The sequence below is a fragment of the Rhodnius prolixus genome, unplaced genomic scaffold (genome assembly GCF_049639745.1).
Source record: "Rhodnius prolixus isolate KJV_2025 unplaced genomic scaffold, Rpr scaffold_4, whole genome shotgun sequence".
In the NCBI taxonomy this organism is placed as follows: domain Eukaryota; kingdom Metazoa; phylum Arthropoda; class Insecta; order Hemiptera; family Reduviidae; genus Rhodnius; species Rhodnius prolixus.
The window spans coordinates 21,795,946-22,739,445 of NW_027411614.1; the positions used below are offsets into that span (position 1 = coordinate 21,795,946).

Consider the following 943,500-nt stretch of genomic DNA (forward strand, 5'->3'; position numbering starts at 1 on the left):
TAGCGCAGATAATAATCGCGACTAGCTCCGCCTGAAAGACCGTAGCTAGCCTTCCCAGGCTCACCGAGATATTACATCTCGGATGAGCCCCGTACACGCCGGCTCCCACTCCGTCATCCATCTTAGACCCGTCCGTGTACCACATAGATTCGCCTGTAATTGGCGGCCCATTCTTCCATGCCCCTCTGTCTAAAATCAGGACTTTGAAGGGTTTTTGGAAGTCATGCCTAGGAGTCATTATGTCCGTAGGCAGGCCCAAAATCGGGTCCGCCTCCAGCTCCTCCCATAGGTCTTGGTATTTCCCCGTATGCCTGGGATAAATGGGCGCTTGTCCCTGTTGTAGTCGTGCCACAACTGCTCTTGCCACGCCTTGGACGTGAATGTGGAGTGGTGGAAGGTTTAACAGGACCTCCAAGGCCGCAGTGGGGGTAGTCATCATGGCCCCCGTCGTACTCAAGCAGGCCAGCCTTTGAATACTTCCGAGCGCTCCCGGCCCCCTTATCTGCAAGGTCTTCGTCCACCACGCCACCGCCCCGTGGGTTACCATTGGTCTCACGACACAGGTATAAATCCACAGAGTCATCTTCGGGCTTAATCCCCAACTTTTACCGCATAGCCTCCTGCACCTACCCATGGCGATTCTGGCTTTGTGTGCGGTAGCATTAATATGAGAATTCCATGTCAGCCTTCGGTCAAAGATAACTCCCAAATATTTGGCTTCCATGGCAAAGGGGATCACAACCCCTCCGAGCATTGGCTGTTGTAAGCCTTGTAAATTTCTCTTCCTTGTAAAAGGAACCACTTGAGTTTTGTGGGGATTGATGGAGAGACCCTCCGTTCTACACCATTTGTTCACAATATTGAGCGCCCCCTGAGTGCGCTCCGAGATGGTTACCGCGAACCGCCCCCTCACCACGATCGCCAGATCGTCCGCGAACCCAAGGCAATGAAAACCTTCCGCGGTTAATTTGGTCAGGATTTCATCGGCTAATAACGTCCACAGCAATGGCGACAAAACGCCTCCCTGCGGACAGCCTCTGCTTACCCTGGCCACAAGAGATGAATTGTCGATGGTGGCTATATTAGTCCTTCCCAAAAGACTAGTCCTTATCCACTGACTAATCGTAGGGGGCGTGCCCCTTCTTGTCAGTGCACCAACAAGAGACTCTGAGGACACATTGTTAAAGGCGCCCTCTATATCCAAAAAGGTGACTACCGCGATTTCCTTGTCGTCAAGCGACTTCTGGAGTAGCCTATTTAGGTCGTCCAGAGCCAAGTCTACGGACTTCCCTGCCTGATAGGCACATTGGCGATTATTAAGAGGATTAATACTCAAAATCTCGTCCCTTATAAACCTGTCAATCATCCTCTCCATCGACTTCAACAGAAAGGAGGACAGGCTTATTGGCCTAAACGTCTTTGGCGTTTGGTCTACCGTTCTCCCTACTTTCGGGTGGAATACGACCTTCACCTGTTGCCATTCTCTTGGTATGAATCTCCAGGCCAAACAGCCTCTAAAGATCCTACATAGGTGTGGTGTCAGCACCTCCACCGCCTTCTGCAGGAAGACGGGGTAAATTCCATCCACGCCTGGTGCTTTATAGGGTTTGAATCTTCCAATCGCCCATCTTAGCCTATTCGGCTGTATGACGTGATTCGCGATTTTCCAATCCGCCCGACCAGGCCTTCTCAGCCCCTCAACCTCTAAAGGGGCCTCTCCATAAGAGGACCCTGGAAAATGTATGCTCATGAGCAACTCCAGCGACTCCTCTATCGAGTTAGTGTAGGTTCCGTCATCTTTCTTCAGGAACCCTACCCTGTCCGCAGTACCTTCTCTTGCTAGGATTCTGTGGATTCTCGCGCACTCCGAAGTGTCTGCTACGTCCTCACAGAATCTCCGCCAGGCTTTGCGCTTGGCCTTCCTTATTTCGACATTATACTGCGTCAGTACCCTTCTATACGATGCCCAGTCTTGGTTGATTTTGGCTTTATTAAACAGCCTCCTCACCTCTCGCCTTCTTCTCTCGAGGTGATCATTCCACCAGACCGTCTTCGACCTATTAGGTCTTTCCCTCTCCGGACAGTTTTCCCGGTAGGCGTCCAAAATCGCCTCAGTTACCTGTGCCACTGCCCGTCCCAGACTTCCTATTGTCCGTACATCCGCTTTAAAGTCACCGAGAGACTCATTGAGACTCCCAACAAATCCCTCCCAGTGGGTCTCCCTCGGGCTTCGAAGCCTGCTAATGACCAATGGTGGAGTGCATATATCGAACCTTATGTGCCTATGATCCGAGCACGATGGCTCACTTGATACATGCCAATGAGCAATTTTGCTCAACATACAGCGCGAGGCTAGCGTCACATCCAACACCTCCCTCCTAGCTGCAGTCACGAAAGTTGGTTCCAAGCCTACATTGGCTACATGCAACCCTTCACCAGTAATGAATTCATAAAGGTACTTACCTCTTTGGTTGATATCGGTGCTCCCCCAGGCAACGTTGTGCGCATTGGCGTCGCATCCCAGCACCAGCTGCAAGTTCCCACCTCTGCAGTAGTCCATTACTCTTTCCAGTAGGCAGAGGGGGAGATCCTCATCACCGGGGAAGTACGCAGAGCTAATGACCAGCCTTTCTTCTCCCTCTTCGGTGTTAATAGTTAGGAGAGCTGTAACGAAATCGGCGGAGCACAGCTCCGGTATTAATCTACAGCTCACCTTGTTACTATGTACTATACATGCTCGAGGTCTACTTACAGACTTGTTGTACAGCACCTTCCCGAATTTCGGGTTCAATCCTCGGACGATCCTCCCATGGCACCACGGCTCCTGCAGTAGGGCTACATGTAGCCCCTCCCTGTCGAACCTCCTACTAAGCACGGCCGAAGCGGCCTTTGCGTGGTGGAGGTTCGCCTGCACCATCCTGATCGCCATGTTAGTTCTCCGAGGGGGGCGGAACGTCAGCCCCGGGTCCCAAGGGTCGCCCCCCAGCTTCCGCAGCCGCCGACAGCCGCTCCTGGCCTTGAGGCCTGTGGAGCGAGCCGGCATCGCTTCCGCCAGGAGACGCACCCATCGGGACCCCCGCCTTACCGTCCGCCCCCTCCTCTATCCGCCCCTCCCCTACGGGTAATACGGCCAGGGCAGCCTGCAACGCCGCCATCTCTCCTTCCAGGCCCCCCTGACCCCCCTTTGGCGAGTCCGCCTTCGTTGAGCTCCCGGCCTGTGGCTGATCTCCTTCCACTTCCATCGCCTTGGCCTCCTCCGAGCCTTTACTTTTCGGGAGCTTATGACGGAAAGTAACCCGCCCCCAACCAAAATAGGGGGACATGTTCAGCCTTTGAAGCTCCGCCAATGACCCCCTATCTATTGAGAAAGTCCAGAGACGCCCACCCTCAACGGGTAAGCATCCCCAGACCCTCCACATTTTGGTGTTCAGCCCCTGGTTGCTCACTTCTAAACGAGCGAGCACCCTTTCAGCCTCAACCTGCTTGCCCCCCTCGTTAGGGATGAAGACCTTACAGGTCTCTGGACCCGGAATGTCCCCCCCTTCGAGTGTCTGGAGGCTAGCACCTTCCCAGGGTTTGAGCTTTGGGATGATCTCCCGCAGCCACCTCAGACTATCGTCCCCTACACAGGTAATAACAAGAAACCCTGGTTTATGGGCACATTTGGCCAACCTGACCTGCGGCCCGCCTCTTGGGATCTTGTCATATTCCCCCAAAATGGCATTTTGGATGACTTGAAGTTCATCCGTGCCTAACTGGTAATCGGGGAAGCCCCTCTGCACCACGGCAATTTTCGCCGATGAGGAAGCCTCACTGTAGGATCTCTCCTCAGTCTTGGCTCTAACCCTCTTGGGCGGCCGCTGCTGCAGTGGGGATTCCCCCTCCGACCTTGGCCTCTTAGTCGCCTGTGTCGTACGTTCTACCCACTGAAGGTAATTTTCCCTTATTAACTGGCGTTTGGCCTGGAGATACACGTGGCCCGCCTCAATGCGAACTTTGAGCTCCTTCCTGGAGAGCCCTGACAGCCTGGCGTTTTGAACGTCCTTATCTGACATATTCTCGATCGCTTCTAGCGATCCCGCTCTAAAGCTTCGACCGGCCTTTGCCTTGGCCTTTTGGACAGAGGAGCCCTCAGGCCCGCAGACCCGGCCTTTGGCAGTCCCTGGCATGACGCCAGTTTCCACCGTGGCCATAGTGGCTGCGGGACCGGGAGCCCCTCCATCTGTGCCTTGGGCAGTTACCGTAGTCCTGCTACCTGTTGCTTTGGCTGTGCTGGTTGTGGGGTCACTCCCCTCCCCATGGCCTGTCGCACCAGTTCCCGATGGCATCCCTGCCTGAAGTTTCGATTTTTTATTTTTCCTACCCATACAATTCCCACGAGTAGCTGGGGATAGGGTCGTCCACCCGACTAGAGCCCCGCGTTAGCCGGGCAAGGCTAAATACTCCGGGGTTGCGCCCGGTGCCCCGGAGGCTCCGTTATTGACACAGTACCCCTGTGTCATCCATCCCTCGGCACGGAACGCGTAACACCTTGGATTGGGCCCTACTAATAGGTCTGTATTATGTGCGTGTACGTGTTGTTGTGTGTGTGTTCGTAATCGTGTATGTTCCCCGTGTACGATGTTGGGCTGGGATGTTCGCAGGGTCGCCCTTACCTGAGGGGGCGGCTAATCCACCCCCCATCCCACGATAGAGGAAGTGAGGGATCAGGTTGGACAGGAAAGCAGGATGGGACACGCTAAAGAGGTGGCCCGCGGTGGGTTACCGCCAGGCCCGCCATTGCCCTGTTAGCCGCACTCAAAGAGCGCGTTGCCCGGTCCTCACGACGTGGACGTAGGGTTGGCTAGCCCCTCAATTCAAGATCGAGGAGACCATTGAGGACCTGATATACCTAGATTTGGAAATGCTTTTAGATAAGCAGAAATAAGAAAAGAAAGAAAAAAGTTATGAATAATCACCTTGTTTTTCAGGTATCTTCAAAGGAAATAGTCCGTAGGTGTCAAATCCGATGAACGAGGTGGCCACTGAATCGTCCTCCGTGTCCGATATAACACCATCAGACATGTAAAGAGATATCTCGATAGGCAATTAGATGGGCGTGTTTATTCATAACTTTTTTCTTTCTTTTTAGCAAGATTTACACAATGGTTAGGATTCCCACGCAAAGATCGTGGGTTCGAATCCAACTGCTGGCACTTAGATTTTTTCTCTTTTTTGGGGGGGAGAGCTTCTTATAGCTTACTCGTTCGATGTTGAACGAGAGAACAATTTTCAAAGGCCGGCGGTGCACTGAATAAAGTACATGGCGCCAATGATCTCAGTTGTTGATGCGCCTTAAATTAATAAAAATTTTATAAACATTACCCAGAGTAGTTACTCAATTCATTCGGCGTAATAAACTTTAAGCAGATGGCCAGAACTTAAATTTAACACAGATATTAGCATATATTCCAGAAATCCTAAACCATTAAAGTTAGGCCAAAGTGAATCTATTAAGAGTAACCTTCTTTGACATTTGCATAATTTCGCCTCCTGTTTCTCACTCTTCAAAATTTTAAGAACAAAGTCACAAAAATCTATTTTAATAGTAGCTTATTATATGCATTATGTGCATTCTTGAGGTTACTGGCGCCCAGTCAGTCTGGGGTCAACTCACTTACACTAAATTCACCTTAAACAAGCACAGCAATGCACATACACTACACACCCATGGGTAACCTTCCCTTGGAGATGGCTTCGACAAAGAGAGAGAACCCCTTTTAAATCCAAGATCCTCCACTGTACTGGGGAGTGAAGGTAAAGGCCGGCAAAGGCAGTTTAGCACACTGACGGCATCCGGACAGAATCTCTCGATTCAGTAACACTGTCCTTTACCGGTCAGTAAGTAGCAAGAAGCTCCCAGAAAAATAAAATAAAAAGCATTATTAATTCTGTTTTTGTTTGTAAAATTACTGTTTTCCACATTTTCCATAAATAATGCTTTGCTTCAAGTTATTATTATTATTATTTTTAAAGTATACTAATGAATAACTAATAATAATAACAAATAAATAACTGTTTTACATCGAGATATTTAATTTATTCTCGTTACTGTGGGTGGACAAAAAAGTTATACTTTGATGGTTATTATGCTGTTGCAGTCAAAGGGATTCTGTTATTAAATTTCCACACACCACATTTTCTTTCACCATGGAAATGTTATATTTATTAACAATAAATGTTTCTTTTTATTAGAATGAAAATTCTCCAATATTATTTTACATATATTGAAAATGTATTATATAAATTCATGATTTAGAATTGCTACGTCTTTGAAATCAGAATCCTGACAAATGCGTTGTTTTCCAAGCGCTTCTCAAATAACCCATTAACAGTTAAGAGTACAAATCTGTCACAGCTGTATGCAGCTTCTTTAACACGGAAATCGTGTCATTTCCCTTAATAATAATTGTAATAATTTAATGTGGTTGCTACTTTATTTTTGGCTTCTTGCTCTACACTCGTCATTATACGAGGTGTGGCTATTAAATAACAAGACTGATGCTGCTACAGAAGAACTGTGCAAGCGCCAAATCCTAATGACCGACAGCTTCTCTTTCGATTGCAGCGTCTCATGTGTTTGTAGAGAAATCTGTCTCACTGGAACCGTCGTTTGGGTAAGAGGTGTTAGTTTCGTTTTGCCGAAATCATGATACTACACATGTAGTAGAGCAACGAAATGTCGTGAAATTTCACAACAAAACTTGATAAAACCGCTACTGAAACTTATCTTTTATTAAAAGAAGTTAATGGCGATGAATGTTTATCAGGTGCGCGAGGTTTGAGTTGTTTCTAAAATGGCCGAGAAGACGTCGGAGATGATGACCACCCGGGTCACCCTTCAGCGTCCAAAACGGATGAAAATATCGATTATAATTAATCAACATTACTACCGTGAGGTGTTTGCTCAACTCCGTAAAAGAGTAAGGAAAAAACGACCCTATTTGTGAAAGAACAAATCATGGGTTCTCCACCAAGACAACGCGTCGGTTCACACTGCTTTGTCTGTCAAAACATTTCTAGCCAAGTACAACATCCCAGTTTTAGGCCATCCGCCTTATTCGCCTGACCTGGCCCCATTTGACTTTTATCTGTTCCTCAAAGTCAAATCTGCATTAAAAGGAACACGATTTCAGTCCGTTGAAGCGGCATGCATCATGCAACAGCTCACAGAAAAAGACTTCCAGCACTGTTTCGAACAATGGTAAATTCGCATGGAGCGTTGTAGTGATAGGAGAGGGGTGTATATTGAAGGTGATAATAACTAAAAATGTATAAATTTAAAATAAAATGTTTTACAGCAATAGTCTCGTTATTTAATGGCCACAGCTCGTAAAATACTTCGGCTCTTTAACTTAACGACTAATACTAGTAAAACTTTAATATATTTCTTATTGTAAATTAACGCTTAGCTTGCTCACAATTATTTATTTAATTTATCAATCCAATGAAGGCGTTCATCGACACAAATAATATCTATAATTGAGACGGAGTTAATGAATAGTTACCACCACAAACAGATAACTAATCTTCAAGAAGAATATTGAATGTATACAGATTTGCATAATTTTGTTATTATATCATACTGTTATTAATGCATAATAATTAATTAAAGTTCTTACAGATTAGCTAATATAAAATAATAAAATTCTTATAATAGTTAAACTAATAATTTAAACAAATCGTATAACCATATTGTTTGCATTATCTATCTGTTGGAGGTTTGCAATATTGACTAGGGAATCTGAGTCATAACTGTATTCAGACAAAACAGAACCAAATAACAAACTATGATTAGGGCAAAGTGAAGAGATTCAAGCTTGAATGTCTGCAAACGGTGCAGTTTTAGGCACAATTAACTCTACTTCTAAAACTAAAAACTGCCAGATTAAAAAATTGACTATAAAGGTAGCTTAAACAACAAAATTTGACCGAATTGCAATTCTTCCTTTTTATTTAGAAGTAAATACAGGATTGCACTTTGAACTTAGCCATTTTGAAACCATAGTGTCTTCATCCTAACAAATTGCAAAGCCATCGCACAAAGGATAGCAACATCAAGAAACTTCAGGTAACCCAGAACAAATTTCTCAGACTCTCTACGACGCACTAGAATTGACTCACTCCACGAGACTGCGTCCATTATCCCACGGTATACTCCTTTATCCAAAATCGTCTGCTCAAACTCCTTTCCACCCTAGACTGCCATCCCAATCCACTCTGCCGCGACATAGCCTCCTGCGATCCTTCTACAACATACAGACACAGAAGACTAAAACAGGTACTCCTCTAACTCTCTTCACTAGCTGCAGGTTTCTCCTCTCCTTTTTTCCCTGCATTCCAATCCTCCTCACCTAACTTTTCTCTTACTTCACATTGTTAAGAAGGTTGAAATGTTTTTATACATTTATACTTCTTTTATTTTATGTATTGTATATATTTATTATAATAAATATTTATTCTTCTTCTAACTTTGTATTTGGTTCCTGCAGTCTTCTCCAGTGATACTAAAGAATAACGTCTTCCATATACACCATTAGTTGAGTCACCTTGTAGTTATTTGAAATTCGCCTGTGAACAAGAACATAGAGGTGAATTAAAGCATTATTACCAAATTATTTGAAGTATAAGATAATAATATTAGTTAAATGCACAACTACACACATATTTTACAGACCAATTTGTGAAAACCTATTTTTTGGACTGAAGGGATCAGGAAACGGACATCGATGTAAACCCAAAATAGGAAATCTACAAGGTTAAAATATCTAAGTGTAAGATATTCACACACTGAGGGCTTAAAACGTAGGATCGATTCCACTCGACTGCAGCGTAAAGTCGCAAATAGAGAAGAGGCAGGCGTGAAGAAAAGGCTTTCGCTAAATTATATTAGTTTTTAAAACAGTTTTTCAAAACAACTTCTAAAAGTTACAATCTCTACTAGTTGCAAAGATTGCCAAAAACAGTGAAAGCAAAAATAACAGAAAAATGCTTGAATGAATTTTATTCCATTCGGGAAGTGCTACTAAAGTAGTTTACTGCCCGAAATTTTACGAGGCATACATACGTGACGTTTCTGCTTTTGTAATCCCAGGTGTTTGGTCCTGCAAGGAAGAAAACTTGATTAGTATTGATTTTATATTATTATATTTACAACTTTTATTCCAAATTTCGTCTGACATATACATCACTTATTTAACAGCTTGTTGTTTTATTTTTTTACTGATTAGTAAGTTCTATTATTATATTTCCTTCAACTACGAATATATTTTGATGTTGTTCCGTTAATAATAACAGTAATGATGAAAAAACCTGAAGCAAACCACTGTTTTTCTTATTATATTTCTCAAGTTTCTAATATTCAAAGTTTTAATAAAGGTTTTCCATTCTTTTTTTATAGTATCAATGCAATTCTAATTCTAATTAATTCTAATGCTTCTAACACACATAAGAAATGTAATAAGGTACATTCTAGGAGAACTAACAGAATTTTATGATGAGTGAAGCGCTACACCCTATCCTCAATACCATAAATACAGTTCTTAAGAGGAGTATTGTCAGAAAAGTCACGCAAAAAGAAATGAGAGTTACATATTTCTGTTCATAAGATTATTTTTCGAATCGCCATTTGAGTAAAGGTGAAAACTGAATATCGAACGTTTGACCCGATCGCAATACTTCTTATTTTAGTGATAAGAGAAAGTGAACTTTTCTTCAAATGCAAATCGCATAATGAGCGCCACTATGTTCAAATTGGTATTCTACAGTCTTTTCACAAATTTTGGTATCCTTTATCTTTAAATTTTTAAATTAAAATGTACAACTGCAAGAGTAGATCTCCAGCAACTTACGTTGTACGTGAGTGGTGTAAGAAGAGTCATCTCGTGGTGTTGCTACAATCGCGGCATTCATTCGCTGACTCCTAACGCCAAGGATGTCATGGGGCAAGCGCCGCTTCAATTGCTGAATAGAGAAGTTGGGAAGGGTTAAAGAAGAAAGACGATTACTTAGAAGATTGGGATAGTCAGAGTGGAAAGAATGAAGTGTTTTCCAACTTGTAGAGATGGTCTTAAGCTAAGTTTTAACTAAAGGAACTAAGGCCGAAAACAAGAACAATATAAAATTCGGATTTGCAATTTTTTTTGGGGGGGGGGTTAGGGTGTTGCAAACCCAGATCATGTTCTAAAAACAAGGGACCTCAAATCCCCGATGATAATTCAATTTTGAAAATTTGACCCTGTCTCAATACATTCCATACATACAGAAAGCGAAAGTAAATATAATTAATTCGTAAAAATAAGTGCTCTTTTTCGATACAGACACTCTCCACCACCAGACAGTGAGCTGTAAGAAGCTCCTAGAAAGAGAAAATCTAAGGGCCAGCAACTGGATTTGAACCCAGTATCTCCGTGTTGGAATCCAGTATTCGCTAACCAGTCAGCTAGTCCTTTGCATAGAAAATAATAATAATATACAGAGTGACCAAAGTTATATGCTCCACCCACTTTTTTTTTAACGGCGGGAAATTTCGAAAAAATAAAAAACACGTATTTAATCATTTTTAGTCTAGTTTATTTTCAGTGATTGACCCATTTTTTTAAACCCCTGTATCTCGAGATACAGCATCCAACTTTTGTTTTTCTAATGGAACGTTATATTTTCTGTTGCATATTTTTACAGTATTTGAGCTCCTAAAAAAACAAAAAAATTTTTTTTTGAAATCGGTAAGGTTTTTCAAAAGTTAAGATAATTTAAAATATGAAAAACAAATTTCAGTTTACTGTCAAAATTACGTTATTTTTTTTTAAAGAATCTGTTCAAACTGGGCACAATCAATGGATAGGCAAGCCAAAACTCTGGACTCCCACGCTTTGCTTGTAGCAGCACTTATAGTGGCGAAGTCAAGATCTAGGCAGGCTAGAGTTATTCGACGTTTCAGATCATCGACTGAAGCCACGAGATTAAGTATACTTTACACTTTATTTTTTTAGATATCCCCACAAAAAATAGTCCATTTGGGTAAAGTCCGGAGATCGAGGTGGCCATTGGATGAGACAATGAGTCCCTAAGCACTTTTCATGGAGATTTTTGTCCAGGTAACCTCGAACCACTCTCGCATTATGAACCGGGCGATCATCTTGTTGAAAATACATTATCTAGCCGACGTTGTAGAGGAACATCTTCAAGCAAGTCTCTTAAAAAAAGTTAGGTACCTTACACCAGTTAGGTTCTCTCTGTAAAAGTTTGGGCCGATTAGTTGATATCCTAAAACTCCACACCGAACGTTTGTAGTAAAAACAACCTGAACGTCGAATAACTCTAGCCTGCCTAGATCTTGACTTCGCCACCATAAGTGCTGCTACAAGCAAATCGTGGGAGTCCAGAGTTTTGGCTTGCCTATCCGTTGGTTGTGCACACTTTGAACAGATAAAAAAAAATAACGTAATTTTGACAGTAAACTGAAATTTGTTTTTCATATTTTAAATTACCATAACTTTTGAAAAACCTCACCGATTTCAAAAAATTTTTTTTTGTTTTTTTAGGAGCTCAAATACTATAAAAATATGCAACAAAAAATATAACGTTCCTTTTGAAAAACAAAAGTTGAATGCTGTATCTCGAGATACAGAGTAAAAAAGTGGGTCAATCACTGAAAATAAACTAGACTAAAAATGATTAAATACGTGTTTTTTATTTTTTCGAAATTTCCCGCCGTTAAAAAAAAAGTGGGTGGAGCATATAACTTTGGCCACCCTGTATAAAAGAATAAATAAATATAAAAAAGACTATAAAAAGAAAAAAGACTTATTTCCCAGACTAGGAAATAAATGTAAAGCAAAACATTGGGGCTGAGGTTGTAAAACATTTCAAAACAATTGAATTAACAACTGACTAGAAGATTCTTGCCAATTCTTGGCCAGTTTAGAACTCTTAGTGAACACATGTTTTTTGTGACATCTGTTTACACCAAACTAGAGTATAATGGGGGAAGAATGGGAGTCTTTGGCTTGCTGAGGGTTTATTGTTCGCTCGGTGTAAACGCACTTACTGAAGAATGTTAGTTGATGACTGCAGAATTAATCCGTCAAGGCCGTGGTGCTATAAGGATAATATTGTAGGCCTATTAACTGGCCACTGCAGATGGGCCTGGCCGATGATAGCCTTTGTAGGTTCTGTCAGGAAGAGGAGGAAGAGTTCTGTCAGTGTGAGGAGCTCGTGTGGCTAAGGATGCTACTTCTCGGGGAAGAAAAACCAAGGCTGTGAACTTTACCCAAGAGTCGCTCTCCAGAATTAATGGTCTGATTAAACGAACGGGTCTGGAGGGCGAGCTCTAGAGTAGGGGAGCCACAATAGATCCAAAGGGATCGCATTGGCGTAGACCTTAAGGGCCGCCCTATTAGAATCTTAAGAGAATGTTAGTTTAGGTCATTATGGATGATCTGCTGCTCATGTAGGATGCAACATTAGATCTTGAACAAAGAATTTTGGACTGCAAAGATTGCTGGGTAGGCTAGAAATGTTAGCCTGAACCTTGCAGTTCCAAACTACATTTTCGTAAATAAATTTACCTAATAAATTTTCAATATATTGTAACGAAGTTGACCTGGGCAGAGAAGAAAAGCCTAGATTGTTCTAGGGGTTGAGCGACCAAAGTCGGTAACAGGCCACCACTGTGTAAACAAAAGGCCGGTCCCTACCTGCGCCGGAGAAGAAAGGGGCTAGATTGTTCGAGGAGTTTAGTGACCGTAGCTTTTACACCCCTGTGTAAAAGCCAGCTAAGGAAGAGGCCGCAGTTGGGGTAGTGGCAGTATGTGTTTTCCCCAGCCAGTGATTGACAGGTAGGAGTGAGACAGACGGAGTTGGAGTGAGACAGTGAGTAGGAGGAGGGCGGCCCCAGCTGAGGTGGTGGCAGTACGTGTTTTCCAGCCAATGAGCGGCAGGTTGGAGTGAGACAGAGAGTTGGAGGTGGGCGGCCCCAGTTGGGGTGGGGGAAGTATGTGTTTTCCTCAGCCAGTGACCGGCCGGTGGGCGTGAGACAGACGGAGTGGGGCAGTCGCAGTTAAACGGAGGCAGACACAGCTGGAGAAGTTAGTTTAGAGAAGTTAGTCTTTGAGTTAGTTTTGGAGAGACACTTTGGAAGTGATAGTTTTTGAGAGAGTCAGTGTTGCGGAGTGCTTCGGAGTTAGCCAGTTAGGCGGTTAGTCAGTTAGTGAGTAGAGCTGTGTTAGTGCAGCTGAGACTAGTGCAATTCGGTGCAGTGCGGACCAGTGGTCAGTCGTGGAACAGTTTTGTGGCGTTACGTAGTGAGTAAGCAACAGTAAACTGTTGTGACTGTTGTAAATGGTAAATGTAATGAATAGCGTTAGTTGCTAGTAAATGTTAATGTGAGTAATGTTAATGTGTTAATAAATCAGGTTATTACTTACAACTTTAGCGAGTTTTATTATTTATTAAACCCACATATTATTAAATTAACTAGTGGCAGGCACTAGTTGTGGTTAAAGTTTTTTTTAGTTAAAGGTAGAAAAACTTTACAATATAAAGCAAAATAATCGAAGTATTTAGACCTACTAAAAAAAAAAGTCCAAGTTAATAAAAATAACAATTTCGTGGTATGTGGTGTATTGAGATTTAAGGCAGAATTCCCTTACCCTGCAGCAGAATAACTATCATTAGTCCACCCAAAGTAAGAAAAAAATATTTAATATCTAGATGTGAAATTGTTATTTCACTTATTAAACTAATAAATAATTTTTTTTCCATACTGCCGATTTGAGAGTATTACAAGCGAACCCCAAACAGAAAAATACCTCAGTAAATTTAATCTCCTAAAGAAATGGCTGAGTACATAATTAAAACTTAAATGAAATTGTAATTACTGGCCACCACTCAAGGATGGTGCAGGTAATAAGGTTGTTGCTAAAAATAAATAAATTTAATAAAAAATTAAATAAGTGACATTCTTTCAGAATTCTATGTTCCAAGACATTGTTCCGCATATTTGTTGATTTTATAAAATTCCTAATAAACATTATGAAAATATTTGCGAAATTAACAATCCAATATTATTGGAATTGAGGAGGTGGTTGAGTATAAATTTAAGGTATTACTGGATATAATTTATTATACAGAATATTGATACCTCGTTTAGACGTATTCCTCATAACAATAACATTGCCGTATTCATAAAAAATTCTATGTAGTTGGATTTTTTTTTTAATTCTTTTATTGTAATTTACCACTGCAACAGTTGTTGCAACAAGCATATCTGGTAAAAGAAAAAAGAAATAAAAGAAAATCATGAGTGGAGAAGGCACCCAGTGGTAACGTGCTTTGCTCTCACGATAAGAGAAGATCACGAGGCCATCTTCTCTTCAATCTCCTTAGAGGAGTAGCTTTTCGAGGATTTCGGAAAGAAGTGGTAGTAAGCTAGTAAGCAGATTGGTCGGTAGGAAGTAATACGAGCGATGGGTTTCGTCGGTTTGGGTATCATCTTGATGATTGAGAAGTTTCACAGTGTGGGAAAGTGTGTCGTTCTGAGGACAGAGTTGTAAAGCAATGAATAGTGTGGCTTTTCTTGGAAGTTCGTTTAAGATGGTTGAGGTTATGAGATCGTAGCCAGGTGATTTTTTAGGTAGTCGGCAAATTTCGTTCATTACGTCTGCAGGTGTAAAGGATTTTGGTGGTAGGCTGAGTTGAAGAGGGACGTCCAGTCTGTTGTTAACGTCTCTGGCATGTCGCTGGTCTAGTATGTCGATATGTGGTGAGAATATATTTGTAAGGAAGGTTGTCCGGAAAACTTCCGCGGCTCAAGGTACTAATATGTTAATCTTACCTGGCTTTTCCAGTTCACAAAAAAAAAAAAATAATAATAAATTTTCTCCTCGGCCAGACCTGGTGAGGAAGGGAGGGATCCTTCACCAAAAATCACTCTAATTTCCCAATAAGATACATATATTGAAGACAATAGGTACAATATTAATAATAAATTTGTCATACTAAAATAGGAGATACATAAGAAACATACACAGGGAGCACTGGTAGCGGAGTGCTTCACCTCGCTCTCCGCGGGAAGCGTTATTTTGATGGACTTTACCCTGTCGGGTTAAATCTACCAATCTACCCGGTGGCAATGCTACATTTTTATATAGATACATATATTTTTAAGCTACCCTGATTACAGTAGATTGCAAATAAGTTGGCTTTCTCTTCATCGGACTTGTCAAGAGCCATTATCCCGACGAAGTGGAGATGATATTTGCTTATACTTCAATATTCTTCTAGTAACGGTCCATAGAGATTTATTTTCAGTTGTTAGTTGTTCAGTGAAGTCGGCGCAATACCTGTCATTGTAATATTTCTGAAACTCTAGTTTCAGTTGTCTGGTTAGTCTGTTCAAAGTTCGTTTGTTTGATGGGTACCTTTGATTTTACCATTGGTTTCTAGCTCGTCTTTTGGCTGTGATTAGCGTGCGGATGTGAAGTGGTAGATTGTGAATTGGTAGAGTAGTTGTAGAAGGTTGTATGTAGATTGTGGAATTCCAAATGCTCTGCTGTATAGCAAATGAGAAGTCGTTTACTTTGTCGTCCAGTTGTTGTGGTGTCCTCAGTGAAGTATGCCAGTCAAGTTTTTCTTCTAAGTTGGAACGGAAGAGGGCCCAGTCAATTGGTCCGTTAATCACAGAGTGTCTACGTGGAATAGGTATAGGTCGCACGTATAGAATAAGTAAGACAGGACTATGGCCAGATGGGAGATCGTTAATTGCTTGTATTTCTGTGTTGATATTTGTGAGGGAAGAAAAGGCAAAAAAGTCAAGCAGGTCAGGAAGTTTTCTGAGAGATGTTGGCCAGTAAGTCGGTTGGTTGGGAGATAGAGTACTGAGTCTATTGGAAGATATAGTAAATCAAACTTTATTTGTATAAAGATACAATGTATCTGTTACAAAGGAGTTCAAGTACATGTTTGGAAGATATAGTATTAGAAAGCGTCATACCTCGATAATTTGTCACTCTCCTTGGAAATTTAAAACATAAAAACTACTGTTATATGTTTTCTAAATATACATACATACATTCTTGCGCTACATCACGAACCATGCTCTGGCCTACACCAAGAACTTCCTCCATCCATCCCAGTCCTGTGCCTTCGTTCACAGATATTCCAGCTCTTCCAGCATCACGGTCCATCTGCTTCTCGGCCATCCTTAACGACGGATTCCAACAGGCTTTTACTGCATGACCATCTTAGCCATCGGACCATCGGGGCGCAATAGTTTTGTAACACCATAGGGCGCAACTAATCTGTGAGATTAATGACCAAATATCTGTTAATTCCATCAAAAATGTTTAGGAAACGAATGAAAAATGTTCAATTTTTCTTAAAAAAAAAAAAAAAAAAAAAAACTCGTTAAGTAGAGAAAGGAACATAAACGTGAATAGAAAAATCACAGAAATCCGTAATTTGGAGGTGCACATTTTTTGTAAATATGCGATAGTTTATTAGCATTATTATCCAAGAAAATTTTGTACATATTGGTGTCCGCTTTGTTCAGAAGAGCAAAAAAAATGACCATGAGCCATCTCCGAAAGTTTCTGTACACTCTGTATTCCTATTGTCACCAACTACACATGGTAAACTCAATAAAATATTATGGTTTCCTTGTCTAACTCTAGAAGTAGGTTTACTTAACCGACAATTTGGTTACTTTATCCTGTACATACCCACTCTGATTCATCCGTATCATGTTCGCCTAAAAGAAAAAAAGCTTCTTGCTCAGAGTCTGAATCTCCTTCTCTTTCTTCTATTCAATGTTATTCTACAAAAACACTCATTGCAGAAATAAAATCAATGAATGGGAAACGGTCTCATAAATGATAAAACTTACTTTGTCAGCTTTTTTGATAAGAAAACTTGAAAAATTTCAATATCCAAGAAATAACACCATCGGGTGCAACTAATCTGGCAGATTACGCGGAAGTTAAGTAAGACTACATAACACCAAGAGGCTGTTTGGTTAGAAGAAGGTAAAAGAGGAAGCTACTGAAGGCCATGGCTCATTCTTAGGAATCCCCGAGTTTCTATCAATAGAAAAATGTCCTCTTCATCTCGCAGATTAAATGCGCCCGATGGAGGGTTAAATGGCCAGCCTATCTTAATCTATTTATTTTGATCCATTCTTTCACTGGCAATTCTTTAAATAACTCTGAAAGTTCCTTATTATGTCGGATTCTCCAAGTATCACCTTCCTTAGTCTGCCCGAAAATCCTTCTCAGTATTCTCCTTTTAAATATACTCAATTTCTCCTCATCTTTTTTATCGATCACCCAGCACTCAGACCAGTTTGTTAAGACTGGTTTAATCAGCGCTTTATACAGCTGCAGCTTTTTACAGTTATCGATTATTTTCGATTTGAAAAACCTTATTTTATTTTTTACTACAAATTCTTAACTGTGTCTGCAGTTCAAAGTGGACCTTGTCCACCCTGACAATTCTTCTCCAAGTATCCATCTTGTGCTTTGAATTTCCAGTCAGTCACTCCGACTTTAGACACATCACATCTTCTGAGTCTTTACTCCAGTATTTCCTTTTTGTCTCTCTTTCGGGAATCCTTCTGTAGTATAACTTATACTCTTTATAATCCTCTCAACTGGAAGCCTTTCTTCATGTCCAAGCCAGCTTATTCTCCTTGATTTAATGTACCTACTTATCAGGTACTTCTTGATTTTCATGACCTATCAGCTCGTCTTATCAGGACTTATCTTGTGAAAATAAATTATAATGCAAGAAATTTATATTTAACAAGTGAAAGTTCTTAAATTACGCTAAAATACTTTTAAAGGAATGCCCACCTTGCCCAAAATCTACAAATAGAATTTTTCTGAAAAAAAAAAAATTAAATATAAACCCTTGCTCAAAATAAGAGAACCAGGTTTAAAGATAATCGCAGGATCCGTTTTCGAGTAAGTCACAATAAAAATGAATCAACGGTTCAGGGAAATTGTACTTCTGATTGAATGATTGATTTTCCCTGGTGGCACTTAAGCGAAATATTGAACATTTTACAAGTTTTTGAATTATACGGTGGTTACCTCGCTCGCACAAAAAATACCAACCTGTAAACATCACTTTTCTTACTTAGAAAAGTGGACATTTTCCTGTGATATCTCGAAATAAATAAAAGCTGCCTGATTACAATGCTTTTAAGTGAAGTAAGAGCAAGTAATTGCAGTAATTGCGCTAATTAATTGCAGCACACGTGTAACTTAGCCACACCTAAAGAAGTGTGAGTTATGATCCACTTTTCTTTCCACTTTGAAACTTGTTTTCATTATAATTCAGAAATTAGAAACATTATCAAAACAAACTGTAGCTGACACGTTGATATTTACTGAAAATGACAACTTAGAAAGCTGTTTATATCGTAGACACATTTTATTTTATATAAACATGATGGATTTTAGTTATTTTTGTTTTTTGTGGGTTGTTCCTAATTTCAAAGTTCTAAAGTTACTATTGAAATAAATAAATAAATTGAAATAAAATAATAAATTGAAATAAAGGTCTATAAAACCGTTATGAAGACAGGGAAAGTTCTTTTATATCCACCCTTGAGGCCTAACCCTAGCATAATTATGCTTTCGCGTCGCCCATTTAATTTTGTCAGAACCCTGATCAAGGATTGCCGAAAAGGACATCGTCTAGACCAGCGCAGCAGTCCATAGGATGCTTCCATTTCTGCACCTGCACTTTGCTTTAGGTATTTTCAGTAGTATGCTGCCGTCCCTCTCATTGAGGATGACCAGTGCTTGAATTGGCTCAGCTCGACATGTGTGTGACGGCCCAAAAGTGCACTTCTTATGCAAGGTCGTCAAAGGGGTTTATATAACTATAAATTCGTTGCAAAATAAAATTTATTTTTAATTATTTTTATTTTATTTGTTTATTTATTTTGCAACTGTAATTAATTAATTACAATAAGCAAAAAAGATTTGAGTAAGTAAATGGTACAAAAACATATGCACGCATCTGTGCCTGTGCATGTGCTCCCAGAGACATGAGTGGAATGAACGATGACCATCCAGTGATGGAAGCCGTTAGAATGCCATTTTGGCAAGCTTACACAGTAACCATTTTAGGATATCGGAGTTATGTGTTGAAATGGTCGCGTGGCCACCGCCGCTTTAGTCTGCGATGTGGATTTGAAGGAAGTGTTGTAGTAGACATGTTGTGGATCAGAGGATTGTAATGACTGTGTAGATTTGTGTGGAGTTTTTTGTATCGATATTGGGCTATTTCAGAGATGAGAGGAATATTTAGATCAGAGTGTATTGTGTGATTGGAGACGTAGAAGGGAGTGTCAACTATTGTTCTTAGAATTTTAGACTGTAAGGTTTGAAGTCGGTTGATGTTCGATTTTTTGGCACTTCCGTAGAGTTGTATTCCGCACGTCCATCTTGGGGCAAGTAGGGCGATATATAGTTTTTTTTGTTGGTCAGTGTCAGTTTTAAACGTTTGTCAAGTAGTCTTTTTAATATTTTGTACCTCAGATTGAGGTATAGTCTCATGTTAGTCGTTTGTCAGGATGTAGTCCGAGATATCGTACTTGGTTAGTAAAAAATGTATTATTGATTAAATAAATACAATTAATCAGTAAAAGTTATAATTTACTTTTCTTCTGGTGTTATTGTCTCGGAATACGAGTATTATTACGTTGCTAACTAGATCTCGTTCAGTTAAAAAGCGCTTTATATGCATCACGAGACGTTCTACAAATTATTTAAATTTTTCTAGACATGTCAGCCAAATAAAGTATTACAAAATTTAATTTTTTTATCATGCTTTGGTGTAGATTAGCGATGCTTTAATGGGGGATTTAACCAATGCATTTGTTTCTGTTGGTTTTCGTATACTATAAGAGCATTATAACATCTTCATCCGATGACCTAGTCGGTCACACTGAAGTGCAAAGTCTCCCATAATATTTTCTTGAGACATTTATTCAAATTTGAATACAGCAAAAGATTTGAATACAGGTCATATAAGGGTACGACCTCCGCTACACAAATTACTCGTTAGTTTAGGCTCAGCAGGGTTCGCTGAAATCCTTCAGCGAAGCCTTACTGTAGTAAATTAATATAAGACTTTCCGAGTGCAATGTTTAATCCAACACTTTGGACTCCTTAGCTATAGGCAGCGAAAGAAAAACTAATGTTTTCCGTCTGATTTACATTGCAAGCTAAGAAACATCAAATAGTTCAAGAGAGACGATGAGAGATAAATATTTAGAATACAAGAAAACAACAACAACAACAACAACAATAAAAACACACAACAGCACATAAATATTAAGGAGCGAACGACAAAAGTGGCAAACCTCTTTGGAGTGAAGTGTCCAGTTCGGGATGACACATGCGCCAGTAGTCACCGCTCCGCGCCGCCTCCATAGCCGCCGCATGCCAGTCAGTCGCGACTTAACCGCCCCCCTGTAATCTTCCACTACGTATGCTCTCCTTTTCTAACGGGTGTTCTGTCCGTCTCCGTACGAACTTGCCTCTAAAACAGTGAACAATTAATTGTTTTAAACTAAAAGAAACGAACAGTATTTTCTCATCATGAAGGCACTTGCTCTGATCATAATTATTTACCTAGGATTTCGTTATGTGCAAGGTAATAAAAATAAAATTTTGACTTTATATGTTATTACAAATTTATAATTATTAATATGTGAACTCATTATTTATACAGTTAATTTGTCGAATTAAGCAGGAAGAAACATTAAAAAAATAATATATTTGAATTAACATGCAAACCCCAATTTATAATATTCAAAATCCTTTGAAGAACATGATTTCTTACTGTAAAGAAATTTGCGAATTAATAAAATTAAGGAAATCAGTAAAATATTATGTCTTCAAAAAAAAATTGTTGCTGAAAAATGAGGGAGGAAAGATTACGGAACATTCAGAAGTTTAGAAAGAATGCTGATTGCTGTCAATATTTGTATTATCATACAGATTCTATTAGAAGGGTGGCCACATTGCTTTCATCAAATTCTTAATGTTCAATAATTATATTTAACAAATGGTTAGGTTATTACTAAACATAGAACCCGTTTACACAGTTTTTAATCTCTTTGTTGTATATAATTTGATGTGCGCTTTACTATATATGTACATATACATGTATATATAAAGTTTTTTGTTCTGAAGGGTTTGCCACGAAAAAATATGTATTATTTTTTACTTTGTCGACGTTTCGATTGATTATTTAATCATCTTCAGAGCTACGAACTTAAATGTACTTTAACAATAATTTGTTAAGATACAAACTTAAAATATTAATTTATATTCTTATATATCTTAAGTAATTTTTATTAAAATACATTAAATTTCATACCTCTGAAGATGATTGAATAAACCATAGAAACATCGCGAAGTAATAAGTAACAAAATTATTATTTCCTGTACAATACTTCAGAAAAAAGTGTATCTCTATATTAATATAGTCAGAAATATGGAATATTTATTTATATTATTAGGTGTATACATTTAATTTTTTCGATCATTCATTATGTTCGATCAAGAAAAACCAAAAAACGGATCTTGAAATAATCACAAAATATATCATCAGCTAGATAAATAAATTGAAATTAATATTTTCTTAATTTCAACTTCTCTTCGACGACCTCTGCCTTTTATTTCGTAATCAGATAACTCTTTAACAAAAACTTACAGTTTAAAATGTTAAGTATAAGGGTTGATTAAACGCCAAAAGGTACACAAATCAGCTAGTACCCAACATTTCATTCATGCTTAGCTGATATAATTTAAGTAATTTTGCTGCATTAACTTTTTCTTCACATTTTTTTAGAAATTATTAGATGTCACAGACCCTTATGCTGGCCATTTTCATCTACAAAATATTTGTTCAAGTAGCACTGTAGATTGACTGTAATATCTAGTTATTTATAATAATCAAACTATTAATTACAGGTGAAAAAGAAAAACGTTATAAAAAATAAAAAAAAATTATGAGGCTAAAAAATTCAAAACCTTTTTTTAAAAAATGCTTATATCAACATACATCAATGATTTTGTTTATTTTATTTTATTTATTTTTTTAAATCGTCGGTTTAAGTTCATTCTTCGATAAAAGTAATTGTTATTTTATGTAGTAGTCAAACGTTTATAATAATAGATAATAATTACCTGGCTTTATCGCAAATAATATAGTTTTCTTCAATTACATTCTCAATGTAGCTGTTCTTCTCACAATGTTGAATATATGTAATATAAAATAAATAAGATATGCATATTTTTAGGGCAGCTAATTATTCCAGTATTTTACTATAAGTAAAATTAGGGAGACTAAATTAAATTACAATTTATTGAGAAATGAATAATTGTTGAATAATCTACTTGTTATTAACTGTGAGTTATTTGTGCTCACGAATATTTCGGTAAGACGAATTCAAGACTGAAATATTCTGTTAAATCCGTGATTCAAATTTAAACAGTAGCCGACTCTAACTTTGTTTTTCTCTACTTTAACATGAATGTATATGTGACTACTAAAAATAAAGGGCATATTAAAGATAAATCCAAAGAATAATTTGAAATGGAGTTAAAATAAAGTACCTATTTAAAAACGAAGATATAATATACATTTTATCATAATTATAACAAAATAATATTATGAATGTTCTAGCCAGCATAAGGGTCTGTGACATCTAATAATTTCTAAAATGTGAAGAAAAAGTTAATGCAGCAAAATTACTTAAATTATATCAGCTAAGCATGAATGAAATGTTGGGTACTAGCTGATTTGTGTACCTTTTGGCGTTTAATCAACCCTTATACTTAACATTTTAAACTGTAAGTTTTTGTTAAAGAGATTTTTGTACCTTTTGGATAGATTTTCATTTTTGTCTATTTTACAAAGTTACTTATCTGTTTCACAGATTTTTTTTAAAATTTAGAATAAGAAATTCTATCATTATAACCTGATAAGGTGTTAAGTCGGAACTGTAACTACCATTGGAGAGATCTTTTTAAAGAATGATTATAGTTGCCATCCTCAATAACAATTTTTTTGAGAAAGCGTTTTGAATAAAATAGGAAGGAGTAAGAAAAATAAACTGCGATTACAGTACTTCTCCCTAAAAGGCAAAGATTTACAATTCATTAATGTAAATAGGTTCACCCATTGATAATTTTAACCATTGCAGTACTTCCTCTTAGTAGGTGCAAGAGCTTGATGGCCCTTCACAGCCAAGTAGAGGAGCTTTAACAACTTATTCGAGCTGAATTTTATCAAAATCGGACTAAGCGTTATAGAAATATTGGTAATAATAGTTTTAGAAAGGGCCTTACTTGGGTGGGGCAAACTCCCCTCCTTATGAGGCACAGCGTTCAGACTTTTAAAGTGCAAATCTGTACAAAATTTCGATTCGAATGACACTTCATTCATGACAATCGGTTCACGTGTCGATAATTTGAAACGATTGCTATACTTTCCCTTAACAAGTGTAAGAGCTGATCGCCGCTTTAATGTTACGTAGAGGAGCCCTAACTCTATCATCCTACCAAATTATTTCAAAATCGGGCTAAGATTTACAGAGTAATTAGTAATAATAATTTTGGAGGGGGCCTTACATAAAGGGGGCTAACTCCTCTCCTATTCGATGTACAGCGTCGAGACCCCCAAAAGGCACATCTACATAAAATTCTGAATCGAATGACACCTCAATCATGAAAATCGGTTCACGCGTTTAGGCGCTACGCAGTTTACAAAAAAGGTAACAACAACAACAACAACAACAACAACAACAACAAGAAGAAGAAGAAGAAGAAGAAGAACAACAACAACAATTTCTGAAATTGCAGTTTTTGCTCATTTTCGGCAACTTTTTTCTCAAAACCTATTAGATCTGGGTTGTTGCAAAAAAATTACAGCTATAAGGAGGGTTTGCCCTATATTTTAAAGAAAATTTGGGAATTTTATCTTTTATAGAAAAAGAGAAAAAAATTGTCAAAGTTGGGTGTTTTTCAACGTTACGCTTTTTCGTGCAGTTTTGGACGATCAACCCTTATACAACTGTCCTACCGGACAGTTTTAATACTCGATTCACATTAAAGTCTTCTTTAATCGTCATTAGACTGAGAAATGATCCAGAAGAAATATTTCTATCGAAGTAGTTAAAAAGTTCTTGGCCTCAGTATCCCAGGGAATCATTTTATGAATTGATTCTGAATTATTCGAAAATATTGATCCTCTATGTACGTACCACAGCGAAAAAGTCCATGATTTACTCGAAACATTTTTTTTTTTTTTTTCAAAACCTTATCGTAGTATGACAACTAAAAAATGTCAAATTTGAAGTTTCGGCGTTTTTTTGTTTTTGGTTTTTGAGTTACACAGGAGAAAGAGACCAATTTGTAAAAATCCACTTTTTTTTTGGATAAAATGGATATTTCTAGCGAGAAGTTAATATTGAAAATCCGCATGATTACTTTATCTTCTCTTTCTAGATTAGTAAGGGAATTAGGGAAACTAACTCAGTAACTTGACATGCTGTAAATTGAATTCACATTTGCGTCTCATTTTGAGAGTTGAATTGTGTTGATATAGTATGAAATCTCATGGTTCACTGAATAAGTAACTGACATATATTTTAATAAATACCTAATGCAATTTAATTTTAAAATAACCATTAAGATTAATTTATATATTAATTTTTATTACTACTTTTTATCGTGTTGTTTCCTTCATTACTGTGTCTAGCATTGAAAAAGGCAAGTACCATCTCCATTATCTATGAAACGTTCAATTCATGAGGTCTAGAAACTAAGAGATATGTTCTGACACTACTGCTCGAAGTACGTCATAAATGTTAATAAAGGGTCTTAGGTTGCAGATTTGCTACTTGTTTACGATTCCCTGGAATTTATTACTGATAAAATAAATGCAAAAAACAATTGTTGACTTTTGCTCTTAATGGTTTTCTGTCTAATAAGGCTCACTTCCTCAGTAACACACAAAGAAATTGAGTAGCTCTTTTGCTATATTTTCTAATTTATTATTAGCGAACACTCTGATCGAACGTTCATATAATAGGACATGTTTACTCGTAACATGTTTACAAAGTATCCTATAAGAACCTGACGCAATCAGTGCTAATTGAATTTTCAACTTCTTCCAAGTTGCCCAGAGCGGTGTTTCCTTCTTGTCAACTAATTATTATGCAATACGAACAAATATAGTTAATTATACTTTTGTAAAATCAAATTAGCGTCGATATATCCGTTGATGTACCATTTTAATGCTAAGAAAAGCGGCAAATGATAGTAATGTAATGGTTTAAAGTAAGATTTGTATTTTTTTTTTTTTTTTTATACAGGGTGTTCATTTTAAGACGGCTCAAATGCATTTCATGCTTAAACGGCTAATCTGAGCAAAAAAAAAATAGAGGAAAAATTTTTAGTTTCATGTGTCTTGATTTTAGATTCCTGCCCGCATACGCGGCTGACGCGCGACCAAAATAGAGAGTTCGCAATTGACCCTCATTTTCATATACACAGTTTTAAAGAGTATAAAAAGTTATGAAAGAAACCGAAAACCGCAATTCGCTATCTTCAAAATTAAAGGTGCTAGGCCATTTCAAAATCTGGTATTTATTAATCATATTTCAATTTTTTAACTTGTTATCAAAGAGAAAGAAGTGCACGCGATAGGTCATTTTTATGTATTTTTTCATCCCCTTTCTACTGAAAATATTGCCAAGGCAGTAAAGCTAGTATTTTTCTTAATTTCGGGAAATAAGTCGTTTTCCGAGTGATTTTTTTTCTAAGAAAAATCAAATATTAAGTGCTTTAGATGTTCTCAAGCATACACAAAATGGCTAAAAATTAATTGTTAAGTCATAAATTGTATGCATCAGGCTCTATTGAATTATGTATTTTGAATTTGTGTATATTTTGATTTGTATATTTTGTTACATAATAAAGTGATGGTCGACACATCGACACCAGCGCTACCAACAGGACGGTAGTGGCTGAAGCACAGTGTGTCATGGTTTATTGCAGAGTAAAGAACTCATTTCATTTTTCTAGTGAACCAGTGATTTATTCATACATATTTTGGTCATCCAAACCGGATCATTATCAGATTTATTGCATTGGGTGAGTCATTCACATTTCAATCCTTCTTTTCATAATTTCATAATTGTTTTCCTTATCATTTTCAATAATAACCTGTATCATTTTTCCTTCATTTATCAAGTTAATTGAGGCGAGAATATTCATAATATTAAACTCATTTAATTATGGATGATATTAAGATATTAATTAGGCAAAGAGGTACCGTCAAAGGTAAAGTTACAAGACTTTTATCTTTTATCAACGAGTTTGACGCAGATGATGTGGGGCAACTAGAAGCCAGACAATCTGCTATGCCAGATATTTTAAATCAATTTGAAGAAATTCAGTTCAAAATAGAGAATATTATCAGTGATGAGGAGGTTGCGGAACATGAGAAGTACAGAGTAGATTTTGAAAAACAATATTATGATACTTTATCCAAATTTAAAAACAAAATTAGTATGTTACAAGTTGCAAATAGTGAGAAAAATAAACAAATTTATCATAAATTAGCACTTGCAAAACTTCCGAAGATTAATCTTCCCATATTCAATGGAAGCTATGAAAATTGGCAACCATTTTTTGATTCATTTAAAACCTTAGTTCATAATCTAGAAGACATTGCAGAGGTCACTAAATTCCATTATTTAAGAGGATCATTAACAGGTGAGGCGGCAGATTTAATTGAATCCCTTACTGTCACAAATGATAATTATGAAGTAGCTTGGGAGCTATTGCAAGAAAGATATAACAATAAACGCATTATTGTTCAGTCACACATATCCGCCATATTTAATATTCCAAAATTAGAATATTCAAATTCAGGTGCCATTAGAAACCTTCAAAATAGCATCAAAAAGCAATTAAGATCCTTAAAAAATCTTAATCAACCCACAGATCAATGGGATAGTCTCTTAATACATATCGTCAGCAGTAAATTAGATAAAATAACTTTAAAACAATGGGAAAGTTCTTTAAAAGGCACAGAGGTTCCGACATTCGAAGAAATGTTTACGTTTTTGAATAATACATGTAATTCTCTGGAAAGTTACGAGGCTAAAAGTAAATCAAGCTCATTGCATATAAATTCAGAAAAATCCCGTAATAATAAACCAAAGGTTAAGGAACAAAATTGTTTTATCAGCCAAAATAACAAAGACTGTAAAGTTTGTCCTCTATGTACTAAAACACATAATATTTTTAATTGTGATGCATTTTTTAAAACAAACGTCGTTGGAGCGTAATGAAACTATTCAAAAATTAAAATTATGTTTCAATTGTTTATCTAAAGGGCATACAGTGAAAGATTGTAAAGGCGGCCATTGCAAAATATGCCAGGGTAAACACAACACATTACTTCATAAGAAATCAACAAATGCTAGTATTGGAGGGATTACCAATAAGCCCGACTTAACCGCGCCGACAAAGGAAGTTTCTTCTATTAATACTTCTTTATATAGCTTTTCTAATAATATTCCTAGAATTCTTTTATCAACAGCTATTATCCATATTAAAGATAAATTTGGTAATGTGTTCAATTGTCGAGCCATTTTGGACAGCGGTTCACAGTTAAGTTTTATAACAAAAAACTTGTGTAATAAATTGAAATTAGTAAAACATAAAACTTGCATCTCAATTAAAGGGCTTAACGGAAATAATTCGCATACAGCGTATTATATAAACACTAACATATATTCCGCAAAATCTAAATTTTCCACAACATTGAATTTACACGTATTACCTAACATTACTAATTTTATTCCAACACAAAATATAGATATTAAACAGTCTAGCATTCCGTATCACATACAAGATGATTTGGCAGATCCTACATTTTCTGAAAGCGCTAACGTAGACATATTGCTGGGAGCGGAAATATTCTTTCAATTATTGAAACCAGAGCAAATCGTTTGCAAGGATACTTCTTACTCATTAATATTTCAAAACACTGTTTTGGGTTGGATTGCTTCTGGAACAGTTGCTTCAAGGAGTTCCGCACCTGTTAATAGTTTCTTTACTACTGTTTCAAATTCAATGGAAATAGATACAAACGAATTCAAAGTTCATAAATTAACACCAGAAGAAAAATTGTGCAATAGTTTATACGAACAAACTTTTGAAAGAGGTAGTGATGGTAGATTCATAGTAGAATTACCATTCAAAAAGGATCCTGAATGTTTAAGTGACAACTTAAATAATGCAGTTAAAAGATTTCACAATTTAGAGCAAAGGTTCCACTCTCAACCTCAAATACATAAACAATATGTCGACTTCATGAGGGAATATGAGCAATTAGAGCACATGGAAGAAATCAAACCTAACGAATCTGTTAATAACTGCAAATATTATGTGCCTCATCATCCTGTTTTTAAGGAAAGTACAACTACACACATAAGAGTAGTGTTTGATGCCACTACTAGCCCTCCTGATGGTATTTCATTGAATTCCATTCTTTTAAAGGGACCAGTCATTCAAAGTGATCTGTTCTCAATTATGCTAAGATTCAGGATGCACAAATATGTCTTGACGGCTGATATAGCCAAAATGTATCGTCAAATTTTAATTAAAAGACATCATGTTGAGTTTCAAAGAATTGTATGGAGAGAATCGCCTAATCAAGAGCTCAAACATTATCGTTTATTGACCTTAACTTATGGCACTACACCAGCCAGTTTCATTGCCACGAGATGTCTGGTACAATTAGCAGAAGAAAATAAAGCTGAATTTCCTACAGCATCAATGGTGATTGAAAGAGATTTTTACATGGATGATTTGATGACAGGTGCAGATGATTTCGAATCTTTAAAAAATATACAATTGCAAGTAACTAGTATTCTTAGTTCTGGTTGCTTTACCTTAAGGAAGTGGTGCTCGAATTCAAAGGATATCTTAAAGAAAATTTCATCCAAAGTAGAAGATCCTTATCACATTGTAGATATTGGAGCAAATGAGAGCATCAAAACTTTGGGATTAGCATGGAAACCCTTTTCAGACACTTTTGAATATAAAATACAACCTTTTCAACACTCCTTTGTAATTTCAAGACGAACCATATTATCAGAGTTGTTCAAGATATTCGATCCATTAGGCTTTTTAACACCTGTTGTCATAAAAGGAAAAATATTTATTCAGCAGCTATGGATGAATAATTTAAAATGGGACGATCAGCTTCCGTATCAATTAGCAGTCAAATGGTGTAAGTTTTTTAATCAGCTCAGTGCAATTGAAGAATTTCAAATTCCACGTCGTGCAAAATATTCTGATAAAATGGAATTACACGGATTTTGCGATGCAAGTGAAAATGCTTATGCGGCAAGTGTTTATTTGCGTTCATTTGCAGAGACAAGTATTACTGTTCATCTGTTATGTGCCAAGGCCAGAGTCTCTCCATTAAAGAAAAGAACTTTGCCTGAACTAGAACTAAATGGTGCTCAACTGTTAACACGGCTAATGTTGAAGGTCGCAAACGCACTTAATGTCAACTGCAGAGAATGTAGATTTTGGACTGATTCATCCATAGTCTTAGCTTGGTTAAAAGGAAATCCATGTCAGTGGAAAACATATGTAAGCAACAGGGTAGCATTCATTCAAGAAAATACTTTAATTCGGAATTGGAAACATGTGCGAAGCGAAGACAATCCTAGTGATGTTGCTTCTAGAGGAGTAGATGTTAGACACTTTATGAACCTTTCTATGTGGTTTAATGGGCCCTATTGGTTAGCATTAAATGAAAAGGATTGGCCACCAAGTAAAATCAATGAGAATATAGAGGAAATTCCAGAAGCAAAACCAATTAAATATTCGTTGATGAACACTTGCAGTGAGAAGCAGACCTTTGAACTACTTTCTCGTTATTCTTCATGGGTTAAATTAGTCAGAATCGTAGCTTATATTTTGAGGTTCATAAATTCTCTTCAAGTGGAAAAGGAAAATCGAAGTTGCGATTTTTTAACTACAAGTGAACATAACAATGCAAAATTTAAAATATATCAATTAGTACAAGCAGAAGTGTTTTACATTGAAATCAAGACATTAGAAAAGGGAAATCAATTAAATAAAAAAAGTAAAATTCATAATTTAAATCCCTTTCTGGATAAAAACGGCATCTTAAGAGTAGGAGGGCGTTTAAGAAATGCACCACTCCCTGCAGATCAAGTTAATGCTATTATACTTCCATACGCACATCATGTTACAAAATTAATATTTAGATATTTTCATATTATTTATTTACATGCAGGACCTCAAAGTTTATTAACAGCCATTAGACAAATGTATTGGCCAATTAAAGGCAAAATAATGGCAAAACAAATCTGTAGAGAATGTGTCATCTGTTTTAAGGCTGAACCGAAAAATAAACCGGCTATCATGGGTCATTTACCTAAAGATAGAGTTAGTGTATCCAGACCATTCTCAATTACCGGACTAGATTTTGCTGGACCTATTATTATCAAATCAGGTGTTCGAAAATCCACTAAAACAACTAAGGCTTATATTTGTGTTTTCGTATGTTTTGCGACTCGTGCGATACATTTAGAGGTCGTTAGTGATCTCACAACGAATGCTTTCCTTGCTGCCTTAAGGAGATTTATGTCTAGGAGAGGCGTATGTACTAGAATATATTCAGACAATGCCACCAACTTCGTGGGTGCTGCTAAAGAACTAAACAAGTTATTTAAAAATAAAGAAATAAATCAATCAGTTCCTGAATTATTGGCTTCAGAAGGTATAGAATGGAAATTTATACCCGCCCGTTCGCCACATTTTGGAGGAATTTGGGAAGCAGGAGTTAAAAGTGTTAAGTATCATCTTAAAAGAGTTATAGGCAATTCAATATTAAATTTCGAAGAGTTGTACACAGTATTAACTCAAATAGAAGCTATTTTAAATTCTCGCCCATTAACTTATCTTTCTTCCTGCCCTGAAGACCTTTCCCCACTAACCCCTTCACACTTCCTAGTTGGTGACTCGCTTGCAATGCCGTCAGAAACGGATCACACAAGTACACCAGTCAACAGGCTCAAACGTTGGCAAATGGTTCAATCTGTCGTCCAGCATTTCTGGAGAAGATGGAAAACGGAATTTCTAATGCAGCTGCAGCAAAGATACAAATGGAAAGACCGACACAAGAACGTGCAAGTAGGAGACGTTGTTCTCTTAGACAATCCTGCTTTACAACCACAACAATGGATTTTAGCAAGAGTAGTTCAGATACACACTGGCTCGGATGGCGTCGTACGTGTAGCTACAGTTAAGACAAGCTCCAGTAAACAGTTTACAAGGACTGTGAATAAACTGTACCCGCTTCCACTTCCTGATCAAGAAGAGGAATGATGTCATTGAATGAAGAGCAATGAAAATTTGAAAATTGTTTGTTTTTTTTTTGTTTGTTTTTTGTTTGTTTGTTTTTTTTTTTTTTTTGAAAGACTTTCGCCTTTCAAGGGGGGGTGGATGTTAAGTCATAAATTGTATGCATCAGGCTCTATTGAATTATGTATTTTGAATTTGTGTATATTTTGATTTGTATATTTTGTTACATAATAAAGTGATGGTCGACACATCGACACCAGCGCTACCAACAGGACGGTAGTGGCTGAAGCACAGTGTGTCATGGTTTATTGCAGAGTAAAGAACTCATTTCATTTTTCTAGTGAACCAGTGATTTATTCATACATTAATTTTTACATCTGTTACAAACAAGAAGGTTTAATAATTATTTGATAATTTTGGGAGAGTTGCGTTTAATTACCAATAAAATTGGAAACCTCCTGCCACATATTTAAGTGATCTTTCATGTAAAGGATCAAACTTATTCCTTAATTTATCAACTAATGCACTTTACTCAACTTGTGAAGCATGTGCTGTGCCTTCAAAGGTGCCTCCTCAGATACAGAGATCAGCTGATAACCTCCTCGCTAATCTGGCTTGCGAGCCATAATTTTAGACCAAAATTGTAATAAAAGTCATATACTCGTAAATAATATTCGGGTGCCCTCACTTACACGAATTTCCCTTACCAACTTCACGGAGTTTTTATACATTATGTATTTATATAATCAATTGTATTCATTTATTTAGAGCTTATTTAATTTTTAAGTACATTATCCAGATTATAAAAAGCACATCATACAGCATGAAGCTTTGAAGGAAATAAATTCTACTCCATCATCCTTTTAACGGTTAAATTATTTTTGTTATCCAATGTAGTTTCAGGCATCTAGTTTTAGTTGAATTATTAGAATCTGGTCAATTGTGGGTCAATATCAAGTACTCTGCCCCAAATATATCTTATGAGCTACTCAGAGTGTGAATATTTATATACGAATGTCCAGATAAAACCCGATTGAACTTTTCCCTTAATAGGGAAAGGAAAAAAATTATTAATAAATTGTCTAAAAAATATTTAAGGTTATCTAAACTTCATAGATACGAGTATACGAGTAATTTACAGACTGGAAACTACACCTACATTAGTTTGTTTGCATTAGAGATAAAAAAAACTTCAAGATAAATGAATATATTGCTTTCATTTGAATAGATACAATATAAATGGCGTAATAATATTCATTATTATTTCTGTTTTTAATTTTTATTTAGTATTTTAGTGTATTTAGAGGCGCCACGGTAGCCGAGCGGTTAGAGGCGAGACCTGCAAAGCTAATATGCATTGTGGTACTGGGTTCGATTCCCGGTCTTTAGGCCTTGGATTTTATTTAATGGTTAATAAAAGAGATTTTCAGTAAAGTACGTTTGCTATTCGCCTCCGTCCACGACACCTAATTGGTAGTTGGACGTTAAGCCCCGCCTGAAAAAATAGGCGATTACTTTACTTTACTTTAGTGTATTTAGTTTTTCATGAGTAAGTTTTCATTTTACAATAACAAACTAATACTTTTATATCTTTACTATACTTTTTGAAAAGTCGTTTGAAAAGTCCGTGCAAAGTCAGAGAAATAGCACTACTGGCGCGTATCGAGGTTATGTTTAGTTAGTAGCATCTCTTGGAAGAACACACACCAAGTTTCAGCCAGATCGGTCTATTTCTTTGTGTTTGGCATTCGTTTGAATCGAGGAAGTCGAGTGATTTTCAAAAAATGGACGAAAAAGAATTTCGTGTGTTGATTAAACACTACTTTATGAAAGGCAAAACGCCTCAGGAGACTAAATAGAATCTTGATAAACATTATGGTGACTCTGCACCTTCGATTAGAACAGTTTATAAGTGGTTTCAAAATTTTCGGAGTGGCCATATGGGCACAAGTGACGCTGAACGTTCTGGGCGCCCTGTTGAGGTTCCTACTCCAGAAATCATTGATAAAATCCATGATATGGTGATGGATGATAGAAGAGCGAAGGTGCGTGAGATTGCTAGTGCTGTGGGCATCTCGAATGAACGAATACATAATATTTTGCATCAACATATGGACATGACAAAGCTATCCGCAAGATGGGTGCCGCGATTGCTCACGCTTGACCAAAAACGAAATCGTGTAAGGACGGTTTGCAGCTGTTCTAGAAGAATCCGCAGGACTTTAAGCGTCGTTTCGTCACTGTGCATGAAACATGGATACATCACTACACTCCTGAGACCAAAGAACAATCTAAAAAATGGGTTACCAAGGGGGGAATCTGCGCCAAAAAAGGCGAAGACCGTTCCTTCGGCCGGAAAGATTATGGCGACTGTCTTTTGGGATTCGCAAGGAATAATCCTCATCGACTATCTGGAAAAGGATAAAACTATTACAGGTGCATATTATTCATCGTTATTGGACCGTTTGAAAACCGAGCTGCAAGAAAAACGCCCTCGATTGGCCCACAAAAAAGTCCTTTTCCATCACGACAACGCACCAGCTCACACCTCAGCAGTTGTGGTCGCAAAATTAATGGAAATAGGGTTCCAACTCGTTTCACATCCCCCCTATTCTCCAGACATGGCTCCCTCGGACTACTATTTGTTCCCCAATATGAAGAAATGGCTGGCGGGAAAAAGATTTTATTCAAACGAGGAGGTGATTGCAGAAACGAATGGCTATTTTTCAGACTTGGACAAATCCTATTATTCGGAAGGGATCAACAAACTAGAGCAGCGTTGGACGAAGTGTATAAGCCTAAAAGGAGACTATGTTGAAAAATAAAAAAGGTTTACCCCAAAAAATTAAGTAGTTTTTATTTTTGCACGGACTTTTCAAACGACCCTCGTATTTGCATTGCACTCAGCTTTGATACATACTTTCTGTTAGTATGATAGTATATTAATATAATAATTTCATTTGCATTATTGGGATTTTTAATATAAAAGTTTTGAAGGGAATTTTATGTTTTACTTTTTGTTTGAATTTTATTACTTTCCATACCGATTTTATTATTCTTTTTATGATTTTATTTACTTTTTGTTCTGCTCTTCATCTTTTTCTTTTTAGTAAAAGGCTTTCTGGCTGTCAATATAAATAAATGAATAACTGGAATAAAATATATTTATGTCCAGAAAAGATAAGAAGTTTATTTGTGAAACAACCAATTTGTTTCATGAATTGCCAACTTTTTTTATTTTATTTGATTTCAATATTTTTCCGGAAATTGAATCTCCGCTTAAAATTTTGACGCGATTACCGGAAGAATTTATTTGGGTCTCTTGGCCTACATTAAGGTGTGTAGTTCCAACGAAGAGGGCTTGGATGCCGTTGATCGACTGAAACTTACATTCAGTTTCCGCATTCTTCTGGAACTAAACTAAGTAAGGCGATGTGGAGACCAGTTTTTGTAAAGGTGGGACCTTAATTCCTCGCCTTTTCAACCACTTTTATTAACTTTGAAGTTTTCAAACAAATTGCGCAATTGAAGAGCTTGGTGCAAAAAGGAGTTATCTACATTTTTTTTTTTCAGAAAATGTGTTTAGTGGCGCCCCCCTATTGTATGTTCAATTCTACATCTTATGCAGACTCGTTTATTATTAATTATTCTCTAATCTAGGATAGATTTGGAGCAAAAATGAGTTTTCTACTGCAGATAACTTTTTTTCTGCTCCAAACAGAAAAGATGACGCAATCAATCAAACAAAAATTTTTGAATTAGGTTTATTTAATGTTTATATTAGGTAGATATTATTTATTTTTTTTAATGATTTAAGGCGCGTCAACATCTAAGGTTATTGGCGCCCGGAGCTTTTTGCAGTGCACTGCCGGCCTCCGGACAGTGTTCTCTCGTTACAGACAACACTGTCCATCACCGGATAGTGAGCTGTAAGAAGCTCCTAGGAAGAGAAAATCTAAGGGTCAGCAGCTGGATTCGAATCCGGGATCTCCGCGTGGGAGTCCAGTATGCTAACCTCATAGCTAATCCCTTCCCTCTAGTATTGAATAATAATAGATATTATTATTTTTCTTTTTGACAGGCAAAATAATATATCTAACATTCGTTTCGACAAGACACAAAATGCCACTTAAAAGCTCAATAACAAGAAATCTGTGGACTAAAGTACTTAATATGTACTCAAGTTTTACTGAAAATTATGATTTTGGTGCAAAAAAGAGTTAGATGCAAAATAACTTTTGCTTATAGCAAGCTTAAAAAATGCCCTAGAAAGTTCAAATTGAGCCCCAAATGACCCCATCGCAATATATTAACTAATTCTTACAGCAGACACAACATAGGGAATACATCTTAAAGCATATTTAGTTTTTTGTCCCTACTAAAAATTTAAAAAACTGAAGATAACTTCTTTTTGCACCAAGCTCTTCAGTTGCTATTGTTTATTTCGTACTAACTAGGAATCCAGCTTTTCAAGCGAGTTGTCATTTTGACAGAGTAAGTAGTATACTGAAATTTGCACTTATTGACTTCTGTGCTTCATTACAAGAAGGCCGTGAGCAACATTTTCATCTTGTAAGGTAGATCATTCTCATTCTTTTATGATATGTAGTTCAGTTGATATGGTCATCATTTATATACGAAAATGTAGAGTGAAGCGATAGGCTTTAAGCGAAACTAACACAATCTAAAAGATCTGTTGTGGTTCCCCACTAGCGTTTACCAGTGGCTACCCTAACCCGAACAATTGCATACATTAGCCATCATTGTGTGCTCTATTTCTCAAATTATTCCATTAAATATAATCCTAGACTAAGACAAGGACTCAAGCTCAGTTCCTCAACGCGGTCCTGCCTTGAACCTCTTGGCTATTGTGGCGCTCGTAATACACATTAAAACCTTTAAAAGGATCCTTTAAATTTGGTAATGACCAATTATAAAGTAGTAACTTACGACAAAAATAATAAATTGTTGAACGCATGTTTTTCCCCCAATTCATCACCAGTTTCGGATTTTCGTGTACCATCAGAGATTGATTAGTCAGTTTGCGGTAGATTGATTTGGTCTTTAACTAAGTTTTATGTAATATACTCAGTTGCTGAACCGTTCTTATTTCGTTATTAATCCATAACCTCTGCCCCTGTACTTTGTTTTGTAAATAATTGTTAAGTTTTTTATGTTAATGGTTCAACCCTCTACACAACTCTGTACTTGTGCAGACAACACAGCCACAGAATCCTGGGCAAAGAAGTGGCGGATTAAAATGAACCCACAGAAATGCCAGCATGCTCTTTGGCGGTGCTCCTGTCCGCCTGTCCTTTTCAACAGCAATCCTCATTCTTGCACAGATCCGGTGCGCTACCTTGGGCTCTACATAGACAAACGGCTCACGTGGTACCCACACACTAGACTTAAAAGACAAGCAATGACGAAACGTGCGAAACTGCTTTACAGACTTCTTGAACGACGCTCCAAAGTGTCCATAGAACTCAAACGGTTGATGTAATACTATCCTCAAACCTATGTGGACTTACGGACTAGAGCTGTGGAGTTCAGCCAAACCTACTAACATACGGACAGTACAAACATTTCAGTCAAAACTCCTCCGACAGATAGCTGACGCTCCTTTCTAGGTTTTTTTACCTCACTCTTCACAACGACCTCAACATTCCATTCATACACCAGCTCGCCAAGACAAAATATCGCGAGTTCCATGCTGCTCTCTCTGCTTGCTCCAATCCTCTTTTACTGACTCTCGCCTCCTCTGACATCCCTAACAATATTCGCCGACTGAATCGCCAGTGGCCCCGTGACTTCCTTGCAGTTTGAAGACCTAAAGATCATTATACCCTGTAGAAAGTGCTACCGCTGGGTAGTTCCTCTCCTCCTGCCTTTACGCATTCATTTATCCTATATATTCCTATTTACTTACTGTATATATGTAGGTACATAAAGATTGTAAATAACGAAATAAATTTAAAAAAATAAAAAATATGTTAATGGTTGCGATTTTAGAGTAATGTTTTCCTATAAACATTATTTGTTAAAGAAGATCTTATTTTCTGTTTTTTACAGTTTTATGGAAAAATCGTAAAATAAATTTAGCAACTTAGCGTTACATACGGGATATATAATTTATTTTTCTTCAATACATATGGCAGTTAATCAGCATTTTTATTTGTTCGGAAAAGGTGGTTTTAAGATTACTTTTATGTTAGGCCATCTTGTTCATTCTCTTTTTTATGTCTCTTTATTTCTCCAAGAATAAGTAATGCCGGGGGAAAATAATTCTAGAGGATTGTTCACGGAGCACTTAAGACGATATTGGGAACTGGTGAAAGTGTACGACATAAATATTTTACTGCTCTACAGTACAAATGAAAAATGGAAAAAGTTTAAGTCCATCCCAATACCTTCGGGCTGTCAAAGGGAAAGATAAAAGTTTTGTTCATCTTTTGGAAGTTGATCCTCTTCTAGATGTTTATATATTTCTTACATATAAAACTTATTTTGAAAACATCCAATGAAAAAAAAGAAGAAGTATAAATCTCTAGAAGAAATTTTAATACAAGAAATACTTCCGCAGATAACAAGATTTCATTCTGAAGTGTAGGAGGTCGGAGAAACGGTTCGGAAGGAAGTCCAATCTCTTCTAATTTTGACATTTTTAGTTAAGAAAGAATAATAATAATATTGCCGGTCTCAAGTTTTTAAAAGTTCAAATTTATCAAACTTCATCCTCCAAATTTTCATTGTCCGAATCTTCAGGGCTGTAGGAATATATTTCTCTAGAATTGAATTTGGTATTGCTAAAAATTCTGGAAAATTAAAGATTGGTATTTTCTTTAAAACATTACAAAATGCTTTTTTTTTATATTTTTATACTAATAAATTTACCATAAAATTTAACAATTATATATGTAAGGTAAGTGGGGGAAGATGCCACACTTAACACTTATTTCCGTTTTGTTGGAAACTGGGTTATCGAAAAAAAACACCAAATGTATCAACGTTGTTTTTTATTCTTTAATTACATATATTTATTAATATATTTAATTAAATGCAAAACCATTAAAAATGCATTTGAATGAAATTTGTCAAAACTGGCATCTTCCCCCATCATATGGGGAAGATGCCAGTTGATGCGGGGGAAGATGCAACAATATCTTAAGATATAAATTGCGAAAGAAAAAATTACAAATTTAATGTTAGAAACAGCAAAATATTCTCATTAAACACTGAGAGGAAGGAACACCGAACAAAAGACATTTTTTGTTTAATTTTTAACATATTTTGCAATGCAAATTGTCTTTGCTGCAAATTTCATGTAGCCATTTCTTGCATGTTATGCATTGAAGCCAATCGCATTTTGGGCCCTTCCTATCACAAAAATATCCTTTACACTCAATACAAAAATCATCGTCCTCCTCTTCAATGTCACTCTCACCACTGGTGAATTATCGGGAGCGGAGGATGATGAAGATGAACTGTCCTTCCTTTTCTTTTTCTGCAGTACTTTTCCCCTTTTTTTTGTCGGCAGAGTAGCCTTTCTTCTCAATGCCTCCCGTTTCTCCACCGTCGTAAGGACTTCAGCAGTTTGTTTCTTTCTTCGAGTTTGCTTGGGTTTCTGAAATCTGGGGATAGGACTAATTTCTTCAAAAGAAGTGATAGCACCGCTGCTGCTTGTTGAAGCTATTGCCAGAGGTGCGTTAACTTCTTGTGTGGCATTCAAATTTTCTTTCATATTGTCAGAATGGTATAAGCATGTTCTGGAATTTTTTGCGGATCGTATGGATAAATTCCGCATGCAGAAAATCCCACGCTGCCTAAAATAATAATAATAATAAAATGTTTATTAATTTAAAAAATAATGCAGTAATATAAAACATAAAAAACAAAACACAAATAATGCATGAATTTTACTCCGTCTGCATGAATTGCAATAAAATTAAAATTTTTTAACCAAAACATTATAATGTTTAAATTAAAAGCTTAAAATTCTTTTTGAACTATTGTAAAAGTAAATTTTATAACTAATATAAATAAAATTTAGTATAAATGAAGAAGAAACAAAAAATTAAAATTTTGCCAAATTAAATTTTTCAAAAAGATTTTACCAAAAAATTAAATAATTCTCCTTTTAAATTAATACAAAAAAGAGGTTAATAATCCCACTGTTCTAACAGCCAAGTTCTATATCTGGATGCATCTCTTAGAAATGAACACAGATTATTCCAGTTTTTTCCATTTAAGTACTCACCAAGTTCTACCTCTGTGAGCCCCTTTCTATTAAAATTAGGTCTATAGGATGACAAAATTGGGCAGACTGCGTTAAAGTGCATAATATTCTCAATTTCACGCAAATTGCACATGGAGCAAAGCCGACAATCGTCATTATTAAAATGTTTATATTATTTAAGTTTAGCGCTTCACATCTGGCCTTCAAAATGAGTTTCGCATCACTAAATGAAAGTGTGCTGATATAATTACAGTCATAGTAGCTCAACTTCGAATAAAACCTATGATGTACAGCTTGTCTGGCTTTACATTCAGCACTTAATTTATCATTTCGTTCTATTTGAGAAATTAAACTATTTAAACTGGACCGCCAAACCTCCAAACAGATAGAATCAAGATTTACCGCAGGAAATTGAAACTGTGCACACAACAGCTTCCAATCATAAAACCAATAAAAAATTTTTAGAGATTACTTTCGCAGCTACTATTCTAGGCAATTTACATTCTGGCAATTGGTATGTCTAGTATGTTTATCTACACTTCAGAGTGTAGATAAACATACTAGACATACCAATCTCTAAATTTAGCACATAATTAGTCGTACTGGGAGGTAAAGAGAATAACTTTTTGAGGAAAAACGTCTGAAGTTTCTCAACAGTTTCATATCGGTTAAACCCCCAGACCTGCTGGGCTGTAACAGCACATAACGGATCTAGAATTGGCATAAAAAATCTCGAACTTAGAGTCTAGAGGTATTTTTGAATTTGACAGCATCCCGCTCCATGTGCAATTTCAAACCAAATTTAGCAGTTCCCAATTTATCTTTTAAATGCTTATTGAAAGACAATGAAGGCGACAGATTTATCCCCAAGTATTTATAACTTTTCACAATCTCTATATTCTGACCATCAAAATACCATTTTTCAGATACTACATAACTTCCCCCTCTTTTTTTACAGATAATTATTTTTTGATTTTTCTAAGTTGACCGCCAGCCCTCACATCTTACAGTAGCAACCTAACGAGTTAATCATCTCTTGCAATACCGCCAGTTTATCAGCAATCAACACAATATCATCTGCATATAACAATGCACGAACAGTTAAACCTCCGATATTTACACCACCTCCGTTTGCATCCGTAATATCACTTATGTAAATGGAGAAGAGGGTAGGAGAAAGTAGGCAGCCTTGCTTGACTCCAGAGGCCTTATAAAACCACTCAGAAATACCTTCTCCGCACCAAACAGCAGCCCACGTATCGCAATACAAACGTTTGATTATATTAATAAATTTAGTTGACTAGCCGATTTGAGAAAGCTTGAAAAACAATAAATGTCGCGAAATAGAGTCGAAAGCAGGTTTTGAGCGCCTTAAATAATAATAACAATAATAAAAGCAGTGAAACAAAGAAAGTGACTACATCTTTATTGGAGTTCCTAAAACCATTTCCACCTTCTTCTCAGGAATCCCTTCCTAAATAACAACCGAGTGAAGCTGTGAGAGAAGTGGATTGAAATAGTCGATTTTTTCTGGTTACAATTGGAATGTCGACACTACTTTTGTATGCATTTATTGACGACCTTTCGGCGTTTGAAGGAGCAGTTTGTGAACGTAATATTAAGGTGTGTATTTGGTATTGTGCTGTTACTTGTTGATAATTCATTACTTTACAAAGCAACATCAACATCTTGAAAAACTTTGCGATCGCCGGTTGTTGGAAGTTAATCTAGACCAATGAAGGTATTTGAATTTAGAAAATGTAGTAGCCTGTTTATTCAGAAATTAATTTTTAGGATTAAATCTATTTAAACCGTCAATAACTATAATTACAGCTGTCTATATCCTTCACAGCGCGCAAGTTCGATAAATGGAAACCCTGGAATCTTCACACTTCTCTTAACTTGTGCAGCATACAACTGCAAAATTTAAATAGCGTTTGAATAAATTTATTTATTATACAGAATTTAATAGAATTATTATGAATTTATAACAGTCGATTATTTTGTTTTCCCTAAAAAACAAATCACTAATCCCACATAACAATACTGCACAAAACAGTAATTAAAATTTGAATTACCTTCACTAAATTTTAGTGCAATGTAATAATAAGTTAATTACTTTGCGATTTTGCGGGGTGGGGGCAATTAAAAGTTTTATTAATTTCAATCCAATTTAAACTCTAAATGAATATGTTTTCCATTTACTCTTGGAGCTGTAAGAGTACACCAGTATTCGTGATATATGTATATTTTGTATTTATTTTTATGTAATCTAAATATATTTTTAGGTTTTAATGGTTAGTTGTAATACATTACAGTACAATTAGGTAGCTAGTGGACTCCTAATTTACGAGGGTCGTTTGAAAAGTCCGTGCAAAAATAAAAACTACTTAATTTTTTGGGGTAAACCTTTTTTATTTTTCAACATAGTCTCCTTTTAGGCTTATACACTTCGTCCGACGCTGCTCTAGTTTGTTGATCCCTTCCGAATAATAGGATTTGTCCAAGTCTGAAAAATAGCCATTCGTTTCTGCAATCACTTCCTCGTTTGAATAAAATCTTTTTCCCGCCAGCCATTTCTTCATATTGGGGAACAAATAGTAGTCCGAGGGAGCCATGTCTGGAGAATAGGGGGGATGTGAAACGAGTTGGAACCCTATTTCCATTAATTTTGCGACCACAACTGCTGAGGTGTGAGCTGGTGCGTTGTCGTGATGGAAAAGGACTTTTTTGTGGGCCAATCGAGGGCGTTTTTCTTGCAGCTCGGTTTTCAAACGGTCCAATAACGATGAATAATATGCACCTGTAATAGTTTTATCCTTTTCCAGATAGTCGATGAGGATTATTCCTTGCGAATCCCAAAAGACAGTCGCCATAATCTTTCCGGCCGAAGGAACGGTCTTCGCCTTTTTTGGCGCAGATTCCCCCCTTGGTAACCCATTTTTTAGATTGTTCTTTGGTCTCAGGAGTGTAGTGATGTATCCATGTTTCATGCACAGTGACGAAACGACGCTTAAAGTCCTGCGGATTCTTCTAGAACAGCTGCAAACCGTCCTTACACGATTTCGTTTTTGGTCAAGCGTGAGCAATCGCGGCACCCATCTTGCGGATAGCTTTGTCATGTCCAAATGTTGATGCAAAATATTATGTACCCGTTCATTCGAGATGCCCACAGCACTAGCAATCTCACGCACCTTCACTCTTCTGTCATCCATCACCATATCATGGATTTTTATCAATGATTTCTGGAGTAGTAACCTCAACAGGGCGTCCAGAACGTTCAGCGTCACTTGTGCCCATATGGCCACTCCGAAAATTTTGAAACCACTTATAAACTGTTCCCTCTCTGACTTTGCACGGACTTTTCAAACGACCCTCGTAGTGGTAAAGCCGACCTAAAAAAATAGGCATATCTTCCATTCAGATGTCCAATAGTAAAGTGTTCAAGAGTGTTTTTGCAGCCTTGTTTCAGTCATTGTAAATTTCAAATAAATAAATAATAATTCGCAAAAAAAGTAAATAATATCAGAAAGTATTTTCATTAATTATGCATGAATTCATTAATAATTCATTGTTATTACAATCATCATATTTTTTGTAAAAAAAAAAAATATTGTCGAGACAGTAATGAATGTTTTTTTAATTATTCATATATAAAAGTGGGTAAATGAATCCTTTATAAAAACAATGTATGTCATTGTTTTAAATTTAAAATTATGATGCATTTTAATATTATGGTAGCCGTGGAGAGTAAGAATAATAATGCTGGGCATATTATAAAATATTTAGGATAAGGAATATTATAAAAATAAAAAAGTATTTCACAGTAATGATAAATCGTGTGGGAGTTGCTGAAATATTGCGTATTACAATAAATAGAATTTTGTGGTTAGGCTGGGTAATATTTTTGCATTTTATCCGTCAATGCATGCATGTGGATTGTTTATAGTCAGTAAATTTTTAAAGCAGACTGTCTTTAAATAAGGAAGTCAAAGGTCACAAATCGCACTTTAAAAAAAAAAAAAATCTGACCTCTCTGAAATATTTGAGAAAATGTTAGGAAATATTTTAAATACGTACTGTTTGTGTCTTCAAAAGTAAAATGTTATACCGTTAGAAAGCCCATTAAACAAGGAAACTTTTATAAAAAGTGCCAGCACGTAGGTCTGATAATGTTCATATAAGGGCCTAATGAGTTTTCTTAAAAATTTCGATTACTTTTATTTTTCCAGTATTCGGAGGAAGATTGAGGCTGTTCGGAGAAAAACTTATGCTTTAAAATGGTATCAATTTTTAGAAAATTTATCTGTCTTTCTAACCGTGTCATCAGAATCGAATTCGGACTAAAACTTTCTGAGTAATAACATTTTTATTGCAAAAAAGTAATGATTTAGAAAAAAAAAAATTAAAGTGACGTCACTCAAGAATAGTGGATAATATGAAGTTGGCCAATACGTCATTGAACTCTACTTTAGATGTGCTACACACAGTAGGCCTATGGACATTACTTACTGGTTCACCCTGTATATGCTGGTATTACTATTATTATATCCTTAAGTATAATAGTACTCCAACATTATTACATACAGTACTCAAGGATGGAGATGAACTGCAGAAAATAAGAAACCTAGGACAGGCCGGTGCAGTTAAGTTAGAAGAAGTTGCAAGCCATTACCTTCAGCATATTTATTAATCCATTTAAACTTCCAATTAATGCAAGACAATACACAAAAATTAATTCTCCCAATTACACTCATAGAATGGAATAATTAATTAAAATTACTTAAATTAATTTTATTTAAACAAATGGATTAAATGTTAATGAATGTAATAGGAAAAGTTCTATTAAGTGCAAAGTAAGAAATTTTCAATGCAAATTGATGACAACCCCTGACTCCATTATTTACTTTGTCTTCAGCTAACAAGGGATGTGAACGAGGAGAATTCTCCCCTCTCCACTCTTTTTTTTTAGTTAACTTTAAATAGAGGCTTGCGGCCACAAGTATTTTTACTATAAAATACTCCTTTCATTTAAGAAGAAGAATACCTTTATTTTTTCCAGGCATTTTTGGTTCTATCTTGCAAAATACAATATAGTGTATTAACAAAGTGTACATTTAAAATTATCTCTGGGTGTTTTGTTAAGTTTGGAAGTACGTCCTGTGGTAGTTTAGGTTTTAACCATAGTCGGTCAGTTTTCTCTCCGAGTTTTTTTTTTTTTTTATTTACAAAATACAAAAGTACAAAAAATATACAAAAATAAAGAAAATTATAACAGTATTACTAGACATGGCTAACGCCGTCTGCCAGAGTTTGCTAGACATTGAAATAACAAAATTATCTCAACAAAATAAACAAGATTAACTCAATTAATGTCAAAGTAAAAGGAAAAATTAATTGTTTCCCCCCAAAAAAATTATTACTCTGCTCAATAAAATTAAATACTGGATTTTAAATAAAGAATAGTGTAAATAATTATCAGATACATATGTGATCTTTACTGGGAGGTAAATAATTTAAATAGGAGATTAAATACAAGAAAAATAGAAATTACATGAAGTTATATGAAGTGCTTAAAATATAAATAAGGAAGTGAAAATATTAGTAAATAAATGAACTTTATAACTTAAGTTATAAACATGAGAAGTATTAGGAGGTCAAGTTTTTCCTCAAAACCATAGCCCTACGAGTATATTCAAGCAAAGGTTTACACGACTTGGAGGATAACATCTGCACTATGTCACTCCCTTGAAGAGTGGCACTACCAAGGAAACGTTTTCTCAAATCCCTTAGAGCGAGACATTCTACTAAAAAGTGATGAAGATTTTCTTTACTGGAAAAACACATATTACATAATTCTTCCTGAGAATCCCTCTCTATACAACACTCCGAGTTGGTAATGGTATTCAACCACTGTAAAACTAGATATAAGTGTATTGTCCTGTACGCGAAATTATTTATAGTCGTTTTTAAGAAGAATAATTACCATAAGTCCTGTAATTCGTAACAGAATTAATATTATCTTAATGGTTAATGGGAATTTTTGAGTTAAGGAGACTAAATGAGAAGCTGAAATAATAGTGCGCGTTGCTAGAAGCTCGCCAGTGGCCTCGAAACTGGGGGACTGAAGAGGGAGCTATCGCTGGGTAGTTTCTACTGTTCACCTCATCATGTACCATATGCACATAAACTTGACGATGGAGTTTGAGAAATCGAAGTTTTAAACAAGCAAACTCTATCATCTGGAACCTTTGTTCTACCACTGACTTTCCAATCTGAAGTCATGCAGTTTTTACTCAGAAGATAGATTACTTGTCAACAGAAAGAAGTAAAGGACAGTTAATGTTCTGTATCCAACTTAAAAAGGAAAAAGACATATCTATTAAGTGACCCTGTTTCATAGGAATACGAAGGACTTAAAAGACCACCTGACAGATGTTTACAAAGACGACATTAGGCAGAGCAAAGAAGATTTATTCTATTTATGTACCCTACCTGAATTGCTAGAATTGCTAAAAAATCTATGCAACAGGCTTTTAAGCTGTACAGGGAGACTAATTTTGATTCAGATGCCATTTCTGAATTTCATAATAAGAAAAAAATTTATAAACAAACATTAAAATTAGCCAAGTCCTCTTACTTTAATGATCTGAGAAACTCACTACTTAATGTTAAAGATGCCAGTTCTTTCTGGAAAACTTTAAATTTATTTAGAAAACCTAAGAATAAGACACATAATATTGTTAATTTGAATTCTTGGAATGCCTATTTGAAGGAATTATACCCCCCCACTCTCTTTTCGACTTTCCCATCCTTGGTTGTTGATGTCACTCACCCATTCTTTGATGCTCCGTTCTCCCTCGATGAAATTTCGCTTGTAATAAAAAGTTGTAAGGACAACAAAGCTCCGGGTCCGGATAAGATTCCTAATGAATTTTATAAGAATTTATCAACTCACGGGATTAATATTATTTTGAATCTTTTTAATCAGATCCTTGAACGAGAATCTATTCCTAGGCAGTGGGGGAAATCTGAGATGTTCGCATTGTTCAAGAAAGGCGACCCTTCCCGTCCTGAAAATTATAGGTGTATTTCGCTTATGAATACGGTAGCAAAGTTATTCACGCAAGCTCTCACTAATAGGCTTTCACAATGGATAGAATATGGTAACCCGCTAAGTGAGAATCAGAACGGTTTTCGAAGGTCTAGAGGCTGTGCGGATTGTATCTTTACTCTGTCTACCTTAGTTCAATGCCAGATTGTTAGGGATAAAAGAAAAGTATATGGGTGTTTTATTGATTTTATGAAAGCTTTCGATACCGTTGACCACAACCTGTTGTGGTTCAAATTGTACAATTATGGTATTAGCGGCAAGTGGTTGAGAATCTTAGCAAGCCTCTACAGTGTTACTAGGACAAGAATAAGGGTCGGTCAGAGGTATACTGACGAAGTCCGGGTCTCTAAAGGGGTGTTACAGGGTGATACCATTTCACCCCTTCTCTTTGCAATTTTTATTAATGATTTGGATAATTTCTTGCAGGTTAATAATTGTAACACTGTACAAATTGACACTACTAATGGGTTATCCTCCTTGCTGTATGCTGATGATGTGGTTTTGCTGTCCAATTCAGCAGTGGATCTCAGGAGGAAATTGTATGCATTGGAAAGATACTGTGATATCAATAAACTAAAAGTAAATATAGAAAAGTCGAAAATTGTAATATTCAAAAAAGGCCGCGATAGAGCTTCAAAAGATTCGTTTTTTTACGCAGGCGAACGAATTGAAGTGGTGGAAACCTTTAAATATCTTGGTATTCTGTTCTCAAAATCTGGTGTTTTCAATTTAACTTCCAAAGATATGATTTCCAGAGCGACTGTAGCAATTTCGGCTACGAAAAACGTTCTGGTTGGCTCAAACCTTTCGCCCTGGGTCTGTAAAATAAAGATCCTTGAAAGTTGCATTTGCTCCGTACTTTTATACGGAAGTGAATTTTGGGCTCTCAGGTATACAGAACAGATAGAGGTAGTCCAATCAAAACTGCTTAAATCGTTGTTTTTTTGGCAACGTAACACTGCTGGCTACATGGTCAGAATCGAATCGGATAGACTTAAGCTAGAATATTTTGTTTTTAAACGTGCTCTGAATTGGTTAGTAAAGCTATTGGATATGCGTAGTGACAGACTACCGAAAATCTGTTACAACAAGTTATTACTGATGGATAATTCCACCAATAATATTCAAAAATATAATTGGGTTTCTCAAATAAAAAAATACTTTTTTGAACTTGGTTACGGGTGGTTGTGGCATCAACAAGATATGTGCACCATAAATAAGTTTAAAAATAATATACTTAATGACCTAAAACAAAGGTTAATCAATAGAGACCTGGAAAGAACCATTAACTCTACCTACAGTTCCCTTTATAAACTCTTAATTAGAAATAAAAATTTTAATTCATATGTAAAGTTGAATGTATCTTTTGAGCTTATAAGAATAATTAGTCAAGTGAGGATGGCCTCTGATAATGTTTGTGTATTGTATGTTAAAGGTGTCCGCTATCAAATAAATAGTCAGGAAATATGCTCAGTTTGTAATTATGAAAATGAGAACCTTGCACATATCTTTATTGACTGTCCAGGCTATGCCTCAATCAGAAATAAGTACTTATCAAAATGCCGACCCCTCACAGCCGAAAATATTCTAAATATTAAACACAAAAGCCATTTACTCGGTGTATACAATTTTATCACTGCTTGCCTTAAATTAAGAAAATCTATACTGCAGACGTAGCTCTATTTTCTTTTTGATCCTTATTTATTTCTACTTTATTTTTTATTTTTTGGAATATTTTCCGGCTATTTTTCAATAAATTAGTTTATTTTTATTGATTTAGTAATCGAAGAAGCATTTGACAAACCATAGCCGCTTCAAAATAGTTAGCCAGAGAAGTAAAATAATAATTGTTAGATTTCAACTGTAAACTCCAAAGTCAATATATCACTGTTCTTATGAAGTTCAATTTATGTCAATATGTTTATTTCTGTCTGGTCACTCTGTATTGTTTACTTGTATAGGAGTTCTATATTTTATTTCATTCTAAATTTCTTTTGGAAAAAAGTTATTCATTTCTGTTTTATTTTTCTAATTAATATAACTTTTCATTTAATTAGTAAGTTTTATGTTTGGTAGGCACAACACAACTCTCCATCTATAATGTACTCATTGTATGAACATGGATGTAAAACAATAAATAAATAAATAAATAAATGTACCCTACCTGTAATCAGACAGTTGTTTTTTTTTTATTAGAAAACTATAGCTATGTCTGCTGATACTTGTTTTCAGGGAGCCTTTTTGTTAATTCAACAAATATAGATGAAATGCGACCAGAAAATGTACTATAACCATCAAATAAAATCCAAGAACAGATACAGTGAATCGTACCCAGTACTACATTACATCTTAGCTTTGCTGTCATTGCCTCTAACCTCTCGGCTACCCTGGTACCACTGCAATACGATTTTTTGCTTCACTGAGCAAACTACAGTTGAAGCTAATCATGCTTTTTGTAAATTTTACTCTTTATTTTCTTACCGCTAGGATTCAGTTTAATAATTTAATATTGTTAATCCAAGCTTAGAAAGATAGGGCGGCCATTAAATAACTTACTCATATAAATGTGCCCATATAGAAGGGAGTTAACATTAATATTTCGCATGTTCACTGCAATAAAATGAAATGGATATTTGCAGTGAGGATTCAATATCGAAAATCTGCTCATTCGCAATACAATACGAGGTATGGCTATTAAATAACGAGACTGATGCTGCTACAAAAGAACTATGCATGCGCCAAATCCTAACGACCTACAGCTGTGCAGCGTAAAGCCTTCTCTTTCGATTGCAGCGCCTCACGTATTTGAAGAGAAATCAGTTTGACCGGAACCGTCGTTTGTGTAAGATGTGTAGTTTCGTTTTGCCGAAAACATGATACTACACATTTAGTAGAGCAACGAATTGTCGTGAAATTTCACACGAAACTTGGTAAAACTGCTACTGAAACTTATCTTTTATTAAAAGAAGTTTATGGCGATGAATGTTAATCACGTGCGCGAGTTTTTGAGTGGTTCAATCGTTTCCAAGATGGCCGAGAAAACGTCGGAGAAGATAGAAGATGACCGCCCGGGTCGCCCTTCTACGGATGAAAATATCGTGAACTCCCGTGAAAGAGTAAGGAAAAAACGACCCGATTTATGAAAGAACAAGTCATGGGTTCTCCATCAAGACAACGCGCCGGCTCACACTGCATTGTCTGTCAAGACGTTTCTTACAACATCCCAGTTTTAGGCCATCCGCCTTATTCGCCTGACCTGGCCCCCAATGTGACTTTTATCTGTTTCCCAAAGTCAAATCTGCATTAATATGAACACGATTTCAGTCCGTTGAAGTTGTGAAAGAAAGCGGCACTCATCATGCAGGAGCTCACAGAAAAAGACTTCTAGCACTGTTTCGAACAATGGTAAATTCACGTGGAGCGTTGTAGGGATATGGGAGGGGTGTATATTGAAGGTGATAATAACTAAATATGTATAAATTTAAAATAAAATGTTTTATAGCAATAGTCTCGTTATTTAATAGCCACACCTCGTACGTTAAATAGGTGGAGTTAAGAATTTAAACTGGACTTTTTCTTTTTTGTAGACGTTTGAAAGAACAGTTTCTGCAACTTACTTGATAAATAGTGAGGTTTGAACCTATTCTGAAGATAGTTTTTAAATACTATCAGTTATTTATCTTCAACATAAGAGAAAAAAAATCACAATACTAACATTGTGGTCAAAAAAATACTAGAAGACAGACATAGTTACTGAAAAATACAACATAATTCCTCTCTAAAAAGTTTCTCTAAGTCGCGGCAACGTTCAAAAAAAGAAGTAAAACGTCACATAGCGTATTAAGAGCGAAATAATGAGAAAATTTGTGATATTTACGTTAAATTCAAATTCAATATTATATAAACAAACTTTTAAAGTGCAAATCTGTACGAAATTTCGATTCGAATGACACTTCATTCATGAAAATCGGTCATGAAAGTTGATAATTTAAAACGATTGCTGTACTTCCCCTTAAAAAGTGTAAGAGCTGAACGTCGCTCTGATGTTACTTAGGGGAGCCCTAACCCTATCATCCTACCAAATTTTATCATAATCGGGCCAAGATTTACAGAGTAATTAGTAATAATAATTTTGGAGGAAGCCTTACATAAAGGGGGCTAACTCCTCTCCCATTCGATGTACAGCGTCGAGACCCTCAAAAGACACATCTACATAAAATTCCGAATCGAATGACACCTCATTCATGAAAATCGGTTCGCGCGTTTAGGCGCTACGTTGTTTACAAAAAAGGTAACAACAACAACAACAACAACAATTTTTGAAAATGCCGTTTTTGCTCATTTTCAGCAACTTTTTTCTCGTAATATATCTAGGGTCGGCAGACTAAAGCACATAAGTCAAAAAATTCATTTTTTTTTTTATTGTTGCAATATGTTTTTTTTTCTTCAACTCACAGTCGTACCAAACCAAATAAGTCAATTTCGATTGAAGGTCACCTAAATCACGTATGTTCTTTTTCACTTTCCAAAATGTTGCACTCATGAAGATGTACTAAAGTACATAAGTTGACTTATGTGAAAAAGAACATACCAAACTTGGTCCTACAAACTCACGGGTAGCTGACTTATGTTATTAGGAACATTCATGTTCTGACTTATCAAAACATATCCAGACCTGTCGATGTTATAACAATATTTACTATTACTTTATTTACTTTTTTTTTTTTAACTCAGTTCATGTTATGTTGAAGTCAAAGTAACATGAATTTTTTAAAATTAGATTTATAAAAAAATTATCGAAGTGTGTTTTTTTAAAAAAACGTTTACGTTTGTAGTGTTAAAACATTTAAAGTGTTATTTTTATTACTTTTCGGCATTCATTTTTTACTAAAAATATAATAGTTGTTCAGAATGATTTTCGCTAGGGGCAAAAAAATTGTGGATCTTGCACTGTCAATAAAAGAAAACCAGGAGTTCCGAAATGGTCAGTATCTTTTATAAGGTGGTTAAATTATACCAAACATTTCTTACGAAAAGTCTCTTGTTGTTGTTTTATTGCTGTTGTTTTTTGTTTATAGAAAATAATATATTTAATATTGAAATAATAAACAATTATGAAAGAACCGAAAAGAAGGAAGTTAATAGAAATGGTAAGGATTATAACATTATGTTAGTCTGATTTCAACAAATCGATTATTTATATCATAAACACTTTCTTGTTTGTTTCTCAGAGCGATGCGAAAATGAAGTTGTTTTTACTAGTAGCATCGATACAGAGCCGGGACCATCCACTTCTGTTGATATTTTCACTACCACTTTAACAGACGAAAATGTGGAAACAGAGATCATGGATTTTTCTAGTGATGATTCAGTAAAGGATCCAAATTATTGCCCCCTTCAAAGTGACAACTGTTCTTCAGCTGAAATGGAGGAGAGGGAGACTGTTACAGAGCCGATAAAGAGTTTGCGAACTTTAAAAGAAATTAAAAAGGTTAAACGCAATATTGGACAATCTTACAGAACCCTAAAAGGTAAAGAAATCGCAGCTAGAAAAATGAAAGATCTTTTGCCATGCAGAATGAAATGTAGAGACCGGATACCTGTTGCCGATCGCCGAACTGTATTTGAAGAATATTGGCGTTTAGGCTCATATTCCAAAAGAGCTAATTATATGGCTTCGTTAATCGAAATTAAAGAAAAGGCTGTAGTTAGAATACGTGTTGCTGACCCTGAAAAACAAAAATTTAGGACAAAAACCTGCAAGTATTCTTTAATTATTCATGGAATACGTAAACCAATTTGCCGAGGTTGTATGTTAAATATTTTAGATGAAAGTGATAATTTTGTAACAACAGTGGCTTTAAAAAAAAGATCTACAATAGCGGGTACCGAAACTGATGACAATCGTGGAAAAATGTGCGTACCAAAACACAAAATACCAGAGGCAGCAAAAGAAGCTATTAGAAAACACATTTTATTATTTCCGGCATACGAGAGCCACTACACAAGGAAGAGTACATCTAAAAAATATTTACCCAGCCATTTGACTATTCAAAAAATGTACCAAATGTATAAAGAGGGTGATGAAAATTCTCCGTCAATTAAAATTTACAGCCAGGAATTTCATAGTTTAAATCTTTCATTTAAAAAACCTCACGTTGACACGTGTTTCACATGCGATAAATTTTTAATGAATATAAAACTTTCCCAAAATGAGGAGACAAAAAATGAAATAATTCAACAACATAACCTCCATAAAACTTTAGCTGATCAAGCTTATGCAGAAAAAAAAAAAGATACTCAAATAGCCAGAAACGATGAAACAGTACAGACCTATACATTTGACCTACAGCAATGCCTGCCCACACCGTCTCTAAAAACATCAATAGCTTTTTATAAGCGACAACTTTGGACGTACAATTTAACCGTCCATGACAACAAAACGGGAAAAGCTGTATGCTATGTTTGGTATGAAAGCTTAGCTGCCCGAGGTGCGAACCAAATAGCCTCTTGCCTATTTAAACATTTAAAAACTTTTGTTCCAAGTTCTTCAAAGCATATAATATTTTACTCAGATACTTGTTCCGGCCAAAACAGAAATTCCCACGTAAGTTCTATGTTTACTTGGATTATGCAAAACTCTGGCATTGATAAAATAGATCATAAGTTTATGGTACCTGGACACAGCCATTTGGAGGTAGATACGGACCACGGCCTTATTGAAAAAAAGAAAAAGAAAACAGATTTGCAGATTTATCACCCACATGACTGGATGCAATTAATTAAAAGCAGTAGTCGGAACTTCGAGGTGTACGCCATGAAACAAGAAGACTTTTTAGACTTCTCATCAATGTTGAAAAATTCTTTAGTTCTAAGGTGTAGAGACTCTGAAGGGCAACAATTTAAGTGGTTGTCGAAAAGGTGGCTGCGCTATAGCAAAGATTATGGCGTAATATTGTTTAAAGACACCTTAGACAGAGACATGCCCTTTCGAGAGCTCGATTTAAAAAGGCGAGGCTCGACCATTCCAATAATCATACCCATAATATCATCTCAGCCGATACCCATTTCTGCACAGAAAAAGGCAGATTTGATATCAATGTTGCCATTAATACCAGATATTTTTCACTGTTTTTATTTAAATTTACCTACCGAACATAATTTAAGAAATACTGATCCAGACATAGTTGAAGAGGATGATGAAATAGAATTTTAATTTTTGTTTATATAAATATTTTTTGCACATCGACTACTATAGTCATTAACGCCAATTTTAATTTGTTCTTATTTTTTTCATTTCTACTTTATTTACTTTATTTTATGTTTCTTTTGTTTTATTATCTTACTCAAAGTTGATTTTTTGAATTAGTTCCTATAAACATAAGTCACTTACAAGTTAGTGTACGAATAACATAAGTCACTAAATCATGTGATAAAATATATTTTTTTGGTTTTTTAAAAGATAAAATTATAATAAATGTTTATTTATTTAAAAAAAACGCAATAAATTTAAATTATTCTAATTTATCCTTAGTGTAATAAGTTTTTTGTATTTCCTGTAAAATTGCAATTTTTGACTTAAGTGCTTTAGTCTGCCGACCCTAGATATTAAATCTGGGTTTTGCCAAAAAAAATACAGCTATAAAGGAGGAATTGCCCTAAATTTTAAAAGAAATTTGAGAATTTTATCTTTAATAGAAAAAGAGAAAAAAATTGTCAAAGTTGGGTGTTTTTCAACGTTACGCTTTTTTCGTGCAGTTTTTGATGATCAACCCTTATACAACTGTCCTACCGGACAGTTTTAATTATTGTACCCTACCTGTAAGAGAGCTCGCAGCTAAGGGCAGCTGTGAGATCGCAGCTAAGGGGAGGATGTTCTAGTTCCAAAATTATAAATTTCTTGGAATATTCCCATTGACAGAGAAATGCTCAAAGTTGCATAACAAAATAACAGCAATAAAAGCATTTTAAAAAAAGTAGGCCAGGCAAAAGTTGAAGATAACAATAGAATTGTAAGAAATGTAAAAACAATGTTATTATTTTTTTTGAACTGACTGTAGAAAAAACTTTGGGATCTTTAACAAAGAAATACCGCATTGCAGAAATTGGAAGGGTTATTTAAAAAGTAACTTAGATGTTATTAAACAAAATACTACTCGGGCCCAAAATACAAAACACTTTTTGTATAAAAAGAGATATTAAATTAATTAAACATTGTTTTGTTACGAAAGTATTTTTATAAAAAATAACGAGTATCCCTTTTGCCTCACACGAACATATAAAGAAATGAATTTTTTGAGATACATTTTTTTTTGTTTTGACACAAAAATAACACATTATACACACAATTCCTTTTCAAGAGAATGTGAACAATTCACGAGGGAGTTATGGAGCTTGGATGTCAGTACCTTCCCTCACATGTAAAAAGCACAAATATATTTACATTAATGGTATATTTCTAGTCTGTAATAAAATTAAAAAATTTGATATGTTTTAAATTAAATGATTTAGCATTGGTTATCTCTCAAAAGTCTCAACAATACAGACCATACGAACAATAGGCCACTTATTACTTGCTACAGAGGGAGCACATTTGAACAGTTTTAATTTCTCGTCAGATACGAGGGTCGTTTGAAAAGTCCGTGCAAAGTCAGAGAGATAGCACCACTGGCGCGTATCGAGGTTATGTTTAGTTAGTAGCATCTCTTGGAAGAACACACACCAAGTTTCAGCCAGATCGGTCTATTTCTTTGTGTTTGGCATTCGTTTGAATCGAGGAAGTCGAGTGATTTTCAAAAAATGGACGAAAAAGAATTTCGTGTGTTCATTAAACACTACTTTATGAAAGGCAAAACGCCTCAGGAGACTAAAGAGAAGCTTGATAAACATTATGGTGACTGTGCACCTTCGATTAAAACAGTTTATAAGTGGTTTCAAAATTTTAGGAGTGGCCATATGGGCACAAGTGCGATTGCTCACGCTTGACCAAAAACGAAATCGTGTGAAGTGTTGCAAGGACGGTTTGCAGCTGTTCCAGAAGAATCCGCAGGACTTTAAGCGTCGTTTCGTCACTATGGATGAAACATGGATACATCACTACACTCCAGAGACCAAAGAACAATCTAAACAATGGGTTACCAACGGGGAATCTGCGCCAAAAAAGGCGAAGACCGTTCCTTCGGCCGGAAAGATTATAGCGACTGTCTTTTGGGATTCGCAAGGAATAATCCTCATCGACTATCTGGAAAGGGGTAAAACTATTACAGGTGCATATTATTCATCGTTATTGGACCGTTAGAAAACCGAGCTGCAAGAAAAACGCCCACGATTGGCCCACAAAAAAGTCCTTTTCCATCACGACAACGCACCAGCTCACACCTCAGCAGTTGTGGTCGCAAAATTAATGGAAATAGGGTTCCAACTCGTTTCACATCCCCCCTATTCTCCAGACTTGGCTCCCTCGGACTACTATTTGTTCCCCAATATGAAGAAATGGCTGGCGGGAAAAAGATTTTATTCAAACGAGGAGGTGATTGCAGAAACGAATGGCTATTTTTCAGACTTGGACAAATCCTATTATTCGGAAGGGATCAACAAACTAGAGCAGCGTTGGACGAAGTGTATAAGCCTAAAAGGAGACTATGTTGAAAAATAAAAAAGGTTTACCCCAAAAGATTAAGTAGTTTTTATTTTTGCACGGACTTTTCAAACGACCCTCGTATTTAAAAACATTTATGATTGGTAATTTTCTCCATATTTTGTGGTAGACCTGTTGTATAATTGACAGAGTTTCCTTGCGTTTTCATTGTTTGGTAAAGTCAGTAGAGTGTTAATTTTTGTAAGGTGGAAGTAAAATTTTTGTTGCAGCTTTGGAAGGGTATTGTGAAGATTGTAGTGGACAAGGTGTAAGTATTGTTAGTCCATATTATCATTTGGAATTCGCATTTTTAAATCTAGAATTTTTCAAAAGTCTATTTGCTTGCAAAAAGTGTTGGATATTATATTTTCTTTTATGGAAGGAGAGGTGGCACATTTCAACATCACAGTTAAAATATGCCCTACCGACCTGCAAGTTTGTGACTTTTTTTTGTTTAATCGCAGAGAAGGGGAAAGTGGTCCGAACCTACATTAAGAAGCGCCACAAACCGAATATTTTGTTCAAACTTCCTAAACCCATCACACTTCGGATACAACATCCCGAACTGAGTCATTCTTGATTTTTGAACTAGATTTCAGTTGTTTAAAAGAGAAAGTAATGTAGTAGTGAGAAAAATAACTGATAGAAGGTAGATTCTGAGTAAAGTAATATCATTTCTTTCTATTCTATATTGTGTTCAAAGCTACCCCACCAGAGGGGCAGATATTAACATTTGACACAACATTTTTAAATTAAAAAAATATACATAAATATGTATTTAAAGTACCAGCTGTTTATTGATATAGATCTGTTCAGAATACTTGAAAGTTGTAGAAAACCAAATAAAAAGGTTCAATAATACGATTCTGCGTGCTCTGTAACAGAAAATGTAAATTCTGTTCAAATGTGCAGGGGGTCTCCACTACTTCCAATTAATTGCTTATAATTAACTTATTTTATTCAGCAAATAAAAGGTTAATATGCTCACTTTTTTCGTACTGAATTTTTTTATTTTCTCTTATTGCTGGAAGATTCATCGAATAAGATCTAAGAAATTATTCGCCGGAAACAAATCTATTGGAAATTTCAATCGACAATTTCAAAATTGAAATAGACATTGTATTTATTGTGAATATGGATTTTGGTCAAATTTATGCTAAAATTTATGAATATCAAAAAGTTGGTAAGCACCCCTGTGGCTTCACTTAGCATAGTTGGTGTCGTAATTTAAACTTAGATCTAATTGACACATTTTTCGGACACAATTTGAATCCGTGTCTATTTTCTTTGCTGTATAGCTTACGTGATAAAATAAAAATAATTATACAAAAATAAAATATTAACAAACGTCTAGAATAATAGAGGAGGCAGCTGTGAACAGCCAAGTATTAGTTGTATTCGATTATGAGTAGACATATTTGTGGGTAAGAATAGAGAATTGAGTAAGGAAAGTAATATGTCTGATCAAGACCAGTATTAATAAATGAATAATAAGTCAGTTATAACTAAGGAACGGATTTTTATGTATTTGAAAATGCCAAATATTTAATTAAAATATGCATTTATTTTCGTCAATTATGTGGAAAATATGTGATTTTCTTAAAATATTTTCTGGAATATTTAAGTAAAATGGACATTTTTTTTTATGAAAATGGAATTTTTTTGGGGGGGGAGTTATAATTATTTATACAAGAAAAGAACATTTTTACAATTTATAATAATTTATTAGGAACAAAATAATTTGTTTTTACAAGTTATAATGATTTTTACAACAAAGAACATTTTTACTATTTATAAAAAGATGTGTTAAATTTTCAATTTTGAAAACTTCACTCTTCGAAATTGTTTGCAACCACATGAAATTTCAAATGTTAGAACGTAAAGTGACGACGATTTGGGCGTAAGATGGACTTGTAACGACTAAAATCCTTTGAAATGAGGATTTTTAAGTTTGTGCAAAGGGATATCTGCTCTAACCAAAGCCCGACACAGATCTGTACTCAGAGTAGACTTACTTGATGATGGAGATGTAAGGAAGGCTTGATAGGACGTCCTCTCTTTCTTTCTGTTTTTATTCTCTATGTGCGATCCGGTGGCAATATGTTGGGTGACTCGGGAACGTTGAGAGCAAGAAACGCGCTTGTCACAAGCTGTGAAGTACAAAATGTCTCCATCACTTCGAAAAAGTTCTGCTGGAAACTGATAAATGAAAAGTCGGCTAGTGGCAGATGCTCAGTGTGAACAAATGAACATGGAACATGACAGAAACGATTTATTAAACAGACTTTAAATATACAATAAAAGAGAGTAATATAAACATAAAAGGAACACAACACATCAGCACATCACTAACTTGAACACATAGGATGGTAACCTGCCGCTCGGTTATATTTCCTTAAAGGGTGATGGCCACTAATCAAGTTGAATACTCATCCCATCTAGCGGCGGGGTGACTAGGCTCGAGTCGTACTTTGCTATGAATGCAATACTTGACACGCCCCCACGAGGCGAGCCGGGCAGATTCCGGACATCTTAAGCCCTTGGATGCACGAGAGGTGTTTAGCTCTAGGGAGTCCTTTCGTCATAACATCGGCCAGCATGTCTTCGGAGCTCACATGATGGATTGTCAGCTTCTTTTCCTTCAGTGCGTCTCTGACGAAATGGAACCTAATGTCGATATGCTTGCTTCGATTATGAAAAGTCGGGTTCTGAGCTAGCTTCAACGCACTCGCATTGTCCATATGCAGGTTGACATTTGCTACATCCTCATAGCCTGATTCCGTTAGAAAACGTCGTAGGTAAATGGCCTCTTTGACCGCCTCTGACAGTGCCATATACTCGGCCTCTGTTGTCGATAAGGCTACAGTTTTTTGTTTCTTGGAGTCCCATGTTACCGGTCTTCCTCCAAGCAGGAAAACATATCCAGTGTACGATCGGCGATCCACGCCACAGTTTCCCCAATCGGCGTCCACGTACCCTTTAAGAGGTTCTTGATTACTATAGTAGGCGATGCCACAATCAAGGGTTCCCTTCAAATAACGAAGAACTCGTTTGGCTGCAGTCCAGTGTGTTCTGTTGTAGCAATTGTTAAACTGCCCCAAGTAGCTGACCGCAAAACTCAGGTCTGGCCTGGTAGTTACTGACAGGTATGTTAAGGCACCAACAAGCTCCCTGTAAGGTAAATGTGTGAATTCTACCTGATTGTGATCTTCGGTCGGCTTTGTCAGCTTTGTGTGCTGATCCACCGGTGTGGACACAGGTTTACAATCGGTCATTTCGAACTGATTCAAGATTTCGGAGATATACCCCCTTTGATGCAGATTGATCTTGCTTCCATCTTTCGAGAATTCCATCTCTAGGCAACTTTTCACATCACCCAACTCCTTGACTTCAAAGTTTTTCGCCAGCTCTTTTTTAATGTACTTAATAGTTTCGCGGCTTTTAGAAATCAATAAGACGTCGTCCACATACACGATTACTAGAGTCAAGTCTTTTGCGTCTTTCATCCGATAAAGGCAGGGGTCAGACGTCAAAGGTACAGCCCCTATCGAGGTTAAAGCCTTGTTTAACACCTTGTTCCAAGCTCTTCCGGCCTGCTTCAGGCCATATAACGCCTTTTTTAATAGGCATACTTGATTCTCTTTACTTAGGTTGCGAAGCATTGCGGCGGATTTCTCTCTAATGGATGCGTCACTATCCTCCAGTAACATTTCCAATAATCGTCTTAGCTGTTGAGGAGGTTCCATGTATATGGTTTCCTCTAGGTTTCCCTGTAGGTAAGCGGAGGTGACGTCAAGTTGCTCCATGAACATGTTATCTCGAGCGGCTAAAGCGACTGCCAACCGGATGGTGCTGAGGCGGGCGACCGGAGCGAATGTCTCGTTAAAATGTATTCCTGGTTCTTGGGTAAACCCCTGAGCAACCAGTCTAGCTTTCATTTTATCAAAACTGCCGTCTGCTTTGAATTTGTTCCGTAGGATCATTCGGCTCCCAATGACTACAGCGTTACTAGGTCGATCGACAATAGTCCAGGTGTCATTTTTTACTATGGACCTTACCTCTCTCTTCATGGCTTGGTACCATTGATCAGCATCGGGACTCGATAGAGCACGATTCATAGGTATTTCGCAGGTCATGCTGAATTCATCGGGCTCGGTGTTATCCGCCTCTTCTCCCTTCATGTGATATATCTTTTTGGGTCTTCCGCGTCTTCCGGTTTTGAGAAGTGTGGGCCTTCCAGGGCCTCTGAATGAAGCTCCTGTTTCTTCTATTTCCTTGTTGCCTTTCGATGTTTTTTCTTTATCTTCTTTCGCAGGTTGTATTCCCGCTTGAGAGTCACCTTCTTCATTTTTCTCCGCAGGATTATTTAAAATTATGACTGTTTCCCTGGGTGCTTTCCCAACCTCTCTGTCCTCGACTTCAAGGATCTTGTCATTTTCGACTTCTCTACAAGAGTTAGTCAACTGTTCCACAAATTTAACGTCCCGACTAATCTCAACCTTTTTTTCATCGGATAACCATATTCGGTATCCTTTACACTTATCTGAGTACCCGATAAATCTACCTTCCCTGCTGCGAGGCTCTAGTTTTCCTTGACCAGGATTTCTGTTCAAGCAATAGACTTTGGACCCAAAAATGCGCAGGTGATTGATATTGGGTTTATTCCCTTTCCATAATTCGTAAGGTGTCTTTCCGTGTAAACTATTTGAAGGACATAGGTTTCGTAAGTAATTCGCAGTGTTAACTGCTTCGGCCCAGAAACTCGGAGGAAGTCCAGACTCTATCAGCAGACATCTTGCCATGTCCATAAGTGTCCTGTTTTTCCTTTCGGCCACTCCGTTCTGTTGTGGGTTGTGAGGTACGGTTAGTCGCCTGGCAATGCCGCGCTCACTAAGCATCTTGTCGTATTCCTTGTTGACGTACTCGGACCCGTTGTCAGATTGAATACATTTGACCCTTTTTCCCTTTTGATTTTCCATCAGGGCTATAACTTCACGAGTCTTCTCGGTGACTTCATCTTTTGATCTGATAAATCTGACTTCGCACCATTTGGACTTGTCGTCGATGAACACTACGAAATACTTGGCCTTTCCATTGGATTCTGTTCGGATGGGTCCACATACGTCGGTATGTATAATTTCCAGAAAATCACTTTTTCGGTTTGAAAACTTCGGAAATGGAGCACGAGTCATTTTTCCCTTGCAGCAGACATCGCATGTGGGGTTTTCTGTAGTTTTTACGATGTTTGGGCCTTGGATAACCCCGTTCTTCACACTCTCAACTAGGTCCTTGAAGTTAAGATGACCTAGGCGACGATGCCATGTTTCAAGTGATGTGTCATGTCTCGAATTATAGGCGGATGCACCTGGTAAAGGCTTCAATTCACGGACGAAAAACAAATTTCCAACGCGGTCAGCCAATAATTTCACATGTCCATTCGGGTCAATTATCTTGGCCTTCTCCCGCTGAAATAGCACTTGATAGCCTTTGTCTGTCATCTTACTTACGGATAGTAAGTTTGTGCGGAGTTCAGGCACATGTAGAGTGTCGTTCAACGTGATCTTTTTGACTTCACCGAAAACATCAGATGTAAAGGTTGCTGTGCCTGCGGACACAATTTTTGACGAGCCGTAATTAGCTAACTTCAATTCGGATTCATGGGCGGTTCCTAAACTTATGAAGTCTTTTGGTTCGTTGCTCAAATGTGAGGTTGCCCCTCTGTCTTGTGGTCAAACCTTCGGCATTTATGGCATTGAAATTTAAATGGCTCCTTGGTATTATTTTTGCAAGGTGAAGCTTGATGTGGATTCGCACTTTTATCTCTGTTTCTGTACTTGAACTTCTGGTGTTTATTGTACGAGTACATGGCGTTTTGTGGAGTTTCCGCTCTACTATTATTTCTTGCATCGCTCTCTTCAATTATTTTAATTCTTAACGATTCCGAGTCTGGCAGTTGATCCCTCGATTCGATGGCACATCTGAAGTTCTCAAAACTTATGGGGAGACTATAAATTAATAAGATCGCAAGTAAGTCAGGGTTGATGGTTACTTCCATATCATTTAATTTGTCAACAGCATCAAAAAACTTTCTTAGATGCTCACGAATATCTTCACCTTCCTGCCACTAATCAAGTTGAATACTCATCCCATCTAGCGGCGGGGTGACGAGGTTCGAGTCGTACTTTGCTATGAATGCAATACTTGACAGAAACTCGCGAAGATATTTAGCAACCAGTTGTTTGTTTGAGGCCGATGTTCGTGGCATTTCACCCAAAAAAGAATACACTAAGTGACCGAACGAAATGAATTGGACACTTCAACGAACGAGCTGAAAGAACAGACAACGTCAAATTTGCAGTATTAATTGTTTTAACAAGGTGGCCTTTCTAGCTGGCCCCTTAGACTGATATATGTCTTGCAACTTAAGCCAGACATCTCTAGAAGTAGAACAATTTTTAATTTGTTTAAGTTCAGGTGGGCTAATATTTAAGATTATATCTGATATAGCTTTACTGTCATTTCTTACCCAGTTCTCAATAGCTTCCTTGTTCGAGTCGGCTGGTTCCGGTTTCTTATTTTCTCCATTGACATAGCACCAATAATCATTTTTAATAAGAAGGGCTTTCATCTGCAACTTCCACGTATCATAATTGTCCCTTGATAAGGTTTCAAAACGTGAGAAATTAGCGATACTCATATTGGTACAATAAGACAAAACCGTAGTAAATTATGACAACCGAGGATATTTTCGGAACAAGTAAAAACACAAAAAAATATACGAAATAAAAATGCAAACCAAGTAGAACTGTTTTTATCACTTATAATAGCCTGGGTCCATAACCTGATAAATGAAAAGTCGGCTAGTGGCAGATGCTCAGTGTGAACAAATGAACATGGAACATGACAGAAACGATTTATTAAACAGACTTTAAATATACAATAAAAGAGAGTAATATAAACATAAAAGGAACACAACACATCAGCACATCACTAACTTGAACACATAGGATGGTAACCTGCCGCTCGGTTATATTTCCTTAAGGGGTGATGGCCACTAATCAAGTTGAATACTCATCCCATCTAGCGGCGGGGTGACGAGGTTCGAGTCGTACTTTGCTATGAATGCAATACTTGACAGAAACTCGCGAAGATATTTAGCAACCAGTTGTTTGTTTGAGGCCGATGTTCGTGGCATTTCACCCAAAAAAGAATACACTAAGTGACCGAACGAAATGAATTGGACACTTCAACGAACGAGCTGAAAGAACAGAAAACGTCAAAAAACTAACAAGTGCCCGTCACTGTTTAGCAGCATTCTGTGTAAATTACAATAACCATTGTACCCACTGTGATTCACAGCCCTACAGTCTGTGGTTCACAGTTCCTGTCAACCACCTCCCAATTATGAAAATATGCCCAAAATGAAAAATATGAAAAAATATGTACATATTTTGATTAAATATGTAGAAATATTTATTTATTTTAATCAAATATGTATAAATATGCGATAACATTCAAATATGTGCAAAAATGTGAAATAAAAGTAGACTCAAACGGCTTAAAAAGTGTCAGTATGAATACGTCTGTAAATTGCCTAGAAAAAAATATGTAAATACATACGAATCCGTTCCCTAGTTATAACTCTTGTTTCGTTGTCCACGACACGAAGCTGAGAACAATCAAACTACAACTCCCTCCTCCGCATAGTTTAGTAGGCTTTCGTAGGACCAAATATGAAAATATGCAATGTTATTCTCTCTCTCTTATTTGGCGCAATGTTATTGGAATGGAATAATAATTATGACGAATAATTTAAAAAAAGAATTAATTCAATTTCAACCACGCAAAGATGTTTGGGGACAAATATGGGCTGGCACGTGGAAAACGTAAAAGGAAGTTTAATTTTGGCAGTTTGATGGACATAACTGCTCGCTTATTCGAAGAATGTTCGTTAAAGGGAATTCAATGTGCTTCCCCAATAACCTCAAAGTTGGGTTGCCTTGTGTATCGATAGCCAAATATCCAGACATTATTGATTTTCTATTCTAATCTGACCGGTTATTATTTAATTAACTTTTAATACATACAGTAAGGTCACATTATTGTAATATTAATTAATTTAAGGCGCTCAAACATCAAAAGGGACAGTTTCAGACAATACTATCCCATAGGAAGCGATCATTTTTAAGGCCAATTCAAACCCAGGATGGCGTGAGGATCCAGAGTGCCAACCGCTTTCCCTGTCTTATTAAAAAATCCAATAAATATTGATTGGAATAAATGGGATTCCAATTTAATGTTAATAATGTTTAAACACTTCTTCAGAAATGTTGGCCAGCCTGCATGTTTCCTCAGTTTTGTATCAGTTTTTGGGTCGTATAGCTTCAATATTTATTGATACAACTATCGTATTTGCATAAATAATTTTTAGACTATCCGTAGCAGATATTCGTAGCGTAGTACCGTATTTTGCTTTTTATTTTTAGATTTTATGGTACCAGTATTAAGAATGGAGCATTATTTTTTTGTTTTTTTTTTATTTGTTTATTTATTTTGCAACTGTAATAGATACAGCTAGCAAAAGAGATTAGAGTAAGGAAATGGTGCAAAAACATATGCACGCATATTTAACATATGCATATACATGCACACTCGCGCACATGCATGTGCACCCAGAAACATGAGTGGAATGAACGACGACCATTCAGTGATGGAAGCCGTTAGTGGCCACCAGGTTGACAAGCTTATACAGCAACCATCCTAGGAGATCGGCGTTATGTGTTGAGATGATCGCGTGGCCACCGCCGCTTTAGTCTGCAATGTGAATTTGAAGGAAGTGTTGTAGTAGACATGTTGTGGATCAGAGGGTTGTAATGACTGTGTAGATTTGAGTGGAGTTTTGTGTATCGATATTGGGCTGTTTCAGAAACGAGAGGAATATTGAGATCAGAGTGTATTGTGTGATTGGTGACTTAGAAAGGAGCGTTAACTATTGTTCTTAGAATTTTTGATTGTAAGATCTGAAGTTGCTTGATGTTCGATTTTTTAGCCCTTCCGTAGAGCTGTCCATATTGGGGCAAGTAGGGCGGTAGTGTTCGTTTGTTCGTCAGTGTCAGTTTTGATCGTTTGTCGAGTAGTCTTGTCAATATTTTATACCTCAAATTGAGTTTTTTTTTTTAAATTAGATAAATCGTTTTTTTCTGCTCTGTACTCTCTATAAACTGTTGTATAAATTTAATGTATAGGACGATATGACAGATAGCCTGCAAGTGGTGGTGATCTGTCAGTTCTTAAGAGAAGAAACAAACTATAAATTCGGACTAAAACAATGTATGGCGAGTGACAGGTAAATCTTCAATGCAAGAGTGAAAGCCTATAGACTGAAAAGTCCACTGCCCGCAGTTAAACTATTAAGTGGATGCATTTTCCGTATAGATGTTTCAAATAAAAGTTATGCAATTAGCACATGAAGCTTAAAGAAACTTGTTAGAGAAGTTTGCGATAAAAAACTGAAAAAGTGACTGTAAAACGTAAACTAAATACCTAATTTGAAGTTTCACACCTTTTCTGTATTTGAGTCATGCTGAATACGCGCTCTTCAGACTAACAAGATACAAATACACATAACAATTTGAAATAAAGTCTTATTTTTTTTAGATCCAGTGGGGGTTGCCACCAAAAACTCAGAATCAAAAATAAAACAAGATCGCAATACTACCACTTGCCTTGCACAACAAGACTATGCAACAAAAAAAAAAAAAAAAATGCACTTTTTGAGAATACGAAACAATCACTTTGGCGTTACACATAACTCTCGAGACCATTTTGGATGGATGCTGCATCTTATTTAAGGCGCAAGTAAGCACAAATACCACTAGTCTTGCTAACTTGAATATAAAGTTGGACAGGTCAAGGGGGATGTTTGTATAAATCGCTGCCCGTCCATATTTACCTGCACAAAACCACTGCCCTAACTCTCTCTTATGAACAACGGCCAAAATTTATTACATAAAACGTTTGCTATCCATATGCATAAATTATAGTTTCAACCATAGAATTTTCTAGTTATAATAATTCAGATTTCCCAACGGATTTATACTGACAGAAAATGGAATACTAGAACATGAAACCTGGATAGTTTATGATATAATATGTTCAACCCATCGGAGATACACCTGAATTTAAGGGATGTAGATTTGATTGTTCAATGTTTTTTTAACTTTATCTATGTTATTTGTACCACTATTTCAAGTTTTAGCAGACATTAAATTCTACTAAAGGAGTCAGCCACAGATTAGTTAACAAGTAACCATGAACATCAGTCAGTGATCCCATTTAAGAGTTTGATTTAAAAGAATAATCTCTGGGAATGTTTCCATCACATGTAGCAGAATGGGTACGATCTATACCGACTTAGTCATAGTCTAGTTAATTCATTTTTATTGAAACTTACGGGATTTGTACTTAAAAAATTGCTTAAAAACTACAAAAGTGAATTTTCTTTAATTTAGGCATTTGGATTTCATATTTATTGTTAATATTGAATAGGTGATATTCGTACATTTACTGAAAAAGAACTTCAGAGGTGCCGACTACCCATCATCTTTACACAAAAATGCTCTTCATCGAATTTTTGCGGGAAAATGTTCCAAATAAACATTTTAGAGCTACCAAAGTGCGAAATGCAATGAGTATATCAAGTTTAGAACAAAGCTTTCAGCTAGTTTTTTTGCTAAAATAAATAATAATGGTAAAAAATGGAAAATCAATTAAATAGGATGAAAACAAAATAAGTGCCAGTTTCAGTCATGATATATTTTTTATTATGCCGAGCTTTCGACCTAGGGACTAGGTCATCTTCAGTACTTCTTCTAGTCCCTATGTCTAAAGCTCGGCATAATAAAAAATATATCCTGACTGAAACTGCCATTTATTTTGTTTTCATCCTATTGAAACTATGAATCAGTCACCAAAAATAATTAACAGAAAATCAATTCATTAAAGTAGTACTTTAGTTAGTTGATTCTGTCCAAAAGGTTATTTTTGTGACCCATGCAGCTCCTGTAAGTTCATTTTTGAAACATGCTGACTATAAATTCCATAAATAGTCACTGTCAGCCAAACAGATGTAATCAATTAGTTCCTTTTGATTTTTATTTAAGGATCCTAAAAAGGTCATTTCCTCAAAGAAACTTCTTCCAAGAGAAACCTTCTGCTTCCTCAGAACCGAGAACATGTTCTCTGTTGGTGTTCGCTGTGGGCATCTCGAATGAACGGGTACATAATATTTTGCATCAACATTTGGACATGACAATCTATCCCAATTGTTCGCGAGGCCAATGGCGCTTAAGGCATCTTCTAGGATTGCATGAAAGTTAGCTGTGAAAAGAATTACGGTAAAACGAGTAAAATATGGTGTAAGTAAAAGTTTTGGTGGTAGAATGTAGTAATGCGAAATTTACGATACTTCAGAAACAAAAGAAATGCTGAGGTTTTTGTGTATAATTAGGTTACTTACACAGAAGGAGCATTTACGATGTGGCGGAGATCATTAAGTTTATAATTAATTATTTACTAAACGGTTATAATAATGTATTTAGCTGTCTGTAACTGAATATGCATCCAATTTTTCATGTACCTCTAAAATATCATGTTTGAAATACTCATTAAAATTGAAGCCAATGGCCTAATAAATAGATGGCGTGCAAAAAAAGTTTGTCTAAAAGTTATTTAATTCTTATTAAAATTAAACATTAAAGAATCTACCTCGCCGATATTTGGATGCATTTAGATAATAAACTCATTTCCTGCCATTCATTATTTATGCTCGAATACTTCAATCTACTCGCGCATATTAATGCTTTCAAAACCATTCTGGCGTAAATATAGTTTGTGAAAATCCGCCATTATAGTAATTTTCTCTTTCCTTTATAAACACCCAAAGGTTATATTCAAAGTTGAAATTTTTAATATTAATAAATTAACAATTAGACTAATTGATCGACCTAACATACCCACTAGTTCAGTAATAACTAGAGGTTTTCAGGACCAAACTAAAAATATACTCTTTTATGTGAGACGGTTCTCGGTACTTATATTTATTTATTTACAATACGGGCAATCACCCAGTTTCAATTAAATATAATTAATATAATGTAATATATAATATATATAATTTAAAGTAATAATAAAGTGCGATAATTACAGAATATACATAGTTATAGAAATAAAATGTATTAATAACAGTAAATATTTAACAATAATTATTTTTTTGCTTATTAAGGAATAGACAAAATTAAATGGAACAGTTTAAAACTAAAGTATTTTAGTAATTGGCAAATTGTAATTATTGAAAATACGAGGTATGGCTATTAAATAACGAGACTGATGCTGCTACAAAAGAACTATGCATGCGCCAAATCCTAACGACCGACAGCTGTGCAGCGTAAAGCCTTCTCTTTCGATTACAGCGTCTCACGTGTTTGTAGAGAAATCTGTCTGACCGGAACCGTCGTATGTGTAAGATGTGTAGTTTCGTTTTGCCGAAAACATGATACTACACATGTAGTAGAGCAACGAATTGTCGTGAAATTTCACATGAAACTAGGTAAAACTGCTACTGAAACTTATCTTTTATTAAAAGAAGTTTATGGCGATGAATGTTAATCACGTGCGCGAGTTTTTGAGTGGTTCAAGTGTTTCCAAGATGGCCGAGAAGACGTCGGAGTTGATGACCGCCCGGTACGCTCTTCCACTTCCAAAACGGATAAAAATATCGATTATAATTAATCAACATTACTACCGTGAGGTGCTTGCTCAAGTCTGTGAAAGAGTAAGGAAAAAGCGACCCGATTTTCGGAAGAACAAGTCATGGGTTCTCCATAAAGACAACGCGCCGGCTCACACTACATTGTCTGTCAAGACGTTTCTAGCCAAGTACAACATCCCAGTTTTAGGGCATCCGCCTTATTCGCCTGTCCTGGCCCCATATGACTTTTATCTGTTCCATGTTATCTGATTACTCTGATTACAGGCCTATTCACGGGGCACGGTCGGTTCAAGAAGCATCTGCGCAAGGTGGGGCTTATCAGCTCGGAGCCGTTGTGCAGATTATGTCAGGAAGAGGAGGAAACGGCCTCTCACCTGTTGTTCGATTGCGTTGCAATCGAACGTTTGCGCTATGAAACCTTTGGAACGTTGAGGCCGAAGGAGATAGTAGCGCAAAAAGAACTAGTAGGGAAAGTCCTTGACCTCTTTAGGAGGGGAGGGTTCGCCTACTAGAACTAAGAAGGGACTGGCACAATAAGTCTTCTGTGGCTGCGGTGCCTTGGGGCATAGGTCCCGTCCCATCTACTATCTTATCTTATCTTTATCTGTTCCCTAAAGTCAAATCTGCATTAAAAGGAACACGATTTCAGTCCGTTGAAGTTGTGATGGAAAAAGCGGCACGCGTCATGCAGGAGCTCACAGAAAAACACTTCCAGCACTGTAAGCATTGAAAGTGATAGTAACTAAATATGTATAAATTTAAAATAAAATGTTTTACAGCATCAGTCTCGTTATTTTATAGCCACACCAGAACATTCTTAGGTATCTTCTTTGTAAGTAGTAACTCAGGCTTGTTGACGTAAGTTCGCTGATAAAGAAACCATAAAGCAAAACGGTGCTCAAAAACAGTTCGAACCATCACTTTATCATAGTACAATCGTAGTTCTGATATCTTTAAAATTTCGAGTAGATCTTGATAAAAAGCCAAGCATTTGATTAGCCTTTGTGATTATGGAGTTCATGTGGAGGCTGAAGGTTAGCTAGCAAGATCTTTCATTGCATTAGATCTAATTAATGTTGTATCATGAAGAGGATAATTAAAGCTGGTACTTGTCCGATTAAGGTGATAGGATACTGCCTTACATTTTGAGATGTTTAGGCTCATATCACTTTCAGAAAAACCAAACATTCAGGCTAACAAGAGGATTTTGGAGCAGAATGAAGTCACCTTCTAAATTAATAGCAGTGTAAATTTTTAAGGCGTTAATTTGTACTATTTGATATCATCTTTCCAAGGTAAAAGGAAACAAGTTTTTTTTTTTACTTAAAACAATAATAATTTTTTACCAAAAATCAAGCGTGGAATATCATTAATACTTTAATAAAATAATGGATACGTATCAACTTAATGAGAAAGAATAAATTTCCTTGCAAAATACTTACTTGCTCAACACTTTATAGAAATTAAAACTTTTTCAGAATTACAAGGCCTCTAAACGGGTACATTCGGTGCGAACTCGGAATCTATAATTTCACATGTTCACCATACCAATACCATTACCTAGTAAGAGAAGGTATAATTCCAGATTCAACAAAGACGGGCACTAGATGAAGCACAAAATGTTTAGTTTTCCTGGTTGTTCATTTGTTTATTTAGGTCGTTCACAGATGAATAATTCAGAGAAGTAGGTAAAACGTGTGAATCTCATCCATGTTAAAATGAGTACATGTTTGGAAATTCCGGCCTAGAGAGGGATACTTCCTGTAAAACTTTAATTAGAGGTTGGTAGAGGTTTTTCGTCTTCCCAAGTCTTCTAATGGACTTGTTTAGTACAGCGAGAAAGGCTAATTGCATGTGAAGTCCTGGCGTTTTGAAAGCTTTTTTAATTAGATGGTGAATCTAAACGATTCTCAACGTATACGTACAACTATCCTCCCAGTACATATTGAATTATAAATCTCTACCATTATTAAACCAATTAATTACTCTTATCAATAATGCGTTATTAGTTTTGATCAATTGTTTGCCGGCATGTTTCCACAGTCTTGACGAATCATTTATTTAAGGAACTTACTTCAAAACATTTTTATAAACATTATTTTCAGGGGCAGGTGTTGATCTAGTGGTCATGAGCGTGGCTTTGAAAATGGGAGATTCCCAGTTCTAACTTATTGATTTTTATTTGTTAAAAAAAAATGTTCAATAAAAGTATGTGCTTCCGCCCCCATCTACGATACCTAATTGGTAGTTGGACGTTGAGCTCTGACTGAAAAAATAGGCGAATACTTTACTCATAATCATTATTTTCAGTTTAGGAGATTGAAATAGAAAAACAATGTTGACAATTAATCAATTCGCAAATTCATTTAATAAAAACACTTAAATTAAAATTAAATTTTAAATAATATTTACTCATTGGAGAGCCATCTGGTAGTCCACATAGCGATAACTCCGTTTCAAGCCAACGGCTCACTTGAGCACTTTATACTGCCATCTTTAATTTTTTCTTAAGATACTTTATTTATGCTAAATTCGATTAAATCCCTTATTGATGGCAGAATTATTTCCGCTGTTTGGACGTTGAGTTTACTGTTATTTCCGCTGTTTGGACCTTGAGTTTACTGTTATTTCCGCTGTTTGGACCTTAAGTTTACTGTTATATGCGATGAAAACACAGACATCATGCAAAACTTCCACATGAGCTGAATTTGGAAATGGAAAACTTAAATTAACTTTTGTAAACATCGAATGAACAACAAAACAATTGGAAGAACGAAATATAGTAAAATGTTAAAACCCAACTTTGTTTGTATAAGAAATACGATAAAAGTCAAAAATTGATGAAGACTAATTTTGTTAAAATAAATATAAATGCGCAGTGTCTTTATTCACAGATAACGTGCCTTAGTTTACACAAATTTTATCAATTATTTTAATATTTTTTAAGAATACGCCAACTGTGAAAGTGCTACAGAAGTTTTTTTTTTTAATGAAAAAAGTTATTTCCCGTTTGAAAGTGAACAAAAAGAACTATAGGCCAATATATATATAGCTCTTTAATAGACAATATAGTTTTGTGGCTTCTACAGAAAGTTATAAACCACGCATCGCGCTAGCATCCAGTGGATACTTGCTTACAGTGGATATACCGCAAAACAATCTACTGTGTTCCTTTATGGTCTGCTTGAATTGATATATGAAAGATGAAAATATTTATGCCTAGGTTGCAAAAACATTATTCTCCCAACCGGCTTCTTTAGATATTGGACATTTTATAGATCTTACTTCAGTCTTATAATAAAATTACCCAGTTAGCTTGAATAAAAGCGAATTTTTCTAGCTCTTGTAGGTTTTTATTTAGTTCTATTTTAAGCATAAACATTCTTTATTGAAGAGGTTAGAAAACTACAGGTTAGTGTTGAATGACTTCTAGGGCAATTCAAATTTTATTACAAATTTATATAACAAAACATTATTCCATGACAAAAATTCTCCGGCGTTTAACCGTAAATGGTACAACAATAAACTTACAAAATAATAACCACCAAGTACTTATTTTTTTTTTTTTGTGATTTAAGGCGCGTCAACATCTAAGGTTATTGGCGCCCGGAGCTTTTTTCAGTGCACTGCCGGCCTCCGGGCAGTGTTCCCTCGTTACAAACAACACTGTCCATCACCGGACAGTGAGCTGTAAGAAGCTCCTAGGAAGAAAAAATCTAAGGGTCAGCAGCTGGATTCGAACCTCCGCGTGGGAGTCCAGTATGCTAACCTCATAGCTAATCCCTTCCCTACCACCAAGTACTGTTTTAAAACTCGTAATGATAAATTAAATCACGATTATGCAGCAAACTTATCACGTAGTATTAACGTTATAAATGTTAAAATCATAGATATTGTAACGAAGTTGACCTGGGCAGAGAAGAAAGGCCTAGATTGTTCTAGGGGTTGAGCGACCAAAGTCAGTAACAGGCCACCACTGTGTAGACAAAAAGGGCCGGTCGCTACCTGAACTAGAAAGGAAAGGGCTAGATTGTTCAAGGAGTTAGTGACCTGTGTAAAAGTCAGCTAAGAGAAAGGCCTCAGTTGGGGTGGTGGCATATGTGTTTTCCCAGCCAGTGGTTGACAGGTAGGAGCGAGACAGAGAGTAGGAGGAGGGCGGCCCCAGCTGAGGTGGTGGCAGTGGCCCCAGCCAATGAACGTCAGGAGGGCGTGGAAACTTATGCTCAGAGAGTTGGAGGAGGGCAGTCCCAGTTGGAGGGAGGCACGCAGTTAAAAGGAGGCAGACACAGCTGGAGAAGTCAGTTTTAAAGAGTTTTAAGGAGTTCGTAACGAGTTGTTAATCAGTTTTTAATCGAGTTCTAAGAGTTTTACAGTCTTGTAGTTTCTAGTCAGTCAGTGAGTTTTGGAGTTAGTCTTGGAGAGTCAGTGTTGAGACATAGTTAGAGAGAGTCAGTGTTGTGGAGTGCTTCAGTGGTAGCTAGTTGGGCAATTAGTCAGTTGATGAGTAGAGCTGTGTTAGTGCAGCTGAGACTAGTGCAATTCGGTGCAGTGCGGACCAGGGGTCAGTCGTGGAACAGTTTTGTGGCGTTACGTAGTGAGTAAGTAACAGTAAACTGTTGTGACTGTTGTAAATGGTGACTGTAATGAATAGCGTTAGTTGCTAGTAAATGTTAATGTGAGTAAAGGTAATGTGTTAATAAATCAGGTTATTACTTACAAATTTAGCGAGTTTTATTATTTAAACAAACCCACATATTATTAAAATAACTAGTGGCAGGCACTAGTTGTGTAAGTAAAGTTCTTTCTTAGTAAAAGGACAAGAAAAGCTTTACAATATGTTTAAATCTTACAAAAAATTTAGCCAGAACGTGGATAATTACCCTAATTTCGGACTTGTATCTGTAATGGAGGAAGATGTGTAATCAAATACTTAGTTTGGAAGCTAATAAAGTGCAAAATATTATAAAAATAATCTTTCTTTATCTATTTATATCGAAATTTAAGGCAGTGTTATCAGTAATCAGTAAATATGATTCTGCATCACTCTCAGATACAACATAAAAGAGGAGCAATCCAAAAATGTCTCTCCCAAATAATTTAGCAATTGTCAATTGAGGAGTTCCTGAGGCTTCAGCCGAAGTCTAGCGTTTCTTAGGAAACGCGAGGTGTTTATCTGGACGACAAGAGGATTGGTGAGGGGCGATAGTTATTTATGGAAATGTTTGTAGTTGGAAAGGACAAGGTCTATTGAAGTGGGTAATATCCAGGTTAGGGTGGAGTCATCAGTTAATTCATAGTAGAATGCTTGGGCAATTTTTTGGACGGAGATACTTGAGTTCTTTTGGGTTTAGAGCGCTTGGATGAGTCCCAGCTCAATTCCGTAAGTCTAGACAGGTTATACGATTTTTTATTTCCGTATTTTGATATGTATTTATAGTTTAATTTTATTGAGTCCTGACTTACCCCAATTTTCAGTTGCGGTTGGCTTCAAATTTCGAATTAAATGAAGAGCGAACCAAGCAAAACAAAAATGAGCTCAAAGGTTCCCCAACCAAAACTCCTTTAGTTACGTTAATTTCATTTCAAAATTAGAGCTGTCGCCTCTCATTATAAGTGCAGCATTATTATACAGATATTTCAAAGTTCGGCAACAATTTACCGAATTAAATGCTCGTTTAAAGTCGACAAATAGACAGCGAAAACTGGGCTACTTTTAGTAGACAAACAAATATTAATAGCGAAGCTCAGAATGAAAATGCAATCAGTGCAATTTCAACCATTTTGTTTGGGAATTTTCTCATAGCTTCAAGTAAATCCTCAAGTGAGATGACACTACAGGTTTAAAAATTCATTACCAATTGTACTCTGGTCAAAGTAATGTTAAGTTGTACGTTTTGCCATTTCAGTATGATTTTTAATACTGTCTGTAAAAGAATTAAAAAAAAAAAAGGGTAAAATGTATAATTATAACTTTACAAAATTTACATTCTTTACAAAGATTCTATGATCAAAGATTTATCTTGTCTACTCTAGTAAATGTTTTTCTATGAATAAGAACATTTAGAGAAGGGATTAGCTGAGTGGTTAGCGAATGCTGGATTCCAACGCGGAGATCGTGGGTTCGAATCCAGCTGCTGGCTTTTAGATTTCCTCTACCTAGGTGCATCTTATAGCTCACTGTCCGGTGCAGGACATTGTTGTCTGAAACATTAGAATACCGTCTGTAAACTGGAAAAAAGCTCCAGGCGCTCCTGACTTCAGATGTCTACTCGCCTTTTAATTGAAAATTAAAGAATAAGAACATATTTATTTCTGACAATCTTATTAGAAGTTACTAATTCAAGTTATAAAATATTCTTACTTCCATACATGTACATCCATAATACCATTATGGTATTACAAATACATTTAGTTTGTGTTTTAATCATTTATGCTATCAGTCAATCCAATACATTCTCTTCCAATAATTTTGTTAAAATTTCTTCAAATTTTGGTAATCGTAAGTTATACAGAGATTTCCACACACACACACAATCATGTCCAATTAGTAAAAACCACTTTCGGATTCAGCGAGCTAAAAACGGGTATTTACAATGAAAATTAAAATCCCTTTGATTACACTACCTCTTCTTATGTGAAGAGAAAAAGTTGAGACGTATTCTGGATAACCAGAGCTTATTAATTGACTTGGGAAAGAAAGTTTTTGGTTGACGATAAAGAGAGATACGAGCTTGATAACCGTGAATCATGATTCTTATCTAAAAGAAGGTTTAGAGAAAAAGATTACATTCTATGTATACATTATGGAGAGTTCATCAACGTTCCTTCCTTCTTTTTTTCGCCGACTAATAAAAATACTGTCTTAAAAGAGCCTAAGAGTAATACACCGGCAAGATTAATATTTCAAAGGAGATAGGAGTAAGAGGTGGAGTAGATCAACATGGTGGACAGGAAAAAAAGTCTCGAACTTTTAGTACAGCCATTGTTTGAACAAAATTAAGAAAGAAAAAAAAAACATTTAATTAATAATCCGCAATTTTGGAATACTAATTACTGATTCGCTGCGGGCATTCCATGGACAAGAAGGTTTACATTGTTCTGATGTAAAGAAACCCTCCTTTCGTTGCCAAAAATTATACTTTGTCCTGCACAGCTTTAAGACGTATCTAAACAAAATACCTTGAATTAGTTTCTTTTACAATATTATCGTCTCATTCTCCATTTTTTCATTTTTAATTAATATCCGTTGCACTGGTTTGGGTCCTTCGAGTTATTTAATCTACTTTTTTTCTTGTCTCCCTTATTTTGTACCTCGGCGATCTAGCGGAACATAAGAAATATTAAACCAAAGGACATATAACAATAGGTTTAAAATACTGACTAAACTAACTTTTAAGCTATTTTAAAGATGATAAAATACCCAATTTTCTTGTTTCATTCTAAACTTTCGAATATTCTTGCGTGACCAATGACATAGCGTAAAAGGAGGTGTGCATACCTGTTGCCTTAACTACAACAACACGTTTGCAAGTTTTAGCTGTTTTATTCAGTATCTATGGAATCAATGTGAGTGAAAGTTCAAAAATAAAGGAATAATATTTTTGGCGGTCCCAAATTTAGCTTTCATTCAGATAGTTATAGCCACCCACGGAGTTGAGGACGCTATAGAGGCTCAGTTAGGTATCTCCATTTAATTAAGTATAAAATAAGTTGATATAATAAAATAATCTAATATTGGAAAGAAGTAAGTAGTTGCCTATTTTTTCAGGCAGGCTTTACGTCCAACTACCAATTAGGTGCCGTGGACGGAGGCGACTAGCAAACATACTTTACTGTAAATTTCTTTTATTAACCTTTAAATAAAATTCAAGGCCTAAGACCGGGAATCGAACCCAGTACCAAAATATTGAAAAGAAAATGAACACATTTTGGTGGAATTACTGAATGGGACCCTATGGGAAAGCGTATCCTGGTGTACGTTTTTGTAAGTTTCTTTCGTTGCTAGGGTGTTGAGGCGCATATTGTATTTTCAGTATTAAATTTGAAAATTTGTTTTAAAACTGACAATAAATTAAAAATTGTCGCATTTTAAGACCTTCAGAGTTGCTAAGTATATAGTTTTTTGAAGGGCTTCGCCCCCATGTACCTCTACCGATCGCCTCCACCTCCTTACCATTTTGGGGATCCGCCCTCCCAGCTGCTTATTCTAACGAAGAACCAATTTTCTATCGAACTCGTAAACGCTCGGAATACAATTTCTGTACTGTTTATCTTTTCCCTGTAACCATTTTAAAATTACAATTCTAAAAAAAAAAAAAAGTACTTACTTAATTTTCATAATGGCAGTTCCATAAGGGTTGTACACCCCCTCATAGCTACTAGAAATTGATTGAATTCGTAAGGAGAGTAACGGCACCACTTACATTCGGCCAGGAAGCCATCTCAAATTGGCTCTAGGCAATGGTTTGTGTTTTAGGCCCCTTTTCAAGGCTGACAACATACTTTCTATAGTGTTATTTGGACTTCCCGTATCAGGATCCATAAATTGTTGGCAGTAATTCATAGTCAAATGATAATATCCCTTGTCTTTACGGCAATCAGAAGACTTCGAACCTTTCGATTCAGATAACTGTGGTCTCTAGCTGAAATCCTTGATAATATCCAAGATAAATCAAAATACCTCATCTAAAATTGCTGGTAGGTATATAAATATTATATAATCTTCATCAAATACAAAATTTGTATTATTCACAAAATATCATCCAATATATCCAGAGTGAGAAATATTTATTTTTATGCGTTCATTTTTGTTTTGTTTTGTAAAAAAAAAAAAAGATTTAAAACTGAACATAAAATATAACAGGCCTTCTTATCCAACTGCTTATCAATGAAACAAAAAGTACACCTGGATGCGCTTGGTGTAAGGCTGCTATTCTGCAGTTTTTAAACCGCAATTTGAATAGAGTGAATTCGCGGCTGTGAAACGATGTATAGATAATTTTTCCAGTTAGGAGACAATAACGTTAGCGAGAGAGCTGGATTAAATGTTTATTATTCAGTTTCAGCTATGCTCTATATTAAGTTGCGCGAAATTTTTCAAGGACTGTTGCTGGTTCCAAGTTTCACCTCAAACCACTCACAGTTGGTTTTCATTTTAAATTTCATTTTAATTAATAAATGCGGTTCTGCGCTAATGCTTTATTAATTTCACTCAGCTCATTATTATTATTTTTTATTTTATTTTTTTTTTTTCGGCGCATCGACTTCTTGGTCATTAGCGCCCACTTTCTTAGCTCTTCTTATTTCCTTATACTACTGGAGCTGGGTCAGCTCATTATTGTTTTAAATTATTGTAACTACAATATTAATAATTTACAAAATTAATTAAATTAATTAACCTATCTATTAGATAACTATTGTAAGCCATTATATTTGATATTTTATCTCCTGCACCGTATTTCGGCAGGAGACACTCCTAAGACTTCTTACACTATGGATTTACAGACTGACGAAAAGACTACAGACTTTCCAAAACCTAGTTTTTTCCACAAATTGTTTCCATGGTTACCAGGCACACACAAATACACAAAGATCCCAGTCATTCACTGTCGCATGACCTCACCAAACAGATAGACAATTCCTACCGCACCAGTCTTCGCAAACAACCCCATTAATTCACACCTTCGAAAATATTGAAACTGGTTTCTTTTCAATATTTTAGAAAATCTGAACTTCTTCTAAGTTGTAAAATCACTATGTACACAGCTTTTAGACGTTTGGCTCATATTTGATTATTCAATTATTAAATAATAGTAATACCTAAAACTACTTGCTCTACTTGCCCCAATATGGACGTACGGAATATAGCTCTACGGAAGCGCCAAAAAATCGAACATCAACCGACTTTAAACTTTACAATCAAAAATTCTAAGGACAATAGTTAATTGGAGACAATACTACGTCTCCAATCATACTATACAATCTGAGATAAAAAACTCCACTTAAATCTACACTGTCATTACAACCCTCTGATCCACAATATGTCTACTACAACACTTCCTCCAAATCCACATCGCAGACTAAAGCGGCGGTGGCCATCTCAACACATAACGCCGATCTCCTAGAATGGTTGCTGTGTAAGCTTTGTAACGTGGCGAAATAACGGCTTCCATCACTGGATAGTCGTCGTTCACTCCATTCATATCTCTTGGCGCACGTGTATGTATGTATATGCATATACAGGGTGTCCTAAGCTATATGGATAACGACTTTTTCTCGGAAACTAAGATAGCAAGGAAAAAAAACTAAAAAATACGTGTCCCCTTAGTTTTTTTGTTAGAAATCCAAATTTAATTTGTAAATTTTTTTCGGTGCTTCCAGAAGCGAGATACAGGCACCAACTTCATTTTTTCAAATGGGAAGGTGTGGTTTTTATTTCAGAAATAGATTCCTCTATTTTTTTTAAGAAAAATTTACTCGAACGGTTTTTTTCTGTGAGCGATATTTTACAAGTTATGAATGAAAACATGTTTCTTATAAGAAATTTCAAAATGATAATATTATAACGGTTTTTTGATTGAATAAAAAGAAAAGTACAATTTTATTATAAATTTTACTCCTCATTAATATTACAGATCATGCTCGAAATTGCCTCCACCATTAGAGATGCATAGACATGCTCTTTCCAGCCAATTGTCCCTTTCTGCCAAAGAAATAGATTCGAATTTAACCAAGTTACAGGCATTCTCTGCTTTAGTTCATCTACAGATGCAATCCCGGCTTGATTCTGATACACCTAGATTTAGAAATGCTTTTAGATAAGCAGGAATAAGAAAAGAAATAAAAAAAATTATGAATAATCACCTTGTTTTTCAGGTATCCCCAAAGAAAATAGTCCATAGGTGTCAAATCCGGTGAACGAGGTGGCCACTTAATTCCCCCCCGTGACGATATAACACCATCAGGCATGTAAAAATAAAAAAAGTAATCGCCTATTTTTTCATGCGGGCTTCACGTCCAACTACCATTTACTAGGTGTCGTGGACGGAGGCGACTAGCAAACTTACTTTACTATTTCTCATTTTTTTACCATTAAATAAAATCCAAGGCCAAGACCGGGAATCGAACCCAGTACCACAATGCATATTAGCTTTGCAGGACTCGCCTCTTAACCCGCTCGGCTATCGTGGGGCCTTCCATCAAGCATGTAAAGAGATATCTCGATGGGCAATTTAATGGGCAAGATCCTGCCAAGATCTTGACTTCGCCACCATAAGTGCCGCTACAAGCAAAGCGTGGGAGTCCAGAGTTTTGGCTTGCCTATCCGTTGATTGTGCTCAGTTTGAACAGATTATTTGAAAAAAATAACGCAATTTTGACAATAAACTGAAATTTGTTTTTCATATTTTGAATTACCATAACTTCTGAAAAACCCAACCGAAAACAAAATTTTTTTTTTTAGGAGCTCAAATACTATAAAATTATGCAAAAAAATAACATTCCATTTGAAAAACAAAAGAGGGATACTGTATCTCGAGATACGGGGGTTTAAAAAAATGGGTCAATCACTGAAAATAAACTAGACTAAAAATGATTAAATACGTGTTTTTTATTTTTTCGAAATTTTCCGCCGTTAAAAAAAAAGCGGGTGGAGCATATAACTCTGGTCACCCTGTATACACTCAATCTCAGTCCAAAAGTTGGTTAATAGACCGCCTACTAAAAAACGAGGAGGATCAACAGATATAAAAGAAGCTGTCAAATGCAAAAGGCTCACAATCTATATAGGTTATCTAATAAACAATTCTAAAACTTGTATTTACATTCTCGATGGCAGTTGACTTCACCACCACTAGAGCAGTAGCAATATTATCTAATTTAAAATAATATGATGTAGAAAAGAGACAGGACGACTTTGCCAAATAACAGCAGTCTCTGGTTTATAGAGAAAAAGATTTATTGATTACTTTAAATGCTAATGATCATTGAAAGGACGCCCACGATGCTGGGAGCAATTAATCATTGAGAGTAGTGACAAAAAAGGATTCACATCATCACTGTCTCTTACTAAGACCATCTTTTAAAAACTGTTATAACGAACGGTTCTAGATTTAATAAAAATATATTCCCTTAGATGCAAAATTTAAGAACTTGAATGTTTTTAAAATAGAGTCCACGTACTTTGAAAATTAAGTATAATATTTAACTAGGCACCAAATCGCAGAAAAAACAAAAATATAAGCCTAATTTTTGCATAATTATGTTCACTTAGATTACATTGCATTAATGGATGGCTGCATAATGGAACGCAGGCAAATAATGCCCATTGCTTCCCGTCACTCTTATCTCCAATAGGGGATATCAGAGCGTCAAGGAGAGTCGTCCACCCGAAATAGTGCTGGATGATCCTGGATTACCGGATACTGATAATACTATTGATAGACGTCTAGCGGACATGGCGGTCTGGTCCTCACCAACTCAGAGTTGGCGGCATGATGTTTAGAAAGATGCGAAAGTGGAGAGAAATGGCGAGAGAGCCGATGAAGATCCTTGAGCCGTGATGGCCTGCATCATCCTGTGGGTAGGTAATTAAAAAAAAGGAGTACGCTAAACGTGGCAGGAGAAAACGATGAAAGAGATATACGAGTACAAAATTTATTAAGTGACAATGAACTTATTAAAATCGGTGATTCAGAGGTGCAGTTGCTTAAAGCAGGGTTCAGACAGTTTGCTTGTGGACATTAATCACGGTCGTTCACTGGTGAATGGTGAATTAAAAAGTGAATTCACTTTTTCTTTTTATTAATTAAAAGTTTCATCAAAAATTTAACAGCCGAATGTTGCAATTTTGCATTGAAATGTTTAATGATACGAGCATTTGCAAGAGAAGGGATTAGCTATGCGGTTTGCGTATTGGATTCGATCGCGGAGATCACAGGTTCGAATACAGATTTTCTCTTCCTAGGAGCTTCTTACAGCTCACTGTCACGGTGATGGACAGTGTTGTCTGGAACGAGATAAATGTCCGGAGGTCGGCAGTGCACTGGAAAAAGCTCCGGGCGCCAATAACCACAGATGATGACGCGCCTGGATACATAAATTAAGTAATGAGACTGATTTTTTTAAAATTTTTTATTCAAAAAGAATTACAATTCTATATTGTCACCTTCAAAATAACTACCTTCTGAAGCCACACAGCGCTGGGACGTTTCTTCCACTCCTCAAAGCAGTGCTCGAACTCCGATGCTGGAATAGCCTTCAGTTGGTTGGTTACAGCCGTTTGAATGTTTTCGACTGTCCCAAAATGAGTTCCCTTGAGGTGATTTTTCAACTTCGGGAAGAGAAAAAAGTCACAAGGACTCAATTCAGGCGAATAAGGAGGCTGAGGAGCAACAGGAATGTTTTTACTGGCCAAAAACTCGTTTATTAAAATTGCTGTGTGACAAGGAGCATTATCGTGATACAATACCCACTTATTCTTGCTCCTTGTCTATTAATAAGAATTCGTTTTTAGTATCTACGGCTCACCCAGGATGAATAAATGAAATGTGTAAATCCGTCTTTAAGTTGCTTACAGAGAACCGTTGACACTAACAATATTGCGGGCAAAATGAATCACAATTAGATTTATTGCTTTTAATCTGCGATAAGAGAACATACGTAATCTTTTCTTGGTTTCTATAATCTATTATGGTTCATAAAATTTGTTGCCATACTTAAATATTTACAGGGTGACCAGAGTTATATGCTCCACCCACTTTTTTTTTAACGGCGGGAAATTTCGAAAAAATAAAAAACACGTATTTAATAATTTTTAGTCTAGTTTATTTTCAGTGATTGACCCATTTTTTTAAACCCCTGTATCTCGAGATACAGCATCCAACTTTGTTTTTTCAAATGGAACGTTATATTTTTTTTTGTGCATATTTTTATAGTATTTGAGCTCCTAAAAAAAACTAAAAAAGAATTTTTTGAAATCGGTTAGGTTTTTCAAAAGTTATAGTAATTTAAAATATGAAAAACTTTCAGTTTATCGTCAAAATTACGTTATATATTTTTTTAAAGAATCTGTTCAAACTGGGCACCATCAACGGATAGGCAAGCCAAAACTCTGGACTCCCACGCTTTGATTGTAGCAGCACTAATGGTGGCGAATTCAAGATCTAGGCAGGCTAGAGTTATTCGATGTTCAGGTTGTTTTTTCTACAAACGTTTGATGTGGAGTTTTAGGATATCAACTAGTCGGCCCATACTTCTACAGAGAGAACTTAACTGGTGCAAGGTATCTAACTTTTTTTAAGAGAAATTTTGCCAGTTCTGCTTGAAGATGTTCCTCTACAACTTCGGCTAGATATGTATTTTCAACAAGATGGTTGGCCGGTACATAATGCGGGAGTTGTTCGAGGTTACCTGGACAGAAATTTCCATGAAAATTGCTTAGGGACTCTTGTCCGATCCAATGGCCACCTCGATCTCCGGATTAACCCCAATGGACCATTTTGTGAGGGGATATCTAAAAAATAAAGTGTACAGTAACCTTAATCCTGTGGCTTCAGTCAATGATCTGAAACGTCGATTAACTCTAGCCTGCCTAGATCTTGTCTTCGCCACCATAAGTGCTGCTACAAGCAAAGCGTGGGAGTCCAGAGTTTTGGCTTGCCTATCCGTTGGTTGTGCCCAGTTTGAATAGATTCTTTAAAAAAAATAACGTAATTTTGACAATAAACTGAAATTTGTTTTTCATGTTTTAAATTACCCTAACTTTTGAAAAACCTAACCGAATTCAAAAATTTTTTTTTTGTTTTTTCAGGAGCTCAAATACTATAAAAATATGCAAAAAAAATATAACGTTCCATTTGAAAAAACAAAGTTGGATGCTGTATCTCGGGACATTGGGGTTTAAAAAAATGGGTCAATCACTGAAAATAAACTAGACTAAAAATGATTAAATACGTGTTTTTTATTTTTTCGAAATTTCCCGCCGTATAAAAAAAAAAGTGGGTGGAGCATATAACTTTGGTCACCCATTATAAGTATAGCAGAAAAATTTAAAGTTATTGTAAAACAATCGTTACATGTGGATTGCAATATTGAATGAAATGTTGGTAAATCTCTTTGATAATTAGGAAGTTTGAAACGAGACTTTAAACTCTAAAACAAAAGGCCTAAAATGTGGAAATATCAAAAGAAAACGTTACATCATTAGGGTATTTTACAAAAATAATACGGCAGAAAGCTACCTTTTCTAAATGGACTACACCTCAGGTGGTGTACAGGCAGAAAAGAGGCAAGAGAGAAATAAAGAAAAATAATGATAAAACAAAAAAAGAAGAAGTAAAGACCAAACTTGTAAATAGTGGAAGAATTCTGGTGCTAGTGTTTTGCTGAAGTTCTTCTAACGAGTCTTTACTTTCGTCTTGTAAAGGAGATTAATATTTCAAAGAGACTGACAATGAAAGACCTAACAACAAAACTACAATGTCACCAGTAAAAGAAGCTTTTTCTTATAGGCAAGTATTTTTGCTACGACAATAGATAAATTAAAGTAAAATAAATAAATAAAATAAACGTTTTTCACAAGTTTTTTTTACAATTAATGAAGTGTAAATTAGAATTATTTTTCAAAATTAGCTCTTGTTGGCAATCCGTTAATACTTTTACATTGTTTCACACAGTAATGCCTGCGTAACAACAAATGTATTTTCCATTTAATCGTTAATATTAAACCTAATTATTAAAGATCTTTTAATTAAAAAGAAGGACAGCTGCAAGAATGAAAACTGACCAATTGGAATATTAAATTCAATGAAGAGTCCCAACGTTTGTTTAATTTTTGGCTGGTTCACCCTCTTGGACATTATTTTAGATTGCAATCATCGACATAGGATGTGTAAGCGCGTAAAGCTTACACCCAGATGCGGACAGGGGAAGGTGACGCAAACGCAACTTGCCTTAGGCGTTATGTGCCCGAGAAGGACACCGCAATTGATTTAGTATGCAATGCAAAGAAAATATATAGCAATAAAAACGGTCAAGAAAACACTTACCTTTGATGTACCGGAAGCGAGAGCTCACAGCATCGGTGAAGGATCTCTAAATAAGCGGTAGAAAGGAATAGGAACTATTAAAGAGCTTAGGTATACAATTGTGTTGAGATGTTGTGTGTTTAGTGTGTAGTAGAAATGTAGGAAATATTTGGGTTTAGGCCCAAAGCAGCGTATTAGAATTGGAAGTGGGGTAAGCGGAGGAGTGAAGATTAATAGTGCTCCAAGTGCACTAGATGCGGATGAGGAAGGGGTAATAGTACAATCAATGCACTAGATGCGGACAAAGCGAAGCGCTAGATATCAGCGGAAGTGAATCGTAGTAGGCTGAGATGCGGTAAGAAGTACACCAACAGGCAGACTCGAGTGACGAAAGTAGACAACGATAAAGCGATGCGGAAGTACGAGAAGCTGTACTTGAAGCGGTGGTCCAGCGGACGCGTACTATAGCTGATGCAGAGCAAGGCCAGAGACGTCGACTCACTATGAAGCGATATGTAATTCTGGAGCAGTAACTTACTCGCATTAGCACAGAGTCAAAGGCATAATCACAGTCAGCAGAAGGAAAAGACCCCACGGTTTAGAGAGAGTAGAGAAGGGGAAGAGTTTGATACCGTGGGAACCCTAAAGAAATAAACATAACTATAAAAGAGTAGGAAAATAAAATATTTCGCGGCGACAAGAAAGGAATAACGCGGAATAACGCGTAGTGCGAGAAAGGGAAAAATGCGAAAGAGACAGAAACAGAAAAAGGGTGAGAGGGAAAACCGTCTAACGGTACCGCCAAGAAAGGACGGTACGCGCCTCGTATTTGTTCTTTTGCTTAATTCTGATTGGTTCAGCAGGACTTTCCTCAATCACCAGAACCATTCTGGCGGCAGATTCTTTAATTTTTTAATATTAATAGAGAAATAGATTAATAGAGAAAGCATTAGCCCATAGTTTAGTGTACTGGTTTCTAGTGACTCTCTCGTTCGAATTCAATTGCCTGCGCTTAGATTTTCTCTTTCTGGGAGTAATTTCCGGCTCACTAATATGATGCACTACACGGTAATGCACAGAAAAAGACTCAGATCTTCAGATAATTGAACCTCCCAAAACCAAGTTTGAAATTATTTAAAGCTGCACTGAATAGTAACTAAGTTATCATGTTCAAAGAAGTGCTCTTGATTTACTGAATATTGTAATTTCCCACTTTTTACAGTAGAACGTATGAATAATTAAGAGAACTGGTTACAATGTGTGAAAACAGATCTGTGTTCAAATTAGGCCATGTTGGAAGATTCCGCCCAGGAGAGGTACTTACTGTAAAACTTTAATTAGAGGTTGGCGGCGGCGGTGGTTAAATGAAGGAATTCACATGGCCAGCGGCGATTCAGCCTTCTCAGATCGTTGTTAATTGCTAGTGATGTCCTGCTGTTTTCAACGCTTTTTATAATCTGATTGAGAAATTCAATTATCTATTTTAGGGCATCTTCACGAAATATGCTCGTTAACATTTACACATTTGTTTTGTAAATAATGACGCGCTTAGTGTTAAATAGAAAATAATAATAATAATAATTAATCCCTTTGTAATAAGGCACTGTGATTAAGGGTTATCGAAAAGTAAAATAAGTTACAGCAAAACTGAAGCCATTTCAATTTCCCAAACGCAGAGCCGTGCTTTTAGAAGAAGTATAATTCCAACGGCAGTGCCATGGTCAAGTTCTGCCTTATATCTTGGTGTCACTCTTGACCTGTAACTTACCCGATATTCCGGGATCGTAATTAACAAAGGCAAGGCATTAATCTGAGCACTATATTCTCTACTCTGCAGTTCCCAATTGAACATTGGGAGGTTCAATTACCTGAAGATCTGAGTCTTTTTCTGTGCATTACCGTGTAGTGCATCATATTAGTGAGCCGGAAATTACTCCCAGAAAGAGAACATAACTCTGTAGTAGTCAAACCCTTGTTTTCAATTCATGTTTGTTTTTTCACAAAATATTACTGTTAAAGAAAAGTATGGAGAGAGTTTTGAATTTAAAGGGAAACTACGCCGAGGAAATAAGGAACTGGAATTCTCACTTTGCAAAGCCAACCAGATCTTGCCCTCTTAAAACCTTTAGTTTACAAGGCGTCGAATTTACAGATAGTATCATCCGCAAAAAAAAAAAATATATATATTGTCTTAGGAATCATTTACTTTTATATATATATAATATATATATATATATATATATATATATATATATATATATTTATAATAAAAAGTAAATACATTCAGGAATCTTTATTTTGATGAAATCTTTTGTTCAGTTTGTTACTTTATAAAGGAACCTCATTAAATTTGTTCTGTTTTTATAATAGTGAAAGCCTTTATCTCTTTGTTCTGAAAAAAAAGAAGAAAATACTGTGCCAGCAATATGGATGTCCGGATTGAATTTAAATTTCCAAACGAATGAACACCAAGAGAAGTGATTTAAACTAAAATATTTGAAGGTAAAAGAGTCAGTATCTATATCATTTATGTAGGATACAATACGACAATATCCACCATCCGCAGCAATCATCTCATCTCTCTCTCTCTATGTATATATAATATATATATATTATATATCTATATATCTATATATATATATAAACCATAAAAAAATAATAAACAAAGTTTAAATGTAATTTGATATTCTAGCGATCATTTAGAAGAATATACAAATATGTTTTCTCAAATTAATTTATAAAGAACCTCAAAAATTCTTTTGAAACTGTGTTAAACTTCCAACTTTTTGCTCTCAAGTAACGAAATTATTTTTTTCTGGAAATGCTGTAGCCCGAATGTAGCGCAAATTTTTTATATTTATTAAAACAGCTTCCAAGAACTCAGAATATGACTTATCTATATCTGGTTCTTTGTGATTAGGCACCACAGTAGGTGAGCGGTTTGAGGCAAGCCCGGAAAGTTAAACTCTATTTATGGGAAGTAGGTTCGATTTCCGGTCTTGGAGTTGGATTTTTTTTTTAACTGGTTATAAAAAATATTTATAGTAATTAATAAAATATACGATATCTGATCGGTTGTTGAACGTGAAGGCCAGCTTAAAGGCAATTCTAAACTTTACTTACTTCTCTGGTCACAATAAAATGCTGAGAACATAGCGAGAATATGCTACACAGCTGGAGAACTCTTTTTAAATTTCTTTATAAAAATCAATATAATATTTTCCAGTTTCTTGCCAGAAATACTTACAAAACGTTTATCTGAAAATGAAGGTAACTTTCCCATCAATTCCTTAAAGAGTGATTACGTGTTGGTCATTTAGTTTTAATGTTTTCATTTTCCACCTCATTGTAACTTACGAAAAAATATGCTTCACTGAAATTAACGAAAGAAGTTTCTGTTTAGACAGGATATTTAATAGTTTTCAATTTCCAAATGAGACTAAGTTTATGAGCGCCTCATAAACTCCAACAGCCAGGATGGATCCGTTCCAGAGTGTAAATTTTTCAAAGTTTTCTAAAACACCAGGCAGAGATGTCAGAATTATCCTTACCACATCTACCAGATACATATCTAATAGTCTGACAACTATTTCTTGATCTTAGTCTAACAGATGTCTTCTTAGATAATCCCAACGTTTATTATTCCACCGTTCTTTTGTGGGTATTTAAACTAAGGATCTCCGAATAGTTGTACGTGACAGTTCTGTTTGCAAACATGCGCTGTATCCAATATATCCTGTTGCTTTTTTGACCCAAATACGGCCTTGGGGGGATATTACTGAATGAAGTTTTCCTATTATTATTATTTTTCAGCAAGAATCAGCCGAATACAATTACTAGGGATTGCAACAGCTTAGCTGCAACCTTTCAGCCTTTTTAATAAGCTAGTGGGTGATTTCCAAAACTTTTTCTTGCAAGTCTAGCTTTGTTCTGAGGACTGATTTCGGTTTATCGACCAGAACCGGCTTAAAGCATCCCAAGATGTTTATGCAATCTATTGTAGCTTTTAGCAGTAAACCTTTTAGCAGATAACAACTATATAAACCTCAGTTTGTTGCAATTCGAAGCACAGCAGTTAGTACTTTTCTGATCTTTTACCAGCGTGAGCCTGAAAATTCTCATCCAAGGTAATCGCGATTTCCATGACTTTATTGTCCACATCTAGTCGCAATATTATGTGGCTTCTTATTATGTACAGTTCTATCCATGATTTCTTGGAGCTCTAGTGATGTCTTTACACAGTTTATTTGAATCAATTGAGGAGGAACTGTAGTAAAGAATATCATCGATATGGCCGCACGTTGCACTCAACGCCAAGTGGACAATCGTGCCTTAGGAGCCAGCACCGAACCTCCTCCTGTAAAGAGCTGTTACTTTTTGGCGAAACTGTTGCTCGGTTCCGCAGTTTTCATGATTTTCTAGACCTGAATGTACCTACGGTACGCCCAAATAGGAATCATCTGATTCTAAATAGCATGGCCTAATTCCTCTGTCTCCGAAAATAGTTTTCTGGACTATAACTATTTTGTTGAAAAATCTACGATGACATGAGCTTCGCTTCTTCGGGTACATTCACTTATTAGTTCCTCTACACTTTGGAAACCATCTTTAGCATAGTTCCTTACATTCAAGGGGTGTAGTTACTGCAAGGCGGCATTCTTTGGTCGTTTGCACCAAGAGCATTTTTCAGTGTTTCAGGACAGTGTTCTTGGCCAACCAACAGTAACGATATTACTGTCAGTAGACGTCCGCAATCTGTATGCTTCAAGATTCAGTAAGGACCAAATGAATCTTATGATCACCAGTAGAATTCATAGTAATCACGTTATAAGTGACATTTATTTATGGATTTATAGTTTTTTAGTCTCAAAACTTTCCTTAATAATTTAATTAAGATGTAAGATATTAAAATGTAAAAAAACTAGTCTGATTAGTGCCATCTGTTAATGTCCAGTTGAATAATACAATGGCTTTACTTCTTCAGAAGAATGGTGGATTAATAGGGGTTGGTTTGGGACAAAGTTTAGAATTAATGTGCTCCAAGTTATATCTGAGGCAAATGCTAACTCAACAAACGGTTGGTTGGTATGATAGGCGAGGCTGTGGCGCCGACTCTGCATGACTCCTCTAATGTAACATACAGTTTCGTGTTAAGGACAAACCACCCTATAGTTGGCAGAGATTGAATGGTCTCCTTTACTCCGTATTAGGCCTTGGGGCAAAGGTATCGCACATGTTGTTTATTATATCAGCCATTGTTCATTCCACCTACACCCACCAACCTCCATTATATTTAGAAGCCTCCACGTAGAATACTCTCTACACAAATTAGGATACACTTGCATCTCGCGTACCTTTATTTTATTTTTTTCTGGTAATATATTTAATAAATAGTTTTTCTCTTCTACATTTTCCAAGATTTATTTTCAAACAAAAACATCTATCATCTTAGGAATTTATACTTTTCTTCTGGAAATATCTCTTTTACTTTGAGATCATTCGCCTGTTTTGAGTATTTGCTTGATTTTTAATTTGAAAGATTTGACAGGTAATCAAAGTCTTAGGAACGGTCACTGCATCATTCTAAACGAAGGGCGCCCTGCTTATGGTCCGAACCAGGTCCATAACAGTTCTGGGGCACACCAATAAGTGCATCTACTTAGGTTCTACATTTTTTTCTCGGGGTGCGATTGTGCATTGTTTAAGATCTACTGTATCCCCTTACTTGCATTAGGCAAGATCCTGTAGCACTTCCTCTAATCCCAGGGATCCCAGAATCTGAGAGGGTTCCTGGTATGTCCCACTCCATAACCCAGACATTCTTTGAATAATGTCATCAAAATCAGTTAGACGATGTGATGTAGTTTTCTCCATTCACTCACAAAATCTGCAATGCAGACATCATATTCTAGACCCAATTTCTTTAAGGCGCCTTCTGAGTCTACTACATTCTGTGCGAAAGCCTGTCAGTTTATCGAATTATCTGACATGCAGGGGGTCCAGTGACAATATCTCCGTAGAATCTCTTCTTCCTTTTTCAACTCCTTACGGAGAAAAAAACCAACGCTTCCCCACAAGTGAGTTCATGTCTTACGAAAATGGTTTACTCGCCTTGGCTTGGTAGAATGTCGGCCATTTCTTCCTCTCTCTAGCACTATGATAGGCTATAGTTATCCCTGCCCTATTCATTGAGTTTGCTGTAGTATTCCCACACCAATTTTGAACTGACAACTCAGGAGTTCAGCGTTTGGGTTCTTTTAAAATTATTTAGAAAATTCTCATCTAAAATTACATTTACTTAATTAAACTTCAGTGTTGGAGGGAATATTCGGAATACTAGAAATTTTCCGGGGAGCCAGACTGAAAAATTTCAAATTCATATGGCCGTCGGTTTACCTGGTTTTTTCTCATTTCTTTTTCTAAGATAAGAAAAACTGAGATTAAGATAAATCTCAGTTTGGAAGAAGTATTTTTAGTTTCCTATGTCGAGTTCTCTTCATAAATACACATTTTGAAGTCTGTTGAGTAAAAATAAATACAAATATTTTCTAGAAAATTCTGTCAGTGTATTTGTGATCGTTTAAATTTTAAAACGAAAAACTAAGAGAAGCTTAAGCTTTATATAGTGTTTGCAAACTCTCATGAAGCCTGAGCAGTCATTTAATAATGAAAATTGCGCAACCGTAATTTCCACTTTATGTAATAAATATTTCTTGAGCTTTTCCTGGAAATGGTTCACTAAAATTACTTTTGTAGGTTCTAAAACTGTTATTTGTAAAAATTTTCTAGAAAAATTCATTTAAGGGAGGTAATGGTTAATTCATTTAAGTTTATTTCTCAGGTGCAATTTTGGTGGTATGTGTGGTTCTGTTGCTTTTATGGTTTAAATAAGTTGCTAAAATTCTGAGTTTTTTGGACTATTAACTAACTATTCAGCTATTTTTCTTGGGAATACCAAGTTCCAAGGAAATTTTAATATGAAAATTGGATAAGTATTGGCATAAGTTTGTTTTATCTTACTAGCTTTTGTGATTAATAAAAAGATAAAAATTGAATTAAGTTCATATCTTTGATCTTAAATAAATAATCTTAAAAAAAAACAAGTTCCTTTGAGGTGATTTTAGCGCCCTTTGAAATTTAGCGCCTGGAGCTGCCACCCTTTTAGCCCTGCCTTTTGAACTGCCATGGATGGTTCTACGACAAAGCATTCGATGACTACAAAATTAGCAAGCTAGCCTTGCTAGCAACTCTGATCACAGCAATGGAATGCAATGTGCTCTTTGTACCTACTAAACAGGTAACACACTAAGAATTAATTGACGGAGAATTAATAGCACAAAGTACAAGAAATTCAAACCATCTACGATTTACTAAGTCTTAATTAATATACTCTGAAGTTAAACTTAATTTAATTTTAAGAGCAAACAGTGCAACTGATATAGTTGATAAAAATTACTAGTATGAACAAAAAGAAACATTTCAATGAAGGCGTAGAACTTTTGGAAGGCCAAGAATAAGAGATCGTTGGATGGTGAAAGGAGAAATTGATATCTTCCTCGTGGCTCTGAGTTTTGGTCACAATTGATGCCTCTAATGAGAATTTCTTCATAAATGGCTTCATCCTTTACAAATACGAGTATATGAATCCACGATTTAATTATTTTTTCTGAAGAAGAAAAATGCTGAAGGTAGCATAAATATCCAAGCCTAGAGCATCAATTCATTCAACAGTCATTCAAAAAACTTTCTCTGGCAAGTCAAAATAGAACTAACATATCATAATGTTGGCATGACGATTTAGATATTTTAAAGCAAATTTACTTTAGAAGATCTAAAAACGCAAATTCTGAGCATTCACAAGAGCTTGGCACAAGAAAAAGGCCTAGGAGACACAGAAAGCGGTCTGTCGCGGCGGGCAACGAACTGCGACCGAAGCGGTCAGGCGGTCTAATTGTATTACACAATGTTGCATCATCTCTGTCAAACAGAACGCGGTCTGCCGCTGCGGGCTAGTCTTTGTCGCGACGATAAGCTATCTATTAGTACAAAATTAAATGCTACAAAGAATACAATCTTCAAAAGTTAACTAACAAATAAATGTAAATCTCAAATACCTACCTAAAGTTTTCTTCATTGTGCGTATTTACTGCTGGAGACTGAAAATTTCATTCTAATTATAACACTTATATCACTAATGTAAATGCAAAATCAAAAAAGTTAACAAAATGATAAATAATTTTCCTGAAGTAAAATAAAGTAAAATCTAGATCATTGAATGAAAACGAAAGAACGCCATTTTATGTACTGGATGAGTGTGATTTTATTGGTGAGGGAGTGGCTTACAGCGTCATACGTCATCAGCTAAAGTCCGCCTACTTCTCAAATCCCGTTCGCCAATGAGATTAGCCAATCGTTTTTGGTAATTATTTCTAGGAAAAATACTATTTAAATTTTTTTTACTAATTTTTCCCCCATAGGTATTTGATAAATTATCGAATAATGCAATAAAAATTGATATCGTAAAAATGTCCAAAATAAAGATGTTTTCAACATTATATTTCCGTTTTCATACTTCTAATGTAATATGTGAGCTTGGCATTTGTAATATTCATTGATGTTTTACGATAGCTGATTATAAATGATATTTATATCGAAGGTTCCTAGTAATTCTGAGTGCAGGAACTGTTCTAACAGAAACAAGGCGTGAGTTAATGATCTACTGAAAATAATATATTTTGTATAATTATATTCTACAGATTATATACATATTCTTTTATCTCGTTCTATGTAAATACAATTTTTATGTTTGGGTTTGGTTAATGAATCGCCAAGCCGCTAATCAATAAAACATTGGCCTTAGGAGTAAAATGGTAATATATCTTATTATTAGTTGATTAATGGTAATATAGGAGTATGATGTATTGGTGGGTATAGTATTCTATGCTGGTGTATTGTCGCTTCAATACGAAACTGATTGGTTGGAATAATTGAAATGGTGCAATTTGACTGCAGGTTTAATTTGTAAGTGGATTTATCACATATTTATCCAAGTCTTCCTGAATAAATGAAAATGCTACTACCAATAACGAAATTTCATTCGATAATCTGGCACAACGCCTGCGCTGTGTACAACTAGAGGCTTAAACTATTTTATTAAACTTTATTTGTATAAAGATACGATTTACCTGCTACAAAGGAGTTCCAAGTTCATGTTTACCTTATATACCTTGTAGACTATATGATCTTAATTTTAAAACTTTTTTTAAATAATTAAAAATTGCATAAATAATTTTTTCTTCAGATTTATTAATTAATTTACAAAGTTCTTCTTCAGGATTGTTACATTAATTTATATGGAGTGGGATTCTAAAACTTTCTGAGCAGCTGATAAACAGGTGAATTAATGTTTCCGGCTCATTCTGATCAATGATCTTTGGGTTTGATTGTATAAATTACATTATTGATTTTAAATCTAGTAACATAATGGCCATCCAATCTTATTTCGGAAAGAATTCTTACAACTTGAAAAGAAATGAATTTATTTAAATATTGTTGACCAAAATTTTGTAATAAATTTTGTGAATTCCAAAATATATTAAAAATAATATTATTTACTATATTTAAATCAGTTAAATGCAAATATTCCCTGTACCTGTCTAAAATTCTAGATATATTAGGTTTGTAATGTAAGCATTCTAATGAGCCCAAACCTTCTAAATTAATTTCTTTTAAACATTCAACTAATTGTAAATACCAATTAAATTTAATATTGCTTGAATAGAGCTTACTCATTAGTCATTACAATCAGTCTCTTTAAGCAGATTTTTACATAATTATTGTCATTTACACAAAGAATTTTATGCAGCCATCTTAATGCCTGCTTCAATACTTCTTAATTCAATTGAGGTTGTTCTGTTTCAAGGCGTATTAAATGATTGGGAGTACATTTAGGCTAACATAGCAAACGTTTAAAGAAGCCTACTTGGACTTTTTCTAATTGATCTAGATGCCTTAAACTCCAAACTGGCGCACAATAAAATAAACAATTCTTTACCAAGCTCCGGTATAGACAGATTTTAGATTGCCAACTTTTGGATTTACCGGAAGAAAGAATTCTAATTACGGTTTCAACAGTTGCATTTGACTTAACTATAGCCCTACTTGTCATTTCGTTAAATAAACCGGATCTAGTAAAAGATGTGCCCCAAATACTCAAATTCCTTTACAATTTCTAAGTGCTCGTTACCATAATAGAATTTCCTTTGCTTTTTAGATTGACGACCTTGTCCGAATTTTTAGAATCTTTGTTTTATTAACATTTAGTGTAAGACTATTCTTTTCACAATAAACTTTTAATAAATCTAATTTGGTTTAAACTATTTTCTGAAAGTTGTTTTTTGAATGCATTTTTGGTTCAATTTTTCAACTTCAATTTTTTTTTTTTTTTATAATAAGCTAATGAAATTATCGGGATTGTCAGGTTTGAAAACAGATGCCTTTTGGTATCTGAGTGGTTATAGTTTTTATCATGAATTATCGTAATCAGTTCACGTTTTTTGTGCAAATTACCGTTTCTTGTTTTCGAATTATTATATTACATAGACACTCACAAGAAGTGAATCTGCAGTCGGTAAAGTGAAATATGCAAGTCTTAAAAACGTAGTGGAGGTGGCTCCATCAAAACTTCAGATTATTATTCCAATTTTTCTAAAGACAATGGTCACGAGACCATCAACGTTTTAGTCACTTTGGAGCATTGTTTGTGATTGTGTGTGAACAGAGTTCGTGAAAGAGCGGATTTGGCTGTGGATGGACATGGAGTTACGGATTTTTTTCTAGAGATTTTTAATAAATTGTTTTACAAAAGAAGGAAATGAAGTTTTGGGTACGCTGGTAATTTTTGCTGGTGATTTCAGGAGATGTTGAGGTAAATAAAAAATTGCAATGAAGGTAAAGATCGAGTTTAAAAGGAACCTTTGGAGCCGTTTTTGAGAAAATCGAAAAAAAAAAAACTGAAAAATTATATCAGTAAAAAAGCATTTCCAGTCGACGATTTTCGATTCACTTCCATAGAGTTGGTATCGATTCAAAAGATCAAATGTGCATTTGGCGAGATATCTTACGCTGCTCAAATACTCTTACACACACACAGATCTATTGCAACCATTTTGCTAGGGAAATTCGAATCTAGGTCAGTCCTCGGCTCAAGGTTGGGTTTAGGCTTTCCTTTAAGTCAGCGAGACATTGTAGTGAAAAGTGAATGGTTATTGTAGGAATTGAATGTGATTCAACTATTCAAGGTTTTTCAAAGAAAAATTATAGCTAAGACCTGATGAATAGTGCCAAGTGAAAGTGGTGCACTGTTCGCATCAGATTATGCGTTATTCAAATACGACTATTAATATTGATTAAAAATAAATAGATAAACATCGAAACGTAACAGATTTAAACATTATTGCGTTATTTCATTGTTTAAGGTTAATTATTGCCTTTGTAATTATTAATGAAATACCGATCAAGTCAGTATATAACATAATGCTGACAGTTCTGACAGAATTTATGCGCGAGATTTGTATAAACTTACATAACTAGTCGATATGTTTTAATCGTGCGGTTACAGGCAATGGACAGATAAGCTTAACTGGGCTACTCCATAGAGAATAGAAAGGGACTTGCAGTATTACGAGAGTCGATATGTTTGTCATCTATGCTTCAAATCATCTTATAACTCTTAATCACACCTATCGTCAATGCCCTCATGTTATTATTGCATCCCCGTTATGGCAGACAGCTTTAGTACTATATATTACATTAAATATTTATTCTTTATACTATATATTTGAAAACAAAATTTAATCAAACTTAATTCTAACAAAAGAAGAATTGATAAAACACAAGACGGAATGTTAAAGTATTTTAAATTAACGTTATGTTTTCTGTATTTTAAATTTTGCCCCAAATAACAAGTCTAGTTTTTCTTCACAAATACATATGTAGGTATCTCTTAATAATAAAATTAATAAAATATATATGAGAATAAACTCCTTATGATTTTATTAATTGTAACATTTCATGAGGCATTTCTCTAATATTCTTTCGTTTGTTATATTGAAAGTAGTGTGTATTGTTTTATCGAGAGAACTTCAATCTACTGTTATTATTTTTTTTCCCAGGCGCATCGACTTCTACGGTCATTAGCGCCCACTATCAAGGTTCTTCTTATTTCCTTATACTACACGAGCTGGGATGACACGTGTGCAGACCCATTGCTTTCAATCACTACACCTTGCTTAACAAGGTAGGTTGGAGCCCTGGTCTGCAAGAATATCTCCACACATCCTCTCTTATTTCATCGACCTTGTCGACGAGGGGGAGTGTGGCTTATGATTGTGTCATCCCTTAAATCAATTAAATTTTATAATAAATATCTAAATCTTGATTACCAATTTTAATTGTGTTCTATAATATTCATTTTAGGCAAAACCAAAAGTATTATTGGGTCTTTATAATTTCTACGTTTGCTTGGGAATGCGCGGTACATTGAACTAATATTCCTGCACATCCTAAAATAAACTAGAACTAAATAAAATTAACCTAATAGGGTTGAAATACTCGTATAAAATTTCTTTCAACCCCAGGATAAAAAACCTAACCTAAACATACATACGACTTTCTCGCCAATAAATACATTCGCGCCAATATATACATTCACGCCAATAAATACATCCACGCCAATAAATACATTCATGCTAATAAATATATTCATACTAATAGATAAATTCTCACCTAAATATAATACGATACATTCATCCTAAGCATTCACACTAGGGGAAAGTACTCGATATTTCTTTCCCCTTTAAAAGAACTAACCTAAAAGAATAACGCGCTTGTCATGTGGCAGGCCTGCTGTTTCTCTCTGGTTTCGCAGTGCCTGACACCCTTCCAACACGTGTGACACTGTCAGCCTTTCTTGGCATCGCGGGCACCTCGGCCTTCTTTCGGCAATGAGGAGGTACTCATGTGTCAGACGTGTATGACCAATCCTTAGCCTTGTCAGAATCACTGATTCATGCCGCGGGTAATTCTCGACTCTAGCATTTAGCACACATGGCCTTATATCTTTTAGTTTTTCATTTGTGTTGTCCCACTGAATCTACTGTTATTCAGGGTAGACTAGTTTTATTACTAATTGCCTTAATCTAGTATTTTTTATTAGTGAACTGCATAAATAAATAAATAAAAAAGCTTTTAAAGCGGAAAAGATTGCTGAAAAAGTAAGTAATCTTGCTCGAAGGAGCTTCATTAAAACTTATTTGCTAGGATTAAATGTCAAGACAAAATAGCTTGCACTAATTAATAGCTGAAAACTGCCAAGTGACTTGTTTGGAGGAGCTTCTTGGTTTTGCTACTAGGTGTCACATTGTTGCAAAATCTTTTTAAATTAACATTATGTTTTCTGTGCTTTAAATTTTGCCCGTCATTCACGTCTGCCACGCTATTCATATACACTTATCTCATTTACCTATTGTACCCTGTAGGTACAGGTGGAAATTTCATTAAAAGGATAAATAAATAAAAAAAATTTTTTTTGTCCCAAATAACAAGTCTAGTTTTTCTTCACAAATATGTATGTATCTCTTAATAATAAAATATATATGAGAATAAACTCCTCATGATTTTATTAATTGTAACATTTCATGAGGCATTTCTCTAATATTCTTTCGTTTGTTATATTGAAAGTAGTGTATATTGTTTTATCGAGAGAACTTCATTCTACTGTTATTATTTTTTTTCCGGCGCATCGACTTCTACGGTCATTAGCGCCCACTATCAAGGTTCTTCCTTTTTCCTTTTTCTCATAAAAGGTGGTAGTTTAACGAAGTTAAACAATTTGTGCATGCTCCGTGTCCATTGCAGCTTATATTGCTAACTACAGTTCGATATCTTCAGGTGATGGAAAAAAGTTTCTCTTAATTAGCTAAAAAAATTAGGTCAGAATTCTTAAACGAGTGATTGGATTTACTTTAAAAGGCCGTTTAAATAGTATATTTGATAATTTTATCATCTGTAACAAGTTGATAACAGTAGCAAAATCCAAATTTAAAGATTATCGGTAACAGAAAATGCATTCTTAACAATTAACAATGATTTTGTTGTCTAATTAATGAAATACATCATCTAACTGAATTTTACTGCGAGGAATATACTCGTATATTTCTAAAAACGTTTCTTCGAGGAAAAGTTTCTTTATTTTTTGTTTTAATAATGTTTGAAAACAAAAATTGATATCATTTACATAATATTTCTTTTTTCTTTTTTTTTTAGGGTTGCGTTTTCTGAATTATTACAATCAAACATTTAACTGGATATTTTTGAGCTTGCTCTAAACTTACTTTAATTGAATAATTTATATAAAACATTAAGACGTTCTATATATACATCTTTACAAGAAGTATAGAAACTCAAGTTGGCAGGGATTGGTAATTGAAAAAAAAAAAAAAAAAAAGGTAAAGTAAATGCCTATTTTTTCAGGCGAGCTTTACGTCCAACTACCAATTAGGTGACGTGAACAGAGGCGACAAGCAAACATTCTTTACTATTAATTTCTCATATTAATTATTAAATAATTCCAAGGCCTAGACAGGGAATCGAACCCAGTACTACCATACATCTTAGCTTTGCAGGTTTCATCTCTAACCGCTCGGCTACCGTGGCGCCTCAAAATAGAATAATAGAAGTAAATTACTGTCTCAATTTAAAACACTACAGTTTAAATAAAACCAACGCTATTAATACTCTACAATTTCTACAGAATTCGCTTATAAAATAGAGAAACTTAAATTATCCTCTTTGAGTTATTTAAATTAAAATTTAAATCTATGGCATAGAAACGTTTCTGCTATAAACTAGCTCAAGTTGAGATCACCAAACACTTATTATTTATATTATACAGCTTTTGTGTACAACAAAACTTCTACTAAAGTTGGACAACTTTTAAACCGAGTTGGGTAGTATTGTTACCAACTTCTGACTTAAGATGTATGTCCTTTTTGTTTAAGATAAAACCCCCAGGTAAATACGCTAGGCTACTTTCTTAATTTCATCTACTTAAACTACATTTAAGTTTAGCTTTTAAAAGCAAACCAGATTGAAATTGTCGTAATACATAATGTACTCCCGAGAGAATTCTAGGGTTTTTAAGCGAAATAAATAAATTATTTCAAAGAGAAGAAAAGAATGTCTTAAAGATGCGATGAGTTGCTGGATGAATCAACGCTGCCAGTTGGATTGGAGGTGACTTGTGAAAAAATTTATTTAGCTTCCTCCCCTATACGAAGCTTACAATTAATAAGGAAGGAGTAACACATCTTTGTAAAACTAGAGAAACTTTAATTTAACTCAATCCTAGATTTAATGAATAGCTTACTCAAGTTTTGAGTTTCACGAAAAAGTGATGTTAGACATATTCTAAATCAAAAAAATTTAATTAGGTAAATCGCATGAGAGAAGTCATGAGAGTGACCACTTAAGATCTTTCTGTATTTTATCCGTGAATTTTTCAGTTGTTTTTTATACATATATACATATATATTACATTATATATTTAGCATCGTAAGGAAGACGAATGAGCAATTCATTTACTGCGTAGCTAACTACCTCATTTATTTTACAATAAATCTTTGCAACATCGAATGAATCAAGATAGAAATCTGGTCCATGCAGCTGTAGATGAAATCTCTAAAGCCGCTTGAATGTCAAATGCAGATGATTGTAATCAGCTGACGGATTTCTGCACAGTAACAGCTACCTATTAAATCCCGTGATCGGTAATGCCCTATGTTTCCAGTTCATCCAGATTGCTTTGTGTGTACAACACATTAGCTAGCACTCAAATAAACTACCTTCAGTTTTATAATCTCTTGAATAACAATGGAGTTAAGGTTATTACTGTTTCCAATATTAGAGTTATTAAAGGTAGAATTTATCTCCTCTTTACTCTGGTAATTGCCCCCCCCCAAAAAAAATGTATCTTCTCAAAATTTTTAAATCTGATCAATTTTTTGACTTCTTTTTTTTAAAAAAGCAGACAACCAACGTTACAAGTTGGAGGATTCTGTTTTTTCACCTTCTCCATTAAGTCTTTCAGCAGTCTCCATTGTCTGACAGCATTCTGTCTTCTTCTCCTGTTAGGACTTCTATGAGAAATGTCTTTTCTTAGACATTACCGCTAAATATCAATTACTTTCAGATTTAGTTTTAAATTGAGTAAAAGAAAATAAAAAATACATTACTCTCTCGTGAAGCAGTTCGCGGAATGGAATTTCAGAAAAGTAAAAAACCGTTAAAAAAGAATTTATTCAGCAAAATGGCTGTCTATTTTTTTCAAATTCAGAATTATTCTTAAATATTAAATTCCCATTATGATTTTAAGATATTTAAGGTATTGAGGCTGTATTTAAATGATCCTTTAGAAGGAAACTAACCAAGTTTTTTGGTCCTTGGCCTATAATTATTCCAAACAAATGCGAGAGACCTGAAAACAAATACCTCAAAGTTTCCTGATCAGTTTGATGGCCTCCATCAAATATCTGAGAATATCAGTGACGTTCAACGGGCCGAAATCTTAATATCTGTACCAAATACACTAGACCAAAAGCTAAGGAAGCGCCAGTGTCTCCAGCAGTGTCTGGATTAATTGCTCCTATAAAACTCTACATGACAGCATCCACTCACCTTTAACCAGAGCCTCTTCAACTCCCTCAGCTACCATTTCCTGATAATCCAGTCACAGTAACGTTTCTTGATGGCCAAGAAAGGTTCTTGGGGTGCACAAAGTTATTCGCCTGACCTTTAACTTGTAATATCATCAGCACTTTCGATACCTTCAATCCCTGTACTTCCAAGGATCAAAAAGAATGTAGCCATCCTTTTCTGTGTAAACCTGTTCTTTGACGTCTCCTGCATTCATCTCCTCACACTTACAGTCTCAGCTTTTAAAACCACCTGACTTATATCTCTTCAATTTTCCTTGGATCCCCTATAGCGCCTCGCAACATTCTATTATTCCACACAGCTGAGCCTGAAATGTTGTGACATATCACCTTAATGCAATAGCATATTAAAACCTTCTTGGATATAGTCACTCGCTCCGAAAAGACCTGTGGCCTTCCTTGGAGCCATCCATTAAACAATTCGGTCACATTCTTCGTCTCTGTTAATTACGATTGTCTTTTTTCTTCAATTTGTCCATGAAAATGTGAAATGTGTTCGTGAACTCTCAACTCTTGCTGGTCATATTCAATTTCAGGGCTATGATTTTGTCCACCTTTTTCCAAGCCTGAATAGCCTCCAAGAAGATTTTTGACTCGCTTCCTTTTACAAGTAAATTTCAGTAAACACTAAGCATAGATGCGGTTCCGGCATCAACAGACCCTCCACAACTTAATTAGGGGTAAATCCACATGGCTACCAAAATGGCCACCCAGACCATGAGCAGCGCCGCCTTCAAAATGTTATTATTTCTAAGGCACCTGGCCTTAGAGCAATCTTGACGTAATTATTATATTGGAAATCAAGTGAAGATGACGTGGCTTAATGCGCCATGGTCTCCCCCGCTTCTGTGCTATAGATCTTCTTGGTTTTAGTATAATCCTCTTCTAAGTGGGATCTCAAATTTAATTGACTATTAAGGATAATCTCCCACTGTTTCTGCTCCCTGCATCGCTTGAACTCCTTGCCAAATAATTTGGGAATTTCAAGTCCTTCTAATTTCTTAGGTTTGTAGAACGTATAATTTACTAAAATTAGATTTTACGAAACTTTAATTAGTCTAACAATTATGTAGCATCTCATTTGAAAACTTGGGTTCAACTCACCTATTAGGGGTAATTAGGAGGGTTAGGATAGCAAACATTCTTTCAATTCCTTTTATTTTTCACCATTAAATAAAATCTAAGGCCTAACACTGGGAATCGAACCCATTTCCACAATTCATATCAGTTTTGCGAGCCTCTTCTTTAACCGCTCTGCTACCGTGACGCCTTCATTATATATTCTATGTTTGATACATATTATATACTCGTATTTTTATAGATTATATATCCATCACTGGACATAGATTTGTACAGGTTGCTCGGAAGAGGAAAATTATAGCTTAGACTTCAAGACGCCACGTCCTTGCACTGATCTGAGGACTGAACTAATCCTTTCTTTAAATTATTACTATTTATTGATAAATAAATAGAGCCCAAAGCTTTCTTCTGTGCACTGTCAGCCTCCGGACAGAATTCTCTCCTTACATTGTCCATCACCGGTTAGTGAGCTGTAAGAAGCTGCTATGAATAGAAAATCTGAGAGCTTGATTCGAATTTTATTGTAATTATTATTACTATTGATAAAATAGCTCTCATCTCCCAAACATAAGTCCACTCGATGTTGAAAAATGAAATTTGCCATGTTCAAGAACGTTGACACACAGGCGGGGAGTTAGAATTCTAACTATTATTTTAACCGCAACAAAACATATTATGAAAAACTGTTGGAATCCTCGGCACGTTAGATAACTGACTGCAGGAGAGAGAGGAAGAGTTGAATTGGAACGGTGGATTTGACTAAGTGGAGGCCAAGGTTGGTTGCTCGCTTGGTGTGGATTATTTACTCAGCCTCACCTCCCGGAGGCGGCGCCTAATCCTGTAAAAGGTCCTAATGACGACGCTGCTCTCCTTTTCTACTGTTGCTACAATTCCACCCCCTTTTGAACTCTATCCTTCCAGCGCTCCAGCTTATCCGCCCTCGTTCTTCCCCTGTTTAATCCAAAGAAGACATGTCACTAATTAAAGCATACCCTAGCCGACTCTCTTTGTTTGTTCCATATAAACTAAAAGATTTAACCACCTCCTCCCATATCATTTAACCAACTCATTCTTAAAATGGAAAATATGCAAAAATAATGTCATCTAAGATAGAATATTTTGGATTAATACGAATTAAGAAATCTTTTATTTTAATAATATAATTTTTAATTTATTCCAACACTTTTTTTAAAAATGTTTTTAATGAATTTCTTTAAGGTTTCTTGATTTGAGAGGAAAACTTATTAAGGAAAAGAAATATTAAAAGAAAACGAAGAAGTTTTCTCTCTTTTAATTTACTTTAGAAAATATTAGATAATTTATCAAACGGACCAATTAAATTTCATTTACCAACTTATTAATAATTCTGTGAACAAATTACTTTAGTGTGACACTCCAGTCTGAAGTTTCGCTAAAGAAACCGAAATCTGGAGAGAACTGTAAAGGCTACTTGCTTAAACGTCGCACTGCTACTGGGCTACATTATCCCTTAAAAAAAAAAAAACAATAATTCTTGTTACATTACACGTAACTTTATGCTGCACTTCCTACTGAACTTAGACCAGGATGGATGTTAGGGTGTTTCAAAAAATGTTGACTTTTAAATTTTAAAGAGCACCGAGCGGAAAATCAAAGTTCATTTAAAAAACAAAAAAGTTTCGTCCATAATAGAGCAAAATCGATTAATATTTAGAGGTCACTACCATCGATCAAATAATTTTTGTTTTGCTTTTTTTTTCTTTTTTTTTAATAAAAAATCTTAATTAAATGTTTCGTATCTTTTCAAATTATTAGCAAAACATGTAATTGTACAAAGTTTATTTAAATATAATTTGCTATAAAGACAATGCAGTTGGAAACATTTTAATGGCCATTTTACTTTCAAAGTTATGAATAATTAAAGAAGCTGTAATTTTAATTAATTATGAAATTAATTTACTATCAATCAATCAATTTCAAATTATAACAATAAATGCAAAATATTCCCTAATTTAGACGTTTCAGTAACCAAAATTATTTGTTTTTTAAATTCTGTACGAAACACATAAAAAATGAAGTGATTTTAACGTTAATTAATCGAAATTTTTAAAAAATGTATATTTTTCTTAATATTTCTTTTTTTTTTTGTTTAAATACAGCTTCTTTAATTATTCATAACTTTGAAAGTAAAAAGGCCATCAAAATGATTCCAACTGCATTGTCTTTATAGCAAATTATATTTAAATAAACTTTGTACAATTTACATGTATTCCTAATAATTTTAAAAGATACAAAACATTTAATTAAGATTTTTTATATATAAAAAAAAGCAAAACAAAAATTATTTGATCAATGGTAGCGACCTCTAAATATTAATCGATTTTGCTCTATTTCGAACGAAACGTTTTTGTTTTTAAATGAACTTTGATTTTCCGCCTGGCGCTCTTTAAAATTTAAAAGTCAACATTTTTTTGAAACACCCTAATGCTTGGCATTAATTGGTTTTAAGAAATAAAATTAATTAATTTACTCTTCATAATCTTTCCCTCGAAAGTTAAGAATTAATTATCGAAATTAAAGGTTTTACAGTGAAATATTTCTTGATCAATGGTTGGAATCATCACGCCTGACTTAGTTCTTGCAAATAATTCAGGTGGCAATTACTGCGCTATAAAGGCTATGGACAGGTAAAGTTTATATTTGTTGGCGAATAGGCAATAAGCCTTTTTTGAAAACTTTAATTATAAAGAGAAAGAAACAAATTTTCTTAGCCCATTTTCTTACCCCTCAGTGTTAGTAAATATGAGAAAAGATCAGGGCCCACTGGCGACTCTCCATTACACATAACACACGCTTATTTTTCAGTAACTCCAAAGGAGTATTGGGACTAGCGTCGTTTGAGTCGACTGGATTGGTCACGAAGAATGGCAGAAGAATCATGTTGGCAAAATATTTGGTTGTAATGATAGCAGAATGCTTCAAGTCTTAACTGATAATGAACGGAAAGAAATGTTGAGGTTAAGAGCACGGCTAGGTTTGACAAATAGAAAGTATTTACAATAAATAGTTCTTAGAGGTTTTATTAAAAAGACCTGATTTTTCAGGAAGTAGAACCCTAATTAAAACCCCATTTATCAATTTAGGTTTAGTGACGTCAAATAAATGAGTCGTTTGTAATGTAACAAAAATTTAGATCGTCTTTCAATTAGCAGCGATTGTTCGAATCTTTTGCAGATTTCTCGTTTTTATTAGTCGGGTAAGAAGGTTCCTATTTAGCGTACATGGTGAAATACCTTTAGGTACTGAAGACGTAATTAGAAAGAAACAGAATTATAAAAAGCTAATTCATCACTCATTAAAACTCTGTATTCACTGTGAACGGCAAATTAGAATTAAAGTATTTCAGTCCCTTCAGAAAATATTTTAAGAACTAAGTAATGCTCCACAATCAAATATCTACAACTCATCCTATCATCACAATCCTCTTGTACAACAGCTTCCAACCTTACCCAATATTCTCCGATTGCAGCGCCTCGTGATCATCTTCATAATTCCAACAGCATGAAGTGAAACGCTTGATATCTTTTTCAAATATGTTATTTATGTCATTTTATTCAAGTATCAATTTAACAAAAAAGAGCTTTCCCTTAAGCACTTCCAGGCTCCAGGCATTGGTTAATATAACACTCATAATCACCAGAGTTATTAAGAGCTCCTGGATTAAGATTAAATATTAATAAAAACCTGAAAAGCATGTTAATTTCATGTCTAAATTTGTATTAGATTCTTGGCTTTCAAATTTACTGGTGTTCTGTACTAGTAGTCAACGTCCATTATCTTGGGACTTTTACATCGATACAAGACTGACAAAGAACAGAAATCAGCAGACACTTCAGACAACTTAAAAGCATACCATAAAATAAATCAAAACTCTCTCTGGACAACAGAAAAACTTATGTAAGTATATTAAAGCCCACTTTAGTTCAGGGTTATAGTATCGATCTGTAAAGTTCAAATCAAACGCTCAAAGAATCCAGAGTCCTTGTACGCAAAAATTCTTCATCCCCCAGAGATAGCATTCCTTTTTATATCTACAAACGAACCATTCACATAGACCCTAAGCATTCCTTTCGTCACACAAGTGTTGCTCAAACCTGTTACAGATAATTCCATCTTAACTCTTCCCAATCCACTGGTACAACACTTTTCTTTCTGGACACTTCCAGATAACACTACTAGACTTCTTAAAAGACAGTCGCTGGATAGTGAAGTGTTGTGGCATTCATTGCCATCTTTGTTGTTTAACCAGTTAAGCGCGTTTGACGTGTATACACGTCAAATCAAATCTCTGTTATGGTGCGTTCGACGTGTATACTCGTTGTGAAAAATATAAAATTGCCATTAACTATACAAAATCGAAATTTTAATAAAATATAATAAGAATATTATTTGGAGGGATGTTTCCTTTATCTTACCAATAGAACTGCCAAGTATTTTATACGGAGGTGAGTGGAGGGAGTCAGCCAAATGATAAGTGGTTGGTACATGTTTGGTCTCCGTATTAGAGATTGGGAATTACGTACACAAATACGAGGGTCGTTTGAAAAGTCCGTGCAAAAATAAAAACTACTTAATTTTTGGGGGTAAACCTTTTTCATTTTTCTACATAGACTCCTTTTAGGCTTATACACTTCGTCCAACGCTGCTCTAGTTTGTTGATTCCTTCCGAATAATAGGATTTGTCCAAGTCTGAAAAATAGCCATTCGTTTCTGCAATCACCTCCTCGTTTGAATAAAATCTTTTTACCCCGCCAGCCATTTCTTCATATTGGGGAACAAATAGTAGTCCGAGGGAGCCAAGTCTGGAGAATAGGAGGGATGTGAAACGAGTTGGAACCCTATTTCTATTAATTTTGCGACCACAACTGCTAAGGTATGAGCTGGTGCGTTGTCGTGATGGAAAAGGACTTTTTTGTGGGCCAATCGTGGGCGTTTTTCTTGCAGCTCGGTTTTCAAACGGTCCAATAACGATGAATAATATGCACCTGTAATAGTTTTACCCTTTTCCAGATAGTCGATGAGGATTATTCCTTGCGAATCCCAAAAGACAGTCGCCATAATCTTTCCGGCCGAAGGAACGGTCTTCGCCTATTTTAGCGCAGATTCCCCCTTGGTAACCCATTGTTTAGATTGTTCTTTGGTCTCAGGAATGTAGTGATGTATCCATGTTTCATGCACAGTGACGAAACGACGCTTAAAGTCCTGCGGATTCTTCTGGAACAGCTGCAAACCGTCCTTGCAACACTTCACACGATTTCGTTTTTGGTCAAGCGTGAGCAATCGCGGCACCCATCTTGCGGATAGCTTTGTCATGTCCAAATGTTGATGCAAAATATTATGTACCCGTTCATTCGAGATGCCCACAGCACTAGCAATCTCACGCACCTTCACTCTTCTGTCATCCATCACCATATCATGGATTTTATCAATGATTTCTGGAGTAGTAACCTCAACAGGGCGTCCAGAACGTTCAGCGTCACTTGTGCCCATATGGCCACTCCGAAAATTTTGAAACCACTTATAAACTGTTCTAATCGAAGGTGCAGAGTCACCATAATGTTTATCAAGCTTCTCTTTAGTCTCCTGAGGCGTTTTGCCTTTCATAAAGTAGTGTTTAATCAACACACGAAATTCTTTTTCGTCCATTTTTTGAAAATCACTCGACTTTCTCGATTCAAACGAATGTCAAACACAAAGAAATAGACCGATCTGGCTGAAACTTGGTGTGTGTTCTTCCAAGAGATGCTACTAACTAAACATAACCTCGATACGCGCCAGTGGTGCTATCTCTCTGACTTTGCACGGACTTTTCAAACGACCCTCGTAGAAACTCTCAACCCTTATGCAATGCCGTTTTTACCTTAGATAGAGATTCAGACCTCAGTATGAGCATGATTTCATTTTGCACATAATTCAAAGCTCTTTTCTTCCTTGTAAAAGCTCTGTATGCATAAGTGAAGCGGTGCAAGATTTTGAATGAGCACAGAATGCTCTGTAATCTCAAGCCCCCCAGAGTTTGTAGAAAAAGTGCTTGCAGTGACTATTAGACGTTGTAAACTTTTGGTTGTTTTGGCCTGCGTTCGACGTGTATACACGTCATTGTCTGTGGGGTTTTTTTAAATTAAATTCCACGCTTAACTGGTTAAAGTGCAATGATACGATCACTGAACTGAATAATTAAAAACATAAAATAAAAAGTAGCTCTAGAATTTTTTTTTAATTGTCTAATGTTACATTTTATTTTCTTCCAAAAATTTTGGAGCTTATTTATAACTTCCGACAGAGGGTTCTGACCAAAAACTTAACAGAAAGTGCAACTTGCCTGATTAGTTTTTGAAATTTTCAGCGATTTATTAGATTTTATTTAAATACCTAATACTTTTATTAGAAACACTTTACTGGGAATACTGATTGTTCTAAGGGAAGGTAAATAAAATTCAAGACCTACACTGATTATTGAAATTCACACCTCAATAAATCTTAGCTACGCTACTCGCTCGGCTATAAAGGCACTTGGAATGTTCATGTTCCGCCTAAAGAAATGAAAAACAATCTATGTTTCTACCAGGTATTTTAAACTGTTAATCTACATTTAAAACATGAATAACTTAAACCAAATCACAAAAGTGTTTTTCAGTTAGATAAAAACCTTCTTCAAAATCTATAAACTAAACTTTAGAATATAACCAAAGGAAAGGAAGAAGTAAAAAAAGATGAAAATAAAGTCAAAGTGGGAGAAAATGTATGTTAAAAAATGTGTTCGTTTGTATTTTTTTTAAATTCATTTTGTTATTTACAATCTGTATAATACACTATACAATAAGTAAATAGGTAGAATGAAGTATAAATGGATGCGTGAAAGGCAGGAGGAAAGAAACTGCCCAGCGGCAGCACTTTCTAAAGGATATTAACTTTAGGCCTTCAGACTGCGAGGAAGTCGCGGGGCCACTGGCGATTCAGTCGGCGAATATTGTTAGGGATGTCAGAGGAGGTGAGAGACAGTAAAAGAGGATTGGAGCAAGCGGAGAGAGCAGCATGGAACTCGCAATATTTTGTCTTGGCGAGCTGGTGTACGAATGGAATGTTGAGGTCGTTGTGAAGAGTGAGGTTAGTCACGTTGAAAGGAACGTCAGCTATCTGTCGGAGGAGTTTTGACTGAAATGTTTGTACTGTCCGTATGTTTGTAGGCCTGGCTGAACCCCACAGCTCTAGTCCGTAAGTTCACATAGGTTTGAGGATAGTATTACATCAACCGTTTGAGTTCGCGGGGCCACTGGCGATTTAGTCGGCGAGGAGGATTGTCAGGAATGTCAGAGGAGGCGAGATTATTTGAATTTAATAAATTAATTAAGTTGCCACAGCGGCTTCTCTCTTTCAACTAATTCAGCAAAACAGATGTCCGTTTATTGCAACATCCTCTAGAAGGTGAATCGTAAATATATTTAAAAAATATATTATTAATAAAAATTAGGCTTAATTTTTAGTTTGTATGTAAGCGGGTGTTATTTCTAAGGTAAACCATGGTTCGGTCATTTCTTTGGTTTGTCGAATCTTCGCAGATTTTCAAGAGAATGTTCTAAGGTCCTCTTCTGTAAATGGTATGAAGAGCTGAGATCCTCTCTTTTCACACTAATTCCTATCTTTGCTGACGACAATGCCGTCCTTTCTCGTTTAGTGATTCCAAACTCCCTTTGAAATCTGGTACCGAAAATGAGGATCAAAATTAGTGAGGCAAACAGCAAATAAACAACTTTTACGCTGGGTCATAAAAAAATATATACATACAATATTAAAAATAAAAGATAAAAGATCCGCAAACATGGATCTTCTTTTCTTCCAAATAACTGGCCCAGATGCCTGAAAGGTGATGGCCTCGTTACTCCTGTGTAGGAAGCTACAATACAACAGGAACTTTGTATTGCTTACGGTCGAATTTAGCTTACAAGTAGTTTAAGAGATTTTTAGCTGTTTCTAATATTTACTGTTTTAATTATTTACAATGAAAAATGGCAGGGGATTTATTCAGAATCACCAAAGGGGAAATTCTATAAATCTTTAGTTCCTAAAGTGGGTCATAAACCCTGGTTCCGCGATGGAGCATGCTCCAAGCAGTATGTCTCTCCATTGTTAATAGACTGCGCAGTGACCATTACATATGTAAAAAATATCTCCATAGGATAGGTAAAGAGGCATCCCCTCTTTGTAGAATCTGTGACAGCCTAGAAGACATGATGCACATTTTTATGACGTGCTCCAAATATACAAACCAAAGAGATCTGTTTTTTAAAACTTTAAAAAATCTATTGCCGGGTGATATAACTTACCCTAAAATTCTAAAAACCAGGAAAGCCTATGAGGAATTGGTGCACTACATAAACGATATTAAAGCTTCCCTAGATAAAGATTAAGAACTAATTAAGAAAAGATTATGGCTAATAGTGCAAACTGATGCCAAAGGGGAAAGAAAAAAATTATTTACAGAAGTGAATGGCTAATAAATAAATAAAATAATTACAATAATAAAAATTCAATTTGTTTTAAACAATTAAAGAGAGAGAAAGATAATCGTCAGTAACTTTACAGCATCAACTGAGATGTTATCTCGTAGAGTGCTAAATTTACTTATCCAGGACGGTACTCTAGGGAGTACCTGGGTAGCCTGCCTACATTAGCTGGCCATAATTCTTCTCTGCTATGTTATATGGCTCCCAAGACACCTGATCACTCAGCTATCCGGTTCATTTAGAAATAATCGCTTTATGATCGTTTAATATCAACAAATTTAATTTCAACTTTTGCTGTGGAAAATAATTTTTCTGGCCGTCCACAAGTTATCTCTCATAGCACTGGAAACTTTTGTACCAAATTGAGGGATTTCTTTTTATTTATAATGACGTAGGCGGGGTTAATGAAATAAGTTCTCGGGAGAACGTTTTCGGCAGAATTGCGATGGTTAGTTCAGAAGTAACTACCTCTAGAATAGAATGTGTTACAAACGAAATTGCATAACCAAATCTATTGTAAAGTTAACTCAGAGTTTGCTGGTATAAGCTTTTTTTGAATTTTTACCCTAAAGTACGCTCACTGGGTCATTGTCATTTCTACTATCTATTATCTTTTATAGAAAAAGAGAAAAAAATTGTCAAAGTTGGGTGTTTTTCGTGCCGTTTTTGACGATCAAACCTTATCAAAAATGACAATTTAGTGTAAGTTCTAATTTGATTTTTCGGTTTTGGGGCTACCAGAGAAGAGAATAATCCTCAAAATAGGTCAACAGGTAGAATCACTTTACCGAAACCATAATATTGGCTCCTAAAGCCTACATTATTGTCTCTTTTTAATTTGCCAAGTTGTCTCAGCATGATGAACAAAATTTGGGAGGATTCGCAGTCTATAATTACTGTTACTATTGTAATTTTTATATATGTAATTTAGGAGAGAGAGGGAGGCACCTTTGAACTGTATGAATTTCCCTCGAAATATTTAAAACATTTATGATTGGTAATTTTCTCCATATAGTTGTGGTAGACCTGTTGTATAATTGACAGAGTTTCCTTTTGTTTTCATTGTTCTGTAAAGTCAGAATTGAGGAATGTTATATTTTGTAAGGTGGAAGTAAAATTTTTGTTGCAGCTTTGGAAGTGTATTGTGAAGATTGTAGTGGACAAGGTGTAAGTATTGTTAGTCCATATTAACATTTGGAATTCGTATTCTTAAATCTAGTTTTTACAAAAGTCTATTTGCTTGCAAAAAGTGTTGGATATTATATTTTCTTTTATGGAAGGAGAGGGGGCACATTTCAACATCTCAGTTAATATGTGCCCTACCGACCTGCAAGTTTGTGACTTTTTTTTTTTGTTTAATCGCAGAGAAGGGGAAAGTGGTCCGAACCTACATTAAGAAGCAACTAACCGAATATTTTGTTCAAACTTCCTAAACCCATCACACTTCGGGTACAACATTCCGAACTGAGTCATTCTTGATTTTTGAACTAGATTTCAGTGGTTTAAAAGAGAAAGTAATGTAGTTGTGAGAGAAATAACTGATAGAAGGTAGATTCAGAGTAGAGTAATATCATTTCTTTCTATTTTATATTGTGTTCAAAGCTACCCCACCAGTGGGGCAGATATTAACTTTTGACCCATTTTTAAATTAAAAAAATATAGATATGTTTGTAAAGTACCAACTGTTTATTGATATAGATCTGTTCAGAAGACTTGAAAGTTGTAGAAAACAAAATAAAAAGGTCCAATAATACGATTCAGTGCACTCTAACAGAAAATGTAAATTCTGTTCAAATAAGCCCCCTTCTCTCCTATTCTATTGTAATTTATATACAACTTATTGTTTTTAAATTTGATCATTTTTGATGGAAAATTTATTGATCACAAATATCTAGATCATTATGTAGATCTGTAAGTTTAGTTGAAACACCCTTCCGGGAAAATTTGACTAAGAGAAAGGACTTCTGATATATAGTATGAATTAGAACCAAATTTGGGATTGGATATCTAAATTTTAAAAAACCATGTCATATTACTACATTGAATTTTTCCGAATTTTAATACTTATTTTCGCTAACTGCTCCTATATAAACTTCGTAGAGGTTACAAAACACATAAATCTACAACTATTAATGAAAACATCGTATTATTTCGATTAACGGTATTTCTGCGAGGAGAGATGGGTAAATTTTTGTTAAAGTGTTCAAAATTTTAAATACGTGTGCGAATAAAATGAGTACAATGCATGTTGCGAAAGCACGGACACAGGAAAAGAGAAATCAGCCAGTGCTGACACTCTCGGGAATTTTAGTAACTGGAAAGGTCTAGGTTAGGATAGTTTTAGACGTCCTGGAGGATTATCAGGATGGGTTGATGAGGAAAGAGTTTGAGCTGTTGAATTGGGATGGCAGGATAAGCTTTTGTGCAAATTGAGGAATCTTGAATGGATAATTTAACAAAATTTCGCCAGGAAGTTGTAAGAAAGGGATTTGAGTAGGCTGTGCTCTAAAGTGTTGTTCCACTTGAATAAACGATGGTAACCCTTGTTCATTATCAAGGTGGATTAAATTAATTGCTCAGCTTTCAAGCTCGAAGAAAATCCATCAACCGAAGGAACCACTTAACCTGATTACCTTTTCTTAAAGATAATTCTCAAAAATTGCTTTAACTAATATTTTCTCTAAATTTTTGTTTTGATGCACAAATCTATAACTTTGATTTGAATAATTTCTTTCTGTGAAGGGATAATAGTGGATTTTCCACGTTTTCAAAATGTTTTGAAATTTCGAGTAAAAACTTAGGGAAAACGCCGCAAGAAAAAGCCCATGTGGGTGTTCATACGAGTAATAGATTTTATTTTCAATTATGTTTAGATAAAACTGAAGGTCTCTATGTTTTAGGTTTCCATTATTATTTTGTTTTGATAAAAAGACATCTAAATAAAGGAAGCCTTGAAGTTAATAGTCAAACATTTTTATCGTAAGAATTTATTTACTGAAAATAATAAAGTAGTTAGCAAAAGAAGCTGGATGGTGGTGAAGTGGGGAAAGTGAAAATGGCGAATGAAAAATCTACTTTAACAAAGTGGGGATATACTTGTTTAGTAAATAATTTGTAGAGTAACTTTCTTATCAAAGTTTATTTCTTGTCTATTTTGTCGTTTCTGTAGCCGTTCAGCCCAGCCCAAGCGGAGAGAGAACATTCTGTGCTGGCTTTGTTAAGAGTTTTAGATGCCCTAGAACTTCTAGCCAAAACATAACTGCCTAAACACAACTTTTACGTAATGGTTTTTATATTAGTTATTCTCTTAGTTTCTCTAACGGGTCTTACGCCCGCTTTCCCATACTTCTTTCGAGTAATTTTTTTTTTGTGTGTGTTTTGTTTTAATTTATTAAAGGCAACTGGGGTCAATGGCTCTCGTAGACAGCTGGTCTTCAATCTGGAATCCACGCGTTTTGAATCTAGATGCACTACCACTGCATTTTTACTTCTCCAGATATGTAGAAAAACCTCATACATGAAAATCAGTTTTAGCCTTTGGGCGCTATGTTGTTTACAAAAAAGTTTTCCCTTTACAACAACAATTTTTGAATATTGTATTGGATAAATACTTATTTCGATAAATATGTACATAAAATAAATATAGAAGTATAAATATATAATACATTTCAACCTTCTTAGACTACGTGAAGTAAGAGAAAAGTTAATTGAGTAGGATTGGAATGCAGGGTAAAAAGGAGAGGAAAAACCTGCAGCTAGTGAAGAGAGTTAGAGGAGTATCTGTTTTAGTCTTTTGTGTCTGTATGTTATAGAAGGATCTGTAGGAGGCTATGTCGCGGCATAATGGATGACAGTCTAGGATGGAAAAGAGTTTGAGCAGACGATTTTGGATAAAGGAGTGTACGGGGATAATGGATGCAATCTCAATGGAGTGATTCAATTCTAGTGCGTCGTGGAGAGTCTGTTACGAATCTTAGAAATGCGTTTTGCGTTGTCCTGGAGTTTCTTGATGTTGCTACTACAAGTCCAGGCTCTAGGCGGAGCAGGAGTAGAACAACATCGGCCTAATGACTACTTTATAGAGGTGGAGTTTGTTGGTCACAGTCATTTTGGAGTCACGTGCAGGAGAACAATTTTTGAAAATGATGTTATTGCTCAATTTTTTTGCATCGTTTTTCTAAAAAAATTAATTTGCATTGTTGCGAAAAAAAAATACAGTTATAAACAACGATATGCCCTTTGATTAAAAAAAAAGAAAAATTGGGAATTTTCAACTTTTATAGAAAAAGAGGAAACAAAATTGTCAAAGTTGGGGTGTTTTTCAACTTTAGCCTTTTTTGTGCAGTTTTTTGACGATCAACCCTTATCATCTGCCCTGACGGACAGTTTTAGTGACCTGCAGAAAGTATTAACTTGTTAATTAGAATTAAGGAAAACTTTTGAATTTTATTTAAAGGGTCTAATGTCTAGGGTAAATCTACGAGTATATGTGTTCTGTTTGCAATTCCAAAACAAAAAAATTATTACTCTGGTAAATGGGTTACTCTTCGAAAGAAATATGGTCAGAGAAGTTAATATTCGCACTTTAATTAAAATAAAAAAGTTATAACTTAAGTTATGTTAGACTTAAACTAACTTAAGTTTTGGTGCAGGAAATAATAGCGAAAAAAGATTTTTCGCCGTGACGTACTTAAAATTTTGTGAGCAAAATATAATCTTTAGATTATTGGGTTTGGACTTGGTTTTGTTGAGCCATTACCAGAGGCCATTAGAAATAAAGATAAAGAAATATTATTATACGAGGGTCGTTTGAAAAGTCCGTGCAAAAATAAAAACTACTTAATTTTTTGGGGTAAACCTTTTTTATTTTTCAACATAGTCTCCTTTTAGGCTTATACACTTCGTCCAACGCTGCTCTAGTTTGTTGATCCCTTCCGAATAATAGGATTTGTCCAAGTCTGAAAAATAGCCGTTCGTTTCTGCAATCACCTCCTCGTTTGAATAAAATCTTTTTCCCGCCAGCCATTTCTTCATATTGGGGAACAAATAGTAGTCCGAGGGAGCCAAGTCTGGAGAATAGGGGGGATGTGAAACGAGTTGGAACCCTATTTCCATTAATTTTGCGACCACAACTGCTGAGGTGTGAGCTGGTGCGTTGTCGTGATGGAAAAGGACTTTTTTGTGGGCCAATTGTGGGCGTTTTTCTTGCAGCTCGGTTTTCAAACGGTCCAATAACGATGAATAATATGCACCTGTAATAGTTTTACCCTTTTCCAGATAGTCGATGAGGATTATTCCTTGCGAATCCCAAAAGACAGTCGCCATAATCTTTCCGGCCGAAGGAACGGTCTTCGCCTTTTTTGGCGCAGATTCCCCTTTGGTAACCCATTGTTTAGATTGTTCTTTGGTCTCAGGAGTGTAGTGATGTATCCATGTTTCATCCACAGTGACGAAACGACGCTTAAAGTGCTGCGGATCTTCTGGAACAGCTGCAAACCGTCCTTGCAACACTTCACACGATTTCGTTTTTGGTCAAGCGTGAGCAATCGCGGCACCTATCTTGCGGATAGCTTAGTCATGTCCAAATGTTGATGCAAAATATTATGTACCCGTTCATTCGAGATGCCCACAGCACTAGCAATCTCACGCACCTTCAATCTTCTGTCATCTATCACCATATCATGGATTTTATCAATGATTTCTGGAGTAGTAACCTCAACAGGGCGTCCAGAACGTTCAGCGTCACTTGGCCACTCCGAAAATTTTGAAACCACTTATAAACTGTTCTAATCGAAGGTGCAGAGTCACCATAATGTTTATCAAGCTTCTCTTTAGTCTCCTGAGGCGTTTTGCCTTTCATAAAGTAGTTTTTAATCAACACACGAAATTCTTTTTCGTCCATTTTTGAAAATCACTCGACTTCCTCGATTCAAACGAATGCCAAACACAAAGAAATAGACCGATCTTGCTGAAACTTGGTGTGTGTTCTTCCAAGAGATGCTACTAACTAAACATAACCTCGATACGCGCCAGTGGTGCTATCTCTCTGACTTTGCACGGACTTTTCAAACGACCCTCGTATATGAAATTGAATAAGTCGGTCTAACCACAGCATATACAATGAATATTTTGACCTTGGAAGAAATCCTAAAATTCCGATAGTATTAGTTTATAAGGAATATTTTTAAATTTAGGGGACAAATATGGAACTTTAATTTCAGACAAAGGCGATCCGAGATACAGCATTTATGTTCAATGTTCAACTGGGCTGAAATAGAAGACGCTTTTCATGTAAGATGTTACAAGATGTGATTTTATACGCGAAAAATTGGCGAAAGCTGAACCCGTATAGATGTATCTCTTCTCTTATTGGTGTTATCTCCGCGAAAATCGGCACAATCAGAGTACTCGTTTACCACTATCATAAATGCAGCTTTCTATCTGTGTTTGAGAACGAGGTTTAAGGTGATAAAGTTTGTGAGTTTTGCATTTCCTTCATATTTCCCAATAGTTGAATCACTTTTCTTCTTGGTGTTATCACCGCGGAAATGGGCACAATCATTGCTGTCGTAAAGCTGTCTTTTAATTGAACAATGCAGTACCTAGAAAATAAAGTATGTTTGCTATAATTAAAAAATGTATTGAATAATTTAGTATGAGTCGCTTAGAAACAGAAGATGCATACATAACTCTAATTAGTACGGCACAACTCTAATCATATGCTGGCAGCTATTAAAGGCCTATTATAATTGGTTACTCAAGAACGTATAATTTGCGCATTACTAATTTAGTTACAGTTTAATCAAATGTCATTGTATACAGTTACCATGGGAACGTATCTTGCTCTGCTGATGAATGGTACAGGTTTTTTTAAATATTAATTTACTCCCTTTACTTGGTGACTTTCTGATCGAATAGTATGGGCGATTGCTGCTTGCTAAGTTCGAGGAATTAATTGTTCAAGCTAATAACAAAAATGCTTGAATTATTTCGTAAGAAATTGAAATTGTATAGATTTGTACCTCTGGTCTTATGTTAAAAGTCAGGAAGAAAAACCAGTGATTTGATTATTTATGTTGTTTTAAAATATTCTTAAATGCAGTGTGTACTTAAGGAAAGATAGTGTAACGAAGTTGACCTGGGCAGAAACGAAAGGCCTAGATTGTTCTAGGGGTTGAGCGACCAAAGTCGGTAACAGGCCACCACTGTGTAAACAAAAGGGCCGGTCTCTACCTGTGGAGAAAAGAAAGGCCTAGATTGTTCTAGGGGTTAAGCGACCAAAGTCGGTAACAGGCCACCACTGTGTAGACAAAAGAAAGTCCGGTCTCTACCTGAGCCAGAAAAGAAAAGGGCTAGATTGCTGTATGAGTTTAGTGTCCGTAGCCTGTAACGGTCCGCCGCTGTGTAAAAGCCAGCTAAGAGAAAGGCTTCAGTTGGGGTGGTGGCATATGTGTTTTCCCAGCCAGTGATTGACAGGTAGGAATGAGACAAACAATTGGAGGAGGCGGCCCCAGTTGGGGTGGTGGCAGTATGTGTTTTCCTCAGCCAGTGACCGGCCGGTGGGCGTGACACAGACGGAGTGGGGCAGTCGCAGTTAAAAGGAGGCAGACACAGCTGGAGAAGTCAGTTATTAGAGTTTTTAGACAGAGTGTTCGAGTGAGTTTTGAGTGAGTCTTGGAGAAGTTAGTTTGGAGAGACACTTTGGAAGTGACAGTTTGAGAGAGTCAGTGTTACGGAGTGCTTCGGAGTTAGCCAGTTAGGCGGTTAGTCAGTTAGTGAGTAGAGCTTCGTTAGTGTGGTTGAGTCTAGCGCAATTCGGTGCAGTGCGGACCAGTGGTCAGTCGTGGAACAGTTTTGTGGCGTTACGTAGTGAGTAAGTAACAGTAAACTGTTGTGACTGTTGTAAATGGTGACTGTAATGAATAGCGTTAGTTGCTAGTAAATGTTAATGTTAGTAATGTTAGGTGTTAATAAATCAGGTTATTACTTACAAATTTAGCGAGTTTTATTATTTAATTAAACCCACATATTAAATTAATTAGTGGCAGGCATTAGTTATAGTTGTGAAGTTTTTAGTAAAAGATAGGAAAAACTTTACAATAGAAAGACAAAGATGTGTACTAGAACCCGCTTTGCAATAATAAACGGTTTTTTCATCTCCTAAACGACCATGGTTTCCCATAATCTTAAACAAAATAATAATAATAATAATAATAAAAAATATATGTATTTATATATTTTAAAATTAAAAGTTTTGCCAGTTTAGTAGGACTTTGAAAATACTAACAAAAATTTTGAAAAAATTAAGATCAGGCTTGCAAGCTAAAAGTCAAAAGTTCTCGGCTATATGTTCGTGTTTAGCTGAAGAATGAGTAGAATGGATAAGAAGAAGTTATCTTTAGGTTAGTATTGTATGTGAAGACATCTTGAATTCTAGTTCTCTGTGAACACGTAAGTTTCCGGCGAATCGAGAGGGCAGCTGTAGTAATGTAGTTGATGAAATGTCTGAAGACAGTGTTGTAGCTAGCTGTTATCCACAGTGAACAGGCGTACGATTGGAGTAGTCTAAGGTGTGACTGAAAGTGCACTAATGTGCAGAAGTAATATAGTGGAGTGTTTCTGTTAATAAGTGGGTATAACTGTCTCAGTCGAGTGTTCACAATTTACGAAAGTCTCCTGGTAAGACTTGGGTTCAGAGTTGAGCCGACATAGCGCACTCCTTGTTCTTTCTGTTTCTAAACAAACTTCTTTGGATGTTAATAATATCCTTAGATTATCATTCTGCAAGCTCCTAGTGTGCGAAGATTTGTACTTAAGTTTTTGATGGGTTTAAAATCAGTTTCCATTTTTGGAACTAGTTTGATTAAAGGTCAATTGATGCTGAAAATCAATGTCAAAGTCTTGGTCGGAATAGGATAATATTGTCCTCTAAAGTAGCTAGAATCGCTGTAGTAGATTAAGGCGTGTCCGAACAGTAAAGATTGAAGGGAATACGACTCATGATATCTCCTTGAGGCAGTCTCGCTAGTTTGCGACTTGTAGTGCTTTGAATCTCGTTGAATCCTACCTAGAAAATTCTTTCCAGTTAAAAGGATTACAAAATTTGATTGATGTGATTGCGTAACTCCTTTTTAAGTATGTAAAATAGTCCAGCAGTCAAATCTAAACGATGCCCACTGTAGCATCTGCAACAATTCTAATCAATTAAAAAAGTACATTGATGAAGAGTGTAAGAATGGCTAAAACTATGGGATTTATTTCCAGAGACTTCAAAGGATTTAAAGGTTTCCAAAATCCTGAAATCCTTATATTACAGCTTTGCCCTGCCTAAATTTAAATACGTTTAGAAAAGATGCAAAATAAATTTGTTCGCTTCCACATAAGTTTAAGGCAATGCGTTAAGGACAACGTGAATTTGGATTCCCATGAAGGTAGCCGACAGTAGTATGATCCGTATTTTGTTTTCAAAATTCTAAATGGCGAAGTTCACTGTGCCGAAATCTTCTATAGCGTCAGATTCCTAATTTCCAAGCCTGTCAATCCCGAATACGTCTCAAAAGTTTAACATTCCTCATTTCTCTAGCGCACATTCAGCGACTAGGAAAGTGGTAGGCAGTGTTTGTAGTTGCTGGAACAATTCAGTGCCCGAAGAGTTGGACATGTTTGCATCAGATGAGTAGATTGGCTTTTTTACAAAAGAGAGAAAATTCATGCTTGCGACTGTCTCGCTCTTCTTTGTGTACCTGTTATTGATTTGATTTATCTTTTATAAGAATGCTACTTTTGCCGTTTATAAAAGCAAAAAATAAATAAATATAGGTGCCTCAACAAGATGTAAATGAATGTACGATTTGTTCTAAGTTCATTTATTGATGCATTGTATTACATTGATGAGTGGTGGAGAAGTGGTATGATTGTGTCAAGCAATGTGTAATTTCCGAAAGAAGTATTTAATTAGTTTAAGTTCTCTAATAGGCATTAGCCTTTTTACAGAGGATATCAGAGAATTTTTTTTTTTTTAAATACAATTTCAATAAAAGAAGATTAAGTACAATTTTGGAATCAGCTAGAAACAAGTACATTAATCCGCCATTCTCAAACGAACTTACCTCAACGTAAAATACTAAATTACTAAGTATTCAGATTATCTTCAAAATGATTCTAAGCGACGAGAGAAAGTTCTATTCTGTCCTATTAGAACTAATACAGTTAGATGGAACAATAACAATAATAATAGTAATATGTGTATTTGTTACAGGTAATTTACACATTACACAACTTAGTTACTACATAATTTATACCTGGAATATCTTCCATCTACGTCTGAGTATTGGAATCAACGCGAACGAATAATTGCATCAGATTCATGAGATGAGATTCCATACGTTAGTAGTAAAAAAAGTAAAGTAATCGCCTATTTTTTCAGGCGGGGTTTAACGTCCAACTACTAATTAGGTGTCGTGGACGGAGGCGACTAGCAAACATACTTTACTGTAAATTTCTTTTATTAACCATTAAATAAAATCCAAGACGGGGAATCGAACCCAGTACCACAATACATATTAGCTTCGCAGGTCTCACCTCTAACCGCTCGGCTACCGTGGCTCCTCCGTATGTTAGTAGTATTAATGCACTAAGTCTACTTCAGCTAGCAAAAGTGTTAGCCACTGTTTCGCGAGTGAAAGTAGAGAATTATGTTAAATCATGAAATAAAATCTAGCATAAATACAAAAATTTAATCTGATTCAAAGAAAAACCAAAATATGTTTAAAATTAATATAATAAAATTCGGATTTTTTTGTACATCATTGAATGCTTCAAATACTTCACTAATTAGGACTAATTTGATTCATTTAATGTGTCTCTAATCTCAGCTCCTAATGAAGTTGGCTCCCCCCGCCCAAAAAAGACATCTAATAACTATAGAGAGGAAAAAACTTTACAATATATTCTCCAGAACAATGAAACCCTATCTCTAACGGAGGCCAAAGAATTTGACCACTTCCTGACTGTACCATTATTCGGCGTCACCTTAAGAAATTTCAGTCTACAACCAAAAATTTATAAGATAATAAGTACTTGGTTTCGATTCCTGGTCTAGGCCTTGGATTTTATTTAATGTTTAATGAGAGAACTTTTTCGTAAAGTATGTTTTTGCAAATCGCCCCCATCTGCAACAGGTAGTAAAGCTCGCCTGAAGAAATAGGCATTACTTTTTGTTTTAATAACAATTTTATAGGGTAAACTTCTTAAATAAAGTAAGGTATCTGGTAAAAAAGAAACTTTTACGCGAGTGGCAAACTTTTGCTTTTTCTAAGAAAAAAGAAGTTTCTAGGAAAACTAGACATACATTATACATTCTCTTCTTTAGCCACCAGGATCCTCTGGACAGAGTGACTCTGAACGTTTGCTATTTGTGAATATATATAGTATATATAAGTTCTGCGAAGCGTGTCGTAGGACCTGCATTTCCAGTGATGGTCTTTGGGCTGGTGCGTCAGAAAGTATAGTAATGGTTGGAGAAGCCCTCCAGTGCTGGAGAGATGTGTGCACGCAGCCAATGGAAAAGGAAAATAAAAAAGAGAGAAAAAAAAAACAACAACACGGAAAAGAAAATGCGAGAGAGCAGCGTCAGCCAGAAGATATGGAAGAAGTTAGTATTCAGAATATTTCTGTGCGCACTGCCGGGGTATGTTTGTGGAGACCATGAGTGTGTATGAACTACGGTCCGACGCGCTCTTCTCCATACACTCCTCTTAATATATTAACAGGAGAAAAAAAAAAAAAAAACTGAAGTCCCTGAAGCCTTCTCTTTCCTGCTCCAGAACTTCTTCAGATCTTCCTGTTTGATTTATTATGGCCGATATACATATATCACATTTTACCAACATAAATAAAAATTTTCAAACGTTCCTTGAACTTCTCATTCTTCGATAAGACCAAAGAGTTTCCCTCTAATATTGATAATACTTTAAAATTGAGAGAGATAATATATAAAAGTTTTTCCTTGCCAATAAGATGTGCGCATTTACTCCCAACATGCGGTTTTAATTCACAAAAAATCTGGCGAAAAACTTGCTACTATTTCAATCGTTAAAACTTCTAAATTGTCTTTCAAAAACGCCGAAAGTTTAGGTCCTATTCCATTCTTATCATTTTAGTAGGAATCTACAAACCCTATCCTATATTTAATCGTATATTTGTAAAAAAAGGATTCCAACAAATCTTGTAGATTTGGGAATTAGTATTTACTCTACTAAGTTTAAATAAAATTATAGCAGCCGTTTGCAATCTTAAAATACAGAAAATTCTATTTGATAAAGCTGAATTTCGGGTCAGCTGATATGCATCAAATTTGGAAATTCAGTCTCACATCTATTAAAACTGTCCACTAAATAACCAGTTGTATATAAAAGTTGATCGTCAAAAACCGCACGAAAAAGCGTAAAATTGAAAAATGCCCAACTTTGACAATTTTTTAATTTTTTTTTTCTATAAAAGATAAATATTCCAACATGTTCTTTAAATTACTCGTATAGGGCAAATACTCGTTTTTTTTTTTTTTTCTCGACATCGTTGATCTAATAGATTTCGATTAATATATTTGGATTTCGTGTTGTATTAAATAAAAACACCGTCTTAGAACGTGTTTAAGTGTAAAAGTAAAGTAATCGCCTATTTTTTCAGGCGGGGCTTAACGTCCGACTACCAATTAGGTGTCGCGGACGGAGGCGACTAGCAAACATACTTTACTGTAAATTTCTTTTATTAACCATTAAATAAAATCCAAGGCCTCTAGACCGGGAATCGAACCCAGTACCACAATACATATTAGCTTCGCAAGTCTCGCCTCTAACCGCTCGGCTACCGTGGCGGCTCCGCACTGTTAGAAATACAAAGATTTTCTTATTGTTCAACTGACTGGTTCGAATTTCCAAGGTATTTTGTTAAACCTCACAGATTTGTCTCAACAGATCTCATTACATCCAACAAATTTTCATTTTAAACATAAAAATTAATGCGGAACACCATGAAGTTTTCAGCGTCCTTTTTTTAAAAAACTTGAAATACTTAAAAAAAATACTTAAAATCGAACCCAGTACCACAATTCATTTTAGCTTTACAGGTCTCGTCTCTAACCGCTCGGGCAACCGTGGCGCCTAATATACGTGTATTTTTACAACCATTAATCTTGAAAGAAACTGATTATAATTTGGTAACAGGGTTAGCAGTAATTGACTTGATTATTACATGTTACTTGTCACTTCTTCTTGTAAAGCTTAAGGTTTCCGCAAGTTGTTTTTGGGGAATTTATTTCTAAAAACTTGTTTGTAAATAACGCTTTTTTCACAAAGGTTGTGAGTTTAGATTTGCGTCCTGATTGTTGAACCTAAGCGTGGTTACAAGGCCTAGTTTCTTGGAAAGGTTACATGGTGTGCATGTCTCGTTTCTGATGTAAGTAAAAGTGGCTTTATGTGTTGGGTAGGTTATTGTTTTGGCGTTGGTTTGGGCAATGTTAGTGTATACTTAGTAATTTATTAATATTGATGGAGGTATAACTGTTATTTGTGGCTATTATGGGAATAACGTTGAATTTTCACTCACAGTTGGACAATACTAAAGGTTCATTTTTCCATCTGTCAGGTGTCTGAGAGCGACTAGTTTATGTTAAATAGGATGGTAGGAAATGTTGTGTATAATAGTGTCAGTGGACGTGGGCTTTCTGAATATTCCGAATTAGTAGTTGTCTCTTATAGTAAGAGTGGTATCCAGGAAGTTAAGAGATTCCTCGTTATAATAATTATGTTTGAAATTTAAGTTAGGGCGATGTCTGTTTGGTTTAGAATATTTCTAGTTTGAGTGTGATTAGTAAGTGGCCTGCAATAAATGGACATTCTTTCTTCCTTCTAGACCAATTGTTTATATTGCTAATGAGCCTAACTTGTAGTAGCAACATCAAGAAACTCCAGGACAACGCAAAACAATTTCTGAGACTCGCAACAGACTCTCCACGACGCACTAGAATTGACTCACATCACGAGACTGCATCCATTATCCCCCGGCACACTCCTATATCCAAAATCGTCTGCTCAAACTCCTTTCCATCCTAGACTGCCATCCTAATCCACTAAGCCGAGACATAGCCTCCTGCGATCCTTCTGTAACATACAGACACAGAAGACTAAAACAGATACTCCTCTAACTCTCTTCACTAGCTGCAGGTTTTTCCTCTCCTTTTTTCCCTGCATTCCAATCCTCCACACCTAACTATTCTCTTTCTTCACTAGAAAGTTAAAATGTATAATACATTTACACTTCTGTAATTAGTTTATGTATATATTTATTGTAATAAATATTTATTCAATTCAATTCACATTGCTTATGAGTTGTTTTAAAAGTGTCCGATCGGTTTGATGTTATCATAACGTAAATACGTCATACATTATGCGATACTTGCGAGAGGGAGATCAATCAGGTGTCAATCAACACATTTAATGAGTTGGATGCTGTTTCGATTTCTATCAGATCTAGTCTCTCATTACAACAGGAACTCACTGTTCTGGTTGCTAATCAAGTATCCTCATGCAGTCCCTACAATTCTAAATCCTACTTAAAACTGCAAATGCTCCTTAATATGGATCCAAACAAACCATCCACACGCTTAAATATTCCCTTCAATCAAAATGAGATACCACAGATTCCATAACACCCTAGCCACACATTCCCATCCTTTTCCTGAACTCTCCTTGAAAGCCCTCCTGGACGGCAATAAATGCCATTAGCCTCTCTAGTGTAAGTGAGTGAATCACTTATTATATTACCATTGGATACTTTTCTCACATAATTTTAATAAAAATAATAAATCAAACAAACAAGAAAGGCTAGAAACAAAAAGAAAGTTTATAGATGGTTTGCGCTTATTGTGGCAACTGTAACGGGACTTCATCATTTATAACCGTACTGAAGTTATGTTCGATTTTCGTTTTTTAAACCTAACTCAAAAAAGCGTGTTATTATCGATAAATCATCGATCATTGTATTCAAAAAAATCAATAAAATTGTCAATCTATTTCTATGAGGTATAAAAATAGTCGCTAATTTCCATAGTCCATATTTTCCGATCCAACAAAGTTATTCCATTTAAGCCACAGCTTCTTTAATATAACCACACTATCATAGAAAGTATAATAAGTGCAAAATGTGTTCAAACACTCATACTAGACAGACAGAATGTCAGAAGACACATGTCAGAAGCTCCTGTTGTTGCAAACTTGCTGGAAAAAGTTCTAAACAATTCTTGAACTATAATTTTAATCTCAAATTCCATTAAAACTCTCACACAATGTTCACTTTACTCTCGATTCAGAACTAGAACTGGCTTTTTCCTCACTCTCCAAAACAAAACCAAACTCATGATCATCTTTAGTTGGTTAAAACTTTCTTAATGTCACAATTGATGTTGGATAAATAGTTAATATAGCGCTTTTTACGCTTAAATACAATATTGAGACACGATTCTAGCTAAAAACTAATTTATATCTTATGAAACAGTTAACGAATGGTAGTTTAGCTATTACCACTGTAAGAAATGGTATCGGCTGTACACACAAGACAAGTACATAATCAAAGTAGGAAGAAATAGAAGGGACACCATTGCCGTTATCCAAACCTTTCAAGAAGGTAAACTTAGAAGCAATCAATAATCATTACGAGTTACCAATTCAGCAAGAAAACAGATCGTTAACACAGCCATCACTGATCGAATAATCATGCCTCGTCTACCCGTTGCTTTACAATCATTAATACACATTTAATCAAACATTCATAATTGAGATACTACTTAAGTTAGCTTGGTAGTTCTATTTATTAGAATATAGTTGAGTGTTGCTAACTAATTTATGTTTATTATTATTCTTTATAAAGTACATGAACATCTAAAGTCATTGGCACCGGAGCTTTTTTCAGCCGGCCTCCGGACAGTGTTGTCTCAATAACAGACAACCCTACCCATCACCAGACAGTGAGCTACAAGAAGCTCCAAGGAAGAGAAAATCTACGGGTCAGCAGCTGGATTTGAGCCATTATGTTTTATCATTTTATATAAGCACATCAAATTTCCTAGTTATCATATCATCTCTTCCATTTCCGCTCACGATAAGGTCCTATCATAAATAAGTTGTCGAGACGGAGGAGACATGATGTAATTGCTGATATTCTGACCAATTGCAGATGGAATTAAGAAAACTTATATAAAGAAAAATCTCATTGAATAAATATTCAACAAATCATAGTTTCTCAAAGTAAAAAACTGTTTGTTTTTATTTTTTAGAAATATAAAAGATTACCTCTTTTCAATTATTGCTGCGATCTCTATCAAAGTGGTAATATCAAGTATTTAAAAAGGGAGGAAAGTTTTCTTTGATTAGTATAATTTCAAAGACATTCGACATTTCTACATTTATTTCTTGTTTTATTTTTATAACTAAAGTTTAGAAATCAAAGTTCAGGTTTACTACTACGCATAAAACTAGGACAAACTGCTCTGTACAATTTCTCAATAGATAAATTTCTCTGCGAAGTAACATAAATAAATAAATTTAGTTTATTTAACAAACTTTCTTTCATTGCTACTTTAAGTTTTGTAAAAGAGAAGGGATGGGATACTGGTTAACTACGCCATCTCGACCGATGATGGGGTATCGTTGCTGAAGTGGCAACAGAATCAGACAAAAAGGCGATAGATAGAGAAGGAGATGAAGGTATTTACTAGTAGAGTTGATGTGGGTAATTAGTGGAATAATGGCGATTGCAGTTTAACTGAATGAAAAGAGGGAAAAATTTATTTTAATGTTAACATAAGACATAATATATGTCACCTTTATCACATCTACAGATCTTTTGGCCACCGAGATTTAAGAAAATAAAAATATAACAAATCAGAAAGTAAACACTAGGTGTCAAAAGACCTATTATTTCTAGAAATCCAAATCGATGACTTTAAGGTGCAGAATGAACTAAAAGCAGAAATAGAAGAAAATACGAGGGTTGGCAGAAAAGTAATGCTCACATGCTAGGAGAGGGGGAAAGAAAAGTGTTATCAAGTTCGGACAGAAAGTATATTAAAGTGCAATTCTTAAGCTTCACAATTATGTATTACTTTTCAATGTAGTCACCATTAACGCTAATACATTTCTCCCAACGTGAAACAAGTTTTTTTCATTCCGTCACTGAAGAATTCTTTTGACTTTTCTTGAATCCAGGAATTGACAGCTGCCTTCACCTCATCGTCTGAGGAGTAGTAATTACCCTTGAGATCTCTCTTGAGTAGAGGAAACAAATAAAAATGGCGGGGGGCAAGATCCGGGGAATAAGGAGGGTGTGGTATTGGTTCAAACTTCAGTTTTTCCAGAGCCTCTGCAGTTTCGCGCGAGGTGTGAGGACGAGCTTTGTCATGTTGCAAGATTATTAGTGCCAAGCTACCTCTAACACGACAAACCCTACGTCGGAGGTTTCTTAGAGTTTGTACGTACCGAGAAGAATTTACCGTTGCCCCTGGATCCAGGAAAATCGGTCACATAAACTTGTTGAGCATCCCAAAACACAGTCAGAAGAATATTTTTTTTTTTTTTTTTTGCGGACGGTTGTGTTTTGAACTTTTTTGGCCGAGGTGAAGACGCATTTCGATATTCAGTGCTCTGCCTTTTCTGTTCTGAGTGTCGTAATGATGGACCCATGATTCGTCCCCTGTCACAATATTCAAAAGAAAGTCGATAACAGCACGCTGTTTATCTCGTACATGTGTCCATACTTCGGCGTCTATATAATACACTGGCTGAACGCAGCGAGTTCAAACTGCGCATATAATAAGGGGAAATGCGACTTCCAAATGCCACCTCGCGCGCTTTTTGAAGCTCTTCGTTCGCGCTCAGCAAGCATGTGTGCATTACTTTTCAGCCAACCCTCGTAAATAAAATTATCAATAAAAAATATAAGAGAAATAAGATGAAGAAAAAGAACGATTTAATGCTAAGGAATTTAGAGCAACACTCATCCAAGAGCTAGGAAAGAAAGAGTTAAGTGAAAATGACATTTTCGAATACAACTATCAACTCGTGATAAAAGGTGATAGCTAAAAACTTTAATGTAATTGTAATATCAAGTCAGGAGAAGGGTAGTCCTTCTTGTGGCAAAAAAAAAAAAAAAATGCTGAAAAATATATATGCTTTGAAGTAAGAGAAGATTTAATACATTTTTGACTAGTCAAGTCAATGAAACCGCTAGAGAATGTGAAGCTTGCTGACTAAGTAAGATCAAGTCAATCTGTAAGCAGAGAGGTAAATATATTAAGACAAGGTAATTGCGGTCACTTTCTACGATCCAAGAAATTGGTAAGAGAAAACGATGTGTTTTAACAAAATGAAGGATCGATTGTGGATAATATTAATTGGATTGTTCAGGACGGAACAACATAATTAGGATTTTCAATACTAGGATTATAACTGTATTATCTCTAGTGTATTAGAAAATTTGATGATGTAGATTTTATTATGCATAAGAGGAAAACAAATGTTTCAAAGAGATTTAGCCATGTCCGAGACCTGTACTCATAGCCCCAAGTCGATGATCGTGATTTGCACAGAAAACTCCGTCCACCTTCGTAGTCCTCAGAATGAAGAAGGGTATGTAGATGATGAGAAGATAATTTAATTTGATAGTGTAGAGTAAGGGGACAGTCGAGAGTTCAGTTGATATTCAGTCGCCAGTCCGACACAATCCACCTCATGGACTTCAAGACCTATCTGCATAATGGGTAGCTCGCTAATTGGCATTCTCATATGGACTGCAGTGCCTAGCTCTTATGAGTATGGGCGAGGGTATATGAGGGATCCGCCCTACAGCTGTACTGTCCCTAATCCACTAGCATTGTTCAACTTCTAAAACTTCTACTTTAATATTATTACTGGTATCATCTTTGTGCGCCCGGAATAGTTATTTTTACTGCTACAGAAAAATCTTTTTTACTATTATTCCAAACAAATACTCGTAGGGAAGGGATTAGCTTACTAGATTCGCAAGCAGTGGTCTCGGGTTCGATTCCAGCTGCTGGCCCTTCAAGAAATCGACGAAATGTACCGGATATTACGACCACAACAACTGGTAACCGAAATGCATCAGAGAAGATCCAAATAAATTGCATGTAAACGATTACTAAAATGTTTCACAAATTACTGCCTAAATATTGATTAGGCTGAAGATGGAAGTTAACCCCACTCAGCTAACCAAGGAATTACCTTCCTCTTTTTCACTTACTAGACCTTTCAACAAAGAGGAATAGAAAAAAGAAAATCAAAACGTTTTTAAAGTGAAGGGATAAACCACCTTTTTCTGTAACCATGTAGGAATGTTCTCATTACTCAATTAAAATCAGCTGTGTAATGCCCAACTTTACCTCACTAGTGGGGAAAAATTCCCATTAGCGTCACTTTCCTCACTAGTGAGTGAAAAAACTTTATTTTGCTTCCTTGATATAAGAAGTTTTGTTTTTAAATATTTTATGTAAAACTTTAATAAGCTTATTTAACGTAACTAAATAATTAAAAAACGAATATTAAAAAAATAAAATAAAAATTGAAAGGAATATAGAAATAAAAATAATACTTTAATAAATAATTAGATATTTTTAATTATAACAGTTAAAAAGGTTATAGTGTTACCTTATAGAAATTTAAAATGGATTCTAGTGATTCCTGTTTAGTTTTTTTTTAGTTAATAACCCTAATGGTTGCAGAAAAAAAAATATAATATTTAACTCGAGTGTAAAGTATTTTCCTCACACTTCCTCGCTTCTCTCGCTCGTGCATGCAAACCCTGCCTCGTGTGAGGAAAAGTACTACTTTCCACACTCGTTAAATAAATAACTATTCCTCTTGTTTACAAAGTTCTGCTAGTGCTAATTAGTATTTGAGTTAATAAACAGTTTGAAATCATATCCTCTGAAACCCTTCAAAACATTTCTTAACGCAGTAAAATATCGTCGCAAATAGGATATTATATTCTGTTCATCTTTTACCCTGAGTTACTTAAAAAAAAAACTTTAAGGATAAATTAACTAGATGTGGACTAAATAATATTTGTACGTGTATTTTCTCAATTTAAATTAACACGTAACGGACGAGAAATTAAATTATATGATGACAAAAACAAAACCTAGAGCGAGTAATGCTGTAGTGAAGGTTATAAAGCGTTTGTTTGTTGGTAGGAGATTCGCAGTTCGAATCCCGCGTATAGCTATTTGTTTTGAGGAAAAAAGTTGTTAATAGTGGGTTGCTTTCGCCTCTGACCCTAACTAATTGGTAGATGGAGGTTACGTTGCTCCTGAAAAAAAATAGGCGATTACCTTACTTACTTTTAAAAATCCTCTTTAAATATGTTAAATGAAAATTCTAAAAAATAAATAACGAACTAAAAAGTAGAGCGCAAACAGCGAACAATATTTCATTTTTTTCAGACTAGTTAAGCTCCAACTAATGACTTGTTCTCCTCAGTTAAAATTTAATGAAACAAAAAATAAATAAATAAATAAAACAATACTGGTATTAGTTCTTAGCATTAAATTGTAGTGTTCCTTCTCAACTCCGGTATTAGTATTCGCCGAAAAGTTGCAAAACTTCCCTGACCAGCGAGAGCTTAATTAAGTTAGCACTGGCAAGTGTAACTTCGTTACAGTTTTTCACTTCCTTTACTAATTTGCTTATGCAGGTAGAATTATTAATTTTTGCATGATTCTAAACAGTAATGTAGTTAGCCCAGCTAGTTTAAAATAACAGAAATATTTCAATTTTGGCAAATTTTTACTTGTTTAACTTTGTTTCAAAATTTTACACAATAAACCTTTGGAGCATTTTAAATATAGTCTATGGAGTTGTTTTATCTTTTCGCAAGTTATTTTTCTAACGATTCTATAACAATAGCTCCTAATGGCTGGCAGCTGGATGAACTAAATACCTGCGCGTGGTAAAAGGTTTATCATTGGTCTATTCTATTCTCTATAACTACCTTAAACCAATCTCAGTTGTTCTAACCAACTTCCCACATCGTCTTCTCGACGTAAACAAACTGATTTTATTTTCCATCCGCCCAATTGGCTAACTCTACTGACTAACTCCACTCACTGGCTAACTGCCCAACTGGCCATCTCTGAAGCACTTCGCAACACTGACTCTCTCCAAACTGTAACTATCTAACCGGCTAACAGCCCAACTGGCTAACTCTCCAAAACTCCGTCTCACTGACTCTCTACAACCGATACTGACCACAACTCTGTCTGACTGCAACTCCCCCACTCCAACTGGGACCGCCCCACTCCAACTCCGTCTGTCTCACTCCCACCTGCCACTCACTGGCTGGGAAAACAAATACTGCCCCCACCCCAACTCGGGCCGCTCCCTTAGCTTACTTTTACACAGTGGTGGTCCGTTATAGGCTACCGTCACTAAACTCCTAGCACAATCTAGCCCTTTCTTCTCCGGCTCAGGTAAAGCCTGGCCTTTTGTTTACACAGTGGTGGACCGTTGTACACTTCAATCGCTCAACTCCCAGAACAATCTAGGCCTTTCTTCTCTCCTCAGGTCAACTTCGTTACAGTACTCTTTCTCTTAGCAGTCTAAAAGGCAGTGGGTAATCAAATGTAAAAACAGCCTAATAAACTTAAAGTGATTTTGTAACTAAACACTTATCAAATTTGTGGTTAACTTTCAATATATTACTCTATTCAATAAATTTCCGATAGTTACTCTGTGAAATACAAATTCTTTGACTTCAATTATTGATAAAATAAAGTACTATTTGGTAGCAGAATAATTTAATTAGGAGTTTTATTTAAAATTTGTATGATTGCGATTGCAGATTACTTAACCCTCAAACCACAAGATGAATTTTCCCGACACGAACACCAAGGTAGGGTCGGGTCCGACCAGATACTATATTTTCTTGCTTACAGTGAAAAACTCAAATATAACTCAAAATAACACATTTATTTCTATATAAAATGTATAAATTTTTTAATAAATTGTATAATTTTATGGCATTAGTCTATTTAGAATGGACTAATAAGTGAAGAAATGAACTCGAAAAAGGAACTTTGTTTCAATAAAAACAAAACAGTTTACAAAAAGGTTGAATGAAAATTCAACATTAAGGAAAAAAATCATTTGATTGTTCGCCATTATCAGTGGGAACAAGTAGGACATATTTTCCAATCGTAAGGAGTAATTAATTTGGAAAACGCTCGTTTTTCAGTCTTTTTTCTTCTAGAGGAAGCGTCAAGGCAAACGCAAGATTCTTGAGAAACGTCGAACGTGCATCTCCAGAGTAACTTTCTTCATTTTTGTTCCACTTGTGCAGGACTAAACGTATAACGTTAATACCAAGGTCGGGTCGGATCCGGCCCAGAATCTGACTTACTGAAAGAAATACAAACCTAGAGAGCGGAGAGATCCTTACCAAATCGGCGGAAACAGTGTGGCCTCTTCCTAAGTACTCACAGAAAGGGTATACCGAGTCTAATCGCTAAGAGTTAATTGTGGGGGGAACAATGGAAATATGTTTTCGCCTCGGGTCGGTTCCGACCCGCATCTTGTGGTTTGAGGGTTAATATGTTAATCACAATTCTGGCATGGAAAACCCCGACTGCTGCGGGGTTTGTTCGCATTATGAATAATTTTTAAATTAATTTCAAAAATTGATAGTTTTCTTCAGTAAAAATTAAATGCACACAAAATATTTTCCGTGCACTCTAACTATTAAATAATCAACAAATGAAACAAAACAAACAATTACAGAAAAAAAATATTTTGATATTCTCAGAAACAAAAACCTTGCTTCCTTCATTCTGTAATTAAAATTAAATACCGATATTAGAAATTTCCTCTGTTTTAGTGCAATAATATTTCATGTAACTGAACCATTCTAATACCTAATACTTGAATTTGTTTCCTTATTTCATATGAAGTATGAGTTTTGAGGAATATTGTTCTCAATCATGCTCAAACATCTAAATATCTCTTACTGGGATTCACAGACCTTCAACGCGTATATTTAGAGAGATAACTCAATTACGTATATGAGGCACAATCATAATTGTGCACCTTCCTAGAAGTTAAAAGGAAGTAATAAGGAAAAAAAATTAATAAATAATGCATGATCTTTCAGGTTATTAAATTTCACCAAAATACAGGAAAACAACACAGAAATACTAACCTTTCAAAATTTCAATTTAAAGTCGAGAACTTGCTGCGGTTTTGTTTTCACATTGTGTTTGTATGTGTTATAATTAGAATCGCTGTTAGCTTTGTCTGCATTCGATGTAATGAGGTTCTCGTCTATGTAAAGTACAATAATGCTCTACTGCGCGCCATAGGGTTGGTTATTTACCATTCGGTTTATGTTTGGTTATTCGCAAATTCCACTCATCCCTTGCAAATGAATTGCACAAGTGTGTTTTCACTCATTCCAACCTAAGCCTAGTGGCCATAGCAACAAAATTCTATTTCTAGAATTATAATCTCTTTAACAAAAACTTACAGTTTAAATTGTTAAGTATAAGGGTTGATTAAACGCCAAAAGGTACACAAATCAGCTAGTACCCAACATTTCATTCATGCTTAGCTGATATAATTTAAGTAATTTTGCTGCATTAACTTTTTCTTCACATTTTTTTAGAAATTATTAGATGTCACAGACCCTTATGCTGGCCCTTTTCATCTACAAAATATTTGTTCAAGTAGCACTGTAGATTGACTGTTATATCTAGTTATTTATAATAATCAAACTATTAATTACAGGTGAAAAAGAAAAACGTTATAAAAAATAAAAAAAAATTATGAGGCTAAAAAATTCAAAACCTTTTTTTAAAAAATGCTTATATCAACATACATCAATGATTTTGTTTATTTTATTTATTTATTTTATTTTATTTATTTTTTTAAATCGTCGGTTTAAGTTCATTCTTCGATTAAAGTAATTGTTATTTTATGTAGTAGTCAAACGTTTATAATAATAGGTAATAATTATCTGGCTTTATCGCAAATAATATAGTTTTCTTCAATTACACTCTCAATGTAGCTGTTCTTCTCACAATGTTGAATATATGTAATATATAATAAATAAGATATGCATATTTTTAGGACAGCTAATTATTCCAGTATTTTACTATAAGTAAAATTAGGGGGCCTAAATTAAATTACAATTGAGAAATGAATAATTATTGTTGAATAATCTACTTGTTATTAACTGTGTGTTATTTGTGCTCACGAATATTTCGGTAAGACGAATTCAAGACTGAAATATTCTGTTAAATCCGTGATTCAAATTTAAACAGTAGCTGACTCTAACTTTGTTTTTCTCTACTTTAACATGAATGTATATGTGACTACTAAGAATAAAGGGCATATTAAAGAGAAAGTTGAAGAATAATTTGAAATGGAGTTAAAATAAAGTACCTATTTAAAAACGAAGATATAATATACATTTTATCATAATTATAACAAAATAATATTATGATCTGGCCAGCATAAGGGTCTGTGACATCTAATAATTTCTAAAAAAATGTGAAGAAAAAGTTAATGCAGCAAAATTACTTAAATTATATCAGCTAAGCATGAATGAAATGTTGGGTACTAGCTGATTTGTGTACCTTTTGGCGTTTAATCAACCCTTATACTTAACAATTTAAACTGTAAGTTTTTGTTAAAGAGATTTTTGTACCTTTTGGATAGATTTTCATTTTTGTCTATTTTACAAAGTTACTTATCTGCTTCACAGATTTTTTTAAAATTTAGAATAAGCAATTCTATCATTATAACCTGATAAGGTGTTAAGTCGGAACCGTAACTACCATTGGAGAGATCTTTTTAAAGAATGATTATAGTTGCCATCCTCAATAACAATTTTTTTGAGAAAGCGTTTTGAATAAAATAGGAAGGTATTTGTACGTAAAAAGCAAAATTAAACTGCGATTTCAGTACTTCCTCTTAAGAGGAGTAAGAAAAATAAACTGCGATTACAGTACTTCTCCCTAAAAGGCAAAGATTTTGAATCGAACGACTATTCATTAATGTAAATAGGTTCACCCATTGATAATTTTAACGATTGCAGTACTTCCTCTTAGTAGGTGCAAGAGCATCAGCAACGTAGAGGAGCTTTAACCACTTATTCGTGCTAAATTTTATCAAAATCGGACAAAGCGTTACAGAAATATTGGTAATAATAGTTTTAGAAAGGGCCTTACTTGGGTGGGGCAAACTCCCCTCTTTATGAGGCACAGCGTTCAGACTTTTAAAGTGCAAATCTGTAAAAAATTTCAATTCGAATGACACTTCATTCATGACAATCGGTTCTCGTGTCGATAATTTGAAACGATTGCTATACTTTCCCTTAACAAGTGTAAGAGCTGATCGCCGCTTTAATGTTACGTAGGGGAGCCCTAACTCTATCATCCTACCAAATTATTTCAAAATCGGGCCAAGATTTACAGAATAATTAGTAATAATAATTTTGGAGGGGGCCTTACATAAAGGGGGCTAACTCCTCTCCTATGCGATGTACAGCGTCGAGACCCCCAAAAGGCACATCTACATAAAATTCCGAATCGAATGACACCTCATTCATGAAAATCGGTTCCCGCGTTTAGGCGCTACGTAGTTTACAAAAAAGGTAACAACAACAAGAAGAAGAAGAAGAAGAAGAAGAAGAAGAACAAGAACAACAACAATTTTTGAAAAAGCCGTTTTTGCTCATTTTCGGCAACTTTTTTCTCGAAACCTATTAGATCTGGGTTGTTGCAAAAAAATTGCAGCTATAAAGGAGGGTTTGCCCTATAATTTAAAGAAAATTTGGGAATTTTATCTTTTATAGAAAAAGAGAAAAAAATTGTCAAAGTTGGGTGTTTTTCAACATTACGCTTTTTCGTGCAGTTTTTGACGATCAACCCTTATACAACTGTCCTACCGGACAGTTTTAATTTACATTTCTAACCTTAATGTAAACCATAATAATTATTTATAAACAATAAACGGGAAAACCCAATTACGAAGTTGATTTGATCCTTAAAGTAAGGATAAAAAATACTTAAAATAAGTAATTGTTGTTCATTCTTTTTGGTGACTGATTCATAGTTCCAATAGGATGAAAAAATGATTGCCATTTCAGTCGAGTAAAATTTATATTGCCGAGCTTTCGACCTATATTTCAGGGTTGGTGTGTCTTCTGTCTTGAAGTTCATGAATAGACAAGACAGAAGACACACCAACCCTGAAATGTAATAGTATTACTTTCTAAACTAGCCCTGAAGATGACCTAGTCCCTAGGTCGAAAGCTCGGCAAAATAAATTTTACTCGACTGAAATGGCAATTATTTTTTCATCCTATTAAAATAAGTATTTTTTTCTGCAACCATGTAGGGAAGTTCTCATTACTCAATTAAAATCAGCTGTGTAATGCCCAACTTCCCACACTAGTGGGGAAAAATTCCCATTAGTGTCACTTTCCGCACTAGTGTGTGGAAAAACTTTATTGTGCTTCCTTGATATAAGAAGTTTTGTTATTAACATAAATATTTTCTGTAAAACTTTAATAAGCTTATTTAACGTAACTAAATAATTAAAAAGCGAATATTAAAAAATAAAATAAAAATTGAAAGGAATATAGAAATAAAAATAATACTTTAATAAATAATTAGATATTTTTAATTATAACAGTTAAAAAGGTTATAGTGTTACCTTATAGAAATTTAAAATGGATTCTGGTGATTCCTGTTTAGAAAACACTCCTCCATCAATAAAAGAAAAAGCAGAAAATGTAATAAGTAATGTGAATACGTAAGTAATGTAAATAATTGTAATATAACAATAAATGTTTATAATAAATAAATTACTTTTTGTAGACTGTAAAAATGAAATTTTTAATTTTTTTAGTTAATAAATCTAATGGTTGCAGAAAAAAATATAATATTTAACTCGAGTGTTAAGTATTTTCCTCACACTCGGCAATTTGCACTTGCACTCGCCTCGCTTCGCTCGCTCGTGCGTGCAAACCCTGCCTCGCGTGAGGAAAAGTACTACTTTCCACACTTGTTAAATAAATAACTACTAATTGTATTTTAACTAAAAGGGTATAAATAGATACTCTCCTACCGGAATATTGGCTACTCAAAAAACTGTTGTATGTTATAAACTGTTTTAGAAATGTTTAATGAAATTGTTGGCTATTCAGTTTGAAAACCGGTCAGATGCGATAAAATGCATTTTACAAAGGTTAAAATCAACGGAATTTGTCTATTATTATTATTACTTTAGTAATGGTATTATTATACCATGCAGGTGGATAATTGCTTTCAGATACTGGTAACGAACTAATTAGTTCAACAACTTGATCCTTTAACATTGACTCGAGGTAAAATGTTTTTCCACACTGAAAACCAATCTGTTCCCATTTATTAGCGAGCTGAATGTAGGGATATTCATCACAATTTCCACTACATGTGGGCAGTGATATTGCAGATGCCCACATCTGTTTTTGCCTGTTTTTTCAACTTTTAGAATCATCAAATTTCTCCTAACATGAATCTAACTTTGCTATTCGTACTTTAATTTCGCTTACCCTTAAGCAAGATATATCGGTATTTAAGAAATAATTGTCAATTTTTATGGAAGTGTTGATCCTACCTGATATGCGTGCAAATCGTTTCAATTTATTCTTCACGACTTTATCCTAGCTAAGGAGAGGATAGAATAAGCCAACGATTTAGGAGGAAGGAAGGAAATAAGTAAATGAAGGTAATGCAAAAATGAATGAGGACAAAGAACAAGAAAATGACTCTTAAATACCTCAATTTAACAACTACAAATGTAAAATGTTTTCTTTTAACTTTTCTTGACTGAATCCTTCTTTGTAAAATCCAGCCCGACGTATCAAAGAATGTAATACTAAAAGCTTCTTATCCGTCGCCTGCACGCCCTGACCGATTTTGGACTCTTATATATCAACAGAGATTGATTCATCTATGAACAGAGCTTTAACACTGCATTTCCAATCCCAAACTTGACTAAAAAATATAAAAATAGGAATGGTCTCTGTTTCCCCACATCTCATAGCTAACCCAAAATGCACTTAGATACGCTATCCCCACTATCTCACCATTCGGTAGTCACGAGCTGAAGACCATGGAATTCTTAGTTTCTTTTTGCAGATTAGTTTACTTGAATCATAAGAGTCATTTCGACTCCTGATTGGCAATATAAGTAGATTTTCTGTTATTAACTGGACTCCAGATGATTGTCTAAATGCTTATTTGATAAATTTACATAATTTTCATAGAAAGTATTAAGGCACAAGAAAAAAGCCTCTTTCTAGAATTGATTTTATGTCCGAATTGCAGCAAAAACTTGCACCGAGTTAAGTAATTTCCGATCCGTGTCAACAGCACAGTAATTGAAAAAATAGTGAATGTAATTAAAAAAAATGAAAAAGTCCCAGATCAGAAGGCAGCCAATCAGGGTTCTAGAAAATACCGCGATTTAAGTTGAAGTTAATTCCTTCTGCGTGAAATGTTAAAGTCGATTTGTGGACAAAAATTGTTTTTTCGTTCTTAATTCCTATTCTTTCTCATCCTTTAATGCAAATTTTATTATTAAAATTGATAATATTACAACGAATATATTTGTTTACGCCAAAGACTGAGGTTATCATTGTATTAGGTTTAGTTTACTAAATTGCCCAAAATTTTATAAATATAATTAACACGTTTTGGTGCTCAGTTTTTCCAAATTAAATATCAGTTAATTAATTTAAAGAATAGCCTTGCAAAATCAGTCTACTGTGTCTACTGAGGACGATAGTTTATTGCATTTTGTAGATGTGCTAAATCTTGGGTGCTTTATATTCAACTATTTTTTTTTTTTTTTATTCTTTTATGATTTAAGGCGCGACAACATCTAAGGATATTGGCGCCCGGTGCTTTTTTCAGTGCAGTGCCGGCCTCCGGGCAGCACTGTCCATCACCGGACAATGAGCTAAAAGAAGCTCCTAGTGAGAGAAAATTTAAGGGCCAGCAGCTGGATTCGAACCCGGGATCTCCAACTATTATTGTCAAAAGTGAAAATATTCAGAATACTTCACCCTTAACTGGTATCCTCAAAATCTCAACTTCAACTGGTATCGTCTGGTCAGCTTTGACCCGAAAATTTAAATGCACATTACTTTTAAAAGGTCATTGATATACTTAATTAAAGTCAAATTAGTTTTTTTTAGAAAATTGATTTAGCAAACGAAAATGATGAATATTTTGTTAAATTTGTTTCATAAGATTAAAAAAAAGTTAAAAAATGCAAAAGTTGCAATTTTTCTTTGTTACAAAAAAGAAAAACAAAAAATAATATTTACTGAAAAACGTTATTTTCTTGAAGTTAGATGTTCATTCAAAGAAAAGAAAAGTCCTAAAGAAAAACAAAATTGTTTTTCCATAATTCTGCAAGTACTGAATTATTATGATGCGAGTATAACATACTTGTTTTGTTTTGGTACAAAAAACCAACGTTTTGTTGCCAGTAAAAACAAAGAATGAAGTTCCGACGGTAGTTCCTTTTATTTGGAATTATATAAGAGGGGTTTTCTTTTTTATTTTCTTCGTAATGTCCCCTAGTAAGACAAATTTAGCTTTCCTAGTTCATGGACCAGCTTAACTGAACAGAACCAGTTATCAGCAATAATATTAATTATTATGTGATATTTAATATTATAGAGTAATATTAAAAAATAGAACAGAAAACAAACTCCAAAACATAAAAAAAAAAATTGAGAAAAAAGTTATAACGTAAATGGTATTGTCGGGTCAAATTCGACCCAAAACCTAAATTTCATTAACTGGCTCAAGAACGACTGATTTTTGTGATCGATTTTTGGTGAGGATGAAATATGAGAATTCAGAGAAGGGGAGATGTTTATAGTTAATTCCTACAAAATGCCACACAAAAGAAAAAACGCGCGGGTCAAATTTGACCCGACGATACCAGTTGAGGGTTTTAAATAACAGAAATGAACTATTTAATGGAAAGTTACGCAAGAAATAATGTGGAACTCCAATTATAATTCCAGCCTTTATCTTCTTCAAATTTCTTTAAAAAGATCAAGGCATTATTGTGTTTTAAGTTGGTTCAAAGATTCAGTCCTTTCTAGTGGTTTATATTCTACGTTGTACATTCTATTTGCTGTCGTTACATCTTTTTTTTCATTTGGTTGCAAGTTTAATTTCATTTTGAGATAAAGAAATTTTTACAGTCTGGACTCAGGGTGAATTATTTAATGGAAAAATGGAAGTGTGTGATACCTGTGAATATGAAACAGAAGTTCATCGTTTAAATTTTTAATTTCGCTAAAAAAACATTTCAATCAACTTCTTCATTCTATAAATCAACAAATGTCACATTCACTATACAACAATGTAATCAACGCTGCCTAAATAGAATGTGCGGTAGGTTAGGGAAATGTCTGTCTGAAACAATTATTCTAAATTAGAAGAAAATTCTTACATCGGATATTCAAATTTCCTGCAGCTAGTTTCTGTTTGTCCTGTTTATAATAGAGGTTTAATATTTCAGTCATCACTAGCAGCAAGTTTTCGGATTTAGTTCACGCTGGAGGTATTTTTGTTTTAGATAAATTTGTTACTTATAATTTATAACAATAATTTCTGTAAGGAACAGTTGTAAGTACTTTTTATCCCAGTTTGTCTACGTTTATTTGGAGCAACAACAGTTTTTAAATAATTTATAAGTTTATAGATGTTTTGGCCAAGACATTGCCGGAAATGGACTTCGAACGTGTTACGTTCTTGTACTTTTATTAGCACTTTTATTGAAGGCAATTTCCTCCTTCTTGCCTTACAACTATCTCCCCCAGATACTCGCATTCCCTTCCCTTGAGAACCATCTTGTAGCTCAATTTCAATTCTGTTCCATTGACTGAATTTCAGACTTTCAGTAGGTTTATGATTCGGCTCCTCTCATTAAGTTTCTTGCAAATGCGTTATATTTACATACTTTTCGGTGTTTAATCACTAGGGAACGGATTCGTATGTATTTACATATTTTTTTCTAGGCAATTTACAGACGTTTTTCAACTAGAAGTATTCATACTGACACTTTTTAAGCGGTTTGAGTCTACTTTTATTTCACATATTTCCACATATTTGGATGTTATCGCATATTTATACATATTTGATTAAAATAAATAAATATTTCTACATATTTAATCAAAATATGTACATATTTTTCATTTTGGGCATATTTTCATAATTGGGAGGTGGTTTACAGGAACTGTGAACCACAGACTGTAGGGCTGTGAATCACAGTGGTTAAAAAAGTGTTCTTAAAATCACCAAGTCGCATTAAAATGCTAAAAGATCTCAATCCAGACTTGTGCCTTCCACCAGAACCAATATTGACAAGATGGGGTACTTGGCTGGAAGCAGCTCAGTATTACTATGAAAACTACAATAAAATCAAGAATGTCCTTTCACATCTCGAAGACGAAGCAGTAGCGATAAATACAGCCAAGTCTTTATTCGAGAAACCTAATTTAAGGAACGACCTTGTATTCATTTCTGACAATTGCGTATTTCTTGCACAAGCCATTACCCAACTTGAGTCCCAAAATGTTCGACTGACAGAAAACGTGTCCAACGTTAAAAAAGTCATCGAAAAGGTGGAAGGAATACCTGGGAGTAAGGGAGATCTGATCAGATCAAAACTGGTAGAAGTACTGAGCAAGAACAAAGGGTGGGAGACCATCTGCCAGATTACTGATATTATCAGTGGAACAGAAGTCACCTCAGAACATCGTGTACCCTTTACAACCAACGAGATAACTTCTTTCAGCAAGGCACCTATAACATCTGTAGATGTTAAACGATCTTTTAGTCGTTACAAGTCCATCTTACGCCCAGATCGTCGTCACTTTACGTTCCAACATTTGAAATTTCATGTGGTTGCTAACAATTTCGAAGAGTGAAGTTTTCAAAATTGAAAATTTAACACATCTTTTTATAAATAGTAAAAATGTTCTTTGTTGTGTAAATCATTATAACATGTAAAAACAAATTATTTTGTTCCTAATAAATTATTATAAATTGTAAAAATGTTCTTTTCTTGTATAAATAATTATAACTTGCCCCCCCCCAAAAAAAAATTCCATTTTAATAAAAAAAAATGTCCATTTTACTTAAATATTCCAGAAAATGTTTTAAGAAAATCACATATTTTCCACATAATTGACGAAAATAAATGCATATTTTAGTTAAATATTTGGCATTTTTAAATACATAAAAATCCGTTCCTTATTAATAACCAATCTGTAATTGAAATTTTTCAATACCTTAACCGAGCAGCCCAAATTTATTGACAAAACAATTTGGTAGATGCAGCAACTGCCTCAATCTTTCTTTTGCTCAACTCCTTCTAACTATAAACTTGACTAAAGAAAACGTTCTTATATTTAACATTAAGATATAATGGCGCCACGTTAGCCGAGCGGTTAGAGGCGAGACCTGCGAAGCTAATATGTATTGTGGTACTGGGTTCGATTCTTAGTCTTAGGCCTTGTATTTTATTTAATGGTTAATAAAAGAAATTTACAGTAAAATATGTTCGCTAGTCGCCTCCGTCCACGACACCTAATTGGTAGTTGGACGTAAAGCTCACCTGAAAAAATAGTCAATTACTTTACTTTACTTTAGGATTCAAGATTGGCGAGGAATCGGTCAAATAAAAAACAAACTCGTCTTCTTGCCAACAATTTACGATCACGAAACCTATATATTCACTTTACATTACGATATAATGAAATTATTGACTCTTGATTAAAATATACTCATGTTCAAGTCTTCTAGAACTTCTCACCTGGTTATATTGTTCAGAGCGATCGGGATGCTGATAAATAATAATAATTATTATTATTAGCTTTTGCATTAACATCTCACTGCACATGCTAATCACTAATTTGTCTGAGGTTCTGAGAAACTTATTTTACAATGAATAGCTTACAATGAACCATTCTGCAATGTTCTATTCTCAACATTGTATTACGGGTTTTTTGGGGTCTTAGAGTACTCAACTTCAAATTGTAATTACTCACAATTTTTGTATATTTTCTTCTAAGCAATGTCTATTCCGGGTGTATCCATTTTGTTTGATGCACCTAAGATGTTTTTTTAAAAAGTAATTCTTCATGAAGAATTGGCTTAGTGGTGGTGACACTTTCTACTGTTTTCCAATCCTGTGTAAGAACTGCCAAAAATCAAGATTTAACCTACCGCCCTAACATAAACACTTTTATGAAATAATTAAAGATGTATTTTATTATTTATTATTAAATTTAAGGCGCGTTAAAAATCTGAGGTCTTTGGAGCCCGGTGCTTTTTTTAGTGTAATGCCGACCTCCGGACAGTGTTCTCTTGTTACAGTCAAGACAGTCCATCACCGGACAAAGAGCTGTAAGAAGCTCCTCGAAATAGAAAAATCTGAGGTCCAGTAGCTGGATTCTCCGCATTGGAATCCAGTTTACGCTAACCACTCATCTAATCCCATCCCAGTTAAATTTTATTGTTTTATAAGAAAAAAAAATGTTCAGAGATTAGTTATTTATTATTATAATTATCATTATTACCACAAAACATGCGCCAATAATAATTATAAATGCTTGTGAAAATACAGTTCACGCGCAATTTTTTGAATATAGAACCATAAATAAAATACAGACAAAATCAACAAAGAAAAACAAAATTAAATATATTATAATTCAGAGATGTCATTAAAAAAACAAACTGCATTTGCATATATTAAATCAAAAATCAACAGTTTAGTATTAAAATAATAACTCATGACTATGGGTTGCCTCATAATGCATTTAGTAACATGATTAAATGAGGTGAAAGCTGTTTATTTCATATCTACATATCATTCCTAACTCATGTAGAGAAATCTATGATAAAATTTAGATTTTCAGAGTGCGGAAAAATAAAGATTGAATTTTTCGATTTAATTTTATTTTTTAGTTTTATTTTTTGCATTAAAGGCAGATCAAAATCTCGAGGTTATTGGCGCCTGTAGCTTTTTTTCTGTCGACTGCTTCCGAACAGTGTTCTCTCGTTACAGACAACACTGCCCATCACCAGACAGTGAGCTGTAAGTAGCTCCTAGGAAGAGAAAATCTAAGGGCCAGCAGCTGGATTTGAACCCGTGATCTTCGCGTTGGAATCCAGTATTCGCTAACCACTGAACTAATCCCTTCTCTATTCATTTTTCTTACAGCCAGAAATGTTGCTAGTATATATTATCATCTCGGGAGATTGAAATAGAAAGGAACAATTCGGTGAAATAATGTTCAAGAAATATAATGTGAGAGATATATAATATAAATTTAAAAATACGCTGAGCAGAGTAAGGTTAAACTAAAGTAGACGAATGAAACAGTAAATAATATTACAGAACAGTTCACAAGCTTTAGGAAAATCTTATTAAATGTTTCTTGGAGAAACTCATAAAATGAAAAGTACAATCAGTGGGGGTTTCAAGATGAAGAATTTTCTTGAGATTGGAAATTTATCTACACATTTAATTTTCTTTAATAGCACATAACTGGAACGGTCATGCCTTACACCTAATAGATACTTTAAAGTATAGCCTACTCATCTTATCTTCTAGAAGGCTTTTCATAGAATTTTCTTGGAAAAATGTCTCAAATAAAAGTAGATCTCAGAGTGTAGGTAGTTTAAAGAAAATCTTTAGGGTCATTTTCCAAAAAATCTTAAAAAAGAAATATTAAACTTTTCTTTAAATTAAAGTGGTCTTTCTCTTGTGAGATTAGGTTGAATCCGACTGTATTACCCAATTGAATCGGTTATTGCAGAAACAACTCATGTTACAAAACCACGATTTTTCAGGTGACTGCAGAAACAAAACTTGTGCAGCACATGAGTTCTTTCTGTACTAAATGAAATATTTACGCGGCCGTTAAGACTGTTTAAACTACTGCAGATGTGTTATTTCTGCACTAAAATGTGCGTTAAGGCTCAAATTATGAAATAATGTAAAAAACCCAAAATGACCGAAATGTCACATGTGTTGTTTCTGCAATAACCGATTCAATTGAAGAATTCGGTTTAAGCATTTCAGATTTTTAATATTTGATCCAGAGTTTCGCATACATAAACCAAGTTCTGACGCACCACTTTCTGGACTCAGAAGAAGCAGATTTTTCCGAATAAAAACTTCTTCTTTTTTGGCGTTTATTTTTGCTACAATCAGCGCGTTGGCGTTATAAGTAACAGTGATAACAGTAACAATAAATAACAGAAGTATACGAGTGGAGAAGGTACCCAGTGGTAACACTGCTAATCATTAGACTGTTAGTCACTTTCTTCACTTGAGAGGAGATCACGAGGCCATTGTCTTTTAAGGCGTCTTGTCCGGATTATCAGGAAGAGTTCATGAAGAAAGATTTTTAGCTAGAGGATTGGTATGAGATTACAGGCTGAAGTGGAGTATTCTGTATCTTGTTTCAGCAACTTGTGCGACAAAAGGAATGTTAAGGTCAGTGTGTATAGTCAGGTTAGAGACATAAAATGGAGCGTTTACAATAGTTCGAAGTATTTCAGATTGAAGTAATTGAATCCTTTGGAGATTTGTGCGTTTGGCTGAACCCCTCAGCTCTATTCCATACGCCCAGATGGGGTTCAAAATAGAAGTGTAAATTAGTCTTTTGTTGCCCAGAGAGAGTTTTGATCTATCGTCTAAGAGTCGATAGCGTCTGTTTGGTTCTGTTCTTTTTAGTTTAGTGTAGAGGTTCAAAGAAAGTCTTCGGTCTAATAGCCCATAACTTGAACCACTGCTCTAATGAGGAGAGATGTGACTGCAGATTTCTGTGAGCAAGAACAGGATCATGATTAGTGGAAAGTAAGGCGGTTTCGTCTGCGTATGTGAGGAGTGTAGTGTTAGGATGAGTTGGAATGTCTGAAGTGTAAATGGAATGAAGAATAGGACCCAGAATGCTGCCCTGTAGAACTCCAGCGTCGATAGGTTTAAGTGGGGAGAAAGAAGATCCTATTTGCACTCGGAAGTATCTGTCGGACAAGTAAGATTGAATAAAAACTAGTCATCAAAATTCAACTGGGTGCGTATTTTTGCTTAATTAGTGAAAAATAATAATATATTTGTCGAAATTTTGGTTTATCCTTGTATTATTTCCACAAACTTCAGTTTTCAACTTCTACAAACACCTTTTATCAATCGTAGAGAATGTTTTCGAATTTTCCTTTTTTTCCTACATTATGAGGCCTGTAAATTAAGTAATAAGACTGATTTTTTAAAAAAATTTTTGTATTCAAAAAGAATTACAATTCTATATTGTCACCTTCAAAATAACTTCCTCCTGAAGCCACACAGCGCAGGAGACGATTCTTCCACTCCTCATAGCAGTGCTCGAACTCCGATACTGGAATAGCCTTCAGCTGGTCGGTTACAGCCGTTTGAATGTTTTCGACTGTCCCAAAATGAGTTCCCTTGAGGTGATTTTTCAACTTCGGGAAGAGAAAAAAAGTCACAAGGACTCAATTCAGGCGAATAAGGAGGCTGAGGAGCCACAGGAATGTTTTTACTGGCCAAAAACTCGTTTATTGAAATTGCTGTGTGACAAGGAGCATTATGTCCATCCCAGGTTTATAGTCTGTCCCCCGCCATTATGGTTGTTGTCTTCTCCACCAATCAGGCTATTTCTGCCTAAATCGGATAAAAGAATCCAGTTTGTAGATCGATTTCATGAAAGTTAGGTCCATCCTAAATGAAACACATAACCTCGGCCTAAATAGTCATTCACATTTCCATAAATAACCTTTTTTCAAGTCAATTCAGGTCAAAAATGTTTTACATTTTTTTCATTCGTTTTCTTTTAAGGTTTTCCAAATTATTACCTCAATTTTAGAAAAAATTAAATTGTTTTTCTTAGAATGTTTACTTTTTTTTTTGGTAACAATCTAAAAGCTAACAATAAAATAAATAAAAATAATAAAAAAGCTTAAGAAATAACAAAAATAATAATACCAAAGCCTACCTTCCTTCTAGTATAATGTAGAATTAATCTTGGAAGGCAAAAGAAAAGCAACAGAAAAAAGAGAAGAAGTAAACGTTCCTACATTGAATATTATACGAAGAGATGAGTGGAAAAAATATAGTAAATGTATACGCGAAAACAAAATGGGAAAAGATTCCCTCTTGGATATAAATATAACTGAATTTCATTAGGATTAGGATGCCAGGGTTTTTCCCGATTTGAATCTTTCCATTAAATTGGGATAAACCTTTCCGCAGGAACGTTCTATTGGGGGATCTAGACGAGGGGGACAATGGGTAAGAAAAATGAAAATTAGGCGGCTATATATTCGCAGAAGATTGTAGTAAAGGACTTAGGAGGACATGGGTAGGTTGTTTTGGTAGTGGTGAGGGGGTTAGTTGGTCGGCCCATAAAAAAGCTGCTTCTCAGGGGCACTGCCGTCGACATAAGAAATGAAATGTGAACTCTATTAAATAACCCAACTCCTACTTCAGCTCCATAGTTACTCGACACCTCGCGCCTGCTCCTGGTTCCTATAATAATGTCGCTCACATTTTTAACTCTTTATGTTACTTAGAATGTTCAAGTAGGTGCTACCCATTAATCGGACTAGTTGGATTTTTTTACTTCTTTTTATTTTTTAATTTTTGTAAAATTTATACCTTTACTTTGGGCCAGGCAAATTTAAAATACAATAAAACTATAATTTTATGATTTTCCATAATAATTTCATGAGGTAGGGGTGAGAGGGCGGCAAAGCTAACCGTCTATAAGAGCATATTGAGACCAGTGGTTACGTATGCCAGTGAAACCTGGGTGTTGACCAAGGAGGATGGAAAATTGATTAATTCCTGAGAGAGGAAGATTCTGAGGAAAATTTTTGGCCCCGTGAAAGAAGGGGAAAGGTACAGAATCAGGAAAACGAAGAGATAAGAGAACTGTACTAGGAGCAGGATTTGGTAGGTTTCATTAAGAGGGGAAGATTGAGATGGCTAGGCCATTTGCTAAGAATGGAAGATTCCCGAATTCCCAGGAAGATAATGAATGGACACCCAGGGGGGGGGCGAGAAAAAGAGGAAGGCCGAGGATTAGGTGGCTGGATGATGTAGAGGAAGATGTTCGGAGTCTGGGAGTGAGGACATGGAGGAGAGTTGCCTTAGTGAGAGAGGAGTGGGGAAAGGTGTTAGAGGAGGCCAAGGTCCTTCAAGAAGAAGAAGAGGGGTGAGAGGGCACATTTGAACAGTTTTAATATCCGGCCAAATATTTAAAACATTTATGATTGGCAATTTTCTCCATATTTTGTGGTAGACCTGTTGTATAATTGACAGAGTTTCCCTTCGTTTTCATGGTTTGTAAAGTCGGAATTGAGAAATGTTATATTTTGTAAGGTGGAAGTAAAATTTTTGGTGCAGCTTTGGAAGTGTATTGTGAAGATTATAGTGGACAAAGTGTATCTATTGTTAGTCCATATTAACAATTGGAATTCGTATTTTTAAAGCTAGTATTTACAAAAGTCTATTTGCTTGCAAAAAGTGTTGGATATTATATTTTCTTTTATGGAAGGAGAGGGGCACATTTCAACATCACAGTTAAAATGTGCCCTACCGACCTGCAAGTTTGTGACTTTTTTTTTGTTTAATCGCAGAGAAGGGGAAAGTGGTCCGAACCTACATTAAGAAGCGCAACAAACCGAATATTTTGTTCAAACTTTCTAAACCCCTTCACTTCGGGTACAACATCCCGAACTGAGTCATTCTTGATTTTAGAACTAGATTTCAGTGGTTTAAAAGAGAAAGTAATGTAGTAGTGAGAGAAATAACTGTTAGAAGGTAGATTCAGAGTAAAGTAATATCATTTCTTTCTATTTTATATTGTGTTCAAAGCTACCCCACCAGTGGGGCAGATATTAACATTTGACACAAAATTTTTAAATTAAAAAAATACAGATATCTATGTAAAGTACCAACTGTTTATTGATATAGATCTGTTCAGAATACTTGAAAGTTGTAGAAAACAAAATAAAAAGGTTCAATAATACGATTCTGTGCACTCTGTAACAGAAAATGTAAATTCTGTTCAAATGTGCCCCCTCTCCATTAGTTGGTGCAGATTTTACAACAGCTAGTACAAGTAAAAAAAAAAGGAATGTTCACACGTATGTGCGTTGACTTAGCACCAGTGCAAATACACTGGCTTGATTTCTTGAACGGCGGCTAACCAGAGATGATAGCAGTAATAGGGCCTTAAGGCGTTAGGGAGTACTGACAGGAGTCTCTGGATAGCCGACGACAGGCCTTCAGATGGTCGCCGGACCAGCGGTGCCTTAAACTTCTAGGAGGGTTCGTGGGAAGAGTTGAGGTAGAGAGAGCTTGGATAATTGGATTTGAATGAGGGGATAGCTTAGAATGAACTTTTAGGTAATGGAGTTTGGCTTTGGCGGATACGAAAGGACTTTTTGAGTCAATATGGGTAGTGAAGTTTTAAATGTAAAAGGCAGCATTGACCATGGTACGTAGAATTTTGGATTGTAAGGATTGAATGCGATTTGAGGTTTGTGCGTTTTGCAGTATCGTATATTGTTTTGTACAGTAAGTTTAGAATGTTTGACTAATAGTTTCTTTAAAATTTTGTATCGGTGACTGAATGCAGTTCGTTTGAGACGAGTGTAAGGGTTCCATATCAATCGTTTGTCCAGTCGGAGACCTAGATAACGTACTTGAGTTAAAAGTAAAGTGCAATTGAAATATATGGCGGGAAGCAAAGGTTTATGGTGAAAACAATGTGCTCGGAATTTTGTTGATTGCCTTTTATCCTTCACTTCCGGAGCCAAGGTTCCAGTATGTTAAGATGAGCTTGGAGATGGCGAGTAGTTATGATGGTATCACTGTTAAAGGAAAGGATAACCGTATCTTCAGCGTAGGGAAAGGTGATGGTGTTGGGAAGAAATGGGAGAGCTGCCATATACACTGAGTATAAAACCGAAGCAAGTTCGCTCCCCTAAGAGAAACTAGGTGCAAAATGGCTCTCTATTTGACGGTAATTAACTCGAACTCAGATCATTATTTCGTGTTCCGAGTATAAACGGAAAAACTGTTTTAAATGGCGCTGCGATTACTTGTTTCCGAAACTGGTTCGGATATTGGGATGAGTTGCTGCAATCTAGTTGCAAAACTAAGGATCTTTAATTGCTTTCCTGATGAATTTTAGTTCATTATCCACTCTAAAGTAAAACAAAAAGGCTACTCTCTCTGTTCTCCTTGAAGTACAAGTTTTCTTAACGGGCAGTGTAGGTAATCTTGCTGACGATTATTTGCTATTATTATTAAGTTGCTTAGAAAGTTTAGGTTGTTATCTATTAGTTTTCAGAAATTGATTTAATTTTAGGAGTTATTCAAAAAAATATTCATTGCTATCGTGTGAGATTAGTTACTATAACGCAATATTGGGATGGCATTTATTTAAATTTTTGCCATTATTTATTTTAACCTCTTGCGCTATTAATTAATCTGCGAAAATATGTTCCCATCCCACTGGAAAAAAAAATATGCTTTCAATATAACATTGACTACTTGTAACGGTGTAACATTTTGTCCCATAACTTCAAGCGTTAATTTCTCTATACTGGAAATCTTCGAGAAATGCCACACTTTATTATTATTTGGTCCATTTTTCCACACCTAAACTGTTCCATCTTCTGCGTCTGAAATTCTAGATTTTTTCTGAAATGAACAAACAATATCGCTAGATTCACTACCCAGTCTCCTCATCCTCGCTTTCTTTGTGAGAGTGGTTGAATAATATCACTACCTTCACAATCATTATCCATTTTAGGGATCTGAATAAAGATAATGCTTACTAAAATTAACAATTACTATTATTATACTGACCAGGTTTTAATTTATTATACCGTTATAAATCTAATATGTACGACTAAATAAAAAAGGCATTTCTGTGTAATTGCACTAATTTCACATTTGAATAATGGTGTTTAGTTAAGAGTTAATTACAGTATCAGAAAAATAATAAAATGTAGCAAGTAATACAGTATCTCAGAAAATTTAGTAGACGTGCGATGCACGTTATTTTCAGTATAGGATAAATTTATCAAAGACGTACATTGCACGCCAAAATAGCGCAAGAGGTTAAGTAACTAATGAAATGTTTAAATTATTAGTAAATGCGACTGGTCAATACACTTGTCTATTAACAATATGAAATATGAAATTAAAAAGAACTACTATGGTTGGTCAACTGCAATCGCCGTGAATTACTGATTCATAATACTATAGCTGAGTTTGTTTACTTCCAAGTCAATTTCTTTGATAAAGGTGGAGATATGGCAAATGGGGCCCCTCTACCTTTTTCCCAATCTGACTGAGTGCTGGTCTCTTACACCCATAACTTCCATACAGAGGTAAAAGTTACTGTTCTACTACTGTATCCCGATGTATGTTTTAAAGGAGTTTTAAGTACGTTTGGTCAGTGTCTTTTGATGTACGAGTATTATAATAGATACTAGTTCTGTTTGAATCCATTTTATCGATTAGGATTTTGGATTGTAGGGATTGAATGCGATTTGAGGTTTGTGCGTTTGGCAGTACCGAATTAGATTAGATTGCATTAGACGGGCGGTTCCACCCGTTGGATGGAACGCAGGCTATCCAAATGCCCATTGTTCCCCGCCCACCCCATCTCATAGAGATACCGGGGTTTTAAAACAACAAATCCGGCTAAAGGTTGCCAGATGCTAATATAATAAACTAATAAAGTAGCAAAAGAACACTAGGGAGCATGGCGACCCAATCGCCCAGTGCGATGAATAAACCTAGAAAGTTCGCTAAGATTACCAGATGCCACAATCTCCGGTAGGGAAACATTTACCCTACCGAAGACGAGGAATCTAGTTTTAGAATAAACTGGACACTCCTCAAACAAAGTGCCGCACAGACTCATTGGACTCACCACAGCCAGCACAATTTGGCGACTGGATAAGGCCGCATTTGAAATGGCAGTACCGTATAGTTCCAAGTCCATTGTTTTGCACAGTGAGATTAGAACGTTTGACTGATAGTTTCTTTAAAATTTTGTATCGGTGACTGATACGTTTCTAATTTTTTTTAAAATAAAAAATAATAATTCTGCTTCGAAGAAAGTATGGCATTCGGAAAAGGTGAAATCCAATTAAGAAGAATTAGATGGAATTTACTCACTGATTTATTAATTAAAGTTATTAAATATTAACATCCAATTACCTCTGTGAGGTTAAACTATCAATTGTTGCTTTTGATTTAAAGTCTGTGCGAGTAGAGCGGAAAAAATGGCAATAAAATAGAGACAAGATAGCTGAACAGGATAAAAAGCGTTAGCACACATGGCGGAATTGGTTGAACATGTAGCATTTGCTATCTTCAACCATCTCCATTAATAGTAGCCTCCCTTGGGATACGTTAAAGCAGGCGGATTTGTGGGTGCTCGCTTTTATCACGAAGGGAGACATATTCTCTTCCTTTTCTAGACCAACTTGTTTCTGGGGAAAAGATAACTGAAAAAAAAAAGAAGGTTATAGTATTCACTGTTTTATACCAATTTCAACAAACAATTTATGTGAAGTTAGTAACAAAAGTGTGAGGAGTTCGAATCCAACTTGTAGAGCTGTTAGGAGCTTCTCACAGTTCACTATCCCGTGATGGACAGTGTTGTCTGTAACTAGAAAACACCGTCCAGAAGACGGCAAGCCACTGAAAAAAGCTCCGAGCGCTAATAACCTCTGTTGTTGGCCCGCCTTAAATCTCTAACCAGATACCAACCAACATATAAGAATATGTTTCTATTTTTATACTCCGCATTATCATATCATATGCATATCAGGGCGTTATCTATAGCAAAGGTTCTCAAATTTATTTCGTCTACCGCCCACTTAATTTCAATTATTTTCTAGCGCCCCGTAAAATTTTTTACTTCACATCTTAAAAATTACAATCGCAATCATTACTTTAATTTAATTGTAGCGTGCCATATCCTGTTTCTGAGTTCGAACTTAACTTGAAATGAGACGGTGTGATGAGTGCAATAAAACGAAAATTTATAAATAATATTTAGAAAAATTTTTATTTAATTTTTTTTTTTTTAAATCTTTTATTGCAATTTACCACTGCAACAGTTGTTGCAACAAGCAAATACGGTGAAAGGGAAAAGAAATAACGGGAAATCATGATTGGAGAAGGCACCCAGTGGTGCCACTCCAGTAACGTGCTTAAGATAAGAGAAGATCACGAGGCCATCTTCTCTTCAATCTCCTTAGAGGATTACCTGGTAATGTGGAGGAAGATAGGTGATCTATGAGAGGGTTAGGATGAGCTGCTGTAGAGGAATGAAATTTGAAGAAACGAGTGTTAGCAAGATCTGTAATGAAAGGAATTTTGAGGTCATTATGGATAGTGAGGTTAGATACATAGAACGGAGCGTTAAGAAGTTTTCGAAGTATTTTTGACTGTAATGTCTGGAGGCGTAGTGAGTTGGAACGCTTAGTCGATCCCCATACTTCGATGCCGTATGACCAAATGGGTCGCAGTAACATTAGATATAAGAGTCTTTTGTTATGTAGGTTAAGTTTCGAACGTTTGTCAAGTAGTCTGGCGAGAAGTTTGTAGCGTTGGTTAGTTTCTTGTCTTTTCAGTCTAGTATGGAGATTCCATGTCAACCGTTTGTCTAGGTGCAGTCCAAGGTAGCGTACTTTGTCCACAGCTGGTATAGGAGTTTGGTTCAAGATGACAGGAGGTAGGATTTTCCGTCTGAGAGTAAATACTATAAACTTAGACTTCGTAACGTTGGTTTTGATTCTCCATTTGAAAAGCCAGTCCTGTAAGTGGTTGATGTGTGTTTGTAGAGTTCGTGTAGCGATAAGAGGATCGGAATGTGGAGATAAGATAGCAGTATCGTCAGCAAAGGTGGAGAGGATAGTATTTGGATTTATTTAATTTAAATTTTAAAACTAATCTAATGTGGAGGATGAATCTATGATGTTTAACTAGTTTATTAATATCAGGCTCGAATTTACTCAAAAACAGTCGTAAGTCACCGAATGCGGTAACATACAAACGATTTCTCTTTCTAGTTAGGCAACGTTGCCACAGCACTAAATCAAAGTTCACAAAATCGTTGAATGCTATCAAAAAATCGTTGAACTATCGACCACAATCCAGGGTATAATTGCGGTATTGGCTTTTGTTGCCAAAATTAACTAAACAACGATGTGTAATAGATAGGTTTTCATTTTAGTTTAAAGTATTAGAAAAACACAAATCAGCCATATCCACCCTATACCGCTTCAATTCCCCCTCAATTTTTTCTGGCCCCTTTACCGCCCTCCTGAAGGCCTCCAACGCCTACAAGGGGGCGTTATCGCCCTCTTTAAGAAAGAATGATCTACAGCAGCGTTTCCCAACCGGTGGCACGCGAGTTGCTGGTTGGTGGTACGCGAAAAATAATCAATAATGGCGGACATAAAAACATTTAAAAGAATTAAATCATAAAAATATCATAGAAAACGTTTTTATAGAAACTTTTTTTCTTACAATTCTTAAAAATTATTTTAATTTACAATATTATACAGTAAAGTTGTTAATATGTACAGTAAAAAGTTAGAACTCCTTTGTTACAGGTCCATTGTATCTCTATACAAATAAAGAAGATAATAATAATAAAATAACACATTCGGAATAACCAATTTCACGAAATACCATTATTTTTACGAAGTGGTACAGTTAAGCATGATGTACTACTAAAAATGGTACGCGAGCGAAAAAAGGTTGTGAAACGCTGATCTACTATCACCATTTAGCTAGTGTACGATTATGTTAAATTCTGCGAAATTTCAAGAAAAGACTCCGAAGATTAGCACAAAATGTAAGCCAATTTCGTATAAAGTGTAACTAAATAATCCTTTGAAGAGAAGATGTTTATATATATATGAAGAAATAATAGAGAGATTCTGTAACATAGAGTATCACTAAAAATTTTAAATTATAATATGGTACAATGGTTGCATTGTTCGTAGATATATATATTTATATGGAATGTAAACCAATCGTTTATATTTATGACAGTTATAAATCTGATGAATGTGTGTTGGCTTTATTTGCGCGTCGCATAATATTTTTTTATTCTTTGCTCAAGGGACTTGTAGTTCACTCTTTTAACCATAGAGGACTCTAGTTGGAAATGGGTGGAACAGAGTGGAGATTTAAAGCGGCTGGGACCTACAATGATGGTAACAATAGAGAGGATATTTTATATAAATCTAGCGAAGATCAATACAGTCCAAAATAAACTAACATATACAGGAATGTAGCCGGTATATTGTGTGTTATTAAGCAGTTCTAGCGAAAAGGAAGTAAATCGTATTGAGTGAGAAAGAAGAGAGAGAGAGAATGGTGTTTTGTCTGTTGTATGGCAGTCGCCACCCCCGGCCAGTAAGTGAAGGAGGCGGCTACCTCGCGCCAATAAACTAAGGCTAAATCTCTGACCAGATACCAGCCTCCACTACATTCTGCTTCTAGTCTTCCACGTTCTCGTCATCTCTTTCACATTCTCTTTCAGATTGGTCTTTCCAACACAGGCTATGTTTGCTGTTTGCCTTCTCTTCCATATTCCCCCTTACTCCGACTTTTTTATCGTCCTTATGCTCCTAAGATATTTTTCTCTCTTTGGTGAATCCATTTTTTTTTTTATTTGAAAACAGTTATTAAGAAAGTCGAATAAAAGCGTCTCAAGAATTTGGTTTCCATCAAACAATGTACCTTTTATCTTGATATGAATGGTGAGATTTTCATAAACAAAATCCATTGCTGAATGTAATTATCAAGAAACTTTATCTCTGCATCCGTGCTACAAGAATCATTCGATTAAAGTTTATTTCTTTATGTTTTAAATAATTTTATTGCTGCCTGTTAAATAAACAGGAATGGAATTCTGAATAAAAATTTATAAGCTGCAAAAAGTGGCGCTGAAAGCTACTTTAAGGAAACAAGAAGAGATAGATCGCAAGCGCTGTCTCTCTCGGGAATCCCAATGTTAGAATATTCTGGAAAGCAGTTCACGAGGACCAAGATATTGAAGCGTTTAGTTGAGCCTCAAAGATGGTTGTTAACACTGGTAACCAATTTTAATGTCAATTGAACCACTCTGGTGAATTGCCAGTGTAAGCAGAGTGACACTTTAGCAAGAAAATGATTGTGGAAATGCTTCGCCAAGAAAATGGAGGAGAGTGAAAGGCTAGAAACGGAAGGAAAACTGATACGGCTAGTAATTTCCACTAATTTATACAGAAGATGGAATTAAATGGATTAAACACCATCCTGAAAAAAATCCTTAGAGAGTTGTACCGAGGAGACTTTCTGGCAGTTTTGTAAGAGAAGAATAGAATAGATTAAATTAGGGCGGTCTCAAGGCCTACGCCACCGCGACCCCTCAATGCATCTATTGTGACTCCCCGACTTTAGAGTTCACCCACCAGACCCGTCCGCTTAATCAGACTCTTAATTCTGGAGAGTGGCTCTTGGGTAAAGCTCTCAGGCCTTGGTTTTTCCTTCCCGAATAGTAACATCCTTAATCAGACCAGCCCCTCACACTGAAACAACACCGTGCAGTGCCGTTTCCTCCTTTTCCTGACAGAACCTACAGAGGCTATCATCTGCCAGGTCCATGCAATGCATGTGTTTTCTGAGCCTGCAGTGGCCAGTTAATAGGCCTACAATTATCCTTATAGCCCCACGGCCTTGACGGATTAATTCTGCGGTCAGCCTCGGCGAATAATAGCCTGTGATGAACTCCTTCGCCTGTCTCTGCCCAGTGGTGGCAAGCCACCACTTCTGAGCCCTACTCTGCACCCATAAGTTAATGGCCGCAGACTTAACACATTTCGAAACCCCAAAGCAGGGCTCTGGGCCAACGAAGTGTCCCGCAGAGCCTTCCCGGGCCAATAAATCTGCCACTTCGTGTCCTGAATGACCAAGTACCCAAACTAGAAAGACCTTATTCTGGTCATTAATTTCCTTCAGGGCACCCAGACAGTCCCAAACCAGCCTAAAATTGACCTGGTAGGAACTAATAGCTCGTAGAGCAGCCTGACTGTCCGAGCAGATTACGATCCTAGACAACTATTCTTCGTCTAACAATCTCGGCAGCACAGAACTTGCTCCGCCTGAAAAACTGTAGCTAGTTTTCCTAGGCTAACCGAAAAGCTATATTTCGGCTTCGCTCCGTACACTCCCGCTCCCACACCCTCCTCCGTATTGGAGACATGCGTGTACCACATCGAATCTCCCACAACTGGGACTCCACGTCTCCAATGCAGGCTCTGAAAAGCTTGTCGAAGTTATATTTGGGAGTCATAAAGTCCGAAGGCTGGCCCAGAATTGGGTCGGCTTGTAAGAGAAGAGACTAAAAGACTTTTCCAACAGCTAGAAAGCAGGGAGATGGAAAGAAACCTACCAACCCACACATGGCAAAGAAAAACAAAGCCTCATCCACAGTCAAACAAAATGACTGTAGGCCTATTTGCAGGTCATTTTGATTTAATATAATAATATATATTCGTGTAGGGTAATTGTACGTAGAATATTAGATGTATTTGCGTTAGTGACTCAGGATTTCACCAGTGCTGTGTTTAAGAGAAGGATGGTTACATCGCCGTGTAATGAATTTCCAGCCGACTTCCTGCAAATCCAATAAAGCCGTTAATTGCCCTCATACTCGCAGTGTAGCTTGTTGCTGGGCGCCTCTCTTACAGACTCCCTAGTCTCTCTACAACTTGCCATCTCTCTCTCCATACCCCTTCCATACTTGTCTTTCTACTAGATAACAGGCTGTCAGATTTACAAGGACTCTGCTATACTAGTTAACAATTATAACATCTAAAATATCTTTGTAATATTACTGTTTTGTACTACTGTAAATGAGAGAAAAGTTTGAATACTGTTTTGTATAAAATGATGCTGTTAGTGGCACTACGAATTGCTGTTATTGGAAAATATTTAGCTTCCACTGCTCGTTGCGAATACGACGCCATTTCTTTTCTTGTGCTTTCTCCATCATTCCCCTACCATGCCAGGGCCACAGTCTCTCTCTATTCTGCCAGTTACGTCCATGGAAGAAAGAGAGAGATAATATGACTTCTTCCACCCCTTCAAACCCCATGGGAAATAACAGAACGGCAGACCACACACAACCTAACTCTTAATGGTGATCTCGGGTTATCGGTTTTTACACCTAACTGCCTTCCTCTACCATTGGTTTTGCCGAAATTACCTTCTCTAATATAAGTTTAGAAATTAAATTGTCCTCTTTTTTTGATTATTTTTTTGCTCGCTATAGTATTGAACAATTATAATGATAATACACTATATATTCTACGTAGAGCTAGATAAGTTCCATTAATTAAGAACAAGTACAGATTAGTATTATTACTTACAAGTGGTAACGAAAGATAAATTAATAGGAACTCCTAAAAACTGATGTTGAAATGGTAATAAAATTATGAAAAGTTGTGTTACTTGCGTTTTAGCATCCTCCAAGTCCTAGAAAGAGCGGGTATTGCGAACGTTCTATTCACATACTCGTAAAACTTACGGATCAATATATTTTTTACAAATTTTTTCTTTTTTTTTTGATGACTGGTACTGTCCGTTTTTTTGGTTACCTAAGATGGGAAAAGTGGTTTTTACAATGCTATGAGTGTTCGAGTGTGACTAGCAGTAATCTGGTCCCAACATCTACTTACTGCAGGGGTGTCAAACTGTCGGCCCTCAGGCTGCGTGCGGCCCCCAAGGTAATTCCTTGTGGCCCACCATGTACTGAAATAAAATGAAAATAGAAAAAGTTTCCGTTAACTACTGAAGACGAGTATACACGTGGACCAGGGCCTTTCCTGGGGAGCCATTGGGCTTGTATAAACGCGCTGACTTAGTTCCAGTGACGTTTGGAAGTCATATGTCGGCCACTCTCAGAATGATTTGGTTTTAAAAGACGAAGTAGGAATTCCCAAAATACGAGTATAGTCATCCCTCGCTAATTCGAGGTTCATTTATCGCGGCCTCAGTCCATCATTAATATCATTTATACATTATTATTGTATGGTATTTTATACTGTTAATATTTTATTTACATGTTTGAAACTATTCTTTAATGATCTAATGATAACATACGAGGTGTGTTCAAAAAGTAACGGGAATTTTCGTTTTTTGAAAAAAATATTTATTTATTCATCTACATTAATATTGTCGCCTTCAAAGTAGTCCCCTTCGCATACAATACACTTGTGCCAGCGCTTTTTCCAATCCTCGAAACACTTCTGAAACTCGATCTTTGTGATAGCTTTCAGCTCTTTCAGCGATTCGCTTTTAATGTCATCTATGCTTGTAAAACGACGGCCTTTTAATGTTCTCTTTATGTTTGGAAACAGAAAAAAGTCACATGGAGCCATGTCTGGCGAATATGGAGGCTGGGGCATCGTTAAAGTTTTGTTTTTGGCCAAAAATTCACGAACAAGCAATGAAGTGTGAGCAGGTGCATTATCGTGGTGCAAAATCCATGAATTGTTTTGCCACAAATCCGGGCGTTTTTTTCGGATTGCTTCACGCAAACGGCGTTGAACTTGTAGGTAGTACTCCTTATTGATTGTTTGACCTTGTGGCAAGAATTCATGATGCACTATGCCATTAAAATCGAAGAACACAGTGAGCATAACCTTCACATTCGACCGCACTTGTCGAGCCTTTTTCGGTCTTGGCGATCCAGAATGCCTCCACTGGGACGATTGAGCCTTAGTTTCGACATCATATCCGTAAACCCATGTTTCGTCACCTGTTATAACACGTTTCAGTAGATCCGCATCGTTGTCGACTTCATTGAGTGACTCTTGAGCAACTTCCATTCTCCGCTGTTTTTGTTCGAAATTCAACAATTTTGGAACAAATTTTGCTGCCACACGTTTCATACCCAAAACATCAGAAAAAATTTCATGGCATGAGCCAATTGATATGGCAACATCATCAGCGACTTCTCTGATTGTGATTCGGCGATCGTTCATAACCATTTCTTTCACTTTTTTCACGTTTTCATCGGTTGTTGATGTGCTTGGACGTCCAGGTCTTTCGTCATCTTCAACGTTTTCGCGGCCATCTTGGAAACGCTTATACCACTCGTAAATCCTTGTTTTACTCATAGCAGACTCACCATATGCCTTTATTAACATTTCACACACTTTATTACACTTTATTTCATTTTTTACGCCAAATTTAATACAAATTCTTTGATCCATTTTGTTTAACAAACAAAACTCGCCAAGCTCGAAAAACACGTCTAACCTTAACGGCTGCCACTTAAGAAGTGAACAATGAATATTACTGAAAATTTTATCGTACTTCAGGGGCATGTGTACCAACATAATAAACAAAAAAAATTTACAATCAGACTCTCCAAACCCGCGAAATTTAAAAATTCCCGTTACTTTTTGAAGACACCTCGTATGCACTTATGTGGTTTCATATACACTTATTGTTATAATACATACACTAAAAATGTACGTATGTTAATAATGTGAGGGTGACACTACTTCGCGGTTTTTCACTTATCGCGGCCGGTTCTGGACCGCCATAATCGATGGATCACTGTATTCTTATTTGGTGAGAAATATCCAAAAATGTTTGTTGTACAAATTTTACGTCATTTTTGGATTATGTCCATGTGTGAGCAACTATTTTCGTCTATGAAATTAAATAAAACGGGATACAGATCAAGATTGACCGATAAACATCCATCTGCCATAATTCAGATTGTCTGTTCTCAGTTTCTGAATCCAGATATAGGAAAACTAGGACAAATTTGCAAATATGTTGTGGCTCGCGTGAATCTTGCCTGTTGCACCAAGTGGCCTGTGGTTTAATTAAGTTTGACACCCCTGCCTTACTGTTTTTCTCTACTAGCAAACACCGAATGTTTGGGCCTTATTTTACTATATTTTTCAAACATTACTGTTGGTTAAGCCGTATAGTACACTGAACGAATTCTTACAGATAAGCCTACCCTCACCCATCCTAATGAAATAAAACTCTACACGACACACAGACCAATGTGTAAAAACCACATTTTCGGATTCAATGGCTTATCAAACAGATATTTCCGTGAAACCCCAAATTTGGATCTTATTTTATCTTATAGCAGAATATGAGAAAGTAAAACTTAAAAGTTCTTTGATAACCAGAGGAAGGAACGCCAGACTGTCCGATGTTTCTAGTCTAGTCCTCATCTTCAAAGGAGATGATTTAATCGCGGCGTTAAACAACATCATCCAATAATAAAATTACTGGATGATCTCACATCAAAATACTAGTGATATCGAAAGAGTATCTGCAAGATAGGCAATGAACTTCACTCCAAGTACTTTGTAAGAAAGTTCGCACTTTGCCACTTCTCTTCGAGCACAAGAAGTGGCATGTCTGGCAAAAGTGCTACCGTCCTCTACAACATGGCGCAAATCTTCGTTATACTCAACGGACAAGGGTAAGTAATATCGCTCAAGTGGCGTGTTCATAAAACACTTGGACCAAATAGTGGATCCAAGAGCTCGTAAATTTAAGTAGAGTCCAATCAGACAAAGAGCCTGTCCACCCCCTTGAGGTCTGGAAGTATGGAATCAGTATTTGTTCTGATGCTATTCAAATCCACTATTGGCCACCATCGGTAAGATATTGTCAGAAGAGATTGGGGAGTTAATGTAACTAATAAAGCTCCCCTCCAGCGTTGCTTCATCAGAGTTTTCATTTAATAGAATTCCACAAAGCCTACGAGACAAGGAAACAGAGTCAGTATATTTACTGCTCCCACAAAATTTAGAGCAGAATGATGTTACAGAAATTTCGAATTTGAGATTTTAACTCTGTGATACCATAGAAGCAGTTAGGTTTTATATAGGAGCTTTTGTACAAACTCAGTATACTGATTTCTTCTTCAATTTTTTTGCACTTTGACACGGCTCCAACCAATTTCTTTGAAAAAAAAAATGCTTCTTAAGACATTCTGGTTAAGAGGTAAAGTTTAGGATTTCGCTCTGTAGTGTCATTGCAGTTGAATCGTCTGCAAAATAGAAGCATTTTTGATCAAAGAAAAATATTTTTTTTAGAGAGATAAGTGAATAGGCTACTTCACTTAAATTAATACTTCGAGGTGATTGCATGTCGATTTTGATGGCCTATGGTGATAGCCAAAGCTAAGAAAAAAGAAAAAGAAGGTGTCAGTAGATATGACGGGTTCATTGTAAGGAGATAGGATATCTATAGATGTCGGAATGAAGCTGAGGGTTTTTGGATGCAGTGAGAGATCAACCTTGTAAAGGAGAGAGCCAAGGTTGTTCCCTGGCTAGATGGTGGCTATGAAAGTATAACTGTAAGAGAAAAAAAAGAGGTTCCTTGCACAACCATAATGCATTATCTTAGTGCAGTTCTTACCTCAGAAGTAAGAAAGTCTGCATGCATTGTCCAAGAAAAAACGAAAAATGCTCAACAAACTGGTACTGTGTAATGTTTTCGTGGTTCTAAAATAAGCGACAAACGACAAGATGGTGGAAACAAAAAGAGCCGGAAGGAAGTGCCGGAGCTGTTGAACGATGTTAAGGGGGCGGCTGAGTGGAGCTGGCCAGTTACAGCGGCACCAAGCGCCGGACACTTCATACATATTCAAACAGCCATCCTTTGATGTAGGTATAAATCTGCATAGCTATACTCCACTAACAACAGGCTTTATAATCCCATAGGTTCCTCCAGCGCATACTCCTGGACTAGCTGAGGTTTGTTGTTTTATTCCATAATTAAAAGACCAACACAAAATAATATTTCTTTTGGTATTTAATGAGAAAAACTGGCTGACTTGCGCACAAGCTAGCAAAGGCTGTCTAACCACTTATAAAAACATTCTCCATGTGTGCAATTTACCGCCTCTCAACACAGCTATTTCTAAGTGTATAAACAATTACAATTGTTAGCTTTTGTTCTTGTAAGTAATCCAAATTTATCTTTCTTCTTTACAGCCATTTATTTAATAAAAGTTTCTTGAACTAAGGATTCAAGATTGGCGAGGAATTGGTCAAATAAAAAACAACTCGTCTTTCTGCAACGTTTCGACAAATATATTGTCCTCTTCAGGGCGTGGCTATGCGGGTTGGTTGAGTTACAGAAACTGCATAGCCACGCCAATAAGGACAATATATTTCTCGAAACGTTGGCAAAAAGACGAGTTATTTTTTATTTGACCGATTCCTCGCTAATCTTGAATCCTTAGTTAAATAATTTACGGCTACGAAGCCTATATATTCGTTTCTTGAACTACTTTGAAAGAAAAAAATCAGCTAAAAGAGAAAACATTATTCAGTAAATTCGCACCTTCCTCATCTTCCGCAATTCGGGACTAATTGGAGAGAATTGGCCAATAAAAAATAAAACTTCTTCATCCGCAATATGTTAAAATATAACTTGACTGCATGACTTCTTAAGCAATTTTTGATTTTGTAACGTAGTTGTAGTTATTTCACACTAATTACTGGAAATTTTCCAAGTGGCTATTTCAAATTTTATAGATTAATTGTTATAAGTATAATTTTCTTTTTTAGAATTGTTGCTCTAACCAGTATATCGAGGATAAAAAGCAACACGGAGTTTAAGAAGTAGTTACGGATTTCCGGATTTGTTTATCGTGGTTATAGCTAAGGATAGATTGGCTGGGACTTCTCGAGAGAATCGAGGAGTCAAAAAGCTGTATAAGGACCGACCGGAGGGTAGGCGGAAGTAGAAAGACCTAGAAGGAGGTGGACTAAGGAAGTGGAGGAGAACTTCAGATAGCTGCGAATCAGATAGTGGAGAAAATAAGCTCAGGACGGAAACGTTTGGAGAGCCATTTACTGAGGAGGTCAAGGTTTGATACTACATGGACTGTAGTATCAAAAAAAAAAAAAAAAAAAAATTGGAGGGATATAGGAGAGAAGTTAGGATTTTTCCATTTGTGGAGTTACATGTTACAATATTGTCGAACACAATGAAGTATTTAGCAAATATTGAAAGTCGAATAAAGTGTGTGACAGTAAGAGCATTGTAGAAAGAGCAAGAGTTGTCAGAGTAGGCAAACGACTCCTTTTTCCTCCAGAATGAAAGCTGCTTTGGTTGCTCTTAAATAAATAATGTTCAAAAAAGGGTATTCCACTCAAGAATTCCACCCAAGAGGGAGGTATGGCAGAACACAATCTTAGAAGGAATAACTTTTTTCCACATATATGTATTAAATCCTTTGGGTTGTACTGTAAATACGTTCACTTTACTTCGTTCATAATTGAATATTATTTTATTTATCAGAAAAACGACTTATTTATTTATTTTATATGTTTTTCTTTAATTTAAAGCAATTACGGGCTCAAAATACAATATAAATTGAGCATGAATGTGTTTGATCAGCATATGAGAGGTGTGGCTATTAAATAACGAGACTGATGCTGCTACAGAAGAACTATGCATGCGCTAAATACTAACGATCGACAGCTGTGGCAGCGTAAAGCCTTCTCTTACGATTGCAACGTCTCACGTGTTTGTAGAGAAATCTGTCTGACCGGAACCATCGTTTGTGTAAGAGGTGTTAGTTTCGTTTTGCCGAAAACATGATACTCGTACTATACATGTAGTAGGGTAACGAATTGTCGTGGAATTTCACATCAAACTTAATAAAACCGCTACTGAAACTTATCTTTTATTAAAGGACGTTTATGGTGATGAATGTTTATCACGTGCGCGAGTTTTTGAGTGGTTCAAGCGTTTACAAGATGGCCGAGAGGACGTCAGAGATGATGACCAGCCGGGTCGCCCTTCCACGACCAAAACGGATGAAAATATCGATTATAATTAATCAACATTACTACCGTGAGGTGCTTGCTCTACTCCATGAAAGTGTAAGGGAAAAACGACCCGATTTGTGAAATAACAAGTCATGGGTTCTCCATAAAGACAGCGCGCCGGCTCACACTGCATTGTCTGTCAAGACGTTTCTAGCCAAGTACAAGATCCCAGTTTTAGGCCATCCGCCTTATTCGCCTGAACTGGCCCCATGTGACTTTTATCTGTTCCCCACAGTCAAATCTGCATTAAAAGGAATACGATTTCAGTTCGTTGAAGCTGCGAAAGAAAAAGCGGCACGCGTCTTGAAAGAGCTCACAGAAAAAAACTTCCAGCACTGTTTCGAACAATGGTAAATTCGCATGGAGCGTTGTAGGGATAGGGGAGGGGTGTATATTGAAGGTGATAATAACTAAATATGTTTAAATTTATAATAAAATGTTTAACAGCAATAGTCTCGTTATTTAATAGCCACACCTCGTATTCCTGGAGATTCAGTATGTAGTTTATTTAGGCTCTAATTAAGATATTAAATTAAGATAACAAAGCAAGACCAAAAGTGTTATTATTAATATAACTAATTACTAAACCTACTCTACCATAAGGAGGCTATTTTCCTTAGAACTATGGTAATGTGCAGTACTTTTAACAAATTTTCCTGCACATTCTAAAATAAACTTAGTCTAAAAATTAACCTAGAGGGGTTGAAATACTTTTATAAAATTTCTTTCAACCCCGGACTGTGATCTATCCTAAACATTCATACAACTTTCTTGCTAATAAATACATTCAAGCTAATAAATACATTCATGCCAATAAATACATTCACGCCAATAAATACATTCACGCTAATAAATACATTCACGCTAATAAATACATTCAAGCTAATAAATACATTCATGCCAATAAATACATTCACGACAATAAATACATTCACGCTAATAAATACATTCACGCTAATAAATACATTCACGCTAATAAATACATTCACGCTAATAAATACACTCAACCCACATTTCACACAAGGGGAAAGTACTCGATATTCCTTTCCCCTTTAAAAGAACTAAACTATAAACTAACCTAATTCTTAACCTAGATTTTACAATATAAATTAATATGTTTTAAATATGTAAATAGCCTCCTTATGTAAGGAGAACCCTCTTCAAGAATCGCGCGCTTGTCATGTGGCAGGCCTGCTCTTTCTCTTTGGCTACGCAGTGCCTGACACCCTTCCAGTACGTGCGACACTGTCAGCCTTTCTCGGCATCGGGGGCACCTCGGCCTTCTTTCGGCGATTAGGAGGTACCCATGTGTCACACGTGTATGTCCAATCCTTAGCCTTGTCAAAATCACAGATTCGTGCCGCGGGTAGTTCTCGACTGTAGCATTCAGAACACGTGGTTTGATTTCTTTCAGTTTTTCGTTTGTGCGGTCCCACTGCCCTTGCCATTTACTTCTCATTATAAGTTTCATATATACTTTTAGGTCAGTGGGACGCACAGGGATGACTTCATCAGTAGTTGTAGAGGCGGCGCGTTTGGCCGCCTCGTCCGCTCGTTCATTACCGGACACACCAATGTGGCCCGGGACCCAAGCGAACGTCACCCTTTGACCACGTGAACATAATTCAGATAAATAATAAAATATTTTGGAGACCAACGGGTCCGTCGAGAACTTATCCCGGAGAGCCATGACTGCACTTAGTGAGTCAGTTAATACCGACGCTTGTGATTTTTGTCCATTATTAGCTTTAGGGCCTGGCATATAGCATACAACTCGGCCGTGTACACCGATGCATAATGAGGGAGTGTCCAACTAAGGGTAACTCCCTCTGTGTACACAGCGCTACCCACACCGTTGCCCATCTTTGACCCGTCCGTAAAGACAGGTCGGGAGTCAAAGTAAAAATTCATAATTTCTAATAACTTTTGTCTATAGACAACGGGGGGAGTTTCTTCTTTTTTGTGGATTGCCAGGTCCATGCGGACATTTGCAGAGGGCGATAGCCAGGGAGGGTCAGGAGCAAAACCCCAATTCATAACCTCTCCTAACTCGATGCCCTCCGCTGCTAAAATTTCCTTTGTCCGGACCCCGAGGGGCCTCGTCCGCGTGCGTTGGTGTCGAAATTCTATTTCATGTGGGTTCTCAAATATGGCGGGGTACAAGGTATGAGTCCGTTTCCCCCATATTCCGGCTGCGTAGGCCAGGGTGAGTTGTTCTCTCCTGAGCTGGGGTGGCAACATCCCTGACTCTACGTAGAGGCTTTGTAGTGGACTGGTTCGGAAGGCGCCTGTAAATAATCTAATTCCTTCATTATAAATTCTATCTAGTAGTTTCAGGCGTGACTTGCGCGCAGAGCTATAAACCGGGGCTCCATATTCTAATTTTGAACGGGTGAGCGTAATGAAAATACGTTTTAAAATTTCCCGCTCCATCCCCCACTTATAGCTTCCTAAAAATTTTATTATGTCGAGGGTTCTCCTTGATTTTTTGCTAGCGTAGTCAATGTGATCCTGCCAGGATAACTTAGTATCGAAAATGAGGCCCAGGAAACGAACGTTGGGTTTGTACTGAATGGGTGTGCCTTCCAAGTATAACGTTGGAGCATTATGTTCATGTCTTAAGCGACAAAAGTGTTGGCACACCGTTTTGGTTCTAGAGAACTTAAACCCGTTCCTTTTGGCCTCATCAGCCACTCTGTCTATCGCCTGTTGTAGGAGTACATTAACCTCGTGTAAGTCCTGGCCTGCTAAATAAATGGCAAGGTCATCAACATACAATGATACTTTTAGGGGATCTCCTACAACTTCGGCTAAACAGTTGACCGCTATCGTGAAGAGTGTGACACTTAGAACCGATCCCTGTGGTATTCCATTTTCCAGATGGTACTGGTCTGAGAGTACTGACCCCAGACGCACTCGAAACCTTCGTGACTCCAAAAATCCGCGAAGGAATTTTGGTAATTTCCCTCTTAGACCCCATTCGTGACACTTCCGCAGAATCGCATACCTCCAGGTTGTATCATAAGCCTTCTCGAGGTCAAAAAACACGGCCAGCACGTGCTCTCTACGCATAAATGCGTTTTGCACATAGACCTCTAGGTGGCTCACTTGATCCAACGTGGAACGATGTCTGCGAAATCCCGCTTGATGCTGGCTATAAAGTCCTCTAGTTTCTAATACATAGGCTAATCTATAATTGATTATAGATTAGAGAACTTTACTCAAGCAAGTGGTCAACGAAATGGGTCTGTAACTGGAGGGATCGCTAGGGTCTTTTCCTTCTTTAGGGATCGGTATGACAATTGCTTCCCGCCAACCATCAGGATATTGGCCGGTCTCCCATATGGTATTATATAACTGGAGAAGGCCTTCTTTCGCAATTGCATTCAAATTTCGAATCATAGCATATGGGATTCCGTCCACACCTGGGGCAGAATCTCTACATTTCTGTAAGGTATTTTCTAATTCATGTATGGTTAGCGGTTCATTATAAGTTTCATTGATAGCGGTTTCAAAGTCGAGTGGCTGCTGCTCCTCGTTACCTTTTCGCCGGAGGAATTCTGCCGAGTAATTTTGTGAACTGGAAACTTGTGCAAAGTAACCAGCCAAGGACTCAGCTACCTCTCGCGGCTCGGTAACGACGACATCATTGATTTTTAATATTGGTATCGACGGGGTTTTGCGTCCGCCAGAGAGAGTCTTTATTTTGCTCCACACCTCCTTCAAGGTCGTTGAAGTGGAAATCTTCGACACGTAGGAGGTGAGACTTGCCCTTTTTGATTCATTAATTATACGCCTCTCTCTGGCTCTCAGTCTTTTAAAGTTTATTAGATTTTCATCCGTCGGATACCTCTTGAATCTATTCAAGGCCTGCTTTGTAGCTGCTATGGCGCTTTTACATTCTGGGGTCCACCATGGGACGGGGGTTCGTGGGACTCTCCCGCCAACTCTCGGAATAGAACCACCAGATGCCTCCTCCAGGGCCTTGACAAACAGCTCGCTATCCAGAGTGGTATTTCCTGTAGGAGGTGGTATAGCCACTCTGGCGGCATAAGCAGGCCAATTCGCCTTGTTGATGTCGTATCTCCGTGGAATTAGAAAGTCGGATCTGGAGATGGAGCTCGATACTAGGATTGGGAAGTGGTCACTATTATATAAATGGTCTAGTGTGGTCCATTCTAGACGTACTGCTATGGTGGGAGTTGCAACACTCAGGTCAATCGCACTAAAGCCTCCCGAGTGTGCATTGAAATGTGTTGCTTCACCACTATTGAGGAGCATCAGGTTGCTATTATCTATAATCTCCTCAAGAGCTCTGCCTCGAGCATCAGTCCCAGCTGAACCCCACCAGGTGTTGTGACAGTTGAAATCTCCCATCAACAACACCGGGGCAGGGAGCTGCGAGAGCAGATTCTCCAAATCACTTCTACGCCAATAGATGTCTGGCAGATATACGCTAGCTAACGTGATCTGTAGTGGTGTAGTTAGACGCACGGCAACAGCTTGTATATTAGTTTGTAGGTTGAGCCGCCTGCTAGGGATATTATCCCGTACACAGACGACTACACCACCGTGCGCCCTCCCACCTGGGGCAGGTTGTACCTCGTGACTGTATATTTTGTACCCAGGTATGTGAATGATATGACCTGGGCGTATCTTCGTTTCCTGGAGGCACAACCCAAAAGGACGATATTCCGCCACCATTCGGCGTAGTCCTTCTTTATTACTAGTATAGCCCCGCATGTTCCATTGTATAATGGACTCAAACATCTTGATTTTTCCCAATCATAAAACCTGGCAGGATCTTTTTAATATCTATTGCATTTAAAATATCTAATAAATGTAACCTACTATTCATTATGTTATAAAATAAATTCAAAGTATGGAAATAGCAGCTAAAATACATGGATGCTGTGATATAGTTTAACATTACAATGCATTTACTCAGTGGCACACTTATCCTTGGGTTTGCCTTTAGGCCAACCCTTTTTCCTACGTCTAGGAGGGTTGTCGGATGTATTTCCACCCTCCGATTCTGAGGCTTCAATGTCCGTCCCCAAAAGAAGCCACTGCTTCCTGGGGGAACGAACACTGGATTTTGAGGACGTTTGTCCTTCCGTTAGAGATTTTTTCCCCCTAGTCCTAGTAGGGTAGGGGGGAGACAGAACCGGCTTTACTTTCCGCCTCAGGGAGCGTTTAGGTGGACTGACCACCTTCCACTCCCCTTTAGAGGCGGTTGCATTTTCAGGCGGGTTTAACCCCACCTTTATGTCGCTCCCACTAGCAGTGGGAGCAGTTGATTGTAGCCTTGAGGCTACTGGCTCCCTGTGAGGGGAGCTTAGTTTTGATGGGGGGGTCGAGCCCACCTTCGGAACTACTCCCCTTAAAATAGGGGAGGTGGTTAATGGGGGGATTTCACCCACTTTTACAATTGTCCCCTTTAAGGCAGGGGAGGGGCCTTTTATTAAGTGCCCTTGAATTTGGGCGGAGCTTGTTAAGTGTGCCACTGGTATGGGTGCCCTCAATTTTTCTGCAAAAGTTATTGCACTCGAAGCGTACGCAGCACTTTCTACTATTGCCCTAGCCTCATGGTAGGGCAACTGCTGCAGTGTCTTTACTTTTTGGATTTCTTTTTCCTTTATTAATGTGGGACACCCAGAGGATCTGGCAGAGTGTTCCCCACCACAGTTTACACAGGTTATTGGAGGTGTGCATTCACCATCATGCGTTGGCTTTCCACGTGTGCACACCGCTTCTAGAGCCTTGCAACGCGTTGAGGTGTGCCCGAATCTTTGACACTTATAACATCTCATTGGAGATGGTATGTACGGGCGCATCTTCAGTTTATAAAACGCTGCATCTATTGCCTGTGGCGGTTTCGGTCGATTGAAGATCAGAGAAGCGGTGTCCACTAAGGACCCATCTTGCCTTCTCTTAATCCTCCTCACCTCTACTACTCCTTGATCTGCCAAACCCTCTTTTATATCTTCAACCGTGCTATTTAAGAAATCCCTACAAGTAATTACCCCCTGCGAACTATTTAGTCGCTTATGGGGACCAGCCTCAAGTTCAGCATCCATGTATTTTTGCAAATTTAAGATTGCTGCTGATTGCATACGGTTCTCCGCTTCTATACAAATAGAACCATCGTTGAGTTTTTTAACACTTTTGGTCTTGCCAACTATGCTCTTAATAAATTTATGCAATTTAAAGGAACACTCGTTTAAGAATGTACCCTCCTTCTTTTTAACTACAAAGAATCTTCCCCAGTTGTCCTCTTCAAAATCTATTAATTTATTACTTACCTGACTCTTGTTGCCGCCCTTGGCTTTCTTCCTTGGCGGGGAAGAAGGGCCGAATGGTTGCAAGGTAAACTGCAAACCCGATTCCGTTTTTCCTGTCGAAATGTCCATGTCCTCGCCTTGTCGTTGCCTTGTTGTACCGGTCGTTATTGGGAGATTATGAGGATGGGAGATGGGGAAGGTATGATTAGGAAGTGGCTGGTTTGGAGCTGAGAGAGGTATAGGGAGAAGATTATTTGGAAGAGGTAAGGGATTGGGGATTTGGGTAGGGAGAATAGGTGGGCTAGGCCCTAATGGGTTGATTTGATTATCCATGCTAATCAAATGGGATTCATCGGGGCACGTGGTCCCGCCTCCACGGACGCTCAGATGGATCCGGTTACTTTCCGGATAGACCATCACACCCCGACATAGACCGGTGCCACGGAAGACAACGTTCCGGTACCAGGTACCGACCCGTGCCCCCGTGACCCCCTTCCTACCCCTAGGAACCTGTCTGAGACAGGGTTCCCTAGCCGATTTCCTGAAGTAGGGGTATCCTCCAGGTGGAGCTCTCGGGTGAAGCCGAGGCCAAAGACATGTGTTGGGATAAGAAGCCCGCAGGTCAACGTCTTCCTCAATGCCCAGGATCCTCTTTTCCACCCTAGCCCCAAAGCCTCGCCACGGCACGCGAGGGAGAGATATTTATACTCTGACTCTCGACGAGTGCGTGTCCTTGTTCGTGCAGTGTGTGTAGTCGTCTGTATAGTGTGAATGTTAAAGTGTGAGTGAGTGTGTGTGGTGGGGAGCTCGAGTTTACCTGTAGGTTCGCTAAACCCAAGTAGCTGCACACAGCAACTACCTCTGCAGGTCCTAAGTGTAGTGTGTGAGTGTTAAGGGGTGTCAGTGTGAGTGTTGAAGTATTGTTAGACTGGGATACCCGCAGGGACGCCAAGCTCCCTGAAGAAGTGGCTAGTCCACTTCCCCCTACGGGGTGTATGGTATTTGTTTTTATTTTCTTCTTATAACAACTTTACTGAAATGTACTGGCGCAACTGCCCCTGCAACAAGTAAATCAGATGAATGGTAATAGTAAAAATTGTTTACATTATACATATTAATAATAAAAAAAAAATTCAAAATTTGATTACTTTAATAAAATGCAAAAGATAATTTTTTAAAGATTAGGAAGAGATAATTAAGAATATTTTGAACTAAGCATTCTAAGCGCAATTTGAAACATCAGAACTTCCGTTGTGAAAAACATATTAAAAGGCTAAGTAATTAATGAGTACAAATCGAAAGCTATCAGCAGTGTAAGGGTACGTTCACAACGGAGCTGTGAGCATAGATGATAGCGGAGATGATAGCAGTGATGCATCAGCGCTTATAGAATAACCTAGTACAGGGGTCGGCAACCCGCGGCTCGCGAGCCGCATGCGGCTCTTTTATCCAAATTGTGTGGCTCTTCAGCCTGCCCTAAATACTCGTACATTGTATATTTTAATTTTATTGAAAAGAATGAAAATTCCATTTATTAAAGGTATTTTTTCAAAAATAATTTTAAATGTGATAGGTTTGAAATTGAATGGAATTATACAATATCAAAATACAGTACTTGATTATATATTGTAATACTGCCGCCCTTTCATTCGTTTAGTTATTATTTACTTGTTTATTTACTTTGCAACTTGTAAAAATAACATATAAAACATTTAAATGTTATTGAATATCATAAAATAATAATTTGTGAATACAAATGATCTACAGAGTTTGTTTACACTATCATCCTTGCAGCTCTTGGTAAGATTTATTAAAATTATTTAAGGAGAAATGGCTCTCTACTTAAAATAGGTTGCCGACCCCTGACCTAGTACATTCTTATGTGAGCGTGCACAACGAAGCTTCGACTAGTGACACATACGCGCTGCTATAAACGAGCATAGATGATAGAATTGAATTTTTCATTTTTCTGCTAGCTGAACTCCAGTATCGGAGCTTCAAAATGGAGGTAGAAAAATTAATTAGTGCTGTCTTTACTCATTATTTTTGGTTATTATTTTATTATTTACTTTTAAACAATATTTTCTTTTTTAAATCGTGCTTACATTTATTTTTATGTGTATTTATTTGTTTTTCCTCAATATAACCTTACCTCAGAGTTATCACTAGTTTTTCTTCTATAGTTATAGGATTTCCATGACAATTTTTCCTACGTTTTCTTAATTTTTACCTTATTTTTTCTAAAATTTAGTCAAATGTGGTTGGACCCATCCTCACATATTCAAAAAAACGATCCGGATAATTTCTAAGTTCCTTATATAAATAGTGAAATTCGCCCAAAGTACTTCGTTTTTTTATTTATGGTATGTACATGATATTTTCTAAAGCGTTTTTTCTTTAAAATATACCATTTCGTTGCTGCTTTACTACTCGACATGTTGCATGTATCACAGCTCCGTTGTGCACACTAATCAGCGATTATATTGTACTCTATCAGTTATCATCTCTGCTATCATCTATACTCACAGCTCCGTTGTAAACGTACCCTAAGACATACTCTGAGTGAAGAATCAGAGCCAATTAACAGCTTTGTTTGCAGCAGTTAGCTAGATCTTCTGGCTGCCTAATTAAAATAAGGAGCTAACTACTGCACTTAGCATCATCTTCATTGTGCTAATCGAACTGTGCTCATTGTGCAACTGGGACGAGATGGAGTATGTACGAGCTATTTGCTCAATTTTAAAAAGAGTTCCGTTTGGGGTGTTTAAAGAACGGCTTTGACTAACTACGAATATAGCGTCTATTTGCACGGAAAAGACTGTTCTAGGTTGATAAACTACTGTAAAGTTGCAAGGAATTGTAGATATTTTTATATACAACATTTCAACTGCTGAGTCCTATGAGTTGGTTTAATTATTCCCGAAGTTTTCTAGTTTCTATTTCATTATTTGTACCCTTAAATTTTTTGTCTGCAGTTTCTAGTAAATTTTTTCTTAAATATTCGTAATCTGTTCGAAGTAACGTCACAGAAGGTCAAATTAGACCATGAGCATTTGTCTAAAAAAGATACACAAGAATTAACATTGAATGTTTTGTATGTCGAGATATTCTTTATAAGGAAAATTTATTATTGTTTTATATTGCTAAAAAAATAAAGTAAAATCACTGCCAGAAAAGATCTAAACTACTGTAAGCGAATAAATGCCCCTATTGAATAGTTAACTTCCTTCCATTACCTTGGCGAGCACAGGTAAATTACACTAAGCCTCTAGACATTTCGTATGCATGGGAATATTAGTTATCAATGGACTGAACCGAACTCTAGTCAATACTTCTACGAGCCACCGTTCATAGCGAACTGCTGGACTCCATAATAATGCTAGAGCTATGATGTACTAGAATTATTTAGATTAATTGGAAAGAGTCCCAGCTAATAGTACATCCAACTCATTTGTCACACTGGAATACAGAGTAACCCCCTGGTTATAGCAATGTATTTCAGAGCAATTCTTTCACTAATTATAAAAATAAATGAAATGCGAATGCTCTATAGCTTTTATAGAATATTTAATGTTTAGCTTAGATGTCAACACGGGGGGTGGGTTTAGCCAAAATAGTCCACCGGAAGTGCCTCATTACAATGAATTGTTCAGTTTCCGGTCTTTCTCAAAAACGTCTTCTACAATTTGTTAAAAAGTTATTGTTTCATTTCTCAAAAGTAGATCTATAATTTTAGTTTAAATATTTTCCAACAGAAATTCTTTTTTTTCTTTATTTTTAGGAGAATATTCTTAATTTGCGTTTTGCGTTTATTTGTGCTACAATCAGCGCGTTGGCGCTATAAGTGACGGTGATATCCTAGTAACAAATGAAGCAAACGAGTGGAGAAATTACCCTGTGGTAACGCTCTTAAACATTGAACTATTAGTTACTCTCTTTACTAGAGAGGAGATCACAAGATCACTGTCTTTTAAGACGTCTTGTCAGGTTATCAAGAGGAGTTCTTGAAGAAAGATTTTAAGCTAGAGGATTTATATGAAATTGCAGGTTAAAATGGAGTTTTCTTTATCGTGTTTTAGCGACTTGTATGATAAAAGGAATATTCCTAATATAGACGTGTTTAATTTCATTGTAATTATTTACTTGGACAGCGAGATTGCTAAAGTAAATTATTTTGTTTAATTTACTTTAGCAATCTCGCTGCCCAAGGTATTCCACTTGTGAGCAGAAAGTAAGTGATAATAACAGATGATTACAGCGACAGTGAATGTTTACATTTCTCCAGTTAGCAAACTGACAAATGCAGCGCTGGAAAGAGAAAGTTAGGCTAATTATTTCTGCTGTTGCAGAGGGTAGATAGGGTTATGCGTACGGATAGCGCAATAGAGATAACACGTTGAGGACTAAACCAGGCCCGGAAGGCGATGTTGAAAGAGTTGAGGAACCACTGGGGCGGACAGAATGATGGGGGCGGTAAAGAAACAAAGCTGCGTACATCTCCGCTGGCTAGGTAATGACAAATGGTTGTTACGTGTTTTAGTCTCTTCACGTGGTCAAAACCATACTGATGGATTACTGTAACCACTACCACGTGATAAGACCTCCACCACTTTCACTTACTCTCAAAACACGTGCGGCCCCACCCCCCCATAACCACCAACAAAACCAGAAACTGCCCCCCCGCAATCTCCATCCACAACTCCATCTTTATCCATTTGTCCCTAGCGACCCGAACATTTTTTTCATTCGTCCCTTTCATGAGATAACCCTCTCACATCTACTTCGGTCAAATTTAAAAAATAAACATTCTCTCTTTATATTTACCATGTTACCTTGTTTGCATACGTTACCCTTTCACTTAGATATACAGTTCGAACTGAAATGTTGCTACCATTTTAAAAATCAACTAAAACTTCAAACACATTTCCATTTCGAAACAGCTAAAAACCTTCTACCTTTTCCTTCTATCCTAGAACTGGAGTTATTTCCATCAAATTTCCTGTTCTAAAACTTCATCTGAAATATCCATTTTTAAATTAATATTTATTTTTTGTTAACATTAATATTTTGTTACAACATTTCTACTGTGCCAAGATATATTTTTAATATCCTTTCCCTAGGAGCTTGATACAACTCACTATCCGAAACAGCTTTGTCTGTAACTAAAGGAACACTATTCGCAGACCAGCAATGCACTAATAAAATCTTCGGGCGTAATGATTCCAAATATGGATGCGCCTTAAATTATAAATTAAATATGGACTGGTTTAGCTGAGTGGTTAGCGAATGTTGGATTCTAACGCGGAAATCACTGGTTCGAATCCAGCTGCTGACCCTTAAACTTTCCCCTCCTAGTAGCTTCTTACAGTTCACTGTCCGGTGATGGATAGTGTATTCTGTAACGAGAGAACACTTTTAGGAGGCCGAAAGTGAACTGGAAAAAGCTCCAGGTGCCAAAAACCTCAGATGTTGACTCGCCTCAAATACCAATTTTTTTTTTCGTTAATTGTGCTCCAATCAGCGCGTTGGCGCTATAAGTAACAATGATAACAGTGAACAGTAGAAGTAAATGAGTGGAGAAGTTACCCAGTGGTAACACTCCAAAACATTATATGGTTAGTCACTCTCTTCACTTGGGAGGAGATCACGAGGCCACTGTCTTTTAAGGCGTCTTGTCGGATTATCAGTAAGAGTTCTAGAAGAAAGATTTTGAGCTAGAGGCTGAAGTGGAGTTTTCTGTATCGTGTTTTAGCAACTTGGCTGACAAAAGGAATGTTAAGGTCAGTGTGTATATTCAGGTTGGAGACATAAAATGGAGCGTTTACGATAGTTCGAAGTATTTTAGATTTTAGCGATTGAATCCTTTGGAGATTGGAGCGTTTGGTTGAACCCCATAGCTCTATTCCATACGCCCAGATGGGATTTAAAATAGAAGTATAAATCAGTCTTTTGTTGTCCAGATAAATCCAAAAAATTAAAACAAAACATTATTATTTACTTTTACTTGCTTATAATATTACAATTGTAGCAAGGGGTTGACCCGAGCATTTACAGATATAATACAAACAAAGAGAACAAAGACAACATAAATAAATTCACTTTAAAAATGTAAAAGCTATTAAATTAATGAAAATTAATTTTTAATTATTATAGAAATTATTATAAAAAAAAAAATACATCCATTTCACTTCATATACCGTTTCGAAACATAACAGGTTCTCCAACAAAATTTCAGGTTGCAATAGATGAAGAAAAGTTTATATTGTACATAAAAAATTAAAATGAAGATTAAATAACGTCTGTCGACCATCGCAAACAAACATTAACATATGATCTGGTGATTTTTCTGTCTCAAATAGCAGTGTGGCTGGGTAATTGAATGTATAGTACAAAAATTGGTAAGACAAAAGGGCCCCAGTCCTCAGAAAGAGAACCTCAGGCAGCTAAGGGCGAAGACAGCTGACCCCAGGTATCTATGACTATTTCTCTCTCCCAGGTCACCACATAAGGGACACCCACATCCGCTCTGGCAGATCATCATGACAGAGCGCATTCATCATGCACACCATTATGTCACTTCCTCTAACCGTTTATCCCTTTCTAGTGTTCACTGAGTAATTAGTTTCCGCTAGTTTAATTAGTGTGAATTCTCTCGTTATAGTTTTCTTAATGATAGCCATTAAACTTCTTAATAGTAATTCTATCCTTTATTCTAGTTAGCACTATACCTTACTAATACAAAATATCCAGTGCTATTTATTCAACCTGTAGCTGTCAACAACATGGTCACGGCATCCTGCAATCAACCTGCCCATTAAAAAAGCAATTTGTTGATTAGTACGAACATTGCTAATAATTCCTAAAAATCTGTATGCGTATTTTATTTCAATATATGTACACATTCATGGCAGCCTATTTGAAAAATATTACTGTTTATTTTCATTTATATTATATTTTATTTATTCATTTTAATTTGCTATACAATTAGTTTTTGACAATGTGCAATACAATATGCATTCCAATTTTGCCAGAATACAAATGAATAAATAAATAATTTACATACGTACACTGGAAAACATTCCGAGATAAAATCATACAATTTTTTTTCCACTGCATTATTTATAAATAAGTGAAACCTATTTCAAAGTTGTGGTTTTTGCATTTTAAAATAAATACGTATTTAAAATTAACAGCAATCTTCTGTTTCATTAAACAATTAACAACTATTTAAGTGAATTTAAGCGAAGTTAACAGGGTCAAAGACATACTTTTTTTTAAAATATATATTTTTTTTATCGAAGTGCACAGCATTTCTGGTGCATGGTCACTTACAGATGTTCCAATCGTATCCAACCCATCCCCAATATTCGCTCCAATTCTTCCAGAACACTTTCATTCCAATCCTCCTCGAAGAATTAGCCGCCGATGGACAGGCAATCTTCTGATTGTCTAAGCTGCTGGGTTAGGCTATTATATTGCTCTGATGGCTTACTTAACTACTAATGAATGATGCATGCAGATGCATATTTTGTAAACGTACATATTTAAGTATAATTCATGTTATTCGTGGCATCATTTTCGCTTGTATATCCAATCTGGTGCATTAGAAAAGCGATGGAAGGAATAACCTTGGTGCGAGCTAGGGAAACACATCATAGGTTTTATCATTCCTACATCAAATACGAGTATAGTACTCATATCATTGAATAGCTTTACATTTCTATATCTTAAAGTTAGGACGCCATCCTGCCAAATCGCGTGCGGTGGCTCGAAGAGTACAGCAGATCTTAAACCGCCTCTCCTTCTTGTGAGATTAAATATGACAAGAATCGCAAAATCTATTCTTTTACAACCATACTATCTCTGTTTAACTTAGCAAAATAATTAAAGTTACAAAAAGGAAAAAATTAATAATAATAATTCACTTTTGGCCTTCACCAACGTACACAGCATTTCTGGTGCATGGCCACTTACAAATATTCCAATCGTATCCAACCCATCCCCAATATTCGCTCCAATTCTTCCAGAACACTCCCATTCAAGTGCATATGTATACGGACGGGTCAGCTGTAAACGCTAGTGGTAGTGCAGGTGCAAAGGTTTATAGCTCTGCTTTCAGTGTGGCGGAACCAGTAGGAAGATTGGCCTCTAATTTCGATGGGAAGGTCAGAGCGGTCCTTTTTAACCCTAAAATGCATTGTAAATATAGCGATTAAGAATGTAGTCCTTTTTATCGATTCGCAGGCCGCGATAATGGCACTGACTACTTGGGCTGCGACCTCATTACGATTTAATTCAATGTCGTAAAATAATTAACGACCTCATCGAGAAAAATGTAAGGGTGGTTTTACAATGGATTCCCAGCCATTGCGGCCTCAACTGGAATGAGGAAGCTGCCAGCAAATATGACACATCCTGAAGGATCCATTCCTTTTGAGACCACAAGGCGAATTTGCCGGACAAAAGCCAAAAAGAGAACAGCTACACAATCAGTATCAGAATCAGGTGCAGAGTCACCATAATGTTTATCAAGCTTCTCTTTAGTCTCCTGAGGCGTTTTGCCTTTCATAATGTAGTGTTTAATCAACACACGAAATTCTTTTTCGTCCATTTTTTGAAAATCACTCGACTTCCTCGATTCAAACGAATGCCAAACACAAAGAAATAGACCGATCTGGCTGAAACTTGGTGTGTGTTCTTCCAAGAGATGCTACTGACTAAACATAACCTCGATACGCGCCAATGGTGCTATCTCTCTGACTTTGCATGGACTTTTCAAACGACCCTCGTAATAAATTGATTCGTAGCAATGGGGACGAATTGACCGTATACAGATGTAGAGCGAAAATGTAGAATGCCGAAGAATGGATGGAGTAGAAGAGGAAGAGTGAAGCAATGAGCAAATAAAACATTTTAGAAGTATTCTAACTTCACAAAGCTCACAGAAATCTAAAGAGAACTAGTTGAACTTGAATAGGGAGAAGAAAAATATTGTGGAACAATCTATAGAAAACAGATTTAAGTAGCTGAAATGAAATAATTTATTCAAAGAAGTTTTTAAGAGCGCTGAAGTAGGGCATGAATACTTGTTGTTGGCAAAAAGTATAGTTCAAAGTGAGTGATCGTTATTTAAGTATTGAGAAGTTTTATATAAACGTCTCTTTGGGAACACTTTGCTGTTCACTGAAACTTTATAATTTGAGCATTATTCTTGCTCTGTCTTTAGAGAGTACTAATTCATGCTGGAATGGTTTTATTGATTCTTTCTTTTATATTCATTAATCACTATAAAGAACAATAAAAAAAAAACTGAAAAAAAAAGTTGAGATTTATTGCATAAGATTACAATATCATTTAACATCCAGGTGAGTTCAGTAGAGTCAACAAGTAACAGTGTAACCAAACTGGTTAACCAACCACTGATAATGCATAAAAGTCTGAAACCGCTGAGGAAGCGTTTGATTGAATCGCAAGGACAGAAATCTGAATTTTCAATGAAACTTTAACGCTTTTTAAGGTTTTTTTTTTAATGGGAAATTTATCAGCAATTTCCGTAATAAAAATAAATACAGTTTCTGCATGTATCCTGAATTGGAAAACGTTATTTAGATCTCTGCTGAATTAAAATTAACTGGGAGTTCTACCTGATGCTTAACAATAATAATATTTTTTAAACATAAATAAATAACTGTTAAAAAAAAAGGAGAAAGCTGACCCACCGGTGTTAAGCCTCTCCTTTTTAATCAATCAACTCAGGTTATATTGATGATTGGTTTGTTTGTTGAACACCCCCTTTCTCCTGGTTCAATCAATCATTCAAATTTGTTGCAAACAACTATCCAATCCTGATTTGCTTTGCCATATATTTTTTTTTTTTTTGTTTAATTTATTCTATTTTATTTATTTATATTAATCCTACTTTAATAAACAATCAATGATAACTGCTCCTTTTTATCCTGAAAATAAAGATATCAGAACTAAAACTCTTTTATTGTCAGAATTATAGTAATTTACTAGAAACGTGACCAACCCTACATACTCCTAAACTAAATCTTCTTATTTCTTCTCTTTATTTTGTGATCTAGATTCTATAACCGTCACAAAATTTCATCTCAACTGCCTCAATTATCCTAATCCACTTGAAACTAATAATTATTTTCCTTTTTTTTGAATGAATGAACGAATGAATAAATGCTTTTATTTACAAAACACATAAATACACATACAGATTTATACCCTGAAAAAGCGTACAAGACAATGGCTTTTGCCGTCTGTCGAGTTGCCTAATTTAAGTTTTTTTTTCGTATTTAATTAAATTCATTCTTATTTTAAGCAATTTACTTAGCTTTACAATCACAGTATTTATTATTCATACAGCAATTAATTTAATTGTTATGTTGGAAATGCTCAACCAGGAACCTCCGATATTTAATAACTGTGTTTAAGTATTTGGCGAGTGTTGTCCAATTGGTACCATTTAATACATTGACCACCTCCTCTTGATTTAATTTTATTTGACCAAAATATGCCTTTCTAAATTCCCCTAGAATTGGGCATATTCCTAGGAAGTGAACCGTATCTTTAGGGGCAATTAGATTGCACAAGGAACACGTAAACACCCTATTCTTACTCCATTGTTGGTAGTACAAGTATAACAGTTCGCCTCTAGCTTTTATAGCTTTTATAGGTATAGATTTATTGCATTATTGTGGATAGTGAATTCTGCTTGGTGTGGATCTAGTTTTGAATATAATTTATGAAACTCACTTTTATCAACTCTGGTTAGCATCTCCATTTTATTATTTATTTACTAAGTTTTCAGGATGGGATGTTTTGAGAACTTCTTTGTTAATTTCTATTTGAAACTGATTACCTAAATCTTTAATGTGCATGTACCAGGATATTTTCTTTTCTATTATAACATTGGCTAAAAAATTAGTCAATCAGTTTGGGGTTAATTTAATACTTTACGGATATAGTCTATGTGCATATACAAAACGCTAGATTGCCAAACCGTGAGCTGGATAATTAAATGTAGGGGAGAATTATTATATTTAAATAAATACTCTTTTGGTGACAGAATTAAATTATGCTCATTGTGTAACCTAGAAGAAAGAATTGTGGATGTTTTTCATTTCATAGCTAATTGCCCAGTCCTACGAGAATTTAGAGTTCAATACTTTAATAAAAAACTGTTTACGTATGATGAATTTATAACAATTTTAAATGGAAATAATTGGACGAATTTGGTTAAATATTGTAAACGGGCCTGGGCATACAGATACATGTTAGTGAGTGAATTCAACTATTAGAGGCCAAAGATTAGTTCTGTTTAAATCTCTCAAATATTATGTTTGCGTGTTTTTTCGTTAAATATTCCTTTTACTTAAATTTTGAAAACTTCTGTTTCATGCCTACAATTGTTTTTTTTTTTTTTAATTTTTCTTTTTTCTTCTCTCCTAGTCATTTTGTTTTTTAATTCTTCTGCATTTCTTATTTATTTAGGTATTTATTTGTTTCTTTTGGTTTTTATTTAAATACTATTTATTATTTATCTAATTATTTATTTTGTTAGAAAATGAATAAAAAAAAATTGATCATATTAAAGAAGTGTATTTGCAAGTGTAGGCGCGCGAGTACGCCTACACCCAAATGCCCAAGTGGGCGCTGCACGAAATAATAGTAAACAAATAAGAATAGAAAAAATAAAAATAAAAGGAAGTAGAAGAAAAAGGGGAAGGTACTTACCCTTTGCAAGGAGCGATGTGCGTGTGGTCTGTTGATAAGCGGCCGGAGAAGCGTTGAGAGGAAAGGAAGCTGTGGAGCGGAAGCGTGTATATATGTTTATGTAAATGTGTGTGTGTGTGTGTTGAGCTTTGAGAAAGGGAGGCAATATTTGGGCTCAGGCTCAGAGAAGCGTAGCGGAAGTGGAAATGAGGTAAGCGGAAGAGTAAAGGGGGAATAGTGCAATAAGTGCACTATAAGCGGTGGAATATGCGTGAAGCGATATTCTGGAGAGGCGTTCAGATGCGGATGATGCGTACTGTTAGGTGTCAGCGGAAGTGAAGCGGGCTGAGATGCGTTAAGAGTTGCTAAAGCGTGAGCAGAGAAGCGTCTTAAACAAGGACTAGCGGGGAACTGCGTAGGATCGAAAAGTGACCACATGGTCCTAAAGGAAGTAGTGGGGCAAAGGGTTTAGAATATAGAAAAACAAATAAAGGAAATAGAAGCGGAAACAACAAGTTTATATAGAAAGTTTGGGAGGATAAAAAAGGTGTAAAATAATAACATAATAATGAGCGATAAGTGATATGTAGAAAGAAGGAAATTAAGGCGGATGTGTACATTAGTACGCGCGCGGGCGCGAGGCTGACTCGCGAGAGACGGACGCTAGCCAAACTAGCCGAATGGTCTCGGTCACGACCGAACAGCAAGACAACTCTCAGACGGTCGTCACGACCATGAGTACGTCTGTCGCCAGAAAATTTGTATTTTGTTTAATCTGTGTAATAATTTAATAAAGACTTTATTATTATTATTATTATTATTAGACTATGTGCATTTTAAGAGTGTAGCCATACAACGGTGGGATGGAATCTTCCAGGTATAGGACGTAATCGGGTGTGTGCGTGGAGGCAGATAAAATAACCTCTTTAGGAAGTATTTCTGCAGCTTCTCTACTTCTTGTAAATTTAAGTAGCCCCAAACCTGTGCGCCATAGCATAATACCGCTTAATACACTATTAAAGACTTTAAAATACATAGTTTTTTCGGTAATTTTTTTTTTTTTTTTAAAGTAGATATTCGATATAAACGTTTTCTCCAAAAACCAAGAGAATTTGAGCAACACAAAATATGTCTATCTACTTTATGTTACAACGCCATATATTACATAGTTATAATGTAATAATAATAATTTATTTGTTTAAACGTAAGTTTTTACAAATAGAGTAAGATCAGTACAAAATCTTATACAAAATGATAATATAAAATATAGATCCACTTTGATTACAGTATAAGAACAAAATACAAGGCTTTAATTACAAAATTATAATAAACAAACAAAAGGCATTATGTTGGAAACAAAAATAGAACAGAAAATTCTGGTTTAATATATGTTATGGGTTTCGTGACCGTAAATTATTCAAGTAAGGATTCAAAATTGGCGAGGAATCTGTCAACAACTCGTCTTTTTTGCCAACGTTTCGACAAATATATTGTCTTCTTCAGGTCGTGGTTATGCGGGTTGGTTGAGTTACAAAAAACAGATAACGTTCTGACTCGCCAAACAAACTCACAGTCCTGTATATGTATATTGTATTGTTCTGAGAATTAATGGCACGAATTATATCCAGTGACATACAATGATTTCTCCTTCTCAACACCAAGTCAGAAAGATTAGGCTGAACGGTGCGCGAATCTTGCTGTAACCATAAATTATCAGCACCAACCATTATTAACAGTGATCTCAATTGTGAGGTCCAGTTATAATCCATTGATCCCTCTTCCATTCTAACCGCATTCAAAAGTTAGGCAATCTAGAATCAGGCATTTTGAATATCTTTACCCACCCACTTAAGCATTGCCCTAAACATCATTACTCTTAACCATTCACATCCAGTTTCCAATTGAACCAAATAATGAAGCGTGTTAACGGGCAAAGACAACATGCTCTTCAAGAAACGCGTTTGAACTGCTTCAACCCGTTCATTATAAAGGCAACCCCAAAGATCGGCCACTATACACGAATGTTGCTCTTACAATTGCTCTGTACATGGTCATCATAGTGTCCCAACTATCTGCACGAGATCGCAACAAAACAGAACGGACTCTGTTGGTTGCAATACTTTTCTTTCAGAATGGGATAATGCTTGCAAAAACTTCCAACATGAACTAAATTTGATGCCCAAATAAAAATAATTGTTAGTAATCTCTACTGGACCTATTTCCATAAAACAACTGACGCTGTTTTGGAATTCTGCCTCTCCCATGAAAAATAACAGCTTCTGTCTTTTCTGAATTAACAGCAAGGCCAGAAAATTCACAAAAAGAGTTGATAATTCTCATTTTACGTTGGGCATCCAACCAAGATTCCGCCAATACCACTACGTCATCGGCGAACAACAGCATTAGAAGGTTGCAAGTACTTGTATTATATAGTTAAATGTAGAGGTATGCACATTAAAGGTGATGGCAGAAGTGAATTTTAACAAATATACAAAGTAACGACAATTTTATATACAAAGAGCGTCATCTGTTTAAAGTACAATGATAACTGCAGTAATTAAATAATGAAAATATACAAATGTAAAAGTAAACAAAGAGTCTAGAACAAATCCAGTATCAAAGTTATTATATACTTTAGCACAATGATTATAAAATAATGTCGGCTTATTATTCACCAATAATCCACTTTCTGAAATCTACTTTGTAAATGTAGCTAATAATTCTGGCTTTAGTTTTCAAGCTTCCTTTTAACTAAAATCTGGTGCGAACATTCTGGTGACTCTCTACGAGCATCACAGCAGTTTCCGTAATTTAATTTTCTCTGAAATCACCAATTTTCATTAAAAAGTTTCAAAATCGTTAAAAACTACCAAAATATTTGCAATTGTGATGTTCGCTGTAGATGAGGTTGATGTCTTTATCTCTAATCTTCCATATTATTTGGTATTCTTCATCGTTTCATCGTACCTGTTCAGTGCGGATTCTGCAATTTTGTTCAGCTACTTCTTTTCTCCTATTTCTAGAATTTGTTCATTTTGTTTTGACATAAACCAAGTTTTTGTACATTAGACAATTTTAAAGCGGTTCGAGATTACGTTTATATTGAATAATATCTTATTTAAAAAAATAAAGAAAAAACTTTGTATTATAAAACAAAAAGTAAGATAATTATTAGTTTCAAGTGAATGTTCACGAGTGGAAAATTGCTAGAGTTATCCTGACCAGAAGCGTTACATGACGGTAAGAAGAGAACAAAGAAAATGAGATCAAACGTCATAAATAATTGATGTGAGAGAAGAAGCCTGTTATAGAAGGATAGCTTGTAAAGGAATCATCTTTATTACGTCAGAGCGCCCCGTGGGTATACTTTGGCTGATACCAAGTACCAACTGGGTTTTCTCTGCGCACCATTCTAACCAACTGAGGAGCTCCCCTTCGCAGAGCTCTCCGTCAGTTAGACTTACACGCTTTTTGATTGCCACGATTATCTTCATCCTCTGTCTTCCACTTCTTTTTACTTAACAAAGTCATTATTCTTCACTTTCTTTTATTCACATACATTATACAAAATGAAGATTTATTATAGAAAACATAAAATTCATTGTAAATTTTCCTTCGGTCTTTCTTTTTTGCAAAATGGTTTTTTATTCACCACGGATTTAAAGGGTTTTATAAAATAGTTAAATGTTTCATAAACCTAAAATGGTCTCCAAATGGAGCGTAGTTTTTGGTGTGGAGTTTATGAACGTGGCCTTTTAAATAGATTGTGTCCCACCAGTAGCTTGTTGCTATTTTAACCATGATATGATTGAGGGATAATATCCGGATATAGAGGATATTATTACTTATATCTAGTTATATCTAGCGATTTCCTCGAAGGTTGGAACCTGTACAATTTATAACGACTTCCTTCTTTGCAATGAACTTCTTTTTATTGCAGTTAAATCATAGTTATAATTCAAAGAAGCTTTAGTAAGTTTTACAAGTAAGCTTCTTAGAAAGGAACCGACTAAGCTTAACATCTTTTCAAAAGATCTTGTAGAACTGATTTTTGTTACATTCAGTTAGTTTATAATAAAATTTATTGAAAATATGTTTTTCTGCAACCATGTAGGTAAGTTCTCATTACTCAATTAAAATCAGCTGTGTAATGCCCAACTTCCCACACTAGTGGGGGGAAATTCCCATTAGTGTCACTTTCCGCACAAGTGAGTGGAAAAACTTTATTGTGCTTCCTTGATATAAGAAGTTTTGTTATTAACATAAATATTTTCTGTAAAACTCTAATAAGCTTATTTAAATTTATTTTATTTAAATAATTAAAAAACGAATATTAAAAAATAAAATAAAAATTGAAAGGAATATAGAAATAAAAATAATACTTTAATAAATAATTAGATATTTTTAATCATAACAGTTAAAAAGGTTATAGTGTTACCTTATAGAAATTTAAAATGGATTCTAGTGATTCCTGTTTAGAAAACACTCCTCCATCAATAAAAGAAACAACAGAAAATGTAATAAGTAATGTAAATACGTAAGTAATGTAAATAATTGTAATATAACAATAAATGTTTATAATAAATAAATTACTTTTTGTAGACTGTAAAAATGAAATTTTTAATTTTATTAGTTAATAAATGGTTGCAGAAAAAATATAATATTTAACTCTAGTGTAAAGTATTTTCCTCACACTCGGCAATTTGCACTTGCACTCGCATCGCTTCGCTCGCTCGTACGTGCAAACCCTGCCTCGCGTGAGGAAAAGTACTACTTTCCACACTTGTTAAATAAATAACTATTCATGCTATGCAGTAATTCAGTTTTAATTGCTTTTTTTTTCCACCCCTCCTCAAAAATATATATATATTTCTGATTGTTTAAAATTAAGGAAATTCTTAGTAGAAATTGTGCTAAGATTGTTGGTACTCGATTGTCTTCATAACTAAAATGCTTCTCTATTATTTATGTGCATAAATATGTTCATCGTAAGAACAACAACATGATTTGCAACATAAGTTTATATTAATTTTTGACAGAGAAGTTCTAATTTTTGTTTTTGGATTGTTTATTTTTCTTTTCTTTTTTGTACAGACTTTGTATAGACTACGTACTATGTTTGGACAAACTCTTGCTACAAAGAACAGGTCTTTATGATGTTATATAAAATAGATATGCATATTTTTAGTTGGTTATAAAACTTCTTTACAACATGTACTCAATTAAAGGGATACAGTAAATTAAAGTTTGAAAGTGATTGGTTTATAATTACAAGTATTATTTATTTGTTATTAATTATGTAATTTTTGCTCACGTAAGACGAATTCAAGACTGAAATTTTGTTTTAACTCCGTAATTCAAATTACAACAGTAAAAGACCAACTCTAATTTTCTTTTTAATGTGAGAGTGAATGTGATGATTTTCAGAATAAAGATTACATATTCACAATAAAGAATAATTTGGAATAGGGTTAAAATGAAGTGCCTTTTTAATACTAACTATGATTATGAGATACATCTTTTATTATTCTAACAGAAAAATATTTATGGGTGATAAAAGGCCAGCACAAGGGTCTGTAACATCTAATACATTCTAAAAAAATTAAAATTTGGTGGAGGCGAATAGCAAAGTATTTTGACGAAAATAGCTCCGATGATTTTATTTAAATATCTTTGATTTTATCCGTTTTTGCGTGCATATTTATTGCAATCTCTGACCGGTTTCAGACTTCCATCCGTTATTATGAGGCCGAATATTAGTTTGGGGGGAGATTTCGACTTCACATACGACACCGTCTCGCACTAGAATACTCTTGAAGGTGACTGACGGTGACGTAAGCGAAGTCGAAATATTCTTACCAAACTGATGGTGGATGAAAATCAAAGATATTATCAAGCACTGCTGCCTAACCAAATTTTCAGCTTCTTTTTTTTCAATATTTTACGCAGATTATGTTTACGGTAGTCTAAAACTTTATTTTCAACATTTTTTAAGGACAATCTGAAAAAGGCAAGTTCTGGGAGAGGGAGTTAGAATAGAATAGATTCAGCTAGGGCGGCCTCAAGGCCTACGCCCTCCAGACCCGTCCGTTTAATCAGTCTCTTAATTCTGGAGAGCGACTCTTGGGTAAAGCTCTCTGGCCTTGTTTCTTCCTCCCCGAGAAGTAACATCCATAGCCAGACAAGCCCCTCACACTGACACAACACGTGCAATGTCGTTTCCTCCTCTTCCTGACAAAACCTACAAAGGCTATCTACTGCCAGGCCCATGCGATGCATGTGTTTTCTGAACCTGCAGTGGCCAGTTAATAGGTCTACAATTATCCTTATAGCCCCACGCTCTTGACGGATTCATTCTGCAGTCAGCCTCGGCGAATAGGCTCTAATAACTCGTTTGCCTGTTTCTGCCCAGTGGTGTTCAGCCACCACTCCTGAGCCCTACTCTGCACCCATAGGTTAATGGCCACAGACTTAACACACTTTGAAACCCCAAAACAGGGCTCCGGGCCAGCAGAGGCTTAATGATTATATATGTTCTTAAAAATAAGATAAAAATGATAAAGATAAGATAATAATTATAACCTGTATAATAAGATAATAACCTACAAAAGCTATCATCTGCCAGGCCCATGCGATGCATGTGTTTTCTGATCCTGCAGTGGCCGGGAGAGGGAGTTGAATAATCTTGCTTCTAAGTACCATTTCTGTAAATGTACCTAACTGCATCTTATGTGTCATGAAAAAAAATGTGTGCTGAAATCCGAGATTTTTAAGGAAATTGCTCAACCGAAATAATCTAATTTTCTAAATGAATTTTTCACTTTTTTGTAGATCTTTTTTTGAAATTTTTTCTACGATTGTCTCCAAGCTTCGTACAATACATGTACATGTAGATCAATAACTCACATTTGAATAATTTTTATAGCGAATTCTTTTTAGAGCATTCAGAGATAAGGGTAGGTTCTCCCTGAAGTGTTATTACAATATTATATGCAGTTTTATTATCTAGACCAGTGATTCCCATGTGAGATGTTCACCTGACGAGGGTACATTTTGATTTCTAAGGAGGGCTATTCGGGAACGAATTTATTTGCAGTGAGATTTTTTTCATAGCAAGTGTGTGTGTGTATATTTGAATGTGTGTGTGGGTGTGGCAATAAAAATGTTGTATTTACGAGCAGACCATACAGTATGCATGTTTAAAATACTAGTGTTTATGTACATTATGGTAACAGGTCTACATCTGTGCTGTTCATGCGATGAATACTCTTGAAATACTGCTGTATGTATTGTGTAATTTATGTAAACTGTTTATATTATCACTTTTTTACAACCATTTAATATAAGTCTTGCAAAACTAATCTAAATTGTTTAGAGAGAAAAGAATAATGCCAAGTCCGGTCATAAGCTTTTTATTTTGCAATGCTTTCATAAGCAGACAGGACAGAAGATACACCAGCCTTACGATAATGTAAAAGTACTATATTGTGAATGAGTCCTGAGGATGACCTGTCCCTGGATCTTAAAGCTCGGCAAAATAATGAAAAAATCCTGCCTGAAATTGGCATTATCCTTTCTCCCTACTGGGTTAATAAATTAGTCACCAAAACAATGAACAATACAATATCTTTTACTCAAATTATCGAGTTAATTTAAACAAATTCTAGTATATTTGCTAATAAATGCCCTGAAAACTGTTTTGTGCATTTTGACTGCGGTCATCAGCGCTCTTATGTTCGCTGCCTTTCTCTATCCCTAAGACCACTTGAACTGGGATAGCATATTTTAGCATTTATGAATTCAGCATACTTTTATTTTTACATTAATTAATTTTTCCTTCTTATTTTATTAATTAATATTGTTCTTAGAACTTTAACAGCCAATTGCTTGATTTTTTTTTTTTTTAATATTACGGATCCTAAGTTCTTTGTAAACTTCTTTTAACTGATTGAACGAGACTTTTTTAAGATTCTACATTTGAATGGAGTTAGTATCTGATCTATATGTATAATGTTAGTAATTATTAAATATGTATTAATGTTTGGATTTTGGAAAAAAATAGACGTTAGACCTAGAGATTTTTGGCTTGGGAGGCTTCCTAACCTTAGAAATGCAGGACCATTCTTCTCTGATTCTAGTTCCTCATTGTAATGAGGCAAAATTGCATCATTCTGTTAGGATTATTTATTTATTTGTATTTTTTGACGTGAATACGTCTTTAAATTTGAATCATATGGTGGCAATCCTAAAAACCTAATGATAACAAAATCGGGGGATACAGTTTGGCATTATAGTTTCGAATCTATCGTCTACATCCAAAATTAAATTAGACCACTGGTTGGTTAAAGGATCAAAGAATTCATTACGATAAGCGAGGACTGTGACACATCGCGCGTGGTGGAGGGGGAAGCGCCGCCATTTTGAGATCATTTTGCTGCGATACGAGATTTGCAATGAGTATAACTTTTGACTCAGAGAAGCTACGATGTTCGTTTAAGTTTTAATCGTCAGCTGTCGTCACAATCTATCGATTAAATATAAAACATTAGTGTAAAATAGTGACAGTGAATATAATAAGGTGTTAGAATAAAAAAATATTATCAAAAATATATAATGTCGGCCTATACGCGTCGAAAAGCCAAAACGAAATACAGAGATCATATACGGTTGGAAAGGGCTTCTCAAGAACAATCGAATGGTAATAATAAAACACCATATGACTAAGTCAAGCTGTGCCGGGAACGTAAAAGAATGAATGTGTCCTAGCGGATCAACGACGGTGTCAGTACATCTGCAGCTGGGGCGATTGAAATTATGCAATTAACAACAACGGACTGTATAGGCATAGATTGTGTTCGATCGACGATTTGTTTCCTTGATTTCATCCTAAATAAATAAATAAAAATATTTTATATAAAAAATATAACCCGTTACGTAAACGTACAACACACGGCCGTGTCCATGACACAGCCGCACGTTAATTTTTTTTTTTTTTTAATTACAGACTACCATTTTTAAGTTATATGTTTTTGGAGAAAATATTTTCTAAAATAGAATTTATTACATTAATTCTGTTTAACCAATTGGTCTTTTTTAGAAACCACAAGTTGAACAAGCTACCAATTCAACAAAACTCTTCATAATACCTCAAGAACACAAAAAAGCCCTGTTCACAATAAATTTAATTTTCTTACAATAAGAACACAATAAATAATTATTTTTTATTTTTTAAAGCATTTTTTAACCCTTTAAACCTTCATTGCCATTGTTTAATTTGAAACGGTTGTTGCCAATATGAAATCAATTTGTCTCCGTAACGCTGTTTGGCTTTCTCTTTCACCATCATCACAAGTGGAATAAAAATGAAAAAGGAAATCATGAAGAAAATAACAATCTCTCATCAAATTAAAGTGAAAAACTTTGTAACTAATATATAAACGTTGCAATTGGTTTTTACCACAGAATTGTGTTCTAGTCACTAAGGGCAGAATTTTTGGAGTTTTTACTTTTTATTCTTGTCTCTTTAGTATGAATAACGACAACAATCAGGTGAAAGCATGTCACCAGGATGTCAAATTTATAATTTCTAGAATTATTTGTCCTGAGTGTTGCATGAACTCCATTGATGCTCTTAGTCTGAGTTTAGATAAGTTATCTGTATGCAAACAGATCCCGTCCTTTCTTGTTTTGACAGATACAGTATATTAAAGTTTTTTCCATCTTTTCTGAAGACGTGTTCGGGCATGATGCTGAATTTGTGACGTAATTACGTTTTTGATTTCTGGCTACTTTCAACTACAATATTTTTATTCGCTCTTCTTTTTAGTGTTGATATCATTGACTTCTCTTATTGTAGCAAATAATCCCTTTCATTGTCAACCTGAAAATCTACAGGAAGAAAATTAGAGTTTATATCAGAATTGTCTTCTAATTATCTTCTACTTCAGATCTTTTGGTGCCTTGTTTGCTAGGAATTCTAACAATTACATCGTTTTAAGTATACTTATTTTGTCATAATTTTGTTCCAACTTTGCCTAAATTAACATTATCATTTTATTATAGCTTTTAATACCAGTACCACCTCATCTTGACAACAAATAGGTATTTTACCAATCTGCAGTATTCTATTTCAAAATATATTAATAGTATGCAGGGCCGGATTTTCCTATAGGCTAACTAGGCTTTAGCCTAGAACCTCAAGATCAAGAGGAGCATACATTCAAATTGTTGGCAAAATTAAAATTACACTATTCTAAAAACAGTACCAATAACAACATGTTTCATTTAACATATTGATATATATCACAGTAGTGATGTATTTTATTATCTCTCATGTATTTTACAAACTTAAAAATAGGAGGTGAAAGGGCCTCATAAGTGGAATAGCCTAGGGCCTCTTTTCATCCAAATCCGGCCCTGGTAGTATGTTTATCTACGCATTTTAGCAGATAAGCAATCATCAAGGAGTCTATTTTAGATTCAAACTAATCCGTATAAAATCAAACTTATTTTTACAACTCTAGCAATCGAAGCGTCCTTCTCAATCTCACGTAAAAAGACTTTATTTTGCGTTACTCCCTTTCTAGACCAAGTTGTAATTTTATGGAAATCCGCTCATCAGAATAAGTAATTATTTACTCAGCATTCTGAAAAAATAAAATCCTGCGTTCTAAATCGATGTTCTTTATTACAGCCTCCAACATTATATCTCAAGGCTGCCTTCGATGTGGATGAACGTGTAAATCTAAATCTCGATGGACGTTCATTCCGCTCCCGCCTACCGCGTTACCGCAAATTCCAGTTGAGTTACTGGTGGTTTATATATGACATAAAATAAAAATTTCTAAACTTGGTTAGTAAATTAAACACCGAGCACAACTTATTTTTAAATGAAACCTCCCATACCCCAAAAAGGAGTTACTAGCATTTATAAAGTTAGCTGAGTAGCACGGTGAACATCCCAGAGTGTGAATGTGGTCACAACTGTGTCACCACGTTCAGCCCCCGGACTGTCTGCACTTCTAGCCGCATACAAATTAAAGCAGAAACCTCCGTTGGCCGGGCGAAAAACCGCAATACATTCTCTGCTAAATTTCCACACAAAACCCATGGGTTATATTGCGAAATATTTCTTATTTTAATTTTTAATAATTAATGAGGTGTAAAAAAGAAAATGAACTAAGTTGGCTCATTGCAACTATGAGTTATTAATAGATAATACGTAACCTCAGAAAATAAAGTTGGGTTTTTTGGTTAAAATAACGGTATTCAATATTTTAACCGTCTCGCTCATTTTCATAAAACATCTTTATTTGTGTGCTCTTTTCTTTTTGGCCTTTTGTGGTTAACAAATTAGCCATTTTAATATTGTATTAATATTGGTGGGGTAACATTAAATTTTTATATTGTTGTCTCTGGTAAATTTGACTATATCTACATACAGATCGTTAGTTTGGCGGTTCAGAATTGTGGAGAGATGTGGCGGAAGTGGAAATTTAGCTTTGATGATTCGTTGCCAGAGGATATCTCTACCATGGGTATATTGTGGGCATGCTAGGATTAGGTGATTAGCATCCGCTATGGATTCCCTATCGCAGGGACATATTGGTTCGGTGTTAATGCCAATTCTGCCAAGATGATGTGGAGAATAATTGTTAATACCTTAACCTGGAGATGACTCCATAAAAGGGAGGTGATACCACGGTCTAGAAGGGATTCTAGGCTCTACAGGCGCGTAGAATTTTCCCTTCTACTGCTGAGAGCTTATGTATTCTGAGTTCCAGATGTAACAAAATTTTTTTGTAAGGTTTTTAGGTCTGAATGGACTATTGAATTTATGGAAAGGTGTGGTAGGTTTATCGCGTCCTTCGCTTTGGCATCAGCCATCTCGTTCCCTTTTAAGCCGGAGTGCCGTTTAATCCAGATAAGGGTTACCTTCTTGGCTGAAGTAACTTCTTCTAATAGTTCCCTTGTGTCTAAGATTAAATGGGATGCATTAGTTCCGGGATGCTTGATTTTTTGGAGGGCGCTTTTACTGTCTGATAGAATCACCACCTGATCTGCGCTCAGAGACTTCGCGTAAGCTAAACTCTTGTTTAGGGCAACCATTTCGGCAGTGAATACAGACGATGTTTCATGAAGCTTGAACACTTGTCCATCGTTTTTTTTTGGGGGAGTCGTACACCGAGCAACCAACCCCATTTGAGTTTTCGGAACCATCCGTAAATATTAGGTAGGCATTAGGGTAATATTGATCTAGTTTTGAGAGGAGTTTGGTGTTGTTTATATTGTTGGGTAGGGCATTATCATAGGAAAAGAAATCATTGAGCACATTATTCGAATAATCTATTGCGTGGAGCCAGTCAAATTGGAAGTAAGGAAGAGTGTCGCTGTGTGAAGAGGAAGGAGTGGGTTTAGGCTTGGAGTGTATTTGGATAGTTCACAAAATTCCTCGATGAGGATAGGTGTTTTTTTGTGTAACCTGAATTGTTCAGTCCATACCCTAGGGGCGATTGCACTCAAATTACTGATTCCAAGGTTTTTGTTATATTTTAATCGGTCAATGAGAAATCGGTTGGCTAGAAGGGGGAACTCCTTCGCTTCCACGAGTAATGCGTTGGTGGGCGCAGACCTAAGGGCTCCCAGGCACGACTGAATAGCCTTAAACTGGACAACGTTCAGCCTCTGCAAGTGGGTGTGAGCTGCATTTCCATACAAAAAAACATCCATAATCGATTCTGGATCGTATCAATTGCCTATAAATCATCAATGCTGTTTTAATATCCGCTCCATACTGCGAGTGGCATATGTATCTTAAGATATTAAGAAATTGTTCGCATTTTTTGATTATATGATCTATGTGTGCTTTCCATAACAATTTGTTGTCAATAAACACCCCTAGTGTCTTCATTACTAGTTCAAAATGTGCTCTTTAGTCTATACTAAGCTGGTCGCCACAAAAAAAATAAATAAATAAGAAAAAAAAATTCCACTAAAAGTACCATAAATCGCTAAATTATTATCCCTTTCCAGCTCGATGATGCCATATGGCATCACTAGTTTAAAATGTATTATTTCTTGCTTAATTTTGACCAAATAATACAATTGGCATCATTTTAGTTTTCTTTCATGCCTGTTGGGGCAGCACAAGTCGTAATTCTTGCCCGCGAAAATATAATATGTTTTTATTTCATTGTTGTCAACCACCAGAAAATCGTCTTCATTACAGTTGTATTTGTGAATTATTTTTTGCATTTTTTAAAGCTTTTTTGTTTCTTAATTATTTGTTTTTGTAGAAACTAAGTGTTATTTATCTTGAATTAGGTATGTTTCAATTTATTTAACTTATATTATTTGTATAATCGAAATTTTAAAAATGAGTCCATATGGACTCTTTGAGCAAAACTTGACTATTAACCATTCTATTTTTTTTATTACATAGGGTATATTCTGACCTGTTTTTTTTAACATGGAGCGCATGTATACACCCGAAGAAGCTATAAAGATTATATTAGACGGTAATTGGTCAGATGTTGACTTAGAATCTTCAGATTCTGAAGATGAACAAATTGGGGAAGTTGATGCCAACGCGAATTTACCCCCAAAAACAGACTCTAATTATACCACTTTACCAAATGAAGATGAGTTTTTTACTGAGGATGAAAGATCAGCTAGTTCGGAAAATATTTCAGGAAACCCTTCCAATAATTTGCAGGATCCTGTTTTACCAACCCCTGAAGCAAAAAGGAAACCTCCAAAATTATTACGCGGGAACAACATTAGTTGGGTACCAGTTAGGGATGATTTTCACTTGAATTGTACTAATTTTTCTTTCAATAAAAAACACAATATCACTTATGGATGTGACAAGCCCATAAATTATTTTCAACTCTTTTGTTCGAATGAAATTTTAAAAAAATTTGTGGAGCAATCTAATTTATATTCTGCTCAAAAGACTGCCCAATCTATTGGCACCACAATTAATGAAATAAAAAAAATTTTGGGTATAAGCATCATGAGCGGAATTGTAAAAATGCCAAGCTATAGAATGTATTAGGCCAGAGATACCAGGTATCCTTGCGGATGCAATGAGCAGAAATCGTTTTGACAAACTTCGCACATTTTTCCATGTGAATGACAATACAAACTTTATCTCTGATCCAAATCACCCTAATTACAATAAATTGTACAAAATTCAACCATTCTTAGATGGAATAAATAAAGTTTTAATTATTTTCATTCTTGCTAACTGGTGCCCAATGATGCCATATGAAATCATTTTCCAAAAAATGTTCAAAACATTCAAAATGGAAAAAAATATTTGATTTGTTCATTTTAAGCATTATTTATTGCAGTAAAAAAAAGTTTTTTTTTTTCTCTCACTGTATAATAATTCGGTCCGGAAAGGGTTAAAGTAACTTTACTAATATTATTAATATATAAATTAATAAATAACGTCAAAATCAACCATTCCGCAAACAATAAGATTTATTTCTTTTCTTGACTAATAAAAATCATTCTCAAGTTAATATTTGGGTTAAACCAAAGATTTATAAAAGTACCTGACGTGGCTAATTTTGGCTGGAATGTCCTCATCTGCAAAATCCGTCGTATCCAACCTTCGTGTCAGCTTTCCCCCTAACTCTGTAATAATGTTAGTTTGATTATGAATGAGTCACATGATTATTATTAGCAAGATGACAAGAACATACACAGTTTCTTAGTTAAGTAGCTGCTTGGTTATTGACTAGATTTGATTTATTAACAGCAAATCTGTCCTTGTAACTTGTCACCTAAACTTGTTCAAGATTATGATGGCCCAATTATTCCGTTTATCTCAAGACAGTTGATGTAACTTATTAGTCAACATATTGTTTTCTATTTAATTGGAATTTATAAATAAATTAAATTTGTAGAAGAATAACATTTCTAAAACCATACACATGTACAAAACATGCAGAATGCTTAAACAATTACTAGATTTTATTAATTTTATTTCAATGTTTTACGATTCATTAAAATTTTGAATAAATCAAACTTAAGATTAAGATTCTAATAGGGCGACCTTTAAGGACCCTTAATTCTGAAGAGCGACTCCTGGGTAAAGCTCACAGGCCTTGGTTTTTCCTCCCCAAGAAGTAACATCCTTAGCCATACAAGCTCCTCACGTTGACCCAACAAGTGCAGTACCGTTTCCTCCTCTTCCTGACAGAACCTACAAAGGCTATCTTCTGCCAGGCCCATGCGATGCATGTGTTTTCTGAACCTGCAGTGGCCAGTTAATAGGCCTACAATTATCCTTATAGCCTCACGGCCTTGGCGGATTAATTCTGCAGTCAACCATGTCAGCACTTAGTCAGCAAGTGTAGTATGAGATCGAAATGTATAAGATGGTTAGAAGTGCAATTTGAAATACTTAAAGTTGAGATCCAGAATCACAAAACAACAATTAAAAGAAAGATGCTTGCAACTACGGCATCTGATCGTCATAGATTCAAGACTATCTTTCAGCCCGATTCGACTAGAGCTCTGAGATAGAAAATATATATTTATTAAGTCTTCAATAAGGTTCGTTAATTTGGCGTAAGAATATGAACCGCAAGTTCGTCAGTCTCTAATTGGAATAAATACTCATTTCCATAAATTTTCAGCCATCTTTAAAGTTTAATAAACCTTTATTTAAACTTTATTTTGCAAAGAAATGATTAATAAGGGGAAGTTCTACACAAATATTAATAACCAATGCAACACAATTTAGTGTTAAACCCGTCCTAGCAACGAATCGTTATTACAAAGTTTCATTCAATTAATATAAGATTAAGTTTACATCTTATATTTTACTTTATATTTAATTTTAGATAATTATTTAGAATTATTGTGATAATAATTTAATATAATAAATTTATTATTAATTCTTTAATAAAGTAAAGTAATCTCCTATTTTTCAGGCGGGACTTAACGTCCATCTACCAATAAGTAAGAAATTCCAATGTATTCGTACTATTTTTATTAAATATTTTTAAATTTTGATTATAATTTCTTCAAAAATAAGTTGATTTCATCCCAGTTTAATCAGGTCGAATCCAATCTTCTCTAAATGGGAGGTTATGCCACTGCTTCTAACAGAAAATGATTGTAAATTGTGAGTTTCACTTTTAAAGATTTTTAGGCTAAAATAAGATATTTTCTTAGGTATTGTTCTGTACAAAGTACTTATCTAAGTTCTTTCATATCTTTGGGACATTGATACACAAAATCTTATTAGATTAGCGACGAAATTTTTGTTGTCAAGAAACATTCCTTTAGGGGAATTTGGGGGAATATCACGCACTTAAGGGGAAATCACAGTATTTCTTGTTCTATTGGCTTGATTACCTTATTGCAAGTGCACCTGAAACTTCAAAAAGTTTGTTTATTTTATCAGCTATAATTACAGTGGGGAAGCAATTTAACTAACCGATTTTAAAATTTTTACTGTTAATACAAAATACTTAATAATAAACAATATGAATGTTAATCATTACATGTGTTTGAAAACAAGTTGAAACGAAGGTAATGATTGAAAAATATCAAAACTTAACTTGCAATTCGAGTGCTCATCAGCGTATAAATCAGCGTATAAATAAAGGAAAACTCAAAAAATTCATGAATTCCGAGAAAAGTCTTTAAGAAGTAAAAAAACTGAAGTGCTGACAATTTTCACGATTAATGCGCGATATTACCCCGGATAGCGCTATTCCTAAAAGGAAGCCATATTAACTACAAAATTTGTTTAAAATAGAAATACTTGGCTGGAATTGAGAGCTAGGATATCTACTAATAAAACTAGCCAGCTAATGAAAACGAAAAATATTTACGTCAGACCTCACCGTGAAAAGAAGTCGCGCAAAAATTTATAATAAAACTTGACGAAACGGTTTCATACACACAGCGTCAACACATGTGCCGATATGCTGACGGGAGTTGAGCTGTTCTACTTCATTTTTTGACTCCTAGGTATAAGCACTGTTTACTATCTTCACACAAACCGTTTCCTCAAACCTCATCTGCGCGATATTACCCGATGCGCTATATTCCCCCACCTTCCCCTACAGCAGTTACAGAAGAAAAATATACAATTATTTGATACTGTTAAGCTAGAAAATATCAATTTTTAAAAAATATTTTTTGGCAATCTTGTTAATGATATGAAAATAATTGCAAATTAGTTAGTCGGTCGAACAAAGCAGAAAGCGAATTCAGGAACTGCCCATTGTGTTTGATCTGCTCTGTGAAATGGTGAGACAATGTTACGGCATATTTTAAAACCTTTTCTTCTCGGCCACAACTTAGAAACATAAATTTTCATAATTATCTTTCTTTTCTTTACATTTCGTTTAAATTAAATATGCAAATTATCTTTTATTTTTGTTTTAATCATTTTTTGTTTGTTGACGGAGCAAATTATTACCGCATAACATATTAATTAAGATTAAAACGTAAAGTTAAATACAAAGAACAATATTAATGTTTTTAATTTTGGAAGATGCAGTTTTTCAAATGAATCGAAGGTTCAAAGGATTATAAAATTAAAAATGAATATAAAAGCAGGGACTAAAATTAATTATTAATTTTTTAAAGAATTAATTATTTAGTAGCTTGTTAATTAATTAAAGAATTAATTATTAGGTTGTACTAATAATTAATATTACTCCAATTTTAATTTTTTTGGTCCAAATCACGTTCGTTGGTAAAAAATTCATTTTCTTCAATTTTATTAATTCAAAAAGCTTTGAAGTTTTAATACATATTTTGTTGTTATTGAACAACTCATTGTATTTACGATAAAAAGGAAACAAAAGCACTATCATAGGTTTGTTTGCATGAAAAGCTTTTGTTAACATGAAACAAGCAGAGGGAGTGACAGGATTATCTAGTATAATCCCTAGCCGCAACGGTTTCCTCCAGTTCTACGCGTCTCGGATGCCACCAGACACAGATAACGAACTAGAGTCCTCTATAACTATTTCCGTTTGGCAATCTCTTTTTTTTTTTTGGAAGGAAGAGAAATGCTTCATCCCCATCAATTACTGGGGTCTTTTGCTTCTAGTTCGTTATTTTTTTTAAAAAATGATTTAAGGCGCGTCTCAACATCTAAGATTATTGGCGCCCGGAGCTTTTTTCAGTGCACTGCAGGTCTCTCGTTACAGATAACACTGTCCATCACCGGACAGTGAGCTGTAAAAAGCTCCTAGGAAGAGAAAATCTAAGGGCCAGCAGCTGGATTCGAACCCGGGACGCTAGCCGCATAGCTAATTCCTTCCTTCTTTAGTTCATTAAAGTGTATACAATTCAATTTTGCTAGCTCATTAAAGTTATAATTATTCACAAACAAATGGAAGAGGGCTCGACATTCTAATGAAATGATTCTTAAAACTCGATTGAAAAACTTTTTCTAAAGTTGTTTAATGTATATTTTAGAAACAATGAAAAATATTTTCGTTTGCTCTAAAGATCAAAGATTGTTATTGAAACTTTTTTAAAGAAGTCTTTGTTATGAGGGCACAAAGAGATTAGAGGAAAACCGGAGTTAAATTTTCCAAAATCAAATTGTTTAGGAAATATTACTTGTGACAGTTCTTTGTCTAACAACCGGTGACACTTTGAAATAGATAGAATATGGCAACGTTTTGCGAATTGTTGGACGCAGTTCTATAGAGGCGCTAGAAGGCGCGCAACTTTTAATCATATAAAATAAATAATATGTTACCGTGAACGACTGAAATTGGAGAATATCAAGATTTACTTGGTGAACGTCGAAATTCACATAGTCGCTTGGTGAAAGACCGAATATTTGGTTTAAGTTGTTGCAACAAGATAACGTCAATCACACAATTAAGATTGTTATTGGTTTTCTTTTCTTTTCTCATTTAGAATGAACAGTTCGTTTCAAGTTCAACAGTTTATTTACATGTTTTAATATAAAGTATGATTCAAAAACATAACAAAAATGTTTTTCTTCTACATTCACTATCAGTTGCTTGGCGGAAGTAGACATTTGCCGGTGTATGTCAGAAATAAGGAGATTTAGCAAATATTTCGGATATAAACAATGCGTACACCAATTTCGGTCTTGCTCGGTAACAAAAATACATACAAGTTATAAAGGATGGTTTGCCCAATAATTTAAAGAAAATTTGGGAATTTTATCTTTTATAGAAAACGAGAAAAAAATTGTCAAAGTTGGGTGTTTTTCAACGTTACGCTTTTTCGTGCAGTTTTTGACGATCAACCCTTATACAACTGTCCTACCGGACAGTTTTAATACTCAAAATTTCCTTTACCGAAGAGTGTTTCAAAAAGTGGGGCTTGAACACTTTCTAGATTTTTTGGAGTTATAAGGAAATACTGCACTTCTTTGCGAAAATGATTTAAGCCTGATTTTAATGAATTTTTTTTTTTCTAACCGAGCTAAGTTAGTAGATGTGATTCAAACAGCAATGTCTTCACTTCTAATCAAACCACTTAGCGAGGGTAACAAAAAAACAGTATATTCATATTTCTGATCTGAAAAAGCTAGCGAGAATGATTGAAACAACATTTCATTTCTAACCAAGCAGTGTCAGCAACAGTGAGTAACTTGCAAACAGTAGCAACTTGCGAGATTAACAAATTAGTTGAGTAATATCGCCGTCCTAATTAAACAAAGTTAATGTTCGTTGATTGGTGAATAGAAATTGATAAAGGAGCCAAATTAATCAATGATCTATTAATTAACAATTAGTGGCCTTTGTTTAAATTTCGTACGAATTTTTTTTTTTGTATTTGTTCGTTTATGTTATTTGTTTAAGATAAATCTCTAAAACAAATTAATACGATATATTGGTTATTTAAGTTAAGTTGGTGAATGATGGAAGTTAATACTATTGAAATATTAAAAATTTGTTCTAAAGCAGTGATTCTCAACCTTTTTTTTTGTCGCGGCACACTTTTAACAATTTCATAATTTGGCAGTACACTAACAATAAGATAAGTTTAAAAGTATCTTACTTATCCATAATATAATGTGTAAAATAGTTTGTATATTTTCAATATAAAATAAAATAGTATGTACTAAAAAAACAACAGTATATGTTTATTAAGGGATTAATTGCAAGTTAATAAAGTAAAGTAAGTAAAAAGTAAAGTAAGTCAGGCGGGGCTCTACTTCCAACTACCAATTAGGTGTCGTGGACGGAGGCGACTAGCAAACATACTTTACTGTAAATTTCTTTTATTAACCATTAAATAAAATCCAAGGCCTAAGACCGGGAATCGAACCCACTACCACAATACATATTAGTTTCGCAGGTCTTGCCTCCTAACTACTCGGCAACCGTGGCGCCTAATTACAAGTTAAAATAATAAGAATACTTTTAATGATAAATTTGAGCTTAACGTTTTTTTAATAATTTCGTTTATATTTGGTCGTATATAATGATAACGCTACTCTCATATCATCTTCAACATTTAATATACAATATTTATTGTAGGCATTTCAAAAATTTGGCAGCACACTTCAAAACTTTTGCGGCACGCAAAAGTGCCGCGGCAAAGTGGTTGTTGAGAATCTAGAGCTGTGATGGCGAACCTATGACACGCATCTTCAAAGATAAAAAATTTCATAATTCAAATATTAGTCTCTCATAACGGCCAGAGTTGGTTATTAATAATAATATTAATGTAAGTCCCTAAAGTTTTTTGTCTTTACTTTTGTGATGTGTGTCACGCCACGGAAATTATGTTTCGATTTTTCAAAATTTTGACCCACCGAGCTCAAAATCGGTTCGCCATCACTGATCTAGAGGAACGTTTAGAAGTTAAATTTTTCAATGAAGACGTTTACTACCGGTTATTTAAAGTTAAGAAGGCTGAGGTAAGACGTGCTTTAAGTTGAATTTTAGATTGTTGCGAACATTGAAGCTCTTGTCTTGGTACGCCTCAGAAGCCATAGAATAACAAAACAATATTTCGCGCCAGAATATATAAGCGGGCAACTTATCAAATTCATTTACATACATAACACATACAGTGGGAGTGTGGGGGTACATATATGATAGAATTATGTATGGAGACAAAATTGAAAGGATGAAGAAAGTGGTTAGAGTTGCAGTGCTCCTCGTGGAATAGAGAGCGTGCGATAGTAAATAAGCAGTCGGGTGCAGCGGAAGGCAAGCTCGTAGTAACAACTCTAAGTTTAGTTGCTAAGTATCCTGGGGCCCTCTTAAGTGGGACGTTTATAAATTTCTAATGGAGCACTTAACCTCAACAAGATTAAAGAAGCTTTGTTCCTCATATCTCCCACCTCGCACTAGTTTACCTGCCTCCGGGCTGATATCGTTATTATTATCGTGTAAGAAATATTGGATATTGTAATCATCATTACTTTTTTGGGTAAGGCTAGAAATATTTATCGCTTTAGGAATATTTAAAGGTGTATGCGAGAAGTTTGGCCGACGAGGTAGAAGATCCAAGACGTCCTTCCTAAACCCCCTAACTTTAGCTACCTTGCCAATATTTCTTCTTTTGATTTATTACTGTAGGCTGGCTTCACATTACCGAAAGTGGTTTTGCTCTTGGGCAAAAATGGAAATGCCTTGCATTTTCTATCTTCTAATAAATTCTGTTTTTCCAAGTTACTCAAAATTTCTTGCTGGCGGTTCTTTGAAGAGCGGCATTTTATTGATTTTATTCAGGATGTGCAGCAAATAAGTCTGTACAACTAGTTTACGAGTTTGGAAAGGTACATCTTTGTCTTATGAACTCGCTTTCCTGTAATATTAAATGTAAATGTTACTTTAAGCAGAAGAAATACTTAAATTTAAAAGCATCACAGTTACACACTATTGTTAAATAATAATCATTTTTATTAGTTTTTTTTAATTTATTTCGTTATTTACGATCTGTATAATATAATATACCATGAGTAAATAGGGAGAATGATGAATAAATGGATGCGTGAAAGGCAGAAGGAAAGAAACTACCCAGCGGTAGAACTTTCTACAGGATATGATTTTTAGGCCTTCAGACTGCGAGGAAGTCTGAAGGCGATTCAGTCGGCGCGTATTGTTAGGAATGTCAGTGGAGGCGAGGGACTGTTCTAGAGGATTCGAGCAAGTGGAGAGAGCAGTATGTAATTTTTGGTATTTCGTCTTGGCGAGTTGGTCTATGAAGGGGATGCTGAGGTCGTGGTGAAGAGTGTGGTTAGTCACGTAGAAAGGAGCGTCAGCTATCTGTCGGAGGAGTTTTGATTGAAATGTGTATGTTTGTAGGTTTGACTGAACCCCACAGCTCTAGTCCGTAAGTCCACATAGGTTTGAAGATAGTGTTGTATATTAAGCGTTTGAGTTCAATGGGTAATTTGGAGCGTCGTCCAAGTAGTCTGTAAAGCAGTTTAGCACGTTTCGTCATTGTTTGTCTTTTAAGTCTAGTGTGTGGGTTTCACGTGAGTCGTTTGTCTATGTAGAACCCAAGGTAGCGCACCAGATCTGTGTACAAGGAAGAGGATTGCTGTTGAAGAGGACAGGTGGACAGGAGCCCCGCTGGAGAGTAAACGTGGCATGCTGCCACTTCTGTCGGTTCATTTTAATCCGCCACTTCTTGGCCCAGGATTCCATTTTATGTAAGTGTACTAGTAGCTAATATGGCTGTGTCGTCTGCATATGTACAGAGTAGTGTAGAGGGTTCTATAGGTATTTTTATTACATGTAAATATTTTTTACAGAATTGAATTTTCGTCTTCATTGTCCTATAGTGGGGCCAATTATAGTGGATTTATGAGAGTGTAAAGGTGAATGTATGAAATTTAGAAATTTTAATTATACAAAAACTGAAATGCTATCCTTTTGAAGCCATTGTATAATACAATCAATGCTTTATTATGAAATTTAATGTTTGTTTTCTGTAATCAATAGCTAAATTACAGGATTAAATATTATTGAACCATTTAGGTCTTCAAATACTTAGAGGCCATTGTTCCAACAATAAATTAAATCATGAATGATTGCGAACATAGTTTAATGTGAAAAAATGTTAATTAACATCCATTAAATAATTAATATGACATTCTTTGTTAAATATATTAAAGATTAAATTACTGCTGCCTCAAGGTTCTAATCTCATTCATGGACTTTTTGTGTGTACAGTTACATAAATAATGAGTATTTTAGGTTTTTGAGGGAAATCTGTGTTAATTAAAAACGAAGTTTTACCGAAGAGACGTCTGAACTTTTCACAGGACTTTACCTTTAAAACTAAGCCACTATATCTTGTACTATCTTTAAAAAGCCAAGTAGATCAAACCAACTTGCTTTAAGTGATCCAGGGTTGAACCTATTTGTCGTTTTTGCGACGTGATCTCCTTCAACACATACGAGATTTCATAGCACAGAATAGCTATTGCTTCGCCGGCCAGCTGAGAGGCCATTTCAATCCCATTCTGACACATTCTGCTCAGCGAATCTATGAGTAAATCAGCCATAACTTGATCAGAACAGAAATTTTCCCGAATTGTTTGCTGTTGCTTTCAAGTTTTAGATGGCGGAATGGCCCGCTAAGCTATTGCGGATCGGATCTGACAGGGTTTTAGCGAAGTTTTCTGTTCTTCTGTCCTGGACTCTACTGGATGGAAAACCAACTACAGTGGAACAATCTGTGAAGATGTTTTCTGACCTAATATGGCTTTATAAGAAAGTCTAAAGCTTGTTGAAGTTTAGCGAGGGCCCTCAACGAAATCTTCACCTGCGATCAGTAAACAGTGGAAGCATTAGTAGGTGTACCTACCGTTTGTCTTGACCAGATGTGGCTTCTGAGTGAATACGGATGCAACTACTTCTCTGGCCTAATACCTCCGCAGCCCTCAAAATCGCCAGATACTTACCTGCGGGCTGAGTACTTAATAATGTCGTACACCCAATGAACTTCCATGTATGCCCGAAATTAGGTAGCAAGCATTAACCAAACCCATTAGATTTCCCACAAACACGGTAAGTAAATTCAGTCATCAACTTCATATGTAATGAAATGAAAGTTGTGGGCGTGACCTACCTACTGCGAGTGGGCGTGTTATACTTGTTCTGCCATTTGATTGGCGCATAAATCTGTACTCTTGAAACTTATTTTTTTCATTGGTGAAATTAGATCATAAATTTCAAGGTAAAAGCAATAAATTAGAATTTATTACATGACAATAACATACGCTAGCTATTTTATCCAGTTAGTATCCTACAATATGGTCCACATGTGTGCTGCAGTTCCAACATATATTATACATTCTATCGACGCCTGTTATCAAGTTTTGTGCCAGAAACTGGTATTCCAGTTAGTAAATAGTTCACATACAAGATTAACACGCAAAGTCCACTTTTAGGGCAATAATTCATGCAGTACTACCTCCGTAATGGCGACACAAGCTTCCATAAAGTAATCTCACAGGTTTAAACAGAATTTATTTACTTCCAATTTTGCAAAATGCAGTAAAATTCAAAATTACCAGAATTTACAAAACATGTTTTTGCGAGGAAAGGGATTAGGTCAGTGGTTAGAGCACTGGATTTAAAGGATTTTATCGCGTTCTAATTCTTCTGTTCTTTTTTTTTTATTTAATTTTTTATTAGGAGCTCCTTTCCACCTTAATGTCCAACTAGCAATTAGGCGTCATCGTGGACGGGGGCGGAAGCTCATACTTTACTATAAACATTTTTTTCCTAACAAATATACATAAATTAGCTACACGCGGGATTTGAACTGGGAACCTCCCACTTACGCTTCATAACCACTAAACCAACTCTCACCCCTTGTATTGATAATTACAATTTTAATATTTTCGAGACTTTGATATCTAGACTTAATGTATAGCATCCAGAATGTCCACATTATATTAATTCATAATATATTAAAGTATCTATTCTTATTACCTTAATTTCTGGACTACATCCATAAAAGTCACCAGGATATTAAACTGATATTTTGAATATTTATTTTTGCGTTGTAGTTAACGTAAATGTGTTTAATGGGAAAATCTAGTATGTCAGCTAACCAACTCTATCCCTAACACCTGAACGGTAGTTCAACGTAAAGCCTAACTGAAAAATAGACGTTACTTCAATCTAATGTTTTTCAATTTTGAATACATTTGGATGCAACTTAAGATATTTCTAATATTGACCCATTCCTTCGTTCTAATCACTTTGACATAGACTGGACATGCATTTCAAAGGATCCACTCATTTTATAGAATTTTTGTGATTATTCTGCTGGCTAATTATTATTGAATTTATGATTCTAATAAATTAATATTTTATTATTAAATTTTTCTGGTTCCGGCTTTCTCTTCTGCTGCAATTCTTTGTGGACAGTGCATCCTTTCCAACTCGCCACATGTGTTCCAAGGCACAGAAACGCATTTAGGTGGGTCTTCTGCTTTTTTGGTACATTCAGCTGTGAGATGGGCTCATGCACATTTTACACAGCGGGGGGCATGTTGGCAGTAACCTCTGGTATGGCCGTACGTTTGACAGCGTTTGCATTGCACAATCAATATTGTTTTGTTTGTAAGGTTCTTCGACACGGATAATAGTATTCAATACTGCTCGAAGATTGAATATTTCTTTGTTGTTGCTTTGTGGTTCTAAGTCCACAAAGAACAAGGCAGCGGGTACTTTGCTATTGGGTGGTAAACTAATGAGACATTTCTCACCTTATGTCCTTGCGCTTCAATTTCTTGTTTAACATCTTCAGCTGGGACACTGTGTTGAAGGTTACGAATCACCACTCTGAAGGGTTTGTCCAGTTTTAATTGGTAAGTGTGGTATGTATATTTCTTATCTTTCAGATAATGGACAATGCTTCTGTAGGATTCCACGGTTAGCGCTGTCAAAATGGTTCCTGAGAGGTTGGTTTGCATGTGTAGTTGCTGGCTCCAACTAAAAGGGTGATTTCTCTCAGGATTCCATATAATTCTGTAGGTTTTTGATGTGAATTGGAGGAGGTTTGTATTCTTTTTGTGGCTTTTCCGTGGTATTTGTTTCCATAGTGTCGTCGTCTTTTAAGTTTTCGAATTTATTTTAGGAGATAATGCCCGGAGGGGCAGATATTGCGGTGGCCGGTAAAGAGGTGACACTTACCTCGGTTAGCATTGCAGTGCTCATTGAAGTCGGTTCACTTTTTGTTGTCGATTTGGTTACTTTTGCAGTAGCCGTAAGCTTCTTCTTTTTCGTCTTCTTTTTGGGCGGTGAGCACCCAGTCGCGTTAATTCTTTTGGCCTTTTTGGTGATCGCCTTGGAGGTGGTCATTGATATTTTGGTAGTAAAACTATCGTGAATCATCATAATATCAATTTTCTATTTTCAAAAGAATTGATGAGACAATCGAGTCAATTAGTTCAAATTGACGATGAATCGAGTATCATTCATCTTCATAATTTCCATCAAGAATATTGTTGACAGTTTAAACAAGAGCTTGTTTATAGTTTCAACTAGCCCTAGGTCCGAGATTGGTAATAGAGGCACTTCGCTCGAAGTGAGATGCGAATGAAAACAAACAACCAAGACGAGAAGGGAGGTTACCTTATGTTCAATCATTTCCATAGTTAACCTGATGAATGTTTTTTAAAGAACTCGGAAGATTTTTTAATTTTATTTAATACGTGTCCAATAATGAAAAACGTCATTTTATCATTGACAATTACTGAAGGACAAACGATCTTTGATCTCAACTTGGTTGACTTCGTCTTCCGATCTTTAAGAGCGACATCCAAATAGATAATATGCAAACAACACGACGATTTCTCATTTTAAAGCCCTATTCAAAAGTGAAAGTAGAATGAGGCTTTAAATTTTAAAATAAAGATTAATTGTTGCGTAAATAAAACAGCAAAGATTAAAAAGACAAAATAATCTTTGCCAGTCTAACTTGAAGCCCCAAGGGCAACAAACTGGCAGTTTACTGCTAGCAAAGCGAAACCCTAAATTCTATTCTATTTATTTGTTCAGGAAAATAAACCCATTAAATATAGAAAATATTATTGAAATTGTTTTAATTAAATCCAATCTTTAGATCTGTGATTATGAAAAAGATCTCCATTCGCTCCATATTACAGCAAATATCCAGACAGAAGTAGATGAACAGCTTCTAAGTGACTTGTGTATTCGTCCAACCTAACCTCCACATACACAGATAGTTGCCAAACTAACTTTATATAGAAGTTACTCTACCTTGGTATGAAAGTTTTCATATAAATCATGGTATACATACAAACAGTATTTATTTTGCAGACTAAAACATATACTAAATTTAATATAAATGCATATTTTTGACCAGACATCTGCCACTCCTAAATTTGTATTGCACAAAACTTCTTCTGAAATATTATGTTTATTATTTATAAACTAAAAGATCTATTGTGGCTCCCCTGTTTGGGCATAAATGTAGGCGACTGTAAACTGTTGAATGTGTAAGTGTGAGTGAGATGAACTCGAATTATCCTGTGAGTTTGATGAAACCAAATAATGGCACGTAATATACTATCCACGCATGCTCCATGTGCATTGTGAGAGATGGTATGCTAGTGTTCATATTCTTCTTATAGGATTGAATTTTTGATTTACTATAAATCTTTTTCAGTTGACGTCAAATCCTTCTCAAAATTTGAAATTTCCTATGTTAATTTAGTATATTTCACGTGATCACAATTATCGCTTAGAAAGAAGAAGTAATAGTTTTATAATAAATCTTGTTTGTTTTATGATTTACTATTACGTTTGACAATATTAGGCTCTGAAAATGATCTACATCTGATCTAGATGTGCGTAGTGTGTAGGCGGAAGTTTTGAGAAAAGAAGTGGTACCATTTATTGGGTGAAAAACATTTAAAATATACCATTTACGTGGCTTTTTGGCTAAGCCGCCAAGAAATCCCCAGCTACTGATTGGCTAATCCAACAGCCTATAATTTTCACCTTTACCACTAAATTATGATTGGTTTAACGTTTAATATTAATTATTTCCCAGAAAAATATAGTTTAGATTATTCGAACTATTTTTTTTCCCTATAGGTGTTTGAAATGCATTAAATATGCAACAAGAAAATACCTATTCAAATTTATCATATTTATTGCTATATATTCTTGCCCATGTAATTCATGCTTAAGAGAAATAGAAATTAGGTAGATTTGTAGGAAAATGAAAAATCCATATCTGATTAGATGTGGGTCAGGATAATTAAGTGAACCAATTGATTATGTTAATAGGGTGGTTATTAATTCAGGAAAACTGGCTTCCCAAATATTTTTGAATGGAATTTAGTTTTAAGGGGTGATTGGTAGTCACTGCTAGATAATTATAACTTATACTATACAATAATGGACTAAATGGAAAGTAACCTAGTGAAGAATCACCCTAAATTCTACGACTCAGTTATCTGACCTTTTTTTTGTATCCCTAGCAGTCAGAGGTGTAAGCTCCCATTGAAAAGTGTAAAAACTAATTTGGACCTCATCATAGCTAGGTCTTGTGACCCAGTTTCTGCCCAGCAGGATCCAGTCAGGATTCTGAAAGAAACTGCTACATTAATATTATACCATAGGGTAAAGTCGGGTGAGATGGTCAATCGGGAGAGATGGCCAACAGCCAAAATTTAATCGAAATGTCGTCCGACGGCGCTGCATGACCTCTCCAGTGATGAACCTTCATGTCGTGACTACAGTGAGTTCATTTTGGTCTGCGTCAAAGCGTTATTAATTAACTCAGAGAATAAAAACATTATCGTCTCAACAAAAAATTTTATGCTAGTTGCATATTGCGTGCTACAGCGAATGTATCTGTCGAAATTTTAGTGTTGTTTTCTACATATTAGGTAAATACAATATACATTAATGAATCCTAACTTCTGAAACTGTCAAAAAGTACGCGTTGAGTTATGTTTATCATGATGGCCATCTCTCTCTAGCATTCGGGACAGATGGCCATCAAACAGTAGGGATAGATGGCCAATTATTTTAACTGTTTATCTGTTATAGTTTGGCTCAGTTCCTCATGTCTGAAATCAACTTACTCTTAAGTTTGACAATCCGGAGCCAGGAAATGTAGCGAGAGACTGCGTTGGATTTAACAGGATTATGGGAAAATCTATGTCCGTCATGCTTTCTACAAATGAAAAATTTCATTATCTAGAAATAAATACATACAATTAACTTGTAGTCACTTACCTTTTTAATGCAAATTCGTATTTACATGACAGTTTAAATTACTTAAATTGCGGTTAGAAATTCAATCCAAATTTTTGTATCAACAAAAAACATGGAATGAGAACCAATACATTATTACAGTGATGTTAAAAGTAATTCCCTCCTATAATACATAATATATATAAAATAAATGATATATAACTGCAGGACCTTTTAGTATTTGTTGGCAATTTGAGATTGTTCCCCTACACTTTGTATCAGAGAGCCCCCTCTTGTACCTTTCTAAATTACCAAAACTTATTAACCCGACTAACTTTCTAGCTCCACTATAATTAATGCTGCCTTTTCTTGCCATTAACGTGATATGCATAATTTATATCGCTCTTTACATTCAAGAAAGTCTTTTTACTTGCTAATCACAAATTTATAATTTATATTATTGAATTTGACGAAATAGCACTTTGAGTATTGCGCAATAATAATAAAATTACTTTTAAATTTTCTATCATTATGTTCAATATAATTGACAAAATAAATTTCAAGTTCTCTGTGGATGGTTGCTTTGGATTCGTAGAATGGAGCAAAAACGATGGTACAGAAGATTCTGGAATGAAGGGATTGTCAACTCTGGTGATTGGAAATTTTGGTTGAACTCCATAGTTCGATTCTGTGCGTCCAGCAAGATTTTAAAATGATATTGTATATAAATGCTTGTTGTTCGATGAGATACTGGATCTGTGGTCAAGTAGTCTTTTCCATAGCCGGTAACGTCTGTTGAGTTCAATTATTTTTAATGAGGGATTATTACTTATATGAGGGTTCCCATTTAGTTTTTTGTCAATGAACAGCCCAAGGTAGCGGGCGAAATAGGAGGGAGAAGTAGAGTTTAAATTGCAGTAAATAGGAATTCAGAGCGATGCAAACAAAATTTTGGTTTCTGTCGGAATTTGAGATATGAGGTTTCAGGATGGATTGGGATGTCTGCTGTGAATACTGTGTATAGGATAGATCCAAGGATATTGCCTTGCGGGGTACCGACTTTAGCCGTTTGTATGGGAGGAGAAAGAGAGAACCCTGACTTGCACCAGTCGGTGAAAAAGAATTTTAAGGTAAGATGGTAATAAGTGAATGGACGGATGTCCTTAAATTTTCAAAGCCGCCACAGGCCACACACTCGAACGAAAATTTGCTTATCACCAAGGAAATCTTTCGACCTCTCAAGGAAGGATGTTTTGGCATTTATAAGTGTTTGCACTAAAAAAAGTAAAGTAATCGCCTATTTTTTCTGGCGGGGCTTAACGTCCAACTACCAATTAGGTGTCGTGGACGGAGGCGACTAGCAAACATACTTTACTGTAAATTTTTTTTATTAACCATTAAATAAAATTCAAGGCCTAAAACCGGGAATCGAACCTAGTACCACAATACATATTAGCTTCGCAGGTCTCGCCTCTAACCGCTCGGCTATCGTGGCGCCTAGTGTTCGCACTAATGTATCAATTATGTATTATTACTAAATTATGACGTCTGTACCAAACTGGTGCTCCGGGATGAATTTAGAGAATTCGAATAGCAGAAGGAATTGTTTAAGGAAGAGTTTTTTTTAAAAAAGGATTTTGCCAAAAACCAGCAAAAATCGTATTGACAGCAAGAGGTATACATTCATATTGAAAATGGAAAAATTTCTGACATAATATCCAGTAACCTGGTATAACTAAAATATTTTAAAATTGTTTCCTTTTTTTTTTTTTGATGACCAGCTGACAGTCAAAACGTCACCAAAAATGTAAAATTGTGGCCAATAAAAATGGGTTTGAATCTTTATTGAGGTTGTATTTGAAAATGAATTAAGAATGAGTACGAGGGTCGTTTGAAAAGTCCGTGCAAAAATAAAAACTACTTAATTTTTTGGGGTAAACCTTTTTTATTTTTCAACATAGTCTCCTTTTAGGCTTATACACTTCGTCCAACGCTGCTCTAGTTTGTTGATTCCTTCCGAATAATAGGATTTGTCCAAGTCTGAAAAATAGCCATTCGTTTCTGCAATCACCTCCTCGTTTCCCGCCAGCCATTTCTTCATATTGGGGAACAAATAGTAGTCCGAGGGAGCCAAGTCTGGAGAATAGGGGGGATGTGAAACGAGTTGGAACCCTATTTCCATTAATTTTGCGACCACAACTGCTGAGGTGTGAGCTGGTGCGTTGTCGTGATGGAAAAGGACCTTTTTGTGGGCCAATCGTGGGCGTTTTTCTTGCAGCTCGGTTTTCAAACGGTCCAATAACGATGAATAATATGCACCTGTAATAGTTTTACCCTTTTCCAGATAGTCGATGAGGATTATTCCTTGCGAATCCCAAAAGACAGTCGCCATAATCTTTCCGGCCGAAGGAACGGTCTTCGCCTTTTTTGGCGCAGATTCCCCCTTGGTAACCCATTGTTTAGATTGTTCTTTGGTCTCAGGAGTGTAGTGATGTATCCATGTTTCATCCACAGTGAAGAAACGACGCTTAAAGTCCTGCGGATTCTTCTGGAACAGCTGCAAACCGTCCTTGCAACACTTCACACGATTTCGTTTTTGGTCAAGCGTGAGCAATCGCGGCACCCATCTTGCGGATAGCTTTGTCATGTCCAAATGTTGATGCAAAATATTATGTACCCGTTCATGCGAGATGCCCACAGCACTAGCAATCTCACGCACCTTCACTCTTCTGTCATCCATCACCATATCATGGATTTTATCAATGATTTCTGGAGTAGTAACCTCAACAGGGCGTCCAGAATGTTCAGCGTCACTTGTGCCCATATGGCCACTCCGAAAATTTTGAAACCACTTATAAACTGTTCTAATCGAAGGTGCAGAGTCACCATAATGTTTATCAAGCTTCTCTTTAGTCTCCTGAGGCGTTTAGCCTTTCATAGAGTAGTGTTTAATCAACACACGAAATTCTTTTTCGTCCATTTTTTGAAAATCACTCGACTTCCTCGATTCAAACGAATGCCAAACACAAAGAAATAGACCGATCTGGCTGAAACTTGGTGTGTGTTCTTCCAAGAGATGCTACTAACTAAACATAACCTCGATACGCGCCAGTGGTGCTATCTCTCTGACTTTGCACGGACTTTTCAAACGACCCTCGTAATATGAATCAAGTAAGTAAACAATTATTTAATAAATCTTCAGATTCTTCTAACGTCAGAATTCATCAGATATAAGAGTCTTTGTTCTCACGCCTTTAGCCGTATTTTGAAAAATTAATTTCTCGTTTTGGGAGTTTGAAACTACAGAATTCATAGAACGAACTAAGTAGCGTATATAACTTAAAAATAATTGATGGATTTTCTGTTTTATTTAAAGGTTTAATCCTAACGCAAAATTCCCACAATTCCTTACATTTATTGAACGAAATACATAATAATAAATTAAAAGTCATTCTTTGCGGACAGTTTTTAGATTTCCTTAAAGCATTTTATTTTCCTCTTTGTCCTGAATTGTAAAAAACAAATTTCAAGACATACTTTATCAAATAAAATAAATGGCAAGCAAGATAACAATGCTGTCAAAGTAGACGAAGAATGAAGACATATCCTAAAAGATAGGATGTTATCTTGTTTTTCTACATTGGAACGGATCCCTCTCAGCAATAGAATATATATCGCACTAACATAAACCTATCTCTAGAATAAAAAAAATAAAAAAAGAACTTCTAAACGGCAGATATTTCCGGGTTATTGTTTCCTTTATACTTATCTTCCTTTTAATGTATCCTCGTGAAATTGTCAGCAGTAGAAGTTAACTCTGCAATACTTGTTTTCTAACTACATTTTAATGAAATTAGTATTTCCTTTGTTTTAAAAAAAATTGTAGTAACGCTTTATTTAGCCCTGATTTTTTTGGTAAATTTACAAGATATTTTATTGGCTTACTTAATCGTTTAGTGCTACACCAGAGGGTGACCAGTGTCCGTGGGGGCGGTTAACTGGATTTGCATGGAGTGTAGCACCTCCTACTGCAACGTGTGGATTTTGTGAGTACATGGCAGCGAATCTTAACCTTTTTGGTAAAATTTGCGAATGAAATTTCACGGATCCATGGTTCATTTACTGGTATTACAGTACCACTCATAAGTTAATTGTACATTTACTTACCGTGATACGTATTTAAATGTGGAGAAAAATATAGTTTAGATTATTTGCAGCCTTATATACAGCAGACATACCTCAACATCCAAATACCATTCTTTCTACCTTTGCTGACGATACTGCAATCTTATCTCCTCATTCCGATCCTCTTATCGCTACACTAACTCTACAAACACACATCATCCACTTACAGGACTGACTTTTCAAATGGAGAATCAAAATCAACGTTACGAAGTCAAAGTTTATAGTATTTACTCTCAGACGGAAAATCCTACCTCCTGTCACCTTGAACCAAACTCCTGTACCAACTGTGGACAAAGTACGCTACCTTGGACTGCACCTAGACAAACGGTTGACATGGAATCCCCGTACTAGACTGAAAAGACAAGAAACTAACCAACGCTACAAACTTCTCGCCAGACTACTTGACAAACGTTCGAAACTTAACCTACATAACAAAAGACTCTTATATCTAATGTTACTGCGACCTTTTTGGTCATACGGCATTGAAGTATGGGGATCGACTAAGCGTTCCAACTCACTACGCCTCCAGACATTACAGTCAAAAATACTTCGAAAACTTCTTAACGCTCCGTTCTATGTATCTAACCACACTATCCATAATGACCTCAAAATTCCTTTCATTACAGATCTTGCTAACACTCGTTTCTTCAAATTTCATTTCTCTACAGCAGCTCATCCTAACCCTCTCATAGAACACCTATCTTCCTCCACATTACCAGGTAATCCTCTAAGGAGATTGAAGAGAAGATGGATGTTTGGTCTTCGATTTCTATTCCCTGTATCATGATATTAGTTAGTTTTCCCTTTTTATTTAATAGTATTTAATGCTGGGTCAATATGACCCGAGGTGACGGCTCAAGGGTTAATTGAACATTTACTTACAGTGATACTTATTTAAATTTGGAGACAACACGTAATTATTGTAATGGACTCCCAAATGAGCTTAGACCATCCCTTTAATTATAATAATTATTATTAATTAAATAATTATTATTACCTGCGAAGAAATCCTTCCAACTCTTATCCTAAAACCTTATATCAGACTATCTTGAATTAAAAGTGCATTAACACCTGTTGTCACTGGCGTTAGGAATCTTTCTCAGTGCTCTGCCGACCCACGGAATTGTTCTCTCTTTGACAAACCTATCAGCCTGTCCTGTTGTTCCTTAACAATCGTTTTTATCACAGAACAGTGACAGTCTGTCCTGAGAAGAGAAAATCTTAGGGCCAAATAGCTGGTTTTGAATCCGGAATTTTCGCGCGAAAATCTGGTGTTCTAACCACTGGGCTAATCCGATACCTCTAATGTATTGTTATTAACACATTTTGTTTGTTTATGAATTTTTTTTTTTTTTTTTTTTAAAGCAGTTTTACTTACATACTTACATTTAGCTACCGAGAGTGCGGCTGTCAAGTAGGAAGTTGTGAAATAGGGTTGGTCAGTGGTTATAGCCAAACTCTAATTTTAAAACTATATCATTGCAGACATTGTGGTTTATTGAGTACGTGTTGGTGGAACTGTTATTACTAATGTTGAATCTTCTTAGGCAAGAAGTCTCACGTGATGATGACAATATCTTTCGAGAAGTGGCTCTAATCTTCTCCACAATCTTTTCAAAGGGTTTGCTTTGGGTAAATTATCAAATCTTCTATTGTTATCTTCACACTCCTGGCCAAACAACCCAAGAATCAAAGAATTCATTTTCGAAAAATAAGCCTTAAACAAAGTTTTCTTCAATTCTTTACTTACGAATTTCAACACAATAGGTGGAGAGTTTTTAGAAGATCCGTTTTTCACTCTGTAACAGTAATCTATATTTTCTTCCTTCAATTCATAACCAATAAAATCAGTGAGAATTTTAATAGTGGTAAACAAATTTTCACCCGTTAAAAGGGGCAAATTAAAAGTTGTAACTTTATTCAAATTAATTGCCGCTTCGTTATTAATTATTTTGGAATTCAGATAAGAGATACGCTGCGATAACAAAGTGTTTTCTTTTTTTATTATTTTTAATTTTTTCTGAAAGTTTTGAACGTCTTTATTGATTATCGATAAATCTGCTTTAATTTCCGATTTTAGGGAATGAATGCATTTATTAGTATTTTTATTATGTTTATTCAAAGTAATTAAATCATTACTTATCTGATCCAAACGAGCCAGAGTAGCATCAATACCCCCACTAGTATTGGCCATTCTTGTCTCAGACATGACTATTGGTGAAACATCCAACCAGACAATCTAAATTATCAAATCATTAAAACGCAATTAGAAAGCCCATATTTTTTATCCCACTTTTTTATCATTACAATTTCCAACTTATTATTCGTAAAATTCAAATTTGACGTCAGATATTCCAAGTTGAATGTTTTAGAAAGGTAGTAAACTAATGGGTAAAAAAGAAGAGTTTAAAAACATGATTTACGGGATGAAGTCGTAGAATGTCTGTTTTTGAAAATACAGAGTTTGAGCTTGAACACTCATAAATCAAATAATTTATCCTAGTTTCGTAATGTCTCTCGCTTTTAATATAAATACTGACATTAACTCTTCATTGTGTAGAGGAACAAACGTCTCACTTTAGATACCTTGTCAGAACATTTAATTAATTATTATTATTTTTTAATTTGAATGTTTCTAAAGGTTTATTTTAAGCAGCAAAACATTTGACCAATGAAAGCGGACTACTAGAAAAAGTTTTGGGGTAAAATAATTACTTTTTTGTATTGAAAATGAATTCAGTTTTTTACTTCAATTAAATTTCACATCATAACAAAAAAAAAAAATATGTGTTTTATAGAACAATTGTTCCTAATTTAATCTGTCGCCTAATCCACGCAAACGTTCTTCTTTATTCACACTCAAATGTTTGCGAACATTTAGCCCATTTACTTTCGGGGAAAAAAAACATTTGCCCGCATACAAAACTAAATGTGACGAAAGTCTTTTGTTTTTGTATTAAATAAAATGTTTTGGGACAAATATGTGGGTCCACAACCGTAAAAACGTTCTGAAAGTGAAGCTGATCTGGGAATTTTTGAATTTTAAGGTAAAAAAAAAAATAATCCATCGCGAAAATGATATAAAAAATATTTTTATAAAGTAAAAACAACCCTCCAAATTATAATAATTACGTAAAGACTCATTAAACTCTTAATTCGAATTTTTTTTTTTAAATTTATTTATTGAAAAATTTACAACTACAAAATTAGCATCTAGTTAATGTGATGAAGAGTAGAGATGTTTACAAGAGAGGAGCAGTTGTTCACTGAGAACCCTCCGAGATATTTACAAGCAGTGAGAAAGGAGAAATATGTCGGCGATAGATAGTGAATGAGATAAAGGATAGTGAACAACTTGAGATGAGCGAGATGCGAGTAATTAGCAAGGTGATAGCGCTGAGTGAAAATAGAGACTGAATGAGAAGGGAGAGGGATATTTACATATTTACAAAGAAAAAATTATAAATCAATTTTACTCCATCAGCAGATCTCTTGGCCGGCGAAGTCTCAGTCTTCTGTTGGGATTCCCAGGAATGGAGTGGGAAAAAGTTCTTGGATTAACGGATTGTAGTGGAGAGAGGGAGAGAGTTATGTTGTACCGAGATGTGATGAGGTCGCGTACAAAAGGATCATTGAGATCTTTGTGAATGGTTTGGTTAGAAACGTAAAATGGAGCATTAGTGATTCTGCGAAGAATTTTGGATTGGAGTGTTTGTAGTCGGTTATAATTAGAGCGCTTGGTAGAGCCCCACACTTCTACTTAGGTATTCGATTAGAATATTTTTATTTTAAAAAAAACATTACAAAATATGAAAACACATGTTTTGTGATCCATTAAATCGTAAAAAGAAATAGTACAGTAGACTCTCAGATATCCGGACTTCTGAGGCGGACGGCTGGTCAGGATTTCGAAAAATCCGGATTTCCCGGAGGTTGGCATGGCTGACGATTTCCGTCTTTATGGTGAACAATTATGACAATACTGTATGTGTTAACGTTTATGTGCAAATACAACACATACAAGAGTGAGTTTCCGAAATATTTTACAGTATAAACACTCCGAAATAATTAACAGTAAGCTGCTGTTCTGTATTATATCGTACAGTAGTACTGTAATGTAATTAATGAAACACCGGAATGAATAATAATGGTAAAACACAGGAGTGAAAATAATTATTATTTACAACCTATCTTTTGAAGAAGTCCTTAATGCTCGTCTGCTTCACAAATATCAAATCAACGTTTGGTCGTATTTATTTGCAAGAAATTTTATTTTTTTTAAATTCAAGATTATCGATCCGGACTACTGAGAGTCTGGACTAGGCCGATCCGGATTTCTCAGAGTCTGCTGTATTTATGAAATTAAGCTACTGACAAATTGTAGGTGGGATGCAGCGTAGCAAGAATTTAAAAATTACAAAAAGGTTTCTCTTAACGCGTTGTAAGGAAATCTGAATGGATGTGTTGAAATAAAAATAAAATATCCTGTTTCTGGAATAACGAGTCGAATAATCTAATAATTAGGCGCATTAATTAAGTTTGTTCGCAATTTTACTAGAAGGAAATGGAGAACATCTTTGAAATTCAATTAATTACTTAAGTGAGACAATTAGATAAATGAACTAATTTTATATAATTTGGTTAATGGAATTAAACAGCAATTTAACGACATTAATTATCTTTTTCTAAGGCGAAGTAAAAGAAAGCAGATATATAAAAACTGTTCAATTGAATTGTGAGCAACTTTGTAAAGATGAAAACAGGAAATGAAAGGAAAGCTGGCCAAGTTATATAAGAAATGGGGCTAATGCTAGGAAGAAAGAGCTAATGTTATAAAAATGGGGTTAGGCAAGGTAGCTTGGCGAATTAGGCACAGCATTAACTGAGGCAAACTTCTTTCTTCGGCTGTATATGGTATGACAAATGTTTATGGTTTGTTTGGTACAGTGTCTGCGGCAGTGGAAAGGGAAAACTGGATTTAACCGGTCGGGGCCGGAAGTGGAGAATATTTGGTGCTAAGAGATTTAGATTATAGAATGTTAGAGGGGGCGACATTAGTGGAAAAGCTTAATTTCATTGCTGAGTGGGACTGGGAGGGAGACGATATCTTCAGGGAGCCTGGCCAGCATCTAATTGCCCACAGTATTCTCTTGGTGCCGTCCATTAACACTAGATCAGATTGGATTAAAATATCATTCGTATTACGTAAGTAAGTAGAGCGCCGTTTCCTCACCAACCCAGTACCATTTCCACCTCAATCTTATCACAGCAGGGGAGGCCATTTCTCTATCCCCCGGCTCTGGTACAATCCTTACACCTGTCGCTTCCTTCCAGAACAATCTACTAGGTAATACCACTCCACCCTCTCCTGCTCGCCAACTCAATCTCTTTCTCTACTTGGCCGAACTAATGACAAAAACTCTGTGCTGAACAACTCAACACGGAAATGGTGTTAAACTCCTAACGCGGGTGCTTTAATTAAAATTAAATACAAGGGCCCTTTACTAAACGTGCTGTTATGAGTTATTTATACTCAACTCACACAGCCAAGCAAGAATTTCTTGTTAACAACCTTATGTAATGAATCTTGCTCTACCAAAGCTTTTAATCTCGACAATTAATACTAATTTAATTACGTAAATAAAGAAAGAGAACTGCATTTGGGAATATTTGTAAAGTGTGCATCCAAAAAAGTTTATTGCTTGAACGTGACTGTTGTTATAAGGAAAGTTTTTCAAAATCAACCACCAATAGATATCTGTAACCAGGTTGTGGTGAGAGCCGTAACCACAAGAGTGTTGAAAGAACAAACTCCGGTTCCCAGACATAGAGGTCTAGATTAGATTAAAGATGGCGGCACGGGACCTAAGCCCCACAGCACCGCAGCCAAAAGAGGCTTATTGTGCCTTCCCCTTTTTGGATCTTGTAGACGAAAGCTCCCCTAATAAAGAGGTTGAGGACTTTCCCTACTAGTTCTTTTTGCGCTACTACCTCCTTTGGTCTCAAAAAGCCAAAGGTTTTCTTGCGCAATCGAGAAAATCGTTTCTGGGAGACCCTAGCAAGAGGCTCTGTTTCTGCTCTCTCCAGGAAAGCTCACCGCATCCATCTTAAGATCGGGCACAATAACACTCTTAGAACCAGCCGACGAAACCTGAGGAACACCACTAGCTGATGATTGTGTATGTTTATTTTCTATTTTTTTTATTCATTTTAGTCCGACATGAGGTAAAGTCACCTCTGGGCAGACCCTCATACCACAGGAAGCTACATTACGATAGGGTTTCGCCCGGTGCCCTAAGGTGATCCTTACCGCATATATATTTTACTACCCAAAAGAGGTTTATTGTGCCCTCGCTTAGGATCTAGTATACGAAAACTTCCCTACTAAAAAAGTAGAGGACTTTCCCTACTAGTTATTTTTACATTCAGCCTCGTCACGAGTCCCCATCTCAGCTTGGGTAGGGATCCAGGGAGTCAGGAAAGAGATAGACAGGATCAAAGGAGGGATAGAAGCAAGGATTAGCAGTGGGGGTATACCACCACTATGCCCTATGTGCACTGTGTAAATTTAATGGGGTGTTACAGTGTATGTTGCTCATGTTCATGCTGTTAAACTGGCGTACTCGCAGGGACGCTAAGTACCCTGAAGAATTGACTAATCCACTTCCGCCTACGGAGCACAGAGCTATGCAAAGAGCTGGAGACAGATCCAGTTTTAGGTCTTCCTTCAGACAGGAAAGCTGCTAATTACAGCTTCAGCAAATCTTTTTATGTTCCTATTGTGGAGAGGCGTGCTTTGCAGGGTAAACCATCAAAGTCAGTTGACTCTGAGTGACATGCTACGCCTGTCTGTGTGGTTGAAAGCGGATAGCCTAGACTTTCAGGTAGAGCTAATCGCAGTATATCTTTGCATTGCTGAGATCATAAGATGTGGAATAATTAATTTCAGAGTAAGATAAGAATTTTAGAGAAATAAGATAATTTTATCTAAACTACTACTTCATGTTAGGGTCCATTGAAAACTACTAACAACACTATTCGCTACCAGAAGCATCTTTTCTCCCCGGGGCAGCTCTCCCTTCTTCTTCGGTGAGGCAGAGATTTGTGGTACTCGCAGTTGGAGTCAGAAAGAGCCTTTTGCTCCTTTATTTCTACCCTTACCTTTGATCTCCTCGAAAACAGTTGATTTGCTGAAGTAGACCATGCATAGCACTCCCTCATGAAAGCGTGGGTTCTTGAACTGTAGTCTGTATTCTTTAGTGGCTTCTTCTAGGAGCTATAGCTCTTTAGAAGTAAATACCTTTCCCAAAATACCGCTTTATTATTTCTAATAAACATTATCATAAATTTGAAATTCTTAGCACTCTCTACAGGAGAGAGGAGAATGTGAAGAGGAGAATATGAGTAGGAGAGAGGAGAGATAGGAGAATAATTACGTTTAGTTCTTAGACAGGAAGGAAGTCGCGGGGCCACTGGCGATTCAGTTGTCGAGGAGTATTGTTAGGGATGTCAGAGGAGGCAAGAGACTGTACAAGAGGATTTGTGCAAGTAGAGAGAGCAATATGGAATTTTCGATATTTAGTCTTGGCGAGTTGGTCTATGAAGTGAATGTTGTTGAAATTCTTGAAATTTCTTCTATTAGAAATATTGTCGCAGGCAACTTTGTCATCCCAGAAGACCAATTGTTACACTTTATTTAGTTCAATTTTAAGAGAGTTTGATAAATTTCTTAGTTCCTCAGAGTTATTGAGTCTTTCAGTCTGGCGATCCCGTTCGCACGGCCACCTGGTAACACGCTTATCCCAAGACTTAAGATGCTTCTGGTGAAAAACACATTACATTTTACTTAAATGTTGCATTAGTTGTTTTCACAATTCATCCAACCACAATTTAGGTCCATCCCTCGTAATACTTGCGTGATATGATTAGGACATTACATGATTTGGCTTTACTTCTAAAAAATTGGTTGTTTTGTGCCAATGTTGCTTTGATTTTTTAAAAACTTATTTTGTTTTTCTTGGGTGATTTACAAACGGTCTGTTAAGGTCAGTGTTAGCTAGGCGGCTCTGCGAGCTATCTGTTCATACCAGGTCAATTCAAGGCTAGTACATGACTGTCTGGGTGCCCTGAAGGAAATTAGTGACCAAAATAAGATCTTTCTGGTTTGGGTGCTTGGTCATTCAGGACGTAAGGGAAACGAAGAGGCAGATTTATTGGCCAGGGAAGGCTCTACGGGACAATTCGTTGGCCCGGAGCCCTATTTTGGGTTCTCCAAGTGTCTTAAGTCTGGGGCCATTAAACTATCAGGAGTGATGGCTTGCCACCACAGGGCAGAGACAGGCGAAGGAGTTCATAACGGGCTATTCGCCAAGGCTAACTGCAGAATTAATCCGTCAAGGCCGTGGGGCTATAAAGATAATTGTAGGCCTATTAACCGGCCACTGCAGGCTTAGAAAACATGGCAGATGATAGCTTTTGTAGGTTCTGTCAGGAAGAGGAGGAAACGGCACTTCACGTGTTGTGTCAGTGTGAGGGGCTTGTATGGCTAAGGATGTTACTTCTCGGGGAGGAAAAACCAAGGCCTGTCAGCTTTACCCAGAAGTCACTCTTCCGGATTAAGAGTCTGATTAAACGGAAGGGTCTGGAGGGCGAGCTCTAGAGTGTTGGAGCCACAATAGATCCAAAGGGGTCGCAGTGGCGTAGGCCTTAAAGGACGCCCTATTAGAATCTTAATCTTAAGGTCAGTGTGTAGCTTCGGTAAGTAGTAAGGTGGAACGCAACAACTTATACCGGATAGTTTAGCTCATCCTCTATCTTCAAAACCTGATTATTAATATAAACTTGAAAAACTGAATAAAAATAATATTTTATTTATTTAAAAAAATAAGAAATTCATTAAAATCCGTATTTAAAGTTATGTTCGCAAGTAGAGTTGTAAAAGATTAATTAATGTACACTAAGGCTATCCTATTTAAACAAGTAATTTATTAAATATCGTGGAATTTAAATTTGGCCTTAGCAGCGTGCTAAGAATAAGGGGCTGATTGATAGAATGTACAATAATTTCTAGTGTGAAGCTGTTTTGGCGGATGTATACTGGAACTTATTGAGGAAATGGAGCTGTGGAATGGGACAATGAGCAGAAGAAACGAATCCATGTCGGAGTGGGTGTAATGGAATAGGAAGTAGAAATGGGTGTAATAGTGGCAGACGACAGCCCCCGGATAGAGGGAGTGCCAGGACAAGTTCATCCCTAGCTCTCTACCTCTTCAGGCCCTCCGCCACGCTAACAATCCCTAAGCGACAACCCTAAAACACAAACACACACACACACACACACACACATGTCTCTCCTCTCAGGGTATTAACTCGTTCTATAAAGTAACAGCATGTTTCTCCGTCCACTCTACTTATACTAAAGTAAGGGAACTCGGAGAAGAGACTTCCTATCTAAAAATACCACTCGATACAAACCTTCTTTGCTTGAATCACATAACATACACTAGTTTACTTCTCTCCTTAGTACTTCTTACAAATGTTTTAGCCAAACAAAAAAGAAATAAAACTTGAGAAATATAGTCGGTCGCCACTGGAGGCGCGCACAAGCAATGTTTGCTTCCTAGAAGCTTCTTTTTTTGGCCATATTCCCAGTTTCTTCAATTTTCTTTTTCATTTTGTTTTTTTATAAACTTCATCTTGTTTGTATAATCATTTTATCATTTTAAGAAGAGCAATTTTACGCTAGAATTGATTAAATATTGAATTATTGGAAGGGACATTAATGTGATCTCCGGTTTAGATCGCCAATAGCATTGATCGCTTTCGTACTCTTTATTGCTAGTACTGGAGCATAACCTACATTTACGCATAAATAATGAGGAATCCAAACTTAATTTGTAATTTTTTTTTCCTTCCAGAAGCGAGATACAGGTACCAACTTCATTTTTTCAAATGGGAAGGTGCGGTTTTTATTTAAGAAATAGGTTCCTCTATTTTTTTTAAAGAAAAATTTGCTTGAACGGTTTTTTTCTGTGAGCGATATTTTACAAGTTATGAATGAAAACATGATTCTTATAAGAAATTTCAAAATGATATTATAACGGTTTTTTGATTGAATAAGAAGAAAAGTACTGTTTTATTATAAATTTTACTCCTCATTATAATATTACAGATCACGCTCGAAATGGCCTCCACCATTAGAGATGCATAGACATGCTCTTTCCTGCCAATTGTCCCTTACTGCCAAAGAAATAGATTCGGCTTTAACCGACTTACAGGCATCTATTATTCTCTGCTTTAGTTCATCTACAGATGCAATTCCGGCTTGATTCTGGTACACCTAGATTTAGAAATGCTTTTAGATAGGCAGAAATAACGAAAGAAAGAAAAAAAGTTATGAATAATCACCTTGTTTTTCAGGTATCCCCAAAGGAAATAGTCCATAGGTGTCAAATCCGGTGAACGAGGTGGTCACTGAATCGCCCCCCGTGTCGGTATAACACGCCCATCAAATTGCCTATAGAGATTTCTCTTTACATGCCTGATGGTGTTCTAGCTTTCTAACTTTAGTTTCCGAGAAAAAGTCGTTATCCATATAGCTTGGGACACCCTGTATATTATGAGTAAAAAATTTATAGCAATCGAATGAATAATTTGTATATTCCTTCGACCGAATAAAATGTGAACGACTTCTATGGAAGCTGACAACTGTTCAGCTCCTACTATCTCATCCTGAAATCTTACCTAACTGACAGACTTCTCCAAATCAATCAAGGAACAATCTTCTTACCTACTCTGTTTTCTTTCTTGCTGACCACATATTCGCTATTTTTACTCTTTTTACCTTTATTTTTACCTTTGCTTCAACAATAGCTATAAAGATTTAAACTGCGACCAATCTAAATTCATTCTTTTATCTCAAACAACAGCCTTGTCCTGTATAATGAGATATATTCCATCAGCTTATTGCGGAATCTTGCTGTACCTAGACAAGTCTTTCATGGAACTCGCATATTTTTAAATTTACCCAATAGAAAATCTTAGTTTATACCCAGCCCTTCTTGAACCGATCTGTACTTAAAGAATTGTGAAATACGGCTAGAAAACAAACGCTGCAATAAAAAAGACCTAAATTAAATTAAAAATTTAAATATTGTGAACGATCTTTTTTATGTCAGTAAGCTAGACATACGTTATTCTATTTTTATCTGAACTCACCAATTTTCGCTTATTCAAATTCCACCTAAACAGGCAGTGTTTAGAATTGGTGGAACAGCACGACTGGTTCACACCTAAACAAAAATTCCTAATTATTAGGAAAGCAAAAGGATTGCAAGACGTTGCAGGACCCTTTCGAGCTGACATCTCTATCCTCTGGTTCTATTCAGTTTTCATCTGACTGACGATGAGAATATTTAGTCATTGATCGTCCGTTCCTTGCTAATCTATGGTGGAAATTTATTTTTGAACTTTACTAAAAGTTATGAGTTGCCTGAGAATCTTGAAAAGTTAGTTATAATCGAGCTTTCAATTTATTTAATTACTTCATAAACTTTTCGCGAGACAATTTGAAATCTGCATTATTATTTTCTAGATTAACTTTTTTGAATTATTATTTTGCACGAAAATTGTTTTTCTGCGCGATTTTTCTTTATTTAGATATTCATTTTTAAAATCTATTTGTTTGTAAATATGTATTAACTTTATTGAGTATCTTGTATTTTTATATACTTGTTTCTTATAAATTTGTATTGAGCCCTACTTTATAAGCAAGTAATTCTGTAGAGTGGTGGTTGTTTTGCTTTCATAAATAAATAAAATAACCTAAAAAAAAACTGTTACGGTTGTAAATGGGTTTTATGTCAAACGCCCCTTTTATCGCCTCACTAAATATTCTTAGTTGTTGGGTACAAATGCCAGAAAAAAATCTTTCTCACTGATTGTAGTATAAATGTAGAACGAACCCGTTTTTTTTTTTTTTTTTTTGCAGTTATAATTTATTGGCAGTAAATACAGCATTTATAGGAGAGGTAACACGATTAATATCTTAGTGTTAAGCTTGGAAATAAAAGAAAATATTCTATTAATTTAGTGGCCTTAATTATCCGGTTAATAATTCCAATGATATACAGGGTGACCAGAGTTATATGCTCCACCCACTTTTTTTTTTAACGGCGGGAAATTTCAGAATTTTGCCAGTTCTGCTTGAAAATGTTCCTCTACAACGTCGGCTAGATATGCATTTTCAACAAGATTGTTGCTCGGCACTTAATGCGAAGTTACCTGGACAGAAATTTCCATAAAAAGTGCTTAGGGACTCATTATCCCATCCAATGGCCACCTCGATTAACCCCAATGGACTATTTTTTGTGGGGATATCTAAAAAATGAAGTGTACAGTAACCTTAATCCCATGGCTTCAGTCGCTGATCTGAAACATCGAATAACTCTAGCCTACCTAGATCTTGACTTCGCCACCATAAGTGCTGCTACAAACAAAGCGTGGGAGTCCAGAGTTTTGGCTTGCCTATCCGTTGATTGTGCCAAGTTTGAACAAATTCTTTAGAAAAAATAACGTAATTTTGACAATAAACTGAAATTTGTTTTTCATATTTTAAATTACTATAACTTTTAAAAAACCTAACCGATTTCAAAAATTTTTTTTTTTGTTTTTTTTAGGTGCTCAAATACTATAAAAATATGCAAAAAAAAATATAACGTTCCATTTGAAAAAACAAAGTTTGATACTGTATCTCGAGATACAGAGGTTTAAAAAAATGGGTCAATCACTAAAAATAAACTAGACTAAAAATGATTAAATACGTGTTTTTTATTTTTTCGAAATTTCCCGCCGTTAAAAAAAAAGTGAGTGGAGCATATAACTCTGGTCACCCTGTATAATAATTAATTTTTAAGGAAAATTTATAATGATTATTATTATAAAAATATGAGTAACTAACCAGCTTACAAAATTTAGTTTATACACTATTAGAGTGTTACTGAAATCTGGAATGGCTGGACAAAGGAAATATTTAATTATAATACATTTAAATCTCGAGGTAACCATCCAGTAAAGTTGTTCTAAAGTTATTCAGCAAGGGTTATATTTTATAAAATACGACATTTTGATAAAACTCTTTAAAAGTTTTTTGTTTGTTTTAAAAGAGACCAAAATGTGATTATGAAAAAGTCTCCACTGCTTACCTAACGAGTTACTACATCCGTAAATCACTTCTAACTATATACATAAATATTTCATTCGATTTATCTGCACTATTCTTTTGTTACAGTTAGTAGGAACTTTTGCAACTACTAAGTTTTCAAAATTTAAGTTTTTATCGTCTGGATTTACAGGCTTAGGTCATCTTGAATTGGAGAAAATATTTTTAGCGAATATCCATCGTAAATATTTATTTACTAATAAAAGCTATTGATATTTTGGGAGTTTTTTCCTTTTTAGCTTAGAAAAAAAGTAGATTCACAAAAATAAAAACTAAAAATTTAGGCCATAGATTTTGTCCATTTCAGTAAATTTCTGACCAGATTCGAATTTTTTATCTACCATCAGAGATAGAGCATCCGTTTTTCAGACAGCATTTAGTTTTATGAACATTTATGAACCTGGACATAGAAAGATAGATAGATTGCTTAATGAACGGCATCCTTAAGGGAAAGGACACTACCAGTGGCGTAGCTACAGGGAAGCATCTGGAAGCAACGCTTTCGGGCCCCCTAAAGCCGGGGGCCCCTTTAAAAATATATTTATTTATTATTTATATTATAAATAATCATATATTTAATTAACTTCTTTTTGTTTATAAATATCGTTTAGAAGTATTGAAATATCAAATACATTCTATTATTTAAGATTAATTATAACTACAAAACAACATTATTAAATAATCATCCACGTAACCTCATCTATTGGTTTCTCGTCTGAAATGTTTAGCATTGATTGCTATTGAGAATAAAGAAGCAAGTCAATTAATCACGAAGACTCTAATTGACAAATTTGCGGCTGCAAAATCTAGACGAAAAATAATTTAAATAACTTTTTATACTTTGTTTATATTCAAATATGTTTTGTTCTTTATATGTAATTAGTTTTCTTTTAAACGTTCAATCCTCGTATTTAAATGTAATTTAAAATCCTTAAATGTATGTATAAATGTTTCATTTAATGCACCTATTTCATTATCTGCTCTTAAGTCAAAAAATAATTTTCCCTTTGTATATACGTACAGTTGAAATAAAAGAAATGTTAGTAGGGGCCCCTTAGTTAGTATTTGCTTATAGGCCTAAAAAAATCTAGATACGCCACAGGACACTACCCACTGTTTCCTGTCCATCCATTACCTCCGAAGGTTCAACCAAGAGATCCAGGACATAGGATTTTAGTTCGCTTAAAGAAATTATCTAAATAAAAGGAATAAATATTTTAATAAATGGAATTCTTTTTTTAAAAAAAATAGAAATACATTCAAATGGTGATCACATATAAAACCTGACTGCATTTCTTTTAACTTTAAAAAAAACTGTAGTGAATAAAAGCTTAAAATTCCACATGAATACTTTGAAGAGATTAATCCAGCATCCAAACAGAAAGAACATGAAAAAAGAAGGTCCCTTCGTATTTATTTATTTATTTGGAAACGCCGCTTGAATAGATAGAAAGAGAAACAGTGGATTACACTTCCGTATGGAAGAAGAAACGTAATCATGTGATTACAAGGAAGTAAGGATTACTTCCAGAAATTCAACTTGCCTTGAATAAATTTTATATAATAAAATTAAACCAGTAATTTTATTTTTTGAAAATTTAGTGGTGAGTGAATAAAGTCATTAGTTTACGAATTCTAAATGTTCTTTTATAAATACAGGGTATCCTGAATTTTGAGTTACCATTGTAAAATTAATAAAGAAATAAGGAAATCTCATCTAGTTTGACAGGAATTATTAGAATTTCGGTATCACTGTATCAATAATTAAGTGGTGGAATGTATACAAAGGGTAGCCCAACGTCAAATTAGGTCTGAAAATTGAATGGAAAAATAAGAAATTCTCTTCTAGCTTTAAACAAATGAAGGAGAAAGATTATAAAAGAATTAAGAATGAAATCTCATGCTTTCCAGTAAAACTAGACGAGAATTCTTTATATTTCGCTTAATTCTGCTATCGTAACTTCAAATTCAAAGTACCCTGTTTTTGTACAAATCCATCTCTGGCTTAGTTAATTAAATGTATAAAGCAGAAATTTCCAGTCAAACGACGAGAATTTCATATTTTTCCTTTTATTTTGCGATTTTAATTTCAATTTCAGGCTACCCTGTGTGTACTAATCACATCTGGCTTATTTATTAAAACTCCGAAGCAGTTACCTTAATCTTTGTAGTCAAAGTAGACGAGAATACATTATTTTTCCTTTTATTTTGCATTCGTAACTTCCAATTCAGTGTACCTCGTTTGCACAATCCATCTGTGGGTTTGTTATCAATAGCATAAAGCAGAAAAGTTTAGTCAAACTAAACCAGAATTACTTATTTTTTTTTGGTAATTCCGAATTCGTGCTACCCTGTCCGTAATATCCTCTTTTGACTTAGTACTTAGTACAATGAAACCGAAATCTCAGAATTTCCTGTCAAATTAGGCGGAAATTCCTTATTTTTCCATTATTTTTGCAATGGTATTTCCAAATGTAGGCTATTCAGTGTGTACACTTCACCTCTGCCTTAGTAATTAAAAGTATGTAGGAGAATTTACGATTATTCCAATCAAAATAGACGAGAATTACTCATTTTTTCATTAATACTGCAATCGTATCTTCAAATTCGGGCTTTCCTGGGTGTACAATCCATATCTGGCTTATTTATTAATATACTGAAGCAGAAATCCCAATCTTAAATGTCTTCGAGAGGTGTAAAGATCGCTATGGTCGCACATAATCTACATTCAAATCCATCCGTTTAAGACAGATTACCCTTTTTTTCCTAGATCGATCAAAAGTTGTGCAGTTGATACTAGTCTTATTTATATTAAGTTAGTATTAGGCCGGCTCAAAGTTCGCTTTTTGCCCTGTGCCGCTACCGTTCGCTAACTGTAGAGATAAATGGAGACCATGATAAATGGAAGTTCGTAGGCATCCTGACCACAGAGTGTGGTCCATTACCCAGTTCGAATGGACCAATAAATTTGCCGCTGCTTGTCACAAAACATTATTTGGCAGCTTTCACAATCTTTTTTTTGGGGCGTTTTATTACGGGTTACGTCAACGGGGACTTGATCAATGCTTATTTAGCCAATTTCTTTTAAAAAAATCATCCAAGTTCATTCCCCCTAGGGAATATTAATGCCAAAATAAATGATAGTTTATGACAAAATTTGTTGTAATTGTTCCACATTTTCTTCGTCTTGCAGTGCCGAGGATTAAAAAAAGAGGTCTTTTTCTCTCGTCATTGTTATAGTTTATAGTACGAGCTACGTTCAAACATTTTACAGGATGGTCCAAGCATGGACTGGCCTTGTTCTCTTGACTATTTCATTCTTGTCCAAACCATCGTTCTTACTTTTGCATTATTCATTCCGCTATTAGCACGCATCCCAAATTGCTTCTTAACACTACACCTTCTGATTTTTTTACCTTCTACTCTTCGAAAATATCTCATTTCCAACAATTGAATACTGTTTTAAAAGCTTTACTTGAGTGCGCAGAAGTTCCATGTGTACTTTATCAAATACTTTTAGTTTGTTTGGTGATATCACTTTCTTGCTGAAAAAATTTAGTTTATTAATGCTTGGAATGATCTTCCTGATGAAACAGCTCTGGTATTTTGATCATATTTAACCCTGAATCACAAACTGATTTAGTGACTCCTAAATAATTTAAGCCTTATACCTGTCCCAGTAGCTATTCTTTATTATAAATCGCATTCCTCTTCTCTGATCTGCTTAGTACCATGGTTTTCTATTCTTTCTAAACTTACTCGTATATATATATTCGACCCCTCTAGTCTAAACATTCAAGGTTGCGTAGGAGTCTGCTATTCAAGAAGAGATATGCATTTGTTAGTGAAATGCAATTCAGCTGCATCTCCCAGTGACATAGTTGAAAATTTTGATTGTGGGTTTCCATTATCCTTTCCACAAATTTTGTGAAAAGTAAGGGACTTTACTGCACAACTTTTTATTTTCAAAAAGATAATTTCAAGTAAGTTTAAACTCATTATCTAAAATTCAACTTAGAAGTTCCAACTTAGTTCAATGAGAAGAAATCGTATTGCTCTGCTGTAGTAGAAGGTCGAGTTATCTGCAACGAAGTGTGACCCACGGTTTCACTAACTCGTCCTCTTGTCTGCCGTTCGGGCTCTTCACTGTTATACGCTTTGTAGTGTGCAGACCGTAGCACAGATCCGGCCTTTAATTGGGCTGTTAAAGGCTTCCAATGTCCCAACTATAGACATTCCTAGGGGCCTCCTTTTCTCTCTGTTACACAGATCCTTTCACTGCTGCTGGCCCTTTTCTATCCTCTGGTATTAAAACAAGCCTAGGCCCGAGCTAGTGAGTGACTAGGGCTTGCTTGCTCTTTATACCGTACACATACTAAGCAATATATCAAAACGGTAATTGGAAGAATATCATCTCAGTGTATCCCCAACTCTCAATTCTATTCACATCTATTACACATGCTGCCTCTTTCAACCTTCTTTCATATGCGCGCTGACAAGCCCAGTTCTAGGCCTCCTCTCTTCATTTGCTAATACTGAGGTAGCCAAAGAGTGGAACACAATGGAAATCTCGCACAATTGACTCCACTATGACTGGCTCCTCTTCTTTTTATACTTTTTTTTTTGGTTTGATTTTTGTTCTTTGATTCATATCAACTATTTGATGGAAATTTCTTTGACTAGTCTTCCAGTTATAGGTAAAAGAATTACGAGTTAGACTTCACCACTCACTGCATTTCTTATGTTCCAATTAAAATTTTATCTAAAATACATTCTAACATATTTATGAACTTTCTCATCACGTATGACTATGAGTTACATTTGAATATGTGATAAATAATCATTTAAACGATTATCGAAGATTAATTCGGAATAAAAATTTAAGTTTTGCCAGCGATATGGAGTGCGGCTTATGACGCCAATGTGGGAACTATGTGTACTAAGTGTATATTATCATTTTTCGCAGAGTCCCAGCTTCTAGAATGCCTGATATAAACTATTTTGGCACCTATAAGACATTAAGGGAGGATCTAGATCAGTTAAAGAACAGTGATATTCTTAAAGATATTTTAAAGGTGGCACTCCTGTTCTTTGAGGATCAGGGTAGTAGTATCTCGAGGTTAAGGTCCATTTTCCTGCTCTTGTGATAATAATAACTGAAATAATGCTTTGGAAGTCAGGCAAACTATTTTTTTTTTTTTTTAATGATTTAAGGCGAGTTAACATCTAAGGTTATTGGCGCCCGGAGCTTTTTTCAGTGCACTGCCGGCCTCCGGACAGTGTTCTTTCGTTACAGACAACACTGTCCATCACCGGACAGTGAGCTGTAAGAAGCTCCTAAGAAAAGAAAATCTAAGGGTCCAGCAGCTGGATTCGAAACCGGGACCTCTGCGTAGGAGTCCAGTACGCTAACCGCATAGCTAATCCCTTCCCTCAGGCAAACTATTGCTTTCTAATTTCTCCAACGCTTTCGTTAATATAAAGGTGCCACCTTACAGGCGAGGGTTTCTAAGCAAATGTGAGTTGGTATCGAAATTGCCTTAGTTTTGTATTTAATTAATGCACAAATTAAGTTGAGTGATCAACTTTATAGAAGATTTAAAATCGTCTATGATGCACGTTTCGCTTATATGTAAATTAGAGCGCTGTTCCCCCTCTTCTAATTCTGAATGAAGTTGAAATTAGGAGAGAAGAGATAATAGCGAGTAACTAAGGCAGAAATACCTTGTAAATTATGGAGAAGAATATGTTGCAGTTTGTCACTTCTCTGAGAATCTGACTGAGAATGTTACCTTAAAGATTATACTCTAGCTTCAATTGAACAAGCATAGCATGCAATGCAACTATATCAGCACTATAGTTAAGTAACTATAGAACACTATCAATTTGTAAAAACAAGTTTGTTTTATTTGGCGGAAATACAAAATTAAAAATTTGTACTTCTGCGTTACTTTTCCTTTATAGCGATAGATGAAAATAAATAATAAAAATAAAGTAAAATCTTATTTATACTTCACTAGTAATGTTAACTTAAAATCAATACAGTTCAAAGTTCAGTGTTTTGTTACCAGTTTGCTAGCCCTAGTTTAGAAGTTTTAGACTATTATGGTATTTTGTGGTATCCAACTTCATCTAAAAGGGTACACCACACTGACCATAATCAGAAATTCATTCTTGTCTTAACGGATAACCTGAGCCGCTTGGCCTAATTTCCATATAATGAAATGTTCTGATACTTTCTGAATCCTTCTTTACCAGTTACTTATATTGATTTAAATATTTTGGGTTCCTTCTTCAGTTGCCGTTTTGAAGAACCTAGCTGGGTATTAATTGCTTCGCTGAAGCGTATAGCCTCGGATTTCCGCGCAATGTCTTTAACCAGGATTTTTCATGCATTTCACTCAAATTTTAAGTGGCTATTTAACAAAAGGAAACTTTTATGCAGGAAAAACTTATGATGAAAAATTATCATCAAAATTTGCAAAACTAACAAGCACACTGATCAAACAATCGATTTATTTACTTTTCCCTTAGAAATGTTTACGTGATTAATATTGAATATGATGAAAAAATAATGCCAATTTTAGTCATAATTTTTTCATCCTATTGGATTAATGAATCAATCACCAAAAACAATAAGCAGTGAATAATATTGTGAGATATGATTATGGTTAGTATAACAGGCATCTCCTTCATTTAATCATTCCAAGAATTTCATTATTCGCTTTGCTTTCCTAATATCTGCTGACACTATTTATAGGAAGTATATGTGCGTGTATTCAGCGTGCAAGAGATAGCAGGATTGAGGCGGTGTGGTATAAAGAAGCCAAAGAAAGGGGCCCCAGAAGTACTGAGGTGGACAAATTGAGATAGATAGAGTCACAAGTCCAGCAAGCAAGGTTATTGATAACGCCCTATCACAACAAACCAAGATCAATGTATTGTATGTTGACTTGCAGTCTGCCTTTTACGGTCCGGATGCTGTATCATCTCGGGGACATTCTGTCCCAGGTTGACATATCACTTCATGGTCAATGAATACACATTTTACCTAACCATATTCGTCTACTTTATCTATTGTATACTGTGACAAGTTTACAAATATGAATAATTATTTAGGAACCATACGTTTAATACACATAGACATTTAATAGTAATCAAATATTTTATATATAAATATAGGCATACAGTTTTAGTTACATTTTGATAAAGACAATCAAAATAATGAAAATCAGAACACGCATATTCTTAGCAGTACTCTGGAAATTGGGGATGAATTTATTAAATTGAGGATCTGCTCGCCGATTAATTTTCATATTTATCACAGGATATAAGTAACACAATATAGCTTTGTTTACTTACATCTTCCAATAGATTGTTTTAGATGTTACCTCAAACTAAATAAATATGATTAGAATCTAAATATTTGTCTTAGATCTAGTGTAGTAGCCCCTTACCATAATTTACGCTGGAGGCTTCTCCTCAAAATGGCTAAAAATTCCTTTACATGAAAGATATTGATCACTTAAATATGTTGCAGGAGGTTTCCAATTTTTTTGGTAATTAAACGCAACTCTCCCAAAATTATCAAATAATTATTAAACCTTCTTGTTTGTAACAGATGTAAAAACTAATTTTTAGCCATTTTGTGTATGCTTGAGCACATCTAAAGCACTTAATATTTGATTTTTCTTAGAAAAATCACTCGGAAAACGACTTATTTCCCAATATTAAGAAAAATACTAGCTTTACTGCCTTGGCAATATTTTTAGTAGAAAGAGGATGAAAAAAACAACATAAAAATGACCTATCGCGAGCTCTTCTTTCTCTTTGATAACAAGTTAAAAAATTGAAATATGATTAATAAAGACCAGATTTTGAAATGGCCTAGCACCTTTAATTTTGAAGATATCGAATTGCGGTTTTCGGTTTCTTTCATAACTTTTTATGACCTTTAAAACTGTGAAAATGAAAATGGGGTCAACTGAGAATCCTTACTTTTGGTCGCGCGTCAGCCGCGTATGTGGGCAGGAATCTAAAATCAAGTCACATATTCTGAAACCAGAGGTGACGGGCAACAAATTTTTCCTCTACCATTTTTTGCTTAGTATAACCGTTTAAGCATGAAATGCATTTGAGCCGTCTTAAAATGAACACCCTGTATAGCTGGAATAAAGTGAAATAATTAAAAGTACCATATTTAATGGCAAATAATATGTCCATCAATTTTTAAGAATAGCACTTTCTTTGTTATTATCCAACAAAGAATATGTACTATACCAACTGGGCAAACAATTATTGGTGAACAATATTTAAAAAGTTTTGAAGTGTTTAAATCATTTATTGTTTGTAGAGTTTTGACTAAAAATGAAGGCCGCTTGTTGAAACATTCGATGTATTCGCCTGCTTTAGCATTCTGCGACTTAAAATAAAATTTAAAGGCTTTTATTTTGATATTTTTTCGACCATATCTAGATTCTTTTGGAGGTTATTCCGCAAAATGACCTATTACAGGCATTCTAATCATTATCACGTAGCTGTAACAAATGTACCGTTGCCGGAGGGGCACATTTTCAAAACCATTTTCTAAAACATCTATCCACAAAATAATTTCTTTAAGTTGACCATTTCTTTTTACACGTCCAGTCTTAATTATATATATATTTTTTGAACACCATTGGAATGTGCAATTAAAACTCAGTTTATTTTCATTTATGTCTAATCAATCTAATCAAAGAACAGGAGAATTTATTTACGTCCAAAGAAACATTAGTTACTTAACATTACTTGGGTTCTAGGTCAATCCAAGGAGTAACATTTCACATAGAATCTGGTTAGTAGTATTTCACTCAACCAACAGCATTACTTCTCTTCAATAATTAAATTTAATCACCATTCATGGCACATAGTTCCTTCTACAGCAACTAACTTTGGTCTCTTCACCTTGAAAGGTAGGCGCTTATTAATTTTTTAACAATCGGAACTCTTTTTCTATCTTACTGGAGATCAGGGAATTTGACGACTGTGAACTATCTAACTGTTCCATTATTCTGTCTCAACTTAAATACTTATAACAAAAAATATATATTCATTTTATATCTATTAAATGTTTTAATTTTCACAGCATTTAGTGCGACTTCAAGCAATGAAGTATGAAATATTAATATTATATCAAAATATGGCCAATAAAAACATACCTCACTACATTATAGTTCCATCTAGATTAAGGCACTTTGTTTTTAGAACGGATTACAAAATGTTTAATATTCTAATATAAAATATTAAATACGAATATAATACACTCGAAAGCGTAGGAATAAATAAGATAGAATGGAACGAGATTATTAAGTTTAAGCACTTTTATTATGTTATTTTAATGTAAAGCAACCCTAATCTGTGCTAAGTGAAATTTTAAGAAGCTAAAACAACAAAGACGTGAGTTTAGCATTACTATTTCTCTTAAATGTAATGTTTATTGTTTTCACTTGTTTCTTTACCTATAAATTATTACTGTAATCTCTTGTTACAACTAATAGTTACACTATTTCAGCATTCATTAGATATCTGATTGGAAATAGTTTCCAAACTGTTTACCATTTTTGGTCGCAAAACATCATACCTTAAACAACTAATTGGTTATTTCTTTATTCTAATATAATCAATTTTTACTTTTTTCTTCTGTAAACTAGATTTTGCGCTGGTAAATTGCTGATTAAATGCTATTTTAATGCCACAAGCAGAATATTATTTCTATCTAAGAACGAGAATATCTGGCCTTGAGACATCAGCACAATGTAGGCGGCTACTTCTTCATATTCATTTACCTAATATGTTTTTCCCAAAATCAGGTAAATTTTATAATCTGGTAACCTTGAAGTCCTGCCGCGTAAGAGTACTCTGTATTGTTTGCAAAAGTACTAATTATTAATTACTGTGAAATTATTAAGTGGTTATAATGATTAATTACGAGGGTCGTTTGAAAAGTCCGTGCAAAAATAAAAACTACTTAATTTTTTGGGGTAAACCTTTTTTTTTTTCAACATAGTCTCCGTTTAGGCTTATACACTTCGTCCAACGCTGCTCTAGTTTGTTGATTCCTTCCGAATAATAGGATTTGTCCAAGTCTGAAAAATAGCCATTCGTTTCTGCAATCACCTCCTCGTTTGAATAAAATCTTTTAACCGCCAACTATTTCTTCATATTGGGGAACAAATAGTAGTCCGAGGGAGCCAAGTCTGGAGAATAGGGGGGATGTGAAACGAGTTGGAACCCTATTTCCATTAATTTTGCGACCACAACTGCTGAGGTGTGAGCTGGTGCGTTGTCGTGATGGAAAAGGACTTTTTTGTAGGCCAATCGTGGGCGTTTTTCTTGCAGCTCGGTTTTCAAACGGTCCAATAACGATGAATAATATGCACCTGTAATAGTTGTAACCTTTTCCAGATAGTCGATGAGGATTATTCCTTGCGAATCCCAAAAGACAGTCGCCATAATCTTTCCGGCCGAAGGAACGGTCTTCGCCTTTTTTGGCGCAGATTCCCCCTTGGTAACCCATTGTTTAGATTGTTCTTTGGTCTCAGGAGTGTAGTGATGTATCCATGTTTCATCCACAGTGACGAAACGACGCTTAAAGTCCTGCGGATTCTTCTGGAACAGCTGCAAACCGTCCTTGCAACACTTCACACGATTTCGTTTTTGGTCAATCGCGGCACCCATCTTGCGGATAGCTTTGTCATGTCCAAATGTTGATGCAAAATATTATGTACCCGTTCATTCGAGATGCCCACAGCACTAGCAATCTCACGCACCTTCACTCTTCTGTCATCCATCACCATATCATGGATTTTATCAATGATTTCTGGAGTAGTAACCTCAACAGGGCGTCCAGAACGTTCAGCGTCACTTGTGCCCATATGGCCACTCCGAAAATTTTGAAACCACTTATAAACTGTTCTAATCGAAGGTGCAGAGTCACCATAATGTTTATCAAGCTTCTCTTTAGTCTCCTGAGGCGTTTTGCCTTTCATAAAGTAGTGTTTAATCAACACACGAAATTCTTTTTCGTCCATTTTTTGAAAATCACTCGACTTCCTCGATTCAAACGAATGCCAAACACAAAGAAATAGACCGATCTGGCTGAAACTTGGTGTGTGTTCTTCCAAGAGATGCTACTAACTAAACATAACCTCGATACGCGCCAGTGGTGCTATCTCTCTGACTTTGCACGGACTTTTCAAACGACCCTCGTATATGGGCCGTTCACTGCACAAATCGAGAAACTCCACTTTATGAAATATCTTAAATTTAAGTGTCAAAGCACTTGGTTTAGCCTTAGCTTTTTATATTTATAATAAATTTCCCAAATAATAAAGATTAACACCATTAAACGGCAAAACTTTTGTGGCCATTGAATAATAAATAATTTATTGCAGAAGCCATTTTGATTAACTTCGTGCTGTAATGTAAATCTTTGCAATAATACAACTAAAATTCAGTAGCAGCCGTTGAATGAAAAAGGTAAATTTATTTGAATTTATATTATAAAAGGAATTTTAAAAAAGTATTTAAATTATTTCATCGCATTTCTCCGTTTTTTTGTTTTTTGGAGTAAATCGAGTTGTGCAGTGAACGGCTCGCACTTCACTTGTAAAAATGCTCATTAATAGAAACTAATCATTTTTATTACGGTGCATTATTGAAAATGCTTTAACCAATAGCACTTTATAGTGGCGATTTTCTCGCTTCACAATACAAAAAAAAAAATTAGGTATCGATTGGAGATAAAAAAAAATTGTCAAGATGTTGAAAGTAACGAACAAAAAGATTGGGAATTCTATGGTTAAAGTGTATTTGCACAGCACTTCTATCATTTCTACTTCTTCGTAGTTGGAGAAAGTGCTATTAAAAAGGACAAAGAACATGGTTTCCTGTTTTTGGATGTCTTACAAAATGTGTTCAAAAGTAAAAATGATGTTTGTAACAAAATGGCGGAAAATAGTTATTTATTTAACAAGTGTGGAAAGTAGTACTTTTCCTCACGCGAGGCAGGGTTTGCACGCACGAGCGAGCTTTTGCGAGTGCAAGTGCAAATTGCCGAGTGTGAGGAAAATACTTTACACTAGAGTTAAATATTATATTTTTTCTGCAACCATTTATTAACTAATAAAATTAAAAATTTCATTTTTACAGCCTACAAAAAGTAATTTATTTATTATAAACATTTATTGTAATATTACAATTATTTACATTACTTACGTATTTACATTACTTATTACATTTTCTGCTGTTTCTTTTATTGATGGAGGAGTGTTTTCTAAACAGGCATCACTAGAATCCATTTTAAATTTCTATAAGGTATATACACTATAACCTTTTTAACTGTTATAATTAAAAATATCTAATTATTTATTAAAGTATTATTTTTATTTCTATATTCCTTTCAATTTTTATTTTATTTTTTAATATTCGTTTTTTAATTATTTAAATAAAATAAATTTAAATAAGCTTATTAGAGTTTTACAGAAAATATTTATGTTAATAACAAAACTTCTTATATCAAGGAAGCACAATAAAGTTTTTCCACTCACTTGTGCGGAAAGTGACACTAATGGGAATTTCCCCCCACTAGTGTGGGAAGTTGGGCATTACACAGCTGATTAAAACTGTCCGGTAGGACAGTTGTATAAGGGTTGACCATCAAAAACTGCACGAAAAAGTGTAACGTTGAAAAACACCCAACTTTGACAATTTTTTTCTATTTTTCTATAAAAGATAAAATTCCCAAATTTTCTTTAAATCTTACTCCAAATTCTCCTTTATAACTATAATTTTTTAGCAACCACCCAGATCTAATAGGTTTCGAGAAAAAAGTTGCCGAAAATGAGCAAAAACGGCTTTTTCAAAAAATGTTCTTGTTCTTGTTCTTCTTCTTCTTGTTGTTCTTGTTGTTGTTCTTGTTACCTTTTTTGTAAACAACGTAGCGCCTAAACGCGTGAACCGATTTTCATGAATGAGGTGTCATTCGATTCGGAACTTTATGTAGATGTGCCTTTTGGGGGTCTCGGCCCTGTACATCGAATGGGAGAGGAGTTAGCCCCCTTTATGTAAGGCCCCCTCCAAAATTATTATTACTAATTACTCTGTAAATCTTGGCCCTATTTTGATAAAATTTGGTAGGATGATAGGGTTAGGGCTCCCCTACCTAACAATAAAGCGACGATCTGCTCTTACACTTATTAAGGGGAAGTATAGCAATCGTTTCAAATTATCGACACGTGAACCGATTTTCATGAATGAATCGAAATTTTGTACAGATTTGTACTTTAAAAGTCTCGACGCTATGCCTCATAAGGAGGGGAGTTTGCCCCACCCAAATAAGGCCCTTTCTAAAACTATTATTACCAATATTTCTACAAAGTTTAACCCGATTTTGATAAAATTTAGCACGAAGAAGTGATTAAAGCTCCTCTACGTGGCTGTGAAGTGCCATCATGCTCTTACACCTACTAAGAGGAAGTACTGCAATCGTTAAAATTATCAATGAGTGAACCGATTTACATCAATGAATTGTCGTTCGATTCAAAATCTTTGCCTTTTAGAAAGAAGTACTGTAATCGCAGTTTATTTTTCTTGCTCCTCTTAAAAGGAAGTACTGAAATCGCAGTTTAATTTTGCTATTTACGTACAAATACCTTCCTATTTTATATAAAAAGGCTTTCTCAAAAAAATTGTTATTGAGGATGGTTTGGGGACCGCAACTATAACCATTCTTTAAAAAGATCTCTCCAGTGGTAGTTACGGTTCCGATTTAACACCTTATCAGGTTATAATGATAGAATAGCTTATTCCAAATTTTAAAAAAATCCAATCTGTAAAGCAGATATGTAACTTTGCTAATAGACAAAAAGGAAAATCTGTCCAAAAGGTACAAAAATCTCCTTAACAAAAACTTACAGTTTAAAAAGTTAAGTATAAGGGTTGATTAAACGCCAAAAGGTACACAAATCAGCAAGTACCCAACATTTCATTAATACTTCATTGATATTATTTAAGTAATTTTACCGCATTAATTTTCATTAATATTTTTTAAGAATTTATTAGATGTCACATACCCTTATGCTGGCCAGTTCATTCATAATAGTTATAATTGTGATAAAATGTATATTATATCTTCGTATAAATAGGTACTTTATTTTAACTCTATTCCAAATTATTCTTCTGATTCTGAAGTTGTCACATATACATGCATGTTAAATTAGAAAAAGACAAATTTAGAGCCGGCTACTGTTTAAATTTGAATCACGGAGGATTTAAAGCAATATTTCAGTCTTGAATTCGTCTTACCGAAATATTCGTGAGGACAAATAACACACAGTTAATAACAAGTAGATTATTCAACAACAATTATTCATTTCTCAATTGTAATTTAATTTAGTTCCCCTAATTTTACTTATGGTAAAATACTGGAATAATTAGCTGTCCTAAAAATATGCATATCTTATTTATTTTATATTACATATACACAACATTGTGGGAAGAACACCTAGATGGAGAATGTAATTGAAGAAAACTATATTATTTACGATAAAGCCAGATTGACTACTTCATAAAATAACAATTACTTTATCGAAGAATGAACTTAAACCGACGATTTTTATTTAAAAATAAAAATAAATAAAATCATTGATGTAAGTTGGTGTAAGCAATTTTTAAAAAAGTTTATGAATTTTTTAGCCTCATTTTTTTTTTATTTTTTATAACGTTTTCTTTTTCACCAGTGATTAATAGTTTGATTATTATAGATAAATAGATATTACAGTCAATCTAAGTTAAATGGTGTGCTACTTGAACAAATATTTTGTAGATGAAAATGGCCAGCATAAGGGTATGTGACATCTAATAAATTCTTAAAAAATATTAATGAAAATTAATGCGCAAAAACATTTTGACAACAATTTCACTTTTTAGCTCCACAAAGTTTGTAGTTTTTTGTTGGACGAAAAGAATTTTAACTTTAAAATTATTTAGAATAAGGAACTTTGTGGGGTTAAGGAGCTGTTTTAAAAAAAAATTCTCGTTTTTCCGCTCAAAAAAAGAGTTTTTTTACACTTGAAATTTTTACAATAACAAAGGACTAAACCCAACAGCAAAACTAAAATGGAGGAGAGTAGCGATGGGCTGCCACATGACAGAGGACCACCACCGATACCCTACATCCAAGCGGATAAGTATACTACTAATAATAGTAATACTGACAGTAGCAATAACTCCAATAGTTCGCCTACAGAAAACATTAGCGTAATTCCTAATGCAGGCAAATCAAATAAAAGGTCGCTGGTTCGGGAGGGAACCCCCTTGGACCTAATTCGGGCTCCCAAATTGGGTAAAAATGACGACATGACGAAAAATAGTGGTCATGTTGCCATAGAAACATTACAATTACCGGCTGGAAATAAATTCAAGCCAAATGATAAAGGTCCCTACTTCATCTTTGTTGAGGGAAATGAGGGTAACCTGGGAAGTATCCATCGGGTTACTTTTGGCAAATGGATTTACACCGAGGATAATAAACATTCCCATGATATCCTGGATATAAGGTCAGTTGGGAAGAATAGAATGAAAATTGAAACAAGTACCCCCGAGGCAGCAAATTATTTGACAAATAATAATTGTTTTTTAAAAAAAAAATTGAAAGCCTACATTCCGGACCACCTTATTTTTTCAAAAGGTGTCATAAAAGGGATGGAGTCTTCAATATCTGAACAAGAGATTTTGGAGAATATTCAAAGTCAAATACGAGTAGTTAATGTAAAAAGAATATTCAGAAGGGTAGAAAACAGGCCACTCGAGACCTGCTTTCTGACGTTTGATAGTCAGAGCTTACCGAGATACGTTTCAATGTATGGTGCCAGGTTTAAAGTGGAACCATATGTACCAAATAGAAGACCGTGCGTCAACTGTCTTCGATACGGGCACTCCAGCTCACAATGCAAAGGGCAACCGAGGTGCAGTAAATGTTCTGGTGCTCATAGCATCGAACAATGTGAAATAAACAAAACGGAATGCATTCACTGCCGAGGTAATCATTTGGCTACGGATGCGGCGTGTCCAAAATATAAAGAAGAAAACAAATTGATTAAAGAAAAAGTTACATATGGTACTACATATCTAGGAGGTACCACCTTCGTAGAGGTAGCCAAAAGGAACAGATTCGAGTGCTTGTCGGAGGAAGAATTTCCCCCCCTTCCAGATCCCTTACTCCACCCCATAAAACAACAACGGCCACGAAAACAAAAGAGGCGGTCAGAGAAGAAAACGCCGATTTTGGGCGAACATCGGGATGTTCCTGATGGGCCTATTGTGGAAATCGAAGAAGTCAGCCAAAAAAAAGACAAGGATAAAATCAGTATCAAGGATATCCGAAAAACTTTTGCCGCAGTAGATCACCCAGTGGTGGATGTAATCATTGGAGTGATCGATTCACTGAGTAAGGGAGATATTGGTGAAACTACCAAATCCCTAGCACTACTTGTATCCCAATTCTATAAAGGGGAAAAAACTGAGAGTGCTACTCCTTCAAAAGGAGCGCATTCTGCGGGTAACGCGAGAATGCTCACCAAAGAACGAAGGAGTAGTCTGCGGTCTAGTTCGGAGAGAAATGAGAATAGTAAAACAAAAGCATATAACCTTGAACATATGAAGGATATTCCAAAAGTGCCTTTAGGCTGTAAATCTAAGATAATCACACAAAAACATTCTCAATCCTAATGAAAATTTTACAAATAAATATAAGATCGTACTTAGCCAATAGGGACAGTCTTGATGTCCTGCTGCGCGAGAGGTGCGTCGATGTGGCCATCTTAAGTGAAACATGGTTTAAGTATAACCTAAAATTAGAGTTGCGAAGATATCACGTTGTCAGAGACGATCGTGAGGATGGATATGGTGGAAGTGCCATATTTATCAGTAAAAAATTGCCTTTCGACCCAATAGTGCTGAATAATCCATTAAGGGGCAGAGTTCAGATATGTGGGGCTAAAATCCTATTTAGGAGCGTCAGTATTACGGTCCTTGGCACTTACTGCCGTCCTGGGCATAAAGCCTCAGTAGAGGAATGGAGTAATGTACTAAATCAGGTTTCGGGTCCTCTTATTCTTGGTGGAGACTTTAATGCGCTTCATCCAATGTGGGGGGGACATCGGGAAAACCTAGAAGGACGAGCTCTAGCAGAGTTAATAGATTCGTACAATCTGTGTACATTAAATGATGGGTCACCCACTATGATTCCCCGACCGGGGGCTCGAGCTCAACCTGTGGACATAACTTTATGTTCTCCAGATCTGATGTCTGAGCTCAGTTGGGAAGTAATACAAGAGCCCTTGGGTTCGGATCACCTGGGAATTCTGGTGAAGTCATTTAATGGGCGGCAGGCAACCTCTGGTGCACGCATTAGGCACCCTAAGGCAGGAGGTTGGAATCTCAGTAAGGCGGATTGGGAAAAGTATCGGATGGTACTGGATTTAAAATTCAGTACATCGGAATCCACCAGCTGCACTTATGATTATTTGACTCAAGAAATAAGATCAGCGGCCTTAGGATCCATTCCTAGATTCCCACAATGGCTTTATTTAAACCCAAATCGAGCAATCAAGCCATGGTGGGATGATGATTGCAATAGAGTCAAGCAAGAGTCAATAATAGCCTACGAAAGCTATAAGAGAGCACCCACCTTGGAAAATTACGTCAATTTAAACAGAAAACTAGCAATCAGTCGTCGGACGTACAAAGAAAAAAAACGAATAATGTGGTACGAATTTTGCAATAGTTTAGATAGACAAACTCCCTCTAACGTCATTTGGAAGCGAATTCGAAGTCTAAAAAAAGGTTACTCTCCCCAAGTAGAAGTCACTGATGATGGCCATTGGGTTGAAGAATTCCATAAATCTCTGACTCCGGACTATGCTAGCCAGTTTATCGACCTATCAAATATCCCAATTGGTGATGAGGACTTGAATCTGCCATTCCAATTGTGGGAATTGAAGTATGCTCTAAAAAAAGGAGGTAGTACATCGCCCGGCCAAGACGGTATTCACTATCAAATGCTACAAAACCTTCCATTTCCGGCCCTTTTATCGCTTCTTAGAATTATGAACGAAATGTGGGTTGGGGGAACTATGATTGAAAGTTGGAGAACCCATTTAATATTTCCTCTCTTAAAGCCTGGTAAAGATCCCAACTCGTACCAGTCGTATCGGCCAATTGCTTTATCGTCCTGTGTGTGCAAAACGTATGAACGGATGATAAAGCATAGGTTGGATTGGTGGGTGGAGGAATATAATAAGCTGGCCCCACATCAGCTGGGTTTTAGAAGGCACCGTGGCACATTAGATTGTTTGGCAGCGTTTGTTAATGAAGTGCACTTAAATAGAACGGAAAACAAACCCTTATTAGCGGCTTTCGTAGATATTCATAAAGCATATGATAACGTAAATATCGCAATACTAAAGGATAAAATGTTGGTAATGCAAGTACCTGGCAGGGTAATAGTAAATATAATTAATATGTTACAACAAAGACAATTAATTATTAGAAGGGGAGTTTTGGTAACGGGTCCCAGAACAACAGGCATTGGTCTCCCCCAAGGTGCCGTGCTTAGCCCTTTGCTATTTAATATATATACATCTGATTTGAGAGACTGGCTCGTTCCGGAAATCAGGATAGTCCAGTTTGCTGATGATTTCACTGTATACACTGGAGGAAAATCCGAAGAAAATTTGGTAGAAATAATGGGACAGGCCTTGCATGATCTCAATGCATGGTGCAACCACTTGGGTTTTCGCATTTCTGGAAATAAGAGCTCAGTCACCATGTTTAGTAGAAAGCGTCAGAATATTCTTGCTGGCACTATACAGCTAGGGCCGTTTAAAGTTTCGCAATCGCCAATAGTTAAGGTCTTAGGACTTTATGTAGACCACAAATTAACTTGGAGACCTCACATTAAGAGAATAATCCAAAGTTGTGAAAAAGCATTGAATGTGCTTAGATATGTTGCACATGTCACATATGGTACCGACCCAAAAATAGCCCTTCTGCTTTACCGAAATTTAATTTTATCTAAAATAGATTATGGTTGCGGTATTTACGGAGATGCCTGCCAAACTTCACTATCTGGGCTGGACAAGGTCCAGTACAAAGCAATACGCATTTGTCTGGGAGCTATGAGATCAACTCCCACAAATGTTCTCCTGGTGGAGGCTAAAATTATGCCTCTACAGATACGTCGAGAATTATTGTTGGGAAAGTTCTTAAGCAAAAGGCTAATTAAGTTTAAGGAAGTTTCCTTGATGAGAGTCTCAGAGCTCTCAGAAGTGGTTCGCTCACACAGGTTTTGGTTAAAAAAGAAAACGCCATTAATGTGTGAAATGTTTAGAGTAACGGAGAAATTATACTCTGGCCTAGAGGTGTTGCACGCGTCTCCTCGCAGATCTCTTCACTATGAAGTATCTTGTAAAGAATCTCCGTACGTCCATTTAGATTTATATGATAAGGTGAAAGAAGAATGGGGGGATTTAACATACCTAGCTTTTATAGCGCGCATGAGGGAAATCATAATCAACCCTTATTTACTATTTACGGACGGATCAAAAGCGGAGCAGGGAGTAGGTTGTGCTGTGCTTGACCCGCAAACGGGAAGTTTTCGCCTATACAAGCTCCCTAATAATGCCTCAATATTTACCGCAGAAATCGTAGCGATTTGGAATGCGGTAATCCTGGCGGAACAAATACAAAGTAATGACATAATAGTCATTCTTAGTGATTCTAAAAGTGCACTCCAAAAAATAAAACGTCCGGGCGATGTTTTTGATCCCATAATTATAGAAATTATAAGTCATTTGATTAATGCAATGGGTAGGTTGCATCTGGTTTGGCTGAAAGGGCATGCTGGGATAGTTGATAACGAGAAAGTCGACGTGCTAGCAAAAAGAGCGATCTTATTAGGGGAACATACTCCAGTGCTCAATTTAGCGGATTTCGAAGGTGCTTTAAGAAAGCGTTGTTATGACGCATGGCAAAAGCTCTACGATCTGGAAAAAGAAATTAAGGGTAAATATTACGCTGATTTACAGCCTAGGATTCCCAACAAGCCATGGTTTGTAGAAGTACTGGAGGGGGAAAGGCAATTTTACACAACAATAATGCGACTGAGGTTCAACCATAATCTCACAAATCCGCATCTGCATAAAATTAAGTTATTAGATAGTCCCAAATGTGATTGCGATAGCGGGGAGGATGGGGACATCGATCACCTCCTCTTCAGATGCAGCAGATATAATAAAAATAGAGACAAGTTCCTAAAGGAATTGGCAACACATGTACGATTTCCCTGTAGCGCTAAAAGTATTTTAGCTATAATGAATCCTGATGCGCTACGAATTATTTACAAATTCATTAGAGAGAATAAAATAAAAATATAGGATGCAGCTAAACTCCATAGTTGCGATTTTAGTTCTTAATTACTCAAACAAGTACTATCATAACTACACTACTAATTACACCACTCTAAGCTCACATCAAATAACGAAGTCACATTCAGAGACCATTGTGTTGTTCTAGGAAGGAATGTCAGTACGCAGCGCTCAAGATATCCTTATCTCATGGAAGCCACGACGCAGAATGTAGTAGAAGAGTGGCTGGCATGACGAAGAAAGAAGGGAAAGAGGCTGCGCTATTCCTCAAATTGAATATTGGAAAAGATAGGGCTGGTTTTTTTCCACCAACATATTGGTAAATTGAGGCGCTGGAAGCCAACTGTAATTGTTCATGCCAATATGTTGGTTTTTTTCCAGCCCTCATATAAAGTAATGGTTAATGTGCAAACAAGACCACTATAACAATAAATAAATAAATAAATAAATAAATAAAATTAATGCGGTAAAATTACTTAAATAATATCAATGAAGTATTAATGAAATGTTGGGTACTTGCTGATTTGTGTACCTTTTGGCGTTTAATCAACCCTTATACTTAACTTTTTAAACTGTAAGTTTTTGTTAAGGAGATTTTAATTGAGTAATGAGAACTTCCCTACATGGTTGCAGAGAAAAACCTTTTTATGTTTGTCTAATTTGTGAAATATACACGTAGATGTATTAATAGACAGAATAGTTGTGGGGACGTTTGGATATTTTACGAACAATCTCAGGAGAGCTTTCATTAAAGGCAGATATTTATCAAGAAAAATGAAAACTAGGCACCTCATATTATTACTATTTTTTTATTCTTTGCAAAGAAGTATTCTATTCCAGTGAGGCTTATTTATGCCTCTTCCAACGCGGAGACAATTTGTCTCCAATCTTGCAAAACAAATTCAATAAAGAGATTTAAATTTTAAATATTTCAATTCTGAATTTTTCTGTACCAAATATACTTCACAAAGTTAATAAATTCCCTTAGGAAATTATTCATTTAATCAGAGTTCTAAAACCTATTTGGCTAATAGAATTCTTTGCTAATAGAAAAAACTTTATCGTAGCAACTTTTTACTAACAAAAAGGCCTACTTTGTATTGGTGGAGACCAAGATAGACTACGGAGTAGAAAGAGAAGTTAATCTACTTCTTTTTTTTAATGGATTTTAAATTTGATATTAGGTATATTGGCGTTTTTATCTAGTCATAGACAAATATAAAATTATTTATTTTAATAATAATAAAAATTCTGTTTTATAAAGCAAATTTTTTTTTTTAATTTATCTTTTTAATGAAATTTACACCTGTACCTGCAGGGTACAATAAGTAAATGTGAGAAGTGTATAAATAAATAGCGTGGCAGACGTGAATGACGGTCATCCAGTGATGGCCGCCATTAGTCACCCAGTTGGTCACGGGGCCAACGGCGCCTCAGCCGTCTTCGAGGATTGGAGGGTAGCGTAGTTGAAGACAAGTTTGCAGCTAAAGGGTTGGAATGAAATGAGAGTTTTTGACGAAATTTTTCATATCGAATTTTGGCAAATTCGGAGATGAGTGGTATTTGGAGATCTGTATGAATTGTGTGGTTGCTAACATAGAATGGAGCGTCTACTATGCGGCGGAGTATTTTAGATTGGAGAGTTTGCAGTCTATTGATGTTGGATTTTTTAGCTGTTCCGTAAAGTTCGAGTCCGTAAGTCCATATTAGTGTGAGAAGAGCTGTATAGAGTCGTCGTTTGTTCTGTAGTGAGAGTTTTGAGCGTTTGTCAAATAGTCTGGCTAGAAGTTTGTATCGTTCGTTTAGTTCGGTACGTTTAAGTCTCGTATGGGGGTTCCAGGTAAGTCTCTTGTCTAGGTACATTCCAAGGTACCGCACATGGTCGGCTGGTGGGATAGAGTATGATGTACGAAGACAGGTACTGTCGTAAGAAGACAGGTGGTGGAGTTTGACGTTTGAGTGTGAAGACTATGTATTTAGACTTAGTTGGGTTAATTTTTATACGCCAGTTTTCTAACCAAGGTTCTATTGAGTGAAGGTGGGACTGTAGTGAGCGTACTGCGAGGATAGGGTCAGAAAATGTGGAGAGAAGCAATATTTTAAGGATTTTTTAGGGTAAATTAAACATATACAAATAGTCTATTTTACAGATTAAAAATAATTGTTTAATAAAGTAATTAAATTATTCATCAGTTTATTGATGTGGTTACCATAATGGATTCCCACGCGGGGATACCGGGTTCGAATCCTCCTGCTGGTCCTTAGATTTTCTCTTCCTAGTAGCTTCTTTCGGTGATTGAAACTGTGTTGTTTGTAACGAGTAAACACTGCTTGCTGGCCGACTCTGTGCGCCAATAAATTCAAATTTTGCAGAAGTTAATTGTGACATAAATTAAGCCCTCTTTACATTAAAATGTAAGGTCTTAAAAGTGCACGGTTAAAGTATAAGTGTTAAGTGATTAACACTTCAAGTTAGACATTAAAAATATTAAATTCATTCTTTCTTATCTTTATAGTTCCAACTTTCATTTTATTTAGTCAATTTTTTGTACTAAATTATCGCCATACTGTGGTAATCAGCGGATTAATGGGTGAATACTTTAATTTTAAAGTTGATTTTGTAGAAAATTTAGGCAAAATACAGTCATTAAGTAAGAATATCTTTCTAATAATATGGTCAATTTGTAAGAGACAGCGAAGGTCTAGAATCAACTAATTATTAAATTTGACTTCTTTGCGATTGTTTGTTTTAAATTGTACAAATGATAAGTAAAAAAGCAGGAATACCAGGATTTCGAAAGTCAACTTCCGGCCAATATAATTGACCGTTTATTTTGAAAGTGGTATAAGTCAATTTTCTGTTATTTCGAGAAAATTAAAGGTTAAAATATCTGTTAATTATAAAATTTAGACAAATTATATATATATACAGGGTGACCAAAGTTATATGCTCCACCCACTTTTTTTTTTAACGGCGGGAAATTTCGAAAAAATAGAAAACACGTATTTAATCATTTTTAGTCTAGTTTATTTTCAGTGATTGACCCATTTTTGTAAACCCCTGCATCTCGAGATACAGCATCAAACTTTTGTTTTTCAAATAGAACGTTATATTTTTTTTTTGCATATTTTTATAGTATTTGAGCTTCTAAAAAAAACAAAACAAAAATTTTTGAAATCGGTAAGGTTTTTCAAAAGTTATGGTAATTTAAAATATGAAAAACAAATTTCAGTTTACTGACAAAATTACGTTATTTATTTAAAAGAATCTATTCAAACTGGGCACAACCAACGGATAGGCAAGCCAAAACTCTGGACTCCCACGCTTTGCTTGTAGCAGCACTTATGGTGGCGAAGTCAAGATCTAGGCAGGCTAGAAGTATTCGACGTTCAGGTTGTTTTTTCTACAAACGTTTGGTGTGGAATTTTACTTTAATCAACTAATCGGCCCATACTTCTACAGAGAGAACTTAACTGGTGCAAGGTATCTAACTTTTTTTTAAGAGACATTTTGCCAGTTCTGCTTGAAGATGTTCCTCTACAACGTCGGCTAGATATGTATTTTCAACAAGATGGTTGCCCGGCACATAATGCGAGAGTGCTTCGAGGTTACCTGGACAGAAATTTTCATGAAAAGTGCTTAGGGACTCATTGTCCCATCCAATGGCCACCTCGATCTCCGGACTTAGCCCAAATGGACTATTTTTTGCGGGGATATCTAAAAAATAAAGTGTAAAGTATCCTTAATCCCGTTGCTTCTGTCGATGATCTGAAACGTCGAATAACTCTAGCCTGCCTAGATCTTGACTTCGCCACGATAAGTGCTGCTACAAGCAAAGCGTGGGATTCCAGAGTTTTGGCTTGCCTATCCGTTGATTATGCCCAGTTTGAATAGATTCTTTAAAAAAAAATAACGTAATTTTGACAGTAAACTGAAATTTGTTTTTCATATTTTAAATACCCATAACTTTTGAAAAACCTAACCGATTTCAACAAAAATTTTTTCGTTGTTTTTAGGAGATCAAATACTACAAAAATATGCAACAAAAAATATAACATTCCATTTGAAAAACAAAAGTTGGATGCTGTATCTCGAGATACAAGGGTTTAAAAAAATGGGTCAATCACTGAAAATAAACTAGACTAAAAATGATTAAATACGTGTTTTTTATTTTTTCGAAACTTCCCGCTGTTAAAAAAAAAAGTGGGTGGAGCCTGTAACCATGGTCACCCTGTATATATAATAATAATAATAATAATAAATTTATTTGCTTTTTTTAAAAATACAATTTTTATAAAAGCTGAAGTCTAGCCTAGGTTTAATAGTCAATAATCATACAAGATACAAAGGAGCCACAAATAAACAAATTAATTCTAATATACAAAACAAAAAACAAAAGTACCTATCCTTTTAATTAATTATTAATTATCTATATATTACACTACGAGTATATACAGTAATGTCGAGCAGAATTATAGCCAACGTTGGAGTTCTTCTTTTATTATTTTACATTTTTTTGTGAACACAGCAACAGATTTTAATTGTTTTTCACTTACACAATTTAAGAGGCGATCTAACTGGTCTAAAAGACAATAATTATAAAGAAAAATATACTGTCCAATGTACTTTGTTCTGAAACTACTGAAGAATTTACATTCAATCAGAAAATGGGCGACTGTGTCTCGCAAATTTTCTGAGCAAAGCTTGCAGTTAATTTAGACAAATTATATGAAGTCTGGCAATGTTTCTACTGTTTTATCAATATGTAATTTGGTTATATAAATTTGTTTTAGGCGTATTTTACTAAACTGATGTATACTTACGGACTGCAAATGGACTTACACCACTTTCAAAATTAGCCAATTGTAAAAATCGCTTAATTTCGATTTTGAAAAATCAAATAATATATATTTTCAAATAATAATATACTAATTTATAATAATATTTCATGTTAATAAATAATAATATACTTCATATTAATCCAATTTTGTTTACAAATAATAATGACACGACATAAAATAGAAGTAATATTTTTAATTTTAGACGCTAATTACATTGTTAAAATTACAAGATATTGATAGTATTTAATATAAAACAAATGTAAAATAACAGGCTACTGATCGGCAACCATCTGCTAAGCCGCCTACCTCTGTCAATTGGACTTACACCACTTTCATAATCAATGATTATGCAAATTCATTTACCGACCAATTTTAAATTCTACAAAAGATGGGAATTTTTTAAGAAATTAAACACGGACTAGTTATACATAAAAAATAAAACATAAAATTAAGCATGAATTACGTGATATCTCATTTTTTTCAAAAATGGACTTACACCACTTTCAAATTAAATGGTCCATATTATTGTATCAAATATTTTGAGAACGCAGCTCAGAATCGAAAATAAAATAAATTAAAAAGGAGAATTGTAAAAAAAAAAAAAAAAAAATAACGGTACATTATAGTCTTGGAATTGAATGTACCCTATCTATTAGATAAGATAAGGAGTTAAGGAAAAAGGAAGGAAATCATGTACAAGAATTGGAAAGGGAAATTTCAAGGGTCCGGGAAGTTAAGAAAAGGGGCAGAGAATCGTGTAAAAGCCGAGGGTAAAGATAAAAAAAACCTATATAGATATATATGAAGGAAGAGAGAAATGTAATGGTAGTAGTAACAGTAATACAGTTGAATGAGTAAAGATCTGGATGAGAAAACAGAGAGGAAGCGAAGCTTGAGTCTCTGAGGAGAAGGAGATGGCCTCTTCCGGTAGTAATTCGGAAGGCACCAGGTACGTGACATTGGTGCCTCAGTCTCACAGACTCATAAAAGTTCGCCCACACCAGCTTAGCTGCCAACGCGATTCTCCACTATAACTGGCAGGTCTATTGACACTCCATTCACCTTTGAAATTTAAGCCTCTACTTTATCGTAAAATAAGAAAATATATTTGTGATCTGAAAACGTTTTCAAAACATTTTTTTTTGTTAAAAATTTCATTAATATTACACAAAAGTAAAACAATCTGTGTTCAATGTTAAATTGTACGTGTAATTGCGAAGATAACAAATTTTATAATAGTAAGGGGGTTAGTTCAAACAATCAGTCGATTCCCAAGGTTCAAATCCAGCCGCTGAGACTTAGATTTTCTCTTCCTATGTATGAGCTTCTCACAGCTTTCTGTTGTTCGTAATGAGAGAACACTGTTCAGACTCCAGCAGTGCACTGAATAAAACTAAATTAAAAAAAAGTTATATATATTACCAATACCACATCACGATGCTGATCTCACGCGATATTCATGAATATTTTTTATAAAAATATTCCTCCTAAAATAATACCAATTGTAGAAAACTAGTAGTTAACTTACTTAAAAGTTCACTACTGCAATAGTAGCAGTTTACCTACAAACCCCCAATAGGCACATCTAAATGAAATTCCGAATCGAATGACACCTCATTCATGAAAATCGCTTCGCGCGTTTAGGCGCTACGTTGTGTTAGAAAAAAAGGTATCAACAACAACAACAACAAGAACAACAACAATTTCTGAAAAAGCCGTTTTTGCTCATTTTCAGCAAGTTTTTTTTTTTCAAAATCTATAAGATCTGGATTGTTGCAAAAAATTACAGTTATAAAGGAGGATTTGCCCTATAATTTAAAGAAAATTTAAGAATTTAATCTTCTATAGAAAAAGAGGAAAAAATTGGTCAAAGTTGAGTGTTTTTCAACGTTACGCTTTTTCGTACAGTTTTTGACGATCAACCCTTATACAACTGCCCTACCGGGCAGTTTTAATGTTAAAAACTTGTGCCAGTTGCAGAAGCTATTGTAAGTAGAATACACATCAAAACCCCATAAGAGGAAGTAGACTAGCCACTTCTTCAGGGAGCTTGTTGTCCCTGCGGGTATCCCAGTCTAACAACACGAACAATACTTACTCTGAAATCTCTTAACACTCACCCACTTCACTTAGGACCTGCAGAGGTAGTTGATGTGTGCAGCTACTTGGGTTTAGCGAACCCACAGGTAAACTCGAGCTCCCCTCCACACACACTCACTTACACCTTAACTGAGGTGGTCCGAAGAGGCGAGACTACGTGAATCACCCAAAACCTTAACCCTACACTAAACTACCTTTTCCCTCAGCCAAACTCCAATACTATCCAAAACCCATTTACCAATCCTCTGCCCAATCCCCCATCTCAACAAACTATCTTTTCAGGATTACTCAATGGAATCTTCAGCATCTGGGGGATGCAGGTTATATTGCAACACTTTTGCCCTGCTTTCCCGCCAAATAACAAAGCCAAAGGCGGCTACAAGAAAGGTGTGGAAGTTTTTAAATTTGTCGATTTTGAGACAGATTTTTCTGTCTGGGGAAGATTTTTCGTTCTCAAGAAGAAAGAAGGCTCATTTTCAAACTAATATTCAAGTTACACAAGTTTCTTAAAAGTGCACTGGGCAAAACCAAAAGTATAAGAAATGTTGGCGATGGCTCCATTTCTGTTGAAGCGGACAACTGCGCCCAAATAAAGGCCATTCCTAATTTACAAAAATACATGGATATAATGATATAATTTGATATAATGTAGAAGTTATAAGGAGCCAGTAATAATTTTGGATTAGCCTAAAATCAGTGAAATAGAATACAATTATAATTTATTAACCTTCCAGCGGGCGCGCCCAAAAAGTTACAAAACGGGCGCGCGTATTTTACAGATAAACTTTGATATTTTTAATTTTTTCTATCAATAGAAGAAATGAAATTAATTAAATAACATCTGTAATTATTAATAATGAAATAACAAATAAAAAAAAGCTCAGAAAACGACAGTACTTTTATTTTTTTCAAACCAATAAGTGTAATAATGACAATCACCATGTTCAGCCACTAGACTGTCTGAAAACTTTCGCAGGTATTTCCACCTCGTATCTGAGATATACTATGTCTTTTTCTGTCAGTAGAAAACAATATTCTTATAAACAATGTTGAAAATAGTTCAATTTGATGGACATGTAGAAGAAAAAATATAAATAATTGGTAAATCTGGAAACTTACTAGATTGGTCGCGAGTATATGTCAGGCACGGATCGACAATAGCAAAGAAATGTACAACCCCAAACAATATAAGATTTTTACTGAAGGAAACTAGTCATGAGGGTGTAGCATTGCTTAAAAGGACAGCACCCTTCGCTGCTCCGTCACTAAACTGCGATTATTCTAGTCTTAGTCTGTATCTGTGAGTTACTCGCGCCCGCTGGAAGGTTAATTCAGATACAGATATTTATTATAAATGTTTGTTTATTCAAGGGATGACACAATGATATTCCAAACTCTCCCTCGTCGATTAGATCGACGAAATAAGAGAGGATGTGTGAAGACACCGTTGCTCTTCCCGACCTTGTTCAGCAAGATTTTGCGATTGTAAGCTGTAGGGCTGCACGTGTCATCCCAGCCCAAGTGCCATTAGGAAAAAGAAAAGAAAATTGATAATGGGCGCTAATGATGAAGGCAGTCGATGCGCCAAAAAAAAAAAAAAAAATAATAATAATAATAAAAGTAATTTGTTTTTTAATACAAAAATTGGGTTCGGAAATGTTAATTTCTTTCTTAATTTTTTCACTTTTCAAGTTAATTTAATATTCTAATTCTAATTACGTGCCTAACCTCCAGCTGATAGGCTTTTCGTCACAAGTTTGATTATTATAAATGATTGTTCTTATATTGAACCATTCGTTCTTGTTAGGATATAATAATACGCGAGAAAATTAAAAGCTTTTTGAAAATTATTTTTTAGTTACCAACACGTACAAAATTTACCAGATTGCTGCTTGGTAGTCCATTATTACAAACCAGTTTAATTTCACGAACACACAATCACTTGCCATCTGTGAACCCTTTGTTATATCAAATAAAAGTGTAGAATACTTTTTTTTAAAGCTTCATTAGCAGATGAGTCCATGCCCGCATCGTTCCTTTGAAGGATCGTATAATTAATGATCCTGTCTCGTATATTTAAATAAGTTACCTTCTTTCATTTAGAGATGCAACTTATTTTCTTTTTCCACTTTCTTTCATTACAGTTATAATTTTATTAAGGTTTATGTTCTTAATAGATTTTCATTTTTAAAGAAAGTTTTTTAGAAGAAAATCGGTATAAATCTACTGAAATTTATTAAAAAATAAACATCTTTTTATGCTGTTTATTTGTTCAACAGAATGTATACATTTTTAAATTAGTTATTAGCAACATAAGACTTTATAAAGTGACGTAGCGGAAACAGTTGGCTTCAACTAATATTACGTTGCAAGTAGATTACAAAACAGAAGTAAATACTTTGCAAACGATTGTAAAATGGCTACAAGACGAGAGCCCAACATTGTCGGAGATAGACAGATCAAAAGGACATATTCCGGGACATTTTTGGGATAAAAACTATATTTAGGCTTTTCATGTTCATGACCATAAATCGCTCAGGGAATAATTCTCAGTTGGCAATCCGTACCAATAAACCGCAGAGAAATTCTCGGAGGTAAATAGTGTTCATCAAAACCAAATGTACTTTCAAAATAAAACCGTTTAGTAGAATTAGTGATTTTTGTAGTAACTCTAATAGACTTTAAAGACTTTAGACTCTTTAAAGATTCTAAAGTAATATTTCTTTGATAATGAGATCCGAATTGGGCTTTGCAATCTCCTGAGGGGCACCTAACTACAGAGAAGATAAAAAGAAAATTTCTTTAAACAGCAAGATAAGGACACAAGAATCCCCAACTGACGTTCTTGGACTGATTCGGAATCTGGTTAATTCTTATTTGGTAATAATAATTAGTTATTCATCTATACATTTAGCCCTGGACTAAAGTGGCATTTTCGTGAAAGGCGGAGAAGAAATCTTTAGGCGTATCACTTTTTTGATTTAAAGGTCTTCAAAACATATGAAAATTTGATACAGAAAATCCAAAAATTTACGGCCTCTTACCTAGTTTAAGTATGAGAATTAAAAATAAATTAATACAAAAAATCGTGCCACATCATTTTATAAATGTTTTTGGCGTACATTTATCAAGTATTATTCTTTGTTTATTTTCTTCGCATAAATGAATAAAATTATGTGGTAAGCATGAAAATATATCCTAAATAATCACTCAACTGGTTGTACAAAGAGTAATAAAAATACAACTCATTAATTTCAAAAACTAAAGCCATTAATCAGAAGCTTTTTCAATTCGAGCCTTTTATTCCTAATGAGGCAAAAAACATCGCAAGATAGATAAGGAAAAGGAATTAAACTACACGTCTTTTAATGATGTTATTAAGCTTTTTTTCAACCCGTTTGTGGCTAAAAATCTCAGCATAGTAGCGATTGGGAATCCAGGTTTTTGGAGCTCGAGTGGCATTGCCCATAAAAGACAACAATGTTAACAATAAAAACTTCTCCTACTTAACCAGTTAACCAGTTTAAACCAGTTTATGACGAAGATATTCGTCATGAAAAATGTGTAAAATTTTGTATTATGACGAGTATATTCGTCATGCGCTTTCAGTAGTAACCATCGGCAGTTAATTTTGCAATTTTAAGCTAAAACTAAAATATATTCGTAAACTGCAAGAAGTTTGGAATATTTTGAGGCCATGTCGAAATAAAAAGAACTAATAGAAGACTCCTTAACAAAAACTTACAGTTTAAAATGTTAAGTATAAGGGTTGATTAAACGCCAAAAGGTACACAATTTGTGTACCTTTTGGCGTTTAATCAACCCTTATACTTAACTTTTAAAACTGTAAGTTTTTGTTAAGGAGATTTTTGTACCTTTTGGATAGATTTTCCTTTTTGTCTATTTGCAAAGTTACGTCTGCTTTACAGATTTTTTAAAATTTGGAATAAGCTATTTTATCATTATAACCTGATAAGGTGTTAAATCGGAACCGTAACTACCACTGGAGAGATCTTTTTAAAGAATGATTATAGTTGCGGTCCCCAAACCATCCTCAATAACCATTTTTTTGTGAAAGCGTTTTGAATAAAATAGGAAGGTATTTGTACGTAAATAGCAAAATTAAACTGCGATTTCAGTACTTCCTTTTAAGAGGAGCAAGAAAAATAAACTGCGATTACAGTACTTCTCCCTAAAAGGCAAAGATTTTGAATCGAACGACAATTCATTGATGTAAATCGGTTCACTCATTGATAATTTTAACGATTGCAGTACTTCCTCTTAGTAGGTGTAAGAGCATGATGGCACTTCACAGCCACGTAGAGGAGCTTTAACCACTTATTTGAGCTAAATTTTATCAAAATCGGACTAAGCTTTGTAGAAATATTGGTAATAATAGTTTTAGAAAGGGCCTTATTTGGGTGGGGCGAACTCCCCTCCTTATGAGGCATAGCGTCGAGACTTTTAAAGTACAAATCTGTACAAAATTTCGATTCGAATGACACTTCATTCATGAAAATCGGTTCACGTTTCGATAATTTGAAACGATTGCTATACTTCCCCTTAACAAGTGTAAGAGCAGATCGTCGCTTTATTGTTAGGTAGGGGAGCCCTAACCCTAACATCCTACCAAATTTTATCAAAATCGGGCCAAGATTTACAGAGTAATTAGTAATAATAATTTTGGAGGGGGCCTTACATAAAGGGGGCTAACTCCTCTCCCATTCGATGTACAGGGCCGAGACCCCCAAAAGGCACATCTACATAAAATTCCGAATCGAATGACACCTCATTCATGAAAATCGGTTCACGCGTTTAGGCGCTACGTTGTTTACAAAAAAGGTAACAAGAACAACAACAACAAGAAGAAGAAGAAGAAGAACAAGAACATTTTTTGAAAAAGCCGTTTTTGCTCATTTTCGGCAACTTTTTTCTCGAAACCTATTAGATCTGGGTGGTTGCAAAAAAATTACAGTTATAAAGGAGGATTTGCCCTATATTATAAAGAAAACTCCTTAACAAAAACTTACAGTTTAAAATGTTAAGTATAAGGGTTGATTAAACGCCAAAAGGTACACAAATCAGCGAGTACCCAACATTTCATTAATACTTCATTAATAGTTAAGTAATTCTACTGCATTAATTTTCATTAATAAGTTATTTTTTAGAATTTATTAGATGTCACAGACCCTTATGCTGGCCATTTTCGTCTACAAAATATATGTTCAAGTAGCACTGTAGATTGACTGTAATATCTAGTTATCTATAATAATAAAACTATTAATTACAGGTTAAAAAGAAAACGTTATAAAAAATAAAAAAAATTATGAGGCTAAAAAATTCAAAAACTTTTTTTTATAAAAAACTTACATCAATGATTTTGTTTATTTTATTTATTTATTTTTATTTTTAAATAAAAATCGTCGGTTTAAGTTCATTCTTTGATTAAAGTAATTGTTATTTTATGTAGTAGTCAAACGTTTATAATAATAGGTAATAATTATCTGGCTTTATCGCAAATAATATAGTTTTCTTCAATTACATTCTCAATCTAGGTATTCATCCCACAATATTGTATATATGTAATATAAAGTAAATAAGATATGCATATTTTTAGGGCAGCTAATTATTCCAGTATTTTACTATAAGTAAAATTAGGGGGACTAAATTAAATTACAATTGAGAAACGAATAATTGTTGTTGAATAATCTACTTGTTATTAACTGTGTGTTAATTGTGCTCACGAATATTTCGGTAAGACGAATTCAAGACAGTAGCCTACTCTAACTTTGTCTTTTTCTACTTTAACATGCATGTACATATTTATGTGATTTATCATAATTATAACAAAAAAATATTATAAATGAAGTGGCCAGCATAAGGGTCTGTGACATCTAATAAATTCTAAAAAATAACTTATTAATGAAAATTAATGCAGTAGAATTACTTAACTATTAATGAAGTATTAATGAAATGTTGGGTACTCGCTGATTTGTGTACCTTTTGGCGTTTAATCAACCCTTATACTTAACATTTTAAACTGTAAGTTTTTGTTAAGGAGATTTTTGTACCTTTTGGATAGATTTTCCTTTTTGTTTATTTTACAAAGTTACATATCTTCTTTACAGATTTTTTTAAAATTTGGAATAAACAATTCTATCATTATAACCTGATAAGGTGTTAAGTCGGAACCGTAACTACCAATGGAGAGATCTTTTTAAAGAATGATTATAGTTGCGTTCCCCCAAACCATCCTCAATAACAATTTTTTTGAAAAAGCGTTTTGAATAACATAGGAAGGTATTTGAACGTAAATAGCAAAATTAAACTGCGATTTCAGTACTTCCTTTTAAGAGGAGTAAGGAAAATAAACTACTATTGCAGTACTTCTTCCTAAAAGGCAAAGAGGCAAAGATCTTTTAATCGAACGACAATTCATTGATTTAAATCGGTTCACTCATTGATAATTTAAATGATTGCAGTACTTCCTCTTAGTAGGTGCAAGAGCATCAGCAACGTAGAGGAGCTTTAACCACTTATTCGAGCTGAATTTTATCAAAATCGGACTAAGCGTTATAGAAATATTGGTAATAATAGTTTTAGAAAGGGCCTTATTTGGGTGGGGCAAACTCCCCTCCTTATGAGGCACGGCGTCGAGACTTTTAAAGTGCAAATCTGTACAAAATTTCGATTCGAATGACCCTTCATTCATGCAAATCGGTTCACGTGTCGATAATTTGCAACGATTGCTATACTTCCCCTTAACAAGTGTAAGAGCAGATTGTCGCTTTAATGTTACGTAGGGGAGCCCTAACCCTATCATCCTACCAAATTTTATCAAAATCGGGCCAAGATTTACAGAGTAATTAGTAATAATAATTTTGGAGGGGGCCTTACATAAAGGGGGCTAACTCCTCTCCCATTCGATGTACAGCGTCGAGACCCCCAAAAGGCACATCTACATAAAATTCCGAATCGAATGACACCTCATTCATGAAAATCGGTTCACGCGTTTAGGCGCTACGTTGTTTACAAAAAAGGTAACAAGAAGAAGAAGAAGAAGAAGAACAACAACAACAACAAGAACAAGAACATTTTTTGAAAAAGCCGTTTTTGCTCATTTTTGGCAACTTTTTTCTCGAAACCTATTAGATCTGGGTTGTTGCAAAAAAATTACAGTTATAAAGGAGGGTTTGCCCTATAATTTAAAGAAAATTTGGGAATTTTATCTTTTATAGAAAAAGAGAAAAAAATTGTCAAAGTTTGGTGTTTTTCAACGTTACGCTTTTTCGTGCAGTTTTTGATGATCAACCCTTATACAACTGTCCTACCGGACAGTTTTAATTTGGGAATTTTATCTTTTATAGAAAAATAGAAAAAAATTGTCAAAGTTGGGTGTTTTTCAACGTTACACTTTTTCGTGCAGTTTTTGATGGTCAACCCTTATACAACTGTCCTACCGGACAGTTTTAATAACAAAACTTCTTATATCAAGGAAGCACAATAAAGTTTTTCCACAAACTAGTGAGGAAAGTGACACTAATGAGAATTTTTCCCCACTAGTGTGGGAAGTTGGGCATTACACAGCTGATTTTAATTGAGTAATGAGAACTTCCCTACATGGTTGCAGAAAAACAACATTCCTTGATGCAGGCTTCTTTTTTTTAATGCAACACTAGTTTACCACGTGATTATGGTCCAAAAAAAGTATCTTATATTGATGAACTTACTTTCCGCTGGGTAAAAATTTGAATTACAAAGTTATATGTGACCGAAATCTATTAGTTTAATTCAGCTTTTGTATTTTTCTAGAACACAAATAGAGTTGTAATTTACCTATTTTGACAGTAAATACAAGGATACTAAAGTTTACTTAACATTTAGTGCAAATAAATAACATTATTAAAATTTGAATAATTTAGTTTTAACCTAGCATTGGTTGTATTCGTTCTGTTGGTGGTTGCGGGTGACCATTACCATAGAATATGCATACGAAAATTAGCCGCATTAAGATCTAATACAATAAAAGAGGTAAGTTCATGCCGCTTTCCGTTTGTATTTTGATTTTTTTTTTTTTTTTTTTTATAACTTATTTTGAGCATCTTCCGCCTTGAAGCCGAAAGAAAATCTGTGCCACTGAATTCACATTTCATCGCTGGAATATCCCAGTTTCTTTTCTCTTCAAAAACTTTTATTATTCTTTGAGTTCATTTCTACTTTTCGAAACTTTTGATTTGTAATGAAATAAATCAAATATTTAAAAATGCACAAAACTGTATAGAAATTTAAAGATATGCAAGTTATAAGAAAACATAACTAATGCGAAATCTGGAACTTGATGCGATTTAAACACAGTTTTAGTAATGATGTTAGCAGTAGTAATAGTAATGGCGTTGACAGAGTTAGAAAGAGTAAACTGGGCTGGCAAAACAAGAGTTCCTTAGTCCTAAATAAACAATTACCCTGTGTACTGTTGCTAGCCCTACAAGGGATGGACTAAATTATGATTAGAACTTACATTAGGGGAATTAGCAAAGCGTATGTTTTACCTTCAACGGTAATTTATCAACTGCAAGGTAATTAAGTAAAGGTCTCAACCTCTCGTGCCACTTATAAGGGTTACATTTTCCTCTAGATTTTCTCTTATCTGTTTAGTAATTCATAGATTCAAACATTTTGCCACCAGTAGTAATTTTTACCTGAATTAGTTAAATTTGTTATCTCACAGAAAATATTAGCATTTTCATTGGTGCACAATCAAAATACTGCTTCCAATAGAGATAAGTGCTAAAAAAAATATCAACTCTTCTTGCAAAAGGAGGCGTTCTAAGTCAAAACATTTTGTATGAAAAATGTTAATACGTTGAAAATTTGAACAGCCTGTTTAACACTGCATTGCCAATCCGAAATCAATTTGACTCCCAAAAAAAATAGGAATGGTCTCTGTTTCCCCACATCTCATAGCTATCCCGAAATGCCCTTAGATACGCTATCCCCACTCTCTCACCATTTGATAGCCACGAGCTGAAGACCGTGGAATTCTTAGTTTCTTTTTGCAGATTAGTTTACTTGAATCATAGGAGTCATTTTGACTTCAGATTGGCATTACAAGTAAATATATCGGAATAATTTCGACTCCTGTTGGTAATATAAGTAGATTTTCTTTATTATCTTGACTCCAGATTATTGCCTAATCGCTTATTTGATAAATTTACATAATTTTCATAGAAAGTATCAAGGCACAAAAAAAAAACCTCTTTCTAGAATTGATTTTCTGCCCGAATTGCAGCAAAAACTTGTGGCGAATTGGGTAATTTCCGATCCTTGTCAACAGCGCACAGTAATTGAAAAAATAGTGAATGTAATTAAAAGAAAGAAAAAGTCCCTGAACAGAAGGCAGCCAATCAGGGTTCTAGAAAATACTGAAATTACTGCGATCCTAAGTTGAAGTTAATTCCTTCTTTGTGAAATGTTAAAGCCGATTTGTGGACAAAATTTGTTTTTTCGTACTTAATTCCTATTCTTTCTCATCCTTTAATGCAAATTTTAACATTAAAATTGAAATCAATATAAAAAAAAGATAAGAATAAATTATGGAGTCAATATGACTCCACATTGGCAATAACTGACTTAAGTTCGAGCATTGGCAATGCAGTATTAATTATTAATGTTAATCTCCTCTGCTGGCGTCATTTACTTATTTGAAAGATAAGTCATCAACGCTGAGAGGTGTCGTAATTTTAAAAAATACTGGATTTGAAATTTAGTAGGATATTTTTTTGAAGTTACTAGAAGTAAGAGAGCTAAATTTCTGCTACTAAGAGAAAACATAGTTTAAATAATAGCTGACGATATCCTTAAGATGTTACTTCTCATTAGTCGGTGATACTCCCAATCGTCAACTTTTTTTTTTTAATGTAAATAGTAATTTTCAAAAAAAATCACTAACGTAATTAGCGGCAAGTCATGTGAGAAGGTTCACACTAAATTTTTATGCTCAAATTCGCCAATTATGAAAGGTAAAAATTATTTCTGATATTTTGTAAGAATTAAGTGAAGAACTCGTATATGAAAGAGGGTCAATTTGTAAGTGAACTCTCTACTTGTTCGTATAATGGCAGTTTGGGGGTTATTAGCACAGTCGAGAGTGAGTCTAGTGCCAACCACGCTTGTAATTCCCGTTTAAACGGGGCGAATCATCTCCCTTTATGCGGCTAACATCAGCCTGCCCTGGGACTCAACTAACAACCATACCAGCTAGTACTCACTGCAGGCATAACAGCTATCACAATAGGCAACCAGTTAATAATTTACCAAAACTAGTAGGACTGGGAGAATTCGGTATAGCATTGCCTGCTGGGCCAGTAGCTAATAGTGCTAAACCACGCCTCCACATATACAGAATACTATGCACACACAATATGTGTACTAAACACAATTATTGTGCTCCGAGACTAGCCCAAGAAACATTCGTCGATATCCTAATCTGTTAGGCTTCTCTCCAGATTCGCTAATAGGGCCTACCTTAAAGAAAATCCTGTTAATTGAATACCAATGCAAAGTAGGGAAAATAACGTTTAAAAAAATCTCAAATTGTGCAGTAGTAAAAGATTACGCATCTTAAATTTATATGAATTTGTAATTCTGAAGGTTAGATAGTTGGACCGTTCAGTGGTTGTCAAATATTCGCTACTCCTGTTGAGGCGAAACAAATGATCCATTTTTTCTTAGAAAAAGGTTAAGTTTTCCAAAGAGAGTTATCATAATCAAGTAAGTTACGGTAAAGGGAGTGATGCAGACCAAAAAGAGATCAAATCTTAATTAATGCCTCTAATGGAGCATTTAGTGAAGTGTAAAATGTGTTACTCTTCAAATTGATCTAGACCCAACCTTCAGATACGAAATTTTGTAGCGTTTAATTTGAAACAAGTGTGCCGTTTATTTTGAAAGTGGGGCAAGTCCATTTTTTTGTTATTTCGAGATATTTAAGGTTTTGCGATTCAATAAATTTAAAAATATTGGTAAATATTAATTGACATATGTTTTGTATTTTTTGGTGTTAGATAATGTAAGTTTATAATCCAATAGTGTTTATAGTGCTGGCTAAGAAAAATAAAGATTTATTATAACTAAATGGACTTGCCTCACTTTCAAAATTAATGAATTATTGTAATCGTTGATTTAAGTGGATAATATTTCAGTCGAATCAGTCTTTTTTTAACAAAAAAATCAAAATACTAATCAGTAGTTCAACTACTCTTCTTTTTCTCTTTTTGAATCATTTTGGTCCGAATTGCCTTCGTATTCAGATTCTGATTCCAAGATTCTTCTTTTATTACCGATTGTCATGGGTCTTATTTCTACAAACATAATAAAATTACTTGCCAATGAGGATTTTATTGAAATGGCGTTATTACCCAGAAAAGTATTTTTATTTTATTTTTGTTACCTACCAAATTCACTTTCAGATGCATCAGAGTTATAATTACCGTTGTAATCGGTTTCAGCCATTTTTTCTTTTTATAAAATAAACCACAATCCGTTATTAATTTTCAAATAACGAAACTTTTTTCGTACACCGAGCACAAAACAACACAACTTACTTGATAGCCGAAAATATAAGTCGAATGTTATACAATTTACAATTTTTCAGAGCCAATAGTAAAATTTCCCAATGTTGGTGTTATTATGGAAACACAAAATTAAGATGTACTTATTATTATTAAATAATAATGAATTTTATGAAATATTGTACAATCACCGATTACCAATACCAAAGATAGATAGATAAGACATGATGTTAAACCATCACATTTGCTTCACCATACAGCAACCGGAGTTAAATTTTGCTGTACGGGTAAATAATTTCAACCTAAGATGGACTTGCACCATTTTCAAATTAAACATATTTACAATATTGTTAAGAGCTAAAACTTCCATCTCCCAAATATTAGGATTCTGAATTTTTTTGACTCTAAATTGTTTACAGATAAAAAGATCATACTAAGTTTTATCTATAATTACCATTATCTTAATTTTTTTCAAAAATGGACTTGCCCCACTTTCAAAATAAACGGCTCAAGTGCTCCTGTAATGGATTTCCGAAATTTATTCATTTCCAAAAATTCATTTATTTTATAATAATTATTTTATTAATTCATTGGTACGTTTATTCATAAATCTGCTCTCTTAAATTGTATCATTTTTCTTCCCCTTTTGGAAAAATCTCCAGTAATGCTACAATCAATAATAGGAAAACAATCATTTTAACATTGTAAGGTTACGGACTACCTTACGAGGCAGTGATTGTACTCGTACACTGAATGCACGGCGGCACAAAGTAGATTATTAGAGAAATGGTAAAGTGAAGATCTGTAATGTGATTGTACACTAATTGATGTACTCGTATTTTAGTTCAGACAACAGTCAAATACGAGAGGAATTTATTTAAACAAACAGAAGTATTAACCGAGGGCACTGATATAACACTGTGACATCATAACTAATTTAATGACTAAAATATGATGAAAAGATTTACATACATAAAATATAGAAATATGTGGACAAATTATAATAATTAGACAAGCTGGACCTAGATTCAAGCATTACCGATTAAATTTAGCAAAATTTTCCTTGTTTACACAAAATGGTTCAATGTATCCTTTCCGTGTTATAAAAACCCTAAAATAGAGGGAATAATCTCCTTAGTCCTTCGACCTCAATCCTTTGTAACCACATCAAAGCTCTGGCTAACTTGAGTTTTCATAAATTTTAAATTATTTCCAGTTTCTCGATAATTCTGAATTCCCATTTTGAATTTAAAGCTTTTCGTGTGATGTGCTGCCATTATAGGAGGAATTCCTGGCTAACTCTAACAAATGATTGTTTTACATTAATCTTATCATGATGTTTAAATAACTAAATTAAGAAGATAAACAAATTTTATCAGTTTAATATCCTTAAGATTTTCATCATTCAATGAAGTAGAAGTCGATTAAATTATTGTGCTTCACCCATTCTATGCCCACTCGCAGATTAGATCATGATTTGATCGCAAACGAAACTGTTCGTTTTGGTCCTTGACTCCTTTATTTCCGCTCCTTAGAAATTAGAAAAATAGCAACAAAGAAAAACTGGAAAATCTACAATGAAATTGTGGATAATATTAGACTAATGTGAGGCGCCACGGTAGCCGAGCGGGTTAAGAGGCGAGACCTGCAAAGCTAATATGTATTGTGGTACTGGGTTCGATTCTCGGTCTTGGCCTTGGATTTTATTCAATGGTTAAATGAGAAATAGTAAAGTACGTTTGCTAGTCGCCTCCGTCCACGACATCTAGTAAATGGTAGCTGGACGTTAAGCCCCGTCTGAAAAAATAGGCGATTACTTTACTTTTACTTACTTATTAGATTAATGTGCTGTTATTAGAAAAACTAATTTTTAGCAAGCAGGAAATAGTAGGAAATAGTTATTTATTTAACAAGTGTGGAAAGTAGCACTTTTCCTCACATGAGGCAGGGTTTGCACGCACGCACGTGCCGAGTGTGAGGAAAATACTTTACACTCGAGTTAAATATTATATTTTTTCTGCAACCATTAGGATTATTAACTAAATAAAAACTAAACAGGAATCACTAGAATCCATTTTAAATTTCTATAAGGTAACACTATAACCTTTTTAACTGTTATAATTAAAAATATCTAATTATTTATTAAAGTATTATTTTTATTTCTATATTCCTTTCAATTTTTATTTTATTTTTTTAATATTCGTTTTTTAATTATTTAGTACGTTAAATAAGCTTATTAATGTTTTACAGAAAATATTTAATAACAAAACTTCTTATATCAAGGAAGCACAATAAAGTTTTTTCACTCACTAGTGAGGAAAGTGACACTAATGGGATTTTTTCCCCACTAGTGAGGTAAAGTTAGGCATTACACAGCTGATTTTAATTGAGTAATGAGAACATTCCTACATGGTTGCAGAAAAAAGAATTTTTATACCCTCCTTCATCTGCCCTACCTGAAACGGGCGAAGAAACACTGCATTGGTCACTCATGATGATAAATGTGTGCTTTGGAATCTAAATTTAGAACAGGAAAACTGATGTGGCAGAATTTAATTGTAACTTTTTTTTGGAGATAGCTCATTTTGCCAATGAATCGAATAAGAAATATAAAGGCTGTTTGGAAATGTAGTTGAATAAATTTATGACCGTATAAATGTCGCGTGTGTGGCTGATTCTATCCGAAAAATATAGAGAGAATAGTATTGGCAAAAGTAAGTTGGTTCAGTAATACATCCAGAAATGGAACCCCCAAGAAAGAAGAATATCATGATGTGGAAGAGATATAATATAATTCAAGATATGACTTCAGCCACTAAAGAAGAGCTTTAAATGTTTAGACGTTTACGCTCCAGTTACTATTATAGAGTTTCCTTTTTCCAAGCAAAAACCATGAAGTATCAGCAAGAAATGTTGATAAAGAAATTACGATAAACAGAAATTTCTTATAAAATCTTCAGGTTCCTGTGTAAAGATTTTTGTACCAGAAAAAAAATTGCCAGTTGAATATTACTTGGTTTGAAGAGCTTGCTGGAGCGATAGGTGAGGGATAGGGACAATGGTATGGAAGCAAAAAGCGATGATGTGGATTTAAAAAGCCCCTGGAGAGATGTTCGGGTAAGACCGTGGAACTAGCAAGCTGTATCCGCTCTCCTTCAACTGTAGCTACCTCTCTCAATCTGGCTAGAGGCGGGCTTCGCTTTATGAAGAGAATAAAGAGTGGCAAAAGTATTTTATTGAATAAAAGAAAGATCTAAAAAAAGGTCGAAAACTAGTCACAAGCGATCATTTCAAACAAGATATTATCTGACTGTAGTTATTCTTCAGTGCAGAAACATTGAGTGCAATGATAGCATTTACATCCTTTAAAGAGTGGATTCTGGATTTATAAGAGAGAAGAGGGTTTTTCTGAAGTTTCTTGTGTGAAGAAGATACTTTAATGCCAAAAAAACAGGGCTTTTTAGCGTCCTTATGTTTACTAAGACCTTAAAGTGGCAAGGTCTCATACTGTAAACCATGGTTCGCAACGTGACCGTACAGAATATTTTAGACCGTTTCTTCTTTGCCCTATTAAAATCTGTACGAGGGCAGGTACAGATTCGTCTTAAGAAAAAAAATAACGTTTTTGTAAAGACCAGTTTGAGAGCAGCTTGGTTTAAGGGGTCAAAGTTCAAGTCTCTTACTGATGGCAGGATTTGTAGGCGTTTCTTTGATTTTATCCGTGGTAACACCCATACTTCTTATAATAAAAGAAAAAGTAATGAAACCTAGTAATTGTTTAAGTATGTTTATTGTTTTAGAATTGTAAAGTTAGAGTTATGCTTTATTCCGGGAAGGACCTGTTGTACTTTTTACGATTCAATAACATTTTGAACAACTCACATACACACCAAGTAACCTCCCTTACTCTGTCAGCAAGTGTAGTGCGAGGTGGAAACGTAAGTGAAGTCGAAATCTCTGCTCCAAACTGTTTAATGTACCTCTGATGAAAGTCTAAAACCAATCAGAGACACAAATTAACTTCCGTGCTACGATGGAAAAAAATGAAAGATACTATACAGCACTGCGGCACTAACCACATATTAGAAGGACATACTTCAATGACTCATGCTGGCCCGAATAACTTTTATTTTTAGCTAAATTTTGATAAGGACTAATACAGAATTTGAATTTAAGTTGGTGGCTCATTTGGTCCATCCAAGATACCATACCCAGTTCATTATTGTGCTAAATTCTAACCAGGAGATTACGTTTGTTTATTAAATTACAGGAAGATAGAAAATATTAAAATTTAATTTAATAATATAACCAGAACATTGGAGAGAGCAGCAGAGAATTTCGATTAAATTTTAGAGAAGGCTTAGAAAGAGGTCTTTAGCCCAGGCTCCATCGCATTCTGGAATGTTATGCGCGGAATGTAACGAACCTGGCTTCTCACTTCCTTGAAGAGACCACCAGGAGCGTGGTGGCATACTTTCCTTATACATGTTTATAATATAAAATAATGTTTTCCTTTTACAAAACATTTTCAAATCAAACTAAAAGTAAAAATTTGTTATTTCAGTAGAGGTTAAATATTCTCTTAAGTTTAACATCCTGAATTGGTTAGCTTTATCCAATTGGTTAGCAAAGTCATTTCTTTTTAATATTTGGTAGACTTCAAATCTTTATTTTTAATCTTCGTTTAAGTGATTATATAGGATAAGTGATTTAATTGGGATAAAGAAATATCTGGCTATACATTGTACTTGGTCAACACATCTGACCATAATATATCCATGCACACTCTGTACTTATGCAGTCGAGCTACAAGAACACCCTTCATCAGCTTCATACAAGTTACAGACACATAAAATAGTATCCTGGGTAAAGAAGTGGCGGATTAAAATGAACCTACAGAAATGCCAGCATGCCACGTTTACTCTCCGACGGGGCTCCTGTCCATCTGTCCTCTTCAACAGCAATCCTCTTCCTTGTACAGATCTGGTGCGCTACCTTGGGCTTTACATAGACAAACGCCTCACCTGGAACCATCACAAGACTCGATTAAACACAAGCAATGATTAAATGTGCTAGCATTTTTTATTTTTTTTTAAACCAATTTCTTGGGAGGTGTCCTAAAAGTACTAGCGGAACCGAAGAGGCAGTTAAACGACCACACCTATATGAACATACAGACTAGAACTGTCAGGTTTACCTAAATCGACAAATATACGATCCCGTTATGATTGCCTGCAATCCCACTCTAATTTCTTGGTACGCCACCTCTCATCTCGCACTGTTCTAGATAAATTTCTTAGGAGGTGTTTAAAACGCCAATGGCCTTATGATTTCCTCATCGAGTGACGAGAGCAATCAGCCCGCTCAGTGATTTGGAGTGTTACCAATGGGAAGCTTCACTCCACGGAGAGAGCATGTGCATTTTGGTAGTATCAATGTTACTTGCAGCATTTCAAACGCTGTCTTAACAATGCAAAATAAATAGATAAATAAAAAGTCTACACACAACTCACGCACATTAGAAATTTCGATTTGATATATACCTATTAAGAGGAAGTAAAATTATTAATAGTAAGTTGTAAGCTTCCGTTTCCGTCTGCGTCACCGTATTTGGTAGTAGGAAGTTAACTTCCGTTTGAAAAAATAGGGGTTTCTTATAAAAATGAGTGTTTCACAAAGAACATGCTGATATTTATGTAAATAAATATGCAATGATCTATAATAACTACGGTGACCATATTTTTGGAGGAAAAATAAAGGATATATCGAAGAAAATAAATAAATACCTTATAAAATGGTTAAGTACTAACGTTGAATGCTCACCAACGCTCCAAATGTATCATCCACCAACTAGGGAGTAAAAAAAAATATCCCGAAAATCCCCATAAGAGTGTCCACCCTCTGGTATTGTCAAAGGGCAGTTCGGTTGGTGACACGAAACTAACTCGTTCAATATATTATTTTTTAAACTTTGCGTTGACTTTACAAAATAAAGAACAAAAGGCCTACTCTAGAAAATAAATAAAGCTAGAGGATAGAACAGTGAAATAAAGGATGTATGGTAACCGTAATTATAACCTCCATTTAAAAACTTACAAGTTTTACAAGTGCAGGACTAACAAGTCTAGTATGAAAAATTGTTCCTTAATCAGCGCAGTACAGCGCCGTTTTAGAGATCCGTTGGTTACTAATTACTGTCAGCCCTTTGGGTAACCCGTAGAAACTAATTCATGACATTAAACATAGTTAGCTGGATGTTGGTAAAATGTTTTTATTACTAGAACCAATCAGTAATTTAATACAAGTATATTTTCTTTCCTTATCCTTCTGTCCAGCCTTTTTCATCCTGTTTTTTTGTTTCCTCGCTATCAGACAGAAGATAAGGAAAAGGGAAAAGTAAAGAAAAAAAAAAAAAGAATTGATTATGTAAGGATCAGGATGAAAGTATCAAGGAGAAAACAGGAATGAGTTATCAGTTTGGCAAGAACCCTTCACGTCCAGCGAGGGTTGCCACCTCCTCTTTCTATCACAGCGCTAGCATTTCTTTACTCTTTCCCTTCTTTTTTTATTCTTCCAAAGAATCAGAATAAGGTACGATGACCTCGTTCTCTGTAATACTTTTCTTTGAAATATCTTCTTAGATTTATCTTCAATTTCATTTTCTTTCCTATTTTGAGGGTGTGCGTTTGAGGAGTTAAGGTTAAAGTGACCACGTGGAGGTGATTCTACTTCAAATTTAATCACAGCCCGATAGCCAAAGCTTTCGCTATAACAGTCGTTTCGTTATTTTCTAATTTATGTTACTTTTTAGTATTGGAAGTATTGATAACCACTATATTAAAGAGCCTCGTCTTGTTTACTCTATTTATTGTAATCTCTAATTATACTAGAAAGGGGAAGTATTGCGTTGATGTCAAATTTTCTCAGGAATTATCCGGTTTTGAGCCCAGAAAAATGCTTTTTTCAAATCCGTTTAAAAGTGAGTCTATCTTTCTGTGAAATATGTAGCAATCAGCGTAAATAAAAATTTAAAAACTCGCCGAAACTTCCAATTTTATTTATGGCTTAAGTTACCTGACTGTAACTTAAGTTACCTGGCTTAAGCTTCTTTTCAACTGTAAAGTGGCTAAAAAAGCTAAATTCCCGACTTTGAAGAAGATGGTGCAACCAAAAAGTATGCATTTCTGGAATTTTCTATCTCTCTTACTCCGCTATTGTTCCTCTAGTTGTAAGAGAAGATATTCCTTCATTTTTTCTATTTGGGTCTCATCGAAAGTATCCGAAAATATAACTGACCTGGAATGTATTTCAAATTAGGTTTGATATATTTTTTTTTTAAATAATAAAGATATTTTTTTCTGCAACCATGTAGGGAAGTTCTCATTACTCAATTAAAATCAGCTGTGTAATGCCCAACTTCCCACACTAGTGGGGAAAAATTCCCATTAGTGTCACTTTCCGCACTAGTTTGTGGAAAAACTTTATTGTGCTTCCTTGATATAAGAAGTTTTGTTATTAACATAAATATTTTCTGTAAAACTTTAATAAGCTTATTTAACGTAACTAAATAATTAAAAAGCGAATATTAAAAAATAAAATAAAAATTGAAAGGAATATAGAAATAAAAATAATACTTTAATAAATAATTAGATATTTTTAATTATAACAGTTAAAAATTTTATTGATAATTTGGTAATTATATTATGCCAACACAGGCTTTTTAGAACCCTCAAAACAATCAAAGAAACTATTTTCTTATAAACAAATCACTCCACTACATGCATAAATATTATATTTGTGAACAAATAATTTCAGTGCAATTCCTTCTAGACAACTATTGTAGGAAAGTGATGCATCTTAGAATTAATAGCGGGCAATACAATTCTTTATAGAGGGAAATTTCGCTGATCTTCCCTTGTCTAAATTTATAAAAGTATTTTATAGAGGATGCAAGCGCAGACCAGTTGGTACCATTAATTAATTCTAAACATTGTTCGCTTGTGATGATCGCATTCCCAAAGTATTGCTCCGCCAAACCAGCGAATTCTATTAAAAAATGGTGTAGGTCCTCAGTGGTACACATATAGCACAATGGGCAGTAAACAGACGATTCAGGAACCCAAGGTTTATAACTTAAAAGTAAAACATGTCCGACCAAATTTTGATTATCCATCTGCAATTTTGGAAACTTTGTGTATTCATAATTATTTTGCTTACTGAAATTTAGATAATTATAGAGCAAGGGTTTGGAAAGGCATTTTATAGACAGACTTCATATTGAAGTAGAAAGATGTACGGGTTTACTCTTTAAGGTGCATTGTAAAATTTCAGCTGAGTTTTAAAGCGTCGCCTTAATATTGGAAATATTAGCGCAAAACTTAATGCTGCTTCAAAGGCTGCAACTCCCATATTTTTTAAGCACCAACTACCACTGAAAACTTAAGTTCTATTTACGTGAAGTTAGTAGAACATTTAGCGTTACTTACATACAGCATTTGCTTATAAATAACTACAACCATGATAATACATTCTCAATAAATATCTAGATATTTAAACGTAGATATTTAGTGGTTGTAAAATATAATTCAAATTGTTTTTGTCTGAGCCCTAACTGTTCATAAACTAAAATTTGTTGTTTTATAAACTCTTTGTTCTTTATTCACTCCCACTTTTCGCGTTTTGCTGAATAAATTTACAATTCTAAAAATTATAAAACACTGATTGTTGTGTTACTTTTTCATTATTATTTACTTTTTTTGCGCATACAAATGAAATGTGTTTCAGCATTAGTAGTAAAATTTCTCCAAGTTATAATTTTTACATAATCAATGATTATTGGAGAAGTGAGTTACTGCATACCTAATAAATACCATTCCAAATCAAACGTCAGAATTAATATTTCATAATTAAACCTCTAATTATAAATTCATAAGGTCACTGTGTAGCAGGATTGTGTACGTGTTAGCGGACATCAGTCATTAGGGTACGGTAGACAATAAATATAAGAGATATTTGGGGATAATTTCCATTATAATTGGTAAAATACCTCTAGAAAATCGATTGAGAAATATGGAAAATGAATAAATAATGCACTTCTGTCGATTTAGAGTAAATACTATCATTTTACTTTGGGGAAAACCTTCCGTTTAGTCTCCAAAACAATATTTAGTATTTTGTATGCTGTCAATTGTATTATTTTCTAACTTCTTTTTACTTAATTAATTTGTTCTAACAATTTTTATTTGATGTGCGTTAACATCTTATGTGTTTGGCTTTTTTCAGTACACTGTCGACGTCTGGTTATTGTTCTCTCCGGTAATGGTCAGTGAGCTGTAAGAAGTTCCTAAGTAGGGAAAATCTAAGGGCCAGGAGTTGGATTTGGATTTTGGGATATCCGCATTGGAATCTAGTAAACGCGAACTATTAAATTAATCCATTCCCTACTTGATTTCTTTTATAATCGTTGCTAAAAAAAAATTACAATTTATTCAATTAAAGCCGAAATCTAATTGTATCTAGTTGTGAGTGAAGCCTAAAAATATTATACATTCGCTATTCCCTAAAATGCACAATATCAATTTTTGTTTTTCTTAATTCAGTTAAAAACGTGGTGTCGTTTAAACGTTATCCAACTATCTGACCCATGATGTTGCCAGTTGTCATTCTTCTCATTTCATTTCAACCTATCTTTGGCCGAAGAATATGTTAGCAGCCATAGCAGTCGATGCGCAGAAAAAAGTTAGCAGGAGTTTTTAATAGAAGTAGATAAGTAATTCCATTCATTCTAAAAGTTATAAAAGGATCTCGTCACATGTGTGCCAATATAACCAAATGGACTATGAGATAACTCCAATTAAATAGAGTAATGAATTAAAATATAAGGGTAAATTCTACATCTTTCTCTCTCAACATTTTCCATTTAGATGCAGTTAAAAAGTGCATCTGGGATAATCATTTATTTTTAAATGAAATAAAAGAAAAAACTTTAAATGTTTTAGTGACTCGAGAAATTATTATACAATTTTTCAAGCAATTTCCATCAATAAATTTTAAGGAATCAAAAGATTAAGAATTTTATCTCAAAGTAAATTTCTAAGACTATCGTTTGATTCCTGAGAAGAAATTCTTATTTAAGTAAACCAATAGGGAATTTAGTAGATTTAAGTTAACCAGACGGGAATTCCACTGAAGCTAAATCTATAGGCAAGGTGTTAGTTTGATTGGAAAAGCGATTTTTCTCTCTCTAGCTTACTAGAGTTAAAAGTGTAACAGAATTAGAGCTATCAAAATAATGTGAACACATTGAAATGTTCCTAGAACAAGAGAATCTTCGTTTGGGAAGGCGACTGAAATTGGGTGGCGCAACCCAAAAGCAGGATGGAGGGAAATAGAAAGGAAATGAACAAAAGCTATCTGATGGTAGTAGTACTTTCCAAATTGACTGTTTTCTTCTATTTTGGGTTCAGGAAAGATATTGGGTGATTTTCCGTTTAAAATAACGCAGCTGGCGAAATTTCTAACAATTTCTATATAGATTTCCTAAAGTGGTTTAGAAATCTTTGAAATTCTTAAACAGTAATATTTATTTCTTGAAGATATATGTCAAACCTTGGCTGGCTCAGGCTTTAAAAAAAACTAGTGTTTACGTTTAGGAAGTTTGAACAAAATATTCGGCGTATTACGCTTCTAAATGTTTGCGATTAAACAAAAACCCAACACTTTTTGCAAGCAAATAGACTTTTGTAAATACTAGATTTAAAAATACGAATTCCAAATGTTAATATGGACTAACAATAGATACACATGGTCCACTACAATTTGCACAATACACTTCCAAAGCTGCAACAAATATTTTACTTCCACCTTACAAAATAAATCATTCCTCAATTCTGACTTTACAAACAATGAAAACGAAGGGAAACTCTGCCCAATTATACAACAGGTCTACCACAACTATATGGAGAAAATTACCAATCATAAATGTTTTAAATATTTAGCGAGAAATTAAATCTGTTCAAAGGTGCCCCCTCTAAATAATGATAATGTACATACATTTTAACCTTCATAACAAGTGATGAACGAGAAAGGTTAAGTGAGCAGGATAGGAATGCAGGGAAAAAAGGAGAGGAAAAACCTGCAGCTAGTGTAGAGAGTTAGAGGAGTATCTGTTTTTGTCTTCTGTGTCTGTATGTTGTAAAGGATCGTAGGAGGCTATGTCGCGGCAGAGTGGATTAGGATGGCAGTCTAGGATGGAAAGGAGTTTGAGCAGACGATTTTGGATATAGGAGTGTACCGGGGGATAATTGACGCAGTCTCCGTGGAGTGAGTCAATTCTAGTGCGTCGTCAAGAGTATGTTGCGAGTCTCAGAAATTTGTTCTGTGTTGTCCTGGAGTTTCTTGATGTTGCTACTACAAGTCAGGGCTCCAGGCGAAGCAGGCGTAGAGCAACATCGACCTAATGAACACTTTGTGAAGGAGGAGGAAGTCATTTTGGAGTCACGTGAGAGTAGAGGAAATAATAGTCTTATAGTCCAGTTTGCCTGCGTTTACTTTTGTCCTGAACGTGCGTAGTGAAAGTCAGTTTGTTGTCCAAAGTTAGGTCTAGGTACTTAACGTGGGTAGACCAGGGGATGAGAGTATTATTTTGTCTGATTTGTCGTTTAAGGGAGGGTGGAATTATATTAGGTTATGTCTCTAACTGCTGGCTACCATGTAAAAGTAAAGTAAGTTTGCTAGTAGTCTTTGGAAGTAGTTGGACGTAAACCCGATTGAAAACATTCATCGCTTATCTTTTTTTCAAATTATGTCCAAGTGATGAAGGATAGAACAATTGAACACGAATGACCTTAAAAAAATTATCAGATTTTTTTTTTTTTTTTTTTTAAAGAGAAGTTGATTTATTTTTAAGAATAAAATGCAGTAAAATATTTTTTTTTCATGTTTTTAAAGAAAAGAAATCTCTGTTCACGCCACGTCACTGTACAAAGCGATACTTAGTTTTTGTTATCTTAAATCGATGTAATGAATAAAAATGAGCCAAAAAAATAATGAAACTGAATAAAGGGAGAAAAACAAGCCAAGGAAAATAGATATAGGGTGAAATAGAATTATTATTTCGAGTGTGTTTTGAGAAAGAAGGGAAATTTATTTCCGGCTATGTATCACACTCTGGTTTGTGTTTAGTTTCTGGAGGAACAGTTTCCTTTTCCTAGAAAAAAAATACAGCAAGTAAATTCAATGAAGAGGCCGTTTGTTTATATTTCTTTGTGAGCACGTGTGTGTATTTATAGTTGGTGTGCGTGTGTAGATAAGGAATACAAGCTGCAATGTCCTAGTTAGATAAAGAGAATGAGAGGAAGTGGTAGTTCCAGATTGGAAGTGGGAAAAGGACATGCGTGAACTCTATACCAGGCAGATAGAAGGCAACAGTAGAGGTCCACGCTATTAGGACTCCATTGAAGATTGCCGAGGAATTCCTCCCTTTACTAAATAAGACTCACCTCACCGGTAATGTAATCACATAACCGTGCCAAGGTAATAGAGAAAACCAACTTCTAGCGAGTGCGTGCTCGGGTACAGGCGAATTGATTAAGGGTCGCCAAATCTGCAGAGAGAGTGATGAGGATCTGTGTGTAGAGGAATGGAGAAAATGTAAAGAGAACAGAGCTGGATGACAAAGCAGAAAGACAGTGGCATGCTATGACATTAAAGTGGACTAGGAGAGGCAGTAGCGGGACGAAATACAATCTGAGCCAACCTACAGACTGACTGTCAGTCACGGTTTGGCGAAAGGCGTATGGGTGAGAGAGCCAAATCTCGCCGGTAAATAGAACGACAGTCACGTAGTCCGGCTAAACTGAAACACCCTCAGGCTTATCGCTTCCTTCTATACCAACTCGTGCACGTTCTCACATACGACAATATTAGGTCACTTATAAACGCTGTCTCGTCCATCTACTACTCGCAGATATCTGGCGTTGGTTGGTATTCCACCATCATTTCAAAACTACATCATAATAATTGATTTGTTATTGTTGCGTACCAAAAACGAAAATCATCCTTGTTTTATAATAATTTTACTTTTTTGGCGCAAGTTAAAAAAAGAAACGTTTTTGAAAACTTTTTGGTTTAACCCATCTAGCGTGCTTGTTTGAATGGATCCCTCACACCATACGAGCTGCTACGATTTACATTTTCTATTGATCTTTTATTTATTTTGCTTGAATAATATGAATATAAATAACTTCGTAAATTTTTTTGGGGAACTACTATAACGATACTATTCCCATCATACCATGGATTTAGGATTCCTCTGGACACAGTATCTTGGGATTTATCCTCTTCCCTTTAAAACATCAGACCTGCCATTTTATCCTAACACCACAGCTTAAATTTTCGTCGACTATGCAGCCATTCTATCTCCTTATTCTGATCCTCCATAATCCTCTTTTAAAATGGAAAATCAATATGAATATGGCTCTGTCTTACAACTTGTCCTCCCGCATATTTAAACCAGACTGCATTTCCTTGAGCGTACATTATTAAGATATTTAATACTTTAGCAAACTTTTGTCATGTAACCCGCACACAAGAGTCAAACGACAAGAATAAAGAATATTTATGCTAATCATCTAAATATAGATGTCTGACGCACTTCTGAAACGAATTCGAATTTCTGGGCTTCTTGAAATATAGTCTCTCGTTTCTAAACATTGGAGTCATATTTTCTTCATCGAATAACCTATACTCTATAATTTGTATTTAAAAAATTATAATGATATTTATATTCACTGAAGACTAAGTCAAATCTTGTAACGAAACAAAAAATCTTTATCTGGTTACCATAACCCACTAATTTATCAGCTTACAGGAATAACATTGGTGATGATAGGAGCAATTTACCGTGGAGTGGTATCTCTGTATGCTAGCGCCCTTATCTGGAAGCTTCTTATTGAGGGAAAGAACACTCACCTTCGAAGTCACATCTTCGACAGGAATTTTTTCTCGCAAATGAAACTAAAAGGGAATGGAAAAATAAATCCACTGTTTCTGGTGTAATGGAACTTACGATCGTGAAGGAAGTACTAAATGAGGGTTGAAGCCACCTGAGAGAACTGGAATTGGTGTTAGGGTCAAGGAAGATGTACACCGAACTGCTCAGTACCTATGGAAAAATTTCTTAGCACTTTTCAGGTTGGAAATTTAAGTAATTGGTTGCAATTTATGCAATCAATTTAACCTCAATAGTGATTATTGAAAAAAAGGTGATTTGACCTTTCTGATAGCCAGGATGCCATTGAAGCGCTGAAATTCAATATCATCAGCTCTATAGTGGCTTGGGAATGCCTCGGCAAAGAAAATAAAGCAACTCGACTATGGCGGCCGTGGCAACGGTAGGAAATGAAATAGCTCACGCCTTAGCAAGGAAAAGCGCTTAATCTCCTGGACTATGAGGTCAGGACTCAAGAATAGGCTGGAAATGAGAATAAGGAGCCGGTTTCTGGATCAACCTCTCAGGACTAAGATAGACAAAGGTCTGGCTGGGCAATTATAACCGGATTAGATTTGAGGCTAAAAGGATTCCTCATGGGGCATTGCAACTCAGGAGACAGCTGAGAAGCTGGGCTTGGAATGCCACCTGCGGATTCTGTGGGAGAGGGAAGAAACGGTAATCCACCGTCTAACTGCATGCGATGTTGTCGTTCAAGATAGATTTAGACGCATGAAGAAAATTATGTGCTGCTGGAGGAGGTCACGTTTGTAGCCTTATTGTCTTAAAAGCAAATTTTATTGTAAAGACTATATTTATATAAATTTTTAGTTAAGTCAACGTTCTACCACAAGCGCCATTTTAAACGATATATGGGCTTATCAGGTTGGGGAGAGTTGAATAATAATTCTACAAGTGAGTGCGGGTAAATCGAGTCTACAAAGAGCAGAGATGTGGATCATTTAAATGACATTGGTTCCTGTTAAATAATGGCGCGTTTCCAATTCAGTGAAGAACCTAGAACTAGTAGTATTCGCCAACTGGACTCTATTTTCGACACTAGTCTTCAATGAGTTTCAAGGCTGAAAGAGTTGAAATGAACAGAGATCTGTAAAGAGGAATGAGATGATTTTCATTAAGAATAGGTTTGGCTTAGATAAATGTTGCAGTCTAGAACAGGCTTGAGCAACCTGAGGTTTTTTGGTGCACTAAGCAATACGAATTTGAATTAAAATCTGTTGAAATGAATTTATAAACTTATTCGTTATAATTAATTATCCTCTTTTAATAAAAATAAAAACATATATAAAGAGATTAATAAAAATGAATCCACTTTCTAATTTTACGCGATTCATTAGTGCTAAAAGGACTGTAATAAAGATACAGGTTAATTGGGCCGGTAATTATTTTTGCATTAATAACTGAGAGTCAGTCAACCGAAGATTTGATTTAATAAGCACTGTATGAACAAAAACAAGAAACATTCTGAAACTTTTTCAAAAATAAATTTTGTATTCAATAATTACAAAGATTCAATAACAAAAGTATGTTGAAAGAACTTTATCGATTACAAATACCTGATATTGAAGGAGAAATATCAATGCTATTATTTTATCTCCTTAACAAAAACTTACAGTTTAAAAAGTTAAGTATAAGGGTTGATTAAACGCCAAAAGGTACACAAATCAGCAAGTACCCAACATTTCATTCAAGCTTAGTTGATATAATTTAAGTAATTTTGCTGCATTAACTTTTCCTTCACATTTTTTAGAATTTATTAGATGTCACAGACCCTTATGCTGGCCAGTTCGTTCATAATATTATTTGGTTATAATTATGATAATATGTATATTATATCTTCGTTTTTAAATAGGTACTTTATTTTAACTCTATTCCAAATTATTCTTCTGATTTATCTTTAATATGCCCTTTATTCTGAAGTTGTCACATCTTATACATGCATGTTAAAGTAGAAAAAGACAAAGTTAGAGTCGGCTGCTGTTTAAATTTGAATCACGGAGGATTTAAAACAATATTTCAGACTTGAATTCGTCTTACCGAAATATTCGAGAGCACAAATAACACACAGTTAATAACAAGTAGATTATTCAACAACAATTATTCATTTCTCAATTGTAATTTAATTTTACTTACAGTAAAATACTGGAATAATTAGCTGTCCTAAAAGTATGCAATACTTATTTATTTTATATTACATAACATATATATAACATTGTGAGAAGAACAGCTACATTGAGAGTGTGATTGAAGAAAACTATATTATTTGCGATAAAGCCAGATAATTATTACCTATTATTATAAACGTTTGACTACTACATAATATAACTTACTTTAATCGAAAAATAAACTTAAACAGACGATTTTTATTAAAAATAAAATAATCGAAATCATTGATGTATGTTGGTGTAAGCATTTTTTTTAAAAAGTTTTTAAATTTTGTAGCCTCGTAATTTTTTTTATTTTTTATAACGTTTTCTTATTAACCTGTAATTAATAGTTTGATTATTATAGATTAATAGATATTACAGTCAATCTACAGTGCTACTTGAACAAATTTTTTGTAGATGAAAATGGCCAGCATAAGGGTCTGTGACATCTAATAAATTCTAAAAAATGTGAAGGAAAAGTTAATGCAGCAAAATTACTTAAATTATATCAACTAAGCTTGAATGAAATGTTGGGTACTTGCTGATTTGTGTACCTTTTGGCGTTTAATCAACCCTTATACTTAACTTTTTAAACTGTAAGTTTTTGTTAAGGAGATTTTTGTACCTTTTGGATAGATTTTCATTTTTGTCTATTTGCAAAGTTACGTCTGCTTTACAGATTTTTTAAAATTTGGAATAAGCAATTCTATCATTATAACCTGATAAGGTTTTAAGTAGGAACCGTAACTACCACTGGAGAGATCTTTTTAAAGAATGATTATAGTTGCGGTCCCCATACCATCCTCAATAACAATTTTTTTGAGAAAGCCTTTTTATACAAAATAGGAAGGTATTTGTACGTAAAAAGCAAATTTAAACTGCGATTTCAGACCTTCCTTTTAAGAGGAGTAAGAAAAATAAATGGACGATTACAGTACTTCTCCCTAAAAGGCAAAGAGGCAAAGATTTTGAATCGAACGACAATTCATTAATGTAAATAGGTTCACCCATTGATAATTTTAACGATTGCAGTACTTCCTCTTAGTAGGTGTAAGAGCATGATGGCACTTCACAGCCATGTAGAGGAGCTTTAATCACTTCTTCGTGCTAAATTTTATCAAAATCGGACAAAGCGTTATAGAAATATTGGTAATAATAGTTTTAGAAACGGCCATACTTGGGTGGGGCAAACTCCCCTCCATATGAGGCGTAGCGACGAGACTTTTAAAGTGCAAATCTGTACAAAATTTCGATTCGAATGACACTTCATTCATGAAAATCAGTTCACTTGTCGATAATTTGAAACGATTGCTATACTTCCCCTTAACTAGTGTAAGAGCAGATCGCCGCTTTAATGTTACGTAGGGGAGCCCTAACTCTATCATCCTACCAAATTTTATCAAAATCGGGCTAAGATTTACAGAGTAATTAGTAATAATAATTTTGAAGGGGGCCTTACATAAAGGGGGCTAACTCCTCTCCCATTCGGTGTACAGCGTCGAGACCCCCAAAAGGCACATCTACATAAAATTCCGAATCGAATGTCACCTCATTGATGAAAATCGGTTCACGCGTTTAGGCGCTACGTTGTTTACAAAAAAGGTAACAACAACAACAACAACAAGAAGAAGAAGAACAACAATTTCTGAAAATGCCGTTTTTGCTCATTTTCAGCAACTTTTTTCTCAAAATCTATTAGGTCTGGGGGGTTGCAAAAAAATTACAGTTATAAAGGAGGGTTTGCCCTATATTTTAAAGAAAATTTGGGAATTTTATCTTTTATAGAAAAAGAGAAAAAAATTGTCAAAGTTGGGTGTTTTTTAACGTTACGCTTTTTCGTGCAGTTTTTGACGATCAACCCTTATACAACTGTCCTACCGGACAGTTTTAATATATTCTTTAGACTTCATCCCAATTTGGAAACACCATGTTCCTTTTCTTAAAATCGATAGCAAGCAGTGTGATAGATCTGTTGTATCCAAATTTCCCAGAATGAAGCAAGAAGATTGGGCGGCTCGCAAATGAATTCTCGAAAATCAAATTTATCTGGAAAACAGTCCTAGCAAAATTAATTTTCAATTTAGTTTCATTAAAGTCCCTGTAGGTCGCAGTCGCGTAGTCTTTCTGGCCAAACCCAGCTGAAACTAGTCAAACTTGTTCTTTGAACTTGTAGTTTCCCTCAAGAATATTCCAAAGGAACTAAACTATTATTTTTCGTAAAAAAGAGTTGCAATGGACTTTTTTAGAATTCATAGCTAGTATGGCCCACCAAGTGGGCCCTTTGGATAAAAGAAATAACAAAGGCCTGCCTTAGAATGTGGCAACAATTAGATGTAAATTTAATTAACTTTTTTATTTCACTATGAATACGGTAGAGTAATCAAAATGATTGATTAAGTTAAAATATCGAAATAGAGTCTACAATTGTAATACGAACTTAACAAATTGCTTTATTTTGTTAACACTGAATTACCAATCCGGAGTCAATTTGACTCCAAAAAAATAGGAATGGTCTCTGTTTCCCACATCTCATAGCTATCCTAAAATGCTCTTAGATATGCTATCCCCACTCTCTCACATTTGATAGTCACGAGCTGAAGACCATGGAATTCTTTAGTTTCTTTTTGCAGATTAGTTTACTTGAATCATAAGAGTCATTTTGACTCCAGGTTGGCATTTCACGTAAATATATCAGGGTCATTTCGACTCCTGATTGGTAATATAAGTAGATTTTCTGTTATTATCTTGATTCCAGATTATTGCCTAAATGCTTATTTGATAAATTTACATAATTTTCATAGAAAGTATCAAGGCACAAAAAAAAGCCTCTTTCTAGAATTGATTTTCTGCCCGAATTGCAGCAAAAACTTGTGGCGAATTGGGTGATTTCCCATCCGTGTCAACAGCGCACAGTAATTGAAAAAATAGTGAATGTAATTAAAAAAAATGAAAATGCCCCTGATCAGAAGGCAACCAATCAGAATTCTAGAAGTTGAAGTGAATTCCTTCTGCAAGAAATGTTAAAGCCGATTTGTGGACAAAACTTGTTTGTTCTTTCTTAATTCCTATTCTTTCTCATCCTTTAATACAAATTTTATTATTAAAATTGAAATCATTATAAAAAAAAAGATAAATATAAATTATGGAGTCAATATGACTCCACATTGGCAATAACTGACTGAGTTCGAGCATTGGCAATGCAGTGTTAATATTCATACTTGTACATTATTACAATTTATAATTTTTTTTTTTTTTTATTTATTTGTAAAGTTACACCAGTGCTAGACACGCTATAAGTAACAATGACAATAACTGACACCGAACTAACTAATTGAGGGGAGAAGTTACCCAGCGATAACACTCCTTAAGTCATCTCTAGGATTAGCTACTCTCCTCAGAAGAGAGAAAATTGCGAGGCCACTGGCACAATTTATAAATATGAAAATTAATTAACAACTGTTAATAAACTAAACCAGCATCAGTAAAAAAAATTAAAAATTTGGTTGAGTGATAGCAATTTTACGCATTGATAATTGTTTAAATTAATAACTAGATTCCTGAGAAAGAAAAAGAATCCTAATATTTCTCTTTCTCCTTTCTCCTCAGGTATTGTTATCTGTCTGGAAGACTCCTCATAATATCCTACTTAAATTAAATGGAACGTTATTAAAAGGAATTGTAATTTTAGGAAGATTAGTTTGATATTATCATTCAATTAATTTCTGAATGTCCATTTAATTAGTAAAAATGCATTCGTTCAATTAAAAATATAAGAAACCCTAATTTGTTAAAATAAATGATTATTACATTTTAATTAAATTTTTATTACAATTAGTTTGGACAGAAGGAGCAGCGCCCCGACTAGAGAGCTTTCATCAATTGATTCTTCTCCCTTTGAAACGAGGAAAGAGCAAAATGTTCACTTTCTTATAATGTTCTCAAAGGGTGAAATATTGTACTTATTTTACTGGATTGCTTGGTCATTAGATTCTATGAAAACATTTTGGAAATTTGAATAGATTTCTGGTTCTTCAATGATTTCGATTCGCAAGTATTCTAAAACAAGTTTGTGGAAATAAAAATATCAAGTTATGAAAAAGTGTATTGGAGAGGAGCAGCTACGAGCTTCCTTACGCCAGAATTGATTCTGGCCTAAAATGAAATATTGAAATATTTATTACTTACTTAGTCCCTCCACCTCATCTACCTTGCGGTGTAGAGGTGTCCGGTTTTTTTCTTTTCCTGTTTCTCCTACTCTGATTTCGGAGATGTGGGGGATTGGCCCCACAGTCCCCAAGTGTAATTGAGGGATTGCCTCCTTTGAGCCTCTACACTTGCCCTAAATACCTTCAGAGTTTTGAAGGAGATTAAACTTCTACTTCCTGAGACGGTCTGATGGTCTGGACCTATTCAGGTTGGTACACTGTTGACCGTTTAGATTATGTAGGAGGCACCACGAGCAAACGATCAACTTCACCCCCTCAATATTTATTTAGCCTCTTTATATCCATTCCCAGTATTCACAATTTCAGTCAAAATGATACTAAACTCACGCAGCCACTATCACTTGAACAATACCCTGCGACATCATCTTTGAAGATCCTCTAGTGTAAGTAATTGGGTTTCCAAAAATGTTTGAGACCCCGACCCTCTCTTCAAAACAACAGAAACAAATAAGAAACTTACTATCTCAAGTTTCTTATTTAGTACATAGTAAGATCCTCTCTTGTTTCTCTCTTGTCAAGGAACATCTTCTGATGGGCACGTACAGCTCAACAATTGTCTAAAATTTATGTCTGTAATTGGCAATCTTTCTTTTTTTAAGATCCTTATCTTTTTTTATCTTAGTTCGAAAATACAAATATTTACCAGGCATTCTTAAAGCGCTTACATATATCAAGATTTATGTAAGCTGTTATAAGTCAAAGAAGGATTTATTTTTGTATTTATGATCAAGTCTGTTCAAAGTATTCTCAATGTTATCGAACGAATGGTATGGAAAAGACTTTTTTTACCATTTCTTTGCCGATAAGGATGAACGTGCATGTATTTAGCAAAGTAATTCCTCAGGAGCGTATAGAAATATTTTACTGACATATTAGAAACAAGTTTGCACACAGTGTTACATAAAGCAAGGCTTTATTATGTTCTTGGTAGGGTCTAATCCAATCTTTGATATTATCCTTGCTTGACAGACTACAATGGATTAATATTCCCAAACATACTTCTCCATTGTAGATATCTGAGTATTTATTTATTTACATCTTTAATAGAAAGTTATTTATTTTGCAACTTTAATTAATTTATAATAAGCAAAAGAGATTAGAATAAGGAAATGGTGCTAATACATATGCACGCATGTATCTGCATTTACATACACGTGCATGTGCACCCAGAGACATGAGTGGAATGAACGACGACCATCCAGTGATGGAAGCCGTTAGTTCGCCATTTTGGCAAGCTTACGCAGCAACCATCATCCTAGGAGATCGGCGTTATGTGTTGAGATAGAAGCGTGGACATCGCCGCCTTAGGGTACGTTCACAACGGAGCTGTAGATGATAGCAGAGATGATAGGAGTGCTATGAACGAGCACAGATGATAGATTTAAATATTTCATTTTTCTGCTAGCTAAACTCCAGTATCGGAGCTTCAAAATGGACGTAGAAAAATTAATTAGTGCTGTCTTTACTCATTATTTTTTGTTATTATTATATTATTTACTTTTAAACAATATTTTGTTTTTTAAATCGTGCTTACATTTATTTTCATGTGTATTTATTTGTTTTTTTCAATCAAATCATTACTTACCTAAGAGTAATCACTAGTTTTTCTTCTGTGGTTGTAGGATTTCCATGACAATTTTTCCAATGTTTTCTTAATTTTGACCTTATTTTTTCTAAAATATAGTCGAATGTGGGTGGACCCATCCTCACATATTAAAAGAAAAACGATCCGGATAATTTCTAAGTTCCTTATATAAATGGTGAAATTCACCCAAAGTACTTCGTTTTTTATTTATGGGATGTACATGATATTTTCTAAAGCGTTTTTTCTTTAAAATATACCATTTGGTTGCTGCTGAACATAAAAACTCTTCTTCACTACTCGGACATGTTGCATGTATCACAGCTCCGTTGTGCACACTAATCAGCGATTATATTTTACTCTATCAGTTATCATCTTTGCTATCACAGCTCTGTTGTGAACGTACATTGGTCTGCACTGTGGAAGAAAGTGTTCTGGTAGACATGTTATGGAGCAGAGGGTTGTAATAACTGTGTAGATTTGAGTGGAATTTTGTGCATCTAGATTGGACTAGAAAGTTATTTACATATCAATTTTATCACAATAAAATGGATTCAGGTTTTTGAAGGCCATGATTCTAAAAAATCGTCTGCAATAACAAGGTCTACTTTTATGATCGTGGAACGGTTCAATTTTCACCGGGCTAGTCAACAATAAGAAATTAAAGATTTCATCTGAAGATGGGTGAGCATTCGACATCGATTGGAAACCATAAAATGATTAAAGGAATCATCAGTTACTATAGTTTTACTTCACCCACTTTATAAATGGCATAATAGTTACCAATTAATTTTATACTTCGCTCCGTAAAACTAAATTCCTAAATTTGTAAAACAAATTGAGTATGAATGAGCATTAGTAAAGTAGGTCTTTGTGCAATTTTATTCAAATATAAATTCATTTAAATTTACTGAACCAAGGAGCAAGTCAAGTTTTCCAATACCTGGTTTTCTCACCATTAAAGTTCATATTGTTTCGACCAAAAATATTCCTAAAGGTAATAAAAATTTGCGAGTAACTTTATATTCTTCTTCGGTAATCGGTACCTAAATGTGCAGTTGCGCGAAAGGTAAATAGATGCAACCATTGTCGTAAATGGGACATGGTTTAGACCAAATCTAAAAGAAGATTTGCATATATGAAGGGAAAGCCATCCTTTTTTTGGGTGAGTTAAACCAGCATTTGTAACGTTATAAGTAAGACTGATAGCAACGATTACAGCTACAGCTTACATGCTGACTCCGTGAGAAGAAGCTAGTGAGGATACCTTTAATGAGAGACTAGTTCTTTGGCCAAGAAGTGTTGTCAATACCTTCTGTTAAGTTCAATTATTTAAGCCATGTTTCAGGGATTCCAATTTAGTCTTCTGATGAGTGGATGTAATGCAGGCGACGTTGGTGCAAGAATAGCAAACATCAGGCAACTCACCTTCTTTTCAACAGATGATAATATGGCATCTACAACAAGATCGCACTAAAATATTGTGAAATGGCGATGGAGTTTTACAAGGATTTTGGCGAAAACCGGCTAGAAGCTTATGGTAGGTATTTTTGGTTTTTGGATGGGACGAATTATGGAAAAATTTCCAAAGGAACGAGAAGTGAGCGAAGTGCCATACTTTTGAGTAAAAAAAATTACTTTTTGATCGATTTGAACTTAATAATCCACTAAGGAGACGAGAACAGAAATTTGCTAAAACTTCATTCAGAGGCATCAGTATTTTAAATCTTAGCTCTTACCTGAGCTCTGAGTACCAGAGTATAGGACATCAGCAAAAGAATGGAATTACTTTTTAAACTAGATTTCGAGTCTTCTTATATTTGGAAACAATTTCAAAGCGCTCCGCTAAATGTGAAGATAGAAAGCCTTAATACTTTTCTTACATTATTAATATTTTCGCTTTTATACGTTAAAAAAACATGCAACATCATCATATAATTGCTCTCAAAGGATGGTATTATCGAAAAGACTGATTCGCCTTCACGCGCCCACTCAATAAACTCTATTAAGAAAAGCTCTTTTAAGTTTTTCAATATTCTCTAGCATAAATTTTCTAAGAAAAGGCAGCGAATAAAGATGGTGTGGGATACCTACTTCCACTCTATAAGTAGTCGGATTATGAAGAGATAATGAAGTATTTATTTTTCTTCTTATTGTTAATAATTGAGAAGTATTCCAAATAAAAATACGAGCATAAAGTATAGTGTCCAAGGAGGTATTTGTTTTTATCCAAAACTTTCAATTTTTATTGTGATAATAAATTATTTATATTTTATTTAAAAAAATAATTTTGTCCAATTGTTTACAAATACTTTGCCTTCTATGCAAACATTAATTCATTCGCTGTTATACAGAGTGAACCAGTAAGTATTGTCCGTATACCTACTGTGTGTAGTACATCTAAAGTGGAGTTCAATGACGTATTCGCCAACTTCATATTTTCCACTGTTCTTGAGTGACGTCACTTTAAAGTTTTTTTCTAAAATCATTACTTTTTTCCAATAAAAATGTTATTACTCAGAAAGTTCAAGTCCGAATTCGATTCTGATGACCCGGTTAGAAAGACAGATAAATTTTCTAAAAATTGATACCACTTTGAAGCATAAATTATTCTCCAAACAGCCTAAATCTTCCTCCTGGATACTGGAAAAATAAAAGTAATCGAAATTTTTAAGAAAACTTATTAGGCCCTTATGTGATCATTATCAGACCTAGGTGCTGGCACTTTTTATAAAAGTTTCCTTGCCTAATGGGCTTTCTAACGGTATATCATTTTCCAGGATTCCTTTTATCTTCTTATGAGAAATTACGTTTGTTTTGCAAGAAAACGTGTTCACGAGCACTCAACAGTGTTAGTTTATCAAGTTGTTTAATTCATTGAAAACTCTTTTAGATGGACCGGTAGATTAAAGTAGATTGTCTTAAAATGAGGAAGTCAAAGGTTACAAATTGCCTTTTAAACATTTACTTCTGATCTCACTGAAATATTTGAGAAAATGTTAGGAAATATTTCCTGTTAAAAAAGTAATGTTTTTAGACAAAAAAAAAATTAAAGTGACGTCACTCAAGAACAGTGGAAAATATGAAGTTGACCGTCATTGAACTCCACTTTAGATGTACTGCATACAGTAGGCCTATGGACAATACTTACTGGTTCATTATGCTTTCACTGGCTAAAATTTTCAAAATTTATGAAATAATTGAATATTTTTTTTACATTTCAATCGATCCGTTTTACTACTTACTGAACTCGCGTCTCTCTTCAGTTGGCCTTCCTCCAGGTTAAATTGTTCTCCCAAAATAACTTATTTTACCAGCTGATCTATCTCCAACATCCATATTCCGGCTGGCCCTTCTCATTTGCTTTCTTTAAACTAGTATTTTTTCTACTTAGAGATACCCTAAAGAAATTAAATATAGGATAAGTTACCTTGATTTTTTCGGGCACAGATTTGAGTACATAACTTATACTTTGTTCCAGTTTTTTAGAAAAAAATGTTCTTAAGATAAATTATTTCACCGCGTGCATTATTTTTTCGGACATACGAGTACCAAATTACATTACCAAATCTTAGTTCACTCAAATGGCTCCAAGTAACAGTTCAGATCTAAAAGCTTAAATATTTCTAATTAAAAAGTAATTTTAATAGCTACGAAGTCTTCAGTTGCGTTACATGCACTAATGTTGCTTAAATGCGAGTAAAATTAAATGTGTCTGTAACCATAATAACCTAGAGAATGTATGTGGTGTCGGCATCGTTTACGAAACCTTGCGAGCAATGTTATCGTTGGCTAATCATTCAACAAATGCTCTACAAATGAATATAAAATCTTATCAACTGACTAATAGAAGTTGAGAAACTACAAATACGTTTTAAGCATCACAATAAATTAGAAGTAGTCGGCTAAAATAGCAATATGTAGTCGAATGTTTAGAATTAACGATGTTCATCTCATTCAGGTGTGCCCAGGATCCTATCGATTCTGTGTTAAAAAGCACTGGAGACCTCAAAATTTGCGGAGATCGTTTTTAGCAGGTTTTTTTTTTTTCCTCAAATTAATTGTTGCAACAATTACCACAATCTCTGGTACATTTAGGTTCAGGTAAAAATTAACTTTATTTCCAAACTTTAGGGTAATCGATAAAATATGTAACCACATTACAGAATTATTGTCAAGTTCGCTGGCAACAGAAGGTATAGGACAAAAGGGCAACAGCTGGTCCTAAATTGCAAAAATTAGTGGTTAAGCGAAGCTGTATATTAGGTAATGGCTTAATATCACAGTAGAAATATGGCGATTTCAGTCGAATTATGAAATTAATTTTGATAATTAATGAAGGAAAACAAATGTTTAAATGAATTAATTACAGCAGTACGGGGAGCAGAATAGTAGTTAGTCAAGAAGCTGGATTTGTTTGCGTTACATTAGATATTTCAAAATTAAGTTCATAATAATTAATTCGAGGAAATAATTTTTAATTGTAAAACAAGGGAAGGGATTAGCTATGAGGTTAGCGTACTGGACTCCCACGCGGAGGTCCCGGGTTCGAATCCAGCAGCTGACCCTTAGATTTTCTCTTCCTAGGAGCTTCTTACAACTCACTGTCCGGTGATGGACAGTGTTGTCTGTAACGAGAGAACACTGTCCGGAGGCCGGCAGTGCACTGGAAAAAGCTCCGGGCGCTAATGACCTCAGCTGTTGATGCGCCAAAAAAAAGAAAAAAAAAAAAAATTCTAAAACAAGCTAGATGTGTTTCTTCCCTCTTGTTTTTTGACCTCTTGTACTTAACAAATCAGCTGTTTAAATATTGGATGTTCGCAGAAATATCTTTGCTTGTTAATATATCCAAAATCTCCATACAGCATAAAATCAATGATTCTATTCTTATAAATGTTTACTTTGTTCTCTTCTTTACCTCCATTGTTGTAAGTTATTTTGAGTTTTGGTTTTTGATTTCTTAGTTGTCTATAAACCCTATACATGGCGAGCGTCTTTAGTATTTTGATAACAGAGTTATCCTGTTGTTTTTTTTTTTTTTTGGAATTCAAAGAGTTCTGTGTAAATGTTGCCATCATCAGATGCAAGATAGGGTTTAGATTGACAGGAAAAGGATATCCAGTCGCTATCACAGCCCTCCACAATCGTTCTCTTCCTTTAGTGTTGTTAGGACATTCCAGGATTAGGTGGTTGGCGTCTGCTAGAAGTACAGGAACACTGGTGAGATGTTTCCACACCAATCCTGGCTACATGGTGTGGCGAATAATTGTGATTAAACACACATTCTAATTACTGTGCTAACAAACTTTCTATTGTTGTTCTTATATCTGTAAAACCATGGTCTTTTGGGGGACACTAGATTGGATGGCTGTGTAAAATTGGCCTTTTTTTTGCCTTTGACAATTTGTATTCGGTGTAGCACTCCCCTTTTGATAATTTTTAATACCGGAGACTAACATTGCTTATGGAGATGTAACATATGTTGTAGGGAGAACGCATCCTGGGCTTTACGATCCACAATCTCATTGCCTCTCAGACCATGTGGCCCTTAATCCAGATTAAATGTACCGATCTGCCTTTTCTTAGTATACTATTTAATAACAGGGAAGTTTCTAAGATTAAAGCGGATGCATTATTTCCGAAATTTTTTAGTTTTTGGAGAACACTTTTGCTGTCGGTGATAAATAAATCAAAGAATTGGTCAAACGAATCTAGATACTTTAAACATTGATATACTGTAAATAATTCGACTGTGAATATGGAAGCGAATTTATTTAATTTGAATGGTAAGGTGACGTCAGCGGAAAGATCAAAAAGGCAGAAATGTTATTTTTTATTTTATTATTTTAGTAACCATGGTGATGAGAGAAAAGGTCTAAATAATATTAATGAAATGGAAGAAATACGTATAAGTATTAAGTATATTATAAGTAGGAATAAAGAAGTATATGAGCATTTATATTAATTTTAAGCTTTTGGCCGATGGAACTTTTTATGCCACAATTCTGCATATTATTCTGTATATTTACAAAATACGTGATAAAACCTTTTATCTATTTATTTAGTATTAATAGTTGATCTAACATCTAAAGTTAGATTCCGACAGAGGAATTCTAAGTTTATATGAAAATTCTTTAATTTTCAAATTTGTTTAAAAGGGAAACATAGAGTGTGGTGTGGACAAATTAAAATTTTCCCATGTTCACATTTGGGATAGGTGGTATAAGTTCCCCTCCAGAGATAGGATTAAAAAGAAGGGTTTAGTTGAGTCAGCAGGGGCCCGTAACCATAACCCTGGTTTGATAAAGAACTTTTAGTTCTCCTTCAAGACTTTAGTATAGCCTCCAGCCGCTCCAGCCTACTGGTCGGCAGAGGAATACTCTGGTCTGAATATTTAAAACTTTCTTAATTACACCGTCCATTAACTTCCCGATCAATTCCAACCAAGCCATTCCCCATCGACTTGGAGCGCTAGCCCGCATTCAGCTTCACTGCCGCTGGCCTGGTATTAGTAGTAAAGACCAGTGGATGAAGTGGACAAATTGTGGTTAAACTGGTCCCTTACAACGCTGTTGTTGGGATTTTACGATCTCCTGTTCCATATAACCAAACTAGTACAGGCTCAAGGCATGATGATTCACGAATTAAAAAAAAAAAAAATCTTCATTTAGACATCTTTAAACCGCTTCAACTTTCCTGACAGCTCTCTCTATAATCTCTGAGGCCTGTCTCTTTTATATTTACGCCCACTCATTTTTCGTACAGCAGAGAGCTTTCTGTTATAACCTAAAAGAATAACTATAAAACCTAAAAGAGGTTACTTTTTTTCTTTTGACGTAACATAGAAAAGTAACCAGCGTCAACTACTTGCCGGCAGCCCATAAAATAAAGTCCAACGATGGTGGTTGAGCATTGTAATCAACTTTTAGAAGTAAACAAGAAACTTTGTTCTGCTTATCTCTAACAAAGTCCACTTGTCTTGGAAACAAGAGTTATTTAAAAAAATAAATAAATATAAACTACAAAAAAAAAAAACCAGCAGTCTCTGAGATCTTATTTCTGTTTGTCTCCCTCGATTCGCCTCTTTGAGTTACTTTTAATAACAGAAAAAAAGGAAAACAGCACGTACTTTAAATATTTTTTTAGAAATTTTAAAAGAAGTTGACAAATTTAACGCCAAAGCACTTTTAATGTTGTATTTGTTAAAAAAAATGTAAACAAAAATTCTTGTCAAATATTTCTGCCTTCCTTATTTGAATTTTAATAAAATATAAATGTATATAATAATAATTTTACACTTCTTTCGTATAAAAATATCGCTTCACATTGGAAAAAATTAATATGAATGATAAATAGCTTTAGAAATTGGCAACATTCTTTTTCCCTATTGGATTAATGAATTAGTCACCAAAAAAATGCAGGATTTTGAGCAAACCTTCATTTAAAGGATCAATTTTATGAAAAAAATTTCTTTTATATTTATTTGTTGTAGAAAACATTATATCGTTACAACAGAGTTGTGCGAACAAATATACAAATTACAAGAAAAAAAAGATGAAAAATATATGTATGTGTATAGAATAAAATCAACCATAATAAAACCATATTTTGGAAAAAGTTAATTACACTTTACGAGGGTCGTTTGAAAAGTCCGTGCAAAAATAAAAACTACTTAATTTTTTGGGGTAAACCTTTTTTATTTTTCAACATAGTCTCCTTTTAGGCTTATACACTTCGTCCAACGCTGCTCTAGTTTGTTGATCCCTTCCGAATAATAGGATTTGTCCAAGTCTGAAAAATAGCCATTCGTTTCTGCAATCACCTCCTCGTTAGAATAAAATCTTTTTCCCGCCAGCCATTTCTTCATATTGGGGAACAAATAGTAGTCCGAGGGAGCCAAGTCTGGAGAATAGGGGGGATGTGAAACGAGTTGGAACCATATTTCCATTGATTTTGCGACCACAACTGCTGAGGTGTGAGCTGGTGCGTTGTCGTGATGGAAAAGGACTTTTTTGTGGGCCAATCGTGGGCGTTTTTCTTGCAGCTCGGTTTTCAAACGGTCCAATAACGATGAATAATATGCACCTGTAATAGTTTTACCCTTTTCCAGATAGTCGATGAGGATTATTCCTAGCGAATCCCAAAAGACAGTCGCCAAAATCTTTCCGGCCGAAGGAACGGTCTTCGCCTTTTTTGGCGCAGATTCCCCCTTGGTAACCCATTGTTTAGATTGTTCTTTGGTCTCAGGAGTGTAGTGATGTATCCATGTTTCATCCACAGTGATGAAACGACGCTTAAAGTCCTGCGGATTCTTCTGGAACAGCTGCAAACCGTCCTTGCAACACTTCACACGATTTCTTTTTTGGTCAAGCATGAGCAATCGCGGCACCCATCTTGCGGATAGCTTTGTCATGTCCAAGTGTTGATGCAAAATATTATGTACCCGTTCATTCGAGATGCCCACAGCACTAGCAATCTCACGCACCTTCACTTTTCTGTCATCCATCACCATATCATGGATTTTATCAATGATTTCTGGAGTAGTAACCTCAACAGGGCGTCCAGAACGTTCAGCGTCACTTGTGCCCATATGGCCACTCCGAAAATTTTGAAACCACTTATAAACTGTTCTAATCGAAGGTGCAGAGTCACCATAATGTTTATCAAGCTTCTCTTTAGTCTCCTGAGGCTTTTTGCCTTTCATAAAGTAGTGTTTAATCAACACACGAAATTCTTTTTCGTCCATTTTTTGAAAATCACTCGACTTCCTCGATTCAAACGAATGCCAAACACAAAGAAATAGACCGATCTGGCTGAAACTTGGTGTGTGTTCTTCCAAGTGATGCTACTAACTAAACATAACCTCGATACGCGCCAGTAGTGCTATCTCTCTGACTTTGCACGGACTTTTCAAACGACCCTCGTATTTACTGCTACTGAGAATATAGTTAACAAAAATAAAATAAGAAAAGTACAACAGAAATCCTCTAAGTTTTAGAACAAAAATTCACATACTTATATCCCATAAAAAGGCTTTCCTTCCTCTGATTTATAACGACTATTTCCATGCTAAGCTGGCCATCAAATACTTCTCCGCAAAAGTGTCCTCTTGCCTCTGAAAATACAGGACAAATGGCCACCACATGAGTACCCCCATCTTCCTCCTCTTTGTTATAATAGCTTACCAACATTTTTGGCCGCTAATTTTGAAGCATACGTGGTCCATATGGTGATTTTTTTGAAAAATATTTGTCAATTCCGCGGTAGTTGTTCCACGGACTCTCTCTATACAAGAGATGGCAATCATCTCAAGCTACTTTTCTCTGTTTGGGCGACTACATCTCTACTCGTTAACCTCATGTGAGGCCTCCCCTTTCTATTTCTACGGGCTACAGGCGGATTCTCGTTAAGACTTTTCTAACTTATATTACTTTCAGAGGCCTCCTCTATATTCTAGTTCTTTTTATTATATCTTCAATTAACGCTTTATTTTGAAAATTCAGATACAAATCACTTAATTAAAATGTATTTAAGTGGTGAAGGCTCTATTCCGGTTTATTGTGAAAAATTTATTTTCCTTTCACAGTTTTCTCAAATATTCTGCCAAAAAAACAAACACTTAAAAACTCTAAAAAATTTTTTTACATAATAATAAACCCAGAGAAATACTCTTTTTTATTTACTTAATCAAGATGACATCGGGCAGTTGCCGCTACAATTTTAAATAATTTGAGTTGTGGGCCAAAAAAGGCGGATGATTAAGTGACACGTGTTAGCCTAATATATTAGGTCTGTTTGCTAATGAAGGAGGCTTTTTTTTCTTGTTTTATTTTAAAAAGTAAAGGAGACATGAAAGTGGAATACAGATTAACTTTTTACCAACTAGTAAAGCACGGTTGGACAAAGCTTTACGTATTCACTGGGCAATTCTTTCACCATTTGGTTTTCCCATTGTTCGTCCATTCCACAGTCCATTAGTTCTGTCTCTTCCAGGACACTGAAATAATTGCATTATTTTTAAGAATTTTCTTTTACGTAAGAAGGAGCATAATAAATTGCAAATTTGTAGAAATATGTATTAAGCAAATTTTCTTTTCTATCAGCAGAACATTTATTTTTATACTTTTGACTTATTTATATGGTTCTAAATTACTTTTAGCCCAATAATTATTTCAAAGTTTTTACTTTTTCTTACTGAACATGAGGAAACAATTGCAATCAAGTCCACTTTTCGATATTGATTTTTTTTCGTAGTCATTCTGTGTGATGTGTGAGTTGTAATGTATTTCTACGCTGTATTATGTGGCCATAATTGACAATTTAGCTCAAATCCTCAAATATCTCTTAAAATCTCTCAATCGAAAAACCCATTCCATTGCATGATTATTACGTAAGAACTTTTTTCAATGATTCTCCTACCGTTTTTTGTTTTCGTTTTTTTAAAAACTGTGAAAACATGTTACGTACCTAAAATCTGCAACTTTTATTTTGAAACATTTCTCCAGTAACACTTATTTTTGGATAATTATTGTGGAGTAGTGTTTTGGAGATATCTCTCCCTAAAGGGACTTTTCCACCTATGGTAATTATCTCTTTAACAATAAAGGGTTCTAAGTGTGACTCTATAATTACAATTCGGAAGAAAATGGCAAGAAAGGAATATGGTGGCTGAATTCAAACATTTTCAACCAGTTAACTGTTTCGACCTCGATGGAAAATCTGTCCCCTAGGTGCGTCGTACAAATTAAGCGATGACGAATATATCTGTCAAACTCTGAGTATGTTTGATATGAAATTGGGTTGCAATGAAATGACTTTTATATTTTTTTTCGTCATTTATTTCATGTACATTTATTCATTTATGTATATTAACATAAATAGGAACCAAAAACATCAAAAATAAATTTCGTTGCACTGGAATTGTTGTTGATCTGGTAACAGCTTGCTGCACACTGATTTACTTTCTTCGATCGGACAAAAATATTTTCTAAATTACCTTATTATCTCAAACGCGCATTCAAATGATAAAGTGTTATGAGGAAATTCGACAAAGAATCATTAAACTTGGAAAAACCTGGCGCCACTAAATAAACTAAACAGCTCACTCAATACTCTCCTTGCATAAATACCAAATCGCAAAGGATGCACACTGCTGCAAATATCCCGAGTAGGTCGCAACATTACAGACTGGTATTTATGCAAATGAATCCCTGAACAGATGATAAAATACAAACTATTATGCAGGGAAAGATCTTGGCAGGTTAGTAGCCCACGACGCAATTTGGATGATCGCTAAATCTTGAACCCCGCACATGAGCCAGAAGCTCCGCCTCTTGAATACAGGCAAATAGGGAACAAAAGGATCCTCATCCCGTTTTTTTAATACTGGCGCGCCACTTACTGCATAGTCAAGCCTAACACAATACATGAATTCGTTATTGATTCAGTGATGACTAATAAAAGACAATGGTACATTTACGAAGACTAATTCATTCTTTAGTTCTTTTTATTTCGAGATGGTCTCAAAATATTCCAAACTTCTTGCAGTTTACGAATATATTTTAGTTTTAACTAGAATTGCAAAATTAACTGCCGATGGTCACTACTGAAAACGCTTGACGAATATACTCGTCATAACACAAAATTTTACGAATATCTTCGTCAAAAACCAGTTAACTGGTTAACTGCTATTCCCATCGCGTTAGGAACTATCGTGTCATGATTGAGAAAGATGAATGAAAACCGATGTTTATACACAGTTGAGTCAAAATTCTAGTTTTGCACTTTAGTAGAGTGTGGAGAGTACCAAAGATTTCATGTAGATATAAAGACATATGTCCGTCCATACTTCATGAATTCAATAATGGTTAACAGGAATCTCAAGCATTTTGAGATTTGGTAATGTTTAGAATATGAAACTACAGAAAATTAGCACTGTTATAGTCCTTCAGCCCCAGCCTGTAGTTTTTTCTTCTTTCTCAACAAAGCGGGCCAATGCGGAACCACAGAGTCAGTAGCGTTCCAAAATTTCTGGGGCAGAACTTAATGAACTTAGGCCAGCCTGTATCCCGGAACAACATGCTAGTAAAATATACTAGACTCATCCGTAGCTTAAAACTAACAAAGCATCCACTCTTTTCACTAGACCTACAACTAGATGAACTCGAAAAAGCTTTATACGAGGGTCGTTTGAAAAGTCCGTGCATAGTCAGAGAGATAGCACTACTGACGCGTATCGAGGTTATGTTTAGTTAGTAGCATCTCTTGGAAGAACACACACCAAGTTTCAGCCAGATCGGTCTATTTCTTTGTGTTTGGCATTCGTTTGAATCGAGGAAGTCGAGTGATTTTCAAAAAATGGACGAAAAAGAATTTCGTGTGTTGATTAAACACTACTTTATGAAAGGCAAAACGCCTCAGGAGATTAAAGAGAAGCTTGATAAATATTATGGTGACTCTGCACCTTCGATTAGAACAGTTTATAAGTGGTTTCAAAATTTTCGGAGTGGCCATATGGGCACAAGTGACGCTGAACGTTCTGGACGCCCTGTTGAGGTTACTACTCCAGAAATCATTGATAAAATCCATGATATGGTGATGGATGACAGAAGAGTAAAGGTGCGTGAGATTGCTAGTGCTATGGGCATCTCGAATGAACGGGTACATAATATTTTGCATCAACATTTGGACATGACAAAGCTATCCGCAAGATGGGTGCCGCGATTGCTCACGCTTGACCAAAAACGAAATCGTGTGAAGTGTAGCAAGGACGGTTTGCAGAAGAATCCGCAGGACTTTAAGCGTCGTTTCGTCACTGTGGATGAAACATGGATACATCACTACACTCCTGAGACCAAAGAGCAATCTAAACAATGGCTTACCAAGGGGGAATCTGCGCCAAAAAAGGCGAAAACCTTCCTTCGGCCGGAAAGATTATGCGACTGTCTTTTGGGATTCGCAAGGAATAATCCTCATCGACTATCTGGAAAAGGGTAAAACTATTACAGGTGCATATTATTCATCGTTATTGGACCGTTTGAAAACCGAGCTGCAAGAAAAACGCCCACGACTGGCCCACAAAAAAGTCCTTTTCCATCACGACAACGCACCATCTCACACCTCAGCAGTTGTGGTCGCAAAATCAATGGAAATAGGGTTCCAACTCGTTTCACATCCCCCCTATTCTCCAGACTTGTTCCCCAATATGAAGAAATGGCTGGAGGGAAAAAGATTTTATTCAAACGAGGAGGTGATTGCAGAAACGATTGGCCATTTTTCAGACTTGGACAAATCCTATTATTCGGAAGGGATCAACAAACTAGAGCAGCGTTGGACGAAGTGTATAAGCCTAAAAGGAGACTATGTTGAAAAATAAAAAAGGTTTACCCAAAAAAATTAAGTTGTTTTTATTTTTGCACGGACTTTTCAAACGACCCTCGTAAGTTGGATTGAACTTTGAAAAATAACGAAACGTCGTAACTCTGTTATAAAGCGAAGTTACTATGAAGTTGTGTTTCGAAGCCAGGGTAGCACCTCTTTTGATTAAATTACAAGGGAATTGCAAACATTTTTATTTTTTTCCTGCAAATCAAAAGGAGCTCTTTAACCTTCAGTTATTCATATTACATTTTCAGTAAAAAGCAATCCATGAGTTAAATTGATTTGATTTCTATTCAAAATTATATTTTTTGTATGAATATAAAAGATACAGCGAGTGAATCCTTATAATTTATTAAATATTTTGTTACGTGCCATCACATTTATTATCTCTGTTTTCTTTTCAATTTTCTCCACCTTGCTTGCTATACACCCATTTCCCTTGTTTATGATTTATCACATAAATATACTCGTACATCTCTTACACTTTTTTAAGTAAGTTTTCTTGTTACAGTACTTTTTTATTTTTATGACTATTTTGATGTAATAAAAATTCAATTACTAGTAAGTTTTCAAAGTCTATTACCAAGGCATTATCGATATATAGGGTGATATTATATTCTATCAGAGAGTAAACCACTATACCACAACGCTTCAAAGGCATTTTGGAGACATTAAAAGCATTGATTATAGTATAGGTTTCTAAGATTTTCTCGGGGCTGGGGATTTACTTAAAAACGGTATGGAAGCGTTTTTTCCAAATTTATTTAAAGAGACTATAGAGTTTTGAAGCAATCACTTTCCTTTGTTCTTCTTTATCATAGTCCCTCATTCGCCTAGGCCAGGCGTCGGCAACCCCCGGCTCTTTTATCCAAATTTTGTGGCTCTTCAGCCTGTCCAAAATATGTCGTATATTTTAATTTTATTAAAACAAATGAATATTTCATTTATTAAAGTAAAGATATTTTTTTAAAAAGAATTTTAAATGTGATAGGTTTGAAATTGAATAGAATTATATTAAAATACAGTACGTAATTATATAAGACTGCCGCCTTTTCATTCAAACACAGGTTTAGATTAGATGATTACTAGATTAGACTAGAGCGGCCTCAAGGCCTACACCACTGCGACCCCTTTGGAACTATTGTGGCTCCCCTAAAAAACACAGGTTTAGTTATTATGTAAATGTTTATTTACTTTGCAATATGTAAAAATAAATGTATAAAACATTTATATGTTATTGAATATCATAAAATCATAATATGTGAAAATAAATATATAAAACATTTAAATGTTATTTATTGAATATTATAAAATAATAATTTATGAATACAAATTATCTACAGAGATTGTTTACACTATCATCCTTGCAGCTCTTGGTAAGATTTATTAAAATTATTTTAGGAGAAATGGCTCTCTCCTTAAAATAGGTTGCCGACCCCTGGCCTAGGCAATGTGAGGTTTTCCTGTAGATATACAAATTCATCCACTCCGAGGCCAGTTGTAGGTTCATTTTTCGGAAGCCATCCTCCTACTTAAACCTGGCTGTACCCTTGCGCTTAACCAGTTCATTTTAATATTAATCTCAACTTTGAAGTCCTTTATGTGTTCTTAACACCCTTCACCTCTTCATCATCCTCAAATACCGCAACTCATTAACCTGGATTTTACTTTTCGCTTCTTAGTAATTGCTCAGGACTCTGATGAGAATAAGAAGGAATGTAGACTTACAGATAAAAGTGAATGGTCTGAATAATATTTCACAACTGCCTAAGGCAAGAAATTCTCCTATAATGGCATTGAATATTCAATCAGGAGCGCCACACCCTTTCGCTTATTTCTCTATTAATGAAGCTATCCTCAAGGTGGGCTCCATGATATTTGAAATGTACCATCTGTTTGAGTACGTAACAGATTAAAAAAAAGCCTCTAGATAATGAAGGCAGTGAAGTATAGAGTGGTAACATAGTTTCAAATTGCAGGGTTACTTTTGTTCAAGTTCAAATTTCGGTAAGACTAAGCGCGCTGCACAATTAAAAATCTTAGCCAGAAAACGCTTACTACAATCCCCACCACTACATCCATCTGATATATAATGAGTAATTGCCGAATAAAAAGGAGAATGTACCTTCCACATCATTGAGCTTTAATAATAGAATAAGACCCGGTAATAGACTTTGAAAGGCATTGTGTGCAGTAACTAACTGTTGAGTAAAGCACAACTTATTGGCCTTTCATTCTCTTCATTCCTCTCTTGACTTTATTTCCTTTTTAAGCTCTTCATCCGCCATTCATCAACCTACACACGTTTGCACAAATCATTTCATCTTCCTTTTGTTCCTTTACCATTTCGCCAAAAATAAAATGAAAAGTCAATATAATAAAGTTAATTAAAAATGAAATAATCAATTGGAACAGCTCCTGAATGGTCCAGGGGCTGATTCCAACAACCTTGATATCAGGATGTTAAGATGGGGGGAAAATCCCCCATTCGGTGATTCAGCTGCGGCTGCAAAATAAGTCAAAGTTTGGCTAAATGCAACATTTAAGTTTGCTGTAGATTACATTTAGAGAGTGTAGAAGTCTTTGGAATGCCCTAAATTGGTTTTTCTTGGTTGAATATGAAAAGTAAGGTCTAAAAGTGACTTTTGTGCTGGCAACACGTAAATGCCTGAAGGAAACTTCTGCGTGTTTTAATTCGTCAAAGAGACCAGCCTCTTTAATAACAATGGAATTCTACTTTATCTCATATTTAATAACTGGTACTGGCATGTTTATGCCGTGGCTTTGAATAATTACGTTTATAGTAAGTATATTTTATTGTTCCTAATTAATAAAATGCTTATTAATAGCTAGTTTTATTATAAAATTAGTGAATCACATACTAGATACCCAAGCATTAGTCATAAAATATTGCGATTATGTAAACCAGTTCCCATAGCAATAATTAATCTAAGGTAATTACACGCACTAACGAGACCTAATGTTGATGATAAATTAACATCGCTTGTCAAACATGAATTTAATCTTAGCAATTATGAGTACGCATAAATTTTACAATTTCATTGTACGAGTTATTTTGTACCTAATTTACCATCAGAATTTAGTTGGGAATTTAGAAAAGTTTTTAGATCTAAAGTTGGCAACACCAAGCAGAAGTTTGTTACTTTTCTTAAAAAAAAAAAAAGTCAAGTTATCTTTGTTATCCATTGCTTCGTAATTAAAAATTTATTGATTAATTGAATCTTATACAAATTATTATAATTTTTTATATTTATATTAATGAAAACACTTGGACATTCTTGTAAGTTTATTTCTGGTTTTCAGATTCCTGGCACTTTCCGCCGTCATGTTTGCATTCTTAATCTTTGTAAGTTTTTTCGTTGTGAAAGTGTTTTTATCAAAAGTATTTCATTATTTTTGGCATTTCACAAAAATCTTTAACAATTTTTTTTTTTTAACATAGTCTTCACACTCAAACGTCAAACTCCATCACCTATCTTCTTACGTCACACACACCTATCCCACCAGCCGACCATGTGCGGTACCTTGGAATGTACCTAGACAAGAGACTTACCTGGAACCCCCATACGAGACTTAAACGTACCGAACTAAATAAACGATACAAACTTCTAGCCATACTACTCGACAAACGCTCAAAACTCTCACTACAGAACAAACGATGACTCTATACAGCTCTTCTCACACCAATATGGGACTTACGGACAGCTAAAAAATCCAACCTCAATAGACTGCAAACACTAATCCAAAATACTCCGCCGCATGGTAGACGCTCCATTCTATGTTAGCAACCACACAATACCCGTACATACAAGATCTCCAAATTCCACTCATCTCCGAACTTGCCAAAATCCGATATAAAAATTTTCACCAAAAACTCTCATTTCATCCCAACCCTTCAGCTGCAAACTCCTCGAAGACGGCTGAGGCGCCGTTGGCCCCGTGACCAACTGGGTGACTAATGGCGGCCATCACTGGATGACCGTCTTTCGCGTCTGCCACGCTATTTATTTATACACTTATCGCATTTACTTATTGTACTCTGCAGGTACAGGTGTAAATTTCAATGAAAGGATATTAAAAAAATAAATAGTATTAAATTCATAAATTGCATTTGGAAAAATATTTCTAAAATCTAATAACTAGAAATTATTACTCCTAAAAATATATGTTATTTTGATATGAATCCCTCAAAGGAATTCCATTTTACTAAAAGCAGTTTTTTGTTTTTATCTCAAAAATGGCTCCAAATACCCTTTTGTCTCAAAAATCATAAAGTATGCGGATTTTTGTTTTAGTTTTTTTTTTTGAGCTTTAAAAATTTTAAATTTTTAAATTTAAAGAATTTTAGTAAGAGGAAGATAAAAATACGAGGGTCGTTTGAAAAGTCCGTGCAAAAATAAAAACTACTTAATTTTTTGGGGTAAACCTTTTTTATTTTTCAACATAGTCTCCTTTTAGGCTTATACACTTCGTCCAACGCTGCTCTAGTTTGTTGATCCCCCCTTGGTAACCCATTGTTTAGATTGTTCTTTGGCCTCAGGAGTGTAGTGATGTATCCATGTTTCATCCACAGTGACGAAACGACGCTTAAAGTCCTGCGGATTCTTCTGGAACAGCAGCAAACCGTCCTTGCAACACTTCACACGATTTCGTTTTTGATCAAGCGTGAGCAATCGCGGCACCCATCTTGCGGATAGCTTTGTCATGTCCAAATGTTGATGCAAAATATTATGTACCCGTTCATTCGAGATGCCCACAGCACTAGCAATCTCACGCACCTTCACTCTTCTGTCATCCATCACCATATCATGGATTTTATCAATGATTTCTGGAGTAGTAACCTCAACAGGGCGTCCAGAACGTTCAGCGTCACTTGTGCCCATATGGCCACTCCGAAAATTTTGAAACCACTTATAAACTGTTCTAATCGAAGGTGTAGAGTCACCATAATGTTTATCAAGCTTCTCTTTAGTCTCCTCAGGCGTTTTGCCTTTCATAAAGTAGTGTTTAATCAACACACGAAATTCTTTGTCGTCCATTTTTTGAAAATCACTCGACTTTCTCGATTCAAACGAATGCCAAACACAAAGAAATAGACCGATCTGGCTGAAACTTGGTGTGTGTTCTTCCAAGAGATGCTACTAACTAAACGTAACCTCGATACGCGCCAGTAGTGCTATCTCTCTGACTTTGCACGGACTTTTCAAAAGACCCTCGTATTTTTTTTTTTTAATGATTTTACAAAATTTAGAATGATCTATTAAATTAATTGTAAAAAAAGATGCGTGACAATTTATTGTGTACTGGAAGAGCGCAACGTTAGAGAAAAGTTAGAGGAACGACTGACTGGCTTACATCAAGTTTTTCGTTTAAATGAAGTTATTCTCCACCACTCTTCTACAATTAAATTCAACGAAGAGAAGTCTTTAAACTTTGTATAGCCAAAAGTTATTTCCTTGAATATAAATTATAACGAGTTAAGCGTCTGTATATAAAATAATATTTAACTCCAGGAAACCCTGGTTGGTTGGTGCTAGAAAAATTTTCACTTTATTGACTGTAGCCGGTGTACCGTGGAGCAGGTGTATTACACGAGCGGTCTGCCGCCTCCTGGCTAAACCATAAAGGGGCTAACGAGGTCACGGTCTAACAGCAATCCCTTCAACTACATTACACCAGGCGAAACATCAAAAATAAAATAAAGTATATTCTATATCGGTCCGTGCACAGCTCACATAACTGCCCGCACTTTGCTTTGCTCGGTGCTTTTTTTTTTTTAATTTATATTTTTTTCAAGGGAGATTTACGCTATATTTTTGCAAAAGATATTTAATTTTGCAGGATATTATTGCATAACTCTAAAAATTACAGTGTAAGGATTAAACATTCATTTCTATGGAGGATTATGGACAAGGTAGATATTTCCTTTACAAAATTTGTTTGCAGTTAGAGTTGATGTTTTCATTGTTTGAGTTGCAATTAATCAATTTCTAGGTGCCCGAAGTCTTATCAATGCCCTGCCGGACTCCATTACCTGACTCGCCAAGCCACCTGAAGTGCACTGCCGAAACTCGGGAACACCTCTAAAAACACAAAGACTATGGCGAACAAGCCTAGATGGAAAAACCCAGATCGTCCGACTTCCTTGTCCATTGCGCTACCAACTAAACTAATTCCTAACATTGAGATGGCAGCTACCTTACTCCACTGGAAGGGATTTGCCGAAACTGATATTAGGCCAGGCTGCAATTAAAGCTCTGGCCTCTCCTAGTAAGAACCAAATTTCGGTCAATTTTTGTCATGTTGCTCTCAATTTGTTGGGAGCTTTGAATACTGTTTCGGTTGCTTGGTCCCCTGGTCACTCCGGGATTCCGGGTAACGAACTGGCTGATGAAACAGCAAAGGAAGGAGCTGCGATGATAACAAGGACTCCTCAGCCCATTATCCCTGTATCCTATTGACGTTGTAGAACAGAGGTGGAGCAGTGGATTTTGAAGGAACATCGGAAACGGTGGAGATCCCGAACTGACTGCCGTCGGGCTAAAGGAATTCTTGGCCTGTCGGAAACGGCTATAGTCGGTTTTAGCTGGCCCCGGATCCACCAGTTAGTTCAGGTGTTGAGTGGACATGCGAATTTAGTGTACCATCTTTTTAAATGCGGCCTTACCCAGTCGCCAATTTGCGCTGGCTGTGGTGAGTCCAATGAGACTGTGTGGCATTTTGTAGAGGTGTGCCCTGTTTATTCTAAAACTAGATTTCTTCCGCTTTTCGGTGGAATCGCCCTTTTATACAATCTACAAACTACAATCTAAACTAATTCCTTCTCTAATTTTGACATTACTAACATAAATAATACGAAATATTTGTGGTATTTGAGATTGTGCGATACCGAATAGTGACTTTTTATGTATTGCAGCGAACTGAGGATTTGAAGATTAATTTTGCCACAGTTCTAAGCATACAACAGAAGAATCTTTTTTGTTTAACAATTTACAAACAGCTACACGCGGGATTCGAACTGGGAATCACCACTTACATATCCTTGCTTCATAACCATTACTCCAACACCGGCCTCTGTTTTTTAGATCATCAAAAAATATATTACCTTTAATTTTATTTAATTAGTTAATGTGAAAAAAAGAGATTAAATATAGGAAATGATTTAAATTTCAATAAAATTGAGGTTACACTAACCGTTATCAAAAATTAATTTCTCTGTAAATTGCAATTAATAAAATGAAGTTATATTCGCCACATTTAAAACGTTTTGAATCAATTTAGTATCTGGACAGTATCAAATATAAATTGAGGACGAGATAATAACAGCCATATTTTGTCTATAACTAAATTGTAGGCAATTTTAGGAAAATGAAGCACGACCTGTTTAATAAATACGCCGTAATTATTACTGCGCATTCGGAAATATAATGTTAACTATGTTTAATAAATTTATTTATTTGCATCTAAACAAACTATAACCAACGGCAAGTAGTGTACAAAATATTTTTAAACAGTCGGAGTCACTGAGCTAGCACTGGGATACGTAATGGGAGATACCAGCCAGCTAGCTGGAACTATTTGGGATGGGATAGGGCGATGGAGAGTAGTAAACAGGTCTCATGACCAGCACCGAAAATATCGCAGTGGTGTGCCATGAGATTGTCCAAAAGGGTTAGGATGATCCTTTAGATTAGTATGAATACGTACTTATGAAACCGGATTGGTTAACCTATAGGACTTTGAGGTCTTATCGAAGAGTACGCTTGGAAATGTAAAAGAGTATTTAGGTAAGGATATTGGATTGGAATGATTTCATTGGAAGGTTTTTTTTTTTTTTTGAAGCCCCAAAATTCTGCTGCGCAGTCCATATCAATCAAGTGTTCTGTCGCTCACATGGTAGTATTGTAAGTCCAAGGAAACTCTTGGATAGTCTGTAACGCCACTTAAATTCTTTCCTATTAATTCCTTTCGAACTAACAAATCGTTTTCCAACACCGAACATTTGATCATATATTTAATTTTTATACTTTAGAAGGAATCCGCACATCCTCTTTTAGAAGTCTTGATATCGAATTTCTGGTAAAAGTTTTCTTAATAAAGTAAAGTAATGCCTACTTATTCAGGGAGGCATTACGTCCATCTAGCAAATTAGATGTCGAAGACGGAGGAGACTAGCAAACATGTACATTTCTATAAATTTCCCTTATATTAACGATTAAATAAAATCCAAGTACCAGACCGGTAATCGAACCCATTAACACAATAAATCTTAGCTTTGCGCGCCTCAATAATGACGTTCCAATTAAAAGTAGTGGATTTATGTTTTTAATCACAAAAAAATGTTTAAATAAAATCGAACAGCCGTTTGTAGGAAAATTTAAAAAACCTCGAAAATTCTATTCAAGTAAAGAGGCACTTTTGATCAGCAGATTATCATTAAATTTGAAAATTCTGTCTCACATTTTGATTCTCATTAAGTATTATAAAGGTAGTAAACCTAGTACAATAAACAGTCATAGTAATTAGTGCGAAACATAATTATGTTTCTCTTAATAGAATTAACCTGGAAAATGTTAGTGAGCTACACGTAAGCAATTAGTAAACCTAAAGTTGAAAGAAAATTGCTGAAACCTTTTTTCTGAAAAAATCCTTTAAAAAACTGTAAAATTGATTCAGTAAAATCGTATTTTCGGCAGACCAATTTGGACCAAACATTTTCTGTGGCATCCTCTATTTCACTTAAACTAAATATAATTTTTTCTTTTTCTATTTACGATAAAACACGCAGATCAATTCGTAACAACCACTTTTTGGGGTTAAGGGAATCTGAAAAAGGAAAATTTTGGCGAATACTCAAAACCAAAAATCAGCAAAATTACACTGTCTTATCTTGTTCATTAGAACAATAGAAAGTAAAAATTACGAGGGTCGTTTGAAAAGTCCGTGCAAAGTCAGAGAGATAGCACCACTGGCGCGTATCGAGTTTATGTTTAGTTAGTAGCATCTCTTGGAAGAACACACACTAAGTTTCAGCCAGATCGGTCTATTTCTTTGTATTTGGCATTCGTTTGAATCGAGGAAGTCGAGTGATTTTCAAAAAATGGACGAAAAAGAATTTCGTGTATTGATTAAACACTACTTTATGAAAGGCAAAACGCCTCAGGAGACTAAAGAGAAGCTTGATAAACATTATGGTGACTCTGCACCTTCGATTAGAACAGTTTATAAGTGGTTTCTAAATTTTCGGAGTGGCCATATGGGCACAAGTGACGCTGAACGTTCTGGACGCCTGTTGAGGTTACTACTCCAGAAATCATTGATAAAATCCATGATATGGTGATGGATGACAGAAGAGTGAAGGTGCGTGAGATCGCTAGTGCTGTGGGCATCTCGAATGAACGGGTACATAATATTTTGCATCAACATTTGGACATGAAAAAACTATCCGCAAGATGGGTGCCGCGATTGCTCACGCTTGACAAAAAACGAAATCGTGTGAAGTGTAGCAAGGACGGTTTGCAGCTGTTCCAGAAGAATCCGCAGGACTTTAAGCGTCATTTCGTCACTGTGGATGAAACATGGATACATCACTACACTCCTGAGACCAAAGAACAATCTAAACAATGGGTTACCAAGGGGGAATCTGCGCCAAAAAAGGCGAAGACCGTTCCTTCGGCCGGAAAGATTATGGCGACTGTCTTTTGGGATTCGCAAGGAATAATCCTGATCGACTATCTGGAAAAGGGTAAAACTATTACAGGTGCATATTATTCATCGTTATTGGACCGTTTGAAAACCGAGCTGCAAGAAAAACGCCCACGACTGGCCCACAAAAAAGTCCTTTTCCATCACGACAACGCACCAGCTCACACCTCAGCAGTTGTGGTCGCAAAATCAATGGAAATATGGTTCCAACTCGTTTCACATCCCCCCTATTCTCCAGACTTGGCTCCCTCGGACTACTATTTGTTCCCCAATATGAAGAAATGGCTGGCGGGAAAAAGATTTTATTCTAACGAGGAGGTGATTGCAGAAACGAATGGCTATTTTTCAGACTTGGACAAATCCTATTATTCGGAAGGGATCAACAAACTAGAGCAGCGTTGGACGAAGTGTATAAGCCTAAAAGGAGACTATGTTGAAAAATAAAAAAGGTTTACCCCAAAAAATTAAGTAGTTTTTATTTTTGCACGGACTTTTCAAACGACCCTCGTATATCATATTTTTTTAAATATTTGGCAAAAATGTTAGCTTTAACAATCTTAACAATTCGAAAGATTGTTCATTAAGTTTTAATTCAAGAGATATTAGCTTGTTAGGTAATAAAACAATAATAGAATATGGGACCGCCATGATGTTACTATCTTTTATTGATCTAGAGTATTGTATTTTTAGTGCTGTCGCAGATTAAATTTACCAATTTGATGAACTCAAAATTAATATTGCAGCATATCATGAAGTCAATTAGTCGAGAGAAAAAACTGGCAAATATTTGATTTAATATTATTATTTCATCTAACTGGCGAACTGCCGACCTGAGTTTTCCATTGCCACTAGTTGTCAATCAGAGGTGAAAGGAAAAGTTCAATTTTAATTTCTTTTTTCTGATTGAAATGTTTTGTTTCTGTTTCAGGTATGCGAGCACTTTCTGTCCATCAGGTTGGGTTTGTAACATTTTTTTAAATAAAAACGTGGTTATTATTAAACTTAAATAATCAATAAACCAAACAACATTCAGTTTTTGGTGACAACTGCACACACTCTGTGAGCTTAGAAATTGACGTATCTTAAATTAAAATAATAATAGTGATTTGTGATTAGTTTACTGGATTCCGACGCGTTTATCCCGGGTTCGAACAAAGCTGCTAGATCATAAGAGCTTCTTATAGTTCCTGTTGACCAGTGTAACGAGAGAGCACAGTTTGGAAATCGGCAGTGCACTAAATAAAATATATATATCTCCGTTGGTAAAAATGTTTTAAAAAATAGAACAGTTTCTGCCAAGTTTTCAACCGAAATTAACATGATACTCACATCTCCTAAGAGTTATTCTAGTATTTACGTTATTTTACTCATGGCAATCGATAAAATTAAAGAAAATGGCGGCTTCGTTCTACAATTTTTATAGATTGTGATCGCTTTGAGTTGGAACTTTGTTTGAATGAATTTTATAGATTTTAGTAACAAAGAACCTTCTCCTAAGTCCTACAGGAGACTGAACCTTTCTTTCCGGTAACGAAATAGGCTCCTCGAGCCTTAAATCTACAATACTAAAGTAGAGGGGTCTTACAAAAGTATGCCAACAATCACGATCTAGGATATTATATTAGCATTATGGTATCGCCGGTTTAAATGGACTAGATTCTTTGATTAACATAGTAAAAAGTTCATTACGTTTATTTAAACAGTGATGCAAAATCTGCCGTGAACTTTAGAATCCTCTATCCTCAATTTTTGAATTATAAATTATTTCCTTCCCCATGAACTTATACGGTTTTCTTCCCTGTAGTCTCTATAACATTTTAAGCTTTTCTCCGCAAGCTTAGAAAATAGGCGTCACTCTTGGTAAAAATACTTCTTTCGGAAAAAAGCTCTCATATTTATTTTCTTAATTTATGTTAATCAAAATTCTTATTCTGTGTAAACAAACTTCTTTCAAAGCTCAGTTAAAAAAAAAAAACGTATTACACTTTTTCCGAGACCGAGCAATCAGACAAACGCTTTGAAAACTTAATACTACAGCTAGAAGGACACAGTTGCTCCAAATACCTGTTAATGTCCTAAAAAACAGAACAATGAACAGTAAAGGAAAAAATAAACAATTAATAAGTCCAATTAAAAATTATCTGATAACATTTTTAATCTGAAAATAAATTTTGTAACATAATAAAGCCCTGCAACATCTTTCTACTTACCTGTCAAAAAAGAATTGACAGTATTGTTTAACCTTCGTGCGGACGCTCTAGTGAATTTTGTTTACATCCTGTCAATTTCTTTGTTTTCTTTGACGGAAGGTTATACTTATAAAATGTTTCCGCTGCCTTTCCACCTACCAATCTTGTACGAGAAAATTGATTTTAAATGACAGTGCAGTTATTATAAATAGTGAGTGATATTGCCAAATTTAATTCAGAAAATTTATGTTTGTGAATATTAGCGATATATTTTCTTCTTAAGTGGAATAAGATGAAGTAAGTAAAATAAGATTAACGGATGTAAATCAATAACTGAAATCTTTAATTATTACTGAAGTTAATTAATAATTTTAGAGGCTCAATGACATCAAAACAGAGATGATTCTATTCACACGTAGGAGACCAGTGTTCAACCACACTGTTAATGTAAATACTGTCTATCTACCATGGTAAAAAGAAATTAAATAAGGTTAAAAATGGCTTAACATTAGACTCGAAACTAACTTAAACAAAGCATGTGAACGATATGCATATGTAACACGGCGCTAGGCGTAATTTTCCGTCTGTACTCTTTGCTGATTTTTTAAATTAATTAATGTACTATCTTTACATTCGACCGGTACTCCTGTACGCAGCCCCTGTCTGGACTCACACTCGTGCTACCTAAAATACAGAGAGTACAAAATAGATGTCTCAGATTAATAGGTTCATTTCCCAGATGGACGCCTATAGTGGGGGTGAAGTAGATCGTGACCTCGTCGTGCCCCCTGGAAACGCAAATTTTGCGGCTAAACGATCTACGTTGAAGCCCAGTAGCCTATTAAAAAAATATATAAATAAAAAAATAAAGGAAAAATGGCTGAACGCCTTTTTCGTGGGATAGACGATAGGAACCTAGCGTCTCTAACACTATTTATTATCTTTTAGACAAATTTGTTATAAAAGTCCGAACCCGCATATAGCGAACATTGTAAACTACAATATAAGTTCTCTTGGCTGTAACTAGCATAAACAAACGAGGTTCAAACATATTTTGTTGTAACTACCTGTATCAAGCTAAGGTGTTTTATTTAATTTTTCCTTAAAACGTAAATATGTTCTCATTTATTCTGTACTAAATAGTAGTTAAGCACGCCAAGGTTGAAACCACAATTTGACTTTATTTATTTTTACTTTTGTGTACACATGTAAACAAACTATTGTAAATAAAATTTAATATTTATTCAAAAATAATAATTTTAGACAAGGAAATTTTGAATCAGTAAGCGTGAGACGATGACGTAGTTGAAATCAAATTCTTTACACAAAACTGTTTAAGAGCGGCGACTAATACAAAGCAAGTGCGGTGAGAGTCTGGAATAGACAGCTGACGTGTTGGGAAATCGTCTAAATAACATTCTGCAATAATTCGGCGTCATTAGTGAGTATACTGTAATAGAACTTTTACACAGGTAGGAGATACGAATGTAGCGAAGTTGTTTATCACTTTGATACCAAGCAAATAAGATACGCTGATATATTGGCTTTCATAAAGGAATGCAGAAAAGCTCTCATATTCGAGCCAATCGCGTGGCATGAAAACAAAAAAGAAAAGAAGTGCAGAGAGCGGGTTCCAGAAGCGGGTTCATTCCAAGAGGGACCTCTGTCCTGTGATGTGGTAGAACCCCTAATTTTGGGATCATTGGGGATAATCAGCTCTCAAGTATGTAACCAACGAGATACCCCTAATTTTATCAACTTTATCAGCTGTACTAATAACTGTAATTTGACAACATGGTTTATACACTATTACATTGAAGCATTTTATACTCTTTGACCACATATGTATTTATATTAATTGTTATACTAATTTTGTTGCGTGTTTACATTAAATACATTACAAGTATCGTGCTCTATCGATTCATTTCAATTGATTAACCGTTGTGTGTCACAGCATCTCAACTTAATTAAGCAACCTCACTATGGTTGATTTCTAGCTACAACCTATCCTTAACAAAAACTTACAGTCTTAAAAGTTAAGTAAAACGGTTGATTAAACGTCAAAAGGTACACAAAAAATCAGCAAGTACCTAGTATTTCATATATGTATACTTTAGTTCGTAATTTTAGTTATACAGAAACGTTCCAAAAAGCATATGTTTAATTGACATTAATTAACATTTGAAATGATATTATAAGAAAATTTGAATAAAACACAAAAGAGTTTTCGTTAAGTTTCTAGATGACTGAAATTACGAGCTGATGTATTAATGAAATGTTGGGTACTTGCTGATTTGTGCACCTTTTTGTCGTTTAATCAACCCTTTTTCTTAACTTTTTAAACTGTTTGTTAAGGTTATAATGTACATTTTGGACAGATATTTCCTTTTGTTCCAAGATTTGAACAACTTTAAATGTATCTAATAATAAATAAATATTAGGACATTAGAAGAATAAGGCTAATTTGCGGTTACAAATAATTGCAAAAAAAAAAAAAAAAAAATTATAAAAGAGGACATGCCCAATATTTTACAGAAAATTATATTTTTTGTGGAAAAAGAGAAAAAAGTTTCAAAGTTGGGTGTTTTTCAACGTTAAGCTTTCAAGTGCAGTTTTTGACGACCAACCCTGATAAAATCAACGATATTTAACCAGAACTGCGGAACCTAACCACATTTACATTTTTAGTCAAGTCTGTTATTCCAAATTTGTTATAGTTACCAGAACCTATGAAATGAAAAAATAAACCAGCTTTATTTTTACAGACTCTAACACATACTTGCTGAAAGTATTTCATTCAATGCTTATTCTCAGAGACTTTTCTTAGTGTCAGACTTTTTAAAAGTTGCTGACATTTGGACGTTGCTAAGTGGATATTAATTTCCATCTGATGATAAAATTCTATTTAATTCCAAACTGTCAGATTGAAGTAATTGATGCTGGAATTAATAAATCTAATCTTAATTTTCAAATTATTAACTTCTTTTGCTAAACTTCGCGTCATCTTGACAGTATTTGCTTTTCCGATAGCCAGAACTTTCCTTGATAAATGAGTCTATCGTCCGTCGTACATCTAATTACTGGGAGATCAGACAAGTTTAATACGATTCGTTGATTTAAAATTTAAAAAATTATTTGTAGCGACTAGTTCTTCATTCTTGATTAAAGTATTTCTATATTAAGTGCCTATATTTTAATTAAAATAGTAACTCAAAATGCTCTTTATTTTCTTTTGGTGAAATTGGCGAATCCGTAAAAGTAATTAATATCTAACTGGACTGAATAGGTCAGTCAAAACAAAAATATGTGTTTATGTAGTTATGTGTTTTATTGTAATTACAATCCTGTGTGAATATTCACACTACCTTCTCTTGTACGCTCAAGGATATAACTCACAAGGATGCTCTTAGAAGGAGTCTTACAAGAATGCTCAAGGATATAACTCACAAGGATGCTCTTAGAAGGAGTCTTACAAGAATGCTCAAGGATATAACTCACAAGGATGCTCTTAGAAGGAGTCTTAAAAGGATGCTGATGGATGTAACTCACAAGGGTGCTCTTAGAAGGAATCTTACAACGATGCTCAAGGATCTAATTCACAAATTTCCTTCAACTCAAAACAACTGAATCATGGTTTAATTGTTACCAACATTATACAGTTTGTGAGTGCGTACATTGCACCTCACAGAGGAGACTACCCAAATGCTCCCTTAGGATTTCCCCAAAAACGTATTTATCAAAGAAAATGATAAAAGAAAAAGTGGTAAATCTAAGTGCATGAATCTACAGGAAGTATTTTAAAAAAGCTCCGGAATCATTTTCGAAACATTTTCTCCAAATTCCATTTTAACTTAATTTAAGCCTCCCAGTGCATACCAGAGGGTTCTATCTGTTTACCCACTATCCCAGAAAATATAATTTTACTGGAAAAATGTTACAAGTCGTAGATTAAGGCTAAAAAAAATCTTTGAAGCTATTTTTTTTGAAGAATTATCAAAAAACTGAATAACCGGTTCGGCAAATTGGTTCTTCTGGAACGATTTTTATTAAAACCTAATTGCGGTCTCCTTTGGCGGTACCCAAGTGAAATATTGAATTCCAACATTCTGCGTTTTTTTCCCCCCAGTTACATACCTCACACACTTAGCAGATGAATTTGTAAAAAAAAAAAAACACTTTTTCAAAATCAGGGGAACTAAAAACGGACATTTCTGGTGAAGTCTCAAAATCTAAAAATCTGGCCGATTGCAATAACTTCCCTTACAAATAGAGTAAGAGAAAGTAACTATGTAAACCTGGGATGAAGAGTGTAAAAAATTTAATAATAAAGTTAAGGCGTAATTCTATAGTTGATGTTTTGATTGAAAAAGTGTATAATTAACAGAATTACCAAAGAATTTACAAATAATATGAACTAAAGAAGTATATACCTATATTTTTTATAATAAGTCAACAAGCTGTTAGATAAATGAAAGTAAAAGCAGTAAAAGCGAAAAAACCGTTTAAGAAAACTTAATTTACTTTATGTTTGTCTTTCTCTACGAAATATAAACTACTTTTTTTTGTCCCAAACTTAGTGTTCACAATCCCACTTTCAACTACAGTTCAGCCAAACGATGACCATGTACGAGGGTCGTTTGAAAAGTCCGTGCAAAAATAAAAACTACTTAATTTTTTGGGGTAAACCTTTTTTATTTTTCAACATAGTCTCCTTTTAGGCTTATACACTTCGTCCAACGCTGCTCTAGTTTGTTGATCCCTTCCGAATAATAGGATTTGTCCAAGTCTGAAAAATAGCCATTCGTTTCTGCAATCACCTCCTCGTTTGAATAAAATCATTTTCCCGCCAGCACAAAGTGAAAATGCCGAAAATTCGAGCGAAAGATAAGTTTAAATGATATTTAATGAAAACATATACGGTAGAAGTTCCTGTCATAGAAGTTTTAAATTGCCAAATGATCACATAATTATTTGTAATTCATGCTTCAAAAAATAATAAACACAAAAATTCAGTAAATTATTTGAACTCATTAAATTTAATTAGATCCTAGTTAAATACCATAATGTTTTTAATTAATCTATGTTTAATTAACACAATTTTATGTTCGAGTATGAAGATTAGAGGGTTGGATTAAAACGGCCGTAAAAATTTTAAAAGCCAGTCAAATGAAGTTGTTCCGTTTTAATGGTTAAACACACGAATCCATAAAATTTTCATTGCATACTGAAATAATGGCCTTAAAGACTTGATTCTAGTTCATCAATTATACGTTGTATTCATGGCCGTGTGATACATTTTTTTAAAAAAAATTTCTTATTCGATTTAATTGAAAGTGAATTTTTAAACTGATTAGTATGATTGTCGATTTACAGTAAAATATTTAGACGTAAAAGAAGTTAGGATCTATTGTACAGTTTGGACGAATCTAGGGTTATGTTGGGAAATTTCACAGTTATTCTTGCGATACTTTTACTAGCCTATTAGTTGAATTGTTGGCTTTTTTGTATTCAGCTTTTTGAGATACTACCCAAGAATACAATGTAGTTCATCAATCGGTGTACTGGTGCACCATTTTTTGATGAAAGGTGTTCCGCGTTTATTTTTGATATTTTTTTCGAAAAGACTGTCATTCTTTTACTCTTTTCGAGCTTACTTTCTGACCGACTTTCAAACTGTTGATGGAGGGTGTATACTAGTTGTCTTTCTATTGTGAGGAAGGGTTACCCTCAACTATCAGAGTTCCGTTCTTCCTAGGGTTTCCAAGGAGAGGAAGTTGAATTTATTTGAATAACCATACATCCAATTTCTTTTAATTTTGGGAAGTAAGTAATTTTGCCTAATTTTTCAGGCGGGCTTTACGTCCAACTACCAATTAGGTGTCATGGACGGAGGCGACTAGCAAACATACTGAACTATAAAGTTCTCATATTAACCATTAAATAAAATCCAAGGCCTAAGACCGGGGAATCGAACCCAGTATCACAATACATATTAGCTTTACAGGTCTCGCCTCTAACCGCTCGGCTACCGTGGCGCCTAATTTAGGGAAGTCCTCTTCAGAATATCTGGGAAGGTATTGGAGGGGCATGCTTTGGAGATAATTAAAAAATCTCAATTAATATTAATAAGTTAAACAATATATTATTTTTTTATTACTGTAGTTGAAATTTTTCATAAAGAAATAATAAAATGTCATCAATGTTGAAATAAATACAACCACAAGTAGATAATTATAAATTTGAAAGACTTAAGTCCGTAGCCTTCAACTGACAAAGCTAGAAAATTAAATTTCTCGATTTAATAAAAAGTGATTTTTTACCAACAATCATACAAGCTTCCCAACCTTGCTCACAGCAATGGAAGACCCGTGACGTGTGTTGCCGCACGTTAGTATAATAAATCTTTATAATAACTCTCCTAAGGCGATAAAGTGTGGTGGAGGGAGCAAGTAGAGAGATTCCGAAGGAGTTTCAACTATTGCACGTGGGTGGGTGGAGTTTAATTTAAAAAGAACACTAAACTTTACATTGGTTACCATGCATTTTGTATTAAGCAGGAATTTAGGGAAAATCTTTTTGCCTCAACCACAGGCTAAAGAAGGACAGTAGCTAGTTATTCATCCCGCTTTCTTTCCAATTAAGCACAAAATTTGTAATGACTTCGTTCCTACGTTGTTGTAGATACGAGGTGTGGTGGCTATTAAATAACGAGACTATTGCTGTAAAACATTTTATTTTAAATTTATACATATTTAGTTATTGTCACCTTCAATATACACCCCTCCCCTATCCCTACAACGCTCCAAGCGAATTTACCATTGTTCGAAACACTGCTGGAAGTCTTTTTCTGTCAGTTCCTGCATGACGCGTGCTGCTTTTTCTTTCACAGCTTCAACGGACTGAAATGTGTTCCTTTTAAGGCAGATTTGACTTTGGGGAACATATAAAAGTCATATGGGGCCAGGTCAGGCGAATAAGGCGGATGGTCTAAAACTGGGATGTTGTACTTGGCTAGAAACGTCTTGACAGACAATGCAGTGTGAGCCGGCGCGTAGTCTTGATGGAGAACCTGTGACTTGTTCTTCCACAAATCGGGTCGTTTTTTCCTTACTCTTTCACGGAGTTAAGCAAGCACCTCACGGTAGTAATGTTGATTAATTATAATCGATTTGTTCATCCGTTTTGGACGTGGAAGGGCGACCCAGGCGGTCATCAACTCCGACGTCTTCTCGGCCATCTTAGAAACGCTTGAACCACTCGAAAACTCGCGCACGTGATTAACATTCATCACCATAAACTTCTTTTAATAAATGATAAGTTTCAGTAGCGGTTTTATCAAGTTTTGATGTGAAATTTCACGACAATTCGTTGCTCTAGTACATGTGTAGTATCATGTTTACGGCAAAACGAGACACTTCTTACACAAACGACGGTTCCGGTAAGACAAATTTCTATACAAACACGTGAGGCGCGGCAATCGAAAGAGAAGGCTTTACGCTGCACAGCTGTCGGTCGTTAGGATTTGGCGCATGCATAGTTCTTCTGTAGCAGCATCAGTCTCGTTATTTAATAGCCACACCACGTAATTGCTCCAACTTGGATTAAGGTTGATATTGAAATTTGTCCATCATGAAATTGATGATAATGATTCTAAAAATCACTCAAACCGTATGTGTTGTGTGAGGTGCAATAAATAACAACATTTAAGGTAGAAAAATCATTGTCAATATCAGTCATTATTATTTTTTGCCAAGCTTTTGAGCTAATGACCAGGTCATCTTCAGGGCTTATGCTATTAACATTTTTTACATTGTTACATTGGTGTCCCTTTCGTTTTGTCGGTTTATGTACCGAATTAGAGCGGGAATCTGAAACATTTCTTCATACTTATCAATAAAATGGTGTTTATTTCAAGTTAAAATAAATTGTTCCTTCGAAATTAGTAATGTAATAATTAATAATATACTTAATTAATTATAAACACTGTAATAGTCACTTCAAATTTCATATTTTAATGTATTTTTTTCTGTTCAAGGTAGAATAAGAAAATAATAATAATAATAATAGAGGATTTAACCAGCTTTACAAACTTTGAAAGTTTACCTCTACAATTTTCAGGTTAAGCAGAGCGCACGTTCAAAACATGGAATAAAGCATTGCTGTTCCAACCATAGGCGTTCCATTCCTTTAAAGCTATGCATAAATTAAAAGACATGGCCAAGTGCTTTAGTATGCGCATTCAAATTGCCACCTCTGAGAAAGCAGCGCAAAGAGAGAGATATAAGGCTGGCTAGAGCCCTTTGAAAACCGGTCACAAGCCGCTCCAGCATCTATCTTGTCTTCCTTCCTCTACCTCGTGTGACCTCTGACGGTTCCTCTTTCTTTGCTATACATTTCCCGCTCTCATACAATATAGATGAGTCATTTTATTATTTTGTTTCTCACTTAAAGCAGAAGATGAAAAAGGGAAAACTTTTAAACCTTAAAATTAATGAAGATCTCAGGTTTAATTTAATTTTTCCCTCCATGGAAACCGCTAATACTTTTTAATGACGTAAACAGTCATTTAAAGAAAAAAAAAAAAACTATGGCTATGTCACGGACACGGCCGTGTGTTGTACGTGAATACGTTTACGTAACGGGTTATATTTTTTATATAAAATATTTTTATTTATGTATTTAGGATGAAATCAAGGAAACAAATCGACGATCGAACACAATCTATGCCTATGCAGTCCGTTGTCGATGTAGAAGCGATTTCATCATCCACTCGCATAATTTCAACCGCCCCAGCGGCAGATGTACTGACACCGTCGTTGATCCGCTCGGCCGCGTTCATTCTTTTATGTTCCCGGCACAGCTTGACTCTGTCATATAGTGTTTTATTATTACCATTCGATTCTTCTTGAGAAGCTCTTTCCGTATTCGATCTCTGTATTTGGTTTTGGCTTTTCGACGCGTATAGGCCGACATTATACATTTTTGATAATATTTTTTTATTCTAACACCTTATTATATTCACTGTCACTATTTTACATTAATGTTTTATATACAATCGATAGATTGTGACGACAGCTGACGATTAAAACTTAAACGAACATCGTAGCTTCTCCGAGTCAATAGTTATACTAATTGCAAATCTCGATACGCAGCAAAATGATCTCAAAATGGCGGCACTTCCCCCTCCATCACGCGCAATGCGTCACAGTCCTCGCTTATCGTAATGAATTCTTTGAACCTTAAGCTATCCAGTAGTCTAATTTAATTTTGGATGTAGACGATAGATTCGAAACTATATTGCCAAACTGTATCCCCCGATTTTGTTATCATTAGGTTTTTTGGATTGCCTCCATATGATAGCAAATTTAAAGACGCATTCACGTCAAAAAAAAAGAAAAGAAAAACAAGACAAGAATTCTGTTGTGAACACTACCATGAGTTTTACTAAAACCCCAATGAAATTCTTTTGAAACCATTTTGTGTATCCGCTTGTTGAACTGAACAGCTTCCGTTACTTCTGATGATTTTTTTTATTCATTGCAAACTTCAAGAAAAATTGCCAACTCTCGGATTCAACAGCTACAAGAATGACTGTTCAATAATATTCATTCACAAAATACTTTAATTTAAAAATTAATACAAATTTCAGAAAACTTTTTTAATATTAAAAAATATAGATCACAGATGACTAAAATGGTGTTTCAAAGAGATGGTGACACCCCAGTCCTTTTATAGAATGGATTATGCATATTTTTTTTTATTGTTTTTCAAAGATAGATACAACAATTTATTTGATCTTTGTACCCCTCATTGCACTAATGTAAGTCTAGAAATTTTTATTAAAGACGTTTCTTCTGGAAAATTTGAGTATTGAGGCTCCTGAAATTGATGGCTACTCTTTCCTTAATGCCATTTCAGTATAATATACGGTTCTGCGAGTTTAATTTAAGGTTAAATAAGTTTTAATATTTCAAGTTCGGCCAAAAATCTGTATTCAGAAGTACAACTTTACCGTATCTTTTTTACACTTTTCAGATGCCTTTTCTAACATAGTTTCTGTATTTTTTTTTTAAACTTCATATGTACTAAATAAGTTTGTCTATTGTTCATTTTGAGTAATTTTTTTAGAAACAAACGTTTTAGGAAAACTTGAGGAGAGACAATTAAAAGTATTTTAACCACTTTATTGGATAATTTTTTTTGTAATTACTGTTCATTATTTTTGGTGACTGAATTATAGCTTCAATAGGATGAAAAATTAATGAAAATTAGGATGAAAAAATTCGGATACACAGACCGATCACATTCAATCCATGAACAGACAAGACAGAAAACGCAACAACCAGTAATGTAAACTTTGTAAATTGGTCCTGAAGATGACCTAGTCCCTAGGTCGAAAGCTCGGCGTAATAAAGTTTGTCATGAATGAAAATGGCATTAATTTTTCATCTTATTGTATTTTTTTTTGGTTTTCAGAACACTTTTTTCCACACATTTTCAAGAAAATTTCATTTGTAATTTTGCGATAAGTATTATGAGTGTTCACGTATGCTATTTCATTGAAATTCCAGAATATTAGTTTTAAAATTAATAAACAATTATTGGATTTGTTATTTTCAGGAAAAGCATTTAAAAACAACTAAAAACAAAGTTACGAAGTAACAAAGAGCACAGAGCTACATCTGGTTTTTTTATTTCATTCACGAGCGTTTCCCCTTACCACATACACACACTCAACATTTCAGTTTGTGCACAATTTTTATCTCTGACAGCTGAGTAATTCAGTGAATCCCACAATATAGAGCTCAACATCCCTCAGGAAGTTAGTAATCTAGTTAACTCTTCAATAAGTGAACTACGAATTCACCATCCACCATGTTCATCACTCGCTTTTAATATTAACATTTATCTACACTTCTTTTCCCATTATTCTACTCACAAATAAAAAATAAAAAACTTTTTTTAAAAATCAAGCAATTATTCATATTTACGAGCAACATTCAGCGTAATAAAAAAATTACTCTAATCTAACAAGTATAAAAAAGGTTGGAGGGCTTGAATTTCGGGTTGGTATTGGTTGACAGTGGAAGAATTTAGGCTAATCTCCATTATGATTCGATAGGTTCGGACAGCGTGATTCCTTAATACACTCAGTTCTGGGGCTAAACCAAACTAGATCTGTTGGTATATGAATTTCTTTGTTTCCAACTTATTGATTATATGTTAACTATAGGGTAAAGTAGGGTGAGATGGCCACCATTTTATCTGGAGGGTGTCTGCAAATTTTTGGTAAGGGCTAGGCTTACTTTATTATTATTTTTGGAAACCTCATACGCTCACAAACATAAGATAAGGAAAAAATTTCAGAAAAAATGCTAAGGGAAACATTTTTTTATTCTTACAAACAAAAAATTAGCAATTGGCCATCTATCCCCATTGGGTTGGGTGAGTTGGCCAATGTAACTTGGGAGAGATGGCCACATATTGTAAATGAAATTGCACTAGTAAAACGTAAAAATAACAGAAAAAAATGAATGGTTACTTAATATTTACTTATTATTCTTCTTTTTAAATGCACTTTTACTACAATTTTGGCAAGCATATGCAAAAGAAGAGCAATTTTCGTGGAACCACTTCCTGCATATTATGCATTCCAACCAATCTTTTTTTTCTGGTCTTGTTGTAGCTTTCCCCATATCCTGTACATTTAGTTTCATCGGAAATAGGCACCACGGTAGCCGAGCGGTTAGAGGCGAGACCTGCGAAGCTAATATGTATTGTGGTACTGGGTTCGATTCCCGGTCTTTAGGCCTTGGATTTTATTTAATGGTTAATAAAAGAAATTTACAGTAAAGTATGTTTGCTAGTCGCCTCCGTCCACGACACCTAATTGGTAGTTGGACGTTAAGCCCCGTCTGAAAAAATAGGCGATTACTTTACTTTAGTTTCATCGATTTCTAAAATAGCATCACTTTCCTCTTCAAATTCGATTCCTGTTTCGTCCTCTTCATCGGAACTTGGGGAAGGTGAGCGTTTTCTTTTTCGGACAATCCTTTCTTACAGAATTGTCTCTTTGGGGATGGTATTTCTTGTTGGTTTGGATTTCTTTACAACTCTGTTTTTCACTACAGCAATGTTAATAATGTGACAACAGACTTGGCTCGTTTTCTTGCAGAGACGACAGTTTGGGTGTGGGGTTAATACGATCTCAAATTTTCTTCAGTATGATTTCCGCGGTTAGTGTTCTGTCTTTCATGCTGAGTTAACATTTTTCAGCAGTGAACTGGAAACTGAGCCAAACTATAGCAGAAAAAAAGTAAAAATAATTGGCCATCTATCCCTACTGTTTGATGGCCATCTGTCCCGAATGCTAGGAAGAGATGGCCATCATGATAAACATAACTCAACGCATACTTTTTGACAGTTTTAAAAGTTAGGATTCATTAGTGTATACTGTACTTACCTAATATACAAAAAACAACACTAAATTTCGACACATACATTCACTGCAGCACGCAATATGCAACTATCATAAAATTTTTTGTTGAGGCGATAATGTTTTTATTCTCTGAGTTAATTAATAACGCTTTGACGCAGACCAAAATGAACTCACTCTAGTCAGACATGAAGGTTCATCACTTGAGAGGTCACGCAGCGCCGTCGGATGACATTTCGGTTAAATTTCGGCTGTTTGCCATCTCTACCGATTGGTCATCTCACCCGATTTTACCCTATGTGGGGAAGGGTCAACATATTTACACTGGATTGCAACGAGGTTATCTCGGGTTCGGATCCAGCTGCTGGCTCTTAAATTTAACTTTAATCTAACTTTCTGAGTAAGATTCGTTAATATTTACTGTACTCGACGACAATGCTGGCGAACCTGTCTCAGAGAGCAATAAGTTCTATACTCTTCAATTTCTACTCTATAGACAGATCTAAACCTAGTACAACGATCTTAGCTACTTACGACACAATGTCATTAACCCAAGGAAAGTACAGGCCGATAAGCTTGCTTCCATTTGGCGGAAAGGTATTAGAAATACTTCTAATCGACAGAATTAGGCACCACCTTAGAGTTAACTTGCCTTAGTGAGCGGCAAATGGGTTTTACACCTCAGAAGGGAACGACTGATGCTGTGGTTGATGTGACTAAGTACATTGAAGAAAACTTGCAGAAAAGAAGGAAAGTAATCCTAATTTCAATGGACGTTGAAGGCGCTTTTGATGCAGCATGGTGGCCATCAATTCTATACCAATTGAAATCTTTTAATTGCCCAAAAAATCTATATCAGTTAGCACGATCATACTTCTCAGACCGAAAGGCAACTATATCAATAAACCAGTATCAATGCACGAAGTCAGTGACAAAAGGATGTCCTCAGGGATCAGCTTGTGGGCCGGGCTTCTGGAACATTATGTTCGATTCTCTCATGAAGAGAACTTTTCCACCAGAAATACGGATACTCGCATTTGCGGATGATCTACTACTGATGGCGTCTTCCAAAACAAAGTTGGAGCTGGAAGCTGTTTGCAATGAAACACTGCAAATTGTTAATAGATGGGCTAGAGAAAACAAGATCCTATTGAACCATAACAAAACGAAAGCTCTTTTTTTCAAGAGGAAGGGTGAACAGGAGGGACTGAATTTAAATTTGGATGGGGACAAAATAGAACTTGTCAAAGAGTTGAAGTATCTAGGAGTGACATTTGACTGGAGATACAATTTTGACAAACATGTGGATCTAGCATGCCAAAAGAGTCTTCAAATTATCAACGTCCTATCTAGATCAGCCAAAGTTTATTGGGGACTCGGCAGTGAAGCTCTCAGAATCATTTACTTGGCAGCCATTGAACCTATTCTCACATACGCAGCACCTGCATGGGGGAAAGCATTGAGAAAGAAGTTCAATCAAACTAAATTGAAGAGAGTTCAACGACTGATGGCACTTCGAATAATAAAGGAATTTAGAACGATCTCCTATGAGGCGGCAATAGTAGTGGCCAACATTCTTCCCATCCTGACCAAAGTTGACGAGATAATAAAGATGTACAAGACATCAAAAACTGGACACGACAGTGAGGAAGACTATGTACAACCAACTGACTACTCGGAATGGTTACACCCGGTACACGAACTAGGCATTGACAGCATCGATGGGAGGGACTATAATTACGAAATTTACACTGACGGAAGTAAGACATCGGACGGAGTAGGCTGTGCAGTTGTGGTGTTCAGCAAATTGGATCTCCTTGAAACTTTTAAAAACCGCCTGGGTGCTAACTGTAGTAACAACCAAGCCGAACAGTTAGCGGCGCTCAAAGCGGTGGAATGGTTTCTGGAGCACAGAATGCAAGAGCCAGACTGCACTGCTATAATCAAGACTGACAGCAAAATGACAATAGACAGTATTAAAAACAGAGACATACACTGGCCACTTATAGAACAGATCAGACAGAAAATTCTCGCCTCAAATAACGCACTCAAAATACAATGGACAAAAGCACATGTCGGGACTTTAGGCAATGAGTTAGCTGACACTCTGGCTAAAGAAGCGACAACGCAACATGAACTACAGTCTTACTACCACAAAGCACCTAAAGCTTATCTGAAAAACAAACTGAAAGCGTTAGATGTGGAGAAATGGGAAGAAGACTGGCAGAACACGACTAAGGGCAGGGAGACACACAAGTTCATACCGACGATACAAGACCGGAAACAAATGGGACATTTTAAAATTAATTACAAACTAACGCAAGTACTGACAGGACATGGACGAACTGGACACTACTTGCGCAGATTTCATATAATTGACGACAGCAGCTGCCCTTGCGACAATACTACAGAACAAACTTGGACCCACTTAATATATGACTGCCCGTTTCTGGACCGGTACAGACATCAACTAATACAAGACGTTACGACAACAGGACACAACTGGCCCATCGAGAGATCTTTACTCCTATCAAGAGACAAGTTACCAACATTTGACAAATTTATACATTCAATATCGATAGACATTTTTTGACTAGACTGACTGGAATTTTTGATGGAAATGGTACGCATTATGTTATGTATATAAAAAATATAGTAATATGTATAAATGTTGTAAATAGCGTTATGTATTATAAATGTATATATATTGTATACTAGTGTGTATTATAAATATATTGTACATTAGTCTGTATTAAATATATTGTTTCTTAGGGTGTATTTATATATTGTAAAGAGTTTTATGTATTGCATGTATGTATATTAGAAATTATAGATATAATTCTGCATTATTATGTATATATAGTTTATTATTATGTATATATATTTTATTGTTTATTAGTATTATTATGTATAAATAGTTTGTTTATTATTATTTTTTATGATTTAAGGCGCGTCAACATCTAAGGTTATTGGCGCCCGGAGCTTTTTTCAGTGCACTGCCGGCCTCCGGACAGTGTTCTCTCGTTACAGACAACACTGTCCATCACCGGACAGTGAGCTGTAAGAAGCTCCTAGGAAGAGAAAATCTAAGGGTCAGCTGCTGGATTCGAACCCGGGACCTCCGCGTGGGAGTCCAGTATGCTAACCTCATAGCTAATCCCTTCCCTAATAGTTTGTTTATTAATATTATTATTATTATTAGGTATATGTAGTTTATTATTACTATTATGTATATTAAAAAAAAACAAGACGACAACACAGACATTAACAAAACCATCACTGGCGTACAAACATCAACTAAACTTATAACAAACTGGTTCAAAAAAATATAATAAATAAATAATCATAAAAAAAGGACACTGAATTTAAACATATCGAAAACGTAAACAAAAATCTTCCCTCTAAGTAGGTTACGAAATGAATATCTAAGATCGTCATAAACAACCTTTAAAAAGGAGTGTGCTAGCTCGACGTGACTCTGGACGTCGACAAATCCATATAAAACTGCAACAATCATAACTCAGACGGAGACAGAGTTCTAGCTTATTATTAACATAAAAACACTAATAATTACATACAAGATATGACTAAAATCTATTCTGACATATCCCAGTCAAATCTAGTAAACGACTGACTAAACCACTAAAAAAATTAAAACAAACACCTCTCTTCACCAGAAACACACAAATTGATTCAATGCGTTCTGTATTGTATTAAATAGAAAACCCAGTCTTCTAACAATGAACTTATTGTATTGTTCAACAATTACTTGAAAGAAACTGATATAACATAATTTGGTAACTTGGCAGTGATTGACTGATTGACTTGTTAGTAGTTACTTCATCCTGTAAAGTTTAAGGTAATGCCCAAGATTTCTCGACTTGTTGCTTATGACTTTTATACATCAAACAAATTTAGACATCAATTCCAAAAAAAAAAAAACAATTCGGGGTAACAAAAGCGCTAATTTAGAACTTATAGTCAATTTAAAACAAAAGATTGATGAATACATTAAATTATTACATTTTATTATTGCTTACATTATACATTACATTTTATACGTCAATTATTTATTATTTAATTTTATTTATATTGTTAGATTATGAATAAAAATAAAAAAATAAAAGTTGGTCATCCTGGCCAGTTTCCGGCGGCCATCTTTGACTTGTCAGTGATGTCTCTTTATTAAAGTGATTTTTATCGCTTAATAATTTACATTATCTTCGCCATTTAGAAGCGTACGAAAAGGCTTCTGTGTTTTATTCAAATTTTATAACAATAATATCATTTTAGGAATTTAACTGTATTAAATTTACACATCATATCAAAATATCAATTGTAAAATGTCGATTAAACACATGCTTTTTGGAACGTTTCTGTATAACTGAAATTACGAACTGAAATGTAAATGAAATACTAGGTACTAGCTGATTTTTTGTGTACCTTTTGACGTTTAATCAACCGTTTTACTTAAATTTTAAGACTGTAAGTTTTTGTTAAGGATAGATTGTTGCTAGAAGATAAGAAATCAACGGAGATCGGAGAACTATTATTAATTCCATAGTGAGATTGCTTAATTAAGTTGAGAAGCTGTGACACACAACGGTTAATCAATTGAAATGAATCGATAGAGCACGATACTTGTAATGTATTAAATGTAAACACGCAACAAAATTAGTATAACAATTAATATAAATACGAGGGTCGTTTGAAAAGTCCGTGCAAAAATAAAAACTACTTAATTTTTTGGGGTAAACCTTTTTTATTTTTCAACATAGTCTCCTTTTAGGCTTATACACTTCGTCCAACGCTGCTCTAGTTTGTTGATCCCTTCCGAATAATAGGATTTGTCCAAGTCTGAAAAATAGCCATTCGTTTCTGCAATCACCTCCTCGTTTGAATAAAATCTTTTTCCCGCCAGCCATTTCTTCATATTGGGGAACAAATAGTAGTCCGAGGGAGCCAAGTCTGGAGAATAGGGGGATGTGAAACGAGTTGGAACCCTATTTCCATTAATTTTGCGACCACAACTGCTGAGGTGTGAGCTGGTGCGTTGTCGTGATGGAAAAGGACTTTTTTGTGGGCCAATCGTGGGCGTTTTTCTTGCAGCTCGGTTTTCAAATGGTCCAATAACGATGAATAATATGCACCTGTAATAGTTTTACCCTTTTCCAGATAGTCGATGAGGATTATTCCTTGCGAATCCCAAAAGACAGTCGCCATAATCTTTCCGGCCGAAGGAACGGTCTTCGCCTTTTTTGGCGCAGATTCCTCCTTGGTAACCCATTGTTTAGATTGTTCTTTGGTCTCAGGAGTGTAGTGATGTATCCATGTTTCATCCACAGTGACGAAACGACGCTTAAAGTCCTGCGGATTCTTCTGGAACAGCTGCAAACCGTCCTTGCAACACTTCACACGATTTCGTTTTTGGTCAAGCGTGAGAAAATCACTTGACTTCCTCGATTCAAACGAATGCCAAACACAAAGAAATAGACCGATCTGGCTAAAACTTGGTGTGTGTTCTTCCAAGAGATGCTACTAACTAAACATAACCTCGATACGCGCCAGTGGTGCTAACTCTCTGACTTTGCACGGACTTTTCAAACGACCCTCGTACATATGAGGTCAAAGAGTATAAAATGCTTCAATGTAATAGTGTACAAACCATGTTGTCAAATTACAGTTATTAGTACAGCTGATAAAGTGGATAAAATTAGGGGTATCTAGTTGGTTTCATACCTGAGGGCTGATTATCCCCAATGATCCCAAAATTAGGGGTTCTACCACATCACAGGACAGAAGTCCCTCTTGGAATGAACCCGTTTCTGGAATTCGCTCTCAGCACTTCTTTTCTTTTTTGTTTTCACGCCACGCGATTGGGTCGACCAACAGCATTCTTCTGCATTCCTTTATGAAAGCCAATATATCAGCGTATCTTATTTACTTGGTATCAAAGCGATAAACGACTTCGCTACATTCGTATCTCCTACCTGTGTAAAAGTTCTATTACATTATACTCACTAATGACGCCGAATTATTGCAGAATGTTATTTAGACGATTTCCCAGCACGTCAGCTGTCTATTCCAGACTCTCACCGCACTTGCTTTGTATTAGTCGCCGCTTTTAAACAAGATTAATGCTAAAAAGCTTGCCCAAAATCATTTGAGCTTAATAATGTTACAATAATATAATATTATTAATTTTTGTTTTATGCTTCTTTGTGTTTTAAAGTATCAGACATAAATAAAAAACCAAATATTTTTAATATATCATTGAACTTTTGATTGAAATACCTTCACGAAATGGATTCATTCTATTGCAATTTTCAATAAAAGCGATTCCAACTTTTTTTTTTTTATTATTAAACTTAGCAAAGTGCAGTGTATCTATTTTGACCTTTTACAGTGCTAGCTCCAAAGATCGATTGCGTTCTCCAGTTACCAGTGAGGGTATTTCCAATATTCCTCTGCATATTTTTCTTCGATTTTTGAGTGCTTTAAATGTAATTGAAAAATCTAATTAATCTGATTTGAAGAGATGTTCATTTATTTGATGCGTATTACTTCTGCCTCTTAGAGCTTCTTATAACTTCTAATTATAATTTTTATAGCAATTAGTAATATATAAAGTTCAGGCTGTAGAAGTGTAAGTAACGTGGAACAAAGTAAATTAAAAAGTAATTACTTGGAGAATGATGACAACTCAATTTTGTTGAAGAAATAATTGTTCTTCAACTTTGAAGTGCAATTAAAAGTATTAAGCTGGCAAAGCATGGTAGTTTAGTTTACAAATAAGTGATGTCTTATTAGTTTCGAAAATTTTCAAATAATTTTTAGGATGTCAGTAAACACCTATTTACAAATTCTCGTAATACAGGGTGACCAGAGTTATATGCTCTACCCACTTTTTTTTTAAGGGCGGTAAATATCGAAAAAATAAAAAACACGTATTTAATTATTTTTAGTCTAGTTCAATTTCAGTGATAGACCCATTTTTTTAAACCCCTGTATCTCGAGATACAGCATTCAACTTTTGTTTTTCAAATGGAACGTTATATTTTTTTGCATATTTTTATAGAATTTGATCCTTTAAAAAAAACAAAAAAATTTTTTTTGAAATCGGTTAGGTTTTTAAAAGTTATGGTAATTTAAAATATGAAAAAAAAAAAAATTACTTTATTGTCAAAATTACGTTATTTTTTTTAAAAGAATCTGTTCAAACTGGGCACAACCAACGGATAGGCAAGCCAAAACTCTGGACTCCCACGCTTTGCTTGTAGCAGCACTTATGGTGGCGAAGTCAAGATCTACGCAGGCTAGAGTTATAGCGTTATAACTATAGAGTTAATAACGTTATTAAATATAACGTTCCATTTGAAAAACAGAAGTTGGATGCTGCATCTCGAGATACAGGGGTTTAAAAAATGGGTCAATCACTGAAAATGAACTAGACTAAAAATTATTAAATACGTGTTTTTATTTTTTCGAAATTTCCCGCCGTTTGTAAAAAAAAAGTGGGTGGAGCATATAACTCTGGTCACTCTGTATATTGGGTTAGGTATAGGCTAATTTGGGTACTTAGAAACGAGTGACTTAAGTTTGTCAGATGTTGGTAATTAAGTAACATAAAAACTTCATTTTACTTTTGCCAGTTTTTTAAAATGCAGGGTGTATACGGAGGAGTGGTCGAAACTTCGGGAGGTGATTCAGCAGCTCAAATGCAACAAAAAATATTCTCTTCACTTTAGCCCGATTCTCAATAGTGTCCAAGATATTTGCATTTTTAACTTTTCCATCGATATTCGTTTTTCACCATAAAAACAGCTGTAATTTTTCTATCCTTTATCCTACAACTAATCTGATTATTGCAAATGAAAGAGCATTAAATTTCCTATAAATTTGCTTAATACCGAGCCTCAAAACGATTCTTGTAACAATGAAATTTTTACTTTAATGGGTAAAAAATTCGTTCTCGATGATTTTTGTTATAATTTTCAAGTGCATTTTTTGAATGATTAATGAATCAAGGAGTCACATAATTTCAGAAAAAGTTGCGCATTTATTGAGCTTCAAGACCATATGGATTTTTTTGGTTTTTAATAAAACCCTACCCCGAACAGAGGGGTGTAAATGCAGGAAACTGGAATTTTGCGTAACCGACTTTTCACTACTAATTTACCAAATATCAATTTTTGGAGGAGGAACAAAAAGAAAAGTACCCATTTTAGTTTTTAACAATCATAATTTAATAAAACGGAAGTAAAAAATACAGTAGCAATAAAACACATTAGTAATTTAATGCTCTTTCGTTTGGAATAAGCAGATTTGTTGTAGGATAAAGGATAGAAAAGTTACGGCCGATTTTATGGTGAAAAACGCGAATATCGACAGAAAAATTAAAAATGGAAATAAATCAGGCCAAAGTGAAGAGAATATGTTTTGTTGCATTTGAGCTGCTGAATCACCTCTCGAAGTTTCGACCACTCCTCCGTATACACCCTGTATACGAGGGTCGTTTGAAAAGTCCGTGCAAAGTCAGAGAGATAGCACTACTGGCGCGTATCGAGGTTATGTTTAGTTAGTAGCATCTCTTGGAAGAACACACACCAAGTTTCAGCCAGATCGGTCTATTTCTTTGTGTTTGGCATTCGTTTGAATCGAGAAAGTCGAGTGATTTTCAAAAAATGGACGACAAAGAATTTCGTGTGTTGATTAAACACTACTTTATGAAAGGCAAAACGCCTGAGGAGACTAAAGAGAAGCTTGATAAACATTATGGTGACTCTGCACCTTCGATTAGAACAGTTTATAAGTGGTTTCAAAATTTTCGGAGTGGCCATATGGGCACAAGTGACGCTGAACGTTCTGGACGCCCTGTTGAGGTTACTACTCCAGAAATCATTGATAAAATCCATGATATGGTGATGGATGACAGAAGAGTGAAGGTGCGTGAGATTGCTAGTACATGACAAAGCTATCCGCAAGATGGGTGCCGCGATTGCTCACGCTTGACCAAAAACGAAATCGTGTGAAATGTTGCAAGGGCGTTTTGCAGCTGTTCCAGAAGAATCCGCAGGACTTTAAGCGTCGTTTCGTCACTGTGGATGAAACATGGATACATCACTACACTCCTGAGACCAAAGAACAATCTAAACAATGGGTTACCAAGGGGGAATCTGCGCCAAAAAAGGCGAAGACCGTTCCTTCGGCCGGAAAGATTATGGCGACTGTCTTTTGGGATTCGCAAGGAATAATCCTCATCGACTATCTGGAAAAGGGTAAAACTATTACAGGTGCATAATATTCATCGTTATTGGACCGTTTGAAAACCGAGCTGCAAGAAAAACGCCCACGATTGGCCCACAAAAAAGTCCTTTTCCATCACGACAACGCACCAGCTCACACCTCAGCAGTTGTGGTCGCAAAATTAATGGAAATAGGGTTCCAACTCGTTTCACATCCCCCCTATTCTCCAGACTTGGCTCCCTCGGACTACTATTTGTTCCCCAATATGAAGAAATGGCTGGCGGGAAAAAGATTTTATTCAAACGAGGAGGTGATTGCAGAAACGAATGGCTATTTTTCAGACTTGGACAAATCCTATTATTCGGAAGGGATCAACAAACTAGAGCAGCGTTGGACGAAGTGTATAAGCCTAAAAGGAGACTATGTTGAAAAATAAAAAAGGTTTACCCCAAAAAATTAAGTAGTTTTTATTTTTGCACGGACTTTTCAAACGACCCTCGTAGAACATAAGCATTTTTAAATTAAATCTAAAAAAATAAAAAAAACAGGCTATTTTTTCCAAATTTTAGACTGCGCTCCCTCCATTAAGGGGCAAATAAATGAAAAAAAAATGTGAAAAAATCCAAAAAAGCGCAAAAAAAATAAAAATTAATAAAAACAGCATCCGTCCAACCAAATGTACCACTATAGCTTACCATTCATTTTTTTATTCATCCCTTTATAAAATGATCCCTAAATCTATATAACCGAACTTCTTCAAAATGGGTTTAAAACGTCAATTAGTTGCATTTCCTGTGTAATTCATATCATATGTAAGAACGCCGCCCTTCCTCTTGTGAGGCAAAGAAGTGTGTATATAAAACACATTTATACCTCCTCACTTCTGTTCTGAAGTTTCAGTTGAGGCTATCTCGGGAAATTTCATTACAAACGCTCCAGAAATTAAACTAATAAATAGCATAATATGCCCTGACAAAATTAATTCAAATAGGTTTGCCCTGAAACCATAATTGTAATCATAGCAATATTTGCATTTGTGCAATATATTGCATATCATGTACCCTTCAGTGTGCAACATCCGCAATAAATCTGCTCATTATAAACATCAAAAGCTTTAGGACAGTGATAAATGCTAATAACAAATTTGTTGGACAAAGTAAATATTAAAATCTGTGATCTCTTGAAAACTTAAGTTCTATCTTTAACAAAAACTTACAGTTTAAAATGTTAAGTATAAGGGTTGATTAAACGCCAAAAGGTACACAAATCAGCAAGCACCCAACATTTCATTAATTCTTCATTAATATTTAAGTAATTTTACTGCATTAATTTTCATTAATATTTTTTAGAATTTATTAGATGTCACAGACCCTTATGCTGGCCATTTTCGTCTACAAAATATTTGTTCAAGTAGCACTGTAGATTGACTGTAATATCTAGTTATTTATAATAATCAAACTATTAAATACAGGTTAAAAAGAAAAACGTTATAAAAAATAAAAAAAAATTATGAGGCTAAAAAATTCAAAACTTTTTTTTATAAAAAAAAATGTAATATGTAATATAAAGTAAATAAGATATGTATATTTTTAGGACAGCTAATTATTCCAGTATTTTACTATAAGTAAAATTAGGGGGACTAAATTAAATTACAATTGAGAAATCAATAATTGTTGTTGAATAATCTACTTGTTATTAACTGTGTGTTATTTGTGCTCACGAATATTTCGGTAAGACGAATTCAAGACAGTAGCCTACTCTAACTTTGTCTTTTTCTACTTTAACATGCATGTACATATGTGTGATTTATCATAATTATAACAAAAAAATATAAATGAAGTGGCCAGCATAAGGGTCTGTGACATCTAATAAATTCTAAAAAATATTAATGAAAATTAATGCAGTAAAATTACTTAAATATTAATGAAGAATTAATGAAATGTTGGGTGCTTGCTGATTTGTGTACCTTTTGGCGTTTAATCAACCCTTATACTTAACATTTTAAACTGTAAGTTTTTGTTAAAGAGATTTTTGTACCTTTTGGATAGATTTTCCTTTTTGTCTATTTTACAAAGTTACATATCTGCTTTACAGAATTTTTTAAATTTGGAATAAGCAATTCTATCATTATAACCTGATAAGATGGTAAGTCGGAACCGTAACTACCACTAGAGAGATCTTTTTAAAGAATGATTATCGTTAAGGTCCCCCAAACCATCCTCAGTAACAACTTTTTTTGAAAAAGCGTTTTGAATAAAATAGGAAGGTATTTGTGCGTAAATAGCAAAATTAAACTGCGATTTCATTACTTCCTTTTAAGAGGAGTAAGAAAAATAAACTGCGATTGCAGTACTTCTAGGCAAAGAGGCAAAGATTTTTTAATCGAACGACAATTCATTGATTTAAATCGGTTCACTCATTGATAATTTAAACGATTGCAGTACTTCCTCTTAGTAGGTGCAAGAGCATCAGCAATGTAGAGGAGCTTTAACCACTTATTCGAGCTGAATTTTATCAAAATCGGACTAAGCGTTATAGAAATATTGGTAATAATAGTTTTAGAAAGGGCCTTATTTGGGTGGGGCAAACTCCCCTCCTTATGAGGCACGGCGTCGAGACCTTTATAGTGCAAATCTGTACAAAATTTCGATTCGAATGACATTTCATTCATGAAAATCGGTTCACGTGTCGATAATTTGAAACGATTCCTATACTTCCCCTTAACAAGTGTAAGAGCTGATTGCCGCTTTAATGTTACGTAGGGGAGCCCTAACCCTATCATCCTACCAAATTTTATCAAAATCGGGCTAAGATTTACAGAGTAATTAGTAATAATAATTTTGGAGGGGGCCTTACATAAAGGGGGCTAACTCCTCTCCCATTCGATGTACAGGATCGAGACCCTCAAAAGGCACATCTACATAAAATTCCGAATCGAATGACACCTCATTCATGAAAATCGGTTCACGCGTTTAGGCGCTACGTTGTTTACAAAAAAGGTAACAAGAAGAAGAAGAACAACAACAACAACAACAACAAGAACAAGAACAAGAACATTTTTTGAAAAAGCCGTTTTTGCTCATTTTCAGCAACTTTTTTCTCGAAACCTATTAGATCTGGGTGGTTGCAAAAAAATTACAGCTATAAAGGAGGGTTTGCCCTATATTTTAAAGAAAATTTGGGAATTTTATCTTTTATAGAAAAAGAGAAAAAAATTGTCAAAGTTGGGTGTTTTTCAACGTTACGCTTTTTCGTGCAGTTTTTGACGATCAACCCTTATACAACTGTCCTACCGGACAGTTTTAATTTATTATTAATAAACTTCTCGTTTCCGGTACTTCGAAACCTCTCTTGAAAACTTAAGTTCTATTTATTATTAATAAACTTCTCGTTTCCGGTACTTCGAAACCAATTATCCGCATGTTTATATTTAGAACGCAATATAATTTTGATTTAAGCATTTTAATGATGGAACATATTTAGTAGAGATTTTTATGACAGGATGAAAGATATTGAGATAATCCTCAAATATAACAACCTTGGAAATCCTATATTAAATGTTAAATCATTTATTTATCTAAACTTCAGTTTAATTAATGTTTTCCTTGAGGAGCGGTCAAAAATTTTGTAGACGAATTTCCTTTTTTTAACAAAGTTTCGACAAATTTATTGTCCTCCTTCAGGGTAATATAAATTTTGTAGAGCTATATGTTTAACTACATCATCATAACCACGGAGGATAACCAAACCATCAGTTTAATTGATGTTTTTTAATATTTCGTACTATCTACATCCCTCAGATCTTAACCACATTAAGCATAGTATCCAGCCATCACGCTAACAATTCGTTTGGGACTGATGAAGACCCCCGAGTTGGGTAACATGACATTTCTGTTCTTTTGTACCTCCAAATTCTCGAATATCTAGAACAACATCTTTGATAGAACAACTTTACCAGAATCTCAGATCATTCCAATACCAGTCTGGAGGTGAGAACGCAAGAGTTCAGTGCTTCCAACGTAGCCTGAGCCTATCCGAATTGATGCTAAGCCTTTTTTTACCTTGAAGTGGCAAAATTTGCCTACCTGCAGGGAAAGAAAGATGGTGGATAAAAGGCCGTCTCCCTCTCTCTCTGGACTCCTATCAATTCATTTTCAATATTGTTTTTCTTTTTTTAAACTTTATTCAAATTTGTATCTGCAAATATGTGGTACATAAATACTAATTTTGTTGGATAGCTGGGTACTTGCAATTAAATTTGATAAATAATTAAAACTCCATTAATTCTACAAACCAAAACGTGCAGAAATGCGATGAAATATTGTACAATAATTGTTGAAATACAATTGAAATAATGTTCAATGCGCCTGCTACTGAATTTGAGTTGTATTATTGCAAAGATTTACATTAGAGCCCGTAGTTAATTAAAATGGCTTCTGAAATAAATTATTTATTATTCAATGGCCAAAAAATTCTTGTCTTTTAATGATTGTTACTCTTTATTAGTAGGAAAATTTGTTATACAGTAAAAGCTCCTTATTCGCGCTTCCTTCATTCGCGTTTTCACTATTCGCGGATTAAAAAAATGCGACCCAATTCCTATATTCGCGGAAGTACACTATGATAATAAAAGGATTCCAATAGGTATCCAGCCCAATATCCTTTGTAAATGCCGTCAAATGGACTAATAAAAAAAGTAAAATAGATCTTATTACAACTTTGTCTAAAGTATGTTGTTAAATGATATCGCCGAGGACTTTGACATAAGCCGCCTTCGCCGCGATCGGTGTTTTTGAGAATGTAAACGCACAGAATGAAAGCAACCTTATTACTCAATGAACAAAGTATATTTTTAAATGTTGCTCTTCCGTTCTATGGTAAAAGCCGCTTTGCGTGTTCTATTGTTTCGTCTTTCACATCCGTTACAAAAATTGTGATCGAGTAACACGTCTCTACCGCTCTTTTTCTAATTTATAATGTCAACTAAAAAAAATGAGAAACGAGTTTCGGCACGAAAAAAATCTGTGTTACCACTTAAAGTGAAAATAGAAATGCTTGATCGTTTACGCCTTGGAGAGTCATTTGCGTCCATATCACGCTCATTCAATGTCAACGAAATCAACTGTACGATCGATAAAAAAAATCCGAAGATAAAATAAGATCGTCTGTAGCTTCAACTTCACTGTCAGCGAAAATTGTTTGTGATCCAGCAATAGAAAAATTGGAAGTGGCGTTGTCCCATTGAAGAAGAGGCTTCAACAAGCACTAGAAACGTGACATTTAATTTGAAAAATCTTAGTGAAGGTTTAAGAATGGCAAGTGAGCTTTGCGATTTCTTTATGAACATTGATCCGACTATGGAACGAAGTCTTATTTTTAAAAGGCAAATTGCTAATGCGACTGCTGCGTATCAGTCTGAATTGAAGGAGCTTTTAAAAACTGCCAAGCAAGAGAAAATTACAAAATTCTTCAAACCATTGCCTAAGCCTTAAGATAATTAATCAAAATGTTCAAAAACTTCAATTAAATTGATATTTTTTTTATATATTTGTTTTTTTTTTTATTTTGTCAGCTAGGAACGTATCCCCTATAATCCCATATAAATTACCATTCCGTATTCACGGTTTCTGTAGTCGCGGCATATTTATGGAACATATACCCCGCGAATAAAGAGCTTTTACTGTATTTATAAAAAGGTGGTACTGAACCAATTGCTTTGACACTTAAATTTAAGATATATCAAAAAGTGGAGTTAATCGATTTGTAAAGTGAACGGCTCATATATAAGTCTATTTCAAATTAAAAAGTAAAAATTCTCAATTGTTTATAGTCAGTTTTAGGCCATTCTAAATGTAGAATACTTTTGGGAATACGGTATTACTTAAATGTCTAGATTCCCCAAAGGCTCAACTACACTCGTTTCAAGCTTTTACCTTACTTTTTGTTTACTTCTGCAAGTGACTCCCATGTGGGTACAACAAAAGACAACTAGTGTTTTGATAATGTGGAAACAGCACGGCATTCTTACATTAACCATCTCATTCGAATCTTCTTCTCTCCTTCTGTTCTTTCTTTAACAGCTTTTCTTTTCCTTTTATGGTTTTGTTCTTTGTGTATACATTATCCACCATAGCTCAACTGAAAATCGCTGAACGTTGGAATTTATTTATTTAGACGCTATCAAGGCCACATTAATTAGGTTTTGCGCAAAAACTATTAATTTGAAGCGCCTTTTTAATAAGCGATTATATAATAATAATAATAACAATAATAATATATAAGTAGAGTTTTTATTATTAGGTATTATTATTTTTTTTTAATCACACTTTGACCACGTTCCAATGTTTTTATAAAGCTTTTATGAAATGTATGTTTTAGACTAATTTTGTATTTACAATTTCAAAATGCAAGGCACTAAAACTCTAAAAGTAAATATAATGCCGATAGAAGAGGCCGTGGTAACTTCTTGAAAATATTATTTATTGACTTCCGACGCAAAAAAAAAGTCGTGCGGCTGACGCCTTCTCAAAAATCGAATGGAATTGTTGGGAGTATTAAAGATAAGATATGATTGATAACGAGGTTAGGATGATCAGCTAATTAAAAAAAAAAAAAATTATCCTAGTGAGTTATAATTAAGTCTCTGGCGAAGGGAAGATTTAGATTCATTTTGGAATATTCAGTTAGAGAGTAATATGGAGTCATTGGTTTATTGGCGAAGAAATTTTTTAAATGCTTTGTTTGAGAATGGATTGGCTGTCCCCCCATACTTCATGTCCATTAGTCCAAACTGGTTTCACAAGAGTTGGTCAATGTTAATTTGAATTTTAGTAAGTGTTAATATTTCTTTAGTTCTTATCAATTGAATCTCCTAAGCGCATTCCACGTCGGTCGTTTGACAGTGTTAATACGAGGGTCGTTTGAAAAGTCCATGCAAAAATAAAAACTACTTAATTTTTTGGGGTAAACCTTTTTTATTTTTCAACCTAGTCTCCTTTTAAGCTTATACACTTCGTCCAACGCTGCTCTAGTTTGTTGATCTCTTCCGAATAATAGGATTTGTCCAAGTCTGAAAAATAGCCATTCGTTTCTGCAATCACCTCCTCGTTTGAATAAAAATTTTTTTCCCGCCAGCCATTTCTTCATATTGGGGAACAAATAGTAGTCCGAGGGAGCCAAGTCTGGAGAATAGGGGGGATGTGAAACGAGTTGGAACCCTATTTCCATTAATTTTGCGACCACAACTGCTGAGGTGTGAGCTAGTGCGTTGTCGTGATGGAAAAGGACTTTTTTGTGGGCCAATCGTGGGCGTTTTTCTTGCAGCTCGGTTTTCAAACGGTCCAATAACGATGAATATTATGCACCTGTAATAGTTTTACCCTTTTCCAGATAGTCGATGAGGATTATTCCTTGCGAATCCCAAAAGACAGTCGCCATAATCTTTCCGGCCGAAGGAACGGTCTTCGCCTTTTTTGGCGCAGATTCCCCCTTGGTAACCCATTGTTTAGATTGTTCTTTGGCCTCAGGAGTGTAGTGATGTATCCATGTTTCATCCACAGTGACGAAACGACGCTTAAAGTCCTGCGGATTCTTCTGGAACAGCTGCAAACCGTCCTTGCAACACTTCACACGAGTTCGTTTTTGGTCAAGTGTGAGAAAATCACTCGACTTCCTCGATTCAAACGAATGCCAAACACAAAGAAATAGACCGATCTGGTTGAAACTTGGTGTGTGTTCTTCCAAGAGATGCTACTAACTAAACATAACCTCGATACGCGCCAGTAGTGCTATCTCTCTGACTTTGCACGGACTTTTCAAACGACCCTCGTACAAAGTTATCCAGAAACTTCAACCTGGGGATGTGTAACCTGGTTTAGATAATCGGATGGAAAAGTCAGATCCTGAAAATTATAGTCTGGTCCTTTTGTGTTCCATTTTCTAAGCCATTTTACTACAAAACGAAAAGTGTTGCCGCATTAGATGAGAGAGAATTGTCCTCGTTCAAATGAGGAAAGAGAAGTGTAGGTCTGAATAGGATGAGGTGAAAGGTCTGATATAGTATAAGTCCAATTATAATACTACCTTGAGGAACCCTTTACTCTTCGGAGTGATTTTAAGAGTAGGATAAACACAGAAATATCTGTTAGAAAAGAGCGTCGCGATATATGTGTAGGTTTTTCTATTAGGATAAGATGGTGGCTCCGATGTTATAAATGGAATAAGTCGTAAGACTACTGTCCTGAGGTACCTTTAAGGACTAATTGGAAGTGTAAAACCATAATAACATAGAAGTATCTTTTAAGAAGTTGTGTTGTTATAATAATATAATTGTTGCGTAGTATCCTGTAAGTGTATTTGACGTGTATACACGTCAAACCAAATCTCTGTTACGGTGCGTTAGACGGGTATACTCGGTGTGAAAAATATAAAATTGCCATTAACTATAAAAACTCGAAATTTTAATAAAATACAATAAGTATGTTATTTGGTGAGATGTTTCCTTTATCTTACCAATAGAACTGCCAAGTATTTTAGGCGGAGGAGGTGGTGGGAGCCAGCCAAATGATAAGTGGTTGGTACATGTTTGGTCTCCGCATTAGAGATTGGGAATTACGCACTCAAATAGAAGCTCTCAACCCTTGTGCAATGCCGTTTTTACCTTAGACAGAGATTCAGGACCTCAGTACGAGCATGATTTCATTTTGCACAGAATTCAAAGCTCTCTTCTCCCTGGTAAAAGCTCTTGCATCTCTAGTTACCTAGCCAATGCATAAGTGACGCGATGTAAGATTTTGAAATGCACTGAATGCTCTATAATCTCAAGCCCTAGAAATTGCAGAAAAAGTGCTTGCAGTGACTATTACGACGTAGTAAACTTTTGGTTGTTTTGCCCTGCGTTCGACGTGTATACACATCATTGTTTGATTTTAATTCCGCACACTGTGGGGGGTTTTTTAAACTAAATTCCACACTTAACTGGGTTTAATAGAAGTGTAGGTTGTTGTATTAGGATTAAAAAGAAAGTCTGATTTGTGAAGAGGATCGGTCAAAGATTACTGCCCTGAGGAACCCTAAACTCCATGGAGTGTAAGGAAGGAAAGATCGAGCCCTCATTGTCTCAGTTAGAAAGGTACAATCTAATAATGAAACAAAGCTCCATATAAGAATTATTTGGAGCTTCCTTAGTGAACATGGATGCCAGACCCAATCAATTGTTTGATCAACGGCAAGAATGGCACTTGAGCACTATTGCTTCCGTTAAAGAGAGAAGGCAACTAGATTTACCAGTTGATTTGCAGTGGACTGAAGATTGAGAAATCTAGATTGAAGTGGCAAGGAATAAATAAACTAGACATATTTCGAAATATTTCTCCTTTAGGGAAAGAAGGTTTGCAGGAGATTGAAGAAGTTGGAAGTTGATGGTCGGTAAGAAGTTCTGAGATGGACTTTTGTATCATCTCAATTTCTAATGGAAGGAAAAGTAAATTTCAGGAAGAACAGTTAAAAATTAAAGCAAAAATGCAGGTGAAGTTTTTAAAATTATCGATATGAAAGGAATTGGGGTAGCAAAGAAACTATGCGCTTTGTGGGCTTTCTTAGAAAAAGGAACAACTAAGTCCAGGAGATAAAGTTGGAAGCTTCGTTGCTTATTTGCTACTAGCAGTCTTGTTTTTATTTAAAATGAATGTAAGTATTTGTGAGTGTTAGTGCAGCTGGATGGAGGATAGCCAGTTTGATTTAAACGCCTGAATAAGATTCGACTCCTGAGTGTGAGTGCCTAGTGCGAAAGCCAGCTAAAGCTGCTAAAAGCTGCTCTGTACGCTGGCCTCTCAACTGGGTGGTACTGCATTTAACGCTTCTCTATTTCTATCATTGCCTCACTTAAAATACTCTACACTGTTCTACTCTTTGTTAACTGCTTTTCTACAATCTTCAGCCTGGCAACATTCCTTCTGCATTATACGCTTCAAATATCTTCTGACATTTTAAAATTACAAGCATTTGGCCAGCCATTCTCTTTAAGTGCGTTTGTACTTCGTTTTCCTTTTTGCCATCGAACCTATTCAGTTACTTGTTCTGGTTCTCATCTTATTGCTTTTACAAAACTGTTAATTCTACTCATTTATGTTTAAATGCTCCAATTTATTTCAAAATGTATCCTTCATTATTATTATTGTAATATTTGTTTATTGTAGTCATGGTTTTGACTTTTTTAATCTTGTTTTGCATAAAAAGAATCAGAAAAGAGTTTTGAACTGAGCAGAATGGAAGAGCTTGGTGCTCTTGGATAATTCCTTTTATCAACACAGAAAATGTGTTTAGTGGCGCCCCTATTGTATGTTCAATTCTACGTCTTCAGGTGCATAAACGAGTCTTTATGCAGACTCGTTTATTATTACTTATTCTCTAACCTAGGTTAGATTTGGAGCAAAAATGAGTTTTCTACTGCAGATAACTTTCTTTCGCTCCAAACAGAAAAGATGACGCCATCAATCAAACAAAAAAATTTTTATTAGGTTTATTTAATGTTTATATTAGGTAGATATTATTATTTTTCCTTTTTGACTGGCATAATAATATATCTAACATTCGCTTCGACAAGACACAAAATGCCACTTAAAAACTCAAAAACAAGAAATCTGTGGACTAAAGTACTTAATACGTACTTAAGTTTTACTGAAAATTATAATTTTGGTGCAAAAAAGAGTTAGCTGCAAAATAACTTTTGCTAAGAGCAAGCTTAAAAAATGCCCTTGAAAGATCAAATTGGGCCCCAAATGACCCCATCACAATATATTAACTAATCCTTACAGCAGACACAACATAAGGAATACATCTTAAAGCATATTTAGTTTTTTGTCCCTACTAAAAATTTTAAAAAACTGTAGATAACTCCTTTTTGCACCAAGCTCTTCAATTGCTTATTACTTTATTATATTCAGACACCATTTCAAAGCTAAGCTTCATTCAGGTCATTCCTGAAATCTTCAACAATTTTCTTAACCAGCCTTTGGAATGGCAGTTAACGAGTCAACAATGCAACAAAAAATGCAGCATTTTGATCACCTTAAGATGCAATTGATGATCACCTGCATTCAAAGTATAAATCTAATGCTTTACTACAGACTTTAAACATATGCCTGCTCAGTCTGAAGTACAACTAGCTACACACTGACGAAAAGACTACAGGCTTTTCAAAATAAAATACATTGTATTGCACTGAACGTCTTATGGTCTACCAGGTACACACAAATACCAAGAGAACTGGACATTCAAGCCATTCACACTCACAAGACGACCAAACTTCTTCCACATCCTTAACATTCTGCCATCTACATCTCCATTGCCTCCTTGGCGAACCTGCAGCTTCAAGTAGACTGAAACCAAAAAATCAATAATATGCATCACTACATTTAGTATGTATGCGAGTAAAATTCTTAGTTAGCTGGCCCTACTTAATTTGTCAATATAAAATCAAAATTAAGTATAAAACATTTTCTTTTGACTTATATGGAATTTTTTACTAGAGAGGAGTAACCAAAATTATTGAAATATTCGTTTAAACAGAGCAATGGTAGTGTAAAGACAGACGTCACCTCTGTTTTATAAATTTATGAAGGTAATAAACAGATTTTTTTTATATTAGAAAGCCAGCACCAAAATGACCAGTTGACCTAGTAAACAAACATGAATAATGTGACGTCAGTTTTGAACTGCTGAATCTGAAAATAGCATTTTCTGCCGCTCAATAATAAATGCCACAAGTTTATATTAGCTCATACATAACCAGATAAGGACTTATCAAAGCGATATTTTCCATTTATATGCTGTTAATCATCAAGGTGGAACTTTATTTTACTTTATTTAACATTTATTACTTCCTCTGACTAGATGTGGAAACTGTTACGATTGCCTGAAATTTTAAATTTCGAGTTTTCAGCAGAAACTTCTGTTCTGAGCTCCTCAGAGCCCGAAAAAACAAATTTTAAAAACAGATAGTTTGTGTTTGTGTTTGCGTTGTTAGACTACACAACTCAAATACAAACTATTGTGGTAGCTTAAACATGATACATCCCTCCACGGTACCAACTGTAACTTACCTGTTAAAATCTCACTGCCGGAAGCAATATTTTAAATAGTAGATTGCGCGCTTATTTGTGGCTTTCCCAAAAAAATGGCTTAAACTGTACACCCTAAGCCAGGGATGGCGAACCCTTTTGAGACGTGGGTCAAATTTTGTTCATTTTTTTTTTTTTGTAGTACTAGCTCTTGGGTCACTAATGCCCATTTGCACAAGAGTTAAGTTTAAAAATTTTAGACTGAATATTTTCAAAACTAAACATCTTTAAAATTCAGTTGGCTTAACGGGTAAAACGGAACGAAACAACGTCTCTTTTTACAAACGTAACTGAACAAAACCTTACAAAAGTGTGTTTTATCTGAAGAAAAATCTAAATATGGTTATTTGCTTTGGGTTGTCGATTTTTTTTATCAAACAAAATATGAGTAATTTTACTCATTTTATACATTTTATTTGATATTTTGTATACACTTTTGCTTTATTTCAAATACTACAAAAACATTTGTCATTATTTGCGTTTCAGATGCAATGATCAAACTAAAGGTTATAGATAGCATTTAAATTTCTTTTGTGTCAATGCGTGATTGAAAAAAAATACAGATAGAATATAAAATATCCACACAATTATAAAATCTAAATCAACCCGCGTAAACAAACAAATGGTTGCCTAGCAATTGTGGGTCAGTGAAAAAGCTTGCGCGGGTCATAGGTTCGCCATCACTGCCCTAAGCTTTATGGACATATTGTACTCCTAGTGGTTTACTTTTTTCCAACTTTTCCTTGGAAGATTCGATTAACAGTACTTCTCGCAGAAGATAAAAGGTAGCCGTTACCCAGTGATGGCATCCTACCGGTTCGCGCGAACAGTTTTTTTAAAATTATGAAACCTTAGGGAACCGGTTAATAAAAACAAATGAATTATTCTTGACCTCAGTTTTGTGACTTGTGCGCCATGTCCTGCAGTGTTGTAACTGTTGACTACCTAAGTCAGGGAGCCGTACAAATGTGCCGTAATCTGTGTCGCTGTAGTGTACACTGCAGAGGTAGCAGTTAGGGGCGAAAGATCAATGGATCGAAAAAAAAAGAAATATCCCTTAGTTTTGTTTTCGACATATTATTTATCTTTCGTTCTTGCTCATGAGATTTCGTTTCGGTTTGAAATCATGTTTTCCCACTATAATTTTATTAAAATTTTTGACTGAAGTTGGAAATTAGAGACCCCTGTCAATCATCTCTTGACAAAGAACTTTGAACTACAAATTTCAGTGGTTCTAAAACATTATTTTTGTAATAAGATTTTATATTTTTTGTTACCACTCTTCAAAAATAAAGAATAGGTCCCTAGATATCACTTTGACTTTATGTATTCCATCACAGCCATTACCCTAAAGTAACATTTCAGTATAATTTATAGTATTGAGACTTATATTAAAATTGCCCGGTAGATCAGTTACATAAAAATTGATTGCCATATATCTTAAAGGAGGAATAATTGGGCAGCTATAATCCCAAATCCCACTTTGGAGAACAGAATTTTGTTTTACTTTTTACAAAACTAGGAAATGGTTTGCAGTAATCTTCTTTATGAGATTACCTTCACCTAGGTACATTACTTTTATTTATATTATATTTCTAGAAAATTATAGCTACGGCTTTTCTCTGAAACCTCTTGCATTCTTCTAGAGTGCTATTATAAAGTAATTTGGGGTTTTCACAAATTATAATTTTGGTAAAAAGCTAGCATGTTTTTGTTGGATTAAAAAATGTAATATAAGTTAAGCCTCGACTGTTATCATAGGGAGTGTATAAAACTATTGTATTGTTATCAGAATGAACTAGACCCTGGATTTTGTTTTTTTGTCAACTGAAATGATTCTTTTAATTTATAACTATAATAAACTGAATAATAAATCACAAATATCTTGGGATTCTGTAAGTTGCGAGCATTATAAAGAAGCTTTTTCAAAGAAGATTGAAATTAGAGCTCAGCGGCTAGTGATAAAGTAAATGCAATTCCGATTCTGGCATATCTTGACTCATTATCTTGGCTATGCTATGAGTAGCTCCTTATTTTCAAAGTTAGTCTTCTAAGTACGCAAAACAAGCCTTTTCTGTGCTTGTCTGAGATCTGAAAGTGGTTGATTGATCTCTAACGGAAATTGAAGATATTTAATGGAATTAAATAAAAATGAAAGAATCAAATAAAGCATTCTAAAGGATTACTTCAGGATCTAAGGTTTTATGAGAGAAAATGTTGCCAATTTCTTTTTGAGAAAATCAATATTGATCCCTTTTTCTGGTACCTATGTTAAGGATATACAAGATCAGATGTTTGGAGACTTTTTAGAAAATGGTTTTTACTTTCTGGTATGTTGTAAATGTTTATACCCAAGTGTTCTTGATAGAAGCGGATATGAGTGGAATATGCCAGGTGGCATGTCACGGTAAAACCGATATGACATGTGCAAGAAGAATCCGTCCAACAAATATCCTACCGCCCGTGTAAAGGAAAGTCCGTCCCAATCATTCATGTACCCAATCTGTCTTCCCCATCATTGGTAACTTCCTTCTCCCCAATCTACTTGGTAAACTTGCATCTTTCATGATCTTCTAGCAGCTATCCGCGCACTCGCTTGAATTGTTCATGAAGGACTTATGTTAATTGAAACCCCTGTAAACACTTTGTCGTCCTGCCCAACTTGAAACACCTGAGTCCATTCGAATGGTTCCATCACTGAATATTGATTAACATTCCTCATTCTGTAAATTATGGAAAAATTTATCAATATTAGTTTAGATTTCATCAGAAGAATTGTCAGTTAATTTCTATTCAAACAAATGATTTAAAAAAAAAAATTGGTGTGATCACACTCACACGACTTTTTCTTACTAATTTTCTCAAAGTTGTAACTTGCGCTTTCTCTTTCCGAACTGTAAACATTTACTTAACTATTAATAATATTATGAAACGGCACATTACACCGAAATGTAAAGGGTCTAACCTTTAACTGTCCCGGGAATTCCCAAAAAAGAATTCTTTTATATAAATTATTTAAATAAAAGTTACTGGTTTACAGTATTTAATGTATATCCAATTTAATGTCAGTGTTTTTTAAAAACGATCCTAAAAAGTCTCAGAAATATTCATTCAAAAAAGTGGAACTAACAGTTTTGAAATTAAAAACACTTTTATTTCTCTTTTTATAATCATCAAGACAACACTGTACTGTAATGGTACAATACTCTGGTCTCTCTTCAGATCGCTTAAATCTTTCACCTTTTACCAACGATTTCAGTGGAGAGGGACTGCTTGATGAGTCTAAATCTAATTTTTTGACTGTAATGGTACATTTAGCTGGAAGGTTCTCCACTGCGTGTGTCTCTTTTGGTCTTTGTTTAAATTGCCTTGAAACAAATAGAGGAGAAGGTGGTAATTTGGGACGGGGTTGGAATTTGGGACACCTTTGTTTTTGTGAAACCACTGGTGCTATCTGTTGGCTTTTGGTTCCTTACTACTCTTTTGGGTAGACTTTGTCTGCTGCAGAAGGCAGCGCGTCAATCGAGTGGCAGCTTTGTCCAAGAGAGGACCTTGTTGATTTTGTCAATGCTAAAAAGTTTTCTTAAGGTTGATTTTCCTCTGCTTTTGGATAATACCGAGGAAAGTTAGAATAATTTCCCTTACACATTAAAAATGTAGAAAGTAAAGAGTTTTAATTGCCAGTATTATGGATTTAAAATATGAATGTATATTGGAAAAAAAAAGAGGTTATATTATACACGGTGTATGGTGGTATTATGGGACAGCGTTGTCCCATATTATAACTTCGTTGACATTTCTCTAAGAAAACTGATTTTTGTCCTTAATGTACGATAATTGTGTAAAATATAGTTTTGTGGCATATTTAAGGCTTATTTTTACAATTCATGGAGAATCGAGAATATTAACTATAATTATTATGTGTGCCCATATTACCACCACACTTTCTGAAAACCCAATATGGGCACGATGACAAACTTTTTCAGTGTAACTCCAGACTCCTTGCTGTAATCCATTCAGGACTCCAAATTTACAAAGACAAATAATGTATGTCTATGATTTTACTTCAGAGTAGATTTTAAATTCTGTAGTGTTCAAAATATGCAAGGTAAAAAAATACTGTCCCATATTACCACTTTCTCCTCTATTTCCAATAAAAAATTGATTCGAGATCATCAGGTGCTGGACCTTAGATTTTTTCTCTTCCTTGGAGCTGTTTAAACAATATTATCTGTAACGGAAGAACATTGTCTGGAGGCTGGTAGGGCCATGAAAAAAGGTTCCGGGTGCCATTGACCTCAGATGTTAAAGCACATTAAAAAAATAAAATAAATTGAAAGAAATAATAAAAATTAAAAAAGAAATAATTTTTGAGCACTAAGTTTAAAAATCTTGAATTATTTTTGAGAAAATTTCCAAAAAAGTGGAAATTCATTTAGTAAAGCGGCACTTTGAAGATCTTAGATGGCTATAAAACAGTCTCTATTTGGAAGAGATGTAACGTCTTCCTGTGATGATTCGTTTACTGACATTACCCTACATGAAAGTAAAAATCATCAAATTAAATTATTAAACAAAATCAAATTATCGATTATCTTGTTAAAATGATTGATTTCTTTATAATAGTGAAAAAAATACCAATTTCTAACAACGTGATAATCGCAAAATCTGAAAAAAAAGCGCTTATTTAAGCAAGATTCTTTGCTAGAAATACGTTCGAACAAAATTTGACCTGGTTGCCATAGCAACAATGGACTGGGAGATATTTCGCTACTGCCGGGTTGCTTGCACTGACGTTCCTACTATGGACAAATACCTGATTCCAGTTGTCTGCTTTTAAAGGTTATATGTCGTCCTCAGCTGTTTACTTTGGTGCATTCAGCGTTTCTATTCACTATAGATATTAATCTATACTAAATTCAGTAGTTTATAGTTATAATAACTTCTTTTTAGACAATAATACATATTATTTGTTGAATTAAAGAGTTTATTTTTTTACAACACTTTTGGCTAGAAGGAAGTGTTGCGTTTTGTCCAATTTTCAAGATTTTTTACAGGAAATATTCTTTTTCAGATCCTCAGAATTCAAAAATTGATTTCTGCGTATTATATTAGTCTGTAGGTGCCGTACAGCAAGCATCGTCTAGGTGCTTTTCACTGGAATATCACTCACTCTCCATTCTTACCTATAAATACATTCGCTTCACACATTCATCCCTCTACTATATACAACTATTTACATAAACTACAACTAATGATAGATCAGTACTCTGTGCTCCTGCCATCCTTATAGCTTAACCGAAATTAAAATCACGTAATCCTTCTCTAATCATTTTCTTGCATTCATTCTATAACTTTTAAATACATTCATATTTTATTACTAGCCCAGCTATAGATTTAAGCACATAGATGTTGGTGGAGAATATTATGTCTTCGTAGCGAAATGGTGCATCTAAATACCCTGTATATGTCGTCAAACATTCGTTTCCTTTCTACCACATAACGTGGACATATCATTATTATACGTTTGAAATCCTCCTCCTCATTGCAATCTACACAAAGAGGAGAGGACCTTTATTATAGTTATTATTATAGTATTATTAGTTATTATTTATTTATATTATAGTTATAAGTTGAATAATATAATTACTGCAGCCGTCACAAAGAAAGTTGATAAATCAGAATTTTCTAAGCAAATAAATTAGAATGGTTAATCCAATTATTAAAAAACAAAAAAACACGGAATCCAAGTGATTCTCGAGAATATGTTGTTATGTAACATCTAGTCTCGAGTAAGCTCGCCACTTAATGTCAAATCATATCTATGTTGCAATCTCTAGTCTACCTTTATCTTTTGGCTATCCCTAATATCTAGCGCCTTAGTTGAGTCCCTGCAGTATACAGGGTGATCCATTTAAAACGCACCAATCGCAAATAACCTTTTAGGAAAGCGGAATTTCGAAAAAAGCCACGAAGTAAACTATATGTTTTTTTAAATCTAGTTTTCAAATTTATCATCCCCGATGCTGTATCTTCATTTTTGGCGGAGTTACGGCTAAAAACCCGATTGGGGTTACATAAGGACCACTAATTTTGACAATGATTATGAAAACTGCATAAAAAACTGTGAAAAATGACTTTAACCCCGTTTTGATATGCCTAATATTTGTTGAGATATTTAAGATCAAAGTTACAATTTTATCTACTCGTGATCGGTTTTCAATATTAATTTTCCACCAGAAATACCCCTTTTTGAGAGGTCCTCTGACTGCAAAAAATGTTATTTGTGACGCAAAGAACAAAAAAAAAAAATAATAATAGAAGATTTAAAAAAATGTAGTGTAATGTAATGGTTGTGGGCGTGTCAGGATAAATTTGTTTTATCATCAAATAAAAGCAACCATCATTTTAATGCACCCAGTATGCAAGACTTCTTGATCTATCATTACGGTAAGAATATCTTGTCAAGGATGGGCGGGTGTTGGTCTAGTGATGAAGAGCGTGGTTTTGTAAGTGGGAGATCCCCAGTTCGAATCCCATGTTTGACTACATTTTATTTAAAAAAGTGTTATGATGCATTAAGTATTGTGAATGACTGCACCCGTGGGATTCGAACAAATCAACAAATATTAAGCAAATCGAAACGGGGTTAACCCCATTTTTCACAGTTTTTTATGCAGTTTTCATAATCATTGTCAAAATTAGTGGTCCTTATGTAACCCCAATCGGGTTTTTAGCCGTAACTCCGCCAAAAATAAAGATATAGCGTTGGGAGTGGAAAATTTGAAAACTAGATCCAAAAAACATATAGTTTACTTCGTGGGTTTTTTCAAATTCCGCTTTTCTAAAAAGTTAGCGATTGGTGCGTTTTAAATGGATCACCCTGTATACGGCGCAAAATCACTACACAGAAACTGAACTCGAGTCTTCAGCTCTCGGTGTGCTTCATTGGCATTGATAATAACGTCTGAGAAAGGTTTCTCTCTTCTTCCTATTGCTAATAGAAGATCCGCTGTTCTGTATCCTGTCTCTATTCTGAGGGATCATACATCCCAAACCAAGTGTTAAAGCTGCGCTCTTAAGATGCCCTTCTATTTTTCAACTTTAGTTTTCCTTTTTGTGTGTTAATTTTGATGCCAGTCATTGAACTATATAAAGCGAAACCTAATATTTCTACTGGCCCTGACTAGTCTATTCCTTGTATTTATTGCTCGGTTGCAAGATGAGACGCTATAGAATCGGCCAAAGAAAACATCAGGTCTACCCATCACGCTATATTCACTTGTTGATCTAAACTTATATTTTAACTTTTTCCCAGTTCTTAAGGCAATACGAGAGGATAATTGGGTTAAGCTGTCCTCAAAATTGAGCTGATTCTATTCTGGGAATAAAATATGAAAAGAAAATTCTATATGCAAAGAATATATTTGGCAATAATAGCTCGTAAAGAAGCAACCCTGTGCTGCAAATTAATAAAAAGTTTTATTAAAAGGGCTAGTCAAGTAGGATTAATGAACTATTTACTTTCCAAATTCCAATTACCTATTTCCTATTGTTATTTGAAGTGTAATCCAATCAATGTAATACAGTATAAATGTACATCCGGTGGTTGTAAAGCAGATGGCGATATAATTGCATGACTTATGACAATGGGTCTCTCTCTTGATTGCGTTAAAATGAAATTCAATTGTGGTGTTAGGCATTATAACAGAATGTGCCGGTCGAATGGATCACAGTTGTATGAAGTGCGAATGGACATCAATATGTACAACTCCACATATCGATATGGCTGCCACTACACCAGCTTTTATTAAGCTGTTGGGAGCACGTTTTTTACCTTTTATTAAAATTTAATTGGGACTTACATATATTTTTTTAAATAATTAACTTCTTTTTATTTTATTTTATCCATCGTAGTACGCTTAGTATTTTTGAATCCTTGGCCGGTTTCGAACTTTCATCAGAGCTAGATTTACTCATTTGATGTAGAGATTCTGACATCACTTACGTTACACAGCTGTCAGAAATGGTAGAGATGGTACCATTAATTTAAACTTTGTATATCAATTTTACTGGTATAATTCTAATTCCTGGCTAAATGCCCACTTGGAATGAATCTTATACAAGACTCTTATCAAGAGAGAGAGAGAGAGGCGAAGGTAAAGTTTGTATTTCTTTGGCTGGAGTTTCCGTAAGTGGACAAGGAAGAGTGGAGATACATATCCTTTATTAAGTAAACCCGTCACCAGTGAATAAGGTCACAGGAAAAGTTTTATATGGCTATTCAAGCCACTTCTTGTCATCGAAAATCCCATTAGCCAACTTCTTAATCCACTTTCTCAGATTAGATAGTTTATAAAACTCATTATGCTTGTATTAAAATTAAAAAAAAGAACAAAATAACGTTTCGAGCAGACTTGTAGATTTTAAATGGAATGATCTAATAAAAGCAAAATCCCTTGCGACTTAAAAAATGTATTGATGCTCTTTTAAGTGGCAATGTTTGTTACATAATGAAGCCATTTGTAGGTTGGGTAATTTGAATATATATTCTGAGTGAGGCTCCAGTACATTCAAATGATACTATTGAGAGGTAGATTGTCTTCGTGGATATGCCTAACCCAATCCTTTGGACACATCACTAATTGAGGAAATCCTATCTCTACTCCATCGAGGTGCCGCTATACCATAGAGGTAGGACAAAAGAGGAAGATTTCAGGACCTCTCTTTTTTCTTTTTTTGCTGATAGGTGGTTGTTAAAGAGGAACAACCTTAACTCATTACCTGCCATAGTAGTTAAAATTGTAGTAAAAAAACTTATTCTGAGTTTAATATGTGCCCTATATCTTTAACTTTTAAAACATAGTTTTCTTCCCAAATGAAACCTTCTTTTAAGAATTTTGACCTTATATTTAGAGGTGGGTGCTAAAATAGTGAATATACGCGAATATTTTTGCTCCTCGTTAAATACTTAATTAAAGTAATTTTGATTGCTTTTTAGTGCAAATTTTGTGTTCTAAAACATTTGTTAACTATATTTTATTAATTCGGTGTATATATATTTAGTTTATTAGTGTTATTGCCAATTTACTTCTTCCATTAACTTTACTTGACTTTTCTTTTCTTTCCTCTGACTTCTCTTCTCTTTCCTTCTTTTCAATAAACTTAAAAAGAGACTTTATTCTTCGTTATAATTAACTTTAGGCTTGATATTTGCAAACAATTAGTTCAGTGAAGTGAGACTTTAGAAAAGGTTAGGTAATTATACAGTTTTTTCTTAATAAAATAACAATAAAATAAAGTGTAGAAATCCCATATTCGGCCAGCTTAGACAATGGCTCTAAGTGACACCGATATGGGGGGAGTTTTTACCTCGGGGGACGAATCTACTACCTCCTCAGTGAACAAACCAAAACGCTCTTCAGAGATGGCCAAGCTCTCACCTGGGAAAGGAAAACTAAAGAAACAAAGCAAGAAGACTGTTCCGGTCTCCTCTCCGCCACTAACTCGTCAGAGAGGCGTACTGTCTCAGTCAACCTCCCAACAACAGATTTCATTTCCTCAACAGCAGCAGCAACAACTCTTACAAAATGTACAGTATGTATCCGATTTTGCCACCCACAACAAATTTAGCGTCTTGCCAGAGGTTAGCGATCCATCCACCAATGATAATAAGCCACCCCCTATACACGTGTACAAAATCAATAATTTTATGATGCTGAATGACCATCTGAAAAACTTAATAGGAGCCAATAATTATTCATGCAAGTCTCGTTTGGACAATATACTGGTAACTACCCATACTATTGAGGCCTACAGGAAAGTTGTCCACTATCTGAACGATCAAAACATTGAATACCACACTTATCAGCTCAAGAAAGATAAGGCATTCAGAGTAGTTCTGAGACATCTGCACTACACAGTTCCTCCACAGAACATAAAAGAAGAATTGCAACAAATAGGGTTCAACGTAAGAAACGTCATAAACATTCGACACCCTGTCCACAAAAATCCGCTACCCCTATTTTACGTTGACTTAGAGCCAGATACCCACAACAAAAATATATTCAACGTCACTGGACTACTCAACACAATAATAAAGGTAGAAGAACCCTACAAAACCAAAGAAATAGCGCAGTGCAAGAGATGTCAACAATACGGACACACGAGGGCTTACTGTCACGTAGCCCCGAGATGCGTTAAATGCGCTGGTCCTCATCTATGGGAAAACTGCAGCAAATCTCCTGATACACCTCCCACATGCGCCTTATGCTCAGGATCACACTCATCTGCCTTCCGAGGCTGTGAAGTTCACAAAGAACTTCAAAGAATTCGTCGGGAAAGAGAAATTGCCCGAGGTCACCTACCCTCTAGAGGCAATCACCCTCAGCCTCCTCATACGTCTGCTTTCAAGGATTTCCCGGCTCTCCCGCAAACAGCGCGCCAACGACCTCAGCAACAACTGAATCGGCCTCAATCGCAACAGCAGTCACACCTACAGCAGCAATCGCAACCATTGCAGCAGCCCTTCAACCAACCAGCTACCAGAGGGCTCTCTTATTCGGAGATCACGAGGTCTTATTCTCCGTACTCACCTCTTCCTCCTCAACCTCCATCTACACAACCCGACCTAACGACAGTTCTCAATTCTTTTTTCCAAAGGTTCGAATCCCTCCTCACTCCACTCGTTAATCTTCTAAACACTTTAGTTAGTCAACTACTTCCTCGTCTCAACCCTTGACTTCTCCTACTCAACAATCCTTAACTATCCTACTTTGGAACGCCAATGGGTTGAACTCCCACAGAGACGAACTTGACGTTTTCTTACACGACAAACGTATCGACATAGCTTTACTTACTGAAACCCACTTTACCAGTAGATCAATCTTTTACATTACTGACTATAAAACATACAGGACTGACCATCCCGATGACACAGCTCACGGTGGTGCGGCAATCCTAATTCGCAATACTCTCTCACATCATAACCTTCCTCCAACATCTACTGACTATCTCCAATCATGCAGTATCTCCATATCCGCACATCCTCATAACTTTAATCTCGCAGCTGTCTATTGCCCTACAAACAAATCCATATCTCAACAACAGTTTGTTTCATTTTTCAAAACTCTTGGTCCCAGATTTCTGTCCGGTGGAGACTACAACGCAACGCCAAGCACCAACAATGGGGATGCCGCACTATAAATCCACGTGGCCATACTCTACTAAATGTTCTTCACGCCCAAAATTACAGCGTAATATCACCGGATCATCCTACGTACTGGCCTACATCTCTATCTAAGCTCCCTGATATCCTGGATATTTTTGTCACTTATCGGATGTCTCAATACTATGAAATCTCCACTCTAACTGAACCTTCCTCAGATCACAGCCCCGTACTGATTACTCTTAATATAAATCCTTTTCTTAGTACTCCTAAACCAACTCTGATATGTGGCCTGGTCGACTGGAAGAAATTTCAATCTATATTACAGGAGTCATTAAATCTACAAACTGTACTTAAAACAAGTGAAGACATAGACAACTCTGTACAACACTTCACAACATCAATACAAAACTCCATTTATCAATCTGCATCACATACCAGAAAACAACATAATCACACTACTAGTTTACCACTATACATAAGACAACTCATCACAGATAAGAGACGAGCACGAGCCGTATGGCAGCGCTCCCGCTATCCCTCAGACAAACAAATCTTTAACAAACTTACCCATCTACTCAGGACTGAACTACAGCTCTTAAAAAATGAACGTTTTGAAAACTATACACTATCACTGACTACCGAAGACAAATCTCTCTGGACCGCTTCAAAAAGAATCCTCCGCTACAAACCAGTACCCTCCCCACTTCGACGTAGCGATGGATCATGGGTACTTCCGATGGTGATAAAGCTGCTCTCTTCTCTTCTTATTTTTTAAATGCATTCACTCCACATTCTGACATAATCGACTCTCAATTCCAACAATCTCTCTTACAAGATCTGGACACACCTCTTCCTCTCTCTCTCCCACCCAAACCATTTTCACCTTCTGAGGTTCAGTACGTCATAAATCATCTTTCACGTAAGAAAGCGCCTGGATTTGATCTCATTACTCCAACCATTCTCTGCAATCTTCCCAAAAAAGCCGTGGTATTTCTGACTTCCATATACAACGCAATTCTCCGAACAACCTACTTCCCTGTCTTGTGGAAGTACTCCATAATCCGTCCTATCCCAAAACCTAAAAAACCTCATCAACATCCTTCGTCTTACCGTCCAATTAGTTTATTACCAGTACTAGGAAAAATTTTCGAAAAACTTCTTCTCAAACAAATCCTTCCTATCCTCGAAAACTCTAAAGTGATCCCAGATCATCAGTTTGGATTTCGACGTAACCACTCTACTATTCAGCAATGTCATCGAGTAGTGGACATAATTGCATCCTCTCTTGAAAAGAAAGATTGTTGCTCAGGGGTTTTCCTTGATGTACAGCAGGCCTTCGATAGAGTATGGCACACTGGCCTCTTGTGGAAGCTTAAAAATATTTTACCTGCCACGTTTTATTTAATCATAAAATCTTACTTGTCCGACAGATACTTCCGAGTGCAAATAGGATCTTCTTTCTCCCCACTAAAACATATCGACGCTGGAGTTCCACAGGGCAGCATTCTGGGTCCTATTCTCTACTCCATTTACACTTCAGACATACCAACAGATCCTAACACTACACTTCTCACATACGCAGATGACACCGCCTTACTGTCCACTAATCATGATCCTGTTCTTGCACACAGAAATCTGCAATCTCATCTCTCCTCTTTAGAGCAATGGTTCAAGAAATGGGCTATAAAGCTTAATGAAACTAAGTCGCAAAACATTACCTTCACTCTTCGGCGCATTACTCTTCCTCCAATCATTTATAACCTAACACCTCTACCAATAGTAAACGTTGCCCGCTACCTGGGCTTTACTTAGATCGACGACTTTCTTGGAACCCCCACACTAGACTTAAAAGAACAGAACTGAATAGACGCTATCGACTACTTAAAAGACTCTTAGACGATAGATCAAAACTCTCTCTGGACAACAAAAGACTAATCTATACTACTATTTTGAAACCCATCTGGGCGTATGGAATAGAGCTGTGGGGTTCAACCAAACGCTCCAATCTCCAAAGGATTCAATCTCTACAATCTAGAATACTTCGAACTATTGTTCACGCTCCTTTTTATGTCTCAAACCTGACTATACACACTGACCTTAACATTCCTTTTGTCACACAAGTTGCTAAAACAAGATACAGAAAACTCCACTTCAGCCTGCAATCTCATTTAAATCCTCTAGCTAAAAATCTTTCTTCTAGAACTCTTCCTGACAACCCGACAAGACGCCTTAAAAGACAGTGGCCTCGTGATCTCCTCCCAAGTGAAGAGAGTGACTAAACATCCAATATTAGGGAGTGTTGCCACTGGGTAACTTCTCCACTCGTTACTTATCATTTATTACTCCATTGAATCATTGTTACTTATAGCGCTAACGCGCTGATTGTAGCACAATAAACGCAAAAAAAAAATATATATATTAGAGATCCCCATTTGGGGATCATGGCTGGTAGAAGTACATTTTTTGTCAAATCATTTTTTTTTTTCTCCAGCTACGAGTTCAAAACAATTCTCTTTAGCTGAACTTAGATTCAACAGAAAATTATCCCTATTTTCTAGAATAATTTGGTGATGAAGGCAGTGATGTTATGGACATCGTGGAGTTAACACCAGATAATAAAGCAGTTACACTGACTGCTGACTAGGATATTAATGAGGATATCTTAGAATCTACATTCCCAAAGAACCTATCAGGACATAAACTTCACGCCAATCTTCCTAAACAAGGTACCAATGAAGAATTACCTTGCCCGCCTAAAAAAGCTAAAAAATATCACAAAGAGCCTATGAGAGATCATCTTGGAAGAAAATAAAGTGATTTCTTCAAACTCTTTGAGGATAATAAGGTAATTTTACAAAGAGACGAAAAAAGAAAAAGTTCTTCAAGGAAAATTACCTGTAAAAACCCTGTTATCAGAAGACAATGCTGAATATTGTGAAAGAGAATGTATCTTACGCTGCCAAAATAATCGTCATGAAATCCAGTTCCTACTGCTTAATGGATACCTTTCTCTTCTGCAAGAACAGATACGAGTATATTGGTATGAGGATGAAGATGTGAAAAAACTTAGGAAATGCAATGTAGGGATACATGTAGAATGTATGGAAAAATGGCACTCCTAATTTCAATAATTTGATAATTCTTATTATACTTAATATTTTAAACACTTAGGTACTTTCTTTAAATAATAAATTATCTTTGTTGATGAATATACTTAGTTTATACAATGATAATTTTTTTACCTGTAGTTGCCATAATATTTGGAGATTCTCAAAAAAATTAATATTTTTAATAAAATGAAATGTTTAAATACTATATTTATTTAATACTCCAGTAATTAAAAAACTATATTTTTTGAAAAAAAAAAAATAGTAAAATATGTCAAAAAAAAAAAAAGAAAAAGGCAGTTGGTTAAGTAAAATGGAGTGTTTGTTAGGGATTTAGAGGTGGAGCACATGGTGCTTAGGAGCCCTGCAGCTCGCCCTCTCTTACCAACGTTTCTGCCAGCCCAATCATGAGCTCCGTGCCAATCAGAATAAGCAACCTTTTTCTAGTTAACACGAGATTCGAAAGGCATGTAGTAAACCTGTACGAAAATTGGTGGAATAAGGACTTAATCTCTTAGAGAAGGGCAAGTGTTTTAGGTATTTTAGGAAGTTTTCATCCCAATTCACCCTCTTTCTCTGGGACTTTCCCAGAGATCCTGGGTTGGTCACCAGTTTTCGGGGCTCCCTAAACAATTAAAGGAAGGGTCTAGCACAAGGAAATCGTTTTTCCAATGTGTCAACTGCCCGTAAATTTAACAAATGTTATTTTATTTTTCAAGTTACTTTACCTTGCGAGAACTTGGTTCTTTTACTTTTCGCTTTGCACCCTACTGACTCCGGAAGGGCAGTTGTATAAGGGTTATTAACTGTATTCATTCTGCTTTACGTAGTTCAAGTGTTTCAAATAATTAATTTCATAATTTATTATTTTAATTAGTTCTTGTAATTTAGATTTTACTTAAGCATTTAGTTAAGTTTAACACTTACTTTATTTTATACTTATTGATCAGCTGTACAACAGTTGGGGTTTCACCTTTATATAATATAGAGGCAAAATACGCCTACACTAAATTCATCCTACAGATCTCTCACTCTACAAGTACCGTTTGTCTCTTTTTACATTTACATTTCTCTGATGTGGTAATATAAACACCGTATTGGCACAAAATAAGCTGTTAATACCATATTCCATAAATTGGATCTACGTATTTTCCAGGAAACAACTTATTTATAACCTCATCCTCAGTGATTGCCAACTGCCTGTTTACTGGCTGCTCTTCATTGCATAAATTTTCAGGTATATTTTTGATGTTTAACCTTGGAATCAAATTTTGATGTATTTCGCTCGAATTAATCTTGTAAATGGTTTTTAATATAGATTATATAAAACAAAATGAATGAAGTATTTACGAAAACCTCGATTATCTAAGCATTTCAACATATCATTTTTTAATTTAATTTGTTTCTACTTTCGTTTCCTCTGAGGTTTTAGGGTTGGTAAAATAAGGTCCTTATTACCTTTTTTTAGATGTGCGCAGAATTTGGATTATTTCTATTTAATTACGTTTTCCTTCTATTCTTTTCCCTCCTTTCGGCCATTCTTCCTCCGCCGCGTTGGAGTAATAATTTTTTATTTTGTTTTACTCTTAGATTCCAATTTGATTACAAAAATATAGTGACACAGTTTAGTGACTTAGACTCCCGTTGATTACTAAACTAATTCGGTTACATCGTATTAAGGATGTAGACACTAACGCGGAGGCGTGGTTATTTCAATCTTATAACGTTATTCAACGGCTGAGAGATTAATTTCTATAGAAAAACCTGGTCCTCCAATTTGGGGAATTCACGAGAGGCTTACGATCCTATAGCAGTGGAGCAGTCAAATAAGGATAAAAACCGGATGGATGGTCTTAACCCACAACATATGAGGTACTGTCAAGAAAGCTCCGTGCCGGCATGATGGAGGTATCCTAAGTAATCTAGTGCTAAGATGGCCGAGGGACTGATGGTGAAATAGGCTTGCGTAATTCGGAGAAAAGGTAGCACAAAATCGTGAAGAGGCTGGAGGAATGTAGAGGTTAGTCTGTTGTCGAAGGCTGTTAAAGGGGCGGTGATTCTATCATGTCCATCAATTTTGCAAAATAAAAATTCGATAGAAAATTCTCTGTTATATAACCGACAAAAAAATTAAATAAAAATAAGGCTAGCAGTGTACAAAGTGACCTGCCTTTGAAGCCATAGTGGCGTGGCGAAGGTCCGAATAATAAGTTGGGCACTCGCATACATACAAATAACTTGTTTTCAATATGGAGTACATTTACATAAATGATATGCGGTCAAGAAATACTGTTCTATCCTTTGCCAATGAGAAGAAAGTTTTTTTTATTCTATTCCTATTGGCTATCTATGCCAAAGATTCTAATTTTGATTTAAACATTTTTCAGAACTATTAAAATTAGCCATTCTATTGCATCTGCAGTAAGCAAAGTAACTATCAAGGTGTCAGTGGAATTTTCTTGGAGAATAAATGAATGTCAAAGTACAGCTACAATTTCCCACTTAACACATAATCCCAAATAAAGATTTAAAAATCGTGTTTATCAATAAATTCTAACTAAAATTTGAAAATTTAATGGGTTGCTGGATACTGGTCGTCGATTTTATGCGTCGTTGCAGCATTTAAATATAAGCATTTGAAAACAAATAGATCTGTGGCTCGGTGCAAGGAGTAACGAAGTCAATTTCAAAGTAGTAACTGAGTTACTAAAACTTACCAGTGCCAATGTAAAATTTAGCATCAATATTTCCCCCCCCCCTCCAGGTAAACCAAAGAGGACGTACACTCGTAATCCTTTTTTTGACATTGGCACTTCTTGCACCAAGCCACAGATATATATTACTGACCGATTCTTTTATTCTAATCAGAAGCAGCAAGATTTAGTGCTAACAGTGATGGGATTGGCTATGCGGCTAGCGTACTGGACTCCCACGCGGAGGTCCCTGATTCGAATACAGCTGCTAACCCTTAGATTTTTTCTCTTCCTAGGAGCTTCTTACAGCTCACTGTCCGGTGATGGACAGTGTTGTAACGAGAGAACACTCGTTACAACACTCCGGAGGCCGGCAGTGCACTGAAAAAAGCTCCGGGCGCCAATAGCCTTAGATGTTGACGCGCCTTAAATTATTTTAAAAAAATTTAGTGCTAACATAAAGCTGAATAACGCTAGACAATAGGAGAATAGCTTTGCAACCAAGTCCTTTGAAATCAGTTTGTCCGTTCATAACGCAGGTAGGAACTTAAAATTCACCTTAGTATTCGTTATCTCAGCTGCAAGCCCGAGACATTGGGCAAGTATTTACCCTCCTATTCGCGCCAGAATTCTCAAGAAATAAAAAAGGAAAAATCATTGACGAATGCAAGATGTATTACCAATAGCGCTACCCAGTTTGCTCTTATCACCTAACAGTTTCTCTCGTTGTTCTTTATAGAGTGTTGTTTAAAATATTGTTCATACAATGTTTAAGCAAGTTTTTGGTTTATGCTCTAAACAACATTAAAAGCATTTTAAATAGAATATTAAAGATAGACTTATCAATATACGATATATTATATCTTATCTCGTAGATATAGAAAATTTGACTTCCACTAATGCTTCTGTCACATCACAATCGCCGAGTCGATCACTGCATTAAGACACCAAATGTATAGTGTGACAGAAACATTAGTTGATGTCAAATTCTCAATACCAAATTGATGAGTCTACTTCTGAGAATGAATGAAATGGATGAATCCGGAATCGATCGGAAATATACACTGCTCCACAAAAAAAGTGGCGCACTTTAAAAATGCGTTATTTTTTTTTCTCTGAAACTTTTTTGTTCTACGTTTTATTTTAGTTAGCAAATATAAGATGTATAAAGTTACGGGAAGGCTAAAATAAAATAAAAAATGATCTAAAAGAAATGAAAACCTTTAATTTAACAAAAAAGTACTTCTCGGCAAAATATGAGTTTGAAAAAAAAATGTATTTCTTCCGATTAAAAAAGAGAAAAAGAATTTTAGTGACGTGTATTGCTCGGCTTACTGCATCCAATCTCCTCGGCATACTCCTTATTAAAGTTCTCACGAAATGTTGTGTTAATTCCTCCCATATCTCCACCAGAGCACCTCGCAACTCTTCTAAGCTCCTGGGAGGATTATTTCTCCATCTTAATCGCCTACCCAGCTCATCCCAAAGATGTTCAATTGGATTTAAATCCGGGCTGCGTGCTGGCCACCTCAAAACACGAATGCTAGTGTCCTGTAGATATTGAACAACACAGGCGGCAGTGTGTGGTCGGGTATTATCTCGCATAAAAATAAAATTCTCCCCAATAAATGGTGCATAGGGTATCACATATTGCTGCAAAATTTCCCTAACATACAAATCTGCATTCAAGATTGCCCTGTTGAACACGTGGAGCTCAGTCTTAGCCTCCATAGAAATCCCAGCCATCACCAGCACTGAACCACCTCCGAATGGTAGTCTACCAGAAATATTGCACGGAGCGTAGCGCTCCCCAGGCCTTCGGTAAACTGGGTAAACCCATCAGGTGCATAGAGAGCAAAACGGGACTCGTCTGAAGTGAGAACGTGTCTCCAATCGTTCTCAGACCTGTTGCGGTGTTCCCTAGCGAACTCTAGACGGGCTCTCCGATGGTCTACGGTGAGCAATGGTCCCGTGGCTTGCTTCCTAGAGCGTAAATTCATTTCAGCAAACCTTCTTCATACGGTTTCGGCACTGAGTGAAACTCCACGAACAGTAAGCAGTCTTTGAGCTGTTTCAGAAGCAGTTGATGTACGATTTCTTAGAGTGTGAATTCTGATAAATCGGTCATCAAGTGCTTCTGTGGCTCTTGGTCGACCCGAACCTTGTCTGCGAGTGCAGAGGCCTGTCTTCTGGTAACAATGGATGGCTCTACGGACGGTGGTCTCAGGCAACCCTAACGTTCGAGCTGCGTACCGCTGCCTCCGTCTATCCTAAACTAATGCAATAATAAGGGCCACTTGCTCTGCTGTAATTCAGAGTTTGCAATGCTTTCAGCTTGAAAAAAGTCGAAACGCAACTGTAGAGGTCAATAAATTTATTTACTGTTGAGGTAAAGTTCATGTTGTTGTTTACACAAAAAGACTGAAGGGGATTAAACGAGGAATTGCTTCTCTATTTACGTGAAACTTAGGACCTTGATTCGATTAATTGTTCCCTGACAGTTTATGAAAATAATTAAAACTAATAATCTTTCCCCAAAATGTGATAAAACAAAAAATAAACGCTTTTTTCAAAGTGCGCCACATTTTTTGTGGAGCAGTTTATTTAAAATAAAAATTAATGCTTACGGCGACAGATAAAACCAACGATATAACCTTTTTTTCCATTTTGAAAAAGTAAACACCCAAATAAAGAAGCTTTTCGGCTTACGTGGACAGAACAAAGTGGCCGAATCTGCGGATTAGTGGCCAATGCTACAGATGATTACTCTGAAAATCCGATATTTATAGATTTAATACGAAATATCTTTGTTAAAGTTGTTAATACGCAGATACGTTGTAAATTTAATTCAAGTAATTAGTTTTATTAACCAAATAATTACACTTAATGTGAAATTATTTATTTTCGAACTACGATACTCTATATTAGTTTACGGAAAAACATTTATAGGTATTCGTAAATTAAACTGCTGTAATCAGTATCAATGTATTTCTCCTCTGTAATTGACGTTTCGAGGTTACCATAGACGAGAAAAGTTGTTTAAAAATTGGGAGACTGGTATATAGCGCAGATACCAAACAATCATTCATTTTTTTTTCTCTTATTAGTAAGCATTGCTGTAAATTGCTGATTTTTACTTTCTCAAACCGCGTTAAGAAATAGTATTGTAGCATGCTGATTTCTGATTTTGTGCTTTTTCAATGGAAACATTTTTTTTTTAAAAAAATTTAAAAGACTCTGAGGTCTTGAGAATGTTTTTTTCGGATTTTCTAAATCTATTCCTAAATTTGAAGTCAAGGATTCGCTAGATCCTAGATAAGATAAGATTCTAATAGGGCGGCCCTTAAGGCCTACGTCACTACGACCCCTTTGGATCTATTGTGGCTCCCCTATTCTAGATCTCACCCTCCAGACCCGTCCGCTTAATCAGACTCTTAATTCTGGAGAGTGGCTTCTGGGTAAAGCTCTCAGGTCTTCGTTTTTCCTCCCCGAGAAATAACATCCTTAGCCATACAAGCCCCTTACACTGACCCAACACGTGCAGTGCCGTTTCCTCCTCTTCCTGACAGTACCTACAGAGGCTATCATCTGCCAGGCCCATGCGATGTATGTGTTTTCTGAGCCTACAGTGGCCGGTTAATAGGCCTACAATTATCATTAATTGTTATAGTCCCACAGCCTTGACGGATTAATTCTGCAGTCAGCCTTGGCGAATAGCCCGTGATGAACTCCTTCACTTGTCTCTGCCCTGTGGTGGCAAGCCACCACTCCTGAGACCTAGTCTGCACCCATACTTTACTGGCCGCAGTCAATCTGGTGGCCCCAAAATTGAGCTCCGGGCCAACGAAGTGTCCCGCAGAGCCTTCCCTGGCCAATAAATCTGCCTTCGTTTCTAAATCCTAGATAATCCACAGTTTCTTCTACAAAAATAATCAGTCTCTAATGAAACAAGCTACTCTCAATTCTTCTGGGTAAAGAATCAGGTTTCAGAAGCATATTTCGCTAGACTATCCTCGAAGATTGTAGATTCTAATTTAGTAGATAACTAAAATATTGACTATTAAATACTCAGTTAATACAAACTACACCAGACGTGGTTAGTAATATAACTAACAGTGTCAGCTGATTATTTAGTGGTAATACATGACCTTGCTGTCGTATATTAACCAGTCGCTGAACTGAGTTGTAGTCGAATAATAGAGGAGGAGGTGGAGGAGACTAATAAGCCAAAACCACTGCGACCAGAAGATCTTTATTGCTTGAGAGTATTCAATATGCATATTATGCACTTTAGGGCACAGAGTCATGCAAATTCATTGGGTGAGCCTGATTTGCTAATTAATGTGTTCTATTTTTGAGACAAATGGATATTCTCTTTCCGTAGACATTCTGGCATCTGGCATTTATGAAAAAATGTAAATTCTTATCCAAAGCCTGCGACAAGTTAGTTACCATTCAGACTTTAAATGTGAGCCTTTTCTTAAATAAACAAGTTATCTTTCTTACACTTCATAAGTCCAAAGTATTCTCTATTTAATCAGTATTCCGTTGGTTTGTTTTATTTCTTTAGTTAAATCTTTTGCATAATAATAATATATTTTTTTAAAATTATTATTATTTATGATTTAAAGCGATTTATGATTTAAATTTTAAGTTCCTACCTGCGTTATGAACGGACAAACTGATTTCAAAGGACTTGGTTGCAAAGCTATTCTCCTATTGTCTAGCGTTATTCAGCTTTATGTTAGCACTAAATTTTTTTAAAATAATTTAAGGCGCGTCAACATCTAAGGCTATTGGCGCCCGGAGCTTTTTTCAGTGCACCGCCGGCCTCCGGACAGTGTTCTCTCGTTACAACACTGCCCATCACCGGACAGTGAGCTGTAAGAAGCTTCTAGAGAGAGAAATTCTAAGAGTCAGCTGCTGGATTGGAACCCGGGACCTCCGCGTGGGAGTCCAGTATGCTAACCTCATAGCTAATCCCTTCCCTCCTTCCCTATTATTATTTTTATTATTATTATTATTTCACCGGAAATATTTGTTTTGAGACCCCCTGAATTAGATTACTACTTCTATTGGTGCTACAGCCCATTACTGAGTCATGGACTCCTCAATCCGCTACCGCCAGTCCTCCCTATCCTTTGCAGCAACCTTCCAATTCTTCACTCTTAGCAGGTCTCTGGCATCCACGCCTACCCCATCATTCCATCTTAATTTAGGCCTGTTCACTCTCCTGACCCTATGTAGATTTTCCTGTAGAAGCCTTCTAGGTGTTTCCAACTCAGTCATCCTTGCCACATGGCCGCTCATCTGAGCCTGCCAAGCCTAATTACCTTCGTTCCGAGGTGTATGAATGAATCAACTTGTTCAATCATATAATTGCTATGTGTTACGTGCGCGGGATGATCTGCAGGTCTTTCAGCTCTTAAATATTTGGTCTTGGCAGCATTTATTTGTAGTCCCACTTTTCCAATCACTCTAACCAATCGTAATGTCTGTTTCCTGGAATAGATGCTGTAGTTCCAAATCGCGCCCTCTTTAATAGGGCCAAAAATTCGTCGAAGAATTTTTCATTTGGAGTACTTGGAGCATCCTTTCATCTTTTTTTTTGAAATTACCCAAGCTTCGGAGCTTTATGTTAACACAGGTCGGATCAGGGTTTTATAGAGAAGCATTTCTGTACTTTTTGAAATTAGATTGCTTCTCATGTGCTTATTCAAGCCATAATAGCACCTATTGGCCAACAAACTCCTTCTTTTTATTTCTAGAGATACATCGTTATCCCTAGAAATTAAGGTTCCGAGGTATATAAATGAATCAACTTGTTCAATCATATAATTGCAAAGTGTTATGTGCGCGGGATGATCTGCAGGTCCTTCGGCTCTTAAATTTTTGGTCTTGGCAGCATTTATTTGTAGTCCCACTTTTCCAATCACTCTAACAGGTTAAGGAAGGCCCCTTCCATATCTTGGAAGGATCTTCCAATTATATCCACGTCATCTGCGTAGGCTAAAACCTGGACAGACTTGTGGAATATATTACTGGATAGCGGGATTTCTGCCTCACGCATTACATATTCTAATATGAATTTGATTAAGTATTGCCAGAGAGTGGTCGGCTTTCCCTCCAAAGAAAAATAGGCTGTTCAGAAGTTCATTTTTTGCCGAAATGAACTCTGTCTGTAGAGTTTAGTTCAGTTTTTGCAATATTTACCTGGAAAATAAGAGTTTATTTTCAGTACACATATTAAATAGAAATAGATTGATAAAATTTTTGGAGTGTTCCTATCTTTGTCTTATTTCGAAAACGTTTGTGCACTATTTTCCAATTAATTAAACAATTTCACAAATAAATTAAAGCTGCTTTGTAAAAAAAAAAAAAAAATCTTCATTTTATTTCAAATTAAACTGTTTTCACAAACTAATTAAACCTGTTTTCCGGGCACCTTTATCGCAAACCTTTCAATTAACAAATAATAAAATAAAATAAATACACTGATTCGAACTTTTCTAATATATTTGAAATAGCTTTGTTGTAGATTACAAAGCTAAATAAATAATCTAAAGGGTATATTAATTAATTTGTATTTAACAGTTACAAAATCCCTCATTTGTATAAATTAATGCCAAATATGAAAGGTTTTTATGGTAGATTAAACGGTAACACAAATGTCTTCTCAACTGTAAAGAAATGTATTAATATAAGGTAAGTGGGGGGAAGATGCCAGTTGGGGGAAGATGCCAGTTTCGTCAGATTTTGCATATCTACAACTGGATGACAGCGACTCCTACGTTAAAGTGTGTAGTAAACAACTGTGAATACCGTGCTAGTGAGTATTTCTATTTATATCTAGTTTAATCGTCGTTAAACTGAAAATTCAACTCTTTGAACTTGGTGAGTACCCTTGTTATAATAATTCGTTGTCGATACTTAAGGTTTGGTGACGGATTGACTAGATTAAACGTAATAATTCCGTGATATTTGTGTCGTGTACTTCTTGGTGAATACGTGTTAGCTTGAAACAACATGACTGAAGCCTTAGTACAAAAATAAACCTATGTGGCGTCTTCCTCCAGTGCTTTGGGTAAGACGCCACCTATTGAAGTGTTTCAATTTCATATTGATTCTCATTCATTATTACATTATAATAATATATTTTATAATATAAAATCAATATAAAACAATTACTGACACACGAAATATAGTTTTTGTATAATACATTAATATTATTAACCCTTGAGCCGTAACCTTATGTGAAGTGCCATAAGCCGTCACCTCGGGTCACATTAAAAACTATTAAATAAAAAGGAAAAACTAACTAATATCAAGTTATAGGGAATAGAAATCGAAGACAAAACTTTTTGGCAGCAGGCCCTTAACAACCCGGATGCAGAATCACCAGACTTCAATTTGGGTCTTTTCTAAGCGCCGCGTGGAATAGGGCAGTCACTGTTGGAAATGGCAGCGTGGGATTTTCTGCATGCGGAATTTATCCATACGATCCGCAAAAAAAATCCAGAACATGGTTATACCATTTCTTACAATATGAAAGAAAATTTGAATGCCACACAAGAAGTTAACGCACCTCTGGCAATAGCTTCAACAAGCAGCAGCGGTGCCATCACTTCTTTTGAAGAAATTAGTCCCCTATCCCCAGATTTCAGAAACCCAAGCAAACTCGAAGAAAGAAACAAACTGCTGAAGTCCTTACGACGGTGGAGAAACGGGAGATATTGAGAAGAAAGGCTACTCTGCCGACAAAAAAAAGGGGGACAAGTACTGCAGAAAAAGGAAAGGAAGGACAGTTCATCTTCAGCATCCTCCGCTCCCGATAATTTGGTAATGACCAGTGGTGAGAGTGACATTGAAGAGGAGGACGATGATTTTTGTATTGAGTGTAAAGGATATTTTCATGAAAGGAAGGGCCCAAAATGCGATTGGCTTCAATGCATAACATGCAAGAGATGGCTACATGAAATTTGCAGCAAAGACAATTTACATTGCAAAAAATGTTAAAAATTAAACAAAAAATGTCTTTTGTTCGGTGTACCTTCCCCTCAGTGTTTAATGAGAATATTTTGCTGTTTACCTAACATTAAATTTGTAATTTTTTCTTTCTCAATTTATATCTTGAGATATTGTTGCATCTTCCCCCGCATCAACTGGCATCTTCCCCATATGATGGGGGAAGATGCCAGTTTTGACAAATTTCATTCAAATGCATTTTTATCGGTTTTGCATTTAATTAAATATACTAATATATATATGTAATTAAAGAAGAAAAAACAACCTGGACGTTGATACATTTGGTGTTGTTTTTTGATAACCCAGTTTCCTACAAAACAGAAATAAGTGTTAAGTGTGGCATCTTCCCCCCACTTACCTTATAATTAGTCTACAAATATTTTTTTTGTTTTTTTTCTACTGCAAAGGCTGACAATTTCCTAGCCCAGATTTAATGATTTGCATTAAATCCTACCTGATAAAATATGAGAATACATTCTCAACCATAAATTCTAAACCTCGTCACGTCTCCGGATATCCCAATAATTATTTTATACAGTAGTTGGTCGGAAAAAGGTTTCTCTTAAATGAACGCTACTAAAATTTAATAGTTCTCTTATTTAATGGAACAAAAATTGGTTTTCTTGCTTAAAACTCCTTCTTTTAATTAAGGAGGCCGTGTCGCTTTTACGCTCAAAAGATAATTATATTTCAATTGAATAGATTAAAAAAAAAGAAGATAGTTTTCCAAAATAAACGAGTTCAATAACGTTTAAAACTAACCTCATGCGTCAAATGTTTATGCACATGTTATTAAATTAATCTTTACTCTCTGAAGAAGGTTTCAGTTTATACCTCCATTAAATATTTAGCACAATTGCGAACATTTTTAATGGGCATTACCTTACGATATTTTCCTAAATTATGATGCCTTATTGCTAGAAAATACGTTACACAGCTGCTGAAAAATACGACGTGCTTTAAATGAATATTAAGAGATTGATGTGCTTGGTGCCAGAATCTAAGGTACTAAACTCAGATACTAAACTATTTATTGTGATATTATTTTTTTGAATGAAGTTTGTTTCCACTAGATTTTAGGATGGGTTGTGCATGAGTTGCAAATTCGTGGGCCTGGGCTAGATAATTATGTAGAATGGTCTTCGCTAATGTGGTCTTTGCTGAAGGACTTTATAATATTAGAGGATAGAATCTAAGAATACATGCTCAACATATTTACAATGCTGATGGCACTAATGTATTGTAGAAGAAGTGATTAGGCAATCGGTTAAGTTTCAAACTCAAACGAACAATTTAAGAGTAAAATGCTCTTTCTGCATTAAAAGAAGAGCGCCTAACAGAAGAGAGCTTAAAAGGAGAGCGCCTAAGAGAGCCTAAAAGAAGAGCGTCTAAAAGAAGATCGCCTAAAAGAAGAGCGTCTAAAAGAAGAGCGTCTAAAAGAAGAGCGTCTAAAAGAAGAGCGTCTAAAAGAAGAACGATTGAAAGAAGAGCGATTGAAAAAAGAGAGATTGAAAGAAGTGCGCCTAAAAGAAGAGCGTCTAAAAGAAGAACGATTGAAAGAAGAGCGATTGAAAAAAGAGAGATTGAAAGAAGAGCGTCTAAAAGAAGAGCGCCTAAAAGAAGAACGATTGAAAGAAGAGCGATTGAAAGAGGTGCGCCTAAAAGAAGAGCAACTGAAAGAAGAGCGACTGAAAGTAGAGAGCCAGGGTTTTGGTCTGAATTGAAGAAGAAAATTCAGCCTAGAAGAGATTTTTAAGCTGTTGTGTTCATCTTGTCAGAGTGAATAATGAAGTTTCTCGCTTAGGTGTTTAATATCTTTTAATAAATAAAAATCTAAGTTTATAGAGCCATGAGTAGCCGCCTCATGTCGCTATTGGCTCGGTCTTCCATCTAGATGATGCGTGTTTTCCTTTCCCTTGAGCCACTGGAGAGTGCAATTCGTTCAGATTTCTAATGTTACTGCAGAACGATATAAAATTAAAGAAGGCTATCTGGAAAGGCAATGCCTTCGTTAACTAAGGAAGAATACTACTAACTCCAGTTTACTAGTTACTGAGGGACGTCCAGCACTAAATCCGTATGCCATCCACCAGCCTTATTTCTGTATGGATCGCATGAAGCTTAGGATTAAACTACGGATATGTTTAGAAAGAAAGGGAAGCTGCAGTCTGGAATATCTCGCTCGCTCCACAGATAGCGGATTCTTTTTTCCTTCCCATCCTCTACAGATGTTCTGAGGTGGTTTTCTTTGCCCATTTCACAGATGTAGAAGGGTGAAATTGAGAACCTTAATCCACTAGGAGGCAGAGATGGCATTATGCCTTCCTAAAATACATCACAAGAACCAAAATTATAAGTTTTTGATTCTTATGTGCGATCAACCTGTTATTTTGTAATTTTTTGCTTTTTCCCTGCCACCATAATTGAGTTGTGACTTTATTCTTTGATTAGGTTACCAACCACCATGCAATGAGCTATTGCTATGCCAACATCATCCTGCAAGGAACAGAAAGCTTTGCCTTTCATACCTAATCAAACATTAAATAAATGAGGTAATGTGTGGCAACAGAATAAGTATTATTATAGTTAAGAGGAAGAGAGAGGTTGAGGGATTAATGGAGAGGTTGCTGTTGATAAAGAGAATCTAATTGGGAGGAACAGTACGTAACAAGTTGAATTATTATATCCTATCGATTGCATTACAGAACAGTTTAACAACATCAAAGTTCCGCAAACAATGTCTGAATGTTTGTCACCTAATTGCCGCTGTCGTCTCCCTAATTTTGTATATCAAAATTTCCATTAATAAATAAACCATCGTGGTTTGGTTGAACGTGAAAACTTTAACTCGAAACACTCATGCAATTTTCTGTAGTTCTGGTTATTACTTCGCATGTTTTTGAGGATTCTATCAAGTTTAATGACTATAACATTAAGACTGGTAACTATTTGGATTCACGCTTATTGGCTGAACCATAGAAGCACTCTCCCTGATTATTTAAAGAAATGCTGGGAATTTCGTGTGTGAATAATGTGTACTTTTGATGTTACGATATTCTTCGAGCTGGAATCCTAAAGCTGGACACCAATATTCTGGAAGAAGTAGCTCCTTCGTGAAGAACATAAAGCAATTTTGTTGCTAAAAATTTTGACAAACAAAGCTAGCGGGAAACGAATCAAACTTTAAAGTACCACAAACTTCTCAACACTCTGTCCAAACTTTTATTGCTGTAATTCTGTCATTTTCATCAAGAAGTGAAATATTCATGGTTCCATTTCGTCCTTAAGGCTGAAATTGAGGCCTAAAAATATTAAGTATTTAAGTAATATTTTTCTAGTTAGTATAATATTTAATATTTTTATTATATTTCAATAAAATTGTTTGCTCCAATATAAAGAAAACGATAAAATGGTGAGTTGCAAATACACGATTACGAAACTCTTATTTACTAAACGTGATTTGTATTATTTACATTCTTGCTCTTTTGCCACAGTTGGTTTACATCTCAAAGCAGCTTTAGCCACCATCTCTTTCTCCAGTATTGTGACATCCAAATTTATCCAAGTATACCTTATTCGTTTCTGTTTTCTTTTTCGTGTGTACCTGGCTGCTGAAATTCTCCCAAGAGGCCATTCTTGATGGCTGCTGAAATTCCCCCAAGAGATCATTCTTGTTAGCATATTTTCAACCGTTCTGAGTGTAACAGCAGACTGCTGCCTCTTGGGGAAACGGCAAATACTACTAACGTAACAAACATCTTCCAAAAATCTTTAGGTTTATGCAGCACTATTTCTTGAATGACATTTATTTAAAAATTTGATTTTTTTTTTTAAAGATTATTTCATTTACCTACTAAAAAATGGTACACAATTTTTAAAAATGTAATAAGAAGGAATTCGAAAAATTGTTTATTTTTTTTACGATTTTTGCAACAAGAAAAAATGCAGAATAAATATATTTACAATATATACTCACAAATATGCAGATTTACTGCAGACATGTCAGCCAATCTAGGATGATCGACGTTATGCATTTAAATGGTAACGAGGCCATCGACACTTACGTCTACAAGGAGGATTATTCGGGAGTGTTCTGGATGAAAGAGAACTAATTAGAGGATTGTAATGGGGAGCTAATTTGTGCGTGGAATTGTAAGTAACTGGATTATGCTGTCTGCAACAGAGAAAATATCTAGGACTGTGTGGATGGCGAGGTTGGAGACATAAAGAGGACCGTTTACTATGGTTGTTAGGAAGTAAGAAGGTAGAAGCCATTTTTTTCCCCTAGCATTAGAGTTTTTCAAAAAAATGTACACTTGAGTTTGGTAATTCTAATTTTCTGACCCAGTCTCAATTCACAAAGTTTTTCTCGATCGTGTTTTTCTCAAAACAATATTTCAAAAATGAAAATTTGCACATGAGTACAATAATACAATATGTTTGCAAATTTGAAAGAAAATCACTTAAAATCGCTTAATTTTAGCAACCTCTATGGCATAAAAGACACTGGACACAGCATTTTACTGAAATAGTACTTCTGCCGGATTTTGATCGCGAAGTTAGCATCAAATTTCCTGATTCGACCAAATCAAATTATAAAGTTTTCACTCCACAAAATTTTGTTTTGTTTTCGAGATATTTTAACATGAGCAGAACATTTTTTCTAAAAAATATTTTTTCGTTTTCAGAGGGCCTTAGAACGGATATTTTCGTTTAAACTCAAAACCTAAACCAAACATACACAAATATTGTTTTGGAGAAATATGACTAAAATGGATGGAATTAATTTTGAATTAATTTGTAACTTCAATTAAATTCATACTACAACAATGTGAGCAACTTCTTGGCAGACTCACAGACAAACTCAAGTCATTCAATGCAAATACTTATTTACATTTTTTTTATTTACTTTATTTAAAAGTAACAATAATTTTTTACAAGATTTTTTTTTTTTTTTTTTTTGCTATAAAACGAACAAAATCAATCTCAAGATAGCTAATGTTCAATTCTTTTCGTCTCCTTAGCTCAGTTTGTACAAGAAGTAAAGAATCTTGCCTTGTCAAGTATTTTAACCAAACTTCTGCGTATAACTTTTTTATAATCTATCTTTGTTACCTTCTAAAGTTGTCCACGGAAGTAACCAAATCCATATTACTTAAACAGATTGCCCTTAAAGCTATTTTGTGGTAACGAAGAAGGCCGGATGAACTGAATGCTGTAGTCTTTTAAAAGAGAAAGACAGATCGTTTGCAATAAGTGAAGTTCTTGTGATAAATATTGGTTTTCCTCTTCATTTACCAATTACCATTTTCTTTACCCAAAGCAATTCCGTTTAACTTTGCAGATTTATGTTATGAAGTATCATTACAGGCGATTCAGTTTTTAGACGTAAGCAATGTGAAGGTGGAATGGATTAAGGGATTCTGTGTTTAATTAAATTTAAGATACATAAATACGATCCATATTATTCTTTAAAGTGAGCAAGTCGGTTAAATGTAAGAACAAAGAGGCTAAACTCCAGAGTAAAATACCTTAAATGTTTGTAATGAAGTAAAACGTAAGTCTTAATGCCCACAATGAGATACCATATGGCCTAAAGTAAGTGCAGCCTCCTAATGCCTATTATGAGGTACCAATTAGTTAAACTTTGTGTAAAGTGCTCTAATTGTCGATGGTAAAGTACCAAGTTGGTTAAACGTACTATATGTACCTTCCTAATCGTTTATAATGAGACACCAAGTTGATTAAACTAACAGTAAAGTCCTAATCGTCTTATGAGGTACCAAGTTTAACGTAAAAGCTGTATTCTAATTGCCTGTAAAATGAGGTACCAAGTAAAAAAAGATACAAGGTAAAGATATAAATATTTCTTTCTGAAAAAGATTTAAAAAGCACCAGCATCAAATGCTCAAAACTTTCTTTTCAATATTTGTAACCAAATTTTCAATTTGTAAACAGTTTTGACTTCTTTGTTAATTCTTCCAAAAATTGATAATATGGCATTAATATCGGATTAATTAAAAAGATCATGCCTAAACAAGCGGAGCTTAACTTACAAAGAAAACTATTTTTTAAACAATTCAAATAGTAATTTTATAAATTCATACTATTCGTTAAAGAGAAGGCTAGTGAAAGAGTAGAGAGAACTGCGCATTCCACAGTGACTGATTGAAGAAGTGGAAGTCCTGTATGAGGGACGTCCCGTCGCCACTAAATAGGAGGAGGTCAGAGTAACAGCCGGCGTTAGGGTCATTGTTTACATGGCAAGGCATCCACCATCCATCACTCTGGCAGTCTCGCAACCTCTCTATGCAACTACTTCCTAGGCTTCCCTCTTTTCAGGCGCTGACGACATTGCAATAACCCTATCCTGACTCTAGAGCCTTGGCATGACCCAACATTATACATCCTACCAACACTAAAGCCTTTTATTCCACTTCTATCACCCAAAAAGCGGAAATTTCTAAAGTATAAAAACATCCTTGTACATACATTTACTATTGTTTCTAAAATAATGATGTAAAATTAGACGTTGATGTATATTCGTTTCTAATAATGCTCTATTTTCTGAACTTTCTATGGACGCCACTTTTTAATTTTAATTTTTATCCAGGAACAAAAACATGAATCATCCTTTCTTGGTGAATTTAATGGCTATCGAAAACAAAATAACATTATATCCACTCTTCTTCACATAATCATGTACATTTATTACAAGCCTATCATCAACTGAGATCTTTAGAATCTGGAGCCTGATGAGAGCTTGACATCTCCGAGCATGGTCTCTCTTTCCAATTACATATTCCATCATCGATCAACGAGTGTATTATTCGACAACTGAGACTCAAACCTCTATGGCCTTCGATGGACTGATGTGAAGCAGAGTTGTGTAGGTAGACTTCTACTATATGTTAGTACTTTGCTGTTTAGTGCCAATGTTAAACGTCTATCAAGGAGTTCTTGTCAGTAGGTAGTAGCAGTTTTTTCAGTTCTTGTCTTTTTAACCAGTGAACTGTTCATGACGAAGATATTCGTCATGAAAAAAGTGTAAAATTTTGTGTTATGACGAGTATATTCGTCATGAGTTTTCATGAGTAGTGATCATCAGTAGTTAATTTTGAAATTTTAGTTAAAACTAAAATATATTCGTAAACTGCAAGAAGTTTGGAATATTTTGAGGCCATCTCGAAATAAAAAGAACTAATAGATAGATATAGTATGAATTAGTCTTCGTAAATGTATCCTTGTCTTTTATTAGTCATCACTGAATCAATAACGAATTCATATATTGTGCTAGGCTAGACTATGCAGTAAGTGGCGCGCCTGGTAATAAAAAACGGGATGAGGATCCTTTTGTTCCCCATTTACCTGTATTCAAGAGGCGGAGCTTTTGGCTCATGTGCGGGGTTCAAGATTTAGCGATCATCTTTGCGTCGTTGGCTACTAACCTGCCAAGATATTTCCCTGCATGATTGTTTGTGTTTTATCATCTGGTCAGGGATTCGTTTCATCAATATCATTCTGTAATGTTGCGACCTACTCGGGAGATAATTGCAGCAGTGTGCATTCTTTGCAATTTGGTATTTATGCAAGGAGAGTATTGAGTGAGCTGTTTAGTTTATTTAGTGGCACCAGGTTTTTCCAAGTTTTACGATTCTTTCTCAGATTTCCTCCATAACACTTTATCATTTGAATGCGTATTTGAGATAATAAGGTAATTTAGAAAATATTTTTGTCCGATCGGAGAAAGTAAATCAGTGTGCAGCAAGCTGTTACCAGATCAACAATAGTATATTCGAGTGCAACGAAATTTATTTTTGATGTTTTGGTTCCTATTTATGTTAATATACATAAATGAATAAATGTACATGAAATAAATAACGAAAAAAAAATATATAAAAGTTATTTCATTGCAACCAAATTTCATATCAAACATACTCTGGGTTTGACGAATATATTCGTCATCGCTTAATTTGGTACGACGCACCTAGCGGACAGATTTTCCATTTAGGTCGAAACAGTTAACTGGTTAAGGCGTGTTCGTGGATTCTATGTCAAATCAAAGGAAGTGCAGTCCGGTTATAGTAAACTGGAGGAACTATGGCTCATTTGAGAGTGAAGTTTATGTTCTAACATTTTCGAAGTTCACTTTCATTTTCCAATTTTTAAAATCATTGTTCCAAAGAGTTTAGATGTTATTGTAAGAAACTTGTAGATTTAACTGGGTCTGAATGTGAAGAGAATAGGATTATACCACCTGCATAAGTGATGATAAGGGGTTTTGGGTGAGTTGGAAGGTCAAAAGTGTAGATTATGAACAGAATGGGTACAAGAATGTTTCCTTAAGGAACTTCAGCCTTCACTGGATGAAATGAAGATATATTTGTGCCATGATAAAGCAGAGTGATGCGAAATAAATATAACTTAAACTTGAGAGTTAGAAAAAAATTTTAGAATTGAAAATTTGAAAATGAGTAGTAAGTACAAGTCTATAGAGTTTCAATGCTAACTTTTTTTTTGCTCGCAGTCCAGATAAATTATAAATTGTCATTTGACCTTAGATCATATTTTCATAATGTTTTAAGAATTCTTTACAAAGCAATTAGTGGAAATTACCGATTATGGAAACCACAGAAATCTAGAGGCGTTAGGCCGTAACTACTGTTGCAGAAAGCGGAAATTCACATTCAGAATGGCCAAAGGGAATGTTAGTTTTAGCAAAGACTGACATCAATGATGGATCGTCAGGCAACATATATTTGCATACTATTAGTGGAAACTGTGGGCTCGCAGCTTTGAGTGGCTATGACATGTTTCTCTATGTATACAATTACGCATGGGATTGGTGAGCGATGGAAATGCGTGCACAAAGCGAAGGCTTGAAATACATTTACTCGATATCTATGTAGAATCAAAACTTTCCTTTTATTCGAATGCAATTTTTGCTTTAAGTTGGATAATTTTCCTTTAAATAGAACATCTGGATTTGAATAAATTAAGCTAACTATCTCCTACTACGTATATTTACAATGCATTTAATAAATATATTTTAAGAATTTATTATATTTTGAACGAATTCTTCTGCTTTCAAGTAACTCGTATAAACATGATAGCTGACCGACGAGAATCATTGCAATCTTTTTCCTTATTTATACACATACTTATACCTGTTATAATGCTAACTAAACCATAAAATTGATAAATTATAAATGAAAAACAGCTACCACATTAATACAATGACTAAATATTAATTGAACCGTTTACAGCACAACTCGATTAACTCCATAAAACAAAAAGTGGAGAAATGCGATGAAATAATGTACTTTGTTTTTTTGTTTTTTAAAATTCCGTTTATAATAAAAATTCAAATAAATTTACCGATATCATTCAGCGCCTGCTACTGAATTTGAGTTTGAATTATTGCAACATTAGAGCACAGAGGTAATCAAAATGGCTTCTGAAATAAATTATTTATTATTCAGTGACCAAAAAAATAGTGTCGCCTAATGATGTTAATCTTTATGATTTGAGAAATTTATTAAGAATAAAAAAAAAACTATGACTGGAACAAGTGCTTTGTCACTTAAATTTAAGATATTTCACAAAGTGGAGTTAATCAATTTGTGCAGAGAACGGCTCAATTAAAAAATATTTATTCCTAATATTAAAAAATATAATAAAAGAATAAAGAAGTGGAAAGTAAATGAAATTATTGAAAATAAAAAAAGTAATTATAGAAATGAAAATAAATGAAAATTAAATAAAAAAAAACTATTGAATAAATAATTACCTAATTCATTGTACAAATAATTAAAATTAATTAACAGACTTATTTCTTTAAATAATCTTTTTTACTGAAAATTAAATTAATAGTTCTTAAATTTTTGTAGGTGAAATTTGGAGAATATCACTTACTTGTACAATAGTGATTCTATTATTCTAGTCAATAGAGCTAAATTTTAGATAGCTCCTAAGTTTTTTGAGATAATTTTTTTTTGTGTGTGTCTAGTATTGTGCTCTGGAGCGTCTAAGTTAAGTGAGTTGTGATCAAAGAACTGTCAATTTGGTTGTGACAAAACTTAATGCATAAAAGTCAAGTCAGTCTCCTAGATTAGATTTCAACCACTGATCTTAGTGAAAAAGGTACGCCATTATTTTTTAAAATGGAAATAGCAGACATCAGTTTATCTTTCATTTCTTGTCTGATGGATAGATAGATATTTAAACACACTTTACTGTAAACATTTTTACAAAAATAATGAAACGTGCCAACAACACGATTCTATCAATCGTCTTTCAGGAAATTTTGGCTACAATTTTAGAATTCTACTATATACGTACTAAGTACTAATTTGAAGCATTCATTAACTCAAAGAGATACTGCGCTTTGAAATCTTTGAAGTTTATCAGATTCAGCTTTACACTTGAAAACTCTTACAAAAAGGAAAAGAATAAAGGGGAAAAAACATGTTCATAAGCGTGAAAGAAAATGTCTGCAGACATCAAAAGTGAAGAGGCAAAGCTGAATGTTTCAATTGATTTTATATTTTCCTTGTTGCTTTCCCAAACAGAAAACAATATAAAGTTCCTTAGTAGTTGTTGCACAGTTGATTAGATTCAGCTGGTTGTGTTTGACAAAACTAGACTGTAAGAACTTGAAAGACAATAAGACCTCTACGGTATTGATCTTTTCGTTGAGCTTGGATATGTAAAATATTAATTTATATTCCAAAAAGAGAGAAAGAAAAAAAAATGCGATTTGCTACCTCATAATTATATAGGAACCATTGTCTACCTCTAATCGTCGGGCACCAATCGTCAAGCTGTAATCGCCAAGCTGTAATCGTCAAACTCTAATCGTCAAGCTCTAACCGTCAAGCTCTAATCGTCAAGCACTTCAATTCATCTTAATTAAGTCAAGCAATTCATCTTATTCCTTTCAATTTTACAACACATTCTCAAAATGTGTTCAACCGCGAAGTATAATAGTTTCATTTCACTGTCGCTTCAGAAGCTAATAATTTAGCCGAAATCCATTTAGCTGAAGTGGATCTTTAATGAAGCGATTTTTTTTTTGATGATTTAAGATTTTCTCAATCACCACTGATTTGCTTTATTCTTAGGAAAATCTTGTTGCTTTTCTTATTACAGATGAGCGGTAGTTCTAACCATTGTAGCCATAAAGGCTTATTTTACCTCCCACAGAAAGATCTAGAGATGTACTATCTCGTCATAAGAAGGTTCAGGGTTCTATCCAGTCTTTTGTATTCTTTTTTTTTTTGGACATGATCTCCACTGGCCTCAACATGCTGGAGATCACTTACCGAAATTTGCTGACTGCATTGCTGTTAAACAAAAATTTCAGTCTTTTACTGGTAACTGTACTGGAGCTTTAGTAAACCAATCCTACTTTTGTCGAGAAAAGAGGTTTTTTGTATCAATTCCTTTACAGAACCAGTAGGAAAAAGCTCGCCTTTTCTCAAGGTCCGCGGTTCTTTACCAGTCGTTTTTCCTGAATTGTAAGCTCTGGTCCCCTAGAGATCACTGTCGCATGATAATTATCGCAATCTGACAGGGTTTTTACCGACGATTCCTCTCTCCTTCTGTCGTGGTCACCACAGGGTCTGAAACCCACCATCTTATGGAAATATTTTCTTACCTATCGTGACATATGAAGAGCCATGCGGTCAAATTAAGTCAGCGATGGCAATCGGCCTACTGCAGGTCGAGACTCTGAACAAATACCAGAGCACCGCAAGGAAATGTGCCGTTTGCCTTGGCCAGCTAAGGGTAGTGGGATGAATCTGATTAAATGCGGGCCATTTTCATTTGGTTTTAACATTGATGTAGACATCATTTTGCGATGTTCAGGACAAATGTTACCGAAGATATATGTACTTTTTTTAAAAAAAGTCATATATTTGTTGCCTACGCTTAGACTGGATTTCAGGTCAAAGCTTGGGTAAAGTTTTCTTTAGTAAGAGATCTCATTTTGAATAAGAAAGATGGATAAAGTTTCTTTTGAAGAAAAGTTATGTTGAATAAGTTCGATTGAACTTAATTCAGTTTTAAAGGCTGTAACTCCAACATTCTTCAGGCATCAGATGGCCACTATCCGACACCACTACCAAAGGTTTGGTACGTTTAAACTAAGGCAGTACCACAAACAGAGTAACTAATCATTTAAGAAGAATATCCTTATTTGTCGTAATGCCTAATGGATTCCCAATCCCACAATTCCTATTACCTTCTATTTCCTAAATTTTTTTAAAAAGTTAAAACTAATAAGCCGCATTATATTTTCTTTTGTTTTCATAAAATGAATGGCGTAATGTATCTCACCATCTTTTTTATATTTATTTATTAATATTTTATGTTTAATGAAAATTGTGTACCCACAAGTTAGCTGAGAGTCGGAGACTATCGGAAAAATGTTTGCTCTAACAGAATTATATCAGACACTTATTTTGCCAATAAATAAAGCCTCATGTTAGGCCCTTCTTAATTAACCTACAATTTAATTATGTGGTCACATAGAAGTTTGTCAAACAAATTATTTGTAATCAATACATTACATACTCTCATTTTCATTAAATTAAATTAGTTATTTCAATTTTGTCTTCACATTTAATAACAACAATATTAATTTTAATAATTTATAGAGATGGTAGCTGACCCCGGTATCCCAGATATATATCCCATATTACCAGGGTGATCCATACGGTGAAGATGGTTGAATATATGTCACTTAGCTTGCAGAAGTAGTCATTAGCTACAAAATAAGTCGTCTTATCTTAAAAATTATATAAGTGTTACTAAGAAAGACCGAAATTGGAGAACGCTTGGTGTATGTCCGAAATGTTCGCTGAATTTCCTGATTTCTGATTCACATCCGCCAAGCAATTGATATTAAGTTGAATAAACATATTTTTGTGGCGTTTTTAAATCGTACCTACTTTATTATTAAAACATATGTTTAGGTGCTCATTATGTAATACCAATGGTACAGAAAATGTAGTCCATTTTCTTGGTCTGTATCCAATTCTACAAGAATATAGAACCAGATGGTTAGGTAAAAGGTTTCTCTCGTCGGAAAAAGTAATTAAATATATAGATATATATATTTTTAATTTATTTGCTATTCACAATCTACAAAGAATAAAATGTAATAAGTGAATACGATAAACGAACACTTCATGACAGGATCAGCTTGAGGAGAGAAGCTGCCCACCGGCAACACTCTCGCTGGAGTTTCTTGCACTACTGAAGCTGGTCACGAGGCCAACAGCGTTTCAATCGTCGTGGAGGACGATCTTCAATATTTAAATGGTCAGTATGGATGGGGAAATCTGTATAGATATACTGCCGCCGCATTGAAATATACGAGTAGATCTTTTTTGGTTCGAGAATTCAATTATTAGTTTTAAATGTTTGTTGTTATTTAGGGTGAAGGGACCAGTAATTGACTGCTTAAGAAAAAATTCGAGTTTAAGATAGAATAACTTCCGTTATTTTGGCTCCAGGTGTAGGTTGTAAAATTGTACCGCTCCAGTAGGATGTATTTTATTTTATTAATATTTTAAAAGCAGTAAATTCGATCTTTATGTCTACCAAAAATGACTTTATTTGTAAGTATGTCAATGACCCAGTAATTGACATACCGAATTTTCGGTGGAACCAGTGTTTGACATGGGGTGGGACCAGTAATTGACATACAAATATATTCATGAAACGACATAAGGTATGCATTCAAAATCACTTTTAAATCTAAATAAATCACTTAAATCACCTAAATCACTTTTTCAATTGGATTTATAACAAAAATCAGTCTTATTCATAATTAATTACAATCAGTTCTTAAATAGGCAAACCTAAATAATCTAATATTTTTTCATCGTTACTCTTTTTTATGCAGTTTTTGACGATCAACCCTTACACAACTGTCCTACCGGACAGTTTTAATTAAATCTAAACCAAGACAGGTAATTTGAAGAACAGCCCTTTCTTTCAATAGTACCAAGGAGATATTAGCTAACATGCTTGTTAGATCGTACACAATGTCTGTCGGCTCGCTTTTATCTCTTTCTCTCAACCCTTCCGCTCTCTTATCCTTTCAAGTTTCCGCTAAATATTTTGTTACTTAAACCTTTTTTTTTGGGAACTTTTTTGGTTCTCACTTCACCAAACTCTACTTCCGATTAGACTATGTGTTCACAACTACGCGACTTTGTGTTCGAGTTGTTGGTGCTTTCTAGTGAACCAAATTTCTCCTACGCTTCCCTTCTTTTGGAGCGCTTCGCTAATATTTTCCACAATCTGTGCTGCCAGTGTCATTTGCTTCGAAACCAAACTATCTGAATGTAATTCATTCTTACTTTCTGCATCTATTCAGTATTTTATTGTTTATTATTACTGAGTTACTTCTTGGGCACATGTATATTATACATTGTGTGCACGTTCATCGCGTCCCGCCACAGGTTATAAGCATTCGCACTTATAACAGTAATAAATAAATGAAGCTGTTCGGCGATCACGATTATTCCAGTTTGTTGTTCATACATTGTTGTTCTGTACAGAATAATCATTCTGCATGCCCTCTTGAAATAAGGCGTACATTTGCTAATTCATTAATTTAAACATATTTTGTTGGAAGTTTTACTATTTATTTTGCCGATTTTTATCAATGATTTTATTTTACAATGATTGAATTTTTAATTATAATAAAATTTATCAACCTATCTTACCATTTTCCCAGGAAGTCAATCACTGGTCTCAAACAAAAAAGCTGTAGGACTAGTAATTGACATACATGTCAATTACTGGGCAGATTGCCGTTTCAAGGACCAGTGATTGACAGCCCCATTTTAATCCTCAATGCTTCTTATAATTAAAAAAAAAACTACATAAATGAAAGCTACAAGTAATACTAATTATAACAGAACATTGATAACCACACGAATATATGAACAAATAAACGAAAAATAAGAAAAAAGGAAAATTATTTTCTTATCAATCCTCCTTAGCAACGGCTTGTTTTTTCCTTGATTTTGAACTTTTAACACAAATAACCTTCCACTGATACCAAGGAACCTTCCAATAATTAATATTTTTCTGCAACTGCTGCCCAAAGGCTTCTCAATAACGAAATTGAAAGAATCACCACTAAAAACGGCTCATATCCCTTATAATACCAGTTTATTTCTGGTATGTCAATTACTGGTGCCCAGTCAATTACTGGTCCCTTCACCCTATTTACTTGTGTCTTATAAGTAATTATTATTACGATTATTCCAAAATTTAAATCTTTCATATTCTTCCAAATTATTCCAAAATCTTATTAAGGATTCAAAATTGGCGAGGAATCGGTCAAATAAAGACAACAACTCGTCTTTTTGACAACGTTTCGACAAATATATTGTCTTCTTCAGGGACATAAACAATTTAGAGAATCAGTAACATAGAAAATCAGTAATACAAACATAAACAGTAAAATACAATTAATTCTTTATAATTATTGAAACTTGCGAGGCTATGCGGGTTGGTTGAGTTACAGAAAGCTAAGAGCCAGAACTGGATAAACTGCCCAAACGTTGGCATAAAGACGAGTTGTTGTTTTTATTTGACCGATTCTTCGCCAATTTTGAATCCTTAATTGAATAATTTACGGTCCGAAACCCATTCACCAAAATCTTATCTCATAAATTGGTTAAATGTACAATAAATTTACTTTTTTTTTACTTATTTTCGGGTTTGCTAGTATTTTAGTTTATAGTTATTATCAGTTTATATAGTTTAGCTTTATATAATATATTTATTTTGCGGAGGATCTCTTTTGTTTAATTTAAAAGTCAATTTGGCAGACGGACCTTGAGTCCATGTCTAAGTGTTGTTATTTTCTCTTGTATCTTATTATTTTCGCTAATAAAACCATATTATTATTATTAAAATTATTAAAACATATATGTCATAAAAGGAGAAGGCTTGAGTGACAGCTCATGTAAATAAACTGTTGAGCTTATAACGAAAGAAACCTTCTAAATGAGAAAAGAAAATTATAACAATAATTAACATAAATATGTGATTGACGTTTTACAATCTTATTGCAACAACTAAAACCAAATATTCGGCCTGACACCAACTGAATCTCAACATTCACCAAATTAATCTTGACATTCTCCAATTTCAGTCTGTCACGGTAACATACATATGTTACATATACAGAGTGAACCAGTAAGTATTGTCCATAGGCCTACTGTGTGTTATACATCTAAAGTGGAGTTCAATGACGTATTGGCTAACTTCATATTTTCCACTGTTCTTGAGTGACGTCACTTTCAATTTTTTTTTTTAAAATCATTACTTTTTTCCAATAAAAATTGTTATTACTCAGAAAGTTTTAGTCCGAATTTGATTCTGATAATACGGTTAGAAAGACAGATAAATTTTCTAAAAATTGATACCATTTTGAAGCATAAGTTATTCTCCAAACTAGCCTCAATCTTCCTTTTATCTCCCTGGAAAATGATATACCGTTTGAAAGCCCATTAAACAAGGAAACTTTTATAAAATGTGCCAGAACCTAGGTCTGATAAAGATCACGTAAGGGCCTAATGAGTTTTCTTAAAAATTTCGATTACTTTTATTTTTCCAGCATTCGAAGGAAGATTGAGGCAGTTTGAAGGATAACTTATGCTTCTAAATGGTATCAATTTTTAGAAAATTTATCTGTCTTTCTAACCGTGTCATCAGAATCGAATTCGGACTAAAACTTTCTGAGTAATAACATTTTTATTGGAAAAAAGTAATGATTTTAGAAAAAAAATTGAAAGTGACGTCACTCAAGAACAGTGGAAAATATGAAGTTAGCCAATACGTCATTGAACTCCACTTTAGATGTACGAATATTTCACACAGTAGGCCTATGGAAATTACTTACTGGTTCACCCTGTATATGCATTCATAAAATATAAATTTATTGAAAATATTACAAAATTAATACTTTTTTCTCTAAACAATAACTTGTAATTTAATTCTAAGTTCTATTTCCTTCTTTTTTTTTCCAATTTTTGGAATCCCTGTTACCAAATGGAAAGATTGGCGTGAAAACGGTGTAGTCGGCGATCAATTCTTACATATGTACGGGTATGTAGTGTCTCTATACTACAGTTTATCGAAAGTAATTACACTAAATAAAACAAGGCGTTACTTCTTTCAAGTGCTGAATGGAACTGTCCAAATTTTATTTATTTAACATTATTATCAACAGAAATAATAATAATAATCATATGTATTAATAGAAGAAAAATATATAGTCCCATATGGAAGTTGAATTCTTTAGAGTGCTGCCGCCACAGGGTAATAATTTTAAAGATAAGAGTAGGACAAATTTGGATCTTGATTGGCAATTTTAGCTTCACGTAGAATGCATTAAAGACAACTAAATAACTATAATAGATTGTATAATATTACAGAAATCTTTTGATACGGGCATTTTTCGGTTTAGCTTGCTAAATTAGAAGGAATGTAAAGGAACATTTACAAGGTTGGAATGTACGTACTAAGAGCATGTGGAATACTAAGAGAGCGATGAGGGTGCAAGCTTAGAGAGAGGGTTAGAGTAATGGGAGGAGATTATGCTGGTCTCACTAATACTTTATATGGTCTTTAGTGTTAGCTACATTTGGCGAGCATGTTTGCGCTGCTATAGCCGAGTAGGACTACTCGCAGGTCTGCTGAGAGAACGCCACTGCTGCTGTATGAGAACTAAGACCATATTTCCCCATAGCCCATCTCACCAGCGGCTGCACAGCTCCCTGTTAGCAAAGTGAACCCATTCACTACACCCGAGCTCCACCAAACTTGCCACTTCCACCAACTCATACCACTTTCAGCCATTCACTGAGAGTACACATTGCAAGTCACTTCTTCAAGGTGTACATTGCTAAACATAATCCCAGTTTAATGCTATTATTCTTAATTCATTTCTTTATTAAAATGCTACCTGAATATCAATACAATAAATGTTAAGTTTTAAGTTTTATTTTAAATCTAGCTTTACAATCAACTATAAAAACCATTCGCCCCAATCAAATTTACCATCGACTAGCAAAGCTTACGTCACAATGAGAATGCAAAGTGTTCCAGAAGAAAGTTAGGGCGAAAAATCAAATATTTTTACAAACATACACCCGCAGCACTAATTCTGCTGTAGAGATTATCAGTTTGTTGGCCATTGTGAACAGCACACGCTTTTCTTAGTTGAATGCAATATTAATTGCATACAAACCCAGATGCGGAAAGACTCGCAGAGTCGCAGAGGATGGATAGTTTAAGAGTCGATTAAAAGCAAAAACTATTTTTAGACAGGAAAGGAAATGGAGTAGGATGAAGCTATTCGTTAATTTTGGTTATTTAAGCGTTTCATTAAATAAATGATTGCTTGGAAGCCAAAAAATATGAACTATTGTTTGCCTTTTTTTGGCAGCAAGAATAAAAGCAGAAATATAAAATGAAGTTATAATTACTCTGATTAATTATTATAATTATTTTGACTTTGTTGCGGTACAGAATTTTTATTAGAATATAAGATGCTTGATTGCACTCAAAAGATGAAGTTATGAATAATTTAGTCTTGCAACTAAGGTAAAATGTACGAGGGTCGTTTGAAAAATCCGTGCAGTCAGAGAGATAGCACTACTGGCCCGTATCGAGGTTATGTTTAGTTAGTAGCATCTCTTGGAAGAACACACACCAAGTTTCAGCCAGATCGGTCTATTTCTTTGTGTTTGGCATTCGTTTGAATCGAGGAAGTCGAGTGATTTTCAAAAAATAGACGAAAAAGAATTTCGTGTGTTGATTAAACACTACTTTATGAAAGGCAAAACGCCTCAGGAGACTAAAGAGAAGCTTGATAAACATTATGGTGACTCTGCACCTTCGATTAGAACAGTTTATAAGTGGTTTCAAAATTTTCGGAGTGGCCATATGGGCACAAGTGACGCTGAACGTTCTGGACGCCCTGTTGAGGATACTACTCCAGAAATCATTGATAAAACCCATGATATGGTGATGGATGACAGAAGAGTGAAGGTGCGTGAGATTGCTAGTGCTGTGGGCATCTCGAATGAACGGGTACATAATATTTTGCATCAACATTTGGACATGACAAAGCTATCCGCAAGATGGGTGCCGCGATTGCTCACGCTTGACCAAAAACGAAATCGTGTGAAGTGTTGCAAGGACGGTTTGCAGCTGTTCCAGAAGAATCCGCAGGACTTTAAGCGTCGTTTCGTCACTGTGGATGAAACATGGATACATCACTACACTCCTGAGACCAAAGAACAATCTAAACAATGGGTTACCAAGGGGGAATCTGCGCCAAAAAAGGCGAAGACCGTTCCTTCGGCCGGAAAGATTATGGCGACTGTCTTTTGGGATTCGCAAGGAATAATCCTCATCGACTATCTGGAAAAGGGTAAGACAGGTGAGGGTATTACAGGTGCATATTATTCATCGTTATTGGACCGTTTGAAAACCGAGCTGCATGAAAAACGCCCTCGATTGGCCCACAAAAAAATCCTTTTCCATCACGACAACGCACCAGCTCACACCTCAGCAGTTGTGGTCGCAAAATTAATGGAAATAGGGTTCCAACTCGTTTCACATCCCCCCTATTCTCCAGACTTGGCTCCCTCGGACTACTATTTGTTCCCCAATATGAAGAAATGGCTGGCGGGAAAAAGATTTTCTTCAAACGAGGAGGTGATTGCAGAAACGAATGGCTATTTTTCAGACTTGGACAAATCCTATTATTCGGAAGGGATCAACAAACTAGAGCAGCGTTGGACGAAGTGTATAAGCCTAAAAGGAGACTATGTTGAAAAATAAAAAAGGTTTACCCCCAAAAATTAAGTAGTTTTTATTTTTGCACGGACTTTTCAAACGACCCTCGTATCACTCATTTGTTATGTACTTAAACTTCAAGTAATCTAGAAGTTGCAAGCTCTTTGAACAATTGATTTTAAGAGAAGAAATGAAGAATTTAGAGATGGCAAGATATTTAAAATTGTATAAATCTCGAATTAAACGAACGTCGGATGGAGCAGGTAAATGAGTAGATAAAGTTCTAGTGGATTCTCCCAAGATCTTTTGGGAGTAAGCTAATCAAAGAAGATTCGCGTAACAGCTCGCGTAAAAAGCTTGATGAGGTTGAAAAAGGTATGGTGAGGAAACCTAGAAAAAAAAAAAAAAAATAGAATAGCATTCATTTTTATAGACAGATCTGACAGTTCTAAAAAGGTCTACAGATGACCAGAAGTAAGATACTGTTTGAAATGTCAATTCAACAGTGAGACCAATAGACCTCTTCTATTTTCTATCCAACAGAAGTGATAGAGAAGTTATGGTGACTAGAGAAATACATTGAACTATTGACGTACATTGCAGTAAAGAGCAGAACATTGCAAAATGGCTGCTCTAAACCAAAATAGTTCAAAGAGAAAAAGATATGGAACCAAACAGCTACACTAAATTTAAAATATTCATTAATATTATTTTATTTTGAACTTATAGATTTTGTTTTTTTTTTTCTATATTGAGTTCAAAATTGTTTTGATATTTTATTCAAAAATTGGGGTTAATAATATCAACATATTGGTAGCATAGTTACATGAAAGAATTTAGTTAACAAACTCTTGATTGGGTTTATATCGTGAGGGGGGGAAATCATTCTTACAGCAATGCAGGCCTTGTTACGTTCTTCCAAGTCAGTGAAGGCACTTTCCTAAAGCAATAATAAGGGAAAGGAGAGCGCAATGATTAGTATACTGGAAGATCCCAGATTCGGAAGAGTTACAGTCTTGGAAGTCTTTTTTTTTTATATTATATACTTATATTATGAACCTCTTATAGATCACTGTCCGGTAATGAACTGGGCTGTCTGTAGTAAGAGACAAGCCTTAAATGAATAATAATCGTAATATTGAATGTAGAATATCTAGGTTTCGTGACCGTAAATTATTGAACTAAGGATTCATGATTGGCGAGGAATCGGTCCAAATAAAAACAACAACTCGTCTTTTTGCCAACGTTTCGACAAATGTATTGTCTTCTTCAGGGCATGTATATGACAAATACAGAAAATACAAACAATTTAGAGAATCAGTAACATAGAAAATCAGTAATATAAAAATAAAAATAAATAAAATAGATGTATTATAATTACTGAAACTTACGTGGCTACGCGGGTTTGTTGAGTTACAAAAATTAAGAGCCAGAACTGGAGAACAATAAACAGATATAGCGGGACTTACATGGAAATTTTGGTAATGACAATGCGACAGATAAAATAGACTAATGTTATTACAATAGATTAATGTTAAATTTTGACAAAAGAGTAAATAAAATAGATGTTGGGAAATTTCTTTTAATACAAAAACAAACAGGAAAAACCATAAACTCCTTATGAACTAAATAACAAACGGACCAAATGATCAGAAGCAAATTTAAAAAACACAGCAATAATTATACGGATATCTTTCTATTTTTTAATGATAAAATTGTAGAATATAGAATAAGTAGTATAAGAAGATTGACCAAGATTTCTCTGAACCGCAATGCTGCATTTAAGTTTGAACTGTTTCGAACTCTCATTTAACCAACTGCTGTTCTTGCTTTTCACTAACGAAAGCATTGCTAAGTATGACATTTTCAACAGTTTCTTTGAAATTTCATGTACTTGTACGATTTCATTTTATCATAATTTTCTCGTACCACTTATAATTAATTGGTAGTAATACTGAAGTTAGATTGGAAGAAAATCATCCAATCAGAAGGCTGTTAATTTTAGAGCAGCCTACCGCACGATTTCATTTGGTCTGAAACAAACGTCTAAAGGTTACGCCAATCACTTTGTGCTTCAACCACTTTATGATGAAATATTGATCTTAGTGGAAAGGTTATTGTGAGTTTTGTTTCAACACTCTCTTGTATCAAACATTGAAACACATAATTCAAATTAAAATCGATTTCGACTATTTCACCAGGTTGCAGAAATAAAGGGAAAGCAATGAGCTAAGGAAGCAGTAGGTAAGTAGTGAATAGAGACTACTTTGCGTTCGAAAGTTCTGCCAGTGTTCTCAAGTTGTGGAAACTAATGCAAAGTGTACAGAAGGAAAGTTTTGGTGAGCTTTCTTTCGTTAAAAAAAGAAGTTAAGAACCTTTTTCTGACAAGGCTATGAAAAGCTGTGGAAAGCCAAATTTTCAATATTCTTAGTTGTGGATTTGCTTTTATTAATTTTTTTCCCTAACATATTAAATTATCTTATTTTATTAATTTTTTCTATATCACTTATTAAAACTAACAGTTTCGTAGTTTTACATGTAGCTGCATTAATTGTTAATAAGGATTATTTTCTTTCTTATTTTTATTTTCAATCCAAATTGTTATTTCACCCTTCGTGGTATATTATGAGAGCTTGATATTTAAGGGGTGTTATATTTCTGATAACAGAAATCAGGATGTGAGCCAATCTGATGAAAAACATTACGATAATTTAAGGTGAAATTAAAATCATGCTTTTGCCCAATACTTACTCTTTCCAACAATATTTCTCACAAATTTTTGTATAATATTTTTCAGGCGGGCTGTACGTCCAAGTACCAATTAGGTGTCGTGGACGGAGGCGACTAGCAAACATACTTTACCGTAAATTTCTTTTATAAAGCTTTAAATAAAATCCAAGGCCTAAGACCAGGAATCGAACCCAGTACCACAATGCATACGAGGTGTGGCTATTAAATAACGAGACTGATGCTGCTACAAAAGAACTATGCATGCGCCAAATCCTAACGACCGACAGCTGTGCAGCGTAAAGCCTTCTCTTTCGATTGCAGCGTCTCATGTGTTTGTAGAGAAATCTGTCTCACCGGAACCGTCGTTTGGGTAAGAGGTGTTAGTTTTGTTTTGCCGAAAACATGATACTACACAAGTAGCAGAGCAACGAATTGTCTTGAAATTCCACACGAAACTGGGTAAAACCGCTTCTAAAACTTATATTTTATTAAAAGAAGTTTATGGCGATGAATGTTTATCACGGGCGCAAGTTTTTAGTGGTTCAAGCGTTTCCAAGATGACCGAGAAGACATCGGAGATGATGACCGCCCGGGTCGCCCTTAGATAGATACGCTACTTATTCTGAGGAAGAATGTTGTGCTCAATAGCACCTTCAGTCTTGACATATTCACCATCTCCCTTGGATTCGGCTAGGAAAGTTCTAAGAAGAGTTGGCCGTCAGGATTATGCTTCCTTTTTCCAAAACTCTTTCCTTCAATGATCTGAGGATAGATTTCTTTGACAATCTTTCTACCAAAAGGTGAAGAGTTAGGATTTAGAATGATCTCAATCCCGGCCTCTTATAGTACAGTCACTGTAGCAGCAGAACTTCTATGAGGGTACCACATAGAGGTAGTGATCTGATCTACAAAGTCTTGCATTGGTAAAATTTCTCTTCTAGGATTTACTTTCCTGATACTTATTGTGGCAGATTGATTTACTTTTGATGTTCCAAAAAAATTTACGGTAGTTAAATACTGGAATTTCGTTGAAGCATCAAAAGTTTTATAATCGCAGGATTCATAAATAAAGAAAATATCAGCGTAGTCTATTGCAATTTAACATAATTTCCCTCTTAACAAGGCTAAAATCTAGTCTAGCGGTTTGTTTTTAAATAAGTATAGTAATCACCAAATTTTTTTAAGGCGTGGCTTTTCGTCTAAACTACCAAATTTTAAATAACTGTTATATTTGTAAACGGAAATCTAAAGTTGTAGCAAATATTGTGTTTTGTTTTCATTTTCCGTATTTTCCTTTCCATTATTAATGCTAAAGGAAAAGTGCTGTGAAACTCTGAAAGTAATACAAAGCGTAAAAGAAGGAAAGTTTTTGTAAGGTTGCTTTCATGAAAGGAAAAAGTTAAAGACTCCACTTTGTGTTTATCTTGTAAGGATGAGAGATGCTATGGGGACGAAATACTTTCAAATTTCTTTATTTATCAACGTTTTCTTCTATTTATTTTTAAAAAAATACTATTATTGTAAAGACTATGAACTATTAATTTATGAAATATGATATTAATTATTACAGTAAACTAACAATGAATCGTATTAGATATCCTGACCACCTTAATGTTGGACTCTGTACATGAATGGGTCATTTCATTTCTAGCAACCAATGGTGAACAGCAGCCGGGGTAATTTTTCTCGTTCATTGTTCTGAAACTACTTATTTAAATAGTACAATTAACTCATGTCAAATTCATTGAAATTGCAAATAATATAGACAGTTTCAGCTCTGAATTTAGCATAATTCCTAAAAACTAAAAACCTCTAATCGAAATTAGACTAGTTTTTTTTTTTTTTTTAATGACTTAAGGCGTGTCAACATCTAAGGTTATTGGCGCTCGGAGCTTTTTTCAGTGCACTGCCGATCTCCGGACAATGTTCTCTCTTTACAGACAACTCTGTCCATCACCGGACAGTGAGCTGTAAGAAGCTCCTAGGAAGAGAAAATCTAAGGGTCAGCTGCTGGATTCGAACCCGGGGCCTCCGCGTGGGAGTCCAGTACGCTAACCGCATAGCTAATCCCTTCCCTAAATTAGGCTACTATTTCCACTTTAGACATCTGGCCCTCCTGTTAGAAATAATTTTCATAAATAATTTTAACTTCACTTAGTGGAGGAATTCACTTAGTTCTTTATGGAGAGATATCTATTACAATCGCGTATTTTCTCTAATATCTAACGATAGTAGTTGATTAAAATTTTTTTCGGTAACGCCATTAAACGCACTTCTAATTGATTGATAATTCTGTGATAAGCACAAGTTGGTGCTCTCGAGTGATCACTAATGATTTTTTTAGAACACTGGCCTACTTAATTCGGATTTCAGTTTTGTTGATCTGATACAAGAGAGTTTAATAAGCACCTTTGGGCAAGAAATGCTTTCTCTTTTTCACCAATTTTGTCTAGAGAAGGCGGATAGTTTGTTAATTAATAAGTTTTGAAGTAATCAAAATACTATTTCACTGACATTTACAATTCAACCTTTAAAGTACTTCCATAAACCTAAGAATAGAATTTTTGGTTTCATCTAAAAATTTTAACTAAGTTTTTTTTTTTAACTCAAACTTCAATGGACCATTTTCAACCCTTTATTATGTTTAGCTAACTTCTCAAGGTTTAATTATTCCATTTATAAACACTGTTGCCCTTAAAAAAATTTGGTAAATGCTAAAAATTAGGTCTTTAGAAATAAATCTTGCTAATATTCTTCTATCAACCGCCATGATTCTTGAATAAGTTTCTAATTTCTGAAAAATTAATCATAATATTATAATTAATATTGTAGTGGGCTGAAATGAATGAGGTGAAACGATGAATGCTTAGAGGATAATGATTTTACTTACAAGGTAGAGAAACTAGACTATACTCTAACCCTAAGTTCGCAATTATTGAGCTAACTAAATTAAGGACTGGTAGTTAATAGTATGTGACAATGGTTAAAGCAGTGGTAGTGTGGCGTAGAGCTATTGGTGGCGATACTCGCGAAGTAACTGACTTCTGTCTCTGACTTTCTTAGTGGCGAGAAATGGTTTGTTAGTAATATTCCTACTATTGCTCTTAAAGACACCTGATTGCACCAGTTCATTGTTAATATTTAAAAAAAATAGTTCTGTGATGCACATAGAAGTGTTTCCTACGAAAGAGATTTGCACTAATAGTTACAATCATGTAAAGGAGATATGCACATGAAGTTCTAATAGAACAGTAACAAGAAATAGTGGGCAATAATGATAGTCCCCTAAATGCATACCAAGGGAACGCATAAAGTCAACTCAGTCACATTAATTTATTCATTTGAGAGAAACTGGTAGAATGAGCATTTCAAAGGACAAGGGAATAGTCGGGTTGATGAAGAAGAGAGTGAATGAAGATGTTGGGAGTAAGACTTTAGGGCGGTAGGAGAAAGGGTGAACAGCGCACCCTCTCAAGACTGCCAGTTCATGTTCAGGAAGGGTGTATTATTAATATTTCTTAGGCTTATGCCATTTCCCTTCCAGTTCAACCATTCCGTAGAGAACTCACTCCCTATTGCTGCCCACTTTTCCAGGTCAAACCATTGTTCTGGACGAGTCTGGCCCACGTTCAACAGCCGTCTTTGTTTAAAACTATTGTCCACAGCGTTCTACATGGAACAACAGTTTAGGCCAGTTAAACCACGCCTCCAACCCAATTTAGAGACACAAGAACGTGGAAATGAAAAGAGAGAAATGCGATTGACGTATAGCTTATTGAGTACGCAAAAATATGTCCTTTTTTTAGAATGGAGAACAAACAGAAAAAAGGCGGATTCGTTGCAGAATGTTGTGAATGGATGCGAGTAAATTCATAGTGCTTTTCACAGTACAATTAAAGAGTTCTGTATATAGTTGTGTTATATTTAAAGTTCAAGTACAATTACGTCACGACTCAATGACACATAGTTTGTCTAGTTAGTGTGTCTAGTGGGGAAACGGATTCTTTTCTCAGGAGCTGAAAGCAAGTGACGTAACCGCACGTCCTTGAAAACACTGCCGCACTACTTAAAATATTTCTCTTATGGCCGAAGAGAAAAGGGTGTTTACCACACGCTTACAGCTTCCTTTACGCCATGGTTTTACCTTTCAGCACTGGTATCAATGAACCAGCTCAAAGTACCCACTCTTGCTGCACATGAGTGCGGTAAACCATCTTACTTGAATTTCTCCTCTTTTAGAACGTTTTACCTTCGAAAGGGGTTCGAATAATATTATAAATTAAATCTATATATTAAAAACTTGGCTTTTGTTTAATGAAGCATGAATTCAGATTAAAGCTCCTAATCGAAGGATGTACGGATGTTTTTCAAAAGTGTGACCATTACGAGATAAAATTCTTGTAAATTAATATTTTAAGGTTTTCAGAGCGTATTGCCTAAAAAATTCCAATATTCTAATATTGGAATAATTAATTTTATATCGTTAATTATTTGATCACTGAATACTTCTCCAAAGAGGTCTCCTGAGATGTGGTATAGTTCATTGGAAAGAGGTGAAATGATTGAAAAAGTGTATTTAACAAGAAATTAACATATACTTTAAAATAATATTTATTAAGAAATATAACCAAATTTATCAATGAATAATTTTTACCATTACTGTTGGAGGACTTATTTCAAATAAAAATACATAAATTCGAACCCACAAGTTTGCCTCATGGTCACTCCCGAACTAATAATTTCACATACTGGACGCAGAAATATAGTCAATTCATCTAGTAGCTGTTTCACTGTACTTATGTATGATCTCATTACTGGGCAGCATCATAACATCTCTACAATATTCCAACTGTGGGTCCTTTCTCTTTGGAGAGCTCAAAAAGGAAAGGAATTGACCATACGCTTCCATTATTCTGTCTAATCTTCAGAATTGTTTAAGTAACTGAAATTTTTAAAGCATAATTTAAAATACATGTACTTTTAAATGTTTTACCGATATACAGGGTGATCCATTTAAAACGCACCAATCGCTAATAACTTTTTAGGAAAGCGGAATTTTGAAAAACCCACGAAGAAAACTATATGTTTTTTTTTGTCTAATTTTCAAATTTTTCATCCCCGGTGCTGTATCTTTATTTTTGGCGGAGTTACGGTCGAAAACCCGATTGGGATTTCATAAGGACCACTGGTTTTGACAATGATTATGAAAACTGCATAATATTCTGTAAAAAACGACGTTAACCCCGATTCGATATCGGGTATGATCGGGTTGTGATATTTAAGATCAAAGTTACAATTTTATCTATTCGTGAACGGTTTTAGATATTAATTTTCCACCAGAAATACACGTTTTGGGACGTCCTCTGACTGCAAAAAATGTTATTGGCGACGCAAAGTAAAAAAAATAATAATAATTGAAGATTTTAAAACATGTAGTATAGTGTAATGGTTGTGGGCTATCAGGATAATTTTTTTTAATTATCAAATAAAAGCAACTATCACATCATTTTAATGCACCCAGTATGCAAGACTTATTGACCTATGATTAGGGTAAAAATATCTTGCCAGGGAGGGGCGGATGTTGGTCTAGTGGTCAAGAGCGTGGCTTTGTAAGTGGGAGATCCCCAGTTCGAATCCCGCGTTTGCAGTCATTCTTATTACTTAAAAAATCTTCTTTTTTTTTTTAATAAAGTGTAGTCATACGCGGGATTCGAACTGGGATCTCCCACTTACAAAACCTCACTCTTGACCACTAGATCAACACTTTGCTAAGATATTCTTACCGTAATCATGGATCAAGAAGTCTTGCATACTGGGTGCATTAAAATGATGTGATGATTGCTTTTATTTGATGATAAAACAAATTTATCCTGATTCACCCTCAACCATTACACTATACTACATGTTTTAAAATCTTCAATTATTATTATTTTTTTACTTTGCGTCACCAATAACATTTTTTGCAGTCAGAGGACCTCCCAAAACGTGTATTTCTGGTGGAAAATTAATATCGAAAACCGTTCACGAATAGATAAAATAGTAACTTTGATCTTAAATATCTAGACTAATAATAGGGATATCGAAATGGGGTTAACGTCGTTTTTTACAGTGCTTTATGTAGTTTTCATAATCATTGTCAAAACCAGTGGTCCCTATGTAACCCCAATCGGGTTTTTGGCCGTAACTCCGCCAAAAATAAAGATATAGCATCGGGGATGATAAATTTGAAAACTAGACAACAAAAAAAACATATAGTTTACTTCGTGGGTTTTTTCAAATTCCGCTTTCCTAAAAAGTTATTAGCGATTGGTGCGTTTTAAATGGATCACCCTGTATATTGGGCCCAAAAATAATAAAACATCAATAATTGAGCTACATCTAGTTTACAGCTTTAAAATTAAGTTCAATTCAAGAATATTTTTAAGCCAATAGATAGTGAGTTGGGTTAGATTTATCTCAATTTAAAAGTGATTCTATCAAAGAAAGGTTTGTTGAAACGGTGAATTAAAACCGACTAAATCCAAAGAAGTGTGCGCTTTGGTTCGTTCTGTCTTTCACAGGTAGAAGACAAAACAAACTATGGCAATTCTTCTTTGCTGCTTTTTTTTTATTTCAACCTTTCCTTTTTTTGTTTATATTCCACCTTCTGGTGGTAATTGAAAGTGAAATATAACCGTTTTAAAAAGACCCCCAAGTCGACTTTAGTCTTGGTAATAAATCGCAAGAAGTAGAGGGGTGAAATGGGAGCAAACGCGGAGAATTGGACCAGAGAACAGACTAAGGCAGGCAATGGCAAGGTAATGCGATATTTATCTTTGTTTTTCCAAACCATTTCTCTTACAGGACCACAGTTAGGTCTTAGCCCTGTAATTAGCCGGCAATGTTCTTATTAGAGCGGATGGTGACGTTATTGCTTCTCACCCGCTCCAACACGTTTAATACAAACTTACCTATATCTACAACCTCCTTATTCTCTAAACACCGGTATTTTATTTCTTTTAAAATATTTCATTTCCTAGAATAGGGGTCGGCAACCCGCTGCTCGCGAGCTGCATGCAGCTCTTTTATCAAAACTGTGCGGCTCTTCAGCCGGTCTAAAATAAATTGTATATTTTAATTTTGTTAAAAAAATGAAAATTTCATTTATCAAAGTAAAGATATTTTTTCAAAAAGAATTTTAAATGTGATAGGTTAGTAATTTGTATAGAATTAAATTAAAATAAAGTACGTAATTATATAAGACTGCCGCCATTTTCATTCAAACACAGGTTTAGTTATTATTAATTTGTTTATTTACTTTGCAATACGTGAAAATAAGCATATAAAACATTTAAATGTTATTGAATATCATAAAATAATAATTTGTGAATACAAATGATCTTCAGAGGTTTTCACACTATCATCCTTGCGGCTCTTGGTAAGATTTATTCAAATTATTAAAGGAGAAATGGCTCTCGACTTAAAATACGTTGCCGACTCCTGTCCTAGAGTAATGGCAAAGTAAGCACTGCGATTTCAATAACCCTCATTATAAATGAAACTCCCCTGAACGCGTTAAGGAAATCGCCCTTAGAACTAACCTGTAAGAATGTTAAAACTGGGTGAAATTGTACTAAAAAAAAAGATAACTTTTTGTAAAATCTTAAATTATTAAAACAAACTGCATTGCTATTGGTCCTTAGATTTTCTCTTTCTAGGAGCTTCTTACAGCTCACTGTCCGGTGATGGACAGTGTTGTTTGTAAAGAGAATGCACTGAAAAAGCTCCGGAGCACCAGTAACCTCAGATGTTGACGCGCCCTAAATTAAAAAAAAAAAAAAATGTATTATTAATTGCAAATGAAATTTTAAAATAGGTAAACATTTTATTTAAGTTTACGTTACAAGAATTTCTTGCGAGTTCATTTATCAATGGTGAGATATGTCAAGAGCTGCCGGATAAAAAAGATTTTTAGAAAATCCAGACTGTGGTATGTATGGACGAAAAATGAAGAGTTGGTAAATGTAAATCCAGAACATGTACTATACTAGTGACACTAAGTTCGATTTACCGTAAAAAGACATGCGTGAAATCTGATTGGTAACTTGAAGTAAAAAAAAAAAGTCCTAAACACGTCCTCCAGTTCCTTCGCATAGCGATCCTCCTCCTCTAATCTAAGATATCCCAATGCTTTGTCTCTCCAAAGGGATGTGTGACCTAGATCTCCTTCTACAGTCGTCTGCAGTGACTGCGACGATATAAGAAATCCCGATTGGCGTGCCAACATTTAACTCTTCAGTTCCTTTATTCTGGCATTGATCTGATAAGTAAACAAGTAGGAAAGAATTCACATAGAATATGTTGTGGAGAAGGATGTCTGTGTGTGGGTGAGCGAACTGGCGTGTTTCACATTCATAACTTTCTGAACATTCTCACACTGCGAACACATAACACACACTAAAGCAAACTTTACACACATCACCTCACATGTATTCTCATAGTTTTGGCATATTCCTACAAGCGCATACATTCTGTTACAACATTCATAGAGAATATATACATTCACTGTACCTTTAGATAAATATCTCAGACAGTTTTATATTTTTAGTTTATGGTTACTTTCCTAAGTGAAGTTGTTGTTAAATTGTAACTTCTTGGGCTGTTCTTTTCAAGGCAAAAGATATGGGATAGCAGGAAACAGAGTATTTAATTCTCTGACACATATTGTCAAAAATTAGAAAAACGTTACTTATATTTTAACTGCAAACGTTTCCACAATATATCTTTGGGGACCTAAGATTTAGCACCTTACATGTCAAAATTTATGCGAGCTGCTGGGGGCGGACCCGGTTTTGGTTCATTCTTCGGATAGCTCCCAGGCCTAGAATTCGGTTAGCCTTTCTTATTCGGAAAAGAGAGGCTTAGAAACGCGGACAGCCTGTCCAAAAGTAAAAGTAATGTAGAGCACCTAATGCCTATTTATTGTTTCACAGTGGGCTTAAGTCTAGCTACCAAATTAGATATCGCAGACGGAGGCGACTTGCAAACGTATTTTTACAGTAAATTCCTTTTATTGATCATTAAGTAAAAATCTAAGGCCTTATCCTGTTTTAAGTAATCTAAAATATTAATGATTTATCTTTCATTTTTGTTATTTCTTCCATCGGGTGAGGCACACTGGACTTCTCTGGAAGCTCAAGACCATCCTTCCAGCCACCTATTTCCTCATTTTGAAATCATACTTGACTGACAGACATTTAGAGTGAGGTAGGAACTATTCTTTCTCCATTCAGCCATGCTGACGCTGGAGTTCCGCAAGGCAGCATACTAGGCCCCATTCTGTACACAATCTACTCCTCAGACATACCTACTCATCCTCAAACTACTCTTCTCACCTATGCTGACGATACTGCCATCTTATCTACTAACAAAGGTCCATTAATAGCTCATAGAAACCTCCAAAAGTCAACGTAGTCCGCTACCTTGGGCTTTACCTTGACAGAAGATTTACATGGAACCCTCAAACTCGACTTAAGGAGGACAGAACTGAACAGATGCTTCCGACAACTGAAAAGACTACTCGACTACAGATCAAAACTCACTCTAGACAACAAAAGACTTATATATGTAAGCTATATATTAAAGCCAGTCTGGGCTCATGGCATCGAACTAAAGGGTTCAACCAAACGCTCAAATCTCCAGAGGATCTAGTCCTTGCAGTCTAAAATTCTTCGCTCTATAGTAAACGCTCCTTTCTACATCACCAATCAAACCATTCACACAGACTTGAACATTCCTTTCGTCACACAAGTTGCTCAAACACGATACAGAAAATTCCATCTTAACCTTCAATCACATCACAATCCACTTGTACCACATCTATCTTCCAGAACATTTCTAGACAACACTTCCAGACGTCTTAAAAGACAGTGGCCTCGCAATCTCCTCTCTGATGAAGAGAGTCAGTAGAATTTAGAATGTTATTGGGAGTGTTACCGCTGGGTAACTTCTCCACTCTGATATGTGTGAATGTTGCTTATTGTTACCCTTGTTGCTTATATCGCAATGCGTTGATTGTAGCTAAATAAATGATTAAAAAAAAAAGTTTGTTATTTTATTTTATTGTTTTTAATTTAAAGCGCGTCAAAATCTGAGGTTAACGTTACTGCTTTTCTGAGGAGTTTTTTTAAGGAGCCTCAGAGAAGTGTTCTCTCGTTACAGATAACACATACCCAGAATAACCACTTAGTTAATTTCTTCCTTTTTAGGGCCATTATTTATTTTTTGGTTTGAAAGTACGTGAAAAAAGTCCCAAAAAATCCGTTTTGACAGCTTCAGGCTTTGAGAAAAACAATATATTTGTCTAAAGGGTGGCAATTAAAGAATTTTTAATTGTTAAATCAGACAACGAAATAAATTACCCTTATTACTGTTACTTTTACACTAAAATAGATGGTTTAGTTAATGAAGCTTATTACGAATGATTAGATTATCTATATGAGTTAGAAATAACGATATTTGGATATTAGCCCTAGAGACAAGGCCAGTGCTGGAGAACTTGTGGATTAATCTGGCTAGTTAACCCACAAGACGGTCAAAGGGACTCGCTTACTGTCGCATACTGATGTAGTATGTAGAACTGATGAACTTTATTGAACTATAGAGGAAATATCTTCTGGTCAACTCAATCTCAGAGTATCCTGTCTTATTTGCTAGATCTCCTATCCTTTGGAGTCGGCCAGCAAGTGTGTTACATGATGGAAACATAGTTGAAATCAAGTTCTCTACACCAGGGCTTCTTAAACTTTTGTCATTCACGACCCCATTTATGATTGCGAGTTTCTTGACGACCCCATACAAATATAAAAGAAAAATAAATTAATATTTTTTGATTATTTATTTATTAGGTAACAATATACATATACATATGAAAATATATAGTTTTAGAATTCGTTTTGAACATACAAAAATCTAAAATTAAAAATTGCACAAAAAATTATAAAATTGTATTTATTGTAGTTTCAAAAATAAAAGTGGATTCTGAGCGTCTTAATTCGCTCGAATATATTCAAGTAGTTGCGTGGTAAGTATTAAATTAAAATATAAGTAAAAAATTTAATGAGATGGATAATAATAGTATAATAATAGCGATCATCGATCGTTTACTGCTGTCGGAGGAGATAGCTCAAAACCTTCAACAAATGCGCGTGTCTAGACGCTGCAAGTCCACTGTATTCCGCCAACTCTAGTGATGTTATAAAATGGTATATATAAATATTTGACATTAAAATCTCTCGCGACCGCAGAATTTTGCTACGCGACCCCATTTGGGGTCGCGACCCATAGTTTAAGAAGCCCTGCTCTACACCAATCAATTTTGGATCAAACTTTCGAAATCAGAGTCTTGAAAGAAAAGCACGTGTTAAGAGAGGGCTAAAACTAACGTTAAAACAGATTCCTTCTGGGCATACCAATTAGAACTTGACGGTGGCTAATTAATGCTCTTCCAGATTAGTGAAAGGATGGCAGCTTCTTCAAACGGTAAATAAATTAAACCTTATTCACACATTCCTTTTAAACTCATAATTTAATTATCATCAAACAAGCTCTTTCCTCCTCTTTACGTTAAGGCTGTTAATCCTACGTTTCAATAGGCTGCGTGTTGTATCCTGAATTACGTGGAGCAGAAAATACTGAAAGCTAAACGAGTCTTAAATACCAAACCAAATCAAAAAACTACACTGTAATTATTAATTAAATAATTTAAATAAATTCTTTCATCAAGTTTCAGAAACCTGCCATTTACATCAATTTCAAGTTTATTCACTTCATCAGACTTGGAAGGGTTGAAATAAAAATGATTATCTTTATTTTATAAAGAAAAAAAATATCTTAAAATGTAGGTTGCACCTAATAAATACCTCATTAAGAGGGTACCTAGAACACTGTACGAGTGTAAACTATATGCTCTCTCCAAGGCTAGAGTAGAGCAGCGAGCAAAGCGGCGAAAACAAACACAAGTTAGCATATTGGGAGCAAAGCGAAGATAGAGCAACGCTACCAAGAGGGAGTAGAGCAAAGCGTTATGACATGTTTGATTTCCTCGCTCTTATCGCGTTCAATTGTTAAAGGTTATGGATATTAATATGTTAAAGGCTCATAGGTTTTCAAAGGTTATGGATATTAATACATTTATTGGTTTAGTTTTTTAAAAAAAAACCTCTGTAGGACCAAAAGGATCCTTATCCATCACAACAGATTTGTGTTGGATAAGGAATGGGATGATGTTGCCAAACAAATGAATGCAAGTAATAGCAAACGTGTTTATTATTGTACATAATATTTGCAAAGCTACAATAGTAGTTAATGGAGAATTCAGGTAATTTTTGCTACATTTAATTTGGTTCTAAATCCCTTAATGCTAACTTTCATCTAAATACTAGGCAAAATTAAATTACATTTTCACGTCCTACTACTTCTGATCAGAACGAATTCTCTAATCCTTTTTCTGTAGCGTCGTGCTACTCCAGTTTTTCAGATGAACAACATTAATCTACAACGACAAATCATACCTTTTTTTTAATTTTCAAGCCTTAAAGCAGCGTTTTCCCACCTGTAGGACGTGGAACAACCGCAAAGTGACCTCAGTTTTCATCTTACATATCTTTATTGAGCAAAAACAAGTCATAATGCTTTGCCTTATTTAGCCTTAATATAATCAAGTGACGTTGAGAGCCGTATATGAAATAGAGGTATATGAAACTCTGAGGAATCTGCGTGCATGTATTAACTATTACACTATAATTTATACTGTATATTTTTCTGTAAAGAATATTAATTTTTTTTGGGGGGGCTTTTTTTGGCATTGGCTTTCGCCATACAGCCAGCATCCTCTAGGTGCTTATCACTAGAATATCATTCTCCATTCTTACTTATAAATACATTCATATTTCTTTGCTAGCTCTGCTACAGATTTAAGCACATAGATGTTGGTGGAGAATATTATGTTTTCTTAGCGAAAGGGTGCATCTAAGTACCAGTATAAGTCGTCAAACATTCGTTTCCTTTCTACTACATAACGTGGACATATCATTATTAATGTTTGAAATCCTCCTCCTCATTGCAATCTACGCAAAGAGGAGAGAACCTTTTGTTGATCCTGTGTAGATACGATCCGCACACCGTGTGGTTCGCTCTCAGCCTGCTTATAGTCGTAACAACCTATTTATTAGTGACAGTTACCTTAAACCATGGTAGTCTAGGTAACTGATCTCCCATAGTTTTATAGAATCTTCCTTTATTACCATTACTGTAATATGTCTGCCATTTTTGTAGTGCTGCTTTTGCAATTGTACACTTGATATCGGTAATTTATAATTAGCCATTACCCCACTATTGGTGGCTTCCTTTGCAAGTTAATCAACAATTTCTTTTTCTTTTATACCACAATGACCCATTACCCTCAAAAAATTAATGCAGATCCCCTTCTCTTTAAAAATGGCTATAATTTCTACAATCTCTGCGATAATATGATTCATTCCTGCAGACTGGGTGTGTATATGTGATAATTTACACAACGCCCTCTAGCTGTCACTAGTAATGGTATAATTTTTCTCGAGCATTTAGGTGACATTGCTATCCCAGTCCTGTAGAGCCTAAGAAAGTCTTATGCAGTGATAAGCCTAAAGCTAGATACATTTTTTCTCTCTGCGCATCGATTGCTGTCATTAGCGCCCCTGATAATTTATGTTTCTCTCGAGCTGGGTCGGCACGTCACATAATAACTTGGTGAGCAAGGCAGGGTGGAGTCTAGGTCAGCTGATATCCCCACATCGTCGTGCTACTACTACGACTTTTGACAGATCCACTCATAGACCGTAGGGAATTCTAGTGGGCATTACAAATGGTATCAATGAATTAAAAAGAGTTTTAAAGGTATCTAAAAGCTAGTCAGTTACCAACCTAGGAAGCTGAACTCCGCCTGATCCCAGTATTGTAGCAAAAAGAATTTGTCCAGGAAATACATATTCTAGATACTTGTGAAATAGGAGAGCAACAATTCGAAAAAACTTGTACCTTTGCTTAACAGTACTTTCGATTGTAAAGAGATAACCTCTTTGTTCCTCTACTTTGATGGGTTTTATTTTTATAAAAAAAAATACCCTTTCAGCTTCCCTTTAAGAAACGAAAGCTCTTTTAAGAAGTAAAAGCTTATGAAGATGGCTAATAAATTGTAAAATTCATCCTTCTGAATTTGGAAATGGCGCTGAAGCTTTAAAGAGTTTCAGAGATTTTTTTTTTTTCTGTATAAGGGGAAAAAAGGAAATCATGTGAAGGTTTCACTCTAAATTTTGAAAATTCGAAGTACTGCGGGGTTTTGGAACAAACAATTTCTTTTAGTGGCAGTTCCAAAATAAATAAAGAATGTGAGATTTTAACAAAGTGGCGAATCGCTAAGAAAGTGTTAACATAATTTTGAAATATTTCTCACTGAGACAGATAGGATTGGAAAGGATTTATAAGCCAATCGGAGAGTGATATTTACTGAGTCAGTTAAAGGGTCTGTGCGACTTAAACAAGGGAAGCTAAAGCAATAGATTTTTCCATTCCTATTATTGTTTCTCTACTTAGGATGAAGTAAGGTCTAATGTTTATGTTTTGTAGCGTATTTGTGTAGTTATTTGCTTGAGTGTAAGTTATAAAAACTTACACATACATTCTGTTTACTGTAATAATACAAACACACTCAACAGACAAGTTTCCTCTCCTGTAAGCCATAAATGTAATATGTTACCAGTTGAGACTTGGGAGACTTGATCTTATGTTTCAAGAGAAGGGTCTTAGAGAATGTAACTTCTCCTTTTGCCATTTAGTTTCAAACAATCTTCCGGTATAAGCCTTAGGTGCTATTAACATAAACAGGAAGCGAGAGGGGGTTCCTCCCTCGAGTCTAGACCAAGTCCCAATTCCACAACAGTTCCTCTCTACTTAATATTGCTCTTACTACCTGAGTTGTCCTCTTCAAGCAAGCCCAGCTTCCTTCCTTTACTACCACATTAATTAAAATAATTCTGGTCCTCCTTCACTGAATAAAACTATATTTACCATTACGGCAACTCTACTTCCATTCTTTTATATAAATATTCAAATATATATATGTATATATATCGATGTCTTTTATTTTTGTTAAATATTTGTTGCATATTTGTAGGGATAAAACAAAATCTTAGCATTTTTATTTGCTTTACTTTAGTTAGTGTTATTTCAGCTTCACACTCCGTCAAAACTCCGTTAGTGTTGTGGGAATTGAACCCAGTACCACTATACTTTTTAGCTTTCTGGCTTTTGCCTACATCGTTAACGTGGCGTTTATTCTATTCAAATATATCGAATGTAATGTAGTCCGCCTTGATGTGAAAGTTTTCTGTTGACTCTTTTGCCTCAATAACTTTTATTCTCAGTTTGAGAGCACCTTTCTAAAGAGCTTTTGAAGATTTCTAAAGGGAGCAATGGATGGGATCTCTGTATGGCAGTTTCATCAGCAAATGAAGTAATGTGGGTAAAATGAGAGACAGATATGTCAGCTGTAATTAGCGTGTACACGAAAGGGCGCTTGCAGAACATCTGCAAGGTTAGGATAAGGCTGATCCATGGTTTATCTAGAAATAAAATCCGGTCAGATACGAGTTTAAACACTTGGATTGGAAGGTTTCAATTTTCCACAGAAAGCCCAGGGTGTCAAAAGCGATCAATAATTTGGGCAACTTAACAGTTGTAAAACAGGAAAACAGGTGTACAAAACTATTTCCGCTCGAGAGTAGTTACTGTGTGGGGTCTATAACGCGATAAGACTGGAGAATGAAGTGAACGAAATCCAATCGTTTGCCATTTAATCGTTTTAGATTTTAAGATTTATAATAATAATGATAACTTGCGAGGGAAAGGATTAGCTATGCGGTTAGCGTACTGGACTCCCACGCGGTGGTCCCGGGTTCGAATCTAGCTGCTGACCCTTAGATTTTCTCTTCCTAGGAGCTTCTTACAGCTCACTGTCCGGAGGCCGACAGTTTACTGAAAAAAACTCCGGGCGCCAATAACCTTAGATGTAGATGAAATCCTTAGACGCGCCTTAAATCATAAAATAATAATAATAATAATAATGTGTGTTTATTAAATAATGATACAAAATAGTACAAAACATAATGAACAGAAAACTAAGAAAAACAACACAATGCTTGGACATTATGTCCCTCTGCAGAATTTTAAGATTTATAAAAATATTCCAAAATTGTACATAATTTATTGGCTAGAACTGCGCTATGAGAAGTTTTCACGGAATAGTTTTGAAACTAAATCGTAACAATGTCGTTCGTCGTAGAATGTAATCAGACAGTTAGATAGAATCAACGTTTTATTACTGATATTGTATTAAATTCTTAATCGAGTTTCTAATGTGTTTAACGTAAATAATTAAAGAGGTGTAGCCTAGATGGTCGGATGGGTAATAGTGTAAGCAAGTATAATTAGTGGGTTCGAGGAGTGGGTTCAGTTTAAGGGGAGGTTTGGAATGAATGTGAACTTGCATCCGCCTAGAGTATTAGAGAGGCTGGACCATTCCAGGCTCTGACCACCACCCTAACTAAGAGGCTATCCCTTGTCCAACTTGACCGATATCCTGCAAACTATACCTACACAGAACCACTGCCTACCACTTTACGGGACACGGGAAGTGTGTATTTGCCTCCCTCTCCTTTCACAGCTAAGATTACTTGATTAATATTGATTCAAGATTAGCGATGACCCTCCTTTAATGGCGGCAACTTAATCTTGTTGGCGACGTTTTATTTGAAGGGCATACTGCAGACCCCAACATAAATTTAACTACCTATTTTACTACGCCCATAATTATCCCTGGGTAGGCTTTATTACCAACTCTTAGGAATTGATTAATACTTTAATTTAATAGATCTTTGGCTTTTTATATTAATTGCAGTAACTAATATGGAATAAGTAGGAGATATTTCAAACATACTAAGAGATAACTCATAGAATGGTTGCTAAGAGAAACGGCCTGTTTAATTGGTACATCTTAAATAATTCTTAATTATTGTATGAAGATTCTGGTTTAGTATTTATAGTAGCTGCCTAATCTTGAAACAAATTATCCACTTAAATCGATTACAACGTTAAATTACGACGTTAAATGTTATTATTTTTTTTTTTTTGGGAGGCATCCAATTTTTATTTGGCCCGCGACCTGGCAAAACCGTCAAAAAGTGGTCTTTTGTGACCACAAAGATTTCCCACCTGTGCTTGAAAACGAATGGTCTCTTAAACGCAAAAATGCAATACTTTTTATTTACAACCTATCAAAGGTAAAGTAAGTACTACGAGGAAGATCATAGATTGTTCGGCACTTTCTTGTTCTACCTTTTTATACAAAAATACTGATGGGTACTGTTATTCTTTCTGCAGTTTCTTGAATGTTACAATTTTTACTAAAAACATAATTGACTTAAATCTAGTAAATGTTCACTTTTAAAGAACTATTTCCTAAAAAGTCGTTAAAAATTTAAATGTTGAAAAGACTACTCGACAAATGTTTAAAACTGACACTGACGAACAAACGAACACTATAATGCTATTAGTCATAGTTTTTTTTTGCTAAGCTTTTACCCTAAGCACTAAGTCATCTTCAGTGTGAAGATTCCACAACCCTGAGGAATTTTTTGTTTTATTATTTTATTTATTTTTTGCAATCGGAGCTTGCCCCATACAAAGGAGTTTGGGTACAATAATACAAAAGTAAACAATATTAGTAGCGTTACAATAGTATAACCAAATATGAATTTGAAACTGTTATTAGATTAGTAAATATTACAAAATGAAATAGAAGATTACAAAAAAAATGATTTTACATTGTAACAAAATAATGTGTAGATATAGAGAGTATGGGTAGGATTTCGGAGAGCGTGTGAAAAGACAGAGCCAAAACTTGTGATAGGTAAAAGAGCAAATAATGGTATGAATTTATATCGGAACATGTTATAAACTGAACAAATACAATAAAAATGGTAAAAACTTCAATATTTTTACAAAATGGGCATAAATTTAGTGGATACAAATACTAGATATTAACAGCCTAACCAGAAAATTTAAAAATATGCTTGCCTGAGAGTCTAACTTGAAAACATAAAGCGTTTTTAATAAAATTTGATTTTAGAATTGTGACAGGCTTCACGATCAGAAAACAAGTAGTTTCTACATAAAGTATTATATTCAGAAACACGCAACTTTTCAAGGTTGGAATTATAAAGTTAAAGCTGATAAGAGGACAAAACCCGCCGTAAACCATCCTTAAATATTCGAGGATCAGAAATGCTCAATATGTTCTCTTCATTTATTTCTCTTAAAACCAAAATTACTTGAGAAACCCAGTTATATCTGGAACCGCTTCCTAGATCCGACGAAGAGAAAGACAAGAAGAAAATAGTCTTTCGAAGCACAGTCTAGGATTGCGGCCCCCACTCATTGACATCATCCTCAAAACCCAATTAAAGGTAAGTTTTAGCATTAACAGTTTTAATATGTGAAATATCATACTCCAGCCTTATCATATAAGACTGTACGGATTTATTAAGGTGTAAGCATCTTTTAAAAAACAGTAAATGTGTACTTTCAATTATGTGGAAGTACCTGAGCCCCCAGGAATGGGCTGCATAACTCATACAATCCTGAAGATGATCAAGTCCTTAGGTAAAAAGTTTGACAAAAAATAAAGAATTATGATTGAAATTAACTGTACTTTTTGTTCCTTTTTTCCTTAAGGAGCGTCTATATCTGAGGTTATTGAGTCCAGGAGCTGTTTTCAATGCACTGCTGGTCTCCGGACAGTCAACTCTGTCCATTACCGGATACATTCTTTTTCAATATCTTTCTTCCTTTAATTTTTTAATTTTCCGCTATCAAAATTTTAACACGTACTTTCTCTCACTTACTGCAGTAAGTGATAATACAAAAAAATTGCGGAGGCAAAATTTATTTGATTTTATAAATTATGGACTGCGCTCCATCTTCTGTTTATTTGTTTTCAAAGAATAAAACGATACATAATTCATCTGGATATTTATTTATGGTCAATATTTAGGCTACTACTAGAATAGCCAATATTTATGACTACATTATTCTTTGCTATAACAGCTATGATCCAAAATATCATCAATTTTAGCCACCAATAACATGATTGTGTTCTTTATTTCTGTCATGTTTCGGATTTTTATCGGAGATTTGTTTGCTAGTATAGAGTATTTTACTTCAACTTAAAAAAATATAAACTGTTAAGAATGCTCCAATAGCGAGGAAAAACAATTTATTAATTCATTAATCTAAAGGGAAGAAAGATTAGTACCAAATTCAGTAATAATTATTTATTATTACTTTATTATTTATTTTGCTAAACTATCGACCTTGAGCTATGGAATATACTTATCACAGAAACATAGTACATTGATTACAGACAGATTTACATTGGTATAAAAAAAATATTTTACAAAAATTAAATGAAACAAGTTACATCAGTTAACTAGCTGTACCCGGCCACTCGTTGCTGTCGCTCAGTCCGCAGCGGATAGATTCGGTGATGGCATTCCCAATTGGTTCAGAACTTTGTTCGCGATTTCTAAGCACAAATCTTCAATCAGTAAAAACGCTTCGTTATAGATTTCAGCTGAGAAACCTATGTTCATATTGGAATTTTCCTTGCGTATTCGACAGAAAATATCTTCAACCATGTGCGATTTATATTTCTCCCACTACTCTGTTGGCGATGAAGGAGAGCAGGTGGTCAATATGAATGTAGTTGATGCACGAATTTTATTTGGATGGGACTTGTTGCAAGCGTCATTAATGCAAGCATGACATCCCGTTTATTGTTATCGTTGTTGCTTATAACGCAATAAAATGCGTTGATTTTAACTAAATAAACGATAAAAAAAAAGTTTTGACATATGACTTGCCATCCATCTTCTTTTAATATTTCTTAGAGATTAAAAATTCCATACAGCGGTCGCAAGCTTTACTACAGGACAGTGACACTCCTGCGAAGAGAAAATCTAATAGCAGCACTCGTGAACTTGAACTCGTGTCCACTGCCACGCTTAATTAATATCACAGATTAGATTAGATTGCTTTAGACGGGCGGTTCCTCCAGAAAGGGAAAGGAACGCAGGCAATCCAAATGCCCATTGTTATGCTAAAGCTAATGGAGCTTTAGAACAACAAATTCGGCTAAAGGATGCCAGATGCCAATACAATAAACTAATAAACTGGGCAACTCAATCGCCCAGTGCACTGAATAAACCTAGAAAGTTCGTTAAGATTACCAGCAGCAGGGAAACATTTAACCTACCGAAGACATAGAAATCTAGTTTTGGAATAAACTGGACACACTCAACAAAGTGCCGCACAGTTTCATCGGACTCACCACAGTCAGCGCAAAATGGCGACTGGCTAAGGCCGCATTTGAAAAGATAGTACGCTAAATTCACATGTCCACTTTCACACCTGAACCAACTGGCGGATCCGGGACTATTGCCGTTTTTGACAGGCCAAGAATTTCCTTAGCCTGGCGGTAGTCAGCTCGGGATCTCCACCATTTCCGATGTTCTTACAAAATCCACTGCTGCACCTCTGTTCTACAACGTCGATAGGATACAGGGATAATGGGCTGAGGAGTCATCAATATCACTTAATTAGACGCTAAGTTAGGCAAGTACAGCAATCTGTATCTTTTCTTCCAAAACTGGCACTTAGTTATGTACAAATGAAATAATATTTTAAAAAGCAGTAAAAATGGACTTGTAATTAGGAGGTCTCTTTCTAATTTCCGAGCATAACTAGTAAATTTATAACATTTTGTTTTTTTGCCATTGGTAAAGTAATGAGTAAAGCAAGAGCTTGGCCCTCCGCCTAACTTGTGCTTGGACGCCAAGCCCTACACAGCAGCAGTAAGGCATTACTTCACTAATAAGCAATATTTTAACCAACCATTTTAAGGAAACTCTCAGAGGTTGGTTCTGAATTACGTAATAATTATTCGGCCTTATTAAAGTGTTACTTTAAAAATCCCAGCAGTAATTGTCAGTAATAAAATCGATATTTATTTTCTAAAACTTTTAGGAAGGTAAAGTTTTAAGCGACCATTTGAAATGAGCATGCTCTAGTAATTAGATAAATTGGCAAATGTTTGCTTAAAACATATTTCATAAAAATTCACATTTGTTTTATAAAACCACATTAACTGTTATCCAATTAATTTTTAATTTTAATTGAGTTTATCTATTTTATCGTCATAGTAAAGTTATAATTGCCAAAGTCAAAACAATGGCGTCCAATCAATCTGTTTTAAAAAAAATTCATGAATTTATACTTGTTCCAAGGGAAATGATATTCCATTTTTATTTTATTTATGTTTTTGCTAAACTAGAATAACTGTTCTACAACATGTATGATGGTTTTAATTTGAATGAGAGTAGGGAGGATAAAATGTTTAGAATTAATAGGATATGACAGTGGTAGGTTTGGTGAAGCCGGGAATTAAGTTCAGAGGAAAGGTTGGATTAAAATGTTGTGCCTACAATTACCGCCGAAGATAACTTGAAGGTATTACTAGGGCTTGAATTAAACATGCAAATGATCTCTACAAGCAGCGAACGGAAATCAAGTTGAACATTTGTTTTGTTGAATTGACTGTTCTGTTTTAAATTGTTCAATTTTGGACTGGTTTCTGATCGAATTAATGTAATGTACTTTATTTACTTACGGAAGATTCCCCTAAACAAATTGAGTTGGCTTACGAACAATAGGACTAACAACCTAATCTTTTCGGACAGCCAGGTTGCACTGAAGGCTCTTGTATCCTTCAGAATGACGTCTTTCCTGGTCTGGGAATGTAGAAAGGCCCTAGAACTACTGGCTCGGTACAGCAAAATTCGGCTGGAATGGGTCATGTGGGGATTGAAGGAATGAGAAAGCTAATCATCTGGCCAGGAACGGAGTCTAACACTCCTTTCATCGGTCCGGAGCCTGTCCTGGGGATCACCAGGGGTTCGGTTTGTACGACTCTCAGAGATTGGATCTGGAAGGAGCACGAGAAGAACTGAGTGATGTGTCCTGGGGTTAAACACAGCAAGATTATGATGCCTTGGCTGTGTAAACAATGAACCAAAGAGACCCTATGATTGGATAGAAATCAGATTACTCAGATTACAGGCCTATTCACGGGGCACGGTAGGTTCAGGAAGCATCTGCGCAAGGTGGGGCTTATTAGCTCGGAACCGTTGTGCAGATTATGTCAGGAAGAGGAAGAAACGGCTTGCCATCTGTTGTTCGATTGAATCGAGCGTTTGCGCTATGAAACCTTTGGAACGTTGAGGCCGAAGGAGATAGTAGCGCAAAAAGAACTAGTAGGGAAAGTCCTCAACCTCTTTAGGAGGGGAGAGTTCGCTTACTAGAAATAAGAAGGGGCTGGTACAATAAGCCTCTTGTGGCTGTGGTGCCGTGGGGCGTAGGTCCCGTCCCATCTAATATTCTATTCTATTCTATTCTAACAACCAAATGATTAATCGTTTTATAAACAAAAATGTTACCATAATAAGGAGATAGCAAAAAAGATACTAATAAATAACATTGAGTATAAACTTGATGATAAAGGAGTTCCTCAATTCTGAGGCGATCCTCAACTAAATATTTCTTCTAATTTCAGTTTCCAACTGGATCTACCCTCTTCTCTCAGTCCGTAACCGTGGAGGCTTTCTGGACGCCATTTATCCACTTTTTCTCGGGTCTCCACTTCCTTCTTCTTCCATCGGCTTCCCAGTCTAGGATTTCCTTAGCCATTCTTCCGTTTTCCATTGGTTCATATATAATAGCAATATTAATAAGATTTTTTCGAATTAAGAAGTTAAAAACTGGATGATAAAATTGATAATACACTGCAACCAGCCTTCATAATTGAAATTATTCATTCAAATGGGACCATTCAAAATATTGCCTTTCACAATACTCTTAATGGATTATCTAAATTCTAAAATATTGCCTTTCACAATACTCTTAATGGATTATCTAAATTCTAAAATATTCCCTTTCACAATACTCTTAATGGATTATCTAAATTCTAAAATATTGCCTTTCACAATACTCTTAATGGATTATCTAAATTCTAAAATATTCCCTTTCACAATACTCTTAATGGATTATCTAAATTCTAAAATATTGCCTTTCACAATACTCTTAATGGATTATCTAAATTCTAAAATATTGCCTTTCACAATACTCTTAATGGATTATCTAAATTCTAAAATATTCCCTTTCACAATACTCTTAATGGATTATCTAAATTCTAAAATATTGCCTTTTACAATACTCTTAATGGATTATCTAAATTCTAAAATATTCCCTTTCACAAACGCACAAACCACAATAGACTGTCTTATTTCCAAAATATTTAACTCACAATAGAGCAACTCACAGTGGACCATTTCAGTTCCAAAATATTCAACTTAAAATAGAAAATCCCACAATATCAAATTTCTAAAATATTAACTAGAACCCATAATGGCGTAGCTGCTCAACTACGAGTATATTGAGGTGGTCGAAACATCGCTTAATAATCAGTAAGCGGCAACAATCTTAAGTATAACAATATAACATAACATGCGTCGAAGAGCCATCATTCAAAAATAATTTTGGCAAGCGTTGAGCAATTTAAAAAAAATGAAATATTGTTACAAACGAAAAAAAAAAGAGAAACAAAATAAAATAAAGGAAAATAATTTCACAAATAAGTACAAAAAAACGTAAAAAAAAGTGCTTTTGTGCAACAGAAGAATGTGCAACATTACAAGATGGGTAAAGTGCACTGTTTTTCTGATCTGCACTAATTATTGCTTAATGTTTATTGATATTATTTACTAGATCTTTATTTTACTTAAACGTATTGTAAAGTTTTTCTTGTCCTTTTACTAAGAAAGAACTTTACTTACACAACTAGTGCCTGCCACTAGTTATATTAAATATATGTGGGTTTGATTAAATAATAAAACTCGCTAAATTTGTAAGTAATAACCTGATTTATCAACACATTACCTTTACTCACATTAACATTTACTAGCAACTAACGCTATTCATTACAGTCACCATTTACAACAGTCACAACAGTTTACTGTTACTTACTCACTACGTAACGCCACAAAACTGTTCCACGACTGACCACTGGTCCGCACTGCACCGAATTGCACTAGTCTCTGCTACACAAACAAAGCTCTACTCACTAACTGACTAACCGCCTGACTAGCTAACTTTAAAGCACTCCGCAACACTGACTCTCTCAAACTGTCACTTCCAAAGTGTCTCTCCAAACTAACGTCTCTCCAAGACTCACTCAAAACTAACTGATTAAAACTGATTAAACAACTCTCCCTAAAAATTCTAATAACTCCTTAAAACTCTGTCTAAAAACTTGATTAAAACTGACTTCTCCAGCTGTGTCTGCCTCCTTTTTACTGCGTGCCTCCCTCCAACTGGGACTGCCCTCCTCCAACTCTCTGAGCATAAGTTTCCACGCCCTCCTGACGTTCATTGGCTGGAGAAAACATACTGCCACCACCTCAGCTGTGAGCCGCCTACTCCCATTCTCTGTCTCTCTCCAACTCCGTCTGTCTCACTCTCACCTGTCAATAACTGGCTGGGAAACACATATACCACCACCCCAACTGCGGCCTTTCTCTTAGCTGGCTTTTACACAGGTCACTAACTCCTTGAACAATCTAGCCCTTTCCTTTCTAGTTCAGGTAGAGACCGGCCCTTTTGCCTACACAGTGGTGGCCTGATACCGACTTTGGTCGCTTAACCCCTAGAACAATCTAGGCCTTTCTTCTCTGCCACAGGTAGATACCGCCCTTTTGTTTATGCAGTGGCGGCCTGTTACTGACTTTGTTCGCTCAACCCCTAGAACAATCTAGGCCTTTCTTCTATGCCCAGGTCAACTTCGTTACAGTATTTATTTATTAAAACAACTTTAATTATCAACTATACTGCAGCGCCTAATGCACCAGGAGATGCCGCAATATTTTTAAGAAAACAATATTAGTTATTGCAATAAAAATCTCTAGAAATATTTCATTGAACACAATTCAAGTAAAAAAATTATAATTAAAAACTTCTTTTTTTATATAAACACGGGAACTGAAGGGTTAATGTAAGCAAAACAAGCCTTGTCCAAATAATTATAAAATATACTTTATTAGTATGGACTATTAGCACTAATATTGTTTAATGACTCACACTATTCCTCCTTTGCAAAATGATTAAATTATTTATCATAATGTGAAGATGGAAAACATTGAAGACAAAAATTACACAGTTGTATGTGGGTTGATCGTCAAAAACTGCACGAAAAAACAAAACATTGAAAAAACACTAAACTTTGACTATTTTTTTCTATTTTTCTATAAAAGATAAAATTCCCAAATTTTCTTTAAAATATCGGGCAAATCCTCCTTTATAACTGTAATTTTTTTTTTTTTTTTTGCAACAACCCAGATCTAATAGATTTCGAGAAAAAAGTTGCTGAAAATGAGCAAAAACGGCTTTTTCAGAAAATGTTCTTGTTGTTGTTCTTCTTCTTGTTACCTTTTTTGTAAACAATGTAGCGTCTAAACGCTCGAACCGATTTTCATGAATATAGATGTACATTTAAGAGCTCGAGACTAGGAAGCTCATCTCAAAGAGAAATGCCTACATAGAACACAAAAGTATTTAAAACGAAAAGTCAGATGAGAACACTCTGACGACTCCATTTTAATACTACTCTCGAGGTTTAATCTCGCAAAACCTTTTCAAATACTTTGAGGTTATACAATACATGATTCTCATCATTATAGTTTTTATATAACCGTAAAAAATAAAATGAAACAACTAATATCCAAACTTTCTGCGATTTTCCGTCTTTCAGGTAACAGTGTATACATACACATATTCATTCACACCGAGAAGAAGAGAGAGAGGAGTGAGTGGGAGACCAATTTGTCATAATATACTTCTTTTTTTTTCCTTAATATGTACTTCTATTATTTGAGGAGACCTTAAAAATGATATTTACAGCGTAATTTCAAAATAGAAAGTCAGCACGGTAGCATTAGCTCCTCTTATTTGTAAAGAAAGTGGAGATAAAAGTGATCGTGATCTCATCATTAACTATGTCAGATGATGAGGGAAGGTTATGAAATGAGATCCATCCAATTTAGGTTAAAAAAGAAAAAGAAAAGTCGTATGGGAAAACTGCGAGGTTTAGGAAAATTGAGTATGTGTCAAGTGATAGTGTGGAAAGAGAGGCGATTAAGAGTTTGGAAACCTCCGTGGAAACTCTTCAAGCCTAATTTCCAATTTACAGTTAAGCTACCATCGGTTACCGCACATAATCCCTTGGATGTAGGCGTCAAGCTTAACCATCCAAAAAACTTTTACGTAATGCGTTTTTTTCTCTTTCTCTTTCTCCACCTAGTTTTTCAATCAATGATCAATAATCGAAATGTGCCGAAATGTTTAGTTTTAATAAACGTTTGAACAATGGACACATAAGTCCATGTTTTTTTTGGACAGTGTTGACTGTTTCATTTTAACAAGAAAGACGCACATTTCCTCTAAATCTTTCCTATAGAGAAAGAATGTGGCTGAGGTCACTTTGAATTCTCTAGCGAGCTTTACATCCGGTTGGGCTAACCAACCAGGGCAATCATTTATTTAGTTACAATCAACGCATTGCGTTATAAGCAACAATGATAACAATAAACAAGATGCCTCTCTCAGAGTGGAGAAATTACCCAGTGGTAACATTTCAATAACGTTTAACTTTCTATTGACTGCCGTCATCAGAGAGAAGATCGCGAGGCTGCAGTCTTTTTAAGACTGTCCTAGAAGTGTTGTCTGGAAACGTTCTGGAAGATAGATGTTGTACAAGTGGATTGTGATGAGATTGAATGTTAAGATGGAATTTACTGAATCGTGTTTTTGTAACTTGTGTGATGAAAGAAATGTTTAAGTTTGGATGAATGGTTTGATTGGTGGCGTATAAAGGAGCGTTTACCATAAAGCGAAGAATTTTTGGACTCCAAAGAAGTTAAAACTAAAACAAAAAAAACCCTTGGGAGAACGAAGAGAATATTGAACTTGCAGAACTTATCCAATCGTTGGTAATAAAATTCGAAGAGCCACTCATCAATTTTGCTGAACTTGATGACACTAAACTTGCCTTTATGGTGGAAGCTGAAAAGCAGGATTACTGACTTCAAAACCGTCTATATAAAAGCTGGCAGTGCTAGGCTCTTAACCTTCTGGCTGGCATTGTGAACCTTTTAGCATGCCAGAGCTCCTGTGTCAGAATGATCCTACAATTTGTAAAATGGTTTGTTAAATTATTTTCTTCAAATAAAAGTAAAGGCAAAGAGAAATGACGGGTCTAAACATGACTTTTTTTTCCTTACAATTATTCTCGACCTTTTAACCCATTAAACTCGCAATATTAGTGACATATTATTCTCACCGACAGTACACTATAGTTGGTAGACTTGTGCATTCAGCTTAAACATAACCTTACCTTCTAACTCCAAAAGTCTGCAGACACTACAGTCTAAAATCCTGCGGAAAATCCTGAATGCTCCATACTACATTTCTAACCTTACCATACACACTGACCTTCACATCCCTTTCGTCACTGACCTAATAAAGTCTCGCTACCGCAAATTTCACAGCCTCCTAGCTCTCCATCCTAATTCTCTTGTCCAACAACTCTCCTCTCCTCACCTTCCCGATAATCCTCCTCGTCGTTTGAAGCGGAAGTGGCCTAGAGATCTACGAGTGAATTGTGATTAAATCATTGTGAAAGAGTTTCACCAGTGGGTGATTGCTCCAACCATTACAAGTGAACTGAACCAGTAAGATAAAATTTACTTGATAGATAGATAGATAATATTCTGTATTTAGTGTATATATACACATTACAGGGGTTCTGTGTTACATATTTTACAAAAGTTCAACTGATAAAATCATAATCATAATATAAATTGAAATAATAAACATAATAATAGCTGTGGTGGCAACTTAAAAATAAAAATGAATATTAATAATATTAGCAATAAAAGAAAAATAATACTTTCCACAAGAACAGATAGAAAATAAAATTAAACTAATTGAAAACAAACATTGCAAATAAAAATACTCTCAGTACATTAATTTACTTAAACTTTATTCAATAATTAAACTTGAAAATAAAAATGAAAACAAAAATAAGCGACCACAATTTTTCAATGAACTTAAAGATTCTTTACATATTTAATAAAATTTATTGCTATTATTTATGTTTTATCTTCATTCATTTAGACAGAATGACCTTAATTTTAGAGCTGCTATAATGAAAAAGTACATTTTGTCTAAATGGTTACTATTTTGAATGTTTAAGAGCCAATGAATATCGTCTTTATCGGCAATAAATTCAGAAAAATAACGCTTCCTGAATGGACTATAATTAGGGCATTCTAGTAAAAAGTGTTCCAGAGTTTCACACTTATTTAAATTGCAGACATTGCAAACAGATTGGGTGTCAATAGAGTGGTAGCCCCCAGCTCTATACCATATTCTTATTATTTTGTCACTAGACACTCTTAGCTGGCTCACCACTCTAATTTTATCTATCGCACTATTGTAAGTTACATATTGTTCAGGTGCACCTAACCCACTTATATGTCTATAAAGAGTGCTGTAACTTGAATTAATAGCCCTCTGAACATCAACTGAAATTTCGTGGTTTTTCCACTTCTCTATAAGATCAGGTAGCATTTCTTTAACTGAATCTACTGCCGTTTTATAAATAACATCTTGTTCCCCAATAATTGTTAGCCACTTCCGCAACTGACCAAACCAATTCCTCTGTGCTCCTTTATCACTTATTCTATCTAATTCTTTTAGTCTTTCAAAACATAGTTTAGGTAATCTGTTTTCCTCCATTGCCAGAACTCTAATCCAAAAAGACAACATTTTCCTAAAGATAGTTACGCTTAAGCGCACCCTACCAGTTTCTAGTCTGACTATGTAGTCGGGAGTACATTTAGGCCAACAGAGGAGCTGTTTAAAGAACCTTACCTGCCCTCTTTCTACAGTATGTAAATATTGTGATGCCCAAAATTCCGCGCCATACAGCAGTGTAGAGGAGACTATAGCATCAAATAATTTTAGTCTGGCTTCCCAACTTCTGCATTTACTTTTACATAATATATTTATAATTTTCCCAATCTGAGGGGTAGCCTTTTCTAAGAAATACTGCGCTGCATATTTAAATTTAGAATTAGTAGTGAAAGGGACTCCTAAATAAATGTACTGTTTGTCAATTTTCAGAGGTTCGCCTTGCCAATAGACATTTTTAATGTTTTTTGTACGGTTACCTGCACTGAACGGCAATATCTTAGTTTTTAAAGGGTTTAATGTTATCGAATTATTTCTACAATAATCTTCTAATAATTTTAATTTTGCGACACTATCAGACCAGGACTGACTAAATAACACCAGATCGTCGGCAAACAACAACATAATTAACTCTTTTTTGTTATTTATATTTATACCTTTGGAATTACGCTCTTCATAAAATTCAATAATATCACTAATGAACAAGATGAACAGTAATGGGCTCAGACAATCTCCCTGTAGAACCCCCTGCGTGATTTCTATCTCTTCTTTATGTGATTTATTTAAATAAAATAAATAAAATAAATTTACTTGATGCAACATTTGTAAATACACAAATAAATTGCAAAAAAAAATAAAATCTAGGAGCCTTTTCCGAGAAAGTGAAGTATCTATTCAGTAAAAAATTTACAATTTATGCACCAACATTAAAAAAAAATATATATTTTTAACAGTTATTGAGAAAATCTTAAAAGATAATGAATTAGGAAAATCGCACTTCTGGTAGATCCATTTTTAACCGAAACCTTATAGTGGCGTATCTCCTCTGATAGTACGTCAGTAAAATATCTAATATTAACTTCCAGTGATTTTTCGTTTTATTACTAACAGTTCAACACGTACAGACAGACATCACGCACCATTTCAATATTTTCAGTGAAAACTCGAAGTAGAAAGCCACGATTACAATACTTCTCTTAGCAGAAGAGTAAGAGAATGGAAAATACAAGTTTAGACACTTCTGAATCTCTGAATATAACTATTGGTACCGACTACGAATTATAAAAATATATTTTATGAGTACTTATCAAAATAAATAATTGCTTACATAAACTATTATTTCAAAATAAAGGGAACGGACATTGTTCAACTGTTCTATTGCATTGTTCTCACTGTAAGCGCCTGTGCATAACAAACTATCACGCTAAAGAGAAATAAAGAAGAGGAATAATTGTGGCCTAATGGGGATTGCACATTAGCCTACATAACTGGCGCCATTATTGTTCTGACGGATGGTTGATGCGCTGTGAAAGAGGAAAAAAAAAATGATGAGTTTTGCGCTTATTGCTTAGTTTTACTGAAACGAAGGATGAGTCTAAAAAGCAATGAAAAGCTGACTGGGATGGCCACAAAACCATCAATTCAATTGGTGTACAGCAGCGCTGAGGCTAAAGTAAATATATTACATACGGCTAAAAGAACATGAAGCTAAAAGTATATATTCTAGACCCAACTGTTCATAAAAAAAAAAAAAAGAAAAAAAAAGAAGCAACTGAACATCCTAAAGGAATAACTCGCTTCAAGATTGCAAATACTGTGAGGCAAACAACGTGACAGTAAAGAACTATTGAGCAGTTCGTTTAAAAAGTATCAGTATTCCTCACAATCCAAATGTAGACACAGTAGCAAATACTATTTGCTCTAGATTGTTAGCAATAGAAAAATTAATAAAAATGCCGAAAGACGTAATCAATTAACGCTAAAAGAAGAATAATGAACGTCTATAATTACATTCTTCAGATGCTTTAAGACAGGTTGACGATAACGATATTGTAAAGTTTTCCTTGTCCTTTTACTAAGAAAGAACTTTACTTACACAACTAATGCCTGCCACTAGTTACGTTAAATATGTGGGTTTGATAAAATAATAAAACTCGCTAAATTTGTAAGTAATAACCTGATTTATTAACACATTACCTTTTCTCACATTAACATTTACTAGCAACTAACGCTATTCATTACAGTCACCATTTACAACAGTCACAACAGTTTACTGTTACTTACTCACTACGTAACGCCACAAAACTGTTCCCCGACTGACCCCACTGGTCCGCACTGCACCGAATTGCACTAGTCTCTGCTACACAAACAAAGCTCTACTCACTAACTGACTAACCGCCTGACTAGTTATCTCTGAAGCACTCCGCAACACTGACTCTCTCAAACTGTCACTTCCAAAGTGTCTCTCCAAACTAACGTCTCTCCAAGACTCACCCAAAACTAACTGATTAAAACTGATTAACAACTCTAAACTCTAATAACTTGATTAAAACTGACCTCCAGCTGTGTCTGCCTCCTTTTAACTGCGTGCCTCCCTCCAACTGGGACTGCCCTCCTCAAACTCTCTGAGCATAAGTTTCCACGCCCTCCTGACGTTCATTGGCTGGAGAAAACATACTGCCACCACCTCAGCTGGGGCCGCCCTCCTCCTACTCTCTGTCTCGCTCCTACCTGTCAATCACTGGCTGGGAAAACACATATGCCACCACCCCAACTGAGGCCTTTCTCTTAGCTGGCTTTTACACAGGTCACTAACTCCTTGAACAATCTAGCCCTTTCCTTTCTAGTTCAGGTAGAGACCGGCCCTTTTGTCTACACAGTGGTGGCCTGATACCGACTTTGGTCGCTTAACCCCTAGAACAATCTAGGCCTTTCTTCTCTGCCACAGGTAGATACCGCCCTTTTGTTTATGCAGTGGCGGCCTGTTACTGACTTTGATCGCTCAACCCCTAGAACAATCTAGGCCTTTCTTCTATGCCCAGGTCAACTTCGTTACACTATCAACAATTTCTAGCGACTGAACTTTGAAGGTAATAAGCGGGACAACTAGAGCTTACACCAAAAGAGTTGACTCAATAAATTTGGCTAAAATTACGTGCTAAGCAAGTACTCAGTACGTTTAGACGAGAAAAGTGGAGCAACAACGATATTGCTGTTAATTTAATGTATGTTAACGATAAGGATTTTGAAGATTATGAAGGACATAAAAAATTTTAAATATTATTCTTTAAAAGCTATCTTACTTTTATTCTGTACAGTTATACTGTACATTATTATGCTTGAAATCATTAATTAATAAAAAGACGTGTTAGTTTGCCATTGGCTTATCGCTCCACCTTTTGATTGTCCTTGCCCTCTCTAGACGGTTTGTTCAACTGGGACAATTTTTTTGTTCTGTTTTTTGTTCATCCCCTCTCACAGATTGGGTCAGTCCATCTGTAAACTCTGCTGTCGTTTCTGACTGTTATTTTCTGTACATAGTGCTCATTACTGAAAACGAAAGGTTTGTATCAGAATGTCTTTAGAATGATCTAAATCTGCTAAATTTCGGAGGGTGCTGATGTTGAAAGGCGAGCTACACTATTCAAATTACTGTCCCTAATTAGAGAGTGAGAAAGATAATCGCATGCAGGCAAATGTTATACATGGCTGCAGAATCTGATGAAAACTTAGAATTCGTCAGAAAATAGAAATTCAGAAGATTAAAATAATTTAAAAATAATAAAAACCAAATTAGGTGTAGTTTTTGGTACTGTAGGCAGGTGATTGTGGTGAAAAGTCCAAAGGAATTCACTCAAAAAAGCTTATAATTTTTTCCAAGCGTCAAAAACTACTCTAAGAAAACAATAAAAACCAGCTTCTAAAAATACATGGACTTCGTCAGCAGAAAGAGACTCTTTCATGCAAATTTAATAACTTGAATCAGGTTCTATATTTTGTAAGCATAAAATGCTCTTTCTACTATGGTCTTTAAATTGGTTATTTCAAAGGTGTTCTTTGTTCAAGTTTATGTTCCTAATTTCTTAGTTAATAACTCTACTTAATATTTAAATTATCCGCTTGTACCAACTTCCTGCGTCTTTGTCCTGAAATACATCAAGCAATCGCACACTGCCCGTTATGCAAATGTATTGCCAGTGAAGATCGCTTTGTTTTCTTTGGTTTAAGAAAGTACAGTGTGCGTTGATGTTAGACGTTTTCACTCGAGTAAAAGCTTTCTCTACAGGGACGAAATATTGACCTAACTTACTGGTCCATTAATCAAGGGTATCCAGTATTGGAACTGATTTTGTATGCCCGTCACGCTTAGGGAATCAAGTTCGACCGGTTTTCTGACGTTTAGTAAAATATATGGTTTATTGTGACTGATTTTTGTTTTTAAACTAATTCTTTATTTATATTTTATTTTTTTGTGCAATGTCAAATGTTTTTTGCTCCGATTTCGTATTCTTAGACCTTGTAAAAAATAAAGTACTTATAAAATGTAGGTTTTCGATTTACTTTTGTACTCAAATCATACCTAAAAGATCGATTTTTCAGAGTGAACTGTGAAGCAGCAGACTCTGATATCAATCTAGCTCGAGCTGGTGTTCCTCAGGGCAGTGTCCTAGGTCCTATTCTTTACTCCTTACATACAGCAGACATACCTCAACACCCAAATACCATCCTCTCCACCTTTGCTGACGATACTGCTATCTTATCTCCTCATTCCGATCCTCTTATCGCTACACGAGCTCTACAACCACACATCAACCACCTACAGGACTGGCTTTTCAAATGGAGAATCAAAACTAACGTTACGAAATCAAAATTTATAGTATTTACTCTCAGACGGAAAATCCTACCTCCCATCATCTTGAACTAAACTCCTAAACCAACTGTGGACAAGGTACGCTACCTTGGACTGCACCTAGACAAACGGTTGACATGGAATCCCCATACTAGACTGAAAAGACAAGAAACTAACCAACGCTACAAACTTCTCGCCACGACAAACGTTCGAAACTTAACCTACATAACAAAAGTCTCTTTTATCTATTGTAACTGCGACCTATTTGGTCATACGGCATCGAAGTGTGGGGATCGATTAAGCGTTCCAACTCACTACGCCTCCAGACATTACAGTCAAAAATACTTCGAAAACTTCTTAACGCTCCGTTCTATGTATTGTAATGTATGGTATCTAACATCACTATCCATAATGACCTTAAAATTCCTTTCATTACAGATCTTGCTAACACTCGTTTTTCCAAATTTCATTCCTCTACAGCAGCTCATCCTAACCGTCTCATAGAACACCTATCTTCCTCCACATTACCAGGTAATCCTCTAAGGAGATTGAAGAGGAGATGGCCTCGTGATCTTCTCTTATTGTGATAGCAAAGCACGTTACTGGAGTTGCACCACTGATGCCTTCTCCACTCATGATTTCCCGTTATTTCTTTTCTCTTTTACCATATTTGCTTGTTGCAACAACTGTTCCAGTGGTGAATTGCAATAAAAGATTAAACAAAAAAAAAATTGTTCTATTCCTTTCTCGTCAGGTGTCCAGCCCAATTCAAGCTCAAGATACTTTAATCTAAAAACTTTGATGGAGTGATTACTGCCATTGGCTGTTTTCTAACACCTAATGATGCTTTGCTGCCAGACTTCCAGCAATCGATTTGTTATATTATTTTTTGTGGCAACTTCAGAATGTCTGGAGTTACACTATAACATCTTTTGGCCACTGCCGGGCGTTCTCCTTGGTTTCGACTTGTTATTGTCTTCTTTTACTACCTCTTCCACTTATTTACTAGCAAACTGTCGAAAATCTTAATCTCGACCACTAATTTTGCTAGAAATCTTCCAGATTCTCTGGATTTGTCCAGGAGCTGCGTCTTCTGTTCATTTACCTAAGACTTATTCTTCCCCCTTATAAGTACTTTAATCAATTTTAATTGCCAACGTAATAACATAAATTCACGGTGTGCATTCGTAATTCATGGAATTTCGCGATACAAATTCTATTTCCCTATTTCTTTAATAATTTAAATGAAATGTATCGTCCAGCACGAACAAGAATGGAAAAAGGTAATAAGCTGGATTATTTTATTTATTATTTATATGTAACTGTCGCAATAGACACAGCAAAAAATTGAACAAATAATAATAGGAAAAAAAAAGAGCAAAAGTGGAAAATATATGTAATATTCATGTCTGGGCTTGTATATATATTGTAGCGTTAAAATTGTATTTAGGTCGGCCGTGTACATATGTGTCAAACTTTACCATGACTAGTGGGCCAGAAGAGTGGTCGGATGAATCGGCCAACACAATCAAAAGTTGTGCGCCCAGGGAAAACACAAATAGAGAAACATGTCACACCCTGGCGGACGGATATCGAACACACAAGTTAAACATTGACTTCACTTGGATCACTAACAATATTTTACTTTTATTGCATTTCTTTTATTTTGTTGTTTCAGCCTAGCGCGTGCGGGTGTCCGGTTTAGAATGCTTTTTGTCAATGCATTGTAAATATTTTTTAATAAATACATACTGTCCGTATGACCACCCTAATTCACACTCCTCTTACCATTTGTCATCAAATTCCTATACTCCGATGACTATCAATATAAAAATCTCGGTTCTCAATTTTTTAACGCATTTTTTTTTTAGCAACTTTACATAAAAAACTTTGCGCAAAGAAAGATTCAAATAAATGTGAAATTTTGCAATTTTTACCAACCAGATACAGCTGTCAGTAGTGCATTAAATTGTGAATCAGCAAGGGATCTTTACTTTGCCAAAAAGAATACATAGTTGTAGAACAGCTCTTACCCCTGTAAAACACTGTTAAGTCCGCCATGTGCATAGAATAGAATAAGAACAAATAGAAAGGACAACATCATCCTTCATCCCAATCTTCAAGGAAATAAACTAGGATGCTAGACGGACACTAATGATCACTACGAATTACCAATTCAGCGCGCCAGCAGTTCCCAAAGGAACCATCATTTCGCGTGTACATTCCAAAAACCGCTCAAATAATCTACCTTTTGCTTTACAATAACTAATTCACATTTAAACATACAAATTCATAATTAAGTTAGCTCTGAAGTTGTATTTATTTATTAGGTATTGTTGTTATTTAGAAATGTTCATTAAAACATCACAATTCTCTTATAACATATCAACTCTTCCATTACTGCTCACTGTATTGCTATCAAACGAAATGATAAGTTTATGCCGCCTTAACGTTGCTATGCACATAAAACTAATTAGATAATTAAGGGCCAGCGGTTTTCCACAATATACAATATTAGTAGATCTAACTGTTTCATCTATCACCAAGAAATTTCTAGTCTATTAAAATATCACATTGAGAATCTGGCGGTTACGCCTAAATCAAAAAGAAAGTAAAGTAATGCCTATTTTTTAGGCATGCTTTTTACTTCCAATTATACGAGGTATGGCTATTAAATAACGAGACTGATGCTGCTACAGAAGAACTGTGCATGCGCCAAATCCTAAAGACCGACAGCTGTGCAGCGCAAAGCCTTCTCTTTCGATTACAGCGTCTCACGTGCTTGTTGAGAAATCTGTCTGGCCCGAACCTTCGTTTGTGTAAGAGTTGTTAGTTTCGTTTTGCCGAAAACATGATACTACACATGTAGTAGAGCAACGAATTGTCGTGAAATTTCACATGAAACTTGGTAAAACCGCTACTGAAACTTATCTTTTATTAAAAGAAGTTTATGGCAATGAATGTTTATCACGTGCGCGAGTTTTTAAGTGGTTCAAGCGTTTCCAAGATGGCCGAGAACACGTCGGAGATGATGACCGCCCAGGTCGCCCTTCCACGTCCAAAACGGATGAAAATATCGATTATAATTAATCAACATTACTACCGTAAGGTGCTTGCTCACCTCTGTGAAAGAGTGAGGAAAAAAACGACCCGATTTGTGAAAGAACAAGTCATTGGTTCTCCATTAAGACAACGCGCCGGCTCACACTGCATTGTCTGTCAAGACCTTTTTAGCCAAGTACAACATCCCAGTTTTAGGCCATCCGCCTTATTCGCCTGACCTGGCCCCTTGTGACTTTTATCTGTTCCCCAAAATCAAATCTGCATTAAAAGGAACACGATTTCAGTCTCCGTTGAAGCTGTGAAAGAAAAAGCGGCACGCGTCATGCAGGAGCTCACAGAAAAAGACTTCCAGCAAGGTTTCGAACAATGGTAAATTCGCATGGAGCGATGTAGGGATAGTGGAGGGGTGTATATTGAAGGTGATAATAACTAAATATGTATAAATTTAAAATAAAATGTTTTACAGCAATAGTCTTGTTATTTAATAGATTAGGTGTTGTGCACGAAGGCGACTAGCAAATATACTATTCTGCAAATTTCTTTTATTATACATTAAATAAAATCCAAAGACCTAGACCGGGATTCGTACCCATTTACCACAATACACATTAGCTTTGCGAGCCTTGCCCCTAACCGCTCGGCTATCGTGGCTCCTTAAACTAATGAGTGAGGAAAGTATAGAGCCTTGTTTACTCTGGGTTCAGCTACCAAGTTAAATGATTAAAAAATCAATAAAAATTAAAAGAATTCTAAAAAGCATATTTAGTTATTATCACCTTCAATATACACCCCTCCACTATCCCTACATCGCTCCATGCGAATTTACCATTGTTCGAAACCTTGCTGGAAGTCTTTTTCTGTGAGCTCCTGCATGACGCGTGCCGCTTTTTCTTTCACAGCTTCAACGGACTGAAATCGTGTTCCTTTTAATGCAGATTTGATTTTGGGGAATTAGAATTTTAGAATTCTAATTCTAAAATTTAACAATTCAAAATTATTTTTGAAGTGTATTATTTGAATTACTTAAAAACATTTCAGATTTAATTTCTCTCAATTTATAGAAGTGGCTAAAATAAATAACTAAATTGAAGCCACACACAACAAGCAAATAAGGGTAATTGAACAATACAAGGCTTCCGTTTATGCGCTTCATTGAAGATAGTAAAAGCTCAATTGAAGTGGACTGGCTGGCTTAAACTATCAGATCTTTTAGACCGGAAACATTTTCTCTAGACGGATTAAAATTAAATTGTTCTAACTTGCTCTATTTGTTTTTTCTTTTTTGTTTTTGTTTTTGTTTTCTTGCAAACTAATATTTTTCATCAACATTTTGGAAATTTTATTTTACATTTAAAATTAGTTTTAGTTTCTCGTTAAATTTTTTTTTTTACTTTATTAAACATTTGTAGAGTCTTTCATATAATTTTTGTGAATTAATTGCGATTAGAGTAAGTCAAGACCATCATACCATACCTCCTTAGCTCCCTCCGCCTTTGACCATCCAAAGGCGTTGTTTTGGATGCTGGGTACTTTGGGCAAGCGCCAATCTAGATCGAGTGGAAAGAAAAGAGCGTGAGGCGCTAATAACCTTGCAGTTGATGCGCCGAAAAAAAAAAAAAAAAAAAAAAAAAAAAAATTGCGATTAACTCCATCACGCTATTCATGACTAGTCTAAGTAAATTAAGTTCCTTTCAGAGACTGTACATCCTGACACACATTTCCTTTCTAGGTATACCTTTATGTTAGCACTGAGGTATGCATGGGCATATCTAAAGCGTCCGAATTGATATTAAACACATACGTGTCTGAATAGATGTTTGGAAAAATCTCAGATGAATTTAAGGTGGCCAAGGTTCTCCTATTCATAAATCAAGAAGGAAGAATAATTCAGCTCGTTTCAGAACTATTTCTGTCCATGCTTAGTTACTTTCTTACCGTCTCTCTAACTCTTTTACTTAGCGAAAATAATTCAAATACTTTTGGCATGTAGAGAGTTTGAAGTTAGATGTTTGCTTATGAATTAAATTATTGCAGTAGCCCCTTCACATACTGCCAGCCTTTCGATCAATCAAGCTGTATTTCCTTCCGACTCACTAAACTGATGCGTCAAAAACCTGCCAAAAACAGAGGGAGAGAGAAAACATGTTTGTCATGAAGGATAAAATCGATGATAATATCTCTCTTCAGTGACTATGAGACTGCTAAAAACATATCAAAATGTCTCAGGTACTGGTGAACAAGGAGAAAAAGGATTCGAAGTTTTCCTGCAGTTCAGTGTAAGGCTGTGAATGCCAGGTGGACTTATCGTCCAGCACAAGGGTCGGCAACCTATTTTAAGTAGAGAACCATTTTTCCTTAAATAATTTTAAGCCGTAAGGATGATGGTGTAAACAACTCTGTAGATCATTTGTATTCAAAAATTATTATTTTATGATGTTCAATAACATTTTAATGTTTTATATATTTATTGTCACGTATTCCCAAGTAAATAATCAAATAAATAATAACTAAACCTGTGGTTGAATGAAAATGGCGGCAGTCTTATATAATTATGTACTTTATTTTAATATAATTCAATTCAATTTCAAACCTATCATATATGCATTTTTTAAATCTTTTATTGGAATTTACAACTGCAACTATTGTTGCAACAAGCAAATATGGTACATGATAAAAAAATACGTGAAAATCACGAGTGGAGAATGCACCTAGTGGTGTCACTCCAGTAACGTGCTATACTGCTCTCACGATAAGAGTATAGATCACGAGGCCATCTTCTCTTCAATCTCCTTAGAGGATTACCTGATAATGTGGAAGAAGATAGGTGTTCTAAGAGTGGGTTAGGGATGAGCTGCTGTAGAGAAATGAAATTTGAGAAAACGAGTGTAAGCGAGATCTGTAATGAAGGGTATTTTAAGGTCATAATGGATAGTGAGGTTAGATACATAGAACATAGAACGGAGCGTTAAGTAGTTTTCGAAGTATTTTTGACTGTAATGTTTGGTGTTGTCGATCCCCAGACTTCGATGCCGTTTGATCAAATAGGTCGCAGTAACAGTAGATGTAGGAGTCTTTTATCATATTTAAAAATCTTTTTAAAAAAATATCTTTACGTTAATAAATGAAATTTCCATTTATTTCAATAAAATTAAAATATAAAATATATTTTGGATAGGCTGAAGAGCTACACAATTTAGATAAAAGAGCCGCATGCGGCTAGCAAGCCGCGGGTTGCCGACTCCAGGTCCACCCAATTCTCTACCATCTCACGATGCGTTACCCCTCGAGGTTTATATTGAAGTTAATGCCATTGTCGAATGCGCTAGTCCTTCTCATAAATTTCTAGCCATCCAAGTAACTTCCTTCTTGTAGGAGCAAAACATTTTTTTCATTTTTTAAATTTAAAAGAGCATCAGCTTATAGTAAAGATAGGTGTGAAGCGGTATACTGTAGGTTTGGCTTTTTAGAGTTAAGTAGATAATAAGTTCGTTACTCCAAATTTGCTTTATATACAAACCGAGCGGTTAATTTGTAAGTAAAGATTGTTAGCAAGGGTTAATAGAAAAAAGATAGTTTAAATATTATGTTTAGTGACTGGCATTAACACCTAATTTACTGACGAGTATTGAATTAATAATACTGACTAGCGAACTAAATATACAATTATTAATAATTAATGAACTGAATAAACGTTTAGAGTGCTGAACTCGCAATGCAACATTAGAGAGCAGAACCTGGAGTTATCTGTATCATTAGCTTATTGAGCTAGAAATGATTGTCCCGTTGGATAGAACTCACTTCTGATAAAAACGCTTGAGAGAGACAATACGTTGTCACTTTTTCAATTTATAAATTCAACATGTTGACATTTGAATTATATACGCGTGGAATTTGTCAGCGTGTTATTGATGAAGATGTCTTCCAGCTTGAACTGGTACGCAGTACAACATAGGCTTTGATTGAATTTGAATTAGCTTATTGATTTAAACGTGGTATTATCTAGAAAAAAGTGTAGAGTGGATTGCGCCTGCTACAGTTATGTCTATTAAATTCTGTAAAACTCTGGCCACTACCTGGAACAGCATAAACAGTGATTGTGGTTTTCCTTTTGTAGCGACTCCTACCATTGTTGGTAAAGAGTTTCCAACTAACTCTCGAGATCTAATTCTCTTACATTGATTGAGCTCCTCATTCTTCTGCCGTTACAGATATTTCAAGTAAAGAAATAAATTTCTACTTTTAAAAAGATAGAATTTTTGTTTTTTGGACTTCTAATGATTTTTCTAATAAACGTTTCTTAAGATCTAGAACACTAAAATATTCCAAGAAGTTTGGGACAATATGGAAATTAATGATAACTAAATCATTAATATTTTCAAATTGTGAAAAACTAGGTTTTATTTAAATATCTTTTTATATTTATTGAAAATACTTTATAATAATTTAATACTTATAATAATAATAATAATTTATACTTATAAGTGAACCGGATTGAACTAGAGTCTGTTAAACACTTCTGAGCGTTTAATTAGGCAAGCATATTAAAAATATTGAAGGTTTACCATCGGCAAGCAGATATGTTGCAAATCTATACGCTATCTACGTGGCACTAATTACAAAGGGAGGAATTCAGGGTAAAATTGCGGTGTGTTCAGATTCTATACGCTCACCGTATCATTACCACAGATCTATTCAAAACACCTAATCATCTAAGACGGTCTCATATTACTCCATAAATTGAGATTCGAAAAGATAAATGTATCATTTATATGAATACCGTTGATGCTGATTTAGCTGCAATAGAAGCCGCTACCATGACGATAGAAAGAACTATGCTAGTCAATATCAGTCGTATTATAAAAGAACCTGTAAAGCTGGCAGCGCGAAAGGTCATTCACATTGAAGTACGAATTTAGTGCTGTTAAAGAAACTGTACAGACCTGGGTTTCATTACAGATCAATCAGAAGAGAGGAGTTAGTAATGGCTAGGCTACGAATTGGACGTAATCGGTGGCGATTCCATTCAATACTTATAACAACTGTCTGTCCTTGCAGCACATCATTACTGAATGTCCCTCTTATCAACAAAGTTGACAGAAGGACAAAATTTCCAAAGTAGCCTTTAAAAATAATGTTATAGCCCAAATAAAACGGATGATTCAGTTTTTAGAAATAAATAAACTGATTGGAACATAAATAAGACTGAAAATTCGTAGAATACGAGTTTTGGTATTTGTCGAAACATGAGAGTCTGAGCTGGGATTGACCCCTCGACACTTAAGTGAAGTAATGGAGAAAGAACAGTGTTAAAGCACGATAAAGAGCACAATAACCGAAAGGTGAAGGAGCAATATTATTTCGTTGTATTTCTCTTATTCTAAATTGTTGTCGAATGATTAATGTTTAAAAAGGAGATCTCTGTAGGTTGCTAGCGATATGTTTTCCCCAAATATCTTCTTTTCCTGAATAATACAGGAAGAATCTCTCTGAACACCCAGATTCCTTCTATATCTCTTCAAATAATGTATGATACAATATTGCCACTTTGTTCAACATTATTTATTTACAATACCTCGCGGCCAAAAGCGAGAAAAACATCGATATAAAGTACTTAAAAAGATAAAGAGAAAAGCGTATAAAACATTTTTACAGTCGCTGGATCTCGCACTGACCTAAATTTGTTGGCCCCCCCACTTTATTATTATTTAAATAAATTCCCCTCCCCACAATTCACAATGACAGCAGAATCAGAAGGGAAACTGAGATTTCAAAATAAATGTTCAGAAGTTGATAATAATTTAAAAATTATTCAAAATATTAGAAGGAGCTTTAAAGAGTTTTAAGCTTAACCTCTTCAGCTTTTTTGATAAGGGATAAACGATCAAAGAAGTCAATAAAAACCAGAATGAACATTTTCGATCCCGCTCTTTCCACTGACTAGACCCGTGGTCCCCCAAACATGGCGCCCGCCAGCTGTTTTATATTTGCTACTATAAAATAAAAACAAAAGAAAAGCCAAATATTTGAAATTTAAGCGAACATTTTTATTAAAAATAAATTAAATTGATAGATTTTAAAATTTTAAGAACTGAGATTTTGGATTTTATAAAACACATCCTTGCTGGTGTGCAACAGAGAAGTGTCTTAGCTCCTCTACTTTACACAATCTAAACTCCCGACTTACCTTCTAACCTTAATACCTCTATTTACACCTTCGCTGACGACACTGCCATTCTCTCCACACACTCTGACCCTATCCTCGCAGTACGCTCACTACAGTCCCACCTTAACTCAATAGAACCTTGGTTAAAAAACTGGCGTATAAAAATTAACCCAACTAAGTCTAAATACATAGTCTTCACGCTCAAACGACAAACTCCACCACCTGTCTTCTTACATCATACACCTATCCCACCAGCCGACCATGTGCGGTACCTTGGAATGTACCTAGACAAGAGACTTACCTGGAACCCCAATACGAGACTTAAACGTACCGAACTAAACAAACGATACAAACTTCTAGCCAGGCTACTCGACAAACGCTCAAAACTCTCACTACAGAACAAACGACGACTCTATACAGCTCTTCTCACACCAATATGGGACTTACGGACTCGAACTTTACGGAACAGCTAAAAATCCAACATCAATAGACTGCAAACACTCCAATCCAAAATACTCCGCCGCATAGTAGACGCTCCATTCTATGTTAGCAACCACACAATCCATACAGATCTCCAAATTCCACTCAACTCCGAACTTGCCAAAATCCGATATAAAAATTTTCATCTAAAACTCCCACTTCATCCCAACCCTTTAGCTGCAAACTTATCTTCAACCACGCTACCCTCCAATCCTGAAGACGGCTGAGGCGCCGTTGGTCCCGTGACCAACTGGGTGACTAATGGCGGCCATCACTGGATGACCATCATTCACGTCTGCCGCGTTACTATATACATTTATCTCATTTACTTATTGTACCCTGTAGGTACAGGTGTAAATTACAATAAAAGGATAAATTAATAAAAAAATCACATTGTACTGAACAGATGAAACACATGGTAACAGATAAAAATTTTTGGAACCTGGTTGACAAAAAAAAAAAAAAGATTTCAATTTTTAAAAACTGCAGCTTATAAGATAAAATCGTTCATCGGTCCCACATATTTATGCGAATCATTGTTTCCAACCATGATCATAATAAAATCAAAATACAGATCTCGAATTACCGACTTGATGATTGTCTGCGGTCAGGAATATTAGCCTACAACCCTGATTTTTAGGCACTGGCCAATGATGTTCAGTATCACATAACTTTTAATCAAACTTAATTGGTATTGTATTTTTAGTTTTTCATATAAAGTAAATGTTAAATTAAGTAGTATATTGTTTTGTACATTATTTGTGTTATTAATTTGAAAGTAAATATAAATTTAACTTTAACAAATAATTGGTGCCCGTCATATCATCGGCAATTTGGAATTTGCTCTTCGGTACTAAAAGGTTGGGGACCACTGGACCAGACCATCTAGATAAAAATTCAAGAAAAGAACTAAGTTGTCATATAATTAAAATCAAATTAAGATCTGCGTGAACCAAAAGCTTACGAGGTCACCTTTCCCAGTGATAAAAACTTGAACGGATACTGTTGATGCCGTCTTGCTGATTAGTCTTGATCAGTGGCATGTTGAGTGAAGGAGAGACGATGAGTGGCCAGATGCTTGCTATACAATTCATTACAGCTGTTTTATCTTTTCGTAAAACCCATTTCTCAGGTCGCCGGTGAGGTTTTGTTGAATGCAATAAATCAAGAATTCTCGTACAATACGTATTTCTGATTAAAAATGCAATTCTCTAAGTGTTTGACAATGGCAATACTTTGTTTTTAGTCTACATAAAATTTTTTGGGGCAGAATTAAGTTAACAAATGAATTTGGCTGAACACATTGGGGTTATCAGATTCAAGTATGCAATTAGAGTTGGTTAGTCCTTTATGTTATATGTAATTATAGTTAAGGTTATGTTGTGAAGTTTGAAGGTGTTAATGTATAGATTGAATAATTAATAGTGAAACTAACTAGTTAGGTCAATAGTAATACACAAACTAGTGTGGTAATAAGATGCTAAGTGAGCGGGCCTTAGTAAGATGCTCTCAGTACCATTGGAATACTGTTACCATAATCTTGCGTTATAATCTGCAGCAATAAACTAATTAGCGAACCCATCTGGGGAATTAACTCAATTAGATTTAAACAAGTTTATTTAACACTACAATGTAATGTGCGTTTGCCTGTTTTAACTTGATTATCCTACAACTTTAGAAGGAATATAAATTATTTTTTTCAAAAACATCAATAGTTCTTATTAATCTACATTAACTCTGCAATATGTGGGTTTAGAACGCTACATTATCTCCTGCAGTGATGGTGAGTCAATTATGTATTGTTAATTAAGTAATATTCTCAATATTAGGGAAAAAAAAACAACCCTTTGAACCTTGAACTATTTATGGGATAATTTGATTTATGGGACTGTGATGGAACAATAAAGAATGATGAAATCATTGAGAGCGGAATTTTATAAGGCGGGACACGAAGGGATTGGATATGTTAAGTTGTGTAGGTTTTTATTGGAGACATACAAATGCGATTTTTAGAAGGATTATGGATGTTCGAATTGGATTCGGTAAAGATTGCAGTGCTTAGCGAAACCCTAAACCTCTAGTTCGTAGGTCGCTGTAAAGTATTATAGTCTGGTTAGTCTCCATACTTTTTCAGTCTTGTGTGCGAATCCAAGTTAGTAGGTCTTGTCGATGTACAAATCCAAAGTAGCGTACTCTGTCCAGAAGTGGGATGCAAAGATTTATTGAATTTAACCCCGGACGATTGGCTCTGTCGGAGCGTAAATGTGATTAGAATAAATTTTGATTTATTCACCCTTGTCTTCCATTTTTATCACTTCTTTTCTAACAAGGACAAACTTCTTGTAAGTGTCTAGCGGCCGAGATAGATTTGAGTTGAGGTTAGCATTATAATCAGCAAAGACACAAAGGGAGATCAACAGCGTAAAATTGTGCTTAAAATAGCTCCCAAAATACTTCTTTGTGGAACTACTGCATTCAGAGGAAGTTGAGGAGAAAAAGACGTTTACTGTAGTATATATTTATATTGCGCGCAGAGTACGATTCATTTAAATCAGAGTTCCCCAAACTTTTTTGTGTCGTAGACCCCTTGCCATGTTTTTCCGTGTTGGGTAGACCCCCTACTTACCTGATATTGATTTCCTGTAAATTTCTAACTGTAGTGAAGTTTAGTGTTAAAAACTTAAAGTAAAAACACATATTAATTTATACATTTATTAATTGAATTTAAATTAAAACTACTCAAAATAAAATTTTGTATCTGTTATGTAAAATATACGTAACATTAAATAAACATAAAATAAACTATAAATAAAATAACATAAGCAATAAGTCAATATTTTTAGTGAGAAGGATGAACCTGATGCTTTAATAATAAATTATCAACATTTGGCGTCAATTTTGTAAGGGTTAATCTTAAATCTCCTCGGCTAATGATGTCCAGTCTGTTTCTTTTTTTCGTTAGGAGATTGGTAACAGCGCTTAATATGTTTTGATATTATAAGATAGTATGATGTAAGTAAATAGGTACTATCAGTGTATGTGTTGAGATCCACTATCGTGGACCCCCATTTTCATTTCATGGACCCCCAAATTTTTTTTCGCTGACGTAGACCCCTTGCAGGTTGTCATAGACCCCTAGAGGTCGATATAGACCACTTTGGGAATCACTGTTTAAATGAAACATTATTTCGAAGAACTTTATTTTTAAAAGTTTTGGGAGATTCGGTGTCCATTAAGTCGCCACTAAAAATATTGTTCGAGTGGATATTAAGTTGATCTAGAAAGCAACATTAATTCCTCTCTACTTATATTTTCCGAATACTATGACTAACTGAGGTGCAAGGGAAATTCAACATTCAGTTTTGTTTTTTTGTATTGTGCAATTGCAATAAATGAAAGAGAGAAATACGAGGTCTGTAAATTAAGTAATGAGACTGATTTTTTAATTTTTTTTTTTATTCAAAAAGAATTACAATTCTATATTGTCACCTTCAAAATAACTTCCTTCTGAAGCCACACAGCGCTGGAGACGTTTCTTCCACTGCTCATAGCAGTGCTCGAACTCCGATACTGGAATAGCCTTCAGCTGGTCGGTTACACCCGTTTGAATGTTTTCGACTGTTCCAAAATGAGTTCCCTTGAGGTGATTATTCAACTTCGGGAAGAGAAAAATTTTGAAGGTGACAATATAGAATTGTAATTCTTTTTGAATAAAAAAAAAATAAAAAATCAGTCTCATTACTTAATTTACAGACCTCGTATGTTAGGCATTTTAGGCCATAAATAATCAGTTTTTTTTGTAGTTCCTGATTATAGTTTTTACCTTTTTTGCGGTTAATCGAGTCACAGATAATATTTACAGTAAAGAAAGTGACCCCCTCTGTACCCAAACTGCATTAACCGTGCCACAGCCTCACTTATATCACTTGCATACATAGAGTGCACCCTGGGTCCACATATAAACGGAAGGAAATATTTACTTCCCATCTCACGATACCATTCAATCATATTCCTGCAATGCTTTGCTAGTTTATTCCCCCTTTACCGTTTATATTTCAATACTCAGCGAGTTAATCTTTTATATTACAAGATATTTTTATAGTTTTCTTTATTTTCATAAATAGATTCTTCGATCTCTGTTTATTCCAATTTTGTTTTCTCCTTTAAGGCCATTTGTGCCCCAAGCTTTTATTACCAAAGCACTGCAGGCATCCAGCAAGTGTTCTCTCGTTATGGATAACACTGTCCATCACCGGGATCTCGACGTTACAATCCATTATACGCTATTCACTGAGCTAATCCTTTCATAACGTAACTGTAATCATATTGCCCAGCATAACACATCAAGTTAATTGCACCAATATTGATTTTAAGCTTACTATTTCAATTTCACGTTATAGACTCCGTTGAAAGCGCTCAATTGAGCACCTCCTTCAGCTACAATGAGTAAATTAGACTTAAGTTCGATTTATTTACAAATCAATGTCCTCACCGTTATGATTAACTTAAAAACTTAAAATAACGTCCTTCTTTTGGATTAAAAAGGCTTAGGATTTGCAGAATCTCTATTCAATCAAATATTGACACGGCTGAGAAGGTCTAGCCAATCCAATTAACTAATTGTTTTCGTCGAAGATTGGTAAACCAAGTAAAAATTTGTGCTTTCTAAGTAATGGTGCATTTTTACTGCTTTTAAATTGTTTTCCTCTAATATTCCATTTGTCGCTGGATGTACATTCTTTAAAATAATAATAAAAATAAATAATAATAAATAGTACTTTTTGGAACGGAGTTGATATGAGTGAATATTTTCTATTGTAAACGAAGATGATAAAAAGAGTTAGATAAAATTGGGAGCGTTGTAGAGAGGAGAAGTAAGGTGAATAAGAAAGTGGGTGCTCTGGGTTTAGTGATAGTGCTCGTATAAGAATGCCTAAAGGTCTAAGAATAGTCACAAGGGAGCATCGTTGTGGGCACAAAGAAGGAGGTATCTGGGGCGCAGGAAATAGAGAATAGTAAAGCCGAACGGAATGGTTAAAGGGAAAAAGAGATTACGTTCTTCTACTATTATTATAGGGGAGTTATTTAAAGAAGAATACAATGGGATAGGTAAAGGCTGGAAGAGACGAAGCGAGAGTTCTTTATGGTCCGTATTTCTTCCTTAGTTCCGCTCTCTTGGGGCCTGAAGATCAAAGTGTTTCGTCTCATCGTTTGATCTGATACTTAACAAAAAAAAAAAAGTTTCATGAGAAAAAATTAAAAAAATAAGGCCATATTTACGTTTAACTAATTTCTTGATGTAGCAATATAGTTCTTCATTTTAAAACTTCTTTTTTAAAGAACGTACCTTAACTACATGGGCCTTCAAATAATTGCATCATTATCTTTGTATTATTGAAAGAATGGTAATTGATACTTTTGAAATTGCAGTAAATTATAATACAAAGAGGTTCAGAAGATATTTATAAATTAATAAAGTAATTGCCTATTGTTAAAGGCGGAGCTTAACTTCAAGTTAACAAATAAATGTCGTGGACAGGGACGAAAACATAGACTTTATTAATAGTAATTTTGATAAAAAACAAAAAAAAGCTACACGCGGAACTCGAACTGGAGTCGTTCCCCTTACGAATCAACACAATTCTTTACAAATAAACCAATTAATAAACATTTTTCAAAAGATGAATTTAAAGAGGGAATTGAGACCAAATCTTTGGGGAACCAAATGTTTATCTATTAAGAAAATGTCCTCTCCTCAACTTCAAAGATATTAATTAAGACAGCTCTAAGATATTGTATAGAACACTTCGTTAACGCACTGTTACAACTAAACCTGCCTTCTAAACATTTAGTTTGTAACTAAAAAAAAGCATTACTACAACTGCCATTAAATATAATGGTTGTACACTGATATTAACAGAGATAGTTTGTCGATTAGAGGCGGCTGGTATCTGTCTCGTGGATCATGAGCAGGTCCTTTTGAGTGGGAGGCTCCCAATTCGGTGCTATTCTGATATTTACTATCAATCAATCAATTTCAAATTATAACAATAAATGCAAAATATTCCCTAATTTAGACGTTTCAGTAACAAAAATTATTTGTTTTTTTAAATCCTGTACTAAACAAATACAAAATAAATTGATTTTAATGTTAATAAATCGAAATCATTCAAAAATATATATTTTTCTTAATATTTAAAAAAAAAAAATACAGCTTCTTTAATTATTCATAACTTAGAAAATAAATTGGCCATCAAAATGATTCCAACTGCATTGTCTTTATAGCAAATTATATTTAAATAAACTTGGTACAATTACATGTTCTGCTAATAATTTTAAAAAATACAAAACATTTAGGTAATTTTTTTTTTTTTTCACTTTATTTGTGTATTTACAACTGCAACAATTGTTGCATCAAGTAAACATGATCTTACTGGTTCAGTTCACTTGTTATGACATGATTAGAGCAATCACCCACTGGTGAAACTCTTTCGCAATGATTTAGTCACAACAGATCTCTAGGCCATTTTCGCTTCAAGCGACGAGGAGGATTGTCGGGAAGGTGAGGAGAGGAGAGTTGTTGGACAAGAGGATTAGGATGGAGAGCTAGGAGGCTGTGAAAGTTGCGGTAGCGAGACTTTATTAGGTTAGTGACAAAAGGGATGTGTAGGTCAGTGTGTATGGTAAGGTTAGAAATGTAATAAGGAGCATTCAGGATTTTCCTTAGGATTTTGGATTGTAATGTCTGTAGGCGTTTGGAGTTAGAGGGTTTGGTTGAGCCCCACACTTCTGCTCCGTATGTCCATATGGGTCTTAACAGGGTCTTGTAAATAGTCAGTTTGTGATTCACGTCGAGTTTGGATCTGCGGTCAAGTAGTGTACTAAGTAGCTTGTAGCGTCTGTTCACGTCTTGTCGTTTCAGTCGAGTATGTGGGTTCCAGGTGAGTCTCTTGTCAATGTACAGTCCTAAGTATCGTACTGCGATTTAGGTAATTAAGATTTTTTTTTATAAAAAAAAAAAGCAAAACAAAAATTATTTGATCAATGGTAGCGACCTCTAAATATTAATCGATTTTTCTCTACTGCGGACGAAACTTTTTCTTTTTAAATGAACTTTGATTTTCCGCCCGGCGCTCTTTAAAATTTAAAAGTCAACATTTTTTTGAAACACCCTACTGTTCATGAGGCTGCATTGGCAATTTACCAAAAAAACGGGTTTAACACAAATTATTTGTTTTTTTAAATTGTAATTAACCGTTTGTTTCTTGTGTAATTATCGCAGCCCACTCGAAACTATAGGCTTATTTGGAACATAGCTTTGATTGTATTGTTATAAAACCTAAGTTAATTCATGGAAATCTAATTTCATGAAATAAAAATGTGAGATTAAGGCGCATGCAAAAAAAATCTTATAACTAAACTCTACGGGTCGCATAAAATCAAATTAGTTTTTCGTAAAGTTTTATTTAATTTAATAATTCGCGTGTTAAAAAGGTATATAAAACAAAAAATAGGCATTTTCCTAGCAAATTTTTGTTAGAAAACTTTCCACAAATGTAAATAAATGTACGAAAAAAGGAAAATTTATAATAATCGTCTTGTAAAGAAAAGTAAAGATTAAAGAAGTTTAACTGGAATGAATAAAGGACTACTTTTAACTGGATTCACCCTTTGTCTTAATGAGAAAATACAAATACAGCACTTATTGTTTATAAAGAAATAATTAAACTTTTCTTCATGCTCGCTGGATTGTTTAATGAATTTGTAAAAGCAAGAGTATTAAAGCCCTTAATGGGAATCAAAGGTGCTCCCAAATTTAACTGGAATTTCAGCGATTTATTAAACTTTTGTTTTCAAAAAATTAATTAACGAAATTTAGGTTTAATTTAACATTTTCTTACAATTAACGGAAGCGCATTAGGTCAAGCAAGGAATTGGTTTGCTTTACGAGCATTTCATTACAGTTGTAAATTGTTCTGGTTGTAGAATAATCAACTATCCATGTTTCTTGTAAGTTTTCGTAGATGCTGGTAAGAAAATAAAGTTCATCTATTTAATGAACTAGATAATGTTAGATACGGAATATAAAAATGAGGAAATTTTTAAAAAGTTCAAGCTAGCGATAAATATGGTCAACTTTTCTATACGTACAATTATATGTTCAGTTTAGTGTTATTTCTTAAATAATAGTGGAGAGGAGGCCCATTTGATCAGGGGGCACCTTTGAACAGTTATTTCCAGCCAAATATTTAAAGGATATTTATTGTCTCTTGTACTAGGGCATATGTGGCATCTTCTTCGTTTTTTAGGGTTAGGAATGTCTTCTCCATTTGTTGCAATTGGAAGAATTATTGCCCCTTCTTCTTGCAGATACATATTTATCCTCAAATTCCGTGGGATCACGGTGCTCAGCGAAGGTTGAGAAATGAACTAAGACTAATAATGACGTTTCGCTATAATTGATGCCCCAAACTTTTGAGAAAGGTGCGTCGGTCCATTTTGAAATTTATATTTTTACGTTGAGCATTATTTTTATGTTAAATACGCATTAATGCCTGACACATTAAGTGAGTGGTAAAAAATGGCCGTGGGCCATCTATTAGTTTTTCTTCCTACAGAATAATTTGCACAAAGTTGGTCATTAGTATCTACCCCTCCTTTGGTAGTGTAAGGAGAGGGAATTGGGTTGTGTTTAGAGTACAACATGGTTAGTTCAGAGGTTATAAACATATATTTTTATAATTACAATATAAAATAAATACGCTTCTTTTTAATTAATAAAATACCCCTGCCATTCAGCTGAATGCGTACAGAATAATAATAATTACTAAATGATCCCCAATACAATATAAATAATAAATAATAATAATAATAATAACTACAGAACTAATACTTAATTTAATATCTTAATTCTAATTTAACTTAAGCCTACAGAATCAAAGTCCCTTCAAATAACTCCCCAGGTTAGCGGTTAACACATGAAAGTACACAAGTGCCTCACGCAAGAATCCTCGCTGTCGCTTCCTTCCGTCTGGGCCCAGTCAAGCAGTGCCTCACACCTCTGCTCCTCTCTTCGCCTGCACCTCTCTCTCTCTCTTAGCTCAGACCGAGCAAGGTGCTCCAGGTGATGCGGTATAAGCAGCGGTATAATTACTGATCTGTAGTTGTATTAACTGTCTGTTTAATGCAGCTGCATTCCAGGCCTCGCTTCGGCCGATACTACCTCACAGACCAACCGGCCGCTTGCCCCACTCCACTACTATCGAGCGCTCCCCACTCTACTGCTGCTTCTTCTCCTCACCACCACCGTTACATACAATCCCTCTTTTTCCAAAAGTGAAGCACCTCTTAAGGACTTCACTTTTATTAATTCTTTGCCCAGTTCGACTTGTCCTCTTCATGATGGCTTCTGCTTGTCGGTGCTTCTCTCCGGCATTCCTCTTCCTCTCGTCGAGTGTGAGTCTTGTAACCTGTATTTATTTTTGCAGGGATACATATCGGAATTGTAAGGTTAATGGATTTTTTTTTTTTTTTTTTTTTTTTTTTTTTTTTTTTTTTTTTTTTTTTTTTTTTTTAAGGGTTGGTGTTCAGGAACGGTTCTCATCCGAGGCCGGGCGACTGCCCGCGATTTCTTAGTTGGTAAGGTGATCGGTTTTCTCCAATTTCGGTGCCTCGTTCCGGTAGCCACGAGGGGTCAGGATCCACCGATATCCCACTACTAGCCCCTTCGGTTTCCTCCCCATTATCATCTTCGATATAGGCGGTTGCTTCCGGCCATCCCGATGACCCTTCTCCCTGCCGTTCCCCGGAAGCCGTTATAATTTCAAAATCCGTTAGGCCCTCTTCGGAATTACTCCTACTTCCTATCCACCCTCCGGTTTCCCTATCATCATTTTCCTCTGGTACTTTCTTACCTTGTTTGTTCTTTCCCCTATTCTTTCTGCGTCTCTTGGCCGCTATATTGTGATGTGAGGGTGTTGGTTTTAACCTATTGATGTGTGTAATATAATTACCTCCCGAGGCTAATGTTAACTCATAATTCCAAGGGGATAGCTTTTTGCTAACTTGATGAGGCCCCGTCCAGGGGGAGTATAACTTTTTAGCGTGGCCCTCTTTTATAGCTGGCTCTAACAAGTACACTCTATCGCCCACCTGAAATTCACGCATTTTCTTGCCCTTATTAAACATTTCCGTTCGCGCCTCTCGCGTATCGGAATCCCTTTTCCTTGCTATCTCTCGCGCCGTTGCTAGCCGTTCTTGTAATGTCCGAATGAAATCCTGATCGCTGGATGCTTGCAGTGGTATGTGGGTGAGTTCCTGGTCGAACGGGAGTTCTACATCCCGCCCGTGAATAAGAAAGTAGGGGCTATAGCCAGTGGAAGAATGCCGCGTAGTGTTGTATGCTAACAGGGCATACCGAATCCAATGATCCCAGTCTCTTCCATCTCTTCTCGCGAAGTGGGATATAGAATCCGTCAACGTTCTATGCAGTCTCTCTATTAGTCCGTTACTCTGAGGTCGGTAAGCAGTTGTTTGTATTTTTCGAATACCCAGCGCTTTGCACACGGTTCGGAAAAATTCTGAAACAAAATTCCGCCCTTGATCTGTCAAAACACGCTTAGGTACTCCATGCCTTAAAATTATGCCTTCGATAAACGCATAAGCTGTCTCCTTGGCAGTCTGCCCCTTTAGAGGAATCGCTTCCGCATAACGGGAAAAATTATCTATAAATGTTAATAAATATTTATTTCCTTCCGAACTCTTCGGGAACTCCATGAGATCTAGAGAGATTTGTTCAAATGGAACCGATGTAATGTATGGCTCACCTAAGGGAACTGTAAGTCCAGCAGGCGTCTTCCGCTGATTGCATAAATGGCATTCTTTAACATAGTTCTCGACATCCCTTGCCATCCCGGGCCAATAGAATATTCGCTCTAATCTCTCTAGGGTACGCTCTATTCCCGGATGCCCTGACCAAGGAGTATCATGGTGTAGGCGTATGACGTGTGTTCGCCAGGTTTCGGGCACTAATGCCTTCCAGGTTTTATTTTCTCCTCGGCGCATGTACCAAATACCGTCCGACCCTCTTGTCACATTTTCTTTATGAGATTCGCGCACTTCTCTGCACCATACATCCCTTTCTTGAGCTAATCCAAGATCGACATTCGCACTCGATCTGGCTTGCTCTTCCACAGTACATACTGCGCGGCTCAACGCATCAGCATTCCTATGTTTCTGCCCCGGACGATGAACTACGTCATAATCAAATTCGGCCAACCTCAGTGACCAACGCGTTAACAGAGCGGACGGATCTTTAAGATGCAGCATCCATTTTAGTGCTGCGTGATCGGTAATCAGGGAGAACCTCCTTCCGAACAAGTAGCATCTAAAAAGAGAAGTGGCCCACACAACGGCCAACAGCTCCCGTTCGGTTGCCGAGTATCGCTGCTCCGCCGGGCTCAATTGGCGGCTCGCGTACGCAATGGGTCTCTCTCGTCCCTCTTGATTCTGCGAAAGGACAGCCCCAAGCGCTACTCCCGAAGCATCGGTGGCGAGAATGAATGGTGTCTTAAAATCCGGATATGCTAAAACCGCGTCTGAACAAAGTGCATCCTTAAGTTGCTGGAAAGCTTCCTCTTGCATCTTTCCCCATTTAAATCGTACGCCATTTCGCAACAGCTGAGTGAGCGGACGGGCCATGTCTGCAAAATTGCGAATAAATCGTCTATAATACCCGGCTAGTCCCAAAAACCCTCTAACCTCCCGTGCCTTCCTTGGTTCTGGAAAGGACTTTACTGCTGAGATTTTCCCAGGATCTGGCTTAATACCTTCCCTGGAGACAATGTGGCCTAGATAGTGTACTTCGGTATGGGCGAACCTACATTTCCCTAGCTTTACTTTAAGGTTAGCCGACCCTAGTCGGGCAAGGACTCGATCCAGCCGCCTACAGTGTTGTTCTATCGTTGCTCCAAAGACAATAATATCATCAAGATATACTAGGCATTCATCCCTTTTTAATTCAGCCAATAATTGGTCCATAGTACGCTGAAAGGTGGCTGGAGCATTGGCTAATCCGAATGCCATTTTGCGGTATTCAAAATGACCGCCAATTGTGGTGAATGCCGTCTTCTCACAATCACTAGGATGTATCGGTATCTGGTGATAGCCTGTCGCCAGATCAAGAGTGGAGAAAAATTGGCTATTACCTAAAGTTTCTAGGGTTTCATTTATTAATGGTAGGGGATACACATCTGCTTTGGTGATCTTGTTTAATCCTCTAAAATCCGTGCAGAAACGATATTCCGTCTTCCCTTCGCTGGACTTCTTGGGAACTAAAACTATGGGGGCCGACCACGGACTCGTGGAAGGCGCAATTACCCCCTTATCCAGCATCTCCTGCAAATGTTGATGAATGACAGGTCTTTGGTGATAAGGAACTCTAAACGGCCGCTTGGTGACCGGCCCTTCCTCTAAGGTTTCAATTTTATGAAACACCGGAAGACTGCTACCTTCGCGACCAGGGGGGTCAAAGAGTTTGGCATGACTCCTCAAGACTGCCAATATCATTTGCTTATTCCTCTCGTCCAAGTGTCCCAGTTTAACCTCAAGTTCAGGTGCTACCCCACCATCGGTCTCTTTCTCTGCTAGCACTGAATATACGACGTGTTCATCCTCATTTGGAGAACCTATCAAACTGTGCCCATCTCCCCCCCCTTTTTCGGAAGCAATTTCCTCAATAACTCCCAACCTCTGACCTTTCTCTATAGTCATCGGAGTTGCGCCAATATTTATTACCTTTACCCATGTTCTCCTTCCGTCTACCCGATGTACACTTCTTGCTACCCGTATTTGTGGGTTAGCTAAAGGACTCGGCTCAAGTAGGATTTCGCCGTTTAAAATTTTTGGCAACTTTGCTTCTATTAGCTGCTCACTCCGAGGTGGAACAGCGACCTTCCGTACGGATGAAACTCTTGCTAACCCCTCGACAACAGGTTCTTTATTCCTGGGTTCACGGTTAGAGTGATCCCCCACTTCTTGATTCTGGAATGAAATTATTCCCCGGGACGCATCTACTACTAACCCTACTTGTTTCATCATATCCCAGCCCATAATGCCATCTCCACGGGTAGTAACTTCAGCAATGGCAAATTGCTGATAGAACTTTTGTCCATTCAGCAACACTTCCACGGTTTGTATTCCCTGAATAGGTATGGCCACGCCATTTACCCCCACTGCCTGCCACTTTACCGGCGTCACTAGAGTGCCAGCTTCTGGTTCTTTTAAGATAGATATATCAGAACCACTGTCAACTAGCAATTGTTTGGGTTGGCCGCAAACGTAAATATCCACCAACAAGCAATCTTTCTCCGATGAAGATATGGTGGTAACGCAAGGAGATTCTCCTAAAAAGACGGGTTTCTCGCCGTCGGAGATACCGGCGAGCCCACGTCGTTTGGGTCCATGTTAGCGAGCTGACATCCCTGTACCTTAGGCCCTTTTGCCCTCTTCGAACAATTCCGAGCAAAGTGGCCACATTCTCCACAAACGAAACAATACAATAATTTTTTTTGCTTAGTTCTCCCTTCAGAAGAGGAGCTGCTATTAGGCATGACTTTATTATCACGAGGTGAGCGAATGGGACAATTCCTTACTACGTGGCCTTTTTCGTGGCATCGGAAACATGCGAGTGCTTCGCTCGTATTCTGGCGGCTTGTCGACACCATTCCTACTTGGGACGCGCCTGAGCTTTGCATAGATTCCCACTCATACCCTACACGGCGATTTCCCTCCACCTCTTCAACTCTAGCGGCCTTCCACATCGCTTCCCGCAGCGTGCCAGGTGGATCATATCTCAACTGTCGGCCTGCTTCCCCTCGTAACCCTTTTATATATGCAGCTATGACACAGCTTTCCACTTGGGCTTCACCCCAGCCTGCTCCTCCAGAGCTTGACCCACTCGGAATAGTTTGTGCCCCATATTTCAAGCAACGGTCAGCGAAATCTCGAGCGCTTTCATCTGAGCGTTGGCGCAATGAATTTAATTCTAATAACCGTTGTGCAGGGGTCGCGAGGTCAACAAACCTTTGGCGAAGTACGTTTTTGAAATCTTCAAAGTTTGCATTAGGTACCCTTAATTCTTGGTGTCCAGAAATACACAACGCCGCAGCCCCCATTAATTTATTTCTGCATACAATTTTCAGGTCCGCTTCCGACCATCCCCCACTACTGGCCACGTCCTCTAAATTCTGAATGAACTCTTCCACAGAAACCTCATCAGGGCCCCCACCCCATGGTTTTATGAGTGCCTGTAAGCTAAGATCCCGTTTCACACGTAACGCCCCTCCTTCAGTTTCGCTGGACGCAACCTGGCTTAATTCATTCTTTACCTTTACCAACTCTTGTTTCAGTTTCGCAAGTTCAGCCTCCATAATCCTACCACACGATTCGTTTTAATGAGCTGATTCGATAGATACCAAACACTTATATATTGTGATTATCTGTAAAATATTTATGGGAAAAATTGAAATTTAAAATTTACTTAAACCAATAAATATAAATTTTAAAATTTTCTTTATGAAAACTTAGTACATTAACAACCATCTAAAACACAAAAAAAATTGTCAAAACCCCGGAAAACGCAGCGTTTCCGAGATAACGCACGAACGTCTCTCAAGGTCGCATCAAGTAGGTAAGTGTGCCACAGCAACTCCCACTCCCGTCAGTCACACACGGACCCCACACACCTGTCACCAGTTGTAAGGAGAGGGAATTGGGTTGTGTTTAGAGTACAACATGGTTAGTTCAGAGGTTATAAACATATATTTTTATAATTACAATATAAAATAAATACGCTTCTTTTTAATTAATAAAATACCCCTGCCATTCAGCTGAATGCGTACAGAATAATAATAATTACTAAATGATCCCCAATACAATATAAATAATAAATAATAATAATAATAATAACTACAGAACTAATACTTAATTTAATATCTTAATTCTAATTTAACTTAAGCCTACAGAATCAAAGTCCCTTCAAATAACTCCCCAGGTTAGCGGTTAACACATGAAAGTACACAAGTGCCTCACGCAAGAATCCTCGCTGTCGCTTCCTTCCGTCTGGGCCCAGTCAAGCAGTGCCTCACACCTCTGCTCCTCTCTTCGCCTGCACCTCTCTCTCTCTCTTAGCTCAGACCGAGCAAGGTGCTCCAGGTGATGCGGTATAAGCAGCGGTATAATTACTGATCTGTAGTTGTATTAACTGTCTGTTTAACCCATTAGTGCTCAGAATTATAAGTTGTTAGGAATTTTGTTTATGTCGGTTATTTTCTTTTCTAAAGGCATTCTAGTTTAAGGGAAAAATACTAAAAAAAATTATTTTGTGTGCCATCATATAAAAAACCCATGGCAACTATAGTTGCCACTGAGCGTTAACGATATAATTTTGGTTGAAGGTTCATAAAAATAAGAAGTAGAGTTAAAACTAAAAAAACTTTAATTAAAATCGATTTTACAAGCATTATAAAGTATTGTTTAATGTAAATACACAGAAAAAAGAGAAAAGTATAAAATATAAATTTTTAGTGGTGGAATGCCTCAAAACATTCAGGATGAAGTGGAATGTTACACTTATTGCATAGATATGTTGTCCTCCTTGAGCAAGTCTTGCATCTTCTGTATTTTGATTCACCTTTTATGATGAGGTGATCCTTTCTGTCTCTTCGGATGTCTTCTATGGCCGATGAATTCGTTAACGAAGGTAACGATGGTCCTGATCTAGATCGACCAGTGCCAAAACTTGATAAAATTTGTAGCACAACTTGCCTTCTAAACTGCAGATAAGGTATGATGTGCCCTAAATTTCTGTATGTCAGCCAACCTTGGACACAGCTCACATCCACTGACCATGCAAAAAAGGCCCACCACCATTTTTTATTTCTTATTTTCGTTCTATATTGACGACCATAATATGGAATAATACTTTCGTCTATGGAAACACATTCCTTCGGGGAGATCATTTTAAATGATTGATTTAAGTATTTAAAAAGAGGACGAACTTTATATAATCTGTCACCAGTGATCTGGGAATTGTCATTTAAATGAATACATCGCAAAATATCCTCAAACCTTCTTCTTCTCATGGCTTCTGCAACAACTGCTACTTTGCAATCGGGCTCTTCCTGCCAATACATTCTCTTACTAGGGAGTTGATGATATCCCGAAAGAAGCATTATCCCAATAAAAGTATGCATTTCCTCATATGTAACGTTCAGGCTGTGGTTACCTTTTTGGCCTGAATATAAATTTGTTTGTAGAACTATATGATTTATTAAATCATTACTGAAAAATAATTTAAATGTATCCAAGGGCGATGTTACGGTATTCTTTATAAAGTCTTCAGTAGAAGGCTCAAAAAAATTCTTATAATGATCCGGTAAGACCCATTTCATTTGGTTGGACACTGACCATTCGGATTTAGAAGGTTTAATCTTAGGTACATTTTTTTTCCTTTTCTTTGGAGGTTCATCAGATATAACCTGGGTCTCTGCAGTAAGTTCAGTTTCATCTTCTTCGAACTCCACACTTACTTCCGTCCTCAATATCCGGCCTGGCAAATGTGATGCATCACCGACAACTTCGTCATCAGATAAATCCGAATCTTCGTCAGTAACTACGTCACCAAATTCAGCTGGTGCTATAATTGCTGCCGACCTTATCCCTCTAACACAGTCTGGTCTATAATATTCCTCAAGGGAATTTAGTAGCCCATCAACAGTGTATCTCGTATCTCGAGACCTAAAATTAAAAAAAATAAGAAAAAAAGAATAAGTATATCCCCTGCAAAATATATGCGTAGTGAAGAACAAGTTTTAGGAACAAAAAGTTAAATGCTATCACTTGTGCTCATTGGCAACTTTAGTTGCCACCAAAGTTCAACACTTTATTTTGAAAAGAAAAACATTCATTTTTGTTGATAACTTAGACCAAATAATAGATTATACATCCATCTAAAATAATGCAACATAAAATTTAATAAATTTAAAAACGAAAATTGAAAGTACTTACATTTTTTTAGGTTCCAAAAGTTGCAGAAAAAACGACCATCAAAAATAACAAAATTTCTTAAAGAAAGAAAAACTTTCACTAGCAAACAAAATTGTTACAGTGAAGGGAGGTTATATCCTCAATGCTACCAACGAAACAAACCTTAAAAGTCCAAAAGCAATTATTCCAGAATTTTTCAAAAATTTAGGCAACTACGGTTGCCACTGAGCACTAATGGGTTAATGCAGCTGCATTCCAGGCCTCGCTTCGGCCGATACTACCTCACAGACCAACCGGCCGCTTGCCCCACTCCACTACTATCGAGCGCTCCCCACTCTACTGCTGCTTCTTCTCCTCACCACCACCGTTACAGTAGCATTGTAAAAAGTTATAATTTCGGGTTTATTTTTGTTCCCTGTTCGGCTGTCAATGGATTTATCGCTATGCATTGTAGATAACAGAATTACTGCTCTTGATTTTTTGGGTACATAAGACACCATAGAAATTTTCTTTGTGAACCCAAAAAGGTAGCTGTTCGCTTCCCTTGCTTTGTGTGGCAGAAATGCAGTAGAGATTTCTGGCTTATTTTTCCTAAGAGTCCCAACAAAGGTTAAGAAATGAACGGCACACACAGTCACCTCAGGTCAAAACACTAAGAAATGAACTACACAAACTGTCACCTCGGGTCAAAATGGCTGGTTCGCGCCCGTACAGCAGGCAGCGGGAAAAAATCCTATGCCATCTCAATCAAAATACGTCAAAAAGAGATCAATAAAAATTTCGCAAGCCCAGCCCTTATGGATATTAAAATAGAAGACTTGAAAGTATGTGCTGGGTCAATATGATCCGACGTGACGGCTGAAGGGTTAAGGGACAAGCTTAAGTTAGTAATGGTAACAGTACAGATGTACTTAATAATCTAGAGCCAGAAGGTTTCAGTGGTGTCCGTCAGTTAATTGAATGATTGAGCTATCAGAGAGTTTGGTTGGCCTGGCTTAATTTCACTGTAATTTGCGGATCCTTTAATTAGAAATAGTTATTGTAGCTAACATTTTTTTTTTTAACTTATTTGTTTAGTTGCCATCGCTAGTTGCACTATAAGTAACAATGACAATAACTGACACCACTACAAACTCACTAATTGAGGGGAGAAGTTACGCAGTGATAACACTCCCTAAGTCGTCTCCAGGATTAGCTACTCTCTTCAGAAGAGAGAAAATCGCGAGGCCACTGGCGTTTTAATTGCCTGGGAGGATGATCTGGAAGATGATGAGATGATAAATGGCGGACAAGATGATTGGAATTAAAACTTTTGTAGCGTGTTCGTGCAACCTGAAACGGAATTTACAGATATGTGTGGATAGTCAGATTTGAAACGTAAAATGGAGCGTTAACGATAGTGCGGAGAATTTTAGACTGAAGAGATTGAATTCTGTGAAGATTGGAGCGTTTCGTTGAACCGTAGCTAACATTAAATGACAGTAAATTTTAACAAAAATGTCTCACAGAACTTTAAGAAAGAAATATATTTTTCTATGTTAACGAAATGAAATTCTGTAAAGTAAGCACCAACCGAGTTAAAGATAATATTTTGTGGAATATTTAATTTAGGTAAAAAACGTTTGTGACTTTTCTCAACAACTTTTATGCTGGTAAAGCTTTGTAGTAGACTCCAAGTTTATTATAATTCTTGGTAAACTTTTATATATATATACGAAAATGCCGGAAATTAATGGTAAAAACTTATTTAAGTTGCTAACCCGTTAATAGTATTAAAAATTAGCGGCCTGCCGTGGGGCTACAAGATATCATTAAGAAATGTTACTTTGTTGCCACAACCACCTTTTTCTGCCCAGTAAGTATAACGAAGTAGGCGATAAAGTTGGCTTATAGTAAGCGAACTGGGCGACAAACCTGATTAGAAGTTAACCTTGAACGGTCATTGTATCTAAGTGAGGATTGAATTATGTCACAGTCTAACTTCTTAAATCCTAACTAAGTTTAGCTCACTTATTTAGAAGATCAAACCTTTTTTTTTTGGAAAACCACTTTCCCAAACTTGGTTGCTATTTAAGTCAAAATGGATCAAATAAACGTGATAAATATCTCTTTGTTGCGAACAAGTTGGCATATTCTTTTTTTTCTTATTGTTGCTCTAACTTTTATTATCCAAGAAATGAAATTTTCAATTCTTTTGAGGTATTAGTTAGGAAATTTTCTTTTTATACTTTCTTATTGGTGTTATTACTAAATAATACTTTTATGGATCTCTTATTCGTCTCTTATGTTACTGGAAAATTATGGATAGGAACTTTTCTATTTTTATTTTATTTTATTTAAGGCGCGTCAACATCGATTTTATAAAAATGGTAGACTATACAAAAAACACGAATCAACTGCACCAAAATTTTACTATGTGCTCATCACACTAAAAATTATGCGATAAACTTGAAGAGGCTACCTACCCTCTCACTGTACACCGATACATCAATATTGAATTTTTTATGATTTAAGGCGCGTCAACATCTCAGGTTATTGGCGCCCACAGCTTTTTTCAGTGTACTGCCGGCCTCCAGACAGTATTATCTTGTTTCAAACAACACTGTCAATCACCTGACAGTGTGCTGTAAGAGCTCCTAGGAAGAGAAAATCTAAGGGCCAGCAGCTGGATTTGAACCCGGGATCTCCGCGTGGGAATCTAATACTCGCTAACCACTTAGCTGATCCCTTCCCAGATGGTAACTGTTATTAGTATTATTATTATTTTTTAACCTTTTATTGGAATTTACCACTGCAACGGTTGTTGCAACAAGCAAATATGGTACCTGATAAAAAAAAATAAAAGAAAATCATGAGTGGAGAAGGCGCCCAGTGGTGTCACTCCAGTGCTTTGCTATACTGCTCTCACGATAAGAATAGATCACGATGGCATCTTCTCTTCAATCTCCTTAGAGGATTACCTGGTAATGTGGAAGAAGATAAGTGTTCTATGAGAGGTTTAGGATGAGCTGCTGTAGAGTGCAATGAAATTTGAGAAAAAGAGTGTTAGCGAGATCTGTAATGAAAAAGATTTTGAGGTCATTATGGATAGTGAGGTTAGAACGGAGCATTAAGAAGTTTTCAAAATATTTTTGACTGTAGTGTCTGGAAGCGTAGAGAGCTGGAACGTTTAGTCGATCCCCAGACTTCGATGCTGTATAACCAAATAGGTCGCAGTAACAGAAGGTATAAGAGTGTTTTGTTATGTAGGTTGTTTCGAACGTTGGTCAAGTAGTCTGGTGAGTAGTTTGTAGCATTGGGTTAGTTTCTTGTCTTTTCAGTCTAGTATGGGGATTCCATGTCAACCGTTTGTCTAGATGCAGTCCAAGGTAGCGTACTTTGTCCACAATTGGTATAGGAGTTTGGTTCAAGATGATGGGTGGTAGGGTTTTCCGTCTAAGAGTAAATACTATATATTTTGATATCGTTATGTTATTATTATTATTATTTGTCTTAAATAATATACATTACTGGTTTAATGATTATAATTTGTTCTTAAGTTTTAGTTTTTTAACGCTAATTGCGTTTTTAAATGTCCCATTGATATCCTCCTCTCAAGTTTCATTGTTCTACTGTTCTGCAGTTGTAATATTAAAATAAATAATTTGTTAAGTATCAATTAATTTTATTTTTTTAATAGTGTATATAATATAATCTTGTTCATGGCTGCGAATCTCGTTGAAAAAAGAAATACGTTACGCTGATTAATCAGCATTCACGCAAGAACGATCCTTTAAAACAAACCAATTGTTATATCTACCCCTTTACAGGGTGGTAGCTTGATAAATGGAGGAAGGGAAATTGGCGCTGAATAAAACAAAAATGAAGAGTCGGATTCTGTTCTGAAAACAAAAAAAAAGCGCAAACTGAGGGGCTTGTTCCCGCGTTTTTTTTTGTTTTTTTTTTTTTTTACGATCAGTGCTGTCAACATTGTAATGGAGTAGGAGTGCCAATGGCCGGTAAAGTATTGATATTCAGTAATTTCTAAAATTTATATGTCGCTCATTCTGTTGCCAAAAAAAACCAAACTGAAAAATTTTATTTAAAAAAAAAGGTCCAGATAATCACATCCTAAGTGTCAGAAAATCCTAATTTTCGAAAGAACGACTTAATGGCACTTGGTCTTTAGATATTCCAAAAAAGCAGTTACAATTTTGTTCTGATGCGGTTCGTATTCTCCCCTGAGCAGAAAAACGGGTCTTTAGTTGTTTGTGACATGTTAATGCATGGGTACGTTAGTAGTGGTAAGCATTAGAAAAGTGACGTAACTGTTTAATGTAGTGAAAAGCTTTAATAGTTACATTTGCTGTGGAACAATGACGTTACTGTGTTAATTGTCCTTTTTTACTTTTTTATTTTAATTTAAGGGAGCGCCTTTATCAGAGAAAATTGGCGCCCGGAACTCTTTTTTCAGTGCCCTACCGGGCTTCAGACTGGGTTCTTCTCTCCTTGCTGAAACCATTATCCATCAATGGACAGTGAACTGTAGAAGCTCATAGGAAGAGAAGATCTAACGGCCAGTTGCTGGATTTGGATTTGGGATTTCCGCTTGGGAATCCAGAATAGCTAATCCCTTCACTGTTTAATGTCATTTTCCCCCCAAATGTTTCAGGAAATGTGATGCCGAATTAGCAATTTTCGGCGCTGTATGTCACCTTTGAATGTTAAATTCCCGCACATATCTTTTTTTTTTTTAAATTGTGTATTTTTAAAATTTGAAATAAATTTGCTTTACTCAATTTCGAGGGAATTTTGAAAACTAATATAAAAAATATATCTAGCAATAAACATTGGAATACACCATTATTATTATTGTTTAATCGCCATCAATGGCCATCTGTGAAAGTTTGCTGGCTTTAAAGGATTATCAGATTATTTATATGATCAAAGCATTGCTCCGAATTTTATCTGGATTAATTACTAATCAAATCTTGATTAAATCCATTTACAGAATTTACTGAATGTGATGAATTTTCCGTTCCCCTCATAGAATTCATTAAAATATTTTTATTTATATCGAGTTTCTAGAAGGCATTTCATTCCAAAATTCTATAATGAAATTGCTAAATTACACGAGAAATAACGTGTAGATAAAGCACGTGCGTATCCTTCAAACTGAAGGAACCACTTAAATGGAAAAACATAAAAAACAACCTGAGAGGAACATGATGCAAGATGACCGTTAATTAAATTCTCAAGGTTCTAACTTTTAGATTATCTTCAAACTCTACAATTCGAATCAATTTGTAAAATAACTTTTACGGACTGAGAGTGGCTCCAAATGGATAATTCGACGAACTCAAAAATCTAAACTTTCCTTTATGGAAAGGTCTGTTAATGGAAGAAAACTGCTATCCTCCGGACAGTGTTCTCTCGTTACTGAAAACACTGGCCATCACAGGACAGTGAGCTTTACCGGATGGTAAAAAGGAAATCTAAGGGCAGGTTCTCTGCTTGCTGAGAGCAGTGGACGACTATGATCTAATAGTGAGCCAATTCCTCACCATTGGTTTAAAAAGCTTCTCTCTTCATCTGCAATCAGAAATCTTTTTAATAAATTCTACAATAAATAAATAAAAAATAAAAAAATTGATAAGAGAATAGATTGATGGTTGTATTTTCTATTTAAGGTCACAAAAAGCTTGAACGAATTTCGTGCCATGAAAAGAAAACTGAGAAAATTAATTTACCAAATAATGGGTCCAGTTGAAACCAATCTAAGATTCTTTTTTTTTAAAAGTAATTTAGCGAACAGATGTGCACAATCTCTTAAAATTCTTCAAAGTACTATCCTTGGGCCTCTACACATTTTTTCCAGCGACTTTGCCACCCTGAAAGGCGTCTTCGGGGACCTCTCGCAAGGCTTTCGTCACGGCTGATTGGATCTCTTCTACGGGCAAAAACCGGGTTCCATTTCAGGGCTGCCTTAATCCGAGGAAACAAAAAGAAGTGTGCTGAGGCGATGTCAGGACTATAGAGGGGGTGGAGCAGCGTTGGCACCTGGTGTTTGGCCAGGAACTCGCGGACTCGTAGCGCGTTGTGGCAAGGCGCGTTGTCGTCATGGAGTTTCCAGGTAGCGGAGATGACTTTTCTCGTCCTGATGACTCTTTTTCGGAGTCTTTCCAGCAAATCTACGTAGCAGGCAGCGTCAACAGTCTGTCCTTGAGGAACAAACTCCTTATGCACCACTCCTTTACTGTCGAAAAAGACAATGAACATTGTTTTCACTTTTGATTTGCTCATTCTTACCTTTTTGGGCTTGGGGGACTGGTCGGTGTGCTACTCAGAGCTTTGGCGTTTTGTTTCTGGGTTGAATTCAAAAACCCAGGTTTCATCATCAGTGATGACGTTGTCCAAATAATCAGGTTCAATTTCAATACGTTGCAAAAGTTCACTTGAATTTCCTCTCAGTTGGTTTTTCGTGACACGGTCGGCGCGCAGAGGTTTACAATAACTGACGCTCGGCCGCTTCCTCAGCTTGGAGAGCATTGAGACCGGTTTCGCGGCAAAGCTTAACGTCCCCCCCGACCTACTCCAAGTGCTTCGGCCCCACTCCGACCGATAGGAGCGGCGCGGGAAATTCAATTGCATTACTTTTGGAACGCACCCTGTATATCTAGTAATATTTCTTTGTTTACTCTAGGTAAAAAAGGGTCTGTTCTTTTAATCCAGAGTCTGGGTAAAGGTAAAATAACTTGCTTGAAATATTGAATGTATTCAGGATAAAATCTCTGTTTCACACAAACGCACATACGGTGCCACTCTCTCACTGTCGGATAGAGTTCTCAGACTTGCACTTTCGTAGTTCGGTTTCTCCGCTAGAGAAAGAAAAAAGAAAGAAATTTAATTGAGAAATTCCCTGGCCTGCCAAATGCCAGCCGAGATTGCCAACTAAATATCGCACAGACGACCCAATGGAAAGTTGCAAAAGTAAAACAATATTCTAAATACTTTTAGATATAAATTTAAATATATTAGGTTCTAAAGTTTAAAATATTTTAAGCAAGTTGATATAAAACCTTGGGGCTTAGTACGTTGGGGGTACGAGGCTTAAGAGGGAGGCAGTCAACTGGAGGAAAATCACTGAGGCTTCAAGGGCTACAAGAGGAAAATAAACTTGTTCATACTCCGTTCAAATCTCCGATGAGAAAACAGCGGAATCGAAATACGTAACCTATATCGATAATCACTAAGCTAAGTCACTTATAATCACTATGATAATCTTATAATCAAGTAGTGTTGTCTTTATTACAACGAGCTAATCTTCTGTGTTCTTAAATAAATACTCTTCACTACAAAAGAGGTATTATACATCACGGTAGCTGAGAGATTAGAGACAAGACCTGCAAAGGTAATATGTATTGTGGTACTGGGTTCGATTCCCGAATTCTAGTCCTTGCAATTTATTGAATGTTTAATAATAGAACTTGGTAATAAAGTATGTTTGCTAATCGCCTCCGTCCAAGATACCTAATTTGGTAGTTTGACGTAATGCCCCCCTAAAAAAATAGGTATTAATTTTTTACTTTTTACGCATAAGGTATGAACTCATAAATACAGGAAATTCTAGACCAATTAATCAGTTATCTAATATTTTTCTTTTTAAATTATTTTTTGTAATTCAATAAAAATTGTTAGTTTACGGGATTTTTGGTTAATACCGGGGAGATCTGGGACAATTTCCTTAGAAAAAGTATGGATGATCACTGCGGTTACTGTGTCTTAGACCGCAGAAATCTGGGGTACAGGATTAGATTAGATAGTATAGGGAAGCGGATGATATCGAGTTTTCCATCTTAAATACTACTATTTAGGAGTAGGTTAGGAAATATAATATAGGAATCAGAGGTTCTATTGTTAGTATGACTGAATCTGTGGAGGTTAGACTTAGAGTCCGGATTTTAGCACCTATGTAGATTAGCTTAAGTGTAAAGAAGTCGGCAAGATTAGAGAACTCCAACTCAAGTTATACAAAAATGGTATCGAAGTGTGGTTATATTGTATAAACATATTTGAAGCGGATTTCTTGCTTACGTGATGTTCAACATGGGAACTTTTGGGTGGCATAAGGACACTATCGCCCATCTTCTGGGAAACGCAAGAAGTTTCTTGGTTCTTCAGTTTGGGAATTCACAAAATCTGCTAGTTTCCGACATACTTTTTCTCCATACAAGGTTGCTTATAACTACAGCTGGAAACTGTAAACCTGGTCCTTCAGGTAATGGGCAGAACTCAGATTATAAAAAGCGAACGTCCATCCAGTGTGTAAAACTGTCACGCTGCACTTGTGCACCAGAAATACGGTGTAAGCATTAATTGCAAACGTTAATTCTCATTGCTTGCTGTTCAGCTTGGGTTAGCTGCGGCCGTTAAAAGCCATTTTAATAAAAAACGTGTATAGATTAAAAGAAATAGGCTGAATAAATGTCCTGACCGTTTGAAATCTGCTCAGTTGCCGCCTTCCTATCCTGTTTGTAGCTCACTACTCCAACAATAAAATATCAAAAGATAACTACTGGTTTTACAATACTCGTATTTGAACAATAAAATATAAACTGCTACAAAGTCAGATAATAAAAAAATAATACACATTTCAAGTGTTCAAAAGAGTAGCTGAAACAATAAAGTTTATGTTCTTCCAATAACTTTTTCTCTCAATAAGTTGAGCACAACATTCTCTCTAGTGCCATTTCAACAGGCGTTTTTAAACATTTCAGTGGTTACAATCATAAATAGAGTGAGTGAACAAATAATAATAATACTAAAAAAAGTTGCATCTTTTTTCATTTCCATTAATGTTGAAATTAGTTACGATACTGATACTTGTAAAGTACTTCGAGTTAGTTACCTTATTGACTGTGCTTATTTATTTTATGTTTATATTATTTTTTTTTTAATGATTTAAGGCGCGTCAACATCTAAGGTTATTGGCGCCCGGAGCTTTTTTCAGTGCACTACCGGCCTCCGGACAGTGTTCTCCTTTTACAGACAACACTGTCCATCACCGGACATTGAGCTGTAAGAAGCTCCTAGGAAGAGAAAATGTAAGGGTCAGCAGCTGGATTCGAACCCGTGACATTCGCGGGGGAATCCAGTATGCTAACCGCATAGCTAATCCCTTCCCTACCGTGCTTATTAAAATTTTAAATGAAATAAGTATTTATGTTTTTTGTTTTTCATTCGGTATTTGGTTTTAGGTTTTCTAATTCGTGAAATAAATACGTAAAACCAGCAGTAATGAATGCAAACATCTCTGTGACACTTAGACCCCATTAAAAAAATGAATATACAGGGTGACCAAAGTTATATGCTCCACCCACTTCTTTTTTTAACGGCGGGAAATTTCAAAAAAATAAAACACGTATTTAATCATTTTTAGTCTAGTTTATTTTCAGTGATTGTCCCAATTTTTTAAACGCCTGTATCTCGAGATACAGCATCCAACTTTTGTTTTTCAAATGGAACGTTATATTTTTTGTTGTATAGTTGTAACGTTAGTATTTGAGCTCCTAAAAACAACAAAAAAAATTTTTTTGAAATCGGTTAGATTTTTCAAAAGTTATGGTAATTTAAAATATGAAAAACAAATTTCAGTTTACTGTCAAAATTACGTTATTTTTTTTAAAGAATCCAAAACTCTGGACTCTCACACTTTGCTTTTAGCAGCACTTGTGGTGGCGAAGTCAAGATCTAGGTAGGCTAAAGTTATTCGACGTTCAGGTTGTATTTTCTACAAACGTTTGGTGTGGAGTTTTAGGAAATCAACTAATCGGCCCATACTTCTACAGAGAGAACTTAACTGGTGAAAGGTATCCAACTTTTTTTTCAGAGACATTTTGCCAGTTCCGCTTGAAGATGTTCATCTATAACGTCGGCTAGATATCTATTTTCAACAAGATGGTTACCCGGCAAGAGTGGTTCGAGGTTACCTGGACAGAAATTTCCATTAAAAGTGCTTAAGGACTCACTATCCCATCTAATGGCCACCTCAATCTCCGGACTTAACCCAAATGGACTATATTTTGTGGGGATACCTAAAAAAATAAAGTGTAAAGTATCCTTAATCCCGTGGCTTCAGTCGATGATCTGAAACGTCGAATTACTCTAGCCTGCCTAGAACTAGACTTTGCCATCATAAGTGCTGCTACACACAGAGTGTGGGAGTCCAGAGTTTTGGCTTGCCTATCCGTTGGTTGTGCCCAGTTTGAATAGATTCTTAAAAAAAAATAACGTAATTTTGACAATAAACTGAAATTTGTTTTTCATATTTTAAATTACCATAACTATTGAAAAACCTAACCGATTTCAAAAAAATTTTTGTTGTTGTTTTTAGGAGCTCAAATACTACAAAAATATAACGTTCCATTTGAAAAACAAAAGTTCGATGCTGTATCTCGAGATACAGGGGTTTAAAAAAATGGGTCAATCACTGAAAATAAACTGGACTAAAAATGATTAAATACGTGTTTTTTATTTTTTCGAAATTTTTCGCCGTTAAAAAAAAAGTGGGGGGAGCAACTTTGGTCACCCTGTATAAAAACCAAATTTTAAAAATCTGGTATGTAACTTAGAATTTGCACTAGTAAGGATGGATGTCTATTACAATATTCCCTCAATAAAATGATATTTTTTAAGGAATTGTGTCTTTACAGCTCCTCCGAATTCCAGTTAAGTCCTTCTTGTGATAGATTAGCTTAACGTACTTGTGTCTAAAGTTTAAACGAAATTCTCGGAGACTGGGCAATACTTACAGAAACTGATTGGTTTGTCAGTGGTATCTCCAATTGAAGAATTTTCCTCCACTAAGAGTTTAGATCGACATTCTTTACTCATAACTAATAGACTGGTAAATGAGTTGAACGATATACTCGTGCATATTAAATGAAGCAATGAAAGCAAAAAATTCAAGCCTCATCAGTTCTCATTAATTACTAATTACGTATCTTATTTTCATTGCTCATTATATTTTTGAGTAAAATATATTATTATTATTTATTTTCTGAATCAAGTTTCAATCCAGAGGCACTAGCAAGTCCCTCAAATTTTGATTCGTAATAAAGTCACATTAAAAAATAAAAATAAAATAAATGAACAATAACGACTTTAGATTATCAATTTGGATATTTAACTCTATTGAGATGTATAAATATTATGATACAATAACAGATGATGTGGCTACGTTATAAGCTGTATTAATTGAAGCCAAATTTCATTCACGATCAGTTGATTCTATCACTGAATGTTGCTGAACGTCTAAAATCGTTCAGAATGAAGTAAAAACGCATTCTATTCAAGTATTGTAGATTATGTTAAATTTAACTTGCAAATAATCGTTTTTTTGATTGCAGTTTGAAAAAATTTAAATATGTATTACAAAATAAAAAATAAACAAAGTCATTTTATTTTGAGTAACAGCGATTTTGGCTTCTCAATTACACCTTCTCGTAAGAATTGCATCGTAGTAAGATATCGTTTTAGTAATTACAATTCTATGGAACATTACGGATATTTTAATCAATATTAGCAAAAGGGCGACTAATTATTGGCGTAACCGTAGTTAATTTAAATAACATTAATGAGATAGTACTTAGTAGTAAATTGCCAACAATTTCAACAGATAGATGTACGAACTGAATACAATTATACTATTAATGTAGACACAAAACAGATAATGGACTGAACTATTTTCTCTATAATCAATATGGACTTAATGTTGAGGCAAACAATTTGGTTTAGAGGTGGAAGAAGTGCAATTGACAGCCAACAGTTTGAACCAATTCTGTGTAAATTATGTCAGTAACTTGTTTCGCCAAACTTTCCAAACAGTTAACATAATTTACTGAATTCAATTTTATTTTAGTTTTCCTCTTTTGTCTAACATAATTTTTATCTTTTCTTAAATCGTATTAATCTAAATACTTATCTTAAATTTGTTTGCTTCTGCACAAAGCTATACTTTATTAATACATAAAAATCTACGAGGGTCGTTCGAAAAGTCCGTGCAAAAATAAAAACTACTTAATTTTTTGGGGTAAACCATTTTTATTTTTCAAGATAGTCTCCTTTTAGGCTTATACACTTCGTCCAACGCTGTCTAGTTTGTTGATCCCTTCCGAATAATAGGATTTGTCCAAGTCTGAAAAATAGCCATTCGTTTCTGCAATCACCTCCTCGTTTGAATAAAATCTTTTTCCCGCCAGCCATTTCTTCATATTGGGGAACAAATAGTAGTCCGAGGGAGCCAAGTATGGAGAATAGGGGGAATGTGAAACGAGTTGGAACCCTATTTCCATTAATTTTGCAACCACAACTGCTGAGGTGTGAGCTGGTGCGTTGTCGTGATGGAAAAGGACTTTTTTGTGGGCCAATCGTAGGCGTTTTTCTTGCAGCTCGGTTTTCAAACGGTCCAATAACGATGAATAATATGCACCTGTAATAGTTTTACCCTTTTCCAGATAGTCGATGAGGATTATTCCTTGCGAATCCCAAAAGACAGTCGCCATAATCTTTCCGGCCGAAGGAACGGTCTTCGCCTTTTTTGGCGCAGATTCCCCCTTGGTAACCCATTGTTTAGATTGTTCTTTGGTCTCAGGAGTGTAGTGATGTATCCATGTTTCATCCACAGTGACGAAACGACGCTTAAAGTCCTGCGGATTCTGCTGGAACAGCTGCAAACCGTCCTTGCAACACTTCACACGATTTCGTTTTTGGTCAAGCGTGAGCAATCGCGGCACCCATCTTGCGGATAGCTTTGTCATGTCCAAATGTTGATGCAAAATATTATGTACCCGTTCATTCGAGATGCCCACAGCACTAGCAATCTCACGCTCCTTCACTCTTCTGTCATCCATCACCATATCATGGATTTTATCAATGATTTCTGGAGTAGTAACCTCAACAGGGCGTCCAGAACGTTCAGCGTCACTTGTGCCCATATGGCCACTCCGAAAATTTTGAAACCACTTATAAACTGTTCTAATCGAAGGTGCAGAGCCACCATGATGTTTATCAAGCTTCTCTTTAGTCTCCTGAGGCGTGTTGCCTTTCATAAAGTAGTGTTTAATCAACACACGAAATTCTTTTTCGTCCATTTTTTGAAAATCACTCGACTTCCTCGATTCAAACGAATGCCAAACACAATGAAATAGACCGATCTGGCTGAAACTTGGTGTGTGTTCTTCCAAGAGATGCTACTAACTAAACATAACCTCAATACGCGCCAGTGGTGCTATCTCTCTGACTTGCACGAACTTTTCAAACGACCCTCGTATATAATTTTTTTCGTTAATTCTGTAAAATTCCGTAAAATTTTTAGAATATATATTATTCTAGTTTAAAATAAATGTTAAACTGTACCCTTTATTAGCGATAAGTAAAAAGCAATTCAAAGCAAATCAGTAATCATCTAATTTTTCTGGCATGACTTAACAACTACGGGTCCAGGTTATCGTGGACCGTCGCGGAAGCACATACTTGCTAATAACGTTTTTATTAACAAAAATTCAATAATTTTTTGCTTTCTAAAATAGAAGTTATCAATGTAAATCAATTAATTTCCAACTTCTGATAGTTTTTTTTCTATTTTCTAGGTGGTACTCGGACGCCGATTACATTAAGGCCGATCACAGGGCCGTCACTGTCAACAACTCCGTCACCACCATACTTTCTAACCAAAGGTCGGAAGTTCAGAGTGATGTCTGGTGACAGTGTTACACTTCCGTGCCATGCTATGGACACAGGTATACTATTCAATTGTTATTTTATTCTTAACACATACGAATGTTCTTAATATGAATTACTGTTTCCATCAGAATCTTAAACATGGGCACTCACTTTTATTAACCTATATCTCAATAATTAGTTACCATTTAATTAAGTTTAATTATCTGTTGGTTAGTGGCCTGTAAATTTAAGCGCATTTTAGAAGAAGCCTTATGATCCAACAGTGGGAGAACTAATCAAATTTTGCCATTAAAAATAATATCGATCCAAAATTTTTAAGACATTTAATATGAAACGCGCTGGGACACTTGCATTGTTGGTTAGTGACCAATGCTTGAAGTCATTTCAGCCATAACTTGCTTCTTTACCTGAATTCTTGACTAGTTTCTTCTATCATCATGATTTCGATGATAAGGTTAGTTAACGAAGTTTTTTTTTGGAAATTTTAGTTCATTTTAAAGTTACTTTAAGTCTCGAATTCGCAATTAGTTAGCGAAAATAAATTCAAGTATCATAAAAAGAAAACTAGAGATGCGTAGTTAACCACAAATAAGAAAAATACGCATATAGATATTAATAATAAATAAATATTAATTAAATACACAAAATATTTATTAATTTATTTTTTGTATTTTAGAAATGTTTTTTTCTCTTCTAATCATCTTCTTTTTGCCCACTTCTCGGTGATGGACAATTTTGTCTGCAACGAGAGGAAACGGAAAAAAGGATGTGGGCGCCAATGACCTTTGATTTTGACGCGCCTTAAATTTAATAATAACTATAATTGTAAAAATTTGTTTTTAATACCATCAAAATAGAAAAGAGTTATTCTAAGGTAGTTGTTTTTCGTTTATAGTTGGAGCAATATTAAAGCTCAGAGTAACAGGCCGGTAGAGGAGATTTAGGAATTCATAAATTGAGAATAAATGAGGTAGAAAAAATTCAAATTTACTTAGAGCTTGAATTAAAAAAAAAAAAAAACTAACGCTTTGATAACACACAGGTAAATATTTTACTAAAATATTACTGTCAGTTTTGTGTTCATTGTGGCAGCTACCATGAATTCCACAGAGTTCAGTGTTGCCAGTAGCTACGTTCCCTAAACATGAAACCTACATTTTTATATTCTTTGTACAAAATATAGAGTAAAAAGTTACTTACAAAATGTATATCCTTTTAATTAAAATTTCGTTATACTTTATCACCTGTCCATTATGCTTAAATTTTATAGACAAATATTTGAGTATTTGTAAATTTATTAGGGTTACAGTTCGTGGATGAATATATATACAATAAATTATTTATATTTTATTTTTTCACGTAGATATTTCTTTGAAATTCATTTGCATTTAGTTAACTGTATACATATATATCCTATTTTTGGTATTTCAAAAAAAGAAAAGAAAAGCATTTAGCTGCTTGTTTAAAGTGAGCTACGATAGGTAGTGAAGGTTTCGATTTCGATTCGGTCTCGGCTTTGGATCAATAAGGTCAAACAAAAAAAATAAACCGCGATTATTACCTCCAGTTAACTGGCGATATAAACGTTGAAGTCACATTTTACGAATTGTTGTTAGGAGAGTCACCAATAGCGATGGCAAACTCGAAATGGTATATCTTATATAAGGAGCACGCTTTTGTATTAATAAAATAATATTTAGAAAGAAAACTTCAGTAAAATACTTTTTAAAGTAATGACACGAATAAAACGGTTTCGAATCCACACTAAACAGGAAACAAACATCTGGCATCAAAAAAGAAATAACTTCAGTTACTGAAAGTTTAATATATGGTACACCCCACTGACGAAATTCTAAAAGTTGGCGATAAAGTGAAAAGGAGAATTATATTTGAATATATGAAGGAATTAAGAATACAACAGAGTATTTGAACTTTGATGCTAATATTAAGGGGTTATAGGCAGTCAGAGGCGCCAAAAAAGTCATTTTTTCAAAATTTTTTTGGGGGAAAAACGTGTTTACTTTTTTATTCGGGAACTTTTGCGTCATATCAGTCCATGTTTAAAGAACTTATTGTAATTTGTTCGTTACAAATTAATAATAATTGTACTAATGGCGAATATTTTAATGCAACACGTCAAAAAAATGCAACCCTCTCGTGGACATGATATCTTGAGACTGGGTCATCTGAAATCAAAATTTAGAAAAGATTTCGTTAGTAGATGACTTTATCTCGTACATGACCGAAGGATTTAGAAAAAAATTGAATTTTTAATTTTTTGGGACAACTTTAAAGTTTGAGTCACGATTTTCACTAAAAAAAATTGACCATTTTATGTTTGTAAAACAAGTTCTATTCATTGAAAAAAAAAAACTCCTTCGTCCAAGTACGATTTTAATATGTGTAAAAGAAATACGTAAAATTTCAAAAAGATCGGTGCAGTAGATTTTGAAATATCGTGTCCACTGACTTTGAAAACGTAGTTTTCAGAAAAACGCGTTTAAAGTTTTCAGCGGTTAAAGGTTTGCGAATAAAACCTGGATAATCTTTTTTTCAACTTACACAGTGTCATCGATTCCAGGTCCATAAAATAAGTCCTCCATGTCTTCCAAAATGTCCGAGTTTTCCGATTTCTGCTGTCTGCGTAGGATTCTTGCCTCCCGCGTAGCAAGTTGAGCTCTGTGCTCAGCGATGGTAATTCGAACGGTCGGGGCTTGTAAACACTTTCACTCTTACAATTTTGCTCGGATCGACTTGAAATTTTAGGACAACATTCCTGAGATACTATACTTTAATATAAAGAAATAAAAAAAAAAATCGATTTTTTCAAATTTCTGACTGCCTATAACCCCTTAAGCTGAATATAGTTCTTCTATGTATGAATGGTGATGCGAGTATATGGACATAATTAGGTTTGAATAATTGTATTTATTAGCAAGATGAGTTAGATTAGAAGCAAATTCAATGATGTTACATCATACTTCGGCGGAGTAACCTTACCTTTGTCAATACATCATTCAAAGAAAGCAGACAATAGGTGGGAATTTTAAATCTCTATTATTCATAATCGTTTTTCAAACATTCTGATTCTTCCTCAGTGAGTACATACTCGCATTTCCGGTTCAACTATAAATTTTACTAAAATAGTGTTGTTAAATTAGGACTGAAGAAAATTAATTCATTTAACGCCTACAAAATAACATAAAACAAACTTTTGGGTTGAAAAGATCCAGAAAATGATTAAGAATTAAATATGTGGCACAGGACTGAATTTAAAACTGAATTTAGTGGATAGATCAAAGAAATAATTATTTTCAAAGATATTTGTAGATAATCTAAATAGATGATATTTGTATGACTAGTGCGGAAAGTGACTCGTGACAGTACGAGCGTGGAATATTACGACTGGAGCCGAAGACGAGTTTTGTAAACGCACGAGTAAGAAAATACAGTACTAGTTACACACGATATTTTTATTATTCTCAAAAAAGAAAGTAAAATAATTAAAAAATACATTTATTTAATATAATAATATAATCGAAATAGAGCAAACAAGAGTTGTTGAGATTTCACTGGCAAACGACAGCAAAAACAAAGCGTTACCAACAAATTGAAATATCTCATCAACTTAAAACAAAAAATGAAAATATAATAATTAAATAAAAGATGAAATAACCGCAGACACAGAACATTCAGCATCAAATATTAAACACATAATATTGCTGAAATTGTATCTATACTAATTAACTAACAGTACTATTAGTTTTTCTAAATATTAGGTTTGCTTAAGTTTCTTTGCTTTTCTTGTTAAATTAAATAATAAAAACTCCATTTTTGTGCGTATTTCTGCAGCATTGAAGGAGCCGAATTGAGCTATACAGATAATTGATAAAATATAACTTAATAAACTAATTTTAAACGTGATATCAATTATAGTGTGCGGAAATTGGTCACTTTCCTCAGACAAATTAGTGCAGAAAGTAAGTTCTTGTCGCAAAGGATGATTTTCCGCACTCGTAACTATATGGCAAACACAAAACTTTCTCGAAGACCAAGAGGAAAAATAATTTACATAGGATAAAGTTAAGGTTTTAAACACAACAGTAGAGGCCCAGGTTATATGGGAGGAATGGTTATAGCACCAGTAGAGTATGACAGTGGGCCTGCTGCACACATACACATTAAGTCTGAGAGTTAAAGGTATAAAGTTGCCACAAACTTTCTACTTTAGAGAGTAAGCCTTGAGTCTAGCCCTGAGTGGGTTGAGTCTAGTGGATATGAGTTTGTAGAGGAGAAGTGGGGTTAAGAGCAGAATGCTTCTGCAGAACTGTTGGCATGAAAGTGCAGACCATATCCATTCCTCATAAAAGCTTAGTGAAGAAGTAAAACTAAGGGTCGCCTATTCCTAAATAAATTTTCTAATGCAAAATCTCTTTACATTACCACGAGGAACATTTTTAATTTCTCAAAATTTACTTCAATGAAGAGGTATTTTGAAATTAATTATCAGTTTTCATCCGTTAATGGGGGGGGGGGGGGAATAGTTCAAAAAACGAAGAATACGAGAATTTAGAACTAAATATTTTGTTTTGGTACCTCCATGTCTCGAGACAGAAACATAGCCGCTATAATCCTTCAAAAGAATTTAAAGAAATAGAATTATTAACTATTATTAGTAAATAATAAAATTATTAAGAGTGTAGATAGATATTATGAACACTTTAATTTAACTAATTTAACCTTCCAGCGGGCGCGCCCAAAAAGTTACAAAAACGGGCCCGCGTATCTTACAGATAAACTTAGGTATTTTTAATTTTTTCTATCAATAGAAGAAATGAAATTAATTAAATAACATCTGTAATTATTAATAATGAAATAACAAATAAAAAAAGGCTCAGAAAACGACAGTACTTTTTATTTTTTACAAGCCAATAAGTGTAATTTTTCAGCCACTAGACTGTCTGAAAGAGTTCGCAGTTATTTCCTCCTCGTATCTGAGATATACTATGTCTTTTTCTGTCAGTAGAAAACAATATTCTTATAAACAATGTTGTAAATAGTTCAATTTGATGGACATGTATAAAAAAATAAATAAATAATTGATAAGTCTGGAAACTTACTCGAATGGTCGCGAGTATATGTCAGGCACGGATCGACAATTGCAAAGAAATGTACAACCCCAAACAATATAAGATTTTTACTGAAGGAAACTAGTCATGAGGGTGTAGCATTGCTTAAAGGACAGCACTAAACTACGATTATTCAAGTCTTAGTCTGTATCTGTGAGATACTCTCGCCCGATGGAAGGTTAATGATTAGAACAAAACGAGTGTTTTACCAATATAAAATATAGTACTAGCCAACAATAATTCTCTACTGAAAGGCAGTGAAACTGCTTAGTTATTGGTTAAATTTTGTCTCTCGTCTACATCAGAGATTGAATGGTTTCTGTACTTATTGTACGTATTCTATATGTTGTAATGTTCTCCTTGGAAATACTTAAAATCATAGGGTAAATCCCAATGCATCTTTTTTGCTACTTGCTAAGTTTTAATCTCCCTTTAACTGAATTATTTAATGAATTATTTTCTATTTATTCCTTCAAGAGCACCTCAACCTAATAGAAAGCTGGTGCACCCATTGGCGCATAAAAATTAATGAAAGCAAGAGCGTTCAAGTAACTCTCACGCTCAGGCGTCAAACGTGCCCCAGTGTTTTCATCCTCAACAATCCCATCCCTACCTCGAACGTAGAACGCTACCTGGGTTTCTACTTGGACAGTAGAGTCACGTGGAATCCACACACAAAAGACTACAACTAAACAAAAGGTACGGACAACTAAGACGCATGTTCGGACCTAAATCTAAACTAACCACATCTAACAAACTAACTCTCTACAAGACGTTACTTCAACCCATCTGGACTTACGGATCAGAGCAGTGGGGCTCAACTAAACCTTCCAATATCTCCCGCATCTAATCCTTCCAATCAAAAGTCCTTCGCCGTATTGTAAATGCTCCCTATTATGTCACTAACCTTATCCTTCACAAAGACTTAAATATTCCTTTTGTCACTGAAACAATCCATTCACGATTCCTCAATTTCCACAAAAGCCTATCCTGCCATCCCAATCCAACAGCTCAAACTCTTTCCTCAACATCCCATCCAGATAATCCTCCACGACGTCTACAATGACGTTGGCCTCATGATCTCCTAACCTAGACCTTTCCACAACTAAAATTCCCGAGAGTATCAGCACTGGCTGACTTCTCTCTTCCTGCGTCCTTACGGTTGCGGTGTGCGTCGGCTTTGCCGGGCAGTTTTCGCATCCTATAACGGTATAGTACTTGTACTATTAACAATTTGCCAGGTGTATACTCGTATTTATGTTTATACAGATAGCAAATAAATGAATTTAAAAAAAAAAAAATTCTCTTTATAAATTTCTATTTCAATTTTTTTTTATTTTTTTTACAGTTTTACTACCAGTGATGGTATAACTTTTTAATCGCTACGATTCCCCAAAAATGTAATACTATTATTATCTATTAAACGCTTCTTTATGGAGTAGCTGTATGGTCCTTAAGATATTTGTATTAATCGGAAAGCCGCTAGTTTCATTTCTCTAAGAGCTTGCAGTATTCATCGCATTCAACTCTAAACTTTGTTATCTGTCTGGAAGCTGGTGGAAATCAAGTATTAGTTTACAAGTTATGAAACTGTCAATAAAATAACTCTGCCAAAACATGAAAAATGCATGATCGTCCAGATTACCAGCCTTATCTCATAAAGTTATACCCCAGTGCTTCTAGTCACTAATTTTAATTAATCATAATTTAATTTAATTCATGAATCTTCCCTTTCAAGGATGAAGGTTGGTTTTAGCTGCATCCTTCAAGGAGAAGGCGAAGATCTTTTCCCTTACCTAACCTGAGAATTGCAACCTAGAAGTGTTAAAGAAAGTACTTGGCACCGCTTTAAGGACTGGAAAATCTCTGCTTTAACTAAATTCCTCTGCAATTGTCTAGTTAACTTCTTGTGTGCTTAAAAATCCATCAAAATGTCTTGTCTCTTCTCTTCCACTTCCAGAATTTCAGCCAAAAAGTTTTGGAAACCTTTGTTTTCTTCACATCTAATTCCTAAGCGAAAAACATTTTTTGACCATCAATTCTATAGAACCAATTTATCCCTTTAAAGATTTCTTACAGATTACTCTTTGAGAAGAATCTGTACCTATCCTAGGTTCTTCTGCTTAAACACTAGTGACAATTTGTTTTTACATCCATTAGCTTTTTTTTTTTTTTGTTTTTGCGTTTATTTTTGCTACAATCAGCGCGTTAGCGCTAGAAGTATCAGTGATAACAGTAACATTAAATAACAGAAGTATACGAGTGGAGAAGTTACCCCCAGTGGTAACACTCCAAAACATTAGGCTATTAGTCGCTCTCTTCATTTGAGAGGAGATCACGAGGCCACTGTCTCTTAAGGCGTATTGTCCGGGTTGTCAGGAAGAGTTCTAGAAGAAAGATTTTTAGCTAGAGGATTTATATGAGATTGCAGGTTGAAGAGGAGTTTTCTGTATCATGTTTTAGCGACTTGTGTTAAGGTCAGTGTGTATATTCAAGTTGGAGCGCGTACAATAGTTCGAAGTATTTTAGATTGAATGAACTGAATACTTTGGAAGCTTATTCTTAAAACATTTTTTTATAATATTTTTGCCAACGTTCTTTGCTGGAGTACCCATGAAGATGTTACCTAATTGTGACCTAGTTCGGTTACATCTACTTCTTAGTGAATCCTGCCGTTATCTCTCCTCACTAGTCTTTCTGCTGATATTTGTTCAAGGTTTTATTACTTTTCAGTTTGCTTTATTTTTCATTTTTAATGAATCCCTTTAATTTTTAACTGTTTTTATTTATTATTTATCGTTTAATAGGACAGCATTTCATAAATTAATTGTCAATTCAAGTTTTGTTTATGTAACTAACAGAGTTATTCAAAATTATAAATATATAATGACCTTACATTAACCAAAGAAGGATGTAGATTATTTAGCGAGGTATTATACCTGAAGACAGACAATTCAAGTGATGTTACTTCGGAAGACATTATCAAACAGTCAGGAGAACTACGCGTTACTAAAGCTTGTCACCAAAGCAGAAAATTACTGTAGAGAGTATAGAAGTGAAGTGAGTACGGCTAACTAAGAACTGAATAATTGACTAAGGCCATCTAGTAGAAGCTTGGTTACTATCTACCCCCATTTACTCATTCTAGATGGAAGTATGGCATCCTGGCGGTGGTGAATTTGGGAGAGTGGGGGGGCAGTAGAGAGTAGTAAGCTAAAGAGACTCAAGCGGAGGCAGAGCAGTAAACGTCAGTGTCTGCATGAAATATTCCGGCCGTTATACAGCTAGGTCTGAGAGGGCCGAAGCCAAGCTATGGGCAGCGACACAGGAATTGGAGTATAAATATTACTTATATTAGCGTGTTCAAGAAGTGGGTGGCAGGGAGGAAACATAAGGGTAAATGTAACCAAGCGGATGCGCTGAACCGACGACTATCCGGATATTAAAAGGAAGTTCATAAACGATCCCTCTGATTCCTTCTTCCTTTATACTATGCATACGTTTGTCCAATTCGAATTTGTATTATTTAGTATACTCAATTCTTGTTGAAGTCAAATAATATAATTATTGTAAGAATATTCTTATCTATGATTATTATTTATTATTATAGTTTAGGATTTCTAGAAAAGCATTCATCCTTGTAAATGTTTATAACAAAAAAATAATAATTGTGAAAGTTCTTGTTGAACGTCTAGCTGAGAGTTACTGGAAAGAACCTTCGCTCTTTGTTATTGTTCTGTTTGAGGAACTTTGGTTTAGTATATTTCAAGTTACAATTGTAGCACCTTTCTATTAAAGCAGTTTGATATACAGTGGTCTCAACATACTAAAAGGAATCCGCAGCTGATAGAAGGTTAAGGGAATTACAAAATTAGGTCTACGATTTGGCGACACAGAGATGTTAGTATTACTGATAAACTAATGAATTCAACAATTAAATTAAGTGGGTGCTGTTCAGGGCCGGATTTAGATGAAAAGAGGCTCTAGGCTATTCCACTTATGAGGCCCTTTCACCTCCCATTTTTAAGTTTGTAAATTACATGAGAGATAATAAAATACATCACTACATTGATACATCATCACTAATACAGTGTTTGGCTAATCTATAGAATAGCTCCCCGGAGGTGTGGCCTGTTTATTTTTAGGGAGTGGGAAGTACAGCGCACCTACCGGAGAAAATTTAAACTACTTCCCGCCAATGAACTGTTTCGGATTGTGCGAATTTCGTAACGCTTATGTTTCGCGCGCATGCGCAGTACACTTACTGCATAGCAACTGCTTCCTGTTTAATGTATTAATAGTTCCCGCGAGTGCTCTGAATGTGACCTGAGGTGCCTTTTTTTTGTAACTTTATGAGTATGAGCGTATTAAATTTGCAGTTTTTTTTTTAAATTAAAGCATGATTGTAGTGTGAGTGAGGATGGAGTAATGAATGTTATAAAATTTTGTTCGATTTTCTGGAGGGAGTTCGACAAGTATACCCTCCTCAGGAAAAGGACTCCACAGAATAAGGTAAGTTTCTTTTGTGTTGTTCTGTGTAATTATTGTAATGAATCTTGTGACACAAATTAAAAAATTGAGGGTGATTAGGTAGGTTAGGAGGGGGGTAAGAAAAAATCAGGGGGTGTGGGGGGCGAAGCCCCCCATTAAGAAATAAATAAATAATTCGAAGTGATTCTGATTCGCTGTTACCATATAACCCGCTAGATTTAAGTGTAAATATAAAATAAAGAAATAGTTTTATATTTATATTTGAATATGGCGGGTTCTATAGTAACAGCGAATCAGAATCACTTCGAATTAGGCCACGCCTCCGGGGAGCTATTCTAAAGATTTACCCAGTGTTTTAGTGTTCACTGTTTTTAGAATAGTGTAAGTTTAATTTTGCTAACAATTTTGAATGTAGGCCCATCTTGATCTTGAGGCCCTAGGCTGAAGCCTAGTTAACCTATAGGAAAAACAGCCCTGGTGCTGTTACATCTTAGCTTTAAAAAAGCTTCTGTCGAAGGTCACCAATGGTGCCGGAATCGTTGAGAAATTGGACTCCAAAAAGCCGTACTCTGATCATAATTTAAAGCCTGACATTCACTAACTAGCACAAATATTTGTTTAACTTATTTTAATACACCTTAGAAAGAAAACTACATTAAATGGCACACATCCATCTTTTCTAAATGCAATAGAAGATGCAATTTTTATGGATTCTCAATCATCCATAGTTATTCTCTCATTTAGTTTCGTCACATTAAGTTGCACATTGAAAAAACAGTGTCTACTGATTTAACATGATTTGGGTCAGCAACTTACTTGCACGTAATTAGTTTGTTACCCCATAATCCTGCGTAATCCCCTAATTAAAAAAGGTAGTTAGACCAAATCCCCTACAGCATATTACCTCTTTCAGTTGAAATTCCAAACTACATTAAACACAAAACTAAGTGAAACTTTTGTACCAGAATGTTGGGATCCATTTAAAACTTTTCAGATTAAAACTCGTTTTAACAATTTTATTTCCAAAATTACAAAGCTATTTGTTATTTTAGCATCTGGTATAATTTATACGGTTTCAAATGTGGTAACTATTTGTGGCGGGAAAATAAAGAAAATTTTCAGTATTTGAAAGTTTTAGCACTCATATGAGCGTTCTGTAAATTAATATGTGTGATTTTACGCGGGCACGGTATCGTATGAAACTGATCGCATTATTTTTGGAAACATTTGGAAAACCAAAACTTGAAAAAGCCTTCGTTAATTTTCATGACAAACGTTGGTCTCTTTTTCTTTCCTCTATTTTCATGACAAACGTTGGTCTCTTTTTCTTTCCTCTATTTTCATGACAAACGTTGGTCTCTTTTTCTTTCCTCTAACTATACCCCAATGTATGGTGTCCATCAAGAAATGCAAAGCTGAATACAGAACAAATCGATTTTATAAAAATGGTAAAGACTTTACGAATCAACTACACAAAAACTTTACTATGTGCTCATCACACTAAAAATTATGCGATAAGCTTGAAGAGGCTAGCCTTACACTGAACAGCGATACATCAATATCGAATTTTAAGGCAATAGACAAATAGACAGAGGATATAAAGAATATAAGTACAGAATTCACAGTTACATAAATCAATACACAAAATAATATGGTTCCCAGGCATCCATCGTTATTCTCTCATTTAGTTTCGTCACATTAAGTTGCACATTGAAAAAACAGTGCCTACTGATTGTAATGACACTAGACCTTAAATGTAGGCTTTAATCAACAAAGAACAATACATAGTACATAGAAATACATAGAAACACTACATTAGAACAATACATAGTACACTACATTATAAACAATATATATAGTCCACACAAGGAGGTTTACTTCTGGTTACCCTCCCTATTTCCAAGATGCCCGCCAAATTCACTCTTATTTCATCTCATTCTTCCCTCCTGAGAGGGTGTTCAGGTGATATTCTTGTAAATAAGAAGGGATCCGCCGGATTCTAACAGGTCTCCCAGTTCCTTCTTTAGTAGATGTCGGTTCTGCTAGTGGTGGAGTAGCGGTTGCGAATTCAGTACCTTGATGCTCCGTTTCGTTAACACCCATTGTTTTCTCTAGCTCCTCGTTCCCTTGGGGAGCCTGCAAGGTTTCGAGAGAACAATCGGGATCGCCACTGGGAGCTAAATGCCTAAGTGATACTGTTGATTCCCTCCCATCCGGGAATCTGACGTGAGCATAGGATGGATTAGCCTCCAGTAGCTCCACTTCTTCTACTAAAGGGTCAAATTTGCTTTGTCTAACATGTTTCCTTAGGAGGATCGGTCTCGGTGTAATTAGCCAAGTGGGTGTAGCTAGTCCAGTTGTTGTTCATGGGGCGTTTCATTGGTGGCTGTACATAGAAGAGTTCTAATCGCATGTAGTGAATCCGCCAACACGGCCTCCCATTCTCCCTGTTCCATGTTTTTTGATTTGAGTGCAAGAGATACTGTTTTCCATATGATACCGTTGTAGCGCTCTACTTGCCCATTACCTTGTGGGTTATATGGGGTTGTGCGGCTAGTTGCTATGCCTAAAGAAGTAAGAAATGATTTTAGTTCCTTAGATATTGATGATGAGCCCCTATCCGAATGTATGTAACAAGGAATCCCAAACAAGTAGAATAACTGACGAAGACATTCTATTACTGTGGATGAAGTAACGTCTTTGCAGGGAAAGGCAAAGGGGAACCTTGAAAACTCGTCCACAATTGTCAGGAGATATCGGTTCTTGGTTAAACTTGGAAGAGGGCCCTTGAAATCTATGTTTAGTCTTTCAAAGGGGCTCGTAGCTTTTATTAGAGTACCCTTCTGCTTGTAAAACCGTGGTTTGAGTTGAGCACAAATGCTACAGGCGTTCGTAATTTTTCGAATATCATCTAGCGAAAAGGGTAAGTTCTTAATACGAACGTAATGGTACATTCTTGTCACCCCTGGATGGCATAGGGATGTGTGTAATTCTACTAAATTGTTTTTCCTGACGGTTCCTCAATGGAAGCGCATATTCTAGACATCGTGTCTGCCACCTGGTTTTCTCTCCCAGCGCGATAAACCACATCAAACTGGAAACAGGACATTTCCAACCGCCAGCGCATTATTTTATCATTTTTGATCTTGTTGGTGTGCTTCCTGTCCAACATAAAAGCGACACTTTTTTGGTCCGTGACTAGCTTAAAATGTCGGCCTATTAAATAGTGCTTCCATTTCCTAAGCGCTTCAATAATGGCCTGTGCTTCCTTCTCAACTGCCGAATAACGCTGCTCGCATTTCGATAATGTTCTAGAAAAAAATGCAACTGGACGGTCGGATTGCGACAACGATGCTCCAATTGCAAAATCCGAAGCGTCAGTTTCTACAGTGAATGGAGAACTCTCATCTATGCTCTGTACGACTGAAGAGGCGACATCTGTCTTGAGTTGCTCAAATGCTTTTACCGCTAATGTATCCATTGGGAAATTTTGAGTTTTGACAAGTGGTCGAATTTTATCTGCGAACTTAGGTATCCACCGCGAATAGTACGAGAACATTCCTAAAACTCTTTTTAGTTCGTTGGTAGAATGCGGAACTGGCAGGTTAGTCAAAGGACGAAGCCGCTCGGGATCAGGTTGTATCGTACCTTGGGTTATCTTGTATCCCAAAAGGTTGATGGTTGTTGCCGAAAACACACACTTATTTTCATTCAACGATAGGTTGTACCTTTTGGCAGCATTGAGGAAACGTTCCAAGTTTCTGTCATGAGCTTCTTGAGACACTCCACAAACAGTGACATCATCAACGTAAGGAAAGGTGTCTTGCAAGTTCTCGTCATTAATAATTTTGTCAATAATTCTTTGAAAACAAGCTACACCATTAGTCACGCCGAAGGGGATTCGGCGGAACTGATAGAGCTTTCCGTTAGCTTCGAATGCTGTATAAGCTTTCTCATCGTCTCTGATAGGAACTTGATGGTAAGCTTCTTTTAGATCGATGCTACTGTACACACTGTATTGGGCTACGCGGTTCACTACCTCTTCAATTCTAGGCAGTGGATAGGCATCCAGTAGCGTAAATCTATTGATTGTCTGCGAGTAATCGATGACCATTCTCTTCTTGTTATTTTCATTGCTGACGACTAAAGGTTGAGCACGCCATGGGCTGATACTCTCTTCAATAATCCCGTCCTTCAAGAGTCGAGTTACTTCATCTCTAATGAACTCCCTATCGGCTAGAGAATGTCGCCTGGATTTAGTAGCAATAGGCCTGACGTCAGTGGTCAGGTTCGAAAAGAGTGAAACTGAACTTACATTAGCTTCATGAACACTACAAATTGTGATAGGTGCTTTATTACCACCAAATGAGAGCTCTAGACTACTGTGTTGATTCAGTATATCGTGACCTATGATGGTGTCGGCGCATAAGTCCTTTAGGACATTTAGTTTGGCCTTGTAAGAATATCTCTGAAACTCGAGATCTACAACGCAATATCCATTAATCTGCGAACTAACAGCTTTAGAGGCGAGGCTGACATTACTAGGGGCTCTTGTCATAGGTATCTGACGCCTAACTACAAACTCTGTGTTGATGAAGCTGTCAGAGCTACCTGTATCCACTAGCGCGTCGGCACATACCCCGTTTATTGTAACCTTTACCACGGCTTTCGATAAGGAAGATGGGGCAGCTGCTAGTATAGATGCTGAGGTTTTCTTTCTAATTTGTCTCCTATTCGCTAGACATACTTTGGAAAAATGCCCCTTTTTATTGCAAGAATGGCAAACGACATCACGAGCCGGACAAACCTTACGCGAGTGCTTGCGGTTGCCACAATATAAACAAGTGACTGATGTAGCTGCAGCAACTGGAGAGTCATCGGAGTGGCCAGAGGTAGAGCTGTCACGTTCGAGCACAGAGTTAACACTGGGGACTTCGAGATTAACATAGGACTGCGATTGCTTCTGAGCCATTTCGAGTGATCTGGCCTGATCATAAGCAGTTTTGAGTGTGAGGGTTGAATTTTCGAGTAATCTCTGACGAATATTGCTTGACAACATACCCGTAATAAAAGCGTCCCGTATTGATTCGTCCCTATGTTGGTCGGCAGTAACTGAGCTGAAGTTACAGTCTTTACTTAGTATTTTCAATTCTTGCAAAAACCTATCTAAAGACTCACCTGATTGTTGACATCTTGTCGCCAGTTGATGACGAGCAAATATTTCATTATTTCTCTTGACATAGAGAGATTTAAGAATATCTACAGCTTCTTTGTAAGTAGTACACTCCTCGATATATTCATAGATATCCGATGAGACAAGTGTAACAAGGTAATCGAGTTTTACTGACTCGTCACTTATTCCACTTCTTCTAACATATGACTCGAATGTTCTGAACCAGTGGTTCCATTGCTTCGACGCGTTAGCCGAGCTAGGCTCCACCATGAGCCTCTCTGGCTTCAGAACATTCGTTTGTGTGGAATCAGGTTTCTGTTCAGGAGTCATAATTGTGTTTTTGTTTTTTGTTGATTAAATTGTAATGACACTAGACCTTAAATGTAGGCTTTAATCAACAAATAACAATACATAGTACATAGAAATACATAGAAACACTACATTAGAACAATACATAGTACACTACATTATAAACAATATATATAGTCCACACAAGGAGGTTTACTTCTGGTTACCCTCCCTATTTCCAAGATGCCCGCCAAATTCACTCTTATTTCATCTCACTGATTTAACATGATTTGGGTCAGCAACTTACTTGCACGTAATTAGTTCGTTACCCCATAATCCTGCGTAATCCAGGAGAATAGTTCAAAAATTTGAAGTAAAATGAGCCGTTCACAGCACAACTTGATTAACTCCGTAAGACCAAAAATGGTATAATAACATACATTGATTTTTATCATTCTGTTTATAATATAAATTAAAATAAATTAACTGTCATCATTCAGCGCCTGCGATAGAATTAGAGTTGAATTATGTCAACGATTTAAATTAGGAGCTCTGGATAATCAAAATGGCTTCTGAAATAAATTATTTATTGTTACATGGCCAAACAATTTTTGTCGTTTAATGGTGTTAATCTTAATTATTTGGGAACCAACTGATTTGACACTTAAATTTAAGATATTTCGAAAAAGTGGAGTTAATCGATCTGAACAGTGAACGGCACATGTAACGGAAGATTTATTAAAAACCACCTTCTTTCTCACTTGGTCAATAGCCGTCTCTTAAGATGATGTATTCAAATTAACATCCATATCCATATTTCGTCAGTTCATTGAAGTAAAAAAAAAAAATCTGTGTAGGCTAAGTTGATTTTAGAACCTCCAAATTCCTGTAATGGAGTCCGCAATATCATTTAAATGAAAATAGAAAGTAGGGCGGGACTAATCAATAGTGCAATAGTGCATCCTTGCTTAAGTGCAACAGTAGTTTGAATACTTTCAGAGACCGCGCACAAAACTCTAGACGTTCTACTAGTAAATTTTTAATAATAATATTATTTAATTAACAATTTAACTAGATAGGACACTATATTTAACTTGATGAGCTTTGTCAAAGATCTTACGAGCTCTATCGAGTTCAATGAAGGGTTAATTCTTTCTGATTGTCCAGCCTACTCGAAACCAACTGTTTGGAAATTAAATGCTGAGGTCGTAGTCTTAAAAATGGCAATTTAAGTTGCTTTTGATCTGAGAAATAGTTATTATTAGTGGGCACTGAAATGCTTTAATTTTTAGTGTGAAAAGTCAAAAAAAGAAAAATAAAATAAAATAAAAAAACACTTGTATGTAATATAGATAAATAATAAAGATAAAATTTAATAATAGAAAATAGTAATTATTCGTTAAGGCAAAATGATCTTATTTTTAATGATTCTATTGTAAACAAATATATTCTATTTAAATGGTCTTTATTTTTAATACATAGAGATTTATTAAGAGCATTTCCGTTGACAAACTCTGATAGATGGTGGCGCCTAATTGGTTGATAAATGGGACATTCTATTAACAGGTGTTCTAGAGTCTCGTACTTATTTAAATTACAGTGCAGAAAGTTTGCGTATCAATAGAGAGGTAGCCTCCACTTTTAAACCAGACTTTTATACTTTTATCATTTGCTACTCGTAGCTGGCTCACAACCCTAATTTTGTCGATCGCGCAATTGAATTTAATGTACTCCTCTATAATACATAGCCCACTAATGTGCCGATAGACAGAACTATAGCTTGAGGTTGATTGCTCTTTGAATATCAATAGACATTACATGATTTGTCCACTTCTCTATCAGATCCGGAATATTTTTCTTAATTACAACGACGTCTGTTTGGAAAACAACATCTAGCTCTCCGATAACAGTCAGCCATCGCCACAACTGACTGAACCAATACCTGTCCGCTCCTCCTGTACCTACTGTTTCCTAATTCTTTGAGCTTGTTAAAGCTCACAATTTTGGCAACCTACTCTCTTCCATTGCCAAAACTCTAGTCCAACATTTTCCTAAAAACAGTGACGCTTAACGGTAGACTACCAGTTTCTAGCCGAACTATACAGGGTGTTCAGCATAAGACTACGGTAACTTCGGGAGGCGATTCTGGGCATCATTTGCAACAAAAAATTTCATATAAACTATGGCTCGATTCGGCTCGGTTTTGTAGATATTTTTAATTTTATGTTTTTTCAAGGTATCACTACTTTTTAGCAAACAGATGCCTATATTTCTTAAACTATTAAAGCTACAGCTATTTTAATAAGCTCATTAGAAAGAAGGTTAAATTTCCTTTTAAATAAGCTAATTTGTATTCCAAAATAATAATATTAAGTATTTTACTTTGTGTCCCAAACATAAGAAATAGCAAGTTTCTAATTTTTTCCAAAAACTTTGACTTCATTTTTCTCAAAAACTTTTTATATGTAAAAAACGTGCACTATTCAGGAAAAACATCAACATACAATCACCTTTCGAACTGTATACAATAATTTGGGTTATGTTAAAAATTGACGCAGAAATCTGCTATTAATTGCAAAAAAGTAGGCCTCAAAACAGCGTTGGCATCATGAAAGGAATTTACCTACCATAAGAATATATGTTAATTGATCAGAAACATCAAATCCAGTACGATTTTTTACAAACGTGTAATTTAATAATTAATTAATTAAGAACTATTTTCAAAAATATTAAATTTTCATTATAAATAATAAAATAAAATAAAAAGAAGAAAAATGAATATGATGTTAAATGAGCGTTAGGTACCAATTTCGAAAGAAAGGATTTTCGTTTAATGAGTTTAGATCTGTGTGTTATTCTTTAGTTAATTAAAGAAATATGCCAAATAATGTGAATAAATCAGATTTTCTTGAACTACTCAATAAACTTTTGGAATTAACAGGTTGTGAAGAGCTAATGAATAAGCCGAGAACTTACTTATCGCTCTAATCTCCAAGTTAAATAATAGTATATTCGATTCCTTCATTCTTACCATCGTGCTCAAATTTCATAACTGATGCGATTATAATGTACAGTTAATAAGAAAATGAACAAATATTAATGATAACATTTGCCTTAACTCTGATCCACTAGTTAAAGTCCACTCTACTTGACATAAACATCGTTTTAACCAAACCGAATATCTGAGTTGCACAATTATATCTGTCAGATCAGGGGCAACCACCGCAGTGTGTAAAATGTATTAAAACCCATTTAGCCACCATTTCCGAAAACTGCCACATTAAATGAAATGTCACTTGGCCACGCCCGTTTATTGTTTTTACCGCAATCTATTATTTTTCAACTACTAGTGCTGGCAAATTTATTGGTAAAGCTATATTCAAGTGTTATTTTATAATCAACTTATTGGGGCTTTAAAAGCTTGTGATCTGTTGTCCCTCCTCTGCACAAAAGAACTTTACATCAAGCGGACATATATTACATTCTAAAAACATTGCCCAAGCTCTGAAAATGCCATTAAAACAACAGGACAAAGGCTTTTTCTCTTTTTTCCTTTTTTTACTGTCAATAGATTTAATTCAGTTTTGGTATACATAGTGACAGCATCCCACCTCCACAATCTCTTTTTAAATGTCATGGTGAAAATAAAAGTTAATGGGTAATAAAGTTACCATTCTATTGGCTATTGGGGTGTGAATAGCATTTTACAGTATGGCCAAAAAAATAACAACAAATTTAAATTTTTTAAACAAAACAAGAAGCCAATCTTTTGTTGTGTTAAATTAGCTGTCCGCATGATGTACTTTAGAAAACGCTTAAAGCTAGTTTATAACAACTTCAAAGCTTTTCTAGCAAAAAAAAAACAAACTTCTTACAAATTTTCATTATCTACCTTGTTTATTAAGAAGGAAAACTGCAGAAGCTAACTTTTTCTTTCTTTTAGCCTTCAAAATAATTAAAACAAATTTATGGAAGTTACAGTGTAAACATTTACAAACTAATTTAACATTCTTTTAAGCAATGTTAAGTAAACTCCGACAGCTGTAAGAAGCTCCTAGGAAGAGAAAATCTAAGGGCCAGCAGCTGGATTCGAACCAGTGATCTCCGCGTTGGAATCCAGTATAAGCCAAAAACCAAGTTAAACCCACTTTTAAAAGTAAAAAACCATTAAATTTGTTTAAAACAATAATAATTAAATTACAATATGGTCAACACGGTTAGAAAGACAGAGAAATTTTCTAAAAATTGACACCATTTCGAAGCATAAGTTATTCTCCAAACAGCCTCAATCTTCCTCCGAATACTGGAAAAATAAAAGTAATCGAAATTTTTAAGAAAACTCATTCGGCCCTTATTTGATCAGAATCTCGCTGTCCGGCTGAGATGACTAGAGAACTTAGTCCTCTAAACCAGCATTCCACCTGCTGTAAACCAAATTTTGTGCCTCATTCTATCTACCATAATAGTTAATTACAGTGTTAAGGCGCGTGCCGTCCTTCTTGGCTGTACCGTTTGACGGTTTTCCCTCTCACCTTTTTCTGTTTCTGTCTCTGTCTCATTTTTCCCTTTCTCGCACTACGCGTTAATCCTTTCCTTTCTTGTCGCCGCTAAATATTTTAGTTTTCTACTCTTTTGTAGTTAGGTTAATTTTTTTAGGGATCCTATGCTATGCAACCCTTCCCCTCCTCTACTCACTCTAGACGGAGTTGTCATATCCGTTTGCCAGTTAGTCGATGTCCGGCCCATCTCTGCTTCATATCTAATACGCGTCCGCTGTAGGTTTCGCTTCAGAGTTAGACGACGTCTAGCTCTGCTCCGCTTCAATCCTAGTACACGCTTCGTATTCATAACGCACCGCTTCCAGTGCTTTTTCGTACTTCCACAACGCTTCATCGTTGGCTACTTTCGGCACTACGTCACTCGAGCCTACCTGCAGGTGTACTTATTACCGCATCTCAGCCTGCTATGACTCACTTCCGCTGATATCTAGCGCTTCGCTTTATCCGCATCTAGTGCATTTAAGTTCCTCAACAGTTCCTATTCCTTTCTACCGCTTATTGAGCGTCTGCAGAGATCCTTCACCTGGTGCTGAGTGCGCTCACTTTCGGTACCTCAAAGGTAAGTGCTCTCTTAATCTTCCTTTTTCTACATTTCTTTTGTGTATTCACTTCAACTTATTTGTTTTACTTTATCGCGGCTCCCCCTCAGGCACATATCGCTTTGGGAATTTGCGTTTGCGTCATCTTCCCCCTCCGCATCTGGGTGTAAGCCTTCGAGCGCTTACATACAGATAATGCTTTTTCAAAAGTTTTGGGAAATATTTGCCATTATTTTTCGTTGTGATGGAATTTCATTCTGTTTTATTAAAGTAAAAGGGTTGCAACCTTCGTAATGTTTTCCTATTTTTTAGATAAACAGAATTACTACTCTACACTAAATTTAAATCCATTGATCTATCCTTATACTATAGTACTCCCAAATGATGAAATCACTGCATCGAGGTACCTCTGGAGCGGCAGGAGGCGACAATCACTGTGTGAATTCATCCTATCAAAATTATTCTGAAGGAGACACCTTCTATATTAAAAGAAATCGAAAGAAGATTTTCCTCAGTATGTTTCCCTTTTCCCTTCCAACATGTGCACTGTGGTGTCATATTCTGTACTAACGTGTTTCTATTAGTGTTAGAAATAAATGCAGTTTTTTTTTAAACTACTTTTTTTCCGATAATTAACAAGAAATATATGGCTTGTGGTATTATTACTTTAATGACTACAGATGTTTTTTTAAAAACCAGAAAGCAGAACCAGATCCTTTTTGATTATCTCTATGATTAGTTCTGTTAAAAATAAATAAGTAACGCTGCCTTATCCCATTTTGATATTAAAAATCATTTTCGCTCAATTGTACCTCTTCTTCATTTTCTGAAAACGTTTCATTTATATTTTGTTGTAAATCTTCCAATGGTTCCCTACATACTGGACACATGCTCCTTACTTTAAGAGCTCGATCTAGGCAGTCACTGCAGAATAAGTGAGCACAAGGTGTTGCTTCCACTTTTGTATCAGGGTCTAAAAGGTCTCCAAGGCAAATAGGACAAGGGTTCTTTGGCGATGGACTAGGTTCCCTAAAAAATTATTAAAAGAAGATAAATTATAAACTCCTCTGTTTATTGCTTAAATCCAAATAATGAATTTGTACTTTCAACCATTTTCCATTTTTAAATTATTATTTTTTATTGGTAAACATAAATTTACTAAAATTCTGGTAAATTTTATCAAGAGTAAAAAATTAAGTGAATAACCAGTTAAGCGTGTTTCCAAATCTCTGTTACGGTGCGTTCGACGTGTATACTCGTTGTGAAAAATATAAAATTGCCATTAACTATAAAAACTCAAAATTTTAATAAAATACATTAAAAATATTATTTGGTGGAATGTTTCCTTTATCTTACCAATAGAACTGCCAAGTATTTTATAAGGAGGGGAATGGAGGGAGCTAGCCAAATGATAAGTGGTTGGTACATGTTTGGTCTCCGCATTAGAGATTGGGAATTAGGCACACAAATAGAAGCTCTCAACCCTTGTGCAATGCCGTTTTTACCTTAGATAGAGATTCAGGACCTCAGTACGAGCATGATTTCATTTTGCACAGAATTCAAAGCTATTTTCTTCCTTGTAAAAGCTCTTGCGTTCCTAGTTAACTAGGCAATGCATAACGTGAAGCGGTGCAAGATTTTGAATGAGCACAAAATGCTCTGTAATCTCAAAGCCCCAGAGATTGTAGAAAAAGTCGCTAGCAGTGATAAACTTTTGGTTGTTTAGCCCTGCGTTCGACGTTTATACACGTCATTGTCTGATTTTAAGTTTTTTTTAAAAAACTAAATTCCACGCTTAACTAGTTAAAGGATGTGTATTTTCTATAAAAACTATAAATTTGAACATATTCAGGAAAATAATATTTCTAGAGGGGGAATTCTTTTTTATCAGATCTAAGAGATTGAAGAACGTTTACAAGAAGTTATAATTTTTTGCTTTCCCTAGAGATAAAGCACAAACTTGAAATTCCGTTCAGATTTACCCAGCAAATCCAACAAAAAAATATGTGCCATTTATTTATTATATTTATAGAAGAGTATAATTAGAAGGCTAAACCAAAAGTGAATTTTGGCAGATTTTTTTTTTTGTAATTTTTCAAAAACTGATTTACAATTTCTCATGTTAGTGTGTGTTGCATACTACAGCACTCTGTAGTAAAGTGACCAAGTATCTGAAGATTAATGAAGCTCTAGAATATCGCTTTGGATCAAGAAATCCGATGAAGCCTAACAAAGAGGCAAGCTTTCGTAGGGAAGTCATTCGACTTTTCCATCGCCAAGGAAACGACCTTAACGTATGGTGACACAAAAAGATACCTTTGAATATCTGTAGATACTTTTGCCCGTTTTTTAGTTTTCTTCTCGCAGGGGGTTCCATATTTTCGTTTTCTTTCATTATTTTGATCCACCGAAACGTTCTCACCAGCTGAAAGAAGAAATAAATAATAATGAACATAAATAATGACAGAAAATTAATAATCAAGGAAGAAATATACTGAGGTTGTGACTCAGTACAAGCTATCAACTACTATATTAGAAATTAAGATCTAAAAAACATAAAGAAGTTTAATTTAAAAATAAAATATCTAAATCGTACCAAAAATAATGGTACTATTTTCTATTTCTTGTCAGTCTGTTATTTAGTTTCTTTTCAGCATTTTTGAATAAGAAAGCGTTTGGAATATTACAGGGATTTCACAAAAATGTTTTCTCTAAAGTAAATAAAGAAAACGGAAAAAGTGGAGCACGCTAACTTTAAATTTATTTTTATCAGGCTATCGTTTGATGAGAAATTAATCATTTTAAATAAAATAAAGCCATCCCGTTAAATATTTTCAACACAAAAAACAAGATCATGATTATGTTAAATAAAAATTCATTGGAGACATTAAAAGTCGCAAAAATCGATAAATATAAACCGAAATACAAAACTCTAAATTATCTTTGAAATTCTAAATTCGTTTAAATGAAAATAATTATTTTTTTAACCATATTTGGCCATAGGGTAGGCACTGCATTACACTCTAAGGCTGGAAACATAGTGGAGCGGCGAGCAAAGCGGCGATGATAGCGAAGAGCAAAGCGGCAAAAACAAAAACTAGAAATAGATAGAGTTGCTCTATCTTCGCTTTGCTCGCCACTATGCGCGGTCCCATATGTTAACTTGTGTTTGATTTCGCCGCTTTGCTCCTCGCTATCATCGCCGCTTTGCTCGCCGCTCCACTATGTTTCCAGCCTAAGGGTACCTAAGACTTTCTTAATATTATAACTGATAGGTACTCCAAATAAGGACAAAATAATAATAATAATAATAATAATAATAATTAATAATAATAATAAAGATTCCTATTTCAGATTCTCAGCTTTTCTTCTGATTCCGCTGCTATTATAGAGTGGGAAAATGTCACAGTTCATCGAAGTAGTTTCACAAAACGTAATTTTCACAAAAAAAGTTTAATAAAAGAGGCGTGCAGTCTAGGTGAGTGTTCAGCTAGCTCTTTCCATTGGGGCACACTGAATTCTTTATTTCATCTCGTCTGGCACACCGCATAGCTCTCGGTTTATTAGAGATGATGCAAATTTTGAAATACATTTTTCACATACAGTAGCCGTTATTTTTCGCCGTGATGGAATTCAGTCAGTTTTATTAAAACTGCAGTGATGCACCTATGATTCGAAATTCACTCTTTTTTTTTAGAGCAGGGGGTCGGTAACGCGAGGCCTGTTGCTAGTTTTTGTGCGGCCCACTAAGATATACAATTTTTTTTTTAATGGTTTTTTATGTTTTATTATTATATTATTACTTGTTATTATTTTTCAAAAATTAATTCGATAAAATCAAAATATAGTAAAAGCTTGACTGATGAAAATTTGTAAAACATTTTTAGGATTTCGAGTTTCTCAAACCCAACCCAACATAAATGAATTATCGAAAAACATTCAAGAACAAAAATCGCATCAAATTTTAGGCGGGGCTTAACGTCCAACTACCAATTAGGTGGTCGTGGACGGAGGCGACTAGCAATCATACTTTACTGTAAATTTCTTTTATTAAACATTAAATAAAATCTAAGGCCTAAGACCGGGAATCGAACCCAGTACCACAATACATATTAGCATCGCAGGTCTTGCCTCCTAACCGCTCGGCTACCGTGGCGCCCGCATCAAATTTTAATGTTATTTCAATTTGACCTTCCGTCAAATTCTCCGTACAGACTGAGGCGCCGATGGCCTCGCGATCACCTGGTCGAACGATAAAATGGTCATCCTTCGTATTCAAACCATTTGGTATTTTACTTTAACCGATTTATGATGGTCATCGTTGGATTCCTGAGATTTTATTTTATTTACTGATTTATTAATTATTTTATTTCGTTTTTACTTTATATATTATTTTATTTTATTTCAGTTTTCTATTTCACATTTATGATGTACGCTATCATATTTGCTTGTTGAGGTTATATGTTACGCAGTTGCGAATTTAAGAATAAAGGGGGGGAAAAAGATTATTTCAATAAAATAAATCACTTTCTTTTTTAAAAATTATTTTTATGTTCTCCGATGATATTATAGCATTTAAATACTAATTTAATACTTTTATGTTCTCCGATGATATTATAGCATTTAAATACTAATTTAATACTTTTATGTTCTCCGATGATATTATAGCATTTAAATACTAATTTAATACTTTTATGTTCTCCGATGATATTATAGCATTTAAATACTAATTTAATACTTTTATGTTCTCCGATGATATTATAGCATTTAAATACTAATTTTTATACTTTTATGTTCTCCGATGATATTATAGCATTTAAATACTAATTTTTATACTTTTATGTTCTCCGATGATATTATAGCATTTAAATACTAATTTTTATACTTTTATGTTCTCCGATGATATTATAGCATTTAAATACTAATTTAATACTTTTATGTTCTCCGATGATATTATAGCATTTAAATACTAATTTAATACTTTTATGTTCTCCGATGATATTATAGCATTTAAATACTAATTTAAAACTTTTATGTTCTCCGATGATATTATAGCATTTAAATACTAATTTTTATACTATTTTTTATTTCTTTAAATAACATTTATATTTGATTAAAGCAAAAACCTCTTTAAGGTACTTACTATGTTACATTACATCTGACTGTGTGGCCCGTTTAATTTTTTTTATTTTCCTTTATTTTTTTATTTTTTTTTTTTAATGGCCCGCCGTCCAGAAATGGTTGCCGACCCCTGATTTACAGTATTACTGTACTACTATCGAACCCTACACTCATGAGAAGACTGTAGCTGTTGCAGTCACGCTGATGAAACACTCATCCAGATTCTAGAAAAGTTCTGGGAAGAGCGGCAGGAAGCGGTAGTAAGGGTTACCCTCATTGCGCCAACATAAAGCGTCTCCTCCATCACCGTCGAAGATATTCTGAAGGAGATTGCTCTGAAGTAAAAGAAAGTGGAAAGATGGTTAGATAGCATCTTAGGCTCTCCTAAAGTTAAGAATGGCTGGCGATTGGGGATTACCACTCCATGTAGCCAACGAACTCCCTCTTACCAATTCCACCTGAGAGTATATATATATATCCTACTTGGCCAGTTATAAAGTCGGTCAGATAGCCAACAAGAAAAGAAATAAATCACCTATTTTTAAAAAATCTGGAGCAACCTCTTCTTGATGACGTTTCCTTGCCGCAATATACGTTTCTAAATTTTCCTGAGATACAATTTATGCTAAAAAGTAGTTGACGTACATTTTCATTCAATAGGTTCATTTTAAAGGTACCATTTTTGGGGGAAAAGAATGGTTACAAATCTCTTCAATGAAATGCACTTCCATTCAACCAATTTTCCTTATTTTCTTGGGATTGTTACGTATTTAATCCTTAATAATATTTAACAGGTGGCAAATCCATACAATACGTTAAATTGGTACTTCAAAAAAACCTCCCTTACTTAGAAGTGGCCTTAATAGAATTTTTCGGAAAAATATTTCAGATAAAAGAGGTCGAATTACTTATGTGCAGCGTAAATACCAATGTTTTTATGATACCATAGAAGCCGCTATCGTAGCAGCTGTTTTTGACGAAATCTCAAAAAATTAAAAATGGATTCAGTAAAGTGGCACTTATGGGACTGATTTTCCAAAACATTATTGTCGGGTCTGAATAAGATATTAAATTTTAATCTACTAGGATTTTGCGCTTTTGAGTTATACTGACCACACTCTCCTTAGACTGGCACACATACAAACCCATTTTTGTAAAAATCTTTTCTCTTTTTGGACTCAGGGGCCCTTAAAACAGATGTTCCTCGTGAAAACGGAGTAGAAAATTTGACATAATTACCATGCATCTCTTTCTAAATAAAGCGCAAGTTAAATTCACGACACCTTTGACCAAAAAAATGGCGCACTATGGTGCCAAGGGACGAGTCGAAACTCTGATATAAACTGTTACATACAAATTATAATTTTGCAGGAATTGCAGTTGCAGTCATGATATATTAATTATGCCGAGCTTTCGACCTAGGGAGTAAGTCAGTGATGGCGAACCTATGACCCGCGGGTCATGACACTGACCCACAATTGCTAGGTTTACCATTGGTTTGTTTACGCGGATTGATTTAGATTTTCTAATTGTGTGGATAATTTATATTCTATCTGTATTTTTTTCAATCACGCATTGACACAAAAGCAATTTAAATGCTATCTATAACCTTTAGTTTGATAATTACAGTTTTAAAACGCAAATGACTACAAATGCTTTTGTAGTATTTGAAATAAAGCAAAAGTGTTTACAAAATATCAAATAAAATGTATAATTTTATTCATATTTTGTTTGTTAAAAAAAAATCGACAACCCAAAGCAAATAACCATATTTACATTTTTCTTCAGATAAAACACACTTTTGTAAGGTTTTGTTCGGTTATGTTTGTAAAAAAAGAGACTTCCATAGCACTTGTTTCCGTCCCGTTTCACCCGTTAAGCCAACTGAATTTTAAAGATGTTTAGTTTTGAAAATATTCAGTTTAAAATTTTTAAACTTAACTCTTGTGCAAATGGGTATTAGTGACCCAAGAGCTAGTACTAAAAAAAAAAAAATTAACGAAATTTGACCCACGTCTCAAAAAGGTTCGCCATCCCTGGACTAGGTCATCTTCAGGGCTGTGGAACATATTTACAGATTGTTAACAATAATTATATTACAATGAATATGTATAATGTAACGAAATTTATAAAAATATTTACCTAATTTACAATATACTGTTTTACATCATTACAGGGTTGGTGTGTCTACTGTCTTGTCTGTTCATGGACTGTGATCAGTATGTGTGTGATATGTGTTTGGTTGTGTGAAAGTCAGTGTTGCCAATTGTCAAATATTTTGTAGTAAGTTTGCGTATATGTTGTTTAAATTGTTCGTGTTTTTTTTTTGAAATTTATACTATTTTCTGTCTTAGATATGAATATCATTTCTAAGGAAAGTGCTTTCTAAAGAAACTATGAATCAGTCACCAAAAACAATGAACAGTAAAACATTTTAATCAGGATTTCCATTCTGTCTAGTTTTCTTCGCAAAAATTCACTGTTAAAGTCAAAAGTCTCCAAAGTTTATGCGAGACCAGCATTTCTTTTTCCCTATTTTCTGGCAGTAAGGTAATTACTTCTGAGCGTTTTAAGTAAAAGTTCCATTGTTCATTAAGTTCATTGCCTGAAGCGTACTTATATGAAAGAAACTTTTACTTTTTCATCCCTCTGGGCGATGAAGTAAGAAGCACCTCTCATCATAAGCCATGCTAAGAAAGTGTTCCATATTGTAGCAGCTGAAAGGATATCAGTCTACATGTTTTTGCAGCCTCTGGCTCAAGTAATACATGAACCTAGCAGACAAGCATTTCCATTGTCATGGCTTTTCTTTGCTGCTTTTAAATATACACAAATAAAAGTTTTCTGAGTTTAAAGTTCAAGAGAAGAAACTTTTCTAAACATTTTTTTTTGAAAACAATTATTAAAAGTTATCATTTCAGAAAGCGAAATTGTTTTTTTTTTTTTAAATTGATATCAAGTTTTATGGAAATATGAAGATACTTTGGATAGGTTAATGGAAAAGATCTGGTATTAACATTCTTATGGCTCCATTACTACTGTTTTCTGAATCTATACTCATAAATTCTCTCCGAATGTTTGGCTCTTATTTAATTCATTCCAACATTTTAAATTTTGTAAAACTGTATTTTATACTGAATTGTACGAGGTGTGTTCAAAAAGTAACGGGAATTTTTAAATTTCGCGGGTTTGGAGAGTCTGATTGTAAATTTTTTTTTTTATTATGTTGGTACACATGCCCCTGAAGTACGATAAAATTTTCAGTAATATTCATTGTTTACTTCTTAAGTGGCAGCCGTTAAGGTTAGACGTGTTTTTCGAGCTTGGCGATTTTTGTTTGTTAAAAAAAATGGATCAAAGAATTTGTATTAAATTTTGCGTAAAAAATGAAATAAAGTGTGTGAAATGTTAATAAAGGCATATGGTGAGTCTGCTATGAGTAAAACAAGGATTTACGAGTGGTATAAGCGTTTCCAAGATGGCCGCGAAAACGTTGAAGATGACGAACGACCTGGACGTCCAAGCACATCAACAACCGATGAAAACGTGAAAAAAGTGAAAGAAATGGTTATGAACGATCGCCGAATCACAATCAGAGAAGTCGCTGATGATGTTGCCATATCAATTGGCTCATGCCATGAAATTTTTTCGGATGTTTTGGGTATGAAACGTGTGGCAGCAAAATTTGTTCCAAAATTGTTGAATTTCGAACAAAAACAGCGGAGAATGGAAGTTGCTCAAGAGTCACTCAATGAAGTCGACAACGATGCGGATCTACTGAAACGTGTTATAACAGGTGACGAATCATGGGTTTACGGATATGATGTCGAAACTAAGGCTCAATCGTCCCAGTGGAGGCATTCTGGATCGCCAAGACCGAAAAAGGCTCGACAAGTGCGGTCGAATGTGAAGGTTATGCTCACTGTGTTCTTCGATTTTAATGGCATAGTGCATCATGAATTCTTGCCACAAGGTCAAACAATCAATAAGGAGTACTACCTACAAGTTTGCGTGAAGCAATCCGAAAAAAACGCCCGGATTTGTGGCAAAACAATTCATGGATTTTGCACCACGATAATGCACCTGCTCACACTTCATTGCTTGTTCGTGAATTTTTGGCCAAAAACAAAACTTTAACGATGCCCCAGCCTCCATATTCGCCAGACATGGCTCCATGTGACTTTTTTCTATTTCCAAACATAAAGAGAACATTAAAAGGCCGTCGTTTTACAAGCATAGATGACATTAAAAGCGAATCGCTGAAAGAGCTGAAAGCTATCACAAAGATCGAGTTTCAGAAGTGTTTCGAGGATTGGAAAAAGCGCTGGCACAAGTGTATTGTATGCGAAGGGGACTACTTTGAAGGCGACAATATTAATGTAGATGAATAAATAAATATTTTTTTCAAAAAACGAAAATTCCCGTTACTTTTTGAACACACCTCGTACAGCTCCACAGTAGCCGAGTGGTTTGACGCGAGACCTGCAAAGCTAATATGTATTGTGGTATTGGGTTCAATTCCCGGTCTAGGCCTTGGATTTTATTTAATATTTATTAAGAGATCTTTATTAAAGTATGGTTTGCTATCGGGCTCCCTCTACGACACCCAATTGTGGTAGTTGGACGTAAAGCCAGTCTAAAAAAAAATAGGCATTACTTACAGAATTCTAACCAATACTGAATTGCATCCAATGTTGAATACTGAATTGAAACTTGAATTTACAGGAAATAGCCTACTCCAATGAGATTGTTGAAAGAGCACTGAGGTTCTTTACAAAAAAAATTGTTCGTTTGCCAAGTTCTACCCCTAATCATATGGAGTATCTGGAGACTTCTGTAGAATTAATTTTAGTTTTTACGTTGAGGCTTCATTTCAAATATGTCTTGAAATCCCTGCAGCTTCCAGATAACCGCCTGCCTAAAGTTTCTGCCTTGGAAGTAATTAGGCATAACTCTTCCTGGTTTGCCCACTGGAATGTACTCTGTAATAAATATGATGGCTCATTTAATTTTAGCAATAGTAATATGGCTGATTGGAGGCTCCTTTTTCCCACCTTACTTTCAGCTATCGCATCCCGCTCCCGGGAGGTGGCTGTAATGTCGGCCCAAGCTTCAGACCGCTTTCTATTGTACAAGGTTCTTAGTCATAGCTCCCCTACGATGGATATATTAGTTGAAAAAGTTCCGATGGTTACCCTCTACGAACTGTGTTGGTTTTTTAAGTTAAGGAGTTAGTTGTTGTGGTTAAATTATACCCCTTGGCTAGAGAGTCCTATAGTGATGTGTTAATTATGTAACTCTCGTGCCAGGGAAGATGTTTTTCATTTTGTCGCCGAGTGCACCATACTAGCTCAGGCTGCTTTATATGGGTTGCCGGTCTCTATCCAGACCGCAACTTATAAAATTTTGAATGACACCACTATTTAGCCGATTGTTCAGTTTGCCCGCCATGCCTGGGCTTACAGATATTAATTGGTGAAGGCCTTTAATTTCTAAGCCCTAAAACAACTTGTTCTCTTCAATGTTAGCTTTTTTTTTTTTTAAAAAAAAAAAAAATATTTTATCTGTTTATTGTGCTCATTATTATTTAATTTTAAATTGCATTTTTTACTTTTTTATCTGTATTTAATTCTTTTCTCAGTTTTCAATTTGTAAACTCTAATTAAGTTTGTAATTCTAAAAACTAGCGACCTCCGGCAGACGGATTTTCCATGCCGTATGGTACTTTTTACTATATTCTGGTACTTTCTTACGTGTTTTATAAAGTATTATTATTATTATTATTATTATTACAATTCACAAGCCTTAAAAATAATTTTTTCTAGAAAATGATTTAAGGAAAGATTATTTGTCGGTTTGTATGTACGGTAATAAATAACAAGAGAGACCAAGTTAATTTTTACATTAAATCTAATTTATGCTAGCGAATTCGGTCCTTAATGCATTTTCATTATGATACGTATTTAGTTTCGTTAATTTTAAGATATAGAATTATGTAATTTGCATGAGTTCTTGTGACATATTTCGTGATGAATGGTGAATTCGTCTTACTTTACGAATATTAATTATTTTATTCGAATACTTAAATTCTTTATAACCTCTACTAATTGTTTTCTATTCGAGGTAATTCCTTTCCATTATTCTGTCCCTCTATTTTAGCCGTGGAATGCATTCTTTTATTTAATAAAATTACTCTGCATTTAAGGTCTGTATGCATACATTCCAAATATTCAAATTGATGAAGAATAGTTTTGTTTATTTACACTGGATCCTCAGTTAGACCAAAATTCATTTAATATTTACGAGGGTCGTTTGAAAAGTCCGTGCAAAATAAAAACTACTTAATTTTTTGGGGTAAACCTTTTCTATTTTTCAACATAGTCTCCTTTTAGGCTTATACACTTCGTCCATCGCTGCTCTAGTTTGTTGATCCCTTCCGAATAATAGGATTTGTCCAAGTCTGAAAAATAGCCATTCGTTTCTGCAATCACCTCGTTTGAATAAAATCTTTTTCCCGCCAGCAATTTCTTCATATTGGGGAACAAATAGTAGTCCGAGGGAGCCAAGTCTGGAGAATAGGGGGGATGTGAAACGAGTTGGAACCCTATTTCCATTAATTTTGCGACCACAACTGCTGAGGTGTGAGCTGGTGCGTTGTCGTGATGGAAAAGGACTTTTTTGTGGGCCAATCGTGGGTGTTTTTCTTGCAGCTCGGTTTTCAAACGGTCCAATAACGATGAATAATATGCACCTGTAATAGTTTTACCCTTTTCCAGATATTCGATGAGGATTATTCCTTGCGAATCCCAAAAGACAGTCGCCATAATCTTTCCGGCCGAAGGAACGGTCTTCGCCTTTTTTGGCGCAGATTCCTCCTTGGTAACCCATTGTTTAGATTGTTCTTTGGTCTCAGGAGTGTAGTGATGTATCCATGTTTCATCCACAGTGACGAAACGACGCTTAAAGTCCTGCGGATTCTTCTGGAACAGCTGCAAACCGTCCTTACACGATTTCGTTTTTGGTCAAGCGTGAGCAATCGCGGCACCCATCTTGCGGATAGCTTTGTCATGTCCAAATGTTGATGCAAAATATTATGTACCCGTTCATTCGAGATGCCCACAGCACTAGCAATCTCACGCACCTTCACTCTTCTGTCATCCATCTCCATATCATGGATTTTATCAATAATTTCTGGAGTAGTAACCTCAACAGGGCGTCCAGAAGGTTCAGCGTCACTTGTGCCCATATGGCCACTCCGAAAATTTTGAAACCACTTATAAACTGTTCTAATCGAAGTTGCAGAGTCACCATAATGTTTATCAAGCTTCTCTTTAGTCTCCTGAGGCGTTTTGCCTTTCATAAAGTAGTGTTTAATCAACACACGAAATTCTTTTTCGTCCATTTTTTGAAAATCACTCAACTTCCTCGATTCAAACGAATGCCAAACACAAAGAAATAGACCGATCTGGCTGAAACTTGGTGTGTGTTCTTCCAAGAGATGCTACTAACTAAACATAACCTCGATACGCGCCAGTAGTGCTATCTCTCTGACTTTGCACGGACTTTTCAAACGACCCTCGTACTAATATTATGCATAATATATTTTTAGCTTTTCTATTTTTTTGTGATACTCATGCAACTACATACATACTAAGTTGAAAGAAGACAAAAAATTTAGAATTCAACCTAAGAATCTATAAGATGTAGTTATTTCTATTCATAACCTTCAGCCTGCTAAATTTGATCCATTTTCGCATAGGCTGTCTGAATATGAAGAAATTAATATATTTTTAATATATATACAATACGCACCTTCCATAAATTATAAAATTATTTCTGTTGATGCCCAATAATTAATTTTTTTCCTTTTTATTTTAAATTACTTATTTAATCGCTTTGGAACATATTCGTATTTAATTATTGCCCTGGAAACATTTGAATAAAATAACAATTGTGAAGTCCCACAATAAGTATGAATAAATATGTATTATCATAATAATAACAATGTAAATACCATGGTTATTTGATTGCTACAAAACCTGATGAAATTTAGTTATATATTTGGTATTAATTTGACTGTAAACAATGTTGCCAAAACTAGAATCATTCAGATATTTCATCAAACTGTTTATTATGTCTGTTTTCATTACTTCAGTTTCTAACAGTAATTATTTCTATCAGCAAATTGTCTGTCCCAAGAATGTTGCTTACACATATGTTTTTTTATTTCATTTTAAATTAAAAATGATTTTTAATTAGACAAAGTATGCAAATGTTTACGCAATAGGTCGGCACAGTTTATTAATTTTTTTGGTGTAAACAAATTCTTTGCTATTGTTATCTGTTGGGAATTTGGGAATCTGCGACACAGTGTTGTAACAGTTCGAAAGTGATCGACAAAGCAAGGTTAACTTATTCGTATATAAAAAAAGCATTATGTTTTATTTTATTTCTTTACAATCTGCAAATCGTCACAGAATCTCCTAGTAAGTTTTAAAATTTGGTTTTATACAGATTTTGCAACTCATAATTTAAAACTTAATAAATAATTTAAACCATATTTAAGTTTTAATAAAATAATCAAAACGTACCTATGAGCACTCAGTGCAATTTCGACTATCCAAAAATTCGGAGAATTGTAATTGATAATTTTTTTTTTCTTCTTTAGACAGTAATTCAAATGTTTATATAAATAACATCTGATTTATTGAAATATATAAAATTTATCAAAATTAATGAGTCCTTGTTACTAATTTCAAATTAGTAAATCACTTAAGGGTAAGAAAAATGGCGGTATAGAAGTTGTTCGTGGTTGTGGTGATTGTTTTAATAGTGGCTACCTGAGGCCCAGGAAATTTGGATTTCATTTTTGTAGGGGTATTGGGATTCCTAAAGATTGTAATTATTTGTGTTTATTTTGTTGAGTTCAGTGCTGCCTGGGAAATCAATTAAATCATATGGGAATGTGTTTTTTTTTTAAAAAAAGGGTCACCTGGATAAAAAAAGAAAAAAAAATAACGAGAGAGTTGAGTTTTGGTGACAGGAGCGACAAGTTGTGTGTGGCCACACAGAGGAAAATCTGGTTTTGGGCTAGACGAGAGCAAGGTTGAGGTGGAAAGAGCGAGCGGAGTACTTTGGCAAGAAAAGATTGGGTGATCGCCTTACTCCTCAATTCCTTCCATCGGGGGACACCTCAAGAAATTCCTGAAAGGGGCTGGCGAAGGACAGGCTGTCAGCTCGAAGAGAGAAGGAGGATCAGAAGTAACACCTTTCCTTTGATTTATTTAGTTTTGTTGTGAGTGAACTTTTGGGAACGTTGAATATCCGATTACTTTAATTATTATTATTTATTTTTGTGTTCAGCCTTGTAATTGTTTAATACAAGCCATACTTGGTATATCAATTTTCTTTTGTTTTCTTTTGGGTTTCGTCGTATACCCCACAGCCATAAGTAAAAACGGCGTGGCGCTCAACTTTTTTTTTGTTTTCGCTTTTTTTTTTTTCTCGACCCACCCCCTTCTCCACTGGTAGCTGGCGAGCCCGAACATATTGCGTTCTCGCCCTAGAGAGAGCGTAACAGTTTTGGCGCCCAACGTGGGGCTCGAAGAAGAAAAGAGATTAATATTTTCACACGTTTAAGTGGTTAATAACTTTAAAGATTAAGTATTGATTTGTGGACGAATTAATTTTTGTTTTTTTTTTTGGTTGACTATTGAATTTTATTGTCTGTAATTTTGGGTTAATTGGTTTTTTTAAATAGCCCATAAAATGGATACGAATAGATTGAGTAAGGAGGAACTGACATACGAGCTTCGTATTAGAGGGCTTGCCGCTGAATCGACTGTGGATGAGATGCGCCGGAAAATTAGACCACTACTTAGATTAGAAAGGGAAGGCAAGGCTATGTTGCCAGTTTATGAGACTTCTACAGCTGAAGACTTGGACATTTGCAAAGGAAAAATTAACGCTTTAGAAGCTCTAATTACCGAGTTAGATGAAACAGCTTCTGAGCACGAACTGCGAAAGATAGATACTGGGCTACAACATGTCACTAACAGGGTCAACAGAGTTAGACCAGAAGATAGTAATACTGAGGCATGGCAACTGAAGAGGCAATTAGCTGACAAATGTGCTGAGTTATGGGCCCTATGCGAAGAGAGGGATCCTAAAGTAAAACAGGAAGTCGAAGAAACTTCTTCTAGACCTAGCGGCAACATGATAGAATTGGACCGTTTTGGTAAGATTTTGACAGCTATTCGGGTGCAGGTGGCATATATCACCGGAGACAGAGGAAGCCCGGTGGCTCGTCAATTGGAGGATAGGCTGGCCGATCTACTTTCCAGACTCACACTTCTTTCCACCGAGGATGAGGAAGAAGAGAATGTGCGCCTGGGCTACTTAGAGGAATCAATGGAATGTTTGCAAGAATTTGGCCGACGAATGACTTCAGGGACAGCAGGAAAAGTTGAAAGAATAGATCCTTGCAGTGAGCCCGTGATTAAGAAAATACAAGTTCCTTTGAAAGACTGGGGAATTAAATTTTCTGGAGATGACCAGAGCGTTCACGCCTTTTTGGAAGCCATAGAAGAGATGAAGTCTGCCCGTAATGCGAGTGATGCTGATCTTTTTAATTCAGCTTTTGACTTATTTTCAGGCAGGGCGCTCATATGGCTAAAAGCAATTAGACGTGAGACCTCTTCTTGGGAAGAAATCGTTCAAGAAATGAGGAATGAATTTGAACCGTTGGACTACACTGAACGATTATGGGAAGAAATAAGATCCCGTACCCAAGGAGAAGACGAAAAAATCGGATTTTACGTCAGTGTGATGAGAAATTACTTTCATCGACTCCCCCAAAAGCCTACTGAGAATGAGGTGCTCCGAATTGTGTTGCGGAATTTGCACCCATATTATTTGGAACGTCTAGGCTTGCAAAAAATTTCAAGCCTGGCAGAATTAGTTGAGAAAGGTCGCAGAATCGAAGACAATCGCTGGAGGATGCAGATGTATAGACCTCCTCCTCTAAAAAAGACATTGTTAGAACCCGACCTAGCTTACCTTCCACCGAACCGAAAGACGCCCAGTACAGCCAGTGTGGCAGTCGTAGGAAGGACAGAAGCGACCAGTAGTTCCAATGCCACCGAGAAGATTCAGAGTCCGAAGGAACGCCGCTCCACATTTGGTAAGTGCTGGAACTGTGACCAGAACGGACATTCTTTTAGATGGTGTAAGGCGGCGAAACAAATATTTTGCGAACGCTGCGGGAGAAAGCAGGTAGAGACAAATAATTGTCAGTGCCAGCAGAGGCAGGAAAACTCTTTGAGGGGGCGAGTAAAGGAGGGGGCAGCTCGCAAGTAACCCCAAAGACCACCCAGGATAGTACAGAAGAGATAGAAAGGTTGGCTGCGTTGAAAGAGTCCCACATGAGTTGCTCGAAACCAATAAATCAATTGAGTAGTAAGGATGGGCGTCCGTTTTTGAAAGTAAGAATACTAGGCAACGAAGTCATAGGTTTGCTAGATTCAGGAGCAACTAGATCTCTAATAGACCAGCACACATGGGGAAAATTCGCAAGACTAGGTATGGAACTGGGGGATGCGTCCAGTAGATCAGTATCAGTGGCAGATGGCTATAAAGTGATGGTAGCAGGATCTATCGATTTACCGGTAGAACTGTGTGAAAAGGTAAGAATGATCAGTTTTTTGGTGGTACCAAGGCTTAAATATCCACTTATTCTCGGAGTTGACTTTTGGAAGAAGATGAGTGTGGTGCCTAATGTTGAAAAGGGGACCTGGTCTTTTGATAACTCAGTAATGGCTCTGGAATCCACCCCTGCGATCATTAGTCACTCTTCTCTGGAAGAAGATCAGAAGAATATTATAGAGGCACTTGTTGGGAAATGGAAAGAAAGGCGACCGCGTAAGTTGGGTTGTACAAGCCAAGTAAAACATGTAATAGAGACAGACCACCGCCCCATTAAGCAAAGGTATTACCCAGTCTCTCCGCACGTACAGGCTATATTGAATAAAGAATTGGACGAAATGCTAGCACAGGAAATAGTAGTACCATCCAAGAGTCCTTGGTCGTCCCCAGTGGTTCTTGTCAAGAAGCCAAATGGAACACATCGTTTTTGCGTAGATTATCGCCAGTTGAACGCAGTTACGAAGAGGGATGCATATCCGCTGCCGTTCGTGACACAAATTTTAGACAGTCTTAGAGATGGTCACTATCTGTCGACCATAGACATAAAGAGTGCATACTGGCAAATTTTACTAGAGGAGAACAGCTGCGAAAAAACCGCCTTCACAGTTCCAGGTAGAGGACTCTTTCATTTTACTAGGATGCCGTTCGGACTACACAATGCGCCAGCTACATGGCAAAGGCTCATAGACAATGTCTTAGGCGCTGATCTGGAACCTCATGTTTTTGTGTATTTGGATGATATTGTGATAGTGACAAAAGAATTTAACAAACATATAGAAATTTTGGAGAAAATTTTCGAACGTCTTGCGGAAGCAAACCTTTCTCTGAATTGGGAGAAATGCTGTTTTTGTAGACCTCAGCTAAAATATTTGGGCTATATCGTCAACAAAAATGGATTACAAGTGGATCCTGAAAAAGTATCTTCGATTATGGATTTCCCGGCTCCAAGAACGGTGAGGCAAGTAAGGAGGTTTTTGGGTCTAGCGTCCTGGTATCGACGTTTTGTTCCCAGCTTCTCCACAATAGTGGCGCCTCTGACAAGTTTATTAAAAAAGGGGAGAAAGTATTTTTGGGGCGATGATCAGCAGAGGGCGTTCGGAGAAATAAAAGATAAGTTGATCTCGGCTCCTATTCTCACCTGTCCTGACTTTAATCGACCCTTTATCTTACAGACTGATGCTTCAGCTTCAGGGTTAGGGGCAATACTCAGTCAAGACTATCTGGAAGGCGAGAAGGCGATCGCATATGCGAGTAGAGGGCTGACTGCAGCCGAGAGAAAGTTTTCAACTACGGAGCAGGAATGTTTGGCGGTTCTGTGGGCTATAGAAAAGTTTAGGCCTTACTTAGAGGGCATGAAATTTTGCGTCGTTACGGATCACATGGCTCTCAAATGGCTGAATAATCTAAAGGACCCTCAGGGACGTCTGGCCCGGTGGGCGGTGAAATTGCAACAATACGATTTTACTATCCACCATCGGGCAGGCAAATTACACCAAGCTGCTGATGCTTTGTCTAGGCTGGAAGAGGACCAGGAGGATATCTCTGCAGTTGAATATACTGAAGAACAGCTAGACAATTGGTACAGAGATTTGTGTGCTAAGGTACACCGGCAACCTGAAGCCTACCCTGTTTGGAAGGTAAAGGGAAGAACGTTGTACAAAAGAATTGTAGATTCGAAGAAAATCCTTGGAGAAGATCGACCATGGAAGGCAGTTGTGCCAAAGTCAGAAAGGAAGAACCTTCTTTTCGAGTACCATGACAGACCGACATCAGGTCACCTAGGTTCGTTCAAAACTCTACAAAGATTGAAGGAGAAATATTACTGGCCTGGGATGGCAGCGGATGTTGCAAGGTACGTGGCAAGGTGCCCTACATGCCTTTCATTGAAACCCAGTCAGCAAGGACCAGCTGGTTTAATGGGAGAGCAGAGAGTCGCCGGAACGCCTTGGCGGATAATTACGGCAGACCTAATGGGACCTCTTCCCTTATCTACTAAACAAAATAGAATGCTACTGGTTGTATGTGATTATTTCACAAAGTATTCAATACTTTTGCCCTTAAGGGCCGCTACAGCGAAGAAGGTTGCTGAACTGATTGAAAATCAAGTATTTTTGAAATTTGGAGTGCCACAAGTTATCATCTGCGACAATGGAGTCCAGTTTAAAGGACGTGAATTTCAAAATAAAATGGGTGAATATGGAACAAAGATCTGGTTCACTAACTTGTACCACCCACAAGCTAATCCGACGGAACGAGTCAACAGAGTCGTGAAAACCATGCTGTCTTCCTATGTGAAGGATAACCACAGGCAATGGGATAGCCAGTTGCCGAAGTTAGAGTTCGCTCTAAAGACGGCAGTGCACGAAGCAACAGGTTACACCCCAGCGTACTTAAATTACGGCAGGGAATTACCTAGAACAGCTTCCGACTACGAACAAGAGCCCACAGGGCGAGACGAAACGGATATCACCAACCAAGAGCCCCGACTCGAGGCAATAAAACGAATGCCGATGCTGTACAAAGAGGTTCAAGATAGACTTGACCGAGCTTATGAGAAAGGATGCCGGACCTACAACTTAAGGAGGAGGCCTGTAGAGTATGCCGAGGGGCAGTTGGTATGGTGCAAAACTCACCCACAGTCGGATGCGACCACCTACTATTCGGGCAAACTGGCACCAAAATTCGTGCAGCGGAGAGTAAGGAAAAAGATTTCGCAAGCCGCGTATGAACTCGAGGACGCAAAAACAGGAGCTTTCGCTGGGATTTGGGGGGCGAAAGATTTGAAGTTACATCCGGCCGAGGACTGAATAGGTTGTCCCTTCCCTCCATCTAACATAATATCCCTGGGTTCTTGGCAATCACCCTATGCCGCCATTTTTCTTTCCGGGAAAGAGGAGAAAATGTTACTAATTTCAAATTAGTAAATCACTTAAGGGTAAGAAAAATGGCGGTATAGAAGTTGTTCGTGGTTGTGGTGATTGTTTTAATAGTGGCTACCTGAGGCCCAGGAAATTTGGATTTCATTTTTGTAGGGGTATTGGGATTCCTAAAGATTGTAATTATTTGTGTTTATTTTGTTGAGTTCAGTGCTGCCTGGGAAATCAATTAAATCATATGGGAATGTGTTTTTTTTTAAAAAAAGGGTCACCTGGATAAAAAAAGAAAAAAAAATAACGAGAGAGTTGAGTTTTGGTGACAGGAGCGACAAGTTGTGTGTGGCCACACAGAGGAAAATCTGGTTTTGGGCTAGACGAGAGCAAGGTTGAGGTGGAAAGAGCGAGCGGAGTACTTTGGCAAGAAAAGATTGGGTGATCGCCTTACTCCTCAATTCCTTCCATCGGGGGACACCTCAAGAAATTCCTGAAAGGGGCTGGCGAAGGACAGGCTGTCAGCTCGAAGAGAGAAGGAGGATCAGAAGTAACACCTTTCCTTTGATTTATTTAGTTTTGTTGTGAGTGAACTTTTGGGAACGTTGAATATCCGATTACTTTAATTATTATTATTTATTTTTGTGTTCAGCCTTGTAATTGTTTAATACAAGCCATACTTGGTATATCAATTTTCTTTTGTTTTCTTTTGGGTTTCGTCGTATACCCCACAGCCATAAGTAAAAACGGCGTGGCGCTCAACTTTTTTTTTTGTTTTCGCTTTTTTTTTTTCTCGACCCACCCCCTTCTCCACTGGTAGCTGGCGAGCCCGAACATATTGCGTTCTCGCCCTAGAGAGAGCGTAACATCCTTCTTCGTACAACAAAATATTTGTTTTAATGAAGCTATGAAGAACAAGATAAATACCATTTTCCCAAGTTAAAAGGTCTTTAGTAACCCAAAAATTGTTTGACATCACTTTCAACCTTAAAACTATTTGTTTAGATCAATTTGATAGTGTAGCAATGAAGTAGTTATTTATGTATTTAACAAGTGCGGAAAGTAGTACTTTTCCTCACACGAGGCAGGGTTTGTACGCACGAGCGAGCGAAGCGAGTGCAAGTGCAAATTGCCGAGTGTGAGGAAAATACTTTACACTCGAGTTAAATATTATATTTTTTCTGCAACATTAGGGTTATTAACTAAAAAAAAACTAAACAGGAATCACTAGAATCCATTTTAAATTTCTATAAGGTGACACTATAACCTTTTTAACTGTTATAATTAAAAATACCTAATTATTTATTAAAGTATTATTTTTATTTCTATATTCCTTTCAATTTTTATTTTATATTTTAATATTCGTTTTTTAATTATTTAGTTACGTTAAATAAGCTTATTAAAGTTTTACAGAAAATATTTAATAACAAAACTTCTTATATCAAGGAAGCACAATAAAGTTTTTTCACTCACTTGTGAGGAAAGTGTCACTAATGGGAATTTTTCCCCACTAGTGTGGGAAGTTGGGCATTACATAGCTGATTGTAATTGAGTAATGAGAACATTCCTTCATGGTTGCAGAAAAAACGATATTTTACGTATTCGTCAGAAATACTGTGTGTTTTTAATTTATACAAAAAACTAGACATACTCGTACTTTCCTAAACCAGAGACGAACCTGAATTACGTCAAGATTAGGCTATACACACTTATATCAAATATCCACTACCAGCTTCTCCAACCCTTTTGAAATAGTTACCTCAAAGTTAGGATGGTCAAGACGGATCCGTTTGCTTGAAACCTGCTTATCATTCATTTAAAAAAAAATAAGAATTTTTTTAAGGGCAAATTGCTTTCGAAACATCATTAATCTAAAGGTCCGGCAGAGGTAAGTAAACAGTAGAGACTTGCCTATGTTTTCAGGCGTTTTGAAGGGCTATTATTTAATGTTAGCAATAAAGGCGGATGCTTAATTCATTATTATTTAATTAACACCTTTCATTCATAATTCATTATGAACACATTTAACAGAAAGCCAAGATTTTAATCGAATCTAATACAAATCGCCTTTGACCTTCCTTCCAGCACTTAACTTTTTAGAAGCTCCTTACAATCTCGGTACCCCTCAAAATGCAGTAATAAATACTAATTCCCAAAATTTCCCAAATTGTAATTACATTTAGCAATTTGCACTGCAATTTAGTACCTACGGTTAACTTTAGTTTCTTGGCGGTTATCGTTAAAATAAATTAATTAAAACTCAATTTTTATGGGCCTTTTTTAATAAAATAAGTAAACTCCAATAATTGTGCTTAAAATTATGTAACAATTGATATCAAATAAATAATTCAACTAAATTGGTTTGTATACAATGTAAGATAATGTTGTAATTTTATATGTAAATATAAATTTCATGAAGTAGTTTCGAAACACGTAACCAAGTGGTAAATACAGAGTTTCTGCACGATCATAGCCAAAATAAATTGTTCCACCGCCGTAGCAAAATAGTTTGAAACCTCCATTTAAAGTTAGGTGCGGTATATCTATATTAGAGTTTAGTGTTTCTTTTTTTTTTTAGAAAATAATAATGTGCCACTTTTATTTTACACTCGGTAAAAATATTTTTATAAAGAAAGTTTACTTCTTTAGGACTTTATTTATGTAAGGTAACATAAAGAAGTTGAGTGTCACAGAGTCACAATCGCACCCATCCTTGGCCATTAAGGGACTTTCCAACCCTTTCGAAATATTTATATGTAAGGACGTCTTTTTATCCTTCTGCTATTAAATCTGCCACACACTTGAGTCAGCCACTTATTTTAAAGTGATCTCTTAAACTTTTTTTCTACCATCACTCCAGCGTATAACATAAATCCTTCACTTTTACTTTACCATCTTCGTCACAAGATATTCACCATTCTTCCTTCTGCTCGCTCATCTTATCCAATTAATTTTCTTACATTAAAACATCCCTTTTTACAGTAATGAAATTAAAATTTCTAGCTTTTCAGTTAAGTAGATTAAATGTTGCAACAACGTTGTTCATACTTAATTGTAATTAAATCATTTAATTGTAATTAAATATTATTGAAGTTAGTTGGGAAGTTTTGAGTGTTTAGTCAGGTCTAATTTTCAAAAAGTTTTATTTATAATTTTGTTGGTAGATTATTTTACCGCTAATTTTCCTCATTTTTTATGAACATGCTATTGATTTCATTTAACATTTGCTTTATTATTTTCCTAAACTATGCTGGACGATTTTCTTACATGAGATCAATTAAAAAATATGCTAAGCAGTTTTTCACTGGCTTTCCACGAGGAGATCTGACGAATAAGCCCAGCCTAATCTTGCATTTTCCTTTTTTGGTACTGGGAAGCTAACATGATAGAACTAAGGAGGTGCTAATAAGAGAATGGTGCAGCAGTATGGGATATCTTGCTTCCATATTCAGTATGTGTGGCAGTCCATAGAGATAGCTTCGCTCACCCCAACACTTTCCTCAGAAGTACTGAGGATGACACCATTTGCCCAGCCTTCAACGTGGTGGAGAGGTGAGATTGAGGGTTACCTTAATCCCGGCTAAGGGAAAAGTCCTCCATAACGTCTGTGTTGGACTGTTCTCGGCTGGCCCTTGTTCGCTGGTTGTTAGTTAAAAACAGTCGCTTTAAAATTTCAATTTTGAGATAATTTTGATTTGAATACGATTTGTTAATCATTGTAATATCCCACGCTGCCAACAGAATCTCAAACTTCCATATTACCATTATTTTAGCAATAAAAATCAACAAAATCTTCACAGGTACTACAGTTTAGCTGTTTGTACTGAAAGAATCTTTAATTACTCCTCTGCTATTAATCTTCATGATTATATTGGTAGGAGTTAGGGACTTTTTCAAATCAAATGGAAAGAATGGTTAAAGCACGATTTGAATGGTATTTAGAAAGTAACTCCCTATTACCCGAATCACAGTTCGGCTTTAGAAAGGGAAGAACAATCTCGGATTGCCACTCTTTGTTACTATCCGATATAGACATTTCATTCACCACTAACAAATCAGTAGTAGCAGCCTTCTTGGACATTTCTGGAGCCTACGACAATGTGCATCTTGGTATATTAACACGTAAATTACTTGCCATGGGATTTCCTCAAAAATTTGTGTATAACATATTAAATATAATAAATAGGAGAAGTATATTTGTTAAAATTGTTGATCAACTTGTTGGACCTAGAGTTGCCCAGGTTGGTTTGCCTCAGGGGAGCATTTTGAGCTGCTTGCTGTACGCTGTGTATGCATCGGACCTTACTAGTATCTGCCATTCCGAGGTTAAACTTATTCAATATGCAGATGATATTTGTGTTTATAGCGCAAATCAGAACACTACTACTTGCGTAGAAAACTTAGATCTCGCTATGAAAAAATTCTTCGACTGGACTCTAAATAATGGCCTTAACCTTACTGTAGCTAAATGTGTCGTTTGTCCATTTAGTAGAAAACGATCGATACCTATGGGGGAAGAAGTTAGACTAGGAGACACTCTATTCCCCTGCAAAATGAAAGTGCGATTTTTGGGATTGTTACTAGACAGAAAACTGAAATGGACCGCACACATTAATGAACTAGTCGGTAAAACAGAAAAATATGTAAATATACTTCGGATGATTTGTTTTAATAACTGGGGAACCGATCCATCGACCTGCCTTTTATTCTATAGATCTACGGTAAGAGCTATTTTTGACTTCGGTTGTATATTTTATAGTAGGGCCTGTAAAACCAAACTTCAGTGCTTAGACAGAATTCAATACAAATGCATAAGATTATGCATGGGATACCTCAATAGTACTCCTGTCAACGTCATGTTATCGGAAGCAAATGAACCACCTCTGCATTTGAGAAGAAGGATGCTAACAGACCGTTATATCTTAAGAACCATGTCTTTCTCTCCAACTGTTTCAAGTAGAATCAATTCCTTATCAGTAACGGTTTTAACCTTTGCCTACTGGAAAAACAAAGTTACCCCACTAATTATAGATAGTTTTCTGGAACTAACTGAGTTCCAGTCTGCAATAATTCGTTCTGATAAGATACCAGTATTTCTCTGTGATTATAATTTCTTGACGAAGAATGTATCCGTTGCATACATGCCTGACTATAAAGAAAGAATTCATCTTTAGACTATTAATACATTTCGTGAGGACGTTTCGCACTTTTTACCAAATACTCAGATTATATACAATGATGGCTCCAAAGTGGGGAACAATGTAGGAGCTGCTTTCTACGATCCCTCAAATAATGTCAAAAAAATGTTTAAGTTACCACTTTCGCCTCCATTTTTTCTGCCGAGACAATAGCCTTCATTGAAGCGCTGAAATATATAGAAAAGCTAAACACTAAGAAAGTGGCTATCATGTCTGACTGTAGAAGTCTATTAGATTCTCTGGCCAACATCCATTACAAGTCACACACTTCACATTTTACAATAGAAATAATTAAGTTAATTCACAACATTAAAGTTCAAAATAAACTACTCAAACTAGTCTGGATTAGAGGGCATGCCCACATCACCGGAAATGAGGTAGCCGATAGCCTGGCCAAACGGGCTGGTACTCTGGGAGACATTGTAAATTATAAACTCCCCTTTACGGATATTAGACCAATCGTTAGGATTAGGATGTTAGATAAATGGCAGAGAGAACATGATTTGATTGATAAAGGAGTTTTCTATAAGAAAAGTAATCCCCTAGTAGGTGTTAAACCTTGGTTTCTTGACCTCAATTTAAATAGAAGAAGCATCAGGATAATTAATAGAATCAGATCCAATCATGGACTCTGTGGTGCATACTTAAATAGAATAGGAAGAGCTAATACTAATTACAGGTTAAAAAGAAAAACGTTATAAAAAATAAAAAAAAATTATGAGGCTAAAAAATTCAAAACCTTCTTTTAAAAAATGCTTATATCAACATACATCAATGATTTTGTTTATTTTATTTATTTATTTTATTTTATTTATTTTTTTAAATCGTCGGTTTAAGTTCATTCTTCGATTAAAGTAATTGTTATTTTATGTAGTAGTCAAACGTTTATAATAATAGGTAATAATTATCTGGCTTTATCGCAAATAATATAGTTTTCTTCAATTACACTCTCAATGTAGCTGTTCTTCTCACAATGTTGAATATATGTAATATATAATAAATAAGATATGCATATTTTTAGGACAGCTAATTATTCCAGTATTTTACTATAAGTAAAATTAGGGGGCCTAAATTAAATTACAATTGAGAAATGAATAATTATTGTTGAATAATCTACTTGTTATTAACTGTGTGTTATTTGTGCTCACGAATATTTCGGTAAGACGAATTCAAGACTGAAATATTCTGTTAAATCCGTGATTCAAATTTAAACAGTAGCTGACTCTAACTTTGTTTTTCTCTACTTTAACATGAATGTATATGTGACTACTAAGAATAAAGGGCATATTAAAGAGAAATTTGAAGAATAATTTGAAATGGAGTTAAAATAAAGTACCTATTTAAAAACGAAGATATAAGATACATTTTATCATAATTATAACAAAATAATATTATGATCTGGCCAGCATAAGGGTCTGTGACATCTAATAATTTCTAAAAAAATGTGAAGAAAAAGTTAATGCAGCAAAATTACTTAAATTATATCAGCTAAGCATGAATGAAATGTTGGGTACTAGCTGATTTGTGTACCTTTTGGCGTTTAATCAACCCTTATACTTAACATTTTAAACTGTAAGTTTTTGTTAAAGAGATTTTTGTACCTTTTGGATAGATTTTCATTTTTGTCTATTTTACAAAGTTACTTATCTGCTTCACAGATTTTTTTAAAATTTAGAATAAGCAATTCTATCATTATAACCTGATAAGGTGTTAAGTCGGAACCGTAACTACCATTGGAGAGATCTTTTTAAAGAATGATTATAGTTGCCATCCTCAATAACAATTTTTTTGAGAAAGCGTTTTGAATAAAATAGGAAGGTATTTGTACGTAAAAAGCAAAATTAAACTGCGATTTCAGTACTTCCTCTTAAGAGGAGTAAGAAAAATAAACTGCGATTACAGTACTTCTCCCTAAAAGGCAAAGATTTTGAATCGAACGACTATTCATTAATGTAAATAGGTTCACCCATTGATAATTTTAACGATTGCAGTACTTCCTCTTAGTAGGTGCAAGAGCATCAGCAACGTAGAGGAGCTTTAACCACTTATTCGTGCTAAATTTTATCAAAATCGGACAAAGCGTTACAGAAATATTGGTAATAATAGTTTTAGAAAGGGCCTTACTTGGGTGGGGCAAACTCCCCTCTTTATGAGGCACAGCGTTCAGACTTTTAAAGTGCAAATCTGTAAAAAATTTCAATTCGAATGACACTTCATTCATGACAATCGGTTCTCGTGTCGATAATTTGAAACGATTGCTATACTTTCCCTTAACAAGTGTAAGAGCTGATCGCCGCTTTAATGTTACGTAGGGGAGCCCTAACTCTATCATCCTACCAAATTATTTCAAAATCGGGCTAAGATTTACAGAATAATTAGTAATAATAATTTTGGAGGGGGCCTTACATAAAGGGGGCTAACTCCTCTCCTATGCGATGTACAGCGTCGAGACCCCCAAAAGGCACATCTACATAAAATTCCGAATCGAATGACACCTCATTCATGAAAATCGGTTCCCGCGTTTAGGCGCTACGTAGTTTACAAAAAAGGTAACAACAACAACAAGAAGAAGAAGAAGAACAAGAACAACAACAATTTTTGAAAAAGCCGTTTTTGCTCGAAACCTATTAGATCTGGGTTGTTGCAAAAAAATTGCAGCTATAAAGGAGGGTTTGCCCTATAATTTAAAGAAAATTTGGGAATTTTATCTTTTATAGAAAAAGAGAAAAAAATTGTCAAAGTTGGGTGTTTTTCAACATTTCGCTTTTTCGTGCAGTTTTTGACGATCAACCCTTATACAACTGTCCTACCGGACAGTTTTAATGTATGTACAGAATGCGGTACACTTGACGATTTGGAGCACATTCTGATGGAATGTAAAAAATATAGTAGCTATAGAGTCAAACTGTTCAGCTCTCTTCAAAAAAAGATAAAAAGTCCATTTAATTATATTAACATTATACAGGAAGTTAGATCCACAAGCGAAGAATTAACAGAATTTATTAATGAGGGATGTATTAAAGTGTAAGCTTAAATGATTTAATAGTGGAAATGAAATGATAGTTAAATTCAAATATTGAACATACTGTTCTTGAATCGTTGGCTAATGGCCACAGGCATAGGCCCAAAAAAAAAAAAAACTTGTTCTCAAAGAGAAAGAAGAGCTCACGATAGGTCATTTTTATGTATTTTTTTCATCCCCGTTCTACCAAAAATATTGCCAAGGCGGTAATGCCAGTATTTTTCTTAATATCGGCAAATAAGTCGTTTTCCGAGTGATTTTTCTAAGAAAAATCAAATGTTAAGAGCTTTAGATGTTTTCAAACGTACACAAAATGGCTAAAAATTAATTTTACATCTGTTACAAACAACAAGGTTTAATAATTCTTTGGTAATTTTGGGAGAGTTGCGTTTAATTACCAAAAAAAATTGGAAACCTCCTGCCACATATTTAAGTGATCAATAGCTTTCATGTAAAGGATCAAACTTATTCCTTAATTTATCAAATAATGCACTTTACTCAACTTGTGAAGCATGTACTGTGCCTTCAAAGGTGCCTCCTCTGGCTCCAGGTTAGCCGGGAGGTTATCAACTGCTCTCTGTACCCGCGTATGCGGGCAGGAATCTAAAATCAAGTCACATATTCTGAAACTAGAGGTGACGGGCAACACATTTTTCCTCTACCATTTTTTGCTCAGATTAACCATTTAAGCATGAAATGCATTTGAGCCGTCTCAAATGAACACCCTGAATATAACATAATCTAGCTATCAACTTGTACCTAACGGTGAGTAGGAGGTTTGATTTAAGGAATAATCTAGAAAGAGATTAGATGAAAGTCTGAAGTTGCGTTAAATTGGCAGTGACATATTGGTAGGCTTGCTGACAAGATGGGGCGACGTTACTGCTAGATTAAAAGTGATATAAATGGACAAACAGGAGTGTAATCGCAATGATCACTTCCATCCAGTACATGAATCTCACTCAATGTCGTCCTTATTGATTCTACGATTGGCCTACCAAGTTACATTGATTAAGATGTTTAGTTGGATTGTAAACAACGGCTTGTTGCTCTAATGCTGTTTTATTGTACTAAGGAATAGTCCTGCTGAAATTTGTTGATTGGGTCGCGTTTCTATTTTGACTGGTAAACTTAATTACTGGAAAAAACGGGTTAGATATTTGCATACGTAATAAAGTAGTTATAAGTTATCTTATACTGTAATTTCTTTGCACTAATTTGTGCAGTAAATTGTGTGGTAGTTATTCACATTTTGATAGTTCCATGATCGAACTATTATCACATTATCTTATTACAAGCCTTTCCTGTACTTTCTGAGACTTGAATATTAAGTTGTAAGAACGCTGAAAGATAGATATAGACTTAGCAATCAGTTGCACCTTTCTAGATCTGGTTTGCCTTCAGAACTGTCAATTTCCCTTCTATTAGAGGACTTAGCGGAAATACTGTCACCCTCCAATCAAAAAGTCTGAATACTCGTTCTTATTAGCGCATTGCACCTTTGATAAATGGGCATTTTGGACGAAGGAAATTTTTCATTTAGGAGATTTAATGCTCTTTCCTCCAAAACCTACTAGCAAACAGCTTACATTGTACCTTCGCTTTCGTGGTACGTCTTAGTTAATTTACCCGTTTCACATCCTTTCGTAGGAAGTCCTTGTTTCGCATCCTTGAGTTACTCCCTGTATTAGTTGTATCTTTTAGGTAGTTGATGCCACTTGTTTTGGTGATTCGTTTTCTCCCACATCTCTAATTTTACCTCTTAAAGGCAGGGAGGTGTTTTTTAGTCACAAATAAGCATTTTCTAGAACTGAGGTGATTGTTACAGACTGGGTCGTCCTTATTTCATAATTCAAGTTTAAAAAACATTGGAAGAAGTCAGAGTTTAGCATAAAAAGTACTTTAGCATCCATGTACTTGTGCAAATGGAGAATTGAGCTTATTTTGGGGCGGTTATTTGCTTTAAAACATTAAAGCTAGCAAAAAGCTTCTTTTCTCCATTGGTTTTGCCCAATGTGCTTTTCAGAAATGGTGCAGTTTGAACAAACATTCGTTTGATAATCAGCCTTTTTCTTTTTAAGTTCAAAAAATCTTTCACCAGTTGTCGGCTTTGAAATCAACAAATCTAAACAATCCATTCGTTTTCTGTGCCGCTCTTGCTTTTCTTCTTTTTGGGTAGGGGGCTAGGAGAGCAAAAGTGTTGCAATGTAACCTGCGTCCTAGAAGAAAAGAGTTGTTCACAGAGTTGTCACTCCTAATTCAGATGCGGCGTTGAATAAAAGATTTTGGAATAGAAGGGGAGTTTTTGGATTGAATTGGATTCATTAGAAGGTTAGGGTTTTGGAGAGAGGAAACTGTTAGGCAAGGGCCAGAAGACTTGATATAATAATCCGTAAACTTAATCACATTCGCTGCAGCCATGATGTTTATGTGGAAGCTTTCACGGGCTTGGTTATCGTTCAGATAGAAATCACACCTTGACAAAATCTGGTGCCACGGAAGGTATCGTTCTGATGAGATATCAAAGCATCAACCCGTGGTCCAGTGGTTCCCTTACTAGATCTGTACGGCGTACATGTAAGGTATAAGAAGTTAAGGTGAGTTCAGAGGTATTAGTGTAAGAGTTTGTGTTATTAGGCTGGGATAGCAGCAGGTACTCAAAAATTCCTTAAGAAATGGCTAGTCCATTGCCTTGTGCAGTGTTGGAAGACTTATTCAATCAATATTCTCAGCCTCTTAAATATCTATAGAATTATTAATAAAGAGATTGGGATGGCTCTCTCTAAAATCGGAAATAATTATCATGAAGAGAAAATGTAAATTATCGGCTTGAGAGGAAGTCTTCCTTACTTTCTCCTACATGCCTAAAAGACTTGCGGCTGTTGATTTGAATATCAATGAAGATTTGTTTGGGACTTACTTCCGTTGTCGGCGGTACACTAAAGAAAGACAGAGGAGCTTGCCAAGCGAACAGAGTTGATAATTGGAATATTGCTTCAGATCTCCTTTTCTAAGCAATACCAATCTCATCTACTTCTTTCGCTATCTCTTAAGATGGTCTTGGCCCTGTTACTTTCCTGGGCGCCCTCCACTCACCCATAGTCTGTTTCATCAAACTCATTTCACCATCCTAAGATACCAAACGTAATGTATTCTAAGTGAAATCTGGGGAAATTATTCATCGTATTTTTCTTTCTTCCCCTGAACAGAATAGAAGTTCTTATTACTGGGAGAAAACAGCAATAAACTCGTTATGAAAATAATTAATAAAGTTTTTTCTTATTGCAAAATATTATTCAGCCCTTTCACACTAGGCAAAAAAATCTTTTAATCTTAAAAATGAAAGCTCTAACTTCAATTAGAGCTGATGGATCAATTTGTTTTCTAATTGGAGCTTTTTTGTAGGGGATTCAAATCGTTTTAGGTTAGAATTTCAATTTACGTTTCCAATAATTATACTTTCTAAAAACCTTTTTAGTAAATTTAGTGTAAGCTATTCGTAATACAAGCACAAATTTTATTTACACAGAATTTCATTCATTAATAATCTCCAGAAAAGCTAACCTAGACGGGATTAATTTCACTGAAAATTACTACAAATTCTCTTACGATAAAATAATTTGCTAGATATAATTTAGACATTTATATTTAAATAATATATTTGCGAAGAGACTGTATTAATCATGAATGTACTGCAATAAAAGTTTGGGAAATGCTGCCTGTACTTGCTAGTTCCTCATTGTTACTATACTACAATATATAATATTTACTGTATAATATTGATTAAATCAATAATAATAACAATAATAATAATTAGGATGGATGAGACATTGGTTGGACGCTAATCGGGTGGAGAGACATGTGCATCCTAGTCTGAGAAAAGAACATAGCTCTAGGGGCGCTAATGACCATTGTCGTCGATGCGCCAAAAAATAAAATAATAATAATAATAATAATAATTAGGCACTTACCAGCTGCTGGCCCTTAGATTTTCTTTTCCTTGGAGCTTCTTACAGCTCACTGTCCGGTGATGGACAAAGTTGTCTGTAACGAGAGAACACTGTCCGGAGGCCGGCAGTGCACTGAAAAAAGCTCCAGGCGCTAATAACCTTAGATGTTGACGCGCCTTAAATAAAAAAAAAATAATAATAACAATAATAATAATTAGGATGGATGAGACATTGGTTGGACGCTAATCGGGTGGAGACACATGTGCATCCTAGTCTGAGAAAAGAACATAGCTCTAGGGGCGCTAATGACCATTGTCGTCGATGCGCCAAAAAATAAAAAAAAAAAAATAATAATAATAATAATTAGGCACTTACCAGCTGCTGACCCTTTGATTTTCTTTTCCTTGGAGCTTCTTACAGCTCACTGTCCGGTGATGGACAAAGTTGTCTGTAACGAGAGAACACTGTCCGGAAGCCAGCAGTGCACTGAAAAAAGCTCCAGGCGCTAATAACCTTAGATGTTGACGCACCTTAAATAAAAAAATAATAATAATAATAATAAGGCACTTACCCACATGACTTAAAAATGCGTTTATTTTTTGAGAAATTATTGCTGATAAAATACCAAATATATGAATATTCCTTCACAAGTGAAAGGTGAAAAATATATAATTGTTTGCTGTCTATATTTCTGCTTTACTCTAAATTATTATATTATTGTTATTAGTTTAACTTTATTGATTTTCCTGAAACATAAATCATATTGTAAAGTTTTTCTCTTGTCCTTTTACTAAGAAAGAACTTTACTTACACAACTAGTGCCTGCCACTAGTTATTTTAATAATATGTGGGTTTGATTAAATAATAAAACTCGCTAAAGTTGTAAGTAATAACCTGATTTATTAACACATTACCTTTACTCACATTAACGTTTACTAGCAACTAACGCTATTCATTACAGTCACCATTTACAACAGTCACAACAGTTTACTGTTACTTACTCACTACGTAACGCCACAAAACTGTTCCCCGACTGACTACTGGTCCGCACTGCACCGCATTGCACTAGTCTCTGCTACACAAACAAAGCTCTACTCACTAACTGACTACTTGCCCAACTAGCTACCACTGAAGCACTCCGCAACACTGATTCTCTCAAAAACTATCACTTCCAAAGTGTCTCTCCACAACTTGACTAAAAACTCTAAACTCTAGAACTCTAATAACTAACTGCACTTGATTACAACTGACTAAGAACTCTTCTTTAAAACTCCTTAAAACTCCTTAAAAACTCGATTAAAACTGACTTCTCCAGCTGTGTCTGCCTCCTTTTAACTGCGTGCCTCCCTCCAACTGGGACTGCCCTCCTCCAACTCTCTGAGCATAAGTTTCCACGCCCTCCTGACGTTCATTGGCTGGAGAAAACATACTGCCACCACCTCAGCTGGGGCCGCCCTCCTCCTACTCTCTGTCTCGCTCCTACCTGTCAATCACTGGCTGGGAAAACACATATGCCACCACCCCAACTGAGGCCTTTCTCTTAGCTGGCTTTTACACAGGTCACTAACTCCTTGAACAATCTAGCCCTTTCCTTTCTAGCCAGGTAGAGGCCGGCCCTTTTGTCTACACAGTGGTGGCCGGATACCGACTTTGGTCGCTTAACACCTAGAACAATCTAGGCCTTTCTTCTCTGCCACAGGTAGATACCGCCTCTTTTGTTTATGCAGTGGCGGCCTGTTACTGACTTTGGTCGTTCAACCTCTAGAGCAATCTAGGCCTTTCTTCTCCGCCCAGGTCAACTTCGTTACAATATCTTCTATCGTAAACATGGAACTGAAATTGCGGAATATTGTGTTCTCTTTTACAACAATGTTAGAAAAACTACTTGTACTTACTTTTATCACACCATTACAAAATGACTTCTCAATTTTTTAAATTCTTCCTCCGCTTTTAGTTTGTTTAAAAAAATTCTCCTTTCGTTTCAGTCTATCGCAAAAACTCCGCACATAATATGATGTAAATATCGCAATGATCTCAGATGGGCCAAAGTTTAGTTGAATTGGTTACATCGCTTTCTGTGCAGCGAATTGAGTAAAAAAACAATTTAAATATTCGAAATTTTTGTATGAAACTAAGCTCGGACACAAAAGTCAACCTTGCTAAAACCAAGTTAATCAAATCTTTTTTACCATTCTGGTTTAAGCTTGTATTAAAAGGCTGGTCCTTAATCTATTAATTGTACCAAAGAAATTTGTAATCTAATATTCGTAGTAGTCTAATATTTAGCTATTTTATTGACTACGATAATCATTATTTTTGACCAGAAAAAAAAAGTTTAGCACAGAGGTGGCTTAATTGGTCGATATCGATTCTTGATCTTAGTAGAAAATCATCCATTCATATTCTCGACTGTTTTTATTGCCACATCTTTTAGCCATCTATCTGTGCAAGAGACAAGGCTACATCTTTGTGACGAAAGATAAGAAAATAGTTCAGTAAAAGTTGTTGCCTTTAGGCATAGTTCAAGTAGGCAACTTCTTAGCCTGATTTTCAACCAGCACCGCCAAATCTAGTGCCATGTATAATCTGCTGGTAACTTAGTGTGTTTATTTTAGTAGAGAAACGTTCTTGTCTGATAACAACGTCCATTGCTGTTTGGGGCTCTTTCTTTAGACGCTGGGGGCCTTAGTGTTACACCATCCCCAATACTCTACCCACTCACCAACTTGGCCTTGATAACGGAGAGTTATTTCTACTCGCCTTATCTTAATACCACCGCCCGACCTTGCATTGCACCAAATCCTAGCTCAATCTCATGCTACCGACAGGACATACTTCTTCCTGATAGAAAGGTTTTAAGAGTGTTCCCTTGAGTGATCCAGTTGACTACTGAACATATTTCGTGTGTAAGTATACAAACGTGTGTATTAGCGTACAAACGTATCTAACACACACACACACACACTCTAGAGAATATGACCTTCAAGCTTTCCGCGACTAGTTGAAAGGTCTCCATTTTAGTATTCTAAACTCTCTCTCGACCCACTCTAACAGTATACAAGGTATAATATGAAGAAAGCATATCATGGGAGTCGCATGCTAAATTGATGGAACGTTATTGAATATTTGTAGTAAGCAACAGGCTGCCGAAGGATCAACAAAGAATATCCTTCTCCCTCCATATCTAACACTCTTTTTTACCTGTTATTGAGTTGCCATGTTTTTAGAAATTTACTTAAGTTTTAAACATATTTTCAAATTATTTATCTTAATATCCATTCCGTCCTACGTAGAGTAACATGTTCATTTATTTATAATTATTTTCTTTATTTATGTTGAGTCTATCTGTGAACATCTAGTCTGTGTAAAAATGTTTTTTTTTCGAAGTGTTGGAGACGTTCGTTTGAACTGAATATGTGTATATCTAGATTTAGATTAAATTTGGGTGGCCTCAAGGCCTGCGCCACCGCGACCCCTATGGATCTATTGTGGCTCCCCGACTTTAGAGCTCACCCTCCAGACCCGTCCGTTTAATCAGACTCTTAATTCTGGAGAGTGGCTCCTGGGTAAAGCTCTCAGGCCTTGGTTTTTCCTCCCCGAGAAGTAACATCCTTAGCCATACGAGCCCCTCACACTGACACAACACGTGTAGTGCCGTTTCTTCCTCTTCCTGACAGAACCTACAAAGGCTATCATCTGCCAGGCCCATGCGATGCATGTGCTTTCTGAGCCTGCAGTGGCCCGTTAATAGGCCTACAATTATCCTTATAGCCCCACGGCCTTGACGGATTAATTCTGCGGTCAGCCATGTGTATATCTAAAGTTTATATTGCAAGTGATATTTAAATTTTTTTTAAGAATTTCTGACCAACCGATTTCAAATGATTTTTGATATTTATATCACGGTTCTCCTAGAACGATTTTAATTGAAAAGTTCACCAACATGAAAAAGTTTCCTTTCTCTTTATTATTTGGGTCAAAACTAACCAAAATCCACTGAAAACCAAATCGGTTTACGTTGCGGATTTTTTTTTTTTAATTTTTCAGGTCAAAAACCGTTTGTTTTTTTGCATTGTTAAGCCTAATAAATGGAAAAACAATTCAGTTTTTTGCAAAACCAATGCATGCATTTTGAAGCTGAGGGAATTTCCGACAGATTGATGTATTTTATAAATGATAAAAATGAAATTTCGACATTCAAAATCAATAAAAAAGACATTTTTGAGCAAAATAAGGCAAAAACAAGGGTTTCTCGCATTTCAAAGCTTACTTAACAAATAAATCATCGTTTTTTTTTGTAGAAGGGAATTGGACTTTTCAAAAATGAGAAAAATTCCTGCAAAATACAATATTTATACACTGGGAAAAGGGAAATTTTCCAAGTCAAATTCATCTAATGAATTTTTTCAAAAGTTATAGTAATTAAAAATATGAAAAACAAATTTCAGTTTATTGTCAAAATTACGTTATTTTTTTTTAAAGAATCTATTCAAACTGGGCACAACCAACGGATAGGCAAGCCAAAACTCTGGACTCCCACGCTTTGCTTGTAACAGCACTTATGGTGGCGAAGTCAAGATCTAGCCCATACTTTTACAGAGAGAACCTAACTGGTGTAAGGTACCTAACTTTTTTTAAGAGACTTGCTTGAAGATGTTCCTCTACAACGTCGGCTAGATAATGTATTTTCAACAAGATGGTTGCCCGGCTCATAATGCGAGAGTTGTTCGAGGTTACCTGGACAGAAATTTCCATGAAGAGTGCTTAGGGACTCATTGTCTTATCCAATGGCCACTTCGATCTCTGGACTTAACCCAAACGGACTATTTTTTGTGTGGATATCTAAAAAATAGCGTACAGTAACCTTAATCCCATGGCTTCAGTCGATGATCTGAAACGTCGTAGTGACGTGTAGTGGCTGGAAACATAGTGGATCGGCGAGCAAAGCGGCGAAATCAAACACAAGTTAACATTATGGGGCCGCTCATAGTGGTGAGCAAAGCGAAGATAGAGCAACGCTATCTATAGAGAGTAGAGCAAAGCGTTATGACATGTTTGATTTCTTCGCTCTCATCGCGCTCAATTTTTAAAGGTTATTGCTCATAGGTTATGGATATTGATACATTTATTGGTTTGAATGTTTAAAGAAACCTCTGTTGGACCATAATATTTGCGAAGCTACAATATTTTTAACAATTCTGCGGTCAGTTAATGGAGAATTCAGGTAATTTTTTGCTACATTTAATTTGGTTCTCAATCCCTTAATACTAAATTTCATCTAAATACTAGGCAAAATTAAATATAGAAATAGTTCCTCCATCTTGTTTCGTCGAAAGGAGAAACGCGACTAAACTCGTCACTATAGTTGGCATTTAATAAATAAAACTATTACGTTAGGATAGTCGGATATATATTCATAAAAGAGAAAATTGCATTTGATACTTTAAAATCAGGTGTTAATTAATTTTATAAAACCTAATTTATCAACATGCACAGATGAGGGAGTTGCGATAAATATGCTCTGATAGAATAAATTTCAAATTATGTTGCAATGAAGCCTAGCATTGCCAAATTAACCTTTGAAAATTCATTTACACCTGATATTTTAGAATTACACGATTAACAAATTCCCAGTTGGAGCCAGTATCTGATTACAAGCGATGTCAATTAGTCAGAATACAAAATTTACTTTATTAGTACCTGAGAGAACTTCGGCCGAGTATTGAAAGAATTATACTTGTTAACAGTAACTTAATTTCAACTTTAATTTTCAAAAGGTGTGTGTGTATTAAACTAAAATACTCTTTACTTTTTTTATTTTTACAATTTGTATTTTTACTTTTACTCCTGTTGGAGAGTAAAACGGATACTTTTGGGGGTGGACAGTGGGGTGACTTTTTCTAATGTGATATTTCCCGAGTTATGTACCACTTTACCATCTAAATTCCAAGAGGAAGGAACTGGACCAAAATGCTTTTTCACAATTTCTGTTAGTTTAAGGCGCTTCAACATCTGTGGCCATTTGCGCCCGGAGTTTTTTTTTTTTTTAGTGCCCTGCCCACACAAAGATACTACAAAGATTCTTCGACATACCTGGCTCTGCTGAGGAAGTACTACTGTCCAGACTCGTACCTGACTAAAGAGGCAGTTGGGAAATTAAGCAAAAAATGTTTACTCATTAAGACATCACTGGACATTAGGGTATTTCAAAAAATGATGACTTTTAAATTTTAAAGAGCGCCGGGCGGAAAATCAAAGTTCATTTAAAAACAAAAAGTTTCGTCCGTAATAGAGAAATCGATTAATATTTAGAGGTCGCTACCGTTGATTAAAAAATTATTGTTTTGCTTTTTTTTTTATATATATATAAAAAATCCTTATTAAATGTTTTGTATCTTTTCAAATTATTAGGAATACATGTAATCGTACAAAGTTTATTTAAATATAATTTGCTATAAAGACAATGCAGTTGGAATCATTTTGATGGCCTTTTTATTCTCAAAGTTATGAATAATTAAAGAAGCTTTATTATTATTATTTTTTTAATATTAAGAAAAATATATTTTTTTGAATGATTTCGATTAATTGACGTTAAAATCAATTTATTTTGTATGTATTTTTTTTTTTTTTTTTTTTTTTTATTATCCTTTTAATGAAATTTACACCTGTACCTACAGGTACAATAGGTAAATGCGATGAATGTATGTGAATAGCGTGGCAGACGTGAATGACGGTCATCCATTGATGGCCGCCGTTAGTCACCCAGTTGGTCACGGGGCCAACGGCGCCTCAGCCGTCTTCGAGGATTGGAGGGTAGCGTAGTTGTAGACAGGTTTGCAGCTAAAGGGTTGGGATGCAGTGAGAGTTTTTGGTGAAAATTTTTGTATCGAATTTTGGCAAGTTCGGAGATAAGTGGAATTTGGAGATCTGTATGTATAGTGTGGTTGCTTACGTAGAATGGAGCGTCTAGTATGCGGCGGAGAATTTTGGATTGCAGTGTTTGTAGTCTATTGAGGTTGGATTTTTTGGCTGTTCCGTAAAGTTCGAGTCCGTAAGTCCATATTGGTGTGAGAAGAGCTGTATAGAGTCGTCGTTTGTTCTGTAGTGAGAGTTTTGAGCGTTTGTCGAGTAGCCTGGCTAGAAGTTTGTATCGTTTGTTTAGTTCGGTACGTTTAAGTCTCGTATGGGGGTTCCAGGTAAGTCTCTTGTCTAGGTACATTCCAAGGTACCGCACATGGTCGGCTGGTGGGATAGGTGTGTGATGTAAGAAGACAGGTGGCGGAGTTTGACGTTTGAGTGTGAAGACTATGTATTTAGATTTAGTTGGGTTAATTTTTATACGCCAGTTTTCTAACCAAGGTTCTATTGAGTGAAGGTGGGACTGTAGTGAGCGTACTGCGAGGATAGGGTCAGAGTGTGTGGAGAGAATGGCAGTGTCGTCAGCGAAGGTGTAAATAGAGGTATTAAGATTAGAAGGTAAGTCGGCAGTGTAGATTGTGTAAAGAAGAGGAGCTAAGACACTTCCCTGTGGCACACCAGCAAGGACGGGATAGATAGAAGAGTGAGTAGTGCCTTGAAGAACTTGAAAGAATCTGTCAGAGAGGTAAGAGCTGAGTATGAGGTAATAAGTGCTAGGAAGGATGCGTTTTAGTTTCCACAGTAGACCTTCGTGCCAGACTCGGTCAAAGGCTTGCGAAACATCGAGGAATACTCCAGCGCAGTACTGTTTTCGCTCGAGTGAAGAAGCGATGGTGTCTACAACACGATGGGCCTGCTGGATCGTCGAGTGGCAGCTTCTGAAACCAAACTGATGGTCCGGTATAATTTCGAGAGATTCTGTAATTTCGTAGAGGCGTGGTAACAGAAGTCTCTCGAATATTTTGCCCAAGAGAGGCAGTAGGCTTATCGGTCGATAGGAAGAAGGTAGTTGAGTCGGTTTGTTGGGCTTGGGTATCATTCGAACTGTAGAAAATTTCCAGAGTATAGGGTAGTAAGTAGTTCTGAGAATAGAGTTGTAAATGGTAGTGAGGAAGACTATTGCTTTTTTGGGTAGTTGGAGTAGGATGTTGGCAGTAATTAGATCGTAACCAGGGCTCTTTTTTTTATTGAGATTAATAATGACTTGCTTGACTTGGGTGGGTGTGAACGGTTTTGGAAGCATAGAAAGAGGTAAAGGTATGTCTAAGTCCCTAATAACGTCTTGAGTATGTTGTGAGTTGAGAACATCAGGATGTGGAATGAAGACAGTTGAAAGGTGCGTTGCAAATAGTTCAGCTTTTTCCGAGTCACATTTAGCCCAGGAACCGTCAGTAGTAGGAAGAGGAGAGGAGGTAGGTTGAAATTTTAGAATACGTCTAGTGGCAGCCCAAAGGGAGTTGTCTTCAGTAGTCAGATATTTGGTATATTCGGTGTATTGTTTGTTGTAGTATTTGCGGAGTTCTTTTTTAAGTTGGTTTGTCAGGTGATTAAGTTGTTGTTTATGAGATGGGTATTTTGTACGTTGCCAGAGAGATCTCGTTCGTCGTTTGTTAGTTATGAGTGTGCGCAAATAGAGGGGTAAGTTATAAGGTATGCGAGCAGGTTGTTTAGCGGTGCAGTTAGTCGTCGCTTGCCAGATACTCTGCTGGATGGCGGCAGTGAAGTGATCAACGGTATTGTCTAATTCTTGGGGTGTTTTGAGAGGTATTTTGAGGTCAATTTTCTTCTCAAGTAAGTCTCTGAAGAAGTCCCAGTCTAAAGGTCCGATTATTAGCGTTGGTTTTGGTGGTCTAAGTTTGTGGTGGATGTCTATTGTGAGGATGACTGGACTATGATCAGAGGAGAGTTCATTTAAGGTGAATGAGTGAGTATGAAATGATGAGATGTTAGAGCAGATGAAAAAGTCAAGCAAGTCAGGGAGTTTATTGGGAGCAGTCGGCCAGTAAGTTGGTTGAGAAGGTGATATGTATGAGAAGCTAGTTAGAGAGAGTGCATTGTAGAGTAGGCGTCCTCTTGGGTTTGCCACCCGACTACCCCAGCGAGGATGCTTCGCGTTGTAGTCCCCACCGCTTATGAACCTGGGACCCAGAGACTGGAAGAAGGATAGAAATTGGTTTTGAAGGATTGTGTGATTAGGTGGACAGTACACTGAAGCAATGTTGTAGTGGAAGGGTTCACTTTGGAGAGAGATCACAGTAGGTTGTATGTAGTTTGAGGCATTGTATGGAATGGGAAAGTGAGATAATGAATTTTTTATGAGAATAGCAGAACCGCCATGTGCAGTACCATCAGGATGGTCAGTTCTGTAGGTTTGGTAGCCATTGATGTAGAAGCGTGTTTTCTCAGTGAAGTGGGTCTCTGTTATAAGGGCAATGTCTATCCGTCTGTCGTGTAGGAGGATGTCCAGCTCTTGTCTGTGGTTAGTTAGTCCGTTTGCATTCCATAATAATATAGTAAGAGAGAACTGAGTTAGAGGCATTAAGGAGCGAGACGGGGAAGTAAGGTGTTGACAACGGTGGTGAGAAGAGTGACGAGAGGAGTAAGGAGCGATTTGAAGTCAGAAAGGAAAGAATTTAGCAAAGTGGTAATGTCGGAAGGAGAGGCTGACTGCTGAGGCGGCGGCGGACCCGCGACCACTCGGGCATAAGATGAACAATCGTTGACGGTGGCTGAAATGTTGTTCCGTGGGAGGTTCCCTGATGAGGCCGAAGCAGCAGGTTGCTGAACAGACGCAGCTACTCTGTTGAGGGCTGAGGGATGGTCGTAAACTGGCGGTCTTCTTCTTGAGCGTTGAAGTTCCCGGTGGACTATGCATCCTTTATAGTTCGCAGGATGTTCTCCATCACAAAGAGCGCATTTAGGACGTTCTATGGTGAGCTTGCCACATTCTTGAGGGAAGTGCTCGCCAGCGCACTTGACGCACCTTGGTCGATGCTGGCAGTAACTTTTGGTGTGACCATATTCTTGGCAACGTTTACATTGCACAATAAGCCGCTGTTTGTGAGGTTCCTCAACTGTTATTCGCGTGTAGCAAAGTAATTCTAGGTCAAAAATATCCTTGTTATTATTATTTGGCTCGAGGTCAACGAAAAAAAGTGGTAATGTTTGCTTTGTAACAGGATGAATAACTGGAGTGATACTGCGGGCAATATGCCCATGTTCCGCTAGTTCCTCTTTTATTAAATCAGGAGGTGTGCTTTGATGCAGATACCTTATTACTACCCGATATGCTTTCTCCTGTTCAAGTTGGTAGGTATGAAATTCTGCTTTTTTCTCCCTGAGGTAGTGGATTATTTGTCTGTAGCCGTCAACTGTTTTCGCCTGTATAATTAAATCAGTTGCTCGGGCTTTGCATGTAAAGCAGTTTGGACCGATTAACTGTGTCAGTGCTTTACAGAGATCAGCGTACTTGGTTACGTTTTTTAAATATATTGGCGGTGGTTTCGGTATTTTCTGAGACTGAGTAGGCACAGATGCAGGCATTTCATCTGGAGCAGCTAGGGGAGTGAACGGGTTGTAGGTGAGTATTCCTGGAGCTACTATTGTGTCTGGCATGGAATTTGCAGTTGCACTGCTAGGCTCTGGATTCAGCTCGGGGAACAGAGTGGGTTTGCTTGCTAGGCTTGTTTTCGTAGTTGCTGCAGGCGGAGCATTTTTTTTTTTTTGTCTTTGGGGGGAGAGCTGTGAGGTGAGATTGTTCTTTTTTTGGTTGTTTTTGAACTTACAGAGGAAGTAGATAAGCTGGCGGGAGATGATTTGGAGTTAGATGTGTTGCTGAGACTCATCTTTAGAGTTGAGAATGGAGAATTGGAAGATAAATAAAGAGTGGTGAGAAATTGTCTTAGCACTTGGTTTTACACTCAGAAAGTCAAATACTTACAGAACTGAAGGTTATGTCACTATGAATGTTTTGCACAAAAAAACTAAGAAAAAAAAAAAAAAATTATATTTACATTGTTCTTGCACACCGTTAAACTGGTTAAAAGTACTTTACAATCATCTATTAACACAACTTAAACTCTTTTAAACTGATTATTTAAGAGAGCAAAATAAAATAATTTTACTATCCAAAACGATCATATGGCAATGAATGTGTATGTATTTAGTACAGGATTTAAAAAAACAAATAATTTTTGTTACTGCAACTTCTAAATTAGGGAATATTTTGCATTTATTGTTATGATTTGATATTGATTGATTGACAGAAATTAGAATATTAATCGATTTTGCTCTATTACTGTAAGGGATCGAAGTTGAGTTATCAATGTTTTAGTTAGGGTAACATATGTTTTAATAGCAGATTGTATTATAATTATTGTTGATAGTAATTGCAATAAAAGTTGTTTCCTATAATAAGAAAGTATTCATTGACATGGCGCAGTCGGCTTCAGATGGTGGAAAACAATTTGATTCAAGAGAATTTGGAAGATTTGCAGAGGAATGGAGCTTTGAACACCGATTCTCTAGCCCGACCAATGCTCAGTCAAACGGAATGGTAGAAAGGCACATTCAAACAATAAAGAAAATGATGAAGAAGGCGAGCGAAGACAAAAAAGAGATGGAACTATGTCTATTAGAATATAGAAACACACCAATTAGTGAGGAATTACCGTCACCGGCAGAGATACTATTTGGACGTAAAGTTAGGGGGCTTTTGCCCTACAATCCTATACATAGGAACTTTGAAGGAATCAGAGAAGCTCTTAAGAAGAGGCATGAGATGCAGAAGGTTTACTATAACAGAGGGAAGAAGGAGTTACCAATGTTACAGGAGGGTGAAGAGGTGATGGTACAGAGGGAAGGAAGATGGGAGCCAGGCAAAGTAAAAGGAAACCATGGTGATAGGAAGAAATCTTACGATGTAAAGATGAATAAGGGAGGAGAACTATGGCGGAATAGACGATTCATAAGAAAGGTTAAAAGGCCAGAAAAATATAAAGACTACGATTGTTCTTAACTTTAAAGTAGCGAATTAAAAGAGGGAGATGTAAGGGATCGAAGTTGAGTTATCAATGTTTTAGTTAGGGTAACATATGTTTTAATAGCAGATTGTATTATAATTATTGTTGATAGTAATTGCAATAAAAGTTGTTTCCTATAATAAGAAAGTATTCATTGACAATTACGGACGAAAATTTTTGTTTTTAAATGAACTTTGATTTTCCGCCCGGCGCTCTTTAAAATTTAAAAGTCATCATTTTTTGAAACACCCTACTGGACAGTCAGCTGTAAGAAGCTCCTAGAAGAGAAAATCTTAAGGCCAGCAGCTGGATTCGAGCCCAAAATCCATTATCGAAAACCCAGAATGCAAAACACTGAACTAATCAGTAGTAGCTTACTATTTACGAGAGAATATAGTGTGGTTGGCGGGATTCTGTAATGTCATCTCTTTCAACCAACCAATATTGCATAGAACATGTATGATAATGAAGTCAACTCTCTAGAACAGATTTAAGAAAATTTAATTAAGCTGTAAAAGAGAGAGAATTTGAAAAACATGGCTGCTTGTTTTTCGCCCGAGGATAAATTGTTTCAGACGTAATATGTTTATTGAATTTAGAGCTTAGCTAAATTATAAGCATTAATTCTTAGGTTAAAGACTGTGCTTAATCATTCCACTTATAATACTCCAAAGAGAGAAAGATATTGTTACATGTGGATAATACTTGAAACACAAAGCGTCTATCAGTAATTTAACATTTAGTCAAACATGATAAATTAGAATTGTTTTAGTAAGTTGTGCCGCGGGTGGCGTAATCACGTTTATTGCGTACAAATAAAGCACAAATATCCACATAAATATATTTACCAACATATCTCAGACGCTGTTATATATATTTATCAGAGTACTAGATGACTATTTATGTGTGTAAGTGTGTTAGCTGTGAAATGTAAGTGTATGAAACTAGATATAGCCTAGAATGGTGTAGTTGCGAGTTAAACCTTCTCTCAGGATAACAAGCTTATTAGCTCTGACATTCTGGGTTAGGTAACCATACTCCTAACTACGATCATCACTCCTTCTATGCAGCAACGTTCCTCAGAAGTACACATTATAACATTACGATCAGCTATCTTAATACTAATTACTATAAATATATGTATAGAATAACTAATAATATAGTAAAACATTAATGATATTTTAACAAAGATTATTTCAAAATTTGAATCTAAATATTATATCTTTATTATATTTTTTAATTTTTTTTTTTTTTTTTATAAAAAGAACAAATAATGAAACCTAATTAACCTACGCTACATCCAATTGCTACATTCAACTGTTACAGAATTATTAGGACCATCTCTTCGCATTTCGAGTTTATCCAACTGGGGGCTACAAAATTTATCCATATCAGATCAATAAGAAATGATATATTAATGTAAAATACTTAACAAAAGAGATATAAATAAATGAATTTTTTTTGTCTTTTTTCTAAAGATAATATTTACATGATTTTGGGGAATATCGAGGTGCGGTCATAAATTTAAATTTGCTATCATATGGAGGCAATCCAAAAAACCTAATGATAACAAAATCGGGGGATACAGTTTGGCATTATAGTTTCGAATCTATCGTCTACATCCAAAATTAAATTAGACCACTGGATAGCTAAAGGATCAAAGAATTCATTACGATAAGCGAGGACTGTGACGTATCGCGCGCGGTGGAGGGTGAAGCGCCGCCATTTTGAGATCATTTTGCTGCGTATCAGATTTGCAATTAGTATAACTTTTGACTTGTAGAAGCTACGATGTTCGTTTAAGTTTTAATCGTCAGCTATAGTTACTAATCGAATCTATCGATTAGTGTAAAACATTAGTGTAAAATAGTGACAGTGAATATAATAAGGTGTTAAAATAAAAAAAATATTATCAAAAATAAGTAATGTCGGTCTATACGCGTCGAAAAGCCAAAACCAAATACAGAGATCGTATACGGTTGGAAAGGGCTTCTCAAGAACAATCGAATGGTAATAATAAAACACCATATGACCGAGTCAAGCTGTGCCGGGAACCTAAAAGATATGAATGCGGCCGAGCGGATCAACGACGGTAGTACATCTGCAGCTGGGGCGATTGAAATTATGCAATTAACGACAACGGACTGTATAGGCATAGATTGTGTTCGATCGTCGATTTGTTTCCTTGATTTCATCCTAAACACATAAATAAAAATATTTTATATAAAAAATATAACCCGTTACGTAAACGTATTCACGTACAACACACGGCCGCAGTTTTTTTTTTGAAATTGTCTAAAACATAAATTTAAATAAATATTCCTTCACTAATATTCTTACTTCACTTTCTGTATATTTTTTATGGTTCTCAATTTATATCTATATCAGTGTAATATTCCTTCTGTACAGACCCTGAAGAAGGAATTTACCAAAACATTGGTGTGAAGTAAGAATTTTTTTTTTTTTTTGGTATTTATTAACGCACCTCGATAAGCCCCAAAATCACCAATCAACAACGGTCGAAAAAAAAAACCATCATATTTTCAGTTCTATTCTTCATTTTGTTAAATTATTGTAATTTTTCCACTTACTCGTCTAGTACGAATTGATTTGATACCAGTGCATATATTGTAAGTAGAGAAACCATCATTTTAATTGGGATAGGTTATAGTTTGCGAATCAAGAACGCAACTCCGTTCGATTATTTACGTACCTTTTTATATATTTATATCTAATGCCTAATTAGTTTTGTTAATATAAATTAAAACAATTATTTTTTTTCATTTTATAAGTCTACATTTATTAAATATAAAGACTTCGATAAAATTTTCTGATGATGAACGTCTAAACATTGATTTAAGGAATGTACGTAATCTGCATTAAGAGATTAAGATTAAATTAGGGCGGCCTCAAGACCTACGCCACTGCGACCCCTTTGGATCTATTGTGGCTCCCCGACTTTAGAGCTCACCCTCCAGACCCGTCCGTTTAATTAGACTCTTAATTCTGGAGAGTGACTCCTGGGTAAAGCTCTCAGGCCTTGGTTTTTCCTCCCCGAGAAGTAACATCCTTAGCCATACAAGCCTCTCACACTGACACAACACGTGTAGTGCCGTTTCCTCCTCTTCCTGACAGAACCTACAAAGGCTATCATCTGCCAGGCCCATGCGATGCTTGTGTTTTCTGAGTCTGCAGTGGCCAGTTAATAGGCCTACAATCATCCTGATAGCCCCACGGCCTTGACGGATTAATTCTGCAGTCAGCCTCGGCGAATAGCCTTTAATAAACTCCTTCGCCTGTCTCTGCCCAGTGGTGGCAAGCCACCACTCCTGAGACCTACTCTGCACCCACAAATTAATGGCCGCAGTCTTGACACACTTCGAAACCCCAAAACAGGGCTCCGGGCCAACGAAGTGTCTCGCAGAGCCTTCCCGAGCCAATAAATCTTCGTTTCCTTTATATCCTGAATGACCAGGTACCCAAACCAGAAAGACCTTATTTTGGTCACTAATTTCCTTCAGGGCACCCAGACAGTCCCAGACCAGCCTTGAGTTGACCTGGTAGGAACTAATTGCCCGTAGAGCAGCCTGACTATCCTAGAAAATTACGACCTTGGAATTAATAATTCCTCGCCCTTTAATCTCGGTAGTGCAGAACCTAATTGCAGCTAGCTCAGCTTGAAAAACTGTAGCTAGTTTTCCTAGGCTAACCGAAAAGCTACATTTCGGCTTCACCCCTTACACTCCTGCTCCTACACCCTCTCCCATCTTGGAGCCATCCGTGTACCACATCGAGTCTCCCATAACTGGGGGTCTACGTCTCCAAGCCTCCCGGTCTCCAATACAGACTTTGAAAGGCTTGTCGAAGTTATGTTTGGGAGTCATAAAATCTGAAGGCAGGCCCAAAATAGGGTCCGCCTCCAGCTCCTCGTATAACTCTTGATCCGCTCCTCCGTGCCTAACGGTAATAGGAGCTTGTCCTTTCATAAGCCTAGTGACAACGGCCCTTACAACGCCTTGAATATATATGTGCAATGGGGGTAAATTTAATAAAACCTCCAAGGCCGCAGTAGGGGAAGTCCTCATGGCACCAGTGACACTCAGGCAAGCCAGCCTTTGAATACCACTTAGTGCCCGAACTCCACCCACCTGCAAGGTTTTCGCCCACCAAGCCACCGCCCCGTGTGACACCATGGGTCTAATTACGCTTTTATAGATCCAGAGTGTCATTCTAGGGCTTAGTCCCCAACTTTTCCCACACAGCCTTTTACAGCAACCTAAGGAAACCTTAGCCTTGCGGGAAATCATATTAAAACGTGAATTCCATGTAAGCCTTTTATCGAAGATAACTCCCAGATACTTGGCCTCCATGGACAAGGGGATAGTGACTCCCCCCAAAATTGGTTGCTCCAGTCCACCCAGATTCTTCCTCCTTGTGAAAGGGACAACCTTAGTCTTCTGCGGATTGATGGAGAGACCCTCCTTTCTGCTCCACCTATCCACGATATTAAGCGCTCTCTGGATTAGGGCACTGACTTTTTTTCAGTCGGTGTAGGGGAAAGTCAACTGAGATAGATATATCGATTCGAAAGGATCGCTTAATTTTTTATGATGGCGTTTAAAAGAGAGTCTAATCTTTTTCCGATTTATTAAGATTGGCTCGCTTAAACAAAATAGTTTTTAAACAGTATTTTAAATGACGTTTCTAGAAAAAGTGGTATTTTGAAGCCTAAAACCGTATATAAGTTTTTAAATAACCTTCTTTTACATTCACCAAAAATATTAACAAATGATTACTTATAGTTAAGGACAGTATTGTAATATAATAAGTAATGAAATAAGGAATTGTGTGTAAGGTTAATAAAGTATTTATTTCCTTTTGTTGAATGGAATTCGCCTCGGGACGGTCGTACTTCTCAATAGCGCGCCCGCTTGATTGTTAAGATTCAGTCCCATCTTTATCATTCATGACCCATCTAACTTGACAGTGCCCCCGTTGTCAATATGTCAGATATGTTGTATTTATTCAAAAAGTGGCATCTCTCAGATCTATACCGGAAATGCAGATAATTGCCCATACAGATCTTCGCTAGCCTTTGAGCTGGTCCAAAATAATTCTGCATGACTACTCTTCCTTCCTAAACTTACCATGGAAAGAACATGGAAGAGGATATTTGGCAGTCTTATTTCCTTCTACGCCAACATGCCCCCATCACCCCCCCCCAAATATCAAACTTTGTTTTCTTTGGCCAGATCATTCAGTATACCCAGTCTATTTCCGAGCTGATGATAAGTTGTAATTACAATCTTAGTATTACAATAGTATTTCTTTTTGGCAATTAAACTAATTTAAATAGTATTAAAAATCATAATTTATGAAAGTTTTTATTCACTTATAGTTTTTGAGGGGGCCTTACATAAAAAAGGCTAACTCCTCTCCCATTCAACGTACAGCGTCGAGACCCCCAAAAGGCACATCTACATAAAATTCCGAATCGAACGACACCTTATTCATGAAAATCGGTTCTCGCGTTTAGGCGCTACGTTGTTTACAAAAAAGGTAACAAGAAGAAGAAGAAGAACAAGAACAAGAACATTTTTTGAAAAAGCGGTTTTTGCTCATTTTCGGCAACATTTTTCTCGAAACCTATTAGATCTGGGTTGTTGCAAAAAAAATACAGTTATAAAGGAGGATTTGCTCTTTATTTTAAACAAAATTTGGGAATTTTATCTTTTATAGAAAAGAGAAAAAAAAATTCAAAGTTGGGTGTTTTTCAACGTTACGCTTTTTCGTGCAGTTTTTGACGATCAACCCTTATACAACTGTCCTACCAGTAATATATTTTATCCATATAATTAAATCCATCTTTTAAAAATTAATTACTACGTAAACTATCATTCTAAAATGTTCTTTTAAGCAGATTTGTTGATTTTAAATATTCTTTTTCCACTTTAGGGTCGTACAAGATGGCATGGAAAAAGGATATAGCGATTCTGACGGCGGGCAACGTCAAAGTGACACCGGATGCCCGGCTGAGACTGGTCGGTGAAAACTACGATCTGGAATTAAAAGATTTAGTTATGATGGACGCCGGAGAATACGTGTGTCAAGTGGCCACATTGCTGCCCATTGAGATCACCCACACTTTAGAAATATTAAGTGAGTGTTTACAAATATAAATTTTATATCTAAAAGTATTCTTTGTATTTGAAACTTGTTATCAGAATAATACATTGTTAATTCTGTGTTACAGAGATCTTTTAAAAAAAAAAAAAAAAAAAAAAAAAAAAAAAAAAAAAAAAAAAAAAAAAAAAAAAAAAAAAAAAAAAAAATTAAGATGGTGGTTTCCTAATTATTGTTGTGTGATGTTAAATTTCAGCCAATGAGAAAGTTTGCTTTTGTCTAAAGCTAAGAATTCTAAATAACTTCAAATTATTGCTCATATGGGAACACATAAACAATGGAAGTAAAGAAGGAAGGCACTATTGACTGGCGACAAGGGGGCAATGTTCTGCCTCTCAACGGGGAAGATATCTTTTCTCTGGAGAATGCATGTTATAGGCGCTGACGTTGAGGAAAACCCTGAATAGGTATATCTGGCAGTAGTTTGCTAATCAAGCAGAACTTAAGACGTATTGCGGAGAGTCTCATGCATCGCGAAGAACAAAAGGAGAAATTAGGTTTTAGGAACTAATGACCAGACCTGGATAAACTGTATCAGTTTGATAGAGCAAGTGTCAGATAGTTTAGGATTGCAAGTATCTCTGGTCCTACTTTCTCTTTAGGTCCCTAACAGGAAGTGGTGAAGCAAAGTGACACTATCAAGTAAAGAAGGAATCTTCAAGAAGTTGAGAGGAGGCTCGTACTTAAAGGAGAATACTTTTCCTGAGCGAGTAATCGTCTTCTAACTTCTCAAATACCAAGGCCAAGTTACACAATGGATATCTTCCTTTCAATGAACCTAACTAATGTGATTTAAGGTTACCGATTCCCCTTTAAATATAGAAAGCCCATGAAATGGAGATCTCTTTCCAGACCGAACTATTCTCTCGGTTGCTATCTATCCTCATTTCGTACCAAAAGAAACGTTTTGATTTGTCCCTAAGAGCTGTTGTAAACTAAAAAAAATCAAACAGACACTTGTGCTTCCCACTGAGCTGAATTACATCAGGCGAACTCCGACTCACAAGACCAATCGCAGCCTAGGAGTTGTGGTAATTAAAGGCACAAACTGTTAGGGTTAATACCAAAAACTTATTTGTAATTATAAAATTAATCAACTAGTTTTTTTCCAGGCTGAAACATTGTATTTATTTTTGTTATTATTCCTGGACTGAAACAGAGCATTTCATTCACAGTTCAAAAGAATTAAAATCACAGATTTTCACATCATTGCTGTTCAGACAACATTGATTTTCTCGTCTCTCATCCTTAATTTAAACGTCCTTTAACTTAACAAAAAAATTGTAACCTTCTTCTCCATAAAAAAAAAAAAGTTCTGACTTATCTAACAAATTATTGATTCGCCATTTTGTTCTTTGATGGGTTCTTAAGAGAGATGGAAAAAAAATTGCGAGCTAAATAACATGCTTAACAAGTTTCATTAAAAGATCTTCAATGAGATTGCAAAAAATTTAATATTGGAAAATAAATTAGTTTAAATTAGTTATTATTCAATCTTTATTTTTATTTTCAAACTAATAAATTGTTTTATTATAACTTCTTTTCCCGCTGTAGCTTTTCCATTGTGAACTAATGGATTAAATTAATTTTCCAGTAATTGCATGTTCATTTACTCAATAACGGTCAAATCAGTAAATTTCACAAATGTAACTTTTAAGTGCTGCAAACAATTTAATCTTAATTATAGAAGCTACCTTGGGCTTTACTTAGACCGAAAACTTTCTTGGAACCCCCACACGAGACTTAAAAGAACAGAACTGAACAGACGCTATCGACTACTTAAAAGACTCTTAGACCATAGATCAAAACTCTCTCTGGACAACAAAATACTGATTTATACGAGGGGGTACCCAAAAAAAACCGGAATTATTTTTTAAAAGCTATTTATTTACAAATTTTTTACAGAACAACCTTATCCCCTTCAAAATACTCTCCATTACAACTAATACATTTGTCCCACCGGTGCTTCCACTGTTCGAAACATTTTTTGTAGTCATCTTTAGAAATGGCTGACAGCTCCTTCTTCGTTTTTTTCTTGACCTCTTCAATGTTGTCAAATCGGTGACCTTTCATGCCCTTTTTCATGCGTGGAAATAAGAAAAAGTCGCACGGAGCCAGGTCAGGCGAGTAAGGTGCGTGGGGCAGCGGAACCATGCCATTTTTAGCCAAAAACTGTGTAACAGAGATGGCTGTGTGTGCAGGTGCATTGTCGTGGTGGAAGAACCAGTCTCCTGTTTGCCACAAATCGGGTCTTTTTTGGCGAACACTATTGCGCAATCTTTTCAAAACTTCCAAATACAAGGTTTGATTGACGGCAACGCAATTCCGGTTATTTTTGGGTACTCCCTCGTACTTCTATTTTGAAACCCATCTGGGCGTATGGAATAGAGCTGTGGGGTTCAACCAAACGCTCCAATCTTCAAAGGATTCAATCTCTACAATCTAAAATACTTCGAACTATCGTAAACGCTCCATTTTATGTCTCCAACCTGATTATACACACTGACCTTAACATTTCTTTTGTCACCCAAGTTGCTAAAGCACAATACAGAAAACTCTACTTCAACCTGCAATCTCATATAAATCCTCTAGCACAAAAATCTTTCTTCAAGAACTCTTCCTGACAACCCGACAAGACGCCTTAAAAGACAGTAGCCTCGTGATCTTCTCTCCAATGAAGAGAGTGGCTAACCATCTAATATTTGGGAGTGTTACCACTGGGTAACTTCTCCACACGTATACTTCTGTTATTCAATGTTACTCTGTTATCACTGTTACTTATAGCGCTAACGCGCTGATGGTAGCATAAATATACGCAATTATAGATTATAAAGAATAATTTTAGTGGTATATAAAATAATTCGAAAATAATTTGTATGCAGGCCCCAAATAAATAGATTTCCCTAACCTAAAACGAAAAATTGGTCTTGTTAAGACACGCTTTTTAAGTTTCTAATTCTATTGAAATTCTTCTTCAATCAAATGAAACAGTTTAATAATTTTTAGATAAATGCTAAATGAATAATTCTAAATCTAAATAAATTATGAAAAGTTCTTCAAAACGATTTTTCCAAAACGACTGGCCGATGCCAATAAAACCTTTTCATAATAATTTAAAATTTGACGATTCACTAACCGGTAAATTTTCAGATGCAAAAATAGTTTTATTTACGTATTGCATAATTTATTTTTAAATGCGTGAATTTCAGTTGCACTGCACATTTTTTAAATTATTAAATAATTTATTTAATAATTTACAATCTGTATATAAATGTGTACATTAGAGTAAACATGTTCAAAGATGGTAAGTACGGTGCGTGAAGTGCAGGAGGAGAGAAACTACCCAGTGATAGCACTCTCTACACGATATCGATGATGACGAAGATGATCTTCAGTACTCAAGAAACTTGACGATTCACTCGTTGTCAGGAGTGACAACAGAAGCAAGGCACTGAACGAATGAATTAGAGCAATCAGAGAAAACATTATGGAACTTGTGTTGTTTTGCCTTTAGACTGAATATGGATCTGCAGTTTGGAACTGTTCAAGCCAAAATTCTGCACTGATATCCTGTTTGGTTACTGATTTCGTAGCCTCCGTAGTACGCTGTATCACTATCCTTGACTTAACACATAAAATAATTAAGCTACTAGCCTAGCTACATGTTAAATGCTCAAAAATAGCGTTGCAGAATTAAAAAAAAAAAAAGACGGTTGAACTTAGCTCTTGTTGCACCGATTGGGGATTAAACAGTCGAACTATACGATGCAGCTTAATCCAAATATTAACTTAAAGTGTAGCTATTCTTTATTTATAAACTGTGTTTATTTTAAAGTTTTACACCCTGTGCCATCATTTTTAACAACATGTGTACACAGTACAGGCTACATGAAACCCAAGCTCTTAAAGTTATTGCAACGGTTTCAGTTTTTGCGTTAATTCTCGAAATTAAGTAGAAACCAGTAGAAACTAGTGCTCATAATTGCGTATGAAATGTTTTTATATAGATATTTCCTTTGTGTAACTACAATTCTTTTGTGTTTCCCAGTTCTTTAATTAACTTTTCTGTTGTAGTAGTGAGGATTGGATCAGCAAAATCTTTTTTCTGTATCAATTTCATTTCTTGAATTTATTGTTTTTTGTTGAATGGAAACAGATTCAAGTTATCTCCTAAACTATCTTTGGTTTTGATTTTTACTTTCCTTCCATCCCACTAGACGGCCAATCTCTAATTTATTTTGTTCTCTTACTTTCTGATTCTTTCTTTATTCTCTCACTCTTTGTTCTATGTTCTATTTTTGTAGTTCGTTTTACGTTATATATATCTTGGTTTTTGTTACAGAAGATACCGTAGGCAGACAGTTCTGGGTTAGATATTACCGACACAAATAGATATATCTCTTTTTATTGCTTTGTTAATTAATTTTTTTTTATTTAATCTTCTTTTGCGTTATAGTTACTTTACACAGAACAAACTGTTCTATATAAATGTAGCAGATTTGTTGTTTATCTCACAAATAATTTTTTCTTATCTGAAGTGAAAAAAATACTGATGAATGTTAGGCCATGGACACTGAATGCCCTTAAATATTAAACAAATTTTGGGCGAAATGTGTAGTTATTCATTTCAAAGCAGATTTCATTTTGCAAAGTGCAAATTTTAAAAATTTAACTAAATATTTCGACTAGAATAATTATTAATTTAATTCGAGAACAAAATTCATAAAAAGGCCAACCATTGGTGCTATTTAAACTGTTAAAGATGTGATAACATAACAGTTCTGTCCCTGTCCATTCAACGGAAGTTAAAAATTGCGGGAAAATGGCAAAATGTTCGCAATTTCGGAAGCCGATTGCAGGACATTGTTTCTCTAGATAGCAACACAATGCAGGTAGCTACTTGTGAGAACGGTTCGCTTTGATAAAAATTAAATAATTATCTCGAGAGTAAAAAAGTGTGTTCAAGGTTCGTCCAGTTGTCCACTTGCTAATCTCACAAAAACTCGGTGAGTGAAAAACCAACTTCTCTCACTTGTACAATAAATACGAGGGTCGTTGGAAAAGTCCGTGCAAAAATAAAAACTACTTAATTTTTTGGGGTAAACTTTTTTATTTTTCAACATAGTCTCCTTTTAGGCTTATACACTTCGTCCAACGCTGTTCTAGTTTGTTGATCCCTTCCGAATAATAGGATTTGTCCAAGACTGAAAAATAGCCATTCGTTTCTGCAATCACCTCCTCGTTTGAATAAAATCTTTTTCCCGCCAGCCATTTCTTCATATTGGGGAACAAATAGTAGTCCGAGGGAGCCAAGTCTGGAGAATAGGGGGGATGTGAAACGAGTTGGAACCCTATTTCCATTAATTTTGCGACCACAACTGCTGAGGTGTGAGCTGGTGCGTTGTCGTGATGGAAAAGGACTTTTTTGTGGGCCAATCGTGGGCGTTTTTCTTGCAGCTCGGTTTTTAAACGGTCCAATAACGATGAATAATATGCACCTGTAATAGTTTTACCCTTTTCCAGATAGTCGATGAGGATTATTCCTTGCGAATCCCAAAAGACAGTCGCCATAATCTTTCCGGCCGAAAGTCTTCGCCTTTTTTGGCGCAGATTCCCCCTTGGTAACCCATTGTTTAGATTGTTCTTTGGTCTCAGGAGTGTAGTGATGTATCCATGTTTCATCCACAGTGACGAAACGACGCTTAAAGTCCTGCGGATTCTTCTGGAATAGCTTCAAACCGTCCTTGCAACACTTCACACGATTTCGTTTTTGGTCAAGCGTTAGCAATCGCGGCACCCATCTTGCGGATAGCTTTGTCATGTCCAAATGTTGATGCAAAATATTATGTACCCGTTCATTCGAGATGCCCACAGCACTAGCAATCTCACGCACCTTCACTCTTCTGTCATCCATCACCATATCATGGATTTTATCAATGATTTCTGGAGTAGTAACCTCAACAGGGCGCCCAGAACGTTCAGCGTCACTTGTGCCCATATGGCCACTCCGAAAATTTTGAAACCACTTATAAACTGTTCTAATCGAAGGTGCAGAGTCACCATAATGTTTATCAAGCTTCTCTTTGGTCTCCTGAGGCGTTTTGCCTTTCATAAAATAGTGTTTAATCAACACACGAAATTCTTTTTCGTCCATTTTTTGAAATCACTCGACTTCCTCGATTCAAACGAATGCCATACACAAAGAAATAGACGATCTGGCTGACACTTGGTGTGTGTTCTTCCAATAGATGCTACTAACTAAACATAACCTCGATACGCGCCAGTAATGCTATCTCTCTGACTTTGCACGGACTTTTCAAACGACCCTCGTAACTGTTATTTCCAATAATAATTTCCTGTATTAGTTGAGCCTTCATCAAGATCTCCCACTATGGGCATGGAATACGCTATTGGAAAGTGTTTTCAAGTTTTAACATATTCATTTAAACTAATCGCTCGTTTTATGTTGCACAATCATGAATAACTTAATCTTTGCAGATACATTTGTTTCTTCATTCTTTCTATGAAGTTTGAATTATATAATGGAAGCCTTCTGTTATAATAGTAGATGAATTATGTTTCTTGAGATTACATTGGCCAAGATTAATGGCAAAACGCTCTGGGTTCCATCGGGACTTGGCTCAGATATACCAAATAAAAGAAATCTATGGATTTCAGTATTTCAACTATGTTTACAAATACTTCATTGTTTGGTTAAATTGTTACTTTAGAATTTTTCGCTTTCAAATTGATCAATATTTTAACGATTAATCGCACGGAAAACTTTCATTTTTTGTCTTTTAGTTTTTAACCAATTATAGTATTAATTAGTAGTTATTTTTTGTTTATTTGTTCATTTTTTTAAGCAAAATTTATGCCTAAAATCTCAGTTAAGCAATTAGAACAATACTGAAAACCTCAGATAGACGTGCAAAATGTTAAAATTCTTCAAATTTTTCATTAAAAAAAATAAAGCCAATATGTGTACGATATAAAAAATAAACGACACCGTATGGTGCTGGCAGACGTTAAGGGGGTGTAACAAGTAATGTACGCTATCCCGGAAATGTTCTAGATTACCCCCCGGCGAGTATAGGGTCAGCCCATCCTGTGTGGTCCCAGCCGATAGATTCGGTTTGACCCATTTTCAATCCCTTTTTAATATTTTCACGCTGTTATAAATTTAGGATGGAGTTTGTTTATAAAATATAAAAGCTAAACTAATTTGACCTTCTCTTGGCTTTATTCCCCTTTCAGGCTTCAAGTTTGAGCCAACCGAAAATATTTTTCAAATTATTATATAAATTATATACATTATTATTATTATTATTTTTTTTTTTTATGATTTAAGGCGCGTCAACATCTAAGGTTATTGGCGCCTGGAGCTTTTTTCAGTGCACTGCCGGCCTCCGGACAGTGTTCTCTCGTTACAGACAACTTTGTCCATCGCCGGACAGTGAGCTGTAAGAAGCTCCTAGGAAGAGAAAATCTAAGGGTCAGCAGCTGCATTCGAACCCGGGACCTCCGCGTGGGAGTCCAGTATGCTAACCTCATAGCTAATCCCTTCCCTTATTATTATTATTATTATTAAGGGGATGGATTAGCTATGTGGTTAGCGTACTCGATTCCCACGCGGAGGTTCCGGGTTCGAATCCAGCTGCTAACCCTTAGATTTTCTCTTCCTAGAAGCTTCTTACAGCTCACTGTCCGGTGATGGACAGTGTTGTCTGTAACGAGAGAACACTGTCCGGAGGCCGGCAGTGCACTGAATAAAGCTCCAAGCGCTAATAACCTCAGCTGTTGATGCGCAAAAAAAAAAAATATATTATATATTAGTATATTTTAGCAAAAAACTGTATTTTTGTGAAAAGAATCATTTTCAATTAATTGTTTTACGAATAAACGAAACCTGAATGTTCATCAATTATATTTAAGACGGGCACTTTTTGTAGCCCCCTGCACTGGTTGTAGTTGTCCACTCTGATTGTGATTATTGTTTGGTAGTATTGAGGGTATGCAGGCTAACTTCGGTAGTTTTTTTTTAGAAAAATGAGGAACGTTTTTTATCACACTGTTAAAACTAAACTAAAAGTGTCCTATTAAAATATATTTATGGATTTGCAATCTGGATTAGAGTTCAGACGGTGAAGAGGAAAGAGTTGTATACCGTGACCATTATCCGGAAGAGTAAAAGTTCCTGTATGCGAAATTTATGATGGCGTCAAAAATGGAGATTTAATCTTCCATTTCTTTGAGATCCGTTTACATAAATAGATAATACCATATACATGTACATGTAAAATAATATTATAAGTAGTTCAGTCAAAGTAGGTACTAGAACAGATTATATTTAGTAAAGCAAATATTATTTATTAATTAAAATGTATTTTAACAAATACACTTTTTACTTTGATTCCTTAAATTAAAAACAACTTACAATAGTAAGTAATAATTACATAATTTAAGATAAATTTATAACTGAAAATTAAAAGAAAAAATAACTATACCTAATAAAATAGTGGAAAAAGTGATTGGCCAAATGACAAATATTTACAAATGTTCGGTAATTTAGAGTTAAAGTTACTCGTATATCTTATTATGAATGAATTTTATTTTTAATTGAAGATGGCTGATGCCAAAACGGCCAATAAACTAATGTAAAAATAAATTAAAAAGAGGCCAATGAAAAATGGGGTTTTATTAAGCAATTAATTAATTCAAATAACTTGGTCTGTGAAGAACTAACAAAACAAATATAACGTATATAGTGTAAGGTTTGTAAAACGATGATTTCCATATGGTGAACTGAATTTACAAATTGTTTAATATCCGAAGGATTGAGAATGTATTCGTTATTTAGATTGGGAATTGCTGCAAGAGGATTATAAGATTCTAATAGGGCGGCCCTTAAGGCCTACGCCACTGCGACCACTTTGGATCTATTGTGGCTCCCCCCACTCTAGAGCACGCCCTCCAGACCCGTCCGTTTAATCAGACTCTTAATTCTGGGAGAGCGACTCTTGGGTAAAGCTCCTCAGGCCTTGGTTTTTCCTCCCCGAGAAGTAACATCCTTAGCCACATGAGCCCCTCACCCTGACACAACATGTGCAGTGCCGTTTCCTCCTCTTCCTGACAGAATCTACAGAGGTTATCTTCTTCCAGGCCCATGCGATGCATATGTTTTCTGAGCCTGCAGTGGCCGGTTAATAGGCCTACAATTATCCTCATAGCCCCACGGCGTTGACAGATTAATTCTGCAGTCAGCCTTGGCGAATAGCCCGTTATGAACTCCTTTGCCTGTCTCTCTGCCCTGTGGTGGCAAGCCACCAGCAAGAGGATTATAAAAATATTGATACAACCAGCGTATTGAAAACATCAGACATCCGAGCGGTTAGAGGCTAGGCAGTCAAAGCTATTAGTTAATAATAAAGAACGTTTCCGCCCATTGCATCTAATTTAGAAGTAGAACGTAAACCCTGACCATTTTTTTTTAACTGACGAGCAAATTGATCAAAACTTCAATTTCAGTGCATGCATAATAGCAATTCATCTATTAAACAGCATATAACACTAAATAATATCCTTTAAAAAAAATGTTAATATTCTGATTTCCTGAACTTACAAGTATTTGAACTCATAATGTTACAAGAAGTAAAAAAACAGTACCATATATGACTGGAAGAAAAATAAGACATGGAATTATATAAAGAGAGTTTATGAGCGGTGGAGTACCAGATTCTAGTGGATGGAACGCGAGGGCTGGAAACTTTCTAGTTCAGTGAACTGTGCTTTTCCCTAATCAATCAAACCTTTTATTTTTCACATAAAAGCTACTTTTCTTCAACACATAACTTCACTTAATTCAAAAATAGAAAAGTCACTCGCTTCGATTTCCACTGAATAAGAATTGGAAAATTTATGAATAACCACTAACATCTTGAATTAAATTGTTTTATTCGTAAAGATTAAATTTATTTCGAAATATTAAGTTTTTAAGGCAGCGAACTTTCCTTTGAACATGGTAAATCCAGAATCTTAGAAGAGATCGCCGAGATTTCCAGGTACAGCAGTAGAAACACACGAAAAGTTGAGCATTCGAAATATAAAAATTGCAAAAAACTCTTAAAAGTCTTAAATCCAACCGTTAAGAACACCGTTACGCTGCCACTTTGTCTTTATTTTATATATTTTTAGGATATTTTGGTCCTTAAATTAATTATTTGAAATTATTCTTAAAAATCTGTATAGATTTTTATGTAATAAAATCTAGTTCTTGTATTAATACTTTTATTTTTATATGTAAATTAACTATTATTATTAAAAATAAAAATATTTTGGGGCGAATTTGGTAGTTTCGTGGTTTACCGCAAAGAAAACTTGAATAAAACATGTTTTTTTTAAAAATTATTATTGGAGTAGTCCAAGGTCCACGTTCGTAATTTGATTGGTGAAGCTTCAGCTTTTTTGGCATTAGCTTTCTCCATACATCCAGCATTATCTAGGTGCTTAATAACCTTATTCTCAGTAAATTACATTCACCCTAATAACTGAAACTAGAAGCTATGTTCAACTACACAAGCACGACCATTTCTACACCTAACATATTTACACTATACACTATATCCACTATATACGAGGGTCGTTTGAAAAGTCCGTGCAAAGTCAGAGAGATAGCACCACTGGCGCGTATCGAGGTTATGTTTAGTTAGTAGCATCTCTTGGAAGAACACACACCAAGTTTCAGCCAGATCGTCTATTTCTTTGTGTATGGCATTCGTTTGAATCGAGGAAGTCGAGTGATTTCAAAAAATGGACGAAAAAGAATTTCGTGTGTTGATTAAACACTACTTTATGAAAGGCAAAACGCCTCAGGAGACTAAAGAGAAGCTTGATAAACATTATGGTGACTCTGCACCTTCGATTAGAACAGTTTATAAGTGGTTTCAAAATTTTCGGAGTGGCCATATGGGCACAAGTGACGCTGAACGTTCTGGACGCCCTGTTGAGGTTACTACTCCAGAAATCATTGATAAAATCCATGATATGGTGATGGATGACAGAAGAGTGAAGGTGCGTGAGATTGCTAGTGCTGTGGGCATCTCGAATGAACGGGTACATAATATTTTGCATCAACATTTGGACATGACAAAGCTATCCGCAAGATGTGTGCCGCGATTGCTCACGCTTGACCAAAAACGAAATCGTGCGAAGTGTTGCAAGGACGGTTTGCAGCTGTTCCAGAAGAATCCGCAGGACTTTAAGCGTCGTTTCGTCACTGTGGATGAAACATGGATACATCACTACACTCCTGAGACCAAAGAACAATCTACGAGTAAACAATGGGTTACCAAGGGGGAATCTGCGCCTAAAAAGGCGAAGACCGTTCCTTCGGCCGGAAAGATTATGGCGACTGTCTTTTGGGATTCGCAAGGAATAATCCTCATCGACTATCTGGAAAAGGGTAAAACTATTACAGGTGCATATTATTCATCGTTATTGGACCGTTTGAAAACCGAGCTGCAAGAAAAACGCCCACGATTGGCCCACAAAAAAGTCCTTTTCCATCACGACAACGCACCAGCTCACACCTCAGCAGTTGTGGTCGCAAAATTAATGGAAATAGGGTTCCAACTCGTTTCACATCCCTCTATTCTCCAGATTTGGCTCCCTCGGACTACTATTTGTTCCCCAATATGATGAAATGGCTGGCGGGAAAAAATTTTTATTCAAACGAGGAGGTGATTGCAGAAACGAATGGCTATTTTTCAGACTTGGACCAATCCTATTATTCGGAAGGGATCAACAAACTAGAGCAGCGTTGGACGAAGTGTATAGGCCTAAAAGGAGACTATGTTGAAAAATAAAAAAGGTTTACCCCAAAAAATTAAGTAGTTTTTATTTTTGCACGGACTTATCAAACGACCCTCGTACGAGTACATGGGTAGGCCATTATCACTAGAATATCACTCACTCACCTTTCTTACTTATAAATACATTCGCTTCACACATTCATCCCTCTACTATATACAACTATTTACATAAAACTTACAACTAATGGGTGGATCAGTACTCTATATTCCTGCCATCCTTATAGCTATTAAATAATCCTTATAGAAATTAAAATCACGTAATCCTTCTCTAATCATTTTCTTCCATTCATTCTAATCGGCTATAATTTTTAAATACATTCATATTTCTTTGCTAGCTCTGCTACAGATTTAAGCACATAGAGTGGAGAATGTCACATAGGTGGAGAATGTTATGTCTTCGAAGCGAAATGGTGCATCTAAATACCTGCATAAGTCGTCAAACATTTGTTTCCTGTCTACTACATAACGTGGACATATCTTTATTATATCTTTGAAATTCTCCTCATTGCAATATACGCAAAGAGGAGAGGACCTTTAGAAGACCAGTCAGAGGAGATACGATACACACACCGCGTGGTTCGCTCTCAGCCTTATTGTCGTAACAACCCATTTATTAATGACAGTCCCCTTAAACCATGGTTATCTAGATAACTGATCTACCACAGTTTTATAGAATCTCCCTTTATTACCATTACTGTAATCTGTCTGCCATTTTTGTAGTGCTGCTTTTGCAATTGTACACTTCATATCAGTGTGTGGTTCCCCACTACTGGTTGCTTCCTTTGCAAGTTTATCAACAATTTCATTTTCCTTTATACCCCTTACCCACAAAAAAATTAATGCAGACCCCCTTCTCTTTAGAAATGGCTATAATTTCTACAATCTCTGCGATAATGTGATTCATTCCTGCAGACTGGTTGTGTATATGTGATAATTTACACAATGCACTCTGGCTGTCACTAATAAAGGTATATTTTTTCTCCGACAACGAATAAATATTATATTTTAAAGCCGTTAAAATAACAATTAGCTCCGCTGTATAGATGGTCGCCTCAATTTCTAATTTAATTATAGTAAAATAGCTTCAGTGGTCTGTTTATCCCCACTCTGAGGTACACTTTAGATGTTTAGAAATACTTCATCTTGTTCTAGTCTTGGAATCGTTCACTTCAGGTACCTTCAGACATTTGGTCACCAGGGAAAAAGCAGCAAATCTATCGTTAACGATTCTCTGCAAAATTCAGCAATGATCTTTCTGCAGCAGAAGGCCGGAAGCTACAGAATGGTGATTGGTCTATTCTGAGTAGTATACTCAGTAGTGTACACCTTTATAACTACTTTAGGTACTTTTAAAGTTGAAGATTATCTCTGAATGCTATTAAGGACAGATTGGTACTGTCCACTAAGAAAGTGTTTACTGGAATTTCCTTATTTTCAGTTTCAAACTTTGGATTTTAATGCCAATCGAATATTATAAACATTAGGTCGGCTATTTTTGGATGTAGTAGTTCAGAAAATAGGGCAAAATACAAAATCATCATTAGATTTTCTGGAATTTCCTTGATTTCGGATTCTAACATTGTATACTTTAATGAGTAGCGTATGATATACACATTTGATTAGTTATTTTTGGATTTATTAGTTTAGAAAAAAATGAAAAATACAAAATCTTTCTTAGTTTAACTGGAGTTTCCTTATTTTCTGTTTCTATCATTATATTTTGTATGCCAAGCGTATATTTTACACATTACACAAAATCCAATCTTTTCAATGGAAAAACACTCCGCAGAATCGCTAGCTTTCCTTAATTTGTTTTTAACACTACCTTTGCACCGAGATTTCCTTGTTCCTCATGTTCATGAAGCGGCAAGATCCTGTTACGTTAAATTCCTCACATCCTAACCCTTTAGTTTCCCCAACTTACTGCATTACCTGGAAATTTCCCAAGATGGTTAAAGCGCTGACGGCCACCGAGATCTTCTTAATGAATTAAGTGACAGTGCATAATAGTAATGCTCTTGTCTCCCCTCATGCTTCTCACGTATTTATATGTATCATGTTGCATATGCTTCACTTGTAGAAACATTCTGCAGTTGTGAAAATCAATCAAGTTTAAAATAACAAAGGAATAAACAAACCATACTTAAAACTACCGGGAGCAGGCGCGCTGTGGATCAGATTCATATTAGATTGATCAGAATTTCCTCCCCAAGCGGAGAATCCGGCTTAGAATACTGCTGCTAGTCCTTAGATTTTCTCTTCCTATATCTCACTACCTGTGAGTTGTTGGTAACGAGAGAATATTATCCTGAGAACGGCAGTACACCGGAAAAAGCTCCGAGTGATAATGACGTCAGATACTGTCGCTTTAAATTGGAAAAAGAAAAAAGGTAACTTTTATTCTACAAACTACAAAATTCAAAATACAAATGTTTGCTTTGCGTAGAATGCTTACAATCCAAATAATATCCTGCTTTTTATGAATGTAGTGGTAATCCTGTAATATGATCACTTCCTGTTATTTTAAGATGAGTTAACGTTAGAAGAAGAAACTGATCATGTATCTACGAGCAACCACTTAGACAATGCCCAATTCTGCTGATAAGTTTGGCTTTGTGTCCAGTATAAGCCGTTGTGGCTCTGTAACCCTCAAGATGGACCAGTTCAATGTCAACCTTTGTCTAGTGATGGATGATCGAATGGGAAAAGCAATTTTTCATTATTTCATCGACAACCACTCTCCCATATAAGTTCTTGCTCTCTCTCTAGCGCCTCTAATCCTTCTTAGCAGAAGAGGATCTGTTCTAAGTACCCTTTCCTCATCTATCCTCATTCCTCACTTCAGAACACATTTCTTTTTTCTCCCTTCTATTCTGTCCAGTGTGCCAATCTTACCTTCACTCACTAAGTTTACTCTCTGCTGTGCCATCCATGTTCACCCATCTCTCTCTAGTACCATTCCATGTGTATCTTCAATGTCTACCTTTAAGCCGTTATTACAGTTATCACTTAATAGTTTTTCCATTAAACAATTCCATCTTCTATAAAACTAGTTGAATGTCGAGCAGCGACCAACGCCCACAAAGATACGCAGCCATAAAGTCAAATGAAAATGTAAATGAATTTTACTCTGTCGGTTGGTGTAGCAGATTTACAAGTGTCCTTCTTTTTTTACACCAAACGGTATATATTTGCATTTAAGGTCTTTTTTTGTTTTAAAAAAAATATAGTAAGTGGTTTTTATTTTAATATTCCGTTTGCTTTTTTGTAGAATTTATTTACACGTACTTAGAATATTTATTTACACCAGTTATAAAAATTTTTAAATTATTTCTGTATAATAATGTTTCGCGTCCTCTAACTTTTTTTTTTTTTTTTTATTTATCCTTTTATTGTAATTTACACCTGTACCTACAGGGTACAATAAGTAAATGAGATAAGTGTATAAATAAATAACGTGGCAGACGTGAATGACGGTCATCCATTGTTGGCCGCCGTTAGTCACCCAGTTGGTCACGGGGCCAACGGCGCCTCAGCCGTCTTCGAGGATTGGAGGGTAGCGCAGTTGAAGACAAGTTTGCAGCTAAAGGGTTGGGATGCAGTGAGAGTTTTTGATGAAAATTTTTATTTCGGATTTTGGCAAATACGGAGATGAATGAAATTTGGAGATCTGTATGTATTGTGTGGTTGCTAACATAGAATTGAGCGTCTACTATGCGGCGGAGAATTTTGGATTGGAGTGATTGCAGTCTATTGATGTTTGATTTTTTTTAGCTGTTCCGTAAAGTTCGAGTCCGTAAGTCCATATTGGTGTGAGAAGAGCTGTATAGAGTCGTCGTTTGTTCTGCAGTGAGAGTTTTGAGCGTTTGTCGAGTAGTCTGGCTAGAAGTTTGTATCGTTTGCTTAGTTCGGTACGTTTAAGTCTTGTATGGGGGTTCCAGGTAAGTCTCTTGTCTAGGTACATTCCAAGGTACCGCACATGGTCGGCTGGTGGGATAGGTGTATGATGTAAGAAGACAGGTGGTGGAGTTTGACGTTTGAGTGTGAAGACTATGTATTTAGATTTAGTTGAATTAATTTTTATACGCCAGTTTTCTAACCAAGGTTCTATTGAGTGAAGGTGAGACTGTAGAGAGCGTACTGCGAGGATAGGGTCAGAGTGTGTGGAGAGAATGGCAGTGTCATCAGCGAAGGTGTAAATAGAGGTATTAAGGTTAGAAGGTAAGTCGGCAGTGTAGATTGTGTAAAGTAGAGGAGCTAAGACACTTCCCTGTGGCACACCAGCAAGGACAGGATAGATGGAAGAGTGAGTAGTGCCTTGAAGAACTTGGAAGAATCTGTCAGAGAGATAAGAGCTGAGTATGAGGTAATAAGTGCTAGGAAGGATGCGTTTGAGTTTCCATAGTAGTCCTTCGTGCCAGACTCGGTCGAAGGCTTGCGATACGTCAAGGAATACTCCAGCGCAGCATTGTTTTCGCTCGAGTGAAGAAGCGATGGTGTCCTCTAACTTAAAATAATTTTCTAAATTTGAAATACTCTTATAAATTAATTCATATTCTAATGAACATCAATCAATTGCAAACATTAATTTATTTTGAAATTCAATACTTAATTGATTGATTGGATCTTTTTGAAGGAATATAAAAGCAGGTTTATGTACCTACTAATATTAATTTTTTGTTAGTAACGAAATTAATTAATAGCCCCTTGATTGTGGGATTATTTTTTTGCTTCTAAGAGATCTAGAGTGATCTCAACCTTTCAACAATTATTAGGTAATACAAGATAATGCAAACATGCGAAAAAAACTGAATGATTTTTGGAGCGTGTCCTATATAAGTTAAGTATTGTTAAATTTTAAAAATTGCTAGGCTGCAATTTCTATAACGTTTCCATTTACTAGTTCAATGCCTGAAATACTTCTTTGTTACTTTTGCTTTGTTAAAGTGATAAGGCATAAATAAATCTGAGCCTATCATTTGTTGAACTCTACACTTCAGGAAACCATCACTCTAACCTTTTCAAAGATATTGAGGGTTGGTGAAAAACTTAAATTTTGCTTAATTTATATAACAGCAAACGTCTTGACAAATTAGTCTTTTATAAATTAGAAATTAGTTCTAAATTTTTATAGTTTTCTTATAAAATATTACAAATAAATATTTTATTTTCATTACTAGTACTATTTTTCTTAAATATTCCTAATACGGACTCACAAAACCTTTTTTTTTAAATTTGTATTATTTAAGGCGTAACATTTAAGATGCGGAAGTCATCGGAACCTCGAGCTTTTTTGTGTGCACTATCGGTCTCCGGAACGTGTTTTCTCATTGCATACAAAAATTACTTATTACCGGACAAGTGAATTGCGTTATCTCCGCATATCAAAATGTAAACATCATTATTAATATTTTTTTTTAAGTCCCTTAATGTCAGTTTCAGAATCCAAGTCCCTTATTGACCATAAATCATTCTTTTATAGCGTAGATTTATTTCGTAAAACGCTTCTGTTCTTTACCTCCATATTGGTGTCCGCACGATTACTACGTATGTGCGGAGAAAATCAATTATGCTGTTGCCATTGTTAACTAATAGAGGACACGATCATTCCTTCCTAAACATTTGTATTTTGAAAGTACACATCGTATACCATGTGTTCAACTAGGTCATAAGGTTATATTTTGATTCTGGCTAGGTTGTAATTGTTATAAAATTGTATTAAAAAAAATCATTAAATTTATGATAGCAAACAACTACCATTGCGGGAATGATAAAATTTTACCAGGTTTCATCAGAACAACTCCACAAAGTCATTTTATCCCAGAACAAGCAAGCATCGAGTCCCTAACTTTTAGAATGAGAATTCCCCTGTCGGATTCTTATTTATTATTCTAATCTCCTTAACAAAAACTTACAGTTTAAAAAGTTAAGTATAAGGGTTGATTAAACGCCAAAAGGTACACAAATCAGCATGTACCCAACATTTCATTCAAGCTTAGTTGATATAATTTAAGTAATTTTGCTGCATTAACTTTTCCTTCACATTTTTTAGAATTTATTAGATGTCACAGACCCTTATGCTGGCCAGTTCGTTCATAATATTATTTGGTTATAATTATGATAAAGTGTATATTATATCTTCGTTTTTAAATAGGTACTTTATTTTAACTCTATTCCAAATTATTCTTCTGATTTATCTTTAATATGCCCTTTATTCTGAAGTTGTCACATCTTATACATGCATGTTAAAGTAGAAAAAGACAAAGTTAGAGTCGGCTACTGTTTAAATTTGAATCACGGAGGATTTAAAACAATATTTCAGACTTGAATTCGTCTTACCGAAATATTCGTGAGCACAAATAACACACAGTTAATAACAAGTAGATTATTCAACAACAATTATTCATTTCTCAATTGTAATTTAATTTTACTTATAGTAAAATACTGGAATAATTAGCTGTCCTAAAAGTATGCAATACTTATTTATTTTATATTACATAACATATATATAACATTGTGAGAAGAACAGCTACATTGAGAGTGTGATTGAAGAAAACTATATTATTTGCGATAGAGCCAGATAATTATTACCTATTATTATAAACGTTTGACTACTACATAAAATAACAATTACTTTAATCGAAGAATGAACTTAAACCGACGATTTTTATTAAAAATAAAATAATCGAAATCATTGATGTATGTTGGTGTAAGCATTTTTTTAAAAAAGTTTTTAAATTTTGTAGCCTCGTAATTTTTTTTATTTTTTATAACGTTTTCTTTTTAACCTGTAATTAATAGTTTGATTATTATAGATTAATAGATATTAAAGTCAATCTACAGTGCTACTTGAACAAATATTTTGTAGATGAAAATGGCCAGCATAAGGGTCTGTGACATCTAATAAATTCTAAAAAATGTGAAGGAAAAGTTAATGCAGCAAAATTACTTAAATTATATCAACTAAGCTTGAATGAAATGTTGGGTACATGCTGATTTGTGTACCTTTTGGCGTTTAATCAACCCTTATACTTAACTTTTTAAACTGTAAGTTTTTGTTAAGGGGATTTTTGTACCTTTTGGATAGATTTTCATTTTTGTCTATTTTGCTAAGTTACATATCTGCTTTACTGTTTTTTTTAAATTTGGAATAAGCAATTCTATCATTATAACCTGATAAGGTGTTAAGTAGGAACCGTAACTACCACTGGAGAGATCTTTTTAAAGAATGATTATAGTTGCGGTCCCCAAACCATCCTCAACAACAATTTTTTTGAGAAAGCCTTTTTATATAAAATAGGAAGGTATTTGTACGTAAAAAGCAAATTTAAACTGCGATTTCAGACCTTCCTTTTAAGAGGAGTAAGAAAAATAAACGGGCGATTACAGTACTTCTCCCTAAAAGGCAAAGAGGCAAAGATTTTGAATCGAACGACAATTCATTAATTAATGTAAATAGGTTCACCCGTTGATAATTTTAACGATTGCAGTACTTCCTCTTAGTAGGCGTAAGAGCATGATGGCACTTCACAGCCATGTAGAGGAGCTTTAATCACTTCTTCGTGCTAAATTTTATCAAAATCGGACAAAGAGTTATAAAAATATTGGTAATAATAGTTTTAGAAACGGCCTTACTTGGGTGGGGCAAACTCCCCTCCATATGAGGCATAGCGACGAGACTTTTAAAGTGCAAATCTGTACAAAATTTCGATTCGAATGACACTTCATTCATGAAAATCAGTTCACGTGTCGATAATTTGAAACGATTGCTATACTTCCCCTTAACTAGTGTAAGAGCAGATCGTCGCTTTAATGTTACATAGGGGAGCCTTAACCCCATCATCCTACCAAATTTTATTAAAATCGGGCTAAGATTTACAGAGTAATTAGTAATAATAATTTTGAAGGGGGCCTTACATAAAGGGGGCTAACTCCTCTCCCATTCGGTGTACAGCGTCGAGACCCCCAAAAGGCACATCTACATAAAATTCCGAATCGAATGACACCTCATTCATGAAAATCGGTTCACGCGTTTAGGCGCTACGTAGTTTACAAAAAAGGTAACAACAACAACAACAACAACAACAACAACAACAACAACAAGAAGAACAAGAACAACAACAATTTCTGAAAATGCCGTTTTTGCTCATTTTCGGCAACTTTTTTCTCGAAATCTATTAGGTCTGGGTGGTTGCAAAAAAATTTCAGTTATAAAGGAGGGTTTGCTCTATATTTTAAAGAAAATTTGGGAATTTTATCTTTTATAGAAAAAGAGAAAAAAATTGTCAAAGTTGGGTGTTTTTTAACGTTACGCTTTTTCGTGTATCGACAGTTTTAATTATTTTTAAGTTATATAAGTAACAATATCTCGACTTACAAGACTTCTTTCATTGATTTCAAACAAGTTGAACTGTACGGAAGTTCAACTACATAAAGCGTTTTCTTCTAAATCTGGAAAGTATACTTCTCCAAGTTGCTTTAAAAGGAGCTCAATGAATTTTTGAACACAATTACTTAATCTTGAAAGTTAGGACTAGTGCGCAAGTACTACAAATTGTACTTAGATGCATGTTATGTAAACTCCTAGATTCTCTGGCTGGCCGTGGCCGACCCTGTATCGTAAATAGCTTGTGGTCCCCCAAAATGGTGTCAATAATGAAAGCAAAAGATTTAGTTTTTATGTTTAACTATTTAGCAACGAGTCCTAAAGTTTGTGAAATGATTATAGGGTCGATTATTATTATTGGTACCAGGGGCAGATCCTTTTTCCCAAGGGACCGCAGCCAAGGGACTTATAATCTAATAATCCTCCCCTTCATTCTGGGCCCAGGATCTTATTCATAGTTTTTGTTTGTGATACGATATTCTTTGACTGCAAAGTGCCAAAGTGCCACTAACTGAAGCACACTAAAATGCTTTAAACTTTCCCTCTTTTTAGCCTGAACGGAAGATTAATTACTGCCGCTAAATAGAGTGTCACGAGTGTTGTGTAAGTCTCCTCTTTTAGATCGATATTTGTACCTCGCCAAGTATCAGCGTCCTCTTCACAATTTATTAAGTTATTAATAATTTCCGAGTTAACTATTACTATAGTATATTAATCAAGGATGTACCGCTGCAATTAAAAGGATAAGATGAGCTCCGTGCTTTTATCTAGTAGCTGAATTCTTTCACATTTTACAATATTTTCACAGATTTAAACACATGATTGTTAAAGTCACTTAAGACATCCTGAGACCATATTTTTATTTATTTAAGGGGATTCGTCATCTACTACAGTCATTACCCCTGAGGTAATTTTTTAAAATTTTTAAAAAATGCACATTTAAGAAAGTGGAACAATACCGAAAAATCAAAGATATTACAATAATTAATTTTCTTCGTTTCGATACCAAAATAAGCTTAACGATCCGTGCTTTGCGTAAAGTTTGTGATGGAAACTAGTGTTTTTGGAGTGCTCTTTAGCTTTAGAAATTACTTAAATTAAAGTTTTCACATCTACGAGAATCCCTCAAAATAAGCTTTACTAGGGAAAATGTTTAAATAATTTTAATTTAAACTAAAAACTTATACCAATCTAAAGTATATTTTGTCGAGCTGTAACGGCGAAACAGCTCTTAGAATTGTGAGAAATAGTTTCGGCTTTAAGAGACAAGAACAGTATAGAGTGATGAAAAGAAGAGAGAACACTATATGTCATCGACATCACTTCTTTAAGTAAATAATCATGTAAGTCGACGACACAATCATATTCATAACGAATTACCAATTCGACGCGACAGCTATTCACTCTGACTGAACCAACAACTCTAGTGAACCTCAGCATCTATTCGAACAATCATACCACATCTACTATTCGCTTCATCATCATTAATTAATGTTTAAACATACTATTCATAATTAAGACATAAATTAAGATAACTTGTTAAAATAGAAATTTATTAGTTTCCAGTTTTTACGAATTAGTTCAATAAGACACATTCACTTCGCAAAGAACCAACTCTTTTATTCCTTCCATAAGCAAAAGATCTCATTGTACATATTTACGATGACAAAATGTTCCAAAGTTGTGGCAATCACGATAATTCCCATTAAGCGTTGTAAAGGATAGTAAACAAGATAAATACAGGTAGAACTTTATTTTATTTAAATTAGCTAGTTAAAGTTTTGTAATAAAAGTCTTAGCTGAAGATAGTGATTTTAAGAATGTGCACTATCTAAAACAGGCTGCACACTTTGAACCATGGAGTATATATATAAAAGAACTGTTCAATGGGCAAATAATGAGCGCTGGCAGTTGCCCAAAATGTAAAATCTCCAGCTCTGGAGCTTCCCACCTTTCTGCTGAAAAAAATTTGCTTCGCCATCATCACGTTATCTACTTTTTGCCCAATTTTGCTAGCTCACTCATCCTAATTTCCTGTCTTAAATTGATATATATTTTCACAATTCTTCTATCTCTTCCTTTTGTTTCCGTTCGCCTTATCTAACGGTATACAACTAACAATAAATCAGCAAGAATTGGACTGTTTCAGTTTTCTATTTGAAACACAAAGAGGGCTATGAACACAGAAAACTTTCATAAATACAAGAAGAGAATCCAATCCAATATTAGCAATAGAGGTAAAATAAGTATTATGGGGTGATCGGTGGTTCAATGTTTGATAACATCCCAACCCTGACTTAACGCTCGATTTGAATCCCAACCATTTTGGAAGCACCTAAAATTTATCAACATAGCTACCTATCCAGAGACTTTAAATCTAATCTTCTCACAACCCATGATGAGGCTGATTTGAACCGCCATTTCTTTCCCTATAAAAATATATACAATAAAGGTTTAAAATAAGGACTATTGCATGAAGAATTCTTGTGAAACCACATGTCCAACACGGAGTATAAACAGAAATCTGGGAGATGATATGAAAGACGCAGCAACGTCCCAGCTTTTATTTTTTTATTTATTTACTTTATTTTTTTTCAAAACGGCAAATTGTATGCATCGACAAACTAACAAAACACAAGGACAAGAAAGAAAGAGAGTCTACTAGTTCCGGTGAAATCTTGATACAAATATCTCAATTCAAATCTGTTTCACTATTGTTTGAACTAGCTTTGTACAGAAGGAACCTCATAACTTATATTTACTGAGAAAACTTCTTAATTTATTGTTTAATTACCCAATGTTGACACTAGCACAATATTTCCCTATAAACAGACACCCGACATTAAATTTCAAAACCTCCGTACCTCTCACCGAATTGTTCTGATATTAATGACTTCTTTACCAAATCGTGAAGAAACAACTGCTCTATACCTGGTAAAATAGCAATGTTTTAGTGATAATAGTTACTGAGATATAGAAGGTTAAATTTTAGAGGTTTTGCAAATGGTTTAACATTCAAACCTCTATATCTCGCTTCATATTGTTCTGATTTTAATGAATTCTTTACAGAACGTAGAGAAAAGTAAGCTCTATAGCTGGCATTAAGAGCAATGTTTTGGGAATTCTATTTATTGAGGTATAGAAGGTTAAATTTTAGAGGGATTGCAAGTGGTTCAAATTTCAAATCTCTATATCTCATTTTGAATTGTTCTGATTTTAATGAATTCTTTACCGAATTTTAATGGAAAAGTCTCCTCTATAACATGAGTAAATAGCAATGTATTAGTTCTAATAGTGTTTGAGATATAGAGGGTTAAATTTTAGAGGTTTTGCAAGTGGATTAAATTTTTTGCCTGTTTATCTTTCACCGTACTATTCCGATTTTAATGAATTCTCTACCCTATTGTAGAGAAACGTTTTCTCTATAACTGGTATAAGTAACAATGTTATAGTTCTAATAGTTACTGAGATATAGAAGGTTAAATTTTTGAGGTTTTGCAAGTGGTTCAAATTTCAAACCTCTATATCTCGCTTCGTATTGTTCTGATTTTAATGATTTCTGTACCGAATCGTAGAGAAATGTCTTTTCAATAAACGGTATAAATAACAATGTTTTAGTTATAATAGTTATTGTGTTATAGAAGATTAAAATTTTGAGTTTATGCAAATCGTTCAAAAAAAATCTATATCTCGTCATTTCATATTGATCCAATTTTAATGATATTTTAACTGAATTATAGAGAAAAGTCTGCTGTATTCTAAAGTCTGTGAGAACGGTTTGATTGGCGACATTGTTAACTCCTTGGCGTTAACTGCTTAGAGCGATGAAGGTGAAAACTCAATTTTGAAATCAAATTCGCAATTACTCTTGAACCGAGGGAGAGAAGGTAAGAAGGAAGATCATTCTAGAAAATGTAATGTTCTTTCGATTAGTCTAAAAAAAAAAATCATTATCTTAGACTATCTTGAAGTTAAAGCATATTTTTATGAAAATAGTTCATCAATTTATAAAAATTTATGAAATGGGCAACTTCTTGAATCAAAATTGAAGAATTGGATGGTGGTTTATTTGGACTTTTTTATGTGCTGAAAATCCAGCTCCTTAATTATGACCAATTCAACCTGTTATATCCGGAATACTGTGACATTCTTTACAAGCACTTCTTGCAGTTCTAATTAGGGAATTTTTTTTAAAGGAGGCATATTTATTAGTGGTGCGTTTAATTTATTTAACTTCCACCAAACGTATTCGCTAAAATTTCAATTTATTAACCAACTCTTTTCAAGTCTTATTTATTTTGATGAATTTTTAAAATAAATTAAATAAATGAATACATAAGGAAGATTATTATTGAAAATCACTCCCTCAAGGATTATCAAATTACTTTTTCAGGTAATTTGACTCTATTTGAAGTTAATTTTACTTTAACTTCAACTTGGAGCTGAGAGGAAGTAATGCGATGGAAGTTTCAAGGAAAGTAAGTATCACAAATTGCGGAAAGACTATCAGCAAGTCTTCATTTTTAGCGAAAACACACACATTCGGCTCTTATGTGATCATTATCAGACCCAGGTACTGGCACTTTTTATAAAAGTTTCCTTGTTTAGTGGGCTTTCAAACGGTATATCATTTTACAGGATTCCTTTTATCTTCGCATAAAAAATTAGGTTTGTTTTGCAAGAAAACGTGTTCACGAGCACACCAACAGTATTAGTTTGTTTAATTCATTGAAAACTCTTTTAGATGGACCAGTAGTCAATTTTAAAGTAGGCTGTCTTTAAATAAGGAAGTCAAAGGTTACAAATTGCACTTTAAAAAAAAATAAAATAAAAAATTTAAAAAAAAATAATAAATCTAAACTAAATATTTTAAACAAGTACCTACTACTTTTATAAAAAAAAATCATGTAGTTTGTATTTAGTCCAAATTACAATTTCACACACAACTACCCTGTTGAAAAAGAAAAAAATGTGAATAAGTCTTAACAACCCTTTGAATCCAATAACAGATAATCGTTCTATCTGAATTAGGTATTAACCAATTCAACAAGGTGTCTTACTTATTTTCTTAATTAATCGTTTAATAAACTTCCCTTATCTGTTAGACTTGGTTTCAAAATTTTCTATTGTACACTGTTGAGTACTCGTGAACACGTTTTCTGGCAAAACAAACGTAATTTCTCTTACGAAGATAAAAGGAATCCTGGAAAATGATATACCGTTTGAAAGCCCATTAAACAAGGAAACTTTTATAAAATGTGCCAGCAACTAGGTCTGATAATGATCACATAAAAGCCAAATGAGTTTTCTTAAAAATTTCGATAATTTTTATTTTTCCAGTATTCGGAGGGAGATTGAGGCTGATTAGAGAAAAACTTATGCTTCAATATGGTATCAATTTTTAGAAAATTTATCTTTCTTTCTAACCGTGTCATCAGAATCGAATTCGGACTAAAACTTTCTGAGTAATAACATTTTTATTGGAAAAAAGTAATGATTTTAGAAAAAAACTTAAAAGTGACGTCACTCAAGAACAGAGGAAAATATAAAGTTGGCAATTTCATAAAGCAAATTCTATCACAGGCTAAATAAATAAATATTTATTTATTACAGATTGCTATAAATTGTTATTGCAAAATGTATTACACTCTTTGTATCTAGCTATACTTCCTTTTCAATCAGAATGTTTTGTCACAAAGATCTAGCTTTGTTTACACTATTACTTCTTTATCAACACAACTCGGACCTGGTTGTTTGTTATGTTTTAACTTTGGCTTCAATATTGACACTTGAAGTTTGTTCCAACTGAACAAATATCGTCTATGTGAAATATATCTTCTGGAACATGTTATATTATGTTGTTGTTTTCTATAACTCGTTGACATGTTGAGGCAAGATTTTTAAATTGGTTAAATAATTTTATAATTACAACTTTCTAATTGATTAACCTTCCAACGGGCGCGTCCAAAAAGTTACAAAAACGGTCGCGCGTATCTTACAGATAAACTTAGGTATTTTTAATTTTTTCTATCAATGGAAGAAATGAAATTAATTAAATAACATCTGTAATTATTAATAATGAAATAACAAATAAAAAAAGACTCAGAAAATGACAGTACTTTTTATTTTTTACCAGCCAAAAAGTGTAATAATTACAATCAGCATGTTCAGCCATTAGACTGTCTGAAAGTGTTCGCAGTTATTTCCTCCTCGTATCTGAGATATACAATGTCTTTTTCTGTCAGTAGAAAACAATATTCTTACAAACAATGTTGAAAATAGTTCAATTTAATAGATACGTATAAAAAAAAAATATAAATAATTGATAAATCTGGAAACTTACTCGATTGGTCGCGAGTATATATCAGGCACGGATCGGCAATTGCAAAGAAATGTACTACCCCAAACAAGATAAGATTTTTACTGAAGGAAACTAGTCATGAGGGTGTAGCATTGCTTAAAGGACAGCATCCTCCGCCGCTCCGTTTCTAAACTGCGATTATTCTAGTCTTAGTCTGTATCTGTGAGATACTCGCTCCCGCTGGAAGGTTAATTAAAATGACAAAACCTGTTGTATATCTTATGTATTCATACGTCATTCTTTTACTAAGATTCCCAAAGTTTAGTCAATAAATTTTCTTCCAACTTGTTCATTTTATGTCAAAACACATTTAATTTTTAATTACATTATGCAGTTTGTATAACCATAACCACGTATTAAAATGAAATGACAATTTGGTAGCAAGCCTTGTTCCATCATTCACCATAACTGCTCGCCCTAAAACGAATTCATCCAGTAAAATGAAACATTGTGAGGACATCCAATGCATAGTCCATAGTCCACCGAGTTCAGAACAAGAAGCGTAAGATAAGAGGGCTGCAGCCTAATCCAATTCCTATTCGTCTTGTTTATAGACGAGGTAATTTAGGGATGTGCATGAGAATGAAGTCACTAACTCTAGGACTCAGAACGGGCAAATGCTTGCCTTTGTAGGCAAAATTTTCTTACTCGCAGAATGTTACAGACAGTTTCCGGTTTATTATGACCATTTTGATGGAAGAGCTTGAAAAAGTAAAGGTAGAACTGTAACAAGAGAAGGCCAAAACTAAGGTGATGTAGAAGAAAGGAGGAAAGTGATGTGTACATGTTAACTATAGAAAAGAAGTATATTTTGAGAAGTAGAAGCTCATAAGCCTCAAAAGGATGTTAAGATAGAATAGAATAGATTAAATAAGGGCGGCCTCAAGGCCTACGCCACCGCGACCCCTATGGATCTATTGTGGCTCCCCTCACTTTAAAGCTCAACCTCCAGACCCGTCCGCTTAATCAGACTCTTAATTCTGGAGAGTGGCTTCTGGGTAAAGCTCTCAGGTCTTGGTTTTCCTCCCCGAGAAGTAACATCCTTAGCCATACAAGCCCCTCACACTGACACAACACGTGCCGTGCCGTTTCCTCTTCTTCCTGACAGAACCTACAAAGACTATCATCTGCCAGGCCCATGGACTCCTTCGTCTGTCTCTGCCCAGTGGTGGCAAGCCACCACTCCTGAGCCCTACTCTGCTCCCATAAGTTAATGGCCGCAGACAACACATTTCGAAACCCCAAAGCAGGGCTGCGGGCCATCGAAGTGTCCCGCAAAGCCTTACCGGGCCAATAAATCTGCCACTTCGTTTCCCTTGTGTCCTGAATGACTATGTACTCAGGATGTTAAGATGCGAAAAATAAAAGAAATAGTGGCAACTGCAGAAAATGACTCACAATTTGAGACTAACTTTACAGGAAAATATGTTTATTTAAAAAAAAAAAAAAAGAACGAAAATAGAATATGTTGCTCTCCATTCTCATCTGTTACAGAAAGTTCATATGTTCAGTAAATTCCCTCACGAAAAAACACAAAAGCATGATCGAAGCTAGGGAGATTCAATATCTAAGGAAAATCGCTGGAATAACAAGAAAAGACAAGGTCAGAATGTGTATAAATGAAATCTTAGAAGTAAAGCGCACAGCAATGATCTACCCAGTTACGTTGGTTTGGCTACATATCAGGTTGGAAGAGGGAAGTTTAGCGAAGAAGGCAATGGGATTAGAATGACAGGTCCTGGGAACAAAGGAAGGCGAAGAAGAACTTGGCAACAGGATGTCCAGTAGAGTTTCAGAGAAAAGAAGTTGTGTTTGGAGAAGTAGGAGAAGTAGATGCTCAGGATAGAGGGAGTTGGAGAAAGGTCAGCAGGATCTCAACGCCGTCTGAGCGTTGCAATAGTATTGGATAAACAAATTAAATGCCCAAAAAAACTACACTAACAATTGTTCTCCTGAAAGAGTTATTAAATTTCGAAGAAGAAAGTAAGGAGAATTTCCCAAATGTTGAGTTAAGAAGGCCATTTTTTTTTTGGTATTACAATTGTGTGTTACAATACCCAATTTCCTTCACTTCCATCGGACCTGTATAGAAGAACAGCATTTAAATTCAGATGTGAAGTTTTCTGCAACTGGATTAAAACAAAATGACCCATAACTAATTTGTACTTCAATTTGATTTGCAATCAGTTGCCACTGATTTGGATTTCAATTATTTAACAAAACACGGCACACGGTTTATAATCAAACAAAGATAATGATTGCAAAGTGAACGTGCAAACACAATCAGAATTATTGATTAATTTGAACAGACGTGTAGCAACGCTATAGCATATTTACTTTCAAAAGGATTGGCTAAAACTTTTTGGGACAATCGCAAACAAAAAAAAACTGGCAAAAATTGTATTCTGCAATTGCAATTTAGCAATTTAGAGGAGAACCTCACTCTTCTCTTGGGTTTCAATAAATTTCCCTAGAAAAACCTGATAAGTGATAGACCTAGTAGTGTTTTTGGAGTTTAAAGAAAAACATTGGAAAATTTTAGGAAAATAAGTAAAAAACTTATTTAGCAAAAAGGTATAATCAGTCAACCCACTTGCATCAAATTTGAAATTCGAGATAAAATTTGTGTGTACAAACATTAAGAGAGATAAACTCAAAATACGCGTACAAACCAGTTGATAAAAATCTTCTTTTTTTTTCTTGTCTCCATTAGTTCTATTACCGTACTGCTCTCTCTACTTGCTCAAAACCTCTAGTACAGCCTCTCGCCTCCTCTGACATCCCTAACAATACTAGTCGACGACTGAATCGCCAGTGGCCCCGCGACTTCCTTACAGTCTGAAGAACTAAATCTCTCCTCTCTCCTCCTCGTGTTCTCCTCCTCACATTCTCCTCTCTCATATAGAGAGTGCTACCGCTGGGTAGCTTCTCTCCTCCTGCTCTTCCCGCTCCAGTTCATCTTATTTACCTCCTATTTACTTATTGTATATATTTATACAGATTGTAAATTACAAAATAAATAAATAAATAATTAGTTCTATTATGTTTGGTTCAGTATTGTTGCAATACTTCATCTTTTAATAGAATTACTTTACATGTTTTTAAACAGTTTTATGTTCTCTTTAAAATATGTAGACAAAAAAAGTTTTGTTATTTAACTGCGGTCTAATAGATACTGGCGAAGATTCGCGTAATCAAAGTGATTGGTTCAGCTAAATGTTGTCTTCAACTTCGAATGAATATTAAAATTTGATGTCGCCAACTGACAGCTATCATCACGTCCTAATTTCAGTTGGGAAAGACATTCAAAATTTTAGTAGAATTGATTTATGAGCGACTGACATCATTGTCAAGATAGAGGCTTTAATATAGGACTATAGGACATCTTTATGAATTATATTTGTAAAACTAACATATGAGTCTCATGTAAAACTGAGACTGGATACAAGGAGATAAAGTAAATTCAATTACTTTCGTCTGACAACATCTGAAGTATTTTCACGGATGTAAAGGAATTGGAAAAGAACTCTGAAACTAGACAGAGAGAAATACTCGAGAACATAATTGAATTTAGGTCTTATCTTAAGTACCCTAGTCAACTTTTCTTTAGAGGAAACCCTTTGACCAAAAAAGAAGATTATTGGGTCACATGAGATACCAAATATTATTCTAAGAAAATTGAAGAAACTCTACAGAACCTAATTGAAAAGAAATGCTCAATTTAAATGGAGTTTGACTCAAGAACGCGCTTCTTTCGACCTAGTTTCATCAAAAATTGACAAAATTTCATTTTTTTTGCTGTTACTAAATGATTATTACTATAATGAGCTTATATAGTAATTTCTCATTTTTATATTAACATTGCATTGCTAATGCTCGAACTTAGTCAGTTATTGCCAATGCGGAGTCATATTGACTCCATAATTTATTTATATATATATTTTTTTTACATTGATTTCAATTTTATAATAAAATCTGCATTAAAGGATGAGAAAGAATTGGAATTAAGGATGAAAAAACAAACTTTGTCCACAAATCGGCTTTAACATTTCACGCAGAAGGAATTAACTTCAACTTAGGATCGCAGTAATTTCAGTATTTTCTAGAATCCTGATTGACTACCTTCTGATCAGGGACTTTTTCATTTTTTTTTAAATTACATTCACTATTTTTTCAATTACTGTGCGCTGTTGACACGGATCGGAAATTACCCAATTCGCTACAAGTTTTTGCTGCAATTCGGACATAATTCAATTCTAGAAAGAGGCTTTTTTGTGCCTTGATACTTTCTATGAAAATTATGTAAATTTATCACATAAACATTTAGACAATAAATGTTGATCATATTAAGAAAGGAACACAATGACTGCCTTCAAGTTTTACGATTAGCTCACAAATTCGGTTCACTGAATCATTATGTAAAGATGAGTGTAGAAACCCAATTTATTGAGCTTCTCTTTGTGCGATACCGCTGTAACATTGGGCTTAAAAATAAATGAATGCATGAATGAATAAATATTTGGATTGCCACAGAATACCCCTACCTACTTTTTGTTGCTTGAAACCGGTCTAAACAGTATGTATATGTATACGTATCGGCTGCATATAAGATATGTTGGAAAGGTATTGCTGATGGCTGATGGCAGGTTACCTAAATTTTTGGCTAAATCTATGATTAATAAAAAATTAGGTTGGGCCAAGGAATGGCTATCTCTTGTCAATCACTTTAATATTGACCCTGGCAATAATAGAAACATTGTAGAACAGTGGGATGAGAATTCGGGCACACTGTTGCGAAGTATGATTAATTTTGAAAATAATAATTTATACAAGAGAGTTAATGATAGCACGTTTCATTCACTATACAAGCATCTTAAGTTTCAGTTTAGTTCAGGTCACCACTATCTAACAACTCAGAGTTTTTTGGAGTGTAAATTAATTATAAAAATAAGATCAGAAATGATTAATTTAAGATGTAAACCATGGATATCTGAGTTCTCGTCGGATTGTTTATTGTGTAATATGGGGCTCAAGGAAGACTTGCACCACTTTTTGGTGGTATGTCCTGCTCTTGAAAATTATAGATTGGAAATACTGGGGGAAGATAAGATTTCTACGGAAAGCATGTTAAAACTATTGAATGGCCACGATTGGTCTCAAATTGTTGCCTATGTACGATGTGCTTACAAATATAGACAGTCTGTTCTTGAAAACTGTACATAGACCATCGGCATTATTCTGCGGTTGAGTTTGTTTTCATAAGTTCTTATATTCAAAGTGTCAATATATGAAATAAAATATATGTATAATAAAAATTAAATATATAAATAAATAAATAAAATATATATATATATAAAATATAAAAAATATATAATATGTGATTGCGAATTTGATTTCATATTAGTGATTATTTCATGTTACTGTTTGTGTTGGTTCATTGGATTTAATTATATTTATTGCAATTAATATGCAGATATGGGACAAATTAAGTAAATAATAAATAATTGGAAATGTAGGCAATATTTATATTGGTTATTATAGCTGTGTTAAGTAATTGTTGAAATTGTTTATTTGAAAATTTTTTGTGTTTTTTGGTTATGTTGATAATTTTAAATATCCGATATTTTTAAATAAGTTTATTTTTGGGGAATTACGACATGTTATATACTTGTATTGTAACGCGGAACTCGCCTGACGGTCACTGTACCCTAGGCTATATGATTCAATGAATATTATTTGTGCAATTTATGTATTTTGATCATAAATAAATAAAAAATAAATAAATGAATCTTGCTTTCCATTTTCATAATCTATGGAAATATAAATTTTAAGACATTCAAAAATATCAAGAGAACAGAGGGTTTGAAGTAGGTGTAAATTTCCCTGCATGGGCAGACCAAATTGGTAATCTGGAGTCAAGATAATAACAGAAAATCTACTTATATTACCAATCAGGAGTCGAAATTACTCCGATATATTTACGATACATGTAATGTCAAACTGGAGTCAAAATGACTCTTATGATTCAAGTAATCAAGTAAACTAATCAGCAAAAAAAAAAAACTTAGAATTCCATGGTCATCAGCTCGTGACTGTCAAATATGATGAGACTGTGGGGGTAGCATATCTAAGAGCATTTCGGAATAGCTATGAGATGTGGGAAAACAGAGACCATTCCTATTTTTTTTGGAGTCAAATTGACTTCGGATTGGCAATGCAGTGTTAATTACACAAACTAAATATAAAATTTCCAATTTTCAGCTCTAAACCTCGCTTCTAGCCCTGGCTTCCGCCAAAAACCTCCTCCACAAGTCCAAAACCATATCCCACCAGTTTTCTACCTGTAATCCTCAAAACGGATATATTTTCGACATCGAAACTTTGTAACGCTCTCAATTCTATCCTTGCATGGAGAAATTGAAAGAAAAATTATTAATTTTCACTTACTCATTCCAAAGTTTCTATAAATTAAAAGAAAAAAAAAATCCTGAATGGTTACCCTTGAGGATATAGAACCGTTAAATACCGTTCGTTGAACAGAAGTGAAGGGAACCATTAAAGTATCTAAGCTCAAGGAACTAGTTTAGGCTTAACCAAAGACGAAGGCTTTGTAGAGTGATAACAATCTCCTTCGCAAAGGCGGTTACAAACAGGAACTCTAAACTATTAATTATTTGACGTTTAATGTTTAGTTAGAATAGTGAAACGTGTACGGTAATAGCCTAATTTCAGTAGCTGTCAAGCGCAAAAAGGATGATAATATTGGACTCGTTTTACTGTCGACGATGTCATACTAGTTATTTCACTACGATCAGAAACATGTCTAAAGGTAGACAGGAACTGCGCATATTTGAGAACAGCTCAAATGTGTTTTAGGCCCAGGATTGCGTCTAAGTTCTTCATTCAGTCAGTGCACTATGTCCGCTACATTGTACATATTTAAATATTATTTTGGAATCTTGTTTAGGTTGTAATGGAAACGTGAGCACACATTTGACTCTTACTATTTCCGATGTTCTAACTTACTGTACTTCTTTATACTCCGAAATTTAATGATTACCAACTTTATGTAGGTCGTACAATTTCACCAAAGTATTTGGTAAACTTTGAACAGAAGCTACTTTGCATCTCTTCTCAGAATGTTCTAAAAATAATTTTAAAAAAAAGTTATTCAAATATTAGTTACTAATCTTCGCATTAGTAATGTATAATATTCAAATTTTAGCAAGGACTATTCTTACCAAAGCATGGTCACAGCATTATATCTGTTTCTTTGCTGACCTTCAAACTGACACTAATTTCAGGCGGCCAAGGAAGTTTCAAGTCATATCTTCACCGTACCAAAATCCATAGCTGACTGACTATTCATGCAATTGCTTTGCGCCTGGACAAAGTGTAGAGCATGTCGTTCAGCATTACGCTTTGCAGAACTTCTCCAGAGCTCCTCTACTGGTCCAAATTGTGACGTCCACCACCACTAAATCTTCTCCAGAGTAATCTGATTTCTGCCCAAGCACAGAGTCTCTTTGGTTCTTTGTTTACACAGCAAGGGCATAAACACTCTTGCCGTGTTTAACCCCAGGAAGCATCACCCAGTTCTTTACATGTTCTCTCCAGATCCTCTGAGATACTCGCAAACTGCACCCTTGGTAATCCCGAGGACTGGTTCCGGGCCAATGAAAGGAGTTCTAGCTCCATTTCCGGCCAGTAGATCAGTCGGCCAGTTTTTATTATAACAGTAATTATCTTTTTATATATATTTTTATGTATCATTTATTCATTTGTTTTTAGCTTGTACTTTTGTGTCCTTGTCTGTATTTCAAACATAAAAATTAGATACGTTCAATATAATTTGACGCGGAACTCGCTAATTTAATTAGAAAAAACTAATTTCTTACTCGGGGGACCTTAAAATAGATACTTCAGAAAAAAAATTTGATACTGAACATTAATCACGATTGCAATCCTCTCAGCGATAAGAGAAATTAAAAATGATATTCCGAGTGTAAATCTTGTGTCAAAGTGCGTTCCCTAATTTTTACGGAGAATTCAAAAAAAATATATGTACATAAATGAGATTCCTCCTAGTTAAAAAAAAACACAAGGGCTATCGTTTACATCACCCTCCAAACAAAATAGGGTAGCATTGATAATAATAATAATAAAGACGAGATGGGTAAACAATATAAAATCAGACTATTTTGGCGGGGGAGTTACACTCAGTTTATTTAACCACTTCGTCTTTATCTCCCCTACAATTCCCCTAAATCTGCATCTACGAACAGCCCTCTAATTTAACTAAACCTTAGTAACTTACATCTACCCAATATCCTACGACACCTAAAACTGATTGTGGCTGTACGTTCTTCGTACAATATCGAGTATAGCTACTGGCGTCTTCGCAGAGGTTTCCATTAATATTCAAAATTTGTTCGAGGAACGAAGTGGAAAATTTGATCAAACCAAAAAGTAAAAGTACCTGTCCGATGTCAGGAATAATGTACAATAATATTATAAATTTAAATATAAAATAAAATGCACTCATTTGGAGCTTTTTTCCCATTTTAATAAATATCGATTTCCTACAGGCTTTTCAAAAATTTTTACACATTTTTAGTACAGCGCAATCTACACTATGTTCAAATTTTGTCCCAGTTAGGTAACTTCCTTAGTATACGAGTATTGTCAGCCAAATATCTCCTAGCAGTTATGCTGTCGCTCGCCTTTTGAAATAAGACGTACTGATTCTAGTATAATTAAAACTACAGTGCTGACAGTGCTTTATTTTTATGAAAATTCAACTAGTATTGTATTTGCGCTGCATTAAGTTAGACGAGTAGTTTAGAGGCGAGGCTCGTAAGATTTGTTGTTAGGAATACTGGGTTCGATTCCCTGACTTGGATTTCATTTAATGTTTAATATGGGAATTTAATAGTAAAGTATGTTTGCTATTCACCTTCGAAAATACACCTAATTTGGTATTTGGTCCGCTGGAAAAAATAAGCTTTACTTTTACTGCTTACTTTTGGGATGGTACTTGATTCTTTGCATGCATTGCGAGATGGTTTGGAGACGCCAGATCTACATTAATTTGCTGGAGATTATTCTCATGTATCTTTCTTCAATAATAAATAACTTCACTAATAGTAATTATCTTTTACAAAATAATACGTTCATACCAAGTAATCTGTCGAACTTAAGTACCTACTAATATATTATTCCAAATTGTTATTATCAAAGGAATGGATATAAGATATATACAGGGTGTTCATTTTAAGACGGCTCAAATGCATTTCATGCTTAAACGGTTGATCTGAGCGAAAAATGGTAGAGGAAAAATTTGTTGCTCGTCACCTCTAGTTTCAGAATATGTGACTTGATTTTAGATTCCTGCCCGCATACGCGGCTGACGCGCGACCAAAAGTGAGGGTTTGCAGTTGACCCCCATTTGCATATACACACTTTTAAAGAGCATAAAAAGTTATGACAGAAACCGGAAACCGCAATTCGATATCTTTAAAAGTAAGGGTGCTAGGCCATTTCAAAATCTGGTATTTATTAATCATATTTCAATTTTTTAACTTGTTATCAAAGAGAAAGAAGAGCACGCGATAGGTCATTTTTATGTATTTTTTCATCCCCTTTCTACTAAAAATATTGCGAAGGCAGTAAAGCTAATCTTTTTCTTAATATCGGGAAATAAGTAGTGTGCCTCCACAGATACAGAGAGCAGTTGATAACCTCCTGACTAACCTGGCTTGTGGATCTCCCACATACGAAGCTAAGCTCTTGACCACTAGACTCACCCCTTTGTACTGGATTGTTTGGAACGCAAGTGCAACTCAAACTTACTCTGATTATAAACGGCATTTTAGTGATAGGAAACTACCGAATGTAATTAAGGAATTCTAGGATAATTTCTTTAAAGTTCTGCTTAATTTTATGAGTTCATTTCTTTTAAGGGCGTTATTGTAAAAAGAACATTTTACTTTCAATAAATGGTATATCAAAAGAATATAGGGTTAAAATTGGCTTAGTCTGGAGTTTTCTTAAGGTTACAATCAATATGATGCAATCTATTCAATTACATTCATTCGGAAAGCTCATTATTGTCATATCATTTGAAAGGGAAATGATCATGCACTGATGCAACATTATCTAGCCAAGGAGAAAACTGCTTAAAGTGAGTCAAAAGCATTACAATTGGACTGCAAACATGTCACAGTTAGAACGGGAAATTGTTGACACAATCAGGTTGTGCTATTATTACTGAGTCTAACCAAGTCTCTGTTCCAACATAAATGACAACTAAAGGAAATTGGCAGAGTGTATGAAATTAGTTCCAGCTGGGAAAACCATAGGGTTATTAATCACAGTATTACAACAAGAGCAGAAGAGGTTGGTTGTTTAAAATAGCCGGCTTTCAAATTGATCAGCGTAGGGAGTCCTTAGAAATTAATTGATAGGCGATAGTATAGTACTTGCAAAGCCTACAGAACTTGGCATTAGACTGTACCTTTACATCAGCAACAAAACCTAGGTTTGGGCCTTATTGTTAACCGACTGCAAAAACGTTCGCTATATTCAAAATAAGTACTACTTTTTGTATAGAGAAAGATTTAAAAAAAAAAAAAAAGAAGCGATGTATGGTTTTCTTTCCATTTTTGTCCAAGCCATACTAAGTTTTCATGACTCTAGGTAGAGTAGCCCAACGTCTGTTGAACAATCGAAAGGTGATGATCACTTGCTCATCAGGGATCCCACTGGCAACTGCACTTCTCCCGTACAACAGATCTGAGAAAATGAATCTCAGCGGATGACAGAGCGGTGGGTTGTGCTCCTGGTGCTTCATCCCAAAACTCGCCTGATGGTTCTGCACATTGTCAGAAAAACCACTGCAGTTTGGGCATTAAATCGTTTCGATCTTCAGCATGAGAGAACTTATTAATTGACTACTATTTTCGACCTACTGCTGACTTATTTATGAGCCATTGCTTTGCTTTTTCCAAAGAGATCCGGAATCCGCTACTTCTTTATAAAGGAATTTATTAATTACATAATGCTTTTTGGGCTTATCCCTTTAGCATGGAGTTTGACATGCAATGATTTGACAAATAATTAATATATAAATGCTTTAAAAAAATACGCATAATAATAAATTTAAGTTCATGAAAACAATTTTATAAACTTCCTAAGAGCTTTTTCTTTCCTTTCTGTCTTTCATCAGATCTTAGCTTTCTTAGCTTTTTACAAAATTACCACTCATTGAGTGAAAAACTTCTTATTTGTAAAGATAGTTTGAAATAATCATAATACATAGCATTGATTTGATGTTCAGAGTTAATAGAAAATAGGTTCACATAGTTTTCTGAGTCAGGCAAAGCTGTTACAATATAGTTGTTTAATTTATGTGACCGGAAAGGCTCGAAGACCTGGCAAGAGAAAAGGAAGTGGAGCAAGGAGTCTGAAACGTTATTTTTACATAAAGTGCATGTATTGGAGCTATCAAAGACATAAGTACAAGAGTTGAAATAAATGTTTGTCTTATTGAGGCTAGCTAATCTAAGCTGGGATATTCGACGAATTTTTTTGATGATGATAAGCCAAGATAGATACTCGTACAGTTCATTGCTGCCCAGACTACTTATGTGTGAAGAAAATATTGTATTTACATCGGTCAATTACATAGGCGATATCTCTACTTAAACAGTCATTCCAAAGTTGTTTTTATAAGTTTTTAATTTAGGATTTGAGAATAACGGGATCTTCCTGCATAAAATCTAAAGCACCTATGAAGTTTAAAATTGATTTAAACTGGGTAACCCAGTTTTTTATAAAGGAATTCAGCATAAGAAAATCTCCAACAGTAGACATTAGTAACCAAAAAGAGCTGGTCATCAACATTTAGAAATGCAATGATCCTAGCGCGTTAAATGAAGTTTCCTCGCTCAGATTTGACTTCACCTCTTGGAAAATGTCATTGTTATGGAAATTAGAGCGAGTGATGGTGGACACCCTTGATAAAGATAATTAACCTAACATAAAATATGTTTACTTATTGTCTCCTTGACATTTAAAATAATAGCCTAGCAATTGCTGAGTGGGGTGCTCGGCACGGTTAGTTGCTGACGCCTAGCGTTTCTTACAGAGCCACCCGAGTAACAATAAACATGGCATGTCCGGTTTCCAGAGCAACTGCTCTAGCGGAAATTGGATAAACGATCCTCTACTTAAAGTTTACTTCTTTTAGACTTAAGCCATTGATTGTCTTTCGAAGTGTTAGTATTAATTTAATATATAAAACCAGAATGAACAAAACAAGAGCCTGCAAGGGAGGGAATTCGTAAGTGATCACAAATTTTTTAACTCAGAGTGCAGATGTTCCGAGTAGAAGGACTGCATCAAGGGCAAAATGTCCGGAGACCTGCAATACACTGACATGGTTCGGCGCATATGACCTCTTTGCTGTCGCGCCTCATTTGAATAAAATATGAAAGAAAGGAGTGTCTACAGTACTTCTTTTCTTGCAAGTTATTTGAATATTATGGTGCATGTAGATGGAAAAGTGCAGTTGAATTAATCATCTACACATCTGCCACCAACCATCCTGCACCAACCATCCTGCTGAAGAGAAGTGGATTGTAGGGATCATGTCCAGCAGTAAACATCCATTTAACCATAAAACATGTTTTATTTAGAATAATACTTGGCGTTAATGTTTAGTTCGATCATGATCAATCATATTATACAGTACTTATACACAGATAACTGCTGAATGCAACCGCTTGGAAGTGCATCCACAGCTTTGACTTTTTCAGCTCACACCCGTGCATTCATTTCAATATCATGCAAGTATCATAATCTACCCTAAGAGTAATTAAATCCGAGTAAAAGTTGACAAGGCAGATATACTAACAATAATTAGGAGATTAATTATGGACAAGATATTGAACGATTTACTATGTGTCCAACGTAGTTGGTTACTTGGTGGATCTGCAATCCCGAACAATATCAATCATTTCATCCACGGTCTCTCATCCAACTAACTTTAGAGATTTAATTATGTTAGATAAATTTAAATGGAGGAATTTGAAAGCTTCTCTGACAATTACTGATGAAGGGTTACAGAGATCAAATGAGACCACTAATTAGTGAATGAAGTTGCATAAAAGTATTCATCCTCAACTGGTATCGTCGGGTCAAATTTGACCCGCGCGTTTCTCTTCTGTGCGGCATTTTGTAGGAATTAACTATAAACATCTCCCCTTCTCTGAATTCTCCTCTTTCATGCTCACCAACAATCGACTATACAAATCAGTCGTTCTTGAGCAGTGCAAGTAAATAAAATATAGGTTTTGGGACAAATTTGACCCGTATTACAAGTTTGTATGTTTTAATGTTTTAATCTGTTCTATTTTTTTAATATTATTCTATGATATTTAATATTACACAATATTGGATATTATTGCTGGTAATTGGTTCTCTTCAGTTAAGCTGGTCGATGAATTAGGAAAGCTAAATTTGACTTACTCGGGGACATTACGAAAAAATAAAAAAGAAAACCCCTCTTATATAATTCCAAATAAAGAAAACTACCGTCGGAACTTCATTGTTTGTTTTTACTGGCAACAAAACGGTGGTATCTTTAGTACAAAAACAAAACAAGTATGTTATACTCATATCTTCAATGCATCATGATAATCACGCAACATCATGTAAGTGCCATTAGAATTATGGATTTTTTTTGTATTTCTTTAGTCATTTCTTCTTTCTTGGAATGAACATCTAACTTTAACTGCCTTCAGGCTAAGGAAATTCTTGGCCTGTCAAAATCCGCCAGTTGGTTCAGGAGTTGAGTGGACATGCGAATTTAGCGTACCATCTTTTCAAATGCGGCCTTACCCCATTCGCCAATTTGCGCTGGCTGTGGTGAGTCCAATGAGTCTATTCTAAAACTAGATTCCTCGTCTTCGGGAGGTTAAATGTTTCCCTACCGGAGATTGTGGCATCTGGTAATCTTAACGAACTCTCTAGGTTTATTCAGTGCAAAGGGCGATTGAGTCGCCATGCTCCCTAGTGTCCTGTCGCTACTTTATTTAGTTTATTGTTCTGCTATTCGGCAACCTTTAGCCGGATTTGTTGGTCTTGAAGCTCCGGTACCACTCACGAGATGAGGGGTGGGCGGGGAACAATGGGCATTTTGGATTGCCTGCGGTCCTTCCTCTTCTTGGTGGAACCGCCTTTTAATACAATCAAAAATCTACAATCTAACTTTAAGAAAATAAAGTTTTTCAGTAAATATTATTTTTGCACTTCTTTTTTTGTAAAATAAAAATAATGTAAAAAAATACAACTTTTGTGATTTTTATTATAATTTTTGTCTTAACCTTATAAAACAAATTTAACTAAATATTCATCATTTTCGTTTGCTAAATAAATTTTCTAAAAAAAACTAAATCCCTCCTCCTTCCTCAGACTAATAATCACGAGTATATCTGAAATATAAGTTTTTTGTAAAAAATACAATTCTTGATTCCTAATTAGATCCCATCCAAATTTGATCTTCTTACACAAAATATAGATTTGTAGTTACATACGAGGGTCGTTTGGAAAGTCCGTGCAAAAATAAAAACTACTTAATTTTTTTTTTTTTGTTTTTTTTTTAAACAGCGCAATGTAATTCAATGCAAGCGCTGCCAAGAATATGGCCATTCCAAAAGTTATTGCAAACATCGCCCACGATGTGTAAAATGCGCGGGCGAACATCTCACCACAGACTGCGGCAAACAACGTACTACGCCAGCAAAATGCGCTCTCTGCAACGGAGAGCACCCTGCAAACTACAGAGGCTGCATTGTGCATCGGGAGCTCCAAAGAACCAAGAGACCATCTGTAGTACCTGTGTACAACCATCCTTCAGCGCCCAAGAGAGAAGTCACAAACCCAGCAACAACTGCCACTCAGCAACCAGCGAACCTTCCACCAATGCCACAACAGAGCCGTGCCGCCATTAGAGACAACCTTTCTTATGCCCGAGTGATCTCGGGGCTGCCTCCACCTCAGCCGCCTTCCCAAACTACTCCAGACATTCCCACATTATTAAATTCCTTCTTGTCAGACTTTAAAGCGCTCATAACTCCTTTAATATCACTCCTTACGAATGTAGTCAACTGTATCCTTCCCCGTATTGCTCCCTAAATGCCTTTATCCCAACATTCCTTGTCAATACTCCTATGGAACGCCAACGGACTCACGAACCACAGACAAGAACTTAACATTCTTCTACACGACAAAAGAATTGATATTGCCCTAATAACTGAGACACACTTCACTAACAGGACATACTTTAACATTGTTGACTACAATACTTACAGAACTGACCACCCGGACGGAACCGCCCACGGTGGCTCTGCCATCCTTATACGGAAATCCCTATCCCACTACCTAGTTCCTTGTAATGCCACAGCTTCCCTGCAATCCACTGTAATATCCGTATTAACCGAACCATTCCTTTACACTATTGCAGCCGTGTACTGTCCTCCTAATCACATCATTGACCAAAACCAATTCCTTTCCTTCTTCCAATTTCTCGGTCCTCGTTTTATCAGCGGTGGTGACTATAACGCGAAGCACCCTTGCTGGGGAAGCAGAGTAGCCAATCCAAGGGGACGCACTCTGCAACATGCCCTCTCACAAACCAACTATTCCTACATATCCCCCTCTCAGCCCACTTATTGGCCAACCTCCTTAAACAAACGTCCCGACCTACTTGACTTCTTCATTACTTCCAACATCACATCCCTTTTTACGGATACGTACACCATTCCTGACCTTTCCTCTGATCATTCACCTGTCATCCTTGTACTCGACATACACCCCAAAACTATTCCTTCCAAACCAACTCTAATTAACGGACCAGTGGACTGGGACCTATTCAGACAACTACTCGAACAAAAACTAGAACTGGGAATTTCACTTAAAACACCTGAAGACATTGACAATAACGTAACCTACTTAACTGAGGCAATACAACAGAGTGTCTGGAAATCGACAACATACAAACAGACTGACAGACCAACAACACCAAACAACCTACCAATGGAAATACGAGCCTTAATTATGCAAAAACGAAGGGCCAGATCATTATGGCACCGTACCAGATACCCTTCCCACAAACGAACTTTTAACGCACTAACTAACAAATTAAAAAACCAACTACATAAATACTATAACGAACAATACGCGAAGTATATAGAAACCCTAACAACTTGTGACAACTCACTATGGACTGCTACAAAACGTGTCTTAAAATACAAAACTGTTTCCTCTCCCCTCAGACGAAATGACGGAACCTGGGCCAAATCTGACTCAGAAAAGTCCGAACTCCTTGCCACCCAACTAAGCTCTGTTTTTAGTCCTCACACAGACATTATAAGTCACAATCATGCCGAAAAAATTTTAAACGAACTCGACGTCCCTTTACAACTCTCCCCTCCTCCGAAATCCTTTACTCCTACAGAAGTCAAGCAGGTAATCCTCAATCTCCCGAGAAAGAAGAGTCCTGGTTACGACCTTATTACCTCCAATATCCTTCTGCAACTCCCCAAAAAAGCAGTTATCCTCCTCACGACAATCTATAACGCCGTCCTCCGCACAACGTATTTCCCCTTCCTATGGAAGTTTACCACCATTAAAATGATCCCCAAGCCTAATAAGAATCCTCAATGTCCTTCTTCCTATCGGCCAATAAGCCTCCTTCCTATCCTGGGTAAAATCCTCGAAAAACTCCTCTTACCCCGCCTTCAAGCTATAGTTATACCCCTTCAACATATTCCTGATCATCAATTTGGATTCCGACAGTTCCATTCCACTATACAACAAGCTCATCGCGTTGTAGACGCCATCGCTGTTTCCCTCGAAAAGAAAGAATATTGTGTGGGTGTCTTCTTAGACATAGCTCAGGCATTCGATAGAGTCTGGCACGAGGGCGTCCTCTGGAAACTAAAGAACATCCTACCTTCAACATACTTCCTAGTCCTTAAATCCTACCTAACTGATAGACACTTCCAAGTATCCTATGGAACCCACAATTCCTCTATTTATCCTATCCTTGCTGGTGTTCCACAAGGAAGCATCCTCGCCCCATTCCTCTACACCATTTACACGGCTGACCTACCAACTCATCCTTCTACTTCCTTGTACACCTTTGCCGATGATACGGCAATTCTATCCTCTGGTACTGATCCTGTCTTCACTACCCGTACACTTCAAACCCATCTCAATTCCATAGAAACATGGTTAACCGACTGGAGAATTAAAATAAATCCCTCTAAATCCAAAAACATAGTCTTCACACTTAACCGCAAAATCCCTCCTCCTGTTTATATGTATAACACCCCTATACCACCTGCAGATCACGTGAGATACCTCGGACTATTCCTCGACAAAAGACTTACTTGGAATCCTCATACTCGACTAAAAAGAAAAGACCTCAACACCAGATATCGACTTCTCGCCAGACTACTTGACAAACGATCGAAAATTACTTTACGAAACAAAAGAAGACTATACATCTCTCTCCTCATGCCAATATGGACTTACGGACTGGAACTCTATGGCGCTGCCAAAAAATCCAACCTTAACCGCATACAAATCCTTCAGTCTAAAATCCTCCGCCGTATTACGAACGCTCCTTTCTATGTGTCAAACCTCACCCTTCATACCGACCTCAATATTCCATTTGTAACCAACCTCGCTAAATCCCGCTACACTAAATTCCATAAACTCCTCAGATCCCATCCCAACCCACTCGCACAACTCCTTTCATCCCAATCACTTCCCGGAAACCCCGTACGACGGCTCAGGCGTCGCTGGCCCCGAGATCACCTGAGGAGCTAACGATGGTCACCACTGGGTGACTGTCATTCACGACAATCACGCCATGTCTATACTTATTTAGCACATTTACTTGTTGCATATATATTTGTGCAGTTGTAAAATTCTAATAAAAAAAAAAAAAAAAAAAAAAAAACTTAATTTTTTGGGGTAAACCTTTTTTATTTTTCAACATAGTCTCCTTTTAGGCTTATACACTTCGTCCAACGCTGCTCTAGTTTGTTGATCCCTTCCGAATAATAGGATTTGTCCAAGTCTGAAAAATAGCATTCGTTTCTGCAATCACCTCCTCGTTTGAATAAAATCTTTTTCCCGCCAGCCATTTCTTCATATTGGGGAACAAATAGTAGTCCGAGGGAGCCAAGTCTGGAGAATAGGGAGGATGTGAAACGAGTTGGAACCCTATTTCCATTAATTTTGCGCCCACAACTGCTGAGGTGTGAGCTGGTGCGTTGTCGCGATGGAAAAGGACTTTTTTGTGGGCCAATCGTGGGCGTTTTTCTTGCAGCTCGGTTTTCAAACGGTCCAATAACGATGAATAATATGCACCTGTAATAGTTTTACCCTTTTCCAGATAGTCAATGAGGATTATTCCTTGCGAATCCCCAAAGACAGTCGCCATAATCTTTCCGGCCGAAGGAACGGTCTTCGCCTTTTTTGGCGCAGATTCCCCCTTGGTAACCCATTGTTTACTCGTAGATTGTTCTTTGGTCTCAGGAGTGTAGTGATGTATCCATGTTTCATCCACAGTGACGAAACGACGCTTAAAGTCCTGCGGATTCTTCTGGAACAGCTGCAAACCGTTCTTACAACACTTCACACGATTTCGTTTTTGGTCAAGCGTGAGCAATCGCGGCACCCATCTTGCGGATAGCTTTGTCATGTCCAAATGTTGATGCAAAATATTATGTACCCGTTCATTCGAGATGCCCACAGCACTAGCAATCTCACGCACCTTCACTCTTCTGTCATCCATCACCATATCATGGATTTTATCAATGATTTCTGGAGTAGTAACCTCAACAGGGCGTCCAGAACGTTCAGCGTCACTTGTGCCCATGTGGCCACTCCGAAAATTTTGAAACCACTTATAAACTGTTCTAATCGAAGCTGCAGAGTCACCATAATGTTTATCAAGCTTCTCTTTAGTCTCCTGAGGCGTTTTGCCTTTCATAAAGTAGTGTTTAATCAACACACGAAATTCTTTTTCGTCCATTTTTTGAAAATCACTCGACTTCCTCGATTCAAACGAATGCCAAACACAAAGAAATAGACCGATCTGGCTGAAACTTGGTGTGTGTTCTTCCAAGAGATGCTACTCTATGAAGCATCATACTACTCTATGAAACTAAACATAACCTCGATACGCGCCAGTAGTGCTTGCTATCTCTCTGACTTTGCACGGACTTTTCAAACGACCCTCGTAGTTTTGTTTGCCCAATATATTTATTCAACTACTGGATTATTATTACTGTTTCTGTATTTCTGGTATCCTTTAGAATTTACAAATTACAAAATTTAAATCCTGTTGAGGATGATGATTGCGGAAATTTATTCGTAGTTGTTAATAACAAGTAGGCTTTAGACGAACAATAATTTCGAAGAGTTAAACGCTAAACTACATGAAGAAATTGTGCTTACAATTTCGAATACGAAAGAGAATACGCTTGTCTTTTTATATTTACAGACTTACAGAGAAATTTAAACAAGAAATTCTATATTTCAAATAAAGAGATCGCTAGTATTTTCCAGTACAGGAAAAAAGGAATGAAGAAAATATTAACGGGTTTAAGAAGTGTAGGCATTTCATTTTCCGTCTTTATTTTATTTTCTTTCTTTGGCCTCAATAAATAATTCATGAGTTATGCAGAGTCAATGTGCTGGTTGGAAGCTGGATTTCACTATACTTTAGTTCGATTTTGTTTTGTTCATCTAGCGCGAAATTCTTACATTACATCCAGCTATATATTCATGATACACATACACACCTCAAGAAGGTTAGGAGACCATGGTATTCATACTTTGCGACCATGGTATATTCAGAGGAACCTCACTTATTCTCTTTTTAAAAGCATTTTACCAGTCATTTGCATAAGATCCTAATAATTTTAACCCTTCACTGTAGTATAATGAAATAACCGAAAGCTTTGTATTTTATTAGAAGAATATTTTTTATTCTTAAAAAAAGTACAAAGCCAATTTGCTATATCGTCCTTGATGTCTGGACCCCCAATAGTTTACCCTGCTTTTTTCTATTGAAAGCTCTTTCTCCTAGACCAGTGCTTTCCAACCTGTGAGCCGCGGTACACAACTGTGCCACGGCTACAGTAGAAGTGTGCCGTGGCAAATAAAAAAAAAAAAAAAAATTATAAAGGCAGTCGGAATACTGCTCCTTTCAGCACTATTTACCTGTGAGAGCAGGCATTCTCAGCAATGACACTGATCAAAACGAAACACAGAGGGTGTTACGACTTAGAGTGTGCTTGTCAACTGAGGTTAACGCTCAAATTGAAACACTTTCACGGTCCTTGTAAAGCCAGCCGTCGCATTAACACACTGTTGGTCACTTGACTAGTAACTGTTAACTAAATTAGTAAAATATGTCATAGCTTTCGTTCTTCTTTATTGGCTGTTTAGTTTTTGTAACTTTAATCTCATTTAGAGGGGCTTTTAATCACTTTCTTTTAGTTACGGATTTACATGAATTACAGCCTCTTCGTGACATCAATAATGGCATTAAAATAAAGAATTTCTTTGGCATAAGATTCATTTCTACTGTATACATGTAGTTAATTGTTAATGTTACAGCCTGCCACAAGAACTTGTATTTTTGTAGGATTGTAATAGTGTTGTTATTGCAGCACTAGTTGAGCATAATACGTCATTTTAAAATGAAATGGAAGCATTTCAGTTCCAGTGTGCCGTTTACTGTTTGGTATCTGACTAGTGTGTCATGACCAGAAAAAGGTTGGGAAGCACTGCTCTAAAGGATAAAATCAAGGAATTAGTCACATCACTACATTATTCGAGATTTTAGGGGTTAGCTTAGTGGTTAGTGCACTGGATTTCCAAAAGGAGCTGTCGATCTACAGATTTTCTCATCCCTTGTAGCTTCATGTAACTCACTGTCCTGAAGAACGAGAGAACATTATTCCGATTCTGTCAAGTAAAAGGAAGTATTGTGTTCTTGTTAAACTTTAAGGTCTTGCTAAAATATACATTTTAAGGTCCAATGAGTCTCAATAAATTCGGATACTTAGTATCCATCTGTAAATTAAAGTAAGATAACCCCCAAATTGACTTATTACTTTAAAGAATGGACTTTTCAGTCTGCTGAGCACAAAGTTATGCTTCGATTTTCAATAAAGTTCGATTCAACAGCGCAACAGAAAATCAATTTTATTTTATTTTTTTTAATTGATTATTTACCGACAATATTTATTGCCGCTTCTTGGAGCGTTGACGCTATTTTCTAAAATGCAATTTTAGGACGATTTTTAATACAGTCCTAGCCTTTATGCAGCAATATAAACGAGAATGGAATCATATCTCATACAATTCATTTAATCCGCTCAGTGATTAATGTTAATCCATCACAAAATGGTGAATTAACCTATCAAACGCCCGTTTTTAAACAATAGAAATATTGCCAACAGATTGGCCGTTAAGCTTCTAAATAAACATTTTTATTTGTAATTGTTCAAAGAGGACAGATTTTAAGAAGAGCTAGCTTTTTTTGCGAACTGGAGACTTTTAGGGAGTGGTGAAATCTATTTTTGAAAAAATTTAAGAAATCACAAAGTTAAAAATATGGTAAGGTCCGCAGTGTGGAGTAAAATATTTAATTTTATCCGTTGCACGCATATTTATTGTATCCCTGAGTCAGTAAGCAGTGCGAGCTGAAAACAATATTGAAGATAAACAATATTTTTTTAATCTTACTCTGATCATTCGCGTAAAAGATGTTGAACGCATTTCTTCATTGAATTAAAGGTAACTACTTAAAAACAGGCCAATTTTTAACTTAATGAATTCATTTTTTTCAGGCAAATCCTCTTTAGGTTTTCTCTTCATAAAATATCGAAGTTAAAAAACAAAATATTTATATTCAAATCTTATATCTTTAAAACAAAACAGTTATGATTAAATAGGTATGAGATGAAATTATTCCATAACTTTAAGAAAAGAACCTTTTAAAATCATTGAGAGTAAAAGATTGACATGATGGAGCACTTAAAATGAATGAAGTCGGATGATTACCAAATTGATTGCTGGATTGGGTGGCTAAAGAGAGAGGTGGGCCAAGAAGCTGCTGTAGAAGCTAAATGAGATAGGAAGATCACGAGGCTGGATACCCTGAGAGATAGATAGATATGATCGAGAATTTTAGCAGGTAACCATTGACACGAGGGTAATCCCACTTCCTCAAAACGAGCTAAAATTTAGACTAATATCACTGTATTTACTTATTCTGAGAGGGAAGCCATTAGAGAGAATTGTTTATTTAGGGTAACCATCTTGTATTCAGATTTATTTTTAAGTTCTCGAGTAAAATTCAGAAGAATTATTGTTTAAGTAAATCTTAACATCAAGTCTGTAAAATTATTTTTCTTACAATCATCTTTAAAAATTCACACTCAGCCAAATAAGTTTTTGTAAGTGGAAGTCAAAATTGAATAACCTTTCTACTAAAGGCTTACATTCATCCTGAAAAACACTTGTTCAAATTATAAAACGGAACATTTTCAAATTTTTTTGGTGAAAAGGAATAAACATGAATGAATCTTGCTTCTGATTTTCATTATCTATGGAAATATAAATTTTATGACACTCAAAATTATCAAGACGAAAATCTCAGAATTCTTCGCGAGGAAGGCAGCAGAGGGTTTGAAGTAGAAGTAAATTTCCCAGTAAGGGCAGACCAAATTGGTAATCTAGAGTCAAGTTAATAACAGAAAATCTACTTATATTACCAATCAGGAGTCGAAATAACTCCGATATATTTACTTGTAATAGCAATCTGGAGTCAAAATGACTCCTATGATTCAAGTAAACTAATCTGCAAAAAGAAACTAAGCAATCCACGGTTTTCAGCTCGTGACTATAAAATGGTGACAGAGTGGGGGATAGCATATCTAAGAGCATTTCGGGATAGCAATGAAATGTGGGAAAACATTGACCATTCCTATTTTTTGGAGTCAAAATGACTTCAGATTGTCAATGCGGTGTTAATAGTGAATATAATTTTGATATGCACAATATAATTGCGAGAACAGCCTTAAAGGGCTACTTTGTGGGAATAGATTATGTTGTTTAAATCTATTTTTCGCGTTGTCATTCATTTCATTCAAACTTATTTTCATAGTAACTACTTAGTTCGGCAAAATACCTATCTGGACGAAAACATTAAACTTTTTTAATTAATGGGAGATTCAAACTTCCCGATTTCTAAGCAAAAAAAAGAGTATTTATCTTCGGCTAACACTATAGGGCACAAAAATTTGTTAAAGTTTGAGGGACCCAAAAACTCCAATTTTACGATAAAACCTAAATATGTAGTCCCAAATACATATTTTTTGTTATTTTGCTTAATTATGGTGTCCATCTAATATTTAATCAAAAACCTTTAATTAATTACGAAATTAATCCCGAATGAAGGGAATCATTGAATCGTAAAATTAATTCTAACATAATCAAGCAGCTTTTTAAATGTAAGATCAGAGTTCATTTAAACTCAATCTGTTGGACAATGAAATGCATTCTATTACAAGCTCTTTACTCAACAATAAATGCAATTAACTTTAGTGAACAGAGATTATACTAATCTAATAATAGTTAAATCTTTAAACCAGTTATACAATAAAACCTGTAGGGATTAATGCAACCCCCTTGGATGCAAATTTCCAGCATAATTGCAGCTGACGCCCTAGATCAACTTAGATCGTTAATCTAAATAACTACCAATTTAACTATAATTGCCTAACCATTATTTTATTTTAAATTGAGTATTTTTAGTCAAACGGCATGTGTTTTAAATTATCCAAATAAAAGTTTGAAGAAATGTAGATATTAAAATCACGCTCACAAACTGAGAGCATAAAAATTTTAAGAGCATTCCAATCAAATACTCTACCTTATTATTATTATTTATTGTATTTAGTTTAGCTAAATTTATTTATTGATAAATATTTAGGTCAAACTGACTTAGTATTGCTAATTAGGTAGAATAATAAACCTGATTATGGATAATAATATAAGCAATTAGTATTATAACATAGATATGTTCTGTTTGGGATGATAGTATCGAAGGAGGTATCAGTTCGCAGTTATCTTACCAAGGGAGTGTGATAATGTCGGAAACGATGTTAATGTAAGAGCTGCAAGCGGAAGGGACCAAGTTCGCTGCCACCTGCTGGATTTAGCCACTATCTAATTGTCTTTAATTGCGTACTTCTTTGTCCTATTCAGCCTTTTCTGTATTGGCTGGCCGCCAATTCTATACCGACCTCTTTAGTAACGTTTCTACAATCTTAATACTCGGCGCGCACTTTTTTGTCTTTAACCAAAGTTTCTGGCTTTTACGTCATCCTCTTGCACAAGGTTCTTTTTGTGACCACTCACTACTACTCTCAGCGTTCTAATTTTCTTTCTTAATATGTGACTCATATTTAGTTTTTATTATTTTAGAAAAACAATCTGCTGTTTTTATTTAAATGAATCAATTAAAACCCTATCCTTATGAAACTATATATTACTATAGGGCGCTACGGTCCTGAAAGGACCTTGGCCTCCTTCAGCACCGCATTCAACTTGTTCCTGTTCAGCACAGAGTCTCCATCTTCTGACTCCAAGCCTTCTGATGTCGGTTTCTACAACGTCCAGCCATCTCAAGCGAGGATGTGCTCTTTTCCTTCTTCCACCTGGAGTTCCATAGAACAGTTTTTTTGGTATTCTTGTTTCGGGCATCCTTTCTACGTGCCCCATCCATCTTAATTTGGCGGCTTTAATGAAACAGACCAGATCTGGTTCGCCATACAAGTCGCGAAGCTCATTGTTAGCTCTGATCTTCCAAATATTATTCACTTTTACGGGGCCAAATCTCCTTCTTAACATCTTTCTTTCCCAAATATTTAGAAGGCGCTGATTATCCTTGGTCAATACCCACGCTTCACAGCCATAGGTGTTAAAGGGGCGAAAAATATTGTCTAATCGATTGATAGATCCCTTCGATAGTTAAGAAAAAGATGGAAGGTTAAGGTTGGTTTTTCGTTGATGAGTGTGAGCTTTGTTGGTGTCTATCTTGTTTAATAAAAAAAAATAAGTTGTGATATAGTTGTTTTATTTCATTCTTTTGTGTGAACATTTTCAACTCTTCCCTGACTGTGAGTTAACATAGGTTACTACCGATCGGATAATGGTTTTGTAAACTAGCAATTTAGCTCTTCGCAACATCATTTTGGACCAGATGGTTTTCCGTAGGGAGAAATAGCATCTATTTTCTGCAGCACTCCTATCCTTTATATCTTCTTCAATTATGAACTCTTATGTAAAAATAAATAAGATGAATTCACCTTAATGGTTTTACAAATATAATTTGGTAATCTATTTCTAAACACTACATCAACCTAAGCGAGAAGCGGCCACTTTCGATCGTATATTGATATCAGAGCAGAAAGCGAGTTCGTAGCAAAGAAGGGTTTAACGCAGGAGTCGGCAACCTATTTCAAGTAGAGAGCCATTTCTTCTTAAATAATTTTAATAAATCTTACCAAGAGCCGCAAGGATGATAGAGTGTAAAAAGCTCTGTATTCACAAATTATTTCTTTATGATATTCAATAACAAAAGAAATTTACAGTAAAGTAAGTTTGCTAGTCGCCTCCTTCCACGACACCTAATTGGGGTAGTTGGACGTTAAGCCCCGACTGAAAAAATAGGCGATTACTTTCTTACAATAACATAAACGTTTTATAAATTTATTTTTACATATTGCAAAGTAAATAAACAAATAAATAATAACTACACCTGTGTTTGTAAGAAAGTATTATATAATTACGTAATTTATTTTAATATAATTCTATTCAATTTCTAATACATATTATTTAAAATTCATTTTATTTTTTTACCCTTTTGTTGAAATTTACACCTGTACCTACAGGGTACAATAGGTAAATGAGATAAGTGTATAAATGAATAACGTGTCACGTGAATGACGGTCATCCCAGTGATGGCCGCCATTAGTCACCCAGTTGGTCACGGGGCCAACGGCGCCTCAGCCGTCTTCGAGGATTGGAGGGCAGCGTAGTTGAAGACAAGTTTTCAGCAAAAGGGTTAGGGGATGAAGTGAGAGTTTTTGATGAAAATTTTTATTTCGGATTTTGGCAAGTTCGGAGATGAGTGGAATTTGGAGATCTGTATGTATTGTGTGGTTGCTAACATAAGAATGGAGCGTCTACTTTGCGGCGGAGTATTTTGGATTGGAGTGTTTGCAGTCTATTGATGTTGGATTTTTTTAGCTGTTCCGTAAAGCTCGAATCCGTAAGTCCATATTGGTGTGAGAAGAGCTGTATAGAGTCGTCGTTTGTTCTGTAGTGAGAGTTTTGAGCGTTTGTCACGGGGTCTTTTTGAAAAAATATCTTTAATAAATGAACTTTTCATTTGTTCCAATAAAATTGAAATATACATTTTGGACAGGCTGAAGGGCCACACAATTTGGATAAAACAGCCGCATGCGGCTCGCGAGCCGCGGGTTGCCGACCCCTGGTTTAACGCATTCTAAAACCCATTTGGAAAACATTGATCTTCTAAACGATCACAGGAGAAATAATGTTTAAAGGAATTATTGTTTCATTCTTAAAAGTGTAAATCGTTCACATTATCTGGGTGGTGCAAATCATAGAATTAAACTAAATATTTCATTTTTTCGGAAAACAAAAAAGCCTTCCATCACAAATCTTATTACTCGTCGTCCCCTCACTTCCATTACCCTAGTTGCCGTTATCCAGGAGAAAGTAGATCTATATTAATTGAAACTCATTACCATTTTGTTTTCTGTTCTCTATAGGGACACTGGGTTCGAGGTGCTTAATAGAACTCAGATGTTGTAGAACACTGAACATTACTAAGAAATTAATGGTGCAACCAAAGAAATGGAATTATTTTAAAAGGCCAGCCAAGATAAAATTTTGCCTTTTTGATTTTTTACACATACAAGAAAGGCATAACAATCCCGGCTAGCACCATCATCCGAGGGCAAACGATTAGAATAATGGCCCTTAGACTGTAGAAAATAAATTCGTTCCCCACGGAGCGAGTTGCCTCGGCTAACAAGGTCCTGTGTATTTATCTGTAAAACTTTCTTACCTCTGTCCCTACCTTTACAGATTTGTAAATTTGTAGCATCCAATATTTTGGTGGTATGGGGTTATATGGGGTTACCTATCCCCCTTCTTCATTTGCTGTCTACTCTGCTTCATAGGACGATTTATTGCAATCCCTACCGGGAGCGTTTCCCAGTACATAACACAATTTCCCGAGGGTATTATGTCTAGACACTTTGCTAATCTGTTTCTTCAATAAGAAGAAAATGTAAATTACAATCATCCTTCTTTATATTTTTTTTTCCCCCCGAAGTTTGACCTGGAACTACTGGGAGGTTTTAGTAAACCTTCATCAACCAATAACGTATCGACTATCGATATTCCCTCCTCTATTTTTTAGCCCCTGGAGTGATTCTCCATTCATTCACTATTCTATGCGGTCATACTCCGCAAAAACCTTCATTAAATGAAGCATTGATTTATTACGTTCCAATAAGCCGTCGTGAACTCATAAATCCACTAGGAAAAGAAAACCGTTATTTGAATACCATAAATTTATTTGTTTAAAAAAGTTATATTAATAAAAATAATTATTATTATAACTTTATTTGAGCCGATAAGTTATTATGTTATGTTATTATTATTGGTGTTATTTCGTCCTTTAAAATTGTGCTAAAAATATTAACGAAATTGAGATTCCCAGAACGAGCTATTAAACTATAAGTATTAGGCCCATAGCTTTACCTTTTCCGGAAACTTCGACAGTGCAAATATCTATTAGCTAGTTGATGCTCAAAAGCACTGGGCAACAATGATTGATGACTGGATTATTTCTACCCATTATGACTCCACTATATCCCTTAGATGTCTAATCTTCGGAGAAACCACTTACTCTAATTTACTGTAATTGACAGTTTTGTCTACAACTTAGGATGCAGTCTTGAGGCCGACAGACATGGCATTGAAAAAGGCTCTGGGCAGCTTTGACCTCGGATGTTGACAAATCTGTAATCAGAAAAGTAAACAGTTAAATGAAAATAAAAGTGTGTAACAGATTATTAGAACAGTTACGGGCCATGGGAATACAGAATCATGGGCTCGACTCGTATGTTCAACAGATTTTAGATAGCCGTCAATCTCTGTCTATTGAGGGATCCAGAAAATTTCCTGTCTTCTGCATTCTTCTAATAGCTTAGGCCTGACGAGCAAACAATAAACTTATCTCGGTTAAATTACTCTGGACTTCCTCCAGCGCTTTGCAACGAACTCTTATTTCACATGTCTTTACCTTGATATCTGTAGTGAATCGAACTAATGCCGTAGTTCTGCGCGCACCTCCATTGATCTAGTCCTAAAAAACCCATGAGCCCTGGCTTAGAATCAACTGTGAAACAATCAAGCAATCAATCAAGTTGTGCAACTAATGCAACAAGTGAGTATGTTGAAAGAAAACAATGAGTGGCCTGAGGAAGTGACTGGCACCTCCTTCTTGAATGGAATACTTTCCTTCCTCTGACAGGAACTCAAATGGTTAAAGGAGTATTCGCAGAGATGGCCAGCAAGGTCGTGTTGCGAGTTTGGTGTCCAATATTTAAGTCAGCGAGTAACGTCTTGAACCGTTCATGGACCAATTGGTATCTGTATCTGCTGATTTTTTAAGGACAAAGTTTTTTTGTTTTCTTTTTTTGGCATTGGCTTTCGCCATACAGCCAGCATCGTCTAGGTGCTTATCACTAGAATATCACTCACTCTCCATTCTTACTTATAAATACATTCGCTTCACACATTCATCCCTCTACTATATACAACTATTTACATAAACTACAGCTAATGAATAATGGGACAAAGTTAACTGTATCTGCTGATCTTTCAATGTCATTTATCTATAAGTTAAGATAAGATAATAGATGGGACGGGACCTGCGCCCCACGGCACCGCAGCCACAAAAGACTTATTGTGCCAGCCCCTTCTTAGTTCTAGTAAGCGAACCCTCTCCTCCTAAAGAGGTTGAGGACCTTCCCTACTAGTTCTTTTTGTGCTATTATCTCCTTTGGCCTCAGAGTTCCAAAAGTTTCATAGCGCAAACGCTCGATTGCAACGCAATCGAACAGCAGGTGAGAGGCCGCTTCCTCCTCTTCCTGACATAAAGTGCACCACGGTTCCAAGCTAATAAGCCCCACCTTGCGCTGATGCTTCCTGAACCTACCACGCCCCGTGAAAAGGCCCGTAATCAGAGTAATCTGATTTCTAACCCAAGCACAGGATCTCTTTGGTTCTTTGCTTACACAGCGAAGGCGTCATAGTCTTGCTGTGTTTTACCCCAGGACACATCACCCAGTTCTTTTCGTGCTCCCTTCAGATCAAATCTCTGAGACCCGCAAGAACCGAACCCCTGGTGATCCCCAGGACAGGCTCCGGGCCGATGAAAGGAGTGTTAGACCCATTCCTGGCCAGATGATCAGCTTTCTCATTCCCTTCAATCCCTACATGACCCGGCACCCATTCCTGCCGAACTTTGTTGTGCTGCGCCATTATCATAGTCATTTATCTATAGTTTGTGTGAGATCTAAAATGAAGGAAGAACATAGAGAGGATTTAGTAAGATAGTTGGCTATTTCCTGACAATTCTCAGCGTATCCCTTAAGAGAAGAGGAGTAAGAAAGCCAAAACTCCCCCATTACCTGCGGAGAAAAACAGTGTTCTGATAGTTTTGTGTTATGTTCTAAATTTCTGTAATTTGCATCCTGGCTAGGTGCGCTATATCCGCCAAAACTCAACTATTTCACCGAACTTAACGTTTTAAAATTAATAATATTTATTTTCTGTTTAAGTACCACCAAAGATTCTACAAATCACGTCTGGAGGCCTGGTCGAAGTAAAAAAAGGATCCAGAGTGACTTTAGAATGCAAGGCGTCTGGTAATCCTCCGCCGACCATCACCTGGACAAGAAAGGTAAACGATTTTATTTATAATTCAATTACATTAATTTAATATTGAATGAAATTTCATTAAAGAATTAGTAATTTATTATTTGCCAAGCGGAAATGAACCAGGATATGTGGTTTTCTCAAACTTCTGAATTATATGTTTGTTGTAAGTCCTTCAATCCAGGATTGTGATCCATGTGATCCATCAATATCAGGGCATTTTGCATCTAGAGAGGCTTCACTAATTTCTCTTACAATTTCTTTAAAAATAAACTAGTTTTATTGAGTTTTATCATTTTTAATCGCTGTTACTTAATTTAATTCAGATGTTGCTTATCTTTCATCATTTATGACCATATTGATAGTTCCTTGAAACTTTCAAGAAATCAACAATTTGGCATCAAAAACTTCTTCAGGAGATGAAAACGGTATTCAAAGAATTTTAGGTTTTAAAGTCTAGGTCCTCGGCAGTGTTCCCTCTAAGCTGTGCGCGTGTGCGCGCGAGCATAAATTTTAAACATGGCGCACATGAAAAATATTTGCGCGCACACAAATTTTTTGATTAAAACGAAACAAAGAAATCGATTGCAGGAACATATGGATATGCTGATGAGAGTAAAATCATATATGAATGACGGATACAATGTAAATTTAAGTAAAGTATGTGCAGAATTGTTAAAACCAAAAGGCAGGAGAGAGAAGTTATAAAATAAATGCCATTAATAAAAAATGTAATCCTTAATTCTAAAATTGTTCAATAATAAGTAATTGTGAATTGTTGTTCTTGTTTGTTTGTTTTGACAAATGTTTTAATTTAAAAAAATAGAAGCAGACAACGTTATTACATTGTAAGTATTTAAATTTTCTTATTTTCCATTTGAATGGAAAAGGGAAACCACAGTAATCAGCTAAATTCTGTCTTCACGATCTAATGATTTGACTTGATTTTAGGGTAGTTTTTTCTTTGTGTTCCGTTGTATTGTATGTAGTACAAGAGGTATGCTGTAAGATCGAGTCAATGCGTTTAAGTAGGAACAAAATTTGGCTAAATATTCACACTGTTATTGTATTGTCTTTTATTTTTATTATAAGTAGAGGGAAAATGGCGGTTCTGGCGCACCTAAATTGTGCAGATCCAAACACCTCCAAATCTGACCGGGTAATCATCGATTTCAACGAAGCTGTAAGCCATACCCATCAGCACCATTCTACACCCACCTATCATCGAATTTGTCGAGGCTGAAATCCGCACCATCACAAAAAAAAGAGGAATCGTTTTAAAAGATCTAAAGATTTAAAAGATTTAAATCGGTAAAGATATACTCAGATCTCAGAACTGTTAAATAATAATTTTGTTCAGAATAATGTTTGAAATAAATAGGTTTATGACAGAGAAGTTTAAAATAAACAACAGACTAAAGGTTTTTTTTAAGCGTATGCTTATTTTTTTTCGAAAAATGAGTTTAAAAAAGCACTCACACAAAACAAATAGGGTGAAGGGACCGGTAATTTAGAGCTTAAGAAAAAATTCGAGTTTCGTTTAGAATATCTTCCGTGTCGCTCCATTAGATTGTATTATGTATTCAGTAAATTCGATTTTTATGTCAACCAAAAATTATTACTTTTTTTAAAGTATTTCAATGACCCGGTGATTGACATACCGAATTTTCGGTGGTACCAGTGTTTGACATGGGGTGGGACCAGTGATTGACAACAAGTATATTCCTGAAACGACCTAAAAAATTCAAAATACCTAAATCACTGTTCCACTTAGATTTGTAACAAAAAAAAAATCAGTCTTATTCGTAATTAATAACAATCGGTTTTTAAATTGGCCTACCTAAATAATGTAATATTTTTCAACATTACGCTTTTTCATGCAGTTATTGACGATCAACCCTTATACAACTATCCTACCGGAGAGTTTTAATTTCGTTCAAACTTTCTAGGGCAACTGCGTCATTCAATTATCGAGAAACTTCATTATACAAAACGTTCAAACTAGTATTGGTTTCTTTGGCTCAAGAAACAGTTCGCTTATCCTTCTTGCAATGACAGGATGACGGTGCCGGAATGCTCTCCACCAAGATTTACCTCGTAGGTTATTATTGAAAGGGTTCGGTATATCTAGTTTTTTAATAAGTTGCCACACACTCATCAGTAGATGGTTTTTAGTGATGGAAACCCAGCTCTGGCAACGGACGTGATCCACAAAACTAAAAAAAATCCTCTTCCGCAGAGGAGAGTACTGTACACGGCTCCATTCGACTGCTGACTGTAGATTTACCTTTCACTTTATACGGTAGGGGTAACTCGAGCGACAGATTATTCGTATGAAATTTTGTGCTCTTACACACTCGATTTTACTGAGTAGTATGCTACAGTTTTCGTGAGTACAGATCCATAAGTTGAGAAGTTATTGAGAGTTGAAATTTTTTTGGGTCATGGTTTTGCTGTGAAATGGGGACATAATAACTCCTGCAGTAAACAACAGATTATTCGCATGAAATTTTGTGCTCTTACACACTATTTTACTGAGTAGTATGGTATAGTTTTCTTGAGTACAGAACCATTAGTTGAGAAGTTATTGAGAGTTGAAATTTATTTAGGTCATGGTATTGCTGTTAAATGGGGCCCTAATCACTCCCACAGTAAACAACAGATTATTCGTATGAAATTTTGTGCTCTTACACACTTTATTTTACTGAGTAGTATGCTATAGTTTTGTGTACAGATCCATAAGTTGAGAAGATATTGAGAGTTGAAATTTTTTTGGGTCATGGTATTGCTGTTAAATGGGGCCCTAATCACTCCCACAGTAAACAACAGATTATTCGTATGAAATTTTGTGCTCTTACACACTTTATTTTACTGAGTAGTATGCTATAGTTTTCTTGAGTACAGAGCCATTAGTTGAGAAGTTATTGAGAGTTGAAAGTTTGGGTCATGGTTTTGCTGTTAGTGAGTTCAAGTTTACTGATTGAATTGTCAATTGCTTCCATGGTCTTCTTCGTAATGGCTGCAACGGTTTCTTTAATCATCTTAGTTATTTTCCTAAATGGAAATTAAAAAATTGATACTATTCAAAATGGAATTACAAAGAATAAATAGAAAATTCAATTTAGTAAATGAATTGTTGTCTTCCTCCATTTCGTGAAAAAACTTCCTTTAACTGGTATGCTAGTACTTTAATTTTATTTTAAATGTTCATTCTAAGAGTACTGGCGATGCTGTGAAATGAATACGTTTTAATGTTTCATCCTGGTTAATACTAATTGACAAATTAGTAGAATTTGATAATTACCACTTAAATAAATTTATAAGTTTTTTTTTTTCATTCAGAAATAAGTAAATCGCATCTCATTTAAATCATTTTAAATAGGACACAATACGATTGTGTTTTTAGTAGAGAGTTGAGTCCCCTACGCCTTCATTATAATGTTCTGCTATCTCTCCATCCAGATCTACTTCTTAGAGCTCATACCAAGTACTTGCCAATGGCAAAAAGCCAAATTAATGAATACTCGTTGACCCAGAAAATAATAAATTACAATCGGCAGGGGAGCCTAATGTGGAAATAGAAAGGAACAGTGAGGGGTTTGGAGTTTTGTACACTATTGGGAAATTCATTGCAGAAAAACTGGCTGGGATATTTATTGAAGGGAATAAAGCTTGTCCTCTTGGATATATATATATATTCGACTTGCTGGGGGAAATAAAAGAAAAATCAAAGTTAAATTTACTTAGCATTCATGAATTGTTAAATGGGTCAGAATGTGTCTAGATTTATAGAACCACTGGTTTCTCCCGGCATTTTTTTGTTTCTCCTCCAGCTTCGCATTATTTATTATTGTTCATTTATCATAAGTATCTCTACTCTCCCTATCTGCCCCCTCTCATTCTCTCATGTTCTCAGCCCGAGAATAGTTGCCCAGAAATTGTCAAAAGAATTTAAGGTCTGGTTTTATTTTTCTAAATAAAAGAAGGAAATATTTTTCAATAGGGAATGTTTCTATTGGGTTGTCCGGAAGATAATGCAGGATTTTACGTTTTCTTTAAAATACCCCTCCAAATAGTAAACTGTTTATATTTGTTGGACTTTTGACTTTTATAAATGTAAACACTTATTAATTCTCTTTCAAACAAAAATGTTTGTTTATCTCGAAAACATTTAGAAATAATTCAGTATTTACTAAGTTGTCAAAGCGTGATTTTCGCATAATTTTGTTTTACGAGTTCAAACTTGGCCGGAACGGGGCCTAAACGGCCAGAAATATTGACGATGTCTGGGGCGAAGGCAGTATAAGTGAGGGCACGGTTCAACGGTAGTTCCAGAGATTTCAAGAGGGAGACTCTTGAGCCTTGTAGACAAAGAAGGCCGTGAAAGAAGTTCTGCCCTTGATGACGATGATCTCCGTGCTTTGGTGGAAGAAAATCCCAGAACAACTGTTCGAGAACTGGCAGGGAAACTCGGAAGTCAGCAAACCATATCAAGGCGATATGGAAGGTGAAAAAGCTTGAAAGTTGGGTTCCTCACAAATTAAACGACCGCCAAAAAAGATCAGCGGTATTTATGCTGCACTTCTTTGCCGAAACAACAGCGATTCTTTTCTGTCCAGAATTCTGACTTGCGATGAAAAGTGGATCCTCTACGAAAACAGCATACGCTCTGGACAGTGGCTTGACAATAGAGAAGCAGCACGACATTTTCTAAAGCCGCCAAATCATCGAAAAAAGGTGATGGTTACTGTTTGGCGGGCTTCATTTGGTCTTATTCATTACAGCTTCTTGAATCCTACTGAAAATAATTATTTCGTAACTATTAATGTTTTATTCTTTATTTTACCATTTTTGGTCGTGCTAATGTATGATTTGTATAAATTAAAACTGTCCGGTAGGACAGTTGTATAAGGGTTGATCGTCAAAAACTGCACGAAAAAGCGTAACGTTAAAAAACACCCAACTTTGACAATTTTTTTCTCTTTTTCTATAAAAGATAAAATTCCCAAATTTTCTTTAAAATATAGGGCAAACCCTCCTTTATCACTGTATTTTTTTGCAACAACCCAGATCTAATAGGTTTTGAGAAAAAAGTTGCTGAAAATGAGCAAAAACGGCTTTTTCAGAAATTGTTGTTGTTCTTGTTGTTGTTGTTGTTCTTGTTGTTACCTTTTTTGTAAACCGCGTAGCGCCTAATAAACGCGTGAACCGATTTTCATGAATGAGGTGTCATTGGATTCGGAATTTTATGTAGATGTGCCTTTTGGGGGTCTCGACGCTGTACACCGAATGGGAGAGGAGTTAGCCCCCTTTATGTAAGGCCCCCTTCAAAATTATTATTACTAATTACTCTGTAAATCTTAGCCCGATTTTGATAAAATTTGGTAGGATGATGGGGTTAGGGCTCCCCTATGTAACATTAAAGCGACGATCTGCTCTTACACCAGTTAAGAGGAAGTATAGCAATCGTTTCAAATTATCGACACGTGAACTGATTTTCATGAATGAAGTGTCATTCGAATCGAAATTTTGTACAGATTTGCACTTTAAAAGACTCGTCGCTATGCCTCATATGGAGGGGAGTTTGCCCCACCCAAGTAAGGCCGTTTCTAAAACTATTATTACCAATATTTCTATAACGCTTTGTCCGATTTTGATAAATTTAGCACGAAGAAGTGATTAAAGCTCCTCTACATGGCTGTGAAGTGCCATCATGCTCTTACACCTACTAAGAGGAAGTACTGCAATCGTTAAAATTATCAATGGGTGAACCTATTTACATTAATGAATTGTCGTTCGATTCAAAATCTTTGCCTCTTTGCCTTTTAGGGAGAAGTACTGTAATCGCCCGTTTAGTTTTCTTACTCCTCTTAAAAGGAAGGTCTGAAATCGCAGTTTAAATTTGCTTTTTACGTACAAATACCTTCCTATTTTATATAAAAAGGCTTTCTCAAAAAAATTGTTATTGAGGATGGTTTGGGGACCGCAACTATAATCATTCTTTAAAAAAATCTCTCCAGTGGTAGTTACGGTTCCTACTTAACACCTTATCAGGTTATAATGATAGAATTGCTTATTCCAAATTTAAAAAAAAACAGTAAAGCAGATATGTAACTTAGCAAAATAGACAAAAATGAAAATCTATCCAAAAGGTACAAAAATCTCCTTAACAAAAACTTACAGTTTAAAATGTTAAGTATAAGGGTTGATTAAACGCCAAAAGGTACACAAATCAGCTAGTACCCAACATTTCATTCATGCTTAGTTGATATAATTTAAGTAATTTTGCTGCATTAACTGTTCCTTCACATTTTTTAGAATTTATTAGATGTCACAGACCCTTATGCTGGCCATTTTCATCTACAAAATATTTGTTCAAGTAGCACTGTAGATTGACTTTAATATCTATTAATCTATAATAATCAAACTATTAATTACAGGTTAAAAAGAAAACGTTATAAAAAATAAAAAAAATTACGAGGCTACAAAATTTAAAAACTTTTTTAAAAAAAATGCTTACACCAACATACATCAATGATTTCGATTATTTTATTTTTAATAAAAATCGTCTGTTTAAGTTTATTCTTCGATTAAAGTAATTGTTATTTTATGTAGTAGTCAAACGTTTATAATAATAGGTAATAATTATCTGGCTTTATCGCAAATAATATAGTTTTCTTCATTTACACTCTCAATGTAGCTGTTCTTCTCACAATGTTATATATATGTTATGTAATATAAAATAAATAAGTATTGCATACCTTTAGGACAGCTAATTATTCCAGTATTTTACTGTAAGTAAAATTAAATTACAATTGAGAAATGAATAATTGTTGTTGAATAACCTACTTGTTATTTACTGTGTGTTATTTGTGCTCACGAATATTTCGGTAAGACGAATTCAAGTCTGAAATATTGTTTTAAATCCTCCGCGATTCAAATTTAAACAGTAGCTGACTCTAACTTTGTCTTTTTCTACTTTAACATGCATGTATAAGATGTGACTACTCAGAATAAAGGGCATATTAAAGATAAATCAGAAGAATAATTTGGATTAGAGTTAAAATAAGGTACCCATTTAAAAACGAAGATATTATATACATTTTATCATAATTATAACCAAATAATATTATGAACGAACTGGCCAGCATAAGGGTCTGTGACATCTAATAAATTCTAAAAAACGTGAAGGAAAAGTTAATGCAGCAAAATTACTTAAATTATATCAACTAAGCATGAATGAAATGTTGGGTACTAGCTGATTTGTGTACCTTTTGGCGTTTAATCAACCCTTATACTTAACATTTTAAACTGTAAGTTTTTGTTAAGGAGATATAAGTTTCATTTAATAGTCGTTAACCGAGTAGATTAGCAACAGTCTATGTATCTAGAAGGCTTTATTTTGGAGGTCAAAGAGGAATTCAAGAGATTTCTTGTTTCTTAAATATTAATCAACTAAGAAAATTTGTAGTATATCTCCTTGAAAAAACGACAGTCGCATTAAAATTTCTTATCCGGCTTCGATAGGAAAACAGAAACGAAAAGCTTTAACTATTTGGGTTTGATAAGTGGAATGCAGTTTTTTTTAACTTCCTAGCTAACTGCTCTTACCCAAAATGCAAGTCGCAAACTTGGTATGAACAAGATAGGCGAAGGTACCAACCGTGCATCTAGGACCTGTTGACTGAAATTCCTATTTCCACTTTCTTTACGCAAGCAAGCTCATGGTTCTGAACTTTCTCATTGATCAGATTACTTAATCTAAAGTTTAGGAATTGAAATGGTATGTGGCCTTTGTAAACTTGATGCAAGTTTTTCATTTTAGAACTGTACTTGTGCTGTCAATTACCCCCCAAACTCGATGTGTAAGTCGAGACTGATGTTCGCCTGCTGGATGATGATTTTACTCTAAGATTGTTCTTCAAGTGTTCGTCATTTTACTCTCTGAATGCTGAACTTTTCTCCTCAGAGACTTCTCAGAGTTTCTGCCTTTAAAGTAACTAAAAGTAAAGAACATTCTGAATCACTAGAGTATTTTGGATCACAAACATTCCTGCCATCTTGATCCTTCTATTGATTACCTTAAAACTTGTTGTTATCATTGATGGATAAATATAGGCGTTGGGTGTGAAGGATGGATCAAACTCCCGTCTAGACAAACTCCTCGAGATTTATATGCTTCAAGCAGCTAGGAACGAACTGTAAATTATTTCTTTTCTTTCGATCATAATTCTTGGCTACATACCCACCATTACAATATTTTATAAAACTCATTTTTCGAACCCAGGGGACCTCAATTCGGTTACTTCTTTTAAAAACTCGACATCAGGGATTTTGACATGATCACAATATTTTCTCTTAATAAGTACAGTAAGAAAAAATAAAGTGTAAGTACTTTTTCTCAAAGTTTTAAGTTAGAGTTTCATTTTTAAGTAGAGTTTACTTAGTTATAGAGCTTACGAATAAAGTTACTTAGGAGCTGGCAAGTTAGTTCAAGTCTTATCTAGTAAATATCTTAAGTATTAGAGTTAGTGATGATGTTCACAAATAGGTATTACAAAAATCCTAGAGTGTTTTCATAGGGAGTAAAGTTATACATTTTGTTTTATTATCTTCTGCCTTAAACTGGTACAAACTATTGGACGAGCCCAGTTACTCGTATATTATGATTGGGTTTTAAGGATCTCAATCTTGTCGCTGCATTGCTTTAAGAAGTGTCTGCATGTTTCTGCAGTAGAGAGCCCAAATTTATGAAAAGATAATGAACATTTTAGTTTTTATGTAACAAAATAAGATTGTACCCAGGTACGATCGTACTACATTTAATTTAACTTAGATTTTCCTCTCTAATTAAAATAATATTCAAAGCTAAGTATAGTATTAAATTAAATATGATTTTTCTATTATTAAAATTTGCAGCTTTTAATGTTCAGTGTGATTATTTAAAATTCAAATCAAAATATAAAGATATGAACACGTCATAACTTTTTGACAGACTTCCTAAGTAGTTGGATAGAATTTGGACGTTAACTATTCTGATTTATCGAGAACAGATCTTGGCCTTCTGCAAAAAGCTGATGTCCCAATATTCAACACCTTTTACTGAATATTTCTTTAGGAGAGAGAATAAATTGTGCATTTTTGTCCCTCTCCACTGAACATTTTCCTCGCTATAAATTCTCTTCATTTATAATAATTTTCTTTTTATTTCCAGTATTACGTATTATCGTCCATAGTTTAGCCTGAATTTTATTTTTTTATGAAAATAAATTTACCTATTTATTTTTAATTTAAATGCAAATTTAAACTAACCAAACATTGAAACAATGCCCAGACTACTTGACAAACGTTCGAAACTCAACCTATTGTTACATAACAAAAGACTGTTATACCTTCTGTTACTGCGACCTATTTGGTCATACGGCATACGAAGTATGGGGATCGACTAAGCGTTCCAACTCCAGAAATTACAGTCAAAAATACTTCGAAAACTTCTTAACGCTCCGTTCTATGTATCTAACCTCACTATCCATAATGACCTCGAAATCCCTTTCATTACAGATCTTGCTAACACTCATTTTTCCAAATTTCATTCCACTCTACAGCAGCTCATCCTAACCCTCTCATAGAACACCTATCTTCCTCCACATTACCAGGTAATCCTCCAAGGAGATTGAAGAGAAGATTGCCTCGTGATCTACTCTTATCGTGAGAGCAGTATAGCAAGAGCACTGGAGTGACACCACTCCACTCTCGATTTCCACGTACTTTTTTTTATCAGGTACCATATTTGTTGCAACAATCGTTGCAATTGTAAATTCCAACAGAAGATTTTTAAAAAAATGCAAATTGTAACATTAAAAAAAAACATAAAAACATTCAAAAAAAACTACATTGATTCAGCGCTTTTTAAAATTTTAAAAAAACACTGTCCCCGATATTCTCACTTCATCGTCGATTTTGTTGCCATCGTGAAATGTTGACATTAACCTTTTTTATTCTTCTTTGGTTTAATAAAGAAGGACAGTATATTTTAGAAAGCCGACCATATAATCCCCAACTGCAAGTCCTTTTACATATTGGCTTTTACGTAAAGAAACTGGTATCTTTTTTTTATTGAATCTACTAAATAAAGTTGTTCTAATTTGAAGCAAATTGAAGCTCAGAAAGTGTCCTTGTGAGGAAAACAAGGTAAAAAACAAAAATGTGGTATGTGAAGGAAATGCTACCTGGGAAAACCCGATGTGTTCACTTCTCCGGTCTACTGGTTACCAACTCAATCAGGGATAATTACGCGCATCTGACCTGAGCATGAACAAACATGTCTTTACCTTGCCTAAAGTCTCTCAAGACCAGCTAGGAAAAATCTCAAATAAATAACTATTAATTTGTTAGAGAATTAAAAGCAAATTCAAATCTGTGTGAAAGGAATTCTCACGGATACACCGTTCCTGAGTTCTAGGTCACTGTTACCTAAGCTCCTTAAATTAACATTAATCTACCTTCAGATGTTCTTAAACTCATTCCAGAGAAGATCAGTATATTAAGAATGTAAATTAACGTAAAAAAAGGGGAACTTTTCCGTCCTGCTCAGAGTTTATTAGGGTTTTATTTGACCTATGCCTGCAATAGATCCTATATAAACGGCGCCTCTACTTAATGTAATAATATGCTAATCTATCACGAGACAAACTGTTCAAATTAACTTTTGGTTACAATGTGCTAGTGCACTTGGTGATAAGTAGTTTGGATTTTCAAAATTCCTCCAGCCACGCTTCTGTATATAAATATGTTCTTAATTAAAATTTCATATCTGACTAAAGCAGTATTAACAAAGTAAAATTACGAGAAAACTAAAAATATCTTTTATCAAAATTTTAACTTAATTCTTCCCAATCTTACTTCAATATTGTCATCAAGAGAAGTTACTAAATGACCTTGTAGGCGCGCGTGGCCGCCTACACCCAAATGCTAAGGTGCCCAAGTGGGCGCTGTACGAAATAATAGTAGACAAAGAAGAATAGAAAAAATAAAGAGAAATAAAAGAAAAAGGGGAAGGTACTTACCCTTTGCAAGGAGCGATGTGCGTGAGGTATGTTGATAAGCTGCCTGAGAAGCGATGAGAGGAAAGGAAGCTGTGGAGCGGAAGCGTGTATATATGTTTATGTAAATGTGTGTGTGTGTGTGTTGAGCTTTGAGAAAGGGAGGCAATATTTGGGCTCAGGCTCAGAGAAGCGTAGCGGAAGTGGAAATGAGGTAAGCGGAAGAGTAAAGGGGGAATAGTGCAATAAGTGCACTATAAGCGGTGGAATATGCGTGAAGCGATATTCTGGAGAGGCGTTCAGATGCGGATGATGCGTACTGTTAGGTGTCAGCGGAAGTGAAGCGGGTTGAGATGCGTTAAGAGTTGCTAAAGCGTGAGCAGAGAAGCGTCTTAAACAAGGACTAGCGGGGAACTGCCCAGACTCGAAAGGTGACCACATGGTTCAAAGGAAGTAGTGGGGCAAAGGGTTTAGAATATAGAAAAACAAATAAAGGAAATAGAAGCGGAAACAACAAGTTAATATAGAAAGTTTGAGAGGATAAAAAAGGTGTAAAATAATACCATAATAATGAGCGATAAGAAATATGTAGAAAGAAGGAAATTAAGGCGGATGTGTACATTAGTACGCGCGCGGGCGCGAGGCTGACTCGCGAGAGACGGACGCTAGCCAAACTAGCCGAATGGTCTCGGTCACGACCGAACATCCCGCCCGCCCTGAAGGCTTGGCTTCAGTGAATTTGACATGAGCGAGGAGCGGAGTCTGGCCTAGATGCGGCGGGTTACCCCTGAAGCGGTTGGCGGTAGTACGTGGCTGTTTGAACCACTGCGGAAGCGGGGGAAGGTTCCCGAAGGCCTGCGGGATAAGGTTACGGAGATTCTCCTGGCGGATGCGATCGGGATGGACCGTAGAGGGGGCTCGTCCTTGAGATGCAGTTAGAGAAGGCAACCAGTGTGGTCCTGGAGTCTTGGGTTTAGAAGCGGCTCGATCCGAGGATGGAGCGCTTAGCGGTGGGGAGTTACGGATGGTCTCGACCCTGAACACCATGTTTAACAATCTCTCACATGAGAAGCGGAGATCACTGATAGCGTGCGTGAGGTGTTGCTTCGTGGACTGAGATGGAGCCTCTTTCATGTCGCCCACACTGCAGACTTGCGAGGGATATACCCGCCCGCCATTCACTGTGGCAGGGGGAGTGTACCTCATGGTTAAAGTAAGTTGCGGATGATGGAGGTGATTTCCCAGCTCGCGCAGTGAGTTTTGTGCGTACACGAAATTAGTTTTGATATCGGAACACATCGTGAAGGGTAAGCTACGTGGGGCAACAAAGCGTTGAGAGGCAGTGGTGACAGGGGAGGTGAACAGCGCGGAGGCCTTCTTGCTCAGCGAACCTGCGAAGGTGGTGAAGCTGTGAAAAGATCCTGGATGCCCCTTGGGTAATGTGTCACTGCGCAATTGCGCGATAGACCTGGCGAAGGGGCCGGTGAGGTTGACACCGGCCACCCTGCAGGCCATAACAGCAAGGATGTGCTTAGGCGAGAGGGCACCCATAGGGGGAGTGATGGAGTGAAGCGTGGCGGGGCAGCACTGGCTGCAGTTGTTAAGACAGCGCCAGCTACCTCTGCGCCCATCCGGTATGGCGCAGTGGCAGTGGACGAAAGCATTGGGGGCTAAGGCACCAGTGGGAAGCAGACGGTGCAGCGTAGCATCAAGAATGAGCCGGGGGCGATACTGATTCCCGGGCATTCGCATAGAATAGAGAAACGCGCAGGGTAGTGGTGCATCAGTAATAGGTCCACGTACGCGCAGCGGATCCTTGGAGTTCGAGGAGCGGTTTAATTGCAGATCTAAACAAGGCGGAGAGAAAGGAGTATGAACCTCTAGTAATTTCTTAGCAGGATACTCTTCATGTATGACCCGGATGATATGACTTAAGGCGTTTTGTAGCTCCAAGAATGATAGCTCACCATGGCGAGGCGTGGTGGGGTTCCTGCAGTTGAACCCGAAGCGTAAACAATACGCAATAATGCGTTGGCGGTGGAGCAATGAAGAGAACTGGGAAATAATATTGTCCTCAGGAGCAGTGGTCACTAGAGCCACCTTGACTGGTGGTTTAGCTTCCTGATACATACACATTGCGGTTGAATCAGGTGATGCGGGGCGTCTAGGCCCATTGTCTAGAGGCTCAGAAAGCCTAGCAGGTCCGCTCGACCCCTGAGTGCATTCCTGAAGATGAGGCGGGGTAAGACTGTGCAAGGCGCTATCAATTGGATCATCTGCGGTGGATGTACACACGGAACCTGAGACAGGTTCTGCGTTTACCGTGCAGCATGGCGGAGGGCATTCTGCCCGGATGACATGGAGTGGAGGAGGTGGGCGCACAGCCTCACTGTGTGGAGAGGCACACTCAGCTCCGCTAATGCGAGATGGAGGAGGTGCGGGGCGTGACTCCTTAGAGGCAGTGAGTAAAGTTGATTGCGGAGGAAAGGCGTCCTCTGCCTGAGCGGTAAGAGGCGCAAGAGATGCAGGAGACGTAATAGGCGGCTCCTCCGAAGTGGGAAATAAAGGTGATTGCGGGGGAGAAGCGCCCTCAGCCTCAGTGTGATGAGGCGGAGGAGATAAGCATTCAACTTCACTGTTGTACAGTGAAGGAGAAGTGCACTCAACTCCGCTACTATAAGACGGAGGAGATGCGGGGGGCAGCTCCTCAAATAAGGGGAGCGAAGGAGAGACATCCTCAGCCTCAGGAATATGAGGCACAGAAGAGCACTCAGCCCTACTGATAGGAGGCGTAGGAGAAGCGTTCTCAGTTCCAGTGATGTGAAGCGGAGGAGAAGCGCACTTTACTCTGGTAATATAAGGCGGAGGAGACGGGTTCTCAACGTCACTAATGTGAGGTGAAGGAGATGAGGAGTGTGACTTCTCGGCAGCGGGGCGAACAGGTGAGCGCGGAGAACCGGGGCTAGCAGCAGGGATGCCTACGGCCTCATCAGAGACCTTGAGAAGACCTGAAGGCTGCAGGTGCGCTGGAAGCGCAGGAGGGAGTGATGCAGCAAGGCGAGGCGTGGGAGAGGCTGTTGAAGCAGGGGTTACCGACGGTGGAGAGCTGGCAGGCGTGGATGGCCGCGTAGTGACCAAGGAAGCAGAATTAGCCTTCGCAAAGATATCGATAATTTCGAGGTGTAAATTTTGCACCTGCTGGAACCCGTCTATCAAATGCCATTCCGAGAGGCCCTCAGGAGGCCGGTTCGCATCCAGATACGGCTCAACTCGCTCTCGGAAGGTTGCGAAGTCGGTCTCGACAAGTTCGGTAAGCGTTGCAATGGAAGGAACGCCCTTTCTTCGTCCAAGAAAGAGTTCAAAATGGTAATTTAACGCATTCTTTGCGTTAATGAGCATGGTGATAAATGCGAAAGAGGATAAGGAACTTGCTGTGCCCTTTCCCCCTTTTGGCAGCAGAATCTGAGGAGCGCGATCGTCCGGGAAATGTGAAATGGGGGAAGAGAAGGCGAGGCAGGCTGCCTGTAGTTTTTCAGCAAGATGGTGGTACAGCTCTCGCACCCGCTGAACCTCGCTCAACAACACATCGTCCGTAAGACCATCAGGGAGTGAGTCGGCATTGAGATATTCTCCAGCCCGCCTCAGGAAGGTAGCGATGTTAGCATCAATAAGAACGCGCCGTAACGCGATGAAGCATGAGGTTAGCTCAGAGTCCTTCCTTCGCTGGAGGAAGGCCTCAAGATGGCGATTGAAAGCCAAATTTGTGTCGCTGATTAAACGAGTGAAGGCAACAAGCGATAATGCACCTGCAGTGCCTTTCCCGTTTTTTGGCGCCATAGTGGGTTTTATTAAGCGATGCGGAAGAAGTGGACTGTATAACTGTATATGTGCGTATATCCGGCCCGGAGGACCAAAATGTAGGCGCGCGTGGCCGCCTACACCCAAATGCTAAGGTGCCCAAGTGGGCGCTGTACGAAATAATAGTAGACAAAGAAGAATAGAAAAAATAAAGAGAAATAAAAGAAAAAGGGGAAGGTACTTACCCTTTGCAAGGAGCGATGTGCGTGAGGTATGTTGATAAGCTGCCTGAGAAGCGATGAGAGGAAAGGAAGCTGTGGAGCGGAAGCGTGTATATATGTTTATGTAAATGTGTGTGTGTGTGTGTTGAGCTTTGAGAAAGGGAGGCAATATTTGGGCTCAGGCTCAGAGAAGCGTAGCGGAAGTGGAAATGAGGTAAGCGGAAGAGTAAAGGGGGAATAGTGCAATAAGTGCACTATAAGCGGTGGAATATGCGTGAAGCGATATTCTGGAGAGGCGTTCAGATGCGGATGATGCGTACTGTTAGGTGTCAGCGGAAGTGAAGCGGGTTGAGATGCGTTAAGAGTTGCTAAAGCGTGAGCAGAGAAGCGTCTTAAACAAGGACTAGCGGGGAACTGCCCAGACTCGAAAGGTGACCACATGGTTCAAAGGAAGTAGTGGGGCAAAGGGTTTAGAATATAGAAAAACAAATAAAGGAAATAGAAGCGGAAACAACAAGTTAATATAGAAAGTTTGAGAGGATAAAAAAGGTGTAAAATAATACCATAATAATGAGCGATAAGAAATATGTAGAAAGAAGGAAATTAAGGCGGATGTGTACATTAGTACGCGCGCGGGCGCGAGGCTGACTCGCGAGAGACGGACGCTAGCCAAACTAGCCGAATGGTCTCGGTCACGACCGAACAGACCTTAATAAGTTTATTAATTTGTACAGTACTATTTATACAGCAAACATTTAATGTAATTTTAAAGCAAATTGGGCGCCACGGTAGCCGAGCGGTTAGAGGCGAGACCTGCGAAACTAATATGTATTGTGGTACTGGGTTCGATTCCCGGTCTTTAGGCCTTGGATTTTATTTAATGGTTAATAAAAGAAATTTACAGTAAAGTATGTTTGCTAGTCGCCTCCGTCCACGACACCTAATTGGTAGATGGACGTTAAGCCTCGCCTAAAAAAATTGGCGATTACTTTACTTTTTAAAGCAAATTGTTAGTTAAAATTGTACAAATGAATTGAACCAAAATAACATTGTTAAAAATTACAAAATTATCCAATTGCTATATTTGTATTTATTTATTATTCTGGTTTTTGATCCAAAAGACTGGCAACTTTTCATTTTAACTAATTGTTTTATTATTATAGCCGTTTGATTGCTTGAGTGGTGTAGAAAATAAACTTACTTAATTCTGAATTTGTGTCCCTATAGATGGGGATTTAGAATACATCTTCAATACTCTCTCCTTGTCGTAAGAGGCGACTAAAAGGGTACACCTACGTCTGAACACATTTACACAAACAATACTTACATTACATATACGAGTACAACCCTAAGATAAAACAGGTATTCTCAGTACACATCCTAGGGCTGGCTACCTTCCCAAGGAAATAGCCCCTAATGGGGCAGCAAGTCTGGAGGTTCCAAGGCGGCAGCCCCACCACCGGCCTCGGGCTGAGGGTTAATCATCTCTACTCCTTAAATTTTCATGATTAGGAGACCTCAAAGAGAAGAAAACAGTAACGGATTGATATGTGGCAATAGATCCCGGTAACGTCTTACTGACTTAAAAATAGTATTTTGAAATATGCTATCCCTTAACAGACTAGGAGGACTTCAAGCCCTTTTTAATGAGATTGACAAATATCACATTGATCTTGCTGCGATCCAGGTAATTCGCTGGACTGGTAACGGAATTCTTGAAAAAAGATAGTACAACATCTATCATAGCTGCCATGATAAAAAACATGCTTTTGGAACTGGGTTTTTAGTAGAAGGAAGAATGAAAGAACTGGGCATTGGATTCAAACCCATGAGCCCTCGCATCTGTGAGCTGCGGATTTAGAGGAAAGTTTTCTATTATAGTTTTCCATAAGCTGTCATTCCCTACAGAATCCTCTGAGGATGACGAGAAGGATGATTCCTATGAAGCCCTCTAGAATGCATTTGATGAGTGCCCTAAAAATGACATAAAGTTCTCCTCGGTGTCTTCAACGTTAAAGGTATACTGCCGACCAACTTCATTGGCCTGCGTGGCTTTTATGAGGTGAGTAATGACAACGGCCATAGAATTATTAGCTTTGCAGTCTCTGGTTATGGGAAGCGCATTTCTCCCAGTGAGAAAGATACATAAAACCACTTGGAGGTCACCAGACGGGAACACCTTTAATCAAATTGACCATTTCTTAATTAGCGCTCGTCACAAATTCAGCAGACAGCAACAGATGCCATGATTATGGCGTTCTTTCTTATTTTTGAAAGGAAAATTCTTCGTAGAAACTTTGGACCTGTGAAAGAAGGAGGGATATGGAGAAGCAGGAAAAATAAGGAACTCTATGAACTGTTTGGGGAAACCGTTATTATGCCCTTTGCTGTTCTGTGGCAGTGCATATGCCAACTTCATACACAACCTTTTACTAAAACAAACACACTTACGGAACCACATCTTAAAGCTATATACTTAAAGTTAAGATTAATTCACACTATAAATTACATCCTTACCTCTATACAATTATATACAGTTATTGTACTATATACATTTTAAAATTTTGTATTTACATGATTTTTATATATTAATTTCTTTTCCTATAAAAGTAAAGTAAAGTAATTTGTCTATTTTTTCAGGTGGGCTTTACGTCCAACTACTAATTAGGTGTCGTAGACGGAGGCGACTAGCAAACATACTTTACTGTAAATTTCTGATATTAATCATTAAATAAAATCCAAGGCCTAAGACCGGGAATCGAACCCAGTACCACAATAAATATTAGCTTTGCAGGTCTCGCTTCTAACCGCTCGGCTATCGTGGCGCCTTCTTTTCCTATACACTATTAAATAATTTAATTTCTTTTAAAAACTTTATCATACGAGTATAATCTATTCTATTCGGGTCATTTGCCAAGGCTTCTTCTAGTGAGTCCGGAATTCTATTACGTTGTCTACATTGATCATATTCTGAACACTCCACTAGTACATGTTGTACTGACAAGTACTGTACTTGGGAGGACTCTCTCCTGACACAGGAGGTAACCGTGGGTCAACGGGTGTGGCCGATCCTTAGGCGAGTAACTATCACCACTTACCTGCGGTTATCCCGTGATGAAGAGTCCCAAGCTTTGAGGACTGTTTTAATCTTCCTAAGCTTATTGTTCGTCACTAAGGACCACTCATTCTTCCAGGATTATAAATGTAACTTTTAATCCGTTTCGCCACGTCTGTTGGCAAGGTCTTTCCCATGGTTACCGCCATGTGAGCGGCCTCTTTGGCAGCTAGGTCAGCATCTGTATTACCAGGAATTCCCAAGTGACCGGGTACCCCAGACAAATGCAACAGTTGCTCCTACTCTTTCCATACAACAGGAAACAGATTTGGTGAGCATTATAAAGAATTTGTAATTGAGTCTTGATTCATTTATTCGCAAAATAATTGTAAAAATCAGATAATTGTAGTTATTTTTTACTTTTGTTTTACACTATTTCAAGCGGTTTCATCCATAACACATCATCAATTGAAAAAGGCGAGCTGAGTAACATTAGGCTATTTACACGCTGCTTAAAATAAATATTTCTTTGCGTAAATTCAGTTTGTAATTATAAGCTAAGCTCCGCCCCATCAGCCGACTAGTGGGCATATTATTGTCACGCGAACTTTCTCATTCAATTCGTTATTTTCACGTCACAAATTTCCTCTCTGCGACACTTTAATTCCGTAAACAATTATCTCCATTCTTAATAACCGCTAATTCAGCTATGAATAAATTTGTGACATCAACTTTCATGAAACACGATTACATCATGAACAAACAGCAACAAACACCTAAATTTGACTTTTCATCTAAAACATTATACCCTGAAACATTCACTTTTATGCACTTCAGGGCTCCAACATTAAACAGACCAACCTATTCTAACATCGTACTTAGTCTCCTCCCACTCTATCTTTCATTCTTTACAATTTTAATTTCTCACGATCGCCACGATAGCCGAGCGGTTAGAGGCGATGCCCGCAAAGCTAATATGTATTGTGCTAAAGAGTTAGATTCCCGGTCTAGGCCTTGGATTTTATTTAATAGTTAATATGAGAGACATTTATATAGTAAAGTATGTTTGCTAGTCGGCTCCGTCACGACACCTAAATGGTAAAAATAGTTGGAAGTAAAGTTTGCCTGAAAAAAATAAGCATTACTTTACTTAACTCAGCTCAGTTTCTAAAATAACATTAGAATTAATACGCAAAAGCTGAATTTTAAACACTGAAGAAGTGAAAAGTGAGCTGCTGAATATCCAAATTTGGATGTACACTCTAACTCCTGTAGAAAGAAGGCTCGAGGCGCCAATGACGTCAGCTGTTGACGCGCTACAAATTAAAAAATTAAAATAAATAAAATTTAATTATAAAGTGTTGGAAGATAAGCATTTTAAATTAAATTGCCACTTCTCTTGATTAAAAACCTCCTCCTTTAGGAAGGAGTGGATAATATATTAGAATTATGGCTCCCCTGTGATCAGCTAAAAAGAAGACATGTGCACAGAAAAGCCAGGTTTTCTGGGTGCAGATTAAATTCCTTAAGAAGAAATTAAATTGAAATAAGTAATGCAGTACAGTAAAGCAGCTCTTTCTCGCCGTACTAACTCTTTTCATAATTCCTTACAAACTAAGCAGGAAAAACTTGTTTTCCTTACCTTATCTCATTATGAATTGCCAAAGGGGCGGGTGTTGGTGTAGAGGTTATGAAGGTAGCTTTGTAACAGAGCGATCTCATTTCCAATCCCGCAATAGCTACTTTTTATTTGTTTAAAAAATATTAATAGTAAAGTATCTGCTTACGTCTTGTCCGTTTTGTCGTGATACCTCACTAGTAATTGGACATTAAGCCTCGCCTGAAAAATAAACGATTTCTTTACTTTAAAATTGAATTTACCATAATATATTTTTTGCAATCGTTAAATAATAGGTCCATTATAACACTAAATTAATGAAGAGCTTTTAATCGCTGTGACTGAAATGGGATTCAGTTACTAATTGATGCACTTAATTTAGCTAATTAATTATCATTGATTATTTTCTTGTACGTATTACATAATGCCTCCATCTGGTCGCGTTGGCATATCTTTTTGGGCGACTCTTGCAGAATCTAATCTAAATGTTTTATAAAAAGGTCCATCCATAACAATAAAATATCATAAATATAGCAGATTATTGAATTTATTATATACTATTTTTAAATTTAAATTTGTTACCTTGGAATGTACCTAGACAAGAGACTTACCTGGAACCCCCATACGAGACTTAAACGTACCGAACTAAACAACCGATACAAACTTCTAGCCAGACTACTCGACAAACGCTCAAAACTCTCACTACAGAACAAACGACGACTCTACACAGCTCTTCTCACACCAATATGGACTTACGGACTCGAACTTTACGGAACAGCTAAAAAATCCAATATCAATAGACTGCAAACCCTACAATCCAAAATACTCCGCCGCATAGTAGACCTCCATTCTATGTTAGCAACCACACAATACACGCAGATCTCCAAATTCCACTCATCTCCGAACTTGACAAAATCCGATATAAAAATTTTCATCAAAAACTCTCTCTTCATCCTTTAGCTGCAATCTTGTCTTCAACTACGCTACCCTCCAATCCTCGAAGACGGCTGAGGCGCCGTTGGCCCCGTGACCAACTGGGTGATTAATGGCGGCCATCACTGGATGACCGTCATTCGCATCTGCCACGCTATTTATTTATACACTTATCGCATTTACCTATTGTACCCTGTAGCTACAGGTGTAAATTACATTAAAAGGATAAATAAATTTTTTTGTTATATTATAGTTAATTATGTAATTATAACCTTTATGCTGTATGAAATTTAAGGTATCCATGTTCTGTAGCCTAAGTTGCCCTTTGAGGCCTAATAGTCCTCATTTTACGATTCTCTCTCGAGGAAAGGCATATGTTAAGTTTTTCTATAGAGCAGAAGAGGCAAAAAGTCATCTGCGATATCTTCCAAAAAAGGTAGGCCTACAGGTAATCATGCCCTGTCTCCATTCTGAAATGCGCCACTGCTGTTTTTCTTCGGAGATCTGCCGATACCCGAGACACTTTAGGGAGCCCGCCTATAGATCGTTTAGGGTGCAGTGCTTTTTTCTTTATAGCAACTCCTAAACAATCCAATCTACACAATCTCTCTCCATGGTAAACTAGCTTGAAGAATAGAAGGGTAGTGATTTCAGAAGAGGGAGGTTGCGTTGGGGTAAATTGATTAGAAAAATTGGTTCATCTTTCTTTCATTGGGATGGAGATTCGATTCATTTAATAAAAAGGCTTTGCTTTCCTAACATAACTGCACCCTAGCCTGCCAATTTAATGGCTTGGTAAAATTATAACATTTCTCAACATGGAATTGAAGGAAACATCTCTGCTTGTGATGATGTTAACAAGAAATAAGAACCCAAAGAATTGTAAAGGATTAAGGAGCAGCAACATCATTGAATGGGAATTGAAATTTACGGAGACAGCGAAGTAGAAGAGCAGAGACCCAAGTTTATGCGATTAAAGGAGTTTGTTGCGTTTATGGAATTTGGCTACCCTAATCATTTTCCATTAATAACTGCTTAACAGGGAACTTTGCATTCAGGTATCAATATTCAACTAATTCCTTCTCTTGAATGATCTAATCAAAGTATCTGTTTGGAGATGTACCTTTTCCAGTAATTTACCAAATTTGTTACCAAAGAATAAGATTTAGAAATGAACCCACCTAGATTGAAGATGCTCTAAATTCTTTCATTCTATCCCCTAGTTTCGAAGTGGTTACATGCATCCTCCCTTTGGTTTCTTTATTCCCTTTATTAGACGAGTACATTAATATAATCTTTAGTTACACTTAGCCTTCAGTATTTATTCTTTACCTAGGAAAAATCATCACAGTTGCATGGACTAACCCTGGGGACACAACATTTAACAGTTAACCGGTATTATGCGAGCGATGTCCTGATAATTGCAAGGCGCAAGCCAAGAGGAGTGCATTCAATTTATTTGATGTAGCGGCGAGAAAGCGAAGCTTATTAATAAACGTTGAAAAAAACAAGGAATATGAAGAGCTGAAGGCACCAGGGGATCTCAAGGCCAATTTTAAATTATGTATTACAACTTCTACAATCAACTTTGGACCCGAAATCAGCGGAAATAGCAGCAGGAAATCGATCCAGAAGATACTCAGTTTAAAACACCGGTCTCAAGCGGCCGAATTTATAAGCTACAGCATAGTAATAAACCAGTGATCTTGTACGCTAGCGATATTGGCTACATTTAGAGAAAAATTGATTATATGCTCGAGATCAGGTAAAGAAAGTTGTTATGGAAATTCTATGAAACCGCCTTTACAATAAACAGTGCAAATTCACTCCAACCTAGAATTAAACAGATTTACATGAAACCCATCACAAATTTTTTTTTATAACAAAAGTCAGATTGTAATGGCTTATCCAACTGAAGCGAATGTCTCTTGATAGATTGCCTAGAAAGGTATGAATGTGAAGTCGAAAGGAACCAGAGTTAGGAGTCCAATCTCTTTTTAAGATGTCTGAACAATGTGAAGAATGATCTCCGCGTCAAATTTAAGAAGGTGGCGGCCTATAGGGAGAAATGGTACGGAACATTTGGAATATTTGATGGGCTTAACGCAGGTGACTGTAGTTCCTCTTTCTTCTTAGAATCACTTAGGAACAGTTGGACCTGGGGGAGCTATCCTTTGAACATCAAGGGAGATATGGTGGTGTGATATTTGGGATCCCTTAGGGTACGTTCACAACGGAGCTGTGAGCATAGATGATAGCGGAGATGATAGCAGTGATGCATCAGCGCTTATAGAATAACCAAGTACATTCTTATGTGAGCGTGCACAACGAAGCTTCGACTAGTGACTCATACGCGCTGATATAAACGAGCATAGATGATAGAATTGAATTTTTCATTTTTCTGCTAGCTGAACTCCAGTATCGGAGCTTCAAAATGGACGTCGAAAAATTATTTAGTGCTGTCTTTACTCATTATTTTTGGTTATTATTTTATTATTTACTTTTAAACAATATTTTGTTTTTTAAATCGTGCTTACATTTATTTTCATGTGTATTTGTTTTTTCTCAATAAAACCATTACTTACCTAAGAGTAATCACTAGTTTTTCTTCTATGGTTATAGGATTTCCATGGCAATTTTTCCAAGGTTTTCTTAATTTTGACCTTATTTTTTCTAAAATATAGTCGAATGTGGGTGGACCCATCCTCACATATTCAAAAAAACGATCCGGATAATTTCTAAGTTCCTTATATAAATAGTGAAATTCGCCCAAAGTACTTCGTTTTTTATTTATGGGATGTACATGATATTTTCTAAAGCGTTTTTTCTTTAAAATATACCTTTTTGTTGCTGCTGAACATAAAAACTCTTCTTCACTTCTCGGACATGTTGCATGTATCACAGCTCCGTTGTGCACACTAATCAGCGATTATATTTTACTCTATCAGTTATCATCTCTGCTATCATCTATACTCACAGCTCCGTTGTAAACGTACCCTTAGACTGGAAACATAGTGGAGCGGCGAGCAAAGCAGCGAAATCAAACACAAGTTATCATATGGGACCGCGCATAGTGGAGAGCAAAGCGAAGATAGAGCAACGCTATCTATAGAGAGTAGAGCAAAGCGTTATGACATGTTCGATTACTTCGCTCTCATCGCGCTCAATTTTTAAAGGTTATTGCTCATGGGTTATGGATATTGATACATTTATTGGTTTAGTTTGTTTAAAGAAACCTCTGTGGGACCATAATATTTGCGAAGCTACAATAGTTTTTAACAATTAATAATTAATAGTTAAAATTAATTAACAATTAGTAGTTAATGGAGAATTCAGGCAATTTTTGCTACATTTAATTTGGTTCTCAATCCCTTAATGCTAACTTTCATCTATTTAGGCAAAATTAAATTACATTTTCACGTCCTACTACTTCTGATAAGAACGAATTCTCCAATCCTTCTTCTGTAGCATTGTACTACTCTAGTTTTTCAGATGAACAACATTAATTTACGACAAATCATGGAGTAGTGATTTAATAAAATTATTGTTTTTTTTTTGTTTTTTTTAATTGACTAATTTCTTTTTATCTGCATATATTTCTATTTTGTTTTTATTTATTTTTTTCTAACCTTAAAGTAACTGCTAGGATTAATGGGGTTTCACTGGGCTAGTATGTAATCAAATGTTGAAATAGATAGTCTAAAATTCGAATGAATCTTGCCAGGATGATCCCGAAGTTGTTGGTACAAGTGATGGAATTCACCAAGTTCATGTCTAAATATGTTTATACACTGCAGCTCCTGCTTCTAAGCTGCTGTAAATGCCAAATTTTCAAGGAAGAGTTTTCGTATAGAAATAATTCCTCTATCTTGTTTCGTCGAAAGGAGAAACGCGTCTAAACTCGTCACTATGTGCATGCGACTCTTTGCTCACTGCTCGACGCTCTCTTTGAACTGAAGCAGTTATCATCACCGCTTTGCTCGCCGCTCCACTATGTTTCCAGCCTTAGGAGTAGAAAAACTCCTTGGCAACGAATTATTTCAGTGTTCTGTATTATTCATTAATTTATACGAAATTGACAAGGATTAATTGTGTTGCGGAAATTTCGAGTGGAAAGGAAATTACAGCAACAAGAAACCACTTACTGAAAAAGAGGAAGAAGTCGTGAGAGTCGCTACACCAGACTTTTAAAAATAATAATAATAATAATAATACAGAATAATGTTTATAGTAATGTTAGTAGAAGCAATGGAATATAAAATTTACATTAGACTGGAAATGTGATAGAAGATATAAAAGTTGATGTTGCTGCGAGCTGTAAGGTTGATAATGTAGTTGAGTGAGAGATTTATTCGCAGAGGTTTTGGTTTTTGCTAAGATTTCCTAGCTAAGCTACATCATATTCTGCGTGCTATCTAAGCTGATAGCACTAACTAGGGCGCTTCTAAAATGTGGGTAACTTACCTCCGGCAATGCACAAGGAGTTATTGTTATTACCGCTCGTTTATCCCTACAAAATATGAGTGCTACACCAGCAATATATAAAATATAATGCTAGAGCAGAGTCAATAATGGTTTCAGTATATATATATTCCATAACTACACAATCCACTTTGTCGTCTTCTTCTTATATTATTGCTCTGCAAATAATATAGAGATTATTTTAAATTAATTTAGAATCAATCAAGAATAATATTTTAATCATATCTATTTAATTAATATACTTCGGCTTTAGTAAACTGTAATTCAAAAGGCTTTGGTAAGCCTTTTTTTTTGACGCAGAGTATAATTTTAGAAAACTAACAAATTGACGTACGGCGAATATTTCATCTTTAAACCGATGGATTATTATGATTGATTTTATGCATTTGAATAGCGTAATAATGTTCATTTTACAATCTGTCAGTTACAATATAAATATAACGATACCAATATACATATAGATTTTGATTTGACAGCATTCGGCAAGTCTTATAGTAAATATAATACTGCGTAGACAACTTAAGCATTTGTGAAATGCATTGATTCTGCTTTTCTAACGATCGCTTATGACGACAACAAAAAAAAAAATACGAAGAAGATTTAAATAAAGTTAATGAATTTGAACAGAGATGAAAAATACTATGACAAATTTAGAGATAAGATGTTGAAGAAAATTATGGAGAAATAGTAGAGTGAAGTAACAAGGCGTAAGTGTCAAAAGAAAAATTACAAAACAAAAACTAAATAAGCATCACAAATTCAAGAATCAGATAAAGGAAACAAGCAGTTTACGACGACGTATGCAGAGGATTCCATTTGTAAAAACAGCAGTTATTACTCGATTGAAATATTAAGAATTTTGAAGAGATTAACGGAATGGAATAATTCTTATATGATACGTATTTTTTTTTGAAGAGTTCACTGCCGAGTTTTTAGCACAGTGAAAAAGGGATTAAAACCTTAAGAAAAATTAAGAAAATGCTAATGAAGCAGTAAAAGAGGATCAATATGTCCGACTATATCAATTATTGAGCGACCTGAAGTAGAAAAACAATTAGACAAAACGAAATATAACTTAACCAAATGAACGACATATTACATGAGCATAAAACTGAGAGCTCTTGAGCTGAATTAGAAGATAAAAAAACCAAAACTATGTTAAAAGAAAAACACACAAATAGAGAAATGGAGGAAGAATAGAAACATGATTAATATCTGGTTTTAAATTCAAGAAAAGTTAATTTTGAAAAAGGAGTAGAAAAAACTGTAGTCAAGACACTGGTAATAAGATGTTGAAGGTAATAACAGAAGATAAACGTGAGGGGGATCCTTTAAAGAAGAAGTTGATTGTTCAGATGGAAAGAAAGTTTAGAAGCAGCTGATGTTGGAGAAGTTAAAGAAGTAGGTAACAATGTTGCAGACCATGATCCAAAAAAAAAAGAAAAAGAAAACCTAGATCCAAAAAAAGAAAATCAAGGTCAGTGGGAAGAAGAAAACGGGAAATAGAGTATTACTGTTTATTTTAAGATAAGCAAAACAAGAAAATCTTTACGAAATTAGATCCGGAAAGAGCTAGAAATGGAAGTGAAAAATTAATACAGTTAAAATCACGTTACTATTTATAAAGAAAATAAGAATTATTAGTTGTAGTTTGGGGAGTCATTATTTAGTCTGTATAGTGTTTGATAAAAAAGGGTTCCGTTTAATAAAAAGTTCTGTCTTTTCTGAACAGTATTTATAGAAAAACAATAAAATAAAAAGTGATGCGAATGTTCATTAAAGTAATTAAGGGCAACCGAATACAAATTCCATTTTTTAAGAAAAGCAATTGCATTTTTTAACCAATTACGTTGATGCTGCACCAAATCCTAAATAAATCTCACTAATTCATTAGATCGTTTTTTACACAAACATTCTGATTTGATACTATAACTTATTCTAGACAATTGTGATAGTTCGCGTGTTGTTGGACTATTTCCTGTTTTAATCTCAGAGTTTTAAGTTATTCTTATTTATTTATTAATCTCATCTCTCTTAATCCGCTCGCGCCGTTTATACTTAGGGCTATTCATGTCAGTTATTATAAAATGCTGTGGAGAGTTCAGAAATCAAAATCGTTTTTAATGCTTCTCTGCAGCTCTTTTTAAGCGTTTTCACTTCCATAATTCACCGCTCGTTTCAATTCTTTTTTTTTTACTTCTCTAAACGTTGCTTTTCAATATAACATCTTTAGAACTTACTAAACCTTTATGTCTTTGAAAAATTTGATTATATAAAATGAATAAGTCGATCTTTTGAAAGCCTTTTAAAAATAATGACTAATTGGTATTTCATACCAACCAACTTTTTGAATTTAATAGTATTCAACTGATCCTGACGAACAAACGAACACTATATACCGCTCTACTTGCCCCAATATGGACGTACGGAATACAACTCTACGGAAGCGCTAAAAAATCGGAACATCAACCGACTTCAGACCTATCAAAAATTCTAAGAACAATAGTTAACGCTCCTTTCTACGTCTCCAATCATACTATACACTCTGATCTAAATATTACTCTCGTTTCTGTAATAGCCCAATCTCGATACACAAAACTCCACTCAAATCTACCCAGTCATTACAATCCTCTGATCCACAACATGTCTATTACAATACTTCCTTCAAATCCACAGCGCAGACTAGAGCGGCGGTGGCCACGTGATCATCTCAACATACTATAACGCCGACCTCCTAGGATGGTTACTGCGTAAGCTTACCAATCTGGCGAACTAACGGCTTCCATCACTGTATGGTCGTCGTTCACTCCATTCACGCCCTTGGCACACATGCATGTGCCTGTTTAAGATACCCACTCATTGAAATGATATAACAGAAAATATTGAATGATAATCATAGAGGAGTTTAGATTCAAATTTGAAGTTCACATATCAACTAAAACTGTGAGAATGCAAGAATTGTTGAATTTGCCATCTTAGTTTGCAGTACACTCGTTTGTACTTGTTTTAGGCATAATGGATTCGGTGTAGGAGAGAAAACCTTTACTGACTCTTGCTATATTTTATGCTACTTTGTTTCAGGACACACTATGTTCTACTTTGTGAACTTCCAAATGTTATCTAAATAAAGAAACTCCTGCTTCGAGATGATAACTAACAATCACGAAAAGAGTCTTCTAATTCCTTTCATCAATCAGTCATGGAACACAATCAGAATCGTAACTTTTTTTTTTTGCGTACCCCTAAACAATTTTTCGCGTACCCCTGGGGGTACGCTTACCCCCGGTTGGAAACCGCTGCCCTAGAGCTTTCGACCTAGGGATGGATACTAGGTCATTTCTGGGCTTTTCACCGTAACAGGTTACATTTTACATTAATTTGGATTTCAAATTAAATTGCAGTAAATAGTCTTCAGGGCAGATTATTAATTAAGCAATTGTTATAATAGATAATAATGATAATAATAGTCTTTATTAGATGAAAGACTGCCTCCTGGTCAATATCCAACAGAGGGAGCCGGCCATCCCATACATTACATAGATTTCTTACAAAACTGAAAAGATACAAACACAATACAATAAGATAGAAATAAACAATAATGAATAAACAGAAATTAACATAAAACAAATGAATAAAGAAAAGATAATCCAAATAAGCTAAAGAAAACTAAATCAAAAATTTGTATCATTACAAAAAATACAATATAAGAAGCAACAATCAGAATAAATTTCCCAGTGCTTATGTACTCTATACGGATGGTTCTAAATCCGCGGACGGTGTGGGTTGCTCCGTATATGACGTGCAGCAGGATGCGAGGTACCAGTACCGGCTTGGCGAATTGGCTTCCATTTTCACGGCAGAACTCGTCGGCATTAACCAAAGCTTACAGTTTGCAAAGGCAACAAATAATGTAGAATCTGTAGTAATTTTGTCCGACAGTAAGAGCGCCCTGTTTAAATAAACTAAAGCATCCAGGTCGGGATGCCCCTTCTTTCATCTTAGAAACGGTGAAACTTCTTCACAAATTATCCCTCACCAAGCCAAGCCACCTAATATGGATAAAGGCCCACTCAAGGCTAAAAGGCAACGAAGTTGCTGATGCTGGGGCCAAAGAGCCGGTCACATCGACTAGCTGTCCAAAACTAAAAATATTATTACCAAGCGATATAAAAAATAATTACAAAGTGAAATGTTATTCAACCTGGCAAGGTGAATACAAAATTCAGGCTCAGGGAAAAGGAAAATTTGACGCGGCAATTGAACCATTCATCCCCAAAGAGCCATGGTTCCAGGGCTTTAGCGCGGTACAATAGCGCGGTTGAGACTAAATCACAATTACACCCCACATCATCTGGCAAGAATAGGCGTCAACATCAACGGAACCTGTTCCTGCGATTCAGAATCGGATGCTGACGCTTATCATTTAATTCTGGCATGCCCACAATTTTCAAAAAACAGAGACGAATTATGCAAGGCAATTATAGCCTCAAACTGCACGCTCCCACCAAACTTAAATTCCATCATAGTGACAAAGGACCCCATTGTATACATGGAACTATTCGAGTATATTAAATCCAATCAAATACCAATATAACGGTTTATAACGATAATACCCTCTGGCTAATTAGCAAGATCTAAAGCCCATAAAAAAAAAAAAGCTCTACTGTGGCTGTGCCATGTACACGGCCGTGTGTTGTACGTGAATACGTTTACGAAACGGGTTATATTTTTATATAAAATATCAATATAGGTATTACCTAACGTTGTTGGAGAAGTTTCAATATACGACAAATTGAACTCGCTGAGCATGATGTCGGGCAATGAGCGGTTTTGAGAGACATCAACATTAAAGTCTCCATCATAATTGGTGTAGTAAGATGTAATCGGGTATAATTTTAGAGATGTTTTTGGAATATTTTAACAACGATCGTAATATAAAGAGTTTAATTTCTGCTAACGCTGTGCCCGGATGGATATACACACACCCGAGTACGAATTTGAAGATGCCATTGGCCTTTTTCGTTTACTAGACAGACATCACCAGCTTTTGTGTCTTTCATTTCCAAATAAATTTCCGAAATGTCAATGTTAACTCTATTACAATCAGTGATGCTATTTGATGTTGCGATATATGGCGACTCCACCGGCTTTGCGACTTTTACCATTCGATTGTTCTTGAGAAGCCCTTTCCAACCGTATACGATCTATGTATTTGGTTTGGGCTTTTCGACGCGTAAAGGCCGACATTATATATTTTTGATATTTTCTTATTATAACACCTTTATTTTATTCACTGTCACTATTTTACACTAATGTTTTATATACAATCGATAGATTGTGACGACAGCTGACGATTAAAACTTAAACGAACATCGTAGCTTTTCCGAGTCAAAAGTTATACTAATTGCAAATCTCGTTATGCAGCAAAATTATCTCAAAATGGCGGCGCTTCCCCCTCCACCGCGCGAGATGCGTCACAGTCCTCGCTTATCGTAATGAATTCTTTGATCATTTAGCTATCCAGTAGTCTAATTTAATTTTGGATGTAGACGATAGATTCGAAACTATAATGCCAAACTGTATCCCCCGATTTTGTTATCATTAGATTTTTTCGATTGCCTCCACATGATTCAAATTTAAAGACGTATTCACGTCAAAAAAAAAAAAAAAAAGAAGCAATAATACGAATTTTAACTATTAAATTTTTAATACATTTTGTCGAAATTTAGTAGCAATCTTAAAATAATTGATAAGTGAATTCCAGCCATAACCTCCATTTAAATGTTTTATTAAATTATCTTTAGATAATATCTCTTGATTAAAATGTTTTAACCTAATTTCTTTTAATCTGGGACAGACAGCTATAAAATGAAAAGAGTCTTCCATTTGAGACAAATTACAAGAGGTGCAGAGAGAGCTACGTTCGCTATTTTGCAACATTTTAAACTTTAAATTTAACAGACCACTCCTGGCTTTACAATAAATATATAACCTTTATTGATGTATTTAAATTAAAATACTTTAATTTACAATCTGAACAAAGTTTAGCGGAGGGAAACTAATTCTAGTGACAACTTTTCATTACTCAGGATACCAGAAAACTGTATTTTAATTAAAAAGCTCAAATTCGAAAATATTTGCGAACTTCTCCTCTCGGTGGAAGAGAAAATAAAATTTGATGATAAATAGTATAAAAACAGAAGAAATAAGTTTGGTAGTGACAATAATAATACTTATTCAGTTAAATAATGAAAGTGGATTGCGTTTGTTAGAAGATCTCTAAGTTGAGATAATGAGAACATTATCTTCTAGAAGAATACCAGGTAATCCCTAATTGGGACGGGAATCTCGTTCACTTGGTGAAAAGAGAGAGCTAGAACATTGTCAAAAAGGAACTTGTAAGTCAATGCGGAGGGAAGTGGTAATGCTCAAACCCCTCCTAATCAAACCTCTTTTATTTAATCCAGCTCTTTTTTCCAGCCTTACTCCAATATTCGTTCACAATATAAAGTATTAATTCTAGTTAAATAATAAAGCTTTTCATGGAGGGTAATTAAAGGTTTTGATAATAAAGAGCTTTAAATTGGGGGAAAAAAAGTGATAATGGATTATTGTTGTTGCATGGAAGATGGTAGAGGGAGTTCCTAGTGTAGGGTAGCACACAGAGTAGCAAGTTCGTTCTGTCCAACTGTTAATGGATCTTTTCCAGAAGTGAATGGCCTGTCCTGACTGCTCTTAATGCGGCTCTTAATATCCTTAATCATCTGGAGAAAAATCTTGACGAACAATATTTTGTAAAAATGAAACCAGTTTCATCTTTACTTGATTTAATAATTCTTACAAACATTTTACTAAAAGTATCGAATTGACATCAAATTTATCTCCGTATGCTTCGAGAGGCTACCAAGGAACTGCTGCAATGATTTTAGCTGCTGTCGGCGGAAAAAAAAACGCGGTTTCCATGTAATGTAACTTAAAATCAGTGAAATTGATGCGCCTAAAAAGTAATGCTTTCTTTTCCTAAAGTATGAACATAATACAGAAAAATTTAGGATAGTTTAATTGCACTAAGAGAATATGATCAGTATGATTGAAATGCATTTATTGGCGAGTTGGTATGATTATTAAAACTGTCCGGTAGGACAGTTGTATAAGGGTTGACCATCAAAAACTGCACGAAAAAGCGTAACGTTGAAAAACACCCAACTTTGACAATTTTTTTCTCTTTTTCTATAAAAGATAAAATTCCCAAATTTTTTTTAAATTATAGGACAAACCCTCCTTTATAACTGTAATTTTTTTGCAAACACCCAGATCTAATAGGTTTCGAGAAAAAAGTTGCCGAAAATGAGTTAAGATTTGGTTTTATCTGGATGTTAAAAAAATACGGTCAATAAGGAGCCTTCACGGCAGCAGATAATTGACCACTCAAACTTTATAATAAAGAAGAAGAAGAAGAACATTTTCTGAAGATGTCGTTTTTTTCCAGTTTTTGTTAACTTTTTTTAGAAATCTATTAGATCTGTATTATTACAAAAAAAAATTACTGTTCTAAAGGAGGATTTGCCCTATATTACAAAAAAAAAAATTTGGGAATTTTATCTACGAGGGTGGTTTGAAAAGTTTTCGGAATCACCGCTAGATGTCAGTGCTAGAGCAACGAGGTTCCCGCGCAATAATCACACATCCTTTGTGAGTGAACACGTGGCGCGTCAGTTCTCTTGCTGCAGGAGAGTGGTAGTGACGACTCTTTGTTGTTGTTCCCTCGTAGTGATTTGAGACAATGGAAAAAACTGAGATTCGAGCAGTGATTAAGTACTTTGTAAAGAAAGGTATGAAAGCAAAGGAAATTCAAGCCGACTTTCAGAACACACTGGGGGACTCTGCTCCTTCATATTCAACTGTTGCCAAGTGGACCAGCGAGTTTAAGTTTGGTCGAGTGAGCTTAGATGATGATCCGCGTAGTGGACGGCCAAAAAGTGCTACGACCCCCAGAATTTATCGCAAAAGTGCATAAAAAGGTCATGGAGGATCGTCGACTGAAAGTGCGAGAGATTGCTGAAGCTGTAGAGATGTCATCTGAACGGGTATATCACATATTATTATAGAAAAAGAGTAAAAAATTGTTAATGTTGGGTGTTTTTCAACGTTACTCTTTTTGATGATCAACCCTTACACAACTGTCCTACCGGACAGTTTTAATAAGTATCCTTTATTGTTGAACAAAAACCTGACTTCTTTCTTCTGACTTATAAGTATAAATTCTTAAAATATAAGCGGTGGCACAAAGTTATCCTACATTCCATCGCTTCGACTAGATCGATGGTGTAGGAGTTGACAATTAATTGATAACCCTAGGCTTTGCCTAAGAGCTAAACAAAGGAATAAAAACGCCGGAAAGGACAATAAATGCCATTCCCGGTAGCAGGGCTAAAATCAGCAAACGTTTTGGAGGCGCATGAACAGCTGAAATAAATTTCTTTCACTCTGCTAATTGCCGCTGGTAAAGATGGTAGGCGAAGGAATACTTGTCCACAATCTCCACAAGTATCCTGACACAATGTTCAAGCAGCGAGTCACACTCTTGATGATATGAAAGCCAAGTAGTTTTTCCAAAACAAAACATTTGATATTACTTTTTCCATTATTGTTGGGTGTGTAGACTTATGTTTTATGATCCAAAGTAAAATCCTAATTTTCAGCTTCCGTCGGTTTTTAGCTTTTAATAAAATCACTGTTTCGGACTCAAGGGTCCTTAAAAAGGATATTTCCCACAAAGAGTCGAAATGATAAACGGACACGATTGCCAGTAAGAATAAGTAAAAATGGAAAAGAAGTTGTAGAGAGCCACGATCAAGCTGGCAACGCAGTCAGAGCTCTAAGATTGCCTTGTTTTTACTAGTTCTGGAACCATTTCCCACGTTTCTTTTTTCCTAAGACCTTCTATCAGCGATTTTTTGCTTTCATTCATTTTTACATTTAACCCAATTTTTATCTTGAAACAATAACCTTCATGTACATATTTTTATGCCTTTATAATAATAATAAAAAAAAATTGTTTTTCCAGAATAATTTGGTGATGGCCGGCAAAAAATCAGTGGATGGTCCATCACTGATGATAGAACAGACAAACCGACACCACGCAGGCACTTACATGTGTACAGCAGATAATGGAGTTGGCGCTCCCATCACTAGAGAGATCACATTGAATATATTATGTAAGTTACGCACTTATTTTGTAATTTAATATTTATTTTGGCTAGTATAATAACAAGCTCGTTCTAGCTTTCCGCGAAGTTTAAATTTGCCCAAATATTTGACGCTAGATTTTTTTTTTGTTGTTTTTAATTATTAAGCTTACATTACGGAATTTTTATTTATTTTTAATTTAACCTTTTATTGTAATTTACATCTGTACCTACAGGGTACAATAAGTAATTGAGATAAGTGTATAAATAAATAACGTGGCAGACGTGAATGACGGTCATCCATTGTTGGCCGCCGTTAGTCACCCAGTTGGTCACGGGGCCAACGGCGCCTCAGCCGTCTTCGAGGATTGGAGGGTAGCGCAGTTGAAGACAAGTTTGCAGCTAAAGGGTTGGGATGCAGTGAGAGTTTTTGATGAAAATTTTTATTTCGGATTTTGGCAAATACGGAGATGAATGGAATTTGGAGATCTGTATGTATTGTGTGGTTGCTAACATAGAATTGAGCGTCTACTATGCGGCGGAGAATTTTGGATTGGAGTGTTTGCAGTCTATTGATGTTTGATTTTTTTAGCTGTTCCGTAAAGTTCGAGTCCGTAAGTCCATATTGGTGTGAGAAGAGCTGTATAGAGTCGTCGTTTGTTCTGTAGTGAGAGTTTTGAGCGTTTGTCCAGTAGTCTGGCTAGAAGTTTGTATCGTTTGTTTAGTTCGGTACGTTTAACTCTCGTATGGGGGTTCCGGGTAAGTCTCTTGTCTAGGTACATTCCAAGGTACCGCACATGGTCGGCTGGTGGGATAGGTGTATGATGTAAGAAGACAGGTGGTGGAGTTTGACGTTTGAGTGTGAAGACTATGTATTTAGACTTAGTTGGGTTAATTTTTATACGCCAGTTTTCTAACCAAGGTTCTATTGAGTGAAGGTGGGACTGTAGTGAGCGTACTGCGAGGATAGGGTCAGAGTGTGTGGAGAGAATGGCAGTGTCGTCAGCGAAGGTGTAAATTACACATTATGGAATTAAAATAGATATTTGATGCATTAGCTATTTTATTACCTGCTCGTACTCTAACAGAACTAGCTTTTAAGAACATTTTCAATTTGGAATTTCTTAACTTTCAAATCATTTTAAAAATTGGTATAAAAATCACTTAGTTGATTTTGATCTTCTCCCAACCCTCGAACGAGATGGACGTTCACAGTAACCATGGTAATTCGTAGAATTGAAACATCTTCTACACTTACATTTAAGTAATATTGGAAATTTTCTTTACTCTTTTCTCTAGAGAGACTAGAAATATCTACTTCAAATTAAAAATGTGAAATTCAATAACTTCCTTCGAAGGAAGAGATTTGCTCAGTTGTTAGTGTACTGGATTTCCACTCAGAGATCCTGGATTCGAATTCAGCTGCTGGCTTTTAGATTTTCTCTTCTTAGGAGCTTCTTACAGCTCATTGTAATCACTCTCTGTGGAAATCCAGTACACTGTCCAGTAAGCCTAATCACTTGCCAATCTATTTACTTGATTTCATGATTTATATTTTATGGCCTCGACTTGGATAAGTCCGATATTTGCAGTAGTTTGTTAGAAGTAATAATATTATTAAATAAAAACGCCACACTACTGTCTAGGCTGCCGAGTAGAACTCTTAAGATCAAAAAAATATTTTCCAATGTTAATTAGCAACAATTTAATAAGTTAATTTTTTAGAAAAATTGTGTACTCCCAAAATATTTTCAACGAATTGATTTTTCTAAACTTTCTTGAGAGAGAGAGATCTGTGCAGTGATGCTTCAATGGCAAACCTGATGATTGTATAAACTCCTCAGAGAATATATATTTATCCGGCGGATATTAGGGCCAATATTCTTTGGAAAGAGGTTGGATTTATCGACTGTAATATATTATCGCAAACAATACATTGGTGCTTAGGTCTGCAACAATAGATAGCGACGTTGGCATAGCGTCGGCATCTCCCAATTTGTTAGAACATATTTCGCCAAGTTATAATCTGACCGCTCCCCTTCTCCGGCCGCTTGATGCTTGCCCGTCTCCCTTCTTGCACTTAAAAGAAACCTTTATGCCAAACTTATCTTACAAAATAATCGTCCCTTATTTCCTTCCATATCTTATAAGATATTAAAAGGAACAAATTTTATGTTTTTAGTGTGTAAGTTGTAGTTTCTTTTAAGATTATATCGTATTGATATTGATTTAGATTATTACGTCAATATATCTTTTGGTTTAATAAGATTTTTTATTTTATTTTATTTTTTTCTGTTATTATATTTGGAAATTAATATCAGTTATATATTTCGCAGAAATATTAATTTTTACGTCGTTTTGTTTTAACTTCAAAACAAAATTCTAAACCATTTAATTCAAAACGGTCTAGAATAGATCAAAGTATTACAATGAATCCATCACAATTACAAAATAATTTTATTGCAATTTTTGCCTAAAACCAATCAGTGTTTGTTTATATCGCTCGTTTCGTCAATATAAATAATATTTTTTGATTCTATCAGTCACACACAAGTTTCTAAGTCAGTTACTCTTGTTGCGTGCAGAGAAACATTCTAAGTGCAAATCTGATTTTGAAACCTAACTGAAGAATCAACCTTGGTTGATAATTCTGAAACTTTTCAGTAACAGAAAAAATAAATGAACAATAACTTGATATTTTCCAGCACTGTTGAATATACTTTATTTTTTTATCTATATTTACTTTCACATCTGCCGTAAAATTTCTGCGACAAGTAAAGCTGATAAAACATGATGCATAGTACGAGGGTCGTTTGAAAAGTCCGTGCAAAAATAAAAACTACTTAATTTTCTGGGGTAAACCATTTTTATTTTTCAACATAGTCTCCTTTTAGGCTTATACACTTCGTCCAACGCTGCTCTAGTTTGTTGATCCCTTCCGAATAATAGGATTTGTCCAAGTCTGAAAAATAGCCATTCGTTTCTGCAATCACCTCCTCTTTTGAATAACATCTTTTTCCCGCCAGCCTTTTCTTCATATTGGGGAACAAGTAGTAGTCCGAGAGAGCCAAGTCTGGAGAATAGGGGTGATGTGGAACGGGTTGGAACCCTATTTCCATTAATTTTGCGACCACAACTGCTGAGGTGTGAGCTGGTGCGTTGTCGAGAAAGGGCTTTTTTGTGGACCAATCGTGGGCGTTTTTCTTGCAGCTCGGTTTTCATCGTCCAATAACGATGAATAATATGCACCTGTAATAGTTTTACCCTTTTCCAGATAGTCGATGAGGATTATTCCTTGCGAATCCCAAAAGACAGCCGCCATAATCTTTCCGGCCGAAGGAACGGTCTTCGCCTTTTTTTGGCGCAGATTCCCCCTTGGTAACCCATTGTTTAGATTGTTCTTTGGTCTCAGGAGTGTAGTGATGTATCCATGTTTCATCCACAGTGACGAAACGACGATTAAAGTCCTGCGGATTCTTCTGGAACAGCTGCAAACCGTCCTTGCAACACTTCACACGATTTCGTTTTTGGTCAAGCGTGAGCAATCGCGGCACCCATCTTGCGGATAGCTTTGTCATGTCCAATCGTTGTTTGCGTTGGCAAAATATTATGTACCCGTTCATTCGAGATGCCCACAGCACTAGCAATCTCACGCACCTTCACTCTTCTGTCATCCATCACCATATCGTGGATTTTATCAATGATTTCTGGAGTAGTAACCTCAACAGGGCGTCCAGAACGTTCAGCGTCACTTGTGCCCATATGGCCACTCCGAAAATTTTGAAACCACTTATAAACTGTTCTAATCGAAGGTGCAGAGTCACCATAATGTTTATCAAGCTTCTCTTTAGTCTCCTGAGGCGTTTTGCCTTTCATAAAGTAGTGTTTAATCAACACACGAAATTCTTTGTCGTCCATTTTTTGAAAATCACTCGACTTCCTCGATTCAAACGAACGCCAAACACAAAGAAATAGACCGATCTGGCTGAAACTTGGTGTGTGTTCTTCCAAGAGATGCTACTAACTAAACATAACCTCGATACGCGCCAGTGGTGCTATCTCTCTGACTTTGCACGGACTTTTCAAACGACCCTCGTATAATTACGTGAGTAGCATGAACGGAGAATTCACCCATTGGCGAATCTCCCAAAAACGAGCATTACACTTCACTAAGCACTGGCACTTACTTTATTTCAAGGTAATGTACTATCTAGAGGATTAGGATGTGAGGAAATTGAGGCGCAGTAGTCAACAGACGGATCTTACAGCTTCGGCAGCATAGGGCACAAGGAGATCTCGGTGCAAACAAAGAGTTATGAACAAAGTAAGGAGCATTAGCGATTCGACGATGTGTTTCTGATTGAAATGATTCGAATTTTGGAGATTTAGAAGCTTTGACTGAGCCCCCAGAGATCCATTCCGTACGTCCAGACAGGTTCGAGTATCATGGTGGTAGATCAGTTGTATGTTGTTTTTAATGAAAGATTCTATCGTTTGTCCAGAAGTCTAGAATGAAGTATGCATCGTTTGTTTAGTTACTTCCGTTCAAGTCGAGTTTGTGGATTCCAGATCAGACGTTTGTCCACGAAGATTTCTAGGTACTTAACCCAATCTGTTGTGTGAAGAGGAGTGTACCTTTAGGTAACGGGTAACAGCATGTAGTCCTCCTTAGGGAGAATGTCGTGTAATTTCATTTCTCCATGTTGATTTCATTTATTTTGGTTCTCCATTTCTTTAGCAAATTATCTGTGATTTTCCTTTATGAGTTATCCTGGCCACACAAAAGGACATTTTCCGTGAAAACTGCTCGATTACAACACTTTCTTAGGAGTGGGGGAAAAGAAAAACAAAATATCACATTCTACTCAATCAAATTAATCGACCTTTCTTCACCAATTAATATTCTTAAAAGTCCATGGATTGTCATGATTAATGATTGGATTAATGTTTTAGTTACAGTAGACAAATTAAAATATTGTTATTCTTAATTATAAACTTCCTTAAATTATTGTATTAGAATCCATTTAGATTTCTATTCCTAAGTAGTTCCATGCAGTAATTGTACGCACAATGGTGAAAGGAAGGATTTGTTTGAAGAATAAGTTTTGAGTACATGAAAAGCACAGCCGTTGGAAATAGTTGCACATGAAAGAGTTTGAAACACCTGACGTAGCCCAAGATTACAAACGAATGCAATTAAAAACTGAGTGTGAATTAATTTAGTTAGTTGAAATCGTGTGGCCGATAGTGTACTTCATATAGCATTGACGTTATTTTGGCGGATATAATTTAAAATGGAGTCCAGCTAGATAAGGTTGTTTAACAAGAGAAATTGTAGATTCTCTAGTTTTTCCAGTTTTATTATGAAGCCGTCATAATGAAGTGAGGCTAGTACTAACATAGAAAAAACAAAACTGTTCAAATTTAAGAGGATGTTGGCTCTAGGTTTTCATAATAATAAAAGAAACTTTATCTGGTCCGCCTATTCCACTCTCTTGTTTTACAATGGGTTTCGTCCAAAGCCATGACTTCCACCCCCACGTGCCCATCCCGCTAGCAGAAACATGGCTGCCTCCGGCTATGATTCACTGTGATAATAATATCTGCCTTAACAAGTTTGTTTGTCACTTTGCTTCCTCTATGAAATTTGATCAGCTGAAGCTGTAGTCTGAAATCGATACGCAGTAGTGATCGTGATGTAAATTCCTTCTACGCTAACCTGATAAATTTTAAACCTTACCGACAGTAGCCTAGACTGATTGGAAGCTCTGAAGCTCGGAATCCAAACTATTAAAAGGAATTAATTTATATATTTAAAATACGGACAAGTTGTCCAATTAAAGAAGTCAAAAAGTGAACTGCTAGCAACAAATTAAAGTAAAGAAAAAGAAGAGAGAATGCAATTATGTAAAATAGGTCAAGGTATTTTTAAACAAAGGCAGAAGTAGAAAAGCCATCCATAAATATAATAGCTATAAAAAACAATAGTACAATATTACTAATGCTACACTACTGCAATAGAACGCTACGGTTCAATAAAATAAAGTATAATGTAATAACCAAATATTTTTAATAATAAATTGATTTAGGGGCGGATATTGGTCTAATGGACCAGAGAGCGGCTTTGTAGGTGGAAGATCCCCAGTTCGAATCCCTCGTATGACTACTTTTTATTTGTTAGCAAAAATTGTTTGCACTAAAGTATGAGCTTCTATCCCCGTGCACGACACCTAATAGGTAGTTGGACGTTAAGCGCCGCCTGAAAAAATAGGCGATTACTTTACTTTACTTTAATAAATTGATTTGAGTAATTGAGCAACAACGAAATTAGGTAAAAGTAAACTTTCCCAGTAAGGAGTCAATTAGTTAGCTGGATTTTTAGTTTGAAGCCCAGGGTTATGAGCTTTATATGTGCATTAAATGCAGTTCGTGCATGCGCACTACAAAAAAAAAAAAAAAAATCATCAATATCTCAGCCGCTATTGTTCCCGATTTCTAGCTGCATTTTTAAGATGGTGATATAAGGTGATAAACTTTAGTGGTTTTACATTTCCTTCATATTTCTAAATGCTGTAACTCCTGTGCTTTTGGTGATATCTCTGCGAAGGGTTGGACAATTGGACACCTTTGTGTTTGCTGTGAGGTAATCTTTCCTCTCGAAAGATTAAAATTATCTAGTAGTAGTACATTTGTAATGTATGATACAGGCAGCTACTTATCTAGTCTATTGATCTACTAAAAGTAAATACTTAGTAGGACGTAAATCATTCTGTTTTAAGTTTCTGAACCTCATTATGTTCAAAAAGGAACCACCTAAATTACTTTTGAGCCAAAAACAGTATAACTTATTTATTCACACTGATTTCCTTACAAGAAATACAAAAAGCTAAGGCGGTATGCAATATCTGTAAAATATTTTTTTAAATGTTATTTAATGTTAGTTACCGCCTAAATGTTATTTATCTTCCCCTCCTATTTTCCTACTATTTTTCCCTTATTTCTGAGATAGTGCACACCTCTATTATTTTACAACTATTTACAATCAACAATTAACTTTATTTCTCTAGTTTTTAAATCCAATCTTCGGTTACTGGCACTCTAGAGGAGTCGTTATGCTGAAAACAATGGGGCTTTGTTTAGTTTTTAATGAACAAGGATAAAATTACATTAAAAAAATTGTGAGGGTCAAAAAATCAAGAAAAAAGTAAACTTTTTTGGAAAATTAAGTTGAATTATTATAAAAAAATAAAATATAATTAGAATCAAATTAACATAAAGCAAAGAGAGAATTATTGCATCCCTCGCTAAGATTTATTAATAAATTATTTAAACGCTTTAAAAAAAAAATAACATCCTTCAATAGCAGTAGTCCAAATTGTACATTGTTCAAAGTAATTATAGTTTGTAGTAATTATAATTTTAGATTTTATGTATATTTGTTTTATTTCACCTACATCCAATTAATTGGAACACAGACCTCAAGAGACCCCCTTTGGATAAGTCTTTAGTAATGTAGCAATTATTGATGGAGAAGTAATTATTTTAATATTGCAAGGGATAACCACAAGCCCCAAAATATTAAATTATAAATACATTAACCTATTTGCGGTACATATCGCCAGTCATGTTTATTTAAATTTTTTGTTAATACGCATTTATTTTAAAAACTTATTTTTAGTAAGAGGATTGTGTCCATATTGTATAGTGAATGCTTTTGGCATATTAATGAAAAAGGAAAAATCAAGAACTTGTAACACAGTTAACAGATTTCTCCAGTTAATAACACATCGCAAATTATATGCCAACCTAAATTGCGTATCGAAAATAGTATTTAACATTAAAATATTGTATGTTAAACTTGATCATGTTTAACTTTATTATATAATTAATTTTCCTATGAGTTTTTAAGGAGAAAACATGTAACAGTGTAAATCTGAAGAGCTGTGAAAAGTTTATTATCATGGTAAGGAAAATACGGTATTATACGTAGTTAAAGAGTTTTCTCCTCATACTGCTGCTCATATTCTCTTTTAACTTTATCGTCGAATTTTCCGTTTTCACAAGTTTGTTAATTAATCACTTTGAAGTGTGCTTCCGGACAAAAAAAGAAAAGGTTTTGGTGTGTATTAGTAAGGTTGGAAGATTCTTCGACAACAAACTGTGAGACGGGTTGACGGCAGGACAACCAAAAGAAAACAAAATAAAAAAAAAAAACAAAGAAGTGGAAAAACAGAAGAGAATGAGGATAGAATAGATGATCAGATATGAAAACTTCAATAATAAAATAAAAGTCCCAGAGTAAAGTCATTTATAACTCAGTCTAAGAGCTATCAGAACAACTTAGGCCAAATAAAACTCACAGATACCACAGAATATCTATAACACTAGTATATAATAAAGACTGTGTGTGCTAAAGAAGCTATTCTGTGATCGTGTTTATGTGTGTGTAGTTTTTGTTTCAATAACGTAGAGGATTTACACTCTGAAAGACGTCATCTGAGAGTTGCTGCACAATTTGCCCGCTAATATTTTTCTTCTGTCTTATTTTTTTGGACTGAACTTCCTGTAAACAACTGAAGGATATGTTAGAATTCTTTAAATCCTTGATTCCAATCATTTATCCTTAGTATGGTCCTAGTTAAGTGAACAGGATAATTTGGTAATTGCATTACAAATTTTTCCCGCATGGGGTCGCTGTAGCATGCAGCTGCTTGGGTGTTGCAATCCCATGGGTTCCTAGCACTTTTCATTATACAATATGGACACAATCCTCTTACACTATCTGCACAGGTTTAGGCTCACAGAAAGCGGTATGTCGCGGCGGGCAACGATCTCCGTCCGAGGCGGTCAGCGGTCTAGTTATATTAACAATGTTGCATTTACTCTGTCAAACAGAACGCGGTCTAGCATTTGTCGCGACGACAAGCGATCTGGTAGTACAAATTTACAGATTTCAACGTGACCGCCTTGCCACCTAGTAACTACGAAATAAAGATTGCAATGTTAAGAAACTTTATTACTCATTGTTTATTTCATTATAACTAACTGGAAACATATGGTCGACGCAATTCGTTTAATAATATGTTTTCCTTTAATTACATTTACTTATAACTCCATCTCTATACCACCTTGCAATGTTCTAGCGCTCCTAAATTTTCTTTTGCTCTCGCAGCTTCTCGAGCTTCTACACGGCAATGTCTTCTTTTAACCTGGTCAAGTTCACCTATACATTCCGACCGCTATCTCTGCTACCTGCATCATCCTTGCTGCCTTCGTCTTCTTCTTGGATGTTGTCTGCTTCTTGGACCATGTCTGCCTCGTCCTTCATTCCTTCTGATGTCTTGTTTACTTCCCCTTTTATTTCTCTTTTTCTTCCGTCACGGCCTGTTTTCAGCTCGTTCCGCCAGTTTCTTATGTCTTCTATTATTTCAACTTGGTCCTTTATCATTTCTTTTTGCTCCTTTATCATCCCCTTCAACAGTGCTATTAACTCTTCCATGTTCTACTTCCTTAAAAAAAAATGAGTGAAGAAATTGAAATTTTTATAGAATATCTGCGCAAATACAAATTTTTGTTTGACAGATTACCCGAACATTATAAAAATGTCTTAAAAAAGGCTAAAGTATGGAATGAGATAGTTCAAGAACTCAACATGTCAAGTAATTTCATGCACCCAACTTCGTCTTTTCTTCTTTTTGCTTTGCAAAGCTAATAGCAGAAGGGGTTGCACTTCGTCCGAGCTCATTCTCAATATATAATCACATAATAATGATAATCAAATAATATATAATTTTTATCGCCATTTTCTTCCATTTAAGGCGTCCGATCGAAGGTGATCTCTCCCAAGTTAGCAATCTTTTATTAGCCTTGCCTGCATATTAATATCTTAGCTACCGCAGACTGTGGTCACAATTCTTCCCATACGGTTGTTACTAATATTATCTATTGTCACAGTACTTATCGTTTTTATTGCCGGCCATCGACGTACCATAGCTGTGTCCGGATCTGAAGCATAAGCATGGGGTCCCCGTGGGACCCCACAGTTGCCCATCTTCATGATTCATTCTTTATTTAAAAGATTAAAATTCGACTAGGGTTGTTTTATTTGTAAGAGTTCTTTTCCCGTTAATAATCTCAATTTATTCTGAAGATAGATAGTTATCCTTACAAAATTTTTATTACTTTTCGAAGCATAAACTTGTTTCAGCTGAAAAATATCCTTGCCTAATACGAGTATATTCCATGGAATTGAACTTATCTTTTACACATATCTGGGAATAAATTAATATAGTAAAATTTTCAAAATTATAATAGAGCTACATTTAAAATCAGGTTTACGTGAGAAAAATAAAACAAAATAAATATAACTACAATATAAATTTACTTTGTTCTACGGTGAAATACTTTACTCAATTTAGAAACTTAGCATCAATATAAGAGAAAACTCTTTCGTTATTGAGTTTGTCTTAACTTTATTGTTCTCCATTAACGCTTCATTATGCTGCAGCATCCGCTTAAGTTACTTTCACTACAAACCTATTACTGTGAGTTTCACAAAATTTATTGCGTCTTGCTAATTGTCTATCTTCCAATTAAATTATGATTTTTTGATGATAAAATTTATTTTTAATTAGTAAAGAGTGTAGGTTAGTCGCCTTCGTCCACGACACCTAAATTAGGAAGTTGGACGCAAAAAATCGCCTGAAAAAAATTATTTTTACTTTACTTTTTTAGTCTTTGTTAATAAAAACACATTACCTATTAGAATATGAACAAAATGGTTATGAGCCAATCAATTGGGACCTGAAAAATCTATTGTGATTCACTTTAGAGAATTATTTGTGAATAGAATGTGTGTTAATTGTGTGTTACCTGGGTTTGTGTGAGTTGATGATGAGCTCAAGTTTCCTTATGGGTACTCTATATCTTAATATTGAGTTGCACACAATTAACTACCTCTGTTTTAATTAGCTTACTATGAATTTAAATACATTTTAAAATTCGGTGTTTTATTATAAGAATGTGGCCGAGATACGAAATTCTACAATAAGGTCTAATCTCGACGTCAGGCCGGTGGAAGAGCTGCTGAGAGAGCACAGGCTAAGATGGTTTGGACACAAGCCGTATAGCAAGACTTTGCTATGAGGCTAAGATGCAGGGTCAAAGAGGCAGGGGCAGACCGCGCACAACATGGGAAGGAATAGTGAGGGAGGACTTCGGAAGGAAAAACTTGGATTGGAGAAGAAGGAGAAATTTGACTGAGGATAGGGATAGCTGGAAGGTTTTAGTGAAGACACCTCGACACCGAAAGGTAGACGAGGATTGACTAAGAAGAAGAAGAAGAATGTGGCCGAGAGTGGTCACATAAATGTTATAGTTGGTTTTATTATCGACCTAATAATAGTTTGGCAAATTATGTTTTGGAATTTTGAAGAGCGGTCAAAAAATTATTCTATAGTTGAATAGCTATGATGATGTAATTCAATAAAGAAAAACAGTAAAAAAATCCATTTTAAAGTGACGAAGGCGATCAATTTGCAAATGGTTGGTTAAAAAAAAAACTGAGAATCGATTTAAAGAAATAACCTACTTTATTTACATCTTACATTGTTATCCAAATTATTTTTCGAAATCTTTTCCTATAATTATTTGTGTTAGTTGTTCTCAGCGTGTTTATTTTGTTAAGTGCAAGCAGAGATTGTAAGCAGAAGAAAGCAGATGTGCAAGGGGTTTTCTTTTCCGCCAAGATAAGTCAATATTGACCGAAATATAACGAGCTGTGCTTCTCAGTGGTTCCCTCGTCCTTGTGACATATGAATTATTTATTTTATTTTTGAAGGCATAAGTTTTCCAAGATTTCATAATAAACGCTTCATAACATGGTCTATAACGTGAAAATCATAACACAACATCTATTGAAGTAGAATTAATTTACATTTAATTATAATTTAATTTACATTTCAACGTGCTTTGATTTTCTTGACGATGAAAATTACATTTTCATGATTAATCAATTGGTCAGATTAAATTTGATGTAGATTATAAATTCATTTTTCTTCTCTCAATTCTCATGAAGAGGTATTGCATTCTGGCAGACTTTCAAATTTGACTTTTTTAAAAGAGAAATACACCTTCCGAAGTCTTTTGAAAAAAACTAAAAATGGTTACGATAAACTTGGATGCGGGGGTATTTGAGATCAGAATGACTCGAAAACGAAAATTCTCAGAATGTTTGGATTTAATATTGGACTTAAGTGCCTTCTAGGACTGAAAAGAAACTTTTAGTCAAAATCGATCTTAAAAAATACCAATTCATTTAGGAAATCTTTTTTTTAATTTTCTCTAAAATAATTACTGAAATTTTGGTTTTATAACGATAATAATAATAATAGTAATAATAAGGGAAGGGATTAGCTATGAGGTTAGCATACTGGACTCCCACGCGGAGGTCCCGGGTTCGAATCCAGCAGCTGACCCTTAGATTTTTTCTTCCTAGGAGCTTCTTACAGCTCACTGTCCGGTGATGGACAGTGTTGTCTGTAACGAGAGAACACTGTCCGGAGGCCGGCAGTGCACTGAAAAAAGCTCCGGGCGCCAATAACCTTGGATGTTGACGCGCCTTAAATCATAAAAAAAAAAAAAAAAAAAAAAAAAAAAAAAAATAGTAATAATAATAATAGTGACAATAATAATAATAATAATAATAATCTTTATTAAAATAAGTATTACAAAGATTGAACAAAATACAAATTTTCTAGCGACAGACTTACTCATGTTCCTTACCACCGTCTGAGAGTTGCCTTGCAATTAAACTCCTTTAATATGTATTATATTATGTATGGAGGAAAGAAAACAAAAGAAAAAAAAATTGGATTAAATATATGACTCAATTTTCATACAAAAATAAATAAATAAATAAATAGTAATAAATGAATAAATAAATAGAAATAAATAAATAAATAAATAGAAATAAATAAATAAATAAATAGAAATAAATGAATGAATAAATAAATAAATAGAAATAAATAAATAAATAAATAGAAATAAATAAATAAATAGAAATAAATGAATAAATAAATAAATAAATAGAAATAAATGAATAAATAAATTCGTCAAAAGTAAATAGCTTTTTTAATTAAAGTACTGAATTCTAAATTCTCGTAGGACTGGGCAATTAGCTATGAAATGAAAAACATCCTCAATTCTTTCTTCTAGGTTACACAATGAGCATAATTTAACTCTATCCCTAAAAGAGTATTTATTTAAATACGGTAATTCCCCCCTAAATTTACTGACCCCGCTTACTGTTTGGGAATCTAATGTTTTTTATGAAAGATTACATTCTAAATTTAATTTCTTATACAGAGTGAACCAGTAAGTATTGTCCATAGGCCTACTCTGTGTAGTGCATCTAAAGTGGAGTTCAGTGACGTATTGGCCAACTTCATATTTTCCACTATTCTTGAGTGACGTCACTTAAATTTTTTTTTAAACATTACTTTTTTTTTGCAAAAAAAATGTCATTACTCAGAAACATTTAGTCCGAATTCGATTCTGATGAGAAAGTCAGATAAATTTTCTAAAAACTGACACCATTTTGAAGCATAAGTTATTCTTCAAACAGCCTCAATCTTCCTCCTGGATACTGGAAAAATAAAAGTAATCGAATTTTTTATGAAACCTGATTAGGCCCTTATGTGATCATTATCAGACCTAGGTGCTGGCATTTTTTTTAAATGTTTCCTGTTTAATGGACTTTCAAACGGTATATCATTTTCCAGGATTCCTTTTATCTTCGTATGAGAAATAACCTTTGTTTTACAAGAAAACGTGTTCACGAGCACACAACAGTGTTAGTTTATCGAGTTGTTTAATTCATTGAAAACTCTTTTAGATGGACCAGTAGTCAATTTTAAAGTAGGTTGGCTTAAAGTAAGGAAGTCAAAGGTTACAAATTGCATTTTAAACATTTACTTCTGATCTCTGTGAAATATTTGTGAAAATGTTAGGAAATATTTTAAACAAACTTTTATTTTAAATTCATTTATTAATTTTGTTCTAATATTTACTAGATTTTGGTTTTATCCATTATTCAACTTTTCATTTCAAACATTGCCCAGACAAATTTATTTTTGAGTGATTCTGATTTGGAAGACAGTTATATAAAGTGGTTCCTATCGCTTACACAGTATTAAAAAGAATTAAAAAATTGATCCTTCCTTTGTATTATAAGTTTTCCTCAGTTGTTACAAGTGTTTGCCTTGTTTGCAGCTATTGTTTTATTGTTTTTTACTCCAATTTTTGGACATTTGCTTACCCATCTTCGTCTAGGATCTGTGCTTTTAACCTTCCAGCGGGCGCGCCCAAAAAGTTACAAAAACGGGCGCGCGTATCTTACAGATAAACTTAGGTATTTTTAATTTTTTCTATCAATAGAAGAAATGAAATTAATTAAATAACATCTGTAATTATTAATAATGAAATAACAAATAAAAAATGCTCAGAAAATGATAGTACTTCTTATTTTTTACAAGCCAATAAGTGTAATTTTACAATTACCATGTTCAGCCACTAGACTGTCTAAAAGTGTTCGCAGTTATTTCCTCCTCTTAACTGAGATATACAATGTCTTTTTCTGTCAGTAGAAAACAATATTCTTATTAACAATGTTGGAAATAGTTCAATTTGATGAACACGTTTAAAAGAAAAAAATATAAATAATTGATAAGTCAGGAAAACTTACTCGAATGGTCGCGAGTATATGTCAGGCACGGATCGACAATTGCAAAGAAATGTACAACCCCAAACAAGGTGAGATTTTTACTGAAGGAAACTAGTCATGAGAGTCTAGCATTGCTTAAAGGACAGCATCCTCCGCCGCTCCGTCTCTAAACTGCGATTATTTTAGTCTAAGCTTGTATCTGTGAGATACGCGCGCCCGCTGGAAGGTTAAGTAAACCTTTTTTCTGTATTTATAAACTAATTTTTCTTATATTGACCATTTACAATTACAATTTTTGCTAATTTCCTTACTAATTGATCAAGATTTGAGTCTGAACCAGAGCACCCAGTAAAACTGGTAATCAAGAACTTTGAAAGTGATTGCGGGACATTATGTAGTATAATAATTTCTGCCATAGTACATATTGGTCAGCTGTGTAAATTGATTTCAACAGAGCCAAGAATTTATTATTATAAACTAGAGCGCAGTTATCGTTATAAAACCGTACTTTATTGTATTATAAGTTAAGTTTTGTCTCTTACACAATCACTATGTTATAAAAGATATTGAAAGCATCTTATATTACCAATAAACTGCCAACATCTTTTCTCATCTTTCAACTGTTTTTCTCTTCTATTTGTCTTTTTCTCTTTGTTAGAAAGTACGCATGACGTTGATTTTATGTGTTTATTCTGTGTCAAGGTTTCTAAACCAATAAAAAGTATTTATTACTTTTATTAAAAAAAGAAAATAAAAATAAACAAAAGGAAACTTATTTTAAGTTTACATTACAGTAATGGAAAAGATAAAATTTACTAAAATATCTCCCAAGTTCTATTTTAGACTAATCCTAGATTTTAACTTTTACAATCTATGTCATATTTTTCTGTTATTTTTTTATTTTTATTGCATTTATTTTTATGCTTTTAGCTAAATGGTTTGCACATAAATGAAAAAATATAATTCCCTAGAGTGGAGGTGATGGTCAGTTAGATTTGCCAATAGCAATCACTGAATTCTACAAATTCACTGAATTGGCAAAATGATTGAATTCAATCATTTCCATGAACTCACCTTGTAGTCTCAGTTCATTAACATAATACAGGTTTAAAACTCTTTTATTTTTTGTATAGTCGAATTTGGCCAATTTAAAGTCAAACATATAACCGAATCGAATTTTTTACTTGAAGGTAGATCAAATAACAAATTTTATCGATCAAAATTTAAGACTTTGTATGTGCCAAATTTATGCGATCAACTTAATGAAAATTGTTGGAGCCATTTTTTGGTAAAATTTGAAAGTTTATGAAAAATCCATGCTGTAAATAAGTATTTCCTTTTTTGTGGGATTCTAATTGCACATTCTCTAGTGGGATTAATCCGCATTAAGTGAAGTTACACTTCAGTTCAACTGCATTTTCTATAAATATTAAATTTTACTGACTCCTTCTGTTGTAACACTGATATGAAACCGCTCCCTACGTACATTAAATTAAATGGCGCTTTAAAGAAAAATTGCAACTGCCTCTGGGGGTGCATTTTTCTGGGGAAATATTGCAAATAAAAGTTATAAACAGATTCTGCAATGATTGGCTGCGGCCAATTCTTTAATGTTCGACGATTCGGGTACCAGTTGAGTTTTTCTTCAGGAACTGATATGTGGAGGTAGAGAATATTTCCACGTTCCAGATACTTTATAATCTGTTTGTGGCCATGATGAGCGTACGAAATTGAGGGAACATTGTTGCAGTAGTCTTAAAACTCTATTAAATCAAGTGGCAGTTTCATTTGCGGATGACGTGTTAATTATTGCTAGGTCAAATACAGCATTAGGAGGAGCATTTGAAGAGTTTGAACGAGAAGAGCAAGTACAGATTCTCAATTATACCTTCTCCACATGCGACAAATTCAAATACCTTGGCTCAGTACTGACAGCAAATTGTGACATAACCGCTGAAATAAAAGGAAGAGTAACTGCAGGAAACAGGCGTTTGTATGCGTCACAAAAAGTTTTGCGGTTTAAGAATTTGTCACGCCCGGCCAAAATTATTTTTTATAAAACAATAATAAGGCCGGTAGTGGTGTGCGGTAGCGAGACTTGGACCATGACACAAGAATGTGAGAATATGCTTAGGGGATATGGGCACGAAAAGTATTGCGAAAAATCTACGGTCCGGTGTACATTGACGGTGAATGGAGGCTCCGAAAGAACTAAGAACTCAAGAAACTATACGGAGAACCAGACATAGTTTCTTGTATCACAAAAAAGGCAGTCTGAGGTGGCTCGGCCATATTGAACGGATGCCCCATCACCGAGTTCCTAAAAAAAGTATTATATGGATATCCGGTGGGCGCAAGACGTAGAGGTCGTCCCAGGATAAGATGGTTGGATGACGCAGAAAGAGATCTGCGAAAGGTGGGTGTTAGAAGATGGCGCCTGAAAGCCGAGGATAGGGAAGAGTGGCACTCTCTCTTGAATGAGGTCCAGGTCCTACCATAGGACTGCAGCACCATGGGAAGAAGAAAAAGACAAATCTCCGAATAGTGTTTTCTCGTTACAGACAGCAATGTTTAGCCCCAGACCGTGAGCTATAAGAGTTTTTAATGGAAGGCAGAATGTATTCGAACCCGAGAATTCCCCATCGGAAACCTGCGCATTAACTACCTGTATCTTAGTTACGTTTTATCTGAATAGGCTATATCCCCGGAGAATATATTTGTGTAAAGATCTACGGTTCAAAGTCGTTTCAGCTTGGTTTTTAATTATATAAATAAATGCTAATTATTTCGATTTTCACAATTAAACTTAACATTTATTTATATTTTAATTTTTATTCTATAATCCATTGGTACGGTGAAAACTATAAATGTAGAATTATGTATATCTATGTATGTAATAAAAGAAGAAGTGGAATAATTAAGTTTATATTCTCTTTTAATAAAGCAGAAGAGCCCCAAGTAGAGCATGAGGTAAGCTTTTTCTGTGCAAAGACGCAAGTTATCTTTGTGCTTTATCTTTCCCCAGACACGGTCTTTAACGAGTTCTGGACTAAAGTTGCTTCTTCTAGTTTTAATTAAAGGTTTCGGCCGGTGTTTCCACCATCCACCCAGTCATCGCTGCCTTTCATACTACTAACATCAATGTTCGTTTCTCTTTTTCTCCTTATCCCCACCATTAGGGTCGCTCCCCTACTCATAACTATGTATGTTAACCCTGTTTGAGTACTTGAGCGTTTCGTTGCTACAGACAAAATAATGTTTCCATCCTCTTCTTTATATTTGTGTTTATTCTTTTTCCCATCTCGTTCACTGCTGGGGGGAAAAAATAAATAAAAAAAGAAACATTAATATAAAAGATAACATTAAAGTAAAAATTCTCTGAAATGTATTTTCATTCGTTTTAGCCTTTATTACAACATAAGATTGCAGTAATTTAAATAAAAAATATTAAACATTTTGTTGAAGTGGCTTCAGGGACAATTTGTTTTCGCTTCAAAGCCACCACCTTTGCTCAGCCTGGCTAGAGACGTGGTTTAAATAAACTGAGTGAAGGAAGGGAAACCCTCTTTGATTAAAAAAAGGAGCACATTAAGCAAAAGAAGACAATTCGCACAAAATGTATCAAAAGTATCTCAAGAACATCCTAAACTGATGTAAGTGTCCATCTAAATGCAAAAACAAAGCTAATTTTGTAGCGATACCACCCAATTTCGGCAACTAAACCCATCAGTTTCTCTGAATCTCCAGCTGGCTTCGCTACTGTCTACACTTTAAATCTAAGTTTAGTTTTTATTTGCACAAATATTGTAAAGTTGAAGTGCTTTGTGTTCATCATTGTCACAACCATTACATAGTAAGTGGGTTTTTGGGATAAAAACTGCTTCCCAAATAACCTTCTTGAAACGATCTAAATTAGAAAGCAATGCCTTTAGCTTTATTCCAATTATCCGAACAGTTTCCGGGGACGAAGACGAATAGCTAAGACACTTTACCCCATATACTTATGTACGGTATCACTCTTACACACTATAAAATGAGATCCAAGTCTAAGACTGTGAATCGCACAAAATGCTGGTATATCGTAGTGTTTCATCCGAAGTGAAAGTGGTTATCAGAAAGTATGGCCAAGATAATGAATCGTTTATATTTTGAATTTATGAATTGAAAGCTGTCAGCAGATGAAACACATCCTCAGCAAGAGACCATCTTCATGTTTCTTCTGCCCAGAGCTTCTCCAAAGAGCCTCAACACAACACCCCACGGAGCAAAGAGAGAGAGAGACCGAAAAACCAGAAATGAACACACAACTTCTCTATTAAACACATCTCACCTACTGAAAAACTAAATGGTCATAATGGTTAATGGAAAAAAGAATCACTCATTAGATTGTCCTGATGCATAAGTTCAGATCCAGCACGGAGTATCGTAAACAATCGTTGTGTTTAATCCGAAGCAAAATTGGGTAGCAAAAGAAACATACGGTAAACTGTAAACTCAAGTTCGGCCAGCAAGGAACTGAACTGCATTTGGAAAGACAAGATGGGTAAGTGCGCATCCTTCTTCGGTATGCACACATGTAAAGTACGTCAAGATGTGCAGGGCTACTTAGGAAACAGCACAGGAACTAGTCAACAGCCTAAAAATTTTTCCCACTTACCCGATGGAAACGACGTTCGTGTTACTTTTCTCAAAGGGTTCGGCCACTTCGACAAGCTAGAAAACTAGAGGGGGAACCTTAAAGAGCAACAAAACAAAAGGAACGGAACAGTCAGAAGCTGTGACTTGGCTAAAGTTGCCGGAGATTCACGGCCAAAATTGCAGTTGGCTCATTTCATTGCCAGTTTTTGAAATTTGTGAAGTAAGACTGTACAATTAGAACAATCGGCCTTCTTTTTCATTGCATTTTAGACTTACTTGTAACTGCATGGAAAAATATTTTCTACTTGAGGCCCCCTTGAAACATCAGCAGCTTGAAGTGCCTCTTTCATACCCTGAGAGACGGCCTTTCACTGCTATCATTCTTCTATCCTGTGATTAAAGATTTCCCAGATAACTCCTTGATTAAACCAAATATCTCCATGTTTTATACTACCATTTTGTTTATAATTTTTCTTTAAAATAACTGTATTTAGGTGAACATGTGGCTGAGTAAATGGTAAATGGTAGGGATTGACAATATTGGAGCGGTAGCGCCGTCCATCTAAAGTGTAATTTATTTCTATATTATCAAAGTGAAATCAATCAATACCAATCATCCAGCCATTTTTCTTCTTTCACTTCCACCACTGCTCTTATTTAAACATTGATAAATGGCTTGTTTGAATGTTTTGAAAGTCTAGAGTTTCATTTAATAAATCTGTGTGTTGGGAACTAAAAAATGTGCCAGGGAAATCGTTTTAAATTGGTAACTTTTTTGATTAAGTATTTAAGTTTAAAGGGTCGTGTTTAAAATAATATATTTAACTTAGTTTAAGTTTTGATTTTGATAAATGCTTGTTAAATAGACTTTTTTTTTAATGGTCTTAAAATGAATGTGGCTAGTGTTGAGCAGAGCTGGTGCATTTACTGTCCGACCGGTAAATGAGAAATTAAGGGTTAAAGGAAAACAAAAATAATTATTAATGAGAAAGGAATAGTTTGTTTTGGAAAAACGAACATTAGTTGGAGCCCCTGTGCATTTCGGGAGACAGAATCTTTCTCGGTATCATAACAAGAATTTGTATAGATCGTCAATTAACAGCTCTAACTTATCCCGTCATATAACAGAGGATGTTAAGATCCTGTTATTTTCCCTCTCGATAGATTAAATAACAGTCTATAGTAAAAGAATAATGAAAATGTTCACAAATCTGGACCACAAATTTGCAGAGTTGTACCCTTTTAAAATAATACTATTAGCTCAAAAATCTCAAAGTCCAGATCTTTTCCGCTAATTCAATTTAAGGAAGTAATCAATTGTGAAGTGTTTATGAATGTCATTTTAGTGTGTAATTAATTATTTTAATGTGTTGATTAATTTATTTAATTCATTTTCCAAGCTAGTTTACCTCTGCAATACGTCACAATTTGTAGTAATTAAAACCTAACCCAAAGGGAAATTGATAAAACTGGAAAACGTGTTAGTTTTAGCGTTTGGGAAACAACTTTATAAAAAATGGCGACCAATTTTCTAGAGATTATAAAAAAATAATAATTTTTTTACGATAAAGATTCAAGCTATTAATTCAATTTTTATTTTCGTTTTTTGGGTTGCTGAAAATTCTAGATTTTCTTCAAGTTCTCCGATTAAATTTACCTATTTTGACTTTATATATTTTTCCTGCCGACCGTGATATATAAAATTATAATCTTTGGAAGAGCTAGTCGCTTCTATTATAGCTTTTTTTTACTTGTTTTGGCTTTAAGTTAAATAATAAGGAAGTCCATGTTGGCTCTATAAAGAGAAGCTGAATCACAAGTTGTCAGTGACTAAACTATATACAGGGTGAACCAGTAAGTATTGTCCATAGGCCTACTGTGTGTAGTACATCTAAAGTGGAGTTCAATGACGTATTGGCCAACTTCATATTTTCCACTGTTCTTGAGTGACGTCAGTTTAATTTTTTTTTTTAAATCATTACTTTTTTGCAACAAAAATGTTATTACTCAGAAAGTTTTAGTCCGAATTCGATTCTGATGACACGATTAGAAAGACAGATAAATTTCCTAAAAATTGACACCATTTTCTCAAATATTTCAGTGAGATCAGAAGTAAATGTTAAAAGTGCAATTTGTAACCTTTGACTTCCTTATTAAGACAGCCTACTTTAAAAATTGACTACCGGTCCATCTAAAAGAGTTTTCAATGAATTAAACAACTTAATAAACTAACACTGTTGTGTGTTCGTGAACAAGTTTTCTTGTAAAACAAACGTTATTTCTCATACGAGGATGCGAAAATTGAATGCCCATTAGACAAGGAAACTTTTATAAAAAGTGCCAGCACCTAGGTCTGATAATGATCACATAAGAGCCTAATGGGTTTTCTCTAAAATTTCGATTACTTTTATTTTTCCAGTATCCACGAGGAAGATTGAGGCTGTTTGTAGAATAACTTATGCTTCAAAATGGTGTCAGTTTTTAGAAAATTTATCTGACTTTCTAACCGTGTCATCAGAATCGAATTCGGACTAAATGTTTCTGAGTAATAACATTTTTATTGCATAAAAGTAATGATTTTAGATAAAAAAAATTAAACTGTCGTCACTCAAGAACAGTGGAATATATGAAGTTGGCCAATACGTCATTGAACTCCACATTAGATGTACTACACACAGTAGGCCTATGGACATTAGTTACTGGTTCACCCTGTATAGCAGGCAGAAGAACAGTCCTTTGGATGGCAACAAATTGGCAAACGTCATATAGTTGATGCAACACATAATTTAGTTGCAACTGAACTTCTAATAAACTTCGCAAAACAATTGCTGTGCACATCATACATCTTGATTCACATCGGTGTACATCGCAAAACACATCTGATAAACGTCGCCTAACTATATACAAATATCAGCTGTCATGGAGACCTTAATTGCTTTCTCTAGTAACTATGCATGATAATTCCCCTAATTCGTTCAAATTATTCTTGCTTTTTTTCTCGCAGAACTTCATTGCCATTCGTCAACACTTCTTGGTACACTACTATAATCGATAATCTTCCTTTGAACTGCTTTAGTTATTTATTAATAAGAACAAACGTCATTTGAACAACTTGTTAAAGAAGTTAAAATAAATAAGTAAAAAATACTAAGCTGGTTAAATGATGAGATGTTTCTATTTCCTGTAAATTTTAAGAATAAAATTAAGGTGTTTTTGTTTGGTTAGTAAAGTTCTTGCTAACTCATTTAGATAAATAGAACCAGTTAAAGTTTCATTTAAATCTCGTTTAAGTCTTTTTACAGCTGTTATTTTCCTTTCAAACTTTATTTTGCAAAAGTTCCATCTTCTAATCCTTCTTTTTACATTTAATAAAGGAATTAAATTATTTTCTTTAATCTAGAAACCAGGTATCACCTACTTGCTCTACCATCGCGCTCGTTTTTTTTTACCTCACTTCAAAAGTTTCTGCTTTTTATAAAATTTCCATAAAAAGTCCTTCATAAGTTCGTAAATTCTATATTTTTTTAGCCAGCATACTGATCTCAGTTTCAAATATTCTATCTTCTTTCTGTTTAATAATCTCTTTTCACATCCTACGTTATTACACTCGATATAAATTAGAGTGACAACAGTTTTTCTTCAGACTGTACCAAAAAGATGGCTTTTATTTTTAACTTTAAACAGCATCCACGATTATTCAAGTTCTTAACATTAAAAAAATCTCAATAGTAATAAGATAAACAAAATGGAGAGTAGTGATTAGTTTAGTGGTTAGAGAACTAACTGGATTCCTGAGACGGAGAACTTGGGTTCGAATCCAGCTGCTCTTCCTAGCAACTTCTTATATCTGTCTGGTGATGGACAGTGTTGTCTGTAAGGCTGGAAACATAGTAGGCGGCGAGTAAAGCGGCGATGATAGCGAAGAGCAAAGCGGCGAAAACAAGCACAAGTTAACATATGGGACCGCGCATAGTGGAGAGCAAAGCGAAGATAGAGCAACGCTACCAAGAGAGAGTAGTGCAACGCGTTGTAACATTTTGATTTCTTCGCTCTCATCGCGCTCAATTTTCAACTAAATCTACTACAACGGCACTGCATTCTATATTGTTCTAGTTATAAGTTCTGCTTTTCACCTTTTACTTTTGACATTTTCATGACATTGCTTTTGTTCATTTTTGAAAATGCGTAGATACAAATCATACCTAAATGGGGTAGTGGTTTAATAATGAAATTATTATTATTATTTTTGTTTTTTGAGTGGAGTAGTTTCTTTTTGCCTGCACATATTTCTATTTTATGCTTTTTATTTATTTATTAGTTTCTTAACTTAAAGTAACGGAATTAATGGGGTTAACATTGAAATTCGTCCTTTTCTTGATTAACATGCCTTCAACTCTGGTTAGTATGTAATTAAATTTTGAAATAGACATTCGAAAATACGCATGAAACTTGCCAGGATGCTCCCAAAGTTGTTGGTACAAGTGATGGAATTCACCAAGTTCATGTCTAGTCCTGTTTTTATCATGTACACTGCAGCTCCTGCTTCTAAGCTGCCATAAATATCAATTTTTCGAGGAAGAGTTTTCTTATAGAAATAATTCCTCCATCATATCTCGTCGAAAGGAGAAAGGCGACTGAACTCGTCACTATGTGCATGCGACTCTTTGCTCGCTGCTTGATCTGAAGCAACTCTTAAGGGTACGTTCACAACGGAACTGTGAGTTTAGATGATAGCAGAGATGATAACTGATAGGGTAAAATATAATCGCTGATTAGTGTGCACAACGGAGCTGTGATACATGCAACATGTCGAATAGTAAAGCAGCAACGAAATGGTATATTTTAAAGAAAAAACGCTTTAGAAAATATCATGTACATCCTACAAATAAAAAACGAAGTACTTCGGGTGAATTTCACTATTTATATAAGGAACTTAGAAATTATCCGGATCGTTTTTTTTTTTTAATATGTGAGGATGGGTCCACCCACATTCGACTATATTTTAGAAAAAATAAGGTCAAAATTAAGAAAACCTTGGAAATATTGCCATGGAAATCCTATAACCATAGAAGAAAAACTAGTAATTACTCTTAGGTAAGTAATGATTTTATTGAGAAAAAACAAATACACATAAAAATAAATGTAAGCACGATTTAAAAAACAAAATATTGTTTAAAAGTAATTAATAAAATAATAACAAAAAATAATGCCGGTTTTCACCAAATGTCTTGAAAAACAGAGGTATTTTGAACAGCAGTCAAATTTGAAGCTCCGATCCAGTTCAGCTAGCAGAAAAATGAAAAATTTAATTCTATCATCTATGCTCGTTTATAGCAGCGCGTATGAGTCACTAGTCGCAGCTTTGTTGTGCACGCTCACATTCGAATGTATTATGTTTTTCTTTAAGCGCTGATGCATCACTCCTATCTTCTCTGCTATCATCTATGCTCACAGCTCCGTTGTGAACGTACCCTTACTCGCCGTTCCACTATGTTTCCAGCCTTACTAGAGGACACTGATCGAAAGCGGTTAGTATACAGAAAAAGCCGTAATCTTATAATACACGGTTATAAATGTAACCTTACAAGAAAGCCTATCTCAATCCTTCACGAAAACGGTCCTCAAACGAATTTCCCATTTAAAAAAAAAATGTTAAAATAAAAGTAAAGAATGTTCATACGATGTTTTCGGAAAAGCGTAAAGAGTCATTTTCCAAAAATTTAGTAATATATTGGATAAAATGTTACTTACGGTTAAAGTTTTATTTTAAACTAGACTTTCGCAACCAAATTGACCCTGCCCACATTAAGTTCACAAGAGTGCATCTAAAGGGTACAGCTAAAGGGTTTTAAAGTGAAGTCAGTCATGAAAGTCGACAATTATGTAGGTGAAATTTTCCTCTATTTTTTTTGTTTATTACAAGTCCATTTATTAAAAGAAAGAATTGTTCCTTTGATTTAAAAATAAAAATAAACCATTACCTGTTATACTAGAACTATAATGTTTTTGCGTCATTTCTAATTTAAAGTTCATTATATTCACGGATCAACGAGCGTCTAAAATGCAAAAGGAGAAAATAATTATGTTACTTCTACCTTGTTCCTTTTAATAAAACTATAATTAGGTAACTCTAAAGAAGTTATTTTCTATTTAGATAAAAACTTAAATTAATTTAATTTTAGAAAAAACTTTATATACATGAACCAACTTTTATAACCATTTCTATATTAAAATTCCCAACTTTTCTACATTAAAATTACTCAACTTTTATACTGCGCAATGAGTTATGATTACTATTTGAACGTAATAAGTTATTAAAAGTAATTGTTTTCGCAGTATGTCCTTTTCTGTCGCAAAAATTTGCAAATCGCCTATTTGTGCTTATATTATCTTTGTAACAGTGATCGAAGTTTTTATTATTGTACTTGCAAGTGAATGGTGAATTAGGATTTTTCATTCTAAAGGTTTCTACGCGTTTGTGCAAAATAGTTACCAAAATTCGTTCTTTGTCACCGTTTATTAGGAGCACAGTATCTCTACAGTGTTTGCACGATATGCAGATAGTATTTTAGGGGGATTCAGATTTAGTTACAGGTACACCTTTTTTTTTTTTAATCTTTTTTTGCTGGCCTTCTAAGTGTTCAAGATAATGCTTTAAACACTGCATTGCCAATCTGGAGTCAATTTGACTCCAAAAAGAATTGGAATGGTCTCCCACAACTCATAGCTACCCAAAATGCAAGAGCATTTTGATCTAAGAAAATATACTACCCCCCACTCCCTCATCAGTCGAGCTGAAGACCATGGAATTCTTAGTCTCTTTTTGCAGATTAGTTTACTTGAATCATAGGAGTCATTTTGACTCCAGATTGGCATTACACGTAAATTTGACTCATTGGCAATGTAAGTAGATTTTCTGTTATTATCTTGACTCCAGATTATTGCCTAAATGCTTATGTGATAAATTTACATACTGTTCATAGAAAGCGGTAGGTCCATCAAGGCCCAAAAAAAAAAGCTCTTTCCAGAACTGATTTTCTGTCCGAATTGGAGCAAAAACTTGCAGCGAATTGGGTAATTGAAAAAATAATGAATGTAATTTAAAAAAATAAAAAGGTCCCTGATCAGAAGGCAGCCAATCAGGGTTCTAGAAAATACTGAAATTACTGCGATCCGAAGTTGAAGTTAATTCCTTCTGCGTGAAATGTTAAAGCCGATTTGTGGACAAAATTTGTTTTTTCGTCCTTAATTCCTATTCTTTCTCATCCTTTAATGCAAATTTTATTATTAAAATTGAAATCAATATAAAAAAAGATAAAAATAAATTATGGAGTCAATATGACTCCAGATTGGCAATAACTATGTTCGAGCATTGGCAATGCAGTGTTAATAAAATTTACCTTTACTTGGTGGAGGTGATTTGCCAGTTTTACACATTTTGATTTCTGTAGTTTTGTATTCTAAACTTCCCGAAAAGCCGGTGCATATGGTTAAGCCTTTTCCAGATTTTTGGAAATTAAATTGAACTTTAGTAACTACTAATGATAAGTTAACTTCCAGCTCTCTGTGTATGTAACATATGTGGTACTACTCAACTACATGCATGAAAGTGTTACTATGTATAATTATACACAAACAAGCTTAGAGAAGATGAGAAAAAAGTAATATGTATTTCTCAGTGCCTATTCCGCGCTATGAATCTGAAAACACAATTTACCAGTGAATAATTTATTTTTTGTAAAAAGTTGGCGCTGCCTCTACACATTTTTTTAATGCACGATAAGAAATACTTTCTTCTAACAGGTAAAGTGTATACATCATATATTACATGCTTAAGTATACATCATATCAGAACAAATTAGGAGAATATATTCCCTCACAATTTATGTGCATAGTAATAACAGCTAAGATCAAACATGAAAATTTAACAGCAACCTATCTCTTCTGAGCCTTGTGAACTGTTACGAGAACATAATGTTTATTTTTAGTAACAATTACATGTTATATACCAAATACACTCTGGGTTTATAGTCAGCATATTCTTAAATGTATGTTTATATTTTAGAAATTTCAGTATTCTATTATGGTAATTGTTGTAGGATAACTACTCTGCCGTTTCCGAATTCCGATACAAACGTGACAAGCCCTAAATATGTATTAACACCTAAGTTTTGGATATACACTCGACATACACTCGCGAGATAGATCTTAGACGCTCAGAAACGCCTTGGCATTCGACAGGAATGCTGTTCAGGACACCTGTCACATTAGCTTGAATCGATACTACTTGCCCTAAAAAGGCAGATTTTCATTTGACGAAGAGCTTGAAGCCGGCTATTGTCAAATAATGCGACAATTGTTGATCCTGTCTTTAGGCCAAAAAGAGTGTGACGAGGCGTTTAAGGCAGTCCATTAACCAGTTAAGCGTGGAATTTAGTTTTAAAAAAACCCCTACAGAGTGCGGAATTAAAATCAGACAATGACGTGTATACACGTCGAACGCAGAGCAAAACAATCAAAAAGTTTACAACGTCGCAATCAGTCACTGCAAGCGACTTTTTCTGCAAACTCTGGGGCTTGAGATAACAGAGTAATCTGTGCATTTCAAAATCTTGCACCGCTTCACGTATGAATTGCCTAGTTAATTAGAGACGCAAGAGAACAAGGAAGAAAAGAGGTTTGAATTCTGTGCAAAATGAAATCATGCTCGTACTGAGGTCCTGAATCTCTATCTAAGGTAAAAAAAAAGGCATTGCACAAGGGTTGAGAGCTTCTATTTGTGTGCCTAATTCCCCAATCTCTAATGCGGAGACCAAACATGTACCAACCACTTATCATTTGGCTGACTCCCTCCACCCCTCTTCGTATAAAATACTTGGCAGTTCTATTCGTAAGATAAAGGAAACATTCCACCAAATAATATTCCTATTTATATTTTATTAAAATTTCGAGTTTTGACCATTAATGGCAATTTTATATTTTTCACAACGAGTATACACGTCGAACGCACCGTAATAGAGATTTGGTTTGACGTGTATACAAGTCAAACACGCATAACTAGTTAATATTAACCTCGTCAGTCTGGGCTGGTGGCCCGAATTTTCGTTGAATAATCCCACGACAATAATAAAAAAAAAAATTGATGAGCACAGTCTTTGTGTAATACTTTTGTCGCGCCCACTATCAACGGACGACCTTCTCCACAAGGAGACCGCTTGTTTCTTTGCCAAAGAAGCATACTTGAAAACATCATGTGTCATCATAGTCTGCAATGTTGACAAAAAAGAACAAAAAAACTAACAAAATGCGGAACAAACTTCGCCCACGAAAACCCACTCCCATAAATCTCAAACATGGTTTTCTGAATGGTGTCTCCTGCAGTTCCTACTATACTTGCCGCCTTTTCTAATTTTGTTTGCTGTTTTGTTTGCGCGTTTCATTCACATGCTTCGCATGTGCCAATTAAACTTGGTCTAGGCCCACGTCCATTCTTAGAGAAAACTTTGTACACTTTTTTTTTTTGCATAATTTCTTATAAAAAAAAACTATTATTTAAAATATTTAAATGAATAAATTTTATTTAAAATAAATAACTCTTTATTTTATATCTATTATTTATTCCAAATAATTCTTCTAATTTATCTTTCCTATGTATGCCCTTCATTTTAAATAATCTTCACATACTCAAGAAAATAAAAACAGAAAAAAAAAGTTAGAGTTGATTTATTACTGTTGCAATTTGATCCAGGGAGAAATGAAATTTCAGCTAATAACAAATAATTAACAACGTGTAATAATAATTCATTTCTAAATTATAATGTACGAGGGTCGTTTGAAAAGTCCGTGCAAAGTCAGAGAGATAGCACTACTGGCGCGTATCGAGGTTATGTTTAGTTAGTAGCATCTCTTGGAAGAACACGCACCAAGTTTCAGCCAGATCGGTCTATTTCTTTGTGTTTGGCATTCGTTTGAATCGAGGAAGTCGAGTGATTTTCAAAAAATGGACGAAAAAGAATTTCGTGTGTTGATTAAACACTACTTTATGAAAGGCAAAACGCCTGAGGAGACTAAAGAGAAGCTTGATAAACATTATGGTGACTCTGCACCTTCGATTAGAACAGTTTATAAGTGGTTTCAAAATTTTCGGAGTGGCCATATGGGCACAAGTGACGCTGAACGTTCTGGACGCCCTGTTGAGGTTACTATTCCAGAAATCATTGATAAAATCCATGATATGGTGATGGATGACAGAAGAGTGAAGGTGCGTGAGATTGCTAGTGCTGTGGGCATCTCGAATGAACGGGTACATAATATTTTGCATCAACATTTGGACATGACAAAGCTATCCGCAAGATGGGTGCCGCGATTGCTCACGCTTGACCAAAAACGAAATCGTGTGAAGTGTTGCAAGGACGGTTTGCAGCTGTTCCAGAAGAATCCGCAGGACTTTAAGCGTCGTTTCGTCACTGTGGATGAAACATGGATACATCACTACACTCCTGAGACCAAAGAACAATCTAAACAATGGGTTACCAAGGGGGAATCTGCGCCAAAAAAAGGCGAAGACCGTTCCTTCGGCCGGAAAGATTATGGCGGCTGTCTTTTGGGATTCGCAAGGAATAATCCTCATCGACTATCTGGAAAAGGGTAAAACTATTACAGGTGCATATTATTCATCGTTATTGGACCGTTTGAAAACCGAGCTGCAAGAAAAACGCCCACGATTGGCCCACAAAAAAGCCCTTTCACGACAACGCACCAGCTCACACCTCAGCAGTTGTGGTCGCAAAATTAATGGAAATAGGGTTCCAACCCGTTCCACATCACCCCTATTCTCCAGACTTGGCTCCCTCGGACTACTATTTGTTCCCCAATATGAAGAAATGGCTGGCGGGAAAAAGATTTTATTCAAACGAGGAGGTGATTGCAGAAACGAATGGCTATTTTTCAGACTTGGACAAATCCTATTATTCGGAAGGGATCAACAAACTAGAGCAGCGTTGGACGAAGTGTATAAGCCTAAAAGGAGACTATGTTGAAAAATAAAAAAGGTTTACCCCAAAAAATTAAGTAGTTTTTATTTTTGCACGGACTTTTCAAACGACCCTCGTAATATAGTCCTTTTAATATCGAGTACTCTCCACTTTGGATGGACTATGTATGAATGCATTTTAGGCATGAATGTATTTATCAGCATGAGTGTATTTATAAGTACGAATGTTTTAATTAAGAAGAATGTAGGTATATTGAGTGTAAATATTGTACATGTTGCTAGGCTCAGTATATTTTAAGGGGTGTTGGAATATTTATAAGAGTACTACACCCCAAAGTTCAGAACTGATAGCTAGGATAGTTTGGTAAAGAAAATAGATGCAAATAGCCTTTAGGTGGTGAATAAAACTGAGACAAGACGAATGAGTTGGGTAAGAAGAGGATGACACTACTGGGTACCCGCACTCCCTCTTGTCGGCTGGACCGATAACTTAGGAAGGGAAGTGTGAACCTAGGTCGGATTACCCGGGGCTCCGCCATGCCTCACTGGCTGAGATATTGGTTGGACGCTAATCGGTTGGAGAGACATGTGCCATCCTAGTCCGAGAAAAGAACATATCCCTAGGGGCGCTAATGACCGTAGTAGTCGATGCGCCAAAAAAAAAAAAAATTATAGTCCTTTTAATTGAATGCTTGTAAAGCAGTTTTATAATCAATTAATTAGTAAAGTTCTTTAACAATAATTGCCTATACTAACTTCCTCTAACAGACCCCATTAATTCGGTGTACAGACTCTTGAGGGGCCCATAAACACATTTCCAAGGAACAAACTGCCAACTTATCATTTTCCCTCACACTCATGACCATTACTGAATGGGCATTTTAAAAGAGTTTCTTATTTATCCCTTTAGGAACTTTAGGGATAAAATTACCTATAAAATTACTTTTCGAAATTGTGGCAATGTTTTTTTGGAATGCTTACATGGAATACCGTTGAGGCAGCGAGGTATCTCCCATGTTTTAGCTTTAATATGGACTTTATAATTCTTCTATTGTGAAGGGATCAGACGATAATCTACTATTGTTAATATTAATATACTATTTATAGGCTAAGCACATTGCAATCCAAATGAACACAAGTTGGAGTTACACAAATCTTTAGAATACTCAAACCACTCGTCTGAAGTTATCCTGCTGAAAAAGACGTAGTTCAGCCTTTTATCCAAACTAATACCTACCCTTCCAAAACGATGCCGTTAATTAAAATAATAATCTGATTATAATGCTCGACATTTTCCATTCTGTTTCATAAAGCTTGTTGCTTTCAAAATGAATTAATTACCTTCTGGTAATGAACGTTGAGAAATTATTATGATCGTGCAGATTTACTATTTTACGTTTCATTTTATAAAACTTTTTTTATGTTTGTGTTTCTTGTTAGTCTGAGAAATGTTCTATTCAGAATAACTTAAACACAAAATTGCTAAAATCTCAAATTTGATTAGTAGTTTAGGTGCTACCATCGGACCCGACAATTAGCTTTCTTAGGCAAAATCAGCTAAAACCATTTCAGTGCCATTTTACAAAATAAATTTTTTAATTTTTAGGAAATTTTCTCAAAAACGGCTCTGATTCTTTTTTTTATTTAAACTGTGTGTTTTCATGGGTTCATAAATTTATTTTTAAGGTAATGTTAATTAAAAACTTTTTTTGGGGGCGTTTATTTTTGATACAATCAGCGCGTTGGCGCTATAAGTAACAGTGATAACTGATAACAGTAACAATAAATAACAGAAGTATACGAGTGGAGAAGTTACCCAGTGGTAACACTCCAATACATTAGACGGTTGGTCACTCTCTTCACTTGAGAGGAGATCACGAGGCCACTGTCTCTTAAGGCGTCTTGTCCGGGTTATCAGGAAGAGTTCTTGAAGAAAGATTTTGAGCTAAAGGATTTATATGAGATTGCAGGTTGAACTGGAGTTTTCTGTATCTTGTTTTAGCAACTTATGTGACAAAAGGAATGTTAAGGTCAGTGTGTATAGTCCAGGTTGGAGACAGAAAATGGAGCTGTACAATAGTTCGAAGTTTTTTAGATTGAAGAGATTTAATCCTTTGAAGATTGGAGCGTTTGGTTGAACCCCACAGCTCTATTCTATACGCCCAGATGGGTTTCAAAATAGAAGTATAAATCAGTCTTTTGTTGTCCAGAGAGAGTTTTGATCTATAGTCTAAGAGTCTTTTAAATAGTCGATAGCGTCTGTTTGGTTCTGTTCTTTTTAGTCTAGAGTGGGGGTTCCAAGAAAGTCTTCGGTCTAAGTAAAGCCCAAGGTAGCGGGCAACGTTCACTACTGGTAGAAGTGTTAGGTTATAGAAGACTGGTGGAAAAGTAATGCGACGAAGAGTGAAGGTGATGTTTTGCGACTTAGTTCTATTAAGCTTAATAGCCCATTTCTCGAACCACTGTTCTAATGAGGAGAGATGTGATTGCAAATTTCTGTGAGCAAGTACAGGATCATGGTTGGTGGACAGTAAGGCGGTGTCATCTGCGTAAGTGAAAAGTATGGTGTTAGGATCAGTTGGTAAGTCTGAAGTGTAAATGGAATAGAGAATAGGACCCAGAATGCTGCCCTGTGGAACTTCAGCGTCGATATGTTTAAGTGGGGAAAAAGAAGATCCTATTTGCACTCGGAAGTATCTGTCGGACAAGTAATATTTTAGGATTAAATAAAACGTGGCAGGTAGAATATTTTTAAGCTTCCACAAGAGGAAGCTATCGAAGGCCTGCTGAACATCAAGGAGAGCCCCCGAACAACATTCCTTCTTTTCAAGATAGGACGCAAATATGTCCACTACTCTTTCGGCTTTCAGAGATAATAACTCCATTTATAATGTAATCTCATAGGCGCCACGGTAGCCGAGCCGGTAGAGGCAAGACCTGTAAAGCTAATATGCATTGTGTTACTGTGTTCGATTCCCGGTCTTAGGCCTTGGATTTTATTTAAAAGTTAATTTGAAAACTTTAGAGTAAAGTATGTTTGCTATTCGCCGTTCACGACTCCTAATTGGCAGTTGGCTAGAAAATGTAGGTTAGTTAGAAAAATAGGCAATTACTTTACTTTTTAATGTAATCTCATAAATACATGCGTGAATAATATCTTGTATTTGTCTATCTACCTACATTATTTAAGTCTTGCAAATTCGTCAGTTTGCAAATACTTATCTTTTTCGATTGGGTCACTACTTTTCTTATTTCTTCTGATTTTAAGCATTTTAGAAATACAGTATAAAAGTTTCCGAATAATGTTAACCCTTTTTTCCACCCTAATTTCCTTGAAAATGTGTGAACCAAAAACTTTTCTGTTATCTTAGTGCCCCGATAAGTGTTTCTCTTTACTTCCTGCGAACGTAAGCAGCGTGAATGTGAAAAAAGAAAGTATTATACTAAGACGCGGTGCTAAGGTGTGTGCAATTGAGAAAAAGAAAAAGAAGAAAAAAAAAATGTTTAAAAAAGCCAAGGCAAAGAGAAAGTTTAGGCTAAAGTAGAGTTTATGTAGGAAATAGCAGCGAACCAGTTCTTTGCAAATAAAATGGTTCCTTGTCTTGGAAAGATTGCGCCCGAATCTTGCGCCTGGTATTTTTACCCCTAACATAGAGCTCTGCCTATCCTCCTGTTTACCCTTCTACCATCCGGTTCTCTGCTATAAATTTCCTTCTTTAATGTTGTGGAAACAAGTTTTAGAATGGAAGGTGGATTGCCTCTTCTCTCATTCCACCCTTGACCCTTCGTCCCTTACCGCTTCCACTTTGGTTTTCATTCTCCACTACCTTGTCCTAATTGACCCCTTTATAAAGTCACGAATTGGACAAGAAGAATTTCACTTGAGTCCAAGTTAATTTCGTTCTAGATTGCTACTCGGATGGAAACTTCTGCCACTTTCTATCTTATTTTACCTTCTTGGAATATATATTCCTTTTCTAATTCCTTTCAATTTTATGAAATATTCGCTAACTGAAATTCACTTTTCACAGAGCTAATTTATTTCTACCTTCTCTGACTCCTCAAAAGAGTAGGTACTGTGATCGGGTAGATTTCCGGAAATGAACGGAAAGTTAAGAGGAGGTGGATACGTAAGGTACATACGTAAATGTCAGGTTTTCAGACGTGATAGATTCTTCAAAAATGTTGATTTTAGTGCCTGTCTAGAGTCATTACAGAGATGGTATGAGTTTTATTATGGACCTCTTCCTAGCCCCAGCTTTGGTTCCTTCACTAGGTATTATGTATCAAGGAGACATTTCCACAAAGTGGAAAACTTTTCCATACCGGGAAAAGACAGACCATACATCTTATGACCGATTGGATTGCTGCGAGGTTTGGTTTAGGATCTAGGTTGACGTAGGGGAATCTTAGGCTGTTTCCGCTTAAGGTTGTTGCTCATTTCGTTCGTACAGTTGTAAATCTTGGTGGCTCAGAACTGGATTTTCATCCTAGACTTGGATTGTGTCGTTGCTTTTCTTTAGGGCAGCTATAAGAGCCCAGCGGGGTTTTGGAAAGGGCAGGATTTCGCTCCCCACTGTCAAATAATGAAAATAATGTGTCCTTCATTGTGTTGTCTAACTTGAAGCTTCGTAGATTTTAATGTAACTTAATAATGAAGCGGCAAACATTGCTTTTTGTCCCCCAACTGAGCATTGCTCTCTTCCAAAGCTCTAAAAGTCCTTCTAAATTAAATGACGACTTCAGTATATGCCAAACTCCTAATGGATTGGTTAAAAAACATATTATTTGGGTTTACCTGAATGTTTCTGATGTTTCCCTGTAGGTGGAAATGGATTAGCCACTTCTTCAGGGTACTTGGCGTCCCTGCAGGTATCCTAGCCTTACTACATGTGAGCAACATTCACTGTAATACCCCAATACATTTACACAGTACACATAGGGCATTGTGGTGGTATACCCCCTCTGCTAATCCTTGCTTCTATCCCTCTTTGATCCTGTCCATCTCTTTCCTACTCCTGGAACTCTACCCATGCTGAGATGGGGTATCGAGGCTGTATGCGTACAGGTTAGTAAAGTATATCTCCTTGGGGCTCCGGGCGAAACCCTATTGTAATGTAGCCTTCCTATGGTAGTAGGGATCTTTAACATCTTTAACAGATTTAATAAGTTTAATTGGAAATTCTCACAGAATTCCATATATGTATCATTTTTAAAACTTCTCTGAACCAACCTACAACAACCTACTTACAGTGAATTCAAGATTCTTCGCCAGACAATCTTAACGTTTTTACATTTCCAGAATACAACATCCGTCAATCGTTGCCACTTTAAGTACTTGCTCATTGCATGAATAATTCTGCACGTGTGCCATATTATCATTCTCATGTTTTTTGCCTTTCTAATATAAAGTAAAGTAATTGCCAATTTTTTCGGGCAGGCTTTAAAATTAGATGTCGTAGACAAACATACTTTACTTTACTGTAAATTAAATAAAATCCAAGGCCTAAGACCGGGAATCGAACCCAGTACCACATATTAGCTTTGCAGGTCTCGCCACTAACTGCTCGGCTACCGTGGCGCCTAATATAAAAAAGATTTTCTTAAATACGTTTAGTTTTTTCAAAATATAATTATCTTCCGTTCTTTCTCTCTCTTAGCTCCTCATCAATTCGTTCTTAATAATTAACATCCATCTCTATCTAAACTGCAATCTACCGCTGCAACAGTAATTCTTTATTCTTTCTTGGGTACAGTTATTCATTCAATATTCAAAACAATTTATTGTTATAAAAGAGAGAAGTAATATTGATAAAATGAACGCTACGGAAATAGTTTACGGTATTTTTTTCATTTTTATTATTTTATATTTATATTGAGAATTGGCTTGTAATAAAAAAGGTATTGTTTACAACAACTTTACAGATGAATAATTCAGCTAGAAAAAAATTATTGGTACAACTGTAATGTGATTCTCAACATAAAAAGCAGAAAAGAAAACAAAAAAACTTGTAAAATAAAAGTGGCACAAAAGTACGTTTTCTTTTAACGATATTATTTGAAGATGGAATGCTACCCTGCTGGACGCAATAAGAGAAGAGCATGAAACTAGAATAAAAGTATGAACGAAAGAAGTGCAAAAATGGAATGTATAATATTGAATAATTCAAGGATGAAGCTGCTGCATGGAGTATGTCCCTTCTCCTAACTTTTATATATAAATATATATCTTATAAATGAGGATATGCCCTATATTTTAAAGTAAATTTGGGAATTTTATCTTTTATTATAGTAAAAGATATAAAAATGGTCAAAGTTGGGTGTTTTTCAACGTAACGCTTTTTTGTGCACATTTTGACGATCAACCCTTATACAACTGTCCTACCGGACAGTTTAATAAACATACGAGGTGTGTTCAAAAAGTAACGGGAATTTTCGTTTTTTGAAAAAAATATTTATTTATTCATCTACATTAATATTGTCGCCTTCAAAGTAGTCCCCTTCGCATACAATACACTTGTGCCAGCGCTTTTTCCAATCCTCGAAACACTTCTGAAACTCGATCTTTGTGATAGCTTTCAGCTCTTTCAGCGATTCGCTTTTAATGTCATCTATGCTTGTAAAACGACGGCCTTTTAATGTTCTCTTTATGTTTGGAAATAGAAAAAAGTCACATGGAGCCATGTCTGGCGAATATGGAGGCTGGGGCATCGTTAAAGTTTTGTTTTTGGCCAAAAATTCACGAACAAGCAATGAAGTATGAGCAGGTGCATTATCGTGGTGCAAAATCCATGAATTGTTTTGCCACAAATCCGGGCGTTTTTTTCGGATTGCTTCACGCAAACGGCGTTGAACTTGTAGGTAGTACTCCTTATTGATTGTTTGACCTTGTGGCAAGAATTCATGATGCACTACCCCATTAAAATCGAAGAACACAGTGAGCATAACCTTTACATTCGACCGCACTTGTCGAGCCTTTTTCGGTCTTGGCGATCCAGAATGCCTCCACTGGGACGATTGAGCCTTAGTTTCGACATCATATCCGTAAACCCATGTTTCGTCACCTGTTATAACACGTTTCAGTAGATCCGCATCGTTGTCGACTTCATTGAGTGACTCTTGAGCAACTTCCATTCTCCGCTGTTTTTGTTCAAAATTCAACAATTTTGGAACAAATTTTGCTGCCACACGTTTCATACCCAAAACATCCGAAAAAATTTCATGGCATGAGCCAATTGATATGGCAAAATCATCAGCGACTTCTCTGATTGTGATTCGGCGATCGTTCATAACCATTTCTTTCACTTTTTTCACGTTTTCATCGGTTGTTGATGTGCTTGGACGTCCAGGTCGTTCGTCATCTTCAACGTTTTCGCGGCCATCTTGGAAACGCTTATACCACTCGTAAATCCTTGTTTTACTCATAGCAGACTCACCATATGCCTTTATTAACATTTCACACACTTTATTTCATTTTTTACGCAAAATTTAATACAAATTCTTTGATCCATTTTTTTTAACAAACAAAAATCGCCAAGCTCGAAAAACACGTGTAACCTTAACGGCTGCCACTTAAGAAGTAAACAATGAATATTACTGAAAATTTTATCGTACTTCAGGGGCATGTGTACCAACATAATAAAAAAAAAAATTTACTATCAGACTCTCCAAACCCGCGAAATTTAAAAATTCCCGTTACTTTTTGAACACACCTCGTAATTAAATGTATATCGCATTAGGGGAAGGTGGGGGAATATAGCGCATCGGGTAATATCGCGCAGATGAGATTTGAGGAAACGTTTTGTGTGAAGATAGTAAACATAGTGCTTATACCTAGGAGTCAAAAAATGAGGTAGAACAACTCAACTCCCGTCAGCATATCGACACATGTGTTGACGCTGTGTGTATGAAACCGTTTCGTCAAGTTCTATTATAAATTTTTGCACGTCTTCATTTCACGGTGAGGTCTGGCTCGGGGAGGCTCTGCGGGACCATTCGTTGGGTGCAGATTAGGTCTCAGGAGTCTCAGCTCTGGCAGAGACAGGCGAAGGAGTTCATTAGAGGCTACTCGCCGAGGCTGACTGCAGAATTAATTCGCCAAGGCCGTGGGGCTATAAGGATAATTGTAGGCTTATTAACTGGCCACTGCAGGCTCAGAAAACACATGCATCGCATGGGCGTGGCAGTTAATAGCCTTTGTTGGTTCTGTCAGGAAGAAGAGGAAACGGCACTGCACGTGTTGTGTCAGTGTAAGGGGCTTGTCTGGCTAAGGATGTTACTTCTCGGGGAGGAAAAACCTGACCTGTGAGCTGTACCCAGGAGCCACTCTCCAGAATTAAGAGTCTGATTAAACGGTCGGGTCTAGATGGCGAACTCTAGAGTGGGGGAGCCACAATAGATCCAAAGGAGTAGGCCTTAAAGACCGCCCTATTTGAATCTTAATCTTAATATGTGTAATTTAACCCAGTAGACATAAAACTTGAATTTCCAGTCGCAACTGCATTATAAAATTTTAATAATATGTTCAATCTCGCAATAAATACCTAAAAATAGTTATTTATTTAACAAGTTCAAAATTTTGAAATTGTTAAAAGTGTGCCGCGATAAGTAAGAATGGTGAGTGAGTGATATTCTAGTGATAAGCACCTAGACGATGCTGGCTGTATGGCGAAAGCCAATGCCCCCCCCAAAAAAAAACTTATCTTATTGTTAGTGTACCGCAAAATTTTGAAATTGTTAAAAGTGTGCCGCGACCAAAAAAAAAAAATGTTGAGAATCACTGCTTTAGACAAATCGAAATTGCTATATACACTTGTACCTAAAAAAAGAGGAAAATATTAAGGAAAACAGAAATGCTGTTTAAAATAGTTATTTATTTAACAAGTGTGGAAAGTAGTACTTTTCCTCACACGAGGCAGGGTTTGCACCCACGAGCGAGCGAAGAAGCGAGTGCAAGGGCAAATTGCCGAGGTGAGGAAAATACTTTACACTGGAGTTAAATATTATATTTTTTCTGCAACCATTAGGGTTATTAACTAAAAAAAAAAAACTAACAGGAATCACTAGAATCCATTTTAAATTTCTATAAGGTAACACTATAACCTTTTTAACTGTTATAATTAAAAATATCTAATTATTTATTAAAGTATTATTTTTATTTCTATATTCCTTCAATTTTTATTTTATTTTTTAATTTTCGTTTTTTAATTATTTAGTTACGTTAAATAAGCTTATTAAAGTTTTACAGAAAATATTTAATAACAAAACTTTTTATATCAAGGAAGCACAATAAAGTTTTTCCACTCACAAGTGAGGAAAGTGACACTAATGGGAATTTTTCCCCACTAGTGAGGGAAGTTGGGCATTACACAGCTGATTTTAATTGAGTAATGAGAACATTTCTACATGGTTGCAGAAAAAAATATATTTACTTAGAAATACCGTACACTTTATATGAGGTTTTGCTAATAGCTTTAGTGGAGATTTACTCACAACGCCTTTATGTAAAATGGTAAAACCTTAACGAGCATCTCACTTTTTTCTTTTTATCGAATTAAATGTTACTTTATTTAGGAAAAACATTATATACGATATTCAAGGGTGTATGCTGTATCATTCAAAATATGACATTTCTGGAATTGGTTGCCATCGCTGCACTGCTTTAATTTAAAAAAACCTCATTATACAGGAAATTATAAAGACAAACGGTCATATCTAGACAAGTTTTTCTACAGGAATGAATCCTTGAATTTACCTGACTCATAATATCTAATTGCATTCTTAACCCTCAACTGGTATCGTCGGTCCCGCGCGTTTTTCTTTTGTGTGGCATTCTGTAGGAATTAACTGTAAACATTTCCCCTTCTCTGAATTCTCCTCTTTCATCCTCATCAACAATCGACCATACAAATCAGTCGTTCTTGAGCAGTGCAAGTGAATAAAATATAGGTTTTGGGTCAAAATTTGACCCGACAATACCATTTACGTTATCACTTTTTTCTTAATGTTTTTTATATTTTGGAGTTTGTTTTCTGGTCTATTTTTTAATACTATTCTATAATATTAAATATTATATAGTAAATATTACATAATATTTAATATTATTGCTGATAACTGGTTCTGTTCAGTTAAGCTGGTCCATGAACTAGGAAAGCTAAATTTGTCGTACTCGGGGACATTGCGAAAAATTGAAAAAGAAAACCCCTCTTATATAATTCCAAATAAAGAAACTACCGTTGGAACTTCATTGTTCGTTTTTACTGGCAACAAAACGTTGGTTTTATTTTACGTAAATATTATTTTTTGTTCTTCTTTTTTGTACCTTAAAAAAGATTTAAAAAAAATGCAACGTTTGCATTTTTTAACTTTTTTTTTGTTTTTCTTAATATTATAATGCATTTAAAGTTTCGGGTCAAAGCTAACCCGATGACACCAGTTGATGTTGAGATTTTGAGGATACCAGTTAAGGGTTAAGTAGTATAGAAATTAACTATAATGTTAGAAGTGAGCACTGACAAACATCAAAGGCATCCTCCCACATAACTACTTCCGCAACCTTAAGTCATACTTTAGGGATTGGGTTTGCCAGGCCACTCAAGGTTGTTCCTTTTCTGCAGAAGTTCCGATGGGAAATATTTTGGGACCTACTTTACACACCAATTTACACTGCTGATCTTCCTTTGCAACCTCTAACAGTAACTACGACCTTGGCAGATAATTCTGCTATTCTCTTTATCCATCCCGACATCTTCAGAAATGTTTTCGCTGTACAAACATTTGTTCAAACCACTTTTACGATCCGACGCTCCACAATATTTAAATTTAATAATACATTTCTCCCTACTTCTGACAGAGTACGCTACCGTCTAATTGAAACCACTCATTTTGAATGCTTACACCATGCTAGAAAAAGAATGGTTACTAACAGATGATTTCTCATGCTATGAAGACTATTCCGACCAAATATCTAAACTTAGTTGACTAAACAATCATACTTAGTACGAAACCTTACTGAGACCTATATGGACGTACGGATTAGAGGTATGTGGTTCCGCTAAGAATTCCAACTTTTACCGATTCCTTTCAATCCCTAATTCTTTGAGAAATCCCCAATGCTGCTTATGTCTTCAATGAAACCCTACATAATGATTTACCCATTTCCATCGTGTTAATCTGAGAAATTCCGCTATCTAAGATTTAACAACTTATTCTACCATCACAATCCTCTTGTGAAACAGCTTTCAAGTATAATCTTACCCTTCACTCTAAATAACTTACAAGACAATTGAAGCGTCAGAGGCCTCGTGATCATTTTCACTAAAGCCATGAAGTGAAACCCCTAGGTATCTTCTTCAAATGTTAATCATGTCATTTTACTCTAGGTAGACATTTGCTGGTTGTAAATTTTGCTGTAGCAAAATGGATGGTTAAAAAAAGCATTGTAATTGCAATAAAAAAAGTGTTATGCCCAACGTCCATCCAACAATTAGGTGTCGTACTCGGGTAATTACAATAATTACACTGTTATAAACACGTATTTAATTTATTATGTATTAATCATAATTCCGAAATATTTCTATGCAATTATAGTGTATTGTTTAAATCTGGGGTGTCGTGGATCTATGTTCGTGGATGGGAACATTAGATTTTTGTCTTAATATTTCCCTTGAAAGATTTTTATAGCAAACCAATGTTAACTATATTAAATAGGCCAAGTATCGTTAAATAAATTAACCCTTGAGTCGTCACCTTATGTGAAGTGCCATAAGCCGTCACCTCGGGTCATATTGACCCAGCATTAAAAACTATTAAATAAAAAGGAAAAACTAACTAATATCATGTTATAGGGAATAGAAATCGAAGACAAAACATTTATTTATACTTTAATAAAACAGAAATACAAATTTAAAAAAAAATCAATAACATAAAGATGTAATTTCTAAATGAGGTGCTGCTTAGCGTGTAATGAAAAACAGAGAAAATATTTACAGTTTACAATTAAAATTAAAACCGTTAATTAATTACAATTATTTCTACAGTTAGTGCAAATAGTTAATGAGTGTATCTTACATATGTAATTTTTACAGTTACTGCAAAAAGTAGGATATTTATTGTCTCTTGTACTAGGGCATATCTTCTTCGTTTTTTAGGGTTAGGAATGTCTTCTCCATTTGTTGTAATCGGAAGAATTGTTGCGCTTTCTTCTTGCAGATAGATATTGGTCCTCACCTTCAAATCCCGAGAGATCACGGTGCTCAACGACCTACTGATAATGACGTTTCGCAATAATTGATGCCCCAAACTTTTGACGAAGGTGCGTCGGCACATTTTGAAATTTATATTTTTACGTTGAGCATTATTTTGATAAGTGATATGCGCATTAAATCCTCCCACTTCCACTGGGGTCGCTCCCTTAGCTTTTTCACAGTGGTGGACCGCGATAGACTTCGGTCACTAAACTCCCAGAACAATCTCGACGGACAATAGCTACATCCCCCTCGGCGGCAAGGCAACTTTGATACTCGTACAATATTATTGATAGCAATAACAATAAAAAAAATTCCTTTTATTTAATAAAATTAAAGAATTACTTGCTTCGGAAACTTGCTTGGATGAGAAAAGTGTTACTCAAGGAATCACCTCGGGTCAAAACACTAAGAAATGAATGACACAAGCCGTCACCTCGGGTCAAAATGGCTGGTTCGCACCCGTACAGCAGGCAGCGGGAAAAAATCATATGCCATCTCAATCAAAATGCGTCAAAAAGAGATAAATAAAAATTTCGCGAGCCCAGCCCTTATAGATATTAAAATAGAAGGCTTCAATGTATGAGCTGGGTCAATACGACCCGACGTGACGGCTTAAGGGTTAAATAGGCCATGATACCCCAAATAGTGAAAAGAGATACTAAAATAGTTTGATAAAAAAGTCGAAGGATAAAAAAAATAAAACTGATCCAATTTTATTAACCTGAATATTTCAAAATTGAAGTTATAGAAATAAAAAAAATGTCTGCGTTTCGTTACACCCGATATAAGGTATCCATTTATAGAGCCAGCAAAATAGTAGGTGAAAATTGAGCAACTTTGGGCAATGCCACTTTTCAGGCATTTCTTTATTCTGTAAGAAGGAAAGGAGGTCACGCTGAATTTTTCATTAAATCGGTGTTGACATTGTGCAGCACCGTAGTTAGTGTGATGGCAGGCTCTCGTCGCCCTATTGCCAACACCTTCTAGCTCTTCTTGAAATTAACTTTGAAATATTTTTTTTAAAAAAAATATACATTCTCAGATTACTAAATATAGGTTTTTTGGGAGAAGATTAACTAGTTTTTTAGTGCCACTCTCTTTAATAAATGTACCTGTAGCTAAGTTGGAAATTTATAGCAAAGTTTTGTTGTTTTTCTAAGGAAAAATAATAGCAGTTTCTTGGCTCTAAAAGCTACTGGTAATAAATGTAGATCTTTCTCATAGAGAATCCTCTACCTGAATAATCTGATGTGCATTTTCACTACAGTCTATTACCGCTATTTTCGTACTTAAAGATTCTTGAACCCTTACAATTTGCATAAAAAGTAGTTCATTTCAATATTATACCTGTTTACTTAAAAGGTAAATTTTTATAAATATCGTTAAAAATTTCCTAAAATCTATTAAATGAAACAGTATTTTTGGTTTATCAATTTCCTTCAAATTTGTAATTTTAGTTACACATTTAATCCTTGTTAATATCTTATTGGTGAAACATTTTCAGAAGAAGAAGAAGAAATATTTATTATAATAAATATGTACATAAAATAAATATAGAAGTATAAATGTATAATACATTTCAACCTTCTTAGACTAAGTGAAGTAAGAGAAAAGTTAGGTGAGGAGGATTGGAATGCAGGGAAAAAAAGGAGAGGAAAAACCTGCAGCTAGTGTAGAGAGTTAGAGTAGGATATGTTTTAGTCTTCTGTGTGTGTATGTTGTAGAAGGATCTGTAGGAGGCTATGTCGCGGCAGAGTGGATTAGGATGGCAGTCTAGGATGGAAAGGAGTTTGAGCAGACGATTTTGGATAAAGGAGTACTACGGGAATAATGGACGCAGTCTCGTGGAGTGAGTCAATTCTAGTGCGTCGTGGAGAATCTGTTGCGAGTCTCAGAAATTTGTTTTGGGTTATCTGGTGTTTCTTGATATTGCTACTACAAGTCCAGGCTCCAGGCGGAGCAGGCTTAGAACAACATCTATTTACTACTTTGTAGAGGAGGAATTTGTTAGTCACAGTCATTTTGGAGTCACGTGAGAGAAGAGGAAATAATAGTCGTATAGCCAGTTTGCCTGCGTTTTCTTTGTCCTGAACGTGCGTAGTGAAAGTCAGTTTGTTGTCCAAAGTTAGGTTTTCTTTTCTGGAAGTTACCTAAATCAAAATTTCCGGAAAAATTGTTTGACAAAAGATACAAGAAGTTATAGCTCTACATAGGTGTAACTAGTTCAATGAAGTTAATGAGAATTATTCAAGTCGATTTTGAGAAAATCTTTAAACAAAATGATTCTTTTTAATTTGGTAGTTTTGTTTCTTAAATAATTTGGAGAGTTCTCTATGAAACGAAGAATCTTAGAAAAATTTACGTGTTTTTTCATGGTTCCTATAAAGTTGCCACGTAAAGGAACCTCCAGGAAGAGTTTTCAGTATTTAAACACATCCATTCGGCAATTTTATTTGAATTGGATTTAATTGGACTCAAACTAAGAAAAAATAAAAACTGTTTACAAAAAAGTCGAATAAATTTTGTTATTTTATGTTTTAACTTGACAAAATTTAATTGTTATTTTTAATAACAATAGAATGTACTACGAAAGGTCGGGTGTATTTCTTCTAGCAGTTTCTACGTTTTTTCATAGTAATTCAATTACAAGATTTATATCTTTTGCAAAAAAAACAGGAACATTTCGTATTGACAGAAAGGGATTTCCCCAAGTTTTTTTATGTTTAGAGAGAAAAACGGGACGGGCGATATAAAAAAGCCGTGGGGAAAATTGGTAAAGCTGGGCGCAAATAAGCTTATTTTAACTGGGATGAGGAGCGTTTGGGTGAAACTGGGTAGAAGAGTAAACGGCTGAGGGGTAAATGTGTGGTGGGAGATGGTTATTAGAGGGGAGGCTACGTTTTGCGTAATCGCCACTGTCACCACCAGAACAGCCTCACACCCAGCGCCAGAATTTAAGTAAACCAATCGAACAGCGAAGCTGGCAGGGTAAAGAGAGTTAAAACCTTTGTCATCTCAACTCCTTTCTCTCTCTCTAAATCTCTCTTTCTTTAATCTTCTTTTTGTCGTATCCATAACAGTTATCAATTTCAAGCAGGGGAGTTAAATTTGCCTCACAAGTCTATATTTTGTCCACAAGAGTGTAGCCCATTGGCCACTACACGAAGGAATGAAAAATTTCCTTCAGGTCTTCAATACAAATGTTCTCTGCGATCATTTCAGTTAAACACTGAACTCAGATCAAAATGGTTCCTGCTAAATGTCAAGCTAGATTATTGAATTTGCGATTGTTTCCACAACAGGTAATGAGAGGTAACATTTCAATTGAAGACCAATTACATAGAATTACGTTGTGGTAGCTCTCCATGTGGGTGCGTTTTATTTCTTCTAAGAAATCCAACGTCAAAAGAAATTCTTTCAATTTAGGCAATGCATTCAAGAAACTTTAAGAATTTTCCAGAGACTTTAAGAGATTTCAAGAGACTTTGAGAGATTTCAAGAGACTTTAAGAGATTTCAAGAGACTTTAAGAGATTTCAAGAGACTTTAAGAGATTTCCAAAGACTTCATCTTAAATGAGAAAGAAAAATGGATATTCTCTTTAAGTAAGAGTAAATTGGAAAAGTTCAATTGAGTCTGATTAATAGCTGTGCAAATAAATTAATTATTTTTTAAAGGCTGCAATACCTAGTGTTGTTCAACAGCTGAACCATAAGGCTATAAGGTTCGAGCCTCAAGCGCTCGAGCTCTCAGGGTTCTTAGGGTGATATTCAACTCCAGGTTTATGAGCCTCCAACTTGAGCTTCACGGCTCCAGCTTCGAGGGCTATAAGGCTCAAGCCGTAAAGGTTTGAGTCGAAGCTTGACTCGGTTGAGCCTTCAGTTCGGTCCTCAACTAAACAACACCAGCAATACCCACATTTTTAGGCACCAGGTCGTAGCTCTGGAACGGATATGAGCAGAAAATTGATGAAAGATCACCATAGAGGCTTGTAAGTCTGCAATGAGGAAGTATTAAACTCGTGATAAATTTATCCTAATTCATCTAAAAATTAGTTTTGTGCTCTAGTCTGTAAATGTTCAGCTAACCTCGAGTCCATTTCTTCTGCAGGAGATATAATTAAAACTGTCCGGTAGGACAGTTGTATAAGGGTTGATCGTCAAAAACTGCACGAAAAAGCGTAACGTTGAAAAACACCCAACTTTGACAATTTTTTTCTCTTTTTCTATAAAAGATAAAATTCCCAAATTTTCTTTAAAATATAGGGCAAACCCTCCTTTATAGCTGTAATTTTTTTGCAACAACCCAGATCTAATAGGTTTTGAGAAAAAAGTTGCCGAAAATGAGCAAAAACTGCTTACTGTATAATCAGTAAAACACCTCATGCATATTGTGAAAATAAAGAATTAAAAAAATAAAACTGAAATTACACCTGCGATTAAGGGCCTTAGAACAATTGCAAATAACATTGATCAGGTTATAGCAGCAACAAACAAATAGAAGCTGCTGCATTATGCGACATAGTTCACTACTGTATAGATTATCCAGAATCCCCCACCGTTCGCTCTAACACACTGTGTCTATCGGAGTTCTATCTCAGTTTCTGCACACAAATGTATTTACCCAAACTAGTTTCTATAACTCATTTAGAAACTACCTCTATCTGAAGGCAACGGTTCATCCAGGTAATGGTTAAGTGACAATACAGTGAAACATCTAAGTCTACTGTAGGGATTTTGTTATGTATAATACATACACAAATAATACAAATAGTATAAGTAGCACATAATACAAATAATATAATTATTTATCGACCCTATGGTCAATGACAGCGAACTGTAGATACAGATCAATAGGTAAAGTATAATTTTGTTGAACGAGTTAATTTCTGTTTTACGATAAGATGTATGGATTTATTTTGACTCGATAACTTTGTGCGGATAAAATTCGGTTGACAATGACTCAATCCACAAAATCCACAATCTCCTGTTCTATCAAACTGTCTACTCTACCAACAGCTTCCAGAATGTTAAGATCTGTAGAATGTCCGCTATTAGAATCTGTTCGGTTTTTTACTTTTTTTTAAAAAAGTTTGATTTTCAGTAAATTTCATATTTCAAACTTACCACGTTTTAAGTATAATTCTTGGTTTATACACCGGAGGCGGAGGTCGTATTTTGATTGGACTGGAAGGAGTTGTCAGACAACCTCAAATTCGGATATCCTGAACATTGCACACTATCCTCGGAAGATATTTAATAAAAGCAATCCATCAGGAGTTCAGTCATCTCCAATCCAGAAGACTGCCTTTCCTAGCTTACTGGATTTTATGATAAGATTATCAGAATTTTTACCTGAAATCCGGGGACACCTGGCAGCTCCATGTATACAGATCGTATCGTTACTGATGTCGTCCACTGATAAGAGTTCAGTTTCTCAAAGTAAATTCAATACAACTATTATTATACACTATAAATATAATTATTAATACTTGATAAAACATTATATTCTTGTTCTGACACAATTAAAGTCACAAGTATTTTTGTGATGAATGTATTTTTTGTAATAACTAAATTTTTTAGCAACTTCTTGACAAGTCATAGGAAAGTTAGTGATGATAGTTAACATAGAACGTTTAGTTTTAACATTCATTCTTGGACGCTGTGGAGTCCACATCACGTTCATTGCTGAGAAAACTCTTTCGATAGGTGCATTACTCCCTGGCAGAGAGAGATATTTCAACTAGCTATTGCCAATTATTAAATGATACCATTCTGCTAGTGAAACGTGAAAACACATCGCTCCACCTTTCACATGTGCTGGAGGTTCATAGTGTTCCATTCTCTCACTCACTCTATATGATGATTAATATATTTTTTCAGTGATGATACCTCATCAAACATGACATCTTCAACCAAACCATTCAAGTAGATATTTTTAGCTTTAAAGAAATGGACTGCATCCTCAAACTTATCTAATACTTCTTAAGAGTCATATCTTTTTCAGTAGGTGGTGACGATTTACAAACTACTTACTGCTACTTAGTGATTTTAGGACTAAGAACATTAATATCGAAAGCGGGGACAGTAAGGAAAAAATGTAAAAATTCGGATACAGAAGTACGAATTCGGGGACTGTCCCCGGGAAATAGGGAAGTCTGGTAACCTTATTTTATGAGGATCTGAGCATTCTTGTATTATTCCCCAATTAATTATTCACTGTGTTAAAAATAAATCTGGAAAAATTGCAGGACGCGTTTTCTTTGACTAATTTCTTTCGTGTTGCGCAAAACATCGCAAGAAAAAAGCCTACCACTCAGTAGGTAATTCAATCCACAATACATTTTTAATATTTTGTATTTTTATTTTCATTTAGTACTAATTTGAGGAGCTGAGAATACTTTAAGTTTTCACCACAAACATGTTTTGAGATTTTGATAACGAAATATCTGGTACAAATCGTCACTCAAATCTCTTTCTGCAATTGCGTAATTAAATTTTCTGAAAAATTAGAAGTTGTACTTAGTAAAAGAGTAGCTCACTTAAATATTGTAAAATTTTCACTACAATAAAATGTAGCAGATACTTCCTCAAATGGGCAATTTGCACCTTCTCATTAGAAGTGGAAGAGGAAGAGAAAAAGTGTAAACGGATTTTTAAAAACATCCCTCTCAGTTTAATAATAAATTTGGTGATTTTCTTAAATGAGAAATTTTCTCTCGTATATTAATGTATTCATGGAAGTGTTTAAGGAAAAAACACTACTAAGTTTACAAACTAGTAAAACTGCCACATTAATTGTTGGAGTTAAAAGTTTTATGAAAATAGATGTAGACGTTCATAATTAGGGTCCGGCAAAAAAAGTCCCATGAACTAAACTTGGCTACTGTTGGAATGCAATAAAAATAACTCATAGGTTTTAATTGGTCGCCGTACGTTCACATACAAACTGCGCAATATTAGATTTATCACCCATACTTTTGCTAACTGCGCTATAGAGGATGAGCAACGTTGTTAAGTGAAATATGCCCATAGTATGCTATTACTGTTACATTGGCTTTGGGAGTGTCGATTTATGATAGTTCGTCAAACATTTAAGTGGTTCGCCAAGGTTTGGGACTATCTGTAAATATTCTAAATAATTATTGTTTTTATATTAGAAGTCATCACCAAATTCAAACCAAACCTAGTTTTATGTTTAAAAATTGATACTAAAGTTAGGAAATCTATAGCGTATTGAACCAAAAGATTTTAGTTGGAAGATTTTATCATTACTATTATTATTACTGTTTTTAAAATTTATAAGTTCGTAGTGTTGTAAGTAAGTTATTTATTTCGAAAAATTAATGATCTCTGTGCCATCTTTAGTCTATATAGCTAGTAAGGTATCGTAAGGATGTTGGGTTGTGAATTAGGTACGCTTTTTTGGAAGAATGGAACCGAATAATGAACTGAATTCCACTAGATCAGGCAGGGGTCGGCAACCCGCGGCAAAGCGAGCCGCATGCGGCTCTTTTATCCAAATTGTGTGGCTCTTCAGCCTGTCCAAAATATATTGTATATTTTAATTTTATTGAAACAAATGAAAATCCCGTTTATTAAAGGTATTTTTTCAAAAATAATTTTAAATGTGATAGGTTCGAAATTGAATAGAATTATACAATATCAAAATAAAGTACTTGATTTATATTGTAGGACTGCCGCCCTTTCATTCGTTATTATTTATTTGTTTATTTACTTTGCAATATGTGAAAATAAATATATAAAACATTTAAATGTTATTGAATATCATAAAATAATAATTTGTGAATACAAATAATCCACAGAGTTTTGTACACTATCATCCTTGCGGCTCTTGGTAAGATTTATTAAAATTATTTAAGGAAATATGGCTCTCTACTTAAAATAGGTAGCCGACCCCTGCACTAGATGAAAGGGATATTTTCAACAAAGTGAATAGTAAGGTTTTAAGTACCTACTAAGAAGCATTCATTATTTTCCTAATGATTTTGGAAAAGAACGGACTGAAATCGTAGACAATATTCTCGATAGAACTCGATAATTCTAGTCCGTAATTTTAGATTGGTCTAATAATCAATAGCTTTATTCTGATCATGGTAGCCTTGGATCGTTACAGAGTTTCCAGCACTTTTCGAGAAATCTTAATAGAAGTTTTCAAGATTACGGTACGTTTACTTCCTTTTCAGTCTAGCATGAGGATTCCAGGTGTCTTTTATCGAGTAACTGTCCTAGGTGTTGGAACAGGATTTTACAGCCTAGAGAATTTTATGCATTTTGGCTTATCGCATTTATTTTTTACCTTACGTTTCTGCAGTAATGTTTCCAAAACACTAAGTAACCTACAACAGAATCAAAATTAAGTGAAATATATAGTTGTTTCAGCCGGAAAGAAGCTGGAAACAGTATAAGAGAGTACAAATAGTGATTAGATGGTTTCCGAGTCTTGGAAAATGCCTGCGCTAAAATGGATATATGGTAGTGGCGGGTGTTGGTCTAGTTGCTATCCCGCGCGTAGCTACTTTTTATTTATTAGAAAAAATTGTTTATAGCAAAGTATAAGCTTCCGTCCCCATCCACGATACCTGATTGGTAGTTGGATGTTTAGCCTCGTCTGAAAAAAATAGCGATTACTCTAGTACTTTTCAATGGGTGTACGATACTCGTACAATAATTGTAAATAGCGATTACAGAACTGTTACGAACATTACACAGATCGCCGCCAATTCGATTAGTGTTTGTAGGTTAACAAACTTCAACAGTTTTTGAACAAGTTTAAAAGATTTGTAATTACTTGTTGATAAATTTTTTTCAAGAATGTTTGGAAACTGCAAGTTTCTTATATTTGTAAGAATGCACCACATGAAGAGGGAAATGTTTCAGAAATGGGTTTTGAGTCTATAAATTCCGGCTTTCTTGAACAGTACGCGCTTTTGGAAGTTGTTCAACAGAATAACTTATCTTATTAAAAAACCATTTATTTTTTATCCTTTTCCACAATATAAAAAATAACTTTTTTAGTGCAACATAAATCATTTACTCGCCCTGGAGGGAAAAAATCAAGTAAAAACTGTTATTTATATATGAAGTAGTGATTTTAAAATGGCTAATGTTAGTTCACAAGAAATGATTTATTAGTGTTCCATATCCGTTCCTATCTCATTGTGATTCCGGCCCCTTCTTCCCTCTCTTTGCCCCTTGGCACGCCATTGTCAAAATGAGATTTATCTACCTGGTGCCCCTAAATTTTAATGTCTACCACTGTACATTTGGCCATTTCTTAATAGCTCTAACTTACTAATTTATGTATTATGTTGATTATTACTTCTTTAAAAACAAAGAGAATTTTCTTTTAATTCCCTTTACTAATTTAGAGAAGTATTGTAATTGAGTCAAATTCTTGATTTTACGAGGTTTCAGCAGAAATTTCCATTCTGTGGTCCACCATAAACCTCAAACTTTATTCAAAATATTATTTCCAGAAAACTCGAGCAAGGATACTTTTGATAGAGAACGCGATTAGATTCCTTTCAAAGTGCCATTTTTCTGTAAAGTTCCATCCCATCCTTGAGTCCTCTTAAGAGGAGTTAAATGTTTAGTTCAAAATAGAGTTTCGAGGAAATTTATCAGCCGGAAGTACCTCATCAATCAATTGATCGTCCACTACCTTCTGGGCTTTTCCGTAAACTTTGCATTGGTTCGAATAGGCTTCTCTGAAAGTCTACATTTCAGTGAAATGCACGGCAAACAATATTGGTGAAAGGTTATTTAACTTCTTGCAAGAGATTTCGGTTCTGGTTAGATTTCATGAATAACAAAATAAATTAAAAAAAAAAAAAACTGTGGCTGTGTCATGGACACGGCCGTATGTTGTACGTGAATACGAGGTGTGTTCAAAAAGTAACGGGAATTTTCGTTTTTTGAAAAAAATATTTATTTATTCATCTACATTAATATTGTCGCCTTCAAAGTAATCCCCTTCGCATACAATACACTTGTGCCAGCGCTTTTTCCAATCCTCGAAACACTTCTGAAACTCGATCTTTGTGATAGCTTTCAGCTCTTTCAGCGATTCGCTTTTAATGTCATCTATGCTTGTAAAACGACGGCCTTTTAATGTTCTCTTTATGTTTGGAAATAGAAAAAAGTCACATGGAGCCATGTCTGGCGAATATGGAGGCTGGGGCATCGTTAAAGTTTTGTTTTTGGCCAAAAATTCACGAACAAGCAATGAAGTGTGAGCAGGTGCATTATCGTGGTGCAAAATCCATGAATTGTTATGCCACAAATCCGGGCGTTTTTTTCGGATTGCTTCACGCAAACGGCGTTGAACTTGTAGGTAGTACTCCTTATTGATTGTTTGACCTTGTGGCAAGAATTCATGATGCACTATGCCATTAAAATCGAAGAACACAGTGAGCATAACCTTCACATTCGACCGCACTTGTCGAGCCTTTTTCGGTCTTGGCGATCCAGAATGCCTCCACTGGGACGATTGAGCCTTAGTTTCGACATCATATCCGTAAACCCATGTTTCGTCACCTGTTATAACACGTTTCAGTAGATCCGCATCGTTGTCGACTTCATTGAGTGACTCTTGAGCAACTTCCATTCTCCGCTGTTTTTGTTCGAAATTCAACAATTTTGGAACAAATTTTGCTGCCACACGTTTCATACCCAAAACATCCGAAAAAATTTCATGGCATGAGCCAATTGATATGGCAACATCATCAGCGACTTTTCTGATTGTGATTCGGCGATCGTTCATAACCATTTCTTTCACGTTTTTCACGTTTTCATCGGTTGTTGATGTGCTTGGACGTCCAGGTCGTTCGTCATCTTCAACGTTTTCGCGGCCATCTTGGAAACGCTTGTACCACTCGTAAATCCTTGTTTTACTCATAGCAGACTCACCATATGCCTTTATTAACATTTCACACACTTTATTACACTTTATTTCATTTTTTACGCAAAATTTAATACAAATTCTTTGTTCCATTTTTTTTAACAAACAAAAATCGCCAAGCTCGAAAAACACGTCTAACCTTAACGGCTGCCACTTAAGAAGTAAACAATGAATATTACTGAAAATTTTATCGTACTTCAGGGGCATGTGTACCAACATAATAAAAAAAAACAATTTACAATCAGACTCTCCAAACCCGCGAAATTTAAAAATTCCCGTTACTTTTTGAACACACCTCGTACGTTTACGTAACGGGTTATATTTTTTATATAAAATATTTTTTTTTATGTATTTAGGATGAAATCAAGGAAACTAATCGACGATCGAACACAAACTATGCCTGTACAGTCCGTTGTCAATGTAGAAGCAATTACATCATCCACTTGCATAATTTCAACCGCCCCAGCTGCAGATGTACTGACATCGTCGTTGATCCGCTCGGCCGCATTCATTCTTTTACATTCACGGCACAGCTTGACTCGGTCATATGATGTTTTATTATTACCATTCGATTGTTCTTGAGAAGCCCTTTCCAACCGTATACGATCTCTGTATTTGGTTTTGGCTTTTCGACGCGTACAGGCCGACATTATGTATTTTTGATAATATTTTTTTTATTCTATCACATTATTATATTCACTGTAACTATTTTACACTAATGTTTTAAATACAATCGATAGATTGTGATGACAGCTGACGATTAAAACTTAAACGAACATCGTATCTTCTCCGAGTCAAAAGTTATACTAATTGCAAATCTCGATACGCAGCAAAATGATCTCAAAATGGTGGCGCTTCCCCCTCCACCGCGCGCGATGCGTCACAGTCCTCGCTTATCGTAATGAATTCTTTGATCCTTTAGCTATCCAGTGGTCTAATTTAATTTTGGATGTAGACGATAGATTCGAAACTATAACGCCACACTGTATCCCCCGATTTTGTTATCATTAGGTTTTTTGGATTGCCTCCATATGATAGCAAATTTAAAGACGTATTCACGTCAAAAAACATAACTGAAAATGATTCTTAGAAATTAAAAATAATCGTATAAAACTTGGAACTTAAATACAAATAAGATTATAATCCTTTTTTGAATGGGAGAAATAAAATTATATTGTGAATTTAATTGCGATAAATTTGCAAAATGGGTTAAGCATTTATCATAAACACTCAAAAAACAAAATCTGATTTTCAACATAGATTTTAAGTAGTTGTAAATTCTATAAAGATTACAACTTTGAAAGTAGATATTAAGTAACGTTTTTAATATCACGTTACCAAAGTCATTTACATTGTTTAGGCATAGTGGATGTCTAATAGGTTCATAACTGGACATCTGATAAATAAATGAGTTAGTTCTTCCATTTCATTTGATTTACATATTTAGCACACCTGTTTTGAATCAATTCTATAAATAATTTTATTTATTACAGATTTATAACTGTATATAATGTATATAAACTGTATATAACTGTATATAACTGACTCTCGCATTTCGCACCGCTACGATGAGTTGAAGTGGCTTTTTCCTGTCTATCGCCGCCAATATTTTTTGGCTTCTTTCCTTTTTCAAGTCATCCAGTCTCAAAGGCCTTCCTATATTTTTCAACTCCTTAAGTTTAAATCCTCCATCCATTCCCGTAACACTAGATCTCGCTCATCTGATCTCTATATTCCCTCTCACCGTACCTTATCCTTTGACAAGTCCTTCCTAATACGTGCTACCTCTCTCTAGAATTCCTTGCCTTCATCTGTCCGCCATGCTCCTACCCTATCCATCTTTAAATCCCGTCTATTCATTTATCTACTTTCTATTCTGCTTCCTCCAAAATTCTAATTGTTTTAATTTATTTCCTTAATTTCTGCTGTTTTATTATTTTATTTTTACTTTCATTTTCACTTATTATATTTTCACTTTTGTAAATACTTATTTATTTATTTAATTTCTGTATAATCACAGGCCAAACTGTTAAGGCCTCTATTTGTTCCTGTATTTATTCTTAGGGGACAATTGTCCCAGAATAATAAATTTCTTTTCTATTCTATTCTATTTCTATATTGCTGACAGACGAAGATCGGCGAAAGTTTCTATTACATTAAAAGATGGATCTAATTGGAAATGTTGTAGCCCTTGATATCTTACCGTTTGTGCAGCGTTTTCATAATCACTCAAATAATAAACTAGACCCTTTCTGCAAATTAGTTGTTATTAAACTCTTTTTATGTTGAATTTAGTTTTTGAAATGATTTCTAACAGTTCTAAATCTGCTAAGTTTAAATCTTTTAAACCAGTTTTACTTTTGATTCTATTTTTCTAACCTTTTTTTGTTTTTTTAGTGTGAATGATTTGCTTCAGATTAGAGATTCGATCTATTTTTAATCATATTTTGGAACCCGCATATCTTTTTATTTTAAACCAATTTTTCTATATTTTTCATAAATTTTGTTAGCTTTTAATTTTATAAACAAAGTTCAAACTTATTGCTTTATCAGCAATAAGTTTCAGCAATAATTCAGTTAAAATTAATTTGGTTAGAATTAAACAAACAACTGCGCGCAATACAAATGGAAGGTTTTGCACCTACATTTCAAATTAAATTACTTAACTCCAATTTAGTAGGGTCCCTAGGTATAGCTGAGCGTTCGTGTGACCACATATAGGTCAACAATTATATTTCCTGTAGTATATTCTCTAATTTATAGGCGAATCTTAGAAAATAACGTTAACTAGATTACCATAAACTATAATTCTAGCTTTAAATCGTAGATCTCTAATACTTTACAGTTTTAATAAATAACGTTCTCTTTAATTCCTGTTTCAATTTTTTTCATAATTTTACAATTTTCCTTCAATACGAAAGTACAATTTATGATAACATGCTGTTTGTAATTCTAATTAATTTCTGCTGGAACTGAGTCGTCTGTGTTTCAGGGCAATTACATTGTTTAGACTAATTCTCCTGATGGAATGTTTTGCTTTACATTGATTAATAATCTGTTAAGTTTTAATAATAATTAATTATGTAACAGATGTACAAGCGTTACCACACAAATAAGATTGATAGAACTAAATAGATTTCATATTTTGATCCAGTTATGGTGGTTGTTGTTCAACGATCTATTTGGTATTTCCAAAACATTTGACTATCCTCACCAATATGCATATTTATAAGAACACAGTTTACATACTTTTGGTAATTTCTAAAATCTTTTCGTTTTAAATTTTTGTTAAGTATTGTGTACACTTTGATCCATCAAACTATATACTTTTTGTCAGATGTGAAATCTGAATGGTAAAAAATATAGTTTTTCTGCAACCATGTAGGGAAGTTCTCATTACTCACTTAAAATCAGCTGTGTAATGCCCAACTTTACCTCACTAGTGGGGAAAAATTCCCATGAGTGTCACTTTCCTCACTAGTGAGTGGAAAAAACTTTATTGTGCTTCCTTGATATAGGAAGTTTTGTTATTCAATATTTTCTGTAAAACTTTAATAAGCTTATTTAACGTAACTAAATAATTAAAAAAGGAATAATAAAAAAATCAAATAAAAATTGAAAGGAATATGGAATTAAAAATACTATTTTGATAAATAATTAGATATTTTTAATTATAACAGTTAAAAAGGTTATAGTGTTACCTTATAGAAATTTAAAATGGATTCTAGTGATTCCTGTTTAGAAAACACTCCTCCCAAGAAACAGCAGAAAATGTAATAAGTAATGTAAATACGTAAGTAATGTAAATAATTGTAATATAACAATTATAATTATCGCTTCGCTCGCTCGTGCGTGCAAACCCTGCCTCGTGTGAGGAAAAGTACTACTAATTAATCGAGAAAATGAATTCTGAAATGCTGGATTCAATTTTAATTGCTCAGAGGTAACCAACTGGTAATAGTCACTGGAGAAAAATTCACAAAAAAATAATAAAAACTTTGATTGCTTAATCATGTAATAATAAATATAATGTATTTAATACATAATATATTTTACAATATGACATTACATGTATTTGACAAAATTCGGTGCAAACTCTAACGCGATTATCACTTTCCTCCAGTTTTTGGAAAATATTTCATTTTGTACTCACATGTGTGCTGATGTGTGCCCTCGATTCTGCTTAAAGTAGCGAAAATAAAAATTATTTTCTGCAACCATGTAGGAATGTTCTCATTACTCAATTAAAATCAGCTGTGTAATGCCCAACTTTACCTCACTAGTGGGGAAAAATTCCCATTAGTGTCACTTTCCTCACTAGTGAGTGGAAAATTTTATTGTGCTTCCTTGATATAAGAAGTTTTGTTATTAACATAAATATTTTCTGTAAAACTTTAATAAGCTTATTTAACGTAACTAAATAATTAAAAAACGAATATTAAAAAATAAAATAAAAATTAAAAGGAATATAGAAATAAAAATAATACTTTAATAAATAATTGGATATTTTTAATTATAACAGTTAAAAAGGTTATAGTGTTACCTTATAGAAATTTAAAATGGATTCTAGTGATTCCTGTTTAGAAAACACTCCTCCATCAATAAAAGAAACAGCAGAAAATGTAATAAGTAATGTAAATACGTAAGTAATGTAAATAATTGTAATATAACAATAAATGTTTATAATAAATAAATTACTTTTTGTAGACTGTAAAAATGAAATTTTTAATTTTTTCAGTTAATAAATCTAATGGTTGCAGAAAAAATATAATATTTAACTCGAGTGTCAAGTATTTTCCTCACACTCGGCAATTTGCACTTGCACTCGCCTCGTTTCGCTCGCTTGTGCGTGCAAACCCTGCCTCGCGTGAGGAAAAGTACTACTTTCCACACTTGTTAAATAAATAACTATTAAAAGTGGGAATGTGTTTGTAACAAACAAGACCAACTTTTTCTTCCCTAATGGCTTCTATAACCGGTTGTATCAATTCTGTTTATTTTTTTTTCTTTTTTGTCAATCTCAAAAGCCTCAGTGGATTTATAAGAAGTATAGTCTATTTACTCACACCGAATTGGACAGATAATTCAATCACTTCTATTTGGAACAGATTATTGGGTTTTACTTTGAACTTTTTCTCCAACTAAGGGGAGGTATTGTAATCTTTCAGATTATTGATTTTGTGTACTTCCGTACTGAGGCTCCCAGAATATGAAAAAGTGATTTTTTACAACTTTGTCTCCGTTTGTGTGTGTAAGTATGTTTATCCACTGAAAGTTTTTCACGACCTCAGATGAAGAAGAAATTAAATTCTAAGAATAAAATCTAGCAGAGTGGTAAGAAAATTGGGTTGCGACCAGTGTTCCCTCTAATCTGTGCGCACATAAATTTTAAACATAGCGCACATGAAAAATATTCGCGCGCATAATTTTTTTTTGTAGATTTAAGTAAATTTATGCAGAATGGTTAACACCAAAAGGCAGGAGAGAGAAGTTATAAAATAAATGCCATTAATAAAAAATGTAATCCTTAATTCTAAAATTGTTCAATAATAAGTAACTGTGAATTGTTGTTCTTGTTTGTTTGTTTTGACGAATGTGTTAATTGAAAAAATTAGAAGCAGACAACGTTATTATATTGTATTTAAATTTTCTTATTTTCCATTTGAATGGAAAAGAGAAGCCCCAGTAATCAGCTAAATTCTGTCTTCACGAACTAAAGATTTGACTTGTTTTTAGGGTAGTTTTTTCATTGTGTTCCGTTGAAATGTGTGGTATGCTGTGAGATCGAGTCAATGCGTATAAGTAGGTACAAAATTTGGCTGAATATTAATACTATTATTGTATTGTCTTTTTTTTTTATTATATGCACTTTTTTAAATTGCCGCACAAAATTTGTTTATTTTGAAAAAAGTGCGCAAACAGATCACAAAAAATTAGAGGGAACACTGGTTGCGACACGGAGGTTCCGGATTCGAATCTAGCTGCTCCTCCTAGAAGCCACTCAGAACTCATAGTTCCATTCAGGAATAGTGATGACGAAAGGACACTTTCCAGGAATAGTAGGGCGCTGAAATGAGCTTGTATGGCTTTAAATTAACAGCGGTAACAATAATAATTAATATATGAATAAACAGGTACTGTTTACCTTAAATTTCAGTAGACCTTGCTAAGATTTCTTGGGAAACATTTGCAATTTTAAGTGCATGATTCGCCCCTTTTTATGCTTATTCCTTCATACTTTTGTATAGAATCAGCACAAATGTGAGTAAAGCTGAATTGGTTAATATATTCTTCATCTGAAAAAAAAAGTATAAAGTATATTTTTTACTATATTGTGGAAATATTTGTAATTCTGTATTTGTATAATCGATTTGCTTGCTCTATATATATATATATATGCAGTATCAATAGCGCCGTAAGGTTAGAGGATGGAGAAATGAAGTAAAGAGACATATACGGATCGCTGAACCGAGAAATGACATCGCACACCGCCGGCTCAGTTTATTCTAATGAATCCGCCAGGATGAAGAACCGAGAGAAAAACAGGGGAGCGGTTTTTTAGGAGGGGGGTTGGTGAGAGGGAAGCCGGAGGAAATATTGTGGAGTTACGGGTTAGAGGGAGACTGATGTCGATCGAAATGGCAATTCAATAATCCCATTTCTCTTATTTCTTTCTCTGCTTGCCATTACCTACTCACAGTACGTAAATATAGAACAAACGGGAGATGGAATAGTGGTATAAAGAAGGCCACTGGCAGGCACAGTAATGAGGACAAGAAAGGGAGGCTATGATATTGTTGCCACAAGCTTTAGAATGAAGTGGAGGAAATGAGAAAGGAGATATTGAGGCAAGTTTTGAATAGAGAGATCTCACTGGGGTGTCACACTGGCGCTGTCTAAAGAAAGCCCAGCAGGATCTATTTGTGTACTTAGCGAGCTCCAGGGTGCGCGTCTCCTTTTTCTTGCAATAACTTCTCCAGTCTATTGGCCTGGTAAATTATTGCTGCGCTTTCCTTTTTCCGTCGCTTGCTAATCTCGACCGGAGCAAATAGTTCAGGTTTTTTTTCTTACCCTCAGGGTTAGCAAACACTCCAGTGTGTACACATCATGGCGCGGCATTGTCTACGCACAGAGTTGCATAGAAATGAAAAATGTTCATTTGTTGCTAGAAATGTCTGTCTTCCAAATTGACTAGTAGAGCTGAACTATATGCTTTCTTAAACAGCGTGCTGCTTTTTGTAAGAATAATACTCGCTGTATAAAAAAGAGCTTTACATTTACTTCTGTCAGTTGAACCAAGATTATATTTAAAAAAGAACACACATCGCTTTATCTTATCACTGATCTCGAAGTTTCAATTAAAATATTTTCTTCAAAACTTGGAAGTTTTCGAACCTTTTTTTTTTTTTAACTTTAGGAGGAATAACCTGGAAATCCACACTCTAGTCTCAAACGGAAAGAACTAAACTGACGATTCAGACTTCTCTCTAGACATCTCGACAAGCGATCTAAACTCTCACTAGAGAATAAACGACTTATCTACACTAAGATACTGAAACCTGCCTGACGGAATGGAACTTTGGGGCTCAGCCAAAGCTTCCAATATCTACAAAATCTAAACCTTCCAGTCAAAAAAACACTCCGTCGAATCGCAAATACTCCTTACTATGTCTCTAACTCTAATTTGCTCCGAGATTTCCTTGTTCCTTAAGTTTCAGAAGCTATAAGATCCGGTTATATTAAATTCCACACATCAATCACCTCACATCCTAATCCAATAGTAGCCCAACTTACTACTCTAGCAGGAAATCCTCCCAGGCGGTTGAAGCGCAGGTGGCCACGCGATCTTCTAAATGAAGTAAGTGCCAATGTACAGTAGTGAACTGTACCTCTTTGGGAGTTTCACCAGTGGGTGAATTCTCCCCTCTTGCTATTCATGTATTTATTCTGTTATCATATTGTATCAGCTTCACTTGATGCAAAACTATACTGCAGTTGTGAAAATAAATAAAATCAAATAAAGAAGGAATCAGTCCACCCTTACCGAGGAATATTTTACCGAATTCCGGCGGAAAATTGTTCTAGCAAAAGTTGTAGATTTATGTGTTTGTTATCATTTAGAAAAAGTAAATAAAATCGCAGTAGTCATTAAAGTGAGAAAATAATAAAATACTGAAAATTATTTTCGGTGAAGTGGCGTTTCACGTCTACTGAATTTCGTCAAATTGGAAATGCAGTCTTTCGTTTAATTCCTATAAATGAAGTACAGATGGCAGGCCAGAACAATAAACAGTAAATGGCGTTTTGGAGGAAAGCCTAAATAAAAAACTTTCAAATAAATATAGATCTAATTATAGGAAAAACTGAAAGAAAAGTGTTTTTTTAGAAGATCTTAAAAATCTATTCGGTAGATGTGTTCATTGGAACTTTGTTTTGACTAAATTCTTGTGGCATCTTCTTTTAGCACCTGAGCTAAATATTATTAGAACAATCTGTAATTTTTCGTTTTTGAGTTACGGTGGATACACTCACATACACAAACACGCCAAACACGAAACTATTTCCTTTCAGGTAACCATAAGCAACTTAATCACAGATCTCATGCGATTCTTGCCGAACAATAAATGACACTAAAGCACTGAGAACGACTTTTTCTCAAAAATGCATTAAAGATCTTCTCTAAACTTTGGCAAAAAAAAAAAACTTGTTTATTAGAAACGTGTTTACTTAAAAAAAATCAATTGCTTAGAAAGATGCAGTTGGACAATTTCAGTATAAAGATGCTGCACAGATTAAAAAAGGCTGGTTAGAAGATGTGTGGTTCACATAACGGAGCTAAAAGAAAATCCCCTCGTGACCGTTGGCCCTACGATCTTCACACTTCCCAACCTCTTGCTGCATCGTAGTATTACATTTTCTGTAAGTTCAAATTTGGTATTAACTATAGCAGTGGTCGGCATCCTATGACCCGCGGGTTACCTAGTGACCCATTGGGAAAATTTTAGTGTCCTCAGTAAACAATTCTTAATTACGACAATCGGTGGGTATTCTTGCCAACGAATTAAAGTGTTCTTGTTTTGAGATGTGATGCAAATTGAGATGAAATTCTATTATTATGCAGCGAGTACACGATTAAAATTTAAACTTATCTGCTAACATTTTATGATCTCTTTTAAGTTATAAATTAAAGGGTTTGATGATAATTAATTTTAAATTATCTATTTAAGATATATTGGATGATCAGGTGCCACTGTAGGTAGCCGAGCGGTTAAGAGGCGAGACCTGCAAAGCTAATATGCATTGTGGTACTGGGTTCGATTCCCGGTCTTTAGGTCTTGGATTTTATAACCTTTATTTAAAGGTTAATAAAAGAAATTTTACAGTAAAGTACGTTTGCTTGTCTCCTCCGTCCATGACACCTGATTGGTAGTTGGACGTAAAGCCCGCCTAAAAAAAGAAAAATAGGCAATTACTTTACTTAACTTTTTTTACTTTTATATTGGATTATCCCATGTGTAAAATTTGTAATCTAAAGTGGAAGTGATGTGACTCAGCAGCAAAAAGTTTTGTGTAAAAAATTAAAAAACGACCCGCTTGTAAGAAATGTTGCCGACCACCGGAATATGGCGAACTGTTGAAAAAATAAAATAAAATAAAGATTAAATCTTTTCTTTTATTTAATATCTAGAAGCCTTTAAACATCTTTTTCTTGTGAACTAAGTTTCTAAAACTAATCGCTCTAGAAAGAGGTGCATGCTAAATTTAGACTACTTACTAGAATCCAGATGATAGGGCAATCTCAATTACAATCCAATCAGACCTATTGTTCTGCAGCATCGTGAATTAATCTAAGTCAGCTGCTATCGATCGTGTACATTAATAGCCCGTACGAATCATTCCTCATTCGTAATCGAAGTATTACTCAGTTATTTTTAAGATTTTTTTTTGTTAGGTTTTCGAAATAAATGCTAGTCATTAGATAAACTGTTTTTTACGCATCAAGATGGATTAGCGTAGAAGTGACTGTGTGGAACTTTTTTTATTTTTATTTTTTGTGAAATTAATCAGTTTCAAATGCCGGAAAAATTATTTAAAAAAAAAAAATGGCTAGACATTAAATAAAAAATGCCAAATTACAGTTCGTATGATTTACTTCAATCGTTATTGCTTCCCAAACAACGTGAAACTGCCCAATTACATCCCATAGGAATCTGTCATAAAACTGATTATAAAGCGCTTTCATCAATCTAGATATGTGGAATCCCACAAATTCTTCGTGCTGTATGAAAAGATATTTATTGAAGAATAAAATAGTCTTTTGTATAAGTGAATACCAGAAATAAATACAATGAAATTGACAATTAGTCGAGAGAGTTGAATTATTTTACTAAAGAATCAATATTAAATTTTCTTCAAAGCGCATTAAATTGTATCTTAAATTGTATAGTTTAACAAAAATTTACATTAAATGAGGCGAACTCTAACCTTTTACTATAAAGGTAAAAACAGGTCGAACTTATATTTTATTAAAATGCGTGGAGATAATATTTTAAATTTGTAATAATTGTATAAAAATTTGAGATATTTTGCTGACTAATTACTTACTATTTAGGCCATTTACTAGATTCTCCGTTACCACTATCAAACCTTAATAAAGGAAGTTGTTGTCAGATGGATTTAGATAGTCTATAAGACTAGATAATATTTATATTGGTTCCGATTGCAGGTCTAGGCCTTGGATTTTATTTAGTAGTTAATGGGCCTTACATAATCGTTATTATAGAGAATATTTCAGTGCGGAGAACATAATTTGACAGAAGGTACGTTATGTTCCCGTACACCTTTATGTGCTTCAATACGAGCACGTCTTTTAAGTAGACGATAGTTATGAAAAATAAGTGTTCAAATGATGCAATAGGCGCCACGGTAGCCGAGTGGTTAGAGGCGAGACCAGCAAAGCTAATATGCATTGTGGTACTGGGTTCGATTCCCGGTCTTAGTCCTTGGATGGTTAATAAAAGAAATTTACAGTAAAGTATGTTTGCTAGTCACCTCCGTCCACGACACCTTGGTAGTTGGACGTTAAGCCCCGCCTGAAGAAATAGTTACTTTACTTTTAATGGTTAATATGAAAAATTCATAGTAAAAAAAGTTTGCTGGTCGCCTTCGTCTATGACACCTAATTTGGTAGTTGGGCGTAAAGCCCAACTGAAAAAAAGACGTTACCTTACTTTTTGCTTCTTTAGTATTGCTTTAAGATAAGTGTAACAGGTATAGAACTGTAAGAAATTTGGTGTTACAATTAAGAATTAGCTGTAAAACAATTTGGTGTTAAGTTAGAAAGAAATATGGGGCATCTCTGCAAGGTGGTTGAAGAAAGGGGACAAAGAACATTATAACAAGAGAAGCATTACGTGGCTACGGCTCTGTGAATTTCCCGGAGTAAGGTAAGGAAATAGTAAAAATGTATAATACGTTGCCTCTGGGGAAAAATTGGAACTGGCCCCATCAGAAGAGAAAGTACATGTCATGCGGGGCTTTCTCGGATTTTCCAGCTAGGGCAGGACTAAGCGGAGTGCGAAAAAGCAAGAATACAGGTGACTCGGTGTTTGGTGGAAAACTAACTGTTAGCGATAATTCATTTTAAATTGAGTCAAAACAAAACTAACCAACCTGTTGCCGTCCCCGTTGGAAAGAAAACGCCTTTTTGTTGCACGATTCTATATTTGTTTTCATTTTATTTTCTTTAGGGTTACTCTATATTAACAGATTATTTTTGTGTTTTCTAACACTAATTAGGTAAAAAGGAGATTGTAGGGGATTTCTAAAGACATCTACAAACGGGGATTATTCTGTTTAGATTTAGATTTTCTTCTTTCTGTTTTATTCCATATTTATCATTATGTGTAATGTTTATTTTCTTATTTTGAAATTCTGAGATAATTTGTGTTAACTCTTGTGTTTTCCGTTAAAGCACCATTAAGGAAACCTCAGTGTGTATAGGTATCTTGTGCTTTATAATTGGGTTATTCAGTAGAGCAACGGAATAAGCAATTCCAATATAATAGGCCGTGTTCGGTTCTGTCGTACTCCAACTTTTTATTTTATTTTCTTGCGTTCCAACTCACTACGCCTCCAGACATTACAGTCAAAAATACTTCGAAAACTTCTGTTAAGAAGTTTTAACTCCGTTCTATGTATCTAACCTATCTATAATGACCTCAAAATCCCTTTCATTAAAGATCTTGCTAACACTCGTCTTCTCAAATTTTATTCCTCTACAGCAGCTCATCCTAACCCTCTCATAGAACACCTATCTTCCTCCACATTACCAGGTAATCCTCTAAGGAGATTGAAGAGAAGATCTACTCTTATCGTGAGAGCAGTATAGCAAGAGCACGTTACTGGAGTGACACCACTGAGTGCCTGCTCCACTCCATTTTGATTTTCTTTTATTTTTTATTTTTTATCAGGTACCAGATTTGCTTGTTGCGACAATCGTTGCAGTGGTAAATTCCAATAAAAGATTAGAAAAAATAAACTTTTTTGTTTTGTAGAATATTATTCATCATTTTTGGTAAATGATTCATTGATCCAAAAGGAATAAATATTATTGCCATTTTTAGCCATTTTATGAATAAGCTTTCTTTTTTAATTTTGTTTTTTAAAATTATTTAATTTATTAATTGATTTATACTTTTATTTTCTCCTCCTTACTTTACTTACCGTCCATCATTATATTATTATTAATTTCCTACCCCAGAACCCACTTCTCAACTGATTGTTTGTCTACAATCTTTCTTTCTAGATGCCCTCCAAAAAAAGGTGGCTGTAATACTCACAGAATTATTACAAGGAAATGGATTTCTTCGAGGCTTTAAATCTGAACAATTCTTGCTCATAAATCTATATATTGCTGGAAATCAAAGCAATGTTACTTTTTCCAAGTATATCAGTGTGATCTTAAAGATCTATTGAACCTCTCTAATTAGGGCTTGGTGAATTTCTATAACATCCTCTCTAAAACGCACAGTCTGAGATCCGAGTGAGATCTAGAGAGTCTGTATCCTACAGCATTTGATAGTTTCTCATGTTTACTGAATTTTCTTAACAACAGGGATGCAATCAGTTAGGAGATGTAATAGTATTCCCTCCATCTCTGACGGTGCTATCCGGTTCTAGGATCAGCTTTAATGAAGTAATCGCCTATTTATTTCAGACGGGGCTAAACGTCTAATTACCCATTAAGTGTCGTGGACAGAAAATCTGTCAGTTTACGGAAACTCAGGCCGTGGATGACAATGTCCCAAGCTATCGGGGTCCAACTTCCTCTAAAGTGCTAGGCAACATCGCCATGTTACATTTTTACTTATAGAAAATTTTGTTTTGGAAATCGATCAACTTCAATAATTAAATAAAGATTCTTTGAAAATAGAACATAATGTTATTACGAGGGTCGTTTGAAAAGTCCGGGCAAAGTCAGAGAGATAGCACCACTGGCGCGTATCGAGGTTATGTTTAGTTAGTAGCATCTCTTGGAAGAACACACACCAAGTTTCAGCCAGATCGGTCTATTTCTTTGTGTTTGGCATTCGTTTGAATCGAGGAAGTCGAGTGATTTTCCAAAAATGGACGAAAAAGAATTTCGTGTGTTGATTAAACACTACTTTATGAAAGGCAAAATGCCTCAGGAGACTAAAGAGAAGCTTGATAAACATTATGGTGACTCTGCACCTTCGATTAGAACAGTTTATAAGTGGTTTCAAAATTTTCGGAGTGGCCATATGGGCACAAGTGACGCTGAACGTTCTGGACGCCCTGTTGAGTTTACTACTCCAGAAATCATTGATAAAATCCATAATATGGTGATGGATGACAGAAGAGTGAAGGTGTGTGAGATTACTAGTGCTGTGGGCATCTCGAATGAACGGGTACATAATATTTTGCATCAACATTTGGACATGACAAAGCTATCCGCAAGATGGGTGCCGCGATTGCTCACGCTTGACCAAAAACGAAATCGTGTGAAGTGTTGCAAGAACGGTTTGCAGCTGTTCCAGAAGAATCCGCAGGACTTTAAGCGTCGTTTCGTCACTGTGGATGAAACATGGATACATCACTACACTCCTGAGACCAAAGAACAATCTAAACAATGGGTTACCAAGGGGGGAATCTGCGCCAAAAAAGGCGAAGACCGTCCGTCCCTTCGGCCGGAAAGATTATGGCGACTGTCTTTTGGGATTCGCAAGGAATAATCCTCATCGACTATCTGGAAAAGAGTAAAACTATTACAGGTGCATATTATTCATCGTTATTGGACCGTTTGAAAACCGAGCTGCAAGAAAAACGCCCACGATTGGCCCACAAAACAGCCCTTTTCCATCACGACAACGCACCAGCTCACACCTCAGCAGTTGTGGTCGCAAAATTAAAGGAAATAGGGTTCTAACTCGTTTCACATCCCCCCTATTCTCCAGACTTGGCTCCCTCGGACTACTATTTGTACCCCAATATGAAGAAATGGCTGGCGGGAAAAAGATTTTATTCAAACGAGGAGGTGATTGTAGAAACGAATGGCTATTTTTCAGACTTGGACAAATTCTATTATTCGGAAGGGATCAACAAACTAGAGCAGCGTTGGACGAAGTGTATAAGCCTAAAAGGAGACTATGTTGAAAAATAAAAAAGGTTTACCCCAAAAAATTAAGTAGTTTTTATTTTTGCACGGACTTTTCAAACGACCCTCGTATGTATATCTGATGGTGATATTAATAAGCGTTGTAGTTGCTGGGCTATTCCATACCGCACTATTAGATCATAATTTACAATTAAACTGGTTTAAGAACCAGAAGGAGAGTGGTAGACATCATAATCTTGTATTTGCATGATATTTCGTATTATACGTTTGTAATAGTACTATACATTATAAATTTTACTGGAGACCATGTTAAAGGAATGTACAGTTATGGAATAGAATGTAAAAGGTTTACTACTATGGGACAGACCTAGTGGCGTCTCCAGAATGCACAAACTGCTGCAGCTTTGTCTTGTTTCTCCGGCATCGGGCGCACCCTCCACTCAATGGCCACCATGCATCTTGCCAGTACTTAATGTTTTTCTCCTGTCTGCCCGCTTGGCTACCAGTTGAATGTCCTGCTGTCTCCTCATATATTTTTAAATGGTGTTATAACGAAGCTGTTTTTTTTTTTTTTTATCTGCTTTAGTGAAAAACAATCTCTAAACTTATTTCGCAAATCGTTCTTAAATATTTATATGCATGTAGAATTAGTAAACAAACCTCTAGCGTTTTATTCTCTTAACAATCTTCTTGATCAAGTTTACTAAGCTTTCAGTTCATGTTTAAGTAAAATTTAAAGAAATATCGATTACTGAAGGTGCAACAAATCGAAAAATTGAAAGTCCTTGTGTAGCAGTTTTGTAGAAATGCTGTTGTTGGTATGAATTTATTTATTGGCAAGATCTATTTATTTACTATACATAATAATGTATTACTATATAATGCATTTATCTCCGTGAATGTATTTATAAAGGTAACTGTACTCTAAAGAACGAAAATATTAATGTTATTAACATTGTTTCGGCCACTGCAGGCTCAGAAAACACATCCATCGCCTGACTGATAATAGCCTTTGTAGGTTCTGTCAGGAAGAGGAGGAATCGGCGCTGCATGTGTTGTGTCAGTGTGAGGGGCTTGTCTCTGGCTAAGGATGTTACTTCTCGGGGTGGAAAAACCAAGGCCTGTGAGCTTTACCCAGAGTCGCTCTCCAGAATTAAGAGTCTGATTAAACGGACAGGTCTGCTGGGGGGCGAGCTCTAAAGTTGGGGAGCCACAATAGATCCAAAGGGGTCGCAGTGGCGTAGGCTTTAAGGGTCGCACTATTAGAATCTTAATCTTAGTACCATTATTTAGGCTAGAATTTTATCTCCGGTTCATCTAGGTTGTCTGTCCTAGGGTAAGAAGGGACAGTTTTTACAAGTTCTGCACAGCGAAGTACTTAGTGAAGTAAATAGGCTGCTTAGTGTGTAAGTTACCATATCTATTAATATATTTACTTACAATAACACCGGATTACATTTGATAAATAGATAATTAATGTAGGTTGCTACAAAATGGTGGTGGTGGTGGTGGTCCATATATTATCCCCGCTGGCACTTGTCGGCTAAATTGATGAATCAAGAGGAATGTCCGGAAGGAATTTCGATAACCTAGGGCTCCGCGCAGCCATGCTAAGAATAGTTAAGTGAATGGAAGCTAAATAGGCTTAAGTAGGCTCAGTGTATTTATAAAAAGTATAAGTAAAGTAATGCCTATTTTTTCAGACAGGCTTTACGTCCAACTACCAATTAGGTGTCTTGGACAGAGGCGATTAGCAAACATACTTTACTATTAAGTTCTCTTATTCAACATTTAATTAAAATCCAAGGTCTTGACAGAGAATCGAACCCAGTACCACAATACATATTAGTTTTGCAGGTCTCGTCTCTTACCGTTCGGCTACCGTGGCGCCTTATAATTGACTATAAATATGTTATGATTTACATATTCCCAGAAAAAACAAGAAATTTTTTACTCTATGAAAATTTTGGATGATCCCAATATAATCCTTACCTACAGTAAAAGAACATGAAAATGGCTGATTTGAATCTAGAAAATCGAACTATATTGTATTGTTATATATATTATAAAAAAAAAAGACTACATAAACGCTCGTTTCAATGCGGAGTAATGGAGCGTAACCTTTCAAAATAGGTATAATGCTGGATTGTGTTACGGCACATAAAAACCGACAGGTAGTGACGCATCGATGAGATAGTGTAGCACAAACAGGGAGATGTTTTCGTTATGCGTTTGAGTTTTATACCAGAGTGTTGGTAGCAAGGCGAGGGAGATGAATTATGATGTAGTAAGGGATGGGAGATTGAATGGTTGTTTTACACTTACTTGACTATATGAATATATATATTTATGTCTGTTGGACTATGTTGGCATTTAGTCAGTTCAGAGGTAGTAAAGACAGCAACAACATTCACATTATTATAGGGCACTCTACTCGAACAGCGTTATAGTCAATATAGTCACCGCGAGCGTTGTAAATATAGTTGTTTCTAACAGCAACAAAACCTTGTAAAATATCCCCCCCTCCAAAGGCTCTGACTTTACCTACCTGAATTTAGGGAAATTCAGCGGCTAGAGAATATTGTTAGCATTAATCAGACAGAGTTCTCTTTCAACTACCCTATTTATAGGTTTTGTCAAATTTTCTTAAGTAATTATTATTTTGTTCTTTTAAATTATTTTTCGAGGAACTGTAAATGTGATAATCGTACTAATTAATCGAGAAAATTAATTCTGAAATGCTGGATTCAATTTTAATTGCGTAATCCTTCTCTAATCATTTTCCTCCATTCATTCTGATCGGCTATAACTTTTAAATACATTCATATTTCTTTGCTAGCTCTGCTGCAGATTTAAGCACATACGAGTAGATATTGGTGGAGAATATTATGTCTTCGTAACGAAATGGAGCATCTAAATACCTGTATATGTCGTCAAACATTCGTTTCCTTTCTACCACATAACGTGGACATATCATTATTATATGTTTGAAATCCTCCTTCTCATTGCAATCTACGCAAAAAGAAGAGGACATTTTGTTGATCCTATGAAGATACGATCCACACACCACGTGGTTCGCTCACAAACCATTTGACAGTTCCCTTAAACCATGGTTGTCTAGGTAACTGATCTGCCATAGTTTTATAGAATCTCCCTTTATTACCATTATTGTAATCCTGTCTGCCATTTTTGTAGTGATGTTTTTGCAATTGTACACTTGATATCGGTGTGTGGTAATTTATAATTAGCCATTTCCCCCACTATTGCTGGCTTCCTTTGCAAGTTTGTCCAAAATTTCATTCTCTTTTATACCAAAATGACCCATTACCTACAAAAAAAATTAATGCAGACCCCCTTCTCTTTAGAAATGGAATGTGATTCATTCCTGCAGACTGGTTGTGTATATTTGATAATTTACACAACGTACTCTGGCTGTCACTAATAATGGTATATTTTTTCTCCGACAACGAATAAATATAATGATAATACTACTCTCATATCTTCTTCTACATTTAACAGTCTCGTTCTTTTTTTTCGTTTTTATGTTGGTTTACACAGAAAATCCAAATTTGCACAAATAAGATAAGATTTGACGGCACACTTCAAAACTTTCGCTGCACTTTTGCGTGCCGCGACTCAATGGTTGAGAATCACTGGTCTAAAGCAGGGGTCGACAACCCGCGGCTAGCGAGCCGCATGCGGCTCTTTTATCCAAATTGTATGGCTCTTCAGACTGTCCAAAATATATCGTATATTTTAATTTTATTGGAACAAATGAAAATTTCATTTATTAAAGTAAAGATATTTTTCAAAAATAATTTTAAATGCGATAGGTGGGAAATTGAATTGAATTATATTAAAACAAAGTACGTAATTATATAAGATAGCCGCTTTTTCAATCAATCACAGGTTTAATTATTATTTATTGGTTTATTTAGTTTGCAATATGTAAAAATAAATATATAAAACATTTAAATGTTATTGAATATCATAAAGTAATAATCAGTGTATGCAAATGATCCACAGAGTTGTTTACACCATCATCCCTGCGGCTCTTGGTTAAGATTTTTTTTAAAATTATTTAAGGAAAAATGGCTCTCTACTTGAAATAGGTTGCCGACCCCTGGTCTAAAGCATTGACAATGCTGTTTGCGTAGCATTTTTAATCAACTAAAACATTTTTCCATCAAATTAATCCCTTATTGGCAAAGTTACGTTCTTTTTTTTTTTGTTTTTATGTTCTCTCTACTTCTAAATAAATATTTCTGGTAAAAATTAAAGTTCGAAAATCAGCACGATTGCGTTGCATTCCTCTTCTGGCAGTAAGAAAGAGTAATAAGAAGTAAATAATCGTTTAGGTCTGAAGTAATGGTTTACAAGTTAAAATATTTGATTAGTGATTCAAATGATACAAACACAGTATCTTCCTTTTTTCAATTATTAATTCCCTTCTTTACATGAGCTTTGTTCTTCCTATAAAGGATTTTGTTCATTTTATTTCTTATGACTGCTTCCTGCTAAGAAGAAGAAGAATTCATTTCCTTTAGTTAGATCCATTTACAAAATTAGTCAGAAGCATTTTATTTTTTGCAATGTTCTTTTTGCTTCTTTGTTTCATTTAAAAGTTATTTTCTTCCTACTCAGTTACTATTTTATTAGTATCTCCCTCTCAAGTAGGATAGTTATTCTCAGTGAGCTTTATTAAATAATAATAAACTATTTCAAAGAATACTAAAAATTGTAGAAATCTTTTATCTTTCTACAAACTGGTATAACAAAAGAAAGAAAACAAAAACACTTTATACTAAATAATCAAGTCTAATTCAATGGTATTTAGAGCAACTGTGGAGACTAAATGCTCGGAAAATACATTCCCAAAACTAAGAACAAAACAATCAAATAATAATAAAGGATAATAAATAATGTATTCTATTATTCAGCGTAGATAAAGCGAAAATAAATTACAACCGTAGTTAATCGTGATGTTATCTTCTTAATAAAGTTGCTTTAAAAACACAAAAACCCTTAAGAAAGCATAATACATAATACAGTAAAATAATAAATTATATTTTTTAATAAGTAAGACTAAAAAAAATATTTCGAATAGTACATTTTAAAATACATCTTTGTTCAAACTTAATGTTAATTATAACTTAAGCTTTTTTAGTTTAAGGGCTCTCAATGTACTCTTCTAATGAACTTATGCTCTGTGCCGATGGAATTGGTGTGGATTATTTAACAGACAATCCATACATAAAACATGCGGACCAAGTCCTTTAAGTTCCCAGATTGGTGTTCAAGTTTCATTTCCTCAAACTAAATGCATGGTAAGCGGCTAATTTTACCCGCTCTACTCTAACAAGTAGGGACTTTAAGAATTGTAATGGGTTAAATGGTAATTTCCCTTTTCATGATTAAAATTTACTGAAACACTTCATGCTTACTTGAGTAAATTTACTGCTTAACCGTAAACATATTCACCTAGGAATTGTGTTCATTGTTTAACCAATAGATGCAATAAACAACCTAAATGTTTGTAAATGGTCATGTCCTAGATTATGTGAAGGTTATGGATTTGGTAACCACCAGAGAGGGTCTTTTTTGGAGCAAAAAACTTTATTGGGGGTTGTTGTGTTGCCAACTTAATAACATCATCTCTTTCAATTGTTATTCATTCTTTTTGGTGACTGATTTATAGTTTCAACAGGATGAAAAAATAAATGCCATTTCAGTCGAGTAAAATTTATTTTGCCGAGCTTTTGACCTAGGGACTAGGTCATCGTCAGGGCTAGTTTAGAAAGTAAGACCTTTACATTTCAGGGTTGGTGTGTCTTCTGTCTTGTCTGTTCATGGACTGAGTGTAAAAGTATTACTTTCTAAACTAACCCTGAAGATGACCTATTCCCTAGGTCGAAAGCTCGGCAAAAAAATTTTTACTCGACTGAAATGGCATTTATTTTTTCATCCTGTTGAAACTATAAATCAGTCACCATTTTTCTGAAAAATCGATCTCGATCTTGAAAATAATAAATTACGTTTGCTAGTCGTCTCCGTCCAAGAGATTTAATTGGGCAATTAGACGTAAAGCCAGGCTGAAACAATAGGCAAGACAATTCACGTACTTCTCTTACCTCTTGGGTGGTATACCATTCTCGCTGCTCTCAAAGTACAATCTTATCAAAAACTTACAGTTTTAAAAGTTAAGTATAAGGTTGATTAAACGCCAAGGTACACAAATCATTTGTGTCGTCGCTTTAATGGTACGTAGGGGAGGCCCAATCCTTTCATCCTGCCAAATTTTATCAAAATCGGGCTAAGAAATTAAGAGTTATTAGTAATGATTATTTTGAAGCGGGCCTCACATATATGGGGCTAACTCCTCTCATATTCGATGTACAGCGTCTTGACCCCCAAAGGGCACATCTACATAAAAATCCGAATCGAATGACACCTCATTTATGAAAATCGGTTCTCGCGTTTAGATGCTATGTTGTCTACAAAGAAAGGTAACAACAAGAAGAAGAACAAGAACATTTTCTGAAAATGCCTTTTTTGCCCATTTTCAGCAACTTATATCTCTCAAATCTATTTAATCTATGTTGTTGCAACAAAGTTACAGTTATAAAAGAGGATTTGCTCTATATATTTAAAGAAAATTTGGGAATTTTATCTTTTATAGAAAAAGAGACAAAAATTGTCAATGTTGGGTGTTTTTCAACGTTACGCTTTTTTTCGTGCTGTTTTTGACGATCAACCCTTATAGAACTGTCCTACTGGATAGTTTTAATTTAGCCGAGATTTAATCGCGGTTAGTTACAGAAAATTCCACTCTCATCTCTCTGCTCATCCCAACAACTAAATGATCAGCTCTCATATTTGACTCTTCCTAACAATCGTCGGTACTGGCAGCGCGATTTTGCTCAAAAATGAGTCAATAACAGAGAGGGTTCATTAAAGTGTCACCAATGGATAGATGGATTTTTCGCATGTTATTCATATATCAGTCATTCAATTTACTTTTTGCGGGAGCTAATTCACCTTTAGATGAAAAATTCAATAAAGGTGGTTAAAAAAAAAAATTCTTTAATATAATGGACAGAAAATTAAAAAAAAAAAAATGAGACTTCTGTAATTTTTTATACATTAGGGGACGATTAATATCGCAGTAATGATGGCATGGCTAGGAAATGGCTAAGAGAGGTCGATGTAGAAGGGTGGTAGTTGCGGTATACGATGACTCCCCAATCTGTAGGTCATCTAAATGAGAAAAGATAAAAAGTGGTAATCATGGTGCAAAGGAAGACTATAAGGAGCAGGTTGGTTGATAATTTTGTGGTGTGTGCAAGAGAGGAGAGAGAGCTGAAGACGAAGAAGTAGGCGGACGGTCGGTGCGAGTGACTAACAGCACCAAAGAAGTTTCATTCCTCTTTGCCTCCAACCACTTCCTCGCAGCATTGCGCAGCCGTGAGACAGATATTTAATATCATTCAACTGGTGTCATACTTCCGCCCTCCAGCTCTCTTCATTACTTCTTCTACACTCCTCTGATTCACTTAGAGGTTTGTCTCTGACGTTCATCTTGATCTCCTTCTAAAACATATGCCACTTCTCTACACCACAGCGCACAAACTGCTTACTTGTTCTTACGCAAATGTATACATATATTCAAATTCAATTAGCTCTCTTAGAACATCTTCAGTTCTTTTCCAATTTCATTTCGTTTCCTCATTAAAATACATACATATTCATGGGTTTCTTAAATTCTCTTAGTGAATTACGAAACTATAGTGTTGGTCTTTTAAAATGACGGAATACCTATTTAATTAAAACAATTTTATTGGATGAACGAAAGAAGGGAAAAAATTATTGTGTTAGTAACAACCAAAGTCAACCGTTGAATTCATGCCAACAGTAAAACGAAGAAACTTCTAACAGTAACGGAGTTAACTATCAGCTAGCCAGTCTCGACCCTGCTCAGTTGAAAATTAATAGAAATTATAAAAAGTAAAAAATAAAAATACAAATTTGACAAAGCTTTTGTATGTACTTCGTACAACTAAATATACAGGGTGTACACGGAGTAGTGGACGAAACTTCGGGAGGTGATTCTGGGCATCATTTGCAACAAAAATTCTATATAAACTATGACCCGATTCTGCTCCGTTTTATAGATATTTTTAATTCTATGTTTTTTCAAGGTATTAACACTTTTTAACAAACACTTGCCTATATTTCTCAAACTAAGAATATCTGAGGTACGCAGAGCTATTCCACCAGATCAGTTACCTACAGAGGCCATTTGAGAATGCAGATGTGCTTGCGAGCCAGAGGAGGCACCTTTGAAAACTCAGTACATGCTGCACTAGATTAGAGCGATAAGTAAGTTCTCGGCTAATTCATTAGCTCTTCACAACCTGTTAATTCCAAAAGTTTATTGAGTAGTTCAAGAAAATCTATGTTTCATTCACATATTTAGCATATTTTTCTAATTAACTAAAGAATAACACACAGATTTAAACTCGTTAAACGAAAATCCTTTCTTTCGAAATTGCTACCTAACCCTCATTTAAACTAATTTAAATATATTATTTATATTGTAAATTATATATTTTCTAATATAGTTCTTAATTAATTAATTATTAAATTACACGTTTGCAAAATATGGTACTGGATTTGATGATTCTGATCATTTATATTCTTATGGTAGGTGAATTCCTTTCATAATGCAGACGCTATTTTGAGGCCTACTTTTTTTTCAATTAATCAGATTTCTGCATCAATTTTTAAAATAATCCCAATGCATTGTATACCTTTCGAAAGGTAATTTGCATGTAGATGATTTTCATGAACAGTGCATTTTTTAAACTTATATAATATTTTTGAGAAAAATGAAGTCAAAGTTTTTGGAAAAAATTAGAAACTTGCTATTTCTTATGTTTGGGCCTCCAAATGAAACACTTGATATTGTTATTTTAAAATATAAATTAGCTTCTTTAAAAGGAAATTTAACCTTCTTTCTAATGAGCTTCTTGAAATCACTTTAGCTTTAGTAGGTTGAGAAATATAGGCAAGTGTTTGCTAAAAAGTAGTAATACCTTGAAAAAAACATAAAATTAAAAATATCTAACATATAAAACGGAATCGGGCCATATTTTATACAGGGTGATCCATTTAAAACCCACCAATCGCTAATAACTTTTTAGGAAAGCGGAATTTCGAAAAAAACCTATATGTTTTTTTGAGCCTAGTTTCCAAATTTTTTAACCCCGACGCTATATCTTTATTTTTGGCGGAGTTACAGCTAAAAGTTTGAAGTTTCATAAGGACCACTGTTTCGACAATGATTATGAAAACTACACAAAAAACTGTGAAAAATGACGTTGACCCCATTTCGATATCCCTAATATTTGTTGAGATATTTAAGATCAAAGTTACAATTTTATCTATTCGTGAACGGTTTTCAATATTAATTTTCCACCAGAAATATACGTTGTGGGAGGTCCTATGACTGCAAAAAATGTTATTGGTGACGCAAAGTGAAAAAATAATAATAATTGAAGATTTTAAAACAGTAGTGTTATGTAATGGTTGTGGGTGTCTCAGTATAAACTTGTTTTATCATCAAATAAAAGCAACCAACACATCATTTTAATGCACCTAGTATGCAAGACTTCTTAGCCTATGATTGCTGTAAGAATATCTTGCCAAAGAGGGGCGGGTGTTGATCTAGTGGTCATGAGCGTGGCTTCGTAAGTGGAAGATCCTCAGGACGAATCCCACGTGTGACTACATTTTACTTTAAAAAGTATTATGATGTACTAACTATAATGAATGATTGCTCCCGATATTCTTACCGTAATCATAGGTCAAGAAGTCTTGCATACTAGGTGCAATAAAATGATGTGCTGGTTGCTTTTATTTGATGATAAAACAAGTTTATACTGAGACACCCACAACCATTACATAACACTACTGTTTTAAAATCTTCAATTATTATTATTTTTTCACTCTGCGTCACAAATAACATTTTTTGCAGTCAGAGGACCTCCCAAAACGTGTATTTCTGGTGGAAAATTAATATTGAAAACCGTTCACGAATAGATAAAATTGTAACTTTGATCTTAAATATCTCAACAAATATTAGGGATATCGAAATGGGGTCAACGTCATTTTTCACAGTTTTTTATGTAGTTTTCATAACCATTGTCAAAACCAGTGGTCCTTATGGAACCCTAATCAGGTTGTAACGTTTAGCGTAACTCCGCTAAAAATAAGGATACAGCATCGGGGGTGAAAAATTTGAAAACTAGACCCAAAAAAACATATAGTTTTCATAATCATTGTCGAAACAGTGGTCCTTATGAAACTCCAATCGGATTTTTAGCTGTAACTCCGCCAAAAATAAAGATATAGCGTCGGGGTTAAAAAATTTGAAAACTAGACTTAAAAAAACATATAGTTTAATTCATGGGTTTTTTCGTAATTCCGCTTTCCTAAAAAGTTATTAGCGATTGGTGGGTTTTAAATGGATCACCCTGTATAGAATTTTTTGTTGCAAATGATGCCCAGAATCACCTCCCGAAGTTTCGACCACTCTTCCGTATACACCCTGTATATTACTCTTATTTGATTGATTCCCCTAGAAAAATTCGTTTTTTGGGTAATCGGAAAATCCTTTTCACTTAAAGAGAATAGATAAATGTAAATAATAAAATTTAATATTAAAATTATCTCTTCTGTCGTATGGATTTTTTTAGGGCCATACAATCCTCCATTCATAGCTAACTTTTAATTGCTCTTAGCATCTTTCCTATGCTATCAAAGTTAGCGAAGTTACTTTTCATGATGATATTTGATTTAAAGTTTCGTCCAACTTTAAAAGACAAATTAGTGTCCCCTTTCCCCTCCATCCATGCAATAATAATAATAATTTTATTAGTTTCACGAGAGCACACGAAAAATAAAATTTATTGTAATATACACTCCAGGCCACATTTTCTATTAAATGAAGATGAATTAATTATAGTGTTGCTCATCACGTCATTACATTTTCATGTTCATTTTGTTTCGTGAAAACAATTGCCGACTTTTCTCTCATTAATTATATTTAATGAAGAAGAATCTCTTCTTCTTCAATCCTTCCTTTTCATTACTTTCAACCAAATGGCCTCCCCCTTCGCCATCATGTCGCAATATCAAGTTAACTGTGTTGTGACAACATTCTGAGGCAATATTTCGAAGGAAAAGTTACGGTTTTACCGGGAAAAATCAATTTTCTACTTATAAATTTGGGATGAGCAAACTTTTAGTCGGTGGGAGGGACTGTTTTGGTGTAAAAGTACCTAAAAGACACGAAATAACAACGAGACTTGTTTACGACTGTATTTAGATATTTATCCTCCTTGATAACTACTTCCTTTATCTATGATTTATCAACATAAATATCTATTTCCAATACCGGAAAGGAATTGTGGGCTGATCCTAGTCAAGTTTAGTTTGTACTAAGCGAATTCGCAGATTGGATATTAACGAAGAACTTGTTAGCAGTAAAGATGAATTTGATTCTTCAATTATAGCAGAAAACATTACTCCGAGCTACACTGGTAGAAGCGAGATATAAAGAACATAATCATGAGCACCTGAATCGAATCTAACGTTAACCTCCCATAAGAATCCCATAAGAACTCGCTTCTACACAACTCTCTAATACTTGCTATTATAATCAAAACTACATTTAATTAAATTCTCAACACTAATACGGAACGACTGAAGCACTTCCGATAGGCGGATTGTGGCTGATGTGGGACTCAAAGGCCAACTCGAGCTTACCACACACGTTCATATCCACCTACAAACACCCACCTGTGCGCTACACAAACAGGCACACCAGAAGACCACAATGGATGATCCAGGTTGTGGTGATGTAGGCTGTTCTATCCACTTCCTGCATTAATCTTTTGTTTTATTTACTTGTAAACCTTATCACTTCAGGATAGTAACACCAATTGTAAAAGATAAGATTGTAAACCAAGAGATTTTGATCAATTTCTAGTTTACACTCAAACCACTTTCTTTTAATGCAATTGAATTCCATTAATTGTTTATTAAATATTGAATTTTAATGAAGAACCATTACCCTGCCACTAATATTGGCAGAAAGGAAGCAACAGTTGGCAGTGGTTGATTGAACTGACCACCGCATCCAGCTGCTTATCCTGATCAGAAAATGGTGGTTTCAATTTTAGAGCTACATTTAACTCCTACATCTTCAAGATTTCCAATAAACTATGTTTTCTTTAAAAATATTCAAAGATTAGTGATTAGTTTATCACTTTATTTTTAACTTTCAACAGAATCGTTGTACGTATTTTTGGGAAAATATTCCAAAAAGCTTCCGGCAAAGTAGCCGTTTTGGTTAGCCGATTTTGGTCAAACTCGAGATACTAGGAATTATTTAATCCATCTCAATATTGTTAGAGGTAGTTATTATATTCTTCGCACTTCCATGGCACTGGACAGTGGTCATAATTTCGTGTGTTTGTTACCGAACATCGCTGAGCCTTTATTTATTTTTCCAAGAAATATGCTTCAATCGCGAAAAACCAAACAAAATATATTACTCGGAAAGTCATTTCCGGTGGTTGATTGATTGAGGCTTTAGTTATCGGAAGCAACATTTTAGCAAGGCTAGAGATTCCTGCCTCGGCATTTCGTTAGTGAAACACAATTATGTAAAATCTATTCTCTAAACTAAAAACATTTTATTTTGATTCAATGATCTTTATTGAAAAGCCAATTTATAAACTTTGTATTTAAAATTTAAATTTAATACTTGAGGAAGTAAGAAGGCAGTGATTGAATCATGTTTGGAATGCTGATGGCAGTATTTCCTTTCTAGCTTCATGGCTCTTTTTGCCTACAATGCTCTTTCAGTACTTTTTTTCTCCTTTATCAAGGGTCTTTTTGAAATTGTGAAACATTATAAAACATGTTCGGACACTTCTGATGTATCAAATGTCGAACGTTAAAGGAAATTGATTTACTATTATTCATTTATTTTTTTGTCTCCGCTAAATATTGCAATTTTTCAGCTTCTTTTAAAGTCATAGTTACTGAATTCTAGAATTGGTTTTTGCGAAACGAATTCTCATGGTAATTATTTCCAAGTACTTATAGAATTGATGGTTTGCCAGGAGCCTGAGTAAATCAGTTGTTACTGAATCAATTGTATTGTATTTTCCCAATGATGTGGCTATAAGCTGCTACTTGTTTGGCGCTCGTAGTGTTTTGTGCGCACTGCCATCCACAGGACAAAAATTCTCTTGTCTTTACAGACGACTCTACCCATCAAAGACAGCGAGCTGTAAGAAGTTCCTAGGAAGAGCAGTAGTAGGGAAATGGGGGTTCTGGCACACCTAAAATGTGCACCTTTTTGTGCAAGATGGCCGCCATCCCCACTCCGTCCACACCTACCCCACCTATCCATATTGACTAATCATCGAATTGGACGAGGGTTTAAGCCACGCCCCCTACCCCCTCATTATTGACTAATCATCGACACACCTAAAATGTGCAAGATGGCTGCCCTCCCAGGCAATTATCGATTTCGACGACATCACCTTTACCCCACCCCTTCATAATCGTCCAATCAGCGAATTCGACGACACCTCCACCCCTACCCCATCCTTCTTAATCGACCATTCAGGAACTTGGATGAAGGCTTTAAGCCACGCCCCTTCCTCCCGTCTTAATCCATTAATCGGCGAATTCAACGACACCACCTTCAACTCCCACCCAGCCCTACTCCTATTACATGACACCTACCTTTACCCCACCTCTCAGTCGTCATATTCATTGGCCTATCGATAATTGCCTGGGAGGGCAGCCATCTTGCACATTTTAGGTGTGTCGATGATTAGTCAATAATGAGGGGGTAGGGGGCGTGGCTTAAACCCTCGTCCAATTCGATGATTAGTCAATAAGGATGGGTGGGGTAGGTGTGGGCGGAGTGGGGATGGCGGCCATATTGCACAAAAAAGGTGCACATTTTAGGTGTGCCAGAACCCCCATTTCCCTACTACTAAGAGCCAATCTAGGCGATTTTAACTTCTTAGTGAACCAGAGTTGGTTTTAAGTCTACTAGATACCATACTAGAAATGAGCATCACATTATACGTATACGAGTATGTTTTCAGTTTGATATTCAAGTATACTGATGTATGTCTAATGCAAATTGATGTTCAAAGTATATACTGGAGTTACGTATACAAAGATTTATAAGAAACGGATCAAATTTATCGTCTAATTTTCTGGAAAATACAGTTTTTAAGCTTTTTTTTTACTGCAACCTCATCAGCTGTTTTAGAAGATGCATTGACAAAAACAAGGTTGCGCAGCAGAAAAATGATCTAAACACAATCAAATTGCTTTCAGTCTGGCTAAAAATTTTGAAATTGCAATAGAGGGATCTTGTTGACTCAAGTGACACCATTTTATTGAATTATATCGCGTTAAGGGATATAATAAACCTAGTTCAAAATATATGTATTATCTCAAAAATTAACTAAATTTTGGTGAAGTAATATTAAAAGGTTTTTTTCTTTGTATTATCTAATTCCAGATGCTCCAGAGATAGATGTGGAAAAAAGTTGGGTACATTCTGGTATTGGTATAGAAGCGCATCTTGTTTGCATAGTGCATGCACATCCTGCCGCAGATGTAAGTACACTATTTCTATAGCAACCTTTTTCAATTACAGTGTACGTGTACTTATATTAATGAATTATTTCTGTAATTATAGTGAAATTTTGGTTCTATATACATACATACGTTCATTGGTTATTTGATTGGCAGTAGGACATCGATGACATTGTTTTTAGTAATTAGGAAAGGCAAAAAATGCAACAAGTTTACTGTTTATATTATCTTGGCGATTATTTTGGTCTGGATTAGTAATTAGAGAACTGCTTTTACTGCAATCGATAAAATACGTTAAAATTGTAATTATTTTTTTATTTTTTGTTATTTACTTATTTTTTAAATTGTTCCTCTCCCAATAAGTTCCTTTAACGTAAGTTAGAACTGGATTCTCAAGATTTATTAATTTAATCAAAATTTGATGGAAACAAAAATTTAGGAGGTAATATTTAGAAAAATTTAAAAAACATTCAGCTTGGAAAATTTGAACTTGAAAGCTTTGGTGCTTGAAACCTACAAATTAGCCCCAGGAAATGTTTTCTAACTTTATAGTCACTAAATTTAAGCTTAACGAAGTAGTTTTTAGAAAAATATATTTAGAAATTTAATCTATTTTCTTCCTTAAATAGAGTTTTCTACTTTCCCTCAACTAAATTTTGTCCCCTTTAAAAAAACAAACATTAATTTGCCCACTCGACTGTCTCTTACAATTTTCGAGTTGTTGACTTACAGGAACATTTTAAATACTCCTAGAAAATTATTAAAAGAAAAGATATTGTTCTAAATAAGAGGTTTACTAAAATTGTATACAAAATCTTAACCTTTTATCTTCTTTTAAAATAAATTTGCAGACCTTAGGTCATATTTTTAATGTAAATACATATTCTATTTATATTTTATCTTTATAAGAAGTAATTGATATCTGCAACCAGGCTGAGATGACATCTGTCTGAGTTCAGTCTTTGTCAGTGTTAAGAAACTTTTATATTATTTGGAGGCATTATTTTCGTAGAGAAAGATTATCTCATTCTTTGAGGTTATTTTTATTAAAACTGTCCGGTAGGACAGTTGTATAAGGGTTGACCATCAAAAACTGCACGAAAAAGTGTAACGTTGAAAAACACCCAACTTTGACAATTTTTTTCTATTTTTCTATAAAAGATAAAATTCCCAAATTTTCTTTATAATATAGGGCAAATCCTCCTTTATAACTGTAATTTTTTTGCAACCACCCAGATCTAATAGGTTTCGAGAAAAAAGTTGCCGAAAATGAGCAAAAACGGCTTTTTCAAAAAATGTTCTTGTTCTTCTTCTTCTTCTTCTTCTTCTTGTTCTTGTTACCTTTTTTGTAAACAACGTAGCGCCTAAACGCGTGAACCGATTTTCATGAATGAGGTGTCATTCGATTCGGAATTTTATGTAGATGTGCCTTTTGGGGGTCTCGGCCCTGTACATCGAATGGGAGAGGAGTTAGCCCCCTTTATGTAAGGCCCCCTCCAAAATTATTATTACTAATTACTCTGTAAATCTTGGCCCGATTTTGATAAAATTTGGTAGGATGATAGGGTTAGGGCTCCCCTACCTAACAATAAAGCGACGATCTGCTCTTACACTTGTTAAGGGGAAGTATAGCAATCGTTTCAAATTATCGACACGTGAACCGATTTTCATGAATGAAGTGTCATTCGAATCGAAATTTTGTACAGATTTGTACTTTAAAAGTCTCGACGCTATGCCTCATAAGGAGGGGAGTTCGCCCCACCCAAATAAGGCCCTTTCTAAAACTATTATTACCAATATTTCTACAAAGCTTAGTCCGATTTTGATAAAATTTAGCTCAAATAAAGTGGTTAAAGCTCCTCTACGTGGCTGTGAAGTGCCATCATGCTCTTACACCTACTAAGAGGAAGTACTGCAATCGTTAAAATTATCAATGAGTGAACCGATTTACATCAATGAATTGTCGTTCGATTCAAAATCTTTGCCTTTTAGGGAGAAGTACTGTAATCGCAGTTTATTTTTCTTGCTCCTCTTAAAAGGAAGTACTGAAATCGCAGTTTAATTTTGCTATTTACGTACAAATACCTTCCTATTTTATTCAAAACGCTTTCTCAAAAAAATGGTTATTGAGGATGGTTTGGGGACCGCAACTATAATCATTCTTTAAAAAGATCTCTCCAGTGGTAGTTACGGTTCCGATTTAACACCTTATCAGGTTATAATGATAGAATAGCTTATTCCAAATTTTAAAAAATCTGTAAAGCAGACGTAACTTTGCAAATAGACAAAAAGGAAAATCTATCCAAAAGGTACAAAAATCTCCTTAACAAAAACTTACAGTTTTAAAAGTTAAGTATAAGGGTTGATTAAACGCCAAAAGGTACACAAATCAGCAGTTCCCAACATTTCATTAATACTTCATTGATATAATTTAAGTAATTTTACTGCATTAACTTTTCCTTCACATTTTTTAGAATTTATTAGATGTCACAGACCCTTATGCTGGCCAGTTCATTCATAATATTTTTTTATTATAATTATGATAAAATGAGTGATGAATTATTCTGAGTAGTCACATATACATGCATGTTAAAGTAGAAAAAAACAAAGTTAGAGTCGGCCACTTTTTAAATTTCAATCACGGAGGATTCAAAACAATATTTCAGTCTTAAATTCGTCTTACCGAAATATTCGTGAGCACAAATAACATACATTTAATAACAAGTAGATTATTCAACAATATTTACTCATTTCTCAATTGTAATTTAATTTAGTCCCCCTAATTTTACTTATGGTAAAATACTGGAATAATTAGCTGTCCTAAAAATATGCATATCTTTATTTTCTTTATTTTATATTACATATATATAACATTGTGGGAAGAACACCTAGATTGAGAATGTAATTGAAGAAAACTATATTATTTGCGATAAAGCCAGATTATTTATTACTTATTATTACAAACGTTTGACTACAACATAAAATAACAATTACTTTAATCGAAGAATGAACTTAAACCAATGATTTTTATTTAAAAATAAAAATAAATGCATAAAATCATTGATGTAAAAAAAGTTTATGAATTTTTTAGCCTCTTATTTTTTTTATATTTTTTATAACGTTTTCTTTTTCACCTGTGATTAATAGTTTGATTATTATAGATAAATAGATATTACAGTCAATCTAAGTTAAATGGTGTGCTACTTGAGTAAATATTTTGTAGACGAAAATGGCCAGCATATGTCTGTGACATCTAATAAATTCTAAAAAATGTGAAGGAAAAGTTAATGCAGTAAAATTACTTAAATTATATCAATGAAGTATTAATGAAATGTTGGGAACTGCTGATTTGTGTACCTTTTGGCGTTTAATCAACCCTTATACTTAACTTTTAAAACTGTAAGTTTTTGTTAAGGTTATTATTTTAAATACCGTAAACAATTTGATTTTTTTTCAAGGGCAATTTTTTTGATCTTCGAATTAAATTTCTTCAAAAAATGTTTGTTCTGAACAGTATAATTTTACTTGCTTCATTTCTGTTCCTCATGCGCAAAAATAATGCGGTTCCTTCCCTTTACATCAGTATCCAATAAATATCGCGTTATTCTAATTAAATTAAAAAAAAAACTTTTTACGAAACACGTTCAATCAGTTCCACCAGAATAGAATAGAATAGTTTTTATTTGTTTTTAGAGTTACACTCTTTAAAAATGGGTCTGGTTTTCATTTGTAAACAAAACTAGAAAACTGAAAAAACAAAGAAAAAAGAAAGATAGATGAAAAATACAATATTAAAGAAAAGAGGCTAACATGCCAACATAAGATGCTCAATTTTAGATTTTGTACATTTTATTAAGTTTGAGAGGGCAGAGTACGGAAATAACTGTATTGTTGAAGAAAGAATAATAATAATGGCATCAATAGAAAAAAACATTCAAATTATCATTAAATAACTTATTACAATAATATTAGTTGACGTATTTTTAAAGCTTCTAATGCAAAATAATAAATATCATTTAATTTTTCTTTGGAATTAACTGTTAATATGTTATGCAGATTTGTGAGATTAGAGACGGCCTTTTGGCTAAGATCAAAGTGTAGTATCCACCAGAATATATTATACATCAAATCTAATCTTTACCAGCAAACCAAATAGAATGGGTCCATTTACTTGTAAAGTGAAGCGGTCACGCTGTGAAACCAGGACTGGGAATCGCTTCCATAATCTAACCAATTAACCTAAAAAAAATCTTAAGTTTACACCGAAAAAGTAGGTAAAACCAGCTCAACAGAAAAAGCTTTTCACGAAAAATGCATTTAGTAATGAATAGTGTAATGGCAAGATCATGAATTGTTCTCGCATGGCTTACCGAAGGTTGCACATTTAGTGCGGAAAGTCCATCTAAACGCGAAATAGGTAACATAATGTCAATTCAGTACTTTTTTCCTAGAATGTTCAAAGTATGCCTAGATAGAAAGAATGGACATTTTGCAATTGGAGTAAAAGATATATTGGAAGGGAAAGATTGGTGACTGATAAGTGAAATAAATGCCTATTTTTTTTCAGGCGACCTTTACGTCCAACTATCCAAAATGACGTGGACAGAGGCGACAGCTAACATAATAATAATAATAATAATAAATAATAATAATAATAATAATAATAAGAGTCTTAGGGAAGGGATTAGCTATGAGGTTAGCATATTGGACTCCCACGCGGAGGTCCCGGGTTCGAATCCAGCAGCTGACCCTTAGATTTTCTCTTCCTAGGAGCTTCTTACAGCTCACTGTCCGGTGATGGACAGTGTTGTCTGTAACGAGAGAACACTGTCCGGAGGCCGGCAGTGCACTGGAAAAAGCTCCGGGCGCTAATAACCTCAGCTGTTGATGCGCCAAAAAAAAAAAAAATAAAAATAAAAAAAAATAAAGGGAAGGGATTAGCTATGAGGTTAGCATACTGGACTCCCACGCGGAGGTCCCGGGTTCGAATCCAGCAGCTGACCCTTAGATTTTCTCTTCCTAGGAGCTTCTTACAGCTCACTGTCCGGTGATGGACAGTGTTGTCTGTAACGAGAAAACACTGTCCGGAGGCCGGCAGTGCACTGGAAAAAGCTCCGGGCGCTAATAACCTCAGCTGTTGATGCGCCAAAAAAAAAAAAATAAAAATAAAAAAAAATAAAGGGAAGGGATTAGCTATGAGGTTAGCATACAGGACTCCCACGCGGAGGTCCCGGGTTCGAATCCAGCTGCTGACCCTTAGATTTTCTCTTCCTAGGAACTTCTTACAGCTCACTGTCCGGTGATGGACAGTGTTGTCTGTAACGAGAGAACACTGTCCGGAGGCCGGCAGTGCACTGAAAAAAGCTCCGGGCGCCAATAACCTTAGATGTCGACGCGCCTTAAATCATTAAAAAAAAAAAATAAATAAATAAATAATATTAATAATAATGTATTTATTGCATTTAAGGTTACAATACCCTTTCGCAATTGATATTCTTTTAATAAACAAAAAAATTGTAAATCGATCTTAACTTTTCGATACAAGGAATAACAAAAATAACTACCCGTTGTATTTAAAATTATAAAAATCAGAAATTAAAAATTAAAAAAGCGAAGCTACTGGAAATCTACCAAATCTAGTTATAAATTGAAGAAAAAAATAAACATAACAGAAGACTAACATTTTTTTTCTGTTAAATCTCTTATTAAAGATTAAACAAATCATTGGCTCTGTTTGAATATTGATAGATGTATTAATTCTTCTTTTAGCTCAATTTTTAGAAAAATCAGCATATTAGGTTTGGGTGAAAATTATTATAACTTACAGAAACTAAATTCACAAAATTAGAACAATAGCACAGATCAGGTTAGCCGGCAACAATAATTTGTATATCTTTCATAAAGGAAATAAATATCATCTGGATTATTTACATCTATGTACAATCTGTAAAATGAAGAAAGAAGAAGATTTAAATCATTTCTATTTGTATTGTCCTATTTACATCGCACTCCGAAAACATTATATTGATAAATATATAAAGGGTACCAATGGTGGACCGGCTGAAATTCTTGCTATGGATAATTTGGCAAAAGTTAATTATCTTTATTATTACACTATTGGAGCTTTTAAGTTGCGTTCATTCATTATTAATGAATAGCTCATATTATTGTAATGAACAGATTGCTTTTAACTGAATTTAATGTATAAATGTGTTGAATTTCATTTGTAATACAGCTCTCTTAGCCAGTAGTATTTATTATTTAATAGTTGTATAGTATATATTTCAGTTATATTTGTAATTTTATTTCAATTTATTACATTTGGTATCTCAGTAGTTTGGCACTTTATTTTTTGATTTTTCTACAATTTTTAAATAGTACTGAAGAACCAGTAATAATTATTATTATTATTTTTTTTTTTTTTTTTTTTTTTTTTTTTTTTTTTTTTTTTTTGGCGCATCAACAGCTGAGGTCATTAGCGCCCGGAGCTTTTTCCAGTGCACTGCCGGCCTCCGGACAGTGTTCTCTCGTTACAGACAACACTGTCCATCACCGAACAGTGAGCTGTAAGAAGCTCCTAGGAAGAGAAAATCTAAGGGTCAGCTGCTGGATTCGAACCCGGGACCTCCGCGTGGGAGTCCAGTATGCTAACCTCATAGCTAATCCCTTCCCTAATAATTATTATTATTTTCTTTTATCGTAAAATTGAAATTTAATTTACAACTCTTCTGTTCATAAAAGAATTTCAAACGCAAACTCCTTGCTAAAGACTCTTGTGTATCCTTGTAAGCAATAAATATATTATAATTATTGTTAATAAAGATTAAAAACATTTCTAGACCTAAACCAGGATTGGAAGCCTGAACTACAATACATATTAGCTTTGCGAGCCTCGCCTATAACCGCTCAGCTATCGTGGCGCCTGAAAACTATACTTGTTAGTCATAGTTTCATTAAAACATAGACAATGCTGTTATAAAAATCTCTAAACTTTTCAAATTTACTCTAAAACTTACAAACAAATCAGCATTCATATTATTTATTTAAAAAAAAAAAAAAAAAACTAGCCTAAATGAATAAAGCTTCTCTTGGTAAACACCATTTTTATGTGTTATTAATACTAAAGTTCTCCATGCATGCGCACTACCGCTAACAAGTGATTTAAGTCTGCCATTTTAATTTTAATGGCAGTCTTACCGGTCGTGGTTTCCATTCTGTCAGCTTTATTACGATATAATAAAAGTAAGTGCTGTTAAACAGATAGCGGTTTCCTGTTAAGTGCTTGTGTAAAAAGGTCGTTAAACCGCTAATGGTGCCAGCCTTGGAGGATAAAAGATGGCTTTTTGTAACTGTTCATCCCATAGACTATTTATTGCTATATTTTCTAAGGAATTCTTTTCTTTGGGTGAGAAAAGAATTTGAATAATTACACTGCATATTTGTAGTCTAAATATTCAGCAAATAAGTATTTTTTGCTGATTTAAATTATATTTTATAGTATACCCTCGATTAATCAGTTCTTGTCACTTTCTAAGTAAAGCCTTTAAGAAATGGGATTTTGACAAATTTTTCATATCGTATTTGCATAGAAATCCATATGCGTTTTAAGGCCTCCTAAATTCAAAAAATGGTTATCAGAAAGAGACCTTGGAGTGAACAGTCTGGGTTAAACACAAGCACGAGACTCGAGACTGTATTTTGTTTGAGTACCTCTATAGAACCTGACTGTAACTTGGCGAAGGAAATCCATTTTTACTGGAAAAAACACCTTACCCAATAAATTATTCACTTTTCTTTGATATTTTCTCTAAAACAGCTTAAACAGCCTAATAAAAGCCTAAAAATAGCCTAATAAAAGTAATAAAGTGATTTATATAAAAACTCCCTTGTAAACAAAAACTACCTAATCAGAATTTTTGTTTACATCTTTTAGGTTTTCTTGTAAATAGTTCCTATGGTTTTACTAAAATTCATGAATACTTGACTTACATAAAGCACTATTATATCATTATAGAAATCGTTCATTGATTTTGGTGACTGATTCATTGATCCAGATGGAAGAAAGAGCAGGCTATTTAGATTATATTTTCTATATGAAGAAGTCATTATTTACAAAAACAGACTATGAACAAAAAATGGACAACTTGTTATACGACACTGTCACTTACAAAATTAATAAAAGCTGAACCAACCCACAAAATTCAAATAAAAAAGCAATCACATTGCCAACATTTTACACAAAATTTAACTGCATAACATTACAAACAAAAATATTACTGACTATCCATAATTCCATTTTCCCAAAAAATGTATGGATTACCCAAAATTCACTAAAGAATTGATTTACCACTACGCCCCATCGTAGCCTGCATAAATTCTCCCACCATCAATCTATCTAAATTCCTTATACATCACCTAACATCAATACGTAACCATCAATATATCATCAGAAACTCATTTGACTTTAAAGATTTCATAGACCAAACTACTGTGTACCTAAAGACTACAAACTGATCTCACTAGACGTTGTCTCTTTGTATACGGAACGTACCAGCTTCTAAAGCTACAGAAATTATTCTCAATAAATAGGACTCTCGCATCAAACTGACCACAAAAATGGATCAACAAATTTTTACGGATATCCTACAATTTTGCCTTTCCACGTAATAGACGATCTTTTTAAAGAAAAAATACGAGATTGGCACAATATTATGCATCAATGCCACAATATCACGAGAAATACTAATACTTTTTTTACAACCATTATCCCTCCAATTTTACAGTAGAACAAGCAACCAACAACTGAATTCCATTTCTTGACTTCCTTGTCGTAAGAAGTGGCAGTGGACGAATTAGTTAACATAAAACCTATACTTTTGCTCGTCTACTTTGATTCGTTAATCATGCTTGTATCGTGCAGCAAAATGGGAACGTATTTTGTGGGTTGTTAAACATGTAAAGAGACCCTTACTTAATAATCATGCATCTCTTTTGATGTATGATTTAAAATGCTTTGCTATTGCACAGAAATTTTCTGAGGAATAGATGACTACCGAGAAATTGCTATTGAAGGCATATCTAAGTCTGCATGATGGGAAGGCTATATCCTTAATCGAGTTATTGCAGTAGTATTAAAGAAGGCTCATTAAATCAAATAAGTTTGTACGTACAATGGATGCTTCATTTATTAAAAATCCAAATACCTCATTACCTCATTCTACCCTCAAACTAAAACTTGATTATTTTTTAAAATTATTACAATTATCAGTCCATAGCGTCCTAGAATGTTGTTGATAATATATTCCGGATAAAATCTAAGAAACCCCGTAGAGGGAACTGGATTAGCCACTTCTTCAGGGTACTTGGCATCACCGACATATACTGTTACACCCCAAAACATTTATAAAGTACACATAGGGCATAGTCATCTGTACAAGGAGAGGCTTATTAGCTAGGAACCGTTGTGCAGATTGTATCAGAATGAGGAGGAAACGGCCTCTCACTGGCTGTTCGATGGTGTTGCAATCGAGTGATTGCGCTATGAAACCTTTGGATCTTTGAGACCTAAGGAGATAATAGAGCAAAAAGAACTAGTAGGAAAAGTCCTCCACCTCTTTAGTAGGGGATGATTCATCTACTAGATGCAAAGGGGATGGGCATAGGTCCCACCACGATAATCTAATCTAATCTAATATCTAAGAATATCAAGAAAAAGTGGAAAGTCTTTATTTTACAAAGAGTTAAAAACAAAATAACTAGAGAATGTCAGTTTTTCATTTAAATATTTAATTACATCATTAATTATTATTAATAACTAATATTAATGCACTCAACAGCAAAAAAAAACGGACACAATATTTTTTATATTAAAAGCTGATTATCAGTAATGTGTTTGTTTTTGTGGGTAATCTGGTTATTACAGAGAAGGAAGGGTCTAAGTCCATTGGACTAATCCCTTCAGGATTAGTAGGGCATGAAATAAGACTCAGATGTGGCTTATTAGTCTTGAGGCTGCTTTACCTGACGGAACTCTTCTTAACTGTAAGCAGGTTTTCGCACCTTTAAAGATCTTTAATTTATTAACCGCGCCTTTCTGTCATTAATAGACGTGATTTTTTTTATTTTGGTCCAGAATAATGGTTCTTTCGAATGTAGACGTAGCCCGAGCTGATGCCTTGGCAAGAGAAGGCCAGAGCGTCCGATCTATCGCAGAAACCCTTGGAGTAGCGAAGTCCGCCATTAATGATGCACTCCGGCGTTTCCGGGAGACTGGCAGTTATGAACGGAGGGCTGGCAGTGGCCGACCAAGGGCCACAACTGAAGTTGACGATCGATTTATCACGCTCTCAGTATTGAGAGACCGCCATTTAACTGCTCCTGAGGTTCGGGACAGGTTGTTAGTGGCGCGAAATACGCGTGTTAGCTCGGACACAGTACGGCGGAGACTGAGGGAGCGTGGACTGGAAGCAAGGCGCCCCGCGACTGGGCCCCAACTCCTGGAAAGGCATGGTAGAGAAAGGCGTTTATTTGCTGACCAGCATTTTCATTGGACTGTAGAGCAATGGGGAACAGTTTTATTCACAGATGAGTCTCGCATTGGTCTATACCACTCAGTCGTTCGAGACAGAGTGTGGAGACGATCAAGGGAGCGATTTGCTCAATGTACTCTTCGCGAGTCACGACCTTTCGAAAGGAGATCAGTTATGGTTTGGGGTGGAATCAATTTCCACGCCCGTACTGAACTGATTTTCATTGTTAATGGGGGCTCTGACTGCTCGGAGGTACATTGAGGAAATGCTCCTAGAGGCTGTGATCCCGTTGGCTCCATTTATTGGTGACCAATTCATTTTGATGCAGGATAATGCTCGCCCACATACCGCCAGAATTGTTACCGAATACTTGGAGCAAGTGGGAATCACAGTTCTGGACTGGCCTGCACGAACTCCCGATATGAATCCCATAGAACATTTATGGGATAATTTAGGAAGGCGTGTTAGACATCGTCATCCTCCTCCTAGTGACTTAAATCAGCTCCAAATTGCTCTTCGTGAAGAATGGGATGTTCTGCCGGTGGAGTACGTCCAAAATTTAATTTCTATGCCTGACAGGAATAGGGCCCTTCGCCGTAGACGTGGGAGAAATACCCGCTATTAGAAGAACATCCCTTGTCAGAAAACCTGATAAAAATGAAGAATAAAGTTTAAAAAAAAATGTGTTAATTTCTTATTTTTTCTTTATTTTATAATTTTGTGTTAATAATTAATAAAAATTAGTCATTTGTGGCAGATTTTGTGTAAATAACTTATAAATAAACCAATTCTTACCATAAATTAAAAAGATTAGCGTATTTAACAAAATTATGAGACCAAATCTGAGTGTCCGGTTTTTTTTTGCTGTTGAGTGTATTATTAACTCTTAATTCCATCTTGCTGAATAGTCTGCCAAATAATGAAATATGCCTTCATTTTCATTTTTACCACTAAAATCACAATCACAGGGGCTGGCTGTCCCCCATTCCTAAAGAGACGATTATCTTCAGTTTATTTAAATTTATTTTTGAACTCCACATGATGCAATAACATTCAAGGAATTTAACATAAATTACAGTAATTGAGTATCTGAGGTGAGACTACGTCGTCCGCATATGCCAAGAATTTAATTTACCAATTTGCATCTTCAATGTCAACTTCTCCTGAACAATTCTCTTCGTAGTCCACTGATGTTCAAAGAGAAGATGAACGGGTTCAGCAGACATCTCTGTTTTACACCTCTCTCTAGTTTTCAGAATTCTGTAACAAACCCATTCTTACACCAATTATCATCTTAGTTGAGAAGGCACAACGTGTGTAATTTATTAATTAGTCTACTTATAAATAGTATCGAAAACCGGTGGAAAATCTTCCAAAAAGTTTGATTAAACTAAAGACGTTATCTAAAGCTGAGTAATTTGATCTAAAACTCTAATAATATTATTACGTTCCGCCCATTGCGACAGTCTGCCTAAAATTGAACCTGCCAATTTTGAAAATAGCTTTCTATGAATATGTACCGGTTTGAAGAAGTTATAAACTAATCTAGAAATACATATAAAACAAGTGTGTCTTCAAGATTAGAAAGCTGTAATTATTGTATATTATATTGAGATTTATTAAAATTTAAAAAGTAATCTTTTATAAGGTTAGTCGATTTCAGGAAATAAGAAGGTCCTATGTTTCTCCTTTGTAAAAAATGTACTGTGACAAGAGTTACATAAACAGTCCCTATCTAATTTATGATAGATCCTTACGATCAGAGGAATCTTATTGGGTCTCAGTTATAATCATTTGAATCTTATTGGGAACGTAACTAGGAGATGGGGGCGAGGATTTATTCTGTTTTTATTTGTTACGATGAAATACTGAAAGGATTTGGGTTCTCTCTGATATGGTGGAATTTCTTCATGGTAAGGTCTGTAACGTAGCAGCAAATTCTTAGTAGATTGGCATTAACCCAAACAGTGAATATTATTAGAATAGAAAATAAATTTATTATTCTGGGACAATTGTTCCCTAAGAATAAAAACGGGTACAATTAGAGGCCTTAATAGTTTGGCCTGTGATTAAACAGAAAATATACGTAAGTATTTACAAAAAGTGAAAATAAAAATAACAATAGAAATTAAGGAAATAAATTAAAATTCAGGAGGAAGCTGGATAGAAAGGAGATAACTGAATAGACGGGATTTAAAGATAGAAAGGGTAGGAGCATGGCGGACAGATGATGGCAAGGAGTTCCAGAGAGAGGTAGCGCGTATTAGGAAGGATTTGTCAAAGGATGAAGGACGGTGTGAGGGAATATAGAGATCGGAGGAACGAGATCTAATATTACGAGAATGGATCGAGAATTTAAATTTAAAGAATTGAAAAATATAGGATGGCCTTTGAGACTGGATAACTTGAAAAAGGAAAGAAGCCAAAAGATATTGGCGGCAATAGACAGGAAAAAGCCACTTCAACTCATCTTAGCAGTGCGAAATGCGGGAGTCTCTGGAAATGCTGAAAATAAATCTAATGAAGCAGTTCATGAGGCGCTTGAGCTTTTAGTTTCAATATCACCAGAAAGAGCGCCATACACTGAGCAACCATAGTCGAAATGAGGGAATATAAGAGAGGAAACTAGGAGTTGCCAGGTCTTAATTGGAAAAAGGTGACGGGAACTATTAAACTTCTTCTAGGATATGGATGGAACGACGAGAGATTTACATAAATTACGTAAAAATTACAATTTATTACGTAAATTCTGATTAGTTTAATTTTTATTTAATAATAAGGTTTTCAATAATTATTTCTATAATATTTATTTTAAGGTAATTTTGCCTAATTTTGCTTCCTCGGCGCATCGACAATTTGGTTATTAGCACCGTCTTCTAAGATCATTTGTGCTGTAATGGCATCGTCTCTTCCTCTGGGAACCGAGGAATACGGAGCAAATCGCCCCACTTCAGCCTTTTAGCCATCTAATAAATTGTTAAATTATTTAATTTTTACATTATTTTCTACTTGTTCCTACTTTTATAATTTTAAATAGTTTCTGTTCATTTTTTAATAAGTTTATTGTGAAGTAGATGTTTAGATATTGACTCCGCTAATGGTCGCAAAATAAAGTTGATGCCTATTTGTAAAAAGGTATAATGCTGTGTACTTGCAGTTTTTTAATTTTCTAATAAATAATGAAATTCTAAAAATCTAATACAGAGAAATTTTCAAAGAGATAGATAATTTTAGGGATTTTTTGCCAGACATGTTTAACTCTGTACATTGTCGAAGCTATTTTCCTTCGTAGAGAAATTACATTGATATTGAAGAAGGCAGGATGGGCGAGACAAATTAGGCTTGTATAGCAGATGAAGTGAAAGATACGCTTCTCGACTAAAACGGAAACAGTCGTTTGTGCGTTTTACAATAGACTTCTGAGATATAATTTTAGAATATTACATTACGAGCTCTGAAACGTATTTCAAAAGGAGACTTTTTGATAAACCTTCTTCTTGCAAGTGGTTTATCCAATTACGGAATACATTATCCCAAAATAAGATGTTTTTATTATTTTCAGCCCAATTTCCCACTGAATAATAATAATAACATTGTTTTAGATCTCATGCTAAAAAATTTTTTAAACGCCAACTAGATCATATTTGGCCACAAAAATTTAAAAAGGAAGTTGTCTTGTTACTTTGTCTATTGCCTGTTTGTTCGCCATTTTAGATACTATGCTAAAGATATTACCATCCTTTAGATTACCATTTAGGGTAATTTCAGACAATTCGTTGCCGAAGCCATTCTCTTCTAAGACATTACATGCATTATTCATTGTCTGGTTATTTCTGTGAATATAATTTAACTGGAATCATCACCAACAATAACAAAGAGTTATTCTTTCAATCTAAAGTTAAAATATTTATCAAATTTTTCAAAATTTTTTGCTTCTTGAATAAATGATATATCAATTGAAGTAATCGCAGAGTAAATCCTTGTTTTAACAATTTTAGAAACAATTATTTTTTAAAATAAATGATTGTTTTTACTGGCTAAACCCATTAAAGGGCATTTTTAGGCATTCAAATATATAAATGTATTTACTTTTTTTAAAATAATTAGATAAAACATCACTAGTAAAACATCATTACTAATTACTGTTCATTATTTTTGGTGACTGAATCATAGTTTCAATAGGATGAAAAATTATTGCCAGTTTCAGTCATGATAAACCTTATTATGCCGAGCTTTCGACCTAGGGTCATCTTCAGGGCTAATTTACAATGTACTGTTTTACATTATTAGAGGGTTGGTGTGTCTTCTGTCTGTCTGTTCATGGACTGGTCCAGTACATTGTAAATTAGCCCTGAAGATGACCTAGTGCCTAGGTCGAAAGCTCGGCATAATAAAGTTTATCATGACTGAAACTGGCAATACTAATAATTATAGATCTCATCTGTAGTGATTCTGTCTTGAAATAATATATCTTATCCAATTATTCTTACAATATTAAGAGAGACTCAGAACTTGTTTTCTATACTAAGATAAAATTAGACAAATAATGCTCTCTCATTTGAGGGTTATAATTAAGAGAGTAAAGTATAACATGTGTGGGTTCTCTCGTTCATTTAAGGTACATAAAGTAAAACAAGAATATGTGCTAATTGAATAAAACAGCCATGTTTATACGATACTCTATTTACGGTCTGAACATAGCTAAAATAATATTCTATTATACTTAAAATACTCCAATAAATTGTACCGTAACTGGAATTAATAGCTTTTGCTGCTTATCGATATCTCCATTTTACTAATCAACTCTGGCACCTTGTGTAGTTGGATTTTATTTTAGTTTAACCAAAACTCTTTGGCCAGTACTGGTAACGCATTTGTCTTATTGTTGCATCTTCACAAGCTCTTTTAACAAGTTCAAGCATAGTCTAGGATGCTGCTATCAACTATAACAACAAGCATGGACAAATAAGATAGGATTATTTCAAAAATTAGCACCTAAACCACATCCTTGTTTCAAAGTTTGCAATGCAATGAGGTGTTTTGATTACACTTCTGGGTCACGCAACAAAGTATAAAGTAGAATTATATTTAATTTGGTTCAAAGTTCTTATTCAATTACGACTTTTAGGGAATGGTTTATTAATAACGTATTGAGCAGCGCAAATTTTAATAAGTCAGATAACTGAAATAGATAAAAGCCTGCAGATAATAGGGATGTAATACTCATTACATTTAATAATAACTTCGTAGAATACTTTTGCTTTTTGAGTGAATTCATTAATCCAAATTATGATTAGTAAATTTCTTACACTTATGAACAATCGTAATATATGTTGCATTATGCGTGTTTGCCTTTACCAGATAGTTGAGGTACTGTGTAGCAAAAAGTACACCAAAAAAGAACACCTTTGAGTACCTCAGCAGACAGAACAAAAGACACTCAACTATTGAGGTAAACTTGCAAATATTCGCCCTGAAGATGCTCTAGTCCCTAGACCGAAAGCTTGGCATCAATAAAAATTATTACTGAAATTGGCCATAAAGCCTTTCTTACTTTAGTTTTATTAAAGTTAATTATGAAAAAATGTGGTTATTATTTCAGTAAAACTGGTTATTTTTCATCTGTACAAGTTTATTGAATTCCTTCATCGTGCTCACCAAATTCTTGATTTGAGTTTTATATTTAAATAACCTCCAAATATATAAATAAAGGAAGAATCATATGTATGTGCCGTTTATTTTGAAAGTGGGCAAGTCCATTTTTTGTTATTTCGAGATATTTAAGGTTTTGCGATTCAAAAAATTTTAAAATATTGGTAAATATTAATAGACATATTTTTTGTATTTTGTGGTGTTAGATAATGTAAATTTATAATCCAATAGTGTTTATAGTGCTGGCTAAGAAAAATAAAGATTTATTATAACTAAATGGACTTGCCTCACTTTCAAAATTAATGAATTATTGTAATCGTTGATTTAAATGGATAATATTTCAGTCGTATCAGTCTTTTTTTAACAATAAAAACAAAATACTAATCAACAGTTCAACTATTCTTCTTCTCTTTTTGAATCATTTTGGTCCGAATTGCCTTCGTATTCAGATTCTGATTCCAAGATTCTTCTTTTATTACCGATTGTCATGGGTCTTATTTCTACAAACATAATAAAATTACTTGCAAATGAGGATTTCATTGAAATGGCGTTATTTCACCCAGAAAAGTATTTCAATTTTATATTTGGTACCTACCAAATTCACTTTCAGATGCATCAGAGTTATAATTACCGTTGTAATCGGTTTCAGCCATTTTTTCTTTTTATAAAATAAACCACAATCCGTTATTAATTTTCAAATAATGAAACTTTTTTCGTACACCGAGCACAAAACAATACAACTCACTTGTTAGCCGATAATATAAGTCGAATGTTATACAATTTACAGTTTTTCAGAGCCAATAGTACTAAAATTTCCGGATGTTGGTGTTATTATCGAAACACAAAATTAAGATGTACTTATTATTATTAAATAATAATATATTTTATGAAATATTGTACAATCACCGATTACCAATATCAAAGATGGATAGATAAGAAATGATGTTAAACCATCACATTTGCTTCACGATACAACAAGAGTTAAATTTTGCTGTACGGTTAAATAATTTTAACCTAAGATGGACTTGCACCATTTTCAAATTAAACATATTTACAATATTGTTAAGAGCTAAAACTTCTATCTCCCAAATATTAGGATTCTGAATTTTTTTTGACTCTAAATTGTTTACAGATAAAAAGATCATACTAAGTTTTATCTATAATTACCATTATCTTCATTTTTTCAAAAATGGACTTGCCCCACTTTCAAAATAAACGGCTCATATACAGATTTTGTATTTTATTTTATATTTTTATTATTTCATTTATATGATAATTGTATTTTACTTTTTATAATCTTCAATGCTTATAGTTTGTTTCTACTAATTGCAGCTGATAATATCATAACATCTTCGTTTTCTTTTATTGTTTTTCTTTGGGAATTGAGTTACTGTTAATTACATAAATTTTTTGAAACTTTTGGGAGATCCACAACAATATCTTAATTAATTAACTACTGATTACCACCGCCAAAAAGGTATTCGTGACATGTGAGTTGTAATAATTAAAGGACATGTTTAATTGTAAATAAATAAATCCTTGAATTTAATCCAGCTGAAATTCAAATTATGTTTATGGTAGGAATTTTTGTTATATTGTGATTTTAAAAGAAAAAAATGAAGCTATCTATTTAGAACACAATGGCACCAGCAATGCGTGATACGTAAGTGAAATAAGGTTCGACCTCTCTGCAAATAGTGTGGCGGTGTGTAATGAAGTAAAACACATCAATTGCAAGCGGCAGTAACAACACTGACAGTCTGGTGAGGGACTGGGCCAGGAAATGAGCCGTGCTCTAGATAGCTAGATAAAGGTGCGAAGTGCACGGCTAGATAAAGAAGCCTACAAGCAGCCGTACGTCTCACTCCTGCCAGCAATAGTCCGAACTCCAAACGAGGAATTAAGAGTGACGAATGTTGGTAATTTGGTAACACGCTTCGCGAGCGTCCCTATTGATTCTTGTCCGGGGGAAACCTTTTTACAACTACTTGTTTTCCTTCAACTTTTTTCCCTCCACTACGACTATTACATTTATATGTTGAAAAATGCACACATTCAGGACTTTGCGTTAGCGTGAAAAGCTGATATTTCAAATGTCGTCGATAGGGAAGAGGAAAAGCAAACCTTCTTGGGCTGACTGCGACACCTTGATCTAAGACACCTGCATGCAGCCCTTATCGACAATACTGCTTTGCTTGCTCCACCACCGCGCACATACGAGTATTCCTCCGTTTCCTTGATGCCCCTCTTCAACTAGATTTACACAATGCCACACCGTGCACACGCCTTTATTGTTCCACCACCATCACCGTCTATTCTTACAGCTTTACATCATTTCCTCCTCATCCAGCCATTTTCAATATTTCTTTTCCAACTTTACATTTACCCTTTCCGTCCTCCAAAAGAAAATCACAGAAATAATATAAAACGTTCAACATGACTCAACTCTATAAATTGCCCTCTAACTTTTATTTTCTATTTTCTGAATTTATTCAGCCATTCACTCTTCTTTTACTTGTTTTATTTTTATTTTAAACGGATGAATGTTTTTTTACAGGCTTATAGTTTTAAAATATCCAAAACAAAAAAATGAACATAACAGACCTCTTTTTTTTTTATTGAAAATGTGGTTAGGTCTGCAAAACTGGTTAATATCTTGTCAGCAGGTGCAGTGTGAGTCGGAAACGTAAGTGAAGTCGAAATCTCTACACTAAACTAATTAAATCTACCTCTGATTATAGATGAAAGTCTAAGGCGCTACGGTAGCCGAGCGGTTAGAGGCGAGACCTGCAAAGCTAATATGCATTGTGGTACTGGGTTCGATTCCCGGTATCTAGGCCTTGGATTTTATTTAATGGTTAATATGTGAAATTTACAGTTAAGTATGTTTGCTAGTCGCCTCCGTCCACGACACCTAATTGGTAGTTGGACGTTAAGCCCCACCAGAAAAAATAGGCGATTACTTTACTTTTTTACTTTTACATGAAAGTCGGAAGCCGGTCGGGCCACCATAGAAGAACACTAGAGAGTATTTAGGCTGGAGTTTTTCGTAATCGGAAGATTACCGGTACAGAGAAATTGTCATCTTATAGCCAGGAGCAAATCAGGTTGACAGTTTGAAGATGGTCTGCAAATGTCCCAAACGGAAGGCTAGACAAGAAGCTAAAACTTCTTTTATGGGGATTGAACCTTTTAGCGAAATTAGGCAATGCTTTTTTCTGGATGGAGAGGAAGAGGTCTACAGAGGGACGCTCTGTCTGAAGTAGTTGAGGATCCGTCTGGGTAATCATTAACGAAGCAGATCTAAGACGTGTCACGGCCTGAGTAAAGATAAATCCCATAACTGAAAGGTTTTCTCACGCAGTTTTTCAGTTTAAATGCACCTAAAGAAGTTGGGGTCTTCTCCTAAGTGACTGAATCGCCTTTGTAAAAATAAAAAGATACAGACGCTGCGAAATGACCATGAGCTGCATAAGAATATACCCTCTCAGATCCCGAGATTTCACCAACATCTATGCTACAGGGCTTGAGACCACTAACTGGAGAGTAATTGATCTTAAAGTCATACCCCAAGACGAAAAACAAATCAATTATCTGATGTATTTGCAGCGCACACAATGCAGTTATGAATATTCAATAACAAAACTATTTAAAATAAATTCCTAAATTAGAATACTATACCGAATCCTTTTTTTAGCCCGAAGAGTTGATTACGATCACCCAAAAGTTCACGAGAAATTGATGATTGTACCGCCATACATTACCTTACAAAGGTTAACATTAATTAATTTTACAGTGACACACTAATTAATACATCAAGGTCTGCCATGATGATTGATTTCTTACCCGTTATTAAGCTGAGTGGCAATTGGTGTATTTTTTCATTTAGCATAAATCATCAATTGCGCCGGTATTGGGTAATTATGGGACAGCAACAAAACGGGGCATGTCATTTATCGTGCAGTTTTTAATTAAAGTTTTGCTTTAATTGATTGATCTATGGGTATCATTAGATATGACTATTTTAATAAGTTGTATCAAATGTGTCTATGATTACGGCTTTAACCTTCACATAAGGATGCTAACCTTCACCGCAAAGTTAAACACTATCTGAAATCTAGTTAGCTCTACTGGGCATCTCGATCACTTAATGAAAATCTATAATTCATTTAATCTAAACAAATAAATATATCATACTCTTTCAATAGAAAGAAATTTCATTTCAGTACATTGACTGATCGACGAGACTAATTCGTTCTTAAAATGAAAGGTAGTAAGAGAGGTAAAAACTTTATTAGACAGAAAGCTTGGTCAACAAATGTAGAGGAAAAGGTGGTATTGTGGGACAGTCTTTGTTTACCTTGCATATTTTGAACACTAATGAATTTAAAATCTACTCTGAAGTAAAATCATAGACATACATTATTTGTCTTTGTGAATTTGGAGTCCTGAGTGAATCACAGCTAGGAGTTCCAAGTTGCACTGAAAAAGTCTGTAGTGGTGAGTTTTCAGAAAGTGTGGTCGTAATATGGGACACACATAATAATTATAGTTAATGTTCTCGTTTCTCCATGAATTGTAAAAATAAGCCTTAATATGCCACAAAACTATATTTTACACAATTATCGTACATTAAGGACAAAAATTAGGGTGTAATCAGTTTTCTTAGAGAAATGTCAAGGAATCTTTGAAATGATCTTTTTAGGCCCTTTATAGTATGCCCTGTAGAAAAAAACAATATTTATAAGACACTAGTTTCGTCCTCAGTGCCATTTTTCACACTTGTTCGGCAGACGATTAACGAGGTTGTTTATATGGGACCGTTGCCCAGCGTTCTGTCCCATAATACCACCATACTCCGCGTACAATATAACCTCATTTTTTTCCAATATACATTCATATTTGAAATCCATAATACTGCATTTAAAACTCTCTACTTTGTACATTTTTAATGTCTAAGGAAAATTATTCTAACTTTCCTCGGTATTAACCAAAAGCAGAGGAAAGCAAAGAAAACTTTTTAGCCTTGACAAAATCAACACGATCCTCTCGGCTGACAAAGCCTACCCCAAAGAGTAGTAAGGCACCAAAAACTAACAGATAGCAACTACTGGTTTCACAAAAACAGGGGTGTCCCAAATTCCAACCCCGTCCCAAGTTACCACCTTCTCCTCTATTGTGTTCCCAGGGATTCGGATACCGACATTTTTTTCAGATCTAAGATAACTAGAAAGAACCAAAAATATGTGTTTTAATAGTGTTTCGTTTAAAATCCAAATTCAATAACATTTTGATTTCCATTTACTCTACTACTAAGAAAATTGTACTGTAATCAGGCAGATTTTCCATTCTCTCCTGAAATAACAGTTTCGAAATCTTCTAGATTCCGAATAAGTGTTTCGCTCTAAAGCAACCTCAAAAAGGAAACGTTTATTTCATGCGTTAAAAACTAATTAAAGATCTAGATTCTTGACTTTCAATCTTGGCGTAAACAAAAATGGCAGGTAAAGTTAAGACAGGTAATTGTTCCTTCTTAAATATGTACATTAATTACATGATGAATCATTAAGTTATGATTTCATTGTTATGGTTCTAATAAACTCACAATTCACATGAGGTATTCAAAATTTCTATAATTAGGGCAAGTAACAGTCCTTTACAATATTCAAATAATTCATTTTCTATCATCAATTATTCGTATTACTGGGTAGTTCCCAAAAGGGTTCTCGTGAGGTCTGATGTGTCACCCTTCACCGGAGAGAGGTGAAGTAATTTTAAAAGCATATTTAGAAATAAATAAACATAAAATTAATACAATGAATAATTGTTGCTTTCAATAAATAATTCCAATTATTATTATTATTATTATTATTATTATTATTATTATTATTATTATTATTATTCAATCATTATTATCACCATTTAGGTTCTGTTAATAAAAATAAGGTTCAATAAGTTGATTGGAATAAAATCGGTACAAAATAAACATTGATGACTTAAAAAAATGGTGCTGCCCATTTTGAGTGACAGTCAGCAATCTAGAAAATTAATAGGTATAAATTTAAATTAAAAAAGATCTTAAAACGGATATTTGCGGTGAAAACTCAAAATTCAAAATTAGTGCGAATTCTCACATTGTGGGAAATTAACCAAAACTAGTTTAAATTTCATATAAAAATAGGATTAATCTTCTATTCGATGACTTATTTATTAATTAAAATAAAAACTTTAATAAAAAGATTAAATCACCATTTGTTTGATTGTTTGGTGGAAATATTTTTCCTGCAGAAAATGTGGATGTAAAGGGAGCATCCAATTAGCGAAAGTCAGTTTGAGCTGTGTGTTGAAGATAGACGCCAAGTGAGGAGTGAATAGGCGGACTTGCTGACACTGCTGGGCAGCGATAGTTTTGTGGCGCCCGCCGTCCATTCAACGAGACTAAGGAGACGGTGATAGCACGAGAGAAGTGGAGTGAGCGAAGAGTTAAAGACAAGACAAGAACTGACAAAAAGTCCAAAACGAATGATATAGTCCGGTTTGGGCGACAGCATTCAAGGCACGTGCTTCACTTCCTTATCATCGCTTATACAGTTTTTCACCTAGTAGCAAGAAGAGAAGGCAAAAGAAAGTAGACAGAAAACAAGAAGAAAGAAGGTGGCGACGAAAGTATAATATGTGCAGACGAGCGCGCACGGCGAAAGCGCTGTGTGGTGCACATTGGGTAACAAGAAATGCGAACAGTTGTATGTGTGCCGAGCGCCTTCGGTAATTGTATAAACTTTCTTGTTTAACCTACCATTTCTTCTTAGGGCACAAGCTTTTTACCTCCTCCTATTCGCACTAACACAGCCTGTTCTTACCGAGGAAACATCATTATATCCCTGCCGGGTGCCCGCTGCTCCTCCATGCGAACAGTGTTCCCACACAGTAGCTATTTAGAATCCTCTGCTAGCCTCTTATAACTCTTAACTACCAATTTGTAAATAATACCAAGCTACAAAACTAAATTACATTACGCAACTGCTCTTCTTTGCAATTACAACTTCCTTATTGTTATATGAACAATATTTAATTGTTATTCTGAGCAAACAACCGTTATTATTTTTCTAGAGATCGCTAAATAATAAACCTATTATAACACTGAATTTAGTGCAGAATGTGCGAATTTCAATCACTGTTTTGTACACTACTGCAGTTTAATTAGTACACTAACAAAATGAGCCATTCATTGCAGAACTTGATTAACTGCATAAAACAAAAACAAACAAAAAAATGGAGAAATGCGATGAAATAATGTACATTGTTTTCTGTAATTCTGTTTACAATATAAACTCAAATAAATTTCCCTTTATAATTTTGCGGCTGTTACTGTATTTCATTTGAATTATTGCAATTATTTACATTAGAGCACGTTGTTAAACAAAAGGGTTACTGGAATAAATAGTTATTTATTTAACAAGTGTGGAAAGTAGTACTTTTCCTCACGCGAGGCAGGGTTTGCACGCACGAGCGAGCGAAGCGATGCGAGTGCAAGTGCAAATTGCCGAGTGTGAGGAAAATACTTGACACTCGAGTTAAATATTATATTTTTAAAGTAAAGTAAAGTAAAGTAATCGCCTATTTTTTCAGGCGGGGCTTAACGTCCAACTACCAATTAGGTGTCGTGGACGGAGGCGTCTAGCAAACATACTTTACTATTTCTCATTTTTAAACATTAAATAAAATCCAAGGCCTATGACCGGGAATCGAACCCAGTACCACAATACATATTAGCTTCGCAGGTCTCGCCTCTAACCGCTCGGCTACCGTGGCGCCTGAATATTATATTTTTTCTGCAACCATTAGATTTATTAACTAAAAAAATTAAAAATTTCATTTTTACAGTCTACAAAAAGTAATTTATTTATTATAAACATTTATTGTTATATTCCAATTATTTACATTACTTACGTATTTACATTACTTATTACATTTTCTGCTGTTTCTTTTATTGATGAAGTGTTTTCTAAACAGGAATCGCAAGAATCCATTTTAAATTTCTATAAGGTAACACTATACCTTTTTAACTGTTATAATTAAAAATATCTAATTATTTATTAAAGTATTATTTTTATTTCTATATTCCTTTCAATTTTTATTTTATTTTTTAATATTCGTTTTTTAATTATTTAAATAAAATAAATTTAAATAAGCTTATTAGAGTTTTACAGAAAATATTTATGTTAATATAACTTCTTATATCAAGGAAGCACAATAAAGTTTTTCCACTCACTTGTGCGGAAAGTGACACTAATGGGAATTTCCCCCCACTAGTGTGGGAAGTTGGGCATTACACAGCTGATTTTAATTGAGTAATGAGAACTTCCCTACATGGTTGCAGAAAAATTCTTTATTATTCAATGGCCAAAAATAATTGTCGTTCAATAATAATTGGGAAATTATTATAAATATAAGAAGCTGTGGCTGATACCAAACGCTTTGACACTTAAATTTAAGATATTTCGCAAAGTGGAGTTAATCGACTTGTGCGGTGAACGGTTCAAATATCAATTGCTAATTGTATTTCGTTCGTTTAATTAAGTATTCACGCCAAAAAGCACTCATATCTTAATAAATACTTTTTGTACAAGTTTGTACGTACTATTTACTACGTTAAATGATTTCTGGGTTGGTTATATCTCTATAATAAATACAATTTCAACTGGCAGTGCCTTTTATATATTACATACAATTTTAGACATTATTGTTCTTTAACCCATTTAGAAACCCCCCTAAATTCCTGTCTAACATCACGATGAGGTGAGTTATTTCCAACGATTGAATATTTTGTTTTGAAAATCTGCCTCCTAAAATTAAATCAACGGCAGATAACTAATAGATATTTACTCTTTTTTTTTGCATTTATTGTGCTACAATCAGCGCGTTAGCGCTTTAAGTAACAATGATAACAGTAACAATGAATAACAGAAGTAAATGAGTGGAGAAGTTACCCAGTGGTAACACTCCCAAATATTAGATGGTTAGTCACTCTCTTCACTGGAGAGGAGATCACGAAGCCACTTTTGGAGCGTCTTGCCGGGTTGTCAGGAAGAGTTCTAGAAGAAAGCTTTTGAGCTAGAGGATTTATATGAGATTGCAGGTTGAAGTGGAGTTTTCTGTATCGTGTTTTAGCAACTTGGGTGATAAAAGGAATGTTAAGGTCAGTGTGTATAGTCAGGTTGGAGACATAAAAAGGAGCGTGTACAATAGTTCGAAGTTTTTTAAATTGTAGAGATTGAATCCTTTGGAGATTGTACCCCACAGCTCTATTCCATACGCCCAGATGGGCTTCAAAATAGAAGTATAAATTAGTCTTTTGTTGTCCAGAGAGAGTTTTGATCTGTCGTCTGAGTCTTTTAAGTAGTCGATAGCGTCTGTTCAGTTCTGTTCTTTTAAGCCTAGTGTGGGGGTTCCAATATTTTACTTAAAATTTAAAAGTGCAAAACTTACAACTAATCTAAAACTATTTGCATCTCTGCAAATTATGGAAATAATCTTAGGTACAATAAACATGATTGTAAAAATATAATTATTAAAAAATACTTGAATTAAAAATTTAACAGCAATTTTAATTTGTTCCTTAATTTTTACGCTTCTATAGCTCAAGTTAATCCAATATCCTAAATTCAATTACTTAAATAGCCTTCAACGGACAGCCTTTTCGTCTAAGTTTAGAGGTTATCTTCTAAATTAATGCATTGATTGTGGAAAAAACTAATATTGTGCACTTGAGGGAATTGATTTCACTTCCTTATTCAGTAACTTTCGTTTAACACTCGTGTGGGCAAAACTTGGACTCGGTATGAAAAAACAAAAAACGTACAACTATGTACAATAAATAACTAGTCTATTGTCATTTTTGAAATCACTAAAAATTAAAGAAATAACCTACCAATAGTAATAACAATGTGGTTATTTGGTTCATGATGGATGCACCCAATTCCATAAATTCATCGCTAATCGCGTTAAATGTCAACTTCACTAACTAATAAATGGAAAGTTAACACTAGATAGAAAAACGTTCATAAATTGTCTTCTAATTTAGTTATCGCAAGTGATTGAATTTCATCGAGCTTAAATGAATTTACCTGAATTTGAACAAATCTCCATTATTTTGTAAAAAGTGGAAGAGACTATGAAAATGCTGGATTGTTAGTTAAAAGTTATAGTTGGAATACATTAAATTTGCTGGCCTTTTCAGTGAGAATATTTGCTGCTTTAGTTAACTTACAATTGCATTAATCCATCACATTGACTATATTCATTATCTCTTTTGCTGCTAATTTAATCTGTAATCACATTGTCTGGAAGAAAAAATAAAATAATATACTAAATCAGCATAGTTTAGAAAAATTTTAGTAAAAAAAAAATTTCCCTCGTGAGAACATTACTTCTGTGACAAGATGAGTGATGTCCTTCGGTTGTAGGAGAATAGATGGATTTGTGAAACAAAACTATCTACCAAAAATAAGATCGTTCCTCGAAGGATGCCACCTTGATACTATTTGAACAGTATTAGTATCAGAGATGACCAAAAATTGTTTATTGTTCGTAAATTTTTTTGGGAAAGATTTAGGACTTTGTATTGAATCATCCACCGTAATCTCCTCACCTAGCACCCTCGGACTTGATTCTAGAAACTTAAAAATGAAATTAAAAACGTATTTTTGGATGATATCATCCATTCAGATCGCTTCGTCGTGTACTTTAGGGGAAATCATGCTAAGTGAACTGGAACAGACAATCAATTCGTTATTGTAATTTATTATTATATTGTTCACTTAAAATTTCTTCATGTTACTATATTTCTTTTTTTGATAGAAATATATTATATTTTGTAAAGTCATAATTAAGCCAGAATTCTTCGCTTTTAGTTATACAAACTTCAAAGAAATTAATCATTATTTGTATTTTATCTGAGTGGGCTGTGTGAATCTTCAATTTTACATCATTAAAACTTCTCCTATCAAACTCCTTCGAACAACGGTCTTAATGAACTTAAACTTTGTTAGATACTTCAATTTAATTTAGCAGAAAGATCTAAATAACATTTTTCAATTTCTTGGCAGAAATATACAAGAAATTTTTAAAAATTACTTGTACATTACTCATTAATCTTCCTTAAAAAAGTGTTTACGAGTAGATTCTATAGTTTGGTTTAATTACGAAGACAGACCTGCCCTCCACTAACGATTAACAATACTGACCTACCGACTTCCACACAGGTCCGTTATCTAGTGCTCTACCTAGATAGCCGTCTAACCTGGAACCCTCAAACAAGACTTAAAAGACAAGAACTGAACAGACGCTACGGACTACTAAGGAGACTCCTTGGACCGAAATCCTCCATGAACGTACAAAACAAGCTTACACTTTACAAAACACTATTACGACCAATATGGACCTATGGAGCAGAATTGTGGGGCTCCGCCAAACTATCCAACATCCAACCTATCCAATCTTTCCAGTCTAAAGTCCTCCGCCGAATCGTTAACACACTATTCTATGTCTCCAACCGCACCCTCCATCATGATCTCAATATTCCCTACGTAAATGAGTTAATCCATACCCGATTCCTAAATTTCCAGAGCAAACTCTCTGATCATCCAAATCCTCTGGCTCAATCACTATCCACATCGTCCCATCCTGACAATCCTTCACGTCGCTTAAAACGGCGCTGGCCACGAGACCTCATTGCCTCCTAAACCCCAATAAGTTCCTAGAGAGTTCCAGCGCTGCTGGTTTCTCTCATCCTGTCATCCTGGTTGTGGTACTGAGCCAGCTCTGTGACACAATCGATTATTTGTTGGTGTTTCACTTTTGCTAGATGTATATTTTTGTACAGTTGCAAATAAATAAATGAATTAAAAAAAAAAATGTTTGGTTTAGATGAATGAAAAAATTCAGAGTTCCAATCCACAAGTTAAATTTACATTTTCAATTAAGGCCAATATTTCTCGTCACACACAGTAATTCAGTAAGTCCAAAACTCACACTAAAACAAAAGAAATTAATGACACACTTGTCTGAAATTGAAGAACGAGTATTCTAACTGGACAGTGGATATTAACAGAGGAATTTAAAATTAATTAAATTTTTATACCATAAATAATAGTATGATTAAAGCACGCCTTATTTTTCTGACAACAACTTTGCAGTAATAGCAATTAGAGTGGATATCTGCGCAAGTGCAGGAGTTTGAGAAAACTGCAAGCCTTTGGTACAATTTTTGTTTATCTTATATTCTTAAAACTCTCTTCAACCAAAACGATAAATTTTTTTCCTGTCAAATCTGCTGAGGTATAGGTAATTATAAGGGAAATAAAAGCAATGATTTCCTTCGCCACCGCAAAGAGGCTAAAGGGAATCTTGGCCACTGCATATTACTCTAAAATAAAGATGGAATATACACAACCTTCTTAAAAGTAACCCAGTTTCTTTGTTATTTACATTTATTAGATGAAAAATATTTTTGTTTTCTCTTGGAATAGATCCAAGATATTGTTGATTACATATGTTAAACATATGCGAAAATTATGGACAACCAAAGGGAGTGTAATGTTATTTTGATATATTGGGCCAAGACTAAAAATAACGCTAAATTTTACTAACTTTCCCTTTTTATAAAGTCTGAATTTATCTTATCCGAGACATTAGTTAAAATTTTACTGGAAAATATAGTTTTTATTCAGCAATTTACATAATATAACGCTATTTATTAGGGGAAGTTAACTTCAACCGGCAGTTTTTTAAAGCTTACATTTCTTTATTTTTTCAGTAATTACTGAGCTGGACTTGGGTTATGTTTTATCAGTCCATTATATTTGTATAATTATAAGATTGAGTTATTATCGAAGGAAAGAAAATGCAAGATAACTCGCCTGAAGTAGAGATCTTGGCGATCTACAGATGCTAAATTTAACCTAATTACGGTTAATGAATGATATCAGAATCCATCGCACACTTAATCTTTAAACGTATTTATTTCTGGCCTCTCTCAGCAGTCTATATAATGTAATATTAAGTATATAATATTAAAGAGATATTTAAACAAAAATCTTGAGTGAACTTATTTGACTTTTTCTGACTTATTCCCAAGTTCTAACCTTCAATCTCGAATCGTTTGAGTTCTTTTATAACTCTTATTACTTTAATAATAATCTACCCACTTCTTCACTCAGAAGAGCCGTTATGGTTTTCAAAGAAAATTCTTTTTATTAATAAGTTGTAAATTTATTTGATTACAACCACCATTCTAAGTTTAAATAAAATCGCATGAGCTGTTTTCGAGAGAATCCTTGATTCTCGAAAACTATTGGTAAAAAAATTTACGCTGAGAACCTCAAAATAAATATATCCGGTGAAATGTTATAATCAAAATGTGGCTATATAATATAATAAATTAATAGAATAGGAGAAAGTAATAATGACAGCAAACAGTAATTAGAATTGAAAAAATGAAGGAAAAAAAAACCTTATTTGTATTGCTTTAAAACATAAAGCTTAAGTCCGCATATATCTTTTTTTGTTGTCGTGGGAGTTAGCGAAGGATTGGTTAGAAGAGGAGGAGATATGTTTTCAGCATGGAGCGGTAAGTGTGAGTTCTCACTCCAGCAGGTGAGCGTAATATAAATGCAAATATAACTCAGATTGGCTATTTGTATGCTTTGTGCATACGTGTAAATTAATGGCCTTATTACTGGCTGAGTAGCTACAGACAAAGATGGTGACTCTGCCAGGGTTAAAAATATTAAAAAAAGGAAAGTTCAAAATGGGAGTTTGATGAAAAACAAATTTTAATAATAAAATAAAAACACTGGCGCCGAGGCAAAAAAGTAGGCGGAATGTCATTGGTGTTAGCCGAAGGATTTTGCTGCAAAGTTTGGTAATGTAAAGGATCATTAAATTAATCCTTTTTATACTCCATAATATTTATTGATTTTGAATTAAACTACAAAAAGGTATTCAAATCAGCAAGTACCCAGCGTTTCATTCATACTTCACCTTGTTATTTCAACCATTTAGAAACGTGCGTTTGAAATATGTATGTATGTTATTTTATTCAAATTTTATAACAGTAATATCATTTAAGTAATTTTACTGCATTAAATTTTCATTTTTTTTTTTTAATGATTTAAGGCGCGTCAACATCTAAGGTTATTGGCACCCGGAGCTTTTTTCAGTGCACTGCCGGCCTCCGGACAGTGTTCTCTCATTACAGACAACAATGTCCATCACCGGACAGTGAGCTGTAAGAAGCTCCTAGAAAGAGAAAATCTAAGGGTCAGCTGCTGGATTCGAACCCGGGACCTCCGCGTGGGAGTCCAGTGTGCTAACCTCATAGCTAATCCCTTCCCTATTAAATTTTCATTAATATTGATTAAATTCTATTACATTTCACAGGCCCTTACGCTTGCCATTTTCAAAATATATGTTCAGTAAAAAGTAGCCCATCATTAAAAACAAATCATACAAATAAACATACAAAATGGCGGGAAACAATAGTCCTGCCTAAAACATGATCCCCCAATTTTCTTTTACCTACTTCCCAAGAAAATAACCTTTATTCCTAATTTTCTGTTAACCCTTACATTATTACTGTAGAATAAAAAACAAGACATTAAGTAAGAAAAATCTGTCATTTTTTATGTTTTTATTGAGAAAACTTGTAATTACTATGGTTAATACGTCATTAAATACCTACGGAGGATAATTATTTTAAAAAAAAATACTTTTTTTAATAGAAATAATTAACAATAAAGAATTGGCCAATCACAGTGAAGTGTGAAATGTAGGTTGGTTGAAGAGCCAATCAGAAGCGAGAACTGCTTTATAAACCACCGACAATGTTTACTTTCTACTGCTGCACTAAATTTTAGTTAAATCAGTTGGGGAGAACCAAAAATCCATGTATTAATTTTTGTAGTTCTAATGCTCGAGTTAATTCAATATCCTTTGTTCAAAACCCTTTCTAACTTTTTCCGGTTTAGTGTTTTTTTATTTTTTATTATTTATTGATAACTGTTTAAATACAATTGTATATAACAGTGAAATTTGACCCAACAAAAGAAATAAACTAAAACTGTATAAATTATAAACATAAAGAATAAGTACATAACTTTTATAAATATAATAGAAAATTCCATATAATATTATAATCTTCCTTTTTTCTTTCTCACTCTCCCTCTCTTTCTAATATATAAACAAATAAACATAATATACAATTCTGGGTTAAACTAAAACTATGAACTAAGAATAAATAAAAGAAAAGTTACAACTTATGTATATAAAAAAAAAATAAAATAAAATAAAAAAATAGCACACTCTTGGATAACTAGTACATAATATTAAATTTTTGCTTATTTAACTAATTTGGAGAGAATCCCTTAAGTGGAGAGCTTGTACAGTAAAATAAAAGATATTACTAATTTTTTCTAAAGTGTCCACTGTTAACAATATCAAAAAAGGCTCACCACAACCAATTATATATCTATTTATATATTTCTCCCGAAGGGAGTTAAGAGATGGGCAAGCTAAAAAGAAGTGGACTAAATCATCTGATTCCAGGTTACATAATATACATTTCCTTTTTATGTCAAATTTAAATTTATGCCCTTGTATACAGATAGATGGATATTTTTTCGAGGCCAGACGAATTTGGGCTATTAACTTGATTTTATTAATGTGAACTTTATTTGCAAGATATGTGCTTTCTGCGGTTAATGGGGGTAAACTATTTTTAAAATAAAGGTTGTAGGAGGAGGTCAGCGCTTTGTCTATATCTACACTTATACAGTTATTATTAAATCTCGTCAATAAATTTTTGAATTGTTCTTTAAACAAATTAGAATTCTGTGCTATCCAAAGATCTTGTGCCCCAATAGTTGTTAAAGAGCTGTACAAAAACTTAGCCCAATTATATGGTACATTTTTACTTTGCATTAAAGCAATCAGTCTTGCAAAGCATAATCTCAAGTCGCTCTCCTCAGGTTCCATTAGTAATTTGAGCCACCATTTCAAAGCTCTTTTAAATACAATAGACTTCAAATGTACCTGACAAGTTTCTAACCTAATATAGAGATCGGGGGTATGAAGCGGCAAATTTAATAATATCTTAAAAAATCTAATTTGAATTTTTTCAATAATATCCGTGTAAGGGAGAGCCCATATTTCAGAACAATATAATGAAACTGATGAAACAAGTGAATTGAATAGCAAAATTTTTGGTTTCCATGTATTGCACTTACATTTCGCTAGAACTTTCAAAACCTGTGGGATAGCGACTTTACTTTTAGCAGCAAAATATTCCGATGTCCGGCGAAACTTGCCGCTGGACGAAAATGGAACCCCTAAATAAACAAAGGAAGATTTTAATTGTACCAATTCTTCATTATAGTATAAAGCTTTAATATTTTTTATTGAGCCCGTTTTACTGAAAGGTACCACAACAGTTTTTGAGATATTTACCTCGAGACAGTTCTCATCGCAATATTTTTGTAAAACATTAAGTTTATATTGGGTATCCCTCCAGGACGAACCTAAGATAACTATGTCGTCCGCATAAAGGAGCATTAATAACTCTTTATTTGTCTTAATATTAACTCCCCTCACGCCGTTATCCTCAAAAAATTTGACTATATCACTTAAAAACAGTGAGAACAGCAGAGGGCTCAATACTTCCCCTTGTAACACACCTCGCGTTATCTCAATTTCTTTGGATTTCATCCCTCCCTCTATTATAGTCATTTTTGCTTCATCATACAACTTTTTTAAAACCCTATGAATTTCGGACTAACACCTATGTTAAACATTTTGAACCATAATTTTTCATGATTTAACGAATCAAATGCTCTTCGAAAGTCTACGAATACCGCAAATATTTTACTTTTTTCTAGTCTCAAGTTATATTAATAATCAAGTTTAGTGTTTTTAGTCTAAGTGAATAATTTACATTTTTGAATTATCAAAACGTTTGCGGATAAATAATAGATACAAATTTAATATGGAGCGCTTGAGAGAATTGTTTTATTGGTCTGAGTGTGATCGGCAAAGCTCTAGCGGCCAATCGCGGATATTTAATTTTGTTGATTCGATTAGATGCCGTAAGGATGTTTCATTCTAAAGCAAGCTACTCTTCTGCGCATGTTTTAGGGACCCTTTTATAATCGAATTGTTGAGAAGTTGGCTAGAGAGATTTATACAGAGCAATGGTTTGAGCAATGGCAAAGTTTTATAACGGGAACGGATTTAGGGGTTGTATACGTAAAAAGAGCTAGGCGCCAAAAAGTTGGTAACAGCCATCTTGGATCAATCCACCGCTACAAACTGTGGCTGAACCCTTTAGCTAACAGTCTATAGATGTATAATACAATCTTTGCCAGTTTGTAAGCATTATACCACCGCCCCTTCCCGTAACAGTTGAATGTGCAGGGTGCAGCACTATTACTAACCCTCGTCACCACTAACACACATGAAGGCTAGCCTGTCACAATGGTGTTATGTGCAAGCACACACACGTTAATTTCACCGGACACCGTTAACCCGATAACTCTGCATGGCCTTCTAAATTACAACCCTCTCAACTAATAATACCCGACATCTGTTTCTATCTAGCGTATTTTCTTCATATTCAAACCTTTTATCGAATATTATATCAAACATTTATTTTTGGTAGAATATTTTACATTATTTCTCTCGCTTTGTTTTTGATTTGATAATTTATTTTATTATTTCCATTTATTGATATGCAGACAATATATTCAATTGTCTTTTTACCTTTCAGATTTTTTAAGTAGAGTATTCTTTATTTTCATTTTTTACATCAAAGTAAATGTTGTCATTCACGTTTGTGTGTTTTATTGAATGAAATCTTACAATATTGCTCACAATAGGCTTCTTTTTTACAAATCTCATACTCCATCGAAAAACCTTCACTTCCTCTGCATGCACATAAGGGAAAGGTAGTTCTCCTACTGACTCTAACTTCTTCAGTTCCCACTCTTGCTTTATAAATGGCAATACCTTTCTTGGCTCACTTCTGAAACACTTTAATCAAATCATGACGTGTCTCCATCAAGCACTCTGTCTTATATAAATATATTTATGCATGAAACAGAAGAATTGGTTTTAAATAAATTAATTGATTCAAAAAACAAACATCTGAACGCAATATACAGGAGAATGTTTTAGAATCAAGTACCACTTAAAAGGTAATGTACTTTCTCACAAAAAAAAATCTGCACAAACTTCCCACAAATTCTTAAAAAACTTTTAATTTTAATAAACACAATAAATAACTAATATATCGCATCTTGTTCACTTTAGAACAGCCTAATTCAATTAAATTATCACAATTTTTTTTTTTTACTAAGTACTTATTGATGAAAAATATTAATGTGAATGAATACCTGAGGGAATGTTGGAACAATTGTTCCCAATACCTAGAGCTCCACTCAACCTTGTTGGTCAATGTTCTGCTATGGATGCGCATTGTACAAAGATGTGCAAAATATTAGAATAATTTTCTGGCAATACTGAAAACAGATATTGAAAATTTTGAGAGCATCTGATTCTCTATTTTTCTCTTTATTTTCTCTGTAAAGCGGATACACAGAGAACTGGAGTTTTCAGTCATAACATTTTCATTTAATACAGAAATATAGTTTGGTATAAAATGCAGCAATTATTATATAAAAAAATTGTTCTGATTTAAATGTGCAAGGTTTATTAGAAAGCCTAAGAGATATTCCTCTTAGGTGCGGTGCGTTATTTGGCATTAAGAATAAAAAATATCCCATAATTTCAATGGGATTGAAAAAATAACTGCCATTTCAGTCTAGTAAAGTTTATTTTGCCGAGCTTTCGACCTAGGGACTAGGTCATTTTCAGAGCTGGTTTAGAAAGTAATACTATTACATTTCAGGGTTGGTGTGTCTTCTGTCTTGTATGTTCATGGAGTTCACTAGAAAGTAATATATTACCTAGTCCCTAGGTCGAAAGCTCGGCAAAATAAACTTTACTAGACTGAAATGGCAGTTATTTTTTCAATCCCATTGAAACTATGAATCAGTCACCAAAAAGAATGAAAAACAATCCCATAATTTTTTATAATTATGCAAGGATCAATACAAATGCATAATGGGACTTAAAAGACCTAAAAAAATAATAATTTTGAAATAATAGTTTTGCCTAATTTGAAAATACTCACGAGTTTAATTTTAAAAGTTCCGGATTCGAATCGAGCTACTGGATCTAACATTTTATTCTTCCTAGGAGCTTCTTACAGCACGCTGTCTGGTAATAGACTATATCTGCAACCAGAGAACATTGTCCGGAGGCTGGCGGTGCACTGAAAAAAGCAACAGACATCAATGACTTTTGATGTTAATGAGTCTCAAAAAATTATCTAGTTTTATGCAGAAAAAATAATTTTGTTGCATTTAGAAATATTAGGTTATATCTGGCTTTTGGCATTTTGGTTTTACATTTTGGTGAAATTAAATAACAACACTGAAGTGCTCTCTATTGAATGAATAATTCATTAGAAGCTATAAGGTTTTTATTTTAATTGCTCTCAAGAAAAATAATGATTTGAAATTGCCTTAAAGCAATCAACGGATTTAAACACGAAATAAAATTAAGAGTTAAGTTTTAATTGAGCCATTAAAGTTTCGATTGCATTGTTGTATCATTTCTGTTTGGTTCTTAAAGATTTACTGTTTGTTTTAAGAAAGGAAAATGAGTTGAGATTCGCTTACACATTAAAAAATAAAAAAAAACTAAATTTTCTGTTTGAACAGTTCACAAAAAGACTCCCCAATCCGAACTTTCACTTTTAATGCAACCCTTTCTTAACTGTAACCAAAGAAGTTATACGATTTGCAATTTATGGGAACTATTTTTAAATATTGAGTCAATTTGTATTGTCCTTTAGTGACCCTAAACTATTAATATTTAGAATTGTAATACCGACGATTCGGTCAAAACTTCCTCTTTTACCGAATCATCGCTATTTCATTTCTAATTATTCAGTCAATGTTCCGCTTATTAACGTTACTTAAGTCTTGTTGTTACAGTAAGAGTAATGGTTTTTTTACGCCATGTGTGACTATGGATTTTAGTGTAACCGTACGAACGTTTTACTAACATCCTGTCCTTCAAAAACTGAATAATTTTTTTGAAAATCTTGAGATTCGTCTAAGTGAGCAGTAAAGAATCGATACTTCAGCAGAAAAGACTCAAGTTAGACTTACCACAACTTGTAAGCTCTCCGGAGTAGTTGTGCTTCATTAGCAACCCTGAAGGCAGTAGCGAATGTCCATGGAACTAGTCCTTAAATATTTGGACAGTTGGCTCCCTCTGAATCCCTAAAATCATTCATTTATTCTTCTATTATTTATTTATATTGATTACAGTTAGAAGGAGCACTCCACATCATTAGAACTTCTACGGACTTCATGTTTTCCGGAGGCCACAATGCCTAAGAAAGCTCTAAATAACCATGGCGATATTATCACTCTCTTGACCAACGGCTAGAAATGTGAAGATAGTTGTCTAGGATAGATACAGATAGAAATTGCAATTTTTATTCTAGTATGTGTAAAGAATGAAATATTTAATTAGAAAAACTGCATTTTATTTGATACTGCTTTTCACCACTATGGAATCCAATCCCTGCGGTTTTTATTGTCTTTAGATAGACATAAGGCCAGATAAACAGGTATGTTGATGTCCTGTGAATTGTTACTCATTAGGACTACTCAGAGTACAAGAATAACTTATATTACTCACCGACAAAATAAAATAATTTAAACATAGATTAGCAAAACTAGAAAAATAAAATTTACCAGATATGTAAAAGAACTTAAAATAAATAATGAAATTAACTCATTTTCTATTAAAAGAAAAATAAAATTTTATACCGAATAATATTTGATCTATTTTAAATTGATCTACATTCCCTAAATGATATGGTATAGAATTGTAAAATTTAGAACAACAGCCCTAAAATATTTTATATTCAGATTTGTAGAATTTACATCATCCCAGGAATGTATATTATAGGAGATATCTCTTCCTGTACGCACAGATACCATCATTTATTGATGATGGTAATGATAAAAGCGGCGCAATAATGATAAATCTGATGATTACAAGTGCTAACAATTCTTGATGGCTTTGATGGTTAGTTTGTATAGAAAGTAGGTTAGGCATCTCAGAACGTCAACTCTTCAGTACTAATACTGACTCAGAAAGAGAACATACTAACTCACAACTTGCTGCTGAATACCTTCAAAATATGATAAAAACTCTTTCGTTGGGTTGGAGGTGAAGCTATAAGTTTTTTTAGATTATATGTATGATAAAATAAAATATTCTTCAGTCATAAAGAATGATTAACGTTTGAATATAGATTTTCAGTCTCTTCTGCCTAAAAATTCATCGGCTTATGCCCATCTTCGTTCACCGAAGACATGCAGCCTAATATTTCAAACTTTCACCTTTATTGTTATGTTAATAATATTAAACTTAACTTTATTATTTTGTTTTACACAGTTTAATTTTATTAAAATTTTTCTATGAATATCTATTCATTTATAAATTGAAAGAGACGTTTATTATGAATGTTAAATGTAAAATATTTGCTAGAAATGAACTATTATGGAAGTGAGTAAAATTACACAGTCCGGCCCATTGTGATGCCATGTACTACAGAAATGTTTGACTTATTAACTCTAGATGGCTGTGGCTATAGTCTAAACTTTACTATACAGGTTTGTGTGCTAAAGTTTTGTTGGTTGGTATTTTGTTGGTATATATATGTATATATTTGTAGATGTTTGAATCGAATGAGTTCTGGTGTTGTTCACAAGATCGAGTTGAACACAATAGCCGTACGAAACAATCTCACAGGATATTTATCCAAACCAATTGTAATTGTACCTCAGTAAAAGTATTTGAAATAATTATTTTTCTCTTAGAGAATTTTTTTTCACATATTTTATCACATTCTCTGTATTTGATACCATTAATTATTAAGGAATTTATAGTTAATGTAAATAAATCTCCTTAACAAAAAATTACAGTTTAAAATGTTAAGTATAAGGGTTGATTAAACTTCAAAAGGTACACAATCAGCAATTACCCAGTATTTCATTCGTACTACTGCAGGTCGTAATTAAGTCATATATGAAAAAGCATGTATTTAATTTACAGAGCTAAAGAAAGAATTCTTGGAACTGGAGGAGGGTACGGCTATGTGTGGACTGCGGGTCCATGAAGAAAAAACTAAGTATATGGTGACCACAAGAAATGAAAGAAGGCTCTGCGACCTCGAGGTCGGGCAACAGTTTCGAAGGAGTGGGGGCTTTCAAGTATCTTGGAACTACCCTCACATCCAAGAATGAGGTAGGCCAGGACATTAGGAGCAGACTGACGGCAGGAAACAAGTGCCTGGGTGCTCTGAAAAGAACGCTCCGGAAAAAAGATGTTTCCAGGAAGGCCAAGATCACCATATACAAAACAGTGATTAGACCTGTAGTGATGTACGGGTCGGAGACTTGGACCCTGACAGTGGCAGAGGAAGCCAGATTGGACTGTTGGGAGAGGAAAGTGCTACGATGCCTATTCGGCCCAGTGAGCGAAGACGGGGTTTTCCGGATTCGGAAAAACACGGAGCTATACCAACTGTTCGGAAAGGACACCTTGGTTTCATGTGTAAAATTGAGAAGGCTCCAATGGTTGGGTCACCTGCACCGGATGGAGAGGGAAAGATGGCCCCGCAAAATATATGAGGGACATCCTGGAGGGAGAAGGCCAAGGGGTCGCCCGAGGCTGCGCTGGCTGCAGGATGTGGAGGCAGACCTCCAAAGACTCCGTATTGGGCAGTGGAGGAGGAAAGTCGGGGATCGTTCCGAGTGGAGAGATTTGTTGATGGAGGCCAAGGCCCTTAATGGGCTGTAGCGCCAATGATTAGATTAGATTAGATGTATTTAATTCAAATATAATATTGATATCATCTAAGTAATTTTACTGCATTAAATTTTCATAATTACTGTTGACCATTAATGCTGACCATTTTCATAAACAAAATATTTGTTCAAGAAGCTCACTTAAATAGACTGTTTTGTATCAGTGCAACATGATGCTGTAGGAGCTCGCTGTAAGTTCATGGTGACAAGGTATTTTCAGATTGGAAGAAACAGCCAGCCAATGAGAAGTAGCAGGGAAGGCCTTTATGTTGCCCAGTAAGAATCCTGCATCGCATTGGCTAAATAGAAAATGGAAAAAATGGAGACCAGTTTTGTGATGCCTGATTAGGTGGTATTTTCCCCAATCATTCCCCTGCAGATTCTACTATGAGCTCCACTACCACCATGTTTTACTAATATTTAGTAGTTAATTTTACTTTATTTTAGATAAAAATTTTGAAAAATTATGTCATTTCGTTGGTTTTTCTGGGTTTTTATGTTTAATTGATGTCTAAACCTTTCCATTAGACTAAACTTTCATTAAATCTGAGTTTTTTAATTCACTAAAATTAATAGGGCACAATATTTAACGTTTACTTAATTAGTTTGATAATAATTAAATTACCCTAAAAGAAGAACTTTGTTTTTCAGCAGTAAATATAAAGATATACTGTTTTTTTTTAGAGGTGCATTGCTATGAAACTGCAAGTTTTTGTATCAATATTATTTAGCAGGTAAATAACAAAGAGAAAGGGGGAGAATACATACGTGTTTTATTCCCACTCCACAACTGTGTTTGAACTACACTAAAAGATCTATACTAGTTTTTAATTATTCTTTAAACTTCTTTTTCAAATATCGTGAAAACTGTTCGACGAAAAACCACGAAAATTTAACAGTAAAAACAACATACAGAGCACTACACAAACGCCAAAATTTATCACACAGCGAGAGAGATATAATTATAATTTTTTTAAAAAAAGTAACTAAGAGCACGTTAAGAGATGTTTACTGAACAAAACAAAATCTACAAAGCTCAAAAGAAACTATTAGTTGCAATTTGATATGCAAATTAGGAAAAAAGTGAATTTCCTGTACCTTTAGGGTCATCTGTTGAGCATTGCTAATTTAATGACTGGTTTTGGGTTAGCAAAATTGTAAAAAACGGCCTTAAAAATCTTTTTTAATGAAGTGGCGAAAAATTTCAAATGTATCAACCTATTGGCGCATATTAATAAAATAATTAAATATTAACAATTGAACCCACAGAAATGCCAGCATGCCACGTTTACTCTCACGTCTCTCTTAAGGGCTCCTGTCCACCTGCCCTCTTCAACAGCAATCCTCTTCCTTGTACAGATCTGGTGCGCTACCTTGGGATCTACATAGACAAACGACTCACGTGGAACCCACACACTAGACTTGAAAGACAAGCAATGACGAAACGTGTGAAACTATTTTACAGACTTCTTGGACGACGCTCCAAATTGCCCATAGAACTCAAACGCTTAATATACAACACTATCCTCAAACCTATGTGGACTTACGGACTAGAGCTGTGGGGTTCAGCCAAACCTACAAACATACGGACTGTACAGACATTTCAGTCAAAACTCCTCCGACAGATAGCTGACGCTCCTTTCTACGTGACTAACCTCACTCTTCACAACGACCTCAACCAAATAGCCAAGACTAAATATCAAAAATTCCATACTGCTCTCTCCACTTGCTGCAATCCTCTAGTACAGTAGAGACTGAACAGGCGAGAGCGCCTCCTCTGACATTCCTCCTCGCTGACTGAATCACCAGTGGCCCCGCGATTTCCTCGCAGTCTGAAGGCCTAAAAGTCATATCCCGGAGAGAGTGCTACCGCTGGGCAGTTTCTTTCCTCCTGCCTTTCACACATCCATATATCCTTCATTCTCCCTATTTACTTACTGTATAGTGTATTATACAGATTGTAAACAACAAAATAAATTTAAAAAAAAAAATTAACTATTGGTTAGGAAATTCAACAAGATTAACAAATGTGTAGAAAGTAAAGCGTATTAATAATAAGTACTCAATAAACAGATAATCGGGGAAAAATGGCTATATAAGGTTAACGCTGATCTTATCTGTCCTAGCTCGCATGATTTTTCTGCATCTCTGACCAGTTTCAAACTTTCATGCAACGTCAGAGGTACATTTGTCAATCTGGTGCAGAGAATTTCACTTCAACACTGTTTCTTCTTCACATTGCACATGCTGACTGCTAAGCCTGTCTAAATTATCTGCACAGCATTTTATAGGAACAGTAAAATTAACTGTTGTAAGGTGGTTAGAAAATACTTTTTCATTAAACTGATTATTGAAACCATGACAGAGAGTGAAGGAAAACTAGAAAAAAATTGGATGGCAAAATAGAAAAAATAAAAAGTTCAAATAAACCGATGTTGGAATGAACTCCTAGTGAGGGATTAAGAATGCGTTTGAGTCTAACAATGGTACAGTGAATTGGGTGATACGTGAATGTGTTGAAGAATACGTAATGAAGGTACCATTTTATCAGGCTATGTAAATGAGTTCAATTCATATTCTAGCCTATTTCTTGAATAGCTCGCAACTGCAAGCATTTCTAAAGGGAGAATTTTGTTAGAAAATTAAATCTGGCGCAATTATAATTGAGAAAATGAAATATCAAAATTAATTGCAAATAATTTTTAAGGAAGGGAAGGGATTAGCTAAGTGGTTAGCGAATGCTCGGTTCCATCGCGGAGATCACAGGTTCGAATCCCAGCTGCTGGGCCTTAGATTTTCTCTTGACAGGAGCTTCTTTACAGCTTACTGTCTGGTTTTGTGCAAGAAGAGAACACTGCTCGGCAGCCGGCAGTGCACTGAAAAAGCTCTGGGTGCCAATAAGCTCAGATGCTGACGCGCCTTAAATATCAAAATAATAATAAAATAAAACAATCTTTACAAAGGTCACGCAGCTATATCCCAGGCACTCTTCATGACAGCCAATTTCCGATCGGTTCAGCGAGTACAAAGCTCACACAGCTATATCCCAGTCACTCTTCATGACAGCCAATTCACGATTGGTTCAGCGATTACAAAGCTCACGCAGCTATATACCAGTCACTCTTCATGACAGCCAATTCCCGATCGGTTCAGCGAGGATCCAAGATGATTAACTGGTCAAACGATTCCTATCAAATGGCGCAGAAGTTATTTTGAAGTCAAAGTTTTCTCCTTTGAACCGTTCAAACTACTTTTTAGGCGGTCCACTGAGCAAGAATGTTTGCTTCGTATACAACGCAAAGTTGGTAAGGCCTTGTTAGGAACGAGGTAATTCAACACACTGGGTACTTAGAAGTGATCGATTATGAGATTCGATTCCTGATCTTACCTTTGAATTCAATTTGATGTAATAGAGAGTTCTGTAGCAAAGCAGCTTAGTTATGCACCTCGACACTAGTGTTATACCGTTTAATATTTAATCTATTTTAGATTGTTCTACATTCCAAAAATGAAATGGTAGAGAATTCTAAAATGTAGGGCCAGCTGTAGACCACCAACCCAAGAATTTATAATATATATAATACAGAGTTGTAGATTTTACATCATCCCAGGAATATGTCTTACAGCAGATATCTCTTCCTGTACTCACAGATACCATCATTTATTGAAGTAATGATAATAAATTTGAAGATCATCCGCATAAATCATTCACCAATTTTTGATGGCTTGTTTTTAACGAACGGTTTCAAGTTTTGTTTACGAAGAAAACATTTTAAAAAGTATTAACTTAATATTGTAATTATATAGAAACAAAATTCTCTTTGCGACTGGCCAATTTTTCTTAGAGTTGGTCTAAAATGACTTCAACTTAGTCGTAAAGACGTTACATTCGATTTTTTTTTGTTTTTTGTTTTTGATTAATGTTTTACTGACGTCAACCCATCAGCACAATAAAGTTTTGCCATAGCAGCTTTAACCACATTCTAAATGTTATCTGATGGTAAAATCTGATCGTTATCTTAATTTCATCCATTAATAGAGGAAATTATTTAAGGTGCTGCCTATCCATTTCAATTTGGTAACACACAGGATATTAAAAAAATTAAAAAAAAACTTCATAAAGTCTTATTCGGAATGTTTTAATTGTTTTGTCTTTTAATTTTTCTGAATCAATAATTCATTAATACTTTTTTAGAAGCGTTTGAATTGATTACCAGCAGTATTAGATTAAAAGCTGAGAATCTGTCATAGGAGAAGCCCTTTCGGCGATTTTATGAGGTCATTGTAATTAGGAACTATGTTGTGGAGATATGAGTGAACTATTTTAGTAATTTATGGGAGGAAGTTGTAAATGTTGCAGTTATGGTCAACTAAGATGTCATAAAGTAACGGAAGCGTTTTGAACATTTTCTTGAATGATTGCGACACGGAAAACTTCCTTTCATGATGCTTTACTTATAAATGATGCGAAAACAATAACAAAAACAATTTGAATAAAGGCGATTATTTTTAAAGGCACCAGTAGTGTTGGGTCAGCAGTGATGACCCTTTACAAATACATTTTAAATGGTTGCCTCATGGCCTCGGAAATCGCATGATCAGTCTCGCTTCAGTGGACGAATGGGATTGATGTGGAAGGATAAAGATAGGAAGGTGGGACAGCCAGAGAGATGTTTTTTGTTTTTTTTTTCACTGAGCTGGGATTAAGTCCTTAAATGTTATTTTTAAAATCATTTAGAGTGGTTCTACCAAATCCTGCCTGCGTTTTGTGCTTGTGTTTTAGCATTAGGGTGCGTGCGTTTGGGTTGTTAAGCTGGATATCTCGGATTCCCAAGTTCCATTAGAAAATGTGGTACCAACATCCTCGTTGAGGTTTATATTATATGTATAAAATATATATGTATATCTATTATATTCTTTCTTTGGAGGTACAGCCCATGCAGAACTGTTAGCCACCTTTATTAAAACATTCCATCTGGGTAGTCCATCCTCGTTCCTCCTTCAGTTAACCATTCCTATCTGTCCCAAATCCTCTTCGGCAACGTCCATTATTTCTTCGCCTCGAAAATGTTCTTAACATGCCCGACTCGGACCAGGAACTCTCTCTTACTAAATGTTTTTCGTACATCAGAGCCTAGAAATTTGAGCACTTACATTAAGATTATCTTCTCCGTGTTTATCCTAATGATTCCGCCATTGTATCAAAGATGGGTTCTTTATAACAACCGTCTCTCCCAACGATTCAGATAGAACAGTCTAAACCTAGGTATCTGCTCCATACTGGGACTGAGCTTTGTAGAAATATTAAAAGGTGTTCAAATATGGATGCTTTCATGAGAAAACACAGAACATGAAGAATAAAACATCGGAAAACAGGGAAAAATTAGAAAATATGTTGTAAAAATTCACAAGATTTCTTTTCTCACCATGCTAGACGTCCTAACTTACACATTTGTTCAAACTGCGAATTTTTTAATGCAATACTTACACTATCCAGATTGTAAAACTGTATATTACACTGCAATAAAACTTTTATTACAGGCTCTATCCCTTCACAGAATGCCCTGTCATAATATTTCTAGAAAAAAAATTGTATAAGATCAATTGTCAATTAAATTGTATAAGATCTACGACTGTAGAGCAGTCTCTTAAAGTTTAGGGAAAATCCGAAAATGTTAGATTTTTCTAGTCCCAAGAAATTGATTAATTCATTCAGTAAAACAGGGGTCTTCAACTTTTCTACACTTTGATGACCCCTTCGAGATCGTGGTTTTCTTGAAGGAACCTCATTTTTAAGTAGCAGATAAAATAGTTTATCAAAGCTTTTTTTCTACTCAAATTCGCAAAATTATTCTTGTATCTTTAATTAATCTTAAATACAAAACATCTTAATAAGACAATTGTCTAAGGAGGTGGCAATCAGGTTTTATTTTATTTATTTTCTAGAATACATTTTATGAATAATTATCTTTTAAATTTTATAAAATTAATGCGTCTTGATTGGTGTATTTGAAGCACGTGACTTTTACCAAATTTCAAGATTTTATTTCATCCATAAAATATTGTTTTTTTACAATTATCTGCTTTTTTACATCCAATTTATATTAATATTGTTACTTAAATCTTATATTAATCTAATATTTTAATAAACAGTCCATTACCCTGTTCCTACATGAAAAATTCCTTGTACAGATTATTTCCATTTTACGTGCGTTTTGGCTGAGCAAATAGTGATCAATTGCGGAAACCTTGACAACGTAGAGAAACCTAGGGATCCGCGGAACCCAAATTGAAGACCCCTGCAGTAAAGCTACAGATTTTTTAATCTCTCTTACAGGATAAAAGTAAAAAGAACGCAATAAAATACTAGAGCGCTCTTAATAGAGAAGCGTTCTAGTCTCCTCTTCCAAAACAGCCTTAATGGACTTTTCCAGTTAAAGAAATATGATACATTTCAACTGTATCAAGTTGTGGACCAAAACGTAAATTTGCTGAAGACCTTGATGAGAAAATCTAAATAAAAAAGGGAAAAATCCACTCAGTGATTTGGAACTGCTGAAGCTGAGGAATATTGATCGTTTAGTTACAGTTTGGGCCTCTTCTGAGATCGAATCGAAATCAGAAGATTAAGGAGGCATGGAATGGTGAATTTGTGGAGAAAAAGACCATTTTCTGAAAACAATGTTTTCTGACTCAGGGACCTCAAAATGAATCTGTCAAAACACAATTTCTAGACAATTTTATTAATTTAAATTATAATTTTTAAATATAAAAATTTAACTGTTTTCTTTGCAAATCAATTTATGATATCAAGACTACTTTTTTTTCAAACTTTACGTTTTCAAGGCAAAAAAAAAGTGACCTATTTTTCAAAACATTATTTTTTTTCTCGTCTCAATAGGTGCCTCCTAAAAAGCTGTTAAAACCACTTTTCAAAGATTTATTGTTATTTTTTTTCCTGAGATTAAACGGAAAAATCACCACAAAGCACTTAAGCAGCTTGCTTCTTTTTTCCCTCTTTGTACGCCACAAAAATATACTTGTAACTTCCTTTTTCTTCAAACCATATTCGGAAGATTGAACACGGAGCGTAGACACATTCTAAAATAAAACCATAGATAAGCGCCAGTACACTCTAAGTTAGTGCAGCAGCTAGCTGAACATCACGTTTATACGAGTTACACAATTATTAAGTGAAAGCAGTTTTTAGAGCGAGAAAATTTCTGATGAAATAGAGATTTATTTCTCCTTTGTTTGGTGTGTATAATGGAATACAATAAACGTTTGTTTTATGTAAATACTTCACCGAAAGATATTTATCTGTCTTGTTGTGTATTTATTTAGTGAAGCTTGTATTTTACACTGATTGATGATGTAAGTAATAAGATGTTACATCTCAACCAAACAGTTGATCTTATATCTTACACAGATTTTAAAATAACTGAATTCTGTCAAATTGTTCTGCTTTCAAATTGAAATATTTCATAAACTAAATATGTTATAAATAAAATAACGTATTTTATTCTGCACCTTCGAATTCAACTTCGAATATCAAGAGTTTATCTTAAAAATAAAGTCAACTCGCAGAAAGTTCGACCAGAATTCGCTGTAGTTTACTTTAGAAATAATTTGAAATTATAATTACTTTTTAATTATTATTATTTTTTATTTTTATTTTTTACTAGATGAGAGAAAATATTGCAAACTTTATAGGAAGCTGTGTTGGTCTTTACATTTTATGTCTTCGTAGGATCAACGTGCAAATTCTATCATCTCCTCTGATCTCGAAGTGTTAGAGGTTTCTTATTGAAAATTATGAAATGTAATCAACTAAATCTAAAAGCTATTTCTTACAGTAGAGATGTTTTGCTGAGTCTACGCGCTATGTAAAAAGGTACACAGTAAGATTAAGATTAAACTAGGGCGGCCTCAAGGCCAACGCCACTGCGACCCCTTTGGATCTATTGTGGCTCCCCTCACTCTAAAGCTCACCCTCCAGACCTGTCCTTTTGATCAGACTCTTAATTCTGCGTAAAGCTCACAGGCCTTGGTTTTTCCTCCCCGAGAAATAACATCCTTAGCCAGACAAGCCTCTCACACTGAAACAACACGTGCAGTGCCGTTTCCTCCTCATCGTGACAGAACCTACAGAGGCTATCATCTGCCAGGCCCATATGATGCACGTGTTTTCTGAGCCTGCAGTGGCCGGTTAATAGTCTTACAATTATCCTTATAGCCCCCACGGCCTTGGCGGATTAATTCTGCAGTAAGCATCGGCGAATAGCCTCTAATGAACTTCTTCGCCTGTCTCTGTCCAGTGGTGGCAAGTCACCACTCCTGAGTCCTACACTGCACCCATAAGTTAATGGCCGCAGACTTAACACACTTCGAAACCCCGAAACAGGGCTCCGGGCCAACGAAGTGTCCCGCAGAGCTTTCCCTGGCCACTTCGTTTCCCTTATATCCTGAATGACCAGGTACCATCTAGACCATCTAGAAAGACCTTATTTTGGTCACTGATTTCCTTCAAGGCACCCAGACAGTCCCAAACCAGCCTTGTGTTGACCTGGTAGGAACTAATAGCTCGTAGAGCAGCCTGACTGTCCGAGAAGATTACGACCTTAGAATTAATAATTCCTCGCTCATTAATCTTGGCAGCACAGAACCTAATTGCAGCTAGCTCAGCCTGAAAAACTATAGCTAGTTTTCCTAGGCTAACCGAAAAGCTACATTTCGGCTTCGCCACGTACACTCCCGCTCCCACACCCTCCACCGTCTTGGAGCCATCCGCGTACCACATTGAATCTCCCACAACTAAGATACACAGTAAAGAAATGCCTATTTTTCAGGCGGGCTTTACGTTCAACTATTAATAACAATTAGATGTCTTAGACAGAGGCAACTAGCAAACATACTTAAACCTACAAAGTTCTTATATTAAACCCAGTACCACAATCCATTTTAGCTTTCCGGACCTTGCCTCCAAACCACTCGGCTACCGCGGCACATAAGTAAAAAGGTGTACGTTCAGATTGAACAAACATCGACATTTAGCAGTGAAACCCGCATTCTATTACCTGCAGAACCACTTAAATATATCCCATTTGACCTGCCTAGCATACGCTAGTGGAATTTTATGTTGTAGGCTGGTCATAAGTAACTACCTCTCCAGTCCAACCCACCTTGTAGCTGAAGATCATATCCACTTTCATCCGTTCATCCAAGTGTTCTCCCCACAATATCGGCTGAAACATCCAGGTTAAAAAACTGCCATTTTTTTTTTGTTTTTTAATTCTTTGGCAAACTGTTTCATTTATTTTCTATTTACTTTTATTCCGGAATTTCATCTAGGTCCTGCAACCGCTGATCAGACCCAAAAGATAGCTGCTTCGACCATTTTTTTTTTCGACCATTTAAAATATCGTGAAACTTATCAAGTACATTTTTTTTTTTTTAGAATGTAATTCTCTTTTACAAGTATTATTACAAAAGAGCAAATAAATTTCTTTTTGTCCTTACCATGTCATAGCAAGGACAGATCGTCACTTTATACTTGAAATCTTCGTCTTCGCCACTGTTTGCACAAACAGGAGAAAATCTCCTTCGATTCCTTGTAAATACAAATACACAAACTGCATGATAAGCTCTCAATCTACTTATATAGTAGATTACGGACGAGGCTTTGTAAGTAGTGGTGCCCTTAAATCATGGTCTCTTCGGTAATTTCTGAATCACTGGTTTATAAAAGTTATCCTAATTGCTGTTACTGCGTATTTCTGCCACTTTTCCCTGGGTAATCTGACATCATTCTTTTGTCTTCCCTTTCATTTTCTTTAGCATTGCAAAGACCTTTTATCCAACTAAACTGTACCATAACTTCTTCCACAATAAGGATTGCTACCAACTATAAAATTGTTGAAGAAATAAAATGTATTACTGTAGAAAGTTCTTTATACTGCAATTGTAATGAATCGAGAATGCTGTAAATTCATACAATCCTTCTCAACTACAGAAATTAAGCTTTGTTACGCCATTAGCATATATGTACTTTGCCTGAAGATCTCTGACTTACTAGTGTTGGTAGTTAACCAAGAAGGCTCTGGTATCATGCAACTTTAAATACTGATAATAACTTTTAATAGAGATAATTGCTGATAAATACTTTAATTATGGTACCAGCAGGTCATAGTAATAACTTGTATAAAGGTATAAAACTCTTTGAAAGTAATTTTGCTTTTCTCTTGATGGAAGAATGAAAAATATTTAATTTAAATTCCAGTGAGATAATAATTAAAGGTTCTATAAAAGCGCATCTCGTATTTAATAAAGCCTGAAAACAAGCAGTGAAACTTTCTTAAGCAGGGAATGGAATGTGTCAAGAAGAGTGGTTAATACGTAGAGCCTAAACGGCTAAGACGCAAACCGAGCTGGAGGAACCCATAACTCTTGGCTGAATTGCGTTCCTCTAGTTATTTTCCAGAGCACTTTCCACTTAACCTGTTCGCAAATTGCAGAGCGTTTTAAAAAGAGAGATGTGTAAGGTAGGTTTTCTAGCAAGTAGTTCTCTACCCTAACATTTGGTTTAGACTGCTCTCCATTCTAGACGGACCTTGTTGCGGACTTTGCACGGAAGAGCAAAAAAAAAATAGTTTGGAGCTTTACATCCTGTCCTCCCACTTGCCTGCTTTATTGTTCTGCAGTTTTAAGTCCAGTTGGATTTATTCCAGCCCATCAGTTTGTACCAATTTGACCTCGCTAGTCGAGTTGGAAAAGAATACCCTCTTCTGTTTTAGGTCCACTCTACACTTCAGCTCTCCAAAAACTATGGAATTGGTGTAAGTCAAATATAAAATAGCCATCTTTTATTTTGAAAATAGACTAAAACTTGTTCTGAAACTGATTTTCAAGATAACTTTCAAAGTCCCAGAGATGCTTACCCATGTTTGGCTTTTCCCGTCGATTCAAATGCCAATATTTCCACGCCAGTGAAGTCCAAATCCTACATCTACTAACTCCTCCAATTCAAATCCTCTGTGCGTTCCTGTCATACCCACTAACTCCCTGCTGACCTTTATTTTACCTCCCTTACAAAGCAACATACTTTAAACCCTTTAGAACTTCTTATCTTCTTTCTTATTTTCCTTCACTTCAGTGTTAAAAACTCGCCTGTTACTTCACTATTTCCAACTTCTGCTTTTTCATGGCGAAATTCTTTTTGATTTTTCTTTTATTTCACATAATATTGTGCCTACATCAATAAATCCTTACATGTAACAGATTTAATTTTTTGATTGCCATAAAGCATTCATCATTTCTTGTCTGTTTTCTTTCTAATTTTTAAATTTTATTAGAATTGTGAGAAATGATTACAAGTTCCTACATTCGTATTCTAAAGAACGTTTTGGCACTTTAAATTTAGTTATACTGGTTATGAGTTTGCAAATACAGTTAGTTAGTACTTAAAATTGCCAATAAATCCCTCTAAAATAGTTTTAATCTTAGTTATCTTCAACTTTTCTTTTTTTTTTTTACTTTATTAGTATATTTACAACTGCAACAAATGTTGCATCAAGTAAATTTGATGAAACTGGTTAAGTTCTCATGAATGTCATGTAAGAGCAACCATCCATTTGGTGGAACTCTTTCTCAGAGGATTGCACTCATATTAGTGGGTCCCTAGGCCATTTCCGCTTCAAGAGGCGAGGAGGATTGTCTGGAAGGTTAGGAGAGGAGAGCTGTTGTACAAGAGGATTAGGATGGAGAGCAAGGAGGCTGTGAAATTTGCGGAAGCGAGACTTTATTAGATCAGAGACAAAAGGGATGTGAAGGTCAGTGTGAATGGTGAGGTTAGAAATGTACGAGTAGTATGGAGCATTCAGGATTTTCTGTAGGATTTTAGACTGTGTAGTGTCTGCAGGCGTTTGGAGTTACGAGGGTTTGGTTGAGCCCCACACTTCTGCTCCGTATGTCTATATGGGTCTTAACAGTGTCTTGTAAATTGTCAGTTTGTGATTTAAGTCGAGTTTGGATCTGCCGTCAATTATTTCTAGTAAGCAGTTTGTAGCCTCTGTTCACGTCTTGACGTTTCAGTCGAGTATGTGGGTTCCACGTGAGTCTCTTGTCAGTGTACAGTCCTAAGTATCGTACTACGTATCTTTAACTTAAATTGTAATGTTTAAAATATATATTTTAGCAGAATGAGTGTAAAATTGCGGACATAAAAAAAAGAATAATCATAAGCAGGAATTTAGTTTAAAATTATTTTCTATTCAGACTGTGTATTCAAGCTGAATTGAGGGCAAATGTTAGCTGACTTTAGTGTGTTCGCAAATTAAAAACTATAAAAAAAAACACTTATATTTAAATTTGAAAATTTTTCAAGCCTTTGAAGTGTTTTTGAAAATAATTTCACTAAATTGTTTACAGCAAACTTAGTGTAGGGTTTAGCACTAATGGTTTTCCAAGCCAGGTTAGCTAACAATATTGTTGAACGCTCTCGATAAAACATTTAATCGAACAGCTGATCTTCTATTGTAGTTTAAAGCACTCGCTATAAAATACGTAAGCATGAAAAAGTATAAATCGATACGCCTTGCCTGGCTAGAGAATACATTACTCAGAATTTAAATAATCCCTAGTTCTTTTTACGTTGGTATCGCATGTCACTAAATCCTATTTATAATCTAAATAATATACTTATTGCTTAGTGAGAGCCGGTGAGTGTGTCATTGTTTTTCTAGTGAATTAAAATTTTGAAGTGAATAATATCTTTCGAAAATTTCCCTTTATGAAATGCTTGTATCCGACATTATTACTTGTTTTTAATTTGATCAGAATAAAAGCTTTACTTAACACAGCATTGCCAATCCAGAGTCAATTTGACTCCAAAAAAATTAGGAATAGTCTCTGTTTCCCCAAATCTCATACTATCCCCACTCTCAAACCATTTGATAGTCACGAGCTGAAGACCATGGAATTCTTATTTTCTTTTGGCAGATTAGTTTACTTGAATCATAAGAGTCATTTCGACTCCTCATTAGCAATATAAGTAGATTTTCTGTTATTATATTGACTCCAGATTATTGCCTAAATGCTTTTTCGATAAATTTACATAATTTTCATAGAAAGTATCAAGGCACAAAAAAAAAGCCTCTTTCTAGTATTGATTTTCTGTCCGAATTGTACCAAAAACTTGCAGCGAATTGGGTAATTTCCGATCCGTGTCAACAGGGCACAGTAATTGAGAAAAATAGTGAATGTAATTAAAAAAAAGAAAAAGCCCCTGATCAGAGGGCAGCCAATCAGGGTTCTAGAAAATACTGCGATCCTAAGTTGAAGTTAATTCCCTTCTGCGTGAAATGTTAAAGCCGATTTGTGAAAAAAAATTGTTTTTTCGTTCTTAATTCCTATTCTTTCTCATCCTTTAATGCAAATTTTATTATTAAAATTGAAATCTATCTATCTATATACAGGGTGCCCCAAGCTATATGGATAACCACTTTTTCTCGGAAACTAAGATAGCTAGAAAAAAACTAAAAAATACGTGTCCCCTTAGTTTTTTGTTAGAAATCCGAATTTAATTTGTAAATTTTTTTCGGTGCTTCCAGAAGCGAGATACGGGCACCAACTTCATTTTTACAAATAGGAAGGTGTGGATTTTATTTCAGAAATAGATTCCTCTACTTTTTTAAAGAAACATTTACTCGAACGGTTTTTTTCTGTGAGCGATATTTTACAAGTTTGAATGAAAACATGATTCTTATAAGGAATTTCAAAATGATAATACGTATTATAACGGTTTTTTGATTGAATAAGAAGAAAAGTTCTATTTTATTATAAATTTTACTCCTCATTAATATTACAGATCATGCTCGAACTGGCCTCTACCATAGACATGCATAGACATGCTCTTTCCCGCCAATTGTCCCTTACTGACAAAAAAATAGATTCGAATTTAACCGAGTTACAGGCATCTATTATTCTCTACTTTAGTTCATCTAGAGATGCAATCCCGGCTTGATTCTGATACACCTAGATTTAGAAATGCTTTTAGATAAGCAGAAATAAGGAAAGAAAGAAAAAAGTTATGAATAATCACCTTGTTTTATCCCCAAAGGAAATAGTCCGTAGGTGTCAAATCTGGTGAACGAGGTGGCCACTGAATAGCCCTCGTGTCGATATAACACCATCACGCATGTAAAGAGATACCTCGAAAGGAAATTTGATGGGCGTGTTATATCGACAGATCAGAATCAAGCCAGAATTGCATCTGTAGATGAACTAAAGCAGAGAATAATAGATGCCTGTAACTCGGTTAAATTCGAATCTATTTCTTTGGCAGTAAGGGACAATTGTCGGGAAAGAGCATGTCTATGCATCTCTATGGTGGAGGCCAGTTCGAGCATGATCTGTAATATTAATGAAGAGTAAAATTTTTAATACTTTTCTTCATATTCAACCAAAAAAACCGTTATAATATTATCATTTTGAAATTTCTTATAAGAATCATGTTTTCATTCATAACTTGTAAAATATCGCTCATAGAAAAAAACCGTTCGAGTAAATTTTTCTTTAAATAAATAGAGGAATCTATTTCTGAAATAAAATCCACACCTTCCTATTTGAAAAAATGAAGTTGGTGCCTGTATCTCGCTTCTGAAAGCACCGAAAAAAATTTACAAATTAAATTTGGATGTCTAACAAGAAACTAAGGGAACACGTATTTTTTAGTTTTTTTCTAGCTATCTTAGTTTCCGAGAAAAAGTCTTTATCCATATAGCTTGGGACACCCTGTATATATATAGCAACAAGGGTAACAATAAGCAACATATCACACATATCAGAGTGGAGAAGTTACTCAGCGGTAACACTCCAATAACATTCCACATTCTACTGACTCTCTTCATCAGAGAGGAGATCGCGAGGCCACTGTCTTTTAAGACGTCTAGAAGTGTTGTCTGGAAATGTTCTGGAAGATAGATGTTGTACCAGTGGATTGTGATAAGATTGAATGTTAAGATGGAATTTTCTGTAACATGTTTTTGCAACTTGTGTGACGAAAGGAATGTTCAAGTCTGTGTGAATGGTTTGATTAGTGACGTAGAAAGGAGCGTGTACTACAGAGCGAAGAATTTTAGACTGCAAGGACTAGATCCTCTGGAGATTTCAGCGTTTGGTTGAACCCCACAGTTTGTGCCGATAATAATATTATTATTTTATTTAAGGCGCTTCAACATCTAAGGGCATTAGCGCCCTTATATCCCTTATAAGGGAAGGATGCTTGAATAATCGATATCGAGGTTTTGAATTCACTTAGCACGCTTTACACGAATGGTTCCCGCCTAAACACTGTCCACCATCTTGGTATAGTTTGGAAATATCGGCTACCAGACAGTCATAAAATGTTAAAAATATATTTCCTCTCTCATGCGAAAATATTGTTATATTCTAGGACATTTTGTCGAAGGAGAAACTATTCTGTCGATAACTTTTACATCCAATCAGATTATTTTTTGAAAAAAAAATAAAAAGAAGTTGAAAAAGTTCATTGTCAGAAGCTTTCATAATATGGCAAGTTTTACTTAGTAGGGATCGGTCCAGATGTGAGCATCTGTTGCCGGACATTTCTTCTCCCATAACCTACCCTCCAACCTTGTCACTTTTTCTCAATACTTTGCAAGAATATTCACACTGTTTTCTCCTTATAATGTACCCACTAACTTTCTCATTTTTATTTCTTCTCTTCCGAATATTTTATACAAAGTTATATTAATTTTAACAAACATTTCTTTGTAATAAACAAGTCCTTACCTCTAAGTGGGGGGAAAAAATATTAAACGATTGATTATTAATTTACTTTAATGTTTTAAAAATCAAGTTTCTTTATTAACTTTATTTTAACGATTAAAGAATTTTTATTAAATGATTCATTTGAATTAATTGTGCCCAGTTTACGGATTATTTCAGAAAAAAAATCGCTACACTTATTCATGTTATTATTATTTATTTTTTAGTGGGAATTAGTAATATTGTTTGCTAGTTGACTTAGATTTAGATTGGTCTAATCCAGGGGTTGGCAACCTATTTCAAGTAGAGAGCCATTTTTCCTTAAATAATTTTAAAAAATCTTAACCAAGAGCCGCAGGGATGATGGTGTAAAAACCTCTGTAGGTCATTTGCATACACTAATTATTACTTTATGATATTCAATAACATTTAAATGTTTTATATATTTATTTTTACATATTGCAAAGTAAATAAACAAATAAATAGTAACTAAACCTGTGATTGATTGAAAAAGCGGCTATCTTAAATAATTACGTACTTTGTTTTAATATAATTCTATTCAATTTCAAACCTATCGCATTTAAAATTATTTTTGAAAATAGTTATTTATTTAACAAGTGTGGAAAGTAGTACTTTTCCTCACGCGAGGCAGGGTTTGCACGCACGAGCGAGCGAAGCGAGGCGAGTGCAAGTGCAAATTGCCGAGTGTGAGGAAAATACTTGACACTCGAGTTAAATATTATATTTTTTCTGCAACCATTAGATTTATTAACTAAAAAAATTAAAAATTTCATTTTTACAGTCTACAAAAAGTAATTTATTTATTATAAACATTTATTGTTATATTACAATTATTTACATTACTTACGTATTTACATTACTTATTACATTTTCTGCTGTTTCTTTTATTGATGGAGTGTTTTCTAAACAGGAATCGCAAGAATCCATTTTAAATTTCTATAAGGTAACACTATAACCTTTTTAACTGTTATAATTAAAAATATCTAATTATTTATTAAAGTATTATTTTTATTTCTTTATTCCTTTCAATTTTTATTTTATTTTTTAATATTCGTTTTTTAATTATTTAGTTACGTTAAATAAACTTATTAAAGTTTTACAGAAAATATTTATGTTAATAACAAAACTTCTTATATCAAGGAAGCACAATAAAGTTTTTCCACTCACTTGTGCGGAAAGTGACACTAATGGGAATTTTTCCCCACTAGTGTGGGAAGTTGGGCATTACACAGCTGATTTTAATTGAGTAATGAGAACTTCCCTACATGGTTGCAGAAAAATATCTTTACATAATAAATGAAATTTTCATTTGTTCCAATAAAATTAAAATATACGATATATTTTGGACGTCTGAAGAGCCATACAATCTAATCAATTACTACTTTATTTAGTATATTTCAATCTAATTCTTCCAATTAGTATTCAAAAGTAAATTGGCTATTTCTTTATTATTTCTTCACGTTTCGGTTACCATTGATATTCTTCATCAAGAGTGCAAAGTTGTGCGTGTTATAATCATTTTAAAAACTGTTTAGCGACCATCCTGGCAAACAACCTAGCAGTATACTCGTACTACTTTGCAGCTTCGCAGGATTTTGTGGCTTCTAGACGCAGCTTTTCACTCTGTTATTAGGTTGGCCACTTCAAGCCATCAGCTGTTAGTAGATGCCGCTGTTAGAAACTGTCTTGTTTCTGTTGTTGAGGTAATATGGGTCCCAGTTATGCTGTTTCTTTGGCCTTAAGCCATCGCAAATGGAGGTTTATCCAAGAACTATCCTGATAAAACATAAATTTTTATTGTAAATTAATTAATTAGGCAAAGCCTTCTTTGCTAATCGAGCATGTTAGTGGTTAGAAAGAAATCGTCTGAATAGCATTCAATACAATCATGAAGAATTCTAATGAACTTATCTAGGAAAGTATCTTTTCCAGTTGTCAGAAGTTGTTGAAGCAATCGTGTCGAATTCAGTATTCAAATAAAAACGAAATTTTAGCTTCTTATAATTTCTGTTTGTTTAAAATGTTTAAAATTTTGAATTACTCGTAACTATAAATCTAAAAGGCAGAAGAATGTTTTTCCTCTAAGAATTTCGAAAAATATATTTTTGGATGGAAACACATTTTCCTATAGTTAACTCGATCATAATTCGTCCATCTAAAGCAATAGAAGTTAAGTTGTTTAACGATGGCAGGAAGTTATAAAAGTGGAAGCTAGCATGGTGTGAAAGTTTAAGCATGCGCGTAAATCACCTTTAAAATAATAAACTGATCTAATAAAACTATGGCCATTAAAATGCAGCTCATTTATGTTAGTTTTATTAAGGGCCTATTACGACAACAGGTTTCGCTCCCGGAGAAAAGGGCGAGGAAATAAAATAATTTCTCTAATCAAAAAACATGAAGGCGGTCTTGGGCACATCTAATAATCCTTTTGTGAAATTATGCATCTTTTTAAGCTAGTCATCTAAATGCATCCAAGGATTTATGGTGGCGCACAGTGTGCATGCTCTAGTTTGACCTATTATAGTTTATAAAGACCGAATGAGTGTGGAATTAGCAAAAATATATTCAATAAAACGTTTGTGCATTGCAAATAACTCAATTTAGAGGTCAAAAATAATGTACAATATTTTTTCGTAATATTTTAGGTATTTTATCATATAATGGTTTTAAAAGACGCATAAAATGCCATAGAATTAATTAATAAATAATATTAAATGGCAAAGGCATTCTCAGTTATATTGATCAACCCGTGCAAAAAAATGGTATCTGTTAACTTGATCGAGTAGCAGGCGTATCTTGGCTCTATTGAATATCTGAGATAACTTTTAGTAAAATAATAATAATATTAGGGAAGGGATTTGCTGATTGGTTAGCGAATACTGGATTCCAACGCGGAGATCAGAGGTTCGAATCCAGCTGCTGGCCCTTAGATTTTCTCTTTCTAGGAGCTTCTTACAGCTCACTGTCCTGGTGATGGACAGTTCTTATTTATTAATAAGAAACTGAGCTATCTATATTCAATAAAATGATTTATTAGATAAATATAATATGCAAGATGAGTAAAACAATTACTGAAAGAATATTGCCTATTTCAGTTAAATTTTTTAATTTAATTTTTTGACAATCTTTTGACTTAGGGATTTCAGGGGTTAGGCGATTAACAATTATAATCAAATTCTTTACACAAAACTGATTAATTACCACTCATGATGGATAAATATCTTAAATTATACTAAATAAAATAAAAAAAGTGAACAACTGTTAAAATAAGTAATTTTATGAAAACAAAAACCTAATATTTGCGATCTCTGGTGGAAGCTGAACTAAACATTGAACTTGATTTGACTCGAAGATGTAAGGGCCAGTTTGTGAAAATCCACTTCTTCCTACTCTGAGGGTTTCGAAACTGGCGTTTCCTGTTAAAACTCCTGCAAATAGAAAACCATTTTGAATGCCATAAATGTTACTTGCTCTTTTAAAAAGTAAAATGAAGTTAACAATCTAAAATTTTTTGTAAAATCTAATATTAATTCTATACTTTAAGAAATGAATGGAAACAGGTTAGTTTGCAAAGTTAATTAATTTGTACCATAGGCTGTGTATCTCAGGTAGTGAAGAATTTTAATTAAAGACACCAGACGAGAAATTTTCTGTAACCTTATAAAGGACACTTACACTAATGAATAGCAATCAAATAGTGCCGAAGGTGAATATTGCTACAGAATAGTTGATCAATTTTAATCAATTTGTCTAAAGTGTGAACAATATGAGGAGATTCTCATCTTGTTAGCGAGTTATTACATCTACTAGGTCTAATTAAGAGGCGTTCAGTCGTAGATTTGACTAAGATTGCTTCACGTGTCCTCCGAAGTTAGTGCTGCTCATGTGAATGAGATCCAAGATGAAAGTGAGAAGATGGAGGCTGGATGCTATACTTGTCTCAATGTATAAGTGAGCAAATGAGTCAGCAAGAGTGTCTATATATAGGAGCAGCGCAGGTGAGAAGGACAAGAGTTGATTGGTCTGAACCCGCATCCAATCAGCACAATTTGTAATCCTTCTCTCGCAAGTCTTCTGGAACCCAAAGTCCCACTAACTTGTATACTTGAACATCTCTATCTTCTACACATCAGCTGTATTTTCCTTTGATCTATCTATCTACCAGTGGCAGTCTAGAGTCAGTTTGAAACCTTGTTTGTCCCTTCCCTTCCTCACACACACTCTCCTTCCTGATGACTCGAACTCAACCTGTAAATACACCGCCTACACACTAACAATGCCAACAACACCTTACTCCAACGCACACATTCATATAAACAACCCTTCCTTATCACTTAGTACCATTTAAGACCCTTCAACCATAATCCTACTAAATCCAGCTTAACTATCTCCCCAACTATCTCCCCAACTATCTCCCCAACTCAAGAACTAACGAAGAAGGGAATTTCACAAAGCTTACATTTCGACGTTTTCCTCTAATATTAATTGCATTGGTGCGGCATTTTACATAAATTTGATTGGTTTGTACTTCTCGCTAATTCATCACTTAAAAGTGTCAGGAAAATAAAATTATATTTTGATTATGTAGCATAGATGAGAATACATAATTTGTTTAAACAAATGCTAAATGAAAGTAGTCTCGATTTTGGAATTAAATACAACCAAATCTTTAGCGGCGGTTGGTCCAGTGGTCAAGAGCGTGGCTTTGTATCCAGCTGCAGACCCTTAGATTTTCTCTTTTAGGAGCCTCTAACAGTACAGCTCACTATCCGGTGATGGACACTGGGCGACCCCGGCCTCTCAGGCAACTGGTCGAAATCAGGAGATGGCGAGTGGGTAATACCATCGAGCGTGCGATCAGTTACGCTTCTATAGTTTAAATAGCGAAGTACTGAACTACGGGTGCAAGCTGTACCAGATTAGCAAGCCCAATTGCGGACGCATTCGTAGTGGCCGTTGGTTAACCATTAGCACCGCTGTCTGAGACATGAGCTGAGTGGAGGTACACCGCTATAGAAATCAGAGTACGTATTGCCTTACTTATTGTAAGGCGCGGCTGACCAGAGCTAAAATAGAGTTGGCCTTCTCTATGATCTGGTAGTGAGGTCAACGTTTGTTGGCCCCACGCGATGGTTGAGCGTGATCTCAACCCGTCTCAACCAAGCGAGGGAGTGCCTGGATGGCACTTCTGCCAGGGCAAGGCCTAGCACTTTAGCCTCTCCGTAGTGGTGACATCCTTCTCTTGTAAAACGACCCTGTGCTTGCATAAGAGGTCTGGTATATCCGAATGAATAGGAACGGACCTTAAAGATCCCCTAGTACTGGATAGGAAAGGGCGAGATGGGAAAGAATGTCCGGTGATAGACAGTGCTGTTTGTAACGAGAGAACATTGTCCGCAGCGATTGGTAGAAGAAATCATCTTTTTTTTTTAAACCCAGCGGACCTCAAAACGGACATTTTTGGGGAAAACCAGTTTCAAAAAATGGTTAAACATTCAGCTAAGATTTATTGCTGTAATAATAAATAACAACATTTATTATTTATTGTTAGTCAGCATCTTTTAAACTTAGATCTAACCTCGAAACAGTGCTGGAAGTCTTTTTCTGTGAGCTCCTGCATGACGCGTGCCGCTTTTTCTTTCACAGCTTCAACGGACTGAAATCGTGTTCCTTTTAATGCAGATTTGACTTTGGGGAACAGATAAAAGTCACATGTGGCCACGTCAGGCGAATAACGGTTGGCCTAAAACTGGGATGTTGTACGTGACTAGAAACGTCTTGACAGAAAATGCAGTGTGAGCCGGTGCGTTGTCTTGATGGAGAACCCATGAATTGTTCTTTCACAAATCGGGTCGTTTCTTCCTTACTCTTTCACGGAATTGAGCAAGCACCTCACGGTAGTAATGTTGATTAATATTATAATCGATATTTTCATTCGTTTTGAATGTGGAAGGGCGACCCGGGCGGTCATCATCTCCGACGTTTTCTCGGCCATCTTGGAAACGCTTGAACCACTCGCCATAAACTTCTTTTAATAAAAGATAAGTTTCAGTAGCGGTTTTACCCAGTTTCGTGTGAAATTTCACGACAATTCGTTGCTCTGCTAAGTGTGTAGTATTATGTTTTCGGCAAAACGAAACTAACACCTCTCACACAAACGACGATTCCGGTCAGACAGATTTCTCTACAAACACGTGAGACGCTGCAATCGAAAGAGAAGGCTTTACGCTGCACAGCTGTCGGTCGTTAAGATTTGACGCATGCATAGTTTTTCTGTAGCAGCATCAGTCTTGTTATTTAATAGCCACACCTCTTATTCTGATCTTTCTGAATTCAAAGCGGATATTTCACAGGAAAAGTATTTTTGGAATCCTAAGGATATGTATGTAAACACCTTAGATTGAAAAAGATCGAAAAGGTACGCCTGCCTAGGGTTTTACGCACTTTTGCAAAGAGTATTTGATGGCCAGTTTTCTTAGGCTTACCGAGATATCATACTTAGATTAACACTGGTTCGCTGCTGTCCTAAAGCCAACCAAGAAGCTTAATCATTCACAATTGTACATTAATTAATTCTTAATAAATGTCAATTATTCTATTACAGCCTTCTTTATAGCTCAGAGAAAACTCAATACTGACAAACTGCTCGATTCAATTCCTTTCCTTACAGTAAAAGAGAGTTTTACTCGACATGTTGGTAATTTAATAAGTTTGTATTTTAAAGCTTGTTGCAGTGAACTGGTACAATAATATCCAAGCATAGTGTACTTGTACGTAAGAGTAGATGATTTGATCAAGCGACCTCTTTGAGAAACTTCCAACTGTCTACAGCAGGCACCAGACAAGGACTCTTCTACCATACCTTTACCACACTTAAACTCGCAGATATTGTTATCAAGTACAAAGCGATCTGACGTGGCCCTGTCCTTAAAGCCATATTTCCATAGAGTCTTCCTCTTTCGTAGTGCTGCAGCCGGTTGAGCTTCTACTACAAAGTAACTTCCCCACTTCTGGTACTCTTATGTAGATTGCCATCCTTAAATCCCTCTTCACATACATCTTAGAATCCAATTTTCAACCAAGTGACAATTCTGTGAAAGAGATTCAGACTTTTTACTACTGGAACTGAGGGAAGTAACGTTAGACTATAAAGGCACTTAAATCAAAATGATCCATATTCTTAGAGTCCTTTTTTTATTCTGTTAACAAGAAGAGGGTTCTTTTAATATTTTTTCTGATTCCAAAATTTTTATGAAATTCTAGGATTTCTAAACCTTATCTATTAATATCGCTGCGGGTTGGTGTTCTATATAACTGGATCTCCCACTTGGTGAAACTGTTTGCTCAAATCTATTTAATTAGGACATTCAGATTAATCTTTTATACTGTTAATATGCAGTCTGATGACTCTAATTTATCTTCTTCCTTACTAGTTTGCGGTCCCCAATTATCCTCCGGCCTCACTTACTTACTTATCCCGCGTTACAGTTCGATATGAACTTTGGCCTCCCGCACAATCCTGTTCCAGGTATCCCGGATCTAACGCCTTTGTTCTCCATGCAGTCACTCCAAGTCCTGCTCTACATCTCTCAACCAGCTCGTTCTGGGACGCCCACTTCTTCTTTTTCCATCAAACTCCTGCTTCATTATTTTTCTTGTCATCAGTCCCTCTGGTAATCTCTCTATATGCCCAGGCCAACTTATTCTTCCCGACTTGACAAACCTAACTATATTCTCATGCCCCATGAGTTCATCAAGTTCTCTATTCTTCCTAACTGCCATGTGCCGTGTACACAAACTGGGCCAAATATGTGGCCTCACTTCGTTGTTCCCAACTAATGCTCCGGTGCCCCTTTTGGGTGAGAGTAGGACGGGAAACAATGAACATTATCTTCCTTTATGGATGTGCCCATTTTTAGGCAATCAATCAATCAAAGCAGAGTGAGTTAGGTATGATAGTTACGATAATCCGACAACCAACTTCAGCCTAAAAACCTTTATTAGTTGTACGTTTTGAATCCACCAGTGTTCATCGTACATTGTTTATCTATGTTAAAATAGAAAAAGAGAAAAAAAATTGAAAATAAATTTAAGTTGGGTGTTTTTCAACGTTACGCTTTTTCGCACACTTTTTGCCGATCAACCCTTATATATGTATGTTAAAATAACGTGAAAACTTTTATCTGGAAATTTTAGAATCCAAAGAAAACTACTCATTTTAAAAATGTCTTAATATTGTTAAAAGGTCATAAACTGAATGGGCCAAAATTCTCATGCCTAAACTTAAACTAGGTTGTCGAAAACATATATATATATATATATATTTTTGTCCACTTTATTCGTATATTTGCAACTGCAACAATTGTTGCATCAAGTAAATTTAATCTTACTGGTTCAGTTCACTTGTAATGTCATGGTTAGAGCAATCACCCACTTGTGAAACTCTTAAATCAATGATTTAATCACAATAGATCTCCAGGCCACTTCCGCTTCAAACGACGAGGAGGATCGTCGGGAAGGTGAGGAGAGGAGAGTTGTTGGACAAAAGGATTAGGATGGAGAGCTAGGAGGCTGTGAAATTTGCGGTATTAGGTCAGTGACGAAAGGGATGTGAAGGTCAATGTGTATGGTAAGGTTAGAAATGTAGTATGGAGCATTCAGGATTTTCCATAGGATTTTAGACTGTAGTGTCTGCAGGCGTTTGTAGTTAGAAGGTTTGGTTGAGCACCACACTTCTGCTCCGTATGTCCATATGGGTCTTAACAGTGTCCTGTAAATTGTCAGTTTGTGATTCAAGTCGAGTTTAGATCTGCGGTGAAAACATATTTAAAATATTATTTCACTCAATTTATTGTAACTAACTTGATCTGTATTTGTTCATGAAATCTAAACCTTTAATACAAGTATGGGCTTAAGAACAATGGAACCCCGTCTACCAATCGGTCAGGATATCTGACCAGCAAAACGGTTCCATTATTCTGTACCACCTTCAGAAATTCAAATGTTTTACAGACATAAATTTAAAAGTGGTTACCTAAAATATTCTCTAATACTATTGTAACAAAACCAAAAAAAATATTAAGCAAATTATCAACTCCAACGAGTACACATTTACACCTTACACTATATCCGAATGTTAGTGCTACATCAAGATAGAAGAATGCAGCCATTTCCGAAAAACCTTCCTTCTTAAAGAAACTATAATTACTAAAGTACATTCAAGTAAAAAAAAATTAATGAAAACCATTTTTAGCATTCAAAGTGAAAACAACAAAATAATAAATAAAAATAAGTTGGCAAGAAAGTCTTTTAGAAAGAAGAGATGCTATGGTAGCCCAGGGTGTGAGATATTGAGCCCAATGGGCTAACTTTCAGTTAATTATTAAACATTTGGTGACCTTCTCAACGAGCAGTTTTCCAACATAGTAAAGCTTTTCTCTCTACTGCTATAATAATTATAGCGCATCGTTAGAGTGCTAACTACTTAACAACAACTGGCTACCCAGTGCTATAAATGCTTTCTAGAATCCCCTTTTCACAATGATATAAATATCCGTAGTGGCAAGCAACACAATTTAAAGGTCCTAAGGCCATTTACAAATTATTTGTTCAGGTTCTAAAAATATTGTATTTTCTTTTTAATAATTTACTTTTTATAAAAACTTGTTTATTTGTTTTGTAACTGTATTAATGTAAAACAAAAAAGATTAAAGTAAGGAAATGGTGCAAAAACATATACACACATATATATGCACATACGCGCACATGCATGTGGAATGAACGTTAGTTCGCCACGTTGGCAAGTTTACACAGCAACCATCCTAGAAGGTTGGCGTTATGTGTTGAGATGATCGCGTGCCCACCGCCGCTTTAGTCTACGCTGTGGATTTGAAGGAAGTGTTGTAGGAGACATGTTGAGGATCAGAGGGTTGTAATGACTGTGTAGATTTGAGTGGAGTTTTGTGCAGCGAGATTGGGCTATTTCAGAAACGAGAGGAATATTTAGATCAGAGTGTATAGTATGATTGGAGACGTAGAAGGGAGCGTTAACTATGGTTCTTAGAATTTTAGACTGTAAGGTTTTAAGTCGGTTGATGTTCGATTTTTTGGCACTTCCGTAGAGTTGTATTCCGTACGTCCATATTGGAGCAAGTAGAGCGGTATATAGTTTTCTTTTGTTCATCAGGGTCAATTTAAAACGTTTGTCGAGTAGTCTTTCTAACAATTTGTACCTGAGATTAAGGTCAATTCGTTTGTCTCGTGTGGGGGTTCCATGTTAGTCGTTTATCAATACTTTAGTTTATTAATTGATACTCGATGGATTTAGCAGCTGTTTGTTGCTTCCCCAAGCACTGAGATGGAGAATTTAAGCGCTCATTAAAATTCTTTTTTTATTTATCCTTTTATTAAAATTTCCACCTGTACTTGCAGGGTACAATAAGTAAATGCGATAAGTGTATAAATGAATAAAGTGTCACGTGAATGACTGTCATCCCAGTGATGGCCGCCATTAGTCACCCAGTTGGTCACGGGGCCAATGGCGCCTCAGCCGTCTTCGAGGATTGGAGGGTAGCGTAGTTGAAGACAAGTTTGCAGCAAAAGGGAGTTTTTGATGAAAATTTTTATATCGGATTTTGGCAAGTTCGGAGATGAGTGGAATTTAGAGATCTGTAAGTATTGTGTGGTTGCTAACATAGAATGGAGCGTCTACTATGCGGCAGAGTATTTTGGATTAGAGTGTTTGCAGTCTATTGATGTTGGATTTTTTTTTAGCTGTTCCGTAAAGTTCGAGTCCGTAAGTCCCATATTGGTGTGAGAAGAGCTGTATAGAGTCGTCGTTTGTTCTGTAGCGAGAGTTTTGAGCGTTTGTCGAGTAGTCTGGCTAGAAGTTTGTATCGTTTGTTGAGTTCGGTACGTTTAAGTCTCGTATGGGGGTTCTAGGTAAGTCTCTTGTCTAGGTACATTCCAAGGTACCGCACTTGGTCGGCGGGTGAGATAGGTGTGTGACGTAAGAAGACGGGTGGTGGAGTTTGACGTTTGAGTGTAAAAACTATATATTTAGACCAAATTCATTTTTAAAATTTAATATTCGCCTTAAATATCCAAATTTCTAAAGTCACCAGCTTTAAATTATATTTTGCGAACTGAAAAGTTCTAAAAAAAAATTTCAAACTCCTAATACATGAGTCTCTTATAATTATTACCAAAACTGTGCAGTGTGTAAGACCATACACATTAAGCTGAAATGTAACTCTACAGAAAAGCCTATCTAAACCCCATACTGAAATGGCTATCTTTAAACTCTATTTTTAACCAACCGTTTAACCCTCTTTAACAATACAACGAGTTAGGACCTTTATAATTCACAGAAATGGCTCTTTAGAGAAATCTATCCACTCCAGCTCCCAGAAGTACGCTTAAACATATTTCGTGGGAAAAGTGTTTCAAATAAAATAGATCTACATAAACACAGTAGGCACAATTAGTTTAAACATAAACGCTAAAAGAAAAACTGAAATAAAACATTTGGCATAATGTTTAGTGAGAAAGATGATGTAGAAAGGCAAATTGTATTTCTTATTTCAAAGTTTGGAAGATTCAAAGCGGCCAAAACTATGATTATTTTAGTGGACATTATTTTCAGTATTATTGTTATTATTATTATCATTATTATTACAAGGACAGACCATGTGCGCATGCTTACCACCTCTGCGTTGTACTTACCATTATCTTACGGGTATGGCGGCATACAAAGCTATGGCCTGTGGCATACAGCAGTCCAATCTCTCGAGTTCAGCTAAAGAGGATGAAATGTATACCTAAATTAGAATTTAAAGTAAATTCTTGTAACGGTAGTCTCAATGTTTTTGTAAACTTTCTAGACTATAGCTTTTAGCGCTTTTCTTTAACATAACATAATTTCTCTTACATAACATACATATCGATTTACAACTTTAACTTTTACCATTTTCCTAGCAATGTTTCCGTATTATAGCAGTTTTTCTTTTCGTGGTAGATGTCCATGTAAGATTAGATTTTAATTTAATGTATTTGGCTAGCTGATTAGTGTAGATAAGAATTAACTCAAATGGCCGAAGTTTGAAACAATAATGAGCTAAAAGCATAGTAAAAAAAGAAATTCGGGTAAATATTCACTCAAGATTTCTTTTTAAATATCTCTGTATTATATATTTAATATTAAGTTGTATAGAATGCTGAGGGAGGCCAGAAATAAATACGATTAAAGATTCAGTGTGTGATGGATTCTGATATCATTCAGGTTTTAAATATCATTCATTAACCATAATTAACATAGGTTAAATTTAGCATCTGTAGATCGCCAAGATCTCTACTTCAGGCGAGTTATCTGGCATTTTCTTTCCTTCGATAAAAACTCAATCTTATAATTATACAAATATAATGGACTGATAAAACATAACCCAAGTCCAGCTCCAGTAATTACTGGAAAAAGAAAGAAATGTAAGCTTTAAAAAACTGCCGGTTGAAGTTAACTTCCCCTAATAAATAGCCTTATATTATGTAAATTGCTGAATAAAAACTATATAGTCCAGTAAAATTTTAACTAATGTCTCGGATAAGATAAATTCAGACTTTATAAAAAGGGAAAGTTATTAAAATTTAGCGTTATTTTTAGTCTTGGCCCAATATATCAAAATAACATTACACTCCCTTTGGTTGTCCATAATTTTCGCATATGTTTAACATATGTAATCAACTATATCTTTGGATCTATTCCAAGAGAAGACAAAATATTTTTCATCTAATAAATGTAAATAACAAAGAAACTGGGTTACTTTTAAGAAGGTTGTGTATATTCCATCTTTATTTTAGAGTAATATGCAATGGCTAAGATTCCCTTTAGCCTCTTTGCTGTGGCGAAGGAAATCATTGCTTTTATTTCCCTTATAATTACCTATACCTCAGCAGATTTGACTGGAAAAAAAATTAATCGTTTTGGTTGGAGAGTTTTAAGAATAAAAGATAAACAAGAATTGTACCAAAGGCTTGCAGTTTTCTCAGACTCCTGCACTTGCGCAGATATCCACTCTAATTGCTATTACTGCAAAGTTGTCAGATTATTTAGGACTCATAAACTTAATTAAATATAAATGCATTGTTACTAACCAGTGTCCAATCAGAAATTTTTCTTTATTTTTGAAAAACGTGTCGCTTTTGAATTAGTGAGGATTTTTTTTTTTTATTTACTGGTGAGTTATAAGCGGAAAATTAAAATTAGTTCTAACGTTATAATTGCGTAAGTAATAACAAATGTCGGCAGGAACATCGAAAACTAGTGGTCTCCAACTTACTTACCGGACCAGAAGTTTAACACAGTTAACCAGTACGTGTTTCCTGCTCTAACATAATCCTTTTCAAGGTGAAGGAGGCTTTATTTACCGAAGTTAAGCTTACTATTGTGAAGGACATTGTTGTTATTATTGGTTGAAGATGTGTTATATGTATGATAAGTCTCCTTGTTTGAGTACATCAACTGTAATGAAAGCTCCTAGATGCTTTCATTGTTTGGGAATGTTCAGCTGCCAATCGGAAGCTCCTATCTATCAAGTATTGGTCCATCGCTCAGAAATTAGTAAGTTTAAGAAAGTAAATTCTTCGTGTAGAGGCTGGTGTTGGTTGAGGAACTGGTAGAGATGCTGGACCAGTCTGCCGTAATTGTCACATAGAGCCAAAAACACCAGTTCAGGTGCTGGGGAAGTATCCAATCTACAAGCTACAAGCTTATGGTCACGCGCCATCATCATAGAGTCAAGAAAATGATCGATAAGGTCCACCACAACTGTTTGGTCGAGGGAGGTACAGTGGCCACTGACGGCGTTCATAGATTTGTTAGCATTCAACAAAGTTCCGACAGTGCTGTCCGTATCCAATGATTTCCAGCCAGGTAGATCGCGAAAGATAGAGGTTATACGAGAAGTGCAAACTCTAATTAAAAAAAAAAATACCGTGAGGAATTAGGAAATCAGGTGCACCAGTAGAAAGGCTCTGAGTTCGTGTGTAGATGAGCAGTGCCACCACCCACAACTATTTTACCCAAATTGGAGTTAAAGGGCGCCTTTCTATCTAATGCCAAATAAATTAAACTAATTAATATATTAACTTAATATATTAACTTAATATATTAATATATTATATTAAATTAATTAATATTTGTAACGCACATTCCCAAACATAAAGAACAAAATCAATTTGCTCCAAGTCATCAACACCTATCGCTACCACCTTAAATTTTACTGCATTATTATTATTTTATTGTTTTCTTTATAAATATAACTTTTTGACGAAGGATGTATGTATGAAGGATGTGATAGATGTATAACTATATTCTTGCTCCACTTAATTAGTATGCTATGCATTGTGCAACGAAATGCAGTTAAAAAGATTTAAGATGCTATAAACTTTTTTTCTTAAAAAAAAATCTCGTGTACGGTAGAGATCTTGGCTTTACTTCAAGTACAAAAATTACCACGGATTATTATAAACTCCTCTTTCGTCACTCGCAAAAAAGTAAATAAAATAAGACTAAATAAATTTCTCTCATTGAGAAATTCACCCCTCTTTCAAAATAAAAAACAGTTTCGAAGGTGCGAATGTAATCGAATGTTTTTCAATCGGGGGTACTGAAAAATGTTACTTAGTTTACTCTGATGAATTAAAAATGTTCTAAAAACAGGGAGTTCCAATAGAGTGAAGCATCCCCAACATGTCATTACCGTAATAAAGATAAATCCGATATTTGGAAGTTTAACACTAAACCTACCGACATTTATGCATAACTATTCCTACCATGACCGGTCAAATGACCGCACTTTAAAATCACTTAATTTTCTTATTTTAGAATGAAGATAATAATTAGTTAACAATGAAAAAGCATAGTTTCTTTTGTTTAAATATAATTCACGTAGATTTTACTCTTTTTTGCATCATTTTTTATAATTACAGGCTTCTCAATTGCAAATTTCCCGCATACTTACTTTTTACATTTTAGACAGCATTTTTTAGTCTTATTGGCTTTGCAGTATCTTATTTGGCTATTTTCCGACCATTTGTTCTTGTACTAGTATTTGTCATGCTTTTGCAATAGTAACACAAATTTTGCCTTGAAATTTCACTTCCGGTAGATACAAAATCCATACATTTATCCCGGGGCTAAGTCTAGGATATTGAAAACTATTTGTTGAGGCCATCTCCGAAATTTTCTACGGTTATATTTCTTCCACGAGCTGTATTCATTTCTGCTAATTTCAGAGCGACAAACTCCCCAAGCGGAACTGAAGGTTTCTCTGCTTTCACGTTTTTCCCAAAAATGGAAAGCCTTTTATTGCATCGAACGCTAGCCAAGATTTGATACCAAATTTCTCCGGTTTATTTGGCATGTACCGAGTAAATCTGCATCTTGACTTTGTTGGGAACAAACGTCCTTGGAAGAGATATATGCTCTTGGTTAGAACAGTTTTGACTGTTCTCAACGAATTTGTTCCAAAATTTAGAAATCAAAGCAAATTTATCGGTTTGTAAACGATTATTTCTTTGATCCACTCGAATAAACCTCGAAAATTTCCGTCTATACATTTCTGCTCACGATGTTTGAGAAGAATGCTCGTCCCTATTTTTTGTTCCATAGAAAAGGGCAATATCGTACATTTTTTGCCTCATATGCACCAATGCATACAATAATCCGATAAATGCATTATCAAATTGAGTTTTCGAGAGAATTCTGTTACAAAAATAAATAAATAAATAAAATAAAATATTAAATAATAAGTAAATAAAATGAAAATATTCAGCCGGTCAAATGACCGGTCGCGGTAGTTAAGAGGGACTACAAATTTTTCTCAAAAATCAAATATTAGGAAAAGAAGTGAATATTATAAAAACAATTGTATACACATTTTAGGAAAAGTCGTGAAGTTTAATGGCGGTATGATAACGCGGTAATTAGAAAATTTAAATCAAATTTAAAAAACAGTCAATTGACCGGTCGTGGTAGGTTTAGTGTTAAAGAAATTTTGACTAATATCAAGCTAATGATTTACCCTGATCACATAAAGTAACCACAAAACGCTACTGGCAATAAATATGTAGGCTAAACCGTCATTATTATTTCGGTTTACTTCAATATTGGTTAGAAGACCAATAACGAAAACTATGGTTAATTTGAAAAGAAGATGTATTGTTAAAATAAATTAAAACTGTATCTTAGGTAAATTAGTAACATATTTCATGCTTATTATTTATTGATGTTTTCTCTTTCAAGTTAACGGTTGCAAGGAAAGTTAAGCGGAGAACATTATCTTCCTTATTCTACGGCTCTCTCATTTTGTGCTTTGGAAGATAATGATGACATAAAAGGTTAGAAAGTATAGAGAATAACTTCAAATATAATTACCAAGTTTTAAAGTTTTTCGCTTAGAAAACAGAAAGAAAGAAAAAGGGGAATTTAAAAAAGAGGATCCTCGCTTGTAATTTTATTATGGACTTTAAAAGAAATTATCAAGTGCCTAGAACAGAGAGTAATGGTAATTAAGGCGGCCGCCTGTTTTAACTCGTCTCCAATATTTATCTCGTATTTTTTACTTTCCACTCGAGTAATGAATGCAAAAGCCATTAGCACCAAAACGTTAAATCTCTTCATACTAGCCCAGTATAAACTCATTATACACTTTAGTAAGTTTTTGGAAATTCCAAAGAGAGAATACGTTCTAGATTTATTGTTATTGATGATTAACCATATTATAAACAGGTTATAATACACCTTTGATCCAGAGACAATCTAGAGACAATTGTGCCGTTTATTTCGAAAGTGGGGCAAGTCCATTTTTTGTTATTTCGAGATATTTAAGGTTTTGCGGTTCAATAAATTTAAAAATATTGGTAAATAATAATAGACATATTTTTTTGTATTCTATGGTATTAGATAATGTAAGTTTATAATCCAATAGTGTTTATAGTGCTGGCTAAGAAAAATAAAGATTTATTATAACTAAATGGACTTGCCTCACTTTCAAAATTAATGAATTATTGTAATCGTTGATTTAAATCAGTGGTTCCCAAACTTTTTTGACCCATGGACCCCTTTTTATAGTCAAAACTTGCCCACGGACCCCCAAGTGAAAAAGCTACATAAATGCATAGTATAAAAATTACAAATTTAAAAAAACAGTTTGTTCAAGAAGTATTTATTGAAATTATAACTTTTGTTTAAAATAAAATTAAAACAAATTAATAATTTGGACGAACGTTATGATATGTTATGTGTGTACATGTATTTATATCCGGCTCAATGTTTGTGAGTAGCAACCGCAAATCCCCACGAGTACTAATTTCAAGTCGATTTCTTTTTTTTTTTTTTTTGTGATGAGGTTCATAACGGCTCTGGATCCACGTTCTACCAAACAGGAAGACGGGAAAGCAGTCAACAACTTCTGTACAATGATCCATAATGCAGGATATAAAATTGGGATCTGTTTTTGCAACTAGAATTTGTGGTATCCTTGTTCAAACATTGGTTTAAGTTCCTCATTTGTGGATATTTCAATAAGCTGCTCCTGTATTAGTATGGATTCATCTGTGTTTGGGATCTGAGTTTGTCCACGCGCAAAAGGGTTCAACACCCAATCGGGAATATTCAAGTGAAGAATACTCGTATCTTCAAATCTTTGGTTCAGGTCTGCCGTTAAGTGTTCGACAGTGAGCAAGCAAAATCTTCATCTCTTGCAATTTCGAAAGATTTGGAAACTGAGAACGTTCTCCTCTTCCCAAGTTTTGTTTTTACAGAAAACGTTTTGCAACAAACGCACAAATAACGTTTGTAGTTTTGATTAAATTTAATTGGTCACCTTGTTAGTTTCTAATTTCCATAATAATAAAAATGGATCACAGTTTTATTTTTTTTGTATTGAACCTTGCGCGGACCCCCTGACGTTGTTCAGGGACCCCAAATCAATTTTAATTTTCCACGGACCCCCTGAATGATACTGGGGACCCCTGGGGGTCCGTAGGGACCACTTTGGGAACCACTGATTTAAATGGATAATATTTCATATTTAACAAAATACTAATCAATAGTTCAACTATTCTTCTTCTTTTTTTGAATCATTTTGGTCCGAATTGCCTTCGTATTCAGATTCTGATTCCAAGATTCTTCTTTTATTACCGATTGTCATGGGTCTTATTTCTGCAAACATAATAAAATTACTTGCAAATGAGGATTTTATAGAAATGACATTTACCCAGAAAAGTATTTTTATTTTATTATTGTTACCTACCAAATTCACTTTCAGATGCATCAGAGTTATAATTACCGTTGTAATCGGTTTCAGCCATTTTTTCTTTTTATAAAATAAACCACAATCCGTTATTAATTTTCAAATAACGAAACTTTTTTCGTACACCGAGCGCAAAACAACACAACTTACTTGATAGCCGAAAATATAAGTCGAATGTTATACAATTTACAGTTTTTCAGAGCCAATAGTAAAATTTCCCGATGTTGGTGTTATTATCGAAACACAAAATTAAGATGTACTTATTATTATTAAATATTAATAAATTTTATGAAATATTTTACAATCACCGATTACCAATATCAAAGATAGATAGATAAGACATGATGTTAAACCATCACATTTGCTTCACCATACAGCAACCGGAGTTAAATTTTGCTGTACGGTTAAATAATTTTATCCTAAGATGGACTTGCACCATTTTCAAATTAAACATATTTACAATATTGTTGAGAGCTAAGACTTCCATCTCCCAAATATTAGGATTCTGAATTTTTTTTGACTCTAAATTGTTTACAGATAAAAAGTTCATGCTAAGTTTTATCTATAATTACCATTATCTTCATTTTTTTCAAAAATGGACTTGCCCCACTTTCAAAATAAACGGCTCAATTATTAAATCTATCAAAATTATATAGGGAACTCCAGCTTGTTTGCTCTCCTGGGTCCAGTTGGTCCTTTCTCCTGCCGAAGAAAGTATTTCTTCTTATTGATTGATACTCCTTTTCTTCTATCTTACTTCCTGCAGCGCTTTTTATTCCTTGTTGCCGTGAACAAATCTTTCAGTTTGTTTTATTCATTCCTTGCAATAGTTTCTATCCAATATTCTATTCGTTTTGGGTTCCATAACCATTTTTTTTTTCGTATTTTTGTTTTGGGTTGGCCTCATGCTGAACGCACTCTTGCTTATCTTCGTTTTCCTCTTCCCTATTATTATTATTATTATTATTTTTTAATGATTTAAGGCGCGTCATCATCTGAGGTTATTGGCACCCAGAGCTTTTTTCAGTACACTGCCGGCCTTCAGACATTGTTCTCTCGTTACAGACAGCACTATACATCACCGGATAGTGAGCTGTAAGAAGCTCCTAGAAAGAGAAAATTACTATTATTATTACAGGCTGTTCTGCTTTCCACGTTCATTATTCTATTATATCCTCACAGCAGGGTAGACCCTTTAGTTCAATTAGGATTTTCTCTTCCTAGGTGCTTCTTACAGCTCACTATTCGGTGATGGATAGTGTTGTCTGTAAAGAGAGAACACTGTCCGGAGGCCGGCAGTGTACTGAAAAAAGCTCCAGGCGCCAATAACCTCAGATGTTGACTGCCTTAAATAATTTTTAAAAAAATATTATTATTATTATTTAATGAACAAAACGGCTTAAGGGTACATTTTACTTTATTATGGAGGCCCCAAATCCAGGTTAGTTTTAATTGGAAGTCTCCATGTTGACTTAACATATGACATTTTGATCTTTTAAAAACTAAAATTCTTCCAAGCAGGAAATGGTTCATGTCATTGTCATTTTCACCCCGTTCGCAATACTTCATAATTTTTGTTATGATTGAACAATCCTCTCCAACATAGAGGTTCTGGCAAATAACAAAACTTATCAGTTTTGTTTTTGTTTTTTCAAAACTTGTTATTACCAAACATTTTGAAAAATATGTCGCCATTTTCAAGGTAGTTACGAAATGTTTTTTAATAAAATATTCCAAATAAATATCTTTTCCCAGTTTTGTTAACATAATACCTTTATTACAACCGTTGCCAATATTTTATTAATAAATGTAACAAATGTATTATTTTAAAAACATTGTTTCAACATTTCTTTTAAAAGAAATTTCAATGAGTTACATTTAATATTTCTAATATTATTGTTATTATTATCATTATTATTTTAAATCTAATTGACAATTTTTTTCAACCAAACGCTCCAATCTTCAAAGGATTCAATCTCTACAATCTAAAATTCTTCGAACTATTGTACACGCTCCTTGGAGAACTTGACTATACACACTGATCTTAACATTCCTTTTGTCACACAAGTTGCTAAAACAGGATAAAGAAAACTCCACTTCAACCTGCAATCTCATATAAATCCTCTAGCTAAAAATCTTTCTTCTAGAACTCTTCCTGATAACCCGACAAGACGCCTTAAGAGACAGTGGCCTCGTGATCTCCTCTCAAGTGAAGAGAGCGACTAATAGTCTATTTTGGAGTGTTACCGCTGGGTAACTTCTCCACTCGTATATTTCTGTTGTTGTTACTGTTATCACTGTTACTTATAGCGCCAACGCGCTGATTGGAGCAAAAATAAACGCAAAAAAAAAAAAATTGGAACCAGGTTTCGAGAAAATTTAATTGGATTTGAATGTTCTGACTGGTTTGTACCGGGTCGGAGTGGGATGAAAGGATAGCAGTATCGTCAGCGAATGTTGAAACTGTTGTATTTTGGGATAGAGGTAAGTCAGCAGTTTGTCAGGAGTAAAGTTTAAATTTAATGTAGAAGACTTTATTTAAGCGTAAGGCCTCAAGTTTTCACAAATTCGCAAAATAAAGTAGACCAACCTTGTCGACGCGCTGATTGTAGCAAAAATAAACGCAAAAAAAAAAATTCTAAATTTGATAAAACTTTCCTCCACATTGATATTGCCGCGCTTACTGCTTGAGATGTGCGAAAACCAAACCCGAATAAAACCCAGGCGCACTCTCCTGGATACAGTCATATTTGTATTTTGAAAGTTGCGGCATGCTCGGTCGTACAGTTAACAGCTAGGTGTGCCTCACCGGATTATAATTTTCAGCTCTCTGTTAATACAAACCCGTGAACAAATAATTCTCTACTTTTTCAGAGACCTTCAAAATATTCCAATCTTTTCCAATTTCAGAACTCAATTCCAAAAATTTGAAACGGTCGCAATTCATTCTCTTAATTCAAAAATAATAGTGAAGAAAGAAATAAATTAGAGTTTGGAACTTTAAAATATTAGTTCTTACCATGCTATTGAATTCATAGTTCTTTTATTTATAAGTAGTAATAAAAATGAACATTATTAGCGTTGTAAAAAGAACATGATTTGTAAATTACGAGCTTAAATCTCACGGGAGAGCAGAGCACTTGCAGTGGAAGCTTACTGCTGCCATTATTAAAATCATTAATTGCATTCTCCATTTAATTAGTACATTGACTCTGTATGCATTGCTCTGGTATATTTAAGCTGCAGATTGTATGTAACATCACACACAGACGGAACAAATCCAGTTCATTCAGAAATGGTTTTTAATACTGCTGGTATTTCATGTAATTGTACTTAATTACTAGCCAGTATAGAGACAATGATATCTTTAATAGCATTATAATGAATAATAGATAGAAATTCGATTTTAACGAGCAATCTCGTTAAATCTCTGATGCGATGCACATCGTAAATCAAAATTCTGTAAAATTTCTGAAGTAAGTGCTTACAAATATTATTTGTCTTCCTCATGTAGGCGGTATGCTTTCACTTGACAATAATAATAAGGAAAGTGAGGGAACAGTTAACCCTCAACTGGTATATCGTCGGGTCAAATGTGACCCGCGCGTTCTTTTCTTTTGTTTGGCATTTTGTAGGAATTAACTATAAACATCTCCTCTTCTCTGAATTCTCCTCTTACATCCTCACCAACAATCGACCATACAAATCAGTCGTTCTTGAGCAGTGCAAGTAAATAAAATATAGGTTTTGGAGTCAAATTTGACCCGACAATACCATTTACGTTATAACTTTTTTTCTTAATATTTTTATTTTTATGTTTTGGAGTTTGTTTTCTGTTCTATTTTTTAATATTATTCTATAATATTAAATATTATATAGTAGGGTGAAGGGACCAGTAATTGACTGGGCACCAGTAATTGACATACCAGATATAAACTGGTATTATAAGGGATATGAGCCGTTTTTAGTGATGATTCTTTCAATTTCGTTATTGAGAAGCCTTTGGGCAGCAGTTCCAGAAAAATATTAATTATTGGAAGGTTCCTTGGTATCAGTGGAAGGTTATTTGTGTTAAAAGTTCAAAATCAAGGAAAAAACAAGCCGTTGCTAAGGAGGATTGATAAGAAAATAATTTTTCTTTTTTCTTATTTTTCGTTTATTTGTTCATATATTCGTGTGGTTATCAATGTTCTGTTATAATTAGTATTACTTGTAGATTTCATTTATGTAGTTTTTTTTTTAATTATAAGAAGCATTGAGGATTAAACTGGGGCTGTCAATCACTGGTCCTTGAAACGGCAATCTGCCCAGTAATTGACATGTATGTCAATTACTAGTCCTACAGCTTTTTTGTTTGAGACCAGTGATTGACTTCCTGGGAAAATGATAAGATAGGTTGATAAATTTTATTATAATTAAAAATTCAATACATTGTAAAATAAAATCATTGATAAAAATCGGCAACATAAAATATGTTTAAATTAATGAATTAGCAAATGTACGCCTTATTTCAAGAGGGCATGCAGAATGATTATTCTGTAGAGAACAACAATGTATGAACAACAAACTGGAATAATCGTGATCGCCGAACAGCTTCCGAGGCCTACGTGATTGATAAAAACGACGCCCACTTATCGGAGTTTGAAAATCTCTCATTCTCCCTCAGTTTTGGGTCCTTGCCACATGCCAAAGAAGAAAGGGAGGAAATGGCTGAACCATAGAATTCCATCAAACAAAACGGCCAGGGGAAAAATGAAGCTCCCTCAAGAGAAGTACCAGGTGCGAAATTAAACATAAGTGGAGAAGTTGGTGACTTAGTGATGTTACACATTACTTACTTTTTAATCTAGTTTTTTTTTCATTGATGTTTCATTTATTTATTACTGTTGTCAGTGCGAATGCTTACAACCTGAGGCGGGACGCGATTAACGTGCACACAGTGTATATATAAATGAGCCCAAGAGGTAACTCAGTAATAATAAACAATCAAATACTGTTTAGATGCAGAAAATAAGAATGAATTACATTCAGATAGTTTGGTTTCGAAGCAAATGATACTGGCAGCACAGATTGTGGAAAATATTAGCGAAGCGCTCCAAAAGAAGGGAAGCGTAGGAGAAATTTTGTTCACTAGAAAGCACCAACAACTCGAACCCAAAGACACGTAGATGCCATCAGTAGCAACGTTATAGGCGGAATGGATAAAACAAGGATGTGACCACATAGTCTAATCGGAAGTAAAGAGTTTGGTAAAGTGAGAACAAAAAAAAAATTCCCAAAAAAAGGTTTAAGTAACAAAATATTTAGCGGAAACTTGGAAGGATAAGAGAGCGGAAGAGTTGAGAGAAAGAGATAAAAGCGAGCCGACAGACATTCTGTACGATCTAACAAGTATGTTAGCTAATATCTCCCTGGTACTATTGAAAGTAAGGGCTGTTATTCAAATTACCTGTCTTGGCTTGGGGACTTAATTAAAACTGTCCAGTAGGAGAGTTGTGTTAGGGTTGATCGTCAAAAACTGCATAAAAAAGCGTAATGTTGAAAAATATTAGATTATTTAGGTTTGCCTATTTAAAAACTGATTGTAATGAATTATGAATAAGACTGATTTTTGTTATAAATCCAATTGAAAAAGTGATTTAGGTGATTTATTTAGATTTAAAAGTGATTTTGAATGCATATCTTATGTCGTTTCATGAATATATTTGTATGTCAATTACTGGTCCCACCCCATGTCAAACACTGGTTCCACCGAAAATTCGGTATGTCAATTACTGGGTCATTGACATACTTCCAAAAAAAATCATTTTCGGTTGACATAAAGATCGAATTTACTGCTTTTAAAATATTAATAAAATAAAATACATCCTACTGGAGCGGTACAATTTTACAACCTTCACCTGTAGCCAAAATAACGGAAGTTATTCTACCTTAAACTCGAATTTTTTCTTAAGCAGTCAATTACTGGTCCCTTCACCCTAAATATTACATAATATTTAATATTATTGCTGATAACTGGTTCTGTTCAGTTAAGCTGGTCCATGAACTAAGAAAGCTAAATTTGTCTTACTCGGGGACATTACGAAGAAAGTAAAAAAGAAAACCTCTCTTATATAATTCCAAATAAAAAAAACTACCGTCGGAACTTCATTCTTTGTTTTTACTGGCAACAAAACGGTGGTTTTTTGTACCAAAACAAAACAAGTAGGTTATACTCGCATCATGATAATTCGGTACTTGCAGAGTTATTTTTCTTTAGGACTTTTCTTTTCTTGCAATGAACATCTAACTTTAAGAAAATAACGTTTTTCAGTAAATATTATTTTTTGTTTTTCTTTTTTTGTAACTTAAAAAAAAAATTGCAACTTTTGCATTTTTTAACTCTTTTTTTTGTTTTTCTTAATCTTATGAAACAAATTTAACAAAATATTCATCATTTTCGTTTGCTAAATAAATTTTCTAAGAAAAACTAAATCGACTTTAATTATATCATTGACCTTTTAAAAGTATTGTGCATTTAAAGTTTCGGGTCAAAACTGACCCGACGATACCAGTTGAAGTTGAGATTTTGAGGACACCAAAATTAAGGGTTAAATAATTAAGGGTTAAGGGTTAATTCAATGATTAGAACTCCCATGCGTAGATCTCGCACTCGAGTGTTCTCTTCCGGGCTTCCCTCTTGCAGCTCGCTGTCTGGACAATGGAGATGTAATGCTATACAGCTGTCCGGTGAATGGCAGTGCACAGGAAAAGATGAAGTTGTGGACAAATATTCTCGCTCGACTATCGATTTTCTACTAACTCCTCAAACTTTCTTTCGGCCAGAATAAGGTGCCAGCTAGCACCTTATGAAGAATTTAGGCTACATAATTATGCACTATTATTGAAAGAGTAAATATTATTATTATAATATGCATCATCCAGATATTTATGCTGGAATTTGTGAGAATATTAGCCAATGTAATGGTAAAAAATGATCACGTAATGTTTTTAAATTATGAGCTTTTGAAATCTGAAATCTGAAAAGAAATTGTATCGCTGTTAATATTTTGACGTTTAATGATTTCTGAAGCGCCGTCTTTAACAAAATTTTTGGCACATTTGGAAGGAGAAATTTATAAATAAATAAAAATTAGATGTCAAAAATCAATAAATAATTCATTACAACAAATACCAAAATATTTAATTGGCTGTATAGTGTACAAATAATTTCATGTTAAAAATATCTTAGTGTAATTTCATAAAGAAAGATTCAAAATCTCTTGAATGCAGACTGAAACAAATCATCGCAATACAGTTCCATTTCTGTAACTGAACATAAAGAAAGATAACGAATATGTTAAGTAAAAGTGAAGCGGAAAGGCTGAGTTACAAGTTGAAACACCGTTCATCTGAAACTTCTTATTCCTCCTTGTCAAGTTGTTTGCTTCTAGCAAAAGGTTTTGTAAGTCACTTATCTTACATTAAGTTGTTGAAAGCTTGGTTTTTGAGCTGCATTGCCATGTTTCTGTGTTGAACAGGTTTCTTGCCTTCCAACAGAGTATTGGTATGACAGTAAGATATGTAGAACTGTTGTAAAATAACTTTCTTCATTATATAGAATGAAACACAAACAATGTGAAGTTTGCCATATTATTGAAGATAGAATAACCAATTATTGTTAAACTCGAAACTCTCTATTGGTTTCTCTTTGCCAAATTTCGTTATTGATTAGAACGCTGCCAACTTTTCCAAACATTTCTTAGCGAGCTAAATATCGGTTACATTTATTATCATTTTGTCTGTTGAATGTGACTACGTAATGGGTTATGGTAAAGCGACATATTGAGTTACTACAAAGGCAGTTACAGATTAAGTTGATACAAACTTTAACATAAAATAAAAAGTAAAAATAAACTCAGATAAATTCTGTTTTGGAAATTAGATTATAATGGATGCAGTTTCTTCCTGAGTTATTAATCTTCATAGCTCAATGTTCGGTGATGGACAATGTTAACAGTAACAACAGAACTTTGCCCATAGGTCGGCTGTGCTTTGTGTGCCAGAGACATCAGCAAAGCGTTTCTTTTTGTTTTATATTTTTAATGAGTCTTAACTCATCCACCTAAGAGACTCGATAGTAGTACAGACGAATCTACAAAAATTTGAAAGAGGAAACAAGCTAATATTTTCATGAACAGTCAGTATTGATCAAATATCCTCAAACTAATTTATCGTAAGATATGTAGCAGTTTTTTTCTTCTTTGCACTCATTTCAGAAAACGATTGATGCTGCCACATAGAGAAATCTCCCAACTACAAAGTATAATAAGGTATCTAACCTTAAGGAAGGTACATAGATCTGGCACAATCAGTCCATTCAGAGAACATTCGCACTTACAGTGTCTTCTCACTGTATTCCAGATCTCCGGATAGTGTTCACTCGATACAGACAATACTGTCTTTTACAGGGCAAATCATAGGAAGATTCTGCGACAGAATCACAGTGCACTAACCACTATATTATTCCTGTCCTTTACTAGCAGAATAGCTAACCTGACTCTGACTCTTATTAGGTTTTCTGCAACCTATTTGTGTTGTTAGCTATAGATGAGGTTGATGATGAGGATAGCCACGAAAAGGAGATTTAAGTAGCCTATTAATTCACAGACACATGCAAAATCTTAGATTGATTAGGAAGGCTGCGGAGCTAAATAGAATAAAAAGATCGAATTACTGATAAAGAGTTTTATGACTGGCATTAACACTAAGGACGGAGAAATTACAATATCTTTCTAGAATGAACTAAATATAAACTATTTCTAAAAGAATGGGCTAAACTGAACGACTTATAAACTCTTTGCTGGTAAAGAGAGAGTAGGAATGAATCCTAAGGGTACGTTCACAACGGAGCTGAGAGCATAGATGATAGCGGAGATGATAGCAGTGATGCATCAGCGCTTATAGAATAACCTAGTACATTCTTATGTGAGCGTGCACAACGAAGCTTCGACTAGTGACTCATACTTGCTGCTATAAACGAGCATAGATGATAGAATTGAATTTTTCATTTTTCTGCTAGCTGAACTCCAGTATCGGAGCTTCAAAATGGACGTCGAAAAATTATTTAGTGCTGTCTTTACTCATTATTTTTTATTATTTACTTTTAAACAATATTTTGTTTTTTAAATCGTGCTTACATTTATTTTCATGTGTATTTATTTGTTTTTTTTTCAATAAAATCATTACTTACCTAAGAGTAATCACTAGTTTTTCTTCTATGGTTATAGGATTTCCATGACAATTTTTCCAAAGTTTTCTTAATTTTGACCTTATTTTTTCTAAAATATAGTCGAATGTGGGTGGACCCATCCTCACATATTCAAAAAAACGATCCGAATAATTTCTAAGTTCCTTATATAAATAGTGAAATTCGCCCAAAGTACTTCGTTTTTTATTTATGGTATGTACATGATATTTTCTAAAGCGTTTTTTCTTTAAAATATACTTTTTTGTTGCTGCTGAACATAAAAACTCTTCTTCACTTCTCGGACATGTTGCATGTATCACAGCTCTGTTGTGCACACTAATCAGCGATTATATTTTACTCTATCAGTTATCATCTCTGCTATCATCTATACTCACAGCTCCGTTGTAAACGTACCCTAAGAGAGTGAATGCAATGCCAGATTGCGATTGAGTGTCCTGAGCGGTGGTCTGGCGTCCTCATATACGATTGATTCTGCACTGAGCCCACCTTGCTTATTAATTCTTTAAATCTTTCACAGCCACTTTTTCCAACCATTGAAAATCCTAATTCTTCGCCACTACATGTGCAAACAGAAAATCCATTACTTAGTGAATGTTTCTTATTAGCCAATCTTCGAACTAGATGGTTTTAGGGAAATTACTTCGAAGAAAGGTCTCTCTTTTGGAAAATTGATGCCATCTAGAAGTTAGCGCTTAGTCTTCTTTTTTGACACATCATGCCCATATCGCTGAACTTAGAAGGAAAATAATTACTTTGTTCAATTATTTTTCCTTGAGAATTTTGATGTATTATTCTAAATTACTTGATATTATCCAGGTAAGCCTTAAATAGGATCAAGTTAAATGATTTACTTCTTCAACTTGTTTTTCCCCTCCTTCTTCCGCAGCTCTCTCTTTCAGCGTGAAACCCATAGAAATGTAAACAAGAGGCCGTATTTTTATCACATCAGAAACTTATCAGTAATCTCTTTAAAAATTTTTAATTAATTCAAACAATAGGGGGTCTTCTTTGTTTGTTCTCCGTTATCTATCTCTTTCTCTCCCAACTAATATAGGGTTAAGCCCCATTTTAATGCATTTAATTGTTTTTAGTAATTAAATGGAGCCAAAAAAAATGCTTTCTTAATTACACAGACGCTTAAACGAACCGAAATACTATCTGGACCAACGCTATACTTCACCGAAAAAGGTTCCTTTAACAAAAAATGACCGACACCTGCTTAGAAAATTACAAAAACATCTACTTAGAACAGTTTATGCAATAAATATATGCAAACATAGTTTAAAATAAAAAAAAATTAAGTGAACTACAGAACGGGCGATTCGCCGGAGGTTGTTTATTCGATGAATTTAAGAAATCACCTTATTGAAATTAAATTAAAGGAGAATCAAAAAAAAAAAAAAAGAGAAAAGATGAGTTAATAAATTTTACAAATAATAATTATGAATAAATTCAAATAAACATACAAATTAGAATAACAAAATGTTCCAAACCAAAACAGTCCTGTAACACTACGGTGACCATTCGTACTATTTTTGGCAGGACAGTACTGTTTTTTAAGACGCTGTCTTTTTTTTTTAAGCATAAATGTCCTGTTTTTTTATTTATTTGTACTGTTTTTCAATGAAATTTAAATTTTACTCAAATTTAATTTTTGAATGCAAAAATATAGTATAAATGTATAATAATTAAGTTCGCAAATAATCGTTTAAAAAAAAAAATTCCGTGTACATTAACTTTGGACGAACCTTTAGCGTAAAATACAACCTGTTTTACCGATAGAGTAGGCTAGTCGACTAGTGTAAACATCGATCGCTAAACGTCATGTAAAAACTAATAATAAACTAACCTATACTAGTATATGGCCATTGTTTTGTAATAACCGATCTCGTGTTAATAAACGTATAATTATTTTTTATAGGTTTTTTTTTGCTCCTTGTCCTGTTTTTTGATACAAAAATAATGGTCACCGTAAGTAACACAGACTAAGCCACCGATACAAAATTACTACGTTTTAGGAATTAAACAAAACTGCACAGCCATCAAGATAGCAAATATTTATTTTTAAGGCTCATTTAGTTGAGCAGTCGGTAGATAAGTACAAAATATTTTTAAACATTTCAAAAGTTACTAAAGACAAAAAAAAAACTGTATAGAAAAGTTTAGTAAAGAGCCTTCACATTCTTACAATTAACGAGTTTTGACTCTTTTATAAAGATTAATGTCTTCATGAGTTGTTTTTAATTTAATTACTAAGTAAATTAAAAGTATAATTAAACTTGATTTAAAATTTAAATTGATTCTTTAAAATTGTTCTACAAATTATTCTTTGTCTTATTTAGTACTCAAATCTACCTTTAGTGAATTTACCAACCCAAATCTCAAGAATGTCTGTATCCAACAGATAGCCGGAATATTGTCTTAAATATTTATCTTCCGCTGTTATTACATCATCAAGAATCTGAACCCTACAGAGCTTCATGGTCTGCTCGTTCCTGATGTATTACACAGCTCAGACATAATACTCTTATTATATTTATTAGCTGAAACAGCTTTCCCGGATTGTTGATGCTCTTTCCAAAGCCATTGCTAAGAGTTGGTTGCTACGGTGCGATACCGAGAGGAGATACTCATAAGTAAGGAACGGATTTTTATGTATTTAAAAATGCCAAATATTTAATTAAAATATGCATTTATTTTCGTCAATTATGTGGAAAATATGTGATTTTCTTAAAATATTTGCTGGAATATTTAAGTAAAATGGACATTTTTTTTATGAAAATGGATTTTTTTTTGGGGGGGGGCAAGTTATAATTATTTATACAAGAAAAGAACATTTTTACAATTATAAATAAGTTTGTGGAAAGGGATATCTGCTCTAACAAAAACCCGACACAGATCTGTACTCAGAGTAGACTTATTTGATGATGGAGATGTAAGGAAAACTTGATAGGACGTCCTCTCTTTCTTTCTGTTTTTATTCTCTATGTGCGATCCGGTGGCAATATGTTGGGTGACTTGGAAACGTTGAGAGCAAGAAACGCGCTTGTCACAAGCTGTGCAGTACAAAATGTCTCCATCACTTCGAAAAAGTTCTGCTGGAAACTCGCGAAGATATTTAGCAACCAGTTGTTTGTTTGAGGCCGATGTTCGTGGCATTTCACCCAAAAAAAGAATACACTAAGTGACCGAACGAAATGAATTGGACACTTCAACGGACGAGCTGAAAGAACAGACAACGTCAGACAACTTCAAAGAATTAACAAGTGCCCGTCACTGTTTAGCAGCATTCTGTGTAAATTACAATAACCATTGTACGCACTGTGATTCACAGCCCTGCAGTCTGTGGTTCACATTTCCTGTCAACCACCTCCCAATTATGAAAATATGCCCAAAATGAAAAATATGAAAAAATATGTACATATTTTAATTAAATATGTAGAAATATTTATTTATTTTAATCAAATATGTATAAATATGCGATAATATCCAAATATGTGGAAATATGTGAAATAAAAGTAGGCTCAAACGGCTTAAAAAGTGTCAGTATGAATACTTCTAGTTGAAAAACGTCTGTAAATTGCCTAGAAAAAAATATGTAAATACATACGAATCCGTTCCCTACTCATAAGACATGTTGGATGCTCCATTTCTAGCTAGTTGACCAACATTCTTCATTACAACTGATGCCAGTATGATTCGGCACTCAAACATTTTTGTTTTTCTGATTAGTGAGATTACAAAAATTAATGGGTCTTATAAAGCTATATAATGTTATGAAGACAGAAATTACGCTGCTGATTGAGAATATGAGCCAGGATGATGGCAATGCAATGTTCAGCCCGCTTCCTTTCCTATGTAAGCTATGTAAAAAGTTTAAGCTAGCCCCCTAGCTAAAAAACTGGCGAAGCCCATGTTTCTCGTTATTTCTCAAGAAATACATTTATTTATTTAGTCATCACGGTAGCCGAGCGGTTAAAGACGAGACCTGCAGAGCCTGCAAGTATTGTGGAGGTACTGGGTTCTATTCTCGCCAGGTCTAAAGCATTGGATTTTATTTGATGTTTTAATATGAGAACTTTCGTAGTAAATTATGTTAGCTAATCGTCTCCGTCCAAGAAACCTAATTGGTAGTTGGACATAAGGCCTAAAAAAATACGCATTACTTTTTACTTTTACATTTATTTACTTTGGTAATTAGAGAGAGTCTACATGGAATAAACATGATAAACCATTTTTGTACAAGAACATATTTGGCATTAATCCTATAATAATTGAGTTGATTAATATGCAGGCTATAACTAAGTGGCAGTTGAGTTTCACAATAAAGCTGTAGGGAATGTAGAATACAAAGTTTTCAGATGTGACTGTACAGGTGAGTACCCTGGAGGGTGATCCTCTAACCGTGTTAGATATAAACAAGCTTTAGTTTATTAATTAAGTGTTTAATGAACCACCTCGGGCCCTGCTAATGAGAAAGGTGGCAAAAAAATGAGCATCAAAACGACCTTTCGCTTTAATTCAAAAGAACAGACCCGAAATAATACCGTACTTTATATTTAAATTTTTTTAAATACCAGTAATTTACAAGAAGGGCATTTATTTGTTTATTTCTCTTTGTAAATTATAAATGTTTAAATTATTTACCCTTTAGAAACGGTGAATTATTTATTTACTTGAACCGAAGTAAATTATTAAAACATTTGAATCAAGTATTCATTCCTCTTTCTTTTTTTTCAACAATCGATTATCATGAATCGTATCGAATTAACTCCTATAAATTACTGCAGAAGTTCAGTTAAGGAGTGTATACTTGTCGCTTATCAGAGTGTATTCAACATAATTTTTTTTTATACATACGAGGTGTGTTCAAAAAGTAACGGGAATTTTTAAATTTCGCGGGTTTGGAGAGTCTGATTGTAAATTTTTTTTTTTTATTATGTTGGTACACATGCCCCTGAAGTACGATAAAATTTTCAGTAATATTCATTGTTTACTTCTTAAGTGGCAGCCGTTAAGGTTAGACGTGTTTTTCGAGCTTGGCGATTTTTGTTTGTTAAAAAAAATGGATCAAAGAATTTGTATTAAATTTTGCGTAAAAAATGAAATAAAGTGTAATAAAGTGTGTGAAATGTTAATAAAGGCATATGGTGAGTCTGCTATGAGTAAAACAAGGATTTACGAGTGGTATAAGCGTTTCCAAGATGGCCGCGAAAACGTTGAAGATGACGAACGACCTGGACGTCCAAGCACATCAACAACCGATGAAAACGTGAAAAAAGTGAAAGAAATGGTTATGAACGATCGCCGAATCACAATCAGAGAAGTCGCTGATGATGTTGCCATATCAATTGGCTCATGCCATGAAATTTTTTCGGATGTTTTGGGTATGAAACGTGTGGCAGCAAAATTTGTTCCAAAATTGTTGAATTTCGAACAAAAACAGCGGAGAATGGAAGTTGCTCAAGAGTCACTCAATGAAGTCGACACGATGCGGATCTACTGAAACGTGTTATAACAGGTGACGAAACATGGGTTTACGGATATGATGTCGAAACTAAGGCTCAATCGTCCCAGTGGAGGCATTCTGGATCGCCAAGACCGAAAAAGGCTCGACAAGTGCGGTCGAATGTGAAGGTTATGCTCACTGTGTTCTTCGATTTTAATGGCATAGTGCATCATGAATTCTTGCCACAAGGTCAAACAATCAATAAGGAGTACTACCTACAAGTTCAACGCCGTTTGCGTGAAGCAATCCGAAAAAAACGCCCGGATTTGTGGCAAAACAATTCATGGATTTTGCACCACGATAATGCACCTGCTCATACTTCATTGCTTGTTCGTGAATTTTTGGCCAAAAACAAAACTTTAACGATGCCCCAGCCTCCATATTCGCCAGACATGGCTCCATGTGACTTTTTTCTATTTCCAAACATAAAGAGAACATTAAAAGGCCGTCGTTTTACAAGCATAGATGACATTAAAAGCGAATCGCTGAAAGAGCTGAAAGCTATCGCAAAGATCGAGTTTCAGAAGTGTTTCGAGGATTGGAAAAAGCGCTGGCACAAGTGTATTGTATGCGAAGGGGACTACTTTGAAGGCGACAATATTAATGTAGATGAATAAATAAATATTTTTTTCAAAAAACGAAAATTCCCGTTACTTTTTGAACACACCTCGTACATGGTGACCAGAGTTATATGCTCCACTTTTTTTTTATAAAAAAACGGCGGGGAATTTGGAAAAAATATATAACACGTATTTAATCTAGTTTATTTTCAGTGATAGACCCATTTTTTTAAACCCCAATATCCCGAGATACAGCATCCAACTTTTTTTTCCCCTAATGGAACATTATATTTATTTTACATATTTTTATGTATTGTACTTGAGCTCCTAAAATAACAAATAATTTTTTTTTTTTGAATCGGTTAGGTTTTTCAAAAGTTGTGGTAATTTAAAATATGCAAAACAAATTTCAGTATGTCAAAATTACCTTATTTTTTTTAAAAAAAAGCTTTCAAACCGGGTAGGCAAGCCAAAACTCTGGACTCCCACGCTTTGCTTGTAGCGGCACTTATAGTGGCGAAGTCAAGATCTAGGCAGGCTAGAGTTATTCGACGTTCAGGTTGTTTTTTCTACAAACGTTTGGTGTAGATGATTTTTGGTGAATATCGAGGTGCGGTCTTAAATAAAACAACTTTTTTTGCTTTATACCATCGTTTTGGTAATTTTTACTACCTTCTTCAGGGTATTATAAAAAAAAATTTGTGAAGTTCAATGTAGAGCTACGAGTATATCATCATAACTGTTGTACTCTGGTTGTAACTGGTGTACTGAATACTGATTTACTCGTAGCTCTACATTGAACTTCACAAAAAAAATTTTATAATACCCTGAAGGCTTGCCTATCCGTTGATGGTGTCCAGTTTGAACAGCTTCTTTAAAAAAAATTAAACTGAAATTTGTTTTTCATAATTTAAATTACCATAACTTTTGAAAAACCTAACCGATTTATAAAAAAAATATTTTATTTTATTATTTTTTTTAGGAGCTCAAAAGTACTATAAAAATATGCAAAAAAAAAAATGTAACGTTCCATTTGAAAAAAAAGTTGGATGCTGTATCTCGGGATATTGGGGTTTAAAAAAATGGGTCAATCACTGAAAATAAACTAGACTAAAAATGATGAAATACGTGTTTTCTATTTTTTCGAAATTTCCCGCCGTTTTAAAAAATATATAACTCTGGGTCACCTTAGTCCAGAATTGTCCTAGTGGTCTAAGTCGAGATACGTACTTAGGGTCCATCTTTCTTTCGGGGTCTACCAAGGCTATCTTTCAACCTCCATGGAATCTATTCAAATATAACTTAATTCCAATTTTTAGATTTATAGATTATGTTTAGAATTACTGTGGAGCAAGTGCTCCACCATATATACAAATGTTTATCATTAATTTTGATTTGTTTAATCATTAATTTTTGTTTTTGTTAATCTTGTCTTATACAAGGAATTTCCTTGCATAATGTGCGATATATGATGACTTTTTTTATAGCTTATTACTTGAAAACTTATATTTTCCGAGGAGTATGGGATACAGCGACTGAAACCCCTTTCCTGTCTTTGTAGATGCACCAAATATATGTGCATTAAGGGTACCATATGTGTACCATATAGAGGGAAAAAATAACTAGAGTGAAATTCTATGTACGGATGTATATAGAACACATAGTTCCATTAATTTACGTATATTTACAAATATCCATTAGCAAGTTTTTCCTTAACTTGCATTTTTAAATTATATTTTGCCTTGTCACTATATTCACATCCCATGTTAATCTAGGTCGGTTTTAAAAGGTTTCTTATAAAAACATACGAATATATTTCATATTTTGTGTTTTAGGTAAAGTGGTTTAGATCGACTTTGAGGTTGGAGCCGACAGAATTGCACAGAGTCGAGACACGGGGTAGCAGACATTCGCTGATATTCAGTTCCGTCCAAAAAGAAGATTTCGCCAACTACACCTGCCAAGCGGATAATGCACAAGGCAAAACTAGGCAACATGTAGTCCTCTCTGGTAAGTCTGTTTTAGGGTTTTTTTATTTTTGTTTTAATGATTTAAGGCACGTCAACATATGTGGTTATTGGCGACCGAAGCTTTTTTCAGTGCACTGCTGGCCTCCGGACAGTGTTCTCTCGTTCCAGACAAACACTGTCCATCACCGGACGGTGAGCTGTAAGAAGCTCCTAGAAAGAAAAAATTACTATTATTATTATTATTATTATCCTAGAAGCTCCTAGACAGAGAAAAACTAAGGGCCAGCAGCTGGATTCGAACCCGGGTCCTCCGCGTGGGAATCCAATACGCTAACCGCATAACTTATCCCTTACCTGGTAAATATTATTATTAGTTCTCTGCAGTGGTTGATTTAGAGATTTAAATTATCCTATTTTCATTTATTTCTCTTGAAAGTAAATCTTTTAAAAGAAAACTCATCCTTTTAAGAAGCCTACCTTGAATTTTAGTTTTATGCACTTATATTCGTTTGCGCCCTAAATATATATATTCACCCAAAAAAACAAATCTCCCTGCAAAAACGAAATGAAACTTAGAAACCATGCAAAGCTTCTTAATAGAACCTCTCCACAATAATTTGCTATTTATGGGAATGCATCCACTTATATTTTAGTCGGAGCCTTACTTCTTCTCAAGGATCTCTAATTGCAACAGAAACTCCTCCCATCGAGCAGTATCTTTTGAAGTTAGAGTGGACCACATATTCAAGGATATGATGGATCAAAAATTCATCGCATTGCCCCTTTAGGTATTCCACCATAAAAACACAAACAATGCTTAGTTTGACTCCTCCAAAATTCGAATCCAGATAAGAAAAAAAAAGTCACAATAAAAAAGTAACTGTATAAAATTTATAAGTAAAAGTGTAACAGGAGAATTAAAGACCAGGACATCTTACCCTTTTCGGCTCACTAGCTAACCAATGAGACCCTCTCTGGCTAACTTGACTCCCGCTTCAACCTAAACGTTTTTATTTATTATGTTGTCCGCTTTTACTTCATTTTATTATTTATTTTTGTTTTAATTATAACTTTGGTCGATGATTTTTGCAGCCCAAATATATTGTAGCAATATCATTTCTATTAGTGACGTTCCTTTTTAAGCATTGAACAGGACAATCCAGTCCAATCTTCAGTTTCTTCGCTCATTATTGACTGAATGAGTTGTTGCTAATTCCTTTTCCTTCCCATCATCACAATTCTTTAATCGAAACTTTCAACTTCAGACCAGACAAAAAAAAGTTTCAGAAAACGAACTTTTAATTATTAAAAGTCATTTACAAAATGAAACCAAAATTTACTCAGTCTCAGAACTGTATTCGCCATTTTTCTATATCACTACTAATAAGGTAATATTAGTGATACAATCTTTTTACAGAAAAAAAAATTAAAAATTATTCCGATGGCATTTCTTAGAATTTTATATAGCTTTGTTTCCAAATAAAAGAATTCAAAAAAGGTTATTTTCAGGGAATAACAAGTAGTCAACCTTTTAATTAAACGAGTCCTGTTTTCCCCCTTTGTACTTCTATCACTCAAACAGGAGAATTTCAAGAATTTAACAATGGCATTCTTTATCATTTTTATCTCTAAATAAAAGTATGTTTCTAAGTTTAAATGTTGTGGTGAAAATGGAAAACGTAGAATGTGATAAGTATGGCCAACCTTCCTTTGAGACCCTCTTTTGAAGAGTGGGTTAAGTTAAAATGGAATGTGTAGTTAGTATTGTTCACTTCAAAAAACTCGGAAGCTAATCGATATGTTTATGATCGAAGAATACTGACCGGATGATGCGAAGAAATTTTAATTAATTATATTCTTCTTTGTGGAGTGGCTGGTGTTGGTGGAAGAACTGGTGGAGATGATGGACTGTTCTGGTGTAATTGTGACATAAGTTGTCCAAACCACACGCCACCATCATAGAATCAAGAATAGAGTCCACAGCTGTTTGGACGAGGTATGGCTATTAGTTTATACCTTAGCATTTAACAGAAGGAAGACGGCGGGAGAAAAAGGATATATTATGAGAAGTGCTAACTCGATCTCAAGCAGAAGAACTGACAGGAATTTGGAGACATCGGATGCACGGAGTTTAGAGGCCTGATGCTCGGGCGTAGAGAAGTAATGCCAATACTCACATCTGTTTCGTACAGGCCGGAGTTGACCGACGTCTTTTGGAGAATGATTCCAAAGATATTGCGCTTGAATTGCTCGGTATCAGATGACCGTATAAATGGAACCAAATAAATTTATTATTATTCATTGCCAAATATGAAATGGTGGTACTGAACCCTACAAATAATTGTAGTTAACAATTACAAATACCTAGGAATAAATGTAACACCCTCCTTGAGTTTACAAAGTTATTTCGCTAATAAATTAAAATAGGCTAAATTATGTTTAAATTCAATCTGGAGCAAATTTATTTCAAACGCTGATACAGGTTTTCAAACTAAAGTAAAAATATTGAATTCAGTAACTCGGGCAAGTATCTGTTATGAAGCGCAAGTATGGGGTGGTGCAAGGTATAATGAGGTTGAGAAACTGTTATTATTTTTTATTAAAAAAGTCTTTAGGCTTCCGCTAAATACGCCAAATTATGTTTTGTACCTCGAGACTAAATTGTTTCCTATCTTCCTTTACATTTTAAACTTACATCAGAATTATATATTAAAAGTATTGAATATGCCCAATAGTAGGTACCCTAAAATTCTTCTGAATGAAGTAGTTAAAAATGAGGTATTCTGGTTCAAAGAACAGAGAGAGTTGTGTAAAAGTCATAGTTTGGAAATTGATATAAATGCAAATCTAGAAGATACTTTTACAAACCTAAGAAATGCATTACAGGCAAAATTTAGAGAAAAATGTGTACTCTCCGCTACTACTTCTAACACTTCGGTGATTTATAAAAACTTGAGTTATGATATAAACTACTTAGATAAAAAATTTAAAATAACAGATATAAGTTGGATTTTAAGGGCTTGGGGAGAGCTGCTAAATTGAAATTACAAACGCTATTCCGGCGTTTCTGCAATTTGTTCATTATGTAATAGATCCGAGCAGGAGGATACACTTCACTTTCTGGCGATCTGTCCTATCCTCAGTGAAATAAGGTTCAAATTTTTTAAACAAACCAGACTTTCTAAAGAACAGCTTATAAAGTACTTAAATGGCGCCAATTTTTATTTGTTAATACAATATTGTAAATTGGCTTGGTCATACAGATATAATTTACCTAATTTAATTATTTTGAAATTTATTGCTGCTTTATGTTAAAACCATTTGACGATATCCGTCACGAATCTAAGCATCTATGTAGTTGCAACAATTGATCTGTATGCTGTATCCAGGAACTTAATTAGTTAAATAGCCTCACTTAAAATGCAATAGTATAATTTTCTTTTCTGTCGCAACTGTTCCTGAAAGTTGGCTTAATTTTTGCTTGGCACAACTCTTGCAGACTTAGAAATTATTAGCTTGAAATTTGCACTTACTAAACATCAATTTCCTCTTTAACGAAATTGGCGATAAAAATGTCTGTTTAAGAAGAAATGCAGACTGCAATAAGGATTAGCTTTGTAGGATTAGTCGGTAGCCCGGGTAAAGAAGTGAGCCGGAACATGCACAATACCACCTACGGCTATCATCACTTTATTTGACTAAAATTTTTTCTAGTCACAAATTATTTTAGATTAGAAAAAGATTGAAGTCAGGAGGAATCTAATCTGGAGAATAGCGTGGATATTTTACAATAAACTAACCTTACTATGATTTCATCAGTTATCCCAGTGCCAACAGGGCAGGTGTTTTTTTTAATGAAAATGAAAAACATTTTCATTCCAGCCCTTTTAACACAGTTTTCACATTGAGCTGGTCCAGAAGATTTGCCTAAAATTCACTAGTTATTGAATTAGATAAACAATTAAACAATTATTTCTGCGTTGCAGAAAACACTGATCTTTGTGACAGATGAATTCTTCTTTGCCTATTTTAAATCAAAATCAAATCATGGCTTCCTCATCTATCGGTTTAATTGCTAACGTGAAGTAGTGAACCTTCGTCTTACCGCAGTAACAAATTGGCTTACAAAATCGGTTTGATTCTTTTTAAAACAATCCAAACCAATACTGTGAAATTCACACCAGATTTCGGTCAATTTTCAACAAATGCGGCACCTATTCTTGCATAAAGCTATTTGATATTTAATTCTTGATGCGAAATGTTCCGAACTCTTTCTTCTAATACGAGTATGTGTACGGCCAATTATCTCGTACTTCTTTAATTGCCCTTCGTCCAATATCGTACTATGCATCTTCTCGCAGACCTTTGAACGAGTATAACATGGAGGACATCGATGAAGGTCTTTTGTGTATTCTTCGTCCCATTACATATTATCTCATACAAAAATCTGGCTTAACTGACAGATTATTCTCTAATAATTCAATGTAACTCCCAATCTTCCAATCAGACATTGGGAAATGTCTAGATTCCATTTTGGTCACTGAGTGTACAACTGATTTATCTGTAAACCGTCACACTTCCCCTAACAACCTCGCTGAAGGCGCTGCCATTTCCTCAACTTCTAAGTGAACCTAATCTTGCTGTCCCCTTAATTCAGTCTCCCCTTACTCCCTAGTACTTTGGTTTCAGTAATGGCGCATAAACATTGTCATTGACAAATCTAATTAAATTTAATCTTAAAACAGCAAAAACGTGCACCCACTTTCTACGTAGTACTCGTATGTCTTATTCCATCAGCTAACCGTATGCGGTATCTTGGACTGGTGGACCTGTATCTTGGACAAAAAACATCTGGAGAGACTACTTGAAAAACGCTCGAAACTAACGAACGTTGAAGAATAAGAAACGATTTTATTTTGTCCTTCTTGCTCTGATTTGCACTTACAGACTCGAATTCTACGATAAAGCTAAAAATAACAATACAAAATTGAATACTCGTACCAACTACACAGTCTTAAATTCTTCGCCACATTGTGAACGCTCCCTTCTAGGTTAGTAACAGTAGATCTAAATCTCGCTTTACTTAATTCCACTAAAACTTTTTCTTTAAACATTAATCCTCTTGTAGGAAATCTAAGCAACCAAAATTTTATTCATTCCTCGAAGACGACACTAGCCTTGCGACCATCTAGTCTTTTAACACTTTTCGGGGCACCCTTCCCGCAGGCATCCTCTCCACGTGTCCCAACCATCTCCATCTCCCCTTCTTTATTTGGACGACTATGTCTGGTTCTCCCAACAATTCCATCAATTCGTGGTTCTTCCTGATTTTCCAGTCTTCATTCTCGCACTTCAGGCCAAATATCTTTCTTAATATTTTTCTTTTCCCAAACCCCGAGTATCTTTTCGCTTTCTTTGTTGAGCACCCAGACGTATGTGACGACGGCTCTGATTATGGTTTTATAGGCTATTATCTTAGCCTTGCGGGACAAATCCTTAAACCTCAAAACCTTTTGAATAGCGAAGAGGCATCTGTTTCCTGACGCTATTCTTGCCTTTATTTCTGCGGTTAAGCCATTATTATTTGTAACAAGACTTCTAACTTTGATTACATACAATTACATATCATCTACAATTACCTAATTTAACTTGTTGCGCAGTAATAAGAATTCAATAAAAATTTTAAAAATAATTCTGAATTACTAGATAATAAATAAATTGTAAATGTGAACATATATTACTAATAAAATTCACTTAATCCTGAACTCTTTGGAGGTTACAAAGAGAGGGGAAAAAAAAAATAGGTTCAAAGTTAGAAACTATCATCAAGTTCGCAAGAAGAGTAAGAAGTTCGTCGGGTTTGGCTTGGTTCCTGATAGATGTTAGGATTTTATGAGCCAACTATATAACTGCGGTTATAACTTATCCTTTACTGAATTTTTTTTACCCTTTTTTTGCCTGAACTTAGTTTCTAGGAGGTTGAATTCATGAGAATATAACTCGGCACATTTTCCTGGAATTTAATGACGTAAAAGAAGAAATACGGTCGTTTATTTAAAATGAACAATAAACTTAGTTTTTTCTCATGCAAAAATAAAGAGAGGAAATTTGGGGTCGGGAAGAAATAAATAATATTTATTATTGTCTTTATTTAATTTATTTACAAATTGTTGCACAATTAGGTTTAAAACAAACATTTAGAAAACCTTAAAGTAAACTGAGCTCGTGATAAATCATATCGCAGGTGTAGGCTAGAGTAAACTAAATCGATTGCTATGCTCCACAAACAGTATTAGCAAAAATTGAAATCTAAACACTTAATCAAGGTTGATAAATCGAGATATTTTATTTGACTGTACTAAGACAAAATAAGGTTTGATATAAAATTAATTGTGAACCATGTTTCTAATGATAATGATTGAATAAGACGTAAAGGAGGTGGTAACTATTCTTTTACCTAACAGTACTCGTACCCTCGGGTCGTTTGAAAAGTCCGTGCAAAGTCAGAGAGATAGCACCACTGGCGCGTATCGAGCTTATGTTTAGTTAGTAGCATCTCTTGGAAGAACACACACCAAGTTTCAGCCACATCGCGAGGAAGTCGAGTGATTTTCAAAAAATGGACGAAAAAGAATTTCGTGTGTTGATTAAACACTACTTTATGAAAGGCAAAACGCCTCAGGAGACTAAAGAGAAGCTTGATAAACATTATGGTGACTCCGCACCTTCGATTAGAACAGTTTATAAGTGGTTTCAAAATTTTCGGAGTGGCTATATGGGCACAAGTGACGCTGAACGTTCTGGACGCCCTGTTGAGGTTACTACTCCAGAAATCATTGATAAAATCCATGATATGGTGATGGATGACAGAAGAGTGAAGGTGCATGAGATTGCTAGTGCTGTGGGCATCTCGAATAACGGGTACATAATATTTTGCATCAACATTTGGACATGACAAAGCTATCCGCAAGATGGGTGCCGCGATTGCTCACGCTTGACCAAAAACGAAATCGTGTAAGGACGGTTTGCAGCTGTTCCAGAAGAATCCGCATGACTTTAAGCGTCGTTTCGTCACTGTGGATGAAACATGGATACATCACTACACTCCTGAGACCAAAGAACAATCTAAACAATGGGTTACCAAAGGGGAATCTGCGCCAAAAAAGGCGAAGACCGTTCCTTCGGCCGGAAAGATTATGGCGACTGTCTTTTGGGATTCGCAAGGAATAATCCTCATCGACTATCTGGAAAAGGGTAAAACTATTACAGGTGCATATTATTCATCGTTATTGGACCGTTTGAAAACCGAGCTGCAAGAAAAACGCCCACGATTGGCCCACAAAAAAGTCCTTTTCCATCACGACAACGCACCAGCTCACACCTCAGCAGTTGTGGTCGCAAAATTAATGGAAATAGGGTTCCAACTCGTTTCACATCCCCCTATCCTCCAGATTTGGCTCCCTCGGACTACTATTTGTTCCCCAATATGAAGAAATGGCTGGCGGGAAAAAGATTTTATTCAAAAGAGGAGGTGATTGCAGAAACGAATGGCTATTTTTCAGACTTGGACAAATCCTATTATTCGGAAGGGATCAACAAACTAGAGCAGCGTTGGACGAAGTGTATAAGCCTAAAAGGAGACTATGTTGAAAAATAAAAAAGGTTTACCCCAAAAAATTAAGTAGTTTTTATTTTTGCACGGACTTTTCAAACGACTTTCGTATGACGGACAAGTAACACGCAGCGAAGATGACGACTACTTAAATAATTATTTATTAGCGTAGACGACGAAAGATTCGATATCCTGTTACGCAAAGACTGCACCTTAGATGGTTGGATAATGCGGAGGGTGATTTGTTATGAACGGAAAAACTGTTCTAAAAAACTGTCAGATAGAAATGCAATAATCAGCAGCTGCATTTGGGAAACTTACCTATTCCAAGAATAGAATAAGATTTGTTTTTTTTTTTTACCCGTCAACAATATTTTTTAAACATTATTTCATTAAACTTAGCATGCTTACGGCTTTATATTTTAAACCATCATTTGTGTGAAATCTTTTTATCGAAAAGAAAAACACAGGGTTTATTTTAAGAGGGTTTTTTAGGGATGACAGATGCAATGCTTCCGAATTCGAAGATACTATTGGAGCAACTGTAAGCTGTAGTAAGCGCCAAGAGAAGGTCACTTTAAATTTGTAAGTAGAAGCGGTGTGAATGGTTCCCTTATGAAGCGGTGTGATTTGTCCCGCAAGGTTAAGATAATTGCCTATAAACCATAATCAGACCCATCGTCACATACGCCTGGGTGCTCAGTAAAGAAAGCCAAACAATACTCAGGGTTTGGGAAATGAAAAATATTAAGAAAGATATTTGGCCTGAAGTGCGAGAATGGTCACTGGAAAATATCAAAAGAATCTCGAACTGGTCGAATTGTTGGGAGAACCAGACTTAGTCGCCCAGATAAAGAAGGGGGAGATTGAGATGGTTGGGACACGTGGAGAGGACGCCTGCGGGAAGGGTGCCCCGAAAAGTTTTAAAAGGCTAGATGGTCTCGAGGCTAGTGACGTCTTCGAGGAATGAATAAAATTTTGGTTGCATAGATTTCCTACCAGAGGATTAATGTTCAAAGAAAAGTTTTAGTGGAATCAAGTAAAGCGAGATTTAGATCTACTATTACTAACCTAGAAGGGAGCGTTTACAATGTGGCGAAGAATTGAAAACTGTGTAGTTGGTACGAGTATTCTATTTTGTATTGTTATTTTTAGCTTTTTCATGGAGTTCGAGTCTGTAAGTGCAAATCAGAGCAAGAAGGACAAAATAAAATCGTCTCTTATTCTTCAACGTTCGTTAGTTTCGAGCGTTTTTCAAGTAGTCACTCCAGATGTTTTTTGTCTAAGATACAGTCCATCAGTCCAAGATACCGCATACGGTTAGCTGATGGAGTAAGATAGGCTGAAGAATAAAATTTTTGGTTGTTTCTTTGATTATTTTAAATTCTGATTAACATATTTTTATTAACGTCCAACAAGTATACCTTTACAATTGTTAATCTTCCTGAAAAAGGTTTATCATAACAGACAATGAAGAAACAATAATCATGCAACAGAGAAAGCGGTTCTTGAAAAATAATTAAATAACTAAAAATTAAATGTATCCAGCATTATCCCTTCCTTTATAATAAAGGAAAAGCAAAAACTTGGAATGAAAATCTGCAATTATTCAATTTCACTTTGACTAAAAAGATGTATTGAAATAAAAAAATGTACAACGAATATGCAAGGATAATCGTTTCATTTCAAAATATATCTCTTCAGAAATAGAAAGGTTTTTGAAAGAGGTTGAATAGTAAATTGCTTAGTTGATCTTCTAAGCGACGTCATGCATTTAAGTGTCTGATTTCCCCAGGAATCCTCTCTACTCTCTCTCACTTACCTCACGAGCATTCTCTTTCTCCCAAACTTTATATTTTGTTGGTGTCTTCAGTTTGCTCTCTTGAATTAAAAGATGTTTCTATTCTATTTCCTGAACTTTATTTTTACTAATAAAAGACTGAAAACCTCATCATTAAATTGTATCATTTATAATTTATTAAATTTGACATATTCAGTAAATTCGGAGTCTAAAGTATTGCATCTATTTTGTGTAACAAAGCTCTATTGAGTTACGTAGTTGAGAGATGTAATTGCAGTATGTACGAGGGTCGTTTGAAAAGTCCGTGCCAAAATAAAAACTACTTAATTTTTTGGGGTAAACCTTTTTTATTTCTCAACATAGTCTCCTTTTAGGCTTATACACTTCGTCCAACGCTGCTCTAGTTTGTTGATCCCTTCCGAATAATAGAATTTGTCCAAGTCTGAAAAATAGCCATTCGTTTCTGCAATCACCTCCTCGTTTGAATAAAATCTTTTTCCCGCCAGCCATTTCTTCATATTGGGGAAAAAATAGTAGTCCGAGGGAGCCAAGTCTGGAGAATAGGGGGAATGTGAAACGAGTTGGAACCCTATTTCCATTAATTTTGCGACCACAACTGCTGAGGTGTGAGCTGGTGTGTTGTCGTGATGGAAAAGGACTTTTTTGTGGGCCAATCGTGGGCGTTTTTCTTGCAGCTCGGTTTTCAAACGGTCCAATAACGATGAATAATATGCACCTGTAATAGTTTTACCCTTTTCCAGATAGTCGATGAGGATTATTCCTTGCGAATCCCAAAAGACAGTCGCCATAATCTTTACGGCCGAAGGAACGGTCTTCGCCTTTTTTGGCGCAGATTCCCCCTTGGTAACCCGTTGTTTAGATTGTTCTTTGGTCTCAGGAGTGTAGTGATGTATCCATGTTTCATCCACAGTGACGAAACGACGCTTAAAGTCCTGCGGATTCTTCTGGAACAGCTGCAAACCGTCCTTGCAACACTTCACACGATTTCGTTTTTGGTCAAGCGTGAGCAATCGCGGCACCCATCTTGCGGATAGCTTTGTCATGTCCAAATGTTGATGCAAAATATTATGTACCCGTTCATTCGAGATGCCCACCGCACTAGCAATCTCACGCACCTTCACTCTTCTGTCATCCATCACCATATCATGGATTTTATCAATGATTTCTGGAGTAGTAACCTCAACAGGGCGTCCAGAACGTTCAGCGTCACTTGTGCCCATATTGCCACTCCGAAAATTTTCAAACCACTTATAAACTGTTCTAATCGAAGGTGCAGAGTCACCATAGTGTTTATCAAGCTTCTCTTTAGTCTCCTGAGGCGTTTTGCCTTTCATAAAGTAGTGTTTAATCAACACACGAAATTCTTGTTCGTCCATTTTTTGAAAATCACTCGACTTCCTCGATTCAAACGAATGCCAAACACAAAGAAACAGACCGATCTGGCTGAATCTTGGTGTGTGTTCTTCCAAGAGATGCTACTAACTAAACATAACCTCGATACGCGCCAGTGGTGCTATCTCTCTGACTTTGCACGGACTTTTCAAACGACCCTCGTACGTATGCAATATGTACTTGTATAACATAGTCAACTATTTAAGTGGTTCTACCAGATTCTTTTATTACATTTTTATTTTATTTATTTAATTATTTTCCTCCAGGAGAATCCACCCTTTATCAATTTGTTATTCTTTTAAATCACAGTATTCTTTCAACTAAAACTATTGCCTCTATTGTTAATTGATTGTTCATTGATATCAGCAAAATCTTTGCCCGAATCAATCAAGTTATTTTGATTCAAAAATTTTGGTATCTTTAGCATGATGTCGAATAGGTTTATCTCATTTCTTAATGGAAGATCTCAAAAGGTAAGAATAAAATCCATCGTTTCTGACACTGCATTGCTTTGAATTATTAAGAAACTCAGAAATGTCCTAAATGGTGTTTATTTCTCTTTTAGTTGATTTAGAAAATTTGAAACCAATTATAAGAATTTTTTAAGACTCTTCTATATGCTTTAAGAAAAGGTTGTACCTTAGTAATATTAAATTATTATTATTATTATTAATTTTAAAATAAACAGCAGCTCATATGTACCTAATAATAAGTTACGGCATGTGCTATAAGTACCTTCGGAGCAAACAATAATAGAATTTATTATAACTTATTTAATAAAATTATACTCAGTATAATTTTTTGATCACAACTGATAAGTTTAAACAATTTTTAAGTTCCATAAATTTAAACATCAGATTGAAGAATAAATCATTTTACATTGGCAGTGTGTTAGGTGTGGATATACACCAGAGTGCACCACTTAACAGATTTAACTTGGGCTAACTAGTTATAGAAAATTAAATATGTTATATTTATCTTGGAATTTAGGAAGTATAGAAGCAGAAAAGAAATTAATATGTGTAGTAGTTTTCAATTTAGAAATAGGGCAAATAACAAACGAAATGTAATCATCTTATGCATCCCTTTCCATTATATTGAAATTAATTTTGTTTGCTTTATCTGTACTAATCTTTAAGTTTTATTACCTGTTTATTAGCTTCAATGCAATCAGAATTTATTATTGTTATTGATAATTTGGCAAATAATTTTATAATAAATTTATAATAATCAATTTGAAATATGCTTGCAAAATTGAGACGTTTAACAGCTTCAAAACTTCTTAAGCTTAGGTACCTTCAACTGTTGAGTTTCAGCTAGGTTAAGCCATTATCCTTGGGTCGCTTATTCAGTAATTTTTTCTCTCTCTTCGATTTCACTACAGACGAGTGCCAGATGATACCAGTGCCGTTTTTTCTCTTTTGATAAAGAAGGATTGAATTTTTATCTTGCTCCTTTCTACATCACTAGTGCTGCACGAGACCGAGACGAGGCGAGACTTTATGCAGTCTCGATCTCGGTCTCGGTCTCGGTCGCTCAAATCTCGGTCTCGTCGAGATATCTCGTCTCGGTCTCAGTTTTTTTGAATTTTTGTTTAAATATTAAAAGTGGTTTGCTATTAATAATCTTTTAAAAAAATGTTATTATTTTCTAATAATTATTTTAATTTATATATTGGTAATGAAAATGTGTGTAAAAGAAGACAACTACTTACACTTCAATGCATCATATATTACTATTACTGTTATATATCTTTATATAATTTCAAAAAGATGTTAAAAACGCGCCAAATGAAAGACCAAAATAACATATCTGCCTGCTACAACAAGTCGATTCGTGAAATAAAAAATACACCTCCCAACAAACTTCCCGCTCCATTAGTTACGGCTGTTGGTGAAGATAAAGAATCTGATGATTCACCTTTTGACGACGACGACGACTGCATCAATATTTTTGCACCATTTGCACAAAAATCAGCAAATATCACCGAAGCATGGAAGACAGAAATAATTAATTACACCAAATTAGACCAAGCACCAGTAGACGTTGACATTTTAGAATGGTGGAAAACACTTAAGAATTCCTTCAAAAATTTGTCTAGAATGGCAAAAGATATTTTTAGTACCTGTGCAACTTCAGTGCCATCGGAAAGATTATTTTCGCAAGCTGCGATGATAATGACCAATAGAAGATCTTCTCTAACTTCTGACTCAGTAAAAGCTCTTTTATGTATCAATGCTTGGGCAAAGTGTATCTTAAAAACGAAAATAGTGCGAGACCTGCGAAGCTAATGAGTATTGTGGTGTACTGGGTTCGATTCCCGGTCGTAGGCCTTGGATTTTATTTAATGGTTAGTAGAAGAAATTTACAGTAAAGTATGTTTGCTAGACGCCTCCGTCCACGACACCTAATTGGTAGTTGGACGTTAAGCCCCGCCTGAAAAAATAGGCGATTACTTTACTTTGCTTACTTTACTTATGTAATTCGAAGTCAAATAGATGTAGTAATATTGAACATATATAATAAAATCATAACTTTAAATAATTAATTCAATACCCGTAATGATTATTTATTAATAAAGAACACAATTTTATAATTTTGTAGCTAAAAATTAATATTTGAAAAACCGAGACGAGACCGAGATTTCTCGACGAGATATATATCATGTCTCGATCTCGGTCTCGGTCTCGGTTGCTCAAGTCTCGTCTCGGTCTCGGTACCGAGACCGAGACCAAGACCGAGATTTGTCTCGTTTCTCGTGCAGCACTATACATCACTTCTGATTTTTTTTTGAATATTTTTGTTTTCCACGCGTCAAAGAAATCTTTTTAACTTTTCTAAACCTTTGAGGATAAATTGTTCATTTTTGTGAAAATAATATTGCATGAATGATTTTTTTCATGAGTGTGGAACTGAAGTTCAGTAGTGATTTGTACATCTCTTCGATAATCAGACTGCACTGAAAATAATGAAGTCTGAAAAAGAATTTGACGTGAGGCTGTGCTAAAAGCTCTATATTCTCAAATGGGATTTTTGTCTCTCACAGTCAGTCAGACTCTTTTAAAAACTCAAAATTCTCAAAAAGAGTTCTTGCAGTCAGACTAAAAGCTCTAAATATTCAAAAGGAATTGTGTCATTCTCTGAAAGTTACAATGTGCTAAAAGCTCTAAATTCTCAAAAGGAGTTTGTGTTAATCAACTAACCTGCGTTGAAGGCCCCAAATTCTCAAAAAAGGACTGTATCTCTCATTGGTAGGTTGCGCATAAATTCTTTTATCTCATTACAAAAACTTAGCATTAAGACGCCCTAGGTGGCTGGAAGAAGCAACTTCTTTCTAAGTTACTTTTCTAGTCCGAGTCACCTGATATATTTAGGTAAATAAGGAGGTAGATAGGTTATCCAATTAGGGACTCCCAACTTTTTAGCAGTTTTAAGGTAGATGTCTGGTCTAGCTTCGGATGGTTTCACAGCATTGATCTTTGTGAACGATTTCGAAGGGGTTATTGGCAAAATTGTTGTTTGATCCGGACAAAGCTCTTAGAACTTTAAATCCGGATGCTAATTTGGAATGATAGAGAGTCGGATCGTGGAGCCAAGCCAGCTGAAAAAAAAATGTTGAATGTTCAAAAAGGAATGATATTATGATTGTAACATAACTATAATAACGGATAATTCTTTAGTAAATAACGGTGTGCCTTCTTATTGGTCTTAAACCTGAAGTTGGTTTAGGTCAACCTCATGGTTGAGTAACAATGTCACCGGAATATTTATCTTATCTGAAATAAAAGCGTAACAATACTTAACGTTGATTATACAGGGTGATCCATTTAAAACGCACCAATCAACAATAACTTTTTAGGAAAGCAGAAATTCGAAAAAACCCACGAAGTAAACTATATGTTTTTATTGGTCTAGTTTTCAAATTTTTCACCCCCGATGCTGTATCCTTATTTTTAGCGGATTTACGGCTAAAAACCTGATTGGGGTTCCATAAGGACCACTGGTTTTGACAATGATTATGAAAACTACCTAAAAAAAAAACTGTGAAAAATGACGTTGATCCCGTTTCGATATCCCTAATATTTGTCGAGATATTAAAGATCAAAGTTACAATTTTATCTATTCGTGAACGGTTTTCAGCATTAATTTTCAACCAGAAATACACGTTTTGGGAGGTCCTTTGACTACAAAAATGTTATTTGTGACGCAAAGAACAAAAATAATAATAATTAAAGATTTTAAAAATGTAGTGCAATGTAATGGTTATGGGTGAATCAGGATAAATTTGTTTTATCATCAAATAAAAGAAACCATCCCATCATTTTAATGTACCCTGTATGCAAGACCTCTTGACCTATGATTACGGTAAGAATATCTTGCCAGGGAGGGGGGGGTGTTGGTCTAATGGTCAAGAGCGTGGCTTTGTAAGTGGGAGATCCCCAGTTCGAATCCCTCGTATGACTACATTTTATTAAAAAAAAGTATTTTGATGTATTAAGTATTATGAATAACAGCATACGCGGGATTCGAACTATTCTATGATATTATTGGATTTTATGCTTGTATTTAGATTTTAAAAAATCTTGGAGCCGTATAAAGGCGCAACAAAATTCTTAAATTGACTCTCTGCAGTATACTAATCCTTCATTCTGTTCAGCTGATCATTCAAGAAACTATTAAAATGCTCAATTGTTATACTAGTATAATATATCTGAACTTGTACATATCAAGAAACATCGCTGTTATTCATATTTTATCCGAATATGGTTTTCACTATTATCAGAATTATAAAAATTGTATATCTTATTATATTAAAGATTCTTAGATTTTGAATAAACTTCGTTGAATTTTATTGCACTTTTATAAATACCCCCATTTAAGCAGAGATCAACAATCTGAACTTTTAAATATAATTATTTTTATCTTAATACGAGATTGGAGTTAGATTGCATTGGTGTAGATTTAGGTCAGACCACTACCTACGGTACATTATTTATCTAATTGTTTAGTTTTATCCAGAATCTGTTCCTGTCTAGAATATAATTGGTTATTGGATCCTTACAGAAGATAAGTTTTATTTATTTATTAATGAAACTATTCATTTGTATTACTTAATTATTTTGAATGACATCTTCTGTTCAAACGTATGCTAGGTAAAAAGAGAGAAAATGCTGGTAAATAATTTAAAGATGTACATTCTTACTTAGAAAATATTTATCCCGTATTTGAAAAAATTAGGTCTACCTTTCAAAAAAAAAAAAAAAAAAAAAAAAAAAAAAACGCAATGTGGACTAAAATTTATCTATTTTTAATTAAATTTTTACCTTTAATTAAAAATAGATAAATATACTTTTACAGGTTTTGTTACTTAATTGGATACATCAAGTCTTTCATCGATAAAAAATATTTAATGTAATACCGTGTAGAAGTGGAAAAAGACATCACAAAAAATGATTAAAAATAATTGAGTTTATTAAATATTAATATCAGCATTATAATTACATCTATCCAGGTAAAATTATGTAGCCTTATGAGTGGTTAAAATGCACACTGGTAGCTAAGATAGGCCAGAAAACTTCGAAAGTTACAAGTTAGAAATGAGCTAAGTTTTCTAGTAGGTATGAAAAATTTATGAGATTATATACCAGAAACTAATTCCATTGAAAGCAACCAAGCTTGTAGTAATACTGTTCCTTGGTGGTCTTATAAGTGACTACGTCAGTAGTTGACCTCTGGTCCCAAGTTGGTACTTTGGTCTGCTTTTTGTTGGCACTTTGTGGGCATGTTTTTTTTATTATTATTTATTTTATCAAAGTTTAAGCTGTGTTTTTTTTTAATCTAAGATGGCAATCCACTGTAAACATAGAATAAAATAATGAATAATAATAGTTATACACATTTTTGTTTTTCTTGTACCTGTTTTCCTATTCATACTTACACGATATTCGAGATGTAACCTCTCAAAAAAATAACCTGTACGCTGAATGAACTTATTTATCAAAAAAGAATAGTGTTAAGAATTATTTGTAATCTACAATCAGTGGTTTTATATTATAACTAAATTAACGTAAGTGGAACAATCAGCTTGTGTGATTGTACAGTGATTTCTATTTATTTACATAGAAAGGTCTGAGAGAATTTTACCTTAACCTTAACAGCTCCAAAATCCTTAATATAATAGATTTGTTGAAAATAGAATTTCCTATTATTTAAACGTGACTAACCTCACCCTTTACACCGACCTCAACATTCCCTTTATAGACCAACTCGCCAAGACTAAATATCAAAAATTCCATACTGCTCTCTCTGCTAACTCAAATCCTCTTGTATAGTCTCTCGCCTCCTCTGACATCCCTAACAATCCTTCTCGCCAACTGAATCGCCAGTGGCCCCGCGACTTCCTTACAGTCTGAAGAACTAAATCTCTCCTCTCTCCTACTCATATTCTCCTCTTCTCATTCCCCTCTCTCCTATAGAGAGTGCTACCACTGGGTAGCTTCTCTCCTCCTGCTCTTCCCGCACCAGTTCATCTCATTCACCTCCTATTTACTTATTGTATATATTTCCACAGATTGTAAATTACAAAATAAATAAATAAAAACTATTATTTAAAATAGCTGCTCAATTTTGTTGAAGTTGGCAAAAACACAGCTTTTCGATATGACGCCAGACAATCCTTCAACAACGTAATACTAGAAAAACAGGCCGAATCAATAATCAAAGTAGATTTATACGTATCAAACGTCTTTATCAATAAGGCGAGGTCAATGATGTAAATAACAGCTATGATATTAACTGACATAAAAGTGGTTATGTGAGAATGCCTAGTGAATAAATGATGATTTACACATTATAGTTACCCGTCCATTTCCTCAGGTCCAAACCAACCTCATCAAAGTTACTCTTCATTGTCTTTGGATTTAATCTTCAGGTATGGCATGGATTTAAACCTGGACCTCCAGCTTATAATCTCTCTCTCTCTCTCTCTACTAACTAATCTCTTCTGCTAATCTCTTCCCGACTGCTCATAACTATTATTATTATTATAATGATGATGGTGTAACCTCTAGTTGGCCTCAGATTTACATAGGTATTAGATTTCGTATTAACATTGTCTTACATCTTGCGGCGATTATAATTCTACTAGCATAACCTACCAGAATTAGGACTTCTTGGACTATATAAAATAAATAAGCTGGCTGGCCTTGTCATATTACAAAAAAAAAGTAACCATAAAATAAAAAATAGAAATAAAATTGGAATAGATTGGAAAAATTTGGATTCATTCTAAAGATTTTCTCCATAACTGGGTACAAATAAAGGTATTGTAACTATACATACATTCAACTAACAGCTTGTACATGAAATTTCGCAGATGCAGCCTTCACGTCGTTCCAATAATACAGTGCCAAACAAAAGTCTGCATACACCCTGAAAATTTGAAATAATTCGAAAGTACTTTCAATTATAATTTAAATAATTATATTTAATATTATTTTTTCTGCAACCATGTAGGAATGTTCTCATCACTCAATTAAAATCAGCTGTGTAATGCCCAAATTTACCTCACTAGTGGGGAAAAATTCCCATTAGTGTCACTTTAATCACTAGTGAGTGAAAAAACTTTATTGTGCTTCCTTGATATAAGAAGTTTTGTTGTTAAATATTTTCTGTAAAACTTTAATAAGCTTATTTAAATTTATTTTATCTAAATAATTAAAAAATAATATAAAAATTGAAAGGAATATAGAAATAAAAATAATATTTTTATAAATAATTAGATATTTTTAATTATAACAGTTAAAAAGGTTATAGTGTTACCTTATAAAAATTTAAAATGGATTCTAGTGATTCCTGTTTAGGTTTTTTTTTTTTTAGTTATTAACCCTAATGGTTGCAGAAAAAATATAATATTTAACTCGAGTGTAAAGTATTTTCGGCAATTTGTACTTGCACTCGCCTCGCTTCGCTCGCTCGTGCGTGCAAACCCTGCCTCGTGTGAGGAAAAGTACTACTTTCCACACTTGTTAAATAAATAACTATTACTGGGAGTTGTAACAACAATCCACAAAAAAGTAGAATAACGTTACATTAATACAGTATTAAAATAAAGGAAAGGAAACTATTCTTTATGAGTTACAAAATTGGAAAACCAAAACATAACTCATTGACATACATAAGTGAACAATAACTCAATTAGTTAAACATAATTTACACAACAGTTATCACTCTGATAGCAGAGGACTTCTGAGCTTCCGAGCTTGGTACATAAAACTTTAAGTTTCATTAATTTGGTTCACATGATTTATATCTAACAACTTGAGAAACTTATCATTTAAAGAATCATTTGAAGACTGATACGCGTTAAGAAAATGACTTCTAATGGGTAAAAGTGAGGTACATTCAATAAAGGAATGAACAACTGAATCAGGAACAAAAGAGTTACAAATGGAGGCAAAGATTGTTTTCATCAAATTATAATAGGTGTCATTAATATAGAACCTTGCCTTGGACAAATTGCACAGACTTAATTGCACTACCACTCTCACTTTTTTAATATTTACTTTCCAATCCAGATATGGCTCTGGTAATCCGAGTGTAGCTAAAGATCTATATAAACAGTTGAATCTAGAGTTGAGTATGAAATCAATATCCTCACTGACACATAATAGGTTAATATAATATCAGTTAATAATAATAGTTTTATTATTCGAAACACTGGAGCTTTCTCTGATATCAAACCTTTTCTATATTTGTTCTGTCTTATAAGATCAGTGCACAACACCTGTATTTGGTCTCCTTATAGTCTGATGGAATGTTAGATATTTGATGAAATTCAAGATAAGTTCCTCAAGAATTTGAAATTTAAACACGGACCGTCTTATATTAATCTCAATACAGAGGAATTAAGAAGTTTTATCCAGCACCGACCATTTTGGGTGTTCGACATGAACAAGCTGATATTATTGTACTTTTGCTTCTCGGACTCCTCCGTATCATAGTTGGCTCTCTCGAGCTACTTTTACTCCCTGAATTCCATGTTCTTTCTCATTACATTTGAAATTCGACAACTTATGTACAATTATCTTAAATATACTGATGATGATGCTCTTAGCTTAACTCTGTTACTTAAAATATCTTCAATTCCTTTTCATAAGTTATTATTATATTTTTTTTCTGGCATTGGCTTTTCACCATACAGCCAACTTCAAAGCTTATTCCTTCGTAGGATATTTGATCTTAACCATGTAACTTCCTATCCACATGTATATTTGTTAATCAAATCTTCAACAGATTTCAGAACATAGACAATACTAGAAAAGATGATGTCTTCGTATCTAAATGGCGCACTCAAATTTTTGTACAGCGAGATGAACAGCTCATCTCTTTCTTTCTTATACAGTGGGCATTCCATGACGACATGTTTAAAATCTTCTTCCTTCTTACACTTTTCGCACAACGGAGTCGCTCGCTTACCGATTCGATGTAGGTACGACCCGCAGACTGCATGGTTCGCTCTCAATCTGCTAATTGTAGTAACCAATCTTTTTGTTCATGTCTTTTCCTTTAAACCAAGGTCTTTTAGGCAGTTGGTTCACCATACGCTTGTAAAATTGACCCTTCGTACTATTACTGTGTAGTCTGTTTGCCACATTTGTAATGCCATTTTGGTTATTCTTCCTCTTAAATCCGACATTGGAACTTCGTACTGTTCATATCCTCCATTTTCAGTGGCATCTTTAGCGAGTGTATCCACCACTTCATTCCCTTTAACACCGCTATGTCCTCTTACCCAAAGAAAGTTTATAAGTGACACGCAAACATTTTTAACATTTGAACCAAATGAATTTCTCTTATTGCTTTTTTTAAAAAGACATTTTTAAAACTTAAAAATATTTTAAAATACAAATTATTCTAAGAAATTATCTTATTTCATTCAATAAAAATAAGTAAATGTTTACACAATTTTAAATAACGGTTTACCTAAATTTAGTGCTTCCTTCTCTGTAGTTCACCCAACTGCCGACAAAGATAAGCTGTTTTCCACCCTAATTTGAACTACTTACAGTAAATCAGAGCCAACCCCAGGCTCGGAGTGTACGTGACCTGCCTCCTAATGCGGAAGAGCTTTATCCTTTCCTCGGTACCACTTTACAAACGTTATTTCCCAAGGATCATTAATACCATTCTCGCTGACCGACGGAAGCTCTAGTTTTATTCCTAAGCATACAATCAATTGAACTATCTTTCGTGAAATATATATCCAAAAGTGGTAAAATTTCAGATCAGATGCTCTAATTTTATCTGCCCAACCGGGAGGTTTTGAAAAGATTGGTGACAATCAGGCAGTAAGATACAGGAGAATGAAGAAATGAACGGTGAATACATCGAATATCATAAAGAAAAGTTCTGCGTGAGAGAATTATCGATTCTGGCAATAACTTATCAGAACCTTTCGAGACATTGATGGGGCTGAAACAAGGATGTTTGTTGAGTCCATTACTGTTTTCCTTGTTTATTAACGACATTTGTGACTACCATGAGGGTGGAATTAAAATTCAGGGCAGCACAAATAAAGTTTTGGGATATGCTGATGACTTGGAGTTACTGGCTTCGAGTAGGTATTCCCTTCAAAAAATGATAAACTTCCTTTTCTGATTACTGCGATTTGTGGGACTTGGTTGTTAATTTAAAAAAATCCAAAATTATAGTGTTCAGAAATGGGGGTAGGATCGCTAGAAGAGAAAAATGGTACTATAAAAATGAAGCAATCGAGGTCCTTAATACCTACAAATACTTGGGTGTCACGCTGTCTTCGAAACTTTCTTTAGAACAGCATCTTAAAGAGAAAGTGGAGTGCGCGAAATTTGCTTTGAATACTTTTAATAAATTAATAGCGCATAAAAAAATACCTTTTGGATCTAAGTTAAGTGTTTTCAAGGCAATTTCGCGTGCAATCTTGTGTTATAGCGCGCAGGTGTGGGGTTTCCGTGTATATATTTCTGTATACTTTCAAATTACATTTGAATTACATAAAAAAGTGTCTCAAATTACCACATTCCAGGTATCCTTACATGCTAACTAGAGAAATTATAAAAAAGAAAATATTCTGGTACAAAGAGTGGATGGTATTGTGTACTAAATGTAATGTTGCAATAGATGATCTACTGAATGGCGATGTATCCACCTCAGATATTATAGGAAAATTAAGAACAATTACAACTGAAGAGTTTAAGTTAAAAGCATTGAACAGTAGCAGATATACCTTATTCAAACAGTTACATCCAGGCAATAAATTTGTTTACGGCAATATGCCAGCTAACCATATTGGTTGGCTAATAAAAGTGCGGGGTGAGCTGCTGTATTTGAATAAGTATATGTTTAATCAGCCGGTAGCATTATGCTCTTTATGTAACAAAAATGAGATTGAAGATGTTTTTCATTTTGTACCTTCCTGCCCAATTTTGGCAGAATTTAGAATAAAATATTTAAATAAAAGAACATTAGACCATGCTGAATTTATTTCCTATTTGGATGGAAAAGATTGGGCTGGTCTTATAAATTATTGTATTCACGCGTGGAAGTACAGGCTCTTTTTAGTTTCAGAATTTAATTATTAAGATAATTTTTTAGTTTATATTTTATTAGTTTTGTTTATTTTACTTAGTTTTGGTTATTCATTAGGGTTTTTTATTTTTTTTATTATTATTTTTATGTTTCTATTTCATTATCATACTTTCAACACAGTTATGTTTTTTTTTTTTTTTTTTATAGTTACTAAAATAATAAGGTAAGTGGGGGGAAGATGCCACACTTAACACTTATTTCCGTTTTGTAGGAAACTGGGTTATCGAAAAACAACACCAAATGTATCAACGTCCAGGTTGTTTTTTCTTCTTTAATTACATATATATATTAGTATATTAGATTAATTGCAAAACCATTAAAAATGCATTTGAATGAAATTTGTCAAAACTGGCATCTTCCCCCATCATATGGGGAAGATGCCAGTTGATGCGGGGGAAGATGCAACAATATCTTAAGATATAAATTAAGAAAGAAAAAATTACAAATTTAATGTTAGGAAACAGCAAAATATTCTCATTAAACACTGAGGGGAAGGAACACCGAACAAAAGACATTTTTTGTTTAATTTTTAACATTTTTTGCAATGCAAATTGTCTTTGCTGCAAATTTCATGTAGCCATCTCTTGCATGTTATGCGTTGAAGCCAATCGCATTTTGGGCCCTTCCTATCATAAAAATATCTTTTACACTCAATACAAAAATCATCGTCCTCCTCTTCAATGTCACTCTCACCACTGGTCATTACCAAATTATCGGGAGCGGAGGATGCTGAAGATGAACTGTCCTTCCTTTTCTTTTTCTGCAGTACTTTTCTCCCTTTTTTTGTCGTCAGAGTAGCCTTTCTTCTCAATGCCTCCCGTTTCTCCACCGTCGTAAGGACTTCAGCAGTTTGTTTCTTTCTTCGAGTTTGCTTGGGTTTCTGAAATCTGGGGATAGGACTAATTTCTTCAAAAGAAGTGATGGCACCGCTGCTGCTTGATGAAACTATTGCCAGAAGTGCGTTAACTTCTTGTGTGGCATTCAAATTTTCTTTTATATTGTCAGAAATGGTATAAGCAAGTTCTGGAATTTTTTGCGGATCGTATGGATAAATTCCGCATGCAGAAAATCCCACGCTGCCATTTCCAACAGTGGCTGCCCTATTCCACGCGGCGCTCAGCAAAGACCCAAATTGAAGTCTGGTGATTCTGCGTCCCGGGTTAGAATGGATCCAGTTGTTAAGGGCCTGCTGCCAAAAAGTTTTGTCTTTGATTTCTATTCCCTATAACATGATATTAGTTAGTTTTTCTTTTTTATTTAATAGTTTTTAATGCTGGGTCAATATGACCCGAGGTGACGGCTTATGGCACTTCACATAAGGTGACGGCTCGAGGGTTAATAATATTAATGTATTATACAAAAACTATATTTCGGGTGTCAGTAATTGTTTTATATTGATTTTATATTATAAAATATATCATTATAATGTAATAATGAATGAGAATCAATATGAAATCGAAACACTTCAATAGGTGGCATCTTACCCCAAGCACTGGAGGAAGACGCCACATAGATTTATTTTTTGTACTACGGCTTCAATCATGTTGTTTCAAGCTAACACGTACTCACCAAGATGTACAAGACACAAATATCACGGAATTATTACGTTTAATCTAGTCAATCCATCACGAAACCTTAAGTATCGACAACGAAATATTATAACATGGGTACTCACCAAGTTCAAAGAGTTGAATTTTCAGTTTAACGACGATTAAACTAGATATAAATAGAAATACTCACAAGCACGGTATTCACAGTTGTATAAGGTAAGTGGGGGGAAGATGCCAGTTGGGGGAAGATGCAAGTATCGTCAGATTTTGCTTATCTACAACTGGATGACAGCAATTCCTACGTTAAAAGTGTGTAGTAAACAACTGTGAATACCGTGCTAGTGAGTATTTCTATTTATATCTAGTTTAATCGTCGTTAAACTGAAAATTCAACTCTTTGAACTTGGTGAGTACCCTGTTATAATATTTGGTTGTCGATACTTAAGGTTTGGTGATGGATTGACTAGATTAAACGTAATAATTCCGTGATATTTGTGTCGTATACATCTTGGTGAGTACGTGTTAGCTTGAAACAACATGACTGAAGCCTTAGTACAAAAATAAACCTATATAGCGTCTTCCTCCAGTGTTTGGGGTAAGATGCTCAGACGGCCATTGACCATGAGTAAATCTTGTTGGATACTTAATAAACTTTTAAATTGGCAATCAAATGTAACAAATATTAAAATAAAGACTATTTTTTTTTTTTTTTTTTTTTTTTTTTTCTTTAATACGAGGTAACAGTGGCTGTCATCCATTACTTTCTTCTTCGTGGCTTCCATGAGATAAGGATAATTTGAGCGCTGCATGCATGCTTATTCCTTCCTAGACCAATACAATGGTATCTGAATGTGACTTCGCCAAGGTCGTGTGGTGTGGTGGTAAAGTGGTGTACATACATATTTGGTTGTCTAGTGATGATAATGTTTATTGTGAGTAAATAAGAACTAACGTAGACACTATGAAATCTCTCTCTCCTTCATTAATCCTAGTAAAAACACTAATTAATTTAACTTTATTAGCTAGGATTTTAAAAGTAAGAAGTAACAAAAAAAAATTGTTTTCTTCTAAAGAAAAATAAAAATTCTGAAGGGAAAAGTGGAAGGGTGAAAAGGGAAAAAAAGATATGAGAAAACCCTAGAAGAAACCAAAGAAGGAGATTATGTCTAAAGAATTAATTAGGGTAAATTCTAAAAGGCGGTGGTGCAGAAAATGGAAATCATCTGCTTCCGCGTCAGCTTCTTTCTTATTTCCATTTCAGTTTTTCTATTTAACTTCTATATTCAGCAAATTTTCTTAATTTTTTTTCCCCTTTTACATTAGTAATACCAACTTTTCTCCTCTTTTATGTAGTATTATTTCTTATCTTAAATTATTCTATCATTTACTTATTAATATGAACCTTAGCATTTATACTCATAAAATCAGTACCTAGTACCAGAAAGAGTGGAAGTTTTTCAGAAACAGAAAATTTCGAGGTAGAAAGGTGTGATGAATCCTTAGGTGAGTTTTGAAAAGAGCATTAAAATCATTATACTTTCAGCATTATGTGACAATCTTAATTAAAATAATTCCTAAGAAAGTTTTCTTAATTTCATTTGGAGCATTTGTCATACGAGGTGTGTCTATTAAATAACGAAACTATTGCTGTAAAACATTTTATTTTAAATTTCTACATATTTAGTTATTATCACCTTCAATATACACCCCTCCCCTATCCCTAAAACGCTCCATGCGAATTTACCTTCGTTCGAAACCGTGCTGAAAAGCTTTTTCTAAAAGCTCCTACATGACGCGTGCCGCTTTTTCTTTCACAGCTTCAACGGAGACTGAAATCGTGTTCCTTTTAATGTAGATTTGACTTTTGGGGAACAGATAAAAGTCACATGGGGTCAGGTCAGGCGAATAAGGCGGATGGCCTAAAACTGGGATGTTTGTACTTGGCTAGAAACGTTCTTGACAGACAATGTAGTGTGAGCCGGCGCGTTGTCTTGATGGAGAACCCATGGACTTGTTCTTCCACAAATCGGGTCGTTTTTTCCTTACTCTTTCACGGAGTTGAGCAAGCACCTCACCGGTAGTAATGTTGATTAATTATAATCGATATTTTCATCCGTTTTGAATGTGTAAGGGCGACCCAGGTGGTCATCATCTCCGAAGTCTTCTCGGCCATCTTGGAAACGCTTGAACCACTCAAAAACTTGCGCACGTGATAAACATTCAACGCCATAAACTTCTTTTAATAAATAGATAAGTTTCAGTAGCGGTTTTATCCAGTTTCATGTGAAATTTCACGACAATTCTTTGCTCTACTACATGTGTTCGGCAAAACGAAACTAACACCTCTTACACAAACGACGGTTCCGGTCAGACAGATTTCTCTACAAACACGTGAGACGCTGCAATGGAAAGAGAAGGCTTTACGCTACACAGCTGTCGGTCGTTAGGATTTGGCGCATGCATAGTTCTTCTGTAGCAGCATCAGTCTTGTTATTTAATAGCCACACCTGGTATAAAATTGTCTTTGGGGGCCGTTAATCTATTTATCCTGTTATTCAATCTCTTTTAATAATTGGGAGAATAACCTGTTCTTTGTTGAGTACGGTAAAAACATTGAAGTGGTTCTTCTCTAATCGCCCTTGGCTATTTCATTGCGTGCTAACCCTACCCTACATGAGTTTGATCCAAGCCAATTAAAGGGAACCTAAATAGAACTCCTTTCACGTTCATTTAAATTATTTATTCATATTATTATTTCTTTAGTATTGGTGTTTTTAAAGGATCTGACTGTAATTTAGCGTACACTAGCGGATATTGGTGCTAATAACGGCCCTCTTGTAGAATACCATTTGGACTAGTCTTGGTACGTCCGTCTGCCCTATAAAGCTAAAGAACTAAATGGAAACTTAATTAAAACAGAATATATCTCATGGAAATTAGGACAAGTTTTAGAAGATGAACTTATCAGATAAGCATAATCTCAAAAGAATTGGGAGAGAAATATCTGTTAAAGGCAACCCCCATAGCTGAGAGATTGGAAATATGAACTGTAAAGCTAAGATCATTAAAACTTGTGCTGTTAGATTCTGTTTAAGGCCTTGTATTGTATTATCTAAATTGTGAGAAATCTCTAGAAAATAGATTTCGTCCAAGATACTTGATCGGTAGTTGGTCGTAAAGCACGACAGAAATAATAGACACTGCTTCTTTTATTTATTATTTTTTTTACAGAAATAATAGTTTACTAGACATTATTAGGTCAGTTTAGAGATCACAACAGTAAGACAGAAGATACAGTAATTTAAAATACGAAGGAAATGTAAAGCTCCCAAACTTGATTACCTTATATCTTCGTCAAAAATACAGTTGAAGGAGATTTAAGGTGATAATGTTTGGGCTCTTTACATTTCCTTCGTATTTTAAATTACTGTATTTCCTGCCCTATTCACGCAATCTCTATGTAAATATGGACAATTATAGTACTCATCTACCTGAGTGATTTGAAGAACCAATGATTGGAACAGTAGGTTTTTCACTTACTTATTTCTTCTTGTTCCAAAATCTAACAAAATTTATGACAGGAAAACGTTTTTGACTCAAATGAAGAGGAGATAGCAGACATGGATGGGTATTTTCCATTTTGCAGTAAGGGAATATATTCACTGGGGAAAAAAAAGTTGGTCAAAGTGCATTGAACTAAAAGGAAATCAACTTATATTTATAGGTTAGGTTGAAGGTATGATATGAATATCAAGTACATATTCTGACCTAAAATGTTTCTCGATAGCTTTGTGTATTGCTTGGGAACCTGAATGGTGGTTATATATTTTAGAATAGCCACTTAGCTTACCTTAGGCCGATTTATTTAAATTTGAAATAGATTTGTAAGTCATTATAACCTGACTTAAGAATTGAAATTTAACAAAACTTTAAGAATAACTAATTACATGCTCTGATAAAATTACTAATTGCAATAATTACAAGCATAGATATAAAAAGAGATGTGAACTTAGGAAAAGAAACAAAATAATTATTCTTTTGAAGAGAACCCGTTTACTTTGACGAATGCCTTAATCAGGGCTTGATTTAGATGAAAAGAGGCCCTAGGCTATTCCACTTATGAGGCCCTTTCACATACCATTTTTAAGTTTGTAAATTACATGAGAGATAATAAAATACATCACTACTGTGATATATATCAATATGTTAAATGAAACATGTTGTTATTGGTACTGTTTTTAGAATAGTGTAATTTTAATTTTGCCAACAATTTGAATGTAGGCCTTTCTTGATCTTGAGGCCCTAGGCTGAAGCCTAGTTAGCCTACAGGAAAATCCGGCCCTGGCCCTAATAATTATAATTCTTGTTTTTATTTATTTTTGAATAAATCTTCTGCTTTTTGTCTGAAGCCATGTTGAGCATAACTGCCATGAGGCTTCATTGTCTTCTGTACTAATAACCATTTGGATGAAGCAAAAGTGAATTTCTCAAAAAACTATTCAATTTTACTTACTTATTAAACTATTGTGTTCTTGGTTTTGTTTTCATATTAACCATAGTTTGTGAGGGCAGCTACTGTTAGTTTCTAATGCCTCCATTGCTAATGTATAGAGAAAAAAACAGCCCCATTTTTTCCAAGGTTCATGTATTTCAAATAAATAGTTGCTCTGCAGCCACTTCCACTTCTTTCTTGTTTCTTTAAGACTTCCACGAATAAAGAGTGGATCTCTTCCACTTCTTTCTTCTTTCTTTAAGACCCCAAGAGTAAAGAGTAAATCTCTTCCACTTCTTTCTCTTCTCTTCTTTAAGACGTCCACGGGTTTTTACCTCTTTAGTAAATCTCTTCCACTTCTTTCTCTTCTTTTCTTTAAGACGTCCACGGGTCTTTACCTCTTTAGTAAATCTCTTCCACTTCTTTCTTCTTTCTCTAATACTTCCTTCTTCTTTCTTTAAGACTTCCACGAGTAAAGAATAGATCTATTCCACTTCTTGTATCTTTAAGACTTCTACGAGTAAAGAGTAGACCTCTTCCACTTCTTTCTTCTTTCTCTAAGACTTCCACGAGTAAAGAGTAGATTTCTTCCACTTTCTTCTAGTTTCTTTAACACTTCCACGAGTAAACTACGAGTAAAGAGTAGATCTCTTCCACTTCTTGTATCTTTAAGACTTCTACGAGTAAAGAGTAGATCTCTTCCACTTCTTTTTTCTTTCTTTAAGACTGCAACGAGTAAAGAGTAAATCTCTTTCACTTCTTTCTCTTCTCTTCTTTAAGACGTCCACGGCTAAAAAGTAAATCTGTTCCAATTCTTTCTTCAATAGTCGTGACGAACAAGCTTATATTAACATCCCTACGTTTAGCCATTGTTTACCATCCCTTCTTTTACTCAAATTGCAGTTCGTGCTCTTTTAGGTGATTCTCTAAAATCAAAGCGCGGCAGTTCGAGTGATGGTAGCTGAACTCTAGCGCCAAAAGAAAGTCGCTGGCTGAACTGTTCTTGCCGTCTGTCATACGCACGAAACGAAGTAACTGAAAAATGGCTGAAATATTTTATGCTACAACTGCCACATCACCTTCGAGATGATGTCCGTTAGATCTAACACCTGTAGACACATTGAAATGTTTCCGTTGCACACCTCACTCGCTGACACCCACTCTACATGCGTGCCACGAAGAATAAAATCAACAATATTATCCATTCCTGCGGACCTAATCTCATTAATAATATTAAAAAATATTCAGTTACATAGTACTAAAAAGATAAGTTTTTTATGTATCAGATATTTTTTTTTATAATGATTCTGGTGTGATCTTTAGACTGCAAACATCCTAGAAACTTGGTAAAAGCGGAAGGAAGTAATGTTTAGTTGGTAGTATGTTGTTCTTTATCCTAAACAGCAACTGTCATATCCAACGGATGGTTCTAGCTCTTTACCTCACATTGCACACGTAACGCAGCGTCAGCATGTTCAGTCCCACCTTCCTGGTTATCACAGCAACTCGTAAACCTTACGGTAGTTACACCCAGTTTACTTCTACAACTTTATCTCTAAACGTTAAACAGCTTTACCCAATACCATCTTATCGTCATAAATATAAATCTAATTTGTGCTCATTATTTCTAATATAGTTTCTGAAAACTCGTACTAATCCAAAATGAATAATAATTCAGTGAATTCAAAAAACTTGAAAGACTAATTACCAAATTTTTGTAAATTATTCTTATCTTACAATGCAACAGGAGAAAGTCAAGCATTTTTTTTTTTTTTTTTTTTTAATTTATTTATTTTCACAACTGCAGAATAATTCTGCATCAAGTGAAGCTGATACAACATGATACATAGAATACATACATGAATACATGAGGGGAGAATTCACCCATTGGTGAAACTCCCAAAGTGGTACAGTTCACTACTGTACATTGGCTCTTACTTCATTTAGAAGATCGCGTGGCCACCTGCGCTTCAACCGCCTGGGAGGATTTCCTGGTAGAGTGGTAAGTTGAGCTACTAGAGGATTAGGATGTGAGGTGATTGATGTGTGGAATTTAAAGTATCGGGATCTTACAGCTTCAGAAACATAGGGAACAAGGAAATCTCGGTGCAAGGTATGATTGGAAACAAAGTAAGGAGCATTAGCGATTCTACGGAGAGTTTTTGACTGGAAGGATTGGATTCTGTAGATATTGGAAGCTTTGGCTGAGCCCCAAAGTTCCATTCCGTAAGTCCAGGCAGGTTTTAGTATCATAGTATAGATAAGTCGTTTATTCTGTAGAGAGAGTTTAGATCGCTTGTCAAGAAGTCTAGAGAGAAGTTTGTATCGTCTGTTCAGTTCTTTCCGTTTGAGTCTAGTATGTGGATTCCAGGTTAGGCGTTTGTCCATGAAGAGTCCTAGATACTTAACACAATCTGTTGTGGGAAGAGGAGTGAGGTTTAGGTAAACGGGTGGAGGGGTAGTTCGCCTTAGGGAGAATGTAATGTAATTACATTTATTTTCATTAATTTTAATTCTCCATTTCTTTAGCCAAGGCTCAAGAGATTCTATATGGGATTGGAGGAAGCGGTAGGCAAGGACCGGGTCTTTATGAGGAGAGAGGATGGCCGTATCATCGGCATAAGTAAAAAGGAAGGTACGAGGATTGGTAGGAATATCAGCAGTGTATATGGTGTAGAGTACAGGCCCAAGGACACTTCCCTGGGGAACACCTGCTCGAACTGGGTAACAAGGAGAGTAGGAATTTCCACAGACGACACTAAATAAGCGTCCAGTAAGGTAAGATTGAAGGATGAGAAAATATGTAGTTGGTAGGATGCTCTTGAGTTTGGCAAGCAATCCCCGGTGCCAGACGCGATCGAAAGCTTGAGCAACGTCGAGAAAAACTCCCGGACAATACTGTCCATTCTCAAGAGAGGTTGAGATTACATCCACAACACGATGACATTGTTGGACTGTAGAGTGATGAGCGCGGAAACCAAATTGATGGGACGGAAGTATTTCCTGTGATTCTAGGAGAGGATAAATTCGTTTTAGGAGCAGTTTCTCAAGGAGTTTTCCTAAGATTGGAAGAAGGCTTATAGGACGATAGGACGAAACGCTGTTTACTGGCTTTTTAGGTTTAGGAATCATTATTATTTTGGAGAATTTCCATTGAGTCGGGAAAAATGTGGTTCTAAGTACTGAATTGTATAGGTAGGTAAGGAAAACGATAGCACGTTTTGGCATTTGCCGGAGGACTTGGGCGGTGATAAGATCGTGACCAGGGGATTTTTTCCTAGGAAGATTCTGGATAGCATACTTAACATCAGAAGGAGAGAAAGCTTTGGGAGGAAGTTCGAGAGGTAACGGTCTATTAAGTTCATCTACAATTTTGCTGGTATGTTCGGAGTCGAATATGTTAGTGTGGGGTGTAAAAGTGGTATGTAAGTGTTGAGAGAATAGATCAGCTTTGTCGCGGTCAGTCTTGGTCCAAGAACCATCCTCACGTCTAATTGGAGGTGAAGTGAACTTATACTTAAGTAAGCGTCGTGTAGTGTTCCATAGTGAGTTGTCTGTAGTGTTTAACGCTGCAGTGAATTTTTCGTGCTGCTCATTTTTGTACTTACTCAACTCCTTCTTAACAAGACGTGCTAGGCGATTAAATTTACGTTTGTAAGAAGGTAGTCGTGTGTTTTGCCATAACGATCGTATCCGTCTTTTATAAGTAATAAGGATTCGTATGTCACTAGGTACAAAAGAGAACTGGTCAGGTAGAGTACGAGGTCTTTTATTTGTTGTAGAATTCCGTACACTTTGCTGTATGGCAGAGGTAAAGTAAGCATTTTTAGAAAATAAGTTTTTGCTAAAAATAAAATTTCAGGCCAACTAAAATGAAATTTACTGTATATAGAATACGTTTGTGTGTATGCATGGGCGTCGTCAAATGGGGCAAATTGGGGCAGCTGCTTCGACTAGAGCCCTAGACAAAACAGTCATAATAAAAAAAGCAAATGAATAGATTTCGAAAATTAAAATCCCTCGTAGCTTAAAATTAAAATAAGTAAAAAGTGCAGGGATGCTGGAATTTACGGTTAAACTCATTCAAATTCAACTCTCAGATTCCATCATACGACAATAGGTATACCCAATTTTGCACAGAATCTATGTAAACAGAAACTATATCTGAAAACAGTTGCTCTACCCAAAAGAAATAAATTCTCAGACATGAAAGTTTCACATTTAATTTTCATTTAACCAAGTAAAGGTTTTTAATTTGAGAAAAAAGTAATAACCATGATGACATTTTCGGTATAAACTTCTAATTGCTAAAATTAAACTATCGAGAAGATTTTACTCATAAAAATAACAACCTTTGCATCGTCTAGATCAGGGGTCCCCAAACTTTTTACGCAAGGGGCCAGATCAGACCGTTGGAGGGCCGGACTATAAAAAAAACTAAGAACTATTCCCTACGCACACTGCACATATCTTATTTTAAAGTAAAATAACAAAACGGGAACAAATACAATATTTAAAATAAAGAACAAGCAAATTTAAATCAACAAACTGCCCAGTATTTCTGTGGGAACTATGGACCTGCTTTTGGCTAATGAGATGGTCAATGTCCGGTTTAGTTATAGAGCTTTGTCTTTCTACCTACTTCTGCTGTTATTTCACACTGCTACCGGAGCCGTGACGCGTGCGTACCGTGTCACCGGAAATAGTACTGCAAGTGAGCGACGCCGCCACATTTAGTGCTCCTCTCACTGACCACCAATGAAAGAGGTACCCTTCCGGAAGTGTGTCGGGGGGTCGGACAAGTGGCCTCAGGGGGCCGCATGTGGCCCGCGGGCCGTAGTTTGGGGACCCCTGGTCCAGATTTTACGGTAAAGTAGAGAACCTCCACTGCGCCAAAACTTAGAAACAAGAAGAATTCTCTGTTTGCATTAAGACAGCTGTTGACTGCTTTCGCTGAATGACCGTCGTTCATGTTACATCATGCCAGTGTGTACGTGTTGGCCTAGCCCAGGGGTCGGCAACCTATTTCAAGTAGAGAGCCATTTCTCCTTAAATAATTTTAATAAATCTTACCAAGAGCCGCAAGGATGATAGTGTAAACAACTCTGAAGATCATTTGTATTCTCAAATTATTATTTTATGATATTCAATAACATTTAAATGTTTTATATATTTATTTTCACATATTACAAAGTAAATAAACAAATAAATAATAATTAAACCTGTGTTTGAATGAAAATGGCGGCAGTCCTATATAATTACGTACTGTATTTTAATATAATTCTATTCAATTTCAGACCAAATCTCATTTAAAATTCTTTTTGAAAAAATATCTTTACTTTAATAAATGAAATTTTCATTTGTTTCAATAAAATTGAAATATACAATATATTTTGGACAGGCCACACAATTTGGATAAAAGAGCCGTATGCGGCTCGCGAGCCGCGGGTTGCCGACCCCTGGCCTAGCCTACCAGCACACTCTATTATCAACCATCTTTTTTTACTTATTGCATTGATTTATGTGCAGTTGTAAAAATCTTAATAAAAGTTTTTAAAAAAAATAAATTATTAAGAAATTAGGGATTATCTTTTTTTAAAGATGGAATTTTGGCAAAAGTCATTTATAAAGGTAACGATGGTTATCATATACTGGATTCCATCGCGGAGATTCCGGGTACTGATGCACTGATGCAACTGAAACGAGAAACACTGTCCAGAGGCTGGCAGTGCACTGGAAATAGATCCAAGCGCCAATAACTTCAGATGTTGACGCACGGTTCACCGCGAGGATTTATAGAATACCTTTCTCAGTGCCTTGTCAATTTTTCCCAAAATACTGCTTAATTCATGGTGAAAGAAGAACAATGCAACAAATTATTGATTTATTAGCCATATGCAAAAACGTTAGGAAATGAAGAATTCCCAATTTTCATTTTCAACATTTATCAATTAATCCAAAATTTCCTAACTTAAAAAGGCATTGTAACCGCTCTAACGCTTTCTAAACACTAGAATTGGTTTGTTATTTACGCTCAACGCCCAGCCGTGCCACCCACTCAGCATTTAGGCCACAGCGTAAATGCTTCACTGCACTACCATTGACTAGAAAGCTGATGCTATCTATTACAGTTTTACGCCCTTGAGTTTCTATCCTTACAGATAAAACAGTACGATTGCGGGATACTAATTATAATAATTCTGTAGAAACTATTTATTAAAAAAAGAGGTTTTTTAGATTTTCCTCATAAGAATTTCATTTCATTTTAAACATATTATATTCTATTTGAATTTTAGGAAACCCTCACGTAGGTGTGTTCCGCAGTCCGGCCATTGGCAAATCAAGAGATAGCTACAATATCTCATGGACTGTTCAAAGTTACACCCCAATTGACGAGTACAGATTGTTCTATAGAAAAGCTCCACAAGGAGGAAGAGGTCCTGTAGTGGATACATCGCCAGGACCCCAAAGGAAAACATCCAGAAGAGTAAGTAGTGAAAATTCCTTACTTATTTTTATCACTTTCTTTAATTTGTTATTTATTTATTTTTGATTATTAACACTAAACCTACCGACATTTATGCATAACTACTCGTATTCCTACCATGACCAGTCAATTGACCGGACTTTAAAATTACTTAAATTTCTTATTTTAGAATAAAGATAATAATTATTTAACAATGAAAAAGCGTAGTTTCTTTTGTTTAAAAATAAATCTCGTAGATTTTACTCTTTACTGAACCTTTTTTTATAATTATAGGCTTTTCAATTGCACATTTCCCGCGTACGAATTTTTTACAGTTTAGACAGCATTTTTTAGTCTTATTGCCTTTGCAGTATCTTATTTGGCTATTTTCCGACCATTTGTTCGTGTACTAGTATTTGCCATGCTTTTGCAATGGTAATACAAAGTTTTGCCTTGTGAAATTTCACTTCCGGTAGTTTTTGATACAAAATCCATGCATTTATCCCGGGGCTAAGTCTAGGATATTTGTAACTATTTGTTGAGGCCATCGCCGAGATTTTCCACGGTTATATTTCTTCCACAAGCTGTATGTATACTTACATTTCTGCTAATTTCAGAGCGACAAACTCCCCAAGCAAAACTGAAGGATTACATCAACCAGGTGCTCCAAATAATAAAACAAACTAATAAACAATATAATACCGAACCAATGTCAACATTAAATTTACATACAGCAGAATTAGTCATGAAATGAGTTTGATTTGAAGTATAATGAATAACTAGGTGAACTATTCTATTTTTTAAAACTAGTCTGCAGTAGAAAAAATTGAGAACTTACCTATTATGAAATATATTTTGGAAAACATTATTAATATTTATTTTTATTAAAAGTTTATACAGAGTGACCAGAGTTATATGCTCCACCCACTTTTTTTTTAAACGGCGAGAAATTTCGAAAAAATAAAAAACACGTATTTAATCATTTTTAGTCTAGTTTATTTTCAGTGATTTACCCATTTTTTTTAAACCCCTGTATCTCGAGATACAGCATACAACTTTTGTTTTTCAAATGGAACGTTATATTTTTTGTTGCATATTTTTGTAGTATTTGATCTCCTAAAAAAAACAAAAAAAAAGTTTTTGGAAATCGGTTAAGTTTTTCAAAAGTTATGGTAATTTAAAATATGAAAAACAAATTTCAGTTTACTGTCAAAATTACGTTATTTTTTTTAAAGAATCTGTTCAAACTGGGCACAACCAACGGATAGACAAGCCAAAACTCTAGACTCTCACGCTCTGCTTGTAGCAGCACTTATGGAGGCGAAGTCAAGATCTAGGCAGGCTAGAGTTATTCGACGTTTCAGATCATCGACCGAAGCCACGGGATTAAGGATACTGTACACTAAATTTTTTAGATATCCCCACAAAAAATTAGTCCGTTTGGGTTAAGTCCGGAGATCGAGGTGGCCATTGGATGAGTCAATGAGTCCCTAAGCACTTTTCATGGAAATTTCTGTCCAGGTTACCTCGAACCACTCTCGAATTATGTGCCGTGCAACCATCTTGTTGAAAATACATATCTAGCCGACATTGTAGATGAACATCTTCAAGCAGAACTGGCGAAATGTCTCTTAAAAAAAAGTTAGACACCTTGCACCAGTTAAGTTCTCTCTGTAGAAGTATGGGCCGATAAGTTGTTTTCCTAAAACTCCTCAACCAAACGTTTGTAGAAAAAACCACCTGAACGTCGAATAACTCTAGCCTGCCTAGATCTTGACTTTGCCACCATAAGTGCTGCTACAAGCAAAGTGTGGGAGTCCAGAGTTTTGGCTTGCCTATCCGTTGGTTGTGCCCAGTTTGAATAGATTCTTTTAAAAAATAACGTCATTTTGACAGTAAACTGAAATTTGTTTTTCATATTTTAAATTACTATAACTTTTTAAAAACCTAACCGATTTCAAAAAAAAATTTTTTTGTTGTTTTTAGGAGCTCAAATACTACAAAAATATGCAACAAAAAATATAACGTTCCATTTGAAAAACAAAAGTTGGATGCTGTATCTCGAGATAGAAGGGTTTAAAAAATTGAGTCAATCACTGAAAATAAACTAGACTAAAAATGATTAAATACGTGTTTTTTAATTTTTCGAAATTTCCCGCCGTTAAAAAAAAAAGTGGGTGGAGCCTGTAACCATGGTTACCCTGTATATTCGAATATTTTTTTTAGAGGATTTTTCAATAAAAAAAATAAATGATTTTTATTATCCATATTGTACAATATAAAAATGACTTATAATTTTAGGCAACTTCATGCAGATTTATATAAATATAAACATAATCTATTGTAATCCCTTGAGAATTCACTTCATGCTCTACATAGATTCTGATCCACTTATTTACTCAACAATTATTTTGTTTGTACTTTATTATAATATAAAGCTAAAAATAAGCTTTAATATTGACGTATTGAACACAAGTTTGTAGGATGTAAATTTTTTTTTGAAAATTTTTTACAAAATGAAGCTGTCTTTTGTCATTTGACATCGCTAAGTAACATGAGAAAGCGATTCAAATTATCTGTGAAAAAACAAAAAGGCCTTTCAATTCTTGAAAATAACTGACGCAGTAATCTAAATGTTGCGTAGAAAACTAAAAGTCAAGAAAACACCTTTCAGACTAAAACAAATACAATTCAAAGTAATAATCTTCTCACTGTTTGAATTGTGTGGACTTCATTTCAAATATATTCATCTATTTCTCCCCTCACAGTCACCACTCCTGATACATATATATGAGTCTTTATGCATGGCTACTGTTATGCTGTATATGCGTGCATGTAACATATCCTTGTATCTATCTGTGTAAAGCAAACATTAATATATGTAAAGCTCAGTAAATTATATGTATACATGGAACGCAACAGATGTTATATGTATATAATATTCAGTAATGCTGAAGTATTATTCAGGTTCTTATACGGATTTTTTTGGCTATTTGAACAAATATTTCAATAATAATTTCATCCAGTAGTTGATGCGCAAAATAATAATAATAATAATTTCAAACAGAATGGAATTAATTAAAATATTTACAATACGCTTTATGTTGATTCTTGAAACGATACTTGTTGGTAGAAATAAAATCTCACGTTATGAGAACACAAATGAAAGAATCCTCTAATGCAGAGGTTATTAGTACCACTAATTGGCGGTAGGTGTATGATTGAAGCGAAGATACCAAAAGAGTGCGCCCTTGTTACATGTACATAACTTGTTATATAAATTTCTGTAAAGACACAAGAAAGCGAATAATTATAGGTCACATCTTACCTGGGAAAATATATAAAATTTATCTTATAACTTACTGTTTTTATAATTTGTTGCTTTTAGCTTATAACAACCGCTCTTCTTGAAGAGACGCTTTGAGTAGAGCGTAGAAGTTGACGGAGTAATAATTCGTTTTCCTCATCAACCTTGTTCGGTGAAAATGAAACCTCCTAGGCCTTTGCTTCCAGTTAGGTTGAGCCATACGGCTGCAGTCGATTTTATTTATGCTTCATTGAGTCGACTGAATCTTCTTTGTCTTAGCAGCGACAGACAATGTTCTCTCTTAAAGACCACAAGTTGAACGATAATCCTTCCACAAGGTGTGCCTGTACTTAAAAAATTAAATTATGTACTGTCTCTTAATTAGCCTCTCCAATAACTAATATATATCTCATATAAGGGGCTCTACTAAGCTTTGCGAACAGGATAGCCAATAAGTCTTCGTGTTTATAGCCTCCAGATCAAGTTGAAATAATCCCTGAACCATATTTCAGTAGATGAGTCCGAATTTGAATGAATAAATGAAGTGTTAAAAATATTTGAAAACTATGCAATTTTTCATTTATCTTAGTTTTAATCTTTCACTGCTTGATCTAAGGATCTCATCCAGCATTCTCATCTGGTTACGTCTGTAAAATAATTCATTGAACGCTTTCAAATGAAAATACATTGTGAAGTATTTTGAGTTTAGATACTGTTAGTTTGAATTCAGGTTTGTTGAAAAATAAACAATCAGTTATGTAAAAATATAAGCAAAAAAAAGTAGTGTATAATATTTCTGGCAGGCTTTACGTCCAACTAACGACCAGATGTGTAACGGAGGGAGGCGGATAGCTCACATATAGAGGGTCGTTTGAAAAGTCCGTGCAAAGTCAGAGAGATAGCACTACTGGCGCGTATCGAGGTTATGTTTAGTTAGTAGCATCTCTTGGAAGAACACACGCCAAGTTTCAGCCAGATCGGTCTATTTCTTTGTGTTTGGCATTCGTTTGAATCGAGGAAGTCGAGTGATTTTTAAAAAATGGACGAAAAAGAATTTCGTGTGTTGATTAAACACTACTTTATGAAAGGCAAAACGCCTCAGGAGACTAAAGAGAAGCTTGATAAACATTATGGTGACTCTGCACCTTCGATTAGAACAGTTTATAAGTGGTTTCAAAATTTTCGGAGTGGCCATATGGGCACAAGTGACGCTGAACGTTCTGGACGCCCTGTTGAGGTTACTATTCCAGAAATCATTGATAAAATCCATGATAAGGTGATGGATGACAGAAGAGTGAAGGTGCGTGAGAATGCTAGTGCTGTGGGCATCTCGAATGAACGGGTACTGTTCGGTCGTGACCGAGACCATTCGGCTAGTTTGGCTAGCGTCCGTCTCTCGTGAGTCAGCCTCGCGCCCGCGCGCGTACTTTGGTCCTCCGGGCCGGATATACGCACATATACAGTTATACAGTCCACTTCTTCCGCATCGCTTAATAAAACCCACTATGGCGCCAAAAAACGGGAAAGGCACTGCAGGTGCATTATCGCTTGTTGCCTTCACTCGTTTAATCAGCGACACAAATTTGGCTTTCAATCGCCATCTTGAGGCCTTCCTCCAGCGAAGGAAGGACTCTGAGCTAACCTCATGCTTCATCGCGTTACGGCGCGTTCTTATTGATGCTGACATCGCTACCTTCCTGAGGCGGGCTGGAGAATATCTCAATGCCGACTCACTCCCTGATGGTCTTACGGACGATGTGTTGTTGAGCGAGGTTCAGCGGGTGCGAGAGCTGTACCACCATCTTGCTGAAAAACTACAGGCAGCCTGCCTCGCCTTCTCTTCCCCCATTTCACATTTCCCGGACGATCGCGCTCCTCAAATTCTGCTGCCAAAAGGGGGAAAGGGCACAGCAAGTTCCTTATCCTCTTTCGCATTTATCACCATGCTCATTAACGCAAAGAATGCGTTAAATTACCATTTTGAACTCTTTCTTGGACGAAGAAAGGGCGTTCCTTCCATTGCAACGCTTACCGAACTTGTCGAGACCGACTTCGCAACCTTCCGAGAGCGAGTTGAGCCGTATCTGGATGCGAACCGGTCTCCTGAGGGCCTCTCGGGATGGCATTTGATAGACGGGTTCCAGCAGGTGCAAAATTTACACCTCGAAATTATCGATATCTTTGCGAAGGCTAATTCTGCTTCCTTGGTCACTACGCGGCCATCCACGCCTGCCAGCTCTCCACCGTCGGCAACCCCTGCTTCAACAGCCTCTCCCACGCCTCGCCTTGCTGCATCACTCCCTCCTGCGCTTCCAGCGCACCTGCAGCCTTCAGGTCTTCTCAAGGTCTCTGATGAGGCCGTAGGCATCCCTGCTGCTAGCCCCGGTTCTCCGCGCTCACCTGTTCGCCGCGCTGCCGAGAAGTCACACTCCTCATCTCCTTCACCTCACATTAGTGACGTTGAGAACCCGTCTCCTCCGCCTTATATTACCAGAGTAAAGTGCGCTTCTCCTCCGCTTCACATCACTGGAACTGAGAACGCTTCTCCTTCGCCTCCTATCAGTAGGGCTGAGTGCTCTTCTATGCCTCATATTCCTGAGGCTGAGGATGTCTCTCCTTCGCTCCCCTTATTTGAGGAGCTGCCCCCCGCATCTCCTCCGTCTTATAGTAGCGGAGTTGAGTGCACTTCTCCTTCACTGTACAACAGTGAAGTTGAATGCTTATCTCCTCCGCCTCATCACACTGAGGCTGAGGGCGCTTCTCCCCCGCAATCACCTTTATTTCCCACTTCGGAGGAGCCGCCTATTACGTCTCCTGCATCTCTTGCGCCTCTTACCGCTCAGGCAGAGGACGCCTTTCCTCCGCAATCAACTTTACTCACTGCCTCTAAGGAGTCACGCCCCGCACCTCCTCCATCTCGCATTAGCGGAGCTGAGTGTGCCTCTCCACACAGTGAGGCTGTGCGCCCACCTCCTCCACTCCATGTCATCCGGGCAGAATGCCCTCCGCCATGCTGCACGGTAAACGCAGAACCTGTCTCAGGTTCCGTGTGTACATCCACCGCAGATGATCCAATTGATAGCGCCTTGCACAGTCTTACCCCGCCTCATCTTCAGGAATGCACCCAGGGGTCGAGCGGACCTGCTAGGCTTTCTGAGCCTCTAGACAATGGGCCTAGACGCCCCGCATCACCTGATTCAACCGCAATGTGTATGTATCAGGAAGCTAAACCACCAGTCAAGGTGGCTCTAGTGACCACTGCTCCTGAGGACAATATTATTTCCCAGTTCTCTTCATTGCTCCACCGCCAACGCATTACTGCGTATTGTTTACGCTTCGGGTTCAACTGCAGGAACCCCACCACGCCTCGCCATGGTGAGCTATCATTCTTGGAGCTACAAAACGCCTTAAGTCATATCATCCGGGTCATACATGAAGAGTATCCTGCTAAGAAATTACTAGAGGTTCATACTCCTTTCTCTCCGCCTTGCTTAGATCTGCAATTAAACCGCTCCTCGAACTCCAAGGATCCGCTGCGCGTACGTGGACCTCTTACTGATGCACCACTACCCTGCGCGTTTCTCTATTCTATGCGAATGCCCGGGAATCAGTATCGCCCCCGGCTCATTCTTGATGCTACGCTGCACCGTCTGCTTCCCACTGGTGCCTTAGCCCCCAATGCTTTCGTCCACTGCCACTGCGCCATACCGGATGGGCGCAGAGGTAGCTGGCGCTGTCTTAACAACTGCAGCCAGTGCTGCCCCGCCACGCTTCACTCCATCACTCCCCCTATGGGTGCCCTCTCGCCTAAGCACATCCTTGCTGTTATGGCCTGCAGGGTGGCCGGTGTCAACCTCACCGGCCCCTTCGCCAGGTCTATCGCGCAATTGCGCAGTGACACATTACCCAAGGGGCATCCAGGATCTTTTCACAGCTTCACCACCTTCGCAGGTTCGCTGAGCAAGAAGGCCTCCGCGCTATTCACCTCCCCTGTCACCACTGCCTCTCAACGCTTTGTTGCCCCACGTAGCTTACCCTTCACGATGTGTTCCGATATCAAAACTAATTTCGGGTACGCACAAAACTCACTGCGCGAGCTGGGAAATCACCTCCATCATCCGCAACTTACTTTAACCATGAGGTACACTCCCCCTGCCACAGTGAATGGCGGGCGGGTATATCCCTCGCAAGTCTGCAGTGTGGGCGACATGAAAGAGGCTCCATCTCAGTCCACGAAGCAACACCTCACGCACGCTATCAGTGATCTCCGCTTCTCATGTGAGAGATTGTTAAACATGGTGTTCAGGGTCGAGACCATCCGTAACTCCCCACCGCTAAGCGCTCCATCCTCGGATCGAGCCGCTTCTAAACCCAAGACTCCAGGACCACACTGGTTGCCTTCTCTAACTGCATCTCAAGGACGAGCCCCCTCTACGGTCCATCCCGATCGCATCCGCCAGGAGAATCTCCGTAACCTTATCCCGCAGGCCTTCGGGAACCTTCCCCCGCTTCCGCAGTGGTTCAAACAGCCACGTACTACCGCCAACCGCTTCAGGGGTCACCCGCCGCATCTAGGCCAGACTCCGCTCCTCGCTCATGTCAAATTCACTGAAGCCAAGCCTTCAGGGCGGGCGGGATGTTCGGTCGTGACCGAGACCATTCGGCCAGTTTGGCTAGCGTCCGTCTCTCGCGAGTCAGCCTCGCGCCCGCGCGCGTACTAATGTACACATCCGCCTTAATTTCCTTCTTTCTACATATTTCTTATCGCTCATTATTATGTTATTATTTTACACCTTTTTTATCCTCTCAAACTTTCTATATTAACTTGTTGTTTCCGCTTCTATTTCCTTTATTTGTTTTTCTATATTCTAAACCCTTTGCCCCACTACTTCCTTTGAACCATGTGGTCACCTTTCGAGTCTGGGCAGTTCCCCGCTAGTCCTTGTTTAAGACGCTTCTCTGCTCACGCTTTAGCAACTCTTAACGCATCTCAACCCGCTTCACTTCCGCTGACACCTAACAGTACGCATCATCCGCATCTGAACGCCTCTCCAGAATATCGCTTCACGCATATTCCACCGCTTATAGTGCACTTATTGCACTATTCCCCCTTTACTCTTCCGCTTACCTCATTTCCACTTCCGCTACGCTTCTCTGAGCCTAAACCCAAATATTGCCTCCCTTTCTCAAAGCTCAACACACACACACACACATTTACATAAACATATATACACGCTTCCGCTCCACAGCTTCCTTTCCTCTCATCGCTTCTCAGGCAGCTTATCAACATACCTCACGCACATCGCTCCTTGCAAAGGGTAAGTACCTTCCCATTTTTCTTTTATTTCTCTTTATTTTTTCTATTCTTCTTTGTCTACTATTATTTCGTACAGCGCCCACTTGGGCACCTTAGCATTTGGGTGTAGGCGGCCACGCGCGCCTACAGGTACATAATATTTTGCATCAACAATTGGACATGACAAAGCTATCCGCAAGATGGGTGCCGCGATTGCTCACGCTTGACCAAAATCGAAATCGTGTGAAGTGTTGCAAGGACGGTTTGCAGCTGTTCCAGAAGAATCCGTAGGATTTTAAGCGTCGTTTCGTCACTGTGGATGAAACATGGATACATCACTACACTCCTGAGACCAAAGAACAATCTAAACAATGGGTTACCAAGGAGGAATCTGCGCCAAAAAAGGCGAAGACCGTTCCTTCGGCCGGAAAGATTATGGCGACTGTCTTTTGGGATTCGCAAGGAATAATCCTCATCGACTATCTGGAAAAGGGTAAAACTATTACAGGTGCATATTATTCATCGTTATTGGACCGTTTGAAAACCGAGCTGCAAGAAAAACGCCCACGATTGGCCCACAAAAAAGTCCTTTTCCATCACGACAACGCACCAGCTCACACCTCAGCAGTTGTGGTCGCAAAATTAATGGAAATACGGTTCCAACTCGTTTCACATCCCCCTATTCTCCAGACTTGGCTCCCTCGGACTACTATTTGTTCCCCAATATGAAGAAATGGCTGGCGGGAAAAAGATTTTATTCAAACGAGGAGGTGATTGCAGAAACGAATGGCTATTTTTCAGACTTGGACAAATCCTATTATTCGGAAGGGATCAACAAACTAGAGCAGCGTTGGACGAAGTGTATAAGCCTAAAAGGAGACTATGTTGAAAAATAAAAATGGTTTACCCCAAAAAATTAAGTAGTTTTTATTTTTGCACGGACTTTTCAAACGACCCTCGTATCTACTAAAATTGGCCAATATTTCAATTCCGTACCACAATCAAATATTAATTTTGCTGGGTTAGCCAACTCTGAATCCTCGGCCTCCAAGCCGCTCTATTTCTTTTACATTTAACCCATTTAGTACATCATCAAAAATACTTAGGACTACAAGGCATTGCATCTAATCAGCAACTAATTGCATTAATTCACTCAACTAGCTGCAACCAAATCGTCTGATAATTTCAATCGCCTGCGATGTCCTAGCAAGTGAACTTTAGTAATGTTTCTGTTTCACTTTATCTGCAAAGCTTTAAATCGCATGTTATTCCACAAAGCATACCAACTGCCTAGTCTGAAAAATGGATTACATTTCGCATTCTAGTGTACATTATTTTTGGCGCTTCGATTGCTACCTCATCAACGGCCCATATTTTTTGAGATTCTTTTTTCTTTTTAATCTTTGCAATTTTAAAAGGCAGACATAAGCTGCCGGGCAAATAGAGATGTCCTTTTTTTAATACTTCTTATCCGTATTTTATATTCTTTTTCTTGGATAGCATTTAGGGAATGCCTTTAAAAGACAAGATTATTTAAATTAAGAAGTAATCGCCTATTTTTTCAGGCGGGGCTTAACGTCCAGCTACCAATTAGGTGTCATGGACGGAGGCGACTAGCAAACATACTTTACTGAAAATTTCTTTTATTAACCATTAAATAAAATCCAAGGCCTATGACCGGGAATCGAACCCAGCACCACAATACATATTAGCGTCGCAGGTCTCGCCTCTTACCCGCTCGGCTACCGTGGCGCCTTATTTAAATTAAGAAATGAGTTTTTATAATAGCATACATTGTTGAGTGTTAATTGAGTTTATTAATATGAAAATCTATTTAGAGCTAACGCTAAAGTATAAAAAACATTGAAAATAATTAAAGAAAAATCAAAATAAGTAGGAAAGATTTAAAATTCAATCGTCTGCTTCAATTGTTAGAATAAATCTATTTCAATTATTGAAAATTCATTTTGTTTTAAATAATTAATATTCTCAGGGAAGTCGAACGCTTTAATTTCATTAGAATGCATAACATGACATTTTTATTCCAATAACACTCAATTAACGGTTGTTTGAAAAATGATTCGTTCATTTATTTATTTTAGACATTTATTTTTTTATTTGAAGCTTACATTTTTAAATGAATTTAATAACTGGACTAATGGTTCGGCACAATGAACACCATACAAAATTGATTTAAATGGATGTACAAAATTAAATCATTTGAATAACGTTTAAATAGTATTATATTGGCTAACAGATATCTAAATAGACTGGATAAATTCCAATATGTTCTTTTATCTGTTTTGTTTTATAAAGCACGATACAAAACGAGGACAAAACAGGTCGCGCTTATTTGCTGTTTCATTCTTGAAAGTCGATTCGCAAAAAATAATTTCGCAAGTTCATGCTCATACAAAGTGAACTTCAAGTAAAGGTCAATGTCTTATTACGATTCAGCGAAATTGCTAAGTCATAAAAGCGAGAATTGACAGCGTTCTATTGAAAAGTTTTAAAAAAACTCAAGGGTCTTTTCCATGCAATCCTCTGTCAGCCACCTCCTTCTTCGGGATAGTCTCTCCTGCCATCAGTTTCCTTGAGGATTCCATTTACTTTCCATGCCAGCTTCCTTTCTACTATTCTCTCCTTCATAATCTCTATAACCACAAGTTCTTTCTTTATCTTTTACTCTATCTTTTCTCTTAGTTTTCAAATAATTTTCTGTAAAAATCCATTCTATCTTACTTAGCTTTATGCATTATCCATGTAATCGTAGTCCAGATTTCCAACCTACATGGAAAGAATTCTTCAATATTTGATTAAAAGATTCTCTTTTTATTCCTTTTATAGATTGAATACGTTTCCTCGTTAAACACGTTATATTTTAGAAACTAAACACACTTTTCTGTCATTTACTAAACACCTGAAAAGCCATTGTTATCCTACATACCTAAATGCACAATTCATGACCCTTGAAAACCCAATGTCAAAGCAAACTATCTTAACTCAATGTGAAAAAGCTACACGGGATGATTGTTGTAACATAATCAACAACCTCAATCAATAGGTAATAGAAAATTATTATAAAATTAACAGATACTTTTCCAGAAATAATTCTGGGCAGTTCATTAAACATCACATAACTACCTCGCAATGTCACATTCGTGGCTGTCTCTACCATTATCAAGGGTTGGAGCACCACCCGACCGGTTCAAAATTTCTAAATAATTTGTCATCAAACAAAATCTACCAATATCCCCTTCTCATCCGTTCTCCCACTAAACCATTGTCACGCCTTAGAGTTTGTTTATCACATATCAGTGTGATATACAGTCGAGCCTCTCAATAACGGACACTGGCGGGGGAAAGCAAAGTAGCCGCTATTTGGAAGGTGTTCATTAGTAGGAGTGTAGGCAAGTTTCTTAATGAAAAAATATGGGTTTTATCCCAAACAGCTATTTAAAAATTGTTTATTTTAATAGATTTTAAAACGTACATAATTGCATAATTATTTAGCTATGTTATATGATATGCATCAAATTTTTCTTAATTACCCAAAAAATTTATCAAAAAACTACATATTATTGACTTATTTAATAATTTTTATAACAATTTTTATAATAATCATCACATTTATTCATAAAAATAATAATTAATTGTAAAATTATCATCATACTATCATCTATTATTAGAAAAATAGAACAAACCTTTCGGCAAGTTGACGATGGCACGATTTGGTTTTTGCAAAATCTTCCAACACATTTATTTTCTCTTCTAGAGTTAACCACTTTCGTTTGAGAGATATATCGGAAAAAATAATATTGTTCGTCCAAAGTTATATTGAAAAATGATTAAAATGGTACAAGATGTATGTAGCTTATAAAGGAAACTTTAGGAAAAATCAGGAAAAAACTAAAACTTGAGAGGGAATAATTATTTTTATTTTTAGCGTCAAACGAACTTTTAAGAACAAGGTGGTCGTTGGTGGGAGGTGAAACATTTAATCTGTTCCCCAAAATCAATGTCTGCGGTTGCTATGTAGAGTGACCGTTAGACGGAGGTTCTTTTATATAGAAAGTGTATAGGGGTAAAACGGGGAAATCCAAAAACTGTCCGTAAATGGAGGTGGTCGCTAGTGAGAGGGTCCTTTATAAGAGGCTCGACTGTAGTATCATGAACGTTTGTAGCTTTCAACATTTAGCAGTAAATTCGCTTGGAACAGAACAAATTTCGGCAAACACTGCATTTAATATTCAACTTTTTTACTTTGTTCTAGGTAATTTCTTGATGCATAACAAAATCCTCTGGGGAATTTCCATTGCAAACCCCATGATTTGCGAGATCGTGTTACTGACAGTAACAGATTGAAACATCACGACATTGAGATCATTAATGTCATTTAATATGTATACATCTTAAATTGCTAATTTGTACTATAGAATATTGCGACATTGTAATATATTCAAAGCAATGATATTACTGATCTATTCTCCGGTGCATTTCTGCTATTGCAATATAACACCATTGTTTGGTTATGAATATAGACATTAAAACGTCGTCCGATTTCGGCTATAGCATTTATTGCTTTTGTATGCTACCCAGATAATTCTGAGAACATTGTATAGAACTCTTACTCAATGTTCTTTACTTGAATTTCATTATTTACTTTACAATTATGCATTCATTGTCAAATTTCCTGTTTAAAAATTCTTCAAAAATTCTTTTTAAAATTTGAAATATTTTACATTCTCTTTTTTTCCATTCAGATATATGGCCCCTTCTCAACTACTACGAAGACAAAATAACAGCTACAGTCGAGCCTCCCATAAAGGACACTCTCACTAGCGACCACCTCCATTTACGGACAGTTATTGGATTTCCCCGTTTTACCCCTATACACTTTCTATATAAAAGAACCTCCGTCTAACGCGCACCCTACATTACATGTTTCACCTCCCACCAACGACCATCTTATTCTTAAAAGTTCGTTTGACGCGGTGATAAAAAGAATTATCCCCTCTCAAGTTTTTTTTTTCCTGGTTTTTCCTAAAGTTTCCTATAATATAAGCTCATACATCTTGTACCATTTTAATCATTTTTCAATATAACTTTGGACGTACAATATTATTTTTTCTGATATGTCTCCCAAACGATAGCGGTTAACTCTAGAAGAGAAAATAAATGAGTAGGAAGATTTGCAAAAACCAAATCGAGTCATTGTCAACTTGCCGAAAGGTTTGTTCTATTTTCTAATAATAGATGGTAGTATTATGATGATAATTTTACCATAAATTATTATTGTTAAGAATTAATGTGATGATTATTATAAAAATTGTTTTAAAGATCATTAATTAAGTCAATAATATGTAGTTTTTTGATAATTTTTTTGGATAATTAAGAATAATTTGATGCGTATCATATAGCTAAATAATTATGCAGTTATGTACGTTTTTAAATCTATTAATAACTCCTTAACAAAAACTTACAGTTTAAAATGTTAAGTATAAGGGTTGATTAAACGCCACAAGGTTCACAAATCTTTTGGCGTCTAATCAACCCTTATACTTAACTTTTTAAACTGTAAGTTTTTGTTAAGGATAAAGGATGGTTTGGAGTAAGATTTAAAGAAAATTTGGGAATTTTATCTTTTATAGAAAAATAGAAAAAAATTGTCAAAGTTGGGTGTTTTTCAACGTTACACTTTTTCGTGCAGTTTTTGATGGTCAACCATTATACAACTGTCCTACCGGAGAGTTTTAATTTTGAAGGGGGCCTACATAAAGGGGGCTAACTCCTCTCCCATTCGATGTACAGCGTCGAGACCCCCAAAAGGCGCATCTACATAAAATTCCGAATCGAATGACACCTCATTCATGAAAATCGGTTTACGCGTTTAGGCGCTACGCAGTTTACAAAAAAGGTAACACCAACAAGAAGAACAACAACAATTTCTGAAAAAGCCGTTTTTGCTCAATTTCGGCAACTTTTTTCTCGAAACCTATTAGATCTGGGTTGTTGCAAAAAAAAAAAAAATGCAGTTATAAAGGAGGATTTGCCCTATATTTTAAAGAAACTTTGGAAATTTTATCTTTTATAGAAAAAAAGAAAACAATTGTCAAAGTTGGATGTTTTTCAACGTTGCGCTTTTTCGTGCAGTTTTTGACGATCAACCCTTATACAACTGTCCTACCGGACAGTTTTAATAAACAATTTTTAAATAGATGTTTGGAAAAAAAACCCCATATTTTTTCATTATGAAACTTGTCTACCTCCTTCTAACGGCCACCTCCAAACAGCGGCCACTTTGCTTTCCCCCGCCAGTGTCCGTTATTGAGAGAATCGACTGTAGTACGATCTAGAGTAATTCTAGTCCTTTGGATTGTATGTGCCTCTTAGTTAATCCCAACTCTGTTACATTATTGTTTTAGATTATGGAACAAAACAAGGGAAAAACTAACTGCAGTGGAAAAATGAAATTGTCTCAAAGTAAACGTTTATGGTTTTTTATTTCAAAACTTCAGTGAATGTGAAAGGCTTAGCTGTCCTGTTTCTTCATGCAAGGACCGGGTCGGAATTACTGTCCACCGCCCAAAAATAGGCTGTAAGAGAGTACTAGTTAGTATACTTTTTGGCCAATATGTATTTGTTAAGTTTAGTTTAATTCTAAGACTTAAAAGATATTTTTCAGTCGAAATTATTTTAAATACAGCTGTTTTTAGAACAGTTTTCGTGAAAACGACATTTTAAACTAACCTCTAAATGATATTACAGTCCCTAAAAGTCGTTATAACATTTATTGCTCCCTTTTATAACATTAATAAATCACTTTAATTACATTATTAATTTAATAAATTAAATAATTAACAGTTATTTCAAGTAAAAGAAGGAATAACGTAGGTGGCCAATAATGCACTGAAAAAAGGCCCAGGTCGCCCATATCTCTTTACTGACGCCCCTTTTTTGAAAATGAAAATAAATCAGCATACGTTAAACGCACCGTTAGAATTTCAAGAGCGAAGCAACTCGATTTGGACTTGAGAATTAACTAGCAAAACATGTTATTTTGAAGAAAATTTCTCAAAAAAAAGTTCATTTCTTGCGATAATAGCCAGTTAAGCATTTCTACCAAACATTTATCCATTAAACTTCTCATATTACTTCTTGTAGCAATAATTCAGAATAATTATAAAGTAAAATAAATAAATCAATGCGGTAAAATTAAAACACAAATAACTAAGAAAGGGGTATTTCAGTTGTTTAAATTTCCAGATTCAGTTAATTCACCACCAACCAAAGAGTGCTGCTGATTCATATTTAAACGTAACAGATTTTTAATGCAGTTTCCAACCGCGTGTACAGATGTATAGTTAATGGGATTCATGCAAGTGACAACTCGCTCTTTTTCTCCTAAATGTTTTCAATTTCTCTTCCAAGTAATTTAAATTTGTTTTCATACTACAATAGAATTTCGGGCGAACATTTTATAAAATCTCTAAGCCTGTTTTTTCCCCGTAACATCAAATTCAGAATTAATAAAATAATGGCGAGGTAACTAATTAGATTTTACTCTAGTTAAAATAAAAACATTAAAATAATGAAATATTTCAGATCTAATTAAAATATTTATTTTTGAAAAAAGTTAAGCTGTTAGTTTTTTAACTCGTGACAAATTTATGAAAAATAGTTTGCTCTCAGATTTTCTCTTTCTACCAGTACCATCTTGGCTCTGTCGGTGTTGGATATAATGTACGCAATGCGATGGTATCTGGTAGATTATAGAGAGATTTTGAAAAGCGGTAATAAGAACAAAAATCTGGTTGAAAACTCTGACGACTAACTTTTATCACAAATTATGTAATTAAATCTCTTGAACTTAGAATTAGTAACAATTGAGTTAAATCCCTGATAATAACTTAACAGGGAAGGGTTTAGCTATGCGGTTAGGGTTTTGGATTTCCACGCGGAGATCCAGGGTTCGAATCAATCTGCAGACCCTTAGATTTTTTTCTTCCTAGAAGCTTCTTAAAACTCACAGTCCGGTGATGGACGAGTAACGAGCAAACACTGTCCAAAGGCCAACAGTGCACTAGAAATAACTCCGGGCGCAAATAACCTCAGATGTTGACGCGCCCTAAATCATAAAAAAAAACAATAATAATAACTTAACAAACATGACATCAATTTAACAGTATAAGCATGTACTTCACTATTCAAATATGAACTGGCATTATAAAAAAGTAATGCAGTTTCTTTTTGTGTAATTTCACGCCATATTTTAGATTCTCTAAAATTAATATTTCGTGAAAAGTAAATTCAAACCAACGGATTGAATCTATAATTCTTGAAAACTGAAAAACTGAAAACACCTTTGAGATTTAAGCATCATAAAAAAGTTTATTGCGTAGTGTACGGGCAGCATACACACACATTTTCACAAAAAAAAATCCCAGTTAGTTCAAATTTGATTTTTTTTGGAATCACTAAACACTGTCGAACCTAGTCCACTCTTTTAAGCCTCCCTAGCCGAATTTAAGCAATTCGAAAGACTTGTCAAAGCTGTACCTAGCAGATGTTCTGTTAGAAGGAAGTCCCGAAAAAGAAGGCCTCCAAGTCTACAGTTCCTCATATAGCTTTTGATTATTTAACGCTGTGCCTACAGCTCGTCATTTCATAGCCTCGTAACCACAGCTCTAGCTAGTCCTTGGATGTAGTAGTATAATTTGAAGATTCTCCAAGGCCGTAGTAACTGGAGCTTTTACGTTCAGGCAAGCAAGCTAGCCTTTGAACTTCACTAAACGATCTGACCAGCCCTTCCTTGAGGTTTCATCGTCCACCAGGCTTCTTCCCACAGAATACCATTAGTTTATTTTTATTTTATAGTTTAAGGCGCGTCAACATCTAAGGTTATTGGCGCCCGGAACTTTTTTTCCAGTGCACAGCCGGCCTGCGGATAGTATTCTCTCGTTACATACAACACTGTCCATCACCGGACAGTGAGCTGTAAATAGTTCCTTTAAAGGCCAGCTGCTGGATTCAAACCCGGGAACTCTGCGTAGGAATCCAATACGCTAACCGCTTAGCTTTTTTTTTTTTTGGCATTGGCTATCGCCATACAGCCAGCATCGTCTAGGTGCTTATCACTAGAATATCACTCATTCTCCATTTTTACTTATAAATACATTCGCTTCACACATACATACCTCTACTATATACAACTATTTACATACAAACTTACAACTAATGGATGGATCAGTACTCTATATTCCTGCCATCCTTATAGCTTAACCGAAATTAAAATCATGTAATCATTTTCTTGCATTCATTCTAAGCGGCTATAACTTTTAAATACATTCATATTTCATTGCTGGCTCTGCTATAGATTTAAGCACATAAATGCTGGTGGAGAATATTATGTCTTCGCAGCGAAATGGTGCATCTAAATACCTGTATATGTCGTCGAATATTCGTTTCCTTTCTACTTCATAGCTAATCTCTTCCCTAATATGTCTAACCACAATGGTAAAGATCCAAAATGACAGTGCCTAATCTTCAAATTTTCTCTCACAGCTTTGCATTTAACAAGGATGACCCTGACCTTGGGTTTACCTTGTTTTGATGATAATTCCTCGTAAGCATCTCGTCGGAAATTACGTAAATACTTGTTCTACTTAGTAAAAGTTACAATTATGTATGTAGGACCAATTCCAAATTGGGAAAAAAATCGGTTGAACGTAACTTCCTTTTTACAAAATTATTCTTTCAAGTACAATGCAGTTTGAAAGAAAGCCCAGAGGGCTCGTTCCAGAGTTTTTATTTTATTTTTGATCTTGACAACCGCTATTTTACCCTTATCAAAATTATTTCTGTACTAAACAGAAATAAACGACTTTTTCCCTTGCTAAACTTTACATCCTTCAGCATATTTTAGTAACAGCATGCCTTTAACAAATTGGCTATCTAGAAAGTTCTTTTTATTGTTTACCCGTACAAAGCGGTATAAACCTCATTTTCTTGCAAAGGCTAGTAATGAATAATTCTTTGACAACATTCGCTAGGCTACAGATCATGGCGTACTTTGCGATCGTTTAGCTTTGCTAAGAATATTATTGTGAGGCCATCCAGAGAGAAGGTAATTTAAGAATAAAAGAATAAGGAAACCATCACATTCGACCCTCTTTACACACCAAACCAGAAACTATAATGAAATAAACCCTTTAATAAAATGTTTTACCCATTTTTCTTCCCTCTATATTTAATCGTTACACTTACCACTTTTTATTTCCTCTAGATATTTCCAATGCTTGTAAAATTTTATTAAGATGCTCTCTGGAATAGTTATTGGTTCTGCATAGTTAGCGATTTCACCAATTGGGCATAAGATAATAACTTTTAGCTGCAACAGCTGTAGCTTGCACGTAGTATTAGACTCAACCAATTTGACCAAACACCATGTTCCCTGGCAGCACCCAAAGAGATTGGGCAATATTAAATGCCGCATTTTCAACCAACGCAAGTTACTTCCATCCTGTTCTCCGCTTTCATTTGGGTTTTCCTGTAAAACATCTATTAGAGGAGGGAGCATTGTAAGCAAATCCACTGGTATAAAATTGAAGCTTTAACATTTAATTGAAACTCTTCTCTCTCCTTTGCAATTACCATCGAGCTTTAAACCTCAAGCTTCAGCTTGGATGTAACCAAATTCTGTGCTATTAATTTCCCGGAGATAAGTAGTGGGCTTGGGCTTGGTCGGTCATTAACCTTAACAGACATATTTGGATCGTTTACCATAATGGCCGCTGGCTAGCTAGTAATTCACTCATTCTGAACGAACTGCTAATGAATTTAGAGGATAACAGCTTAAATATCTTTTGATTAGTTTTGTATTATTTCCACTAATTCAAATTTTAATTTTCTATCATCATTTGAATTATTACTTGAATGCATTAGGAATTTGTTTCTTTCTATGTTATTTTTGTTGGAGGAAAGGAAGGATTAACTTTTTTTGGTAGGTGCTGGTTCCTGAAGAGTTAAGAGCGTCCTGGCTGTACTGTTGTAACGACAAGCATAAGTAAGAGGTTATTAACCTCCCCACAAACCACTAGATACCCCAGGGGATGATCCTTCTTTAACATGAGCAGAAACAACCAAATTGTCAGAAAATAATCATCCAATCTCCTTCTGCCAGAGAAAAGCTGAGTTAAGCTGAAAGCTGCTTCGGCTATAAAAAAAAAAAACCTACAGTTGGCAGCAATGTATCGATTTTTAGGAATTATAAATTTATTATATGATAAATAAAAATAAGGCTTGCAACGAGAGAATATTGCCCGGATAGCGGCAATGTTTTGAGAAGGCACTGGGTACTATTGTTGTGAACGCACCTTAATTAAACAAAAAATATTGCGTGAAAGATGTTCTTGCGCATTGAAGCGAATAAAACGTTCCCCGAAACCATAAACTCCGAATATGCAAAGCAATGATTCACCCATTACTATTATACACAAGTAAACCCTGTAGACATAACCAAGCTAAAAGCGATATTAGAAAACTATAAGGAGAATATTTTGCCCTAAACTGGAGAATCGGGATATGGAAGATAACGAACAAAAGGGATTTTCAGCATCACTCGATGCTGAAAATTAAAGAAGAAAAAAAAGACTGGAATGGCTTGATCGTCTAGAATGATTGATTACTAATTTTAGTTTAAGCAAAGTACAGAAATACATCTTAAGGTAGGAGAAAAGTAGGCAGGCCAAGAAGAAGGTGACATTGAAGGGGCAAGATTGAAGGATTGTAAGGAAAAAGTGGTCCAAGGCCACCTGTAAACTATCATCCAGCAAACAACTTTTAATAAAATACTAAACTATAAATAGTTATATTTAGGATTAAACTAGCGAGGATTCAGTCAAATAAAAACAGCAACTCAATCTTTACGCCAACGTTTCGACAAATTTATTGTCTCCTTCAGGGCGAGGTTATGTGAGTTACTGAGAAAAAAGTCAGAGTTATTTGACCGAATTCTCGCTAGCTTAATCCTAAATATTAATAGTTTACGGTCACTAATAGATAATACTAAATTATCTGTTATATTCTCAATAGCTGCAGTTCCCAAACAACCTAATCTCTGTTATCACATCCTGGCGATAAAAACCGCCGAATTAAAAATCCATATATTTTGAGTACGAGTACCCGCTCAAGAGAATTACGTCCAAAACGCGCATCCAGTTGACGAAAGAGTGATGAAAATTTCTACCAAAACCTTCAACTATAATCCTAATGTCGGAAGTAACAACTGACCGAAATTTCTTAACAAAATCCTTCTTCACACTTTTCATCTTTGAAATATTCTCTTTCAATACACTCGGGCGAGCGCAAGCGAAACATTTTTTTCGAGAAGTTTCAAAAATTTTGGAACTTGGAAATATCCAATTAAAAATTACTCACTATTTTGCTACTTCTTCTTTAGAGAAGTAGAAGGATATTTAAAAAATTATTACATGGGCTTAGAAATCAGTTCCAAAAAACTACTTGGAAAAAAACAAAGATTATTTTGAACTAAAATCGATTCTAAAGAACACATTAAATAGCATCCGAAAAATCATATATGGAACAATGAATGCTAATTTCGATCTTGTAGTCAATTAAAAGAAATAATGCAAGAATACATCAAAAAGGGTTAGCAATCAGTTTCTAGAAAACCATTTGAGGAAATTAAGAATACTAATTTAAAAAAATAAAAAAATTAAAAACACATTAAATAGGTTTAGAAATCAATTTCAAAAAACAACCCTGGGCAGTAAAAATACTAAAGAGAAGAGCACAGAATAAATCAAAAAGGTTTAGGAATCATTTTAAAAAACTATTTGGGGAAACAAAAAATGACAATTTTAAACTATTAGTCAATACAATAGAAAAGATTAACTAGCACTCAATGTAGTCAAGACGTTGCAATTTTATTAATTTGTTAGTAATAATTAAAAGATGACATGCTATTTTCATGCAAGAATAATAAAAATATGATAGAAATTTAAAATAAATATTTGATAATAAAGTCTTTCCTTGTTTAAAAAATATAAAAGTTTATCAGCACTACAATAAATCACCAGTCCAATAGCACTTGACACTTGAAACTAATTAAAATACGAATCCGTAATTCGTAATTCAAACAACTCTATTCGCAATCGAACCGTATATCACGCACAAAATACGAGTATAACTTAAACATAATTTATAAAATAGAACTTCACTTTATCATTTTTTACAATCACTAATATTCACTAAAAAAATCACGTAAACTAAGAGACGTCACTAACGAGTTAAAGATGGCCGTCGGTAACTGGCCAGGCAGATCAGCTGGTAAATTAAGGTTATCCAAACAGTGTGAACCACTTTTATTTTTGTTTTGTTGGTTTGTTTTTTGTTTTTTTCTTTATTTGCTATTCACAATCTATTTATACTACACTTTGATCTTAGCCAAAAGGCCGAGAAGCGATTTTTTGACGATCTGTTGGCTGGATTGTTGGGTAAGGTCGCATTTGCGGACGATTTAGTCCTTGTGGTAGGAGGTAACAGTAGAGCGCAGTTGGAGGCTAATGCGACGTCAGCATTGAATTATGTTTGCACATGGTGTAAACATAATAAACTAAGGATTGCTCCGAATAAGACGGAGGCGATGTTGTTGAGGGGGGTCGCTTGCCCCTAATCGTCAGCCAGTAGTCAGATACTGCGACGATAGGCTGCGTTGGGTGTCACAAGTGAGATACTTGGGGATGATTTTGGACATAAAATTAAGCTTTGTGCCACATGTTAGGGGCTTAAGAAAGAAGGTTGGTTCTTTTGTCGGACAGTTGAGGACGGTAACAAGGAGGGAGTGGGGATTAAAAAGGAGAGTAGTGAGTACTCTATACCGTGGGGTTTTGGTCGCTCAGGTCATCTATTGCGCGTCGGTTTGGGCCCATCGGGTGGGGATCGTGATAGTGAGGACGCACCTTATGGCCATGCAGCGCTCTATTCTGTTGCTGATGGAGCATTATAGCCGGACCACATCTACGGAGGCTTTGCAGGTGCTCACGGGGTGCTTACCACTGGACTTGGAAGTGGTTAAGGCCGCGGTGCGCTATGGTTTGCACAGGGGTATAGAGGTGAGGGTCCCCCTGGTTAGAGCCATACGAGTATCGGTGACTGATATGTCTGACGATTATTGGGTATGGTTAAGGGAAAAAATGTATGGTGAGGTGGAAGAGGAGGCTAACCGAGAATGGAAGAATAGATGGCGAGTTTCATCGAAGGGCAGAACCACATTCAGCTTCGTCCCCGACACTGTTGGAGGTAGAAGACTGGTTCCTACGGATGTGCCATATGCGGTTGCGCGACTGGTCCAGGGCATGATATATTGCGCGCTAAAATGTTTGAAATTGGCATAGCAACAGATCCATATTGCGCGTGCGGAGTGCCGGAGACGGCGGAGCACGTTACTCGTATCTTGCGATGTGACTTATATGATGATTTGCGCTCTGTTATGTGGCGGAAGATGGGGTTCCCGTTCAGCGTGGCCGGGGACGTTTTCCCCCTGTTATTAAGGAACACTTCTGCGTATTCGGCCTTCCGCGATTTTGCGCGGGCAGCCTTTGACAGGCGGATGGCCTCGGTGGTGGGCGAGTGATGTTTTTGAAAGATTGTTGTTGTGTGTGTGGCTGCGGGGTTATGTGTGGGGTGTCTATGAGTGTGTGGTTGCATTTTATTTATTTATTTATTATATTGTTAATTGTTAATTGTTGATGTTTTATTCTTTTTATCTTGTTTTTGGCGATTGTTTGTTTTTATTTGTTGTTTTGACGGGATTTGGGTGTTCTGCTGTGGGAATTTTTGAACCTTGTAACGGTGAAGTGTGAGCGTGGGGCGGGTGTGAGCTAGCGCTCAGGGACCGCCTAATAATAATAATAATAATACAAAAATAAAAAAAAAAATCACAATCTATTTTTTAAAAAAATGTTATTAGAGACTGTTTATTAATAATTTAAAGCTGAATGTAAAAATAAGTCGTGTGTAAAAATAAGGCAAGCTTGGGATTTCTAACTTACTAATTTGTAGAAAAATAAGTTTGCAAATCTCTATAAGCCCATTTGAAAAACTAACAAATTGAGAAAGGTAGGTAATTCAGCCAGAGCTCTTCTAATTAGGCTAGCCGAAATAGAGTATTGGTGAGGCCGTCGGCTGTACGACACCTGCTGCTAATTAGGTCGGACTTACTGGCGCCACGTGAACAGAAGACTTTTTACAAACTGCAAGGTTTATTTTATTTAATTCACTTTATTAAATAATAAAGCAAATGGTTGGGCTAGATTTAAAAATTTATTTTTCTATTTTGGACTGTTTAAAAGGTACATTTGTCAAATTTATGAAATTTTCCTCAGCAATCTTTCATAATCGTTAATAATAGTAGGCGAAAAAAAAATGAAGTAAAACTCATTTAAATTTTGTGAATTAAAAAAACAAAATCTGGTAAAGGAAAAAAAGGATCTTAGAAGTTTATTCTGTCCCTTGGTAAAAACATAGCACTCTCATAAATGTGGTAGCACAATGGTTGCAATAAATATTTTACGAATAATTGTCGATAATATTTTAGTTCAAGTCAGTCACTCTCAAATTAACAGCAGAAATAACGTTGGGGGATTGATATAACGATGAGAATTGATATTTCGCTTTGAAGTTACTTCTCTTTAGTTCTTACAAGCGACTATTACTACAGAAATCGTAAGTAATTTAAATTTTTTAATAGCTGTGGGTAAAACTTTTTTTTTAATTTAGTCTTTGGAATTAGTGGAGTTCTATGAATAATAGAGTTTCGAAATAGGGTAGGATCAGATGCACCCCATCTTTGAAAATCATTTTAGCCATAATTATCCTTCGCTGACATTTTAACGACCTTTATAGTGAAGGCTTACCTACCGTAGGACATTAGTTTGCACACCAAAGTGTGAATGTCAGTAGTGTGACAAAGAAGGCAGTAGACCGACATGTCAGACGAAATCCCAAAGGAAATTCACGTGAATTTATGCGAGTCCTTAACTGTTATTTAGGAATAACATGGTAATATAATTCTCATGAATAAAATGTCGCCTACTTGTAGCAAACATGAGCGGGTTTATAAGGTTCTCATTTAACCTTCATCACGGCTTATCATCCAAAATGAACAGCAAATCATCGAAAGTGATCATCCATGATGACAGATGAACAGAGTAAAGATGTGTTCCAACTCTTCGTTCACTTTTCGGATGATTCATCATCCAGTGTGAGCCTTGTGAACTAAAACTAAAGCTCGTTAAGGGTGCCTCTTGTCAGCGGTTTTCAGTTTTACATTTTTTAGACAATTCTTTTTTGTTTTAAAGGTGTTTTAGTAGATGGTAGAACAGATTATTTCTTCTTAGTTTGTTACAAAATGAAAGCCCGCTTCAAACTATTGTATTTTATAGAAAGAAGGATGTTCAAAATATGTAATAGAATAAAAAAGCAGCACTTAAGGTCTCCATCTCTTTTTATTCTAAAATTTTGGACTTAAGTGGGCCCATCCTTAGTTGAATATTTATTTTCTTTATTTCAAATTATATAATATATTTCAAATTATATTCACAATTTATCGTTGACGTTTATCAAACTTTTCAGTTAATCTTACAGATGTTGCCCGTGATGCTGTAGATTTTTTTTTTTAAATTCTTGAAACTTCTTCTTTTTTGGGATGATACAGCTCTCCCATTTCTCCAAAACTTCTTAAAATGACTTTACAATTACGAGGGTCGTTTGAAAAGTCCGTGCAAAGTCGGAGAGATAGCTCTACTGGCGCGTATCGAGGTTATGTTTAGTTAGTAGCATCTCTTGGAAGAACACACACCAAGTTTCAGCCAGATCGGTCTATTTCTTTGTGTTTGGCATTCGTTTGAATCGAGGAAGTCGAGTGATTTTCAAAAAATGGACGAAAAAGAATTTCGTGTGTTGATTAAACACTACTTTATGAAAGGCAAAACGTCTCAGGAGACTAAAGAGAAGCTTGATAAACATTATGGTGACTCTGCACCTTCGATTAGAACAGTTTATAAGTGGTTTCAAAATTTTCGGAGTGGCCATATGGGCACAAGTGACGCTGAACGTTCTGGACGCCCTGTTGAGGTTACTACTCCAGAAATCATTGATAAAATCCATGATATGGTGATGGATGACAGAAGAGTGAAGGTGCGTGAGTTTGCTAGTGCTGTGGGCATCTCGAATGAACGGGTACATAATATTTTGCATCAACATTTGGACATGACAAAGCTATCCGCAAGATGGGTGCCGCGATTGCTCACGCTTGACCAAAAACGAAATCGTGTGAAGTGTTGCAAGGACGGTTTGCAGCTGTTCCAGAAGAATCCGCAGGACTTTAAGCGTCGTTTCGTCACTGTGGATGAAACATGGATACATCACTACACTCCTGAGACCAAAGAACAATCTAAACAATGGGTTACCAAGGGGGAATCTGCGCCAAAAAAGGCGAAGACCGTTCTTTCGGCCGGAAAGATTATGGCGGCTGTCTTTTGGGATTCGCAAGGAATAATCCTCATCGACTATCTGGAAAAGGGTAAAACTATTACAGGTGCATATTATTCATCGTTATTGGACCGTTTGAAAACCGAGCTGCAAGAAAAACGCCCACGATTGGCCCACAAAAAAGTCCTTTTCCATCACGACAACGCACCAGCTCACACCTCAGCAGCTGTGGTAGCAAAATTAATGGAAATAGGGTTCCAACTCGTTTCACATTCCCCCTATTCTCCAGAATTGGCTCCCTCGGACTACTATTTGTTCCCCAATATGAAGAAATGGCTGGCGGGAAAAAGATTTTATTCAAACAAGGAGGTGATTGCAGAAACGAATGGCTATTTTTCAGACTTGGACAAATCCTATTATTCGGAAGGGATCAACAAACTAGAGCAACGTTGGACGAAGTGTATAAGCCTAAAAGGAGTCTATGTTGAAAAATAAAAAAGGTTTACTTCCAAAAATTAAGTAGTTTTTATTTTTGCACGGACTTTTCAAACACCCCTCGTAGACTGATATCAATGTTTTTTTAATATGTTAAAATGTATTTATTTATTTTATATATTTGTCACAACGACCTCAACATTCCCTTCATAGACCAACTCGCCAAGACTAAATACCAAAAATTCCATACTACTCTCTCTACTAGCTCTAATCCTCTTGTACTGTCTCTCGCTTTCTCTGACATCCCTAATACTCCTCGCCGACTGAATCGCCAGTGGCCCCGCGACTTACTTGTAGTCTGAAGGCCTAAACGCCATTATTCCCCTATCTCTCCTGTCTCGACACATTCTCCTCTCTCCTATAGAGAGTGCTACCGCTGGGTAGTTTCTCTCCTCCTGCTCTCCTCCCGCACCAGTTCATCGCTCTCTCCATATTTACTTATTATATACTATGTATACAGATTGTAAATTACAAAATAAATTAATGTATATATATATATTTGTTAACAAAGAAAATTTTAAGATGAGAAAGAACTTCTGTATATTGACCGAGGTTAGCCCGAAACCGTTTAAAAATAAAAAAGAATTTGAGACTTAAATTGTAGCTTTTTTTTTTACCCAGTCATAAAATTCCAAGCGCATTCGACATCATCTTCAAAGATGATTGACCATTTCATTGTGGATTTTAAGCAAAAAAGTAAATTAACTCTTTTTTTTGTTATTCCTATTGAATCATCCGTGATGAAAGTCAATAGTTAGCCGCGTAAACCCGTCTTAATATTGTTACTGGATCATCAATGCAATGATCACAAATGTCGCGTCATAATTAAAAAAAAAGTTACACCTCAAAAAACTTATTTCTGTAGAAATTTTTGTTTTTTATGCATTTTGTAATTTATAAAGCGATACTTGTCAAGCAGTAATGATGGAAGTTGGAAATTTAATAACAATAGTTCAATAGTTATTTTGTTTTTTAGCATTTAATAGATTTCATTCACTGAAAGTAATTTGTACATAAATTTGTAAACTAACTCCTGCCAGATCACCAGTTAGCTCTAATTTTTTGGAATCCAATAATAACAGAATGAGTTCGCACGCTACATACCGTTCATCATTCTACCCAACCGTTAGGTTTGTCTAATTGGAATGGAATTAGTGCCAAATCTCTCAGCGGATTGGTTGACCTATGACCACTGGTGGACCACTATTTCTATTGATAGTGATTCGTTGATATGGGCATATTTAGATCACAATGATGGAGGATGTATGGAATCCAAAGTTGGGGGAGAGTTCACTATGGATGGACAAAGCAAGATATGGATTTATTATACTGGGAAGGGTGTTGGAATAGCGCAACTCGGATGGGTTTGTATTAGTCTATATACCCATGGTCTTGTCATTACATTGGGATTATACGGTCGGCCCATTAATGTAGCATTACTGTAGTAATGCATTGTTATTGCTCTATGCCGCGATCATCTACCTTCGACCTATCCATCTCCAAACACCCTTCCATATACTATGTATCTGTAGCTCCATTGTAAACATATTAAATCTGCACACTTACGCTGTGTTAATAAAGGAGAAAATTATAATCTAGCCATTATGTATGCATTGCATGATAATCCATGTTTATTACATTTACGATGTGACTCGGAAAATTTAACATGCACACATAACAGTCAAGTAATTGTTAAACTTAAGTCCAATTTAACAAGTAGTTTACGATATATATTGGTTAAAATAGAATATTGTTAAACAAAATATATAACTCTGAATAATCTATTTTTTAAAGTGAAATTTGCAGTCTGCTGCTCACTAACATGTTTTATTTCATTGTATTGCCATATCTAAAAGTTTGCCAGGTAACAAAGCAAAAGATAAGTCTCAGATAAATAAGGAAATCATCAAGAGGAAAATGCAACACTTTGAAGTACCATAAAATAGATTGAAAATGAATGCTATGAAAACAATGCATGCAATTCAAGTTGCTTTGAAGATTGCGAATCTAATTATGTTAAGTTTCAAGTCAATATAAGAATGATTTTGTTCTTTTTTTTATTTTTTGTTCAAAATGTTTTGGAATGTCTGAATGTTCATTTGTCTTTTTCTGTCCAGCTATGTGCATTTCTTCTCCAGTTATTTTGGGTATTAGTTATTAGTTAAAGAGTGAAAATGGCGTAATGCAACAACTCAGAATAAGCTAACCAGTTCAGAAAGTGGAACCACCCAATAATGCAATGTGCACTTATTCAAAACTTTTAATAACAATGAGGGCCATTAATAGGATTCTTCAAAACTTGTTTCACATAAGGAAATTTTGGATTGTGTAATAAAAACTTAGTGACAAAATTCAATAGTTAGTCAATTCCAAATAGTACACATTTAAATATATATCATTGAATATGTATATTTTTTAAAAAAGTGCAAATTTGAACTCTGTTCTCCATTTAATACATACGCCACCTAAAAATCACGAAAAGACAGGCTTCTTTAAGTGCTAAAACTGCAAGCTTGACGATTATCGAACTATATTTAGGTGGTATTCTATAGTATATGTACCTAGAATAATTTAGTAACATAAGCCCAACTTATTTAACAAAGGAGTTGAAACTAAAATTAAGTTTGTTAAAAAAAGAACCAGGAATCAATTCGGGTGTAATGTGAAGGGAACAGGTAGAGGAGTTTAGGTACCTTGGAGTCTTGTTTAGCCAGAATGGCAGAATTGATAAAGAGGTGCTGAATCGGGTGGGTGTAGCCAATAAAGCCTATGGTCTGATCAGGAATACTGTGGTCGGCAAAAGAGGGGTCAGCAAAAAAGTGAAAATGACCGTCTTCAAGATCGTGTACCGTTCAAGATCTTCAGTATGGGACAGAATCGTGGACTATGCTGGATAAGCATGCAAGCCGGGTTACGGCTGCCGAAATGAGATTTCTCCGCCGGGTCGAAGATAAAATTAGAAATGAAACAATAAGGAACAGCTTAGAGGTACAACCCTTCGTAACCAAGCTGGAGAATCAGCAGTTGGGGTGGTTTGGCCAAGTCTGCACGGAGAAGAGAAGAGGAGAAGATTAGGTGCTTGATGGAGGCCAAATCAGAAGGCCGTAGACCAAGAGGCAGACCAAGATTGGGCTATTTGGATTACATCGGGCGATTGGCACAAAAGCGAGGTCAGATTAGGTCTTCTATCCAAAAATTGGCAAATAGGGAAGAGTACATCCGTTGGTTAGGGGCCTAAGTTATCTAAAGCTCGACGCTGGAAGACATACGAGCAATAGACAAAGAAGAAGAAGGAAAAAAGAACAATTTGTGGAAAATGAATTTGCCTGTCTTCCCACTAGTAACAAAATTGGGAATATTTTTATATTGTTGAAAAATATATTGATTTGTAATAAGACTATTACAATGACATAGAACTAACCTTTATGTGCTCTTTTCTTTAGGCCCTATTTGAGGGGTTATGTGTGTTTATTAGATTATTTTGGGCGCCATGGTAGCCGAGCGGTTAGAGGCGAGACCTGCGAAGCTAATATGTATTGTGGTACTGGGTTCGATTCCCGGTCTTAGGCCTTGGATTTTATTTAATGGTTAATAAAATAAATTTACAGTAAAGTATGTTTGCTAGTCGCCTCCGTCCACGACACCTAATTGGTAGTTGGACGTTAAGCCCCGCCTGAAAATTAGGCGATTACTTTACTTTTATTAGATTATTTATTGAAAAATAGAAGAACAAAAGAATTAGCATAACAATTCGTGGAACAATTTCTTAGCTGATTGAACCGCTGAATAAATCTGAGCCTCTGTTTGAACATTCAAATCTGAATTAGGCAATAATTTTTGAACAGGGCCGAAAATTTTAATGTGCTGTAATTCAACTATTATTAGTTTTCCGAAAATCTTTGGTTTCTTTTTCTTTGCATCGATAACCCTAAAGTATAAATTATAATAAAGCAAGTAGCCAAAAGTGCCTACTCTAAGTTTTCAAAATGTTTCAATGAACAGTTTAATCAATTTCTTCAAACCGATTTCTGAAGCAGTGGAGAGCGAATTGACAGAGGGTGTAGCTCATGTCTTCTTCGTCTAGTAGGATAAATAGCCTTCATTAACTGGATAACAAATTTAACCTCTCTCTATTAGTGAACAACGACCTATGCAGTAACAAGATACCAACAGTGCTGTAGCAAGTTCTAGTATACTTCTCATCTGGACAACACTATTGTGTGTGTATATACGTATATTTGACGCTTGTGGTGTGAGTATTTAGGTTATTAGCAAGTGGAGGAAGGTAGCATGTAGATTACTAGATGGGTAGGTTACAAATAGCTAGCATATCTTAAGCGCGCCAGCAAGGGCATTTATGTGAACAGTCAGTGTCCCCTTCACCCTTCAAACTGATTTGTGCGGTACTCTAAGCATGCAAACCATCCATTGCAAGCTTAACAAACCCCTGCATCCAAGCTGGCCAACTCATGTTCTGTCTAAAGCAGTTTGTTATCAAATTGGTCCATTATTTATTAGATTATGAATAATTTACTCTTTTAATTATCGAATAATATCATTCGAAAATAATTAATTTTACGTCGTATTTTTCAAAAACTACACCTACCCTGTTATAAAACGTGTTAACGTTAATAAAGCCAACTTTAGCCTTCGTAAAGCAATAAGTTATATAAAATTAAAAAATTATATTAATTACTATATTAACATTATCCATATATACGGACAGGATAAGTTGAGTGGTTAGCGAATACTGGATTCCAATGCGAAGACCACGTGTTCGTATCTACCAACTCCTGGTCCTTAGATTTTCTCTTCCTAGGAGCTTCTAACAGCTCACTGTCCGGAGGGCGGCAGTGCACCTGGCCCCAATAACCATCCGATGTTGTCGCGTCTAAACAAAAGAGAAAACATATATATTCAATAGGATAAAAAAATAACTAAGGTCCATGAACAGAAAAAACGGAAGACACATCAACCCTTTAATGATGTAAAATATTACTTTGTAAATTATCCCTGAAACTGGTAGTTATTTCTTCATCCTATTGAAACTAGGAATCAGTCACCAAAAATAATGAACAGTAATATACAGTGTCCTAAGCTATATGGATAACGACTTTTTCTCGGAAACTAAGATAGCTAGAAAAAAGCTAAAAAATACGTGTCCTCTTAGTTTCTTGTTAGAAATCCAAATTGAATTTGTAAATTTTTTTCGGTGCTTCCAGAAGCGAGATACAGGCACCAACTTCATTTTTTCAAATGGGAAGGTGTGGTTTTTATTTCAGAAATAGATTCCTCTATATTTTTAAGAAAAATTTACTTGAACGGTTTTTTTACACGCCCATCAAATTGCCTTTGAGATATCTCTTTACATGCGTGATGGTGTTATATCGACACGGGGGGCGATTCAGTGGCCACCTCTCTTACCGGGCTTGACACCTATGGACTATTTCCTTTGGGGATACCTGAAAAACAAGGTGATTATTCATAACTTTCTTCTTTCTTTCCTTATTTCTGCTTATCTAAAAGCATTTCCAAATCTAGGTGTATCAGAATCAGATGAACTAAAGCAGAGAATAATAGATGCCTGTAACTCGGTTAAAGCCGAATCTATTTCTTTGGCAGTAAGGGACAATTGGCAGGAGAGAGCATGTCTATGCATCTCTAATGGTGGAGGCCATTTCGAGTATGATCTGTAATATTAATGAGGAGTAAAATTTATAATAAAATAGTACTTTTCTTCTTATTCAATCAAAAAACCGATATAATACATATCATTTTCAAAATTTCTTATAAGAATCATATTTTCATTCATAACTTGTAAAATATCGCTCTCAGAAAAAAACTGTTCAAGTAAATTTTTCTTTAAAAAAATAAAGGAATCTATTTCTGAAATAAAAACCACCCCTTCCCGATTGAAAAAATGAAGTTGGTGCCTGTATCTCGCTTCTGGAAGCACCGAAAAAAATTTACAAATTCAATTTGGATGTCTAACAAGAAACTAAGGGGGCACGTATTTTTTAGCTTTTTTCTAGCTATCTTAGTTTCCATATTCCATATAGCTTGGGACACTCTGTATATTACTATTCATTATTTTTGGTGACTGATTCATAGTTTCAATAGGATGAAAAAATAACTGTATATTCAAGTACACTCAGCAGCAAAAAAAACCGGACACAATATTTTTTATATTAAAAGCTGATTATCAGTAATGTGTTTGTTTTTGTGGGTAATCTGGTTATTACAGAGGAGGAAGGGTCTAAGTCCATTGAACTAATCCCATCAGGATTAGTAGGGCATGAGATAAGACTCAGATGTGGCTTATTTGTCTTGAGGCTGCTTTACCTGACGGAACTCTTCTAAACTGTAAGCAGGTTTTCGCACCTTTAATTTATTAACCACGCCTTTCTGTCATTAATAGACGTGATTTTTTAAATTTTGGTCCAGAATAATGGTTCTTTCGAATGTAGACGTAGCCCAAGCTGATGCCTTGGCAAGAGAAGGCCGGAGCGTCCGATCTATCGCAGAAACCTTTGGAGTAGCGAAGTCCGCCATTAATGATGCCCTCCGGCGTTTCCGGGAGACTGGCAGTTACGAGCGGAGGGCTGGCAGTGGCCGACCAAGGGCCACAACTGAAGTTGACGATCGATTTATCACGCTCTCATTATTAAGGGACCGCCATTTAATTGCTCCTGAGGTTCGGGGCAGGCTTCAAGTGGCGCGAAATACGCGTGTTAGCTCGGACACAGTACGGCGGAGACTGAGGGAGCGTGGGCTTGAAGCAAGGCGCCCCGCGACAGGGCCCCAACTCCTGGAAAGGCATCGTAGAGAAAGGCGATTATTTGCCGACCAGCATTTTCATTGGTCTGTTCAGCAATGGGGAACAGTTTTATTCACAGATGAGTTTCGCTTTGGTCTATACCACTCAGACGATCGAGACAGAGTGTGGAGACGATCAGGGGAGCGATTTGCTCAATGCACTCTTCGCGAGTCACGATCTTTCGAAAGGAGATCAGTTATGGTTTGGGGTGGAATCAATTTCCACGCCCGCACTGAACTGATTTTCATTGATAATGGCTTTAACTGTTCGGAGGTACATTGAGGAAGTGCTCCTAGAAGCTGTGATCCCGTTTGCTCCATTTACTGGTGACCAATTCATTTTGATGCAGCATAAAATGCTCGCCCACATACCGCCAGAATTGTTACCGAATACTTGGAGCAATTGGGAATCACAGTTCTGGACTGGCCTGCACGAATCCCGATATGAATCCCATAGAACATTTGTGGGATAATTTAGGAAGGCGTGTTAGACATCGTCATCCTCCTCCTAGTGACTTTAATCAGCTCCAAATTGCTCTTCGTGAAGAATGGGATGCTCTGCCGGTGGAGTACGTCCAAAATTTAATTTCATCAATGCCTGACAGGGTTAGGGCCCTTCGCCGTTGAAAAGGGAGAAATACCCGCTATTAGAAGAACATCCCTTGTCAGAAAACCTGTTAAAAATGAAGAATAAAGTTTTAATACAAATGTGTTAATTTCTTATTTTTACTTTATTTTATAATTTTTTGTAAATAATACGTATACGTAACTTTGTGCACTGTGCTGCTATCATGAGAAAGGTTTTTGTACTAAGAAACTTGGTGGGGCATGCTTTCCACCATTTTTCCTGCCAAATTATTCATTTGTGGCAGATTTTGTGTAAATAACTTATAAATAAACCAATTCTTACCATAAATTAAAAAGATTAACGTATTTAACAAAATTATGAGACCAAATCTGAGTGTCCGTTTTTTGTTTTTTTTTTTGCTGTTGAGTGTATATTATATACCTTATATTTACGGTACGTACATTAATGGGTGATTAGTGGAAGTAACATTAAAACTATGATTTAATTTTGGGTGTTTTTGCCAAAAAAAGTTTTTCAAAACCAATTTTAACCTCATTCACAAATAACTAAATAACAGACCACACAGCAAGTGTAGTGCAAGTATACGTAAAACATAAGTGAAGTCGATATCTCTACTCCGAACTGATTTATCCACTCATGATGGGTATAAGTCCGAAACCTGTTACGGATGCAATAAACATTGCTGCTTAGACGAATAAAATCAACATTATCCAGCATTGCGGGCCTAACCACATTTTCTCTGATTATTTACCTTGTACGAAAGTGTCAAGAGATCTCACAAGTAACTTTGTGCATTGTGCTGCTATCATGAGAAAGGTTTTTGTACTAAGAAACTTGGTGGGGCATGCTTTCCACCATTTTTCCTGCCAATAACTATCAGTCATTAGATGTAGCCTGACCAGTTGGCAACATCTAAACTCTGTTGTATACAGTGGCGCTGAATAACTATCAAACTAGTATAATTGGAAAAGAATTCATAGGCATGTTGTGCATGCCTTGCACTTATGGGAAAATCGCAACGATTATAACCGCTCATTAAACCCCCAATCGAAGGGCTAGGTTAACCTCAGTTCCAACCCCTGCAGACAGTAACATGAGCAAACGATGAACAGGAGTGGCAATTCAGAGCTCACACTCAATCCTAAGTAAATTTCACAGGAATTTAGAAGGTGCCCTTAATTCATTTTCTTAAATGAGATAGTAATAATAATTTGTTTTAATAAATTATTAAAAAATTTATGCGAATTTGAATTTTCGCTACGAAATAATAGCATTAAATTAGCAATAATTTATCGAATATAAAATTCGTACATAGAACTTTTAGATTTATTTTAGTGCTCAAAGAATCCGACCTAGTTTTAACTAAAGTTTCTCAGGCGAATTGAGCTTTTTTAACGAAAGAATCTGCTTTGATCGAAAATCTTCTAGAGAAGGAAAAAGGAAAACCAAGATTCTGAATATAGACTTCATCCTGAAAATAATCATATCATCCTATCTGTTATATACTTTTGAACTTATAATATAAGGCACAAGTTTTAAGAGTTACTACAACGTTAACTAATTTATTTACTGTAAAAGCGCAAGCTAGATTGCATAGAAAACTGTTTACAGTAAAAGTAAAAGCCAGACTTACAGTGACGGGATACACTTCCAACAATGTGCGCAGAATGTACTTGGTCAGAAGGTAAACGAAAGATAACCATTAAAAGAACAATCCTGAAGATTTAAATAAGATTCTTTGGATACCGAACATTTTTATTAAAGAAATTAATCTTGAATAATAGTGTTCAAATTATCTAGGCTATCAACTGTATCAACAGTTCAAGGCTGTAGATTCATCACTCGATTTTTCTAATAAGAGTATGCAAACATTATTCAGTGATCATTTCAAAATTCATATTATAAAAATCTATAGTATTTCTTACTATTTCGATTAATTTGCCCGATTATTTGAACAGGACAATTTTTTGGGAATGAGTTCTTGTCGGAATTAGTGTGCAATATTTGAAGATACATTTTACTCGATTTTTAATGGCCGATGATAAAGGTGTGTATTTGTGCGCGAATTATCTCAAAATGAAAAAGTAACCAAATGTTTCTTTATTCTGTTTCACTATCTCTATTTTTTTTGGCTTTTTTTTATACTCTGAATAATTTTTATAACTCTGCAAAATACTCCAGAAACTCCATGGGAATCGATTAAAGGTGAAGGTTTCACATAATTTCTTTCAATTAGATATTCATATTTATTTTCTTACTAAATAAACATCTATCAGGTTCCATAAATAATCTTTCGAAAATCTTATTGAATTTTTGGACGGACGGAGATATTAGCATGTTTAATTCCTTCTGTAGAAGAAAGCCTCAACCGGTGAATACTCAAAAAGAGCCAACAAATCTAAAAGAAATAGCCTAAATGAAAAAATTAGCTGACTTTTCAATCTATATTTTGCTGTAGCAAAAAAAAAGAAGTAAATAACAAAGTATCGGAAAAACATTTCAAAAAGAACATGTATAAAAACAAATGTAGCTTTAAAAATTATTTTTGCTTACCATTAACAATTGTTATAACCTGACAAATTGGGGCGGGTGTTGGTCTAGTGGTCAAGAGCCGTGGCTTTGTAAGTGGGAGATCCCCAGTTCGAATCCTACGTATGACTTCTTTATTTGTTAGAAAAAATTGATAATAGTAAAGTATGTGCTTTCGCCCCTGTACACGACACCTGATTGGTAGTTGGACGTTAAGCCCTGCCTGAAAAAATGGGCAATTACTTTACTTTAACCTGACAAGTCCAAGAGTTAGACAATTAGATTAGAAGCGGGACGGGCCCCACGGCACCGCTGCCACAAGAGGCTTATTGTGCCTTCCCCTTTAAGTCTAACAGGTGAAACCTCCCCTTCTGAAAAAGGTCGAGGATTTTCGCTACCAGTTCCTACTGCGCTACAATCTCCTTTGGCCTCAAAGTTCCAAAGATATCGAACTCAGGTGAGAGGCCGTTTCCTCCTCTTTTTGACGGTTCGAGCTGATAAGCCCTACCTTATACAGGTGCTTCCTGAACCTGCCCGTGCCCTGTGAAGACAGTCCTGTAACCAGGGTAATCTGATTTCTGCCCAAGCCCAGAATCACTTTGGTTCTTTGTTTGCATAGCAAGGGCATGACACTCTTTCCATGTTTGACCCCAGGAAGCATCATCCAGTTCTTTTCATGTTCTCTCTAGATCCAATCTTTGAGAGCCTCACGAACTGCACCCTTAGTGATCCCCAGGACTGGTTCCGAGCCAATAAAGAAATTACTAGCACCATTCCTGGCAAAGTGATCAGCTAAGTCCAAGAGTTAGAGTTATTATCAGCTGGTACTCATGTAACTTTAGAAATAGCCGAAAAATTTTTTCTTGTCTTCTGGAGCCTTCTCAATACGAGAAGGTATTGATATAATCCGCTCGTTAGAAAATAATGATTGTTGAAGACAATCTTTCCATCAGCGGACATTGAACCAATTGGCCTCTAAGGATTCTAAAATATTATCAGTTTATTGATATAAATGTACTAACTAATTCTTTCAATTCAATATGAATTAAATAATTTTAACATTCTTTTTTCTGAACATTTGTTTCAGACTGGAGTGTTTGGACAACTGAGAGATTGGACCGATGTTGTATTACAAGGCGACCAAGGTTCTAGCGATTTAACACATGAAAATCATTATCTAATCAGAAATCTTGAACCTTCCACCGAATATGAAGCCAAAGTGCAAGCTAAAAATATTTTCGGATGGAATGAAATGTCTGATCCATTTAGATTTACAACGAGAGGCATGGGTAAGTGTGAACAACAATAATTATGGTCAAAAATAATTTCATTTCTTAAAACATTTTGTTGACAAGTGTAGAGTTAATGTTTGCTATATTACATAATGGTAGACATTCATTCTGGTTAGAAGTCAACCAACCACCACATAGCGCACAAGTACCACCAAATGTGGTGGCAACTTCCCTGGTAATAAACCAAACTTTGTTTACTGCAAATCTTCAAAATAACTTCTACAATAAAACCAGCCAGTTTCCTTCTTACTTTTTTAAGCCTTAAGATCTGAATAGTTCGTTACAAATGGTCCTTGCTTAAAAAAATCATCTTAGAAGCCCCTTTTCAATGTTACCTCCAGTTTTTTTAAGGATAACGATTATAATTTCATTATTGTTTCAGATGGGATCTCAAGGGAGCCGACTCCCGAACCAGCAATTTTGCCAGGTACTTATTTAGTTACTTCCTTAATTATATAATTTGCAAATAAAATACTTCTCATTTTAATAAATTAATAAAAAACAATACCATAATGGAAAACGAATTCAGTACCACAATATCCCTCAACTTTATGGTCGACGACTATAACCGCTCGGCTACCGTGTTACCTAGGTAATCAGTTATTATGTTTAATAAATGTGATATTTAAGTTTCACGTGATTTAAAAAATTAAAATTTTCAAGATAAAGTAATTAGAAGCTATTAAAATTCATGCCTGTTGGACAGAAAATTACTATAAACCATATAAAAATTACAATAAAAATTGCCTATTGAATTAAACAAAAACGGTATACCTTCATCAAATCATTAAAGCAATCAAAAATTATCAACTATCTACAATAAATCAAATACAAATACAATCAAGATCATTAACCAGTTAAGCGCGTTTGACTTGTAAACACGTCAACCCAAATCTCTGTTATGGTGCGTTCGACGTGTATACTCGTGAAAAATATAAAATTGCCATTAACTATAAAAACTCGAAATTTTAATAAAATACAATAAGAATATTATTTAGTGGGATGTTTCCTTTATCTTACCAACAGAACTGCCAAGTATTTTATACGGAGGGGGTGGTAGGAGTCAGCCAGATGATAAGTGGTTGGTACATGTTTGGTCTCCGCATTAGAGATTGGAAATTACGCACACAAATAGAAGCTCTCAACCCTTGTGCAATGCCCGTTTTTACCTTAGATAGAGATTCAGACCTCTCAGTACGAGCATGATTTCATTTTGCACAGAATTCAAAGCTCTTTTCTACCTTGTAAAAGCTCTTGCGTCCCTAGTTACCTAGGCAATGTATAAGTGAAACGGTGCAAGATTTTGAAATGCCCAGAATGCTCTGTAATCTCAAGCCTCAGAGATTGCAGAAAAAAGTGCTTGCAATGGCTATTATGACGTTGTAAACTTTTGGTTGTTTTGCCCTGCGTTCGACGTGTATATACGACATTGTCTAATTTTAATTCCGCACACTGTGTTTTTTTTTTAACTAAATTCCACGCTTAACTGGTTAAAGAATACTTACGCTGGGCTTTAGTTAACTGCTGTTCGCCTACGCCTCAAGCTGCATCTATTTCTACAAAGTCTAATTGTGTCTGTAGCAGATAAATTTGAGCACATAATGGCTCAAACTGGTAGAGATGGATGCTAGATTTTCTTATATAGAACAGAAAATTGACCGTACTAAATCAGAGATGGTGGAAATTGTTAATATGTTCCCTCTAGCCTTTTTCAAATAAACTGCAAGATGTGGAAGATAAATTTAACACTCTTGGAAAAAAGACTTAATATTATTGAAAGACAAATAACCCCTGTTAAGCGCAAAGCCAAGAGATAATATTGTGTTATATAACATAGCGGAATCTGCGAAGGAATTTTTCGAAGAATTGGAGAAACGTAAAATGAAAGTTTGGTACAGTAACTTATATTTCCAGGACTGAAATTAAATGGCTAAAACGTGCTTGTAATTCATCTCATATTCGCCCAATTTTGATCAAATTAACTTCTTTCTCGAGAAAAAAAGGAAACTTTTGTCTTCAAAATAAAAAAAAATAAAAATAAAACAAAAACTAATAGTTAATAATTTAAGCCTTTCGGAAGACTTTTCCTTCGAAGTTAGGAATATAAGGAAGCGACCATTACCTTATAGGAAAGATGCAATGGAGTCAGGGTTAAGCTGCAAATTTAAATCTGATACACTGGGTTGTAGGTATTGAAGTATCTTAGTACAGCTAAGATAGCAATTCGGAAGAAAGTGTGTGCTTTTCAAGGAACTAGAAACCTTCTAAATCGAGAAAAATGAAGGAAAAAGTTGACCCATATAAAGAGAAAGAACAGAGATGTCGAAGTCGAGAAAATGGTTAACTCGAACAGCGAAACCTAGCAAATCAGTTATTCCAAAAATGAGAAGAGGAAAAAAGTTGAGTGGAGCCCTGAATAGCAATTTAGCAATTAGAGTCTTCTAATTTTGGTGATACAGTCATGAACTCTGGCTATTTTCAAAATGGATCATCAAGTGCAGAGTCCATAATCTCCTAAACTATTTCAGAGCTGAGAAATTGTTTCTGGAATATAGTGGGATTAACTCGCTCGTTCAGTTTGTCACCTTACGAAGTTACTAACTTACCACATTCTCTGTTTTCTGTAAACATGGACAGACAGTTCTAGGCCAAGATTTTTCGAAGATTTTGAAGCGATCGTCAATAGTACCAAGAAAGCCCATAGTAGAGGTTGAGCTAGCAGAGGACTGATGATCCTCAGCAAAAAAAGAAATATATCAGGGCAATTTAAAAATTATTTCTTGCAAGCCCGAACAGGTTTATCATTAAACTCGAATTTCTGAGGGAATCGCTAATCCTGAGTGAGATTTATTGGAAACGTAAATACTGGAGAATTTCGCTGTAGAAATGACACATCTAATGGAAATTTATGGCAAAATTAAACTTATCATTGTTGAAGCTTTAATCCTCGGATTGCCTGCTGAACGCTTTAAGATATCTTCAAAGATTCTTGGCCTGAAAGAAGAGAGGAAATCTACAGATATTTTGTGCAACGCTCGTGGCTAAACTGATGCGGATAATGGAAGGATCTAGAGTCGTTTGTATGCAATGGTTGTTCTTTAAGTGATTCTCCGCCAACTTCAGTTTCCTGTTGGAATGTGGTGCTAGATTCAGATCATCTTTGTAAGTCTGGTTCAAGGTGTGTTTAATTTAAACAGCCATCTCACTAACCGCTCATTTGCGCAATCTAATGTGGATTATTAGTAGAGATTGTAATAAATAACCTTTTATGTTTTCAACTGTTCTATTTACAATAACATACTTCCATTATATAAACAATATATATTAATTAACATCTAAGTTTAAAATCTGTTATCTGATGTCTCCTGCAATTTCTAAATCCATCAGTCGATGATAAAATTTTGATCTAAATACGTCAAGCGGAAGTCCGAATTTAATAGATTTCTCAAAAATTTTGCTTTAAACTTTTTTGTGCTTAAAACCCACAAAAAAAAGCCTTTATATTTTTATTTTCAATTTTATAAAATGGATTTTTTGGCTTGATCTTCAAGAAGTACAACTGCAAACATCTTTTATAAAATAATAAAGAAAATAAAATAATATTTTACGAAAAATCTAATTTCTATTATGTCGACAAAACTATAGAATTGGTATGAGCCGTTACAATGGAACTTTAGTTAAGTAAAAAATTAGGGAACAAAAAATTAGTATATTGATTCAAATCAAGGACAATGAAACTAGTGCACTATTTCGAACAGTCCAAAAGCATAAAAAACTAAGGTTATCCTCGTCTCGTTTTTTTTTGTCAACATCAGAATCCGCTAAGAACTGCGGACTCTACCTTATCACCGTTCACCTTGACAACAGTGTTTTTGCGGAAATCAAACCGAAACACGAAAGATTTATTTTCCTTTTATGCCTAAAATTCTTTAAGATTTAGGAAACAGAGAAAAAAGTATGCACAACTAGGATTCGAAATAAAGAGATTATGGGAAGTAGAAACTATCCGGCTAGTAACTACAGTATTTTCGGCAACTGCCATTGGAACTAAGATTTGGGACTACACACCGGTGTTGCTCTGAGATCGGACCGTAATTCAAATGCAAAAACAAAAAATATGATTTAACACGTGCCATATTGACAGCAAATTTCTAGGTGACCAATAATAATGGGCTAGGCTGGTAACCCGCACATTTTGTTATTACAAACCGAGATATTGGAGATTAGAAAATAAAGGATAATAATAATATTTTTTCCTTCCTTTAGAAGATGGAATGCATTTACCCACAGTTGTGCCGTGCTCAATGTAAAACTAAAGGGTAGTACCCTTCCGCTTCTAGCTCCATCTTGGTATCCACTGGAGCTACCAATATTCCTTTAGAGCTAAGCCTCTTCCTAACATTCCCTTATGCAAGAATAACGTTCTGCCTAGCGAAGGTTCTTAGGATAAGGCGCCATTAATGTAGCACGCAACCAGGTTCTACTTAAGTTCCCAATCCAGCAATGTCCCGAAGATATCGGGGTTCTGCTAGTCTATCTCCGCCTACAGGAAAAAAAAACCTGTATGCAGCGACATCCCCTAACACTGTAGCAGTAGAGGCAATCCTAAACTTCTGCTTTTCTATTCTTTTTAGACAGGTTCAGAAGTAAGCATGCCCATTTAAAAAACAGGCTGACACAGAAGTCAACTTCCTCGTGAGGCCTCTCAGAGCAAGCCTAAACGCCTTTAACCGGCTTCCTGGTTTATTTACCTCGCAGTACACCGTCTCAAGTCAACTACGATTTCTTTTTTGAAGGTGTTGCGCTCTCCAGTTAACGCTAACGATTTTTCTTAATTCAACCTCTCCTGAGATACATCGCCAATCGTTCCCTTGCAAAAAACGCCAATCTCGTTAGTGCTTCTTAGCGGTAACACATCGCTTTAAATCTTTTACCAAGAGATCCTATAATTTTAAAAATTTATTTGTTCAAAATACTTCTATTAAAAATCCATTTTCATGCGTACTTACGAACACTTTTTTAGGCATTAGCCACCAACTTCTGAGTTGATGAGCTGCATTATCTAAAAATAAGTACAACGAATTTAATTAGATACTTTTGATAATATGAATTGAATTATGTAATAAGTAACAGTTTATGTAAAGTATTTTGTTGCACATAGAACAATGGAGTAATTTTAGATTTGTCTAAAATTCTTTAAATAGAAATTTTTAATCACCGTATCAAAATTTCTAATATATTTCAGAAGCTGAAATGCGAGATCTAGGAGTCAAAGCTAAAGGCTGTGGATGTCAAACACAATTGTCTTGGACTACGTTAATTCTGCTAATTGTTGCCTTCACGTAAATAAGGTATTGTTACTTTTTTTAAAAATTTTTAATGATTAGAAGATGCAATACTTAACTGTTCTTTTTAGAAACAAAAATGTATCGTATTGTTGAAGGTGGTTTATTTTGTTTGACCTTTGTTGATTTCCAATTCCTGAAAGAGCTTCTATTCCGTGTACAATGGTATAGTGCAATCATAACTGCAAACCTTACGTTGTAGTTGTAACTTACTGCATCTACTTTCATCCAGTTCTTCTTCTGGAATTGAATTGCACTTCCTTGTCAACGAGAAATTAGGCTTCAAACTTCTTAATTTGATTTGTATTTCACCCTATCTACAAGTCCCTTCAAAGCTTATACCATTCAACTGTGATCTCCATTTCAGATTTTTTTCTTCAGGATCTACCATTAGGTTTTCACAACACTTAAAAACCAAATACATCTCTTGATCATAGCTTTAACATTATCGAACAAATGGTTAAGAGTAAAAATATTTAAATACTTCAACAACAGTCCATAAACTTCCAGCTTTAAAGTACACTTGTTCTATAAAAATCTTATCTCGATTCTTCAATTACTAATTTCAGATCTGACCATAAAGTGTACTATTACCATTATTCTTTGATAGTTTCTCAATGCTCTTTTGTTTTGACTTGGCGTTCACAACAAGCTTCAGACATAATAATGTCATTTAGCTATCTGTAATCAGATTCGCTAATATGTACTCATTTTTGTGAGACCAGCCCTTGTCTGTCCAATAGAAATGTTCCTTGCAACTGGCAATTAGTTTTACATTTAAGGCTGGGCTTATTTGTTTGAATTCTGATCAAAGAACTGCAGTCAAGAGAACTATTGTTTGATTTACTTCTAGAAGATTCCATAAGACTTGCACGTAATACTCGTACTTGGCGAGCTGCAAGTGTACACCAAGTTTCGGTTTGTTGAAGCCACATTCACTATAATTCATAATTAGGTTTTGGTCACTTCCCCCTTTTGGCGACCAGTGGTTCTGGATGAGCGAGTGTACAGAAAAAAGAAAGACGGTTCTAGAACATTCTAACAAGTACCTGAAGAGGAAGAAACTGTCCTAATGACTCTAACCCCGATTGTAAGTTTTTAATGTAAAGTTCTGTAAGTGAGAAATAGTGTACTCATAGAACTTAGCGCATTAGTTCAGTTTGAAGGGTTGGGTTCTGCTGTTGTACTTTGTCAATTTTCAAGCATTTTCAAAACAGAAATCTTTTTTAACAAATGGAAATCTCCCGTTTTTTTAATAATTACTATATTTAATCAACATCTGTAGTCAGGGAGCTTTCTCAGCACAATATTGGGCAGTTTTCTTCCTCAATCAAATTCAAAATTTGACAAGTAATACCTCATTTAGGGAAAAGTCTAAGTTTGATGTACAGGTTCGTGCCAGGCATCGATTTTTTTTTTTTCAATTTCAATTCCACTCCAATTAGAGATTTTAGGAATTTTTAACAGATAAAAATTAGTAAGCCTAGATAAGTGTCTTCTCAGAATTTTTGGGTTCTGCACGTTTTTCTCAAATGTTCAAATGATTGGAACCGGACAAACGATTACTTCATTCGTCAAAAATTTGCTTGATATCTTTCATTTTGATCGGTTTCTGATTTCCATCCATTTATTAGATCGAATATCAAGATTGCTTTGTAAGTGGAAGTCAAATTGCTTTATATTTTATGATTCATTCATTGAAGATGGATGAAAAAAATCTGAAAGTCTTAATTTCAGAGTGAAAGATATGAACGCTATAACGGATGAATCTTTAAAGCATTTCTTTGAATTTTTGAGACAAAATGGCCATTTATCAAATTCATTATTAGCTTATATAAGTACTTAATATTTTTCTTTTGCTTCTCAAAATACTTAAGCAGATTTATTGATAGACATTTGTTTTTAATACCTTCTCTGAGACTTACAAAGTAAAAACATTGTTCTAGTATTTTTTATAAAGAAGCTTTCTTTTAAAGCTATTCAATATGCATGGCTGGAAGTACTCAATTGCATTGTACATGCAACAAATCTACATCATTTAAGTTGAAGATTATAAAAAATATATATTTTTTCAGGATTTGCGAAAAGGAGTACAGCCCCGTTGCCTAGATGAAAATTAATAAAAAGTCCAACTCATTCTAAAGTTGGCATCAAGGATGTTCTCTCTGAGACACTAATGGAAATGTAAAAAGTAAAGTATTTAATAAAAAATTAAAAAGAAGTAACAATCGTCACTTGGTGTTGTTAAGACAAGAGACTAAAAAACTACAAGAAAAGAAAAATCTGATTGCAAACAAGTAATTTAAAATTAAACATTGTCAGTTTGAATTTTTTTGTACTTAAAAATGAAAAGTTTCAAACTGATATATAAAAAAAATAACTGAATAATAATTATAATAAAAATAAAAGCATAGTGATCCCACGAATGAAAATGAATGAAAAGATGCAATAGCTCCTAACATTTTTGTAAAATTGTAAATAATAAAATATACATTGAGCTTAAGATAATTATTTTACTTATAAGGAGATAAAAAAAATCAAATAAATAATAATAAAACTTTGTTAGTATGTGAGTATGTGTTTTTCAACGAGATTTTTTCTCATTCATTGTTTAGATAAAAATTACCAATAAAAGAAAGATATATATATTTTTTTGTTATTAAGCCTATGTTTAAATAATTTAATGGTGCGTATTACTAATGATTAGGTAATTAAATAACGTTGATGATAGTGAAGAATGAAACCAGATTGTTATTTCAATATTATTTATATTATAAATAAATTTATTTTATTAACGTTTTATCTATTTATTTCTGTATAAAGTTGCTTATCGATGTTAATTTAGATTGAATAATCTGGCGCTATCTGAGATGATCTCAAGGACAGGTTTTGTGTGCATGCTATTTACTTTTTATATAATTAATAAATATTATATATACTATAAAATGCGCGCAAAACTTGCAAGTTATTATTTTAAATAATTCCCTACTCCACAATATTCCAGATTTTAATTTTTTAACTGGAACCTGAGTTTTGTTCATAAGAATAAACTAAGGATTTTTAATAATAATAATAAATATTGTAAATAGTAAAATTCTGCAACCCAATCTCAATTTCATTTCCCTAATAAAATTGTAATGTAATCATCAATATTAGCATAATTTTTTATTTGATTAAAAGAAAAATGTAAAAAGTGCGTTGTGCTGCTTGAATTAATGCATAATTTTTAAAAAAAGATAATAAACTACTTGTTTATTTGAAAAGTTACTTTTATATTCTATTTTTTCTTCCGTTGATGTTTTCAAGCGAATAAATATTGTAGTTCATAAGTTACAGTAAATGTTCAAAAGAGAAAAAAAGTATTACAAATTTAAAAAAATAATTGTATACTTGTCTAAAACGAAACAAAATCACAGATGTTGTGTTATTTTTAAATAATAAAATGTTGGAAAAACCTATTTTTATAAGTTATTCATTGTTACTAACCTAATATTTGCTATCATTACTGGTGAGGTACATATGGCGGAGTTGTCACAATTTCATAAATGGAAAAATAAACTGAAATTATTTCAGGATCCCAACAAAGCATCTCAAAAATGAAAAAAAAATAAAATAAAAAGCTCTACTGCGGCTGTGTCATGGACACGGCCGTGTGTTGTACGTGAATACGTTTACATAACGGGTTATATTTTTTATATAAAATATTTTTATTTATGTATTTAGGATGAAATCAAGGAAACAAATAATTACTGTGTTACAATATAACTTTATTAATTATAGGTCTGTTATACGAAAAGTACCACACAAATGGCATACAAGATACATCGAGATTTCTGGTAAACGTTAAATCGATATAGGTACTACCCAACGTTGATGGAGAAGTTTCAATATAAGACAAATTGAACTCGTTGAGCATGAAATCGGGCAATGAGCGGTTTTGTAAGACATCAACATTAAAATCTCCAACTATCATAATTGGTGTAGTAAGATCAGGCTCGTAATCGGGTATAATTTTAGAGATGATTTTGGAATATTTTAACAACGATCGTAACATAGTTTAATTTCTGCTAACGCTGTGCCCGGATGGATATACACACACCCGAGTACGAATTTGAAGATGCCATTGGCCTTTTTCGTTTACTGGACAGACAACACCAGCTTTTGCGTCTTTCATTTCCGAAATGTCAATGTTAACTCTATTACAATCAGTGAAGCTATTAGATGTTACGATATATGGCGACTCTACTGGTTTTGCGACTTTTACCAATCGATTGTTCTTTAGAAGCCCTTTCCAACCGTATACGATCTCTGTATTTGGTTTTGGCTTTTCGACGCGTAAAGGCCGACATTATATATTTTTGATAATATTTTTTTATTCTAACACCTTTATTTTATTCACTGTCACTATTTTACACTAATGTTTTATATACAATCGATAGATTGTGATGACAGCTGACGATTAAAACTTAAACGAACATCATGGCTTCTCCGAGTCAAAAGTTATACTAATTGCAAATCTCGATACGCAGCAAAATTATCTCAAAATGGCGGCGCTTCCCTCTCCACCGCGCGCGATGTGTCACAGTCCTCGCTTATCGTAATGAATTCTTTGATCCTTTAGCTATCCAGTGGTCTAATTTAATTTTGGATGTAGACAGGTTTTGTGGATTGCCACCATACGATTCAAATTTAAAGACGTATTCACGTCAAAAAAAAAAAAATTAAATTCTAACCAAATTCCTTCCAGGTAGGCTAGCGAATATAATAAAAGAGCCTATCTATCTTTGTTTGATAATACTATCAAAACAGGCTAACCGCTTCCGGGCCCAAACCAGTAGATTCACTTTATCTATTCACATTATCTCAGAAGATGGTTAAAAGTCATTCGAGTGGCATTTTATTCTAGTTACAGTAACCAGAGAACAAACAGTTTTTATTTATTTTTTTTAACATCACCATCCAGTGAGTGACCCGGAGCTGATTTCAGTGCTAATGAATATATATATATTCAGTGCTAATATATTTAATATATTGGTAAGATGATAAGTTTAAGGAGAAATGCAAATTTCGTCATTTTTTTTCTTTTCAGCTTTCGCGATTTCTTTAATAATCACACCTGTATCCCCATTTAATATTAAGAGTACTTACTAGGATAGTATACTAACAAGATAAGTGCATCCCATTTACCAATCCTGCAGTTTATTTCGAACTGAGAATTTTTCCTAGACAAACCTGATGGGTCAAATCTGAAGGAACAAAATCCGAAACCATTCAACAACTTTTTTTTTACGATTGAAACCAACGTAATATCCAGCCAAATTTTCAACTGTTTACTTTGAAATATTCTTGGCAAAATACAACTTAAGAAGTTACTAGGAAAATTGTAGGTTAGTTATAGGGCCACCAACTTCTGTAAAGAAAAAGACGTTTTCCTTATGTCAACAACTTTTGGGGAAAGATTATCATTCAAAAACTTTTCATTGAAGTGCGGACTCATCGTCATAAGTTTTTAAGACATCGTTTCCTACGTTGACCAGGAACAGTACTGCCCAGCGGCTTTTTTTGACATTTCGCAAGCGTCAGACCGGAAGGGTTACTGTGGAAACTTAAGGGCATCTTTCCTTCCACCTACTTACCGAATCCTCAAAATCATACCTTACTGATAGCTACTTCCTGGTTGTCGACAGCATTCCTTTTCTCCTCTATTTCCTATCCTTGCAGGTGTTCCTCAAGGAAGCATACTTTCTCCCAGATCTCCCACTTCATCCCAGCACCATCACCTTTACCTACGCTGAGGATACGGTATAAATAAACCTAAAAATTCTTTCCCGCCACATATCTTAATCAAATTTCTTTCCCACCAGTTTTTCAAGTCCGTTACCTGGGACTCCATCTGGACAAACGTTTGACATGGAACCCTCATAATAGAATAAAACGAACTGAATTGAACTACAAGTATAACATAGAATGCTAAAGCAACTATTAGACAAACCTCGGTACTAACTTTACAAAGCAAACCACATAACACTCATCTAACTCCAATTTCGACATATGGACTTAAACTATACAGGACTTCCAAACGCAAAAACCTCAATCGTATTCAATCCTTACAATTGACAATGCTCCCTTTAGCATTTCAAACCTCACCATCCACACCGACTTGAAAAGTCCTTTCGTTTCCGCCAAAGCCATACTACGTTACCTAAAAGTTCATTCTAAGCTATCCCCTCATTCAAATCCACTTATCCAAGCTCTCTCAACCTCAACACTTCCCACGAACCCTCCTAGACGTTTGAGACAACGCTGGCCGGGCGACCATCTCAATGTCTGACGTCGGCTATCCAGAGACTCCTTTCAGTACTCCCTAACGCCTTAAGGGCCTATTACGGCTGTCATCACTGGATCAAGCCAGTTTATGTGCGCTGATGCTAGTCAACGTTCGTACTTATTGTTCATATATCTTTTTTACTTGTTGTACTTCTGGCACAGTTGTAAAATAAAGAAAGAAAAAAATAAGTTTTAAGACAATAAAATATACAGTATAACTGGTATTTAGGGAAACAAAAAAATCATTGACATTTTTTGTAATGGAAATTTTTAAATTGATGCTTTATAGGTAAGCAAAAAGGCTGGATTAAAGGGGATGATTTACAAGATCTAGAAAACATGAAGCTACCGTATCAAAAGAATAAGCCGAGATATTTCTAAATAGTTGAACCCTCACTCGAGTGTGAGAAAATTTAATTCACGGAGAAGCAACGCAATCGCTGAAGTTATCTATGAGCTGAGATCTTTCAAATCCCATTTAACTGATTTTAACTATAAAGGTTATCGTTTAAGGTTAGAATGAAATCTAGAGCAGTGTTCCGAACGATGGCAAAGCTTTACCTTTGAAAGCTAAATTAAAGCTTTCTTCGGCGAAAAGACGAATTTAGCAATACTGCCATCTTACGTTGAAGTGTTAGCCTTTTTTTGTATATATAAATAAGCAATTCTTTTGATAGGAATAGTGAAGATCATTATTAAAAAAGGAATAAAAATAATAATAAATTTCAGTAAATATTACATTTTACTTTTATAAAGTACTTTTAAATAATCTTTGTCCAGTAAAGATAGAGTTCTTTTTAAAAGCTTAGAATAACAAAAAACAAAACTCTTTCAACTTTACTTTACGCGAACGAGTCAAACCTCAGATGTTGACACGCCTTAAATTAAAAATGAAATAATAATAATTATTATTTAACTGTGTTCGCTATAACTAAGCTTTATATTACCATCCCTAAGTGTTCTAGTAGGTAAATCCTCATCTTCTTCAAGACGCAGGATCTTTCCTCCTAATCTTCGTTCGGAAATGATTTCCTTTGGTCGTAGCATAATATCTCATAACGCAACTTCAAAATGGCTACAGGATATGAGAACCGTTCTCCACTTCCTTACAGAGTCTACTCAGAGGTGCCGAGTTCCCAGGTAACATAACCCCACCCGTATTGAAGGGATAAGTGCAGTTTGATTTGGCAACGTCACATAGCTTTTAGCTTTAATTTGTAAACATTTCATTCGTAAAATAGCGGAGAACCACAAACTTCTTAACCCAAGTCAGTAGAATGGTAGTAAATTCACCTTGAAATGGAATTGATTCGTTGAAATCAGAAAAGAGAAATGTTGAGAACATTAAAAATGTTCAAAATGTGGTTCAATTCAGTTCGTTTGAACTAAATTTTATTATCTTTTGTATATTTCCTGTATACAATCACTCGACCTTAACATGGTTCAGTATGAATTAAAAAAAAGAATTCTCTACTATTACCTACAAGTTATTTCAAGTTGAATAAGGTTTCATGTAAACCGTCCATTATTAATCGGCAATTAACTGTTTTATACTTTTGTGTTTATCTTTGCTATGATTTCGATCTGGGGACTTGGTGATCTTCAGAACTAATACTCTGATTAATTAACAATTTAATTATTTATTTACGGAGGATACCTCAAAGGTTTTTATAACTTCCAAGCCGGGGAAAAAAAAGGAAATTATCGATTAATCAGTATGCTCAGGAAATGGCGTAGTTTTCATAACAAAAGCTTTATCGAAGAATAAGTAAGCTCAACAATCAATAAAGTAAGTCTCTGAAACAACACCAAAGTTAAAAATATCTAATTTAAATTTGAAATAAGGATATCGTAAGATCCTGTACCTAGGCCTACAATTTAATTGCTTCTCTGATATCAGGGTGACGAACATAATGACAGGAGCTTAATGACGTCACGAGTTAGCCTAACACAAATAGCGGTTGTTATCAAGTGCAAGACAAAGGACTTTTGAGAGGCTCTCTATGAAACTAATGTTTGTCGAAGACTCATTCACATAATATGTTACCTACTTAGTCTTAAATGTTCATGTAATCAACAAAATTGATAATTCATTTTAATAATTTTATGATTCATAATTATTATACTAGTATGTACAATTATGTGAAATATTACTTAACTTATCTGTTCAGTTAATCACAGTTTTATTTAAATATTTCAATGTTTATCTTATAGGCGTTAACTTATCCTTGAATTGCAGGTCAATTTGTGTCTAGAATCGGCTCTGGTTGGAGGGAAGTCGCTTGATCGATGAGTCAATCTCTTGAAGGATATCTGACTAGCAATTGCACATCGCCTACTCAGATATAAAAATATTGTCTCATATACACTCATTTTTTTTGCCAACGTTTCGACAAATATATTGCATTCTTCAGGGTGTGGCTTTGTGGGTTGGTTGATTTACAGAAAACTGAAGTTTTAGTTTTAGTGTAATAATAGTTTTCTGTAAATCAACCAACCCGCATAGCCACGCCCTGAAGAAGGCAATATGTTGGCAAAAAGACGGAGTTATTGTTTTTATTTGGACCGATTCCACGCTAATTTGAATCCTATAGCTTTTTTTCAGTACACTGCCGGTCTCCAGTGTTCTCTCGTTGCAGACAACATTGTCCATCACCGGGCAGTGAGCCGTAAGTAGCTCCTAGGAAGAGATAATCTATGGGCCAGCAGCTGAATTCGAACCCGGGATCTTCACGTGGAAATCTAATATACGCAGACTTGTTTCGGTGGTAATGTACTAAAATTGTTATCAAAAATTAAGAAACATTGGAAAATACTAAGAATGAAAAAAACAGTTTTATACTTGAAATGGTTTGATGAGAAATGAATAACGTCAAAACAAAACAAAATAATAAAAAGCTAAAGATTTAATGAATATTTGGTTTAAGAGCTATAATAAAAGTAAACCTTTTAGTATGTGCTTGTTAGCTACTTGCGGTTGTTGCGGAGATGAGTACGTAGAAATAGTCTATCATTGTCAGAGTTTTTCATTCTCTAGTACAGGCCCCATGGATACAAAAGCCAACCCATTCTGATGGTCGGAACAGCGCCAAATGCGTTCATATTTATGAGCTTATAATAAAAAATAGGCTTACATCATTCAAGATCCTTGTAATGCCTTCCATTCGCAGTTCTTCCAGCTCACAGCACGCGGTATCTTCTGTACTGAAGACCATTAAATCTTCTCCCTCCGTCCTGCATTAAACAAGAGAAAACAAGTCAATATCTCTTTTTAAAAAAAATCACATTTTTCTGATTTAGTTTGTGAACTATTTTATTTTAGTTTTTATTAATTGGAATTCGGCAAATTTACATCATGAGATTTATATATTCATTAATTTCTCAGCAATAATCGCTAATCACTTGCACACAAAATCATCTTGATCTGGTCCTCATGGACCCGAACAACAACAACATTTTAAATACTTCATTCAACATGATTTTCTTTTACTATAATGCACCAAAGTTCCAACTTAATGCATTTCAGCATTTTGTTCAATTTTCACTTACATTAGTCGTAGATTCTTACAATAATACTTTTGTCCCAAAAGATATTCGAGACGATTTCGAGAGTTGGTTCAAAACAGAAAGTACATGTATGCCTGTAACTTAAAAGGCCAAATAGTGGACTAGTTACTGAAAAATTTTCTAAAAATTAATTTTTAGTTATAATTCAAACTCGCTGGGACTAATCGAGACTTCATTTCCTCTCTCAAAGCATAAATTAATCTAGACACTCGTAAACATCTACAACAGTGTTGAAATGTATTGTGAACTGATAAATTTATTCAATTATAAACATTTTAGTAACAAGTAATTAGAAAAAACAAGTTTTTTGGTTTACTTCAGTAAGATATCATGGCAAATGAAGTATAAGTTTGTTGTTCTGTGACAGTACACGTTTCAATGATTAGGTTACACCCAATTGCACAGTGTCCGTTAATCTTTCAAATACATTGTAAATGATAATGGCTATAAAGTTCTTCGTTTCACACAAATTAAAAACATTCTTACTTATTTACGATTTATATTAGTTGAATTTGTACTCTAAACTGGATAAATGGCTAATCATGCTAAGAATCATGCCATAAGATCATCTGGGTTGGCCCCCTCTGCTAAACCAAACTCATTAACCTACTACCTCTGAAGATGTAAGTCCGAAACTAGTCAGAGATTCAATAAACATGTATGCTACTACAAAAATCAATTATAACATATAATATATAAGTTATATATAATATGTAAGTTATTATCCAGCACTGAAGAACTACCCACATTTTCAGTATTTTAATATTATTCATTTTTAGTTGCATCAATTAATTGAATGTAAAACAATTTAGTTGAATTTGTGGCATAGTAAAACAATAAATGTTAATTCAGCCATTTTAACTCTTCCTCCTAATATAAGTTATTAGTTCTTGAGACCTGCTTTCAACAGGTGCTAATGGGTCTGGCTGAAAATGTATACTATAGTTTATATTTTGTGTAGAGCGTTTAGCATTCCAGCGTACATACTTGGCATTTTTACATTTTTATCAAAGAACCGGGACGAAATGGTACACTGGCTGAGAAGCAGGACCGTAATTTCAAATTGGGGTAGTTTTAAAATTGTAAAATGTACAGGAATGGCACTTGTTAGGCTAGAGTTCAACAATAAAACTAAAAGAAATACATCGTTGTACTTACAGGTGCCGACTGAAAAGGAAATCTGCCGGGGTAAATCATGAAAGAATAAAGCTGAACCCCATTAATTGCGAAAGATCCAATTAAAAAATGTCTAAATGATGTTAAATTGTAGAGGTTTAAAATAGAACAAAACAAAACGGAAGAAGCCTTATAATTTAATGGATCCAATTAGTTACCCAAGCCTCACTTCGATTGGTCGAATAAGAAACTAGCAAACGGATTGTGTTATTGGTTGATTACTATTCTTTAATTTATAAGTGTTTACGCCCAGTTTAAAGGCAAAATTGGTGTAGGATGAGAAAAAGACGGTTTTAGTAAGTGGACCGACACTTGGAAGGAGGTTTTGAATAAATGAAGTAGTGCAGTAGGGAAAAGAAATCAGAAGGAATAGTAGGTGGTCGAGGGGTAGAAGAGGAGCTAGTAAGGAGTAGAGACTGTGGCGCTTTATGGGCCGGAAGGAGATAAGGATGGGAGGCAAACGGAAGTGGGCTGCCCACTGTCTGTGAGGACGAGTGACGATGCGACCCGTCTCTACATTCGCTATAGGAGTGGTATCTTTGATGACGTCATTTGCGGGCGCCACGTCGGACAACAAATGTGGAGCTGAAGTCGTAGTATGGTGGCTCCTATTGTGGGAGACCCCTTCACCTACACATTCTGTTTTGTTGTTGCCGACAGTCGTCGCACTGACTACCAACCAACTTCTATAATGCCATCTCCTCAGCAAGTATTACCACACTTCTTATTTACTCACCAGCTTTCTTTCTGCTGTTCCTTTCTCTATACTTTTTCAACAATCTACACTTATCAGCACACTTTACTAGAAATTCACTCCTTCATAGACAGGCAATTTTTACTCATCTAAGAAAAAAGAGTTAAGCATAATTATACTTAAAAAACATATTAACAAAATGACGTTTCGTTCGGAAATTTTGGCGTCTTAGTCTACAATAGAATTCAATAGCGTCAGGGCCTAAAAGTTGCCTCAGTATCTTGAAGAACAGCAAATAGTCAGTTATGTTTTTGATGAATTTGACCATTGGGGATGGTTTGAAATTTGGAGGCTACTTTTTATCTTGTATTTCCCCTTCGTCTACACTCTAAGGTGCAAAAGGATTGGAACTGGAAAGTTTATAGATTCACATCTGGGTGTTTCTGTCCAAAGGAAGTATTTATTATTTAAAGGATTATTATCTATAAGAGGTTTTAATGACTCACTAACATTATTCATAATTCCTTCAGATAATCATCTCTTATGATGCAGAAAGCCTTTCCAGATTTGGCTTAATTTTCTTGTTAAAAATTAAGAGACGGAATTATTCTCTTCGAACGTCATAGCTAATTTCATTTATTACCCTCAATAAGATAGCATGATATCTACTCAAGCACCTGGTTACTACTCAGGATGTCCAGGTAAGCCTTAGAAAGAGCGGAACACTGGAAGTTACTCCGTGCAAAGTCAGAGAGATAGCACCACTGGCGCGTATCGAGGTTATGTTTAGTTAGTAGCATCTCTTGGAAGAACACACACCAAGTTTCAGCCAGATCGGTCTATTTCTTTGTGTTTGGCATTCGTTTGAATCGAGGAAGTCGAGTGATTTTCAAAAAATGGACGAAAAAGAATTTCGTGTGTTGATTAAACACTACTTTATGAAAGGCAAAACGCCTCAGGAGACTAAAGAGAAGTTTGATAAACATTATGGTGACTCTGCACCTTCGATTAGAACAGTTTATAAGTGGTTTCAAAATTTTCGGAGTGGCCATATGGGCACAAGTGACGCTGAACGTTCTGGACGCCCTGTTGAGGTTACTACTCTAGAAATCATTGATAAAATCCATGATATGGTGATGGATGACAGAAGAGTGAAGGTGCGTGAGATTGCTAGTGCTGTGGGCATCTCGAATGAACGGGTACATAATATTTTGCATCAACATTTGGACATGACAAAGCTATCCGCAAAATGGGTGCCGCGATTGCTCACGCTTGACCAAAAACGAAATCGTGTGAAGTGTTGCAAGGACGGTTTGCAGCTGTTCCAGAAGAATCCGCAGGACTTTAAGCGTCGTTTCGTCACTGTGGATGAAACATGGATACATCACTACACTCCTGAGACCAAAGGACAATCTAAACAATGGGTTACCAAGGGGGAATCTGCGCCAAAAAAGGCGAAGACCGTTCCTTCGGCCGGAAAGATTATGGCGACTGTCTTTTGGGATTCGCAAGGAATAATCCTCATCGACTATCTGGAAAAGGGTAAAACTATTACAGGTGCATATTATTCATCGTTATTGGACCGTTTGAAAACCGAGCTGCAAGAAAAACGCCCACGATTGGCCCACAAAAAAGTCCTTTTCAATCACGACAACGCACCAGCTCACACCTCAGCAGTTGTGGTCGCAAAATTAATGGAAATAGGGTTCCAACTCGTTTCACATCCCCCCTATTCTCCAGACTTGGCTCCCTCGGACTACTATTTGTTCCCCAATATGAGGAAATGGCTGGCGGGAAAAAGATTTTATTCAAACGAGGAGGTGATTGCAGAAACGAATTGCTATTTTTCAGACTGGTACAAATCCTATTATTCGAAAGGGATCAACAAACTAGAGCAGCGTTGGACGAAGTGTATAAGCCTAAAAGGAGACTATGTTGAAAAATAAAAAAGGTTTACCCCAAAAAATTAAGTAGTTTTTATTTTTGCACGGACTTTTCAAACGACCCTCGTAGGTAGGCATTATCAATATTCAGTTACTTGAAATAGAATTCGTATCCTTTCAAAGCCAGAATGCTTTGTAAGGATAAAAGATGTTAGTAGACGTTTGCACATTAAATGAGCAAAAATTGCTGAATTAATTTGTTTTTTCGCTGGTAAATAGAAATAAAACTTCGTTCGTAATTAATTGAAACAGATTATTCATTTATAATTTTTAAATAAATAAATATATTGAATAAAATTCAAAAACAGAATAATTTGGTTTACTAAAAATTATATCTTATTTCATCTCGTGATAAAATTGAAAGTAAAATATCAAATAATATTAGCACTTAAAAAAACAAAATTTGCTATTTATTTATTGCTAGTTTATAACTGACACGTACTACATTCTGATAATATAGACGGATAGAAAAATTGTATAATATGTTTAACCAAAAAAAAAAAAAAGAAAAAAAAAATAGAGATCCCTTGACCTTAATGATAACTCAGTGTTTTATATTAATCTGAATTTTATTTAGATAAATGCAGTAGTTTACTGAGTTTTGAAGTAACAAAAAATACATATTAACTCCTTAGGAAATTTCAGTTTAATATTACAGGTATTTATTACTAAATATGTCCTCTTTCTCTGCTACTTAGCAGGTAGGGCAATAATTTAAGTATAGCAAAACAATTTAACTTGTTAGCTTTAATTGCCAAGATTCATCAAGGATTTAAAATTATTCTTTTATTTTCTCTTTATAATCATTACATTCTTACTTTGTACAATCGTGCACAAATTTATAAATATTTAAGTGAACTATGGTTTGAAAAACCAAACTAATGCAAGATTTCTTAACCTAATATAAAGAGGACAGGAGCTTTGCATGAAAGAATAGGTAACTATAAGAACATTCAGGTTTCCCTTGATTGTCTGAATACTTTTTTAAAAACTACAGAACTTAATTGCGTATTAATAGTTATAACTACATTTATACACGCCCACTAACTCTCGATAAAAAGAACACACCCCATGTATTACTTGTACATATCACTGGATATCATCCACCCATCAAATACAATATTTACATATTCTGATGGTGATGACAATAAATATCTGTCAGCAAGTTGGCAGGCTAGAAAATTCGCACTAGCACACTACTCATTCATGACATTTTCTCTACTTATACTAATTTTCTGAGTGTCAGAAAGCTAGCCAAATTTATTTAGATCATGCCAACATTTTGTTCACTCAAATGAAAATATAAAATATGATTTCTATAGAAGTGGAAGAATATGGAAGTTATTTTTAATTTAATTTTTAGTCAAAACTTTTATAAAATATTTTAGATACTGTAATGGAGTATTAGAAACTATTAATTAGAAATAGAAATTAGCCAATACAAATCATCAATTACCTTTTAATCAATATCTTTTAAGTTTTTTTTCCCCTCTAAAAGTTTTTTATATATCTAGATCTCTATGCTGAGTCTGGCCTTAGGTCTTTCTTAAATAAGGTGAATAAAAAAATGATATACAATATTATGTCCTTCTTATGAACTCTTTTTTGAGACAGAGTATGGATCGGGGATATCCGAATCGTTTCTCAGTTACGGTTTGAATTTTTGGTTGTTTCTGGCATTTTTATGGATTTACCTGCTAACATTGATTGTACTAAAATTAAACTACATCTGATAATTCTGAATTTTTGACTTCAATAGAAAGCGAAGGGATTAACTCAGTTAGTGGTTGTTCGATTTTTTTTTCTTCCTAGGTGCTTCTTTCTACTCATTGTCCGCAACTGGACGATGTCTGTGATTGTAGAACACTATCCAGAGGCTGGCAGAGCACAGAAAAAGTTCGAGGCGACAATAAATTTAACATATTGACGCGCAATCATAGTTTTCTACAATTGTTCAAAATTTTAATATTTGTAGACTATACAGGGTGTATACGAAGGAGTGGTCGAAACTTCGGGAGGTGATTCAGTAGCTCAAATGCAACATCAATTGCTACTTTATTTTTTACATCCATTTTATTAAATAATAATTGTTAGAATCTAAAATGGTAACTTTTCTTTTTGTTCCTTCTCCAAAAATTTTCATTTTAGTAAATTAGTAGTGAAAAGTCGGTTACGCAAAATCCCAGTTTTCTGCATTTACTCCCCTCTGTTCGGGGTAGGGTTTTATTAAAAACCGAAAAAAATCCATATGATCTTAAAGCTCAATAAATGCGCAACTTTTACTAAAATTATGTGATTCCTTGATTCATTAATCATTGAAAAAATACTGTTGAAAATTTTAACAAAAATCATCGAGAACGAATTTTTTAGACATTAAAGTAAAAATTTCATTGTTATAAGAAACGTTTTGAGGCTCTGGATTAAGCATATTTATAGGAAATTTAATGCTCTTTCGTTTGGAATAAGCAGATTTGTTGTAGGGTAAAGGACAGAAAAGTTACTGACGTTTTTATGGTGAATAACGCGAATATCGACAGAAAAGTTAAAAATGCAAATATCTTGGACACTATTGAGAATCGGGCCAAAGTGAAGAGAATATTTTTTGTTGCAATTGAGCTGCAGAATCACCTGCCGAAGTTTCGACCACCCCTCCGTATACACCCTGTATAATAGATGAACCATTTTCAAAATTTAAATTAAATTAAGTTGTTTTGAAAACATCAGACGTTTTCGATATTAATCATAAAGCCATCCATCTTTAGTCTGAAAAACTATCTGTTTTTTTAAACACACCCAAAAAGTAGTATAAAAAATTTTGAGATCTGTGCACCACGATAGCCGAGTGGTTAAGAGTGAGGACTGCAAGTCTATGATATATTGTGATACTGGATTCGATTCGACTAGGAATTGGATTTTATTTAACGGTTAACAAAAAATTTTTGTTATATTTGCTGTCCACGACACGTGATCAGTAACTGATCACGCCCGTCTGAAACTTAGACATTACTTTTTCTTTTTTTTAAATGTAAGACCTACGATCGGGTCTAATGTTTTCTCCTCATACAACCTAATATTTCGACGTCTGCGCAATCGTTCTTTCTCAGCCCATTATTATATTATGAATATTATTATTATTATTTTTTTTTTTTTTAATGATTTAAGGCGCGTCAATGTCTAAGGTTATTGGCACCCGGTGCTTTTTTCAGTGCACTGCCGGCCTCCGGAAAGTGTTCTCTCGCTACAGACAACACTGTCCATCACCGGAAAGTTTATTATTATTATTATTATTATTATTATGATTTAAGGCGCGTCAACATTTAAGTTTATTGGCGCCCGGAGCTTTTTTCAGTGCACTGCCGGCCTCCGGACAGTGTTCTCTCGTTACAGGCGACACTGTCCATCACCGGACAGTGAGCTGTAAGAAGCTCCTAGGAAGAGGAAATCTAAGGGTCAGCAGCTGGATTCGAACCTGGGACCTCCGCGTGGGAGTCCAGTATGCTAACCTCATAGCTAATCCCTTCCCTTACTATTATTATTTATTATTATTATTATTATTAGGAATGTGTCATTACTACCAGCGAATACACATTCAGAAAGATGCAACAATATACCCGCAGAATGCAATTTAACCACAAAAATGCAGCATCACACTCCTACTGAGTATTTATATGATTCTTTGAATTCCAAAAATATATTTACATAGTTATTTGTATCTACTGCATCTCAGTCAGTCAGAATCAACATCTGAAAGTTAAATTTCAGTTTTTTAATTAGGCTAGCTCTAGAATGTCCTTTATTTAATTTAAGAATTACATTTATTCCCAGAGAATAGACTATATTTAATAAATAATATTTTATTTACTATTATTTCAGAACTTTGCAGCCAAAGAAAAGTTGGATATTGCCTGATTGTGAACATATATATTATTAAACAATGATTGATCCAGAATTATATACTTCGGTGAACGAACTACAGAAAAGAGATGCACGCTATGCATTAGAAAGAGTGAAAGATGAACTTCCTTGGAATAATGGTGAAAAAATATTAGACGTAGGCTGCGGCCCAGGCGATCTTACCACTTCATTATTGAAACATTATTTACCACATGACGCCACCATTGTAGGTGTTATTCAGTTTATGTTTTATTCGAGTAGTCATTAAAAACTTCTACGGGCAAAAGATACTAGGGAATAACGAATCTGTGGCTTTTTGTCTAGCAATGCGTAACCTTTCTTTCTAACTACCAAAACTTAGTTTCCTTTGGGCAATTTCAATTCATAACTTTTAAAAAATGCATAAATCCACTATTCTGTTTTCAAATGAAAAACTGGAGGTCAAAGCTCAGTTTCTGTAAGGGCTTAAACAATTGAGAGAGAATGATACAAGTGATATGATGAAAGTAAAATTATGTCTATTTGAATCGGCAGCACCAGAAAACTATCACTCAAATTAGTAAACGAAGATTTGAATTTTCAAATTTACCTCTCACCAAACTAGCATCGATCAGCCTCTTCAAAATGACCCAACTTCATGCAGTCAAAAATTGTAAAAAACATATAAATGTGAATACTTTAGCGTTCTGCGATGTGCCTTCAAAAATAGATGGGTCACAGACGGGTTCCAGTAACAGAAAATTTTGGCCAATATTTTAAGTAGCAAGCGCAATACGTCAGTAAACAAACTGTTTTTAAATCGTAAGATGAAAAGCACCAAGATATTGTTACTTCCCAGTATTTAGAAATTAAATCGTAGGTTTTATCCGCCATAGTTAAATGGAAATCTAATTCGTCAATCTAAAGAGGGTATCTTTTGTAATGAAAGAAAACCCTGAACAGTTAACAATCTTAGCTAGCATAGCTATGTTTGCTATGCTGTGACGGTAAGACCCAGCACCACAGTGAACCTAACCGTGTATTCAACAAAACTATTCATATTAGACTATTAATACATATAAATATACTGTCTAAATAATAATTCAAAGTAGATTACAAGACAAATCCTGTTAAAAAATACTTCTGCAGCAACTTGCAGAGCTTATCCGAAGATCATCAGAATGGATGGCCATTTAGTTTGTTTTCCATTGATTTCCAAAACTTGAGGGCCGCTACCAGAGCAAAACTCTTCGGTCCAAAACTTTATTTGTTGATCTTCCAAATCTCTCTGAGTTACTCTTTGCTCTACAACAGGAATGAACGAGAATAATTAAACTTGTAATTTAGGATAATTAATTTAAACAATTCAATTAAATAGATTTCATGCTATTCCTAAAATTGAAATAAACTTTATTAAAATTTAAATGAAACAAAACAACATTTGACCTTTATCTGGGAAAGAAACATTTCCCAACCATCAAAGCTAGACTTTGTTCCATTGAAATCCAAGCTACCTCAACTCTGATTGCTGACAGTATTTTCCATTATACAATATATTCATTTCCTTTGGAAAATCAATTAATTAAAACTTAAGTTATTAATTTAAGGCGCGCCTATTTTTACGAGCTTCTTCTAAAAAAAAAAAGATAAAACTTTATTTTAACCAAACTTCAAACGTGTAATTTTACTGGATGTTCAAACCTCTTAACTTCAATGAAACGGGCGAGTCAGCTATATTCAACATCTAGTAGGATACTTGAATTGATTAAATTTAGTGCAGAAGATCAAAGCAATAACCCTTGAAATGTTACGTCATAGATTTCCTATAAGCTTGTACTGTAAATAGATTTTTTAAGATTATCCGATAAAACCGACTACAACAATTAGAAGGCATTTCAAATTTAGAGAAAAGAGTCCGAAAAGACATAAAACGAATCCAGCGCGACGATTCGCCCATCCACTACTTCTTGCAAAAAATTGTAGCATCACATTTAACTCAATTCGATAAAACAAAATTTTAAGAGGTACTAAAGGCATTTTTTAAAAAAAAAACTCATTGAAATTTACGAATGCAACAATAATTGCAACAAGAAAATCAGGTAAATGACAACACAATTTCAGGATTATTGTGTGGAGTTAGCACCCAGCGGTGTTACTCCATTATCGTGAATATAAATATATCGTGAATATACTATACTGCTCTCGTACGATGAGAGTAGTTTGCGAAGTCATCTTCTGTTCAATCTTCGTGGAAGATTGACTGGTACTGCGGGAGAAGACTGGTGTTCTATTAAAGAGGTTAGGATGAGCTACTGTAGAGGAATGAAATTTGAGAAAGGATTTTGAGGTCATTATGGATGGTGAGGTTAGAAATATAGAATTGAGCAAGTAGTCTTCGTAGTATTTCTGACTGTAAAGTCTGGTTGGAATGTTTATTCGATCCCCATACTTCGATGCCGTATGACCAAATAGGTCGCAGTAACAGAAGGTATAAGAATCTTTTGTTATTTAGGTTGATCTTTGATCGTTTGTCAAGTAGTTTGGCGAGAAGTTTGTAGCATTGTTTAGTTTCTTGTCTTTTCAGTCTGGTATGGGGATTCCGTGTCAACCGTTTGTCTAGGTGCAGTCCAATGAATTTTTTGAATTCATCACCTTCTACTAAGTTTTCAAGTAGTATAAGCTGTTTGTATTTAATTATTTTCATTTCCGAACAAATATTCTTTAAGTTATTAGACACCTAGATTACCCTTATAGATTTAACATTTTAGAGACACTTACGAGTATATTTATGTACAATTACTTAAATTTTGGGCAGCCATGACAGAGTTTCTAGGCTGCAGAGGAATTGGCTTTATTGCCACTCTCTTTATACTTTATAATCTAGGTCTTCAATCCACAAACCGTTTCGCTTTTCGTTAAAATCTATTAACTTGACATATCACTTTGCTGAACCCGCAATATTCTTTTTCTATAATTTTTAAGCACGAGTTTTAAAACGATTATGCCTATCACTTATGTTTGGAACATAGTTCCAGATAATTCATTCTAAGGAGATTCCGTTGGAGGAAATAATTAAAACATTTCGATATATTCTACAGAGTTCTAAGGCCTACCGAAGAGCGTCGCATTTTGTCTCTAACCAAACCAATTGAATCTTCTCTTACATTCTTCCACACCTTTGGCGATAAGTTAAAGGACAGCCATAGAAGACTGTTTTTTGTTTTTTTTAGAAAACTCTTAATGTTCTATTTTTCGCAGTGTCAGAATGAGACAGCTCTGGGTCCCATGATGTTTTTGAGGGCAAAATAATAAGCGCTTTGATTTCGACAGGATGGGGAATTTTGATGCAAAGCATTTTCGTCATTGTGGAGTAGACAGCAAGAACAAAACCGAAAAATTGGCAAAGGAAGGTCTCCGGAAGTAGTTGCAGCTAGTAATACTGAAATGGCATTTAATAGAAACAAAAAAGTTATGAATAATCACCTCGTAGGGAAGGGATTAGCTATGAGGTTAGCATACTGGACTCCCACGCGGAGGTCCCGGGTTCGAATCCAGCAGCTGACCCTTAGATTTTCTCTTCCTAGGAGCTTCTTACAGCTCACTGTCCGGTGATGGACAGTGTTGTCTGTAACGAGAGAACACTGTCCGGAGGCCGGCAGTGCACTGGAAAAAGCTCCGGGCGCTAATGACCTCAGCTGTTGATGCGCCAAAAAAAAAAAAAAAAAAAAAAAAAAAAAAAAAAAAAAAAAAAAAAAAAAAAAAAAAAAAATAGATATGTTTAAATAATCCATTCTCAAAGAATATTCAAAGATAAAGTTTATTAGGATAAAAGTCAAGTGGAAATGACAAAACTAGAACTCGGCAATGATTAGTTCTGTAAGAAGTTTAATGCCAATAATTGAGCCGTTTTCCTTAAATAAATTAATAATGTAATAAGTAGGGAAAGTTTGGAGTGAATCTATTAATTTTCGGCTACTAACACTGAAAGCCTTGGTTGCAGCTTGTTAAATTAAAATTAAAATATGATTTAAAGTCGGATTTTAAAATCCATTTTTGTTTTTAGTCGTTTGTTTTGAATTTCGCAAATTATATCATTTAATGACAGATCGTTTTTAAATAATTACAAGCGTTTACTGTATATCTTTGAGTTTTAGTGGAATGAACATAAAGTATTGAGCATTGAGAATGACAATTGCATTACAAGCTCAGTGGTGGTTATACCTTTACATAGATAATGAATAAATATTTATTTAAATTTAAACATAAATTTTGACAATGTTGGTTTGTGGTTGGAGTTCAGCTTTGGAATGGTGCTTTAATCTTCGAGCTGTTTTGACATATTTCTTTAGACTGCTATTAATAAGGAAAAAAGAAGATAGAAAACTCTAACGACAGAACTTTACGATTGTTTATTCAGTCCGGATGTGTGAGGGCGAAATCGAAATAAAACTTTTGACATTCTTACCGCAAAATCAATGAAATTCGAAGAAGAAATTAAGTTGAATACAGTACCAAAGTTAAACAATGAATTTTCATCTAATGCGTTTACAATGTATCAATGTAGATAGATACCAATTGGGCCAAATTATAGAGCTTGTAACCTCCAAAAAAAAATTATGTTTTATAGTTACATTTATTTAAAACAACGTGATTTTTAAACATAAAGCTTGTTTCAACAGGTTGGATGTGACATATCCGAAGCAATGATCATGTATGCGCAAAAGAAATATGGTAATAATCAGTTTTCATTCAAACAATTAGATATCAGTAATTCAAATATTTGGATGAATTGGGAAGAAGGAATTTTTGATAAAATTTTCTCATTTTATTGTTTACATTGGGTCACCGATCAAAGGTATGCTTATAAAGACTTTTTCATTATAAAATATTTCAACGTTTTTAACAGTTTTAAGATATTAAAGAGTATTTATTTTTTACTTTTAGACAAGCAGCTAAAAATATGAACGCATTATTAAAACTAAATGGAAATGTAGTCACAATGTTTACAACTTCACATCCATTCCTTACGTTATTCAAAGAACTTTCTGAACATCCAAAATGGAATCATCTTTCAAAGGTATGGTAAGAAATATTTATTAAGTTTTTCATCGATTTATACAGGGTGTTCATTTTAAGACGGCTCAAATGCATTTCATTCTTAAACGGTTGATCTGAGCAAAAAATGGTAGAGGAAAAATTTGTTGCCCGTCACCTTATTCCTTAATTTATCAAACAATGCACTTTACTCAACTTGTGAAGCATGTACTGTCCTTCAAAGGTGCCTACTCTGGCTCGCAAGCCAGGTTAGCCAGGAGGTTATCAACTGCTCTCTGTATTTGAGGAAGCATCTTTGAAGACACAGTAAATGCTTCACAAGTTGAGTAAAGTGCATTATTTGATAAATTAAGGAATAAGTTTGAGCCTTTACATGAAAGATATTGATCACTTAAGTATGTGGCAGAAGGTTTCCAATTTTTTTTTGGTAATTAAACGTAACTCTCCCAAAATTATCAAATAATTATTAAACCTTCTTGTTTGTAACAGATGTAAAATTAATTTTTAGCCATTTTGTGTATGCTTGAGAACATATAAAGCTCTTAACATTTGATTTTTCCTAGAAAAATCACTCTGAAAACGACTTATTTCCCGATATTAAGAAAAATACTGGCTTTACTGCCTTGGCAATATTTTTAGTAGAAAGGGGATGAAAAAATACATAAAAATGACCTATCGCGTGCTCTTCTTTCTCTTTGATAACAAGTTAAAAAATTGAAATATGATTAATAAATACCAGATTTTGAAATGGCCTAGCACCTTTAATTTTAAAGATATCGAATAGCGGTTTCCGGTTTCTTTCATAACTTTTTTATACTCTTTAAAACTGTGTATATGAAAATGGAGGTCAACTGCGAACCCTCACTTTTGTCAGCCGCGTATGCGGGAAGAAATCTAAAATCAAGTCACACATTCTGAAACTAGAGGTGACGGGCAACAAATTTTTCGTTCAGATCAACCGTTTAAGAATGAAATGCATTTGAGCCGTCTTAAAATGAACACCCTGTATAGACCAATTTCATCTTTATCCAGATTATGTCGAGAGAACACTGTCCGGAGGCCGGCAGTGCACTGGTAAAAGCTCCGGGCGCTAATGACCTTAGCTGTTGATGCGCCCAAAAAAAAAAAAAAAAAAAAAAAATTAAAAATATAAATAGCAACATTTTCTTTATTGTTACTGACTATTAGCACCCTTAAAATCTGGTGCTCATGACCATTACCTAAGTCGCGTAATATGGTGTGAACCATATTGTCAAAGCCAAAGAATATTTTTAGAAGATTGGCAGTACAATAAGAAATCCCCGGAATTTAATAACCTAACGTTGAATATGTTGATGTGCGTTAGTTAATCTTTTGCTATATTAACCTAGCAGAAAATTGAATGTTTTCATACAACACCTAGTGACGTCCCATTCAATCCATTCTTGAATGAACACGATGCAGTTAGTTTGAAACTATATTGAAATTTCCTTCATCTCTCGACATAATCTGTAGTTGCCAGCCACCACCTACTGGGACCAGATTCCTTCAATTGTGTCGACAAATTTGCGATTTAAAGTTCCCCTAAATATTGAATGCATTTTTAGTTCTGTATGAGATAGACGCTAGTCTAAGAAAATTAAAATCATATTTCCGAATTCGATGGTGGTGACATCATTGATGGGTTCGGTAAGCCAGTCACATTTACTTCACTACCTAAATGTAGTTTATGGCCCACGGCACATGACTTTGCCTGAGTAAGCTAAAGAAAACTTCTAGATTTTAAAAGTAGAAACAGATAAAGAGTATAATTGATGGTAAAATTATCTCTTAGAATTGTAAACATTTCAATTAGCGAAAGGAGGTGAATGTTTGTTATTAGATGTTCTATTCAAGACAATGAATTTGTAAACTGTGGGATGTAAATAAAACCTCAGGCAGCTGTCTACAAAAAATTAGGAGGCAATTCTGGAAAGCCTGAGAAGATAATAAAATTTATACCTTTCTACCAGCTAGTGAACCCAGAAACGTCCTGCAGTAGGCCTTCTTCCTTCTTGACACTATTAGATATGTCCCCCATCTTGCACAGCTGATTTACTCTGCTTGATCCATGAGGATGAGTCCAGAACCTCCGGTTTCATCTTCACCAATAATAAAAAAAAAAGAATCAAACAAGATTTGCAATCCTATGGGCAGAAATTTTTCAGCCAGTACGAGCGCAAGAAATAACCACTATTTGTTTGGTTGGTTAAACTTCGCAATTTTTAATGAGATCGCATTAATTGTTATCTCTGTACAGAAATTGACTCCGAACAGTAGTTCACACTGATATCAAATGAGAATGGAACGCGATCCAGAGTGAATTATCAGCATACAGATTGTAAATTTTAAACTTCTCTCCCCACTTAACCCCTCTACTAACAACTCTTGTTAAAATATTGTAATGAAACAATGGTAATCATTAAATTATTTACAAAAATTAAATTACCATCTTACTCTGCTGCCTTAACTGTGTAGCAAAAAAGGTATGACAACTTTCTAAAGCCGTCGTTTTGTTCGAAAACATAGTGCAGTGATATGGCGTGTTGATAAACAGATTAGTACTGGCTAGCATTCTCTGAAAAATATCAGCATCCTGCAGCTAACAACCTAGCAGTTGATGGCGCCTGTAGTTGAAGATATCAGCAACTTCTAGAAGAAAGAATAAAAATAAGACATTTGAGCTAGTATGTTTTTTTGAAATTTCTTTAAAAAAAAAAAACATAGTGAGATAACCTTCTTATAATTTTCAAAATAGAATTTTAAAATTTCTGCAAAAATGGAAACTTTGAAGAGTTGCACAATTGGAAGAGAGCCCATGTCAAAGCTAGCTCAGAGTCAAGTGCAATCAATTTCCAAGATTAATGTTTCAAATATGAGTTATTTAGATAACATTTCTAGTCCAAACTTTAGAAATAAAGGTTTAAATTATTACTTTTTTTTTTTTTAGAATTAAATGAAAAACTAAATTTCCAATTTTGATGAAAATCTCCTAGTTTCTGAATAAATTTTTCTAATTCTACATTATTATTATTATTTTATTTTAACTTTGGTAATCTAATAACGCACCTGTAGATCTAAAACCACTGTTTAAAACTTTTTTCCTGAAAAATTCGATGACGACCACTTTTGGGAGAGGGTGGACTGTTATAAAGAAAATGCATAGTCCTGACGAAGACAACCTGCATTGTCTAGCTTGGCAAACGACCTTTAAAAAAGCATGCTGCTTTTTTTTTTTTTGTTTTTTAAACTTCTGTTGCGTCTAAGTAGCCGAATCAAAGTCGGCCATGAAGCTGTAATGGGTTCAGATGTGAGAGAGAGAGAGAGAGATGTTGGTTGTAGACGTTGATGGATAAATAACACTTTTAGTATCGGTATAAGACTTTGTATATTTATATGACTGACTGCCAAGGACTCTATACTTTACACTACAAGAACAGAACAGACTGACTGACGTGGCTAAACGATGTGTACAACTGAAGTGTAAGACTTTGAACTCTCGAGCTGAATATCGAACTGAATTGTATATGTCTAATTGAATCTGAATATGATTATGATTTGACTTTCCTCTTGTTCTTATATACCTTCGCCGAGCCTCCCTTCTCTGTGTCCAAGGGGGCTGTCCCTTTCTCTCTGGCTAGAGTGGGTGAGTGGTGGGGTTTCACTACCCCTACGCTAGAGTGGATGAGTTGTGGGGGTTCACTGCCCCTACAAAGCCGAAGAAATAGAATTCCACTGTCGCCTTTTTTTTTCTGAGGAGTTCGATTACGACTTGTACAGCATAGCTGCAATAGGGATGGGTTCTGCAGCCATGATGCTAATGGTGGTGTAATCTTCAGATGAAAATGTAAACCTATGTAACAAAATTCCAATTCAAACTTAAAAAAATGTGCATTGCAAAACAACTGGGTAAAAATAAATAAGTTAAAACAGGCGCCACGGTAGCCGAGAGGTTAGAGGTGAGACCTGCAAAGCTAATGCATTGTGGTATTGGGTTCGATTCCTGGTCTAGTCCTTGGATTTTATTTAATGTTCAATATGTGAATTTTATCGTTAAGTAAGTTTGCTAGCCACCTCAATCTACAACACCTAATTGGTCGCTAAAAAGGCCGCCTGAAAAAATAGGCATTACTTTACTTTAAAAATAAAATAAATTAAACATTTAATAGCTCTTGTTATTCTTTCAGTACTGGAACACTTGGGATGTATTACACAATTCAAATGCAGATACAAAAAAAGAATACACAAAAGTTCTGGAAGATTGCTGCTTCGAAGTAGTTAGTTGTTCAATCAGTGAAACAAGTTTTGCTCACAAATCAATGGATGAATTTATAGGTAATTTTTAGTCAACTTACTAAATAATAAACGTTAAGGCAATTAAAATGTAAAATAAGAATGCAAGAAACAGGTATCAAGTATTGTTTACCATACCATAATAACAAAAGAGCAGCACGTTGTAATTGAGGGCGCATTTACACATGGCGCTGAATTAACTGCAGTGCAATGTGGACGATAAGATGTTTTGGACACAGCCATAAGTGTCCGTACCAAAAGTCCAAGTATAGACATCACTTAAATGGAAATTTAGAAAGAGGGTGCAACCTATTTTTACCACCTTGTACGACTCATAAACCTACTTTTTTTGTTCTTTTCTTAATTCATAAAATAATTTTAGTTAAAATTTTATCTTGTTTTCTAGATTATTTTGATTCAATTAACCCATACAAAAGGCACATTCCTAAGAATAAGCGAGAAGAATTCTTGGAAGATTGTAAGCAACTACTTTTAGAAGACGGCCTCTTAATCATGAATGATGGAGGAGGTACTTTGCACAAATACTCAGTTATTACCACTAACGCTAAAAAAGTGGCTAATTTGTAACGCTATGGGCTATCATTATGTACTGAATAATTTTATAATTAGTAGTTAAGAAATAAAATTTGTTTTACTTGGAAATGTGCGTTTTAAATAAAATTAATTCTAACCCATCAAAGCCTAAAGTGACCATATGGTCACAGTTGAATTTTGCCACATTTAATAGAATGCTGTTCATTCTAGACAATCAGTTTAGATTTTCTCTTTACTATAGTGTACGTTAGTGTATGTTATTCGTAATAAGGGACGGAAAATCATAATAACTAGTGTTTTCAGTTAGTATATTTTGTTTTGAAAAAACCTGTTTCAATCAGTTTGGACTCTAGTTTATTGTTAGCAATTTTTTAGTTTATTAAATACGTCATAATTTGTGTTTTTTATATGAAACACAATAACCAATAGTTGTTATAAATTATGTATCAATAACAAAGTTCAAGACTTAAATTTATACTTACAAAATCACATTCAAAAGCTGTGTTACCATTTGGTCACATCAGGTCATTGGACTACTATTTCATTATTTTTTTTTTTATCTAATAAAGTCAAAGATGGGCTGATATTCGAGGAGGCCTTAAACTTACTACAATAACAACGAATCCAATGATGAATTTGTTGGTGAGCCGGAATTTTTTATTGTTCCACCTGAAGCGGCTGTAATTACAGTGATGACGAAATGGGTGGGGGGGAAGCATGTTAGATTGGAAAAGCGGAATTGAGGTAGTACGTCAGAATGACTATTCCGCAGTTACTTTAGCAAGTATATTTCCACTTGGAACAGTCAATAGGTATTGCCATGTGAAACAAAAAGATATGCATTTCTCGCCCGAATGTAATTGTAACATGGGCGGAACTGATGGATGAAGATATTATGGCTTGCCGAATAAATATACGTGGTAAGAAATGGTGGTGGCCCATATTCACGTGGTGAGTGGGTGCAGTGCTTCATAATGCTTGGGTGTTTTATAAAAATCACTTCATGTAATGTACCAAATTATCGATGTAATGTAATGTACCAAATTAGAATTCCAGGGACGATTGTGTTGAGTTACCTAACAAATTATAAAACGGCTTCAAAAAAACAGGACATCCTTCAATATACACATTAGATGAAGATCTGATGTATGATCTGATGATCTGGGACACTTTGTGATTCTGGTGCCAAATGATAAAAGAAGGAGATGAATAAATGAAGGATGTTCATCTGTGGGCACAATGCAGAAAAAACGAAGTAGGCTTGTGAATACCTTGTTTTGAAACCCAACATTCGAAACAATTAAGTGCAATTTTTATGTTAAACATTTTTTAAAATAAGGAAAGTTTTTTTCGTACTTATAATCAAGTAAATAAGGAGTTTTTGTTGAAAAAAGATGGCATTGTACACTAGTACCCTATTGACCTGATGTGACCATATGGTCACTGGCCATTACCAGAGATTGGCGAATAATATCTTAATTAATTTATGTTTTCTATATTATTAGCAACCTATTTGATAGAAAAAATAAAAAAGTTTTGGAAAATTCAAAAAAAAAAAACTCCGGCTTTGAAGGGCTAAATTTGTATTATTGAATACTAAATATAAAATATTATTATCAAACTTACTAACCGAAAAAAATATAAATACTGAAACATTTTTCTCAAATAATTATTTCTCTATTCAATTTTACTCAGACTCAGCTTGTTGGAATATCTACCACTAAATAGACTTGCACGCATTCTATTGGCGAGAGTTTTAAGTAATAATAAGCCCAGACAACTACTTAATTTACTAAAAATAATTTTTACTGTCCTCCGAAAGCAAACAGTAAAATAAAAATAAATTAATTTGGTAAAAAGTAAAAATATATTACACAATAAATATTATTTATTTACAATAAATCAAGAAGTCATTATAATAGTAGAGTAGTTAACTTTAAAATGATAATATTTTCAGCGCAAATGCAATCAATAATAAAATGCTCACTAAGATAACTAAATAGTTTTCAGCTACAATTCCTTCTTGAATTATAAAATCGGCTGAAAATTTAATCTATAATTTTTATTTTATCAAATTTTACGAGCTTTCAGTGTTTAATTTTTTCAGTCTAAAAAGTACAAAATGAAGCATTGGCCAGAATGCCGGGATTGTGCCTTCAAAACGGAAAGGTTTCGTTCAAAAAAGGACTTTTTAGTAAGCCTACGTTTATCCATTTTCCCGATGACCTGATTAAAACTGTCCGGTAGGACAGTTGTATAAGGGTTGATCATCAAAAACTGCACGTAAAAGCGTAACGTTGAAAAACACCCAACTTTGTCAATTTTTTTCTCTCTTTCTATAAAAGGTAAAATTCCCAAATTTTCTTTAAAATATAGGGCAAATCCTCCTTTATAACTGTAATTTTTTTGCAACAACCCAGATCTAATAGGTTTCGAGAAAAAAGTTGCCGAAAATGAGCAAAAACCGCTTTTACAAAAAATGTTCTTGTTCTTGTTCTTGTTGTTCTTGTTCTTGTTGTTACCTTTTTTGTAAACAACATAGCGCCTAAACGCGTGAACCGATTTTCATGAATGAGGTGTCATTCGATACGGAATTTTATGTAGATGTGCCTTTTGGGGGTCTCGACGCTGTACATCGAATGGGAGAGGAGTTAGCCCTCTTAATGTAAGGCCCCCTCCAAAATTATTATTACTAATTACTCTGTAAATCTTGGCCCGATTTTGATAAAATTTGGTAGGATGATAGGGTTAGGGCTCCCCTAAGCATTATAGCGGCGATCAGCTCTTACACTTGTTAAGGGGAAGTATAGCAATCGTTTAAAATTATCGACACGTGAACCGATTTTCATGAATGAAGTGTCATTCGAATCAAAATTTTGTACAGATTTGCACTTTATATGTCTCGACGCTTTGCCTCATAAAGAGGGGAGTTTGCCCCACCCAAATAAGACCCTTTCTAAAACAATTATTACCAATATTTCTATAACGCTTAGTCCGATTTTGATAAAATTTAGCACGAAGAAGTGATTAAAGCGCTTCTACGTGGCTGTGAAGTGCCATCGTGCCCTTACTTCTACTAAGAGGAAGTACTGCAATCGTTAAAATTGTCAATGAGTGAACCGATTTACATCAATCGGTCGTTCGATACAAAATCTTTGCCTTTTAGGGAGAAGTACTGTAATCGCAGTTTATTTTTCTTGCTCCTCTTAAAAGGAAGTACTGAAATCGCAGTTTAATTTTACTATTTACGTACAAATACCTTCCTATTTTATTCAAAACGCTTTCTCACAAAAAATTGTTATTTAGGAAGGTTTGGGGACCGCAACTATAATCATTCTTTAAAAAGATCTCTCCAGTGGTAGTTACGGTTCCGACTTAACACCTATCAGGTTATAATGATAGCATTGCTTATTCCAAATTTTAAAAAAATCTGTAAAGCAGATATGTAACTTTGCCAAATAGACAAAAATAAAAATCTATCCAAAAGGTACAAAAATCTCCTTAACAAAAACTTACAGTTTAAAAAGTTAAGTATAAGGGTTGATTAAACGCCAAAAGGTACACAAATCAGTAAGTACCCAACATTTCATTAATACTTCATTGATATTATTTAAGTAATTTTACTGCATTAACTTTTCCTTCACATTTTTTAGAATTTATCTCCTTAACAAAAACTTACAGTTTAAAATGTTAAGTATAAGGGTTGATTAAACGCCAAAAGGTACACAAATCAGCGAGTACCCAACATTTCATTAATAGTTAAGTAATTCTACAGCATTAATTTTCATTAATAAGTTATTTTTTAGAATTTATTAGATGTCACAGACCCTTATGCTGGCCATTTTCGTCTACAAAATATATGTTCAAGTAGCACTGTAGATTGACTGTAATATCTAGTTATCTATAATAATAAAACTATTAATTACAGGTTAAAAAGAAAACGTTATAAAAAATAAAAAAAATTATGAGGCTAAAAAATTCAAAAACTTTTTTTTATAAAAAACTTACACCAATGATTTTGTTTATTTTATTTATTTATTTTTATTTTTAAATAAAAATCGTCGGTTTAAGTTCATTCTTTGATTAAAGTAATTGTTATTTTATGTAGTAGTCAAACGTTTATAATAATAGATAATAATTATCTGGCTTTATCGCAAATAATATAGTTTTCTTCAATTACATTCTCAATCTAGGTATTCATCCCACAATGTTGTATATATGTAATATACAGTAAATAAGATATGCATATTTTTAGGGCAGCTAATTATTCCAGTATTTTACTATAAGTAAAATTAGGGGGACTAAATTAAATTACAATTGAGAAATGAATAATTGTTGTTGAATAATCTACTTGTTATTAACTGTGTGTTATTTGTGCTCACGAATATTTCGGTAAGACGAATTCAAGACAGTAGCCTACTCTAACTTTGTCTTTTTCTACTTTAACATGCATGTACATATTTATGTGATTTATCATAATTATAACAAAAAAATATTATAAATGAAGTGGCCAGCATAAGGGTCTGTGACATCTAATAAATTCTAAAAAATAACATATTAATGAAAATTAATGCAGTAGAATTACTTAACTATTAATGAAGTATTAATGAAATGTTGGGTACTCGCTGATTTGTGTACCTTTTGGCGATTAATCAACCCTTATACTTAACATTTTAAACTGTAAGTTTTTGTTAAGGAGATTTTTGTACCTTTTGGATAGATTTTCCTTTTTGTTTATTTTACAAAGTTACATATCTTCTTTACAGATTTTTTTAAAATTTGGAATAAACAATTCTATCATTATAACCTGATAAGGTGTTAAGTCGGAACCGTAACTACCAATGGAGAGATCTTTTTAAAGAATGATTATAGTTGCGTTCCCCCAAACCATCCTCAATAACAATTTTTTTGAAAAAGCGTTTTGAATGACATAGGAAGGTATTTGTACGTAAATAGCAAAATTAAACTGCGATTTCAGTACTTCCTTTTAAGAGGAGTAAGGAAAATAAACTACTATTGCAGTACTTCTTCCTAAAAGGCAAAGAGGCAAAGATCTTTTAATCGAACGACAATACATTGATTTAAATCGGTTCACTCATTGATAATTTAAATGATTGCAGTACTTCCTCTTAGTAGGTGCAAGAGCATCAGCAACGTAGAGGAGCTTTAACCACTTATTCGAGCTGAATTTTATCAAAATCGGACTAAGCGTTATAGAAATATTGGTAATAATAGTTTTAGAAAGGGCCTTATTTGGGTGGGGCAAACTCCCCTCCTTATGAGGCACGGCGTCGAGACTTTTAAAGTGCAAATCTGTACAAAATTTCGATTCGAATGACCCTTCATTCATGCAAATCGGTTCACGTGTCGATAATTTGCAACGATTGCTATACTTCCCCTTAACAAGTGTAAGAGCAGATCGTCGCTTTAATGTTACGTAGGGGAGCCCTAACCCTATCATCCTACCAAATTTTATCAAAATCGGGCCAAGATTTACGGAGTAATTAGTAATAATAATTTTGGAGGGGGCCTTACATAAAGGGGGCTAACTCCTCTCCCATTCGATGTACAGCGTCGAGACCCCCAAAAGGCACATCTACATAAAATTCCGAATCGAATGTCACCTCATTCATGAAAATCGGTTCACGCGTTTAGGCGCTACGTTGTTTACAAAAAAGGTAACAAGAAGAAGAAGAAGAAGAAGAAGAAGAACAACAACAACAACAACAAGAACAAGAACATTTTTTGAAAAAGCCGTTTTTGCTCATTTTTGGCAACTTTTTTCTCGAAACCTATTAGATCTGGGTTGTTGCAAAAAAATTACAGTTATAAAGGAGGGTTTGCCCTATAATTTAAAGAAAATTTGGGAATTTTATCTTTTATAGAAAAAGAGAAAAAAATTGTCAAAGTTGGGTGTTTTTCAACGTTACGCTTTTTCGTGCAGTTTTTGATGGTCAACCCTTATACAACTGTCCTACCGGACAGTTTTAATTAGATGTCACAGACCCTTATGCTGGCCAGTTCATTCATAATATTATTTTGTTACAATTATGATAAAATGTATATTATATCTTCGTAATTAAATAGGTACTTTATTTTAACTCTATTCCAAATTATTCTTCTGATTTATCTTTAATATGCCCTTTATTCTGAGTTGTCACATATACATGCATGTTAAAGAAGAAAAAGACAAAGTTAGAGTCGGCTACTGTTTAAATTTGAATCACAGAGAATTCAAAACAATATTTCAGTCTTGAATTCGTCTTACCGAAATATTCGTGAGCACAAATAACATACAGTTAATAACAAGTAGATTATTCAACAATATTTACTCATTTCTCAATTGTAATTTAATTTAGTCCCCCTAATTTTACTTATGGTAAAATACTGGAATAATTAGCTGTCCTAAAAATATGCATATCTTTATTTTCTTTATTTTATATTACATATATATAACATTGTGGGAAGAACACCTAGATTGAGAATGTAATTGAAGAAAACTATATTATTTGCGATAAAGCCAGATTATTTATTACTTATTATTACAAACGTTTGACTACTACATAAAGTAACAATTACTTTAATCGAAGAATGAACTTAAACCAATGATTTTTATTTAAAAATAAAAATAAATAAATAAAATCATTGATGTATGTTGGTGTAAGCATTTTTTAAAAAAGTTTATGAATTTTGTGCCTCATATTTTTTTAATATTTTTTATAACGTTTTCTTTTTCACCTGTGATTAATAGTTTGATTATTATAGATAAATAGATATTACAGTCAATCTAAGTTAAATGGTGTGCTACTTGAGTAAATATTTTGTAGACGAAAATGGCCAGCATAAGGGTCTGTGACATCTAATAAATTCTAAAAAATGTGAAGGAAAAGTTAATGCAGTAAAATTACTTAAATTATATCAATGAAGTATTAATGAAATGTTGGGAACTGCTGATTTGTGTACCTTTTGGCGTTTAATCAACCCTTATACTTAACTTTTAAAACTGTAAGTTTTTGTTAAGGTTGATAAGTGATACAAACTGTATTAATCAGACAGAATGTTAAGTGCGCATTGTATCATTGAGAAATATGAGTATTTATATTATTGAGCAAAATAAGTCTGCAAAACAATAGAACTACTTTAAGATGGAGGAATGCCCAAACCAGATCGGTAATCAAAAATGGAGCAGGCTTCACGAGATAAGAGCTCTGAAGATTTCCATACCAGCGAACATAAACCAACATGAACCCTACAGGTGTTGCCTAAATTGGATAAAACGGTCAAGCTATCATCTTCATGCGCCATAGTTCTGAAGTTTGGAGGCATCCGCTTTGTCGTATTCGATTAAATTGCGATAACCAAAAACTTTCAGCATATTCACTATCAGTTAAGATTTGTAAAGACAGTGATGAGTACTTAATTGGAAGCCTATTTATAATACCTAGCTGTAGAGTGTGGCATTAAAGCTAATGAATATAGTACCCACTATTTAATGAATTCCTACATTTTTTAAAAACACCTGCAATGCATTAGTTTTGATAAACATAACCATTTTATCTGTAAGTATAAGGAAAAACGTATAAGGAAAAGAATTCTCTAGTTAACCGAGGAAAACCGGACAGTAATTTCGAGAGACCTTCACAACAAGTAAGAGTGGTTTGAAGGTCATATTAACATTACTGCCATAAGAGGATTGATACGACATAACATTGGTGGCCGAACAACAATAATAAGGATAAAAATCTAGCTATGACGCATTTGGTAACATTGAAGTATAAAATTTATTAATTTAAACATTTATTAAAAATACAGAATGGAATTAATAAAGATTTCATTTTTGTTTTTTGTTTTGCTTCAAACTTTCTTTCCCATACTAGCTTTACCATTGCTCAATTAGTTGTAAACAGAATAGAAGTAAAATTACACTAAATAAAAGATTTCAAAAAAGAATCATAAAAATTGAGACCTATTTTTTTCTGCTCTCTCTTTTAACTGAAGAAAACAATAAACGACATATTGCCGATAAATAATAATAATAATAATTGTTGTTATTTAGGGTAGGAAATAGCTTAGTGGTTAGTGCACTGGAGACTCTGACAGCTCTCTGTGCGGTGTAAATCAGTGCATGAATGCACTGTGTCAGAGTATGAATACTTTCAAGATCACTTCCATGAATGGACATCTTCCACTCGGTCCCCAACAGAAGAATGAACAGCGAACATCATCTTGGTATACAGGGTGAACCAGTAAGTATTGTCCTACTGTATGTAGTACATCTAAAGTGAAGTTCAATGACGTATTGGCCAACTTCATATTTTCTGACTGTTCTTGAGTGACGTCACTTTAATTTTTTTTCTAAAATCATTACATTTTTCCAATAAAAATGTTATAACTTCAAAAGTTTTAGTCCGAATTCGATTCTGATGACACAGAAGACAGATACATTTTCTAACAATTGATACAATTTTGAAGATAAATTTTTCTCCAAACAGCCTCAATCTTCCTCCGGAAACTGGGAAAATAAAAGTAATAGAAATTTTTAAGAAAATTCATTAGGTCCTTATGTGATCATTATCAGACCTAGGTGCTGGCACATTTTATCAAAGTTTCCTTGTCTAATGTGCTTTCAAACGGTATATCATTTTCCAGGATTCCTTTTATCTTCGTATGAGAAATTACGTACGTTTTGCAAGAAAACGTGTTCACCAGTACACAACAGTGTTAGTGATCTAGTTGTTTAATTCATTGAAAACTCTTTTAGATGGACCAGTAGTCAATTTTTAAAGTAGATTGTCTTAAAATAAGGAAGTCAAAGGTTACAAATTGCACTTAAGAAGAAGAAGAAAAAAAATTCTGATCTCTTTGAAATATTTGAGAAAATGTTAGGAACTATTTTAAATAAGTACTATTTTTATAAACAAAAATTCATATGTACTTACTCCAGATTACAATTTCACACACAACTACCTGTTGAAAAAGAAAAGAATGTGAATAATCCTTAAACTTTTTTTTTTTTTAACAATAACATTTTTATTGGAAAAAAGTAATGGTTTTAGAAAAAAAAATTAAAGTGACGTCACTCAAGAACAGCGAAAAATATGAACTTGGCCAATACGTCATTGAACTCCACTTTAGATGTACTGCACACAGTAGGCCTATGGACAATACTTAACGAGGGTCGTTTGAAAAGTCCGTGCAAAGTCAGAGAGATAGCACCACTGGCGCGTATCGAGGTTATGTTTAGTAAGTAGCATCTCTTGGAAGAACACACACCAAGTTTCAGCCAGATCGGTCTATTTCTTTGTGTTTGGCATTCGTTTGAATCGAGGAAGTCGAGTGATTTTCAAAAAATGGACGAAAAAGAATTTCGTGTGTTGATTAAACACTACTTTATGAAAGGCAAAACGCCTCAGGAGACTAAAGAGAAGCTTGATAAACATTATGGTGACTCTGCACCTTCGATTAGAACAGTTTATAAGTGGTTTCAAAATTTTCGGAGTGGCCATATGGGCACAAGTGACGCTGAACGTTCTGGACGCCCTGTTGAGGTTACTACTCCAAAAATCATTGATAAAATCCATGATATGGTGATGGATGACAGAAGAGTGAAGGTGCGTGAGATTGCTAGTGCTGTGGGCATCTCGAATGAACGGGTACATAATATTTTGCATCAACATTTGGACATGACAAAGCTATCCGCAAGATGGGTGCCGCGATTGCTCACGCTTGACCAAAAACGAAATCGTGTGAAGTGTTGCAAGGACGGTTTGCAGCTGTTCCAGAAGAATCCGCAGGACTTTAAGCGTCGTTTCGTCACTGTGGATGAAACATAGATACATTACTACACTCCTGAGACCAAAGAACAATCTAAACAATGGGTTACCAAGGGGGAATCTGCGCCAAAAAAGGCGAAGATCGTTCCTTCGGCCGGAAAGATTATGGCGACTGTCTTTTGGGATTCGCAAGGAATAATCCTCATCGACTATCTGGAAAAGGGTAAAACTATTACAGGTGCATATTATTCATCGTTATTGGACCGTTTGAAAACCGAGCTGCAAGAAAAACGCCCACGATTGGCCCACAAAAAAGTCCTTTTCCATCACGACAACGCACCAGCTCACACCTCAGCAGTTGTGGTCGCAAAATTAATGGAAATAGGGTTCCAACTCGTTTCACATCCTCCCTATTCTCCAGATTGGCTCCCTCGGACTACTATTTGTTCCCCAATATGAAGAAATGGCTGGCGGGAAAAAGATTTTATTCAAACGAGGAGGTGATTGCAGAAACGAATGGCTATATTTCAGACTTGGACAAATCCTATTATTCGGAAGGGATCAACAAACTAGAGCAGCGGTGGACGAAGTGTATAAGCCTAAAAGGAGACTATGTTGAAAAATAAAAAAGGTTTACCCCAAAAAATTAAGTAGTTTTTATTTTTGCACGGACTTTTCAAACGACCCTCGTACTGGTTCAACCTGTATACACTTATCTTGATGGGATAACGGAAAGTGAGAACTATTGAGCCTTAAAAGTCAACAGATATTGGGTTTCGTGGCGCTAAAGGGAATGCAGCATTGGAAAAGTAAAAACAAAAGTTATTAAATGGTCAAAAACAAATGAATGAGAAGTAGTTTAATATGGACTACAATTATTGTTCTCGCTGTGACGCAGAGAAAACTAAGTTTAAGAGCACCCTGGGGAGTTTTTGATCCTAGAAAAAATAAGTTTTCCAAAATTATGCTAAAAATTGTGATTGTAACGTAGAATAATAAATATGTTATTTGAAAAACTCAAAGTCAAATTTAGCTCTAAGCCAAAATTACTCTCCTATATCAGTAGAGAAACAGGAATCTATCTGTTTGCATTCTAAACATAATTCTGTGATCTAAAAAAATAGACTTGAGATTAGATTACAATCTGTGGTTTTGGCTAGTCAGTGACCCAGAGGATGTTTGTGTCTCCCTCCAATTGGAGCACCTCTTCGTCTGTAGTTTATTAGTCTTAAGAGTTTTGATAATGCTTGAAACACGAGTTTTTATTCACCATTTTTTATTCTTTCTGAAAAATCTATACATGCGATCGGTCAACAGAATCAGTCATAGATTAAGTGGTAACTCAGTCTGTCGTGGCCCAACAAAAGTTCTACGATCGTCCGAATAGTCTGCTGGTCTTGTTAAAGTAAAACCAGAAGCTAACGTTCACCTTATTTGTCTGCCTAAAGACTCCGGTTTTAAGCCACCATTGCTACGAGGCTGCAAGAAATAATGAGGAACAGCGCTAACTAATTAAAAAACAATATTAAAAACAGGCAATTAATATCAATTTTTCGTTTTCAAATGCAAGTGGTGAACGTAAAATTCTAAGCGGCCACGGCCTCATTAATTTGACCCTTGATCAGGGAGACTGATTAGGTTCTTAACCCCTCTCCTCGTAATTTAGACTGGAGTAATTTAATATAAATATCTGAGCATTTTCACCTGCGATGAGTCTCACCTGAACATTCAAGAACAAGGAAGAACTATACTAGTGATCAGTGCAAAGCATTTTACAACAGTGCTAAACAAGCATCCACCCAGCTGTCTCGCCAGGTGTCGTGAATCAGTGAAAAATAAAAATTAATTAGTAAGTATTGTATTACTTTTGGAAATACTACCAAACCGTTATAATCCGCATTGGTTTTAAGAAAGCACACAGCCTACGTGCTAATCACATGGTCTGCAATGTTAATCATAAAAAAAAAAAAAAAAAAAATGCTCAATTACTTGAGAAGCTATTTATTAAATTGAATTATTTCCATACAAAGTGACTTTTACTCTTTTTTTTAAAGAAACATAAACTTGTTTCCCATCGGATGGTACATATATAAATCAGTAGCAAGCAGAAAATCTCTTTACTTATACCATTGTTCTTCATATGGTAAGTCCTAATTTGATATAATTCACTAAATTTTATTTTTTAGCCCGATGATCTTCTTCTTCTTCTTCTATGGGCACTACAGACCGAGACGGTCCATGGTCTGCTCTATGCGGGTAGACCACTCAACCCTATCATTCACCAGGTGGGCCCTCAAACCTATCTTTCTCATATCCGCCCTCACATTGTCCACCCACCTGGTCTTCGGACGTCCCCGGGGGCGAGAGCCGTGCCACTTTCCTTTTAGCACCTTTGATGCTATCCTTTCCTCGGACAACCGGCATACATGCCCATACCATTTCAGCCGCTGGGCCTTCACAAACGCGGTGATGCTTGGGTCCCCATACAGGGCGTACACCTCTTGATTTGGCCTTCTTTTCCATCTCTGGTTTTCCCTTTTCGGCCCAAAGATCCGTCTTAGGACTCGCCTCTCGAACCTGTCAATCCTCTCACAAGCTGCCTTATTCAGTGTCCATGTTTCGCTTGCGTAGGTCACGACAGGCCTTATCAAGGTCTTATACATCTGGATCTTTGTTCCTCAGTTGACCAGGCTGCTCCTCATTATTTTATATAGACCGTAGTACGCTCTGTTTCCCGCTGCTATCCTTCTTCTGACTTCTTCTTTTTCGTCGGCTATGTCCGAAATGATAGAGCCCAGGTAGGGGAAGTTGGAGACAACCTCGAACTCGTAATCCCCAAAGACGTAATACGTCGCGGGATGCACCAGAGGCTTCCTCCTAGCCACCAGCACTTTCGTCTTTCCCTCATTAACGCGGAGCCCGACGCGCTTGGCCTCTCGCTCCAGCGTGAGGAAGATACTTTTTACGGCTGCCAGGGATCTACCAATGATCACCACATCATCCGCATACGCCATGATCTGAGAGGTGCGATCAATCAGCGTGCCATTGAGGTCCATCTCAAGAGTCTTGCATACCTTGTGCAGCAGACGGTTAAACAGAAGGGGCGACATCGAATCTCCTTGCCTGAGCCCGTTTCCGATATCGAAAGCGTCCGAAAGAGTCCCGCTGGAGATAACTAGTCCTCTAGAACCTCGCAGTGTCATTTCAGTAAGCCTTATTAGTTTTGGCGGGATTAGCATGTCTTTCAGAGCTTGTACGAGTCCGTTCCTAAATACGGTATCAGCCCGATGATCTATTAATTCCGTTTTCTGAAGAAAGCTCTTGTGGAAACTGTATCATTTCTTTTAACCAAGATTCACTTCAAACAATCAGTTTTGAGTTCGGTAATCAAAGCGTTCATGAGTGGAAGGCGCAAAATTAAGTTGATTAGAAAACCTTTCATTCTGTTTTGGGTTGCCTCTAATACTGTTAAATATCTATTTCAGTTCGTATCACTTTGTTCTTATAACTGATTTACAACAATCTGATCTGCAAGGAACTCGCTTGCAGATAGATGCAGACAACTTTACTTATTTCCTTTACACTGGAAATGTAGCGCATTTCAGTTAAAAGTACTCAAGTCGTCATTCCAATTTTCCTCAACTATTACCCTCGATTGGGAGGAAACTTCGTTCTCATCTAACACAGCCTACTTTTTAAGATAAAATTCCCATACTCTGATTTCTGGTTGTCTATCACTTTTATTTATTTCTTCTCATTAATTTTCAACTGCAAGAACAGATATCCTGCAACAAGGAAATAGTGAGAACTAATGTGTGAAGTAGAGGAGTCACCTCCAAATAAATAATATTTTCTGACCTCGAACGCTGGCTAGTGCAGCATCTTTCGTCAAATTCAGTTGTCGGAAAGTGATAAAGCAGAACTCGGTGGAAGGGATTTTCAGAGAGGTGAGAATAGGATGTGTTTTCTGTTTGATGATGAATGTTGAAAAGCTTTGATGAATGTTCAGTTTCTTAAAATGGCACAAGGCAGCGAAAAATTTTGCCTGCTGAATTTTGGAAGATGGAAGTCAGTATATGTTTTTAGAACGCTTGGCTGACCAAGGAAATATTCACTAAGTAAAGTAGTAATTTGTTGTTCTGAATATTACAGGATATAAGTAAAAATGCTTTTTTGGGAATGAAAGACTTTTGACAAAATTACTTCAAAACTGAAGTGATCGTACTGTGTGACAATACGACTTCATTGATAGTGAAAGATTCCTGAAGAAGCATTAGCGAAAAAAATTGTGTGTAATTCATTCTGTCTAAGTTTTGGAATGGACACTTCAGGAGATATGCAACAAAACAAGTCTGCCTTTTTTAAGTCACATTTAATCCGTTTTCGTTTTTCTTTAAATTCCTTAATTTTTTTTCATTCTTCCTAACCAGCTTGCCCATCGATATTTTCGAAATCACCGACAAAACGTTTTGATCTATTCAACAGCGAATGACGTGTATCTTTATTTATTTTAAGAATTATGTGTTTTTGCAATTGATTGGACTCTTTATTTCAGATTTAGAAAGTATTCTTATAGAAAATTTAATACTATTGTGTTTATTTGCCACAACTAGTCGGCTTTTTCAATTAAAAGCCTATTATTTTTTGAGCTCTTTCATTCATGTGATTCCCATGAAAACTTGATGAGATAAAACGACAGGGTTTGCCAGAGGCTCTCAGAAAGAAGAAGACGCTCCCCTCCTTTAAACCCTGAAGTGTTCTTGTAGAACTGAAGCAAATCAACTCGACAATTATAACCGTAACTGATCGAAAGTATGCTTTTGTTAAAATAAAACGTAGACAGGCTTGTACTGGCAAGACATTGCTGACTTGGAGAAAGAACTCCTGAAATAGGTGAATCTAGAACGTGTTAGATCTATAGATTCTGTGAAGAAATCTAGGAATAACCAATGAAACTCCTAAATGTCAATGATACCGCTATACGAAAGATTTGAGTGCCAGGATTGTTACCAAATTTTGGAGAAGAATACATTCAAAACTCCCTAAAACTCTCCAATATACAGAGATTGCCACTGCGCATTTCACATTTCCAATAAAAAATCAAGTCATTAATGAAAATAATAAGTTAATTGGATTGTGATTTGCTTGAAGATTCAAGAACACTATTCCTAAAATTGTTTTGTAAATTCAAAATAATGACTTTATTTTACTAATAAGCTACTTATTTATCGCATAACCAAAGTAAACTTTAGATTAAATATAGAGATCAGCTATAATTTAGCATTCATTTTTGCACAAATTAAAAACATTATTTGAAAACTGTGTTTCAGATTGAAATTAACAATTAATTATTGTGTGATTCTTGTCAATCCAAGAAAACTAAAAGAACCGAAGATGCACTCTCCCGTCGAATATGAAAAAAATACCACCGTCCAAACAATAAGGGACGCCAGAAATGTACTTGAAAGTATTAAGGGCCAACTATCTTGCTCTGAAAACGAGAAAATTCTAGATATCGGGTGTGGCCCAGGAGATCTAACAACCGCAATATTACCTCTCTACTTTCCAACGGCTTCTACTATTGTAAGTAATTAAAATTATTGTAAATATTTTAAATCAATTTAGTTGGCTGCTGATCCTTTAGATAGTGTAATGGAAGACAGTCATAATTATTTAATATTAGTTTATATATTGTATATATATACAATATTTAATATAATTATTAAAATTTAATTATTTAATACACCCTACTTGCATACGGTAATAATTGAGAGAAGGAGTATTTCGGGAGAAATGAGAAAGAATATATTTAAAGTAATTAGAAGAATGTGAGGTCCGAACGATGGCAGTAGATCTGAGTAGATAATGTTTTCTTTAAAAATCTGTAAATGACAAAGTTACCACTGAAAGAAGCGATACGAGATGGTTAACAATAATTTTAGGTCATCCGCGAATTAACAAAATAGAAGGACATCATGGCAATTAAGAAAGTAACCACAAAGAGAAAAGACTGCTGTTTCGAGTATTTTGGTTTAAGTTAGTTATAAAACGAGCGACTTCGTTATTTATATTTTTTTGCTCAATGGCGCTTTAAAAAATTAAGTTCCGATTGTAGTATCCGCCTACAAAATAACAAACAATAACAGAAAAAAAAAAACAATAGTCGCTCTGACTTTGTGTTATTATCCCCGAATGATCTTCAGTTATCTTAGTAACCTAAGTCCCTTTCTGTAGAAACTTTAATCTCAAAGATTCGATGTGTAAGTTAAGTCATACGAGTACCTTTGCCAATCATTTGTTGGTAGTTTTACATAAACTAAAGTTCTAATTTCTAAAAGCATAGATAAAAGCGACTACCCTGGAGATTTTAAACTAGACTATTAAATGAACAATTGGTGTACAGGCAGGAGATATTATTGTCCAGCCGTTTACGCCACGGTTATGAAATTATAATAACACAAAGTCTGAAACAAATTCACCACTTAGGAATAAGAACACAGAAATCTGTCTTTTGCAGAAGTCTGTCTTGTACAAAGACTCACTGTGAAGTAAAAGACTAACACTGAGAAAATATAGTTTATCAATGATATGAATCTAATCAATTATCTAAAACATTAGTTTAGAAATAATACTTTGTAGATTGGATGCGACATCTCCGAGGCAATGGTACAATATGCTCAAAAAAAGTATGGGTGTGAAAGATATCAATTTTATGTATTGGATATTGAAAAACCAAGTTTGTGGATAAATTCAAATAAAGGAAAGTTTGATAAAATGTTTTCCTCTTTTGCGTTTCACTGGATGAAAAATTTAAAGTGAGTGCAAATTTGATAAATATCTTTGGGGTCACTGCGTTGTTTTATTTAATAACCTAATTCTGCAATTTTTTTTAAGTCAAGTTACTGAAAATATGAATATCCTGTTGAAGGAAAATGGACATGTTATATTCTTATCACTCCTTACACACCCGCTGGTTGAGTTATTTGGATTGATTCCAACAGTCACAAAGTGGAAAAAATTCGTAAAGGTTAGATCGTGTTCATTCTCTTCGCCATCGTCTTTTACATTTATTTGTACATTTTTAATTTTTATTTACTTATACAAAAAAAAAAAATGAAATATTAATATTATTATCTATAGCCGTGGCATAGCTGTGGCGAAGTTCAAAGTACTGACAATGAAAGAAAAATTGATTACATTAACATTTTGGAAAAGAATAACTTTGAAGTTATTAAGTGCGATGTTGAACCTGTGGAATATCTACTGGAGTCTCTGGATAAAGCAATAGGTACTGCATTTTTTAAACTTCCCTTCTGAAAGTGGTTCTTGCACATTTTGGTACTTCTTATTTTAATTATAAGAAAAGGATGTTTGACCTTGGCATCTCGATGCAGTGCCAAGTGTTATTGAGGAAGCTGGTTGAACCGAGCAATCCCCAGCAATCCGAGGCTGGATGTGTTCTGTAAAAAGTATGGGCGCCAGTGTCATTAGATGTTGACGCGCCTTAAATTTAATTATAATATTGATAATGATAATAAAAACAATAATAATAATAATACTCTAGGTGAGGGAAGGGATTAGCTATGAGGTTAGCATACTGGACTCCCACGCGGAGGTCCCGGGTTCGAATCCAGCTGCTGACCCTTAGATTTTCTCTTCCTAGGAGCTTCTTACAGCTCACTGTCCGGTGATGGACAGTGTTGTCTGTAACGAGAGAACACTGTCCGGAGGCCGGCAGTGCACTGAAAAAAGCTCCGGGCGCCAATAACCTTAGATGTTGACGCGCCTTAAATCATAAAAGAAAAAAAAAATACTCTAGGTGAAAATCCCGGGTTGGAATCTAGCTTCCAGTTCTTAGGTTTTCTACTCCTAGCAGCTTCTTGCATACACTCCAGTGTTTAAAAGTATTGGCTGCAACGAGTGTCCGAGGACCGACAGTGAGTTTAGATACTGACCCACCTTAAATTGAATCATGACAAAAAATATTTATAATAATCTAGTTTCCCAGTTAGAATACCCCGGTTCGAATCCAGATGTCGGCCCTTAGATTTACTCCTCCAAGGAGTTTGTTACAGCTCCCTATCCATGGCGGACATTACTGACTCTAACGAGAGAACCCTGTACAAAAGTCAATGACCATAGTTTTCGATTGCCCAAGAAATAATACTCAAAGGCAATTTATTTGATACGCGACTGGCCTTGCTTATATGGTTAGCTTGCAAGATAATCAATTAGTAGATCGAGACAATCGCATAGTTCTTGAGATTCTTGAGTGAGGTGACAAAGAACCTTGCACGATTTCGATGAAGAATCTCAAAAAATTGACGAAAATCCAAAATCGGTCGCTAACTGAAACAAACAAGCCATGATAGATGAAATCATTCTCATTTATTACATTTTCCAAAATAGCCATTTGTTAATAATATTTTATTTTTTACAGGTATATTTGACTCTGTAAATCCTTTCAAAAGAGACATTCCTGAAGATAAATACCAATCTTTTCTAGAAGACTGTAAAGACTACATCCAACTCTGCGGATTGATAAAACAAAACCAATTAGGAAAATATGTACTAAAATATACATTGCTTGTTGTATATGCTAAAAAGAAAGCAAATCTTTGTAATAAATAGTTACCTTTAATTCCAATTCTTATTATTTATAGTTAGAAAGTTTCGATGTAGAGACTTCGAACCATCACAATATTCCCGCATAGATTAAGTACGCTTAGAGTGTGAGTATGTAACGGAGCTTTTGCACGAGCAAGATAAAGCTCTGGTCATCCAAGCACAAAACATTGGCATTTTTCAAATTAATATAATAAATAATTTCAATTAATGGATTAACTCACTTTTCGTCACACATGTTTTTAACTAATAATATCATATTTCAGTCTTGAGAAACTTGAAAATAACTAAGTATATTTAAAGAGATGAATGTTAATATTTAGTTGAAACTAGTAACTTATCTACATCTTTAGACCGGGTCAGGCAATCAATTTATTTTTCTCCTGGCTTAAATACGAGTACCTTGCCTTTACGAATTACTGCATCCAATTGTAGAGTCAATTGTTTGTTATCTTATTTGCCAAAGATATATTCATATTTAAAAAATGGCATCAGCTGTCTTGACTGCAGTAATTAAGAACCCAATGTCAGAATTGAATTCTCCAAATGCAAACTTATTTTTTTTTTTACATTCGTAACTAAGGAAACATGACTTAGGAAGAAATATTGGTTGCGGATTCCATAATTATATTGCAGATTTAATTATGTGTCATGCCTTTGGACTTCATTTACGCACTCACTATCTGAAGATAATGGATTCCGAAGGAGATGTTGCTTAGGGGGGGGGATACCTCAGTGGTAGGGCGATGTACTCTTGCGCGGAAATCACGGGAATAAATCCGATTCTCAGTCCTTAGAAGCCACTAGGCATTGTCTGAAATGAAAGAACCCAGTTCGGAGACTAGTGGTACAAAAAATTCAGCCTAATAATTTATTAAATTACCTTATCACCTGTAATAATAATAATAATAAGGGAAGGGATTAGCTATGAGGTTAGCATACTGGACTCCCACGCGGAGGTCCCGCTTTCGACTCCAGCAGCTGACCCTTAGATTTTCTCTTCCTAGGAGCTTCTTACAGCTCACTGTCCGGTGATGGACAGTGTTATCTGTAACGAGAGAACACTGTCCGGAGGCCGGCAATGCACTGGAAAAAGCTCCGGGCGCTAATGACCTCAGCTGTTGATGCGCAAAAAAAAAAAAAAAAAAATTCCAATTCTTATTGAATTAATCTTTTTTATTCTATTTTGCCTAATGCTTTTCGCATTACTCCTATAGCATCGAGTTTGACAATACTGACACAGCAGTATCATGTAAAACGGTTATCACAAATTGTAAGGTAAATAAAGGAGAAAATTTCTTAGATTATTTGAGAAACTACAGATAACTGAAATAGTAAAAATTTAAAAGATTCAAAAACCTGATAAGAAAAATGAAATTGTAGCAGTGATTCCATATCATTGTTTACATAAGGTGCACATTTTAGAGCTAACAAAAGAACATGAACAACCATTGAAATAGTTGTCTTATTAAAATATCTTAAGGTTTTCTTATTAAGATTGGCTAATCTAAGTTGCGATATTAAAATAATTTTTGTATTAGAAACAAACCAAGAAAAATATTGTTTGCCCAAGCTACTCATATGACGTTACAGAGTACTATATTTACAGTCAAATATCTTGCTTATACAATCATTCTTAAATTTTTGATTCAGATTATTAATTTGAGAATTTAAAAGTGCGGGATCCCTCATAATTAAATAATCTACGAACTTTTTAATGTACATTTTATCTTTATTTTATTAAAAAATTATTATAAAAGAAATGGTCAGTATAGATTTTAGATTGTATTAAAAGGCGGTTCCACCAAGTAGAGGAAGGAACGCAGGCAATCCAAAATGCCCATTGTTCCCCGCCCATTCCTCATCTCATGAGAGATACCGGGGCTTCAAGACCAACAAATCCGACTAAAGATAGCCAGATGCCAATACAATAAACTAATAAAGTAGCAACAGGACACTAGGGAGCAAAATGGTCAGTATAAGGGTATGCGACATTTAATAAATTCTAAAAAATATTAAGGAAAAGTTAATATAGTAAAATTACTCAAATGACAAATGAAGTATTAATGAAATGATCGGGACTTGCTGATTTGTGTACCTTTTAGCGTTTAATCAACCCTTATACTTAACATTTTAAACTGTAAGTTTTTGTTAAGGAGATTTTTGTACCTTTTGCAAAGATTTTCCTTTTTTTATATTCTGCTTTAAAGATTTTCTTAACTTTAAAATAAGCAATAGTTTCATTATATCCAGATCCATATCTACCATTATTAAGTTGAAACCGTAACTACCACTGGAGAGATCTTTTAAAAGAATGCTTAGAGTTGAGTTCCCCAAACAATCCATAAAAACAGTTTTCTTGGGAAAACGTTTCGAATAAAATTGCAAGGTATCTGTACGAGTATAACAAAATTAAACTGCAATTTTATTTCTTCCTTTCAAGAGAAGTAAGAAAAAACTGCGATTACAGTACTTCTTACTAAAAACGCAAAGAGAAATGAATCATTACATACGCACGACTGCAATAGCTGTGAGATATGATAGCACTTTAATACGTATAATGCAGTAAAGCTCGAACAACTTCTTGCCAAATTTAATCAAAATCGGGCGATGATTATAGATAATATTTTAAAAGAGGCGTTCCTTAAGTGGGGGCAAACTCCCTTTCAGATGTTGTAGAAATAAAGATACAAAAAAAATGAATGAAAATGAGAATGAAAATTCATTCTTGTAAATTGCTTTAAGCGTCAATAAATTGAACTTTTTAATCACGGTTATTAAAAAAAAAATAAGAGAAAGGATTAGCTCAGGATTCCCCGGTTAGATTTTCTCTTCCTGGGAGCTTCTTAGAGGTCACTGCCCGGTAATGTAGAGTAATAAGGAAACACTATACGAAGGCTAATGACTATAGTTTACGAGGTGCCAAATAATAATAATTACATCCGACACAATTTGAATCGCAACAAGCCTTTGCTTATGTAGTCAGTTTACAAGATTATCGTTGTAGTAGATCGAGACAATATCAATAATTCTTCAGATAATGTGGAAAATATAAAACACTTTCCAAAATAGCCAGCCATTTGTTAATAATATTTTATTTTTTACAGTTATACTTGACACTGTTAATCCTTTCAAAAGAGACATTCCAGAAGATAAATATCAATCTTTTCTAGAAGACTGTAAAGACTACATCCAACTCTGCGGATTGATAAAACAAAACCAATTAGGAAAATATGCAATAAAATATACATTACTTGTTTTCTATGCTAAAAAGAAAGCAAATCTTTATAATAAATAGTTACCTTTAATTCCTGCTCTTATCAAATTATTAAAATAAATATTAAATAATATCAGACTTCTTTTCTGTTATCAATTAAGTTCGTATTACAAACGTTAAATTCTAGATTATTATTTGATGCTAACTAGATTCAATTGTGATTCCTCAACTGAAACTGCTTCATTTATGTAATTTCTTTCCCACTTTACGTCTTGCGAGAAATATTTTATTGGTCGAGAGATGTGAGGTTTAGAATGCTCTTTGATGTAGTGTGAAATCTTGACTTTTATTGAAGTAAATGCAGTCAAATAATTACACTTGCTAAAAATAATTACAAGTATTTGTTGTAAGAGGGATAAGATAAAACAAAACCAATTAGGAAAATATGCAATAAAATATACATTACTTGTTTTCTATGCTAAAAAGAAAGCAAATCTTTATAATAAATAGTTACCTTTAATTCCTGCTCTTATCAAATTATTAAAATAAATATTAAATAATATCAGACTTCTTTTCTGTTATCAATTAAGTTCGTATTACAAACGTTAAATTCTAGATTATTATTTGATGCTAACTAGATTCAATTGTGATTCCTCAACTGAAACTGCTTCATTTATGTAATTTCTTTCCCACTTTACGTCTTGCGAGAAATATTTTATTGGTCGAGAGATGTGAGGTTTAGAATGCTCTTTGATGTAGTGTGAAATCTTGACTTTTATTGAAGTAAATGCAGTCAAATAATTACACTTGCTAAAAATAATTACAAGTATTTGTTGTAAGAGGGATAAGATAATACCTACTTAGCGTAATAGGTGAGCCCAAAGTTGTCAGTTTAAAGTGAGAAAGGTAATCCGTCGAATCCTCTATTCGTATTCTTTTATAACAAACTCACACTATAATAACCGAAATGACTTGTAATAATGAAATGATTGTACCCTGAAATTCTGCAACTCTTGCAGAGCAGTCATCAATGAACACAGAGTTAGAAATATTGCTTAAAGCGTAAAAATGATACACTGGATTGAAATAAGACATCGAAGAAGTAGAATTTGTATTGCAATTATCCGCAAATTCTAATTGTTTTTGTACATTTTAAATAATTATTACTTCACTAAATTCTTCAAATTTTACCTTATTAATTAAAACTCATTTGAAATCCAATAAGGAGCCTCATTTAAAAATAAATTTCATCATATTCTTCGCCATAAATTCTAAAAATTATACAAACTTGAAATTTTAGAATTTTTCCAACATAGTGCGGTTCAGAGATTTCTTGTTTCGTTGTTGAGATTATGTAGTTATGAATTCTTTAGGAAATTCGAATTCCTGACTACACTATATAAAATTAATTTCTTTAATCGACCTTAAGAAACTTGTTTAGTTTATTTTTTTAACCAGGAATATCAACTACGCCATTAAAAATTATAATTTGCACTGTAATATTTATCATTGATACCAATAAGCTTACATACATATACAATATAATATAAAATCTTCCGGGCAATGTTAATTCGTTTCCGACAGCATTTATTTCCGTTTTTTTACATCCTCATATATCATTTTTTATTAACTGAATAAACAAAAAGTTTTCCTTTTAGTTTGCTATTTAAGCAAAGTACTGCAAAGATTAAGGTTACTTCTGTCACAGATCTGCTTGATGGTAAGTAATTAAAAATTAATAATTTTTTAACTTAATATAACTCATTTGAGCTGTAAATGTTGTTTTATTATTAAAAATGGTTTATGGGTTCCACAGAGAGCACTTTAAAATTGAGTAACTAACTAATATTAGTTTAATAAACTCGATAAAAGCACCATTACATTAGCACATTTTTTTGCACTTCTATTTATCATCCCAAGTCTGGTAAAAATAAGATCCACAGAATTCAAAGGATGATTTCACCTCGTCCTCAATGGTGAAGGTTCTACCAGCAATAAAGTTGTCCAGTTGCATGAGAAAAAAAAAGTAATAATGAGGTGGCGAGAGGTCCGATCGTCAAACGCACTATTACGATCTTGACCTCATTTAATTTTTAAGTAGTGATTTGCAGCAGTAAACTTTCTCTTGAACAATGCCAGCTATTTGGAAGTAATGTACGGTACATATCATTGATTTTCGACAATACCCCTCTGCTATCAATGGTTTTAACGATTTTAAAAACTAAGATGTTATCCAACAGTGCTGGACCAGCACAGCGGGCCTAACCCCATTTTCTACGTAATTAGAATATTTAGTTTGAGCGTTAGTCTGGAAGATTTCATTAATATTATTAATAAGACAATAATTCTTACGTTTAATTTAATTTGTTTTCAATTCAATCAGCTTATGCATTAATAGGCGCTGTATTGTTGAAAGGAATGCAGAAATAAAGCTACGAAATTAAATTTTCTCTATCAAAACTGTCCGGTAGGACAGTTGTACAAGGGTTGATCGCCAAAAACTGCACGAAAAAGAGTAACGTTGAAAAACACCCAACTTTGACCATTTTTTTCTCTTTTTCTATAAAAGATAAAATTCCCAAATTATCTTTATAGTATAGAGCAAATCCTTCTGCATAACTGTAATTTTTTGCAACATCCCAGATATAATAGATTCCAAAAAAAAAAGTGCCCGAAAATGAGCAAAAACTGCTTTTTCAAAAATTATTGCTGTTGTTGTTAGCCTTTTTTGTAGTCAACGTAGCGCCTAAATGCGCAAACCGATTTGTCATTCGATTCGCAATTTCATGTTGATTTGCCTTTTGGAGGTCTCGATGTTCTTTCTACATTTTATTTGGTGAGGAGTTTGCTACATGTATGGAGCCTCTTCTAAAACTGTTATTTTTAAATTTTATTTTATAAAGTGTGAGCTTTTGGGTTCTATTGAACAAATTTTGTCTCAAAAGTTAAATGGAAAACTATAGGGACGGAACTGCTGAAACTGTCAGAGGCCCATTTTTATTCAGTTTGAACAAAGCTTAGAGCGAACTTGCAAGGCATTGCCGACTCGGAGAAAGAACTCCTGAAAAAGATGAATCTAGAACTTGATAGATCTGTAGATTCTGTGAAGAAACGCAGGAATATCCAATGAAACTCCTAAATGGCAATGATACCGCTATCAGGAAGATTTGAGTGCCAGGATGGTTATCAAATGTTGGAGAAGAATGTACTCCAAACTCCCTAAAACTCTCCTTAATTCAGAGATTGACTCAGTTAATTTTTAGTCCTCCTAAAAAGTCAAGCTTGTAATTAAAGAGTGGTGAAAAGCTTGACGATTCAAAAACCCTAGTAGGGAAGCCCTAACCGCTGTGCTTTAGTAAAATCATAACTGTGAACTTAACAACTTACTTATTTATCGCACAAGCAAACAAATCTTTAGATTAAATATAGAGATTCGCAATAATTTAGCACAAATTAAAAACATTATTTGAAAACTATGTTCCAGATTTAAATTAACAATTAATTATTGTGTGATTCCGGTCAATCCAAGAAAACTAAAAGAACCGAAGATGCACTCTCCCGTCGAATATGAAAAATGTACCACCTTCCAAACAATAAGGGATGCCAGAAATGTACTTGAAAGTATTAAGGGCCAACTATCTTGCTCTGAAAACGAGAAAATCCTGGATATCGGATGTGGCCCAGGAGATCTGACAACCTCAATATTACCTCTCTACTTTCCAACGGCTTCTACTGTTGTAAGTATTCATTTTTTTTTTTTTTTTTGACGCATTTAATTCTAGGCTTTTGGAGGTTCTGTTTATCTTCTTTTAAGTGCTCAGAACAATAGAAAAATTACGCTTCGATTCCAGCTCATACCTATTAAAAAAATCCAACAATAGCTTTTGGTAGCTTTGACATTCTGTTGTTATTTATCCTGAATGACCAACGTAGTTCCCTTTCAGCTGAAATATTTCCATGTGAAAGGAAGTTAAGTCGTACCTTAGCCAATCTAGTTAGACCGGTAGTAAATTCAAAATCAGAGCACTTAAGTTCCCAAATCTAAAAACATAGACAAAAGTGACAACCCTAAGTCTTAAGCTAGACTCTTAAATGAACGGCTGATGTACAAGCGAGAACAGAAAATATTATTGTCAAGCTGTTGTAATTTGTAAGAACGCAAGATGTGAATCAAATTCATCAACTTTAATTTAGCAATTAATTAGAATTAATTTTGGTCAGAGAATGCAGCAATCTGTCATTTGCATTTTCCTTTTTTTTAAAAAATAGCACCGTGAAGACCAACACTTTAAAAAAAATGTACTTTCTCTATTATTTGAACTTGATCAGTTTTTTAAAACATTATAATACTTTGCAGATTGGATGCGACATCTCTGAGACAATGGTACAATATGCTCAGAAAAAGTACGGGTGTGAAAAATATCAATTTAATGTATTGGATTTTGAAAAACCAAATTTGTGGATAAATTCAAATAAAGGAAAGTTTGATAAAATTTTTTCCTCTTATGCTATTCACAGGATGAAAGATTTAATGTGAGTGTAAATTCTATAAATTTTTGGGGATATTGTATTGTTTTATTTAATTACTGAATTCTGCATATATATTTTTTTTTTTTTTAGTCAAGTTACTGAAAATATGAATATCCTGTTGAAGGAAAATGGATATGTTATATCCTTATCTCTCCTTACAGAACCACTGATTAACTTATTTGAATTGATTCCAGCAGTCACAAAATGGAAAAAATTTGTAAAGGTTAGGTCGTGTTTATTCTGTAACTTAATTCTTTCTTGATTATTATCCATTACAGAATAATAAGGGTATTCGTAAAATATTGGATTAATTATAACTATATTAATATTATTAAAATATAAAATATTAATATTATTTTCCTCAGCCCTGGCACAATTGTGGCGAACTTCAAAAAACAGATTATGCTAGAAAAATTGATTATATAAATATTTTGGAAAATAATAACTTTGAAATCATTAAGTGCGATGTAATAGCTGAGGAATCGCTACTGGAGTCTCTGGATGAAGCAATAGGTACTGCATTTTTTAAACTTCCCTTCTGAAAGTGGTTCTTGCACATTTTGGTACTTCTTATTTTAATTATAAGAAAAGGATGTTTGACCTTGGCATCTCGATGCAGTGCCAAGTGTTATTGAGGAAGCTGGTTGAACCGAGCAATCCCCAGCAATCCGAGGCTGGATGTGTTCTGTAAAAAGTATGGGCGCCAGTGTCATTAGATGTTGACGCGCCTTAAATTTAATTATAATATTGATAATGATAATAAAAACAATAATAATAATAATACTCTAGGTGAGGGAAGGGATTAGCTATGAGGTTAGCATACTGGACTCCCACGCGGAGGTCCCGGGTTCGAATCCAGCTGCTGACCCTTAGATTTTCTCTTCCTAGGAGCTTCTTACAGCTCACTGTCCGGTGATGGACAGTGTTGTCTGTAACGAGAGAACACTGTCCGGAGGCCGGCAGTGCACTGAAAAAAGCTCCGGGCGCCAATAACCTTAGATGTTGACGCGCCTTAAATCATAAAAGAAAAAAAAAATACTCTAGGTGAAAATCCCGGGTTGGAATCTAGCTTCCAGTTCTTAGGTTTTCTACTCCTAGCAGCTTCTTGCATACACTCCAGTGTTTAAAAGTATTGGCTGCAACGAGTGTCCGAGGACCGACAGTGAGTTTAGATACTGACCCACCTTAAATTGAATCATGACAAAAAATATTTATAATAATCTAGTTTCCCAGTTAGAATACCCCGGTTCGAATCCAGATGTCGGCCCTTAGATTTACTCCTCCAAGGAGTTTGTTACAGCTCCCTATCCATGGCGGACATTACTGACTCTAACGAGAGAACCCTGTACAAAAGTCAATGACCATAGTTTTCGATTGCCCAAGAAATAATACTCAAAGGCAATTTATTTGATACGCGACTGGCCTTGCTTATATGGTTAGCTTGCAAGATAATCAATTAGTAGATCGAGACAATCGCATAGTTCTTGAGATTCTTGAGTGAGGTGACAAAGAACCTTGCACGATTTCGATGAAGAATCTCAAAAAATTGACGAAAATCCAAAATCGGTCGCTAACTGAAACAAACAAGCCATGATAGATGAAATCATTCTCATTTATTACATTTTCCAAAATAGCCATTTGTTAATAATATTTTATTTTTTACAGGTATATTTGACTCTGTAAATCCTTTCAAAAGAGACATTCCTGAAGATAAATACCAATCTTTTCTAGAAGACTGTAAAGACTACATCCAACTCTGCGGATTGATAAAACAAAACCAATTAGGAAAATATGTACTAAAATATACATTGCTTGTTGTATATGCTAAAAAGAAAGCAAATCTTTGTAATAAATAGTTACCTTTAATTCCAATTCTTATTATTTATAGTTAGAAAGTTTCGATGTAGAGACTTCGAACCATCACAATATTCCCGCATAGATTAAGTACGCTTAGAGTGTGAGTATGTAACGGAGCTTTTGCACGAGCAAGATAAAGCTCTGGTCATCCAAGCACAAAACATTGGCATTTTTCAAATTAATATAATAAATAATTTCAATTAATGGATTAACTCACTTTTCGTCACACATGTTTTTAACTAATAATATCATATTTCAGTCTTGAGAAACTTGAAAATAACTAAGTATATTTAAAGAGATGAATGTTAATATTTAGTTGAAACTAGTAACTTATCTACATCTTTAGACCGGGTCAGGCAATCAATTTATTTTTCTCCTGGCTTAAATACGAGTACCTTGCCTTTACGAATTACTGCATCCAATTGTAGAGTCAATTGTTTGTTATCTTATTTGCCAAAGATATATTCATATTTAAAAAATGGCATCAGCTGTCTTGACTGCAGTAATTAAGAACCCAATGTCAGAATTGAATTCTCCAAATGCAAACTTATTTTTTTTTTTACATTCGTAACTAAGGAAACATGACTTAGGAAGAAATATTGGTTGCGGATTCCATAATTATATTGCAGATTTAATTATGTGTCATGCCTTTGGACTTCATTTACGCACTCACTATCTGAAGATAATGGATTCCGAAGGAGATGTTGCTTAGGGGGGGGGATACCTCAGTGGTAGGGCGATGTACTCTTGCGCGGAAATCACGGGAATAAATCCGATTCTCAGTCCTTAGAAGCCACTAGGCATTGTCTGAAATGAAAGAACCCAGTTCGGAGACTAGTGGTACAAAAAATTCAGCCTAATAATTTATTAAATTACCTTATCACCTGTAATAATAATAATAATAAGGGAAGGGATTAGCTATGAGGTTAGCATACTGGACTCCCACGCGGAGGTCCCGGGTTCGAATCCAGCAGCTGACCCTTAGATTTTCTCTTCCTAGGAGCTTCTTACAGCTCACTGTCCGGTGATGGACAGTGTTATCTGTAACGAGAGAACACTGTCCGGAGGCCGGCAATGCACTGGAAAAAGCTCCGGGCGCTAATGACCTCAGCTGTTGATGCGCAAAAAAAAAAAAAAAAAAAAAAAATTCCAATTCTTATTGAATTAATCTTTTTTATTCTATTTTGCCTAATGCTTTTAGCATTACTCCTATAGCATCGAGTTTGACAATACTGACACAGCAGTATCATGTAAAACGGTTATCACAAATTGTAAGGTAAATAAAGGAGAAAATTTCTTAGATTATTTGAGAAACTACAGATAACTGAAATAGTAAAAATTTAAAAGATTCAAAAACCTGATAAGAAAAATGAAATTGTAGCAGTGATTCCATATCATTGTTTACATAAGGTGCACATTTTAGAGCTAACAAAAGAACATGAACAACCATTGAAATAGTTGTCTTATTAAAATATCTTAAGGTTTTCTTATTAAGATTGGCTAATCTAAGTTGCGATATTAAAATAATTTTTGTATTAGAAACAAACCAAGAAAAATATTGTTTGCCCAAGCTACTCATATGACGTTACAGAGTACTATATTTACAGTCAAATATCTTGCTTATACAATCATTCTTCAATTTTTGATTCAGATTATTAATTTGAGAATTTAAAAGTGCGGGATCCCTCGTAATGAAATAATCTACGAACTTTTTAATGTACATTTTATCTTTATTTTATTAAAAAATTATTATAAAAGAAATGGTCAGTATAGATTTTAGATTGTATTAAAAGGCGGTTCCACCAAGTAGAGGAAGGAACGCAGGCAATTTAAAATGCCCATTGTTCCCCGCCCATTCATCATCTCATGAGAGATAC

General features: G+C 35.2%; 6 protein-coding genes, 1 long non-coding RNA gene and 1 pseudogene across 17 annotated transcripts; 5 read left to right on the forward strand and 3 right to left on the reverse strand.

The window, feature by feature from the left end:
• The first annotated feature begins 20,488 nt into the window (after positions 1-20,488).
• On the forward strand, positions 20,489-889,578 carry LOC141456057 (opioid-binding protein/cell adhesion molecule homolog). 2 transcript variants are annotated; one of them, XM_074131654.1, is made up of 12 exons: positions 20,489-20,706; positions 473,170-473,319; positions 543,198-543,401; positions 600,087-600,208; positions 634,400-634,550; positions 717,302-717,399; positions 807,841-808,015; positions 842,768-842,958; positions 880,571-880,772; positions 881,158-881,202; positions 886,021-886,126; positions 888,196-889,578. In XM_074131654.1, the coding sequence occupies exons 1-11, from the start codon at positions 20,652-20,654 to the stop codon at positions 886,119-886,121; spliced, it is 1,494 nt and encodes a 497-aa protein (XP_073987755.1). In that variant the 5' UTR covers positions 20,489-20,651; the 3' UTR covers positions 886,122-886,126; positions 888,196-889,578. The 2 variants fall into 2 exon arrangements, with proteins under 2 accessions (XP_073987755.1, XP_073987756.1); XM_074131655.1 differs by lacking the exons at positions 20,489-20,706; positions 473,170-473,319 and adding an exon at positions 506,838-507,049.
• LOC141456604 (U5 spliceosomal RNA) lies at positions 354,584-354,695 on the forward strand (annotated as a pseudogene).
• Positions 494,090-507,437, reverse strand: LOC141456061 (uncharacterized). Of its 2 annotated transcripts, none has more exons than XM_074131664.1 (4): positions 507,155-507,437; positions 506,376-506,488; positions 495,759-495,867; positions 494,090-494,471 (listed from the first exon to the last, which is right to left on the reverse strand). In XM_074131664.1, the coding sequence occupies exons 2-4, from the start codon at positions 506,380-506,382 to the stop codon at positions 494,228-494,230; spliced, it is 360 nt and encodes a 119-aa protein (XP_073987765.1). In that variant the 5' UTR covers positions 506,383-506,488; positions 507,155-507,437; the 3' UTR covers positions 494,090-494,227. The 2 variants fall into 2 exon arrangements, with proteins under 2 accessions (XP_073987765.1, XP_073987766.1); XM_074131665.1 differs by lacking the exon at positions 507,155-507,437 and adding an exon at positions 506,578-506,729.
• Positions 845,176-878,740, reverse strand: LOC141456060 (uncharacterized). 6 transcript variants are annotated; one of them, XM_074131658.1, is made up of 6 exons: positions 878,588-878,740; positions 874,274-874,440; positions 861,807-862,089; positions 846,301-846,588; positions 846,029-846,221; positions 845,176-845,793 (listed from the first exon to the last, which is right to left on the reverse strand). In XM_074131658.1, exons 1-4 carry the CDS (start codon positions 878,655-878,657, stop codon positions 846,485-846,487), a joined length of 624 nt encoding a protein of 207 aa, XP_073987759.1. In that variant the 5' UTR covers positions 878,658-878,740; the 3' UTR covers positions 845,176-845,793; positions 846,029-846,221; positions 846,301-846,484. The 6 variants fall into 6 exon arrangements, with proteins under 6 accessions (XP_073987759.1, XP_073987761.1, XP_073987762.1 ...); XM_074131660.1 differs by having other exon boundaries at positions 845,176-845,513; positions 845,650-846,221; XM_074131661.1 differs by lacking the exon at positions 846,029-846,221.
• LOC141456062 (uncharacterized) lies at positions 883,965-911,076 on the reverse strand. 2 transcript variants are annotated; one of them, XR_012459568.1, is made up of 4 exons: positions 910,736-911,076; positions 904,818-905,005; positions 895,582-895,681; positions 883,965-885,837 (listed from the first exon to the last, which is right to left on the reverse strand). It is a non-coding gene; the product is annotated as an uncharacterized lncRNA (long non-coding RNA). The 2 variants fall into 2 exon arrangements; XR_012459569.1 differs by lacking the exon at positions 883,965-885,837 and adding an exon at positions 894,312-894,782.
• LOC141456059 (juvenile hormone acid O-methyltransferase-like) lies at positions 900,347-913,729 on the forward strand. The gene is made up of 6 exons (XM_074131656.1): positions 900,347-900,485; positions 903,701-903,947; positions 908,380-908,555; positions 908,645-908,777; positions 912,961-913,108; positions 913,473-913,729. The coding sequence occupies exons 2-6, from the start codon at positions 903,762-903,764 to the stop codon at positions 913,652-913,654; spliced, it is 825 nt and encodes a 274-aa protein (XP_073987757.1). The 5' UTR covers positions 900,347-900,485; positions 903,701-903,761; the 3' UTR covers positions 913,655-913,729.
• Positions 913,730-925,096: 11,367 nt separating this feature from the next.
• LOC141455499 (juvenile hormone acid O-methyltransferase-like) lies at positions 925,097-932,035 on the forward strand. Of its 3 annotated transcripts, none has more exons than XM_074130611.1 (6): positions 925,097-925,243; positions 928,725-928,977; positions 930,034-930,209; positions 930,289-930,421; positions 930,535-930,682; positions 931,835-932,035. In XM_074130611.1, exons 2-6 carry the CDS (start codon positions 928,789-928,791, stop codon positions 932,023-932,025), a joined length of 837 nt encoding a protein of 278 aa, XP_073986712.1. In that variant the 5' UTR covers positions 925,097-925,243; positions 928,725-928,788; the 3' UTR covers positions 932,026-932,035. The 3 variants fall into 3 exon arrangements, with proteins under 3 accessions (XP_073986712.1, XP_073986711.1, XP_073986710.1); XM_074130610.1 differs by lacking the exon at positions 925,097-925,243 and adding an exon at positions 925,417-925,537; XM_074130609.1 differs by lacking the exon at positions 925,097-925,243 and adding an exon at positions 927,175-927,341.
• Positions 932,036-938,725: 6,690 nt separating this feature from the next.
• On the forward strand, positions 938,726-940,908 carry LOC141456129 (juvenile hormone acid O-methyltransferase-like). The gene is made up of 3 exons (XM_074131805.1): positions 938,726-938,973; positions 939,594-939,989; positions 940,132-940,908. The coding sequence occupies exons 1-2, from the start codon at positions 938,785-938,787 to the stop codon at positions 939,771-939,773; spliced, it is 369 nt and encodes a 122-aa protein (XP_073987906.1). The 5' UTR covers positions 938,726-938,784; the 3' UTR covers positions 939,774-939,989; positions 940,132-940,908.
• Positions 940,909-943,500: the final 2,592 nt, after the last annotated feature.

What these genes read in the sequence shown, in the direction of transcription:
- LOC141456057 (XM_074131654.1), top strand. Translation starts at nt 20,652, where the DNA reads ATGAAGGCACTTGCTCTGATCATAATTATTTACCTAGGATTTCGTTAT. An exon ending in GATCACATTGAATATATTAT is followed by an intron (nt 634,551 to 717,301) that starts GTAAGTTACGCA and finishes ATCTAATTCCAG; the next exon opens with ATGCTCCAGAGATAGATGTG. An exon ending in AAAGGAAAACATCCAGAAGA is followed by an intron (nt 842,959 to 880,570) that starts GTAAGTAGTGAA and finishes CATTTGTTTCAG; the next exon opens with ACTGGAGTGTTTGGACAACT.
- LOC141456061 (XM_074131664.1), bottom strand. An exon ending in GTATCTACAGATATTCAAAG is followed by an intron (nt 494,472 to 495,758) that starts GTATCTTTTTGT and finishes ATAATTTTTTAG; the next exon opens with GGAACCTAGTCCATCGCCAA.
- LOC141456060 (XM_074131661.1), bottom strand. Translation starts at nt 878,657, where the DNA reads ATGGTTATCTTTCGTTTACCTTCTGACCAAGTACATTCTGCGCACATT. An exon ending in CTAACCACTCAACTTATCCT is followed by an intron (nt 862,090 to 874,273) that starts GTCCGTATATAT and finishes GATGTTTTACAG; the next exon opens with GAAAACCCAAATGAAAGCGG. An exon ending in TCTAGAGGAAATAAAAAGTG is followed by an intron (nt 846,589 to 861,806) that starts GTAAGTGTAACG and finishes TTTTAAGTACAG; the next exon opens with GCACACCTTGTGGAAGGATT.
- LOC141456059 (XM_074131656.1), top strand. Translation starts at nt 903,762, where the DNA reads ATGATTGATCCAGAATTATATACTTCGGTGAACGAACTACAGAAAAGA. An exon ending in CATTGGGTCACCGATCAAAG is followed by an intron (nt 908,556 to 908,644) that starts GTATGCTTATAA and finishes TTTTACTTTTAG; the next exon opens with ACAAGCAGCTAAAAATATGA. An exon ending in AATGGAATCATCTTTCAAAG is followed by an intron (nt 908,778 to 912,960) that starts GTATGGTAAGAA and finishes TTATTCTTTCAG; the next exon opens with TACTGGAACACTTGGGATGT.
- LOC141455499 (XM_074130611.1), top strand. Translation starts at nt 928,789, where the DNA reads ATGCACTCTCCCGTCGAATATGAAAAAAATACCACCGTCCAAACAATA. An exon ending in AGTGGAAAAAATTCGTAAAG is followed by an intron (nt 930,422 to 930,534) that starts GTTAGATCGTGT and finishes TATTATCTATAG; the next exon opens with CCGTGGCATAGCTGTGGCGA. An exon ending in GTCTCTGGATAAAGCAATAG is followed by an intron (nt 930,683 to 931,834) that starts GTACTGCATTTT and finishes TATTTTTTACAG; the next exon opens with GTATATTTGACTCTGTAAAT.
- LOC141456129 (XM_074131805.1), top strand. Translation starts at nt 938,785, where the DNA reads ATGCACTCTCCCGTCGAATATGAAAAATGTACCACCTTCCAAACAATA. An exon ending in TTCCAACGGCTTCTACTGTT is followed by an intron (nt 938,974 to 939,593) that starts GTAAGTATTCAT and finishes AATACTTTGCAG; the next exon opens with ATTGGATGCGACATCTCTGA.